This window comes from Rhinolophus sinicus, linkage group LG09, assembly GCF_036562045.2.
Source record: "Rhinolophus sinicus isolate RSC01 linkage group LG09, ASM3656204v1, whole genome shotgun sequence".
Classification (NCBI taxonomy): Eukaryota; Metazoa; Chordata; class Mammalia; order Chiroptera; family Rhinolophidae; genus Rhinolophus; species Rhinolophus sinicus.
In genome coordinates, this window is record NC_133758.1 from 91927597 (window position 1) to 92785123 (window position 857527).

At 34.3% G+C, this 857527-nt stretch overlaps 1 protein-coding gene, 1 long non-coding RNA gene, 1 other non-coding gene and 2 pseudogenes across 9 annotated transcripts in view; 3 read left to right on the forward strand and 2 right to left on the reverse strand.

The window, feature by feature from the left end:
* Positions 1-10085: 10085 nt before the first annotated feature.
* Positions 10086-621443, forward strand: ARL4A (ARF like GTPase 4A). Of its 7 annotated transcripts, XR_012498892.1 has the most exons (6): positions 10458-10593; positions 60040-60246; positions 129168-129369; positions 453104-453194; positions 593788-593881; positions 620239-621443. XR_012498892.1 is itself a non-coding variant. In XM_074340789.1 (3 exons), exon 3 carries the CDS (start codon positions 11817-11819, stop codon positions 12417-12419), a length of 603 nt encoding a protein of 200 aa, XP_074196890.1. In that variant the 5' UTR covers positions 10399-10593; positions 11193-11306; positions 11732-11816; the 3' UTR covers positions 12420-12740. The 7 variants fall into 7 exon arrangements, 6 of the variants coding, with proteins under 6 accessions (XP_074196887.1, XP_074196888.1, XP_074196890.1 ...); XM_074340789.1 differs by lacking the exons at positions 60040-60246; positions 129168-129369; positions 453104-453194; positions 593788-593881; positions 620239-621443 and adding exons at positions 11193-11306; positions 11732-12740 and having other exon boundaries at positions 10399-10593; XM_074340788.1 differs by lacking the exons at positions 60040-60246; positions 129168-129369; positions 453104-453194; positions 593788-593881; positions 620239-621443 and adding exons at positions 11193-11306; positions 11729-12740 and having other exon boundaries at positions 10453-10593.
* On the reverse strand, positions 160283-160379 carry LOC141567026 (small nucleolar RNA SNORA76). Its single transcript, XR_012489425.1, has one exon. It is a non-coding gene; the product is annotated as a small nucleolar RNA SNORA76 (small nucleolar RNA).
* LOC109444835 (ras-related protein Ral-B) lies at positions 437758-438199 on the forward strand (annotated as a pseudogene).
* Positions 621444-747378: 125935 nt separating the features above from the next.
* Positions 747379-747615, forward strand: LOC109444841 (large ribosomal subunit protein eL39; annotated as a pseudogene).
* Positions 747616-753620: 6005 nt separating this feature from the next.
* The window catches only part of LOC141573206 (uncharacterized), a 155441-nt gene continuing 51534 nt past the window's right edge, over positions 753621-857527 (reverse strand). The window contains exons 3-4 of the long non-coding RNA XR_012498893.1: positions 755746-755850; positions 753621-754059 (exon numbers count right to left, since the gene is read on the reverse strand). This is a non-coding gene — a long non-coding RNA (uncharacterized LOC141573206). The remainder of the gene's footprint in view (positions 754060-755745; positions 755851-857527) is intronic.

Consider the following 857527-nt stretch of genomic DNA (forward strand, 5'->3'; position numbering starts at 1 on the left):
TTTTTATTTCTATAAGTATGCTAGATTTAAATATTCTTGTAACTGGGAAAGTGTGTAAAACTTTTTTTTTTTTTTTTTTAATTTTATTGGGGAAGGGGAACAGGACTTTATTGGGGAACAGTGTGTACTTCCAGGACTTTTTTCCAAGTCAAGTTGTTGTCCTTTCAATCTCAGTTATGGAGGGTGCTGTGCCGTTCAGCTTCAAGTTGTTCTTTCAGTCTTAGTTGTGGAGGGCACAGCTCAGCTCCAGGTCTAGTTGCCGTTACTAGTTGCAGGGGGCACAGCCCACCATCCCTTGCGGGAGTCGAACCGGCAACCTTGTGGTTGAAAGGATGCTCTCCAACCAACTGAGCCATCCGGGAGGCAGCTGAGCTCAAGGTGCCATGTTCAACCTTAGTTGCAGGGGGCGGAGCCCACCATTCCTTGTGGGACTCGAGGAGTTGAACCGGCATCCTTGTGGTTGAGAGCCCACTGGCCCATGTGGGAATCGAACCAGCAGCCTTCAGAGTTAGGAGCATGGAGCTCTAACCGCCTGAGCCACCGGGCCGGACCTGTAAAACTTTTTAAGAGAAATGTGATTTACTTGTACAAACTGATTACTTTTTGAGTGCTTGCTTTTGCCCACCCCCTATTTATTTATTTATTTATTTATTTATTTATTTATTTATTTATTTATTTATTTATTTATTTTACCAATTCAATGATTTTGGGTATAGTCACAGTTGTATAACCATCATCAAAATAAATTTTAGGACATTTTTATCATCCTAAATAGAAACTCCATACCCATTAGCAGTCACTTCCCATTTTTCTCCAACCCTCCCCCTTCTCAGTCATAGGCAATCACTGACATACTACTTTCTCTCTCTACAGATTTGCCTGTGGTGGACATTTTATATAAATGGAATCTTGCCCTTTGAGACTCACTTCTTTCACTTAGCATGTTTTCACGTTTCATCCATGTTACAGCATGAATCAGTATTTCATTTATTTTTATTGCCAAATAACATTCCTTTGTATGGATACACCACATTTTGTTTATCAATTCATCATTTGATGGACATTGGGTTGTTTCCACTCTTTGGCTATTATGAATATGCTGCTATGAATATTTACATACAAATTTTTGTATGAATATTTTCATTTCTCTTGGGTATATACCTAGGAATGGAATTGCTGGCTCATATGATAATTCTACTTGTATGTTTAACTTTTATTTAATCAAATGGAATTTTTAAATTGTTTGGAAATTATAGTTTGAGATCCAAAATATTAAAACATTTGATTTTCAGAAGCCTCATTTTAATATCCGTTTCTCCAAAGAAAGGGAAATTTTTTTTTTGCTTTATTGCATATAATTATATTTTGTAAATTTACAAGTTGTATATGAACTTCAGAAGATTCAATTACAGTCTACCTCGTATTCCTGCATTACACTAATCCAATGCCTACCTCTAACCTCCAACTGAATATGAATAAATGGAAAGTCCATTTAGTGACAGAAAGTACAAAATATGAATCATGTCCATCATTTATAATTTCCTTTTTTTAATAGAATATACAAAATTTTTAATATTTTACAGATATATTTACTTTTTTTTTTTACCTTCTGACCCCCTTCACTCATTTTTCCCACCCTCACCTCCCACCTCTGGCAACCACCAATCTGTTCTCTGTACCTATGAGCTTGGTACTTCTTTTTTATAGGGGCTAAGTGTTATTGGATTCCATATATAAGTGAAATCATATGGTATTTATCTTTTTCTGTCTGACTTATTTCACTTAGCATAATGCCCTCGAGGTCCATTCATGTTGTTGCAAATGGTAAGATTTCATTCTTTTTTATGGCTGAAAACTATTCCATTGTATATGTACACCACAATTTCTTTATCCATTCATCCATCAATGGACACTTACGTTGTTTTCTATCTTGGCTATTGTAAATAATACTGCAATGAGCGACCCTTAGCAGTGTCCTGATGAAAGATTGATCCAAATAGTCTGCCAGGGTGAATGACTCAACCATTCATTCATTCATTCATTCATTCATTCATTCATTCATTCTTTTCACAAACATTCCCAACAGATCTAAGATGCTCTGGAGAAGCATACAGACCAGTATGGAGGGCAGACACAATTGGAAACCTGGGGTCCATAAAATCTTACCTTCACTAGCCATTTCTTTCTTCTTTGCTTTCCCTGGTTACTCAATAAATGCATCTTTTGGGGGGAAAAAAAAATTACAATGAACGTGGGTGTATATATCTTTTCAAGTTGGTGTTTCAGTTTTTTTTGTTTGTTTGTTTTCTGGTAAATACCCAGAAATGGAATTACTGAATCCTATGGTAGTTCTGTTTTTAATTTTTTGAGGAACTTTCATGCTGTTTTCCATAGTGGCTGCATTAATTTACATTCCTACCAACAGTGCATAAGGGTTCTGTTTTCTCCACATCCTTACCAATACCTGTTATTTACATTTACCATTTATAGATATGAATAAACAGAACTAAGACATAATTATAAATTTACTCTCAAAGTTACAAAACATTACATTTCTCTTAGATAAAAACATTACATTTAAAATTGATTTTCTGATACTAATAGTTCAGCAATTATTGGTATGGTCAGATTTTAACACACACACACACACACACACACACACACACACACACAGATCTGTAGTCATCCCAAAATATTCTGGTGGATCATTCATACTTTTTCTATGCATCTGTTTTGAAATGAAATACAATTTTTTTCCAGTGTGAGACTGAAACAGTAAGATTGAGTTCTACTGTGTGGTCTATGTCACAGACTATCTTATATAGAGCAGGATTTCAAATTGAATACTACTTATCTTTGTAATCATTCAACACAGAGCTTTCTAACATCTCAGATTTTTCCTGAAACAATGTTGCCTTATTGTACTTAGCGTTTAGGACGTCTTGAGGACAAGTTTAATTTCAGAATTATAGAAATAGTTGAAAACCTGACGTATTACACATTTTTATCTAATGTCTTAAGCTATGATTTGAAACAGAAGTGATTTCCCAGTCTGAATATTAGACTGATTTAATGTTTAGATTCCTGAGGAAGCATATTGCCTCCCAGTTTAATAAGCCATCCAGCATACTTTGAATTTGTATCACAGAGAGTTACTATTCTAAAGAAAATATAAAGACCCACTGGTTTGATGTATAATGATCACTTGAGGCGTTAAGAAAACCCCCAATTTTCTATTAAAAGGCAGTTTTATTTTTAAATAGAAGATAACAGGGCAGTCCCCCAACACTAGTTATTTCTGGGTAAGTGTTCAGCTTTAAACTTATTTCATTCCCTGATTTGGAAACCACATCTGGATATGTCTTAAGAACATAAAATCATTTTGGATGGAGAACATCATAGATTTGTTGCCAACTTACAATACATTCCTGACTGATTGTTATTAGTCCTTAAATATCATATCCTCGTGATAAATGAAGCCTACTGAGGGATTATTGTGCTAAAAACAGGAAATGTACTTTCAAAACAAGGACACATTGATCTTCCATATTTTTTCACTGCCCTAATCTGTTGTAGTGGAAACTTTCTGAAAGAACCTTCTTTCCTCCCTTGCACTCCACATCCCAAAGCGAGTTAGCGTGTGGTCACAGGCAGAGCTCTTACTTGGAGTCAGCCAAGTAACAACTTCAAAACACTAGCCTCGGGACCCTCAGCAAATAAATCACTTACCCTCACAGAGCCTCAGTTTCTTCATTTATAAAATCAGAATAAATCACACAGATCTTGCTTTCCTTATAAGGCAGTTTGGAGGCTAATTGATAAATAAGGAAAATTCCTTTTTCAATAACTTTGTAAACTGTATGTGTTCTTCATGTATTTAACAAATACTGATTTTTTAAAAATGCAAATGACTTACTCAATATCAAATTAGGATTCAGTTTGCTCATTAAATTACTTGAAAATAGACAGCAATTTTATTTTTCTCTTCAACGGAAGGTCAAAAATAATGAAGTAATTTTGCTCAGTTTACTTGTTTCACAACAAAAACATTCAGGTAGCTTAGAGTAATTTTTAGATCCTAACTATTTATGACTAAAATGCTGTTGAGTTAACACCATCAGGAAGCTAAAAAACAAAAGTAATCATATACCAATAAGGTACTATTTTATCTAACAATTATTGGGTTATGCATAGAATAAATTTATTCAATGTCCAAAAACAATTCATGGAGGAAATGAGGCACAAAGAGTCTAAGACACACTTAATTTGCTCATTCATTCATTCTGTAAATATTTTTGAAATGCCTGTCAGTTGCCAGGTCCTGACAGGCAACTGCCAGGTCTCCTAATTGAGGAGAATTAAGGTTCTTCTGTTTGATTCTTTCTTTGATCCTGTACCATCGACAAAGGACACTCTTCCCACCCCTGTCTCAGACATTCCTGGCAATCTTGTTCTACTCTCATAGCACAACCTTCTGGGCCAGGGCTGACCTACATTCCCTCTAGTGAAAGGAAGGACCCATGTATTAGATCTTTACATTTTTTCAGTTGAATTTTGTTCTTTAACACCCTCAATCCATTTTCTCTGTTATTAACCTTGTTTGTTTAGGACTTTCATTATCTCTAACCAGGAGTCTTTAACAAGCCTCCTAACTAGTCCTCTCCCTCTAACCTTACCTTTTTTTTTTGCTAGCGTTATCTTCCTAAACCACAAATCTGAGATTGGCAGTGTTCAAATGAAAAAAACAATACATATATTTGATGACTATTCATTCTGTGTTTGATATGATTCACCTCAAGAGCGTGGGGTACAAGTAAGGTCACAGATCTTATTTTTCAAAATAAAACCACCTCAGGATCAAATATTAGGTTAGCAGGAAGACTGGTATCTTTCTCTCTGAACCTCTCCTCTCTCCCTGAGTGATCCCATAACGATGGGAACTTAATTTAAAGTGCCAACCTTCCTTCTAAATACTGTGATGAGTCAAAGATAATCTGGCCAGTTTTCTATTGATGTCTGTTTTTCAACGACTACTGTTTTGGTCTATATACTGCAGTATTGCTGTTCCAAACAGGACCTACTATCATACTGTGATTATTGAGCAATATCTGACGTAAAGGAAAGAGTAAGCCTGTATCTGGAGTAAGTCTACCATGCTAAGAAGACAGGATAAGGAGGGACATACATTAACTAACAAGAATAAACATAGGATTGTATGACATGAAGCAAATTCAGAAGGGCAGAAAAAGACCCTTATAATAGTGTCTTGAATCTCTTAATAAGGAACTTGGACTTTAGCTTTGGCAACTCCTTAATGTTACCACCTCCCACCCAGTTAGTTCCAAAGTCCACATATGGTGCTTAGTAGAGTGGCTGGCCAGAGCAATAACTCCTTAAAAGCAGGTGATAATGTTTTCTTTCCTGACCTGCATAGGAGTTACATAGACAGAGAGGCATGAATTCGCATAGTATGCTATGAAATACCTGGAGAAATAGAAGTAGTTCCATGCAGATGGAGCACAGGAATAAGAGTGGGGGAGTGGGAACGAAAGAATGGTGATGAGGTTAGAAAGCAAGCCAGAAAATAGTAATCAAGGGCCTACAAATTAGAGTTTTATAATTCCAGGGATACAGGAAGGTATTTGGGAGGGTATGCAAATCTATAGTGTAAACATGGTGCATTTTGCTGAAATATTAATTTCGCTTTCTGATGAGAAGAGTGGAATTTATGGTGTGGATGAAAAAGGGGTCACATACTTAATCTGACAAGCTCAGGCGAGGCCAGCATAGTGGGCCCTACAAACTCAGAAACTGACAGTAACCACACAGGATGGTCTAAACTTAAAAAATTTCTAACTAAAAGTGGGTCATGGTGGATAATTACAGCCGAGGCCTGTAGCTTCCTTGACAAAGGTTATTCTTTACCTTTCAATTTCTCTATTGTCTTTGTCCAGCTAAGATAATATGCCTTTGAGGTTGTCTATTTTGTTTGTGCATCTAAGATAACATACCTTTGAAATGTCAGAGTGATTTTCTTTTCCAGACCACCCAAAGACACAACCAGTGGCATCAGAGTATGAGACCATAGTGTTATCTTGTTGCCTACGTACCATCTCTATGTGCTGTTAATATTAACTACCCTGTACCCCTAGTGAATTCTTATGTAGGTGTCATTCTAAGTGAATTTTGGGTTGTACTTTCCTCCTAACATCCTCTTTTTACAGTCTTGTCAAAAAATGTACCCTGGCTTTATGTTATGGTGGATCAAAGTGAATTAACTTAAATGCAGACTCCCGACAATGTAATGAATAAGAGAATATACTCTGGTGCCAGACACAGTGGGCAAATCCCAGCACCGCTGCCTATTAACTGAAAAATCAGTTAGGAGGTGGATTAACTAGTTTAGGGGAGACATCATGAGAACCAGATGTAAGTGGTGGAAATGGAATGTAAAGAAAGAAATTGATTAAAGAGACAGTGGTGGGTAATCATAAATGGGCCATAGGAGAAATTTGAAAATAACTGAGATTTCTACTTGGGGCTCTTAAACAAATTACTATCAGCCAAAACAGGAACTACCCTGTTTCCCTGAAAGTAAGACCTACCCCAAAAATAAGCCCCAGCTAAGATCTCAGCCAGACAGACGCATTTAGTACGTTATGACGATGTTCCATAAGATGACATGACTGGAATTAAATAAATGTAGATTGCTGTACATGAAAAAATAAGACATCCCCTAAAAATAAGCCCTAATGGAGCAAAAATTAATATAAGACCTGGTCTTATTTTCGGGGAAACATGGTAATACAGGAAGACAGAGGTGACAGTGAAGTGATAATTAAGTTGTGAACACGCTGGATATTTGGCAGAGGAGTTCAAGAGGCAATTGGAGATAGAGTCTAACTCCAAAAATCTTTTGACTATAAGGTTATGAAGCATTCATAAATTATCCCGAGTATGAATGATATTGATACACTTCAGAAACATAAAATGCACCAATTTTCTTCTGTCATTTGGGGTTCAGGAAAATAGCCTTTTTCTAGCACATCTTTCCCCTCAGCTTTATTGAGACATAATTGACATATAACATTGTGTAAGTTTTAAATGTACAACACGATTTGCTGCATGTATATATTGTGAAATTATCACAATAAGGTTAAAACATCATCTCCCGTAGTTACCATGTGTGTGTGTGTGTGTGTATCAATAACATTTAAGATCTACTCTCTCAGCAACTGTCAAGTCACAATGCAGCATTGGTAACTATAGTCACCATGCTGTACATTAGAACTGCAGGAATGTATTCATCTCATATTAACTATAAGTTTATACCCACATATGACTTGACCAATATCTCCCCATTTCCCCTACCCTCCCAGCCCTTGGCAATCACAATTCTACTCTGATTCTGAGCTCAAAGATATAAGTGAAATCATATAATTTTTATCTTTCTCTGACTTATTTAGCATAATGACCTCTAGTTTCATGTTGTTGTAAATGGCAGTGATTCCTTAATTTTTAAGGCTGAATAATACATATATATGTATATATATATATGACATAAATATGATATATATATGGTATAAATATATATGTGTATGTGTATATATATGTATCACTTCTTTATCCATTCATCTATTGGCACGTAGGTTATTTCCATGTCTTGGCTATTGTGAATTATGCTGCAATAAACATAGGGGTGCAGATAGTTCTTCACAATAGTGATTTCATTTTCTTCGAATATATACCCAGAAATGGGATCGTTGGGTCATACAGTAGTTCTATTTTTAATTTTTTGAGGAATCTCCACACTTTTCCACAGTGGTTGAAACAATTTACATTTTCATCAATGTGCACAACAAGAGTTCCCTTTTCTCCACATTCTTGCCAACACACATCTCTGGTCTTTTAGATAATAGCCATTCTAACAGGTGTGAGGTGATACTTCATTGTGGTTTGGATTTGTATTTCCCTGATGATTAGTGATATTGAGCACCTTTTCACATAACCGTTGGCCTTTTTATGTCTTCCTTGGAAAAATGTCTTTTCAGGTCTTTTGTCCTTTTTAATTGGATTATGTTTTTCTGAAAGGAGAAAACATACATTTCCTCATAATGTCTAATCATTAATACCTGGGCTACGCATTGAAAATGCAGATCTCTAGCCCCTCCCCTGGTGTTTCTGATTTGGCAGGTCTGTAATGGGGACCAGGAATCTATTAATATATTTTTACAAGCACTACCAGCTGATTCTCATTATTAGCCAAGCTTGGAAAACCAGAACTAAAGACAGAGTTTCATGGAGTCCCTAGTGTCTCAGTAATTTTCATGGTGCCTCAGGCCAAAAGAAATACCCCAAGGTTCCATTTAAGTACGTAGATTCAACTTTAACAGTTGTAGTTTTTAAAAGGGTCCAACAGATGGCACTCTGTTTCCCTCAAAAAGTTAAATTATCCCATAGAATCCCCAGGAGTTCCCTGAGGCACCCCAGAGCACCTACCTCAGCACAGTTTATGAACTATGACCCTAAGAGAACATTTTCCTGGCATAGCTTCTAAATAAAATATCTGAATGGGCCTTCTATAGGAAGATTGTGCAACAAAGGAGAAAGCGTATGCCATGAATTTCATCACTTTTTATAACATTTGTTAGTTTCATGATTATGATTGCTTATATAGTAGAAGTATCATTTTCCTATGAAGGGCCAGGCAGCAAATATTTTTAGGTTCTGTGGGCCACAGATAGTCTCTAATTCATATTTTTATCTTGTCTGTTGCAGACCTTTAAACATAAAAATCATTCATCTCTTGAATTTGGCCTAAGGCTGTAATTGCCACCTCTTGTTCTAGTTATAAGTCTAGTTCTAACGTTCAAGTGCAGTTCAGTGAAGGTGCTACCGCAAGGCTGGATGTTCTGAAGTTATTTTCCTATCTCATCCATTTTTCTCCAGGGAAGAAATGCACCCCTGCAACTAATATGGGAAGGGCCTAGTTGATTTCGAAACTATTATAAACATAAGACTGTCATTGAATCTTGCTCCTTATTCTTGATTTAATGAGAATTTGCTCAAGTTTTTCCAGTTTAATAAAGAATCCTGTTAAATTTCCAAGGAGACGAGCTATTCCATTAAGCCCTTTGCACTTGATGATTATTATAAATGGTTAATGAGATTACATAATTATAACTATTAATAATAAGGCCTTAGCGTATACTAGAGTCAATACATAACTTGGTGGAATATGCCATTTGAGACTTCCAGCTTTATTTCCAAAATTAGTATGGCTATTTTGGAAATATGCATTGTTCTTAGTCATTAGGTTTTATGTCAGTTAATTTTTAAATATCTAATAGGACAAATACTGTTCCTATGCTAGTCGTGAAGAAGATAAATATCACTAAGAATAATGGTTTTGAGAAAAATCAGGAAATTTCAATCCATATTTGAAAAGTAAAAACTTTTTAAAATGTACCATATAGATTCTTCCAAGTTCCAAACTCTTAACAATCTTCACCAAAAAGATGTTTGTTCATTAACGCTTTCCCAGAACTTTAAGTCAGTACCCGTCCTTCTCTGTTGCCACAAGGACCCTGAAATTATCAATGATCACATTTTGTAATTATCTTTATTCATGTGGCAATTTGGTTACTTTCTTTTTCTCCCATGAGACTTTATTACGCCAGGAGAGCAGAGGCAATGTCTGCATTTGCTCACCATTCTGTCCCCAGGCACACAGAATTGTTCCTACTAGCCATTTTCAAACAATATTTGAAAATGTATGAGTCAAGCACACAAACTGCGTTTAGTCAGAAGTATCCAATGAAGGTATTACGCATTTAATGACCAGTAGACTTTAAAATTATGTTCCAGGACCACTACTCAGTTTCCTTGGGTCCTTAGAAACAGCCATTTAATCTTTCACGGCATTTCCTCATTTATAAAACCGGGGTATTTCTACCTGTCGCCACGTCCCAGAGATGTTACTACGATCACGTGGGAGACAGACCGTTTATTTGTCTTCCGAAAGAAGGTGCGTTACAGGCACCAGTCCAGCCCAGGCCACTCAGGACAGCTACTGAGACACGTCCACGTCACCCATTATATAAGGGGCCCGCCCGTCCGGTGTCCTGTGAAATCCCTGACCTGCGTCACCGGCCACCGCCCCGAGGAAGCCGTACAGTGCCCGAGAATAGGCGGTGCGGAGCGGGACCCGCCCGAAGCTAGCGGTCCGCCGAAGAAAGCAACCGCTAAGGGGACTGAGACCGGAAGCCCCACCCGACCTCGCCCGCCACTCGCAAGCTCTAGGCCAGTTCGAACGCGACCTTGTTTTGCGGTTGCTAGGAGACCGGGCTCCCGCACGCCCCCGACTGGCCCGCGCCGCGGCGGACGCTGGAAGGGGGCGGGGCCGCGGGAGGCTCGGGAAGCGGTCTGCCGAGCGCCTTCGGGACAGCCCTGGCGCGCGGCGCCCTGTCGGCGCCTCTCGGAGCCGCGTCTCAGCTCCTGCTACCGCCCAAGCCTCGGTGGTGCCCTCAGGCAGGTATCAGCGCGCTCCCCAGCGACTGTGAGCAACGTGGGATCTGGACGCGACACAGTTAGGTGAGCCGCAGCGGGGCGGGCAGCTGCTGTGGCCGCGCCTTGTCGAGGGAGACACGCCGGGCGGGTACGGAGGGACGAGGTGCAGGGATCGGGCTGCGGGAACAGTGGACCAACCCCGGCGAGTGTCGCGGATCGGATCATTCACGCTTGGGGGTGGTGCAGCCGCAGGGAGCAGCCTCCGGGCAGCGTACAAAGGGTTAACGCGCCGGCAGTGACCGCGGGCCCCGGATGTGAGAGCCGCGGTGTGGCGTCCGAGGGCAGCGCTGCAGGTGCGCCCAGGCGGGCGGAGCGAGCGGGCTGGCGCCCAGACGGACCGGCCGACGCTCCCTCTCCCCTGCAGGGGCCGCTCGATTCCCTCCGCGGGCGCCTTGTTTTCTAACTTGAGGGCAACAGGTGGTGCGTGTGGACCGAGGGAGAGTCCAGCACCGCGGCCCTGGGAGCGGCAGTTACTGTCAGCGATTAGGGTGCGGGGGCTGGCAGAGCACGGACGAAGGCAGAGCACGGACGAACTGCCGCGGGTGACCAATGGGATTTGGGCTCATGGGTGGACCATGAGAAATGGGCGTGGTCAGAGTCTGAATCCACGGTTTCTAGTGCAGAAAGCGCCAGAGCTGCGTGGAGAGCTAAGCAGAGCGGACCTGGGGTGCTCTCCCTCACCGCGTAGAAACGCCTACCAATGCTTTCTCTTTTGGATCCAGACTCCAATTCGGGAGGTGAGAGCATTGTGCTGTTTTGGGGGGGATGTAGGGAGGATACTAGTGACTTTGGGCTTGCTGTTGAGTATGTGGAATTAGGTCCTCAAGATAAGATTGTGTTGTGAGTTTGCTGCCAAAAAAGACACTTGTGTGGTTACTGCGACCTAGACTAGTGTTAATAGGTTGTCTCCGGGATGAGGTCTTTGAGGTTTGGGGACTCGGGGGCGGGGTAAAGTACATATTACAGCAATTTTAGTGAATGTTAAAGAATTTCCATCACAACGTTTATTTTATCATTTGCCTCAGGTTGCTTACGTTTCTTTATTTCATTTGGTTTGTTTACTGAAGGAAGTTTTAGTTCCTCGTGTTGCCTATTTTAGCACAAAGAAATAAAAAGGGTACGCATTTCATAAGAATAACTTACTCATTTTTCCCCTCAGCAGTCTTGTAGCTGGATCTTCTAGGAAGAGAAGTTGTAAAGCAGAAAGAAGAAAGCATTTCAATTTGGAACACTCATTTGCAACTGAAATGGGGAATGGACTGTCAGATCAAACTTCTATCCTGTCCAGCCTGCCTTCATTTCAGTCCTTCCACGTTGTTATTCTGGGTTTGGACTGTGCTGGAAAGACAACTGTATTATACAGGCTGCAGTTCAATGAATTTGTAAATACCGTACCTACCAAAGGATTTAACACTGAAAAAATTAAGGTAACCTTGGGAAATTCTAAAACAGTCACTTTTCACTTCTGGGATGTAGGTGGCCAGGAGAAATTAAGGCCACTGTGGAAGTCATATACCAGATGCACAGACGGCATAGTGTTTGTTGTGGACTCCGTGGATATTGAAAGGATGGAAGAAGCCAAAACTGAACTTCATAAAATCACGAGGATATCAGAAAATCAAGGAGTCCCTGTACTTATAGTTGCTAACAAACAAGACCTGAGGAACTCATTGTCTCTCTCAGAAATTGAGAAATTGTTAGCGATGGGTGAACTGAGCTCCTCGACTCCCTGGCATTTGCAGCCCACCTGTGCCATCATAGGGGATGGGCTAAAGGAAGGACTTGAGAAACTTCATGATATGATAATTAAAAGAAGAAAAATGTTGCGGCAACAGAAAAAGAAAAGATGAATGGTTTTGCCTTTCATATGTGTGTGGAGTAGGTTTTCTCTGGTCTGACTTTGACAAATGGAAGCGTGTCTGCAGCCTGGTTTGCCTGCCTGCCCTCCTGGATGCTGTTAAAGCTTTGTTTTGTTGAACAGTCAGATGCCCAACTCTGTTGCCTTGTGGAAGATGAGTAAATGCAGTGCTTCTTAAAATGGGCTCTTCTCCCTACCCCTCAAATCTTTTGGTACTACCATTTTGGGAAGCCGAGCAGGGATAGTTAATTGACCAGAAAACAGTTGTGGGAATTTGACCTGAAGTTAGTGAAATAAAACTTTGAAGAATGTCTCCCTAGTGTTTTGTGCTTATATCTTTTTTGCAGGAACCCTTCATAAGGAAATTGCATACAAGTCTTTGTATGTTAAGATAAAATGCTAATGAATGGAAATGTTAAGATAGACTAATATATCTATATATCTATTTATGTTGGAATGTAGATATATAGATAGTTAAATATTGACCACATTGGTCCAGCGTGTAAGGGCCAAAGAGGAAGAGTTTGGTTTTTTAAATTTTGGTCAAATGAATTTGACATTTTCTGGAAACAAATCATGTAATTCTAGATCTTAATTCTCATCAATGTTTAATTTGGTCTAACTTAAAATAATAAAGGTAAGGTATTTGGGGCATATTCAAGTGCATGGATCAGTTTTCCTGACAAAGCATGTTTTGGTGTGTAGTGTTCTTTTTAGAAATAGCTATACGTCTTACTACACTGTCAGGTTTAAAACACTTTTGGGATTTAGGGCTGCTATAGAAATAGTTTGTTGTCTGAAGCACTTTCACTTGGAAAACCTAAAATAACTTTTTCATGCAATAAATTTGGGCACATAGACTGAACAAAAATTCATATGCTTGGATATATGAATGGATTTATGAAGAAAGTAATTGAATTCAGACAAGTGGATGTAATTAAAATACGTGGTCTCTAAAGTATTTCAGTTTAAAATGTTTTATTAATATTTGCTGGCTGAACACAGATGTGGTTTTTCATATATTTTTGTAGTATTTTGAGAGGAACGAAAGCTTTATAAACACCTGATGCACTGTGGAGTGAGACTGTAAGAGATATTGTGCCCTGAGCTTTAATTTTTTGTTTACAAACTGAAAAGTGTTACACAAGCAGTTCAGTCCTAATTATAAGTTAGAAAGAAATGATACGATACCGCAGAAAGGAATTGCAATTATATAAAATGAGGGGAAAGTAGCAGCAAAGCTATGTTTTGTGAAAATTCACTGGTGCTGTTTACATTGGAATCCAAAAAACCGAAATTACAGGAGAAACCTTTATCTAATTCTTATCTACAGACAAAGACTTAACTTCCAGTGATCACATATAAACAAACCAACATAATTTCTACGTGTAAAGCCAACAACTATTTGTTTTGAAGATAACTAAAAGAAAAGCACTTTGCAAGCAAGGTTTTATTTTTGTTTGGTTTTGTTTGGTCTTTTAGTGGCACAGCTGAATTTTGGAACCTTGATTCTTCTTATACACAAAACGAAATAGCTTCCTCTGGAGCTTTCATATGTTAAATGTACCTGCACTAGTGACAGTCACTTAGAATGTTTATAGAAATGTGGATAATAATTACCAATAAACTACTAGAGACACTAGGAGAGCAGTGTTTTGACTTTTCATGTATTTCCACTTTCACTGAAGCTTTTAATTAACGTGTGTGAAAACTTTGACATCTGGGTTACATAGTCCTATAGTAGTTTGGTTCTGCTCAAGTGTGACAGAGTCCCTGGAAGCTATTTTCTGGGAGGACCTTTATTTTGCCCTTCATTGATATGAAATCATAGTGTATACTACAAACATCACTAGATCCATGATGGATTAATAAAGCTGGCTGAAAAAAACGTGACTCAATTTAGATTTTCAGCCTTCCTGTACTTTTTATATACTTGCTATACAAAACAGTACTGTTTTAACTATCTATTGAAAGTTTAAGTGTGTTGACCTTTATTTTGTACCCTAAGAATTTGATAAGCAAGTCCATGTTATCTAAGTTTTTTATATTTAGTGAACGACAAAAAAAGATGAGAACACAGTACTAGCTTTTATTTATAAATTTCGATTACAAAACTCATTGTAAGATTTTCCAGGTCGCTAAATTCAAGTTCTCCACCACCCTGTTAATACCATAGGATAGTAGGGTGAGTCTCAAACCTGGAGGAGTTCAGACGGTGTTTTTATGTCTAGTTTTTATTAAGGTACACCTTTTCCAAAGTATATTTCTAAAATATTTTTATGTATTTGAGGTTATTCAGTTTAATACCAAATATTAATCAAGGACTGGACAACTCTAATTTCAAATTACTGTCACAGGCAATGTTAAAAGAAAAAAAAAAAAGTTAAATGTCCAGACTTGTTTAAAATGGATTGTAAGCATTTAGGAAAGAAAAAAAAAAAGCCAGCATGTGTTCATTAAAAATCATAGAAAAATGAATAAGTAAATCATTGAAAGTCAAAAAGTGAACTTATTAATAATATATGTATATAGAGAATTACATGATGGTTTATGAACACAGGGAAAGGCATAGACTTAGAATGTTTTTGTACAAGGCATTTGACACTTCAAGAGTGTTTCATTAATTATTCATGTTGACCTGCAAGCAGATCTTGGGTAGAGTGTTTCAAGGTTCTATTTAATACAATTTCATCAGTAATACAAACAAAATGGTTTCATCAGCAATGACACAAATGTTTCTTTAAACTTTTCGGTCGTGTAACACTTAGCATTTAGCTAATGCAACTTGGAAGCTTACATATACCAATGTTTAAGTTGGAATTTTACATTTAAGGTTTAAATTTAGCAGTACATTCTGTAAATGAATAGTGATGATGCTTGTGCAACATGGTCAGTGTACTTAATGCCACTGAATTATACATCTAAAAATAGTTAAAAATGGTAAATTTTGTGGATCTTTTACCACAATAAAAATTTAGAATATTAAATGTACACTTAGTTTCAAAACTCAGCTAAGAGTAGAGTGAGGGCAACCTGATTTAGAGACCAGATTTAATTGCAGATTAAATGAAAGACTGGGGTATTGAACTAAATGAAAGCTTAGTGTGAACCACCAGCGTGCTAAACTAATGAAGTTACTATTAAAATGTATGGCAATCAGATCATAGTCTCAACCAACCACAGCTGATGTATCACATTCTGTGTATGCAAGTTAGAAATGTAGAAATGCCTATATGGGAGGCTACTTTAGAGGGATGTGAAGTGTAGTAGCTTTAAACAGCATGAGCTTTGGAGTCATATCAGGGTTCAAATCCTGACTCTACTGCTGTTGCACATGTGACTTAATTTGGCAAGTTCCTTGAAACTTCTCATGGTGTGAATGCCCTCTTGGTAAAATGAAGACTCAGAATTTTGAGAATTTGAATGAAATAATCTAAGCTATTTAGCCCATCACTGAACATTTGATAAGGGCTCAATAAATTGTAGATGTTATTGAATCAATATGTGTTGAGAGGCAATGTGGTATAGTTGATGATGGCCATACAAGTCCAGGTTTGAACCCGGGGCCCACCACTTACTAGTTTCATCTTGGATAGTTTACTCTCAGCCTTCGTTTCTTCATTGGTAAACTGAGGCATGTACCAATTTGGGTTAAAGGGATTAAATGAAACATTTAGCAGAGTAACACATAGTAAACATTTAATTGATGGTTATTCATATAGTAAGAATATTTTCTGACATGTATTTAAAGAAAACTTACTTTGAGGGGGACTGACAAAAAGCTCTTAATATGTTTTTCTTAGCATTCATGTAGATGACACAAAATGGTAGCTTGGTGGAACTTGAAAAAGACTAAACATACTGAATTTTCTTGAAATCTGAGTCATTTCTTTAAATTTGTAAAGCACCAGTCTTTTAGCAAGTAATATCCTCCCCAGTAAGAAACAAAATTTTAAATCCTGTTTATTTTCTGGTATAGACACAAATCAAAATAGAATACTTCGCTTTGCAGAAATTAAAAATCTGGAACTGTGCATTATGGTTCTTCAAAATGCCTCAAGACTGTTATCAGTCAATTCACAAATTTTATCTAATGATAAGTAGGGATCTGTCTGCTGACCCTTCTGTGGAAACTTGAAAATATTGTGGGCACGTCTGATAGATCATGGTGGTGGTTTGGGTTTGTGGGTGTGTGTTATGTGTTGTTTTTCAGTTACTTTCAGGTTTTGGTCTTGTTTTTATGTTTTCTGCTTATGTTTTACTAGAGTTGAGATTACCATATTAGGCACTGGGTTATAAACAAGTTGAGTAGAAAATTCTGGGTTATTAGCCAAAATAAACCCATACTTTCTTGGGCCCTCTCTTCCCTAGCTCTATAATAAGGAAGAAATTAAAGCATTGCCAAAATAAGAATTACCTGGAGCATTATCCCTTAGCCCTTTCCCTCCTGTTTGAAGGCTAACTCAGGTAATGCAGCTTAGATACATACTGTATTTTATTACCTGTTCTCAGCGATTGGAAATGGTATGGGTTAACAGTGGTTTTCAAAGTGTGTTCTCTGGACCACAAACATCATTAAGCAAAGAATTGGCTAGAAATGCAAATTCTCAGGCTCCACACTTGACCTACAGATACAAGTTTGGGGTTGGGCCCAGCAATCTGTGTTCTCACAAGTGCTCCAACTGATTCTGATGTTCCCTAAAGTTAACCATTAAGTTAACAGAAAACCAGTCATTTGTCATGCTTAAAAATTAAGATAAACTTTTAAATAATTTCAATGCTATAAAATTCAGGCCTTTTTAAAAAGTGCTTTTTCAAGAAGCACAATGTTTGCTTTATTTATAGTTGGCATCCAGTAAAACTATGTTGAATGAACTTTAATTGATGTCAGCAGAAAAACTATCTTGGTCACATCTTACAAATTTATACGTAAGAATACATATGCACACAAGAAGGGAGTTTTACTTGTGAGCTATGCTAAATATCCTAGGATGTGTGGCGTTCTAAAAATCGGTAGTTGAAGAGAGATGTTGAAGTTGATTCATTTCAGTGATGCTCTAGTTTTAAATAAAAATCTTAACTTTTTATTATGACAAACTTACACAAAAGTTGAATAGCATGTTGAACACCCAACTATCTCTCACCTAGTTTCAGTAATTATAACTCATGGCCACTCTGGTTTCCTCTATATTTCCATCCATTTCCTCCTCTGCCACCTTCCCTTTCCCTCCCACCCCACCACGCCTCTATTGATAAATATTTTGGTGTGTGTCTCTAAAAGACAAGGTCCCTTTTTTAAAACAATATTGACACGTGTAAAAAAAATTAATACTTCTTCAAAATAACCAAATGTCCAGTCAGTGTTTAGATTTCCCCAATTATTTTAAAGTTTTTCCAATTCTTTTTTGGAATCAAGATCAAACCAGTAACAGTCCATACATTGTAATTGGTTGATATGTGTCTCTATAGGTTCTCTCTCTCTTTCTCTCTCTGCCTCCCTCCCTCCCTTCCTCTCTTTTCCCCCACTCCTCTCTCTCTCTCTCTCTCTCTCTCTCCCTCTCTCCCTCTCTCCCTCTCCCTCTCTCCCTCTCTCCCTCTCTCCCTCTCTCTTTCTTTCCCCCCATTCCCTTTTTTATTGCAATTTATTTTTGTATTGTTTCCCACACTCTGGGTCTTGCTGAATGCATCTTCCATGTGGTGCCTAACAGGTGCCTTTGCACTCTCAATTTTTTTTTTTCCCCTAAGACTATTTCAGGGTGGTGGTTTGTCTTTCATCCATAGATACTATGTCTGGTTGTCTCTTTTTGTGAAGTTAGCAGCCATTGATGGTCCTTAACCAATAGATCTAATAACACTGTGATGATGAAAATATTCTATATCTACAATGGCCAATATGGTAGATACTAACCACATGTGCTTATTGAGTACTTGAAATGTGGCTGATGTGACAGGAGAAATAAAATTTCAAATTTAATTTAGTTTTAATTAAATAGCCACAGGTGGATATGGCCACTGTACTGGATAGGGCTGGCCAGATTTATTAATTCACTAAGTCTTGCAAAATGGTGACATTTTATATTCTACCATCTTCATTTGTGAGCTGGAATATTTCTATATTTTGGTTATTCTGAGGTCTAATTCTTAAAGGAAAGGCAAGATAAATGTCTGTTTCTCTTGATTTACAAATTTTCAAAATGAGTTGGTTCCCTAGCATCCTCCAAAGGTAAGCACTGAGTTTTGCTTTAAGTATCATAACCTTACACATTTAAACATATTTGATATATTTTGATCCTTTGCAGTCTGTTATCCCCATTTATGTTTACATTGCCCTATCTTTAGAGAACTGAGTCCTATTGACATTTGTTAGTAATCTTTGGTAGTTTATTTGCTTTCTGGTTTTACAAAAATTTCCTGCCTTACCTTGTGCATTTCTTGCCCCAGACCTGTGGTTTTTCCAGGATCCTTTTGGTGGGCAATGGTACGTAGAGTCCACAGTATAAACTACTAGATTTGGCACTGTATCTAGGCCTTTTCAGCTGATTGGAGCTAGGGCTTTTTTAAAAAAGATACATCATTAATTCACACTGATACTTCCAATTCAAATCTTAAAGTTCACAATGGTAGGGTTTTTACTTGACCTTAGTGATAGTACTTATTATGTCTTTACACCAATGCCGGAAGTCCTACTTATCAGCAACACACACTTAGCCCTTTGCTTTATTTCACTCTAATCTCACTGCAGTCTCAAGAGTAATACAACATTACTGCAACAATATGATTGCTGTAAATGGTTTAACAAGTCATAGTTCCTTTTATCCTTAGGTTATACCTCACGAAGGGTATGCAGTCAAATTCATGTGTTTTAATTTATTTTTCTTTTAAATGTGTGATTATGCCACAACTGGAATGGGTTTAGGTACATTTGTTTCACAAAAATTTTTATTTGCTTTATAGAAATGTTGACTCTGGCTTATTTAATATATATATAGTTCTTCCAATACATTTGAAATTTTCAATTTGGGATTAAAAAATTTACACGTTATACTGAGCTACATGAATATTTTCCACAAGAATTTTTTTCTAGGCAATTTATTTTTAACCATTTTTAATTTGAGACCCACACTTTGCAGTGGAATTGTTTCACGGAAATTTAAGTTCATGTCGTTTGCCTTGGAAGACATCAGATATAGAATAGTTTCTGAATGAAAATGGATTTTTGCCATTCTACTGAAGTTCTACATCATGTCAGTAAGAATATGCATAGTCATTTTTTTTTAAATTCAGAAACTGAATAAGTAAGCAGCCAGTAATTAGAAATCATTGGCATCTAGTAGACCAACATATTTTTCAAATATTAAAACGAGATGTGCTTGTTTCTTTTAATCTGTCATCTATGTGTAGATCCCCTGAGATGGATCAATGACGAAACGGACTTCCGTAGAACAGTATTTTTCAAACTGGCTATACTTCAGAATGGCTTAAGGAGCTTTTTAAAATCTCTAGCCTCCACCCTGGACATTTTGAATCAAATCTCTAGGAGATGGAGTCAGTAATTTATAATTCTAACTCTTCCTAGATTTTTAACACACTTAGGCCAGCCAGATTTAGAAACCATTCCTTTGTTGGAAATGGCAGAAGGATTGTACTTTTAGTGGCAGGAATGAAGGGATCATAAGTCCAACTGGCCTAGGAAAAACTTGCCTGTCTCTCTTGGATCCCTTTTCTGCTGTAAGGTGGGATTTTTTTTTTTTTTTTTTTTACTGACTTGACATTGATATCAAAATAACCTGAGAACATTGTCTGATCCAGGAATGTCTCACATCAGATGGCTTAGAGGACATTTGAGAGCACCCAGAGGAAAGGCAACGTGGAATAGACACTTCCTTCTATTGACGTTGCATATACCTTGTGCTAAGAGGTATAAGGTGTCCTAGAAATTCACAAGTAGTCCTATCATATCACAAAAGATAGAGACCTTTAGAGATTTAAAGTACTAGCTAGTGCCTACAGTGTTGCTTTTCCATAATCCTCGGAAAATAAGCGTCACAGGTTTCACTGGTCATGATCATAATTATTTTGGGACTAGCAGGAATGATAAGGAAAAAATCAAAGGCATATGGCAATAGCAACACCTGAGGAAAACGGACATTGTCAAATGGCCTAGACTAAACCCTGACACATTTGATGAATCAAATAAAACATTTTCAATCACTCAGTTTGGTAGACGGGGTTATTTTTGCTCAATCTGTCAACAACTCCCCATCCTAAAAACTGGGCGCTTGTTTTAAATTTTACAGAGAGCGTTTAAATCATGATCTTGACATATATTAGCTATGTGACTGAATGCAAGTTACTTAATTTCTCTGAGCTTCACCCTTGTCACCTTTAAGTGGTGACACTGCCTCTCTTACAGTATTATGTAACGAGAAGTTTGTACATCGTCTGGCATAGTTTCCAGCACATAGATCAAACATTCACTCAAGAAGTATTTGAAGGACTGCCTCATGCTGCCAGATGTTTGGGATACAGCGGTAAGCTACAGATGGGTACTGTGTCTCTCCTACTTTAGAAAGTAAGCTGTACCATCCACTGTCGTATCCTTAGCTCTTAACGTCCTACACGGCACACGCATGCGCATACGGAACATTCACAGGTACATCATGAACAGAACACGCTTCATTTTAATTGGGGAGCCAGACAAACGTTAGTAAACAAAATAAATATAACATGTGAAGAGGACTATAAAGGAAGCAAAGGGCTGAGGAATGGAAAGCAGTATTGATAACTTTCAATAAAGTGGTAGGAGAACCACTCTGATGTATCTAAAGAGCTACAGAAAGACTAGAGGAAAAAGCATGTTGGGCAGAGGGAACATTATATGCTAAGGCCCTAACATGGAAAAAGCACTTAATTAGAGTTGAGAACCAGGAGTAAATTAGGATGGTGGGAGCTTGTGAGGAAAGGAGAGAATGGCAGGATGTGGCGTTGAAGGATGAGAGTAAAACATTTATTCAGTCTGACAAGTGGGATAACAATAATACTCCCCTTTAGAGTTATTATGCGAATTACAAGAGTCATTACTTGTTAAGTATTTAGAATCTTGCCGCACCCTTTCTAAGCATTTGATTTATTATTATTACTATTATTATTATTATTTTGCCAATAAAGTTTTCTCTAAAGTTCCCCAGATACAATAAAGTTTGTGTAGAATATCTGCAATCCCTGATGTTCTGTCAATTGATGTAATTTCCAGGGATTCTTCAGCAGTTTGAATGAGCTATGGCTCTCTCCAATATGACATTGTTTATATCTGTACCAATTCTATATATAGCAATCTGTGGTCTGTGGAATAATAAGCAAATGTTTATTTTAAAGTCCGTGTTGGAAGAGCGAAGTGTAGATTTTGCCATAAAGAAGTAGGAGAGAATTGGAGAGATTTTTCAAGAGCCAGCACTAAAATGTTGCCTCTTAGCTGTAGAGAGGAATGTTCAGGGAGCTGTGATTTTGAGGGAGCAACAGCAGCCAGCCACCGGTTTTCCCAGGTTCTGCCTTCATGGGGTTCCTCTGACCCCCTTTGTAACTGAAAGTCAGGTGGGCAGAGGGCTGCTGCGTCCTGGAAGTCCCCAATATTTGTAAGTAATAAGAGTTACCACTCTAATTACACAGCCTTGACGAAATGTTGACGGTTGGGGTTGCACAGGTGTAGTGTAACATAAATTGGCCATGACCACAAACAGGATGTCATTGTCATTCCTTTCAAATTACAGGGCAGTAATTTGGTAATGTGTGAACACCTGGATTTGTATCTCCTTTAACCTGAAATAAAGGGGGGAGGAATAGCTAGTGTCTAGTTTTGTCTTTGTGAGATCTGACCCATGGCTCTTCTTTAAAAATATTGTATTTGGCTATGTGCTTATGTATACGTAAGTTTTTATTTTTTTTAGAACAACACCTTGAGGGAACCATTACTTTTGCGATATTATGTACAACAGTTTGGGTGCTAAATGAATATTAAGTACTACTGATAATAAGTAATTCACAGATAAGACATTTGGTGAGTGTTCAGTGTTTAAACTTGGTTATGCAAATATATCAGATTATTTCTTTTATGAACTTGACTCAGAATATTTAATCACTGGAGTCATAGTCAAGGACTTAAAATATTTTTTTCACTTTTAATTTTGGAACAATTTCAAGCTTGGAGAAGAGTTGCAAGAATAGCACAAAATGTTTCTGTATACCCTCCACCCAGATACTTCACCCAAGGTTGGCCAGTTGTCTCAGTAATGTCCTTTATGACACGGCGTACAATCCAGGATCAACTGTGGTATCTGTTTATCTCATTTAGTCTAAATGGTTTCTCTTTCTTTCCTTGACTTTCTCAGCCATATCATTTTTGAAGATTATAGGCCAGTTATTTTGGAGACTGTCCCTCAAGTAGATTTGTCTAATGTTTCCTTATAATTATATCCAGGTCATGCATTTTGGGGGCAAAATTTCACGGAAGTGATGCTTTGCTGTTTTTCTTGCATCCACTCCTGTGGCACATGGTGTCGGTGTTTTTCAGTACTGGTGATGTTAACTTTGATCACTTAAGTGTGATGGTGTCTGAGGTTTCTCTACTGTAAACGTACGGTTTCTTTTTTACATTTTGAAGTTAGTCATTATTTTGTGGGGAGAAATTTTGAGGCTGTAAAATCCTTTTCCTAAGCCCACATTCGCCAATTAGTTTTAGTATCCATGGTTATTTCTTGCCTAATTATTGTTATTATTTTGGTTGAGGAATATTGATTTTCTAATCCCTTCATTCCTTATACATTACTTATTATTAAACTGTGAGGAAGAGCTTTTTTTCCTTCCTGTTGATTTACTTGTATCACGGAGACTTCATGAATTCTTATTTTATTCAACCATCTATATAATTCAGTGCAGTCATATGCTGCATAACAATGTTTCTGTCAACAATGGACCACATATATGATAGTGGTCCCATAAAATTGTAAGGTCTCATTTATTCTGGAACGGTTCCTTTTTCCTTCCTTGACTTTCTCAGCCATATCATTTTTGAAAATTATAGGCTGGTTATTTTGGAGACTTTGGTGATGCTGGTGTAAACAAATCTACTGTACTGCCGGTAATCGGCTGTACTAGCTGGGTTTGTGTAAGTGCACTCTATGATGTTTGTAGAAGGACGAAATTACCTAGCTACACGTTTCACAGGATCTATCCGTGTCGTGAAATGGTGCATGCCTTGTACTATCATTATTTATCTTTATGCTCTAATTGTCCCAGGTTTGACCAGTAGGAACCCCTTTACACTGGCTTCTGTGGCGTGTATCCATCATTCTTTAAGCACTTCCTTACTTTCTGACACAGTCAGATGATCCAAGCTCATCTTCTTCTTTCCTTGTACCAGCTCTGGGATCTCCCATTTCTCCATGAGTCTGTTTTCTTTTAGCAGAGTGGAATCTAGGAACTGAAATCTGAATGCAAGATGTGCTCATTGCTGGGATACTACTACTTCTAGTTTCCTCTAATGGAAAAGGATATGTATGTACATATACATACCACTCTCTCTCACCCCCCATATATATAGTGTGTGTGTTTGTGTGTCTGTGTATAGCCATGAGTACACACTAATAACTCCAATTTCTGTTTCCTTTCACCACAGAATTTATTATAGCTTTATTCCTTTCCATATTTGTACCTTCCTTTTCTGACAGTAAGAAATCTAGTTAGATGAGGGTAAAGGAAATCCAATATATGGTGATGGAAAGAACTGACTCTGGGTGGTGAACACACAGTGTGATATATAGATGATGTGTTACAAAATTGTACACCTGAAATCTATGTAAATTGTCAACCCAATAAACTTTAAAAGAAAAAAAGACAAAAGAAATCTAGCTTCCATTATCTCAATCTATTATTTGCCCAATCTACCTATATGTAGCCAGTCTTGCAGGGCTGCCTGCCTGCCCTCTTACACCTGCCTAATGGCTTTTTCACTGAATAGTAAATAAGGGACAGAAAGAAGGGTAGAGGGAGGGAGGGAGGGATAAAAGGAGGAAGAAAAGAAGAGAGGAAGGTAGGACGGGAATAACACATTTTAAAATAAAAATACTTTTTTTTTGCAGATATTTTTTATGTATAGGTATGGTAGAAGTAAAGTTTTGGGAATGGAGTTTATTGTTTTTCAGATCTTGAATATATTTTCTATAGTATTTATGTATTTCTTCACAGCACTTAATGGTAACAGGCATTAGGCATACAAAGATGAATGAGGGGCTCAGTTGGTTACAGCGCAATGCTCTTAACAACAAGGTTGCCAGTTCGATCCCTACATTGGCCACTATGAGCTGCGCTTTCCATTACTACATTGAAACAACTACTTGACTTGGAGCTGATGGGTCTTGGAAAAACACAGTTAAAATAAATAAAAAAGTTAGAAAAAAAAATGAATGATCCATAGTCTACAAAGAAGTCTGCATTTGATAAAGCAAGTAGATATGCTGACAATTCCTATGATAGTATGATAAGGGTTATGAAAGATGAATACAAAAAGATCTAGGAGCACAGAGAAGAGGCCCATAGATTTGACAACAGGCCGCTGAATGATTTTCTTCTCCATTAAGAGTAAGAACTGACATGCTAAAGGCTTCATTTCTAGTTGGCCTTCTGAATTCTTTTTCTTAATCTCCTTTTCCTTCCTCTCTTGTCAGTCTAGAGAAGGCCAGAGAAGCCTGGACAGGACAGTCTCCCTCCATGGTAAGTTAGAACAGTTACTGAGCAATAGGAAATACCACTGTCCCTTAAAAGTCTATTGTCCTGTTTCCCCAGCTCTGAGGTTGGGGGCCTTTGGCAAATTTTGAGTGTAGCTTCTGACTTCAATAGATCAGCATTTTTTAATATTTAATACCACATAATTCTTTTGAATATTATACTTTTTCAGTGATTTTTAAAGCCACTATTGTAAAAATTCTTATCAAATAATGTCAATAGTTTAGAATTTTTATGCAAATCAACTGTGTCATTATAATTAGTGGACTTATAGGCAAATCACTTCAATTTTAATTATTTTGGTTAAAGCTTTCATTGTATAAGGTGTCTTTAAATTATGCTTATTAGTTAAAAGGTCTCAACAATGTGGAAATGTGGGTTGGTTTTATTGTTCTCCAATTAAAAGTTATTGCTCCATGGTTTCCAAGGAAGGAAGTTAAGGCACTTGGAGACATTCAATTTTACATGATACAAGTAGAATAAATAAATCCAGATGAATGAATCTTGACCTGTTTTCTGCCCCAAGTCATCTGAGAGATAAATACAGAGGGTGCCAAAAACATGTATACACATTTTAAGAAAGGAAAACTATTAAAATTGTAATACTCAATATATGCCAATAACAAAAGATGAATACAAGTCACCTGTGACTTCTGCGATTACAAGAGGTGCTCAAAGTGGTTCCCACCATCAGGATCCGTACACTTCTTTTTTTGTTTTATTAGTTTCGGGTGTACCAAACAATGTAATGGTTAGACATTTCAGACACTTCTGATTACGGCGAACTACTGCTTGAGCAATGTTGACCAGAGTGTCCACTTATATACATTTTTTGGCACCCCTGGTATACCCTCTGCTCTGATTGAGTGTCTATTCCTGTTCAGAAAACCATTGTGCCTTCTCAGCACTGGCCTTCAAGAACTTGAGATGCTCAAGTTTTAAATAAATCAATTTGCAATGAAAAAATAATCTTTGAGATTACAAAAAAGGCAATCGTAACGTAATACAAAAATCCATTAAAGCTATCTTCCCCCTGCGTTACAGAAATTGACAACTCTAAATATTATAGTAACCATATTACACCCCCCATCATATATTTTGCAATATAAAGACATTTCTTAAACCAACTACTAGTATTACAACCGCAATTATCTGTCTATAGTTGATATGGAGCATGGATAGTGATCATATCTTGACAAGGATTTCAGGTCTGTTGAAAGCTGGTTGAAACTCAGGGTGGAGTCTGAATGAGAGGCACAATATGATTATATGTTGGGCACAGCACAGTGACATTTTCCTAATAGCTTACAAGTTCACAGAGTTCAGAGGCAATTCATATAAACTCAAAATGTCTTAGTAGCCACGTGAAAGACTACTTGTACCTTGGGGGCACCTGGGTCTCAGATTGAGACTCATTTTTATATATCTAGAAACTGCTGGAGTCATCATTTTGGAATCCTAGCTTAGTGTAGGTATAATTAACTCTCATTACTTGCTTTGGATTTGGATGATTTTATAACCAGAAACTCACTAATTACAGCACAATCATCTTGTTCATTTTTTTTAGAGCTTTCTTCCTATTTTCTTTGGTTTCACTCATAACTCTAGTAAAAGATAAATGTCATGTGAATAGATAAGAATTTTTGAAAACCTGTTTTCAAAGCTGTTAAAGGAAGATAACTCTTCTAAGATTTCCCTTCTGGATTGCTTTAGTCAGAAGCATACCATGATAAAATACTTTCACAATTATTTTTATCAAGCATAATATTCAGCAAACTATAATACTAACCTTATCATACAGTTTCAGGAAATAGGTAATAAGTATTATTATTTTGTGTTTAGTGATAGAAACATTAAAGCTGACAGTAACAAGTGATTTTAAAATAATGATTAAGTTCCAGCTAAACTAGTGTTTTGACAAGCATTTACTAAAAATACTTGAGAGAACAGCAGTGGTAATGATACCAGTAATAAAACATAGCAGGACAGACTTGCCTGTTTCATGCCCCTGACTCTTGTGCAATGTGTGTAATTAACAATCCATCGAAACCACTGGAGGAACATCCTGTAACATGGTTTAGGGAAACCTTTGTCCTCAGATTTATTAGCTACTGATATTCTATGGTCATTTGGTAAATAATCGAATTCTATTGATTTTTTAATACATACTTGAAAAATATGAAGTCTGGCGGAGGACTTGGAGTTGATACCTTTTCTTTTAAACTCTTCACAGTAACCTCCCAACATGTTCTCAGTTTCCCTGAAATACCTAGAGTGTCTATCTCTCAGCAGATGAAATGAAGTGTCAACAAGAGACTTTCGTTTTGAAATCCAGCAGTTGCATAAGCATATCAAAATTAGGTTCATCATTACTAAACTCTACTGGTATAAATATTACATAACAGAATTGTGACTTATTGGTAAATCCATTTTAATTTTGGTAACACAAAGATCAAGAAATGCAGCATGTTCTGCATTTCTTTCTGCCAACAAATATCTAAATCAATATATTTTAAAATTATAATATCTGCAATTGTAATAAATGTCATAGGTCTTTAAAAATACAAAGTTTTGAGGAATAAAAGTTATATGAGATGTACCAACTCACAGTGGCAGTAATATGAGTGCTCAACTGAAATGTGAAAATTTGGCTGAGGATTTGCTGAGAATAAGTAGTTAAAATATGTTTTCAGGGGGAAAGAAAAAGTAAAATAGATAGAAATTAATTCTTTTTAATATGGTTTCAATTGAATTAAAGAAAACAATAAAAATAGGCCACTTCTTATTGCCTTCCCCTGAAATAGTGTCCACAAATAGGCATGTTTAAGGATTTTCCTAGCACAGAGTTTCTTAAGCTTTCTTAGTTTCTGGAAGTCTTAGTGTCTCCGTAATTTTTTTATGGCGAGCCTAGGACAAAATAAATATTGAATATTCTGTTTACTAAGTATAATAGTTAGGCCCAAATTTAATGGTAGTGTGGCAGTGGTAGTTTGTCTGACTGATGTTCTGTGCTTCCCTCAAAAGTTAAAAATATCCCATGATACTCTGAGTATGCAGCAACCATCACAGTTTGGGAACCATGGTCCTGGCAGCATTAGTGGCAAAACACTGGTGATGACTTACATGCTCATGAATTGGAAGATGTTTAAGTGACAGTGTTTCTATATGATGGAATAGTATATAGGAGTTAAAAAGAATTAAATAGATCTGTATACTGATCTAGAAATATCTCCAATACATATCATTGAGTGAAACTTGGAAATATTCAGAGGAATAGCTTTAAAATGATACCATTTAAAACACATATATGTATATGGAAGCAAAACTGAGGGTGTGTCTGTATATTATATATACACACACACACACAATGTATATATTCTCTCTCTCTCTCTCTCTCTCTCTCTCTTTCCATATATGGATGCATAGAAAAAAGCCTGGAAAAATCTATCCCTGACTGATAACAAAAATAGTCTTAGATAGAAAGTTGAAGATAATTATCAAAGGGCCCTTTAGCCTTATTTGTAATATTTGTAATTTAGCTATAATATTTATAGTTTAAGACATTAAATTTATTTAAATTAAATATATATGTTTTAGTTAAGCTCTGATATTCTTCTAAAAGCTAACAGCCTAAGATAATATAATTTGAAGGCCTAGATCTTCCCTTAAATATAAACAGAAATGAATAGAAGTAAATATTAAAAAATTATCCTAAAATCACTTTAAAGATATACAGGCATAAAAGCATTCTTTCTTCCTTCCTTCCTGCCTTGACCTATGAAAGCAAGACATGTTTTATAATAATAATAATAATAATATAACACAAATAAAAAGACGAGTCTCCACTTCTCCTAATCCCAGTCGTTGAATGCATATATCTCTACATGTAAATTTAGATAGTTCTTGTTTTGTTTTTTTAACTATTCATATATGATAACTTGCTTTTGTCACTTAATGTTTTTGGAGATCTTTCTAGGATGACCAACTCGTTCAACGTTTGTCAGGGAATTTTCTGATTTCAACATTGAAAATCCTGAGCACTGCCCACCCCCAATCTCATATAAACCAAGAGGCTGGTTACCAATCTCTAAGTCAGCTTATATATATATATATCTACCTCAGTGGTAATAGCTGCATAATAAATAGTCCATGAAATAGTAATACCCCTATTGCTAGTCACTGAAATTGTTTTCTTTTTTTTGCTATTATAAACAATTAGATTTTAATTTCTCTGTTATAAATTGTATAAATTATATATCAAGTGTCTGACTCATTCTTGCTCTAAGAGGGAGTAAAGCAATGACTTGTGCAAGCCTCTTAATGGTTTTCAAAATACAGAGCTTTCTGATTAAGAGAGTAGTTTGGCAAAATTTTGATCCAGTACTTAACAGCATGAAGTACCATCTCCAGATTACCCCTAGCCAAATTTGAGGTGTTGTGTGTTGTGGATGGCACACATATTTTGGGCTGGTCCCTGAAAATCCCTGCTCTGTTAAGCGTGTTCCCACCCCTTACTGTTATCTCATCTGAAGTGTGGGGTGGAAAAATCCAGGCTTCTCTATTAATGATTGTCTTTTCCCCCTTTTCCCCAAATTGCTGTATCTGGCTGTGCATATCCCATTTCCTCCTCCCCTTACTTATTTTTTTTTTTTTTTAAAGATTTAAGACAATTTTTAAAAGAAACTACATTGTGAATGGAGTAAAATTTAAAGTTATTCCCTGTAGGGCTTTCCTGATGATAGAAGGAAATCAATTAAAACCGTAAAAATTTCTCAAGATATTTTCGTTTACAGAGCGTATCTACCTAACTAGGTTCTTCTGAGCTCAGGTGCATACAATTCTCTCCTCCTTGTAGCCTTTTCTGTGAGGGTCTCTAATATGTTACACAGGATGCTTCAAGCCCTGCCTAGTGTGTCTTCTCATTCTGTACAGGATCTGCCCTGCCTCTCCAGTCCGTTTCCCCATTCTTCCTTAGCATGTTTCCCCTTGGCCTAGCGTACGAGGTGGGAAAGAGTTCTCTTGGTCAGTTCTTGACCATCACAATTTCTCAACCATGTGATTTGCACACATGTGCTTTACCTCCCAGGCATGCACACTTGTTTCTGCTCTAGCTTATTTCTGGCATGCTGTCAATATCACATTCTCTTACAGTCTTTCCCAACCTTCCAATTTATTAATAAGAAGTCTCCCAGCTAGAGATGCCAGATAAAATACAAGAGGTGAGTGAAATTTGAATTTCAGGTAAGCAACGAATGAATATAGATAGATAGATAGATAGATAGATAGATAGATAGATAGATATCATGATATCTATCTATCTATCTATCTATCTATCTATCTCTATATATATATATCTATGATATATATATATATATATATATATATATATATATATATATATATATATATCATGATATCTATCTATCTATCTATCTATCTATCTATCTATCTATCTATATCATGTCCCAAATATTGCATGGGACATATTTATTCTAAAAACATTATTCGTTGTTTATCTGAAATTTAAATTGAACTCTGTTTATTTGCTACTTCTAGTTATTTTCTCTTATCACACTCTATTATAATTTTATTTTTGCATTTCCCACTCTTGTTTATTTAGTTGTTTTTGTGTTTAATGCCTGTCTACCTTCACAGGAATGCAGGGTCCAGGAGAGAGGGAACCCTGTTTGTCTTATTCCCCAATGTAGGCCCAGTATCTAGGGCACTGCTAGCTATTCAACACACTTTTCAGGGAATGAACACATATTTTCCAACGACAAATGGTAATTCTCAATGGTAATGCATTTTAAACAGAAATATTCTCTACCTGCCTTGAATTTTGCAAGGAACCTTACCTTTCATGGAGTTCTGTTGTCACATAATTATACACAGTACAGTTTATCCTTTACTGCTCCCAACTGTGCCCTTCAGAACTTCTAGGATAAGAAAGGAGTCATGTAATCAGTTACAGAAAGAAAAACTTTCAAAAGACCATTCTAAAAAAACCCACCAAAACCCTATTACCTTATTACATTTACTAATCTCAATGAAGGGAAGGGAGATCCTATATTTTTGTCAATCACATTTACTTTAACTATTCTTTAAAACTTTAATAAAAACATTCAAGAATGTATAACATGTTAACCCATAGGATACTGTCAACATATTAGATTGTCCTGGGGTTAACTTTAAATGTTTTTGCAAAAATCTCACAATAAAATTTCTCTTAACTATACGTATTTCTGAACTTTTTTGTAAATGTAGCATTATATCTATTCATGAATTTTTTTTTAATAATTTCTTCTTAATAACAGCTTTCTGGTAGTTTAAGGAAAGGTAAATTAATAGTGTTTCTTGTTCATCCTAGTAAATTTTATTTGGAATGGAAGTTCCACAGAACTTTAATCTTATTAATAGAACATACAGTTCAGTATGATCTTTTTCACAAATAGTTCTACTTCTTTAGGTAAAGTTAGTTAAGTGGTATTTAGACAAAATGATCTGAGTAAAATTAGAGTTGTGCAATTTTATAATCACTGTGGACTGATTTTGCATGATTTAGACCTATTTTCCTTAATTCCAGATACAGGGATCAGAAAATTTTAAATTATGTGACAGTTTCTAAAATATGCTCTGTTTATTTATATGAAGTCTAAACTGCTGGGGGTAATGATGTGAGTGTGTAGAACCGAAAAACTACATGATTGAAACCTTTGGTTTTTAACTCACCAGTTCATTTGTACACAGCAAATGTGTAACTATCAATATTTTGCTTTCAAAACACAGACCTCTTTTGGACATTGATAATCAAAACATCTATTTATCACGATATTCGTCCTCCCAATATTAAGTGGGGATGTTTGATGTGGCAGCCTCTTGCACCGCTGATGCCAAAGGTGATTCAGCATATGGAGAGGGCCTCCCTCACCCCTGACATCTACTAGGTTTTGCTTGAATAAAACAACGAAAAAGCAGGAAGCTGCAGAGAGGTTGTAAACAGCAGGCACTGGCCTCCACCAGAGTTCCCCGCGGGCGTATCTCATCCTCTCGTGGGTGTGTGTGTGTGTGTGTGTGTGCTGTGAGTGTGCGCGCGCACGCGCGCATAGCTGCTGAAACCCCTTTCCTGTTGAACTGGGACAGAACTAAGTTGGGAAGGTTAGCTTGTGGGGGGGCGGGGGTTGGTTCTGAAATCTAAGAACAAGCTTCCTTTCCCACCACTTTCCGCTGAGTCAGTTCACTGCCGAATGCTCCGCAGGATCTGAGGCCTTTGTGTTCGGATTATTTTACTAGCTACAAAAGCCACACCCTTGTACTACACAAACAGAACACTTTGTCCTTCCCGGAGTTCCCTGCTTTGACCACAGCCCTGGGATTTCACAGCTGCCTCACAGTGGCTTTCCTATGGTGATATGAAGTGTTAGGCCGGTGAGAGTCTCCCTGTCCTAATCCAGATTCTTACAGTTGTGAACTCTGGGACTCCCTTGCTGGTAAAGCTTTGAACAAAGATTGACTCTGTCACTTAAAACAGGTTCAGAAACCCATTTATTATACACTCAAAAAAAAAAAAAAAAAAAAGAAAGAAAAAAGAAAGAAAAAGTTCAATGACAGTGAGAAAGAAATGTATTAAAGTGTTTTGATTTAGAAAAAATCCATCGTTCTATTTTTTTTTTATTGTTTTAAATTAAAGTTTATTGGAGTGACAGTTGTTAGTAAAGTTACATAGATTTCAGGTATACAATTCTGTAATACATTATCTATATCTCACATTGTGTGTTCACCACCCAGTCAGTTCTCTTTCCATCACCATATATTAGACCCCGTTTACCCTCTTCTAGAGCCTCCCTCTCCCCTTACCCGCTGGTAAACCCTAAACAATAGTTTATGTCTATGTCTATGAGTTTCTGTTCCTTCATTTGTTTGTCTTCTTCTTTTGTTGTTTTTAGTTTTATATCCCACATATCAGTGAAATCATATGGTTCTCTACTTTTTTTGTCTGACTTATTTCGCTTAGCATTATAATCTCAAAATCCATCCATGTTGTCACAAATGGTACTATTTCATCTTTTCTTACTGCCAAATAGTATTCCATTGTGTATATATACCACAACTTCTTTATCCATTCACTTATCGAAGGACATTTTGGTTTCCATGTCTTGGCTACTGTAAATAAAGCTGCAATGAACATTGGAGCACACTTGTCTTTATGGATAAATGTTTTCAGATTTTTTGGGTAGATACCCAGGAGAGGGACTGCTAGGTCATACGGTAATTCTATTCTTAATTTTTTGAGGAACCTCCACACTGCCTTCCATAGTGGCTGCACCAATCTGCATTCCCACCAAAAGTGAATGAGGGTTCCTTTTTCTCCACAACCTCTCCAACACTTGTTACTATTTGTCTTGTTGATGATGGCCATTCTGACTGGGGTGAGGTGATATCTCATTGTGGTTTTTATTTGCATTTGTCTGATGATTAGTGATGTTGAGCATTTTTCATATGTCTATTTGCCATTTATATGTTGTCCTCTTTGGAGATTTGTCTCTTCAGGTCCTCTGCCCATTTTTCAATTGGGTTGTTTGTTTTTTTGTTGTTAGAGTTGTATGAGTTCCTTGTATATTTTGGATATTAGCCCCTTATCAGAGGCACTGTTTGCAAAAATCTTCTCCCATTCAATTGATTGCCTCTTTATTTTGTCAATGGTTTCTTTTGCTGTGCAGAAGCTTTTAAGTTTGATTTAGTCCCATTCATTTATTTTAGCTTTTACTTCCCTTGCCTTTGGAGTCAAATTCATAAAATGCTCTTTGAACCAAAGGTCCATAAGTTTAGTACTTATGTTTTCTTCTATGCAGTTTATTGTTTCAGGTCTTATGCTTAGGTCTTTGATCCATTTTGAATTAATTTTGGTACACGGTGACAGATAACAGTCTAGTTTCATTCTTTTGCTTGTGGCTTTCCAGTTCTGCCAGCACCATTTATTGAAGAGGCTGTCTTTTCTCCATTGTATGGTTTTTGCTTCTTTGTCAAAAATTATCTGTCCATTTTTATGTGGGTTTATTTCTGGGTTCCCAATTCTATCCCATTGGTCTATGTGTCTGTTTTTCTGCCAATACCATCCTGTTTTGATTATTGTAGCCCTGTAGTACAAGGTAAAGTCAGGGAATGTGATCCTTCAGCATTGTTTTTTTTCTCTTAGGATTGCTTTGGCTATACGGGGTCGTTTGTGGTTCCATACAAATCTGATGATTTTTTGTTCTAGTTCTTTAAAAAATGCCGTTGGGATTTTGATGGGAATTGCATTAAATCTGTATATTGCTTTGGGTAATACAGCCATTTTAACTATGTTGATTCTTCCAATCCATAGCACGGCTGTCTTTCCATTTCTTTGCGTCCTCTTCAAAATTAATTTACAGCAAACACCCATTTATATACATTAGGATTGCCAGTAACCCCTTGGTGTACACAGGCTGCTGCAGGGAAGAAGGGGTGTAGTGGAAGGAGGGCTGAACTAGGAGACCGAGCTGCAGCCTGCATCTCCTGCTACCTACGTAGCCACAGTCATCCTCATGAGATTTTAAGTCATGTTCCTAGTCTCCTCAAATCCTGTTACAGGTTCAAATGCCTCTTACGTAATATTGCATTCTGAACTTAATACGATAGACATTGCAAAACTACCTTTTTATTGAATGGTGATTACAGGCACTACACTAAATGCTACTAAAAAAAAATTCAACTGAATAAATTTGAAGATCTAATTGGCTTTATTAAGCCATTCACGAATGGGGCAGCATCTCATTTAGCAACAGGAAGGGTGAGACAAAGGAGCTATTTACAAAAGGAAAGAAAAGTTTATTTTCAGACCAGGACATCTTTTGGGGAAAGGGAGTGGGAAGGGTTATTATCATGCAGATTGCCTCTTCTCTCTATGGGGAGAGATGGGGGCCCCCCATGACAGATTACCTTACTGGTGCCTAACCAGAAAATTCCAGACTGGTTGATTAAGTTTATGTTTCTGGGAGAGGTTGAAACTGCAATTAGATCAGATATTAAATCTAGGTTTGGTATCATGAGCTTTAAGTCCGAGTGACACCATTTTGGGCCTATGGTTTTCTCTTTAACAGAGCTGTGTTCATTTTCCCATTTAATTCTTTGCATAACTGTGAAGTAACTTCAGTAATCTTCTTTTCACTAACAAGGAAAGAGAGGCTTAGAGGCGTTAAGTCTCTAGACATGCATGGTCACTCAGTTAATAATAGGAAGAAAGGGCTGCTAACAAGGCCTGGTAGAATCCAGAGCTCAAGATCTTAACCACTAAGAAACTCAGCCCGCTAATTACACCAGTCTTTGCGTTAAAGAAGTCTCAGGGTGGCTGGCTGGTCAAACTGGGGCGGGGGGAGGTGGGGGTGGGGGTGGGGGTGGGCAGAGGACTTGCTTTGAAGTACTGGCATAAGAAGCATGTTGTTTTTAATGTTTTTATTTAGATTGGGTGCTTACAGGAGGAGTGGATGATGTTCATAGATATTACTAGGAAATAATAAGCACTTCCCCACACTGGCCTCACAAACCCCCTCCCCAAACCTTGGCAGGATCACCATTTGTCTTCTGTTGCTTTGCAGCCTTCATAAAACTGTTTGGGATAGAACTGTCACTCTAGCCAAGTGAAGTCTTTCTTTTTATTATCAAAGCCCCTCAATGGAATAGGTTTTCACTATCGTCCATCAAACTATATCCTACCCCTTCTACGAAGTGAATCTCAAAAAATTTATTATTAACATTTTTCTAAAGTCTCACATTGAGAGTAATCCTACCAACTTCAGTCATTGCAAGAAATACTGTAAAACAACCTAGTCCTTCATTTCTTTCTTGACAAAATCCAATTGGGTCTCTCTGAGGGATTTTTAAAAAATTTTGGTTTATGTATGCGTATTTTTTTTATTTTAGATATGTGACTTTAATGCTAGCCAAAAAAAACAATACAGAGATCATTCATTTGATGAGCTCTTATTTATTTATTTATTTATTTATTTATTTATTTATTTATTTTAAGAGTGATGACTCATTCTAGCAATGTTCTATTCTCGTGGATTCTGTGTCTCCACAGTCATTATCATCATCATCATCATCATATTATTATTATTATTTTATGTTTCATTTGCTGTTCCTCCTTGCTTACCTTGGCTAGTTTTTCCTTCTCTACTCAGCTAGTAAATGCTGGAGGACCTTAGATTGGTTTTGGGCTCTCTTCTCTGTCCATTCTGTATCTCTTTCTGACTTCATCTGGCCCCACAAATTAAAAAGCCATGTCTACGCTGATGAGTCTAAAATTTTTCTTCAGTCCTGACATCTCCCTAGTACCAGATGTCTAGTTCACATCTCCCTTTATCTATACAATTACAATGTTTGTCACATGTACAAAGAAATGAAGTAGGAATATTTTTCCGTGAGTCCCCCAATGATGTAAATGATGTTGGATCTGCCAGCAGTGTCTGGGTGTGGGCCGGGATCCTGTCTCGTGAAGTTGAAGAATGGACACACGGACCAGGGAGAGGCAAAAAGTTGTAAAGGAAGATAGTTTATTAGAGGCAGGAGAAGAGGTTGCAGCTCCCAAGCAGGAGGGGGTCCCGAATGGGGGTGCTCACTGGCTAAGGCAAAAGGCTTTTACTTTTATACTTTCCCCTGCCTGCTTGGGGAAGGGGGCTGGAGACTTCTCATTGAATTCATCTATTAGGTTTGTCCTGTTTGTTCATCCTGAAGGGATTAATGAACCAACCCATTCCTATCTATCAGATCTGCTCCTTTGTCCCGCCAGAAAGGATTTGAGATTATCTATTAACCTTAAGGCGTATTCTCATGTCTTTGTCTGGGAGTGAAGGAGACATTCCAGGGCCTGGAGTTTGGGGATATGGCTGGTTTTTTTTTTGTTTGTTCCACCGGGCACCCCCCTGTCTACCTAGCAACCATACTGACTAACCTGTCTCAGAAAGACTTTAAATTTTCACTCTTCCTATCCCAGTATTGTTCATTTTAATTAAATCACCAACTACCTTATAGTTCAAGCTATTTTGTGGTCTCTTGTTTCTGCACCTCTTCACATCTCTTTCATTCTTTTCTCTCTCTATAGACAAGCTTTTCTGCTGTATATTACTTCCTACGTCTGGCAGCCAGGAGAGAGGGACAAAGCTTCTGAATCCCAACTCCAGCCCTGGCTTAGAAAAGAGAGTCATTTGGATGAGCTCTCATTACCTGTCTGCCCTGATGGATGACAGCAAGAATGGGACTAAGGTCTTATTCTATAATCAGGCCTGGTTATGGGGAAGGTAATTGTTAGAGAAGGGGGATTGGTGGTGCATGGGTTGGACAAACATCCTGATAATGTTACCATACAAAATTACCAAATTTTCAATAAATTTTATATCTGTGACCCCCATGACTTGAACATTAATGTAAAAAATCAGAAAGGGTAATATTTTTATCAATAATGATTGTAGTCAAAAGATTTCTTTTTCTGCTCCATCATTTCTCTTTTTCCCTATTGATTAAGAAAGAACTTAGACTGTAAGATTTCCCAGCACTCCTCTCCTTCACATAAGCTCTTTCTATAAGCTCAGCCTACTAAATTTGGTTTTATTTTATTTTTTTCTTCTCTGAATATGCATGCCTAGTTTAGACTACCAGCTTTTGCCAAGAAGTCCTTTTGGGGGCAATCAAATATAGTGGGAGTGGTGGTGACTAAGTAGCCTCAAATTCAATGGACTCTGCTAAAGTTGACTTATTATTAGGTTGGTGCAAAAGTAGTATGTCCCCGAGTAATTGAAAAAAATGTACAATTATAGGAACTCCCCCAAAGAGAAGAAATCTAATGAGAGGAAAAAATAGAACAAATACTCTTAATTTTGACTATTCAGTGACAGTCTGGTGGATGGTATTTACCTTTCCTTTAGCCAGGATTTTTATCCATAGTCAGTGCATCACAAAAGGATAAGCTGATTGTACACTGTGATCTATCTTTCTACAAGAAAGTGGCTGTGCTGCTTAAGGGGAAGACCTCTCTTTTCATGAACTAGAATTAGTCATCTTATTTCTTACCTTATCAGTCTCTCAATAGTAATGTTCAAATGGAAATCTACTGGGGTTTTTTTGCTGGGATGGACCTTCCTGTCCAGCAATGCAGCTACTTTCATTTGATAATTACATAATTGTTATGGAAATTCCCTTTTAAAAGCATTACTTAAGAACATTGTGTAACATTTCTGCCTAAACTTCTTAAAGAATACATATAATCACACCAAGAATAAATGATGTTGTGAAATTGCTTTTCTGTGATATTGTTGCCTTTAGAAAGAAATGAAAGCAATGTTTTAGTGGCCTATTGCTTCACAGAATAAGCATCATGTTTGTCATTGTTCATGGATGGATTTTGTCTTTTTGACAACAGAATTCTTCCCATGATAGCTAAATTGTTTTAATTACTTAAAATGTCACAATACAAAAGGTGATACAACTGTAATTTCCTCATCTTTAATCCAAATGATACACCAAAACTGAGAAAAACAGGTTTGTGGATATTGGAGATTCACAAGCAGGTAAAAAGTGGAGAATAAAAATAAAAGAATGAGTCATAAAATATATTTTTGTTAGATAAAATCCATTTATCCTCATGAATGATATTTCTTTTTTTCTTTTTTCCAACATACAACTTTCGTTTCATCTTTAAAATATCACAAATAAGTCTAAGGAATCACCTGACATCTTGGTGTTTCTGTAGCTGGACAACTTAGGTCTTATTCATCAGCCTGCTGAACTGTTCCTTTTTCAGAAACATAGATACCATCCAAAATTTTTCTCAGATCCTTGTTTTTAACTGTTGTGACTTCTTGAATCAAAGCAGCTGAATTTGATACAAGTTCAATGTCATTTCCTTCAAAAATTAACTTATCTTTCTGTGCTTGAAATACTGAACAAGCAACACCTGACCTCTTTGAACCCTGCGGTTGTATTTTTCACCCAAGAAATTTCAGATTTCAACAAGAGAACCATTCTCTAGAATAACGACGTTAATAGGGAAGTGAGCACACACAGACCTCATCTTGTCACAGAAGCCCCATATAGTAACACCCTTGAACCTGTCCTGTGCATGACTATAGATAGTGCCAACAGTAGCCCATTCCTTTTGATTTCCCCACTGTTTGTCAACCTGGAGCTTCTTCTTTTTCTTCCCAAGAGACTGAGCTCTACATTGATGTGATAGAAGTCCCTCAACAGGGTGCCTCTGGGACCACCATTACTGTGGTCCTTTCAGAGTGATGTCCGCATTTTCTGGAATGTCCACAGTCTGACTGCTGAGAATGGTCTTTATCCTCACAATAGATGCAGGAAAGAGATGAATATTTCTAACATAGTTCAAGTAAACTGATAAAATGTCTTTGATAGAATAATAGACTATGGAGAAGGTTCAGATAGGGGCCCCTGCTATCTTCTTCCTAATTTTCTTCAATAGCTAATCCATTGTTGAAAAAAAAAATGGGAAGGACTCACTGATAAACCTTCATTATTTTCTCAGAAGGAGTTATAAGCTCTATCTCAGAACACTTGTTTGATCAGATGAGTTTGGGGATCACTATTGTATACATACCCCGTGATTTCAGCCATGACCCAGGCCTCTTCTTAAGTGTCAGTCCCACACATTCAGCCATCTTTGTAACACCCTGGAAGTTCCACAGGGAATTCAAACTCCAAAACTGAATTCATAGTTTTTTCTCTCTGTAACTGCTTTCTCCCATTAATTTCCTGCCAATTGTCCTGTTGCCTCAGTTAGAAAACTGGTATTCATTCCATAGAGTACCTCTCTGTCTTTGTCACCTCCCCACCCACCTTGATGGAAGTCATCCAGTTCTTCTCTCATGCCTTTGTGATCCCTCTGACACTCTCTTTTTCTCCCTTGTCAATCAGGCCACTGTCCAGGTTCTGGCTTATTTAGCCTGCATTCATTCTCCTCCTCTTCCTCTAATTCCTCTTGCACACTGTTGACACAGATTTCATACACAAATCTGCCCCAGCAGGTCCTCTAAAATATTTAGATGGTTCCTCTTCAGGATAAAGTTCCTACCTCCACTCTTTCCCCCTCACACTCCCTATCTCCCTTCCACAAACCTGGTGCTTCTCAAGTTCCCTGAAGCTGATGCTCTCTTTCCATCACTGATTGCATGTGCTGTTTTACTGAAAGCACCTTCCCTTCCTTGTGTGATTGGCCAATTCCTTCTCAGTCAAGGCTCAGCTCTTGCATAAGCTTCCTGACACTTCTGTCTCCATCTTTTTCTGAATTATGTGCCCCTCCTTTATGCTTCCTAAACACAGCTCTGACATAACACTAACAGGCAATAGGATACTCTGTAGCTGAGAGATTATTGCCACCTAGAATCAAACAGATCTGGGTTTGAATCGTGGCTCTACCATTTATTAAATCAAAATCCCAAAATATAATTTCATCTCGATATACCTCAACTGTTTACTTGCTATTAATTATATTAATAATACCTGCTGTATGGAATCTATGTAAGTTTTAAGTAAAAGTATATAAAGCATAAAATAATAGTGCCTGGTATGATAGGGAGATATAGTCTGATCTCCCCCTTAACCGTAGTTGTATGTGTTCTCCATGGGGTTCTCAGGTCTGGAACAGAAATGGCCCTCAGATATGCTGATAAGAAGTCAGCATTTGACATTGTTGCCAAATTTCTCCTAAAATACACTCTCCTGTCTTGGATATCTTTACACAATTCTCATCTAGGTTTCTCCTATCCTTCTGGCTCCTATTTTTCCATATATATTTGCTGTGGATTCCTCATGTATAGTGGGGGGAACCTTTTCCTCTACCCTCTTAGGTTCAGTCTTGGAGGATGGCAAATTAAATTGGCAAAAGACTGATTCAGAGGAGGAAACGCATAAAAATTTATTTTTCATTTTACATGCATGGAGTCATCACAGAAAAGAAGTGAGAACCCCAGAAAGAAGTTAGACTTGGTGGCTGTTATACCATTTTAACAAAGCTTAATAAATTATGGGAAGGTGACTAGGAAATGTATGGTAAATACTAGTTGTTTAATAAGGTTTGTTACGCAAAGTCATCTCTTTGCTATCTCTGGTCTTCTTGGTACGGAAGCAGGGAAACACCTTTACCAATGGAAATTTATGTTACCTGTATGAAGGGAATTTTATTCCCTGCTTTTGGCAAAAAGGGGGAGGGCAGAGAACTCCTCCTATGTCTGCTGTTTCTCAGTTTCCTTCAGTTCAAAATAATCCTTACTCCAAAATGGCATGTTTTGGGGTGTCATATTCTGATCCCCTTCATATATTTACCCTTTAAGTGTTATTGTTAATCAAGCCCTGTCCTAATCCTCCCTCTTCTTATCTCATTTTCTCCTTCTAGAGTTTCTTAAAGTTTAATTGACGAACTGTGTAAGAGTCACCTGCCTCTCCTTTCCTGGATACACGCAGGATAAGAGTAGTGTGAGTTGGAGGGAGATGGGATCATGGATCTGCATTTTTAACAAGTTCTTCAAGTGAACCTTGGACAAATTGCACTTGAAATTTTGGCGTTAGACATTTCATTCTCTCCTGTGGCTTTCATAACCACACATCTGCTAAAGATTTCAAATTTCTGTCCTCCTCCCAGACCCTGGTATTGGACTTCCAACCCATATAGGCCACAACCTCTTTGGCATTTCCCTTTGGAAGCTTTTCAGGTAACAGGTTCAAAAGTAAAATTTTCAGACTCCTCTGCTGAGTGTTTCTTATCGTAAAGGAAGCGACATCTACCCAAATGCTCAAACCTAGGGTCAGCCCTCTCCTCCCTCTTACTTCCTGGACTCCAGCACTAAAATGCTTGTCATATCTTGTAAATCTTTATATTTCTCTCTAACCTCATTCCCTACACCACAGTTATCTGAGTTTCTGTAAAGGGCTCTTAACTAATCTTGTGGTATCCACAGTAAATAGTAATAAAGTATGGACTCTGAAGTCTGACTTCTACGTTTCAAAATCCCTGCTTGTTGATACCTTGATTAGCCTCAGTTTCTTCTTCTATGAGATGGGGATAAAATAGTTTTTACCTCAAAGGGTTTTCCTGAGGATTACGCAAGGTAATGTGTGTAAAGCTTTTTGTAGTGTGTGGGGCACATAGGAAGCTCACAAGTGTTAGTTGTTGTTCTGATCCACCGCTATGTCCTTGAGCCCACCGACCACCCAACATCAGTGATCTTTTAAAAGTGCAAATCAAATTACATTTCTACTAAAAACTTTTCAGTGGCTTAGAAGCATCTTTAGAATATTGACCTTTGCAAAGCTTGCATGACCTTCTGTGATCTGATTAGCCATAGTTTAAAGCCCAAATGCTATCTTTTATTACCCTTCCTTTTGATTTTTTTCTCAGCAGTTCTGGATTTCTTTCATTACTTAAATATATTACCCTCTCTTTTGCATCCAGGCTTATGCATTTATAGTTCTTTCTTGTCTGGCATACAGTCCTGCCACCCACTTCACTCTTTAGAGGATTCTACTCTTTCATGATTTTTTGTATTTGTTTGTTATTGTTTTTACTCTAACAGGGTTATTTATTTTTTTATTTTTTTTGGTGTGGGGGTATTTCCCTGGGGTGAGAGCCTTCCTTTGGACTCATTTTTTCCTTTTTGTAGCATTCATCACAATTGTAAATTTTCTTCAGCCTTTATTCCCATGTTCCACTTTGATGAAGGGGAACATATCTGTCCTCTTCAGGGTTATGTTCCCCAATGCACACCATGTTGAAGACACTCAGTAATATTCATTAACTGAATGAATATTATGATAAGGTATTGGCAATTTCCTATTTATCCTTTGCACATTTCTTTTCTCTTAAATATTAAATCAAAATTTTATTTTCTCTAGAGTTCTCTTTGGTTATTAGATTTGAATTAGTATTAAGAACAATTGAACGATGTTCTAAAAATCCTGAGTTTTTTCTCAGAAATGTCCACATCTGCAAAATTTTCCTAAGAAAATGAGTTTCCAGGAATGAGACATTTTAGATGTTGAGTAAATTATTCAATAAAATTGAGTGTTCTTGATTATGAAAACAATTTAAAAATAATGTACAGTACATTGCTATTCCATTTAATATGCAAAACTGCTTTCAGACATATTTTATCCTCAAAAAGAGATATTAGGTTTTGTTTGGATAGGACTAAGTATTTTCTAAAGTGTATTTTAATTATGGTTTGACCTTTTCTAGTATTTAATATGATAGTTTATATAGAGAGAATTGATCAGTTCTGTAAGCTAATGGAAAATTTGGGGTCTATTGTATTGAAAGCATCAGGACCCCTTAGCTTATTTCATGTTTTACTTATTGTGTATGTGGTTTTTTGTTGTTGTTTTTTTAAACAATAAAGAGAATATTTAGCCTTTTCTTCCTCCAGACTTGTAGCAGGTCATTAAATTTGTCCACAGCTGTCCTTTTCATCATTTTGTTGCTTGCTCCACCCTTTTAAAAAAAATCCCTTCATTTGTCTCACACAGTTCATTAGAACCCAGCCTTTTAATTAGTTCCAGTCTCTTGGACCCTGACCTTCCAAGTCAGCACCCAAATTGCCTCTACGATTTATAGCCCAGGATGGTAGCTATAAATAGCTCATTTCTGTCTACATTTAAGTTTCAAAAAAAGAGTAAAATGGAGTGTTCCTGTGGATAAAGGTTGGTGAGGAATGCAATTCTTGTAGGACTGCTAACCAGCTGCTAGATAGAAAATATTATGAGGAAAGAAAATTTGAGCCCTAGGTCTCCACAGTTTGTACACTGTCACACATCTTGATACTTGTGACTCTAATATCATTTATTTCACAGAGTCTCTCTGTGCCTTGCATATGAGCTCTTCTCTGAGGATGTACATAGGTGTGTTTGAAATGAAGAATCTGCATGTCAACATGAGTAAGTGATGTGTGATTACCCTGTCCAGTAAGTTGTGGGGTGGTGTCCAAACCCAAACCTGCCTGACGGTAGAGTCTGTTCACTTTCCAGGTACCTCGCTGCTTCCCCTCAACATGCAGAGCAAGACAGCTCTGATCCAAGTGGCTGATTTCATAAACGATCCTTCCTATTTTATGTTTATGTTTTATGTTTATTGCAGCTCTCTGCCCCTCCCACACCAAGTAGCATGCATGAAAGTCCTCCTCCGTTGACTTTCCCCACTATTCCACACCTCCCTTCAGCATTTGGGAGGTTGGCTTCCTTGAAGGCATTGCATTATCAAAGTACTCTTTCCATTAAGGGATAAATCTACTAAGAACCAGCTTTGTTCATAATAAAGTAGTCTATTTTTTTACAAGGTATAAAATGAGGGAAGGCCTTAGCCAAAAACATGTCCACAGAAATCCCGTCAATAAATATTTGTTCCTTAGGCTTTACAAGTCACCTAAAAGTATATAATTTCCCAGGGAGGGTTAACACTTGTTGTTACTATTTAGCATAAACTGAATGTTTTAGTCAATAGCTTTCCTTCTCCCAATCAGCTGAGATCAGCTTTCCTGAGTGAAGGTAAATGTTAATGTGCTATGGGGTAGAATAAAGGGAGTGGGGAGGGAAAAATAGTTGGAGGTGGGTGTTACTGTGACTTCCGTTTTGAAGTAGAACCCATTATAGGGAAAGCCGTTCTGAAACAAATGCTATTTTCTTGTAAAACTGCCAGGAGTTGGCAAAATCTGCTGCACCTTGAGAGCAGGTAAGATGAGACACAAGGAAGATGGCTCCGTCTCTGTGTTGGAGATAAAGTGTTTCCCAGTTTGGGGGAGGGCAGTCCCTGAACTCTGAAAAAGTGATAATTGCTTTCCCATCTTCACCCACTAGTTTTGCTGTGGCAAAAATGCTTCCATCTGAGCATATTTTTGTTTCATTCTTTCTAAGTCCTATCAGTCTTGGTGAGAAATTGCTAGATTGCATGCTACCCGCTCAACCTGGCTTAGGAATTTTCTATGGAGCATCCTCGTGGCTCTCATGAAAGAAAATTGCAGGACGTGTCGCTGGCCTCATGTGAACTGGACATTGGTCAGGAACTGTTTTCTTTCTCTCCCTTTCTTGGGCCACCTAGTTTCTTCTTGTCTCAGCTTCTCTCTTGGAGTCAGCTATATTTTTTGGTCACTGGAGACTAATTTCCTATAAACATTTCCAAAATTCTATATAGGAAGGGTTAAAGACAACAATCTGTGGTGGTTGTGGCTGGAGTGTTATGGGACTTATACAGAAACTTTGAGCAAACTGTTTTAAATTAAGACTGCGTATTAATTTTGGATGAGTTGGGGGGCGCGGTGAAGCCACCCATCCACACACCAACACCCCCCCCCCCATGTATTTGGTCTATTTGTGAGTCGCCTGGCAGATGACTTAAGGTGTCCTTTCAGTGTCCTGATTCCAAATTCCTAGGCCAGATAATATACTTTCCCCAGCTTCTGTTTTCATCTGGTAAAAAAAAAAAAAATCAGTGCTCAACCTGTTGTTAATAATTCCTTCCTCTTCCTGCGTGTGTTTCAGCCCAAATTAAGAAAAACTGGCACTTGGCTTCAAGTGAACAGCTTTCAGTAATAGAAAAAGCTTGGGGCTTATACCCTTCTAGATGTTATCTTATCACCTTGGTATTCCTTTTTTGTACATGTGAAAGTCAAAGCATGAAAAGCAAAACAAAAGTACCCACTGGGAAAAGCTTTCCTCAAATCCCTTGAACCAGACATCTCCCATTTCCTTTGCTTAAGCTCATTTCCTGACAGACAGCCTTATGCCTTTCTGAAGTCTTTTATTTCAGTTTACTAAAAAACAAGTAGTTCTCTGCAAGCCCTTTGCTTGCTGACATCATCTTTGGAAGGTAGTTTCTGAGACTTTTCATCTATGAATTTTTTGATGGGGTTCAATTTTATACACACACGTGTATAATTCTAGAGGAATTATTCATTGATACTTTTAAAATTTTTGAAATACAATTGTCAGCAAAGTTATATGCCTTTTTATTTTCAGATTTTATTCTTAAACACCAAGAAAAATATTGAACTCTTGCACACTTACTCTAAGGAAACTGCTTTTCTCCCTCTGTAGCTTCTGAGAGACAAGCAGACTGATTTATTTTTTATTTTTAAATTTGTATCTGTGCATAAAGTTGGATATTGATTGGTGATATTTCTGAGAAGTCTTCCAATAAGGTTTGACATGCTTGTTGTCTCCTTTCTTTTTTCCTTTCTCTTTTTGCCATGCTTTTCCATTTTAGTCATTTACCTAAACTTATTTCTTATAACCTTAGACAACTTCATCCAGAACTCATTTTTCTGGGTTTTCTCTTTTCAGTAAATAAAATAAAACCTCTATCTGCAGTTTAGGCCAAAATGTGTGTGATCATTCAAAACAAAGCAATACTAAACCACACACGCAGGCTATAGCTCTGGCTGGTTTCCAGGTTCCACCAGCCAGACAATGGAGGCCCCAGCCCACAGGAGGGGGTGGTGGGAGAAAGCCTGCCTTGCCCTCTTTGGAGTGTCAGAACCCTAGGCAGGGTCAACAGCAGGTTGAGGCTGGGAATGAGATAGACTGATTGTTTCGCAAATGGTTGGTGATAAATATCTGACATGGCCTGTTTTACTTATACTTGAATTAAAAATGAATTAAATTTGGTAGTACCTGCTTAGAAATCCATTTTACAAGTTTATTTTTTTCCCTCATAGAACAGTTCAAACTAAACTGTGACCAATTTTGGAACAACTGAGCCAAACAAGGAATGGTTTAGTAGGAAGCTAAAAATAGATGTCTTCCTTTAGATTTTTTTTCTTGTTTATTTTCAAAAAATTTGCCAGCATACTTGGGATTATAGTCTAAAGACTAAATTCGTCAAATAAAACAATGAAAAATTCACGGATTAGCATTTTATTGCATAAAAAAGTAATTGCTGTTTTCTGTGTTTGGATTTCTGAATTCTTATAGTGTCTCAGCAATTGTGTATCAATGTTTTCAAAAGATTGACAAAAGTGAAGAGGACTGATATATGAGAACTATACACGCCTAGAGTTGTATTTTTGAGGTGACATTTTAATTTTAAAACACTAACACATATAAAATTCAGTTTCCCATATGTTATTTCAGTTACTCCTCCAAATAACCCCCACAGTTCCTAGAATGTACAATCCACAAATGTGGGGGATCTTGGATTACTACTAACCATGGCATGCACAGACCATATCCATGCTTCCCAGCTCAGATATGAAAACCTCTCCGAGAGGGAAAGGGTGAAGAAATAACCTACCCATTGAAAGAGAACCTGCCAAAGCTATGCTGGTGCTTCACATACATAATTTCATCTCATAGCAGGGCTTCCTCCCACTTTCTCCTCTCCCCAGAGTTAGGAATTTTTATCTCATTTTACAGATGAGCAAACCGAGGCTCAGATAAGACCTACCCATTCTTATAGAACGTATTTTTTTTCTTTTTTACGCTAAACCACAACGCCACAAAAATTATATCCTGAAAATTGCACAGCTTCTAATTGGCAGACCTAGTACATCTGCCCACAGGTTACGTCTCCAGTACAGTCCCCTTGCTTTACTGTATGTCACCTGTTTGTTGTATTTTTTAAACCTACCTTTTTGCAAACATGGAATAATTGGGAGACAGTTTTTAAGACTGGGCTGGAATAGACAATAAGAATTTAGATTTTGACTTGGGAGATGTGGCAAGGGTCTGGAAGGAAGACTTGCATAACCTCCCAATAAGATTGTAAAGAGTCGAAAAACAGCATATAGTCCCCAGGTTGGCACGGCTAGCAGCAAGGTGGGAAAACAGGATACAGCTTTTAGGATCCCTGTGTTTTTGCTCCTGCCTTCCTCACTGCTTTCTGTGTTGGCGAGATACTCATTCTTTGAGATCGACTCCTTTGTCATCCTCCTTTTATCTCTTCTCTTCACATTTTAAAGAGTAACCATGCCCCAGTCTTTTAAAGAAAAGTAGGGCCTGCTGACTTGAGCTTGGAGCAAGGTGAGCATCTGGGGAGAGAGATTCACAGGTCTCGTGTATCAACAACGTGTGTTGACTTGGATATCCTGTTCCAGTTTAAGGGTGACTTGGTAACTTTACAAAAACACCTACTCTAGGTTATTTCTACCATATGAATGTGAGTCAGGTGGGGTAGGGGGTGGGGGTGGGGTAGTGGAGGGAATGCTATACTAATACAACAGGAGGAAAACACCAGGCATGGAGTAAGACAGACTAGGTTTTCTTTGAGAAAGCAGGTCTGCATGACCTGAGAAAAAAACAAGAGACAATGAAAATTTTAGGCACAGCTCTTGCTTAAGTTTTGAACTTACACAGACAGAAGTTGGGTTTGGCCTGGAGAAGGAACAAAAATGAATATTCTAGTTATCTGCAGAAGAATTGTTTCTAACAGAAATACATTGGAAAATCTTGAAGTCCTTACTGTGTGTTCATTTTTTTTCTATTTCATTTTTTTATTATATAGTTAACATATTTCATTCCGAATACAAAATTGACCTAAAATATTAATAATGCTGGACTTCCTGTTTTGAAATTTAAGAGAAACTATCTAATACTAATTGAATTCACACGTGCATACACACACATATTTCTTTTTAATAAACATAAGGGAGTGAATGAAAAAGAAGGGGGTTTTATTTTGGCCCTCACTTAGAACTTTTTTTTTTTTTTTTTTATCAAAGGATGACAGGTTCTCCAGCCACACCCACCCAGGAAGTCTCTTAAAAATATTGATAAAGTCGTTGCGGCAGACACATCCTTAGGTAAAGGGAAATCAACACATTGCTGGTGTAAGAAGTTTGTATTTTATAGAATAAAAAAGATATTTTCTTTAAGTACAAGGTCTAGCAACATATTAGAAAATGTGTTCGTGTAATTTCATTGATATACACTTTTTAAAATTGCCATAGCACATTAGCTTCTGATTTTACTCAGCTTCACTGAACGCCTCTAGGACATTTTGACTCCTGCAAATAGATTAATTGGGTGGAGAAATTTACAGACCTCATTTTGGTGAAGTAAAAAAAATATATATATTAAAGTATGAATAATTTTCCAAAGCCAAGTATTTTGAAGTATCTCCTGTGACTAGATTATAAAACAAGTACAGATTAAAAACAAATGTGCCTCTAAATCCATCTGCGGCTGCCATTGCAAGGGACGTTTTGAACAAAAGGTTTCAGTTCAGTGGAAAAAATTGGCTATTAGCTGATTATCATCTCTTCATTTAAACATAAAAAGACTATGTGAATCCAGCCTGCATATTTTTCAGTTGGTTTACAGGCCTACTTACACTCATAAACTTCTTCAATCAAAAATTTTCTTCACTTTTTGACTTAATTGGTGTATCAGCCAGAGCTCTCCAGAGAAACAGAACAAATAGAATGTATGTATCTCTCTGTCTGTCTATCTTTTTATTGTGGAGCAGGAAAAATAATTTTCCCTCTATTCCAGGTTCTTGGCTGAGAGTCCCTTGTAATAAAAGACAGATTAACAGGGAGGAAAGAAATGGAATTTTAATAACAGGCATACTTCCTGTATACATGGGAGACACCCAGGAAAACTAAGTAACTCCTCTAAATGGCCCAAGCCACCACCTTAAATACCATCTCTAGCCAAAGACAAAAGAAATATGTTGGGGGAAAAGAAGCCAGTTATGGAAGGTTACTAGGAAAAGCAAAGTAATCAAGGGTACGGTTGTTATGTGGATTTAAGTTAGTGCCTTCTCCGTTCATAAGAATTTCTAGAGATTTGGTCAGTCTCCTCTTGCTACTACTGAGGGCGCTACCCTTAAAAATGGAGATTTCTCATATAAATATAAATGTCTCTTGTAAAGGGGTAACTTTTACTTCTTTTTGTGAGCTTCTCCTATGTCTACAGTTTCTTAAAAATAACCAGCTCAAGATAATCCTTATGCCAAAGAGGCATATTTTGGGGTGGCAAATTTTGTTTCCCTTTACTACCTTTGAGAGATTTATTTCTTCATTTAGGAACTGGTTTACAGGCTTATAGAGAGACTGGCAAGTTGAACACCTGCAGACTAGGCCGCAGGCTGGAGACCCCAGGGAGAGTTGAAGTTGTTGCAGCTTGAGTCAGAAGATAGTGTTGAGGTAGAATTCCCTCTTTTGCGGGGGATGTCAGTCTGTTCTCTTAAGGCCTTTAAGTAATTGAATGGGACCCAGCATCATTATGGAGAATAATTTGCTTTACCCAGTGTACTGATTTAAAGGTTAATCTCATCTAAAAATACCTTCATAGCAACATCCGGGCTGGCATTGTACCCAGTATCTATGAACCCTGGCCTAGCCAAGTTGACATAAAATTAACTATCACAGTTATTTAATCTCTGACGTTAGATACTCAAGTTAGATTCCCTGAAGAGAGAATGGGTCAACACTGTAAAGGGGAATGAAGAAATTCTCCATGGATTCTATGGCAGATAATATTAACTGCCTGTCCAGTAGTTAGTTCCCCCTTCTTAGAACAGCCAGATTTAGTAAGTAAAAAATATATATGTAGTATAAGTATGTATGGGGCTTACTTATATGAAAAATTTATTCATTTATCTGAAATTTAAGCTGAACTGCATGTCCTCTATATTTTCCCTCTAATTATGTATTTAAAAAAAATAAGACTTTGTTTTTTAGTGCCCATTTACATGAAATTGAGAGGAAGGTACAGAGGTTTCCCATATAACCCCAACCCCCTCACATGTGTAGTCTCTCCCATTATCAGTATTACTCACCAGAATATTACTTTTATTATTATTTTTTTTTACCAAGGATGGTGCGACATTGACACATCATAATCACCCAAAGTCCATAGTTTACCATAGGGTTCATTTTTGGTGTACATTCTATGTATGGATTTGACAAAAGTATAATGACATATACTCATCATTATAGTATCATATGGAGTATTTTCACCACCCTGAAAATCCTCTGTGCTCTGCTGATCCACCCCCTACCCTCCCACCAGCAATCACTGATTTTTGAAATTTATTGTCGCCATAGCCTTTTGCCTTTTCCAGAAGACGTCCTGTATTTTTACTTAGTACTACCACATTTTTTTTGGAGAGTGATTACATCTTGGTCAATATAAAATAGTGTTCCAGTCCCCAGCTTGGCTGGTGGTTGGACACACAATTGTGGCCAATGAAATATAATTAGAAATCAAATGATTAGCTTTTTCATTTTTGCTATCTGATCTTTGCATGTTCATACTTCTTTATGTCCAAGCAAAAATATCGTGTCTAGAGGAAGTGAGGCTACCTTTGGACCAGGAGAATGAGGGACATCTGTTAAAAATGGTAGTGAGGAGAGAAGAAGGAGCCTGACTTCTTGATGAGACTCTTGATTTGATGCACCAGACCTAAACTGCCCACTTTAGAATTTCCTATTATGTGAAATCATAAACCTTTTATTTGCTTAAGCCATTGTAGTTACGTTTCTGTTCCATAAAACTACACAGAAGTAGATTTCTATGAGTCTTTTGGAATCAAATTCAGGAAATGCTTTAGTTGGTTTCTCCAGGATATACCTTTTTTTTTCACTCTTCTTGTCTGTTAAAAACAATCCTTTCTGCTTCCTGGTTCCTGAGTGAGTTGCGAGATAGACAGAATTGTGTCTAAGCCAGTCTTGAGGAAATGATAGGGTTTTTTTCCTGTTTGTTTTCTTTCTTTCTTTCTTGGATTCTCTACACTTGTGTACAAACATATGTGCTGCAGCATAGTTAATTTTGTCAACTACCGAAATAAGAGGATGGTTTATACTTTATAACAACCGTGGAAGCAGAAAAAGGATTCCCTTTTATCTGCCACAAATTGGTATCTTTAAATTCTGTTCCAAATTCTGTTGCTCTTTATCAGACCAAGTAAATTTAAGAAACAAGCTATTTTTCCAAAAGACCTTGTGTAAAAGTAGGATTTAGTAATCCATAAGGCTGCACTTGGAACAAATGGGAAAAAGAAGCATTGTTAATTATTTCTAGTAAATCAAATAGTAGCTACAAGTAAATTAGGGGCTTGAGTAACATGTGTAAATGTGAGAAACATAAATACAGGTATTTCTGTATCTAAAAAAATTATGCAGCTCTCTCATGAGCACTGATGGAGTTTATATTTATCAGGTACAAAATAAATTTAGTGTACCTTCAAAGATACTTTTAGAAGCATAACCCCTGCTAAAGTCTTGATCATTCATGCATCCCTGACCCTCTGTTCATACAAAGGAATTTGTGAGTCGCAAGAGTTTTTTGTAGCAGATAAAGGATTATGTCTGGTCTTTTGAGAATATCTACAGGTAGAAGACATAGTGTCTCATTTTTGTATTCCCTAAAAAAGGAAACTGAAAATTACTTATATCTTTTGTTTTTATTATAACCAAACCATCCAAACTTTCTGAACCCTAATTTATCAGGATAAAAAACAAAGATGGTCATGAATATAATCCATTACTGAGGGATGTTGAAATAAATAACAAGAGAAAAGATTAATATTCCTTGTGCGAGAAAACAGATGTTCTAGCATATAAATTGTTTCATATTGTTTGCCAGGATATAGGAAACATATTTCTTTAGCAAATAAAACCGTATTTGACAATAGTCAGGAAGTAGGTATATAAATCCCATCCCTGAAAGGAAATGCAAAAAAATAAGAATGTTTTAAAAGCAATTTGTTTTTTAGATAATGTATAGACCATTATTTTACTTATAAATCACACACACACATATATACATATATACACATATATACATATACATACATACATATATCATAAAATTTTAGAGAACCCAAACTCAAAGTACAGGAAAATAAACTGAATTTTTCACTGTTGATAGGATCACCTTAATATTTTAGATTATAATTGTACCTACAATAGTCAATTTTAAACTATGTGGAAAATAACTATACTTTTTGACTTAACACTGTAGGGGTCCAGAATCAGTCACCCCAAGATATGCCCCTGTGGTATGACATTATTTTGAGCTGAAGGCAACTGAGACCCTGTGGGTTCAAGAGAAATTTCTGCCCTGCAACCCTCCTTTATGTATTAGGTTGGTGCAAAAGTAATTGTGGTTTTTGCAATTATTTTTTACCTATTAAACTGCAATTACTTTTGCACCAACCTAATAGAAGAACTTAAATTAGGGGCTTTGCCCATAATAAGAGATTATTATAGAAAACCTCTTTTGACCTATCTATTGAGTGGGGCAAACTATTAATTACTGAACCTCTGCTCTTCTTATAGTCCTGTAATTACCTTCCTCCCCTCTCAAAGCTCCAAGATACCTCAGCTCAGCTCAGAATGCCATATATACCTCATATATACCTCATTTTAACTTCCTGTCTCTGAACCTCTCGTGTATGTGGGGTCTCCCACTCACTCATATATGTGGGGTTTCCATATATATGTATGTAATTAAGTTTGGTTATTTTCTCTTGTTACTCGTTTCATGTAAATTTAATTATTAGACCAGCTGAAAGAACCTAGGAGAGTAGAGAAACGTTTCTTCCTCCCCCAACAATGATGTCTGCCAGGCATTACTGATATTATTTTGAACAATACCTGAATTTTATTTAAAATAAAACACAAATAAATTTTATTTTATCTAAAAAATATTAAAATAACATCTAAACTCCTATTATACAGAAAAAGAGAAATTCTTGTTTGTAGAATTTAATTAACTAATAGCCCAGATGCAGTTGTGCTATATGCCTAAATAGAAAATATTTTTAGGGCCGGCCTGGTGGCTCAGGCGGTTAGAGCTCCATGCTCCTAACTCCGAAGGCTGCAGGTTCGATTCCCACACAGGCCAGTGGGCTCTCAACCACAAGGTTGCCAGTTCGATTCCTCGAGTCCCGCAAGGGGTGGTGGGCAGCGCCCCCTGCAACTAAAATTGAACACAGCATGTTGAGCTGAGCTGCCGCTGAGCTCCCAGATGGCTCAGTTGGTTGGAGCGCTTCCTCTCAACCATAAAGTTGCTAGTTCCATTCGACTCCCGTGAGGGATGGTGGGCTGTGAAACGGCAACTGGACTTGGAGCTGAGCTGCGCCCTCCACAACTAAGATTGAAAGGACAACAACTTGACTTGGAAAAAAGTCCTGGAAGTACACACTGTTCCCCAATCAAGTCCTGTTCCCCTTCCCCAATAAAAATCTTAAAAAAAAAAAAAATAAATAAAATATATATATATATATATATATATATATATATATATATATATATATACTATAAGGTGAAGAAAATGTAAGGATATTTGATATAAAGCAGAGACTGGTATTCCCTATAGTCTTAAATATTTTAAATTTAATATTTACTTAGTAATTTATAGGTAAAATCGGGGAAAATTATAAAATAAAAAGCTCCAAAAAGTAGGGGTAGGGAATGAAAAAAACACCTTGGCACTTTTTTTGTCACCTCACATTTAGTCTAGTTTCTGATTTTTGGGGCCATTCCTCAGGGCCACAGCAGTGATTGGCATCTGTACCTTTACTAAGACGTTTTATCAGATTAAGCAGTTCAAACTAGTGCTAAGAAGATCTACATAGATCTGTGCAAACTGTCAGTTAGTATCACCAAGGCAAAGAGGTCATGCTGGAATTTTCTTCTCTTTTCGGAGCACCAGAATTTATTCTGATATAGCTAGTTTGAATTGTTTTCTCCTGTCTAAAGGCTTTCCTACACATTAATTTTAATCTGATTTTCCTTGTTTCTAAATGTGAGGGTATTCCACAGTGTAATTACTGCCTATAGTTATTCAACATAAGACTAATATTCAGAAAGCATGTTAGCCCATGTTCATTTTAATACACTGAAGTACACTGAATACCAAAGCACAGACATATTTGAGAATAATTTGAATGTTAAAACCCTAATTGGCAGCTACTCAGAAAATTCAGTTAATCAGAAAACTACAATTCCCTACACATTCCAAACATTGGGATTTTTATGATAAAAATATATAATTATACTCAGCATAATTCAATTTTGTTTAGAAGTACAGCATAATTTTTTCATACCTTTAACTAATCATGCTATGTTCTCAATTAAATCAGTCTAGATTACCTTGGATACGACCAGAAGTCATGCTACTGTTGGGAAGGGGTAAAAATACCCTTCCCTCCTCTGGTTCTTTTGGCTGGCCAAAATCAAATCAACAGGGGGCAGATTGACAAGAAAAAAAATCAAAGTTAATATCTGCACACCTGAACCCCACATACATGACACAGTCAGAAACCTCGCATACATGAGAGGTTCAAAGATAGAAAGAGGGATTGAGGTCTGTAAGATATCCTGAGCTAGGGATGAGGTGAGGTGCCTTGCGGGCTTCTAAAGGTCATTGCAGGATGATAAAAAGGGCAGATGTTCAGTAATTAGTAGTTTGCCCTGCCCTATAGATTGGTCAAAAAAAGAGATAGGTTTCAAAAGAAGGGGGTCAAATACCGGGGATGCCAAAAAAATGTATACATTTTAAGAGGTGTTATCTACACATTTTCAAAGTTGAATTGAATTATAGTAGTAATGTGTAGTATGATTGCGCAAAAGATGGCGTTAATCAAATGAATGCTAGCATCATTCATTGTATTACAATTTTAATACAGTTATTTTTCCTTTCTTAAAATGTGTATACATTTTTTTGGCACTCTCTGTATACGGTGATGGAAGGGGAACTGACTCGAGGTGGTGAGCACACAGTGTGATATATAGATGATGTATTACAGAATTGTACACTTGAAACCTATGTAATTTTACTAACCATTGCTACCCCAATAAATGTAATAATAATAAAAAAAGATAGGACTCTGATAATGTCTTATTGGCAAAGCCTTTAATTCAAATTCTTCTAGGTAGTTAAAGGAACAGAAAGAAGTTTCTATTGATCCTAGCTCAAAGTAATCTTCAAACCACTGAAGCACATCTTGGGGTGACTCATTCTGAACCCCCACACTACCCAGGTCACTGATATCATACCACCCCTAATATAACCCAGCTTCCCATCCCTCCCTAGCTCCTCTAATCTTACCACTGTGTTCACTGTACTTTTCCCAGAAATGAAAATCTCCTTTATACTTCTTCGTATTTTCTTTACTTGCTCCTTTACGTTTTTTTGTTATTGTTATTGTTGCTACCCTTCTTGTTTTCCCCAACTTCTGCATATTTGAGTATTTTTCTCTTCCCTAACTACTTCCTAGACAAGCTCTTCCAATCTAATGGCGTTAAATGCCATTTAATGCTGATGAATCCTATATTCTAATCTTCTTCCCTGACCCCCTTTTTTCCGAGTCCCAGATGTCTATGTACATTTGTTTACTCCTTATTTATATTTTGGCATCTCATTGGCATCTCAAATTAACATATGTAAAAATAGGGCTCTTGAACTCTACCATCTCACCTCAGAATTTGCTCCGTTCGTTTATTTCTCACTTTAGTATATTGTATTTATATGCATCTGTGGCACTTAGGCTAACAAGCTAGGGGTCATCTTCAACTATTTTCTTTCCTCTTAATCTACCATCTAGTTCTTTGGCTCTATCTTTAAACTACGCTTTAATTGAACCACTTTTCATACTTTCCCCCATTACCAACTCACTCCAGACACTGCTGTTTCTTGCCTGGACTACTGCAGAAGCCACCTAACTGGTTACCCTCCTTCCATATTTGCTCACTTACAATGTGCTCTTCATATAGCAGATTTCAACCTATTTATAATTTAAATCCAGTCACTTTAGTCTCCTTATCAATGCTTTCCAAAAACTTTTCTTCATATTCAGGGTAAAAGCCAATGTATATTGAATGACCTACAAGACCATCTGTGGACAAGCCCTTGCCTAATGCCCTGTCTTGGTCCACTTGGCTTCAGATCATATTGGCTTTCTTGCATCCTTAAGTAGGTCAAAGTTTGCCTGTATCTGGATCTCTGCAGTGCTTTCCCCACTGCATGGCACAGTCTTTTTGAAATCCCTTTCATGTTTATCTTCTTCACATTATTCAGATTGCTTCTCAAATTTCACCTTATTCAGAGGTCTTTCCTCTAAAACTTTCTGTTTCCTTTCTACCCTGCTGAAATTATATGGTTCTTAAAAACATGTTGTATACCACTACCTGAAATCTTCTGATTTATTTATTAAATAAGAGTGGCACCTAATTTATCTTGTTCACATCTTATATGGATAGCACCTGGTACATGATGAATGCTCAATGAGTGTTTGTTGAACAGACAAACGAATCTATTAACACTGTGTGGTTTTATAACTTTGAATGCATGACATTGGTGGGAATCTTGTCTCATCATGTTAGATCATTTTGAAATTGCTTATTCAACTTGCATATTTCTTTATTCTTTCTTCGGAAATGTAGTGATAATTTATTCATGGGCTTTGTTGTTAACAGGAGAGACACAGTCCACATCCTCGGGCTCTTGCTTTGGTCAGGTTTATCTACCTTTCTAAAAATCTGTTATCTCACTTTTTTATTTTAGTAGCAGCGGTAATGCTTTCTACTTTGTTGAATTAAAATATTGATAGATAGTATATTTGAAGGTGTCTTTATAGAAGCCAGCACACAGTAAGTTCTCAGTAAGTGGCAGCCATTCCTACCATTGCCCCGTGCCATACACAGCCTTCACACACATTGTATTACTTTTTTGTTTTTTGTTTTTAAATAGGTAACGAATATGGACTTGTGATGGGTATGTAATAAAGTAAAAATACATTGGGTCAGGAGTCGGAAGACCTGGCCTCTAGGTGAAGCTCTATCATTTACTAGGTTTACTAAGAGATTAAGTGTATATTAAACTCTCTGATCCTTCAAATCTTCATAGGTAAAATGATGGTGTGGGTGGGCATGAAGGGTAGAAAAGAACTGCATTATTTTCAGATTTTGTAGGTCTCATCACGCTCTGTACATTCTGTGATTCTGTGTGTGGGGAAAGCTGTTTTCCAATCTCAAAAGAACTTGTTGAGAGTTTTTTTGGCAAACTTCATATATTTCAAAATGAACATTTCTCAAGGCGGTTCGTATTTCTTCATCTTTTGTGGGGTGGTTGAGGACATGGGATTGGAACCACTGGTGACAGAAAGTGATGTTTTGAGAGTATTGCATGGACATATTTCAGGCTTTAATTCTAACTTATCCAGGATGTTAACTATAACAAGTATTGAAAGCAAATGTGACTTGCCAGCCTTGTAAGCCTTGATTTTGGAAAAGAAGGCCACATGTGATAGCGGTACGTAAAATCAATTATTTTGGTCACTAATTATGTGTTAACAGACAGGTGAAATTAATTTAAGCCTTCTTCATATGGTATTAGCTAAGTCTGCCAGGGTATTTTCCACAGTTTAATTGAACTCCGACATCCTCCTAAAATCAGTTGTGATGCACACAATAACAGCCCCACAAAGTTGTCCATGTCTAATCTTTGGAATCTGTGAATGCAGAGCCAAAGGAACCTTTCGGATGTGATTAAGTTAAGGGTCTTGAAAGAGGGGGATGTTTTCCTGGATTAACTGGGTGGGCCTGATGTAATCATAGGATCCCAATAAGAGGGAGGGAGATCAGAGAGGAGACAAGGTGCTTGGAAGATGGAAGAAGTGGCCACAAGCCAAGGAATATATGTGGCGCATAGAAGCCAGAAAAGGCAAGGAAACAGGTTATGTCCTGGAGCCTCCAGAAGGACCATAGCTCTCTAGACCTGTTTGATACTTCTGTCTTTTAGGACTGTCCAATAATGAAGATTGTTTCTTTAGCCATTACATTTGGGGTCATTCGTTATGGCAGCAATAGGAAACTAATGTTTGTGTCATAAAAATGATTGTATGATGTAATTTTCATTAGAAGATCTTTCTACTAAGTTTATAATTAGGAGGTCAAGTTGATAACTTTACTTAAAATTTTTCAAAAATTTAATCATCTGGGGGTGGCCGGTTAGCTCAGTTGGTTAGAGTGTGGTGCTGATAACACCAAGGTTGCCGGTTTGATTCCTGCATGGGCCACTGTGAGCTGCGCCCTCCTTAAAATAAATAAATAAGTAAAATAAAATAAAAAAGTAATTATCTGGAAGTGCTAGTGTCTGTAACAAGTTACCTATAGTTATATTTAACCACAGGGAAACCACCTAGAATAACTTTTTATTGAGAATCATATACTTTTTCAATTAATTATATTGTGGTAAGACCATATACCATGAGATCTACACTCTTAACAAAACTTTAAATGTGGAGTATTGTTAACTAACAGTGTTATACAGAAGATTTTAGAACTTCATCATCTTGCATAACTGAAACTTTATGCCCTTTGAACAGCAAGTCCCTATTTCCCTCTGCCCCCTGCCCTTGGCAACCACCGTTCTACTTCCTGCTACTATAATTTTGGCTATTCTACTTATCCTACTAATATAAGTGGGATCATGCAGTAATTGTCCTTCTGTGGCTAGCTTATTTCACTTAGCATAATGTCCTCAAGGTTCATCCACATTGTTGCATTTGATAGACTTCATTTTTTATGAACAATAATTGATCTACTTTTCTGAGGAGTGATTATTTTTCAGATGGAGATTCCAGACATTGTATATGAAATTGCTGAGATAGGTGACCTTCAGATAGACTTCCCCTCTGTGGTAATTTTAAAATATATCCACAAATTTGAAAGGCTGAAACTACGAGTCCTCCCCCGTGTGAGTTGGGCTAACTAACTTGCTTCTAACAAAGGGAATATTGTACAAATGATGGTATATAACTTTCAGGACGAGGTCATAAAGATATTGCCCATTCCTGTACTCTCTCACTCTAGGGGAAATAAGCTTCCATATCTGAGGACAACCAAACAGCACCATGGAGAGGTCCATGTGGTGAGGAGCTGAGACCACCTGCCAACGGCCATATGAATGAGCCATTTGGGAAATGCGTCCTTCAGCCCTAGTGGAACCTTGAGCTGACTGAAACCCCATTCGAGGCCTTGACTGCACTTCATAAGGGACCCTGAGGCAGAATTATTCAGGTATGCCACTTCCATCCTGACTTGCAGAAAATGTATGGGGTAATAAATGTTTATTGTTTTGAGTTGTTGAGATTTGGAGGAATTTGTTATGTAGTAATAGAAAACAAATGCACTCTTTCATGGTATTTTTCCTGAGCTAAGTAATATTATTTATTATACCATGCAAAATAACTTTTCTTCATTATTGAGATGGTTTTGTGTTTTGTTTTTTTTGTTTTTTGTTTTTAACATAGAAAGAATAGGAATGGTCCAGCTTCCTATTTAGAGAAGTGGAAAAGTGAGAAATCACTTACTTTGAAAATTCCTTTTGAGAGACAAATTAAAAGTATTCACAGGAAAGTGACTAATGGGGGATGAAAGGGTAAAAGCAAAAAAGGCTTTTCTTCTGCCTCCTTTATTCTGTCTGTCCTACTAATTAACATCATTTACTTTCATGGTTCGCCATCAGGTCATATAATTAGAGAAGGATTAAGCTCTTCTCTCTTGGAGAGAATGGTTAATTTAAACTGCTTGGAAACCACTTAAAGAAAATCAGTAAAAGACTCTGAGGGATGGAATCTAGATATCATGTAAAATGAGTGTATATGTGACCAAAGCCAGCATGATAACTCCCCACCAGTATCGGTGCCAAATGATCTCAAGGTTAAATCATGGCAGAAAATATTTGTTATTTATGAGTTTGCCTGAGTCTATAATGCTGCCTTTCCTAACTGCCAGTGTGTGACTGTCTAAACACTTATTGACAAGATATCATAATTTATTTCAGATAGTGTGATTAGAGTTAACATGACTGAATTATTTAAGTTGTTTTTTTGCTTCGAACTTCTCATTATTTTTATATTTATTTTGAGTACCTGCAAGTATGTCAACTAAGTGGGTGCTAGACATTTCCCTCTTGGCATGTACAGTGACTGAAATTTGTACTTTGAAGAAAGTAGCAACAATGGCCTACCACCCCTTGAAACTCCCATTAGAGTGAAAACACTGTATCTCATCCAGTGCAGGTATCTAGCTTCAGAACTAGATTATGTTTAGTCTTCTTGGTTGCTTTGTTGAATCCAAGTCTTCAAGTCAACAGAAAGGTCTTATGATTAAAAAAAAAGTCTCTTCTATAAAAGCCTGAAATTGTGTGTCTGGCCTAGAAGTCAAATCTTAAACAGACTGGAGGTCATTCATTGTCCTTTATCGGCAAAAATGTGATTCTTCTGGCTGTGATAGGGACAGGTGATGGGTACATATGAATATGGCTTCAGTAAACTGTGCTAAAAACATCCACTTCTTTCTCATCCTCAATGAGTTCAGGCACACCAAACCTGGGTTTCCAGTGAGAACTCACCTCCGAGGGGCTGTCTAGCCCTTTTAAGTTAGTCTACTGTTTCATTTGCAAGTGAACCTTTGCAGGACCTTCCCTTAACCCCCAATCTGTCTCTGGGCTTCTTCAGTTATTTTATTATAGATAAGAGCTTTATTTATAGTGTGAAAGGATAGGCAGATGGGGGCCCTGTGTTGGTGTCACCACTTCAGGCAGCCACAGTTGCTGCACTCCCCAAGTGGAGTGACAGATCTGGGAGGAGGCTGAAAAGCTAGGGGAACATTCCCAGCATAGAAAATGCCTGAGAAACAAAGAACTCTGGCTGACCACGGAGAGCATGTCACACGGAATCCCTGCATCACTTTATTGAGAGACTTCAGGCTGCAGCTGTTTCCTCTAATTCATTCATATTGTGGCTGGGGGCTTAGGTCAAATCTCATTACTTCATTCCCCCTGTTCAAACCTACCTGACGTTCCATCTTGTCTCTGAATGTACTCTAAGAATGGAAGAAAATACACCTCGTTTTATTGAAAGTGTGAGGGCTGAAAAAGAAATTAATACATTTCCTCATCCCTTCTAAATTCTTCTAGCTGGGTTAACAATCAAATTAACAGAGATTCAAAGGAGAAAATCAAATGTGTATTATATGCACATGGGAAATTTACATAAGCATGAAAATCCCAAAGACAGTGAGGCAACACTGGGTATGTAAGACATTTTAGACAAAGGAGAAAGAAAGGATGGGGTATTAGATTTCAGAAGTGAGAATGGGTAAAATCACAGGTAGTTGAGGAAGAGCAAATATACGCAGATACAGATACTGGAAAGAAAATTCTTGCTTAGCAACTAGAAACAATGGGACACAATGGGTATCTAGCTAATAGGCTTGGAGTCTTCCTGACTAATGCTGGGGTGAAGATACTTACAGAGATTAAGCCAAGGTTTCCTTGTAAGGCAGGTTTTTAAAATCTGAATCTGTGAGGAGGAAATGGGTTGGGGCAAAATTTCTTTCTGAGTTTTATGTCTTAAAAAAAAATCTTAAAATCAATATCCCAAAAAGAAGCTTCAGTGGCAAAGTTTTGGTTCCCTTCATACTCCATCAAGTAGATATCACAAATTGGGTTTTCTGGGCAGCAGCTGCTGAAGTGAAGTTCAGTGTGTAGGATGTTTATTAGGAAATGCCTTGGGATTAACATCTGTAGAAGAGAGAGGAAGGAAACAGGACTGGATAGAGGGAGAGATTGACCTGCTATGCAGATCTGAACACGTCTCGGTTGACTCTTTGGGGGGACTATGAAATTAAAATGTCTTGTCCGAGTTTTCTTGGTTTGGAACAAAACAGCTTGGTCTTTTTGTACATGTCAACTGTTGGAAGGATGAGAGCTTAACTGAGATGCAAGGTGGCTCTGCAGCACAGGCCAGCCCTGAAGGGGCTGATAGAGGATGGTGTTTGATGACAGTGCTTTTAGCAGCTGGGCAACAAGCCCTTCCTTGAAGTGACATCTGGGCTGCTGAGATGTGTGTCCATTACACCGTTCAGTGACTTTCAAAGTTTTTTACTATGATCCACAATAAAAAAATACGTCCTATATCACTACCCAGGTATATGCACATGTGCATGCACACACACATATAAACAAACATTTCACAAAATAATATTTTAGTATTTGTCCCTGTTGCATGGGATACCCTCTGATATTTTTTATTTAAATTTTTGTTTCGTTCCATTTCATTCCATAGTGTTCTAGTCTCCTTTAATTTTGAAAATGGTGGTTATAACACACTAATTTGATTTCAACATGGAATTTGAAAAATATGAAAATAGATTGTGGAAATTAACCAAATAATATTGAGCAAGGACTATAGTATAAGTAGAATGGGCTAGTATTCCATGATGTAGTTGGATTGCTTTCATTTCCAGGAAACTGGAATTTTGCCATAGTAGGCATTTGTAGATCTGTGGGCACCAGAGAGTGTATGGTTCACCCTAAATCTCTAAGTCCTTGAATACCTTGTTCCAGGTAGCGTGTCATTTGTGATTACTTGGTCTAACAGTGTGAGCTCCAGGCAAGATTGTCAAAGAGGAATCTTAATTATGAGAGGATCATACAGTAACTGTCAGGGAGAACCATGATTTCCATTTACTTGTAGAGGTTTTGAATGAGGTCAGGTATAAACACCTTAGTTTTCCAGACAGTGGATGTTGGTTATCTGTTTTGTATTGCAATTTTCACATGAGAGGAGTTACTGAAAGATGCATTTGATATCATGCTATAAAACAGATTTGAAATATATAGGGTAATGCCTGAGTGGGGTAATGTGGCTGAAAATTAAAGTTAAGAAGAAAGACTCCATTTTTAGACAAAGACATGAAAAAGATCATGAATACAGTGAGATGAAATTCAGGAAGATGACAAATCAATAAATGTTATTTCTCACCAACAACAACAATATCAAACTAAAAGATAATACATGTGCTTGAAACTAGAGAAATGAGTTCAGCGTACTTACTTACATAACATTTACCCTGGAACAATGTGGAAATTTTATTTCATGCATATACAATTTCAGATCTATAAGCAGAATAAATATGGTCTTACTGGAGAAGTATATAAGCAAAAAATGTAGTAAGAACGAAAATGAAAGATAGCTACTATTTTCCATGTTTTAATGTTAGGAAATCTGCAATCTGTTATCATATTTAATACTTGCAGCGACCTTCCAGGTGGACTTGATTGCTACTTTTTTTTTTTTTTTAAGATTTTATTGGAGAAGGGGAACAGAACTTTATTGGGGAACAGTGTGCACTTCCAGGACTTTTCTCCAAGTCAAGTTGTTGTCCTTTCAATCTTTGTTGTGGAGGGTTCTGTTCAGCTTCAAGTTGTTGTTCTTTCAGTCTTAGTTGTGGAGGGCGCAGCTCAGCTCCAGGTCTAGTTGCCATTGCTAGTTGCAGGCGGCACAGCCCACCATCCCTTGTGGGAGTCGAACCGGCAACCCTGTGGTTGAGAGGACATGCTCCAACCAACTGAGCCATCCGGGAGCTCAGCGGCAGCTCAGCTCAAGGTGCCGTGTTCAATCTTAGTTGCAGGGGGCAGAGCCCACCATCCCTTGCGGGACTCGAGGAATTGAACTGGCAACCTTGTGGTTGAGAGCCCACTGGCCCATGTGGGAATCGAACCGGCAGCCTTCGGAGTTAGGAGCATGGAGCTCTAACCGCCTGAGCCACCGGGCTGGCCCTACCATTTTTATAAATGAAGAAACTGACGCTAAGCTGTGAGTGAGTTAGCCAGGTTGGTGGAAGCAGGATTGGAATTTAGATCTGGTACCATCCTTTTTGGTACTTCAAAGTCCCAAAATGTTTAAATTTCTAACTTTTAAAATTCTGCAGAATAACTATACATGAAAACCAGATATGTATTTATTTATTTACATGTCAAAATATAAGTTGAAAACTGGTTAACTATTTCTCTACCGTATTTCCATATTTGGCATTATTGCTGTTTGTGAGATGAGTGCATTATACACTTAAAAAAAATATATTTATTCCTGTTGCAAGTCTTTGGAAATTTTTTCTCACATGGTTGTATCTGTTCAGTTACCTGTTAGAAATCCAGAATCCGAGTTTTATCAACTTGAAGTAGTAAGTATGCATATACACTGAAGAAAAGTTGAGATTGAAATCAAGCAAAGATATGAAAACCAGTGGAAATAAAATATTTTATTGATGTATTTCACATCAATTATATGTAATAGTAGGGAATCTCTAGCTCTCTCTCTGTGTGTGTTTCTATCTCTATCCCTAGCCCCCTCTCTCTCTCCCTAGCTCTATCTAATCTATATCTCTTCAATGTGTGACTCTTTTCAAGCGTTATCACATCAGAAAAATGTAATATTGTGTTGTAAAGAGAATATCAGACTGTCTTTGACTTGGCAGGATATATCCACTAGTGAACTTATGTTCCCTTCAGGTGTTATTGGTGCATTACCGACAATAGTTCTACAAAAGGGGAAAAGACACTCATAAAGGACAGACTTAAAAAAAGTCATTATTAGCCCAGTTAAATCAAAATAGCACAAGAAATTAAGCAATTGACCTCATTAGATCTCTCTCCTCACATCATTTTGTTCTCCGGAAATTAGCTCTGAGAAGTGTTACAGGACAAATTCAACTTCAACATTAGAGTTGAAAAATAAACCAGAAAATATATTCAGAAGCTGATGAAGACAACTAAAAAGAGCAAAATGTAATCACATTATCTATATTTCCATTGTCCATATAAATGAAATTTCAGAGTTTAAATTTGTTGTGCAATTATTTTTATATCTCTCTGAACTTGGTCAAGTCATAACATTTCTGGATCTAACTTTTCCTTACTTGTAAGATGCGACAGTATTTTGGAATTTATGTATTGTGACACACTATTGCCTTTTTCATCTCTATTTACTTCATCATAGGAGTGATTACAAGAGACTATGTGAAGATTTTTAAGGTCTTGTACTTGAAGAACAGCAGAGAGCAGTTTTCTTATTTATATTCTGGTGGAGCTCTTCTGTTTGATCTTGAACACGTCACTTAAACTCTGTGTGACCCAATATCCAAAACTGGAAATTCTAATTTGTACTCCCCATTTCTCACTGGAATCTACTGAGGATAGACAACCTGGAAGTATTCGAGGAGTCTAATATATGACAAATATATAAGGTATTATTACTGAAACAATCTATGATGACTTCTACTAAAGAAAATCAGTTGTCCTATTAGTGAGTCAGTGAATTACCACTTTCATATATGAACACAATTTCAACTTTTGATTTACCTAAGACATTTGTTAAATAATGATACATGAAGTATTTGTCTTTTGAGATGAGTGTTTAACAATGCTAGACAGAATAGAAATCTAAACTTCTTACATCTTCTGGAGAAAAGATGTATTAGGTATTTTGTGTGTATTCCAAAATTATTATGGGAAACAAAGACATTTACATTTTGATACCAACTTAACAATGGTATTTATGATTATTGTTCTCTATTATCTGGGTATATATTGATACACAGAAGTTTTTGAAGTATCTAACATGCTCTTCATGAATGCTTCCCTCAGAATATTCAGAGTTGGTGTTCACAAATTTGTAAGTTTCAGAAAAGATGAAAGATAAGTCAAATTTTAACATTTGATCATATTTTCTATTATAGTTGAAGTGTTGAGGGTCAATAAACTTCCAATAAGAGAGTGCAAAGAAAGAAAACATAGGGCCCGGGACTGTCTGTGCCTGAGAACAGACTATGTTTAGGAAACTAGCTCACAATAAAACCCATGAAAGAAGTGGCAAAGAAGTATTCAGAAAGGAAGGATGGAAAACAAAACAACCCTGAATAGTTCTAGAAATTAAGGGAAGAGAGAATTTTCACAACTCGGGCTTTGTTGGTGTAAGACATAGGGAATTGGAAATGGCTGGGATTCAGGAATCAGACATATAAAGCCACAGTGTGAATAATGAAACGGGTCTGGGAAAAAAAATGAACTGGACAGGAAGCCGGAGGAGAGACTAAGACATTTCTGGGACGGTATGGGAAATCAGCAAATGGATGCAGCGTTGAGGTTGGGGCTAAGCAAAAGGAATACGACCAAATGTCCATTACTGGAAAGGGGGGAGATCATCATAGCAGTGCTAATAGCAAAATGGATTTGGTGCTCACCTCCAGAGCTCTACAGACGTTCTTTACGTTTCACAAGTTTAGGGATCTGATTGAAGTTTGGATCAGACTTAAACGAACAAGTGGTAATTAAGTGCTTAGCAGATGCTCAATCAATATTGCATAAAAGAATGAATTATAAGGTAGCTCTGGAGAATGGAAGTCTTCCATTCTCAGCCACATAATTCCAAAGGTATCAGTTTACAATAATGTTTCCTAAATGTGTTCCATGAAAAATGAATTTCTCAGGCTATAAGTTTTAAGATCAAAGAATGTTTTGACCAAGTAAGTTAGGGAAGTGCCAGGTTAAATACAATAAATTGCATTTCTATACTGTAAGACGTCTCAGAGATTTTATCTTAATGTGTCTTATGAATCTCTGGAAGATAGGTAGTAAGCAGAGCTTTCCAAGTTTGTATGACCACAGAACTTTCTCTTCGAAAATTACCTATCTTTCTGTAAGTATCCCCTGGGCTAGTGTTATGAAGAACATGTATTAGCAAGGGTTGGGATCTGGAGTCACATAAAAACCAATAGACAGACGATAAAAAGATAAATGAATGTTGGTGATATTGGAGAAAAAAGGGTATTCCTTTTAGGAGTTTCAAGGATTTCAAAAGCAAACATTGAAAGAATTAGAGAGTCCTCATTGTACATACACCTAATGCTCATCTCCAGGGATGAGAGCCTCCAAGAATCTTTGTTAACTTCTGGTCCACCCTTGGATGCAGGGCTGGAAAAATTTGGAGAACATGAGACGTTTTCAGAAAAGCTATGGGATGAGGAAGATCATGAGTCAGAAGTAGCAGATTATGAGTCAGTCATTGTATTGTTTATACAACATTAAAGCTTTATGTAATTTTTTTCTATTTGAATCTCCATGGGGGAAAAAGAGTTGTCTGAGTATAGAGAGAGGGTAGCAGGGGGTGGGAGGCATGGTAGAAGAGAGCCTTTTCCTCATACTAGAAGATGTTTTCCGTTGCTCTGTCTGTGTCCCCTCATTTAAGGGTAGAGTATGCACCTTGATTCATTGTTGCATCGGCAGCATCTCTCACTGCTTGTGGCATACAGTAGGTGCTTAGTAAATATTTGAACTGAATTGAACTAAGAGGATCTGAAGAAATGAATCAGGGCTTGTATTCTTATGGTGCTTGTTTTTACCAAAATGGCAGGGTCACAGATTGCCCTCCCGTCCCCCTTGTGTGGGTGATCTAGGATAACGGGAACACTCCTTTCTTGAGGATGATGTTTTGCTGACACGGCCACATGGAGTTTTGCACTGTGTTTCACCTAAGTGGATACTGAAATGTATTTTAAAAACAGAAGCCCCTAGGCTGCGTTTTATTGTTTACAGAGGGCCGTAGGGGGAAGCATCCTCCAAGTTTACAAAGCTTACAGTTCCGGGAAAGGGGGAGAATACTGGCAGAATTTAAAAACCTTTACTTCCAGGAGTTAGATGGTTTAGGGATATTATCAGAGGGATTTATATTCTATCCCTTCCTCCAGCTTTCTATGCAGAAGGTAGTTTGACTCATTCCAAAACAGATCTCAGAATAATGTCATCACAACAGTGGCTAATAAGCTCTTACAGAAATAAGACTCCTGGATAAAGAATTCAGAATTAGTTGATAGTGTATCTTTTATGTGAACTTTGTATCTGGTTGAAGCAGTAGTATCTAATTAAAGTATTATTATCAAAAATTAGAAGTATTTTGTAACTCAATTTTTTTTTTTTAGCAATTGAATACCTACAGTGACGAAGTACTATGCTTGTCACTATGGTACAAAGATAGGTAAAATATGTCTTATATCTTTTAAGTTGTTTATAGTTGAGTTACAGTGACAGGTATGTACCAGGATAATAAAGTGAGTGACAGGAGTCAGTGCAGGCAGATCACGGAGAAGATCTGAATGAGGGCTGAGTGAGGAGCTCTAGATTCCAAACTTACACGCTTGCGTAGTGAGGGAAACGTGCTGACTTCCCAGGCCAGCCCCTTGGTTGGCTTTGAGAATCCTAACAGAGGATGTGTCTATGTCTTAGGTAGGCAAACTCAAAAATAGTTAAATGAAAATCATTATGATAAAATGGCTAGTTCCAAAAGGATTCCTTATAAGAGAATCCCTCCGTGCTTATTAAGAATTCAGAGAGATCTAGACATCACACAAATTCTAGCATCCTCTGAGAAATGTATTTTATCTTTCTCTAATTCTTAACTTTAGCATTTAGAATAAAACTGGGATGGCCACTTCACAAAATCATGTGATGTAGGAAAAAGACCATGAACCCTAAGAGACTACCACTGGCTTAAATCCTGGCTTCAACGTCTAGTTTCTGATCGACCTTGGGGAAAATTTCTTACTTTCTGTATGTGTCTGTTAGCACCTGTGAAACAGAATTGCAGCATCTAACTCAAGTGGTTATTGTGAGGGAGGCAACACATGTAAGGCTGGCTTCCTTCCTTCCATCCTCTCATGGAACCCTACACTTTTCTTCCATAGCACATTTTACAATTTGTAATTCAGTAATTGTAAAATCAGCTCTTTCATGTCTGTCTCCTCTGACTTCTGCTGGGAGATACACTTCCTGAGGGAAAGAACCACATCTTTCCTATTTACCATGTTGCCTACTCCATTCTTGGGTAAATGCCAACTGGAGGAAACCAGAGCAGTATGTATCATATCCTACCCTATTATCAAGCCTAGCTTCCCTCGTGTCTCATACCCAGGAACCTGACAGTGTGTTCTTGCTCTGTTCCTCTGTGAGTTTTGGGAATTTCTGTGCCTCTCTCATGGTATTTTTAGCATTTGCTTGCTTATAACACTTCTGAGGTGTTCCTCATCGTCCTTCTTAATCAAGATCATTTCGTCTGAACTAAAAACATAAGCTCTCCTACTTTTACCTGTCCTTAAAATGGGATTTTTCCTGAGTTGCTTCTTGTAGATAGATTTTTTAAAAGTGATTTTTGGGTCTACTTATACTATTTTGAAATTTTTTCTTTCATTTTACTTAAATTTATTGGATAAAGTTAAGATTAGGCTGATTACTGGTACCTTTGGATCTCACTGCTATTGTACAGTTAATTATTTCATGTATTAAGTAAGAAATCTAAATCCTATAGACTCCTACATTATATTTACCCAAACACAGAGGAAAATTAAAGTCATCACCTGACCCATTGTTTGCTCATTTTACTCATTTTCATGGTGACTGACCTCTTTATGAATACAACAATTATTCCTTGATTTCACCAACTCATGGCAGAACTGAAATAGATTACAGCTTAGGTTTGTCTAGCTTGCATTCACGATGAGGGCTCTGAAGAATTGCACATTCCAGGACCAGAGTTTCCATGGAAACCTGGACAAAGGCAAAGCAGAATCATTCTTTGAGGCCCACAAGAAAAAAAATAAAAAATTCCACCTTGGTTTTTGTTTGCAGTTCTGTGCCCCCTGAGCAGTTCTTCTGGCTGGCACTAGTCCTTGCTCTCTAGGAAGTCCTGTTTGAAATTTATATATAGCATTATGCATCTCTGAAATCTGCAAAATAGGATTTGGTGAGAATGAGTAGAAAGTTATCTCTCAAGAGGGCTTAAACCCAGAGGTTTCTTGCAATAAGATTAAGAAAACCCAAAACAACACAGCATACATTTAAGCAGCCACTGAACTTATGACCATGGAGTTGCTTTTCAAATTATAAAATGTTTGAAATAGGTCTTGAAGAGAGTGTTAGAGCAAATAAATGGAATTAATGATTAGAGGTAATTTGGTATTTCAAGACAATTTTTCCATTGAAAATAAAGACCAGATCAAATGGTTTCTGATGAATTTTTGGGTCATATATTTTATGTAAAAAGAAGTCATGGGGTTCATATGAATTTCTTTGGAGACTGACGTCTCTTGCATTGGTTTGCAGTGTTCCAAAGCAGCCCAACTGTCTTATTTATGTATCTCCCATTGTACTGAGCACAGTACTTTGAAGCTATTTTGGGGACTGCACTGATGTTGTGAAGAGCACCCACCATGTTCTCCCACAGAGGGTTTTTTAGTGTCACAGAAACATAATCGTCTGTGCTTCTGAGGCTATTGCCACTGGTTAATAAATTCATGGCACAATTCATACTTCACTTTCTTTTCTGTATTGAACTAAATTACAATCATGTTCAAAAGTATATTCACTATTTGATTCATTCTTTCAACAAATAACTGCAAAATTATTGCACACCAGGTACTAGGCTAGGAACGTGCCCTCAGGGAGTCCATCAAGGACTGCCAGATTAAAAACAAAAACAAGAAAACCATCGAAAGAACACAAAAGAAGCACAAACAACACAATGTAACCATTACTACAAGCTATAAAAAGCCATGGAGGCTTGTTCTGGGTTTTATGGCGCTCCACAGCAGGTACATGTCTCTGCTTCGTGGTGGTGACCATACGGGGTTGAATTGGGTAAGGCCTTCAAAAAAAATGATGTTTGCTTTGAGTCCTGAAGGATGATCAGATGCGAATCAAGCAGACAAGTTGGGGAAACACATTCAATGGAAACAAATATAAAAACACAGGAAAAAGGAAGAATGCCATTGTTTCAGGCACTCCCTGATGTAGGGAGTAAGGAAGTGAGCGTGGAAAAGGAGGCAAGAGCCAGATCTTCCAGGGCTTTGCAGAGCTAAGGGGTGTGAGTTTCACCCTAATGATGGCGAAGCCACTGAGTGAATTTAATTGAAGTGTTAAATCTATACAGTTGCCCTGGTGGAAGTGTTGAAGGTGGAGGAAGTCACTTATAGGGGGAGACCCGTTAAGATGCCAAGGGCAGTGCTGATGAGAAATGATGAGGGTCAAAACTAGGGCTGTGTAGAGAGGGATGGAGAGGAGAACTAGGTCGGCAGGATGGCTGGACTTGGTAACCAATTGTTCGGGTGGGTTCTAAAGGAAGGGAAGACTGGGTTTCTGGTGCAGGTGCTGGGAAGGTAATACTGTTAAATGAAACTAGTATGAAAGGCAAAAAAAAAAACCCCCACAAAGTCCATAAAGATTCAGAGTAGTGCTTTAACCCTTGTGTTGCCTGACGGCTCAAGTGAACTGGGTCAAGATTCTGAAACTATTTGAGCCTCAATTCCCTTGAAATGATCACATGGGATTATTTGGAGGGTTAAATAACAGAATACTTATAAAACATTCACATATTCACTCAATCTATATAATTTTTTAGCATTTATTATATACCAGGGCAAGGGATTTAGAGGTGTAGAAGACAAAGGTTTTTCCCTCTTGGAAATTCTACTGGATTAGTGGGAATGTAGACATAAATGAGTTACTAAATAAATGAGTAAATGAATGATAGATTTGGAAGAATGCTTTAAAAGAAACAAACAGGTTGATGGGATAGAGATAGGGTCGAGAGCTCTACTTTTGATATTTTGTTAGGGAAGGCTAAAACTAAAAAGGGATCCAGAGACAGCTACTAAGTTGAAGAACATTCCAGGCTTACAGAACAACCAATTCAAAGAGTTTGAAGTGGGAAAGAATTTTGAAGGACAGTACACACTTAGCAGTTCCTCAAATTAGTAAGCGTATGGTAAATAACATAAATTTAGAAACAAGAAGGCATCTGTTTGATTATATACTATGGAAAACAAGCGTAACAAAATATCTCATTCATTTATTACATATAGTAGTCAGAACAATGTTTAAAACTGCCATCTTTACAAATGTATTTTCATATTATGAATGTAAATAAAATTTAGTGAAAAGTGGGAGAGGAACTCTTGGAAGCAGTGTTGGTTTATTGGCCAGGAAATCCCACTGGGCACCTTGTAATTAATATTTTTCTCAACAGCTCTAGAAATATATTTTTCTTTTAATTTTCCCAATTATTATTATTATTTGTTTGTTTGTTTGAACCAGACTCAACCTTACACACAAGTTGATCCTTCAAAGATGGGAGACTGTTAACTACCTTTTTGCAGTCTAAAATCCATACACCCATATATGGAAAACTCTATTAACCTTCATGCGTTCAGTAGGACTTTTTATTACTAGTCACTTCTGCATATTTTTCTGTGCAGCGATAGAAGATGTATCGTTTAAATGACCAAAAATGATTATTCATTATATATGTAGTGTTATACATTTAAAAAAATTGCAAAGGAGAATGTCATATAAGAAAATTTTGAGTAACTACACTATCCTGTTGTTCAAGCATATCTGATAATTTACTGTATTACATGCCAAGGAAAGATTATATATAAACAACTTGTGTAATACACCACCAAAAATATTTAAAATTGATATCAATCCTAGTTAAGAGATTTTACTTTTTACCATTTATTCTACTTATTTCTTAAACTAGAATGTATAGTGAAAATGAGTTGCAAACATGTGGTAGATACAAATTTAAAATTTAAAATGTAGAAACTAAATTTAGATAAAGATTAATGCATGACATGTATTAAAACATGATAATATAATTAAAATATTATACATCAAATGAATAAAGAAATAGCCCGGTAGACACCAAAATCACATAAAACATTGATAGAATCGCTCTCAAATTCAATGAATGACAGCCTCCAGGTCTGTTCAAAGTGAATTCTAACAAAGAGCTAATGAAGATAAACAGTCTATTTAAGTGCTGCTGGAAAATTCCCCTTCAGCCAGCAGCTGGCACGACTGTTGTCATTCAAAGGACATAAGTAAATGTCACATAATTGAGTCATTGAGAAACTGAGATGACAAGGGGCTACATTCTCATTAACACATTTTTAAAAAAGTGCTTTCTTGGACTATTAAATAGACGATGCTTAATAGTAGTATTAAGCTAAAGAAAAACTACCAGAAGTCAAAGTTTGAATAGGTCTCGGCTCAGTAATTGGAGGTTCCCAGAGAAGTTGGCTGTGGCTGCTGCGTGGAGTGTGTTTCTATGAAATAAAACTGAGAGGATTCTGAGTCACCATCTTGTATAGGGATAAGAAATACAAACTTCATGAGACAATGTGGTGCTTCAGTCAAGTACAAACACGGCCAGATTCTCACATAGACAGTGCCTTCTAAATGCCCTTCCTGCCTCTGTACAACAGAGCAAGGGTGTCCTCACATTTTTAAAGGTGCTCTTTGCCAGAATTCAGTTGGATAGTCTCCTTGTACCCATTTCCTGCTTCCTCGTTTACCTCTGGCTTTCATCCATTGCTATAAACTCATGCACTTATTCATTCATTAGTCAGAGTCTTCTAGCCTGACACCGTAATTGACCTTGGTTTTGCCCTTTGATTCTGTCTTTTCTTCTTGGATGTAATTGAAATCTTTGTTTTTGGAACTAACTCCACACATTCCACATTCTCCGGGATTTAGTCTTGCTACACCCTGCCCTGAGGCTAGAGTATTCTAGGCATAGCAATACCATTCTAGGAAGAGAAATTTAAATAATAGAGATTTTAATGCCCACTCCCACACATCTTTTAGTGATGAGCAGAAATAATTTCTACATCTTCAAGTTCATAAATGTTCATAACAGATTCTCAGAATCTTAATGCCTACTCCGAATTGAGTTCAGTGACATAAACTATCTAACCTGTAGGAAGCAAGATCTCCTTATTAAACCTGGGACTATAGCCAGGCAACCAAATAGATTGTCCTGCATAACATATGAATAGTTTTATAATGTTCGTTTAGTATGTCCATTAGTTTAAGTACAAGAAAACAAAAGTATAATTAATTGTAAACATCACCATAAATTACATATAGTTGATATGTTAATAGAAACCACTAAAACATAAGTTATTTAAAAGTTCTCTAATAATTCATGAAATTATTATTGTTTTAGATCAAAATATAGTTGTGGTTATCTTAGATCTATGAAATGTGATTATGATGGGAGACATCTGAGTCCATAGCCCATACATTAAACCAGCCTCCCTGTCTTAGTCATATATTAAATATGTCTAGTAGTGAATGCTGTTAACTGCCTTTTGGAATCACCCTGGAGCCCCTTTACTAAGTCTGAACACCCATTCCCAAGCTTCTTTGCTAACAGTCTTGCCACTAACAGCTGTCACCTGCAGCCCTCTTGCAAGGACTATCTTTGGGCTCCTAAGCTGTTTTGCAAGCAGGTGGGAGAACGGATTGCTGGAAGTGTCTGGAAGTTTCCACTTCCTGGGGTGAGCCAGGCCAAGGACTGACTGTGCTTGAGCACACAAGTCCAGTTCCAAGGCGGGACACACTGATGACTACTATCATAGACACACCTTGAAATGATTTTAAGAAGCACACTTTTCACATTTTTTACATATTTGAAGTGGATTCAGTTTACAGTTGATGTGTCATATTTTAATTGGCAATGTTTTTTCTTTCTTTTTTAAATATCAAAAAAAAATTAGTGACAGTTGACACACAATATTGTATTAGTTTCAGGTGTACAACACAGTGGTTAGTCATTTATATAACTTATGAAGTGGTCATCCCTATAAACCCAGTACCTGTCTGACACCATATACAATTACCTTTTGTTTTTTAGTACATACAATAAGGATGTATCAAATGGTTGATGGTGAATTAGAGTTAATGAAATTAAGGGCTGGAAATGAGTGAAAAACACCTTCTGTTTGAAAACAATCAGGAAAGGATTTAGGGAAGAACTAGCATCTAAAGTGGCCGTGAGTGAAAGTGCCAGGCAGAGTGTCCTATTGTTTTGAAGACACACTATGTGGAGGTTAAGGCCAATCATAGTTTAGGTAAGAAGTTAAAGGGAGGCAGCTACTTTTAATTGGGTTCCTACTATGTGTCTAGCCTGAAGAAACTCTTTCATTCCCATAGTATCTCTTGGGCCATAAGATAACATTATGAGAAAGAAATTTACCACATAAGACAGCAGTCCTGGCCCAAGCGCATACTTGGGAATCATGGCATACACTGGCATCAGGATGGTTTTACAACCATCTGCTTTTGAGGACCTCATTTCTCCTAGCAGCTAGAGTCCTATTCTAGGTAGGAAAGACACTAGCTTTCAGAGCGCGGAGATTGGGTCAAGCCCAGGCTCTTTGTTTAGTCACTGCATGATGATGAACAAATGACTTACTATTTAACGTAATTCTAAAATAATTATACCTATCCCTGACAGCCTATAGTATAATATTTGCACATATAACATGAATGAGAGATATTAGTTCACCTCTCTTTCCCTGTACTCACATCTTTTTAGTGTAAAATATGTTTTCTTAAATGACAATGAAGCAACTGAGTTCAGGAAAACAACAACAACAATAACAACAAAAAAGCCAACAGGGATTTGGGGAGCAGTGGTCAAGTTTAGGGGCCAGGCCCTGGGCCACAAGGACATACTCATCTAGTCTCTGGGAAGCCGTGGTCACAAAGAATTGGACTCTACAAGGGCAGCCTCTTACATCCATCATCTCCAGGGCCTGCATTGACATGAAGTAGGAGAGAACCTGTAGTTTGGAACCAGAGGTAGAGAAATGCAACAATACAGAATCAGGCAGACCACTTTCAGAGCCTTTATAGTCTATTAGTCACATCATATTCTACTCTTTTCATGAACTGCAGTATTTGAAAGATTTTTTTTCTGTTAAATGGCATTTAATCATAATTTATCATCCATTTTCATTCATCTGTGAGCTGCTGAGCAACATAAAATATCCAGGGTTGCCACTTTGAGCAGATAGAATGTATCCACCCTTTGGTACATCCACCCTTTCCTATCTCTTCCTCCCTTTCTGTGTACAAGTCCCGCATGGGCAGAGGGTTACAGTGTGATCCCTGCTGCTCCCTGCCTTGAGGCATCTTCTCTTTAGGGGAGGCATAAAACAACAGCGGAGTGTTTTGATCTACTAAGAATAAGATGAGGGCACTGCGAGGCCTTAAATGAGGTACGGCCTTTACCTCCGTTGTGACACGAGCCCCTTCTGAGGGAAAATAAAAACTTAAATACATGAAAGAAACTGTATACAGCATTACCGAAGAAACTGATTAGAATGAAATAAAAGTCTACCCATGCAGGCCACGGTCTCAGGGTAGTTTGTCCTAAGCTGAGGGAAAACATCAGGAAGAAGTAGCCAAACGATGGCAGGGAGGCAGAAATGTGCATCCTAAGCAAGAGAAACATTATGTGGAAAGAGCCCATAGTAGGAGGACAGAGCACAGGGTTTGCTTTTTGAACTCAAAAGTTGAGACTGGTACAGGTCCAGCGAAAAGCAAAGGGATTTGTTGTTTTAAATTAGTCTGTGCAGCTACAATTTAGGCACAGGTATGATTTCTATTAGCTTTGTTATGTAAACAGAATACATACAAATCTTTTCTACAAAATGTTCTCTATGGTTATGTACTAGTGAGAAAAACATGTAAATTATTTTGATATGTTAAGCTACAAATATTACTATGCCAACTTTCAAAATGAAAATGATTTAAATAGATGAAATATACGGATCTGAATCACTCTTTATGTAAATTACTATACAGAGAATCAAGCCGCCGCTGGGAGCCTAAATGTATATTTATAAGAGATTCTCTCCCCTGACCCAGGAATTTCCACTCTGAAACACCTTCTGTAGAAAAGCAAAGCACAGAGTAGCAGTCTTCTGCTTTTTTGTTTTTTCCTTCCTAGTATCTTTCTGAAAATTAGGGCACTCTGCAGATTTAAAAAAATGTATTATGTATATCAGATGTCGTGTATCTATTACTTGGGCACTCAATAAGTACCTGTTGATGGAACAAGAAATGCTTTTCATCAACTAGTACAAAAAAGGTAATGCAATAAATATGTAACAGTTTAGTCATAGAAAGAGCCACTTAATCTCTAAAATCATAAAAACAAAAAAGAGTTTGAATTGTGACCTTGTTTTTTACTCACTTATGTGGCTGAAAATCCTTAAGACTCATTTTTTTTTTAATGGTAAAACAAGGATATTAATACTTACACTTTGGTATTAAATAAAATAATATGTATAGAGCACTTAATGCAAGGTGCTTTGTGCAACATAGCTTCCTCTTCTTTTGCATGAAATTTCCTGACTTTCTTCCACTCACCCCACCTACTTGCACAGAGAACTCAGTAATTTATAGAAATGTGTGGAGGGTTAGGGAGAACAGAAGGTTGGAGCGGAGAATAGAGACTAGAGTTCTATGTAGCATTTTCCCAGACTGTTGATTTGAAGATTGTAGTTCCCTAGGTACTTTACAGATTTTTGAGTTAAATATGTAGTAAATTTAATCATTTAGGGATCCCGTATGAGATGGTTGTTTGTTTTGTTTTTGTTTTTTTAAGATTTTTTTATTGGGGAAAGGGAACAGGACTTTATTGGGGAACAGTGTGTACTTCCCGGACTTTTCCAAGTCAAGTTGTTGCCCTGTCAATCTTAGTTGTGGAGGGTGCAGCTCAGCTCCAGGTCCAGTTGCCATTGTTAGTTGTTAGCCCACCATCCCTTGCGGGAGTAAAACCAGCAACCTTTGTGGTTGAGAGGACTGCTCCAACCAACTGAGCCATCCGGGAGTTCAGCGGCAGCTCATTGACTTCACTCTAGTTGTGGAGGGTGCAGCTTGCTGGCCCATGTGGGAATCAAACCAGCAGCCTTGTTGCCCGAAGCTCGCGCTCTAACGAACTGAGCCACCTGTCTGCCCAAGATGGTTGTTTTTATAAGACTCTACTGAAGGGATGGTAAGATTAGATAGATTAAAATGCGTTCTGAAATATATTTTCTGAAACAGAACAACATAAGCCAAAACAAGGTTATGTATTCATTCATAGCAATTGTCCTTCAAATACATTTTGATTTCTTAAGCTTCATCCAATTTCACAAACTATGTTTGGGACCTGTTGGGTGTCAGGCTCTGTACTCAGTACTTCAGATCCCAAAGCAGATAAAATGTGCTTCCTGGACTCAAGTAAGTCACACTGGAATTGAGAATTGGGGTGCAGGTGTGGCGGGCGATGGGTAGCAAAATAGAGGGTGGGAGGTCGGGAAGCCAAAAGGCGCAGACATAGCTAAAAATTAAATGACATGAATGTAAATGTAGTTCCAGTATAGGGACACAAATAAGTGAGCTGTTTAATTCTGCCTGGGGCAGGAGGAGAAGCCTCTAGGAAGGTGACAGGTTCTGGGCTATAAAAATAATTTTATAGACCCAGGTGAGAAACAAATACCCTAGTGTGGGGCTGAGGACAAAACCCAGTGTGAAGAGAGATGAAGAGATTTCCTTTAAAAATCAAGATAGAATGCTGAGTTATGACAAAAAATAGAGGACTACATTCTAGCATAATGGTCTTATTTTTTTCTCCCTGCATTCTCTCTCTCTCTCTCTCTCTCTCTCTCTCTCTCTCTCTCTCTCTCTCTCTCTCTCATACACACTCACACGCTGACATTCTCATATTCCTCAGCACTTTGAAAATTTCTGTGTCTCAGTCTTGCTTTTTACCTCAGGAAAAAGAAATGAAGAGTGATCAAATCCCAATATTCTGTCATTCTGTTACAGAGAAAGAAGGAATTCAGTCTGCATGAAGACAAACTGAAGCTTTACTCACCTCACTCACACAGGCCAAGGGGTCCCAGGAGACCGTTACTAACCCGCACCCTAAATCTTCATAGTTCAAAAGTGTTCTACAGATGGGGCTTCTCCCCATCCACCTTTGAAGCATCTGCTTCCAAGAATTCTTTATGGTTCTTTACCGTGTACTTGTTAATTGAGCCTGAAATCAAATGGACTAAAGCAAACAATTACCTTTAAAGTGACCAAATGTGTTTAATTACTTAATTTTGAGGAACAAGGCAACCAAGAAAGGCAAAATCAGTGTGCCACACCAAATCAGCAAAGACGCCTCTGGAAAAAAACATTGTCACGATAGCAATAGTTATTGTGTACTTTTAATTAGAAGCTGCACCCAAAGCTGCAGCCCTCTCCAGAGTGAGGAATATAAAGATATCCACCAAAGCAATCGCCCCATTTTTGGCTTATAGGTTATTATTATTATTATTATTATTATTAATTTTACCATCTCTCCATGCCCTTTCCCATGATCATGCCTAATGCTTTGCTTCTTAAGAAAAATACTTCTTCTTGGCTCAGCGGTTATTAGATGTGACTGCATGGGAGCGGCAGTCACCTGGATATTCTGGCTTTTGCTGCTGATGGTTGGGAGTGGGGATGGGAGGGTGGTGAGTGAACAGTGTTCCAGAGTAGATGAGCCTGCTGTGGCATTCTGCCTCCTTTCCTTTCTATCCTCTTCTTTTGCTGGAATCCCCTGGCTCCCCTACAGTCACCCCACTCACTGCACAGGTAGCTTGGCGAGTGATAGAAAGGGGTCAAAGGTGAGATGGAATTAAAGATTTGGGCAGGGAGATCCCAATTTCTATGTGAACTTGCCTAGGTTATGGACTTAAAGATCTCAGTTCCCCATACTTTACAGGTTTGGGGGTGAAATAGGTGTACATTTTAATTTTCATTGCCAAAGTTACTTAAACTTCTAAAGTAAAATAGTCACGGTCTAAGGAATTTAAAAAAGACTATGTCACTTCTGCTACTAATGGTGTGTACCATCATCACTCCATCACCAACAGATATTTATATATATATAAATATACATATACATATATATATACACACACACACATACATATATACATGTACAGTATCTTGTTTTAAGTGAACTAGAGCTTGCTAGGTAGGCTGTAACTAATTCTAGTCCATGAGACATCCTTCCCATTAACCTGTGGTTTTACTGTGTCAGTTTCTCTGTTTAGCTTGGTGAGTTAACCCTCCCAAGCCCATCTTTTTAGGGAGTGCTCATGAGGTTTCTTCCTTTGCAGAACGAGATTGAGATTTAAATAGTGCTTCTAAAGAAACGTAAGTTCTTTTTTAATGCACAGAATTAGCATTATTTTTTCTCTTTTTGATTTTTCATGGGCATAATTACCAAGCTGTTCTATTTGTTGCTTGCAGATATTCTGTAGCTTCCACACTCCACATGTCAAAATGCAACAGAGTTATCAGAATAAAATATGAGCGAGGCAGTAAAGCAGGAAATATTGTAATATATTTTTGCAATCAAGGCTTTGAATGTGAAAAGTTCCCAGATCTCTTCATTACAGTGCCAGCTGATAGTGTATTTCTCAGCTTGCATTAAAAAAAAAAAGTTGTGGATCGGCAATTCTGCTGAATAAAGCTGTATATAAATGAAGTATTTGCAACACAATCATAGGAAGCATATTTTTTGTTTCACCAGTAGTTGCTTATGTTACTCATATGAATAATATGATTGATTTTTACTTTATCTCCAACTGGCAGTGTAGTCATAAATCTATCTGTGAGGTACCCGGTACAGGATAAAATGTTATTTTTCCTCAGTGTGGTCTCATTTGATTACAATTGCAGCCTGGCCTGGCCACATTCCATCCATAATTAATTGTGGCTTTGGTTTCCAGTTGCAGTGAGGCCAGTGCTCTAGCTGTTCACATCTTTAGATAGCGGTCTACTATGCCAGCTGGCAAGTGAATGGAGACCTTTCACACTGAGTCTAATGGGCACAAGAGCCTGAGCTTTTGTCAAAGGCAGTTCTTGAAATGATACTATGCCAGAGAAGGTCCAACTTGCCATGGCTGACGGTCTCTTTGGCACTTTACCCTTCTGAGTGAACACCATATGCAGAGAGGTTTCATTTTGCCAATTTATTTAGTGCCTCTCATTCTATGATAGAAAGTATTGTCAGTGGTGATAGGAAAATGAATACCTTTAAGTCTTTACTCCAGGGTCTAGATCACTCTCTCTTATGTTTTGAGCTGTAATCATATTGGCGTTAGTGACTGCCGTTTTGTCATAATATAGATATTTGTTATTTATCGTATTATTTATCTCTATATAGTTTCACAGTACTCCCAGGGAAAGCATGTGAAGTATACTAGGCAAAAAATGTTAGGTAATTATCCATGTCCAAGGCTGAGATTTATTATTGAGCAAGAGGGCACGTTACAATTACTGGTACAAAGACATATTCAATATAGTTTTAGATGGATGTATTTAGTTACTTGATTCACTCTTTGCAAACCTACCTTAAAAACAGAAAACACCGGATAGCTTTGTCGTTTGATATGAATTAGGAAAGAATCTCAGAAATTATCAGAATTCTAGTTCATTTGTGAAATTGCTCAAAGAAAATTTAAGCCAGATTTTCAAACTCTCATGTCTTCCTGAGCCATGTAGGTAACTTTGAGTGAAGTGCACCAAGTGCACACAATTCTGAGAAACTATGTACAAAAACGTAAGAGATTGTTGACATGTAGAGGAAACGAAGAAATGAGGGAAAGTGGGTTTCGCCACGCTGGGTCTTTTGTTATCAAAGTAAGTCACATATCTGTATTTTTACCAGACACCTCTTATTTTTAAATAACAACTGTAAGTAGTTAAATTGAAAACAATAAAACAAAAATGATTCCATTTTGGACAGGGCTGGACCTGCAAGCTGACTTTACATTGTACCAAAAATCTTATAACAGAGTAAGACATTAAAATATGCTTCTCCCTTTAATGCATTTACAATCAAATGTATTTCAAATTGATGCATAAGTGGAAAAAACACCCAAATCCCAAATTAATAAAAATAATGACGATCCAATGGAACAAGTCAATATGTTTTGAATGTCTATAAAATCCTCTCAACCCAACTTTCATCAGAGAATATATCTTTCATCATTTAGAGTAGAAGAATGTTAGGCTGGTCTGGAGAGGAGATCAATTTTGTTGCCTTCATGAACTGTGCTATTTTCTTATTTGTCCTTGCTATCCAATTTGTAGCAACTGCCATATACCATGAAATGATTGACCAAAATGTATTTTTCTCCTTATATTGGCTATTTTAAGTTTATGCCTCTATATGACCTGCTTTGCATTTTACAATACTAACAATAATTAGAATTAAAGATTAACTCTTAATGCAACAATATATTCAGTAGTGCAATCACAATAAAATCTAGAACTGGAATCCAACAAATATACTGCTTTGTTAGTGATTGCGAGGAAAGTTCTAAGGGTGAAAGAATAGTTCTAAGCAGAGTTTGAGGGAGAGGTAATATAGAATTATGGAACATGAAAATTCAAGGAACTTAAGAGTATAAAGATTGTGTTTCTTCTTCTCCTTCTCCTTCCCCTTCCCCTTCCCTTTCTCTTCCCCTCCCTCCCTCCTCCTCCTCCTCCTCCTCCTTCTTCTCTGGATGTGGAAAATAAAGGCATGAGTTCTTCTAGAGATATATTCTAGAGATATTCTAGAGATATAATCATTATAGTAAATAATTAAACAATATTGGATATATAAAAAAAATTAAAAATTTCTTTATTTTCTTCAAGTCAAATTTAATGTGATGCCAAGCTCTTATTCATTGGGACTTTCAGGAAGTCACTGGGGCTGTCCCTCCCCTGGGGGTTCTGTGAAGATCTAAGGGGTCTAATATAGAGTGAGGTACTCAAAAAGGTTCTTCTCATCTTCAACACTGCTGGTTCCTGTAAGATACTTTGGTTCCAACCCCTCATAAGCCCTTGAAATTGGCCACCTCCATGGCTTTGTGGTCCATTCTTGGAATTCAATGTTGCTCCAGGGCTGGGAGGCCTTCTGAAGTTCCTCTCTCCTGGCACAATACAGTCCAGTATTAATGAGTTCAGGCTTAGTTAAAGAAAGAGAGGCTGTCTTCATCCACTGAAGTTCTCTGCTTGCCGGGTTATCTTATTGGACCAGGTGAAGGAAATATATCTTGAGCAAAACACAAATAATTCTATTTTTTCCTTATTCTTTTACGACAATAAAAAAAGAGCAAAGATTAATTACTTGATAAAGTATACTGGCTCATAAAACATTTTGAAGCGTGTCAGTAAGAAAACCCCAGAAATATCTAAGAACATACAGAAAAGAAGCAATAATGGGGGTGGGGAAGAAGCAGCAAAGGGGAAAAGTATATGTCATTATAGAAAATACTAGAGATAATATTTATACCTATCTATCTATCTATCTATCTATCTATCTATCTATCTTCTTATATTTTATATTTGTACAGTTTTCCCAATAAAGTTATAAAAAGTGGAGATTGGGAAGAGGGTTTCTAGAAATTGACTTTGCACAAAATATACCTAAGAAGGCTTTAGTTTCTTTTTGGGAATATGTGTGTCGACATGTTTGGAGTGGGGAAATTTTAACTCAATTTACAGAGCAACATAAGGTTTTATCTTATCTACCTTAGTCTAATTTGTTTTTCTCCTAAAAAGTATACCTTAGAAAAAAGAAAATTGCTCAATTTTTAATTAATTTTAAATTCTCTCATCTTCTAGAGCTTTTAAAGAATTACTTTAATTTGCACATCAAGAGACAATTTAGAGTAAGCATATGGGCTGAAAAACAATTCATTTCCCTACTGAAGAATTTGATGCATTTGTATAATTTTTATTATTAGTATTACCTCACTATTGGAGGTGCTGATGCCTGCAGACAAACATTCAGCTGACATAAAAAAGCAAGTAATTCTGTCATGGAGGCTGTATTTACAGTGTGCATATGAAGCTCAATGTTTTGGTTTGTAGTTTGAGTTATAGTTTCCATCATACATAGATTAAAAGTACTGTATTTTGAAAATTTGAACAGAAGTGAAAAATAGATGTTGTTGAAAACTCATAGATGACCCAACAAGAAACTCTAGTAATGATGGAAGATGCGTGTAAATGATATGGATGAGAAACGTGGGAAATTGAGCATAATTGCTTCATGAAAATCTAAGAGCAAAAAAAAAGCAACATTTTCAAATAAATCTATTCTTTTATAAATATAATCTTAAACATAGATGTGTAATTAAGTTAAAGTACTAAATAGTATAACTATGACTTTGATTGTTTTCTAAAAGTTTATCTATTTTTAAACTTATCCCTGAGACAAATAAGATTTTTCAGGTGGCAGGGAGTTCTTGTATTCAAGCACGTAGAGTAATGGTAATTAGGGGTTCATGTGCACCTGAAAATATAAATGCACCTGAATCTTACAGGGTTTGAAGTCTAAATCAGGAGTTCTTAAGCCTTGGATGATATTAGTTAGTTTATTAATCCCCTGTTAACTTGTGAAACAAATTTTGAGTGTCTGTGCATATGTGTATTTCTGTGGGGTGAGGACACTGCATAGCTCTTTTTCAAAAGTATCTCAGCCTTTAGTTAAGAACCAGTGCTCCCAAGCACCTCAAGTTGAGGGATGTAGCCCCTAGATATCCTGGTTTCTCCTGAAGAGAGGAAAAAAACAAAGTGAGGACAAAATGTACTTGGGACTCTGAAATCCAGTGTGGCTATGGATTGTATCTCCATCCGATGGGAAGAGTCCAAATAAACATTCAAAGACCTTGATCCACAAAGATATTAAAGTTTATGTTGGTGGGAGGCACTGACAGGTAATAACAGAAAGTTCTAAGCAATAGTGACTGTTGAAGAGAGGTGAGTATTTCTGGTGTTCTGTTCAGAGCAGGGAGCTTGCAGTAAGAACAGTGTAAAGCCCTCAAGGCAGGAACCGTTGGCTTTTCTAGGCATTGTGTTAGGGTATCAAACAAGTGGATGGGAGGTACAGCCAGGGCTCCAGCGCCAGAGAGGGCCTGGCTGTCATGAGGAAACCACTGCCAATAAGGTAGACTGGGCAAACTGTGGGAGTAACTGCCACGGACGCATTATAGGCTCGGGTTGGTATATCCTGCTTACCTTGGTCATAGTTCGCTCAGTAGGTAGGCAAGAGGGAACCTGTGGATAAACAAGGCTGGACAAAGGCGTGGATCTGATTAAGGCATGGTTCTGTAGAACACAGCCTTGAATAACAATCAGGGTGATATCACATATTTACTCTAGGTCACATTTGTTTGTAAAAAGCTGTTTTTCTTATTGCAGTAATTACATTTATTTTGATCGTCAGTTTATTGTTTACTTGTGAATAGACAAAATAAATATACTTGGGTGCCATTAGCATGTACACTTCTTTAGTATTTAAGAAAATAATTTTAAATCAAGAGAACACATGATAAATCCGAATGCCAGTGCATCCCTAGACTGTCATTACATTCTATGTTGTGTGTCTATCAACTTTGTTCTCAAGGAAAGAAAGCAAATATTACAAATTATTTTTTTTAGATACTAACCAGCTATTTTTCCCACCAAATCCTTATAACCACTAAATATTTGAGTTTCAAAGTAAAGATAGAAGATTAGCTTTATGAGGATGCAAAACTCTCGCTGTAGTTAATGAGAGCCGGATGCCAAGTTCTCTGACCATCTTCTGGAAATTTCGCTGGAAAACTGCCTTAATAGTCTTAAAATTGTTCCTGTTAGGCCCTAAGTTATTTCATTTACCTAATTAAAAATGCATGTATGAACCAAAGAACATCACAGTTTATAGGTGCATCAGGCCACTAGTCTCTCAGAAGTATATTCAAGACAACAATTTTTTATGCTTCAAGAAAAATATTTTTTTTGTCCTAGTAAATGAATTTTCTAAAAATCTGCTGAGAGTCATGTCAACACTGAGCTTTATTATTATTTTATTTATTTATTTATTTTTTTTTTTTTTAAAGATTTTATTGGGGAAGGGGAACAGGACTTTATTGGGGAACAGTGTGTACTTCCAGGACTTTTTTTTTTTTTATTTTTGCAAGTCAAGTTGCTGTCCTTTCAGTCTTAGTTGTGGAGGGCGCAGCTCAACTCCAGGTCCAGTTGCCATTTTCTAGTTGCAGGGGGCGCAGCCCACCATCCCTTGTGGGAGTTGAACCGGCAACCTTGTGGTTAAGAGCCCACGGGCCCATGTGGGAATCGAACCGGCAGCCTCCGAGTTAGGAGCACGGAGCTCTAACCGCCTGAGCCACCGGCCGGCCCCTGAGCTTTATTTTTAATGGGCAAGAAGGAAAGGAGGAAAACATCGTCTCTTATCATCTATTTTATTTAAATAGTTAAGCAGCTACGTAAATCATTATGTCATCTGTGGTGTGTATTTTATTTACAAGATAGGGAGTTTAATTTTCCTATGCCCAAAGTTGGAAATAATATTACTGCATGTTATTATGCTGTATTTCATAAATGGTTCCTGTTTGCTAATGCTGCATACAATTTCTGGTTTCTTTTTCTTATCTGCTTTTGAGTTGAGGATACTAAACAAAACAATTACATTGGGTTCTGTTTAAATCATTAGATCATGGAAATTTTTAGAAACATTAACTTGTTTGAAATATGGGAATCAAATACACATTAGATACCAAAAGGGAACATTTCTTTAAAGCATAATGTGGTAAATGAGTTTTATCCATAAATAGTTTAGAGTGTGAGCGTGTATACATTTGCTTCTGTGAATCTGAACTCTAAGCATGTCTCTATTTTTTTTATACCAAGAAAATACTTTACATAGGTGTGCGCGACGGCGGTATTGCTGTAGGAGGAGGAATGATAAGACTTTGGTTTGGGATATTTGCAATTAATGTCGTGTGAAGGATGGCTGGTGATGTTTAAAACAATGGCATAGAGAAAATGAGGATCCTAAGATAGTGTGATTTCATAGGGCAAAGGAGTTACTTACTTTGAGCTTCTAGGAGGAATGTAATGCTAGGTGAAGTCTGAAAGAGTTTAAAGAAAAGCAAAAGAAAGAAGAGGGGAAAAGACAATTGGAAGTTTCAGGATGGAGAGCAGTAAATTGCCACTCGTTCAGTTGAGAAGCAAACGCATAGAGGAAGACATTATTAAAGAAGAGACTATGCTCTTCAAAGGATTACATTTTATAAATGTGGAATATTCCACACTGGGGGTTCAAAAGAGTCATAATAGTCATTTAAATTGCATAAAACTTTATTGAAGATTTTTTTATGTGATCATTGGGAAAATGTGATAATGATCTGGAAGGTTGGATAATGTATTTGGATTAATAATGATTTCTTAGGAGTTCTGATGCTATCGTGGTTATGTGGGAAAACATTTTCATTTTGGGAAGAAACATTCTGATGTATTTAGAAGTAAAGCGTCAAGATCTAGGTGACCTATTTTCAAATGGTTTGGCAAAAGAGAAGTATGTCAAATGGCAAATAGACATATGAAAAAATGCTCAACATCACTAATCATCAGAGAAATGCAAATAAAAACCACCATGAGACATCACCTCACCCCAATCAGAATGGCATCATCAACAAGACAAATAGTAACAAGTGTTGGAGAGGCTGTGGAGAAAAAGGAACCCTCATACACTGTTGGTGGGAATGCAGACTGGTACAGCCGTTATGGAAGGCAGTGTGGAGGTTCCTCAAAAAATTACGAATAGAATTACCATATGACCCAGCAATCCCTCTCCTGGGTATCTACCCAAAAAATCTGAAAACATTTATACATAAAGACACGTGTGCTCTAATGTTCACTGCAGCTTTGTTTACGGTGGCGAAGACATGGAAACAACCAAAATGTCCTTCGATAGATGAATGGATAAAGAAGTTGTGGTATATATACACAATGGAATACTATTCGGCGGTAAGAAAAGATGATATAGGAACATTTGTGACAACATGGATGGATCTTGAGAGTGTAATGCTGAGCGAAATAAGTCAGACAGAAAAAGCAGAGAACCATGTGATTTCACTGATATGTGGTATATAAACCAAAAACAACAAAAGAACAAGACAAACAAATGAGAAACAGAAACTCATAAACACAGACAGTAGTTTAGTGGTTACCAGAGGGTAAGGGGGGTGGGGGGTGGGAGATGAGGGTAAGGGGGATCAAATATATGGTGATGGAAGGAGAACTGACTCTGGGTGGTGAACACACAATGGGATTTATAGATAATGTAATACAGAATTGTACACCTGAAATCTATGTAATTTTACTAACAATTGTCACCCTGATAAATTTTTTTAAAAAAAGAGAAGTTTGTATCATGTTTAGAGAGAGATGGAGCAGTTGTGACTATTTGCACATCCTTAAATGGAAGTGAAGGGTTTATGTTGTTCGTTATACTCTTCTTTCAAATTTTACTGGGTTTGAACATTTTAAAAATTAAAATAAAAAATCCTACATAAATAAATAATATCACCCTCCACAAACAAGCAAACAACAAAGAACAGGTGCCAGGGAAGACAGTATAGTGAGCTCATATATTTATAATAACTTCCTCTTGTGACCACATTATAATGAGACTGAAAAAACACATAAGTGTGTAAACTCGTAAAAATGAAGTGAATGTAAGGAATACATCTGCTTAGTACTTATTTCCACATATTTCTGGAATCAGAAAGTATATACCCTCGATGAAGTGTTATAGAGAAGTAAGTCACACCTAGAATATGCATGAAGGTGTATAGATTAGGAGAGGTCACCAAGGAGCAAGTTGTATTATATACCCAAAGTTCTCCATCAATAATTCTAGTGTTGCCTTAATTAAGTATAAACAAAAAATCATGAATCACTACATATTTGGCAAGTGCTTGAAAAATTAAAGAGAAAGTCCAACTTAAACAAATTTAAAAGGTTACTTTGGAGTACAAGAAAATTCATCAAACAAAAGAAAATTAAAAACAAATAAACAATGAAAAATGGTGGACAAATCCTCAAACTCTAATGCATATTCTTAGAGAACATCAAGGAGAATTGCATCCATAAAACAATGGAATGCAATGAAAAGGAACAGTCAGTAGAGCAAGAGCTTAAAAATTAAAAATATAATTACCAAATATATTAACATTAGTGTTGAAAGGTAAGCTCAATTAAATTATCCAGAAAGTATAACAAGAACACATAAGAGAAACAAGATTAAGTAAACAGCAAAGTCAACCAAAGGATTCAGCATGTCAATAACTGGTATCCTAGAAAGAGAAAACAGGAGAATACTATCAACGTGATACTGATATTGCTACTAATAGTAATTATGCTACTGATAATATTAATATTACAACTAATGATAATGGTAATAATTCCCTGCTATTTTACTTAACTGTGTTAATTAATTTAATCCTCATATTAGATAAGTTACAAACCATTTCCAGTGGCCTGAGGCTAGTACGGGAGGAGCCTGCCATCAGAGGCGACGTTCTCTTAGTGAAGAACACCAGTCTTCATGTTGGTAGGCCGCCCTAAGTACCAAAGTCAGTTATTGAAAAAAGTCCAGGAGGACAGAAAATTAGTACAACTTCTTACCATGACAGAAAAATAAAAAAACTTAAAAATTTTTGAAGAGGGAAAAGAAAATCAACCAAAGCTGGTTGTCTAAAAGGGGAGAAATAATCAGACAGAAATACTTTTCAACAGTAACTCTAATGCTAGAAGACAATGTTCAAAGTTCAGAGTAAAACAATAGTGCTCAAATTAGAGTTCTATCCTCAGTCAGAATTTTAAATATAACTAAAGGAAAATAAACATATTTTTAGGCATCTAAGGACCATGGAGTTTAACCTTTATTAGGAAGTATCATTATAAGTATTCCAACAATATTACGATATGATATAGCTGGCAGAGGACTATATTAAAAAAAAAAATGAAGAATTTTTACAAGTCAGTAATAAGACAATCAACCTAATTAAAAATAAGCAAAAAATATATTTAAACAGGTGCTTTACAAAAAGAGATCTTTAAATGATCAGTAAACATGTGGAAGGATTTCAAATATCACTAGTCATCCTGGAAATGCAAAATAAAATCACAATGATTTATCACTGCACACTTACCGTATTAAATGGCTAAAATTAAAGGGTGATAATACCAAGTTTTGGCTAAATGATGGAGTAGTTACGTTTTTTCTAATAGGATAACAAAATGATACAATTATTTTGGAGAATAGTTGGTCAACTTTGTACAAAATAGCATACAATCCAACAAGTTCAGTTCTAGGTTTTTAACAAAGATAAATGAAAACCCATGCCCATGGATGTCCATTGCAGCATTATTCATAATAGTCCCAAAGTATAAACATTAATAGGTGAAATAAATAAACAAATTGTGATATAGCCATATAATGGAGCAAACTGGTACAGTAACAACATGGTGAATCTCAAAAACATAGTAAAGGAAAGAAGCTAGACATAAAAGAATAGTATAAATTAAATTATGGAAAAGGAAGCTCTAATCTGTAGGAACAGAAATTTTCTCTGGCTGGCAGTGGGAGAGATTGAATACAGATATGCATAAAGAAATTTTTCTGGGTGACAGAAATCTTAATATTGGTGGTGGTATGTATTTTCCAGCTGTATATATCTGCAGAAATCGCAATGATGTAATTGGAAGTTAGGAAGAGGAAAAGAAGGATTATTTTCCTTAGAGCTTTCAGTGGGAACATGGCCCTGCCAACATCTTGATTTCAGACTTCTGGCCTCCAGAACTGTGAGGGAATGAATTTCTGTTATTTTAAGCCACCTAGTTTGTCGTAATTTCTCAGAGACGCCCTAGAAATCGAATACAATAAAAAAAAAATTAAAAGAAATACATATACATGTAGTAAATATATATACAGTAAATATATATTATATATGTATATTATATATATACACATATATGTATATACATACATATTTATATATAATATAAATTATATATATATATATATATATATATATATATATATATCCGCAAGATGAACCAAAACCAGTTAAAAGTTGTTGCCTTTAGGGAGAGATGTGAGAAGGTAGAGATTAGAGATTTTTCCTGCTTTTATTTCTTATAAAACCATCTATATTTGATTTAAAACTTATATGTGTTATTGAGTTAAAAATTTTTAAAAGAGTAACTAAGTTAAAAAAGTTTCCAGGGTCAAATATAAGTGAGCAGATAATTAGTTAGGGAGTTTAGATGGCTGAAAATGGGGCCGATTTGATCTGAACATAAAGATTTGAACTTCTAACAGGACTGAGTATCCCAAAGGGCATGGTGGTATGAGTTGATTGGTTTCATAAGTGATTCAATGACTAAGTTGAATTGCTCTAATTTATCTAAAGACTCTCTCATTTTGCAATCATAAAAAAGAACTTTGACCTCGAAATCCAGCGACTAAGTGTATGATGTGCTAATGTTGTCTCTCTCAGAGGGATCAATGAAAGAAAGGCCAAAGGTTCTGAGAGGATTTTCCTTCTCCATGACTGTGACCCTTTGTGGAGAAAAAGAATTGGAGACAAGAGCAGGGTGCCTTGTGTTTGAGGACACACACGGGGAATCATCCCAGTTAATGCTCTTCGTGCCTTTGCTGGCTCCAAAAAACCCTGTACAGATTATAACCTCTTGTCTATATGTTTCTCACCTTGGTTTGCTCTGCCTCAGGATATTTCCAATGGTGTCAGAATTATCACAAACCCAAATCAGTTTCACATTGTTTTACGTAAAACAGGAAATACATGAGATATATAGATATAGATATATAGATATAGATAGGTATAGATATAGATATAGATATAGATATAGATATAGATATAGATATAGATATAGATATAGATATCGATATCTATATCTAGCTATATCTATATGGAGAGAGATATATCTGTCTATCTATCTATCTATCTATCTATCTATCTATCTATCTATCTATCTATCTATCTATCTATCTATCTCTCTATCTGTACCTTTATATCTACCTGGGCACTACTAGAGTTTCTGATTCAACAGGTGTGGAATGGGGACTGAGATTCTTTATTTTTTAAAAAATGCTTATCTTTAAGTTCCTAAAACGGACAGGCTGATTCTTTGGCTCTAGTCCTAAACCATACACAAGTAACCACTGCCCAGATTTTAATTCAGCCCTGGTTTACCAGTCCTGCAACTCCATGCAACAATGCTTCTTCAGTTCCCTTACTTTGGAAAATCAGCCAATCCCTAAACTCCTTGCTTCCTCTAAATGTGACATAAATTGGGCTCTTTGCTTCATTCAGAGAGATTGTTTTCTACCAGCAGTTTCCCCTTAGCAAGTAAGAAATTCAACTTTGTGTTAGATATAGTGGAGAGGTAGTCTCTTCTCTTGACACTAGTTTTATTTATATAAAGTCATATTTTTTCCATTTTTTTCTAGAGATGAAAAAAGTGCTTAAAATCACCGTGGCAAAACAGCAATCTGAGCCAAGCCAGTCTTCCTTTCCTGATTGTAATTCAGTGGACTTTATACTCCAATGTGGCGACTGCCCAGGGCAGGTCTCAGCACCTGCCTCTTTACACCACAGAACTTTTATTGGTCCTTGGAAAAATGAGACAATCAAGGACAATATTCATAAATCAGCTCAGGTTTACTGAAGTAAATAAAAATGATCCCTTGTGTGTGTAGTATATAGGTAATCCTCTGGAACAATTGTATGAAACCATCTCATTTATAAGGTATTTAAAATTAAGCATTACAATTCAAAATACAAAAGATTTATTGAAAGAAAATGTTCTATACTTAAAGCATAACTGATAAGTGTACATTGTGTAGTAAATAGGGAAAAAAGTATCCTTAAAAGCATATTCGAGAAATTGAACTTCACTAAGATTGAACGTTTTGCTTTGCTCTGTGAAGACCTCTTGTTAAGAGAATGAAAATGCAATGCAATCCACAGAGAGGGAGGAAATACATATCTGACAAAGGACTTGTAACTAGAATTTGTAAATTACTTTCCAAATTCAATATAAAGAAAAACAAAAAACAAACAAACAGTAATCCATTTAGAAAATGGACACAAAACAGGAACAGATGTTTCCCCAGAGAGGATAGAAAGAGGCAAATAAGCACATGAAAAGATGTTTCTCATCAGCCCTTAGAGACTTGCATATTGAACCATAATGGGGTATCACCACACCCCGAGCAGATCAGAATAACCAGTAGCAGCAATAACACCCAATGCTGGTGAGAATGCAGAGTAAGGGAATCATTCATGCTTTGCTGGTGGGAGTGTATCAGTGACATAGACACTTTGGAAAATAGTCTGGTAATTCCTTAGACTAAAAATGGACTACCCCAGCCATTGGACTTGGGGTATATATCTCAGAGAAATGAAAACTCATTTCGCACATAAGTTTGTGCATGCATATTCATAACAACTGTAATAGCCAAACACTGGAAACTACCCAAATGTCCTTCAATGGGTAAATGGTTAAACATCCATATCATGGACTACTAATCAGCAATAAAAAGAAAAACTTGATAGACACACTAGCTTGTATGAACATTGAGGAAATTATAATAAATGAAAAAAGCCAATCTTAGAGGTGGCTGGTTATCTCAGTTGGTTGGAATGTGGTGCTATTAGCACCAAGGTTGCCGGTTTGATCCCCACATGGGCCACTGTGAGCTGCGCCACCTCCTTAAAAAGTAATAAATAAATAAGTAAATAAATAAATAAATAAATAAGCCAATATCAGAAGGTTACAACCTACATGGTTCTACTTACATTACATTTGTTAAATAACACAATCATAGAGAAGGAGAACAAATTAATAGTTGCCAGGGCTTAGGGATGGGGGTGGGGGTGGCTATAAAGGGGTAGCACGGGGAGCTTTGTGATGATGAAACTGTTTTATATCTTGACTACACTAGTGGATACATGAACCTACACATATGATAAAATTGCATAGACCTAAACACACACACACACACACAAAGGAGTACATGCATAACTGGTAAAAATCTGAATAAGCTCCTTTGTTTGTTCAAATGTCAATTACCTAGTCTTAGTATTGTACCGAAATGATGTAAGACGTTACCATATGCCGGCTGAAGGGTGCACGGGAATCTTCTTGTACCTTTTTGTTTTTGCAACTTTGTGTGATTCTATAATTATTTTAAAATAAGAAATTGAAAACTATTAGTCATGTAGTTTGTTTCAAAGTCATTTAGAAATCTTGGAAGTTAATTAAACCATGTTTAAATGTGTTTGCTTTGGGAAGTTTCATGATTCATTTGTTTAAAAACATAATTCCTTACTTCTGTCAAATAATACAATCCCAAAAGAAGTATAAGAGAGATATCAACAGGTAGAGATCTTATAATACAGGTAAAATGTTTTAGAAAATTAATTTTTAAAATACAGAATTCGGTGGAATAATATAAGATTTTTTTCTTTTTGTCTATTCAAAACATCAAAAAAAACCTTTTGATTTAGACATTGGTTACCAAATATCTTGTTGGGAAATAATATTCTTTATTATGAGATTCTGTATTTGCAAGTATTAAAATTTATGTATTTTATTTTTATTTCAATTTTTTTTTAAGTTTTAAAAAATATAGTTATTGAAATCTAAAAAGCAGGCAACCACTACCTTAGTGCATGTAAAATATAATTCTGTACTAAAATATTCGATTAATGTTCTCTCAGAAATACATCTGTTATAATGAACAGGGTACAACTGTGTTTAGAATTTATTTTAATGCACATGGAATTCTGTTGAAAGGAAGGATAATAATGTTGATTTCTGTCACACAGAGAGTGTGTTGAAATGGCACATGTTTTCCTATTTTTCCCTCATGTTTTCGGTTAGAATTTCTAAATGCTTGGCTTTTCTTGGTCCAAACTGGAATTGGCTTGAAAATGTCCATGCTGGCAGATTTTCCAGCACTGTCTTAAGTTTCAGTGTGGCACATGAGATTGATTTCCATTCCATAATAAAAATGTCACAGTTCAGAAATTGATTAACACAGGCATGTCCCAGGGAATTCCTTGAGCCCAGTTTTCATGTTTTGTTTTTTCCAAAATTAGTTCGATTTTATGTCTCAATATGAAATTACGTTTTCTATTTATGAACAATTTTCTAATTCTGAAAATATTGGGGTATCATACATTTATTTAGAACTATTAACTTATTTTCCAAAGGAATTTTATGGTCTCAGTGTTTTGCAGACTTTATTTGAACTGATCATAGTCCTCACACCTCCTACCTGAAAGCATCAGTAATCACAGCTTAATGATAGAATCTAGCTTAAAGCTTTCCCCATAATCCACTCACCAGAGGCTGGGACATGGCTTCTGGTTCTTCTCAGAGAATGCTGAATAGAAAAGGCTCACACACCCACTGATAAACCCATGTATTCATTTGTCCCTCTTATGTATAAAGGATTTCCTCCTCCGAATGTTCTGTCTGTGCTAAACTGTGTACCATGTTGTAACTCAGCCAGTGTATTTAAAACATGCCTTAGTCATCTTGAACACATAGAGTAAGAATTATTTGTATAATGTACCAAAATTACTAAATTTATCTCTCATGTTAATAGTCTAAGCAATATGTAGACATATATCCACACGTCTTAGACTTATAAAACAAGTTCTAGCTTAAACCTTAATAAGAAATTTTTTTTTTTCCAAGTGAATGAATTTTGTGAGATGGTGTTTAAGGTACGAAGAACAGTGTTAGTAGTAGTAGAACATTCAAAGGGGGTCGAAGAAAACAGGAAATTTACTAACATTTATTATTATAGGCAGCTGTTTACGGATTGTTTTCCCATTTAAACTTCTTCAAACCTATGAGGTAAGTATTGTTTTCCATAATTTGTAGGTGAAAAAATCTCAGGTGTGGAGCAAGAATTCAAACATAGGTCCCCTTGCTTCTGAAGCCCGTAATCTTTACTTCTTAAGATAAGACAAAATAGAGCATAAGGCATGTAGGCAGCTGTGTTGGATTTCTGGGTCTGCCACTGACTGAATGGGCTATTAATAAATTGTTGCCTCTTATTTTTCATCTTTAATGAACACAAAGACTGACCACTCATAGTGTGTTTTGCAAGTGCCACAAGCTAATACCTTTACTATGAAAAGAGCTTTTCAAGTGAAAGATAAAGGCTGATTACCATATACATACATATATATGTGTGTGTATATATATACATATATATATGTGTGTATATGTATATAATATACATATATATTTATTTAAATTTTAATTTAGATCAGTGGTTCATCAGATCAATGTATACCTACAAAAATCATGGGTGTTTATGGGCAATGCCATTCCAATTTTATTCTGTTTACAATATACAATTTTCTTTTTATCAACAAAGTCTTTTTTTAATCAAAATTTATTGGGGTGAAAATGGTCAACAAAATTACACAGGTTTCAAGTGCACAATTCTGTAATACATCATCTATATATTGCATTATATGTTCAAAACCCAGAGTCATTTCTCCTTCTATCACCATATATTTGACAACAATATTGCCTTTTGACTTAATTATGAGACTTGTATTGGGGAAGGCCCAACTTAATAATAGCTAATCACAGAAACCTGGCAATACGTTAAAATCCAGATGAGGAGGAAAAACAATATCAATTTAAAAGACAACGTGTTTTAAGAATGAGAAAGGAAAACAAACTTTTCTGAACCTCTATAAAAAAAACAACAAAAATTGGTGTGCTAGAGGAAAGACTGAAATATCTTTCTATTCTCTCTATAGAAAATAATATTGCAAAATTGTAATCATATGAAGAAGGGATCAAAATGTAAGAAACATATTACGTGGTGAATTATTAGGCAGTTAGTAATATTAATACAAATATACAATTTTTGTAGAGTTTGGAATGCTTTTGATTTTACCAGCCTTCTCAATTTGTAAATGTTTGTGATTTCTTTTTTCTTTCTAAATAGTCACTTTTATACCTAATTTTATATTATTTACTCTCTCGAAGGAATCACCAAATTATATAAACTCCAAACTTTGGTCTATTCATGGAATTACAGAAAAAGCATAATCACACAATCAATGCCAGGTTCCATCAAAGAACTCTTTATCCAGGAGAGATGTTGTCTTGCCCTGCTTATGTAAGTTTCCTAGTCACTTTTCAGAAATACCAGTTGTGTAGAATGAAGTCTGTGTCTGTCAAACAGAATGAGATTCCACTAAATAACCAAGTCATATTCCACCTTCCTCCAACCACTGTCTGAGGATTTGGCTTTCTACCTCATTTTCCTAAGACAAGAGCATCTGCTGGTCAGTTCAGTGGGGTCGCTAATCTCATTGGTTGACACTTGCTATATTAATAACTTTATTTTTTATGAGTCCTTTGGGACATTTGTTAGTGTGAATCTGTATTCCTGAAAGTAAACCATTCTGGGAAAAAATCAATTTCTAAGCTGGAAAGACTACTGAGGAGCAGATCTCACACTGCGGTGTTTGTGCCAGGATAATCATCACCTTATGGAGAACCTGTTTGCCCCTGGCAGAATGTGCCATTCCAGTAAAAACTGTGACCATACAGTTTCACTTTTCTTTATATAATACACTCATTTTCCTCTAAATCCTAATACTTTATAAAAGTCGAGCGCCCTTTGTCAAGAAAATTATTTCCTGACTCATTTTGTAACTTTAAAATGAGAGTCATTTATTCTTTTTTCTTTTGTTCTTTTCCAAAACTTTAGGAGGTACCATTTTTAAAGTTTTGGTGTGGTATGTAGAGACTGTACCATTGACATATGTTGTTTTAGCACATGTCACAGCCAAATAATATATATTTTTTCTTAGATTAAGAAAATGTTTGAAGACATGTAGTCTTAAAATAAGCACAGTTCTTTTTCAAAAATAATCCATAACTACTACTATGGTTTTTAGAAAGTGGCCTGTATTTGTTCTTACCTATTCTCAAAATTCATTTGTTGACTTCAGTTGTTCTTGGGCCTACAAGACAAAAGGCATCTCCTGAATGAACTAACTGGAGTAACATACACCATTAGGAGAGAATAAACTCATAAGCGCTTGTAAGCCAATACAAGTGGTATTCCATTTCATAGTTGTCCAGGAAAAAAAAAAAAAAGTTGGAGAAAGACTGTTCAGTATCCTAAGAATCTTTATGTGTTTCCTGCCAAACTGTAATGTGTATATAATTCTTCCCATCCTATGCCACCCATTTACTTTGGGCAGCCTCTTACATCTTAAGAACCAAACCACACTCCAAAATTGGAACATTGGGACATTAGGTTAAAATGAAAAACTCTTAGAATGCAAGGGTTACTTTTTCATTGTTCTTCTCATGAGGTGACTCAGAAATAAGTCCCTAAGAATAGTTTTTACAGTTCAAAGTTCCAGAGAATTGGCTGCATGGAACTTATCATAGCACCAAATATGATTAGTTTCTTAGAAATTGTTATTATTATAATTATTATTATTATTGGGAAATATTGGGGAATAGTGTGTTTCTCCAGGGTCCATCAGCTCCAAGTCGTTGTCCTTCAATCTAGTTGTGGAGGGCGCAGCTCAGCTCCAAGTCCAGTTGCCGTTCTCAATCTTTAATTGCTGGGCACGCAGCCCACCATCCCATGTGAGAATTGAACTGGCAACCTTGTTGTTAAGGGTTCATGTTCTAACCAACTGAGACATCTGGCCGCCCTAGAAATTATTTTTTAAGATAATGATTTTTTCTGTCAATTCTCTCTCTGAATTTTATTTCATGTTAGTTTATGAGTGGTATATTGATGATTGTTATTCTAGACATGCTAAACTTTAAACCATTTAATTTACCAAACTAAATATAATTTCTACTTCATTTGGAATAATTCTGAAAATCCTAGGCTTTGTAAAAATTTCATCACTATGGTGGATGCTGTGGTATGTTACCCAGATGCCCCTCTTATGGTGAAAGCACTCATTGTACCAACTGCTGAAGGCTTGCATCTGAGCACCTCTCAGAACATTGGCCTCTGCTGAAGGGAGCTACTTCATCCAAGCTACAAATTCTCACCAGAGGTAGACCATGTCCAGTGACTGGTGGAGGCAGCGGTGTGGGGAAGTGGAGGCTGGGCCTTGTTATCTTATCCAGGGCAGCTTTGAAAGGCTGTTACATTTCCATAGTACCATGAAATCTGCTGAAACTTCTGTTACATTCTGGTTCACTTCTGCCCAATCCTGCTTCTCTCATTTCCTTAAAGGGAATTCATCCCCAGAACATTTCTCAATAAGATTAATGCACAAAGATTTCTGTTCCTTAGTCTTCTTCTTGGGGACTCTCACCTGAAACAGTCATATAACCCCATTATTTTTTTACTTTGGAATATGAATTATAAATTTAACAAATAGATAGACAGCTTATGATTTTCATCTTGTCTTTAGTAGTAGTGCCAACAAAATAGTATGTTCTGGAGTGGCCAGATGGCTCAGTTTGTTAGAGCATGAGCTCTCAACAACAAGGTTGCCGGTTCAATTCCCACATGGGGTGGTGGTCTCTGCCCCCTGCAAATAAAATTGAAATCGGCCACTGGACTTGGAGCTGAGCTGTGCCCTCCACAACTAGATTGAAGGACAATGACTTGGAGCTGATGGACCCTGGAGAAAAACACTGTCCCCCAATATTCCCCAATAAAATTAAAAGAAAAAGTATGTTCCATTCACCATCAGCAGTCATAAAACTGCTAATCTAAAATCTATTTACATAATCCTTTAGGCTTAAAATATATACTTAAAGGCACAAATGCATTCATGACTAGTAGGATCATCAATGACTATTAAAATGCTACAAGTGACATATCACCGAGGTTCTTGATGGTCTGTTTAGTTTCTTTTATAGTCCATTTAGTAATTCTAGTTTAGACCTTGCTGTACTAGGAGAAATTTAATTCAAGAGATATTCAGTGCTCCCATCTTCCACTGTGAACACATAGTGATGATCTACATGGTGATGGCTTTGGGGTTGTCAGATGTGCCATATCTATGTGAAAAATTACATGATTTTAAAACAACAAACCTCTCTCTCTCTCTCTCTCTCTCTCTCTCTCTCTCTCTCTCTCTCTCTCTCTCTCGTTTCTCCCTACATTTGAATGAAGAAATCATGAGAGAAATAACATTTCTATGGTTTTGTAGATAAAAATCCCGGTTGTTTCTGCTTTATAGGCTAAGAGAAAAACCATTAAGCTATTTCCACTCATGGCATAGATCACTCAGTTGCTAGCTAACTTCCTGTTACCTTTCTTATGTCAAAGTGATATGTAGCTTTTTCCCAAAGATGGTTGTTAATAAAAGTGAGAATGATGACATTTCACTTTAGGTAAATTGTGGGAATTGTTATAACCTGCTATTGCTTATTTTAATTTGTGAAAAGCGTAACTGTCCTTTGTATATATGACAGTTGAGAAATATGGTAAATCTGACCTTTGTGCTTAAGAGACTATTTAGAGGCCAGAAATAAAGGCCTATGGAACGCAATTCTGAGGGCAATATTCCTCTCTAATGCTTTCTGAGAGGGACAGAAGTTCATATTTATTTAAATTTAAAGGCTAGTCACTTACAAATTTTGACTGAAACCAAATTTTCCTTATTTCAAAAGTAGATTTTTAAGAATGTAGTAGTAGACTTTTTGTTCCAGGATTGTTTTGTGGAAACATAATTGCATAATTATTTTATCAACAGTATATTGGTACAATTTTTGTGGAATATATTCAAATAGACAAGAAAAAGTTCAAACAATGTAAAATATATTTATTGTATAAAAATAGTATACACTGTTGGGGGAAGGAATTATAATTGGACTTGGAGCCTACAAGGTACTTTAAAAATTCAATTTTCTCTAGTTTTATGTGACATGAGGACATCTATTATCCAAAGAAATGTTATGAAATTATTAAAATATACAGTTATTATTGTAGCCAAAGCACTAACATGTGAAAGTAATTGAAACCATATAGTGCTCTAAGTCTCTAAGTAAAAAAAAAAGAAGATTCTTATATTGCAAGGAAAAGTCTGTCCATGTTGTCATCGTTGTCCAAGCTCTGGCTCCCCTGTCTCACATAAGATTATATGTCCTTATATGTCTGCTATGATGTGAGTTACAGTTTAAGGATAAGTTCCCGTTTATCAAAAATACAGCAAACCCTGAAAATTACACCACATGAGATGAGCTTTGTATAGGAAATTCATTCTCTAGTAACCTTCACCTCTGATGCTTTGATTCCTACCCCACCCTGCTCCTCACATCTTTGTCTTCAGTTTACTCATTGCTTTATTTCCAATATGAGAATTGGCCTCCTAGGTTCCTTTGGCTTTGGATCCTTCTCATTGCAGCAGTCCTTGGACTGACAGCATAAGCATGCCTTCTTTGGGTTCTGCCCCAGGGATTTAGCCTTCTGTTCCCTCTCCCTGTTCCACTTCCCCACACACACTTGTACACACATCTGTGTAAGAGACTCCAAGGCAGCTTTAACTGAGTAAGGTCTAGACCGTTTTCATTTTTATTCTAAACTAAGAGAGTTGAACCAGAAAAATCACACCCTTTCCTAATTCTGGCTCTCCTTCTACCACCCCTGCTTTGTTTTTGTTGATCATTGAGGGATTTTAGTTGTCTAAATGCACACATGTTTCTAAGGCGGTGTGTGTGTGTGTGTGTGTGTGTGTGTGTGTGTGTGTGTGTGTGTGAGTGTGTTGTATTTTGTGTTTATGTGTTTTGGAGGACTGATTACATAATTCAGCCATTTCAAAGAGAGGTATTATTCTGCCACCTACCAGTTAGTTCCTACCCAACTTTGAAAATACATTTAGTTCTCAAACGGTTCAAATATAAATAGTAAAGTATTCATATAAGAAAAATTACAGAAATCTATCCAAACAGATGAGTTTGCCCATTTTCAGAGGAATAAAATGAGATTGACATTCTTTTATATCTTGTGGTCTGCACTGATTTTTAATATATCTACATCATATATATATATATGTTTACTTAATACATCAGGGGAAATGATATTTGCTTTGCAAAGAGGCACAGTTATATGTCAATGGAAATAAAGATCCAGTCATAGAATTTGATCAAAGATACACTGCAGACAAAGCTTTTCAACATTTTGAAAGTGATCTTCAACCAAAATCTCACACACAAATGGAAAATGTGAAGTTGGTCTCATGGTGATGATGGTGGTGGTAGGGTTGACTGGACGCCCAATTGCCACTTCCAATAATGGCTACAGAGTGCCAGATGCTCTTCAGATCATGATTTGAAAACTATATAATGGTCTATCTTTTTCATTCTGAGGCATAGGATTTTAAGTGACACTTCCAGAGACTCCCAGGTGACATGTGGCAGAGACATGGTTTAAATCCTGTGTCTCTGACTCATAGACTAGGTGCTCTTTCATCACACAGACACACAGACTCTTCTATATCCACATATGCATCATAATAGGAATATTGCACAATATTTATATTATGATTGTATATGAATTTTATGGGGAGAAAGTTTTTGCAAACTGTCCCTTAATTTTCATACAATTTATCTATTCTCAATTTTGAATCATTTGAGTAATTTAAAGAGGCCAAATCAGATATTTTATTTTATATATATATATATATATATATATATATATATATATATATATATATTCCATGAGTTAAATAAAGTCTACTTATTTAAGTTAGTTCAGAATTTAATTATTCCATGGATGGCAAAGAAAATATTAATAGCACAAAAGCATTTCTGAATTTATCCGAAACCCAAGTTGGCTGCTTGCTGGTTGGCAATTTTAAGCCGATAAAGAATAAAGGCACCCTATTTTAAGCTCTTTATCCAGTTAGCTGTCTGAAATGATTTCACAACTCAGGCCGGAAGGCTAGCTGGGTAAACAGAACATTCACAAATAAGTTCTGCAGAACCAGTGTGGAAATTGAAGAAGCCAGGAGAATGTTAGGCCTTATGACAACTGTGGAATTTGAGTCAAAAATAAAAGTACTGCTGGTGATTCCCTATTGACTTGAGGAGTGGCTGCCCAGCCCTGGAAGTTATTTCTTTGTGTTCTGTTTTTAGAGGTTTCTAGCTCTATTCTAAAAAAGAAATATTGAATGCCTATAGCAAGGCACTGAGTCCATCTTTAAAAAAAACCAAAAAACGAAAAGAACATAACTCCATAATTTTTCTAACTAGTCACTTCCCATTTGCCATTTTTGCCCATGTGGGAAAAGTACAGATGTGTAGATTTTCTTATTTGGGATCTGAATCCATGCTTTCAGACTCCTTAAAGCAACAGAGATATTTGGACTCAATGTTGTTTGAGTCTCTGGGCAAACGAATCCTGAGTCTGATAGCACATATCCCTTATGATTTCCTATGACATCATTATGTCTGCCTAGAGTCACTGACTCATTTAGTCCTATCAAGATGTAAACTCATTGGGAACAACATCCTTCTACCTGAGTAGGCGTTATTTTAATTTTATTGTGACAGCACACGTGTACAAAGGCAGGTGCAACTGAGATAGTCATTGGCCCTCAGGGTAATTGCAGTGAGCCTACAATCAATGGACTGTTGCACACTGATGTGAGGCTGGCGAAATTATTATTATGGGTGAGGCACTGCATCGTTGTAGACATAATAAAATGCTCCCTTTGTAGGAGGGTGTAAACTTCAGGAACAAAGTCCACAGGAATTGAAAAGTGGCAGGATGGTCTCAGCAAGATAGGGGAATGGGAAGAGCTCAAAGACTGATTATTTCCCTTTCTCCTTAGACATTCAGCCCCTTCCTGGCTGCTCTACTCTTTTTATCTCCACGATTCTCCCTTTAATATTCTACCAGATAGACATTGGACCCTGTGCAACTAATCTTCCCTTTTAAATCTTTAGGTGGTTTTCGCTTTTCTTACTTTCTGCTAGGAAAACATTAAACTATTTTGGATTCAAGTTCTCAAGTGCAGTCGGTTAGCAATAGTAATGTGGTGTGGGATGAACTGAGTGGGCTTTAGAATCCAATAGGCCTGGGATCAATGATTCACTTTGTATTTTCTGTGTGGCTTTGGACTAATTATTTAAACCATATGGGTCTCAATTTATCTGTAAAATGTGGATGAAAATTTATAACCCATAAAGTCATTTTTAAGATTAAATGAAATAAAATATGTAAAGGGGCTAGTATTCAAAAATGTTAGTTCCCTCTTTTCTTTCCAACTCAGTGCCAGTGCTACTCAACATTTACAGATTATCAGCGGTATTAAATCTCTGAAGTACCTGATGGTGGACATTTTGAGCATGAAAATCATCAACAAAGTGCAAATGTCTAGGGGAAATTTTTTTCTGAAAGGTTTTAAAGTTAAACGTGTAGTATATTTGTACGTTAAGGAGCCTGTGTAGGCACAGGAATTTAATCATGTGTGTCGGGTATCTTTATAGGCCTCCCTTCTTCTATCTTGATCTTTGCCCCAGGAAGTTGACTCATCTATACTTTAACAACTGGCTCTTGTGCCTTCTGGCTCTTAGTTAGTTTTGGTCATTGGGGAACCCCTGCAGGAGATCCAGATGTATTCATTCTCCTTGATATTTGTGGAGAGGTTTCCTAAGTGGCACTGGTGACTGAGGGCATTAAAGCTTCCATTCCCTCAACCTTTCCTGTTGGATTGTAGAACAGCAAAAAACTCCCTGCCCGGTGCCCTAAGGCTGGCTGTATTCTCCTTACAAGGTCACTCATCCTTTCAAGGTGGATATCTCTGCATGACTCTTTCTTTCCCATTCCAATGACTGCTCTCTCTCATGTTCTTAGGATCCTAGGGGTAACTTGTAACCAGCTCAGCATTCTTGTACTACCCCTGACAATTCTCCTACACCCACACTTCTGTAAATAGCCCCTTTGTAAATAAACCCTCCTCAAATTATCCTAATTTGAGTTCACCATCTGTTTCCTGTTGGAATCCTGATTTGTACACTTGTAAACAGAGTAGAATTGGAAAAGAGGACTAATTCGTGTAATCCAAGTTAACAAGGTTTATATATCAGAATTCCAAAACTTATACTGTGTTCTCTAGGGCATGTTTTGACTTGAAGTGCCTCTGAATAACAATTATTATTGTTTAAACCTCCTCTGTGATCTTGCTTAATGCTGAATCAGTGTTGCTTGGAAAGCAGAATCTGAAACCAGAAGAGAAAGATGAGGAAAGGCCACAGGATGAATACAGATGTGTGAAGTATACTTTCATGCAAATATTCAAAGAAATGTGCTGAAATAAATTTAGATTTTTTTTTGTTGTTGTTGTTGCAATTGTGCCCTTAATTGTAATGAATTTCCCTTCAATGTCTCTGAACTCAGTATTGTATCTGAGGTATAGAGTTCCCTTAAGCTCCTTAACACTGGGTAGTGACGATTCCACTCAGACTATTGGAACTAAACAAACATTATTAAGATATCATTTGCTAATTCTGTGAGTCCTCTCTTCCTGTTGCATCTGGTTCCTTTATATTTAGTTTTGGGGAGAGTTGATGAGGTGGCCCTACATAGAAGAAGAAACATCATGAGTGTTTTGGAGCCCAAGAAGATGGTGGCATTGATGTAAGGCCACACCTGGCCGAGGTATGGGGTTGTTCAATGATAGCCAGGGGTGGAGTCTCTTATTAGACCCAAACTTAAAAACCTAGCTTTCAGCAAAATGTATATTTAACATAAAAATAGGGTCCAAAACCAACCAACCAACCAAACAAACAAACTCCTTGAGCCAAAGGAGGATTCTGGTATTTTAACTTTCTGGATATTTTTTCCTTTATCAATAGACTGATGAATATGGCAAGACCACATTGAAAATACCAATTTATTCTCTTCCCAGGTCTTGAAAACTTTATTCGTATTTGAACTTTAAATAACTTTTTACTTCATATTATTCATTTGACAGCAATTGTTTTAAGAGATGGATTGCTGTTCCCTGGCAATCTTCTCATCTGCTAATATAATAATAAATGTAAATCAGTACATATTTCACAGAGAACTGGTAATGTCTTATATTTTTACCTTTTGACTGGTGCTGCCTTAAACTAGAGTATAAAAAGTATAGTGATAGATGTGCAAGTGTTTCCATTCACTAAAGCTTGCATTTGCAGAGCAAATAAGTGCAGTTATGGCACATATGTGAACACAGAAGGATAAGATTAGCAATCTTACTGTATAACAAATAATAGAAGATAATACAAAGAGAAAAGATTAGTTTTATGTGGCTCTTCGGATATGTTTGTTTTATAAGACAATGTAATGCTTGTTAAAATAAGATGATCTCAGTCACTGTTTCTTCTCCTGAATATTTCCCAAAACGATTTGGTTATCTACCCATAAAAAAAAAAAAAAGTCTCCATTTTATATTTATTGGGCAGAGCTAATTGTTTCCCTTGCTTGATTCTTTTTTAAAATCAATCTTCTTCCTGTAGACTTACTTGTGGTTGATACATGCTATATTCAGAGGTACAGACACAAGAGCATTATGTTTTTGTATGTCCTGTTATTTCCCAGCTAAGTATGAATAACAACAGCAAATACAAATCTTGAATTGTTCCACATTAGTTATTTTACAGAATGGGTTTTTCTTGGTTAGCGACTTTTAAAAAACTTGTATTTATTTATTTTTTTAATTCTAAAAAAATAATTTTTCAATTACTGCCAATATACAATATTATATTAGTTTCAGGTGTATGAAACAACATAGTGATTAGACATTTATTACATCACAAAGGGATCGCCCCAATAAGTCTATTACTCATCTGACACTACATAGTTATTACAATATTATTGACTATATTCCCTATGCTGTACTTTACATCTTAGTGACTTTTTTTTTAATTATAGTTGACATTCAACATTATTTTATATTAGTTTCAGGTGTACAGCATAACAGTTAGACATTTATATAATTTATGAAGTGATCCCCCTGATAAGTCTAGTAACCACCTGAAACAATACACAGTTATTACAATATTATTGACTATATTCCCCGTACTGTACTTTACATCCACTTGACTTTTGTGTAACAACCAATTTGTACTTATTAATTCTTTCACCTTTCTCACCCCACCTCCCAACCCCTGTCTCATCTAGTAATAATCAATTTGTTCTCTGTAACAATTTTTTAAGCAATCAGAAGCCTAGTAGGATGAATGGAAACACTTGAACATCCATCACTAGACTGCTTAACTCTAGTTTAATTTAGCACTAGTCAAAAGGCAAAAATCTAAGACATTGCCAGTCATCTGTGAAATATATACTGATTTAAGTTTATTGTTATATCAGCAGATGAGAAGATTACCTAGGTTCTGTTTCAGAATATTTCCTCTGTTTATTTCTATTACTTTTATAGTTGTGTTTCTTTTTCAAATGGTAACATTTCTTCTTTGTATTACATATAGAAGTTTTAATATAGGGAAGCTATTGATTTTGTGAACTAGTTTTTCTATGTAGCCACATTAGTAAGTTCTCTTATGGTGTTTAATAATTTTTCTCTTGATTATTTTCTTTTTTTCAGTAAATAGAGTTATCCCAGGATATACCCACATGCTCCCATGCAAATATACAAAAATGCATACATATATTTATGTATATTTGTGTGTGTGTGTGTGTATATATATATATATATATATAACATATATATGTGTGTGTATATATATATGTTATATATATATATATTCCCTATATGTATGTATATATGTGTGTGTGTATATGGCACTTTTTAGTTTTAATTTTATTTTTGAACGATGATATATCCATATGGTTAAAAAAAAACTTAAAGTACGAAAGATACATTAAAGAAAAATACAAAAAAAACCCTCCCCCCATCCCCAGATCGTAAAGTCCCCTCATATGAGTTAACATATGTTATTCATTCCTGTTAATCCTCTTAGAGTTATTCTATGTATATATAGGCAAATACAAAATAAATGCATTTACTTTTCACACAATTGATGGTGTGCTGTACACACTATGTTACACTTTATTTTGAAGTTAGAAATGCACAGATGAGAAAAGTAAATATATAAGACCAGACTCTTTGGTGAGACCAGATCTCTTGGTGAAGAGATTTGTTTTCTTCAGTTTTTACTTATAGTCTACTCTCTGTCATAGATATCAGGCTTAAATCCTTGCAAGCTGGGACTGGTATGCAAATTAAAGTGACAGAGATGACAGAGTACTTTGTTCCACTCTCCTAACCTATGTACACTTGGTTATTGGGCCATTTGGGTCAGCCTAATGCCTTCTTCCCTTTGGGTTTCTTCCATAAAGTTCCTCACTTCCCTGTGGGGCCAAAGCAACCTTTCTTTGCCATGCCATACATATCCAGTTGTGGGCTTAGCCATGTGAGTGTGACAACTGTCACAAGCAAAGTGATCAGTACACATTTACGGAGGACTGGAGTAGTATGTTCGGAACGTGTTCTCTGCTAACTCAGCCCCAAGTCTCTGTAGGATGCAACTACAGTGATTCAAAAAGACCATCATACTTACTTAAACCAAAATACCCCCTGGCCTATAGCATCATTAGTCTTTGATTTCCCCTCCAACATGATTCTTGGCACATAATTTAGGAATAAATGTGACTTTTTTGCCTCCCATAGCAAAGGAGTTTAGTTCTGCTTCGTAGTTGAATAGCATTATTTGTGTATGATGAAATACAAAAGTTTTAGGGACATCAGATATATAATTGAATTGAATTCCATGTATGTAATGTTACATGATTGAGAATACAGTATCAGAATGTAAGCTTTAGAGGCAGGGCATTATGGTGTAATTTTTTTCTGCATAGTTTTTTTCTGCATGCCTTTTTTTAAGCTTCACTGAGATATAATTTATATGTATAGACTTCATTAACATGCACAATTCAATGGGTTTTTTTAATGTAAATTATGTTTATGTAATTATGCCTCTATCACCAAATAAAATTTTAGAACACTTTCATCATCCCCTGCCCCCCACAAAAGCTTATACACTTTAGCAGTCACTTCCCACTAGCCACCTTTTGTGCCCCTCTCCTCTTACTACCTAGCACTAGACAACCACTAATCTACTTTCTGTGTTTATAGGTTTGACATTTTTGTACGTTTCATATGAATGCAATCATAATATATGGCCATTTGTGACAGGCCTCTTACATTTGCATAATCTTTTTGAGTTTGATTCATGTTGTAACATTTATTAATTCATTTCTTTTTGTTGACAAATAGTATTTCATTGTATGCATATAAATATGTCATCTTTTGTTTATTCACTTTCATATTTTTGGACATTTGGGTTGTTTCAGCTTTTTGGCAATTATGAATAATGCAATGATGAACTCTCATGTACAAGTCTTTGTGTGAACATGTGTTTTTTATTTCCTTGGGTTTATTATCTAGGAGTTGAATTGTTGGGTCATGTGGTAACTATGTTTAATATTTGGAGGGACTGCTGCAATATTTTTCGAATTGCCTGTACCATTTTACATTCTCACCAGCAATGAATGACAGTTCCAACTTCTCTACAGCCTCATGAAAAACTTATTGTCTGTATTTTTTATGATAGCCATCACAGTGGTTGTGAAATGGTATCTCATTGTGATTTTGATTTCACTTTCCTAGTGATAAATTATGTTGAACATTTTTCATGTTCTTAGCCATTTGTATATGTTTTTAGGAGAAATGTCCATTAAAATTAATTCCCCACTTGTGACGTTTGTCTTCTTTATTAAGTTGTAAGAATTCTTTATATTTTCTGGATACTAGACGCTTATCAGATCGATTTACAAATAGTTTCTGTGTGTTGTTTTTCTCTTTCTTCATACTAGTGTATGCAGCAAAATGGTTTTTAAATTTGATGAAGTTCGATTTGTCTATGATATGTGATCAAACAATATGGAGAATGTTTAATTAAAAAATTATTACACTAAAAGATGCATTGCCATTAATCCCCCTCAAAATATTCCCCCTCTATTCAAACACACTTATCCCATCGTTCTTGCCACTTTCTGAAGCTGTTCTGGAAGTTCTCTTTCATGAGTGTCTTTACTTCATCCTCTATTGTGACAATGCTACATGTCACACATTGCTTCTGGTACAGCAATTTCTGTCAAATAAAAACATTACAGTGTGTCCTCATCCACCTTATTCACTGGATCTGGCACTGTGTGACTTCTGGCTTTTCCCCAAAGTCAAAATGGATGTCGTGTGGCACCCACGACAGCACAAGTAAAGACACTCATGAAAGAAGATTTACAAAACTGCTTCAGAAAGTGGAAAGAACAATGGGATAAGTGTGTTCGAAGCAAGGGGGGGTATTCTGAGGGGCATTAATGGCAATGTGTCTTATACTACAATACATTTTTAAAATTTAAATATTCACTGTATTTTTCGATCACATCTCATATTTTGCTTCTTGTCATTTGTGTTTTTGATACCATATATAGTTTTAGTTCTTATAGTTAAGCCTATGATCCACTTTGAGTTAATTTTTCAGAATGGTGTGAGGTCAGTGTCTAATTTCTTTCTTTGGCATGTGAGTGTCTGTATAATTTCAGCACATGTAAATTGTACTCAACGTGAAAGTAGCCTTCTCTTGGAATCACCTGGGATCTTTAATTCTCTTTATAGGACTGTAGTTAGACTTGACATAGGGTGGATCAATAAAAGGTCTACAGAGATAACATTTAGGCTTTACGTATTATGTTATATCCCATATCCCGTATCAAATTTATTTATTGTATTTTATTATACTATAGTTTTGAAAACATGTTATAGCATGTTTATTTTGTAAAGTTTGGAAAATCTAAGGCCACGGAAGGACTTAGAGTACAGCAGGAATGGAACCTCTTTCTTTCTAAGTCACTTATGTGTTTTAGTGCTTGGAATAACTCATGTGGCTGTTTCTATATTGAGGCCAGAATTCAGAATATTTTCCCAGCTCAACTGGTAATAAGAAAATTTGATAGCAGGCAAGAATAAAAGTGAAAATAAGTGTCATTTAAACAGCTTTGGGAAGGTACGTTTACTTAGTTGTTCTTATCTTTGTTTTTCTCCTGGGTTTATGATTCAAACTCTTAAATTCAGATACACAGAATGAAACCTTTTTGACATGGAGATTTTAAAAAATCCAAGTTTGTGCTTATAGAATGGACAATGGATCTTTTTACAGGAAGTGCATATCTATTAAGAGAATTTTAGTATTGTTGTCCTTTCAGTTGGGAACAGCACTGAAATTGGGAATTAGTGGAACTTAAGGTGTCAAATTTTGAAGAAAGAGGCTACTGAAATTTGAATGATGCAAAAGTAGCTATTGGGGAAAAAACATATTAAATGAAGTTAAAGGTGGTCAATAAAAATCATCAGTGGCCAGACCATTTAAAATAACTTCAATAGAACATTTTTGATGAAGGAATTCCACAAAAATGACTTTATGTTTGAATGCATCAAAATTTACCCCCAGAGCCAATAGAATTAATTGAGCATTATGTAAATCGTCCAAGTCCAGTTGTCTGCATCGATTCCAGATGTCTATCCAGGGAACACAAAGACACTGTACCAACAACAGCAATCCGTCATGAATCAATTTAGCCTTCACTTGCTTAGCATTCAATCTTAAATAGACATTCTCTCATTCTCTCAGTTATTGATGAGAACTCACCCTAGAAAGTTTTGGTCCAGTACTTCAGTAAGCTTGGATAAACATCTGTCTCTCTCTCTCTCTAATCTATTTAATCATCTAGTTTTTTTTTTTTTTTTTTTTGTAATTAGTTATGAAGTTTTCATCCCGCTTTTACGTCCATTGTAACCACTGGGAGTGATTTTGCTGTAATTTGTTTCCCTCTGGCTGTCATGGTGGCAGGGTGAAGGGAAGCTGGTGATTATGCTCAAAATACTAGGGGATAAAGTGCAATTATCCCAGTTAGGGTGGACTTCAGCAAGCTTGTTCTACTTCCTTTCAATAGGGGATTATCTTTAGATATTAAGCTCTTTTGCAATGATGTTAACTTGTTCATTTACGAGGAAAAAAATCAGAAAACTCCAGGGGTGGAATTAATCTTGATGAATCAGCATTACTTATGACAAGTAGTGAAGCAAACACCAAAAAGTAATTTAGCAAAATGGCTTTTGAAATGATTAAAATTAATTACAGTTTCTGGCAAGAGTTTAGCCCTGAGCCAAGGTGACTTGCATCTCCTCTCCAGTCCACCCCAGCTTACCACGTGTTTACCCTTGAACACCCATTCTATCCTACCTCCCTTTCCCCAGTACTTCCCTGTTTTCCCCAAGTTGGCTGCCTGATTCCTTGTTCCTGGGCAACCTTACGCTTCCTGTTCAGCCTTCCATGCTGTTCTATAGCACCCTAAGCATCATTTAATGGTGCTTCATGTGTTAATTCATCCTACTATCCTTGTTCTCCAGTTGCTCACACTCTGATTTTCACAGCCTTGATCTGAATCTGGGAAATGCAACTTGGAGACAGGGAAGAGGGGAGGTGGCACCATGACAAGCCCTTGGAAACATTATCTGATGACAGGTAAGTTCTTGCCCTCCATGAAGCCAATCATTCTCTTTGCCAATGAGTAAGGCCAGCTATACTTAGAATTAAATAGCCCACACTCTTGTTCAAAAATCATTTCTGAGAAATCTATAAAGGGATTTTTAACAAGACTGCTGTGAAACTTTTGCTTTCATACAAATAAGCCTTTATAAAGAAAGAAGTTTTGGGGTCATGTAAGCACAATACCCCTGCTGCTTCTGGTTGAGTAGTTATGACAGATAATGCCTATGCTGTCCCTTATTCCCATGTTCCTTTCTAATTCCAGGTGACTTTTCAATAATAGAGTTTTCTGTAATAACATTTGTGTTAGTGATTAATGTCTCAGAGGATAGAGTTTTTGAGGGCAGGCATAGACGTTACCATTACAGATGTTGGCCCAAGATGTTTTAAGGGATAATGGTGCTTCTAGGTGCATGCTGACCAGTTAGAATTAGAGTCACCAAATTATAGAAATGGAAAGGAGCTGACAGATCTAGCTTCCTTATTTTTCAAATGAGAAAAATAAACTTCAAGCTTTGACCAAGTTTCACAACCAAGCAGGGACTAGAACCTAGGCTTCCTGACTTGCAGCTCAAACACTGGTAATGGAATGGTAGGATTCTGGCTCTCCCCTTTTCTTCCATAGGCCCTCAGTGCTGACTTGCTCATCCACATTGCCGTAGAGAACCCTGCTCCTCCCTCTGGGCTAAGGAGAAGATGTGGTGATTGAGAGAGCTCGCTAGAGCACACTGATTCTTAAGGTTTTTTTACAGGAAGATTTGGGAACCCATAAGTAGCTGCACATGTGGAGAGGATTTGTCAGTACAGAAGAATCTAGAATTCATAGTTACCATTCTTTAATATTAAAAAAAACACTGTGAAGGAAAAATCTGGGACATAATTGATTTCCTGAGTTTTTTTGTAATTGTTGTTTGTTTTGGTTTGTTTTGTTTTAAGACTAATTGTGGTCTCGTCTAGTATATCTAGTATCTTTCTAGTGATTATCCTTCTATTCTAAGGCCAATTCTGGTCTTACTACAAGTCTAGTATCTTTCTAAGAAATTTGGGATTACAGTCATAGTAGAAACATTTTCTTAAAAATCCAAGTAGCAAATTTAATATTTTATTAATTTGGGAAAATATCCCTTACTGGCCTCTAATAATTAAAAATGTATTTATGTTTAACTACATATGTAGTATATCAATATACACTCATTCAGTCATTGCAGATGAAGCTAAAATCCTCCATTATTACATCCATAATCAATTCTCAGACATGATAGCTGTTATCAGTTTGGTGGGGATTCTTCCAGAACTGTCTGTGGGTATATATATATACATATATACATGCCTGCAAAATACATGATATTGTTTGCTCTTCTTTAAAAATTTTTAATTAATTTAAAAAAATAAAAAAATTTTCAATTACAGTTGACTTACAAGTACAATGTTATATTAGTTTCAGGTGTACAACATAGTGACTATACCTTTAGATTATAGCATAGGGTACATAATTTTCTGCTATTTGCTTTTTCTTTTTTTCCCCCAACCATAAATTTTGGAGATTTTTCTATGTTAGCAATATATAATAGTAATCTGTCATTTATTTAACAATTCCTCTATTTATGGGCATTGAGGTTATTTCCAACTCTTAACAATTATAAACAGTGTTGGAGTCTTACATCCATATACAAACCTTTTTATTTTTATATGCAAGTGTTAGTAAGGATATATACGGAGAGTTGCCATGTCATACAGTGAGCACATTTTCTTATTTTCACAGACATTGCAGATTTCTACTCCCCAGTGACTGTATCACAGAGAATGTGTATGAGAGCACCACTTCCCCTTCACTCTTAGCTATTCTTAGTGTTTTAAAAATTTGGAGGTGGTGACAAATTTGTGTTGCTCGTGACATTAAACAAACTGATTTTACTATCCTGCTATTATCTATAATGTTTGCTGCAGGTTTTTAATGGAATATCATTTTCCCTATTATTTCTCATTTAGTAAGAGTTTTTCTTGGTGTCTATGAATAGACATTGAAACTTTTTAAATTTTTTTCTGCATCAATTTTTATGACAAAAATAGTTGCTCTTCTAAATTTTTAATGTCGCAATTACAGTAATAAATTTTGTCATGCTAAACTATCTTTCCATTCTTTGAATAAACTATGAATAGTAATGATATATTAATTTGTTTATATGTTGTTGTAATGAGTTTGCTAATATTTTATTCAGGATTTTGAATTTATGTTCATATTCTTCTTTTACACAGTTTTTGTCTGAATTTTTATTCCAACGTTAGGAAAGCCTTATAAAATAAAATTTTGGATAGATTTTCCTCTTTTTTAATAATTTGGATTGATTTTATAAGGTAAGGATTAACTTTTTTCCTTGGAGGTTTAGTAAAACTTGAGTAAAATTGTGGGCATGGTGCTTATTATGATGAGTAGATATTTACCTATGAGTTCAATTTCTGAAATGGTACGAGTCCAGTCATTTTCTTTTATTTCTTGAGTTAATTCTGTTAATTTTATATTTTCCTAGCTAATTATTTATTTTATCTAATTTCATTAGTGTGGAGTTGTTTATATTACTCTCTTATGAGTTCCCAGTTTTACTGTTTTCCTATGCAATAGTCTCCCCTTATCCTCAATTTTGCTTTCCATGGTTCCAGTTACTTAGTCTACCACAGTCTGAAAATATTAAATGAAAAATTCCAGAAATAATTTATAAACTTTAAATTGCATGCTGTTCTGGGTAGTGTGATGAAATCTCACTTCATCCTGCTCCATTCCACCTTCCCCCATATGAATTGTCCCTTTGTCCTGGTATCCACACTGTATATGCTACCAGCCTTTTAGTCACTTAGTAGCCAGCTAGGTTATCAGATCGACTGTCACTGTATCACAGTGCTTGGGTTCTGTAACCTTATTCTACTTAATAAGAGCCTTAAATTGCCAAGAATAGTGATGCTGGCTATTTGGATATTCCAAAGAGAAGCCGGAAAATGCTTTCTTTAGGTTAAAAGGTGAGTATACCCTGTTTCCCTGAAAATAAGACCTAGCCGGACAATCAGCTCTAATGCGTCTTTTGGAGCAAAAATTAATATGAGACCCGGTATTATATTATATTATATTATATTATATTATATTATATTAATTATATTATATTAATTATATTAGACTGGGTCTTATATTATAGTAAAATAAGGTATTATATATATTACATTACATTACATTATATTATATCTTATAGTAAAATAAGACTAGGTCTTATATTAATTTTTGCTCCAAAAGATGCATTAGAGCTGATTGTCTGGCTAGGTCTTATTTTCGGGGAAACACGGGAGTACAATAAAATATTTTGAGAGAGAACACATTTACTTCACTTTTATTACAGTACATTGCTTTTATTATGAGTTATTGTTGTTAGTCTCCTACTATGCCTAATTAAAATTGAACTGTATATATGAGTAAGTATGTAGACATAGAAAAAAATCACAATGTGTACAGTATAGGGTTCAGTACCATCCGTAGTTTCAGGCACTGGGGGTCTTGGAACGTATCACCTTTGGATAAGAAGGGACTGCTGTATCTTCAAATATTATATTGAATTATTTTGGGCCCTCTCTCTTTATTAATCTTATCAGATCTGTCTATTTTATTCTTCCCTTGTGAAAATATCAGATTTTATTTTTGCTTATTCTTTCTATTGTATTTTCTTTTTACGTTTAATAACAATTTCAAAATTCAAAAATCTCTCCTTCATAGTATTGACATTCCTTGAAGGTTTGGAAAATTTTGGCTGAGGAATTATCTTTTTCCTTGAGATTCACTGTTGGACTATCAGTTCCAGCACTATTTGTAGAGCATGTACAATTACTAGGTAGAGATTAGGGGATCTGAAAACCTTCAATACATGCATTTTAATTTTTGCAATGGTGCCATTTACTTAGATAAATCAGACAACTGTGACTTCATGGGTGGCTTTCCTGCTGTGACTTAGAAATTAAATTTATGAAACAGAGAATACTAATGGTGGTGATGGGGGGAAAGATAGGAAGAGGGAATGGTAGTTTGTAAGACTCTATACATTAATTTTTTTCTTATACCCTATCTGAGGTGGTCTGTTAGAAAAGGGATTACCAAAAATCATTTAGAGGTAAGACTTTTGACTAAGGTGGTAAATCAATTAGGGTGAGAAAAAAAAGTTAATTTAATGAATTATAATAACAGGTATTAGTTTAATTCGTTGGAAAATAGTCTCAGAAAGTGCTGTATGTAAACTGATAAAATCTTTAGGGGCAATTTGGTGATATGTATTAAATCCTTAAATATGTAAATAGACCAGCAATCCTATGTCTCAAAGTGTAAAGGACATAATCAGAAAAATACTCAGAGATGAATATCTGAAAATGTTTGTCAAATAATTATTAATAATAGTTAATAAAATTAAGGCAAACTGAAAATCCAATAGCAGGGAGATTATCAAATCAGTTTTTCCAGGTACATATCCTGAAGTTTGAGTAATTCAGAACATTAATAGGATTTTATAAAATAAAAATATGCAGTGGCTTATTTTGTTATGTAAATACGTCGTAAAAGATTTCACTTCTGAAAGTTCACCAGGACTCTGAGGAGTCCTGCAATTAAGATACTTTAACAACTGTTTTTAACTTTGTTTGATATAGATCACTCCTCTCCTCCCCTCCTCATAATTTAGAACATCTAGAAGAGTTTTAGAAAGTAGTTTAGAAAACTTAAAAATTTTGTGTGAGGGCGGCCGGATGGCTCAGTTGGTTAGAGTGTGACCTCTCAACAACAAGGTTGCCGGTTCAATTCCCACATGAGATGGTGGGCTGCTACTAATGATTGAAAACGGCACTGGACTTGGAACTAAACTGCAACCTCCACAACTAGATTGAAGGACAATGACTTGGAGCTGATGGGCCCTGGAGAAACACACTGTCCCCCAGTATTCCCCAGTAAAATTAAAAAGAAAAAGAAAATTATGTGAGATCCAGTCAATGAAACACTAGTAACAAACAAAGAATTTAACAAGGCATATTTATTAACATGGAAAGTCTTAGTAATACATATAATCATGTTACTAACTATATATATAAAATGTACGGATTGTATATTTCTGTGTATCATATGTATATATGTAATAGGTATATATAACTATATATTGAGAAAAATAAAACATATATAGACTGATACTATTTTATAAAATATTATCTCTATATGGCAAATTCATAGGTACATTCTGGAAGGATATGTATTAAAAGGGTAATGTGGTAAAGGAATTGTGGATGGTTTTATTTCAATTTTTTTATGTCTATTTTTAAATTTCTTTTTTTAAAAATACACTGGAAAGGTATTAGTTTGTAGCTGGAACAATGTTTTCCATTAAAAAAACTGTGAACTTTTGGGAGTAATTTTCTTCAGAGGCCCCAAATTTCATTACAGAGAATTAAAAAAATATTTTGGATGATGACAGTAGCTTTACTGAAATAATAAGTACATGACATCTTTCAATCAATATAGAAATCTAAACAAGCTCTGTATTGATATTTTTGCCCCAAGCGTACTTGAATTGTTAATTAATCTCTACATTCATAATTAATGACAAATAGAAATTTGCAGGATTCAAAAATAGACATCAGTTTACTTTGGCTTTGAATGAAAAGAAAAAATATCCTCATGCTTAAATAAGTTAAGTCATTCCATTAAAACATTTAAAATGTCATCTTTAGCATTATTTCCTTCTTCACTTAGTTGACAAATGTGGGTGAATTTGGTTTTGTTCAAAGTGCAGAGCCAGCGGCTTTGAGTGCAATGAAGTGTTCTTCAGGCTTTCTCGCAACTTTGTACTTTGATCTTACCCTTCTGTTCTCTTGGCCAAATCCTTCCCTTCCTTTTGTATCCCACAAAGCTTATTCCATACAGGAGTCCTTTGAAGTCAAAGGCACAGCAAGATTTGGATAACTTGATTTTTCCACTTCTGAGTTTTGTTTTTAAGACTACTTTTTTCTCTGTCCAGATGAATTTTGGTAGACATTAGATGGATTCTCTAGACTCAGGTAGATATGAACCCCAGCAAACAGCTACATCATTAGGTGTTTCCTAATGATTTTCTGTGATGAAAGAATAGGGAGGAGGTATAGACATGATGTGTTCATATATATATGGCACAGATTCCAAATATGTTCTCTGTAAAAGTAATAGAGGAAAAGCTATAATAAATGCGTTTGCTACAGAAAAACTATAGGCCAAGATATGGAAAGACCCCCAGAGCCATGCATTCTTTAAGATTCCTCACCCTGACTAAAATGAAAACTCTTTTTTTATTTTTCCTTAGCTGAAGGGCAGGTTCATTTTTAAATAATTTAATCTATTGATCATTTATCAAGTTGTCTTTATTCTCAGGTAATATGATTTTAATCTGTAGAAAGTCAATAAATACCTATGAACAACTTTTTTTTATTATTTCTGCATTTGTAAATAATAGTAATTAGCAACTTTGGGAAATCCTTAATTTCAATATGAAGAAGTATTTGAAATTAATATACATGGCAAAGAGAGATGACTTGGATATCATTGAGTGACTTGGAATCCTACCCATCTGTTCTAAATAATTTTTTCTCACTCTTCCTACATTAGGATAAAAAATTATATTTTTTTGAACATTTTTGTTTATGTCATTAAAGAGATTTCCTAATGTTTGGGCCAGTTGTACTGCTATCCAGATATCATTGGCCTATTTGGAGACTGTGTTTTGGAATTAATACTGCAAATTTATTTATATTGCAATAATGCAACTTTGCAACTTACTGTTTTAAATTTTACTGTGATGCAGATGGTTTGAGTGGGCAAACATCCATCAAACACCTGGGGTTTCAACAAATTGCATTAAAAGGCACCAGGATTTTATCCAGTCCCTAAATAATTGCAGTTTTCTCCCGATAGAGTTTAAAATAAAGATGTTTATGTAGAATATTCAAACTTAATATTTAAAATAATTTTAAAAGCTTTTCCAATATAAAAGAGATATTCTCCAGGGGATAAACGGCAATTTTCTAGAAACTTGCAAGGTTTCCTATTGAGTAAATTTGGATCATTTGTGATAGTTACATCATTCCAAATGATTATTTGCACAGATAGCCCATATGTAAGCACAAAAAAGCAAACAGTTTCTACATGAGAAAATTGTCAATTGATGCTTTAATTGCATCATACTCATTACTGATTTTTTTTCATTTTATTCCAAGACTAGATAATTATACGCTTTGAGGAGACTTAAAAATTAATGCAAGTTATAAGAATTTTGGAAAGATGCACAAGAAACTTTAAACAGTATTTACTTCTGTGGAGTGAAACTTCAAGGTTGTTTGGGTGAAAGAGATTTTGATACTTGCTTTTTACTCTCTGAACAGTTTGACATTTTTACTATCACATATTTTACTGTTATAATGAAATAAGTTAAAAAGTGATCCTGGTGTGCTATTGGAATTATTCCAGAGAAGAGAAAACATCATATGCAGTTACCCTTTATTGGCCTGCAAGAATCCAAGCATAATTATATTTTAATCTTAGTAATTGTCATTTGGGGCAAGTTTGCAGAAATCTGATTGTGTATAGGGGAGAGTTTCTTCCTGAAGACATACTCCTATGTGAATTTCCTACCAAATGACTTCTGTCCCATTCCCATTGTCAAATAAAACTGGTAATGAAATTTTCAGAGGCCACATAGATATAGCCTATACCTCACTTGATCTAAATGATGTTATTGTTCAATATTTATAACTTTTTTGGTGTCCTGCTGTAGGGAGGAAAAAATAATTTTCCCGCTACCCTTCTAAGTTCTCGGCTGAGACCTCTGTAATAGACATATTAACAAGAGGAAAACAAACAGAAGTTATTAACATGTACAAATCACATAGACATGGGCGCCATCCAGAAAAAATGAGTAACTCAAACAGGTGGCTTAGAATTCAGGCTTAAATACTATCTTCGTAGGTAAAAGGGTGAGGGAGTATAGACTTCTTAAGGGAGAATAAATGATTCTTAGGAAAGATGAATGGGCCCTTAGAACAGATAGGCAGCATGATATTTGTGGCAAAGTTTGTCTGGGTGTGCTGTGGACTTCCAGTTTCCTCTCCTGTGATGAGAGTCAATCTTCCCTGGTTGATGAAACTGTTGGGGAGGCAACTTATGAAAATTGAGTTCCTTTTGGAGAGTCTGTCTTTAGGAAGTTAATGGGAATTTAGAGAAAGCCTCACCCTGCGTTTGTTGTTTTTCAAGTGCTATATAGCTCAAAATAATCAGTATGCCAAAGTACCATATTTTGAGGTGGCATATTGTGCTACCATTTACTGCCCTAGAGAATAATCAAAATTATGTCACAAATAGGTGATTTAATATCCTCTATTAGGGGCTACTTTTAAAGGTCAACAGAATCTTGAGTAGAGCCTACTGTGGCTCTCTAGTAAACAAACCCTTACACCCTAAGGAATTTTTACCCTTTTGTACTTCATCATAGTTTTCTCCTAGATCTGGAGATCAGATTTTAACCAAAGTACAGCATAAAGAACTCATTTAATAGTATTTGAAGGAGTTGGTCAATGTGCCTAGACTGATTAAATTGATAAATAAATATGTAAATATAAATGCAATAGCTAGAAAAATTTAAAAAATGAACCTAGTTTTAAAAAAAATCCTTTTGATATGCAAGGAATAATTCCAAAAGAATTTGCAGTTCAATTGGATTTTTAACAATGCACATGAATTTTCAATTACTATTACAAAGTTATTCCCCATATTTAATCTCCAAATTTAGAAAACCATCAGTGTTGGATCTAAGTTCGCATTTATTAATAAAACCTCCAGAGCAGACGATTAATAGCATTAATGGAGAACACTTCCCTACAGGGTCAGTGTAATCACTGGGTAGACATCAAGACCCAAAGAGTCACCTGCAGATGTCGTGTTGGTCTTTAATCACCAGAAAAGCCTGCATTACTGTTCTCATCTTGGTATTCACATGACTACACCAGTAGCGTAATGTGTTCTCCATGGAATGCTTTTTTGTTTTGTTTTTTGCAGCTACATCTTCAGTGAAGGAAAATGCTATGTCTCTGAATTTGTCTTTGGGATACTGTCACAGTATTAAATGTAATGGCATGTCATTTTGTGATGCCAATCTATTCAAAACTTTAAGGGAAAACAAGCTGCTTTTTAATCAAGGGACATGACCAGTTCTGTAAAAGTGTTTTTTCATGTTTATTCTTTTTTTACATTTCAGAAGTCATTCCATATTCAAAATATTTTCCTGTATATTTCTTCACTTAAAAAAATACATGAAAATAGGTCACATTTAAAAGTAATGCAGAAACATAAAGCCTCATATTTGAAAGTGTAGTAAAAATTATATATTTATATTGGTGTTGATGTTAAAAATGTGGTTATTCATATGCACAATCATTATCTTTCTTCACATGGGCTTTATATCTGAGTGGTTTTTCAAACATATCAGGGACAAAACAGAGTTCAAATTGAAGTGATGGGTTATCTAATTAATGCAGTCAAAAACCTTATAGTCATACTTAAAATGGCCCAAATGAATATAAATGCAATTTCTTCATTGTAGATAAAATTCAACCACCATATCTGGACTTACTGTCTTTCCTGCCTACTTCTCAAGGCAGCTGTTATCTTGAACATATTGCGTTTTATTCCAGACCTTTTTATTCCCTATTCAGAACTCATATTTAGAGTCCCAAAAGTCATTAAAAAGAGGTTAACTTGTGGTAGTTTTTCACTAAGGTTGTTACTATATTTAGACTTTACCTGGAAATTATTTTTCTCTGAAACAATAAAATAAAATCTTTTTCAGTATACTGGGCCTTTGCCATTATAAAAATTTTTTCTTTAGAAGAAATAAAAGCTTGAAAGTAATAATTGCAACAATTTCTTTCTTCCTAAACAACACAAAAAGAATAGTTACTGGCTGAATTGTAGACTCACTTTGTAATATAAAACCTGTATAACTCTCTTTTTAAAAATTTGAATGATCTCCGTATTTGACAAAAGATTGTACATTAATTCTTTTTCTCATTGTTATTTGCTTATGTAATATTTAATTATTAAGTATGATTTTTTATAAATTAGTTCAGGAAGGAGGTTTTCAAGTCATAACTTTTCCCAGAACACACACACACACACACACACACACACACACACACACACACATACATTCCCCAAAAATGAATGTGTAGGGAATAAAAAATGATTTAAGCCCTTTTGTTATAAACAAGCTATCTGTGAGGAATTTCCCATCAAATAAACATTTCCTCTCTTCCCGTATCCCATTTTTTCCAGGATCTATTTTTCACATCTTCCAGAAAAAGATAACATTATGTAGTGTCAATATGATCAAGATACTAAGGAAAGATATAGAATAGAGAAACCAAATCATCCAAATGTGGTATTTAGAAAGCAGAATACATACAAATAAACATTTTATTAAAATATATATACATGTATGTTTAAAACATACTGCTATGCATATCAATACTAATAAAATATGGCCTATCCCATAGGGGAAATATTTTGACCTAGTAGTTAATACTCAGAATGGCATAGCCATCTAGTTGCTGTAACGCACATAGCTACTGAGGATAATAAACTCTGGTTGCTTAGCCACAATGATAATATCTCATCATTGAGTAGTACTTTTATAGCTTACGTAGTTCTTCCATATTTCAAATAATATTTAAAATAATTTTGTTCTCCTTTTGCAAATGAGAAAACAGAGACTCTGGGTGATTACATGTGTTCTGTGCGGTTACTCACCAAGCAAATAGCAGGGCCATACCTGAACCCCAGGCTTGTCTAAATTCAAAATTTTGTCTTTTCTTCTAACTCATACTGTCTCAATGGTGCAATGAAAAGTCCTGAGTCATTGTTAATTATTTGACAATTAAATTATTGGCAAGGACTCTAATTCCTGAGATGTGCATTTTTAGGTCTGTTATCTTTCTCTTCTCAGCCAGTCATGCTTAGGTTTGTCTGCTCTTGCACTACCCCATATGTAGCAGTCGGGAATTTAGTCATGGCTTTATTGGGTAACCTGAATGGAATATGGGCCATGAAGTCCACTCAAGGTTTCAGTTCCTGGATTTATATGGAGGGAAAAGAAAATGATCTGTGCGACATGTGACTTCTTTAAAGTGACTCAGAATTCTAGCCTTATCTCAGCCCTGTTCTGTGACTTGGAAGAATTCTATCACCATTGCTTTTTAATATTCCCTTGAAAGCATATAACTGGTTCCGAAACAGGAAGGCTGAGGGTTGAAAGATGAAAACCCTTTCTGTGAGAGGAAGTGTAGTGCAGCAATTAGGAGCTGACTCTGAACTCTGGGTTCTACTTCTGGCTCTGCTGCTTTCTAGCCCTGTGACCTTGAAGGTGTGTAGTATTTCAGTTCCCCCATCTGTACAATGGGAACCCGATAAAAAAAAAAAAAGTAATACCTAGAAAGCCATTGCCAAGACCAGATGAGTTAATTTCTATGAAGGGCCTGTAATGGTGCCTGACACACATGTGCTGTATAAATGTTGGATATCATTTGACATTGGAGACATTTTTGTGCACTTGGAAAAACAGTGGCACAGCATATCTTTATGATGCCTAAAGATAATGTTCAAAAGTATGGTGAGAGCACACTTATGTGAAATATACCCAGATTATTGCACACTGGAATTGGATTATCATGTGTAGATCAGAACCAAGTACTTGTAGATGATCAGGGACTTATATCCAGGGGGTATCATTTACAGTGACTGAAATAGTGCAATGGAAGTGTTGGGTGAATTATTTACAAATAGTTTGTTAAAAGCACAGAAAACAAAAAACAAAAATTTCTCTAGTTCAGTATCAGTCAACCAGCAAGTGTATATACTGGTTGAAGACTTTCAAAAGACTGTTAATTTATCATGCTAAAATCACATGCCAGAAGAATCAAACAGGGAAACGATGCTTTTGGTGATCTACCAACTTCTTACTTAAAAGTCTAAATGAAGGGATGATGCTGTAAATAAATCCATTTTTGGAAGGAACTTCTAAGTCTACATATTTCTGTTTATTCAGTCATCTGAAAGCCAAGTGAGAGACAGCTTGCTATGTTCACAATGCTGCCCGTGAAACGGCATGGGTTGGCCTGAGTCCTGTCTGCTTGAATGCAGCTCCATTACATGCAAATGTGTCACTTTAGGTATTTTAAACTTCCCTACACTCAGTTTCCTTATCTGTGAAAAAAAAAAAAAAAAAAAGGAAAGAATAAAAACAATCATGAGGATGATAATACCTACCCCATAAGATTGTTTTACTAATTGGATGAAGAAGACTCTATATGAAAGTGTTAGCTTTGTATATAGTTTAGTTTAGCTCTTATAAATGACTTGTTTAATCTCCCACTCTTGATGCTATTTTTCGGCTGTTCCCAAGACAGAAATTTGGGGATCATGTCTATTTATTTTGCTCTCTTAAATCACTCCTACTCCACTCAGTTGTTTTGCTGGGGTCTTGCCAGTGATATCTCCGTAATCCATCTTATAACTAGCCTGTTGTTGCTGCTTCCATTTTTTTCTTGATGGAATTTTCCAATAATCTCTTACTTGATCTCCCTTCCAATAAGTATATATTGTAAGTACTTTAACTACTTATGGGTGCAAGGGTTGTGTTTGTTTATCTTTTTTATGTTTGTAACCTTAAAGCCATCTCATTGCCTAACACACAGTAAATACTAAATGCACACACACACACACACACACCTTTTTTTTCTACATTAACAAAATGGTGGAATTCCACTCACCATCACTAAAATTACTCTTCAAAATGTAAAATTAATCACCTTATTCCCTGGCTGTAACTTTTTAGAGGTCTCCCATTTGTATTAGTCGGGATTCTCCAGAGAAATCGTGACACAAAATTAACCATAACATCATTGCTCAGAGGATAATGTCAAACCCTTGGCATGGAATGTAAGGTCTTTCATGATTTTGTCTCTAAGTGTTTAACTGTACTCCGGCCATTCTAAAATACGAACAATGCCTCTCATGAGCCATGCATCATTACCCCTCGGCACCATGACACCTCATGCATCCTCCACACCAAAGTCTCTGTCACTGTATCATTTCTCTTTACTCTTTAAAACTCATTTTTAATAGATTTGATTCCCCCCTTTTTAATGGCGTTCATGTTGTTCTCATTCTGCCCTCATTGGAAGATTTTGGCCTCTACTATCCTGTGCCCCTGCTGTCCCGTGTGCGTACTCCTAACATGAACTCCTAGCACCACTGTAATGATTATTTTGTGGTTTCTTCTAGAGCTTTCCTGGGGACTAGACTGTATTTTAGTCCTCTTTTTATTTGCATCTCTAGTAGGAAGAAAAGTTCTTAAAAGGTGCCTAGTTAATATTGTTGAATGTATTCATGGGGAAACAGTGAGTTGATGATTTTTTAACAATAGCACTCAACATTTTTCTTATTCTCGTTATTCTGCTTTTCAATTTTTTTTCTCTCTTTTTTAGAATCCAGAATACAAATTGAGTTGTTGCTATTGCAAGGAACCATCCACTGCAAAATTGATGTTGTTTGAAATTCTCAGCAGTGGAGTGCATCCTTTAAGCCTCTAGAAGTTTCTATTGTATCACGGCAACACCTCTGAGGGTTAATATATTAGTATAGACAGGACTGTTAAGGAGAATAAAGATCTCAAGGGAATAAGAAGAAACTTAGAATAAAAGGAGGTCATGAATGACAAGATAATTGTAATTTTGACAAGTTTTTGATCCATGTGCTAAGCAGCATGATTTTTAAGTTTTCAATATACACATAAGTAAAAATATGAATTTATGAAAGAGCCATAGACTCAATACCCATGACAATGATAAATAACCTCTGAAGAACAGAAGGGCACAAGGGAAATTTTCCTAATCTAGCAATATAGAAATCACATAAATGTATGCTGCAGGAGGGGGCATCTAACAAGCAAAATAATCAAAGGACTTCTGAAATTTTTTAAGTTAGATGTATGAGGAATAGCTCCTTTTATCTTCAGGTGTGAACATAAGAGAGGAGACAGAGCCTGGCATCTGCTGGAGGCAATGATTCTAGTCTTATTAAGATGGTTTATTTGAGAGAATGAAACAAGCAGGGCAAAAGAAGGAAATAGAAATGTAGGGAGATGGGGAGAGGGAAAAAGAGAGAGAGAGAGAGAGAGAGAGAGAGAGAATGCAGTGGATTTCAATGTCTTGGTTTTGGTTGCCCCAAGGCCTATAGTTTGATTAATAAGCCAATAGTCTCTATATTGACTAAGCTAATTTTAGCTGAGTTTCTGTTTCTTACAACTAATGCAATCCTGATTAATATAATAGCTTATAAATTAGCAACTATGGGGTCTTTTATGTTTGATGGAAATAAAATGGAAAGTGAAAAATTATATATCTCTTGAAGTAATTGTAGGACAATTATTTAGTTTTGCTGTTACTATCTTGTTTTCTAATTGTGTTGCCTATTATTGCATAGTATGAAATTATATATGCAAAATGCATTATATATAATATGCATATATTAATTATATGAAACCTATTTACAAATAATTCCATAAACATTAATGTGTTCTGTAGAAGCAGCAAGATCTTTCATTATATTTTAAATGAGTGAAGAAAAGAAAAACAAAACCTTGATTTACCAGGATCATGATGGAAGGCCTGTATCTTTAAACATAAATGTGTACTCTCTATCCTACAATAAGCCATTTTATTCAAAACATAAAATGTTGATGTGATTTTGACCTTTGAAAAAAGCAATGCAGTGTTTTTTTGTTGTGGTTCTCGCTGCTGGTATTTTAAACACAACATATAGAAAAATGTGTTCTCTGAAATTTTGCTTCCAAAGTAAACAATGACAATTAAGGCATCTAGTCTCAAATGGAATATGAATATTATAAACAACATAACAAATATTTTTAAAAAAAGAAACAAATGTTTGTAAAATGTCAACTCCCTAAAATTAACCAATGAATTTAGGGCTAACCAGATAAAAACATCAGTAAGTTTGGTACTTGTTGATTTTTTTCATTTTGTTTTGAAACCAGTCAACATGAGCTTAGTCGTATAGATTTCTTATCACACCTCAGCACATATAAAAATATAAAAATATTTCATGTTTTAGTTGTCTCTACCAGGTTATGCCAAACTTCAATTAGGTTTTAAGTAACAGTGAATCGATTAATTAAAATACAATACGTACTTATAAGATCTAATTCCAGAGGGTCCAATGAATTGGGAATGATATATTGTTAAGAATTATATTAAAGCCATTTGTATTCTGGAAACACTATCTTAGAATAATTATATAAAACTTCAATGAGAAGAAATGGATCATCAATTAGGTAACAAACTAAACTACAAGGGCATCACTCAAAATTAATTTAAACAGAGAAAACACATCCAATATCCCCCAGTGCCTGTGAATTTTTTTGGGGGAGGGGGTTGCCTATAGTAAACATGAATCAAATTTGTAGGTCCCCCTCCATCCAGATCCCTCACAGCACACCCCTCATGCTCCCCTAGGGACCTGAAATTCCCTGACCCTGTGGGGCCACTTCCCTGGGCCTCATGTGGAAAAGTGGATGCTATGGGGCCCCTTGGAAAAAGGTGAATTTGAAATTCCAACAACCAATTTGTGTCTGTTGTGATTTTCTTTCTTTAGATTCTTGAGCTTTTTCTTGGTCAACAGAACTGCCAACTGACTTTCTTGAGCTACTTTTTTCATGTGAAGTGATCCTGCTTTGAAGGAAATGGTGCTTTCCAATTTTTTTCCTCCCAGTATTTGATGAGTCAAAGTTTTGGTATACGAGTATAAAGCTATTGTTTTTATACACGTTGGGAAGTTTCTCTTCTGTTTGTAAGCGGTAAGTTCCTTCATTGGTTTTCTGTAAAGTTGCACTTCATGTTCTGGATATACCGTGTTTCCCTGAAAATAAGACCTACCTGGACAATCAAATCTAATGCGTCTTTTAGAGCAAAAATTAATATAAGACCCGGTATTGTATTATTTTATATTATATTATTTATTATATTATATTATATTATATTATATTATATTATATTATATTATATTATATTATATTATATTAGACTCGGTCTTACATTATGTTATATTATATAAGACCCGGTATTATATTATTATTATTATATTATATTATATTATATTATATATTATGTATTATATTATACTGGGTCTTATATTATAGTAAAATAAGACCAGGTCTTATATTAATTTTGCTCCAAAAGATGCATTAGAGCTGATTGTCCAGCTAGATCTTATTTTTGGGGAAACACGGTAGTTCAGGAAGTGTCCGGAGTTTAGCTGAAGTCTTTGAACCTCACTTTAAAATTGTGAATTTTCACACTGTTCTGGTTGGATACTTGTAATTTGAAGTATAAGTAATTCTTGCATCTGAATTTCTTCACGTCATGTTAAAAATATTTCTTGTTTTTCTTCTTCGACTTTTTAAAAGGTAATATTAAAGTTAAAATTGAAGTTTTCAAGCGTTTCTTTTGGTTCCTTCAGAGCTTGCACTCTTTCCTACCATTTAGTATCTTCCTAGGCAAGCAGCTTTATGTTTTCCTGAGACTGAAGATTTTCTTCAAAACCATTAACTCATATTGCCCTCTGACGTTAGCCTACATTGTTCCAAAAATCCTGGAGATATTTTTGGCCTTAATCACTTGGGGCTGGAGAGTTTTGGTGTCTTTTTGAGTGACTATGTCTGTCCTTCAATGAGCTATCTTAACTCCATGAAGTGACATTTTAGGGGACTTACTGTTCTGTTATTAGTTGAGAAGGTCTACTGTGTTCCCCCAGGGAAAAGGTAGACCTGTCACCTCTTTACTAAGGACTGCCAAACAGAGTTCATAACTTCAGAGAACTTGCCTCCACTGCAGGTGACAGGAGGGCTTCTGTAATGAGTCTACGAGCTCAGACAGTTAAGACTGTGAACTTGCTGCAACTTTATTGCTAACCTTTTTTTTTATATCGGAGGGATTATTTATTATGAATTTGTACCAAGTGGACAAACACTTAACCAAGTTTACTATTTGGAAGTGCTGAAAAGGCTGCATGAAAACGTTAGATGACCTGAACTTTTTGCCAACAATTCAGGGCTCTTGCATCACGACAATGCTCCCGCTCACAATGCACTGTCTGTGAGAGAGTTTTTAGCCAGTAAATAAATAACTGTATTGCAGCACCCTCCCTACTCACCTGATCTAGCATCAATGACTTCTTTCTTTACTCAAAGATAAAGGAAATATTGAAAGGAAGATATTTTGATGACATTCAGGACATCAAGAGTAATATGATGACAGCTCTTATGGCCATTCCAGGATAAGAGTTCCAAAATTACTTTGAAGGGTGGACTAGGCTCTGGTGTTGGTTCATAGCTTCCCAAGGGGAGTACTTCGAAGGTGACCATAGTGATATTCAGCAATGAGTTATGTAGCACTTTTTCTAGGAAGAATTCATGAACTTAATTGTCTGACACCCCCCCCCCCCCCCTAATATTCTCACTGATTTTATGATACTTTTCAACTTGGGCAGACAATTTTGGGCTGGCTTCTTTTCCCTCAAAGTATACTGATATTTTATTGTACAATCAAAGCAGTGAATATCAAAATTCTGAGGGAAATTGAAACAGACTTGAGCCTTGTGTCCATAATTTAGACAACATCACTGAACACCTGCCAGAGTACTTAGACAAAAGCCATTTTTGTGGCCACCAGGAAGCCCTCCCTGGCTCCACTGGGTATCACAACTCTGGCTCTGACTAGTAGCTTATGGGCTATAACTGCCTTCCCAGAATGCTTGGGTGTTCTACCTCGAATCATAAGGTACTGACAACCAGGATAGACCATTAGTGGGGCTGCAAGAGGGATCCATGTTTAAAATGTATTGCTCTCTAACTTTGCTCTGGAACTGATAAATAGAAAGAGTTTTTGTTTGTACAGTGCATTGTTAGGAAAGGCCCATTACAATCGCAGCAGACAAGCCCATGAGCTGTGAGTACTCTAGGCCTGCCTGGACCCACGAGAAATCTGGGGGATCTAAGCAGTGTCATGCTCAACCCAAACCTATAGAACTGAGAGTAAATAAACCTATGTTTCGAATCCTGGTTCTGCCTCTTCAATATCTTCATGACCGGGGTTTCAAAATTGTAACCAATATTTGAGAAAAGCAATACATATCATAAAGCATCTTCTTATAGATTATCTTATTTAAGCTCCTATCCTGACCATCCTCTAAGGTTATTAAGTCTCTTTTGACTGATAACCTTAAGCTTAGGTTAAATGGCTTGTCCAAGGACACAAACTATTAAGTTACAGGGTTGAATTCTACAACAAAATAATTTGATTCCAAGCATGCTTGTTTTTGTTTTTGTAAATATATCCTTAGTATGAACAACTCCACTCTCTCTCCCTTTCAAAACAAGAATTTATTAAATAATTTCTAAGGTTAATTTAATTAAAAAATTCAATAATTCCTTCATTAATTTTGCCTTTTATTATAGTACCCAAGTGACCATTTTTGTGACATATTATGTATCCATTTACTTAACCAGCTTAATGGAAGAACTTAAGTTCTAATGTCTATTATCCACTTCTTCATTACTTTTAGCTGTTAAATCTCAGAAGAAATATGGAGTAACGTCATTAAATACTACTAATAACCTGCTTTGTTTCTTTTTAAACTTTAGTCCATGGGATTATATTAAAGAGATATTTTTAGGAGAAATTAGAATCATTGTTAAAAATAATTTAATATCTTGAAATTAATTTTATTTTTCTTGGGTATAGATTTCTAGTTCTTTTGGCTATACATAATAAATAGGTAATTCTAGCAATAATTAAATGTACTTAGCCTCCTAAAAACAGAATTATTTTTTTATTCTATACCTATCTTTCCACAGAACATTTTGAGTTTGGCCATGTCCTACACTCCCATTTCTGTCTTCACCATGATTCAGGACCAGATTTTTAAATGGCCTTCACTGTCTTAAAATACCCATATTTCATATGGAAAGGTAGAGTTGAATTGTTCCAGATATGATGCATTTTGGATATCCTTCCCCTCTTTTACTGCCTTTGTCGTATTTATGTTTTGTTTTGTTTTATGTTTTTGTTTGTTTGTTAATCCCCAAACTCCCCACCACACCCATTCCCTCCACAGGCTTTTAAGCAATTTTAAGTCAACCTGTCAAAAAAATTGTTTTATTTCCTTTTTGTAGTCTTTTTTTTCCTCATGGACCTAACATAGTGCTTTGTATATACAAGTTTATTGAATAAAAACGAAAGAGTTGGATTACTTGTCTGAAACTAGAACATTTTCCTTGTATCTTACAGCATGCCCTCCACTTTTTCAATATCAAAAACAAAACCAACACAGTGGAAGTAGGGTGGAGATGTGGAGATGAGGGATTTAAGAGGAGGGCAGAGGTGAGTGGTGACACGGAAAGTGAGCAGCTCCTCTGTGTTCCGGGAGGTTCCTTAGTCTTGCTCTCTGTTGGAGCTGGGGCCTCATTAAAAGATATGACTTAAGTTATCTGCCCTCTCATGGAGCAGGGATTCTGTGCCTTTCTCAGAAATGCCCCCTTTTATCTCATATGCCTTACTCAAGTAATGTCTTAATTCCATAATATAAGGTATAAGTATTCAATCCTCTAACATTCAATCCTCTAACAGATCCTTTCTTCTTCTTTTGTCTGACTAATTTGTCTTTCCATTCAATTGAAGAAAAAAATTTTCCTGGAATTGATTAGAGGTTTTTTTTTTCTGTCTCTCTACCCTCTGCTTTTTTCTTTTTTTTCTTTTCTTTTTCCCTGTTTGGTGATATTTTTTTAAAGTACTTGATGTTTTAGGTAGTTGGTCTTCTCTAGTTTTCTTTCATTTTTATCTTATTGACAGCAGAAGAGTAAGGTTAATTTTAATTTCATATTCCTTACTAAAGGAAGTAGATGCTATTATAATGGTTTTGAATAAGTGAAAGTAGTGCACATGGGTGCATGGGCAGCTGTACAATTTTCAGAGAAGGAAGATCATGGGCAAGATGAGCCATTCTTCTCCTCCCAAAATGTTTGCTTCGGGGAATTGGTGACCAAAATATTTAGGTCCTAGAGTTCATGACAGTCATGTATATACTATTAGAATGCTTTTCTAAGTGACTCCTTTCTTTAAAAAATTCCGTTTTCAAGAGAGTGGTACAAGTCATTTGAATTCAATTTGCTATAAAATTCTAAGTGTTTCATTGTAATCCTTTCTCAATTAAATCCATTTGTTGACTCAGGTCATACCTAATTTGCCTTAGTGAATAAAGTACTCCTACTTAAAATATTTTTTTTCAAGAATGCTTTATCAGCGAGAAACTCTGCAACTCATATTAGTAAGCTCTTATATTAAGTAAGCAGAAGGACATTCAGCAGTGCTAAATATACTTTCTTACAGTCAAGATATAAAATTATAGAGCAGCTTTTCTTCTGCAAACACCATAATTACTTTAGATTAAATTCCTGGCAACTTTGCCAACTCGACTCTATTATACGCAATATTATTTTGATGTATTCTAAAGAGGCTGAGATGGAAAAAGAAAGATGAATTTTATTTTAGAATATAATATTGTGAAGCTAGAAGCCTCTACTGGTAGTAGTTTTTCTGTGCACTGTTCTCAAATATACAACTAAATTAGATTTTATAAATGTGGATGCCTGTGTAACCAGCACATAGATCAAGATAGAGGAAATCTCCAGCACCTCAGGAGCCTCGTTCATGCCCCTCCCCATGTCAAGCCACAAAGGTAATTATTATTATAACCCTTATCATCACAAGTTAATTCTTGTTATTTTAAAACTGCATGTAAATGGAATCATACGCTATTTCTTTTAAGTCGGTCTTATTTTGTTGATCATATAAGTTATTGCATATAGCAGTGGTTTGTTACTTTTTCTTTACTGAGAAGCATGAATAGTGTACAATTTATCCATTCTACTGTAGATGAACATTTGAATTGAAGTCAGTTTTGGACAGTTATGAATAAAGTTTCTATCTATATTTGTGTACGTCTTTTGGTGGATATAAGAACGCATTGTTGTTGAGTACACTCCCGGTTCAGACTTGTTGGGTTATAGGTATATTTAGTTTTACTATACGTATAGCCAAATAATTTTTCAAAGTGGTTGTCCCAATTGACACTCCTACCAACAATGTATTAGAGTTCCAGTCACTCCAAATTTTCACTATCACTTAGTATTTTCAGTTATTTTCTTGTTAATCAGTCTGTTTTATCTATTGATATATTATTGTAGTTTTAATTTGCATTTCTCTGGCAATTCATGTGTTGTACACCTTTTTATATGCTGTTGGCCATACTAGTTCCTTTGATAGCCTTAACTACTCAAAAATTCCTTTTGGCCTTTCTTCTTTTATTACTTTTTAATATTCTTGTTTCCTATTTGTTAACTATTTGAAGTGAAACCTAGATTTGCTAAATTTAAAAATCACTGCAAGGTGGGCCCTCTAGTATCTTAGAGTGTAGGAGTCAAAGTTTCAGAACAGAAAATGATTGTTTTTATGTTTGTGGTCTGACTTGCACCTCCATGTCTGGAGGCTTGGACATGATTATAAATTGTCCATCTTTTTGTAATCATGATAACAAGCAAAAAGAAACAAGGGAATAAATGGCTTTGCTTTGCTTTCCTAATGTCCTGTGGTAAAAGTTTGTCAATTTATAAGCCTTCTTAGAGATTGTGCTTTTTTTTCCCCCTGTACTTATCATGGTTAAGTACACATAAGATTGTAATGAGTTGCTTTCAGATATAGTTCCCATCACTGAATGTATTCAAGCAGAAACTGATGACCATCTTGAGAGAATGAGAATGAATTTTTGCACTTAATTCTAAGTTAGACTAGTTGTATTTTAAATTGCCTTCAAATGATAAAGTACTTTAATTGTAAAATATGAAAATCCCTCTATTTAAAAAATTACCTTCAGGTGTACGGAACAATATAGTGATTAGACATGTATATAACTCACAAAGTGATAACCCCAATAAGTCTATTACCCATCTGATACTGTACGTAAGTATTAGACTATTATTGACTATATTCCCTATGCTGTACCATATACATCCCCATGACTATTTTTTAAATCATAGTTGACATTCAGAAAATTCTTTTTGACGCAAACATTTCAATCACATGCCTTTTTAAGATGCTTACTTTTCATTAGCTTACTTGATCTTAACCACTGTGAACAATAAGCTGTAAAAATTTAGTTTTATTATATGGATGAAGAAAACAAGGCTCTGAAAGTGTCCATCTGGTTAGTTTATAAAGCAGCGGATCCTGGAATAGGTCGCAGTTTCCCTGGCACTAGTCTTGGTTTTCGGTCACCACACCTCTGGGGCTGAACTTTATAACAGGAGAAAATAGACATTCAGACACAGGTGCAAGGGTTCGCTCACATGCTCTTCATTATATGTACGTTCATTTGGAGCATTGACAGGAGAGGAAATACACAGTGTTGAGAAGGGATCATATATAGAACATTAATGTAGCGTGAAATTGAAAAGTAGCTGCAGTAAGGTTTGGGTTAATATGAGTATCTCAGGAGCTTGGGAAGGATCGGGCAGATAAGAAATATAATGAACATACTTTCAACAGAGAAAGAGTGCAAAGGTCTGTATCGTTAGGTGAATGACATCTTGTAAGCATCCCATTGGCTGAGTATTATGGCTGCGAGTGAGACAGAAGGTGAAGTTTGACTGCGGACTTGTAAAATTCTCAGAACACACGTTCTGCATGCTTTTTCTGTAAGGTTACAGAGAATGTACATATTAATGATGAATCCTGGAAAACATAAGAAGAAATGGGGAAAAAGTAAAGAATATAGCTATTTATTTTTCAGATAAAATACTGTCTTTATATAGACACTTAAATCAGTTACTTTGAATAAAAAAATTCCCAAAATTAAGTTTGGGCTTGGTAACATAGGGGAATATATCAGGCGTTATGTTCAATAATAAAACTTAGTTTCCCCCAAGAAACTCTTTTGTGTTGCATATACATACTGAAAACCAGATGGAAAATCCTGTTCATTTTTTATTGTCCTCAGTATGGCTGGTGTTTTATCACTTGCCAAGTCATGGCCACCTGTGGCTTTCTCTTGGCAGCTCTGTTTAATAGGCCAGACGTTCTGTTCACAGGAAAGGCCTCCTGAAGCCTAACTAAAAAGCAAATAATTCACATGACCAAGGTTCTGATAATAAGGATTTGCTGAATACATAATTTGACGTGTTTTGCTTTGAGCAGACACACTATCCAGTGCTTTTGTTGGCATCGCTGCCAAAGACTTTTGCACACAAACAATTAGTAGCAAGTCGTTTGATTTTCCACACAGGAAAACCAGCACGGAACAGTCAGTCCTCTAAAGATATATCTTCTCTTTTCCTATTGTTTTCATTCTGTTAAACTTCAGCCATTAACACATTAATGGACCAATTGCTGGGACATTGGATCTCTCAGGGGTGTAACACTCACAACCCCAAGATTCTCCCCCCAATTTAAAGGCCTTTTAGAATCACTTAAAGTGCAAGATGGACCTGGATGACTCAGTAAATAATCTGACCAAAGGGTGTATAAGCAATAAATAAGTAAGATACATAAGTGGCTAGTTTTTCTAGGAAATTCTAAATAATGCCATATTTTCATCTATTTTTTGTAGTCTGAAAAATGTCTTTCTCTTATTTTTCCCCAGAGAGTTTTAAAATTAAATTTATTAGGATAACATCGGTTAATATTATATAAATCTCAGGTGTACAACTTTATAATATGACATCGGTATTGTGCACTCAACACCCGAAGTCTAGTCTCCTGTCTCCACATATTTGACCCCCTTTACTCTCTTCATTCTCCCTTTCCCCTTTTCCTCTGTAAAACACCATTCTGTTATCTGTATCTATAAGGTTTTTGTTTTTGTTTGTTTCATTTGTTGGTTTTATTTTATATACCACAGGTGAGTGAAATCATACAGTTCTTGTCCTTTTCTGTCTTATTTATTTCACTTAGCATGATACTCTCAAGATCCATTCATGTTTTTAGCAATGGCAATATTTCATCTTTTTAATGGCTGGGTAGTCTTCCATTGTATATGTGTACCACATCTTCTTTATCCGATCATCTATCAAAGGACACTTAGGTTGTTTCCATATCTTGGCCACCATAAATAGTGCTTCAATGAACATAGGGGTACATATATATTTATGAATAAGTGTTTTCAAATTTTGGGGGGTAGATACCCAGAGGAGGGATTGCTGAGTCCTTTGATAGTTTTATTCTTAATTTTTTGAGGAAACTCCATATTATTTTCTGCAGTGGCTATACCAATATACATTCCCACCAGCAGTGTATGAGGGTTCCCTTTTTGCCACATCCTCTCTAACACTTCTTATTTCTTGTCTTCTTGATGATAGCCAGTCTAACAGGTGTGAGGTGGTGTCTCATGGATTTGATTTGTATTTGCTTTTGAAATGGCTTATTTTGTACTTTGAATCCCTCTGCTAAATGTGGCCTGACCTCTAACATGACATCTAATTAGACATTTAAATTTTGGGGAAGATTATTGAGTGCTCAGGTCTCAATTATACTCATCTATAAAACAAATGGGTTGGAAAAATAGACCAATAGAATATAAAACTTTGGCTGTGCAGTAGAATCACCCAGGGAGCTTTTAAAAATCAATGCCTTGTCTGCAGTATTTCCTAAATTTCCCAGGTGACAATAATGTGATGCTCAGACAGTCACTACTCCAAAACAATATAGCCTGTCATTTGGGAAAGAAAGAAATTAAGGAGATATGTGAATATGTTGGTACTGCACACTGTGTGCATGTAAGATTGCTCATGACTATTCACTATATGTTGTGTTCTTTACTAAGTACTTATAATCATGTTTATAATGCTGCCATTTGCATTAAAAAGGTTTTTTGAAATCACAAAATTAGGAAAAATGCAATATTTTATACTCTGGGGCAAAATTAAACTTCACTTGCAGACAAAGAAGTTCATGAATATACCTCATTTAAAAACTAACATGTAATATGCATAAATAATGACAACTAAAAAAATGAGCATAATCTTTGACTTAGCAATTCTACTCCTAGCAATTTATCTTAAGGATAAAATACACAGAGATATTCATACAGGGATATTTATCACATCTTGTGAAAGTAGGTCAAAACCCCACAGAACATGCACTATAAATTATAGTACAGCTACATGATGGAGTATTATTTAATCATCATAATTTTAAAGATATAATTGATGACAGAAATATTTCCATGATAATATGGTCTGGATGAATGTATATGCATATAAAAGAGATAACTGTTTACCATTGTAATGGGGTTAGGAATACTTCAAACTTTTTAATTTTTCTTTTACTTATTTGCAATTAAATTATTCTACTATGTATTACTTTAAAAAAAAAAACTTATGAGAACAAAAGTCACTTAAATGCTAAGGCCAGTTTGATTTTATTAAGCATTTACTTATTTATTTTAATTTATTTATTTTTACCCATGTATAAAAAGCCAACTAATTATTCCACAAAGTTTCTTGTAATTTTTGTGCTGAGAAAGAGGGACATACACACACACACACACACACACACACACGTACACAGGGACAGGTGTGAGTTTCTTGGGAGAACCTAGAAAAATAGTGAGCTGGTTGGGATTTTAAGAGGTATTGAGAGAAGAAGATGTCATGGGTCTATTGTCTACTATATATGATTTAAAAGTGACAAAAAAAAAAACACCCTCAAGACAAGCAAGCACAACAGTAGGCAGAATAATCCCTGCCTCCAAAGATATCCACATCCCAATTTTCAGAACCTGCACCTCTGTTGTGTTACAAGGCAAAGGGGAATTAAGGCTGCAGATGGAATCAGTGTTGCCGATCAGCTGACTGTGAGATGCAGAGCATAGCCTGGATTTTCCAGGTGGGCCCAATGTAATCACAAGAGTATAAGTGAAAAGGGATGGAAACGGGCAGGAGGAGAGTTAGAGTGAGGCAGTGTGAGAAAGACTTGACTGGCAGGTACTGGCTTTGAAAATGGATAAGAGGACTACGAGCCAAAGAATGTAGGCAGCCTCTAGAAGCTGGAAAGGGCAAGAAAATGGATGCTCCCCTAACAGCTCCAGAGAGGAGCACCCCCTGACCACACATGATTCGAGCTCAGCGAGACCCATTTTGGACTTCTGACCTCCAGAACTGTAAGTTAACACATTTGTGTTGTTTTTGCTCATTAAGTTTGTGATAATTTGTCACAGCAGCAATAGGAAACTAATACAAGTGCTTAGTGATATATAGTGTGAAAAAAAACCCTCACTGAAATGCTCCTACTTGGGTTGTGAGTAAACTCCTTTCTCAACCCTTTTTCTACTTTGCTGTATCCCCGCCATGAGATGAAAGTTCTCACTGTTTGTTGTTATGTTTGTTGCTAATAACAGTGATGTGGGGGCAGTGGTGTAGCAGAATTTGGTTTTCCTATAACCCTGGGAGAGGTGTGAAAGAGTGGAATGAATATTATGAAGTGCTGAGTTGGGAAGGAGAAAATGATGTAAAGGATTTAATTTTTTAAAAAAAGAAGTAAAACATTTTTGGTAGTAGCCGAGATGGAGTTCTTCCATTATTTGTTAAAATGAAAGCAAGGAAAGGGGAAAATTGTAAATATTAATATAAGAGTGAAAATTTGAAGTAATCTAGGCTAAGGAAATTATCTTCATTATGGCTTAAGGACAAGAAAATACCTACATGATTATATGAAGACCTGGGGATTTGGCTTTGTTATGGTTCATTTGCTTGAACCATATGGCTGGATGATCAGGAGAGCTAAATTGACAATATGGTCATAATAAGGAAATACTAAAATTATAAACTTGAACTAAATTGAGGAGTTGTAACCCAAACCATGGGAATTGGATTGCAACCTCTAAGGACTATCTGGATGGAAAACTCAGTATCTGGAAAAGAAGACGGTGATTTGTTTGGATCAGAAAATAAAAGCTGAGTATTAGTTAAATCCTTATCTTATGGTTGTTTCTGAGGCAGAAGACTGTGAGACTGGCAAACACAGAAAAACCATTCGCATAGTGACAAAGATATATGTGAGTGGCCTGAATTGCTCTGTTAATTGCTGAACTAATTAATTGCTAGTAATTTGAGACCAATTATTTAGTAGTGCTTTTCTTTCTTTTTTTTTCTCCTCCCAGAATGGTTGAAGAAATTGGGAAGGAGTGAGGGATAAGGGTGATAGTTGGGAGAAGGAGAGGGGAGGTGGAGGTTGAGAAGGAGGGAAAAGAAGCTAATGATAAACTTAGTGACTCTTCCTCTTGTCAGACCACTTTGAGGGTAGTGCACTAGGTATAATGAGCGATATCCCACATTTGTTTACCACAGGCATTGTATTAAACTTTGTTTAGATGTTGAATTATTTGGTAAAACCCTGCATCCAAAACAAACATGAGTTTTGAAGACAAAATATTCAAGTTCTAAATAAAGTCTGAATTACTTAGGGGGGAAAAAAACAACTTTACAATCAGACTAATAATTTTACATGACAAGACCTCCATCTGTGAAATGATGTTGGCAATAATAGCAATCATAATGAGAAAAATCATACCAATAAAAATCAAATACCTGTAAGGTGATTTTTATACCCCACACATGTATTACATTAATTAATTTTATCCTCACAACAATGTTATGAAATCCCTTTATTATCCCTTTATTACATGTGAGGGACAGAGGTTCACAAAGGTTAAGCAAGTTGCCAAATATTATACATCTAGAAGGTGTGAAAGCTGGACTGTGAATCCAGAATGCTGCCTTGCAAAACTCGGCTCTTAACCACCACTTTCTCTTCCCCCTTTCTCATGGGACTGTCATGGAGATTTAATTAGATATGTGTGACGTGCATGTAACAAAGTCTCCTCCCTTTCATCCTCCTCTCTGTCTTCCCCATCTTTTTCAAATGGCTTTTAAAGACAAAAGGGGAAATTTTACCATCTCCTTGTATTGAATTATTCACTGGATTCACATATTTCTCTTCACATGTTCTAATATTAAAGTGAAATTAAACATTTATCACAACTTCCTCTTACAGCAGGCTTTCTAACTTTGGCACTATTGACATCTGGACCCGATAATTCTTTGTCATGGGCGACTATGCTGCACATTGTAGGATGATCAGCAGCATCCCTGGCCTCTTGTCCCTTCCTACTAGAGCCCCTCCATGTGGGGACAACCAAAAAACGTCTCCAGACATTGCCAGATGTCCCCTGGGGAGCAAAATTTACCGCAGTTAAGAATCACTGCTCTAAAGCAAGAAAAATTCACTGTATCCTTGTGTAGATTATTGAGTACATTATTGATTATTGAGTATATTGCAGATTATTGATTATATGAATGCTAGTTGTTAGATGCAAGTTGGATTTAAATATTAGTTTTTAGTATACTAACTCTGTAAAATTTTATTCTTGCATAGTCTTTACATATTAATTTCTTATCTTTCACTACTTTGGGGAGGAAAGATCTGGAGAAAAAGAAGTAACATTCTCCCGTCAATATAGGAGAAGGAATTGGAGAAATAGACTAATCAAAAACATTTCTTTAAATTATTAGGTTAGCAGCTCATTTTTTCTATTTGCTCTTAGACTGTGATCAACAAAGTGACGTGGGCATTAGGAGTTAGTAACTCAGTCAGCTACCGCATACTGTTTCAATTAAATGAGGGATGTATCAGTGATATACTTTTACATAGTGGATAGCCAAAGAGTTAAGAAAGTAAGGATTTGGATATAGCAGAGAATGGCTCATATTAGAGAATCTGTTGCTATTTTCACGAGAAAAAAAATGTTTGTGTATGTCTTGCCCCTCCACCCCTAATTGTTATAGTTACCCTCCTTTCACCACAGTGCCTAGGTCACAGAAACTTGGAGATGCATAGGGTCTCAGAGTACTTCTTCCTGGCTTGGAATGTGGGATTTGAGAATATGTTTGTATATACACATGCATAGAAGGTTGGATTCGTCTTTTTTTTTTTAAAACCTGTCAAAAAGCATTTCTTGCTCCCTTTCAATGAATCAAGTCGCGTGTTTCACCAAGAAGTTGTGTCTTATAATAATCATAGGCATATTATAACTATAACCTAAGAGCTGGTATGCAAAGAGAACTTTCATTTCAGGAAAGTTGGGTTTTGGAGTACCAAAGAAAGACAAACAGGTGAGAACTAATTAACTCAAGAACATGTTAATAGAAAGATACAGAAAAGTCTATATATCTCTATATCTTTAGATTTATCTGTTTATTCAAGTTTAAGGTACCTATGTCAATCATTTATCTTTCATGAAGAATACAAAGCACTTATTAGATATGCTAGCGAACATTAAGAGCTCGGTATGTATTAGTTATTATTTTCATTATCTATCTACCACTTCCTGACTGATTAAAATAAAGGTTCTTAGATGGTTAAGTTGAAGACGCTGGGTGATCAAAACCTGAATGTGGATAACTGGAATCTAACAATTACCAACAAGAATGTATTTGAGGATCTAAAAGGTAGTAAGATTTTAAAAGACATGTTTAAGGATAAAGAAAATAAAACGAAAGTGCATGGCGAAAGGTAGAGGAAAAAAAGCAGAACTGAATGCAGTAACTGGGACACATCTGATCATTTGAAATGGAGATAGTGAAAAGAGTCAAGTATAGGAGCTCCAGAAAAAACATGGAAATGGGTAAATAGTAATAGAGTAGAATAAAAAATAGAATTGGAAAAAAAGGGAATTTAGAAAGGTGATATTGTATAATAAAATAAGGTTATCCTTAAAATTTCTTTATTAATCACAAGGAGAAAACCAAACCAAACCAAACAAAAAAAACTTAAAATTTTTAAGAAACTTTCCCAAGAGGGGAGGGATAGAAAATTGTTTTAGACAACTTTAATTAGACTAGGTTTCTTTGGAACAGCCCTGTTGAAAATGATTCCGGATAATCTCCCATTAAAGCTAAATCATTAGGAACAAAAGATTTCTGGGAAGCAACATATTTTAAGGGATTACTGATTTGGTTTATTAGATCTACTTGGATTTAATGAGTTCTACTCTCTTGGTGGTATTAGTTGGGTCACTGGGTTTTATTCCTGAGGATAATCTGTTGTAAGGCAACAGAGTAATGACAGTTGGACCTAAAATGCCACATGAGCTTCTAGAGACTTTAAATGTCAGCCAGTACAATGTGTTGAAAAATGATAACTGGATGATTCCATTACATAAAACCTTTAATGTCAGGAAGTAATATATTATAAAATGCCATTCTTTCATTTTATGAATGAGACAAATATAGAGTCTTTTTGAATAAAATAATTTTCTGTTCAAAATAATACACATTTCAATATTGTTATATCCATTAAAAGAGGTTCAATTTTATTTAATTCCCAAATGGGACTTTAAAAAGGACATATATCTGTTCTTTTTGTTATGTTCCCAATTGATAATATTGCCAGTAGGAAATAAACTTACTTTGTAATAGGAAACATGTGAATAAAACTTTCAAAAATTTTAAAAAATGTATAAAACAGAATGTTTTAAGTTTATACATTATGTGAATATATAATGATGGAGACTGCTATTAGGATAAAGTGATATTTCTGTAGCCAGTGTGAGGGGTATGTGTGTGTGTGTGTGTGTGTGTCTTATTAGCAAAGATTTTTTATTGTGTAATAACAAACATATACATAGAAAAAAATGTTGTTGTGTTTTTTTTTCAATTCATGACAGCCTATGGCTTAGCTTGTTAAAGTTTTACTCTTTATAAATTTACAGTATGGACATGTTAATAGGAAATTGATAATTTTTATGTAAATATGTATATGATTATTTCCTATTTCATAGATACTGTTAAGAGAATGTACCGTTTTAAACTTTAGAGGGCTGTTGATTGTATTAAAGTATATAAAGATGGCTGGTGACAAATTCAACTGTTGTAATAGCATTATAGCATTATGACTTCTTTTAGAAACAATGTCCACTTCTCAATCCAGAAAGATCTTCCAGGGTTTACTCTTTCAAATCCTTTCATAAAATGTTTCCAAATTGATAAACTTAGTTATATCACGAGGGTTAATTAAGCTCTTGGACCTTCATTGACACAGATCTTGCATCTAAAATTAAGCTGGCCAGAGCTACACTGCACAAACTTCTTATGGTAAAAATGAGTGAAGACTCCTAAGTAGAAAGAACAGTAATTAAAATGTTTTTGTTTATTTTAAAAATGCTTTATGAAACTCTTCAGAGAGCTAGTTGAGGTATGGGGCAATCTCATTTAAAAAGTAGTATAATAATGTGATCTGGCAGGTCTTACTGGCTTGTTAGCAACAAGTTTAGTTTAAGGAATCCTAGTCTTGAGTACGATCTTCTCTACCTACTCATTTCCTTCAGATTTGATAGTGACATCCTGGAAGAGATAGCTCTCCACTCATTAATTCAGTGGAGATGAATGTCAACCATTATCTGAAAGATAAATGCTTGGAGATATGGATGTTCAAATACCTGTTATAGAGCTTTGTTACACAGTAGTGGTCTGAGATGAAATAAAGTTCATGGAAGCCATTTTGAAATGGACTTAGCATGATTGAGAAGTATTTTCTTTTGAGTTATACAAAATCCGTATGGATTGTTTTACTGTAATCCTTTTACCTAACAGATGCTACACTCCATTATAACAGCTTTACTATAATAATAATGAGTCATGATGTATTGTAAGGAATTGTCTAATATATTGATAAGAATGTCCAAAATAATAGTAAGAGTAATGTCTTGGAAAAAAAAATGAATGTTCTGTGAACATTATCCATTTTGGGCCACATGAATAACATCTCATTTGGTCAAATATCTGTTGTCTACACAATCTACAAATATGTTAAGACTGTGATCCATGTGAATCCTACATTTTTATTTTGTAGTATCATCAGCTGAAATGAGTAGTGAAGAATCTGTTCAAACAATATTTCCACTGTAATGGTACAGTAAAAACTAGCATCTGTATGGGCAGTGGCTCAAGGATGGAGAGAATCAAGCATGATATTAAAATTACTAGAGGGAGAGCCAGAGAGAAAAAATGATGGAAGCAGAGGTCAGCGAGGTGAGGATTTGAAGGACCTATCCTGCTGGCTTTAAAGATGAAGGAAGGGCCACGAGCTAAGGAATGCAGGCAGCCTCTAGATGCTGCAAAAGCCATGAACGTCAATGTGGGCATTAGAACAGCAGCTGTACTTTTGGGTCAGTTTTATGAGAAAAAGAAACTTCTCATTGTGTCCACACCCACAGCCGAAACCCTCCTCTACAGGCTGCAGCAATCATAGTGTAGCCTGGATCTCCGACCCATCTCTGTGATAGAGCTGGTAGGCATGTTCCCCATATTCATTGGAAGGTTAGAAGCAAAGATTATGCCTCCAGCCGTAGCTCTGCAGCTCAGGTTGCTGCGAATCCCACTCTATTCCTTCAGGGTGGTGCTAGTAGATAAGCAAGGTGTGGACGAGGAGTGCTGTGTTTCCCTGATGACACCTGTGACCCTCTTCAATCCAGTTGACACTTTCTCCTTGAGAAAAGAGGAGATGGTCCTGCAAGCTGAAATGGCCCAGACCTGTAACACCTGGTGTGATGGTTCCTTTCTGCAGTCCCTCTTCTCATTCTACGTAGTGCTATCACCTTAAAATTGTACTTGATGTACAGATTTTCATTTGTAGTTTTCAAAGTCTATTTCATTATGAGTTTTCTTTGCACTCAAAAATTAGTATGATGATTTTTGTGCTTTGAAGTGTTTCAAAAAATGATATAAATATATTTACTCTTTCTAACTCTCTTTATTCCATCATGGCTGGTTAGTTTTGTAGAGACATTACAAACCACACCATACATACGCTTTCACTATGTTATTCAGTGTGACAGATAACTTTCTTCTATCTTGTTTTTAATATAAAACTTTCAGTAATAAAATATTTTGGAGTGAAATTACAAGAGGGGAAGTTGAGGGGAGTCTGAAAAGACAGCTAATTCCAGATCCTCTTTTACTGCTTCACGGAATGTAAATGATTGGGATGGTTACCTAGTATATAGAGACCAGTAGGGAATGAGGTTCCACCTCTTCAAGCAACAATCAATGAAGAAAAGTCAATGCAAATAATGAAAATGAAAATTTCAGAACCATATGCCATTTAATGGTAGTAAGAGGGTTTGTAGTCTATTTATCTTCCATTTTGATATTCTTAAGTGTGCAGACAAGAAAGCTGGAAGCATATGAACCAATATAGCAATAGTCCATGAAATCAATTCACTTCACTGGAGAACTTGTGGAAAGGTATACAGACAGACAGGTTAGGTAAGCTAGCCCCAAAAGTATATATTTTTGAAGTAGATAATGGAACAAAATTTTCAGTAGATTGTGATTCCACTTACAGAATTTAACCACAATAGTGACTAATGCTTCTGATGCTAAGTAACTCAGTAATTGATAAGTTCCTACAAGCAACTTTGTAGAGCATCTCTGTATCTAAAATCAGCATTCTAAACTTGGGTTTGAAACTGATTACATATGCGATTCAGTGCAAAATTCTGATCTGTTAAAAAGTTATGGCAGTAAATATCACGATGACATATTTGAGTTCCCCAAAATGTATAAGAAGCATAATATGCAACTGGCCATATTTTCTTCTACATAGAATTCATACATAGAATTCATTTTATGAAGATACTCTTCTGAAATCTAATTCTTTAATACTCATCCAGTTTAGAATGGATTTAAGTCCATTTCTGATACATCATTTTTTGAATGGAGCATTTAGTCTGTTGCTTAAAAAATCCGGTGCTGAAAATATATATGTAACTTATATTATGTCCTTTTACCCAAACACTGTTAAGTTTTTTTCTATCAAGATTCCATTCTAGTTGCTAGGTGATACTGTATTAATAACAGCAGATTCCACAAGATACTAGCAATTAACCAAATTAAACAAATTTTCAATGAAAGAGTAGAAAAAGATTATGCTACCTTGATATCAGGGCCTCTTCCACATTCTGAGACTATCAACAATGCCAAAAAAGGGTTATTAAAATTGTGGATAATGTAATATATATATTGGAGTATAAATTTGTCAAACTATAAACTTGGGTAAAGAAAAAAATAACTTTTTCTTTAAAGTTAATATATAGTTGAGTCCTTATTTATTTCTGATGACAGAAAACATGGTCTTGGTTAATTTCTTATTTGTCTCAGTCAGTTTATGAATTTGGATGTGCCAAAAACAACTTTATTTTTCATGCTCACTTAATTCCTATTTCAGGTTTCTATTCTACATTTAGGCAGAAAATGTAGTCAATTCACATGTTATGGAGGTATACTTTGGGGAAGGCATATGCTTCTCAGTTCTCAGCTTCTGTCTAAATTGATATAAGTGAGATGTTCCATTCTGTTCGTTGGTGTCAGCCTCCTTTAAGTTGGCATATGGTGAGGTACACTTATTTCTTACCTGGGCTTCAGATTGCAACACCTGCTCATCTCAGACTTTTTTTTCTGAGTTGTATCTTTGATATGCCTTAGAATGCAGTGACCTTGTCCTCTCCTTTGATGGTGCAGCTTGTTCCCCTCCTCATCTTCAAGCCCACAGAAAATTCTGGGCTGTATTGGGCCATCAATGATCAAAGACCATGGAGAACCTTTTTAGAAATCTCTACTTCATTGCTTTTATTCTAGTGTGACATATGAAACATCTTCCAAGGTGTCACTTCCTAGGTTTCCAGAAAGATAGTGGACACTGTTCTTTTCTTTGACTAATTCAAATTTGTAAGGAATGCAGTATGCAGCTGCTGGTGTTTCATTGTCCACCTCCTTTCCCTCTGGGCATGATCCTGGGGAGTGGGGCAGTGTGCAGGTTTGCTTCAGAAACACAAGTACTGCTCTTAATATCCTGCTTTTTTTTCCTCCTCTATCCCCACTTAACATCATCATTCATCCTTCTCAAAAATGTTATATGTGCAGATATTTACTTCCTTTCATCTTCCATCTCTGCCAGGACTTTCACAAATTTTATTTTGAGGTGGAACTGTTGAAGACCGACTCTTTTTACTCCCTGTCTTTATAAGCTATGACCTCCCCTTTCTGGGGTGAGAAACCAACGTTACCTTAGCTGTTACCTAAAATAGGGGTCCAGTTATGATCCAAGGGAATTACTGAGGTATAATAAATATATGAATAATATGAAAATATTATCCTCACTACATTTTTATTTACAATTAAATATATTTAGTGTAAACAAGCATTTGTAATATTTATATAATCATAAAGTAATTAGGCATAAATTCATTTGGGGATAACACCAAAGTCTAAATTTAAACCATATCCTAAACGTGAGGTCCAGAGAAAATGGTTCTGAAACAGAAGTACTGAAAAGGAAAGTGTAAATCACACCACAATTGATCTCTTCTCAATGTTGTGTACATAATAAAAGTCAAATCCCAAAGTAATACAATTATCTGGCACATTTTCACATAGAAAATTTGTGAGTCTATGAGGCATACATACATCATTGAATTTCGTCAAGAGATTGTAAAGACAAGGTTGGTATTCTTTTGTTTGGTGGCATCTGTTATGTAAAGCAATAGGTACATTATTTAAGGCTAAATGATAAACTGTTTGACAAAGCTAGTAAAGAAAAATCAATCTTTGCTTTCAATTTCTTTTAGAAAGGCATTTTTCCCCTATCGTGTCATATGTCTGCTCACCATTGGATTTTTTTGTTAAGGTTTTTAGATTTCCACAATGATTACATTGTCGGGAACAGTAAGCAGCTAGATTAAAATAAATTGTTAATATTTTTTTCTCTCAGAAACTAAGGTATTTCTTTGCATCGTAGTGAACCACATTTTATGACAGGAAGAAGACAACAAAGATGTCCAAAGTTCTCAACCATCTTTACATGGTCTCATTTCTTCTTTTAAAATATGCCAAGTACAGTTCCAACTCCTATTTAGAACAAACCCTGGAAGTGTCATGTTCCCTAGCCCAAAAGCCCCTTAATATCCTAAATATCCAACGTTATTGAGAGACTCTTCCTTTTATAGATTTATATCACTTCTGTCAAAAGAAACATGAACAGGCAGTTCTTCATTCAGCATAGGCAAACATTAAAAATCGCATGCAATCAAATTGCCCAGAAATAGTTCTAAACTTTTTGTACTATATTCTTTTTTGCGTTTCTTGTCTTCACTTCTCTTTTTATTTTATTTTCTCTTTTTATTTCATAATTGCTCATAACTCAGCTTTGTATCCATCTGTGTTATGAACACTTATATCATTAAGTATTCTTCAAAAGTGTGATTTTTTGAAAAAAAGGATGTATGATACTCAGTTATATGGATGTATTGTGTTATTTTTAAACCATTTTCTAATGTATGATATTTAGGTTGTTTTTAACCTATTATAAATAGCACTATAAAAACCCTCTTATAATTATTTGTGTTTTCTTCTAATTAGTTTTTTTGAAGTAAATTTCTGGATCTGGAACTCCTGGGTCTGAGTTATGAGCATTTTTATGCTAAAGAATACATGTTAAGTTGCTCTCCAGAAATTTTATACTGGTTGAAAATTCCATAGGCTATAGTTACTTTAAGAGTTGCATTAAATAATCCTGCAGGTTTCCATTCTCTCTTCCAAAGGAAGAGATGCATTTATTAGGATTCGGTGGAATAATTTATAATAATTCATATGACATTAATTATCACGTTACATTAACCTAGACCTGACATCCTGTTGGGGGAGGGCTTTACATTATGCAAGGAGAGAAAAACAGAGAAAGAGACATACTAGTTTTTTGTGTCTGTATTTCCTAAGAAAATACAAAACTATTGTGGTTTAAATGAAACATATATGACTCATATATGCATATAGACATTTATAGCCCCAATCCATACTTTTAGCCTCCTGACATTATTCCAGAAATTTTCATCTATAATCACACAGAATTTCTGACTATTCTGGGAACAATTCACTTCTGTGTTTCTGCTCAGGTAGTTTATAACTCCTGGAATGCTGGTACCCAGCTTTACTATTCAGTGCTTAATTCACATCCATTTCTTTGGCAAAGCCTTCCAATACACGTAGCTCCCCCTTCAGCTATTTAGAACTAGCTGCTAATTTCTCTATTTTACATCTGATAATATCTTTCTTCTACCTAATTAAATACTGGTTTTCAAAGTTTTCCATAGCTAGATTATAATTTAGCAAATAAAGTATTAATCGGTTGTATTCACAACCCTGTCTAGTCCAAAGTTTTGTATGTAGCAAATATTTAATGTTAATTGAATTGAATTGAACTGACATATAGTGAGGAGATAATAATAGTATCTGCCTTATAAAATCCATCCCTTTAGGTTTCCATCTGTCATGCTGCAGGACTTGGGAACTAATTCCATATTGTAATACAGTGTAGGTTAAGGAATAAGCTTTACTGGGAAAGGTAAAATTTCACAAAGAAAAGGGAAAGTAGGAGTGTCCCTGACCTTCCCATCATGCCTTTGAGAGCCAGGCAAGCATGAGGCAGAACTGGTCCACAGCTGTGTGGGTATGTATTCTGTGGACAGAACTCACCCCCACTTCAATTACTTTTTTATGGTGCAGTCCTGAGAACCACCTTGTCTGTGGGCCAACGCACATCAGGCACCAGGAAGTCAGTTGGGGTACCAACTGTTTAATGAGTTACCTCGGAATGCCAGCTGCCCAGCACCAAGAGACTTTAGACAAATGGAATATTATGGCCCCTTATGCTTGGGGTAGGGAGACACTGTTCCCTGTGAAAGCTGAGTATAGGTGCCGCCTACCAACTTGAGTATGGAGAGAAGCACCTCTTTTTCTTCTTTAGCCTCCAAAAATGTTCCTTGTACAGGCAACTCAGAATGGGCTCCCAGGTCACTTTCAGACACCTGTGCTCATTGCTTTTTCAACCATTCTCTTTCATGTAAGATCACAACAAATTACCTTTCTGTTTCCCTTACATTTCTGTGATTTGTTTTTCCAGCAAATATTTAAGTGCATTACATGTTAGGTGCTGTGATAAGTAAGAGAACTAAAAACAACATAGTTTCTGCACGTGAAGGGCTTACTGTCCAACACAGCTCTGTTTTAATAGAATTAATTCAGGAAGCAAGTTTTGAAATAATTCTATTTTAGGCATACCATTTTATTTTTTCAATAGTAGCTTATTAGAACAGTTAACATGGAGTAGAAAGCCAGTTATGGTAGATAAACTGGCAATATTACAACTATCAATTGTGCTAAACAGGAACCTCTATGAATATACTCCATCTTTCTTGACAATTTAACTTTTTTCTTAAGGTCCTCTGTTTTAACTTTGAACTTATGCCTTCTACCTGCGGAGCGCCTATGTAAATATGTGAGAGTTACATAGATATATAGTTATTTTTGTAATGAAAACTAAAATCTTCAGTACATATTTACTCATAATATATCCATTTAATTTTCTCTGGCTTTCCAATAATTAAAATCAATTAGATGCATGAGGACAAGTTGTTTACAGTAATAAAACTTGATGTACTAACGTAAACTGCAGTGACGAACTTTGAACCTGTGATGAAATGTATTCACAGTCCTGGTGCTCTCTGTGGTTCCTGCCCCAGCTGCTCAGCTCTCCTTCCAAATATGGCAGACTGAAATGTCTGAGAAGACTTCCACCTCTCCAACCCCTACAGGTACTTCAAGAGCTAACTGAGCCCCATTGCCCTCTGGGTAGCAAAAATTAAGCCCCTTTTTTTTTTCTGTGGTGCAACACATTATTCCTGGAATGGATTTACTTAAAGGACATGATAAAAAAAAACCTGAGATATACTTGAGGGAAACAAAGCAATAAACAACACAGGTGTATTCTTACGGTCAAGATATAGAAAGTAGACTTCTAAATACACTTAGTGGATTTAGCACTACTTGTTTAAAACACTAAACTTTTGTGACCCCGTATTTTAAACTTGCCTTATTTGGAGGAGGCTACTCCTCAAATTCCCACTGTTTTTGAATGACTTTAAAATATGTTAGTCAACTGCTCCCATAACTTCCTGTGGTATATATGAAAGAGTCTGACAAAATCAGGAATAAGGATCTCTTTGATATATTCTAATTCTCTTCACCCAACAGGCTTTCTGTAAATGTTAAAATATGAGGGAAATATTGTTCTTATGTTAGGAAAATTGTAGTTTAAGATTTTTTTCCAGAGATACTGAAGTACTTCATAAAAAGAAACCTCATTCATCTTTATACATTTAACATTTTTAAAAGAACAGATCAATATTAAATAAGAAAAATTTTATTTCTTTTCACACAGGTTTTTTTTTTTTTTTAGACTCACTGTTTTGTACTTGGATTAAATAAATATAATAAAAAGTGAAGAAAAGTATACTTGTTAACACAATTCAATTTCTTTTGACAAAGCAAAAGATGAGATTTGGATACAAGAGGAATGGTTGACTCATTTGTATCCAGCGCCAGCATTGGCTGGGTACTGTCTGCAAGGTCCATCAGGGATTGCAGAGGCTTGTAAAAGTCATATCATGTCACTGATGAGCACCTGAGCCCACTGCTTCCAGACAACCACAGTGATGCTCTGGACTCTTGCAAATCTAGGGCTCTGGTTACAAATGCTCTTACCCACAGCACAGGATTGGGGGCCAGACAGACCAGGGTTAACTAGCTAAGTGACCTTAGACAAGTAGTTTTTCTATCTGGTCCTCAGTTATTTCAAGTATAGAATGAGAGTAATGGTAATATTTACTCATACATTATAGAATCTTAGTTAGGCTAATGCTAACTTAGCACTTACAGCTCTTACTTAGAGCATTCAATAAATAGAAGCTATTATGCTATGTTATGACTACAAACTCTAGTAGAGGTATGGAAAGGTATGAGGTTTCAATTAGGGGGAGTGAAAAACTGCTTAGAAATTTGGCAATGATTGAAAAGAATAGGATAACTAAATTTACTCTTTAAACACCAGAAATCGGCTCATAAGGAGGAATCCGGCAGGCTGATATAAACACTAAAATGGAAAGTTTAAATAGAATAAAAACTATAGAAGGATAAAATTATATTATCTGAATTAATATGTGTAAATCACTGAACTCAGCATCATGCCTTCAAATATTTCTTCTTCAACAAATATTAGTTCCATTCTCTCCCACCCCCACCTCTCTTCTCTAGGTAGTGTGTCTGTAGGAGGTAGGTATAAGAGGGAGACAGAACAGCCCTTGAAGAAAGAATTTGACATGCTTTACACTACAGTTGTAATTTTTCTGTAAATCTGAGGGTGTTCTAAAATAACAGTTTGTTCAAAAATACCAAAACAATAAAACCAAACAACAAAAAGCACTGTGATGACATATAAAAAACAAAATAAACATTTTTTATGAATGTATGAGCCTTCTGAATATAATAAGCTTAGGTCAACAGGTACCCAATCTTTAAAAGGAGTCGTCTTGACTCTTACTTACAAAAACTTTGCTGCACAAATTGGGCATGTCAAGTGAGATAATCTATAGACTATAATTAATCATGATGACACCAGTTTTCAAGCTAACCAAGTTATATTTTGTTTTCATATCAGGCTTAAGCCTTTTTATCATCTTTCTAATATCAGACAATTAATGCATTTACATGAGCTAACAAGTGATAAAAATGACTTTGCATCTTTGTGGTGAATTATAAGCTGAATTAACTATGTCTCATGTAGAAAGAGATATTGTGACAAGATTCATGAGCAATCAACATAACTCCCTTGAGAAAATAGGGAATGACATATTTAGAATCAATGGTTACACAAAAAATGGCTTGAATTTATAAATCTAATCTGATAGATAATGTACTGCTCTTATATACTGAACCGATCACTGCCAACATTACTTGAAATAAATGATTTTACACATTCAGATAGAATGACATAACTACTTTAGAGGAGTTAAAGATGAGTGTTAAGATTGTGTAAGGAACACTTAGATGAAAAATTGACACAAGGATGAACAATAATCTTCAGTGGTGACTTTGGGATCTGCATACTGCTATAAAATATAAGCTTAAAATCTTCAAATTTTAAAAAGGGATGAATCTGTGAGCAGCAAATGTCAGAAAACTACTGGATACCAATGTGTGTGGGGGCAGGGCGCATCACTCAAAATAATTAGGGGTAACAGTACCTGGTATTCAGACAGGGACAAAAATGTTTCTTGCCTCCACCTGTCAGAATGGAAAACCTCAACATATGCTTGTGAACAAGATCTTGGGTAAGGAACACAGAGACCGTGTCCTTATACAGAGAGTAGTTAAGGCCTGGAATGAGCACTACATCTAACAGACATTCAAAAAGTGTCAATGAAATTTGGTTTGGTTTGCAGTTCAAAAGGTTTTTGTTAAATTTTTTTTTTTAATCCAAAGTCAAAGTCATTGTACAGTTGAGTTTATTTTTGTAAGACAAAGTCATGTACATGTCAGTAAAATTATTAGCAAGGTAATGAAGCTAATACAGCTGCATTATAATGAAAGATATTTCGGTAAGGTGTTGGTATGCTTCTTTATCAGAAAAATGTAATCTCATTTCATTTGATATACATGAACTGGCATCTTGCCCTCAGGAAACCAATGACTTTTAGCTTGGCAAAGTAAATTCTGGACTTCATTGCCCATAACTGCCTCAGAAAAGTCTACATTTTAAAGACTGAACTTTAATAAAATAGATAAATTATCTACTATTATCAACATTTTTTTAAAAATGTTGTCTTTAGAATTAATACTTTTCTATATAAAAATTTCTATGTGACCACAGTAATAAATAAAACAGTAATTACTTTTAAGGAGTACTATTTCATATCACTGAGGAAAATATTTAAAAAGTTATAAATAAAAAGTCATTCAAGAAGTACCTTAATTTATTAAGTACTAAAACTATTCATAACATAGTGTCTCAGAAGAGTAAGCCATAACGTATGTTTTATGCTATTGTTTCATGGGTTGAACGTATGAAGAACAATTTTACCTGAGCCATGCTTAACATGTAAGTAAACTTTGTAAAAGTTCTAGCATGTTTGATATTATGTCAGCATGCAAGCTCATACTTGAATTAAAAAGAAAAAGCTGTTGCAGATGGACAGCAATTGCAATAAAGGATGTATTTACGCAACTTTCACATACATGTACAGAAATGGCAAATGATTTATTACAAGTTCTATTCCAAAATAACTAGTCTGATAGTAAAAGTTAGTGAATAGGAGTCACCAGTGTTAAAGCTTTCTAGTATATATTAGCGATAAATGGCTTTTAATTACAGAGTAAAACACACACACACACACACACACACACACGTTTCAATATATAAATGTAAAAATTTAAATATATGTAAAAATTTAAATATATATGTATATGTTTAAAAAGAGAAGTTGAAATCAAACATTAGTAAAAATTCTGACAAACACCTCTTGGAATTTGGAGAACATAATTTTAAGTCTATAGACTTTATTTGAAGGTGAATTATGATCCTTTGTAATGTTGGTAGCTAAATTTCCCATGGTTAATGGAAAATTCCATACAGTAAGAAGTTCTTAATTAAGCTTGTCTTAGTAATAAGTGGAGAACTGTGGAAAGAATATTATATATTTGTGTCTGACTATTTCTTTAATGGTATTTGTGGAGGCTGAAAAAATTAATATTTTTCCTCCTGCCTTCTCAGTTCTTCTAGCTGGGCTAATAATCAAATTAACAAAGACAGAAAAAAAGGAGAAAATCAGATTTTAATATATGCACATGGAAAATTCACAAATGCATGAAAATATTAAGTCAGTGAGGCAACATTCGGTGTACATGGTATTTTGGACAAAGGAGAAAAGTGGGGGAACAAGGATCTTTGATTTCAGAAATGAGATGGACAATTTACAAGTAGTTGAGGAAGAGCGGGACACACAGCAGGGAAATTCTTTCTAGACAACTCAGAAATAATGGTCTAGCTAACAGGCCCCCTTTTCTTCAACCATGCTTAATTCAAATTAAGCTAAGCCAGCATCCTAAAATTCCTTTCCTGGGGTAGGCCTTTCCATTTGAATCTCTTTGGTAAGAAGGGGGGAGGGTCAAATGTTCCTTCTGAGTCTTTTGTTACTTATTAAACATCTTAAAATCAACATCCCAAAAAGGCAGCTTCAGGGTGGTAAAACTTTTGTCCCTCTCATATTCCTGTAACAGAAAGTATGTGCAATCTTTTCAAGCACCCCCAGCCCTTATAGTATATTTACAGAATAGAGGGTTTGTTTTTGGTTTGGGGTATTTTATTTGTTGTTTGTTTGTTTGTTTTCCTTTTAACATCGTCTCTAGAGGCAGCCTGTGTTGCAGCTTGTTTTTCTGTTGCTAACTGCTGCTCCAACCCCACCTGGAGCCTTCATTGCCCACCACCACCTGGAACTTAGGGCATGTCCTTCAGTCTTTTAATGATGTGATTACTGACTTGCCCAATGCTAAGGAATGTTTCCTGAGATCTCTCTGTAACTGTAAACTTTGTATAAGAGTAAGTCACTAACTGCTTCCTCTCAGCATTTAGTGTACCATCTCCTGGCTCATATCGAATGTTTTTTCCTATCCTTTCTTTTACACAAGGATGTAAAATGAAGACTATAAATTGCCACCCCCAAGGAATATGACTGGTCAATAGGTGAGGAGGGGCAATTTTAGATTCTTTGGAATCCTGATATATTTTTAAGACCCTAGAAATAACGCTGTATTCTCAAAAGCAACCCAACCAATGACATGCATTAACTCACGATTAGTATATGCAAATGATGAATGAAAATCAAGCTGGAAATTCTAAATATCACAACTCTATTATAAAGTTGTCACAAAGCAGCCCATTCTTATTTTTAAAGTGCTAGCAATCAGGGAACTGTAGGAAGCAAAAGCAAAAGAAAGTTAATCGATTGAAAAAAATGGATAGGTGAAGAGAAGAAAGGGGGACCTAGAGGATGACATTCTGTGTGGCTAGCACTATTGAGCCAAGGCCACTTGTTTCCCCTTCTTGGTAAAATAGTGTCAGTGTCCCTGTCCCCCTCCCCCCCCACCAGCCTCTCTCTGACATTTCTTAAAGGTGATGAGGTATTAATGATATTGACATTAAGTTCTTCCTCTAGAATAAAATAAAGTACAGCTTCTACAGCCTTTGAAAATAAAATTAGCCCTGACCTTAACTTTGGGAGCCATTAATTCAGGTGATGAATCTACTAAGAAAGAAACAGCATGATGGGAAACCATTAGAAAAAAATACACTTTACCTATTATTTCTAGAATCATAGGTTCGTATGCATGAGACAAATGTTACTAAATAAAAGATGTTCTTTAGTACAAGAGGTGCTTTGGCATTAGATGTTTACCCGTATGTTATTGTATGGCTAATATCATGCATCATAAATATGGAATCCAAGACGGGGGAAGGAATATGGTTATTAATATACATGAGTGGTTAGGATCTTAGATCATGCTAGAATATATGCTGGACTTAAGATTTACAGCAATGTAAAAAATTTGGGCTTACTACTTCATTTCTTTATACTCACGTCTGATATTCATGTTAATGTAGGTAATTGTTATCAAGATACAAATTTTCTTTTATTGAACTGTAATTGAATATAACATTATGTAAGTGTATGTTGTACAACATGTTGATTTGATTCATTGCTATATTGCAATATAATTATTACCATAGCTTTAGCTAATACCTTCATCACATCATACAATTATTTTTTCCCCCCTTGGGAACAATTAGGATCTAGTCTCTTAACAACTTTGAAGTGTATAATACATTATAGTTGTCTATTATCATCGTGCTGTGCATTTGATCTCTAGGACTTACCTATTGGTTGTTAGTTTGTACCCTTAAACAACATTTCCCCAAATCCCTTAGCTCCCTAGTCCATGATGATTACATTTTACTCTGTTTTTACAATGTTGGCTTTTTAAAATTTCACATGTAAGTGGTATCATACAATATTTGTCTCACTTAGCAAAATAATTCCCTTAAGGTCCATCCATGTTGTCAAAATGGCATGAATTCCTTCTTCCTCATGGCTGAGTAGTATTTCACTCTATCTATATACAATAACTTCTTTATGCATATATAAACTTCATCCATTCATCCACTGATGGACACTTAGGTTGTTTCCATATCTTGGCTATTGTGACTAATGCTGCAATAAACTTGGGAGTGAAGATATCTCTTTGAGATAATGATTTCATTTCCTTTGGATATATATAGAGCGTAGGGTTGCTGAATCATACGATAGTTCTATTTTTAATTTTGAGGAAACTCCAAACTGTTTTCTACAGTAGCTGAATCAATTACATTCCTACCTACAGTGTACAAGAATTCCCTTATCTCCACATCCTTGCCACCACTTGTTGTTTGTTGATTTATTAATGATGTCCATTCTAACGGGTGTGAGGTGATAGCTCATGGTGGTTTTGATTTGCATTTCTGATTAGTAATGTTGAGCATCTTTTCATCTAGCTGTTGGCCATTTGATGTCTTCTTTGGGAAAACGTTCAGTTTCTCCACCAATTTTATCAGATTGTTTTTTGTTGAGTTGTATGATTTTTAAAATATTTTTTATATTAACCCCTTATCAGACCCATAATTTGCAAATATTTTCTACCATTTGGTGGTTGCCTTTCATTTTGTTGATGGTTTCCTTTGCTGTGCATATCATTCCACTTTTTGATTTTTGATTTTGCTGTCTGTTTTTTAGTTGTCTTAACCACAAAAAAACAAACAACAAAAAACAAACAAAAAAAATCATTGTCCAGTCCAATGTCAAGGAGTTTCTTATCTCTTTCCTTCTAGGAGTTTTATGGTATCATTTCTTATCTTAGTCTTCAATCCATTTTGAGTTAATCTTTGTGAGTGGAGTGAGTAGTCCGATTTCATTTTCTGCATGAGGTTATCCAGTTTTTACAGCACCACTAGTTGAAGAGATTATCTTTTTCTTATTTAGTGTTCTTGGCTCCCTTGTCAAATATTAGTTGACCTTATATGCAGGGGTTTATTTCTGGGTTGTCCATTTTGTTTCATTGATTTATGTCTATTTCTATGCCAGTACCATACTGTTTGAATTACTAACTTTGTAGCACAGCTTGAAATTAGGAGTGTGATGCTTTCAACTTTGTTGTTCTTTCTCAAGATTGTTTTGGCTATTCAGGGTCTTTTCTGGTTCTATAGATATTTTAGGGTTTTTTTTGTTCTATTTCTGTGAAAAATGCCATTGGAATTTTGAAATTGAATTTAGATTTCTCTCAGTAGTATAAACATTCTAACAATATTAATTCTTATCCATGAACACAGGTTATCTTTCCATTTGCTTGTGTCTTCTTCATTTTTTTTTTTTTTAAATCAAGGTGTTATAGTTTTCATTGTACAGATCTTTCAATTTTTTGCTTAGTTTTATTCCCAAGTATTTCATTGTTTTTCATGCTCTTGTGAGTAGGATAGTTTTCTTTATTTCTTTTTCAGAAAGAAATGAAATTTTGTTTAATTGCTAGTGTATAGAAATGCACCTGTTTTCTGTATGTTGATTTTACATCCTACAATTCTATTGAATTCATTAATTAATTGCAACAATTTTTTTTCTTTCTTTTTTTTCTGCCATGTCGCTTGCGGTTAAAAGGGCCACCGACGGAGAGCAGACAGCCCCAGTTATGCACAAGCGTGTGCTCTGGCGCTGCAACCTGACCCCCGGCACACAATTTTTTTGTTGTTGTTGAGTCTTTAGGATTTTCTATGTATAAAATCACATCATAAATAATGATAAATGTATTTCTTTCATTTCGATTTGGTGGCCTTTTATTCTTTGTCTTACCTAATTTCTATTCCTAGTATTGAAAAGAGGGTGAAGATAGGCACCCTTGTCTTGTTCCTGATCTTAGAGAAGCTTCCAATATTTCGCTGTTGATTATGATGTTGACTGTAGGCTTATCATATACAGCCTTTATTATGTTGAGGTTCATTCCTTCTATACTCCATATGTTGAGAGTTTTAACCACAAAAAAGATGTTATATTAGCCAAATGCTTTTTCTGCATCTACTGACATAATTATAATTTTTATCATTCTATTAATATCACATATCAATTTGTTGATTTGCAAATGTTGAACCATTCTTGCATGCCAGGAATAAATTCCACTTAATCATGATGTATAGTCCTTTTAATGTGTTGCTATATTATGTTTACTAGTATTTTTGCATCTATATTCATCAGAGATATTGGTCCATAGTTTTCTTTTCTTGTAGTGTCCTTGTCTGATTTGGTATGAATTTGGGAGTATTCTCTCTTCTTCATTTTTTGGAAGAGATTGAGAAGGATTGGAACTGATTTTTCTTTATTTGGTAGAATTTGTCGATGCAGCCATCTGGTCCTGGGTTTTCCTTGATTAGGGGGTTTTTGATTACTAATTCAATCTCCTTACTCATTATTGGCCTACTCAGATTTTCTATTTCTTCCTGATTCTGTTTGGATAGGCTGTATGTTTCTAAGAACTTATTGTCTAAGTCACCTGATTTGTTTGCATATAATAGTTCATAGTAGTCTCTAATAATCCTATATATTTCTGTAGTATCAGTTTTAATGTCTCCTCTTTCATTTCTGATTTTGAATCTCTCTGTCTCTGTCTCTGTCTCTCTCTGTTAGTCTAACTAAAGGTTTGTCAATTTACAACTTCTTTAAGGGGAACTTTTATGATTACTTTGGATTAATTGTACTTATTCCATTGCAAAGTCTCAGTTATAGTGTATGCTCCAGTACAATGCAGTTAATACTTCTGTTTCTTCCTTAGTAACTTAGTAACAAGGATGATACAGTACACAGAATACACTCAACAAATGTTGGCTCAGTTTGTTCGTCTTTGTTGATTCCATTGGATAAATAAATTGCCTCAGCATTTCTGTCGTGAAACATCTTCATTCCCCTTCTAACTATATTTTCATTCTTTATTTTGGTCCTGACTATGGGAGTCATGTGCCTTCAAGAAAAACAAAACATAGCATTTCTACTCAGGAGGAGTTTGAAGGTGGCTCAGTACTTCCATTTTGTACATTGTGGATAGAATGTTTTACTCTTTTCTCCCCTGCTAACAAGCGAATTTTTGATTAAAAGTTTTTGAAGTAATTCGCCCTAGTGAATTCTAAAGACCATCAATAGCACAAATGTGTGATGATGGCTATGCTTTAGTGAAAATATATACAATGAATTTTTTGACAAAGCTTTGATCCTAATATTAGCATGCCCATCATTTTTTGAGGTGATGAGAATATTCTAAAATGACTGTGGTGATGGTTGTTCATACCTGTGAATATAAAACAAAAAAACCAAGAAACATTGAATTGCATTTTGAGTTGATTGTATCATATGTGAATTATATCTCAAAAATGTTTAAAAAATAAAGTTAATCCTTAGCTTGTTGTCTGAGATATAAGTGAAATAATGTATGGAAATTCTTAGCACTATGTCTCAAACATAACATGAACATAATAAACACCGTTGTTACTACCTCTTAACTAAGCCGTATAGGCATTGTAAACTGTTTATTCTATTTCTGGTTTCTCTCTTTTATCTCTCCTCTTCCTATGTTCTTTCTTTTATCTCCTCTATTACTGTATCTTCCTCCACAGTGTCTTATCTAGGGACACTTGAAGCCATGATCTGCCTTTACTGAAGCTTCTCAGTAAAAAAAAAAAGAGTGCTCATGACCCTTTATCTTGACCGCGGATATGTTTGTTTAAATTATAATAAAACTAATAATTAGCCATGCACAGCTTTCATTGATTATTAAAAAAGGGTAGTTTTCCTATGTCTTTGCTTTAAATAAGATGAAGAGAAGTTTTTTGGGTTTATATTTTATTAAGGTAAACTTACATTTTTCACCATAGCTTTTACCAAGAAAAATAACCCAAAATTATATGTGCAAATTTTTAATTGTTTTATTTTCCCTTAAATGGTATTTACATAGTTAATTTTGATACAATAGGCTATATATGTTGCAATTATAATACTATAGCCATACTTTATCTGGAAGAGTTTAAAGGCTAATAAAATTAATAAACTCAGACATATTTGTGCGTGTCATACTTATTTCTTATTTAAATTAATAAATATGTAGGAATTTACATAATTTCACATATTCGAAGGTTTTAAAAATTATTTTTTAATAAAGCATGTTCAATAACTACCAGTTAGTAAAAATAAATTCCAGAATGGATATTTTAATTTTTGTTGACAGTCAAACCTTATTAAATATTTGGAGAAAAAGTAATTTTCCTGTAGTTCTATATCAATTATTTTGAACTTTTTTTTTCTATGCTTAAATGTTAAATAGATGGTATATTTCTATTTTGTTGTTTTTATAATTTTCTATATTATCAACTATAGCTTTATTTTTTAATTTTTTTCTTATTCAAATAATAGGTTGAAAGCTTACAGAAAAGTATTTATTTCAGTGGTGCTAACTTCCAAAATACACAACAAAATATGACAATAAAGATTTTGTATTTTTCAGTGAGTTTGATCAATGCAAGCAATAAATCTACATCATTTAAGACAGGTTCTTCACGTAATTGACATAAAAGCCGTTACTTCTCACCTTGACAGACGAAATTGCTAAGCATCTGGGGTACCCACTGTGGCTAAGCCTGTGTGCAGCCCCAGTTTCTTCTCAAACATGGTTTTCTGGGCAGCCATTACCCATCAAGTGGAGTAGGCAAGTGAGGGGAAGCCCATATACCATCCTTTGGATGTCAGATGAGCATAAGTCTTGGAATTATAATTTCTTTTTTTTTTTCCCACTTCAATGATAAGGATGAGTTATCCATATGAACACACAAATTCGGTAACTACTTTACTTGTTCATAAATAGAACTGAAGAATCCACCCACATTTCAGTGACCTCCAGGAATTTGTGAATAGTGTATTACTGCACTAATTATCAAGAGGACAGTAATCTTCCATATATACATTTGGACTAGAAGTTTCAGATGAACAGAACTAAGTCATGACTCCTCTCCTGTACCTAATTATCAGGTCGTTTACTATAAATAAACAAACATAATCTATGAAGGAAAGTCTGTTCTTCGGAGCACAGTGGCCAATCAGACATGGATAAGGATTTGCTTTTCAGTCTTCCCTTAGAACAAATATATTGCTTCACTTTCCTGGGTGATTGGGTAGTTTTGTGATATGACATAAACAAGAGTGCACAACCATTGCCCCCCGCACCCCCCCCCCCACATACACCATTTAAGTGCCACGATGATTATTAACAACTTTCAGGAGTTGTTGTTTTTTAAACTTGTGTTATTTTGAAACACAATTTAGCTTCTGTTCCTCTCCTTTGCTGTGGTATTGTGTTTCCACTTCTGTATATTAAATCTCTTGGAATGTGGAAGACAATTCTGTGCTGTCTGTGAATAAAATGGACTTGCTTTCCCTGTTTGAAGAACATGGGAATTGGCAGTGAGATACAATTTACTTAATGAACATTACAGTGGAAATAGTTAATTTACTTTCAGGACAGAATATCTTATCTTACCTTTAAAGCTTATCTACTTGGAGTCTTTTAATCATGATAAAATTTGGAAACTCAATGTAGATCTTTTAAGGAGAAACATGCTGTAATTTTGTCAAAAGCTTGAATGTTACATGTTTACTCAAATGACTTTTTAACAAACTATGGTTTCATTTGTAGAAATTTCTGAAGGAGATTATAAGGACTTATAAATAATATTGTTTACAGGAATGAAATGTCATGCAGGGCCATTTCCTAGCACATTAAATTGAACCAGCGGACAATTTCAATTTTCCAAATGATACTACATAGTGATTTACTAACTCTAGTCTTTGCATCAAATGTAAATGGCCTGTGGAAAATTGCTGGCTAGTCTATTTGATAGGACACTTAATTATATGGTTCACATTTCTTAAGGTCCATTCTCCATAATTATCTTAGTGAATATTTCCCCCATTTTGTTTTGCATATAAAAGATGTGTAAGAATTCTATTATTATTTTTCATAGTTCAGATTCTTTTGACTTAAGAAATAGTTATATCCAAATGGAATTTAAATTATTATTACTTTTTAAAAAATGGAATGCCTTAACAACAAGTTTTGACCATTATTTGGACCCTTCCAAGTTGTAACTATTGATATTTCACTTCTGGGGTGGGGGAAGGTACATAGATTAGAGGAAAGAAGAAAGGGAACTGGAAGTTACTGAGGGTTAACTGAAGGCCAAGACTGCTTATTTCTTTGATTCTCACAGAGAGCCTAACCCAATGTTGTGAATATAGCAAGTGTTAATCCTTTTTTTTTTAAAGACTAAATGATAGTAATAGTGACCTGCTTCTAAGAAGCTGTTACTTTCTTATCTTCACTTATTGCATGTCCCAAATGGACATCATAATATACTGTTCTAGCTCACTAGGTTTTTTTGAACTCTGAATGGGAACAATGTGTAAAAATCTTTAAGAATATAATAAGCCACTTATACTAGACAAATAGAAGTCAGGTGCCATTTTTATTACATCTCTTTAGATGAGTCATAATAGATTTGACTGAAAGAGCAAAACCCAAAACTTTAGTTATTCATTTTATTTCAGTATCACTTTCAAAAGATTCAAAAATAAATGTATTTTTAAGAACATAGGGGCTGTTATTGAACTACTTATTGTTTCATGTATATTTTTGTGTGTGCAAAAATTCATGTAATATTTAGTTGGATATTTTGTTAATTTGGTTGTCAATATATAATTTTTGTTTTCAAACAATACTTTTGAATTGTGTTGTTTTCCATTTTCTAGTCTGAAATATTCAAAACAAAACATCAATTTTTAATTTTATACAGTGTTTCCCGAAGCCATTCTTTCTTTTTTTCTTTTAATTAAAGGAAAACTTACTTCAATTAATACTTGAAAATCAAATTACATGTTGGTCTAAATTATGAAAGCCATGAAAGGACAGAATGAAGTCTTGGTGAATCAGCTCCCTTATAAAACTCTTGACAGTTTCCTTATGATCCTGATCCCAGTCAGCATTGTACAACCTTTTCTGTTCTTAAAGCAGATCCAAATTAAAATTCAATTTGTATCACCTAAACCTATTTTTGTTTCCTAAGTGGGAAGGAAGAGAGGAGAGAAAGCAAGAGTAATAGAGACAATGTTTTTTTCTGCTTGTCACATTTTATTCCATTATTATCCTTTTTTTATAGTCCTCTCTTTTACTTTAGGACAATTTTGAAAATTGCTTTTCCTGGTATATTATGAGGAGCAGGGGTGAGCGTGAAAAATACACCTGATAGGGAGGGGAGAATAGTCTGCTTTGGAATGTCTAACCTTTAAGATATTAGGCTATGGGCAACTGTCGTCACCTTTTCCTAACTCTTACAGGTGAAAAGTGATATCACATTGTGGTTTTAATTTTGGTTATGATTAATGATGTTGAGCATCTTTTCATATGGCCGTTGGCCATCTGTATGTCTTCTTTGGAGAAATGTTTATTCAGGTCCTCTGCCCATTTTTAATCAGATCATTTAGGGTTTCTTTTTTTCTTTTTCTTTTTTTTTTTTTTTTGGTGTTGAGTTGTATGAGTTTTGTATATATTTGGGCTATTAAACCCTTATTGGATGTATTATTAGTGAGTATCTTCTCCCATTCAGTAGGTTGCTTTTTTCGTTTTGTTGATGATTTCCTTTGCTGTGCAAAAACTTTTTAGTTTGATGTAGTCCCATTCATTTATTTTTTCTTTTGTTTCCCTTGCCTGAGGAGACATATCTAAAAAATATTACCAAGAGCAATGTGAAAGAGTTTCCTGCCTGTGTTTTTTCCTGGGAGTTTTATGGTTTCAGGTTTCACATTTAAGTCCTTAATCCATTTTGAGTGATTAAGTCTAAAATGTATTATTTTTAAGGTGCGTGGGGGGGAATGATATGGCATGGGTAAAAATCACATTTATCAGTAAAGTTTAAAAAATAAGGTTTGAGAGTCATAATCGATACACATGATTTCTAGCATAAGTAGAACTCCTGTTTCTTGAAGAGTCAGATCAGGGGAGAAATCCCCATGATCACTAATTTCTGGCCTCGTTTTGTTCTCTGAGCAGTGTCTTTTGATTGCTCTGGTGTGTCCAGACTTCCTCATAGAGGAGACTGAGCTCCTTCTTCTGAGGCATGCAGTTAGGGAGATCAAATGGTGTGTACTTTTTCTCAGTTATTTGGGAGGCGGGTTTGATTCAACAAATATAATATTTAATACTTCCTATGTATCAGGCTCCATGTTAGATGCTGGGGATAGAAGAGTGAACAAGGAAGACATAATCATTGCCTTCATGGGGCTTACTGGGGTTTTAGTCATCAGCTATACTCATTTGAGATAACTGGAGCCTTGTGGTGTGTGAAAGAACTGTTGTCCCTATTGCCCGACTGCCATCATGCCTGGCCAAATACACCCACATTTACAGTGGGTACACAGCTTAGGTTCTCTCTCTGGTCTCTTATTTCATAATTTATTGAGCCAATAAATTATCCATTTTCAATAACATATACTTCGAAAATGGCTGCTGATCTAGCATTGTTAGGGCAAACCCAAGTTTTGCTAATGGGAAATCTAACCTTAAAATCTCTCCTCGTAGAGCAGACAATACTTTAATTATGCTGTAAACTTGTGTATAATTGACTTACTGAAGAGTGCATTGAGTTTTTTATTTTATAGTTTGTAATGGGGAGTTATGAGCTAAATATTGACCTGTGTTGCTTAATTGACACTTATTCACCTAAATGAAATGATTCTCTAATTGGCTAGAGATCATGTGTCACTCAGAAGCAACTGTGATAAATAAAAATAGGTTTCCCACACGAATTTCCTGAAAATCTTACAGGGCAGTGATCAAGAAAATGGCTCTTTAGACAGATAATTATAATGGTGAAGAAACAAAGCATTTGTATATTAAGTTATCAATATCTATGAATTTTAAATGTCAGTAGTTACTAAGATAAATCAGTGTTGACCTGCTATGAATCAGATAAAGATGTCTAACAAGAATCAATGTTATAAAATGCTTATAACTTTCCCATTAGGACAATGTTTCCAGGTATTTTCTGAGGATCAGTCACATCAGAATCACTGGTGTGTGATTTATTTTATTTTATTTTTATTAAAAATGTAGAGCGCTTGGCCTAACACTATCCTTTTGAATCAGGAACTCTGGAAAGTGAGTCATCTGTCATCTGCATTTTAAAACACATCTTCTGAGCCATTCTTATGTAAACTAAAATTTGAGGATTTCAGTTCTAAATCTAGGCGACGTTTTCCTACCTGCAGTTTAAAGTAAGACATACTCTACAAAGCCCTTGAGCTTTTTCCCTGTAGATAGCAATGAAATGGAAATCTGTTTTCCACTAGTGTTGTGAACTAGACTTATTCTCTGGATTCTTGCAGCCAATCCACACAAGCCATGGGAGCTCTGGGCTGGTACCTCCCCCCTTGAAATTGTAGGATGGTAATATTTCTTAGAGTGTGTCCTGCAGTCTCCCAGCATCAAAATTCACTCTATGGGCCAGGTGAAAGCAGGTCTGGAAACCTACCTCAGACCTTCTAGATTAGGATTAGGATGTTTGATAAAATCAGAGCCATTTAAAAAAAAAATAAACTCTGAATGTTACTTTTATGCACATATTTGAGACCACAAATGTTTCCCTATTAGTCAGTCTATATTTTTAAATCTTTCGATTAATTTAATCTTCATGAATTTCATGTATCTTTAATATATGAGATCCACTACCCTGGTATGTGTTTTCACGGCTGCCAAGACATCTTTAAGACCAGTCCTGGGATTTGGATAATGACTGCACAGGAATGAACTGTTTTAAATTTTCATCACCTTCATCTCCTGTTCTTCTCCTGCTCATTTGAACTATTGTTGCCTGATGGCATTCTGGCCTTTCAACCTTGTACCTTTATATTTACTCTCTTACTCCTCTTCTTGATAGGGCATATTCCATCACACCCTGCATAACGTTGTTTCAATTGTGAAAATTTTTCCAATATCTGTAGGCAAAGCATTTTTTTTTTTTTTTGCTATTGTACTTGGCCACTATTACTGTAAGTTCATAATGACACTTATAAAATTTTACTCTACTTATGAAAATCGTTCAAATTTCTTTCTCTCCTTAAAGAGTTTCCCCAGGACATAAGCTGGATCTCATTCCTTTTTGTATGCCTTATGGTGAGCAGCACATTGCATGGCATGAATAACTCATTCCACGTGTGCATCTAAATTAAACTGTCCTTGCTTCATTCAGAAGACTATATCCCAGAGATGAGATGTCATTTTAAAACGATTTCTTCACTCTCTCACTAATGACTTAGTTAATTATTTTCCTTGACTAATGGAAAATTCTTTTGCCCCATCTTAGGGTTCTGTATAGAATACATAAAAGGAAAGTAACTTCTTACACATTTTCTGTTACTCATGTTTTTATTTCAGGTCTCTGCTTGTAGAAAATTAAGGCCTGTGCTTGGAACATGTTGTCAGTTTAAGGAAAGCCAGGTGAGGCAAAACACATTGGCCATCTTTCAAGACATTATAAAATATACCGAGAAATCCCCAAATTTCCAATGAATGACATTTTGTTACCGTTTATAGATACTAAACTTAAAATAGCAGGTTTATGTTGCTATGTATACCTGCGATTGATCAGTTTAATAAATATGTGAGAAAAATTAAGAAGAAAAAATACAGACGAAGCATTGAAATTTATACATTTAAAACATGTCTGGCCCTGTGACAAATGATATAACTCAACAGCATGTAACTTTTTCCATTTTTTACCTGTACATGTTGAATTATTTCAGATTCACCCTAATGAGTAATCTCATAAAGAGCCTTCCCAAAGTTCCGCCAATTTTAGCTTATCTCTATGTTAGGGGATGTAGAGTACTGAGATAAATTCTAGATAGCACACTGGAAAGTACACAAGATTTTCATTTGGAGACCTCTTGCTTATATTTCATATTTTCCAATTTCATGCTGTGTGAACTTAACTTATCCAAGGCTCCATTTTCTCAGCTATAAATCTGGGGCAATTGTAAATCTTTCCTCAAAGGGGTGTTTTGTGGATTAAGTAATAAAATACTTGTGAACCCATCAGGGACCTTCACAGCCTGGTTTTCCTTAGGCAGACTGAAGGCTGGTTTGTCTTCGAGTTACTGTGGGAAGAGGTTATCCTTTTGGACCCTTATCTGGGAAAGGGCTGAATTCCATTAATTACCTGGAGAGCATTAATTACCTGGAGAGTTTCATTGCTCTGCTGAATTTTCTTGCAATTTGATTATCATCTAGCATGCCGTTACTTCTCAGATATAACAAATTGTTCAAAAATGTCAAACATCTTTTAGCTGACCATTACCTGGGACTCTTGTGCAAGAAAAACTTTATGTTGAATCAATGTATATTTTCCAGAACAATGAAATCTGGCAATTAGAAGGAATGTTGCATCAGACTCTAAGTGTTTCTTTGTTTCATAATTGGCTCTCACAATCACAGGAACATTGAATGTGTCCCCTAAAATAGTTAAAAAAAAATAAAAAGCAAGATTCCAATATCAGCTATGTCCTTTTAGTACTTCACAAATGGCTGCACTTTGCACCCATTTATCATTCTTGTTCTGTGGCTTAATTTAACTTATTCTTCAGTTATATTAGTAGATTGGTGCAAAAGTAATTGCGGTTTTTGCAGTTTTTTTTTTTTTTTTAACCTTCTAAACTGCAATTACTTTTGCACCAATCTAATATATATTCAGTTAACTATAATCTCTAATGCCCTTATTAAAAGAACACTGAATTAAGGTAAACATGCTATTATTACATGTTTCATTTAGTTTATTTCCTAGTCCTTCAATTAATGTAACCCTCATGAATTTTACTTTTTTTTAAAGCAATTTCAGATACTCTTATGTTTTTATGCTTCCTTACCATTTAAGTTCCAAGGAAAGTATTTCTGTACCTTGGTAGCAATTCCTTACTGACTGCTCCTTACCCCGTTTCCCACTGAGAGACTCACTCACCTCTGGATAGTTTTGAATGTTTTTCTTGCCTTTATCAACAATTCCTTCTAAGAGTAGTAATTATGTTCTGTATTCTTTTGTCCTGTTAGGAGCAGTGTTTTCTCCTTTCTCATACTTGCAGTTTCTCTCCTCTTTTGAATGATATAATTAATTACATTTTAAATGCTTAAGCAACGTCTATGTAACAGTAAAGAGGCAAGATGCCGTGGGAGCATAAAAAAAAGTTTTAACTGTTATTTCTACTATTGATCATCAGAATTATTTTCCTAGTCTAAATAATCTCTGGGGATTAGATAAAACTCAATACAGGTAGCATCAGAAAAGCATATGATTCCCTCCCCCTTTCCCATTATGAAATTTAGCATTCATAAAACTCTTTCACCTCTACCCAAGAGAGTTGAAGGAGAACTATTTTATATATTTGGAAAATCATAATACCAATGTTTTCAAAATTTAGATGGTGTGTTTGGTAACCCAAGAGCTGAAAATGTTGGAGCGATAGAACCACTGTTAATTCAATCTGTGAAGAATAAATTAGAATACCGAGTGATTACAAATAGGCTAGTTTTTCTATGACAAAAACAAATGGTCTTTTCAGTGTGGATTTGCATGAAATGCGGATCAAAATAACATGTTGAAGAGGCTCGGCAGGAGTCTCAGAAATGGTAACTAAAGAGGAAGAAGAGCTATTCAGGACAAGGGCTGAGGGGTCACTTAGCTACATCATTATTTGAGTGTAGGAGGGACTGGGGGTTAGGATCCGACCACATACACCACAGTGTGTATTTTAATTTTACATTGGTGATGATGATGGTGGGGTTAAATGTGTGTGTGTGTGTATATATATATATATATATATGTATTATATTTTTCAATATGTATTGTTAAACAAAATTAGTCCTGGCTGGCTAACTTGGTCAGTGGAGCAAAACGATTGTAGCTGTGGTGATAAAAAGGACCAGCATTCCTCAGCGCATGGTCCAAGGAGCAGAGCTGACTGTAATCCATTCTAGGTGAACAGATGACCCAGGAAACCTTTGCTAGACTAGAGGATAATGAGCGCTGAGGCTCAGAAACGAAGAAGCTCCTAATGCACACAGGTTCCAGATGGAGCCTTAGATGGCACCTAGGATCTCCCTGATCTTCTGTGGGCCAGTGACAGGAAAGGGGGCTATGTGTGTAGGTGACACAAAAGCAGGAATGACTTCTAACACTGAGAGGAGGAGGCTGAGAAGTTTACTTTCTCAGGGAACCTACGATTGGGTTCAGGAAGGCTACTTCCTTTTTTTTTTCTTCTTCATTTTTAATCTTCCATCGCTTCCTACCCTTCTTTATAATAACTTGTTCAGGAAAGGCAAGGGCAGTGGGAAAACCAGGCTCCTTGAAGGGGTAATTGTATAGGCTCAGTATAAGCACAAGCAGCTCCGTCAGTCTGAGGCCATCAGGCCGTTAGCACCCTCTCAGTCATACCTAACACCAAGCTGGGGCAATAAAACCATTTCTGGAAAGAAATAATGATTAATCATAATGATTAATAATAAAGAATAAAGAAATACATTGTTCAGTTCTTCTCAAACTGTTTTAACTTAAAATCTACAGTGTACCATAGGTATCATTTAGTTCACGATAAAATTATAGACAGGATGAGCAAAACTCTTTATATGTTGTTACTAAGACGTGGCTGTATGAGATACTCAACTAATATTTGCAGCCTAAATTCAGGGTGGATGTCAGCCTGTGTGGAAGTGGAAGGTGGTCTACACATGTGAGAGGTGATGCCCCTGTCGCGATGACTGGCTGCACAGCATTCCATGTAGTCATCTGAGCTGTATAATAAAAGAGAAACATACTGCACACCTACTCATAAGCTGTTTATGCTGAATTCCCTTAAACACAGTTAGATAAATGACACTTAAAAATTATTAAAATGCTTTCCAGAATTGTTTTTGAGAATTTGGGATAAATAAGTGTCATGTCTGTAGAAGCTTTACATGGTTAGGTTAAAAATGACTCACAGTGCACTGTAATAGCTTTCTGACTTAGATTAGATGTGGTAAGCACGTTATTGTCCCCTGTCATAGGTGCATAGTGCATTTGTTTTTATAGAAAAGCACATCTATAGAATAACTAGCTTTTAAGATACTCTGAAGGTGGATAAAAATGAATTTATGTATATTTAAGTAGCTAAACATTTCAAAACATTATCATGAAAATAGATTTGTCATAAAAAAATAGTTCTCTCAAGTGAATTAGAAATGTTACCCTAGCCTAACATTCACACTGAGACTTCAGAAACAAATTTTCATCTATGGGAGTACATTAAGGAAAACTGTTTTAAATAGTAGTGCAGTTGATATTGAAGCTAGTTACCCCTTTGGATTGTTTTGCTGTATTACTTAGGGCATTATACTTAAAATCTTAAAGTTCTGCGGGAGTTAGCAATGTGAAGGTAATATTTATTTTGTATTTATATACTAGCTACTTTTAAAGTGAACAAATTCATTTAAATAAAAGGTGCTTATATTTAACAAGGTAGTTAAAATATATAAGAGGAGGAAGCTGTGCTTGTACATTGAGGGTGAAATTAGTACTTCTGATAATTAGGGAGAAAAATAGGTCTGTTGTATGAGAACCAGAACAGAGTTACGTTTTCTAATTTAATTTTCAAATAATAACAGAAACTCAACCTTTTGAAAATGTTTCCCTTCATTTTAAATCCTAAAAAAATATATATATCACATGGGATCTTATATAGGCCATGTGTAGCCTATTAACTAGGACATGTGTAGCAAATGTACAGTTTTTTGTTGTTGTTGTTATAATCAAACTCCAGAGATTATTTGTTTTTCGCAAAAACGAATGGTTCATCTAATGGCTTTCTAATGTAACTAATTCAAGGACAGTACTCAGAAAACCTAGAGAAGCACATAGCTCGATATCCTATTAGACAATTGTGTGTAAATGTAATTTCTCTGTTGGTCTTGTGACAAGAGCCAGAGAGGAAACAATGCGAGGCCATGCTCTGAAGTGACAACTTGTGCTGTCAGTGGTGCTGGGAGGAGCCCTTCCCTCATCCCCTGCTTCCTAAGGGACCACTGCAGTGACCCTGACTGGCTTCCTTATGTTCCCTCTCATCTGCTCCAATCCATTTCCCACGTGACAACAAGCATCTCAAATTCAAATTAGATGATATCAGTGCCCTGTTTAAAATTCTTTAACAGTCTCCCTTAGCCTGCATGTTAAGAGAAGCACTTCATGGCTTCTGCCTTCTATCCAGGGCTGCCTCTCACCACTCCTTCCCTCCCCATCTCCCTGAACTAACTGCTCCAGCTGCAGTGAATCACTTTGTACTTCCTAGAGAGATGCATGCTACTCCTGGCATCCATGTTATGCTTCTGCCTGGACATTCCTTGTCTCACTGACTTCCTTGGAAAGCCTTCTTCTTTATCCCTTCAAAGGATAACACAACATTCAAGAAGATGTGTTAGAGCGCCTCTATTCCTCTGATAGAGGAAATGCAAACCTCTAATACTTTGTGTCTACTTACGGTCATAGCACTGTTTGAAACATTGCTTTACTAATCAACATCCCAAGCTGGAATATAAGTTCCCAGGGCTGGGAATTTATCTGTCTAGGCTGTACCCAACCGGCACCTGGCATAGTGTATGCTCATTACGTGTTTGAGAACTGAGCTGATATTGATTAGCTTTGAATTCCTAATAGGGGTAGGAGAGTTTCTGTTACATAATACATGCTGAAAAATGAAACACTGTTGAAGGAATGGAGGTTGTCGATTGAATCAAAAAAGGATGTTACACATGTAAGTCTGAGGTTTCGTATTTCATATTTGATATGAGAGTAGAAATTTCTAGTCTATCTTTATAGCAGAACAGAGAGCTGATTTTTGAGCAGGCAAGGGCAGTGGATTTCCTAAACTGCTTGAAAGTGTTTGGTTGAGGCTCCAGAGGTTATTATAGTCTGGAAAATGAAAGGTTTATGAGCACCCCAGGCACAAAGGATCTTTATCCTTACTCCTGCAGAATGGCTTACTCTCAGCAGCACTGATATGTGACATTAGTAAACATATCTATGAGCCCAATGCTGGAGTGTGAAAACAATTCATAATACTTTTTATTTTGATCCAGTGCTTCTAAAATCTTGCTCTCCTGCTTTTTTTGTCCATTCGGGAATGAAAGACTGAAAGATATTTGACTCTAGAAAAAAATGTAGCTTGCCATGAAAGGAAGAGCCTTTTTGAGATGAGTGCATAACACTGAAATATAATTTCTATATTAGTTAAATTTTGGCATCCTTTGGAAAAGCTAGAGCAATCGTGAACTTGCACTGTGCCATTACTTAAACTCCATTCATTAAATTTCACATTGATTCTACTCAGATCTTAAAAATATGGTTTGCAAAAATGATAATGCAGTTAGAGTTTATGTAAGAAATAACATTTTAGAAACAAAAGTCCATGTGACTCAATATCTATGTTATTAGTTATCTAATTTAAGAAATATCTAAAATACAAATGTAAGTGACTATGTGGGTAAAAAAATTGAGAAAATGTATTTTTACCCTAATATTTTTTGCTTAATGAAAAAAACTATATTAGTTACATGGTACACATATATGCAAATATATTTTAAATATATTGTATGTAGTCCTTCCTATTTATCACAAATATGTCACCATGTAATAAAGTTTCTTGGAAAATAATATGGCACTAGAAGATAAAACAATTTAATGGGGGGAATCAGACATTAAATAATAAAACTGAGTTTCACTGAAATAAATATGTCTTTTAAAAATTGTCTCCATAATTTGTATTCTTTACTTCTATAATTTGACCAACTAGAAGACATTAGGACTAAATTACTTTTATATTTGAAATCGGATTAGTAAGTTTCTGTATATTGATTATGACTGTGGCAAAACAAGTTCTTGAAGTTAAAAAAGAACAACAAATCTTTATCAAGCTTGTTAAAGTGACATAAAGAAATTTTGATATTTTTTTTCCTATATAAGTATGCTTCTTCAGTGATAGCCAGTCTACCCGTGTCTCATACAAAGAAAATGCTAATGGCAGGAATGGAGAGGAGAGAATATTAAAAGTAATACTACTCGGGAAAAGGAACATGGCAGGCAGAGTTGACTAGAAGAAAGACATGGTGTAAAACTTAAACTGCAAGAGATTTTCATTTCTGAGGAATGTATTACTTTCTAGGGTTGTCACATAAAATACTCACATTTATGTAAAATAGTTCACAAATGTTTGTACTTAAAAATTAAAGTGACATATTCTTGGCACCCAGACAGATTACATCTCTTCTCTGTTATTTCTACCATGACTCATAGGATAATTTTATGAAATTTATTATTTTTTTTACTAGCTAGTTATGAGATGGAGAAAAAGTTCAAATTGTGAGACACCTGTATTTGAGTACATGCATTATTAAAATGGTGTCACAGTAGTATGACTTTGAACTTGGCAAGCTAAGACATCTCACACCCTTAGTATGGAACAGGCAAAAGTTCAGAGCTCACTATAGAGTGAATGCCCAGTGCTATTTGTTATTGCCTCTAAGACCTGGGACAATACGTTTGGTCTTTCTGAGTCTCATAAAGAGGAACTATGTCTGTAACATGGGGATGGTATTAGTAATTCCCAATTCATAGGGCTGTTATGAGACTATATATGTTAATGTATGCAAGGCAGCCAAAATATAATATTCCTAATAGTAAGCTCTTTATTATTAATTATTTTTATGAGTAAATCTTAGAACTGACTTTAACTGTGCAAAGATTATCTAGTAACTTCAGACAACTTTGGGTGGAAAAACACATCGTAATATCTTATGTTAACAGTGAACCATGGTTACAGAGTTTCTAAGGGGTGCCATAAAGGATTACATCACTAGTGTAGACTGAATACTGGGGCATAAGAAGAGGTATACTTCCTCAACAGGAGAAGGTATAGGCTGTGAGAAGAGAAATGAAGAGAAATAAAACAAAGAGAGTATAAAGGAAAAACTTCATGGGATTCTTGGAAGAGAGTTAGACTCATTAAGTGAATTTAACAGAGTGGTGGAGATTTAAAAAGTAGGACATAATAGAGCTGAGTTTAAACATTTTTTCCTCCTTCATGAGAAGGACTTATGCATGGAGAGGGGATCTATAAACATGGATCATGCACATCCTTTTCTGATTGTAAGTCAAAGGGTCACTTCTGAACAGGCAGGAGCATACAGAGAGGGGCACCACTTCATTGGGAGGAATGGAGGCAAAGCATTCAGTCTTCTGCTGGGGAATTTCTACCGATTGTCAACAGGGAGGGGAAGCCTAGGAGTGGCAAAGGACAGTTTCCTGGAATCTTGTGAGTCTGCCCTAACTTGCCGTGCAGAAAGCTAAGCCCAATGCGACAACCTCTTCTAGGTAATTGTAAATTGGCTGCATTTTAGAAAAAAACTTTGACATTTTGAAAGCAGCAAATCAGATAACTTGACCTAATTTTATAAGGTGAATGAATAATAAATTAGTTGTACTGTTTCGTTGAAGCTCTGTTGAGATGGATCATCTTTATTTCTCTTGGCTACCAGGAAGCACAAACATATTTATCGACTAACTTTCTTGTACTTTGTGCATAATTATATGCAACCCTCCTCTGAGTGGGCTCAGCGCTGACAGCCCTTAACCATGTGGGGAGCAATATGCAATATTTCTATAGGAACATAAAAGGAAACTAGTTTTCTAAATATAGGAATGGTTGTCCAAGTCAGCTTGGTGGCGGTGGTTAAAGTCAGATTAATTAGTAAATCCAAATAGAAGTCACTAGTTTTCTAAAAGGAAATTCATTTATATTCCAATTCATTTAACATTTTTAAAGAAAGGCCTTGCCAGTTGATTAGCTTATCAACTAAACTACAGAATTGCAGAGGCTGGTATTGGGTTCCAGAGTCACACTGCAAAAATTACTGTAGTCTTTGAAATTTACTAAGCTGGATTCAGGTCTTTCTTTTTCCTGCCCCTCTAATTCCTCATGCTTTGTTGCAGAAACTAATGTTCCCTTTAACTAACTGCACAGTAGCTGGGAGCCTCACTGAAAAACATTTGTTCCCCTCAAGTAAATACCCATAGTTTGTGCCATTTTAGTCACTAATCCTATTCCTCCATTTTCACATAGTTGTTTGGTATTGAGATAAAAAAATCCATACCAAGAGCAGGGCCTGGCAACAGAATCTATTCCATGTTGTTAGCAATGCAGTTCATCAGGAGATACAATGTCTTAACCCAGAGAAATAATTCCAATGCTATGTATTTCATTTTGTCGTAAGCTGGTAGAAGGAAAAGGCTTAAGCAGGCATACACTTAATAATACTTGAAGTTATAGTTCTAAGTAGTTGTCAGGTTATCTAGGAGAGAAGTTGTGCCTTGATGGGTAGCTTGTGCCAGCCATGATATGAGGTGACCATATAATGTGTTGTATAAAACAGGACGTTTTGAGAGAAAGGCAAAGCTATTAATAATTATGATGGACAAAAGAAGTAAACCTAGGACTGTCATAGGCAAGGAAATGAGATATATGTTCACTTTCTGTACGGATGGAAACTAAGCATGTCTCTTTTTCTGTTATTACAAATTCCTTTCCTACCATTACAATTTTTGAACTCAAGGAATAAAAGGTTTACTGCTATATATACTTATTAACTGTGTCTCTAAAATGGAAGCCAGATTTGTATAGCATACTGTATCATATAATTTGTAAGTCTTTTAAAAGACTCTGTATTCCTAAACTACTTATTTATTTATTTTTGATCCAACGCTTCTGTAGTTTTATTTTACTGCATTTATATGGACTTAACTTGTGAAGTTATGCAGTTCAGTGGAAAGAACTAGGCCTTTGGAGTCTGAAGAATCTTTGTGCAAAATCTCTATCACTCTAGCTGAGTGATTATGGAAAAATTACAGTGCTTTACTTGTAAAGTGATGTAAAAATACCTACTGCATCATGAAGATGAATTCAATGCCAGAAATATACAGCCCTCCATAGTAAGCATTATTATAGTTGATATACATATTTAATAGCTTTGCTTAAGGAATTTGCCTAAAATTTTATTAGATTAAAAGAAAATTAGGTGTAAATATATTAACTTCACTTTGCTGGTGCTGGTATTGAAGGGCATGAGATAAGCTACATTCTTCAAAGATGTATAAACCAAATGTAACAAATGTGAAACAGTGTTTTCTAGAAATTCACACTTGACTGACAGATGGCTTTGGCATTGGCCTTGTTTAAGTGTAAACAATCCATTTTCAATCTGGCAGAATTGAAACTATATTAATAGAGCTGGCTTGAGAAAATATATCATCCTCATCACATCATCAAAAATAACCCCTTTTATTTTAAAATAGATGCTTACAATTTTCCTTGAAAAGTGACAAAAAGAAGTAGGGTAGAGGATAATTAATTGGATTTTTGCAATGCCCAACCTTTATTTATGCATGAACAGTCTGGCAGGGGTCTCAAGACATTTTGGCTGATGCAGAGTATTAAACCTATTTCTTAGCTAAACTGGGTAGGGAATTCATCTGCACATTAATAAATACTCAAAGCTGGAAAACACATGAGATTCAGAATACAATAAAGTGTAATTTTTTTTCTCGCTTTGCAAAAAAAGTGATTTTGAACTAATTCATCAAAAATTATTTTGATTCTTATACTGCCTATGAATCTATAGTTACAGTATTACACTTATCTGTATGATTCCAAGGGAGAATTTATAATTTTCTGTAACAGAGCATCCACAGTAGTTATGGGACAAATGGACAAAATATATAAGGAAAAGAGGTCCAGAGTCCCAGTTTGCAAGTAGGTGCCTTATACCTCACAATATTTGAAACAGGAGAATTACCTATAGGTGGAAGCTAAGAAAATAATTCAAAGACAATGTTGACAAATAAGTGGAATTGACCATCTAACTCTCAGACCATTAATATGTCTCAAATGCAAATAAATTTCAACCCATTCTTAAAGGTACTCTGGATTCTTTTCATTCTTATGTAAGTGCTCCTGCACTAAAAGAGTGTCTGATTCTGCTATTTTTCTTCTCATCATATAAACAAATATGCTGCTCCTTCAGTCTTTAAAAAAACAAATGCTTCAGTAAAACTTAAAGCAGTTACAGATGATAGTTACTATTAATTACTATCATGCCCATCCATTATCATAATTTTCCAGAAGTTAAACCCAGGTACATAGCACAAACAAAGGTGTAGTCAGGTTGTACAGGCCAGGGACTAAACTTGGCTTGGCAGTGGCAAGTTGGAAAGCCAGCTCAGGCAGTAACAAATTCCAAGAACATGGGGAAGAGGCAGGGTTTGGCACTCAAACCTAGCATGAAGGAACAGTTATGGCATGGAATTCATACAAGCAGACTGGGAGCAAGCAGGCAAGTTAGCCTGGGAGCAAAACTGGTATATGAAGGCTGATCCATGGGAAATCCTGCCAGTCCTTTCTTCTGGTTAAAGAAGCCTTTCTTCCCTGGGTTAGCAGGGTCAAGCCTAAGTAAGTTCTGCAGGTGCAAAGAAGTGTAGTGGGAGGTCAAATGCTCTGAAGAGTCCCCAGATTTCCCCAAGTTTCCCTTAATGCCCCACCTTTGCCATTACTTCCTAAGGTTAGGCATCTGCTAATGGCTGATATTTTGATGGAAAGAACAAGGAAAAAAAATCATGCTACCTGTGGAATTGTCTAATATCTGATACTCACCTATAAAACTTGAACATTAAATGTTTTCAAATATTCAAGTTTTTTTAAAATTCTGAAATAAATTGGTAAACCACTGATGTCAATTTCATTATAGTCTCAAGGTTCAGTTACATCAGCTGTTACCTAGATCTAGGGCTTATGCATCAATCTGAAGCCCCCCAACCCTCCGCCAAAAAAAATCCAAATATCCCCGCCTGTCTTCTCCTTACCACGGAACTTCAACCATCTGTCCACCTGTTTTCTTTCTACAATGTCCTCTGCTCTCTGCTCTCTCTGAGGTTACCACACAGATCTGTATAATAATGCAAACATTTGGCTATTCTTGATCTGGCTTAATGCATGAATTTCTCTGTTTGAATATACTTTGTACACCTGTTTGCACTTGATTTATTTTTTTCAGACTCGAAATATGTAAAGGCAGGCACACTCTTAGGTTCCCTTCTAGTGTACACTTTACTGCGGACTTCCCAGAGGACATAACTCTGTTTGCACCCATGTCATAAACCTTCCTGGTGTGAAAAGCACCCATTCTCCTAGCCATCTGTTTGGTCAGCCATCTGATGGGTTGTCTCATCTAGGCTTAGTCATCGGATCCTTGGATGATTCTCCCAACTTGTATCGGCTACTGAGAGGGGTTTCTGGTTGTATCAAACACCTCTTGTGTCTCATTTAAATCTGTTCGCACTACTTCTTATTCCAGCCAGTTACACCCAGGTTTGGGCAGATGCAACAGGAGAGCACCTTACTTCAGATTCTGCTGCATGCTGTTCTCTCTCTACCTGCCCCAGGGACTTCTCTGACTCAGTACAATGTGACAGCCATATCAATCTTCTTGGCACCCTTGCATGGGCATGCAGAAGTCTGTTCGGGGGTGTGGTTAATACCCATGCAGCTGTCTCTGACTAATGATGGGAAAGGACCCAATGAATAAATGGGTCCTCTTTCTGTCCCTGGCAGACACTTCCTGAGATAACTTTTATAATGATCCTCAAAATGTCCCCAGAATTAATCATCAGTTGCCCATAGCTGTGGTTAACTAGGTAACACATCATTTTAAGTGCTTTCCTTTTTTCCTTGTTTGACTGTCCCTTCCCCTCACCTCTGTTCACCGGGATGGCATTCCCAAATAATCTATTCATAAGAAGCATTTATCTCAAGTATTATCTTTGGGAGAGACTCAGGCTATGACACTGACATTCCTTTTCCATTTTTTTTTTTCTTTCTTTTTCTCTTGGCCTGCCTATTCTAATCTCTAGACTCACTTGTTGGCTGAATAATATTTACTTTCCAAATACCTTTCATTGCACTTCTGTCTTATCTGACCCCTGAGCTACCTATCCAGATTATATTTTGATTATTCTGTGTGGCATACGAATTACATCTCAAAGTGGTTAAAACAAACACAGATTGCTTGACTTCACGTTCATACTCCCTGCATTGGTATGTGGGAGGGTCATCTGAGCAATTAAATTTGTAGTGAATTTCCAGGTGTGGCCCTACATTTTGAAACTACACTTCGAGAACCACTGCAGTAGAGACATAGAACCTTGGCTTTTTATGAAGACTGGGGAACCTGAAAAAAATCAGGATGAAATCATCATCTCTGTGAATGAGGCCTCAGTAATTTCTAAAACTTTCTAGATGACTCAAGCCAAAGTGCAATAGAGTTTGGAATCCCTGACAGATTATCCACAGTAGTTATGGGACAAATGGACAAAATATATAAGGAAAAGAGGTCCAGAGTCCCAGTTTGCAAGTAGGTGCCTTATACCTCACAATATTTGAAACAGGAGAATTACCTATAGGTGGAAGCTAAGAAAATAATTCAAAGACAATGTTGACAAATAAGTGGAATTGACCATCTAACTCTCAGACCATTAATATGTCTCAAATGCAAATAAATTTCAACCCATTCTTAAAGGTACTCTGGATTCTTTTCATTCTTATGTAAGTGCTCCTGCACTAAAAGAGTGTCTGATTCTGCTATTTTTCTTCTCATCATATAAACAAATATGCTGCTCCTTCAGTCTTTAAAAAAACAAATGCTTCAGTAAAACTTAAAGCAGTTACAGATGATAGTTACTATTAATTACTATCATGCCCATCCATTATCATAATTTTCCAGAAGTTAAACCCAGGTACATAGCACAAACAAAGGTGTAGTCAGGTTGTACAGGCCAGGGACTAAACTTGGCTTGGCAGTGGCAAGTTGGAAAGCCAGCTCAGGCAGTAACAAATTCCAAGAACATGGGGAAGAGGCAGGGTTTGGCACTCAAACCTAGCATGAAGGAACAGTTATGGCATGGAATTCATACAAGCAGACTGGGAGCAAGCAGGCAAGTTAGCCTGGGAGCAAAACTGGTATATGAAGGCTGATCCATGGGAAATCCTGCCAGTCCTTTCTTCTGGTTAAAGAAGCCTTTCTTCCCTGGGTTAGCAGGGTCAAGCCTAAGTAAGTTCTGCAGGTGCAAAGAAGTGTAGTGGGAGGTCAAATGCTCTGAAGAGTCCCCAGATTTCCCCAAGTTTCCCTTAATGCCCCACCTTTGCCATTACTTCCTAAGGTTAGGCATCTGCTAATGGCTGATATTTTGATGGAAAGAACAAGGAAAAAAAAATCATGCTACCTGTGGAATTGTCTAATATCTGATACTCACCTATAAAACTTGAACATTAAATGTTTTCAAATATTCAAGTTTTTTTTTAAAATTCCTGAAATAAATTGGTAAACCACTGATGTCAATTTCATTATAGTCTCAAGGTTCAGTTACATCAGCTGTTACCTAGATCTAGGGCTTATGCATCAATCTGAAGCCCCCCAACCCTCCGCCAAAAAAAATCCAAATATCCCCGCCTGTCTTCTCCTTACCACGGAACTTCAACCATCTGTCCACCTGTTTTCTTTCTACAATGTCCTCTGCTCTCTGCTCTCTCTGAGGTTACCACACAGATCTGTATAATAATGCAAACATTTGGCTATTCTTGATCTGGCTTAATGCATGAATTTCTCTGTTTGAATATACTTTGTACACCTGTTTGCACTTGATTTATTTTTTTCAGACTCGAAATATGTAAAGGCAGGCACACTCTTAGGTTCCCTTCTAGTGTACACTTTACTGCGGACTTCCCAGAGGACATAACTCTGTTTGCACCCATGTCATAAACCTTCCTGGTGTGAAAAGCACCCATTCTCCTAGCCATCTGTTTGGTCAGCCATCTGATGGGTTGTCTCATCTAGGCTTAGTCATCGGATCCTTGGATGATTCTCCCAACTTGTATCGGCTACTGAGAGGGGTTTCTGGTTGTATCAAACACCTCTTGTGTCTCATTTAAATCTGTTCGCACTACTTCTTATTCCAGCCAGTTACACCCAGGTTTGGGCAGATGCAACAGGAGAGCACCTTACTTCAGATTCTGCTGCATGCTGTTCTCTCTCTACCTGCCCCAGGGACTTCTCTGACTCAGTACAATGTGACAGCCATATCAATCTTCTTGGCACCCTTGCATGGGCATGCAGAAGTCTGTTCGGGGGTGTGGTTAATACCCATGCAGCTGTCTCTGACTAATGATGGGAAAGGGACCCAATGAATAAATGGGTCCTCTTTCTGTCCCTGGCAGACACTTCCTGAGATAACTTTTATAATGATCCTCAAAATGTCCCCAGAATTAATCATCAGTTGCCCATAGCTGTGGTTAACTAGGTAACACATCATTTTAAGTGCTTTCCTTTTTTCCTTGTTTGACTGTCCCTTCCCCTCACCTCTGTTCACCGGGATGGCATTCCCAAATAATCTATTCATAAGAAGCATTTATCTCAAGTATTATCTTTGGGAGAGACTCAGGCTATGACACTGACATTCCTTTTCCATTTTTTTTTTCTTTCTTTTTCTCTTGGCCTGCCTATTCTAATCTCTAGACTCACTTGTTGGCTGAATAATATTTACTTTCCAAATACCTTTCATTGCACTTCTGTCTTATCTGACCCCTGAGCTACCTATCCAGATTATATTTTGATTATTCTTTGTACATACTTTGGTTTAATCTTCTGGATTTAAGGTATTTCTAAGGAGCCTCTGTTTATACTAAGCAACCTAGAAGACATACATATGCTTATCAGTCAAGATGAAAGACTATAAAGTATTGTTGGGGAAAAGAAAATGAAATTCCTCAAAATAGTTTCTGAAATAATAAAAAAATATACACTCTTCTCTAATTAATCGTCTCTTTGTCTATACTTGCTAAACTTTCTTACTCAGAGATCCAGGTGTTCTTTTGTTGTTGTTTTGTTTTTAAACAAGAATCGGTATATAAACATTGAATCATGATAATAAAAAAGAAATCCAGCATGATCTATATTTTGGCATTATTCAAGAAATTATGGCATTTTTCAAGACGTACTTACCTATTTTGTAAGACAGGACTGACAATATTTGTGATTTCTAAATGGTGTATAGTTCATTATCAATTTAAAAACTTTATTAAAATTGTTAATTCAAAGTGTATGTACACATTTGAGGTATTTCATAATATTGTCTGATTGCCCGTAGTCAATTTGGGATAATTCACACTCCTATCTTTCTTGAATAAATGGTATCCTTACCAATGTTAACATTTTTATTAATGCACACACAGACACACACACACACATACATAAATACACACATATACGTCAACTAATTTAACACATGGAGAATGACATCTGGTACTCTTTAATTATTTGGATTAAAAAGTGTTCCCTTGTGTTAGTTTTCTTTTATAGTTTCTTTTTCCTATCCTTTGATTAGTTTACTTATTGAAATAAAGTAACATATTAAAACTGATATTTTGAAAAATATGCTGCCCACCAAACCCATGAGGAGCATGATTTAACTTTTAATTCACAGCTTGTTGGGTTGTAGAGTTATTCAGAATTAGTTTTAAAAAGTTATCTAGTAGAACCACATGAAAGTGCAAGTTATAAAACACTTGTTGATTAATAGAACACTAGCTAAATATATATTAATAACATTTCTGAATTGGAAATAGGAAAACTCTGCTGAGATAACACTAGCATATGTATTCATTAACCTCAGTTTTGGCTCTTTAAATATTACTATTCTGACTACATTGATATATCTGGACAAATTGCGACCAGGAGTGATAGCCGTAAAGTTTAGGAAAACTTTCACTAAATCAAAAATACTAAACCGCGAAGGTAAAGAACAAGGTAAGCACCATTTATGTCAGGAAAAAAATATGATTCAGAGCAAAAGTAAAATCAGTTTAATTGTATATTGTGCTTTAAAATAGTAATCCACAAGTGATATCTTGAAATTAACACTTGAGGAAATAAAGTATTTTGGCCACATTAGTGCCTGAATCATGAGAGAAAAAACAAACAAACAAACAAACAAACAAACAAACAAAAAACAACTCTATCGTGCTACCCGCTGCTTTAAAATCTTGTCAATGGCTTTTCACCACTTCCAGGATACAGTTTGAGCTCTTTTGTTTGGCATGCCCTTAGTGTTTGAATTTAGCAACCTTATTCCTAAGAGAAAGAAAGAAAGAAAGAGAGAGAGAGAGAGAGAGAGAGAGAGAGAGAGAAAGACACCAAAAGATAAAACTTGATTGCTTCATTAAAAAATTGTTTCAAAACAAAAAAGACTTTTTATCCTCTCTGAACTGTTATATATGGTGTTCCTTCCTCCTGGAATGACCATCACTTACCTTTGTGGAAACTGCCCTCCCCCATACCCCTATGGGGGGGGGGGTTACTTGGTTAATTCTTTCTTATTGTTCAAGAGCTACATCAAAGGCATCTCCTCAAAGATGCCTTCCCTGACATTTCTCCCTCAACCTGGGTGAAGAACCCCTATGAGTCTATCTGATCCTGCTGTCAAACCATGTTTTGCAAACTTTCATGCTGCACGCACTTATCTCATTGTTTTCTCACCACCTCCTATGAGTTACTTGAGGACAGGGACCATGCCCTTTAATCACCATGTGTCCATGAACTTAATTTGTGTTTAAAAATTCTTGTTGACTAAATGGATGATGAGGTGTTTACTATGGTGGGAGGCATGCAGAAGAGAGGTGACGCACAAAAGCTATTTCTGAATTAGAATCCATAGTATTATTTGATATAAAAACTATCTACATGAATGTTTCACATATATATATTTTTCTTTCAAACATTTAAAAATGTTATATAGATTTTATTGTCTTTAGGTAGGAGATAAAGATAATTTAAGTGACAGGAACTATAACTTTTAACTTAATAAAAACAAAAAATAAGGATTAGTAATATGCTTCAGTGCAGTATTACTACAATGCCTTTGGCCTTTTAAGCCATCTTTCTAGCTGAGTGATTCTGGGATATTTAAATCCATGATCTTATGATACCGCTTAGCAGGGTTCTTTTTTTTCAGAGTGCTTTGTAAACTAACTGACTTCCACTCTCCACAGTGTAGGAAAAATGAGGTCAGGGATGAATAGTGGGCCCAGTTCCAACGAGATGGGTGCTAATTTGGTGTGTAGTACCTGACCCTGGTGCCTTCTCCATATTAGTGGTTCTGGGTCTTGTGTGTAACTGCTGTCTGATTAAAAAAAAAGACTGTGGCATCATTGAATTAATTAGACAAGAGTACAATTAGAAATGAAAGCTCTTCAGTTTCTGAACTGCTAATGGTAGAAAATGAAGTACCATACATATACTCCAAGCTTTGATGAACTTGACTTTTGATTAACTAGCAGATTTGAATGGCCTTCTATAATGTAACAGCTATTCTATTGATCCACCTAATTAGGGATCATAACAGTAAAAGGGACTCCTCTTCACTTTGATGACTGAATTTTCTCGAGTCATTTAAACTGCTCAAATGTCTGCTCAGAATAATGCTGGTAATGTAATATGTGATGTTTAATATGTGTCTACATAGTCATGTGAGGTATGTCTACTGCATGTTTTTACTTCACTGTTTTTGGGGCACTAGATAGAGAGGAAGAGGATGGAATACGGGGATGGGACAATGATTGCAAACTATGTAATACCCCATCACATGCCCTGCAAAGAGTAGATTTCAATTATTTATAGCTATTGATCAAAAGCCCATTTGACATCACATTCATTCCTTCATTGTGTGCTCATTCCAGCATGAGGTACTATAAAAAAGACTGACATATTATATTAAATTTTGCAATAGCTGGGAGACCATGCATTAAGAGTGTGATATTTCTCAAGCAATTCAATGCTGCATAAGACATAATTGCATGTGCTAAGACCTCTTTTAACCTCATTAAAATGGCATAGAGAAATATTAAATAAAAGAAAACACATGGGAGAACCACAAATAAACCATGTGTGACACTCAGGGGCTTTCTTTTTGCAAAGGGAACCAGGGTGGGATACTGCCCAGCTTGGAGAAAAGTAGTCAGGAGCTAGGCATGCAAATATCTCTGGGCCTGCAGCCTGTCCTTCCTATTTCTCTGTTTCATTCCTTCTTTTCTTTTTCTATCTTGTGCTTAGTCATATTATTTGGTGCTGTTGTGAAACCATATTAACATGCTGCACAACAGGAAATATATGGTAAGGTGGCATAAGATAACATAATATTAAATTCAAGTATTTTAGAAATTGAGACACACATAGATGGATTTAAACTTTATAGAGCAAATATCAAATTAAGTCTGACTATTCTTCCAGTGTTTAAAAGCTTATTTTTCATAAAGTAAGAATTATCTTGGTGCAAGCAAATAAATTATTCCAGTTCTTTAGAAAACTGCATGGAGAATTTGTGTTTTGTATAATTGCAAATACCCCATTTGTTAAAGATCAGAGAAAGTGTTAGCCTAGCAGTTTGGACACAGTAGAAAAGCAGTAGTTCACCTTCTGCATTACATCCATTCAAAAACACTTCAGTAAGTAATATTTTCCGTATTTTAAAACATGTATAAATGAAATGCCAGGCTACTTTGAATGACTCACAGAGTTGTTAGATAATCGATTTTTTTGAAAGTCCCAGCATCTGGTAAGTCAGTTAAAGGGAAATGCAGCCTCGCCTTTTTAAATAGAATATTGCCAATTTATTTTTCTATATACTGGGTTCTGAATTTCGAAAGAAAATCTTGCAATATATATATTATGATCAACCTGGGGACATGGGCCATCTTAATTATGAATTTGTAGCCTGCTGTGGTCAAGCCGTGCAATTTGTCAGAAACTACATATCAGGAATAAAATGTACAATGTTCACTAGAAATCCAATGCTGTCAGTACACAAAATCAAATTTCTCAGGACTGTACATAGCAATATTTGGGACTATCTAAATTATGAATAATGAGGCAAGAGTCAACAGTTTTGTAAAATAAAACAAAATTGTTCCCTTCAATAAGTATTTTTCATTTAGAACAATTTCACTTTCCATTCTTCCTCTAACAACTAGCTCCATGGCCAGTGAACATTGTGAAAATGGTTCTCTTGAATATTTATTTGAAACTATGTATCTTAAGTAATTACTCATGTTTGTTGTTGTTGTTGTTGTTTGTTGTTTGTTTGTTTTCTTCAGTTGCAGGGACTTTCCAAAACTAGCAAATGTGTTAGGAAAATGATACTCCATTTCCAAGTTCACTAAGCATAACAAAGCTTTTGTGTGGGAACCAGCAGTCACTAGGACTAGGGGATGCTGGCCCTGCCAGGGAGTGCCAGGCTCCATTACTCTCTAGGATGTCTTTGTATCTAGTGATCACACCCTTCAGACCATCATGCAGGAAGCTGAGATGGGTCTGGACTCAGACCTCTGTCCCTGCCCTGATACTTTACCTCTCTTTTCTCCCTCTTGCAATTGCTGAAGGAATTATGCTCAAGTTCTGTTCCCCTTCTTATTCCTTGCTGGAGTCTCTGCTTTATCATGCTGAACAATGTAGATCTTGGGGAGCTGGGCAATGCCTCTCTCTGTCTCTGTACTTCTGGGCTTAGATTTCTGACAGCTGTCCCCCATCCAACCCCAAGCCGGCAAAAATTAGTCAGAGTTGTTCCTTTCCCTTTTTAATTTTGCCTCTGGGTGGTGAGGAGCGGGTAGCTGCTCTGACTATGCCTAACTATTTACTGATCAGAACAAATCTCTTTTTCTTTCTTGTTTTCATTCCTGCTTTTTGAGGAGGGGGTGTGTTATGAATTTGGACATTGTGTCTAAGCACCACAGCCCTCCTTCTAGAACACTTTGGTGAGTAATTCACATCCTCTATGTTTTTATGGGGCCAATATTTACATATGCGGTTGACTCAGACGGTTCTTCCTTTGATCTTTAGCCCATTAAAATTGATGAGGACTAGAATCATGCTTCTCTACACTTCAAAGCAATGGTAAAATGGAATTCCTTGGACTCACAAGTCCTCTGTCTCACTGGAGATTACTGTTAATATTTCCCTGTACTGTGAGGATACATAGAAGATATCCCACCCCATTCAGTTGATTCCTAAAAAATACCTTGAGAAAGTCACTCTCTATCCTTGGAAGTGGAAGTGTCCAGGTCGCCAACCCAAGCTGGGTTTCCTGCTGATTTGGCTTGTTCATTAGTTTTACTTTAGGGAAGGGATTCAGCCCTGCCAACTAATGTTTCATACACATATAACAGGTTCTGAGAGTGGCTTGCATGGTATACACTTGGGCCTGTCCCTAATACATACATTTTACATAACTAATACAATTCAGGTTGTTTTAGAACTGTGAATATACAAAAGGTAAGAATTAATGTATCTGTAACAGATCTCCTGCAAGTTGTTATCTTAGAAAAAAAGTTGACTCCTGCAAATCACCATAGAGACCAATCATAGTCTCCTGCTGATAGCACTGGTTAGCCACTAGGCTTGGACCACAGCTCCCCCATCACACAGGTAGAGTCTAGTACTTTCCTGAGCAGGATTCCTGATGAAGTGAATCCAGCTGCAAGCGTTCTATATCCATCCAGCAGCTGCAATGTTAGGGGTTGGGTGCCTGACCAATGAAGGACTAGGCTAGCCCCCCATACGCTGAGCTGGCGGGTTAGGGCTGGAGACAAGATTCTATTATGGCATATAATTCTTAAAAGCCCCTCAGCATAACACATTTGGGAGGAGTCTGTTTTCCAGAGTCAGATGTCTGGTCCTGTGAGATGGTTGTGGATCACCCCAGAGAGTGATGGTGCAGGGGACACTGGTATACCTGCTACTGACCCTGAATCTATGATCATTCCCCAGCGAACACACCTCCAGCAGGTCAGTTATATGCCCTGCTTGGCTGATTTCCTTGTTTGCACAACGTTATTCAGATTGCTTTATGTCTTTTGATAGCTCCAGTGTTGCTGAGAAAAATACAATACTGAATAGTGTCTTGAAAATGAGGCAGTTTGTTCAGTTCATTCTACAAATGCTTGAGTGTCTGCCCACTGTGTGATAGAGAATGTACTGGAATTGTCTTACGTTAATAATGGACTCTGCTTTCAGTCTTGAAGGGTAATAAGACCTATTCCCTAATAATGGTAGTGAAAGATATATGTGGTAAGGAAAAACATAAAAGGTGTTATGAGAGTTATAGAGGGAAAATAAATTGCTTTTATTGGCAGTTTCTTGCAAGGCTTTTTGATGGCTTTAAAGATAAGTATAATCTAAGTGTTTAAAAACCAACAAAATAGCATTCTTCCTGGAAGTGGGAAAGCAAAGGGGAATAAAGTGGAAAATGAGTTTGGCTGGAGTGGAATGCTTATGGGAGGCATAGAGCGAAATTGACTTTGAAAGACAAGTTGTATCACGATCACAGAAGGCCTTGGATGCCTGGCTAAATCACTTAAATTTTATTGGAATTAGTCCCCAGGAAGATTAATCTGGCAGTTGTATCTAAAGGTTTTGGCATAGGGAAACATCTTACAAGGCTGAGAGAATCTAGGTGATAGGTACTAACTTATCATACCCTGTGGTTTGATTAAAGTACAAATATCGTGAGGAATAAAATCCAACCTACATGGAGGGCTGTGAGAGGCATTTTTTGACATAATGAGTAAGACATCACATTACTACGGCCGAGCAGGACAACATACCGATGGCCATTATCAGAGCCAAGGTAACAAAGTGTATAAATATAATGTATTAAACATATCACTGTACCTTGGTAAGCTGTCTTGACTTTGTGTTTGTACCACTTGAGTTTGTGGTTTTAAATATTTATATAAATAAGTGGGTCACAAATTTGTTTGCAATCTCCATCAGGCCTAATGAAAATATCGCCGTTGCAAAATGACACCTGCCTTTGTCATTTTACTTATTATTACTAGTCTAAGTGCCTCAAAAAAAAAAAGTTGGATTTCTTATGATACTTATGATTAAAGACAAACAAAAACTTTATTAAAATCAGAGTAAAGTGTCAGTGAAAGTTACTATGATTCAGAGCAATATTTTTTCCTGGGATTTCAGGTAGCCAAGACAAATATTGTTATGAAAAATTACAACCCTCAGTAGCAAATTGTTTGGATTTCTTTTTTCTGATGCTGAGTACTGTGAGGGATATTATAAAAAGGGCATTGAAATAAAAGCATAGTATTGTTTGTCAATCTGAGTTTCACAGAAGGTAAAATGGTTCTTTATGTAGTCACCTCACATAATAACCTTTAACAAAAACCAGGAAAGAAAAGTCAATTACAATTCTACAATTCTGTGAAGGCTATTCTGTGGTAAATTATACTAATCAGTCCACATGTGGATTCTCTGATGATAAGATTTGGTAAATTAATGAAGCTTAAGGATGGTGTGCTCAAAATGTGGTCCACACCATCACTTATGATGCCTGTTGAAAATAAGGACTTCAGTCCTACCAAACAAGCATCTCTAGAAACTCAGAAATACACATTTTTAATATAACTCCCAGTGATAATGTGTGTGTGTGTTGCTCTTTAAAATTTGAGAACTAATGATATTGAGAAACAATTGAATAGCTTCTCAATCTTTCTTCAGTGCGTATTTTCTTAATTAAAATTTTGACAGAATTTAAATCAATGCCTTTATCACAAGCTAACGTATTTCTAAAATTCTATTTTTGACCAAGAGGAGATCTATATGCTTTGGATGGCAAAGCTGATTTTGTGTTTTGAAGAACTTGTCTTGTATGCTTACCCAGGTGGATACCATCTTTCTACAACCACTGGTGACAACTGGTGTTTATACCCATCTTAGACTTCTCCTCAGCTAGGGATCACATAGAAATAAACAAGAATAGTGTTACCTCATAGACTTCCAAATTTTCATTAATAATTAAGGTTACCAAAGTGAAGAAGGAGGAAAACTTAACCTAAATTATGAAAAAAAAAAGTGTTTCAGAAAAATAATAAATAAAAAAATAAGTGTTTCAGAAAAAAATAAATAAGTGTAATAAACAGTTGATAACACAGGCAAACTGATACACACATTAAAATATGTGTGTATTTTAAAATATGTGTAGATAAGTAAAGGAGCCAATGAAATTTGCATACAGAAGGGTTTTCCTTTAATTCCAGCCTCTCATTAGAGAATACTGCCCTACTTTCCTACCATGGTAGCACTATCCAACCTGGTAGCATCTTTGTGTAAAACCCAAAGAGAAAGCAGTCTGGGCCAGATTCCTTGCTGTCTGCATTCGAAAGTTATCAGCTTTCCAGAAGAGTTAAGAGCATTGAATTCCTCCCTCTGGAAGCCATGTTACAGTATCTGAGGTCAGCTTTAATTTGTTCCTGGCTGAGAAAGAACAAGAGGATTTCATTACACCATCCTGGGTTTTACAGACAGGAGATATGTAGATACAAAAAGACTGGTGTTTTCTTTACAACTGGGGGTGATATTTAGATTTACTTATTTTATTTTTGTCAGTTGATTTCTCATATATCCAGACATTGCTAATAATCACTATTTATTGTTTGGATAGAAATATTCTAAAATTTTTGATAAAATTTAACTCTGATTTGATCTGTTTAGTGATTATGGATACGAAGATACTCTTCTGTTTCCTTGCAAGAGAAAGTGATTAAACTGGTCACACACGATAATTAAATGATCACAGGGCTCACTCAATTCAAATACAATTTCTGACTCCATCAAAGACTTGCCTGTAAGATAAGTACATTCTGTTTCCCTAGGTGTAACACAAAAGTAACATTTTAGTGGTTTAAAATAATTGATGAAGCTCCAGTGAACAATTAACCCTTTTGGTATGAGTAGTATCACGCTAAATAAATATGAGGAAATAGTATTTTTGTTTCATACAGTACATATTTGTCAGATAGGTGATCTCTCTTATCTTCACCTGTCAGTAGAAATTGAATCTAAGGTATTTTTATATTCTTCTTGGAATCATGCACTATTTTTTTTTTCTTTCTTGTTTTAGAATTATGTGAACTATCATTTATTTTCTAGGTATTACTTCTAACGCCCTCTGTGTTTCTCACACCTTTTTATGCTGGCACAGAGGTTTACAATGCATGTGCCCTGATTTAAGGCTACGCTGTCTTTGTTTTAAAGTTTAAATTAATTTTGCAATCATTTATCATTTATGATAAGGTTTTGTCAAGCATAAAGAAATTAAGCCTCTGATTAAGCAAGTTATAAATGGTAGAATCAGTAAACAATGTAATGGCCCCAATTTAGTATAGAATAGATTGTGTTTCAAGCCAGATAGACTCCAGTAGGGATCAGGCACTTGGGCCAGTGAGAAAATGCTTTTGCTTATGGCGTTTGACTTAGTCAAAGTGACATTCCTTAGGTTATTTCATTGGATACTCTCGAGGCTTAAAAAAAGACCAGTCAAATTGCCCTTAAGGAACAAAGCTGAGGATGACTAAGGATCCTGGTAGAACAACTAGCAGTTAAGAGCTCAGGGCCTGCAAGTTGGATGTGGGTTGCAACTTACTAGCTGCATGACTTGAAGAAAGTTAGCTATTTACTGTTCTTAAGTTGTCATCTCTTCCTTGATAAAATTGGGACTTAACATTGTAAGGAGTAAATGACATGTTCCATGTACTTTTGTAAATGAAGAAAGGACTTAGATTGAAAGTGAGGGAAAAAATGGAATTATTGGCTCATAAGAGGTCAGATAATTAAGTTCGCGAACTCATCCTAGAAAACGTGCTGCATACCTCATTGATGAATATCACTATGGTCACCGTCAAAGCACTCCCCTTGGGAAGCTATGCACTGATGCCAGCACCTAGTCCACCATTCAAAGCAATTTTGGAACTCTTTTTCTGGAATGGCCTTCAGAGTTGTCGTCGTATTAGCCTTGATGTCCTGCATGTCATCAAAATGTCTTCCTTTCGATATTTCCTTTATCTTCAGGTAAAGAAAGAAGTCATTGGGGGCCAGATCAGGTGAGTAGGGAGGGTGTTCCAATACAGTTATTTGTTTACTGGCTAAAAACCCTCACAGACAGTGCCGTGTGAGCTGGTGCATTGTCGTGATGCAAGAGCCATGGATTGTTGGTGAAAAGTTCAGGTCGTCTAACTTTTTCATGCAGCCTTTTCAGCACTTCCAAATAGTAAACTTGGTTAACTGTTTGTCCAGTTGGTACAAATTCATAATGAATCATCCCTCTGATATATAAAAAAAAAGGTTAACAACATCGTTGCAACAAGTTCACGAGCATAATTGTCAGGCCTCGAATAACAGAGTGTAAAAAGGAGTGTTGAGCTGGTCTTATGGAGCACTAGAACTAAAGACCACTTAGATGCTCAAATCCTGCCAGACTCCCTGTCTCCATCTCTTTTACCTGCTTCTCTCTTTGTGTATGATATCCATTAGGTGAAGGTTGCAGTCATTTGCAGCCTCAAGGCTCACATTTTTACAGTTTTGTTATTAGAAAAAATAAAGCCAGCTTTCTTCTATGTCCAGATTGGAAAACATTAGAGAGTGTTTCAATTGCTTGGGTTCTTTGTCAATTTCTGAACCATTTTCTTTTTGTGTGTAGTGAGGCACACTACAAAGCTTGGCCCCAGCACAGCTCTGTGGCCTTTCTTTAGGGTCCCTGAGTCCTAAGACTGGCAACACCTACCAGACACACAATTAGAAAAAATATTTTCGAAAGAATGTGGGGAGAGGTTGGCCTAAAGTTTGATGGAAATGAATCAGTAAAAAGCAGTACAGTAAGTGAAGGGCTAGTGCCTGGCCTATGGGAAACACTCCATACATGATGGACTATTTTTGTGACTTGGTTGTTATTATTTTTGTTTGTAATGGAATTGTCTTCTGTGTCCTTTCTGAAATGTATTCAGTATTCTTTCTACCATAGCCTTTTTTTTTTCCCCCTTCTTCTACCTCCCCCCACCCCTCCGGTCCAAGCCATTGTTTCTCAGTCTAGTTGTGTAGACACAGCTCCCTGGCCCATGCTGGTATTATGAGCCTTGTGCTCGCCCCACCATAGCCTTCTGATCCAAGGAAAGATGACTGCCAGCAACAGGCAACAAGCCAGTAAAACTGTCTTCTCCAATTTCTCTTTGTTCTCTCTCTGTCAGGGGTCACTTACCCAGGCCTGCCTGCCTTTAAATATCTCAGACTGCAAAATTATTTCCCACACCATCATAGTTGATAAAACCACTCACATTTAAATCTAATTGATCCCACTAGTCCGCAATAAGGTTGCTTTCTATTCAAAAGAGAAGTTTACAGATCCTGATGAATCTGTGACTAAGGGTATGTGTCTGAATTTGAAAGGTCAATAGTGGGCACGGTGACTGTCCATGTCTTTTGCCTGCCACGGCCACTGCGTCCTCCCCACTCCACATTTTGCCTTTCCTTTCCCAGTTCTCCTTCTACTACAGCTTCACAGGATCAGTAACTTAAGCACTTGTTTTCTGAAAGATAAGTACATGCTGATGTAGGAAATACATGTTTTCAGGAGCCCTAGAAAGGCTCTTGAAAGACAAACAAATCATACCAAAATGAATAATATATATTAAGTCCAAACTGCCTGTGTGATGACGGAGGTGAATTTCCAAGCCTCATACTGGGGGGAAAAGGAGACGAAAGCAAACCATTCCTTTCTCCATAGATGTTTGCATACCCTGTTGTAGACAGTATTGCATTTCAGGGGCTACAAAGAGTTCATAGCTATGGGTCCATCCCCAGGGAGATGATAACTTTGAGAGGGGAAGATGAAACTACTACATACGTAAAGCTAGAGAAGACTGGAAGAGAAGGGAGAATATACTGAGGGAAGGCTTTGTTTAAGAACTATGTCAGTTATGAACCATTGGTGAACACTGGGGATTTTGCTATAGTTAACGAAAATCTATAAAAGGCCCCTTCTCCTTTTTTGTGTATTGATAATTCAACAAATGAAGATTAGATTTCTATACTAGGTAGAATTTTTGCATGTAGAAATTGCTGGGAAGTATTGTCCTTTCTCAGACTACTTTTCAGTATTTTTCCACTACTTTTTAAAATGTCCATGCTGACTAATAACTTATTAACTTTCAATAAGCTGAGTCACTGATTCCCCCCAGCAAGGAGATATCTAATAAAACCAAGGAACATTAGCTGATGTGAGATATTCATTCAAATGTACTATCTCGTAGATTCCTAGAGGTTTCTGATAACCCTATAAATATAGCTTGCAGAACTAGCAAAACTTGCTTTTAGTTCAAAAGCTATTTTAAACTTCTATTAGTCTTCATTGAGGATTAGATTCTTGAGAGACCTCTAACCTCTAGGCACCTATGTCTTGGTTTGGATGGAAATAGGACCTGCAAGAGGACCAGCAAGATAATTGTCTCTGACTTGAAGATGAATATTTATCAAATGCTATTTTTAATGAAATCACTACTGTGTTATGTCTCCAGAGGATCAGCCTGACAAAGGAAGGTTTGAGGCCCCAGAGGACAAAGGCAGCCAAGCCTCATCTCCATGAATTTTTCCATGTCTGGTGTGCTTGACCAGGTCCTTTGCTACAAAATTTCATTCACCTAGCCCTCATTTATTTTTTAAAGATTTTCATTAAAATATAGCTAACATACCATATTTTATTAGTGTCAGGTGTACACCATAGTTATTCAGCATTTATATACCTAAAGAAGTGATCACCATGATAAGTCCCGCAACCATCTGACACCGCACAATGCTATCACAATATTATTGACTACACCACCTATGGTATATGTTACATCCCCTTGACTATTTTGTAACTACCAATTTATACCCCTTAATCCTTCCACCTTTTTCACCCTGCTCCTCCCTCCGCCGCAACCATCAGCTATTTCCCTGCCTCTATGAGTCTGTTTCTGTTTTGTTTGTTCATTTATTATGTTCTTTAGATTCCACATATAAGTGAGACCATATGGTATTTGTCTTTCTCTGACTTACTTCACTTAGCATAATACCTTCCAGGTCCATCCATGTTGTTGCAAATGATAAGATTTCATTATTTTTTTATGGCTGAGTAATATACCTTTGTATATATGTACTTCTTTATCCATTCATCTATTGATGCACACTTAGGTTGCTTCCATATGTTGGCAATTGTAAATAATGCTACAGTGAACATAGGGGTGCATATGTCTTTTCAAATTAGTGTTTTGGATTTCTTCAGATAAATGCTCTGAAGTAGAATTGCTAGGTCATAAGGTAGTTCTATTTTTAATTTGTGAGGAACCTCTAAACTGTTTCCATAGTGGCTGTATGACTTTGCAATCCTACCAACAGTATACAAGGGTTCCCTTTTCTCCACATCCTTGCAAACACTTATTTTTTGATTTATTGATGATGGCCATTCTGACAGGAGTGAGGTGATATCTCATTGTAGTTTTAATTTGCATTTCTTTGATGATTAGTGACATTGAGCATCTTTTCATATGTCTATTAGCCATCTTTATGTCCTCTTTGGAGAAATGTCTAGTCAGGTCCTCTGCCCATTTTTAAAAATTTTTTTTATTGTATTGTTAGTTCTTTTGGTGTTAAGTTGCATGAGTTCTTTATAAATTTTGGATTTTAGTCCCTTATCGGATTTATCTTTGGCAAATATATTCTCCCATTTATCCCTCATTATTTTGTTGTTTTTGAATTGTACTCTTGTGGTTGTTTTCTTTGATCTGTGTTAATTTCTAAGTTTGCCTAAGTAGATACCATAAGATATCCATTTAGGAATGTAGCATAGAAATATCATTCTTTTTCTCAGGAAACTTGATCTGTTGAAAAAGATTTAAATGAACCATTTATGTTTTGTTGGTTATGGACATAGTAGGAAGGTTGTGAGTGTTGAAGAATAAAGACATAATCTTTTTTATTCACATGGTTATGATCAAGTTTGTAATCCTGGATATTTATATAGAACTCTACAGTTTTAAATCACTTTCATGTATAGTCTTACTTGATCCCCATTTCTATTTGATGTCTTACCCTTTTTTCTTTCTTTGTTAGAAAGGGAAGGGGAAAAGTAGTACAACATAGACTGAATAATATAATGGTGCTTTGTAGTTTATTTGACAGAAATTCTCCCAGACGTGAGGACAGTGGGTTTGCCTCATAAGACTGTGCTGTAGACCAGCAACAAAGACTTCATAACTCACATCAAAAAAATAAAAAGATGTGACTCAGCTGCTTGCTGGTATCAAACAAATATATCTGAGGTAGATGTGATAAATATAGTTTATTGAAGACTTCTTGAAAGGATCTATAAAATATTTTCATTTTCCATGTGCAAAATTTCCTGAATAGAAACATGTTCATGGATAATGTATCCTTGTTCATGTGCTCTAAGCCAACATCCTAACTCTTGAATTTAAATAGTTTTTATAGATGGGCTCAGGAATTTAACATATGACTTTGTTTTTCCTTGTACTATTTGTGAAATAGTCATGATTTTGATGATGAACTTTGTAGGTAATCTGTCCCATGCAATGAGGAAATGGAACAGGACTCAATATTCCAATTTTGCTGATTAGAAAATTAGTTGATGATTTGCTTACAATTGTATATGATTGTGGGTATAAGAAAGAAAACAAAGATTTCTAGGTATATTGACCTAGTGGGCTTTTATTAAACTTTAGATGGAAGGTGTGGTTTGGAAGGTGTGCCGTATTTAAAGATAAACAGCACGGCATCATGAAGCAAGGATTGGATGCGCAGAGAAAATAAGTGAGCTGTGGTCAGATCATGTCATTTTGATGAAGTTCCCCAAACTTTTTACAGCTTGCTTTCCTTGTGTACAAAATAAGGGAATTTTAACTTTAAAAATTCATAACTACTCTTATTTTTATTATGACTAAACCACAAATACAGGGAAGGCCAATCTTAAATTAGAATAGGAGAAAAAGCTTCAGTGGCAATCATCCTGGACTGAATTAAAAGGAGGGGGGGTGGAGGGGGAATGGTGTATAGCTGAAGCAAAATCCTCTGCAGAAAGATATCTCAGTAGGCGTATTCTTAAGATTCCCTGGGTAAAACTCGCTTTACCATGCTATGTTGCACCTGTAGAGAGAAACAAAATAAAACCTGATATAGCTATGTCTGCATTATACTAATTCCATCACAGTTTCTTTGTCCAGGATTAATATCATCATTAAGGAATGACAGGTACGTAATATAGATATATGACTGTATAATATAAATGTACACATATGCATATATACACACACACATATATACATATATGTATTCTACTTGTATTTCTAACGTTTTTTAATGGACATTATTAATATTTCAAAATATTTTGAAAACTTGAAGAAAAATGCAACATAAATATGACTGGGTTTTGCACCAATAGCTTTTGATGCTGTCTATGAATGCTTGCATTTATAATCATCTGTGCAATTCTTGCTAAATGCGAGAATATCCTGAAGTAGTATGAAAATATGAGATTGGGAGTCATAGTCTACTTTTGGATGTTATCATTTCATTTTCTTTTTCTGCTAGGTGCATGAGTTTGAGAAGATTATATCTGTCCTTCACTAGTACGAACAAGCAGAGTTAGACAACAAACAACACCTTTGTCAAACAGAAATGTATAAACACACTAAATTGCACAAGCAGAACTGACTCCCCTTCAGGCTGATGCATATACTTAATGAAGGACACGTGCAAACTCAACCAGGAGCTGAACAAGTCTGTACAGTTCATCCTCCATGAACCTGACTTAAAATATCTTTGCATAACTCTGGGAGCTGTTTGTCTGTGGGTTCTTTTAAGAACAACCTGAAAATGAGGGTCAGGGACTCACGTACAAACAACCAAAGTCTTGACATCCCAGGAGCTACTATGTTGCCCTCTTTTATCCCTGTAGGGGAAGTCCAGAAACCAAGTGACTTTACCTGCTCAGGAACATGGCTAAGGTCAGTGAGACACCAAGATCCAGATACAAGTTTTCCAGGATATTATTATAGTGTGTCCACTTCCCAGGACACTTACATACTTAGAAAATATGGTTATGAATACATCACCTAGGATGTAAGTTCTTAATCTACTTTGGATCCAAGATGGGCAGATTTAACGCAATGTTCTGTTCCTTGTTCTCTTGAACCTTTATAATACAGTACAAATGATTGACCGGCATCCAAATCTGTCTTTCTCTACGCCTATGTCTTGGATTAGATTTGGTTGGTTAAGCACAAAACAAATGAAATATTCTACTCTTTTCAAAGTTAGCTTTTAGAATAACGAACGTAGTAATCACTGTTTATTTTTAAACACTAAGTGGTATTTGCGAAGAAAAAAAAAGAGACATTTTTAACCACTTTACATATTTTTGAATGAATTACTTATCCAATAAAGGAATGCAGAAATTTAAGTGAGTTTAGAAAGGAACATGGCATTTTAAACAGGTATGTTACTTCTTTCACAATTTAGGCAGTATGTAGATAGAATACTGGTCATAATAGAAGAAACAACCACTGGAGTTTTAATTAAAAATGTAATTTAGTTTTAGTCCTCACCACACTTTGACTTTGGGTAAATCACTTCATACAGATTCTGTTGTATTCACCTTTAAATCGGAATAATGACACCTGTCCTCCCTACCTTAAACAATGGATATAAGGATGTGAATTAATGTAGGAGAAAGTGTTTGGCAAGTAATTAAGCCTTACATAAATTTCAAGTCAGACATGATGTTACTTATGTAAACAACGGCTTGTTTTGGTTTATTCATCTGGATTGGTTTGTTTTGCCATGTTGATCTGGTCCAAGAAATAATTAACCTAGACCTTGAAAAGAGAATTGCACTTGGAATAAGAATCATAAAACATCTGATTGCAGATGTATTCCATGTCCTTAGATGGCAGAAATAGCTGCCATCTGCATAGTTCCAACACATTTATGCCCTCATTTTGGACATTTCCCAGAAACAAATTGCCTTAGATTTTCCCTTCACCCACTACTTTTTTTGGGGGGGATGGCTGGGGAGGGGGATAGAATGAATGGCATATTTAACTATTTTATTTTGGAATTCTATGTGTATCTATATCAGGATATCAAGCAGCCTTCTAAAGTTAGCTTGCATATTTATGGTGTTTTTCATGTTTTTGGGAGGGAGGGAGGGAGGGAGGGAGGGAGGGAGGGAGAGAGAGAGAGAGAGAGAAAGAGGTCTTGAGCCTTAAACAATCCTATTAGATATGTATGGCAGATCTTATGCCCATTTTACCCATAAGAAAACCTACACACAGATTAGCAAAATGACTTCTCTAAGATCACAGAATCAGTTGTTTGTTATTGTGTATGATGTTGGGTAATATTGAGGGAAGATTAGAATTCAAACTTCTAAATTAATGTTCCTTATTCTACACTGTGTCTCCATAATTTTGCTCTACATTCATGTTTTCACTGTGGTTGTGCCATCTACCTGACTTATCTAACTCCCTTGCTTATCTAAGGCGTATTTACTAGAAGCACCCACATTACCTCCTCAGAAAAGCATTCTTTTATGTGGTCAGGTGCCCCTCCTACTGTGTTCATTCGTCTAACAAAGCACTGATCACATTCCACTGTTTGTTGGTTTTCTTCTGCCTCACCCACTGGTCTGTGAAAGGCTTGATCACTTGCAGAACAAAATGCATAGTGGATAAATCAATAAGCTTATCATGTTATGAGAAATGGTATAGATCTACCTGATTCTCAAGACATACCTATAGCTTGTACTAAATTACGCCTGGTTGGCTTTGCAGAGTTCAGAGTCCGCATCTTTTTCCCAACATCTGGGGATACATACTCCCAGATTCCTATGTATTCACGCTTGTCTCCAGTAATAATTTTAACAAAGGCAGGCGGTGTTTTTAAGGAGTTTTAGCCTGACTAGCTGTATTTTACCTTTACGCTTGCTATTTAGACTGGTTTTCAATTTATGTTTCAGTAGGATGTTTGTTTGTTTTTCTGACGTTCGACTTACAACTTCAATACTTGCACCCAGCTCCTAACTTTTGTTTGTATCCATGTGTCAGGATCTTGGTCTCAGTATGCCAATCTCCTCTCACTGTACTGTCCCAGGTAAACTTCTGTTCAATGTTCTAAACTTTTTTCAGTATTCTAAAATCCTTGCAAGTATGTCTCCACTTTTGTACAATATTTTTTTCCCTTTTACTCAAACCTGGTGGTCATGGGCTTTGGCTTTTAAAAAGAGGTTTTCTTAATGCTGATTGCTTTTCTTCTAGTAGGTGTTTTGAAATCTAATCTATACGTGGATTCTCTGTCAACAACTTTCACTTACCTGTTCACATATACTTGCTAATATGTGTTGAACTTTTAGCATCTCTTCTGTCCCATTCCTCATGCTAACTTCTTGCCTGGACTATCTTTGGTCAGTGTATGAAAACAATTATACCGATCTTTAAGGTCAAAACTCAAGCTTCATCTTCCCTGGAATATTCCCCAACTTACTTTTGTCCTCACGAACTTTGTTATTCGACCCAGATCCTTCAGCCTACTTTCTCTACATTCTTTCCACCCCAACCATAATACATTCATGTACAGCAATACATCCACTTATAGAGAATGTAGAAGAACTATAACCTGTGTATGGAAATGAGAGAAACTATAAAAAGGTAGGGAAAGTTCATTCCGGTAGAGTCTCCTTCATTTATAGGAAAATGTGAGATCACCTAATTAGTCTAATAAAAAATCAAAATTGATAATACTTTCCAGGAGGACTTAAGTCAATCACATGTGAATACGTCTCTTCCTATTACTTAAATAGGGTAAATGCAGATGAAAGTATTACCAGGGAATAATTTAATAGATTGGTTTAGGAGTGGCTGATTAGCCCAGTTGGTTAGAGCGTGGTGCTAATAACACCAAGGTTGCTGTCTCAATCCCCGCGTGGGCCACTCTGAGCTGCGCCCTCCTTAAAAAAAAAAAAAAAAAAAGATTGTTTTACTTGATTTGAAGAAATAATATTGTTGATATGGCATTAAAATAAAACTAATCTATAAAACAATTATTTAGTATTTAAATGTGTTCCATACCTATATCAATGAGACAAATAGTTAATATATAATTTATCAATCACAAAGATGCATTTCTATATATGTAAATACTCCTATTGAGTAACCTTAGAAAACAAAATGTGTTTATTTGTGATTAACCTTAATTTACATTTCAACTTAAAAATTTAATTCAATAAGCATTCCAACATTTTTTGACTTTTAATCTAAGGCTAATTTTTTTCTTTTCTGGGAGTTCAGAATTCTGAGATACAAATTGGGTATTCATTTTGCATAATTACCGTAATTTAATTTTGCCTCCCTAGGGCACAGTGATGGTTTCTGCTAAAATACTCCACGAGATAATAAAGAAAACACCACTGTGATTTGTGTGTGTGTGTGTGTGTGTGTGTAATCAAATTTAATGATGTAACTATGGAAAGATTATCTATCTATTTATCAATCTATGTATCTATATATGTAGATATATATCTACATCTCTCTCTCTCTATTTTTATATATATATTATATATAAATTATATATTTTATATATAATATATATGTTTATAATTATATATATAATTATACATATATGATATATATAAAATTATATATATATAATTTTAGGTGGTCTTTGTGGTCATCACCCTTCACAAGAGTATTTTCCCTTACCAAAAGAAACGGAATAGGAGTAAACATAACATGCAAAATCATAGGTCTGCTTTCTCTCTGGATTAGTGGCAAGAACCAGTTGGTATTTACTGATGTTTCTCCTCTATGGGTGGATGAAATTTGAAGCTGTGTAAATAAGACAATGCAGAAGTTTTGGGAGTAAGTCTTTACTCCCAGTGTGATTTAGTTTTTAAATTCCATTGGAGACCAATAGTCTTGGAAAAATTAAGATTCAGAAGTGTAGTATATTCTAAAAAGAAGCAATTTTGTAGGCTTTCTCTAAGAAGTAATTATATGTTTCTGTGATATTGTCCACTTATTTAATAGAATGTTTAAGAATTATTTTAAATTTAAGAACTCTTAATGTGCCTTTAAGCTTGATCTCTGTCTGACTTATTTCACTTAGCATAATACTATTTAAGTCCATCCATGTTGTCGCAGATGGCAAAATTTCATTCTTTTTTATGGGTGAGTAATACACCATTGTATATGTGTACTTCTTATTTATCCATTCAATTGTATATATGTACTTCTTCTTTATCCCTTCATCTATTGATGGACACTTATTTGCTTTCATTTCTTGGCTATTGTAAATAATACTGGAATGAACATACAGATGCATATGTCTTTTCAAGTTAGTGTTCGAGGTTTCTTTTAATAAATACCAGAAGTGGAATTACTGGGTCCTTCTTTGCCTCTTGTTATAGCTTCTGTTTTAAAGTGTGTTTTGTCTGATATAAGTATAGCTACCCCAGTTTTTTTGTTTGTTTCCATTTTCATGAAAAATGGTTTTCCATCTCTTTACTGTCAGTCATTGTGTGTCTTTCCATCTGAAATCAGCCTCTTGTAGGCAGCATATGCAAGGGTCTTGTTTTCTTATCTATTCAGCTACCCTATATTGTGTGATTGAAACATTTAATCTGTTTACATTTAAAGTAAATGTTGATAGTTATATAGTGATTACTTTATTATTCATATTTTTTCTTCCCCTTCTCCTTCTCCTTTTCTTTCTCCTTTTCCTTCTACTTCTTCTTCTTTTTCTTCTTCTTCTTCTTCTCCTCCTCCTCCTCCTCCTCCTCCTCCTCCTCCTCCTCCTCCTCCTCCTCCTCCTCCTCTTCCTCCTCCTCCTCCTCCTCCTCCTCCTCCTCCTCCTCCTCCTCCTCCTCCTTCAAGAAGTCCCTTTAACATTTCTTGTAATGCTAGTTTGGTAGTGGTGAACTCCTTTAGCTTTTTCTTTTCTGGAAAGCTCTTAATCTGTCCTTCAATTCTAAATGATAGCTTTGCTGGATAGAGTAATCTTGGCTATAGGTCATTGCTTTTTATCACTTTGAATATTTTGTGCCAATCCTTTCTGGCCTGGAAACTTTCTATTGATAAATTAGTTGATGGTCTATGGGAGCTCCCTTGTAGGTAACTGACTGCTTTTCTTTTGCTGCTTTTGAGGTTCTGTCTTTGGATTCACCTTTTTTTGGAACTCTCCAGGCTTTATTGTTGTGTATGTCTATTTCCTTCACCAGGTTAGGGAAGTTTTCTGTCATTGTTTCTTCAAATAGATTTTTCAATTCCTTGCTCTCTCTCTTCTTCTGGTACCCCTATGATGTGAATGTTGGTGCGCTTTATGTTGTTCCAGAGGCCCCTTAAATTATCCTCAATTTTTTGGATTCTTTTTTCTTTCTGCTGTTCCAGTTGAGTGTTTTCTGCCACCCTGTCTTCCAAATTGCTGATTCGATCCTCTGCTTCATCTAATCTACTGTTGATTCCCTTTAATATATTCATTTCAGTTATTGTAGTCTTCATTTTGATCAGTTCTGTTTTTATGTATTCTATCTCCATTTTTATGTTTTCTATCTCTTTGTTGAAGTTCTCACTGAGATCGTTGAGCATCCTTAAACCAATGTTTTGAATTCTGCATCTGGCAGATGGCTTGTTTCCATTTTGTTTAGTTCTTTTTCTGGAGTTATGTTCTGTTCTTTCATTTGGGACATATTGTTTGTCTCCTCATTTTGTCTGCCTCCCTGTTTTTGTTTTCCTGTATTGGGTGTAACTGTTATGTTTCCTGATCTTGGTAGAGTGGCCTGATGTAGTAGGTGTCCTGTGAGACCCAGTGGCACAATCTCCCTGGTCACTTGAGCTGAGTTCTCCAGGTTTGTCTTTTGTGTGCCCTCCTATTGTTGTTGAGGATTGGTTTCTGTTTGCATGTCAGTGGGAGAAATTGACCCTCAGGCTGGTTGGTTGTGAGAACTGGTCATGACTACAATGGAGGAACTGTTGTGCAGGAACTGATCCTACATAGCAGCACTTGCTTTATCGGGGCTCTGGTGCCTGATGAGTCAGCCCTTTGTGTGTGTCATTTGTGGATGTGGTTGGGTGGTGCTCTGGTGTGGTCTGAATCTGACCATCAGGTATATTGGCTCTGGGGTCTCTTGGGAGGGACTCTGGTGCATGTCAAGGTAAGCTGCTGCCTGTGCCCTGCTGGGGGCCACTTGATATGAGCTACATATTGATCTGCAGATGGTTGTTATTTATGTTGGGTTTGGAGCTGCTGTTTGTGTCTGGCTTGAGGCTTCTTAACAAGAGGTATTGGGCAAAACAAGCTCAGATGCTGCTTGTTTGAGGTATCTGAATCTTTGAAAGATTTTAGGAAAGTCCAAAGCATCAGCCAAGACAGATTGTTTGTATGGAAAAGCCACTGGAAGTTGGGTAGGTCAGGGTCTTAGAGAATAACTAGGGCAAGACTAATGGTGTTAACCAGTTTGATGGGGACTCAGATATGGCACCTGCCTGAGCATGCATTCTTGTTGGGTGGAGGGCTCAACAAAGGAACAATGGCTTTTGCCAACACTTCTGTCTGGGAGAAAGCTGCCCCTCCAGCCCTCACTCTGTAGCCAGACCATTTAGCTCCTCCTCATATGTCCCTGGTGCCTTTTGAGCTGCTGGCCCAGCACCAGAGCTCAGAGCAAGTGATTCCATCAGTGAGTAAGTCCGTGCATGGGCCCTTTAAGAGGAGCACCTGGGAATGCAGCTGCCTTTGACTCACTCAGTTACAATCTCCACTGTTTTTCACAGACAGCAGTTATGGTGACTTTTCTCCCTGGCACTGGAAACTTGGGCTGGGAGCCTGGTGTGGGGCTGGGACTCCTCACTCCTCAAGGGGGGGATCTTTCAACTGAGATATCCCTCCAATTTTTAATGGTCACATGTGGGTGTGGGACCAGCCTGTTTTGCACCTCTACCTCTCCTACCAGTCTCGATGTGGCTTCTTCTGTATATCTTTAGTTATAGGACTTCTGTTCAACTAGATTTCAGGTGATTCTCAATGATAGTTGTTTTATGATTTAGTTTAATTTCGATATGGACATGGGAGGAGGTAAGCACAGCATTTACCTACTCCAACGTCTTTACTGGAAAGGTTTCTTTCTACATTTTTATTTAGTTACTCCAAGTTTCTACTTAGTTGTTATTTTAAAAATAACCCTTCTAATCCCTTTGTTTTGAAAACATAAGTGATCTTATTAGGGTTTGCATTTTTTAAAATTAAACATGGTATTCATGTAAAACAAAACATGATGAACATGCAAGCTTGCAGAATAATACCAAAAACATGTTTAGGGGAATTTTGAAGTCTCTAATGTGTCTGTCTTTTGTCTCTTCACCCTGCCACCATTCTCCAAAAGTTACTCATCGTTTTATTTTTATTTATAATTTTATGTCAATATTTTTCAGTTTTACAATTTTTGAAATTTATAGAGTACTAATATGTGTGTTCTTTTGTCACTGCTTTTAAAAAACCTGTTAAAGATTATTCTATGTGATATGAAAAGCTATAGTTCACTCACTTTCACTGTCCCAGAAAATTTTATATAAATGCTGCCAATATCTACTTATCCATTCCCCTATCTAGGGACATTTATTTTGTTTTTAGGATTTTGCATTTATATAATGCTGCTATGAACATTGTCTTTCCAATAAAATTTTTAGACATATATGGAGTACTTTCTTGGCTTTTTATTTGTTCAAGTATCCATATTTCAATGGGACTCATATTGAATACCAACAGGTATTTTGGAACCAACTAGAAGAGTTCAATACAAGTTATTATAAACTATATGATCATAATTTTAAATTCTATCAAAATGAATTGTATCTGGCTAACAAATATAAAAAGCCTTTAGCCACTGAGAGAAAATAAATTGTAGGTAGAATTTAAAACCCTATAAAATATGTAATGAAAAACCTGAAGCAATTTTGCATATTTAAAAAAATGATTTGATTTATTTTTTCTGACTTTTTTGCTGGGTTTCAAAAATAAGTTGAATGCTAATTAACTTCAAGTTTTGATTACCTGTTTCTATTCCTTTATTTTTTTTTTCTTTTTTTTCTTTTTAGAATCTATAAATAGCTTTGGAAATCTACTTCCCCCAAATTAAGTTCTTAGTAATAAGATATAACTCTTTAAAAACATTTTCCTCTTTGGATATCATGGTACTTTAATGGTTCCTTCTATTAGGAATACCAGTAGCTTACTTTGCATTTATGGTGAAAATGAAGCAGTGATTTTTCTATCACTAGATAGTAATTCTGTCATATATTTAAGAATAATGTCTATATTCTTAGTAGATTTTAAGTATGTGAAGAGAAAAGCAGGTTGACATATTGTTGTATGCCCAGTAGAAATATAGATTAAACATGTCCAGTAAAATATAGACAAATGTTTGAACAAACAACTTATATATAGGAAGTATAGGAAGCACACTCTATAGGTTAATAGCTTGGATTTTGGCTGGTCGTACCTAAGATAAGCTTGACCCTCTGCTTAAAGGCTGTGTGAAGTTGAGAAAATTATAAACTTATCTGGATTGAGTAGCTTCAGCTGTAAAATGGGATAAAAATAACACCTACTTCATATAGTTGTTCTGGAATTAAGTAAGATTATACACCCACATGCTCATTGTATTAGGTTGGTGCAAAAGTAACTGCGGTTTTTGCAATTATTTTTAGCCTCTTAAACTGCAATAACTTTTGCACCAACCTGATACTATCTGATATCTCTAAATACATGTTAGCATGTATTAGGATCAATTCTAGTTGAAAATGTCATCCGCAGGTAAAGTATAGTGAAAACAGAATACTCCTATATTACTATATCAGTAAAAATCCATTCCTTTTGGAAAAAAACAAAACAAAAACATGACAATCACTTTCAGGAGTTAAAATTAAGTAGCCTCTTTTCTAAATAATAACATATCTAGATACTTATTTTAAGGGGAGAAACTTAAAATTGAAAAAAAAATTGCATGCAAATGTATTATCTTACCAGAAATAACTGGAAAGAACCCATAGTAAATCCATTTAACCAGATACAATATTTTTCAACCCATTAACAGTGACAATTATGAAGATGATGATAAGACATTAAAATGCTTACAAGAGAAATGAAACAAATCAGATAAGAACATTTTTGTATATATATGTGTGTGTATATATTTATGAAAAGTATGTAAACATGGACTACAAAAGAACATCTTTAGTGTCCTGCTGATACAGTGATTATGAATAAGCATTGATGGGGATTTATGGAGGACAGCCTACTGACTTAATATGACATGTTCTTTGAATCTAAGAAAAAAAAGTACAGTATTCTAAGTCACTTTCTCTGAGTTGCTTATTTCATTTAGGAGGAGCATGTGAAAATTCCCAAGGGCTTGATTTAGTCCACATTAACTCAATTTTATCTCCTTCTATAGCTATCTGTCTCAATCAGCTCCTATTCTCTATGCATTTATCTGCAAGCCTCATCACAAATGTGGCAGTAACCAGCCGACTGAATATAAAGTACCATGAACAAAATTGAGCCTGAAATACCGATGTTCAAGTGTTCTTTCTGAGCAGCACAGCTCCATAATTGTGCACTGACTACAAAGAGATTCTGTCTTGTCATTACACTGTTTCGCAGCCAGACAAACTTGTTTTTATATAACAGGATTAATGGTAGGACTACAAGTACAAACCCAGTTTGTTGGCCCAAACAAGTTATGAGCTCCTGAAGGTGCAGAAACATGAGCATGAGCTTGCTGCTGATGTTTAGAACCCAGCAGTTAAATGACAGATGGTATCACTCACATGGTGAGTCCTCAAGCCCCCAAACTCCAAACTTCCTAATTTCTACACAAGATACGGTGTTATAACAAATACCAGCTGTGAGAAATATTTGTCTTTAGTCAGCCTGGATAGACTTGCTTTTGTTCATCTTCTAGTTCAGACTCTCTTACCTCCCTCCTACCTAATAAGTACAGGTCACTGTTGTAAACCATCTGCAATGGGTGACTATTCAGTTGGCACTAGCTAAACATATTATTTATTCACACAATGAGGCCTTACACTCTAATAATGATGCATTCTGTGATTTCACAAAGGGGAGTGGAAGATGGGATGGTATACAGGTAACAGTTTTTCATGTAATTCATTACCCGATATTAAGTGAGGGGATTGATATACATGTATTAAAGGTAGAGGTGTGATTGGCAGCAAAAGTCAAATTTATTTCACTTTTAAAAATAAAACTAAATGTTCATCATTGTTGTCAAAGATTTGTTATTAGTATGAGATAGCTACTATAATTTATAAAATGGTCCGTTGAATGGTGTAAGATACTAAAGAAAAAATGTTTTTGCACTGTAGTTTGTTACCGTTTTACAGGTTCCCCGTTAACAGTGAAGTGGTGGGTTTACCCAAGATGGTTGCAAGTTGTTTTATATGTCAAAGCAAGAGAGCCCTTCTTTCAATATTGACCATTATTAAATTATGTAACTTTACAACTAGAAGGGGCTTTGAAAGCATCTAATTTAATAAGCCTTAGAGTAGTCATGTTCATCTATAGACTTGTTAAAATCAAAGATTTTTCTGGGTTGAGAGAGGTCTTCTCATTCTGTACATTGGAGTTTCTTGAGAAGTCAATCTCTGTCCCAAATATAGGCCCATTTGTTTTCCATACTGTAGAATATGGAGGAAACTGAAATGGATGATTGAAAAAAAGTCAGATGCTGCTATGCAAAAGTGATGCCATCAAGTGCTTAGAGACAATGCCTGGCAGAGCTCAGATGATATTTCTAAAAAACTATTTGAATATGTCCTCAAATCTCCCATACCAAGCCCCAAAGAATTGTCATCTCCTCCAGCTCCGCTATCCAGTACTTGTTTTTAAGAGATTTCTGGTAGCTGGAAATAATTGACCAGATATTCTTTCATTTTATCCTGTTGGCATTTGTACTTATTAAAAAAAATGATTAAATCATTATTTTCATCTTTTAAATTTAGTAGAGGAACTCTGTTAAAATATACTGTCAAAATATGTCAAAAGATTGTGAATTTATGTATTATTCTAACATGCATTAAGACTTACCTTGTGCTTGGCACTGGGTTAAGCCCTGGGAGTACAATAAAGATAAAAGATGTTTTCTGTTTTTAGAAACATACAAGCTAATGTGGCTCTATCAATTATAATTCTACATTAAACAATATCTCACATAAAGAGTTTAATAAGTATTTTCAAATAATAAGGTTTTTTTTTTCTTTTAAATTTTATTTTAAGGTGTTTTTTTTTGTTTGTTTATTTGTTTTTTTCCCCAGCTTCTTTCTGTTTTCCTTTTCCTAAACAATCATATTTCTCCTGGCACTTATTCATACAGTATATCTAAGTAAGAAAGTGAGTCATGTGAGCAAACAGAGCTTCTAGTTAAAATCACAAATGTGTAAAGTCAGGCAGGCAATTTTGTTTGAGAAGATCTAAAAGCTAAAGATGAAGTGGAAGATTCAGTTTTCCTGCTTTTCAAATTATCTGGGATATGTCATAGCTTAGCATGTCATGAAAAACATGAAAATAAATCCTTGATTGGAACAGCAACAAACAAAAGCACTTTAATTTTTTTTTTTTTTTTTTGGTAATGTTAGAGTCATAAGTAAAACAAGAATGTGTAATTAACAACTAAATAGTCCAAATTATCTTAGTTGGTATGTGGGAATAACCATACGCATGCACAAATGTGACATTCTTTGAATATTATGAGGGCATGTACATTTTTAAAAGACATATCTCTTACCCCATCCCTAAAATTTGGCTGTTAGCCTCCAAATTACAAGTGTCAGCTGCAGCTTCACCAGCAGCTCAGATAAAGTAAGCTATACAGAATGTACTAACTCAGCCATAATCCATCCATCAGCCTCCTCATCTTTTTAGTGACGTCTCTCTGACAAAAATAGTAGTATTTACAGGTGATGTGCCAAAGTTCTCATTTAAGAGACCTCCTTCTCTGCGGCATTGAAAATATATTACAGGTGTGATTATTTTAATGCCTTGTTCATGCAAGTTGAGGCGAGCAAAAATGCAGAACTTTACTTATGGTGTTTGAATCATTGCTACACTTTCTCTCGGTTATATCCAAAGACAGGAGGAACAATTTGGGGAAATAGTGTGATCCCTATCATTGGACACATTTTATGTTTGTGATCCTGTGTTCTCTCTCCCTCACTTTCCCTCTGAGTTCCTGATTTATCATTGAGGATCCGTGTAGTTCTTGAAAAGCGAACTTAAATCCTGGCTCTGAGACTGGAGCACACGATCAAGGCTAAGCCAAACAGGTAATTCAGCCCTTGGGCCACAGTAATTGGCTATTGAATGAACATGTGACTCAAGGCAGCCTATCATAGAAAGCCTGAGACTTTGCATTGAGTGGTAGGACAATGTTCGTCCTGGATGTAAGAAGGTAGCATGCTGTTCTGGGGAATGTGGGCTCTTTGCTAACCATAAAAGGAGTTACCTTTAGGAGGACATGACACCATGGAATACCAAATAGAGCCATGGATAGAAGGTGGGACCATGACGTTTTGCCACTGAATTAAGACTTCCTTGAAATTCAACCTACTTCTGAAATTTAGTTGTATGAACCAATAAAGGTTCTTTATTATTTAAGCTAATTAGTTGCATTTCTATTACTTACAACTGAAAAAGAATTCTAATGAATGTATTTGAATATATGCTGGGTAACACCATGGAAGAGATGTTAGAAAGGGGTTCAGACTCTAGACTGGTAGTTGAACTGGATGGTCTTTAAGAAGGCTTTCAACCCTGGAATTCTAATATGGGATTGAACCTAGGTTTCTGTAATCTATCACCAATATATGAGTCTAAAAATGTTACCCAGGTTCCCTTCAAGCTGTCTGTATGCCATCCATAATATACGTTTTGTAACCAAACTAGGACTATACATTTTTCTCAGCTCAGTTTGTTTGTTGCCAAATGATCACATTTTATTGTTCCCTGTCATCCAAGATGGCCCATGATTAATTCTAATCAGTACACTTATTTCTAATTAATTCCAATTAGGATAATAACTTCTGGGTATGATTTATTTTTAATAAGTCAGTACTCAGAATAAAAAAGCAAAGTGTGAAAGAGATCTAACATAAGATGAAAGCAACATAAGTTCTAGCCAAATCTTTGTCTTTGATAATATTGTTTCTTCTTATCTACTAAAGGAAAAAAAAAAAAAAAAAAGCCTAGGTATATTATTTTGGATCTCATTAAGTACTAAATATCTCTGCTAAACAGGAACACATCTTTCTTTCTGGGATAAAATTTTGGGTTGCAAGTCATTGTATAATCCAACCATCTGGGAAGAGTATTCTACATTGAAATTTATATAAAATGTGAGAAGTCTGGATGCATCTGGGAACCCTACAGAATAAAGTGGTTTATTAAGACAACCTCCAGCATTGACTGAAATCACATCTCTAGGGCATCACTGACCAAGACTGACTACTTTCTTTCTAAAACAGGGATTCAGTGAGAGCATGGGGTATACCCAGCGCAGAGAGGATAATGGTGCTTTCTCAGCCTGTTGCCATCCAATAAAAGTTTGGTTCATCCCTGGCATAAGGAGAAGGCTAATTTCAAGGAAGTCACCACCTGAGCTTGTTTGGACCATTTCCACAGCAGGATGCCTGTGCTACAAAGAAGTTCTGTTGTCTTCTTCCTGGAACATGTGCTTCAGAGGTTCACATTTTTGGCACACATGCCTCCGTTCCCTTTGGGCATCTGTGTTTTTCTTCTCTAAAGAGTACCATTTCTTTCCCATTAATTATATAAGTTTGTTTTCAATCTTCCACAGCAGGAAGAATCTCCAGTATTTACATGTGTTGCAGCAAGCAATTCAGTGCTTTAAAAAAGATTTTAACATCTTTTAAAAATTAGATCAAATTGAGTATGTTGTTTCATTTTTATGCTTGATCAGTATGAGTCATGAGCAATAAAGGCTGGATATGGCGCGAGGTAAATTAATAAGCTTTCTAGTGCCATAGTTGCCAAGCCTGGATTCTCAGAGGTAGAGTTTTATATATTTTTCAAGAGTGCAAATTATTTAATTGTTATGACAACCGGAGAAATATTTTAGATAATTTCTCAACACTTCTTTGCCTTGTGTACTTTATTCACATTTTGTAAATCGTTTCAACACATTAATAGGGCTTGTTGTTTTTGTTATTTTATATACACATTGAGAGAAAAAAGTGGGACCGTTTTTCAAGTTAAAGTTCAGTCTGCAGGGAAAGACTTGGCTACTTCTGTATGATATATACTGAAAGATTTATTCTGTGGAAATTGCTTGTATCAGCAGCTGTCACAAAACATGTGGCCTGTTTTGGAATTTGAAACAGCTGCCATGCTGAAATACTATTTCTTTTTCATAGGGAAATAAGGATATCAGTGGAATTTGTTTTCTTTGAAGTGCTTCAGCCCTTTTATTTCTAATTTCAGATGTCAGGAGACTGTTTGGAATGACTAAATGAGGCAGAGACCATTCCACTGAGCCTTTAATATCTGGGGTATTCCCCAGTAGCAAGAATGTTTTAAGCATAGCTGGGTAAGGAAACATCCATTCATTACGCCAGATGCCATAAAGTTCACAAGGAAAACATGCTCCAGGCTTATGGAAGGTTACATATGCTTTCCTATGAAGTGACTTATGGGAGGTTTCCTAGAAGGAATGTGGACTCTATTCCATCATGTGACACCTTAGACCATTTTCCCCAAGCTAAACCTTGGACAACACATGTGCAGCTTCTCCAAATGTGTTATCTTTCTGTCCCATTACTGAAATAGCTTGGGAATCTTCATTCCTGGAGAAAGGCTTTGCTGATTAAGAATGGCTAACTAAGTATAGGATGTTTTCCCACATATTTGGAGACCCAGACTTCCTAAATGTACGTGTTATTTTGTTTTCACATAATAGGCTTAGTTTGTATGTCTGTTTGAAATGTTGAGCACATACACTGCGTATATCTGGACTTCCTCTGTGTTTTCTGAATTAAAAATAACACAGTGCAATAGGATGCCATGGGATAGAGGCAAGAGGATAACCTGGTGTTTTTTTGTTTGTTTGTTTGTTTTTTCTTAAGTAAATGTATTTATATTTTTCCCTTTTTACACTTTATTTATTATTGTGATATTCAATATTATTTCATATTAATTTCAGCTGTATAGCATAGTAGTTAGACATGTATATAATTTAAGAAGTGATCCACCTGACTAGTCTAGAACCCACATGGCACTATTGTTATTTACCATATCATTGACTATATTCCCTACGCTTTACATCCCCATGATTATTGTGTAACTACAAATTAGTTTGTTTTAATTCCTTCACCTTGCCCCCCAATACCCTCCCATCAATCACCCTGATAAATCTAGTACCCATCTGACATCATACATGGTTATTACAATATTATTGACTATAGTCCTTATGTTACACCCTAGATCCCCATGACTACTTTGTAACAACCAATTTGTACTTCTTATTCCATTCCTCTTTCTCATTCACCCCCAACCCCGTCCCACCTGGCAACTATCAAAATGTTATTTGTCTCTATGAGTTTGCTTCTGTTTTATTTGTTTGTTTATTTTGTTCTTTAGATTGCACATATAAGTGAAATCACTTTGCATCTGCCTTTCTGTGTTTGACCTACTCCACTCAGCACAATAACCTCCAGGTCCATCCATGCTGACACAGGTGGCAAGAACAGATTCCCTTCCATGGCTGAGCAATGTTCCATTGTATATATGTACCACCTCCTCTTTATCCATTCACCCATCGGTGGACACCCAGGCTGCCTCCACATCTTGGCCATTGTAAGCAATGCTGCAAAAGCATATGGATGCACATGTCCCCTTGAAGTAGCATTTTGGGTTTCTTCAGATAAATACACAGAAGTGGGATTACTGGGTGCTTCTTTGCCTCTTGTTATATAGCCTTTTTTTTTTAAGTCTATTTTGTCTGGTGTACATATTGTTATCTCAGCTACTTTTTTTGTTTGTTTCCATTTTCATTAAATACCTTTTCCCCATCCCTTTACTTTCAGTCTGTGTCTGTCTTTTTATCTGAAGTGAGTCTCTCGTGGGCATTATATGAGGGTATGTAAGGTCTTGCTTTCTTGTCCATTCAGCCACCCTGTCTTTTGATTGGAGCATTTAAAGTAATTGTTTACAGATACATAGTTATTGCCACTTTATTATTAAATTTTTCTTCTTTATTATTATTATTTTTTGGTCTTAAAGAAGTTTCTCTAACATTCCTTGTAACACTGGTTTGATGGTGAGGAATTCCTTTAGTTTTTTTCTTGTCTGGGAAGCTGTTTATCTGTCCCTTGATTCTAAATAGCTTTGCTAGGTAGAGTAATCTTGATTGTAGGTCCTTGCTTTTCATCACTTTGAATATTTCCTGCCAATCCTTTCTGGTCTGCAAAGTTTCTGTTGAGAAATCAGCTGGCAATCTTATGGGAGCTCCTTTGTAGGTAACTAACTGCTTTTTTCTTTCTGCTTTTAAGATTCTCTCTTTGCCTTTAACCTTTGGCATTTTAATTATGATGTGTTCTGGTGTGGGCCTCTTTGTGTTCTTCTTGTTTGGGACTCTTTGTGCTTCCTAAGCTTGTATATCTATTTCCTTCATCATTTAAGGAAAATTTTCAGACATTATTTCTTCAAATAGATTTTCAATTCTTTGCTTTCTCTCTTCTCCTTCTGGTACCCCTATGATGCAAATATTGGCATGCTTGATGTTATCACAGAAGCCCCTTAAACTATCTTCATTTTTTTGGATTCTTTTTCCTTTTTCCTGTTCTGATAGGGTATTTTCTGCAACCTCATCTTCTAAATCGCCAATTAAGGCCTCTGCTTCATTTAATCTACTATTGATTCACTGTAAGCTATTCTTCATTTCTGTGATTGCTGTCTTTATTTCTGACTGGTTCTTTTTTATGTTTTATATGTCTATTTTTATGTTTCCTATCTCTTTGTTGAAATTCTCCCTGAGATCATTGGGCATCTTTATAACCAGTGTTTGAAACTCTGAGTCTGGCAGATTGCTTGTCTCCATTTTGTTTAGTTCATTTTCTGGAGCTTTGTTCTGTTCTTTTATTTGGGCCATGTTCCTTTTCTCCCCATTTTGGCTGCCCCCCCTCCCCCCGTGATTGTTTCTATGTATTAGGTAGAGCTGCTACGCCTTCCAGTCTTAGGAGAGTGGCCTTATGTAGTAGGTGTCCTGTGGGACCCAGTGGTGCAGTCTCTCTAATCACTTGAGCCAGGTGCTCAACGTGTGTCTCTTGTGTGGGTTGCGTGTTCCGTCCTTTTATAGTTGAGCCTTGGTTGCTTTTGGCTCAACAGTGGAAGGGATTGACTCTCAGGCTGATTAGTTACAAGGACTGGCCATGACTACAGTGGAGGAGCTGTGGTTCAGGGCCTGACCCTATGGACCAGGGTTTGCTTTAGCAGGGCTCTGGTGCCTGCCCAGTCTGTTCTTTATGTGTATCATCCTTGGAAGCAGCTAGGTGATGCCCTAGCTTGGTCCAAAGCTGGCCACCAGGTGTGCCAGCCTTATGGACTCCTGGGAGAGAACCTGCTGCAAGTCAAGTTTAGCTGTAGGTTATGCTCTACCCTGGGCCACCTGGTGTTACCCATGGACAATCTACAGATGGTCACCACCCACACTAAGCTTAGAGATGCCTCAACAGGTCAATCTGCAAATCAAGTCAGGCTTTTGCTAGTGCCAGGCTCAGGGTTGCTCAGGCAGAGGTATGAGTCATTCCAAAGACAAATGCTGCTTGTTTGGGTTTTGTGAACCTTTGATTGATTTTATGAAATTTCACAGGATGAGCTAAGACATATTGTTTGTACAGAAGAGCCACTGGAAGCAGTTTGGGTGGGACTGAAAGTTGGGTGGAGTGGGGTCTCCAGGAATCACTAGGTGGGGCAGATGAAAATGATAGCCAGATTAATAGAGACTCAGATATGGTGTCTACCTGTGTCTGTGTCCAGGGAGAAGGGAGGACTCAACAAAGAAACAACGGCTTCCACTGGCTCCTCTGTCTGGGAGAAAGTTGCCCTTCCAGCCCTTGCCCTGTCATAAGACAGTGCATTTCCTCCCCATATGTCCCTGGCACCTTTTGATCTGTTGTCCCATTGCTGGAGCTCAGAGTGAATGAGTCTGTCAGCGAGTAAGTCCATGTGCAGTTACTTTGAGAGGAGCACCTGGGATTCTAGCTGCCTTCCATCTCACTCAACCACAATCTCCACTGGTTTTCACAACCAGAAATTATAGAGACTTTTCTTCCTGGCATCAGGCTAGGGAGCCTGGTATGGGACTTGTACCTCTCTCTCCTCTTGGTAGTACCTCCACAGCTGAGCGATCCCTTCTAGTTTTTAATGGTTACACACATGTGAGGGACCAGACTGTTCCCTGTCTTTGTCCCTCCTACCAGTCTCAAAGTGGCTTCTTCTGTATACCCATAGTTGTAAAGCTTCAGTTCAGTTAGACTTCAGGTGATTCTCAATGATGGTGGTTTAGTTGTTATTGATGTGGTCCTGAGAGGAGGTGATCACAGCATTTACCTACTTTTCCATCTTGACCTGAAACCCCAGGGATAACCTGACTTTCAATTCACTTTATGACCCAAGCTTAGAGCAGAGTGGCATGCAGTGGGCTGTGTTTGGCAGATCTAGAAGAGTCTGAGCATGTAATTGTTAAGAATACAAGTTTATTAATGTCATAGGCTGGAATTTTAGTGAACTCAGGCATGTGCACACCTCTAACTTCTTTACCAGTCTATAAAATGGGAACAGTAATGATGCTTTCTTAAGAGGAAAATTGTGAAGGTAAATAAAAATAATATATATGAAGTGCTTAGCATATGCTCACTATTATCCATGTGACTTCAGATCAGTGAATAATCCTTTTAAACTTTATACTACTCATAAGTATAAGTAAGTAAATGTCAACAGGTTAGAGGAATGATGAAAAGTGATGACATAAACAAGAGCCACTTTTGTTAAAAGAAAAATTTTGAAACAAAGAAACTGTGGCATAAACTCCAATATATGTGTATCCATATGATATCTGTAATGATAGTTTGAAAAATAAATAGTTTAAAAAGTGGGAATCTGTTTTGTAAATACTTTGTAAAATACAGAATGATATATAAATATTCATTGGGTTGTTTTTATTCTCATATCTGCCATCACTATTCCTCTAGAAGTCCATGAAAAAAATGATAAGAAATGGACAAGGGGTAAGAATATCAGGGGCAACATAAAGGCTGAACCCAAGTGAGGAAAGTTTCAGAAAAATAGCGAGTGTTTAATATTATCAGACACACAAAATATATGAAAAGAAAAGCAGTGATTGCATTGTTATCAATGTATTTGCTCATTCATACAATGCTATTGAATAGTCTCTGTAAAAAGAAAAAAAAAAATTCCAAATAGTAAAATAGTATTGAAAAGTGAGAGGAGGAAAAAAAAAAAAGAAAGAAAGAAAGAAGAAGAGGAAGCATAGAATTCTGAGAAAATGCATGTTCCAAACTGTTATTATTTTAGAAAAATAAGGAGATGTACTTTCGTTCAACAAGTATTTTTGATCAGCTGCCATGTGTTAACACTATGTAAGGAGATGGAAATGGGAACAGAAAGACAAGTGATGTAAAAGACAAAGTTGCTGTCCTTTGGATGACTATGAGAGAAGAAAGAATCAGAAAAAACACAAAAAGAAAAAAACGAAGGGGAAAGATGGATGAAAAAAAGATAGAAATAAAACTTCTGGCAATGTTAAGTAAATAACTTTGAGAAGCTAAAGTAGCAGTCTGGAAGGTAGAGTGAGAGGTTATGAAATGCAATACAAGGTGACTGGTACAAATTTTTATAGAAGCAATCCCAGTATCCCACTGGCTTCTCAGAACTCAAAATGACCTGTGCAGCGTAAGGGTCCCTAAATCTAACCTACCATCTCCATGCAAGAACATTGGTTGTTTTCACACTTTACCTGAGAAAGGGACAAATCTCTCCCTGTATCAGTTAGTTAGCAGTTGCATATTTTAATTCAATAATCATTTCTTGTAGTTATACACTAAACACTGTTCAAGACAGTCTCACTTTGACTGGTAAGAAATAAAATAGAAAATTGACACACTCTGTCTAATCTGGAGGAGCCCAAGTGTCTCACTGGACCACCAGGGATGTACACAACTGATTCCATGGCTGGGCCAAGTACAAGAGCTATCACAGTAGCACTCACTAGAGAAATGAAAGCACAGAATGGGACAAGTGTAATTGATTGCCTACAGGGTTTTCAGAAAAGGCTCCTTTTAAAAATACACCCAAACTCATTTCTCTCCCAGAATAGAATTTCACAGAACATGAGCTGGGAGAGTTTAGCTCTGGTTCAGAATGGATGTCATTTTTTGCCAAAATAGAGGTACTCTGATTCTAAAGATTGTGGTTTATGTAGAAGTTCCGCACCTCTGTGTTTTAGCCTTTATCCATTAAGAAACACTTGCAAAGATGACATGTTTAAGGCACGATGAAGTCTAAGTATTCAGCCAACCTTCTTGAGGTATTTGCACTGGATTTCATTCTCTGGATTTTTGCCCTAAAAATACCTTTAGGGCAAAATAAGGCTAAAAAGATGAGAGCTTCAAAACATGTGAAAATGACATTTACACATATAAGCTCATGTGCTACCCTTTCGTTCCTTTTGTTTGGTATATGGGTCCAAAGAAAAGCTTTTGGGGTTTATTCAAATGAGGGGCACATTTCATGTTTCTTTCATATAATATTCTGTGACCGTAACTTGCAGTGACAAGTAAATCGAGCATGTCTATCTCAATCCATATTCTAGAAATAGTACTCTTTCAGTGTATTTATTTTGTGTGATTTGGGTGAAAAATCATTATATAGGGAACAACGTAAAAGTCATTATATAAATCATGGTACAACTTTTCAAGGATTGTAAATTTGTAATTTGAACAGTTGTTCTGTGAGACAAGTCTTTTATATACCAATGCACATACCTACATTTATATAAACGGTGCACTGAATATAGACGGCAAAATCCACATTCACTTGAAAGCTACAAAATAACAAATTTTTGAGTTTTATAACAGTCTGCTTCAGCCTGGACTATTCAACATGCTGTGGTATATTTAATGTCTTTTGTGGGCCTTTAGAATACTTTAGTGGGAAATAGTGAGAAAAACTGATACAACACATTGCTTGTTCCTGCCACCTTAAAGAGAGCTATAGCTCCACCCTTTACATTTTTTAAGCTTTTCTTACATTTTCTGTGATTAGAAAAGGGAGGAGGGATGTAGGGAAAGAAATGGGGAGACAGAAGACTGCAGTCATGTTCTGGGGCCCTGTCTTTTAATTTATTTTATTTTAGTATTCAGCCTCTTATTATTATTATGTATTATTATTTTGGTAAGAACAATTAACATGAGATCTAGTCTCATAACGATTTGAATTCTACATTATAGCGTTGTTTCTAGAGGAGCAATGTTGTACATCAGATCTCTAGAACTTATTCATCTTATATAACAAATTTTATACATGCTGATTACCAACTTCTCAACCCCAGTCCCTGGTAACCACCATTCTCTTTTTTTGCTTCTAAGAATACTCTGCTTTGGTTGAAAGTTTTGAGAAAAATTGATACAACCCATTTTCTTTTTTACTTCTATGATCCTGACTATTTTAGATACCTCATATAAGTTGAATCAGGGAGTATCTGCCCTTTTCTGACACACTTATTTCACTTATATAATGTCCTCAAGGTTCATCCACGTTGTCTTGTATGGCAGGATTTTTTTTTCTTTTTAAAGACGGAATGGCATTCTATTGTATACACATGCCACATTTTCTTAATCCATTCGGCTGTCAATGGACATTTAGGTTGTGTCCATATCTTGGTTATTGTAATAATGCTGCAATGAACATGGGAGTGCTAATATCTCTTCGAGAATCTGATTTCTTTCTTTCTTTTCTTTTTCTTTTTTTTTCTTCTTTTTTTGGATAAATACCTGGAAGTGGAATTGCTAAATAATAAGGCTGTTCAATTATTTTTTTTTTTGAGGAAGCTTCATACTGTTTTCCATAGTAGCTGCACCATTTTGCATTCCCACCAACAGTGTGCAAGGGTTTCAGTTTCTCTACTTCCTCACCAAGTTTTTTTTTTTTTTTTTTTTTTTTTTTTTTTTTTTAATAATAGCCATTCTAACAGATGTGAGGTAAAATCTCATTGCAGTTTTGATTTGCATTTCCCTGATGGTTAGTAATATTGAACATCTCTTCATATACTTGTTCTCTTTGGAGAAATATCTATTCAAATCTTTAGCCCATATTTTTAATCAGGTTATTTGTTTATCTTGTTTGTTACTGAATTGTAGGAGTTCCTTAAAATGTAAGGAGTTCCTTAACATTTTAGATATTAGTCCTTTATCAGGTATATGGTTTGCAAATATTTTTTCCCATTCTGCACTCTGCCTTTTCACTCTGGGGATTGTTTTCTCTGCTGTGCAGAAGCTTTTTAGTTTTTGCAGTCGTTTTTGTCTAATTTTGCTTCTGTTACCTGAGTGTGGGGTCCTGTCTTATATTTTGAACATCTTTCACCCAATTAAAGCATTTAAAACATGCTTAAATAGAAAGTAAAACAAAATCAGTTAACAAATATTCAACAAGAAAACCCTCTGTTATACTATACTATTACAAAAAAAAACTAGTGCTTTTCCAAATTAAAAAAAAAAAAAAATCTTCCATTCTCATAGAATTGGCAAGAAATATTTTGTATGTAAGAAAAATGTGAAAACTGGGGAATTACCCTGCCCCATTCTAGAGCATTTCCTTATGACTAATATTTTCTTTTAAAGCTACTTGGCAAAAATGAGAGCTTATTATTATTTTTTTTTTTTTAATTTTTTTATTGGGGAACAGTGTGTTTTCCCAGGACCCATCAGCTCTAAGTCAAGTCGTTGTTTTCAATCTAGTTGTGGAGGGCGCAACTCAACTGGCCCATGTGGGACTTGAACCAGCGACCTTGGTGTTAGTATGAGCACTTCACTCTAACCAACTGAGCCAACCGGCCACCCCAAGGGAGAGCTTTTCTAATTCAAAAAAAGTTTCTGGACTTCAAGTGCCATATACTCTGCTTGGAGGGATAATGGGAAATTAGGCAGGCACTGTAAACAGAAAGCAATTAATTCCTGACATTAGACTTTTATAAATTTTTACTTCAGAGAAAAGTGCAAGAGAGTCTGTTAATATAATTTTGACATGTTGATAATATCAGCAGCTAAAATAAAGAGTTTCTTCAATTATCTAGCTTGAAAACTTGCTTTCATCCTATACAGAATGAAGAAATTATGAAAACTCATTTCCATATGGCTTACTATATTAAAAACCACAATAGGATAATTAGTTAATTTACAATTTTATTAAATAACTCCGCACTATATTTGAATGGTTAAAAATATTTTAAAACTGCATAGTTCTCAAGACTTTCTCAAGTTATTTCTGTTATTAGTTTTTGCTTTTGCCAAACTGAAAAAATAAGTCAAATAAAATAAATGAAAAATTAATATGCATCATTGTCACACTGAGATATCATATGTCCTAATTAGTTTATATTAATTTATTATTAGGTAAAAGAAACAAAAATACCAGAACATTTAAGCTAACAATGGCATATTTTAATTCTGTAGTTATGATGGACATTTTAGCAGCTTATGATCTTTAAATGTTTTGAAATTATACCTGATTATGCTCCTTACTTGAAATTTTTTAAACAATTGGATACTAAATATGAGCATTTCACTTTTTAAATCAGACTTGCAAAGCGTACCGTTTATAAAATTTCTAAATAAATGGCCAGACGGCAAAACAAAAAATTTAACCATAGTTTTAGATGGAAGTAAGAAAGGAAAAGTCCCTAAAGGAGAAGGTAGAAAAAACCTAAAGTCTTCCCTTTATAGCCCTGGGGAGGAAGATTGGCTTACCGTCTTCTCACCTATGTTTCTGTAACCATGTGATTTGCCTGAGGCAGATAATCATTTTCACTCTAGGTAAGCTGGTGACAGGCTGAAGAGGAGCTTGTTCCAAAAGTTTCCACTCAGAGAAACCAAGTTAAAGAAAAGCATGTCACTTAATAATTAAGGAACCAGTGAGTTTGCCAACCTGATATTTTCCTTTCTTTTTGGCAAACAAAAATTGTGTGTGTGTATATATATATATATATATATATATATATGGTGTGTGTATATACATATATATATTTGATTTGTACTGTGTATATATAGACACACACACATATATTTTTATATATATATATATATATATAGTGCCAAAAAATGTATACACATTTTAAGAAAGGAAAACTGTATTAAAATTGTAATACTCAATATATACCGATAACAAAAGATGAATACAAGTCACGTTTGATCTGTAATTACAAGAGGTGCTCAAAGTCGTTACCATCAGCATCCAGACACCAGATTATGGCAAACACCTGCTTGAGCAACATTGACCAAAGTGTCCATTTGTATACGTTGTTTTGGCATCCCCGGTATATAGAGTACAAATAATGATTCAATACACATACATACATACACAGTGAAATGATTACCATAATCAAGTTAACACATCCATCACCTCATATACATACCTTTTTTTTTTTATGGTGAGGACACTTAGATCTACTTCTTAGTAAATTTTAAGTACATAATACAATATTATTCACTATAGTCACCATGTTATACGTTAGATTCCTCCAAAATTTGTTCATTTTATAAGCTGAAAGTTTGTACCCTTTGACCAACATCTCTCCTGCCCCGACCCGTCCCCCATCCCAGCAACCACTGCTGTACTCTTTGGTTCTGTGGATTCAACTTTATTTTAGATTCTATGTGTAAGTGAATATTTGTCTTTCTGCAGTTGCCTATTTCATTTCGCAAAATGTCCTCCAAGTTCATTCATTTTGTTACAAATGGCAGGATTTCCTTTTTTTTTATGCCATCCTTGTATTTCTAACATCATTTCCCTTGCTTTTTTTATTAATTAATTCATGCAACAAATAATAAAGACTACTAATATCTGGTGACATACTACTGTACATATTGGAGGGGAGGAAGGCCAGAGGCAGAAAGAGCATCTAGAAGCTATTTCCGTACCTTGTTTCTATTGTAAGTGCTTTACAGATATATAGGTAATGATAAAAGTACTGTATAAGGCAGAGACTGTATCAAAGCAATGTTAAAAGTTCTTTGCTGGATTATGAGCCCTGGGTCAATGTTCAGGTATAAATGTCCTGGGAAGAAAGCTCAGGAAACAGAGTAGGATGGAGAAAGAATAAAGTTTAAGTTGTGCATTTTATTTACTTTCTATATGAGTAAAATTATAGTATTATATATTACATATATATTTATACTTTTAAATTAAATTTTATTTTAGTAATTAATTTTTATTGAGCCTTTACTACGTTCTAAGTCTATAAGTATTTTATATAAGTTTTATTACTTAAGCCCTTTAAAAATTCTGTGAGTTTGTTACTACCTTATCCCTCTATCATAAATGTCGTCTCCCAATTAATAAAAAGATTTCAAATCACACTGGACTCTCTAATTTTAATGTCTGTCCTTGAATTTCAATCCTACCTTTATATCTTGATGCCTAGATTAGTAGCTGTATATACTTGACACTCAATCTATTTCTGTTTAATTGGTGACTGACTGCACACTCATATTTGTGCCACAGGACAGTCTGAAGCTGCAAACAGTGTCTAAGACAAAAACAAACAAACAAACAAACAAACAAACAAAAAAACTAGGGGGCCAAAGGTATAATCTTTGGTTGATTGTAAAAATAAAATTGTGAGGATTAATTAAGAAGTGAAAAAACCCAACTAACTATAATAATAATTATAATAATAGTAAAAGATTTAGAATGACATAATTAGTTGGGGGAGAAATATGGCAAAAAAAGAGAGATCATACATTTTAGGAAAATTTCTGCTCTGGACTAAGTTTTATGAATTTAGGGTAATTCAATTGGTCTACAACTCATTTCACGTTTTCAGGGGTAAACTTTTCTCATCTGAGGAATATCAAGATACTTGCAGCATTTTCTTAGAGATGGCAATTTCTTGTCCTAGCTAATGTCATTAAACATTTACTCTGTGCAAGTTCTCATTACACATTCCGTGGAAGATCTAAAGTGCATGTATAAGACAGTTCTGTACTCATAGAGCTTTCCATGAGAGCTGAGGAGGCAGGCTGAAAACATCATTAATCCTCCAAGACCCTCCATGACCCTGCACCATGCTGTCTCCGCTCCTTCTCCACTTCCCTCACCTTGCCCATCCACACTAGCATCTTGAAAACACCGTGTGCACTCTTGCCATGGCCTTTTTTTTCCCACATTTGCTCTTCCACAGCCTGGGTTATTCCTCTCAAGATGTAACCAAAACTCACTCTCTCACTTTTGCCCCGGTTCTGCTGAAATATTAGGCAATTAACAGGGACTCCTCTGACCTCCTAACATAAAATATCCACGTTTACTTTGTTTCCTTTCCCTACTTTCTTTTTCCCTGTGGCACTTATCATTAACTTACACCGGCTTATACAACTTACACAAATGAATGCATTTATTTATTGTTTGCTAGCTCTTTTCACTCACTAGACTGTGAGTTCTTTGAGAGGAAGAACACATTTTTTTTCATGGCTATATCTTCAGCACCTAGAATGGTACGTTGCATGTAGTAGAGACCATATAAATATACACATATATCAAATGAATGAAAAATGAACTGATTACGGAAGAGACATAAAACTGTATGAAGGCCAAATTGTTAATACAAGTGATAATCACTATAGACACTCATAGGAAATGTTTGGTTATGCACCTTTACCTGAATTTTACAGTGTGAAACTACTCAAGAGGGAGATTCTGTCTTTTAAGTATCTGTGTCCAGTGATGTGCCCGGCAGAATACATAACATATTGCATTTATTTTATATATAATTTGTGGAAATGTTGTATTTCCAAGAGGAGATGTATCTTTATCAGGGCCTTGAAAATTAGACGGATTTAGCAGGGAGCAAGTAGAAGAGATGACATTAATCTTGTAAATAACATACAGATGGAGATAAACACAGTTTCCTTTGACATACAGTGTCAGGATATGTTAGCAAGAACAGAGGCTTACGGTAAAAAAAAACAACAACAACAACATAGACAGTGATAGGGTTAGGGATAAATTATAGAAGGCTTGTGTTTAAAGATATACAGGGTGTTAAACAAAATTTCAAGTGAGTCATATACTTTTGAGCATGTAACAAAGTAAGAGTGGTATTTTTGGAAGACACATTTTACTGTTGTATTCATTTGCACGCATTTTTGTTCAGTACGTACCTAGGATCAGAAGAGCTACGTTTTCAGAAAGCATATCATCAATTTCACTAAACTGGTTCAGGGAGAAATTAGGGTAGAATGATCAGATTGTTAAGTCTGTAGAAATGGGCTGGATGGGTGTGATGGTCACGTGTACTGGAGTGTTAGAAAAAAAGAAACTATGTGAGTAGTAATATGAAGAGATAACGAACGGTATTTTCATATGCAAGAGTTTCAAAGAGAGGTCATGGATAGAACTGGTAACATTTGGTTGGGAAAATGGTTTTATTGGGAACCTGAAGTTTAAGATAGAGAGGAGAACACTAAGGTGAAATGACAACAGGATGGTGACAATGTGGCTAGGAAGTGTAGGGAGACACCGAAGTTGGAAATAGACATTATGGAATTAGCAAAACATAGTTGATAACTGTGCTGGTGTTCCCAGAACTTTTGGGATTTGTGGTTCTCATTAAATTATTTATACAGAAAGTGTTGATTGGACCCTTATTTGTTAGAATTCTTCTAGGAACTAGGAATGTAGCACAGACCAAACAGAAAAATCCCTTCTCTTATGTACTTTATGTTCTAGTTAGAGAAAGTCATATAGGTAGCATATCATATCTATGAATGATAGCGATGTGGGGAAAAAATAAATCAGGGCAGGAGGGTAGGGATTGTGTATGTTGAAGACAGGAGGATTTCTATTTTTAAAAAGAGGTCAAAGCAGGTCTTATTGAGAAGGTGTGCAAAATCTAAAAGAGGTATGGACATGAACCACACTGAAATCTGGGGGAGCAGCTTAGAGGAAGCAGGACAGCAAAGTTCCTGATCCCAATTTTCATCTTCAAAGAAGAGTGAGGAGGCCATTACTGGTGGCAGCAGAAAGGGAGGGGGCCCAGAGCAAGAGATCAGGGCATGGCAGTAAAGGCTGAGGTAAAGGCCTTGTCATGCCATAGGGGCCACAGTCCATTTGGGGTTGACTCTGAATGAGAAGGAAGTTGGTGAGTAGTTTGGAGCACAGAGCACATGCTGTGACTTGTATTTTAAGTGGTTTCTTCTCATTCCTCCATCGATTGCAGAGCAGTGAATCACCTGGAGTAGAGATGGGCTTCCTGCTTCCAGTCAAAGGCATTTTTGTTTAGACAAAATAATTTACAACTTTATTTTGAATTTCTGAAAACCACCTTTGTAGATTTCAGTTAAACTTCCCTCATTTCCATTCAAGCACATTTCCAACATCATCTTCAGCATGTCTTGCATCCTTACTGCTGCCGTGAGAAATGCTCCTTCTGGAAGCTTCCTGAGTTAGATGGAAGTTAAATGGCAAATTAGTCATCTTTCCATTGACTCGGTATTCTCAAATGCAGACAACATTGATTTTATTGGATTTTAACTAGTTTTCTACATGTTCTTTCTAAGGCTAAGGTAAATGTATGACAATTTGGAGGAGAAATCTGTGATAAGTTTCCTACACTTTTTATTGGTTCCAGTCACTTTGAATTATCTGTCTCTTGAGGTCTAGCACCAAGTATATCATGCAAATATGTGCTTTATATTATTCAAAGTCACATTTTACTGCTGTGTCATTAAAACAATAACAAAATCTAGGAAATTCCAACCAGGACTTCAACCTACCCTGGTGGTTCTGAAACTTTTTGAGATATTCTTTTTTCATATTTACATTAGTCTTATAAATGTCTAGAGTTCTGACCTAAATTTAACTCAGATATTGCAAATAATTATGAAGAAATAGGTACTTTAGAATTCAGGTTGTAGGTTTCCCTGCTTAACATCTATTAAGTATGGGAAAATGGAATGAGTATGACATTTATAAAACGACATATGTGCTCATCACTTTTTAATAAGGTTACTGTTTTTCAGAGCACTTTGCTGTGCCATTTAAGAGAGGCCATGTTTATAGATCACTGGGAAACCCACCCCCCAAAAAAAACCAAGAAAAAAACCACCACAACACTGCACAATGCCCCATTGAAGACAAAATGAATCCAGCACACCTGGAATGAGTCATAATTTTCTTTGGTCTTTGTAGGAATTTAAAAATTCAAATTCAAATAACTTAATAAATAAATAAAATCTGCAATCTAGTGTGTCAGTTTCTTTGGTCAGGTTATGTCAAATTATCACATAATGCATAATTTTTAATATAATTAACCAAATTGAAATGAGGCAACCCCTCTGTATATTCTTGAAATCATTAGTGAAAATTTCTAATTGAGTTATAAAAACCCTGAAGGAAATTAATGGTTTATTTAAGTTATTGAGGGATAATTTTCACTGTTATTCCCTATTGTAAATAAACTAAGATCTAAAGAGTATTTACCTTAGTTTCCTGAGGCCTCTTTGTATAAAATTTTCTTTTTCTTAAATTATAATCAAAATAAATTTCATTTTTGCCAAACAGCTCTCTAAGACACCATACCCTCCAAAGTAAAACAAGCTTTATAACCAAGGCTGTGAATGAGGTAGAATCTATTCTTTTCACTATTTCCATATTTCTCATTTCCATGAAAATGTTCAGATTCTCGCAAAAACATGCACACATAAAAGGCATACTGATTTTGTTTTGTTTACTCACAGTGTCATCATATGTTCATGCCCATTGTTTAGAATTCCTTTGCATGTTTAAAGATTCAAATCCAGTTAAGAACCCTTGCTCTGGCCAGGGGTGTGGAACTCACAAAATTCCTAACATGATAAACAGGACAGTTTCATAGAATATCGCTTGGTAGGAAAGTGACTTAAAAATCTGCAGAAAAACTGAAATCTTAAGGGCAGATGTTTTTCTAATAAGATTTTCTAAGAAAGCAATGAGGAAATTGTTCATCTTCCTCTTAAGGAAATAAGATGACAGGTCTTTATCTAACGATCTCCCATGATAATACTCCAGAGATAGGAAATACATTGAAATTAGTTTCTGATCTGATTTGACTGTTTTCTGTCGTTTACAATTCCATAGCCACTCTGTTTACCTAAGCCAATTTTCCCTGGGTATCCTTTTCAGTCTTGGTGTATTACCTTCCGTACGCATGGCTAGGAAAACATTAGTGCACGTGTGTGTGCATTCCTGTGCATGTGCGTATTTGTGTGTTAAGTATTTATTTTGTTCTTAATCTATTGCTTAATAAAAAGCTGGTAGAAAATGTATTTTGGTGACGAGATCATGGATTTGAAAGCTTTGCCTCTGAGATAATTCACTGAAATTTTCTCTTATGAGAAAATGAGCATTCAGGCCCACACAGATCATAAGGTAAATGAACCAGATCCCAAATCTCAGCTATAAAATTCACATAGAACATGAAATGTTTCCTGGGATTTTACTGCAATGACTCATAGCTGCATAACAATCACCTTTGCAGAAAACACAGATATTTGGGTACTCAAAGAATGCCTTTCATTTTGGAGATTCAAAAGATTTTATTTTTTCATTAGATGTAAGCACTGTTTACAAGTATACTCATAGGGAATGTAGCAACTTTCACTCACTGTTGCATTGTTTGTGTATCATATAATGCCTACCGTATAATAAACTCTCAATATCTGTTGCTTTGTGGGTTGATGAAAGAATGAATGAAGGAAAGAATGAACAAATTCCATTTTTTTTATTTGTCCTTTTTGACAGCATGAGAAAGTCATTTGGAAATCAAATATTAATTTATTCAACAATTTTGTGATTTGTTCACCCATCAAATATATACTGTCTGTGATGTACCAGCGCCAGGTTGTAGGGAAAAAAGTGAATCAAATGGACATCACCCCAATAAATTAAAAAAAAAAAAAATGGACATCATCCCTGATCTCATGGTGTTTATAATCTAATGAGTCTTGCAATTAGCATGGAACAAATAGAATACAGGCATGTATTCTGAAGTTTTATTTAAAATTATTGTGACTAATTTAGTATTGGATAGATGCTTTCCTGTTGATTAGTGCCTTGATAGGCATGATATCAGTTCTGAAGTTCAGTTATACATCAGTAGTATCTAGGACACTTCTCAAACGGATTCTTAGGACCTAACCAGTCCTATTAAATCAGAATTACTAGAGTTGGGGTCTAGAAGTCTGCATTTTTAAGAAACTCTGTAGATCCGACTGATACAGTTAAACTGGTATTCAAGAATTACTATTCAGGGACAGAGAGAAGTTTGAAATTACTATTAGTATAAAGTAAAGGTTTATGTTCATGCCAGCTCCAAAGTCAATTTTAACTATCTTTCAATGTCAGATTATTTTATATAAAGAGATGATCATTCAGAATAACCTAAGCCATTAGCCCTACCTCATCACCCCTTATATTGTAATCTCTCTCCCAGAATCTTGCTATCATTATGTGGTTTTACTCCCCAGAGCCTTTCAGTACTGGTAACCATTCTCTCGTAGTGTACCTATTCACATTTCCTTTTCATCACTTATTTTCCTAAGTCAAAATCAACTCACAACACACATTCTCTATGGTTGCTTGGAGGGTTTATTTCACTGGCTCCAATAACTTTCCCTGTCATCAAAAGAAGGTTGCCTCTTCTATGCATCTCTGCTCTAATTGTTTAATCCTCACCTGTGTAACAACAATACTTACTCATGTACCTAACAAAAAATCCATTTTTTAATTTATTTTTCATGCAGGAATTTTAGACTCAAGATCATGTATTCAAAGTTTCTCATAACTCTCAGTTCTAATGGTCTCATCCCTTCAGTCTCCTGGTATTTAGCTCTCAAAAAACCACCTCTGTGAACTTTCATAACTTTCCTTCCTGTGTGTCTGTCCACTTTAAAAGCAGTATTACTAGATTCTGCCCATGAGCTCGGCCAAAGGGTCAGGATTGGGTGAGAATTTATCCAGACTTTACCAAACGCCTGCATTGCTATGTAGGAACTAGTTACTTTGGTACCCATGACCTTTGAGAAACTGCAAACTATTCTAACTAGTAACAAGTATCCCTGGCTATGATTCTGAAGAAGGGAAAAGAATACTGACCCAACATGGTTTCCTCTGAGGATGGGGCAAGTGATGCCTCATCCCATCCTTTCTGTAATCAGAGATATGTTATGCGTCATTGTCTCAGAACTGCAAAGTGCACATTGCATTTAGTACTCGATGCAGAGAATTCAAAATTCTTTAAAGAGATTGAAGTCGGGATGGTGTTTGAACAAATAACTTCTCCTGAATAAGCGGTATCTGAATACATATGAGTTCTGATGATTAAGTTCACAAACTTGTTACAAAGATGTTGCTAATCTTTTTTTATTTCAGAGGGATTATTCATTATGAATTTGTACTAACTAGACAAACAGTTAACCAAGTTTACTATTTGCAAGTGCTGAAAAGGCTGTGTGAAAAAGTTAGACAACCTGAACTTTTTGCCAACAATCATGGCTCTTGCATCACAGCAATGCACCAGCTCACATGGCACTGTCTGTGAGGGAGTTTTTAGCCCGTGAGCAAATTGGAACACCCTCCCTACTCACATGATCTGGCCCCCAATGACTTCTTTCTTTACCCAAAGATAAAGGAAATATTGAAAGGAAGACATTATGATGACATTCAGGACTTCAAAGGTAATATGACGACAGCTCTGAAGGCCGTTCCAGAAAAAGAGTTCCAAAATTGCTTTGAAGGGTGGACTAGGCACTGGCATCGGTGCATAGCTTCCCAAGGAGAGTACTCCGAAGGTGACTGTAGTGATATTCAGCAATAAGGTATACAGCACTTTTTCTAGGATGAGTTCATGAACTTAATTGTCAGACTCCGTACATTCTCCTTATTATATAAAGATGAAGTACATTAAGTAAACTTCTTTATCAAGAAAGAACCACAAGTTCTTTGTTTTTGTTTTGGGAGGCATGAGGAGAGAATCAGAATTTCTCTTTACTTTTTTTAAGAATGATAATTTATTAGCCTAAGTAATACTGCTGTCTTATTTATTTAGCCCTAGCCCCTACAGCAACAGTATAAGAGACTTCAAGTAAGGACCACCTAGTTCAACTCATCAACCCCAAACTATAAGAGATAATAATAATAAATGATTATTCATCATTGTTTTAGACCATAAGCTTTGGGTAACTTATTAGCAAAAAATAATTGATCTCTTCCTTCCTCCCTCCCCCCCTCCCTCCTTCCTCCTCCTCTCTCTCTCTCTCTCTCTCTCCCTCCCTCTCCCTCTCTCCATCTCTCTCCCTCCCTCCCTCCTTCCGTCTCCCTCCCTCTCTCTCTCACCTTTCTTACTCTATCCTTTGCAGTTTTATGATGTTTATTGTCAAAGGAAACCAGATTGCCTTTCCTATAGCATTTCCTATGGTCTAAATATTAAGGCTTGTATCCCCTGTGTTTTTTTTTTTTTTTTTAAACATGTTCCTCTGTTGTATGATCCATTTCTGAAAATAAAATGCATGTGTAATTGTGCTGACAATGATAAACAAAAAATATGTAAAGTTTGGAAGTGCGAATCCAAAACCATCGTTGAATGGTTAATTACTATGTGGCGCAAGATCAAAGTTAAGTATTTTTGTTTGTTTGTTTGCTTGCCAGTTTTTGTATAGCTGCTTGCCAGTTTTTGTATAGCTGAACTTCATAATTAATAATGAAAAAAATAGCATAAAAGCAGTAAAACATCCCTAGAATATTTAAATAAATTTTCTAGGTATTACTTTAAGAAATACTAGGTGTTAGGAATTAGTGAATGTTTGCTATTCCTTTTAGTTTTCAAAACACTTTTTAACGGAAACTTAGACAATGATATATATTATTCTCTGTTAACCAAGGAAAATTTTACGTATCTTCTCTTCTTTCAGATTAATACTTAAACTGATTTTAACCTTATGAATCTCTTGATGTTTATTCCATTCCTGAAACTGAGTTAATTATGCAGCTTTTTTTTTAAATACTGTGTATTGTGAAGTCTGTTTCTCTTGTACATTTCTATCTCTTTCACAAGGTCTGATCTATTTGCAAGAAGAAGCAATATGAAAAAAATCTAAGCAAAAGGGTATGCATGTTAAAATGGATGAGTATGGAAATTAATAAGAGTGAGAGGAATTTTTCTTTTATTTGGCTTATTAGCACAGTTTGGAACCAATCTAAACAACTGCTTCTGTTTTCAGCAAAGTCTGAATTTTGCACATTTTCAGCATTCTCCTTATGCTGACAACTGCTAGGAAATTCATGTTTGATCTTTTTAGCTGGAATTGCCATTATTTTCATTAATGCTTGAGCTAAGCAAAAACAGCCTGAAAAAGACTTCTCTATAACCCTCTTGTATAAACATTTTAAATCACATTTACAGGAGAAACTATCAGTTTGTCAAGCTGCAAGTTTATTAACACATTGTAATGCTCACATTGGACCAGCAACACAGAAAATTGCAGCAGTATTTCTAGACCAAACCTGTGGGTGACACAAATGCTTGGCTTTTCTTCAATTGAGCTGAATATTAAGTTGTTTTAGAATGCTGCCTCTTCTTGTTATTTGAGTAGCCTGTATTCTTATTAATCTCATTTGCATTGTGTGATGGCCCTCGTCAAAGTGTTTACTTGAAGAGGAACAATTTGTGGTCACAGATGGGCTTGAATTGAAACAAACAATCTCCTATGACCTCCCTAAATGTCTGTTGTTCTCCTGAGGGAGCCCAATTGCGTCTCAGCCCAGCTATGTCCTACCTCTTCTCACTTTCTTGTCTTTCTCTCATAAGTCTGAATGACTAGTTAAGAACATGTCTGTATCACAAAGAGGGTCATTTAAATTATAATTCTTAACATCAGTCATCTATGAAAAGAAGCTAGTCTCTAAGACTTTCACCAAGTCCTTTATTATAAAATCATTACTTGATTCAGGACAGTTTCCTCATTTTTTCTCCTTTCTCCTTTTTTGCCTATTTACCTGTTTATTATCATTAGTAATAGTATCTACCATTGTTTTAAGTACATGCCAGATGTCAAATACCATGCTAGGTTCATTACATCTAATTTCACACAATCACACATTTTAAGAGTTAATATCTCTTTTCTGCGGAAGAAGAAATAAAAGCCTACAGCCCAAATCCCAAAGCTAGTGGCAGACTCAAGATTCAAATTCAATTCTCCATCAGTTCTTTTCACTCTTCTTTTGGTTGTAGTCAAATTCCACTTCCACTGCAAAATAGTTTATAGTCTTAAGGAAAACCTATACTCCCGCTGCTGATTCCTGATTGTTCTACCATAGTCCTCAGGCTAAATGAGCAACCCCCTCTTGAATTTTGAATATTGACTAATGCTCTACCCACAAAAAATTTAGTATTGAATAATATTTAACCACTAGTTTGGTTATAAGCTTTTTAACCATAAGGACCAAAATTCATTAATCTTGTTATCTCTAGTATCTAACTGACTAATTACTCAATGAATGGGATACCCTTCAATGGGTTAGTAAGTTTACTTTTGATACTCTTGCCATCAACCCCCTCATCTTCCTGTGTTGAATTTTAGATAAAAGCTGTTAATACATGCTTTATTCTTTAGAAACAAGATATAAACTGATAAGCCAGCTATTCAATAAAAGGGCCGAAGACATTTACTATAATGTAAAATGTATACTATAATGTTAATTCTAATTAGCCATTAGAATTAATCAGAAAAAAACCCCATATATTGCATATGCATTTCTACTCAGCTCTGCTCAGACTTGGGTTCTTAATGTTGCCGTGACTTTACATTCAGAAATCCCACCACACAATTTCAAAAGGATAAAGGGAGAATTCCCATGGACAACATCACTGATGGATGCTTGAATATATCTTGATAAAGATGAAAACTTATATACACAACAAGATAGCATGAGTAATTGTACTTGGTTACATTTACACAATGAAAAATCAGTCACGTATATCAAAATGGGGAGAATCCAACCTTTGTAAAATTTCATATGCAGAATTTTCTGGAATTTTAATTATCTCCAAGCTTGTCATGATCCAAAGGTGGAGGGGAAAGATGATTAAGGGATGAAGAATGTGAAGATCACGATTAATATAGAAATCTGGTTTTGCCTTTTACTGGTTTCATCATCTCAGATTTTATTTTTTTCTGTTTTTAAATAGGGATGATAAAGATTAGTTCTTATATAATAGTATACTCATGGATATTTGACTTCTTTCTACATCACATTATTGCACACTAGTCACATAAATTCTAAGACATGATACACAATTCGGATAGCTACAGTTTAGGAAGGATATTGCCCGTTCACATTATATAAAAGTATGGAAATCAGGCCATACAAGGAAAAAAATAAAGCAAGTTGGGTTGTCTATCTTGCAAAGTAGAAGACTATTTTCAAATATAGAAGCATACAATGTGGGGAAAGGCTAGACTTACGCTACATTACTGTAGAGAATCAAAGTCTAGAAATTACAGGAAGGAATTGTTCAGTTCATTAAAAGAAAGAAAAGTAACAACTGGAAGACTTGGGGAAAAATTAAAGAAATACTGAATTTAATGTAACTAAAAGTATGCAAGTAATAATCTGTTGAGGATGTGATAGAATATTGCTCCTCAAATTTTATTATAAATATGGACCACTTGGGAATCTTGTTAAAATGCAGATTCTGATTCAGTAGGTCTGGGGTAGGAAATGAGCCAACTGCATTTCTAGTTAGCTCCCACGGAATGTCATAACTGGTCGTCCTCATACCACACTTTGAGTAGCTGCTACAAAAGAAATTCCTGCATTAGGGAACAGAGAGAGACTAGGTGATCACTAATGCACTTTTAATTATTCTGTCAATTTACAGAATGAGGGATAACATTTTTATAATTAAGTAAAACACAGGTACAGAAAATCATACAAAACAAATGTGAAGTTTGTGAGTTAATTATAAGGAGACTCTCCTCACAACTACCACTCAGGTCAAGAAATAGAAAATTGCCACCTATCTCCCTATGTCCTCCATGTTCCTCATGTGATTCACATCCTCCACTTTTCTGAAGAGTAACTACTATCCTGAATTTTATAGTAACCACTTCCTTACATTTATTTATGTATTTATCATCAGAACATGAATTAACACAAATCTGTACTTCAGTCTTGGCCATTTTTTAACCTTCTATATCTTTGCCTCTTTTAAATTTACATATTCTTCTACTATCCTTTTCTCTTATTACAATTTACCTATTGAAGAACCTGGGCCATTCTACTTGTAGTGTTCCCCAGTCTGAATTTCGTTATTGGCATACTCCTGGTGCCAACATGTTCCTCTGTTCTCTGCTTTTCCTTGAAATTGTCAGCCATATTCAGTGGCTTGTGCAGACTCAGGTTTGAGTCTTTTGCAAAAACTATACATAATGTCATGTTATTTCATCACTAGTTCTATGATACCTCGTTTTTATTGTGTTGTTTTTTTTGTTTTGTTTTTGTTTTTGTTTTTGTTTTTGAGTTGGTAGCCATCAATTCTCCATACCTGGATCTATTAACTAATTGGGGAGGGCAGAATGGTAATATTCTCATTTTTATAATTTCATTTACATTTTTTTAGCTCAAACATTTTTATAAGGAAATGCTTCCTCTAATCAACTATAATGGTACCATTTTACTTAGGAAGGGCAGAACAAGACTTTTATCTATTCCTCTTATTAGCCCATTTTCAAGATTATAAATTGGGTTCCTCATCATCATTCTTAGAGAGCAAAAAAATTTTTTTTAAATTATATATCATTATGAACTCACAGATATAAATATTTTTTATATTCAATCCATTGCAATTCTTATTTTTATTGAAACTCAAATTGCCATATCTTTGGCCATTGAGAATCTCTTCAGGTTGGCTCCTGAATTCTTTTGAGGTGAAACCAGTAATCCATGGCTCTTCCTCTTTTCTGGTACCCTGTCCTACTGATTCCATCTTCCTCCAGCTGTCTGAACTCCAATCTGTTTTCCTAACCAAAGAGACCACTGTGCTCTGTTTGGGTTCTTCCTCCCTATATTATGGTCCAGAATCTGCCTCCACATAGATGCCTTGGGCAATTGTTAGATTCACCTTATTATTTCCCTTATCTCAGAGATGAGAGTTTCTACCCAAAATGTATTATTTAAAAAAAAAAAAAAAAAAAAAATATATATATATATATATATAGACTTTGAATTTGAATGCATACAATAACATATATTTTTCCTTAAAGATTGTTCAGAAAAGAGTGAAAAGTATTTTATTCAGAAATTTTGAATGAATTCTTCACCTATAAACAGATAAGATCTTTAAGGTCAATATTACCCAACAATATTAAACTACAAAATGTTTTTCGAAGATGATATTAATAGAATAATGGCATCCATACATCATTGGTCTCCATACAGATAATGAAAAACTGCAAAGTAATGTAAATGGGAAAAGAAAATAGCATCATCCATAAATATAGGAGACATTCACAACTTTTATCAAAATACCTATCATACCTCTCTTGATTTGAACGAAGTCAAGAAAAGAAGGCACACATATACAAAAGCTACTAGAGGTTACAGAGTAAAGTGGATTCTCTGAAAGTAATTGATACACATGGGTAGGACCAAACACTGCCTTAGTTGAACTGAGATTTTTCAGGTAATGATATTCCACACTTCTTAGTTGTATGCTAACTTCAAATAATAATAATAATAATAATAATAATAATAATAACTACTACTACAATAATAAATAATAATAATAATAATTATTATTATAAAAAGAGATTTATAGATGTATTTGCAGAGCCCACTAGATATGTATGAGTTTGAAAAAGTTAGCAGGAGTAGACCTATATGGAAAAATAAACAACTTTGGATCAAAAAGGAATCCAATCTGAATCTGCAAAATAGCTAATAAATAATAATAAAAACCCTACGTATAAAAAATTAATATGATGTTACACATGGGGAAAACTTCTAGCTTTATATCTTATTAAATAAGACAGAATGATGCAAAATTAATTAAGCATTAAAATTAATAAGGTAGAAAAAAGGTAAAGAGTAGGAAGAAATAAGAAAGATGTAAATAAAAGTATATCTGTAACAAAAAGTGAAGATAGTTTAATTTATGCATAATTTAGGAGCTTATTCTTTGGGAAAGAGGCAACCTAATCATGAAAACGAAAAAAAAAAATTGTACAAAATGAGAAATGAGAATAGGGATAATTTCTCCGTATAGTTAGTCCTTTCTTTGTACAGCACCGTTTTAAATGAAAAGTGTGCATATTGAAACTCTGTTCTTGCTTCGCACAATTTCCATACACGAGTTTCCATTAACATAGTACTGCGCCAAGCAAGGACTCACTATAGTTACAAAATATATTTGCCAAATCAAAGGGGTGACTTGGCTCAACTCCAGGCAAACTGATTTAAAAAAAAAAGTAATAAATAAATGAATCCATAGAAAGTTATGTTACTGAAACTTACGAAAGAAGAGATATAAAAGTTTAACAAATTAACATAGGGGACATCAAATAAAATTGTCATAGTTACTTCCTTTAAGTTTCCAGTCCCAGATGACTTGGTGAATTTTATCATTTTTGAACAGATATGTTTGATGTTTTTAAGCTGTTTCAAAGCACAGAGAATGTTTCAAAGCACAGAGAAAGCACAGAAGAAGAACATGCTTCCTTTGTTTATAGGCAGCATAACATTAATATAAAAATACCAGAAACATAATACAATAAAAGAAAATTAGAAAACAGACTCACTTACAAATATAATTGCGGAATCTTAAATAACATATCAGTACATGAAATAATGACATTAAAGTAATAAGGTATTAGTCCAATTAAAATTCATATGAGGAAAATAATAACAGTTCAATATTAATAAATCTGTAACTTACCATTAACATGTTAAGAGGGGAAAACGATTTTCATCTCTAAAACAAACCAATGCATTAGAAAACATGAGAAGATATCTCATTACAAATAATAAATCAAAATATAAAATAAATTAGGATATATTTAAGACAAACTATAAGAAATATAAATTTGAAAAATCTTAACTCTATGTATGGACTTTTATTTTTAAAAGCTCGACTAAATAGAAACACATTGTTTATTCTTGGATTGAAGAACTCCCTGTAAATATGCCAAATCTCTCCAAATTAATTTATAAATTAAAGGTGCTCCAAACTCCAAAATGAAATTTTTATCAGAATTTGACAAATTGATTTTAAAGTTCATTTGAAAAAGTTATAGTCCTTAAATTAATTTTCTATGTTTTTTTGGTGTAGATATTAAAAAAATGGAACAGAATATAATATAATAGTACGAAATATAATGGTAAGAAATATAATAGTAAGAAAGAGACTCAATTAACACATGATAAAGTTAGATTTTAAATAACTATCAATATGTGGTAAATGGGCCAAATGTTACTTCTTTGAGGGAGAAAAGTTACATTCCTACTGATTTTCAAAGTTAGAAAGAAAACAAGTCATAATAAACCTAGGTAATAATGAACATTGGTAAACAGATTTTACTTAACAATGTACCACAGAAACTTTTGAGATCTCGCACACAAATATCTGCTTTATTTTAATAACTGTATTTTTCTATTGTATGACTGTCGTAATTTATTTAAATTGGATTTTATGGTTAGGCATTAAGTTGTTTCCATATTACAAGCAATGATAAAATGAACAAACTTTCACAAAGAATTAGCAAAATCTGTTGATTAAAGTATAAACGAGTATGATATGCTCACACTTTTTGAAAAATGATATAGTCACATGTATCTTCTGGATATTTAACATGTCAATTTAACATGTTAATAAAAAAAATAACAGTTTTTCTTGTGCCTTGAATGGAAATTGGTTCTGTGAAATGGGAGACACATAATTTTAAAATACATTAAATGATGCAGTGTGAACTTTTTTTATCTTTGCATGTTATTAGTAATTGATTCATGTATTCGATAAATAGTTATAGAAAAATGGGGTATTCATTCATGTATAATATGAACTCATGAGGGACTGGAATAAAAGGAAGAAGAGCTAAAAATAAAAAAAATAAAAATAAAATAATGCAATTGGGAAGACATAAAAAATATCTATAGCTGTTTCTAATGATCTTTCTAAATTGGTAAAAATTAGATTCAGAACCAGGAAGTATGCAATTAATATTTCATGACAACATTGCTTAAGCTAATAAGAGTATATGTGTTTCTTGTTAAAAATATTTATTTTTAAAATTTCATTCTTTCCTTTTTAGAAATTCCACAACCCTTTTAGTGTGCATTATATGGTTTTCAGTTTCTAAATAGTATCTGGTAAACATGTAATTGAGAAAAATTCAAACAAAATTGAACAAGGAACAAAAGTGTTTGAATTTTACTGCATATTCCAGATATAATATTTTATAAACAAATGGCTCAAAATGTTATGAAATTAGCAATTATCTTGTCAGCAAAGAAAGAGTCTAAATTTTGATTTATATGAAATTCATCTTTAAGGTAATATGGTCTTATTTAAAGTATATGTCAAAAGATTGAGAATGATATTTACCTTGCAAGTTAAATAATCATTTTTTTCTGGTCTTCAATTGAAGAGCAAATGGGAAAAAAATGGGGTTTGAGTTATTGCACATATGAATTTGTCTGTATAAGATATTTCTAGCTAATACAGATAAAGAGACATTTACTCAGCATTGTTTATTTTCACATGCTGATTCTATCAAGATTATCCAAAGTGAAACAAAGAAAGTAAGGAACAAAAATTACATCAACACAGTACAGGACTATCTAATTAGTTGGGTCTTCTTTAGAAAGCTTCAAGACCTCCTTTAAGTGTCTGTTCAAATGGCATCTTCTCACAGAAACCCACCTGGACCAACGCAATTTAAAACCAGACTCACCCACTCACTCTAGCATCTGGATCCCTACTCTGTTTCATGTTCCTTTTTCATAGCATTTAGCACCTTGTAAAAGGTCATACACTTATTTATTCTGTTTATGATTTCATCTATTTCCCCTGCTGAAACCTGAATTCCAAAAGGACAGACCCCTGTTTGTTCTCTGTTGTAGACCTAGCACCTGGAATCATGCTGACACATAAGCATGTAATAAATATGTGCGGAATAAATGAAAATATACAGAAGAAATTCCTGACCATAGAGGCAAAACATGGCAATGAATTACTAGGCAAGGCTTGACATTCAAATCTAAAGGATTTAAAAGCATTTTTAATAGGCTGAGTAGAGGTATAAATTAATTAAACATTCAGAATCTATAAAATATTTATGAAGCACCTCTCTGATAAAACATATTAACCCAAGTGTGTGCTTGTATTAATTATTAAAATCATAGTAAATTTTAGCATTGATATTATACGTTTTTAAAAAAGGAACACCCAGTTTGCTTTCCTAGAGTGCTTTATGAACATGAAAAGCGCAGCTATCTTGCAATAATATACATAAAGTCTTTGGTGACTGCAGAGACTTGTGTAGATACTGCCCACATAGTACTTTTCACATCTTTACATTTCTTTTTGTTTCATTTCAGGTGTACAAAACAATGGAATAGTCAGACATTTACACTTCTATTCTCTTCCCCTTTCTCTCCTATTCAGCTACTCACTACAGGGCTATACCTTGGACATTGCCAGCACTTGGAAATTCTTTATTTTTTATATAATCAATTTGGATAACTAGCTCTGTGACCATAGCTTCCTTTCTTTCCATCAAGCTCAGTTATTCCGCCAATTATTCAAACTTCACCAAATCTTGAGCCTTAGTATTGAATCCCATGTCCACTGAACCTTTCCCTTTGCCTCAAAGCATCAGCCACTTTTTGTAGAACTGCCATCTTTCCAAGGTTGGATTTCATGGTTTATCACTTCAACCACTGTTTTTTCACAGATAGTATTAATAATAGTAATTCCATACTAAGCTAATACTAAATTTAATAATAAGGCTAATATAAATAACCCACATTTTTGAGCCCTTGCTATGTGCCCAACATTATTCTGATCTCTTTACATGTACTTTCTAGTTTAATCCTCATAATTCCATACTTGGTATTGTTTTATCTTTATTACACATATGAAGAACAAATGAAGGAAACAAGGTTGAAATTCTTGCTTAAGATCACACGACTGGACAGTTTAGAACTAGGTCATGAAACCCGAAATTCAGGTTCCAGAGCCTACACATCTAAGCACGGTATCTCCCTTTCCTTCCATTGAAACTACCCTCAAAAGTTTATAGTGACCTGTCTATTATTAAATGTAATTAACAGCTCTTACTCTTCATGGAATATAGGTGAAATTAAACATTTTTGGTCTCCAAACATAACTAGACTTTTACATGCTCTCAACGCCCCTTTTTAATTTCCTGATTGGTTGGCTCTCTTTCTAGTTCTCGCTATAACTGAAATTATCTCTTCTTTCCTCAACTTTACCACCCCCACTCCATTCCCTTTATTGTCAAAATATAACAGTGACTTGTTTCATGCAGAAAGTAGAAACTATCAGATCAATTTTCATGCACCTCTCCCATTCTATTATCTTATTACGATGAACATTTTCCCCCCTCCTTTTTAATGTTGTTCCCTCTATCCTTGCTTTGATTCTTATTGTCTCCCTCTTACTCAGTGAGTAAGGAGACCTACCCTTTTCTCTTTAATAAAGCACTCTTGCCTTCCATGTTGTCACTGTCTTATGACTTTCCCCTTAATTTTCTGGCTGCTCCTTTGGTTAGTGTGGTTTTCTTCTCTTTCTGTGCCTTATTCTTGAGTCCTGGTGTTTATCATGTTTCAGTTCTAGGCTTGATTCGTTTATGCTATGCACTATCCTTAGTCCCTATCATCCATTCCCATAGTTTCGGTTATTATACATCACTCTTTGCTTAATAATATGTATCTGTAGTCCGTATCTCTCCTAAACTTTAAACAAGTGTATTGAAAAACAAACTGAGGCATATTAAAATTTTTCAGAATTTGAGCAAAAATTGATTTGAATCGGGTAGTATCCAATTTAGCAGATAGAAAAAAATCTCCGAGGAGCTGTACAAAATTTAAAATTTTTATAAGTAGAAAGGAGCAGGAAAAAGGAAGTTATACTAAGCCAAAAAAAAAAAAAAAAAAGGTTGGTTATTATAAGGTTACTTTTCTTTAGAAAATGGCAAGGTCTGTCAGGCAAAATATCTAACTATCTAACTGGTACTGATCAGGCGATTGCTGATTGACTGGTTTGAGATACCATTTTTGGGAGAGTCAGAATTGTAATTAACTCTCAGTTTAGTAATGTGGGCTTAGTATAAGTAACTCAACTTTGAGTTTGTTGTCTTGTTTTTTGACATTATTGTAATCATGTTTTGGATATTTTTGCTTGAATGTTCCATAAGTACCTTAAACTCAATATCTAAAATTGAACTCTTATTTTCCCCCCATGGTTCTCTTCTTCCTCCAATATCTCAGTGAATGGGATCACTATCTGCTTAGTTTTGCAAGTTGTTCATTTTAAAATAGTCATCCTAAAATGTTGCCTTTCTCTCAACCTTACCTTCAACTCATCTTTAAAATTTGTTAATTCTACTACCTATATATATCTCTTGAATTTATCTACGTCTTGCTAAGTCAACTGACATGTTCCTAATTCAAAGAATGATCATATATATATATATATATATTTGTACCAGAGCATTGGAACAGCCTCCTAATTGTCCCCTCTTCATCCAATGTACCCATAATATACCTATGATAATCATAATTTACCAATGTTAAAATATCAACTGAGGCATATTAACATTTTTAAGAGTTTATCTGAGCAAAAATCTACTCGAATTGGGCAGTGTCAAACAGGAAGTGGTTATAAGTGATCCACTGACAGGTTCTAGGGGGAAAATTTTTACAGAGAAGATGAAGAAGCAAAGGAAAGAAGTTATTTGATTGGCTATAGCTTAAGCATATACCTTATTTGGGAAAGACTGGTTGGCTCTTTGTTATTTGTTGTCTTTGGGTTTCCATTTCTTTACCTTATGGGATTTATGGGTTTATATTTCAATTTGCTTATATAGGTTGCAAAGGTATTATAAGGTGTGATCGAAGATAAGGTGAATGTTTAAATTTAAAAAATGTATTACAGTAAAAGACACATTGTCATTAATCCCCCTCAAAATACTCCCCCCTCACTTTGAACATGCTTATCCCGTCATTCTTGCCACTTTCTGAAGCAGTTTTTGAAGTCCTCTTTTGTGAGCATCTTTATCCTTCATCATGACAATGCTCCCTGTCACACATTGCTTCTGGTACGGCAATTTTTCTCAAATAAATACATTACGGTGTGTCCTCTTCTACCTTATTCACTGGAACTGGTACCAAGAGACTTCTGTCTCTTCCCCATAGTCAAAATGACCATGAAAGGTAAATGTTTTGAATCAGTTCAGGACATAGAGGCAGCCATGACAGTGCAACTAAAGACACTCACAAAAGAGGACTTCCAGAAGTGCTTCAGAAAGTGGCAAGACCGATGGGATAAGTGTGATTGAAGCAAGGGAGGGTATTTTGAGGGGGGATTAATGGCAATGTGTCTTTTACTGTAATATATTTTTTTATTTTTAATTTAAGCATTCACTGTATTGTTTGATCACTCCTCATAGAACCACCACAGTAATGTCCTCCTTGTTTAATTAAGACCGAGCAGAAAATATACTTGCTTTCTCCCAAGTTCTTAGACCATTATGAGATAAAAGATCAGGCTTGACATCCACAGTCTTGATATATAAATCACTTACAGGTAAGGAAGAGGCAAGCACATTTCCTTTCAATATGAAGACCTGTGAACTAAAGAAGACAAGTTAATTGCCCTCCATACACCTAACATCAGTGATGGGACAGGGATAAGATAATCACAACAGACACCGCTGTCCAATATGGTTTGGGGATAATGGTGGTGAAGTGGCATTAAAGGAGACACATAGCAGTCACTAGTTTCAGGAAATTCTGAAACCTAGCCAGGTGCATATTGACAGTTCTAGCTAGGGTCCAATTTTGCTCCCCAAAAGTGGGTTTGTGTGGCTTTTGGCTTCTTCCTCTGTACTCTTAGTTTCATGTTCTGAGCCATTCTTCCTTTTCCATAAGAAATGGCTCGTGCCTGCTGATGAGTAATTTCTCATTCTTCTTCCTTCCCTGAAAAGTGGAGAATACTGTCTGTCTCTCCACTGAGGCTTTCTGTGTCAAAGAATAACAACCTTCAGTATTTCACCAGTGAAAAGCCCTGGTACCTTCTGCTCACAACTGGAATCATTCTTTATGATGTGCTACGAGTTGTTCTTGGTATACCAGGAAGTGCATTCTGGTGGCCAGCATGGCAGAGGGCATGGAGAGATTAGCCACAGGTAGAGATGAACAGAACTAGTTGATGTCAGATGATGTATACGCCCTTTGACCCATGCAAATTTTCCTTTCCCCTTCCTTGGCATTGGCTTTCGGGATAAGTCTTTCTGGTGGCAGTCATTGTTTTCCTCATACAAACCTCTCACATTAATAATATTAAAACAGAACAACAACAAAAACAGAAAAAGGCCTTCTTTCCCTTTCAGCCAACTATAAATTAGTTCATCAATAGGAGTAAAATTTGGTCAGAATAATTCTTATTGAAAACAAAGGTATTATTTTTACCCCACTTGACAAAGAGTTAATCTAAAGAATCTTTCATGCATTGACTGTTCCTCCAGCCAAAGGATAGAATAGACATAAAATTCTTACCTCCCCTGAAGCCATGAGTGAGCTTTTGTAATCCCCTAACCGTTTAAAAGTGTAAAAGGTCCACAGAAGATTTCAAATCTTTAGCCTTAGGGTTAACAGAAAATTTCTAAAGGTTGAAACTAAAATGGTCTGGAATAACATTAATTTTTAGAGTGAAAAGTAACCTTCAGATTCATTTCCCTGAAATAGCATTCCTACGAAAGAACGCATGCTAATAGATAATTACCAAGAAGTCTGGTGTTTAATAATTCACTCATCTTGTTTGGAGAAGTGTGTCAATTATAGATCAGGTGCTTCTTTGGAGAAGTATGAACCACTTCTTACATATAATCTTTTCTTTACAGCCTGTGTTTCCATCGCTTTCCTAGATCTACTTAAGCATTTGTGTACTACTCGTACAAATACAATGACTCATATTTGTCCTTGAGAAGATAATATTTGTGTTGTAATAAATAGCAGTGATTGTGGATAAGAGGCAATCTTGCTCTTCTTTCAACAATAGTGTCCTGACCTAGGGAGTGTTACATTATTTAAAAATATCTCATCCCCGATTTACCTGTCCTTTAGGTAGGATCTTCTCGAAGATTGGCAAATTAGAACTAAAATTATATATTCCCTGAGAGAAAGCATACATTGAAGTTTGTTTTTTTTCAAGTAAGGGGACTACAAGTTAAACACTTAGCTAGACTTCTATGTAGAGTTCCTGTCACAAAGTTATTATTTACTCTATTCCCATTCACAGTTGCAACTGAAATTTTGTTTTTTTCCAACAGTGATGTGGAAAATAAATATATAATGTTTTCTATATTTTAGAGGGGATTTTTGAACACAGTGTCTGTGGTAGTTTGTGCTGTATTAACTCGGTTAAGTTGGGATTATGTTTCTTCAAACCCCCTTCCTTCTGTAGTCCTAGATTAGAAATAACCAAAAGAGAAGGTTGTATGGAAGGTGAAAATGAAGCTGTAGCCATTGCTCTCTGACAGCGAGTGTGGTGACATATGGTTAGAAACACAGATGTGATGGCAGGTTCCAGCCTGTGCTCACTGTCCCCTGTTTATGATCCTGACCTCTGGCACAGCAGACCAGCAGGGTCCTCCAAGCCCCATTACCACTTTGGCTGCTGATCAACAGAAGCAGTAGCTACACAAAGGCAACAGCTTTCCACAGACTTTTCCACCAGCAACATATCATGATCCCACATCAACAGCTTGATACGCCTTACTTCCCAGATTCTCCTGCAAGTTCCAACTTGACCACCTGCTCCAGCACTTTGGCAGTTGCCAGCTGATAGCAATGATGTTTGTGGATAGATAAAATCCTTGAGAACTAGCATAGAGGGATTATCAAAGAATATTAGGAGTATCTCAATGTAGCATTCAACTGATTTTATTTAGTAAGATCTACTGAACATTTATCTAGAACTGCAGCAACCACTAACTAGTGTGATGATGAACTGAATTTCAATTTTACATAATTTTAATTTACTTAAGTTTATATTTCAAAACAGAAGTATTGTAAAATATTTTTCTATTAAACACAACTATATTGTTTTAATACAACCGCATTTCACTTTAACCATTGAATTGTATAAGTTGCTATTTTATTATTGTGTGCAGATCAGGTGTGTGCATCTAGTCACTGTAATGGATTAACTCAGTTTGAATGCATTTTTTTTAATGAACTAATGTAAAATTGTAGCATGATTACTTGATGTTTCATAACTATATAAATTCATAATTGGTGTTTAAAATGAAATAATTATTATTTTAATTATAATTAAGTCATTATTTTAGTTAAAAAGTAAGAACAAACACATTTTAAAATTTGAATTGATGGCTTACTGCTGATTCAGCATTGAGTGGAGATACCACTACCAGAATAGTAAAGGGGGAAAAAAGGAATTAAAAAAAGATATGTCACAAATTTTATGATGAATGGTAATTGCAGGTCACTAGGACAGAGCAAAACAAAACAAAACAAAAAAAACTTTTATTTTTGTGTAAAAATATTTAAAACAAAGTGGACAACATAGAGACATTTTCAACAAATTCATAGTAAATTCATGGATAAAATATTTCCTTGCTACAAAAATAATCAATCAAATGAGACACTTGAAAACAAAATTTAAAAAGAATAGAAAAAAAAAATGAATCAGGTGAAGAAAGAAATAAATGTATTACAAAGGTTTTTAAAATGATTTTTAACAAGACCTGACCTTGTAAATTACTTAAATTTTTGTATATAAAAGAAAACTTTAGATGGAGAGAGGGCAAACAATGATTATGAATTTCATCTTTTAATTTTTACCTTCTTTTAATGTAATGATAAAAAAATACATAATATGGCTTACATTATATATCTCATGGACAGTGCTGATATAAAAAGTATATGAAGACTTAGGTTAAAATTTTATTGAAACAAATCTGAGAGACTCAAAAAGGCTTCATTTCAGCATCAGCATTCCAGATCTTTTCATTTCTAGGAGATAATGGTAAAATATGTTTTAGTTTTTACTATGCAGTTCATAAATATTTACTATTTTGCTGTTAATATTACTGGCTACTTGTGCCCATGTACACCAGTAGGTTTTCATACATTAAATAATATTTCTACATAAACTTTAAAAATTAAAAAAAAACAGTTTACTACTCTATATAGTCATTGTTAGCATATTGATAGCTTTTCTTTTATAACACATTTCTTTAAAAGCAAGAAAAGACAGATGAATACATGACAAAGACACATTGCACTATTGGAAATAAAGATATCAACCATAGCTCTCATGACATCATGTAATTTTTAAAAATTGGGAAACAAAGTACTGCCAGTGAATATCAATTTTCACAGGCATCTAGGAATAAATACTTGGTAGAATATATTAAAGCAAATATCAGTATGCCTTTAATGTTTGGAAGTGGTTCTAGATAAACATATGCTTATATTTAATTATTTTTATATATTCAGGACAATATTTGGTATAACATTTAGTATAACATCGCTGTATTTGAACTATGAATTTTGAGTTTAATGAACTCCTTACCCATTTGAAAACCAATCTGGGAATTTTCTTCTGTTGTGTGATTTCACTGGTGTCATTTATAACCATATTGTGTCATTTCTGGAATGAATTTCTTCCACAAATACCATGTAGGCAGTGTTCCTAGGCAAATTATATAGTGCTCGTCCAATTTAAAGGTTGCATTACAAGGCTTAGCAGCCAACATCATTTAATGACTAAAGAAACATTCTGTAGAAACGTAGACCTGTTCAGCTCCTTCAGGCAATTTTAAGTACTTTAATTCTGCCAGAGATGTGACCTGCTGTTTTAATGAATAGTCAGCAAGTGGCCTTAATACACGTAGATATTGATTCCAGCTGGAGATGCCTATCACCTGGATTGACATTTAATATCTTTTGAAAGAATTCTCTTGAAAAGGGAAATAAAAGAAAATAAAAATGGCAAACTTGCTTTATCATTCTTTAAAAATATTTATCAACTTAAAAAACAACAACCTTAGGTTTGAAAAAAACAAACAAAAACAAACTCTTAGGATAAAAAATAAATGCCACTGCTGCCTAAACTAGTTTGGGGAGCCTGAAGTTGGGTGAGGCCTCCACGGACAAAGCCTGATTCAGCAATAGTTCTGAATCCTGTGTCTGACTTGGGATGTATCCATCCTATTTGTGGAGTTTGTGTGGAGGATGGCAATTGATCATGGGAGTTATTAGCATATTAAAATATATTCCACAGGGACAATTTTTCTGCCAGTCTTCTCATCTCATACTTCTGATCTTGTATGGTAGGAGAAGAAATTTGAAAAGAGTACGTCCTTCAGAATATATATTTGGGCTACTTGGTTAAATATCAAGCTGTTGGAATGTAAAGGAGCTGTGCCAGACTGGCAGAGTTAGGTACTTGATGAACCCTCTCCCCAGCAAAACACTAATATATCTGGTAAAAACTATAAATAAAATAATAATTTAATGTATCTGGAAATTTCCCCAAGGGCATAGAGAACGGAGAAACATTCATTCACAAAAATGTGCTAAGTCTGCGTAAGAACAACAAGAATCCGTGGCGGTTGAGCCATGACCTGTTCCTTTAATCCCAACCCCTAGCTCCAAGTTACAGAAGCTCTAAGCCAGTGTTTGTCCCTGGGGAAATGCAGCTAAGAGGGGGCTCACCCTTCCCTGAGCTCCCAGTCGGGCTAGAGTTCCATTTCCATTTCTCACTCTCATCCCAGCCCCGTGTTGCAGAAGCTCTGTTCCAGCATGTATGGCTGTTTACTGCTCTTTAGTAGACTTTAAATACAGTGTTTTCCATTCCAGAAATGGACATGTCACTTGGCATTTAAATTGCCTTCCTTTCAAAATCATTAGTTCTTTCCCATAACAACCGTTATCAGGACCAGTGTTTATGAAATGCCTCCGGGCATTCCCCTTGCTTGAGGGCTCAAGGGTTGAGCCTGTTAAGAGGAAGAAACAAGGAAGTTTTACAGACATTTGTTCAGCATGCCAAGGTCACAAAACAATCTAGTGGCAATCCTGGGATTCTACTCACAGGTTTCTCATTTCAACTGCTCGGTGATTCACTTTCCTGCAGTTTCCCTATAGAAAATGATAAGGAGAAAGCATTTCACCACATCTCTTATTCCTCATGTGTTTGCTGCAGTCTGTATGTTCTAACAAATTTTAAGGGGCACAGTTCTATAGTTAAAGCCGTGCCATCCCCTAGGCTTACATTTTAAGCACTTTGCCATCTGGAACTCTAGTTCCATTAAGCAATGAGTTTCTTCCATGCCATTCTACTAATTTCCCCCTCTTTCATTCTTTGCTTGGTGGGCTCTACTAATTGTCACTTGAGCAAAACACGTAAACATTATTTTGATTTTTCTTTTTTTGACTGTAAATATCAGAGCTTATGATTTACTGTGCAAACCTGACTTTTACAAAGTGATTTAATGATGAACCAGTTCTGAAACAGCTGCTCTTAGGACATTTCCCATTTCTGTAAATCATGGGTCTTTCGAAATGTCTCATTTTTTTTTTTTTCTTTAGAGACTGAAGAGAAGGGCAGGTGTGGAGCTTTTGCGAGCACTGAAGATTTTTCTCTTGTCTTTATTTTAAATGATTCTAAGAAAAGAGATAGAAATAAAATCCTTTATATTAATCAAATTGTTTCCTTATTCCTCTGAAAAAGCACATGCATTTCCAAAGCTCACTTTGAGAAAATTAAAAAAAAAAAAAAAAAAAAAGACCAAATATTTACAGTGCCACTTATTCTATTAATACTTCCTCCTTGTCCCTCCTTCCAACATGTACACACGACACAAAGCTTCATATAAAATGCAAAACTGCTTAGGTGTTTAAAAACACTATGAATAAGTACATTTAAAAAAATAAATTCTAACCTTGCTTTTCATTAACAATCACATGGATGTTGCATTTTGAAGATGACAAGTAGGAACCTTTCCTATTCATGATTCAAATTAGATCAACCATATTACTATACCAACAATCCAAATTTCCAATGCATCGATAGGTTATTTTAAGGAAGCTCTTTGGGAGGATTTCTCTGAACACCATGCAAATCAACCTTTCCCTAGAGATATCTCTGAGTGTTTTGTGTGTGTGTGTGCTGTGTGAGTGTATATGTGGGTTCTGGGTAATAAACTGTGGCTGTAAAGCTGTGCTTTCTGTATAAGGGAAGCCACAGCATTCTGTGACTGTATGTGTTTGAGTAAGTATTTGCTTGGAAGAATAAAAATCAACGTAGATCAGGAACTCAGAATTGAAACGTATATGCTTGCAAGACGTGTAAAATAAGCCTATAAACCATTACTGATTCAGCACTCAGTATCTTGATGGCTGGAAACTATTATGATGTATCCATATTCCTATAATGTTCTGTCTAGGAAATACCAAACTTTTTTGTCTATCACATAAAATTATCAGGTCATATTTATTATTTATTCAGAATTTTCCATAACAGTTATCACTGTATGAAATTATTTATTGATTCTCATTTTTTGCCCCCGCTAGAATTCAAACTCCATGAGACAAAGGAATTTCTCAATTATGTCCACCACTGTATCCCCAACACCTGAATAGTACTTGTCATATTGTAGGTGATTAACAAATATGTGTGAAACTAGAGACAAAATAGTGAAACTAGACTTAATATTATATTCATTTGAAGATCTAATTTATGTAGACTAGCTCACATATTAAATTACAATGCTTCATCATTAATAACTACTTTTCCCTGGAAATTCCTTTCCCCAATTATTTTTTCTTTCAGAATATTTGTAACCTTAATTACTCTTAACTTGAAAATTATCACAAAATCTGTAAATTCTTCTCAGATTTAAGACTTTTTGGAATACACACACCCACACTCACACACACACACACACACACACACACACACACACACTCACACACACTCACTCACTCCAAAAATGTGATTTTGGTAAAAGAATCGCCGATACTAAAGCACAAAACTTCGAGAGTATATTTTCAGAACTTTCATCATCTTCCCCTTTGTGAAAGTTCTATCTGAGATGCCATAACAGTTATTTTATTTAAAATGGATTAAACTGCTTAATTATAAAGACCCTTACATGTATTTCTAAATAGGCTTTTCTCTGACATTACGTTCTCATCCTCTTGCACCTTTGCCACCCCCGTTTCTGTCTTTCTCTTTTCTCTCCTGCCCCTCTCTCCCTCCATCATGGTCACGTTAGACTTTGGGAGGGGGATTTTTTTAAAGACTGTTACAAGTGATGAGCCTAATTAGTGCTTTGTAATCACCCAGAGTTCATAATTACTATTAGGGTTCATGTGGTGCTGTATACTCTATGGCTTTAGACAAATATTCAGTGATATGTATCCATCATTTTGGAGATAAGAATTTTTCTTTAATGACTTCTTTTTTTTATTATTTATTTATTTATTTATTTATTTATTTATTTATTTATTTATTTATTTTAAGGAGGGCACAGCTCACAGTGGCCCATACGGAGATAGAACCAGCAACCTTCGTGTTATCAGCACCCCGTTCTAACCAACTGAGCTAACTGGCTACCCCAGAGATTAAACTTTTTTAAGACTGTAAATTACACGTCTTTTTACTTTTGCAATTTTTTTTTTCTTGCTGCTGAGCATAAGAGCAGAGAAGGAAGATAGAATTACAGACCAATTAGTTTGCAGTGTATATAGCGGCTTTTCCCTCACAGTTGTTGGTGGAAGAAAATTTAAAGGGGTTTGAGAAGATATGTATGCATTGCAATGATCTGTTTTATTCTTATGCCCGTAGATTGTCATGCTCATAGATAATGGATAATTTAGATTAATTGTATAGATTGTCAATCCCAAGGGAACTCTATTTAAACAGTGGCTGGAAAGTACTGCATATCAGTGGTTAGTTTACCACTTGAATTCTTCCAGTTCAGGACCAGGCTGTCAGGAGAAAGTGCACCAGAAAAGATAGGTTTTCCATTCATCCACCTGACTGGCTTACCCACTGGATCAGTACAGGAATATGTAATGAAGAACATACAGAAGTAATTAGAGGATAAAAGAGATAACATCTGTAAAACGGCATTGCACTCTTAGCACACAGATGAGGCTTATGTGTGTGTATTGTATGTAAGTTATGTTTCTAATGCTTTGTTCTATACATTTCTAGTAGTGTCTCCCAAATCTATTAATGGTGGTGCTCTTCCTAGACAGTACCTTACAATCGCAGTTTAAAATGGTATGTCGGAGCCCCAATAAGATAAATTATAGCTCTAGGGTGAAAATCTGAATATTGGGATGTTCTTTGAAAAGCTCCCTAAGAAATTCTATCATGTGGTTAGTATTGAGTCCTGCTGTTAACCATATGGGAAGAAATCTAAGCTAACTTTTCCTATGTAAAGTAAAAAATTTGCTGTCTCATGTGTTCTTCGGCTGTATATGATCCATTTTACTTTGGTCACTTCAGTAACCTCTAAGTTCCTCACTATTGTTCTGTTCTAATAGAACCTTTAGGGTTCTTGAAAAACCCAAACAGAGAAGAGGAGTGGAAACTAGTAAGGAAAGATAACTTACTAACTCTCATTCAAAGTTGAAAGCAAAAGCGAGATATAAAAATTTCCATGGGCCTAAGAAAAGAGTCACATAAGGAGTTATAATTGACTTAACCTCACTTACATTTTACTTATGGATAAGGAAAAACAACATAAAAAATTCAATTTCTTAAGCCTATTAATGTTTCTAACTTGTGTTACTATTGTTACTACATGTAAAAATTGAATTGGTTACTATACGGAGAGTAAGAATACACCAAAGGGGGATTAAGACAATTGCCATGTACAGAGAGGAACCCAAGGAAGTTGGAGAGCTGAAAACTCTAACGGACTTAGTATTCATTCATTCATTTACTCATCCTTACAAACATTTATGCAATGCAGATTTAAATATCTAAGTTTACAGTGCTTGACATGAGTGAATAAGAATAATCAATGTACTTGCCTTGAATGTCATAGTCAAGTAATGACCTTAGTGGGTATGTAAACAAATGACCACAGAATGTGCTAAATTCAATGACAGAATTATGTTTAAAATATACAGGTAATACAGAACGGGAGTTCTAGTTAGGTAAACAAATCACATAGACCCAATGTTCCATCTTAAAGAGTTTGCACTTCATACAAAATAAGGAGCCAATAAAAATCTTATTGCCAGGTAGGAGATATATCAGACTTATAATATAGATTGGTAGTAGTTTTGATATCTTTGAGAAAGGAGGTGAGGCTAGAAGTGGGAAAACTAGTTAGGAAGCTTTGCAGTAGTCTAATGGTTCATTTTAAGACCATTACCTGTCTATGCAGGGAGAAAAATCTGCTTTTTCTCAATTAATAGATTTCCCTCATTTGCTTTCTTTTCTTCCTCCCTCCCTCCCTCCCTCCCTCCCTCCCTCCCTCCCTTCCTTCCTTCCTTTCTCTCTTTCTTTTTCCCTTCATTCTTTTTTTTATTCACTCTTTAAATATTGAAAATTTCCTAGGAATACAATTTTCTGAATTTGATTTCCAGGATGAAGCTGGATTTGTCTCCAAAGAGAAAACGAAGAAAACAAGAATGGTGTCTTTCCTCCTCCTATTTTCATATGAATTTCTGTACAAGACTGCAACCCATAGCACTAGGCATGTGTTTTAAGGGAGTCCAAGTTGATCTTGATCAAAAAGTCTCCAGCCCTGACAAACACACTTGCACGCACATATGCACACAAACACATACTCACACTCAGTTTCTTGGATCAAGGTTCACAAATTTGAACCCAGATCTTCTCTGAAGGTCTCTAGGCTGTCAAGGAATTCTAGTAAGACAATCAAACAGCTGAGAGACCTCTGGTTATTGTATTCAAACTACATAATCCTAATCTTTTTAATTTCCATGATGTCGTCGTATGAACTGGATTTCTCTATTTAAGTGATTTTAAAACCACAGCCATTGGTGACTAATAATCCAAATATACTGAGACGCAAATTCCTTCCATCTCCATCGCCACCTCTGCCTTCCAATCCCATTTGGCATGAACTCACAATGTTGGTGCCAAAAGCAACTAATTCCTCCAGCATCTCTGAGATTTCCCTTTCCCTAGATTTCCTTTACCGTGCTTTTGTAACAGTATGTTTTGTTTGTTTGTTTGTTTGTTTGTTTTATTACAATCCATCTGCCTATGCCTCTCATTCACACTCTGATAACAGACTGGGTTTGTCCATTATAAAAAAAGAAAGAAGACTCGGGATTTCCCCTGTAGTGTTAGGTATCATCTGTAAAAGCCAGTAATACTGCATGCTATCTTGTATTATGACAAAATGTGATCTTCAGACCATTAGCACCGGTACCACCTGGAAACTTTTTAAAGCTATAGAATCTTGGGTCCCACCTCAAGACCACTGAATTAGAATCTGTATTTTAATAAGATCCTGAAATTATTTGTATGCACATTAAAATTTGAAATGCACAATTATGGTGTGTGCTAGCACAGCCTCTGCTAGTAGCTTTTATCACTTTTCTGCTCTGTTTTCTCCTCTCTTATTGTTCCAAGCAAGTTCTTATTTATCTTACCCACCTTTTCATAACTAGAAGATGTTAGGGGTCTATGTCTGTGGTTAAACAATTCAATCTTGAATGGTTTTACTCAAACTAAGAGGCCTGATTTTGTTTTCTTCATTGCTCTATAATATGGTCTTTAGCCTTGATATATGAGCAAACATATATTTCCAACAATCTGCAGATTGGTCAGGAAGCTTAACTCCACAGCTGTCTGCTTTTCAACTTTCCTAAATGTTTGCTGGAGTGTTTGATGATTGTCATCAGGCGTTATTGACCTTGAGATTAGGGATAGTCTCAAATACTAGGTAAGGAAGATTTTTCTTCAGTATGTGTTATTTTCTTCTACTGTTTGCGCAAATTTCAACAGCATGTGTAGGTACTATGTACTTTTTTATACTTTCTTGGCTCAACTGTCTCCTGGTGCCTCTGTTATAATACTGCATACCTCAGCAATTACTCTGAATGACCATCTCCTTACTCGCCAAAGAGTTTTTGCCCTCAGAAACCAATAGCATCTGGATTCTTTGGTATCTCTTATCATTTCTGGATTTGGAAAACATGAAAGGGCATAGATTTGTTTTTCAAATAGATGCCAAAGGGACTGGATAATGCCCCCCAAAACTGCAAGGTAGTTAAACATAATTGGGGAGAACTTTGCCCAATGGAAGAAAGGAGATGAAAGGAAACTGGGCAGATAAGTTATCTTTAGCTTTCTCCCTTTGATGGAACTTTCCAATATACAATATTTCCATTCATTTTTTGGTGTAGATTTCTCACATCAATAGACATGTGCATCTGATAAACTTCTCATGAAGCAGAAAACTGCACACTCACAGATCACATTGTTTCATTTCCTTTTTCTCTGCTTTGTTTTCTTGGAATTCCACCTTCAAATAAATTACTAGTAGTTAATCCTCACCTCGGGTCTGTTTTCTAGGAAACCAGAATGACTCTAGAAAGCAAACACTTAGGAAAATATTTGGAGGTGGATTATTCACTTGTGTAAAATACATAAGAATCCCTTTGCTGGTGTGCTATCAGTGGTGTGATATTAACTTCTGGCATGCAGAGTAATAATTATATCAAACCTTAACTTGTGGTTAATTGGAAATAAGTGCAGTTAGAGGGGAAGCAGTTAGGCACCAAGTACCTGCGGCACTTGATCATTATGGGACAATGATAATTTTAAGGATAATAAAGGAGATTAACTGCTTTTAATGGCACAGGAAACTTTAAAAGGAAAATAATAGGTATACAGCAGTTAATTGCAAACTTAAAGGTCATGTTCTAAAGGCAGACGGCCTGTATGGCAGCTGTGAAAAAATATATATTTCCTGCAGCCACAGGGCAGATTTGCTGAACATCCGGCCTAGGGTTTGATTATATACTGAAAAGGAGCCTAAGTTTCCAGCCTCAATACATCTTCTGTCCAAAGCAGGGTTCTAAGGGAAAAGGGGTAGAACTCTGAAACCTGGACACTGACATTTCAGTGTGTTTGAAAATCTTGAACCTTGGCTCAATTTCCCCGAACCTCCTGGCTGGCAGACGTCCGTTCCTCATTGCCAGAGGAGAACCCTGTAACAACTTTTCTTAAAGAGATGCCTTCAAAGAGGATGTTTTATTTTCCACAAGATACATCACCACCACTAGTCATTTCTTCTAGGCCTACAACAAAAATCAAGTCCTAGAACTGCCTCAGCGGATAATTATAAACATGCTGCAAGTAGGAAATAGCTTACACTCCAAAGGAAATGTAGTACCCATTTAATATGTACTGATAGGATCCAGGGGGATATATATATATGTAGAAATGGATTTTGATGGTGTTAACCTGGGTGAGTATATAAGACTCCATGCAGAAGAATTTATTTTCATAAGGGTAGAGAGAATTCAATATTTTTGCAATACAACCTGGATCCAAGGAATCTGGGCTAATATAATGTGCTAATCGAAGTTTGAATACCCTGAGATAAAGAAGAACATCTTGAGAACTATTTCAATGTGTGATAATAATAGTCACCCATAAAAGGATGAATAAATTCTGGTTTTGAGGGTTAATTTATGGAACTTGCTCTAGACAAAGATCTAGCCTAGAAGAGCTATTCAATAAACTGATCTTGATATGCCTCTTAAGAAATTTGATTTAAAAAAATACCACATTATTAGATATATGTTCGCAGAATAATTTTCATGTTTTCAGTAAGTTTCAATAAAACCTCAATCTACTGGGTATGTAAACATCACAGAGAATCACATAAGTACTGCTTCATTAATTAGGGTATCTACAATTTGTTTGGGGTCACAATGCAATAAGCAGCTTATCTTGATGCTAGGAAAGCATCAAGAAACTTGGGCAAATAAATGTATTTCTATTTCCTTACTGAATCGCTACATATTCATCTGAAATTATGCACAAGGAAAATGATCAGATAACACTAGTTCTAATGTAAGACTACTAAAATTACCCTTGGTGAAACGGGCTGTGCCACAGAGCAAACGTTAGAATATCCTGTGTTTGCTTCCTTACTTGCTTCAGATATTCCTTTTTAACTGAGGTACTCAATAGGGTTCTAAATTACAACACTCAGGAACTCATCAATCCAAATTAACATGAAGTCCAGTGTTTCCTTTGCCGGCCCCACCCTTGCCCTCAGGCCAAGAAATCTCTGAAGGTAGTAGTTAATTGGCTTTGTCTTTGATTTTGCTCAGTAGCGTGAGATGAACTCAGAAATTTCCCTTACATTCTGCATGATTCCATGACTGCTATTGGATATAGGTTTCCCCAAGATATTTTTACTGTTATAATCCCCCAAATCTGGATGGTCCAAAGATTTAGCATTATTTAAAATGCATGATTCCACCTTCATAGCCTATCAGAATAAATTCAAAACCTTTCCTCTTGAGAAGGAAGATCGAGTTCTTTATCCCATTAATCCCATCAGGTTTTTGGACTTCTAAGGCAAATTTAGTTTATCACCTCTAGCTTTCTTTAAACTCTCTATGTACTCTTATGTAAAATGACAAAAAAAAAACAAAACAAAAAAAACCTACCTTATTAGCTACATAATAATTACTATAAATTGACTGTTTGCCATATGACGGTTAATGTGTTAGGTTTTCTCATATAGTCACCTAACTGCCCTTCCATATAAACATTGGTATTCCATTTTACAGAAGGGAAACAGGCTCAGTATGGTTAAAATTAGTTTGTGAATATCACATAGCTAGTGATGTATCAAAGCTGGGACGGAAACACAGGCCTTTCTAGCTTTCTAGCTTGAGTTGTTTCTACTTGTCACAGTACCCGGTACTTGTTGAAAAGATCAACTGGAAGATTATAAATAGAGTTGTGTTGTGTAGAGGGAATATCATCCTATGCTTACATCACTTAATGACTGAATTTATCTAATGGGATTCTACTCCAACATATTGGACTTGGTGGTACCAGCTAATTAGAAAGTCCTTTCCGTCTAGAGCAATAGTGGACAGAATGACACAATTATTAACTAGTCCAAAAATGGGAAATAAAGCTTTGCTTTTAGTGACTCTCAGCATGTAAGGAAAGGATTCCTGGTTTAAACTTCTTTTATGAGATCAAAACAATATTTAAGACTATCTTGGTAGTCAAAGTGTTAACATCTATTAGCAATGGAAAGAAAGAAACCTACACCCAAGTCTGGAAGAAGAAATTCAGTGTTTAGTATTTCGGATCCTGAGAGAATCTGGCTGAGAAAAAGTTAGATCTACTGAACAATCTCAATTTACATGTCTTAGTTTTTAATTCAAATGAGAATGTGCCAGATCCACCATAGGAACAAGAATGACTCAATTATACATAAGAGCTATAAAATACTTTTAATTTTAGTGCCTATTGTGGGAGCAGCCCTGATCTTCATATACTGGGTGGAATTATATGAAACATTACCAAGGCAACTTTATACTAGCTATACTGTGACATCACTGAGAACTCATTAAATAAATAAAGATGCAAGTTCACACCTAGCCATTATCTGTCACTACTGTTAGGCCCAACAGATTCATTATCTTTAGCAGTGCTTAGAGTATTATTTTTCTAAAGAGTTTGTCATACTAACAGGAGAAAATGTAATTGGAAAAATATGATATAGATTTAATGAAATTGTCAGCAAGAGATATATTTGTAGCTGTCAAATCCTAGAAACTTATGTTGTCTTTTTTCCCCCAATAATGACATTGCGTCTCAATCAATAAATATTTATTGAGCTCCTCCTACTCAATGGCCACATTGCTCCAGGTGAAAAATGCAGATTAAAAAAAAAAAAAAAAAAAGGAGTGGTATCTGCGTTCAGTATTCCTTTTAATTTATAACGTTTATGAAATAAGAGTATTATAAAGGCCAAGTATATTCTGAGGCAGAGTTTCTCGAACACTCATAAAAATGATAGCGGGCCCCCCCCAATTTTTTTTTCCCAAATGTAGTTTATGTTTATCAGTATTTACCATATTAGAAATTAAAATCTCTAGGCATTTAAAGTATTTATTTGTTTAATATAGCAATCATAAACCTATTATGTTAACATAAACAACATGTTTTTGCTTAAAAATATACTTTCAACAACATTAATAGGAAGAGTGACGTTGTTTTACATTTTTGCAACTCTCATTCATGTCTGGTTTAGAAAAGACAGCTGGATTCTCATATCTGTTTCTGTTATATCAGGTCATGTATCCTCTGGAGTATTTCACTGAACACTCATGAGAAAATGTGTAAGGAGACAATAATATGTTGTTATTGTGAAATCGTTTTGATCTCATATATGCCTTGAAAATGTTTCAGGGACCCCCAGAAGTCCCTGGACCACACTTTGAGAATGCCTGTTCTTAGACTGGAATTGGTAACTCAGTATTATCCATCACTATAAGCTGAGAAATAGATGCATTTGAGTGAGATGGTATTTATGCTAAACTCTATCCTTGTTGTTGAGGTCTGTTCTTTAAAATCTATATTAAAGTATTGACCCAGTATTAGCAAAATGAATACAATTTGAAGGATTATTTTGATTTAAGTACATTTCATGTTGTTATATGTAGGAAGGTCTTTATGACCACACAGATGCTTTTGTTGTTGTCTATTTAAATTTTCGGACTCTGTCATGAAAAGTCACTCATTTGCATTCTAAATTTTATGTTTTCCTGTACACTTCTGTTTCAACTTCGAAAGTAGCAATGCTAGTTAATTAACTTGTTTATAACACCATTCTCATTAAGCAAGTTGTTTATTACACCATTTCATTGTACATATTAGTTTTAAATATTAACTATCTAGACAAGTTATCCTTTCAATTCAGTAGCACTAATCATCAGAACCACTCACCATGTGGAGTCAAACACCACTTTAGAAGAGAAGAACCCAGATGACAGAATGGTTTATGTTGCCACAAGAATAGTTGACCAAATAGAAATCAAATAGTTTGAAAGAGTTATTCAAAAGAAAAAAAATAATGATAAAAAATGTATTTTTGCTTCACCACATAAAGGTCCAATATGCTTTAACAGTGTTATTAATAGGTAAAGACTGAGTTTATTTCTGTTATACCAGTATAATATACTAATACTATAAAATAATTTTAATCATGATTATTTTTTATGAATTATAGTATAATCAAAGCCCTTATATAGAGGCATAATGGATCACTTCATTCAATTTTTTTTTTTACCTGAAATGTAGTAGTCTGATGATAAATTCCATGTCTTTTGCTTCCCAATTTCCCCCAAGTTTGTTGCTCACAATTTTCAGAATTTAAAATAATGAAAGATATGCCTACACGGCACTGGGAGAACCATGAACTGTTGACATTTAAAGAATGCAAAAGCTCAAAAAAACATAGATATTCTTTTTTCAATCTACATTTCATTTATCCTATTACCAGCCTGTTAAACCCTCACATTTTGGGAAGCAATATATTTATTTATAAAAACAATTTTTGTAATGACTGGATAAAAGCTGCTTATTTTGTGGATGGTTCTTCCATACAAAAAACTGTGTGTTACAAATAGCAACAAAATAGTCTAGCAGGTGATAGAAAACTTATGAATAGAGGAAAGAAAATAGTGGTAGAACCAGAAGACAATCTACATTTCATGCTTAGTACAAAGGTAGCCCTGTTCCACCATGGGATTTAGACTCCAGAGTCACATCCGTTGTACATCTATGGCTTTATCAAACTTGCGATGGACACCCTTTTTATCCTGTGTTTGAAACGTTTTTTGTTTTTTTAAATATGTGAGAAATAACTAGCTTTAAGCTATCTGGAAAGATGTCGTCTTTCATCCTTTTCTTTAAAATGCAATCTGTGGAATATTTGAGAAATCTAGTTACTGCGCAGACTCACCAGGCAGCCACAAATAGGCAATATTGAGAATGATGATTTTTCTTGAGATTTTATAGTCCAGCTTCAAGAAACCTGAACTTCATTCATTCTCCAGAAGGTAGATGACAATTTAAAAAAAACAACTACAGAACAGAGAAAGTTCCCAACTGCATGGGGATTGTTATGATGATAGAATTTTTGCGCTCTGAAAGAAGAAAGACGAAAGTTGCATAATTCACATATGATATAATAATTGTATCTGTTGGTGCAGAAAATATTACATAATAACTGTAAAAATTTGATAGTGGTCACCATATTAACATTCACCTATAGAATTAGAAAAATATCCAATTCAGCTAAATTTTAACATCCCCATTGTATTAGGAAAGTTGCAAGATATTTTAAAATAAGATTAAAGGAGATAAATGATTATACTTTAATCATTGTTTAATTTGAAAGCACTAGTTAACAAAATGTGCACTTCCATTCTCACTAAACTTTGTAACTTCACATGACTCAAATATCTTAGAATCTTCTTTGATAATTGGTTTTCTCTCTAGTTACCTATACTTGGGGCCCTGTTTTCCTTTACTTTTATGCATTTTAATTTTTTTTTTTTTTTTTTTAGCTACTCCACCACTACGGATTGGGTGTTTATATGTGTGTCTGTATATATATATATATGGCACGGGAATGCCAAAAAAATGTATACACATAACTTGTATTCATCTTTTGTTATCGGTATATACTGAGTATTATCATTTTAATACAGTTTTTTTCTTTCTTAAAATGTGTATACATGTTTTTATCACCCTCTGTGTGTGTGTGTGTGTGTGTATATATATATATATATTCATATACATAAAGACAGAGACAGAGACAGATACAAAGAGAGACAGAGAAAGAGTGTATATGTGTGTGTGTGTGTGTGTGTGTGTGTGTGTGTGTGTATGTATATATATGCACACACAGAGGGTACCAAAAAAATGTATACACATTTTAAGAAAGGAAAAAAAACCACTGTATTATCCTGCCTGTCGCATGGTGACACTAGTGGGGATGGAAATGGGGACACATATTAAACCTGACAAGCTCAGGAGACTGAAAATAACTATGTAAAATGGCGTGAGCATAAAAAATTTCATAACTAAGTGGACCATGGCCGGAAGTCATATCTTTAGCCAAAAGCTTCCTTCATAAAGTTAATCTGTGCCTGTAAGTGGGCCTGTCTATTGTCTTTTTGCACCTTAAATGACATCCTTGGAATGTTTGTAATCCCTTTTTCTGAACCAGAGCAAGAAAGTACAGAATCTCTCATTATTATTCTTGTCCCTTGATTAACATCTCTGTGTGAACTGTTAACTATCCTGTACCCTCCTATGTGAAAGAAATAACCTGTCTCTCCAATTTACTTTTATCCAATCCCAGAGATTTCCTGGCTTTGCTTTCTCCCATCCCCTTAATCCATCACCAATGAATTTCATGTAACCCTCCTCCTTTGATTCTATGAATAAAATAAGCTGCAAACCGCCATTTTGCGGGACATTTTCTCAATCTGTTGAGATTTTGCTTCCTGGCAATGTCGTCAGTTTGACTCAAATAAACTCGTATAAGTTTTCTCTTAGGCTGGATGGTTTTCATCAACATCGACGCTAGCATTCATTTGATTAATGCCTTCTTTTCAGCTACACACTGCTACTATAATTCAATTCAACTTCGAAAAGTAATACATAGATGACATCTTTTAAAATGTGTATGCTTTTTTTTTGTCACCCCTGGTATATGTATGCATATATATATGTGAAACAGTATTAATGGTCTGGAATAATGACAATGAAATCAATTAATGATAGTTGTACTGATACCTATTATAGTTAAATTTACATAGATTTTTTTTTCCCCCTGTGATTTTTGTGCTTGTTTTCAATGAGAGTCATGGCCACCAGTCCAGGGTGACCTTTCTCTTTTTCTCTTTGTATGGGAGCCTAAGCCCTCTCCAGCGCACAAAAGCTAGGTCAAGCCCAGTAGAGTGTGGAATGTGTTGGACAATGGGAAAGCAGTCTAATCCCTATGCTACTGATAGAGTGAAAAAGAGAACAGAGAGAGGCTGCTTTTGAAGTTTTCTCCTTTGTGGGTCTGAGTCACCCGCAGCTGTAGGGTTCCAGCCTGTTTGCTTTAAGTTTTATAGGAGGAGCAGTGACTCCAAGTTTGATACTGTGTTTATTTTCTTCTGTTAATTTGAGAGATTCCTGTAAAGCAAAGGCAAACCACAACCATGGAATGGCATTTTCAGTTCTAAGCCAAATGCTCAGACACCCACATGCTTTGAATTAGTTGGCAGGCAAAGGAACCCACCTATTTGGGCAATTGCACAAGATAATATTTATCATCCAAAATAAAATCAGTGTCTCCACTTCATGCTCTCCCTTCCCCGCCATTGGGATAAGTTACTGGAAATACATAATCTTTCTCTCTCTCTCTCTCTCTCTCTCTCTCTCTCTCTCTCTCTCTCTCTCTCTGTCTCTCTCTCTCTCTCTCTCTCCTCCTTCTTCTTCTTTTTTGTCCTTTTTCATATCATTCTCCCTCCCCTCTTTGTGTAGCTCCAGTAGATTGTAAAGCTGTAAAGATGCTTAAGAAATGGAATCTTTTTGTGAGCTCACAAGGGGGCCATGCCTCCTTGCTATGTGAGGAGTTCACTTGCAGCACTTTGCCAGGGTTTCACTTCTCTTACCTTCAGAAAATGAGCTTTCTTCCTGTAAGGGGAAGGTTTTACAATTATATTTTTCCCCTTTTTAGGAATTTCAAAAAATCATTTCATTATTTTAACTTTTATATAATAAAAAGATATCTACTAACATTAAAAAAATATTTACATATCAAATAGCATGTTTAAAGTTCATTTTCCCATCTTTATGTAAATTTAATCATTTTCTTATTTACCATAATTTATTAGCAAATTAATTTAAAGATCAAATGCTATGTTATTTTTAAGGATCTTCTGTTATTAAAACGTAGATTGAATTTAAATATGTGTTAATATATAAAATTTTTAAAAACATGATTGAATCAGCTCATGTTTCTAATTCTTGCATTTTGTACTTAATAAATTGGTTTATTTATACAATTTATTGATTTCATCTCTAAATAAAAATAAAAAAGAAAATTTCAGGCTGCTTTGCAAGTGCTCACGAATAACACATTCTGAGTAAAGATAAAATATTTTTCAATGAATGAAAATCTAAAATTCATTTCATATTATTTATTCTCCTCTCTTTCAGTTGTTTCCATAGTACAAGAAATAACTATATAAGCAAACACATCTGGCCTCTAGCCCTTATGCATTCTTACTCTGGAGCCACTCAGAGGCCTCAAACTGAGCTATTTTAAAGGGAGGACATAATTGAATAATTCCTTCCTTCCTTCCTTCCTTCCTTCCTTCCTTCCTTCCTTCCTTCCTTCCTTCCTTCCTTCCTTCCTTCCCTCCCTCCCTCCCTCCCTCCCTCCCTCCCTCCCTCCCTCCTTCCTTCCTTCCTTCTTTCTTTCTCTTTCTTTCTTTCAATGGAAACTCCAACAGATGTGAATTCTCCCTGTATAGTCTTAGTCCTAAATTTCTGGATCATCTTTCTTACTCAGGAAGAGTGAAGATCGGAGTTATGTTACATGTATGAGTAAATATGTCACCCAAATTTTGTCTTGCTACTTAAAAGCTGTGGTTTGGATAAAGTGAGCAGAGATTTCTTTCTAGAAATGCATGCATGTTACAGAGATTTTGTTTTTCTGATTATGTAAGTAAACTCTTTTATTGTGGACAATTTGAAAAATCACAAAAAACACAACAAACAGTAACCACAATTTTGCCAATTCTTATTACTCAGACAAAATCACTGTTTTAATTTGATGTCTATGTATCTATGTATACATCAATTAATCATCTATTATCTACTTATATTTTTTAAACTTGGATTTTAATATAAATATGGTATGATAATGTGATTTATTCCCACAGGTGATTAAGTATTAATTCAGATGATTCATTTGTGTGGATTTTTTTCAGGTATATTGTTTTATTACATGGATGTACGATGGTTTTTATAAGTCTTTTGATGTTGAATAGGCAGTAGGGGGTGGACATAAGTGAAAAGTCAGGCATAGAGAAATACTTCTGAGAGTCATCACCACTGCATTGGTCAGTTATTGCCATGCAAGCAAAAACCACAGAATCTGAGTAGAATACAACACTAAGGTTTTTAATTCTCGCATGTCTGCAAGTTGACTAGGGGTTGGCTCACTCTCGGTTGGGATTCTCTGGCAATTCTGCTTAAGCAAAAGGTCAGGCTGGACTTTGCTTCTCACTATGGGTTAGGTTATGGTCTTCTTTATCAGTATTCATTCTGGGGCTCAGGCTTAAAAGGTAACAGCTACCCTCTTATGGGGATAGCAGAAGCATAATAGGGTAAGCCCCATTAGTCAAGAACATGTCTAATATCATCCCATTGGCTAAACAAAATGACAAGGCTGACCCCTAAGTCAGAAAGTGGGAAGTTTCATTGTACTTCTTATGGCAGAAAAGGCAAAGTTACACAGCAAAGGCTGTGGATACAGAGAGAAGTAAAGACTGAGGACAATAATTCATTCTCCCATAAATATATACATCATATTTAAAGCCATGAACCCAGATGAGATCCAAAATGATGGGACCATTTTCTCTCTCACCAGGCATGTATGAATTTGTTTCCTTTGCTCGGGGCAGTTTTGTATTATTGTTTTAAAACTGATTTGCCAATGTGAGCAATGACAAATAATCCTTTCTTGTTTTAACTATAATAGTTGTCCTTCTAAACCAAACTTAAAACATAGAAATGCTTGGAGTCAGTGCGTGATTTTGATTTTCCAGTAGAATTTTCTTTCAATGACTCATTATGCCTTGGTCTAATGATCGGGAAGAAAAGCTTCCCAGGAGATTTTTTTTTTCCTTTTGTATATACCTTTTTGTTTAATATATCTTCAAGTTTTAAAGCAAAACTATTCACTATATATAAGTACTCTGATATGGCTTGGGGGAGAGAACGGCATTTTGATGTTATCAGTTGAGGCAATTAGTTCATTTTTACCAAACTTCATGGACTCAGATATATCTTTATCCCTTTATAATTATTAAAAAGGATGAGAATATATTTCAAATAAGTATTTCCAATAAAAATTTCTTATGTCTAATTTAACACCTACAATTTACCCTCCTTTAATCACTTTTTTTTTTTAAATATTTATTTTTATTTTTTCAATTGGGGAATATTGGGGAACAGTGCGCTTCTCCAGGGCCCATCAGCTCCAAGTCGTTGGATTTCAATCTAGTTGATGGAGGGCACAGCTCAGCTCCAAGTCTAGTTGCCATTTTCAATTTTAGTTGATGTGGGTGCAGCCCCCACCCATGTGGGAATTGAACTGGCAACCTTGTTGTTGAGAGCCGGTGCTCTAACCAACTGAGCCATCCGGCCGCCTCTCCCTTAATCGCTATTTATCAGAAGATTTCACTTGCTTGTGAGAACCAAGGGAAACAATTATATATATATATTTTTTTATTTTTTTTAAGGACACTTTATTGAATTTTTGACTCACACATGCATGTTGACAATAGGATAAATGGTAAAGCTGCCCAGAAAAAACTTATCACGTTCCTCTGTAGATGGGGAGGCTTTCTTATTTTAAAGTCATTATTGTGAGAAAGTGACCTGTGTGCCTGTCTGTGGCTGAAGGCTCACATATGCCTATTCATTCTCAGTAAAGGGCATTATGCCCTATTTATAATGTACACAATCTGTTCCAGTCTTTTGAAATTCACTACGTGTGGGCTGCATATATTTTCAGTGAGTTGCAAACATCCTTAAGATTTCTGAGGTATGGTAAAATTCCATAGTTTTAGTGACTGGGATTATTTTAGAAAAGGAATTGTAATATTAGGATCTCAAACATTGTCCACATGTAAGTTGTATATGAATTTAGCAGTGATTTTGGAAATAAGCACATGGCTGGGGAATAAGGGTATAGCTCCAAAGAGGATGGAAATGGTTCATTTTCAGTAATTGCATATAGGAAAACTATGTTTTCCTCTTACACGTGATAAAGAGCACAATACTGCCTACTTTTAGTGTAAAAATAGAAAATCCATTAAGAACTAACAGCACTGTTGATTCCATTGCTTGAGAAAACTATTCCTCTATTCATTCCCAGTCGGTTTGTTCTCTCAGAATAAGACTTTTTGCATTACCTTGAATTAGATCCAAGAAATATATGTGCTGAACTCTAATTAACTAAATCATAGTGAGTAGAACTTTGCATTCAATAAGCACTAGATTTATGATTTCATGGCTTCATATGCCCTGTTTTTATATCAAGAAGACTTGATCAAAATATACATGCCATATATGACTATTTGTTGTCTTTTTATATTCAGATGCGTAGCTTCCCTTTTTCATACTAAATGTCTAAAATGCTTAGTCCTAAAAGTATGTTTTTAAAGATAATTAAGCAGGTACTAGGCCATTATTTGTCTTGGAAAGGTAAACAGGGAAAGTCAAACAGCTGAATTCAAAAGAGGTCCAGATCTCTCTTGGGAGAAACTTCCTCCAACCATGTGCAAGTGCAAAGACTTGCTGGGCATGTGAAACAAACAAGCAAACAAACAAACAAAAATGAGAGTTGCAGTTAATACAAAATAAAACAATTCAAACCAAATAAAGGACATGAATTTTCTAACATCACTGTGTTTATATCTTGTCTAATCAACTAAACACACCTGTATGTCAAATCTACAGTGTTTTTATTACACAACCTATCTAAGACGGTTATACTCTGTAAAATGTGAAGCATATATAAGGCAAATGGTCCACAACTTTCATTTGTCGTTTGGTTGTAGGGTAAGTAGATGGTGAGGATAAATTTTATAAATGCATTTTACTAGCACATGGTTCTTATTTTTGGAGCTTAGAGAAAACAGTATAACAACAATAAATGTGTGATTTGAAATTATTACTAATTCCTAAAGGTCCTCAAGGTCAAAGATCAATATTTCCATAACCATTTTAAATATCTGTAATTTTTTTAAAGTCTAAGTAACAATTTCATCCAATGTTTCCAAATGCACAATTTATATTAGGTATATATACAGAATGGGAAGGTTAAAAAATACACGTAATGACCTAAGTATATATATCTGGGTATTTGAATGGCCTACAAGGAGTGTGTGTGTGTGTGTGTGTGTGTGTGTGTGTGTGTGTGTGTGCATTTGCAAAAGTGTGGATGTGAGAAAGAGAGAAACAACTATTTATTGGTAAGTTAATTAGCTAGCACACTGAACAGTAGGGTTTGCTGGCCAAAACTTAAAAAAAAAAAAAAAAAAAAAAAAGATCCTACCTTGAGTCCCACATACTTTTACGCATTTCTCTTTACCAAGATACTGTAAAATTAATGAATGCTTAGTTCTGATTTGTGTGAAGTTCTGTTTGTAGTTAAATTCTTCCTTTTTTAAATTGGTCATAATCTAAAATGTATGGTTTTGGCTTCATACATCTTCAAGTTTTAAAGCAAAATCATTCACAATATATATGTTCTCTGATATGGCTTGGAAGAGAGAATAGCATTTAGATGTAATCAGTCGAGGCAATTAATACATTTTTACCAAACTTCATTGACTCAGATTCCCACTTAGCTTTGAATAAATCTCAGGATTAAGCTTTACTGTTAAAACTGCAACATGCTAGTGAATGGTATCCCAAACAGGATTTCATTATCTGAGTGTTAAATGAACTTTTTTTTCTCCATTTGTTTCTGTGAGGAGATGGGGTAAAAAGTTCTCACAGCTGCCATACAAAGAATGACTCTATTTAAAGAGTGGTTGGAAACACAAATGTTGATTATCTGAATGAAAGAATTTAATTAAGTTTCCTAAAGAACAGGATACTACTGACATCACTGATTGGCAAAACGAAGCAGGGAAATATAGTATTTAACATTACAATATTTTTCACTTAATGATGCCAGTATTAGATCTTGGCTGGTGTCCTGGAATATGCACAATGGCTTGGCAACAAATTAATTATTTTGCAATTGCAGATGTGGAGCTTTGGGGTGTGAAACTCTCTTTGCCAAGATGGTTTTGGGAAATGAACCAAAGCAATCATTGTATTTTCTCATCTATGTGCATATCCTCGTTTATGAATATGATTGAAATCTCAATGTGAGACGGTCACAATATCACAAAGTGCATTCAGTTAACCTCTGAAAGTGGTTCTTTAACACACTAGACTGAGAACAAAAACCCAACTGGATTGGGTTATTGTCCATAGATAAGGTGAAAGTTCCATAAAATATTTTCCAATAGTTATTCATATTTTGATAAAATAGATCATGTCTATTAGTCATTGGTGATTATTATTTTAATGAGGATATTTATGGTCATATTAACTTTTACTGCAACTGAAAATTGTTATGGATGGTCAATATTGACAGGAATTGTAGGTTACATTCTTATTTAAACACAACAACAAATCAGAGATTAAGGCTTCAACATTACGGTCATCAATATAAAGAACATTGATAGCAATATTAGGTCTTGGGTATCAGATGACACTCAACACAGTATTATCATCATTAATATATATTTCTCTAATCAATTTAGCTCATAAATAGGGCTGTATATGAGAAAAATACGCAATAGGCCATGGTATTAAGAATTAAGTTTCTTTTTCTGTAATCGACCCTGAAAACATTAATTGTAGTGAAGAACTGTACATTCATCTTTGTCTGTGTGGTTCAATGTGAATAGAATTAAGTCATGCGCTATTTCTTTGACCCATGGGTTGTTCAATCATATGCTGTATAATCTCCACATATTTGTGAATTTTCCTGTTTTCTTCGTGTAGTTAACGTCTAGTTTTATGCCATTGTTTTCAGAAAAACCTACTTGATATGATTTTAGTCCTCTTATTTAAGATTGTTTTGTGGCCTAACTTTTGATCTGTCCTGGAAAATGATAGATTTCCTGTTTATTGAAAAAAAGTGCATCAAATAAGTAGAGTGTACTAAAAGTATATGGATTTTTGCTTACCCACACCCAACCACCCACTCCCATGACTCTCGTCATCAAATTCATGTAGGCATTTGCCTAATATTGTAAATTCAATGAGAGTTTTTTGGGGGAAATACTTTGAAACTGTCATATTTTGACCTTTGCTGGTTCTGCCTTTAAATGGAACTAAATATATTGAAAATACATCTATTTCAGAGATAACATATTTGAAATGCTGTGTACTACTTTTGTTTACATCAGGTTAAAGAACATGGTTTCCCCTTATCAATTAGCTTATAACATTACTTGATATAATACCGACATAAAGAAAAATAAGAATATAGGATAAACATTGAACTTTCATATAGGTGTATGGACTTCATATCCCCAATAATGTAATGCTGGCAGAAACAAATAGATAATTTCTTTATGAGCTTCTCCAAAACTCTAATGAAGAATCATTATTTTCTCTTGCTTTTCATTCGAGAGACGCAAGTATAAATTTTATTTTTGGTCTGTTTTGATTCATAGAATATTATGTACAAATGACTTTGGTCATTTGCTACCTTCCAAAATATAACTGTGGACTTAATTGTAGTTGTCCCCAAATCTAGTTCTGTGAGATATAAGGTCAATATTCATTTTAATTATTACTCAAATACCACAGTTACTAAAATGTATTTCTTTGTACTACTTCTAGTGCTTATCTCTTATATCCTTTCTAAACAAAGCTATTGTCAAGAGTTTATCTTCTCATGGATATCCAAAATTATATACCCTCACACTTGTACCAGAAAAAAAAAATTGAAAATACTGTCCCTTGTATTAATAATCTCCCCAGTGGATTCTCTATTGACATAGTACATTTGGGCCTAATGAATATTCACATTGCGATCTAATAAATTGGAATAGGAATAAACTGAAATTCTTAGAAGCATTTTGAGAAGAGTTCATATAAGAGATATGCTAAATCAAAATTTATGAAATAAAATTATATAGATATTTTAAATTTAGCTAACATGTTATTATAGTGTCTACATCTTTATTAATACTAAGAATTCTTTAGTTTGATTTCAAAATTGACCATTGTTCTAAATTTAGCATAAGGGACATTGTGGCACAACCTGAAAATAAAAAATAATGTGGAAATACCACCCCCGTGAAGCTGAGCCAATGTAAGTTATGATTTGGATGTTTTCTGCTCTTTACTTGTTTACGTTTCCTGGAATTTTTTAAGAATGTTAAGGAACAAACTAAGCTTCTTTTTCTTTCTTTATGTCCTAAACCAAAAATATAATTCAACTAATGTCTAACTAAATTCTATAAAGGAAAATGTTTTAATATATTAATTATGTGATATTAATTATAAATAATAATTTTAGGTCTTGGGTATCAAATGATATTTAACACAGCATTATTATCATTAATATATATTTCTGTAATGAGTTTAGCACTGAGATATGGCTGTATATTGGAGATATTATTATACACCTAATAATTATAAATAATTATAAATAATGGGAGGAAATCCATTGTGAAGCTGAAATATATTGTATAACTAATGAGAATTCAGCTTTAAGTTCTTCTAACATTATTGCCTGTTTAGACTGTTATACGATAAGACCATTGGTGGTTCTCAAATACTATCTAATGTTAAGCATGGCTTCTTGAAGGCTTTGTGAAACAGTTACAACCTGAGATGTGTTCTAAATCAGAATCTCCTAAGGCCAGTCTTAGGATTTCTTCGAATAACTCTTTCCTTTTTAACATTTAAATTCACCGAATGACCTTTGCGTTTTGATCCCTACAAGTGGGATCTTATCAAATGTTATCCTGGGTTAGGAAACTGGAAATGGAACAAGAGAGTTGTTTGCTATGACTGCTGGGACATCTTGGGAGAGATACTATTACATCTGGTTGTGTTTAATGTTTTTGTTATTGATATGGAAGAGCTGCTTAAAAGTCTATTAAATTAATCTCATGGGAAATACTGTAGACTACAAAGGCATATGAAAAGCACAGTACAAACAGGATTACAGGAAGGAAATTGTATTTTCGTTGGACTGTAATTGCCAGCCCAATTTTTTTACTGGAAAAGAGACAGACACTGTCTCCCAACACTCCCCCACCCCCAGCCAGCACAGCATAGAGGACTAGTAATTCCAATTGAAAAATATAGGTCTGGCAATTTATATAAATTCAATTTACTCTTCACAATAACATTAAGAGGAGGTGATATTAGGGTCATATTAAGATGGGAAAGTTGAGTCAAATAATTTATCAAAGTGTCTTTAGTTGTGCTGTCATGGCTGCCTCAATGTCCTGACTCAATTGAAAACGTTTACCTTTAATGGTCATTTTGACTTTGGGGAACAGCCGGAAGTCACATGGTGCCAGATCCAGGGAATAAAGTGGATGAGGGCACACCATAATGTTTTTATTTGACAGAAATTACCAGAAGCAATATGTGACAATGAGCATTGTCATGATGGAGGATGGAGTAAAGACACTCATGAATGAGGACTTCCAAAACTTCTTTAGAAAGTGGCAAGAACGATGGAATAAGTGTGTTGGAAGCGAGGAGGAGAATTCTGAGGGGGATTAATGGCAATGTGTCTTTTACTGTAATATTTTTTTAAAATTAAACATTCACTCCTATCTTTTGATCACTCCTTATAGATATTTACTGACCAAAAGAGATTGCCTTTGTTGGCAATTATTTTTGAGCTATTCTTATGGACTTTGCCAGTAGCATTTACAAATATATCCACAATGAGTCAATAATTGAAGAGCTTCATACTTTTGAAAAAGAATTCAACGTGAGAAGAGAGGCATTTGGAACCAAGCTTGATGAAGAAAGTGGTTGATCAAAACTGGGTTTAATTAAAGTGATGAGGTTAATTTTTGTGAATGACTCATGGTTTCGAGAACAGTTCCCATATTTGGGATGATGGTAGAAATTCAGCTGCCAAGAACTTTGCCAGGGACTTTACATACTTACTCTCACGTATGCCGAGGGCAATATGGGGGGTGAAAACACTGTTTTGGCATTGATGACTTCGAATAATTGGTGGAAAATCAGTGTCTACTAACTTATAGTCATATGTTGTTATCTTTGATCATCAGATTTTAATTGTATACCAGAAAGGGGCTGGAGCTGAGGGATGCTTTCTGCAAATACAGATGTCTGCTGATGAGGAGGCTCAGAGGCCTTTCATTTATCCACATATTTGGAACTGCCTTGCCAAAGGGACAATGTTGGGAGGGAATGGTATGAAAAGAAAGGCATGCATCATTCTAGAGAGGCTAGGAAGGATTTTGCATGATAAAGACCAGTTTCCCTGGTCTCAGGATAGAACAATTGTAAGGGAGCTTTGAGGCACACATTGCTGGAAGGTTTTTCAGATTTGGCCTCCCTTAGCTGTGTGACCCTCTCCTTAAGGATACATTGTCTCCTGGCCATCTTCATGCTTGACTTGAACTCTTTCAGCAGTCTCTAGACAATAAAGGCCTGGCTGCTTCTTTATGCCAGTTTCCCCAATGAATGTACTCCAGTTTAATTCTTAAAAGATACAACTACAGTTAAAAAACAAAAACATAGGCTAAAAATAGCACAGACTGTTAAGAAAGACACTTGGAATTAGCAAGCAATATTTTATTTTATAGCTTTATTTTTATTGTACTGCTTTGCCTTGTGGCTGTTTGTAATTACCCTTTTAGTGAACTTCTTCTTTGTTACTCCAATAATAGTCACTGTTTTCCTGGGAACTGGGTAAAAAAGTCAGACTGTGCGGTAAGTGGAGCACTTCTCCAACATTATTAATTTGCAAATGGATGAAGTGATGTCTTTTTGCCACCTGCTGAGGAGCAGTTGAGGCCACCTTCTTTAGTCACCCCGAGGGCTACTGTTGTCTGCAGGCTCTCAGGCAGCAATTATAAATGAGACTCCTCCTTTATGGGCTGATCAAGTCTTTATGTGATGCACCACAATTCTTTTTTCCTGGACACGGAAATCAAAGTCTCCTTCTAAACTAGTATTTCCATAGCCAGAATCAAACTGCCTTTCTCTCCCTAGAAAATATGTTTATTTCCATGTAAGAAGGTGATGTCAATCTCAGTTCCCTACAGCTGATTTCGAACTAATCTATCAATCATTTACATATCTATTACATCAGCTGCTGCTCGCCTTGATAAGAAATAAAGAATCTTGGCTTCAAACAGCTATCTTAGATATAATGCTCATTACACATACATATTTTCTTCCATATAGAAAACCTAATAGAAGCAAAGAAAAAAACCACACAAACAAACAAACAAAAAAAACCTGAGCCTATGCTTATTATTATTTGCTTCATTGAAGGGTTTTCTCTATTACTTGCTTTTCAGTAGCATACTTTCTGCACACTGCACTTAGGAGTTTAGTACTCATTTGTGTTTACAGAAGTCACCTGCAATGATGTTTGGGCTAGTGGGAATTTTATGTGACAAGCAAACGTTACCTAAATTAAGTAATAACCTTTGAACAGCTTTTATTTGTTGACAAAAATCATAAAATTGATTCGGTACCTGGAGGGGTGCTTATCACTTTTATAGAGGTGTTGTCCATGTAACAGAGTTTGAGAAGGAGTCAGAGTGGGAGCAGCAGCTGTTACATTTATGATGTGTTTTACCTCATGGATTGAGTCCACAGTATTAAGGAGAATGTTTGTTGGCTAAACTGCATTGGCTTACAAGGAGGCCTTTTGGAACTGTAGACAGCAAGGGGTTAGGAACCCACCCCGAGGATTTTGAATGCGATTTCTGCCACTTACATGTTGGACAATTTGGGGCAAATTATAAATGCCTCAAAAAACAACCTAATTCAAAAATGGGTTAAGGATTTGAATAGACACTTCTCTTAAGATATGCAAACATCCAAAAAGCACATGAAAAGATGTCTGACATCCCTAGTCATGAGAGAAATGCAAATCAAAATCACAATGAGATATTACTTCACACCTGTTTAAAAAAATTCAACTGTGTAAATTTTAAAATCCAATTGGCTTCCTTCAACATTTCAGGAATTGGGCAGCATCCCACATAGCAAATAAAAAGGAGTTCTAAGTAGTTGTACAAAATAGAAGGCTTTTATAGGCAGATAAGGGAAAGAAGTATATGATTTCCTGTTGCCTTACAGCTGCCAAACCATTTGTTCCCCCCCCTACCCCCGCGCTCTTCCCAGGATTTCACAAGGGAGTGCCTCAGCAAAACTGAGGCCCAATGGAATTATATTGGTCCCTCCCCTTCAATGGATTCCTTGGAGATGTGCATGTGTGTGTAGGCAAAGTTCAGGCTGGAACACAATGGGAACTTTCGGAAAGACAGCCAGCAGGCTACTAACACAGAGATCTTGAGATTAACCTCTTTAGAAGTTTACCAATAAAAACTACTCGTTGACCCGATTCGGAGCCAGTCCTTGAAGCTGCAGCCCCTTGGCCCCGCGTGTATTATAATTTTGGCTACTGTTTTTCTTAGCTCTGTGCTGCCCTTCTCCCTCCCCACAACTCTAGTTGTGCTGGACTCGACAATTTCAGGCAAGGGGACATAAGGGGTCTGTCATGCAGATTACCTCACTAGAGCTGACCAGGAAATTCCAGGCTGACCAGGTGGAGGCTAAAACTGCAATTAGGTTAGATATTAAGCTGTAGTTTGCTGATGGGCTTAGCGTAAGTAACTCCATTTTGGGCACGTTGTCTCTTGTTTAACACATCCATTAAGATGACTAGTATTAAAAAACAAACAAAAAAGGAGAATAAGGGGAGTGAGGATGTAAAGAAATTAGAACACTTGTGCACTGCTATTGGGATTGTAAAGTAGTACAGCCAGCGTAGAAAATAGATGAACTCAAAAAGTTAAATACAGAATTATTGTATGATTCACCAGTTCCATATAAAGCAGGGTCTCAAATAGATACGTGTACATCAATGTTCATAGCATTATTCAAGCTAGCCAAAAGGTAGAAACAACTCAACTCTTCATCTACAGGTGAATGAGCAAACAAAGTGTGGTATGTATACACAATGGAATATTATTTAGCCTTAAAAAGAATGAAATTCTGATATATGCTGCAAAATGAATTAAACTTGAAAACCCTGCTAAGTGAAATAAGCCAGACACAAAAGGGAAAATACCATATTATTGCGGTTACATTGGTCACCAAGAATAGGTAAATTTATAGATACAAAAAGTAGAATAGAAGTTACCAGTGTCTCGGATAAGGGAGACAAGTGAAGTTGTTGTTTAATGAGCACAAACTTTCTTTTTTGGGAAAATTTCTGGAGATGGATGGTGGTGATGGTTGCAAAACATTGTGAATGTACTTAATGTCATTAAATGGTACACTTAAGAATGATTGAATGGTGAATTCTATTTGTTTTACCATAATTAGAAACAAAAACCCATTTCCTTTTCAATAAAGTTAAAATTTATATCTCATGTTTGTTTAGCACTTAAATTGCATAAAGAACAAGTTATCTATTCGATGTGAAGTTTAGGGGTGCTGACTCTCCTGCCCTCGTACAGTCATTTCTGTATATAACTTTTGATTTCCCCAAAACTTAACTAGCCATCCCCGATTTGTTTCAGGATCCAAAATCCAAGGATACCAAAATCCATGGATGTTCAAGTCCCTTACATAAATTGGCATACAACAATGCATACAGTTGTCTCTCAGCATCCATACTATGAAAATACTATTTTCAATCCACGGTTGGTTGACTCTGCAGATGCAAATCCCAGGGATAAGAGGACCAACAGTACATTTACTGAAAAAAAAAAAAATCCATGGATAAATAAACCCGTGCACTTCAAATACATGTTGCTCAAGAGTCGCATGTACTTACTTATTTATCTTATAACTGGAAGTTTGTACCTTTTGACCACCTCCATCAGATTCTCCCAGCTCCTACATCCCTGCCTCTGGTAACCAACAATAAATCTGATCTTTTTCTTTGAGTTTGCAGTTTTTTTGTTTGTGTACCTGTACCGTATGTGTTAGGTTGGTACAAAAGTAATTGAAGCTTAAAAGGTTAAAAATAATTGCCAAAACCGCAATTACTTTTGCACCAACCTCATAGATATAGATATAGATATAGATATAGATATAGATATATACATATATAAAATTTCAAGTAATGTAGCTATGAACATAAAGGTGCAGATATTTGTTTCAACATAATGTTTTAATTTCCTTTAAATATATTCCCAGAAATGGAATTGTTCCATCATATGGTAGTTCCCGTTGCAATTTTTTGAGAAACGTTTATAATGTTTTCGACAGTGGCTGCACCAATTTACAATCCTACCAATAGTGTACAAGGGTTCTCTTTCTCCACATTCCTGCCAGCATTCATCTTTTATATTGTTCATACTAGCCATTCTAACCAGTATGAGGTGACATTTCATTATGGTTTTGATTTGCATTTCCCTAATGATTAGTGAGGTTGAACACCTTTTCATGTACCCGTTGACCCTTTGGACATCTTTGGAAAAATGTCTGTTCAGGTTCTTTGATCATCGTTTAATTGGATTATTTTGGGGAATTTTTGCTGTTGAGATGTATGAGTTCTTTTATATTTTGGATATTAACCCCTTATTGGATACATTGTTTGCAAATATTTTTTTTCTGTTCTGTAAGTTGTTTCATTTTGTTGGTTGTTTCTTTTGCTGTACAAAAGCTTTCAATTTGATATAATCCTCCTTGTTTATTTTTTATTTTTTTGATTGTTCTTTAGGTGTCTTATCCAAAAATTATTGCCAAGACTCATGACAAGGAGCTTTTTTACTATGTTTTCTTCAAGGCGTTCTGGTCTTACATTTAAGTCTTTAATTCATTTTGAGTTACTTTTGTGAATAACGTAAAATAGAAGACTAATTTTATTCTTTAACATGTGGATACGCAATTTTTCCAGTACCACTTATTGAAGAGAATGTATTTTCTCCATTAAGTATTCTTGTCCCCCTTGTCAAATATTAGTTTACTATGTATGTATGGGTTTATTGCATGTGTTAATCCATCCTTGCATCTCAAGGATAAATCCCACTTGGTCATGATGAATATTTTTTTAAAATGTGCTTCTAAATTCAATTTGCTAATGTTTTATTGAGAAAATGTTTATCTTTGTTCAACAGGGATGCTGATCGGTAGTTTTCTTGTAGTGTCCTTTTCTGGCTTTAGTATCAAGATAATTCTGGCCCTTTAAAAGGAATTTGAGGTGTTATCTTGAGATTTTTCAAAATAATAAACTATGAGAAGATTTACTTAAGGCAAATCTATTATTATGTCACTTTTCTGCCTTACATGGCCTGAAATTCTCACCTTGATATTCTTTAATTATCCTAATTTTAAAAAAAAGTATTTATGAAGTGGTCATGAAAAGCTTTTATATTCAGTATTTTACTATATAAAACATTTTAAAAATTAATTATGTAATTAATGTGAACCACCATTGTCTATCTCTGTCACTGCCTTTCTTTCTTTAAACTCTTTCTCATTATCCACACTTTTCAGCTTATTTGAATCCTACAGGTTTGTTTGTTTTTAATTAGTTTCAGGTGCACAAGACAAAGTAATACTTAGACATTTATCATTTATATCCCTCACACTGTGTGATCCCCCCTCCCTCATCCGCTATCCCTCTGACATCACACACAGCCATTACATTTCCACTGTCTCTATTCCTAATGCTGTACTCCGCTTCTTATAAGTATATACATACATGTATACATACACACACACACACACATATATACATATATATAGACACACACATATATATATACATATATACACACACATATATACATATATATACACACATATATATATACACATATATATATATATATATATAATCGTAGTTGGCATTCATTATTGTTCAGCTTCAGCTTCAGGTGTACAGTGCAGTGATCAGGCATCTACATTATCCCTGAGGTGGTCTCCCAAATGGGACAAGTGTCCATCGGATACCCTACAAAATCTTTACAACATTATTGATTACATTCCCCAAATTAATTTTCAAAACCCCGTGGCCATCTTGTGGTTATTGACTATTTTCTAATCCCCTCACCTTCCCCCTTATCCCTGCCCCCAACTAGCAACCCTCAGTTTTTCCTCTATGTCTCCAAAACTGTTTCTGATTAGTTCATTCACTTATTCTTTTCTTTAGATTCCACATTTAAGTGAGAGTTTTTTATTTGTTTGTTAGTTGATGGTGGTTGTCTGTGTGTGTGTGTGTGTGTGTGTGTGTGTGTGTGTGTGTATGTTCTTATTTTACTGTTATGTTCTCTTTCACGTTCTCCTGAAATGGGGTGAGCGTTAAAAATTAAGCACAGTATGGGACAAAGTTCTTGGCGCAGCTGCTTTCAAGGAACTACCGTATGTGTCATAAAACAAAGGGGATCCATTTCTTTTTCCATCTCATATCTACAGTAGAGCAAACTTGTGAATTATTTTGGATGTCCTACTTTTTAATCTTCTATTTTACGTTGGATTATTGTTTATGGTTTCTATTTGTCCATTGAGTTTCCCTATGTCTTGAATTATTGTCATATTATCCTTCAATTATTTTAACATAGTTTTCTTTAATTTTTTAAAACGTATTTGTAATAGCTGCTTTGTAACTATTTGTAGTCATCTTTCATACATCCAACCAGTTTCTATTAGCTTGATTTCCTTTCCCACATATTAATATATATATATATATATATTCACTTAACAAGTCTGTTGAAAACCAGACATTCTAATATATTGTAGTAACTCTGGGTTTTGATTTATTTTTTTCTAATGCTTTTTTGTATTTGTTTTTGTATCCTGCCTGTATTTAAACTGTGAAATCTATCTTGCTTATTGTATGTAGCTGCTGATTTTCTTATAGTATTTTTTTTTTTTAATCCTAGTTTCGAGGGACCCTTCCTTTGTCTGTGTATCAGTTATGAATTGATGATTTGGGCGGAGGTTGTGCTCAAACACAGAACCTGTAAGACTTCCGCCCTTTGACAAAATAATGTTGTGTAGGTAAAGGAACACATTCAAAGTTCAAGCAATTTTCAAGTCTGTCTCAGCTCTTTCTTTCTTCCAGGCTCTTGAGTTTCCACGTGCATGTGCATCACATCTGAGTCTGTCATGGGTATGGACAGAGCTTAGCTGCTACTTGTATGGTTGTCTTATTTACAGGGTCTTCCTGTCTAATTTATGGGCCATTAATTGCTTACTCCAACTAGGACAGCGATCTCATGGTAGCAGAGCTGCAGGATTTCTCAGTTGTTTCCAACAAAATTTGCTGTTTTCACTGACAACACTGCTGGGCATTTGGTTTTACCCTGTGCTCAAAATCAGATCCTACCTCCGCCAACAAAACTGCTGCATTTTCCAGCCAGTGCTGCCCAATTGAAACTACTGAACTGATGGACATGGGAGTGGTTGAAAAGAGGAGGGAGAATGGCCACTGTTGTTACCCAGAGACCTATCAGCATTCCTTATGTAAATACTTCTCAATACATGCTTTGCATTTGGTCAAACCCCAGAGGCCAGAAATGAGTATTTTTTATTTTTTATTTTTTGATAGTTTTTCTAGTTTTCCACTTTTGGTGCAAATGGATTCCCTAACTTCTCATACTTACTTTTGCAGGAAATCTTGGTCCATTCTTTTCTCTTTTTTAAATTTTATCTAATTTTATATTTACAGAAGAGTTGCAAAGATTGCAAAGAAGCATTCCTGTATAAGTTACACCTTCCTTCCCCTAAAGTTAATATCTCATACATATAACCATGGAGTTAAGAAATTAACATTTATACAATCTTTAGACTTTATTTGGATTTCAACTGATTTTTATCCCCCCATTGATGTCCTTTTCCTGTTTCAAGATGAATTCAGGGTACCTTGTGGGATTCTGTTGCCATCGCTCTTTATCTTCCAATATATGATAGTACCTCAGTCTTTTTTATGAAAGAATTTGGCACTTTTAAAAATGACTGCTCAGGTGTTTTGTAGACAGTCTCATGATTTGGGTTTATCCAATGTTTTCTCATGATTAGACTAGGGTTATGGAATTTTGGAAGGAATATCATAGAGGTGAAGTGCCCTTCTCATTATATTATACTGGGGTACATGAGTTGTTACTGGTGATATTAACCTTGATCACTTGGTTATAAGGTCGTGTCTGCCAGTTTTCCCTTCTGTTGACTTATCATATTTTCCCTTTCCACACTAGATTTATTAGAAATGAGTCACTAAGCTCAGCTAATCCTTAAGGGTAAGGAAATTAAGCTACACCTCCTGGAGGGAGGAATATAAAAATTTGGAGATATGTTAAAACTACACAGTAATTAATAAATGATTTTAAGGAGGTTCTTTGAGGCTGTGCAAATAACCCTCTTCTCAAAGTTTTGCTCACTAAACATGTATCAGTGGATCTTGCCTTCAGTAGCCATTTCTGTGGTGTTCAGTGGTGTTATTTAAAACATTTTCTCATTCCTTTTACATTTATTATTTTAAATTCTTCTTTAAGGAAAAGTTTCCATTAATTTTTGAAACCTTTTTTTTTTTTTTTTTTGCCTTATCGACTTTAGAATACCATTCCCCAGATTCTCCATGAATTTTACAACTGTCTAGAACATCTTTCTCTTCCTTTGTTAGCAAATAGCTTCTCCTTAAAGAATCAGTGAAATGCTCCTACTGGGACCTATGCTCTTAACCACTACATCATATTATATCTAGTATACAACCTCATTTGATTTATCCTGAACATGAGAGTATTATAGTTTTTTTCCTTCCTTAGGAAAATGCTTATGCTATGGGTTGAATTGTGTCCCCGAAAAGGATGTATTGAAGTCCTAATCCCCAAAACTTTAGAATATGACCTTAGTGCAGGGTTACTAAGCATGTAAGTAGTTAAGATGAGTTTATACTAGAGTAGAGTGGATCCTTTATATCCAATATGACTGATATGACTGGTGTTTTCATAAGAAGAGGACACAAAAACACACAGGGGAGAATGCCATGTGACATCAGAGTCAGAGGCTGAAGTAACATAGCAGCAAGCCAAAGAATGCCAAGTGTTGGCAGTAAATCATCAGAAGGTAGGCCAGGAAAGATTTTCCCCTACAAGCTTCAAAGGAAACATGACCACGCTGACATCTTGATTTTGAACTTCTAGGCTGCAGAACTATGAGACAATAAATTTCTGTTATTTTCAGCTATCCAGTTTGTGGTAATTTCCATGGCAGTCCTAGAAAACTAATGTAGCTTGCAAGAGAGTTTAGACTAAAATGTGAAATATTAAGTTAAATTTGTCACAGAATCTTTTAATTTTAAGAACTTAGAGAAAGGCTTTTTTGTATTTTGGCATATAGTTTTGTTTTAAAGATCAGTTATTACATTCAGATGATCTGTGGTATATTTATGTGACCTGCCAGTGAGAACAAGTGTCATTTTAAGAGATGTATAGACTTTAGACCTATCGTAAAGATGTTTCCTAACATGGCCTTCAATTATGGTTAAGGTGAAAGGTAGCTTCCTGTTGATTTCACTGTTAAGGAACAATTTAACTAGAAAGTGAAAAAAATTATCTGCATGCCTTTCAAAACAGTCATTCATTGAAAGTGGCTTGTTTCTGTATAGTTATACATATTATTGAAATGAGTGAAACTCATAAAGAGTGAACAAGAGTGCTTGTTTTAAATGAAGGATTTAGAAATGTATTATAATTCTAATGACCAGTTGCTAAGTAATTCTATCACTAAATCAATCCATTTTTTAATGTAACCAACACTTACTGATTATCCAGTATATGCCAGGCACAGTGCAAGGAGCTGGAAATATACATATCAATTAAGTGGTCTCATATTCTTCATTTAATATTTAAAAAACAACTTAAAATAGTGGAAATAAAATAGCTAAGAATAACAGCAAAGTCACTAATGTTTGCCATCCTGTGAATTTGTGAATGGTTGAATTGCATCCTTCATTTCAGCTAACAAAAAAGTTCTGCATTTTAGGGGAATTCACCAAAGTTGCATGCTGCATATGAGGAAAAAACACACACAATAATTTGTAATTAAATAATGGGATTAGATCTATTTCAGATCCTGATAATATGGTATTAAAGTACAACATTGCAATGGTGTGAAAATAGTAAAAAAGGTTCAAATTAATGTACAACTTATTCAGACTACATAGGAAGAAACACAACAGGAAAGAGAATACACCCTTTTGGAGAAATGTGAGGCAGGGAAAGAAGAGAGGGTTTGATGAAACTGGGGTGGTGGTGGTGGGGAGTCACACTTCTAAATGGGCAAGTCAACAGTCTTTGAACAATTGCCAGTAAAAACTGAGAGTGAATTATGCAGAAATCTAGGAAGAACTTTCCAATCAGATCTGCTAGTAAATTCAAGTCCCTGAGGCAAGAGCCTTGTTTTAGAGGAATTTCAACCATTTTAGAGGAATTTCAAGGAGGCCAGTGGAGCTAACCGATTAATAGAGAAAGAAAGAGGTGAAGTCAAGGAGCTGGTGAAGAGTAACTGGATTACGTTAGGACGTTATTGACTGTCCTAAGGACTTCTGTTTTACTCAGAGACAGGAAACCACTGGAAAATTTGAGGAGAAAAATGAAGTGATAGTCAAAGAAATGATAATACATGTAATACTAGAAATAGTCTGCTTTCTTTCTCCAGGTATTAAACTCAGGTAGAGAAATCTAAGAGGGAGAACTGAGTGTGAATTGTACCTCTGTGTAAGTGACTTTATTTTCCTCTTTCGGTATGTTTAGAACCTTTCCGGAAATACGTTTTTTGTTTTGTTTTTTTGTCACTAAATCACAGAGCTGGGCTCTGCTACCTCAAAACTATGTTTAAACTTGATTATAAGACAGCTACTAGATATGACGGCTGTAATAACATCCTATCACCATTAGACATAAAAGCTGATGATAATTACCACCCCATCTTCATATGTACTGTATCATTTTCTGCAATACATGTTCTATTGCTTGCTGCTTTAGGAAACCAAATTTGTTGGATTTTGGACATGATCGAGATGTTATTTTGGATAGTTTTGAATATTTTATACTCTGTGATTAGTAAGGAAACCATGCCTTAACTTCCACGGTTTCTTTCCATAAACCCTGCTAAATGTCACCGTGTTAATTTCTGCCTTGTTTTTCTATTGTAAATGGAAAATCTAAGTAACCAATAATGATCTAGGTGTAAAATATGGCATTTGGCCTAGTGATCTTCTGATAAATTTTCAAATACGTAGTTTTCATTGTTGTGTCACATTGTACAGTGAAGAGTGGTATACTTTTAGGTATGTATGAGTGAATGTAAATGACGGCTAATGGAATTCGGAATGTAAATAAGTTGCTCCTGCAGACTCAGAGACAAAGCACCTCCAAACTCAAAAGGCTTCCACACTTTTTTTTTTTTTTTTTGCCCCAGTCTGGAGTTAACTTTTCTTTACCAAAACACATAGGGAAGGAAAGGTAACCAGAACATGAGGAATTACTTAGCAAATAACAAGAATCAAATTCTTAGCCATTGGTGCATCTAGGTTAAATAATTAGAACTCTAAGATATATGGGGTCTAGGATGCCAATAGAAAATGTACCTCCTGTCCTCATCCTTCATTCATGACAGGCATCATTAAAGTACCAATGTCATTTCCTTCATGATTGAAAATAGCCTCAAAATCTTTCATTAAAAAAAAAGAAAGGAAAAAGGAGGAAGGAAGGAGGGAGAGAGGGAGGGAGGGAAGAAAGGAAGGAAGAAAGGAAGAGAAAACACTTCTAGCAGCCACGGCTGATTAAGGGGACTCTTACGATTAAAACCTTTTGCTGTTCTTGACCTAGAGCAGTTTCTCAACATCCACACTGTTGGCATTATGAACCAGATACTTCTTTGCTATGGGGAGGCTGCTATGGTTGTATTGTAGCGTGTTTAACAGCATCCTTGGCCTCTATTGGCTAGATGCCAGTAGCATCTATGGGAGAAATAGCACACTTCTCCCACTCCCCACATTATGACAATTAAAATGTCTCCGGACAACATTGTCCTGAGTTGACAACAATTGTTCTAAAAATAGATATATCTTATCAGTAAAATAATTTAAAGAGAAACATAGCACAAAGTTCCTAAAATCAGCTTTCTAAACAGTTGTTTTAACTTTTCCAATTTCATATCCAGGCATCATCTGTTTCATAGCTTTTGCTTAGGAGTTCTTGATGAGTTATTAAAAGAAGATATTTGGTTATTAAAAATAATCAACACCTTAACATATATCTCAGGCTGATGGCAACTTATTCAATGCATAGGTCTTTGGATTAGGTGAAGGAAAATAGTTTTACATTGATCCACATATGTACATTTCTCTCTGGAGATACACACACACACACACACACACACACACACACACACACACACATTGCCCTCTGTTGATTGACTTGATTCTTATTTGAATTTCAAAAGTAGTTTTTAGTCTGAGGTTTTATAAAAGAAATTTCAATGGATGGTAACAGTATCTGAATAGCTTATTCTGGAGACCAATAGAGAAAGGGGACTGTGAAATCTCTACAAATTATGTTATGTTTTGCTTTACCTTTTTTTTTTTTTTTTTGGCCTGTTTAGGAGCTTCTATTACTTTTTAGAAAGGTAATATCTTGCAAAGAAACTGTAAGAACATGGGTTAAATAGAATGTTTGTCCTCTCTTTAATAGTCACATGTTTCTCCCATGCATAAAGCTTCTTATGTAATCAGTGGAAGTCCTGTGCCAAGAGAGAGACACAATAATGAGAAGGGAAGATGAGCATCAAATTGAAATTGTGGTTTTTATTATTTTTGTAACCATAGTGATAGCAGACCAAAAGAGCACTTTAAAATAACATTCAAAAAGGAATTTGGGATAAATCTTATTTATTAAAATGCTTGATAAGTATAACATTGTTACATCTGGAATAACAATATTTTGTTGCTGAACATTTTGGGCTTTAACTCATTGACTATTTTTTCACCTTTCTCTTTCCAAAATTACAGGTAGCAGCTTTAAAAAAAAAAGGATTTTTAGAGAATTCAGTTAATTAATTAAAGGAAAAAGTAGAAACTGAAAATCATTAGAGAAAGGGAGAAAAATATTAATAATACAAGTACATAGAATTAAATAAAATTTTTTCTGAACTTCCCACTAATCCTGGTATAAACACATAAAATTATTCTTCTGAAATTATACGTATGTTTTTATTTAGACAAACACGTGTTTTGTTTTGTTTTAAATGTCTATTTCAACTTTGATTTAATGGGTTGATATTGCATTGAAGGTTTTAGAAAATATGTCATTCAGAACTGATGCTTCCTTTTGTAGAGGAACTTGAAGAACAGTGTGGAATGTGATCTGTGTTAACATTTAGGGCTTAAAAATCAGAAAGAAGAGTTTAATCCTAAAATATATATTTATGTTGACCACATGTCTTAGTTTACTTAGTATGATCCAGGTTTATGCCTCCATCTCCTTCCACTTTCAAAGTGTCTTATTTTTAAGAATAATGTGTATGGTTATTTTACAAACTTTCTCAAAACCTCTGGAGGAAAGAAAACCATAAAACATGAATTTAATCAATCCTAAAGTAAAACAGATGACTAAACTGTAGTTTTATAGCCTAGAGATCAACTAGGACATAGGCTGGAATGGAACTTTTGAACAGTAACGATTATTCCAATGTATTGTACTATTTTTAATTGAAAATATCATCAGTCTTTATACACTGTATGGCTAAAATGCCATAATCACCTTCTCTGTTGCTAGTCTCCATTCCAGGATGCTCAGCATGTTAATTTCTGGCTCTTATTCTGGGCAAAAACAAGCAATAACAAAGTTAGTTCTCCCACTTTACATTTTATTGACTATGTGATTCAGGTCCTAGGACTAGTAATGATCTAAAGGAGTGAGATGCCATTTTGTTGTAGGAAAGAAAATGTTGTAAATATTATTATTATTATTATTATTATTATTATTATTATTTTAGTAAATGAGGGACAAATAACAGAAAATAACAGCAACATGATTTTTTTATGAAGAATCCTTCAAACCATGAAACAATATTGTTAGTTATAATAACATGTGATTTACCTTTTTTCACTGAGATTTTCCTTTAAGTGATAATGAAATCTTACCTGTAGATGTGAAACTAATTAGTGTAGGTTAGGAAAAAAAATGACTGGCAAAAACAAACAAATAAATAAAAATCAGAATGTGAAAAATAAAACATTAAATTTAAAAATAAGATACTGACAAAATCGAATAATTAAAAAAGCTTTTAAATTGCCGGTATTAGCATTTATAAGTTCAGCATGACAAAATTCACCATAAACAAATTAAACATAGCCACTGATGGGAGATGTCTACAATGCTTATGCCTTGCAAAGCATTCATATTTAAACTTTAAGGAGCCCCTACAAATAAATAAGAAAAAGAAAAAAAAGATTTTATAGAAGTTACTCTTCTGTAGCTCTTTTATACAACTCTAATTTCAGGACAAGAATCCAATATTAGGAAATAGTGATACTCTGTTTCGGTGTGTGGCAAAACTGAGTCTATGACCATGTGTTGAGCTCATTACCCAAGACCTAGTACCCTATATCTGTGTTTAACTGTCTTTTATCCTTTTGATGTTAGTAATTTGGAAAGTCACACTGCCAGCTAAATACTATTATTTCTGCCTATTTTGAAAAACAAACAAGAAAAACCCTCAGACTATAAATATAAGTACATGTCAATGTTATAAAGAATACAATGGAACTGGCATTTTCTGGTGTGAAAAAATGCTTGATTTATATACAAAAATAATGTAACAGGCAATCTCCAATTTACTATGCTTAACTCCCAATTAGCTGTTTTTTTCCTCGTCTTTGCTGTTGCTTCGGATTACTCTCTATTCTTCCTTATTTTTTGCTTGTTTGCTTACTAAGGGTATCTCTTTCTCCCTTTCATGAGTCATATCCATGATCTCCAGTACCATTTTGTGGTACTCAAAAGTAGCAGAGAATGTGGTCAAACAGTCTTATCCCATTTCCATTCCAAATATGTGCCTTGCTGCGATTGGTCCAGATAATTTTATTGCAGGCTGTTCTCAGTCTTTTCTAAATCATTCTTTCATCTGAGGAAAGCAAAAGCTATTTTATATACTTCTTAATTTCATTACTATTGTGTTTGTATTAATATAGATATTGCTCCAATGGTGCATCGGTTTCTTCTGAAATAATATCTAAGATTATAATGCATCCCTTATTATTCATAAGACATTAAACCTGTTGAACTCTTCTGTTGTTTGTTTAGTATATATAAATATATTATGGAAACTATCCATCAAAATTTGCAGTGGCCTTAACAGTTATGAAAGCTATCTCTAATTACACCTGTCCAAGGCCTAATCAAATAAAGTGAGGCTCATTGAAAATCAAGAAAGACTTTTGTTATTAGCTCCAGGAAACCAACTTGGTTTCCTTCTTCATTTCCAGGGAATTTTCTTGTCTGGGTTTTGGACAGGATTTAGTCTTCTGTCTATAGTTGAAAGCTTGCCATTTGTTTAATGGGAAGAACTGAAGAACATAAAATCATGGACAGGTTTATCAGATGCATAAAGTGCAGGAGTTTAAATGGAGGGAAACTGGTTCCTCTATCTGGCAACTTCATGTTTTTCTTTTTTTTCCCCCTCCATCAACTTGCTTCTTGTAATATGAGATGATTTGTTAATAACACAAAGCTGAATTTGAATTTTCTGTATATAAGGGTATGTAATTTTGAAAAGTCAAGACCCTCTGTGCCATGAGTATTTTATCTGTAAAATACAGACAATTATAGCACCTACCTCATAGATATTTGTAAAAGTTAAGTGAATTAATACTTGCTAAGTATTTAGAATAGTGACAAATGTGAAATATAAGCATTATATAAATAATAACACATTTCCTGTCTATGTGCTTTTGCTTCCTTTCACTTTGTTCATCTGTTATTTGTTTCACTATCAATTTGTGCTTCCAGTTTAAGATATTGCTGTTAAGTTTTCTTCCATTCTTTTCACTGTTGTTCCTTCTCCTTCTTTCCTCTTCTTCTCATGTGAGTCTTCTCAATCATATTTATTTTTGATATGATCAGCACTTCCCACACTTCTATTCCCTTTCCTCTTGTTTCTCTCCATGCTTCTTTCTCTGGCCTTCTCTCCTCTCTTATTCTCATCCCGTCTTCCTTCTTTTCCTTCTTTCTCACTGTACTCTCTACTCTACACTTACACAATCACTAGTCATATTCTCCATGGCAGTACTTATTGTATCTTTAAAAGAAACTGAAAACAGTATTTGTCCATCTTATTCATTATCACGTTAATTTACTTTTGTAAAACAGCTGATGTGTTTCTTTGCCTGGTAGTAAGGAAAACCAGATTTGTCAATAAAGAAGTTGTAGATGCTCAGTCTAATGATTTTATGGAACTGATCATTAAAAAAAAACACAAAAAAACAACAACAAAAAAAACATTTCTAGTGATTCCAATCAATAGCTTCACAGGGCAGTATTCATTTATGTCAATGTCCCAGATCGTCAGATCGTCATCATCCTCTACAAAACAAGAAAAACGGCTCCATTAAGCCTTAATTTCACCTTTCTCAGGGAATGATTCTTATTTATTTATTGACATGATTGAGGTTACAAACCTTAAACTACTCCTATTTAATTCCTTTCATTTCTACTTGTTGCTCTATCATTCTGGCTCATCTTCTTTCCTTCCATTTCAGAAAAAGCTTCCTCCTTATTTCCAAGATTTGTCTCCACATATATTTTTATATTCTCCTCCTCTATTACTTTCATTTATTTTCTGTTCATAGTCCTCAAAAATTTCTGCTTTAGAGGCTCCCTCCCTAATTTTCAAATACATGAAAAGATCACTTAGTCTTATCTTCTTTATCAGTCACCAAGTTAGCCTTTCATGGATAACGTGCATACATGAGTGACCCATACACAATACTTCCACTTCCTGACAGAATAGTCTTTCTCAAACTTTGCAATGTGGTTTCTTCCATGTGTTCACTGAAACACCAATCTTGAGAGTCAACAACCTCCTAATTACCGATTCCAGTGGTGTTTTCTTCTGGACTTTATAAAATTTGATAATTTTGACTAGATCTTAATGCTTTAAATAATAATTAATATTTAAGAAATTAAAAGTCACACAAAAGGAAGTTAAACTCATTCATTATGTTTTTTGTTTGTAATATAGAAATAGATGAAAATCTTTTTCCCCTCATCTTTCAAACTAACCACCGAGAAATAATATTTTACTACCATTTTGATGTGAACTCCAGTAATTTCAGTAACTCCAGTTTTCTCTAGTAATGATGTCATTCCAGCTTAAAAATATTTTAAAATTTGTATTTTTACATTTATGATATGTATAAATGTAATATATAATATTATTAATGTATTTAAAATATATTTCTTTTTAAATCTCTTAGCTGATTATATTTTCAAGCTTATCTTTTATTTCTTCAAACATATACATCATTTTTATTTTAGAATCTGATAATTTCAGTATCTGTAATTTACGAGGGTATGTTTCAGTTGCTCTTTGTGTTGGTTGCTTTTTGTTCATGGTACCTCATTTCCTTGTGTGTTTGTGAAATTTCTAAACTATGAGTTTCTCATTTTTCTTGAAAATTTATTTATACAGATCTTTGAGGCCAGATTTCTAGATTGGTTTCTCCAGGAAATAGATTTGTTTCTTTCAGAATCTTGGGAGAATTTCACTAAAGTCCATTTTCTTCCTTCCTTCCTTCCTTCCTTCCTTCCTTCCTTCCTTCCTTCCTTCCTTCCTTCCTTCCTTTCTTTCTTTCTTTTTTGTATTTTACTTTTAAAAAAATGTTTATGGAAATGTCAGTTACCTATAATGAAGTGTGTATGTAGAAACTGGACTATGATTTATCAAAAGATGAACACACCAATCACCTAGGTTAAATAACAAGACATTATCAGAGGCCTGCTGGTGCCTATTTCCTCATTTCTGCCCAAAGACAACCATTATCCTAATATCCAACCTGCCAGTTTATGAACTTTTCATTTTAAAAATGTTCTTACTTGAACATAGAAAAGTTGAAATAATGGCAACCTGAACATCCATGTATCCTTTCCCTAAATTCACAGATTGCCAGCATTTTGCGGGTCCTTGGCTTTATCTCCTATTATTCATGACTTCCACAGTCATTAAAACTCATCCCCACCAGGGTTTAGGAGAAATCATCAGGGTGAAAGCAATCTTTGGTACTAGGTTACATCCGAAGATTCTCTATAGTACTTCAATTTGGAGCTTTACATCTTTCTTACTTTTGTGCCAGCTCAGCAATGCATTTACAATGATATTTTTAAAATATCTATTTTATATTATGTCAGTTGTTTCATTGGAATGTTGTACAGTGTATCTAATCAGCCATATTGTTGAAGCACAAGTCTGCTGAATGATACATTTTAGATGTAATTGAATAGGCATTGATTTTCAAGAAATGAGAGAAAAATGTATGAATAGAAATCATAATGAATGTGAATATCTCTGACATTAAAGAAATAGATAAAACTCTTCAAGTTCTTGTTTATCATGTATTTAATGTAATATTAAGTTTATATTTTGTGTTATTATACAAATTAATCAGATAATACTGGTAATATATCACTGTTATTTAATTCACCACACTGGATAGCTATTATATTCTTTCACTGAATGCATTTGAACCAAAATTTCCTTACTTGTTATTAAACAATACAACATATATTTTATATGTATTATACAGTTTCATATATACATACATATAATGTAGTTACATACAGATATGTCTGTGTATATATATACATATATATACCTGTAATACATATATATATATATATAACTATGTTATAGTTTTAGAAAGATGCTTGAAGATAATAGTTCTATAATTGATGTGTATTTTTTTATACTACAAAAGGAAACACATGCCATTCTTTGAGCTTTGCATTTATTTATAAAATATAAGCCTACATTTTTTAGCCTCTTAGTGTTATATATATCAGGAAGCAAGTCAAGGTGTTTCTGAAAAGAAAAAAACAAACAAAGCAAACAAATTTCAAGCAGCTGGCCCTGCTGAGGTCCTGTTCTCTATGGAGTACAAACAATTAGAGGGTATATAGAATATAACCAGAACCCTTAAGTGTAGGTCCTAGGTTTATACCCCAAAGGTCTTGTGCAGAGATAGCAGGCAAATAAGTGGCAAAAATTCACACTATGTTACTTCAGCCGGATCTCTGAGTGAAATACAATCAACACAGCATATGTCAGAAAGTAAAGCTTTCTTTCTATGTATGATCTCACTGTTATTTATATATTTTAGGCTTCCTCTTTTTTATTTCTAGTTTTTTTGAGGTATAATTGACAAATATAAATTATGTATATTTAAGGTATAAAACTTGATATTTTGATATAAACTGTCAAAGCCTGACCACAATCAAACTAATTAATACATCCATTACTGTACATAGTTACTTTTTTATTTCATTTCCTTTCTTTCCCCTATTTTAAATATTTTCTCCTCCCTTCCTTCGTTCTTTCCTTCCTTCCTTCCGTGTTTATGATCAACCCTTTCCCTGAATTTAAAGTATGCATCACAGTATTGTTCCCTACAGTCACCGTGCTGTTTGTTAGATCTCCAGAACTTATTCATCCTTCATAATTGAAATTGTGGACTCTTTGACCAACATCTCTGTATCCCCCACCCTTGTCCCATACTACAATGAAATATCACATCACATTTGTTAGAATGGCTATCATCAAAAAGACAAAAGATAACAAGTGTTGACAGGTAGGATATGGAGAAAAGAGAACACTGGTGTGCTGTTGGTGGGATGGAAAATTCGTGCAGCCACTATGGAAAACTGCATGGATGTTACTAAAAAAATTAAAAATAGAACTACCATAAGATCCAGCCATCCCATTGCTGGGTATTTATCCAAAGGAAATGAAATCAGGATCTCAAAGAGATATGTGAACTTTCATGTTTATTGCAGCATTATTCACAATAGCCAAGATATGAGAACAACCTAAATGTTTGCTGACATATATATATACACACTTGTTCCTATATATATACACACACAAGTGTGTTTGTGTGTGTGTGTGTGTATGTGTGTGTAGGGGCAATCCAAAAAGAGGAGCAAAAAGAGAGTAACTGAGGAGAAAGGGTATGGACATCAGAAAGAATGAGGAAAAGCAAATTACATATTGTGTAAAATGGAGTATTTCACCCTATTGTCTTTGGATCGTTCATCCATTCCAAATACTATTTTATACTTAATTACTTATCCATTTTCTCTGTAATTAGAGATAGCTAAGAAGTTGATGAAACTCTGGAAAGAGTGCTCAGACCAAGCTGGAAGAGGATAAATACTCCTTATAGTAAGGGTGAGCTTTTACAATGTGTTGTTGAAATGCGACCATTTTGAAAGTGAAAGGATGAGTAATAATTACTTCGATTAAAAAGGGAAAGGCATCCTTTATTCCTGTCTGGGGCAAACCAAGATATATGGTCACCCTACTCATAGGATATTATACTTTTCTTATGACTGTGGAAGTAAAAATAAAACCAGATATGTGCAAGTCTGAGCCCTTCCTTAACGTCGCAGACCCATATGTTAGACGTGTGGATGCCTTAGCCTTAGCGGACTTGAACATCACCAGTGAAAGTATGGTAGTATTAACATTTTTGTTTTAGTCTGAGTAGGACTTACAAAAAAAATTCAGATGTCTCTTGAGAGAAGTTTAAAAAAATAGAAATAGTTTCTCCATTAAGCGCATTCAAATATGGATTTGAACAACTGAATCAGCTCATGGGGATTGAAGCATCAGTAAGTTCTTGAAGTAAATTACTTTAAAAAACACTTTTAACTTTAAGGTTTGTTATTCTATTATTTATATCCAAGGCATATGGTATTTAGGCAAAATAGTCTTATCTATTTTCAGAAATGTGGAAGTTTTGAAAGGAAGAGACATGCAAAAGAATCAAGAAACATTTAGTAAATATGGAGCAATCTGTCATTCGTTGCATATTCTCTTTTAGTGTGGAGCAATTCACTCTAAGTTATTCTGTTAGTTGAAATGAAAAGCAATTTCATAATTTCTCTGGGGGTTATTTATAGAGCAGGAAGAAAATATCAAATATTGGTAGTCCCCATCTTCCCTAAGCAAACTTACACTTCCTGTGGAATTCTTTGATGCTTTAGTGAACAGATTGTGACAAAAACAGGCACAGAGGCATCTCTGATTTTGCATTGCAGCTGTTTGGAACCTTAATGGTGAGCTTAGCTGGAGGGGCTCAAGGTCACGTTATCTGAGTAGTGGAAAAGCCCCTTCCCATCCTGCCAGAGTATATTTAGCATTTTTAAGAGAAGAGTTGTGATATGTTTAAGGTCGAGAAACCTTGTTTCATGATCCTAATCGACACATTTTTCCACAATACAACTTTGGGAGACTTAATTTGACAATCTTTTGGCACTTTAGAGAAAAATCTCTTACAAAATATCTTTGTTATGTTTTGTGTTATAATCTTTTTATTTTTTGACCATGCAAGTTACCAGGGTTTAGAATATAACTTTCTAAAGCTTCATTGCTTTGCTAAGAGACTTCTCTGTAAGTCTAATTAAGAACCATTCTCATCTTCAACCATAGTGTATAGTTTCTTTTTCTTTCTTTTTTCTTTTGATAGAGGAAGCAGCAACTTTTCTGTATTCCTGTATCAAGTATACTTAGATGAAGAAAAAATTCTGTTGGCAAAAATGCCACCAATGTTTTTGGGAAAATAAAACAAGAAAAGATAAGGTGAACAACTACAATCTCATTTTTCAAAAAAGTTTTAGATTATGAGATTTTCCTGGATGAAAAAACTCTCCTTCACTCCACACACACACATAATTGGATGATAACTTAAACTTATCAACTTCTTACAATGATCAGTAACAGCAAAACTCAGTAGCAAAAATTAAATATATCCCTGTCCCTTCCCGCTATAAAGAATCAAATGACCTGCCTTCTATTAGTAATTATGGTTTAAAAGGCTAAGAATAATTGCAAAAACTGCAATTACTTTTGCACCAACTTAATATTTTTCCACACTTCATTATTTTCCAGTGTAAAGTGAGTGAGTACAATGCAAGTAACTCAATGAATCATCACATATTCATCAACTCTAAGAAGTACATTAATAGTTCCTCTTTTTATTTTCTACATCACTTCCTGAATCTACCAATTTTACGAATGCCCTGTCAGTGGTTATTATCTGGCTTGTTTATTTTAAGCATCTGATAAGCATTCCTTGTGTATAGTATCTTGTATTAGTGATAATCTGTTGGTTGCATACAACAGAAACATGCTCAGGAATCTCCAGTGTTAACAGTTTATTATAAGCATGTAAGTGCTACAGTGGTAAACAAAGATAAGCTAGACCTTACAGGAGCCAAGGGATAAGACCTCATGAGAGAGCAGGAACCAAGGTACCAAAACTGGAAATGAAGTTAGTTGTGAATGTGAGGTATCTTAGCGATGAGCCTTCAGGAGGTTGTAGATTTTAGCTATGGTTAATCTCATTTCTGTTCTCCCATGGATCTTGTACCTAAGAAGTAGAGGTCTTATCCTCTGTCTTGAATAGCTTTTTTATCAATCATAGTGTATACTTATTTGTGACTTCAGTTGTTTCAGAACCCTTCAAAGCTCCTGTCTCAAGCCTTGTTCTGTGTATCTCCACATCTTCAACTTCCATTGACTGTTGACATCTTTCTCTTCAAAGTCAGACCAGAGAGAGAGAACTTGATTGATCTTGCTTCTTATCACTGGGCTTTACATAAGGTAGACCAAACTACTTCAAAGGCTTTACCTAATCACCTCTGGTCATGGAGGAGAAGAGCATGTTTGGAGATTACACATCAGAGTTGCCTTAAGCTTCCTTGTTTGCAAAGACTAAATGTGAAGCAGTGTCCCTTAGAAAGAGCTCCAGTTATGCAGGATCATAATGATGATTCCAGCATCTCCCTCACCCAGTCCATTTGTGTTTCCTCCCCATACACTTTGTTGAAACTACTCTTGCCAAGGTTATCTATGATCTCCACTTTGCCAAAGAAAACTATCACTTTTTGTCATTCTTCATATTATTTGCTCTTTCAGGAAAAATTAGTTGACCATTTTATTCTTGTTGTTTTTTTTTTTTTCCCTCCTACTTTTCAGAACTCCACAATCTCCCAGTTTTCCTTCTACCACATAACTACTTTAGCTCAGTCTCCTTTACTAGGTACTCTTCTTGTGCTTAGCATCTGATTCTAAGGCCCTAGAATTAGTCTTAAACACTACATTCTTTTCTAACTATGCTCTCTCCAAAAAGTCTTTTATAATTCTCTGGCTTCAAACAACATTTATATTCTATTGACTACACTCTATAAAGGTAAACTCTGTTTACCTTTAGCTCTAAATCTTCCATTAGTATCAAACTACTATTTAACATATTCACTTGAATTCTAGTAAGCCATCTCAAACTAAATAAAGCAAAGCTGTATTCTTGATATGACTCTCAAACCTGCTCCTGCTTGATTCTCCATTCTACCCAGATAACCAAGCCTATAATAAGCAAATAAATAATAAAATTTTAAAAAAAATTTAAAGCAAAAACTGTCTTGATTCTCTCACATTCCATATGCAATCCATCAACAAGGACTATCAGCTGTGCCTCCAAAATAATTGTGTTCTCTCAATCTCCAAAGCAGCCCCTTAGCCCAAGTAACCATCATTATTCACTTAACTTTATGTAATATATTTTTAACTGATCATTCTTTTCTCTACAATCCATACCCTACAGCTAGAGTAATAATTTAAAAAACGAGAAACAAACCATATCACACCCTTGCATAAAATCCTCCAATGTCTTTCCTATATACTTAGGAAAAAAAGGAAAAAAAAAAAATCCAGACTCCTTAACATGTTTTACAAGGCCCTATATTATTTCTCTTCTGCCTACATCTCTTACTTCATATTTATTCTACCATATTTTTACTTCCTTTGTTCCCATTTCTGTTTTTATTCCTGATTCATAAGTCTTTGCATTGTCTGAACTATTAGATGTTTACCTGGAAAGAACACTATTTGGAGTGGTTTGCTCAGCTGACTCTGGGAGCAGTGCTATCAACTATGCACTTTGAAAGTTGTCTTCTTTTGCATTCATGTCCCTAAGCCTTCAGTAAATCTTTAAGTATTGCCCAGATTTAACTGGCTTTTCAAGGAATTAATGATGGAGAAGCAATGTGAAAAGAACAGCAAACATTCTGATGAAGCCAGTTATGAGGGGATAAATGATTCTATTTTGCCATCACTAATGTTCACTGTAGCGCAAAGAGAGAAAAACCATACATAGCTCTAGAGAAGTGTTCATTTTGACCAAGTTTTCTTGAGTGTGAAAAACAACTTCCAAGTAGACTAATGTAATTCATTTTTCAAGAATTTTCAAAAAATATTTGGGGAGGGGACATAGTAACATAGTAGAAAAATGTATTTCCTGCAACTTTGGGTGATGAGACCTCAACAGTCATTGTATTTGGATATTAAAAAAAAAAAAAAAAAGCACAAAAACAGCAACAACAACAAAAACCATGACAAATCTGACTATTTTGGAGTCACAGGTTGGTGTAGTCTGGGACATCTTGATTACACTTTGAGTTTATCTGTAATGTACTATTTACCCAAACAATTTAGTTTAAATACTAATATAACAATGTCTCAAAATATGCTTCAGTTTGCCTTATAGTCATGGGAATACTTTGATATGTTACATTTAATTTAATTTTATTATTTTATTTTATTTTATTTTTTAAACTTCTTATTTATTTATGCGTGTTTTTTCCAGGACCCATCAGCTCCAAGTCAAGTAATTGTTTTAATCTAGTTGTGGAGGGTGCAGCTCACAGTGGCTCATGTGGGGATTGAACCGGCAACCTTGTTAAAGAGCACCGCACTCTAACCAACTGAGCTAACAGGCCTCCCCAACATATGTCCCATTTTAATATTAATGCTAGTTTAGCCCGCAGAGTTATCAGAGAACGAGTTCTTGGTATCAACACAAGAAAGAATTCAAGGAAGCACCAAACAAGTCATGCAAAACGTGAAATTATTAAAAGAAAGGAAATAGTATACATTCAAAATGGCATGTGACAATGGGCAGGCCCAGAAAAAGAGCAACCACCCCAAAGAACAAAGAGGCTTAGAATTTTAGTAGAATGAGGGCACAAAATATTCAAGTTTTAGGGGTGGCATTATAGGTGTTTCCAAGGCAGGTCCTCACTGACTACTCCTTCCCCTCTAGAGGTGGGATTCTCTAGTCATTATTTGGCCCTTGTTGGAACTATTGTGGCATATAGGGGATAGAGATTTTTCCCTGCCCACAATGCTAATAGTATTTATAATCCATTACAATAGGCTGTAGCTGCACCTTTTCTTAAGAATGATCTTCTCTCTTCTTTCTTTTGTCTCCCCTTACTTCCTCCTTCCTTTTCTACCCCCTCTCTTCCTGTGACCTCCCCACCCCCTTTTTTTGGGCCTAGGGTAATGCAAGGACTTATCTTTCTACCATATTACTAACAGTTCAAATTAACCAGTGTTACCTCTGAGATTGCAGTTTTATTACTGCAATGAAAATAATTTTCATGTTTTTTATGGAGTTTTCCTACTTCTTTTTTTTTCCTTGATGAAGAAATTGTTTTATTTTCTGGGTGTTTAACTTACTAAAAATGTTTCAACATCTAGTCTTACATTTTTCTTGGAGTCATTTTTTGCAGAAACAACTAGCTAATTTTCTGTCACCAATGGATGCTATGTCAAAGACTCTACAAACACAGTTTTAAAATAAGCAAGGCACACGCATGACTCATGTAAACACATGTTAGTATTGTGTCCTTGGTAAGAAATATATGGTGCTTTATAACTTAGTTATTTTATTATATTTCATTTGACTTAGTTCTCTTGATTTAAAGGGAGAATTCAATTTTTTTCACTTCATACTGGAGCAGGTTCTGAAATATGACATTTAGTTAATTTCATTTTTACGTGGATGTTATTGTGGCTCAGTACCCAAAGAGCTGTCTTGAATGAAGGAAAGTTCAAAACATTAGATAATTGACACTTTATCATTGGGGAATATTAAAATAGATCCATTTATGCTTACACTCCTTCTAATATTCTCTGTATGTTTATCTTTTAGGCTAAACAGAAATGTCTCATTTATATGATTAACATTGTCCTTTAGTCTGTTGTTCTCAGATTTATTCCTGCCTGTGTCTCAGGAAATGATCTTTGAAAATTACGGTTTCCAGGCTCCATTGTTAACTGGTTTCTGGCTGGCTCAGTGAGAGACGACAAGGCACGAGGACGGTGAAGACCAGGCTGTTCTCTCCTTTCTCTTCTTAAGGATGCATCTCTTCCAGGGTTTCCACTCCACTGAGAAAGGCTCTCTCTCACTGTTCCTAGCAGTTGTCTGGCAGGACTGCTGATGGCTCCACATCCTGGATGCCAGTAAAACTGATTCCTACCCTTGTCCCTAAGGGTGTTAGTAGCTTTACGTATTTTCTGTTCTTGGGGCTGCCTCATCTGACTGAAGTTTTCTTTTCAGGTCTTCTAGCAACTCTAGTCTAATTTTCCATATCAAATTCTTGTTATGAAATAACCTGGCTGGCCTATGGTCCCTCTACCTTCATGAACCCTGAATTATACAAATATTTTGTGGAAAAAATAACAACTAAGTTTGTGGAAAGAATAATTCAAATATTTTGTGGAAAGAATTACATATATATATATATATATATATATATATATATATATATTCTAATCCTCACATAAAACTAAATTGAGTAACTGTATAATAATTAGAATAACTAATATACCCCAAATGTAGAAAATCAAGTGAACACTGAAGATTAAAGGCAAATTCATTCATACATTTATGTGATATTAAATAGATACCTCTTTAGTTCAGTATTATCCAAACTTGAAAAAACAAATGAACAAAAACCAATTCTAACATTGTTTTCTTAAATTTGGAAAATTACCCTGAAATCATCTTTTATGTAATATAGCTTCTTTAAAAAGAGCAACTTTGAGTTTATTTTGAAGAATTCCATGATAGTTTTTGAGATTTTTGATACCACTATTGCTTAAATTAGCTTTCCTTTTTTAAAATTGAGATATAATTGACAAGTAACATTGTGTTGATGTGATTACATGTATATATTGTACTATGATCACTACCTCTATCATGTCATGTAATTATTGCATTTTTGTCGTGAGAACATTTAGGATCCGGTCTCTTAGAAATTTTGAAGTATATAATGCAGTATTTACAATGCAGCTTTGAATCAAAAGTAAGGCTCTACATGGTTCTTGCCTTTTTAATGCATGCCAGGTTTCTACGTGCATTAGCATCTCAACTCTGTAGTGTGTAGTGTAGCATTATGCTGAGAATTGCTTAAATAGAAATGATGGCCTATGATTAGTAATTTAATCTTTTTGAGAGAACAAACTAATGTATCCTTGAATAACAAGTATCATTATTTTGTTCATTCAGATATTTCCATAAATAACGTTTTTCTTAGGAATAAATGAGGTTCTTTGGAAGATGTCTTAACAACACTGTGATAAATAACTATTAAAATTAGGAAACTATAATTTCCATACTTTAACAACATGGGAAAAGTGCTGCAATAAGTACAATACATATTTGTGTAAAGAAATATCTATTCAAATTAGAGTTGAAGATTAAGAATTTTATTAATTTTATTGTCACTTATGATTATTAATGGTTCTCATATTTTACCTATTAGAATCATGGCAGCAATTTCCCTTTGAGAAACAGGACTTTAAAAGAAAATTGTGAAGGGAAAAAAAGAAATTGTAATAGAGGATCAAAGAAAAAATTTAAAAGTTTGATTAGGAATACTACTTTTTGTTCTTTCTTCTTCACTTTGAGAGTGTTTCACTCTTATCAATCTTCATAGGGCCACGAAAGTAAATATTAGCTATGCTTAAGAAAAAAGGTATTGAATTTGTTTAGCCCTCACTGATCTCCAACAAGGGAATGGTTATTTAATGGGCAAAGTGATTGAGATCACTTTGCGATGGAGAGGGGGAGCATTGGGTGACAGGTAGAGCCCTGGAGGGCAGTGCCGTAAGCAGCTGGACATCTCTGGTGGTGGCAACAGATATTTGAGACATTGGAGTGAGGCCACAGAACTGTAGTAAGGGGAGACAAGTTTGATGCTGCTTCTGTCATTTCTTTATGAGTAAAAGGGGGCAAATTAGTTTATTTCGTTAAATAGCTGCCCTCCTAATCATAAACCAGGAGTAGGGAAGTGCTTTCCCAGAATACCTCGTTAAACCCAGTTCAAAAAACTCCTCATCCTCATATTCCCTAACTTATCTGCAACTGAGTTGTCACTCCATTATGCCAGGCATAGAGATAGTGGTTAGTAATGTAAGAGGAAAATGTCTGGATGTTGGAGGCAAGCAAACTAAAGTTTACGTACTGCTTCTGTGTCTATTCAGTATAAACCAATTGCTTACATTTTCAGAGGCTCAGCTTCTTCGGGTGAACATACTCATATCATGAAGTGTATTTGGGATTTTGAAATAATTGAAATATCTAGGAGATTACTTAGTACGTAAAGTTCTCAGTAAGTGCTAGTTGTCTTTATTTCACATAGCATCTATAAACTTAACATATCATGTTGCAGCCCAAGTCACTCCAGCCTTATTACTAAAGCCAGAAAAATCCCCTCTGAAGGCTGCTGTACCAAGATGTAGTGAATTTTTTGAGGCTCAAATGTGAAGTTGAATGTGAGTATTGTGTAAATGGTACAATGTCACATCAGCAAATCTCAAAATGGGTTCTATAGGATTGTTATGAAGAATGTTAATAGCTGTTTCCCCAAAAAAGATTTTATGGTTGGGTAAGCCAGGAAACACAGAATTTAGAACATTTTAGAATTTATTTTTATTTTTAAAAATTTTTTTTTACGTCACTGTGATTTCTGAAGATTCTAGTAAAGGTTGGGTAGGATACAGAGCATTTCTCAATTTTTTTTTGGTCTTTTTTACACTATGGAAGTTCTGTTTTCATGAGACTTCTCATGACTACTATTCAGGTGAGAAGACTGAAATAAAATGTGTTTGTACTTATTGTGAAAGTAAACTATAATAAAACACAGTTCTTTCCCAGTGAGTCTCAAACATGTCTTTCTCCTGCTAGAAGCATTTTGACCCATTAAGTAGAACACTGTAGAAATCAGACTTTAACACAGGGACTGTCAAAAAAATGTGTATACATTTTAAGAAAGGAAAAAAAAAAATTAAAACTGTGATACTCAATATATACTGATAACAGAAGATGAATAGAAGTCACGTTTGACTTCTGCAATTACAAGAGGTGCTCAAAGTGGTTACTATCAACGTCCAGGCACTTCTGATTACGGTGAACTAATGTTTGAGCAGCGATAGCATCTATTAAAATGTGTATGAATTTTTTTGGCAACCCCTGGTATTCATTAAAATTTGTTTTAAAAAGAATATGGAAATACTAAGTGTCATTATTAAAACAGAATGAAAAATACTATCTGTATGCAGGTTTGCAAAGTTCTGATGAAATTAAATTTCATTGTATTCCCCCCTTAGGTAAGAATGTCCCTGCTCATTTATGGGGGGTGGAGGAGTAAATGATTGAAACCTAGTTCTAAAAGATAAGAAGGACTGTTTTCTTAAACAGATTGTTCTTCTCCTTGGTGTGGCAAAGAACAATATTTTATTTTTAGTGCTCTGGAATATAAGGTACCCTAAATATTTTTACTCATATCTCATTGACTGTGGGACTTAGCAGTCATGTGAATGTAGTTATCTATATCATTATTGGAGAGGTGGGGAATATTAGGTCACTATATAATTTTACAAATCCCTCTCCAGACACCCATTGTGTTCCTACAAAAGTGAAGAACAAAATTTGATTTTTATTCCACATGTTGTGTTTTATCCATTAAGTCAGTTTATTGGACATGACACTTAATAGGTTTTATGATACTTGTATGTGACTCCAGAGAAAAAACCATAAATATTACTAAGAGTTCTTCAAATACATTTTGATAATCACATTTGTATATATTGGTGGTGCCAGTGCCTTTGGGTTCTTGATATTTTAGACATGAAAAACAATAAAGAAAGACAGCTTTAAGACATTAAAAAACAAAACATAAAATGGACATCAATCATTTCAGGGTTAGAGCCTATTGAATTCATGTAGCTCAACACAATGGTCCAGCTGCAACTATTCTCCCACAGTCTCTGTCAATGAATAGACTTTCCTATTCTGAGATTGATAGTTTATTTTAATAATACTTCATTCTATCACAATGGTTATGTTATCCTTGACAATAATCACTATATTGGCATGAAATGATAGCCTGGGAAAAGAGAAACCATGAAAACGATTGTTAAGGGTATACATCTCTGCATTAAGTCCTAATCTTGTCCATATCTAAACTCAGTCCTGAATCAAATTGAAAAGACTTCCTATTTAAGTTCCTTTTACATCTGACTCATCATCAGTTACACAGTGGTAACACTCTTCTCTTGGTAGCAAGGATCATTCTTTCAATATGTTTAAAAATTTGTGAGTCTCTTTATTTTGAAGATGCAGAACATAAAGTTGGAATTGGGATACAATCAAAGCAAAACAAATGGTTCAGGAGACACTGTTTCTTTTCCTTAAGATTTTAATCTTGCAAAATGAGCTACCAAAACAAAGCCCAGCATAGGACCAGACCTTCTGTAGGATTTAGTTGAGATGAAGCTCTGTTTATAGTTTGTGGCAACTGCCATAACAGAAGAGCACAGTAACAGGCAAAGCCTGATGCAGCATGAACCCATTCATCCTGTGCAGCAGTTAGTAGAATAAATCCCTGAGTACCTTAAGAACAATGGCCATTCATCCAGGTGGAGAAACTGAAGCTTATCTTAAATTTTATCTTAAATTTATCTTTATCTTAAGATTTATCTTAAATAATTTTTATATCGGTGTGTGAAATCCAAGATAAGCAGGAGTGTTTGAAAGACAATTAATGAGGCAGAATGATTTCCCATAGACACTGTGCTGGAAAAAGTCTCTCTTGTCCTGGGTATTCATTAAGTACTAATTCCTCCCTGGACACTAAAGTAATAACTTGTGAAAGTTACCTGGATCTATGGAATGAATGAGATTAATCATCAGATGTCATTATTTGGATCCATATATTTCTGGTTGAATAACATGTCAAGAAATTCTTTTGAGACCTACATGAAGGAACAAAACAAATATGTGGTTTTATTAAATTAACTCACATATTAAAACTGTAGTTCCAGTCTTGAAAGTGGGTTTATACACACTATTGTTTAAACTTCTCCATTATTAACATTTTTACTGTGTGGTTATTTAAGACTGAGTTTGTTTCTTTACACCCTAAGAATGCCAAATTCCCAATTCTTTTCTTTTTAATATGTTTAACATAGGACTGCAGGGATTGTCTTTCAAAAACATGTGAAGACTTATGTGAATTTGTTCAGAAACCCATAAAGTCTCTTTATTGCCTTTAGAAAACTCTCCTAAAGTCTTCATTGCTCTTCCTGCTCTACACCCTAATTAAATGGTTTTTCCCCAAACCATTCATACCTACCTCCATTGTAGGAAATGGATATATCCTATAATCTAAGCCTACTAAAATTAAGAGCCATTTTTTAGACTGTGCTATGCATTTTCAAGTCTCAGTTCCTTAGCAATTTCTATTTCCTCTGACAGAAATATTCTTTCTTAAAAGTTTTATCTAGTAACATCATCCTAATTTTTCAAGATCCGGTTAAAATGCTTTGTGAAACCTTGGCCAATTTCTGAAGTTAAAAATCAACTACTCCCTCATCTATGTTATTTTAAAATGCTTTATGGCAAAAAAGAACTTAGTTTGGTGATAATGAGTTTACAATAGTGTTAACTGAGAGTCACTTAGGGTTTATAGAACTTACCTCAAAAATAACCCTCGGTAGGTATGTTAAATTCTCTCTCTAAATGGTATCTTTGGAGAGGTAGAAACTAACAGTGTTAAATCCATGCCAGGTAAAGTTGATTGTAGGTGTTTTACATTCATTATAAAATGTTCATCTTTATAATAACTTCATGAGGTAAACATCTACTTCTTAGGTAGGAATATTAAAGGTCTGAGAAAATATTTTTCTTATCAGTATTTTTTAAAAATATTAAGCAAGATGTTGAGGTATACCCTTTGTCTATTAATTGAAGTATGTATGACTAATCTATTTCACCAGTTAAATAAAGAACCATGTTTAACAACCAGCCAAGTATTTCCTTAACAGAGATGAAAATGGTTTTATAAATGGTGGTGTCAGAGTCAAGATTCAAACCAATTTCACCTGATGCCAAAATCCATATTCTTTTGACAAAATTTTACTTTCTGTCTCTAAGGTAAGCTGAGAAGTAAATATGGAAGTGCTTACAAGTTTCCATTGGTAAATAAGCTCTATGTTTCCTTTGTCATCAGTGTTCTCAAAATTCCTTTTCATCTTCTTATTTTCTACTTTGGAGTTATGTTTATTCCACTAGTATAAGTTTCAGTTTATTTTAGAGAATTAACTTTAATACCTGCATTTTTTATAATCATAAAGCTATCTTACATCTCCGACTTCCATTTCTGTTCACTCTCATGTTTTTGCTCTGATATGTGAATAGCTATTCTTTTTATGTGTTTTGTTTCCCTCGTACCACTCAACTGATATTAATTACAAGTAAAATTTTTTACTAACCACAAAACTAAGGATTACAGATAAAAACAACTGACTTCTATCCTTGAAGTGGTTTTGGTCAAGCTAGCAAAAATGTACATAATTTGTTGTGGGAAGGCTCCTTAAAACCACTCTCTGATCAATGATTAGCAAAGGCTATTTATTCAGAGCGTGCTACAGCAATGACGTCAGTTAACTCCGCTCACCTTTAGTGAACACGCAAAGGAAGAGAAGGGAGTATTAAAGATTTATAACATAAAAGGGAAAGGCCTCAAGTATACCCTGATTGGAGGTTTTTGATGTGGGTAATTTGGAAGCAGGCTAATATTATAAAAGAGGTCATTCTGTGTAATTAGTTAGGGTAGCCATGTCTGGCTTTCTCTAGTTCATCCTAAAGTGGAAGTAGGGGTAAACATTAGGGAAGCTGGCAGTTATTGATAAAATCATAACCACTTTGAGGTAATTGCTACAGAGGTGTGGTTTCATTTAACTAGACTGGTTACCTCAGATTGTGAGTCAGAGTTTTTCTATATGGCCTTCCATTGTTCATTTGTATATTCAATCTCACAGTTAAATTTAAAGAATTGATATTTTTAGCTCACACAGTAGTGTGTCAGAACTAGGGACACATATGGCAATAGAAATGTGACAATGAATCTGTGTCTCCAGGATCCAATGTCTTGCCATAAACCTCACCATTCAAAGGCAGCCATCAGAGTAGCCTGTTAAAAGCTCAAAGTGCTAGACTGGAATGATACTCAGTGGTATTATGTAATAAACCAACAGGTGATATGCAATAGTCTGTCCACAACAGCTAAAATACTCAGGTCCAGGAACTAAAGAGTAGATACTATTGGCTCTTCTTGCCATCCTTCCAGTGACCTAAAAGCAACATTTGTGTTTCCCATCCTTGCAAAATTAATCTCAGCTAGGTCAGAGGTTTGGTTTCTTTGACCCATGGAAAACTGGATTTAGTAAATACGTTCTCCTCCCTTTTTCCTTCTAGATAAATGGTCTTAAAATGCAGTTTACTTGTCTACTAGAAGGAGTTGTCTGGGAGATGGAGCACTTACTGGCACTTAGTATATATCTTCATATTGGTTCTCCATCCTTTCGGCCTCATTCCCTTGTCTTTCATTGCAGCTCTGTGTGATTTTCCTCCCTCATAAAGCAGTAGCACTGACCTCTTTGATTTAAGCTCTGCATTCTGTAGAAACCAGACTTGGGAATCAGAGTACCCTGAATAAGTCCTAGGCTGCTAGGTTGTTGAGTACAATTCACTGAATTATTCAACTGGAAAAATTGAACAAGATTAGCATTAGAACCAGAGGATCGTCAAATGGAATTTTGATATATGTCCATCCAGCTCAGGAAAGATCAGGACTGGATATAAAATAAGATGGGAGTCATCAGTACAAAGATTGTAACTGAAGATATGATTTGGATGGATTGTCTAGGGAGAGAATATGAAATAATAAGATTAACAGATATATGAACAACCATGGGAGATGTTACATGCATTTTTGAAATGGAAAAAAAAAAAAGAAATTGTGTAGAAACAGAAAAGCAGCTAATGAAGTGGAACAGCAACAACAACAACAAAAAAAACACAAACATATAAAGTGACAGTTTATAGAAGCCAAGAAAAGAGAGTGTTCAAATTTGAGGTGATGAAAACATTGAATGCTACTACAGAGTCAAGTAAAATAAAGACCAAAAAACATCTATTAGATACATAATAATGAAGATTATTAGTGATACTGGGAAAAGAGCAGTGGGGAAGCCATTTTCATGAAGAAAGAGTAGAGGGCAGAAGACATGTTAAGCATTAGGAAATGGCACAGAGGAAAATAAAAGCATGGCACATTCTGCAAACCTCCTGTAGTTTGGTGTTGTTAAACAATAGAAATAAGAGAGAATGAAGGATGCTACTCAGGGCATATGTTTTGTCTAAAAAGACACTTTGCACTGTTATGAAACTTCTCATAATATGGGGTCTGGAGAGAACAGTTTGTTTCTTTCTAACTGAGAAGACATGTAGAGTAGTAGTTTTGTAATAGTTTATGGATATTAGATTAAATAAGGGAGTAAATACACCCCTTAAATTAATATGAAAAGAGTGTGTATCTATGAGTGCTTGTATTTTACTGGGGAAAAGACATCCGATTTTAAAAGAGATCTAAAAAATTTAAAAGATAAATAGACATTTATACAGAGTATGTTCCAGAACCTTTGTTTGCAAAAGATTTATTGCTTTTAGACATTTTTTTTTTTTAAATTGCTGAACAAAAATACAAGACTGTAATTATAATCTCAAGTATGCTTATTGAACTCTGAATTGTGGGAAACCATTCAGACTTGGGGCAATCTTGAGAGGGGCAAGATAATTACAAGCAGCGTGTAGAATTTAATTGTAGGTGTGAATGCCAAGAACTGAGAGAAGTGAGAACAAATGGAGACCTGAAAAGGAAATTAATTTAAAGGAATCATTGTGCTTGAAATAGCAGGTTAGAGGGGTTAGGTTCTCTTGGAGCAATTTCTAAAAGAGCAGTAAAGTATTGGTCTGATGAATTATTAATTATGTTTGAAAACTAAAAAGCTAAAATATTGATAAAAAGCCCATTATTTCCTTGGGTGGAAGGGATCTGTATCTTTCTCAGCCTTTCCTGTGGTTAACATAAGAATAAGCAAACAAACAAACAAAAAAGATAATCTGAGAATTATTAGACTAAGAAATCTAACAAACGTCCAAAATCAAAGATCTTTTTGCTATGTAAACTCAAGTTTGCAAACATTATCAAATTTTAAAACTGCAAAATATTATTTATGACTCCCCCGCTTTTACTCCCATTTGAAATAGATGCTTAATATATCTCCAAGAGTAAACATCAATGGACTATTCAGTACTAGGAAAATTATTGACAGTAGTGTTCTATATTTGATCTCAAGCTTTTGGTTTTGTCATTATTATTTCACATATTTAGCTCAATTGAACCAGATTGTATTCCTAAAATAGGGGTTAAAATCAACTGAAAGATGAAGGCTTAGCTCTAAACCTGTTACTTATCTTTTCTCAGGTCTCTATCAATTCTATTCAAAATGTTTCCAAGCTATTGATTAAACCCTCTCCAATGATGATAACTTTTGCTCTATTTATTTTTCTTTAATTTTCTGGACTCTCCTTCATTCCTTCCACTACGGAGCTTGGGGTCACCCTGTTTTAACTTGGGCTTTAATTTGCCCCTCCCTCCACAATGAGTCTTTGGGAAAGAAATGACTTCCATGGTTTCAGCTATCTTCTCATGCTTACAGTATGCCTAAATCAGCATCCCTGTTACAATATCTAATCTTCAAATTTCTTTTTTCAATCACTTCCAAATAAACTTTATTTGTTAGTCCCTTTTCTGTCTAAATTAGCATGTTGGTACTAAAATCATAATTTCCTCCCACTTATTGCTTCTTATTGTTCTGTTACAATCCATTTACTAGTCCTAAAAATTAAAGTTACCTCCTATTTCTGTTTTTCTTTCTCCATCCTTTCCACCAGTATGTTATTTATACAGCATGCTTCTTTAGGCATTATCATTCAGAATTCAAATTTAGCTCTGTAGTGAATTAGAAGCGTATTTTTTTCTTTTCATTTCTCTATTTTTTATTGAACCAGAGCTCTGCAAGTCATGGTGGTCCAATAAATATAGCATCTATCATTCATAATAACCCATTGTTAGATCTTATTTTCCAGGTCTAAGATTGATTGGATTTTGATTGATAAGGTTTGATTTTGGCTTCAGAGAATACTCATGGATATTAAAATTTACAGAAACATAAAAATACTGTAGTATATTATACTATATTATACTAAACTAAATTATATCTCTTCCTGATACATTGTTAAGCTGAATTATTGATTGGGAATTCTTGGAGATTGGAGATACAGTAATTTCAACAGCAATTTGAAAAGATGTGTGTAGAAAGTAAATTGTCAGAATGAAGTCAGGGAAGGAAGCAACTCTCATGAGTTAAATAGGTACAGGTCCACCTGTTATATATTATTTTATTTAGAAGAAGTGTACTTCTATTGAATATTAATTATAATAGGAAGGACATGTATATGAAGTATTGCCTTTATTTTGAATAAAGAAAGAGAGAGAAAGAGAGGAGAGGAGAGGAGAGGAGAGGAGAGGAGAGGAGAGGAGAGGAGAGGAGAGGAGAGGAGAGGAGAGGAGAGGAGAGGAGAGGAGAGGAGAGGAGAGGAGAGGAGAAAAGAGAGAAGAGAAAGAGAGGGAAGAGAAAAGAGAGAAGAGAAAGAGAGATGGAAGAGGGAGGGAGGAAGGGTAGAAATTTAAAGAATTAAGCCATTGACTTTGTATTCCCTAAAATGCATTTGTTAATAGAGAGAATTTCTCATAAGGAAAAGTATTACCATCACAGAAATGCTGTATTTTCTGCTACACCTTAAAGTTATTTATAATGAATATATATGTCTGTTAAGGGTTCTGAGAAGTTAATTGATATGCTCTGTTGTAATTTTCATTGTATACAAAATCTGTTCTTTCAATAGATGGCATTTCAAAAATGTTATCCCTAAATTTTGACAAAAACTCAAATAGATATATACACAATGCATTTTCCTGAAATCCTAAATATTATTGTGAAATAGTTTATTTATTTAGAAAACTTGCTTTCAGGTTTAATTAATTTAATTAATTAAATTTATATATTTAAACCTGATTTTATCTGTACTACTTGAATTTGTACATGTACTGTCATTAAAAATATGTATTATTTTTGCAAAGTTCATATTTTTTGTTAAATATCGGATCCTTTGGGAGGTGTAATAGTGAGGAAAAGTTTACTTGTATATCCTCAATACATACAAGCTAGAGCAAACTATTTTTAATATCTAAGGACATTTTTATATTGATAATTTAATTAATATAAATAAAAATGTATATCAAATTTACATCTTTTTCAATTCTCATTTGCTTACTGACTGGATGATACATAAAGAACTATCTCACAAACTGGGAAGTAGAGGGAAAAAAAGAATATTTTTCATCAAATGTGTGTATGAAATCCTTTATCTGGTTCCACTAATATTAACATCTCTTTAGAACGCCGTAACAGAAAACGTAGTTGTCTCTTTAGAACTTTGTAACACAGAAAAGCTCATTAAATAATTACAGTAAAAAATTCTGGGAATACTCAGTAAAAATCTGATATGTATAATTTTTTATACATTTTGATAGTGTGTCAAATTGCCTATTTTCTTTCCTTAGTGGATATTTTGAATGATACTTAAGAAAATTCCAACACGGGTTCAAAACGTCTTTACATTTGTCATAAAATATGCACTTTTCTAAATGTTCAGGGGGCTCATAATAAACCGAGGCTGTTGTTTCTTAAGGTACCAACCTCCAGCAATGTGCTCTTGCCTGGAAGACGAGCTTCATGTATACACTGAGGAGAATTAGGACCATATGAAAATGCTCTGTTTGAAGCACTTTTTATATGTATGTCATCATGATCTATTTCGGGAAATAACTTTCTCTTTGTTTCCCTAATAAGGTAAAAGAAAAGGCTTTATGAGAGTGAGGTCTAGGGGCTTTGCTTCTTGTGTTACCTTAATCCAATCCAATCCATGAGAAGCTTGTTGTGAAAGGGTCACAACACCCATCTGTTTGGTTGAAGGGGAGTCTGAATTAGTCCTGTGTGTCCTCCACGATAAGCCTGAAAAACACCGTATTATTATTATTGTCTGCTCAAGCCTGGAGAGGCACCTTTCTAGTTCTGAGGACCAGAATATTTGGAAGAATAAAGCCTCTCACCTGGAAGATTTAAAGCAGAGAGCATTATAGCCAAATATAATTCAGACATTGGATTATATAAGAAATTGTCTGGTGAAACCCTTTCTCTTTGTGTCTTTCTTTCACATACTCTTTTTCTCTCCTGTTGTCCAGAAATTTCCATTGCAAAGCAATTAAATATCAATGTACGGTCTATCTCAGAGGATGAAGCATACCTAATTCTGGGAGATCCAAAAGTAGACACATAGCAAGTGAACCTGTGAATTATTTAAATTCAACATTAAAAAAAATGCATACTGGGTAAATTTTATCACCTTTTAATGTTTTATGGTAATAATGCATTATGCATCACTGTGATCTTTGTGACACTTTTGTAGTGAACTTTTTTTCTTTCCACTTTTCTGTAGGATCTTCCAAATACCACCTAGAATGGACCCCACTGGTACATAGGTCAGTTAGACTGTCAAGAAAAAACACAGTGAAGCTAAACTCAAGTAGGGAGTTCTGCAATCTGAAGGCTATTCCTCCTGATCTCATTTTCTCTTACAGAACAACTAGCCCTGTGTTGCTGAGTTAGTCTTATATTTAGTAGACTTTGCATTGAACACTTAAGAGGAAGTGGGTGTGGACATGGTCAGAGCCAATGACTTCTGAGGTTGGGAATATGGTGCTAGCTCTCACCTACCTACCCAGGTATTGAGTACAACTTGGTGTGGAGTTTCCAATTCTTTGGGGGTCATCTGTCTGCTGCGGTTTGGTTGGTGAGCTAATGGGAAAAGGGGATTCATTTCTCTGCCCCTGCCAGGGCATAGCATGTTGGTTTGATGCCTGGTAAGAAAGGGTCCCCTGCAGCTGGTAGTCCATGTACACACAGGCAATGAGCTGTAGTACAGGGTTCCCAGTGTACCTTTGAGGGTCTATAGTCTCCTAGCAAACAAATAGAAAATACAATGATAGTATGAGAGAAACTGCAACACAAGAAAGAAGTTATATTACAGTGCCTTTGGCACTTTTTCTTTTTGAGTAATACACCCCACATTTTCATATTTTATTGAAAGCCACAAATTATGTAACCATTTCAAGCATGGTTTTACATTTAATATCTTCTGTTGTATATTAGGTAATTATAGTAACTGTCCAGATTTACTCAAACCCTTTACACTTTCTTCTCTATCTCACTCAATCCAGAATATAAACAAGAACTATGGTGCGTGGAGGGGGAAGATGTCATCAAAATGAAGAAAGAACTAATAAACAGTGGTATGATACAAAGCAAGGAGATCTCTCTAACTGACCCACAATGGAGTTTATTATTTGGCTAATATTTGAAGGCGATTGATAAGTAAGGGTGGAAAACCAATGGCCAAGACTCTAGGCAGATTTACAGTTTCATGTCATGGATAGCTTTTGATTGTCCTAGGGCAGGTTGCCCTCTTTATGTGAATATTCCTTGGATAATTGCCCACCATAGATAAAAGAGAGTGAAGGTTGTGTGAGTGGAGCTACCTGACATCAAAAGAGTAATTTGAGTAAACATGGTAGTAATTAGGTGAGAATACATCATCATATAGTGAAAAGTCTGGGATTGAAAAAAGAAATAATGATTTCTTTTGGCTACGATATTTTTAGATTTTGTCAGATCATCATTTGGGGTGAACCTCACCTATGGTGTGGCAAAGAAAGAATTGTGGAAATGAGAAACCAGTTGTGGACTGGGTTACATTGATTAGTCTTGCAAACTGTTACATTGATTAGTCTTGCAAACTGCAGCACTATAAAATATCTTTCTTAAAACCTTTTTTTTTTTTTTTTTTGATAATAGTGGTTGGAATAGGTACCTTGAAAGGAAAAGAATTATATTAGATTCATTACAGTGTTGCCCAACACAAATGCAGGAAATTGGTTTTGAAATCCCGTAAAAGCTTTATGGACCTCAGGCGCTTGTCTGTGTTAGGAGACCCTTGGGCTTCTTCTTTTCCTCCTTGGCCTGCTTGCACATTTAACATACGTTTCTCAATTTCTCTGTCATATGAAAGACTTGAGTAAGTGTACTTTAGGCAATATTTGAATACTTTTGCTCACATTTTGAATCAAATTCTGCATCTTAAAAATGCTTTGTGTTTATTTTTGAATGATTTATGTTTGTGTACTTAATTGGAATTTGAAAAATTGTAAGATTTTAAGATCCTACAGAAAATCAACCTTCACACATGTTTGTTGAATTTAAATAAGTAAGCAGAAAAATGTTATGCCGTTAACTCCAAGTGGCACAGGAGTTATCAAGTTAGATTTTTTATTACTGATAAACAGAGGACAAATTTTTTTCCCCAAAAATGTACATTCTGTACATAAGTCATTTACTAGGTGTTAATGAATAAAAAAATTGTTTAGCTGCCTTACATTTTAGCTAAGATAAAATGTGATCACTCTATATAGATGAAACTGTAAGGTTTAGCCTACATGGAAAGCTACATCATTATAACTTTTTTAAAATCAGTGTATGTCTGTGGTAGGACCAGTATTGGATGCTGTTAGTTTAGGTAGCCCAAGAAAGTATCCCAAGTTCCTAGATACTTCTTCACCCTCTTTTTAAGCTTAAAATACTTAACAGTGGGAAAATAAAAACAGTTTTCATTCCATGGTCTTTTTTTAAACTTGAACAAGGTGTACAGAAAAAAGTACACATTGCTTGAATTCATGTTCTAAGTATACAACTCACAGATTTTTGACAGGGGAAACATGAGAGAACTGAAAAGACAGAATTTTGACCAAAAGGAAAGAAAGGATACAAAAGAGACAGTAAAGGTGACTGAAGACAAGCTCCCTACTTCATAATTTTCCTCCCCGGCTTCAAAATGCAGAAAGTCAAGTGACAAGTCTTTGATGGCGTGTTCGTGCTTATTCTTCTGAGACACAATATTATCACCCACCAGGAGTCTTCTTAATCACTACCCAATATACTTTATGAAGCAAATCCTCTAATCTCTCTCGAAAGGACAGGAAGAAATAAAATAACCCACCCAGTCCACTTTGAGATTAGTGGCCTTTTAGTTTTTAATTAAAAATGTCTTGTGGAGTGAGATTACATGAACCTCCTTCTCAATTAAAATGTACAAGCATTACTTTATTAGGTAATGAGTGACTTTAATATCCCCCAAATCACTCACACATTCAGATCCATAGGCTGTTTATGAACTTCTTACCTTCTGGTTTAATAACAGGAGTCCCAGAACATGTCTTACAGTGATTCATGTCTCTGAGGAGTTGCAAATAACAAAGTCAACTCAACGCGAGTCTTTGGGACCTATTATTTGCTTCACTCTGCAGATCGGGGGCTCTCTCCATGTGGACTCTGAATATGCTTCAGCAAGCTAGTAACACCCTGAAAGGATGCAATAGTTTGTGTGTATATTCATATGCTTCAGGAGCCTGGGTAGATTTCATCAACCACTTACAATGATTCAGAACTGAAGCTTTTAGCAGTACTGCAACAGGGTTTCTCAATCTTAGTACTATTGAGATTTTGAGCCAAATAACTTTTTTGTGGTGGGTGCTGTTCTGTGCATTGTAAGATGGTAGGATATTTAGCAGCACTGCTGGACTCTAACCATTAGATATTAGTAGTAACTTTCCTTCTACTCACCGGTTGCAACCAAACAAGTCTCCAGACATGGCCAAATGCACCCCCTACCCCCACACCGGGGACAGAATCATCCCAGGTTCAGATTTTATTCAATTCCTATCACATCTAATAACATGTAATTACAGCAGGCAGCTTTATTTATCTCTAAAGTAAGAATAGTACAAAGGCAATCTTTTATTGTTTTCTGTCTTACAGTAGAAGAGAAAGCAAACATAATCATTGTGGCCTACTGACTCAGCCCTGGATTGTGAAGCACCCGATTTTGAAACAAAAGACCTGGATTTCTGCCTTAGTCCTGCCATTTTTAGCTATGTGATCTTGAAAAGGTCCTGGCTGGGCCTTTGTGAACTTGTCTATGAGAGATTATTAGCATTAACTAAGCCTATTCTCATGCAGTATTTGAGACTCAAATATGATTATGGACATGAAAATGCTTTGTAGACTGTAGAGGTCTGTTGAAAAATAAGGTAGAATCATTTAAAAAACTAGAGAATAGCAGAAAAGGTGACTTATATTCTTCTTCATTACACATTAGTGTAGAGAACCCCAAAGTGGAATGTACCCATTTCTCAATGTGCTCAAAATGATCCATTCACTACTAAGTGTATTCATTTTAACTCATCCTCTTAAATTTCCCCTTAGTGTGTTTTGTAATACTAAACATATAGTAATACAATCTTATAAATATGTAATTCATAAATAAGACAAATTATATAGTCAGTGTATGCTCAGAAATGTTTTAACAATAGAGCATGAGCAAGAAAATTTGGAGACCTATATTCTGGAAAACAGAGCTCAGGAGAACAGTATGGGCCTTGTGGCTGGAGGGGCAATTTTTTTTCTGTATATGACTATAAATGATTATATCAACTGCTAAGAGATTAAACTAAAGGTTCTCAGTCTGGCTGATTATCAAGATCATTTGAAAAAGTCTTTTAAAATTTAGCTAAATACAGTCCCAGATTTGCTGAATCAGAATCTCCAGGGCTGGGACACAGCATCCATGGATGATTATCATAGGCAAACATGCTGAGAACTAACTTAAAAGCTTAGCAGTTAATAAGCTAGCTATTAATAAATGTCTCTACAAATTTAGCACATATAGGCCTGGATATATAAGGAGATTTCCATGGCAGAGGAAAGAAAGGAAGATAGAAAAGTGGAAAGAAAATTTTACATTTGTTCAAGGGTTTTTCTAGGACAAATCATAATCTAGGCATTTCTCTTTATATATAATTTATACCTCTTTGCAGTGAAAAATTAGTGTGTCATTTTTGCATGTAGGCTATGGATCTCCAAATATTGAAGAATTAGAAAGTGCTATGAGTTATAGTGGATCTGTCATTATTTTTTGTAATGTTTTATCTTTACTAAGAAGAACTAAATTCTAAGTACTGCACAGATGTTACTGTGTGTTGCAGTTCCTATGGTATAAGGATCAAAGTTTAACAAAAAGAAAATAGACTGCTAAGCCTGGAAACCCACAGGAAACATGTTATTCTTCAGTATTTGGAAAGAACTGATCAAAAACTTCTCTTGAAAAGCTGTCCTTCTTCTCTCAATCTCTCTTCCCTCTTCTCATTTATAAAATAGATACCAAATCTTCTTTTGAGCCTCACAAGGCTTACATGATTTTATGGATTTGAAACCTGCTGCCATTTAGCTTCCTGCCTCTGGGTATAGCTGAGCAGTGTCACCTTTGATATGAGAGGACATTTTATAATAATGGATATAAAGAGACTTTCTGGGTAATTGCAATTCAGTGGCAGGATTTTCATATATCTGGCAGAGCTACTAAAAAGCTGTAGGTCAGTGAGTTCCTAATGTATTTGTGTTATTTTATAAATGAAAATATTTGGCCTTATGATGTATGTTTATTGCACTATTTAAGAATATTATATTTTGTTTGTTGCAATAAAGTAAATAAATAAGGAAGATAGATGAAAGATTATAGAAGCAAGTATCTTGTAAGAAGTATTGACAGAGATAAAATGAATAGAACATGTATAGGATAAGAAGGGGTGAAAGATGTGATGGGTTGAATTGTGATAGTCATCCTCTGTATTTGTCAGAGTTCTGCAGAGAAACTGTATCAGTCTTGAGATCTATCTCTCATCTATCTATCTATCTATCTATCTATCTATCTATCTATCTATCTATCTATCTATCTATCTATCTATCTATCTATCATCTATCTATCTATCTATCTATCTATCTATCTATCTATCTATCTATCTATCTATCTATCTATCTATCTATCATCTATTATAAGGAACTGGCTTTGACAATTATGGAGCCGAGAAGTCCCATGATTTGCTGTCTGCAAACTGGAGACCCAGGAAAGCTGGTGGTGTAAGTTCCAGTCTCAGTCTGAAGCCCTGGGAATCAGGAGAGCTGATGATGTAGTCCAGATCCAAGGGCAGGAAAAGACTGATATCTCAGCTCAAGCAGTTGGCAGAGAGAGAGAATTCAAGCATCTTCCACCTTTTTATTCTATTTGGGCCCTTAGTGTGTTGGTTGGTGGCCACTTATATTGGGGAGAGACATCTGCTTTACTCAATTCACCAATTCAAATGCTCATCTCTCCTGGAAACACCCTCACAGATACACTCAGAAATAATGTTTAACCAGCTATCCAGGAACCCCATGGCCTAGACAAATTGACACGTAAAATTAACCATCACACTCCCCTAATTTCTTATGTCAGAGTTCTAACCCCCAGTACCTAAGAATGTGCCCTTATTTAGAAACAGGGCCATTACAGTTGTAAGTAGTTAAGATGAGGGATACTGGACTAGAGTGGATCTCTAATCTAGTATGACTGGTGTCCTTATAAAAAGGGGAAATTTGGATACAGATTCACAGATGGGGCAGGCACCATGTAAAGATGAAAGCAGAGATCAGGATGATACAGAAGCCAAGGAATGCCAGAGATTGCCAGAACATCACTAGGGGCTGGGACGGAGACATGGAAGACATTTTCCCTCATAGTTCTTGAAAGGAACCAACCCTGCCGCCATGATCCTCTAGCCTCCAGAACTGTGAGACAATAAAATTTCTGTTGCTCAAACCACAGAATTTGTGCTACCTTGTAACTGCACCTCTGACACTACCACAGAAGGGCTTGGACACCAAACACCATGAGGCGTTCAGTACAAAGAAACATGGAGGATGATTCAGGAAGTTCTTGCTGCCAATCCTAAGTGTGTTAACTTACCCTCTCTTTCTTCCCTTGTTTCTTGCTGTGTGTTTAAGGTTGATTAAAAAAGCTGTGTGATTCAAATATTTTAATTTGGTGTGCAAGCCTTTTTGCTCCATGATATCTGGATTAGATTGCCTAGTAGTGTACCCGAAGCCTTCCCCTCATGTCAACATAATTTCCCAGATTGACAAGTCCTTTAGAATGTAAAAATCCATTGTTTTGTATGCCTCACAGTAGTGAGTGGATCTTTTAGAGGACTGCAGGTTCTGTGTGCTCGTCAGGTTTTGGTGTAAGTGAAGATGGGTTCTAGAGGAGTTTGTTTACTTTGGAAATGTGAGCATCACCTGCTTTAGGCAAATTTTTATTTTACTGATTGCATAATCAGTGTTTCCATCGTCCCTCCTATGCTTAGTTCTCATTGTTATTCCTGGGTTGTATTTTTTTTTTTTTAGGAAATATTTTAAGTGTGTCTGAAAGTGTTGCTTTGTTAATGTAAAGTCTGTTTTTTCCCAAACGATCTTATATGATGATAAAAATCTGTTTACCGTTTTAAGTTCACTTTAGATTTTTATGCTTACTAAAACATTTAAAAGATTTTAAAATACAATTACAAAGAACCTGAAAAGTTCTTAGAAATAAGTTTTGTGAGGACTGTTCTGCATTTGCTTATGTAACTTTGTACATTAAGTGCTATTATGAGAGGTACTCCTGATTGAATTGATTTCCAAGGCTTGACTGACATGGCTGAATTTCTACGTTTGTAGACTAGTTGTTTATTATACCTACAAATCCCCTCTAGGGATTTTCAGGTCTGTGTTTGCTTCTGCTCTTTCATATATAACTGCTCCCAGAAGTTAAGATGGGGTATCATTTGGCAATTTGCTTACTATTTATAATTGGAATTCTCTTGAGGCAGTGGTCAAATTAATTCATGGGTTCGATCCTAGCAATTTACCTTTCCACTGCTAATTTCTTTCTATAAGTCGGAATTTACCATTCAAGCATGCTATTTCAGTAAGCAATAATGGAAGCGAGCAGCCTGATTCCTGATGAAACTGAGCATGACTAAGCGGTGTAGGATGAAGTATACTCTTCTCGAGTAGAGACAAGGCCTTGAAAAGCACTGACTAATGATTCACTTCCTGAAATAGTCTTTGCATTGGATACAGGATATTTCTATTTAGGAATTTGTAGTTTAGTTATTTACAAAAAATTATTTTGTAAATCAGCTAGTAGCGTGCTGGTTGAGTCCTTAAGCCCAAGAGTCAGATTATGTTTGAAATTCTGGCTTTAGCCATAGCACTTGTGTGAATTTCGGCCAATTACTTAAACCCATAGGCCCCACATTCCCCATTCATGCTATGAGGGTCATAAGAGCACCCCCCTTTCAGGGATGCTGTAAAGATTAAATGAGATAACACATAGAAAATTCTTAGCACAATGTCTGCCATGTTGAAAGGGCTTTTGCTTTCTAATATTTAGTTCAGTTTAACATTGTATTTATTTCTCTTTTTGCATGAGGCACTTGAATTAAAAAGATGTCAACTAATGGCCCTTCAATAGAGGTTCTCACAATCTAGTTAGGAAGAAAACACGTAAGACATGTTCACCGTACTAAGACAGAGGCATGCAGTGGGGATACTATCAGTACAGAAGTGGGGTACTCACTCCAACATGGAGAGTCAGTGAAGGTTTATCCTTGGTAATCGTGAAAGCTAAGGAAAATACAGTCAGGGGTTAGAAGGAAAGAGCTTGAGCAAAGGCAAGCAGCCAGGTAGCACCATGTTATATACAAGTAACCAAAAATTGCTAAATTCCAGAGAGTGAGATACAAGATTAAAAAAAATAGGAAATGGATTGAGAGGGGTACCCTACTAGTGATGCCATTCTCAAGAGCTTGACCTTTGAGCTTTGAGAGGTAGACTAAGTGAAGCCCTTAAGCAGGGTTGTGCCATAAGCTCTCTGGGTGATGTGTAGAGAATGGACTTAAGGGAGCCCAAACTGAGACAGAGACATACTCATTAGAAGAGATAACAACCATTTGCACTGAGGCAGCCACAGGAGAGGTGGAGAGGGGGTGGTGGGTGAGAAAAATGTTTAGGAGGTAAAGCAGGAAGTACTTGGTGATTGGCTGGGATGTGGGAGTGAGGGACGAAATGATTTAGGATGAATCTCCTTTTCTGGGTTGATTAACAGGGTGAATGCTGCTGCTGTTTACTTAGGCAGGTAGTACAGGAGCAGACTGAGAGGAGGTGCGTGACTTCGGCACCTTTTCTTATGAGACTTCCAGGAGGATATAAGGATCTGAAGATGAGAGTAGTAGAAGAAGTCTTCTCCAAGAAGAAGTCATTCTTGAATCTATACAGTGTTTAAAATTCAAAGCAGTTCAAAGGTTTGAGTTTCACAGTAAAGAGAACTGTTATTTAGCGATGATTTGTTTATGCTCAACCTCTACTAATCCTGTTAGTTTTATACATTTACTGTTTTATCTACTGAGATGTATCTACCATATCTACTCATTTTATGTGAAGATTCTCCTAGTTACTCTTAGTTTTGATTACAGATTCTCATTTTTATCTTGTTAGGTGGAGGACCCAAATAATTTAATCTAAATATCCTTTTTAAAGAAGTTACACATTTAGTTAAACCCAACAGAATTTTATGAGGTATACACACTCTACCAGTCACTGAAATCAATGGTATAAAAACAAAATAAAAACATTTTATACTTTTATAGGAAACATATTTTAATTATTACCTTTAGCTATGTTAAACTTCTTTCCCTTCCAACTTTCTGGCCACTTTTATGAAAAAGTCTATCTGGTTAACCTCAGAAGTTTTAGCAGCCCCATTACTGGCTGGGCTTGTAAGAAACTTGGAAAGTGAAGGGAGCAGGGTCTACTATTTCTCCTTTTTCTTTTCTCCTTTTTCTGGATCTATCTTCCTGGTGTTTAGGATGAGAAGGAAGGATTGGGGAGGCAGGGGTTATCCTACATAATTGATTTTCTATTCTTGCTCTTGATCTTGTCTGCTTTGGTCTTGCTGTGCTTTGCTCTGTCTCCATCTGCTTCTGTTATATTTTGTAGACGTGGTCCTAAAGCGGCATACATGGTTCTCTTGAAATAGGATTTAGCTTTACCTTAGCACACTCCATGGAGCAGTGATGTCTGCCTTCGGTCTCCATATAATTAGGTGGGATTATCTCACTTGGCCTTTTCTGTCCTTCCTGAGAAGAATGCAACTTCTTCCCCGTCCTCTAACTCTCATGATTACTCCTATGGACCCATGTTAACTGAGTTGTTCTTTTGTGCAATCAGAAACAGAAGTTGTGCATTGCCCCCATTTATTCCCAGGTTGATTTCACAATGATTTCTTCTTTGCTCGCTGGCATTAGATGCTCAGTGGGCCTTCTCTCTCCAGGAATTTACAGATATGTGTTGGGACCAGTCTTGAGTTCACATATATACCCAAACTACAAGGGACACGTGTCAAGGACCCCGATGATTCTCCCAGGTTATTTGCTTTGCTCCCAATACAGCACCGTGATGAACATATAGTTTTGCAGCTCATGGAGCAAAGAGTTGGAGAGAAATAATACATTCGTCTTTTTGTAGGCTCTTTCATCTTTTCAAATACTTCTCTCAGAACTCACTCTCAATTTGAAAAAAGAAGCCCTAGCATAAACATTGTACTTTATATAATGTGGCACTTTGTTCAGGTCTCAGTTCCTTCATCTCACCCTAAATCCATGTGGCTCCCTTGTTTCTGTCTTAAGTACTAAAAGGAAGGGGGTGGTTGATGGCAGTAATGCCAGTTCTGCTACCTCTCAAAACAACAATGGGAGATGTCTGGCCCCACTGTTGGTTACTTTCTTTAGAATGTAGGGCATGTGCTTTAAAATGTATGTTTCTTTATCCTAAGCTTTGAGCCTTAGCCACAATTCCAGGATAACAGGAAATGTTCCATTCAACTCCCTGTTACCAAATTTAACACTAAAACAAACTTAGTATGATTTGAGGAAAGAGCTATTTAAGGACTTTCACACAGAAGACACATCTCTAGCACTACAACAGATATTCCTCTCTGAGGAAACCACATCCATCTGACAAGAAGTCAGATGCTCTTAGAAAACTCAGTAAATGAACAAGATCAGAAAAGACATTCTTAGGACAGCAGGAAATGAAAAGAACTTCAGTGGAAAGACGAATAGCTTAGGAATTGTGAGTAAGTCAATTTAACTCCTATTTTCCCTGGAAAAGGAGATCTTAAGATGATCTTACAAAGCCATAATTCTATGATTCAAATTTATGATTCTAATAACTTTCCAAACAGAATATGGAGAATGAGGGTAGGTTTTATTAAAGTCTGCCTCTCAATAGTCACATGAGGGAGTTCTTCTTTAGATCTGTTCACAGCTGGATTTCATCCTATTGATTTGGCTAAACTTGGATCTAAATTTCTTCCAGGCCAAATTTCATCAATCCCTCCAAGATACACAGACATTAAGTAAATAGTCACTTTCAGTACCATTAACAGCACTGAAAGATGACTAATATACACATAAGGGTAAACCAGGTACTAAAGCAAATCAGGCTGAATAAAGAAATATCTAGCAATAGCAATAACTGTTTCTAAAAGTCAAGTAGGATTAAAAGAAAAAAGAATACATCAGGGTAGTACCAATTTTTATATCTATATCCACATACATGAACACAAATACCTCTATAACCACACACCTATATAGTTATATTGATATCTATTCTGAATTTGGGATTCTATCCTTTAAAAGTAATTAATTTTTCTGTCTTTACAACCTTTTGTAAAGAAACAGAAATATATATTCCCTTATCAATACGATATATATCATGTCACTTGATACACGGATGAGACTGGAATGGATGTAGGAAAAGATTTGTATTATAATGTTAATAAAATATTTTAGAAAATGTGATTTGAAAAAAAAAGAAGGACTTTGTTGGAGGAAAAAAAACCCCACTATGTCAGTTTAATGTAGCAGAAAAACAATGCTAGTAGTAGTATTTGTACTAATAAAATATTCATATACTTTATATATATTTGTGTATATGTACATACACATATATATATATTTGTGTGTATGTGTGTGTATATAATAATTTTACCCCTATTAAATTGGCGACTATGTTTTTTAAGGATTACAGGGTTGGCAGTAATAAAAGGGAAATAGACATATTAAGATATTGCTGAAGTTATTATTTGTTTTAATCTTCAGGGAAAAATTAACAATAAATATCAAAGACCTTAGACATGTCTTTGTACATTGACCCAGTGATTCTCCTTCTAAAACTTTATCTTAACACATTAGTCATAGAATAGGAAAACATTTACCTTAAAGGATGTTTACTGCAATATTATTTGTAATATGAATAATTGGAAAAATGTAGAAATTATCTAAGTATAGTTATTTATATAATTGTATATGTGCGACCATTTTTATGTTGTAGAATATTTTTATGGATTAAATAATCATAATATTTTGTAACTGAAGAAAAGCTACAAACATTTGAAGCAAGTGATTCCAATCTTGTGTTAAAAAGAACATAAAAATAAAAAGTATTATATCTGCATAGAAAACAATGGAAGAATATAGACAAAAATGTTGACAGTCATTATCTATTAATGGTAAGATTTGGGGTGACTTTTATTTTCATTTTTGTTAGCTGCCTTGATTTCCTAAGATTTTTATAATGAAAATGTCTAACATTTTTAAAGAAAGAAAAAATATTTGTATTACTATAGTTATATTTTTATGGCTGCCACTTTTTAGAAAAGCAACTAAAGACAAGCAGTCTGTGCTACACTAGAAAGGTAAAGCTGTGAGAGAAAACTTCATTCACATGGACTCTAGATATATTAAAATTTAAAATGAATATGCTATTTCCATATCATAATGACACCTTATATCTGTATAGTGATTAACAGGTTAAAAGAGACTTTCAGAGTTCTTGGAAAATATAATATTCCTTTGTTTATAAATGAGCAAAGAGAGCCTAAGGGATTAAATGAATGATATGGTCAGAGTCATTAACCCAGATATCAAAGGTGAGCCGTAAATGACCTTCTACCGCTATGCCCAATGCACTGTCTGAGACTCCTATTTACAGTATGTAGTGCAAAACTCAAGGGAATGGCATCCCCATTCTTCTATAGCATTTTTATCTGTAAGTACATATCAACAGCAATGACACTAAGTTAATCATGTCCTGTTGAATGACTTGTCATGTAGAAAAAAATTCTTTCTACTTTCTATATTTTTGTTTGTTTGTTTTTAAACAACAGACATTTATTTCTCAAAGCTCTGGAGCCTGGAAGTCTGGGATCAGGTTGCCACCATGGTTGAGTGCTGGTGAGAACTCTTTTCCTGGCTTGTAGTTCTTTTCCTGCCTCCTCGCTGTGTCCTCCCATGGTGGGAAGAGAGAGCACATTTTGAACTGCTATGAAAAGTCTCTATAATTATTTTATCTCTTCAGCAAATGAGGGAATAAATTGTTCTTCTACGCATGTTCTGTCAGATCTTGAACAAGTTATACATTTTTCTTATTCTGGCCTACAACGGTAACATGGTACATCAGTAATAATTTCATAGGTTGCAAAATGCCAAGAAGAGAGTAAGAACTCCCTCAGTATGGCTATTATCATTATGTTGATTCCTATTTATTAAATGGATCTGGGTTATTACATGTGACTTTCATGTGTTAGGACTGAAGGGGATTTTGCTATTCCTGAAAAGATTTAGTTCGAAAACTTAGCCCTGGAAACAATGACTGTTTAAGAAATTCCACTATATAAATTGTGGTATCTTTGAAAGTTGGAGAGATTGGCCCTGACTATGGTAACATAATCAACACAGAGAATGTCAATCTGACACACCTCTTCAGAGAAAGAGAGAGCACAGGACTTTCCACAAGTGCGATACTTATTTCTATAAGTAGGAAATTATAATTTAAGTTCTCTGGTAATATATCCACTGTAATGGTGAGAAAAAGCATTCTCTTACTAGGCACTGATTTTTGAATTGCTAATATTTCCACTCCAGGTATAAATGAAAAATGCCTTTAAACTACTAAAAAGGAAAATGTAAATAGGTTCTGAGAATATATACATGTATATATACTTTTTTGCCCAATGTCATGAAAGACAATTTTAACAAGTACAGAATTTAAAAATAGTAAACTCTTACATTTCTGTATCTCCTTAGTCATTCCCAGTGTGCCTAACTCTAGCTATTCATTTCTCTTTTATGTTCTACCTTATTATCAGAAAATCTGTAAATAAACAAAAACCTAACAAACATACACCTAAGCTTATATATATAGCTTTCTGATGTTATAAAAAGGAAAGGGTCTGACTTGCATTCTAGTTTCTTCTTCATGCTAAGACGTTTTCTCTCTTTGAAGGTGTTTTCTTTCTTTGACTTTTTATTAAAACGTCTTTCTGCACCCTCACATGTTCTAAACATCTTCAACAGGAAGGATTTGTCATTTTATTCACTCTTTCATTCAATGTGACAAATATTTACTGAACAATACCAGCTCAGGCAATTTTCTCCTCACTGGGATTGAGCTGTAATATCTATCCTACTGAGCTTCATATTTTGGGACAGAAATAAGAACATTTGGTAAAATATGTAAGAAATTAAATCAGTACTAAGGATGCAAATTAATCAGAGGAGGGAAAGTTAAATAGTGAGAGTTACGTTTTACATAGGATAGCCTGAGAAGGTCTCACTAAAAATGTGAAATGTAAGTCAAGACACAAAAGAAATATGAGCGTAAGCCACAGTACAACTGGAAGGTAAATTATTCAAAAACCTATGTATTCCACAAATGTTAATTAAATGCCCACTATGTGTGAGAAATATCACGGCAAACTACCTAGACTCAATTCTGTCCTCCTTGAGCTTGAAATTTCGATTTTAATACAGTATATGCTGCTTAACTATGTTGTGCTCAATGGTAAACCAGATATGCTACCATGGTTCCATGAGATTATAATGGAGCTGAAAAACATCTGTCACCTAGTGGCATCATACTGTCATAATGTCATCGTGAATGCATTACTCACATGTTTGTATATATATACCTGAGCTGCCCTTCATATAAAAGTATAACATGTACAATTATGTATACCGTGTTTCCCTGAAAATAACACTGGGTCTTATATTAATTTTTGCTCTGAAAGACACATTAGGGCTTATGTTTAGTGGATGTCATCCTGAAAAATCATGCTAGGTCTTATTTTCGGGGAAACATGCAATATTTGATAGTGATAATAAATGATTCTGTTACTGGTTCAGGCATTTACTATACTATACTGTTTATCATTATTTTACAGTGTACTTTTTCTAGTTAAAAAAAAAATAGTTGCTCTAAAACAGTATGCCATGTTACACTGGCAGCAGTCTCATACGCGTCGTCTTTATCAAGTCTCTTGATGGTATCATTTTGTTTTGTGCTTGATTTAATCTCATGCTGTTTTATAGATTTAATATAGCTTCGGTATGCAGTATTTATAGGGCCGACAGCATTGTACAGTCATGTCTGAGGCCTTCATATTCACTCACCACTCACTCACTTACTGACTCACCCAGAGCACCTTTCAGTCCTGCAAGCTTTATACTTGGTAAGCGCCCTATATAGGTATATCATTTTTAAATCTTTTATACTGTATTTTTACTGTACCATTGCTGTGTTTAAATATGTTTAAATACACAAATACTTAACATTTTGTTACAATTGTGTGCAGTATTTAGTACAGCCACATGCTGTACAGGCTTGTAGCCTAGAAGCAATAGGCTCTACCACACAGCCTAGGAGTGTAGTAGGCTAGACCATCTAGGTTTGTGTAAGTGCACTTTATGAAGTTTTCACAACAACAAAATTGCATAATGACACATTTCTCAGAATGTATCCCTGTGATTAAGCGACGACGTGTGACTGTACATTAGAAATGTCTCATCTTTCAGATCCCATGATTGATTTGAACAACTTGTAAGTAATAGTCCTGCTTAACTTTGGTAATTGCCTAAGAAGTGTAATGAAAGATAAAACTAAAATTAGAATTAATTGAATAAGGGTTTAACTGGTTTAACTGGAGACTATGCTCCCAAACCAAAGTCAGAATATTTTAGTGAGGGAGGGAAGCAAAAATTAACAAAAACAAATGCTGAACTTGGAGTTACTGGCCTTGCTTATGAGGATCAGCTCCACCTCTAACCAGGTGTGCTATGAAAATGCTGACAAGTCACTTAAGGAGGCTGGGTTAGTTGACTCTTGCGATCAATTAAAAAAAAAAAAATCTAGGAGTCTATGATTTTAAAGTAAAGTATATAGAATGGAAAATATTTATCTGTTTACACTATTTTTTTTTTAGCGAGCTATATTTGGCATCTGACATTATATTAGTTTCAAACTAATATAACTATTCTATGTAAAATGTAACTCTCACTATTTAATTTTCCCTCCTCTGATTAAATAAATAAAAGATTAGTTTCAATTTGAAACTAATATAATGTACACTGGAATGAGTTAATATTTGTATATACTGCAAAATGATCACTGCTCTAAGTCTAGTTAACATCATCACCATACATAATTACAAATTTTTTCTTGTGATGAGAACTTTTAAGATGTACTCTCTTTGCAACTTTCAAATGTTCAATACAATATAAACTCTAGTCACCAAACTGTACATTACATGCCTATAACTTATTTATTATACTATAACTGGAAGTTTATACTTTTTGACCCCTTCATCCATTTCGCCCATAAAAATATTCTTTAATCTTACATCCTTATTACAAAAGTTCAATTAGGGTCAATCATAATGCACATATCAATACCACAGCTCCTAGAACCATTACCATATTTTTTCTTTTGTCAATCCTTTTGTGCCTTAAAAGTATTTTGGGTCATCAACAATTGAATTAAATAAAAAAAGATTTTGGGGAAATATTCAACTTTTCCCATTACTGACCTCAGTGAATTTGCTCGATGTAGTAGGGAAAAGTTTGCATGAACATTACTAGAGCCTGGGCAGGAAGCACCTGGCTGCTGTGTATCTCAGTGAAAGTAGGAAATCGGGGAGCTTAATGTTAACTCTGTTCAAGACTGCAGGAAATCTTTTAAAACATTTCCTTTGTTCTTGATTTTACAAAACTCAATTTTATCTTTTGTAAGACCATTTTCGTACACTCAATGGGTGGTAAATAAAAGATGTTATCCTATTTTCCTCTAATAGGAGGAAAATAATTAACAGAGTTTAAGTGACTCCTTTTAAGGTAACACAATAAAAGACAAAGTTACATTTTTGTGTTTTTATTTGAGACAAACTGTTCCAAGCAGGGAATAGAAGAGTTAACAAAACAGACCCCTTGCTCCCCTGACACCAGTGAGTCATGCAGCAATTTCTCCATCCTACTTGAAGCTTTTATTGAGCAGTCTCCTAGATCCCAGTTTATCTTATTTCTCTTCCCTTCTCTATTTCCTTTGCTGGTTCCTCGTGCATCTAATCTTTAAATATTGGAGTATCCTCAACGCTCAGGCTATTTTTTTCTTCTTCTTCTTCTTTCCTCCTGTCATGAATTTCCTGACTTATTGCTCTTTTCTAAAGTCTTTAAATGTCATCTATATATTGGCAGCACCAAGTCCTGACCTCTCTCCTGAGCTTCAGGCTTATATATCCAGCTCAACACTGCCATGGGAATATCTAATAGGCATCTTAAACTTAACAGGATCAAAAGCAAATTCCTGATTTTAACTCCAAGATTTGATCCTGTCAGAGTCTTCCCATTCTTGTGTCAGTAAATCAAAACTCTGTTCTTCCACTTGCCCTGAGGGGCGGGGATGGGGGGAAATGGAATAATCCTTGACTAGTTATTTATCTCACAAACTAATTCCAGTCAGCAATTCCTATCAGCTCTAATGTCAGAATGTATCCAGGTTCTGATGACTTCCTTTTATTTCCATCACCAGGCCAAATTTATCTTCCCTAGAGGATTAATGCAATGAGGCAGAGTTTGTACTTTAATCCATATGTCCTGGCTTTTTAAGCTAGGGCCCATTTTAAGCAACAAGGAAAGATACGGCAAAGAATCATCTGGACTCAATACATTGGACTGTCCTGGAAAGATAGAGGGCACAGAAAAAGTCTTAAAACACATTCTCATTCCGTGATATATGCTTATGTCTTTAATCAAAGGCTTCTTAGAGAGTCCAAAGGAGCTGCAATATCAATTTTTTTAAGAGAGAAAATCACTATGTTTAATCAATGGATGCTGTATATAAGTAGGGTCAGAAATCAGAACACAGAATGGATTGCTCAGGACTTTGTGTTCCCAAGAATTCATTTGACTAAACTCTCTTGGGGAGCAAAACTTAGGAAAACAAAGACTAAAGTAGGAATGGAGGAAGTCCTCTGCTCTGCCATTCATGCACAGTAAGAGAAGATTCCAGGCAGACGAAGCATTTGGGGAACTCAGCTGGCTGAGTCGGGCACTAAAATCCCCTCCTCTCAATCACCTTCACTCTCTAACAAGCACAGAAAATTTAACACTAAAGATGTTTGTAGCAGCTCTGAAAATGTCTAACCATTAAAAGATAAAGTGGGAAAATAGGAGTCTTTGCATTTGTGTTTGTTTTGTTTAGTTTTCTTACTTCTTAGTGACCCAATTATTTATTTATTTTAATGAAAATTAAAAAAGAAAAAAGGAAAAACAACTTGTCCTGAACATTTGGATGCATAAACTGTAGATGTAAGACACTTTGGGAATTAAAGGTTTTCATATTGCTATGGTTATAATCCTGTGACAAATATTTCTCTCTGTGGAATTATAAATCCTTTAAATACTCCATCATGCCTCTTTGCTTCGTTATCTTAGATTTATCCTTATGCTGGAGTGGAGTGGAAGGGTATCTGGGATGAGATCTAATTCTGCTGGGCTTCCATATACCAAATGAGATAAAGAAATAATAAGATGGTAAAAATATAGACCATGGGTGGAATGAAGTGCAGTGGCCTTGGTGAAATACTCAAATACTCGATATCCATTTGTATACTTTCTACTTGTCAGATCTTTATTCTTTTTTTCACAAGTCATATAAATATAGTCATTTTTAAAGATGGCATTAGCAGTAGACAGAAAAATCTGTATTTTGCTTCTGTTTCCCTTGATTTTTGCAATTCTGATCTGAGACTGTGACCCTTTGACGATACTAAAGCCTGAATACAGTATCAGAAGGAATGATGCAAGAAAACTAACATTTGTGGAATTTCTACTTTATGCCATTCTTTGTATTTGTTCATTTCTATAATTATAACCTAATTTAATTCTCATATTATTGTGTGAGGTGAATTTTATAATATTCATTTCACAATTGAGGAAATCAAGGCTTTGAGAAACCAGTCTTATAGCTGATAAGTGACAGATGATCTTCACTTGACACAACACTGCTTATTCCATAAGAAATAAGATCATAGATAGCTGTGGAAACAGGAAAATTATAAGCCGCCAATTTCCATCTCACTCTTTAAGGGAAATCTCATATATTTTTTCTTTGGTAGTTTTCAAAGGCAAGTTTACAAGATGAGAAAAATAAAGTCTGAGACTAGTGAGGATGAAGAATGTTTTCCCTGTTATATGTATCCATATGTTTCATTATAATATATAATTCCTAAAACCACACAATAATATTTTGCTTTTCTGGTAATCTGTGTCACTCATTCTCTCCTCATTGGTTCAAGATGGCCCTAGAATGATAAAAACTTGATTTAGGTTCATCAACCCTGTAAGACTAAATTGTTTTGTGTTTTTCCTCCTTCTCTATTTTCCCAGGATCTTTAATCGTGTGTGGTGAAATGGTGTATCTTCTTTCCCCTGCACCACAGTTTTTAATTTATTATTTCTTGTCATAGTTATCATCATTCCACATGAGCTGTCAATTCATTTAGAGGTTGTTAGTGGACACATACGTATTGCTGTCTTTGTATCAATGTAATCAGCGGTAATGTCTGCTAGAGTGTTCATCTTCTGAAACTATCTAGGAAGGGTGACTAAGGGAGATGGGGGTGTGGTATCCTTTTGGTGTCAACTATGGTTTACAGCTCCGTAGCTACAATACCACCCTCTAGTGGCACACTGAGGTATGCCCAGGGTATATCAGAAGAATTTGGGGGGCTGGGGAAGCAAAAACAACCTTCTTTTTAATTGTGCTCGGTTATTTCATAACAATGACAAAAAATATCTCCATATGTCTCAAAAATAAATAGAATACGATATGTGTTTGTCCTTAGTCTGCTATGTATTTTCTCAGCATCACTTGGGATTATTTTGACCAATGGAGGAGATAACCCTTAATAAAAACAAAAGAAAACTTGGCTTATTGGAAGTTCAGTTTCCTAAATCTTGGCTAGCCATCATGTTTTCTGAATTCAAGAATTTATTCTTTTCAGTGCATTTATATTCAATAGGATATGGAAATGTGAAAAATATGAACTTTAAACTGTTTTAAATAGCAACCCATATTTGAAACATTTCCCAATGTGAGTGACAGGCAATTAAATCTACTTTGCATAAACTTGAACATAAAGTGGAAACCAACTGATTCTATGAAGACTGAGAAGAAAGAAAAATGAGCTATTTAATCTTTGTACTGCATGCTGAGGTCCTCTGAAGCAGGGAAGACAGTTGATGGAAAATCAGGAGAATATAACTGTTCAATCTGCAATGCTGTTAGTATTTTCTAAATGATAATCTTTAACAAAAGAAAAAATATTCGAAAAGGAAAGAAACTACTTTATTACTAATGGGATGGGTCACATTTGTCATTATAGATCAGCAACACTGAGCCTCCAGTATTTAAATAGGTTTTTCTGGTGTGGCATGCTATCTGTTTATATAAATATTGTATCTGCATAGAATGTTATATTACAGTACTTTCTACTTTATCTTTGTTGTAGCCTGAAACAAAACAAAACAAAAAAATATCACAAGTAGAATCAACTTTCCCTTTTTATAGATAGTATGATTTCAGAGACTTATAAAGATTTGTTTTATTGGCTTCACACATCCAGGCCCCATTCCTTAGCCAGCATGACCTGATTCACCAAGAGTTCTTTCCAAACATCTGTTTCTTGTATCTGATGTTCCACTTAATCTTTCACCTTTGAGTCCATTACCATTCCCAAGACATATTTTGCCAAATAGATTCCCTTGAAAAGGAAGAAAAAGTTGGTGCCAAGAACTGACAGTTAATGTGATGTACTAATAAAGAGGATTTTTAAGTTTAAAAGTCTTTGCACTTTCAAAATTCTTGCAGCTCCTTAACTAGAAGGAACTTGTAAATAAAACCAGATTATACACTTTTTCTTGCAAAATGTACCTTTTAAAATTTTATCTTTTTAACATGTGTTATATATTTATATATTCATTTTTATATATCAATATAGTGGGCAGTTATCTAAATTCTATAGACACAGATGATGTAAGTAAATATACCTCTGTCTTTAAAACTTTGCAAAATAGTTGGGTGTGGGACTTGGCTAAACAAATAAAATAATTAAAATACAATCTGATAAGTAAGTTCTATATTAGAGGTAAATATTAGGTGTTGTATTAGATGTTACGGTTGCCATAACAAATTACCACAAACTGGGTTGTGTATAGTCTACCTAAACCCGGTATGATTTCATCTCAAGATTTTTAACTAGTTACAACTGCAAAGACCCTATTTCCAAATAAGATCACATTCTGAGATTCTCCGGTGGACATGAATTTGGGAGAGACACTATTTAACCAATATAAATGCTATGGGTAAATAAAAGAGAGTTACCCAATTTACCCTGGTCTCCATGGGGGTGGCAGATTCAGGAAAATTTCCTGAAACCAAGGTGTTTAAGTTTAGTTGGAAAATATAAGTTTAAAGAGATGGAGAATAACCAGACTGTGGAGGGTCTCATTTGCCACGCTGAAGATGTATATTTTATTCAGTAACTCAGTGATTCTCTTCCTTTTTTGCTCCCCTCCCACAACATTTTAAAAGAGGTTAGTCTTTTCCATTAGAGACAGCAGCTGTCTCTGAAAATGATTTTTGAGTAGAGAGGCCACACATTAGAATCTTAAGAGATGGTGTGCAATTGTAAAATGTCCATTGCATAATTTAGATATGAATATTTCCCCTTTCTTTCCCATAAATGAAATATTGATAAGGAAATACTGAAAGTATTTAAACAGAATGAAAAGTATACAGACAGATGATAGAGATATGATGATAGATAGATAGATGGATGGATGGATGGATGGATGGATGGATGGATGGATGGATGGATAGATAGATAGATAGATAGATAGATAGATAGATAGATAGATAGATAGATAGATAGATATAGTATAAGGGTCTAGAACAAGCCACCCCAAGATGTATATTTGTGGTATGCAGATTACTTTGAGCTAAAGGCAATTTCAGTTTAGGCTCAAGAGAAACTTCTGTTTCTTCCTTTAAACTACCTAGAAGAATTTGAATTAGGGGCCTTGCTCACAAGAGGTTATCAGAGATGACTTCTTTTGACCTATCTATAGAACAAGGTAAACTTCTATTTACTAAAGCTCTGCCCTTCTTATCATCCTGCACTGATTTTGAAGGCTCCAAGTCACCTCACCTCATCCCTAGCTCAAGGTGTTTTATAGACCTCAATCCTCCTTTATATCCCCTAATCTCTCATGTATGCGGGGTCTCTGACTCTCTCATGTTTGGGGTTCCCGTACACATGAGATTAAATTTGGTTTTCTCTTGTCAATCTGCCTCCTGTTGATTTGATTATTTGGCCAGCAGAAATGAACCAGAGGATGGAGAGGGGAATTTCCCCCCTTCCCCACAGTAGTATACACTATATTTTGTTATATTGATAGCGTCAATAGTAAAATAACACAATATGTATATGTTATATTACCCTGGTTCAGAATGAAAGTAGATTATAAGGAGAAACCTAGAGGCAGAGAAACCAGTTTAGCAGATCATTAAAAATCATACTACTGGTTATGAAGTTTCGAATATAACAATGATAATCAAAATATAAAGGTGTGAGTAGATTTAGGAGCTCTACAGGAGGTCGAATTAGCAAGATTCCATAAAATCATAAACAGGACTAACAATTCTCAGTTTTCTTGTCTGTATAGATGCATGGGGAATTGACTAAGAAAGGATATGAAAAAGAAATACGGTGTAGAGGCAGAGTTGAAGATTTTGGTTTTACATGTGCTGAATTTTGAAGTCTATAGGATATCCAAATAGAAATGTCTGGTGGTCAATTGAATATATGATTGTAAAGCAAAAGAGGGAAATAAACTATGAAATGAACAGCATATACATATAAATGGTAGTTGAAGACATAGATGAAAATGAGATTTCCTAGGAGACAGCACATGGATCAGGAAGTTAAAAATACCAAAACAGAGTCCTGTGAAATACCAATGCATAAAGGACAAATGAAAAAAAAAAAAAAGTGCTTTATAAAATCCATGAAAAAGACTAAGGAGCAGCCATGCGGCAATAAAAATTCAAGAGGATTAATACCCTGAAGTCAAGAAAAAGGGGGATTTGAAGACTGGGGGAGGAGACAAGAGTGGTCATGTCTATGGTGAAGTCACCATTAAATCTGAAAATGAGGAGTCTTTGCAAAATAAGGGAAATTTTTTTTTGTAAATGTGGAGAAAGAAGTGATATTATGGAAGGTGGAACAGTGAATGATAGGTAAGGAGGTAGGGATACATATATCGCTAAATGCATAGTCATAGTTGGTATGCATGTATACATGTGTATACATGCATACCAACTATATATATGTATACATATACATATATTGTTTATATATACATAAACATGTATATATTATATAGGGAGTATATATTCTACTAAATTATATACAGTATATATGAACTACAGTAGCATAGTATCTATGACATTAGGCTAATTTTGAGCATATTTGACACTTCAGTAAGCAATTAAGATGTGATTTTAAAGGGAGCAGCTATTTTCTAATGGCATGTTACTGAGGACTTTATAACCTCAGGAGGAATAAAAGCCATAAATTTAAATTCACTCAAGCCTTCTTTTCAGTCGCAGTTGTTAAATTTAAATTTACAGTCAAATTTTATTATTGTGCGTATAAGATACAATTTAGTACATTTTTACATCGAGTACTATAAGCTGTTGGACAGGGACATGTTGACATGTATTTTCATTCACCTGCACATAAACAAACAAACAAACAAACAAACAAACAAATAAATAAATCTGAAGTTTTCCTTGTGGAGTACTGAGTAAAGAATACATTTAGAGCGGGATTGTTGTCTCTGAGAATATAAATTTTATTAAAGTGCTACCACTCCCATAACTGCTGCATATATTTGTAAATTTCTGTTGTTATGTAAAAAGAATTGAAATTGCTCAGGATACTCTATGGTTTTTATTTTAATTTATCCAGTCAATGCAGGCTGCATAATTCTGTGCTCCACTTAGTTCAGCCAAACAATACTTTATGTGAAGCACATTTTTATTATGAGAGCTTCCAATTTATGGTGTTTGTTGGGGCCATTGATTCCTTATGACTTATAATATGTAGTCATGTCTAACTATTCTTCACAGTTTATCATAAAGGGTCATTCTAGAATTATAGAGCAGGTGTGATGATAGATTTAGAGGTTGTTTTATATTATCCTGTGCAATTGACCACACTGATTCTCCAGGTACCTCAAATACGTTTCATCATATTTATAGGTTGTCTAGTTCCCTTATGATTAGCTGCAGGGCCTTGGAGAAGAATTGTGCATGCAGGTCATGACAGGAGGAACAGGTGGGAGGAAACCAGCTGTCTAACTTTTTTTCTGAGCGTCATTCTGAAAGAGGTCATTGAATAAGCAGAACCTTTAGTTGCTTAATACATAGCAAGCAGGATTGATAGGTTTGTGAGATTCTTTCCTTGAATTATTTATTGAAATAGATTATCAGTGCATTTTACAAAATTACTGTAGATGCACTGCTTTCACTAGAGTGACAAAAAAAATTATCCATGATGATGATATGAAAAACACTAGTTTTCATACAATTTTATATGCAAACATGTACTTCCAACATATTTATTTTTATCAATGATTTTATTTCTAATAGAAACGTAATGAAATGACTATGTCTCTTTTGTCCTCAGCTGAAATCAGCATTCGTAGATCAAGAAGCCTCAAACATTCTCTCATTCAGTCTGATATTTCTGAAATAACCTCTTTTATTAAATCTATGTTGTCTTGTACACCTTTATTCAGAAGTACAAAGCATTGTCTTTCTCTTTTAGTTTATTTTAACTGTTACACATCTTAAACACTGGAATGAGAGATGGAAAAAATCAGGTCCAGTGTGTAGGTGTTATGCAAAAAAACATTATATATGAAATATTAACTAAGTAAAGGAAATAAGAATGTGGACAAAAATTAAGAAATTCTGGACACTGAAATATCCTTGGCATGATGGATTTACCAATATCAGAGGCACGATAACCAGTGACAAAGGGGCAGACCGCTGAGCCTAGGGTCCTGAGTATGAATCCTGAACCCACCTTTTAAGAGCCTAGGAATAGGGGTAAATAGCTAACTACTTTCAACCTAAGTTTCCTCTACTGTAAAATAAGGGTAATGACATTCATTTTACAGGATTTTATGTGACTTAAATTGGATAAATTATATTAAATATTTAGAGAAGTTCCTTGGACATGTTTAATGTCAATACAATTTGGATGACATTATTATTATCAATAATATTACTATCAACAGGTATAAGATAGTATATCTTTCAAACACTTTATAAGTAGTGTATTTTAACTGAGATGTGCATTACTCAATATACTTAATGTATATACAATGCTTTCCTAAGGCTTAAGGTTAGAATATTTCCAGCCTAGGCCTCTTTGCTGAGCTTCATTCAGATTAGTACATCCATCTACTGGATGAGCTCTTTCGTGGATGTCATGATTTAAAAGCCTCTATCTTTACTTCCTTACAACTTTCTACTCCCCCAGCACTATCACAAATATATGTGTAATCTAAGCAAAGACATGTGCAAATTATGCTAGACTTCTTAGTTACCCTCATTCACCCATAATTTTTATTCATTTGACTTCATAACTGTTTATTTTTTATTTTTGTCCATGAACTCTACTAGGATTGACTCTGCCTTAATTCAGTCTTCTCTCTCTCTCTCTCTCCCTTTCTTCTTTCCTTCCATTTTTACTGATCCATAAATAAATCAGGGTTGAGCAAGACCGGCTTGGCCTGCTTCACATTTTCTCTTGGGGTCTCTGTTGTATTTATTAGTTCCACTAAAAAGTCTATGCCCACCTCCCCAAAGACTTTATTTTTATGTATTTTTTAAATCACATGTAAAGATTTGTCCATCACCATGGTCACAATATAGAACAGTTCCATCACTAAAAAGATATCTCATGTTAACCTTGTTCAACCACACCCACCTCCCTCTGCCCCAAGACTATTTTTACAACTGGAAGTTTGTACTTCTTAATTCCTTTCAACTTTTTTGCCCACCCCTCCAAAGCCCTCATATCTGGCAATCACTGGTTTGTTCTCTTTATGAGTTAATTTCGATTTTGTTTGTTTATTTACTTTGTTTTTTAGATTCAACATATAAGTGAAATGATATGGTATTTATCTTTCTCTCTCTGACTTATTTCGCTTAGTATAATACCCTCTAAGTTCATCCATGTTGTTGCAAATGGCAAGATTTTATTCTTTTTTATGGCTATATGCATATGTACTATATCTTCTTTATCCATTTGTCTACCTATGGACATTTAGGTTGCTACCATATTTTGGTTATTATAAATAATGCTGCAACAAACATAGAGGTGTCTAATCTCTATGTTGTACACCATAAACAAATATAATCTTGTATGTCAACTATAATTGAAAGGTAAATTCTAAAAAGTGGAAAAAAATCAGCCTTTAATAAAGCTTTTGAATTAAAAAAAGCAATAGATAACATAACTAGTTCTTTATCTAGAAAATAAATTGTATTTGAAGTTTAAATATTCACACAGATAAACTGCAGGGCCAGTGGTGAATATATAATGATATTAAAAAACTCTCAGTATTTCTAATCATTAGGGAAATGGAAATTAAGACCACATTGAGATGGTACTAAGCATTTATTAGAAAAGCTAAAATTAGAAAGACCAACCATAACAAGTGTTGGCAAGGAGGAGATATACGTTTCACATGCTCCTGATGGAAGTGTAAAATTTTCTGACCACGTTGGAAAACAGTTTGGCACTTTCTAAGAAAGTTATTTATACACATATACACATAATATATGACTCATCTGTCCCTTAGTTATACAAGAGAAACAAAGCTTATGTCTATTCAAAACTTACACATGGGTGTTCATAACAACTTTATTTATAGTAGCCAAGAACTGAAAACAACCCAAATGTCCATCACTGGATAAACAAACTGTAATATCCATATAATGGAATTCTACTCAGCAGTTATAGGAATGAGTTTTTTTTCATGTTACAACATGGATGGATCTCAGAATAATTAAACTGAAAAAAAAGAAACCAGACAAAAATGACTAATGCTGTATTCATGTGAGTTTATGTAAAATACTTGAAAATACAAACTAATTTGTAATGACAAATAGATTAGTGATATCTGGAAATAGGTTTGGGTGTAGGGGAGGAGGATAGAAATAGATTATATAGGAGCATGAACGTATTTTTAAAGTGGTGGATATTTTCAGTATCTTAATTAGGGTAATGATTAGATGAGTGTATTATATATGTTAGAATTATTAAATTGTATATCTTTAACACACATTTATTTTATGTCAATTATACTTTAATAGAGCTCTTAAAAATTACCTCACAAAAGCACATTGGGAAATTCTTCAGGTTTATTGATGTCCCCTGAATAAATTGAACAATTTTTGAGAAAAAAGTGCTGAATTTACATATTCTAGTCTCCATCCTGTGCCAAAGACAATGTCAGAAATTGATGTATCAATTTCACAAATTTTTCTAGGATGTGTTTTATTATTAGAGGCATATGTGATTATCTCTGAAGAAGTATTATAACCTATGCTTAGAATAATGAAATACATGGCCTGATTCTTCAAATAAAGTATCATTAAATCATCACATCAGGTGCTAGAAGATACGTTAAAACAACTGAGATATTAGGACCCCCAGTTCCCTGATTAAAAAAAAAAGTCAATATTAGCTAAAAGATTAAAATTAAAATAAAAGAAGATACCAGAATTTTAATAATAATTAAAAGGAAGCCTTCCCAGGTATATACTATAATTCTTAGAAATTATCTTATTCTCCTTACTTTCTATACTATATTTCTCAATCATTTACAAAAACCATACATTTTGAGAATGATGAAAAAAGATGTAATATAATGGAAAAGTTGTGAATTAGGACCTGTCAGTACAAACTATGTAATTTTGAAGACGCTATTAGAAATTTCTCTTTAATTTCTTCTTCATCTATAAAATTAGAGAGTTAAAATATCTGGAAAAACATTAATTTTAAAATACAAATATCCAAATTATAAGTTATTGTATTTTTAAATCCTAAAATGAGCTTAGGCTCAATGTGTGTGTGTGTGTGTGTGTGTGTGTGTGTGTGTGTGTGTGCATGTTCGCACACATGTCTATTTTTGTTTGACCATAAAGATCAGGACTAAAGTAAACCTCACAGGCCACTCATTAGTAGTAAGCATAGAGTTAAAACGAAATAAAGATTGCAATATACATGTTCTGCCTTTATTTAGTGCTAAAATGTTTATGTTTTATAGAGTCCATTCTATATGAAATCAATGTTCTACATTGTTTTATATTCAATATTAAAGTTATATAATTATTTTCTTATGAAAACAGCAGTAACTCCTGTGTATTTAATGATTTATAATCTTTAGTACATTGTAAAATTACCCAAGGAGATTTAAACATAGAAAGTCAGAATATATTATTTTTATTTTCAAAATATTTCCTATACATCTTCCTTTCTAAAAAGACACTCATGTTATTTTGTTAAAGGTAAAGTACTTTTCAATAGCTTAAGGATAACCTGTAGGTTTGTTCTTCTTTAAAGAGCTGAAGCCATCAGAATGCGCTCAACTCACAGCATGGGACAGCATCAGCATGCTATGACCTGGGTCAAGAATAATAGTATTTGAATAACTACCTCTGATTTGGTTCAAAATGATTTCTCAAACAAATAGAATTTTTGAAATGACATAAAGCAATTTTCTTTCCGTTGAACTCCAGTCTGAGGGAGCTCTGGGCTCATAGAGAATGCAGTTTATGGTCTTGTATTTCCATATTCCATTCTTAAATGTCTAGTTTGGGGATTACTCAACTAATTTAATTTACTTTTCAAAACAATCTTTAATTCATGTACAATTGTTTTGATGTTTTAGAACTTCAAAACTACTCACACTGTGTTTCATGTGGCTGGAACTACTTTATTTTAGGAATATAATTGGAAATGTCTTCAGTGGCACACAGGCAAGCATATACACATTTTCCAGACTCTTAATTAAGGTACTCAGACATTTTGAATTAGGTAGTCTCTGTTCTTCAGATTTACAAAGCACTCTTATCAGCCAGGATATTTCAGGGGTTCAGAGCTTGTTTCCAAGGGCTAGTCATGAAAAGAAGCCTTGTTGGAATGTGCAGTTTGAGCAACCTAGGTCTACTGAGAATCCTTTCCTGTACACATATAGTGTTTACTTTCCTTATGTCTGGTTACATTCACTTCAACATTATGTTTATGAAACTCATTCCTATCATTATCTGTGGTGGTAAATCCTTTGTTCTCATTGTTCTATTAGCATTCTGTTGCATGAGTATATCACAATTTATAGTGAGTTCTCCTACTGACAAGTATTTGGTTAGTTTCCAGTTGTTGTTTTTTTTATTATTATTATTATGAATCATGTAGCTACAAACTTTCCAGTAAAGAGTTTTTTGGCAATGATGCATATATATTTCAGTTGGAAGAATACCAAGGAGTGGAATTGCTGGATTACAGCATATGCATATATTAAGCCTACAAAAAATACTTCCAGAGCATTTTCCAAAGTGGCTGTATGGTTTTATATTTGCATAAGCAGTGGATGAGTCTTGGTTATTCTTGCTAACATTTGGTGTTCTTAGTCTTTCGTTTGAGCCATTCTCGTATGTGTATAATAATATCTCATTATGGTTTTAATCTGTATTTTGTAATAAAGTTGAGCATTTTTTCCTACCTTACTGATCATTTGGACCTCATCTTTTGTGACATGTCCACTTGAGTCTTTTGCCTAATAAAATACTATGTAACCATTTAAATGGTAAAGGATTATTAATAATTTAGATAAAGGTTCTTATGGTAATTTAAATGAAAATGCTATACAAATATATGTGAATACACACACACAAAAATACATATGGGCATCACTACACACACACACACACACACACACACACACACACTGTTTTTCTGGGGCTTTCTAGTTATTTCCTAAATATAAATATCTAGAGGTATACATTTTGCATCAGGACATAGATACATTTTTAAAAGATACTGGTGTTCATTGTAAAATTACCTTTCAGAAGATTTTATCAATTGACATATCAATTTATAGACAAAATTTAAAAAACACAATAAAATATTAACACTAGTGATCATTTCTGTGCGGATTACAGATAATTTATATCTTCTCTTTTTTTAAAAAAATCCTTTCTGTACTGTAAATCCACTATGTCCAGGGCTTGGGAGGCAGAGGAGTTCCTCGGGTTTAGGAGCCCTGGAATGGACTGGGTATGGACAAGCAACACCCCAGGTGTGGACTCTGCAAGAGGTCCTGACCATTCCTGTACCACAGCCCTTTGGCCACAGGTGCCTGTCCTTTTCTGTTTGCCTCCATCGTGAGTAACGACAATGCATAGCTACTTTCATATTTAGATTTAGAATACAAATAACCTGTCCACATTCACTGCTGCCTCTCTACTAAATATTTTCAGCAGTGCTTTAAAGAGAGACACCCTCCCAGCCTCTCCATATTTATAAACAGTCCTTCATTGGAATAAATGTATAATTCAATCAATATAATGAAATGCCACATCTGACATTTTCACTGTTTGAAGTCACTATTCTGTTAGCAGAAGAGTTCATTATAATATTATGGGAAAAAGTAATATTATTTATTGTTTCTGAAGCACCAAGGTGGCAAAATGGAACAGAAGTTTGTGTAGAATATAAAAGGCAATACCTGTAGTTATGGAATTTATATGTATACAGAATCTTGATAAATAGAGGTATAAAATACATTTTTAAGATGTATTAAATGTTTGCACATTTTCATACCATTGTGACTTTATCAGTAACAATGAATTACCCACTGAATATAGACCAAATACTACACGTGTGCTTCCACCAATTTAGGTGTGAGCTTTTTGAAGAAGCTGTGTATTTTGTCATGGCATCTGACTATTGTAAATTAGAACAGATTAACTAGGAATGGAAAAGCTGACTTTGAGGTAATTTGGAGTGATTTTTAAAACACAAGAGGGTTATGCTGATTATGATGAATAATGGGGGGAAAAGGAATGTTTTAAAAATTGTTATGTTGAGGGATTTTAGGATAAAAAAATGTATCCTCTAAATAACTTCAAAGTGCTAATAGCATGGAGAAAAATTGGCAAGGAACATGAAAATGTACAAATGAATATAAATAGTAACCTTAATAGAGGGGAAGAGAACATAAAATTGTGTTTTATTTGAACGACCAGAATTGTTTGTTTTTCATGATTTAACAGAAAGAAACACAGAGAAAACTAAACAGACCCTAATTTAAATTCTGAATACACACCTGGCACTGGGGCAGGATACTATGATGTCCACAGAGAAACCCTGGGTGTTCAGGGAGTGATAGCACAGAAGGAATGGATAAGGGACATGGCAGATGGATAAAATATTCATGGTTGAGTTTCCCTCTACTTGAATTACATTGTCAAGGTCAAAAATGAGCTGAGGTCTCTGAGAAGGAACAGCTGTGCTTTGTGTGGCCAGATTTCAACAGCTAAATCAAAGCAATAGTCTGGGACGAGTAATAAAATATAAACATTTGATTACTGTCATCTGAGAAGGAAGTATGCATGTTAAAACACTAGGGAACAGAGAGACAAAATCTGGCTGTGTGTATGAGTGTTCCTACTTTAAAATCCCTACAATCTGAGTCAAACTCTCAACCTCCTGAAACTCAGTTTCTTAATTTCCTTTGTGTATTTTAGGCATCTTGTATGAGCAAGGACATAATTAATGCATGGAAACATTTTCTCAGGAATGTAAAATAGTACAGAATCCTTGGAGGCATCTTAACACAGTGGCTATTTGTCTTGGTTCTAGTGAGAGACATAGAGAAGAAGTTCAAAGCTCAGCTTTGTCGTAAGCCATGGGACCATTTGCTCTATCCTCGGTTGCTATGGTTTCCTTAACTTTAAAATGAGTGTGTTAGTGGTGCCTATCTTTTCAGGCTCTTACAGTGATGCAGCACAGGTGAAGCTTTAAGTTCAGTGCCGAGTATATAGCAAATACTCAAGAAATACTTGCTACTCTTATAAAAATGTGAGGTTTTTTTACGCGTTTAGAAAGCACAGTCATCATAATGATATACTTATCAAAAATGATAATAATGAGTCTAGCCATTCAGCAAAATTGAATTATTTCCAGGAAATGCCTCCCCCACTTTTTTTTTTTAACCTGATTCATTTTAATTATTTTTTTAAATAAATCATCACAGTAAAATAAAAGGGAACCGTGGTTTCTCAATTATGTACATAAAGCTTTAGAAAAACAAAGATGAAAATCCCTCTTAGTTAATATTATTCAGTAGCCCCCCCCTTATCTGCAGTTTTGCTTTCAGTTACCTGTGATCAACCGCCAGCTGAATATATTAAATGGAAAATTCCAGAAATAAACAATTCACAAATTTTAAATTGCATGCCATTCTGAGTAGCTTTATGAAATTTCGTGCCATCAGCTCCGTCCTGCCCAGGATGTAAATTATCCCTTTGTTCAGGGTATCCATGCTGATAATATGCTATCTACCCGTTAGTCACTTAGTAGCTGTCTCAGTTGTCAGATGGACTGTCACGGTATTGCCATGCTTGTGTTCAAGGAACCCTTATTTTGCTTACTGTCTCATTCACCTCACTTTATCTCATCACATAGGCCTTTTACCATGTCACATCACCACCAGAAAAACAAGGGTGGGTACAGTGCAATAAGATATTTTGAGAGAGAGAGAAAGACCAAAATCACATAACTTTTGTTTCAGTGTATTATTATAAATGTTCTATTTTATCATTATTGTTGCCAATCTCTTACTGTGCCTCATTTATAAACTGAACTTTATCATAGGTACACATGCATAGGAAAAACATATTGTTTATACTACCTGTAATCTCAGGCATCTAGTCTTGACATATATTCCCCAGGAATAAGGGGAGAACTACTGTACTCTTAATTCTATGTTGTTACCATCACGAGAGGCTTTTGCATTAGATGTGGTAGAGTGTCAAAAAAGGCAAATTATATTTTTATTGGCATATATTGATCAACTGATCCTGGAAACAGTTCAAAGGAAATTGAAGGGAGTTTCTCTTTTCAAATTAACCGGAAAGCTCCCCTAAGTCCTTGCTCCCCTAGCATATGTGTGATGGTCAAATAATGAAATTCATCAACACTTGATAAGTTCCCCCCCATTCTCGTTAACAATAGATGAAGACAAATAATTTTATGCCCCCCCCCACCTTTTTTTCTCTAATTATACTTATGGACCATAACAAGCCTCTAGGACTTTGTAGACCGAATAGGGCCACGTGAGGATAGGTGAAGCTTTGGGTGAGGACAGAAAAACACGTTTCTATTTCTCTTTATGTTTATGTTTTCTCTGAGGTCCCTTTAGACCTATACAGTGGAGCTTGGGTGTTTTTGTTTTGTTTTGTTTCCTTTTGGAATGCGATTGCTATCCACTATTAGACACTGACCAGGATTGAGAAGGGGCTCATGGGAAAAGAAGGTGAAGTACAGGCTATTTAGGGTTTCTCTTTTCTGGATTTTCAGAGAGAATGGTAAGAGTGGGGAACCAAGGTGACTATAAACTCCATCTTAGCACAGGAGCAAAGACAAGTGTATTGGGATTTAAGGCAAAACTCCTTTCCAGGAACTAATATTAGGTTGGTGCAAACGTAATTGCAGTTTTCGCAATTGTTTTTGAGTTTTTAAACCGCAATTACTTTTGCACCAACTTAATAGGTTGAGGCTCAAATTTTCTATATCTTATGATCTTGCTTATCTTAATTCAATATAATTCAGTAAATATTTACTGAGCTCCCAGTGTCTGTTTGTTAGTACAGTGGAAAAGCAGTATTATTCCTGATGGGGGGACGACTTTGCCTTGGATCACAGGGGGTAGTTTAAAATTTTTGTTCCCAGCAAAAGGACATAAAGTAAATTTGCCTCTTGGTGGAAAATCTTCGTGGAACTATTTCACACATGCTCTTTTAGAATTTTCAGAGCTTCCCCCCACCCCTTATTACAACTGTCTCCTTCTTTCCTTTTCTTTGTATACATTTACATCCTAATCTTTTCTGATTTTCACCTTCTTCCCAAAGTTTAGAGTGATGTGTTGCATTTAAAACTGGGTATTATTCAACGGAATTGCTGTTTGTTTAGAAGATATATTTTGCAATGTATTTGGAATGGGGAATAAGAGTGAAAAGTCATGCTCAAGAGTTAAAATAAACTATAAAAGAATCCCAGAGAGAATTCAGAGTAGAATTTGTTCCTAAGAAGTTTAGCCAGGGGAGGAGAGGGAGGGAGGAGGGAATTGGAGGGAGAAGTGGGTCACAGAGAGGATGTGTCCTCAATATTATGAGTGCATGTGAGTATTTATGTGCGAGTGTGTAAAACAACGAAGGGACTGAGTATTAGAATAGATGGGATAAGCATTTATAGTCTGAGAAAGCATTTATGGCTGCAAGAGCCTCAGACAGAAGATTATGACCTTTCACAGGATATGGAATTGAAGGTGGACTAGGAACTCAAATCATATTTGCCCTTGTTTCCAAGGTCCCAGCCACATGTGAAAGTCTATCTTGTTTGGTGGTAGTCAGCAGGAATTTTCAGTAACATGTCCTTTCAACACTCAGCATCATTTAAGAATTTAAAGAGGAAAGTGAAAAGAGCAGATTTGTGGTTTTGGAAGATTGAACTGGTGGTGACCTAACATAGGAACTAGAGACAAGGACGCCATATCAGCAAGCAGAGACGTGCAGGAGAGAGTAGGGGACTGACGGAATTGATCACGGGATCACCGATGTACAGTTGGTGGTAGAAACCCATGACAGGGCAGAGCCTGTAGTAAGTGTGTATATGCTAAGTGTGTATATACTAAGTATGTGTTTATACACAGGCTGTGGAGGGACAGGCAAAGGGGGAGTAAGAACTCTGGATAACAGCCAAAGTCAGTAACATTTTTCATACGTAAGAGACTATTTGATTATTACATTTAAAAATAAAATTATGTTAACTTATGAAGAAGAAAGCTACACTTTGTTCTTGGCAATCTAATTTGCTAATTTCTCCCTAATTTTCCTGAGGAGACAGCAAAATAGGCCAAAAGATTCAAGATTCCTTGTCCATTGTTATATAAAATTAGAAGACCAGCTTCCTAGAAATGTGTTAAGTAGCATCTTTATATAAACACACACACACAATTTCTAGCATTAAGAATGAATAACTTCCAGTTAGATTTTCTTCAAAAAATTTTTGTAGTTCCCAGTAAAAGAGTTAGAAAAAGAGCCTTTTATTTACCATGGTGGAGTTAGTTTAGGTCTCTAGCAATAATTAAAATATATTCTCATCGACATAAAATACATCCATTCTTATTAATATTTTTGGAAAATTAAATGATTTTCACAAACCCCTGTAAAACATTAATATGTTTTAATATAAATCATTTAAATTTTTTTCTCCTTTAAGGTTTATACTCAAGAAAGTTTTAATTGCAAGAAATTAACTTTGGAATTTGTACAGGGTTAGGAAAGATGTGACAGCAGATAAAGTTTGTCTGGTCTTAAACAAGTTTTTAGCGTGTTCTGTAAGTAAGCATTACGTACCATGTCCAAATAATTCCATAAGAAGTTTTAATATATTTTAAAATCTAGTATAATCCTTTTACAATGTGATATGGTCTTTCCTGTTCCTGAGTTTTCTGACATAAACTTTTTAATAACTATTGTAGCAGGAACGGCATGAAGAATAATAAGCAAATGAGTAGATCAAATAATCATAAATTACATTTATTTATTTAACAGAAGAGAGTGACATACTTTAAGAGTTGGTGAGTGTTAGCGGTGATTATTCTATTTTCTCTCCATTCTGGCCCATGTTTTCAAACACCCTCTCCCTCCCTCCCCTCTGTCCCCAGAAGCATAAGGCCTTTTCCCCAAAGGATGCTGGTGTCCTAATGACAAATCTTATATGTAAGTGACACAATGTTCTTGATCATTAGGTTGTACATATTACTCCCAATTGCTAGGTCAGAAAAGGGAAAATTCCTAACATGTTGATTACTGAAGAGTTAGAACATAGATAAAAATATACACAATGTTCTAGCATATTATAACATTTGCTTTAAAAGATAACCATACCAAATATGGTTCCTGGCTGGATACAGAAGAGAACACATTTTCAAAACACCTTTTTGGCATATTTCAACAACATTTGTGCCCAAAAGCCCAACCCTGTAAACATCTATGGCTTCAGAGATATTTTGTACATTCATGCAGTATAATCACTCAAAATCACTAAATAGAAGCTTTTTTTTTGGGTGAAGTTTCCCTTTTTTGAAAATAAAGAACACACTGTCAATTTTTACTTGACAGTATATTTTATCAAAATCATTATTAAAGCAAATAAAAATAAATATTTTAGTGTTCACATTTTTTTCAATCAGACATTACTGTTTGTCCAAAGAACTTCTCTTCTTGAAATGCTTATGATGAACACCATTTTGATAATTAGCAATTCTTCTACACTGAATTGCAAATGTTTATAGATTCCTTTGCATGTTTTTTGACTGATACTTTACTTAACAAATAAATTTGATTTCTTGACTGATAACTCATGAGAAAAACAATAAGGCCTATATATGAATAATAGTTATTAGTCTTCCTATGGCCTACCTGATTTGATCAACTGAATAATAAACATTAGAAGACAATATCAACTTTTGTAAGACCATACTTTCAATGAGATATAGAGTCATCTACCGACCCCTTTGTTGGTATAATTCAGGTATATTGCTCCAGAGAGGTGGTATGGGACTATTAAGAATAAACGTTTTCATTGGATACATAGGCATGTGACACGGACTTCATCTGAAGGATCCTCAATATTTGCATATCCAGAGCCTTGTGAGCAGGTGACACATTGTAATTATCAATAAGTGCTGGTCAAATAGACAAGTGAATTTTTATAAAAGTTTGTCACTGAACTTTACTCTGAAAAAATAATGGTGAATATTGATCCTTGAAACAAAGCTTACTGGCCTTTGAAATTCAAATTTCAGAATAACCTTTCAGTATATAAGTGTATAGTATAGTTTTAATAGAACATGAACATAGACACTCAGAAAATATAGTTAAGGGAAGTTACTATTGATGATATTTTATATCCTTAACTACCTAGAAAATCACATGATTGTATTATATTTAACTACCAGTTGATTTCATTATTGATTAAATGCATTATTTCAATATAATATAGTCATTACTTTTGCTATAATACAATATACTATATTATTGAATACTTTATTCAAATTTAAATTATTGCAGGTATGCTTTATGAGGATCTCAAATTAAACTAACTGGTTATTCATCATAAAATATTCAGTATATGTGCTGCCGAAGCAATCACAACATAAAATATTCAGTATGATAACTGGAATCAATAGAAAGAAGTGAAACAGCTATAACTTAATTTTTTACAAAGCTTGTCTTTTCTCTAGAAATCTAGAGCTTCCTCGCCTGTCCTGATGGTAATATTCAAACCACTTAAAAGACCATTCGTAAGGCGTAATGCACATTAAACAACCTAATCTAATTTTCTGAATCAACTTAAGTTCCAGAAAGTATAATTAAATATGGATTTGTTTGTTTATTTTAGATCATGTCACCAATTTAAATATCTCACATACTTAAAGGATCATGTAAATCGTGGGTCTATTTGAGTCTTTAAAAATTGATTTAGTTTTTTGGAAAAATTCAATAATTTAAAATTATTATTGAAACTACTGTTCCCCAGATAAGATTATACAGAGCTTAAGATCTGATGTTCAAGGATGGAGAGCACACAAACACATACAAACAAGCATTTGAGACGAAATCAATTATAAGCCCTCCCAGGGTAACATCTCAGACCAGCAGCAATGCCCATCTCTTTGCCTCTAGTGAACGTCCCTGGTATTTTCATATACATATTACAGATAACATAAACCTTGTGAGTACTGCCTTTTTTGAAAGGTGTCACCATTGTAAATTTTGTATTTTAACAAACAACAAATGTGAGAAGATTTATAAAATATTTTAAATGCCTACTAGCTTTCACTTTAATGGATTTATTTGAATACTAAGGAATGACTCTGGAGAACTCAATAACCTTTAGATCAGACTTTCTCACACTTTCATGGCCATCAGAGTCATCCAGAGGGCTTGCTAAAGCTCACATGCTGGCCCTCCCCATGGCATTTTGGTTCCCTAAGACTAAGGTAAGCCCCCAAATTTGCTTTTCTAACAAGTTCCCAGAGAATGGCCAGCAGACCACACTCTGAGTAGCAATTTTCGAATGATAGTTAAATTGCATTTGTTCTTCTATAAAAGTAAAGATACAAGCAAATAAAAAGAAACGAAATGTGCAAGATAAATAGTAACTGCCAAATTTTTATAGATATTATCAAACCCATATCAACTCTATTTTCACCTCACACAAGCTTTGGAAATGTTAAAAAATTTCAGTAAGTGAATGAAACCTTTAACATGTGTTTGAAGCAAGGCTTATCTCAGTATTTTAAGGTTTTTGTCTGATTTACAAGCAGGCAGAGTCCAGAAATACTTCTACCCTATTCTAAACAACAACAAATCCATTTTTATAGCAAAGTCAAAGTTACTCTTCTGTTACTATGGTAAGTCTTCCTTCAAACTACTAAGTAAAGCCCTTTGGATGATGATAACAAGTATTCCTTAGAAAATGGAGTTTGCGTTTATGTTAACCCATCCACATTTGTTTTTTCTTTATCTTCCATAACAGCCAATATTTTGGAATACAACTATTGAAAAATTATGCAAAATAAAGATCATACTTAGAGTAGAAAGAAGTCAAAAGAAAAAAGAAGTACGTTGCTATAGTATCTGTTTCTTACTTTAAGATAGTTTAGCAAAAATGGTGTGGATTTAACATATAAGTTAGCTCAAGCTTCACTGCTAGGGGCTGTTTTAACAGCAAATTCACTCTCCATTTTGTTAGTTAGCATTATTTCAGGATGGCTGCCCTCCTGACGTATTTAGTTGAAACACTTCAGCTATCTGTGCTTGGACAACATTTAAGGCTTTTGCTAAATAGCACAATGAGTTAGCACACTGAATATTGTTCATTAACACGATGGTTTTTGTTGGTAGAATTAAAGGCATTTTAAATATGTGGATTGACTAAAACACAAAAATCTGTCAAAGCCAGTACCAGGCATTCCTAAGGATACCTTAAGGATTTTATAACAAGAACTTGGTTTCTGGAGGGTTTCAGGCTAATACAAGCCAAAGGTCATTGAATCTGCCTCAGGAAGATGGTTATGTCTGTCTCAAGATAGGCTTCATGGAGTTTACAGATCAGGCTGTATAAGCTGTTTGGGGCTTGCTTGATAATGAATGCTTTGTAAACATATGCTGTGAGCCTTGCTTTCATTATATCCTGATAGTAAAACTGTAAGGCAGTATCTAATCCTGCCCCCCTCCAAAAGTCTTATGGAGGTAACTATCATTATAAAAAAGAACATACGTATTGTTCATGACCAAATTAGTTCAAGTCAAATTGAAATATTCAGTAGAATCTGTCTGCAAAAAGCAAATGTCCACTTCTGACTTTCTTTCTCTCTAGTTGCCTTCTTATATGTACAAGACAAATTCATTTCTTGTTTCTCAAGAGTTCAAATAGAATCACAACTGAAAAAATAAACTGAAAATTTATATATTAGAACTAGACATGATAAGCTAATTTTTTAATCATCTGCAGTTTTCAATAATTTATAATCAATGCAAGTATCAGAACTTTGTAATTTTTTTCATAAAATTATCCTAACAGGATGATTGTGTAAAGACAATTTCTGCCAGACTAGGCACATAGCCCGAAATAGTCTACTTAACTGAAATAAATAAGTAAACAAAAATAAATGAGCAAAATGTAGTGAGATTATCTCTTTTATTTAAAAAATTCATTCAAGTTGTGCATTTGATTGTAACTCTATATTTTTAATATATAAATGTTTTAAATAATTTCCAATGCAAACACATTTTTTTTTCCCTATGAATCTTTCAGCGTGAGTGCTGTTGGAGGTTTTGGCCCTCTATGACCTTTAAGTGAACAGTAGTCTCCTATATGGAACATGCAGGAGGGTGTGCTGAGAAGTGGTGTCAGGAACAAGTCTTAATTGTAGGCGTTTTCTTTCACCTTGCTTATCTTCTTCCTTAGATAAGTGATACGTACATAGTAAATTCAAAGTTTGATGCCAAACTTAGCAACTCTAAGATAACCCTATGAACGGAGTGAGTTTTTAATCATCCAGGAAGTGAGTGATGGAGATGGACACTTAAAGAACAGCATCATTATAGTTTTTCCTTCTTGAGAAAACCCCAGTGGTCTGGTTCTATAATCATTTGAAGAGATTGAGCTTAGTTTTTTTTTAGTTTTTTTTTAACTCTTTGGAATATATCTTCTACAATTTAAGTGTGACATTTGGATCTGACTTTCCAAGACTTCTCTTTCCTAGTTATCCTCCTGTCTTCTCAACATCCTCTAAGTTGACATAGATACAGGTGTACAAGTTCATCAGTTGTATTGATTAGACTTCAATTAACAAAATCAGGAATTGATATTTCAAATAGAAGGGAACAAATACAAATAATTTGTTGGAAAGGTGTTATAAGAACTAGAGCAGAAAAAAAAAAAGAGTAGAATATGCGTTATCCTAACATTAAGAAGCTGGTAATTCCTTTGGTCAGGAGGCAATCAGCCTTTTGCTCTGCCATCACTGCTTTTTGAGTAACTAGCCACTGTTGAAGCTTGACTCATAATTCTCCCTTCTTTATATCTCCTGCCTTTCTATCTCCTTCTAGTGTCTTCTACTCCAAGAAAGCTGGAGAAAAACAACTGTTAAAGGAGTTGGAGAAATTTTCAGGATTAAAAAAAAAAAAAGCATTAGAAAGCATAATATAGAAGAGCAGATGTAAGGCTAAGAAATACAATTTGCTGATTAAAATTAGACCTAAAATAATGTTTCCAATCATTATCATTTTCTACCTTTTGATAACTGTCTTCTTTATCTGAAATCATGTATACCACTTATTGCCTATACCACCCATGAAATATTTATTACTATTTATATTGTATACAGTGACAGAATTTTTGAGAGAGACATAATGCATTGGTATATTATGTGTGAACTTTTATATACATAAAGGTATATATATATATATAAATTAGTGAATATTACCATTTAGTGCAAGTAACATTTTTAAATTTATGGGTTAATTCACATGAACCTTTGCTAACACATATAAAATGTTGTGTTTTAAAAAAAAAAAATCACAGCTTTTCTTTTATTGTTCTTCACAATAATGTTGGTAGGCCCCATCCTGGAAGTTTATGGCATGCACCAGTGACTCTCATAACAGAATGATCTAGGGATCATTCTCCATGTTATAGATGGAAAGTCTGCAATTGAAGTATTTCCTACCAAATGAGTTACTCAACTAGTGTGATGCAGTTGAGAAGATATATGATGACAGTTTTGGTAGTGCTATCTTAGAAGTTGGGTGGTTGTCAGCTGATGTATCCTGAAATGCAAAATTTTCAAATTTGAATACCAAACTCTCAAGATCTAAATTGTTATATAAGTAAGTTATCTGAACTTAAACATAAATATTATTTTTAAAATTTTTTTTGGGGGGATATTAGGGAACAGTCTGTTTCTCCAGGGCCCATCAGCTCCAAGTCATTGTCCTTCAATCTAGTTGTGGAGGGCTCAGCTCAGCTCAGCTCCAAGTCCAGTCGCCATTTTCAATCTTTAGTTGCACGTCTTTAGTTGCACATGGGGGTACAGCCTACCATCCCATGTAGTAGTTGAGCCAGCAACCTTGTTGTTCAGAGCTCACATTCTAACCAACTGAGCCATCCAGCAGCCCCTCCAGAAGCCCATTGGCAGCTCGTTGTCTTCAATCTAGTTGTGGAGGGCGCAGCTCACTGGCCCATGTGGGAATAGAACCGGTAAACTTGTTCAGAGCTCACACTCTAACCAACTGAGCCACCTGGCCGCCCCAATGTTAAAAGTTTTTAAGATTCAAAGTGATAATAGCATCTATAAATGTTAATTATATTGGATTTTTATTGTATATTTTAATTTTTGTTATTAAAAGTTTCTAATAGTTCAACACTTCAATCACGACTGATCCCTGCCACTACATACTGAATGCGCATTATAGGCCAGACAGTACGGAAGTCTCTTTTCATGTGAGGTATTATTAAGGCAACATACACGCAGTGTATTGCAAGTTGAGTGTTATCCTGTTTTATAGATGAGTTTGAATAACTTTTCTCTGGTCATACAGTTGTGGAACTGATATTCAGAATACATTTTGCTGAAATTCAAATCTATTTCTTGCCACTGTACCATGCCAGATGAGAAATCAGCTATCATTTCTTAACCAAATACTTCTCATTTATCTTTATCTTTGTATTCATCTTTTTTCTCCTACACTGTAAATTAATAGAGGGTCAGTGCTGTCTTAAAGTTTTTCATGTCTCCTTAGCACTTACCACAGTGACCTTTACTACATAGCAGTACATGGCATGAATCAATGGATGATTTCAGCAATTCCTCCTAAAAACAGCTTTCTAAAGCAGCTTGTTTGTTTGTTTCATTTCAGTTTCATGATTAGCAATATTTGGTATTTTGGAGGTTGTGATAACTTTTCGTTCCCAAAATTTCAAAAGCTGGGAAAACACAATCTGGTGTTACTGTAAGCTATACACAACAGGGATTGTGTTTCTTTGTTCCTCTTTTTCTTGTATTCCCGCTCACAGAATATGGACCCTATGCTGCTATCAAATTCACTAGTGTTGTTATGAGTCTTTGTGTGAATACCCTGGAGTCAGGGAGACTATTCTATCCCAACAACATACAGGAAGTCACACCTACTAATGATAACTTAGAGGCAAGACTACTTCAGCCATTATGTATTTGGTTTTTTTGTTGTTTTGTTTGTATCAGATGCCTTTGGCACATTTTTAAAACAAAGTTGTTGTTGTTGTTTTTTCTCCAAAATGCATGAAAAGAAATCAGCAATGATTTATAATCACTGGACTTATGCGTCTTACATCTTACTATTAATAACTAGTATTTTTCATTCTCTTGAGACCATGGAGTGTTTAGGAAGATGGCTTTTGATAAGTGAGTATCCTTAAATGAATTGAAGACAGTGTTTTTGCAGCTGCAGACTCTGCTCTGGGAAGAAACCTTTAACAGAAAAGTCAAAAGTAAACACTTTCATTAGTTTAGCACAATTATTTTTTAACCATATTTGATATTAATGTTTTATCTTTCCCAAGTCATGAATTTCATGTGAAAATTACATTTTACTCCATTTAGTCAGGAGAGAAGCTTCCTTTTTATCTGGAAGTTATTAAATATAAATATTTTCTTGTAGGATTTCAAGCTATCTAAATTTGGGCTGTTCATGTAAATACACTCCCCTCACACATACATAATTAAAGGCTCTTTGCTGTATTTATTCATGGATATTGGCTATTACAAGTTGTAAATGAGATTCTAAACAAACCATGTTGATTTAGCTGCAGATCTCTCCTCAGAGCTCACATCAGCTGTCTTTTTGTTTCATTTCTTTATTATTGATACTGTCACGGAAACAGGAATTGCATATCTGGCATAATAGTGGGAAAGGAAGGGAGAAACAGTGAGAGAGAAGGAGGAAGAAGAGAAGAAACAGGGAAGTGTGAGGGTAGGGGAAGTGGCAAATAAAAAGTGGAGGAAGAAATGGGGAGGAAGAAGAAGGAAGATGAGGAATAACTGTTGTAGGAAGCGGTAGGTGAGGAAGAGCAAAGAATTACTAAAGTGTTTCCCATGTACTTTAAAAACATCACTAATTCATTAGATAAGATAGGAAAAAGGCAAAACAAAACAAAACAAAACAAAAAGGCACTGAACACCAAAAAGAAGAAGATGACATTGAAATCTAACACACAGAAATGCACATGAACCCACTCAGATCAAATTAAAGTAACAGATAAATAAGTTTTCCATAGCCATCTGAGGAATGGATGTATTTTTAAAATGATAGCTGGCATTCTAGAAATGACTAATATTTAGAGAACTGACTTTGTTAGTTTCGTTCAAAGAATGACTTAAATTTCACCTTACTTTCTGATAAGAATATTTCTAATTGTTAAAATTATAAGCCCGAAAAGACTAAATGGATATGTCCTCTCATAAGACTAGAGGTACATTACATATTTCAACATGGCCATAGTGATTTAACAAATTGCCCTACAGCTAATATAAATTCTAAGCTTGTATTACTTACTGAATGTAGCTCACTTATGTAATATTACTTAAAAAAAAAAAAAGACTTTAGAAACAGGTTTTGAATAACAGAAAAATAAATACTTGAACAAGCATAAGTAAACTGGATAATATAGCTTTTATTTTCCTTTCTTTTTTTTTTCAGTTCTAATTTAGTTTCTAAGTTTGTAGGTAGGACATGTAATTCATCTCTTGTACATCTGTGCATATAAATAGCTAAGCATATTTTCTAACTTCATGAATATATGATTCCTTGAATATTCCAATTCAGCTCTTCATCTGTCCTCTCTTTGTTAGCAGTGTCTTATAAAATTCAAAGAAAAGTCTTGAGTGCTCCCTTAAAAGAAGGAAATTTGACTTGTATTGAACCTTATTTTAATTTTGACAACCTAATTGAACTATGTGAAAGTGAGAACAAAATGAGCAGCACTTTTGTGTGCTTTTATTAGATTGGAACTTGTATAAATTTGTTTTCACTTATAAACCTTTTTACATCTGAACTTTTCTTCACCTGTAAACTAAAAATTGCATTGCTCAGTGAATTATATTAAGATTCAGGTAATGTTCAGCTTGAACTGGATTGGGTTGTTTTAATTCTTTGTTTGATATTCTTAATGATGATATACCTGTACATTTCACCTTACAAATGTTTTCTTATAAAATATTGTAAAACAGTACTACCTAAATATATAGTTACAGATGAAAGGCATATATATTTTGATAGGTTGGATTTTTAATCTTTATTAATATGAAAGTAATGATGATTTCATGATAATAGTCTCTATTTCATCAAAACTTAGCATTTTAGATGTCACCTGGAGTGCTTTGTTTAGAGAGTGGTGAGCTCCAGGCCTCATCGCAAGATACTAACACATTGCTCAGACAGGATCAAATGATTTCAAGTCTGACCTTGAGATCTGTAGACCTAGAATTTGGATGTTTCCCTTGTACTCAGAAGGTATTGGGCTTTCCTGGACGGACTGACTAATGTTATCTCCTAGGTGATTGGTTAGTAACTGATTTATAGTGAGAAAGATGACCAAGGAGGGAATTAGGCACTCAAGTTCCCTCATCACTCCATTATCTCCTTCAAGTCAGCATATCTTCCAAGTTAGCAATGTTTGTTTGGAGTTAAATTTAAATGACAATTGTCATCAAATCATGATGAGAAAGATTTGTGCATAGCTGCTGTAGGGTAAGCCCTGTGTCTTCAGAATATTATTTGTTTAATAAGAGAATATTATTCTTCAGTCAGAGCTAAAAAAAACCACTGGGAATACGTGCTCTTTGGTCCCTTTTCTTTTTTTTTTTTTTTCTTTCTCATGTTGCACACCGAATATGGGTCAGCAGGGAAACTTGCTTTCTAAGACACTTAAGAAGCAGGTTTATGAAAGATTCTTTTTAATATAAGCTTCCAAAATAATTTCAGCAAGAATAAAGGATGTGTTCTGGCAATGAAATGCCTTTGCCCAGAAATTTCACATCACTCCCATTCATATTCCATCAGGCAGTTAAAGGCACATAATCTCATCTAATTTCAACAAGGGCAGCAAAATATGGTTCTATCATAAGTGTAGAAGCAGGACAATCGGAATATTTATGGACATCCCTAATGGCCACAAAATCAAAGTGGAGCTCGGAATGTTAGATAATCACATGCATCTTTAACCTCACAAAACCTAAAGAGGATTTATAGACCAGATAAGATAGTTGTGCTATGCAGAGTTCTGAATGTCAATTAACCAGAGAGAATGATGTTTTACCTAGGTCAAAATTGCAACGGTAAAGTAGATTACTATTGAACGCTAAATTATTTATATATTTTCATTGTATATTTGATTAGTGATATATTGATATTAAAATACAACAATGAGATTTAAAAAGTATGCTTAAATTGGTAAGTTTAATTTTTACTTTGTCCCTGTCCACCTTGTCCCAACAGGTAACCGTTATTATTAGTTTCTTCTGTATTATTCCAGTTTTTTTTTTCCTGTTGTTAGGTTGGTGAAAAAGTAATTGCAGTTTTTGCAATTATTTTCAACCTTTTAAGTTGCAGTTACTTTTGCACCAGCCTAATATTTTCATTTTGCAATATATTCTGGAGATTTTTTCCCTTATATCAGAACATGGGGATAATCTTCATTCCTTTTTAAAGCTGCATGGCGTTCTATAGAGTGAATATTCCATAAAGGATACTTGGTGTTTCCACACTTTTTTTTAACCACAATAATTTTTCAAACCTCATTTCTTTTATGTGTGAGGTGTACCTGAAGGATAAACACCTTGAAGAGGAATTGCTGTGTAAAAGGGCAAATGGATTTTTATATTTAATAGATATTTCCAAGTTGCTTTCCATATATGAGGTATTTTCAAGTTGTTTTGCATGTATGAAAAATTCTCCACAAACTTTCCATCTAAATGTACTAAAAAGCTTTTTAATTTTTGCCATTCTAATACATAAGAATTGTCAATCTCATCAGAAATTAATTTATTAAAGAGCCATTGACAAGTTGGAAATCCAAGAAATATTCTTAAACATATATGTTAAATTACTTTGAAGTTGGAAATTTGGGGGCAATTTCTATCCACTCCACCAGCAACCTAAAGCTGAATACAGAGTTAAATTTTACCCTTTCTCAAGATTCTGCCATTGCTCAGGGAAACTGATCTGTTTGAATATGTTGGACTATTATTACCTCTTCTCATGACTCCATTAAAGAATGCACATTACTCATTTCCTTGAAGTTTTAAAATACATCTCATGACACCAAAGGAGCAGAGAACATGAGTTACTGGTACCAGCCTGGCGATGGTACAGGGAATGTGGGGGGAGGAGGAATCTGTCCACCCTCTCTTCATCCCTCAAAAATGCCTGTTCCTTTCCCTCTGCTAGGTTTCCAGAATCCTCCTACATTTTAAGCTACACAGCCTCCCTTCTTTCTCCCTCCAGCAAAGCCTCATGGACTTTGCAAGATTCACAAGTTTGCTCTCTCGGTAAGACTTCATTAGACTCTGTTTCTTATCACTCGGGAGGCCACAAACAAGGATTGCAAAGGTCTCTGAAGTTCTATTACTGCCATATTCTCTGGTGTGGGCTTTACTTTCTGACAAAATTCTTTTGTGTCCCCCCACATTCCCTGTGTAAAGTAAAAGTTACCCCAGCCGGGAAAAAAAAAATCACACAGATATTATATTTTAATTGGAAAATCATTAACTAGCACCTAATCAGTTTAACCACGTAACAGGTACCACCAACCCCTGTACCTCTCTGATGTGAACACCAAATAAAAGCAGATTTCTGTGGTCAAACATCTCTCTGTAAAAATGTAAATTTCACATTGGGGCAATGTTGTCTTCCTTCATTTGATCCACTCATCCATAAAAGATGGTTCAGCTCTCAGGGTTACCTAATTAGCACTGTTGTAGAAATTGGTGACACTGCCTCAGATCGGTCATTCATTCATTCCGTATTTTCCTTGTTTATTCATTCATTTATTCCTTTATTGAACCATGCTGGATCTATCCTTTATCTGCAGAGTCTAGAATAGAACCTGGAATACAATAAACACCTAATACTTATTGACTGACAGACTGAATAAGTGAATTATTAACCCAGTGCTTAGGTAGTGTTTATTGCAAGAATGTGTGTGCTTACTTCACCCATACTAATATGCAATCTTCTACCAGTAGTGGAAAACCAGTTGAGAATTTCTTCCATGAAATCAGTGATGGGCACGAAGGAGAAAATGAAGGAGTAAAGTTTTTTTAATAACCTTCCTTCACATAAAGACATCCTTTATGTGTCCGCAAGGTCAACAGTAAAATGTAGGCATGAAGAAAAGACAATTCTCTTTTGAAGGAAATGAGGTGATAAAAGCAAAAGATGAACATAATTTCAAAATCCAGGAGGTATGGTGAATGAGGGGGGCTCGTTAATAACATGAATGTAAAATATTCACAACCACATTTTCATGTAATATTTATGCTTGAGCAGATACCTTGAAAACTAGAAGTTAGCTTTTAGTCAGAACCTTATGCTGTATGAATTGTGTAATGCACAGAGCTGGATGCTGTACTGTTCTAGAAACACTGACATGAATCAGAGTGTATTAAACAAATAATGTATTCCTTGGGAGGGGGTTTTGAAAAAAACGTATACTACTCAACCCAATGATGTGAAACTAAACATTAATTGTTAAAACTGATGCATAAGAAAGTCCTGGTTTGATAAAGGTAAATGTTTTTAAAGTGCTATTAACCATACAAAATTTCTTGTAAAAGTTTTTCGTGGATGCCACCAAGATGTGACTTACTGGACTACCAGATTACGGGAATTTGAAATTATGGACAATTATGGTTCTGATGACATTAGAATCCTCACTTCTCTTTGAAGTGTTGAAGCCATACTTAGGGCCTCAAATGCAACCATTATTTTTCCTCTTTGTTATTTCTATTCTCAGATTTCCATTTATTATTTCCACCCTCCTCCTGTGGAGTGGAGGGTCTCAGATCCACCATCATCAAGAGTGAACAAGCTGAGGCACACGGGTGGTCCCCCGTCCCCAGCACCCAATGCCATTCCACCACCCTGTCTTATCTGCCTTTGATAAAACAGAGAATACTGTTTCTTATTTTGTTAGCCAGTGCTAGAGGCAAAAGACGCCCTCATCTTTTCTGTATCTTTTTTTTTTTAAATAAAACAGAACGCATTTACAGACATATTTCTAGGGAATTATTCCCCAAAGTGGGTGACCAAGTATTGCGGTTTAAAAAGTTAAAAATACTTGCAAAAACCGCAATTACTTTTGCACCAACCTAATAGGTAACACTCTGTTTTCGTACTTCATTGAGAACTGGTTTCTAATTTCTCTTCTCTGGTACTAAAATTAATGTTCAAAAATGATGTATTTGGTCATTTTTTACTTTCTTACAAAGCACAGAGTTAATTATTGACCCTCAAACAAAACATTCAAAGGGGCCTACTTATTTTCCATCAATTGCAAAATAAGCACATTCAGGCCTATATCACTAATAAAGAAGATGCTTAGATATTTTACTCTTATTTTCTGTGTGCAGTATTTTTGATTTTTTGGTCATGCAACACCAAGTGAATTGTTGATTTTTAAAGATAACCTCTCCCCAAATGACAAACCCATAGTATTTCAAATATTTAGGGAAATTCAATTTAATTTTGTTTTCATTTTCTCCAGTAAGCAATTATAATTCCCTAAGTAATTGTAATTCCCTTTTCCACCAAAGAATCTGGAGACTATCATAAAACTAAAATGGGAATATTTGGAGTTGTAGTTTTACGAGGTCTGACAATTAAGTTCGCAAACTCATCCTAGAAAAAGTGCTTTATAACTCACTGCTGAATATCACTATGATCACCTTCAAAGTACTCCCCTTGGGAAGTTATGCATCGCACCGATGCTAGCACCTAGTCCACACTTCAAAGCAATTTTGGAATTCTTTCTGGAACGGCCATCAGAGCTGTCATTGTATTACCCTCGATGTCCTGAATGTCATCAAAATGTCTTCCTTTCAATGTTTCCTTTATCTTTGGGTAAAGAAAGAAGTCATTGGGGGCCAGATCAGTGAATAGGGAGGGTGTTCCAATACAGTTATTTTTTTACTGGCTAAAAATTCCCTCACAGACAGTGTCGTGTGAGCTGGCGTGTTGTTGTGATACAAGAGCCATGAATTGTTGGTGAAAATTTCAGGTCATCTAACTTTTTCACACAGCCTTTTCAGCACTTCCAAATAGTAAACTTAGTTAACTGTTTGTCCAGTGGTGCAAATTCATAATGAAGAATCCCTCTGATATTAAAGGTTAGCAACATCATTGCAACAAGTTCGCGAACATAATTGTCAGACTTCGTATAAAGGTGAAAATAAAATCCTAACTATTTTGAGACAGCTGTGACTGATTTTGTTGTTTCTCCTTCATATCATGTATGTGTATGTGTATGTGTCACTTATTTGAAATCCTTCTTTTTGTGATAAAATTCTTTTGTCATATTTTAAAAATTACTTAATGCGTTTAAAGTATTATAGAAATGAATTACAAGTAAAATAATTGGGTATTTAAAGCCATAACTTTTAAAATCTGAAGTAATGATCACTTGAAAAAAGTCTTTGGAAATTCTAGCTGTTTCCTTGAGATAGTTTATTGCATGTGGAATTATTTACTCAAGGGATATTATATTTTGAAATATCTGAATAGTTATTGTCAAATTATTCCCTTGAAAGGGCTTACTAAGCTCCAATAGTCCCTATGTAACTGTGCTCTGGACATGATTGATATATATATACAGGTGATGTTGAAAATAAGCATCAACTGGTGTTAGATGGGCACTGGACAATAAGAACTGACACTGGCCATCAATAATTTACACATACTTACCCACTGATTACTGTTCCTATCTCTACCACTCCATATCCATATCACAAAATATATATATTTTTTATTTAACTTGTTTGGTTGCTGATGATGTTGAGTGCTACTTCATATGTATTAATTACTTATTTCTTTCTTCATGAAGAAATTTCATAGTAATACAATTTTAAGGGGAAAAGGCAAAAGTAACCCTTTAGAATAGTTATTATGGTTGAAAAATACTAAGTAAATATCGGAGCATCTCATTTTTCTCATTTTGTTTATACTTTTCCATCTTCATGTCTCTATTTTCTATTGCCAACTTACTAATATTTTAAGAATCCGAAAGGATATTATTCCCTCGTTATGTGGTGTGGTACTTCTGGAGCTGTTGAACTAGGTAATCAAGACTGGAAGCCCTGAAATCTGGGTTGCTAAGAGGCACAATAGAAGGTAGAATGAAGGTCAGGAAAGATCCATTTTTAACACAATTGTTGTGTTAATTTTGAAAGAGCCACGCTGATTTACTTCTGTTCAATTTACATCAGCATTATAGAAAATCATTACACAATCTCATTTGCAATTTCAGAATTGTGGTAAATTTTATATTTTTATTACTTTCATTAAAGTAAAATATAACTTGGATTGTTACATAAATGATGACTGTCTAGATGATTTGAGGCAAAAAAGATTGTAAATATATGTATAAATGACATGCATCAGATATTAATTTATTCTAAATCATTTATTCTTGTTCATCGAGAAGTTTTTAAAGTAATAAACTGTATTTGAGAAAGCAAATGCATCTTGGGAGGAGATAAATTATTTTACATAGTCAGGCTATTAAAGCATTCAAAGTTGTTTAAGATTGTGCTATGGTTTATTGGGAAGTAATAGCATACTTTCTATATGCTGATTGCACTTGGAAAATGTGCTAAAGTCGGAAGCCTAAACAGTTTACTTCCCAAGCTTACCACAGGAACTGATTGTTGCTGAACAAGATTACAGGTTCATTTATGAAAACTAACATTCGCTATTAGCAAAAATAACTGAGAAATCATGAAACTGACAGAATACTAAAACTGATAGAACATTTTTGGGAGAGTAACTATTGTACCCTACCATTGTTTATTCGATTCCATATAAACTGTGAATTTATTGTGTTTTGTGGGAAGCGATTTAGAATGAGAGTTGCATCTTTCCTTCGTTAGCTGTGAATTATTTAATGAATTATATACGTGATTGGTAGCTTAATTTTCTGATAACAATGCATCACCTACCAATTTTATTTGCTTATGTTCACTAAACTTATCTAACTGAATTTGTCTAGTGGTGTAAAAGTTTTATCTGTGAAATGTGCAAGTTATGCATAGTTTTCTCATGTAGATGCTTCTTTTTACTTTGCTTCTCAGATGGGGACCCATCCCTTAACATTTAAGTCTCACCTAGGTACTAACTGATCACATTAAGTCTATTTCTGCTCATGTGCTATTTTGTGCACTGAACAGATATGCTATCACTTCTCAAAGGGCTCTGTGCTGTATTTTATTTTTTGTGTTTATTTTTTACATTATAGTTAACATATAACATTGCGTTTCAGGTGTAAAACATAGTGATTAAACATTTATATACCTTACAAAATGATCACCTCAATAAATCTAGTATTCATTTGACACCATACTTAGTTATTGCAATATTATTGACCTTATTCCTTATGTTGTACTTTACATCCCTGTGCATGTTTATATAACTGGCAATTTGTACATCTTAATCCCTTCCCCTTTTTCACTCATTCCCCCAACACCCTGTCCTCAATCTAAGAATCATCAGTTTGTTCTCTGCATCTATGTGTTTGTTTGTTTTGCTTTTTTAGATTCCACATATAAATGAAATCATATGGTATTGTCTTTCTCTTCTGACTTATTTCGCTTAGCATAATTCCCTCTAGGTCCATTCATGTTGTCACAAATGGCAAGATTTCATTCTTTTTTATAGCTGAATAATATTCTGTTTTGTCTTTTGGTACCCCTGGTTGTTCCCAGAATGTGAAATAATTCACAAGACTCAAAAGGAATAGAAGTTAGAAAGTTTATTTAAGAGAAACACTGGCAAGAAGCCAGGGGTAGAGTCTCAAGCTGATTGCTACAGACAACTGCATCTAACTTCAGCTTAGCTTTTTCTTATATAGGACATTGTAGGTAAATTTTCTTACAGCAGGAGATGTGATGTGTTGACTGAGGCCATTTGATTGACATGTGTTGGTTTTATAACTAGTTTCTTTCTGCTCATGCTCTTATGCAGAATGCATACAGAAAAACCTATTGGGGGGAAGGGTAAACAAGCTATAATGTTCATTTTATTTTAATTGTATTATAATATGACTAGGGTTGAAACAACGGACAGGCTCCAGCAGTTTGTGCAGGCATTAAAGCTAGATTACTCTGATTAGGACCTTGTCTTTTTTTTTCTAAGGGTGTTTGGACATTTTGATTTATGTCTAGGGGATGAGCCTGGGCCATTCCTGGGGAGGAGATGCAGGCCTGGGTAGTCCCCGTCAGGCTCTCTTTTAATTAACTCTTTTTCTGCCTCATCATATGCCATTGTATATATGTACCACTTCTTTTTTACCCATTTGTCTATTGATGGGCACTTAGGTTGCTTCCATTTCTTGGCTATTGAAAATAATGCCACAATGAACATAGGGTGACTATGTCTTTTTGAATTAGTCTTTTAGATTTTTTTGGATAAAGACCCAGAAGTTGAATTGCTGGGTCATATGGCAGTTCTATTTTTAAAAATTTTCAGGCACCTCCATCTTGTTTTCCATAGTGGATGCACCAATTTACAGTTCTACCAACAGAGCGCTAGGGTTCCCTTTTCTCCATATCCTCACTAACACTTGTTTGCTGATTTATTGTTGATAGCCATTTTCACAGGTGCGAGGTTATATTTCCTTGTGGTTTTAATTTGCATTTCTCTGCTGGTTAGTGATGGTGAGCATCTTTTCATATGTCTAGTGACCATTTGTATGTCCATGTGGAGAAATGTCTGTTCAGGTCCTCTGCTCACAGAGCCCTGTGCTTTAAACCAGTTTCTCTCAAACTATCTGCTGAGAGGACCTGTTATTTTTTGCCTTTGATACAGCACAGAACAATGTATTTATGAAATACAACGATAATTAATTTATAGAAGAGAGAAATTAATACAAAAACACATTTAAAATACATCTATCTTCAAATTGCATGCTGTTAAATATGAGGTTTGACAATTAAGTTTGCAAACTTGTTGCAACGATGTTACTAACCTTTTTTGATATTGGAGGAGGGATTATTCATTATGAATTTGTGCCAACTGGACAAACAGTTAACCAAGTTTACTGTTTGGAAGTGCTGAAAAGGCTGCATGAAAAAGTTAGACAACCTGAAATTTTTGCCAGTAGTTCATGGCTCTTGCATCATGACAATGTACCAGCTCACACGGCACTGTCTGTGGGGGAGTTTTTAGCCAGTAAACAAATAAGTGTATTGGAACACCCTCCCTACTCACCCAATCTGGATCCCAATGATTTCTTTCTTTACCCAAAGATAAAGGAAATATTGAAAGGAAGACATTTTGATGACATTCAGGACATCAAGGGTAATACAATGACAGCTCTGATGGCCATTCCAGAAAGAGTTCCAAAATTGCTTTGAAGGGTGGACTAGGTGCTGGCATTGTTGATAGCTTCCCAAGGGAAGTACTTTCAAGGAGACCATAGTGACATTCAGCAATTAGGTAAGTAGCACTTTTTCTATGATGAGATTGCAAACTTAATTGTCAGATCTTATATCACTGTTACTCTATCAAATGATTATAAACTTTTCTAAGTTCTTACTCTGAGTGTCTGGAATTATCTCATAACATCAGATGAGTAATAACACTTCACGGACTGGCAACTGTCTGTGGACCGTAATTTGAATATAACTGTTCTCAAGCCTAAACTATGGTTCTCAAATTCTGATCCTTAGATCAATAGTGTCAACATCACCTAGGGACTTGTCGGAAATGCACATTTTTAGCCCCTTCTCAGACCTGTTGAGTCAGAAGCTCTGGGCCTGCTTCCTATCCCTGTTATGTGTGTTGAAGAAGTCCTCCAGGTAATTCTGACGCAGGCTAATGGTTGTGAAACATGGCTCCCCATTTTCCCTTCTAATCCTCATCTCTTTCATTACAAACCTTGAGAACTGTATTGTAACACTCTGGGACTTGACTCCTGGTGACATGGCAATAATTGACTGCATTGTCTTGTGAGTGAGAGTGGAGAGAAGGGGCACAATTGAGCATTTTGGAAACAATCCCGATCCAAGAGGTGATTCTAAGTTTAAGAACTTGGATCACTGTTTTAGTACCTCAGGTATAATCAATTTGATATAGGCAGTTGCTTTATTCAGCAGTCATCCTCATGATAGGTATTCTATTGTATTCTTATGTTTAAATTAACTTGACTTTTTAATTCAGGAAATATTGATATATCAAATTTATAATTAGTGGTTATACTTACCTGGAAAGTGCAAATATTCGTGTATTGGAAAGCAGGAGGGCACTGTGATGAAGCGTAAGTCTTTGAGTTATTATTTTGTATATTTTATCATTGTTTGCTTTTGTATTTACAGTTAGATATACATCTTTGACAATTAAAATTAATAATTTAAAAATATTTGTAATTCATCTTTCATTTCTCTTATTTTTCCTGAGAAAGTCAGAGGAAAATAAAACAAAAACTTGATTTTTAACCTTTAGATCTTAAAACTGCTGGGTGATATATCAAAGGTGTTGTTAAACGACCCTTGCTTTCGTGGATGATGCCAACCTAGTGATATGTTATTTGTTGACACAATGCAAGATGTAGTTTGCTAATGTTTTCCTTAGGATTTTTTCATCTTTGTTCATATTATTTTTTTTTTCCACAGACATTGTCTAATTTTGATATCAAGGTTTTACTTTTTTTTATAACGATTTGTGATCAGATAAAATTAAGTGGTCCTCGATTTTTTTTTTTTTTTTTTGGTACACTCCACACAAAACACTGAATATCTTATCAGTTTTCCATTAGATGACATTAAGTCAGCACTGAAATTTAATGGGGTGACTGATATTCAATTCCATCTGGAAAACTAATAAATTTCATTCTCCAAATCATATACATCAAGATAAATTATAGTTGGGTTAAAAACTTAAAGGTGAAAAACAAATTGTTAAGTATTATAGAAGTGTATTGAAGAAAATCTTTTGGCCTTAGTTTCAAAATTACTTATTAAATATAACACAAAATTTTTTAAAAGAAAATGTTGGTAAATTTTACCATACTAAAATCTTTTTATTAAAATATATTTATATAGAGTGTAAAAAAGAAAAATTAAAAACAATTGAAAAATAATTTCCCAAAATATTATGATTCTAAATATGCGATTACCTATAATTAAGTATATGATTACCAATAAACAAACCAAAACTTAAAAGTTGTGTAATAGAAAGAATTTCATATAACAGGAAACAAAAATAATAAATAAATATATGACATATGCTCAAAGTCATTAATAATAATGAGGCATAAGCAGGCAAATTAAATTAAAACTATATTGATAATATCTTTTTATGCTATCAATTTAATTGATGAAAATTATAAAGTCTTACAATACTTGGTAAAGATGAAATATTAGAAGTGCTTACATATTGCTGAAGGAGCTGTAAATGTGTATAAAACTTTAGTAAGCAATCTGGCATTATTTAATAAATTTAAATACAAATACTTTTATATAAATATTAAAGACAAGAGAAATATGTTATATTTAAGGAAATGTTCATATGCAGTAAAACTACAGAGAAAGTTATGGTAAATATAAATAATGGGACTTTTTAATTCTCTTGGATTTAAAGGAGAGGATAATATTGGACAAAATATCAATAAGATTTTGTTTCTTAAGCTGGGTCGCATTTTATTCCACTTTATATTTTATATGTCATAAATATGTTTGTTGGGTATGAAAAAATGTAAGGTTTTTCTTCAGCACTCTTTGTGGTTTTCACAGATTAATTTCTACATGAACTTTACTATTATTTTGGTGAATTAAAAATATCCCTGTTGAGATTTAATTGAAAGCAGATTGAAAATTATTATACTCTAAGGAAAACCATCACCTTGTTTTTAAAAGCAGTATATGCCTTCTAATTGTTCATGTTTCATTTTGCGTTTTCCAGGTTATAAAAAGTCTTAAATTTTTTTTTCAGTTATGTTCTATACATTTCTTGTGTAGCTTTATCCTATGAATTTGGTATTTGTTAGCATTATTGTAAGTGGAATTGTTACCGAGCAAAAGGTCTGGCTGCTCACCCCCACAAAAGCCAAAATTCGAGAAGTGAGGTTGGTGGAAAGAAAAGCAGGTTTTATTTCAAAATGCCAGCATTCAGGGAAGACAGTAGACTCCCTGTCACAAAGACAGCCTTCCTTCTCAATACTGCCAAAATTTTATAGACACAGAAAGAGGGGCAGAACAAAGGAAGGAGAAGTTGGCCAGGCAACTTCAGGAAAAAGCACTTCCCAGAGGCTGGTCAGGAGTAGGGTTTCCAGGAGGAAATTCCCATCCATTCTCAGGATTTTTTTTTTTCGCTTTCCTGTTCCTGAATCCTGAGATATAAACTGTTTTCTGTTCTCTATGATAAATCGTTTCCACAAAGTGATGGCCGATACTACCAACCACCTGGGTTCAAGGAGCCAATTTTCCCGATTTCCTGACCAACTTTTCTCAGGATTTGGGAATGGGAAAGCGAAAAATATTCCTGAAAATGGTCGGGATATCCTGCCTGGAAACCCTAGTCAGGAGTGAATCCTACAAACACAAAAAAATCCCTCCTACGTCACCTGGCCACGTGTGCACACTGGTTGAAGCAAACAGAACCATTGGAATTGGTATGCATAGTAAATGTACAGTAAACAGAGTCATCAAGCTTTGGTGAGAGGAGAGGGAATCAAAGAAAGGGAAAAAAAAGAAAAAAATGTTCAAAAAGTCCCAAGCCAAACCACTGTCAAATTGAATTACATCAGAGATTTAAATTTCAAAAATAGAAGACATAGGGTCACCGTTACAGGATCATTTAGATTCTTGTTTTAAAAAGAAAGGATTTGTACTTTGATAAATTATTCTGTAATCAGCCATCAATTGGATTCTCTTATTTTTTCTTTTTTTTTTTTTTTTTTCCATTCACTTCATGATCGGCAATCGTATCATTTCTAATTATTGCTAATTTTATGAAGGACAATTTTGTAATTTTAGAATGGCTACCTAATGAAATAGCAATTGTTTTGTCACTTAGGTAAGCAAGGAGATGATCTATGGTCATTTGAGCATGCCATATAGGAGAATCATACTTCAAGGAAGAATTAATGTATATAACATAGGTTTTAAATTCCGAGATTCAGTGATTATAAGAGTACTCAGAAATAAATCTTCAGATACAGTTTCTTAAGTAATACTACCTTCTCTGTCTAACATAAGAAAATGAATGTGACATCTTAGATTTTTATTTACTTTCAGTCTTTTTGTAACTGTACTATCACATAAATAAAAGTGAAAATATAAAGCCCTAGGATAAAATTAATAGTTGCATAAGAAACTGCACATTTCTCATTTGTTAGATAAAATTGGTGAGGGTGAAGATTATCCTTAGTTTCCACCAAAACAAAGGAGACAAGCACCAAATTATTTCAGAATAATCACAAGCTATGACTAAGAAAAACAGATTTGCAAAACCCGTTCTATGTCTTACCAAGCAAACTAAATGTAAGTTGTCAGAAAATAAACTTCTTCTACAGAATGAACTTTTTAGGCAAACAGTGAAATGTATAGATTATTTCTATTTTTAAAATTAAATAAATAGAAATGATTGAACACATAATTTCATTCAGTGGTCTATATGTTGATTTACCCTGTTAAGGATATAAAAATGCAATAGAAATAAATCGTCCATGTTATTGAGAAATTTGGTCAGATTATCCTCTATGATTTTGGAAAAAATGCTTTATTTCTTTGACTTGTTGCTGCAATGTATTTAAAGAAATAATGCTAATTGTAAATCAAGACAATTATATTGTGCAATTTCCACTTTTCACTGGAGCAGATTCAATAAATGCTTGTACTGTTGTTGTGTAATGAAATTTGTCTGAACACTTAACATTTCCTTGAGATAAAATTGGATTTTCTTGGAGAACTTCACAGCTAATTTGCATTAAATTCCATCATCACATTATGTCAATATCACTGCCAAAAGATGGTGAGGAGATGGACAATCAAATTAAAACAGTAAATGGAAAAAGAAGTCAAGAAACATGGCTTTCCAAGCTTTCTCCCAAATGTATTTCCCAATAATTTCTCTGAAGAAAAGAGATCATGTTGGACAAATTTGGACTCAATTTAACTTTCATTTTAGTCTCCAAAGTCTACTCATAAGTTCTGATTTTAATAATTATAAGTGCTGCCATCAGAATTACAAATACATCTATGTTCTCATTGCCATCATTTTGATTCTTTTTAATTTAAAAGTAATTCAGACCTAAAATACACTTATAAGAAATCAGGCCTGGGACCACATGCTTTCTTAAACAGATGAATAGCAGTTTTAATACTTTTAGTTAAAATTGTTGAGAGCAACTCACTTGAATTTGTTTTAATTCAAGCAGATGTGCCATTATGATTTGGTAAAGGCTGTAGCTCTGAACAATTTGTAGCTTACAAATTGTAGGGGAAAAGTTCCTACAGCAGCATATTTCCTACAGCTTAAGCAAATTTCCAAAGGTTAAAGGCCAATTTCTTCATCATGTGCTTGGATTTAAAATATTACCCTTTGCCCGTTATTTGAGAGTCATTGACATCATAATTTAAGTCAATTAAACATTCCTTAAAAATAATCTAATATCAGATTCACATTTTGTTTCAAATACATTTAACTCCATGTGACTTATATATTCTGCATTTATTCTTGGAAAATTATTGAGAAATCATTTTTACTTGCAAAACCACAGAAGATGTTTAATTCCACACCCTAATAACTTTGAGTCAGAGGAATTTCTGTAGCTCAAGCTAAGATTTTTCCAGTGATTTTGACCCCAAAACTCCATAGGTGATGATTTTCCCTAACTCCACTGCTATGATTTTGCAAAACAAAGAGGAAGAATAAAAGCTGAAAACATTTAACAATGACAATATTGTTACATATTTTAAAAAGCCCTTAATGGGTTGTTATTTAGGCCCCGCACACACAAGTGACACCCCACCAATGGAGTACATACAGGGAATGGAGTGTTCGCAGGAGAACAAAGGTTTGCATTGGCTCCCAGTGAATTATCTGTTACTTTTAAAATTGTTGACTGAATTTTAGAGTTCTTCCTGTTCTGATATATATTATTTTCTTTTTTGTTATTTTAAACATTGTCCTCAAAGTACTGTTTATTTAAAATATAACATTCCATATAATCCTATCATTTTGCATGAATAATCTGATAAAATATAATTATTTCTTAATCATTTAGACAATACGTTTTCTATTTGGTAAACATTTTTCAATGATACTTTTTTGCAGTCTCAGGACATTTCTATCCATTATTTCTCATTAAGTAAATCTAACAAAAGCACATTTGCAGCATTATCACTTAATTATTCAAATATTCTACTCATTTCCTCCATTTATCTGGCTGTTATTTATTAAGTGCCTACTGTTTTCCAGGCAATATACCAGGCACCGATATTTCGTGAACCAAACACACATGATGCCTTCTATGAAATTATCATCCAATGAAACTAATAAACCCCTATTTAAAACATGGGGTTAATAGAATGTGGAGTCTTATTTTTCATTTATTCCACAAATACTTATTTGGTATTAAAGTGTGCTAGATACTATAATAGATTGCAAGGAATTACAAAAGGAGATATTTTAAATAACTTACAATTTAGAAAAAGATATTGTATTTATATACATAGGGCAAAGGATGATTAAGTTCCAGAATGGAGATAAAAAAACTAGGAGATTTAATTATTTATTTGTATTAAGAACATGGGGTGGGTCAAAAGCTATACTAAGGAGATAGGGATTGCACACTTTAATATGCATTAAAGGTTGGATGTATGAGGTTTGAAAGAAGGAGAAGGTTAGAGATAAGCTCTCTGGACAAATAGAAGGGAACACAGCAGGGTACAAAGCTGAGAAAAGCAGCCAGTATGCTCCGAGTATATTTTGGTAGACTAAAGCATGAAATCCTTGGTCAGCAGATATTGTTATCAGGTACAATACAATTAGTGTAGGTGGTTAGGATCACACTGTTAATTGAGGATTGGACCTGATTGTATAGATTGTGGACTGTCTCATCCGTAATCTTATTTGTACTTCAATAATATTAATTTGTCTGACTATTAAGATGATGGTGCAGTATGCAGTGAAGACACAATTGAAAGTGAAGACAGCAACTTCACTTTGGAGCAGGTTTAATTTGAGGTATCAGGGAGATATGTGTTAAGTTAGGTCTAGAAGGCAGTTGTCTATAAGGGTTAATGTCTCCAGAGAGTGGTGGGAATTAACAGTTTGGTTTGGAAATCAGCTACATCTAAGAAAAGCCAAAGGGTAACTGCTATTAGCCACAGTAAACGTGAAAAGCCTCTTAACGATTTCATCTCTTGCTATTTTTTGTTTGTTTGTTTTAAGTAAACCCCAGCTCATGTAGGACTTCTGTCGGTCTGACACTTATAATGTCAGGATTTTATTTTGTTTGTTTGTTTGTTTTTTGTTTCTATTTTTTAATGTTTTCTCTCCTTAGTGATTAAGATGGACTTAACCTTCCCCTCAGCTTGACTAAATTTTAAACAGGTTTCTCCCTGACTCTAGGCTCCTGACCTCACTTTTCTTAGAGCATTTACTCTAGAAACTTGCAATTATAAATTCTTTCTCTACCCCTATGAAATATAAATCTTTTCCTAGCTTCTTGCTAGCTTTACAACTCAGGGATGTATTATTCAGGTACCTGTGAATCACCACATTGAAATGTAATCATCATGAAAGATAAGTACTACCTCCCAGTTTCTATGGGAGGGGAGGAGCCTATTTTCCATAAGGGACAATTAACAAACACAGATAGCCTAAACCATTCATTTTACATCTATCTCCTTTTCTAGGTTCATAAATGTGCACATCACTCAGACTTCAGTGAGTTAGTGGATGACATTTCCTTGGATACAATGATTGATTCTAGGTAGGCAAGACTTTGCCCAGTCAGAATGAGACCCCTGTCTCTATTCAGTGATTGGATGGCGTGGTGAAATGGTATGATCTTCATACCTAGGGAGTTAATCAGGATATAAGAAATAAAATGTCCTATTGTGTAATCAGACCTAACTTTGCCTTCCATTATAGTTTGCCACAAACTCTGATTTGGGGTAATTAAGTATGTAGTATGGTAATTTATGCCCATCTATTTATGAAGAAGACATTTCTAATTTTGCTTTCGTTTCTTTTTTATTTATACAGTATTGGTGAGATTCATATAACAGTGAGTAGGGAAGAGGGTTAAATGGTAGTCCTCAACTCATAGGTCTAAGAATCAAACGAGGTAATTTTTGTAAAGCTCATCGTACCAGAGTGATTGGCATATTATGATAATTACCAACTGTTAGCTATTGCTATTATTTTTTTCTCTATCATCATGCACGTCTACGTAACAAAGAAACACATTTTATGCCTCTCTGATTTTTGGAATTTTTTTTAACTTCTTGATTTTTTTCTTGATTTCCTCTATTTCTATAAAGTATTTTTTTCTCTAATACAAGAGAGTGTATAAAAAATTATGTGAAATCAGAAAACAAATTGTCATTCATTCATTTATTAATCTAGTTGATAATATTTATTGAACACTGTGGTAGATATTGGGAATACAAACTTGAAAAATAAATATTGTGTTCCAGTCCTCAAGGAGATAATCAGTCACAGGGTGATAAACTCCTCGGCAGAGAGATTGGATAATACTCTTGATATCAAGGTTTCTTGATAAGTGTTAGGGTTCTTGATTATTACATGAGTTGAGAAAGGCATTCCCGTGTGTGTGTGTTTGTGTGTGTGTGTGTGTGTGTGTGTGTGTGTGTAGGGGGGTTGGAAAAAATCTGAAGGTTTGGGCATGATGCCAGAGGCCTAGTGGTGGGTGGGGTGGATATCTGCATAAGGGAGGTGATTTAGTCACAGAATGTGAATTTAAACAAGTATAAAGAGGTTACAGAGCCAAAAGATTCTCTCTCAACTCACTTCCACACTCTCCCAGTCCCCATGCCTTTCCCCAATAAGTAACCACTATTATTAGTCAATTTGTATCCTTCCTGAGATGCTTTTTGCATATTTAAGCTAATAATTATATATTATTTTTCCTCTTTTCAGATGAAATTATAGCGTATATGCCCATTCTTTTGCACTTTGCTTTTTTTCCACTTAATATATCTGGAAGTTTTTTCCACATCAACACATAGAATACTATTTCTTAGATAATAATAGATTTCATTATTTTATTATTTTCCATAATTTTTAACAACTCCCATTTGTGAACACTTAAGTAGTATAAATCTTTTGCTTTTATAAATAACACTCTAGTGAATATGAATGATCTATAAGTATATCTCATCACTATCATTGCAGACGCCATCCTTCTTTGTGTCACCTGTACATTTTATTGTTAAATCACTGATCCAGCCTCAGAGTTAGTTTCCTAACTGCCTAGGATTCCATACAGGCCAAAGTCAAATTAAATATGAGTGTGTGGGTTTGAAGCATAGAATTACAGTCGCTAAACTGCATTATTCTTCAGAAGGAGGAGGATGTCTTTTCCTGCTTAATTTTTTTTCTTTTAGTCTTAAAAAAATGGGCCTTTCTTAATTTTTATAATTTAAGTGATTTAAAAAGTTTCCTAGAAATAACTTAGAATTTTATGAAGATTTGATTTGTCGTTGTACATTTTCTTAAATTGCCTTGTGGGTTGACCACCTCTTTTATATTTCAAACTTACTATGTGTCTATCCTTTACCACCTCAGTAAGAATATAAGCTAATTGCAGACAAAGGCAATATCTTGTCGTTATAGATATTATCCAAAAAGGCCAGAACAGTGCTTTAGAAATAATATATTTCTATGAATACTTGTTGGCTGTGCCATTGATTTATCTTAGTTTTGTTCTTCAAATTCACAAAACGTTTGCTTGCCCATCCTACTATAGAACTCGCATCACCAGCGCTTACTATGTCTAATGTTAACTGACTAGAATTCCACACTGAACATCTAATAGTGGACTCCTACATAAACCAATTCTCATAATTCTCTTCTCTGTCACCAGATCTTTCAGTCGTGAAGTTTATCCCTCTTGATTGATGAACACACGTCTTTGTGTGAAAGAAAGGAGAGGGCCCGTATGCTGGAGCTTGTTTTACTATTTTGTTAGAGCTGATGGTGCTCATCCTCCTCTCAACTACTTTCAACAATGTCTCATGGATAGTTTGAAATTACACAATGGAAATCAGCAAACACTACAAATTGGGGTTTCCCTGCCCCACCAGGAGTGTCAGTGGTTAAACATTTAACAGCACACCACCAGCTACATGGTAAACATAATTACTATACGCACCTGCCTTTGGTGGGCGATAGAAAGGGATCAGAAGATGCTGTTTCTGTTTATACAAAGAACGACGGTGATGATATTGATAATTAATATATTGCGAACTTACTATGTCTCCAGCTCTTTTCTAAGTACATTGAATACATTAACCCATTTAATCCTTGCAACAACCTAATAAAATAGATATGTAGAGGAAAATCCTTTTGTTAATTCCACTTTCTAGATGCCTGAACAAGGACAAGATGAGGAAGCCCAGTGATAAAGAACAATGAAAGAAGGATAACTGCTGTAAAGTTACAAGGGCAAATCATCATCTGAACAAAATTAGTTACATGTTATTATATTCTTTTGTTAAATATTGACAATGAGTATTGAGATCATGATTCCTTCAAAATTTTTTCAATACCTCTCTTATGTTTTCTATATAGAAAATATTTCTGAATACATCTCAATTTTGCAAACGTATTTTTTTAGTAAGTACTGGCATATTTTATTTTTTGATGACTGTAGAACCCAACCTAACTTCTACTTATCTTTTTTAGCTTCTAACTAGCACACTGCTGATAACCGCTGCACTGTTTGACAGAGCTCTGTTGTTTTGTAAGCTATATGTATATATGTACAATGGGGATCATATCTTTTGAAAATTTTAGTATGAAGCACACTTCTGTACTGTTCAACTGTTCAATTTTTCCTTGTCTTTTCTATTTGGCCATCCATCAACAATATTTATGTGTTGCTCACAGTAGGTAGTCTGAGTGTTTTATAAAGAATTTTGAGTCATGAATAATCTGTTATTCATTCCAGAATTCTGAGTCATGAATAATTTGTTATTCGTTCTAGTATAATATTGTCCAAAATGATTCTTTACTTCAATAATATAATCCACAAACTTGTAAGTACAAAATTGATAAAAAACACTCTAAATAGAATTTTGTTTATTAAAATAAAATAAAATACAGGAGTGATGGTAGGGCCACTGAAGAAAGAGAAAGGTTTTTAAAAATTGTCTTTTCCCAACCACTCAATAAAAATGTTCGGGTATGGCTTGTCTTAAGCATGAATCAATATTGTCTTCAACAGATTGGCTATTCCCAAATCCCATGTTCCATTCTGGCTGTTAAGAGAGCGCAGCATTTATTTGAACCTCAAGAACTGAGAATGTAGAATAGGCCCCTAAACCTAAATAGTCCACTGTTATGAAAGAAAGCTAAAAAAATAAATAAACAAATAAAATTTTAAAAAGAAAGCTAAAACATAATGTAGTTCCACTAGAAGGTCTTTGAGTAGTCCTGCAGGGGAAACCTATTTGAATATTTATACTAAAATTTAACAAATATTATTCAATATGATAACTATTAACAACTTACGGGACAGTAATGGTCCATAAATAATTGTTGGGAAATGCTCACTTTACAATGAAAATAAAAACCTCCTTCTTAGTATTGGATTATTAGCTACTTTACCCAGGTAATCAATGAGTTCTTAATTTTACTATTACGTGGAAAATACAAATGGTATCTTCTAAAGTCTAATGATATGACTACCATTATGCAATTCAATATATATGAATTATTTCATTTCTTTAAAGTCAAAGAGCTGTAGGCTTCAATACCATCCATGTAATGACCTATTTTATAAAATTTCTAATAAAAAACTTTTAATGGGCAGAAAAAACACAATATCTAGATTTAAGCAACTTACTAAAAAGTTCTTCTAGCAGATATAGCCCTTACTTTGTATAACTAGGGTAGGGGTTAGTAAACTTTTCCTGTAAGAGCCAGATAGTAAATAGTCTAGGCTTTGAGGAAAAGAGAAAAACCTGAGGATATTATGTAGGTACTTATATAACCATTTAAAATGTAACCATTTTAAAATATTACAGCCATTCTTACCTCACAGGCCATGCAAAAACAGGTATCAGGCCAAGTTTGGTTCCTGGATCATAGTAGGTTGTTGGTCTCTAACAAAGAGCAACTCTAATAAGAGTTGGGATAAAATAAGATTTTACATTCAGACCCCAGAGTGTATTGCTGGGGACCAAATAATTAGTCATAGCATGAAATCCAGTGTATTTTCCTCCAGTGATCAAATTTTCTTTCTATGAAACGCTTAGGGGTCCAGGAAGTGTACATTAATGGACAGAGGGTGGAATGTGAAGGGGCTTTTGGTGCAGATGTTATCAGGGGTTGGTGGAGCGTGTTTTAATGGTGGAGAGTGGGAATAAGCCCCAGGTTCCACGCACAGCCAGGATGTAATCTTGCCCTGGTAAATTTGAGGGTCAATTGCCCAGTGTTTCTTTCAGTGAAGATTTTCATCTGTAAATCATAGGGCCTTCCAGTTAATGTTTCTTTGACTCCCTCACTCTGCCACTGTCCTGCCAATATTTCAATTCACACATACACTTTCCCACTTCCAAGGTGGCCACAGGAGACTGTCTCCGTTGTTCATCCATTGTTGCATTGGCTTTTCCTAACTGCAAAAGAGATTCGGGTGTAATCCTTACATTCTAGAAAGCCAGAATTTCTTATAAAATTGATTTACTACCTCCTTAAGCCACAGTTCACACAGCAAGGAATAAGTTGCTTTTGTTAAATTCATGCAAAAAAGAATGATCTTTATGCACACTTCTCCCAAGACAAAGTGGGCTGCTCTTCCTATATTTATAGTCAGAACATTAGAGTGATTCTTCAGGGCCTATCTACTTAAGAAGGTTTTCCATTTGTTGCCTAAACTGAAAAAGCTATTGGCATCCTGTCTTGCTGAAGATTATTTAAATGCAAATTTAGTGGTGAAAACTGCACACATCCATGACAATGTGTCAGTGCAGAGTATTGAGGAAGCATAGTGAAATTTTTTCTATTAAAATTTGTTGAGAGGACCAGAATTTATATTTATAATAATACATTTATTTGTTCTTATTTTCTCTGTGGCCTCTGTAATTAAATGCCTTTCAAGATTTTTTTCAAGGCCTGATAGGTCATAAAATGTACATTACAAAACATGGTGCTAATGGAACATGGTAATGCGGTCACCGAATTATAACTTCTGGAAATCTGCAAGCCAGTTATTGAGCAATCATTCCTTGCAAAGTTGGAATACTGTGACTAATGAATTTTAACTTCATTACTTCCTATTTTGGCTTGGATGGTACAGTAGTCCCATCATCCACAGTTTTGCCTTTTGGGGTTTCAGTTATCCGTGGTCAATCAAGGTCTCAAAATATTAAATAGGAAATTCCAGAAATAAATGATTTATACATTTTAAATTGCATGTCATTCTGAGTACCATGAGGAAGTTTTGTGATCAGTGACAAAAGCCACCCATTTGTCCAGTGTATCCATGCTGTACACACACTGCGTGTTAGTCACTTAGTAGCTTTCTAGGTTATCAGATCACCTGTTGGGATATCACAGTACTTGCGTTCAAGTAACCCTTATTTTACTTAATAATGTCCCAAAGCACAAGTATAGTTATGCTGGCAATCTGGATATACCAAAGAAAGGTTGTAAACTTCATCATAGGTATGTATAATACAGGAAAAGAACATAGTATATATAGGGTTTGGTAATATCCAAGGTTTCAGGCATCCACTGGGGATCTTGGAACATATAGCCACCATAGATAAGGGGGCACTACTCTATATGAAAACAACTGATTTCTGTCCTAGTTGACATTTTGGTATGTGGCCCTTAGAATGAAAATAAGCACCTTTGCTATTCATTATCGATCAGTTTCAGGCAGAACAATTAGAAAATTATTATGTTTGTCATCAGAATTTATGTATTTTATAATATTCTTTCTCTCCAAATTATTCCATTTTACTAAATGCAGTGCTTCTGAACAAACTCAGCTGTATAACAGAAGAGAACTATAATGTTTTCTTTGCTTGATAACTTGACTTTTTTCAGTAGTGACATTATGTTGTTAACCTAAATTCTATTTATCGTTTCCTTCAAAATATAATTAAATTGTTTTCTCAAGACTGATGACTGGATAGTAATTCCTTAATATATGATTGTATACTTAGTGATAATCACCTGCTACAAGAACCACTTACATTTATTTTCATTAAATCTCTCAATATGAATATTTACATTGCTCTTTGATTTATCAAGGAAGAATAATAAACGATTTCATCCATTTTTCTAGCTCTCTATAAATTTGATTACTTTTTAACCCTGTCTTTCAAGTTCAAGTTCTTGGCAAATTTTTTTATTGGTGGTATATGAAGTGCTTTTTTGAAGCAATTTAGAAAATTACAGAAATACCATTTGAAAAGTCAATCGCACCCTGGTGACCTTAAACAGCTAAAACATTTTTCTCAATGTATTAATGTACCTGTAGGAAGTTCACTACCCACTTAAATTTTCTAAAGATATGAAATAAAAGCTGTTGAACAAATGTATTTTATTTTTAAAAAATGAGCCAGGGATTATTCTAAGTGATTTTTATATTCTTTGTTCATATATTAATTCTTGAATCCACATAACAACCTAACAGTACATAGTATAATTATTATCAATTATATTTGAGGACACTGAGGCAAAGATAATTTAAGTAGTTTGCTTAAAATCCAACAGCTAATAAAGGGCAGAGCCAGGGTTCGAGCCCAGGTCATTGGGCTCCAGAGTTAGTACACTGAGCAACAATCACCCTACCTCCCTAAAGACTGACAATGATGTATTATATTGCCACTTAAGTGAGTCCATGATCTAAATTTTGGAATTGATTATTTTACAAAGTTGTCACATTCCTCATTGTCTACACATGTTCTTTGGAGATATATATGTGTGTATATATACATATATGTATATGTGTATATATAAGATATATATATATATGTATGTATATATATACAAATATATGTGTGTGTGTGTATATATATATATATATATATATGTATATATACACATACATACATATATATCTTGACTTTTTTTCCCCTAAATAATTTCTAGTAGGAAAATCCTGTGTAAAATGCAGTATATTTTACTAACTATTCCTTGGGATTTACACCAAAAATGACTGTTCACAGTGTATTATTTGGACAACTTCTTTTTGCTACTGCATATTCCTTGTCTGCTAAAGGTAAAGTAGCAGGTGCACATCACTGCTATAATTTATGTCATCAGAGTGCTGACTTACGTTGGCATACTTCAAGATTGCCACCTGACATAAGGTCTAGTTTGCTTCGAATACATCCTGCCCTTCAGTGTGATACAGATCAGTCCAGGTGGTCATTTCAATCTGTCACGGCATTGGGTTCATGCTTCGGAGAGATTTACCCTTTGCTCCATGATCAATCATCCCATGTACAGTGTTGACATTTTCACCACCACAGATGCAATAATAACAGTTGACTGTTTCAATATCATATGACACCTGCTTGAAACATTTATCAGCTATGTTAAGGTGAGATGCTTTGGAATTCTGAACCATAAACAGATTTAGCAGTCTTGACTAATTAACAATTAGAGATAAATTGTTCTCAAAATACTGACTGGAGGAAAGGCATATCTGCTGAATATTTACTGGATGCCAGGCACTGTGCTAAATGCACTATATTTATTCATGATCTCATTTAACCCCTTGAGGTAGGTTCTGTATCTATCTCTATTTTACAGGTGATGAAACAGAAAAAAAGTTTAATTACCTGAAACAAGATTAAGCAGTCTCTGTTGCCTGTACCTTATGTTTGCTAAGAGCCCAGACTCTGCAATCACCTGCCCACATTTAAACCAGTCTCCATTTCCTACTTGTGGGAGAGTTACATTCTCTGCTCCTGTTTCTTCATCATTCAGATGGATAATAATAGCTGTTTCAAGAGGTAATGTGGCAATTGCTTACATTAATACATGAAACAGCCTTGGAATAATGAATGTTTGCTTTTACCCAGTTAGCTAGTGGCAAGTTGAAATCTGAAACTATCAGATTTCAGAGCCTGGGTTTTAATTATTATATCATTTTATTTGGTGCAGATTTTATCTTCTGTCTTTCCGCCATACGCATGCATATAATAACTCCTTTCAAGAAGCAAAATGAATTCTTAAATGCCCCTCCCCATAAAGATGCTCTCCTTTCAGCAGCACTTTGAACACTATGAGCATGGCCTCCATAGCCCACGTGTCACCTTGGCTGACCCTCTTCTGTAAGTGAATAAAAGGAAAGGAATCTGTAGCAGCCTGGGATTGCATTTCTGCATCTTCTTCCAAAACCTCTAGCTGTAGAATTCAAATGTTTGAGCAGCTGTGGAGCTTTTGAAGAGGGGAGTTCACTAGAAAGGCACAATGTGAAAAGGAATTTGGGTAACTAATTCTGCTATCGATTCCATTTTGTGAGCTTAGGCATAAAAAAAGGTAGTCAAACGAATTCACTTTGTGTGTGTTTGTTTTAGCCACACTTCTAAATACTGGCTGTTCTGTTCTTTGCCCTAGACACTCTTTCCTGTTCTCAGCAGAGATGGGGTTGTGTGTTTCCTCTTGTGAGCAATGGCACTATTTGATTAAATCAATAACATTTCACACTAATGTAGTTCACAAAAGGATTTAGAAACCATTAAGAATGTATTGAAAATCCCACAGTGGACCCTATCACTTAGTTCTCTGGCACAAATTATAGTTTCTGAGACATGAAAATTATACTTTAAGAGAGGATTCTCTGAACCTTTTCCCAAAGTGACCATTCAGTTATCTCACTGGAAAAAAAAAAGAAAGAAAGAAAGAAAAGAGAGCAGCCCATTTTCTATGAAAGTCGCAGAAGAAATGCCAACTTTTCTATGTAGCAAATTATTTAGCTACTTTATTACCAAATTAACACTTGGTTAAAGTAGACTTACTGATTTCACTTTTTTTCTGTATTAAACAAAAAAGTTACCTTATTCATTTTTTAAATAAATTCCCTTCTTAGGAATGTCACAATCTAGCTTATCAGAATCTACTTTAAAAGGTAGAACATTTAACCTTAATCAATAAACAAATTACATATTTTTAAAACAGCTCCAATTTATTAGGAAAATGCAGCCCAAGACAAAATTATAAAATAGTGCTATTCCTTAATGTATTTTTTTTATTAGTTATCTTCTTGTGTATCACCACCTCTATCCCAGGTCACAAGTAGTACTCTCCCAAATTTCCCTGTCTGTCACTAACCCTAATTGCAGCATTCCAAGAGAGTCTGTGCTTTCTTTAATTTCCTCTCTCAATCTAAAATTAATTGTTCTCTATCCCTCAGTATCTGGATTATACTGAATACCAGGGAGTTGAATATGTGACCCCACATTTGCCTTTTTTAGTTAAGTTTGGATCTAAAAGAGAATGCCAATGTGGTAACTATGAAGGATTGTTTTTGAAAAATGAGAACTAGTTAGGAACCAGGGAAGGCTCTTTGGATTTTTTAAATCACACAGTGAGCAGAAGCTGCTTAGTCTGTGCACTAGACCAGCCCGAACCTGCTGCTGGGGAAAAATGACTGCACAGGCTGCTTTCATGGGGATTAATGAGCTCTGGGTTCTGAAGAGGAAACTTAACTAATAGTCAGTTGTACCAAGACTTTTCCCCTAAGGAATAGCAAGTAATTACCATCCAGGATTGCTAAGAAAGAGAAATTTAGGCTGAATGAGAACAAATCTTGATTTGGGGTCAGCTGACTAACTGTGGAAAGATCAGGAATGGAATGTTAATTTATCAAACTGATCTAAGTAGAAAGTACCTCAGTGCAAAATAATAGAGCCTGGAATCCAAGTTCTGAGATTCGTACTGACAATGGAAAGCATTTATTAGTTGGCAATTTATTTGCATTGATATTACATTTAATTTAATCTATCCTAGATTTAATGGATTTAGGTGTTATTAAGTATCATATGAATCCAGGAAAATTTTGAAAAGCTCCTAATCTTATCACATAGCCTAAGTGACAAATTTGCCTTTCTAAGGATCAAGAGAAATCAATGAGAAACTATAATTCCATATAGAATGCCAAACAAATTATTTAACAGACTTTTGTATCTCCATAGAGATAGCTATATTACCCAACATGGCATCCATTAGACACATGTGGCAATTGGGCACTTGAAATATGACTCATCTGAATTAAGATGCACTGTAAGTGTAGAATACACACTGGGGGGAAAAAGGAAAAAAAAATCTCAATAATTTTATATAGATTGTATGTTACTAATACGAAAGCAAGTCCCTCCCTCATTTCTTTAGAAAATATGGCCAAAAACCACTGAATCTATACTATCCACCTGTAACAAGAAAATTCTTAGGTTTTTATGATAACAGAATTGTAATTATAAAGCAAAAGAAGTACTCAGGATTAGATTTATCAGTAGAAGGTTTATCAGTATTATTCACATTGAAGTCATATGTAAAATCTCTTTCCACTAAGTTTAGATATAGTATAAACAACAACAACAATTAAAGTATAAACAACAACTTTAATTAAAGGAAGGATAAAACCTATTATCTTGCCCTCAGTAACCCCCCGTCCCCCTCAAAAAAAAAAAAATCACAAAAAAACAACTATCGTACTCCTCAGAGAATTGTTTCTGGGCCTCCTCTCTGAATACCAACAACACAACCTCCCCCTGAAATCAGGGATATATGGGCACTACAGGGAAAACCAGCACACACACTGAGGTGGCATGGCTTTCTATTCTGGTGGCCACTGTCTGTGCCTTCTTGGTTGTCTTTGGGTAGCATTTACATCCATGAGAAAATACTTTTTATACTCGTAAGTGCAGTACATATATATCTTAATTTCTAGGCCTAATAGGCAGAAAATTAGGCCTGTGGGAGGAAAGGCGTGCCTCATTCATCCCACTCTCCCTTCTATAAAAAGCAGAAATGCATTCCTTTGAAGAGTTGTAAAAGCATTTTTTTCCCTATTTCCATTTTTACAGAGAAGTAGGTTAAAAGTGTTTCACAGAAATAATCAGCAGTTAAATAAGTGGCCTCTTTCATTAAGTATAAACTGTCATTTGTGATAGTATAATTCAGAGATGTGTTTGTAATCAAGCTTGCAATAAAACAGAATCATTTCAAGGATCTCTAGTTAATATTTCCATGAACCAAGTAAAAACAGGAAAAGTGTTTGTTAACAGCTTTATATACCTTTCCCCGTGTGTTATTCTGACATTTTCTGAAAAATTGCTATCTCTCATTCCCATCAGTCTACCTGATTCTGAGAAATGAAAATGAAAAGAAATTAAAATCAGGCACTCAAAGATATTTAAGTATTCGTGATAAATATATATATATATAATATATGTATAAATATATATATAATATAAATAGATAGATATAAATAAATAGATATATAAATAAGTAAATAAATTTATATTATCTATAAATATATATTTATAGATAAATATATATCTATATTATACTATATATATATATATATATATATATATATATATATATATATTTTATCTCTAATAAATACGTTTGAATAGACCCCTGGCTTTCGATTTCTTCAGTATTGGAGTGCATCCTTGGGGCAAGGTTATAGGAGATTTGTAAGCCCTAGTTGGGACTTGTTAATAGAAGTCTCATTCTAGGGCTTTAAACCTAGTGGGGGAAAGAGATTCAAGGGCATTGGTAAAAACAGACAACGGACATGTGTTATAATAGTAATACTAACAGTACAGCAAATTATAAGGAGGCTATCGATTAATTATGATGAGGGACCTTTCGTGGCTAAATTAAGGCTTGATTTGGTCTACAGGGGACTTATGTCTATTCTACCCTCTTCCTAGATCTCACCTCTTAAGGGAAGAAGAGTTGCTGATCCTGTTGATAAGAATTCAACACTACCTGAGCTGCATTGCTAGTGGTTAATTGTGCTTTTAAAAAAATTAAGAAGTACAAATTATCAGTTACAAAATAGTTGCAGAGATGTAAAGTACAGCATGGGAATATAGTCAATAATATTCTAATAACTATGTATAGTACCAGGTGGGTACTAGACTTATTGGGGGGATTACTCTGTAAGTTATATAAATGTCTAAACACTATGCTGTATACCTGAAACTATTAATCATATAATGTTAAATGTTAACTGTAATTGGAAAGAAAGAAGTCATGTAAGTAGTTTTTCTCTTCCACTCATTTCCTGCCTTCATGTAGTAAGCAGATACAGGTCTCAGCCGACTTCACTCCCCTCTGCTTTGGTTCTAGAAGTAAAGTTAGTGGTCGAACCTGATGGCTCCTCTTAGGGCCCAGCCTACTAGCCTTTCTTGGAATGCATACTTGACTGTCTTTGGTCATTGCTTCACGTTCCTGTAGCATGCAAGCTGCTGGGGGGATCCAGAATGAGCCACCCCAAGATGTGCCTCTGTGGTATACAGATTATTTAGAGCTGAAGGCAATTTTAGCTTCAGGCTCAAGAGAAATATTTGCCCCCTTCCCTCAACTGTGTAGAAGAATTTGAATTAGAGGCCTTGCCCATAAGAGATTATCAGAGATAACTTCTTCTGACTTATCTATAGAGCTTGACAAACTCCTGTTTACTAAATGCCCACCCTTCTTATCATCCAAAAATGACCCTTTGAAGCCCCTAAGGAGCATTACGTCATTCCTAGCTCAAGAAGTCTTATATGCCTCAACCCCCCTTTCTATTTTTGAACCTCTCATGTATGTGGGGTCTCTGTCTCTCTCATGTATGTGGGGTTCCTGTGTGTATGATATTAGATTTGATTTTCTCTTCTCAATCTGCCTTCTGTTGATTTGATGATTAGGCCAGCTAAAAAGAACCAGAGGAGGGTGAGGGGAATTTTTCCTCTTCTCCAGACCACCAAAGAATAATAAAAGGCCTCAGCTCTAACCCAACTGTCCACAGAGACTTTTGCCTGGCAGTACTGATCACTGACCCTACTAATGATAAAAGATTAGAGAGAACTTCTGTCACATTGAGCAAGGAGAGCGGGTAATGTCGGTTTGTAAGGCTAAACACCTTTATGGTCAAAATATGCCTGGAAACCTCTTAAATTACCGGAAACTTTACTTTTAGGAATGCAAAAAACAAACATAATTATCCCATCTTTTTCTTTGCTTTTTATCTATGATTTCCATTCCCTGGGACAGAGTAGGCCAAGGTTTAGTTTGAATGAGTAATGGGAAAGAGGAAATTAACAAAATGGCCTTCCTTTTAAAATCTCTGAATGGGTCACAATAAAATGCATATAAAACAAATTCATGATTTATCTCCATTATGACTTTTTTAAACCAATTGCTCATTCTGAAGATGAAATGAATGTTTTAAATAAGAGTTTGACAGCAAGAATTTGGGTATTAATTAGGTGAAACAAAAGCCCATTTAATTCCCAATGTGATATACAAGATGAGGTTTGGTGTATGCAAGCTAGAAAATAGTAACAGTCATTTTGCTAATTGATTAAAAAAAAAAAATTGCTTCCTCCCCACCATCCCCTGCAGGGTGGATGTCAATTGGTTATATTCCCAGCACAGTTTTCTTCCCCTAAAATTCTCCCCTCAGATATCCTTAAGTTCCCCTTGCCCACAATGGAACTGACAATGTTTTAATATATTACTGATCACACCAAACGTTTCATAGCAAGTAGCTAAGTCAGGCAACATTAGGATGTTTCTGTCCCCAGAATTTTAAGACATGGGAATAAAGAATACTGGGGAAGTGTCTATGTCTTGACTGAAGTCAGAACATATAAAATTCTGGAATTGTCAGTATCTGTGTTTCTATCATTGTTTACTATATATTATAAGAAAGAGTAAATCCAATATGTAAAGAGTAGAAGAGACAAGATATAAGTTTTGGGTGTGAATTATGGGCTCCAGTATTTTTGTGAGGCCTGACTGCATTATTCTCTTCCTATGGTTTAATCCTTAAAATCTTCTTCGCATTCCAGAAACCAGAGCATTCTCTTTCAGGTTTAGCTAGTCACATAAGGAATCCTAATAATACATTTCAAAAATTAAAGATGACAGAGAGAGTTGCAAATATAGTTTTAAAAAAAAAATTGAATAAATATTAAAATATGTTGAAACGACAATACCCAGCTATTTGTAAATATGTTTCAGATATTTATTTATTATTGATTCAAGAAAATAATATAATCATTTTTGACAGCTCAGAACTTCTGGAATTTCTAATGCTTAACTGTCATCATTATTCATCCGAAAGCTGTTTTGATATACTCTCAATTAATAGACATTGATGAGAACCAAATAAATTAGCTTTGTGGCATTTTATTAAGTAATAACTACACTTTCTAAGCTAGATTCATTTCTTTCTCTAAGCTAGATACTCTTATTTCACTTATGTCTATTGAAAATTTTCAAAAAAATCACATATTTAAGTTCTTTAAATACAATATTAATCAGGTCTGCACATTAATTCCCTTCTAGTTTTCTTCAGTAGCTAGAAGATAAACAAAATATTTGGTTCATAGTAGCTACAAGGTTTAATCTCTGGTTCATAAACCATGTCCTCAATATGAGTGTTCTCATTTCTTACAAGACAGTCCTATCAGAGACTAGTTTAATAAGAATAAGGTGGACCTTTTTCCAATCAAATGAACTCACTGTGTTCTTGCAATAGAACTCCTTTTAATTCTCTGGAGAACTAGCATACATTATAGACATTTACTTTTCATAGGACACTAAAGAATCCTAATAAAAGTTTACTTTGATTTTGTCCACATGATGTCACTGACTAGGTGACTTATTATATGGATTTTGAGTATACCATTTTACAAAAGATACTGAAATCGTGAAATCAGTGGTATCTTAAGATAGGCCAAGAGACAGCCCAGTATTATGGTAATTTTAAGCCGTTTGGGGACATGTTGTTTTAACTTGGAAAATATGTAATGGTCATATCGGTCTACAGAGAATAAGCTGCTGCAGTAATCAAAATCGATTCTGGGATGTGCTTGTGTTTTCTAAAATTGATGGTGTTGAACTGGTGCCATGATTTTCTTGTGTTTCCTTTTGTAAACGGAACTTGGAAAATTGGAACATTAGAGATGTGCAGTTTGAATGATCTAACTTTGGATATGCTTATAAAGCTACATAAGTCCCAGATGAAAAAAAGTCCTGGCTTCAAATAGTAACAAAGAAACCTGCATTTCAACTGAGTATCTTAATGAGATCTCTGACTGTATTTGTATAGAATAGACATAAATGTTCTAAGGTGATGTTTTTCTCTATTTTGTGAGAAATTAATTTCTTTCTAGGATCAAGGGTTTTATTGGGAGGGGTCAATATGGCTATGTGGAGAAAAAAAATGCAAAATGTGTAGCATGTGGACAACTGGGACTTCACTTGTCTTCTTTGTATTACTCTGTATATCAGTTTAGGCTACCTTATGCAGAGTAACAAACAATACTGAAATCTCAGTGGATTAAAACAATACATGTTTATTTCTTGGTCACGCTATATATCCAATATGGGGACTCCAGGGCATTCTGTTTCATGGTAGTCCCCATTGCATGTGAGTATAATCTGACATACAAAATCGAATAGGGATGATTTCTTAGCCTAGTATAGAGTGTAGTCTTCTAATGACCTAAAACAAATTGAAGAAAAATGTTTTCCTGACCTATTTCAGTAAGTTTTGGCAGACCATCAAATAAACATTTATTAAAACATCTAAAGAATAAACAATCTTTTTTTTTCCACTAAATATTAAATTATGAATATCCTATAGGTGAGAAAGCAGTGTGTTGGGGAGAATCTAATGCCAGAAACTAGAAAGAAAATATCAGAACTAAAGAATTCTGAATTTGTAGTTCTGGCTGAAAATGTTCTTTCCCTAGTTGCTTGGTCTTTGATGGGAAAAAAAAAAAAAATCAAAAATAAAGGGATCACTGGAACATGGGGCCAAGGATTACACAGGTTTTGACTGCACTGATGAAATAATCCAAAAACTTTATTGACCTATAACCTAATTAGAACATGCCAGATGAGACTCAATATTGTACAGAAAGTTGTACAGAATTTTTTACATAGAAAAAATTTTACATGATTTTTTTTACATTGATACCATATACATTTTATTCATCTGAAAAATATTTCTACAACCACTTTTAATATGGAATGCTTGATAATCTTATCATTTTTTAACCATCAGAGCATAATTCACAGTATGAATACATTTCCAGTAATTCTCACTTCCCCAAACCATGCCAGATTTGTTATTTAAGAATAATCATTCTTATCTCATTTATTCTCACAAGGATTCGTAAGAACATTTGCAAATTTTAAGAGCAGAAATGGTATATTTTTCCTGATTGACTATTTAGACCTAGCTGTCTTTCTTAATGATTTAGTATAATAATAAAAATTGAAACATAATTTTCACTACAAGAGGCTCAAAGCTCTTTCTTCACTCTACCCTCAAGAAAGAGAAGCATTGCTAGAGATGGGTTCAGTACAAGGAACTGCATTAGTCCAACATGTTAGGCAATGATATTTTTTATGTAATAAGCAGAAGAGTAAAAATCTGTCCCTTTTGGCAATGGTCCGTATATTCCAATTGTTTTAAAAAAAACATTTTTCTTGTGCTTCACCATCTTGTTCTAATGTTTCTCTCTTGGAATTCTATGCAGCTAGCATGGCAAGCTGATCTGTGACCACTTTCTTTTTGAACAAGTGGCCCAGTTGATTCTCACTTTAGTCCAGTTCAGTTTGCCTAGAGATTATATTGAGTTTTGGGACCAAAGTCTCAGTTGATGGTATATATATGTCTGAACTTGTTCCCTTCATATATATCTCTCTGGTGGACATCATGGATGTGGAGGAGGAAGGAATGAGTAGAGAAACTGTAGATACAACAGGAAACTCACAAAGGCCTCAGGATATTTTCATTCCACATCCTAATACTCATTTTTTTTTTTTTTAGATCTCATTCTCTCATTAACCTTTGAGACAAAACTAATAACTAACTTCTTTATGTTTAATGGTTAAAATTTTTTTAAAATCTCAGAATTTAATTAAGACCATGTTTTCTTTAGTCTACTCTTATTTATATTGATAGAATTAGTTTTCGCTTACAGAATTTATAACTGATTTTAAGACAGGATTTAGTTATGGAAACTAGTAATCAATAGTAAATACTAATATGGTAAATAAAAAATAAATTCAAAATGTCTAACTATCTTACCATTTCAGAAATATTTCACAGTATCTTCAGTGACACATTTGCAGGTTGTAAACAGATCCATTTTAATATGATAAAGTTAGAATGTGAGAAAATCAAATGGCTTTATATTTAGTGGTTTCCAGGGAAATTCAATACAAGCAATATATTTAGTTTTCATTTTCCTATGAATAGACAGAATAGTTTGTTGCAATTTCAGAATCTTATAAGGCTTGCATAGTAAAAATAATATGATTTTACTGCTGGTAGAGAAATATTGGTTAAATTTATAGCTATGTAGGAGGTAAAATCCAGACCACCTGTTATAATCACAGGTGCATTAGTAAAATTTTGCATTAGTTTGTACTGGCTAGGCAATAGAAAAAGAAAGATTACTCAAAATGTAATTGAAATAGAACAATATTATTTAAAATGTAAATTGATTTCCAGATAGCAATTGGATTTTTAAAAGTTTTATTGGGTCTTAATGTTTTAAAATACACATGAGGCCATATGCCTTGGCCTCAGGAATCACATTCAGGCAGTCTAAGATGCCTGAAATAAGTGGATTAAAGAAATGGTTCTATGTGCTAAGCTATAATCATACTTCATCTTCAGAATAACATGTGGGTGTATAATGATTCCCATTGCATAAAAGGATAAAACAACGCTCAGAAAGTTAAATTTTAATGCCCAAAGTCACTCAGCTAGTAAATGAAATCACCAATATTTTAGTAAATGTGTGTCTATTATTCATATCCATGTTCTATAGTACTTCAGAATTTAACCAATGGAGATAAATTTGTTATTTAATCAAGTGACACATTTTATTTTAGTAATTAGCTGACCTACTGAAAAAGGCCAAAAGAAGAATTCTTTGAACAACTTGCTAATAACGTCTTGCTCATATTAGATAGTCAATTAATATTCATTGAATTTACTAACTACCATTTTTCTACTGATACTGAATTCTAAAAATCAGAAAATTCTATTAGTTGTCCAGTCATCATCTTTTCACACTGGTCTTAGATTTTACTAATCAGTTGGATCAAGTGGTTGAGGTTTTAACGGGATAGTTCATTTTTAGTAAGCATACTGTGCTCTAAATCTTATATAGATACATTTGTCACCTGGTTCATTAAAGCCTGGTTTATCTTTCCATATATATTTATTAAAATATAATACACTTGACTAACATATCAACCCCTAGTTGTTATTAGAATACTGCATGTAAGAAGAAGAAGAAAAAAAGCAAGGCTAATACAGAAACTAAACTGAGTGTCAACAAACAGCAAACTTGTAAATTTTTATAGCAGAATACAAATATACCAATCTGATGATACCCACTAGTGGCTCTTAACAAGATCTCAATATAATGATTTTTTTGATGTTGCTCTCTGACCAATAGGTAAATTTCATTTTTGCTTTCCACTTTTCCTTTGCATGCTCTTCTCTTCCTGGGACACAGCTATTAATCCAGAGGTGACACAAGCAGCACCAACAGGAGTCATCTCTTTCTATTGGGTAGAGCTTTAGTATCCTGGAGCAAGTCTACAAAAAACCTGTCAAAGATATAAAGGGGAGACATCAGAAATCAAGCCAAGAGGAGGGAATTGGGTAGGAAAGGAGGGAGGGGGAGAAAGAGAGAGAGAGGGAGATTGAGAGAGAGATAGAGATAGGGAGGGGGGAGGAAAGGAACGAGAGAGAGAGAGAGAGAGAGAGAGAGAGAGAGAGAGAGAGAGAGAGAGAGAGACTAATAATGACAATTTAAATTCTTGGATTTAGTCGTCTTTGAACACAGTAACTCACTGGGTCTTCTTGGCTATTTAATTTAATACATCCAGCATTCTTCTTACTCAGTTGGGTTGGATTTCTGTAGCTTCTAACTGAAACTTCATGGTTAATTTTTTCCTTATGTCATATTTATTTTATATAGAATATATCTTTGTGGCACACAAAACCATGCTGCTACTTTGAAATGGCCATCTGTTGAATTTTGTTTAAGAGGAATAATAATAATAAAATTGTAATTATTATATCTGATTCTTTTTATCATGGTCTAGATTTAAAATCTATTCCCTAAGCAAACCAATAAGCAATCTTTTTTGTAACAGTCTCCATTTACAAAGGAGAGAGAAAGAGAGAGAGAGAGAGAGATATCTTCACTGATATTGACCTTCTTTGTGCAATTATTACAAATTTTCTTACTGTATTGTTTATTCAGCACATTTCATGGCATTGTACATATCATAGAAAATGTGGTTATATACATAGTAGAAAAGTATTTCTTCTGTCTTCTCCCTCATCAAAAGCATGACATGATGCATATTCTCTTTTTTGTTATAAAGACATGTTTTTCTGGCAGACTTCATTTGAATCTCAGTCAACCAAAAATTTACAGACACACACACACACACACACACACACACACACACACAGGAAAGTGCATGATGGAAAGTTCTTGAACTTAGTTGTCCAACCTCGTGTGTGTGTGTGTGTGTGTGTGTGTATTGTGTGTGTATCTTTAGAAGGAAATGAAAACTTTGAAGAGCTATGATGAATACTAATTATTGATACTTCTCTCTGGAATAGATATTTAGCAGATTTTTAAAGTTCATCTAGCAATGCTTTTGTTTTTACTTATGAGCAACATAAACATCTGTGTGTGGACCTTGATATTGAAGGAAAGCACATTTATGCCCACACCTGAAGAAAAGGGTGATGAGGAAGACTTCTATTTGCAATTAGTATGGTAGAAGAAGGTTTCTGCCAGTCACTTTCCTGGAGAATGTTGTTAGCTGAAATGCTTCATCACAATTCAGTTCTACGGCTCTGAGCTAATCAATTCTAGGATCCCTTTGGTAGAAATCAGGGCTCATAAAGATTCATTTGAATTTCTTCTTTGAAGTTAAAAAAGGCGCGAGAAATGTGTTTCCATTATCTTTAAGGAGAAAAGAAGTCATTACTTTTATGCCTTATGCTATTTACTCAAATTCCAGTAAAGAGAATCAGACGTTGAGGTTCAGAGAATGAAAAATAGAGTCTGGGCCATTGCATATGGTTGTGCATGTTGTGCAAAATGCTATGTAGGGGCTCTAACTGTGGGGAAGCCAAGCTGGGATTTGACTACCATTCAGGTAACCAACCTACAAATGTAAGGCTCAATTAGAGTCCTTCATTTGCCAGCTCAAACTTAAATGCTGTCAATAATAAACACCTACGTAATTTATAAACTATCCTTCCTAGAGAATTTAGATAATTGTATTTTTTCTTCAGCACAAGGACATTTGGGTAAAATAACCCATGAAAAAAATCTTAGGCCAGTGTTTAGAATATGGAAATGCTCAGTAAATGTTATATATCATATTAGTAATAATTGGCTAGATGAACTTTTTTTTTTTTTTTACCCTATACTCAAAAGCCAGTGTCGAGCAACTCATGGAGTTTTTATAAATATCTTCTCTATTTAAAAATCAACACTAGTGGTTTATAACTTTCTTGTTGAGCCCAAAAATGTGTGTGTCTATCTATCATCTGTCTATCTATCTATCTATCTATCTATCTATCTATCTATCTATCTATTATATACCTACTTACCAACTATTATTATTTTCTGAGTATCCATGCAGTCATAATTTGATGATACTTTTATGAATCAATTTTTACATTATAATATTAAATTATCAAATAATTTCATTAGTTACAGCACTTTTGTATTACACAAAATAAAAAGTTGTCTAAGTTTTTAAAAATAATTTAAAATAGTAACCAGGATTAATAATAAAATCAATGGAATCCATAAGGGCTATGAATATCCTTCTTTACTTAGTAGTGGGCTTATTTTAGAGAATTTGGTTATTGAGTGTTGAGTTATGCTATATCAGACAAAGTTAAGTCTTTTTAGTTAAGATAGCCTATTTTATTGTGAATCCCACCTGAAACTTAGAGTAATAACTACATTCAACAATTGAAATTATATGGGAATAACTCTACATTGGAGAACGACTCTGTTTCCCCAATAATGGGACCTAGCCAGACAATCAGCTCTAATGCGTCTTTTGGAACAAAAATTAATATAAGACCGGGTATTATATTATATTATTACCTGGTCTTATATTATAGTAAAATAAGACCAGGTCTTATATTCATTTTTGCACCAAAAGACGCATTAGAGCTGATTGTCTGGCTAGGTCTTATTTTCGAGGAAACATGGTAGTGAAAACAGTTTTACACCATCAAAAACATAAACAGTTGGGTTCTATTTCATAAGAACTCAAATCCCAAAATGCAATAAAAATATAAATGTATTTTTCTTGTGAATTCTTGTGACTCCCTTTCCATTTCCTACTTAGAAATTCAATAATTATTATTATTTCTTAAAGACTGTTCTGGGAAAGCTAAACAATAGATATTTCTCACACTGATTTTGTCATATATTTTTTTTCTTAAAACTGGAAGAGAAACTTTTTAAAAAATCATATAACATATGTTTTAGTACACAGTAGACAGTTATACTCTTTCAAAATAAGATTGTTTATTATCAGTAATGTCCTCATGGGTGATATTCAGTCCCTATCTAAAACCATAAATACATGACACGCGTGATGTTTCCTATTATTTGGAAAGCATAATGACTTTTGACACAGGAGACAATTTCTTTCCTCAGTTTACTAACTAAAATAGGGTTTAGTCATTGAATTGATCTTGGTGTTTCTTATGAAAAACTGAGACCTGTAAAGTACCAGTAAATAGAAGCCTATTAAGTTGTTGAGATGGGGGTGGGAGTAGAGAACAGTTTGTCACAATGTAGGTAGCAAAGGAATTAATTTTCCATAGAGATTTTAAAGTCAGTATTAAAACTGGAAACCAAGAAAGCTGATCTGCTTTCTATTATCACCATATTTCTATAAAAAATGTCAGTGATAAAATATTCCTTCCCTTTAGGACACATTTGTTTACATCCCTTCCCCAGGCTTGATACACCACTTTCAGTATGTATTTGGATATATTTTCTTATTCAAAGTATTTTGTTAAGTTAATCTATCATTAAGGAACAACCATCCACTTTCCTTCTCCTTTGATCTTCTGAAATTATGTTAACATTTATTTAATCATACTAAAGACACCTCCTCTTTTGTTTATTTTCACGCATTATCTTTACAAATTAAGCAAGTGAAAACTGGTATACCACTTAATTGATATGTCTTTGAATAGTAATGAGGTTAAACATTTTATGTAATTGACCAAATAATCTGCCTTATGAGAAAACTCAGCTACTGACTCCAAGTGCGACATAGATTTCAGGGTGTTCATGGATAAAAATGCTCTTCCTCTTTTCTGTTTAGATTGCCATTCAGCATTTTCAGGGAATAGATAATTGTTTCTTACTCTCAGCCAGGTATAATCTATGTATGGACTGGGCTAGAGGGAATAAATTTGGAGTTGATTTTGCATATGTTTCAAAACTTTTATAACAGAGAAATGCATTATGTAGCATTATCTAGAAAACCAGAAAATATGCCCTAATGGTTCAGTGATTATATTGAGATGGTAGATTTATGCATAACTGTTATTTTTCTCTTCATACTTGGAAGCATTTTATATAATGGATATATTTTATTTTTATTATTAATAATTAAAGCCATGTTTTATTGAGTAAAAAAAAACCTTGAAGTTGAGCAAAAACGTTTCTCCTCACAACATACCAAAGTTTATAACTTCTACATTAATACTAGCGATCTGAAAGGGTTGAACTCCCCCAAACACTACTGGATAACCTGTTTATAAAGCAAAAGCCAGCTGATTAGAATTCACTGCAGAATGGGAGAACACCACCCTGACAGTTCAAACAATGTGTCAGGATGTGTGAGTCAGAGAACATTGATAGAACTCAAGGCTTTGTGCTCAGGAGGTTTAAATGAGTCTTTCAAAGAAGAGAACTGCTTGGGGTTGGGCAAAGATTGTGACAAACAGTTTAAGATTGGTAGACATAGTAAGATAAGGGTCCAATGGTGCCCTGGGAGTCTAACTCTGCAGATATTCTTGGGGTGAACATCAAGTATTTAAAAAAATGACTGTTAACACCCTTAGGGAAAAATAGGTCCTCTCTATTTTAACATAATTCCAACCAATTGTTTGGTACTGAACTTCATGTATAACATTTTCTACCTTGTCCTGAAGACATCTGACATTATAACTGCCTCTGTTATCTACCCAGTGGACCCTGTGGTAGTCTGTTTCACAGATGTATAGTCTATTAATGATTAGATTTAAAGTAAATCAATTTTAGAACATACACAGGTCTTTAGATACTAATTTAGAAGTTTACATTAAGAAAGTAAAATGAACATTTTTGGTGATTTGGCAATATGCTTCTCATAAGTTTGGGCATGGGCTTTAGGAGAGTTAGGAGTTAAAAATCTCGACTCCACTATTTACTAGGTGCCTAAATCAGGCTAAGTCAGGTAATTCTTCTGGCGATCAGTGTCCTCACCTATTAAGTGAAGACAATAACATGCTTCTTTTTTTTTTTCCTTTTACCATGCATACAAATAAATCTTGAGCAGACTGAATAATTACAAGACAAAAAATTTAGTACAATAGAAATAGAATAAAATTGAATATTGGATTTCAAAAGGATTTTCAAGCATTGTTTAAAAGAAAATAAAATGAAAGAAATTACAAATTAAGTATTAAATACTTGATACATAAACCTAGGAGGGGTACACATTGGCGTGTTAAAAACACCATTAATCAAAACCAAAGGTAAATGATCAATTAAGATTTTAAGATTTAATATATGAAACTCTAATATAATAATAAAAATAAACAAAAGACATGGAGAAAATTCACAAATACATATGAAAATGGACAAATTAAATGAAGAAGTAACTAAAGTAATAAATAAGAAAAAATGTTCACATCACTCACTTTTAGAAATTTTGAAATTAAAAAAATAGTCTAGTTTACTTATAAAATAGTCCATGGAAATGATAGTTCAATTCAGTTTGGAAAGAGTGTACTGCTAAAAGTGTCTGATGAAAGGGGCAACCTTTGGGGAAGCAAATTAATAGCTCTTACAAAGAATGTAAATATATTCAAAGTCTCTAACTCCAGAATTTTATACCATTACTTTATTAAAATAAGCATTGCCTATAACTCTTCAAACAATAGAGAATGTTTAAATGTATTATGGGGACATCCTTATGATAAATTATATGTAGTATAATTACAAAGAGTTAATGATATGAGAAAACAATATCTTAAAAAGTACATCAATTCATATAGATTATAACCTTAATTTTCCTACAAAATATTATTTATAGGCAGAAAATCTGGAGTGGAAAGAGTTAATATATTAACAGAAGCTTTATTTGTTTAATGGACACCTCTTCATTCCTTTCTATGTCCCAGACATGACTCCAGGAGCTTTACAAATATAAAATCAATTAATTTTTCATTAAAACCCTACAAAAGAGGTACTATTATTATCCCTATTTTTTAATTAAGAAAAATGTATCTATTTTTTTCTCAAGAAAACTTAATTTTATTAAGAAAGGTAAACTGGCATTTACTATCATTTATGTAAGAAAACAGAAACAGGTTCAACTAATGTGCCACTAAAAACAAATCTAGTAAAAAATTCTGAATGACAAGTTTTAGCACTGAAATGAGTACATTTTCAACCATCTGGAAAACTGTTTTCTGAGCATTCCAAGTAATCAAAGATTTGCTGTAGGATAATATGTTGTTAAATATATCTAAAAGGAAACTTCAAATCCATTTTCTTTAAGTGAAAACAGGTCCAGGAAGGTTAGGTGATTTTTCTAATATCACACAGCATGTTAATGTCAGAACCTCAATTCAAAATAAATAAAACAAATGTCAAGGATGGAGTTTTATCCAATCACATTTTGAGTGAAGATTCAACTTTCTATTCTTTTCTAACCACATCCTGAATATGCTGTTATTCTTTAGTCACTGAAAATGAGATTTACCATTTTCTGTAATTACTCCATAAAATGCTTTATTTTCATTTGTTCATGATCATCTGGATGTAGATTTATCTTTCACGGACCACATGACTTTAGGGCAGTTTTGGACTTGGCTATTTTTGCCACATATTTAGTACTCTCTAATTAACCAGATTGCTTTATTTTCTTTTTTTCTTAAGGCCTAATTTAAAACAAAACAAAACAAAACAAAAAAACACCATGTATGCAGCTTGATGAGGCAAACTCAGTCATAGGACAATCTAGAGAAATAACCTAGAAAGGGGGTGGGAGAGAGTAGTTTTTTAGTCAGCGAACATCTGGCTTTTTCTTTTTTTTTCTTTTTCTTTGGCTGCTTCTCTGATTTTTATTTTACTATTTAGGTGCTAAAGTTCCACTGAAACAGACCCCAAACCCCAAATTGCTCCTTCAAAAATTTAATACTTGTCTCGCTATGTCACAAGTAGAAAAGTGACCAAAGGAGAATGCCAGAAAACATTAAAATTCCATCCACTTTCCCTGGCCCCAGAGAACTCTTTCCAAGCAAGTAGATGTCAAGCTAGACCCAGGAGAGAGGAACTCTTCCAGACTCTCTTTCTCTATTGGATTCTAGATAGTATCCCTCCTTGAAAAGGTACTGGGGAAAGTGGGGTTTACAGAGATTGTTAAGGTAAGAGAAAAGCAGAATCCTGACTCTTCCAGTTGAGTCGAGTCTAGAAAGAAATAGCTAAATTCCGCTAGAAATGGATCCTCAGGGTCTGAGTATTGGGTGAAGCTGTTTAGTTACCTTCTGTCTAAGGATGAAATGATGCCATTGTCTATGGTTGTTCTAGCCCACAGGAAATAAGCATTTTGTAAACCAAGTTAGAATCAGGACTTTCTGATAAGAGTTTGAGCTCCTGAATGGGAAAAGATCTGATTAGGACAGACAATTTTCCCAAGCATATGAGAAAATATGTTTGTGTGTGTGTGTGTGTGTGTGTGTGTGTGTGTGTGTGTGTGTGTTTCCAGAAAGGAATGACTATGCTTCTAGCAAAACCCAGTACTGTCAATATTTTTGTCAATTATTTTTGATTCTTATAACATTCAACCATTTCAATGCTCTTTTCTTTTAATGACGCCAATGATTCAGCTGTTGCCATTTAATGAAAAACAGCATAAGATCGACTTCAAATGCAGAACAATAAATTGTATGATGAGGATGAAAAGAACGCTTGCTTTGGGTCAATATGGCTGGCTTTCAGTTTTGCGCTTTGACTCCATTTCTGGGTCACAGCAATTATAGTTAGAGCAATGCCATTTGGCCCACCTAGCAGTCAGGAGAAAGCATACTCAGAATGCATTAGAAAATGCATTGTGAGTATGACCCAAGACATCCATTACTATTGAGGGCATTAGCTATACTGGGCTCCTCTGGAATGTGCCATAAGCCTGTTTGGAAGAGGGTGTGCTAAGAAAAACACTGGCACTCATGTGCAGTAATAATGATTATCACAGTTCACAAAACACTTTTAATGGCATGTCATCAAAAAATAACCCTGGGCGTCTTATCTAACATCTCATCTTAGGCCTCTAGCCAGACAAACTGTGATTAAAAGTAACTGACAAAGAAGCTGTGTGGGTTTTAGAACTAAAATCTGTAAATTTTTTTTGCTGGCTTCTTCTGACAGGTTCTTTATTTCAGAGTGTGTGTTTCCTAGAAAAAACATTTAGGAGGAGATGGAAATCCAAATTCATTTTCAGTTATGACTCCAGCCTGATTTGATTACAATAGACTCTGTAGGATGGTTCAACTTTGCTAGTTGTCATGGAATTCTATTTAATCGAGAGTTGTTTGAAGCAAGTGAGCTAAAAGCATGAGCTCTTGGTGTGTGTACAGATTTTCATTACAATTGCGCTACTCCTAATGAGATATCACCTGTCCTTTATCATTTCTATTTGCCATTTTTATTTGCCAGGGTTTATAGTAACAAGCCCATTTGTTTCAGAAAGAAATAATTGAAAAACACATAAAAAAACTATGTTTACCATCCAAAGTAAAATGTCTCTTAATGACCGTAAACTAAACTGATGTAGTATCAGGTACATGAAAGTAGTTAGTACAAAGAAAATCTAAAACAGTTATTGTGACTATCTCTGAAACACTGGTATTAAAACATTTTAAACTCATCTTTTGTTAAATCATATGTTTGGTGTCTTTTACATAATTTATTAAAATATAAAACAGTTATATTACTGACAGTTATACTGAGCTACACACACAGCACTGTATGTCAGAATAATGCCAGGTTTTGAATAATGTAAGCTAGAACTGAAACTCACTTTAGACTAGAGTGGGGAGGGAGAGAGGGACCTCACTGCAATGGTGAATCTAAAAAGAACAGCCATATAGTCCAAGACAGTGTTGAACAGACAGCACATTCAGATGAAACTCAAGCAAATGCCATGGTCATAGGCTCAGTGTTTAAATTGTGAAAACAGCAGCTAGCAATATCTCTTGGGTTGCACATGGAAGACCTTTAAAAACAAAACAGAACAAAACAATCTCACATTCCTTTGGTCCCACCATAGACAAAATAAATAAGACTCTCTGAGATGGATTCTTAGTTTGGTTTAACTTTTTATTTTGAGGTAATGGTAGATTAACATGCAGTCATCAGATATAATATAGAAAGATCTCAAAACCCTTCACACACTTTCTACCAATGGTGACATCTTGCATAACCAACTATAGTACGATACCTTAACCTGGAAATTGATTTTGATTCAGTGCATCTGTCTTATTCATATTTCACCAATTGTACATACACTCATTTGTGTGTGTATAAACTATTATGCAAATTTTTACATGTGTAAATTTGTGTGGCATCCAGCATGGTCAGTATACAGAACAGTTCTACCACGCATGGCACTATGCATAGAATGTTCTTTTTTATTTTTATTTTTATTAAAATTTACTGGGGTGACAATGGTAAATAAAATTACGTAGGTTTCAAGTGTACAATTCTGTAATATATCATCTATATATCACATTGTGTGTTCATCACCCAAGGTCAGTTCTCTTTCCATCACCATATATTTGATCCCCTTTACCCTCTTCTACCACGCCCCTCCCCCCTTACCCTCTGGTAACCACTAAACTATTGTCTGTGTTTATGAGTTTTTGTTTCTTCATTTGTTTGTCTTAATTTAAAATTATATTAAAAGGACCTAGACTACCTAAAACAATTTTGATAAGGTAATAAAGTGGGAGGAACCATTCTGCACTATTTCATCTTACTATGTTGCTACAATAATCAAGACAGTCTAGTATTGACAGAGATATAGACACATAGGTCAATTGCACAGAATAAGGAATTCAGAAATAGAGGCATACAAATATGCCCAAACAAGTGACCTTGGTGAACTCATTTGTTTTTGAAGAATTTTATGTAGATTTCTTGGAATTTTCTAGATACATAGTAATGCCATGTGTAAATAGGGGCACTTTTATTTCTTCTTTGTTTTTGATCCATAGTTTTTTTTTTTCTTGTTTTGTACTGCCTAGAACTTTCAGTAATAGGTTGAATAAGTGTGATAATAGTGAAAATCCTTGCCTTCTTACTACCTTAAGACAAAAACATTCAGTTCTCACATTAAGTATGATATGAGTTGTAAGTTTTTTGTCAATATTCTTTATCAAGTTGCAATACTTCAATTTTAATTAACTTGCTGAGAGCTTTTATCATGAATGGATGTCAAATTTTGTCAAATGCCTTTTCTTCATAACTTGGTATGATTTTGTGAGTTTTCTTCTTTAGCCTGTAGATATGTCTTAGTCTATTTGGGCTGTTAGAATAAAATACCACAGACTGGGTAGCTTAGAAACAATAGAAATGCATTTCTCACTGTTATGGATCCTGGAAGTTCAAGATCAGGGAGTCAGCATGGTTGGGTGCGGATTCTCTTCCAAGTTGCAGATTTTTGTTGTATCATCACATGGTGGAATGGGACAAAGGAGCTCTTTGGGCCTCTTTTATAAGGGCTGTAATCCTGTTAATGAGGGCTTTGCTTTCATAACCTAATCACCTCCAAAGGGTCCTACCTTCTAACATTACCACTACAAGTATTAGGTTTTCAACATATAAATTTTGGGGGGGGTTGACAAACATTAGGCAACAGCATGACATAATGGTTTACACTGATTTTTGCATGTTGATCCAAATTCGCAAGACTAGAATAAATCTCACTTGCTTTTGGTGTATAATTCTTTTTCTTCATTGCTGGATTCAATTTGCTAATATATTACAGTTACAATATAACATATTAGCATTTTTGTGTCTAATTTAATGAGATATACTGGTCTATAGATTCTTTGTTTTGTGTTTATCTGGCTTTGGTGTACAGTAATAATGGCCTTATAAAATTAGTTGAGAAGTATTTTCTCTTCTATCTTCTGGAAGAGACATTGTAAAATTGGTATTACTTATTCTTTAACATTTTCATGGACTTCTCCATTGAAATCATCCAAGTGGCAATTAAATTTTTTTAAAACTCCCTGTGTTCTGATATGTAGCCAAGACTGAACTAGTGATTCTTTTTTGGTGAGCGATAGAATAGATAGGCTCAGTAGAGTTTCTCCAAGATTATGTTAGTTAAGCCATTCACAGAAAGATCTCAGCCTGAGTTTGGGATACAAGAGCAAGATCTAATTCCCTGAAAGATTAGAATTGGCAAGTGACATAGGGGACCAGTCAAGCCAGGTAGCCCATATCCTAAAAAAAGACTAAAATACACATATACATACAAGAATAACATACATTGTTCTGCAGGGTGTATTTTCACTCAACAGTATATCAAAGGACTTTCTTCATTTCAGTAATACAAACCTACCTCATTCCATTTGAAATGTAGAAAATATCACAGGGTTTAGATAAGCAAAATATATCTATCCCTTCTGCTATTTTTGAATATTTATAATATCTCCATATGTGTAAGCAAATATTTTACTGTGTATGTCTAAGTATTTTTTATTTATGTTAAATTTATGTTAAATGGCTTATTCAAGTTTACAGTGCCTACTAGAGATGTCTAAACTTTAGACAGACTTACTAGAGTACCATAAGGCACACTTAGTATTATATCCCATTAGAAGGCTGTAGAATAGGAAATCTAGTTTACTAGAAGCAGAATCAGATGTTTTCCTTCCATGACAATTACAACATGCTGGCTCCTTACTCTTTTTAGTTCTACTAATCTGGGAGTATTTAATAAAAAAGGGCCGTTTTATCATTAGCTGTTTGGCTTGGTAACACTGCTGACATCTTACCTTTATCAAATTTCCGGTGCAAAAGAGCTACAAAGGTAACTGAGCCCAAGGTCAGCTCCTCATGCAGAAGGGAAGGGGGTATTGGTAATCTTTTATCCACAATGCTAAATTTTGATAAATTCTGTCAAGTTTTGCTCTAAAAACATTCATATAAATTTACACTCAAGCATGAGAAAATGAGAGTACTATTTTCCTCACAACTTTTCCAACGTTGTATATTATAAATATATATTTTTAGATTTGCCAATCGTATACATTATTATTTTTATGTTCATTGCCCTGATGATTGGTAATTTTTAAAATACCCAAGTTAGTTAGTGTAAATTTTTTAGTGATTTATCTGTTTATATGACATTTTTCTATTGGGTTATTGTTTTCTTACTGATTTAAAGTAGTTTTACACATTAGGAAGGTCACATTGTAAAACTAATTGCATGGTCAAATATAACAATCTTTCCTTTATGAACTCTGGAATTTGTATTAAACTTATGATAGGTTTTCTCCTCCAAAATTCTAAATAGATTTACCACATTTTCTATTGAGAATTTTACATTTTGTTTATAAATTATTCACTTTGTTTCATCGATCCCTTTGGAGGGACTCAGTATCTACTTTGTAACTGGAAGTTGACTAGGGCGCTGCCCTACTTCTCTTCCTGGCACCATGCACACCCTGAATTCCTAAGGCAGATCTCCCATTAGAGCACAGTAGTGTGTGTGCCTGAGAGCTGCGTCCTTGCACAGCAGTTACAGCACTTTAATTAATTACCTTGCCAATTGCCCCAGGGACTGCTCTGACTCCCAAACTAGACTTCTCTGACACTGGGGAGTTTTCTGGTGTCCTATTTGGAAAAGTATCTTTTTTTCAAGTGTCCCTATTGAGGTATCAGTTGTTCACCATAGTGGGGTTTGTTTCTCAATTAAATGCCATCTGCTTTATACCTTTTAAGGAATCCTCCAATAATTCTTGCCCTATCGAAAGCATTCTTCCTATTTTTCAAGGATCATTTCTTCTGTCATTTTAATGGGTTTTAGGAGGGAAGTAAATTAAAACTTAGTCATCTTGACCTAGAAAAAAATGATGGATTTAAAAAAATGTTATTGCATGCATATTAAAGCATAAAATGAGGGATTTATTGCTAATTGGATTAGCATTCAAAAGAGGAAATATTTAATACTTTAGTCAAAATTTGGAAAAGCTTGACCAATAAACTGTCATTTTAGACAGTTTCTTAAGAAGTGATATAATTTCATTAAGTGGGTATGCAGACATAATATATAAGGGAAAATAAAGGAAGACCATAAGTCAGAGAGACGTTTCCATGAGAAGTATATCAAGCAGTACTGAAAAATAAGAAACGTTAGTTGCATTTATTTGGGAGTAGGTTGTGGGTAGGGGAGTTGGTCTATAGAAATGATATTGGAGAGTGGGTGGTTTTAATTTGGCCTTGACAGCACTCCAAAGAATTAAGATAAAAATGTTTTCTAGTAGGGAGAAGCCATAGCAAATTATTTGTTATATAGATGCCAAACATTTGATTGCAGGTAAGGATAAAATGGAATATTTAAACCTCCAAATTATAAACCATGTTTTTTTTCTATAATGTTCCTGCAGCTAACCTGAATTAATATTGTCTTAAGGAGATGTTACTAGGGGTAATGTTATTTTCCCCTCTTTTTACTTTTAAATGTTTTTCTAATTTTCTGAAGTACATATACATTGCTATTTATAAAACAATATATTTTTCCATTATGAAACACAGTAAGCATATTTTTTTCACTTACTTTGTTTCAATTATTGCTCATGAAATTTCTTTGCAGTTGTCAAAAGGTATGAATCTTTTTTATAACTCTCAAAATACATTCCCATATTTTTCCTAAAGATGAGGTATCAGCTTTCATTTCACCATTTTTCTGCCAAAATTTTCAACATTGGATATTTTAAATGTATGTGTACACACACATACACATACAGGCACACGAGGTCTGACAATTCCATTTGGGAACTCATCCTAAAAAAAGTGCTACATAACTCATTGCTAAATATCACTATAGTCACCTTCGAAGTACTCCCCTTGGAAAGCTATGCACTGACACCACTGCTTAGTCCATGCTTGAAAGCTATTTTGGAACTCTTTTTCTGGTCATTGGGCTGTCATCATATTACTCTTGATGTCCTGGATGTCCAAAATGTCTTCCTTTCAATATTTCCTTTATCTTTGAGTAAAGAAAGAAGTCATTGGGGCCAGATCAGGTGAATAGGGAGGGTGTTCCGATACAATTATTTGTTTACTGGCTAAAACTTCCCTCACAGACAGTGCCAAGTGAGCTGGTGCATTGTCAAGATGCAAGAGCCATGAATTGGCGAAAAGTTCAGGTTCTCTAACTTTCATGCAGCCTTTTCAGCATTTCCAAATAGTAAACTCGGTTAACTGTTTGTCCAGCTGGTAGAAATTCATAATGAACAATCCCTCTCATATCAAAAAAGGTTAGCAACATCATTGCAACAAGTGAACTTAATTGTAAGACTATACACACATATGTGTACACACACACACACACTTATGCACATATATAATGGAATAATATGCAGCTAAAAAAAGAAGGAAATCCTGCATTTTGTGACAACATGGATGGACTTTGATGACAGTATGCTAAGTGAAATAAATCTGAGAAAAACATATTCTATATGATCTCACTTATATGTAGAATCTAAAAAAGGCGTACTCGTGGGTACAGAAAGTAGAAAATAGTGGTAGCTCGTGCCTGTGTGGTGGGGGAAATGGGGAAACAATGACTAAAAAGAGTATAGCATGCTATTTATTCTCTAATGAAGAGCTTCAGTTAAAAACATGCAAATGTGTGGATGTTCACTATGTTTTTGTTAATTCATGGATCCATTCATAAATATAATTGATGACCTACTATGTGCCAGGCATTATACTAAGCACCAAGGATTCTATGATGAATATTTCAGCTATGAAGCAGAAGTCAGAGACTGTACTGATGTGTGGAAATAAGTCTTTATCTTTTTTATTTTCCCCATCAAACAAAAAAACAGCCAAGACATGCAGGGCAAATAAAGTTCAAATATTTGCCTTGAAATTATTATTTGCAAAGGAAACCATTTGTGCTCACTGAGGGATCGGATGTGAAATACTTTTCTCTTTTTGGTACATCCTAGTGTGACAACAAAAGTATAATAATAGCAAAACTCATAGCATACTTTCAAAAGACAAGTATTTTAGTGCTGGCTTTATTATGGCCTTATTGCTTCCAGACTATAAAAAGACAAATGGAAAAAAAAATTATAAGATACTCATGAAATTACCTTAGTAGTAAAACAAAGTCCTGTAGGTGGATCTTCCACCAAATGGACACAGCTATTCATTCAGTGCTCTTAGTTTCTTTATCTTTTCTGCATTGCCATTTCTCTTAGTTGCTTCTCATTCATTTCCTCTTGGAATGTACCCTCCTTCCAATTTTGGGTACCTGGAAAATATTTACATCAGTTCAAGTTGTCCAAGTACATACACTGTATATTTTTACCTGGCCCTGTCAGCTCTTGAGTTCAAGTTAAAGTAATACTTTTCTACTTTGTGTTAACTGAGTACCCACCACACTTAGCATGTACCACACATCATATGATTTTGTTCAGTTTTCACTTGACTAAGAGTTTCTTGTGAGAGGTGACTAAATCTAAACAAGTAGAAGTAGTTTTAAAATTTCAGTTTATAATATATGTCTTGCACATCACAGACACTCAGTAAATAGCTTTTCTTTAATTGCACAAGAATAAATAAATTACTTCCATTTTCTTTAAAGCAAAACATAAAATTTATCATAGGAAATAAGAAGTAACAATTCCAATTCCCGGCCTTTAGTATTATAAAATAAAATAGATCAAGCTACATTTATTTTTGTATTCCCTCCAGTGTGATGTACTTTGTTTTTCAAAAATAACTTTCCTTGAGAATTCTGAAGGCAAGATTTCTTCAGTCCCACAGTCTAACTATTCTTGCCCTATTACCTCACTTCTGTCACATCTGTGAGTCAGTAGTTGGCCTTGCATACTTGGCCCTACTAACATCTTAATGTATGTAGAATGGGGTTTCTCATTTATAAATAAAATCTCACACAGTCTTCTTCATACTATCTTTTCAGCAACACAGTTTTAGGTTATATAAATATATAAATATATATATATATATATATATATATATATATATATATATATATATATATATATATATATATATATATATAATGTAAATGGACCACAATGACCTAACAAATAAAAAATAATAACTTAATCCAAGACAAAAATAATGTTACTATCCAAACTACTGTTATAACAGGATACAGACGACGATGATGATCATAACAGAAACATTTTAAAAAAAATTTTTATTGGGGTATATTGGGGAACAATGTGTTTTCCCAGGACCCATCAGCTCCATGTCAAGTCATTGTTTTCAATCTAGTTGTGGAAGGTGCAGCTCACTGGCCCATGTGGGAATCGAACCGGCGACCTTGGTGTTATAAGCACTGCGTTCTAACCACTGACCCAACCAGCTGCCCCAACAATAACAGAAACTTTATAGTAAATAAAGTCTCTGAACATTAATCACCACCATCACCACCAACAGTAACAACAGTACCAAAAGCATCAGAGAGAGAACAGTATAAACAAATACTCTTTTAAAATATATTTTAGTATAAAATTCCAAGGCCCTCTGGTGGGATACTAACAATATACCTCTTAAGTTGTAAATATAAGTTAGCTATATAATATTTCTCACCCTTTTCAATAAATGGTGATAAATCATTATAATTTAGCTTGCTTTAAACCTAGCTTTTGCTTTAGAGTTCAGTTAATATCAGAAGGATATAGATGACCAGTACTCTAACAACCTTCTTATCTTTTCAGTGAGATCATTAATAACAACAACAAAATATATTAAAACTTTTATTGCACATAAGTTGTGTGCCAGGCACAGGGCCAGGCAATAGGTACAAAGTATTATTAGTAGATATCATAGCCCCCACCCACTGAAGAGAAATATAAATAAATAGACAAATGCAATGCTTTATGATAACAAACATAAGGGCAGATGCAATGCCAGTGAGTAGGTATTGTCAAATCATATAACTTCTGTAAGCAACAGAGGCCAAAGAGAGTTGCATGCAATGAATGACATGATCATATTGTTTGAGCATATACTTCTTCAGCTTACCTCTTACACTAAGATTTGAAAGCCATTTGAAAACATTTCTTCCCAAATTCTGGACTTTCCAGTTGTATAAAAATCAACTACCTCACAAAATCTTTAGAGTAAAACTATATTGATGAGAGCACGTTGATGATATTTATGTCAGAATATGACCAAAATGGTTAGGTATATTTTAACCAGCATTAAGCCCCTTTCTAGGATATGAATTCCCTTTAGATGCAACCTCAGAGGCCAAGCAACTTCTCAGTCTTTAGGAAAGGGTGGGGCTCAAACATCCCTCTTGCAGAGGTGTTTTGGAACTGGCTCAGAAGAGCGGATTCTAGGCGTCTTTTTTCCCATTTCCATGTGGAATACATTCCTCTTTTTTGTATATCCTAATGTGACAGCAAAATTGTAACAACATTACACAAAAGTGTAATGGCATCATATGGATGGCTGAAATTCAGCCAGAGTGGCAATACTTAAAAATCAGCACATGCTACAAATGTTTCTTTTTCTTTTTGTTTCCCCTCCAGAGAGATGGATTACCTGTACAGTTATGCTTGGGTGTGATGTCTGCCTAGCAATGTGGTTTGGATAATACCTTACACAGAAAATCTTTGTACTGTTCTCTAACTAGACAGATTCCCTTTCCATTCCGTTTAGTTATCTTCTCCCCATTACCAACACAACGTCAGGAGATCCACTAATTTCCCCCAATTTCTTCCATACAAAAGTTGATTTCATTGCATTTTTATCCCAAAAATATTAGCAAGTTTAAATTCATCCTCCATATCCTATTTGTCACTCTTCCATTTATACTCAAACCCAGAATGTGATACTGTTTGGGTAAATCTAATATTGAATATATTTTCCTTGTCATGCTTACTAAAATTTTAGTAGTTATCCTGGCAAGGGAGAATTTCTAATATGGCCATTGTTATATCACTTTTACTTTTATTAGCTTTTAAAAATCATAAACTGAATTGTTCCATCAACACTAGATTAGTTTCAATAATCATTCTATTGTTTGTAAAGATTGCTAAGCACATCTTTAATAACTCATGTCAAAAACAGACTAATGTGGCTTTCTTTTTGTGAATTTCAACATTTTTAACAATCCAGTCAAATATTAATACTGGATTGCTAGCTTTGACACTCTATTTCACATCCAGTCACCAAATAATGAATATCAAAGTCTCTGTAATTTCCTCAGGAACTCATAAATAGCACTGTCCAAGAAACAATTAACTTTGCTATGGACACATATGATATTCTTGGCAAAAGAGTTACTGAACAAGGAAATGATTTAAGGTCTTTTGAGAGTTACAGGCTGGTCTGCATTTCATTTTTTATGTAAATTCAAAAACAAAATTATGCAAATATTCTTTTGAGTAACTACTGTGCTGTTGACTAAGAACCGTATTTTTCATTTTTGGTTGGTGAAGTTTTATCTTGCCAAAAGCAAAAGTAATTTGTGAAGTAGGCTTCTGTTCTATCCCTTGTGCACTCTTAAATATCATCTCTGCCCTGGAGAGAGGCTTTTAGGTGGTAAAGTGATAGTGATATGGTGGCAGGAAGGTGGTTGTATTTGTAACAGCCCACAAAAATTATTTCTGAAAATCTGCCAGACCCCGGGAATCCTATTTAAATATCCCTCGGTTGATGTTTAAACAGTGACATAAATTCTTTAAGGACTTTTCTCTGCAAAGTTATATAATATAAACCTACATATTCTCCTAGGTTTAAGAAAATCTGTGTTACTTATAGTTCATACATCCCAGAGACAAGGATGATAATACAGATATAGTCCTTCTCACATCTATAATAGAACTAATTATATGTGTTTGAAAGGATTTATTCTCCTGAATCTCATACTGATTCAAGTTGAAATTTCCAATTATGTTTTGGTCGTGGGATATTTTGGTCATCTCATTTTAAGACATCTCCCAGCATTATCACTTAACTGGCTTATTACATTCATGTGAGTTACAGTGCAACATTATCTTGGTAAACGATTCCTAAATACTTGCAAATAATCAGAAATATATTGGGGACTTTTCAAAAAATTAGAGACTGCCAAATCCCTCTATGGAGATTCCAATTCAATGAGTACTGTCAACAGAATGTTTGCATCCCCTTAAAATTCATTTGTTGAAACCTAATACCCCATGTGATGCTATTTAGATGTGGGACCTTTGGGAGGCAGTTAGGTTATGAGGACAGAGCCCTTATAAAGAGACCTGGGAGAGTTCCCTCTCCTTTTCTGCAATGGAAAGACACAGGGAGAAGACAGCTGCCTAGGAGTCAGGAAGCAGGCTCTTTCCAGATGCTGAATCTGCTGTCGACTTGATTTTGGATTCCCAGCCTCCAGAACTGTGAGAAATAATGTTTGTTGTTTAAACCACCTAATTTATGGTCTTTTGTTGTAGCTGCTGGAACTGAGTAGGCAACAGATCCATGGAATATGGGAAAAGAGAGTGGGAACGGGTTAAGAGAAGGACAGGGCTGCACGTACAATATGGTGTGTGTGTATGTCTCTGTGTGTGCTGCACATAAGCCTGCATGTATGTTATAGTATGCTCTCCACGTGATTTGGTTATTAGGAATCTAAGTTACTTCTTTGGCATTGTAGATGTGGAAATCTGACTATGAAATATTAACAGGATGTTTTCCCTGTAGGAGAAGATCAGGGAAGAGAACGGACTATAGTTTCCCTCGATTTTTTTTTTTTTTCAGATGGCAAAACTTCAGGCATCCTGTAAAATATGAAGAGAAAGATCAAACACTTAAATAATAAAAGCAGTGTTCCTAGATTTTCTAGGGGGGCTTTAGAGAAGATACAGAGAAGTAAGGTGTGGGAAGCTTCTGGAACTGCATGTCGTGCAATATTCAGTGATATGTTCTTTGCAGAGATTTATGTTCAAGGAATGCTGTGCCTTTTATTTTTAACTATAAACAAAACAAAACACCCAACTTTAAGGAGAAACAAGATTTTTGCCTATGTTCAAATTATTTCTTCAAAAATATTTATTTACCACTACAATAGTTTTAACAAATGTCCACAAATTTCTAATAGTCCTCCCTCAGGAAGTGGAGCTTTTGAGTGTGGGTTGGACTTAGTGATTCTCTTCTACCAAGTAGAAGATTAAAAGGGAAAAAATCATGACTTTTCAGTGGAGGAACATGGCATACACTACTTACCCAAATGACCAAGCTTAATATCACCAGTGATAAGTCATGTTGATATTATGTAATCACTGATGGGTCAAAGAGGGCATCTAACCTCTGTGTCTTCTTCCCCAAAATACATAAACATAGTATAATCATGAGAAAACACTTGACAAACCCAAACTGAAAGATGTTTTATAGAGTATTTGACCGGTACTCTTCAAAAATATCAAGGACATTAGAAGCAAGGAAAGAGTGACAAATTCATAGGGAGTTTTTTTTCTGAATCAAGGGTTAGATATGTAATACAACATGCCAAGAGTCCAGAAGTACAGAAGACACCTAATGACAAACAGCTATGAGTGGTTGGAAGAGATTAGTGAGGAGAGGGTAATGGCACACTTGCCAGTGAACTCTTCCATCTCTACTGTGATATCATCTCTGATGCTTCAAGTGAAACGTTAACTTTTTGACACAGAAAGTCAATCTTGAAGTAAGGAAGTGCCATACACTAAGGTGTGATGTTAAGGATCTAAATTAACTTTCCTCCAAGATGGCTACCTAATTGTTCCAATAACAATTATTAAATATTCTTTTCACCACTAATTTGATGCATGATATTTATCAATATCTAAATTCTTATACATATTTGGATCTGTTACTGGACTCTTTTAGGCTGTATTTTATACACTAGCACCACACTGCAGTTGTACTATATACTTTCATGTCTGGTATACATTTCTTTTTTCAAAAGTTTTATGTTTTCTTGGATTTTAATATTTTTTCATGTAATTTAAAATCATTTAGCTTAGTTTCTCTCTCTCTCTCTCCATATATATATATATATATATATATATATGTGTGTGTGTGTGTGTGTGTGTGTGTGTGTGTGTGTGTATATATATGTTGAAACCTAATACCCCATGTGATGCTATATATATCAGCATCTGTATATATAGTAATCTGGTGTTACATAAGATTAACCATATATATAATGGTTATCTTAATTGTGATTGTGTAAATTTATCAAATGATTTTAAGACAATTTATGTTTTATATTCAGAAAACTGGTTGATGTTAGGTCTCTTTTATATCCTTTAATAGTATTTTAATGTTGATTCATATAGATATTGCATATTTCTTGGTAAATGCATTTGAGGTTATTTTATCTTTTTGGTTACTACTATAAAAGGAGTACTTTCTTTTATTGCATCTTCTTAGTGGTTATTGTGGGTATGGATGACAGATGAATCAGGTTGAATAAAATTTTAAAAATCTAAACATATGCTGCTTACAAAATACACACACGATGCAAAGGGTTTGAAACTAAATGCTAATGATTAGAAAATTTTGAAATTAATAAAAAAAAGACTTCAAGGCAAAAAACAAAACAAAACACACCTCATTATTTAATGCTCAGAATGACTGTTTTTTGTTAAATTACAGTTTATTGGGGTGACAATTGTTAGTAAAGTTACATATATTTCAAGTGTACAATTCGGTAATACATCATCTATATATCACATTGTGTGTTCCCCAGCCTGAGTCAGTTCTCTTTCCATCACCATATAGTTGATCCCTTTTACCCTTATCTACTAGTCCCCTCCCCCCTTTCTCTCTGGTAACCACTAAATTATTGTCTGTGTCTATGAGTTTTTGTTTCTTCATTTGTTTGTCTTGTTCTTTTGTTGTTTTCAGTTTTATATACCACATATCAGTGAAATCATGTGGTTCTCAACTTTTTGTGTCTGACTTATTTTGCTTAGCATAATAATCTCAAGATCCATCCATGTTGTCACAATTGAAAAACAGGCAAAGGACCTGAATAGACATTTCTCCAAAGAAGACATACAAATGGCCAACAGACATATAAAAAAAACGCTCAACATCACTAATCATCAGAGAAATGCAAATAAAAACCACAATGAGATATCACCTCATACCAGTTAGAATGGCTATCAAAACAAGACAAATAATAACAAGTGTTGGAGAGGCTGTGGAGAAAAAGGAACCCTCATACACTGTTGGTGGGAATGCAGGTTGGTGCATCCACTGTGGAAGACAGTGTGGAGGTTCCTCAAAAAATTAAGAATGGAATTGCCATATGATCCAGCAATCCCTCTCCTGGGTATCTACCCAAAAAATCTGAAAACATTTATCTATAAAGATACATGCACTCTGATGTTCATTGCAGCTTTATTTACAGTGGACAAGACATGGAAACAATCAAAGTGTCCTTCAATAGGTGATTGGGTAAAGAAGATGTGGGATATATACACAATGGAATACTATTCTGCCATAAGAGAAGATGAAATAGTGTCATTATTGACAACAGAATGACTTTTTATTCATACATTTTCAAAGAGATGTAATCCACCTCTCCAGGTATCATTCACATATGATTAGTGTCATACTTTCTATAGTTAAAATGTTAAAGCACATATATGAACTCCAAATTTTGAGGAACCCCAGCTTATAAGAGGATAGCTTTTCTAAGCCTTCTACTGTCCTAATAACTAATGCTGGGATGGATTGCAAAGGCCTGTGTATAGACCTCTCCGATCATTTAACATCTTCAGTTTACTCATCCCGTATTGCTCTGCAGTTCTCACCTCTACCCAACCCTGCATTTCTTCATTCCCTTCCCACACCCATCCCCCAAGACCTCTATAGTCTGCTCTGTGGTCAGCAAACTAGTTTGCTTCCTAAAATCTTTTTCTACCTTCTCATTTGCCTTTTTGTCACCTCTCCCAGCATAAGTTATCAGGTCTGGTGTTACATAAGATTAAGGTCCTGTGGTTTTGGCTACATCTGTGGATGTGGCTTTGATTGGCATCTTTTAGTGAGTGAGTGTAAGCCACATGGTCCTTTACTGGAAGGAGGGATGCTCATCGTGGAAGGTTTTAGTAAGGCCTTTTAGTCCTCTGCACTGTGTTGGCTCTCTTCTTGTGTCTGATCTTTCATCAGTAGGACTGGCATTGGTACCATGGTCACAATCATCAGGAGGTACCCCACAGTCATGCTGCCACTGCTATTAATTCTTAGGGGTCAGCTACTTAAATTCACATTCAGGTAGCCATTTTCCTTAAGGACAGGATGCTCATCAGGTGGGATTCAATGCTTGGATCAAATGCCATAGATCCAAGCAAAATTGTGCTCCTCTCTTCTGGGCTAGACTCTAGTTTTAAATAGGAACCCAGTTCAAATATTCACCTCCCTTATCTTTTAAGGGCTCTCCCATTCCAAATGTTCTTCACTATAATCTGTCCTTGATTGTGGTCAGTCTGTTCATTAGACATACGTTCATAACTTTGAACTTCAAAGCTCCACATCTCAGTCTCTTTCCTCTAAGCAAGCCACTCCACTGCTGTGTACTAAGGTCCTTGACAATCCAAATTTGTTCTTCTGCGCCTGACCCCAGAATAAAAGGTGGGCTCCTTCTTTACATTTGGAGAATTAAATGGATCCATTCCATTTGTTGTATATAGAACAAAATATATTCTCTCCCTTAAATTCTATGTTTTATCCTAAAAGAAAAACTTTATAATTTTTAATAATAATAGTTTTTCTAGTGTTAAAATTTTAAATGTAGTTTTCATTAGCAACCCAGTATTGTACACTAATTAGGAAAATATATTTCAGCACTAAATCAAACTAAAAAGGATTTGTTTATAATTTGAAATCCTTCTCAAAAATTGTATATGCTACAATAATGGTGTTAGAAAATTTAATGCTTATTCCTTTTAACATGAAGTCTAAATTTCTCAGAAACTGTTTTAGGAGTTTGTTATATTTCTTTATGTAATAGATAAAGGTTGTTTGCACACATGGACTGTTAGGGATTTTTAGGCCTTCCATTTATTTGGATTCTGTCCTTCCTTGTGTGGCATCATTTTATGTGGCTTTCTTCCCCTTTTCTTCTTTCTCCTCTTCTTTCTTTCTTCTCCACCTCTCCTTATATTTTTCACTGATTCCACCAAACCTCCTCCTTCTTTCTTCCTCTCCTTTTCTCTGCCCCTCTATCCTTTCTCTTCTTTTCCGCTTATTCCTCTCCCTCCTCCCTTCTTTGCTGAACACTTATTTTTTTATTCTGATTTATTTCTTAACTCACATTCTTTCTACTTCCTTTCTTCCTGCTCATTCTCTACCTCTTCTCCTCCTCTTATTTCTTATCCTTTCCTCTCCCCTAATTTTTGTCTTTCTCATGTATTCTCCACCATGTTCTAATCATTCTCTTCTTCTTCACATTTCCTTTCTTTCTAAACACTACAATTTATCTTTTGTACAGTTTATTTTTGAAAGCTAGAAATGACTCGGCACACTTAGAGTAAAAACTAAATTCATTTTTAACATTATAGAATATAGTAAATGAGCCTGAATATTAAAACTATATTTCAAAGAATATATATCATTTAAAAAATTACCTGCATATCCTTAAAAATGCACAGACTTATATCTATTGATTATATGTGTTTAATTCTGCTAGGAAGGAGACTTTACTTTCTTCAAAATACTGCTCAAAACACCATAGAAATACAGAGTAAAAAAAAAACAAATTAAGCAAAACAACAATTATCATCTCTTAATCATGCAATTTATCATCTACTTGGTATGGATTTGTATGCATGTATCCAGACGGTCATACAGAGCACTGTCGAGGATCTCAATGTGTCTTTTTTTATATGTATGCATTCTACATTTGTTCCAGAAAAAAAAAGGAAATGTGGTTCATGTACATCATCATCATCACTTTATTATAACCATTATCACAAACTATCCAAAAACAAAGGTCATTTCTTGCTCTTCTGTGCAGCTCCTATAGTCCTAGTCTATTACCCACACATACTAAATGATTATTTACTGAAGAGTCTTAACTTGCTATATAATGCATTATACCTGGGTGAGAGCATGCATTACATAATTCCAACACGAAGCTTTTCAACAAAACCCTTTCACCTTCTGCAGGCAAAGAACAAAATTTAGAAATTTATCTGGCTAGAGGTTAGATTCTTAGTTACTTTGGAATTAACAATGGAATATACATTAATGCACCACACACACGCTCACAAGTGCCTATACATATGTTCACAGACACATTTATATATTTGTCTCTAAGCTCATTGTAAACACTTTCCCTTTGAGACCTGGAATTTGAGTTAAATCTCTAAACAAAGAGTGTCCCCTTTAAATTGGTCTCTGAGGCACAGTTGCTAGGTCTGCTAGTAAACAGCTTCATTCTCCCTGTAGATGGAAGCACTTTCACTGTCAAACAGGTCACCCTCCTTTGGAGGCCAACAGAAGCTAAGGCGGAGCCTGCAGATGGTGTGGCATCAAAGGGCTCAGTATTAATTAGAGCAGTGTTCCAAGCAATATCACCCTGGTTTTCCTAAGCTGGACAGCAACTTAAAATGTTCTGTACATTTAAGACAAGGAAACTTAATTAAATTACGTCCAAGGTCCATTCCATTTTGAAACTTCTTTATTTTTAAACATCTATGATAATTAAATGCATGAAATGAATAACAAAAGTAATTAGTTGAGAAATGTGTACCTTGCATTCTCTTTTTTTGCTTCTGTGACTCAATTAAAGGTCACAATCAAGCATTTATTGCCCAGATGGCTATTATCAGCTACTCATTACCATGTGTGGTCATTGATGAACTGAATGGAGGACAAAATAAGGTCACTTATAAAGTATTAATCCTTTGGATTTGTTCTTAAACGGTATCCACTCACTCAGGAATCAGAATGTTGTCTGTGAAAAGTGAGCCAGATTTATTCTTACGTCAACAAATATCATCAAAATGTGCAAAGGCAGAGGATTTTTGTGTTTTTGTTTTGTTTTGTTTTTATTCTTGAAAGACTAACAGGTCTGTGATCAGGGTAATTATGCTTAGTTGATCTCACAAGGAAGTCATGATTAAATCATTGCTTTTCTCTGATTTTTATTCATTATTGCTTCTTTCTACTGTCATTTTCTCGTTCATCCCTCCATGGGCTTTTAGTTACCATACCATACAAACATTATTTCATGATGTTCTTTGCTTCTTTTTTATTTTCTCTATTCATAGTACCTACCACTATCACTCCCAGTTTTCCTCAGACTGGATGTTTATTATTATTATTATTATTATTATTATTATTATTATTATTACATACAGAATTAATCTGCCATCATTCCTCCCTGTGAGAGGTTTGCATGCATTATGAGAAGTCAACCACAGTGAAGACAGAGTTGGAGATGGTGAAAGAAGAAAGGAAAAGCCACATGGTTTATCTTAATGACTCCATTTTCTATTAGAAACTAGAGAAGTATAATAGAAAGAGGCTTAAAATAGGTCCTGACAAAAATGTGCTACTTGGGGGAAAAATATTTAACCCATGTAAGTCAGGGTCAATATAAAATTAATAAGATAATGCTACATTTGCAGTTATTGAGATTTACTAAGATGCCACATAAGAAACAACTGTCAGTATAGAAACATTTCCCAAGTCAGCTAAGTATATTAGTTGCCTTTCTTTCATTTACCTTTAAGGCCTTTTTCTAGTTCAAATAATATTTCATTAAAAACTAAACTATGGATCTTGTGGTCTTTAATATACAATGTCCCAAGAGATGCTGGAGCACCTTGAGGGTAGAAATAATGCATCACTGTGCATACAGCACAGTATGCTGCATATGGTAGGTGTTATGTAAATATTTGTTAAACTGAATTAGTTATTTTTATTGTTTATCCATTCAGAAAAATTAAAAAAGTATGTGGGATATATATAGCAGTTACTAGTAAGTCTTTCTCAGTTCTTATATAAGCAATAATTATTCATTCTTATGCACTTATTGTAGACTAGAAAATTATCTACTCAATACAATAGTTTGGTTTTAACCGTGTCATCCAATTACTTTGTACAAATGAGCCATTTAAGTCTACTTTATATATGTAATAGCTAATGTAAGTGTAGTTATTCATGGATTAGCTCTTGAATGTTGATTAATATACCAATTGGAAAAATCTATAAAAGCTTAAATTGTCTTTCTCACAGACCTTGATTTTAAGTTACCATGTAACACTGGTGAATGCACAATTTTAATATGACTAAATTAAATACTATAGAAACTGTTTTGCTAAAAATAAATATTTTCTTATTTTGAGTAGTCTTTAAGTCAGTCATTTTCTGGTTGGCTAATTAAAGATATTTTATTAAAAAATAAAATATTATCAATGCAATCTCAATCAAAATCCTAGCAAGTTGTTTTGTGGATATTGACAAACTGATCCTAAAGTTTATGTGGAGAGGCAAGAGACCCAGAGTAGCTAATTCCATATTGAAGGAAAACAAAAAAGTCAGAAGACTGATACCACTGACTTTAAGACTTAATATAAAGGTACAATAATCAAGACAGTGTGTTAGTGGTGAAAGAATAGGACACTATATCAATGGAACAACAATAGAGGCCAAAAATAAATCCCCGTAAATATAGTGAAGTGATCTTTGACAAAGAAGCAAAAGCAACATAATGTAGATATGACAGTCTTTTCAATAAATGGGCTGGGACAACTGGACATCCATTGCGAAAAAAATGAATCTTAGACCCTTCACAAAAATTAACTCAAAATGGATCATAGACCTAAAGGTAAAAATGCAAAACTATAAAACTCCTAGATTACATAGGAGAAAGCTAGATGACCATAGGCATTGCAATGACTTTTAGATACAACACCAAAAGCATCAGTCATGAAAGAAATAATTGATAAGCTGAATGTCATTAACGTTAAACACTTTTGCTCTGTGAAAGACACTGTGAAGAGAATGAGTAGACAAGCCACAGACGAAGGGAAAATATTTGCAAAAGACATGTCTAACAAAAAACTGTTATCTAAAATATACAACGACCTCTTAAAACTCAACACTAAATAAATGAACAGCCCAATTTAAAAAAATGGGCTAACACCTAAATAGACATCTTACCAAAGATATACAGATGGTAAGTAAGCATATGAAAAGATGCTCCAATCATATGTTATTGGGAAAATGTAAATTAAAACAAGAACAGACCACTACACAACTATTATCGAGATCCAGAAGACTGACAACAACAGATGCTGACAAAGATGGGGAGCATTAGAAACTCTCATTCATTGTTGGTGGGAATGCAAAACGGTACAGCCACTTTGGAAGATAGCCTGGTGGTCTCTTACAAAACTAAACACACTCTTACCATACGATCCAGCAGTCATGCTACTTGGTATGTACTCAAAGGAGCTGAGAATTTATGTCCACACAAAAACCTACAGATCGAGATCTATAGCAGCTTTTTTTTTTTATAATTGCCAAAACTTGGACAACCTATCTACCCTTCAGTAGATTAATGGATAAAAAAATTGTGATACATTCAGAAAATGGAATATTATTCAGCAATAAGAAGAAATGAGATATCAAACTATGAAAAGACATGCAGGAAACTTAAATGCACACTACTAAACAAAAGAATGCAATCTGAAAAGGTTGCATATTGTATGATTTCAACTATATGATGTTCTGGAAAAGGCAAAACTGAAGAGACAGTTACTGGTTTCCAGGTGTTAACATAACTGGTTTCCAGGTGTTAACAGGGAGTCAGAGATAAATAAGCAGAGCACAGAGAATTTTCAGGGCAGTGAAATTGTTCTGTATGATACTAGAATGGTAGATACATGTCATTATGCTTTTGTCAAAATCCATAAAGTTTCCAACACCAACAGTCAAACACAACGTGAACTTTGCATTTTGGGTGATAATAATGTGTCCATGTAGGTTCATGGATTGTAACAAATGTGCCCCCCTGGTGAGGGACTTTGGTAATGAAGGAGGCTGTATATGTAGCAGGGCAGGGGCTATAAGGAAAATCTCTGTACTTTCTGTTCAATTTTGCTGTGAACCTAAAATTGGTCTTCAAAAAGTCTACTTAAAAGGAAAAAAAAATGAATTCATAAAAATAATAGATTATACATGAAAAAGGAAAAGCATGATAAAAATATGCTCTTTCGTATTTATTTTTAAGAAAATATTTTCTTTACTTAGACCACTAAATGTTGTGTTTTTATTTTTCTGTATAATGTTTAATTAACTTTGAGTATTCAGAAGTCACGTACATATTGCTGAAATCATTTTAAATAAATTTAAAAAATACATATTTTTAAAATCTTCCAATATCTAACTACTGAGGAAAGAGGCACTGTTAACATTTTGGTGAATTCTGTTCTTTGGTTGATCCTTGCCATCTGACTCCAATGCCCATTTCCCATATTGAAGAAGGTGAAAGATGGTAACAGTATGTCTGCTCTCCAAGCAGCTGACCAATCACTTGCCATTTTGTATACACCCCTCACTGAGCGCTTTTCTTGGAGCCCCATAACACCTCTTTAACTAGTATCAATGTGATACTACTGCACACTTCTTAAGTTGAGGTCCTTTGACTTCTACCTTCATTCCTCTCCTTCCCTTCCTCACCATCGTCCTTTGAGAACAGAGGGAGGCTAGTGAGAGTGGGGCCAGTTTTGAGTGGTCTGCCCCCAATTATTGGCAGTTCAATCTGGAACATTAGGTTCCTGACATCTAATTGCCCTATGCTTTGAGTCATAGTAAAAATTGTGAGGCACCAGGGAAAAGCCTCCTCAACATCCTATAACTAGGTAATTTCAAATTACAAGATAGGAATCTGATTTATTCATTCATTCATTCATTTTGCTTTCCCATACGAAATATGATCAACCAGGACTTTTTTCCCTGAACCTCTTATGCATTCCCTGCATACTTCCCAGAGGTCAAGTTTTTTGGTGTCAAAGTATTATTTCCTCATTTAATTTTTAAGAATATTTAAACATGAGCTTTTTTCAGTTTATCATATTTATATGCATTTTCAGACTTAATTCTGTTTTTAACTGTTTTCAAAATCTTTCTCATTGCAGGACACTTCAGTCTCTCGTAGCTAGTCCTTCCCTCTCTTTCTTCCTTTCTTCCTTTCTTTTTTCTCTTTATTTCCACTCCGCCCCTTCCCAAACAGTTAAATTTCTTGCCAGACATCTAAGAGTCACCTTCTCTAACTAATCTTTGGTTATAGAAGGAAGGCTTTCTAATTTTTCACTGTTGCTTTTCTCCAAAAATGACAGCAGAGTTGTTACTTCATCCCCCTCCTCTCCATAGAGACTCAATGAATACCAATTCCAACATCTTGTACACAGGAAATAGAAGGTCCCTAATAAGCCTCATGGTTTATGTATTACTTGATTAACTCATTCATCCCTTTCAGTTAATTCAAAATGTACTTCCTGAGTATTGACTATTTACTAAATAGATATAAAGTTCTCTTTGCTAACCAGATGCATGCAGTGCACTAGAGAAAAAAACAAACAAAACTCAAGAACATTGCTATTATTTTAGCTTCCAAAACACATTCTTAGTGACTGATTTGCTATACAGTTGCATAACATATGCAACAATAAGATATTATGGTATAATCCTTCTTCAGTAGAATAATTTAATAATTTGTTTATTTCTAATGCTCTTTCTAAAAAGTTAGGCAGAGAGAAGAACTAAAATGTGGGTAATATTCTGAACTTACATCATTTGAATTTTTATATATATTTTTACATATACAATTAATGTTTCTATAATTAGCAAAGATTTTTTGAGAAAATTCAAAACTAAATTGTGCAAAAATCCACTATCCAACACAGGTGCTAGCCTGGCTTGAAATCAATTTTAATACCATCTGGGAAAATGAGATCAGAGACAAAAAAAAAAAAAAGGAAAGACGAAAGCTTTTTCTTTTTCCTTTCTGAACAGCATGTGAGAGGATTTAGGTCAATATGTAAATGCTTGTATACGTGAAGAGGAAGCATTATGAGCTGGTTCAGAATGTAAAGCCCCATTATAAACAGGAAATTATTATTATTTTGGGAGGGGGGAATAATCATTTATTCTATGGAAAGGGAAGATTTGTCGATGTTAGATGTTATTTGTTCCTTAGTATCTTGCCAGTAGTTATCTATCTTATCAAGAATATACATCATTTTGCCACATAGAAATGTGTCTCAAGATTTTTCCTTTTATTCAGTCACCAAATGCTAAGTAGGACCATAAATTGATTCCCTGTCTTCTAATTCTCCTTTTATCTGCTGACGTATACCCAGTAATTGGTTAGAGGTGGCTAATGCTAAGCAGCACAAGTTCGAAGTGTCATCCTAGTATCAAAGCCAGAAATCAGTGCCTGCGACTCCAATTTTTCCCCTAGTGTACTAAAAAGTGATCAGTATAGTAGGAAACATGGTTTTGTTTGGTACTCTGCGCTGAAAAAATAAGTACTTGACTCTCTTCTTGGGTACTGCCCCAGTATCCTTAGAATGAATGGAAGCTATGAGTACTCTAAAAGTCTGGAAAGTCTTGCCTGTAGCAGGCTCTTACCTAGCACATTATTGAAGCAAACTCTATACAAATAGAACAAACCTAACGACTAATGTACAGCACTTTTGGAAAACTGTGCTTAGTGCTTAGTGCTCAGTGAAGGGCTCTAGAAGGAGTTATCAGTCTTTCTTGGTAGATAAAGTAATTGTCTTGATCTTCAAACAGTTTCTAAAAGTTGCTGCTATGCCTATCAGTTCCCTTGTTCTGAGTATGGCTCAGTCATGCCCTCTAAGTGTATTTTAGGTGGTTCCTCAAATAAAGTCTAACTCAACAGTCTCTACTCGCCAGCCCACTGATTCCTCTAAACTTCTTTAAGTCTTTCTTCTTTTATGTTGTTCTGTCCACAAACGAAAACATCGATCTCATACTATGAAAATGTCCACATTTTTTCCCCCTCTGGCATAAATCTACTTGGGAAAAAGAAAATGCAGTATGTTTTAATTTTAAAGTGATACAGGGTCTAGAACTAGAAGGCACTCAGTAAATATTTGCTAAGTAAACAAATGATGCTACTTCGATGTCTACTTCCACACTGAATCCATTCTTTTCATAGAAAACATATGCTCACTGCTCAAAGATTTGTACAGTTTGGACCTTTGACAGTGACTGAATTAATACTTGTGAAAATTAAACTAATACAATATTATATGTGTTACAATATAATTGTCACAAATGTTATAATTTTACCTTATGATGCTAGCACGAGAGTAAAAGTTTTTGGAAGTGATTAAAATTATAATACATGAGTATAACATAATTAGAAAACAGCTTGATATATGTTATAATTCATTCACAACTTTTAGTGTCTTCCTTTATGTTTTGGCCTTCTTAAGAATCAGAGCATAGAGGTACTTGAGATCATATATATAAAAACACCTAGTAATGATTTATGAAATCAATTCTTTAAAATATATTCTGACCCTTGGTTACCTGCATATTTTACTTTTTTTTTCAGTATCAATCTTTATAAATTATTTTAAAGATCACATAACATTTAATCCTTGGTCTGTAAGTTTTTCGGTAACTTTAGCCAAAAACACATTTCTCACACAGTATGAGAGTGTACCAGGAAATTATCCATATTGATCCTATAAAATTCTATTTTAACACTGGCTAAAGAGAGTATTCTTTTATTCTAATAGATATCTGATTATTAATTTCCAATAAATAAAATTCTGTCCAAACAATGTATTTCATGTTCGTCATTATCACATGAGATTTAAAATACTAGTTTGCATTTACGTTATCAACTGGACATGGTATTCCCTACATTAAACCTCTTTGGCTCTGTTATTATCTTCATACCACAAGGTTTGATATCCAAGAGGTAAATTTTGTAAAACAATTCTATAGTAAGTCAGTTGCAGTGATGGAGGAAGGCCTAAGGGAATTATTTAATTCAGAATTGTAATTATCACATCAATAATCTCTTTCATATTTTTTAAAAGATTACTTGCAGAATAAAAATTGCTCAGGTATTTTGTTTGCTTACCATATCCCAGGAATATTCCTAAGTACTTTACCCTAATTAATTTAATTCACCCTCCCAACATTCCTATGAGGGGGTTAATATTATTTACATTAAAAGGAAATAAAGTATCAAGTAATTAATTTCCTTTTCCAATTTCAAAAATATAGAAAGCATCATAGCAGGAATTTGAGCCCATTGACTCTTCTCTAGATTCAAGAGGCTCAAGGCCACACAGTATCATAATTGTCAGAAGTTGAGCTGTATATAATCTGCACACCTGTACATGAAAGTACTGAGTGCTTTTAACCACTCTACTATATTGCCTCTTGGTTGAAATAGGTTGGTATATATTTTTCTAATAGAAAATGAAAATATTTGTGTATTTGTCACTATACAATTCTATTGATTAAATTATACCATTCATATGCTGCATTTAAAAAATTCCTCAACCCTAATTCTATTAAAATATAAAGCAATTAGCTCAACAACACTTTTTCTAACTGCATTCAAGTTAAATTTTAGGAGTACAGGGGATGTGGTCTATGGGATGGTAATCTTTCAATGATTATGCCCTAAAGGCATGAAATGTGATACAGCTATAGACGATTGAACCAATATAGAATCACCTTAAAATAGAAAATGCATACAGAACCATACCTTCTGAATAATGACTTTCAGGCTTTCATGGCCAGGTGCAGGGCCAGGTGCTGGTTTGATCCTGGCTACAGACAAGTCCCATTATTAGCCAACATTAATGTGCTGAGTGACACTTTGCAGCCCGTCTTAGAGAAACATGGGATGTCCCTGCTACTGAAAATCACTTTGCAAAATTGGCCTCATGGAATCATTGAATAAAATATCCATGCCCATAGTAAAATACTATTTTCAAAACAAATGCCTTGGTATAATCTGAGCTGATGACTTATGATTATAAAATAAATCTTAATTCTAAAAACATTTTAAAAATCTTATTTCTTAATGAACCTGGAATGCGTTCCACCTGTATGAAACTGTGTGGAAAAGGAGAATGTTTTTATTCCTAGATTAATTCTGCTAAACCAATGAAATCAAAGATGAGATTAATTTTTTAAAAGGTCTTGAAAAATGTATCTAAATGGGATCAAATACATGGTGACAAATATATGGTGACAGAAGGAGATTTGATTTTGGGTGGTGAGCACAATATAATATATAGGTAATGTATTATAGAATTGGACACTTGAAACATTTATAATTTTATTAACCAAAGTCACCAGTAAATTTAATAATAAAAAATAATGTATAAGTTTTTATTGCTCAGCATCATTAATAAAGTCTTAATTTTATTATGTAGACATTTCTTTTAAGCTTGTCTAGTGTCTCAAAATATCCACTATTACTACAACTGTATAGGACAAATAAGCTTTTTATTTTTATTTTTGCACACATTCATTTATTGCAGTTTATCCAAATAGAATTGAGAAAAGCTGTTAATTACCTCCAACACTGAAACACTTCAGTCTTTAAAAAATATTTTTTATTTGGATTTATTATGGGAAACACAAAAAGAATCATCCATGAATGTGCAGATCACTTCAATAATATTTCAGAATATACTAATCCTCACATTTTCATTTGTTTTTCTATTGAAATTCCTTGCATCTTTTTTTTCCTGCTAGAAAATTGATTCCTCTGATAGTCTCGTAGGACCTTATTCCTGTCCTCACCTCCTTTAAGTCTATTCAAATGACATTTCAGTAAAGCTTTCTCTTACCATTAATTGAAAATTGTGACATCATGCCCTTCTTCTGTCCCACCATTTGGTGTTGCCCAGCCTTATTTTTATCTATAGCACTTGTTACCACTTGAAATACTGTGTGTGCGTGTGTGTGCACATGTGTGCACACACACACTCACACATATTCCCATGTGTAATTTCTAGTCTCCACTGGATAGAATGTAAGTTCCATAATGGCAAGAGTGTTTGTGTGGTTTGTTGTTACATACTCAGAACTTACAACAGTGCTTGTGGTACATCCTAAGTTCTCAATAAATACATGTTCATAACTTTGTTTTGTTTTTTTTTAACTTACTGCTATAGCTTGAGAATTTTCTTATCCTTAAATGTCCTTAGAAAAGATGATTTTTAATATGTGAATATACATTTCTGGCCAATCATACCTTTTTTTTTTTTTTACATAATCCCATGTGGGGACGTATAGTTTGTTCTGAGATTTTCCCTAATGTAAATTCCCTGACAGTGAACAGTTTTGTTTGTTTGTTATGATCTGAATGTGTGCCCCTCCACCCCAAATCCATATGTTGAAGTCCTAATTCCCAAAGTAATGGTATTAGAAGGTGGGGCCTCTGGGAAGTGCTGAGGTCACGAGGGTGGAGACTATGAATGGGATTAGTGCTGTTACAAAGGAGACCTGAGAGCTGCCCTCATCTTTTTCTGCCATGTGATGACACAATGCAAGATGTCTGTGACCCAAAAGAGAGTCCTCACCCAACCATGCAGGACTCTGATCTTGGACTTTCAGATTCCAGAACTGTGAGATATAAATTTTTGTTGTTTATAAATTACCCAATCTGTGGTATTTGTTGTAGCAGCCCAAGTGGACTGACATTGTTCACTTACATGTTTTCTCTCTCATGATTTCATTAAAGCAAATTTGAAGAAGTGACTTTGCTGGGTTACAGTGTGTGGACACTTTTAATGTATTGCCTATTGCATCCAGAAATGTTTTACTAATTTAAATAATGCTCAGGGCATATGACTGTCTTCATTTTCAAACATCATCACTAACTCTTTTTATTAAGATTTTTGAAAACCTTTTTTAATTTGATAAATAAATACACATTTCACTGATGTTTGAGCATGTCCCTCAAAATTAATGTCTATGCCAATAGGGATTACTGGAACAGAGTAGATCCATGAGCCCACATTATTACCTCACCTAGAGGTCCCAAATTTTTATTTATGGTGTTTCTAACAGGCTTGATGATACTGAACAAAAGGCCTCTATTATATGGAATTGGCCACACTGCCCAACAACAAGCGAATGAAGAAAACTACAGGTATTAGAGAATGTCTTGTCAGTTGAAGGGTAACATCTAAAGACACAAATAATTATTATAATTTCCCTTATTATGGTGATTTCCTCTTTCCAAAAGGAGAATGACTGGATATGTTATTTTAGGTGATGGAGTTGATTACACAAATCAACCCCAAAACGGTATTGATTTTCTTTAAAACAGAGGACTTAAAAGTAAGGCTTTGAGTACCAAGATATGTTTGCCTATAATTATTGTTTTATAATTCAATACTTTGAAAAAATATTTCATCGAGTAAGGCTCCCATGTTTTAAACCATGTAGAATATGATAATACTGTAAGTTGTATTTTGTAAGCAATACAATTTGGTCGATGGGCTGGACTTGCCTTACACATATGTTGCCTTTTTGGCTACTGTTTCCTTATGTCAGAGTAAATCCCCTTTCTGTGAGTCTTGGCAAGCGATAGGGCTTAGCTTCCGTTACAAAAGCCAAGAAGGCCAGATGTTCAATTTTTCCACCTGCTTCAATGAGTAGGCATGTGGTAGAAATATAGTCTTGACCTTCTGTATTCGTCTGGTTGGGCCGCCATAATAGAATACCACAGACTGGGTGGCTGAAACAACAGACATTTTTCTCGTAGTTTTGGAGGCTAGAAGTCCGAGATCAAGATGTCTGGATTGGTTTCTGGGGAGAACCTCTTCCTGGTTTTGGCACACACTCATTTTAGCAGTTGATTGAAAAAACCTTCTCACTGTATTCTCACATGGCCTCTTCTCAGTGGATGCACAAAGACAGAGAAGGATCTCTGGTGTCTTTTCTTCTTCTTACTAGGACTTCAGGCCTATCAGCTTAGGACCCCACCCTTATGCCTTCATTTAGCCTTAACTACCTTCCTAAAAACCCCATCTACAAATGTAGTCATATTGGCTGTCAGGGCTTCAATACATAAATGGGTGGGGGTAACAATTCAATCCATAACACCTACCTGGGACCTGAATCTAAGGAGTATGATGAGTCATAGCAAAGGATTCCTCTTGGCTCCAGTGATGTGTCAGCAAGAGTATCGCATTCTCACTGGTGCTGGTGGTCACGACCTTACCAGATCATTACTGATATGTAATTACAGCTTAGTTCTGATTGCCTAGCTCCTCAGCACACAGGCCAGAAAACCAGATCTGTTTCTCTCAGATATTTCCAAGCTGTTCTACAAGCTACCTCATAGTCTTCCATGCATTTCCTTTTCAACTTTAATTAGCTTGAATTAGTTTTTGTTGCAGTTGCTAATAACCCTGATTGAAATGAAATGTTTAACCTAAAATTAAAATAACATACCACTGAAAATATAACAGATGATTGAGGTGTGTGTCTCTGATGAGCGCTTTCATCTAGTATAAGGTTAATTGCTGAAAGAGCACTCCGATGAGTAAGGTAGTGAAAATAGGGTATCGTACTAAAAAGATTAATGAAAATGATAGTTGGAGGTCATAACAAAAATGACTAAGGATTAATAGTTTGAATAATATCAGTCATGTAGAAATCTTGATCTATGTGTATATGTGTAGAAGAGTGGAGATAGGAGTTATCACATTATTTTTTTTTTCTACAATGTTTTTACTTTTCTGTTGTGTGTTTGAGTTTATGGCTCTATTAGTAGAGTCAGATCTCGTATACCAACAATGCATTGGTACTATACAACAGAATCTCTTATACTGACAATACATTTCTATATGGTATATTTAAAACTCTATTCTAGAGTGTTTAATATTTCTTCTTTTCTCTAAAATGCCAACTTTAGTGATTTATCTATTCCATTTTTGCCTGTGTTTCATATAGGTATGCTTGAATATAGTTTTAACAACCAAATTTCCCCCGTTTCTAAGAAGTACTTCTCTCACTATCATTCATTTTGATGAGATGCCATTGATCTCCAAATATATCTCCTCTCTAGTGAATAAATTAGCATGTACTTACCTATATATATCCCTGCATCAGGGCTCCGAGACAGAGTTCTACAAAGAGAAGGATTTTCCGAGAGACTCGTTTTGCATCCTATGAAAAAGCATACATTTCCAAAGAACTGTTATTTATAGTAGCCCTTTAGAAGATAAGAAAGAGAAGTTCCTTGACTTTTTTGACTGATAACATCTTCAATTTATCAAAGCATTCATTTGCCACTGCTGGAGAACAATTCTTACTTATAGACACTAAGTTCTCATTAGAACAGACCTTATGAACTCTGTTACAAATTACATTTTTTCTGTTTTTGATTTACTATTTTTGAAATAGAAAGTTTATGGCAGACTATATTCTACTAAGTTTATTTTTGGTTCCTTATTTGTAATTTCATAACAATAGTTAATATTTGTTACTTGCTAATTTTCTATCAGGTACTGTACTGTTTCAAATATATAGGTTATACAATTCTTGAAAAATCTATGTGATATACCATACTGTGGTCAGTTGGAAATAAAGTTGAAATTAAGAAAGTTGGACAAGATTTAAAATTGTTTCTTAAGCATTATGTTATATCATTTTCTTCAAAGTAATTAATGAAGTCAATCTGAAAATTTTAGGAGGTTATGGGAAAGTCAGGCATTGCAATGGATTAGTAGCATAAGATACATATACTGTGAATGGACAACCAGCATTATGGTTATGATTTGGCAACTATTCTACACACCACTACCAAATACATCTTAAGTACCACTTTAACTATTGTCTTCCCACATCCAAAATTTACCATTATCTGTTTGATGAAGTTCAGTCCCCTAAGCCATATATCTAAAGCTATTCAAGTTTGAGTCCAACCTGCATTTTTTACTTACCATTTCTCCAATGTGTACTTTATTTACTTGTTCTTTCTCAAGTAAATAAAAGAAATTGCCATGCTCCGTTTTTCTGTGAATGGTAATTTATTGTAAAATATACAGTGAAATCTTTTGTTATCTTTCCAAATGGGATTGACCTCTTCCTTCCCCCAAATTTATATTATTTTGACCATCATTATGGTCAATATTAACTTAGTTATTTCTGTATTTTCTTCTCTCTCATGCTAAGTATATACCACATATCAGAAAAAGAATACATGATTAACAGAAATACATCTTAAAAAAAACAAAACCAAGAGAAAAAACGACAACTTTCCTCTTCGCTTTGTTTTGATTGCATTCCTCAACCTACGGAGTTTCTCTGTCCTCCATTCTTCTTGAGAACTCTTCTTCAAGCCCTAGCCCACACATGACTTTCTTTTCCCTTTCCTGTCTTTCTGATTCTGCACCCCAAAACCCAAAGGAACTATCTGGTGATAGTATAGATCCTATCAAAGGATGGGGAGGGAAAGACATCAATTATATGAAATCAGAATCTTGCTTTGGAGATTTAAGGAGAGGATGTCCTGGGAACATTCTTATATTAATAAATATTTTCTGCTAGGTATAAAGAAATTCTTAGAACATTTTATAATTACCCTCTAAAACCTTAACAAAGAAGAAAAAAATTTTATGAACAAATGGGCACACTTGGTGATTAAACATTGATAAAAATAATAGAATATGTTAACGCTATAGAATTATAACAACTCCTATTAGAACTAATAGATAGCTTTCTTATATTCTTTTAAAATCAGTTTTCAAGCTTTGAACATAAGATCAGGGCTGACATATTCAAAATTGCTAGCTAGTATCAGAAGATATTGATATCTACCACTGAACTGTTAGAATTTGCACTCTATTGTTTTAGACTTAGAGTCTTTCTCTAGAAAATACTACAGTGATAATAAGATGTATTTGTGAGTACTCACATTTGTAGGGTACAAGCAAGTATAAATCCAAGTTTCCAAACTGAAGCCTACTCTCCTTCTCACCCTAAATATCTGTTTCAGGGCATCTAGACAGTAAAAGCCTTTTGTGCATGCATTTGGACAGCCCAATCCACACATCAAAACTCCATCTATGTTTTCCTCAATCAGTTGCAAATATCTGGAAGTACACACTGGCTGCAAAGTATGTCTTCTCAAAGACATACCGGAAAAAGAAGTTTATACAGAACATGAACTAAACCGAAGGCCATTTGGGAAGGGCACTCAAGGGTCTGTGTTCCTGGAATATGATCTAGAGAAAAGAGATCGCTAAGGGGATGTGTCCTGTTGGACCCGCGTTCTTCTCACCCTGCAGGAAAGGGTGAAGCTTTTCAGTTCAAGAGAAATCTAATATACAACCAATGAGTATTAACATAATAATAATAATAATTGACTTTTGTGTAATTAAATTATTTTCCAGTTAAAGTTGAATTTAAATTAGACCTTTCATGCTAGTCATTTCCATTGTGTGTCTATGTGGATCAAGTCTGCAAATTAGTTGATGTAAAATTTATTTTACTGTGTTCTTGGTCTCCTCCTGCAGTGATTATATAAAGATAAAACCAAGCTTCATACTTTATAGCTGCATCTTTAAAACCAAAAACCAACTGTCAGCCTTCATGGCCTTTGCCAAGTTGCTTAACATATCTGTGCCTTGGTTTCCTCATCTAAGTACTAAGCATTTCCTTCTAACTATAAATACTATTATTAGAAAAAAATGGGTGAGGTAGTATAAGATTTCTATCAAATATATTCAACCAAGCAGAAATGCATTATTTAACTAGAAGTCTTCAAAGGCAATCTCAAGTTAGAAAAATAAAATATACAATTAATTTTAAGGCCTCGGAGACCACGAAGGAGAGGACTGATGGGATTAAGAGTAGAGGATGGGATGCAGACAGCAGAGGCCCAGGCACCACCCCACAGGTCCCAGCTCTTCAACTGGGTGTTCTGTCCATGTGTTGCCACCTCAGAAAACCAACAGGATGGCTACAAACAAGAGTAAGAGCCGGAGCTCCTTGGCCCCTCAAAAGGTGATCATGGTTGGCAGTGGGGTGGTTGGCAAGTCGCCTCTGGTGCTTCAGTTCATGTATGATGAGTTTGTGGAAGACTATGAGCCTACCAAAGCTGACAGTTACAGGAAGAACGTAGCTCTCGATGGAGAGGAAGTCCAGATGGATATTCTGGGCACTGCTGGACAATAGGACTATGCAGCCATTCCAGACAACTACTTTCTGGATGGGGAAGGTTTTCTCCTAGTGTTCTCAATTACAGAACATGAATCATTTACAGCAACTGCTAAATGCAGGTGTTCTTTGATCTTATGAAAGAAATCAGAGCAAAGAAGATGTCAGAAGACTAGGACAAGAGTGACAAGAAAAGCAACAAAACAAGAAAAGTTTTAAGGAAAGATGTTGCTTTCTGTGAATGCCAAGATGGTGGATGAAGTCAATCGTAGCTAAGGACATAGGGTGTGGGGATTAAAAGAAAACTCTAGTCTACTTTTTGGTGTGCCCCCTGCTCACCTCAACTTCATTCACGCAGACTCCTTTAAGTGGGGGGAAATATTTGTGAATCAATGGCTGGCAGAATAAATAATCCCTTGACCTTACTATGGAATGGAAACTTTGTCAGGAAGTTTGGGGGTTCCCTTCTTCCTTCATACCTCCCTCCCTTCCAGAAATTTAACCAAGTATATAGTGTTAGAAGTAAGAAATAATCCAACGTTAATAAAAATGAAAGAAAACAGTCATAGCATCTTTCCCCTCCTAATGTCATAACATCGCATGATTTGTTTTGAAATAAAAAGATTTTATTAGGTTTTGGGAGAAGGGGTGGGGTAAGATGCCCCCAACCCTTGTCAGCTTATCAGTGATACTCAGACAAACCCATTAAACTCAAACGACGCTGGAAAACTCAGTGTTTGTTTTTTCTTTATTGGATACATTTCTTGGCAATACCAGTGGATATGAAGCATAGCTGAAAAAATAAATTTCAATTGGGCCAAAGAGGTCAATACCAAGATCATAAATCCTTCTCACTTATGGAAAGTGAAAGTTGTATTCTTTGTATTTAAATATTGGCCAAAGATAGTGAGTGTTGGCTATTTTCCTCCTGTAGCATCCTGATTTTTTTGTAGGAGCTTCTTTTTAATAGACTAAGTGAAGATTCAAGAGTAGTATACTTTATAAATTATACAATTTTTAAATCAGATTTATTTTTTTAATTCTTTGGCTAAATCCTCTCCTAGTTGCCGGTTTTATGGTTAGGCCCCTCCTTCTCGACTAATAATCAACACACTCTGTCCTCCTGATCTGCTTCTCTCTGGGTACGTGGATGGAGAGAACCCCTTCTTTTGTTTCTTTAAGTGTAACATGAATTCTTCTGAAGAATGTAAGAAGTTAAAATTGTATTCTAAGATCATGAAATCAGAGCCTGTGCCAGACATTCTTCTACCTCTCATACAATTGCTGAGTAATTCTAAATGTAAAATTAGAAGAAGTGGGAAGGATAAGCCATTGTCCCTTTATCTCTGAGAACTGGCTGCTGTTTCTATTTTTTTCTGAGACAGTTATATAGTTAGTGAGATAAAGATTTTTATTGATGATATATTGTTAATCTTTCTTGAATCAATATTCTAAATTCAGCAATCAGAAAATTTTCTATCAGGAAAAGAGTACTATGATAAAAACCCAGTATTCACATTTTTTAGAAGTGGCATTTTATATATAGGTGGCAAAGGTGAATTGGGGTTGGGAGAACTGAACCTTTGAATTTATGGTTACTATAAAAATTGTAGAAATTATAATCTGACTGGAAAACAGTCTTCTGTCACTTCCCAAATAATCATGGGCTTTTGATTAAAAAAAAGAAACAAAAAATTAATTTTAATTTTGGACATATTCTCATTGATACTGAGACTAGTCTTGTTAAAATGCTGGGCATATTTACGTTGTGTAAAGAGCATCCCTAAAAATAAAGTAAAACAAAACAAACAAACAAAACACCAATAGTTAGCATGGTAGTAACCAAAGATCCTTTACTAGCTAAAAGCATTAGTTTGGACACATGTATTTGATACATTCTTCTCTGTGTTTAACTCATTGCTAAATATCACACTTCATCTGTCAATAGTTGGAATTGATTTATAAAGGTGAAACTAATTTATCTTCTGTTGACAACAAATATTTATCTAACACTCAAAGTTTAACCCAGAAGTCATTTACTTTTTCTTTGTTTCAGTTATCTATCGGTAAAGCAGAACAAATGGTCATCATTCTGTACCCAATTTAAGAACTGTCATTAAGATAAATTATAAGAATCCTATGACAAACTTAACACTTTCTGAGGGGAAAAAAAATGAATTAACCAATTTAGTTTTTTCTCCTTACTTGTCTTCCCTGCCCTTTTATTATTATAAAAATGACACTGAGAATTTTATTTTCATTTTTCTGTTCACTTTTTAGCTTCTTTGTGTATATTTTACAATAGTTTTCCTATGGTTGGTAATATGAATCACTAACATAAGTATAGTCCTCTTATTAGAGTTAATAATGTTGCTACTTTAAGCAAAACATAAAAACCTTGCTATATATATACTTTTTTTCCCACCCTGTCCTTTATTGTTGTAGTTGTTATGCATAATGCACCTAAAAACTTTATAAAACACACAATATCATGATTTTAGTTTTAAACTTTTATATGAATTGTATTGTAAGGTAATTTAAATTTTAAAAAGACAAAAATAGTTTCTTAAATCTATCCAGTTATTTACCATTTCCCAGTGTTCTTCATTTTTTCTTCCCCCTGAGGATCAGAGTTTTTATCAACTATGATCTCATGCTGAAGAACTTACTTTAGCATTCTTACAGTACAGGTTTCTGGCAACAAAATCTCTTTTATTTTATGTGAAAATGTCATTTTGTCTTTTTCTGTATATAGATAGATAGATAGATAGATAGATAGATAGATAGATAGATAGATAGATAGATGATAGATAGATAGAATTTTTGGTCCACAGACTTTTTTTTCAGCAATTTACGATTTCTTTTCTCTTTTCTTTTTTTTTTTTTTTAATCTTTCCTGATTCCCATGGTTTCTGAGAGTTTTCTCTTTCTGATATTCTAAGTACATGTACATTTCACTGCTTGCAATTATCTAACATTTGCTTGAGGCTCTATTCATTTCTATTAAAATATTTTTTTTCTGTGTCCTTCACTTTGGATAATTTCTGTTGATCTATTTTTAAGTTTACTTACTCTTTCCTCTTTCTTATCCATTTGGCTAAATCATCCAGTTAATTTTTTATTTCACTCAGCAGTTATATTTTTGAGTTCTAGAATTCCCACCCCCACTTATTTTTTTTACTGTTTTTCTACTGAGATATCACATTTATCTGTTGAGATTTTCAGACATTCAAAAAATGTTGTTTTACTTCATTGAAAATAGTTTAAAAAACACTTTAAAATATTTTGTCTGGTAGTTTCAACATGTTTCTTTTCAAGGTTAGACTTGGTTGATATCTTTGCTCTTAAAAATTGTTTTCCATTTTCATCGTAGTTTGTATGTCACAAAACTTTGTATTATATTCAGTTAAGTTGTAGAAATTGTGGATATTATTATTATTATTATTAATTATTATTTATGATTAGCGCTATTTTCTTTGTTTTATCAACTAAAACTTGTGAACTAAATCTTTTGTTTTTCATGCAGTAGCTACACTCCTTTTTTATAACTTGGGTCTCAAGTGGGGGTCCCTAGAGTCAGTTTTGTGCTTGTGCAATTCAGGGTTCAGCAAGAGATATGGATTCACAGTTTAGTGATCTCTTTCTGATTCAGTCTTTTTCATGATCTCCCCATCTTCAGTGTTCATGATTTTCTGACGTTTATTTACTAACTCTTCAGGACATAAAGAGCTACAGATATCCACATGCATGCCATCCTTCTACTCCAAAGTTACCACTGAAAAGACTATTCTTAGCCCCAGGATAAAAGTCAAAGAGATAGGAACTCAGTCTTCCGTTTGCCCTCCTCCAAATCTGTGCATTCTCTTATGGTCTGTCTACTCCCGTTCACTATCCAGCAACTTTTGGGTGGCATCTTCAGTCTAAGTTTAGAATTCAGTCTAAGTCATGACTTCTAGAGGTGATTTATTAAATATTAAGAGCACAGTAAGTGCTACTATTATTGCTATAAAAGCTGTCAAGCTATAGATTCTCTTTTCAAAAGTTTTTCATTGTTTATATGATTAAACTGAAATGTAGGGAGAGTTGAGGTAATATGGGTAACTAGTGAGTAGCCAAGGAGAAGCTGGAAGGATATGTCCTCATTCACCTCTGTATAGGACTAACTTGCCTTGATGCAGTTTGAGGAACATCGTTTTGGGGAACTATGCTTCCTTTCTACATCCACATTTATTTAGCATTTTCCTTTAAGTAAAGCCAGTTTAGTGAACGCAAAATAAGTCAATAATGAATTCTATATTCAAATTATGCATGTGCATGTTCATCCTATTAAGAAAATATGCAGTCAATTTATAAATAAGGATATCAGATCTTTATAGAAGGCCAAGATAGTAGAAAATATAAATGTACATAAAATATTTGAACATGCAAGGAAGTATCTCATCACAAACTCATAGCTGACACCATGTCATTTAACTTATTTTCTCCACATTAAGCTGTCAAATTTTTAGAACCATATCAATGCCTTCAGTTGCAATAAGCATAAGAAATTTTGTAATAATTTGTCCAAAGAGGAAAGGAAAGCAAGGAAGCAAAATGACAAGTAGAAATTGCCACTTGAACATATAAATCTCTAATATGTTTTCTTTAAATTTCAGTAATATGTTAAACCAAAATTTGCTTATCACTGAAGTGGTTATTTTTTTTAAAGTTCAATATAGAGACGTAAGAAAATGTTACTTTATTTAAATATTAAGAATATTTAATATCCTCAAACAAGATGCTGAAATTGCACAACGAGAATCTTTACCTTTTCCCGTGTTCCAAGATTTCTTGAACCTTTTGTATTGATTTCTGCCTTAGCTTACTATCCTTGTACATAATAAGGCATCATTTTCCCATCATGAAAACTTCTTGAAAAAACAGTCCTCCAAATCATATATGTCAAAGTAATTTTCCCACAAGAAATTGAAAAAAAATGAAAAGACAAGGTTGGGGTATTTCAGCCTCATGTATAAACATTAATTAACACCATTGTATCTTGTACCATATTTATGTAATGCTGTCCTATTTTAGGTAGTTGAAAGGAAAAGAGTGAAAGACAGAAAGTGGAAGAGTGAAAGCAAGTGGTATCCTCACCCTTACAAATGGTATTGGAAGATGCTATGCGCTGTATTCTGTCACGTAGTAGGTGGTTCCTTGTCCTTTCTTCATTTAAGGAAACCTAAGGTATCAATTATTTGGCATTAACTGTTATGAAGATCTTTGGCTGTTATGGGTAGATCTTTAAGCAGCAACTAAATTATAAGATGGTAACATACTATTCAATATTATAATACAGGTAAAAGTCCACATACCACAAAGATGAGGCTAGAAATGAGACAATTGATATTAGAATGAAGAGAGATAGTTAATAGCTATTATTCACTAATGACTAATTTTTTTCCCTTGTTACCTGGTAACGTCTGTGTAGTATGATCACTGTAGTAGATGCTTTTAGTGTCTAGCCCAAATTACCTTTTCCAGGCTAGAAAAGCCTTGTGATTCTCCTAACTGTATTGTCTGCTAAAGGCTCGTAACTTCATTCTTCTCCTCAGTGAATTCCCTCAGCTGACTAGTCACTTAGATCAGAATTTTTTGTGACATTACGTACATCCCCTGGGGGTAGCCTGCAGTCAGTGGTGACTAATGGGGGGATCAAATTTGTGGCGCATTTTCCCTTCACAATTTTCTGTGGGATCAGGTTGAAATTAGTCTTTGCTTAGTTGCTTTTCCTACCCCACTCTGTTTCCCTCACTTCCTTGCAAGATTCTCCTTAGAGAACTACCTCAGTCAAAAGTTCCTTGCACAGAAATCCTTGTCTCATGCTTTGTTTCTAGGGATTGTCCTATGACATTGGCTCATGATAGTGCCTTTTGCATGCTAGAGGACCAAACTATTCACAATGGTAGGAGTATATTAACCAAAAGTCTAAGCAAATCATTTATACAAATTCCAAATGTGCTTGAAGAAAAGTTACCGAGAACGAGAAATGCCTGTATTGTTTGGTGGTGAGAGGTGCCTGCCTGGAACTCAGAATGTCATTTTCATTTCTAAGTTATAACTCTTGTTTCATTAGGGATTTCTACAAAAGCCTTGCATAAATGCATATTGCTCGCTAAGGAAAAAAAGTTTTCAAAATAAAACCATTCTATGTGTAGTGCTAACAGTTATAATCTTTCTCACATTTGTCACTTGAGCAGAGCATTTCATAGCATGGCTGTAATTAGTTTTTCACAATATTACATTTAAAAATATCAGATTCTAGCGTAGTGTTGAGAAGCATTGATATTTAGAATGTAATATTTGAACCTTTTAATCTTGTGGTCCTAAAAACTTTCACTTTAGGGGATAAAAAAATACTGATGGGGGCCATTAGATGTAGTTATTAGTGGTAAAGTGGTATTATTCTCAAAAAATACTCTGAATTACCCAGTCGGCTCTTTTTCTGACAATGATGGGATATCCTCCAGCACTAAAGTTCATTCTGTGTAAATTTTAATTAAAGATCCAGGGCAGACTAGTAGCTTATTTTTTATTTCATCTCAAAAATACAAGTAAAATCCAAAGTATAAAAAGATCAGGCAACTTGTTCAAAGTCACATAACTTTTAAGTGGTGGGCTTGAAATCCAATACTGGATTGATTCCATTCAGGGTACTTTTCGCGTCTCATGCGACGAGAGTTGTGGGGAGCAAGGAGGGCTGTGCAGGGTTAAGAAAAGACAGTAGTCAATAATAGATTATAAACAGGGCCAAGAGACCCCCAGTCTCAAGGACTGGTTGCCCCGAATCAGGCATTAGCTTTTATTAGTTAGGTGGAGAAGTAAAGGAGATAAAGTTTGTCAATCTCAAGATCTGTGAATCCTATTCATCATAATAGGAAACTGATTCAAGCCAATCACCCTTGCCTGCAGGCAGCTGAACCCTAAGTCTCAGGATGTCTGTACTTCCCCAAGGGACAAAACCTATATGCATATGAATAGATGGAGAGCACACCATTGAATCACTTCCCCTGCAGGCTGTGGGAAGGAATGCAGCCACAGAGGCAGAGGCTCTCCTTAGCTGGGGAAGGTGGAGGGCTGTGCCCACCTCTAGGAACCCCATGGATTCTCCTGTTGGTCCCCACTCGACTGCGCCTGGCTTGAGTTGTCCCCCCCATGGGGAATCTTACTCGTCATTGGCTGGCCAGCCATCTTTCTGGGGCCAAACAGAGAGACATGAGGTGCAAACACAAAGGTGAAGCAAAGTCCCTGAAAGGATCCGTCTCACAGACTCTCCTTTCTTTAAGGGCAGGTAGGAGGAGACAGACGGGTAGGCTGCTGCGTGGCAACAGGTACTTATGATTCAAATGTTATATTACCTTTCAAGATTCTGAGTTTGGTCTAACAACAACAAGGTTTTGGCATGTCCTAAACCATGCTGTTCAACATGTGGTCTGCAATGGCTCTGCTCTGCAAACTCTCTGTTGTTGTTTAAAGACACACTGCTTTAGTCTGTCTCAGCTGCTAAAACAAAATATCATAGACTGAGTGGCTTAAACAACAGAATTTATTTCTCACAGTTCTGGAGGACAGGAAGTCCAAGATCAAGACACTGGCAGATTTGATATCTGGTGAGGACCCACTTCCTAGTTCAGAGAAAACCATCCTCTCAGTGTCCTCCCCTGGCAGAAGAAGTGAGGGAGCTCTCTGGGGTCTCTTTCATAAGGCTCCACCCTCATGATCTAATCATCCCCAAAGGGCCCCACCTCTAAATACCATCCCATTGGGGATTAGGTTTCAACATATGAATTTTAAGGGAATACAAATATTCAGTTTACAGCACAAAGTAAGCACAGAAATTTCAAATAAAGAAATATTGGAATTTTAAGTGAGAAACATCAATAGCAATCCAATGTTGCCATGACATTCTAGTGTATAATCTGAACTCATCTCACTAAGCTGTGCATAAACCATTCAAGGTATTCTCAGCACACATGTGTCAGGAGCTGCATATTACTCGTGCATTGTAGGGCCATGTTAAAGCCTGCGGATGACTTTTTTTTTTTTTTTTTTTTTAAGGCCTTAGTCCTTCAAGAAGAATGTTCTCTATGTATTTCCTTTCATTCAATTGCTGGTCACAGCCCCCATCTTACACCCCAAAACTGAAGCTCACCTAAAACTTCTTTAGATCATCGTGGGGCTGAGTTAGAGTTTGACTAGGTACAGGTGAATCAATGTTATTCTATTTTATGAGGGCAAGTTTAGATAAAGCCGGATGGGATAACACGTAACTCAATTTAACAAGCCCCAGTAAATGCCTGTATCTCATAACATGCTCAAAGGAAACCATGGAACAAGGGTGACCTTGCCAAGTGCTCCATTTATGGATCTCCCATACTTCCCTTGGGAAAACTTGCTAACGGATTAAGAATTTCTGCGTCAGTGTGTGTGTCAAGTATACGTAAGTCTCTCCCTTGTTCTTTTTTAACATAAAACTGTAACGAGAAGTCTGAGAATACTGGCCTACAGAATTTAGGGGTTTCTATTATGCTCTTATTGTAATCCTGAGATATTCTCTACCTCCTTCCTTTAGGTTTTTCACTTGTTACCACAACAAATTAATTATTTGGTACGGAATGGGAAAGGATGAGTGATTTAGAAGGTCAAATCTATATCTCCACTGTGAAAAGTTTAACGTATTAATTAAATAGTACCAAAATTGAGATTACGTTTCCTGTATTAAATTGTCATCTAATATTAAATAGCAACACCAGACACATGTTGGTGAGAGAAGCTGGGGGAAAGGGAGTCACATGTCTCGAGGAAAGTTTCAACAATGTAACACAAGGATGCTAAGCACTTGGACGTTTAGGCTGGATGACACATAAAAAAAAATTATTCTGTATCTACCTTTGTGAAAATAGAACTGGGTTGTACTTATATAACATGTACTTTAAAGTACATGTTCAGGTAAATGGACATAACATTACAAATTAAAATTCTCTGGAGGAGTTCAGCATGTGAAACAAACAAACAGAAAAAGTGGTGGAAGTCAGACTTTTAACCTAATTGTTTGGGAGATTTTCAACACTGTATTTCTCCCCTTTGCTTCAACCCAAGTTTGGGATAGCCACCTCTTTAGAATTGACATAAAAGATAGCTGGCTGGTGTGTGAGTTGTTTCCTTTCAAGGAAATCAGTTTATTAAAGCTAGGAAAAGTCCTCACCTAAGTTGGGAGTGTGTCTATATCCTTGACCTCTCCTCAAAATGCCTCCAACTTCTGTCAGGCAAGATTTATCTTAAAATTTCAGGGATCAAAGGGAAGCTTCTTAAGAAGAGAATCTGGATTTAGATTTAATGACGCATAGAGATATTTTGGACCCTGCAGCCTTTGAGAGGGCTGAGAAATGACATGCACTGAATTATTAATTGGCTCCTTTAATTGTACAGCTGCACAAAAATAGCCCTAAGAGAGGGAGGACAGAACATATTCTATCTTTTAGAGATGAGGATTAGAGATGTGCAATCGTTACTCTGGGTATTTGAGCCAGGGAAAATGGCAAAGGAGCCCTTCTCTTCAGAATCCTAATCTTGTCTCCTTTGCAACCGTCATTTCATTGAGAAAAAGATAATAAGTTTGGGTGAGAGGATGCCCTGCCTCTCTTCTTAGGACATAATGAGATGTAGTCACAGGAGAAGGGGTTATGAATTCCACTGCCTTTACAAGTCAAGATTTTGAGCTCATCACCAAATTACTTCCTTGTACTTCACTACCTTTTGCTTTAAGGAATGTCCAACACAGATCTGTTATTAGTTCTTTCTCTGTAATATTTATTCCTTTCCCCAGTCCATTTTCCCTTGGATAGGTACAAAGTAGAGCAATTCCCCCAGTTTTTAAAACATAGATTTCTTGACACTTTATATACCCTCATTAATGATGATTTCTAGACATCTGTGAGTAGCTGAAGGAGAGAAATACTGTAGAGGAAAATAGAAAATTGCATTTCATTTATTCATTCTGTCAGTTATTTCTGGTTTCTGGTGTTTGGACAATGACTGTCAGGAGGTACAAATCCTATAGAGATATACTGACACCTGGTGGAAGAATGAAAACACAACCATACATACTTTGAGAAAGCATGTCTGATAAAATTTAGAAGTTTATTTAGTGTACTTTATGCTTTGAAACAAAACAAAGTTTTGTCTTAAATAAAGAGCAACAGATAAACACAAACCTACCATAACACAATACACTCACTTTCTTACAGTTGTTTTCTGTCTCTGCATTACAGTTTTCAGTTGCAGGGTAAATCTTTCTCTTCTGATCTGTAAAATAAATGTGTCCTAAACTAGACATGGTAGCGTGAATATTAGTTACAACATATGCAACATACAAAGTTTCAAGCAAACATTACCTATGCTTTCTGCCTATGGACTTGAAAAGTACAGTCATACACTGGATAATAATGTTTCAGTCAAGAGCAGACCACGAATACTATTGTGGTCCATAAGATTACAACAGAGTTGAAAAATTCCTGTGACCTAGTGACACAGTTGCCTTTCTAATCTTGTAGAGGAAGCATAACCTAAATACTGACCATTGTGTAACAATTGTCTACAGTATTCAGTACAGTAATGTGTAGAGGAACAACATTTCTCATAAAGATTATTTTAGGCTGGTTAATTTTGAAAAATAGCAAATATGGGAGAACCTCTGAAAACCATGGAAAAGTTACCTTTTGTAAAATACATTTACATTTGTAAAGGGAATCTTCGTTTTTTATGGTGTCTCACTTGGGGTACTAAGAAGATTGGGAAGACCTTATCTCTGAAAACACTCATCGGTTCAAAGGACAGGGACTTAAATCTGAATAACAGCCTTACCCTTGTTTACTGTAACCTCCCATAACTGACCCTCCTCACACCCAATATCTTTTGTTTTCAGCTGAAGATGGTGTTTTAGGTAGTGGCTTCAGCCATTGTGGGGAGTTATTCAGTTTTCCTGGGTCTCTCCCATGTATAGATGAGGTATATGTGTCACTAAACATTTGTTTTTCTCCTGTTAATCTGTCTGGTGTAGCAAGGATGTCTCAGCCAAGAACTCAGAAGGGTAAAGGAACGTTATTTTTCCTTCTCTACAGAGCAATAGGCTCTACCATATAGCCTAGGTGTGCAGTAGGCTATACCATCTAGGTTTGCATAAATGTCCTCTGTGATGGTCACACAAAGACAAAATCGCCTAATGATGCATTTCTCAGAATATATCCATGTCGTTAAGCAGAGCACGATTATACTTAATTCTTTCTCCCTTCCTGTCAGTTAAGCAGACCTATCAGAGGATAATTCCAGTTCTTTACTTAGTCTTTGTTCCAATTCTTTTCTCCTGAATTATCCACCTCTTCTGCTTTATGACTTCTCCTTATCAGGATTTAAACATGCCCAATTCTCCCCATCTTAAAACATTAAATAAACAAAAACAAAACAAAACAAAAACTACTATCAAAACAGCTGAAGCAGCAAAGAAACCACAAACGGACACCATCTTTATTTAACTGCTGGGTCACACTGCTTCTCTTTTCCCTTCCCCATACATGTTCCTTTGTCTCTAAGCTTCTTAAACCAAGACCTACACTTATTTTCTCCATTTTCTCTATTCACATGTACTTAGTAACCCTCTTCAATCTAGATTTTGATCACAGCCTCCACAGAAACTGCTTCTTCTCCCCAAAGCACCATTGGCTTCCTCCTTAGATGACCAATGGGCATGTTTTAATGCTGATCTTGCTTAATCATTGGACAATATATTTGTCTCTAATTCTTTAGGCACAGACACCCTCTTAACAGTGTCATTTGTTTTATAGATTCCATTTCCCTGGACTTAAACACTAGAGTAATGCACCTTTTGTTTGGTTTCCAATAACACAGTTTTAAAACCATTATCACAGTGACATGTGTAATCATTTTTTTCTCTTTTTAATATAATTCATTTCTCCTTTTTAAAATTATATTTTGTACATAATTATAATCTGTTACATATATTTCAAGCATTAAAGAGGTATATAGAGTAGAATGTAAAAGTAATTTTTCTATCCCCTACTCACACATAATACATGTCATTATAATTTGTTTTAACTATGTGCATCTGTGACTTTCTATGATCAGTAAGAAAATGTATTGGAGATAACCTTCCATAGAGAAAAATAGAGAGGAGAATGGAAGCGAGAGCACTGTACTTATTTCTGTTGATGTATATTTAGCTTGTTTCCTTTTTTTCTGTGCAATTAGTATTCTTGCACAAAAATTTCTGTGCACATGGTAGAATCCTCATGGGTACTTGCCTAGAAGCTGTTCCAAGTGTACATAAATTATGAATTTTGATTGATACTACCAAAATAACCTCCCCAAATGCTCCATATTGTCAATATTATTAATAGTTTTATAATATCCTAAGTAATAAATAGAACATTATAAACCTAATTTGTATTTTCTGATTACTAATGAGGCTGAGACTATTTCATATGTTTAAACATTATTTGTTGTGCTTGCTTTCCAGTTTCGTCACTAAAATATTAGTTCTTCGCCTTTTAAAAAATATATATATAGGTTATTTTTATACATTATTGATTGATCGATTTAGTCATTTATTCACTAATTGTGAGCTAATTATTGAACACACACTGTGTGGGTACTTGAGATTCAGTAGTAAACCATGCAAATAAGGTCTTTTCTTTTGTTCATGCTTGCCAAGATTACATTCTAGAGAGAGGAAAAAGAATAATTTGATAAAAGTTTGATAATGATAACTGCTATGAGGAAAACAAATCAATACAGTCTGAGAGATATTGGGTGATTAAGGAAGTTTATTTTAAAGAAGAGACTTTTAAGGTGGGAATTAAATCATAAGAAGTCACCAGCCAGTTAAAATATGGGAGAAAAGCTTTCCAGCAGAGGGAACCATTTAGAAAGAAAAGAGATGTCGGGACTAAATTCTTGATATTCAAACATTTAGAGGTAAGGAATAAGAACAAATTCAGAAAAGATATTGAGAAGAGACAGTTAAGGCTACTTAGAGAAACCAGGAAATGTGCCACAGAAGTCATGGTGAGGAAAATGAAAGAGAAATTAATTCCCTGGGAGAATGGCAAAAAGGCCATTATTTTTGTAGTGGGGTTGAAATAGAGGCTTCATTGCAGTGGGAGGTAGAGAGAATGGGATGTGAGAAAAGGACTCAGTAACTACAGATAACATATACTATAGAGGGAAACAGGAAATAGGGAGCTAGGTACAGAGAGTTGAGAGATATTAGAACATGGTCAACTGGAACAATCCAGTAAGAAGAGATAAATTAACATTGCAGAAGAGAGAAGGAATAATGACAAGAACTAATTCTTAGGATATCAAGAAGAATAGGGATATAGGACATAGAAAAAATGCTTGCAGCCTTTGAGAGAGCAGGGATTTTGGGTTCATTTTAAGAGAAAGTTTATACATGTAGGAAAGATGGTAGATTGAGATAGGAAAATAAGGAAATTCAATTTGACTGCTTCTAGTTTCTCAATGAAATCCAAGAAGCAAGCCATCAGTATAAAGGGGGGTAACGGTGAGTGTGTGGAGGGGGAGGGAGAATGGGTACAATGTTTGAGAAGAAAAGAGAATGTGTAAAACTGCCATTTTTGTGAGGAGTGAACTAGAAAACACCGGAAGAAAACTCTGGTCAGTGTGTGTGGGAACCATTTAAGAGTTACCATTATTAGCAAATGGTCTTTTTCCCCTCACACTCAAATTTCAATTTGGTTGAGTACAGAATTAAGTGTAAATTATTTCCTTATACATCTTGACCTACAATTGCTCCATTTTCTAGATTTCTATGGAGAAATCTTGTGTAAATCTGATTTTTGTTCTTTTCTAGGTAATCTTTATCCTCTCACTTCTTAACTTCACTCTGCAGCTTTTAATGTTTTCTTGATGTTTCACAACAATATGTCTAGCTGTGAAGTTATTGCTAACATTCATGTTGTTTGGCATCCAGTTTGACTGAAGACATGTCTCTGTGTTCATCTCTAGGGCATTTTCTTTTAATGTTTCTAACTTTCTATTTTTCCTTTTCTCCTTCTGGACCATTTAGTAGATGATGTCAGAAATTAAGTGCCTTAATGCTTTTCTCTCACTTCTCCCCTTTTGCATAGTATTTTGATAAACATTTTCTTTTACAGATTTTATTGGGGAAGGGGAATAGGACTTTATTATTGGGGAACAGTGTGTACTTCCAGGACTTTTCTAAATCAAATTGTTGTCCTTTCAATCTTGGTTGTGGAGGGCGCCGCTCAGCTCCAGGTCCAGTTGCCGTTGTTAGTTGCAGGGGGCGCAGTTCATCATCCCTTGTGGGGAGTCGAGGAGTCGAACCAGTAACCTTGTGGTTGAGAGCCCGTGCTCCAACCGACTGAGCCATCTGGCCACCCAGGAGCTGAGCGGCAGCTCATTGACTTCATTCTAATTGCGGAGGGCGTAGCTCGCTGGCCCATGCGGGAATCGAACCAACAGCCCCGTTGCCCAGAGCTTGCACTCTAACCAACTGAGTCACCTATCTTCCCTTTGAGAAACTTTTTTGCCTCATACTTTCAGTACACTACTAAATTTAGCCATATTAACTTTTGTGTGCCAACCTTTCCACTGCAGATTTGCTTTAGTTTCTCTAGGAGTACGAGTATCTTTTTCAGCCTTAGAGCAAATTTTCAGTGCTTTATTTAACCTGTGGGCAACCCACATCAGCCATTTCTTAGCACAAATAGAATCAGGAGAAAGGGCTTCAGGGCTCAACTGATCAAATGTTCTCTTAATTTCTTGATGGTTGCTCAAAGACCTTCTCCTGTTCCTTGGAAATTTTATAGGATCATGCTCACCTTTGTAGCTGAGAGAAAGAGAGAGAGAGAGAGAGAGAGAGAGAGAGAGAGATTCTCAAAATGCTCCATGGTATGTCTGGAGATTCTCAAAGTGTGCTTGAGCATTTACATACTTTTTCTAATTGGTGGGTTGTTGTTTTTGAAAGTAGCCTCTCTTTAAACTGTTATTGCTACTGAGCTGCCAGTTCACTTCCTGCTGATTTCCTCTGCTTGGCTCTCTCTTGTAGATTTGATTTCCTGGAGGGTGAAGACAATTCCTACAGGCTACAGATCTCATTTCATGTGTCAACAACTCATTCCAATGGCTTCTCTAAATGGGTAAGCAGTCTCATTTACTAAATTACTAAATTTAGTCTCATTACTAAATCAGTAACTGGTCATCCCATCAGAGGAGAACTGAGTCATCTGCCACTCTTCCAAAAGATCCCCTTCTTGAAATGAAAAGACCTTTATAATTTTATTAGTAATTAATGTGTTAATATGTAAATATCTTTTTAATATTTCAATGTTTTATGATGGCTTAATTGCTAACATCCCAAACAATCATGGTTTGTTCAATGTAAAACGTACTTATAAGTAACTTTTGGAAAAAACTTGAAAAGAGCCTAAATATTTAATACTCTGAACCTAAATTTATTCTTATTCTCTTGAAAACACATTTATGTCCATTGGGGACAAAGCCACAGCAGTGACATCAAATAACTTAACTCCAACGTTCAGAACATAAAGCTTTCCAAGTTGAATATTTCTTGCCTCAGTTTCATGTAATACTCAAACTGGAAATGCGTTAGGAATTATGTAATCCTTTTCCTCCTTGAACAGAAGTGAAAAGCGAGGCCCAGAGTAGTTAAGTGACTTGTCCAGTGTTATATCGTGTGTGTTTTTTCAGCCTAATTAGACCCCAAGTCTTACCTTTCAGTCAAGAGTTTTTTCCATGTTTATCTCTATGACTTCTTTCATCTGTAAATAAATACAGGTTCCATTCCTTATTTCTAATATCTTCTCACCCTCTGTAATAATTATTCAATGAAGATGTTTATTTATTAAATAACTATATATATCTTAAATATATTATCTATCTATCTATTAGTATCCATCTAATCTATCTAGTAAATGAAAGTGATTATTCTTCACTTTTTCCAGTGTACTCTTATTTTGGCAATAATCACTTCAAGTAAGAAAACATGAATACAATATTTCTACTGTAGGAAGAAGAGAATGATTCAAAGTTGGGAAAAATACATTGTATTTCTCACATTAGGAAGGATAGTTGTCATTTTGATTTTTTTTTTAGTGTAAAAATCAAGCCATTCTCTACATTTGCTATTGATCACATATAAAACAAGGAGACAATAATTTTATGGCAGTGAAATTTCATAACTGTAATAAATTTGAGAAATTATTTGATTAAACAGTCTAGAAAATTTCTTCTGTGTTCTTTTAGCAATAGTTTCCAGTTGGACTATTAGGAATAAAGCTGGATGTTGACAGTTCTTTACATGCTTGCTATTTAGCAAATACCTTTTTCTTCTCTGTTTCAATTCATTTCTCACATGTGCAAAGGAAAAATAACCATGGAATATGAGAAGTACACAGTCTCTTTTTTATAAGGACATTTATTCGTAAAGAACCTTTTAAACTTTGAAGTTGGACTAATTAAAACAGTAAATGTATGTACAAGAATATGTCTAAATTATTTGAATTGCTCTAAAAGAGGAATTAACTCTATGTAAAGTTGTCATATTTGTAGTCTGTAACAACTTGATGGCAGAACTGTCTTTTTTAAATTAAAGATTTTATTTTAATTTAAGGTAATTATAAATTCACTGCAATTATGAGCAATAATACAGAAAGGCTCTGTGTTCTCTTCATGCAGCTTCCCCAATGGTACCGCCTTGCAAAACTATAATACAATTTCACAATCAGAATGTTAACTTTGATTATCATTCCAGATCTTTTTCAAATTTCCCAGTTTTACATGTGTGTATGTGTGTGTGTGCGCACGCATGCATGCACACGTGTGTATTTGTATTAGGTTTCATTCAATTTTATTACATGTAGGTTCCCGCATCCACCATCACCACCAAGATACAGAGCGGTTCCATTTTCAGAAGGATCCCTCTCAGAGCCACACCACCTCCCTTCCCCTACACTCCCACCATCCCTAACCCTGCTCCACCGCTGATCTGTTGGTTATCCAATTCTATAATTTTGTCGTTTCAAAATATTCTATAAAATGGAAGCATATAGTTATGACCTTTTCAGAAGAGTTTTTGTCACTCAGCACAAGTTCCTGGAGAATTTTCCCAGTTGTTGCAAATAATTTGTTTCTTGTTATTGCTAAGTTGTATTTCTTGGTACAGATGCCACGTAGTTTGCATAACAATTCCCCTTTTGAGATGTTTCCAGTTGGACCATTAGGAATAAAGCTGCTATGAACATTTATATACAGGTTTTTATGTGAACATATGCTTACATTATTGTGGGATAAATGTCTAAGAATACAGTTGCTGGAGTGCATGAGAGTTGCATGTTTAGGTTTATAAGAAATTGCCACACTTTCACAATGACTCTACCATTTTACATTCCCACCAGTAATAGATGGTTGATCCCATTTTTCCACGTCCTCGACAGCATTTGTGTTGTCACTATTTTTTTGTCTTCTCTCTGATATGTGGTTTGAAACTATTTTCTCCCAGTCTGTATGTACCTTGTCTTTTCATCCTTTTAACAGGATAATACATCCTCTGTCTTTCGCTGGGCAAAGCTTTTATTTATTATGATGAGGTCCAATTTTTCAAGTTTTTATCTTATGAATTATGTTTTTGGAGTCAAGTCTAAGAATTCTTTACCTAGCTGTAAATCCCAAAGATTCTCTCCTATGTTTTTTCCTAAAGTTTTATAATTTATGTTTTACGTTTAAGTGTGTGATCCTTTTTGAGTTTTTTATTTTGTTTTGTTTTTAAATAATCTGTGAAGTTGAGGTCAATGTTATTATTACTATTTTTTTGCCTATGAATGTCAAATTGCTCCAACCCCATTTTTTAATAAAATTATCTTTCATCCACTGAATTGTTTTTGCACCTTTATCAATAATATGCATAAACAAGTATGTTTAGATTATTTGAATTTTGTTAAACTAGAAACTCACTGTATTTTAACCTTAAAAATCATATTTCTCATCTGTAACCACTAGGTGGCAAGATTGGCTTTTATAAGTTTATGTTATTAGCAACAGGTCCCTGAAATTTTCAGATATTTGAATTCAAATTTATTTTATATTGAGGCTCTAATTTATTATAGTTATAAAAAAGAAATAAACATACAAGGAAGCTCTAAATATTTAACTAAGGATAAGTACAATGTTAATGTATTTCGGAATGTTTGAAATCCCATTGAGTTTTAATGGGGGAACTTTGAAAATGAGATAGAGACAAACATTGTATATTAAGATAGAGTACATGGGACTCCTGATAAGTCATATTTCAAGAACTGAATTCTTTTAAATTTACTGAAAAAATATAGAATAACTTTATGGATCTTCTTCTAGAGTAAACTAAAGAAATAAAGCATTTCTTACAATAACATATCCGTATTTATATATTATAGTCCTGATTTCCAGAGAATATCCCTTTCGATTAGAGATGTGTGTTTTTTTTTGGCTTTGAATACAAAGAGATGAATGCTAAAAAGTAAATTTGTCAAGTAAATAACGTGCAAAAGAAATTTATTGGGAACATATTTGTATTTTGCGATAGCTCTATTAAATGTCTACAAGTTTTTAATAAAATATTTTAATCTGTTTCATTAGTGTCAAATGTTGTTAGCTACAATTATGTGAGTAAAATGAAGACAGAATGCGCTTCCAGTTTGTCATTCTCCAAAAACAAATGTAAAACTGGTAAATTAACTGATGGCTTTGAGTAGCATAGAGAGAAAAACCTGATTAACCTAAAAATGAACAAAATTCTGTATGTTTCTTTAAGAGCTCATCACACAGTCCTATATATCTGCTAATTGTCAATTTCCATTTTTACTTTTGGTAATGAAGGAATTCATTATTTAACATGAAAACTTAACTAGAATAGTAGTGAGAGAGAGAAGCAGTGTTCTGACACATTTTCACATATATCTTTTTATTTTCAATAATAACCACACTCTGCAGGTATTATTGCTCAGTAGAACTGGAAACCATGTCTCAGTAGATTTAAGTCACTGTCGTGTGATAACTTATTTTAGTAGCAGATGAGAGTGTTTGAACTCAATTCTCATTCGGCAGCATACTCTTCCTCAACTTTATCCTTTAACTGCTCTGAAGTAACTCCATATCTCTTACCTGTAAAATGGGCAGATTAGAGGATATGAATTCCAACATCCCTCTGGTACTATGCTGTTATGCAGCAAGATTTTCAGCTCATGCTGAGTCTGCTCTAGTTCAGTGAGGCAAATGTACCTTACCAAAAAAACAAACAAACAAACAAAAAAAACACACTTACCAGATCACAAGGAAAACCCTTCAGAAATTTCCAGATAAAAATCATAGGCATTCATTTTGTATGAAAATAACCACATCTTCTTCTGATCTGCGATAGTGTTTAATATTCATATGGATAAAGATAAAGCTTTTCTTCTTCTGGGATGAGAACAACTCTAAGGATGTATCAATAAGCAGAAAATAAGGAGAGCTGAACCAGTGGAATGAGACACAAATGAATATTTTATTAGTAATGGTGCAGAGAAAAGAAGAATGGGATACTCTTGGTCATAATGTAGATCCCAGTAGAAAGCGTCGTATTTGATAAACAAATAAATAAGTAGTTGATCAGAACCATAACCAAAAACCAATTCCAAGAGATACTTTTTTTATAATCCAGGATAAAAGCCTGTTACCTAATCCAGTTCAATAATAAAAAGCAAAATTTACTAACAATTATACATTACATTTATACATTATGCTGCTCTATACTTTGCAGAAACCCCTTTATATAAAATATCTTCGTTTATTCATCTCATTCAATACACCACGCAGTTACAGAACCGCCCCTCTTACCAAATTGAAGGTCCCAACTTTACATACAGCTAATAGGAAAGAACCCTGAACCCCTCCACAAAATTGTGTAGAAGGCAGGAAACACACAGACTATCACATATGTGTAATCTGTTGACTTCTTAAAAAGTATATAAATGTATAGTGAATCAGTAATATTGAAATAGGATCAAACCATGAGCTTTCCAACCACTAGATGGAGCACTTGCTTTGCAAAATAGTGTATAAGGGTGGGGAAAATCAAGCCAACTTAACTTTGCTGTCTGGGCAAAATTTGCTAATTTGAGTCATATATTAGACTTTTCTGTTCTAGTGGTCAACGTGGTTCAATATCATGCTAAAGCATAATTTGCACAATAACTAAAGTTGAAATTCATACTCTAGAAGCAAACCATACTCGATTTAGAACTAAAATCCATTAAGTTGTCTGCATTAAAGGAAGAAGCTGACCAATGGAGATAAAACCAATTTGTTATATTGGAATAGCTGAACTGGTGAAAAAAATATTAATATAGCATGCAGCAATCGAAGGATAGGATTAAACTCTAGTGAGGTCACTTTGTTTTAATTTTAACTCTTAAGAAGAGCATAATTTAACCAGTTTCAAATGGCCCTTAGGTTAACAGTATTGTGGGTTCTTTTTTTTTTTATAACCTAGCAAACTTGAAAGAAGGGTTTTGCATTTCTTAATTTCCAGCTTTTAAACAATTCATCTGGACTTGAAAATTAATGATCTGTATGCATGGCAGTGTGCCTATTTTATAAATGCTTGCTCACCTTTCAACTAGTCAAAATCAGGCATCATTATAATGACAGGTTTATTAGAAATTACATGAAATTATGTCAAGTAATGCCAATAACTTGGTACATCAAAATAGCGATAAGTCTTTGAAGATCTGATTCTGGACCTCTTAGTCAAGTGTTTATCTTGAAAGTCCATATTGGCAACCCATTTATACAGAAAAAAATGTAAAAATAATGATTCTTCATGAATAGATGGGCAGAGTGGTTGAGTTTTGATGCCAGGGAGATGCTGAATGTTTTAGGCAGTTATTCCAGTGTTATTGTCCAAGAATGGGAAAGTAACTCTTGCCAAGATAATTCAAAAATCTGCAAGCATAACACCATATGTATATGCCAGTCAAAGTAGCTTTAAGAGTCTAAAATGTATCACATAGTTGTGTGTTGATTGCTATGCTCATCTATTTAGTAAATGGTACCAAGAATCTCTACATCAAAAAACAATTGGAATGTTGAAAAATGTACTTGAAATAAATGAAGCCTTCATTATTAATTATTTTAAATTAATTATTATAAATTAATATCAAAATATTAATTATTTTTAAATGATACATTTTATTACTTTTACTTATATGTATTTTATATTATTATCTCTCAGGAAAATGACCAACCACTCTGCTGCAGTTGCTAAGTGTAATAAAGGAGACAAAAAACCTAAGTGAATTAGGGCAAATATTTCCCAAATGCCAAAGTTCAGTAGTATTTAGTATATTCTTCTGTTGTTAGACTGGAGACAGATGTCATGGCTAGAAAGTCATCAGAATCATCTGGAACAATTGTTTTTCTTCATTTCTTTTCTTTCAGTGCTTTGGATAGAACACTAAATATTGCTATTAACCATATCCGAAGGGTTTTTCTGAATGTTCAGGCTTGGACACCTTACATTAGACCATATACTTCAGATCAGGGACTGGATCTGGTCTGCCACTGTAGCTCCTGTGCCTAATTCAGGGCCTGGCCCAAAGTAGGAACATAGTGAATAAGACTTGAATGAATGAATGAATGAAGATACTCTCCACTGCAATAGCAAGTGAGATTGCATTATTGTGTGAATACTTATTGTCTCTATTCTTCACTTTCAAACTGCTGTATCTCCAGTGTCTTATACATGGTCTAAACACAGAAAAAAGCTAATTATTATTTGTTTAATGAATAAGTAAACATTTAGAATCGCCTTAAAATGCTAATGCTCCTTTCTGAGAAGAGAGACGTAGACCCTGTAAAATCTGTAATCAAGCTTTATTTACTGAAGGTGTTGTGTTGATCCCCTCATTGGGATGGTTTTCTGCAACCTGACCCCCTCTCTCTCCTAACAGATTATCTTCACCCAGATTTCCCTTAAGAGCGTAGTGTTCCTCAACTGCAGGAACTGGAAAGACCTTGGAATACAGTAACCCACACCCAAATTACTGTTAGTAATTAGAGAAACACAATTATAAAATTAGATTTCAAACTTTTAGTTTTTATTCATATGCACTTACTTCATATTACAAATGTGCTAAAATAGAATAGTACAATACCTTATTACATTTGCTTTCTGCAGAAAAAGATGAGACATGTTAGATTTTTTTCACCCATACCATCTTATCTGTAATTGGGTCAGATGATTGACATCTCAAATATAAAAAACCTGGCATTCAAATATGGATCATTTTGTGATGGTGTGAGTGAAACACTTCAGGACTCTAAATATCTTTATTTAATTCGTTATGTAATTTCATGTTATGTTTTTAAAAATTAAACTCCAGACTAAAGTTCCTTGCCTCTCTAATCAAGAAATGAATCTTTGTCCCATGTGAAGTGGTGTTAACTGAAAATGTGCATGGAAGGTTATTTCTTTGTTTATCTCTATCATGCGATCTAAATGTAGTTTTGTTTCCTCTGAAGCAATTAAGAAATTTCAAAGTCTCACTTTGGAAACATATGCCAAGTTCTTCAAGACAGGATATGAAAATTTTTGAAATATAAGTAACTTAAAATAAGAGATACCCATTCATATGTGTAATATGGCTTTTCAGGAAAAGGTGGTTAGTGAGGAAGAAATTATATCTGAAAGGAAACTGATTCTGGAGGTGACTTGTAAATATTGTATCCTAGATTTCAAAGGCAAAGAGACTGATTGTAAATCATGAAATATAATGTTGAAAAGTCTGTAAGAAAATACCAAGGATAACTGGGATACCACTTCCTTGTTTTTTAATGAATTTATTAAAGGCTTTGCTGAATCATTCTAGAGTAAAAGGGAGGTAGGATTCTAATTCAGAGTTTTCAGTCCCACTGCTTTTCATAAGTCTGTAATTTTCTCAGTCTTAATATTCCTCAGTGTCTTGCTTGGCATATTATGTTTTAGTAATTCCCTAAAAACACATAGATGTTACATACCAGTGTGTAGTTGCTGAAGCCATATCTTTTATCCCAATGGTCCTTTGCTCAAACCTTTAATGGATCGACTCATTCTTCAAAGCTCTGTGCAGGTACAGCCTCTTCTGGGTTTTGCCTAACTCACCTTCATGGAGTTATAATAACTTCCACCCTGTGTTTCATTAGTTTCCCAAGCATGCTTTATACAACAGTGTTTCTCAATATTCAATATATTGGAATCACATGACGAACTTTGACCCCAAACCCAAAGATTCTGTAATAACTGGGCTGGGTTGCTGCCTGGGCATTAGCTTCAAAAGTGATGCTAATGTACAGCTAAGGTTGAAAACCGTCATTCCATAATTTTATATTATTATATTGCAACATTTTTTTTGTATGTCTGGATTTACCCTGTGGTTAAGAATTATGCCATATTTCTTGATTTTCCTCAGAGTCCATAACATAATTGCTTCCAGACAGCTTTTACATGCCCCAAAACCATTGGTTACATAAACAAATTAATTGAGCCTTCTCCTAGAAAGAACTCTATTAGAGGAAGTCATGAGGATTTCTCTAAGAGGTTGAATGTGAATAAAAAGAGCAAAAGAGTAGGTGATGGCTGTTTGGTAGAGATAGATTGTTCCTTAAACCATAACATGGTTTGTATATTTCCAGGCAGAAAGCAAATGAGAGAGAAAACAGTGAAAATTGAAAACCTCCGGAAAGAATGTAGTCTTCTTAAGCAGATAGGAGGAAGAGAAAAATCTCAGTTCAGAAGCATTTGCACTAAATAAAGTCAGCTGAAACATGGCCCAGTCAAAGGTTCTTTAAATTTGAAAGACCAGGTTACCAGTCACATCACTAACTTAGTGCAAAGCAGTATCCCTCAGGGAGGGAGCATTGCCACCATTGACTTTTGCTATTACAAGCAAATCCAATAAAGTATACAATTTTATAATGAGGCTTATAAAAATAAAATGCAAACAAGTGTGAACTGAAAATTTAAGGAATGAAATCCCTAAGAAAGCAATATCTATATGACCTCTTTTCTTTATTTCATAAAGGATTGCATTCTCCATGACCTCATCCCGTTTTGCCGTTTCCCCTATACTCTGTGATTCTGCTTCCACCCCCCACCCACGTTCTTTCTTCTTTTTAAAAGAATCCTCTGAGATATTTAATTTGCAGAACACTAGAGAAAAGATTTAACTAAAAATTGAGGAAGTAAACTGAAATTTAAGCAATGACCTTCCCTTTTCTCAGACATACACACATGCAACGGATTTATATGCCTTATTGTAAACATTCTGCTACATCTTTCCTCCACCTGCTACAAGGAGTTAGAGAATCTGCTTTTTACACGAAAGATAAATGCACCAAATGTCACTGAGCCTCAGGGGGATCAGAGATGGTAAAACAAGTGGTTTAATGTTCTGCTTTACTTTTTCTAATGCATGTACTATGGTATATTATCAACCCAATCTCTGTAACCACACAGCTGAGTCTGGTCTCTGTATGGGCTAAGGAACATTTGCACGGATGAATCAAGCAGATAAACAATCATCCTCTCATTTGTAGGTATGTGAATGGATTGGAGGGGATGATGTCACTAGATGAGGATACAATGTGATTATATTGGGTAGGGACTATTGTTATATAACAATAATACTTATATAGTACATATTACTGTCTAGTAATATTTTTATTATTTCTAAGCTGGTTTCTTTTAAGCTCTAATTATCTTTGTTATTGGTGTTTTTTCATAGTGAATTTTAAACAAAATAGAACAGGCTATTAATGAGCACAAATAAGCTTCAAGACACTGTATTCAGTGTGCTTCATGGATCTCACAACTTTCTGCCATAGATGGATATGAAATTCACTTGAAAGTGAGGCAGATTTACAACAGTTATGAATGATGTTGAGTCTGACAAGAGGAAGGAAGAAAGCCAGAAAGTCCAAAAAAATAATTAAAGCTAGTAATCAAGCAAGCAACCCAGAAAGCAAGCCAGAAAAAAGGAAGGAAGGAAGGAAGGAAGGAAGGAAGGAAGGAAGGAAGGAAGGAAGGAAGGAAGGAAAGAAGGGGAGGGGAGGGGATGGGAGGGGAAGAGAAGGGAAGGGAAGGGAAGGGAAAGAAGGAATCAAAGAAGGAAGGAAGGAAGGAAGGAAGGAAGGAAGGAAGGAAGGAAGGAAGGAAGGAAGGAAGGAAGAGGGAGAGAAAAAGGGAGGTAGGGAGATTCAGATTTTTAAATCCTACAACTTGAAGGATTCAAAATTTTTGGCAGGAGGATGATGGATATGAAATTTAAATGAAGCTTTAAAAGATTGTGGAAGCATTTTGACAGGAAGAAAAACAATGATCAATGGCACAGAGGTAATTAAGTTCAGGTAACATCAGAATTTCAGTTGTAGATAGTGTGTACTATGCATTTTGTCATCTGTTTGATCAGTATCTAGACTGGCTAGCATTGACACTTTGGGGGTTAATGGAATGAGATGACCCCTGACACATGCATAGGAATATGATTTTAAAAACTCAAGTCTGAAGCGGTTTCTGCTTGGTTTTTGTGCCTCAAACACCTAAGCTAGGATAAAGCCACTCCTTTCAATTTTATTCTTTATGCAATAAAAGGTTTTAAAACTGTATTTAAAGAAAATATTTTTGCCAGCTGTTTGATGAATGGATTAGAGACATAAAAGATATAAGGATAGCAGGTAGGAGAATAATAAACTATGAAAATGTTAATAAGGACATAATACTTTATTTCTTTATCTACCATTTAAACTTTCTCAAAGAGGAATGTCCTATACAAAGTAATTATAGCTAAGTTTCATGAGTAAATTTCTTCGACATTATAATAAACTAAATGTGTTCTGAAATATGTTTAATATGTGGCAATATGTTAAATTAAGATGGATATTGTATATACACATATATGTGTGTCTATAACTCATGAATGTATGGAATGTTTAAGGGCTGAATATGGAAAATATCAGGCGGGCAGACTTAATAATGATTTAAAATCAAATGTACCTACAATGCAGCCTTAACATTTAAATATTTATCTTTACATAAATTAAAATATTTCAATATATCCTGATTGCTACGGTCTGGCTCATGTACCTAAATGTTGTTGTCATTATTTTGTTCAATTCCCTCAATGTCTTCTCACATATTTCCCAATAAATCCATATTCCACAACTCAAAATTCTACGTTCTTCTTAAATTTGTGTTAACCTGTAATACCATCTTATTCCTACAGTGTTTTAATACAAACCTTCAAGTAAACTCAAGATAAAATATTCAGTATTTACAGAATACAACTTTTGCTTTCTTGTTTATTTTGTACCTATTCTCATACAAGGTCTGACAATTACATTGGCGAACTCATCCTAGAAGCAGTGCTACATGTCTCATTGCTGAATATCACTATGGTCATCTTCGAAGTACTCCCTTTGGAAAGCTTTGCACTGCTGCCAGCACCTCGTCCACCCTTCAAAGCAATTTTGGAACTCTTTTTCTGGAATGGCTATCAGAACTGTCGTCTTATTACCCTTGATGTCCTGTCATCAAAATGTCTTTCTTTCAGTATTTCCTTTCTCTTTGGGTAAAGAAAGAAGTCACTGGGGGCCAGATGAGGTGAGTAGGGAAGGTGTTCCAATAGCGTTATTTGTTTACTGGCTAAAAACTTCCTCACAGGCAGTGTGGTGTGAACTGGTGCATTGTCATGATGCAAGAGCCATGATTTGTTGGCGAAAAGTTCAGGTAGTTTTCATCTAAATTTTTCATGCAGTCTTTTCAGCACTTCCAAATAGTAAACTTGGTTAACTGTTTGTCCAGTTGATACAAATTCATAATGAATAATTCCTCTGATATCAAAAAAGGTCAGCAACATTGTTTTAACTCTTGATTTAGACTGACAGAACATTTTTTTTGGTTGTGAAGAATTGGCTGACATCCATTGTGCACTTTGATACTTTGTTTCAGTATCATGTTGGTACACCCATGTTTCATCACCAGTGACAACATGGCCCAAAACATTGTCTTACCTCTCCAAAAGGTCTTGGCAAACTTCAACTCTCCTTTGATTTTGTTCATCAGTGAGTTCCTTTGGGACCATTTTTGCACACATCTCTCTCATGCCAAGATTCTCAGTTAAGATTTTCCAAACTGTTTCTATATCAATATTTACTAGGTCTGCTATGCTTCTCACAATCAGGCAATGATTTTGATGCAAAATTCTATGGATTTTTGCAATGTTTTCATGAGTTCTGCTTGTTACTGGCTGCTCTGGCCTGTCTTCATCAGTGATGCGTTCTCTCCCCTTAGAAAAACGTTTAGTCCATTTGTACACTGCCATTTTCTTCATAGCATTATCCCCATAAACTTGGACTAACATGTCCCTGATTGCACTTCCACTCTTGCCAAGTTTAATAAGAAATGTAATGTTTGTTGCTCTAATTCAAGCTCAGACATTCTTGCGACAGCACGCAAAAACAGGGAACAATACTGAATGCCACTCAGCAAGACACTGCCACACATTGACATGAACACAGCTGCGAGACACTGATATACCAAGGTTGTGAAACCTTGCTGAGCTGTTTGTACAGTGCATGGTATCAAGTTTGCGAACTCAATTGTCAGACCTCGTGTAGTTCTCTGTGCCAGGAACTCTTTTCTCATATTGATTTTTTTTTCCTTCCCCCCACTCCCAACTCTGGTTCCAGTCTTTGTTCTCAGCCTAATTGTGTAAGACATAGCTCCCTGGCCCATGCCGGTATTATGAGCCTTGCATTCCATCTGGCTAAAGCAATGGGCCTCTAGCTGCTCACTTAGCTGTAGAGGGTGCAGCTCACTGGCCCATGAGGGAATCAAACCGGTGACCTGGGGTTAGGAGCACAGTGCTCTGACCACCTGAGCCACTGGGTGGCCCTCATACGGATCTTTGTCTTTTGAAATTCTATACATTAGCCCATCCACAAATAAAGTGACTCTTTTTGCATGATAACTTCCTGATCATCCTAGACCATCCTTCAAAATTCTGCACTCTTTTTTAGTATATCCACAGCAGGTACATTAATTTTAATTCATTTAAACCAGTGTATTTGTGGTAACAAAAGAGCTTTTTATGGAATTATCACCACAAGTTTGAAAAAGGGAAAAAAACATTTGAAGTTTAGCTGTACTGTGTGTGTATGTGTATGTGTGTGTGTGTGTGTGTGTGCGCGCGCGCGCGTGCGCGTGTGTGTTTGGTTACATATATTGAAAAATCATGATCTAATGTCAAATTTTGGAATTAAATTCATAAAAAACAGCATCATTAACTGAAGGTAAATATCTGGACATTATCTATCCTGCCATTTTAAAAAAATATATTCAGTTATTGGTACCACTTTCTTACCATCCAGAATCAACTGGAGCTGTAATTGCTGCAAGTAGTCATGTACCCTGCTTCAGCCATCAGGATTTTTATACTTTGCAAAATCCAAGCGTTCTGCCTGGCTGTGGGATCCCTGTCCCACTTATGTAGTATGGAAGCCCTCACTACACTTAATGCTGAATTTGCTGAAGGCAGTGTGAAGTCTCCATGTAGACTTCTTAGGGAAACACTGTAAGAGTGAAATATTCCTGGACCCTTAATAATCAGTCTGCTTTTGATGATAAACAAGAGGGACAGATCTGTGCACAATTACTGAGAAAATAGTTTTCAACTGAATCAGTGACTTTCTCATTCTGTCTCCATGAACCATAAGCCTCCAACGATCAAGTAAATAGAGAGATTTTAATTCCTTTTCAATACCGCATCTTTCCTAATAAGGGCTATAATTCTCCTTCTTTCATAAAACAAACATTAATTGAATAGTTACTTTAACCTCATCATTGTGTTGGCACTAGAGATGTTAAAAACATAAAATAAAAAACAATTTGAATAGTCTGATTTTTAGCCACTTAATTTCAGTTATGTGTGCATTTGTATAATCTCTGACTACTGCTAAATTATTGGATCCCTGGTGGCAGGAATTTTGTCATAGTAATATTTTTTGGCTTCCAACATCTTTTATGGTACCTGGTACATAGGAATCCTTTGTCTCATGTTTGTTGAATCGATTGAATTGAATTGAGTTGATTAAATGTCAGTTAAAAACAGGTTTAAGGAGTTTATAGTAAAGGAACACAATGCTATCCACTGAAATATGTGTCCACTTCTTGGGGTCAGTTTTTCATATCTCTTTTAGTGTATCCTTAGATAATAAAATACTATCTAGATGGCAGAATTTAATTTCAGTTTTCATCTTCTTATTATTATTATTTTCATCTTCTTCTTCTTATTATTATTGTGTGAATGTTTTCCTTTGGTGCTAAATTGTATATTTACTCTTCTTAAGGATATCAGCCCCTATTATGTGAGCCAACTTTTAATCTGGTTTATTGAAACTTACTTTATTATACATGTGCATTTGTATAAAACAATCACCATCAGGGACACATTTCCTAGTTAACTACTTTAGAGATGCTAGGGGCGACATATACTCTAAGTAAGTGTTTCTTAGAATACAAAATTTATATTTCAAATCAGTTTCCAGCTGCTCTATTGTCAGGGAAAGTGAATGATACTGAACGAATTATGAAATCATGTGTCACTCTACTGGTGATGAAAAATGGGTGAGACACAAAATGTCATCAACTCTACTAAGTACAGACATTCCATCAACCTTAAAGATAGAGTAAGTGTTTCTAGGCAACCAGACTTGCTTAATGGCTGTCAGGTGGGCACTGAACATTTGGTCCTCCCTGAGGGTAATAATCTATCAAGATTTAAACTGGTGTACCTTTCAGCATGCATAGATCATCTGTAACATCCTCAGCCTGGTATACTGTCAGTTGAGTTTTCCCTGGATTACAATGATTGAGCAAGGCTTTCCTTCTGGACCTCAGGCCATCGAGGAACTTGTTGGTTCCAAATCTCTTCATAATGGAACAATTGAAAGAGTAAACCAATGGTTACCAGGATAATCAAAATTATATCATACTCTTATATGAAAAAGCCTATAGATATTCGAAATAAATACAACACAGAAAAGCTTTCTGTCCCAGTAGGAAGGAACAAAAAATGTCTTTGAAATACCTGTCTGTGCTATCTAACCTTTACGCTACATTTTAATGTTCATATGACTCTCTAGATGCTAGAATGCCTCTATTTTTCCATTTATAGTTGGAAAAAGGAAGAATGGAAGGTTTCAGATTAACCTGAGTAGTGACAATAAGAAAGGAATTAAAGATTCTGCAAACTATGTAGTTGTGTTTACTTTATAAAGATGGAGGGTAAAAAACCAATGATTTCCAAAAGGCTTATACTCATGTGCATATATAAAATAAATATGTTTTGGAAGACTTAAGGCAAAACTTGAATCCTATATTTGTTTTATATATCAGTCAGTTCTACAGTTCTTTCTTGCACAGTTCAGATATAATCCAAAGATGTCAACATAAGTAGAAAAAAAATCACGATGATAGATCTTCAAAAACATAATTTATTATGATCATATCACTAATATTAATAATATAAAACATTTGAATACATGTTACTATGTTCTTGGTTCTATATTATTTCCCATTATACTTGACATTATTAATTCTCACACCTTATAAAATAGATACTATTTCCCCACCATATTTTACAGATAAACTGAGATTCAGAGGAGGTAAATAATTTGCCCAAGTTATTCAGCTAACTAGGTAAAGATTCGATTTGAATCCAGATCATGTAGGTTCAGAAAGCTGTTGTGCATCCTCAAAACATAGATCATCTCTTGTTATTAATTGATATGATAATGTGATTCTTCTATTCAGGTGGATACATAAGAGTTGACTATAAAACCTCTCAAGTATAAATTGTTTATTTTCTTTGTTTGAGGCTTCAAACAAAGAGGCTTCATACCTACAGTAAATTTGTGAGATTTAGCAGGCCCTTTTCCTCTTATTATGTTTTCCCTACATGAGTCCATCCATTCCTAAAGCCTCAGTTACCATTGCTGTATTGATGACTTACAAATCTAGTCTACGTTCTAAATCTTAAGACATATCATTAATTGGTGGCTTAAACCAGACATCTGAGCATCCTTGATCTCTGCCTCACTCATATCTTATCAGTCACCAAGTCCTAAATACTAGTACTTTATATTTACATAATTTTTTACTTTTATTATTACCTATTATTACATATCATCTTGTTTCTAGACTACCACACAGCATCAAACTGTTCTCTGTGAGATTAGTTTTTTATCACCCAGTCATTACTTCCCAAAGAATCCAGAGTATTCTCTTAAAAGCACAGATCTTTTAATGTTACAATATGCCTAAAACCCTTAAAAGGCTTTCTATGAACTAATACATTTGAAAACTATCATTGCTACATTAATTAGAAATATTTCAATTATAAGTTAGAGAAACCAACACAAGCCAATTTCAGCAGAGAGGAGGAACTTGGCTGTCATAACTGACAACTTTCAGGGTGATTTTCAGCCTTCACTTAATTTAGAAAATCAATTAATTAATCAATTAATTTGGGTTTCTCTAATAGTTCTCTCCCGTGTTCCAGTTTTATTCTCAAGAAGGTCCTTCCCAAAAGAAGATAAAGGTGAACCTGAAAAGCTCTAAGCTTTTAGTCAACCAGTTTAAAATGTGTAGCATAGTTACTCTCATTCCAAATTGTTTTAATAAACGTCAAGCTTAATTGGTACATACTTTTTTGACCGGGCTGGGGAAAGCATCCACTCCAAAAACTTGGGATAAAGATGAACTCATTTGAAATCCATGGACAGGGATTAGGAAAAGATTGTTCATTGAAAATAAAGGTAATGTTTCTAATACATGGGCGTTAATATTCAATAACAAAATTGCCAGATATCCACTGTAAAGACTTACAGAATTCTTTATGAGCTTGCGCCTGCTCATTTGTCTAGCCCATCTCTTATCCTCATCACCATTCATCTCTATGGTGTGGTTATTTGCTCTTCCTCAGACATGTCTCTTATCTACAGATATTCACAAACACAATTGTGTTTGTTAGAAACAATTTGTCCCATTTTCTTAAACTCCTAAACCCCTTCATGTCACTGTTTTGACATCACTTCTTCCAAGAAGCTTCCCTGGCCCTCTATTTACGGGCTAACGGCTCCTCCATTGCCTAATCACCAACCTGTCTTCCCTTCATAGCTATTGAGGTCAGGCCTAGTTTCTAGTTCATTGCTGCATCCCCAGCTCTCAGCACAGTTCTTAGACTAAAAAAAAATCTGAATAAATAATCTTGGAAAAATTAGAAAACCTCCTGGAGCTTCTATATCTACAAATTCATTGTAACGACACATGACTAAAAAGGTAATTTTATGCTTTTAAAGAGACAATATTCATAAAGTAAGGCAGCATTTCACGTATCTAGATGGTATATAACTATTTCCTTCTTTTAAAATTGAAATAATTCTGTCAATTCATATCATGTATTAACAGCTAAAGCCCATCTATTGTTTTAAACATATAATTTTTCTTTTAGAGCATAGTTGTACAAATTATAGGTAGAGATGCAGGCCAAATCGAGCTCACTTGCCTAAATTTAATTTTATATTTTAAATGGTTACATTTTAAATAGTTACATATTTATCTTTACAGTATCCTTGATGTTGTCTCTTGTATTCCAGAGCCTAAAATATTTGCTATCTGGTCCTTTAAGAAAAGGAAAAAGTTTTCTGACTCTGTCCTAGAGAATTCCATAATTAGGTTATGTGATTAAGTATTAGAATTCAGCAACTCTTTAGAGGGTTGGAGATGATGACTATGAAAGTTTCTTTCGTCTTTCAGTTTATGATTTTTTAATTCACCTTAACTTATTTTGAAAGTCTTATAAATCACATTATTAAAAAGATAAGGAATTAGTTATTGTGTTCTGAGTCAGTGATAACATTTCTACATTGAATCTTTTTGAAAATCTGGAATTTCTCTTCAGACAAAGACATGTATACAAATACATTGAAATTTTCATAGACTTCCATCAGAATCTAGCCTCCTTGCTTCCTATCTATGAACTATATAAAAATTCAGGGACCCCGGATTTAAAATTTCTACTTTGTTTCTGTTGCAAAAATTTAGTGTTTACTAAAGTGATAATGAATGCAAAACCCATACAGACAGAGTTTTTCTATTTGCATTATCTGTCTACTTTCCTTTTAGAGCAAGGAAGTGAGCTAGCCTCCATAAGAAATGGGTTGATAGACATTACCGACTCTAAAGTTGATTTTAGCTGCTCTTCTTCCTTCAATGGCAAGATATTTTTAAAAGTAAATTATAAATGTGGGATATATAGGAAGCTATATTATAATTCTCCAATTGGATTGCCATCCCTCATCTTTCATTTGAATATTGGAGAAGCAAAATATTCATGTCAAAGTAAAACTCTTGACAAAGCTTTCAGGAATTTACTTAATGCACTCCAACCTCATAGGTTTGGCTCCATGCTCTGAAGCTGAAAATAGCTAACAAATGGCTTTCTAGCACTGCCTGAGTTTTATCGTATTTCTGTTCTGTTTGTTGGCATGCATGATATAGGGAGATGACTTCATATCTATTAAATTGTTCTCTCATTAAGAAACTTATTTTTAAGATTTTCTTAGTCAGAGATACTTTTGTTTTCTTGAATCCACAGTCTGGATATTGTAGGGTTAAAACTACAAATAAAAAACCCCTTTAAAAAATATTTATGTTTATATGGAATAAATGTTGAAAGTTTAGTATACACAGATATATTGATGCACAGCAATGTGTCTGGGTATGTCTGTACACACTCTGGTAGATATGCATATTTCCCAATATTAGAATTAATATAACATTAACTTGAAGAAACTATGGGAATTCCAGAGGGATGGTCCAAAACAAAATTTGCATTGACTTCTCTCTACCCTGTGGGAGAACAGAAAATGAAATAAATTTACTAGCTATAAGGAGAACTTTCCATTTTGCACTGCCTTGGATGAATAGAAATTTGGAGAAATTGAGAATATCGTTGAGCCACAGGAGGCCTAATGACCATTGTACCTGGCTGCAGGTCAGAGCAGAAGGCTTCAGGAAAGTGCAAGACTTTCTGTGGGATCGGTCACTCACTCCCTGTCCTAACACTGATTAAAGTTATGGCTCAGCCTTTGCAATTTAACACACATTCCTTTGAGTAAACTTTTGGTGAATTATCACTGAAGGTCAGTGTGAGGTGTAAAGATAAAGACATAAGCCTTTGTTCTTAGGCATTAACCATGTGAGAGAGAGGATGCACGTGAATAATTCTAGCAGAATGCATGTGAGAGTTTCTAAAATTAAAAGCAGAAATCTGTCCCAAATCCTAGTAGCAGATATGTCTCAAAATGAGAGAAAAATCATCCAGAAGAAATTTTATTGCACTCTGACCATTTACTCTTCAGTGACTTCTTAAAAACTCCATGGTGTGGCTGTTTTATTTAGGATCATTTATTTTTACCCCAGAAGGTATCTAGCTTATAGTAAAGTCAGTTTTTCAGCATTTTAATTCTCAAGTATATAATGCCAATTTATAATCCCTGACTTAAACGGTAGACCCTTCTTAACTTTTCAGGGATAAATTAAATATTACTTATAGTAAACTAAGTTTCTGTTCTACCACTTCACAATAGATACAAGGCAAGAAAGCTCAAATCTGTCTGATAATTGGCTCAAAGGAAACAAAATATTAACAAATAAAATTTAAATATTACCCTAAAGTGAGAAAAGACAGAAAATGAAAATAGAGACAGATTATTTTACCAACTCCTCCCACAAAAAAAGTAGATTTTGGTAAATATAACTCTCAGTTTTAAGAATAGATTAAATATTTTGTATTATCTTAAATATGATGATATGGGATAATATTATTGAAAGATACATATTAAAATTTAATAAAAAACACATTTTGGAACTGGAAAAGAAATATTTTAGTTGTTTGGAAAATTAATTTATCCAGAGCACTCGATAATCCATGTGTACTATGAGGGTGATATCAGTATACTAAAACACATGTTAGAAAGCAGGGTTTAAAATAATAATCACACCTTGATACATTATTTGATGTAGTCCAGTAGATAGTGAAAGTAGGATTTGCTCTTGAAACCTAAAATAAGTGCTAATATTTTAAAATTCAGGCTCTGTTCAGAAGTACCACCCAAAGTTAGTTCTCCTTCCATCACCATATATTTGGTTCTTTAGAGTATGGTGCTCACAAAAAGCCTTTTATGATTTTTGACATTGACCCTTAGCTGTATGTAGGAAGTTGAGTTTAAGCTAGAAGAAGCTCAGTTTTTTCCCACTATTATACTAATTTCATAACTATGATTAACAAGTACATAGAATGTTTATTTTATAATGTTTAAGAATTAAATAATATATATCAAATAAATGTATATATAAATAAGTACCAGTTGCTTTTTATTGTTCAGAATGGCTTTAATCTTTAGATGGCACTGATATTTAGTGACTATATTAAGAAATAAAATTAACATATTAGTTTCAAAAGTATTTACCTTCATTTATGTCTCTTAAAGCCGAGCCATCTTCCATTGATGTATGCATTTATCCTGTGATGAATGTGTATGTAGTCGGACACATGACAAAGTCTAGGTAGACTTGAAGCATGATCTTTAAATATAATAATATTGGAATATATTTAATGTATCTATGTCTTTGATGGGAGCATATTCAAATCATATCAATGGTAAATATAATTTAATTATTAGTTTTATATGAAAGCTAGTACATGTTTCAAAACTTGTTTACCCTTCACAAATATTTATATCTACCACCCTACTCCCATCTTCCCTGTCATTCTCAGCAGATAATCTTCACTAGAAACAGTTCAGCAATATCTTTTAAAGGTAAACACACATCATATAACCCAGCAATCCTACTCCACAAATTTTAACATAGAGTAGTGAAAACTTGTGCTCACACAAGAAAAATTCCATGAATATTCATTGTAGCTTTATTTGTAATAACCAAAACCTGGAAACAGCCCATATTTTCTTCAGTGGTTGAACGAGTAAATAAAGTATAGTGTACTCATACAGTGGACTATACTACTCAGCAAGGAAAAGGAACAAACTATTAATCAACACACCTTGGATGGCTCTCAAGGGTATTGTGTTAAATGGAACAAATCTCGAAAGTTTGCATATTATATGATTCTATTTTATACAGTATTCTTGATAACAGAAAATTACAGAAAGGGAGATGAGAGCGTTGATTGCTAGTGGTTAGAATGAGGAGAGGAGTTTGTGACCATGAATGGGTAGCCTGAGGGGTAATGGGGTTCAGTCTTGTTTCTTGGTTTGTATTTACAATCATATTTACATTAATCTCTACAGGTGATGAAATTTGAATGACCAATACAACAATTGTGGAAATCTAAATAAACCTGTAGTTTAGTTAATAGTATTGTACAGATGCCAATTTCCTGGTTTTAATAATTGTACTTTGGTTATATAAGATGTTATCCTTGGGAGAAGCTGGCAGATGATACACAGGAACTCTACTATTTTTTGCAATTGCTATTTGAAGCTACAATTATTTCAAAAACAATTTTTCAGTAGAAGCTTTCATAGCACCCTTTCAATGTCTCACTACCAAACACATTACAAGTCTTCTGACACCTACACCCAGACTGTTTTCTTCTATCCTATTAAAACAGAGGAACACTCCTCTATCCATCTAAGACGAGGCTCTTTAAATTGTCTTTGCATCCCATCTCTTTACAACTTATCAGCAATCTACACTGTTATTTTTCTCTCATATGGATCCTTCCAGTGAGTTTATAAACTTTCTCAAGATATTTGCCATGGAAAAAAAAGAGTATTTCCTCTATTTGACCTCACATTCTTTTGCAGCTACATGCTATTAGTTTTCTGCCTATTTTCAAAGCCAAACTTCTCAAGTATGCTTAAATGTATATACACTCACAGAATCTACCTCCTCACCTACCATTTTTACTTCAACCTATACCAGTGCTTATGCATGGAAGGGTTTAGTGATCATGAGAGGATGGACTTGTAGAGAGCAATCATCAATAATATTCATACCACCAAATCCAATGGACCGCCTCACACTGCTTACCATAGTCTCATTTTATACTTCTTTGTGTAATTAGTTAATTAATATCTATCTCGTCACTTGACTGACAGTAGACATTTTTTATTAGTACTTTACTCTTAAATCTGGTAGATGTTCAATTGTTTAAGCCTAAAATTAGCATCTATACATAGGCATACAAAAATATAATCCTTTAGCTCAGATAAATCTGTTACTCCAGTGACATAGATACACTATTTATTTGAAATACCGACTTGGTAATCTCAAATGCATCTCAAGATTACCATTTTCAAAACTGAACTCAATATTTTTTCCCTAAAACTTATTCATGGCCAGTACTCTCTGTTTTTAAGAATACCATCCCCCATGGGTCCTGTCATACAAGCCTGAAATGTAGGAGTCATTCCTACATTTGTGAACTAAAACATCCAAAACATCCTCAAGTCTTGCAGATTTTATCTCCTAAATATTAATTGAATGTAGCTTTCCTTTTTCTAAAATGCTAATATCATCTCCCTTATCATTTCTCACTCAAATGGCAAGTTACTCCTGATTAGCCTTTCTATTTCTACATATTAGTGTATATAAATTTATTAATACATATATATACCAATATCACAAATGATGTGATATACTATGTTATGTATTATATAATCATAATATATAGTAATTTATTGTACACTAACATACATTTTATTACTTATATATACTATTATGTAGTGTATTAATATATCAGTATATATATTAATATATAAAAGTGGAAAGACCAGTTATTATTAAAGATATGTTAATATATGGATGCCTACTCAAATCAATTCTGGGTTCCCTTGGACTCTGTAGTGACTGAGTGCCTGCTCTGTGTAAGACACTGTCTAAAATATTTGAAATAGCAAAAATGTCCACAGTAAGGCCTCAAAGGCCATCCGTCCTAAACTGCTTGGGTTATCTGATGGATTGCAGGGGAATCTGTAGGCAGGTCACTTTCCAATTTCCTTTATCTCTGATAATCCTGACATTCTTTGTTATTGGCTGAATGTGTCCCCCCCAAATTCATATGTTGAAGCCCTAACCCCCAATACCACAGACTGGACCATATTAGGTGATAGGGTATTTAAAGGGGTAATTGCCAGACAGGTGGGGGGTTGGGATGGGTGAGAAAGGGGAAAGGATTAAGAAGTACAAACTGGTTGTTACAAAGTAGTCATGGGGATGTAAGGTACAGCATAAAAATAGTAGTCAATAATTTGGTAATCATTATGTATAGTGCCAGGTGGGTACCAGTCTAGTCAGGGAAATCATTTCGTAAGTTATATAAATCTCTAAGCACTAGGCTGTACCCCTGAAATTAATACAAAATAATATTGAATGTGAACTGTAATTGAAAAATTTTTTAAAAAGGGAAGGAAAAGTGAAGGAGAATAAGAAGTCCAAATTTCCAGGTACAAAACAAATAAGTCATGGGGATGTAATGTACAGCACAGGGAACAGAGTCAATAGTATTGTGATAGCATAGTATAGTGTCAGATGGTTGCTGGACTTATGGTGATTACTTCTTTAGGAATATAAATGTTGAATAACTATGGTGTCCACCTGAAACTAATAAATGTTGTATGTTGCTATATCTTAATAAAAATCTTTAAAAAGGGGGATAATTAAAGTAAAATAAGGTAATGAGGGAAAGCCCTAATCCAATGTGACTGGTGTCTTCATAAGAACAGGAGATTAGGACACACAGGAAAGACCATGTGTATACACAGGGAGAAAGTCTTGAGAAGAAATCAACCCTGCCAGCATCTCGATCTTAGACTTCTAGATTCCGGAACTGCGAGGAAATAAATTTTAGTTGTTTAAGCCACCTAGTCTGCGGTACTTTGTTATGGCAGCCCTAGCAAATGAGTATATTCTTCTCTTTATAGGTCCTTATTGTTGATAGCTCTGCATGCTTTACACAAAGCTGCCTTAAGACTTTAATAACAAAAGCTGAATCTTGGTAGAGGGCTTCAAACTGTAAAACATTGTATATGAAACACTTTATTTAATCTGCACATCAACCTGAGGGTATCAGTGCTTTATCTTCTTTATACACAAGATACCTTTCTCTATGGTCGGTGCCTAAGTAAGTAATGGAGCCTGGATTAAAACCCAGGGTGTTTGTGTCTCAAAATTTTGAGTGTTTCACAATTGCCTGAATATTTCACAAACCGTACAATGAGCAATGCAGAATTAGTCGTAATTGGTTTTCTTCACAAAAAGTGGTTAACACAATAGGCTTGTTTTATTTGTTCTCATCAAGGAGTTCAGATGTGCATGTGTGGGGCTGTGTGTGAGTCTGTAGCCTCTGGTGACTAGCTGAAACATTTACAATCAATCGGAATCAAACACCTCGCAACAGTAGTCTCCAAATGATGTTCATTAAGTGAAGCTTTTCTTCTCTCACAACCTAAAATAATCTTGTTTTGCAGAAATAAACAAGAACAGTGGCCTGGGGATATTCAGAGGAGATTCCACTACAGAATGTGGAAATTGTTAGCCTTTTTTGCCTCTATGAGCTCTTATGATCGCACGCATTTAAAATCACAGTCTGGCACAATCAGCTTACCAGTAGCCTGGATACTGAGCTCAACATCCTGATACCCTCCCCGAAGCTGCTATTAAAAGCTATGCTGCAATGACTTGAAAGTTGTACATATTCTATTTGTCATTAATGCATTCTTATCTATTCAAATCAGGGCTTATGTTTGGGATCTACTAACAGAAAAAATATACTTTTAAGGTATTTTTACAGAAGAGTATAGTTTCTTGTTCATTAATAAAAGGCGTTATTTTCAAAGGTATATTTTATTCTCTGTCCACCTTTGCATGTTAACTTGTTTGTGAAAAAAGAGTTAATGTTTGAATCTTTCTCAAAGTCTCAGAACTGAAGTTCAGTAAAGCTGATTAGAATGTTACCATACAGATCAAATATCCAGGGCTTGCTTTTTTCATATTTAGGACTATTATAAATGCTAGTCAAAAACCTCATTTTATTATTTATCAATATTTGCTCAGCAAGCTTCTTACAGTTCAAGTTCTAAAGAAGCTTATACTCAATTTGTAGAAATAGTACATACCTTAAGTGGTAATGAATACATGACTATATATAGGTGTGTCAAATTAGGTACTATAGCCTAATATTTTCAAAATGAAGATAACAAACTAAAATTTCAGGAGTTCAGAAAATGGTACAGTCAGCACCTGTCTTGTTTATAAATCAATTAATTAAAAAATTTTTTTAATGTACCACTGCTATTTGGACTTTTAAAATGATAAACATAGGTTACTTCGCAGAGTTTTACAGATCTTTGAATGAAATGCCAATAACTATGCTTATTAGCCAGCCAAAAAAATCCTTAGTATGTGGCTTTTGATAGATCAGTAGATAGATACTTAGATAAATTTACTAATTATAAAAATATCTCTCTTAGGGGAGTTTGGAGTTTGGTCATTTCCTGGTCTCAGGTCAAGGAAGTCCATATCTCCCATCATGCATTTTTATTCTTACCATCATTGTGATGTAGATTTCTATCTGGTAAGCTTTTATATCATGTGTTCTTGCAGGGTAATAGTATTTTATCTAATATATAATATATGTATATATATTATATGCATATATATATGTATAAAGTACCTTTATTATACAGAATAAGATGAGAGAAATAAAATTTTCTTTGTTTTGTGAAAAATCTGCCCCCATGTTATTTCTGAAAGTTATGTTTTTATTCACTAGTATAGTCACAAAACTCCAAGTGAGAGCTTATTGTACAGCTGTTACCCAGTTCTTAGTTGCTTTACATATTATATGACCTTTACATATTATAAATTCAACTATCAAGTTTGCAGTTATATGAAGAATTTAATTATGAACCCACATTATTGAGTTTCCAAGTTGACTTTTTCACTTAGTTGTCCCCTAATAAAAATAATTAATTTTTACAGTAAGGAAAATGGATCACAATGTTCACATATATGAGTTTTTACTTAGTAGGACATTTTTAGAACCAATTACATTTTATATCAAGAAATACATATGCATACATACACACATTTTTCAGTGAATATCACACATTTGTATATAAAAATATATGTCAGAATGCTTTATGAGTATTATGGAAATTGTTTTGAAATTTTCAGTGAATATACTGCAGACAAAATATTTATATTCTACTGACTATTTTTTTCCAAGTTTTACCTTAACATAATCTAGATCGTTGATAATAGGAGGCTAGATTATTAGATTTCTCATTACTATATTTGTTTTCAGTTCTCTTCTCTTTTAAAAATACTGGGTTTGTAAAGGCAACTTGCAATTTCCTCTTTTAGACCTAGATAGCCCTGTGGATGGCTCTGGTTGGCACATGATTGATGGCTGTCTTCTGATGATAATTTACCATTGGTAACTCTCTTGAAGAGCTCTTGATCTGAGAGGACCAAAGTGAATTCACCCTAAGGCTGGGCATCAAACCAAAACCAAACAACTAACTTATATTCACAATATCTCATTTGTGCTTCCCAAACTTATTTCCTAAGCAAATCAATGTATGTCTTGTGTGGCTTTTCAGAAAAAAAAAAATGGAAAAAAAATTGAAAGCTATAATCCAGCAATTGGTACCACTACTGAATCTTATGTTGATTTATAGATTTCTTTACTTAAATTACAGGAATAATATAAAAGAAAAAAACTAGTGTTTTTAAGTGTCTGATTATATTTCATGTTGAAATTCTAATTGAACTACTATTGTAACTCATACTTTTTGTTCTGGTTTAAAAAGCAGAGTCTCAATACTCAAGAGTTTAGCATTGCAAAATATTCATTACACAGGTTAAGAAAATTACTTGTTTTATACTTTTAATCAACCACATATAATTTACATCTTTATTATGAAGTGAAGATATCTCTTGGTGAATTTTAGTTATCTTTTAAATTGATCTATCCACTAAATGGATATCAACTCTCAAGGTGATATATAACATTGCCTAATTAACTAAACTTTGTATGACTACACTAAGAGTTCCAGCAAGAAACCTATCAGGTGAGAGATATATCAGGAAAACAATGTTTAATTGATTATAAAACTGAAGTTCAAAAGCTCAGCATTTATCTAAATACCAAAAGATAGAAAAACAAAAAAATTTGCTTTGGACATTCAAAAATTTAGAGAAAAGAAACACAAACACTTACACACATACACACACAATTGGATTTCCATGTAAACTTTTAACAAAATTACTGTAATTCTCAATAAATTGCTGGGAAGATAAAAAACAAATGATAAGAATGAATGTTAAGAAACCATTTTCTTTTGTTTTGGTCTGTTTTTGCTCTTGCTGGATTCTCAGCATTTTACCTTAACCTGGAAATTCTCTTCCTGTAAATGTCAGTAGAGGTACACAAAATGTTCTCTATTCATATTAAATTAAATATTTTTCTAGTCAATCTACTCTCTACTATTCACAATTTTTTCCCTAGTATATTGATTACTACAGTTCTTGAATGAGACATGTGCATGTTATAAATTGAACTTGTTTCCAGATCTAGAGAGTCTTGTGCTTGCTGGAGAAAATAATAGAGGTTTTGAAGAGCACAGGACTGGAAGGCAGAAATCTCTTAGTTCCAAATCTTTCCTGGATATTAGAATCATTTGGTGAGCTTTTAGTAAGCCCAGGTATTACCTCATAACAATTACATTTAAAAATCTGGAGAGTGAAAATCAGATACCAGTATTTTCATTTTTATTTTTTTGAAGAAAAAATACAAGGTAATTTACAACAAAGTTTAGGAACCACTGTTCTAGTTTTAGATCTATCTTTATTATCTTGATGAACTTGGAAAAATCAATTACTTGTCATTAGGCCCCAGGTTTCTTATCTGTAAATTGGGGGTGAGTGTGTTGAATGGTGGTGGTGATAGGAACTAATGCATTTTCCCTTCTAAGTACAACCTACTTTATGTTATCAGACCATAAATTACAATAATAGGAAAAACACATTTCTAATCTTTATTTCAAATTAGAGATGAGAACTGAACTTCTTTCTTTAAAAAATATTTATATGGATCCTGCTTCTTCATTAAAAAATCTTTCTAGATACTCAACTGTAATTGTTCATGTCTGCCTACCAACACTCAAATTATTTTTAACCTACTGCCATTTGCCTTTGTTGTCCTTTATTCTTAATTGCTCTTTATTCCTCTTCATAACTTGTCGCATTACTTGATATTATCAATATATTTATTCATTTAATGAATCTGTTGTCTAGTTACAATGCAAGCTCCATGAAAGTAAGGACTTCTTTTGCTTTGTCCACTGTTTGCACCCAGTGCCAAGAGTAGTGCTTGGTACATAATAGAAAATTATTAAATTATTCATTGAGTGAACAAACCAAAATCAACACTTATATTTAATGCTACAAAATTAACATATCCTGTAGGAGTATAAATTTTACTAAAAGATTACTATAAAGGAAAAAACAAAATTGCACTTTTATATTAAAACAAATATATTGTGGAATAATTGAAAATTTCACATAAAAGTAAAAGAAAACTTCAAAGTAATGTAGAACATGTGCCATTTTATTTTAGGTCAGTCCCACACTACTCTAGATGTACATATTCAATTGTATCCATGCTGGAAACACTAATTGGTGGATACTTTGGTAAACGGTGCAATAGAATGGCATTTCTCAGAGAGTGATACAGGTAACACTGGCACTCAGGTGTGTTGCAAGTGATATACAATCACATATTTTGTAGTTTCATAGTGTTTATTTTAATGTGCATCAGAAAACATATAATTTATATATCAAAGCAATACCTTATGGGTATTATTGCTTAAAACAAAATAAAGTTAAATAATAAGCTTACTTAAAATTTATTTAAATATTAAAGATACTATACAGGTTTGGCAAAGTCATGGAGTTATTTTTCAAATGTCTGAAGTATGGAGACTGGGAGTAAAACAAATGTCAGAAGCATTTTTAAGAGTTTTTAAGAGTTTGAAGGGTAATGCAAGCTGATCTAAAAACTTCCTTAATAAACTTCACTTTTTTACTCTACTTATTTGTTCTATTACTTTATTAATCAATCTTATTACTCTAAGATTGACTAAGGGAAGCAATTTCAGCTTTAAGGTCAAATGGACAAAATGGTGGTTTATTTTTTTCACGAGAGAGCTTTCGACATGTGAAGTACAAAGGAGGTATCAGCTTTGAATGTCATAGGACTCAGCTCTTTGGGTATCAGTAGATTCAGTGCTTACCACAGAAAATCATGGATTTCATATGGAACTGATCATATTATCAGTGCCCAGGGAAAGCTTCAAAGCCCTCTCTACCTGGCCTCATGTGTGAAATGGGATATGAGGAGACTCGATGTAAAAATGTTATTTTATTTTATTTTTTTTCCTGTGAAGGGGCAAATCTTCTTATATGGAAGAGTTCTAAGTCCTTAAAAGAAGAATCCCTCTAGTTTTATTAGTTTAAATGCAAAAATTCTCTAGTATTATGACAACTACAAACTACATGCAACACTGTAAAAATATTTATAAGGAGATCTTCATTTTTACATCATTTCCCCATTCAAGTAAATGGGAGTTCAATTCACGAGCCATATAGGATTTTAATAGTAGTTTCACATGAGTGGGGAGTTAAAAAAAAAGCAAATAGTTTGTGTTTTGCTTTATAAAACTATATACGTATATATTAAATCTTTCAAAAATAATGGGTTGATAATATTTAACATGGATTCTACTTTTTCTAATATTGATTGGGTCAAATTAATTTCTCAATAAAATACTTAAGTATATTTAAATATATTTACTGTACTACCAACTGAAGTTTTTGTTGATAAACACTATGTAAAGTAATCTCTCTTTTCCTTTATAAGCAATAACTATGTACCAATCTGATTTAAACGCCAATCCGTATATAAAGTACATAAAGGGAAATATAAAAATTGTAGTCTAGCCTTTTACATCCCCAACCAAAAAGTCTGGGAAAGAGAATGGAAATAAAATATACAGTTAAAACACATATATGTATAAATAGTTCCAAATCATCAAATAGACCACTTGAGGCAGGGCAAATAGAGATATCTACTTCCTATTTTCCAATTGTATGCCTTTAATTTCCTTGGTTGTCTAATGGTAATGACCAGTATCTGCAAGGCAAGATTACATGACAGTAGAGACAATAGCATAGTAGGATCAATTCTGACCTTAGTGGGAATGTCTCTCTTGTTTGTATACTAAGTAGGATGCTGACTATTGGACTGAGGGTTATTTTTCTTCTCTCTGTTAAGACCTATCAATCAATTCTTATTTTATTGAGGGTTTTATAACATAAATGGATGTTGGCTTTTGTCAAAGAAATTATCTAATTCAGTCCCTTCATGCTTTTCACAGACCTCATTCACTCACTTATAAACCTTTGCCTGTTTAAGCTGTTCATCTAAAATTGACCTCTGAAGTTCTCTGATAATAATCTATTGTCTTTTTTGAGGTTTTATTGCTATTGCAACCAACAAACCCTTTGTTGTTTCCATATGTTTCTCTGACAAAAAAGGCTAATGCCACAAACGACTGTGATTATTGTGACATAGAGTTTTTTTGTAAACTTTTTTCTTTTTTCTTTTTAAATCCACTGTCCTAGTTGATCTCTCTGTTTTTATAGGGGAATTTGAGGAGATTGAATTGTATGTTGCTGCCATTGCCAACTTTCATTAATTTTTCTTAATAGCTGTTGACTTGTTCTTTAAATGTTATCAGGCTGTGCACTGATGCTTGACCACAGGTTGCAGAGTTAACAAAAAGTTCAACAACAGCAATTATGTACATAAATATATGGTGTCCTGAGGGATAAGAAAATTGTACTATACCTCAAAAGTGGGATGGGGATAAGCAGACACAAACTAAAGGCACAGAACCTGCAAAAGCAGGAATATGGAGAACAGTGAAGAAAATACTCCATTTTGAATACAGGCCCAGTTACAGGGGGTAAGGTCGTTGGATCATAAATACAGCGATAGAAGCAAAAGAGTTGTATTTGACACACTTCTTTTGAAAGAAGTTTGGTTTTACTTTCATATTCTTTTCTGGAGCTAATAAAATTCAAAATGATAAACATCACATCATGTCATTTTATCAGAGGAATAATATGAACAGCCAAATTAACAAATATGCCCCAATATTAAAAAATGTTCAGTGATATTTTTAATGTGAAATAAAGTTGAATGATATTGTATAAATGATACCATATGATAAATGATAAGGAAATATCAGCATAAAATTAAAAAGGATAATTAGTTGGCAAATAATCTGAAGTCCAAATGGGTTAATTTCAACGTAGCATAGCCTTCCTTCAATATCTGTACCTCTTTAACAGAAAAATAAGAAATGTTAAGGATTTATAGAGTAAATCTACTGGCAGTTGAGGTAAAGAGCGATTTTATTTAATAGCATTGCTATCTCCATTTGCCATCAATTACCATATAACTTTATAACTTTGTAAATCTTTGCATAGTTTTTTTACAAGTGAAGAACTTGCTGCTTCATGACTGATTATTTTGTAATCTGATTTATTCACAGCTTGCTAATTTGTAATTGGGCTTTTACAACTAGAAAATCTTCAGATTTCAGAAAAACTAATTTATTTTTTTCTTTGGTTAATTGTAGTGTTCACACAAAGCAGTAGAGTGAGATGACTTCTAGTGGGTTTTGTGCAGTGTTCTGGAACCAATAAAATATATTATTGATTGCCTAATGAAAAGCACCATGTTAACACAAATTTACTGTGCCTGGGCAGGGATACAACTGCTACTTTTATTCTGTTTGGAGAATCACCTGTCATTTTACCAGGATCTATTGCTACATATTAAGTATGTCTTAAATTAAGTTGGGGTTAACTACAGGGCACTTTGTAAGGTGCCCTTATGCTTTTCCTTTCCTACAGAGCTACCCATTGCTTCTAATTTAGCCAAAGATCATCAAAATTAATTATGATTGAGTGGTATTAAATTGAAACAAAATACAAGTTAAGCACCTTTGACTGTTTTGAAATTATTAAATAGAATCGTATTATACCATACTATTATTGAAGACTTAAAGCAAACTGAATAGACAGGTTGAATTTGCTGATTTAAAAATCAGAATTTAAGGAAAATGCTTAAAAGAGACATAGTGCAGAGAAAGCTTCATTTGCAAAACAAAATAAAAATTATCTTTAAATGAAAATATTATCTTTTATTAAAATTGTTGACCAATGATCTCAAAATATGGTCACTATAGAGCTGTTACAGTTGGGAGAATAAAAGCAAGTGTGAGATTTTTGTCATTGACTCCCATAAATGCATAACTCAGTAGCTTTTATATGTTACTAGATACAGTCAAGTAATAATGTAAAATAGTACTTATGTCAGTCAGAAAAGAGTAGGCTATTCTATGATAACAAACATCACCCAAATATCTGTGCTATTAAACAACAAAGATGTTTTGATCACTTATGCTATACATATTATACAGGTTGGCAAGAGACTCTGCTCATCAGAGTTAATCCAGAACCCAGACTAAGTACGAATGAAAGAGAGCTGTGAAAGGTATCATACTATCAATTAAATGCTCCTGTCCATAAGTGACACATAAGTCTTCTGCTCACAACTCAATGGCATGGTGCCATCCAATCACAGGGATCAGTAATTTCAATCCTTCTATGTGCCAGAAATGGGGAGAACAATTAGTAGTTACAGAAGAACATTAATAACTTCTAGAGTGCCTAAGGATTAAATTGAGTGGGATGTCCTAACTGCTGTTTGGGAAAAGATACAACTGAAACATTAAAGTCTCTTGTCATTTTTCAACAAAAACACAACTGATCAGTATTTATGTTGCCCCAGATACTGCCTTCAAATATCTTAAATGAATAAGAAGATATATATATATATATATATATATATATATATATATATATATATATATATATATATATATATATCATATGATTACAAAATAATGTATTGCTTATAGTATAAAAACTGAAAAAGCCCATTATATCGGGCTATTTAAACTTAGACTGTCACAAATACAGCTGAAAGTAAAATGATTTTAAATTAAAAAAGCACAGTGATGCTTGTATGTACAATGGTGTATGTCGTTTAGCTTGTGGTGCGGATAAGGTCTAGATTTTGGAGGAGACAGAACAGTTTTACACAGCTGCATGTCAAAAAATGGGAAACTTGAAGTGTGGATGTGGGAGGAAGAAAGTCAAGAATGAGGTTCCACAAAAGTATTAAATTTTTCACTCTTTTCCTAGCGTGACATTGAAAATTGCCTGTTATAGTGCTGTAGCCAGTGAAAACCCAAGTGATTTTTTCCAAACATCAGCTTGAGATCACATCATAAACTGCTACCGTTGCTTAACACATGCTAGTTACATAGACGGATTGTAGTTACTTATGTGTTTCTGGAATTGTTTGCCTGCTTTTACATAAATATGCTATTTTCATCCTAAGATATTTATCCTTTTTTTCATCTGCCACTATCTGGTATTCTAATTTGGATTCCGCTTCATCTCTAATGGAGAATGTATGGGTCTTTGAGTCTGTAATGTAGTTACTGAAAAATGATTTGGTTAGATCTTAAACATGCGTGTGTATTTACTGCTATGTATCCCGATCAGTTTTCCAAGTTAGCTTATGTTGAGAAGCAGGAGGAGGCCTCTAGAGTGATGGGGATTTGAGGAAAAATAAATTTGTGGAGGTAAAGTGAAGATTTTAAATGGAGTGTGTTGGTGTCCTATATTATGGTATTGTGGAAGGAAGGGAAGTATCTACAAGCAGATGGCAAGGGTTGTAACTGGAATGGATACTGATCCGCCCAAATTCATGTCCACCCACAACTTCAGAATGTGACATTGTTTTGAAATAGAGTATTTATAGATGTAGCTGGTTATGATTCCAGATATAATTAGTTATAATTACAGATATAATTAGTTAAGTTAGGATGAGTTCACCCTGGATTAGAGTAGGCCTTAAATCCAATATGACTGATCGTCTATAAGAAGAGAAGATTCAGACCAGGGCTCACAGGAAGAAGGCATTGTACTGATGAAGGCAGCAGTTGGAATCATGCTGCCACAAGCCTAGGGACTCCTGAAGACACCAGAAGCTAGGAATAGTCAAAGAAAGATTCTTCCTTAGAGTCTTCAGAGGAAACATGCCCCTGCTAACATCTTGATTTTGGACTTCAAGTCTACAGAACTGTGAGAGTAAATATCTACTGTTGTAAACCACCCAGTTTATAAAACTTGGTGTTGGCAGACCTAGGAAACTAATACAGGTAGATATTTCTGGTTACAGGTTTGTGTAAATTGTTGGTTAATTCCTTTTTCCCCCATAATCTATGTATCTGATTTTCTTTAACTTCTTTTCTAAGTTCTAATGATGGTTAGATCCATGTATTGATTTATTTACATAGTAAATGGACTACTACTGTATGTGTTTTGTTGCCTGTGCTTGTTTAAAAGACAATGTATAAATCTTCATAGTATGTCGAAATGGGTGACTTTATGTACTATTGCATAATGGATCTATAAATGGTACAACTGAGCATTATGAAAACAAAGATTTTATATCTTAGCAATAAAAACAGAGGGCATAAGAGAAGTACTAGAATAAGAGTCAAAAAACTTGGGTTCCAGTGTTGTCATTACCATTTATACGTAGGCAAACCACTATATTTTTCCATGTTAGTAATTAGATACTAAAAGAAAATGTCAGGCTTTTTATCCCACAGGATTTTTGTGAGGAATAAATGAACGCACATGAATTACTTTATTAAAGTGTTACAATAATATGAAGTATATTATATTTATTAGAAAACTGTTTGAGAATATACTCAAATAAAATGTGTATAGTCAGTGTTGTAAACTAGTATCATAGCAGATCACTGTTCAACCCAGTGCCCATCTTAATGGCTTAACAAGGAACTTATTAGAGACAAAATTTATTTTAATAATTCAGGGTATCATTTTCCCAAAATCATCTACAGCTATTTTGCAGACATGAAAGCAGGAGGATAAGTGGCATCTGAACTATAATTTGTAACTCACTGGCTTCACAGTCCACAAACACAGAACCAACGAGTCACAAAATTTCTAAGTCTTCTGCACATTGCATAGAAATATTTCTCAAAAGTTCTATACAAATAATGAGAGCTCATCTTTCGAATTCATTTTTTAAAAGAGGAATGAAAATAATGGTGGTACTCTCCAAGCATTTCCTAGGAGAACTGATGAGATGACAGTTTGGTCATCTTGTTGCTCTGTTGATCGCAGAGAAAGCAATTTTCATTGTTCATTTGGAGACTTTTATAAAACCCCATATACAACATGATAAGGGAAAAAAGGCAAATGATATCTTCATACATGCAGAATTAACAAAATTTGGGAATATGGGTACTTTTCAAAAGATAATTTGTCTCCATTTCCATCATTTTGTGTATACTACTGGCATTTTGACACCTGCAGATTTTGGCTGGGCCTGTATTGAGCAGATGTGCACTCCATGGCACATTGGTGTGGTTTTCAACCACGGCACTTCCCTTCACAAGCATTTTTTTCCCTTGGAAAGAGCTGAATGTTGCCATTTATCCTGTGTATTTTTTCAAATCATACTCTCTATGTCATTTTTGTTCATTAATATGATAATTAGAAAATTTACCCTCTCTACCCCACCTTTTTCAAATCTAGAATTCAATGTTATTTACTTCTTTTCCCCCAGTATTTCTTTTTATTTTTTATTGATAGGAAGTTATAAAATGTGACAGAATCAGTAAAAAATATAAAATACTTCATTGGTTAAAATCTTTACTATTGCCCCTTAATATATTTAATAACATAGAGATAATTAACTGCCAATTAAGGTCAACTGACTTTATTTCAAATGTAATTCTTTACATTTTTCATAACTTGGTTTCAGCTTTATAGGCACTATTTGCAACATGCTTTATGAATTTTGAGCATATACATAAAATTAATAATAATACCTATTAAAATATAGAAATATTGATATTATCTAAACCTTACTTACTACCTACTAAGAAAAGCTGAGCACTTTGTCAGGAAAATATAAGATTGATGTTTTAAAATATTTAATAAAATGTTATCAGTATCTTGGGATTTATACTGATAAAAGTAAAATCAAGTTGAGATAAACTGAATGTCATTATGATTATATAATAACTTGTGAGCTAGAAATACACAATAAATACTATTACATGCTTCCAGCTAATTAAATTACTACGGGCACTGAAATAACTAAAACAAAACAGTATATGCCTGATTTTTTTACATCAAAGATTCATGTGAATTTGTCTTCTTTCTTGAAAATCAAGCAGCTTTACAGCCACTGTGGTAAACATATATCTGAAAGTAGGATATAGAGATAAAATACAAAGCAGATTTTTGGGATAAGAAATATAGTACATTCCAAAGAAACCATGTAGGTATGGAAATATGAAGACATAATCAAGAACTAATGTTATCTGGGATGGAGGGAGTAAGTGGCAATACCTCACTTTGTGTTATTTCCTATTTAAATTGCAAAAATGTGGCGTGGTGTGTGGGAGAAGTGATCAGTTGACATGACTACAAATGAATAATATTTTAAACAAAAATGTAGTTTTCAGTGACTAGCTTATATTCAAGAGCAGCCTGAAGATGGTAAAGTTATCTGCTAATTTTAGAATTCTTCAGAAATTCTGGTCAAGGATTTGATTCAAAATGCACTTAGCATCATTAACAGGGTCTCCTTTTGATTGTTTTGGATTCTGAAATCATTTGGTGACATAGGAGTGGCACAAAAGGTACAGATGGCACACGCTTTGATGTGTACTATTGTTTGTGTCTTTGAGTTTTTGTTTCTTTGTTTGTCTTGTTTGTTGCTTTCTGGTTTATATGCCACATATGAGTGAAGTCATGCAGTTCTCGACTTTTTCTGACTTATTTCATTTAGCATGATAATCTCAAGATCCTTCCATGTTGCTGCAAATGGCACTATTTCATCTTTTCTTGTGGCCGAGTAATATTCATTGTGTATATATACCACATCTTCTTTATCCAATCGTCTATCGAAAGACACTTTGGTTGTTTCCATGTGTTGGCCACTGTGAATACTGCTGCAATGGAATCAGGATATATATATATATATTTACAGATAAATGTTTTCAGATTTTGGGGATAGATACCCAGCAGAGGGAATGCTGGGTCGTATGGTAATTGTATTCTTAATTTTTGGAAGAATCTCCATACTGTTTTCCATAGTGGCTGTGCCAATTTACATTCTCACCAGTAGTGTATGAGGGTTCCTTTTTCTCCACAACCTCTCCAACATTATTATTTGACTTGTTGATGATAGCCAATCTAACCGGTGTGAGGTAATAACTCACTGTGTGGTTTTGATCTGTGTTTCCCTGATAGCTAGTCAAGTTGAGCATTTTTTCATATATTGGTTGGCCATTTGCCTGTATTCTCGAGAGAAGTGTCTGTTCCAGTTCTCTGTTCATTTTTTAATTGGATTGTGTGTTTTTTTCTTGTTGAGTTGTATGGGTTCTTTATATATTTTTGATATTAGCCTCTTATCAGACATGTTTTTAAAAATATCTTCTCCCATTCAGTTGGTTGCCCCTTTGTCTTGTTAATGGTTTCTTTGCTGTGAAGAAGCTTTTTAGTTTGATATAATCCCATTCATCTATTTTTTTGCTTTTGCTTCCCTTGCCTTTGTGATCAAATTCATAAAATGCTCTCTGAACCCAACGTCCATAAGTTTAGTACCTGTGCTTTCTTCAGGTTTAGGTCTTTGATCCATTTTGAGTTATTTTTTGTGTATAGTGACAGATAGCAGTCTACTTTCAATCTTTTGCACATGGCTTTCCAATTTTCCACTTCCTCACTCTTTTTATGAGGCTAACATTATCCTGATATCAAAACCTGGTAAGGATATCTTGAAAATATAAATCTACAGACCATATCTCTGATGAATATAGACACAAAAATCCTAAACAAAATACTAGCAAATTGAATACAAATATACATTAAAAAGATTGCACATCATGACCAAAGCGGGGTTCAGTTCAGGGGCACAAGAATGGTTCAACATATGCAAATTGATCAATGTGGTACACCACGTAAACAAAATAAAAGTTAAAAATGATATGATTATACAATAGATACAGAAAGAAGATTTGACAAGATACTATATCCTATTATGATTAAAACACTCAATAAAATGAGTATAGAAGGAAAGTATCTCAACATTATAAAGGACACACATGACAAACACTCAGCTAATAACATACTTAATGGTGAAAACCTGAAAGTTATTCCTCTAAAAACGTGAACAAAACAGGAATGCCCCTGTCACCACAGGTATTCAACATAGTATTTGAAGTCCTAACAAGAGCATTCAGGCAAGAGAAAGAAATAAAGGCATCCAAATTGAGAATGAAGAAGTTAAATTGTCACTGTTTTTTCAGATGACATGATTCTTTATATAGAAAACCCTGAAGACTCCACCAAAAACTATTAGAAACAATATACAAATGCAGTGAAGTTGCAGGATGGAAAATCAATGTAGAAAAATTAATTGCATTCCAATATACGACCAATAAAATTTCAGAAAAATAAGTGAAAAAAATATAATTCATTTCGCAATTGCAACAAAGAGAATAAAATACCTAGGAATAAACTTAACAAAGTATGTGGAGGACTTATACACTGACAACTATTACATTCTTAAAATAAATTGAAGAAGACACAAAGAAATAGAAAGGTATTCTATGTCCATGGATTGGAAGAATCAACATAATTAAAAGGGCCATACTGTGTTTCCCCGAAAATAAGACCTAACCAGACCATCAGTTCTAATGCATCTTTTGTAGCAAAAATTAATATAAGACCCAGTCTTATTTTAATATAATATAATATAAGACCGGGTCTAATATAATATAATATTATGTAATGTAATATAATATAATATAATATAATATAATATAATATAATATAATATAATATAATATAATTAATATAATATAATACCAGGTCTTATATTAATTTTTGCTCCAAAAGATGCATTGGAGCTGATGGTCCAGCTAGGTCTTATTTTCGGGGAACCATGGTATTATCCCAAACAATATACAGATTTAATGCAATCTGCATCAGTATCCCAATGGCAATTTTTAAAGAAAAAGAACAAAAAAATCACCAGATTTTTATGGAATCACAAAAGAACCCAAACAGCCAAAGCAATCCTAAGAAAAAGAACAATACTGAAGGTATCACACTCCTTGACTTCAATTTGTACTATAAAGTGAGAATAATCAAAACAGATGGTACCAACAGAAAAACAGACACACATACCAATGGAACAGAATTGAGAACGCAGAAATAAACCCACATATATATGGGCAGATAATTTTCAACAAAGGAGTCAAAAACACAATGGAGAAAAGAAAGCCTCTTTAATAAATTCTTCTGAATTTCATTTTTGGATTGTTCATTGCTAGTTCATTGCTATGATTGATGTTTATATGTTGAACTTGTATTTTGTGACTTTGCTGCATACGTTTATGAATTATATTAGTTTTCTTAATTCCTTAGAATTTTCTATATATAGGATCATGTTGTTAACAAATCAAGACAGTTTTGTTGTTTTCATTCCACAGAAGATGTCTCTTCTTTCTTTTTTTCTTTTTTTGCCTGATTGCACCAGTTAGAACTTCCAATACATTGTTGAATAAAAGTGACAAGAATAGACATTGCTGTCTTATTTCTAATCTTAATGAGAGAGCATTTACTTTTCTAGCATTACATATAAGGTCAGTGACAGTTTTTCATGCATGCCCTTTATCAGATTGGGGAAGTTTCCTTCTATTCCTAGTTTGTTGAGCAATTTCATTTTTTAAAATCACAAATGAATGCTGGATTTGTTAAAATGCTTTTTTGGAATTTATAGAGATGAGCCTATGGGGTTTATCCTTTGATATATGAATATTGTATTTCATTAATTGATTTTTGAAAATTAAATTATCCTTGTGCCCTTGGGACAAATTCTGCTTGGTTATGATGTATATTTTTATATGCTGCTAAATTATGGATTGCTATATTTTGTTAGTTTTTTGTTCTGTATTCATGAGAAACATTGGTATTAATTTTCTTTTCTTGTGCTATCTTTATCTGGTTTTAGCATTGTGCCAACATTGGTTGCACAGAATGAGATGAGAAATGTCTTAGCCTTTGAATTTTGTAAGAGTTTGTGGATGATTTATATCTCTATTTTAGATTTTGATAAAATTTACCAGTAAAATCATCTGAACCTGAGTTTTGCTTGGTTGGGGGCATTTTAAGTACCAATTTAAGTCCTTTACTTTCTATAAGTCTGGTCAGAATTTTCATTTCTTCTTTTGTCAATTTAGATAATTTCTTTCTTTCTAGGACTTTGTCTATTTCATTTAAGTCATCTACATTATCAATATAAAGTTTTCCATGTTCCTTTATAATGCTTTTAATTTCTGAAAATTCATAGTGATATGCCATCTTTCATTTCTGATTTTAATAATTTGCCTGTCTCTTTTTCTCTTGGTCAGTCTAGATAATATTTTGTCAATTAATTTTTTTTTCCCTGAAAAACCAGCTTTCAGTTTCATTGTTTTTCTCTACTGACTTGCTCTTTTCTCTGTTTCACTAATTTCTGTTCTAATGTTTAGTTTTTCTTTCATTCTGCTTTCTTTGGGTTTAATTTTCTCTTCTTTTACTATATTCTTAAGGCACAAAGTTACTGATTTGAGATTATATTTTTCTTTAAAATATATATTTTTCATTTCAAAACTTAAGTGAACATTTTTATTGATGTTGATGGCTGTTATACAGTCCACTGGAAATTTTCAGTATGATAAAATTGGACTCACTCTTTATAGAGTAAATCTAACAAATATATTGTGTTTAATCTCTGTCTGAAAAAAATTGTGCTGATTATAAATCAAGTTACAGCTTAATGAAGTAAACAGAGGAAAAGAGGTCGTTAGCCTCAGGTGTACGATTTGACCTCAGTGGATTTCTAGTTGACTAATGAAAAAATGAAGGAAGGCTCCAGATCTTCCAGAGAAATGTTGTTCAAAAATAGATTAAAAATCTACATAGTATTTAGGTTTGAGGCAAGTGGGTGCTTTGAGCATTAATACCCAGCAGTTCCACTGGGCATGTTAATTTGTTTAGATGTTTATAGATGTCGAAAACATGTTCTTATTAACAGGTCTTTTAAAATATGTACATCTTCAAGAGAAGGTCTGAAAAGGTATTTATAAGACATTCTTAGATCCATAATTTGCCATAAAAGTTCTAGTACTTTGGCAGTGCTTTTACAGACAATGGTATTGAAAACTACATGTAGTAGAAATCACGTCTTCAGTTAAGTTTAAAGCCCTGTCATGGAAATTCTGCTACGTAATTAATGGCCAGGTGTTTAAGAGTAAGACGTTTAAGAATTTGATGAAGCAAAATAAATTATCAGCAATACATAAATCAAGAGATCTAATATTAATTATAATCAAAATATTTTATGGATCTTCTCTTAAAAAAAATAGACTCAGTGATGAGAGCACACTACTGCCACTGCTAAGCCATTTTTGATGGCAGGTATTCAGACTTAATTTCCCTATTTCTACACTAACACATACTCTACCATATGACAGGATAAATAAATATTTATATAATTAATGAGTAAATATATTTATTAATATATTTAAATCATTTTGGTCAATAAAAAATTAGAAAGCATTCAACAATCCTTCAGAAAGGCAAATCTATTATAGAGGTTCATGGGAACTTAATTAGAATTAAGGCATTCATTCCCTCATTCAATACATTATTTTTAATGTGTACCATGTGCCAAACTTTGTGATGTTTGTATTGACAATATTATATTTACCTCCTAAAGGCTTATGGTTAGCCTATTTATGATCACAGTTTAGGTCAAACCTAGAGTAGTTATGTATTTCTAGAGAACAAAGTGATTTGTAAGATCAATTTTTAAATTTTCTTCTGATTCCAATTAATAGTTTATTTGAAATGATCTTATATTCTGTGAGCTAATAAAGAGTGACTATGAATGGTACAATCATCTTTAAATTTTCTTCTGATTCCAGTTAATAATTTATTTAAAATGACCTTATAGTCTGTGCGCTAAGAAGAATGACAATGAAAGGTACAATTATGTCAAATAAACGACAGAATCTCAAAAACACAGAAGCCATGCATAGGGTACATATAGTCATAGAAGAATTTCTTTCCAAGAACAATAGATACACAATAAATTGGCCAGAACTTCTACCACACAAGCTCCTTAGCTACAAGTTAATGTTTAATTCAGAGAAGTTAACTCACGTCAAATGAAAGAAATATTTTGGTATGTCCACTCTGTACAGAACATTCTTCTAAGTACTATGATGGATATATGTCATATCTTGCAATGTCCTTAGTATCCGTTAATATCAAGATTTAATTAAGGCTAATATTTTCTAAGAAAACCATATTTCTGGAACTTTTCTAGGTATTTTACATTTCTTTATTTCTGCAACCCCACACCAATTCTGGAAAACCTGGATGATTTCATTGACAATTTACAGAGGATGAGAATTAGCATTCACTCATTAAGACTCAAATCCAGACTGACTCCAATGCCTGCCCTCTCAAACCATATATATGCAGAGTCTTGAATATAACAAACAACATTTAAAAAGCAAATAACAACAGAACAAAATCCCACAAATGGGATTTGAACAACTAACAAAATGAGTAGTAATAGTAGTAGTAGTAGTAATAAGTAGCATATGAACAGGTAACAAAATGAGTAGTAATAACTGCTGTGGGAGAAATCAGTGAGTACTGGAATGACCAGTGAAGGCTTCAAGGAAGAATTAATGGAGAAGTGTTTAGGTTACAGATAACTTGTTGGAAAGCCAGTAAAACCTAAGCAAGCATGGTAATATGTATGGATTATTTGGGACACGATAGGGGCCAACGTTTTGGAAGTTCAAAAAATATTGTGGCTATATTTTATGGACAACCTTTCATGACTGGGCATGGAACTCAGACTTGTTCTTGTAGCTAAATGGGGCCAATGAAGCCAATGAAGATTATTAAGCAGACAAACGATAGAGTTTTGGAGTAGTAATGAGACACTGTTATTTAAGTTTATGAAAACATGAGATGGGCAGACTAATTAGAAGACAAGCACAACATTTTAAGCAGTAGCTATGAGTTCAGACTGAGCACAATGAATAAAAAGGGAAGAAATGTATGTGTGGAAGGATAAGTACTTGGGGACTGGAGGGAGGGTGGGAGGAGTGTGATGTGGTGCAGAAGTCCTGAATCTTTCAAAAGGATATTCAATGCTTCCCCCTCAATTGGCTGTGACATCCTGCCAGCTGCTCCCTAGCTAGACAGAAAATGTGCCAGATTCCTGTCTACTGAAGAAACAACAATGAATTTGTCCCAGGTGTTTGGGAGGTGTGATAGAGTGGGAGTAGGGCTTCAAAGAGTGTAATCTAAGTTCCTCAGACTCAATGGAATGGCTCCCATGGTTTTGAGGTGATAGGAAGGTTTCCTCTGACTGGAGATGAAGTGAAATAGGAGCGATGGGCTTACCATTGCATTAGCTAAGTGCGAGCTAAATGAAGGTTGTTAAAACATTATCTAGAATACATTCCCTTTATAGATTCTCTTGCTCAGGAGAATGGGTGGGAAAATAAATGTAAATAGTTTTCTTTTCCTTTGCTATGATAGTTGCCAGGTATTCAGTGTGATTGATGCCTAAGCTAGGAAGACATGCTAATGGGAACTAGATGCGCTGCTCGTTTGGGTCATATCTCAGGGTGCAATTATATGTTTCCTTTTTTCTAATCATGATATAATGTTTTCATATTGCTTTGCCTCTAGATTTTTCTCTCCACACAAAGATACGTGTGCACGCGCGCGCGCGCGCACACACACACACACACACACACCACAAAAGGTCTTAGTATTGTTAAATCTAACAAAGAGAAGGTACGTGTCTTACCTATTCCATTATTCAGCATCCACACATTACACTGGCACCAGGAGACAGGTTGATAGCAGATGTTACTCATGAGATGGGCTGGACCAGGATTTTTCAAGGTCTGACTGCAAGCTCGTCACCTTGAAAGTTGAGACTGGCTATGACTACTTAAGAAAATTGCTAGTGTTCAATGAAGAATGGCCCCACCTCAGGTCATTACACTCTTGCCTTTAAAAGCGCGGTCTACTAATGAGTTGCTTTGAAGTTATCACATGGGAACTTGTTCAAATGTAGAATCTTGAAACCCACCCCAGAATTCCTGAATCAGAACCTGCTTTGGACAAGATCCCTGGTGATTCATGTGCATATTAAAAATTGAGAAGCATGGTGTTCCTTGAGTCACTTGGGTCATCATTTTAGAGCTTGTATTTTCAACAAATACTCAGTGATGTAAGTGCTACCCCTAACTTAGTTTGCTTCTTAGTCACTCAGGACACTCCTTGAGGTAATATAGACACTTATGACAGATTTTATAACGCCATTACTTGCAGTAACTCTATACTATCAAGGGAAGTGCATTAACTGCTTTTTTTTTTAACACCCTAAAACAGCTCAAATCACTATGAAGAAAAGGAAGACTAGGCACACATTTCATAAGATTTCCAAAAGACTTTATTTGTATATCTAGATCATGGCTGACGAAAGCAGAAACTTATCTGACATAACTGCTAGTTTCAGTAAAGTCAGCCTGAGGTATTTATTCAGAAATGTGTCACAAAGATGAAACATTTAATCTAAACGTATTTATGGAACATTTCTATTTTTGCGAGGCTAGATGGATATTGATTGTGACTAAATTAAGTCTGTTAACTACTAGGGAAAAAATACTTAAACATTGCTTGTGACATCACATTAGCAATGAATAGTTCAGCTGGATTCAATGTAAGAAAGATATTTAATTTGAAACTTTTGTCACATGAAATAAAAATTTATGTTAAGGAAGTCACTTTCAATTAGTAAACATGAAAATTATCTGTATCCCTATGTAAAAAAGCAATTGCAATTAGTAGATAATGCAATAAAATATGGAAATCTACCAAATATTTAATTACACATATCAATTACACATAAGTTTTCTTATATAGCTGTTAAAACATTAAGTTGAAGGGAGAATCAATGTTTAAAAATATATATGTGTCACAGAATGGCCAAATGTAGAGCAAGGTTCCAAATTATAATACCCCACGTTTCAAAACCGGCTGCTGGTAATTTGACCAGTTTATATTTCTTTGGCATCAGTGGCAGCTCTGCTAAGGCAAAGTAAATGTCATAAAATGTTTTGTTTTCCATCAGCCACTGGCAAATAATTGGCATCTGTTTTCTGTTTTCTAGCTGCAGTTGTATTTTCTGAAACAGAAGCTTCCATTCCTCATCTAATAACTTGTTGATTTAGGACCCTCTAGGGACCAAAAGGAAAAAAAACAAAAATAAAAAACAAAAAAACCTAGTTTGAGGGAAAAAAACAACAACAACAAAAACCCTGAAACTATGTCGGCATCAGAAACATACATTCCATCATAAGGTTGTTTAGACTCATCTGTATCTCTAAAAAATAAATAAAAACAGGAACTAAGTAACATTGTAAAATTACATTTAAAACAATGGAGTTCTATAAGTCCTGTATTACCAAACTGAAGAGCCAAAAGTTCCTTCTCAAAATAATTTTGTTCTCATTGACTTTCAGAACTACTTTTTGACTAAAGCCAAATGTGTTAGTTGTTATAAAAGAAAAAGAAGGGGCAAAACCTCCAGAGTGGAGAAATTGGGTTTGCCTTGAGTTTAAACATTTTTAAAAGCTCAGTTAAGTGGGGGATGTGATTATTTGTAGAGCAGGAAAGACACTTACAAAAGCAACTGTAGGAGGCTCTCTTTTTCTCATGTTTAAGAGCAGATAAAACACCACTTTCACTGACTTCAGGCATTCTCCTGGCTGAGGACTAGGCCATTAATAGTCATTGACACTCTTTCAAATGCATTGCTGGAGTGGTAATGAAATCAACACCTTCTCATTTTTATACTGAAGCTCTGCCAAAGTGCATTTGGTCTTGTCACTTCACAGCGATGTGCGATGTGCTTGCTACTTAAGGTATCAACATAAACACTGAATAAAAACATAAATCTTTTTAACGTTGGGATATGTTGCTATTTTATTGTAAATCAATAGAGATCAATTCTTCTAGCCCATTGCTTACTGGATGAATCGAGGACAAACCAATGGTAGTATAAGCTGGGGTCTGTGTTCCTATTCTGAGTTGACCATCAATGTAGGTTTTTCAAACAAATCATTAACTGAAAAGCTGTCCTTAGAAATTGGATTCCATGCCATGTTCCCACCATTTGTCATTTAGGGAAATGTCAAATAATCAGTTAACACTGTGAGCCTTCCCCCCCACCCCACACTCGCCATAAAACAATGGTTACCTAATCATAAGTGTTGATGGTTTGAAGTTTTGCTTTAGAGTAAATGGACAGATTTTGCCATTGATAACACACACACCCTCCTTTATAATTATGTAATATGAACAATTTTTGTCGAATTGGTTAATACAGAATATTCTTTCTGACATAAGAGAAAGCTATATTGACACATGAACAGACGAGGGAAAGAAGGGAGGGAGGGAAGGAGAGAGCAAGGGAGAGAGGGAAAGAGGAAGATAAAGACTTCCTTTTTGACCAGCTGCATTTAGAATGTTACATTCTTTCCTTTTCTTCTTGACCTTCATTATGAAACATATTTGCAGGGCAGAAGTACACCTTCCCTTCCCTAAGTCCCATGCCCAAGCTGTGGCTGGAAGAGAAAATAAAAGTTATCAAGGCTGATACAGTCAACATAACAGGGAATTATTCAGCTGTTCCTGAGATCCAAGCAGTATAATAGATACTGAATATACCAATATTAACAGGACACAGTCTTTGTCCTGAGAATCCCATATTCTAAAGGAAAAGGAAATATGTTCATAAGCAATAGACTAATATTTTGAAATTAAGTAATAGGAAATGTGATACAAATAAAGGGCTACAGAAGCAGTAAGACAGAGGTAAAATGCCTCATTTGACCAAAGGTATTTAACTATTTTCCTATTGCCACTATACAGCTCAATGCTTCTGCTGGCAGAGAGAATGCAGATAAAGGACAGTCAGCTTTACAGTGGGAAGAACAGTGGCAAATTAGAGAGCTAGAGCCAACGTTTTGAGGGATGTCATTGAGTAAAGACTCACATGAAGAGAATCATGTAAGAAGACTGAATCATATGCTGTACCTTGAAAATGTACACAAGGACACTGCTCCATGCATTCAGTAATTGAGCCAAGGAGGGGGTTAGAACGGAGTATCCAGGAAAGACGAGTTTAGGAATTACCACCATCTCTTCAATACAGACAAACTGGAGATAGATATCAAAACCCACTCCATATTCTTACTCTGTGGAAGGCCTGCATGCAGTGATTGCTCTGTGACGGATGTAAATTTTAAAAGTGTTTCAGAATTTATGCTAAGATGGATTAATATATTTTTAGATTACATAAATAACCATAAAATTAATTGTTATTATTGTGGCTGGCCAATATAACTTTGGAAGATCTTATAGAAAATACTGTTCATTTAATAGTTTCCAAAGTCTGTGTCCTTCTACCATAGATAATAGTCTTTACCTCTTTTGCATTGTCATTTTCAAATGCAGAGCACACATTTTCAGAAACTTTTAGTTCTAATATTAAAATATCTTCCAGCTTTATTCTAGTTCTTATCAAAGGAAGATTCCTCACCCCAAACCCAACTTTTACTTGTTCGACAAGTGATACATCACATTTTGTTTTGATTTTCAAAGAAAAAGGGGGTAATATTAAGATAATACCCTGATAAAGAAAAAACAAAACAAAACACACAAAAAACTCTTTAAGACCTGGTAGGATATAAAAAGTATAAAAGAGATACAGGCAAAATCAATGTGATTTATATTTTATAGCATTTTTATTGTTTTCCTGTTCAATACAATAGACTTGACCTAATGAGCCCTCCCCACAAACGTTTCTCCTGACTCCTCTTACCTTTGATTCAAGTACATGCACTCTACCTTGAAGTTCTTCCTTTTCTTGAGCTGCCTAAGTGAACAAATTTTGAAGAAGAGAAGAGTCCTTCAGGATAATCTTAAAGGATATTTACTTAAGTATGAAAAAGAGAACGCAGTAGTAGCTAATATATTTCCTGTAATTATTAATAAATGACTAAAAACTCAAGAACTGGCATAAAGATGTTCTCTTCCCCAGTCACAATATTCTTACATGAATATTTGGTGTATTGTATATTTAAGTGTGTCTTTGACAGCTGTCTGCAACAAAGGAGCATGTGTATAATCACCAAGAGTTATGCATGTGTCTATTTTCCTAAAACATTGCTTTCTGTGTACATTTTTAACTTTATTTTCATCAAAAACTATATTTTAATTTCATAAGCATATGTATCTTAGAGCTCGTAATCGTAGTACGGGGGTTATCTTCAGTAAATACATTCATTTTCCAACTCTTACTATTCAAGGGAATGGTACATTTGGGTTTTTAATAATTCTCTGCAAAAGATAGTAAGTGTTAAAACTTACCTGAACATGCCAATCACATATCAGGAATCAATGCTACATTTACATGCAGTAGAACACAGAAAATAGCCATTTTTCCACAACGTGACTACCAAAATTATCCCAGTACCTGTGCCTGGGAGAATTCTGCCTTCATTTTATAGTTGGGAACATAAGAACCAAGGAAAGCTACAGGACCCCCATGGCCTCAGGGCTAGTTTAATGGAGCTCCAGGAATAAAATATGGTTTCTCTGTATTCTTTCTATAGTAACCCACCTCTGAAAATTGATAAAATCTGTCTAAAATTACCCACTTCAAAATTTATTTTGGTATATTTACCATTTTTGTGTGAAATTACTTTTAATCACCATTCATATTACAAACAAAATATAAGAAGTGGGTTGAGGATCATCTATAGTCATAATATATCATGGAACTATATAAAGTAAAGCAAATAGATATATTATAATTTTTATACAATGTCTTCTGATTTTTATAGGTTACCTAAGTTTGAAAATCCCAAATCTGAATGGATTCCTTGAAGTTGGTTTCAGTTCTTGGTGCAGTTTAGTTATTTTATTTTATTTTTAATAAAATCTAAGCAAATATGTTATAATAGTCTAAATAAAATTAAGAATAAAATGATATTAATGCATGGCATACAAAAATTGAGGCTATATGTCAAATTTTGGTTTAAGAAACAAAACAAAAATTTATTTTATGAACAATCCAATATTTCTATATAGGTTCTGAGAATTCTGAGTATAACATAGGGTCAGGTACTTTATCAAAGTAAAATAAAATAAAGATCTGCTCGTCAATAGTCATATTTAAGAAAATTGAAAGCTAAGCCAGGAACTCGGAGAAAATGTTTGTGATGCATGTATCTGACAAAAAATATAGAACATATAAAGAACTACCATCATAATATTAATAACGAAGTAATAACAAACAACTCAATAAAAATATTCAAAGCAGTTTTATTCATAATAGTCACAACTGGAAACAACCTATAAAGTCATAAATAGGTGAAAGATAAACAAGGGAGTACTAATCAACAATGAAAAGAAATGAATTACTGACATATGCAACAGAATGGATTAAAATCAAAATGGTTATGTTGCATGAACGAGCACACACAAAGAGTAGTACAGAAATAGACATATTCTATCATTTAATTTATATGAACTTCTAGAACAGACAACTTAAACTATATGATGGAAACCAGAACTGTGGTTTCCTGGGACTGGGAATAAGAATGGAGCCAAGGAAGTTTCTTGAAGTGGTGGAAATATTCTACGTTTTAATTATAACGATTTATCCATTTGTGAAAATTCATTGAGCTGTGCACTTAAAATCTCCACATTTTGTTGTATGTAAATTAAAACTCAATATATAAAAGTTTAAGTTCTTTTTGTCAATTAAGGTGGAGGTAAAATTTTTTTCTGAGTCTGTGGGGTCTTGATTGACGACAGCACAAAGTGATCCACATGTCAAAATGACACATTTGGGAGTCTCATATTCAGTTCCCCTTCATCATGTGAAAAATACTGAGAAAAACAAAATGACAAATTTTTCTTTCAAATCAGTTAATCTTCTTATCCATTTATTCAATCATAAGCACTAAGTATTTACTCATATTACAGAATTAGATACATGCATTCTCTTCAACAGGGTTACATAGTGAGGCAAGCAAGCAAATAGAAAATTGTAAGAGAGTAAGTGATGTGAAAAGATGGTATGGTGAGTGAAGGGTTTAAAGACAGTGTTCTAGGATCACCTATGATGCCATGTTGACTACTGTGGAATTTAATCTGAAGCCTTTGGCAAGCGGTTGATGGGTTCCAGATAGAAACTAAGATGATTTGGTGTGTGCTTAAAAATATCTCTGCTGTCAGCACCTTGAACTGACTGAATCACAATCACAAGCTGACACTGTGGGTGTAAGTCCAGGCAACTCTCCAGGCATAGATAACAAAGGCTTGCAACTATGACAGTAGGTAGAGCAGGGAGAAAAAAAGGAAGATTTGATAAATAATTTTGATGTGACTTGTATATATCTGAAATATTTCACGTGCAAAATAGGATGCAAATATTATTATTAGGGTTTCTTGCGGTTGGTGATGACCAAGTGTTACTGCATTGACTATTTCTCAGAAATTACCCTTTTTTTTTATTTTTACATTTCAATGTTAATGGAAATTTACATACTAAAGTTGAAGGATTAGGAATTTTTTGTACAGAGCAATCCAGAACTTGAAATTTAAGGTCTCAGTTTAAGGTTCTTATACCCAATGTTTGTTTGTGGGTTTTTTTTTAATTAAAGTTTATTGGGTGACAATTGTCAGTAAAGTTACATAGATTTCAGGTGCACAATTCTGTAATACATCATCTATAAATCACATTGTGTGTTCACCACCCAGTCAGTTCTCCTTCCATCACTATATATTTGATCCCCTTTACCTTCATCTACCTCCCCTGTCCTCTCTGACCCTCTGATAACCACTAAACTACTGTCTGTGTCTATGAGTTCTTGTTTCTTATTTGTTTGTCTTGTCCTTTTGTTGTTTTTGGTTTATATACCACATATCAGTGAAATCATATGGTTCTCTGCTTTTTCAGTCTGACTTATTTCGTTTAGAATTATAATCTCAAGATATATCCAAGTTGTCACAAATGGTCCTATTTCATCTTTTCTTACTGCCGAATAGTATTCCATTGTGTATATATACCACAACTTCTTTATCCATTCATCTATCAAAGGATATTTTGGTTGTTTCCATGTCCTGGCCACCATAAATAAAGCTCCAATGAACATTGGAGCACACTTGTCCTTTATATATAAATGTTTTCAGATTTTTGGGGTAGATACTAAGGAGAGGGATTGTTAGGTTATATGGTAATTCTATTTGTAATTTTTTGAGGAATCTTCACACTGCCTTCCATAGCAGCTGCATCAATCTGCATTCCCACCAACAGTGTATGAGGGTTCCTGTTTTTCCACAGCTTATCCAACACTTGTTACTATTTGTCTTGTTGATGTTAGCCATTCTAACTGGGGTGAGGTGATATCTCATTGTGGTTTTTATTTGCATTTCTCTGATGATTAGTCATGTTGAGCATTTTTTCATATGTTTATTTGCCATTTGTATGTCCTCTTTGGAGAAATGTCTCTTCAGGTCCTCTGCCCATATTTCAATTGTGTTGTTTGTTTGTTTTGTTGTTGTTGAGTTGCATGAGTTCCTTGTATATTTTGGATATTAGCCCCTTATTGGAGGCACTGTTAGCAAAAATCTTTCCCATTCAGTTGGTTGTTTCTTTATTTGTTGATGGTTTCTTTTGCTGTGCAGAAGCTTTTAAGTTTGATATAGTCCCATTCATTTATGTTAGCTTTCACTTTCCTTGCCTTTGGAGTCAAATTCATAAAATGCTCTTTGAACTTCCATGTACACTAGAAAAAAATGTATAGTCTGATATTTTAGATTGAAGTGCTCTGTAAATGTCAGTTATGCCCATTTCATCTAACGTGCCATTTAGGGCTGCTATTTCATTATTTATTTTCTGTTTGGATGATCTATTCATAGCTGTCAATGATGTATTTAGGTCCCCTAGTATAATTGTGTTTTGGTCGATTTCTTAGTTCTGTTAGTAGTTGCTTGGTATATTTTGGTGCTCCCTGATTGGGGGCATAAGTATTGATGATTGTTATGTCTTCTTGTTGTATAGTCCCCTTTACCATTATGAAATGTCCATCTTTGTCTCTTGTTACCTTTTTCACATTGAAGTCTGTTTCATCTGATATCAGTATGGCTACACCTGATTTTCTCTGGATACCATTTGCTTGGAGTGTCAATTTCCACCCTTTCACTTTGAGTCTATGTTTGTCCTAGTAGCTGAGATGTGTCTCTTGGAGACAGCATATGGGTTTAGTTTTTTGATCCAATCTGCTACTCTGTGCCCTTTTATTGGTGAGTTCAGTCCATTTACATTTAGGGTGATTATTGATATGTGAAGATTTCCTATCATTGTATCTTTAGTTTTCTGGTAAGACTGTGTTGCCATTGTTTCTTTGCCTTTTTGCTGTTGTGTATTATTTCTGTGTGGTGGTATTCTATGATTTTTCCCTCTGTTTCTTCTTTTATTATAGTATATATTTCAGTTCTGGATTTTTTTTTTTTTTTTTTTTTTGAGTGGTTACCATTAAGTTTATGTAAAAGAAAGTTCGATATTTAGAGTTTTCCATTTTCTTCAGCATGCTTACTTTCTCCATTCCCATATTCTGGTTCAGGCCTTTGCTCTCCCCCTTTTTATGTTTTGGTTGCCACAAATTGTCCCTGTTGATGGTGGTTGAATAGCCTCCTTTAGTATTTCTTGTAGTGCAGGTCGTGTATTAAAAAATTCCCTCAGCTTCTGTATGTCTGGAAAGGTCTTTATTCCTCCTTCATATCTAAAGGATATTTTTGCTGGGTATATTATTCTTGGCTCACAATTTCTCTCTTTCAATAGTTTGAATATTTGGTCCCACTCCCTCCTGGCTTGTGGAGTTTCTGCTGAAAAATCTGATGGTAATCTAATGGGCTTTCCTTTGTAGGTTACCATCTCTTTTCTCTGGCTGCCTTGAGGATTCTTTCTTTGTCATTGATTTTTGACAGCTTCAATACAATGTGCCTTGGAGAAGGCCTGTTGGCGTTGAGGTAATTAGGTGTTCCATTTGCTTCTTGGATTTGAGGATCCAATTCTTTCCACAAGTTTGGGAAGTTCTCATCAACTATTTGTTTGAATATACTCTCTGTTCCCTTCTCTCTTTCTTCTCCTTCTTGTATGCCCATTATTTGTATATTGCTCTTTCTGATGGAGTCAGAAAGTTCTTGTAGAGTTCTTTCATCTTTTTAAAGTCTCAAGTCTCTTTCTTCTTCCATCTGTATCATTTCCAGGTTTCTATCTTCGATGTCACTAATTCTTTCCTCCATCTGGTCAACTCTACTACCTAAGCTGGTTATTTCATTCTTCATTTCTTCTGTTGAGTTCTTAATCTCCAGAAATTTTATTTGGTTCTTTTCAAAAATTTCAATCTCTTTGGTAAAATGTTCATGTTGTTCTTTGATTGTGTTTCTGAGTTCATTAAACTGCCTGTCTGTGTTTTCTTGCATCCCGTTGAGTTTTTTCAGATCTGCAATTTTGAATTCTCTGTCATTTATGTCACATATTTCCATATCTTTACATTCATTTTCCAGAGATTTTTCTTCATGGGTCTAGAGAAAGTCCTGCCACAAAGACCAGTGGCTTTCAATTAGTTACAAGACAAGATAGAAAATTGCTTTTTGAAAGACCATGGCTTTAGAGCCTTGCTTTTATTCTGAGTCAACAACAATAAAAAAGATATAAAAGACAGGATCTGGAAACCTAAGTAACTTATTTATTTGGTTGGACCTGAAAGAATCATTTCAACTGATTATTTGTGTGAACAAAGTAATGATTGATATGGTTTATATTCTATTTAATAGAGCATCTGTTTTCTTGTAGTTACCAGAAGGAGACCTACTAGCAGAAACATTCATGGGCCAAATCAACCTCTAGGTATATAACTTATTTAGCAAGGCATAATAACACAGTGGTGGAAATCAAACTGAACTTCACCACAAGCTCTAAGTCTGGCTCTGATTGCCATTACTCTATGCCTAAGGGTTGACCCATGTTTATTTTAAACTCTGACTACCTCATCAGCTCTTCATTGCCAGGTTCCTTCTTTCATGGTGTGCTGTAGTTTCTTCCCAAGGCCCTAAAGTTTCCAGTGAGGGTCACTGTATTTATTCAGTGCTAGTAACTGAGAAATAAATTCTTACATGTTGGGTAGAATCTTCACTATTGTTTTGCAAATTAGTCAATTGAAACAAAATAGTGATAATGTGTTATGATGGTTAAGGTTAATAAGCTGTTGATTACCTCTAGAGGATACAATTGCAGACACATTATTTAAAAGGCTTATTTTGTTGAACTAACTGACAAATGAGCAAAATATTTATGTGTGTGGTGTATTAACACGAGCGTGGAATTTTGAGCCAGGTAGAACTAGCTCAATTTCTTTTTCACTCTCCTCTCTGATCCCTTTCTGATGTCAGCTTCATCCTGAGGCCTGCTTCCTATGTTGTAGATTATCTTATCATGTTTAATTCCTGAGATATCCAGCAAGTTACTTTACTTCTTTGAGGCGCAGTCAGTTTAGTTACACAGTTTGATACTGCCCACATATCCATTGCTCATCGAGAGATTGTTATTTAAAATATTTGTTCTCCATCTGGGGTCATGCGTGATAATTTTCCTGCTTTCTCCTGTGCAATTTGTAAAAGACAAATTCAACTCCTTTTTACTAAAAACAAGGTTTATTAGTCTTAACCAAAATGATACTGTTGCCACAGGAATATTGATCTGTTAGATGTAGCCAAGGCATTAATTATAAGATGTCCTGGACTTCCTTGAAATTTCTATTTTGTTATATTGCACAGACAGTCACTGATTTATTCCTCAGGAATACAACACTGTATGTATAGACATATGGTGTCTACTAGGTGAAGAATGCATCCTTCAATTCCCCCCAAAATAATGACTGCATGTTTTATAAATCCCATTTTATAGCCACTGAAAAGCTGGTTGAACATTTTCTCATTCAAAATTTCCTGCGACTCTCATTAACTGGCTGTTTTGAGTACGTGATACCATTGCTGATCCAATAGTTATCAATTGAAGTATTAAAAATCTTTGAGTGTAAAGTGTCAAAAGTGAACACGGCTGGCATGGACTACCACTAGGTTTTGGCAAATATTTTAGAAGAGTTACCCAGTGAGTTAGAGGTAGATGTAACTGACAATTTGGACTCCCCATGGTGTGGGGAGATTCAGTAACCTAGGGAGACGCTGGAGGAAAATTTCATAACAAACTACTTGAGTTTCTCCCTTTCTTTGATCCTGAGAGCAGACCATTTCTCTGGTATAATGGATGTTGTTGAATGTCTATTCAGAATCCATATTACTGCTTCCCCTTTTATAACAGAGCCCAGGTTTCCCTTCAGGTTTTCATCTTCATCAGGCAATCTGTATGTTTCTAGAAGTGGGCTTGATGCCTTAAACCAGTTGGTACATCCCATTCCTCAGGACAGCCATTGACGTGTGACCTAATCCAGTTAGGGTGATTCTAGAGGCTCTTGCTTGGTATGGTGAAGGAGAAAGACTACCTTTCTATCAGGAATTAAAGGAAAGAATATAAAGCTCCAACCACTCCTGGAAGAGAGCCTAAGAAACAGAGAGAATCAACCCTAGGAAGGAACAAATATATGAGAGGGTAGAGAAGAGATCAGAACAGAAACTGAGCTCCTTCCTGATTCTTTTTGAGCCTCTGGACCAGCGCACCTTGAAGCACAATAAAGTTCTGGAATTCCAGTTAAGGAATCCCTTTCAATTGCTTTGATACATCTGGGTGCACTTCCTGGGACAAAAAGACAAAGTTTTATGTTTATACGCACTTGTGCATGTATGAAAGGGGGATTCTAGGGGAGCAGGACTGCTGTGTAATTTAAGTGCTAAAACAGACTCTTCCACATCTGTGTTACCCATGGTTTAGGGAGAGTCAAATTGGAAAAATTATAGTGATTCATAGGCAACTTAAATACTTCCTGGATTGGGAATCACACAGCATGCTTCTCCTGGAAGTTTCCACATAAAGAGGCAGAATGAACCCCCAGCATATTTTCCAGAATGTTCCAAATCACTAAAGTAATGCTATTAATTCAATAATCATATGATTCTGATGAACATATATGATATCAGTAATTATGGTCTTTATTGAAATTCTTATAAAAATAAGTGATGGCTTTGTAGTTCACACTTTCAAGCTGACCTGTGGTTCCTAATATAGCTGACATATCATCATTCATATGGTTTTACTGTTGAAAACCACAGTGGCAACATCTGGTTGAAGGCTTGACATGGCTCTGATACACTACGTAGGAAGGTATAGGGATAATAAGATTTAGACAGTAATTTCAGCATAATAGTCACTAATTTTGGAAGGCCTCTGGTGATTTCTCAATAGGTCAGTTTCCTCTTACTTTTGTTAGAGTACCATGTACCATTCTTTCATAGGATATATTCTGTATAATTGTGGTAATAATTGGTTAATGTCTATTTTATTAAGTCATTTCTTATTCCCAAAAGGTAGAGACCATTGTCTAGAAATACTATTGGTTCCCCAAATTCTAGCACAATGTATTGCATTTAGTGGGCTTAATGTACATTTGCATGGGAAGAACTGGGGAGAGGGGAAGCTTATAGTAGAGTCGGAGATAGTCAATTGATAAGTAATGCCAAAAGGCAAGCCAAGTGATATCCTCATACCTCAAAACCTGAGTCACTTTTGTTTAATGGTCATGACAACGAAGAAAGCGAGGAAATAAACTTTATTTCACAATCTAGGTACAATTTAGGGGCAGTAAATACATTCTGTTAATCTACTTTTTAAATGTTAAAGCATAATTTCATGCGGATTCTGTTTTTATTTTTCGATATCATGTGTAAATCACTTCAAATATTAGCTCCAGATGGTGCAGTCTCAAAGGTTTCATATTTACACATAGTTCAGTATTCTTTTCCAAGTCAAATGTGAAAGCAGCGCATCGTACAAAAACCAGTCCTGAAACTGTACAAAGATGTGACAGTCCTCAAACCTAGAGACTACGAGGGCTTTCCTTGTTTCTATCAGGATGCAAAAAGCAGCCTAATTCTATGACCCTTTCATCCAGTCTATGAAAGTTTTCAGGTATCCCTCCTTTCCCCTCTTCCCCTCCTTCCCCAGCAAAAGTCAAAACTAGATAATGGGTTAACTGAGAAAGGTTTTCTTATGCTAATCCTTTACTTACCACACCAACACTCACCTATACACATGCAGAGGAAGAGGGAGGAGAGAGGAGAGAAAAATGAAATGAGTTTTGAAATTCGATTAGCAGAGTAACTGAAAAATGTTTCATTTCTCTCTGAATTCAAGCTACTCATTGCTTCTTGTTTGTGTATTTTAAAATGTTCTGCTCATGGTGATGACTATCTGTGAGTAGTGGCCAAAACACCAATTACTGCCCAGTGTCCCTAACAACACTGTACATAAGAAGTTTGCTCTTTGATTTGGTGCAACAACTATTGTTTTGTAGGATTTTCCCATGTTCATTACTGCTTCTTAGGTATTTAGGAAGTCCACAGATTTTCCCCCAAAATTGTTGCCAGTTCCTTCCACCATTATGCCAGCTTCTTTTGCTACTGCTATCTGTCTCTCAGAGAAGATTGTGGTTACACTGCATTATTGGAAGCTGAATTGTAAAACATCCTTCAGGGGCCACATTTCACCATTCCTAGTAACTGACATTAATTTCTGGGAGGATTCTCAGCTCAGAATTTTGGTTTTTGTATAAATGTTGATTTTTACCTTTTATCCAAATGGGTAACTCATTTATTGGTATATTTCATAGGTTTTTCTCTTTGCTCTGTTACATTTTTTTAATTTCCGTTTTTGTGCTTTCTTGTTGCTTCTCCTTTCTCTCTGTATTAATTTAAATTGGAAGAAACAAAACTCATTTTCTTCAAATAATAGAGAAACTGTATTAACACTAGATCAGACAATCTGATGTACCAAAGCATGAGAACGATAAAAGAGAATGCCAACAAGAAATGTCCAAACCTGTTGAGAATTTTCATATAAGAGTTTATTTGGGCCAAACTGACAACAATAATGGCAAGCGAGCTATCAAATGCTCCAAAGAATGACAGTTTTGCATTTTTTTATACATTTGGAATTAAGGAGGGAATGTAATGAAAAATACATGAAGGTGGGAGAAAGCAAGGTACAGGATAGCTAAAAGTTTATGTCTTCCCTTGAGGGTAGACAATGGATATCCCCTCAGTTATGCCTCTGAGGGGTCTGAAAAAGAGGATTATTCTGGCATTTCAAAGGTGCATTAACTTAGATGCACAAGAACAATGAACAGGCCTTGCTTGAAACCCTTTTACTAAAAAAGTTATAGGCCTTGGGTGTGACTACCCACCATGACCTGCCCAGTTAGGCATTAATGATCAGATGATGCTATGAGGTTACTGTCAGTTTGGTTTGTTATAGCACCCCGTTTTCATCTATAAGAGGGACACTGCAGATGGCCATTCTGCATTCATGGCAATTCTCACACTTCAGAACTTTGTGACTCTTCACTCTAGGATTCCAACACCTATATAATTAAATAAAAATGTTTTTATTTTTTTACCTAAACCTGTCATATCTCCATAATCTCTTTATGTGCCAGTTTTCCTAGTTCTGCTTGTCTTCTCATTACCTGTGGGACTGACACTTTCTACTCTCAAAATAGGCATTCTGATTGGCTCAGCTAATTACTACCCAGACCTATGGATTGACATTTTTTTGTGCCAAGTCCTTATCGCTCATCCAAAGTACATAGGAAGGTCAGGGTCGCATGTGTCCTTTATGTTGATCTCTCAGAAAGATCTGTGAAAATGAATGTTTTTTCCTATTTCTGTTGGAATGAACTTTGCTGTGATTGACATATCTAGTGCAATGGTCTTTGACTTCTAGGATTTAAACACTGACATCTATGTATAGAATTGCAATATGAAATAATCCAACTACCAAATGAAAAGACACAAAGGTAGATAATCTGATTTGTTTAAGTTATAGGTTGAGTAGCTGTAACCTAAACTATTAGTGGCTTTAAAAAGATGGAAATTTGTATCCCTTTTATCTAAACCTAATTTGCTACTGTGTCTCTTACTGTATATTCCTACATCATTTTCTCTATTCTTTTATTATACAGCATTCTCCTTATTTGTAACCAATGCTAAGAAAAATTCTGTGCTGGAAATACGACATTTAGTTAAATTCAGGGATAATGGTATCAGAATGGGCATGATTAAAAAGAGAGAAAAAAATCAAATCCATAATAATTCCTGGTTACTGATAGGGCTGGTCTGATTGTCCTACTTCTCTTAAGTAGTAATACTATGCCAGAGGCTAATGACTGATAAATATTTTATGAAAGACAGATGTTTGGGGTTTTTTTGACATTTTTATGGAGAAATTTGAATATCCACATCTTGTTTCTAATTCTGATAGTATTTTCTTTTACATTAAAAATATCATAATGTTATATTTATTTAATTACTAATATCATAAGTCATTTTGTATTTACTGATTCCTCTATGCAAAAGAAGAAAATTAGTGTTCTTTTACTTCCTTCCACCTCTCGCAAACTTTCCAGTTTTTGTTGATATTATGGTTTTCTGGATTGATAAAAATATTATAAATATTTCTTTTCATGTCTTCTCTTTTAAACTTTATTAATATCTGATTGTTCACCAACGGAACTAGGTAGATCTGGTCAATCCGTGATATTTGATTACACTAGCAAGCACCTAGGTGTGGGTATGGGGTTGTGGGGCTTTAGCCTTTAGAAAAAAGTCGAGAAATATGGTGGTCTATGAGAAGCTCCATGTTAGAATCTAAATATAGTACAAAAAATTAGATTTTCAAAGATTTGAGGAACACCAAATGCAAACAACTCCTTGTCTCTGGCACACATACACAACACACACCTTAGATATATATTGGCCCTTCATGGAAATGTATAGGCTCCCAGGAACTCACGAGACTGAGTCAGAGATGAACTTGTATGTTAGGTGTCTCTATTCTCCAGACTAGGAAAACAGAAGGCATGTAGGGACCAACCACACTGGTTTCCTCTTGCTTGAGTGGGCTAAGGATCAAGGAAAATAGGCAGCTGCTAAATACAGGGAATCCACTTCCATCCAATATTTGAGAGCTATCCCATCAGAAACATAATCCCGTTTAGCATAACTCAGCATCAAAAGCCCACCACAATGACAGCATCAAAAGCAACAACAGATAACACAATAGCTAAGGAACTTAGCCTGAAAGGAAGGGTAGCCACCACAGAGGGCCATCTGGAGGAAACAAAGGAAAAACTTGGACAGACACTAGACGGACTTAAGCACCCACCAAGAAAAACATAACACCATTATTCCAAACCTAAATTCTATAATTGTTTATTTAAAAACAATAGTAAATGAATTAAAGGAAAAGATGGCCACTGAAGGGAATGGAGTGAAATTAATGGTATGAGGAGGTGCAAGTAGAAGAAATATCTCAAAGCTTATAAATCATTTAGACATTGGTCTCAATGGAAATAAATAACAGAAAAATATGATGCTTAAAGAGAAATCTAAAATAACTTGGTGCCTATGTTTTCTTACCAATAAAATGAAGATAATGATAGTCTCTTATAGGATTATTATAGAGAATTACATAAAGGAGTTAATATTTGTAAAGTGCTTAAAACAGTTCTGAGCACAAAATAAATGCCATGTAAGTGTTTGTTAAATAAATAAGACACAGAAATAATGACTAAATCCAAACACTAGTTATTTGAAAGGACCAATAAAATGGACAAACACTTCTTGAGGATGGTTTTTAAAAAGAAGAGGGAAAGAAAAACAAACATTTTGGAAGATAAAAGCAAACACTATTAATACAGAGGAACTTAAAAGAATTATTCTTGAACATTATGTGCAAAACTATGGCAATTTGAAAACCATGAGAAAGGTTTTGTTTTCCATTTAAATGTGAATTATCAATATTGATCTAACAAGAAGTTAAAAATTTTAATTGAATCTATTATTACAGTTTGGTAAAGGGTGCCAGGACCAGATACATTCCTGGTTAAGTTTTACTTAATCTTGAAGGACAGATAATTTAAAAATTATTGTAATTACTTCCGACCAACTGGAAAGCCTTCAAATTTATTTTATGAAGGCAATAAAACTTCAATATCAGGAGCTGATTAAAATAGAATAAAACAGAAAATAAAGAAAATCTCCCTTTTGTTTTTGTTTTTTATTGAAAGCCTTCCCCCAAATTGAAATATTATAGTTTCAAAATGTAATTTACATTAGAATGATGAATAAGATAGTTATATCCTTTTCCATGTAATGAGCCTTGAACTACAATGTGTTCCACAGTTCAGGCCATCTCAATTAAAAAGTTAAATTTTATCAGTATCAAGATTTCATATGATTTTCATTGTAAGACAAGATTAACACAGTCAAGTTGTCAAAACAACCTTAAAATATTCCAATAACTGAATCAAGTATCATGTTTTAGAGTTGAATTTACACTAGCTTGAAATAAATAAATAAATACATAAATACATAAATATCCTATCCTGTTTATTTTGAATAGTGTCCCATTGTACAAATGAGTCACCATTTATATATCCATTCACCCTCTGAAGGACATTAGTGTCCAATCCAGCTTTTGACAATTATCATTATAACTATAGATGCTATAAATATTTGCATTTGTTATTTTTGTGATTATTAGTTTTCATTTCTCTAAACTAAATTATCTGAGACGCTAATTTATCTTTTAATGAAAATATTCAAAATAAAATAAATAAAATTTAACCAAAATATTAAAGCCAGTTGTTTTCTTCCATAATTGACAGGGGTGTTTCAAAATCAAGATACCAGAGTTACACAAATAATGAGTAACTTTCCTACGGTTCCTCAGCTAGTCAGAGAGGAAATAATTTCCACCCTTACTTATTAACTCATAATAATAACAATAGTAACAATGAAAATGATATCATTGAATAGCCAACTTTTTTCGAGAGAATTGTAACTGCTTTATGTTTTATTTATTTGAAGTTAAAAGATTCATCTTATAATTTTGCCTTTAGATATTATAATGTGAGAAGAACCAGGAACTGGCATTGTAAGGGTGAAGCCATTTTTGAGATTAAATGTAACATGAAGTGTTTGCTTTTAATATAGAGGCATAAATGAGAGAAGAAAGGAAAAAAGGAAACAGACTTTTTAGATTTTGGCTTTACTAAAACTAAGTAGGATATTCATGATCTGCTCTCAATAAAAGTGATAGAGGAAGAAAATATACAGAAAAAGGTTTCCCAAAAAGTCAAGGGCTAGGCTAAAGAGAAGCAGAAGTGGCAGTATTATCACTGTGGAAGATGAATGTAGTGGCACTTCTCATTTATTTAGTATTCAGGATTTCAACCTTAATTAGGATTCCTTTGTCACATCATTCATCAAATGTACTTGAAGAAATGGAAATTAACCTCAAAGTTTCTGTCGCCTCAGGCATGATTTTAATACTTTTACTCATTTCAGTGTATTGTGAAGTACAGCGAGTTGACTTGGAAATGTTTTAGTCTGAGTAAGTAACAGCCAAATGAAGAATTTGCACATTATAAGCAATTCTGGTAGATATCTTAAAAACCAACCGTTTAAATGATTACTAAGTTGTGTTTCTTTTAGCCAGTGCTAAGAAGAGTAAGTTTTTCTTCCAAAATATTATGTTCTTGCCACCCAAAGGTTTGCACAGTTCCTTTAAAAACATTGCTTTAAAAAGTTTTCTTGTGTATGATATTCCACATTTGTTTTGCTAACACTGTGACTGTATTCCCAAAGGAATTTGTCTATTATGATTATGATTTACCCAGTCAGACTAGAACATGTAGGATTATTAATTCTATAAGCGTGTTGTCATGTGTAGAACTATTCCAGCACCGTGGTAATCTTTTCTCAACTTCCTCCTCTCTAGTAAAGTCCAACCCATCCCTCAAAACCTTGTCCTATACGTGATATCCTTATCTTATCTTTATCTGTATGTGATGCCTTCTTTGATAACTGTGACTGTTACCAGAGTAACTGCTCGATCCTTATGTTGATGCCGTAAAGAATTACAGATCATCAAACAGGAAGGTCTAGAGTAAAGAAAGTTTATTAGGATACATTTGAAGGGAAGAATGGGCCAAGTCAAGAGAGACAATGGCACCAATGGGTTTGGGATTTGAGCTTATATTGTTGGCTCTGGGCCAGCCCTGCGTGTGACATATAGACTTGGGTCATTTGATTGACATGTGTAGGTTATATAACCCATTTCTTTCTGTGCATTCCCTTACCCATAATGCACACAGAAAAACCCATGGCTGAGTGTAGGGGTAGGGAAGTGGGGGAAGTGGGGGAACGTGGGGAAATGGGGAGTGGGGTGGCTTTAAAACCAATGCTAATTTATTTTAACTATATTATAGTGAGGCTAAGGTTAAACCAAAGGTAAGCTTTAACATTCTAAGCAGCATCAAAAAACCAGATGATTCTGGATGGATTTTACTTCTCCCTATTCAGGATGTTCTAACCACAAAATTAGTCCACGGAGGGGAATGGGGTGGGTTGGACCTGGGCTTTGCTAAGCACCTATTACATTATCGCCCACTTGTCCTGTCACTCATTCCTACCTTCTGCCTAATGTGACCAGGTAGAATGGATTACTCTCTCCACTTGGTACCTCTAGCCCTTGGCCCACACATGTTATATGAATCACTTATGTGCATATATGTATGATACATACATAACATGCATGTCCCCATATAGAATATAAACATTAAAAAGACAGGGACATCGTTATATATATTTGTGTCTCCAAAAAGTAGAACTCAATAGGCATTTAATATGTTAGTCTTTATCTGATTTCACAAATTAGTATGGGAATAAATGAATACAATTAAAGTCAAGTCACAGTTCAATCACTATTAGATATAATACCATACCTGTTTTATTGGGTGATTGTGAAATCAAATGGTTTTTAAAATCTTTTTAAAGCAAATAGAATGTGACATTTTATTGTTGTTCTTATCATGGATGCTCTGGAATTTATGTCCCTATAGTATAATTAATGCAACAGCTGTATTGGGATTAAATACTAAGTTTAGAAACTAGCTTAAGCCCCTGTTTTACTGTTCACTAGCTATAGTGTGACCTTGGCCACGTTTTAAAACTTTTTCTACACTTGGTTTCCTCATCTAAAAAACGTGAATAGTAATGTGATATATTTCATAGGGTTATTTGTTAAAATTAAATTTAGTAAATAAGTAATATGCTTAAGAGAATGTTAGGTAAACAACAAGTTTTCAATAACTATTAATTGTCACTATTAATCACTTTGGTATTTTTATAAAGACAGCTAATTCTGCTGGGCAGATCCACCTACATTTTAAAATAAGTGATTGGATTCCTAATGCCTGAATTATAAAAGTTTTTCAGGTCATTTGAGGAAACATTAGGGAGTCACTTTCCTTGGTGAATTCTTGCATTTTTACCTCCAAATTCTAAAATAATCATAAAGACAAAGAATTCCATTAATTTTATTGAAGGGACTCTAAGAGTCTATCAGGTACTTTCCAAAAAAGACTAAAAGCTTCCTATATATGAATATCCAGTGGGAAAATGCTTTGTGCGGTTCTTAAACCAACTTTGAGTGTTGACTTCAGAAACCCTGAGAATATTCTCACTCCTCTGAGAACATTCTCTGTGTTTTATACTTCAGAGCTGTCAGTCAGTATTTTTGATCATTAGCCATCTGTGATTATTTTAATTTTTGCCAGCAGGAGAAGGAACTCTTTTCCACCCAGGAGCTCTGTTATTACAATATAATTTATATGTAAAGAGCTCATTTCATCAGTGAGAGAAACTTTTACAGTTTTTTAAGGTTTGAAAGAAACTTATGCTATTTTGTTTTTTCCCCTTTTTCCAACTCTACACCACTGTTTCTCTGTCATATTTCACATTTATCCTAGTATCTCTCCTTACAAAATTATCCAGCACCTACTCAACAGTTTTAAGAACAGGGTGAAGTTAAGCTGATTTCCATATGTTTTAAATATGAAACCTCATATTTATTGTAGCTGCTATTTTAAAATTTAAAACTCATAGAGAGAAACGCTTTTTTTTTTCTTTGCAATGATCTTTATTAATGAAGAGGACGCCTCTAGTTGAGATTTTCTTGTTAATAGTTTATTAAAATGACAAGGTGGCATTTGAGCTATAATTATGTAATAAGGGCAAGTTTTGAGGGAGGCAAAAACTAATTTAAAAATAAAAAAGTTGGCCTTGTAATATTGTGAGTTAAGATTTAGTCATGGAATCACATTCATACCTCATCCCTCTTCTGCCTCTATTTCGGTTTGACCTTCAACAAATCAAAAACTCCCCTCAATCACTTTACCTACAATATAGGATAATAATGTCTAACTGAATATGGTTATTGCAAAGACTAATGAGTTATTGGTCATAAAATGTAATCCATGTATTGAAAGTCTCTGCATGAAGAAAAGACTGACTCCCTGGGTCATTATGGCAGAGTGGTTTTGTGAAGCAAAGTGAATTATTGATCAACTATACAAAATTTTAGGTCTTGAACTTTATGAAGCAAGTTTCAAATCTCAGAATAGATGCTACTAGAAATTAATGATTTTCAAGGTCTCATGCCATTTCTTACAGAATCAGAAAATATATTGTTTTTTCCTTTCCTGGTGAAAAGGCACATTATATTCTTAGTAGAGTTGACTCCTGAGGAAATTACTGATGATCTGAAGACACTCCTGTATTTTTCTTCTTTCTTTTCCATTTACTTTCTTCTCTCCCATTTCCTAAGCCTAATTCTATTTCTTTGCTTCCCTGTCTCTGCTTTGTTTGAGAAAATGAACTTGGAGGGCTTGCTCATATAACTTAAATAGAGGAAGAAAACAATCCCAGGAGTACAACTGCAGTAAAAGCAACAACACATTACTTTCTCTCTCTGGGCACTTAGATGTCTAGTTAAAAAATACCAAAAATTGTATAGTGACATAATGTGTTCATTCAGACAACTTTTACTGAGAAGTTTTGAAACACTGCCAAATGTAAAGATTTTCTTGTTCATGTTTTTAGCTAAGAATGGGGAATGGGGAGAATATAGCACACACACACACACACACACACACACACACACACACACACACACACAATGGAGGTATGGGGAAGTTACTTACTGAAATAGTGATCAGTGTGGTGAGGAAGCAGCAGTGTATTCTGAGAAACAGCAGGGAAAGTAGCCAAGTACCCAAATAACCCTGAGTCACTAGGTCCGGTCCCATTGAAAACTAACCTAATCTGTATCCAATTTAACATCTGAACTTAATTTTCTTGGATCTAATCAACCCAGAGCATCTTTCCCATAGAAGCCTCAAGATTAGTCATGACATACAGAAATGTCAAGAGTAATGACAAATAATTGCTACATATACCTTCATACAATTTGCCTCTTAGAGGGGGTTTCTTAATTTTAAAAAGCTTCGAAGAATGGAGCTCTATGATACAGACAGAATCTGTTTCTGACTGCCCATTTTTTTTTTTTTAAGAATGGTAGAATGGTGTCAGCACCCTTGCAGAGATAATTTTGCCCCCATAGCAAAACTAGAAGAGATACTGTTTAGATTTTAAAACAAACAAACTATATTTTACAAACTGTAGCTGCTGAAAGATTAAGACAGTTTTGCTCAGTCTAACATGAGTTAGACCCTGTCCAGGACTGCTAAAATCATGTGACTCTTGTACATTCTCTCTCTCTCTCTCTCTCTCTCTCTCTCTCTCTCTCTATATATATATATATATATATATATATATATATATATACACATATCTCAGGCAACAATGTGTGTATATATATATATACAATATATATATCTCAGGCAACAATATATATATATCTCAGGCAACAATGTGATACATCACTGTCCCACAGCAACTTGGTTTATGGCCTCAAAAGCAATTCCACCCAGAAGTAGTCAGAATCATGAGAACAACTCAGTTAAATCTGTTCTCCTAGCCAGGGCTGAGAGGCAATCAGGTCAAATAACAAATAACTATAATTAAGCTTTGGAAAATTTAAAAAACAAATGAGTTAATGATTCTTTTTCTATGCAAATAACAAATCTTTGGGACAGATCAAATGCATTTTTTTTGTTTCCATATTGCCAAACTTTGATTTGATTGATTTTATGTTTATACCCATGTGGCAGCTGGAGCACTCACATTAGAGGGAAACTTTCCTAATTCCAGTCTATCAAGGAAAATCTGCAAGTTAAAAACTCACTTTTATCAGCAGGCATTCAGAGAATGGCAGGTGGCAAATAAAGCTTTCAGTGGATTATTCTAATTGTATTTTCTTTTACCTTCATAACTTAAAAAAGTTGTAAGAAAAAAGAGAGGGCAACTTTCTATGGTTTTTACATTTGTGTTTACATCTCTCTCTAATGAACACTGAAGTTTTCAAGGACTAAATATGAAGCTAGTTGGACAGTGTCTGTAACTTGTACAATGGATGAATTGAAAAAATGAACTAGAAATGATTGAATTCACTAGATATATAAAAGTATTGACTAACGTTATTAAAAATTATTTTTATGCTTTTTTCTACTTTTATTTATTTTCTTTTCTTTACTGATTCATTACTTTATACTGAGGACAGAAAATGAAACACAAAATAGTATAACATAAATTTAAATAAAAGGATAAAAATTAATATGAGATAAAATTAGTAGTTATAAATTAAGCAATCAAGGTATTAACTTGTATCTTCTCTTTAAAACAAAATAGATTTTAGCATAAATCAAAAATCCCTAACTTTCAGTTTAAACTATCACTCTGGGTTTTATATAATATAGCTGAACAGAATTATCATATGTATTAAATGGTAATGAATATCTGACTATTTCTGAGAATGCAATTTCAATATAAGAAAATGATAATATTTTTCTAAGAACTTCAAACTTTTTAAAACAATTGAGGCAAAGAAACTTGAAGTTTTATTTAGATGATAAATTTTATAATCCCCGCTTATTCAGGAAATGTAATTCCTATTAAGGTTTTTAAAACATATGTATATACACGTATGGTGTATTCAGAAATATGCAAATACCTATATTTTTCCCATTAGGTGGAATAACCAGAAAGATAAATGGATAATCTGATGTAGGTCAAAGTAAGAAGTGGAATCCCAATATAAACATGTGTTTCTCATTAATTTTTCCACCTACCTCACATTGTATTATGTCCTCCCAACAGGCTACTTTAAATTTGCTTAAAGTATTCATTCCTCATCAGTAACCAGAGAGCTGTATTTTGAATGCATTCCTAGAAGTAGGATTGCTGGATTATATAGTAGTTCTATTTTTAAAAATTTTTGAGGCAAATTCATAGTGTTTTGCATAATGTCTGTATCAATTTATATTCTCAGCAACAGTATATAGGGGTTCTCTTTTCTCCATATTTTTACAAAGTTATTTTATTTTATTTTAAGTTTGTTTATTTCTTTTATAATAGTCACCCTACCAGGTACAAGGTGATACCACGTTGTCTTTTTTTATTTTTTATTTTTCTCACATTGTGATTTTGATTTGCATTTCCCTGATAATTGATGATGTTAAACACCTTTTTATATGTCTATTGCCATTTGTATATGTATGTCTTCTTTGGAGAAATGTCTATTCATTTCTTCTGTCCATTTTTTAATAAGTTTTTTTTTTTTTTTTTTTGCTATTGGATGGTAGGTGTTCTTTATATATTTTGGTTACTAACCACTTATCAGATATATGGTTTGCAAATATTTTCTTCAATTTCACAGATGTTCTTTCATTGTGTTGATTGTGTCCTTTGCTGTGTAGAAGCTTTTTAGTTTGAGTTTCACTTGCCTAATTTTGCTTTTGTTACATGTGCTTTTGATGTTATAGTCAATAAATAATTTCCAAGACCTTTTTGTCAAGGAACTCTTGTCTATGTCTTCTATGAGTTTTATGGATTCAGGTCCTACATTTAAGTCTTTAACATATTTTTAGTTATTTTTTGTATATGCTGTAATATGAGGGTTCAAATTCATTCTTTTGCATGTGGATATTTGGTTTTCCCAACACCATTTATTAAAGAGACTATCTTTTCCCCATTTTGTATCCTTGGTGCTGTCATCTAAGGTTAGTTGACAATATATGTGTGGGTTTAATTCTGGGCTCTCAATACTGTTCCATTGGTATATATGTCTGTTTTTATGCCAATATCATAATGTTTCGATTAATATAGCTTTGCAATATAATTTGATATCAAGAAGTATAATGCCTCCAGTTTTCTCCTTCTTTCTCAGTATTGCTTTGGCTATTCAGGATCTTCTGTGGTTTGATTCAAATTTTAGAATTGTTTATTCTAAGGATTATATTATATTATATTATAAGAACATTATTCTAATAATTTTTTTCTTGTGGGGTTTTTAAGAATTTTACATATAAGACCATGTTGTCTGCAAAAATAAAGAAATTATTTCTTTCTTTTTAATTTAAGTATCTTTTATTTCTTTTTTCTTGCCTAATGGCCCTGGCTAGGACTTCCAGTGCGATGTTGACTAGAAGCATTGAGTGGACATCCTTATCTTGTTCCAGATCTTAAAAAAACAACAACAACAACACAAAATCTTTTAGTTTTTCACTGTTAAGCATATTAGTTGTGGCCTTGTCATATATGACCTTTATTGTGTTAAGATACTTTCCTTCTATACCTAATTTGTTCAGAGTTTTTATCATGAATGAATGATTCATTTTTAAAATACTTTTCCTACATTTTTTAGATGATCATGTGATTTTTATTTTCCATTCTTTTAACATGGTATGTTACATTAATTGATTTGCACAAGTTGAACCATCCTTAAATTCAGGGATAAATTCTATTTGGTCATGGTGTATGATCCTTTTAATATGCTGCTGAATTACGTTTGCTAGTATTTTATTTACATAATTATATAATTAACATATATTAATAGTAATATAATATGTATAACAAATAACCATACATAAACATTATCTATGGCATATCTAAATTCATCCCCAAAGTTCTGAAGATCAGAAAGGGGATGGGATAGAAAATAAACATAAAAACATCATTGACCCTTCACTTACTTAAAATACAGAGTAGTGACAGATAAAATACACAGAGGAAAATCTGAAAAATACTGCTGGGAAAAGCAGATATTCATTGTTATGTCCCAGAAACAAAGCAAAAATCATGAGTGAGACTAAGGACATTGACCATCAGCATTGCAGGGTTGTGAGCAGCCATCCGTTTCCATGTTTCAGAAAGGTGACTTGAAGGCCTACCCTGGAGAAGAGGAGTCAGAGCCAACCTCACTCTCTGAGCCAGAATAGGAGGAGGAGTGGGTAACTTCTTTTTGAAGTTAGGGCTAAAAAAGTAAGACTAATGTCTGCTTAGAGCTATGGCACAGAAGTAGGGAAAAAATGAAAATGGACTGGTATTGACTAAATCAGGAGATTTGCCTGCTATTATCTTCCAGATAATAGAAAATTAAATTATAATACCTTTGGGGCAATATAATGTCCTTCAGTAACTCTACATGCATTTTTCAAACAGTATCCAATATTAAATATGAACTTATCTGGCATGCCAGGAGCCAGGCCAAACTATCAGAAAATCAAGAGAAAACAATACAATAGAGACAGATCCAAAAAATGCTCTATATGTTGGAGATTTCAGTACTTGACTTCAAATGAAATATGGTTACAATGTTCAAAAATTGAAACTATACTAAAATATATAATAAAATATAATAAACTTCATCAAACTTTCACCAAAGAACTGGAATGCATAAAAATGTTCAAATAGAAATTTAAAAAAAACCTGTAATTAAGTATAAAAATAGACAATACAGAAAAGAGAAATAGTAATCTGAAAATATATATCAGTATAAAATAATTTTTGAAAAAAGAAAAATAAATATGGGAATATATATGAGAATATAAATAAATGCAAACAACACATACATTATGTAATGAAATCAATAACATACATGTACTCTATGGGAGGACCAAATGTAGAGAGAAGAGACATAGAGATAGAAGAAGGAAGATGGAAGAAAAAGAGATGGAAGTGGAGGAGGAGAGGGACGGAGATAGAGAAAGAGAGAGTGGGTGAAAGAGGCAGAAGTAATATTTGAAGAGATAACATCTGAAAATTTTCACAAACTCAGAAAAGATATCAAGCAAAGGATTCAAATCTCTATAAATCTGAAGCATGCACACACACACACACACAAAATCAAAGAAAACCACATATAAACACATTATAGATAAGCTGCTAAAATCAGGGGCAAAGAGAAAAATTTTAAAAAGTTGTCACAGGATGAAAACACACATCTTCAAATGAGCAATCATAAGAGTGATGGACAATTTTCCAACAGAAATTATTAAAGTCTGTAGACCGTGGAATGGTACAATTACAATATTAAATAAAATTATAACCAAGCCACTTTTTCGTGACCAGTGAAAGTATCCTACAAACAGGAAGATAAAATAAAGACGTTTTAGGCAAACAGAAATAAGAATGTTATTCACCAGTGGACTCACCTAAAAAAAGTACTAGAGGAAGGTTTGCTAATGGAAGAAAATTAATGCATAAGTTCCAAGATATCTATAATTTTGTGGTTAAATGTAAATATTGACTATTAAAAAATAGTCTGTGTTTGTACATTAAGAGACATGTACCATAATGTTTATGGTTTCATATTATAATAATTTATAGTATATAGCGTCATAGAAAACAACAAAAATAAAACTGTAGTATCTACAATAAATTCAGACTAAATACAATTTATAGACAAAATCACTGAGGATAACAAGGACATGAAAATTACAACAGAATGAATTCTTGACCTGCAGTGTCCAAAAAATCACAATCATTCATGAAATTAATGACCTTAATATTATATATGTATATCTGTATCTTATGATACATTTAAAAAAATTAAAGATATAAATCCACAACTCTAATAACTTAAAAAGAAGCCAATGTCAATAAGACAAGCAATTTGTAAACAGAAATTTGAGTAACACAGTTAAGTTTTGTCTAATAGATGCACATAGACAGTTACAGTCCAATAAATGAATATACAATTATTTTCATTAATAGATGGGCAATTTGCAAAATTGATCATCTAATAAGTTACAAAAAAGTTTCCAAATATTCAAGTATTTAATATAAAATAAAATTCATTTCAATGAGAACATAGTTTCTCAACACTAATTTAAAATCACCACTCAAAAGCTAGCAAAATACCATAAACCATATAAAACTCAAAAATCTTGAAAACTTAAAAATGAAGTTTTAGGGGCTGGCCCGGTGGCTCAGGCGGTTGGAGCTCCATGCTCCTAATTCCGAAGGCTGTAGGCTCGATTCCCACGTGGATCATTGGGCTCTCAACCACAAGGTTGCCGGTTCAACTGCTCCAGTCCCCGCAAAGGATGGTGGGCTCTACCCCCTGCAACTAACAACGGCAACTGGACCTGGAGCCGAGCTGCGCCCTCCACAACTAAAACTGAAAGGACAACAACTTGAAGCTGAACAGTGCCCTCCACAACTAAGATTGAAAGGACAACAACTTGGAAAGACTTGGAAAAAAATCCTGAAAGTACAAACTGTTCCCCAATAAAGTCCTGTTCCCCTTCCCCAATAAAATCTTTAAAAAAAGAAAAAAGAAAATAAGCTGTAATAAGTCATTCAATTTAAATAACGAAAAGGAAAAAAAGTGAAGTCTTAGTTTTTCATTTGTGAACAAGTTAACCATAAGGACCATTACAGACTTGAAAAAAAAATTACCAAGAAAATGCTATATATTAATTCTTAGAAGATGATATTAAATTGGTCCTTAGAGGTACATACATAAACTGAAATGCACAAAAAAACAAGATAACATTTTTAGCTCAAATAAAAATTAAGGAAGTTAATTTGCAAGATCAAGAATAACATATTTTTAAAATAGGATGGAAAAACTTACTTTACCAAATATCAATATATATTGCAAGACAGAGTGATTAAGACATTACAATATTGACATATGGTTACACAAATGAGAATTGGAGAAGAAATTAGTTATTCTTCAACTTAAACTGAGTGAATGAATGAAAAAAAGAAAAATTATCCAAATAAAACCCAAAAATCAACCATTGAATAAAATCAATAGTCATTTATTAAAGAAAAGAAGAAAAACAAGAAATGAAGCCTAGAATAGAACTTTCTTTACCTAATAAACAATTTTTAAACAAAGCACTAATGAGAATTTATATGCATTAGCTCCAATGTCTAGAATGCCAAATATTAGGTTGTTCCGCAAGTAAACTGATGGTAGATTAGATTCTTCTCATCCTTGGAACTTCCCTGTATAATTTGCAGATTAGAAATTGCAAAATGGCTATGAGATGGGTATACCAAGAGCCGTGAAGATGACAGCATGTAGTCTTTCATAGCAGCTCTTCAGATCACTGCCTTAAGTACCTAGGTTATTCACCAAATTGCATGCTCCAGAATGCATAACTGTGATTTTAAATATAAATAATGCACTATGAAAAGCAAATCATATTAGATATTGACACTTTGATTAACTGAATCCTTAATGCATAGAGAAATCTTATTTGCGTGGCATCAGTTTTAGAAGAAAATCTACATAGGTGTATGGCTCAGATAATGTCTTGTTATCATTTATTTTCTCTTATTGGTCATTTAATAAACATTCTGGTGACTACTAATTGTTTAATTCTATCAGAGGCAGATAAAAAACATGATTTGCTGTAGGTGTGTGTTGACTTGGATATCCTAGGAGATATGCTTAATTGAGAAGCAAGTGTGATATTGAATCAAGAGTGGACTGGATTTTTTCTTTTCTGTCACTGATTTGTTATAGGATCTTGTACAAATCACTTATCTTATTGTCAAGAAATTTAGTTGAAACACATAATTCTTTGTTGCCACATAGCAGCCTACCTGTCTCTCCCCTCATACCTACCCCTAAAGAAAGGAGAGTCTGTGAGACTAATCCTTTCAGGGATTTAGCTTCACCTTTGTGCTTACACCTTATGTCTCCCTGTTTGACCCTGGAGGATGGCTGGTTAGCCAATGACGGGTAAAATTCACTACGGTGGCGGGGTGGGGGGCAACTCAAGCCTGGCACAGTCGAGTGGGGACCAGCAGGAGAATCCACGGAGTTGATAGAGGTGGGCATAGACCCCCACTTTCCCCCGGTTAAGGAGAGCTTCTGCCTTTGTGGCTGCATTCCTTCCCACAACCTACTTGGGAAGAGATTCAATGGTATAATAACATCAGTTCTCCATCTATCCATTTCAGTAAGTTTCAGCATAAAGGTTGTGTCTCTCGGGGGAGGTACATCCTGAAATTGACGGTTCAGCTTTTTGCAGGCAAGGGAAATTAGTTCAAATCAGTTTCTTAGTATAATGTGTGAAATTCACACACTTTGGAGAAAACAATGTGCTTTCTTGTGTGTGCATCAATAAAAGCCACAATGCGGCCCTATTGGGGGCTCTCAGTCCTTTGAAGCTGTGAGACCCCTGGCCCCTGTTTCATAACTTTCTTGATTTCTGTTTCTTACTTTCTTAACCCTTCACTGCCCCTTCTCGTTCTCTCATCTGTGTATGTCTAGCCAAGGGTTTGTCAATTTTGTTAATCTTTTCAAAGAACCAGCTCTTTGTCACATTAATTTTTTCTATTGTCTTTTTGTTCTCTATTTCATTTATTTCTGCTTTAATTTTTATTATTTCCTTTCTTAGGATGGCAAATTTCTATTTGAAATAACTATATTTATCTTTAAACCAATATCTTGTCGAATTCATCGAGTGTGGCTCCATACTCAGTGTGGCTTCTTTTGGCTCTATCCACGTACTCAGCCAAAATAACGTGGATGCGGCATATTTGCCAGTCACATGATAGAAGGCCTCATGTATTTTGAGTTTCCATATATCAAGACTGTTTTTCTGCCAATTCAGGGAGGAAAATGATGTTGTGAATAATTGAAAAGTATTAGAATTTTCAGAATACTTTCAGTTGAAAAAAAGAAAGAAAAATTATATAATTTTCCATGTGATTCATTTGTCTTCATTCTATACCGTTTCTAAAGTACAGGTTTCCATGGGATTCTAAATGTAATGTTTTTAAACAGCCATCACAAAATCCTGCAAATTTTTTTGTAAGGTGGGAGTGCAAGCAAAGTAAAGTATGATACTTAGCCAAATGACTGAAACTAAGCAAGCCATAGAGCAGATGAATGCTAAATGTTAATAAATGAGTGCTATATTATATTCAGACTTTTCTGTTTATATTAATTGGTAAAGTTAATTAAAAGCAGATATACTATGATAATGAATTTCTAAAAAGAACACTGTGCATACTTCTCTCTGTAATATTGCCCAAAATCTAACTTGGAAACATTACTTGTTACTTGTGTTTTTTAAAGCAAACCCTGTTTTTGATAGACATTCAAGCATCTTTCAGAAAGACAGAGATTATTTCTTCATATGCAAACCTAAAGGGAATTTGTAACAATTTCCTTGCTTTGTAGGAAGATGTTCCTTAGGGAAAGCATATTTAATAGAGGAAATATGTTGATTTCAGTAATCACAGATGTTTATTCCATTCTATTTATATTTGATTCTACACTTTTTATAACGTAGAAATAAATTTCATAAAATTTGGTGCTAATGAGACAGTGTGATGCTGATTATCTTGACTACAGTTAGAAAAAGTACATATGGATATTCTCCAGGTTTGTTCACACATCTCTACCCACACACACCTTCATACCAAATCTGTAACACCCCTGCTATTCAATTACTTGGCATCTATTATGCAAAGACTGCCAACCTTTAGTACTTTGGGAAGAAAGACAAATTTCTATCAAGGAATAGTTTGAGATCGCTTAAAAACCTACTACAGAGTTGTTTCCTTTCTTTAAAAGGTAAAATGTCTCAGTGGTAAGAGATGGTTGCATTTTAATGTTGATCTGCCTTAGATTTCATTTCCTGGATCTAAAAAAAACAATATTAGCTAGAGTTGCATATATCCTTAAAGCTTGAAATTTCTTAAGCAGCTAAGGTATACCTTTTGTAGAAATTTTGAAATGGAAACTCTGATGCGTATGAGTATGTATAGCCCAATATAATCATATACATTAAAAATACACACACAAGCAAACAAAAACTCTTTGACACAGACAACAGTATGGTGGTAACCAAAGGGAAAGGGGAATGAGGGACATAGAAAAAGGTAAAGGGGATCAAATACATGGTGACGGAAGGACATTTGATTTTGGGTGGTAAGCACACAATGCAATCTACAGATGATGTGTTATAGAATTGTACATGTGAAACCTATATAATTTTATTAACTAATGTCACCTAAATACATTCAATAAAATTATAAAAAAATACATACCCACACACATGTTCTTAAAGGGATACTGTCATAGGAGAAGCTAGAAAAAAAGTCGTATTTATTGAGCACCCATATAGCAAGGCTCTAGGCTATCATTATTTCCCTAAGCTTTATCTAACCATATGAATTCCCTAAGGTGTACGTTTAAACAAAATTGTGATCCTTACCTAAGACCTATTGACTCAGACTCTAGGAGAAGATGTTTAGAAATCTGTAATTTGGTAATTGCCAGAGGTCGGTCTTTGGATCAAGAAAGTTTGAGAAAAACTGCGGAGTTCATTTAAACTTCAACTTCTGCTATATATATTGTACCATTTTATAAATAAACTGAAGGTCAAATATATCAATAAACTTGGCTAATGTGGGATCTGGGGTATGAAATAAATCTGTGTAATTGGAAAGCCCACATTTTCTTAACCCCACTGTACTTGCTTTGAAAAACAAATAGCCTTATTGATACAGAACTTACATACCATAAAATTCAGTCTTTTAAAGTGTACACAATTGGTTTTATTATCAGAGTTGTAAAACTATCATCCTCATCACAGGTTGGAACATTTCGATTACCCCAAAAAGAACCACATCCCATGAGAAGTTATTTCCCATTTCTTCCTCCCCTAAGCCCTGGCAATTACTAATTTAATTTCAATCTTGATGGATTTGCCTATTACAGACATTTTATGTAAATTAAATCACAAAATACATACATGGTTTTTTGTGTCTGGTTTCTTAAACTTATAATGTTTTAAGGCCCATCTGTATTGTGACACGTATCAGTATTTCATTGATTTTTGTAATGGAATTATATTCCTATTTACAAATATATCACATTTTGTTTATCCAATGATCAGTTGATGGATATTTGAGTTGTTTCCACTTTTTGGCTACTATACATAATATTACCATGAACATTTGTGTAGAAGTTTTTGTGCAGACATATATTTTCAACTCTTTGAATACCTAGGGGTGGAATTGCTGTGTAATATAACTCTGTTATATATTTTGAAAAATTCCCAACAATTTTCCAAAATGGCTGCTTGCTCCATTTCACAATCCCACCAGTAATGTATGAGAGTTCTAACTTATCCCCCATCTGTGAACACTTACTTTCCATCTTTTTTATTTTGCCATACTCATGGGTGCAAAATGGTATTTCATTTAATTTTAATCTGCAATTTCTAACAACCTTATTGAGATATATAACTAAGATAAAAAAATAAATAAACACATGTTTAATGTATACAATTTGATCAGTTTGGACGTATGCATACATGCATGATACTATCACCATAATCAAGAAAATACACATATACGTCACCTCCAAAAGTATCTTGGTGCTCTTTATGTGTGTGTGTGTGTGTGTGTGTGTGTGTGTGTGTGTGTGTGTATTATATGAGTGTTTAACATGAGATGTATCTTTTTAACAAATTTTTAGATTTGCAAGTTCTTAATGGATAATGATTCAAGCATTGTTTCTTGTGCTCATTGGCTATTTGCATATCTGCTCTGGAGAGACATCTATTTAAATCCCTTGCCCACTTTAAAACTTGGCTATTTATACTTAATTATTAAGTTGTAAGTGTTCTTTATATATTCTGGATATAAGTCCTATATTAGATATATGATTGCTAATGTTTTCTCCCATACTGTAGATTGTTTTTTCCTTTTTAATGGTATTCTTTGAAGCACAAAAGAGTTTGTTTGATTGTTTGTTTGTTTTGATAGAAATCAGTTTATCTATTCTTTTGCTACTATGTTGTCATTTCTAAGAAACTGTTGCCTAATCTGAGGTCATAATGATTTATTCCAATATTTTCTTCTAAGAATTTTGTAGCTTTAACTTTTATGTTAAATCTCTGACCCATTTTGAGTTGTTGTTTTTTTTATGGTGTGAGATAGGATCTAAATTCACTCAGGTATATGTGCATGTCCAGTTGTCCTAGTACTATGGCTTTAAAAGACTATTCTCCACCCCCCAATTGAATTATCTTGACACTTTTGTCAAAATTCATTTGACTGTAGATGTAAATGTTTATTTCTGTACTTTGAGTTTTACTACATTGATCTATATGTCTATTCTTATGCTAGTACCTCTCTGTCTTGATTACTGTAGCTTTGTATTTGAATGAATTCTATAATTAGCTTGTTAATTTATAGCTTGTTAATTTAGATGCCTAAAATACGTATCTAAAATTTGATAGGGATTGCATTGAATCTATAGATTAATTTGGGTAGTATTGCTACCTACCATAGCAACATTCAGTCATGTGATCAGTGAGCTTGACTTATTCCCTATCCCCACTTTATTTGTTTCAGCTCTCGTGACTGTTACACAGTATTTCTGAGTTTTCATGTCATTGAAAAATAGTTGCTTTGAATTGTTTGATATGAAATTCATAATGCAATTGTTACAGGCTCTCTGTAAAAAGGTATAAAACACTTTTTGGACATAGTGCCTTATAATACAATATATGGTGCCTGGATAAGGGAGTGGAAGAACACAATACAAGAAAAATCTGTGCACAAAATAGGAAAACAAAAGAATGTCATAAATTCATGGAAGAGCATCTATACTTATAAGAAATACACTTTACTTGTTTTCCTAGGTTATTAAAAACCATGTATTTACATTTAAAGTGAAAACCATCATAATTTATAATGAAGACTTTTTAAAGAACTATTGTTCTTATGCGTTATATTTTGTCCTTTTCAAATATTTACCTTTAATACCAACCACAATCTCCATTTTAAAGAAAAAAATTAGGCAGAGAGTCATTAAATAATATGCCCAAATTATACAGTTATCAAATATACATCTGATACTTGAATGCAGTTCTGATTTAAAGATCGTTCTCATTTCTCTGTAATAACTAATAATAAAATAAATATAGGATTAAGAAACAAATTTATTTTTTGTGCCATTCCTCAGCCACTGACCAGGAAATCATTTTATATCATTGAACTTTATTTTTTACATATGTGAAATGAGACTAATTATAGTTTAACATCTAGTGATATATGTTGTAGAAATGAAGAATTGGTTTAAAATTCAAAATTGATAAATGTAATTATCCATATTAACTGAATAAAGGAGAAAATTATATACATCTTAACAGATGCAGCACAAAATATTTTATTAAAGTCAACATCATTTATGTAAGTCTCTTATTAAACTAGTTAAGATAGCTACTTTGATCTAGGATTTTTAAAGGCTATATCATTAACATATTTAGTGGTAAATTATTAAAATCTTTCCTCTGAGATTAAGTAAAGGCAGTAATGTCTGCTGCTATCACTTACATGCAAATTTATACTGAGGGTATTACCCAGTGTAAAAGGCACACACACACACACAAAAAAACAAATGGTAAAATAATTAAAAAGGAAAAATGGAATTTCATCATTTTTATATGACACTATTATTTTTACATAAAATCCAAAAATTATTAACAGGTAAATTATTTAATTTGAGTGTATTTATCTTAATTGCTGATTACAAGTTCAGTATAAAAATGTTAATTACATTTCTCTGCTAGCAACAGAAAATTACATTAAAAAACCATTTGAAATAATATACAAATATATCATACATATGGAAAATAATAAATGTAATATAAATATGTAGATAAAATATAAATTTTTGAGATAAATAAAGGAAGATCCATATACGTGGCAGAATATACCATATTTTTGGATTTGAAAATGCAATATTGTCATCAAACAATTTTTGAACTCAAGAAGTACATTTAAAGTTTATATAAAAGTTAAAATTATCAAGCACACCAAGATGCTTTAGAACAAGAACCAGGTAAGAGGTCTTGTTCTCTACTTGATACCAAGAATTTTATTCAAAAATGCAATCATTAAGACAGTACAAGATTTAAAAAAATAGGTCATGGAACTAGAAAAGAAACTGAAAATAAACCGAAGGTATAAGCACCAATGATTTATGACAAAGTTGATATTGCAGATTAGTGGAGAAATGATGGTATTTTCAATATAGATTGCTGAAAATATTTGAACATTCGTATGGAAAATATTAAACATGATCTTTTCATATCATAAAACATTTAATTCTAATGAGATTGTTAAAGATACAGTGAAAGAAGGAACAATATACCTCATGAAGATTATATAAGAGAAAATCTTTACAAGTTTATGTAGGGAAAATTTTTCAAAACATGGCACCAAAAACACTAATTTAAAGGTAATCATTATAAATTACTTTTCATTAAAATTAAGAATTTTTGTTCACAATAAACACTATTAAAATAATGAAAAGGCAAACGGCAGATAGAGTGAAGATATTTTCAAAACATATATCCAATGAAGGACTTCTACTGAGACTACATAAAGATCACCTGCATGTTAATTAAGTAAAAGAGATTAATCGATAGAAAAATGACACTTCACAAAGGAGAATATCAATATGGACAATAAACATTGAAAGATCTTCAACACCATTAGTTATCAGGGAAAACCCTAAAAGGCTACAATAAAATGTGACAACATAGCTACCTGAATGACTAAAGTAATAGACAAGCAATATCAGATATTGGCAAATAATGTAGCACAAACGTAACTGTTCTATCTTATTGTTAGAAATTGGCACATACACTGTATAAAACTCTTTTGGTCTTATTTATTGAGTTGAACATAGGCATTTTTTATGAGCCAGCAAATTTACTTCCAAGTATATATAGCAAAAATTCATATACTGTATCCAAAGACAAGAATGTTTAATGCATCATTATTCATAGAAATCAAATACTGGGAACAATTTCATTGTCCATTAATGGCATTCTCGGTAAAGAATTTGTAGTATAGCATATTCATATAACAAATACAATGGAGTGATACAAGTAAACAAATTATGATTACATTAAATCACATGGATATTTTAAAATTGTTGAGTGAAAGAAGCCAAGTACAAAATAATATATATTGTGAGGTATCATGCATATAAAGTACAAAAACATACAAAAGTGAACCATAGTGTTTAGGAATGTATATTTACATTGGTAAACCTATAACCTACAGAAAGATATACAATATTTTATTTATTGATCTTTGTGGTGATTGAAACCTGTTCACTTTGTGAAAATTTATTGAGCATACATTTCATTTCATGCTCTGTCATTTATGAGTAAAATATTTCACAATAAACATTTTTTATGAAAATAAAATTATAAAGTACTTATTTCTAAAATAATGAAACTCAGACAAATAAATTAAATATGAAGTTAAAAATATTTTCAAAAGTAAGATGAAACAAAATCTAAAATTACCAGTAATTATCAGATATGAACATTAAATACAATCACAAAAAATATTTTATGTTTATTGGAAGGAAAGTGAAAAACTGGAAAAATAGAAGCCAAATAATATCTTCACATACAAATTATAAGAAAGAAGAAAACAATTAGTTTTCATAAAGAAATTACAGTAGCTGTGTTCTTCCCCAATCTAATATTGTTGCTGTGAAATGTTTATTGGAATAGAGAGAAATTTTGAAAGTTTAATAAAGAGCCATGAAAACATTTCACATTTTGCTAATCATATTTAGGAAGCAAAGTAATATCAATTATTACAAGTATAGATCATTGTATTATAAGTATGTTACCAAAGTAGGAAAAACTATAGTTTTGATTTCTTTATAGCTAAATATTGTTTCACTTCCCACTACTACCACCACCAGAAAGACTCAGTTAAAAAAAGTTGCGATTCATTTACCAGTTTTAGCAATGTTTCTAATGTTCATTAATACAAATAATGCTCTTTAATCGATAAAATATTTCAATAGAATGTCACTCTCAAATTGTTATTTGGTATTTAACCAGTACTGGGATAGTTTCCAGAGAAGAATTATCTCTGTTACCAACTTGAATTTTCTTTGTTTTAAATCTTAAAACAGAAAATTAATTTTCTATTAAGTTGCGTAATGTAATACTTATAGTCTCTATGAGTCCACCATATAAATTAAAACGTGAAACTGGAATTGGATGAAACATAATCATGCACAATTAGCATTACCATTTTAAGGAAACACATCTTGAATGAGCAAAGGATATGTAGTCACCTAAAAAAACGAAAAATTAGTATTGATAGTTTCTTCTCACTTTAATTGCAGTAATGACTCTATAAATCAAATAAAATATTTGATAAAGTGGTTGTTTTAAAATTACAGTCTAAAAGTGATAAATTAACTTTTCTAATTACATTTTTAGGGTAAAAGATTTTGTGGGCTTCTTATCATGATGAAATGAAATATGTTTCCAGGGTTCTCCCAGTCATTCCTTACTGGAGAACACTGAGAACAATCTATCTTGTTATTCAGAAATGCTCAGAAAGAGGTCAGCAACCTATGTCAAATAAACCTCATAATCTAATTTTCATATTTCACTTTAATAAAAAATAGATTTAAATCTCTATGCATCTTTTTTTAATGCTCTTTTTCTTTTTTATTATTTTTTTCTTAGCCCACTGTTTTTTTCCCTCTATTTACTCATAAAAATGTAATTTGGTTAACCCTAAGAGAACATTAAGTTGAAATTATTATAGAAAAAAAAAACAACCTGCCTTAAGAGGCACTACTTAAGGGCTTATCTTCAATTCATTTGTCATCATGTGCCATAGTGGGAAGTGTATACAGCATAAATTAAGTACTCTATCAAATTTCCCTATATCTTGTGTTCTCAGCAAGACAACAGCTCAACAATGTATGTTTTATTTATTTATATTTTACCTTAAGGAAGTCCTTCCTTACCAGGCTGGACAAATGTCATGTGTCCTGGCCCTTTCCAACACATAATGAAAATAGACCTATTTCCAGCTATATCTTGCTGATTGCTTCCTATCCAGTTTAGTTGTTCAATGTAAATGAATACTTCACAGCAAAAATATATACATACTGTTGTACAGCATCTATATGAAACTTCTTACATAAAAAAACAAACAAACAAACAAAAAAAAACAATCTTGATGGAGCCAAAGTATCTAAAGTATATATATGAGATCTTTATAGTTTCACAGTTCTACTTAGAGCAGCCATCATAATAATTGTTACAATCTAGAAAATCAACCATATCTGACAAATCAAAATTCACTTAGTTTGCCTGATTTAGTGCGAATGTGTTTTTCACTTCCTTTGTTAAGTTTCTGTATCAAATAGCCTAAAAAGCTGCTCATCATTGTGAAAACACTTACAGCTAATGCATTTGTTAAAAAAAAAAAGAAAAAAAAAAAAAGATCATTTGTTTTAAAACTGACCTAAAATAATAAGGGTAGTGACTGAGTTGAAGAATTCTTGAAAATTTCTGAAAAAGAAGCAAAGTGGTTATAAACCAAAGGTTTAAAGATTATAAACCTTTAAAGCAGTAAACAGCATGATATTATTTAGTAGATTATTAGTAGATTAGTAGGATTAGTAGTAGATTAGTAGATTTAGTAGATTATTTGTAGGATGATCTGTACAGTAGTCCCCCTTTATTTGGTGAAAATATGTTCAAAGACCCCCGGTGGGTATATATATATATATATATATATATACATACATATATATATATGTATATATATATATATATATGTATATATATATCTTTTTCTATATATTAATAATCTCTCTCTCTCTCTCTCTCTCTCTCTCTCTCTCTCTCTCACTCTCACACACACACACACACACACACACAATATCTTATTATACTCACCCTTTTTGCCGTGATGTGAGATGAAAAAAATCCAAAAATTATTCTTGAATCTGTGTAACCATCCCTTTCAGTAAATGGCTTGGTGACACTTGTTGCAGGGTTCCCTTGCTGAAGTCTCCATATAGCCTCAATGCTTTTTGTCATGACACGTTGCCATCAATTGGAATACATTTTTTGTTCATGTCTTCCACCCTCAAATTTAATGTCTTTTCAATTTTAACTACTGTTATTTCCCCAAAAATGAGACCTAGCTGGACCATCAGCTATAATGCGTCTTTTGAAGCAAAAATTAATATAAGATTCAGTCTTATTTTAATATAAGACTGGGTCTTAATATAATATAATATAATATAACATAATATAATTCTGGGTGTTATATTAATTTTTACTCCAAAAGTCGCATTAGAGGTGATAGTCTGGCTAGGTCTTATTTTCAGGGAAATTAGGTATGTATCACACTGTGGCCATAACTTTTGTCATTTGAGATGCAAGGTAAAAACTAGAACAAATGTCTGTTTCCTTCTTCACAATTTCATGGATAGAAGATTTGTTCTCATGTAGATCTTAGCAGACTCACCATACATACATATATATATATATATATATTTTTTTTTTTCTTTTTAAGTCAGGAATTTTCACTTAAAGGAAGCACTTTATGACTTCTCTTTGCCATATCTGAATTGTCGGCATCACTCACTTGTGCTCTCAGGTCATTTTTAAGTAAAGTAAGTGTTCCTTGAATACAAAAACAGTGATACTGCAGTCTTATTTAAAGAGAATATTTGTGATTTCAATTTGGCTTTAATTTTAATAATCAATAACTATATGCAGAAAAGTTGATATGACAACCGAGAGGCTACTAAATGGAGAATGGGTGGCAGCATATAGGTCATGGATACACTGTTCCAAAGGATGATTTACCTGAGCAGGATAGAGTGGGACAGTGTGAGATTTTATCATGCTACTCAGAATAGCGTACAATTTAAAAGTTATGACTTGTTCATTTCTAGATTTTTTATTGAATACTTTTGGACCATGGTTAACCATGGGTAACTGAAACTGTGGAAGACAAAACCATGAATAAGGGAGGACTCCTAGGAGATAAACTCTCTCTCTCTCCTCTCCCTCACCCTCACTTTCAGGAAGTAAAGAATGTAATTGTCTTGACAAGAACATACATTAAAATATAGTTTGAACTCAGATAATGTTTTACTTTCCCAACCCATAAAACACTACCTAAACAATATTGTTTAAAGACAATATTAGTGATTTCAATTTGGCTTTAAGTTTAATAACCAGTACTATTTACTGTATGCAGAAAAATTCAAGCCAACTTATTTTGAAAAATTATTTTTTGAAATGTCAATAATCAGAAAGCTCAAAAACAAATACTGTCTGATTTAAATGAATAATCTAAAGACAGGATTCCTAGATACTACATGAAATCATGCTATGATATTTGTGACCCAATAAACAGACTAAAGTATTCTTCACCTAAATCTATTAACACTCATTGTAGCTTCGAGATAGAGTTCCCCTTTCTATATACATACTAAGTTTCATACTTAACTTTCAGTGCATATGATTTTATGTGGGGACGTACATATGATTACTTTCTACCATGGAGTCGAGGACTATGTCAATTTTTTAACAAGAAAAAACATATTTTCTGATAAAATTAAACTTTGTCTATGAAGTGCAAAAAATAGGAACATAATTGTGCTGTTTGTGATCTTTGTTTGACTATATTTTAAGTCAAACATGAAATAACTTCACTTTCTTCCAGTTTCTTGCCCCAGTCACTTTCTTAATTATTTAGGAGACATAGGTCAATTTCAAGATAATTAATACTTTTTTAGACTAAAACCAATCTTGTTTTCTAGCATTATTTGGAATAGTGTAATTTCATAAAAACACAGAATTCACCCAATTTAAAACTAAAAAAAAAAAAAAATGGGGCCTAGTCTTTATCTAGTTCTAGGGTGGCAAACTTCATACCTATTGACAGAATGTTTTTAAAGACAATTTTTTAGCTGCATGTTTTTTCCCCATTTATATGCTTCTTTATTTTTGTTGTTGTTTTATTGTGACTTTGAATGGCTGCAGGATTCCACATATAACAGGTCTCACTAGTCTCTATTGCCTTTCTTTCCTTTCCAACCTGTGATCTATTCCAATTATTTTATTTTGATATAAAATAAACTAAAAAAGATTAAATGAACTGTCCAAAGCCACACAGGTAGTGTGACAATGACAGAAAAATATAGGTGACTTAACTTTCCCACTAATGATGTGACATACAGTAGAGAAAGAAAGACAGCAGACACAAGGACACAGTTGAGGAGGAAGAAACGTGAGGCTCCTCCTTAGATGTTACTATATCATCACAGTCTTTCTATTGCCCTTGGCTGATTTACTTCAGTTTGCATCCATCTCTTCTCTCTCTCCTTCAAAAGAAGAAACTAATTAAGTCTAAATTACATTAGGACAATATTGGTTAAAATATTTTAACTCGGAGAAAAGAAGAACTCTACTTGAAATGGCATTTAAAAGAACTATTGACTAATAAAACAATGATTTTACAATTCTTGCCACTTTTAGTAACTTACTTGAGGAAAAGAAAATAAAAAGAGTTAGGGTCAGTAGGTAATCATAATGAAAAAGAAACAGAACTGACAAAATACAGAGTTGCCTTCTCCAATAGTAATAATCCATCAAGAAATTTTATTGTGCTATTCAATATACTAGCCACAAGCCACACATGGCTTTTAACATTTTAAATAACTAAAATTTAAAAATATTTAAGATTTCATTTCTTAAACACGCTAGCCACATTGTAAGTACTCAATAGCTACATGTGGCTAGATACCATATTAGACAGAGCTGAAATGGTGAAATAATCTATTGCAGTGACCAATTTAAAGAAGGGAATATGTACATTTTTGCTTAGCACAACTAGTCCAGATTACCAAGCACTTTCTGATTCTTTTATCTTCATATATACTATGAGAGGTAGCAGATAAGCAACTGTTAGAAAAGCCTTCTTTTATTAACCATGCTGTTCTTTTGGATTTGTGACATATATGGCAAAAAACTTTAAATCTCCCTGGGTAGTGAACACACAATGTGATATATAAATGACGTATTACAGAATTGTACACCTGAAACCTACGTAACTTTCCTAACTGTTGTCACCCCAATAAACTTTAATTTTAAAAAATATTAAATCTTTGAAATTGGACTTTGAGCATCCTTAGATACCAGCAAAAACTAATTCAATTTTCACTGAGGCCTCCGTTAGGATTATGCTAAACTCGCAGCACATTCTGCAGTGCTGAAAATAGAGCAGGCCTTCTGATGGTCAGTGTCACTAACTGATGCTGAAATATCTGTTGTCACAGGCCAGTGTTTCAGTGGCAGTGTGCCCTGCCTGATTCGTGGGCTCTTACTTACCCTACGTTCAGCCTCCTTGGTTCATCCTGTCAGTTGAGGTCTTGCCAACTGCACAACATTCTAAGACAAAGTTAAACATCTTCATCTTCTAATCATGAATCCCGATCTCTGAAAACATTCCCTTGCCTCCTTCTCCAAGGCATATTTTCTCATTACACACTCTCTTCCTTGTCATATGCGCACGCAGGTGAGATCTTTTTAGTGAGTTTAAACTTTTAAAAAGTTAAAATGTACCTCCTAGTGAAACAGAGCCTGCAAAAAATCCACAAGACAAAGGGATACAAAAGAGAGAACACATTCAAATATCTCTGGGTGATACCATTCACGAACACAAGTACCGGGAATGTGTGAATTGAGAGCTCCATCCTCCATGTAGCAGCTGACATTTCTTCCCTAATGAAAATATAATACAGAAATAGGTTATGTAGTAAAGATGTAAATGTAGAAATAGGAACAGTGTAATAAAAGTGGTTATGGACAAATAATATCAGTTCTGTTCCCTAAGTGTGTTTAGCCTAAATTTGCTTTATAGCTTGTTTTGGGAACTTAGATCTAGAGAAAAATATGGTTTTGAGTTTCACATAACCACCTTACAAGCAAATGACTAGAACACAACTAGTTTGTAACATTAGAACTGCCAGTCTACATATGGGTAGGTGAACAACCTGGGCGCTAAAGAACATAAAATCGTTATTTATTTTTCATGCTTGTGAAAGTGTTGGAGCTAAATGTTTTCAAAATATCATCATTCCTATGGAGAGTGATATAATAATTAAGTTCTTAGATGATGGAGAAGTATGCTAAGAAACTCAGAACAATGAGGGCGGGAGACAGACAAATGAAGGAAGGAGGAGGGAAGAAAGTTACTGAAACACAAATAATTACACAAATAGACATCAAACTTTCTGTAAATATTAGGGACATTTTTATGTAATATCTAAAATAAAAAAGCAAAAAATTAAAAATGAGAGGGATAAGCCTCAGAAAAAGAATAGAAACTCAAGGAAGCCGATATAAAAATAAAATTCTGTATTCATTTTCCATTCAATTTAAAACAGAGTAGATATTATAATAAATAGATATACTCTATGATTTCAGGGTAGAGGGGCCATTGAGTAGAAACATCACTAAAACAAGAAGGGATTAATCATAAGTTAAAATAATAATCATGTTCATGTTTTGATAGTTTCTTCCTTTCCAAGGTCCACAGTTTTTAAGAGAAAGAAATAATAAAAATGGACCCACAAGTATAAAAATTTAAACCTTCTTTGTTGTTTCATTTTTTATGAGCTAAATTCTGTTCTTGGATGAATTTTTGATATTCTCTCTAAAGTCAGTAGGGGTGATGGATACCCAGCCAAGGATTTAGTTGGCCTCCTGATTCTAGAGGGAAACAGATGTCCATGTAAGACTTCAAGAAAATGATTACATTTGTAAAAAATATTGTAAAACATACATAAAATATATGGCTAAACATACTGGGAAAAAACATGTAGGCATAAAAATTACGTCCAATGTGTTTGTTATAGAAACAGACCATAGCCATTTACAGACACTGAGAAACAAATAATAGCAGAAAAGAAAAATAATCTAACATTCATAGGTTAGTGACATATGTGTAAAGCCTTAGAGGAAGCCAAGACAATGAAATCAGTTGATATTAAAATAGTAACAGAAAATATTTTGCATAATTAAAAATTTAGATCCAATTTGAAAATTGCATTAATTTCTAAAATGAGGTTTTTAAATATATATTAACCTATACTGCAAGTTCCCACTGGAGTAAAAATGCTACAGGTTAGTGGTTGGAGAAGCAAAAATAATTTTTTTTTACATATTTGAAGGACATGTGACAAACTCTTTAATAAATTAATCTCTTCCAAAATCTAATTACCTTATAATGAAACATATTTCATCCATACATTTTTCCTTATCCTGTCATTGTCAGAAATAGATAACTGATTACTATGCACTCAGTCATACTTAGATTAATTTAAGTAAAATTTATGTTAAAACACTTAAATTTAAGCATTTAAACGTTCTTTAAATCTTTTTTAGACATGTTAAAATGTATTCTAATAATACAATAATTAATGTACAGTAGGAACCGATCAGTCTAATTAACTCATATTTTCTAAGTATAGATATTTACAAAGCAGTGAATGTATTTGGAGATTCATCTGGAGTGATGTCAAATTAATAAAAAAGACATTATTAAATTAACCAAAAATATAAACAGAACAATGATAGAAGAGAAATATAACTAGTGAAAAAACATACAGAAAGTCTTCAATATTACTACAAATCAAAAAAATTTAAATTAAAGTTACCCTTTAATGTCTATAACCTTTTCCCTTTGTATCAGTCTCAACTGACTTGTGTATGTTGGAATAAACACTTTCACAATTTTCTGATAGAAAGTATAAACTAGTAAAACTCTTTTTCAATTCAATGTAATATCATTTATCAACAGACCAAAAAATGTTAATTACCATTAATCCTATAATTATTTTTCCAGCACCTATTCTAAAAGAACTACTTTTTAAAAAAGAAATAAGTGAAAACAAAACAAAACAAAACATTTTGCAAAATATTTGAGGTCCTTTTCCTGGAATCTGACATCCAGCTGGCTACATCCACGTGCATTGCCCCATGATGCAATGACTAATAGAGGACCTATTCCTACTAAAGTTCCTGTTTCCATGAGTTTCCTCCAGCAAGTGATATTTAAAAAGACCTGGTGAATGTGTTCTCAAATCTTCTGAATCTTGACAGTTGATGTAGCCAACAGAGCATCTAGATGATCAATAAACAGGGTCTTATAAAAGTGAACAAAAGACAGAATTTTCTAGAATGGTAGAAGAAAGAACTCAGCAAATCCTTTCGCCAAAAGGCAATAATAAAATGAAATATCACAAACAACACTTTCAAGACTCTACCTATTGATCTAAAGTATAGAAAGAAATGAGAAGCACTTACTAAAAAAATCTACTAAACTTCATGTAATAATAATTGGATTCTGTGGCCTGATAACATGGGATTTTCCAATTCCTCTTCATATTACCCTACCTCTGTCAGCTGTACCAAGGTGCCCCCTACCAGAGCAAGGCAAGCCATGAAAACTAGTGCATCATTGATAGAGGGAGCTGAAAAGAATTTGAGAAAACCTATATTCCTGAGTGTTGTCAGAAACAGCAGTGATCTCAGTGACAAAGAGACAGAGAAGTCCAACATCATGACTAGCTGATACTGAAAATATGGGTGGAACAAAAACAACGTGGTAGATTAGCCAGAAATTTAATAAGGTAATCTTGGAAATGAGACCAAAAAGTAGGTCTTGATAACCACCTAAATAGTTCTACTCTGAAAGGCTATCTGGAATACCCAGTAGAGAAAGCTATCCATACATCCCTGGCTAAATATGAGGCCTTTTGTGTGTACGTATGAGATATGCAAGGACCCAGTGAAAAATAAAAGCTGCAGAAGACTTGTGAATTGCTTGAATTATAATTGTGTTCCTCAACTCACATCCACATCCACAAAGAAAGATTGGCTCTAGGTATTTTAACACAATGTCTGGCCAGTTGCAATCCACATTGTCAATACTATGCTATACTAACAGAGGGAAAACCCCGTGGAATCTAGGCTTACAGATTTAAATGAGAAAAGTACATATATACTAGAGGGGCTTAAATATTCTTAAGATGTCAGAAGAAGTCATTTAAGATGTCAGAAGAAGATATTTTAATAGAAATGATCAAATCTGAAGAAGAGAAAGAAATAAACAATTAACCAAGCCACAGAGATCCACGAGGCATCACCATCATACCAACATATACAAAATGAGAATCCTAGAAACAATGAAGAGGGAAAAGAAGTATAAAAATATATTTGAAGATATAATGGCTAAAAATTTACCAAATTTGATGGAAAACATTAATGTACATATTCTGGAAGCTGAATAAGTTTTAAATAGGATAAACATAAAAACATCCAAACTTAAATATGTCATAGTCAAACTGTGGCAAGAAAAGACAGAAAACACTTTCAAAGCAGTAAGAAAGCTGGTTAAACTTCTTGCCTAATGCCATACAAGTCCAAATACAAGAGCATCATGAAAGTTCCCATTTGCTCATAGCCATTCCTTAATAGTTGTACATGGTAAAGCTGCAGTTCTGGGATACAGCCTTCCACCTTTCATACTTCTTATTTCTTGCCAACATCTTTTGAAAGTCTGACAGTTCAGAGTGCACTCTGTCAAGTGTGGGGATACAAATCTGGCGTCCCTGCTTACTCTGGCTGGCTATTATTAACTAACCCATCCTTCTGTGTCCAGATGACATGACAGTTGGGACAGTATTGTCCATCCTAAACCTGGAAAGGTTGCCAGTCAATGCACTACAACTGCACAGAACCATGAAGAGTGGGCGAGGTATAGTAGGGATAGAACAACTCCAGGGTCTTTTCCAAGGAGATAGTTCTAGGCATGGGCCAGATGTTGTGCCCATTTCCTGAAGAAGAAGAAAAAAAGCCTCCTCTTCCCTTGTAAGAAGGTAACACCTGAAACTAGTGGAGGTGTAAGATGACTGTACATTATGTCTTGACATGAGATCCTAATAGAAGTTTCTGGTGGCCTCCTTCAGTAATTTTCCAGGCCGCTGGAACTGTCATTCAGTACTGAATGTTACATAGGGAAAGTTGTTAGCCATCCTGGTGTGTCCTGTCATATCACCCTGCTCATGGAGCCTCTGGACCTTCAGATGTACTCTATTAAGCAACCTACCAAATATCTGCTGCTGAAAATAACAGGCATTAATGGACTCCAAGACCTGTGGTTGAGTAAGCCACACAGCACTTGTCTTCTTCCTTCCCTAGGTTCCCTGATTCTCCAGAGTCTATAGTCAATGGAAGACGTTTGAGAGCAGTATTGCAAGACCTGATAGGCCTTTTCTTGATCTCTGCCCTAGAGTTCTGCTGCCAACTGGGGTTAACTCCATACTTATGTTTAATAGTGGGGAGAACAGTCACTGGGAAAAATATCCCTCCCAGGCTGCTTTTCCTACAAGGACAAACCAACTTTCCCTGTCTGTCTCAGATGAATGTGAGCACAACCTGCAGGTGGTCACCCGATTACTTCTCACTTCTTTCCAGTGTCCTCTGCTTCATTGTGAGGGGCTGGCCTTGCACCCTTATGGTATGGGCTCATTTTCTAACAGAAGCATGTGAGATTTAGAGGCCATCCCTTAGATCAGGATCATCAACTAACAAGTAACAAGTAACTTAAATGAACCCAAGGAACTTGCTGCCTAGTGAAGAAGTTGCCCCCCTTTAGAACTCCTTAGTAACCAGCTCCAGTCTAGTGTTCAAGGCAACTGATTCTGGTAGAACGTTGAGGTAACAGGTAAATCTGTAGGCCTTCTATGTCATATAAGTTAACACTACAAAGCACAGACCCCAGTTCTCTGGTATTCCCATAAACAGCAATGTTGAGGTGGCAGAAAAGACTGGGGTCAAACTTCCACCATATTGTATGTATCGCTCTATCTGTAAGGATTAGACATCTGTCCCCTGATAAAGCCAGAGGGCAATTCCCCCAAAAGTAAACACTGAGGTGTCAAAATAAAGCAGGAATTGGGATGCAATGGAACACACAGATTGGATGTATCCCTCCTTTCTCTTCTCCAATGAGCTAAATGAGAATATCTGGTTTGTGTCTGTTCCTGAAACCTTGCTTGTCTAAATCTTACCAAGTTAAAAAAACAAGATACAATATTTGTTGTGATTGTCCATGTCTCTCTTGTTATTGTGGCCCTTAGCTTCTGGAGTAATAAAAATGAAAACCAAGACATTTTGTTCATCAGAATCTCAGGGCAGTTTATTTACTATGTGCCATGGGATTCTAGACTATTCCAGACTAAGGCCTCCTCTGAGAAGGAAGATTTCACAAATATTACATAAATTCCCATATTGAAATACTACCCAAGTATCTTCTTAGCTGTTTCATTTTCTTATACAATAGCCATTTGAACTCAAATCACAAAAAGAAAGAGTTTTGGGGTGAAGAAACGTTGTCAGGAGAGTTTTCAGCCTTTTTCTTTTGTTCTAGGAGGTCTCAGATCCCTATCTAATCCTGTGAGTTCTTGGTGTTTTATGATTTTCAAGCTGTAGACTTCAATCTCATATGTCAAAAATTATAAATTATAACTTTTTATATCATAGAGTTAAAAAAACAAAACCCAAAAAGAAATGTTTCACTTTCCCACCAGCAAGACTTACTTATTGGCATGGAGATTTAACTGTAGTCATACTTCTGAAAAGTTGTCAATCACAAATGGTTTTATTCAATTAGAAAAAGTTAAAACTGTTATCCAGATATATTCTAGCAATAAATGGGGAAGACAGGAAAATTTAAAATTTGTCTACACCCTCTGAGATCTCTGCTAAGTATAGTTAATGTTTAAACTCTGTGTGATTGAAAGAATATAACTCAATAATAAAATATGCCTTTGGGTAGAACTATGTAAAAATATTGTAAGAGAAATACATGCATGGAAAATAATTAATGGATTTAATACACAATAATGTTAACAGCAATTGCCATTTGGTAATCATAAAAATGGGATATATTTTATTCATTGCGTTTTTTGGAATTTTCTGAATGTTCTAAACTTTCTAGAGTGGGTGTATTGATATTTTTTTGGACCTGAGAAACTGTATTTTTTCAAATTCTTTATCATAGACATATGTAAACAGAATCAATCTAGAACTTTTGACAAATAATAAGAGCTGTGAGTCACTTCACAAATCTTAATCTGCATGTATTGTTCTTAATACATTTATTGTTACAAAAGAATATTTCAACTTTCAACATTGTAACCATGTTACTGTGATCCCAGTATTTTCTTGTCTTTTTTTTTTAAGTACTTCTTTATGGCAAAAGTCCTACACCATGATATTTTTGGATTATAGTTTCATTTAACAAACTGTACTTACCCTGCATGTAATTCTATCATGTTTAGGTCTTTTATAGAAGGCATGATTCTACTTTAAGAAAAAAAACTATTTTGAGAGAGAGAGAGAATAAGAAAGTGTATACTTACAAAACAACCCACACACACACACACCAAAAAAACCACCTGCAGCTTGTTTGGAGCATACTTGTGTTTTGATTACTGGAGAATTCCCAGAGTACATTAAAAGAAATATCACAATACTGGGGCTGGAACTTACTACTAGGTTAGTTGTATGATGTTTTGTGTGTGTTTTTTCTCCCTATTGTTTTGAATAGTTACATTTTACTTTTTCACCAAGAGCAAAGATTTTTAATATAGCATGGTGGTGAGCCCAGAATAGTGCCTTACATAAAAGGAGTTCAATGAATATTTAAAGTGATGGAATGGCATCTAGAAGTAAGGCACACCACTTCAGTGATAGAATTGAGAATCATGCAATGTGAAAATAAAGCTCAACATTTAATTAGAAAAGCCAGGTAAACACAATATTTTATGGTAAATCTATGAAAAGGTATGAATCAGCTGTGTGTGAGAGAAGTATACATATATGACCATAGATATATTGATAACTGATTTGATATCTTCTATGTCACTAAAGCATGTTTCTCACACGCAGGGATTCCCAAACAAACCCAAAGCATAAGCCACAGTTAGCTTGGGAAGGAAGGGGATAAAGAAGACCAATACAAAGGGAATAACATGAAAAAAGGACCCCTACTTTAATGCACATAACTCTAAATTTTTAATCTTCTTACAATAACCAAATTGCATCTGTACCTAATTTCATTTCTTCAGGGCCACTGACTCTATTACAAAATGACCATTAGGTTAGATGTAAAATTATGACTATGTTGCTTAACCATCCCTTTAACCAAATACTGAAGTCAAAATTTTAAACCAATTTTACAGATGATGAAACTGAAATGAGAAAAGTCACAACACACGTATTTTATAAACTGTCCCTGTTAGGACTGTCCTGAAACTGTAGATGTATACATTTAAAATATGTGTACTAGTATAAAATTTGTACTGATATTCATTTTCAAAATTTAATTTTTCATGAAAATTATTTAGCATCATTTTTAAACAATATTCCTTATACTCAATTTGATACTTTTAAGGAACACATAAAACAGTAAATTTTAGTTCACAAATTTTTAAATTTAAAGTTTAAAGCAAGGGGTAGTATACATCCATGTGCCACATAATGACATTTTGATCAGTGATGGACCACATATGCAATGGTGGTCCCATAAAATTACAATGGGTCTGAAAAATTCCTATTGCCTAGTGCCATCATAATCATTGTAACTTCATAGCACAGAGCATCAATCACGTGTTTGTGATGATGCTGGTGAAAACAGACCTACTGTATTTCCAGTTGTACCAAAGTTTAGCACCCACAATTATAGTGGTAGTTTATACCATTTAAGTTTGTGTAAGTACATTCTATGATATTCACATGATGATGAAATCGCCTAATGACACATTTCTCAGAATGTATCCCCATCAAGCAGCACATTATTGTACAGTGGTGAGAAGAAATAAGAGAATTTTGAAATGTGTAATATGTATAATTTAGAAAAATAAATTGTCAACTCGTTATATGTAGTATTGCTGCACAGAAAATACATTATCATCTTAAAGCAGCTGTGCTGAGATTAACATTTTAGCTTCAGATATTTTATCATATATATATGTACATATATTTTAATATATGAATGTGTAAACTTACAGGAGAATTACTACATATACATATATATGTAACAACAATATGTAAAAATTGACTTTTGTAGAAATTGTGTTGTCTTATAGTATCTGAAAGGGACTTTCATTATTTAGCTTATTGGTTGTGTTTTTATCAAATAACAGGGAAGTTAATTCAAATAACCAGTTGCCCTTTACCGCTTTACACTTATGCAAAACTATATGAATGAGCTATTTAGCCCAGGGGCTGGAGAGCAGTGTAACAGAGTCACCCTGTGTCTCCCAGAAGCTTTTAAATGTGTTCTAAACTAATCATTGAGAAACTCATACGGTCAAGGGGGGAGTACAAGAACAGCCTCAAAGTCTTGGGGAAGTAAAATCAGTGTGTCCTGTCAATAACCATGAAATATTTTTGAGATTGTGTGATCTTTGTTAAACTTGATGTGATTTTCTGCTACGTACTTTGGAGACTGACCCAGTGAGAAGGATCAGACTCTTCTACTTTAATATACACTATCTCAAAAAACACTCTTAAAATCAATGTGTCAAATTAACTGAGATTTTAATTCCTCTTCCTCAAAGTCTTCTTTTAGCCCTAGCGGAACTTCGGCCCAGTTTTCTTAGGACATTCCTGTTGTCCAAACACCATTATCACTCTGCAATCTGCCACAATGTAGATGATCTCCATGCTTAGAGCCCACTGAGGAAGAAGAATCAGAGTAAGGGTCTAGAACTGTAGTAACAGAGGTCTCCTGATTCATCATTATCAGAGGCATCTAAATACCAGGAGCTGACTGGTCACTCCAACGGGATAGATAGATGTAAAGATAGATATTCCTGATGGTATCAGTGGAGGTCACACCGGATGCTTAGAGGTCTGGCCATGTCCAAATTCTCCTTTTAGGGATGACTACAGTTGGAGATCATATTCACCAAGTTTTTAAAGAGAGCATGAAAAAACAGGGCAAAATGGCATAGAACCCAAAGAGTTAGTTTATTATGAATCGACATTTGGCTGTCTCAGCCACAAAGAGAACTTTAATTTCATTACTTAAAACTTATGCGTAAATCAAAAGCAGGGTGTGGATGTATTTACCTGGCGCCCTATCACAGGGCTAAGAATTTGACATTTGATAGTGGTATATCACTAATCCACATGGGCATCGTATTTATGCTAGTTTTAATTTGAAATAGTATTTTAATAAATTACCAACTCACTCACCAATAAATTTCATTTTCTGATGCTTCAAGAATACATCCCATGTTTACACTGTGGATCTGTATATGTCTCAGCAAAATATTGTATATTTCTGGGGATATATGTATCCCAGGTTTACAGTATTTATTTTTTAAATATTTAAACATTGATTGATGTTTATGACCACTGTGCTATTTTAATCCTGATTCTCAGGTCAGGTTTTTTTCTAAAGCAAAATTAGCCTTACTTAGTTTTCTTCTGGGAGGACGATAGGCTTCTCCCAGAAGCAGTGCTACTGCTTTAGTGTAAGCCAAGAATTAATATAACCCCCTACCTTCCAGGATATGAGAATAGCTAGGAAGTGAAGGTAAACAGATGCACATCTGGTCACCTTATGCTTTTTTAACAGTCAAACCGATTTGTTAAAGATCTATTCCATTTTCCCTGTCAAACTGAAGGACGTATCCCATATGGGTTTGACCCGTGATTCATATTATCTGCCTTTAAAAGTTGAGGGCCTCATGGCATGTTGTCTTTCCTTTCTTTCCTACTGAAATCTTTTGCTGTGTCTCTGTGGACTTAGGTGGGAGAGATTTGGGGCATTGTTTAATGAAATTGCCAAGTCCAATAGACAGTTTGTGGGGATTGGGTGTGAGCCAAGTCCCTGAAAACATTTAAAAATTATCTAAAGAGCCAACTTTTGTGTTTTTTCTTGGCATAATATAGCTCAGTTGGGTGACAATCAAAAAGAGAAATAGGAATAAGAGGAGCTGCTAGAGTGAGTAAGTGTGGACAGAATTAGCACAAAAAAGATAAAGTAGCATCTGAAGCCTTAAACAATCTGTAAATCATCTTTCTGAAATAGTTTCTCTAATTCTAAAACCTAGAATGGGAAAATTATAGTTGGATGTGGTGGGAAAGGAGATGTGGGCATATTTAGTGGAGGATCTTTCTATTTTGTGTTATGTTGTATTCTTTTTTTGTAATTGATATTCTCAGAAGAACCGTTTCTCGTTGTAAGAAATGAGACACCTAATGATAGTCATGCCTGGAACGACTTCACATATTCTCCGTGTGACAGACATTAAACAGAAGAAAGGAGAATATGACATTTTCCATATTAAAAAAAAATTGAGCATGACATGAAAATCTTAAATAAGAAACATATTAAAAATCTTAGAATCCTTGCAATAATTTCTGAGGATATGATAAGCTCAATACAGACAACCTAAAAGCAACATGAAATGAACAGCTTTTCAGTAGATTCTGACTATTCTGAATATAATCTGAATATGCCGGCGGTGCCAAAACGTGTAAAAGTGGACACATTGGTCAATATTGCTCAAGTAGTTGTTCGCAGTAATCTGAAGTGTCTGGACGCTGATGGTAACCACTTAGAGCACCTCTTGTAATTGCAGAAGTCAAATATGACTTGTATTCATCTTTTATTATTGGTATGTGTCGAGCATTACAATTTTAATAGTTTTATCCTTTCTTAAAATGTGTATACATTTTTTTGGCACTCTCTGTATATATTTTGGATAGTTATAATGAAGGATGAAAAAGAAATATAAACATATATTTTAACCTTAGTATTAAAAGTTATATTTATCTGTTTACTTTCTCAGTGTATTTACATCAGCAATAATTAAGTACTACACTTGTAAATAATAATATTTTAAACCTCTGTTTTACATGCACAAATAGGCTCCAGTATATTTATTTCACAGAAATGCTGTATCTAAAATTAGGCAGAAAAAAGGAATTAAGGCAGAATTTTGCTATGATGTGGTTGACAATTTACTTATTAGTTGTTTTATGAAATGACAAAAATAATTTCTAATTTATTTTTAAACATGAGTAATTATTTGTACTGCAAATAATTAAAAATAAACCATAATATATTTCAGATAAAAGAACAGCTGTTTAAATTTTTTAAAATGTAGTTCTCTCAGGCTTCTGTGACTTGAAAAATACATTTGACGGATAAGAAAAGTCTTTATTTCTTTGAGGATGCAAGTAGTAGTCTAAGCTACCGTAAGTGACTTAAACTTAAGCTTCAGGACAAAATTCTTTCAGAGCAAAGGGGCCTTTATCGTTTTTACTGTATCCAAGACTAGTTTTTGAACAGGTGTTAAACGCAAGCTTCTGAATTGGATTTGAGAAAAAAAAAAGGTTGACACAGGGTATTTGCCTTCTAAAGAGAAATGGAATGTAAAAACATTTTGAAAAATTAAAAGTTCCTATACACATGAGTTGTTCCTGTTAATAATTGATGCATTAATTTGTTGTGTATGTGGAATCTCATAGAGGAAATAAATGTGTACAAACTATGTAATAATACAAGCTAATATGTGGAAAGTGCTAATAGCATTATAAAATATCAGGGGATATTGAAGGAGATAATAAGATAACCAAAGGAAATTATTGATGAGGAGAAAGAATAGAAAGTTTAAGAAGAAAATATTTGAGAGTATCTAACATAAGCTGGAAAAAATATAGAGTATGTGAAACAGAGAAAAAATAGTCTGAGATGTAAGTAAAAAAACTAGATACTATCATAATAGAGTTATTTTGAGAGAAGTTTTCAATGAAAGTAGAAAATTAACCATGTCAAGCTCCAGATAGACTTGGGAGGATGGTGACTATACATTAATTTGCTGTTGTATTTGGTAATCAAAAGGGTACTAGGACTTTAATGAGAGTAAATTCAATAGTTGGTTAGGATATGTAAAACTGCAAAATGTTAAAAAAATGAATAGATAGTAACTAAATAAACGTAGGGAATATAGACATTTTTAGAAAAATTTGTGAATTAAAAAATAATTAAAAAATTAGCTTTGACATAATGACACCCGGTTAATAGATTTGCAAATCAAATATGTCAGCTTTGCACATTTTTTTATTTGAATCTGACAATGCTAAACAGTTATAATGAATTTCATATTAGTAGTGGCAATGACATTGGCTTCAACATAATTACAAAAAAATAGACTGGAAGTTTCCCCATTCAGATTACTGGAATCATTTTAAGATATGATTAGAAAAGGATTTTTAGCTTAACACATGTATATTAACTCAAGCTAGTTTGCATTAATTTGCATCATATTTGCAATTAGTAATTAATTTCTTCTTTTTTGTTTCACAAATATTTTTAAACTAAAGATGTTTTTCTTAGAATATGCTGTGGATTGTTAGTGATGAAATATGATACACTTCTATTATACCTGAAACAAGACATGTCAAGTATTGTGAATTTAACCTTGTATAATGCCCTGTTTTTTTTCTTCCATGCAGCACCAGAAGCAACACATCACGAGTCATGCCTAGCACTCATTTAAATGAAACCTCAGAGTCACACTGCATGTTACAAATATCTGGGAGCTGTGTGATTAGTTAACAGCTTGTGCATAACCCTTAAAATTATAGCAAGTTCTCAGGAGATAATTAGCTTACTCTGTTTCTATCATAAAATGAACTATGTCTTAGCAATTACTCTCAGGAATAGTAGCAGGAAAATGCCTTTAAATCAGATAAATTCAAGAATCACAAAAGACAAAAATGGAAGAAACACTGATAGATTATATTCTTTTCCTGATGTAACTGGGCTCTAAGGTGTCAGAGAAGTGAGCTACAAAATATGAAGCATGCCACTCACTGTCACCAATCCATACGTGACTCCACTATGGTATCTTTTGCTCCAGGATAAAAAAATTTAAGAACTATACAAGAACTTAAATCTTTCTTCTCTCTGTACAACTCAGAAAATGTTAGGCTTCTGGATGGGACAGAAACCTCAAAGCTGAATGATGCTTTAAGTTCACAAGAGTCTGATTCAAATTAGAATGAAGCAGGATTTCCAAAGAAAACATGTTTCAGGTTCCACTCTACTGTTATGTCTCAAAAGCGAGACACAGATAGACAGACATAAGAACTGAAACAATACTTGAAAGGGTAAAGAAGGCAGTTGCCTATTCACCTGCCATTCTTCTTTCCAGCATCTTATGTTGTTAGTTTGGGATCTCAGAATCTCATGACTCAGAAGACACAAACAACAACAACACAAAAAAACAATCAAACAAAAACAAAAGTAAAGGTAGAAAAGATCTTTGTGTCACATATCACATAGATATTAGAAATATGTGAGGATACGATATGTGCGCATATCTGCTTGAGTCTCATGAGTCAAGAAGGATTTGTGACTTTTCCCTCATCCCAGGGTAAATTCTTTAAAGAAAGAGGATTTGATATAAAATTTATTCATTAAAGGCTCAGTACCAGGCTTCCTAGTTCGGTATCTCATTTTTAAGGAACGAGACTTCCTCATAGACTCTTTTAGCATTAGAAGGTGAACAAAATTCACACTTAATGGCATAACACACTTAATAGTGTGAGATTTATCCACAACAAACAGTAGACAACCCTAACCTAAGGGCTCACGTTACATCAGGCATCACGATACCAAACAGTCTAATTGCAAAACTCTCAATCAGAGGAAAAATTTCTCAGCATACAGAGTGCTTACTTTCTAATTAAAAGCATGCTACTTATTTATTGACCTTCCTCATCCTTCCAGAAAGGATTTCAGACTACCTTATCATTAAACATGTATACAATCCTTAAATAAAGAAACAATTATTGCTAAGTACCTAAGAAGGAGAAAATAGAACAGTGTCCCCAAAATCAGATGAAGGAAAGTTCTCAACTTCAATAAAAATTATTTTTAACCTTTGTAACAATAAAGGCAAAAACTGACATCTGTCGTCTAAGAACAATAGATATTCCATTTCATTATTTCCTAACCTTGAGAGAAATACGTATGACAAAATTTAAAGAATGTTGAATGTCGTTGTAGAAAATGTACTGGATAATTTTCCAGTAATTTTATAATGATATTCAAGATCCTCTGTTAATCAATAAAAGACAAAGACAAATAATTCAAGTTTAATTAAGATGATTCTATAGCGTGCCAGAGTAGTATGTTCATATGCGTAGCTCTCTGGTGATGAGGTTCATTAGAAAGGGAAGTATTTAAGAATTGTGAGCAGTGACAATCATATCTCTAGGTCTAATGGTTCTCCAAAATTGGTGAAAGACTTCTGTTTCTTTGTGATAATATTTTCAATTGTCAACATCACATGAAAAAATGAACAGTGTAGTATTTTCTCATAGACATAATTTGTTTAATTTAAGATGATATTTTCTTTGAGACCATTACCTAAATTATTCACATTATAATGTCTTTTTGTTGTTGAATTTGGGTCATTAGTATATCATAATTATTTTGGTTAATTTGTTTTTAAATATACTTTCTTGGAAAAATTTTAAAGAACATTTGATGATATCATGTTGATTCATATTTCCTGTTCCAGAATTATACAGAAAAAGTCGAGAACCATACGTTTTCATTCAGTGGTATATAAAACTGAAAACTGAAAACAACAAAGTAACAAGACAAACCAATGAAGAAACAAAAACTCATAGACACAGGCAGTGAGTCTAAACCACTCATAGTTTAGTGATTACCAAAGGTTAAGTGGGGAGGGAGGTGGTAGATGAGGGTAAAGGGGTCAAATATATGATGATGGAAGGTGAACTGACTCTGGGTAGTGAACACACAATGTGATATATAAATGATGTATTGTACACCTGAAACCAATGTAACTTTACTAACCATTGTCACCCCAATAAGCTTTAAGTAAAAAATAACAGAAAAAAGAAATGTCATCATTGCAGAAATCTCATATTCTAGGAAAACTGCTTTATTATATTTCTCTTGACACTACACAGATCACCCTGGCTTAAAGTAAACTGTAACTACTCAAACAACAGATATTTCAGGTTACTTACTGAAAGATAATTTGTATACTCTGTACTTGAGAATGTTAGGCCAAAATAATGATTTTTTTTTTTTTTTTTTTAACTAAGCAGATTGATTTGTATTTTATTTAACGCAGGCCATCACTTTTAGAAAAGGAAGAACCTTATACGACCTAATTTTCTCTCTAAAAGTCACTTTGGTTTTGTTGAAGGGTTGGAATTAGTTTGCTGCTAACATTCCAGAATTCAATTTTATATGACATAAAAACAATCTTTGTTTTGAAAATTATAAAAGACTTTAAAAGAATATGTAGAAATTGTCATTAATATGGTTGCTATAAAATTCAAATTTGTTCATAATTATAAAAGAAATAATAATAAATTCTCCACACCTTAGGGAGAAATGTAAGTCTTACAGAACTAAATGTAAGAACTTGTTGAATAGGTTTATTTAATATATTTCACCTATACACTAGGATTTATTTTTTCTAAAAGTGATATTTATAGCTTTAATATCATTTTATTTTTTATTTAATGTTTACCTCCCCTTTATATAATTATTGCCCAATAGGTCCAGTTGCTTTCTAAAGCTAATTTTGGAATATGATTAGGGCCATATGAAAAGATAGTTGCTTCCTGGCTGCTATGGACATGTGTGTATATGATTGTATAAAGCTAGACAAGTATCAGTACAGAGAAAGGACTAGGGTACTTGCTCTATCAGAGGATAATTTCTGACCATCACAATTCTTGGGGCAAAAACGTAACAACAATTCTAAATGAATGTTCAAAGATGCAGATCAATATTGAGGTTTCACAACTGGGCTTATGTACGATTCCCAGTTCAAAGATAAGGTCAGTTAAAAAAAAATATGGCATATTGTCAAAATCTTGCACACCCTTTTTATTATGTGACACAGACAACAAAAAGGAGAGTGATGGTTGAAACTAAAATTGTATTCCTTAATTGAATTGTATTCAAAATTGTATTCAAAATTGTATTCCTTAATTGAATTGTATTCAATTAAGTAGGACACTTAATTGAAATTCTATGAAATTTAATTTGGATGAAGTTGACACTGAGTTTTGAAAAGTCAGATGAAAAATTGTTGTTTCTCTATCTTAAAGTTATGAAGAGCAATTTTTTAGGCAGTTGGGCTAAGCGTTTTGTTTCCATGTTGTGAACCACTGAGCAACATGCAAGTCATAAAACAATTTTGAAAATACCATATTTAAGCTTAGTGAATGCTGAGGGTACTGTCACCCACGATGACTGATGTCAAAATTTCTTTTTTCTCAAAATGTCATCAGTTTTCTCATTAAGTGGACCTAATTTGAACAGCAGAAAGACTATTTCCAAGGATTTTGGAGAAATGGAGAATGTTAAATACGCTCAAATCAACATCAGTAACAAATAGTATATTCTAAGAGACACTTGTAATTTCCTTAATCTACTCATGATCTGCACAGGAAACAGTAAGACAGATATAATCCCTTATAACTAGGACACTAAATAATTTCTAGCTCAAAACCAACATTTTTTTTTTCAGTGTACAAAGAGACACAATAAATAATTGCACAGGGCAACAGTCAAAACACAGGACTTTACCAGGCAAACCAAAGGGATGGGTCACTCTATTTATGCTTATTTTTCAACTAGTGAGATAAAATTAAGCACAGAATAGCTAAATATAAATTAATATATTATCTATTAGTAATTGTTTAGAAAATTATTGTCAGTAAATTAACATTAATTAAATAAAATGGATTATTTTCTATGAATATGTTCCTTTTTAATGTGATTATTCTAAGAGTGCTTCTTTAATAACGTTTTCCCAAAGAAAATCTTATAATGTTTTACCAAGATCATAAAAAATCCTAGCATTTATGATATCTGAGCTATAAGTATCAGTTTGCTGAATAATGCATAATACCCTACAAATTGAGAAAACCAATAACAGTAATTCCATTTTGTATGAGACTTCAAGTGGTCAATAAAATGGACATGTCCATCTTCCCCAATTTTCTTTTCCCTCATTGTGAAATGGGTAGTAAATATGGAACAGGTAGGGTAGAATTTTAAAACATTAACTGTTTTGTCTTTATTATTTCCTAATGCTGTTCCCATTTAAGAAGCTAGACCAGGAGACATGCACTGTGTCAGTGAAGTATTACCAGAGCTTAGAATGCCAGAAGTGCTTCTCATTGTCAATAGACACCCAAATGGCATTCAAAATAATGTGAATACATGGTGAGTCAGACACCAGCCTAGATAAAAACTAGTCAAAATGATTGGAAAAAAAATATCCAATAGAAAAAGAAATAAATCATGAACATAGACTTGGATCCTATCCATGATGTGATAGGGATATGAGACTTAAAAATTCAAAGAGGAATAGCTCTTAATGCCAAGATGACCTGCACTTAATTTTCTAAAGAAAGCCCAGAAAACTGCCAAGACATTTGAGCAGCAAAGGTTTCCTGGTACGTATAGGCAGATGGGCCTGAAACAGCCTCATGGAGTTTTCCCATACCCCAAACATGGCATGTGAGTAGTGAAATCATGTTTATGCCTTGAAGAATATCATGTGGCCCACATGATGCAGGTTCAAGGTCATGTTGATGCAACAGCACATATGAACCTGTTTGATTCAGAGGATAAGATGTAGGTGCAAATTGAGAGAGACTTACATCCATAAAAGAATGTAAATTTGATCTAATTGGCACTCCTATGTAAAGTCCAGACTGGAACAGAGACTGATCAGGGCCAGCAGTCACAAGTGATACACATATGCCAGATATTCCACCCCAGTAGCTTGGCATTAATTTACTCTTCACCTACCTCAGAATAACCATTTGAGGACATATGGAGAACCTCTAAGTTTATTAAAACTGAATTTCAATAAAATCGTCATATGGCAATATGAGGATTTGTAATGAAAGTGATTGTCTTTTGTAGAAAAATACTGTTATATTTTTTATCACATAGGGTTCACCTATACCACCTAAGAAATATAAAATAAAAGAGTGCATATACAGAGAATGGTGGTAGTGTGCTGTCCAACCAATAACAATATTTTACAATAAAGTTGGACAGAAGAAAACAACCTCCTGGTAAAGAAAAGCAAAACCTCCTACCTCCCATAATGCATAAAATATGTGAAACAATAATATGAGCTGTCAGTTGAGTACAAGATATTAGAAATTTGGTATTTTGATTTTTTAGCTAAATTTTTTTAATGCTGAAAAAGACTGAAAATGAACTGTTCAAATTTCCAAATTTACAGGTGAGGAAAGTAAAGCTCAGAAATAAGGAAAATGATGACTGGTATTAAAATTAACTTTCATACTGTTTGTTACACAAAGTGACTGACTCACTCTCTAGGTTGTTTCGGTTGTTTCTTACAGCATCTAACAAGATCAGTCACTAACTGGGTTATATTCAACAATATTTATACCCATTGTTTAAAATGAAAAGATAAGTCTCCACAGAGTCTTTAATGAGTAAGAAACACTACAAATTATACACCCAAACTAGTTGATGGAGACTTGTGTTTAATCCAGTTTCTGCCATTTACTATCTGTGTGAAAGTCTCTGTATCTTAACTCCCTTGTGAAAATGATGGAACTCAAAAATGGTTTGTGCTTATCTCATTACGCTCATTCTGAGAAGAATAGTAGAAGAATTCCCTAACTCAGTGTTTTATTATAATATATATGCACATTCAATGTGTCTGATATAAAGCCTTACAATATTACCTGAAAACTTACTTGACAATCAGCATTTTTTATTGATTCCCAAACATAGTACATGATTTGATGTATCAGGCCTAAGTACTGCCGCTCTATGTTAAGGTTTAAGAATTTTGAGATATGTATGGAATGCTCTAAAAATAGAAACACTAACACATAAAAAAAATTGTATCAATCATAATAGTTTACTTCTTCCCTAGCATTTGAAGTTTTTAAATTCAAGTCTAATATATAACCCTTTTCAAATAATTGACTCATGTGGTTTAGAATACATTATTACCTCATTTATGATTGTATATAAATAAAATATTCCATTCATTAATATATATTCATTGAATTGTATTGATATATATATTCTTATAAAACTATTTTTTTCAACTACGGTTAACATTCAACGTTATGTTAGTTTCAGGTGTACAGCATAGTGATTAAACGTTTATATAACTTAAGTCGTCCCCCTGGTAAGTCTAGTATCCACCTACCACCATAGATAGGTATTACCATATTTTTTACTTTATTCTAAACTGTGATATACTTTACTTCCTCATGACCATTTTGTAACTGCCAATTTGTACTTTTTAATCCCTTTACATTTTTCACCCAGCACTCCCTAAACCCCCTTCCATTTGGCAAACATCAGTTTGTCCCCTGTATCTATGAGTCTGTTTCTGTCTTTTTATTTTGTTTTTTAGATTCTAAATATAAGTGAAATCATATGATATTTGTCTTTCTCTGTGTCTTTTTACACTTAGCATAATACTCTCTAGGTCCATCCATCTTGTCATAAATGATAAAATTTCATTATTTTTCGTGGCCAAGTAATATCCCATTATATATATGTACCACTTTTTTATCCAATCATCTATTGATGGGCAGTTTTGCTGTCTCCATGTCTTAGCTATTGTAAATAGTGATGCAATAAACATTGGGGTGCATATATCTTTTTGAATTAGTGTTTGGGATTTCTTTAGATAAATACCCAGACGTGGAATTGCTGAGTCATAAGTAGTTCTATTTTTAATTTTTTGAGGAACCTAAAACCACTTCCTAGAGTGGGTGCACCAATTTACAACACCACCAATAGTGTACAGGGATTCCCTTTTCTCTATTTCCTCTCCAACGCTTGTTTATTGATTTATTGATGATAGCCATCCTGACAGGTGTGAGTGGTTATTTCATTATGATTTTAATTTGCATTTCTCTGATGATCAGTGACATTTAGCATCTTTTCATATGTTTATTGGCCATCTGTATGTCCACTTTGGAGAAATGTCTATTCATGTCTTCTGCCCATTTTTTTAATTGGATTCTTTTTTTGGTGTTGAGTTGTATATCTTTATAAAGTTTGGATATTAACCTCTTTATCAGATGTGTCATTGGTGAATATCTTCTCCCATTCAGTAGTCTGTCTTTTTGTTTTGTTGATAGTTTCCTTTGCTGTAGAAACACTTTTTAGTTTGATATAGTCCCATTTGTTAATTTTGTTTTTTGTTTCCCTTTTCTACGGAGATATAGATTAGAAAAAAATACCACTACGAGCAATGTCAGAGTTTATTGCTTATGTTTGTTTTATTTGTTTTTTTATACGAGTTTCATGATTTCAGTTCTTACATTTAAGTCTTTAATCCATTTTCAGTTTATTCTTATATATGAAGTAAGCAGGTATCCAGTTTCAATTTTTTTGCATATTATTTGTCCAGTTTTCCCAATACCATTTATTGACTAGACCATTTTTTACCCCATTGTATATACTTGCCTCCTTTTTCATAGATTAATTGATCATATAGGTGTAGGTTTATTTCTGGGCTTACTATTCTGTTCCATTGATCTATGAGTCTGTTTTTAATGCCAGTACCATGCTGTTTTGATTACTGTAGTCTTATAGTATATTTTGATATCAGGTAGCATGATATCTCCAATTTTGTTCTTTTTTCTCAAGATTGCTTTATCTATTCAGGCTCTTTGTGGTTCTATATAAATTTTAGGATAATTAGTGCTGTGAAAAATGCCATTAGTATTTTGATAGGGATTGCAATGAATCTTTAGAATGCTTTTGGTAGTATGGATATTTTTAACTATGTTGATTCTTTCTATCCATGAGCACAGTATATGCTTCCATTTATTTGTGCCTTCTTCAATTTCTTTATTCAATGTCTTAAAATTTTCGAACTACAGGTCTTTTACTTTGGTTAAATTTAATCCTAGTTTGTTTTTTTAAATGTAATTGTAAATGGGATTGTTTTCTTGATTTTTCTTTCTGATAGTTTATTATTAGTATATAAAATGCAACTGATTTCTGAATATTAATTTTGTATCCTGCTACTTTACTGAATTCACTTATCAGCTCTAATAGTTTTTTGGTGGAATCTTTACAGTTGTTTAGTATCTTGTCATCTGTGAATAATGACAGTTTTACTTCTTGTTTTCCAATTTGGATGCATTTTATTTCTTTTTTCTTCTTTTCTTTCTTTCTTTCTTTCTTCTTTCTTTCTTTCTTTCTTCTTTTTTTTTTTTTTTCTTTTCTCTTTTTGTCTGATTGATGTGGCTAGGACTTCCAATACTGTGTTGAATAAAAGTGGTGAAAGTGGGCATCCTTGTGTTGTTCCTTATCTTAAGGGAAATGCTTTTAGCTTTTCATCATTGAGTATGATGTTATCTATGAGTTTGCCATACATTGCCTTTATTATGTTGAGATATATTCCCTTTGTTTCCACTTTGCTGAGATTTTTTATCATAAATATATACTGGATTTTGTCAAATGCCTTTTCTGCATTTATTGATATGATCATTTGATTTTTATTCTTCCTTTTGTTTATGCTGTGTTTCATATTAATTGATTTGAATTAGTCTTGAATTTCAGCAATAAATCCCACTTGATCATGATATATGATCTTTTTATTGTATTGCTGAATTCAGTTTGCTAGTATTTTGTTGAGAATTTTTGCATATGTATTCATCAGGAATATCAGCTTATGATTTTTCTTTTTTTGTAATCTCATTGTCTTCCTTTGGAATTAGAGTAGTTCTGGCCTCATAAAATGAGCTTGGAAGCCTTCCCGCCTCTTCAATTTCTTGGAGTAGTTTGAAAACGATAATATAAGATAGGTGTTAATTCTTCTTTGAATGTTTGGTAAAATTCACCTGTGAAGCATCTGGTTTAGAACTATTGTTTGTTGGGAGTTTGTTGATTACTGATTTGATTTCACTAGTAGCTACTGATCTGTTCAGATTTTCTCTTTCTTCTTGACTCAGTCTTGGAAGATTGTATGTTTCTAGAAATATCCAATTTGTTGGCATATAATTATTCATAGTATTTTCTTATAATACTTTGTATTTATATGATGTCAGTTGTCACTTCTCCCTTTTCATTTCTGATATTATGTTTGGGTCCTATCCTTTTTTTTTTTTTTTTTTAATGAGTCTGGTTAAGGGTTTATCAATTTTTGTTTTTTAATCTTTTCAAAAAATGAGCTCTTGGTTTTATTAATCTTTTGTATTGATTTTTTAGACTCTATTTTGGTTATTTCCCCTCTGACTTTTGTTATTTTCTTCCTTCTACCTACTTTGGGCTGTGATTATCTTCTCCTTTTTCAAGTCCTTTAACTGTAAGGTTAGATTATTTATTGGAGATTTTTCGCGTTTCTTGAGATAGGGCTGTATTGCTATGAATTTCCCTTTTAGGACTGCTTTCTCTGTGTCTCATAGATTTTGGGTAATTTTGTTTTTATCTTCATTTGTCTCAAAGTATATTTTTATTTCTTTTGTGATATCATTGTTAATCCATTCATTGTTTAGCAGCATGTTATTTAACCTCCATGTGTTTATGTGTTTTTCAAATTTCTTCTTATAACTGATTTCTAGTTTCATACCATTATGATTAGAGAAGACTTGATATGATTTCAATCTTCTTGAATGTATTGAGACTTGTTTTGTTGCCTAACATGTGGTGTAATTTGGAAAATTTCCATTTGCGTTTGAAAAAAAATGTATATTCTGCTGTTGTGGGATGAAATGCCTAAAAATTATCAACTAAATCCATGTGGTCTAAAGTGTCATTTAAGACCAGTGTCTGTTTGTTTATTTTTTGTCTGGATGATCTATCCATTGATGCCATTGGATCTTAAAGCCCTCTACAATTACTTTATTACTGTCAATCTTTCTTGTATGTCCATCATTATTTATTTTAGATATTTAGGTGGTCGTACATTGGGTGTGTAAATGTTTACTAGGGCTATATACTCTTGTTGGGTTGATCTCTTTATCATTATGAAATGTTCTTTTTTGTCTCTTGTTATAGCGTTTGTTTTAAAGTCTATTTTATCTAATATAAATATTGCTATCTCAGCTGTTTTTGTTTGTTTTCATTTGCATGAAATATCTTACCCCATCCTTTTACTTTCAGTCTCTGTGTTTTTTGTTTTTGTTGTGTGTGTGTGTGTGTGTGTGTGTGTGTTTTCCTATCTGAAGTGAGTCTTGTAGACAGCATACATATGGGTCTTGTTTTCTTCTCAATTCAGCCACTTTATGTCAATCCTTCTAGTCTGCAAAGTTTCTGTTGAGAAATCAGCTGACAGTCTTATGGGAGCTCCCTTATAGGAAACGAACTGCTTTTTCTGTTTTTAAGAGTCTCTCTTTGTCTTTAACCTTTGGCATTTTAATCATGATGTGTCTTGTTGTGATCCTCTTTGGGTTTATCCTGTTTTGGACTCTCTGTGCTTGCTAGGCTGGCATGGCTACTTTTCCCCACCAGATTAGGGAAGTTTGCCATCATTATTTCTTCAAATGGTTCTCAATGCCTTGCTCTCTCTCTCTTCTCCTTTTGATGTGAATGTCATTATACATGATATTGTCCCAGAAGTCCCTTAAACTATCCTCATATTTTTGGATTCATTTTTCTTTTTGCTATTCTGATTGGATGTTTTCTGCTACCTTATCTTCTAGACCACTGATTTGATTGTTTCATCTAATCTACTGTTGATTTTCTCTAATGTAATCTCCATTTCAGTTATTGTATTCTTCATTTCTGACTGGTTCCTTTTTATGTTTCCTATCTCTTTGTTGAGCTTTCCCTGAAATCACTGAGCATCCTTATAATCAGTGTTTTGAACTCTGCATCTGGTAGATTGCTTGCTTCCATTTTGTTTGGTCTTTTTCTGGAGTTTTCTCCTGTTGTTTCATGTGGGACATGTTTCTTTTTCTCCTCATTTTGGCTGCATTTGTGTTTGTTTCTATGCATTAGGTAGATCTACTACATCTCTCAGTCTTGGCAAAGTGGCCTTATGTAGTAAGTGTCCTGTGGCTCCCTGGTCACCTAAGCTGGGTGTTCCAAGAGTATCTCTTGTGTTGGCTGTGTGTGCCTTTTTTCTTTTTTTTTTTTTTTTTTGGAGTTAAGCTTTGATTGCTATTGGCACATCAGTGGTTGGGATTGACCCTCAGGCTCATTGGCTGTGAGGACTGACCAGAACCACAGTGGATGAGCTACTATATTAGGGCTGACCCCATAGGGCAGGATTCTGAGTCCACGCCAGCTGGACTCTGGTGGCTGTGGAGTCCACCCTTAATGTATATCATTTGTGGAGCTAATTAGGCAGTGTTCTGTTGCAATCTGAAGCTGGTCACTGGATATGTTGGTTCTGGGGCCACTTGGGAAGTACTCCATTGCAAACCAAGGTCAGTTGCTTCCTATACCTGGCCCGGGGTCACCTGGTAGGAGCTACAAAATGATGTGGTTGGTAGTTACCTTTGTTCTGCCCATAAATTTGTCAGAGAATCCTCACAGTGAACTGAGGCAGCTGTCACCAGTGCCAGGCCTAGGGCCACTCAGCAAGGTGCACAGTCAACAGTGAGGGCAGCTTTCTCCTGCCTGAGGCCTGCATGTATTTCAGCATTTTTTAGGAAAATCTGCAGTGATAGCTCTGGCCACCTGCCTGCATCCGAAAGAGTTGGGTTAGGCAATGTCTCAAGGAGTCACTAGGGTGGGGTGAGCAGTGTTCACCTGATTAATGCAGATTCAGATTTGTTGCCCACCTGCACCTTTAGACTCTGTGGTGGGCGGTCTCGACACAAAACAATGGTGGCTGCCCCTCTGGTCCCTGCCCTGAATCCACAAATTCAGTTTCTCCCTGTATGTCCCTAGTGCCTTTCCAGCTGCTGTTCCTTCACTGGAGCTTACGGTGAGGGTTTGTGAACAAGTGAGTCTATGCACAGGCCCTTTACGAAGATGCCTGGGTCTTCAGCATCACTCCATCTCACTCAGAGGGAATACCCACTGATTCTCAGATACATGTTTTGGAGACTTTTCTTCTGGCACCAGTGCTCTGGGCTGGGATGCCAGGTGTAGGGCTGGTACTCCTTGCTCCTCAGGGGAACCGCCACATCCAATGTATACCATTCACTTCTCAACAGCCTCCTGTGGGTGTGGGACCAGTCAGTTTTTTGTCACCACCCCTCCTAAAACTCTACATGTGGCTTCTTCTTTGTGTCATTAGTTATAAAAGTTTCATTCAGCTAGTCTTCAGATGTTTCGCCAAGATGATTATAATTTAGTTGTAATTTTGATGCGGTCATGGGAGAGGGTGAGCACAGCATTTACCTACACTTTCTTGACCAGAAATCCTCTGAAACTAAATTTTTTGGCAATACAATTTATGTGTTTGACCTATGCCATTGTTAAAAAAAAAAAAATGCATACTTGCTAAATTTCCTTTTTGTTGTGGCTAATCATATATTTTTTAAAACCAGATATAAAAATTCAACACTGGAATTTAATCTCTTCTCAGAACTCATAACTATAAAAGATAGCCTTAATCTTGTAATTTTTTAAACATAATTTTAAAATGATACCCATGACTAATATGTATCTGTTTTTATTTTATTTATTTTATTGAATTACATTCTAAAGATAGCTCTATGTAAAATATTATGGACTTCAAGTATAGATAAATATCATGAGAAAACAGTACAAGGTACCTAGACTTAGCTTAGTCAAAAAAACAGACCAAACATCTCTAAAGAAATACTCCTGTTTCAATTTCATCTTCAATTCATCAAAGAAACTTGAGTTTACAATTAATTAGAATGAAAGACTCAAATCATCCACTTACTTAAAAAGAAGGCCCAATTTTTACATAGTTGAATAAAATTGAGAAGCCTTCCTTCCCTATTCCCTTAGCAATATAAATATGGATTTCAATCCTTCATTCTAAGTCACTCCAATATTTTATATTGGATCAGTGCAGCTATATCGGGGTAGTTCATCATTTTCTATAATATTTAGACTTAGGAAAGATTTTAGGCTGAATTTACCTCTGAGCAGTATATTTCTGCTTTGTGTTTATTTGGAGGAGTTTTTGTTGTTGTTGTTGTTGTTGTTTTTTTGCTTATTTTTAAATAAATGAATCACAACTAAAATTTATTATGCAGAGAACAACCTAAGACTGCTTCCATGTTTATTTTACCCTTGACTTCAATTTTTTTCTACCCCAAAACTGAGAAAAGTTTTCAATTATGACATAATGGAAGAGCCTGTGGTATTCCTAACTGCTGGAGTAAGGATCTTATCTGGAAAGCAGGTCAAGAGTTAAAAGAACTGGGCCACTGGGGAGGAGAAAGAGAGAGTGATGGGAAGATGGCAACATTCTTCCCAGCTCTAAGTGTGACTGAGGAAACCTCAGTTCTTGTATTATGAGGTTCAATAACTAGTAGGAATTATGCCCCTTACTTTTTTCTCATTCATTCTGTAAAATTTATATTTTCTTATTGGGAATTTCAAGTACATTTTTCACTGACGCTGAAAGGTTTTACATTAGGTCTATCCCATAGAGGATAGAGTACACCCTGTCCCACTATTTCTGCCTTGTTCAAAGTCTGTGCTGAAATATTTTTATGTTTCATTTCACAGTAAAGGGATTACTAGTGTGGTTCACCAGGCAGTAAAAGACCCTTAAGGAAGATTGCTTTTCTCAAAAGGAGAATCACAGATCTTCCCTGAGGTCTCAGGAATAAGTGTCATGTTTCCAGGTCACATATGTAAATTATTCCGTTTTCTCCCCTAAACCTCTAACTTTTCCAATTACAATTTTTCCCCCAAGTAAGTTATCAAACTTTAAGACAGCCTTCACTTCCTAAATTTGCTATTGCACATTATTTGGAAGCATTTCCATATGCTTTGCATCATGAAGGCATTTTCACAAACGCCAGGACAATGTATCATTTTTCCATCTCTAAGTGGCCATAAGAAGAAAAATAAATTGACAAAGTCTATTATAACCCAGAACAGTACCAGACAGAAGTAAAAAGAGAGACACTGGCCCTTTCTGTTTTTTTTCTTAATCAAATTCATTAAGAAAAATAATATGAGAAAAGTACATACATATAAGTAATATATTCATATGCAAACATTATGTAAATCATTTACCAGTAAACAATGTCCAGTTCTATCACTGATCATTTTATATTTCTTTCCTGTGATTCTTGTCTGGGAAATGAATTTAAATCCATTATGTCTTTGAATGTATTCCACCCTATAATCATCTTCAATGAAGAAAGGAAGAAGAGAGTTTACCCTTTTGTCAGTTTTTGTCTTAAACATGTGACATTTCTTTACTAAAAGGCTTTTCTTAGAGAAAGGACTGGGTGACCCTATGTAATCAGAATCCCTTAGTACATGCCTAACGCAAAGCAGAGCTGATATGGAGGAAATATCCATACATGATATTCCAAGGGAGGGATAAAAATGCATCAACTTGTTTTCAAATACATCCTGATATATTTGTGGTCAAACCCATTTGGAGAAGCACCATTGACCTTTATTTTCTAGATCTACCAAATCAGTCTAATGGCTTTTCATCACTCATTCTTTAGCCTGCATTACGGAAGTTGCTTAACTTTTGTTTCTTTATTTTTAGCATGCATAGATAGTCATCTCCCACCTCTGTTCTTTATTCTCAACATTTAAAAATAATGTTTTTGTCTTCATGACCACATACATTTTTTGGTGTATTAAGAAAATGGACTTTTGGGAGGACTGAGAAACTTAACCAAAATTACCTACCTATTCTGTCAACATAATTCTGAAACATTTAGATAAACATTATAGTCATTTTTTGTGGTTTACTATATATAGCTAAAATCTCTGTGTGATATTTTAAAATTTCCATTCAATAATGTATTGATATAAATAATTACATATGTTAATCTTTCCCTTCTCCATTGTTCACATAATCAACTAAATGATTTACTTCTCTGAAATTATTTAACAAAACAGGCTCAGAGATTTTATTCAACATTCAACAATAACAACAACAATAAACCTTTGGCATTTACTGAGGATTTTATATATTTTAGAGTGTCTGCCAAGTGTTTTCCTAAACTATCCCTGTCATATCATTTTTGCAATGGTTACATGAATTAGTTTCTATTCTTTACCCATTTGTCTGAAGAGAAATAGTTTATAGCTCTACAATGATTTGTTCAAGGTCAAATGTGTAGAGAGACTGTAGTGATTAAAGCTTTTTTTTAATGGGCTGGAACAAAATTTCTGATCTGTATGTTTTGTATATTTTATGGATAAAGTGGAAATAATTCAGTACATATTCAAATTGAAATATTACAGGGAAAAAAAACAAACATTACACAAACACACATACACAATGGAAATGCATGGATGTTTGGTACAAACACTTTAGAGAACAATGAGCATTATTTTTTAAAGCTGAACATTCATCTACATTATGATTCAGCGAATTCCCTTGTAGGTATTTTCCTTAGAAAAATTATTTCATTTGTGCATGAGAATATGTATAAAATGTTCATAGCAGTGCTGGTCATAATGAAAAAAATTATAAAAATGTCTCAAATTTCCACCAAAAAGAATAGAAAAATAAACTGAGCACAGTCCCACAATGAAATGTTATACAACAGTAGAAATGAATAAGCTTAGATTTACAATGTTGATGGAAAATAATAAGGCCAAGACTAATAAATTATGCTATTTTAAATATCCCCCAAATAATTATGTATTATTATGCATACTATACACTAAAGGGAGTGATAAATACAAACTTCAAAATAGTAGTTACCTCTTAGCTGAAGGCAGGGTAATGAGATATAAGAAAAAAGCAGGGGGACAGGTATTTTTATCTATAATTGTTTAATTCTTAGAACAAATCACAAATTCAGGGTGATTACTATATTTTTCTGATTCATAATTTTACATCTATTTTTTTTTTTTTTTTTGTAAATCAAATATGACATGAGGTGGTGTGGTAGATGTGGACCAGAGTGCAAAAATTCTAAAATTTATATGGGAGAAATATAAAGAAACGTTTGGTGTGAAAGAAAGGAAGAGTGAAAAATGAGGGAATTGTCCTGCTGTGTATTAAAATATATCATAAATCTTCTGAAAATGAAAGTTTAATATATTAACAAAGAAATAACAAATAGATGAGAGAAACAGAATAGAGAGTTCAGAATCATAGATGTATATGGGAATTTAATATATGAGGACTGCAAATAAATCTAGTGATTTATGCCTGGGATAAATGGTGTTGAAAAATTACCTATCTACTTGAAAGAAAATAAAATTAAATCACTGCCTCTCATCACATTTTTTGAAAATTTTCAAACAGAGCAAGACTATAAATATTAAAATGGAAATTATAAAGGATTAGAATAAAATAAAACAAAGTAATATTTACATAGCCTCCATGTGGAGAAAGTCTAAGAAAGCTAGAAATTCAGCAGCTATTAAAGAAATTAAAAGAATCAAATATGCAAACATTTTTTACAAATACATCTATTAACAAAAGAGAAGGCTGAGATGCAGTAAAATGAGTTTAAACAAGTAACTTTGTTTTAGACATTAAAAGAAGTGGCAGCAAATCTTTCACCTGAAACATTTATAAATAATAGCTATTCAAACATAAGATTATTTCTATTAATAATGCATACATATATGTGTTGAACTCATTAATTAAAAGAAATTTAATTCATAAAATAAAACATTTTTAGTATTGATAGGGAGCATTTTTGAGTATGAGAATGTGACATTTTTACTGATTGGAATGTAGTTAGCTGAACTTTCACAGATTTAATCAAGTGAGATGTTAGAATAGCTTCAAAAAAGTATAATGTACAAAATATCCTAAAGTGGACACCAACTGGATCTCTTACCCAAACAGCCACTAGGGTGAATGGGTTATTGAAGAATGGGTCAGTTATATAAGGAAACAATTTTAGTGAAAAAGCATTTGCACAATTATGGGTAAGTGTAAGAAAATGGATAGGATCACCTCAGCTCAAAACTAAATAACAAAAATTTTCCCAACAAAAATAACCCAAAATTATTACTTGATTTTGGAGTGGCAGCATAAAAATAAATAGTGTAGACAATGACACCAGCAGTTCAAGCTGTGCTCTTACAAGGAATACCCAAATTTCTAACACCTTCTTTGTCACAAGTCAGCTGTTTAAGAATTAGAACTGAAGTCTTTTACTTACAGTGATTTTGCTGCTGTAAATTAATGATCAAAGTGATTTATTATTCAGTTGTTCAACTGCTGCTTTATTTCTGTTGATCTTTGTTTTTCTGCTTAATTTCTATAAATTACTGTATAGTTTCCCATAAGGTATAATTAAGCAGAATTGCTTAAGTTTTAATTATTGTGTATTATAGATGTTGAAAGCAACATTAGCACTTGGCTTTTAAAAATGTGATCGTATATTTATAAGACAGCATTTATAAACACATTTACATATAGTTAAGATGAAAAAGGTATTTGAATTGTAGTCATTAGCATTTCTTCAAACATATGGCAGAGCAGCAGAGGCCATGGGCCATGCCTTCATTAACTGAACACTGTTTCATCAGTGTCTCAGCTTCCTGCTGTGCCACCCTGTGGCGTCCCCTTCTGTCCCTTAGGTTTCAGTGACAAGGGACAATATGTCCCCAAGGTGAAAATCTGGAAAATATAGCAGATTAGCCCTTAGAGAAGTTCTTATGATTATTTAATCATACTTAGAGAAGAAATACACAGCGCCATTAAACTGGTTTCAGCGTTTTCCTATCAGTCTCCATTTCTCTATTGCAGTGATTGTGGCTGTCTGCAGTGCACAGTGAGTACAGTGAGGTAAAATGTGACATGCTTGCTGTCATTATAAAGCTGACCTGCTTCAAAAATTCACTGGTGTAATAGTCAAAGCCGACACAGGTACTTATAAGTATCATCCGTTAATTATAATTTCCTGGTATAATGTTTTTCAGATGACAGATCAAGACAAAACTTTCCTTGATAGTGTCACATAATGACAATTTCACTTTATTCCCTATAAAAAACTAGAAAATTAATTTAAAAACTTGTTTTATAAATGCCATGAACATGTTTTAAATGTACATTTCTCCAGTACGTAAAGAATACTAAACCTGAAAGACAAAGGCATCTGTCTCATGGTATCAGCCATGTTTACGCCTATGTTGCATCTGCTAAATATCTCACTTTGATATAGTATTAGAATGTATAATATTTCTGATTATAGAATATATACACACATATATATCTATATTATTCTTAGTAGCTTTTAATTTGAGATTAAAAATTTTAATAATTTTTAATTATTAATATGACACATGAAAAATATATTTTAAATATGAATATTTTGGTCATGTGTTTACATTATTAAGCAACTGTCATTAGTTTTCAATAGTTGGGAACGTGAAATCTTAGAAAATCATCCTATTCCCCCTCAATAAATGATTATGAACATTGTACCAACAGCTACTTGGGGACAATGAAGTAATAGCAATAAATGGAATAATTCTGAGGTGTCCAAGAGAAAGGGAAAGATAAGTCGATCCTCTTCTCCTGATTATATATGTCTTTCAGAAAGGAATTACTAGTAGCAATCTAATCTTAAATTCAAGAAACTTTCTAAGGGTATTTAATTTAATACTCTCATCAAATATACTACAAATGGCATGAACAGGTTTCAATTGTATGCAAGATATGTGTGAACACAATTTATATTCAATGGAATATAAATTCCTTACAAGAAATTGTCACATTACAAATATATATATACACACACATATAGTTTTACTATTTTTGCCTTTCACTATCTCCTATATGTACCTGTATATTATCAAATATATTTTGAACTTTCTCTTCCTTTCTTATTGTTATGGTCATTGTATTTAATTTTCAGGTAGTGTATTGTACTATAGATAAGACAAAAGAGATAGAGAGACAAATAATAAAACATAGTCCCTTTCTTCAAGGTTATACTCTTCTGTAAGATGCTAAATATGCAACAAATATGCAATTCTTCATTGACAGAAGTCAAATGATAACAATTACTACTCTGCTCTTCCCTTCCGGGACGATGTCCTTATTTTCTTGTCGCTACAACACACTCTGAAGCCAAACTACCTTAGTTTGAAACCCAACTGCACCACAATGTCTGAGACCTTAAGCAAATATTCAAAGGTTCTGAACCTCAGTTTCCTCACAGAAATGTTCTTAACTCCCATTTCCTTGGTTTGCTCAGAGCATTAAATAAATAAGTTAAATTCTCCACGTGTCCAGAAGAGTACCTGGAGCATAGCAAATGCTTTATTATTTAAAAGATCATTCTTTCACTTAAAAAAAATTTCCTGTATTGTGATCCCCTCTAGTCTCCCCAGGATGAACCCCAGTTTTGACTCTATCTTTGTTTTCTTTTTCCCAAGCCAAAGGTTTTGACAGAAGCCACTTAGTGGTTCCAGGCAGTGTGAAGGAGAGGGAATGTAGAGTAAAAAGTACGATAATGGACATTCTATCTGCAACAACAAATTCTACAACATTAGGACCAAGTAGGAAAAGCCATTTTAGACTCATCAGATGAGAGCTTCATAAAGGTCAACTTTTGACACAGCAATCTCCACTAAGTCTTCTTTCATAGACATAATTGTTTGTGTCCTCTCTGAAAGTACGAGTAGCTAGCACTACAATTGTTCTAGCAACATATCTGAACAAAGGTGAGGACAAAGAAAATAACAACAACTGCTGGGCTTATGATATTGTTAGCTAGCAGTATTCCAAGCGTATGCTCAGTGGTACTGTTAATATTTTCCAGAATGTTTAAAAAAAAAATTAATTAAATGGGATATATAGCCTTTTATGATGAATCAGTACAATACAGTATGAAATCTTATAAATGTTTGCTTTGGGGAATTCCCTTTTGGATCCTTTTATTTTTCGTCGTCTCATAGCATATCACAAGTCCCCAGAAATATGCCATGCTAATATTGCCAACTGAGTTCTTCCAAGCAGAGATGACATCAGCCATCTGTCACACAGTACTAATGCTGAGAAGCAAAGCCAGCTAGAGAGAAAATAAATACCTTTCATATCGATTAGCCAAATATTTATGTTGAGAATGAAATGATTAAAATCTCACTATTCAAGCTAATTACCCTAAGTGAATATTTGCCTCCAAGTGAAAGACATACCACCAATGTGCTTGCCTTATTACTTTCCTAAAACCAGATTTCATTGTGAATATGTGTAGTGCATGAGGGGCTTGTGCTAGACTTTGCAAGGTGTTGCAATACACTAGCATAACAATCTTTCAGCCTGCAGGAATGTTTCCTGCTGCCTCGGAAGATTCGATCTCTATACTCTGCTGCATTGGTTTCCAGATGGCTGCTCTCTGGTTCTATTTTAAGTTACTCAGTCTCTTGAAGTCTGATACTTTGGAGCTGGTCATTGCAGGGTCAAACAGTCAGTGTTCCCTAACTTTGACTTGATGTTGAAGCATTTATTCTAGAAGTGCTTATTTCAAGATGGGCTAAATAGCTACCTGGCTTGATTACAATAGATGATTACATTATTTTCTAAATTGGATAACCCTGATCAAAGACATGAGAAGTTTTTCTAAATTCAGTCACTGCTATTGTGGTTACACTGAGTCATTCAGTGTCAGAGAAAATGTTGGCTGAGTTGCCATGTCAGTTTTTATGGAATACAGATATATATATAGATACATATCTATATCTATATCTATATCTATATCTATATCTATATCTATATCTATATCTATATCTATATATGAGTTTATGGAGAAATTAGCTATTTCATAATAGTGTTATTGTATATTACCCTCCTGGGAAAGTAGTGAAATTCAGTGTTTTATAATTCGATTAAGCAGTGAAATGTGCTTTGAGCCCTCTTCCAGGTGACTTAAAGGTCATAGTATAGAGTGCTTCTGTAAGCTCAAGTATTTCCATTTAGCTTGGATTGAAACAGCATCCTCTTCTAAAGTAAATGTAACCTGATGATACAAAAATATTTTAGGAAAGTCTGCAGCTTTATATAGTAACCAAAGTCAAAGGGTTATGTGACCAATCTCAAAGATCAATTACACTTAAGTCGCTCTGGATAGCTATTCTGTGTGGTTTCCAGGGGAGCCCAAAATACAATTGAATTGAATAAACACTTATTTCACCTACTGTTTCCTTTTAAGTATTAAATTCTTCAAATGTATACGTTATATGAGCAAATGGATTGCCTTCTTAGATATTTATCCTGGCCACTGAAAACATCAGGGAAAAAAGTGAATGAAGACCTGCTTAGACATATTTAAAAATGAATTTAACAAAGTATTATCCCTTTTTACCTAGCAGGGATACTACTAATTTTAATAATAAGGGCATTAACCTATCACATATTTATTACATTATTCTATAATCCTAATAAAATATTTCTAAACCAATTAAGAAAGAAAGTAATATTTCAATAGAGACCAAATAATCACCATTTTTGTTATTAATAGGGAATGTGACTTTTCTATACTGAAATACTATATTAGGCAAACCCACTTACATAGTCCTGGGAGCATGGCCACAGCAGATCTGCCTACTTGCTGCTCTGTTACTTACAGGGGCAGAGTCTGCCCCTGGTGTGCAGATTGGCTGCTACTGCAAATCAGCTAACTTCAAAGATGGAAAATGGAAATTCTCTGCTAATCAGACCAATTTATTCTTCAGATAACTTCAAGGTACTTCCTTGGGTGGTACCTCACAAATAGGTGGCAAACGAAGGGTCCCACTACTGGAGCACTTATGCATGGAGGATGGAGCAAAAATGGCAAATAAGCATTCTTTCCTGAACACTACTTTTTAAAACATATTAATAATTTTCTCTTTCACATATAAATGAAATGATTTTTCTCTTCCTTTAATTAACCAGTGTAAAATTTGATGTGTGTATTTTCTCATCTTTCTCCAAGCAAATGTAATGTATATTGTAGCAGTTATCATTTGCTGTATAACAAACTACACTAAAACTTAGTGGCTTAAATCAATAACCATTTATATGTTCATAATTCTATAGATTCGAATTATGTTTAGCTATGACCTATCTGGGATATCTCCTTTGTGTAGCATATGTTTGGCTGACCTCAGTCATGCAATTTTTGTCATTTGTAATGTTAACTTTAGCTGGATTATCTTGCAACACCCCACATGCATTCCTGGTTGATCACTAAGGCTGTTAATCTGGCCACTTTGGTTCTCCACATGTTTTCTCACCTTCCAGAAGTTATAGCAAGCTTCTTTATGGGATCATGGGAAACATTCCAAGAGAGCTAAAACAGGAAGAGAGAGAGAGAGAAAGAGAGAGAGAGAGAGTTTGGTTTATTGTTTAATATTTGATATTTCAGTCTTTGAAGTCATATTGACTTGAGGTATTATATCTTGAGCAAGTTATTTATTATTTATTATTTCAGCATGAATTAAACTAAATTGACTAATAATTACATACATGTAAAAGCCTATAAAATAAACTATTATGTTATTATAATTATATATGTTATAATTATTTATATATAACTGTATACATTAAAACATAACATAAATATTATATATTATAATTATAATTATATATTTATAATAGATGAAAATATAAATGAAAAGCAAAGAAGAAATGTACAAGTAATAAGAAAATACGAAACTATAAAACTTTGAAAAGAAACTGAAGACTAAATATATTGTAGAATATAGAATATAAAGAGCAAAAGTAGAGCAAGTGATAGTAAGAGACACAGATGATCAAATAGAAAAAAGTTAAGAAATTCAAACCTAAATAAGGGAAGAACTAAGGAAGAGAAAATAGAGACAAAAATGACCCAAAAATGTAAAATAATTTTTTTCCTGATAATAAAATGTACATCTCTAAATAAGAAAATCTACATATAAGAAGGGTATACTTTATACTTGAGAAAATTAATCTAGTTAACTTGAGAAATATTCCAGTAAAATAAGGCTTCAAAGAAAAAAAGCAAAAACCTCTAGTGCCTCAAGAAACAAAGACGAAGTTACTTACAGAGGTAACAAAATCAATTTGACATCAAACATTTATACAGCATTGAATCCAAAAAAAGAGTGAGGCAATATTTAAAAGATAATCAACTGTAATATCAAGATTTTATACCCAGTCAAACTGTCACTCAATGATCAACAATATACACATAAACTGATGGACATATAAATTTCAAAGAATAATGTATGAGTGAGTATTTTTGAGCCCTTTACCAAAGGGTTCATTCATAGGAAATGACTGGGAAATTTTAGCAATGGACTGGTAGTGATTATTGGATAAATATATAAGTAGGTTTAGTAGTAAAACAAAAGTGGGATAAAGATGAAAAGTTATTTTTTTTATTGACTTTCTGATGTATAATTATTGAGTCATACTTCTAAAACAATGTCTGTATGACTTCTATGGGTATAAAAGTGATATTTTTTTCTACACTTATGAATAAATAGAACATGTTCATAGGACGTAGGATGCTTATTATATTATTGGATTACTGTTATAAAATTATATATTTAGACAGAGTATTTTACAATTGATTATAAAATAGTCAAAGATTTAATAAAATCTTAGCTAATAGAAATATTGCAATGCTGTGTTTTAATGCCAAATAGGCTAACAGATTCTGAAGTTGCTAAAAATAAATATGATGAAAGGTCAACAGCAATTAAATTGTAAAAGCCTACAATAACATTACCTTCCTCATACTCTTTCAAAGAAACAAACTGTTAAAGTTAGAGAGAGAGAGAGAGTAGGAAGAAATAGTTTAAAAGTCTTTTAAATACCATATAGTAGAGTAATATATAACAGCCTAGCAATATTTAAGTGTTACTCTGTTTTTCCCTTTTTCATGTTCTCCAATGATTCTCTAGTGACAGACAAGGAAGGTAAATAAAATATATTGTAAGTAAAAACTTTAAAATGGTATGTACAGCAGGCAAAATGAAATATACCAAATCAAAAGCACAGTTTTTAACATTTGAGTTATAGGATATTGTCATTTTTTTTTCCTTTCCTGCTATTCACTTGTCTAAGTTTTCAGAATGAGCATGTTTTATTTTACAAAAAGAAATTGTGATGCTGATTACTTGAATTTTCCAGATTTCAATAATAAAACTTACTGAAATGACCATTTTTTAATGTATTTATTTTGAATTTTCAATTCATTTCAAATGAACATCCTATGAATTTTGAAATAGACCTGTAAGGGCCTACAGCATAGAATTTAGTTTAAAGGAAGTCCATTAGGAATTTTTTAAAAGACGGAGGGAGAGAAAAATACAGAGGAATCCAAAATTATGAAAAAAGACATAAATACCACCAAGAGCCTTCCTTCTTTTAAAATTAAATTTATTTGGGTAACACTGGTTAATAACATTATATAAGTTTCAGACGTACAATTTTATAATAGGTCATCTGTATGTTGCAGTGTGTTCTCACCAACCAAAGTCCAGTCTCCTTCCATCACCATATATATGACCCCAATTACCCACTTTATTCACCCCCATCCCCTTCCCCTCTGGTAACCACCATACTATGAGTTTGTCGGTTTGTTTTGTTGTTTGTTTGTTGCTTTCTGCATTATATCCCACATATAATTAAAATAATGTAGTTCTTGTCCTTTTCCATCTGACATTTCACTTAGCATGATACTCTCAAGATCCACCCATGTTGTTGCAGATGATAACATCTCATCATTTTTTATGGCTGATTAGTATTCAATTGTATATATGTATCACATCTTCTTTATCCAGTTATGCATTGAGGACAATTAAGTTGTTTTCCTGTCTTGAATATTATGAATAATGTTGCGGTGTACATAGAGGTACATATATCTTTGCAAGTAAGTGTTTTCTAAGTTTTTAGGTAGATACCAGAAAGAAGGATTGCTCGGTCATATGGTAGCTCTATTCTTAAATTTTTGAGGAACTTCGGTACTGTTTTCCATAGTGGCTGTACCAATTTGCGTCCTTAGCAGCAGTGTATGAGTGGTCCCTTTTCTCCGCATCCTCTCCAACACTAGTCCTTTCGTCTCTTGTTAATAACAGCCATTCTAACAGGTGTGAGGCAGTGTCTTATTGTCATTTTGATTTGCATTTTCCTTATAGCTAGTGAAGTTGAACATCTTTTCATATATCTCTTGGCCATTTGTATGTCTTATTGGAAAAGTATTCAGGTCCTTCGCCCATTTTTTAATGGATTGTTTGTTTGTTTTTTATTGTTGTTGAATTGTATGAGTTCTTTATATACTTTGGATATTAGCCCCTTATCAGAGGTATAATTTGCAAATATCATCTCCCATTTGGTTGGTTGCCTTTTTGTTTTGTTGATTTATTTTCCTATGTAGAAGCTTTTTAGTTTGATATAGTTCCATTTATGTATTTTTGCTTTTACTTCCTTTGCCTTTAGGTTCAAATTCAAAAAACCACTCTGAGACTAAGGTCCATAAATTTCATACCTATGCTTTCCTTTATTATTTCAAGTCTTGTATTCAAGTCTTTAATTCATTTTGAGTTAATTTTTGTGCATGATGTCAGATAGCAGTCTAGTTTCATTCTTTGCATGTGGCTTTCCAATTTTCTATTTATTAAAGAGTCAAGAACCTTCTTTTCTGTAATTACATGCTAAATTTGGCTTCAAGAGCTGAAAGTTAAGGTAGTTAGTAATATATCATCTTATTTAATTTTTGCTTTCTCTTAAAAGAAAACAAACATTTATGTTAGTACATATAAACTTTTCCTGGAATTAATCTCAAGTAAGAATTACTACATCCTTATATGAGAAACAACCATGTGGAACACATTCCATAAGAAAAAAAAAAAAAAACAGATGCATAAAACAGAGAAATACTGTCTTATGAGTCTTGCATTGACCTATAAAGATAAAGCGACTCATATTCAACTAAACCTCGTGGCACTGAACTACTCTTTAGGACAGTTAGATAACAGAATCCTAGACATTCACTTTGAAAAGACTTAAGAATATGAACAAAAAAAGCTTGGGAAAGCCAGATATTTTTCCTATAGTGTGTCTATGTCAATATTGTTTTAAGTCAGTTATTGGCTTATGATCTGTTTGTCATTGATTTATATTACAAGTAACTATAAAATAAACAGTTTATCTCTCTCAGTTAAAATAATTGGTGCGTGTTTTAAATATTATATGTGGCTTGGCTTTGACTCCAGGTTTCCATTGACAACCTTGTGCTAATAACATACCTTGCCTCTGACTCTACGTCCACCTCTATAAAATAGGATCATTTATTCACTCATTCAACACATATTTATTGATTATTACACCTGTCAAGATAAGATGGGTTATGCTGTGGTCATAAACTCCCTAACTCTCAGTGGCCGTACACCACAAGTTTACTTTCCTGTCCAGCAAATCCACTCTGAGTTTGGGCAGTTCTCCAGAACAGCTGTCCTCCATGTGTACACTCAGCATTCCAGGCTGTTTCAAACTTGGCACCTGCACATGAACATGAGCTTCTATGATGGTCACACAAGGAGGAAAAAGAAGGCTGAAGGGGCAAGAGTCAATAATTAAAGGCAGCCAACTAGGAAAAACGTACAGAATTTTCATTCACATTTCTTTGACATATGATATGTCAAACCCTAACTTAAGAGTATTAGGAAAGAGCAGATACCCCCCCACAGGACAAAAGAAGAATAGATTGATTCTCATTGGGCAGTAAAAGTGCTCACCACAATCACCCTCAAGGTGTCAGATGCTGTTCGTAATTTAGCAGATAGAACAGTTAACAGAAAAGTCTAAACCTTTGGGCCTCATGGGTCTTAAATTCTAGTACTGGTGATGTGGACAAGGCAATATAGACAACAAACAAATAGAAATATATAATACATCACAGAAGTTAAGTGCTATGGGAAATGAGTGTAACCTGAGGTAACAAAAGAATGAAGGTGGCAATAGGTGCTTATGATTTCTTTTATGTAGTTGAAAGCCATGGAAACCTATTTTGATGAGGTGTCCTCATCAAGGACCTAAATAAGTAAGGCAGCAAAATATGCAGATATTTGCAAGAATGAATGGCAAATGTGAAAGTCATGAGTACATAAGCGTGTAGTTTAGCGTATCAAGAAGCATCTATGTGCCCAATGGGGCTAAAAACAAGTGAGTGGGAGAATAAAAAATAAAGAGGTCAGAGAGGCAAGGGGTGGGTGATACCTTGTATAGCTTTTGAGTCCTTGGTTAATCGACAATTTGGGCAAAGAATTGGCATTATTTGACTTAAATTTAAAAGGGACCACTCTTGCTGTATGCAATACAGGTTGTGGTGGCAAGAGTAGAAGCTGGAATAAGAAACTTGTAATAATTTAGGTAAGAAGAGATGGTGACTTACTCTAAGATGTATAATAAAGATGAATCATGGGCAATGGACTAATTCTGTATTTACTTAGAATCTATTGACCTCAGAATTTCCAAATATATCAGGATGCTCAAGTAAAGAGAATAAATAAAAAAAATGACTCCTAGTTGTATGATAACAGAAACTGGAAGAAATGGAGTTGTCTTTTATTGAGATGGAAAAGACTATACAAAAGTAGATCAAAAAGACTGGAAATTAAATGTTTCTTGTTGGACATGTGCTACTTGAAATTTCTTTTAGTTATCTAAGTGAAGATTTTGAGTAAGTTGCTGGATTCACAAGTCTGAAGTTAAAGTGGAAAGCCTATGCTGAAATAAGTACATGGGAATTACCAGCATTTCAAATACATTTAATGCCACGAGACTGAATAAGATCATTTAGGAAGTGATTAAAAATACAGAAAATATTTGATAAGTAAACCTTCATACATTTCAATATATTGGTATATATAAGAAGAAATTAGTATATATAAGAAGAATTGGTATATATAAAAAGAGAGAGAGAGAGAGAGAGAGAGAGAGAGAGAGAGAGAGAGAGAGAGAAGAATATCAACAAATAGTGGTATCTGGATGTCAAATGAAAAAAAATATTTCAAAAAGGAGGCTGTGATCAGCTATGCTAAATGCTGCTGGATAACTTAAATATAGACAAACTCTCAGGTCATCAGTAATAATGGACAGATTATAAATATTTTTGTGGGGATAAACGACATGATATGTGCAGATAACTAAGTTTATGATTTAGTTAGTAAGATTTCAATAAATGTTTATCATTATTACCATTCTGAGACTGGTATTATTCTGTTGTGAAAGTTCTTTCATATCCTGTGATTGATCCTAATGACATTCAGTTGAATAAGATTCATGGAACTTAGCAGCCATATTAAGAGAAAGAAAAAGCAGATAGAAGGAGAGTACCAATCTCCACCCATCATTTCCAAATGATGCAAGTACATTGAATGGAAAAGGAAGTTATCCATACAATGTTAGATAGAGGACAGATTTTATGCCCTTCCAAAAAGTTCTAAATTTGTCCTTGAATGCAAAGGGGGGGACCGTTTAAATATTTTAAGAGTGAGAGAACTATAACCTCTCCCAATGAGTTATTAAAAATTCTAACAAAAAAATGGAGAATGGATATGAAATTTGAAAAATGGAATCTAAAAGTTAACTATGATTCATCACAATAAATAAGGTAAAAGTATTTAGTACTAAATTAGGTTAATGACAATATGTTTTAAAAAGAGAGATTTGAAAAATATTTAAAAGTTAAAATTAGTTTGATTTGATAAATCGGATATACATAGGTTAGAGTGAAGATGAAAATTCTCAGATAACTTCCAAATTTCTAATAAATGTGTTTTGTTCAATAATTACTTATGTCTAAAAATAATTAGGAAAAACTGTAGATTTACAAAGTAATAGGTTACTTATATTTTTTTTTTTATTAATTCACTTTAAAAGAGCGTGAAGAATAGACAGGAGACTGTTGGGAATATATATTTCAAGTGCAGGGAAGATATGGCTTTGATTACAGAATTAGGACACCTCAGCAAAACAGTGGTAGTTGAAGTCAAACATTTTTTTGAAGGATTTGCCCGGTACAGGTAGAGTGATAACAGAGTAGTGTCAGAAATGAACCCCATTATTAAATCTTTGCTAAGACTGGCTATCCCATGTCACTTTGCATATTACTTATTCTTAACCTGATATTATTCTAAGAGTTTTGGTTCTTCTGAGTCACTAGGAAAGTTACTTGATCAATAATCAAATATTCTGATTAACTTAAGAATGGGTGGTTGAAGGAAAGGTGTTAATGGGCAAGTGCATCACTTAAGAAAAGGGAAAATATTGATGTGTGAAATTTAGATGAACAATGAACCATCCTACAAATGAATGATGGGTCTTTTCAAGATGATGTTTAAAAATTTGGGAATGCCTGTCAATGTAGTACTATTCATTTTGTATAATACTAATAGGAAAATAATCTCTTAAAATTAGGAATTACACCCATATGTTTCTCAAGACTTCGTTTTGGCATTGATATGCTTATGTCTTCCATATGTCTAAAATTAGATGTGTATTTTCTAATTGGCTAAGTAGGAGAATGCATATCCAGTTTATTGCACAATGATCCTAGGTACATAGGATATGCCTGCTGTAGGACTATATATCTGGACTTGAAGAATAATATAGCGACAGATCAGAGAAGTGTGATTCTAGCTGTCAAAGTGATTTTTTTCCCACTATATTGAACAAGGTCGCTTTTAGAAATGCAAATGCATAAATAGTTTATGAGAATATTAGGTAGTCAAAGGGGTGGAATGTGTGGGATAATTGTCATTTCTCAATCTCTCTCTCTCTCTCAAACACACACACACACACACACACACACACACGCACACACACTCCAAACCAATCAGAATAGTATTTTATCCAGGCAGCAGAGCATACCATCAGTTAAGCCAGCTGGATAATATTTGATCATAATTAGGGCAGTGATGCAAAGGCATAATAAACAGTTGTCTTTCAGGCTGAGGTCAGTCTTCACATACAGAGGGTTCTCACCAAGTTATTTGTTCTATGAGCTCATTGTTGTGGTTCATGCTGACTAAGCTTCCAGATGTCCCTGCTGTTTTGACCAGTATTTTAGTTTGCGGTTCAATTGGTTTGTGAGCCACCAACATCCTTTTAATAGGTTCATTTTGCTTAAGTTAGTCAGTGTCACTTTCTGTTACTTGAAATTGAGATTCATAGCTGAAATATTAGATGACTAAACATTCAAGGATTTGACGCTCTTTTGTGAATAAACATAATCTAGTATTAAAATAAATTTTAAAAAGAGGTACATTCATAAAAATCACATTCCACAATATTCTTTTCTGCTAAATATGCTTCAAGGTGGAAAAAGGAGGGCATCCCATGCTTTCTGCAACCTAAATATAGATTGTTTGTTTGATTTTACTACTTCAGAAATTAAATAGATAATAAATAATTTTAAAATGGTCTAGCCACTGCTATTCAATTATAGAGAAGCTATGCTTTCAAAATGTGTGTCCTGTTATTAATTGTTATTTTGCTGTTCTCTATGAAAATCAACTCATTTGGAAACTGTTACATAGCTGAGGTTCTAATTGCTTTGGAGCATGAGAGGTTCCTTGGCTATTTACAAAAGTCTCAGAATGTTTACCTGGGAGAGCGAGGCTGATTTGAGAAAGAGAATGTATGTAAATTCAAATGATTTTCTAGAGACATTTCTGAACTTTCCCTTTGGATAAGGATTTTTTTTCTTCCCCATATGTTTTGATGCCAAACTGAACTACAAAGAAATTAACTAGTATTTTATTAGCTATATCATTCACAGCAGTTGACTTTAAATACTGAGATTTTATTTTGTTTTGTTTTTTGTTTTTTGTGGAGACATGTTATACATTCAGTACCTTGATGGGTCTCGGATTTGTAAACTTTAAAAATATATTACATATTTCTACAGAGAAAATCAATTATTTTTCTTAGTTGCCTAGGGAAGCAATCTTTACTCGTCTTTGGGCTTAAAAGTTGTACTTCCTGGGGCAGGTTTTGGTGGATGGATTTTGCTGTTTTCACCTAAAAGCAACATTTTTTATAATGGATTAAAAAGATTATGCTTTTTATCTTCAAGTACAATATACTGCTATACCTACATGAAAACATTTTCTTTTAATAGTGAGAAATATTACACACAGCTTTGGTGGTCACTTCTGAAAACTGCTTATAATTTCATATCTGTGAGTGAAGATGACTTTTTTCATTTACTCATTATTCAAAAATTATAGCTCATCATAGAGCACCCTTAGATCTGTTTTTATTTGAAGAAGATAATTCATTTTAAGTAGAAATATCTTGTATATGCAGAATTCCTCTTTGTTGTGATGATCTGGTCTCAGTTTGGGCCAGCTGGAGAATTTTATCAGGTCTCGGAACAATATGGATTGTATGTGAGAAAAGTTTTAAACGATACCATCTTTACTGATAATTAAGAATAAATTTCAGGAATATTTCAGCTTTCATTGCATTTTTAACTTTAAAAAATTTTGTTGTAACAAAACTGTGATTTGTCGTACAATTAACTACAATCTCTGAAAGGAACTAAAATCAATCTTTAAATGGTTCATAAAATTTTCTAACTTCTCAACAGTCTACATTTTGCAACAGCCAAACCACTGTTTAAATCAGGGTAGTTAGGGGCCACAGTAAGAAAACTCCAAAAATTTTTGTGGTTCACCATCTTTCCTGGGGCAGCATCTGATAGGGGTGGCTGGTCCTCCTCTTGCTTGTAGCTTTGTCACCTGAACCCATGGCCTCCGCAGCTTCAAAAGAGCCAAGTGAAGGAAGCAGTAGGGCTCTTAACTGAATCAGCCCAGAAGTGACAAACATCCCTTCTGTTCACTCTTCCTGGGTCAGAAGAGTGGCCCCAACTTACTCTAATACAAAATACAAAAGAGCACCTGTAATTTTTTATGAGAACAGCTACCTTAAGAAAGTCTCTCTCTTTCGCCACCAAAGCTGTACAATTGATTGAAAAAATTTCATCAAAAAGGATTTGGTACCTAACCACGAATGCTGCTAAAACACTATCAATAATTAGGTCAAATAAGAGAGAGATGGAAATACTAAATTCAAAACTTTGAAAATATCACATTAACTAGTTTTATATTCATTAACCTCAAAGAACAACCTATTAGTGCTCAGTGTCAACATGAGTGATTATGTAAATATAATTTACATTACAAAACTCAGCTCTTTCAGAATTTGACATGCTACCCAATCTATTCCAGCCATGGTGAAATTAGATAATAATATTGAAAAACTAAAAACAAAAATTGGAAAAGTCTTTTGTTTGTTTGTTTTTAATTTGTCTTCCATTTATGAAGAAACTAGTATCTCAGGTAGTAGCTCAGGACTACTCAATGCATTGTAGCTCAGGCTACGAGCAACAATTTACCCAAAGCTGGAATTCCATGATATTTGGGAATTTTAATTAATTTAAAATATACTGCATAAATACATTCCCTCTAATTTTCTCTAGCTTCTTTAACTACTTTTTATACAGGAAAGATAATGCAAATAAACATGGAGAGAACTTAATTTTCTCAAAAGGAGAGAAAAGCAAGCTAACATTTGCTAGAGTCATTATATGCTGGCACAAAACACAAATCTCGCATAAACTTCACAAGAGTAGTACTGTTATTACTATCTTTCTTGTTTTAATAAATGAGAAAATTGAGACTCAGAATAAATAACTTGTCTTGAATCATTTAGTTAATAAATGAAACAGTCTGAATTATGACCCCAATTTGGCTCCAAAGTATCTGTTCCTTCCACAATAATGTTAAACCAGAATCTATAAACTTTTTCACAGCACATTCATAATAGCAAAATAATAATTTTAATAAAAAATGTCCAATATTTATGCAGTTCTAAATTTGTATATATTTTATGTGATACATTATGTGCATTATAAAGTAAATACAAAAATAGAAATTTTGAATAGGTGGAGAAAAAATAGAAATAGAAGTTATAATACTTTTTTCTATATGTCAATAGACTACCTTAGGTACTTTTTCATTGAGACACTGGAAAACAGATTCTCTTTTAAACTTTTTACTTTGAAATAACTATGAACTCACAGAAGTTGCAAAAAATAGTAAAGAGAAGTCCCATGTACCCTTCCAGCTTCTCCTAATAGTAACACTTTACACATAAAATTAAGGAAATTACACTGACACACACTATAATTAACTAGACTCTAGAGACTTTACTCAGATATCCTCCCTCAATATATAGATTTTTATGAACAAAATAATCTCATCATTTAGGTAAATAATAAAATAGTCCATGATACATTTGAAATGTGTCTTTCAATTTACCAGGTCCTTTGCAATTAATTAATTAAAGCCCTTAAGTTATGTAATTAACAAACAGATGAAAGTTAAGAGCTCAGTCAAAATGTCAGTACTTCTTAGGGTCTAAGAGCACATGCTTAGTGTGCTTTTTGCTTTAGTATGAAACCCAGTGTAAACATTTATTCTGTGCCTCAGTTTATTCATCTTTATAATGGAGCTAATAATAGTATACATTTCATAGAATATTAGCGATCATTAGCAGTAGTAGTCCCCAAGTTACAGATGAAGAAATGTACTTAGAGAGTTCAATTCAATTTCCTCAAATCCAACTACTAGTTACATAGAAAGATGGACTTACATTGGTTATTACCACTTGAGTGTTCTCTCTATCATGTTATGTGTCTCCTACCCAGGCAAGGAGGAAGGACAGAAGAGAAAAGACTACAGAATAATTCTCATTTCACCCAGCACAGAACATTTTTAGACCTTCAATTCATAGTTTATTGCTTCTTTATTTTTGCTGTTAGTTATCCCTACTGAAAAACCACAAGATTTCTCCAAATATTCAAAGGTCAATTTTAGTCAATTATTAATAAAATATATTACGTAAATAGTGACCTGATTGTCTAAAAATCACACACATTGCAAAAGTAATCAGATATCAAAAACATTTGAGTTCCTGGGATTAATTATATCCTGAGTAACCTTGTTTTTCACTTAGGTAAAGATTCAAAACTGTAGTTGTCATTTACATTTTCATTTAATTCTTTTCTTAAATTTTAATCTTATAAAGACTTTAGGTGACTTTTCACTAACAATAATGAATCACAAATATAAAACAAAACAAAAAACACTTTATTATTATTTCTCCAAGGTGTTGCCTAAGACTGCCAGGATAATAGTAGATACTGTGTTTCTCTGAAAATAACACCCCAGAAAATAAGCCCTAACATTATTTTTCAGGATGACACCCCCTGAACATAAGCCCTAATGTGTCTTTTTGAGCAAAAATTAATCTAAGACCCGGTCTTATTTTTGGGGAAACACGGTAGTTCTGAGTTAAAGACAAATTGGTTGCTACAGACCGATACATAAACCAGAATAGTCAGCATCAATTATTCTTGTAAAAATGTACTCAACCCAAAGTTTTAGGAAAACACTCATATTAAACATAGAACTTGTTCTGTTTAAAGGCACAGTATGAAACTACGGCCAATTTCAGTTCAAAATCACATGTTGAGTATCTTTCCAGTCATATGGAAAATTTTTATTTAATTTTCTAACATTTTCTTAAAGTAATCTTCACATTGTTTTGATAAATGTAAACATTAACTGTTGCTATTATCCTAGTTTTATTTTAAAAGAATTATATTTACTATACCTACAAATAGTTCGCATGAAGCAAGAAACCTAATATTTATATTTTACAATAAATATTATGAATATCTCTCTCAGGGAAAGAAACTGTTTAGATAATCTGCTTTTCACAGAAAATTTTGCTTCTAAATCTTAGAGACTATCATTTTGCTTTTTAACTTTTTTTTATGTTAGAGACAGTTTTTACTGTGAAAGTGAAATAGTGCCTTTTAGCTATAGTTAAGAAACTTCTTTTTTTTTTTTTTGCAAAGGGGGAAAATTATGGAAGCTGTAAATAAGTAATGATTGCCAAAGATCAGAGGAATTAAACATAAAACCAAAGCAATTTAATCTGGTGCTTTGATACAAGTTTGTAAATAATTCAGCATAATGATAATAACGGCATCTTGAGAGTTCCTAGCAATTGAATTGCCCTTGAAGTTATAAAAAGATGATTAGAAATTGAATAGTTTTAAGTCATGAGTTAATTTTGCATTTTTCAATGTGGAGGTGAAGTGTATTCTTTTAAATAGTTGCTACCCAATCTCTTTAGTGTAAATAAAAAAAAAAAGTTAATATACTGGTCCTCTGTGTAGCGGTAGAATCCACTTAGCCAGAGGCAGAATAGCATAGTTATTTCCCCAAGAGTCAAGAATTCAAAATCGATAATGTTTTTTAAACTTCTACTTCATACAATTGACTTCTCCATCTATTTTTTTTTCTCATTTCCTTAGAAATATGCCTGTATATGGGATCCACAAAGGCCTGATTCTCAGACTAAGGAAAGTCAATTCTGTTCAGTGGGTCAGTTTTGCTATTTTTCTAACCAGTTTAATTTTAGACAGGTTATTATTATTATTTTTTCCAGGAGCTTAGTTTTGCTCATGGGTAAAATAAAAACTCTGTGATCTCAATGATCTCCTCTAGATCTGAAATGCTTCGAGCATATCGCTTTCTAAATAATCTCTAAAAAGAGTCGATCTTTCATTACCAGCCCCTTCCTATTTGTCCAGCCAGCTAGAGAATTACTGAGAGTTCTGTAGACACTAAGTTGCTGCATAAACCCATGCTGATTCTTGTAAAAGTCCTTTCTGCTTTACTTCGTAAAGGAAAGACCTACTCATCCTTCAACACCTCCTTCAATTTTCTTCCCTCTGAAAAATCTCCATATCACAGTATTGTAGAATTCATTATTTCCTTAAACCAAAACTTTTACTGGTTGTAGTTCTCTATTTTCACAACAAGCATTCCAGATGTTAATGTTCTTTTAATATCAATGTCCCCAAATAAATTATGATTTTTTAAAGATAAGAATCATATGTTGTCTGTGTATCTCCACAAGCATTTTATTATACATTATAAATACTCACAACTTTTCTGGTAAATGAAACAGTTAAATAGTTAAAAAGGCAACAGCATATGAATGATAGAGACTGGGAGACATAAGATTATTATGGTATCGGGTTAATGATGAATTTTGCATCCTTGTAGAAGTCACTCCAACCTAATGAGTCTCTGGTCAAGTATCACTAATAATGCAAACATTGCCTATCTTATTAGATTCATTTTATGATTATACAGCATAATAATTCAAATTAAATTACGTAAGTAGATATGTTATTAAAATTATATATATATATGTAAACTACTTTAAAACTGCAAAGAAACATATTGTAAGGGCTATCATTATATCTGGTCAACCAACACAATCCAATATAATAGGGAAAATTCCCTGCTTTGGATCTATCAGTTATAGATTTTTTTTCTGTAATCATCAAAAATTCCTGTTAGATATCCAGGTGGGAAAACCAGATTCAAAGTTCCAGCTAACAAATGAGTCAATAGTAACTGAAAGTTGAAATAGTTTTCCAAAAATCAAGATGTCCTTGAGAATGTACTTTCTAGCAGGTCTGTTAACATTGTTCTGTTCTTTGTTAAGAAATCATCTTCTGCATGATATAATTTGATCTTTAGAAACACCTGAGCTTACATTACTACTAATAAGCCATATCATATACCAGCAACTTTTTAGTTTGTTCTTTTTTTAAACTTCATTTTGTATATTGAACTCCAAAAATTATATTCTCTATGAGGAAGAGATATTTTCTCCTTATTTTTATAAAAAGCTGAGGAATGGAAAACTTGAACGTAATTTGTCCAGTTGTCTCAGACTAGTTAATAGAAGATATGCAACTCCACAATAGCCTTTCTCATTAACAGCAAGCCACAGAAATGGTCAGAATGCCAATGCCCAGGAGGTCCATCCAGAAGACATCTGTACCTTAGGGTGCCAGGCTCACAGTGCTGACTAATCGTGCAATGTGTTTGCGATTGCAATAGCACTACTTAAACTCTGCCAGTGTGATCTTCCCAGTATTTCATATCAAACTAAAATTAAAACAGTAAATGTAGATATAATGAAATGATTATAACACATGTGGTTTTTACTGAGCATCATCTTTGAGGTGATTTTAATAAGCTGAACAATAAGAACAACTAGGAAGTTACATCAATGTATGTTTCTCATGAAAAAAACAAAACAGATGCCATTTGGAAGTAATGATTTTTCTCACTCAGATGCAGAATATTATGTTAATTTTAGAAGCCATTCATGAATATGCTCACTTTATATCTAATTAAGAAAAACATTCTCATAACACTATTTAAAATGAAAGTACAAAACAGTAAATAACTTTCAAGTGAGGAAATATACCTGTATATGTGCAAAAGTAAAAGTATATAAGTAAATAACCAGGAGTATAGACATAAATGTAGTTACAGAAATAAATAGGGACATAGATATATGTCCAGATATCCATTACTGAATCAACACATGACTTTAGAAATAGTATTAAGCTCCAAACTCAATCTCTTCTAACACTAGAGATTCTCAAAGGCCATGTGACTTTCCAACAGTATCTCCTTACTCTCTCTAAACCCTCTGTTTTCATTTCAATTGCACTCATCTATTCCCATATAGACAACACTCTCTGATATGGTTTGGGTATTCATTTTTTTTCTAGTATTGTTAAACTAATGATGGGTTACATACCAAGAACTGTGTCATTGCTCTTGAGTCTGTCTGAAAGCCCATTCAACCTTCATTTCCTTCTCCTTGAAGACTTTATACATGGTGCAGATTTTCTAAATGCCTAGACTTAGGTCCTGAAAATTAATGCATGGGTGTTTTCTCACTATGTAAGAAATATCATGTCTGAGAGAAAATCACTTTTTTATTTCTATTTCACTGAAGTGTTACAAGATCTAAATTTTAACCATAACATGCTTCAAGGTATTTTTTGTCATGTCCCAGTATTTATGTTGGTGGTCTGAGAAAACTCCACGGTATTTATTTTTAATATACCCAAGGACATATCCATGCTTATTCTCATTTAATAATCAAATAGTTTAACCAACAACACTGCTCATTTTCAATTATTCAAAGGAATAGGAGCAAGAAGGTTATAGAACAACAAATTAAAAAATAGTAAATGAATGCAATTATATATTTAACTTTGAACTCAAGTGTCGTTTTTTAGCAGACTTATTTTCACAATTAAGACTTGCTTAAGTTAAAATTAAGCCTAAGTCCTGTCCTGGATAGGAAAATGACATAATGGGGAACAACTAATGAAATATTGTCTGCATATACTTTCAAGCACCTTATTTTTCTGACTATGAGCGTCTGCGCGTATTAATCATACACTCATTCCAATTACATGTGTGTAAAGTCCACAAATAAAGATCCATAAGAGTTTGGTTGTGGATCAAGTGAGTACTGTGAGCATGTCTTTGACTCCCTTGATAGTTCATTCCACATGGAGTGAATTCTCCTTGCTTATAGTGCCAGGTCTTTCCTAATCTCCTTACTTCCATCTCTCCAAGGGAGGATGAGTAACTTAGTATGATTGGATAGTTTGGAAGGAGAAACCAGTATGATCAGCTTGCCCTTTCCCTTTGGCTCCTTGCAGGGAATGCATACATTCTACTCTACTCGTCGATGCCAACAGTCTTATGGGAGCCATCTCTGCCCCTGTGGTGGAAAGTCCATGCAGGAATGGCTAGGTAAGGCTTTCTAGTTCTGGGTTTTAGTATAAGGAATCTCTGTTGTCTGCAGAAATAACCTATCTCTCCCAAAGTCTTACTACCTCCACTTACCTGCCTTACATAATCTGTCTTATTTTGTCCAGTTAGTTCAGCACTTGTATATCAAGATGAAGGGTGATAATTTTTGAACTTCCAAATCCTAAGAGTTGAAATGTGTGCTTTTCTTTCTTCTTCTTTTTTTTTTTTTTAGGCAACTCTTTTGCATTTAGGACATGAATTTTAAAATTATTGACTCAAAAGACTGATTGAACTTTCTTTTATATTTATTTAAATACTGTTCTAAAGCTCAGGATCATTATATATTCTCTACAAATGTAACAGGTATGATGAATGAAAATGTTTAGGCCTTCCTCCTCTGACTTTGTTGTATTCTATTCTTTAGTCTTTCTCAGTTTTGCCAAACCCTATCATGAGCAAGATGGACTTAAGGGTTACATCAGCTTCAGTAAAATTTAGACAGTTTGCTTCTTAACTCTCGGCTCCTGACCTCCCTTTTCTTAGAGCATTTGCTTCAGAAAACTTGTAATTGCACATCCTTTCTCTGCCCCTTTGTGATATAAATCTTCTCACAGCCTCTTACCCATTTTACAACACAAAGATGTCTTTCCCAAAGACCTGGAATCCATCCCTTTGAAATGTAGTTATTGAAGGTGATAAGTTGAGTTCAGTCTCCCTTCCTTATTGCAACAATATTGAATATAGTCTTCTTTGCCTGTTTAACTGGTGCTGTGCAATTTTTCATTTCTAAGTGCCACAAGGAGTATTCAGCTCTCCAAAGAGGCTAACATGAGAATTGTAGTGGACATTAATAGGTCAATTTCCTGCAGGTTTGCAGAAGCCAACAAAATTGACATGACTAAAATCAAACTTTGCTAGAATGAAGATATTGTGAGATAACCGCCTTTCCAGTGTGAAACCTGTGTACCCTCTTGCAGGACTAGGCAAATCCAGGAGCTCTGTTAAAATCTGGTATTTAGGAGCAATTTGTTAAGCTGAGCTCATTTGATATAAGAGTTGAAAGATCCCATAGGAAATGTGAATGTTCTTTTGCTTAGGAGAAAAGTAACTCTCAGAATATAGAAGAAAAATTCAACAATAAACACTCAGCTATTTACACCTGAACATAGACCTCATTCATGTATATGAATGGTATTCCCTCCACAGGAATACCATTATACATCCATTTCTTTTGCCGTGTAACTGTGAAGGGAGCTACCACTTCATAGAGTACGCATCCCAGACTCTTGACTTTGGGCCTGGTCATATGACTTCTTTGTCCAATGGATTTAACCGATATAAAGCTAGTGGAAGCTTGAACTATGCTTGTGCAGTAAGGCTTGTTCTCTTTCACCTCCGCCACCACCATAAGTGGAGCACGCCTCAGGTAGACAGCTGGTATGAAGACAATGAGAAGCATACTGGAAAAGAGGCACTCAATCGTGCCATTAATCATCAATGAAAAGAACAGCTGCCCAGTTGAGATCAGTCTAGACCAGTAAAGCCCCAGCTGACATAAATATTAATGACAATTAATAAACCCTACAGATTTTGGGGTTGATAATTATGTACACTGATTCATCATGATAAGAATAACTTTAAAAAATTTACTTCAGAGATCGTTCTTATAATATCTAAAAGATCTTTCATTTGTTGTCCAAAAGATCCTTCATTTATTGTTCATTCTACAGCTGACATTAGTGGGATGGACCTCAATATTTTACACTGAAATGGAGATGTGTCATGTGGTTTACTCTTTTCAAGGTGATTATATAGAATGAATACACTAATTCTGGCCATGTAGTTTGAAAGAACATAAACAAAGATTTAGACACGAAGAATGAAACTACCAACAGTTTTTAATGACATATGAAAACAAGAAATGAACAGAATAGAGAAAGAGCACCAGCTGGGGATCAAGAAATCATGTTCCAGTGTTGATGTTGCTACAGAAGGGGGGCCCTGAGTGACTCACTTAACCTCTCTAGACCTCCATCAATTCCATCATCATTTTATATTTCAGCCCTAGAAAACTTTGGATGAAGGATTATTAGATATTTACTTACATTTTGTCCAAATGTGTTGAGTAAAAATATAAAAATATACATGTGTGTACATATATCGTACAAAATTACTCACATTTTTTCAAATATATTAAGCATAACTCTATATATAGACAGAGAGACAGCAATTGAGACAGATATACATACAAAGATATTGATGATTCTGCAAAGGGGGTTTTAACACAAATGTTACAGTAGACAAGAAGGGTAAAATTAGAGTTTATAGAACTTTTATTCTTTGTTCAATCAGTGGTTAGGTTTGTGACCTCTGGTACATCTTAATCTTACCTTAATCTCAGTTCACTCTTCTATAAAAATGACAATAATCAGAAATCCTCAGGCTATCTCATTCTCTGCCTTAAAAGTAACTGATGCAACATTTGTTTTTGTGTTTTGTAAATCAAAGGCAGTGAATTGGTGTTATTATTGTTCTTTTAATAATGGAAATGCAATATAGCTCAGATGTGAAGTACCATTGGCTTGTTTTCCTGTAATCATTTTTTTCTAAGCAATTCTATATTGAAGGGCAAAAAATGAATCCTGCAAGTAATAGTTTGTTAATACCGTATTTCCCTGATAATAAGAGCTACTCCAAAAATAAGCCCCAGTTAAGATCGTCAGCCAGACCGACACGTTTAGTATGTTATGACGATGTTCCAGAAGAAGATGACAAGACTGTATTTGAATAAACGTAGATTGTTGTACATGAAAAAATAAGATATCCCCTGAAAATACGCCCTGATGCGTCTTTTGGAGCAAAAGTTCATATAAGACTCGGTCTTCTTTTTGGGGAAACATGGTAAGGTTCTGCCCTTTTTACATATATCTATAAAGAATAATACTCACAGTGAAATTTATATATATACATATGTATGTATATATATAATATTGGACTTAAGTCTTTCATCATTGAAATTATAGCCACATTAAGTTAGGCTAGAAAAAAAAATCCAATCCAAAATAACCAACTAAAGACTCCACAAACAAGACTAATATGCATTATGAGATTTTTTTTTAACTCAATTTAATCAGAATTCTACAGATGCACTCTAAAACCCACATTATTTTCCAATCAGAGCTACTGGTTATAAATATTTGCAAATGATTTGATTAGAAATAATTCTCTGTTCTCTGTTCATGGAGAAGCTTATAATATAATTACTATCCAATGTTTAAAAGACCAATAAATTCCAGTTACAAGAAAGCATTCTTTCACTATGATGCTGCAGATAAATTTAGGTCTATTCTCTAATCTTGCATTTTCATTTTCTTTTTGAATTAAGAAATATTTAAAAGCTAAATTTTTAAAATTAATCTTTATTGAGTGCCATATGAATTTTTTTATTTGCAAATTTACAGGGAACATGTGGTTATGTAAACATTTTCTCTGAAAATACATTTCAACATAATCCTACGTGAGTTAAAAGACATTTAGATTGTCACATAAACCTGTGATACAACCACAGATTTCAGAGATAAACATGGATTCTTAGGTGGTTATTTTCACTATGACATATTTTATATACATAAGTGGACAAATTCAACTTGTTTCCAGGAATCTATTAAGAATTGTCCTGTGACATGTTGTAAAGTTTTAAACTAAGTTCACGGTGTGTTTAATGTTTGGAATGGAGGATACAGGAGATTAATTGTAGCACCAAACTTCGAATGGATATCTTTGAGAATTCTCGAATGGATATCTTTGAGAATTTACTCCTAACACTTATGATTTGTTAATCCTTTAACAAACCTGTTATTTTTTTAACTTTTATTTTGTATTCATTTCGTATTTTACAGTATTGCCTTGCTATGGGGACTTCTACAACTATCCATTTGAGTTGTATGATTTCTTTCTATATGACTGTCTTATGAGCCTTCACACAGTTTAAATAAAGGAAGAGAGATTGCTGCTTCTGCACCTTTTCTGTTTTTTTTCTTATAAAAGACAATCAGATTCCAACTATTTAAAAATTTGTTTGGTCTGAATTGAGGATTTACTAGATAGTTTAAATTTGTTTTCTAACTGTTTAATATCTCCTCAGAAAAAAGAAAGAAGGTGAACTTCAAGTCAATCGAATTTGATATGAAAATTATCTGAGGTATTTCTTGCCCAATGGTAACCCTGTCATTTTGACTGACTTGGGTGTCTCCCTCAATATATTTCTGAGTTCCTTCAAAATCTGCATGTTCAGCCAAAGAAATAACCTTTGGGAGAATAAATGACAAATATTTGATATATTTGTTTTCAATTACAGTTGCTATTCAATATTATTTTATGTTAATTTCAGGTATACAGCATAGTGGTTAAACATTTATATAATTTACAAAGTGATCTCCTCCCTGCCTGATTAGTCTGGTACCCACTTGGCACTGTACATAGTTATTATATATTATTGACTGTAGTCCCTAAGCTGAACTTTTCATTCCCTTGACTATTTTATACCTACAAATTGTACTTCTTAATCCCTTCACCTTTTCCACCCATCTCCGCAACTGCCCTCTCATCCTCCAGCCATCAGCTTGTTCTCTGGATCTGTGAGTCTGTTTCTGTTTTGTTTGATTTTTATTTTATTCTTTAGATTTCACATATACCTGAGATCATATGTATTTGCCCTTCTCTGACTTATTTCACTTAGCATACCTTCCAGGTCCATCCATGTTGTCACAAATGGTAAGATTTCATTCTTTTTTTTATGGCTGAGTATTATTCCATTGTATTATGCATCTTTTTTTTTTTTCCTTTATGCAATCATCTATCGATGGGCAGTTAGGTTGCTTTCATATTTTGGCTATTGTAAATAATGTTGCAATGAACATAGGGTGTATATGTCTTTTCAAATTAGTATTTTGGATTTCTTCAGATAAATACCCAGAAGTGAAAGTGCTGGGTTACAATGTAGCTCCATTTTTTCAATTTTTGAGGAACCTCAATACTGTTCCCCTTAGTGGCTGCACCAATTTGCAATTGCACCAACAGTGTGCGAGGGTTCCCTTTTCTCCACATTCATGCTGACACATCTTGGTTGATTTATTGATGATGGTCATTCTGATAGGTGGGAGGTGACATCTCACTGGGGTTTTAATTTGCACTTCTCTGATGATTAATGACATTGTGCATTTTTTCATAAGGAAAAAAAGACAAATTTTTTATCAAAGCTTTAGAATTAGTTGTCCTGTTCTACAAGTAAAAAAAAAAAATATGTGCATAAGGGCTGCTTGTATGATACATTCATGATGATTTTCGGTATAACAGATATCCTTATGGGATCATGGGACTGTTCAAAAGGAGTTCACATTAAAAGTTTGCCGTTAACACAATGCCTACTGCAAGTTGGTCTTCTTTGACCAACTCAAGCTTCAAATAGTTCTCTTGAAACAGCTATAATATTACATCCATGTGAGTTCTAAATATACATTTTTGTCATCAATCCAAAGTGAGAACAAAAGAAAGCCTCTCACTTGTGGGGGGATAGTAGACAAAGCATATAGCCTGAAAGGCAGATGAGAGAAAAATGGACATCAAGGAAGGAGAAAATAGATGCCTCAGTGTTTATTTATTTGTTTATTTTTCCCACCTCCTACCTCCATCTCCCTTCCCGCCCCCTATCTACTCCACACTCCTGGAGCCAATTTCTGGTTAGATAATAGGTGTTTAGAACTGTTCAGACATATCCAAGCCAGGAAATTCTTTTCTTCCCACATTTCAGACTCTGGAGGAAATAATTTTTTAGAACAGCAGCTTAAAGCAAAGCTTCATCTAAACCAAAATTAGGAAGTGGTGTGGGTAGCAGAGGGAGGCATTTTTGTATAATTTTACTGAGATACCCTTAGTTCTGGTGGGCGTGGACTAGACCTGGGTGAAGCTGAGTCTCGCTGAGGAGCCTAAGCGGGTAGTTTACATATGGCAAGGGGAGTAAGGTTAGGTAGTTTTCATGGGCTCCCGGAAGATGGCTAATTTGAAATATTTTTCAGGCTCTGAAGCATAGGGACTGTCTCTAGTTTTCTTGTGCCTGGCCTTGAGGCAATTGGGGAAATGTGTAGTGGCCTGGAGTGTGATAGTCATATAAGGGAAGTGGCTAGGGTGTGGATTTAATCAGCTGGTCATGCAGGGGAACTCTATCCAGGGCATCAAAATTGGGTCAAGACAGCATTTCAGAAAAACCTAAACAAGCTATATTACAAATGACTCCTTGATGTCTTGACATCAGTTTTGAGTTTAATTATTTAGAGTATTCACATGGCTCAAATAGTAGAGGAGAACTTCTAGAGAGTAGGGCATAAATTACCCCAAATAACATAGAAAAAACTTTTTTATTTTGAGAGTAAAAAAGAGGAAAACAAGTATAAAGAGTCCTTGTAGGCTGGACCCATAACCAAGTTCCTGGTTTATATGAGATAAGCCAAGAAAACAAACTTGAAATGTTGAGAGTCTCTACTAATATCATGGTAGAGTTGTAAAATGTGTGAAATGTAAGAGTGACATATCTTTTATGACAATATCTTGGTGCATCCTTTGGGTCAAGGTTGCAGATCCAGCACTTACATTGCTGCAGGGGTATGACTTGCAGATCAATAAAGGTTAGTGATTTTTTGTTTATAACCAAGGGGAAGGGGTGGTATTGTTGTCATGGGCAGAGACAAGGGAGGTAGTCATGGTGGAAGGTTGCATGAGGTGGGTAAAAGGTATTGGGGAGTGGGACATCCTGTCTCCAGGGGCCCAAGGGCTAGACCAATATGACACAGTTGCCTCCTAGGGAAAGCAATAATCTCCATAAATGTTTAGAATAGAACAAATAGTAGTACTCTTTACAAGGTTTCTTTTTAGTCATGGGAGTGTAGGGGTATTCCCATGCTTTGTCAGGGAGCAAGCAGCATACCAGAATCATGGGCCAAGCAAACATCAATCTCAGGAAACCTAATAGAATCCCTAAAATCAAAGGAAGAAAAGCCGTAAATGTCCACATTCAATTTGTCAGTGCCTTAGGAGAGAGAGCCCATATGCTTTGCTGAAGTGGTGGTGTCAGTGCTGAGGTAAAGTCATCTCTGATGCAGGGGATGAAGTCATCTCCAATGGCAAGGTCTTGAGCTGGAGCAATGTTATCTGGGATGTAGAACTGAGGTATCCTTTCTAAGTGGACATAAACTTGAGTTGATATGGGTTATGTTTGTGTGGCTCTCTGTTATTATAAAGTTTGTGGAATTTGAAGGCAACATTGGCCCTGGAAGCTTGCCTTAAAAATATATTTTAAGTCAAGGGGGCTTGTGCATACACAACTGATAAAAGTGTTGCCTACATCACTAATACTGCCATAATTGGACCGAAGTGCCAGAAGCCAAGAGGCACAATCAATGCCCTAATTTAGGGTTGAAAATCTAATAGCTCCCAAGAGTTCGATAATTTGCCTAGATGGGTGAGGAGAGGGATTTTTCTAGAAATATGGCCTGTTTTGGGTGCATGTTGTTAATAGAGTACTATGTTGTTAATATGACTATGGCTGAGCTTGGAGCTCTAGCAGTAGTCTGTAGACAGGTCCTTCATTTTAGCCAACTATCATGGGTTCTTTGCCTCAGTTGTTGGTTCAATTGGTGATAAGCTAGCCATTGAGGTCTTTGGGATCCCAGGCTTTCATTAGCCATACTCAATGGCAAACCTGTGTAAAATGTTACCAAATTGTAGTTTTAATAGCATTTCCCCAATGATTAATAAAGTTGAATATCTTTTTATAGGTTTATAGGTCAGTAGAGTTTCCTATTTTAACTGAATTCCTGTGTATCTCTTTTGTCCATTTTTCAATTTGGTTGTCTTTTTTAAAGTTTTATATAGGAATTATTTATATACTTTAAATATTAATCCTTTGGTTAAATGTGTTGCAAATATCTCCTCCTACTCTATGGCTTTTATTTTCACTCTTTTTATGATATCTTATAATACAATAAGTTTTTATTGTTATTCTTATTAGTTTTTTACAAAAATTCTTATCACCATAAAGGTTGTATTTTTTCTAACAATTTACAGGTCTAAATTTCATGTTTGGTTCTCTAATCTCGAATTAACTTTAGGCCATGACACAAATTGGAAATATTTTTATTATTTTTTCTTTATGGAGAGCCAATTGTCCTATACCATATATTGTAAAAATTATAGCTTTATTTTAGATCAGGATGTATGTGCCTGTGTGTGTGTGTGTGTGTGTGTGTATGCGTGCACGTGCACGTGTGCACGCGCACACGCATGTGCCTGTGTGTGTGTTTCCTGCACCCCTTATTCTCTTTCAATGATTTATTTTTCTATTTGTAAGTCAATACTACACTGTCTGGAGCCTTTTATTGAATATTGATAAGGCATAAAATATATAAGCTCTACTTGATTCTTCTTTAGTAAGGTCATTTTTTATTCTTTGCCCTTTGCTACTGAATATAATTTTTATAACCAACATGTCAAGTTCCATTTAAAAAATCTTTATTGGAATTTTTATTTCAATTGCATTGAATCTTAGTTCAATTATCTATTGAATATTGGCATAATAATCTATGGTTTACTCTAAAACTTAGACGTTTAAGACAACCATTTATTATAGCTCACAATTTTGTGGCTCAGGGATTTAAGGACTTACTTAGGTGATATTTTTGTTCCATATGGCTTTGACATATGGCCATTGGTGGTATTCAGCTTGTGTATGGGCTGTCAGGAGGGTCCAAAGTGGCTTCGCTTGTATGTCCTGTATCATGGTGGGGATGGCAGGAAGGCTGATTTAGCCATTGACAAAAGCACCTATGTGGAGTTTCTCCAAAAGAGGAGTTGAAGGAAAATAGAACTTTTTACATGGAAGATCAGCACATCCAGATAGAGAATTCTAAGAGAAGACCAATGGAAACTATGAATTTCTTGAAACCTATGCCCAGAAGCTGACCAAGTATCTCTCCCACCATACTTGATTAGTCAAAGAAGTCACAAAACTGACCTAGATTTAAAATAAAGAAACAGAGTTCTCACCTCTCCGTGAAAGCAGTGTCAAATAATGTCTTACCGTTTTTAATCTGTTACAAATCTAAAGATTGACAATTGGCATTTGTGACATTGAGTTGTCCTATCTGTGAAAATGACTGCAATGAACTGAATGTCTGTGTCCCTCCTAAGTTTTATATTGAATCCTAATTCCAGTGTGATGGTATTTAGAGGTAGAGCTTTTGGAAGGTAATTAGGTCATGAGAATGGATCCCTTATGATGGGATTAGTGCTCTTATAAAAAGAGGTCAGGGAGCTATGTCACTGTCTTCCTGGCATCTAAGAATATATAGCAAGAAGTAGGCTCTCTGCAGCTTAGAAGAGGGCTCTCACCAGAACTCCACCTTGCTGGTACCCTGGTCTCAGACATCTAGCTTCCAGAACTGTGAGAAACAAGTGTCTGTTATTTTTCAGCCACATAGTCTGGTCCTTCATTATAGCAGCCCAAGCTGACCAAGAAAATAACTTATCTCTGCATTTACTAGGTCTTTTTAAATTCTTAAACAAGGTTAAAAATTGTTCCTAAGGGCCTTTCACTTCTTAATTAGTTTTGTAGATTTGGTAACTTACAGATGTTTTACTATTTCATATATATATATATATATATATGTATATAGCAAAAAATTATACATAATATATAATATGTATATAATATATATACTACACATTATATAATATGTATATTATATATACATATATGTATATACACATATATATGTTTATATACATATATGTGTATATATATATGTGTGTGTGTGTATATATATATATATATATATATATATATATATATTACACCGGGGTGCCAAAAAATGTATACAGGTGACTTATATTCATCCTTTGTTATAGGTATACGTATATTGAGTATTACAATTTTAATATAGTTTTTCCTTTCTTAAAATGTGTATACTTTTTTTTGGCGTGCTGTCTTTCTCTGTACTATATATTATATATATATATATATATATATATATATATATATATATATATATATATATACTTTTTGTTGCTATATTGAAAGGCGATTAATTTTGCTCTTATAGCTGAACATTACAGTTCAGTTAAACTGTCATTGACTTTTTAGATTAAAATTTATTATTTTTCAGTAGACTTTTTGGTGTTATCTATTTAGACAATTATTTCTTCTACAAATAATGATAGGTTTATATTCTCCTTTCTTATACTTACTTAAAACTTTTATTTTATTTTCTTATTTTATTTAACTGATGGATAGTCTCTATAATGCTCAGTAAAAGAACTGTTAATAAGCATTCTTAAAAAAATTATGATTTTAAAGGGTATGCTCTAAACATTTCACCGTTGAATACATGATATTTTTTTTTAATTGACTGCTCTTTTCACATTAAGGATGTCATTTTATTTTTATATTCAAAAGGTTTTAGATAAATGAATGATTGTCAAATTGTATTGAGTAATTTTCTGCATTTTTTGGCCAAGTAATACAAAATTTCTCCTTTAGTTAGATGAATTACATTATTAGATTTTTCTAATGATGCAACATTTTTTATTTCTGGATTAAATTCAATTCAATAATTTAAACTTCATTTTTGAGTCATTAAAATATTCATATTGCAGATTGCTAATATTTTATTTAGTGTTTTTTGCATCTAATTTCATAATTATATAATTTTTTCATATTGTTCTCAATGTTTTTAATATTAAAGTTATATTAAGCTCATAAAATTAATTAGAGTGTATTGTTTGCTTGCTTTTGGAACACTTTGTATGAGATTTAACTATTGGTGCCTTGGATATTTTATAGATTCTGTCCACAAAATTATTAGAATTTAATATTTACTTTATGGGTAGATTTTAAATATTCAATTTCTCTACTAATTATAGGAAATTTTAAATATAGTATGTCTTCATGAGTCAGTTTTGATTTTTTTGCAATTTTTCTCTTTTAGCTAAATCTTTGTTCCTTTTAAACAATGGTATACAATTTATATTTATATCATCTGCTACTGATATGTATCTTTGAACCAAATGTCTCTACTTCCCTCCTCCCACCTCTTTTTTTTCCACTTTTCTTGACCAATTTTTATAGGTTATTGTAAACTTTACCAGTCATTTCAAATAATCTTTTGCTTGTGACTTCTCAATTATATCTTTATTTTTCATTTATTAATTTCTGCTCTTTATATTTTTTCCACCCACTTTCTTCAGATTTATGAGTAAAAATGCTAGGCGTGTGATTATATTCTCTGGCATAGAATATAATCAGTTTTTTATTAATGACCCATGTGGACTTAAATAAATTAATCTGTGTGTTTTGATTTTGAAGTACAATTTTCAAAACAGCAATTATCTCATCAAGGTTTTTCATTGTGGTCTTAAAATATTCTATATTCTTACTGAATGTGTGACTGCATGATCTGTCAGCTACAGAGTCTTGTCAAGGTCTCCCAGCATGTGAAAGAACAAGATAGGGAGCCCAAAGATTATTTTAACTTTCAAACATTCAGTCTCTTTGAATTCAGTCTGTGACTTCTGGAAGTAAAACTCTCTCAAAAAATTGTATTTGACACTTTTTCTATTTGATTGCAGTTAGCTCTGTGTGCCAATGGCTACATACACAGTTTTTTTTCAAAGTGTGTTTCCTTTTCAGACTTGATTACAGGAGCATTGAATATACTAGCATTCATGGAAGAGTTCTCTTTTTAATCTCTTGTTCCTAAGCCATATTTTGCAACTGAAAGAATTTAATAGAGACCAATATAATCCTTTCATAGATTTTAATGAAGTGTTTGACAAGCTTATCATTGGTAATCTTTTTATAGGGCTGTGTCTTAATCAACCTTTGTGCTGAAAGCAGTTTTCAGTTTGGAAATGAGAAATAGTTACATTATTGTTCCAGAATTTCTGCATTGCCTTTTTTCCTTTCATCTATATTTTCAAATCAACCCATTCTTTTTGTATTAATCTCTTTCTCTTGTTATCTGGTCAAATGCAGACAACAGCAACCAAAGCATGCCTGTGTCATGCTGTTTCTCAATTCTTTCCCTAAAGCCAAAGTTAAAATGATCTGTTTTCTATCTCCATTATTCCAGGAGGCACTTTAACAAATGTTTTTCCCTCAGCTCCAATAACTATTTTTTCACCTCTTGCCACCTAGCCCTGAACATTTGTTATAATAGCATCTGTATTAGTTAACTTCAGGTGGCATAACAAAATACCACAGACAGTGTGGCTTAAGCAACAGAAATAGATGTTCTCACAGCTCTGGAGTCTGGAAGTCCATGACTGAGGTTCTGACAAACTCTGTTTATTGTGAGGCCTCTCTTCCTGGAATTATATGGCTATCTTCTGAAAGTTTTCTTGCATGGCCTTTCCTCAGTACACATAAGGAAAGAGAGAGAGAGAAAGAAAGCTCTGTAGTGTCTTCTACTCCTTTTATAAGGTTATAAGGACATCAATGCCATCGGATTAGGGACTCACCCTTATGACTTCATTTAACCCTATTTACCTCCCCAAAGCCTCGTATCCAAACAACATCACCTTAGAGGTTAGGGCTTCAACATACAAAGGGGGTCGGGTGTCAGGGGAGAGGTGCACATTTCAGTACATAATATTGTCCCACTTTTAAATGTCAAGTTTTATATCAGTGATATCTATAGTTTATGTAATAATAACAATCCCCAAATCTCAGTTGCGACAACAAAGCCTTATTTCTCATTCATGTTATTTGCTGACTACCACAGAACTGTGGCCCTGCTATAAGGATCTGTTCTATGTATCATTTTTATATTAGAGTCCAGCCTAAAAGAGTAAATTTTATGCCAGAGGGGAAAGGCAATGGTAGTATAACATCGTTGATCTTAACTTTGGCTCAGATACCATGTACTGTCACATCCATTTATATTCAATGGGGCTAAGTGAGGTAAGTTAATTAGCATGATATCAGGTCTGTGAGAAATATACATATAACCTTAGTATATCCTTATATTGACTGATTTTTTGTTGTTGTTGTTGTATTTTAGGTAGAGTTTAGTTCACTTACATTGATTATGATGCTTGTATATTTGGATTAATTTTGGGCATTCTAGTATCTGCTATTTGTCCTAATATATTTTAATAGCATATTTTTAAAATGTTTTTAAGCTGAATATTTTCCCAATTCTATTTCTTTCATTGTATTTTTTTCTAATAGTGCATTTTTATTCTATCAGTACCTTTACTGAAAATGTTAACATGAATATTTATATCTATTTATTAATAAATATTATACCTATTGTGATATAATCTAACAACCTTAGAATGCATTGATTCTGCTTACTTCCCTCCCAAATATAATGATTTTTTTTGTACAGGATTTTAGTTTGATCTTGATTTTCTTATTATAAAAATATTACTAAATATTGTTGTTCTTGTGTAAAACAGTCAAAGTTTATTTAGATTTACTATCAAGCTTGTAATTATTTTGTTAACATTTATTTTGCATCTCAGAACATTCTTTGGGTTCATTTTCCAGCTCCCTGAAATACAACTTTTAGAAGCTCTTTAGTTGATCTGTTGGCAGTATATCCTTTCAATTTCATCGTTCTGAATAATCTTGATTTTTTTGACATCATTCAAGAAAAATTATTTTATATTGTTTGTCTTATACCTTTGTTGCTTTCAGTTTTATATCTCACATATCAGCGAAGTCATGATTTTTTGACTTTTTCTGTCTGAATTATTTCACTAAGCATAATAATCTCAAGATCCATTCATATTGTCACAAGTGGCACTATTTTATCTTTTCTTATAGGAGAGTAGTATTCCATTGTGTATATATACCACATTTTCTTTATCCAATCATCTATCAAAGGTATTACAGAATTGTACACTTGAAACCTATGTAATTTTACTAAGCGTTGTCACCCCAATAAATTTTAATTAAAAAATATATTTTACAGACTCTAGAATTCTTCAATGACAGTTATCTTTCTCTTAGTTTTTGATATTCTGAAATGTACAGTTGTTGCTAAAATGCTTCTTAGTCAATTTTCCATTCCTCTTAGAAAAGCTACCTTAACTTCATATTTCTTTCAAGATTTTTGTCACTGGATTCTAGAAGTTTCATTATAATATATCTAAGTGTGGGTTTCTTTTTAAAATTATGTATGGGTTTTATAGGTTTTCATCAATTCCTGATTTGATACCATTCACCAATTCTGGAAAATTTTCAGCCATAGTTTCTTCCAGTATGGCTTACCTCCATTCTCTCAATAATCTCTTTCAAAACCCTGTTTAGACATACAAGTATGTAATACCTTTTAAATCTATTCTCTATTTATATAACCTTCCCCTCCATATTAACTATTTGTTTACCTTTCTTACTACTTTATGAGCATTTCTTTATGTGTGTCTTTCAGATCACTATTTAAGTCTTCGGCTGTTTCTAACATGCTACATGGCTATCCTTTTGCTTTTAAATCCATTTGTTAAAGTTCTCATTATTGGCAGGTTTCATTGGTTATTTTTCTAATCCCCCCAGCCAATGTGATATTAAACTGATAGTTTCCGAATTCAATTCTTTGTTTGAAATGTATTAAAAAAATGAGACAATAACTTCAATTATTCAATATTTTTCCTAGGGTAGAAAGATAGCCAAAATAATAAAATAGTCAAGGAAATAACAAGTAAAGCCCTCCAGAACTGAAATTAATTAGTTAAATTAAAGGTGAATTAAAAGTTTCAGAGATATATTTTTCAATTTTAATCATATTTAATTCTTTATAATAAAAACAGCACTTGTAACAACATCTAGTTCAAATCAGTTATTCTCTGTATCTTGAGAAGAGACTATTTTCACAAGCTCTACCTGTGAAGGTTAAGCAGAAAACAGAGCACATATAAGAGGAGTTTTTAATTTTCTGTCCCCAATACTTTGCTTGGTTTGTACATAATGACTATTTAAACAATTGTATAGAGATTGCTGACAAATCTACACATAAAAATATTTTCCAAAATTGAGTTACTTTGAAAGCCAAATTGACTGTTTCGCTCACCTATGGTACTACAATAATAGGGTCATTTGTCAAATGGGTTAAGATTCTAAGTTAGACTGCCAGCGATTATTCTTAGTGTTGATTTTTCAGTTAGAAGTATGACGAAATACAAAATAAAAAATGTAAATTGGTCTATATGAGATAACAAGACTTTCATATTTTTAAAAACATATTCCATAGGAGAAGGCAAAATGAGTGTGTAAGAAATTACTATTTATTGAATACATAATGTGTCCTTACACTGTGCTATTATTCTACAGATATCATCTCATTTAATATTTACAACTTTTTAAAATATCAACAGTCATTTAATATTGAAATTGTTTCTGAGGATGTTGTCATATCCATTCCACAGATGGATATATTGAGTCATTTATGTACCCTTGTAGAGATTTTAAGCAGTTAGAAATTTTAAGGTTAGAGATACAGCTTTGATGATAATTGTTCAGTTATTATTTATTTGTTTTATTTTTATATAGACATGATACTTAAATCCTTAGAAGTGGATGAGATCTTTTTAGAGAAAAAGTATATGCAGAATAGACATCTGAATTGGATTAAATTTATGAAACTTTCTCTTCCCTTGTCTCTTTTACCAGATTCCCTTATCTCTATGTCCTAGGCCACTGGCTTCAGTGGAGAGTTCTTGGCCACAACCATCATTGTCTCTTTTCCTAATATCATTTGAAGTTTTAGCCTCCTCCAGAGTGAGGGTTGGCCTATGATATAGTCTTTCCTCGACCATCATGGAGGGAACTGGAACAGGTCCAGTGTCAGGCTCTACTGGCCTTGTGAAAGTTTCCTCCACTGCTTCTGGACTCAAGTGAATCACAGCACAACTGAGATGCAGAGTCTGGCTTACCCAGCGTCTCTTAGGGAGAGCACAGCAGCATAAGCTGGAAATGTGGACAATTTAATATCCCATTGGAAAAAAATTTTTACAAATAAAGATAATAAACAGGAAAGTGTTCCTGTATGTCTATTCCTCTTTGCTGATGGAAGTAAAGGTCCTATAAGGTCTGCACAGAGACATTTAATATGGCTGAGTAACCCCCTGTGTTGACATGTGAGGCTGTGGTTAGCTTGGTAAAACATTCCCTAGTTTTGCTTTCCTGCATACTCTACCTCACTTATTTATGGGGTTTTTTTCCCTACTTTTTTGGCTCTAGAATTGTGCCCACCAATTCTTTCATTGGGATGAAAGCTTTGTTTCAGGCACTGTGTCTAGGTAAACAAGGAAAAGTTAACATCAAAAGTCATGTACCATAACTAAAAAAAGAGTTGGAGGAGGGAATGGACAGTGGAAGGTGGATATCAAATATATGAAATGTGGCAGAAAGTCTTATAGTGATGGGTGGCAGCAAGACATTCAATAGGTTTGTTAGGAATTCTTTAGTGACATTTGAGAGGGCTGTTTTTGTGTGCTAGATATCAAAGAAAGAAGTGATTCAATATTAAAGAATCTAATATTGCTTATGTTTTAAAATAATCCTATCTTATATTATTCAAGAAATTCAGCTGTATTCTTATATTCTATTGCTTTTTCTTAAGCAGTAGAAAATTTTATATATGTAGTCATATATATATGTATATATGTACATCATGAACATAAGACTTACCCAATTTGAAAATAATTTATTGTATTTATATTTCTGTTTCATCTCCAATGTAACTTTTATTTTGTTGCAACACCCACACCTACACAAAAATAAAGAGCATTTGTCAATTTTAGTCAACCAACATATGCTTATAATATCAATAAACATTCATGTGTATATGTAACTAGTTCATCTACAAATTAATGTTCATCTCATCAAAAGTAGAAAACCAGGGTTAAACCACACATTTAGTTAAACAGCAACATATTTCTTGATTTCCCCCAAAATAAAGAAGCTTATTCATTATTCAAGTTTTATCAATATACTCAACATTAAATTAAATCATTTTAAATTGTTGAAAACAATGTCATTGATGCCTAATATGAAGCAGGTATATGCTCCCTTGATACACGTTAGGATAGAACTAGTGAGAGTAATAGCCAGTGCACGTGTCCTTGAGAGACTGACATGTGACGTATAGTCTTTTCCACATGGCTTTGCAGCTGCAGCTGTTATTTGCAGAGCCTGGCACTATTTATGCCTCTGCCTCGTGTTCTTCTCAGAGCCCTTGTTCTCAAACAGTCATGCATCACTGAATGCCAAATGCCAGGTTAAGCTGTGTGCTGCTGCTCTTTTTCCTAGCCATTGCCATCTCTCCGCCCTGCCCTTAGAGTTGTACTTCAGTGTGCCTGTGAACAAATTCTCTCTCTAACCACTTTTCTGTCATAACACACGTCATCATGCAGCATTTACCGGGTTATCTTTCTGTCATCTGTCCCCTAAACACGTCCTGCTTCCATCCATGGGTTAACTGCCCTTTATTTAATATTAAATGTGGAGTCATTGAACTTTTCCTTTATATAGTACTTTATACGACACAAAGTGCTTTCATATATATTCTTATCATTATTTTTATTTTGATTCTCACAGATGTGTAATGTTAACAGGGAATAATACCTTTTTTAACACTTACTGAGTTGGCAGTCAAGCGCTGTGATAGATAATTTATATGTTTTATGATATGACATTGAATTTAGTTTTCTCAATATATCATCCCCTACTTAACTACTAAGGAGCCAAAAGAATAATAAGACTGACCTAAGTTCACACAGTCCAGAACTGGAAACCATATATTTGGTCACCAACTTCAGGGCTTTTCCACTACTTCATACTACCTTCTATGTCCTGTAGGTAATTTGCTTAAACAAGGCAGTTATAAAACTTAAATCACTGAATTGCATAACAATATACATGCTTTTTCTGTAGTACCTATCACAATAGAGAATTGGGAGTAAACCTATGACCTTGTTTGAAATTTATATTATAGCACAGTTATCTTTTCTCTGTAGCACTTAGAATGTGCACAATAAATATTTGATGAGCGGATGAAAGGGTGACTATGACACACAAAACAACACTTAATAACAATCTACATACTTTATTTAGAAAGGGAAATTAAAGGCATGGTGATAATACAATTAAAAATATGTACTGGTCTTAATATGAGTCAAATCAGGACAGAAAAAACAAGTAATTTGAAAAGTGAAAGTTTTATATAAAGAATTGTTGACTATAGCAGGGGACTGGAGCAATGAGAGATTGGCAAGTAAGAAGGAGAGAGAAGTCTGAAGAATATGGAAAGATCATATTACAAGGAGCAGACATTATCCCTAAAAAGAGTTTCCTCCTCACCCTGCCTCAGGGCTGAGATCATGACCTTGCTGTAGAGGGCAGTCATGGCTCACTAGAGACATAAAAGTCTCTGTATCACCACGATGACAGGACTTGCTGGAAATCAGCCCTCTCCGGTACTGCAAAAGTGTTTGCAGGGAGACATCTCACTAGAGGCACTCAACAACAAGTGCTGCTTCTTCTTCTTTTTCTTCTTCTTCTTCTTCTTCTTCTTCTTCTTCTTCTTCTTCTTCTTCTTCTGCTTCTGCTTCTGCTTCTGCTTCTGCTTCTGCTTCTGCTTCTGCTTCTGCTTCTGCTTCTGCTTCTGCTTCTGCTTCTGCTTCTGCTTCTGCTTCTGCTTCTGCTTCTTCTCCCTCTCCCTCTCCCTCTCCCTCTCCCTCTCCCTCTCCTCTCCTTCTTTTATAATTAAAGTTTATTGGGGTGACAATTGTTAGTAAAGTTACATAGATTTCAGGTGTACAGTTCTGTAATATATTATCTATATATCACATTGTGTGTTCACCACCCAGAGTCAGTTCTCTTTCCATCACCATATTATTTGATCCCTTTTACACTTTCGAAAGGGCTTTAGGGAAAATTCTGGAATCTGAGTTATTGCTGGCTGCTATGACTGCAGGAACTAGGCACCAGAGATGCTGCAGGAGCCTGAGGCTGGGGAATGCCCTAACACTGTAAAACTAAAAGTCTGTAGTGTCTTCCTCATGAGCACACCCAGCCAGAGAAGAAACCCTTTCCTCCTTCAGTGTCTCTCCGTTGCCCTCTACTGACAAAGCTAAACACTGTGTAGAGCAACGGGGGGAAAAAAAAAAACTTTAAAAGGGCCCAAATCCATTTTCACAGAGCAGGCAAAAAGGATGAATTTGGAGTTGAGAGGAAATAAATTTATAATTAGTACAGTCTTCCTGATATCATTTTAAAATATCATCACATTTTGTTGCCATGATAGTACAATGAAATGATGTTTTTATTGTTCTTACAATTAAAAAAAGAAAGCATGGTGAGAAAGAGTTCCACTTTATGTTAGTCCTGATACAGCTTTTTCAATAAAATGATAAAAAGGAGAGCTTTTGTGATTTGGTTTCAGGGAAATTGAGGTTCCTTCTTAACTACCATCTATAGAATTTTGACTTTGGATCAATTAGCCTCACTGAACAATAAATCATTTATATAATAGTCATTTCTTCTTAGTTCGTAGGGAGATTTAAATTTTAAAAATCTTTGTAAAGGCCATCCTAATCCCTGGCACATTATAGTTCCTTGCCTAAATGGTTCATAATGATATTTGTATTGTGTTTACAAGTGCAAGGCGAGAGACTTAGCATTCTGCTGAGTTTCTCAAGGACTTTTTAAATCGACTTGTACTATTTGTTATTCAGAGAACTCAACATATATTTTATACCAAATTTGTCTTCTGGCCCAAAATAGATGAGTTTAGATTGGATTAATTTAGACTTCTTTTATTCCCTCATTAATGAAAGAGTTAGAGATATTTTGGGATGGTGGATACATCAGGTCAGCCAAACCTGTTAGGTAACTGGCAGGGTTTAGCATATTAATCAGGCCACATGCTCAGTGACTACACCTCTGAGATTGATATGTTGTTCCTTGCACCTTTCTTGTAATTGACGTAAAACATGTCTGTGATACTGCTTTGTTCCTTAAAGTCATATCACAACCATATCAACATTTGGTGACTTTAGCTACTTGGGAACTCTTCCAGAAGGGAGTAAATTAAAATGTTTGCAGCTAATGGAAAAGGATGTGCTATAATTTACATACGGGTTGAGTCAGATAAACCTGATTGGGATAAATGGATATGGAATTGAACATGTGACTTCAGAAAATGTATTTACACTCTGTGAGCTTTGTCATCTGTAAAAGAATAATAATGATATTTCATGGTGTCATTTTGATACAGACATGAAATAACTTATGTGAGGAATTTGCAGATTGACAGTCAGATGGTGATAGTTCAATAAATGGAATTTATATGTATTCTTTCTCAACCTTGTTTTTAAGTGCTTAAAATCTCTCTCTCTCTCTCTCAATCTCTCTCTCCCCCCCCACCTTCTGCCTTCTCCTTCCCCCTCAATTTTCCTCTCCCTCTCTATTGCATGTATGTTTGTGTGTGTCTGTCTCTCTGTGTATGTCTTTCTCTTTCTCTCTGTGTTTTCTGTCTCTGCATATATATGTGTATATAATCTATATATAAAAATATATGTATAATTATATAATGATAAATATACAATTATATATATGTATATATATATATATATATATATATATATATATATATATACACATGCATACACGGGGTGCCAAAAAAATGTATACACATGACTTGTGATCGTCTTTTGCTATCAGTATATGACATTAAGTATTATAATTTTAATACAGATTTTCCTTTCTTAAAATGTGTATACATTTTTTGGGCACTGTACACACACACACACACACACACACACACACACACACACACAGTTGGCTCTCGAACAACATGAGATTGACCTGCTTGGGTATACTTCTACATAGATTTCTTTCTATAAACACTATAAATGCATTTTCTCTTCCTTTTTGTTTTCTTAATAGCATTTTCTTTTCTCTAGCATACGTCATTATAAGAATATAGTATATAATACATATAACATATAAAATATGGGTTCATTTGACTGTTTTGTCATTGGTAAGGTTTTTGGTCAATGGTAGACTGTTGGTGGTTAAGTTTTGGAGGATTCAGGAGGTATACATGGATTTTTGACTGCTCAGCTGGAAGGAATTGGCTCCCCTACCCCTGTGTTGTGTGTGTGTGTGTGTGTGTGTGTGTGTGTGTGTGTGTATATATATATATATATATATATATATATATATATATATATATATATATATATATACATATATATATATATAATTTCATATAAACTGATCCCTGCCTATCTGTTTTTACCTCATTTCATTCGACACTCTTAGTTTTCACTTTCTTTAGTTACCACACTGACCGTCTGCTTATTCACATATAAAGTTCATACACCCCTCCAGGCCTTTGCTCTTCTTGTTTCATCTTCCTGAAATGCTTGCACACCAGGTAATTCCATGCCTAGCCCCTTTCTAATTATTCAGATCTAAATTCAAAGATTGACTCTTCAAAAATGTTTCCCCTGACAGTTCTACCTCACCTAGCTCTCCTTTATATGCCAATCACCCTGTATTCAATCACTTTTATTTTCTTTATAGCAGTTACCACTCTCAGAAATTATTTCATTCACATATTTGTTCACTGTTAAAAATGTCTGGTCTTCCACTAACATGTAAATTCTCATCGTTGTATTCACAAAGTCTAGAAGAATATGTGTCATAAAATAGATGATTGTTAAAAAAATATCTCAAATGAATGGAGGATTGAGACATTCTTGAAATCTTGCAGAATTTTAACTAGCCCTTCTTAAAGAAAAAGTCAATTTGGACAGCAATTAAAGAATTTGTGGAGGGTTAGGTATTTATGGGAATGATGAGACTCATTTACCCACTGAAAGTTCTCAGTTTAAATAGCTAAAGATGCAAAACATCATCAAAGGTGAAGTAGCCACTTGTCTATTAGTTGTCTATTGCTGGCTTGCAAGCCTTCCCAAGATTTTGTGATTTTGAACAGCCAAAAGGTATTATTTCTCACAAGTCTGTGTTGGCTGAGCTCTAATACATGATCTCATGGTGCACATTACATATGAATACAAATAAAGCTTTCATCTTTTAAGGAGACTAACCAGGTTTTTTCCATATGGCAGCTCACAGTGTTTTGGTAGAGCAAGTCTTATGTCACATTCGCTGACAATCTCATTGCATACAACTCACATGATTAACCAAGCACAGTATCCACAAGGATATGGATATCCAGAAGTGTGACTATACAGGCAGAAGAAAATGTAACCTATTTCACTGCAGTTTGTCTTGGCATCACATATTCTACCATAGAGTAGGGCTGCCGTTGCAAGGTAGCGTCTCTGAGAGTGTCTGAAATGTTAAATTCCTGCTAAGCCACTGCCTTTTTATTTTCCGGGTTATGTCACCATTCCACAAAAAAATTCCACTATATAATCTATGTGCTTCCATTGAAAGGAATTATTTAATTATTTAGCTCTGTCAGTTTATGAAGAGAAACATATCATTAGTGAAACTGTATCTTTGGGAAGTCAAGAATGAAGGAGTAGCAACAAGAGCAGATTCAGTAATCTAGTGCCTTCAGATAAGAACTCTGTCTCTAGTTTTCCAACACCTGGAAAGCCTATTGCCCAGATTTATTTTTCATACAATTATAGTAAGTATCTGAACTAAACTGGAGATAAAATTTATATTGTTGCAACTTGGCAGCTTTCTCATGATTAAAATGAATAGTCATCTGCACAATGATAAATGGAATATCAAAGGGCATGAATATATTTTTTTCAAGTTAAGATTTCCTTTTGGCCAATTCATTAAACAGGTTGAGTGCCTAGTATATGCAGCACCAGGTATCATACGTATAAGCCTCTTGTCTCAGTATCTTTCAGTCTAGCTCCTTGGCCATAAGTGGGAGAGTGAGTAGAGAGATAGGGACAAAGCAGGAAAGGAGGACACCCAGCTCTTTCTGTGAACTGTGCCAGGAAGAGGGAGTTCTTGAAAGTGGTAGTCTTTAAACAATGTCATGAATCGGTATTATTACTTCCTGTTGGAAACTTTCATGACTTTCTATTTATTGAAATTGGATCCCTGGAAACTTAACAGTTCTCTCCATTTTTTTTCCAAATGCAATGATCTTTCAATTTTTATCCTCTGACTTGTTTGTTGTATTAGACTGTTAATCTTACTTTACATCTTTAAAATAAGGTTTTATTCCTTTTATTTCATTTTTTTTTCTGTGAGAGTATGTACTCCTGTTTTCTCTTCCTTTCTGACCAATACTCTTGATTTCTCTTGCTCCTTGTATCACCCAACTAAGTGTACCCAAGGTCAGTCTTTATTTTTTCTCCTTTATCTTCACTCTTATTCCCTTGATATATCCTGGCTTATTATTGGTAATTATTGGCATCCTACAACATGTAATCACAGTTCTTATAATCTCACTTGGATCAAGCACTATAATACCCTGGATTGGTGGACACTAGGGCAATTTCTTGAACACTTGGTTCTTTGGAAGAAATACTCTTAGGAGAAACACTCTTAAGAATAATCCACTTAGGAGATATTTAAGGGGGTTATGCGTTTAAGATCAACTCCCACTTAGCCAACAGTTCCTGTAGCCGTAATCTCTCCATACTCCTAATATTCTTACCTGCCCAAGTAGCTTCTACTGGGTTCCAAATACTTACTACAGAATAATACTCAGTACATGTTGGATGAATTAATGAGTTTCATTTTTCTCCAAGTTGCTGTCCCACTCAAGAGGTGACAATGACACCCTAGTACTTACTGATACTTTCATGACTTTAACATTACTCTGGCATGTAGTCTCAAAATGCTCACTTTTCTTATCCATCTCAATATTGTCCCTCTACTAGACTGTCTGGTCTCCTTTTCTGAATTTGATAGATCATATTTTCATTCTATAGTAATGGTTTTTCGCATATAGTTTGTGCTACCTCCACTAGCCTCTTTTTTTCATGCTACTTATTATAGAATGAAAACAATTGCTAACCTTTATTGAGTGTTTACCCTTTGTCAGTCACTATGCAGAGAACCTTAATGTCTCAGCACCTTTAATCCTTGAAACAACTTTATGTGGCATTTTGTCTTTTTCTGCTTTACTGACCAGGAAATTAAGACAAAAGAGGATTGATAACCAGTCCAAGGTTACCCAGGATGTATAGCAGGGCCAGCGTGACCTTAGGCAGGAGTATTTGGAATCCTGTGCTAATCCTCACTGTGTTACTAGCCTTCAAAGATCGATCCAAAGCTCACCTGCCCTTTGAACTTTAGTCCGCATGACTATGGACTCTTTTTTATTTGTTTCCCAGTGTCAGGGGCTCTGTATATCTCATAACCTAGAGATAATCACCTACTCCCTGGGCTGTTAATACAATTCCACCAGAGTAAGTCTTGATTCCTACAATATATATTGTGAGCAAAATTATGTCTGGAAGAATCACCTTAAATTTCGGTGAAGGTTAACGAGGAGAGAGAGAGAGAATCCCTGTTGTGTTTGACAATAATGTACCTATCCACTGACAGCACTATTGGTCAAGGTTAGTAAGGCCAAAAAGTTAATATAAGGGGAGGAAGAGTCTCTCTGTCACTAGGTCCCAATTTAGATGATTCTTCTCATAGAGTCTCCATTGTTAGTGTGACATAGCATTGTAGCATTCAGTATTGTGCTCTGCTGTCAGGGCTCAAGTGAACTATAACATTAAAATGTTGTGTAAATTCTGTCTTTCCTTTCCCTCCCTCTTTCTATCACCTGGTTGACTGATGTTGAGATTTATGAAATCTGTTTTCATGTGCTTTTCCCATACAGGCTTCCTTGAGCTGGCCTCTTGTTTGCTTTCGGCTGCTGTTCTGGGACTGATACCCAGTTTCCCCACCTTTCAGCCGGGGCCCTTCATTGCTAGATGCTCACTTTGAGCACAGCTCTGACATTTCCTCTAACAATGCTCGGAAACTTTGCTGGAAAAGCAAGACACTTAAGTGACAATCAAATCTCCCACAGATTTTCAAATGAATGTAGGCAGGGGATACCGGTTAGCTTTGTAATTATTGTTATTACTTCAGGCATCTGTCTCTTAAACTACACCAGCAGCTCCTGGAGAATAAGAAAACAAAAAAAGTTCCATTTATTTATCTGGACTCTCCATATCTAGTCCACTAGATATTTAATACATGTGTGGTGGTATGAAAAAAAATGTAGACTAAAAACGATTTGGTTTAGGTAGTGAAAGAACAATTATTCCATTAGCTTGACAGAGGATTTTGAAAGAAAAAAAAAAAGATACCTTTTCCAAACTGTTGGGAAAGTTAAACTTCTTGATCAGATAATCCTTGAGTGTCTTTGTGTTTGACATTTTGGAGCTCCAGAAAGCGTATTTTCTACATTAAATATATAAATATTTTACTGTTAGCCTAGAAGTGTTACTAAAATTTATAAGTAAAGAATATTACAAATTATACCATTAAAACAATTCACAAAATACTCATTTAAACCTATATGAGGTAAACAAAACCAGGTTTTAGCTTACGAATGATTTTCATGTCCCTAAACTTTTCCCAAGACAAGAGGTAAAGAATATTTTTGAAGAGCATGGTTTTTTTAGAATGAGAAGTTGGCTTCAATACTGCCTCCTTCCCTTAGAAACTGTAAATTTGACTGAGTTAAAGAAACTTCCTGTGCCCCCATTTCTGCATAAGGAATAACATCCATCTGACAGGCTGTCGTAAAGATCAAGTCAGATAATGTATGTAAAATATTTAGTACAATCACTGGCAAATAATAAGGACCCATTAATTGCTAGTTATTATTAGAATTAATATTTTCTCTTAGAAAATTCAAAATAAACTAGTTTTTTCTTAAGTCCCGACACTGGAGGTTGACTTTGGATCCTGACACCCTTTATTTGAGTTATTTTTCTTTTTAGTCCTGTTGTATAAGAAGTATTCAGTCTATTAGCTCACTCTTTCTCATAGCTAGGGCCTGTTCAGCATGCTTTTCCAGGAAAGAAATGGTATTTAGTTTTAATTTGTCTCTATACACAGAATAGTAGGTTGAATGTGTCGTTCAAACCAAAATGACTTTTTGTTTTTTTTTAGTGTATGATTGTGTGTGTGTGCATGTGTGTTCTGTTGTTATTGTTATTGTTTAATTTCAGCTGAATAGATACTCTTCTTCTAAAAATATTCTATTATAATGGCAGATTTGATTTTGTGGTAACTTTGGGACCATTTTATGATTTTTCTTTTCATTGTACCTTTTACTTTCCCTTTCTAGGAATATTATCAAAACAAACAAACAAACAACAACCAAAAAAACTCCTTTGTAGCAAACAAACAGTTTTACACAGCCCCAGTGGTCTACTCTTCCATCAAGTAAGTTGTCTAGGAACTTCTGCAGGTATTCATCATGATTTATCTGAGGTGACAACACAGACAGGCAACTAACTCACTGAATTATCTAATAATTCTGTGTCATAGAGTAATTATGTTCATTAATATCCTACTTTGTCATCATTTTTGGAGATGAGTTAATACTTCCCTGATAAGTCACATGCCCATTACATTGATATAAATTAATTCTGTGTTTATTCAGCAAATATTTATCAATCCGTTCTCAGGCTTGTCCCAGGAAGATCTTTCTGCCACATCACCTGTTACATTTATTTTATTAGAAGTGTTTTTTTTAATAACAATTTTTTTCCAACTTCTCATTCCTTCTGAAGAAAAGGGAAGCCTCCTACAGAATCTAACAACATTTTCACTCAACTTGATGTTACCCTAGAAAGTGTTCCCTAACAGCCACCCACATATTTTTTCAAGATACAGGTTGGGTTTTCCACCTGGCAGTTATAGCCTCCTGACACTTCATCATACATTCTTCTTATGTTTCTGTCTCCTTCACCAGACTTTCAAGTTGTTGAGAAAAGTTTCTGTGTCCTTATGATCGTTGTATTCCCAGTGCCTAGCACAGGGCCCAGAATGTAGTAAGCTTCCAAAAATGTCTGATATATTCCACTAGGTGATGCTTTTGTCTTTCTGGAAGTACATTCTGGGCCAGCATTCACCTCAATTGCATCTAAAGCCAACAAGAGGTTAAAAATCATGGCACCTGCTTGCATAAAATATATTCATGTCTTTGACTTCTAAGTCCACTCTACCACTGTAAAGTTAATTCCTTGATTTTAAGCTGTGTTTTATTTTCTCACTTTATACTCCCGAATATGCATGTGTCTGTATGTTTGACAACTTGAAGTAAAAGTGACACAAAACTCTTGTCTCTATATACTTGAAAGAAATGGTACCTTTTATTTTATTTTTATTTCCTAAGTCATAGTTGAGCTGTTTAAAGTTTTTACTAGAAATCTCTCCTTTTGCTTATTTTTGGTCTTACCAATGAATCAAGATGAAAAGCACATCTATTTTTCTGTATCATGTCTGAGAGCCTTGTGTACACTTCTCATGTTAATAACTGAATCAACATTTTAAGTTTACCCTCATGTCAATTTTGAGGATATTGTCACACATCTTAAGTAATAAAGACTGAAAATACGGACATTTTTTGAGTAATCTCTATCAGCTTCAAGTTTGCAAATGCTGATCTCCTTGAGGCTGGAAAAAAAGTCATTTCACATAGACATTTTGTCATTTTTGTTAAAAACTCCACCTCCCTTCTTTTAATCCCAGAGGTGCCAAAGAAACAAGCTATACAGGACAAAAAGACTTGTTTACTCTGGTTTTTGGCTGTGACTAACCGTTGCTTTGTTTTATTGTAATCGGATACATTGGCACGAAAATTGAAGTCGATTCCAAGAAGTATGTGTTGGGTTTTTTATTGGCATATCAAACAGGGAATCATTCAGGCCATACATTAGCAAGCAGCCAAGTAATTAATAATAACACACGTGGAAGAAAATGAATGTTTTGGTTGAGAAGGAGAATGAGAAGTCAGACAAAGGCCTGGGCTTCGTGTCCTTGCCCTCAGCAGCAGCAAAAATAATGTTATGAATAGCATTTAACTTGAATTTGCAGCAAACTGCTGCTTTTATCATAAACAATTGCCAGATGGTATACATTATCTTTCTTTTTACCCCTTTCACAAAAGCGGCATTAATTGCAGAGCAGCCCAGGGCTCCACTCAGCTCATCAGTGTGATAACACTTCATGACCCTGATTAGCCGTCAGTCTACTCAATTAAAAAGATCATTTAGACATTCACCCAATCATTTGCCTATCGAGCCACCTGGGCCTCAACCAGGGGCTCCATTTTTAACATTCTCCTGCCCTCTCTCATCTTGCCTAGCTTTTTTACATATCTCCAAAAGACGTAATTGAATTAAATAAAGCGTCTCAGGGGCAGCTGCAACATCTGCTGTTTGTGGTATGTCAAGCCTTCAGCATTAAAAACAGTTACATATGCTCCAAATTAGCAGGTCGCAGAGATGAAACAGTCGATGATAGTGTTTTTGTGCCAGCGTGAGAAGCAGCTCACAGCTGTGTGCAATTTACAATTAAAGGCTTTATCAGAGCTCAATTGTACTAGTGAATCAAGTGGTGAGAGGTCAGTTAGTGAATTAGACCAATTAGAGCTTGTACAGTTAAATTATCTGTCTTATTACCTACTGATAAACAGCCTTGTCATATCTTTACTGGAATGATGAAGCCCAAGTGAGTTTTATGAAGTGATAATACATGTTCACTATAGTGGAACAGTGGTTTGTGAACTCAACATCTATAGCAACAAAACAGCTTTATATAACCTTTTAAATCAGTTATTAGAAAAAACGTGGAATTGGTTAAAATGCCACACTTAAGTTGACTATATCTATTTGTAAATTAATTTCCAAGGACAAGGTTTAAAAAGCATTTTACACCAGAATGATATATGGATCCCCAAACTTTATTTTTTTTTAACGTCAGTTTTGTTTGGTTTTTTTTTTAACTGTAGGAATTAACTTCAATGTGAACAGACTAGGGAACAAAACTGTGTCTGACAAATTTAATGAGCAAGCATTTAGAAACAACCCATAAAGAGCAGATAGTTTCATAGATGAAATAATGATTTATCTCTTTTGGGAATACAAATTCATCAATCATCTTTATAATTAAAAATATGCATAGTTCAGAAGTTGCAAATATTTTATATGGACCAGCCACACACATTTTTATGCTTTTATATAGTAAGAGTGGGAATCAATGAATAAAAGATAGCGTTTAAATGTTCTATGGTAAAATCATCAGTGAGTTATTTGTGTTATGACTTTCCATTGAATGCATACTGATTGTTTATCTGCTTACACAGTCTCATGATTAGCAAACAACGAAAGTTTTTGTTAATGCAGTTGTCATTGACTAAGCAGACCAAAAAAGCTAGACCCAGATTCATTCTTGAATCAATGATCAGAAAGTTGTCTGGAGAATGTGTCTCAGTGAGTACATATTTATGTCTATTAGCATACCTTTTCCTAGAAAAACAATTCAAATTTTTAATACTGACAAAAACTCACGAGAGAGATTTTAAATAATATTTGTGAACCAATTCACTCTTTCCTTAACTTTTTAAAATTATTTGATTTTATTACATGTATAGAAACAGTTATGATATTCCTCAAAAATTAATACAATGTTTTGTTCTGTAACAGGTTTATGTTTGGGAACAAACTGCACTAAATCTAATATTAAGGATTATAATGAGCAAGTTCAATAATATACATGGCCCGTAAATATATCCTTCTTTAAGAAAAAGTATTCCAAAGTTATTTATATTTAAGAACCAATATTCTATTTATAAAATATGTTTATAGAGGAGCATGATCAAGTCTCTCTCCTCTGAGAAGACATGTTATCAAAATATCAATCTAAGTAAATCTGTGAATACATTGTAATGCTGATAAAAATCATCAAAGTGTTTTGCTGAAATGTATTTGAATAACTTTAAAATTTATCCGGAGGAATAGATGTGCTAAAAGTATCAAACACATTTGGGAAAGGGGAATTGAGAAGGAACATATCCTAACAGCCACAAGAGTGAAACCAGTATACACTTGAAATAGACATAGAATGAATTTTAAAAGTACAAAATCAGATGGAAGCAAATTTAAAGACTTTATTCTAAGAAAATGTGGTTGTTCAAATTTATAGGACAATATCATTTTTTAGAATGGTATTAGAACAACAATTGACAATTTTTATGACAAAACAAAAACTATGTTATACCAAAAATCTTTTAGGCAGGTAAGGATCTAAATGTTTTAAAAAAGAAATAATAAACTCACTAGAAGAAAATATAAAGGACTTAAATAGCTTGGGTTGGATTAGAGGGGCCTTTTCAAGTATGACAATAAGGGTAGACATGTTGTAAGAAAAAAGAATCAGATTTGGCTACATAACACATACTCATGTTTACACACTTAAAAAGGTTTTTAAAAAATAAGTGTAAAAGCAAGAGAATGGGAAAGCACTCTTAAAAATATACTGTAGGCAATTGTTCAATACCTTTAACATATAGATATGCATTATAAATCATATAAATTTACTATACATATAAGCTAATAGAAAGAAAAAATAATAATTGGAAATGAACATATGTAAACACAAAAATAAATGTATAAAATACTTTTACTAATAATCATAGAAATGAAAATTAGGACAAAGATTTTATGAAGTTTTATTTAATATAAGGTTCACTGTCTGATTTTATGGAAATTCATGTCCTGAACCAGCAGAGAAAAGCTACCACCACACACACAAAAGAGGCGAATTTGTAGTAAACTGGAAAAGAATGGCTATTTTATTATTTAAAATGATGTAAAGTACATGACATATATTATCTCATCCTTACAATTCTAAAAAAAAAAAATACTTGTAGTTAGTCTCCATAGTTTAGAAAAGAGGTAAATGAGAGTTTAAAATGTTAAATGGTAGATTGCCTACGCTTACACAGCTAGCAAGTAACAAGGCTACTTTCAAATTATTAAGGTACTCTCCAAAACAATACATGCATTTAAACAGTAGTGTTCAGCAGTGATTTTCACACTCAGCACTACAGACTGTCAGATTTCTGTCTTAGAAAATTTTTGTATGTCTCTTCTAAGATGACTGAACTCCTCCAAAAAGGGTATTAGTGTTGTATTTAATAGTTCAAACAACAACAACAACAAAAGCAATGTAATTCTTTATTTGGTTTTCAGGTTGTTATTTCTTTACGTTCAAATGAAGAAATATGCAAGAACCTTCACCAAATCTTGATAAAGACCTTATATGATTGTGGTCACTGTGTAAGTCACGGGGAGGCTATAATGCAGTAAGAACAAAGCCTTACCCTCATGGACCCTACAGTTTGGTGCCATATATGAAACATTTTAATGTTTGTGTTTAGCAAGAGCTGTGTGTGCTCCCTAAATAGCACACACACACACACACACACACACACACACACACACACACAGATTTTTTCTGTGTGTGTGTGTGTATGTGTATGTGTGTGTATTTTTCTAGGTTGTAAATTGAGATACCTATCAGTTCAATATACAAAGCAAGAATTGACTGTGTTTCAAGAACCCTCCCCTACTGGTATTTCAGGCATGTCATACATGCTCTTTATGGCCAAAGAATAGAGACAAGGGTTTGCAAAATACTATAATGCACCGACCATTGGTTTTTGTCAAGATGTGATTTTAAAATATCAGCCAGCTACCTAGTTGAAAACATTCAAGCTTCCTTCCAACAACTTTATTGCCCCCCCCCCAAGAACTTTGGGGAATAGGTATTATATTGGAAAGACATGAAGCAATAAAGCACAATATGGAAAACTGCTCAAGAGCAAGCCAGTGTTAATGTGATGATTCTGTTGTGCTCATTGTCCCATTTATTGTAAGTCTGTAAAAGTCATTGTTCTGAACCATTTAATAAAGTGGTTTGAAATTAAATTACCTTTTTTTTAATCATTAATTTTACCTCCAAACTCTTGGCTGGCTTAGAAGAATTCAGTTGCTTCTTCAGAGGTACAAGATCAAGGATTCATATTGCACATAAAAAATTAATTCTTGGTCCATTATTATTTTCAGCCTGGGTTAATAATGTATTAGATGGGCTTATTGCATAGATACAGATGTATAGATGGGCATACTTTGGGTTAGGCTGGTCAGATGTGATTCTGAGATCACTCTTATTCCAAACCAAATTTAATGCTTATTGGTTTAATGTTTTAAGAAATATGACTCAGTTCATAAAAGAGGTTTATTCAAAGTGTACTTATCAAAACATTGTCCTTGTAGAGACTATAATTCTGATATTGATCGAGCCATCTTTCCCTAGCCGACAAATGATTAATTTACTATTAAATCTTATGGTATGAGTAAGCCACAGGATAACTTTTTTGAAACTACTAAGTACAGTTGCGTAAAAAAGACATAAAACTTCATGCACATCTTTCTTATTATCATGTTTATTTTCATAGTACATAAAATAAATATTTCTAAAGATCTAAAATGTTGCACCTGAATAATTATATCCAAGAAAATGTTTAGTATATCTACCATAGACAACAGTATTACCATTTTCTCAAGAAAACATATATCTTTTATTCTAAGAAATAAAGCCATAGATTAAAAATAAAGTACAAGGAAATCTCTGGCTTTCACTTCTAAAAATTTATATTAAATAAATCATTTATAAAAAGGTATTTTACTTTTTCTGAGTTAGTTTATAATTTGATCAATTTGAAACACATGATATTAAAATTATATTTTCAAGTTTAAATACTTCTGATAATTACTCTTTAGGATTTTAAAATGTAAACATTAGTAGAACAAGTATAAACTTTTTGTGAAAATAACTCTCTCCTCCATATCTAGGCTACTCTGTGCTGTGGAGAAAAAGTCATACATCTATGAAGATTAGTCCATCTCTTCTCATTATCTCCATGAGCCCTCCACACTAGCACAGCAGCACCATGCTTTCTCTATTTCCTATTAACCTCTCTTTTTCCTTCTGTAGTGTCCATTTCAAATATATTTTCCCCTTCTGAAAAGTTGAAGAACACTAGAACTATACTGATATCAGAATTCCTTCAATAAGTTTTTGCCTCTCCCCTCCAGGAGTTTACCAACAATTTATTTCTTGCCATAGAGCACACTATCTCCTATTCATCCTTCAACTTCAAACTAACTTAATTTAGAAAAAATATTTTCATCACTCATTCATTCAACAGCTAATTCCCCAGCACTTATAACATGCTGCCATAGGTATTGTAGTTTTTGGTTATACAATGGTGGTCAAAGTATACACAGTCTCTACTCTCATTGAGTTTTATCATCTGATAAGGAATTATAGCAGAGTTCCTATTTGCCAGTATGAGTCTTCTAGAAATACTGTCTTATAATACCCATGCTGACTGTGGATTACATTTGTGAAGAACTCAACTTGCTAATAACCAACATAATAGTGATAGGTAGTTATGCCTTTGAATCTTGGTCCGAGCCAGCTGTCTCCTGTTTTACCAACCATGACTGGGTGTTCTTTGTATCCTCTTTGGTCTAAGATTAAGAATATCTACTTCTGTACAACCATGCTATGACAGTTGTCTAGGATATTGTGATCTAAGTGAATGGGTACCAGATTTCTTAAGCGGAGGCTTTTCGATAACTAATTCTCCCATTAATAGCAACTAAGGTGTAATGGCCTTCTACCTGACCTGAGATTTCCAGACAAGGACTCATTGTCCACTAAACTCTGCCTAGAAATTTACATTCCAGCAACATGGAAGCTTTTAATTCCGAGATATCACACATTTGACATCTCAGTGACTCTAATCATGCTATTCTCACTTCCTGGAATACCCTTTTCCTTCTGTGTTGATTTATGCCTCAAGACTAGTGTTTTGTTTGGAAATAATAAGTTTAACTCAAGCCTTGGACATTTTCTCTTGTGCCAACTCTTCTAGGATGTCTTCAGTGACTCCTCCATTACAGATCATTGTCCCTTGGAGGTGTATCCAAAGCCTTTGTTTCAGAACTAACTGCACTATACTTAGTTAAGTGATTCTTTTTGAAAGAGCCCCTCAGGGCAAATACATGGCATTATTTAACCCTGCCCCAAATTCTCAAATTCCCAGAACAGTGGACTCTCAATAGATATGTGGTGAACTGAAGTTAGCATACATAAGTAAAGCTAGACTCTGAGTTTTGGCCACATAGTAATGGGTCAGTTTTATATATACATATCAGTACCATCAAAATTTTATCCTTCACAAAGCGTGTTCAGTATGCCAGAATTTGAAATTGTTCCGTTGATCAGACAATGTGTTTACTTTTTATAATCTGAAAATTAGAACCCTATTCCTAGAACAACTATAAGTTTTAGAAATGTATCTAAATCGTTGTCTTTTATCTAGAATATTTCATTTCTTGTCTCTCTCTCTCTCCCTTCTCTGAGGCAACAGATAATGCAGCCATTGAAGACCAAAAATGTGTTCTCAGCAAATTTGCAGTGATTCTTACTGTGGTCACACCTGTACTTTCCAGGAAAAGTGGTGCCCTGCTGAATCAGTCAACGTTCACTGTATTCTCAGCTTTTACTGACTTAATTGTCAAGGTGTTCTAGGGAAGTTTAGGGTAGGATTGCCAACATTTTTTTTTCTTCTGCTTTTCAAGGACACAATTTTAAGAGCAACAATGAGCCTCTGTCTCAATATCATTGTTATTCACAGGGATATGAAGTTATAATTTCAGATACTTGGCAAGTCTAAATAACATTTTAGAAATGCAGGATTATAATTACCAATGATTCTCTCTCTTGCCTTAGGCAGATAATACATTTATTGAGAACTTCATGACATTTTCTAGCCAACTAGAGAGCTAACTCTTCTTTCCTCTGTCATCAAATAATGTAGCAATATTTTTTTGTAGAAAATGAAGCACACACTACGTGAAAACATATTTATATTACTTTGATTAGTTATAGTACAATGCCATGTTAATATTTCCACAGGTATGCAAAAATTCTAACTGGATCCAATATATAACTTCAGAAATCCCTGCTGATTAGCCATTCTTTTTATAAAACTTTTTTTTTTTTTTTTTTTACACTATCTAAGCTAGGAATTACTCTGGACACTGAGGACATGTCAGTGAATAAGTTCTTACGTTCCCAGAACTTGCATTCTGGTGTGGAAGACAGAGTACATGCAAGTGTCTACATTTTCAAAAAATCATGCTTGAGACAATGACAAGTGCTATGAAGGGAACACTGTTTAAGCACATTAAGAATACGTTGGATAAAGGGTGGTCAAGAAGCACCCTTTAAGCAGATGACATTTGAGTCCAGATATGAATGAATAATGAATAGCAGTCAATAATTAGGATATTTGGGAAAAATAATTCCAGGCAGAGAAAAACAGAAAGTGGAAAAACCCTGAGGAAAGAATGGTTTTGATCTGTCAAAGGAACAGCAAGGAGGCCAGTGTAGCCACGGAGTGGGTGTGAAGAGGCAGAATCAAAATGACCTCACAGGGAGGGACAGAGATCACGTAGGAGGTGATAAGTCATGGAAAGAAGTTTGGAATTTACTTAAGTAAAATAAAACACTGCTGGAAAATTTTAAGTGAGGCAGTTTTGTGACATGCTTTGTGCTTTAAGAGGTAAGTTTAGCTGATCTAGAGAAAATGGCCTTTAACAAAACAAGAGCTGAAAGAGGGAGCCCAGTGAGGAGCCTAGTCCAACAGCTGAACAGTGATGAGGGGCCTCAGAATAGGGCAACAGTGACGTAGGTGGTAAGACGTGATGATTCCAACTATACGTTAAAGATAGAGACCAGGACTTCCTGATGGATTGGGTTTAGGGAGTATTGAAAATGAGGAGTGAAAGTGTACACATAAGGCTTTTGGCCTGAGAAATTGGATCAATCATATTGTTGGGAGAGCTTAAAAGAGGAAAAGTTTTCAGAATGGGGAAGGGCAGTTTCAAGAGTTCTGCTTTAGACATGTTCAGTGTTCATAACCATTGCATTGAACACAAAGGTTCACAAGATGACATCAAAAAGAAACCATTTTTCCAAACATCTCCAATAGGTAACTGCTTGTTCAAAATACTCCGAGGGTTTCCTTTTACCCTTTATATAGATGAAAACTATTGTGAGGTTTTTAAGAATTTACTAGTCATTCTGAGACTTAAAAACAAATCCTCTGATTACTTCACACACACACACACACACACACACACACACACAGGATGATAATCAAAACCCTAAATTTCCACCAAACTTGTAATTTGTTGCTTCCCCAAATCAGACCAGCAATGAGGGAATGAATGCATGGTTACCTTCTCTCTTCTATCCACCCTGGACTATGGCTTCTGATATGTTCAAGATCATTGAGAAGCTATTATAGCACCTATCAACTCTCTTAAATATAATCTTCTGGAGGACCAACCAACAACCAGCAAACAACCTGGCCTCTTTCACTTCACCCCTTTTAAATGCTTTATGAGAGGGAGTTATTATGGGATGTAAAACTAATTTGGGGACACTTCTTTTGTCATTATCAAATGGCTATCTAGCACTTTTCCTTTGTAATGGAAGAGTAGTTGGTATCTGTTCTTGGGTGTTCAATAAAACTGTAACTGGAAGAGTCCTACTCTACCATCCTGTTACAACTAGCTTAATATATGAACAGACAGAAGAGAGAGGTAAAGATGAATTTTTCTCATCATAACTGTTCTTCAGTTTGTCTTGATCGTCGGCCTTTCTCAATGCCCATTGGACTTTCTTCATCAATCCTCACAACGCAAGCAGTTGGAAAACACCAGATTAAGTGTCAAGAGGTATGGGATCTACTCTGGTTTCATCACTTCCAGTACTGCAACTGTGGACAGATTGTTTGACATTTCTGATCTGATTTACTTCTTGGTACTCTGGGCCAATAAGCCCTGCTTTCCTCAAAATGTTCAGATCAAACAAGACTAAGTATGTAAAAACACTTTATAACGTAATTATTACTCAAATATTAGCATACTAAGTTGTTTGAGTCCTTTCACTGATGCAGTAACTCAGTATAAAGAGTAGTTTTATTCTTCTCTTTACCTATAAGGATGATTGTGTTTCATATTTTTTTGCCTAGACTCATGGCTGGCAATTAATTCTTTATGCAGTTCTCAAATCATGACTTTGATCTCACTTTCTTATTATAAGATCATTGTAATGTCATACATAGTAATTAAAGCATTTTAAATAAGATGTTTCAGCAGAAAATTATTGTTTATAGTATGTTACCATATTGAATTGTTTGATCTACCACAAATGAGGAAGGTATTGGGGCATGGTGAATGTTCAGCTGGTTGTCACTATATTAAAATATTCAAATTCCATGATTTGGTTACCTAATAATGTTCAATTTGATAGACATCTTAGAGAACGAATAACTGCAAATTAAAACATGCAATTGAACATAACTTAAGAGGTCTAGTTGTGCAGTTTCCTACTAGAAATTTTGATGATCATGTTTACTTTAAGTTAATATGCTCTGTTTTACCCCAAGGCCTCCTTAAGAAGTCTGTGAACCATGATTTAAAACTACTAGCCTAGAGAGTTTTCAATTGTCTCTTCCTCTATTCTAAAATTTTTGTTTGTTTATATTTGGCCTTCTTTCTTTCTTTTCTTCTTTGTAGTCTTTTTACAGACCAGCTAGAGATAGTTTGACATTTCACTTGACTGTCATGTTAGGCAAAGCAGAATTTCCACATGGCAGAAGAAGTTTACACAGTAGTTCTAAAGATTCTGCTTGAATGCAAGATCCCAACATACCAACCCCTGAATTAATATTCAGATTTGTTTACAAACTTCATGAGCTATATTTTATAAAAATAGTATTCATGTTTTTCCATTTATACATAATTTTGTTTTCAAAGGAGGTGATAGCTGATATCATGTAAGATATTACTTATGAGTATTTTTTTTTCTCTAACTCAAAGCCTCCATTCCACCATAATCTAAAGGACTTACTTATTTGTCCATCCTGATCACTAAAGAGACTACATTTATTAACCAAAAGCTGTTTAATTTTGTGTTGTTAATTTTAATTTCACATTGCTTTTGTATCTAGGTAAATCTTATTTCTATTTTTTAAAAGTATTTTCAAGTTTATAGAATAATAGAAAACAAACAAAAAAAGATTAATATATGTTATCCTTAGTAGCAATGATTTAAATGGATGCCATAGTTATTTACCATTTTTGTTGTTTCCTTTTTATAGCACAGGTAGCTATCAATGACTACATTATTTTTCCAAAGAAGGTACAGAATAAAACTGTATATAAAGCATAAACATATATTTTCTTAAAATATCTTAAAGGTCGAACAATTAAGTTCATGAACTCATCCTAGAAAAAGTGTTACGTACCTCATTGCTGAATATCACTATGGTCACCTTCGAAGTACTCCCCTTGGGAAGCTATGCACTGATACCAGTGCCTAGTCCACCCTTCTAAGCAATTTTGGAACTCTTTTTCTGGAATGGCCTTCAGAGCTGTCGTTGTATTATCCTTGATGTCCTGAATGTCATCAAAATGTCTTCCTTTCAATATATCCTTTATCTTCGGGTAAAGAAAGAAGTCATTGGGGGACAGATCAAGGGAGTAGGGAGCGTGTTCCAACACAGTTATTTGTTTACTGGCTAAAAACTCCCTCACAGACAGTACTGTGTGAGCTGGTGCATTGTCGTGATGCAAGAACCATGGATTGTTGGCAAAAACTTTAGGCCGTTTTTGTCTAACTTTTTCATGCAGCATTTTCAGCACTTCCAAATAGTAAACTTGGTTAAGTGTTTGTCCAGTTGGTACAAATTCATAATGAATAATCCCTCTGATATCAAAAAAGATTAGCAACATCATTGTGACAAGTTCTCGAAATTAATTGTCAGACCTTGTATATCTAAAGTACACATTTTTTTAAATATACATATATATTTTTTTTATTTTTTTTTAATTGGGGACGGGGTACAGGACTTTATTGGGGAACAGTATGTACTTCCAGGACTTTTTTCCAAGTCAAGTTGTTGTCCTTTCAATCTTAGTTGTGGAGAGTGTCATTCAGCTTCAAGTTGTTGTCCTTTCAGTCTTCGTTTTAGAGAGCACAGCTCAGCTCCAGGTCCAGTTGCCATTGCTAGTTGCAGGGGGCACAGGCCACCATCCCTTTTGGGAGTCAAACCGGCAACCTTGTGGTTGAAAACCCACTGGCCCATGTGAGAATCGAACCGGCAGCCTTCGGAGTTAGGAGCACGGAGCTCCAACCGCCTGAGCTACCACACCAGGCTGGCCCTAAAGTACACACTTTAATTGCTATTTCTATGTAATTTGTTTGGTATCTGATAGAATAAATTACTGTTCTTTTAGAAATCTACATTTTTACATCATTTTTCACTTTATCCCTCTATCAACTTCAGAATTAGCTTTTGAATTTCTATTAAAATCCTCTATACTTGTTTTAAATTCTACATCTTCTGTGTTTCCTATTAGGTTCACATTTAGATATTACATGTTTTTATTGCTATTACAAATAACATAGTTTTCCCATGATATTTTCTGGCTGGATATCACTGATATATTAAAAAGTTATTGGTTTCTAAGATTTTATTTTTTTTGCAGCCAAGTTATAGAATCATCTAAATAGCTAAACATTTTTTAGAGTTGATTGCCCCAGGAGACAACTGAATTGTCTGTCAGTGATAATTTTTGTGCCCATTCCAGTATTTCTCATGTTTTATTAGCCTTGGCAAGGAATTCTTGTATGATGTGAAATAGTAAAAGTAACAGCATTCTTAATTATGACTTATATTTAACAGGAATGGTTTTAATATTTAATCATTTAGTGTGATATCTAATCTGTGTGCTAATAGATATTCTTTATCCAGGTAAGGATTTTCTATTTGTAGTTCCCTAAGGCCTTATATTTCATTTTATCAATAATGTTGAATTAATAATTCTTTTAACTATTAAAATCATGTTGTTTTTCTCCTTATGTCTTTTTAATTTAATTAATTATACAATCATGTATCCTGGTTTTGTGCTATAATTAAATTACATGAATGGCACCGGTGTTATTCTAATAATGCAAGCCATATTACTATTATTTGTATTTTTGTACTGATTTCCATTTGGTAATATTTTATTTAGGATTTTGCTTTTATATTTAGATGCAAGATTAGATGGAAACTAATATATGTATAGTATATTTTTAAATGAGTGTTATGCTAAGCGGATAAACATAGAAGTATGTCATATTTTTCTATGTTAGATATTTATACATCATTTTTTAATTCTTTGAAATGTTACTACAAATAATCTGTGAGCTTGTTTCTTTTTCTTTAGTATTATTTTTTTTTTTACTTATTTGATTGATCCATTGACATATTTATTATATTGTGGTTGTTATTTTTCTTTTCCTAAAACAATTTAAATAATCAGTTTTTTGGAACAGAAATATCTATATCATTTAGATTCTTAAATATATGCATATAAAATTATATATCAAATTTTCTGACTATAATTTGAACATCTTTTTTATCTATAGTTATGTCTTGTTACTTACTTATCTCTGTTCTGTAGTTCTTGTCTAAATTGTAAGAGCTATATCATTGTAGTCATCTTGTCAATGTATTTATTTTTTAACCTTTTTTGGATGTATTTTATTATTTTTCATCTTCTACTGTATTCTTACATTATTTACATTATATATTATTCCTTGATACAAAATATATTTTGAAATATAAGCTTTACTCTGAGTACAGATTTGTTTACTTCTCATTATTTTCAAATAGAGTATACTGTTATAATTTTCTAAATTACTTATGATTTCAACTTTAATATTATCCTAAATATGAATCTTATAAATATCTTTCAGGTTTTTCAAGTAGACAATTTTGATTATTTTGCTTTTACAATATTTAAAAATAACATATTAAATTGAACTTGATCAGATAATACTATTTTTTAATTTTTTAAATCTATTGGATTTTTTTTCTTTCATAAGGCCCAGTTAGCTTCAGAGACTATTTCATTTATATCTCATAAATTGTATACTTAGTATGTTAGCAAAAAATTATTTTTTTCATTATCCCTATTTCTCATTTTCTCTGTGCTCTCTCTCTCTCCCCCCTCTATTTCTCTCCCTAAATACACGTAACTAAACACACACACTTGTCTAACATATAAACCAGCAGACACTCCACAGTATATAAATCAAGCTTAACAGTTGTGATATTCAAATTATAAATATCCTTCTTATGAGGGGCCCATTTTATCTGTCCATTCCTGAAAGAAGTGTGACAAAAGTATCTCACTGAGTTTTTGTAATTTTTCTTCATTAATTTAGATCAGATTTTGATTTACATATTTCACAATGTTATGTGCATTAAAGTGTCTTATCCTTATATATTCTTAGTGAACACCTTCTTTTATCAAAATAAATAAAGCACACATGAAATATTTATTGTATTTTTGATTTCTTGAAAGCAATATTTTTTCCTTGTCTAAGGCCCTAGACAGTTACTGTTTTTCTTGGTCAGTGAGAAGTAGTGGTTCTAATCTCCGTGGTAGAAAACGCGGCTCCTTGAGTCTCCTGCAGGGACAGCTCCAGAGTCTCCTTGTTCTTTATACTCTCCTCCCTCATAAAGCTAGAGAACACATCTCCTGCATATTTTCAGCTCCTAGCTCTTAGCAAGATTATCTAGGTCTAAAATTCCCAGAGGCTTACAAAGTATCAGCTCAAGCTTGCCATTTGGCTTTCATTATTCTCTTCAATTCTTTCATCTGAGATTTGCTAGTTTTTATAAACTCACATAGCAATTTTCAAATAACTATATAATATTCTATGGTGGGTGGGGGAGATGCCCATGTGAGTTAGCTCAGTCCACTGTAATGACAAAAGTTTAAGATTTATTTTTTTAAAAGAGCATCCAGTAACATCTTTAGAAATGTATAATAATAACTTGGACTACTTACTACAAGAGCTCATGAGCTTAAAGATTAACTACTTTCTGAATGAAAAGTAGTTGTTTTATTCATGAGAGTTATTACTTTGTATCTTATTGCTTTTATAATTTTTCTGTGTTAATTATAAATTAACTTGCATTGAATCAAAAAACACTGCAAACCTTTTCTCAGTTTAATCTGGGAAACATAGACACATATGATTTATATTTCTATGACAAATTTGGCCCCAATTTTATTGCATTACAAAATTCCATTTTAAAAAGTAAAGATAGATATAGATAGATAGATAGATATTGCAAATAGTAAAAGTGATATTCTATTTCCAGAAGATTTGAAACATATATAAAAGCTAAATGAACAAACTAAACTAGGCTATGGTTCTCTTGTTTAGAAACAAAAATGTCTATATCTCATTTTCAGGGTGGGTGTTGGAACCTAATGAATCTAACTTACAGCTGTGGAATATTGAAAGCTTACCATTCACAATCATGCTAACAAATTTTAGGATATACCTCTGGCTGTAGCACCTTATCATTAGCTTCGTCTAAGAGAAAGAGCAGAATGCGTTTAGGAGAAATGACTCCTCTGGTGGAGATTTGACTACATAAAGCATTTGCTTTGGTTAGAATGATTTATGAGTGAAATTGAGACTACTTTGATGCTGCTTAAAAGGCAGAAATAAGCACATTCAACTTAAATAACTGATGGTTCTGTTCACTAAAAAAAAATCCTAGAATATTCATATCGTCTATTTCTCATGTGTATATGTAAAACTGAGTTATGCTTTATATCCAACATTTTAATGGAAACCTTTTTCTCCATAAAATTGTCTGGTTCTCTACATCAAATTAATTTCTGCTTCTATGGACTCATTGAGCAACTTACTTATTACTCTGTTACTGTATACTCTACAGATTTATGTATGTCTGCCTTCACCTCTAGACATCCTTGAAAACAATGACTACACTTTCTCGTGTTCCCTGTTTTGTAGTATCTTTCAATTGTAGGAACATAATAAGCGCTCTTAACTGAATTAAAATGCAATCTAATGTGGTTGCATATTGTAACCTCTGATTATTGACTTTTTTATTTTTATAATTTACTGAGCTATTAGACGGCTACATAAAATAAAAAAATATAGAAAGCAATAGTGGTTATAATATAATAGTTGTTGTTTATAATATAAGCACTAACAGCATGCTTAATATATGGAATTGCCTCACTTCTGAAGATAAACTTTTGAGTTATATTCCTGACATCAAATGATCCTGTGAGCAAATATCAATTCTTGAATTCAAATGCTGTACTGAACTAGCAGTAACTTAGGGAATGACACCAGAAGTGAAAGCAAAAGACTTAAGTCAGTTTTTATTAATATTTTAAATTAAATATAAAATACTTCAAAAAGAGTAAGAAGTTCTAGGGGAATTTTGTTCTTCCTTTCCATGTGATCCACCTGAAAATGCCATCATACTCTTTGGTGGATTGCAAAAACACATCAAGCCTTTTTTCTAAGGCTTTGTGTAATCCCTAGAATTGACGTAGAAGTCAGTGAATTATATTTGGTATTTACCTTCTTGGAAATATATATATGTCAAAGCAAGAGACAACACAACGCTTTTGACAGAAATAATATATTTTAAATAATAAACATACATAGATAATCTATGGATTCTCTCAGGAATCCATGTTGCTATAGAGGGAATACATCACATTTTTATCAGAATCATAATGCAAAAAATCTATTTTTTAATAAACCAAAGAAAGGATACTGAAGTGGTCTTTTCTTCATGGATAAAATATTATTAATTAAACACACACATACACTCGCAAACACATAGCTTCTTTATTCAAATGTAGGTCAGTTTTTGCCATTGCAGTTCTAATAGGTAGAGTGACTCTCAGAATCAGGGTGAATAAAAGGGCAATTCACTAGTAATGTCTGCCCAGTGGGAAAATATGTTAATGCAGCTTTCTATATGTTATTATTACTTGGTACATCTTGTTCATCTTTCACTTTGAACATGACATATGTTTGAGGTTTTTCTTTTATAAATAGCAAATAGCTAGATTTATAGGAATCTAATAAATAGCTAGATTTATAGGAATCTAATATGAAAATGCAGTCTACTTAAAAGTATTCATTTTTGAAGTTCTTCAAAAATTCCAAACAGCATATTTTATCACTAATTCTTTAATTTATATTTCTAAAATACATTTTCTTACATAGCAAGAAAATCCCAAAACAAAACAAAAGCCCATTATGTACCTGTGATGGTTAATTTTTTGTCAACTTAGATAGGCTGTCCTGACAAGTTGTTTAGTCAAACACTAGTCTAGATTCTGTAAAGTCATTTTTTAACCATGATTAGTATTTACAATTAGTTGAATTTAACAAACCATTCTCCTTAAACTGGATGGGCCTCACCTAATCAGTTAGAAGCCTTAAGAGCAAAGGCTGAGGTTTTCTGAATAAGAAAGTATTGTGCCTCAAGACTGTAACAGAAATCTTACCTGATTTCCAGCCTGCTGGCTTGCCCTGCAGATTTTAGGCTCAAGACTACAGCATCAACTCTTACCCAATTTCCAGCATGCCAACTTTCCCTATGGCCTAGATGTTAGAAATAACATTAAAAATAATAACATTTAAGTTAAACAGTTTTGGCAGAAATGTATCATATCGAATGTCTAAAACTTTGAATTACATATTAGGAGCTGTATAATGTTTGTATACTCCAACATTAGACATCCACTGGTCAGGGTAGTAGCATCTAATGTCTTTATTAAAAATTGCAATCCTCCTCTTGCAATCACAAAATAATCTGTGTGATGTTATTGTGCTATTTTGGCACTATGGGATGTCTATTCCCTTTCATACTTCTATCACTTTTAGCCTATTCATTAGCTTGACTTTCTTCTGTAAACAAAAACTTACTCTCATTAGCTAAAGCTATTTAATTATCCTGAAATATAATTATTTAGCAAATTTATACAAATTATAATCCAAGGGATATTTAGAGTCATCTCTGTCATATTTTTATTTTTACTTCACTGATTTCTATGACTCTTTTTTTCTATTTTATGACCCTTAAGTTAATTGTTTTCATTTGAACCATTTCATACACATACAACTTTTAGGATTTATATACCCTATTTCTATTTTTTTAATAATTGGTTAACCTTGAATTTTATCACTGTACTTAGCTCAAGAATGTCTAAGGTTATTGTTATACACACTCTTCAAAGAGTTCAAGTGACTTAGAAAACTTTAATATCATCTCCCTGACTACCAATTTACATGCTTTGTATGTCTAATATTTTTATGTCTTCTGTTGTTGTAAAACAACATATCAGAAAACATTAGTATTATTTTATGCAGTTATTGTGTGTTTAAATTTACAAACTTATTTATGTCTTTACTTACCATTTCATCTTGAATCTCAGGTCTTTTTTCTACAATCATTTTAGAAATTCCTTAAGTCTATTGTTCTTGGTAAGCTCTTAGCATTGTGTTTTCCTGAAAATTTATTTATTTTATCCTCTTTTTCGAAAATTAGTTTTGTTAGATACACAATTTTATGTTGACAATGATTTTCTCATACTGAAACTCATTCCATTATTACACTGGCTACTAGCTGCACTTTAAAAGTCTGTTCTTTGTTTAAACACAGTTCCTTTGAAATTGATTGGTGTTTTATCTCTAAACTTGCTAACGTCTTCTCTTTATATTGACACACTACAATTTTACTAAATTTTATCTAATGTGGACTTTTCTATTCTACCTTTACTTCAATATCTATGGATTTTTACCTTTCACAAATTCTAGATAATTGTCTTTTATTTTATTTTCAAATTTGCCTCTCCTTTATTTTCTCTATTCTTTGACTTTGGTTGCTCAGATTAAATATATATTAGAACTTCATGTTTTCCATGTATGTGTTTCTCTGTACTGTTTTCTGGTCATTGTGCTCTACCTTCCTGATAACTCATTCTCTCTTCAGCTGTGTCTAGTCTGCTAATTAATCCATTTCTTGACAGCTTCTCCCCCAAAGTAATATATTTCATTTCCAATATTTCCATGTGGTTATTTTTCCAGATTTGTCTTATACTTTTGATTATGTCATTTACTCCTGTTTATGATCCTTTTATTTTTCTTTAAGAATTACATATATAATTATTTTATATTCTGTATCTGACATTTCAAATATTTATTTTGGAGGAGCAAGGGTTAAATATTGTTTGGTTTTGCTTAGTCTCATTAATGTTGATTTTTTCTTGATCAGTGATTTTTATGTTTATTTCTTGGCTTTTTTTGTTTGTCAGTAGTATTCCTAAAATCCCACCTTGGAGGTACTTCCTCACAGAGCACATTTACATTTCCTTCTGCCAGGGCCCATGAAGTATGACTAAAGTAAACTTTCCTTGGATCCTTTCAGATTCACAGCTAATTCTTAGGATTTCTAATTTAGCCCTGCTCTGCCTTCCTCACAGTAATGAGGCTGCAGATTGATACTGCACAGGCCCTCAGGAGAAATTGACATTCATAGAAGCTTATGTTCTCACTGCTCTATTTTCAGCTCATGACTTTCTCTGTCTCTTATTTTACATGCGGAGAGAGGAGAGGCTCTTTTAAATTACTCTTGCCATGTATAAGCAACCCAGCAACACAATGCAAACTAAATTATATGAGGACACTATTGATTTTAGTATGGAATGATTTGTTATATATCAATAATATTTGTTATAATAGTTTGCCAGTGGTCAAAACTAAATTAACATTTTGGTTAAAACAAAACAAAAACCTTTTGGTATAAATTACTTGTTTCCCCTAATATCTGAATTTGCTATAAATTATTTTATTAAAGTCTGCGTGTTTACTGATATTTTTTCAACTTTTTAACACTCTCTTTACTCCTATGAAATTATAAATGGGAAGAGTTATCCATGGACAGTTTAACAGAAAACTTTTTAAAATGCATAATAAAGGCAAGTGGGCTTTAAATCTGTATTGGCTCCTTAAAGGTTCACTCTTAATTATTTCTACTTTACTAGCAACTCTGTCTATGCCAAGAAGCACTGCTTTGCAGAAAGAAAAAAAAGAAAGAAAAATTGCCATGGGTTATGGAACACAAAGTAATGAGCTCTTACTCATTGGAAGCTCCTAAGGACATAAACCATTCCTGTCTTTCATTGTTTCACCCTTGAAATTGAGATGTAGTCGAGACTTTTTACTTACAGAAAGCAATTGAGAGGTTGGTTTTTTTTTGTTTTTTTTTTTTAGATCTTTAGTTACTTTAAGTTCTGCTAAGTGAGTAAATAATTAGTCCTTTGGCTATGTAAGAATCAGATGCCTGTGAAAGGAAGGAACATATCCTCACTAGCCATGGAATTAATTATAAAGTATAAAAAGGGAAGCAGTGTCAGAGTTTGGGCTCTGTCATATTAATAGTCTGGAAATAAGTGTTAAGCAATACTGATTTCCTCTTAGTTAATTTTTGTACAATGGAATTTTTGAGGGCAAAATCCTCTGGTATTCACATTTATTTCATTGCTATTTGACATGACTGAAGTATCTGAAATCTTAAGTGTTCTTGTCAAAGGGAATCTTAAATCATGTACATTGGAGCAGATTTATTTAAAGGAAGGCATTTTCACCTCTTGCTGAAGAAATATTCCCAACTCAGTAACTGATGTTCAACAGATGACTAATGAAGGTCTTACAGTAGAAATTAGCCTCTACGCTATCTCCTGGATTCATTTGGCCCTCTGAGACTCTCTCAATCTGCCTTCTCCATTCAACTGGCTCCCTGGAGGAAGCTAAAAACAGGTGCTAGGGATCTTGTCATTAATTCAGATCAGCAATGTCAGTTAATTAAGTGGAAGTTCTTTAATGCAGCCTCTAAAGGCAAGGATGGCTGAGGGTCCAGAATGTTAAAATAAAATACAGGCTTCTTTCGATCTTTAAGTCAAATTTTTTCCTAATTATATTCCTTATATTGTCTAGTCTTAACTATTTTTAAAAAATGTCTAATTAATGGGAAAAATATAAGATACCTCCTTATCTACTTATATGTAAAATATCATGAAAACTCTTCCAACACAAATTCCACACATCATCCCTTCCACAGGATGTAAATAGATAAATCTTGGAAGGAAAAAGAAAATGTCATAAAGAAAAATAATATCAGAAATATTGGGCTTATTAAAGATTTGTTGTTGCAGAACTTTATCAATCTTAAAATATATCATATAATGTGTAATGTTGTAAATTACTGAAATTGATACATTACGTATTTCTTCACATATGTATGATAAAAACATATATATGCATTTATTTATGGCATTATTTATTTAAACACACATATATACTTAATTTTGGAGCATTTTCAGCAATAGAATATTGTGGGATTCAAGAATACTCTGGATTGTTCTTTTATAGAACAGTTATGCAACATTTTTGTCTAGTAACATATTTTAACTCTTTATCTCCTTCCTTTAAAAAAAAAATTCCCCTGATTATTCTTTTGTGAATGCCACATTGAAGATTGGAGGAACTTCAATGTCTATATTTCCCTTGGTGCTAAGAGAAACTCTTTTTTGATATGTGGGCTTGTCAAGGCTGAACTGTCCACTTTATTTTCCAATCTATTTTTCAAGTGTTTATCTATTTGACATCAAAGCAAAAATAAATAAAAGGAGATTTTTTCCTCTAGCATTTAACTGAATGCTATGAGATGCCTTTGAAGAGTAACCTGGGGGATGATGTGCAAAGTAGAAAGAGGCATCCCTTTTTCAAGACACTACACCATCTGTTGAAATACAGCAATAGGCTGGCATGTGACCCTTTACTACCATTTTCTGGAAATTATCCTATGCAGGGAATCAAACAGTGTAAATGAGGCCCCTAGGATTGTACGGTGCATGACCTGTACCTCTCTACACAATGGCTTTGGAGCAAAATGAAAGCATTTGAGGGCATACACTGTTCTCCCAAAGGTCATGCTTAAGCCTATTGTCTCCTCAAATGGAGGAGTCTAAAGAAAAACAACAACAAAACAACCTAACTTATCAAATTGGTCATTTTTAGCTCTTACAGTTATTCATAACAACCAGTCCCTTCCTCCTTTGAACTTCATATTACTACGCCATTAAGGGCACAAGCTTTTTTATCTGTTGATTGGTGCTATGTGATTTTCTTCACGAATATCCATTCCCTAAAGTTTAGTAAGAGGAGATTGAAATGTTATTATTTTGCTTCATGACCTCCTTTTGTTTTTGGCCTGAAGCTCATGCTAATTGACATTCCCATGGACAACTTACCCATGCAAAATTGTACTGTACAACAATTTTTAAAAAGATAGTCAGTTCAGGTCCTCAACCTATTTTTTAATTGAATTGTTTGCTTTTGTTGTTGTTGTTGAGACACTTCTACCAAGAAGACATACTAATGGCCCACAGATATATGAAAAAATGCTCAACGTCACTCGCTATTTGGAAAATACAAATCAAAACACAACAAGATACCACTTCACACGTGTTAGAATGGCTATTATCCACAAGATAAATAATAGCAAGTTTTAGAGAGGTTGTGGACAGAAAGAACCTTCATACATTACTGGTAGAATATAAACTGGTACAGCCACTATGGAAAACAGGATGGATGTTCCTCAAAAAATTAAGAACATTATTACCATACAACCCAGCAATCCCTCTTCTGTGTATGTACCCCCAAATCTGAAACCATTTATCTGTAAAGATATATGTACCTCTATGTTCATTGCAGCATTATTCACGGTGGCCAAGACATGGAAACAGCTGAGGTGTCCTTGGATAGATGATGATTGGATAACGAAGATGTGATACATATATACAATGGAAGATTACTCAACCATAAGAAAAGATGAAATACTGCCATTTGTGGCAACATGGATGGCCCTTGACACTACCATGCTAAGCGAAACAGGTCAAACAGAAAAAGTCAAGAAACATATGACTTCACTCATATGTGGCGTTCAAAACTGAAAGCAACAAACAAAAGGAAAACTAAAGATACAAAAATGTATAGGCACAGACAACAGTTTAGTGGTTGCCAGAAGGTAAGGAGGTGACGGGAGCGGTAGAAGAGTGTAAAGGGGGTCAAATATATGATGACAGAAGGAGAATTGCTTTTGAGTAGTGAACACACAATGCAATATATAGATGATGTGATATAGAATTGCATATTTGAAACCTATATATTTTACTAACTGATGTCATCCCAAAAAACTTAACAACTTTTTTCAAAAAGAATGTAAAACATTTTTAAAAGATAGTCAATTTTATTTCACAATGTTTCACTGTATCATAGTATAAAAATTATTTTTTAATTATTTGTATTTCATGCAGGTACAGCACTCAACGTGATCCGCTGGAATATATCTAATTAACACAGATTTAGAAAGTGTTCATTAGCAGTACCTTTAGACCATGGGCTGCTGACTTGGTCTAAATATGGATGCAAAATATTGCTTTCTCCTAGAATCATGTGGTTTAGCTACTTTTTGAGAAGTGGGAGGAAAAAATTCCCACTGTAATTTTTGTTGTGTGTTGTAACTTGAGCTGTGTAGACCTAAGATGTTACAATTTGCTCCTCTGAGTTGCATCATATCTGTACTTCCCTTTCCATTATATTATTTGCAGTATTTTTATCTAATTATTTGTTCCCATGGCTTCCTTTCCCCATTGGATCCTGAATTTTTAAAAGCAGGAACTCTTCTTTTTGTTAGTACCTACATAAAGAGTGGCATAAATGCATGTTGACTAGATTACCGATGGAATAGCGGTTCCAGGTGAGCGTTCATCTTTGAGAGCAGAGTTCTAGATATCTTTTAAGAACCCAGAGAAAACATCTGTACTGTCAACTGACCTTTCATGCTATACCTTTAAGTCCTTTTTAAGGTGTGTTAAGTTTCTCATCTATAAAATCTTTATACATTACCTTCATGAAACCTCCAATGTAAAATTAATAAAAGTTATTATTATAAATACTATGTATGACCAACAAGTACATTATAAACTAGTACATTTTGTTTTATTATGTTTGCTTCACAACAGCCATTGATGAGGTTCTTCTGAAAAATTCATACAGAGTACTATCTGCTGAGTAATTTGAAATAAATGTGGGGAAATACTTTGTGATTACATTAAGTAGAAGGATTTTGTGCAGTTTAAAATTATTTAGAAGTTAAAAAGTCAATATCTTGTACCCAGATGTCATGCTGTCATCTGATCTCTTCTCAAAGTATTGAAAATCAGGTTTTTGTGATGCACTACAAATCACTCTTTATTTAAAACAGACTTGATTAAAAATAACTAAGTCCTTCACCTTCTCCGTTCTTATCATTTGTATGGAATCTCTTTGATGATTTACATTGAAGACAGATATTGATTTCTGTCTTCCCCCTTTGCCCTTTAAATGCCGCTCTATTTTCAGACAACTCCTATAGGTATGAGGTCAGCACAGGATGGGACAAATAAACCAAAGTGACTTGTGTTTAAGAAAGCAAAAGAAGAGCATCTTCAAAGCACCCATAGTTTTATGTAACATAGTCATATATTTTGCTGTACAAATAATGACATGGAAAAATCCAGATTCATCCACAGTTTAGCTGTTTTCATATTTCTAAGAAGTCTACATAATTTAATATATTATGCTTTCTTTAGGCCCACCAAAATTTTTGTTTGTTCTTAAGTGTCATTTTGGGAAGAGTATTCCTAGGGCCAATTAAAATAGTCATGAGTTCATAGCATTCCAGAAAAAATAATACAGGATGTGGGGAGTCAGAGAAATTAGTCCTACAATTTCTTTAAAAAATTTTTAATATGACCATGTCACATTATGCTTGCTAAGATTTAATGTGTTGATTAAGTGGGCGCCAAAGCCATGGGCTCAGCATCCAGGTGTCATGATCAAGAAATTCAGTAGAATCAACAAACTACATAGCAGCTTTTTTTACTACTGAAAAGTATGCAGTCTCTTTGAAGGAAGGAATTGAAATAAGGAAATATAATTTTGAGGAGTACCTACATGAATATCATTACACTGCCTTAGGAAGAAGGAACACATTAGCTAAGTAACACCAAGTGGATTGACTAAGAAAAATCTGTAATAAAAGAAAAAAATAAATAAAAGTAAATAAATAAAAAAACAGACCTCAGTCTTTTACAATAAACTCATGAACCTATCAGATTGCAAATGTAAGCTTTTCATTTTATTTCATCAAATTATACACGGATCAAGGTGTCTACTATGGTAGACAGAAGAATGGCCCCTGAAAAATATCCACGTTCTGATCTCTGGAATGTGTAACCATGTTAGCAATGGGGAATTAAGGTTATAGGAATGAACATCATCAATCAGCTGACCTTGAAACGAAGAAACCTGGATACCCAGGTGCGCTCAATGTAATCACAGGGTCTTTATAAATGTAAGGGGAGGCAGGAAAGAGGGAACCATCATGGAGAGGACTCAGCCTGATCTCGCTGGCTTTGGCGGTAGAGAAACAGAGTCATGAGCCGAGGAATACGGGCAGTCTCTACAAAGACGAAAAGGTAAGAAAACAGATTCTCCCCTACAGCCTGCAAAAGGGAAAGACACCCTGGAAACCTGGGTTTTTGCCCAGTGAAACCCATTTCAGCCTTCTAAGCTCCAAAACAGTAAGTACGATACTAATTTTGTCTTGTTCTAAAACGCTGTGTAGCAATTTGTTACAGCATCAGTTGGAAGCTCATATAGTGTCTAGCAGCAAAATCGCATCAGAACAGACCTAAAGTAAGCCAGTCAAGGATGAATGCAATTTAATTATTCTCGATGAAATAATGCTATTCAATGAATCTCCTTTATCTTTCTTTTTCTTTAGTTTGCTTAGGTAAATAACTGAGAGGAGTAGGAGCAAAGGGGAAAGGGTGCCCTAAAGACTTCTTTACCTGCTCCAAATATCTGGATCATACAAATGACTAAGAAGTAAACTCAATCGTCCTTTATCTCCTATATAAAAACTCTCTAGAGTCAATACTTTTCCTCACGTGCACCTTCACACCTTTAATTTCATTACTTGATGAATCACAGGTGGTCTAAGAGGCTTAAAAATGTTATTCATTAATGGTGATTATGATTCTACTTTTGAAGGAAAAACAATTGTTTCATAGATGGATGATTTGTGAATATCACAGGAATGTTTTGGAAGTAATGTAAAATCTTTCAATATTTAGGCAGAACCATTTTTTATATCTCCAGAAAAAAGTATCTAAGATACACGCATAGTGTCAAATTATAAAGCTTACAAGGAGTTCAACTCATGGGTTTTCCCTGACCTCTACCGAAGTTTCCTAAACTAAAAAGAAAAAGAAAAAAAAAATCATTTTCAGTGGTTTGAGGAATTATCTGCTGACTTAATTGGAAAAGGGAAAAACAGCAGAGACATGCTCCCTCTTGAGGGCCTGTTTTCTGGTCTGTTTTGTTAATGTGTCCTTTGTTGCTTACCCCATCTACAAGTTCAGTGTCCCACTGGGAGTTTCCATATTCCCTTTCCCATCTTCTCTTATTAGCACTGAGTACTGTCAAACATGGTAGCTCTTTCTTATTTTGTTGATTGTTTTTTGCCCATCCGACATGTTCACTAGGCGCTCTGCTCAACCAAGGTCAGTGACATTGTGTTCAAAATCAGAAGACTCAGCAGACTTAGCACCATGCTTACTCAGACATAAACATATATAGGGTAGGCAAACCACTATGTACATTAATAGCATAGAAATTCTTGATTTTCAGACTTGGTTTCCAAATGCCTTGTTATTCCCCTTGTATTTGCCTGAGCTGAAGTGGTCCACACCCATTCAGTATAAATTTCTCATTACCTCTCACACCTGAAGTGGGGAATAACAAGGCACTTGGAAACCAAGTCTGAGAATTGAGATTTTCTATGCTATTAATGTACATAGTGGTTTGCCTACCCCATATGTTTATGTCTGAGTAAGCATGGTGCTAAGTCTGCTGTGTGAGGGGTCTGAGAAATGATACTGAATGGGTGTGGACCACCTCAGCTCAGGGAAACCATGGCTCAGAGCCCCTTTCAGTTGTTTATACCTTACTAATCATGTCCCCCCAGGGGTATGTGATTAGTTTGCTTTCTGTGGGGAAGCTGTATCCATCAATTAGAGAGTACAGGTGTGTACCTCTGAGATATTGAAGCTTGATTCCAGACCACTACAATAAAGTGAGCCGTAATATTTCTGCTGGTGGAGGGTCTTGCCTTCAATTTATAAAAAAGTACTGCAACATCTGTGAAGCACAATAAAGCAAGGCACAATAAAATGAGGCATGCTTGTATTAAATAAACCTGATTTTTAGAGTGACGTACAAACTGGGTGTTAGTACATAGCATTTAACTTGGATCCTGTATACTTCTAGAGATTTCTTAAGTTAACGTTACAAGGGAGGTTAGACCAAATGCCATATTCTAAGGATAGAAGAAAGACCACAGAACCATCTTTCAATATGTATGCTGTCTCACATGACTTGGAAATTAATAACCTAAACTCAATGCTATTAGGCATTGGCGGTTTAGAATCAGCAGAAATATATCAAAGATATTTGAGACAAATATTTAATATTCAAGCCTCTTTTAATGAGAGAACATACAGACTTATCAGTGGCTCATTAAACCTTTCATAGGAATTCATCCCAATTTACCTAATAAAGGAGAATCATTTCTAGATACATATATTTGCATTAGTTCCATGTTGCAGGTTTTAAGTGTTTACCCCAATGTTTTCTTTTTGTCCATCTGGAATATTTGATAAACCATTGTTCACAGAAATCAAATCATCTTCAAGATTACAAATATTTTTAAAATCTCATATTTCATGTAGTTTACATTTCCAACTATTACTTTGTAATGGATTTTCCCTGCTTTGATAAATATTATTCTCAAGTATCATTTTGAAAAGAAAATTCTAAGTGTCCTTTACTCTTCTTCTTCCTGGGCATGCAAAGACTACATTTCCCAGTATCCACAGCAATCTCTTTGGTGCTGTGTGACTGAGTTTGGGGAATGTGAGGGGAAATGATATGTTGCATCAAGTCCAACACAATCCACAACATTGTACTTTGTCCACATGCTCTCTTTCCTGTGCATGTCATTGAAAATGAAGGATCTTGAGATGGCAGAATGGCAAATGAGGTATCCTGGACACTGAATGGAGTAACACTGGAAAACTATGCAAGAATTTCACTAGTTTAAAGTTCCCAACATTATGGCATTTACATGTTTTGACAGCTATGTTAATTACTCTGACGAATAGGGAGAATAACAGCAAAGGAACTAGTTGATTTAGGGGTAATTAAAAACAACTGGAGTAATATATCTACCCTGTTTCCCTGAAAATAAGACTTAGCCGGACCATCAGCTCTACTGCATCTTTTGGAGCAAAAATTAATATAAGACCTGGTATTATATTATACCCGGTCTTATAGTAAAATAAGACCAAGTCTTATATTAATTTTTGCTCCAAAAGACGCACTAGAGTTCATGGTCCGGCTAGGTCTTATTTTTGGGGAAACACGGTATGATTCTAACTTGAATCTCTGTAGTTAAAAAAATCATAATTTTCTCTAATAAACGGTATTGTTTCCTACAACAAATATGCATACACACAACTAAAAGGGACATTAATTATTACTCTTAATTATGAGTTCAGTGTATCAAGGATAAGTATATTTCTCCTCAGGAGTATTATGTTTATATATTGAAATAACTTTTTTCTCTTGAAATATTAATAACCTGACAATATATGAATAATAGGATATTTTCATGTTGACTATTGCTATTATTTTATTACTTATATATCCATATAGTTGTGGAAGAAACAGTGGATACTAGTATTTTCTATTTTCACAGTAAACATATACTCTCACCTGGCTGGGAGTTTACCTGGCTGGCAGAAACCAGATAGAATGACAATGCTTTAATAGGAAACAGTTGCTTGGGTTTTTATTTTGTAGGTTAGGGTCTGCAAACTATGATTTGTGAGTTGGCCTCCTGTTTTTGTAATTAAATTTTATCTCAACACAGACTCCCCATTCAGTTCTGTATTGTCAAAGCTGTTGTGCTATAGCATGAAAGTTGAATAGTAGTGACAGAGACCATATGGCCCACAAGCCTAAATCCTTTATTGTCTGGCCCTTAGGAAAACGTTTGTTGACCTTGCTGCAGATAAAGAAAAATATCTGAAAAGATTTTAGCAGAATGACGAATTATGCTTCAAAAACTTGGGGAAACCATGTGAGTACTAGAGCGAGATAGGGAAAAAACTTAGGGTGCTAGCACAATAATTTTCCAGGGGAAAGGTAAAGGAAAGCCTAAAATTCATGCGGAAACAGATATAGCTATAGACATAGATAGAGACATAGATAGAATTATTGGGCTGGCATGCAGTGATTCAACTTCTCCCTTGACATACATATTCCTGAGTTGTATACCACTAAGTTGATGTACCTGGTAGAGAACTCCAACTGATACCAGTTATGTGTTTCATATTCCTTGCTTTGGTTGCCTCATGCTCTGGGTACGCACACTCACTTATACTGAACTTGTCTATTGAGCTCTTTTCCAAGTCGGCTCTTCCTCAGTGAAACTGCCTTATTCCTCTTAATATTCCTTTTGTGACAGAATGTCTCAGCACGTCACTGGTTAAACTTCTCTCTGCCTGTCTCATGCCCTCTTTGTGTCTTGCACACCCTCACATGCTCTGTCTCTTTCAGTGTCTCTCTGGTAAGTCCAGAATAAGAAATAATACTGACATAGAATAAATTCACTTTGTTTTTGCATAAATGGTATTTTCTCAATGTTGCAGATTTGACAGAAAAAGAAAGTTCTTCCAGAATACATAATCCTGACATTAAAATTGTCTTCATCTCTCCAATTTCATCAATGTTTTTCTCTCTACCAGCACATTCTCATCAGCATATAAACATGCTGTAATATAATGCAATTTAATGAATCTTAAAACAGACATACAAAAACTTGGTCCCATTTTTTTCCTGTCTCTGTTGTTCACTCCTCTGTTCTGTTTTAGAACAAGATTCCTCAAAATAGTTGACTGTGTACCCTGTGTGCGTTATAATTCCATTTTCTCGTGAACCCAATTCAATCAGATTGACCATATGTAGATAGAGTTCCTGCAAAGTCACCTCTGACCTCCACTCTGTCCAATTGTGCTGTGGTGGGTTCCAGACTCATTTTACTCAACTTACCAGCAGGAGTTGAAAGAGGTGCTCTTTCTTGAAACTTTTTTTTTTTTTTTTTCCTCTTGTTTGTGGAAACTCTGGTTCCCATCCAATCGGTTATCATTTTGAGTTTTGACCAATTCCTTATAGTTCCCTGACGTCTAAACATTGGAATGTCATCCAGGGTACTATGTTTTCCTCAATCTCACACTAGATGGTCTCAACCAGTCTATTGCTTTAAATACTATCTCTAGGCTAAGGACTCCCAGACAATTCTGCTGAAATGCACACCCATAAATCCAGCTGCTTGTTTGACTTCACCTCCTATATGTTGTTTTGTGCCCTGTCGATTCAACTAAGCTGGTGCTATACCTGTTAGAATTCCCTTACCTGTGTGATTCCAGGTTAGGGTTGGTTCTAAGAAATTGCTGTGAGATTTGAAAGGTAGAAATGAATTAGTTGTCTTTACACCTGTGATGTCGTGTGTGGCGCCAGTGCTGCTGACCTTTGTGCATTTGACCCTGACTGATCCTTGCCTGCGGCAGAAACCAGGGCCACAAAATCTAGTTCCCCTACAAACTTGGGTTCTAGTATGTTCTTATGGGTTCCAGTGTCTCTTATGCCTTCTAATTTGTCCTTGCTCTCTCCCCTATCTGACATCCAGATTTTCCTCCCAACTGCTAGCACTGCAGACACTTGGAGATGTCAGGCCCACTACCAGATGCAAAAGCAATGGCCTTGAATAGATTCCTTATACTTCCACAATTGTGTAAGATCAATTATTACAAATTAAGTTGCTGTAATAAGCCCCTTGATGCTACATTTTTTCATAGCAGTTTGGCATCCCTGCTTGAACCGTAAAGAATGTACTTCATTTTTCCTTATAAGAACTATCACCACTCGACATGATAAATGCTTAATTGTTTATTTTCTCATTACCTCTAGTAAAAGTTAAACTCCATGGGGTGGGGGGTTGTTTGTTTTCTTCGTGGCCATATCTATATAGCATGTGTGATTGTGCCTAGCTTATAGTAAGTGCTCAATACATATGTGTTTATGAATAAATAAATGATTATATTTCTCAATGATTTTTTTTTGGTTAAGCAGAATATCAATATATGAAGCAGAACATTGATCCAGGATAAGTGAAATGCTTGAAATATCGCTTAGAAATATCAGCATTAACAAAAAATGCCAAAAATGAGCTTCATTATACTCCTGACCACACCAGTGTAGATCTTGGTACAGCCCACTCAAGGAAAATTGAATTTTGGGGGAGGACTCACTTAGGACTGTTGTCTTCATGAGGGAGGAAGTTGAGACAAAGGATGGAAAAGAATGTAAATTCCCAAAGATTAGGAATTTGATAGATTAGCATAACCGAATTTATAAAGTCAAACTAAGGTCTAAATTTCCCTGCCTGGTAACTCATTTCCCCACTGTAGAGAGGCAAAGGAGAGGGGAAGAAGGCCAGAAGGGTGCATATAGGGAAACTTTTTCCTCAGGACAATCAGAAGAGCAAGAGAAGGTTTTGTCATTTCGAACCTGTCTTTCTATGGAAAACAGATGCTAATAGTAGTTGGGATTGCTGTGAGTATTAAATGAGATAATTTGTGTAAAGCATTTAACATAATACGTTATAAAGAGTAAATTCTACTAATTACATTGTTAGTAATAATAGCAGTCATACTATTTTCTTTCTGTGGCCTGAACTTCCATAATTGGTGATTAGTTATTTAGTAAATTACTGGAAAAGTTAAAAAAAAATAAAAAACACAGTCAAGAAGTGAAAGCCAGAGGAAAAGGATTTTTGTCTCTACTAACAGGTTAAATAATGAAGAATCTGATTTTGTACATTACCAGGTGCTTGTCATGAAACTGGAAAGGTTCTACTCTGAATGTGTAACCTGCATAGTTTTGTCAACTGCTAAAGATTAATCAACAGTGGTTCACAGTCAGTGACTGAAATTGCTAGAAAGGAAAAGAGACTGTCAATTATGAAGTTACGTTTCACTCCAAAAATGCTGTGTAGGTGCAAGCAGACATTTGGCAAAAGAGCTGAACAAGAAACAAGACAAGTCTTTACAGGCTTGTGTGTGTGTGTGTGTGTGTGTGTGTGTGTGTATAAACACACATATAATAATTATAATATATATAATTATTTCCTGTAAAACTGTGTGGGTTCTGCTTGAAATTTGTTTTGTGAGATAAATCTTCTCAAAAAGGCAATGGTGTTATTAATTAAACAAAGGAAGAAGCAGCAGAGGTGGGATCATGCTAAGCCAAAGTTGTTAAATGAAAAAAGCTATCATACAAAAAACTTCCCCAGTGGTTATCTAAGCTGTCACCATTTTAGTGCATCCAAGGAAATGTGCTCCAATATTTGTGTTAGTGTTGGCAAAGAAATTAACTAATTTTAATTCTCAACTTCTAAATCTGACATCAACCCAGAAACTTTGCAGCTGAACTTATCTAAGTTTGCAGCACTGGCAACAATTACATTAAGAATATTACGTAAGAAGATAGTAGTCTATCTTATACAAATGATAAAAGTTAAATTTAGAAAAGAGTATTTTACCTTTAAAAATGTTCAAATCTGTTAAAAGTTGTGATTCCTAGAAGGTCATAAAAGAACTCAGACTATTTGTTTTCTCCAGTTGCCTAGCTGGCTACAAAACTAGATTACTTCCTGCCACTTCTGCCACAATAAATATTATTAAAATACTTTATTCCGCAGCTGCCAGTAGAACCAAAGGAACATGAAAGATGGTGTTTATTTGTACATGTGCACCTTTTCCACCACAGAACTCATATTAAATGTTGCAACACTTGAGATAGTTGCAGCAAAGTTTTTAAAAGCTGATTTTCTCATTTCTTCCTTCTCACTCATAATATGTAAAATATCATTGACGCTCCTAAAATAAATATCCTTCTCAGCAATTTATTAGAAATAATTTTTCTTCTACCTTTAACAAATATTTAAGATTTTTCTGTTTGTTTGTTTTTTTCTTTTTTTAAATCGCCATGATACTAAAGGTAAGATAGTTAACTGCTGATTTTGGAAATGAGGAGACTTCAAAAAATCTCAATTTTCTTAGAGAGGATTGTTTCAAAGTAGAGGATACATGTTGGGAAAGGAAAAAGATCCAACTGATTTTATATTGAAAAGAGAGGTATAATTCAAGTAGATTTCAAGTGAGGGAGAAAAGATAGATTAATGCTCTGTAATTTGGGGCTGGTAAAAAGCCCTAAATCACATATCACTAGCTTAGACTAGCTTAGGTGATTTTTTTTTTTTTTTTTTTTAGTAGCTAGGTTTTAATGGTATGCTTGAAATTATAATTGTAAAAAACAAACAAACAAAAAAAAAACCAAAACAAAATCTGAGTTTCTGAAACTTTTGATGGTGATAACTTGTGACCCAAAATATTGCTATTGGTTTAAAAAACAACAAAAAGATATCTATCTCTGTTTTTACTGCTATCTCTTAGATTACTCCAGAACTTGAATTTGCCAATAGAGGGCAATAGTCAAACTAAGATAGTGTACATCTATCATTTTTGCAACATATAATGAGGTAAGAAGACACATAGAATCCTCATCTGCTTTTATGGATATTGCTGTGTAATTGCAGTGTAATTATTGTACACAACAGCTTCAGAAAATTATCTTTCAAGAAAACAGCTGGTTCTCTTTAACAAACTGGGATGAAATCTCTTCAATTAACAAAAAAATCCAAAGAAAATTTTCCAAAAATATAAGCTGATAATAAACAAGCCACAAAAAAATGAAATAACCAAGCAACTAAAAGATGAAATAACATAAAAAATTTAAATGGATAAATCAGAGCTGCTGATATGAAAAATAAGACAAACTTACAAACATGAAAATTATGAAGGTATGAGGTACTTCTGATATATTGTTTTATATGACAGTGTAAACAGACTTTTTGGAAAGTTTTTCAAATATCTTTTTCCATTTTTCTCTTTTCATTTATTTGTGTAATTATGTAAATGCATAGGTATATCTACTCTATATGACACACACACACACACACACACACACACAAAATCACAGATCTAAAGTATAATCATTTTTTATAACCAGTGCTTTGGAAAAATTACAAAACAATTAACGTTGGGCATTTAAAACATAACATTGTAAGTTTATTAAACTTTAGGTATGCCAACAGCCAAATACATGGGTACCTCCTTTTATAAAAACTCTATATAAAATATTTAGAAGACATTAAACAGGTCATTATGAGAATGATTACCCATATTTCACTTTGACAAATGACTTTCAATGTTACCTTAAAAGTTATGGCATTTAGAGTGGCTTACAGATGATTGGATTTGTTAAAAAATAAAACTACAAACTCAGAAATATATATAGTAACATTTAAATTTTCTCATCCTCCACTTGACTAGATATTTTCAGTTGGTCAGTTATATTTAGACTCTAATGTAAGCATAAGAAATAAAAATTGGTATTTTCTTTATTCACAGAATGTCATATCATGATTGTATAATTGCGTCTTTGGCAAGTATCTCTTATGAAACTTACATTTAGAAACTATTTTAATTAAGAAATATTAACTGAGGGTATATTATTTACAGATTTGGACCTTGTGTTAAAATTTAAACAACTAAATATAATAGATAACATTAAAAACATATATGCAGTATATCTATATATAATATTGTGTGTGTATAAATATATATATTTAGTTGTATGAAACATATATAGAGAAAAACAAATAATATTTATTTCAAGTTTGTGTCTTTTTTAATTGTGCAGAGTAAGTTGAGTATCTAGCAATATTACTCTTCGTCAGTGGTTCTCAAAGTGAGGTTCCTGGACCATTATCATCAGTATTCCCTAAGAACTTGTTAGTTCATAATCTCACCCCAGTCCCAAACTACCAAACCACAAATTCTGGGGTTGGGCTTCAGCAGTCTGTGTTTAAATAAACTTCTAAGTGATTCAGATGCATGTTAAAGTTTGAGAACCACTTCTCTTAGTAAATGTAAGTTATTTTCATGATTATTATAATTTGAACAGATCAGATCTTTTATCTCTAGGCTTGTTTTCAAATAAGATCCGCACTAGAATATATATATAACTCAGGAACAGTTAAGATGCTCTTATCAGATAGGTTGGTTCTTTACTACTATTAACTAAACTTTTAAAGAACTAGGCATGCAATCAAATCTTTACAGAAATAGTCTTAAATTAGCTGTGGAATTTCAGTGTTAGGAGTTACAAAAAAATCATCTAATCATACAGAAATCAGAAAACTAGGAACCAAAAAAGTTTTAAAATATTTGCTAAATATCAAAAGGCAAAGGGCAATTTGACAATGAACATGATGTCAGATCTAAATCTTTTAACTTCTGTGTTAAATGTTAATCAAATTAGGTTGTAGGCTATGATTTTCAACCAATGTGCTGTATCAGTGATAAAGATAGTTACCGAATAACTCATGACAGAATTTGAGCAACCTGACAGATTTAGTAGTGGCAGAGCCTTGTGTTTCCCAACACTAGGAAACAAAACATGCTAAACTATCAACTGTGCATCCTCCTCTTGCATGTGTGGAGGTAATAGCTCTTTGAAGAGCTACTATTGGGTCCTTCCAGGAGATTTTCTATCATTGCAGCCATCCAGGAGAACATGAAACTAACTACATTTGTAAACTTTTCTCAGTTTTTAATATATCCTTCTGAAACAATTGTAATTATATTATCTTCCTCTGGCTGCTAGACTGCATCCCTGCTCTAAATGTGTTAAATTCAAGGGTTAGTCTTTCTGGGTGGGCGTGCGCGAGCGCGCACCTGTGCGGGCTTCCTGTCCTTAGAGTTTGCCACCACATCAGATCGGTGCCCACAACTGGTGTCAAATATATAAAATGACTGAATGGAAAACTCAATTATAGAGATTCAGTTTTGCAGAATTCACTCTATAATGAAAAGATAATTATTTTCATATAAAACTTGCACATACTTTCTGATAAGGTAATACAAGGAAGATATCTATAATCTGTACATAGTATTATAATTTGTAACAAAATTATCTTAGTTCTTCTGACTGCATTCACAGTTCATAAATATCCATTGCAATTATCAGCAAAACCAGTGTTGCTCTGGACCACATAAGCTTTATAGGAATAAAGGACCATGGTGTGATTAATAACAGTTGTTTATCTTCTTAACTCCAACCCCTCAATTTTCAGCCACTGATTTCTAGGTGTCTTGTGTGTGTGTTCCTCAAAGAGTCTTCTAGGATGCCATATAATATCAATTTTTCTTCTCTTTTGCTCTGGTTTCTAGCATACAAGATCCTGTATGTTTGCAATATGACTACGAAAGCCACCGGTTCAGATTACTAAAACAAAACAATGTTGCCCATGTCATCCTCAGATACAGCTGACAGCAGCTCCATTTCAATCTATTCATTATTTTAATGAATTTGCATCACCCCAATAAGCAATATATCTTTTGTTCCTACTAGCAGCATAATTGGCTGTTTAAAATTATTATTTTTATATAGTTTATTTTTTTATTATTTTTTATTAAATTTATTGGGGTGACAATTGTTAGTAAAATTACATAGTTTTCAGGTGTACAGTTCTGTATTACATCATCTATAAATCCTATTGTGTGTTCACCACCCAGAGTCAGTTCTCCTTTCATCACCATATATTTGATCCCCCTTCCCCTCATCTCCCATCCCCCTCCCCCATTACCCTCTGGTGACCACTAAACTATTGTCTGTGTCTATGAGTTTTTGTTTCTCATTTGTTTGTCTTGTTCTTTCGTTGTTTTTGGTTTATATACCACATATCAGTGAAATCATATGGTTCTCTGCTTTTTCTGTCTGACTTATTTCGCTTAGCATCATACTCTCAAGATCCATCCATGTTGTCACAAATGTTCCTGTATCATCTTTTCTTACCGCCAAATAGTATTCCATTGTGTATATATACCACAACTTCTTTATCCATTCATCTATCGAAGGACATTTTGGTTGTTTCCATGTCTTGGCCACTGTAAACAAAGCTGCAATGAACATTGGAGCACACGTGTCTTTATGTATAAATGTTTTCAGATTTTTTGGGTAGATACCCAGGAGAGGGATTGCTGGGTCATATGGTAATTCTATTCGTAATTTTTTGAGGAACCTCCACACTGCCTTCCATAACGGCTGCACCAGTCTGCATTCCCACCAACAGTGTATGAGGGTTCCTTTTCTCCACAGCCTCTCCAACACTTGTTACTATTTGTCTTGTTGATGATAGCCATTCTGACTGGGGTGAGGTGATATCTCATTGTGGTTTTGATTTGCATTTCTCTGATGATTAGTGATGTTCAGCAATTTTTTTTTTCATATGTCTATTTGCCATTTGTATGTCCTCTTTGGAGAAATGTCTCTTCAGGTCCTCTGCCCATTTTTCAATTGGGTTGTTTGTTTTTTTCTTGTTGAGTTTCATGAGTTCCTTGTATATTTTGGATATTAGCCCCTTATCGGAGGCACTGTTTGCAAAAATCTTCTCCCATTCAGTTGGTTGCCTCTTTATTTTGTCGATGGTTTCTTTTGCTGTGCAGAAGCTTTTAAGTTTCATATAGTCCCATTCGTTTATTTTAGCTTTTACTTCCATTGCCTTTGGAGTCAAATTCATAAAATGCTCTTTGAACCCAAGGTCCATAAGTTTAGTACCTATGTTTTCTTCTATGCAGTTTATTGTGTCAGGTCTTATGCTTAAGTCTTTGATCCATTTTGAATTAATTTTGGTACATGGTGACAGATAGCAGTCCAGTTTCATTCTTTTGCACGTGGCTATCCAATTCTCCCAGCACCATTTATTGAAGAGGCTGTCTTTGCTCCATTGTATGTTTTTAGCTTCTTTGTCAAAAATTATCTGTCCATATTTATGTGGTTTTATTTCTGGGTTCTCAATTCTATTCCATTGGTCTATGTGTCTGTTTTTCTGCCAATACCATGCTGTTTTGATTATTGTAGCCCTGTAGTACAAGCTAAAGTCAGGGAGTGTGATACCTCCAGTATTGTTCTTTTTTCTGAAGATTGCTTTGGCTATTCGGGGTCTTTTGTGGTTCCAAACAAATCTGATGATTTTTTGTTCTATTTCTTTAAAAAATGCCATTGGGATTTTGATGGGGATTGCATTAAATCTGTATATTGCTTTGGGTAATATGGCCATTTTAACTATGTTGATTCTTCCAATCCATGAGCACGGAATGTCTTTCCATTTCTTTGTTTCTTCTTCAATTTCTTTCAAAAATGTCTTACAGTTTTCAGCATATAGGTCCTTCACATGCTTGGTTAAGTTTCTTCTTAGGTATTTTATTCTTTTTGCTGCAATTGCAAAAGGAATTGTTTTTTGTATTTCTTTTTCTGAGATTTCATTGTTAGTATATAGGAATGCAATGGACTTTTGTACATTGATTTTGTAGCTGGAAACTTGACTGTATTCGTTGATTGTTTCTAATAGCTTTTTGATGGAGTCTTTAGGGTTTTCTATATATAGTATCATGTCATCTGCAAAGAGTGATAATTTAACTTCTTCATTCCCAATTTGGATGCCTTGTATTTCTTTCTCTTGCCTGATAGGACTTCCAACACTATGTTGAAAAGCAGAGGTGATAGGGGACAGCCCTGTCGTGTTCCTGAATGTAGAGCAAAGGGCTTCAATTTTTCACTGTTAATTATGAGATTGGCTGAGGGTTTGTCATATATGGCCTTTATTATGTTAAGGTATTTTCCTTCTATACCTATTTTATTAAGTGTTTTAATCATAAATGGATATTGTATCTTGTCAAATGATTTCTCTTCATCAATTGATGTAATCATATGATTTTTGTCCTTTATTTTGTTTATGTGATGTATCACATTGATGGATTTGCGGATGTTGAACCATCTTTGTGCCCCAGGGATGAACCTCACTTGGTCGTGATGAATAATCTTTTTAATGCATTGTTGTATTCGGTTTGCTAGAATTTTGTTTAGGATTTTTGCATCTGTATTCATCAGAGATATTGGTCTGTAGTTTTCTTTTTTTGTGTTGTCCTTACCAGGTTTTGGTATCAGGGTAATGTTGGCCTCATAAAATGAGTTAGGGAGTACTGTCTCTTCTTCAATTTTTTTGGAAGAGTTTGAGCAGGATTGGTATTAGATCCTCTTTGAAGGTTTGGTAGAATTCACTAGTGAAGCCATCTGGTCCCGGACTTTTGCTTTTGGGAAGGTTTTGGATGACTGATTCAATTTCGTTACTGGTGATCGGTCTGTTTAGATTTTCCAGTTCTTCATGGTTCAGCCTTGGAAGGCTATATGTTTCTAAGAACTTGTCCATTTCTTCTAGGTTATTGAATTTGGTGGCATATAGTCCTTCATAGTATTCTTGGATGATCCTTTGTATTTCTGTGGTACTTCCCCTTTTTTTCATTTCTGATTTTTTTAGTTAGTGTCTTCTCTCTTTTTATCTTAGTGAGTCTAGCCAAGGGTTTGTGAATTTTGTTAATCTTTTCAAAGAACCAGCTCTTTGTCACATTAATTTTTTCTATTGTCTTTTTGTTCTCTATTTCATTTAGTTCTGCTCTGATTTTTGTTATTTCCTTTCTTCTGCTGACCTTGGGTTTCACTTGTTCTTCTTTTTCTAGTTCTTTAAGGTGTAACATGAGGTTATTTATTTGGGATTTTCTTGTTTCTTGAGATAGGCCTGTAATGATATAAATTTCCCTCTTAAAACTGCTTTTGCTGCATCCCAAAAATTTTGGTAGGATGTATTTTCATTGTCATTTGTTTCTATGTATCTTTTGATCTCTCCTCTAATTTCTTCTTTGACCCAGTCGTTCTTTAAAAGTATGTTGTTTAATCTCCATGTATTTGTGTTTTTCCTGCTTTCTTTTTGCAGTTGATATCCAATTTCAAAGCCTTGTGATCAGAGAATATGCTTGGTATGATTTCAATCTTCTTAAATTTGCTGAGGCTGATTTTATGTCCCAATATATGGTCTATCCTTGAGAATGTTCCATGTACACTAGAAAAGAATGTATAGTCTGATGTTTTAGGATGAAGTGCTCTATATATGTCAATTATGTCCATTTCATCTAATGTGTCATTTAGGGCTGCTATTTCGTTATTTATTTTCTGTTTGGATGATCTATCCATAGCTGTCAATGATGTATTTAAGTCCCCTAGTATAATTGTGTTTTGGTCAATTTCTCCCTTTAGTTCTGTTAGTAGTTGCTTGGTATATTCGGGTGCTCCCTGATTGGGGGCATAAATATTGATGACTGTTATGTCTTCTTGTTGTATAGTCCCTTTACCATTATGAAATGTCCATCTTTGTCTCTTGTTATCTTTTTCACCCTGAAGTCTGTTTCATCTGATATCATTATGGCTACACCTGATTTTCTCTGGGTACCATTTGCTTGGAGTGTCAATTTCCACCCTTTCACTTTGAGTCTATGCTTGTCCTTGTAGCTGAGATGTGTCTCTTGGAGACAGCATATGGTTGGGTTTTGTTTTTTGATCCAATCTGCTACTCTGTGCCTTTTTATTGGTGAGTTCAGTCCATTTACATTTAGGGTGATTATTGATATGTGAGGATTTCCTGTCATTCTATCTTTAGTTTTCTGGTAAGGCTGTGTCTCCATTGTTTCTTTGCCTTTTTGTTGTTGTCTATTATTTCTGTGTGGTGGGATTCTATGATGTTTCCCTCTGATTCTTCTTTTATTATAGTATATATTTCAGTTCTGGATTTTTTTTGAGCGGTTAGCCTTAAGTTTATGTAAAAGAAAGTTTGATATTTAGAGTATTCCATTTTCTTCAGCACGCTTACATTCTCCATTCCCATATTCTGGTTCAGGCCTTTACTCTCCCCCTTTTTATGTTTTAGTTGTCACAGATTGTCCCTGTTGATGGTGGTCGAATAGCCTCCTTTAGTATTTCTTGTAGTGCAGATCATGTATTAGAAAATTCCCTCAGCTTCTGTATGTCTGGAAAGGTCTATATTCCTCCTTCATATCTAAAGGATATCTTTGCTGGATATATTTTTCTTGGCTCATAATTTCTCTCTTTCAATAGTTTGAATATTTGGTTCCACTCCCTCCTGGCTTGTAGAGTTTCTGCTGAAAAATCTGATGATAATCTAATGGGCTTTCCTTTGTAGGTTACCGTCTTCTTTTCCCTGGCTGCCTTGAGGATTCTTTCTTTGTCGTTGATTTTAGACAGCTTCAATACAATGTGCCTTGGAGAAGGCCTGTTGGGATTGAGGTAATTAGGTGTTCTATTTGCTTCTTGGATTCAAGGATCCAGTTCTGTCCACAAGTTTGGGAAGTTCTCATCAACAATTTGTTTGAATATATTCTCTGTTCCTTCTCTCTTTCTTCTCCTTCTGGTATGCCCATTATTCTTATATTGCTCTTTCTGATGGAGTCAGAAAGTTCTTGTAGAGTTCTTTCATTTCTTTTAAGTCTCAAGTCTCTTTCTTCTTCCATCTGTGTCATTTCCAGGTTTCTATCTTCGATGTCACTGATTCTTTCCTCCATCTGGTCAACTCTACTACCTAAGCTGGTTATTTCATTCTTAATTTCTTCTATTGAGTTCTTAATCTCCAGAAATTCTATTTGGTTCTTTTTTAAAATTTCAATCTCTTTCGTAAAATGCTCATGTTGTTCTTTGATTGTGTTTCTGAGTTCATTAAACTGCCTTTCTATGTTTTCTTGCATCTCGTTGAGTTTTTTCAGAACTGCAATCTTGAATTCTCTGTCATTTAAGTCACATGTTTCCACATCTTTAAGTTCCTTTTCTGGAGACTTTCCACTTTCTTTCTGAGCTGTCTTGTTGTCTTGGTTATTCATGGCAATTACTGATTTATTATTTCTCTTCCTAGACGTCTACAGGAGTGGCTTCTGCAGCAGGTTGATGGGAAGAGGTCTTTCTTTCGTTTTCCAGTACTTGTTGATAGAATGTTTTATTTTCTCTCCGACAGCAGCCTTTTTTTTTTTTTCTATCACATGGTAGTGCTATGTTTTCTCTGCACTACTCCAGCTTCTGACACAATGGGGGTATTCCTTGGGAGACGGGCTTCTCCTCTGTTAATAGTTTGCCTGGGTCACAGTTGCACAGTGTCCGTGTGGGTATGCGGAGAGCTTTTGAAGTTCCAAAGCTCTTCCTGCACCAGATTCAGAGCCCGTATGTTTCAGCAGTTCTGTTTACTCCTGCAGGGATCTGCCCAGATAGGTGGGGTTAGGGGCGGGGTGAGTTGTGAGAGGTGGCCCAGAGCAATGGCGGTGACCACCACCACAGCCGGTCCTGCTTCCACAGCCGGAAACAGTTGGGCTGTGAATCTGTGTCTGTGGTCCACAGTTCTCAGAACAGCAAATATTCTGTTCTTTTGATCTGACACTGCTACTGTTCCGCTTCTAGCAACAGGCAGGTGGGGGCAGGGCGAGCTCTGGGAGGGTAGGGAGGGAGCGGTTAGTCTCAGTGCCTAAGGCTTCCATTCTCTGCTGGGCAGTGAGGGCTTAAACCACCATTTTCAGGCTTCTTCCCTCAGTCTTTTCTCCGAGGTCTCTGCCGTGAGTGTTGTGTTCAGCCATGTTATATGCTGCCCCCTCAGCCCTGTGGGCCATAAGCTGAGCCCTAGCAGTCCGAGTTCTTCCCTCTCCCACAGCTGCGATAGTTCCGGGATGCAGCGAGTTTGGAGCACTGAGCTAGGTCTGCGTCCTGCACCTTCACGGCTCCATCTCTGCACTTCTCCCATCCCTCCTCCCCCGCTCGCGCGATTCACCCACCTTTAGTTGCATTCAGTAGTGGGCCTCTTCGTCTTACCTGTCTGCTGTGCAGGGAGTCCTTTGTGGAGTTATTGTTGTTCTATTTGTTGTAAATTCCAGGGGAGCTTTACAGAGGCTCACCTCACGCCGCCATTTTGATGGCGTCCTTAAAATTCTTAGTTGACCATTTTTCCTCACATTTTTTCATTAACCCATCCTTGCAAGTAGAGGCAAGTAACATACCTAAGATTTCTTTAGACTTATGTTTCACCTTTAAAATCTATACAAATGTTTATTCTAGTCTATAATGGTTAATGGTTTTAATATGGAACTAATGCTTGAAATTACTTTACATCAGGTGGAAACTTTTTACTACAGAAAGGTGTATTACATGCCTCCTGTACTTTTTCAATAGCACCAAACAAATACTTGCATAATCTTGTTAATACTCATAGTCAACTTGAGAAATTTAGCCTAATTTTAATTTTAGTAGAAGAGTTCATTAATTTTTTTTCTCACCATTTATTGGAGACTTCTTTATTAGAAGTCAAGTCTACATCAATGGAAGTTTAAATGTGGGACAATCTGAATAGTAAACACTTTGCAATATTTAAAATTGCTCCTCCCCACCAATGATGAATATTTATTCTTGAAAATAGCAATTCCCCATTAATTAACAGGCTAATCATCTTGGGAGAGACCATCAGACAAACTGTAATACAGATCCTCAATATGTACTCCGATTTGTTTGAATTTCAAAGTCAAGTTGACTTAGACTCTTAAACAGGGATTCCTAAAATACCAAGATCACATCTTGAGGTATGACTTTCCAACCAAACATCTAGACCTTAACTCTGAATGTAGTACTTCATTAATTTGATCAGTAATTATACTTGTTAAATTTAAGTTAGCTATCTGATTATAAGGAAATGAAAATCACAACAATCTTTTTTGGTTAATCTTAAATTTTTAGTAAGACATACAATAGTTACCATTTTTAAAATCAGCAGAAATATCTTTTCAATGCATGCATAATTATAATTCTATCTTAAAAGTTACATTTAGTTGCATAAAATATTTTAGTACTTGAGTAAGAAAATGAGAATGAATTCAAACAAATGCACTGTAATAAATTATAAAACATATAAACAGTAATTAATACATATTATACTAAACTATTAGCATCTTAAATTATAATATTCAGAAACATTGGGAGTAATTTTTCAAATTACAGGACTTTATCAACATTAGATGGGCAAAAAAAAATGGTTATGTATTAATATTATGACTTGTTGAATAATACTGGAAAGGGTTTATGAGAGATTTCTGAGAAACAGGTAGGCATTGCTATAACCTTTACATATCCTTTCTGAGAATGCAAGTTAACAGAAATATTAAGTGGATAAATATTTAATTCTTGTCTAAAGGATAAGATAAATTAACTAGAATGATAGCCATATGAAAATGCACTTGGAATGATGCACAACAGTGGTTAATTTCACATGAGGGAATATAGGCAAATGGTTTAATTGAACCAAAAAAATAAAATTGCATCAAAGTTCACAGTTCTAGAATGTATAAACCAAAGTCAACTTTTATTGATATTTAAAGCAGTGAAACCACTTTCATCGATCAGTTTTGTGTGGTAGATGATGCACTGTGAGAGACACATCTCTAATGTGCTGTACAAAGCATTATAAGTACTTTTGGCAATATATTAAAAGTAATGTTGATGTTACAAGTTTTGACTAATAGTTAAATTTTGAAACATGACTTTCAGGGAACTTTTTTCACTGTAGATTTAACATTAAAAATAGAAATTGCATTTCTAAAGACTGACTCTATTATTATTGAATAAATTCCTTTTGATGTAGAGTTTTGGAAGTAAAATTTTCCAATATTATGTGGACCAGTATTGGAGTTCCATTGGTGTGCAAAAGACTAAATTATTTATCTTAAGGATTTAAACAAATACTCAGCATAACCTTCTTGGATTAAATTTAAAGGGAAGTACATGGTACATACACAAAAGAAATGTGTGTGTGTGTATGTATACATACATACATATATATATATAATATACATATGTATATATTATATATGTTTGCATATATTTATAATGTATATGTGTGTATATATTAGGCATAATTGCACACATTATACCTGAATAATGTGAATGAAATAAAAATGTTGAAATGTTGTTAATTTTTTCATCATTTTTTTTTTTAAATTAGGATAGTAGCACTAGGCTATACTAGTTTTACAACATGGGGGAAATACAAGGTATCGCTAGATTATTTTTGTAAATTCATTTTATCCAAAAATTTTATATAGCTACTAGAATAATATATTATTCAATGTAGAGCACATAAAGTCACAGAATAAGGTTTCGTTTTTACTTTCAAACAAACAACAACCAAAGAAACACACCTTTAAGAGTGCTACACTAATAGTATAAAACCTAAGAATCTCAACAAAGTGAACATAAAAAGAAAATGCTAGAAAACTTGGTTGACTCTTATTAGCATTATTATTATTATTATTATTATTATTAATTTGAAGGTGATTATACTTCTAATGGCAACATGTAAAGGTTTAGATTTTGGAGGACTGGGGTTTAGCTTTTGCCACAATAACATCCATCACAATTCTAGCATAACTTTGTTTTAGCACCTATAGAAATTTGTTTTGCTCATAAGACTCTTTTTTTCAAATTTTCTTAAATTCATGTGCTTTTGTGAAGCAATGTACTTCACTCTTCCTTCTTAAATATAGTTTCCTAAAGGAAAAAACCTGCTTTAATCCAGTACTTACATTTTTCATCTTCTATCTCTTCTTATTGAGATTCTCTAACATTTACTAGTTTGGTACAGGAGTTACACAGGTCCCTGGGATCAAACAACTGCCTCTATCACAGGGCTTGTCTCCATAAGGCAACCACTCAAAAACAAAAATAAAAAATCACAAATCAGGTTCCAATCCCCAGATAAAAAGGCAAGCATTTATTAAAGTCTCTTGAACAGGTGTTCTGAAAAATTACATTGCATAACACAAAGCAAACTTTCCAAAAGAACAAGAAAGGAGAAGGGAGACGAGAAAAAACTACAAATATCTATATTGGTTTTCACATTTGGTACGTATACCCATACCCAACATAGTTTCCTTTGAGCTAAGTTTGGCCCTAACACATATATTTTCTCAGTCATTCATTAGTCCTTTTCCCGGCTCTTCCGTGTCTCCTTTCTTCTTTTCTCTACTAATCTTTTCTCTCTTTTCCTTCCTTTCCTTCCACTTATATTTCATCCCAATCACTTGTAAGCTAAGGACCAACTGCCATTTGAGAATGACTTTTGTGGCAGAAAAGAAGTGTAGTTTAATGGAAAGTGGAAATTGAAGATGGAAAGGTAGACTGTTTCAAGTGTACATTTCTAAAATACATTATCTATATATTACATTGCGTGTTTACCACCCAGAGTCAGTTCTCCTTCCGTCACCATATCTTTGACCCCATTTACCCTCAACCTATGTAATTTTACTAACCATTGTCACCCCAATAAATTTAAAAAAATAAAAGAAAGGTGGAGTGTGTCAGAGCACAAAAGGCCTTTGAATTTTGTAAAGGCAATAGGTTTACAAAATGCTGCTATGCAGAGAATGAACCTCACAGACTTTTCTTATAGAATAGCTCTATATAAGTTTCTTTCTCTATCATGCCATCAGGGTTCAACTCTGCAGGTGCCTTAACTGATGAACCATCATGAATAATATTTGTAATGTTGCTGTTCTTAAGTAGCACATTTGAATTCTGACTTTTTCCAGAAGACAATGAATGAATCTAATGGTTGATATTTTATTAGCTGAAATAGGCTCCTGTGGGGAAACGGGACTTTTTCCATCACTCAAATCAGATTTTTATGTGATTTTCTCTAATTCCAACCATGAGCATTCACGTTAATTGAGACTGTTGAGCCTACTGCGTGCCAAGCACTGTGCTATGTGTTTTACATTTAAGTTTCAATTATCACATTTAAATCTGGGTTTGCAAAATTGCAAATATTACCAAACTCTCTGTAGTGTCTTGCCCTTTAGGATTTTTGTCTGCCAAGAGATTTCTATGTCACCCATTTTTACCTACAATTGTCCTTCTCGGCTTTATTTTCTCAGTGCAAATAACTCAAGTTTGATCAGTACTTTATAAAATCAGTGATTTGTCTCCTCATTCAAAATGGCATAGCCATGTGATGTACTAAAAGCTCTTCTGTGGTAATTGATTTATCACTCTTATCATTTAATTCAATGCATAGAGCTGAAATTTTTGTTTAAAAGCTAAGTACCCTCAAGAGAATTTCCCACATTAATATAGGGCTGAGGCAATTTCTTAAGTTCTGAACTTATAAAATTGACAAAATAAAAGTGTAGTCATTACACAGTGTGGAATTTGATGGAAATATATTAATGAAAGCTGATAGAGTAGGTCAGCTTTATAGTTTATAAATATTTATAGATTAAATAAAAAACAGAAATGAATAGAAAGAAATTACCTTGTTCTTAAAGTAGTGAAGAAAATATTTGGTCTTAAGAACATGTGAGGAAGATCAAGTGTCAAAAAAATTCTGTGTAGTTAACAGGCATTAGAAGATAGACAAAGTACGACTTTCTCATCTAAGTATTTTGGAAAACAGAATTTCCCTTTCAACTCTCTGCTCCTTGAGCTGCATATGGCCATAATACTGAGTAAATGTGATCCAGGTAATTCATCATTTAAGAGAGACTATTGATAACTTTTAGGGGATTTTTCTTTCGTTGTTTTTTTTTTTTTTTTTTTTTTTTGATATTGTGAACTGTGCAAATTACTACCCATGTTTAATACACTGAATATCTTCTCTCTTCTCATTTCACAAAGAGTTAGAAAAATTGTATGTCCTAGTTTGACAGAAATACCTTTCAGGCTGTGTGTTAAATATATTATTTTAAAACACACCCCAATATGACCAATTATTTTTAAAGTATTCATAATCTTGGTTGTAATGGTTTTCTGTGCTGTATGTGTGGCAGCTTATGATCTAAAGGGACTTTTGGGGGGACCATATTATAGTATGAATAGCTCTAGTACTGGTCCAAAAAAGCAGGGTAAATAGGCAGAGACTTATACTCTCATACTTTCCAGGTTCTATTTTAGTACTTCTCAGTTCTGTAACTGTTCTTTTCATTATTAGCATCCAGGTCACAAAAGGAAACCTGTGTAGTGAGTGATTTAATATGTAAAGATACAAAAAAAACACAGCTTTGAAGTTTTACACATTATATTTCCCATATAATTGTCAGAGAAAAAATTAGTTAACTTTGCATCATAGTTATAGAAATCATTCCTCAAAAAAAAATTGTTGGCAAGCCAAAATAATTCTTTCAATAAATGTTTCCTATTTTAGACAATTTCTTGAAAGTTTAAACTTATTGATTGTAAGGTGCACAGTTTTCAAATTAAAACAAGTCAAAATATTACTCTACATATGTCTCAGTCAAAGAAAGAAAGCATTTTTTAATAAAATGTTTTCTTTTTATAAGTACCTGGATATATTAGTAGAAACCGAAATGACCCTGATATATTTAAAATCTGAATACAAACCATGAATGCATAATTTTGTTGTGTTGCTAAAATATGAGTTGTGAAGGGTTATTAAATACTAAAGAGAGATGATTTAATACATTTTCTTCATTTTTAAAGCACCATTGATTATATAAGGTGTGGCAATTTAGTACAGCTGTCTAGAGAAAAATTATAGTAAATGAACATATAAATTGATGTACCTGGATTTCAGAAATGTTCAAGGATAGATATATAATACACACTATATTTATATAGGCATATATATAAACACATATATACTTGTGTGTGTATATATATTAATATAAATACCTATGTTTATGTATAAATATTTAATATATTTACTATATACACAGTGGGCCCTTTGTATCTGCAGTTCCACATCCACAGATTCAATCAGTGACAGATTAAAAATATTAAGGGAAAAAATACTATATTGTTGCTAACATATACTATGTAGTTTGGCTTTGATGGTTGTATCTGTAATGAACATATACAGACTTTTTTCTTGTTATTCCCTACATAATATCACAACTACTTATATAGGATTTATACTGTATTAGGTGTTATAAGTAATCTAGACATGATTTAAGGTATGTGGGAGGATGTGTGTATGTTATATACAAATACTATACCATTTTCTGTAAGGGACTTGAGCATCATGGATTTCAGTGTTTGTAGGGGGGTCCTGGAACCAAAGCTCTGTGGAAATGGAGGGATGACTGAATGGATATGCATATATATATATATATATATATATATATATATATACACACACACACACACACACACACATACATACATACATACACATATAAAATATTTATTATTTATAATGTTTGTGTTATTATAAAATCTCCTAGAATCCTTTGCTTGTTTTTCTGGATTCTTGCTACCTTAAGGAAGGAGAAGAAACTGCTTAGTATGAGAATTCCAGATGTAATCTGTACAGTTTCAGCTGTAAAGCACATAGACATCATGTGTAAATGGAACTGTTACTCACATTCGCTGTTTGAAAGAACACTATGATTAACATAATGATTAACATTAATCATCCATGTTTCTATCTAGAAAAATATATTTAGAGTAATGTGTAAAAGAAAAAAAAATATGCTCAAATTGGCAGCTTTCTTCCTATATCAGTGTGATCTATGAATAGTCTTATAACTCATATAAGTTTTTCTCCTTCTGCATGAACACAACTGAGTATTTGATTTTTATTTAATATGCTGGTGTTTGAGTTTGTTCTGTAGCCATCAATGTTTCCACCAGTCCAGCTATTCTTTTTCTTTACCAGAGATTAAGAGTCACATGTCTTACCTCTTCCCAAGGCCTAAAACAATCAGCAACTGCTTCTCTATGACTAAGAAACTATGAAATCAGTGGGCTAGTTGTTGGATGGCTTCACAACAGTCAGAGTTAATGTTCCCAAATAAGTGAGGCTGATCACTACCAAGATGTCCTTTCCATCCAGGAGCAGAGTTTTTCCTGCTCACCATGGCTATTGATTTATCTTTTGTGGCTAATCAACTCAAAAAATTCCCGTCTGATCAAAGGCTACTTTTGCCATCTAGATGGGCTGTCCAAATGAATTTTGGAAAGTTTCGCTTTTTAAAGATTTTTGTATAAATTGAACCTGAACAAACTAATAAAGACAAACCCCGTTTGCCAAAAAACGCAATGAATTCTATTAAAACATGGCAATCATTTATTTCAGTATGTTTGTTTTTCTCCAAAAGTTGGAAAAGGTATACCGATGAAAAAGAGTACATGTTCAGTGGATACTATTCTAGTGTTTTCTAAAAGATAACAGTAATGTAGAGTCTGAAACATTAAATCTCCTTGAAAATTTTTACAAGCTGAACAAGAAACAAAGCAAACTATCAGTAATCTATCAGAAAAAATAACTTACAATATGGCCAATATCTATTGCGGCCAATGGCTTCTGTTATTTAAGCGCCAAGGAGAACAGATTAAGAAAATTAAAAGTTCTTTAGAGTTAAAGATAATGATTTGGCCCGCTGGTATAATTTCTTCAGATGATATACTAATTTGAATTCAAGCCAAAAACATATTGCATTTGATAAACTATATAAATGAAAATTGTCATGTAGATGGTGGAAACACTCTTAATCATGACAAGTTAAACATTTAGGTATCTCAAACTGGGATCTATAGCTTTATTACCTACTTAATCCATTTGTGGATCTTGCTAACCTAATTAGTTCAATAATGTCCTTTAGCTGGAAAGTACTTGGGGTTAATTTTACTTTGTGAAAATCTACTTCCTTTCCTTTGTTTTAAATGATTCCCTTTCAGTGTTAGTGGATATACTCTCTTCTGCAGAAAGAAGGAAATAATCAGTGGTGTGTGTGTGTGTGTGTGTGTGTTTGAGAGAGACCGAGAGAGAGACCGAGAGAGAGACCAAGAGAGAGAGAGACCACAACAATGTAAAAAAATAAAGCTTTTTTTCTAGTTTCCATGGTGTAACTACTCGTACCACAGATAATTTTAAGCTGCCACTACTAGTATGCATAATTGAGAAGAGATGTACACAATTTGCTCTTGGGAGCTTGAACTAGCTATCTCCAGCATACCATTGGATCTAAGGATTGTTACTTCCATGTTATGGAAATGTCAACACAAAAAAGTTGAACTTAAAGAGTCTAAAAATTTTTATGAGTTAAAGATTTCCTGATTTTATAATAAAAATCATAACACAACATATTCATTTAGCTTCAGAGTATTCTTTAATATCTGTAATTACACATTTTATTTCTTTGTGAGTGTCTGCCAGATGACATAAACTGAGGAACTCCAAGAAAATATTACATCTGTCTGGTAGATATTGTAACTCAGTAACTACTAAAAAATCTAGCACCACACAATGGGTCTTCCATTAACATTGTTAAATTAATGCCAACCTTTTTTAGTCAAATTTGGTTGCAACTTAAATTAATAAGTTTCCATTTACAAGCTATTAAGATTTTTTTATTCCCCTCCCCTCTGGCAAACATCAGTTTGTTCATTGTTTCTATGAGTCTTCTTTTATTTTGTTTGTTTGTTTGATTTTTTAATTCCACACATAAAGAAAATCATATGGTGTTTTTCTCTCTCTGACTTATTTCACTTAGCATAATACCCTCTAGTCCATCTATATTGTCGCAAATGACAAGACTTCATTCTTTTTATTGCCGAGTAATATTCCATTGTGTGTGTATATATTAACATATAAACTTATGTACAGGTATATGTGTGTGTGTGTATACACATACACATATGTATATGTATATATGTATACACACACATATATTTTATATATATATACATATATGGATTGATAAATATAGATATAGGTATAGATATAGGTATTGATATAGGTACAGATATAGGTATAGATATAGATAGATATATACCACTTCTTTATCCATTCATCTATTGATGGACACCACGTTGCTTCCATATTTTGGCTTTTGTAAACAATGGTATAGAGAATATATTTCTTCTCAAGAACATATACCTTCTCAAATTAACATTTTTGTTTTCTTCAAAGATACCTAGAAATAGAATTGCTGGTCATATGGTAGTTCTATTTTTAATTTTACCAGCAGTCTCTATAATGTTTTCCATAGTGGCTGCACCAATTTATAATCCCATCAACAGTATATCTTTTTTCTCCACATCCTTGCCAATATTTGCTTTTTATTGACTTTTGATACTAGCCATTCTGACAGGTATGAAGTTGTATATCTCATTTTGTTTTTTATTTGCATTTCTCTGATGATTAGTGATGTTGAGCATATTTTTTTATGTCTATGACTATCTGTAGGTTTTGCTTGGAGATATATCTGAGGTTCTCTGCATATTTTTTAATTGAATTGCTTGATATTTTCTTTTCTTTCTTTTTTTTTTTTTTTATCTTGAGTTGTATGAGTTGCTTATATGTTTTGGATATAAACCCATTATCAGATATATCTTGTGAATATTTTCTCCCATTTAGTAAGTTGTCATCAACAATTTTATTTTTAAAAATCTTGGTAATATAGGTCTTGATAGATATATAACTAGTTACTAATCTTTAATCCCCTCTTTTTTATCTCCTTTGTAAAGAATATCTATATTGAATGAAAAAAAAAAACACTTTTTTTATAAACAACACATGCCAATTTGTAAACATACTCCATTAACTATCTAAATGATATTTTGACAATAATTAAACTCCTGCAGAAATCAAGCTGGATCATATGACTTTAAAATATAAGAATATAGAGGGGGAAAAAAGGATTCAGAAGTCATTTTTAGTGTCACTTCAACATAAAATTAATTTGGGCTTGTTTAAAAATTCCTTAACATTTCAATTATAATACCAAGTGATGATACTCATTTTTATCATTAATGAAAAATATTTAGTAAGTGTTTACCATGTGTTAACTGTTCAATTGCAGATTCCACAGTGAAAAACACAGCATACCAATCTTGGAGTAAAATATATTTTAATTGGAGAGGGTGTAAACAAGAGAGAAAAAAATAACAGTGATTTGGGCCCAGAGGAATATAAATAGAATATTAGGGTAATCCCATATATTTTAGATTGGATTTTTTTCTAACGAGTAATCTTTTAGAAGATACCTGAAAAATATGAAGGAGTAGGAAGGTAAATGGAACAGCAGGTATGAAGGCCTTTAGGTTGAAGTGGGTGTGACTATTCAGGGAGTAATATGAACCGTAGTATAGCTGAAGTGATGTAAGTCAGGGGGGATAGTGATGGAAAATGAGGCCAAAATCATCCTGGTGATTTCACTTCAGCTCCTGTGGGCCATATAAAGGACCATCAATTTTATTATAAAAGTGATAGGTAAACTTTGGAGACATGTAGAGAGAAGGGTGATGAGATCTGAACTAGAATTTCTGAAGACTTCTCTGACTACAATGTGGAGAATCGATTCGAGGAATAAATACATGTAGAACCTGCTATGTCCGTTAGGAAGCTCTTGCAGGTAAGGGAGGGTAGAGCTGTTGTCAGAAATCATCTCAAAAATAGAATTGCCAAGACTTGGTCATGTATTAAAATGAAATTTGAAGGAAAGAAAAGTCAAGAAAAAGTTCTTAAGGTTTGGCCTGAGCAGTTAAAAGCAGCATTATTATGATGTTTACTAAATTGGGAAGACTGGAGATAGAATGGATTATGTAAGGTAGGTATTTATTATATAAATCTGAAGCTCAAGGAGGAACTCAGGGCTAATGACATATTCCATACACTCAGCTGGATATAGAAGGTATTTATATCCTTGAGGCTACATAAAATTACTAGTGAAAGAATGTATCAAGAGAAGAGAAGAAACCAAAGAACTAAGGAACCTAGGAGCACTCCACCCTTTAGTAACCCAAATTGGTGGGATGATCTAGCAAGAGACAGAGAAGTTGAAGCCAATGATGCAAGAGGAAAACCAAGAGTATGGTTTTCTAAAAAACAAACATAAAAAAAAAAAAAGTTTCAAGAAGGAGTAAATAATCAACTGTGTTTATTAAGTCATGCAAGAGAAGAAACACAGATTGAATTTTATAATATTATTGGAGCAATTTCATTAGAGTAGTAGAGAAGAAAACATAATTGGATTTAACTAAAGAGAACAAGAAGGAAAATAAATGGGTAGAGGTAATACATAAAGCTCTCTAAGGAGTTGTACTACAGAAGGGAGAAAACAAATGGACAGAAGCTAGGGGGACTCAGATAAATGGGTTTAGTATATTTTCTCTTGATGGAAATGAACTTGTAGGACAGAAAGAAGTAAAGAAAATGCATAAGGGACATCTGTAAGTAGATAAGAATAAATTTAGTATACAAGTGGCCGGATTTTAGAAGAAAAAGTAATGCACTCACTGTAACAAGAGGAAGGGAAAGATGAACTGGAGGTAGAAAGATAAAGCATGTCTCTTATGGCTGTTACTGTTTTATCACTGAAATGAAAAAGTGAAGCTATCACTTGATACTAGGAAGTATTGATGCAGAGGTTAGAGAAAGAGAGTGTAAAGTAGTCAACTCCAGGATTTAAAAGTGATGGAAGAATTGTCACACGCACTTTAGGACAGATTAAGATTTGCTGTCATAAATGAAAATGACCATACAGCATAAGGTGTGTGTGTGTGTGTTGCAACTTTTAGTACTCAGATGATGTCAGTGATGATATTTAAATGTTGAGAAGAATTTTTTCTAAATAGTATGGTATATGAAATGATTTTTAAAATATTTTGACTAATACTTCCAGATATAGGAAAGCTATAGGCAAAGAGCTTGTGAAACCTGGGTTTGGATTTTGCTAGAAAGGTATGGCTGAGGTAGAAATTTGTAAAGCTTTTGAACGAGGATGACATGACATAATTTTAGCAATGGACTGTAAAATCTAAGCCTAAGACAGGAAATGAGGAGATGAAGAAATAACAAATAGTGAAAACAAATGTGGGTAAATAGGTGAAGTCCCCTATAGTGTCAATCAATTCTTAGAATGGGTTTGGGGGCAGCTTGTTTGCAAGTGTGATCACAAAAACGATTTGCAACCATATATGCATATTCATTTACAGTATGGCTTTCTACTACACCCTTGAAAAATAGAATATTTTTTTCTTACCTCTTGAATCTGGGCTGTCCTTGTGACTAATTTTGAACTATAAAATGCTGTGGAGTGACACTGTGTGACTTCATATCTAGGCTTCAAGATTGTCTTGCAGCTTCTGCATTTGTCCTCTTGAAGCACTGCTGCCCCATGTAGAAAAGTCAAGACTGGCCACCTAGAACGTGAGATATTTTATATAGAGAGAGGACTAGCCAAAAGCTAGAAGTAACCACCAGATAATTGCTGACACACAGAATCATAAGCTAATAAATTGTTATTAGAAACTATTATATCTTTGAACACTTGGTCACATAGAAATAAATAACTGATACAAGGACATTAGAGTTTGTGAACTAGAAAAATAAAAGCTAAAGAGTTGTGTTAATTATTGCACAAATTCAGTCATATCCCTATCTGAATACAGTGTTATATAAAGACTAAATTGCAATGCTAATTTCCCATTTAACTTGAATAAAATGAAAAGAGGAGACAGCGAATAGAAGAATATAGTTAATTAATAAAATGCAAATACGCAATTTAAAGACCAAAGCTTATTTGTGTAAGTTCTCACAGCACTCAGAAGAAACTATCGCACGGCATGGTTCTTATATTCACCAATATTGTCAAATATTTAATCACAGGAGCCATTCCAGTCTTCTCAAAGCTCCTACCTCAGTTGGCACTCCAGCAAAATCAATCACAAGAAATGATTTGATTAGCTTTGGCATGGATTACTAGCATACCATTCCCCATTGATAAAGAGCTTAACCCACTTTTCAAGCCTAAACCCATGACAAAATCTATTCCCAAATCCCATCTTTGGGTGTCTATTTCTTGGGGCACTTTCTGGTACCAAATTCTATATCATACAGGTCTAGCCAGGAGACAGAAACAACACTAGCTATTTGAATAGAAAATAATAATAGTACTAATAAAAATGTAAGCAATTAACTACTTACTTCAAATGGTAAAAATAAATTTTTAAAGTATCAATGTAGCAACTGCCGAGACAGCTAACAGCCACAGAGTTAAAAGAATACAAGAAATATATTGAAATTATTATAATTTTTAATAAAGAGCTTATAGGAGCTGATACTGAGACCTATAAGTAAGAAGTCCTGCTCATCTGGTGTTGGTATTACCAAGCCTGGGAGTATCATAAGCTTGGAATCCTGACTTCCAAAGATAGGACACCTGTCTCTATTACTACTGTCTCTGAGACATAAGCTGGTTATGCAAGGGTTTGGAAAAACTGCAAACCAGATTGAGCTGCTAGTACAGGAAGAAATTGATCCTGCTTGTGTAACGAAGCATCATTGGGTGTCACAGGGATCCCAAGCAGACAGGATGGTCACAAAAACAGGAAAAACAAGCCCTCCCCCCTTTTCTGGGCTTTCTCTAGAGCACCCATGGAAAATCCCATCATTGAACTAGCTAGCATAGCAGAAATGTGTTTCACAGATTTCTAGTTTAAGTATTACAAAACACTACAGAAGGGAAAGTTTATAAATGAGAGACAATTATTTAACGAATAAAGCAAAATCCAGAGAAAGACAAGAAAGAAACAAATTAGTGTGGGGAAGACAAATCTAAGAATCAAGGTCCAATACGAGTAAGGTTTTAGGGTATAACACCTTCACATGGGTTGATACCCTATAGCATTACAGCCTAAAGTGAAGAAATAGAAACAAGAACAAAAAAAGATAACTTATTGTGGGGATTGCAAACAGTTTAGAAGCATTTTGTTCTCTAGAAGTGAATTAAGTTGATTCCATATTGGTACATTCCCAAGGCACTAGTAGGAGAAAAATAGAAATTTTATCTCTAATAATATAAAATAATAGGCATTGTTATTTCTATATTTTAATAAACCTTTTATATATATATGTAAATGCAATAAATATTAACAAGATATGATTAATAACTGGTAAGAAGGACATAAAAGAAATAACTTAGTAATAAAAAGGTGAGCCACATAATTTTTTAAAATGACATGTGCTGCCACTAAGAGCATATGAGTATTCAATATTATTTATTAGGCAAATGCAAACTAAAATCACAGTTGGATACTACAATATATACACAGAATAAATGAAAACAGCAGATGTCAGTGATGATTCAACAGCTCATTTGACTCATCTGAAGGAAAAATTAATGAACTTCAGGATACATAAAAAGAAAATTCCCTCTGAATTAAAAATAAAGATAAACTGTATGAAAAATACATAAAACCATCTAGAGAAACAGAAAGAAGTTCTAATGTACGTCTAATTGGTGCTTCAAACTATTTAATAAGATGAGAAATTTGAGCAAAAATGTGTTTGGGGGAAAAAATAAATGAATACAGAGCTGATAATGTTCCAAAACTAATGAAAGGCATTAAGCCACACCTTCAAGGAAATCTTGAACACTCAAGGAGAATAAGTGCAAAGAAAACCACATATCGGCATATCTTACTAAAACTACTGAAAATAAAAGATCAAGAGGGCATGTTAAGAGTAGACAGAAGAAAGCAACAAGGCAAATTGTCTTCAAAAAAGGCTTGATTTCTCAACAACAGAAGCTGAAAGGCAAGGGAATGATATCTTTGCAAAGGTAAAAGAAGATAAATACCAATCTAGAGTATATACCCAGTGAAAATATGCTTCACAAGTGGCAAAAGCAAAATATTTCATTCAGATAAATGAAAACAGACAATCACCATTAGCAACACATTAAAGGAAATACATGAAGATGCTTTCTAATAACCAAAAAATTATCCCCAAAATATATAGACCACAATGTAAGAGAAAGGAATGAAACATAATGAGAAGGTTAAATATCACAAATATGAATAAATATTAGTTTTATCAAACAATTTTATAAAAATGCTCAACAAAAATAGTAAGCCAATGGATTTATAATGTTCTAAGATCCTTTATTGTCTGGAAAGAGGTAAATATACCAGTGAGCACAATAAGAGACATTTAATGTCAATGCTACATGTTGTGATTCTAGGATAAACATTAATAAAATAAACTAGGAGTTTATAAGAGCCAAACTGACAGAGGAAATTTAGAATAATAAAATTATCAAATAAAATAAGGCTTAAAAGAATGAAAAGAGAAGACAAAAGCATACTAGGATATATATGTTAAACTAAATTAGTAATTAATATTACATATGAGTGAATTAAAATATCTGTTTAAAAATCATTACCACAATAAAAAATTATAAATGATGTAGAAAGGAAATGCATAAAAAATTTTCAGATATATAAGTTGTAAAACAGCTTAGAAAATGTACACCATGTAAAAGTAAACCGAGCTGATGTAACTATACTAATATCAAACAAAGAGGACTTTAAGGCAAAAGCATTTCCTGAGGTGAAAAGAAATATTTCTTGGTGATAAAGTTTTCAATTAAATCAGATGATAAAATGAATTAATCTTAAAAATATATAAAGCAAAAGTTAAACATCAGCGAGGTAGACAAGTCTATGATGACACCAATAAATTTTCCAACATTTCTCTCAGTTAAAGTATACACAAAGTCAGTATGCCAGTGGACAATTTGAACATCATTAAAAATCTGTACGAAATGGAGATGCATAGAAGACTATACTCAACATCTAGAGAAAGCAAATTTTTCCTAGTAAACATAGAACATTTACTAAAATTCACCCTATACTAGGCCATTAAAGAAAATCTTAACTAATTTTATATGATTTAAATCATATAACATATATTATTTGACCCCCCCAAGATACTGAACTAGAAATCAGTTACAAAACAAACAAAAAAATTAGAAATTTAAAATTGATCAATATACTTCTAAGTAATCTAAATTTAAAAAGCTACCCAACATCATTAATTATTGGGAAAATGCCAATTATATATGCAATGAGATACCACCACTCCACATTAGAATTGCTACAATAGAAGACTGGCAATATTAAATTTGATGAGGATTTGCTTTGCAGCAACTATAATTCTCATGCATGATGGTTGGAGTGTAAATGAGTACAACTGTGATCAACAAGTGAATTGGTTGGCATTATCCACTAAAGCAGAATACACATATACTTTTCACCCAACAGTTCCAGTCCTGGGTAAGTAAGATACATAAATTTCAACAGATTTCTACTTTCATAAGTACACCAAAAACATATACAAGAATGTGCATTGCAGTATTGCTGATAATGGACCCCAAATTTAAACAAAATTATAGTATGTTCATGCAATCACATCCTATACATGTACAACAAAACTAAACAAACTACAGCTGTACACACAACTTGGATGAATATTACAAAAATAAGATTGGGCAAAATATGCTAGACACAAAAAGGTACATACCAGATGATTTCTTTTACGAAAATTTCAAAAACAGTGATAACTTGACTGAAGTGATAGAAGTCAAGATAATGTTTACTTTATGGGTCAGGTGGGGAATTAAGGGGAATGTTGGGTCTGGAAGCAGGATGGAGCAAGAGAGGGCTTTTGGAGTACGGGATATGTTCTACTTTCAGAGCTAGGTAATTACTACATGGTCTTGTTCACTGTATGAAACTTTAGATGAGAGTTCTTTATGCATCTATATTTATTTGTTACACTTAGTTTGTTTTCTTTTTAAAAAGTCAAGTGGGAGAGAAAAGTGTGGCACTTCTAGAACTACGATGAATATATACACCTTGATATAAAACTAAATTAAATCATGCATAGTAAAGCCCTTTCCCCTTCCAGCAGCCCTTCACCTGTGGTGTTTAGGTCATCTAAAGTTGCCAAACAACACTGGCGTATTCAAGTATGTTGCAGTGGCCACTATTGCAGAAAAAGACAGGAGGTCAGAATAAAGAGATGGCGTAATCTGAGACATTTTAGCTTTGAGGCTAATGTTGAGAACCATAAGTTTCAGAAACAGATCTATTCTGTAAAATACCAGATAGGACTTGTCCTATCAGCAGTGACCAGGTTGGACTAAGACTAAAAGTTAGGCCAGTGATTCCCCATCACACCATTATTACTTCCATAATGTATAAGTTTTTGACCATAACAATCTTACATAAATGTTGGCTCATTTGAGTTGTGTATTTAATACAAATATCAGTTCTCACTAGAATTTTTCTGGTCCCTGGTGGTTTGATGTATTTCATAGAAAGAGAACCAGATGAAGTAAGGAAAGTTTAGATGAATAGTCAGTGTTTCCTTCTAGGTGGCAAATAATCTAACAAATGTTTTAATTAACCTGATGATGCAGTACTTTTGTATCTTAAATTTGTATACCTGTGAAGAGATTATAAGCATTATTTTACCAAAAAAATTTTTTAATTGCATTCCTACATCAAATTTTGCCTCTCCCACGAAGCTCCCTCATTTCTCCATCCTCTTCTTTTCATCACCTAACACAATTATAATTAATATCTTCCACACTTTCCTCTAGGAACTTAACTGGTATATTATTATTAAATTTTTATAGCATTCTTTTTATTAAATATATTTATGTAAGTGGTTGCTTGCCTTTCTAAGTTTTGAGCTCTTAAAACCTCATCTTAGTTAACTTGGTGTTTCTCACTGCACAAGAGAGCTTCTAAGGTGTATTTTAGCATCAAATTTGGCTAAACTTCTTGGGCTTAACTTGGTTGTACCTCTTATGATCCCAAACTTTTACATATTTTGGATTACTTTGGAAGCTATAATGCCTTATATCTGCATCTGCCATTAAACATCCCTATTCAATTTTTTCCCCATTTCTTCACTTGACAATGTTCACAATTGGCCAGGAGCCTGATTACTAAGAGATCTTCTTTACCAACATATGGCTGTATCTGAATGATTGTGCTGGACTTGAGTGTGCTCATTTAAGTCTAATGAGGTCCACAGAGGTGACCGTATGACTCATGACATGAAGTCATTTTTCCAATTAGCATTCTGACAAATGCATTAGAAGGAGAACACTTTCAATAGATTTCCACAGCTGCTGAAGGGATCAGGTGTCAGAAGATTTTCAGCTTTATTCTGTTCTGGGCAAATAACTTATTTTTACCCAGACTCTGCCTCTTGATGCAGCTGGCGGCGATCATATGTCATCTGAGTCTAAGCCCAGTTTAAAAATGGGCCTTATTACAGTACTACAACTGAAGAAAATTTAAGAGGGAACAGCTATAACTTTTGATTGAGTCATTCATCTTTTTTCTAAAAATGAGATTATTTCCATATAGTATAATACAAATTTTTTTTTCTTTTCCAGAGCTACCCCATTCATGAGGTTTAACACTTGGTATAAAACGCATATTTGCAAGCATAATAAAAAGGACTACAGACACTTCCATTATCCTAAAACAACACCTATTTTCACTTTGGCCTTTAATCACCTTTGTATTCAAAGTCAGAACATTTGTTCTCATTTGGATAAAAGGAAAAAGTTTTTCAAAATCACTAGCCCCTCTCCAAATCAATCAAACAGCACTGATTTATAGGAATTCTCCTGTGAGTGAGGCCACTGGATGCTGCCAGCGTATAAAGGAAAATGCCACTGAGGCAGCGGTCTCAATTCTTCAACGTTTAAATGCTCAAGAACAGTGTTAGTATATTGGAGAGATCTGGATCACATACTTTTTAAAAAATAAAGAATTGCTTCATGTAAATTTTCCAAATATTTCAGAAATTTAAGATTATCTGCAGTATTTTTAAGATCATCCCTCAAGATATTCAAAAATTAGAAAAATAATTATGGTAAATTTATCAATTTAAAAGATAAGAATAAATTCAAAAGACATGTAATTAACCAACTTCTGGAGATATGTGATACTCAAAAACAAGGAGAATATTTACTTCTATGAGTATAAGTCAATAAGAAAATAGCTTTCAGTGCTCTTCGACAGGATAATCCCCTCATTAAATTTAATCCCACCACTGATCATATACTGTAGACATTTGTTTTCAGGCATTTCTGTTTTTGTCTTTTATCACTAAAATCACATTTAAGAATATTTTATACATTCTGATAGCGAGAAAAAGTTATCTGCACCATGTTCTCTTTTCTTAGGATTTGAAGCAAGGCTATAGATGCTTATTGTTCTAATTATTCAAATACTAGGAAATCAAATTAATCAGTATGCTCTTTTTATAATATGTGTTCTCTAGAATGGAATATGGATTTAAATTTCCTATAAAGAAGTTAAAATACTCCAATCTTCTATCCTCTTTCCTCTGCTAGGATAAAACAATCTAATTACATTTTTAAAGTATGTTTAAGGATTATTATTTATCTGCCTTATTATACAGAAGAAAACTAGTAACTCCATTGAGAGCAGAAAGGAGGAAATAGAATAAATAGGCAGCAAAAGAGAGGGTTTTTTTTGTTTGTTTCTTTTTAACAGAATGAGTAGGGTATAATTTGAGCTCTGTTTCACAAGACATTTCAGCTCAAGCTTCATTCTTTCTAGAAAACAAAGGTATGGTTTTCACAATGCAATTCACCTCTAAGACATATAGTTATTTCTTATCAAATGGCATAATTAATGAGCCCGAGGTTTTCCTGCCTTTTATGGAATCCAAACTGTATTCAAATACAATGAAATACTACTATACCTATGCAGGACACTGAAATTATTGAACCATTTTTCTGATAACAGAATCAGCTACACCAGGGTTGGCAAACTATGGCCTACAGACCATATCCAACCCCTGCCTGTTTTTGTAAATAAAGCTTTATTGAAACAGTCACACCATCTCTTTATGTATTGTGTTTGGCTGCTTTCTTGCTACAAAGGGAGAATTGAGTAGTTGCACTAAAGATTACATGGCCCACAAAGCTGAAAATATTTATAATCTGGCTCGTTACAGAAAAAGTTTACTGTCATAACTCCTGAAATACATATTTGATTTGTCTAATTCTGTGTTTAATGCACCATTGTTATCTTATTAAGCTTTATAAGAACTAATTATTAAAGGGCTATGGAAATGATTATCAAAAATCTTAATTCTACTTGTGCATACATACATACAAATAGCTGAATCATTCATACCCTTTAAGACAAGTTGGAAAATGTTTCAGTAGGAAAGTTAAAAATGACAGGACATTGTTCACTATGATTCTTACTTTATGAGAAAAAATGTGTAAATATCTTTCCATACTAAATATAATAATGGAGTATAAATTTGGACATCTTTGACATGTGTAGTTTCCTCCAAGCTATTCTATTTCAGATACATATACATGTATCTCATGCTTTTTATGTGCTATTTACTCTTCTACAATACCAGATGTAAAACAAATTTCTACACCTATTAAAAATATATTGCTCCAAAAAAATCATACCAATAAATTAGGATGAGCATTTTTGAAAAAGAAATGGTTTACATGGTGGGATAAATACTTGAATAAAGACTTGCTGCCTAGACATAACACTGAAATGTGTTGAGTATCTATGTGTTACTCAAAATAGACATGTAAGAACTCTGCCATGTCTAGTTCTTAAAAGAAAAACTTACATAGCTTACTTTTTACTAAAGAAATATGGAACACAAAATATAATTTTAGCTTCTGAGCATCAATCATCTGGAATGTTCTTTACTGACACTACTAGTGGCTGTAGGCATTGTTTGAAACAGGAGCAGGAAGCCCTCTGGGAAATTATTGCATTGAAGACATTAATCTCTATGAGAAAGAAAACAAGATGAGATTTCCCCCTAAAGAGAATTCTAGAGAGTTACTAAAAAAGAATTGGATTATTAAAATAGCAGAAAGAACTCAATTTGGCCTATTAAAAAAAAAAAGGTATTTTTAATTCTGCCTAGAAGTGAGGCCCCATTACTGGGGCAAGGGGCGGGGAGCGGGGAAGGGAGGGAAGAAATGAAGTTAATTCAACTGGTGTTTTATCACTGGACCCCATGATGTACAGAACCAGACTTCTCATGCAATGCTTAGACCCTTTTCAATCCAGCAAATTCCTTTCACTTCTAGGAAAGGACCAAAGATAATGAAATTTTTTTACCTATACCTGTGAGCCATATTTAGTAAAGTCACCTGTATTACAGAGGAAAAATACTTGCTCACCCACTTCTCCTCAAGGTCTTCACTCACAAGTCTTCTATATCCTCAGCCAAACATATTTCCCTCAGTCTCCAAAGAAGTATTAAGTTTTTATTTATTTTTTTCTTTTCTCTTTCTAAGGCAGAGGGAGTAGGGTAAAGGAGGGTATTTAACTTTTCCCTGGGCCCATTTTTCTGGTCACACCATATTGTCTCAATTTTTCTAACGGATGTAAGATGGTTGACATTTACGTTGGTTTAAATTACAAAAATACCCTATAAAGAAACTGAGTTAAATTATTTTACCAATAACCAGAGTAAAAACAAACTGCCTAGTTTTGGGTTGCAAGTGTGTCACGCTGACTGTGGTCTTCTTGAAACTAAATCAACAAAGTTTGAGAAATAAGAAAAGTTTACAACTGCTTCCTCCCTATTCAAACCCTTTTTTAGTTGAGTTGCCTTTGGGTATGACTAAACCTAATTTTAAATCAACACTTGCCTGAGTCTATCAAGATGGTATTTAAGGGCAATAAAAGTAAAGTATTATACAAACTCACTCTTGATGAAGAAGAACTGCCCTCAGAAGAGCCCTGTTAGAGCTTCCTATATACAAGGCACTTGAAATCAGATATGAAATAAGTGGTTTAGTTATAACAAGCATGGAAAGGGGGCCTTAGAAAAATCATTGTAACTCAACTGAATGATAAGACATCAGAAAATCATATTGTGATTTAACAATGGTATTAATTACAATAGAGTAGCTAGAAAAATGAAGCTGGTGTTGTTGGTATCATAACGCACACATACAATATCTTTTTTTAATGTTTTTTATTAGTTTCAGGTGCACAAAACAATGTCATAGTTAGACATTTATCATTTATATCCCTCATACAGTGACAACCCCTTTCCCCCCATCCACCACCCCTCTGACATTGCACACAGCCATTACATTTCCACTGTCTATATTCCTAATGCTGTACTCCGCTTCTTGTCCTACAATATCTTATACACATTTTTGACAAAACATTTAGAAACGAACATAGACAAAGGAGAGCAAGTGTAGTGAATAACAATGTGACAGATACAGTGGGAGATGAAACAAATTTTTAAAAAATCATTTTATAAGAGGAACGTTTGAAAGAACTGGGAGTATCTAACCTGATGAAGAACACATTTGGAGAGGATGAAAAAGTTATTTTTAAACACCATAAAGATAAGCCATCTGAAAAAAGAGATTAAACTTGTTCTTTAGGGCTCCAAGTGAAAGAACAAGAGTCATTGCAAAAAAAAGCTTCAGGCAGATTATTGTTCCATACAAGAAAACACAATTACTCATCATGTTCAAAACAAGGACAAGCTGCGTCAGAATCTAGTATCATGCGTCTCCTCATTCAAAGTGCTCCAGCAGAGGCTGAAAAGTGGCCTGACAAGTTTAGTTTACTGGAGGTAAATACCTGGGAGTGGTGGCTAAACTAGATGGATTTTAACATGATCTAGACTTGCTAGTTTATCTTACCAGTTGCTCCTCAATAAGATAAGAATAGACAACTATGTTCAAAATGAGCAAGGCAAAATATTAAAACACAGGATTAATTTTGTGTACCAGTATGCAGAAACAAGACAAAACAAAGAGAAAAACAAACAAACAAACAAAACTATGGAGTAAATCTTTTGTATGAACCAGTTCATATCAAAAATGTAAATTGAACATAGTAATGTTATAAATTAGACTAGGTAATAAGAATTTATTTACTTTCACTTGCAGAATATACAGATAACAACTTTCCCTCAGTAGAATGTAGTAACTTTGATATCGTCCTGATAGGCATTTTGACATTAAAAAAAAAAAAAAGGTCGCTCCACAAACCTAAAACAATCAATCTATTTTAAATAGCCACAAAACATTTAACTCTTATTTTCTGTAGGGGGGAAAAAATGATACCTCCATTAAATATATGTACCAGCCAAAATAAAGAAAATAATTTAATAAAATGGTTAGAACAGCAGACATCTATGATCTGAAGGCACTTAATGAATGCGAGTAGGGCTAGGTGCTTTCCTTTTGATCAGCATGTGGTGTAGACACTTCCTTCTTATCACCTCAGGCCTGTCCACAGCGTTACATTAGAACAGGCAGTAAGACTAGAATTATTCAGTGGCTTTCTGTTTGGGATTCTGGTTGTTTCACTAAATGCTTTCTAATGAATACCTTAATGCACTTCTTAATCTATAGTTTTCTTTACTTCTCTTTCCCCCCCACCTAGAGATTAATATTTAAGTAAGAAACAGGAGAGTTTTTTTTTAACGGCTGATTTTATTTTTAATTCCCTTGGTTAATATTAATCTTTTAAAATAATTATTTCTATATTACTGTTAAAGAAAGAGTCTTATAGTTAACTTTCCTATGAAAAGGATGACTAACTGAAGGAAGTACTGAAATTTACTAGTACATTAAAGCAGGTATGAATTTTGAAATGGGTTTTACTTATGTCAGGAATATAATGCAAATGCAAATATCCCCCTGTGTAAAATAATAGCAAATGAAAGGAAATGAACATAAACTACTGATTCAACTGATTGCAATCAATGCTAGTAAGGATGTAGAAATAGATGGTTCAGAAATTTTCCAGAATGTTAAACGATACTAATCCACTGTCTTGAGTTATTTAATATGTCCTCAATAGAGTCACATGCTGATGGACCTATATTTTTATTCTATAATAATGTCTTGTTTAAAATACATACTTTATTACTGCTCTACTATGGAAAAAATTTAGAACAGTTGCAAAATAATTCTTCCAACTTCTCATTTTTATTTAATTTTTTGCATCTTCTTTATTTCTACAACCCTCATCTCAGTTATTAAAAATTGAAGTTGGCTTCTGAAAATTAGTAGAACATACTTTGAACAAATTTAGTTAATAGACTATTGTGTTCTTTAAAAAAAAACTTCCTATCTATACTACATTTTTTATAATTACAATATTAATAAGAAAAGATAATACAATTTGGTTTGTATAATTATTATTGATTTGCTTTCACTTTTCAAATATATTTTTAAAGTAGGGCAGTGCTCTGGTGCTAGTACTTTATCAGGTTTACAGTCATTTTTGCAAAGCAATTTTGATCTTAGGACTGTTCAAATAAAGTGAATTGATAATCAATAAAAGAAAATCTTATATGAATTATTTTTATCTATACATTGGTTTAAGTATTTGCCCTAATAGCACATTCTTAGAGAGCATATCTGAAGCCCATGTTTCATTTTCTAAAAATTGTACATTAGGAAAGTAAGATAGAGTTTGTGATATATTTATGAGGTGCATAACTTTATACTGAGTTATGAATATTTCTTGTGTCTGTCCTTGGTATTCCTTATTTATTCATGTCTGAGGCATTCTTAATGATGTACGTATCCCAGGTATTAATAAATAGCACACATACTAAAAGATAATGAAAAAGGGATTTTCTTATCTAGTAAGCATTGGCAAATGAGTTTTGGCAAGTGTGTTTAAATAAAACCAGAAGAGTTTTTAAGCATTGGGAGATAACAAGAGGGAATGGAAAATAATATTATTTCCACCATTATACATTTTGACTACACTTGTTTAATGCATTCAAGCAATTGATGATATAGAATTTGTATACATTTACCTCTTTCTGGGTCACTTCATTAAAATATTATACCATCATTTAAAAAAAAAAATGACATGATTTACTTTTATTACATGTTCCCAATCACAACATTACAATACTGCTTGGATTACAGTAACAACAAGTGCACCTTGCTTTGAAAAAATATGGATTTTAGATAAATTTTTGAAATATTTCTGGATGTACTTTCCCTCTTCACTTTGTCCCTCAAAATGCACTTTATGTCTGTTTGTGGGGTCGTTCACAGGGGCATCCAACACAAGGGACTGAGTGAGTTGAAATCTAGTCCATGCTCCCCACTCACCAAACCCTCTCATGGGGCTGCACTGACTTGGAGGAAGGGAAACTTTTTCTCTACTGAAAAGCATTGTCCCAAGCATTGTATCCAGAGGAAAAATGAATCCACCCAGACAACTTGTGGTTTCTATTGCATCTACCCGGACATGATACCTTTTTTGAATTGCACAAGTATGCCATTGGGATCATGGTTATGACAGTCTATGTCAGTGACTCAGCCGTGTGTGTTGCCAAAGGGAAAGATGAAAGGCATGCAGAAATCCAGAGAGAAGTAAGAAGTCAAATTACTTGATTTTTGGATTAAAAACTAATTTTTGAAGTTCAAGAAATATGTTGTAGCTTTGAGAGGAAAAACTTTGATTATAAAAGCCTAGGGTTTTTGTGTTTGTTTGTTTTTTTAGTTTCAAAAGGCTAAGTTCTGAAAGATAGAAAAAGAGATTGAAAACAGAGTAGATGGGAAGCTGAACTACCCAGAAAAGAGGTAAATGTTCCCATGTTGAAAGAGAAAGGACAATTTGAGGGGACGAATAAAACTTAGATACTAGTAGGACCTTGATAAGGTACCTCTAGCTTGCCCACCCCACCCCCACCCCTGCCTCCAAGCTCTAATTTTCAGACAAGATGGGGAATGGAATCCTCAGATACTTTTGTAGTCCTAAAAAGAATAAACTTGTACCTTGACTTTTTGAGCAAGTGTAGGGATAGTACAGTCTTTACAGAGTTCCAAGGACACCCACATGCAATTCAGCAGCTATGGAATTGACATGGTGATAATGTACTTCATCATAGATGGATTAAAATAGCCCTCCTGCTTTCTTGCAGCTACCAAACAGTTTTATAGAATATTCAAAATACTTTCTGTGACTCTGAATGGGGAATCAAAGGGAACAGAGCGAGCTGGTAGACATGAGGAGGTGTGATTAACTGAGAAAGAGGTAGTGACCTCTAAGGAGCTAAAGACTAGACAGTAGACGTCTAATGAAAATAGCTTGAACAATTCCAGTTGGGTTGGATCCCAAGCACCAAAAAACTCAGAGGATGCCTCCCTCTGCTAGTGCCTTGATTCTATTTTATCCAAGAAGAATTGAGGTGAATATGGAGAAACTCATTCAACTGTGAAAATTCTAAATCAATTAGAAATATTTCTTCTATTTGAGATTGGAATGGTCTTAAATTTGGTTATTACGGATTTAAATAAAGACAGTTACATTTTTTGTACACCCAAATTTGTGGCCTATGCAAATCCATAGTCTACAAAAGGATAAAAAGAAGAAAAAAAAGCTTGCAGAAGAGAAACCTAGAGAGTTACTATTAAATTCACCACATTGTTTTTATACATCCGTTAAAAATTATTGCATTTTACAAGATTCAATTTCCCCACAATATTTTGAGGGACTCATCATGGTTTATTCATTCATAATTGTAACTTGAGGGACCTTATCAATTAGCCAGAGCTATCTTTGCATCTAAGGTGAGAAAAATGAATTGAGATAGATGAAGTGACTTGCTCAGTTTGTGGCTGAACAGGTCCAAGATTTAAGCTTCTAGATGAAAACTACAGTGTGTCTCTAAAACTAAGAACTACCTCAAAAAATAAGCTCCATTTATGATCTTCAGCCAGACAGACACATTTAGTGTGTTGCGACGATATTCCAGAAGATGATGACATGACTGTATTTGAATAAATGTAGATTGTTGTACATGGAAAAATAAGACATTCCCTGAAAATAAGCCCTAATGGAGCAAAAATTGATATAAGATCCAGTTTTATTTTGGGGTAAACACGGTAGTAATATCCTTTCCAGTTTCCTCTGACTCTACTATGTAACAGGGACAAAAGCCCATCTTAAATTTCTAGTTAATATCCCTACTTTTAACAAACAAGCAAAAACACTGACAAAAATAAATCTCTTATCTGAAAACCAGAGCCATTTATTTGGTTTATTGACATCAATGAAACAAAAAAGGATTAAAAACATATTTTATATATGGGTATAATTATGTGGATATTTATCTAGATATTATAGACACATGAATAGCAAAAACATTTTGCAGACACAAATATTTGCATCTGTTGATCATTCAGTAATAGTTCTTCAAGACAAAGTATTGATTAAAAAAACAAATGATTCTAATCTTCAGTAAATCACACTGTCATAGCAAATAGATTCAGAGAAGGAACCAAATTCTCTAATAGCACTGGCCCAATGTGTAAAGTGCAACATAGCCTTAGGAATCATCACTGCATATTTTAGAAAATACAACTATTTTCTTCCTGAATGTATTTGGGTAGTAAAATCATTTAATTATAATGTGTGAATGTGTATATAAAGACATCAATGAGAACACAGAATCTCTCAGAAATTTCACCTAGAGTGAGATTTTAGATAAAATACAAGGCATTTTTATGCTGGTGTGAAAAAGCTGACTAAAATATTTACGTATTAATATCCCATTGCAAAGATCACTGTTAGCTCATTGGCCTTAAATTATTCACTAGGTTCAATGGTTATTATTTTTGGCTGCTGCAGTCAGACCTTATAAATACATTTCTAAGGTCACACACTCTACTTTTCATCTAAATCTTTCTCCTCCTTTTCTCTTTTAAAACTGAACATTAAATGAATTCACCTGACATTCACCCTTAGTGAGTCAAACACTTTTTTAGACCACAAATGAAACAACAAGAATATTATTCTTTCTGTTATTCAAAGAGTGATCCAGAAGTCAGGAAATAGGGGATTTTAATATCAACTTTAATAAATATTAGTTTTTAAAATGACAATCACAATAGTACCTCTTTTGTTGGAGAACAAAAATTTCATATAAAAATGTAGTTCCCAAATAGAATATTTAGGTTACTCAGTGGTCATAATCTTAACTAGAACCTTTATCTTTCTTGTTAACACACTTACATGACAGATTATTAAGAAATTCAGTCCATGTTTCCCATCATATATTGATTGAACTATGGTCTATAGTTGCCTGGAATGTGGGCATCTCACATCACTGTGCAGCTGGAAGGACCCTTTTTATTTTGCACCATTTAAATTTTACTTTGTTTTGAATTCAAACATAGTGGAGGTGCAAGTGGAGGTTCTCATTGTGGAGGTGCAAGGACCTGCCAAGCATAGCAGGATTAAGGTTTTTGTTGTTGTTGTTTGTAGTTGTTTTTAATTTTTTATTGGGGAACAGTGTGTTTCTTCAGGGCCCATCAGCTCCAAGTCATTGTCCTTCAATCTAGTTGTGGAGGACACAGCTCAGCTCCAGGTCCAGTTGTTATTTTCAGTCTTTAGTTGCAGAGGGTGCAGCCCACCATCCCATGTGGGAATTGAACTGGTAACTTGGTTGTTGAGAGCTCATGCTCTAACCAACTGAGCCATCCGCCGCCCCCTCCAGCAGCTCAGTGACAGCTCGTTGTCTTCAATATAGTTGTGGAGGGCGCAGCTCACCAGTCCATGTGGGAATCGAACTGGCAACCCCGTTTTTCAGAGCTCGAGTTCTAACCAACTGAGCCATCTGGCTGTCCGAGAATACCGTCTAAATAATATAATATATGAATTGTTTAAAACATTTCTGTATAAAATATTTAATAATTGTTGGTTTTATTTATTGAAAATATTTATTTACAAGTCTCTCTCTACAAATTCCATATAACCAACTCTTATCCTTTGATGCCTTAGCTTATATTGTGATACATGCCATACACAAAAGAGTGAATAATAAATACATAAAAGGGGTATGCCTCTTGATATTGGTCTTCGCAATGATTTTTTTAAGTGAGTTGAGACAAAAAAGTGAAAGAAACAAAAAATGAACAACTGGGACTACATCAAACTAAAAGGTGTCTGCTTAGCAAAGGAAACCATGACAAAATGCAAAGGCAACCTACTACTGAAAGGGAAAAATATTTGCAAACCACATATCTGATAAGGGGTTAATATCCAAAATATATACAGACCTCATACAACTCAACAGAAAACAAAAATAATGCAGTTACATAATAGGTAAAGGACCTCAGTAGACATTGTTCCAAAGAAGACATACAAATGGCCAACAGGTACATGAAAAGGTACACAACATTAATCATCAGGAAAATGCAAATCAAAACCACAATGAGATATTTCCTTACACCTTTAAGGAAAAAAAAAACAAGAAGGGGTTCACTCTTTGTACTATCTATGGATTTGGACAAATATATAATGACATGTATCCACCATTATAGACTCAAACATAGTAGTTTGTCTGCTTTAAAAATCCTCTGTGCTTCTCCTATTCATCCCTCCCTACCTCTAACCTCTGACAGCCACTGCTCTTTTATTGTTTTTGCTGATATTTTAATGTGAGTTCTTATTTATTTATTCTAATCCTTGGGAATTCTCAAGACATAAATTGTGGTCTTTCCTGCCGAGAGGATTTACATTTACCTCTGTCAGGAACCAAAAGAATATTGGAACACTCTGGCTCTCTTCAAGAATACTGATTTGCTGCGCCCTTCAAATTAGCTATTCCTTCTTGCATCTATGCTTAGGGTGACGCTCCATATTGTAGTGCTTATGTGGGTTCTTCTCATAGCAGCCCTCCTTTTCACATCTGCTCTAAGCTCTATGTTCCAATTTCAGATAAGGATTTTGTTTATTTAAGGTATTCTTGGAGATTTCCCTTACTTTTTTTCAAGCCCCGAAATTTTACCAAGACTATGGTAGTTTTTGTTCAAAGTTCGTTTCAGAGCATTTACTCAAAATTCATTTTTTCTTCAGCAGTTTCTAATCTCCTGGTTAATCTATTTATTACATGTCTATCTTCAATTATCGTGGCTTTTTTTATTTTGAGGTATTATAAATGGATTTCTTTTAAAATCTGGTTCACTTTTCATAATTGCTTTTCATAGCTCTACCTTTTTTTGTTTCTTTACACATATACGTATAACATGACATTTAATCATATTCTGTACTTGATGATGCAATGGATGGCATACTTTGTGGATCTAAATGTGTAGTTTGCCAAGTTTGCTAATTCTTACCTACATGGCTTAAGGCCTTATGCTTTGTAATTTAAAAAAAAAAAAAATTCCGGTTTTATGTTGCTTAAAATTTTATCTGTAGGTACTCTTTGCCGCCTGAATTTGAAGTCCATTCCTCTGAGAATTTGTGTTGGATTCTTCTGGAAGCCAGGCCAATCTCAACCCAGGACTGCTTTAAAAAATTTCGTAGTAGACATTTATTGGGCTCCCAGGTAGGGAGAATTCTAGCTCTGAGCACACTGAGTGAAGACTTGTGATCAGAATTACCTAAGGAGTCTGTTTTATTTTGTTTTGTTCTACTGTGTTTCAAAATCTGCCAAAACACTGTGCATACCTCTTTCTGTGGAAAAGATTTTCCTAGAAACCCACCAAAGACAGGGACTGCTTTTTTTTCTCCGATTACGTGTTTTTGTATCTGGCTTCAAAAATTATACTTAACTTCTTTACCATGTCAGATATACATTTATTTATTTTTTTCTCTTAGTATTAATTCATGTTTTCAGTTTGTCATAAAGACAAATCTTCTCTGTAACGTCTTAAAGACTTCCCTAACTCAAAACTAGGTAAGATTTCCCTGTTTACTCTGCACTTTCATGTAATTGTCTGTGGCATAATTTAAGCATAATTATCTTCAGGTAGAGTTTATAAGCTGCATGGACTTAGGGACTTCCTCTCACTGTGGTTTTTATGTATCTGGTTTGTGAAATCCTATTCATTCTCCAACATTCATTTCATATGTCACCATTTCCATGAATCTATTTTGGAACCTCTCCAAACTCCTTTGAACTTCTTGTATGAGAAATTTTAATAATTTTCCCCACCGAGACTCAGTTTTTAGAGACACTGCCTCAACAGAGCCCCCCAAAGAGACAGTCCAAGAGATCGTGTGGCTTATTCTTTCATCATATTTGAAAGTATCACTCAATGGTAGACACATAACCCAAGCCTAGACAATCAAATTTTAATTCTGAGAAAATGCAAATTTGGGTACAATTTTGGAAATTGTGAGGAAGAGAATTGTAACAGGTTAGGAATAAGCTATCAGAATTTTTTTGTTTGTTTGTTTTTATTGGGGAAGTAGAACAGGACTTTATTGGGGAACAGTGTGTACTTCCAGGACTTTTTTCCAAGTCAAGTTGTTGTTCTTTCAATCTTAGTTGTGGAGAGTGCCATTCAGCTTCAAGTTGTTTTCCTTTCAGTGTTTGTTGTGGAGGGCATAATTCAGCTCCAGGTCCAGTTGTCATTGCTAGTTGCAGGGGGCACAGCCTACCATCCCTTGCGAGACTTGAGGAATCGAACTGGCAACCTTGTGGTTGAGAGCCCACTGGCCCATGTAGGAATCGAACTGGCCGCCTTTTGGAGTTAGGAGCACGGAGCTCCAAATGCCTGAGTCACTGGGCCGGCCTCTTAAGTTATCAGGTTTTTAATTAAATTCTATTTCTTTTCCATTTTCCTGACTAGTCATATTATTTTTTAAAAAGGAATTAAAAAAATGCAGCTCCGTGAAAGTCTAGTGATTAAGAGCATAGACCAAGAACAAGAACTTTGGCCTAATCCCAGGTACACCTTATACTTGTTTAGACTTCAGACAAGTAATTTCACCTTTTTCTTTTGGTTTACTCATTTACATAATGGGGATAATAAGTAGTACACATCTATAGGATTGTGAGAATTAAAGCAGTAATGCATAAAACACTTAGAACAGTATCTCATATATAGGTATTCAATAAATACTTGGCATTTTATTATTGTTATTAGTGTTATTATACATTTCAAGTATCTAGCAGAGGACACAGTCCATAGTTCATGGTTTCTAAATATAAATTACTTTCTCTGTCCTCTCCCATACATAATTGTTATTTTTGGTCAATGTATATGAATCTATACTTGTGTGTTTTTTTTTAAGTAACAATCTTTGATTTCTTATACCCACATTTACTTTGTTTTCATTCACAACTTCCCTATCAAAAGCAAGTGGAACATTTAACCAACTAAACAATATATCTCAACATATCCATTTCACAAGAATTCTACATAATCAACTTTGTATTCATGAAATTTCTAACATTTGTGTATAATAATAAAATACACAATAACTATGTTAAAATATTATGACTCTTTGTAACATGTTTATGTAGGATAAATGAGTATCTTTAATTATATATAATAAATTGAACATTTCTCTGAGAATTACAGGTGACTTTTCCACATTGACAAAGTGATTATAACTTTTCTCCCTGATATAGACCAGAAAACCATGGAACAGACATGGACAAAGGGGAAATAATGCATTTGGTACAATTTAAGCTAATTAAGTATATCTTTTTTTTCTAACTGCAATTTCCTACAATAAGGTTACATTATAGTTTATATAAACAACTTTCTGGATCTGCACATCTAGGACTCAATTTTATAGGCCAATGAAAATGTACCATAAGGTGGAAATAGATCAATTCTAGGCAAGCTTCCTGTTGGTAGATTTTGCTATACTTTCTAGTATTTTGAAATTTTATATTGCCCCTTTTATATTTTTTTAATATATATGTATTTGAAATGCCAGTTTATTAGTTTAGCATCCTTTTCTGGAAAACTCGAGCTGAATTTCAGCAAGACAGAAACGCTGGGTGAGTACTGTAGCTTTCAATAAGGACTCAGGAGTATAGGAAACTCGCATACATGCCCAAAGCACATTCTTCATCACTAGCCTGAACTAACACCCTCTGAGGCAGCAGGGCCATTCTCTCCATTCATCATGCCAAATTTGGGTTCTTAGGAATACAGAAATTTCATGGTGACTATTATTAAAAGAAAATTAATATCATCACAGAGATAATGTCATACGAAATTACCCAGGTACTAACGTGTTAGTTCCCCAGTATGTGTTAAACAAGGACAGAACATTTTTTTTTTTTTTAGAAATTGAAAATAAGAATATTTAACCTGTTAAAATTCTACGGTAAAACTTTGGTAGAACTTTATTCACTTGCAAAAAATAGGCCATCAAACCCTTTGAATCTAACTGTTGACTTGGTTAACACAAAAAACTACAGAACAGAATCTGAAATCCACGTTTACATTTTTCAGGTAATTTGAGGAATACATTTTCCTTGAGTAAACACAACATTTCTACTAAGCAAAAAAGCTTATTTTTTGCTCAGATTGAAAAAGTATGATTTTAGAATATCAACTGAAAACCACAATTTGGAGAATCCTATGACTCAGCTCCAAGACACTTGTCGCACAGGAGCCATGGAGTGTCCTTTAAATGTGTAAGTGACATGATAAACCTCCCACTCTTCTAAGAATAGATCTATCAGTGGACCCTGTTATCTCACAACCCCAAGGTACAATATGATAATGATACCATTTAACATCAGTGCTGAAGTGTGGGGGAGTGGAGAGGAAAAGCTGCAAGCATTTTAACTAGAAAGAAAATCAAATTGAAATATTAATTTGCTGATTAATATAACATTAGCTGACCTATTTTCTCCAGCTTGTTAAACAACAAAGACTTGTGAAGCTAAATAATGCCTAAAAGATAAATGTTTTAAGAATTCCCAGGGAGATGTTTAGCTCCTTTTTAAACATCATTAAAGATAGGCCTTGCATATATCAGGACGTTTTATGCTTTCTGTGCTGCAACCTCCTGTTCACATTTATTAATGCAATCTAAAGAACAGGAGCTGCTAAAGAGTCCCCCCCCCATTTCAAAACGAAGACTAATACATGTCAGTTTTCTAACTCTTAGTGACTCATTGTAGAATTCACAAGAATGCAAATTCTTTCAAGAAAGTAAATCAGGTCACACTTGGAAATTTATTTTCCTAAACCATTCATAAATTGAGATAATATTGATTTTAAAAATAGAAACCAGCAAGCTGCTCTCATATGCTTATAGCCCCAGGAGCCCAGAAATTCAAGCTGATCTTCAAGGAAGTATATTGAAAGGAAAGAGGAATGCCTTTTCTGCTGAGAGAGGGAAGCTCCTAGTACAATTCTCTTACTAATACCATGCACTGCTGAACTGTAGTTTTCTTTGTAAAGTTCAAGGTTTGTGAATAAAATTTCTGTCTTGAACTCCAAAAATGCTAGCAATTTGATCAACAAAAACATGATATAAAACTCACTTTGGGTACATTCTGATGCTTAGCCTGAAGAAAACTGAATGGTTTTCTTAGGATAACTCAATGGTGATCTATTAGAGAAATGCAAATGGTGCTGCTGAGATTTAGTTAATAAAGAAAATATGGTTGCTAAAGGTTTGGTAAGGATATAAAGTAGGGTTAACCAGGCAATAGGATATTGGAACTAATGAAAAGAACAGGTCTGAATGATCTTGATTCTTTAAAATATTGTGTTAATTAATTACTCATTAACATAATTCAGGAGATAATGCTGGTTTTGCCTTATATTTTTATTGAATCTATACTATTTAACATAAAAAAAATATGATTTTTTTAAAAGCCAGATTCCGCTGCTAGGGACTCTTCCAAAGGGGTTCCGTAGGGTTAATGAAGGCTAAGAGTTCATCCCTAAGTTTAAATGAGTGCATTAAACCACGAAACCTGGCTATACTTTTCCTCTCTTTAAGTTGCCGTTCTGTAATGTATGTTGTAAAAATGACTCTTTTTTTTTCTTTTTCTCAACTTCTATAACAGTTTGTAGCTTTTTAAGTAAGCATTCCATTCAATTTCAGAGCCTTTGTTCTTTTGGTTCAGTTAGTAGACTATACCTGGAATCCCTCTGAGATATGCATTTTGTGTCAACTGCTAAGCTGTTCTTCAAGTGGAACCACATTTGCTTTATCATTTTATCTTTCTCTCTTTTTCTCTCTCTCTCTCTCTCTCACACACACACACACACACACACTTTTGAAAACTGATTAGAATACGTACCTGCTATACCTGTCATGTGCAGTATACGTTCACTTAAACTACTATCATCCAAAACAATATCAAAAACAGATCGAGTACAGTGGTAGGGTAGTAAACGTTTAATAACTTTTTTCTGAAAACAACAAAAAAGCCCTAATATTTAATATTTAATGCTAGTTTCCCTGATATAAATATTCTTACCATGGCTGGTCTCCAGCAGCTGATGTGCATTTGGGACAAGATACACATAACTGGTGCTTGTGAACTGGTAGAAGTTGGATGACTGTTCTTTTATCTGGATCTCTTCACAAGGTTTTTCCATGCAGCTGGTAACCTTAAGAAATATGTTTACATTTCCCTCCAGCTCCCCACCCCGAACTGGGAGAAGGCTTGCTTACTGCATAATAAAAAAGGGATGGTGTCCCTGAGCTGTGACAGAAATCCACTGTGTATATATCATTCATCTGTGCCATATCATGTCACACATGTGGGACTTAGGGACAAGAGAAATAAATGCAAATATGTTGATATTCATGCTGACTTCTGTACCATGAGTAATAACATCTTTTGTTATTTAGCCAGAAGTCTCTTGTCTTCTAGCAACATACATAAAACAGTTACAGGGTAACTTAGTATCTCATAAGTAGAGTAAAATCAAATTCCATATCCTATATGTTGAAACTGATCAAAACCCATATATACAAAATAGCCTTCTTTATACTTTGGCAATAATTAGGGATTTGTTTTGATTGATCAAAACAATTGGAACAGTATGAAATAATTTTATGAGTAAAAATTTTGTTGTTGTGAATCTTCAAATTCTAATATAATACCAATAAATTTTTCATTTGAAGCTTTTATGACAATTTAGTGAATCCCACTGGATTTTTTTTTTACCTGCTTTTACCTACCTTGCATCACTATGTGTTTTTATAAAATTTAACAGTTTCCAGTACTGAAACAGAGAATGTTTGATTATGTGTCACAGCTTTAAGTCAAAATGGAAAGCTTTGACAATTAAAATTTTAAGTACTTATTCTGTTAACATATGTGGATATATTTCCACTGGGTTGAGGGTTTCCACCCATCATCTCCAGAGCCATATTCGTAACATTAATGATCTAACAATATTCAGTTATTTATAGATTATTGTAGATATTGCCCAGTTATAATAAATTATGGGTCAATTTTCCTTGATATATATATATACTTCAAAGTGAAAATTGAAATATATATATATATATTTCACACACACACACACACACATTAAATTGAATCAGTGCCAAAAAGTGCCCTTGCTTCCATGCTACTCCCAGGCTTCATCCAACTGCAGACTGATGTGGCACACCAAAGCACATCATTTCTTACTTTTCTTCCTCTCCTTTTACTTTCTTTCTGATGTTCTTTCTCAACAAATTATTGTGTAACAGATTTAAGGTTTGAGGTTTGGTTATTATTATTTTAATTAAAGCTTATTGAGATAAACTTTAATTAAAATAATACAAGTTTACAATTATCAGTAAAGTTACATAGATTTCAGATGTACAATTCTGCAATACATCATCTATATGTCATGTTGTGTGTTCACCACCCAGAGTCAGTTCTCCATCAATCACCATATATTTGATCCCTTATCATTTTTTGTTTTAATCACTACATACTATAGAATAAACAAATAAGTCTTTGTTACATTTTCAATAGGTATTATAATTCTGAGGATGTCCCTAAAGACATTAATAATCTAGTGTTTCTTTAATAGAGTATTAAATGTCAAGATCTTAATAAAACAGTATAAAACAGATACTTCATAAGCAATTAAAGCTATGCACATATTAAGTCCTAGATGCTATTCAATTCAGACTAACAAAAATTGTTGTTAATCAAGTGATGTTCATGATACTGTGAAAAACGTTCATTTATCTCGTATTACCAGATGTAAATATAACTAATTATATTAAAATAATGCTATTTCAAACATCATTTGTAGAATATTGGAATTTTATCTAGTTTGCATAGTATTGTCTATTATCGTTACCACAAGTAGTAATGCCACTTTAGATGACATTATACTGAATAAGAAACATGAAATGAACGAAAATAATCATGTGAATTTAAAGACACATGCCAAACTATTTTTAACTACTTGATGAGTTCACAGAAAGTGAATTCTTCATTTTGTTTCTTGGCTGACAACATCGTTCTCACCCACACTCAAAACCTACTTGAGTTTCATCCTTGTGCTATGAAAACATCTTGCGGTATTCTAATAGGGCCATGCCCTGTACCCATTAGAGATAGTGTATAGAGAAATGATGCCAAAAATGTGCCAAATAAAACTCTAATATTTATTTCAGTTGCTCATAATGCATATGAAAAATGCTAGCTCGCAGTGTCCTTTTTATCAGGGTCTTTGTCCTAATATTCACTCTAAGACTAATTCACTCCTCTTTAAAAAAAAACAAAAACAAACAAACAAACAAAAAAACCTCTGTCCAGCCCTATTTGAATCATTCCCTCACGTCTTAATAGCAGTTAACCTGACTGATATCATGTGTCATTAGAATCCATACACAAGCTAGGGTCCACCATGGACAGAATATTTGTGCCAGGATTTTAGGAATACACTGTAGTACCATGTATCCCCAAAAATAAGACTTAACCAGAAAATAAGCCCTAGCATGATTTTTCAGAATGACATCCCCTGAACATAAACTCTAAAGCGTCTTTTGGAGAATCAGTTAGTATAAGACCGAGTCTTACATTAATTTTGACCAGTCTTATATTAATTAGAAACTAATTTTGAAGATATTCCAAAAAGGAAAGCCATATCTGAATTACTTCTACCATTTGACTATTTGCATAGGCATTTTCACACTACCTCTTTTACTCTGCAGAACATTCCTGCAAGTTTGATATTGTTAATCCCATTTTGGAGATGAAGGACCTTAGGCTCAACTTCACATAGTTCAACAGTGATGGAGTTAAGATGTTGTCAATATTCTATGCTTTTTCTATATATTTTAAATGTATTTTAACAAGATTAAAAAAGAGGTTATTAAATTCTCGATCTTGATCATGATTGTTTGTTCTTATAAACAGATAAATTGTACGAGAATTATGCTTAATTTTTGCAAAATGCTACATAGTATATGCATCAATATTTGGTAGAACAGAACACTATTGAATAATCTCACAACTTTACTTTCCAATAGTTTATTATAACTTAGTAGGAGATCTAGGATAAAAATGTTATATATAAGAGAGATTTTAGTAGACCAGTAATATATTTTAAACATGTCAATTTTAACATACTTCTCAGACAAGGTGAAGAATCCTACATGGGGGACAACATTTAAGGAGAAGTATAATCTAAGTGGAAATCATCACTAAGTGAAAGTATCTACATTTTACATTTTTACTTGCTTTTTTATCTTCTGGATAATAACATTTACCCCTTTTTTCACCTTATAGTTGTTATTCCATCTGTATTTTCCTGACTAAAATTCCAGATTCACATTTCAAATTTAATGTAAATTTTATACTGTAATAAGGAGAAATCCTGTATTTTTATTAATCTTGCTTTTTCCTCAAATAGCAAGATCTGATCTGTACATGTAGTTCTGTGTTACCTTTCTGGAAGAATATATGAAAGCTGTAATTCCATGTTCATTTTAGCAGCTAAACAGCTCCTTTTTATTTTTGTTCTATATTTTTTAAATAGTATTTCAATTTCAAATGTGAAAAAAATCTGCGATATTTAGTTTTTAGCAAACATAATGAGCACTTCTTATGAATACTTTATTTGAAACTCTCTATAGCAAATTTATTTTACCTTTATGAAACCAATAGAGCAAAGTCAAATGTTAAGAAATTGGAGATTCAAGTCTAGTTACCGCATATAGGTTTATAAAGTTCATTGTTTCCAACCTAACTTTTGATCTAAAAATAAAATAGAATCCCCAAATCTCAGTAGATTTGTCAAGTTTATAATAAAGACTAACATTGGAGGGGAAGACAAGAGATGTGACAAATTTTACTGGTGACTTCTTTATAAAAATTAAACAGAAGGAAAAATATTTCCCAGACATTAGGCATATCAAATAATAATACATTCTCTTAATTTTTTTTCTTAAGAGAACCAGGAAATATGCCGACAAATTTTCCTGGCTATCAAAAAAGTCATTTTTCATTGAGTATTGTATAGAAATAAAAAAGAATCAACATACCTGTTTAGCAACAGAAAAGATAATTTGTGAAAGGAACAAAGAGCAAAAGTTAAGATTTTCAGAACTTGCTTGTTGTTGTTCACCCAACGCCCCCTGTTCCTCCTCCTCCACTTCCGCCCACTTTTTTCTCTAATGCCTATTGCTTTTTGCCAATACAATTTAGTGGTACAAAAATAAAAGACTACTGTTATCTTAAGATCTGCTCATCACCTACCTATTTGCCTGTATCAACATAACAATTTTACGTTATCTTTCTCCTATTAGACACATTAAAATATAACTTAAGATCCTAAAAATACTTGAAAAATATTTTATCATCTTAGGAACTAACTCTATGGCACATAATAAGCGGTAGTTGTGCATCTATTCTAAAGTTATGTCCTGGATATTATAAATGGGAGAACAAAACAATCCTGTTTCAAAATTAACCTGGTTAAAAACTGTTGAACTCTTGCAATAATACTTTGTATTCTTAATTTTTATACTTTTATATGAATCAGTTTTCTTCATATTAATAATTTATACGAATCACTTTATATTTTCTGTTACTATTCCCACATCCCTTTCTCTTTCCTCCTCTGTCCTATGCCTCCCCCATTCAGAAGTGCTAAACATTTATTAGGTACTTATTACTTGCCAATTATTTTAGGTAATTTATATGTGGAGTTGATGCTGTAGTCCTCATTTTCAAGTTGGTGAGAGAGAAGCTCTAAGAGATGCAGGCACTAAAATGGAGCTAAATATCTCTTCATGCTACCACATTGGAGAACTAATAACAGAGATATATGTGCAAAGGAGATAAAAACCTTCAAAAATGATATCATTATCAGAGGCTATCCTGGACTTAACATCAGGGCACACATTTCTCTTAAGCTCAACCTCAATGTGGTGTGTGGATTGGTACTGATTGTGTCCACGGTTGAGGTGAGAGGCAGGTAGGGGAAGTCACTGAGTACATTGTCCCAACAAACCCAAAGTCATCTGAAACAATAAAAAAGCAACAGAAAGAAGACAGTGAGAAGCATTTCCCCCCAACATTGGAATGAAAATGAATCACTTAGTGTATCAATAGTACATCACTAAAGGAGTTCCAAAATGATGTGTATACTGATAAATATGTCAAGATTTTCTAATAGACATTTTTTGATCATTTAGACTTCTTGGACTTTAGTAGGACAGAAACTGAAATAATAAGGAAAGCAGGGAAAGGTGGTACATAGTTCTTTATATAAGAATAATGCTTGTCAATGATAAAACTATTATTTAGATATTACAGTGATCATTAAAAGACAGAAACCCATAATCTTTGTAATAGGTTTCCATTTTACAAGATGCTTGGCCCATAAGTCAAACAAGTTTTCCCAGATGTAGACAGCAAGCAACTCATAGTCCTGGCTAAGTAGATTATAGCAATATATGTATATATGTGTGTGTGTGTGTGTGTGTGTGTATGTAATATATATATATATACACACACACACATATATATATATAATATGTCAAACTATAATTTTTATCACAAATAGAACTCTAGGTAACATCTAGAAATGATCAGAATCAAAATATAACATCTGAACTGATTATTGCTATATTTTAACCTGAATTAAAATTTGATTTAAAAAAATACAAAGGCCCTGACATAGTAGAGCCCTTGCTAAGTAACTCTTATTAATAACTTGACTAATTTTATGTGCCTTTTTAAATGTTTGTGTTTTTAGTGAAATAACACACTTCATTAAGCATGGAGTTAAATGAATTATAAAATGAGTATATCCATATAACCACTACCCAATACAAATACAGAGTATTAAGACTACACGAGAAGACCACATTAGGCCTGCTCCCACTCACTATCTCTCTTTTCTAGTTAAAAGGAAACACTATATCAATTTTAACATTATTGTTTATTTTTTCTAGTTTTTGAACTTTATATAAAATGAAATAATGTTGTATATCATTTTTGTCTAGCTTATTTCCCTCAACATTATATTTGTAGAATACATCCATTTTGTTGTATGTAGCTGTAAAATATTTCGTCACTGTATAGCATTCCATTGTATAAATGTATCACCATCTATTTACTTATACTGTATATCAGACTGGTTATTTACAGTTTGGGGCTACTATGATAATGTTTCGATGAATATTCTCATACATTTATTTTAGTGCCATGTCCACACATTTATGTTGGCTGAAATTACTTTGACACTATGCATCAATATTGTAAAGAAAGCAGAATTTCCTATAAAGCTTTTAAAGTATATATTTAATGGTTAGTTGGTGATTTCTGAATTTTTATAATAAGCAATTCTTAAACATGACACTGAAATCAAAAGTGGCATAAAGAATTTATTGAGTCACACAGCATTTTAAATAAAATTTAAAGAGACAATAATTTTATTTTCCATCTCCCAGAATCAGGTAAGAGTTTTAGAAATTGGAAAAAGTGGCATACCATGTCAGAAAGCTAAAACTACACCTCTGATCAGCTAGGTAGGAATAAATGAATCAGGCAGGACATGATTCTGGAGATTCTGATACTGTATGTTAATGGACTCTGAAATTTTATAATTTGTATGTTTTAAACAGCTTTATTGAGATATAATCAACATATAATAGATTGCACATAATTAAAGTGTACAATTGAATAAAATTTGACATGAGATTACAACCATGAAACTATCCCCATAATTAAGATAATTAATGTATCCATCACCTCGAAAAGTTTCCTGTTTCTAATCCATTCCTTCTACATTTTCCCAAACACCCACTTGCCCCATCCCTTGACTTTTCCCTGGGGATCCACTAATCTGCATTCTGTAACCATAAATAACTTTGTATTTTTTCCAGAAATTTATATAAATGGAATCACACAGTAAGCATTCTCTTCTGACAAGCTTTGTTTCACTCTGTGTGTTTAATATTTATGTATTTAGAATTCATTCATTTTATTTCTGACGAGTATTCCATTCTATGGATACAACCCAATGGATTTATCCATTCATCTTTTAATAGGCCTTTACATTTACTGAAATGATATTTTTTGTTGTTTATTAATATTATTAATCATATTAATTTCTGAATGTTAAACTAAATCTGCATTTGTGACATAAAACTCACTTGGCCAGGATGTATTGTCCATGTTAAATGTTCAATTGGATTTGTTATTTTTTGTTTTTTGTAGTTATTGCATCTGTGTTCAGAGGGTATTGGTCTGTGGTTTTCTTTTTTGTAATGCCTTTGTCTAGTTTTGGTATCACGATAATGCTTGCCTCATGGAATCAGTTAGGAAATAATTCCTTCTCTCTAGCGTTCAAAAAGATTTTGTACAGATTTAGTGGTATTTCTTCTTTAAATGTTTAGTAGAATATCAATTAAGCCATCTGGGCCTAGAGTTGTCTTTGTGGAAAGGTTGTTAACCATAAATATAATCTCTGTAATAGTTTTAAGGCTATTCAGGCTATCTATTTTATCTTGAGTAAGCTATAGTAATGTATGTCTTTCAAAGAATTTGTCCATTTCATCTACATTATAGAATTTATTGGCATAAAGGTGCTCATATTTTGTTATCATTTTAATATCTGTAGCGTCTGTAGTGATATCAGAACCTGTCTCATTTGTGATATTGGTTAACTATGTCTTTCCTTTTTTTTTTTCTCAGCCATATGGCTAGAGGTATATGAATTTTATTGAGTTCCCCAAAGGACCAAAATTTGGTTTTATTGATTTTTACTATTCTTTCTCTGCTTTCTATTTCATTGTTTGCTCTGACATTTATTTGTTTGTCTGTTTGTCTATTTGTTCATTCATTCTTTTTTCTTTCTTTTTTTGCATTTGATTTGTTCTTTCTCCAATTTTTTATGGAGGAAGCTGGGGTTATTGATTTGAGAATTTCTCCCTTTTCTAATATTGGCACTGAGTCTTTTAATTTTCCTGTAAGTACTACTTGAGTTACATCTTGTACATTTTGATATGTTGTGATTTCATTCTCATTCATTTACAAATACTTACTAATTATACCTTTTATTTTCTGCTTTAACTTACAAGATATTTAAATATGTATTTATTTCCAATACTTGGGACTTTCCAAATATCACTCTGTTTTTGATTTCTGATTTAATTCTATTGTGATTAAATACATGTGATTAAATACATACTTTGTATGACTTTTTCTTTTTTTTAATGACACTTGTGTTTTGGCCTGAAATACAGTTTACTTTGGTCAGTTGTTTATGTACTCTTGACAGAAACGTGTCGTATACCGCTGTGTGGTAAGCTGTTCTATAAATATCATTAAGACAAATCCCTTGATAGTTTGTCTTTGGTATCATCACTAATTTTTCTGTTTTGTTTTGTCTAGTCTACTTCTTCTACCATTTGTGAGAGGGATTAATCCCAAATATAATTGTGAATTTGTCTATTCTCCTTGCAGTTCTGTTTTTGTTCAATGGATTTTGAAGCATTGTTGCTAGATGCATAAATAATTAAGATTTTTTTTGCCGCATTGATTAATTGAACCCTTATCAGTATGAAATGACCTTTTGTTCCTGACAATAGTCTTTGCTGTGAAATTGACTTTGTCTGATGTCATTGTCATTTTAGCTTTCTTAATATTAGTGTTAGCTTGATATTTACTTTTCTATCCTTTTAGTTTTAGCTTCTTTGTGTCTTCATATATTTTTCTTTTTAGGCAACTAATAGTTAGGTATTGCTTTTTCCATTCAATCTGACATTTTTCAACATTTTATTTTGTGAATTTAGATCCTTTATATTTAGAGTGATTTTAGACATGGTTAGTGTTAAATTTGTCCTCTTACTATTTGTTTTCTATTTGTTTCATCTGGTATTTGTTCTGTTTTTCTTTTTCTGGTTTGTTGTAATTTACCATATTTTTTCCATGATTCTTTTTACCATGATTTACCATGATTCTTTTTTTTCTCCTATTGGCTATAGTTTTTTTTGTTGTTTTGGTAGTTATTTTAGGATTATAGTAAACATCTTTAACTTAGCACAGTCAGCTTTCAAGTGATCTTATTCCATTTTATTCATGGTATAAGCATCTTAAAATATCCTTACATAGTTCTCTTTCTAGCTTTTGCACTAATTTGTCTATATCTTATGTCTACATAAATTATAAACTCCACACCACATTGTCATTATTTTTGTTTCAAAATTATGTGCTGATAAGATTTAAATATTTTTAAATATTATATATTTATCAAGATAATTAACATTTCTGATGTTCCTTAAGCCTTTTATTGATTCATGTGTCAATTTTCTTTTTGCTTGAAAAACTTATTTTACTGTTTCTAATATGTTTCTGCTAGTTATTCATTCTTTCAGCTTTTGTATGTCTGAAAATCCTTTTAACTTTGTTTCTAAATATATAATTGATGGATAACAAATTGTAGATGCACAGTATATTTTTTTTCCTTTCTAGTACTTTAAAAATGTTGCCTCACTGTTTTCTTACTTACGGTGTTTTAATGAGACATTTGATCCTTTATATGTGTTTCTTGCTTCTCTGGATACATTTATGATTTTTCTCTCTAAAGTATCTTTATAAAATTTGATTATGATTTGTTTTGGTGTACTTGTCTTTATGTTTCTTATGGTTGGGGTTCATTGAGCATTTGTATCTGTGTGTTTATAAATTTCATCAAAATTGGAAAAAATTTTGGATATTTTCACTTCATATATTTTTTCTGTCACCTCTCTTTCTTCTGTCTTCCAGAGCTTCCCATCACATAGATATTAAGCCACTCACAACTGTCCCACAGCTCAGTTATGCACTTAAAATGTTTCTTCTGTGTTTCATTTTAGATAGTTCATATCATAATTTCTACTCATTATGGGTCATGTTTTTATACTTCTTTGAATGACTCTTGATTTTTCCATTGGATACTAGCCATGGTAAATTTTACGTTGCTGATCGATGGATAGTTTCAAATTTCTATAAACATTCTTGATGAGTTTGTTGAACATAGTTAAGTTCTTGGAAAAGTTTGACACTTAATGACTCAGTTTTATGATTTTTTTTAAATGTAGGAGCAGAGCATTAATCCAGGGCTATTTATTCCCCAAAACTGAGGGACTCTTTTAGTAACATATCCAGTGTACCATAAATTATGATTTTGTTTGGCTGGTGGTGACAGGCACTATTCCCAGCCTTGTATAAACTCCTAGTATTGTTCCCACTAATCCTTTAGGTAATTCTTTCCCCAGACATGGATATTTTTCTCACATGCATGTTCTAAATAATCTGCTTAATAATCAAGCAGGCCTTCAACAAATCTGTGGGATTCTGTCTGTGTGTAGTTCTCTCTTCTCTGGCATTCTGTCCTGTGAACTTCAGCCACATTTGCTGGACTCTCAGCAACATCACCTCAACTCAAAGAGTCCACCAGAGTCTGCATGGATTTTCTCTATTTGCCAGGAAACTCAGGACAATAAACTGGGGCAATTCTGGGGCTCAGTTGATATATTTCTTTTCTTTCAAGATTCACTTTTATAGTTGCCTGATGTCCAATGTCTTGGAAACAGTTTTTTGTCCTACATTATAGCTTCTTCACATAGGACGCTGAATCGTATCTATGTTACTGTCTTGGTCATATGCATATATCCCTACATTTTTACAGTTTCTAGAGTCCATTGGTGGCTTCTTGTGTAGTCATGGTTGAGAGGCACTGTTTTAGAGGTTTATTATGCAATTTAGATTGGGGTGAGATAGTTCATATAGTAGTTAATTCAATGTACCTGTTTTTTTGTGTGTGTGTGATTAAATAAAAGCAGATATATAAAGTTGATTCTGACATGTGAGGTGTAATAAGAAAATACAGTGAATGTTTAAATCTTACAATCTTTATTGCAGTAAAAGACATTGCCATTTATCCCCCTCAAAACACTCCCCCTCACTCAAACACACTTACCCCATCGTTCTTGCCACTTTCTAAAGCAGTTCTGGAAGTCCTCTTTTATGTTTTTACCGGTAGTTGCACTGTCATGGCTGCCTCAATGTCCTGAATCAATTCAAAACATTTACGTTTCATGGTCATTTTGGCTTTGGAGAACAGCCAAAACTCATGTCAAATCCAGTGAATAAGGTGAATGAGGGCACATCATAATGTTTTTATTTGTCAGAAATTGCTGTACCAGAAGTGATGGGTGACACAGAACATTGTCATGATGGAAAACATTTACCCATTTCTCAGGCCATTCTCTACACACATCATTTTTTAAATGCTGGTAAAGACACTCACAAAAAAGGACTTCCATGGGGGCGGCCAGTTAGCTCAGTTGGTTAGAGCATGGTGTTCTTAACAACAAGTTTGCTGGTTCGATCCCCACATGGGTCTCTGTGAGCTACGCCTTCTACAACTAAATTGAAATAACTACCTGACTTTGAGCTGATGGGCCTGGAAAAACACGCTTAAATAAACGTTTTTTTAAAAAAAGAAAGAAAACTTTCATTTAAAAAAAAAAAAAAAGAAAGAAAAAGAACTTCCAGAATTGCTTCAGAAAGTGGCAGGAATGATGAGATAAGTGTGTTTGAAGTGACGGGGAGTATTTTGAGGGGTATAATGGCAACATGTCTTTTACTGTAATATTTTCTTTTTAATTTAAACATTTATAATTTTTTTGGTCACATCTTGTACTTAACACTCAACAACTATTACCTTTCATCTTTTCTAGTGTTCCCTTGAATAAAATAGAAAATAGACAATAAACAGGATTTAAATAAATTGAATTCTGGTTATTGGTTTCCCACCAATCAGTACTGGCAAACCATTTAAATTCTTGAAGTCTTGATCTTCTAATCATTGAAGGTATGAATTTTTTCCATTAAGTCTTATGGGATAATTGGCAAGATTAAGATATTACAGATGAAGTTCCTTTTATTAATCGAAAAATGTCTTGCACTTATGTGTATCACACATATGTGATATTATTCTCAATCTTTGCCTGGGTATTATTTTTCTTCAAGTTCTATTATACTTTACTCTGTGTTCCACTTTTCCCAAACAAACCATTTGTGCATGCAAAGGTCTTTAATAGATTTTAAAAACTTTATATATCACAGAAAATGTTCTAAACATTTTCTTAACATTAATGGAAAAAATAGTCAGAGGACCAGAATAGATACTTCTTCCAAGAAGACATACAAATGGTAAACAGGTATATGAAAAAATGCTCAACTTCACTAGCTACTAGGGAAATGCACATCAAAACCACAATGAGATACCACCTGACACCTGTTAGAATGGCTATTATCAAGGAGAGAAGTAATAAGTGTTGGAGAGGTTGAGGAGAAAAAGGAACCCTCATACGTTGCTGGTGGGAATGTAAATTGGTACTCATATTTGGAAGACAGTATGGAGGTTCCTCAAAAAATTAGCAATAGAATTACCATATGACTCAGCAATCCCTCTTCTGGGTAACTACCCAAGATATCTGAAAACATTTATCCATAAAGACATACCATATTTCCCTGAAAATAAGACCAGGTCTTATATTAATTTTTCCTCCAAAAGACTGATTAGGGCTTATGTTCAGGGGATGTCATCTTGAAAAATCATGTTAGGGCTTATTTTCCAGTTAGGTCTTATTTTCGGGGAAACACTGTTTGTACCCTTATGTTCATTGCAGTGGCCAACACATGGAAACAACTAAAGTGTCCTTCAATAGGTGATTGGATAAAGAAGATATGGTATATATACAAAATGGAATACTACTTTGCCATAAGAAAAGATGAAATATTGCCATTTGTGACAACATGGATGGATCTTAAGACTATCATGTTGAGCAAAATAAGTCAGACAGAAAGGGTCGAGAACCATATGACTTCATTCTTATGTGGCATATAAAACTGAAAGCAACAAACAAACAAGACCAACAAACAAACAAACAAAACTCATAGATACAGACAACAGTTTAGTGGTTACCAGAGGATAAGAGGGGCCAAAAGGTTGTAGAAGAGATGAAAGGGGGTCAAATATATGGTGATGGAAGGAGAACTGACTCTGGGTGGTGAACACATAATGCAAAATATAGCAGGTGTATTATAGAATTGTGCACTTGAAACTTACATAATTTTACTAACCAATGTCACCCCAATAAATTGAATAAAGATTTCAAAAAGTGAAAAAGACCACAGAAAACAATTTTTAAAATGTCCCTATGGTAATTTATAAAAACAAGTTGATGGCATCACACATTATCACTATAAAAATTATATAAATATGTTTCCATATTGTGTATATAACATATCCCATGTGTTTAGATATTTAAGTTAATATGCTCATGATGCCCAATGATGTTTACATTCGGCAGTAGTACTCTGTGTTTTCTGGTAATCATGACAGTTACACTCCAAGAAACTTCAATTTGGTTCTAGAAGTATAATGGCACAACCACAAAAGCACATGTTTATTTGAGGTATAATTCCACTTGTATTAGTAATACTTCACAGTTAACAATAGCCAGACTAAATTGCTGTGTAAATAGCAGAAACAAAGCTGCAGGTACAGCACTCCTTTAGAATGTCTATCAGAAATGTTAAATGTCATAGTGCATAATTTATCAATGCTAATAGCCCTCAATACAGATCTGAGGGAATTAACCTCTACAGCCAAACTATTTATCACATCACAATATATAAAATGTACTTTTAATTAATAAATGGACAATCTATTGCCTTCATGGATGCAGCTGATCGATCCTTTTTTATCTTCTGTCTACAGTTTGGGTCTTTTTAATGGGTTTTAATGGGTTTTTCTGTATACTTGCACAGCTGAGTTTATGCATTTATTCCTGGAACAGTTTCTGTATTTTGTGGCATAATCTCACAGCCTCTTTGGTATTTTTCCACAGCAATATCAGTATGAAAATAGTATTTTAAAATGACATTCATTACTCTTGAGCTGACCTCACTGGCACTAACCTATCTGAAAGTCATAAAATTAGTATAATGCAGTTCTCATCAATATACTAAGTCTATAAAGACCTGAGTTAATAGTTTACATGTGCAAAAAAAATTTAAAGTACAGTGGCTTACTATACTCATAAAAAATGAAGCAAGCAAATAGAACAGGAAAACAGTTTTATACAAATGTTACAAAAGCATCTAAGATATTACTTAACCTATTAAGGCAACTACTGAATTCAATTGTCTATTTAAATTTGGCATCAAATTAAATTTGGTAAATTTAATGATACTGACTGATTGCCTCTTCCAGACTTACAAATAGGATATATATTTTCTAGGAGTTTGTTTTAAAAGATGAACAATTACATTATAAAATCAACTATTTTGAAGTCATTGATGGTTTCAGCACTTTACACTTGTATAGTCACAAATATTCCTATCTGCAGATTAAAAAAAAAAGAACAACAACAACAATAACAAAAGTGAGTTAAACCTATTATGGGTTTTGTTTTGTTTTGTTTTGTTTTTATTCCTAATATTCTCTGAAACGTGTTGTTTTAACTCAGCATTTATACATTTTTGGAAAAATTATTTTAAATATTTCCTCTTAGGTATACTGTAAATTTTAGTAAAAGACTGAATAATGAAATCGCAAGACTCTTTTACCCATAAATAATATTGTTTTAATAATAACTTGGTCTCAGAAGGAGATTATTGCTTCTCATGGCACCCTATCATGTTTTTATGCCTTAATACTCCAATTTTCAAATCCAAATATCAAGGAAGACAGAATGTTTTACGATGAGCTCCATTTTCCAGATTAATGCACCTGAGCAACATTTTCCCTTATTTAATATCCCTTACTCATTTCCTCTCCTGTTATAGGGATAGCACAGCTGTTTATCTGCCAATTATCTTTGAATCTATTAGTGAAAATGTCTAAATTAATCATAAAAAGACAAGTGTATCACGGAATGCCTGTGCTATGAATACAAGACCTCATTGTATTCTTTGTCATTTTCACTGGTTCCACATGGCAGTGTTGGTTTCTTGATACTGTATACTGTAAATTTGTTTCAAGTGGAGAAAACCATATAGATTTATTAGGGTCTACTATTTAGTTTTAGTAAGCATATCATTTATCCTAACAGTTCAAATACTCTTAATTTTATATACATAATACTGTTAAGCATATTCACCAAGAAGGTGCATATCTGGGAATTGTGGGTAATATGCATAACTGACTTAAGAAACGCATCCAAAAGTTTGACAGATTCAATATTTGTATCAATGGTAAGATAGGTTTCACTTAATTTAATAAACATTTGCTGTTGCCTCTTTAATATATGTGCTTTGGGCAGTCTAAAGATAGGAAGATCAAACATGTAAACTGACAATTAGAGAATTAAGTAAAAAGTAAAATGTGGACTGCCCTAGAATACAGCTGTACACTAGCTTGTGTCACTAATCCATTCACTCAATTAAGGAACATTAGAATTTACAAGATGAAATTTTTACTGCATAACTTGTGCAAATATGGGTAAGACATAGCTTTTTAAAATTAATTTACCCCAGAGAGCTCAGAGCCTACTAGAGGTGACAGGAATATTAAGGTATAAAATTATAAATTTTAGTATAAGTAAATTGTAGTATAAGTCATGTTGTTACGATGATCAAAGTGCTATGGGTGCACAAAGTGCGAATTCTTATCAAAGCCAGACCAAGTTTCAGAGATGACATTAAATCTGTTGCAATTGATAAGGTCAAATGTGGATTAACATAAAGGGAGAAAAAAAAAAAAACAACATAACTCAAGAATTATCCCCCAGGAAGTGGAATCCTAGTGTCCTTCTCAGCAACCAGAGAAAGGGAAGGAAATAAGCACTTCAGATGTATTTAGTTACATCGCACTAACAAAAATTAAGATTGAGTTACGTTTCAGTGTTGAAAACTCTTCTCTAGGTTTATCCCTTAGCTGCTGTGAGCTGAGAAATGGTCAGCATGTGTTGTATGTATTCGGGATCTCTAATGTTACAGAGAAAGTGGAAGAAATCCAACCATTCATGTTTCTACAGTATCTTGATTTACTATCTTTGCTTCTCATATTCAATTTATAACTGCTTTGTTTTTATGCTATTCTAATGTATAAATGCAGTTGACCCTGTATTGTTAGTGGTTAATTGTAGTTGAGAAGAACACAGGGACAGCAGAATGGTTTTACTCACATGCAAAGGGACAATGCCTACATGGAGCCTTATGTTGAGGAAGATTCTGAGGACATGCCATAAACAATTAGTAAATAAAAGAAGAGAGTAGCAGTACAAGGGCCCCATATTTACTGGCTCTAGACATGGAACTGTTAGTGAAAACAAGAGGCAGGCAGACTTGGATTCCAATCTGGACTGTGACTTACTCATTTTATCTCTTTAAACAAGTATTAGGTTGGTGCAAAAGTTATTGCAGTTTTTGCAATTATTTTTAACCTTTTAAACCACAATAGCTTTTGTACCAACCTAATAGCTTACCCTCACTAAACCACGGTTTCCATTCCTGTAAAATGGGACTAATAATAGTACCTATTCTATACATGCTTATAATAATAATTATATGCAATAATATAGGTAAAGCGTTTACCACAGTGCCTATTACATATAACCACTCTGTCAGCTCTGGAAATATGGGTAAGACATAGTTAACTTGCTATTTGCTTAAATGAGACACTGCTTATAAAGTGTCAGCATATCATACAGCAAAATAATTAATACCTTTAGTATTAACTGCAGAAATTTAAAACAAAAAACATTCTTCTCCTAGGGAAACACATTGAGGTATAAGTACATTGATATAGTAGTCATTCACTCATTCATTCATTCACTCATTCATGTTACAAATATTTATTGAGCACCTACTATATATTTATTCTAACCACTAGAAGAAATTGTGTGACAAAATTTTTGCCCTGCGGTGCTTCTATTCTTAGAGACACAGTATTCCAACAATTTCAACCAACCTACATACAGTGTCATTCTAATGCAGAAAAGAGTAAGTAGCTGCTGTGTATATTACCCTTATATTGTCTCTGACATTATGGACCTATCAATCCTGCTTCACCAAAAATATTTTCAAAACAGAATTGAGTGTCTTCAACTTTTTGAAATTCACCCCCACATTAATCAATTAGTTCTTTGCTCAGAGAAAGACTGAAACTTCTAATCTCTCCATTCCTCCAGGGAGACCAGGGGAGCTGCACTCTACTGTTTCTGCAATTTAAGCAGCAAGAGGAAAGATTTGTTGAGGGAGGCATTGAGGAAGTTAACAAATAGAACCCACAGTTGTTCCTCCACAAGTATGAGCCCCTTTTTGGTAGATAGTTCTGGAGGCTGCTAGAATTACGATTTTCTAAAGGCATCTATGCTTATTAATCTATCTGAAGAGGGAAATGGGGGTTTTATTTTTTTTTCTCACTTCTAAATACACCTGATTTAGATAACCACTAAATGCATGGTTTTCTAAGAAATGGGCTAATGAGATAGAAATTTATTTTACATTGAATGTCAATTCCTAAAGACAACTGACATTGAATACAGTGGAGGGCTAGATACTTCTAAACCTTCCCTATAAATACACATTTTAAAAAACTGTGTTCACTTAAACTTTATAATTTTACTCCTACCGAGATAGCTGTTTTGATTTTCTCTGATTTGAAAAGGATAATTTCAGAAATAATCTCTACAGATGCTGTTTCCCCACAATTGATTATAACCAAGTTTTGATATTGACTTTGTAGTCTATTTATTAAAAAGTATTATTTAAATTCTATCAACAGAAAATAATAGGTTTAAAAATGTATTATGTACTGTTTGCAGAAGAATAAATGCAATTATTACAGAAGAAAATCAGGTACAAAGTAGAAAAGATTCATTTGAGTATGTTTCTAATAAAATTATAAATGCGTATATTATTAACTTCAAAGTGTAGATTAAGGCTACTAGATGAACCCTGAGTTGTAAATCAATATCAATTAAAAATAATTATGATCAGACAACTAAACCAATGTCTGTATTGCTGAAAAAGGGTTTGCCCTAGTGACAGATCATTGCTACAACCTCTCACGCCATTGGGTGATGTTTACCATATGTCCCATGATTGATAGTCGAATTTAATGAGTTCTTACAAGCAATTAAATAATCAAGAGTTCCTGCTGTTATATGGCATAGCTTGATAGAATAGTGACAAATGAGAGAATATCTACAACCTAATCAAAGGGACATATTTCCTTGGGAACAAAATAATATTATCCACCAGTGCAATCAAAGGACAAAAGAACATAGAAAGGACACAAACAGAATGAGATATATTATGTCCTCTTTTCATTATTCTGACTGCACAGTTTCCATTTATCGAACCCTATTAAATCAGAAGGAAAATTAGGCTTGTTATATGTTTTACTTATCATATATTGTTGGACAGTATATATATATACGTTCATATATAAATACATATGTGTGTGTATATATGTGCATATATACACACTCACATGCATATCCTTAATCACTCAAAAGGGACTATTGTTAAAAATCACTAGCACAAAAATGTATCACTCTTCAGCCCTCCTAAGAAAAATATAGCAATAGTAAAGACTAACAAGCTTGCCAAAAAGTGCAAGGCTGCCTTAGGTGGTTTTTCTCGGGTCTTCAATGTTAAATGTTATTCTACTGGCCCCCCCTTGGTGTTCAACCCAGGTAAATGTAACAGAATTTTCTTTTTGTCAGTTCATCTATAAGTGTAAAGTTACAGTAAAAGAATCCATTGCCTTTGAAGATTCTCCACCTTAGTATTTTTCTCTCCAGTAATTTCCTATAAATTTCAAATGAAATGTCTCTAATGTATATAGTGTTTCATGATATGATTGTTTTATTTTTCATATTGTTAGGAAAGTAGAGGGTTCCTGGGCTATTAAATTCTGATGAACTATGAATTTTTAAATCCGTTCATGATATTCCTAGTGATCTATATTTTATACTCCCCATGCTTGGATTCCTAAAATTTAAGTAAATAAGTAAAATAAGAATAATGTTTATTATAAAGTCTATGCTGTTATGATATATTTTCTTATTTTATCTAGAAAACCATCACATGTATTACCTTCCCTTTTTGGCAGATTGACTCACAGCTTTTAAAAGAGGTCAAGTAAAGCCTTAATCTGGCAAAAGGCAGAGTTAGAATTTGAATCCTTGCACTTTCAATGTAGCTCTGTGGTAAAGACAAAGGTTCTGGAATCAGATATGCCTGAAGTTGAATCTGACTTTGTCACTTACTAGCTGTTTGACTTTGGGCAATTTATGTACTCTCTCTGAACCTCAGTTTTTTCAGCCAAGAAGGGGATAATATAACTCATATAACGTAGTAAATTATTTCATCAGTAAATATTATTATTGATGAACTTGTTCAAACATATAGTGGCCATTTAATATGGATCAGGATCTATTCAAGGCAGTTCCAGCCTTCAAGAACTTCACAATTTAAACAAGGGAATTCATAAGTAAACAGCAGATTGGAATACCGATTGCCTATCTGTATTCTTTGATTAGAGGACAGACAGGGCAACCAGAGCAAACAGAAGAAGAAGTGTAACAAGTCTAGGTTGGAGGTAGGACTGTTAAGATGGGACCTTCTAGTAAAGCTAATATCAAAGAACCTATAAACCTGAGTCAGATAAAGAGGAAACTTAATGTTGGTTCATAAAAAAGACCTGAAGTTAAGTCAGAATGGGGTAGGTTGAGGAAACTAAACATGGATTAGTTTGATTGCATCTCGTGGCAACTCGCTGGGAGTGGTGAATGCTTAAACTCAAGAAGTATGCAAAAAGCAAATCGTGTAAAGACATGCCGAGATGTTGGCTCTTCTTCCTGAAAAGTTTGGGTAAAATGGAAGACTGTTAAGCAGTAGAACAAGTAGGAAGCCTAAAAGAGAGTCATCCAATAAGAAGCCTGTGGCAGTAATCCCAGGTAGAGATACCAGTGACCCACATAGGCATAGTAGTATCGGGGATGGAGAGCGCTAGACAGATTCAGGAAATTAAAATAAACCATCCATACTACATGAAGACTGGATGTGGAAAGGGAAGGGTAATGGTATGTTAAGAAATGCAGGATAAACAGATATTCTGGGAGAGAAGATAATGTATTCAACCTTGCAAAGCTTGAATTCCTACAAAACATTGAGGCAGGAATAGAGAGTGTGCCATTAGACATATAGGTCTGCAGCTCAGTAAAGACATCTGGGATGAATACATTTTGAGGCAATGAGCATATAGATGTCAGCTGAAGGTGTAACTAGATGAGATTATCAAGAGAAAGTATAAGTGAGAAGAGAAAATGACCAAGGATAAAATTCCAAATAATTTTAAGGGGTCTGTAAAGGAAATGGTACCCACATTAAAGAGTCACCAAGAAATAAGAGCCGAGTCAAGAAAGACTGGTTTCCTTGATGTCAGGGCAATAATAAATATGAAAACCAGTGATTATGAACTACTGAGCACCGTCATAAAATGGCAGAAGGAAGAAGGAAGATGACATTTTACAACAGATATTATAGCCTCTGTTATGGAACACTTTAGTTTCTTTTGTCCTCAACTGTTTCTTGGGCATTTGGCCATCTGTGCCTCTCCCAAACATTAGGGGTAACCTTTTTCTTCATGACATCTCAGCACTTTTTGGGGGGCACAAACCTTATGGTTTCCCTATGTACAACAACGCATGACATATCAAAACCATGTGCACAGTTAGGAAATGCAGAGGAATTTAATGCCTTGTGGGCTCACCTTTGACCAGTGGGAGAAAGTAGCTAGTGAATATATTCTTTTCTGTTCCTCTTTTTTGATGGACTGCCCTAAAAAGCAGTCATTTATAAGACTTCTAGTTAGACAGACCCAGGAGATGGAGTAATTTGTGCTTGATAACCAAGGGCTGGCCAAGTTGAAAGCACATCTTCTTATTTGCGGTCCTTCCTTCTTTGTCACACTCTCATTTCCCCTTTTTCCTGCTTGTGGGACTGCATTCCATAATAAAGGAGTAGCACTTAATCCTTTCTTTCAGGTTCCGCTTTCTGGGGAAACCAGGCTAAGACAAATATATATTACACTTGTCATCAGCAAAATCCATTGTAAGTGTAGGTATTCCATGAGACTTAATATCACAAAATGAAAACCACTTCTTGGTGTGTTTTTTTTTTGGTGTGTTTTTTTTAATATTTAGACTAGCTTGCTAGTTATAGAAATTAATGAATAGATTATCGTGAAATGAATAATATAAACTGTAATTAGAAAATAAAAATATTACAGTAAGTTGAAAAGCAAGAAGAATAATTAGCCAACAGAAAACTAATGCACATTTCAAAGGAATTCAAAGCAACTATTCAATTGTTTGAATGATAAGAGAAGAAAGATGGAAATGAATTATGGGACTGTTTGGAAATATTAAGGCCAAATTTTCCTCAGGAATGAAAGGCAGATAGCTTAGTCCAATTGACTTCATTGTCTAGTTCTATACGAATGGTTCTCAAAGTGTGGTAGCCAGATGAGCAGCATCAGCACCACCAGGGGACATGTCAGAACAGTGAATTCTCAGATCCCACCCCAACCGTCCTGAAGCAAATGCTGAGGGTAGAGCCCACAAATCTGTGTTGTAACAAGCCCTCTAGGGATTCTGATGCATGTTAAAGATTGAGAACCACTGCTATAAATGAATGTGATCTGTTTCATTTGACGTAAGTAGTAACTAAATTAAACAATGATGGGCCAACTCCTCTGGGAAGCATTCTGTGGTTTCCAAAACTGGAAATAACCTTTTCTGCCCCTGAATTCCCAGAATATATATATTCCACCTTTTTGTTACATTATTAAACAAGGACAATTTTGTGGAACAATTTGATAAAATATCTGATATATTTGAGTAGCCAAAATGGGCCTAAATAATACTGGAAAATTGTACAATTGGATACAAAGAGAGAAGAGTAGATGCAGTATGCTCTGACTTTTTAAAATACCTTAGACAAAAGTTTTGCACTAAAGGCTATTGATCATATTGAGTCAATAAGGGGTAGAAGGGATGTTTGGTTACAGCTAGAAAACAAACATTAAAACCACCAACTAGCATTATGTACACATGGGCTTTCTAGTTTGCTAGTCATCTATATCAACGTGTCAATTCTGGAATACTTATTTTAGTTTTAATTGATGGATACCCAAGGAATTAAAATAGGCATCAATATTTACTAAACCTAATGTTTGTAAACCTTTTAAGCAGGGGAACATACTTTCCTCTACCTTGATCTTTTCTTAAAATGAAAATTTACCCCAAATATCTCTCTATAAAAATTAGACAAAAGCAGAATTGTTCTGGTCTCTACCTTTAATTACCAGGAAAATCAGTTATTAGTGATTTTTGGGGTTAGCATGATGATAAAACACATCATGCAGCCACTGAATTTAATTCTGAGCAGCTTATGAGCCAGAATTTCAGCATCCTTTCTTTGAATAATTTTATGAATATATCAAAACTTGAATGTTATCAATATGCAAATATCACAGATAGCCTTATATAATTCAAATAATCTGTTATAAAATATAGAAAACACTCCCAACATTCTTTGGTTTGTGTTGGATAAGTAGCTATTAATACTGTACTATGGTTAATCACAAAATGTAGTGCTATAAAACTGGTTTACAAATTACATGTGACATTTTCGCATATAATTTATTGAAGTATTCCACCATATCAGACCTCATAGACTATCAGAAATAATAGAGAGTAGACTAGTTTATTCTAGTGAATTGCATGATTTCTTGAATGACTCAGAAGCTGTCTTAACTTTCCAGAGCACAAAAATACTGTCAAGAGACAATGTGTGTGGTTCTTTCACACATAGATGAAATAAGACATAATGGGTCCGTGCACAAATCTCAGAGTTCAAGATGATGCAATTCAAAAGAAGAAATTAATTGAAATTATGAAATCCCTGAATAGAGAGTATGAAAATAATTTAATAGAGAGAAGAGCTTCTCCCTATTAAATTGTGTATTCTTCCAAAGATACTTTCCATGTATGTTTAGAGAAAAGTAGTTAATGTTATAAGAACAGTACAGAAAGATCGACAGCTGGCACTAAAATATTATTGTCTTTATATAAGATAAATTAAAAGTAAAAATAGTACAGTTCAGTGGCATTAAAATCTTTGAATCTCTCAGAATCAATAAGTTCACAAAAATTACACACCTCATTAAATTCTACAGATTGCACAGCTAGCTATAATGTAAAAACAGGCAGACAGTCTGTCTCAATATTATTACAGGAAGGGTTGGTTAAATTAATAGCTTCTCATTGATTAAAAAATCTTGCATTTTACATGTTCTTAAGTTGGTTCCCACCATTACCTTTCAATAATACAATGAGTCTTTGGAGAAATGTGGTTGTATTGAACTACTGAAATACAAAGGTAGGCAAAGTAAAATGTTTACAATATCCTATCATTGTTTCCTGTTATAAAATGCTTTCTACCTAAAAACAAAGATGTTTGCTTCCATATACTCTTACTGATTTTTTTATGCTTAAAATCTCCTGCTAAAATGTAATTAGTCTATAACGATTACTAAGCATAAAATATTATTCCATTATAATATTCCTAGGCAAGACATAATTTTGTCCAGATAATATAACATCTGACACCGCATGTGATAATGCCACTGGGACCTTATCCTTTTGTAATCACTGTACATTAGGAAACTTTTGCCAGGCTACAAGTCAACTGCATTTTTTTATGTATTCATTTAGCTAGTTTCCACTTTTGTTCATTAAAAACATGGTAGTTATATGACTTAGGAAGATTTTACTGTGCATCTGAATTCTTATTCAACTACATGTTACTTCTATCTAATAAAAGCCCAAACTTTTTTAAAAATATATATTTAATCCTTTATTGTTAATGCAGTCTGCTTTTGCCCTTGGTGATTTCCATATTACTTTACCTGGGATGTTGTAAAGTGCAAAACTTCATATATGAGGTTGGACAATTAAATTCATGAATTCATCCTAGAAAAAATGCTATATACTTCATTGATGACTATCACTACGGTCACCTTCGAAGTACTCCCCTTGGGAAGCTGTGCACTGATACCAGCACCTAGTCCACCCTTCAAAGCAATTTTAGAGCTCCTTTTCTGGAATGGCCATCAGAGCTGTCATCATATTACCCTTGATGTCCTGAATGTCATCCAAATGTCTTCCTTTCAATATTTACTTTATCTTAAGGTAAAGGATAGTCATTGGGGACCAGATCAGGTGAGTAGGGAGGGTGTTCCAATACAGTTATTTGTTTACTGGCTAAAAACTCCTTCCCATACAGTGCCATGTGAACTGGTGCATTGTCGTGATGCAAGAGCCATGGATTGTTGGTGAAAAGTTCAGGTTGTTTAACTTTTTCATGCAGCCTTTTCAGCACTTCCAAATTGTAAACTTGGTTAACTGTTTGTCCAGTAGGTACAAATTCATAATGAATTATCCCTCTGATATCAAAAGGTTAGCAATATCATTGCAACAAGTTCTTGAACTTAATTGTCAGACCCCGTGTATTTATTTTGCACAGCTAAGTTCATTTAAATTTCAGAGGTTTATTCAATAAGAATCTGGTTAATGATATTGTTATTATAGTACCACTGGTCACATTATTTTGTCCCTTGAACTTCTCTCTTCAGTACATATGTTAGCATCTTGAAATCCATTTTTTGCCTCTGAAGCAACATCAAATTATACCTTTATTTGGTAGTTCTGTATCAAATATGTAAATATCTGTTAATATGTATTGTAAATGATATATTATGTAATTGACATGTCATTCATATACAGTTCTATAGTTTATGTATATATACATGTATTTAAACCCTTAATAAGTGTAATTGAAAACACAAACCTTTAAGTTGAGGCACATTTCAAGTAAAGCAAGATCTGTTCCTTAGTCAATAATAAAATTTAGTTGTGATATATATGCATAAAGCTATGTACTGCCACACTGCATTACATCCCAATATATTTTGAGAAATTAACATGCAGCAATGTCAGTAAATAGAAAGGATTTAGGTGTTTTGAGGTTAGTTTGCTTATGCTTACATAAAATTATGTTGTACATTTTAGAAATGCACTTTAGAGACTAATTTTAAACAGTGTAGAATTTTAGAAACTATAGATGTGTTTTTAAAATATCAACCTGCACAATGTCTACATATTTATCCATAATTAAGTGTGAAGACTTTAAATGATTTTTTTATAAAATCATTTCTTGATTTTATAATAAAAAATCAGTATCACCCCCTCTTTTATCTCATCTAAAGAAAAAGCATGCTTTGTATAAGAGGATGACCTAGAATCTGTGGCACCAGTGCTTTACCAAAGTTGTTTATTATCTAATATAGTGTTCTAGCATTCCATGTGTTGGACTGAATAACATTAGTTCAAATTTATAGAACATTTGAGGATGGCAGAAGAACAGCCATATTGCAAGCCAATAACATTTGGGTATAATAAAAATTATAGCTAACTGGAGGTTAGAGCATGTGTGAAATCCTTGATGACTATAAAGACCATCAAATTCGTGGTGACCATCCCTTTCCAAACTATAAATAGCTCCATGCATGCTTGACATTGTTGTTATGGCAAATGAAGATGCAAACCTGACAAGACAACAATGAGCTGAGGATGATGGTTCCTTTATGAACTTCAAGTCTATTTTGCTGTTTCATTATATCTAAACCTAATCTTTAAAATTGTGACCCTAATTGTGGAAGTTATTACATGGCATTTGTTCATTCTAGTGGGAATTCAAAAACATTCCTGAAATCTCAAAACATTTGACTCATAAAAGAGATAAATTCTATAGACTTAACATTTATCAACTCAGTTAACTTAAAGGATACAATCGGTTAGGTATTTTTGTTTGTTGTTTTAAAAAGAAATAGAATAGAAAGTGAACAAAAGGAAAAAAACTTACAATTTAGGAATTGTTTAATTTTTCAGCTTCCACTGAGGTTATCACTGGAATCGCTAAAAATTTCTACAAAAAAAATAAGAATTTTATGGGCTAAAGAGAAAAAAATAATGCCAAATACGTAAGTTGGCATGCAGTTTTTTTCTCTTGAAAATACTGAATATAGTTTATGTATGTTTACTAAATAGATTAAATTGGCAAATTAATTAGCAAAAACATCAGAGAAAATAGTTATCTAGCGGTCACCATTTAGAGCATATTTCTATTTTTTGTAGTGAATAATCCTTTTTGGTTATCTAGTGTTCAAGACAACTTGTACATATTTCTATACAAGAGATAATTCCATTAATTTGCAAGGAAAGTCGACGATTAAGAATAATAAATGAGAACAATGCATGCCAAAGATTCTGCTGTGTATGTGATAACTGAAGCATCATAAATATTAATTTGGCAAATTGTTTGTGTTGGGATAATAAATGAAATCACTGTCACACATTCAGTTTTCAGTATGTGTCAGGCAATGGTTAAACACTTCTGTATCCTCAAAAGGTAACTTCAATGAAAGCATGTCACATGATAATCTGGTGACCAGTCTACACATGGGAGCCTTGAGACCAGGGTTATATAACTTTCCACCACTTCACACAGGTAGTACGTATAGGAACTGGGATTTGAATGCTGTTTTTACTCCAGATAAGTGCTCTTAACCATTGTCCCATAAAGCAATTCTAAAAGTATTGTATGAGGTCCAGTTGTGTCCTCCTAATGTCCTACAAACATTGGTTTATCAGACCTTTGTTTAGCTTTTGCAGCTTAATGACACATAGATCCATAGCCTTTGTATTTCACTTACTCGAAGGACTATTTAGTACTGACATGCTAAAATAAGTTAATAGTATCACTTATTAATATATATATTCATAAATGGACATTAGTGTTTTACTGCAGTTAACTCAGAAGTCTGTTTCTACAGTGAGGTGGTCAGACAGCAAGGGTTACCTGATTTAGAGAACAAAATAATTCTCCTGTACTTTTGTCAGGTAACTCTAAATAATGCTACAGTGCTTCTGTCTGTGGGGGGATGGAATCCCTACAATGTTCGGGAAAAACACGTTGTTATTTTTGTACCCTTCATGTTTTGAATTTTTGCCATTTCCAATTGTTGCATTTCTTGGTTGTTTTTAAAAAAAAGCTGTATTGAGGCATAATTGAAAAATAAGGAACTGCTCATAAAGTATACAATTTGATATGTTTTGGTATATATACACCTCCATGTAGCATCAACACGAGTCCGTGAACATCACTTTCAAAAGAAATGTTCTCATTCCCATTGGTAATGCTGCCCAACAACACCAGTACACAGGAAATGACTGCTCTGCTTCCTGTCACAATAGATTAGTTTTCATTTTCTAAAATTGTATAGTAATGGGATCAAACAGTACATACTCTTTTTGTCTTGCTCCTTTCATGATTTTTATTTAATGTGTCAATAGTTTATTTCATTGATTGATTTTTTTGATTGGCATTTGTCCTCATGATAGGTTGTATTTTCCTTTTTTTTTCAAATTTGGTATCACATGTTTTGAATTTTATCTTGTTGGTTGCTTGCTAATTTTGTATTCCTCTAAATATTCTTGAGCTTTTTTATGTGATGAGGTTAATACTCGGAAATTGTTTGTTTTGTTTTGTTTGCTTTTATTGGTTTAGGTAGGACAAGAATGGCAGTTAGCCGAAGGTTAATTTTCTCCTACTCCTAAGAGAAGATCTTGTTGAGTACGATACCTGGTCTCCTCCCAGCCCCCCACTTTTTTTTATTTTGTGCTCTTTATTTCTAGTCCTGTGTGAGCAATGGGTTTTGCCTCCTCTAACCCCTTTGTTTGGTCTCTGTTCTAACTTAGAGTTGTCTCCTCTAAGGCATGCACTGAGTATTTTTCAGCTGAATACTCAAGAGAACTTGTACAGATCTGAGCTTTGTCTCTATGCAGCTCGCTATGGTACTTAGTCCTATAAACTCTAGTCGTACTGGCCCATCAGACTCTAAGCTCTGTCTCCACAACTCCAGGAGACTCCTAGGCTCCTCCTTGGTTTTCCCTTCTTGATCTGTGACCTGAACAGTTTCTCAAGCAGTAGGCTGAGAAGTCATAGGGATCACTGCATTTGTTTCATATCTCATAGGAATTACTGTCCTGCATTGACTGAGGTCTAATGATTTGAGAATCATCATTTCATATATTGAGTGCAGTTTTTCATTTTTTTGGAGTTTTCCTGTTTTTGTTATTGTTTTGGTTGTTTGTTTTGGGTGTTTTGTTTTTTAGGGAAAGAGGTAATTGGATCCTTAGTATTGGAGTGAATGCCTTTTCAGAAACTATAGACTAGAATGGAGGGCTAGGAGAATTGAAGCAGTAATTGACTGGAGGAAAGCTTTGTGTGATGATTTTCTCGCATGTAGAATATTAATTGGGGTGTGAGGGAGAGAAAGAAAATTGTTACATTTTTTGGTGAGGCAAGGGGAAAATTTAAAATGAGGGATCAGCAAACTTTTACTGCAAATGTCCAAGCAGTAAATATTTTAGGCTTTGTAGGTCATACAGTTTCTGTTGCATCACAAATACTCAACTCTGATCCTGTAATGTGAAAACAGCCATAGGCAATTCACAATGAATGAGTAGGAATGTGGCCTAACATATATTTAATTATGAATGTTGAAATTTGAATTTCATAATTTTCAGTATCATGAAATATGCTCCTTTTGATTCCTAAAATATATTTTAAAATGTGAGAACTCTTTTAAAGGTATGGGTTGTGCAAAAATAGGCAGTGGGAACTTCCAGTTCCAGACATGATAGAGTAAACACATTTCTCCCTATATCTCCCTTAGTTAAGGAGAGCTAAACACCCTGGATATTATACATAAAACAAACATAAAGATACTCTGAAAGTTGGAGAGAAGGCAGAAGACTGGCTAGGACACTTGGGAGCCAAGGATTGACATGGTGTTTTCCGAGGTTTAATTTTTGACCACATATATTCTGAACTAGGTATTCAAGAGGTTGGCAATTCAGAAACATCAATAGAGAAAAACAAACAAAAAAAGAGCCCCAATAAAGCCAAAGGACTAGAAAGGACAGCCTAGCAAAGTAGAGTGCTTTTTGACAATACTGCCCTATTCCAGGAAACACCATGGAAACAACTGTAGCCATCTAAACTCATTCCTGCCAGAAAAAGGGAAAGCTTAGACTTCCAACTTTTCTCAAATGTAGTAAGGGACATTACTTGTAGTAATGTCTACCAAGTGCAGTGGTAGACATTTTATACCCACCTGGAAGTCATGAGACCCCCTGTTGCCGGTGTGGGCAAGTGAGGAGCAGTAATAAGGTTCCTCCTCTCCCAGGGGGTATCAAAGGAGGACAAGTGGAGAACCTGAATTACCACTCCCATCTAGTAGTAATGAGGCGTAGTTCCTCCCTTCTCCAACTGGTGTTACAGAAGCATCCTTTTGAAACATATCCAGAATATCATAACAGAATAACCACAATGACCTCATCATGCAATCAAAACAGCAATCATCACACCAAAAACCTGGAAAATCATAACTTGAATGAGAAAAGGCATTTACCAACATATACCAACACCAGAGTGACAGATTTTGGAATTATCTGACAAAGACTTTAATGCATCTATTCTAAAAATGCTTTAATGAATAACCAAACATCCTAGAAACAACTGAAATAATAGAAAGTTTCAGCAAAGAAGTTAGAGATATGAAAAAGAATTAAATAAAAATTTTAGAATTGAAAAACACAAAAGCCAAAATAAAACACTCAAAGGATGAGCTAAATAGCAGAATGGAGAGAACAAAGGAAAGAATTGGTGACCTTGAAGAAAGAATGATAGAAATTACCCAATCTAAACAATTAAGACAAAGTAGTATGAGACATCATTCACTTTTTTGTATCTCTTCTCCTTTGATTAGTTCCTTCCCTGAATTTAGTCTTCGAAAATAAATATGAAAAGTAGCAGGAAAATTTCCCTGTAGGTCCTGTAAACCACCCCCATTCACGTACACCCACTTAAATACAACGTACAAACAAACCTTCACACACTAAGCCCTAAGCCACCTTAACAATCTCAGTCAAAGAAACAAAATATATGGATCCTTTCATGAAAGGAGCTGAGGGTGGGGAAGTGATTAAGGAAAAATATATCAAGACCAAAATAAAAAGTCATATGGCAATAAATTATCTTACGTCATAATACAGGATATGTATTCAGTGAGCAAGGTAGATATGGTGGGAGCAAAAGAGTGGTAAAAGGTAACAAAGGAAATAAGAAAAAAAGGAAAGACTACAAATTTGAGAGAGTGTAGGCAAATTATAGAATTGGCCTTCTTTGTTATTAGTATTTAAATTGTTTAAGTTCTGGATTTTGGCATTCCTTGCTGATCCCAGGCATCCATCCAGAAGGATAATAACAATAAATATAACCTTTCCCAAGACACAGGAAATATACATTGATGAGCCTTAGGCAAAAGAATATCATGCCAGAGATAATATTGAACTAGATTTATGACATCTGTTTTCTAGTCACACATCACACACTAACTAGTTATATCACTTATCCAAGTCCCTTCTTCCCTCTAGAATTGATATTGCTCAAGAAGGATTTGGAAGTTTCTTACAACCTAAAAATTTTATAAGTCTATGCATCTGTTTGGGTGATCTTTCAGACATCAATTTTCTGGTTGTCAGACAACAATAATTTTTGTATAATATTTCCCGGTACCCATGAAATCACATCCTCATTTTGACTAGTCTATAAGGCTGAGCACAAATTTAGGTGTTATCAGTAAACATGGAGTTACTAGAATCATAGTATGAAGAAGAAAAAAACAGAGGAAAAAATTTTAGCTCTGATTTGTTGCAGTGATGGGAATTAATCAAAGCCCACCCAATGTTAGTTGAAGACTTAGAATTCATTTTTCAAAAGAAAATAGAAGAAATTGTTACGATCAATATATAAATAAGAAAGGATAGCAATAATAACTATGATTTGTTAAGCATTTATTATGCGGTATTGTGCTCACTGCTTCACATGAATTATCTCATTAAATTCTGCAATAACTCTTATTGGGTATTTCATTCAAATACATTGTCCATTTATGAATGAGGAAACTACAGCTTAGGGTAAAGAGCTTATCAAAATCGATGCATCTTGTAAAGAGTAAAGTCATAGCAGAAACTCAGGTCAGCTGATTCCAGGAACTGTGTTCTTAACAATAGCTTACTTTCTTCCTAAGAAAGTGTTCTCACTAGAATTTTGGCATTGTCACAATGAATGGAAAGAGAGATGTGAAATGGAAAGAAGATATCTTCTCAGGCTTTTTATGCATAGATCATCAAACTCCTTGGAATCAGGTCAAAACACTGCTCAAGCAATGATATGTTTATCAAGGTATTCAGAAGAACCACCTTTGCTCCACCTTTTCTAACATAGATCCCACTTGTACTACAACTCCTATGGCATGAAACAAAATGATTTATTGTACAACTAAAAACATCACTTTAAATGCAAAAGCCCCCAGTGTATATAACACATCAAATTCAATATCCTTCTTTCAATGAATGGCAGGAGGACTACTTTCCAGGGAACAGATTATGGTGGATAATAAGGAGAAAGGAGTGAACAGAAAGAGAGTAGGCTGTACGCCAAAGTGGGAATACGAACAGGAAAGTCCAGGTGTGCCCGAGATAAACTCAATATGGTTTGTAATTGATCTCAGGGATAATCCAGTTAAGAACAATTCCATTATGAGAATGAAATTAAAAAGCAAAGTCAGTAAGAACTACATGGATGTTTCTTTGAATCATGATTATAAATACCTTGGGATTAGTTTGTTGGATGGTTATTTGGACATGAAAAACAAAAGAACACTATGTGAGCTTTAGCTATGCAGCCAGTTGTGATTTATTTCAAAAGAACTTGCCAGAGAAAATTGTGATATTCTCTGGCTTGCTTTTACAGTTATACCAGTCAGCAGGCCAAGGATAAAGACCACTTAAGTATTATTGAGAAACAAAATGGCTACTAAAAAGGATATAGTTGTATGTTAAAGAGACACTAAGCCATTTTGAATCAACTAAGTTAGCTCTAGGGGCAAGAATAAATGAATACAAATGTGAGACAGTAATCTGGTAGATAAAATATTTTCACAGAGTCTTGTCTCTGACAATATGGAAAGGCCACCGAGGAGATAGTGAGCTGTCAAATCCCTCTCAAAAATTTATATTTAAATATAATAGAATTTAAGTTGCCTGATACTTGAATACATCAAGTGAAAGACAGCATCCTAGGGTAAAAAAAAAAAACCATGGCATTTAATTGTTCAACACAAAGGAGAATGAATAGAGAAATAAAACAGTTAAAGCAGCAGACTTAATAAAAATAGTTTTTACTCTTACAGGGGGTAAAGACAGAGAGTTCAAAAATGAATAGGTTTGCCATTCAAGTTAGAAAAATAAATTAAGCAGAAAGAGATGAAAGAGAGGGGAAGAAAAAATACATATATATAAAACTTTGGTACAAAAAATGTCATATATGCAATGGAACAAGGAAATAAAAGTACAATTGATTACTAAATGTATTTATTTCAAGAAGAGCACTAAATAGTAAAGATATTTTAATAAATACAATCTAAAATTAATTTCCAATTCTTGAAGTCACATATTTAAAATCTGAGGAACTGTTCCCTTTGACTCACCATGCAGTGGGGCATGACAACAAGTGTTACTTATATTATGTATACTAAATACTACTATCATCCCAGTATATAGATAATGGTCCCTGGTTAAATAGGTGGGGTAATAATACATTTTTCAATCCCACTTTGGAGATTTATATTAAAAATAATTGTTACAGAAATTTTTAAATCTTGTTTAATCCAAGGTTTCCCAAATGAACTTGGTCAAAGTCCCCATTGTGAAAGATCTACTAAAATTTCAAGAATCGTTACGATATTTTAATAATGCTAGGTTAGGAAAGTACATTAAAAGACATTCTAATGTGTCTATTCTTTTGAAAAAGCACTTTTTAAGAAGTCAGAATAGGACTTAACTTCATGGGATATAATGTATTTCTTGCCATAAACATCTAGAAAATGGTAGAAAAATTTTAATCTTTCAGATTATATAAAAGGCAGCATAGGAATATGATCACTAAGAAAAGATAAACAAGTGATGCAATCTATATGATCACCCCAGCTTTATGCCTGGTGGTAATTTCTAAACTCCTGAATAATAACTACAACCCAAAAAGAGCACAGCATTCTTAAGACATATGTCAGGAGCTCAGGAGGCATATACTGGGATTTGGGCAGTATGGGCTAGAATTTTAACGGCAAAATTCCAGAGAGCACATAACTAAACAGAATAACTTCTAGAAATCCTCATGGGTCTTCTTAAAATTTTGGCCACATATCAGAATGAACATGCATATGGTAAAATTCTATGATGGTGAGCAAACAATCAACTTCTGAGGAAAGAACAATTACTGAGGAACTTTAAGACAACCAGTTCCCAGAGGTTACTTGCATATCATTTATGTTTCACTATCCAGAATCAAGAAACTTAATTGAATATAAGGGACAATCAATATGTGCATATATGTGGATTAGTATACATATATGTACATATCTGCTTCGTCTGTCAGCTGAGAGGACCTAGAAGTAATGAGACCCAAGTAATAAGAAGTGCACACAGGTGCCCAGATCTTGATTTCTATTGCATTCTCCAATAAAAGGAACCAGGACTTATTGGAGAAATATCTGATTCTAGGATGGGGTAGGAAATATACTACAGGTACTCCCCCAAGAAACAAAAACAACAATCAGATTCATAATCATGGGGATATGTCAAAGAAATACAGGAGCCAAATGAAAGAGTATCATGGTCAAAGATGGAATGATTTATCGACAAAATTAATAAAATAGTATTAGATTATAGCTCAAAGTATGAAATAAATAGCAATGAGTTCATAATTATATAAATTAATTATTGACTAAATAACAAATGTTGAATAGATATATGGGCAAATTAGACAAATTTCCCCATGCAGAAGAATTTCATAAAAATCATCATCAATGAGTTGAAGCATAACTCCCCACTGCTTTAGTTTCAGCTGCACATTGTCTTCTTTCTAAAGAGTATGCAAGGAAAGAAAAAATAATAACTTCACCGTGGAGAAAACTGACAAACACATCACAAGTGTGGTAATCAAGGTTAACATCAACAGAAATGTTATATTGATACTATGTACTCTTGATATGATGTGATGAGAATTTCATTTTATCTCTTGAGACTTTCTCCAAATAACACATTACCCCTTTCTAGTCATAAAAAGGAAGGAAGGAAGGAAGGAAGGAAGGAAGGAAGGAAGGAAGGAAGGAAGGAAGGAATAGGGAAACTGGATTTGAGTTATACAGGAACTCTGTTCTATCATAATATTTCTGTAATTCTAAAACTGTTCTAAATTAAAATTTATTAGAAAGTATTGAAATATATTGTTGCGTTTATAAATATGTGGAAATAAAATGTATGACAGAAATAGCACCAAGTATAGGAGAGAGAAAAAGGAAGTATGCTATGGTCATATTCTTATATTAAAAGTAAAGTTGTATACCAATTTAAAAAATAATGCAAAACAAAGACAAAAAAAATGAAAAGTTAAAAAGACTATATAGTTCCAAAAAGAATACTATAGCAATATGATAGATTTAAACCAGACACATCAATGGTTACATTAAATTCAAAGGATCTAAACAATCTAACAAAAGATACATGTTTTCTTTTCCTAATCTTTCCCAGTTTTGCTGAGATATGTTTGACATATAACATTGTATAACTTTAAGGTGTACAACATGATTTGATATATGCATCTGTCCTGAATTGATTACCACAATAAGTTTACATCCATCATGTCACATAGTTAATTTTTTTCCATTATGATGAGAATTTTCAGATCTACTCTCATAGCAACCTTCAAATATACAAAAAGTATTATATGTGCATTACATCCCTAGAACATATTTATCTTATATCAGGAAGTTTGGACTTTTTGACCACCTTTACCCAATTTCCCCCAACCTACCACCACCTCTTATGATTCTGATTTTTATTTCTATGAGATTAGCTTTTTAGATTCCACATAGAAGTGGAATGATACAATATTTCTCTTTCTCTGTTTTATTTCACCTAACATAATGCTATCAAAGTATATCCAGGTTGTCACAATGGCCAGATTTCATTATTTTTTTATGGCCAATAAGTATTCCTGTGTGTGTGTGTGTGTGTGTGTGTGTGTGTGTGTGTGTGTGTGTCATTTTCTTTATCCATTCATCCAACTACAGACAGATAGGTTGTTTCCATGTCTTGGATATTATAAATAATGCCTGCCTCAACAAAAATGGGAGTGCAGATATCTGTTCCAGATATTGGTTTTGTTTCCTTCAGGTATACACCCAGAAGTGGAATTGCTGGATCATATGGTAGTTCTGTTTTTAATTTTCTTAGAAACATCCATACTATTTTCCATAAGGGCTATACAAATATACAATTTCACCAACAGTATGTAAAGTTTCCTTTTTCTATATATCCTTGCTAGCATTTGTTATTTATTGTCTTTTTAATTATCGTCATTCTAAAAGGTGTGAGGTGATGTCTCATTGTTTTGATTGGCATTTCCCTGATGATTAGAAATATTGAGCATCTTTTCATGTACCTATTGGCAGTTTGGATGTCTTCTTTGGAAAAATGTCTATTCAGTCCTCTGCCCATTTTTTCTGCCCAGTCAAAATGCTTTTTATTTTTTTAACACTGAGTTTTAGAGTTCCTTATATATTTTGGACATTAACCCCTTTATCAGACACGTGGTTAGCAAATAATTTCTCTCATCCCCCAGGTTGCCTTTTCATTTTGTGATATTTCTTTTGCTTTACAGAGCTTTTAAATTTGATTTTGTCCAGATTTTTATTTTTGATTTTGTTATCTGTGCTTTAGGTGTCATAAAAAAAAAAATCATTGCCAAGAATGATGTCAAGAAGCTTTCTGTCTATGTTTTCTTCTATGAGGTTTAGTGTTTCAGGTCTTACAATTAAGTCTTTAATCCATTTCAAGTTAGTTTAGGCAATGATAAGTACAATGGTGGGGAAGAACTTAGGAAAGTCCCTAGAAGAGTCATCTATTCTAAATTTAGGATATTAGGCTTCTTGGAAGAAGTTGTTCTAAACTAAAATAAGAAATATATAGTAGCAGTAAATTAGCCAGAGAGAATGAAAAGACTTGGATATGAAAATGTGAAAAAGAGCAACAAACCAAAATTTATAACATATGTCAAAATAAAATACTTATAGGAAAACAAATTAATGGTAATTTTTCTCCTAGGGATGTGTGCTTGTGGAGTATGTGTATATATCTATATCTATCTATCTATATATATATATCCATATATATATATATATAGATTTATATATATTTATGGATATATATATGTATATATATTTATATATATATATGGATATATATACACACATGTGTATATATATATATACATATACACATACATATATATATAAACATATGCACCCACATATGTATACATATATATATGACTATCATTTTTTTAGCAATATGTATATATAGATGGCTATCTACTAAATTTTATGTAGCCAAGACCTTTCTTTATATCTAGAAAGAATATCAGAGGAAAATGAATGCAAATTATACACTTGCAGGGATAATTCGGAACCATGTGGAAAATCAACAAGGTAACTATGGCAAAGTTCTTCCTGTGTGTGCTGATACGTAAGAGGGCAGCACCATATGTTTTCACATACATTACCCTAGGAGGGCAGTGCCATATGTTCACATGTTTGTCACCCTACTTGGCCTTCTGTATAAGGCACTGTCCCAAAGGGTATGCTGAAAGGGAAAAGAGAAAGCAGCCACACATGAATATGGGGATGTGGTGTGTTTTCTGTTGACAGATTTTGTTAGCCCATCACTTCAGTTGGCAGCTGCTTTACCCTGGAGAAAAGGTCTTAGTGATACTACAAAATCTCCCCAATAAGTGAGACGGTGGAATGAGGGTGGTATGCCCTTTGGGAGTGGACTTTTTCTCCCTAAGATGGCATGAGGAAGTCAGCCACTATACCTAAGCCTTAACATTCACCAAATTTTGTCCTCACTCTGTCTCCTTTGTCACTAAGTTCTTTGAAAATTGTTGAACATCTATTGACATTTCACTGAAATCCTTCCTATTTAAAAGAACAAGACTAAGAGAATAACAAATTTAAAGACTCCGTTGCTTAAAGTTTGTTTTAATACAATTAAATAGCTATGTTGTTTAAATATCAGAGTTGATTTCTGACTTCTTAGGTATATATCAAGACTGTACACGTGGTACAGTTTGGGACAGATTTTTGTTGTTCATCCCTGAAGTGGCAAAAATGAAACAAGCGTTTCACAAACTCATAGAAAGTGACTCATCGTGATTTACAGGCTCTATAGAGCCTGTTGAAAAGTTGCATCTTTTTTTTTTTTTTTTTCTATCTTGAATGCAGGCATCAGGAATAAATGGAAAGCATATTATAGAGCCAATCTCAAAGTCCCTTGGTCTCTTAGCTATGTTTTCTTTATATAATTTACGAATACATTAATTTATCTATATTTAATACTACAGTTCGCTCTTTCTAAAATTGTAACTCAAACATGTTTAAAGAATTAATAAAATACTATTTAATTTTATATTTACCAACTAATGTATATGAAAAAAATGTTAAAGGCTCATAAATCCAGTACCTACTATTGAAATTAATGAAATATAATTATTGAATGTCATTTTAATGCTTTCCTTTACACTCTTGCTTCCATCAAAAAAAATTGATTGAAACAGTAATAAAGTTAATAGCTGTGCTGTGTTCGATAATTGAATACAAGAGAAAAGTTTAAATCTCAAAGTGAAAGATTTTCTCTTTGCTATTTTTAGGCAAAAATAATTTGAGATATATGTTTGGAAAAATTGTTTATTGTTGGAAAGCTCTGAAGTAATTATCACCAGGAAGAAAACAAAAAAGTAGTATTATCCCCTACTTTACGTATGTAAGATAAAACTCTCAGGAAGGTGTTTTAACTAGTCCATATAGCTAGTAAACACAGGTCCATTTGACTCCAAATGAGATTTAATTTCCCAACAGCCTATCATGTGTGTTAGGTAAAATGATTGATGCTTCTCCCTTTGTTTTATCACATAGACAGAGATACAGTTCTGAGATGCATCTGAGAAGGTTCCTCAGAAGGTCTTGAGATATTTAGCCACAGTTATCCATCCATCTTAATAATCAGTTCTGTTTCTTCCTCATTTCCTGTTTCACTTCCACTGTCCTGCACTCCTATTACTGTTATTCCTTCTCAAATAAAGTACCTTCAAGAAAGCCTGCATCTCAGGCTCTGCTACATTAGATACCTTCTCTTTCCTTTCTCACTCCTCATTTTCCTTCCAGTGCCTCCCAAATTATTGTCCATCAAATCAACTATTTGCACATGAATCATTGCCTCAGAGTGTTTCTGGGAAAGGTTAAATAAGTACTTTATTTTTCTTTAGGAACGTCTTCCATTTATCTCCTTCTCCAATCCTCTCCCCACCATGCCTACTTACCGTTTCTTATTGGCATCCATTTCCTCCTTGATAAGTACTCAGGGTCATCATGTTCCACATTCCCTTTCTATGAAAATCTGCCCCCCTAAAAGGATACATTAACTTGATTTGCTCTGCAGAGTAAATTACTAATATGACAGGGTCTTATGCCCCTTTGTGGACATTGCACTTTAGCACAAGGGCTAGATAGTACCCAGTGTTCTAAAACTTTGAATATGGAACTTTAGTTATTTTTAATATTGAGGATGGGAGCTTTTTAAAGGTTAGTGATACAAGTAGGATCTTATGTGAAATCATGGCTAATAAATAGTTATCTAGTCTTTCTTCTTGCAAAACTCTATGAAGCAATTTAAAATAATATATATTCAGATAGCTTTCATCAATATATGTATATCTTCAGTTTCATTTTTCTTTCTTTTTGTATTCAAGAAAAATTCAAACTCAAATCTTCAGAAAATATTTTTTTCTAAAACCCAAAGGCCATATTTTCTCAGCCAACATGGTAATTTTTTTCCTGAGTGTTTATAGTTTTCACTAGATAAATTTAGTTTTTTCATGACACATGACCAACCCTCTACCATAACATTATTTAAAAAAAAAAAAAAAAAAGTGCTGGGAAAAGAAAAAATAACTCAGGTAGACAAAAACAGACTTTCTAGCATACTCAATATAATTAAATAGTAGTAAAAAAAGGGTTATTGCAATTCATATGAAATTATTTAGATGGCCAATCACATGCCACAATTTGTATGCTGTGTCACAACTCAAAGTCTGCGTGGTAAGCATGACATCAGTTTCACTACTGACAAGAGTATGAGAGCATGGAAGAAGCTGTTAGATCAGTCTGTGATGTTTCCCCACAGTAATCTGACTTGTTCAGATATCACTGTGCCAGAGTAAACAGGAAATCATTCCAGACAAATATTATCAGAGCATCCTGTTCCTAAAATGGCTAGTGAAATTGAGTAAATAAAAACAATGCTTTGGTAGTTTACATCCATTGAAAGTCAAAAGACTTCGACAGTCTCTCATTAATCTCTATATGATTTTTCAATAAGCCAAATGAAAATCAATTTCCTAAGTTACAATTTGCTCTCAGAGTTCAAGGAGATATGACACAGATGCTTAGAAACCAAGTTCAACAGAGGAAAAGAGGGTTTAAAATACCTGGAAGATCAAGAAGTTCAACTGCTTAAAGTAATTTGCCGTGGCAAATGTAAGATTTTATAAAATTAAACCCACACATGGCAAATTTCAGAATATCTCCTGGATCCTGACTCTGATTCTGACAAAGAGATATTAGAGGATAGACGAAATTCTCTGAATAGTTGTTCCAACTTTTTTCCCCTTCAAAATCAAGATTGGAGATTTATATAAAATAGTTGAATTCATTATCTTTGAGAATTACTTATTTTAAAAGAAAACTCTACCCAAAAGAGTTGAGAACTTAGGTACACCCAAAATCCTGCACAAGTATTTATAGCAGCTTTATTCATAATTGAAAACTTGGAAGCAACTTAGATATCCTTCAGTAAATGAATAGATAAATAAACTGGGGTACACCTGATAATGGTATACTATTCAATGCTAAAAAGAAATGAGCTATCAAGCCATAAAAATAAAAATACATGAAGGAAACTTAAATGCATGTTACTAAGTGAAAACAAAAGCCAATCTGAAATGACTAACCTATATGATTCCAATTATATGACATTCTGGAAAAGGCAAAACTATGGAGACTTAAAAAGACCAGAGGTTACCTGGGAGGCAGGGGTTGAGGAAACTGATAGGCAGAGCACAGGGGATTTTTAGGACAGTAAAAATACTCTGTATGATATGTTATGATGGTGATATATCATTATACATTTGACCAAACCTATAAAATACACAACACCAGGTAAACTATGGACTTTAGTTGATTATGATGTTTCAATGTAGGTTCATCCTTGGCTAAAATAATGTCCCATTCTGGTGATTGATTTAATAATGTAGATGCTATTCATGTGTGGGAACAAGAAGTATATTGGGGATCTCTGTACCTCCCTCTCAATTTTGTCATAAATCTAAAACTGCTCTAAAAAAACAAATCTTAAAAGAAGTTGAAAACTACTTGAATATTCAAAATAGAGATTTTAGACATTAATTGTACTATCAATCAAATATTATTTAGGCATTAAAATGTACATTCACTGGCCTAAACAATGCTTTCAATAGTATGAAGGAAAAATAATTCACTACACAAAAACCATGTACACAATTCCATTTTTGTTTAAAATGGGTGTGTATCTAATATATATATATTATATATATATATATATATATGTGTATGTATATGTGTGTATATATATGTATATATGTATATATATAGTTTCTATATGTGTTATTTTCATATGGTATAGTATAGGTGGTTTTCAAAAGTTTCAGTAATATATGCTTTTGTGTTAGATGGATTTTTATAATGATAGAGATGTTATGTTTTTCTATTATAGCTGTCATTGGAAAAATAAACCTATTTTCATTTTTCAATTTAATTTTTAAAAATTAGTAATGCATGGGGGGCAAAACAACCAATTCCAGTTTTGGAACATTTGAGATCCTTCTCTCTCCCTCCCTTCCTCCCTTCATCTCTCCTTCCCTTCTTCCTTCCTTTTTTTCTTTACAAATTCTCTTTTCTGATTCTCAAGATAAAAATCAACTAAGCAATACATAAAGTCCCTGGGCTGATATGAGTGGTCGTCATGAGAGCCTGGGTTCACTTGCAACCATTTCCTCTCTGAAGAGACCTGACCTGGTCTTTATCCCTGCTGATGTCCTAGACAAGGATGCTGCTAAGCCCAGCTTGAGTTACATAACCTCTTCTGGACCTATCAGTTGTGGCCATGGGGAATTATACCATGGGAGAAACAAGGCTGCTAAGAATTGAACACTTTAGGAGAAGCAAGTTGTTTACAGAGAAACAGTGATAGTCAAGCAGGTTGTTGCGTGGAACAGTTATTGCTTTATTTTTGGCTTTATATTTGTTTCAATGAGGATAAAAAATAGTAAATTGTCTCTGTTTTACACAATCTTGTAATCCTGTTAGGGAGAGAATAACATTAATATGATCAGAATTTACATCTAAATAATTAGATTTTTATGAAGAGTTTTAAAAATAAACTGTTATACAATAATTACCTGGTATTTTATAATGTGTAACAACCTCATTAGTATATTGAAATGGCAGATCATATCATTTCCCTTATCAATAGTATGCAAGGAAATATGGAAAGATTTTCTAAGTATACCTTTCTGATTTTAATGGGAACTACATAAAGAGTAATTAGCTGTCTAATGAAATGGTTCTGATATTTGAAGCTATAAAGTTGTAGATATCTAAAGAGGGGTTTAGTTTATGGCCTTCGTATAAAATACGCTAAAGACTAAAGTAATATGACCACATATTAATCAATTTCTTCACCAGTGAAATACAAATTTAACAGCATTACACATCCTTTAATGTTTTCTTTGGTTTTGAGTTGATAATGATTAGCCTTGAATACACATGTAATAAAAAATAAATAAATAAAACACAACTACGTAAGGTTACTTTGCAAATAACCTGAGCTCTAATATGGCTTGTTATATCTGTCCTGTCAAAAGGAAAAGAGGTATCTGAAAGTGACTTCTAAAATGTCTTCCTTAAAGCTAAGCCATCCTCTTAGAGGATGGAACAGTCTGAAGTAGTTTAGGACTAAACTGACCTAGGTTTTCCATATACAGAACTGGTTTTCTTTTACCACAATGAATTGTATCAATACACAAAGAAAGGCAACACCCTTTTGTTATAGTAGACTGGGAATATCTTCACTGTTGGGTATTTGTTTCCTGTGAACCCCAGTGTCTGGCACAATAGCTGCTCAATATGGGTTCAAGAAATGCTTGCTGAATTTTTAATAAAGTGGTGAGCATACATTCAATGGATGTCAATAATTTCAATTGATGATTTTGGAAAGTACTTCTTTTAGTTACCATTGGTTCGATACTTGCTCGTCTCCTTTTTTAGGATAAAAACGTCGAGGAGCTGATAGCAGATATTAGACACAAAAATGAATGTTATCATACAGGCTTAACACCTTTCCTTAGTAAAATCATAGACCTGCAGATCAGAAATCAGAACTGGGGAAATAAAAAAAAATCGTAGAGACAAAAAAAGTCATTGATTAGATGTGTTCAAAGATCTTTAGATGCATGGAGAATCAATATACATAGCTGGTGAATTGGATTGTAAAATAACATTCAAAATATGACATATATTTAACTTTAAAAAAGTTTGTAAAAGAAATTTTAGTGTATTTATTTACCAACTAAATGATACTAGATTATTGTGTGTTGATACATTCAAAATTGGTGAAGGATTGGGCAGGCTCTTTCATTGATCACCTATAGTACCATATTTTTTAAATGTATTTTCTAAGATTTTCTTCCATAAATTTGAAACTCTATTTTTAAGAATAAAAATTTATCAGGCATGGTAAATAAGAATCATAAACCTATCTCCAGTTTGCTAAACCTGAATTGCTCGATTTCAAGTTGATTTACATTCAGTTTAGTTCAGTTTAATTACAGTTTTTGTCTCAATATCAGTGGATTGATATTGAATCAACAAATGGATTGATTACTTGTTCCAATTACATGTGAATTTAACTGTGATATTAATGGTAATAAAGCAATGTTTTGTGAAGTATAGCAGACTGCCTATCCTACTCCCATTTAAAAGACATGCTGTCACTTTTACTGAAGCATCAAGAAATGAACCACTTTATTGAATCAGACAAATCTTTCTTTTCCCCAAAGAAGTAGCAATCATTTAAGATTAGTAGAGTTGAGAAAATATGCAAATGCATTTTTAAGGACCTGAGATCCTAGTAATGATCTGGTGGTAATCTAATGAGATTCTAGTGATGAAATATGTTGAGGATGTTGGTAGACTATTCAGGTGCAATTCCCAGCTGACAACACAGGAAGAACAAAGTAAAGAGTCCTTTTTGTAATTCCATTTGTTGCTAAAGCCTTTATTTCCCTTTTATAAATGTCTAAAAATCCCTTTTGCAAAATTCTTTGTTCATTTTCTAGGCCCTGATAATCTTTTAGTTAAAATATTTAAGTAAGCTATCAGCAAAGGGGACTTTTGATGTCAACCTGTCAAAGCAATTTTTAGTGTCATTGTCAAAAGCCCCAAATAATTTATAATGATCGTATATGTCACACTAAATACTCTCATCTTTCTTAAGGCAAAGTTTACACCCATGGAATTTAGTGAGAGTACTGATACAAACTGACCCAATTTTTTTTCCTGAGCTCCACTTCCCCTAGTAGTACTGGTGATAAAATCTAACACAATTAGCATAGCCAAGGGGGGACGAGGGGATGTCAGAACCAGGCTGGGGCACTAGGCTCGCTGGGTTAGAAGCATGGTTCTTTCACTTTCTAGCTGTGCAAACTTGGACACATTTCTTAACCTCTGACTCAGTTTCTTTATAGGGGTTATATAACATGGTTTATAGAGTTGTATTAGATTTAATAAATTAATCCACATAAAGCGCTTAAAATAGTACCAATCATATAGTAAGTGCTGTATAAAGAAATGTTCAATAAAATAATTAAAATGTTATTTCTTCCCTAAATTATTTGTATTTCTTCTCACTGTGATTTCTATAAAAGAGCTGTAAAATTCATTGGTCATATGACAAATATATTTAGTAACATGTTATTCCTACATCTTCCCATCCTTTGTAAAGGGAAAAAAATAATACATGCCCTGAAGGTTGACATTATTTCAGAATATTCCCTTCTTGCATCATTTCAAAATTTTATGTAACTTCAGGTCATATTATATCAGACAACTCAAGAAGAATGCCAGTGGCATTCACCTTGTTCTACCTTTCTGTTGATAACCTTTCTATAGACGTATTATTTAATAAGTGAGCAAATTGGAACTGGCAGATGAACCCACCCTACAATAAGGAAAAAGAGGGTGGGCACATGTTCTTTGCCTAATTGCCAATGGATTAGAGTCAGTCTACGTCCCCTTCTTGGAAAGTGTATCTTTCTTTATTCTTTCTGCTTAACTTGAGAGAATGTTCATTCATTTATCTAACATCTCCATTTTTATTTTCAAGTATATGCTTCCTCAGCATGTAAGAATTTCAAATGTGAAAACAAAAACTTTATATTACTCTTTCCTTAGAGATGAATCACTGTTAAAAAAAAGAAAATCAATACCCAAACACTATTAATTAACACAATTGCAGAAAGATTTTAGAAACTAATACCCCATCTTTCAAGGATTACCTGAAGTTTCAAAGTCAGATAATCTCACTAAAACACACACAAACACATACATTCCAATGGATACAAAAGGTGAGTACAAATATATTCAAATCTGTTATTAATAAGTATGAATGAGCACCTACCGTGATCCTAGCACTGTTCTTGGTAACTCTTATTGTTTATTTAGCCTTGCAACACATCTGCCAGATAGTTATTTGCAGTCCTATATTGCAGGTAAGGAGGTTGTGTCTCTAAGGCTAACAAACATTATCAATTCTGCCCCAAACTTGTATTTTTCTAAAGTCCATCACACCATTCTAGGAAGTCTTGCTTTCATCTTATGATATAAAAACTAATGAGATAACATAATTTAAAGCAATAAAGGAAAATCTCAGTGCTGGTATTCACCAGCTCCAGCAGAGGAAAAAGATCAAAGCCTTGCTCTTTGTAATATATTTGTCTTTTTTTTCCCTTTTCCTGAAGAAGGGAGGGACAAACTCCACTCTCTAAAAAGCATGTTTAGGGTAATTTCTCATTAGATAATAAATTAATTAACTTAATGCTGGCTGTAAATACTGCTAGCTAAGTTTTTATTAGATAAACTAAACACTAAACATATAATTTAACAAAACTAAATAATTTTTCCAATTTAATACAAGTAGGCATTTCCACCATTAGTATAAACTGAGCGGTATAGTTAGGATACTTTTAGCAGCAATTCACAGAATACCAAAACAAAATACCGTTTTTTTAATATTTATTTACTTTACTTATTTATTTATTTTTCATGGGCTAATAGAGTATAACTTATTTTATTTTTCAATTACAGCTGACATTATATTAGTTTCAGTTGTACAACATAGTGATTACACATTTACATAACCTATGAAATGATCACCCCAATAAATCTAGTATCCACTTAACACCATACATAATTATCAAAATATTGCTGACTATATTCTCTATGTTATACTTTACATCCCCTTGACAGTTTTTATAACTAATGATTGATACTTCTTGATCCCATCACCTTTTTCACACATCTGCCCAAATTGTCCATCTGGCAACCATCAATTTGTTCTTTCTATCTGTAAGTTTTGTTCTGTTTTGTTCGTTTCTGTTTTTAGATTCCACATATAAGTGAAATCATTTGTCTTTCTCAGTGTGACTTACTTCACTTAGGTCCATCCATGTTATTGCAAATGGCAAAATTTCATTTTTTATGGCTGAGTAATATTCCATTGTGTGTGTGTGTGTGTGTGTGTGTGTGTGTGTGTGTGTGTGTGTTTCTCCATTTGTCAATCAGTGGACACTTAGGATACTTGCACATCTTAGGTATTATAAATAATGATGCAATGAACATAGGCGTACATATATCTTTTTGAATTAGTGTTTTGAATTTCTTTGGATAAACAGAAGAGGAATTGCTGTGTCATATGGTAGTTCTATTTTTAATTTTTTGAGGGACCTCCAAACTGTTTTCCATAGTGGCTGCACCAATTTGTAACCCCACCAACAATGTACAAGTGTTTCCTTTTTTCTACATCCTCACCAACACTTGTTTGTTGATTTATTGATGATAGCCATTCTGACAGGAGTGAGGTGGTGTCTCAATGTGGTTTTTCTTTGCATTTCTCTGATGATTAGTGATGTTGAGCATCTTTTCATGTCTATTGGCCATCTATATGTCCTCTTTGGAGAAATGTCTATTCAGATTCTCTGCCCATTTTTTAAATCAGGTTGTTTGAGGTGGATTAGTATTAAGTTATACGAGTTTCTTATGTGTTTTAGATATTAGCCCCTTATCAGATGTGTCATTGGTTAATACCTTCTCCCATTCAGTAGGTTCTTTTCATTTTATTGATGGTTTTCTTCACTGTGCAAAAAGTTTTTAGTTTGATGTAGTTCCATTCATTTATTTTTCTTTTGTTTTCCTTGCCAGAGAAGAAATATCTAAAAGAATACTGTTAAGAGTCATTCATTTCAAAGGGTTTACTACCCTGTTCCCCCAAAATAAGACCTAGCCAGACAATGCATCTTTTGGAGCAAAAATTAATATAAGACACGGTCTTATTTTACTATAATATAAGACCAGGTCTAATATAATATAATATAATACCAGGTCTTATATCAATTTTTGCTCCAAAAGATGCATTAGAGCTGATTGTCTGGCTGGGTCTTATTTTCAGGGAAACACGGTATGTATGTTTTCTTACAGTTTTATGGTTGTGAGTCTTATTTAATCTGTAATCCATTTTGAGTTTAGTCTTGTAAATGATGTAAGAAAGTGATCCAGTTTCATTCTTTTGCATGTATCTGTCCAATTTTCCCATCATCATTTATTGAAGAGACTGTCTTTACCCCATTGTATAATATTGCCTCTTCTGTCATAGATTAATTAACCAAATAACTGTGAGTTTATTACTAGGCTCTGTTATCTAGGGTCTTTTTGGCTCCATATAAATTTTAGGATTATTTGTTTTAGTTCTGTGTAAAAAGCCATTGGTATTTAGATAGGGATGGCATTGAAGTTATAGATTGCTTTTGGTAGAATGGGCATTTTAACTGTGTTAATTCTTCCTATCCATGAGCATGGTATATGTGTCCATTTATTTGTATCTTCTTCAATTTCTTTCTTCAATGTCTCATAGTACAGGTCTTTTGCCACTTTGCTTAAATTTAGGTATTCTGTTCTTTTTGATGCAATTAAAAATGGGATTTTCTTAACTTCTCTTTCTGATAGTTCATTACTGGCGTATGAAACGCAACTGATTTCTGAATATTAATTTTCTATCCTGCTACTTTTACTGAATTAATTTACTAGTTCTAATAAAAAATTAGTCCCCCCTCCCTTTGGTAGAATCTTTAGAGTTCTCTATGCATAGTATGTCATCTGCAACTAATGACAGTTTTACTTCTTTCTTTCCAGTTTGAATGACTTTTATTTATTTTGTCTGATTGCTATGGCTAAGACTTCTAATACTATGTTGAATAAGAGTAATGAAAGTGGGCATCCTTGTCTTGTTTATCTTAAAGAAAAAGCGTTCAGGCTCTCTTTTTTGCCACCATTGTAGTGCATGCGATTGACTTTTCCTCACCATGTCTTCTCACAAGACTTTTAGGATCAAGTGGTTTCTGGACAAGAAACAAAGCAGAATCAGCCCATTCCCCCAATGGATTCTGATGAAAACGGATAATAAAATCAGGTACAACTCCAAGAGGAGACATTGGAGAAGAACTAAGCTGGGTCCATAAGGAATCACACAAGAGATGGCACACATATTTGTGCCATCTGGGTTGCTTGGGTTTTGCCATAGCACTGAAAAGATGGTTACTATCTGAACAGTTGAGTATGTTTCATTGGGAAATTATTGGAAAAATGAGTTTTCACTTAATAAGTTTCTGCACTGGTAGTTTGGTTCAGTACTAAATATGTGAGGCCTTTTTGGGGGAAAAAAAAGCTTTCAGCTTTTTACCATTGAGTATAATATTAACTCTGTGTTTTTCATACATGGTCTTTATAGTGTTGTGGTATGTTCCCACTATTCCCACTTTGCTGAGCATTTTTATTATAAATGAATGTTGATTTTTGTTTAAATTATGTTTCTGCATCTATTGATAATATGATTTTTATCCTTCCTTTTGTTTATGCAGTGTATCACATTAATTGATTTGCAGATATTGAACCAAACTTCATCCAAGAATAAATATCACTTGATCATGGTATATGATCATGGTATATGACTATGTTAACAGTTACTGATTTGTTCAGATTTTGTGTTTCTTCCTGATTCAGCCTTGGAGATTGTATGTTTCTAAGAATTTATCCATTGCATCCAGGTTGTCCAATTTGTAGGTATATCACTGTTCATAGTTTTTTCTTATAAAACTTGGTATTTCTATTCTATTGGTTATCACTTTTCCCCTTTCATTTCTGATTTTACTTACTTAGGCACTCTCTTTTTTTCTCAGTGAGACTGGCTAAAGGTTTATAAACTGTGTTTATGTTTTCAAAGAACCAGCTCTTGTTTTCTTACATTTTTTTCCTATTGTCTTTTTTAGACTCAATTTTGTTTATTTACACTCTATTCTTTAGTATTCCTTCTAATCACTTTAGGCTTTGTTTGTTCTCCTTTAGGTATAAGGTTGCATTGTTTATTTGAGACTTTTCTTATTTCTTGAGGTAGGCCTGCATTGCTATAAATTTCCCTTAGAACTGCTTTGGCTGTGTCCCATAGATTTTGGGTCGAAGTGTTTTCATTTTCTTATGTCTCAAGGTATCTTTTTATTTCTTCATCTTGGTGTTAACCCATTCAGTGTTTAGACACATGTTACTTAGCCTCTATGTGTCTGCAGGGTTTTTAGTATTCTTCATAGAATTGATTTCTAGTTTCATACTGTTATGATGAGAGAAGATGCTTGATATGATTTCAATCTTCTTAAATTTATTGAGAATTGTTTTATGGCCTAAAAAGTGGTCTACCCTGGAAATGTTAGATGTTCACTTGAGTAAAGTATATATTCTGGTGCTCTTGGGTAAAATTTTCTTAAAATATCAATTAAAATATCTAATGTGTCATTTAAGGCCACTATTTCCTTGTTGATTTTCTGCCTGGATGATCTATCCATTGATGTCAATGGGTTATTGAAGTCTTCTACTATGACTATATTGCTGTTTCTTTGCCCCTTTATATCTGTCAATATTTGCTTTATGTATTTTGGTGCTCCTATCTTAGGTACATAGATGTTTATGAGAGTTATCTCCTTTTGTTGGACTCATCGCTTTATCATTATGAAATGCCTTTTTTTCTCTCATTACAGCCCTTGTTTTAAAATATATTTTGTCTGATGTAAGTATTGCTACCCCATCATTTTTAAAATTTCCATTTGTATGAGATATCTTTTTCCAACCCTTTACTTTCAGTTTGTGTATGTCTTTCAATCTGATATGGGTCTCTTGTAGGCAGCATATATAGGGTCTTTTATTATTATTATTATTCATTCAGCCATACTATGTCTTTTGGTAGGAGCATTTAGTCCATATATATTTAAAGTAATTATTTATAGGTATGTAGTTTTTGCTATTTTATTGTTTTCTGATTATTTTTGTAGTTCTTCTCTGTTCCCTTCTTATTTTTTCTTCTCTCTTTTCTTGTATGTAGATAACTTTCTATAGTATTGTTTGGATATCTTTTTCTTTATTTTTTGTATATCTCTTGTTGATTTTTGGTTGGTGGTTACCATGTCGTTCATATATACCAAGTTATGTTCATAGCAATCTATTTTAAGTTGATGGTCACTTAAGTTTGAACACATTCTAAAACCACTACAATTTTACTCTCTCCTACACTTTTATGTTTTAGTCATTATATTTTATATTTTACTTTGTGTGTGCATGTGTATGTGCGTGTGTCCCTTATTTATTATTGTAAATACACATGGTCTTCCTACTTTTTTATTTTTAACCTTTGTACTAGCTTTATAGTTGGTTGATCCACTGCTTTTACTGCTTGCCTTAGTGAGCTTTTTTTTTCCTTTCCTATATTTTCTTGTTGATACTTTTGAATGTTTCTTTGCTACTTAAAGAAGTTCCTTTTACATTTCTGTAATACTGCTTAGTCACGATAAACTCTCTTAGCTTTTTCTCATCTTGGAAACTCTTTTCTCTCCTTCAGTTCTAAATGATAGACTTGGTAAACAGATTAATCTTGGTTGTAATCTTTGCTATTCATCAATTTGAATATTTTGTGCCAATCCCTTCTGACCTGCAAAGTTTCTGTTGAGAAATCAGCTGATAGTCTTATGGGAGTTTCCTTGTAGGTAACTAACTGCTTTTCTCTTGCTGCTTTTAAGATTTTTCTCTTTGTGTTTGATCTTTGGCATTTTAATTATGATGTGTCTTGGTATGGGCCTCTTTGGATTCATCTTATTTGGGAAACTCTATGCTTCCAGGACTTATATGTCTATTTCCTTTGCCAGGTTAGGTAATTTTTTAGTCATTATTTCTTCAAAGAGGTTTTCAATCCCTTGCTCTCTTCTCCTTCTGGTACCTATCTAATGTGAATGTTGGTATGCTTGATGTTGTCTCAGGGGTCCCTTAAATTATCCTCATTTGTTTGGATTGTTTTATTTTTCTTGTTCTGATTGGGTTTTTTTGCTACGTTATCTTCTAAATCACTGATTCGATCCTCTGCTTCCTCTAATCTACTGTTGATTCCCTCTAATATATTCTTCACTTCAGTTATTGTGTTCTTTATTTCTGATTAATTCCTTTTTTTTGTTTGTTTTCTACCTCCATATTTATGTTTCCTATCTTTCTTGAACTTCTCACTGAGATCACTGAGAATTATCTTAACCAGTGTTTTAAACTCTGCATTTCATAGATTGCTTGTCTCCATTTTTGTTTTATTATTTTTCCAGAGCTTTTTTCTGTTTTTCTCATTTGGCACATATTTCTTTGTTTCCTCATTTTCCCTGCCTCTCTTTGTTTGTTTCTATGCATTAAGTACAGCTGCTAGTCTCCTGGACTTAGTAGAATGGCCTTATGCAGTAGGTGTCCTATGGTGCCCAGTGATGCAGTCCCCCTGGTCACCTAAACTGGGCGCTCCAGGTGTGTGCCTTTTGTGGGGTTTGTGTGCCCTTCTGTTGTAATTGTGACTTGGTTGCTCTTTGTACATCAATGGGAGGGATTGACTCTAAGGCTGATTGGTTGTGAGGATTGACTGTGACTACAGTGGAGGAGCTGCTGTGCAGGGGCTGACTCTACATAGCAGGATGGCCTTTAACAAAGCTCTGGTACCTGCCCAGTCTTCACTTGCGTATGCCATTTGTGGAGGTGGTTGGGTAGTGTTCAGACAGAGTTCTGAGGCCTCTTAGAAGGGTCTCTGTTGCAAGCCAAGATTAGCAGCTGCCTGTGTCCTTCCCAGAGCCACTTATTATGAGCTACAAAGTGATCTGCTGATGGTTGTCATTTGTGCTGGACTTGGAGCTGACTGGGAGAGGCTAATCTCCAACCCTAGGCCTGCTGCCTGGCTTGGGGCCGCTTAGCAAGAGGTGTGGTCACACTGAGGTCAGATGCTGCTTGTTTGGGGTTTGTGAAACTTTGAGAGGTTTTAGGAAATTCTGCAGCATGAGCCAAACAGGCCATTTGTACGGAAAAGCCACTGGAAGGGGCTTGGAAGGGCCCAAAAGATGGGTGGTGCAGGATCTCATGGAACAACCTTAGAGGAGTAAACGGTATTAGCCAGGTTAATGGGGACTCAGCTATAGTGCCCATCTGCATGTGTAGGTTGGATGGTGAGAGGGCTCAATAAAGGAACAGTGGCTTTTGCCAGCTCTTCTATCTCGAAGAAAGCGCCCTCCTCCCCCCAGCCCTCATCCTGAGCCAGACAATTCATTTCCTCTCCATTTATCCCTGGCTCCTTTCAAGTTGCTGCCTCAGCACTGGAGCTCAGAGTGAGTGAGTCCATCAGTAAGTAAGTCCGCATGCAGGGCCTTTAAGAGGAGTGCCTGGAACTGCAGCCATCCTTGGCTCATTCAGCCACAATCTCCACTGGTTTTTCACAGCAACAAGTAGTGATGAGGAATTCTCTTTCTGGCCCTGGGAACCCTGGGCTGGAGTGCCTGGTGTGGGGCTGGAACCCCTTGCTCTTCAGAGGAGAACTCCATAGCTGAGGTATCCCTCCCAGTTTTCAACCACCACATGTGGGTATGGGGACCAGCCCATTCTGCATCTCCACCCCTCCTACCAGTCTTGATGTGGTTTCTTCTGTTTATCCTTAGTTATAGGACATCTGTTCAGCTAGATTTCTGGTCAATGATAGTTGTAATTTTGATGTGGCCATGGGAGGAGGTGAGAACAGCATTTACCTACTCCATCATCTTGATCAGAAGCCCCTACTCCACCATCTGGACTGTAAATCAGAGTGTGGCTTCTTACAAATTGCCTTTTTAAATGAAGGAAATTCCCTATCACAAACCAGAATGTTCAAAAGTTTGTCTGGCAATAGAGCCATAGGCATCATGTAATCAGCTGCTAAAAGGTATTATTGAAAGCAATCAGTAAATTATTTTGTTTTGAACTGAATTGAAATGTTATTTATTTTTAATCATTTCTATACTATGATGATATATATATATATATGATGATATATATATATACTATGATGATATATATATATATATATCAGTTTAGCATATATATATGTAAGATATATACATTTAGGTAAGATATATAGATATATAGATAGATGTATATATATATATATGTATGTGTATATATACACACACACACACACACACACACACACACACACATTCTTAGCTATAACACTATTTGTGTGGTATTGGAAAATTTGCATAAACTTTCTGCCTATTAGTTTCCTCATCTGTAAATACTAATGGTATATACTTTACGGATCATTTGAGTAATTGATAAGACAATCCATGGAGAGTATTTACCATAGTTCCTGGAAAGTAGTAAGTGTATCATTTTAGGAGCTTTACTGAGTGGGTGCAATCATCACCACAATCCATTCAATTTTAGCATTCATATCTGAAAGTTTTTGATTCACATTAAAAATCTGTGAAATGGAAAAACACAATGGTTGCCAATATTAAGTGAGATTTAATATAGAGAAGTGTGTATGTATATATAATTAGCTCAATAGATTGAAAACGCACATAAATATTACCTGGAACTTAGATTAACTTTTCCTAATTATTTCTTTCTCTACCACATCTGAATTGAATTTGTGAAACAATTAATAGGGTTTTGTTTTTAATTTAATAATTTATCTTTCTCTAGTCCATAAAACTACAAATACAGCTTTCACTAAGATGTATTCAAAATTTGTGAGTGTCTGTATAGCAACAACCACCAACATTCCTTGCCAAAATGAATTAACATATTTTTCACAGAAGTTTGTGTTATTTCCATTGCAGAAGGTCCTGAAAATACGCTATTACCCCAACCTGTTGCTCTCTCTGCACTTACTACAAATAGTCAAAAACATAAATAATTCTGAGAAATGGGCATTAAGAAACTGGGGAAATTTATATGTTAACCTTTACAGATACATGTATGATATATTTAACCATTATATATAATACTTATTTATATTATTATATATACTGTGTATACATTGTTTTATATATAACATATATTCATTATTTGAAAAATTAAGCAAATGAGGCTGGAACACTATTCAGGACACAAAAATGTAAAAAAAAAAAAAAAAACAACCTCTTCAAAATATAGCTGTTTACTCATCTTTCCAAGGTTAATAATTCTATTTTACGAGACAAGGTTTATTTTTTATAGGATTTTCACTGCTTTATTGGTACGACAACATTGAAAAAAAAAGAACATTCAGTGACTTGTTGCCAATAAATGACACAAAATGTAAGTCCTGAAAAATATGAAACATAGTAATAAAACAAGTGGAGAATCACACACACCACACTCTCCTCCACATATGCCATTAGAGTTCAATTTTACTGTCTGTTTAAAGCTTTCTTTGAGTTTTCTTTATCTCTCTTTTAAACTTTTTTTCTGCTGCTATGGTCAAAGTCACTAGTTATATTTAAGATTATCTTGCTCTAAAAAGGATTTTAATTATAAATTTGAGTGTGTTAAGCAAATACTAATTACACATTAAGGGCCAAATTCTGACCTTGATTTAAACAAAGAATTTATACTTACTTTGATTAAACTTCAACATCTAACACATTACCAAAAATCTTTAATGTTGAGTTTCATCTACAGATATGATGATGTAGCTGTCAGAGAAATAAAACATTTAGTTAAGTATAATTTGAACTAATCATTAGGTGTCACAGAAAAATGTTTTATGAGCATCTTTCTATTTTACATTGAGTCTCCCAATACTAAAATTCAAAGGCTAATGGGATTTACTTCTAGAGACCTAAATATCGTGTCAAAACTTTTGTTTTTGAAATATTTTTCTCCTTTCCTCATGTCTTGAATTTTCTTTAGAAAGACTGAGTTGATGAATACCATACACAGAAAGACTAGAGAGCTTTTACTAGAAAAAGTTGGCTTTGTCGCTGGGAATCTTGGCAAACCAGAGGCGGGGGAAGGGAGATAACAACAAATATCTTGAAATTCAAGCAAATAAGGTTCAAATATCTGCCTCTTGATAACAGTCTGCTAGTGGGATATTCATGTAATAAGACACTTTTTTGTTGTTGTTGTTTCAAATAGAATAAGAGATTCTCTCTTCTCCTCAAAACTTATCACTTAAAAAAAAAATTAGACCCAAGAGAAGTGAAAACAATTATACACACAAAAACTTGTACACTAATGTTCATGGCAGCACTTTTGGCACTCTTCATAATTGCCAAAAGCTAGGGAAATAAAATAATTAAATGGCTATCAACTGATGAATGGATAAACAAAATGTGGTATATCCATAAAATGAAATATTATTCAGCCACAAAAAGAAATGAAGTACTGATACATGCTACAACATGGATGAAAGCTGAAAATACTATGCTATGTGAAAAAAGCCAGTCACAAAAGACTATATATTATATTATTTCATTCATATGAATGTTCAGGATAGGGAAATCTATAAAAATATAAAGTAGTTTGCTTAGGGCAGATGGGTGAGGACAGAGGATAGGGAATAATAGTCAAAGGATATGGGTTTTTTTTTAAAGGTAATAAACATATTCTAAAACTGGCTATGATGATTATTACACATATCTGGGAATATACTAAAAATTAGCTAATTCTACACTTTAAATACATGTATTACATATTATGTGAATTGTATCTCAATAAATCTATTGTAAAGTAAAAAGATAATTAGAAAATGTTACATAATAGTCTAAGTCTGATTTACAGTAATATCCTAGGACATAGAACATAGCACTAGAGACTCCACGTATTTAATTTAACTGTAGTTGATTTCAAGAACTCTAATATTTTTAATTATTATTTTAGTACAGTTTCTATTTATAGTCCTCTATTTTTAGACTAGAATGCATTGGAATATTCCTTCAGATGTTGAGTTACATCGAAATGTCCTAAAATGCTTTTCATACATAAATATATTTGTCAAGATGTGCTCCATTCTATGTAATAAATTATCAGAAGCTAATGCTCTGATCAGTTACACCACACTATGCTATTTATAGCTTGAAACCCAGCAGGGATTTTTTTTTTTAATTTAGTATAATTTTAAACTTACAAAAATAGCTCTCTTACAACTCCCCTGCTGTGTCTCAGATTTTTGCCAAGGCTTTTTGTAATATGTTATCACTAGAGTAACATCCTTCTATAAATATTGCATCCTTGATGTTAATGTCACCCAAAATAGCAATGTGGTCTAAAGGATACAGAGAGAAGAAAAGTAAAGAAACTAAAGTAAGTTTATTTTTTCTTTAATTTCTAATAATTACAACTTCCATATAATCATGCCTTCCCACTTATCTACATACCTTCTAAATGTGGAAGTCTCCCTTGGGTTTCAGGGCTTTATTTTCTTCAAGGCCAAAATAATTTTTCTTAGAAAAATAAGCTCAGTTGGATAGCTGATGTGTCATCTGAAAGAAAAAAAAAATGTCATTGAACTTTCTTGAATACTTGGTAAAAGCTCTACTAACCCAAGTCTTGACTGCTTGCAGATTTCTCATTTCAATGACCTACTACATGAAGCAATTTCTTCACTGTACAGATTTTAAAGACATAAACCAAGAATGCTATAATCTGAATCTTGACATGAATTCTAAAGAGGATGGCATTGACATAGCTTGTTTTTATACTCTGACATTTTAATTTATATATTCTAAGGAAAATTTAGTCCACATGTAACTAATTGACAATCATATTTTATTCATCAAACTATATTATAAAGGAGCTACTTGAGGCACTAATTCAAAGAGCTTTTGAAATAGGCTTTGGAAATTGTTTTTTTAATGAGTTATTAAAATATTGTTCTTGAAAAAGAGAAAGTCATTATTCTGAACCCAAAGTAACAAAAAACTCTCAAGTTCAACTTGAAAGGCTGAATGATTAGTACATTTAATAAAACTAATTTTTGAGTTCCCATTCTAACAGGCTGCCTTTTTAGAACATCCCTACGCTTATGTGGCCATGTTAACTGTAGCAAGAGGAAGGTGTTGTATTGTGACTACAGACTGACTTTTAATCCTCAGATAATAACCTACTGTTTGTCTCAGCTTGATAAGTCAGTTATATAAGCTAAAATTGTTTTTCTCAATCTTTCATGCAGTTTCTAATAACTCATTTTTGTAGCCCCCAACAATTCATTAGCAAAGTTAACCCAAAAAATGCAACCAGAAAATTAATTCTGAGATTTCACCGTCATTTATTCACAATATTAGGTTGAATCCTAGGAGTATGCTTATTTGAAACCCCATTATCACCATCCTTCTATACTTTATGAGTAAAACTATAGAAGAATGATAATTTTTGTAGTGTGGGAAATGAAGTTACAGTCGGCAGGGGAAAGATGGGAGAGTGTTGAAAATAAGTTTGAGATGAAAAAGACAGAAACTCTAAGTATACAGATAGTCTAGAACTCCCAAGTTGCAGATATATTGCACACTGAAGAAAATTTGAGAATTGAAAATAATCTACCCATAAATAGTAAGGCAGGATGTTTCTTTGTTATAGGTATAATTGTCATCTCTGAAGGATCTAATCTAGCTCACAAAAGCAGCAGCCTAGTTTCCCACATGTGCTCATACCACGCTCCCTTTCTTGCTCAAATGACAATTCCACCTACGTCTTTTGGGATCTTAGATCCCATGACTGAAGTTTTTTTGGTATATTTTTTCCTCTTTTGTGTCCTTATTGTTTTTACAACTCATCTTCTACTATTTACTACTAACTGTAGCTACCTGTAACTCGCATCTCTGAATGCTTCTCAGTTCCTCTGCATTTGTTCCCTCCATGTGACCCAAACTGCAGAAGACCTTGGCCACCCCTGCTGTATGTGGGAGAATGGATATAATCTCTGAAATGCCATGACTTTTCCATGTTCGTATTAGTATCTCTAAATTTAATCTAATTCCAATAGCTGTCTTCAGTTTCTGGAATATTGAAATGAAGGCTAAAGTACACAGATAAGAACAATGCTATCGAAGTTAGGTTTAAGGTTCCTTACATGCTTTGTGAAAGAGTGACCCTTCAGAAAAATATTTTATAATTAGAAAAATTGTACCTCCCGAAATTATTGTTTATAGTTGTGAAGGTGCTTGAAAGCACAAAATATTAGTTATAGAAATTTAAGATATATTTTGGATGTGATTCTTCTGTTCTCCATAATGTATGCAATAGTGTCTTAGCCCAGGTTCTCTAAAGAACTGAGCTTGTAGCAAAATTCACACACTAATGTTTTATTAGGAAGCTGTAACCTCATGGACACAGAAAGAGAAACAGGGCAGTGAGGTAAAGTGACAACAAAATGAAAGCTTACTTTCTATTGCATTATAAAATTTACTTAGTATCATGTGTATTGTTTATTGCCTGCCTGCCCACTATACTATAAAGTTCACAGGACATGGAATTTTTTGATTTACTGAGCAATCCAAGAAATTATGATAATCCATTTAACACAGCAAACATTCAAAAAGCATTTATGAATGAATAAGTTAATTAATGGGGAGAAAAAAATATTATATTAAAATCAGATATTATCTGCTGAAAATAGAAGAAAACCCTACCTAGAATGCTTAAAGAAAATGGGGATTCATTTGCTCCTATGGCTGAAAAAATCCAGTATAGGCCAACTTTATGTACAGCTTAAGGAGATATGAAAAGCTGCCACCAGGCTCTCTACCAGTGTCTTAATTCCCCCTTTTCTCTACTTTTCATTGTCATAAGATGGCTATAGCCCCCTCACAACTTCCCAGATCCAACTCCACTGTGAAATAGGAAAATGCTATTTTGGGGATGATCAGTAGCCCCAGGATCAGCTATGATTTGAGCTTGATCCCGTCCCTTGGGGCCAGGACACTATAGTGTCGACTGGCAGAGGCCTTGGTCACATGCCCCTTATGCCAAGGAGAGGACAGCGTCACCAGAAATGTACTGGTTAAGAGGGTTGCATTAGAGACTTGGATAGTTCCAAGGTTTTACATAAGGTCGTGATTAAGAACATAACAGTATAGGAAAGGCCTTCCTAGTTAAAACAAACTGCAAATTATTTCAGAGATTGAGCAGAAATACCATCGAGAAGGATGTGCAAATAGGGAATCTCAACCAGCTCCAACCTCCCCTACCCTGGAAGTCTCACATTTAATCCATAGCATCATCTCAGATATGTGTCTATAATGGCATTACGCATGTATTATCCAAATGCAAAACAAATTGTAGAAGAACATAAGACTAGCAATTTTAATGTAAAAATAAAAATATCTATCCAGCCCCATATTTTGCCTAAATATAAAAATAAGAAACGTTTTTATTTCTTATTTTTTGCATTCCAAAGTGTAAATATATACTTCCAAATATATTGGCTAATATTTATTGCCATCAAGTTCTAAAACTTTATAATTTATTAATCTAGTTGTCATTAAAAAAAAACACACCTCGATTTAATTTTAAAATGCATGTTAAATTCTTAATAAAAACATATAAATGATACATGAGATAAATTCACACTTAGTACATTTACTGTATTTATCTTTTCCTAATAAAAAACTTCAACCATTTTTTGAACAAAGTAGATTAAACAAACAGTATGGATAATACTTCATTTCCTGTTATGACTCCCCACTTATTCTAAGACATTTTCCCCTTCTGAAAAATCTATAAGTGTGCAGGCACAGTTGCAATTTCAATTTCACCTTATGGTATTCTATTTTAAGGCTACTTAACCAGGAACAGATTACATCTAAATATAGAGAATAGCTCTATTATATTATCTTTAGTTTAGCTTTAAAACTATCAATCAAATTAGAATTATGAATCAATTTATGTATCTTCAAGTAATGTATGTCAGCTAAAGAGTTTTTCCTATATAATTACCACTTTATACTCATTCAAATGAGTATTAATTACTTTGGCACCATCTCCTACAGTGAATCCTTAAATATTAGCCTCTGTTAAAAACTTGTGCTTGTTAAAAAAAAATGGTTCCCTGTATATCTCAGTCATAGCACATTAGTCTTGGAATGGACCCACAGATCATCTAATTGGAAATTATTCATTTGACATGTATATAAATTGTACTCACTTTAGGAGATCTAGAGCTAGGAGCCAATTCTAATAATCCAATGATATTTCCAATAAACCATATTTCCTTCTATTCTTACATTCCATTAGTTTACAAATAAATGTCAAACCTATAGAGTATGTTCAAGCTCTTTAAATTTGGTAGTTTAAAAATAAAAGTATCTACTTGATTGATATACAATCAAATATAAGGCAGAGTTTTTCTAGACCTTTCAGACCAGATATCTTAAATGGATCATGCTGACAAATTCGTAACATCAGAATTTCACTTACTCAAAAATCTCACGCAGTTATTTCTATGACTCCCTAGGGTGTCACGTAAAGGTTGGTGAGTGTCTGTATACCCACAGGGTATGACTATTCCAGTATGAAGGCCACTGTGCTATATCACCACTCCCCAACGCACACACACACACACACACACAAATGCACTACATACTTCCCCATCTTGCCCTACTTTCAGTAGATTTAGAATTTTTGCTTCAATAAATATTTAAATTTCATTTTATAATGTCTGTACAAATATTATTCACACCTGAAGCATGTAGCAAGTATGATGAATCTTTCTTTTGAATTTACTTGGGAACCACATTTTTAAAATATTTTCCACTGAAGAATAATAGACATACAGAAATATATATACGTAAGTATTTATCTCAGTGAATTTCACCAAGGGAACACATCTGAAAACCCAGAACTTGAACAATAAGTGTAATGTTAGCAGCACACAAGAAGATTCCTCATGCCTTCTCCTAGTCATTACACCATCAGAAGTGGTGATCACTATCTTGACTTTTAACACCATTTATTCATTTGCCTATTTTCTTTAATTTGCACAAATAGATTAATAGACACTCATTTTCTGGCTTTTATAGTATTCCATCTTATGCATATACCACAATTTATCATTCTACTGTTGATGAACTTGTGAATAATTTTAAGTTTTAGATATAGCAAATAATGTCATTCTCTCTGTTTTATAGCTAAGATCAAAATTACTGTATCATGGGTTTATGTATGCTTGGTTTTACAGACACTATCAAACAGTTTTCCAAGTGGCTGTACCAAAACAACAGTATCCAGTACATGAAGGCAAACATTTACATATCCTACAAAGATCAAGTATATGAAATTACACATTAATACTGAAAAAAATAGTTTTAAATAGGGTGACTATATAACTTATTCATGTGGGGACAGTCGGCAGTAAACCTGACATTTATTACCCATACCCCCAAACAGATATTTTCTTAGAACACCTTACAACATAGTCATTGCTATAAACTTGGGAAAATACAATATGTTAACCAACTTTGAAGATTTGTAAAATTTCCTTAGAAAGCATAGCAATTAATTCTAGAAGTGGTAGTTCTGCCTCTTGGATCAATAGCAATAGAAAAGTTTAAAAAATGTATTTGTATTTTTTCAAATAACTTCAATTGTGGTTTTAATGTGCACTGTGTTGATGCCAAATGAAATTGAGCATCAGTTTTCATGTTCATTGATTATTGGATATTGTCTTTTATGGAATGACAGGTCAAATCTTTTGGATTCAAACAGTCAAAATCTGATGAATGTTATACGTTTTTGTTTATTTATAGGAGTTCTTTCTATTTTCTTTGAATGAGTTATCAACCATATGTATCGCAAATATTTCCCCCAACTCTAGAGCATGTTGTTTGATAAACCAAAGTTGATATTTTAATATAGTCCAGTTTATCTTTTTTTTTCACTGTGGTTAATGTTGTTTCTGATTTCAAAACATCTTTCCATATTCAAAAATCAGATATCTTAGTTTTTCTTCTAAAATCTCCGTTTTACCTTTCAACTTTACATTTCCATCTAAGATTTGATTTCTGTTTATGGTATAAGATAGGAATTACGATTTCTCTTTTGTCAATTCCCTATCCAATTGATACAGTACCATTTATTAAACAGACCATCTTTTCTGTCTTTGTTCTCAACCAAAAGATTATTTAAGTATGGATCCATTTCTGTTTTGTTGATTTATTTGTCTAATCATGTGCTATACCATATTTTCATCATTGTAGCTTCATAATAAGCCTTGATAGCTGACAGTAAATATCCTTCACCTTTCTTTTTCTTCATCATTTTATTTATGCTTTTTATTTATATATAAACTTTAGAGTTACCTTGATAGATTCAAAACAAAACCTAAAACTTTTGTTAGGATTGTATTGAATCTAAGGTTCGCTTTATAAAGTACATATTGACTTCTTCTCAATATTGAACTGGCGATCCAGGAAAATGATATATTCTGATATTTATATAACCCTTAATTTATCTCAATATGTTTTATAGAGTTCTTTTGACTCTTCTAAATTTTATTGGGAGTATTTAATGCTTTTGAGATTGTTGTAAATGCCATTTTACATTTTTATTTTTGTACATGTTTGTCTAGAATATAAATATAAAGATGATTAATAGTAATCTGCTAAATTAGTTTTTATTTTAATAATTTGTGTATAAGTTCTTTTGGACTTTCTACTTACATAGTCCCATTAAACTGTGAATAATGGTGATTGCATTTGTTCCTTCCCATCCCTTATATTTTTTCATTAATTTTCTTACCTAATACTAGCCGACTACAAGTGGCAGGAGAGGGCATCTTTGTATTGTTCCCAGTTTCAGGGTGGTTTTTTGGTTTTGTTTTGTTTATTATCCCCAAAATTTCACTAAGTATGGTGTTTTCTATAGGATTTTTGTAGATATGTATTTTCAGGTTAAAATAATTGCCTTCTTTTTCCTAGCTTGCTAAGAATTTTTATAAACGGAAGTTAAATTTTATCAAATGATTTTCTGTTTATATTTACTATATGATTCCTCCACCCCTTGGTTCTGAAAGTGTAGTGAATTGTACTGATTTATTCTCAGATGATAAACCTTACATCTCTGAAATAGACCCGATTTGTTGTGTTGTATTACCTTTTTTTAGGTATTACTGGACTCAAATAGTTATTTTGGAGGAAGGCATCATGAGAGGAATCAGAAAGCATCACATTTTAATACTAAATCCATATTTTGAAAACATTTATTGATTCTGTAAGAAACCCTATTATTTGTCAACTAGTTTGTTTGTATGATTAAAAGTGCTGTCTTAAAAGAACAAAAAGGACTTTTATCAAACCTAGTGTTACTCTTGAAAGCATAACAAGATTATAAAAACAGAAACACTTAACACATTTATTTTCTTTTGCAGTTAGTTCAATTAAACATTAAAATATTGAGATCAATTATCAGGTAGAATTTTTGTAAGAGTTTTTTTTCACCCAAAATTTAGAATACAAAATTTGTGAAAGCTAAATTATGAACAGGAAAAACTCCAAAAGCAAAATCTTTATCAAAAAGATATACAGTTTTGCACTAGAAATTATTTTAAATGTTCTTGTGATTTAAAAACAAAAAATACGAGAACAAACAAAGGCAAATTACACACTGGAATATTTCCAGCAAATGTGACAGAGAAAATGTAAATATTACTCCTAAGGAATAAACAGCTTTACAGCTACATTTTAAAACTAATCACAGGAGTAGAAAAATGAAAAGCTGAAATAAGTCAGACACAAAAAATAAATTAAATAGCAAATATATGTATGAAATATATTTTTAACAATCAAAGAAATATAAGCCAAGGAAAGGAAACACCATTATTCAGCTATCAGATTGAAAAAAGAAAAAATAAGTGTTACACTGTTGACAAGTAGAAAAGAGAAATGAACATGTCCAAATTTTTCTTATAGAGAAATAAACTGTAAGAACAATTTTTTGACCAGTAGTGGAAACTGGAATAGAAAACTTTAAAATTTGTATGCATATGTTTATACCCAGTAATTTTACTTAAAGAAATTGACCGTAAGAGCAAATCCCATTAAAACATATAAAGGATGGTATGAAACTATTAATATAGCAAACGTATATATATGAAGGTGAAAAAATTAAAATGCTATATTATTGCATTACAAATAAGATACTGTTTCAGTTTTCTATTGCTGTGTAACAAATTTAGCAGAGTTAAACAACATCCATTTATTAGATTACAGTTCTGTATGTCAGAAGTTAGTCCTGGACTAGGCTCTCTGCTCATGGATATCAAAAGTCTGCTATCAAAAGTCTGCTGGAGGTTCTGGGGAAATATTCAATTCCAAACTCAGTTTTACTGATACCTAAATCCAGTTCCTTGTGACAGTAGTGCCTCCTGTTTCTTTGTTGTCTGTCAACTGAGTGGGGGGCATTCTCAGTTTCTATAAGGCACCCCCTCCAACTTTTAGCCAGTAATGGTATATCAAATCCCCATGCTTTGAGTGTCTGACCTCCAACTCTAACCCTCTCCTTCTCTGACCTCTAAATTCAGATTTAAAGTGCTCAAAAGACTATGATAAACTCCCTAGCTTAAGATCAACTGATTTGGGACTTTAATGACATCTGAAAATCCTTTCACAGCAGAAAATGGATTAGTGTTTGACTGAATAACTGGGAGGTATGTGTTCCAGTGGCAAAATCCTGAGGGTTACCCTAGAATTCTGGCCTACCACAGATCCAAAACAGAATGTGTTATGACCCCCACTTATATATAAATTAAGGAATATATATAAATTTCCATAGATATGTATACTTTCTGAAAAGATAGATTCAACACTGTGTACATATATATGTGTGTGTGAGATAATTTTAGAAGTGATTTTAATGTTCACCATCTAATTATTAGTTCGGGAATTTTTATATAATGGACATTATTTTTTTAAGAAGTAAACATATTTATGGACCTGTCTAGAAGTTTATTTTTCCAGAAATAAAATACTCCCTATTTAACATATTTATCTATCAAAGGGTGTTATCGATGTTATGCTTCCAAATAAAAGACCATATTCACAGTGTCAGAGCAAGCTTGTATGGAGGCACAAAAATACACTTAGAAATTGCAGTTACTCTGAGCCGTTAAAATCCCATTTTGATGCATGCTCAATTGAGAATTAAAAGTTCAAATATTGATTTGCATAGGAAATTAGCAATTAACTACCCATATAATTAACTTGCACCTGCCAATTGATGCACCAATTAAGTTTGCAGATACCTTAAAAGAAACTTCTTGAAATAAAGTTTCTGACATTTTTTTGACAATAATCTGCTGTAGATGTTTGAAAGTACACAAATCTACAGAAAGGTACATGTGGTGGCTGTGAGAATGTTACCAGCTACAGGGAGTATAACTGACCAAGGGCTCAGCTGCCATGGTCTGAAATTGAACAGTTTGACACAGAGGTCAGCGTTCCCATGCGCAGCTAACTGCCAATGACTGAATGCAATAGGGGTATTAAGGCAGATCTGTGCTTGGGAGACCCAGGCCTTCAACTGCTGGCTTAGGCTCAAGGACGACCCAAACGCCTTGCTACCTGTATATAGAAGAATGTTTGTCCACCCTGCCCCTCGCCACTAAAAATGCTGATGTCCCAAACCCCAGTATCTGTGAATATGACCTTCTTTGGAGATCAACTCTTTGCAGATGTATTCAATTTAAAATGAGGTCATATTGGATTTCAGTGAATCCTAAATGCAGTCACTGATGTCCTTACAAGGAGAGATTTTCAGACACACGCAAAGGGAAGATAACCATGTAAAGACAGAGACAGAAATTAGAGCAATGCAGCTACAAACCAAAGAATGCCAAGGTTTGCCAGCAGCGAGCAGAAGCTGGGAAGGGACAAGGAGGCATATTCCTCTACAGCCTTCAGGGGCACCATGACACTGCTAATACCTTTATTCAGACTTCAAGCTTCCAGAACTGTGAGGTAATCAATTTCTGTTTGTTCACACCCAGTTTGTGGTAACTTGTTATGGCAGCCCCAGGAAACTAGTACACAACCTAACCTGCCTTTCTTCTCTACATGATTCAGAGTCAAATTTAAGTAGTGATTTGATGACACCCGCAGCTTTACTCAGCCCCTGCCCCATTTTCTCTCACATGGATATTTCCCCTAATACCAACCTTATGTTTATTCTCATTATGGCATCTGTTTCTCAGAGATTCTGAACTAGCACAGTGCACTACACAGAAAATGAAGTAAACTATCCTTAAGTGTGTGTTAAATGACGTTTAATATCATGAATGTGGAAGAACTGAATTGAACTTGAAATTTTATTTGCATTTTACTCATTGTTACTGAGGTTGAGGACATCAACCTACATTGGTGGGTCATGTATATGTGTATTAGCAGTACACATAAGCCAGGCCTATGCAGCAGGAGTTTGAATCACAGTGGGGACTAACTGAAATGAAGAGTAGAGACACACCTGTGAATGGAAAACACTGCCAGAAACAGATAAAAAAGGAGAAATATCCTGAATCCTTTCTCTTTCCATCTTCAATCGGCCAGTGCATCTGATTGGCCAATCTATCCATAGCCTGATATAAAGGAATATGGGAGGCACAGTTTGCAGAAGGAAGGCAATAAACTGCTCTGGAACAAATATGATATATCCAGCAACTGTATCCCTTGCCCATTTTTTATATGGAGTTATTGGCCTTTTTTTCCCTTTAATAATTGGCATGAAATTTTTATGTGTATTATAAAGTTGCCAATGTCCCAGTATTCATAATTGTTTTTCTTCAGTTTTATTGAGATTGAATGGACATACAGCATTGTATGTTTAATGTGTACAACATGTCTTGACTTACATATATTGTGAAATGATTATAACAATGAGTTTAGTTAACATCTATCATTATATATATGTACAATTTTTTTTTTTTTTTTGCTTGTGATGAGAACTTTTAGGTCTTCTCTCAGCAACTTTCAAATATACCATACAGTACTGTTAACTGTGGTCATCATGTTGTACATTACATCCCTGGTACTTATTGATCTTATTACTGGAAGTTTCTGTCTTTTGTTAACCTCAACTTTAATTCCCTCATCCCTTACCCCCACCTCTGGTAAACAAAAATCTGATCTCTTCCTATGAGTTTGGCTCTTTATTTTAGATTCCACATAAATTATACAGTATTTGTCTTTCCATGTCTGACTTATTTCATTTACCATAATGCCTTCAAGGTCTATTCATGTTTCTGTAAATGGAAGGATATCCTTTTTTTTTTTTTTTTGGCCAAATAACATCCCATTGTGTGTGTATGTGTGCATGTGAGCATGTGCGTGTGTGTAACAACTTCATTATCCATTAATGCAATGGACACTTAGATTGTTTCCATGTCTTCACAATTAAATAATGCTGCAGAGAACATGGGGGAACAAATATCTCTTCAACATAATGTTTTTGTTTCCCTCGGATGTTTACCCAGAAGTGGAATTGCTGGGTCATATGGTAGTTCTATTTTTAATTTTTGAGAAACATCCATACTATTCTTCACAGTGGCTATACAAATTTACAGTCCTGCTTTTTTATTATGGCCATTCCAATGGGCATGAGGTGATACCTCATTGTGGTTTTGATTTGCATTTCCCTGATGATTCGTAATATTGAATACCTTTTCACATACCTCTTGGCCATCTGTATATTTTCTTTGCACAAATGTCTATTCAGGTCCTTTAATTGTATTGTTAGGGGTTTTTTGCTATTGAGTTGTATGAGTTCTTTATACATTTTTGCATATCGACCCTTATCATATAAATAATGTGCAAATATTTTCTCCCATTATGTAAGTTGTCTTTTCATTTTGTTGATAGCTTTTTTTCCAGTTTGATGTAATCCCACTTGTTTATTTTTTATTTTGTTTGTTTGCTTGTGCTTTAGCTGTCACACCCAAAAAAGCACTGCCAAGACTGATGCCAAACAGTTTTTTTCCTATGTTTACTTCCATGAGTTTTTTTAGTTTCAGGTCTCATATTTAAGTCTTTTCCATTTCTAGTAAATTTTTATGAGTGATGTTATTTTGGGGCCTAGCTTCATTCTTTTACATGTAAGTGAATACCCAATTTTCCCAGCACCATATGTTAAAGAGACTGTCTCTTCTTCGTTTTGGTTTTTGGCTCCTTTGTCAAATATTAGTTGACCATCTATTCATGCTTTATATCTGGGCTCTATATTCTGTTCCATTGATCTATGTGTCTGTGTTACCCTCTTTTACCCACCTCCTCACCCGTTGATATATAGATGATGTATTACAGAATTGTACACTTGAAATCTATGTAATTTTACTAACCATTGTCACCCCAATACATTTTAATTAAAAAAAAAAAAAAATGTTGAACCAGCCTTGCATGTCTGGGATAAATCCTACTTGGCCATGATATATAACTCTTTTTGTACATTGTTGAATTCAATTAGCTAATTTTCTGTTGAGGTTTTTTGCATCTATTCTCATGAGAGTTATTGGTCTGTAGTTTTCTTTTCTTGTAATGCATTTGCCTGGTTTGGATATTGGTGTAATGCTGTGCTTGTGGAATGAGTGTTAAAGTATTCCCTCTGCTTCTATCCTCTGAAAGAGATTCTTAGAGAATTGTTATAATTTCTTCTTTAAATGATTAATAGAATTCATCAGTGAACTGATCTGGGCCTGGCACTATGTTTGGGAAGGTTATTAATTCTTGACTTAATATCTTTATAGGTCTAGGCCTATCCATAATGTCTATTTCTTATGGTGTGAATTTTGACAGATTATGTATTTCAAAGAAATTTCCCATTTCTATCAAATTTGTGGGCATAGAGTTGCTCATATTATTCCCTTATTATCCTTTTAATGTCCTTGGAATCTATAGTGATGGCTCCTCTTTTATTTCTGATGTTAATAATTTGTGTCCTCTTTTTCTCATCCTTAGCCTGGCTAGAAGCTTGTAAATTTTATTAACTTTTTCAAAGAACCAGCTTTTAGTTTTGTTTTTCTCTATAGATTCCTGGATTTAAATATTATTGATTTTTGCTCCAAATTTTATTATTTCTTTATTTCTGCTTATATTAAATTTAATTTGCTCTTTTTTTTTTTCACTAGTTACCAAACTTGGAAAATTAAATTATTCATTTTATATCTTTCTTCTTTTGTAATGTATGCATTCAGTGCTATAAGTTTTCCTCTAAGCACTGCTTTCACACCACCCCATAGATTTTTAACAATTTATACTTTATTTAGTTGAAATTTTTTAAATTTTTCTTGAGATTTCTTCTTTGATCCATGTGCAATTTAGAAATGTGCTGTTTAATTTCCACATAATTTGGAATTTTCTAGTTATCTTTGTTATTGATTTCTAGTTTAATTCCATTGTGGCCTGAGAGAAAACATTGTGATTTATATTCTTTTAAATTTGCAGAGGTGTGTTTTATGACCCAGAATGTGGTCTATCTTGGTAAATGTTCTGTGAGGTTGAGAAGAATGTGTATTCTGCTATTGTTGGAAAAAGTTAAGCTATTGATTGTATCCATGTGTTTGTTGGTGTTGTTTAATTTGATTATATCCTGACTGATTTTCTGGCTCTGCCCATTTCTGAGGAAGGGGTATTGAAACCTCCACTTAGATAGTATACATATCTATTCCTCGTTGCAGTTCTACCAGTTTTGCCTTATGTATTTTGAAGGCAAATACATGTTAAGGATTATTGTCATGAAGAACTGGCCCCTTTATCTTTATGTAATGCCCTTCTTTATCCCTAATAACTTTTCTTGTTTTAAAGTCTACTCTATTTGTATTAAATATAGCTACTCCTATTTTCTTTTGCTTGTGTCAACATGATATATTTCTTCATCCGTTAACTTTTTTAAGATTCAGAAAGTATTTATTAAATGATTTATTTTTTAGGAGACACAATAATGAATAAGACTGACATAACTGTTGTTTTCATGAAACTAAGACATTTTGGGAAAGACAGGTAAACTCAGAAATAGGAAAAGCAAGAAAAAACAATGAATTCAGAATTTCTATAGGATTTTGAAGAAGCCCTATGACTAGGATAGAAGAAATTTAGAGTTTAGGAAGACTCTAGACTAATATAGATCTAAACCCACTTACATTTTGTTACATTTCATGAAGGGCATACAAAAATATTGGTAAGGAAATTTAAGTGATATTTTAACTCCATTTGGAAACTGGACTAGATGCCAGGATGAGAGTGTAAGAATTTGTGTAAAGGAAATTCATATGGATGAGTGATATTAATAAAACTAAAATGTATGGAAAGCATTATTGCTCAAAGAAATAATATAAATATTATGGAATTTTTGTGTTGTTCAAATATGGAAAAATGCTGATGCTTTTTCCAGGCAAATGGTATCATTGTCTTATGATAGCTAGAATTTAGAACAAGAACTTATTTATAATGAAGCATATTTCAATAGCAGAAAGAGCAGCAAATTTTTCCTTCTTTAGAATTTGAAAATTTGGGGTTTCAGTACATTTCAAAATTGCTGGAATCAACAATTTATTCTGCTTACACATGTTGATGGGCCAAAATAAGGGATTATTTCCATCTATATGAACAAAAATATGATATGACATTGTAAATTATTTATAGCAGTAGTTAAAGGTCATCATATGATAGGAAATGGAAAAACTAATGTTTACACTATTTTTCAGTAACATTTTTAGAATCACTGAAAGCAGTAGTTTTAGTGTTTTTCTTTTTTTGTTGAAGTACAATTAATTTAACATTATATCACTTTCAGGTATACAACATGATTCTATATTTATATATGTCACAAAATGGTCACCATAGTAAGCCCAGTTAACATCTATTACATTATATACTTAGAAATTTTTTCTTGTGATGAGCTCTTCCAAGATCAACACTCCTAGATACTTTCAAATAGGCAATACAGTATTATTAACTGTAGTCACCATGTTGTATTAGGTTGGTGCAAAAGTAATTGTGGTGTTTGCAATTATTTTTAATCTTTTAAACCACAATTATTTTTGCACCAACTTAATATATTAACTCCCCATGAATATTCATTTTTTAACTAGAAATTTGTAACTTTGACCCCCACCCCCTTCACACATTTGACCAATCCCCTCCATGCACCTTAGGCAACCACCAATCTGTTCTCTATATCCATGAACTCAGGGTTTTTTGCCTGTTAGTTTATTTTTGTTTGGTTTTTGTTTGTTTTTTGTTTTTTTAAATTCCACATACAAGTGAGATCATATTGTATTTATCTTTTCTGTCTGACTTATTTTACATAGCATAATGCCCTCAAGTTCCCTCCACGTTGTTGTAATAGCAAGATTTCATTCTATTTTTTATGGCTGAATAATATTTCATTATATATTTCATTTATATATATATATACAATATATATATATATATATATGTATATATATATATATATATATATATATATATATATATATATATATATATATATATGATATTTCTTTATTCATTAATCCATTAATGAACATTCAGGTTGTTCTCATGTCTTGGTTGTTACAAATGACATTGCAGGGAACTTGGGAGTGCATGTATCTTTACAAATTAGTGTGTTTGTTTCTTGGGATAAATACCTAGAAGTAGAACTTCTGGATCATATGGTAGTTCTATTTTTAAGTTTTTCAGGACCCATCATACTGTTTTCTATAGTGGCTGTACCAATATACATCATACCAACAATGCACAATGGTTTCAATGTCTCCACAACCTCATCAGAATTTATCTCTTGTCTTTTTGATGACAGCCATTCTGACAGGTGTAAGGAGATACTTCATTTTTGTTTTGATTTGCACTTCCCTGATAATTAGCAAGGTTGAGAACCTTTTCATGTACCTGTTAGCCATCTGTATGTCTTCTTTGGAAAATGCCTATTGAGGTTCTCTGCCCATTTTTTAATTGAATTTTTCTTTTGCTGAGTTGTATGAGTTCTTTATATCTTTTGGATATTAACCCCTTATCAGGTATATATATAATTTGCAAATATTTTCTCACATTACATAGGTTGTCTTTTAATTCTGATGATTGTTTATTTTGCTATGCAGAAGCTTTTTAATGTGATGTAGTCCCCCTTGTTTATTTTTGCTTTTGTTTCCTGTGTGTTTGGTATCAAATTCAAAAAATCATAGCAAAGAGCAAGACCAGGAAGCTTACTGACTATGGTTTTGGGTTTTATATTCATGTCTTTAATCCTTTTTATTTAATCTTTGCATATGATGTAAGGTAGTGGTCCAATGTTACTATTTTGCATGTTGCTGTCCAGTTTTCTCCACATAATTTATTGAAGAAAATGTCCTTTCCCATTTTACATTTTTTGGCTCCTTTGCTGTAAATTAATTGACCACATATGCATGTGTTTATTTCTTGGTCTTCTATTCTCTTCCACTGATCTATATATCTATTTTTATGCTAATACCATACTGCTTTGTTTTTCTTTAAGATTGCTTTTGCTATTTAGCGTTTTGTATGTGTGTGTGTGGTTCTATACAAATTTGAGGGTTGTTTGTTTTAGTTCTGTGAAAAATGTCATTGGAATTTTAATATGATTGCACTGAATTTGTATATTGCTTTGGGTAGTATGGACATTTTAACAATTATTCTAATCCATGAGCATGGAATATATTTCCGTTTGTTTGTGTCTTTTTAAATTTTTTTCGTCATCTTATAGTTTTAGGTGTGCAGATCTTTCACCTCCTTTGTTAATTTATTCCTATTTTTCTTTTGATGCAGTTGCAAATGAGATTTGTGTATTTATTTTGTATCCTGCAACTTGACTGAATTTGTTGATGAGTGCTAACAGAGTGTGTGTGTGTGTATAGGTGTAGTCTTTAGAGTTTTTTTATATATACATACATACATACATATATATATATATATATATATATATATATATATATATATATATATATATATAATCTCATCTGAAAATAGTGACAATTGTGCTTGTTGTTGTTTTTTTATAATTTGGATGCCTTTTATTTATTTTTCATACCTAATTGCTTTAGCTAGAATTTTCTTTACTATATTGAATAAAAGTAGTGAGAGTGGAGATCATTGTCTTGTTCCTGGTTTAGAGAAGTTTCCAGCTGTTCACCGTTGAGAATGATGTTAGCTGTGAGCTTGTCATATACGGCTTTTATTATGTTGAGGTATACTTCCTCTATACCCAGTTTGCTGAGAATTTTTGTCCTGACTTGATGTTTAAATATTGTTGAATATTTTTTATGCATCCCTGGAGAGGAACATATAGTTTTTAATCCTTCATTTTGTTAATAAGGTGTATCACACTGATAATTTGTGGATGTTAAAACATCCTTGCATCCCTGGAATAAATCCCACTTGACCATGATGTATGGTCCTTTTAATGTATTGTTAAATTCAGTTTGCCATTATTTTGTGGAGGATTTTTGCATCTGGGTTCATCAAGGATATTGGCCTGTAATTTTCTTTTCTTGTTGCATTCTTATCTGGTTTTGGCATCAGAGTAATGCTAGCTTCAAAAAAATGAGCATGGAAGTCTTCCCTCCTATATTTTGGAAGAGTTTGAGAAGGATTGGTATTCATTCTTCTTTGAATGTTTTGTAGAATTCACCAGTAGAAACTATCCAATCCTGGAATTTTGTCTGTGGTGAAGCTTTTCACTACTGATTCCATCTCTTTACTAATAATGGATCTGTTCAGATTTTCTATTTTTTCATGATTCAGTACCAGTAGGTTATATGTTTCTAGGATTTTATTCATCTATGTTGTCAAATTTGTTGACATATAATTATTCATAGTACCCTCTTATGGTTCTCTGTCTTTCTGTAGTATCAGATATAAGATCTGTTTCATTTCTGGTTTTATTTGCTTCTTATTTCCTTGTTGAGTCTTATTTCCTTGTTGAGTCTAACTAAAGTTTTGTCAACTTTATCTTTCAAAAAAAAACAGCTCTTGGTTTCATTGATCTTTTCTATTGTCTTTTTAGTCTGTATTTTGTTTATTTCTGTTCTGATTTCTCTTATTTCCTTAATTTTAATCTATGTGTTTTATATTTAAAGTGGTTTATTTAGACAACATATAGTTGTCTTTTTTATCCATTCTCACAGTTGCTGTATTTTAATTGGTGCATTTAGACCATTGACATTCAAAATGATTATTGATATAGTTGAATTGATATCTATCATACTCACTGCTATTTTCTACTTGCTGCCCTTTCCTTTGTTCCCATTATCTTCTCTTTTTATTGCCTTTTGTGGTTTTAATTGAGAATTTTATATGATTCCATTTTCTCTTCTTTCACAGCATATTGGTTATACACTAGTGTTTGCAATATTCATTTACAACTAATCCAAGTTCACTTTCAAATGACAACTATAGTAGTTCACAGGTAGTGTGAAGACCTTATAATAAAATAATACTAATTCCTTTCTTTAATATTGTTGTCAGTCATTTCATTTATATATAAGCATATATAAATATGTATTTATATATATATGTATTTATATATATATCATACATAATCTAATACCTTGTTGCTATTATTATCTTGAACAAACTGTTAACTATTAGAATAATTAAAAGTAAGTAAAATGAAAGCTATCTTAACCTTCATTAGTTCTTTTTAAAAAACCAAAAATATTTTATTGGGGAAGGGTAACAGGACTTTATTGGGGAACAAAAGTCCTATATACTTCCAGGACTTTTCCAAGTCAAGTTACTGTCCTTTCAATCTTAGTTGTGGAGGGTGCAGCTCAGCTCCAGGTCCAGTTGCCATTGCTAGTTGCAGGGGGCACAGCCCACCATCCCTTGTGGGAGTCGAGGAATCGAACCGGCAGCCTTGTGGTTGAGAGCCCACTGGCCCATGTGGGAATGGAACTGTCAGCCTTCGGTGTTAGGAGCATGGAGCTCCAACTGCCTGAGCCACCTGGCCGGCCCGCCTTCATTAGTTCTTTCTTTAAGGCTCTTCCTTTCTTTTTGTAGATAAGAGTTTCTGACCTATATATTTATCTTCTCTTTAAAGAACTTCTTTTAATATTTCTTGCAAGGAATTTTTACTGTAACCAACTTCCCTCAATTTTTGTTTCTCTGATAAAGTTGTATTTCTCCTTTACAATTGAAGGATAATTTCACAGGGTGCCAAATTCTGGGTGGATTGTTTTTTTCCTTGCAACACTTTAAATATTTCAGTCCACTCTCCTTGCTTGTATGGTTTCTGAGGAGAAGTTAGATATAATTCTTATCCTATATATTCTTTTTTTCTATATAGGTAATGTGTTCCCCCACCAACATTGGCTTCTTCAGGATTTTTTATATTTGTTTTTTCTATAGTTTGAAAATTATACACCTCAGTATAGTGGGTGTTTTTAGAGTGTGAGTGTGTGTGTGTGTATCTTCTTAGTGTTTCCTGTGCTGTGATTTCATGTCTGACATTATTTGGAGAAAATTTGTAATTATTGTATCAAATGTTTTCCTTTCGCTTCTCCATCTGTATTCTGTTTACATGTGTGTTACACGTTTTGTAGTTACTCCACAGTCCTTGAGTATTTTGTGGGATATTTTGTTCAGTGTTGGTTCGCTTTGCTTTTCAAGTTTGGAGATTTTTATTGATATATCTTCAAGTTCAGAGAATTTTTTTCAGCCATGTCATCTGCTAATAGGCTATCAAAGGCATTCTTCATTTCTGGTACACTGTTTTTGACCACCAGCATTTCTTCATTTCTTTGTGATTCTTTATTAGGATTTTTTCTTGCAAGCTACCTATTTTATCCATTAGAGACTTTAGCATATTAATCATAGTTGTTTTAAATTCCTGGCCTGGTAATTCCAGCATCCCTACCAAGATTGCTTGTGACACTTGCTCTGTCTCCTTCAGTTTTGTTTTTTGCCTTTTGTTATGACTCATAATTTTTTTCATGATAACCAGACATGATGCCCTGAATAAAAGGGATTACTATAAACAGTCATTTAGTAATGTTATGGTAAGGTATAAGGGGAAGGGAAGCATTCTGTCATCCTATGATTAGTGATTAGTCCTTTAGTGAACCTATGCCACTGCGCTGTGAATGTCATAAGAATTTCTGAATTATTTTCTGTCCCCTTAGATGCAATAGAATAACTAAAGTGGGCTGGAGTTGGGTTATCTCCCTTCTTCCAGGTCCTTTGGGGACTGAAAGTACCCCAGCAGATTAGACGCTGATTAACTAATTTCTCCTGAGGGCAGGTCTTGTTAAAAATAAGAGAGCAACCTGGTGTATTTCAAAATGATTCATTTTCCCCTTCCCCTGCTGGATTCATCTCCAATGTTTACTGTAATAATCAGGTTGAGTTCCTGGAGGTAAATTTCACAATATTGTGAGGGCACCCCTATGCTTGCATCCTTCTGTAGTTTTTAACTCTCAACCTTGTGTGCTCTGAGCCTCCACAATTCACCAATTGCTGTTCAGGTTTTCTTACGCTGGCACTGCTTCCCAGAGAGGTTTCCACTTGTGAGTTTGTTCTTTAAGCCACAATTCCCAGTCTTTCTCTGCCTGTCTCTCCAGTCTTGGGGGCAGCAGTTTGTCTTGTGTCTTCCCCATTTTTAATGATCCAAGAAGAGTTGTTGACTTTTCAGTCTGTTTATCTTTTTTACTTATCAGGATGGTTGACTTCCAAACTCCTTACATGTGGAACCAGAAACTGAAAGTTCTAATGCTTTAGATTTTTACAACTTTCAAAGCTCCAGTGCAATAGATTTCACACTGGCCTACCATCCCACCTCCATAGTCTTTCAGGATATGTTTTAAAAAGACACCTGGCAATATTAATTCCTATCTTAAAAATATTTTCACTCTTCATTGCCCTCAAAATGAAGTCCAATCATTTTATGATGGCATAAAAGAGGCTTCAAAACTTAATTGCAGATAATGTCTTATCTCCCATTATAAAACTGCTTTATGTACAGAGAATCCAAGTTCTCTTAAGGAAGTATACATGTTAATATCTTTGGCTTTTTCATTGGTTAACTTGTATGCCTAAAAGTCTCTTCCCATTTTTCATTGTTAATAGCTTTCCATCTTCAAAGACCCAATTGGAACATTCTCTCTTTAGAGCAGTTTTCTATAATCTCTAGAAAAATCTAATGCCATAGCCTTATGTAAATGTCTGCATTAAGAACTATTTTGTAATGCATTATTTTCTTTTTATGTGTCTATCTGTTCCACTGGGACATGATCGGCCTGAAGTGAGTCATTTCATTTTCACATCTTTTGTTATCACTAAGTATTCTTAATGAATAAATGGATGCATTATGCTTACTCTTATGACTTGGACTTTGAAATTTAAGGGGGAAGTTTGACTTGGTTTCTCATTCCATTACAACACCATGAAGTGAAAGAACAGAGGCTACCAGAGTGTGGGTCCATTAACTGCTTAGGAAAAGCCTTATGTAACACTGATAATTTACATGTTCCTTACTTGGGAGGTAATGACAGAAGGATGGATAATGATTGGCCACAAACCATGACTTCCTAAACACCCAGGCATCCTTTGGTTTGAAGGGAAGCAAATACTCTTTGCAAGTAGAATGTCCTACTGATTTATTGGAGCTAGCCATGATTACCAATACTATATGAAAAATAAATTACTTAGAAGAATATCAGTTTTCAAGTATTCTTAAAATCCCCTTATTCTTGGAGCAAGAGAAACTGTAACAGTCTGTCTAACAGGCAAATGGGCAACCATTTGCCTTCCAAATTGTAAAACAACTCCAAAATAGAAAGCTTTCTCTGTCTACCCTGGGCTGAGTTGTTATCTCATTTCACTATGTAATAATATTTTATTCACATTGCTATCACTGTACTTACTACTTTGTATTATAACTATTGTTGACATGTTGTCAATTTCTCAAAAGAGGGTGTCTTAGATGAAAGCATCAATTAATCAATATTGTAAAATTTAAGACCATAGATCAAAGATTATAACATCTACTGAGTTGTTTAAATCTTTGCGAAGATTTTGCTGTATCCTTACCCACATCTAGGGTAAAAAAAAAAATTGAAAAATTAGAATTCCTAAAAGTAAGAGTTACAATTTCTACTTTCAGCCCTACAGAAGCCTATTATGTATTGCCCCCACTGGTATGCTGACACAGGGTTAAGGCATTGTGTTGTTAGGAAAGAAAATATTCAAAATATTTTGATCCACAATGTGTGGATCAAATGCATGGAGAAACACAAATAACACAGCATAGTCCACACCCTTTGTTCAAAAGTTGACAGAGAGTCACATACCCAAAACTATTTTTACAGCTTGCTGCATCTTTGAGTATTTGGTGCACAATTTTGTTTCTATTTTAATTTCTAAGGTTCATTTGTTTTGTTTTGCTTTTTACCCTGTTCTATTACAACTAGCATAACCTTTGGTGATATTCATATACAACATTTAGACTTTATAAAGAAACTTTGTACAATAGAGATTCTTGCAAGAAAAAGAATCTTATAATAAGCAGTTTCTATGAATGAGACTGAAAATACATATTTCTAAATCTTGAGTTTCCTGGAAAATGACCATGGATTTGATATCTTTTCTTTTTTGACAGACCCAATTAAAAAAAAAAAAGGAAGTTTATTCTTTAACCATGTTAAAGATACTAAAGGGTAAGGGTCTAGAATCCAGAGATGTGAGTGAAATACCATAGAAATAGTGTGACTATTATTATACTATGAAAACAAGATGTCATTATTCGTGGTCACTTATGACGGGAATACACAGCATAATGAGCTGCCTTCTTTCAAACTTTTAAATCTAAGAGGTACAATACGTCTTCCAGGACACTTTAGCGCTACCTAATGACTTTCTTACAAACTTCTTGTTAGACACATATACCAACGCTCTGTCCCTCTGGTTATTACCTAGGAGGGGCAAAGAAAAAATGACAAAAAGTGTTTTCTCTTTGAGGGTTAGTGCTCTGTGATAGAGTTCAGTCAACCTCCTTCCAGATCTAGTTACTCTCATGCTTTGCATACAGTGAATGTGCAACTTTGCTACCTTTATAACAAAACAAAACAAAACAGAGTGTAGGTTCATGTTTAAAAGGATTTGAGCACCAGGTATATTACTATTAAGCAATTCCTTTTAGGTGGTTGAAATAAAGGCAAATAGATATTATCAGCAAGTTTAAAAGTATCAAAATATTTATTTTATACATTCAGAATGATGGTTAAATGGATAATACATGTAAAAAGTCACACTTAACGAGTGGTAAATTGTTGTTGATATTCCAGAGAATGCTTGTGTTAATCACTTGGAACTTAGAGCAGAAATACAATTCCTGAAGGCAAGTTCTCTAGAAATGGAGATGAGAAGGACAAGGCCAAGTTCTTTCCTTACATACCTAAGAGGTATTTGGTTCGCATTTCTGTAGGACCCAGTAATCACTGTGACTCCCATTTATTCTGACATGACTTTGGAAGCTGCTACTCTCCGTTTTAAAGTGGATATAAAGTACAGAGATGAATGGTTCTTTTAGTACTGAGTGGCTTTAAAGATATCTTTGCACAGGATAAACTTATCAGGAGTGGCAAGTAATAAGTGAGGGTTATAAAAATTTAGGAATCTTTTACTTACCCTAATTGATGGCTCGCACAAGATTCATAACTTTTTTGTTAGTTGCTCTTTACTTTCCTCAGTGTCTGAAGTCTTTACATGGCAGAGTTTGGAGGGGGTTTTGTAAAGTTAATTAATGTTAATTGTGTCATGAATTACTTTAAGGAGTCTGTTGACTGATGTACCCAGTGAAGGGGGTCGATACCATTTAATGTTCAAGAGGAGATAATGCTGATCTTTGGCACCATTTTATGATCATTAGGGCTGTGCAAGAGCTTGTCAGGAACAGCTCTAAAGATCAGTTGCTCATGGCAATTAAAACAATTGAAAATGACCTGGTATTACATTATACATGATGCAACACTGATCCCAGTATGAACAAACTTTCATTCCATTAGCGATTTCCAATTTTATACCAAGCAATGCAATTTATTTTTCTTAGTTACCTTACTATGACCGTGTACTTCTAACAGGATATTATTAATATTTATCCTATTATCTCATACAACATTTTATGGTTAAAGCACTTTGCAATCTTACCTAATTAATCTTTATATCCTGCCTAAAAGGATGGTAAATATCCTTTTAGTGTTAGGGAAACTGAGTTGGGAGTAGTTAAGAACTGGCCATCAAGAAAATAATCTGATAAATTCCAGAGTCTAGGTTTAAGACTTCCCCCCCACACCTCACCTCACCCCCAGCCCCGGCACTAAAATTAATGAAATTTTGCTCCTCAAGGTCAAACTCTGAAATCTATATGTCCCTTTCTGTACCCCCATTACAAAGGTAAATGGAAGTATTTTTAAATGGAATTTACTCTTTAAATTACCTCCCCAAAAAGAAAAATAATTCCTCATAAATGAGTGTAGCAAATAGAAAGTTTAGTGATTTTTTTTTAAAAGTTAAAGTTATTATCTATTTAGAGGAACAAGTGAAATTTTACTCAAAACACAAATATGTGTGATTTTTTTCCAAGAAAATGTTTTAGAGCATAGAGCATATAAAAATCACCTAATACCATGTTTCCCTGAAAATAAAATCTAACTGGAAATAAGCCCTAGCATGATTTTTCAGGCAGACATCTCCTGAACGTAAGCCCTAATGCTTCTTTTGGAGAAAACTTAATATAAGACCCAGTCTTATTTTCGGGGAAACACGGTAGATACCAGACAAATAGCAGGTACTTTATACACATTATCAACTTATAGCAATAGTTTGTCATATTTGGTATTTACCCAAATTTAATGATAAAGCAACTGAAACATAAAGGGTTTTGAGTGACTGACTGATGGCTACATAGCTAATAAAAGCTAATGCTGGAGTTAAAACCCAAATCTGTCTGACTCCAAAGTCGTTAGTGTTCAAATACATTAAAACTGATCTCCAGTTAACAACTCCCATACTTGACTCAATAATGATCTACTCTTTTTAATCCTCTGAAATGCTAGACATCTTACTGAAGATCTCTCTAGAAGCCCTCACTTCAGTCCATGACATTGTTTATTATCTCCTTCAAATAACAACACATCAAAACATAAAACTACAAGGAGTGAGTCTAGTAAATAAGTGCTCCAAACTATTAGAGTCAGGGGCTACTATTGAAATCCTGAAGAAGCATCCTTATGTTTTATACTTTCAAGGTGAATTCAAGAAAAATTAAAAGAATTAAATATATTTATAATTTGCATAACTAGGGTAGTGATACAAATTTTAGAAACATAGCTTTTATACTTCCTGTGAGAAAATATACATACATTATCATATGTGTGCCCATTTAAATGTTAACAAAAGTAGAGTCTGATGTGAGTGGCAGATATGCAACTATATTTTGGATTTGCTTTTACTCTTTCCAGTTTCTAGGCTTGTGTAGCAGAGTGTCACAGCATTCTAAAAACTGTGAAAAATACTCCAGAGTATTACACAGGTGAGTTTTGTAAAAACAAAAAACAAACAAACAAAAACAGTGTATCATTGCTATCTTAGCATTAGAGTAACCATTTCAAGTGATTTTTCCTATTTTGTGGCTATCTGATGAGAGGGAGAGGTGATTTTTCAAAAGACCCCAGAACCCTTTTTGGCTTAGTTCACTTTTTAGACAGCGGTAGATGATGCTTACAAATATCATGGCATAAAATACCTATTGTTGAATCGGAATTGTTGAATATAACATAGCATATTACACTTTTTGTTAGTGAGGGTGGGGTTGGACATTGCTTTTCTTGGGAACTTGAAAAGATAAACAAGTACATGTGGCATAGATATCATCTAGCACATCTTATAAAACATGATCTTTGAGCCTTTAGACACTAGCAAATATCAGTCCAACTAAAGAAAAAGGAGACAAATCTCAAGAAATTCACTTTTTTCTCCAAATCTTTCAGCTTATATGATATATCAAATTATTTCCATATTTTTCTATCAGTATTTCTTTAAATTTCTTTCATAATTTATACGAACGTGTTAATCTAGTGGTCTCTATACATGGATTTATATTTGATTTCCTAAAGTGTACTAAAATAGTAGTTTTCTATTATTAGATATGTTTCTTCTTTAAAAGTACTGCTTCCTTGTAGAGAGAACCAAATAACTCTAAAATTATATCACAAAACAACATGTAAATTACTGAGAAAAAACTAGTAGAACTCATCTGAGTAAATTCAGAGCTGCCTATTTGTTCCTTCAGTAATACCTAGTAATGCACAAACAGCTCTATATTAGATTATTTGTCAATGTTATTTTATGAAGAAATTTAATAAAATTTACTACTCTGCAATCCATTGAGCACTTCCTAACTTAATTGTCATATTCTGCATTTCCTGAGATTTACAATTAAAATTGTGACGAGCCAGACATACAAACTATTCCTTGTGTGACAACACAGGTTATTTGTATTTTACCAAAAGTATCTGAGATACTCATTTATGATAAATTTTTAATTAAAAATTGATTTCACTTATCTATAAGTACCTATATGTGACATATTTTGTTTGAATATTTTTTCAACCCAAGTTTTTCTTAATATCCACTACAAAATAAAGGATAGTTCAATTTACTATTTATGCCCGTGCCAGATCCAGTTAATAAAAAATAATGACTCTGACATTTTATATTTTCCAAGGATGATCAAATAAGGAATGGTCTCCAGAGCAGAATAAACGTTTATTTTGATTAAGAAATGTTCAGTCTTCCTATTATTGTCTCTAGTCACCAACATTACTTCCTAAATTTTTAGCACTACATAAGGCAATGTATTAACTTACAATATTTTATGCTATTTTTTTTAAACTTAAGTTTAATTGGTACAAAGACCAATAATAATAGAGACAACATTACCAGTAGTATTGCTAATTTGTTTGATAATTGTGTGAATTGTAAACAGGAAACAGCTTGGTACTAAAAAAAAAAAAAAATCAAGGATTGATTTAATTTTACCGTAACTTTAAGATAAATTTAACTTTAAATACTTGTGACAATTTCCCACTAGCTTTAACAAGATATTCCTTACTGAATATGGATACAAAAGTCCACGTTTCTTCACGCTCATTCTTTTGTTTGTTCTTTCCAATAACCTGAGTGAATGAGTGTGAATGAAGAAGCTGGAATGATTAACAACTTTGTAAATGATTTCATATAGACATTAAATTGAGAATCAACTTTAAGAACCAATTGTTTAGTCATTTCACTACATTTTCAACAAATATTGATTTAGTTCTAGGTAGGCTTGTTGATAGACTAATTAAGGAAATGATACCATGTTTCCCCAAAATAAGACCTAGCCAGACAATCAGCTCTAATGTGTCTTTTGGAGCAAAAATTAATATAAGACCTGGTCCTATTTTAATATAAGATTGGGTATACTATAATAATATAATATAATACCAGGTCTTATATAAGACTGGGTCTTATATTAATTTTTGCTCCAAAAAAAGACACATTAGAGCTGATTGTCCGGCTAGGTCTTATTTTCGGGAAACATGGTAGTGCTCTTAACTAAGAAATTTGAGAAAGGGAGACCACCTGCAAGTAACAGTAGCACTTGAAGTTCCACTTTGAGAATGTTTTGACTAGTTTTGGACATGTTTAAATATTTCTATGCTTGACATCTGAATAGTCTATGCTTATTTGACTTAGCTCATGACTTGGACTATTAAACTCTTTGAGAGTCAGCACCCTAAACATAAAATAGAATTAATATCCTATACCTTCCAGTATTGATATGAGGGAAAATAAGTAGACATATAGTATATATGAAGGTGCTTTGTCAACTATGCAAACTTACACAATTGAATTACATGGCTGTTAAGACATTTAACTGGAAATATCCAGAGGGCTTTTGTGTACATGCAACTTGAGGGTACATTTATACATTTCAGTTATAAAACAAAATATTTTTAAAAGAAATCTTAAGAGCAATTGACTTATCCTAGCCAAAAAGCAGGTCAAAGATAGAATCTTAAAATATATGAACAATTACAAGGTGTTAACAAGAAACAGAAATCAGATGAAAAGTGTGGTGGCATCCAAGATGTAAATGAGAAATAGAACAATGCAGTCATGCAAGCCAAAGACACAGACCTAGCTGAGGTGATGTCCGTGATGGAAAATCACACACCTCATTGACAGATATATAGGTGTTTTTTGATATTCAAGAGGTTGTTTACAGCAGAATAATCATGAGGAAAGATTAAGAAATTCAGATAAAATAAGGGACATTGTCTTTATCTCTAAATCTAGTTGTTTGTATCTTTTTAAACTACTCCCACTTTCCCTCTCGATTGTCAAATGAACTTCAGAGGAGTAATATTCTAATGGATGCTTTCTGGTTTTGAATGTGTCAGATGTGGAGACCCATATTCCTAGAGAGAAAGAATCAATACGGACCTTGAAGACAAGCAGACTTGATTTTAGGCCTGTTCTAGTCTGTTCTAGCTACCATACTAAAATACCACATGCTTGGTATCTTAAACAACAGAAACTTATTTATTCACCGTTCTGGAGGCTAGAAGTCCAAGATCAAGGTGGCATTAGGGTTGGTTCCTGGTGAGGCCTCTCTTCCTGACTTGTAAACAGCTACCTGTCTCTGTGTCCTCACGTGGCCTTTTCTCTGTGTTCTCAGAAAGAAATAAGATCTTTGGTGTTTCTCTTCTTCATGTATGGACACCAATCCTATGAGATTACGGCCCTGACTTTAAGTCCTCATTTAACCTTAATTACCGCCTCCCTAAAGGACCTATTTCTAAACACAATCACATTGGGGATTAGCGCTTCAACATATGAATTTTAAGGGAATATAATTCATTCCATAGTAAGATCCAAGATTGCCAATGGCTAGTGATTGGTGACAGTTTCTCTCATCTAACATCTAGGACATTGGTTATAAAATACCACTGAATTAACATAAATACTTTGTGTGAAGGAAGCCATTCCAAGTAAAGGCTCTACTTTTCTCATACTGAAATGTCTGACATTTCTTCCATATTTTCTGTCTTTGACTTTCCAACCTGTCCCCTATATAGTTATGAGTTACCTTCTTAAACTTTAAGTCAGATCTTTTAATTCCTCTCTCCAAAACCTTCAATGACTCCCCACTGCTTAATTAATAAAATCTAACATTTTAATTACTCATTCAGTTCTCAGTAGCCTGGATCCAACATGCATTTTCAGTCTCATCAATTTCTCTACTCTTTAACCACAGAGGATTATTCATTGCTCCTGGACTTTCCATGCTTTTTAATGATGCTAGGCCTGTGCTAATTCAGCCTGTAATGTCCTCTCCCTTAAGATTCAATTCTAAATTCTAGAGCTCCAGCAAAGTCTTCCCTGATCTCAGTGAGAAGAAATCACTCCCCAAAATTTTGAGGATAAGTTAATTGCTTATATATGTGTCTTCCCCAAAATACTCTGAGCTTGTTAGAGCAGATAATTTTTTTTTCATATTTTAACCAACTTATCTTAAAACATACAAACATATCTATCATGTAGTAAGTGTTGAATAATTGTTCAATGAATGAAGAAATGGTGAGGAATTGGGGAGGCTATGTAGAATAGTTATTACAAATGACTAGTAGGTAAAGAAAGGTAAAAAATAGAAAATGTCCTTAAGAAGTACATGAGTTGTTATTTTCTTTAAGTGGAGAAACTGTCTTTATTTATTAAAAAAAAAAAAAGAAGAAGCTATGAATATGTATCCTATGACCACCTATACAAAATGGCCCCATAAATGAGAGACAACCAGACTCTATATCACTAGGCCTTAAAAAATACAGCTTGATTAAAGAAAAAAAGTGCATATATTCATTTTCCTTTTATAAAACAACAACAAAAGAAGTAGATATAGGGGGAAAACTTAAAATATTGTCTAACTTCTTTGACCACATAAAGTAAAAATCTCTTGTACCTCTCTTTATAACCCAGGGAAGAGGAGCAAAGTATTTCATGGACAAAGTCTATTGTAGGAGAAAAAAAAAAATCTTGTTCAGAGTTCACACTAAGTATCTTTTCATAAGAAATTATACAGCAGCATAATTAAAATGAAATACTAATTGTAACAAGAAAAGATGGTGGCTGTAGATTATAACTCAGCCTTAATAGATTTTCTAATGCCTTTCTTTATATCAAAGGGGAGTAGCCCTTTAGCCAATAAAGTAAATTTTCTGATCCCTAAATGGGTACTTTATCCTCATTCAGGCTGATATTGCAGCGACATCATGAATTACTCAGACAGCTTTGTGAATCAGCAGAGTATTTCAGAGGAGAGCACTGACTGCTAAAAGCAAAGTCGTTATTTTTTTAAACAGCCTTTAAACTAGTAGATGAAACATTTCGTTTTGGGTCAAGAACATATTTGCTCCAACAACCTGGAGGAACAGAAAGGGCTGAACCAGTTGGGAAGGAATAGAATAATGTTACTGTATCAGCCAAACTTCACATTATACAGTTTTGCAGGTCAAACATTTTTGACTTTTTCTTTTTAGTAACCCTGTCTATAATTCTTATTTCCAAAGAGCTTAAACATTGATATTCCATGAACTATCACCCTATATTTCCAAAGAATCTTTGAAAACGCATTAACTAACTTGCTCATAAGAAACTTTGAAGACTAGAACAAAAAAGTTGGTTTTCTTTCTATTTAAAGAACCTCAAAGAAAGGAAATTAAAGGCAACAAAAGTGTATGGTTCCTAATACATTCATTCAACAAATGATCTGAGTGCTACCATATTCCAGACATTGTTAGGTGCTGGGAATACAGAAGCAATAAGACATAATCCCTTTCCTCACTCCTACAAATACTAAATAACAATGACTAGTACAACAATATGCAATGTTGAAAGGCCAAAATAATTGAACTCCAGGTATCCCTATACCTCTCTCCTTCTCTATATGTGCATTTATAAGTGTTTTTGAATGCTTTTGTGGGGAAAATTCACATTTAAGTCTGACTCATAGTTTTAAATAGCTTATCATACATTTAATTTACTCAAAACTTGGGATATATATTTTACTTTCCATTTTTTATTGATATAAAATATCTTAGTTTAGCTCTGTCTTCATCAAGCAATGTCTTTGAAACGTTATACTGCATATACAATAAGATTGAGAGTATAGCATAGGATATTTATAAAAGTTTCTAATGCTGAAATTATATGTGTTAAGGAAAAACATTTTCTTACACAGAATAATCTTCCTATATTACTGGCAAGTATATTGATTGATTGCTATGGCTATGTGACCCTTCAGTCTCCATATAGGTGTATTCTTGTATCTTGTTAACTTGTGTGCGTGTGTGTATGTATCAAGTATGGACAGTTTAACTGCACAATTTCCTATGGCCACAGACAAATTTGAGTCTTCAAATATCATTCTATGGGTTTACAGTTGTCTGCAGCCAGCTTTTAAAACTAACATAAAATTGAGAGCATAATACTGCAGAATGTTTCTTCTTAAAACAGCTTAGTGAGTTTAATTTTTCTCATAATTGTCATGTCTATATATCAACTATACCATTATTCATATGTTTTCAACTCATATTTTCTTTAATAAAGTTAGCCTTATCCCAAATAATAAATTGAAATCACTTTGGTATTATATATATGCACATACATATATAATGCACACACATATATATTCTATTAAACAATACAATTAATATATAACCAAAAATGCACGCCATTTTAGCCAAGGATCACCAATATTTTTTTCTGTAAAGAGCCAAGTAACTCTACGCAGGGCATAGAGTCTCTGTTACAACTACTCAACTGTGCTGTTCCAGGGCAAGAGCAGCAATAGACAACCATGTAAACAAATGGGCAATAAAACTGAACAAGAACAGAAAGCCAGCTAGATGTGGCCCATTGACTGTAATTTTAAACTCCCCATCATGACACATCCCATATCACCAGCAATAGGCATGCCATTCTTTATGAAACACTCACTTTCATACAAGTCTTGGGAGTTATTCTAATATCTTAGGAGTTATGATGCAAACATAATGCATATCTGACCCTCTTCTGTTCCTTAAATAGCATTCCTTGCTCCATCAGTATAGAAGTTGAAAGAACCCATGCTGATATTTCTGGTTAGGAAAGTACAAGGTGTGGTTGGTTTGCTGATTGGCATTTTGAAACTCTCATAAGTACTCCTACAGGGAGATTAAGAAAAAGTGGTGTGAGTGAGCAGGCTTAGAAATTTTAGGATACAAGTTTTGTTTTGTTGCAATACTCATCATGCTTGTTACAGTCATTAATAAAATGTATGTGTTGGCTACATATCAGACCTTCACTATTGAAATGTAGATTCACTAAAGGAAAGGTCTTTGAGTATTCATTCTTAATTTCCATGCATTCCTGCATATACTAACATCCAGATAAATTTTATTGAATGAAAGAGTGATAAATGAGTAATAAAATAATAAGAAAATAGGAAAGTACAAAATCAGAGGGAAAAACATTTAAATAAATAGTGTTCCCATTTATTTACAGAAGTAGGATTTCTTTTTAAGAATATAAAGATCAGTCCTTCTCCATTAGAGAACTATACGTGTATGAAAAACAATAGGTCAGTTTCTTGATTTAGAAATCAAACCATCTGTAGCAGTTAACATGTGTCCCCAGTAAAAAAATAATTATTTAACATCTAAATGGAGCTTTACTGTGAATAAGTTGATACAATATGACCATCCTTACTTTTCAATAGAATGAGAATATCTAAAAAATTAAGTATTTCGAAGTCTTACTATTTATTTAATTCATTTTAACGTGGCATGTACTGTTCTTATTACATTAACTCACATCTTAGTATTTTCCGTGTAGCAAGAAATACATTTGACAGACTATTTGAAAAAGCACAATATTTGTCAACTGAATGCTAAATTATTACTCAGAGTATTTTTTTAAGTACATTTACAGTTTCGAATGAATTTTAATACTATCATAGATAAACCATCTATGTTATAAGTAAGTTAATTAAGCTTTGAAAGAGGAATTTGGTTTGAAACAGGACTGTTGAATGCATTTCATTAAAACTGTTTCATTTTTCATAATATATGTATGCTTCCTGCTACTCTAAAAGTGTTTTTACAGTTTGTTAGGAAATTAACATACCATTTAAAGTAGAGTGAAATTTATAGTTATACAATATACCATATCAGTTTCAAATAGTTATGGGTAGTGGTTAAAAAAGTAACATTTGAAAAGTAGTTTGATAAATATTTACAAGACTGGGCTCTAATGGATCTGACAGATACTTTCATTAAACAATATATGTACATATTTTGATTGTGACTTTTTTCTGAGAAAAAAGCTTACACTAAAAATAAGATAAAGAATATGTTGAGACACATTAAAACAGCACTGCTTTCTATATTTTAATGTAATATTTGATATTTAAAGAGTTGACCCTCATTTAGTTGACAATTACAAAGTATTACTAGGACCAAGTGGTTAGAAAATAGAGTGGGGGAATAATAATTTCATTATATCAAAAGTACAGGAATGCCAAAAACTGTAAAAATAAAATATTAATTATGCCCACAATTTAAAATGTGGAAATAGATTGGATTATAGCAGCAAAGTGGAAAATTTAAAAACAATAGCAATAATAAAGAAAGACATTTCCAAATGAGGAACATATAATACTACATTTTTTAGTTAACTAGTTCTTATAATTAATCTACTCTATGTATATATGTCTATACATATATAAAACATGTATATTAAATATATCAATATTTATATAAATACATGTATATAGTTTTAAAGACATAGTGATATCTAGTGACTACATAATTATGTCACGAGTACTGAACAAGAATATTTTTTCTTTTTTAAATAAGCAATATATCTGTGTGCTGGACAGTGCATTTAGAGAATTATATTTTTTTATTCTTTTACTACCTATATTTTCTATGTATTTTATGCCAACAAATTAAACAACCTAGAAGAAATTATTAAATTTCTAGACACATACAACCTTTCAAGACAAAACCAGAAAAAGAAACAGAAAATATGAACAGACTGATTACCAGCAACAGAATTGAAGCATACTCCCAACAAACAAGATTCCAGGACCTGATGGCCTCACAAGTGAATGCTACCAAACATTTAAAGAAGAATTAATACCTATGCTTCTCAAACTTTTCCAAAAAAATTGAAGAGGAATAAATGCTTCCAAACTCATTCTACAAGGCCAGCATTACCCTGATACTAAAACCAGACAAAGACATTACCAAAAATGGTAAACGATGGGCCAACATGCATGATGAACATAGATGCTAAACTTCAACAAAATATTAGCTAAACAAATGCAGCAATGCATTAAAAGGATTATACACCATGATCAAGTGGGATTTATTCTAGAGTTGCAAAGATAGTTCCACATTCAAACATCAATCAACTTGATGCACCACATCAACAAAACCATAAATAAAAATCATATGATCATCTCCATAGATGCAGGAAAACCATTTGATAAAATTCAATATCCATTTATGACAAAAACTCTCAACAAAGTTGCTATAGAGGGACATACCTCAATATAATAAAGACCATATATGATAAATGCACAACTAACATGCTCAATGGTGAAAATCTAAAAGCTTTTCTTCAAAAACAAGGAACAAGTCAAGGATGCCCACTCTCATCACTATTATTCAATATAGTATTGAAATATACATATATGTGAAGTTGCAAGATATAAAATTAATATAAATTTGTTCTATTTCTATACATTAATGAACTATCAGAAGGAGAAATTAAGAAAACAATCCCATTGACAAGCATAAGAATAAAATACCTAAAATTCAACCAATGAGGTGAAAGACATTTACTCTGAAAACTCCAAGAAAGCTATTGAAGAGGACAAAATAAGTATGCATACACCATGCTCATGGATTGAAAGGATTAATGTTAAAGTGTACATACACCTCAAAGCCATCTACAGATTCAATGCAAAAACCAATCAAAACACCAATGACATTCTCAGAACTAGAACAAATAATCCTAAAATTTGTATGAAATTATAAAACACCCCAAATAACCAAAGCAATGTTAAAAAGGAAGGACAAAGTTGGAGGTATCATGCCTCCTAATTTCAAACTATACTACAAAACTATAGTACTCCAAAGGATACTGTACCGGCACAAAAACAAGCCCATAGCTCAATAAAATAAAGTAGAAAGCTCAGAAATAAACCCTCACTTATATGATCAATCAATCTATGACAAAGGAGTCAAAAATATGTAGTGGGAAATGACAGTCTCTTCAGTAAGTGTTGCTAGGAAAACTAGACAGATACATGCTAAAAAACAACTGGACCACTTTTTTATATTATATAATGAGCTCAAAATTGATTAAAGACTTAAATGTAAGACCTGAAACTATAAAAATCCTAGAAGAAAATATAAACAGTAAACTCTTTGACATTAGTCTAAGCAATATCTTTTTTGAATATGTCTCCTCGGACAAGGGCAACAAAGGAAGAAAACAAATGGGATTATAACAAACTAATAACTTTCTGTACAGTAAAGGAAACCAGCAAAACTAAAAGACAACGTATTGACTAAGAGAAGGTATTTGCAAATAATATAGCTGGCAAGTGATTACTATCTGAAATATATAAGGAACTCCTACAACTCAGCATCAAGAAAAAATAATTCAATTAAAAACTGGACAGAGGACCTAAATAGACATTTCTCCAAAGAAGACATACATTTGGCCAATAGACATATGAAAAGATGCTCAGTATCACTAATTATCAGGGAAATGCAAACCAAAACCACAATGAGATATTACTTCAACTTGTCAGTATGACTAATTATCAGAAAGTCAATAAGTAACATGTGTTTGTCAGGCTGTGGAGAAAAGGGAACTCTCTTGTACTGTTGGTGATGGGATCACAAATTGGTACAGTTACTAAAAACAGTATGTATGTTCCTCAAAAAAATAAAAATAAAAAATAGAACTACCATATGACCCAAGAATTCCACTTCTGGGTACTTACCTGACTAAAGTGAAAACACTAATTTGAAAAGATATATGCACCCCATGTTCATTGACTTGTTTACAATGTCCATGATATGGAAACAAACTAGGTATCCGTCAATAGATGAATGGATAAAGAAGAGGCAGAATATACAATGTAGTATCACTCAACCATAAAACAGAATGAAATCTTGCCATTTGTGACAACACAGATAGACTCAGAGGAGGATATTAATATCAAATAAAGTAGGTCAAACAGAAAGACAAATCTCATATTTTATTTATATGTGGAATCAAAAAAAAAAGAAACACACACACACACATACACTAAACAAAATAGAAATAGACTTACAGATACAGAGAACAAACTGACAGATGCCAGAGGAGATAGGGGTGGGAAGAATAAGTGGTACAATATTCCAAGTATAAAAAAAAATACAGAATGTAGCGTACAACACAGATAGTCAATAGTATTGTAATAACTTTGCACCATACAGATGGTTATAGACTTATGACCTTAAGATGTGGTCACCATGAGAAGTCTAGTAACCATCTGTCATGGTGCAAAGTTATTACAATATTATTATACAACATAGTGATTAAACATTTGTATAATTTGCAAAGATAAGTGTTGAACCACTGTTGTATACCTGAAACTAATATAACATTGTATGCAAACTATATTACAATAAAAACTAAAAACTAAAAATAAAAAATCACTGGCAAATACAATTCAAATGTTAGTGAAATGTAAGATTTATATATTCTTATTTGATCAGTAATGCTTTGAACTGTCCCCAAATTTATAATGTGTGCTTAGTGAAATGAAACATCTAAAAACTATAAATCATTGATACTAAGTTTGTCTTAAAAATCAATTGATCCAAGTTAGATAACATCTGGTGGCAGCCAGTATCCAAAAGTATTACTAGGCAGATGGTGGATACCAATAAGTTTTAAATAAAATCTTCACTAAAAAGGTCAAATAGGTAACACTTGAGGAATCAGGTGGTTGCATTAGAAACAAGGTTCTACATCTGCAAAATCCATGCATAGGAGTTCAGCTGTTCAGCTAAATGTATTAGTGAAAGTATAAACACATCTCCAAGTTTTGCACTGGTATTTATTTTAATGTTGCATGTGCAAAAACTCAGTCAAAAGTTTGTGTCTTTGAAATCCATACAGTTTATTAGCAGACACCTGGAATTCAAACTTAAAACACTTAATTAGAATAATGTACAATGTGGGGACGGGAGCAACAAAACAGTCCTTAGCTTCTGAGCAGCCCCAGGTCCTTGTCAGGACTCGGCCATTAGCTGAGTTTCCCTGGGCAAGTTACTTCATCACCCTTGGTCCCATTTCCTCATCTGTAAAGTGAGGCATTTGGGTTTAATTGCTAAAATTGTTCCCAGTTACAAAATTCAATGACTCGATGAATTATAACAAAAGTTGTCACTATGAAAACTGTCCCTCTATCATTAAAATAAAAACATGAAAATAGTCTGAAAACCTCTCCTCAAAACCCTTTTATAATTTTTAAAATGCATAGAGTAGATACTGTTTTCCAGCTTACGTGTTAACTTTAAGGAGGATATTATTGTCCTTGAAGATTTATGAAATCATTTCTAACTAATATTTTATCTTCACACTTGATGAAGGCAAGTCTGCCTGCAGTAAGCGAATTGCTCAGACTTGTGAGCCATCAGTGGACACACAAATAAGCTTTCTCACTTAACTCATTCTTTTCTACAACACTGTAGTTTAGATTGGAAGGGGTGAACATAACAAGGACTTGTAAAAAAAAAAAGGTAAATCTTTACAGAAAAAAAAAAGGAATGTAAAATATGTGACAAGTAATATTTATAATTTAACCAAGTCAAAACCTGCTTAAGTATAACTTATCAAAGATAATTTTTATAGTTTCTATGACTTAGAAGATGTTAAAATTCATCTTCAGAATTTATTTGACAAAAAAAAGTGTTGCATAATTTCAAGTTCTTATTAACCACTAAGATTTTTGTTTGTGTATCCAAGACAAGTCTTCCTCCAGAAAATCTACCAAGGGAAAAATAAAATACACGCATACGAAATTATATTTTCTTATAGATTTCTATTTTCTCATTATATATGTTCATTGTTGAAAAGGTAGAAAACAAAGTATATAAAGAAAAAAATGTTGAATGCTCATTATATGAGAAGCTGTGTTCTAAAGCTGATGTATATTTTTATCATTAATTCATATGAACAATCTTATTTAGTTGAGAAATCCAAGGCTTAGAGTATCAAATTCAGTTGCTAAAAATCAAAACATCAAGTGATAACACTGGAATTCAAACCTGGGCCTAGCTTCAAACTCTAAATTCTAAACCCCACCCTATATTTCTTTCACTTAAAAAAAAGGGGGGGCCACTGGCCACGTCTCATGATTCCCTGGGACTCCCTGCCCAGCTAGTGCTGCATCACCGAGGGCATTCTCAACACCATGTCAACCAGGCTGGCCCATGCACCTAAGGAGGCTCTTTCAATGGCTGGGCCTTACGTGATAGCTGGCAGGTGGCAATAGGCCTAGGAGGCCCTGAGCCTTTTGCTAAGCTGCCTCAAGCCCACTATTGATAGCAGCCATCCTTGGTTCTCAGTGAGGCCACACACATATGCCTCCAGGTCCAGCATTGGCAGCAACAAACCACATACAGCTTTTTGGTTCCTACCAGGTAGTCACGGGCCAGTAACAGGCAAGGCTGAAATCAACCTGCATGGGAGCCCCTCCCAAGAGACACCAGACACAATACACCCAGAGGCCAGCCTCAGGCCACACCAGAGCACTGTGTGGTTAGACCCACAAGCAGCACACACAAAGGAGGGTCTCAACAAGCACCAAAGCCTTTGGGGACAAAGCCTCTTCTGGGGGGCCAGCCTCCACACAGGAGCTCATACATTGTGGGCATAGCCAGTTCTCACAGTCAGTTAGCCTGGATCCCACCAACTGATGTGCCCAAATCAATCAAGGCTCGACTACAACAGGAGAATACACACAGCACACTGAAGGGACACTCCTAGAACACATGCACAGGAGATCACGGAGGCTGCACAATAGGACACATAGTGCATATGGCCACCCAGCAGACGGTAAGAGACAGGAAATCTACCTAAGACATAGAAGCAAATACAGAGAGGCAATCAGAATGAGGAAACAAAAACAAACAAGCAAAAAAACATGTCCCAAATAAAAGAACAGGAGAAACCTCCAGTAATAGAGCTAAATGAAATGGAGGAAACCAACCTACCAGAGAGAGTTTAAAGCACTGATTGTCTGAATGTTTAAGGAACTTAGTGAGAATTTCAACAAAGAGATAGCAAGCATAAAGGACATAGAAACCACAAAAAAGAACCAGTAAGAAAAAAGGAATACAGTTACTGAAATGAAGAATGCCCTAGAAGGAATCACCAGCAGATTAAATGAAGCAGAGTATCGAACCAGCAATTTAGAAGACAAGGTAGTAGAAAACACCTAATCAGAACAGCAAAAAGAAAAAAAAGAGAGAATAAAAAACAATGTACATAGTTTAAGGAACCTGTGGGACAACACCAAGTGTAACAACATTAGCATCATAGGAGGACCAGAAGAAGACAGGGAGCAAAAGATCGAGAACCTATTTGAAGAAATAACTAAAATCTTTCCTAACCTGGTAAAGGAAATAGACATACAAACTCAGGATGTGTAAAGAGTCCCTGACAAGATGAACCAAACAGGCCCACACCAAGACACATCATAGTTAAAATGGCAAAATTAAAGACAAATAGAGAGTACTAAAAGCAGCAAGAGAAAGACAACTAGTTACTCACAAGGGAGCTCCTATAAGACAATCAGCTAATTTCTCAACAGAAACTTTTCAGGCCAGAAGGGAGTGACAGGAAATATTCAAAGTGATGAAAAACAAGGGCCTACAACTAAGACTACTCTACCCAGCAAGGCTATCATTTAAAGTTGAAGGAGAGATAAAGAGCTTCCCAGACAAGAAAAAGCTAAAGGAATTCATTACCATGAAGTCTGTATTATAAGAAATGTTAAAAGGACTTCTTTAAGCGGAAGAAAGGAGAAAACAAACAAAGGAAGATAAAAAATACGAATAATAAAATGGCAATAACTACCTATCAATAATCACTTTATGTACATGGATTAAATGCTCCAATTAAAAGACATAAGGTAGCTGAGTGGATAAGAAAACAAGACCCAGGCATATGCTAGCTACAAGAGGCCCTCCTCCAATCAAAAGACACACACAGACTGAAAGTAAAGAGATGAAGAAAGATATTTCACACAAATGTAAATGAGAAAAAAAGCTGGGGTAGCAATGCTTATATCAGACAAAATAGGTTTTAAAACAGAGACTATAATAAGAGACAAAGAAGTACATTACATAATAATAAAGGGATCAATCTAACAAGAGGACATAACCCTAGTAACATCTATACACCTAATATAGGAGCACCTAAATACATTTAAAAAAAAATACTAAGATAAAGGCAGAGATCAACAGTAACACTGTCATAGTAGGGGATTTTAATACCCAGTTGACACCAATGGACAGATCTTCCAGACAGAAAATCAATGCGGAAACAGCATCCTTATATGACACACTGGATCAGATAAATTTAATTGATATTTTTATAGCATTCACCCCAAAGCAGCAGAATATACATAATTTTCAAGTGCACATGGAACCTTTCCCAAGACAGACTACATGTTAGGCCACAAAACAAGTCTGAATAAATTTAATATTGAAATCACATCAAGTGTCTTTTCAGACAACAGTGGTATGAAACTAGAAATCAATTACAAGAAAAAACTGAAAAACACATAGAGACTGAATAACATGCTACTAAATAATGAATGGGTCAACAATGAGAGCAAGGAAGAAATCAAAAGATACCTTGAGATAAACGAGAATGAAAACACAATGACCCAAAGTCTAGGGGACACAGCAAAAGCAGTCCTAAAAGGGAAATTCATAGCAACACAGATCAACCTAAGAAAACAAAAAAAATCTCAAATCAACAATCTATCTTTATACCTAAGGGAACTGGAAAAAGAACAGCAAAATAAGCCCTAAGTGCATACAAGGAAGAGAATAACAAAGAGCAGAGCAGAAATAAAATAGGCACTAAAAAAATAAAATATGAATAATCAATGAAACCAAGGGCTTTTTTTTTTTGAAAAGATAAACAAAACTGACAAACCTTTAACCAGACTCATCAAAGAAAAAAAGAGAGATGATCCAGATAAACAAAATCAGAAATAAAAGAGAAGTGACAATTGATACCACAGACATAGGGTAGTCTTAAAAATTTTGTAAGAAAATGCTATAAGCAACTATATGTCAAAAATTAGACAATATGGAAGAAATGGATGAATTCCTAGAAGTATACAATCTTCAAAGGCTGAATCAAAAAGAAACAGGAAATCTGAACAGGCTGATTACTACCAATGAAATTGAATCAGTAATTAACAAGCTCCCAACAAACAAAAGTCCTGGACCAGATGGCTTCACAGGTGAATTTTACCAAACATTTAAAAAAGAATCAATACCTATTCTCCTCAAACTATTCCAAAAATATCCAAAAGGAGGGAAGTCTCCCAAGTTCATTTTACAAGGCCAGCATTACCCTGATTTTTTTTAAAAAAAAAGGTCTCAACAATTTTCAACCTGTTAAATTTAACTGTTTTCCACTTTTAGAGATTTAACTTGTCTAGATATTTTTGATTGTCTAAATGTTTTATTAATATTTTATGCATAAAAATTATGTGAATAGCTGCTATTCCTTTAGAATAAATTTCTATACTATGCATATATTTTGAGTTATTTACATATAATTTTCTATGAATTTTTCACTTCCATCGACTATTTTATATTTAGAATTCTGAATGGTGCATACCTCTTGCCTGAAAACTTGTGAACGTTTATTAACATCAGTAATATTTTTGAACACAGGGTCAGCATTATATGGCAAATATATTTCTTCTTTCTTCCTTCTCAACAAAGAATTAGACATCTATCCATGAACAAAAGTGCTAGTGTGAGAGTTGTGGGATTCAGCACTACACACCAAGGAACTTAGGGAGAGTCTTGCCTTCCTGTGCATCTAGTAATAGGCAGAACAATTCAGTACTGTGAAACAAACAGAATAGCAAACCCACCCCAATCCCTCTCACCAGAGTTAAAACCACAGATGAGAGAAATGGAAATCCAGCTTTTCCAAATGGGAATTGAAACACACCACTGGAGAATTAAAAAATGTATGAATTTGGACATAGCTGAGATGGTAAGATAAAATGTATAGTGCTGCCCTTGCCCCCTAAGGCAACACTGCATAGGGTTGATCTATCAGGAGGTGGTGACTTCTCCCACAGGGAAAAAGGAGAGCATTGACTGAGTGCACAGCTATTCCAATGGCACCAGGTGCAGCTGGAGAAAACATTTCTCTCCAGGAGCACTAAGTACTGAGGCAGGACTTTCATGACTGAAAGAAAGGAGAAGATCTAAAAAGAGAGAGAATATCAATGGGCGTTAAAGGGACACAGTTCCTGCTGACTGAGCTAAGCAGTAAGTCCACCCATAAGTATGTGGCAGGATCATACACAAGGATCTCCATACCAGGGCCGTGAACACCCCAAATGCCCCAAGTGCTAAACCTACACTTCTCCCCACTCCATGGCTGTCTTCTTGTGTATGCTTCCAAGTACCATTGTAAAAGGGAGCAGGCTCTAGTAGACAGGAAGTTAGCTCACAAACAGGCCAATCTGTAGGCAAGGAAGAAACCACAAAGTTGAGCTATAGTGCCACCTTATGGGGAAAAAAAAAAAAGGAAAGAAAGAAAGAAAGAGAGAGAGGTTTCCACTAGACAGACTTGTGAGTTGTTAGAACCAGAGAAAACATAAAAGTTTAGGAATTCTGCCACAAGAAGTATGGAGCAGGTGTATCCATACAACTTTGGAGACAATAACAGACATAAACAAGACAAATTAAAAATCTGTCCTCCCACCAGACGACAAGTCAAGATTTGAAAAGTCTACTACTTCAAATGCAAAAACAATGATGCAAGGCTCTAAGAAACATGAAAAATCAAGGAAATATGTCATCACTAAGAGATAAGTGTTCCAGTAACCAAATTCTACCAAAAATTTAAGTAATTAATGTTAACACTTCTCAAATCCTTCCAAAAAATTGGAGAAGAGGGAATTCTCCCAAATTCTTTTTATAAAGCCAGCATTACTCTGATATTGAAGCCAGACAATGACATTACAAGAAAACAATAGACCAATATCACTGATAAATATACATGTAAAAATTCTCAACATTTTGGCAAACTGAATTCATCAAAACATTAAAAGGATTGTACATCATGACTATGATTTATCCCTGGAATGCAAGGATGGTTCAACATATGCAAATCGATAAATGTGATATAGCAATTAGTAGCATGAAAAATGAAAATCATGTGATCCAATTTCTGGTCACCATAATGGTGAAATAGGTTCTTCCTCACTTTGGTCCCTTTCACAAAAGAACAATAAACAGGACACTACTGAGAAAATCCTAGGACATACGGATGAACCTGATGAACCCCAAAGCACCACAGAGACCAAGACAGATTGTATTAGAAGGATAAGAGCAGCAACTGCATGCTGACTGCATTGCCCCTCCCCTCAGCTGGTACACTACCTTATGAAGAGGTCTACCATGACAGCCTACAGTTCCACCAATAGGGGGAAACAACAACACAACAGGCAAGATATCAGCACCCCCAGTGTTATGGGTCACTTCTTAGACGACAGGACTCTGGTTTCCCCCCATGAAGACTACATGGGAATCTGATTGTGATGGAGAAGAGGGGAGGAGCTTGCAACAAGCAGCACTTGGATTCTGGCAGACTAAGTTTCTATCTAAATATATAGTCAAAGTTAGATTCTATAACATGGTAATGGCAGTGCATAATTCACTTACAAGTCTAATTTATTTTGACTGAAGGATTCTAAGTATATCAAAGGTACTGTACTTGACTTTCAATTATGGAGTATGCATTTAGTGTACCAACTAACAAGTTATACTGCTGATAAATGTATTTCAATCAGCTCTCTAGGAAGACAGGGAACACTTATTTGCAGTGTTTGCTAATTTCTATGGTATAAATACTCCCATCATGGCCTATGTGTTGTACAAATTGTTGCAAAGAGATACAATCAGATGCAACAGAACTTAGCTCTAGCACACTGCTACTCACTGGACTACTGGCCAATCACAAAAAGCAAACTTTAAAAACATTAAATTTTTAAGGAAGAAAAGCTTGAAATCAACTGTTGCATAGAGAAAGAATATAAGACATCAGAAAAATTTTATAACACTTTTCATAGAATTCAAGTCTTAAATAAAAATAGATTAGATTACCCTAAAAGGCAACTTATATTATCTGAAACCAAGTATCATAGTAGCTTTCAGTATACATATTTTCCTCCTTTCCTTTCTTGTAAACTCATCTGATTCGTAATTTCAAAAGTTATTTACATTAAATATATTCTAATTTTCATTTAATCTGCTTACTTTTACTTTGATGTTTCTTAGTTGATTAAAAGCATTTAGAATCTGTGTGCTATGAAATGTGATTGATTAGTAATGTCATATTTCTTAAGCTTATTTTGTCAACACTTTGCACATTGAATTTTGATCAAGTAATAGATAATATCTTGTTTGCAAATCTGTCGTGGTAATTGTCATAAAAATATAGCTGTAGTTTAAATTAATAATTGATCTAGCAACTGAAGAAATAGTAAATCATTTCATTTAATTACATCCTTTAAAAAGAGCTGATGTGAAGAAATTTTAAAATGCTGCTTCATATGTCAGCAAAGTATAAGATACTTTAAACTTCACTCATTGATTTGTTACTAAGAGACAGGTAGATTTGGGGAGGGTACCTTCAGTGTAAAACCTCTAAACAAAAGGCTTTACTATAGTCTCTGAAAAATCTACCTATAGAAATTATTCTAATCCATTTTTTTGTTTTTTTGTTTTTACTAAGCAACAGCTTTCTGTTGTCACTAAGTCACTGCAGATTAAGATTGATGTGTTAAAAAATAAAAAAAGAAGAATGATGTGTCAAACCTTTCCATGTTTGCACCCCAAAATAAATTATAAATAATTGGACATTAGTTATTATGAAAATGGTCTTCTATATTGGTTTGTTCCACAAGACACGCCATGGCACTGTCAATGAAAATGGACTCCCAGACTCCAGATCTCAATTGTGTGGCTAAACAAACAAACATACAAAAAAAATACCTTTAAGAACTGAGAAAGATTTAAGAGTGTGCCTCTTTGAAACTTTCTTCTAGATAATAAGGTGAGAAGAGCCTTTTTCAAAGAAATGTCTGTCTCTCTTAACAGAATGGACTATATTTTGATACTCAGGACTCCCACAAAAATGTCTGCACATTTATACCAGCTTGTAGTAAAAAGAACAGTGATAATTCAAAATTAAAAGAGGCTTTTGAGTCCCCCCAACTGCCAGCAAGCAGGACACAGCCTGAGAAAGCGACTCAGCTGCATACGTGGGATGTCTCTTAGGGAAAAGGATGACCCATTTGGGAGAGCCAGTGGCCGGCCCAGAGGGTAAAGCCAAGAGGCACAGATAAACAACCCAAGAAAGCCAGAAGGAGCCCTAATCAAGAAACTGACATTTGCCCATCTAAATTTCAAGATTTCCATGAACCAGTCACTGCTATTTTCCTCCCTACTTTTTGAATGAAGGTGTCTAATAAATTCTGCTGTCCTTATCTCAGCATTGCATATTGAGTTTGTGAGGGTCAGATAACTTGTCTTCTAGTTCATAGCTCTTCGCACCATGAGAAGTCTGCAGAGCCTCATCCATACCTAGACCTGATTTAAATAATGAGATGCTAGATTTTGAGCTTGAGACAGTAATGGGATGAGGTTTGGGGGTCCTGGGGAGTGGTGAGAGTATTTTGCATGTAGGATAAACTTAAGTAGTTTTTAACTGGACTAACAATAGCCAAACACTTTTGATTACTCTTCCCATCAACATGTGGAGTTCATTTCCCTTCCCTCTTGAATCTGGGTTGGCCCTGTGACAACTTAACAAATAGAATGTAATGGAAGTGACAGTGTTCCAATCATAGACGTAATTTTTAAGAGAACTTACAGCATCCATTTCCTCCCTCTAGGATTTCTCATTCTTGGAACACTTCTTGGAACTCAGCCGTTATGTTGTGCAAAGCCCAAGCCACATGCATAGGACACGTGTTGATGTTCCCATTGACAATTTCAGATGAGCTCCTAGCCACTCGCCAGCCCAAATGCCAGCCAGGTGAACAGCCCATCTTGGCTGTCCAGCACATCCAAGCTCACAGATGATGCAGGCAAAGCTGGTATCATATTAGGTAAGAAAGCAAGGCACCTTTCTTACCTAGACTAGTCAAAACCAAGACTAGTGAGAAGCAATAAAATAATTGTTGCTTTCAATTGGTAACCACAAGATTGCCACGGGGATATGAAAATCAGTTTGGGGAATTTAATCAATAATGTTGTAAAGAGTTTGTAGGGTATCCGATGGACACTTGTCTTATTAGGGAGACCACTTCAGGGATGGTGTAGATGCCTGACCACTGTGCTGTACACCTGAAGCTGAAGCTGAATAATAATGAATGTCAACAATACTTATATATATATAGTCACAAGAAGCAGAGTACAGCATTAGGAATAGAGACAGTGGAAGTGTAATGACTGTATGCGATGTCAAAGGGGTAGTAGATTGGGGAGAGGGGTTATCACTTTGTGAGGGGTATAAATGATAAATGTCTAACTATTACATTGTTTTGTTCATGTGAAACTAATAAAAAATAATAATAGTTGTTGCTTTAAGCCACTAAATTTTGGAATGGTTTGTTATGCAACAATAAATAGCTGAAAAGGGAGTCTTCTGTTTCGAAGGTAATAAAGCCATATAAGAATGAATGAGACTTAAACAGTATGTGACATGGAAGGATAGAGGCTTAGAAAAGAATCCTGGGAATTCCAAAATGTTAGACAGAGGAACAGAAGCCAACAGCAAAGTCTGTAAAATCTGTTCATAAAGGTAGAAGGAAATCTAGGAGATTTTTAGTGACCTGAAAGCCAATGAAAGAGAGAGGGGCCCCAGAGTTGAGTGCTAATGAGAGAGCAAATAAGTTAAGATACAGCTGATAATTGCTTGTTACATTTAATGACATGAAAGTCAAAGGTTGCCTTAGCAAAAATAGATTTGCAAATTGATAGAGAAGCAGCTATATTGTTAGAGGTAAACGTAGTTGAAGAATGAACAGTAAAGGAGTAGAGAGAAAAAGAGTATAGATTCTGTTGAAGAGCCAGAAAAGATGACAGGAAGAAGTGTGTGTGTGTGTGTGTGTGAGAGAGAGAGAGAGAGAGAGAGAGAGAGAGAGAGAGAGATCTGGAAATATTTAAATTACCTTTAATGTTGATGAGAAGGAAAAATGTATAAAAGTTAGGGGAAGAGAAAAATGTGAGTAATATTTTACTCTTTCCAGAAAGGATCCTCAAACCACAGAACATCCATTTAGGCACTATCTATGTCCATTGTCTATACACACAGTAACCTCAAAAGAACATTTACTACAAAGAAGACTTTGTAATAATTTAGCTGTATCATGAATCCAAAGGAAATTATTTACTGACATCAAAATGACCTTGTTAAAATGCATGCCATGAAATCTGTGGAGGAGATTCAATCTTAAGATTTTATAGCTCACATAAACTATCTTTTCAAATTATAGGCAAATTCTTCTTTCTAAGGTGAACAGTGAAACCTACCCTTTGAGGGGTCCATCCTTTACTTGGGGAACAATTGCTGGAATAATATTCAACGGTGTCAAAAATATCTACTAATTGGTATGAAAAAGAGTATGCAAAAGTTTTGCTTGCCAGGCTTTTGAGGAAGAGTGTGGGTACTTAAGATTGTGGGTAAAGTTAGATATTGCCTTTCCCCAATATATGTCTGTTCATCCATGAGTTTATATACCTACAGAAGAGCCTCCTGGGAGGGAGTAGAAAGTCTTGTACCCTGGTTCTTTCTCTGGGTGTTTCAAAGATGTGAACACATATCTGATAAAATGGTTGCTGTATTTGACTAAGATCAAGTAGCAAAGAAAAATGGCACTGGAAGATCATACAAGGAAGGAAGGATTCTAGACTAGTGACTTCAGATCAACATGAGGATAGGAGTGGTTAAAGAGAACTTCCTGAGCACAGCATGTGACTTGATGCAAGAAGCCATCCTGATCCAGATACCCTGGTACTATGGAGACGGACTGTGGGAAAAGTTCTTTGAGGTTATGAGTAAAAGATATGTGGTCCTAAAGACCAGTAATTTGTTCTTCAGGATGAAGGCACTTTTCCTAGAGAAATCCTGAAAGAAGAAATTCATCCTATTTTCCTCCTTGAAATTCCTTGCAGCCTGAGAAAGTCAGTATGCTTGAGCTTGAGTGAGTCAGGCCACTAGCCAACTCTTCTTTAATCCCTCCCCTGTTCTGACTGCCTAATTTCCACTTACCTACATCAGAATTTTTGTTTGTTTTTGCCAACCCATTTTCTCCTTTATGTTAGTCTTACAGAAAAAATTAGCAAAAACAGGATTTTCATCCCATTCCCTTCCCTCTTCCAAAACTTGGAATTTTCAATTTTCCAAAAACTGCAAAGAATGAGGTAAGGAAAATTCCATGACCAATAAACAAAAGTATAGAAAATAATTTATTTCTAAAATAATCTTATGAGGCAAAAGCACAAACCAGAGCAGAATTTTTCTTAATGCATAAGCAACACCTGCTCAATTCCACTTGCTACAGTTGAATAAAAGTAAGCAGAGGGAACACAGACAAAGTTATTCTTTCAAGCAATCAAATAAAAATTCCATTCATTAATTTCTAGCCCAAGCAGAGCAAATCAGGATGTTTTCAGAAGCTCAAAGAATCTCCAAAATATGCTTATGTGTTTGCTCAACTGCTGCCAATTACCATGCTCCCTAAGCATCCTCAATATTTTAACAATAATTTTAAGTCTTTCAAAGTTAATATATGTGCATCAAAAAATATGTATCAGATAACAATACTTGAACACTTTTCACTGGACTAATTATAGATTTGTGTCCTAATTGTTAACATGGATCAAACATAACAAACAAAAATGCAACTGCAATACCAAAATTGTCATCTGACTTACTTAGTATCAACTCACCAATAAATAGAGAAAACAGCAAAATATATTAACCAAATGTCCCCAAGTTAAAATGAAGCCAATTAATTTCCAAATTGTAGAGATGTCTGTAGTTCTCAACTGGGAGGAATTGTGCCCCGCTACGTGACATTTGGCAATGTCTGAAGATATTGTCACAAATGGAATGGTTGCCACTGGCATCTAGTTGGCAGAGAGCAGGGATGCTGCTAAACATCCTCCAATACACAGGCCAGCCCCTACATAAAAAAATGTATTGGCTCAAACATCAGTAGTTCCAAATTTGAAATCCTGAGTTACAGTTAATCATAAAGTCCAATTTATTTTCTTATTTATGAAGCCCCCTATAGTTTATAACAACAAAATCATAGCATAGGTATGTAGACAGAAACATGTCTTCCAATCCATATGGTTTTCAGGCAATAGAGAGGAGAATTACTATTGTTATACCTGAAAACCATACCAGGTCATTAAGAATTTAAGTAAAGAGTGTCCAAGACACAGAAATCTTTGTACAACTTAATCTTTTAGATAAATTTGAAGTTTAGAAATTCCTTGAAATACTGATAAACTCTCCAATTTTCCAAGTTTACAATAAGCTTTCTAGAATATTCTAAGTGTTTACCTATGTCATGTAAATGCCAAACAAGATCCTAAGGTACTTAGAAGCAAACTGACTCCAAATTTCTATAAATAAGGCTAATATTACAATGATTCCTTAAAGGTCTAGACTAAAGAAAATGATAAAGGGAGATTAAAGTAAAAGACATAATGTTTAAATTAATTTTCAGTTAAGCATTATTAGTTGGTACCCACTTCCATTAATTTTATTTTTCCTCCCATTCAGATGTATATGCTAGTTTTCAGAGGCAACGCAAAAAAGAAAAGAATACAGAAATTATTTACATTGATTCTGTGGCAGTGATTTCAAAAGGCTCAGGGGGAACAAGCAAATTTAAGGATATAAGGGAAGCAAATTGACTCTCTGGGAACTTTATTAGGTAAAAGAAAGACAGGCTTAAAAAAAAGTCTCTGCTGTTAAACAAAAGAAAACTCTTCCCTGGCAACATCTTCTTTTACTTTCCAACCATTTCATTTAAAGGAAATGTCATGCTTAAAATCTTGGGGACAAAGTCTACGACCCATGTGCTTTATCACATGCAGGTATCCAAATGGTAGGCTAAGAGTTAATATATAATGGGCTTTAGCAAAGATGTAACAAGATTAGGAACTTAAATTCTCTTTATAATTTTGAATTTTAATAACTCTACAGTGGATAGAGTAATTGTTTTGGAATTTACTAAAATCTCCATTAATAGAGATACACTTCTTCTGGCCAAAGCTCTATTTTTTTCAATGTTATACTGAAGTAAAAATACTCCAGAATGTCTATCATATTGTTCTCCTAGCACCATTAACATTACAACTTAATGTATCAAATCAGATCTAATAGTAGATTCCTAATTTAGAGAGAAAGGGGCAATAGATTTTTAAATTAAGATGATAAATTGACCTAAACGTTCTTTTCCTAAAGAGAAATCCTTAGAACTCTACATTTTTAAATTGGTAATAGAGGAAAAGATAATTTAAGTTCCTAAGAAGTTTGGGACATACTGCTTAGGTTAATTCTTCTTAGAGATTCATGGTGCTTATTAGAAGACTAAAGCCTTCGACAAAACTAGCTAGCTATTTCTAGCAAGTGACCAAATATTTGTTCCGTTATCCAATGTTATCCGTAAAACCAATTAATATACCTTGGTATTAATATCCTGAGTAAAATTTGGGAACTAGATATCTAGGACATGAAGAGTGTTGTTGGATGTATTAGTTATCTATTGCTATGTAACAAACGTAATTATATGCTAATTTTCATGGGTCAGAGGTAAGGGTCAATGTAGCTGGGTTTACTATTCAGGGTCTCCTAAGGCTGAAATTACATATCGATTGAGGCTTGGGTCATGTCTGATGTTCAGGATCTTATTCCAAGCTTAAATGGTTGTTGACATCATTCATTTCCTTATAGCCATAGGACTCATAGTGGCTTCTTCAGGGCTAGCAGGAAAGGTCTATGATTTCTAGTTCCTCCTTTAAAGGGGTCACCTAATTAGATCTGGTCCATCCAGAAACATCTCCTTTTTGATTAACTTCAATCAACTAAAGGAACCTAAATGTATCTGCAAAATCCCTTCACCTTTTCTATAACACATTCTCTACTAATAACTTGAGTATAGCCCCTTAAATTAAGAGGTCCCACTCATACTCAAGGGCAGGGGATTACATAAAGACTTGGAAACCAGGAGGTGGAAAACAGAGGACCATCTGGGGCTCCCATCTACCGCATTGGGGTAACTTGAAGGAAAGCAACAAACATATTAGGGAGCTCAAAGGAGAGGACAAAAGATCTTAGACACCATTTGCTTATGTCCCAAAGACCCTCCCATGGTCAATGTCCCAACAGAAATAATTATCATGTCACAGATTGCATACTTCAGGCTGCTTCACTTAAAAGATAAAGTAATTAGTTTTACTAAGACCAGTGGAAAATAGACCATGTCCATTCTGGTACCTACAGATGAAATTTTTAAGCCATACAAGAAAAATAACACATTTTCTGTCACCTTTTCAAGTTTCTCAAGATAGTGTCATTCTGCCATTTTATTTTAACAAACATTTAGGCCCATTAAATCACAACACAAAGAAAGAAAAACGTGTTGTGTCATGCCTGGCCTGTAATGAATAAAAACATCATTCTTAAGAATTGGAAATTGTGGAAATTAAGTAGATGATAGATATTGATAGATAGATAAATAGACAGACAGATAGATACACAAGATGTAGATAGATAGATAATCCATAATATAAGTAAAAATCTAATAGTTTGTCAGAATTTCTAGCAACTAGATTCAAGATTTCAAAAGTTATATTTTATCAAAATTTACCTTCACTAACTGCCGCAAATTGTTTCTGACTATAATCACCAATTGCAATATTTTACAGCCATGACGTTTATTAGATAATCTTTTAAAAAGAATTTACCTAGGATTTACATTATATTCAAACTTAATCGGAAGCAGTAAAACAGAAAAAGTAAGGAGGAGGTACAATATTATTTTTTATCATAATTGACTTTCTTAAATAAATTTACATTTTAAATTCAGACACAAACCACAGAAAACAGACTGAAGTCTGTCACTGCCTTTGTTGTTTCATTAAATCATACACAATACATTTTCAAAGTGAAAGGAGAGTCTCATTCCTGTATTTACAATCATGGTTTTTAGCCTATTGATTTAAAAAATATTTTGCTTCTCTTTTCAACAGGAAGTATGAGATCACCGATGTAGCTTAAGCCCATATGTCTTAATAGAGCATTATTCTTTGTACCAGTTATACTCTGTACTTATTGCATATTTTAAATTATTTATATTTCAGAGGAAAGAGTTAGCTAGGTGATTTACGTACTAGTGGTAAAATACCAGTCCACAAAACTAGCTGTACAGAAGACAATTGAAGCTTAGTTCTGAATATGTCTAGCTAGTTCTAAAAATTAGGATAACAATGTAATTTTCAAAAATCACAGTGAAAAGCAAGAAAAGTTCCTTTTTGAGAAACAGAACAGATCTAAGTTTCAAATCCCAATGGACTAGGACATAAATCAGGGCGAAAGATATAATTTCACATAGAGCCAATTCTCTATTGGAAAGGGGATGTGGGTTCTGGGAAGCATGCACTTAATTCTGACTTATGCACACCACATTGTTGTCCATAGAATTGTACAAATCACCCCCTGAAAAAGGTTAATCAAATATGTAGCGTGACTTAGGATAAAATGCCTGGGATTCATATCTCCTGGTGGAGATCCATAATGTCTCAATTCTTAATTATCTAGTCTTTTGTTCATTAAAAAAAATGGCCAATAAAATGTCAGCCAAGAAACACACTGTTCATTCCTTTCAGGTTTATTTTAAACCTATTGCACTTAGGCTAGAGCTAAATCAATTTTTCATGAATATCTACCCCGGTAGATTGCACCTCAAGCCAGTTCAGATCCCCAGAGAATTTTAAAAAAGAGATTTATCAAGTAACAAGTAACACCTCAGGAAAAAGAAACAGGGTTTTTAATTGCTTTGTGCGCTCCATAATTGAAGGCAGGCACCTTCTTGAGGCAGTCCGTGCCAGGAGGAGTGAAACTCCAGTTGGCCCTGCCTAATTAATCCTGTGATACAAACCTTCTGGCTTCAATTTTCACATTTCTGTCTCTTTTTAGAGGTGATAATAAAACTAAAAATTTATGTTGGTTACTGTATGACTATAACTGTGCCAGCAGAACACAAATAAAACCATATGGGCTAAAGAGACCTTGTGTCCACATTTCTGGTGTCTCTGTGGTACGAGGCACAAGGGCAAGCTTTGTGCTAACAAGAAAAGGTAGGGAAAAATTCAGTGGCGGACGGAAGTACAGGTCAACTCCTTCTGAGTTGACTGTGTTGCGATGACTCATTGAAGCATATGCCTTTTTTATTGACAAAAAAAAAATTCTCAAAATAGAATTGTGTTCTCTGAAAGCTCACTGGCTCAGTGACTACAAATCACAAAACTGCACTAGAGCTTTTAACGAAAGACAAATTGGGCAGCTTAGCCTTTAAAAAAGTTGCCAGAGTGACAAGTGCAGGGTCTTTTATCTTAATAGTTTACATATTAAAAGTAATATAAAACATCCTTCAAAACATTATCTGTGATATCAGCAATGTCGGCAGTTGAGCTGTGATGCATAATGCATCCTGTGTCAAGAATTGACTCCACTGTTGACACAGGTCAAAATTATTTTGCTTTTATAAAGAGCCTTGATTTGTAACGTGACTTTATTGTTAAATACCCCATGGAATGCTAGTTATATAAAGAGGTGGTGTATTACAGGAGATGTCACGTTAATAATACAGCCAGTTCCAGGGAAAAATCTATAAGCACCAAAGTATATGGATTTGTCCTTATACTAATTATGAGACATAACTTTTGTGTTATTTAAAACATAGCATGAAAATACTAAAACCACTCTATCATGATATTTTGAGCAGTTTTTTCCTACATAGTATTTTTTCTTCCATCTTGAAATACCAATAGCAATGGTATTATCAAGACTGGAGTAAAAACCTGAAAGGTACATGGTATCACGTTGTTCATATATATTTCATACATATTTTTATAGAGAGAGTAATTTCCAAAAATTATGGGACTTCAATTATTTCATGGTCTTAAGATTTTTAAAGATTATGCCACTTTCTTTAACTTTATTCCTTTTACGTCTACGTTTATTTTGAATAGAATTTCTACTCTTTCTGCTGAATTTTTAAAAATATGGGAGCCATCTGGTGGTCAACAATTATATTTTTTTTAAAAAACAATTTTTTAGCTAATACAAAATAAAATGTTACCCCATTTTAAAATTTAGTAATTTGTTTTTCTTTTTTAATAGCAGCATTTTAATAAAGGCACTAATTGTCCACTCCCATATACTTAAATGGATTCTGAATATGAAACTAACTTATAAAATACTCTGTTTTCACTGAACACACCACCCGATTTTTATAAATATCAAATGAACTATTTTTTCCATGTACTTATATTTAAGTGCATTAAATTATGCAGAGTCTAGAAAAATACAAATATATTCTTAAAAGCTTTATAATATGTGCATTTTTAAACTTTTTAAAATCAAGTGATTTTTGTAAAATATTCTTCATAAATAGGAAGATTTGGTAACTAGGTTCAGAATTCCAAAATATATACAGATGTGGAATAAAATTTTAAAAGGAAAGATTGAAATGTAAAAAATATGAAGGTTCAAGTTCTGGCCAGTAATATGGAAAACATCAAAACAGAGCTGACATTGATAGTGTTGTTGATATTCTACAAGACTTGTTCATACAGATATAAAATAAGCTATTCATCTTCTAAACTAGTATAGTATTAATAAATATATATATATACACCAGGGTTGCCAAAAAAATGTGTACACAAGTTGTATTCCTCGGTATATATTGAGTATTACAATTTTGATACAGTTTTTTTTCCTTTCTTAAAAAGTGTATACTTTTTTGCACCCTCTGTGTGTATGTGTGTATAATATATGCACATATGATACACACATACGAGGTCTGACAATTAAGTTCGTAAACTCATCCTAGAAAAAGTGCTACACACCCTCATTGCTGAATATCACTATGTTCATCTTTGAAGTACTCCCCTTGGGAAGCTATTCACTGGTGCCAAGTGCCTAGTCCACCCTTCAAAGCAATTTTGGAACTCTTTTTCTGGAATGGTCATCAGAGCTGTCATTGTATTACCCTTGATGTCCTGAATGTCATCAAAATGTCTTCCTTTCAATATTTCATAAGCTTTGGGTAAAGAAAGAAGTCATTGGGGGCCAGATCAGGTGAGTAGGGAGAGTGTTCCAATACAGTTATTTGTTTACTGGCTAAAAACTCCCTCACAGACAGTGCAGTGTGAGCTGGTGCATTGTCGTGATGCAAGAGCCATGAATTGTTGGCGAAAAGTTTAGGTCTTCTAACTTTTTCACACAGCCTTTTCAGCACTTCCAAATAATAAACTTGTTTAACTGTTTATCTAGTTAGTACAAATTCATAATGAATAATCCCTCTGATGTCAAAAAATGTTAGCAACATCATTGCAACAAGTTCACAAACTTAATTGTCAGACCTCGTACATATTATATATACATATACACACATACACATATTATAAGGTGTGTCTGTTTTGAATATAGTAATACATGGCAATTACACTCTGAGTTCTAGCATAATTAAACTATAGAGTTCTTTTAGTTGTTATCATTAGACTTGGTTAATTGTTTTTACTATTAACATGCATTGAAAATTTACTATATGACAAAAAGTTTTTGACTAAAATCTTTTATAAATTATCTCATTAAATCCATGTAAAATACTATCTTAGAGGTATTGTTATTCTCCCATTTAACTAATAAGGCATATAGGGCTCAGAGAAGTAATGAAATTTCAGTAAGCGTGAGTGGCCTTGATTTAACCTTAATTCTAACTCCAAACTCTATACTTTTATCTATCATTCAAAACTAAAACAACAGCTAGACATCTAGTTACCTGTAGTTTTATTATGTTTTCAACAACATAATTATATCCTCAATCAGCTTCGAATTAGTAGATAAGGCACCAAACTTATAAGCCAAATCTGTTACTTATCTACCAAGTGATGTAGGAAGTAATACGAATAAGTCAAAGGATGGCTGTGAACTTGTCACCTAGTGTTTTAGTTCATCAGGCTCTTTTTTCTTCCTCCTGTAGTACCTACTCCTCCCCTTCCATCCAAGCTCAGCTCTCTCCCTGCTCCATCTCTGGAGTTGAGGGAGGGTGTCATTCCTAGTACTCTAGGGACTGGGCATGCAACCCAGGCCTGGCCACAGTGATGCATCCAGGAGAGAGCAGGGACCCAAACCAGGACAGAGGCATTCCCTGGAAATTTTTTAACTGTGGTCTGAGAATAAAGATGGTGAGAGCTCTTTCCTGTCAGATCCCTAAACTGAGATGATATAGGTGTGAAGCTGTACTTGCCCGTGGGGCCCTTACCACCCATCTCCATACACACACACACTCCTCAGTATGGAGGAATAGGGGAAAAAAGAGAGCGAGAGAGCGAGAGAGCGAGAGAGAGAGATGAACACACGTGGAAATACAGAAAATAAAGAAAAGCAGACAGCCTAGGGAAGACATAGCCTGCTTGTGTGTCCCTAAGAGCGCCAAAGCACTGTCCTTCTTATAGGAGTTCCTTCAGTGTTTGGACTACCTCAGTATCCTTCCAGTAAACCTGTGGTAGTACTTGGTTGAGTTTTGTTTTTTATTGTCATTGTTTTGGCTTGAGCTAGTGTGAGTTGGATATTTGTCACTTGAACACAAAAAGCCATTATAATTGTACAACAATAACAAAAATTGGGTTCTGTATGGCAGAAAACAGGGATAACTACTGTTTAACCAATAGTGTCTTCCGAGTGTGATTTAAAATAAACAATTTCCCTAGGAAAAGAGCCAATGTGCCTGCATATGGCAGGGAAGTGTGACACAAAGCACCAGACTGGTTGTAACAAACACAGGAATGAGCCAATTTCCAAAAGCTCAACAGTTTTAATCCCTACCAGCACATAATTTTTGTTTTTATCTCACCCTTATATGTGTAAAACCAGACTCAAAATTTTCACACTTAAAACCACACACATATACTTAGACACGCCTTCCTGATTTTGACATGACCTCACTCAGGCCAGGAAGTAATTCTTTGAACTCTATCTAGTCTACTGAAAAGTGGTAAACATATTGAAAGAAATAGTGTAAATTTGAATAAAGTCAGGACAAATTTAGCTATTGTGACTAGAGACACAGGATGAAAAAAGCCAAAAAAACATATGCTTTCAAATTGGACCACTCTAGCTTAGTATCCCAGCTTTGCCACATATAAGTTATGTAAGTTGGTTAGTCTAATTGTCCATTTCCTTTGCCGTATAACAGGGGCATATCAAAGTAAATTTGAAGACCGGAGCTAATCTATGAAAAGAACTTAAAATAGATGCTCAATAAACGGCAGGTGTTGCTGTGATTATAGTTTATATTAATGTCAATACTATTAAGTCTGCATATACTTTTATTAACTAAAGTATTGAGAATAAAACACATGGCAAAGAGAAAGAAAAGTTTAATTTCTTAATTATTAATTTTGCTTTTTCTGTGTATTCATAATAAGCTTCTTCTAAAGGCTCTAGCAATCAAAACTAATAGGTAGAAAATGCAATGATAAAGTATAACATAGTATTGTCATAATTGCAAACATTAAATATTCTATTGTGACGACTTTTCTAGTTAATCTTCTCATTTAAGCTTATCATGTTTCTTTAAATACTCCATCTATCTGTCTTCTGTTTTCTAAAATGTGATGAGAGAAATTTTATGGTCTCACATCCCAGCCCCATGACATGCTCTCATACACAGTGTATTATATAATCTCTACTCAATCTTTGTTATGTATATACTTGGACAAAACTATTACATGACAATATTGAATTTGAGAAGGATTTATTTTAAACAGAGTAAAGCCAAGTTTGAAAGTGACGCCCATTATATATGATAAAATAGCTGAGTCCCCAACTTTTTTGCTCATTGCAATCACTGGGAAACTTAAAAAAAATACTGATACCTGTGTCTCACTTCTATCCACCTACTAGATTGTCATTTAATTGTCTGAGGTATGACCTTGGCTTTGAAATTTTTAAAAGACCACCTGGTGATTCGAGCATGCAGGAACTTTAAGTAACACTGGACCAGCGTCCCCAACATGTCTCATTATTGTTTAAGCAGTCTCTCAACATTTCATTTCTTTACCTCTAAGTCCAAGTGTCCACTAGAGAAACTTTTATTTTGTAACAGACATTGAAAACAAACAAACAAAAAACTTTTTTCAATCAATTAATCAAATTAATGTGTCTTATGCTCCAATATTCAACACACTCTGGAAGGGACTAAAAAGAAAGAAAAAAGGTACAAGGTACAGATTCTGTCCTAATATTTTAAAAATATAATCCACATGACAGAACAAAAAATCTTCCTTATATACACCAGAATTTTCTCTGGCAAATGTTATGGAAATTCTGTTAAAATTGAGACAGCTATCTAGAAACTCCTTGATTGATTTTCATCTACACTGGAGGTGACCAGACAGCTACATGTAGGCAGCTTTTTCTGATTCATAATGACACTCTCTATTCCTTGAATCCACCATCTAGTCCCACCTGTGTGGCCATATCAAATGCTTATGCTGAGACTTTGGTGGCTGGAAGGCATTAATATGTCCTTAGTATCCATATTCTTTATTATCATATGAAGAACGGAAGGAAAGGTCTACATTTACACAGATTTGTTTACTGCTTTCTAAAAATCCCAACTAACACCACAACTTGGCATTATTAGGTTTCTAAGTTTTATATCCCAAGAATGCAATCTTTATCATGGACCTATGATAAGGACTAAAATAATGTAAAACAGAGGACTTAGCACTGTGCCTGGGACATAATAGCCACTCAATAAATGTGTGTTTTTAAAACAAATGTCTGATTCCACTCTCTTGAAATGACTGGTAATTTTTAAAGTATTCATAAAAAATTGCTTGAAGTCATTTATAAGGGAAACACTATCTCACTTTATTGAAATTAGTGCCAGTTACTCCCAAACTTACTTTTTTTTTTTTTTGACTGAGGGTAGATTCCCCTTCATTGGAGTTCAGTCTTTCAAATGTGAGTAGTTGTAGATTCTTAACTAATAGCCTGAGGATATCCAAAGTATTCTTGTCTATAGCAGGTTGTGAAAGGGACACATAGATAATTGGAGATAGAATAATAGCTTACTTCTCTGCCCTTTATTAAGTCCTCACTCATTTCCCAGCAAAGATAGAGAAAACCAAAGTCATAGAACACATGAGCTCTGTCCAAACTTCAGCTATATTTTGAAATTTCAGGTTAGAATGAATAATACATTAATGCTATACAACTTTTATTGTGTTCACTTTAAAATTTATATTAAGTAGATTGCTACATTATGGTAATGTACTAAATTACCTAAAGCAAAGTAATACAATGATGAACTGACTATAAACATTGGTTTATGGTCAGATTATAAAGTATTACAATGATTAACATTATGCATTTTCATAACAGTAGAAAATTGCAGGATGAAATATGTGTGGATTGACTCAGTGCCATTAGGAATAATAAAACAGTGGTGTAACTCAGTCTCAAGTTACATTTTGAGAGTAAACTTTGTTTTAAATCTCCTCTGTAAGTGGCTGAAAAATTCATTAATTTAAAATGCCCAAGGCTTGCCAACACAGGGTAGAGAATGCAAGTGTTCATTCAAATTCATGATGTTACGTAAAGTAGGGCTTCAAAGTTTTTAAGTCTTTTTCTCTAACACTTGGCTATTTGAAATGGGTTACAATCTTAAAAAGTAGACTCTCACATTTAGAGAAATTTTAGTTCATCAGTTCTACAACATAATGTGACAGACTGATCCTTTGGGGAGAAGCAGACAACACAGAGAAATAAAGACCTGGAGAAATCACCGATTTATATTGTCCTTTGAAGGTAAAGGGTTGGGAAGCAGGAAGGTATCAATCAAAAGACATGGACCTCAGGGAGGAAGGCTACAGAAAAATCACAGTGATGGGCTAATGCTGGAGAATGCTGTAGAAGAATTGTTGGGGCTTGACTCTCACTTTGCTACATAACTGTTGTATACTCATAATCTTACCCAAATAACTTAATTTCATCGTCTGTGAAATGGGCATATCTCTCAGTTGCTGAAACGATCAAACAAAAACTGTAAAGTGGGCCGGCCGGGTGGCTCAGGTGGTTAGAGCTCCATGCTCCTAACTCCGAAGGCTGCCGGTTTGATTCCCACAAGGGCCAGTGGGCTCTTAACCACAAGGTCCCGCAAGGGATGGTGGGCAGCGCCCCCTGCAACTAAGATTGAACTCGGCACCTTGAGCTGAGCTGCCGCTGAGCTCCCGGATAGCTCAGTTGGTTGGAGCTCGTCCTCTCAACCACAAGGTTGCTGGTTCAACTCCTGCAAGGGATGGTGGGCTGTGCCCCCTGCAACTAGCAACGGCAATTGGACCTGGAGTTGAGCTGCGCCCTCCACAACTAAGACTGAAAAGACAACAACTTGAAGCTGAACAGCACCCTCCACAACTAAGATTGAAAGGACAACTTGACTGGGAAAAAAGTCCTGGAAGTACACACTGTTCCCCAATAAAGTCCTGTTCCCCTTCCCCAATAAAATCTTAAAAAAAAAACAAAAAACTGTAAAGTGACTGGCCTTAATAGACAATCAATAAATCAGTTATTTGTATTAACATTATAATTATTACTAGTGATTACAAGTTAATTATTGGATTCTAATGATAGGGAATAGTTGTGATAGGAAAGGGGTAAAGCAAAATTTGAAAGGCCAGTTTAAGAATACTGGCTGATGAAAATGATATAAGCTTGGCAAATTGTATTAAGCCCCCAAACACATACGTTGATCATTTTATATTGTAGAGCCTCAGACTTTCCACAATGATATCTCCCTACTGGAAAAGATGTAGAGGAGTGAGAGTCTTTCCTAAAACAGAACTTCTATTATGGACACTGCTTCTTCAGTGGTTTAATCCATCAGATTGCAATTACTTATGTTTTTATTTACTTTCCCTAGACAATAAGCAATTTTCATACTGGGGGTCATATTTTTTATTATTCTAGCTCCCCACATAGTCATGGTTTATAATGGATGCTGAATAAAGATGGGTTAAATTTCCAAGTAAATTAATGAATACCTAAGAAAACATTTAAATTAATGAATTTTATTTTTGGTCGATATTTAATTAATGTGTTAACTTCCATTGGAACCCATATATCCATTTATCTGCTCATCTGAAAACCTCTCTCCTGGTTTCTATTATCAAACATATTTAAAGCAAACATTAATTAAACAGTTCAATCACCATATTACCATGCTGTGTTTCTCAGGATGAAGAATCTACCTGTAAACTGAGTAATATTAGACTTTTCAACATGGCTACTCCAATAGAATGTCCTAGAAAAATAAGAAAAGTCAAACTCATTGGTTCTTACTTCCTGCAAGAATATGTCAATATAACATTCCTGGGGTTGGGTGGGTTGTGTGACAAGCAAAATGACACTGAAGCCATTTTGTATCCAGAGAAAAATAAATTTTAATATTCCTTAAAAAAATAAAGATATATAGGCAAAAAGTTTAGAATTTTTTTTTCAGTTCCATGCCTTTCTACATGGTATCAAAATGCCTCTTGCTGAACTTATTTTTTTTCCATTTATCTTAACCTTAAAAAAATTAGAGAACATGGTTTATATCATTATCTGTATATAAACTAATTCCTAATACAAAGCTTTCCTCAAAATATGGCTTGCGACCTATTTTTTTTTTCTTTTTTTGGTCTGTAATGTGACAAGTACAGAAATTTTAATCACCCATACATACACTTTCAACGAACTATGTGTATAGTTTTTGTGACTCTTTTCTTTATTCCTATGTTATGTTTGTTCTGATTTATTCATGGAAATGCAATTTTATGTCTGTCAAATCTAATAACAAAATATTGAGGCTTATATTGTGTATGTTTTTTAAGTTTATTTTCTAAGTAATTCACCTTTATTCCATTTCAGAAAAGTGTTAGTCTATGACAGATTAAAAAAAGAAAACATCAGTCCTCCACTACAGATAGTTTGAGAAGCACTGTCCTTGAATATTACGACCTTTTCTTCACACCACATATTTTCTTTTAAAAAAATCTATTTTAAACATATTAAATAATTTCCAATACTGATTTCTTATTTTTTCTAGCTGTTGCATTCCATTTGCTATTTATGCAGTCACAAAGTACACAATACTTTTTAAAAATCATAGATTTATCAAAACTGAGTTTGACAAAAAACAAAAAAATTTGACCGTATTTCATATTTCCCTGCTTAAAATGCTGTAGTGGCTTTTCCTTAACAAATATTTTTAATGATTTTGAAGACTTAAAAATGCTCCAAGATGAGCCTCTGATTACATTTTTTGCCTGATCTCCTCTCCATCCCCCATTCTCTCCCTCTCCCCTACAGACCACAAACATATGCTCTCATCTGCAGGCCTCTGAACATAAGTTTACTTTCCATGTAACCCTCTTCTCTCTCTATCACACTCACACACACACACACATACACACACACACACACACACACACACACAAATATACATCCATACACATGTACATACACCTGTGACCACTTGCTAATATTTCTAATATCTACCATTTATTTAGGTGTCAAACTACAGAGAACTTTCTCCTGAGTTCTTGGCCTCTTACTTATGCTGCTAGTTCTTTTCTATTTCCGTTCCATAAAATTTATTACATATGTAAAATGGTTTTAATAGCTATATTTTTCATTGGCTATAGCTCTGAGAAGGCAAAGAACTAGTTCTGTCTAGGCTTTTGTATTCCCAGAACCTAGCTCAGTATCTGACACTGTCGGGTTCTCAATATTTATTAAGTGAATTAATACATAAAAGTGATGCATGAACTGGTGATTTATAAATACAAATTCACATAAATTCTTCTTTTGTTTCATATCTTTTTACAATATGCCCTATAACATGTCAGAGTTATTATAATTATATTACTAACTTATAGAAAGAGTTCCGTAATCTCTAGTCTTTTTCTTTTCTTTTTTTTTAATCTTATAAAATCTTCTCTCTGCAGTGTTTGCTATACAAAGAAAATTGTTGAAAAATTCAGCTTGTCATTTCTGGCAGTTGTGTTTTTTTTCAAACTCATCGGAGGTATTTAAAATTTTAATCCTTTCCTTTATGTGAAACAAAAACTTGTTAAGGCAATTAATAAGGGGGGAGGAGTGGGATAAAAACTCTCTAATTCAGTGTAGTTTGATCTTCATTTGAAATTAGACTCTCTCTGACTCCAACCTTTAGATTAATTTACACTAACTTCAAATGTAGTTCAATCCTCCTTGCATGTTGCTCATTTTTATTTATTTATTTTGTTTCGGTCTTTTAAAATAATACCTATTTTCTTTAATTTAGGTATTAATTTAGTTATTAATTTTAAAACACTTATTTCTTGTCCACGTAGGAGCCAGACACTATGATAAAGACTTTCGCATAGACTCCATACTCATCGTACGCCTCTGAGGCTGTTCCTATTATTTCTGAGAACCTGAATCCTAGAATAATTAAGTGATCTCTATTAAATCATGTATTAAACTCTAGGAGAGCCAAAATTCAAACCCAAGCTGACTGACTCCACACGTAGGAGAATTTCTAATGGTCTTATCATCATCACCGACATTTTCTAAAAATGTATTTGGTTTACCTCGCAACTTTTTTTTTTTCTTTAAAGATTTTATTGGGGAAGGGGAACAGTGTGTTTTTCCAGGACTTTATTGGGGAATAGTGTGTTTTTCCTAGGACCCATCAGCTCTAAATCAAGTTATTTCCCTTCAATCTTAGTTGTGGAGGGTGCAGGTCAGCTCCAAGTCCAGTCACCATTTTCAATCTTGTTGCGTGGGGCACAGCCCACCATCCTATGCTAGGGGTTGAACTGGCAACCTTGTTATTAAGAGCACATGCTCTAACCAACTGAGCCATCTGGCTTCTCATTGGCAGCTCAGTGGCAGCTCAGCTCAAGTTGCCATGTTCAATCTTAGTTGCGAGGGGTGCAGCTCACTGGCTCATGTAGGAATTGAACAGGCAACCCTGTTGCTCAGAGCTCGCGCTTTAACCAACTAAGCCATTTGGCCGCCCTGGCAACTCTTTCAAGATTATAAAAATCTAGAGTAATTACCCTCAAAGGTTGTAATTGAGAACACATTTGGTACATTCATTAATCCAACTGAAAACCATGTAAAAGCAAAACATAAAGGGTAATGTTAGCACATAGGGTGATTTGGGGTATAAAATAAGAAATAATGACTGACTAAGTTACATGACATTATGGCTGATTTGATGGGAAAAGAGCAATAGTTCATCCTGCTCATAAGTCAGGTGAGTTGGCTCAATGGCAATGGCCAAAAACATGCCTGTACAATTTAAACTCAAACTTACTTTAATAATTTTCAAAGCAGAAAAATCTAGAAATCTCTGTATTACTCCCATGTAGAATAGCATATAAAATGTGAAATAGAGATAGATTCACTTGGTTTCCCTTCCTTTCAGTATTTGTCTTTGTGCCAGATTCATCAATTCTAGTCCATCTCTACTCAGGTATAAAGGACGAGAAAGACACCTGTAGGGAATTGACTCTCCTATGAAATAGCAGTCACTTCCACCAAAAAACTAGGTCTTGTCCACAGATCATCACGTTACTCAAGTTCTGTGATCTAGGAATGTTGTTTCAATTGCTCAGAAGTTATCGTAAATGTGACCAAGTTAATTATCCAGTCACTCAGCCACAGAGTAAGTTTTCTCTTGCAGAGCACATAATGTGGCCAGCTGTGCCACAAGTGTTTGCTACTGACCACAAGTAGGATCAGAGATGACAGTCTAATTGGCTACAAACATAAGTTAAAATATGTGACCTTCAGTTATTTGCCATTATACACAAAAGAAAACTTGATATGTTTCTAGAAATCCAAATAATTTAAGTCATTAATTATGGGATAGTCTCTCAAACATGTACCTGTTATTTTTATTACATATGTTAACATAAATAACTCGCCATAAACCTTCATAACACATAAAAATCAATGTTTTTGTTTGTTTTTTAATGAGCAGAGGACCTGAATAGACATTTTTCCAAAGAGGACATACAGTTAGTTGGCCAACAGATATATGAAAGACGCTCACATCACTAATAACCAGGAAAATCCAAATAAAAACCACAATGAGATACCACCTCACTCTTGTCAGAATGGCTATCATCAATAAGTCAACAAACAAGTGTTGGTGAGGATGTGGAGAAAAGGGAACCATTGTGCACTGTTGGTGGGAATATAAGTTGGGGCAGCCACTATAGAAAACAATATGGAGTTGCCTCAAAAAAATTAAAAATAGAACTACCATACGAGCCATCAATTCCACTTCTGGATATTTATCTGAAGAAATCCAAAACACTGATTCAAAAAGACATACGCAACCCTGTGTTTACTGCAGTACTATTTACAACAGCCAAGATATGGAAGCAACCTGTGTCCATCAATAGGTGAATGGATAAAGAAAAAGTAGTAAATATATATAATAGAATATTACTCAGCCATAAAAAAGAATGGAATCTTACTATATGCAACAACATGGCTGGAACTCGTGGGTATTATGCTAAGTGAAATAACTCAGAGAAAGACAAATATATTTCACTTATATATGGAATATAAAAAAGTAAGTGAATAAACAAAACAGAAAAAACTCATATATACAGAGAACCAACTGATGATTGCTAGATGGTAGGGGTTTGGATTATGGGTGAAAAAGGTGAAGGGATTAAGTACAAATGCTCGTTATAAAAACAGTCGTGGGGATGTAAAGTACAGCATAGGGAATATAGTCAATGATATAGTAATAAATATGGATACCAGACTTATCAGGGTGATCGCTTTGGAAGTTATATAAATGTCTAATCACTATATTGTACACCTGAAATTAATATAACATTCTATGTCACCTGTAATTGAAAGTAATTTTTTAAACAATGGTTCTAAACAGATAAACAAAACATCCTTCAAACTAACAGGTAGATGCTTAATTTGGAATATGAGTTTTTTCCTCTCACTTTATACCTTTGCCTCCAGAAGAATAAAGAATCCTCTTATAAGAAAACCCCGTGATATATAAACAGGCAAGCAGAAATTTAAACCGAGTATGTTGTCATAAGGCAGATTGGCTGTTGGAAAATGTACAAATGTTCTTCAGAATAACATTCACATGAAATGGGTTTTGATTGTTGCTTTGATCATAGGGTTAGAAGTGATGAAGGAGGAAATCTTATCCACTATATAAACTGAGGGTGGAAACCTGTATTAGGCAATCTGAGAAGCCTAAATACAGAACGTTAAGTCTGTAGAAATGCCTTGCACATACAACTGAAATGGCAGAAAACAGAAACCTTCAGCCTTGCATAAGTATATTTCCACTTTTCAATTTATAAGAGCAATTACGACTGTAGGGAAGGATATTTCATAGGGATTAATGACCAACTAAAGGTAATGATTCCTGCCCTCATGTTAGGCTATCAAGTCCCTTCAGAGATGAAACCTAATCAATCTGTCATTACTGAGCTGATGCTATATAGGAACTTAAAAAAAAAAAAAAAAAAAAAAAAAACTATTTCATTTGCTGCCAATAAGCTTCTGGAGATAAAGGAACACAATCGCCATCAGGACCACCCTGATTGACTTTGCCCCCAAAATCTGCAGAGAAATGTAACAACCTAACTGTAAAGCTAAAGTACTTGCCTATAGCCACATTCAACTTAAGACACTGATTGTATGAACCTAGAAAGCCACACTTTTCTGTGGCTGCAAGGGTTATTTGTACCATGGGGTAAGAATTGCTTTCACCCACTCAAACATTATTTTGGGAGACAAGTAAGCACCGAGCACTGCCTTAAGGACCAGAAATACAACTATGAGTAAGTCACAGTCCCTATCTTGAAGGAATTTTTAGTCCACTGGGAAAGAGTTAAGTGAGAAAGGAATTTCAAAGCAGAGTGCAAAACGCTACAATGGGTTGAGGGTGTTTTGAATGACAAGAATATAGATGAATTGTCGTTCTCCCTAGAAGAGTTAACATGTCATCTCTGCATATTACCTGAATGTGAAAAAAATTCAGATTTATTTTTCTTTCCAGTTTACCATGGTTCAGCTCACCCTATCAGAGATTGAGGGGATCCAGAAATGAGACAGTCAGCATCAATCGTTATCCCTTTCTCCCTGAAAAGGCACAGAGTGGCTGAAATCATAAGGACTTCAAGAAAAGGTTGATGTCAAAAATACAACAAGTACATGACATATATATATATATACACACACACACACACACACACACACATATATATACACACACACATATATACACACACATAGATATACACATATATATACATATATATGTATACATATATACACATATACATATGTATACTTATACACACACATATATACACACACATATGTACAGACATATATAAAGACATATATATATACATATATACACACATACACACACATATAAAGTATACAACTGAACAGTTTCATGCCATCATCAAGTACACATGTGGGATTTAGAAATATCCAACAAGAGTTACCTATAATTCCAGATCATGTTTTAAAATGTTGTTTTAAATATGTATAAAAGTACTTAAATTTGGGTGGTAACATACAGTATTACCCATGAGATCTTGACAAAATTATCCTGGGTCAGGAGTTTGTACCTCTGGATTTAACCCATGAATCTAACAACCAAGTTAGGCAAGGAATTTTGTCCACTTTCATGAAGTAAAGCAGTTTTGTTTTGTTTTGTTTTTTCCCTGTTGTCAAAATCAGAAGAAAAACTGATTTTTTTCTGCAAAGCTTAAAATGAGCTCACTGTTTCAAACATTCAGTATTTCCAATGAGAGGAAATTTTTTTTACTATCGCATTCTATTTTTAAAAAATTTTTCACAGAAAATTACATCAAAACAAAACCCCAGTTTCTTTCCTGAATAAGTTGAACTGCTAAGCAGTGGCATCTTAACATATAACTTTCCATGTAGTTGTTTGAAACTTAATAATGAAATAACATTTGACCAATAAATATTATATCAAATGCTTTCTCTTCTGATAGCCCGCATCTTACTATAGTTTCAATGTGTACTACCTTGGTAAACCCAAGTTAGATTTAAAATGACTCCCAGATACTTTAATCCCATGGTATAAATTAACAGCTTCAGCAAATATTCTAATGTCACATTTCTCCTTACAAGCATTCTTTCAATCGTTGATGAATTCTAACCAGAGATGATATTAAAACCACGCTTTGGAGAAACATAATTTTAACCTGTCAAGTTATTCAGATTCTTTCCAAGGTACAACAAGGATTAATTTTATTTAATGCAATAAAATGCACTGCATAAACCCCAAATTTGTAGAAATTATATGAGATCCATGCTCTCACTCTTGAGTCACAGATGCCTTTAGCATAAAGGTTCTGTATTACCTTCCTTTCCTGTCTACTCTAGGCCCTACCCACGATCCATGGATGGGCTTTCCAACAGGTAGGTGTCTCAGTATTTCTTTCCTGTGTGCTTGTCTCAACAAACAAAAGAAAGCATGTAAGAGTTTTGTTTTGCCTTTTAATGAACAGATGACTAACAACTATTAAATGTTATTCAGCATGCATATTGTGATTTCAAAACTCCCCGATATAAAATTCACAATATGATTTATGCTTCTCTTTTCTGAAAGAAGAGCTTCTACTGCCTTAGATATTGTTGGCTGAAGTACTGCCTTTGCAGTGTTTTTGGGTTTTTCGGGGGCTGGTGGGGGTGGGGGGCGGTGGAAGGATCCTAGGAAGGTAGCTGAGATTTCTTATTTTCAGAACCTTCTACACCTTTAAAGCCTCTGGGTATTTTGGTTACATCGGGCCTCAAATCCTGGAGTGTGGAGGTGGGTCAGGGAGGAAAGGGGGATGTGCAAATGAGGTCCTTCATTATCATAGTTATCCCATACTTCTCTCTCTGGAATTTGACTCCTGTTTGAACTCAGGGAGCAATTAAAATGCAATCATACCCAACTCTCAGCCCTAGCCAAACGCTTTACACTTTTCTATTAAAGGAATGTTTGTCTCTTAAGCCAAGATTCCAGCCTCTGTTTGTCCCTAGGCTGGAAAGGCTCTTCATTTATCTGGCTGTTTAGATGAAGTAGAGATAGTGGACTGGAGTCCTGACCGTTCACTCACCACCACCCCAGACACACACACACACACACACAGCACCCCGTAAAGCACCTCTATGAAACTTCTGGATTTTGTGAAGCATAGAGTTAAAACCACTAATCTAGAACAGTCTTTCAAGGTTCTTCCAGGTCCAAAATCCTTGCATTGTATATAACCCAAGACTATCGGTTTCTTTGGGTAACACACATGTCCTTCTTTAGTTATTTAGGATTTTTGTATGATCTCTCCTATTCAAGTATGTGAGAGGTTACATTAGGAACCAAGTTTCCAATACATTCACCATGATTTTGGGACACAACTGTAGAGCATATTGTGGCAGTGGATATCTAATCCATAAAAAATGTGAAAATGTTTGTTGCTTTCCTAGGGATGGAGTAAAAGATATGATAATAGATGAATATAGGTAAATAGCAGAAAAGGAAGTTTAAAGGCATTTTGTCTGCTGCATGTGCTAACAAATTTCCGTGTTCTTTAGATAAAGATCAAGAAAACCCCCACTGATATACTACTGTGCCCTGATAGCTAAGTCTACCATTAGATGAATACTTAGCTTTAATCCTGTATCTGGAGGGACACAACATGTTTACGTGGAGCTGACACTGCCCTCTGGCTGCTAATCTTACAGAAATAGGTCTACAGTTCTTCATGAAGCTCCTTTGACAATATTCTCTGCGAGTCCCTCATTTGTGTCACGATGTCAATACTCCCAACATACTCTCTCAACAGTAGAAAGCACTTCTAAAGGGCCTTATATCAGTCCTCTGTGTTTCGACTAGTCAGTATTTCCAGTGAGAGGAACTTTTTCTTAAAAAAAAAAAAAAAAATCACATTCCCTAAAAATAAAAATAAACAAACTTCATAGAAAAATCACAATGAGACAAATTCTTTTACCAGCATCTCTGGCTTTCACATGTTTTTGCATAATGAAAGGGCTAATATAACATAACAAATCCTAAACTGTTTTCACAAGGAGTGGAAAAAAGATGTGTAAAAGTATGCTCTGTCTTGCTTCCTTCTGTTCACAATGTATCTAAATAAAACAAATGGTGTTCTTGCTCTTTCTGTCTGTTTCCCAATCTGTTTGGATAGTAGCCACCATTCCACAGCCAACCATAATATCTGACACTTCCTGACATCAAGAAAGCCACCATCTGTCTATCACCAAAACTCTGTATGTTTTAAAGACTACTGGCTTGATCCTTAATGAAGCTCCACGTTGAATGCACAGATCACTTTAGAGAAAATACAGGGAATAATTGACACAAGGAATCTGTACAAAATCACGTTTCATTAGGATTCAGTCTGAAAACACAAAATGAAATATTAAGTCCCCTTTGCAGGCAGGAAAAAAGCTTGGTTTAGTTTCAATTGTGTTTCATTTCCGATTTGCCTGTGAAAGTTTAGACAGGGCTGAATACCAAGAATAAACCTAAACTAAAACCTAAGCTTTAAATCCAATATTTTCAGTCTTGTAAAACTAAACAGTTAGACATGAGTTTTCAGTGTGTATATTTGAGCTCTGGAAAAAGAAGAAGAAAAATACATCAATTAATTTTCCAAGGCTTGAGAAAACCATGCCATTTAAAATTGAATCAACTTCGCCTTTAACACCTGAGCGATTATCCAGGAAACAAAAGAAGGCTCTGTATGTCTTCACTTGTAAATGTCACAGGTGAACACAAACAACTGAGTGCTGGCAATGTCAACTCACTCTGTTTTATTAAACTATTGTACCTCTATTATATGTGCAAGGAGGGAATACATTAACAAGGGACATTGAGGAAGAATATTTTCCTATGTAATATTGAGTTCTTGCAGAAAAAGTAGAGCTTTCCAGGAAGAAGACAGAATAATATGATTCAAATACAAACTTCATGACTGTACTCTATTGTTTGGGATTATATGATAGGTTGATTTTCTACCAATCTGGTTTTTTTCTCTCTTTACCCCAGGATTATTCCTGTGATTCTTTTAACAACTCATAAATCCAAGTTTTGTGAAGTTATGGAATTTCATTTAGCAGTCAAAAAAAAAAAAAAGTATAGGTAAATAGAGACACTATATTTGTATAAATGTATATGCATTTATGTGTATATGGATGTATACAGAGAGACAGACAGGGACAAAGAAAAGCTGTTCCATATATACGCATATATAAATTCTATATATAGATTATATTTAGTCTAGAGCAGCCTAAGTTTGAATCTCAAACTGGGGGAAAGCTACATAAGGCATTCTATATGAGTCCTTGTGGGAGTTGAAGTTACATCTCTCCAGAAAATATCTTGGTTAAATAAAATTTATTAAGTGGTTACTCTGTGCCAGGTACAAGATCAAGAAATTCATATGAGCTATTTCATTTGATTCTATGTGTTGGGCACTATTCTCCCATTTTGTTGAAGAGAAATCTGAGGTTTAGAGAAGGTAATTATGTCACCCAAGATCCCACAGCTAATAAGGGCTAGTTGTTAGATTCAAATCAAGATGGTCTGGTTCAAAGTCACCGCTCTATCTCACCACCATCCTACATTACCTCTTGGTTAGACTGCGTATTCTGATATATTGTAGCTATGACCTTATAAAACTTGGAACAGAGCAGGGCAGGGAGGTAGGAAAAAGTGTATGTCAGAATAGCTTCAGCCATATGAGTGACAGCCTTCAAAATCATCATCATGAAAATCTAAACTTACTCGTGCAAGGATGTTAACACTGTGGAAAGGCAAGTGACTCCAAGATGGATTATCAGCCTTAAAAGACCTTATTGCATTTTGCCCCACACTGTATACATAGAAAGAGCCATGAGTTCATTAAAAAGCAGCCTCATTGCTATTCTTTGCCTGTCCAACTCTTCATCAATATGTTTTCAGATGGAAAGTGAAGAATGAATTATCCACTTGAAGTAATAGTGAGGGAGGCAGAATGGTTCACTTGAGCAGATAGTCTGTCATAACACTAGACTCTTACTCCACTCAAACAGACTTAAAACCGACAGATGCTCAGGGGGACTATATTCAACATGTTACCTGAGGCCCTTCCTAACTTGTCATGGATATAGCTATAATTTCTTTTCTGAATAAACTCAGAATAAAACATGTATTTTCATATCACTGAGTCTTCTGCTTTTTGCCTGTCGCCTTACCTAATTAGAAAAAAAAAAAAAAAAGAGAGAGGTAAAAATACCCCGTCTTGAGCTGAGACATGAGCAAAACAAACTGTCCTTTAACTGTTTGTATGTCCTTAATAGTATGGCAATCTTGGGACGCTCTATAGACAGTTTTTACCCTTTAGTTTAATGACATTTAATTCCTTCTCATTTGTTCCATATAAACATACATTTATTTCATGCCACACTTCCCTCTGCTAGGGAATTCAGGTTTGTGTTTCTCAACCTGGAGATGGGGCATTGTAGTTTTTAGAATAGAAGCAATACGTGAGAAAAAAATGAAAGCAAGTTGTTCAAACAAAAAGTGAATAAATTATTCAGACCAGCTGTTTGGATTTGGAAAGAACTTTTCCGTGTTGATTAAAACATCTTAATTTTTTCTGTGCTACTGTGAAAGAGCAGGGTGTAAATAAGTTGGGACGAGAATGCTATTTTATGCTGAAATCATCTGGACCAGCCTGAATAGATATGGCCACCTCGATATATCTTAATTTTCATCTTTAAAATATGCAAAAAAGCCCAACTTTTTATAATGATGAATATATTTATTTTAAAAAGATCCAAGTGTTGATGAAAAGATATATTTGTTATTTTAAAAGGATGGAAATTTCCAGGGACTACAAATTGTATACCTTAAAATAATAATAATAATAATAATAATAATAATAATATCCCACGAGAAAAGAGAGAGAGAGAGATACAGAGACTGGAACTGTTTGTTCATTGTCCCGCCTTCATAACCTGTTAAAGGCTTTCTATGTTGGGAATCAGTAAATCTAAAAAGTATTCTCTTTTCAATACAAAGGCTACTTGGCCATCACTCTTTAAATCTCATCGTAATGACTTTTTCCTACATAGCTTTATTATGTTTTGATTCATATTAATTATAGCCAATGAATAAAATAATTAGAATAAGAGATTCTCATTTATGTGTATAATACCATAAATTGAGCTTCCTTACATTCTTTTTTTAAAATATTACACATAATGAATGATTCCTAAGTAAAGTCTCTTGTGTTTATAAACTGAAAGCAATGACCTCTCCCGATGCTAAATTCCTAGGGCATTATTACTCATGATAAATGCAATTTTCATATACTTGTTTTATAAATTTTTAAAACTTAAAAAGTAGAATTATTTTTAGCCTATTCATGAAAATATTAAAATTCATGCTGCAGTAATTATTGTCAATTTTTGTTTGGCAACTTTTTTTGATGGTTTCAATGTAACTCAAAAGATAGAATAAAAACCTTGATTTTTTTCAAAGAGACATCCCAGAAGGACCCTTGGACGTAACACTCCTGTTTGGAGGAAGCAACTCCAGAAACATCTGTCATCACCCCCACCAGGCTTGTTTCTTCTCTAATGAGATGTACAGATGCCATTTATTGGGTACGCAGGTAATTTAAACAGTGCCTACAGTGTAAATGTGGGCTAAATAGAGTTAGAAAAAAAAAGAAAAAAAGCATTCATAATTTATAAATAATATTCAACATAAATAGCCCCAAAGATATTTGTAGAAATACCTAGAGAGTAGGGAGTTGTGTTGTAGGCTGTTTGTCTTTCATTAGTTATGCAAATTTACCAACTCAAGTTAAATTTTAAAAAAGCTTGTATTAAGAATGTTTATAACATATGAAAATAAGATCCAGGCTTTTACATAGTACATGGCTTCCTACTTCTTAACCACAGGTAGCAAATTACAAAGCCACTGTTTTGCAACAAAATATAAGATGCTGACATCACTGCCTTCATAGAATCAGACAAACATAACATTAAAGGCAAAAGCGTAAAAAGGTACAAGACACAGAGGACATTTACATTACTATTACCATTGGATTGAATTAGGTAGAAATAATTGGCATTCTTAAGAAAGAGGATTTAGACTGTTATTACTATAATAGAATATTAAATGACAAGGGAAATACAGAAAGTATATTAAGTGAAAACAAAATAGTTACACATACGCTTTTTTAAAAGAATGTACATTAAAGAGAAAGTAAAGAAGAAGAAAATAGACTAAAACCTTAATAGTAGTTACTTATGGATGAGAGTCAATGGATATTTTTGTATTATTATTTTTAATTATCTGTAGTTCTCAAATTCCCTACTATGTACATACATGTGTATTTACATATATACCCACAAATATACATATATTCATATGCACATAACTTTCATAGTGAAAATATTTACTTATTTCAAAAGGGGACTTTTATTATTTTTATCATACTTATAGAGGAGGTCGGAAAGCAGGCAAGCAGGAGGAGAGGAACTAAGATGCCCCCACAGGTAGCCCAGTGGCATCATCAGCATCCTGTTACAGACCCACTGAAACGAGGAGCCAGAACAAAGACTTGGGCTAACAAAACACACCAGGATGAAGGAAACCTACAGAAGGAGAGAAATAAAACAACAACAAAGAACAACAAAACAGGAAAAGGGAAGGAAGAGGATAGCCCAATCTGTAGGATAGAAAAACAGAGTCCCAGAGATGCTAGGCTGCTACCCACCTTTGGGTCAGCTGGCTCTATGCTGAGTGTACTTACTTTAAAAATAAACTTCGCTATCGCTTGCTTCACTCTAGTCTTTTGATTGAATTATTTCTCTCAAGAAGACAAGAACCAAAGAAAATTGCTATTTCCAGTAACAATACCATACTTAGGCTATTGTCCAGCAATGTCAAATCAGTCTCTTGACAATTGTCCTTTTCTGCCACAATTGATTTCACTCAGAATTACTTTATTTGCAAAGACATTTTCATACTTTCTCTGGATGCAAAGATACTTGTGACAAAGATACCTAGAATCAGCATCTTGCATGAAGTAGGGACACTAGTGATGTCAAGATGCCAATTTCAGATTTATTTGCTAGTTCCCCAATTTATTTTATCCTTTGCTCATCTTCACACTAAGGTCTATTTGCTCATAAAATGACTAATTACTTCTTATAATTTAAGTTTATGTTTTGGGCTTTTTTGGCAAAATTTAAAGCCCCTTACCCCTTTTTTCACAGACAAATCAATTATGCAGTTCACATGTGGTAGTTTTATAGAGAATTAGCTGCATTTTCATTTTGTAGTTTAGATCTATCACACACAGCCTCCTTGGCTTTCTTAGTCTAATCGTAGTTTCTTTCACTGTTGTTTTAATGTTCTTTATCCAGTGCTATATGTAATTAATAGCAGAAAAAAATTTTCCAAAGACATTAGGGCTGTAATCCGTCCCAAAATAAGGGAAATGTAAAAGATATAGGAACCCAATTATTCTTTTGACACTTCCTTATTAAACGTATGGAATTATAAGTTTTATACCCTTTTGAACTGACTTCACAACTTTCTTACCAATGAGTTTCTAAGAATAACTAAATAACTTTTTCATGGACTGTATTAAAACGTCCATTGTTATTTTAACCCCAATAACTCAATAACCTTTTAATACTACAGAATAAACATATTATTTAATGTAATTATTATGATGACTTTTTTATAGAGTGTAGTGTGTTAATTATGGAATATCATTTGGAACCTCTATTTTACCTTTACCTTAGTTCTAACAAATTTAATATAGCAATTAGCATACAAAGTTGAAAAATGATAATTTAACTCAAATGTAGTTGGATAAAATATACAAATATGTACATGAATACATATGTAATATTTGAAATTGATATTTTTTGGAAAATCTTCTATCAAGTAGATTGGATAAATGTTTTTCAGCACATGTATATGCAACAGGTGTTTATGTTTTCAATATATAGACATTATTTTTAAAGTGATAAAATATATTTGATTCAAGTGCTGTAACTCAAAATGCTACATCTTGCAAAATATATACCAAGTCCATAAGTGTCTACAATGTTTTATATTACTTGATTTAATCTACTTAAACAGTGAAGCACAAGAAGCTTTCTCTCCAAATTTTACATCTCAGTTTTTTTTTTCTTCTTCTAATATTGTTTCATTTTACAAATCAAAACAATTGCAATGTGGACATCTGCATGCAGACACTCTCATTTGCAAGAAACTACATTTGCAAAAACAAAACACCAGGAAATGTGAGAGGGAAAAGAGCTGCCACCCAGAATCCTGTAGCTAAGCAACGGGATGTCTTCTTTTCGGTAACCAAATTATCCAATCACCCCCTGTGGGCTCCAGAGCTCTATAGGATTTCTATCATTTGACTCTAACTTAAGCCATTTCTGGGCTTTTTCACTTCAGGCAATCAATGCTATCCCTGTCAAGCTTAGGAGGTATGGATTTCCATCTCAAAATTGGACGGTCTACTCTCTAACAAACCGTCTTATGGAATACTTGTTACAACTGATAATAATAACAAATATAAGTATCCATGAAAGAGAGCAGCTGCAATGAATGAGAATTATTTATACATGAGTTAATATTTATTCTAAATCTGAATAAAATTCTTTCTACATGCAAATTTCCCAAAGTCAAACATAAAAAAGGACATTTATACCTAAAATTATGTATTAGTGATAGAACTGTCTGTAATGGCCCACCAGTGAAACTATTCTCTAAAACACCCTAAGCTAAACTCTTATTTATTTATTTATTTATTTATTTATCTATTTAAATTCTGGAAAATACCTTTAGAAATGTATACATATGCCAGACACCTAGGACTTCTGGAACCTGACAAACCACTTTTTAATTTTTTTTTTTTTTTTAAGGAACAATGCCATCTCAACAGATGGGTGTTAGTGTAGGCATGCCAGGGAATCAAAATGTACATCACGTTCCACTACAAGGGGGCAGAATCTCATCCAGAATTGTCCGTCTGTGCCATTGGCTAAAGGAATATTCCATTTCAAACCCACCTCAGAGCCAGATCACTTAAAACAATAACTTCTAAGGCCACAATATTTATTTGTTTATTTATTTTGGCTTTTTGCATGTAAGAATTCACGATGCACTGGAGAAAGTAGGACAGGAGTCATTGCAGGGAAATTTTAAGCAGCAAAATGTTAGTATGACCCATTTAAGTTTTCGACTGAATGGCTTACCTCAACAGGGAAACCATTTCATGGAAACCAGCACATAATTTTTGTTAGATAGAACCCCAGAGATTCTTTCTGACTTAACAAATATTTTAAAATATTTCCCCCCTTCTTGGAACCTATAGAAACCCATCTTAAACTGGGAATTTAAAAATTTCACTAGAATTGCCCTACTGAGCAGAGTTGCACAGGTAGCCATAATTGAACATAACTACACAAGACTCATCCACTGGTTAAAGGTGTTCACCAAGTCTACTGTTAAAGAGGCTATTCAATGATTCTCTGGCTTTGACTACAGTATAAGAGAGACATTTCTGAAAGAATGGAAATTGAGCTTTTGTATTTTAGGTTCCTTTTCTCCCTTGAATTGATGACTTCATAACACCTACCAAAGCAATCTTTCATTGAGATCACAGTAAATCATTCATATATAATGGGTTTTAGTTCGGATTGTGCTGCTGAAACTAAATGTTTTGGTCGTGTGTGATAATGGAAGTTTGGGAGCTAATATCAATTACAGAGACAATATATTTTTAATTAGGCCTAAAGACAATTTCATCTTAAAATTTGCACTGCTCATATCAATATTTGCTTCCCCTACTAGTCATGTTATGCCAGTTACTAGCTATGCATATTAAATTTCACTAGGTTTGAAAAGTAACTATTTTCAATAAATTATTTTAAGAGGTGGTCAAATTAACATGTATTTCCTAATCACTGTTAAGATAAATGAATACTTTTATTTTTATTTAAGCATTCAGAGTAAACTAAATCTATTTAGGTACATGGGTTCATGGACTACCAAGAAGCATTGTAATTTTATATCAACCATCGCAAGTCATATAGACTTAAATGTGACTTTTTTCATTTGTGATTTTTTTTAAAACTTCTGCAGGGTTTTTTCATCTTTATTGTTATTGCCTTAATGAGGAACAATGTTCTTTATCATAAACATAGTAACAAAATTTAGGTAAAACAAATTCACCAGATGGCAGTAATATAGTGTTCTAACTATTAAAACAATTATAGCTAAATATACTTGTTCTAATGACATTTAGAAGTTCAAAGGAAAATTATATTCAATATTAAGATACATAAAGAATGTCTGGATTTTAAATTAAGAGTAAATCAATAATTGTTGATGAAACTCCCAAAACTAATACCTCGGCCATCAACCTAATTAGTAATTAAATATATTGCAGAACTTTGAGAAGTGACATATTAATGAAATTGTATGAACTATATAAAAGCATATTTCTCCTTTTTTTAAATACATATATCCCAACTAAATTTATTTTACCACATGAACCATAAAATCACCTGGTGATTAAAAGATATAAAACAAGACTTCATTTTTTTTACAGTTTTCCAAATATATTACTCCTTTTGGTAAAACTATTGTGAAAAACAACAACAACTAAAAAGTACAGCTGTTGCAAACACAAAGTTCTCTCTTTAAGTGGCTATGAGAATGATCTAAATGTTACTTGCTTTCATTTGCTCTTCTCATTTGTAAATGTGCCAAGTTGACTAGCCTTTCTATTAAAATAAAGACTACCTTAGCCAAAGAAGAAATTGGACAGATTCTCAGCTTTGTCTGCAAACATGAAGAACAAAAATACACTAATGGAAGCAGCATGATTCTTCATTATGGACCCCTCCAGGTCTTGAAAATAATCCAAGGAGCTATCTCATCAAAAGTTGAAAATCTTCCAGGGATCCCTTCACACACACCCTTTATAAGTGGTGAGTTCCGATCAAAGATTTTCTCTACTGAAAGGGGCTTCTGGAATGATTTCTATTTTCTGAATCTTGTCCAAGTTCTATCCACACACTGAAAAAGGGTTCAATATACCTTATTTCCTTTTTAAGGATAGATTTCCTCCAAGGAAGAAGTGACCTATCACCATGAATTCCATGGACATGTGTTACCTGTCGTTTGGTGGTGAAAAATATCCAGTGGATTGTGTCTTCATATGTATGTATATATACCTTCCTTCAGCCCCAAAGAATACAAGTATCCCTCTTTCGGTCAAGAATTTTCTCATAGTTACACATACGTTACAAATATATCCCCTTTTTTCTACTGAAATATTTCCAACTAGGAGCCTTCAAATTATGAAAAAGTTTTTCCAACAAAAAGTTATTCCTAATCATATTGTTTATATTTTGAAGTAGTACTTACATTTTAAGTACTCTAAAGCATTTTAAAATACATAATAAAGTAAGTTATAGAGCATTTATCCACATAGAGCAGAGCATGGTCAATAATCCATTATAATCTTCATATTTAAAAGATTTTACTTAACTTTTTCCTATTCTAAGTTCAATTTATCAAAAAAAAAAAGAAAAAAAAATTAGAATAGGAAAGGGAAATTATCACATTGTACCACCAAAGTCAGAAATTGAACTTGGGATACAAGAAGTAGAGATTTTTAGGTGTCCTGAGAATATGGAGATACAAGTCAGGCTCCAGATAAACCCAAAAGTGCTACTGGTAACGATGCCAAAACACATATGCTCAAGGAGAGAGTAAAGTCGTGACTGCTTTCTCCAGGTCAATTCCAGAACAATAGTACGCCTTTTGATTCAATTGCCCTTTACAGTGGTACTTCTAATTTGCACAGGTTACTTCTGTACAGGTTACTCCAACTCTTCTTATATGAAACTGTACAGGTAACAGGTTTTGAACAGGGCTTTCAGAGTACAGGTAAAATTAGCAAATTTTGTATGAGGTGACATTTGGAAGCTGAGAGCATTTGTGATTAAGAAAAATGAAGTAAATCAAGTATCCAAGATTAAAGAATAAGGTATTGGATGAATAAAGAATACCCGTAAATTAAAGCACTTGCTAAAACTGATAAAAACTTTTCATTAAAATTTGGGGAAATTTTGTTTAAATATTTTGTTTCTTTTAATATGGCTTAATTTATACCCTTGATGGGTAAACTCGGAGCTTCCCTTTGAGCTTTAATGATTATCCAGAGGAAAAGTTACTGAAATTTAGAAAGCTGTGACAAAAGGAATCAGTCAGAATTCCATTGTCCTAGCATGACCACTTTGATGTACTAGCCTTATTACATATTTTGAAGGTTTGTAATCTCACTGCACACATAGTGTTATTTAGATCTATTTTTTCTACTTAATATAGTATCAAAATAATTTTACAATTAGCTCATTTTTAACAATGAAATTTTTTAATGACTGCAGTATAGTTCATGAAGAAAATATGCAACTAGAAATTTAATTATCTTTTAAATATTTTTACATATTTAGCTTATTTCTAGCAATTCACTTTTTAAATAATACGTGCAACACATCTGTAAATTTTTTTCAACACTCATTGTTTGAAATAAACTTTTTGTTTGGGAATAATTTTACATTTATAGAAAAGTTGCAAAGATAGTAGAGAAAGCTTATATACACCTCTCATTTCAAACTTCAGTTTCTCCTATTTTTATCATATGACATTGTCATGATTCATTAATTAAAACTAAGAAACCAGTATTGGCATATTGCTATTATCTAAATTTCAGACTTCATTAGTATTTTACCATTTTCTCCAAATAATTTAATGATTTTGAACATTATGGAAGAAAAAGAAACTAGATAATGTTTATGTGAGGCTATCACAGGACCAAAAAATGGCCCATGAGGTTAGTGTATTTGTTTGTTTGTATGCTGTTTAACAAGAAATCAGTCATCACCATTAATTTTTAAGGCCACCTGTTTCTGTCCTAAAATCTAATAATGATTAGTAAAAAGAAACAGATAATATCAATTTAACAAGTACAAACACATTTTCTGTTCAAATTAGAATATTTCAAATGTCCCTAGGGAGAATATATTTTAGCAATGTGTGGGTCCATTTTGATGTATGTACAGGTAGTCAGTCTTAATGAAACGGCAATTATGTGCTCAACCCTATAACACGTGCTGAGAAAGGAAAATACAATGTATCTAAAATAGTTGACTCTCCTCTCAGAACCTAAAATTCCAAAAATCAAAAAAAGAAGCAATAATACATTCATAAAGTGACTATGTAAGCTCTGTAGCAATAGAGAACACAGAAATAATCAAAGAAGTTTTCTTGACACATATAATCCTAAGAAATGTTGAAAAACGCACACACAAACACACACACACACACACACACAGATGTGTCTTGCAGAATAAAGGAGAATTTTTTACCAGAATTTCTGGCTCTCCCTTTAGAGTTACAACAAGAGTTACTAAAGACTGCCAGTGCTATTGAGAGCTCACTACCAGCCAAGAACTGATGGGCAAGTCATGCATTCTCCAAACGAGTGAAAGCATATAGTACCACAAAAGCAGCTAATTCAGAATCCAAACTTCAATGAATTGTAGGTCTCAATATAAACCTCTGGATCAGAAGGGAAAAAAAAGAAAACAACAACAAAAAACACATTATTTTTGGTGGACCTCAGAAAGATGTTTGACACAATTAAAAACATATACATATGTTCATATATATATATATATATATATATACACACACACACACACACACACACTTATTAAACACTTGAACTCTTATTGAACTCTGTTCTAGGCTCATTTTTATACACTTTACATGCATTTCCTCATATAACCCTGACAACAACCCTATGCAGCAAGGTCTACTATTGCCTCCATTTAAAGTTAAAGAAACTGTCACGAAAAGCCATGTAACATGTCCATGGTATTTAAAATTGCAAGTAGAGGAGTCACTATTCAAACCCAGGCTGATACTGGAACCCTGTACCTAGAAAAGAGGAGAAACTGGAAGTAGGGGGTTCTAGTGGGGGTGGGGGGGAAGCCATAAAGAGAAAAGGAAGATTAAGAAGTAGATGCCTTGGTAGTAAGCTTTGGAAACTAGGTAGGAAAATTTAGATTTGAAATATAACAGTGCACCAACTTAATCTCATTTTCACAATAATATCATAACCAGTCAAAAAGCAGAGTGCTTCACTTATAACATACAGCATTAGGTTTAAAGTTACATGGCTTCTCCTTCTGTTTCATATAAACCTTCTGTTGATTTAGCCTGTTGTTGTTTTCAACAAAAGATATACACTATTTTCACTTGTGCCCAAACAATAGAACTGCAATTGCAGACATTAATATAGCTAGTTTTATGTCTTCTAGTTTCAAGTGTTCTGGAAATCTTTCCTTTTGTTTTCAATGTGTCTTGAACGTCATTTTGAAAATGTTCAAACTTTCCATGTTTCAAACTCTGTCCTTTGGTCATAATCTGATTGTTTTTCACCCACTCTCCTTTGGGGGCACATTTAACCATTTAATCTTTCAGTGCCTAACACAGTGCTAGACTTTGTTGTGGATCCCATGGCAGTTAGTCAAAAGCACAATCTTACCACTCACCAAGGATTAGCATAAGCCTAGCCAACCAAGAGCAATTTGGAGGTTGACAATATTCTCTGATGATCTCAAAACAAGAGTAACTTGAATGCAAGGCTCCATTATCAAGGCACTCGCTCACCCTTCTCCCCCTTACCCTCCTGCCTCTTCCCTTTTACATTTTGATTTTCTGGTTGGGCTGTTAAGCTTGCATTAACAGTCAGGTATTTGTCAAAAGTTTTGCTTAATATTTTGCTAATTTCATATGATTTAAAATCATGTTTCATGTATTTCCTATTAAGCATGATTAAGATGTTAAATACAAGATATTTTTGTAATATTTAATTTTCAAATTTGACCCCATTTTTGTTCTCTTAGTTCTACAATATTCAGAGGAGTAGAATATCATTCTTCATGTTATATAGTCATCTCATCATCATTATTAAAGCTCATATTTATTGAGAAAGTAATATATGTTTTACAGATACTAATATAATCCTCCTAACAACCTCTTTAGGTAACTGTTATTATTCCATTCTACAGATTGCACCATAAACTAAGGGACTGAGGTAAAGTAAATTGCCCAAGATTGCGCATCTATTACCTTATGGCGCCAGGATTCAGTATGGACATTTTTACTCCCAAACACATGTAGTTAAACACATCATTATCATTTTACTCAATGTATAAGAGAAATAAGTTTTTCAGTATATTTATCATTGAAGTAATTTACAAAAATATAGCATACGAACAGAAAACATTTGCACACGTTCAGAGAGGGTGAGAGAGAACAAAATTTTTTTTAAATTCACAGATATTGAAACTAGTTTTGATTCAGAGCCAATGTCATATTTTTCCAATTACTGAACTGTTCGTGCTAATCAGCATGCTTATAAAGCAACTACCATAGGTACCACTGTGAAAGATGTTATCCAAACGCTTGAATGGTTACATAATACTCTCAATGTTTACTTAAGTATTTGCTTCCATAATTACAACGTCCCCTGTTAATATTTCACCTTTAGTGTTCTTTATAGGGACAAATGTATTGCATGAGTAGTTTTGAAGCTAGTTAGGAAAAAATAAATATTCCATGTAGGTTAAAGTGACTTCCATGTACACATGGCTTCAGAGTATCAAATGCTATATGTGCTGATGTGAAACACACCTGGGATTTACTGATAATTCATTCTGTTCAGGTAACTGCAGTCCTGTATGTGATCTATTTTTGTTGTTGTTGTGATTGATACATTTTATAAGGCTAACGTAAAATAAAATCACTTTACTTTATTTCTAACATGGTTAAATGAATGAATGGATATGATCTCTTGTGTTTTCTAATGGAATCAACTAAACGATTACAAATAAAAGAGCAAAGACAATAACTGTCCCTACTGTTTGTTTGAAATTGGGTGATAAAAAAAATCCTCTATTATTAAAATAAAGTGCAAAGAAAAATATGTTTTTATCTGCAACATTTGTGTTGGCTACTCAATGACCAAACCAAAATTTCTGAATAGTTCAAGCCTACATAAGAGGTGTTTTTTCTTGGGTTTTTTCTTTGTTTATTTTACTTTGTTTTGTTTCTAAGTTTCCTAGTAATCTAGAGAAGGCAATAGGCAATGGTAAAAAGGCATAATATTCAAAGATAGTTGTCAGAGGTGAACTAACTAGAACATAGTAGATGGGTGGGTTGATTCCCATACCAGGTCTCAGGAGTCAGGATTTGCACAGACGAGGTTACCTAAAATAAAATCTTTACAGCATACCTGCTAGACACAGATAGTACAAGGACATAGCTTTGATAAACCTTTGGAACCATATTTTTGGCTTTGAAAATACACAGTTGTAACAAATTGGGCAAGTTACCTAATTTTTTTTTTTTTTGAAATCTCCATAGTTCTTTTTTTTTTTTAATTTTCTAACGTACATAATGGCAATAAAATTGAAAGGTATGTGTAAGAATTAAATGACATCATACATATCAAACACCTAGCACATATCTTGGAAATTAAGACGTATTATAGCGAAGACATCACCTCAGCCTGTCTTCCACTGTTGAACCCAAATTCTAGCCCTGGAACCTGATGACAATATTGCACTTAAAACAGTGCTCAATAAGCCTGACACTCAAAAACCTCATGATTTCTTCACATTCTACTCATTATCAATGATCTTATATTTCATCTTTACGGTTCTATTTTCCCTGCCTTCTCCCCAACTCTTCTCTTTCTCTCCCTTTCCAGAAAAGTAACAAAATATACAAGTGAATGCATGGGACATTGCCTTATTCTCCTGAAATAGTCCAACCCTGGCAGTTGTACCTCATCAACAGAAGTTGTGCAATTGTAACCTCTTCCAATTAGTTCTCTTCTAAATAGCCAGATGTTTTATTTGGTGTCACCACTGGACAGATCAACGGAAAATACAAAACATAATCCAAACTCATTGCCTAGGAAATATCATGTGACTTTCAATTAGAAAGGTTAACAATGGAAAAAACTAATGCTAACTTATAAAGAAATGGTTAACTACTGTATACAAGTTGACAATCCATTTTTAAAACAAATCTTTCCAAATCTATCGACTTTAGCTTCAGATTTAATTGTTCAAAGCCAATATATTTAACCTTGGGGAAAAAAAGAGCTATAATATCTATTTACTTAGAGAAGTTAAATGATGCATGTAACATCTCAGATACACGGCACACAACAGTGACCGACTTTACCCCTTAAATTACATTTGTTATTCACTTTGACTGCAAAGTGTCCTATACTCATTTATGTTGATTTACATCAGATTATGCTCTTCAGTTTTCAACTGATGCTGAAAAATGAATACAGACTGGTTCAACATGAAAAATAAAAGAATTCTAAATTAGCCAAACACCAAAGCAAGTGTCTACAAATATCCAGCATCACTCGTGTTTACAGAGAACAAGACATCAAATGGTAGTTTCTAGATGTTTTCATTACTTGTCCTCCTTCCCTCACACTTAGGGGGGCGGGGGGGGAGTATAAGCTTAGACTCCGTTTATAAGTACAAATCCCAGCTCCATTACTTAAAAATGTTTTTGTCTTCGGCAAAATAATAAATCTCTCTGTACCTCGGATTCTTCATCTATAAAATGGAAACAGCAACTATAGTAGCCTCCTGAGAGAACTGTTGAGAGAGGATTAAATGAGATGATACACATAAAGCTATTTAAACAATGATGGATACAGTGAGTGCTCAAATGATGTTAGTTATTAATACCCTCAATAATGCCATTTTAGAGTCCAGAGAGGGCACCATTACAACTTGGAACCCTGCTCAATAATGCTATTTGTAAATCTCCATGCATTCTACTCACCATGGAGAAATTTCTAGCTGATAAGAGTAAGAGAAGAGTAAGTTGTTAAACCACTAGTGTATATAAACAAGTTATTTATCAGTATAACCTTAAATACAACTTGATTTTAGTTTGGTATCCTGAAGTTCCAACAGAGGGTCAGGAATCAAGTGTGTGACTCAGAAAACTTGGGCAGTATTTGAACAACAACCTGGTAAGTCCAGATATGAGATTACGGCAATGGTAGAAAGGAAAAATGGTGAGCAATGCAGCTATTATATGAAGAATGGGAGACACCGGAGACGTATGAAAGAGACAGAACTGTATATCACTGAAGTAACATGGGTGGTACCAAATAAATCAAACCACACCAAATTATTTTTTTGAACTTTCTAGAACAGGAATCCACCGTAGTTTTCTTAGTATATGCTTCATACAACAGTAATTATTAACTCAAAATTTATCTTGCTCTCATCTTAATAATAATTCTAATGTCTCATTGTAGAAGATGGAAATAATGTATATAGCTGGTAAAATATAATCACCTTCAGAAGAACATCAGGTTAAACTATCTGTATACAATACATTTATGTTAATTGATAATTTTCATGTCTCGCAACAAAGGTGTAAATTTTGGCATCATCTAACCTTCAAGGCACACATGATACCAGTGATGCTTTTTTTTTTTTCTTACTAAGGTGTGCAACTGCTAAAATTAATTGCACCCCAGGGCTATTATATTATGCATGAATTGTCACCCAAATAAATTACAATCTTTGAAAGGGAGTGAAAGAATAGTGATTTAGATGTGTTCTCAGTGAATGCTGTCAGCTACATGACAACTGACATGATACCCAATTACAAGATCACTAATTAAGGCTATCAAACAAGCCCATGCATATTTGTCCATACTAGCATTTTTGACCTTGGCTTTTGAATTTTCTTTCAGTAAATGAGTAAAAAAAAAACACAAACAAACAAAAAAAAACCTTTCAGAATAGCTTATTCTAGATTTCTGAAACTAGGATTTATCGTTTCATAAGTAAGAAAATATGGAAATTTTAATGTGTCCAATTTTAACATGTAACACAATAGCAACAGTATGTTTTTATTTTATTTTTCCTATATTCAAACTGAAAAAGAACTAAGAATATCAGGTACACGACAGATAGGTAGAGCTTTTGTATACAATCAAAGTTAAATTGCTCTCAGTTTAAAATGGACTGTTTTATCCATAAGATGTTTATGTAAGTTTCATGGTAACCATAAAACAAAAGCCTATAGTAGGTACAGAAAAGATAAAGACAGGGGAATTAGAGCATACACCACAGAAAATCACATACACAAAGAGAGGGAAAAAAGAGGAAGAAACAAACAATGAAAATACAAAACAGCAAGAAAGCAATAAGAATATGGCATTAGTAAGTCTTTACATATCAATAATTACTCTAAAAGTAAATAGATAGGCAAAAGGTGGCAGGATAAATTTTTTAAAAATACCCAATTATATGCTGCCTACAAGAGACTCACTTAAACTTTAAAGACACAAATAGACTCAGATGAAGGAATGGGGAAAAAGATGTTTCATGCAAGTGGAAACCCAAAATAGTTGGGGTAGCCAAATTTATATCAGACACTTTAAAGTGTCTACACTTTACAGTGTACTAAAGTACACTTTAAGCCAAACTGGTAACAAGAAACACAGAAGCTCATTATATAATAATAAAGGGGATCAATTCATCAAGAAAATATGATAATCATATACCAGGGCCATACACACACACACACACACAAAGGGTGCCAAAAATGGATACACATTTTAAGAAAAAAAATATTAAAATTGTTAATACTCAATATATACAGATAACAAAAGATGAATACAAGTCACGTTTGACTTCTGCAACTACAAGAGGTGCTCAAAGTGGTTACCATCAGCCTAATTTTAATACAGTTTTTTTTTCCTTTCTTATAATGTGTATACATTTTTTTGCTCTGCTTGTGTGTGTGTGTGTGTGTGTGTGTGTGTGTGTGTATACATACAAACACACCATATTTTGCTGTGTATAATGTTCACCCACATTTTTGGCTCAAACTTTCAGGGAAAAAATCTTTCATTTTAATTTTTTAATTCAAATATTTGTTCACATTTTGTTACTTGTTTTTTGTATTATAAAGGAATTTTAGCACTTATTCTTTAACATATTATGGTATGAGGAATTTTATGTAACAAATAATTACAAAACACAATAATAGATACCAGGTATAAAAAATTTTATGCACCGGTAACAAATTTACAATATTTACACATCATAGAAGGCCAAGAAATCTTCGTCGTTGCACATTTGTTGTAAATTGAACAAAGCCAATTATCGTATTCCTTGGGATTATTTTGCATATGGATATCATTATTGATTTCTAGAGTTACATTTTTAACTCATAAGCATAAATAAAAAAATTAAAAACATTTATATAGATACGGAATTAGCACTGCCTATGCATAATGTGCATCCTTATTTTTCCCTCACAAATTTGGGCAAAAAAGTATACATTATACATAGCAAAATATGGTGTGTATAGTCAACATTGGCGCTCCTAGATGTATGAAGGAAATATACTAACAGTTCTGAGGGAGAAATAGAGAACAATACAATAATAGTAGGGGACTTCAATACTCCACTTTCAGCAGTGGATAGATATCCAGACCAAAAATCAATAAGGAAATACTGGACTTAAACTACACACGAGGGCAAATGGACTTAACAGATATTTACAGAAAATTCCATCCAACAGTAGCAGAATGCACATTCTTCTTAATTGCACATGGAACATTATCCAGGACAGATCATTTGACAGGTCACAACACAAGTCTTAGCAAATTCAAGAAGACTGAAATCGTACTAAGTATCTTTTCTTACCATAATGATATGAAATTAGAAATCAAAAAGAGGAGAACTGGGACATTTACAAGTTTGTAGGAACTTCTAAACAACCAGTGGATCAAAGAAGAAATCAAAAGCAATTTTTTTTTTAAATCTCAAAACAAATGAAATGAAAACACAACATACAAAAACTTATGGGATGCTGCTAAAGCAGTTCTGAGAGAAGTTTATAGTAATAGAGGCTTAATTAAGAAACAAGAAAATCTCATATAAACAACCTAACCTTACATTTTACATAACTAGAAAAGGAAGAACAAACTAAGTCCAAAGTTAGCAGAAGAAAGGAAAGAAAAAAAGATCAGATTGGAAATTAACAAAATACAGACCAGAAAAACAAACAAACAAACAAAATCAATAAAAGAGCTTATATTTTGAAAAAATAAACAAAATTGCCAAAACTTTAGCTAGACTACGGGAAAAATAGACTCACAAAAATAAAATCAGAAATGAAAGAGAAGGTGTTACAGTTGATACCACTGAAATACAAAGTATCATAGAGACTATTGTGAATAATGATATGCCAACAAACTGGACAACCTAGAAGAAATGGATAAATGACAAGAAACTTATAAACTACCAAGATGAATCATAAAGAAATAGGAAATCTGAACAAACCAATAAAGAGTACAGAGACGGACGCTACTGAAAAAACCTATCAAAACATAGGAGTCCAAGACCAGATAGGTTTTTCACTGATGAATTCCACTAAACATTTAAGGAAGAATTAACACCAAACTTTCTCAAACTCTTTAAAAAAATTAGGAGAGAACACTCCCAAATTCATTTGCAAGACCAGTATTAACCTGATACAAAAGCCAGATAAAAATACCACAAGGAAAGAAAATTGTCGACCAATATCCCTGATGAATGTACTCGTAGATGTAAAATTTCTCAACAAAATACTAGTAAACAAAATTTGATGGCACATTAAAAGGATGATGATCAAGTGGGATTTATCTCTGGAATGCAAGGATGATTCAACATATGCAAATCAATAAATTGGGTACACTGTATGAACAGAATGAATAATAAAAATTATGTGATCCTCTCAATAGTTGCAGAAAAAGCATCCAAAAAATATAACATCCTTTCATGATCAAAACCCTCATAAAGTTGGATATATAGAAGGAATATACCTCAACATAATAAAGGCTATATACAACAAACTCATCTCTTATATCTTACTTAATGGTAAAAGGATGAAAGCTCTTCCTTCTAAGATATGGAACAAGACAAGGGTGATCATTCCCACCACTCTTATTCAACATAGTATGGAAGTCTTAGGTAGAGCAATCAGGCCAGCAAAAGAAATAAAACGCATTCAAATTGTAAAAGAAGTAAAATTATTATTAATGGCTGATATAATTTTATATACAGAAAATCCTAAATACTCAACCAACCAAAATTTTAAACTAATCAATGAATTCAGTAAAGTTGCAAGATATAAAATCAACATAAAAAATTGCTTGTGTTAATATGCATTAACAACAAAATGTCTTAAAAAATAAAAATAAAAAAGACTATCCAATTCACAATAGCATCAACATCAATAGAATACTTAGGAATATGTTTAGCCAAGGAAGTGAAAGATCAGTGCAGTGCAAAGTGCAACTCTTTGACAAAAGAAATTAAAGAAGATACAAACAAAGGATGTCAGTGTTCATGGATCAGAAAAATTAATGTTATTAAAATGTCCATACTACCCAAAGCCATCCATAGATTCAATGCAATTCCTACTAAAATTCTAGTGACATTTTTCACAAAAGTAGAAAAAAGTCCTAAATTTTTTATGGAACCACAAAAGACCATGAATAACCAAAACAATCCTGAGAAAGAACAACAAAGCTAGAGGCATCACACTTTCTGATTTCAAACTGTACTACAAACTATAGTAATTAAAACAGTATGGTACAGTAAGTCCTCACTTAATGGCATTGATAGGTTCAGTGACTTTAAGTGAAACAATGTATAACAAAACCAATTTTACCATAAGCTAACTGATATAAAAAGACTTATGTTCCTACTGCATCTCATCAATGTTATAATGAAACTATGTTGAACAAAATAATATTATTTGAGGACCTGCTGTTTTAACATAAAAATAGGCACATAACCCAATGGAACAGAACAGAGTCCAAAAATAACCCCCCACATATACAGTCAACTAATATTTGACAAAGTCAAAGCATACAATAGGGAAAGGATTATCTCTTTAATAAATGGTATTGGGAAAACTAAATAGCCACATACAGTAAAGTAAAATTGACCCCAATCTTACACCACTCATAAAAATTAACTCAAAAATGGATTAAAAAAAATTAAACATAAGACTTGTAACCATGAAACTCCTAGAATAAGACATAGGGGAAAAGTTCTTTGACATGGGTCTTAGCAACGATTTTTTTTTTTTTTGTATTTGACATCAAAGTATAAGCAACAAAAGCAAAATTAGCAAGCAGACTACATTAAACTAAAAAGCTTTAGGAAAGCAAAAGAAACAATCCACAAAATGAAAAGGCAACCTCTGGAATGGAAGAAAATATTTGCAAACTATATACTGGGTAATGGATAATATCCAAAATATAGAAAGAATGCATCAAACTCAATAACAACAACAACAAAATCTAATAAAAAAAAATGGGCTAAAAGACTAGATCATAAATGGTCTCACCAAAAAAAATGAAACATAATGTGAGCTTATAGAGGTGCTAGCTAAGGCAACCATGGTAATCAGCCATCCAGCCACAAATAAATAAATAAAAAATAAATGTATCAAATCAACAGACTGTACATCGTAAACTTACACTGTTATGTATGAACTATATCTCAATGAAAAAGTATTATATTTTGATAAGATTTTTCTTGTTTTTATTGGAAAATGATAATCACAGCTACATTCAGGATTAGATCTTATGATCAATCTGATTTGTATTTTCTCTTACTTAAAAATTTGTTTTTCTTAAATTAATTCTACACTTCTTAAAGTAGAGCCCTATCCTTATTTGAAGCAATGCAATTCATGTCTTTTTAGTGGAGTGCTCGGTCATTTCCCAGAACAAACTCCTTAAAACATGATGAGAGGAGTACAAAAGGGCACAAAGAAAAGAGCAGAAGCTAGAAAAGTAATAAAAAGGAGATGGACTGTTAGGAAAGTTCTGAGCCCCTACATTATAGCAGAAAACTGATCAACAGTTGTCTCCAGTGATGTGGAAGCAATGCTACTGTTAATGGTTGACTTTTGCCTTGTCTTCCTTATAGATGACCCGATTTTTGACCTTGGCACCCAGCTCACTGCAGAAATCAGCCATTATGCTCCAGACTAAACTATCTGCCTAGCTGACCCACAAAATTAGAAACAATGAATTTCTATTGTAAACCACCAAGTGTGGGGATGGCTGAATAAGCAGCCAGAGAGAACTGATAACATTGCATTAATCCACTGAGATTTTGAATTTGATTCAGCAGCCAGGTTTTCTTTTGCTGAAAATTAATGCTAGTAACAGAACTGGCACAGCAGAGTGTTACAACCCAATGGCTGAGAACTACTGGCCTTGGTGACAGGAGATCCACTTCTGTAGCTGAACATGCTTTTGGTAGAATTTAATGGCAGTGGACAAAATACAGTTTTGTGGATGTCCTGGTTTTTAGAAACAGCTTTAAAGCCTGTCTTGAAAGAAAGGTCAGCATTCTGCTCTGCTTCTACTGGACCACATGTGTTAAATACAGAGCTTTCATTTCAGGAAAGTTTTCGTTTCAAAAAAGGTCCACCTGAAAATAAAATTTTGTAAAGATGTGAATGTCATTAATTTTGCCGAACTGCATGATGTATTTTTGAGCCAAAGCCCAGAGAAGTAAGATGGTTTGTTCAAATCCATGTAAGTGGGAGTGAGAGAGAAGGAATCCAAACTCCATTCTTTATCCACCTGCCTCAGATTTTTGCCTCCTACAACATCCTCAGACTTAATTTGGAGGACAGCAATGGCTTCTGAAACCCCAAAGAGCTTGCACCCTATGAACTACAAATATCCGTAGTTTGATATTTTATAAATTTAATCAACACATATTTATTAAACAACAGTCCCAGTCATCTACAAGTACATCCTACTCTATGCATATTCCTCTTTAAAGGAGGAAGCCAACCTGACATTGTAAAATAGCAGGACTGAGTTAGCCTTTTTTTTTTTTCTAAGTCTCATTACCACTCTGTGTTTATTAAGATAAACAAAAATCCACTCTCCCCTTTCTTTCTTTTTTATGATTCAGTCTTTGAGATTTTATATCCTACATACACAGCTTTTAATCCTGAGGGTTGGTTTTTGTTTTGTTTTTGTTTTTTAATGTAATTCAATAGAAAACATAGAAACTGTAGTCCCAATACTAAGCCATCATTATATTGGATTGTCCACACACTAAAGTACAGTTTGAGTATTGTAAATGAGCTCTATTCATTTTGCAAACCAAGAACAAGTCAATAGTGTTTGCTTACAAGGTCAGGACAAATGAGTGCACTGTACTTTTCTCTTTCTTCCACTCCGCAGTAACCCTCAAATGAAATATGTTCAAAAATAACTATTTAGTATATAGTAAAATCATATATAAAACAAAAACCCCTTGTTCTTTGATAAGGAAATGGCTGCCTCATAGTAAATCTCCCATCTGGCTTACCCAAAGTGTATTTTTATCAAGCAGTCTTTATTAAGTCTATAGTGCCATTTCCCTAAGCAGGATAAATGAATATGCACCTGAATAACAACCATTTACAAACAAGTTAACAGACTGACCAATTAAAAAAAAAATTTTTTTTTAAAAAGCTTGCCAGAAATCAACATAGATAGAACTGGAGCAAACTTTTAAGAGTCCTACATTTAAGTCCCTTGGTTACATCAGAATTGTTAATGAACTTGCTATATTTAAGATATGTTTTGGATAGTATGCTCTTCCCTGGTACCAATAGAGACTTCACACATTTCACAAATTAAGAAAGTTCATCTCACAATTAAGAATAATCACATTCCTGCTTCGGAGAAAGAAGTCATAGAAAGTTCTTTAGATTCAGCTTCAGCTACCATTTTGTAGACCAGGTGCCACTTTTACTACATTTGGTTATTTAATCCTCTAAGCAGTCTGTGAAAATGAAAAAAATTATCACCTCCTTTCCACAGATAAGGAAACTGAGAATAAGATTTTTTTAGAAAAATAGTAACTTTGTAGCAGAGCAACCTTACAGATATTATCTGTAGTCGCCAGACTAATGCCTCCCCACTCCCCACCTCCCCCCTCCAAAAAACATATCTACATCTTATTCATTAGGGTCTGTGGCAAAGTTGAATTATGTTGCAGATAGAATTAAGGCTGCTAATCATCTGTCCTTTATATAAATTATCATGGATTAAGTAAAGTGGGCCCAATGTAATCACAAGTATCTTTAAAAGATGAAGGGCAGGCAGCAGATGTGAGTCAGAAGATTTGAGGATGTGAGGATGCTGGCTTTAAAGATGGAGAAAGACAAGCCAAGGAGTGTAGCAGCCTCTAGAACCTGGAAAAGGCAAGGAAGCAGATTTTCTTCTAAAGCCTCCGGAAAGGATGCAGCCCTGCCAACAACTTGATTTTAGCCAGTTATATCTGTGTTGTATTTCTAACCTTTAAAAGTATCAGAAAATAAGTTTGTGTTGTTATAAGACATTAAGTTTGTGCTAATTTGTTACAACAGAAATAGAAAATGAATACACCATCATAACCAACTAACAACTTTCATATCACCATTAATGTCACATGCTCTGATAAGATGCAATGAGGAGGGCATCTTCATCACTGTGGTATTCTACACAAAAATTCCTAAAATCTCTCAATGGTTCACAAATCCCAAACAAGCAGAATCTCTTCAGCATGATCTGTACCTCTTGCTCAGTAGCTCCAAGCTTGGCATTAGCAGCAGCCAGCTATTTTTGAGCTTAGTCTCTCCCAGGCACCTCCAAGCCCAGCATAAGCGGCAACCATCTGCAGATCACTTTGTAGCTCATAGCAAGTGACTCTGGGCTGGGCAGAGGCAGCAGGTAACATTGGCCTGCAACAGAACACCTCCAAGAAGGTTCAGAACTAACACACTTGGTGACAAGCTTCAGAGCACAGCAGAGCAACACTCAACCATCTCCACAAATGATACACCCAAAGTGCAGACTAGACAGGCACCAGAACCCTGCTAAAGCAAATCCTGCTCTGCAGGTCAGGCCCTATACAATAGCTCCGCCACTGCAGTCATGGCCAGTCCTCAAAACCAATCAGCCCAAGAGTCAATCCATCCTATTGACATACAAATAGCAACCAAGACTCATCTACAACAGGAGAGCACACACAACCCACACAAGAGACATACCTGGAACACCTGGCTCAGGTGACTAGGAAAACTGCTCCACTTGACCCTGCAGGACACTTACTACATAAGGCCACTCTACAAAGACTGGGAAACATACCATGTTTCCCCCAAAATAAGACCTAACTGGAAAATAAACCCTAGCATGTTTTTTCAGGATGCTTGTAATATAAAATAAGCCCTACCGTATTTCCCCCAGAATAAGGCTGGGTCTTATATTAATTTTTGCTCCAAAAGACACATTAGGGCTTACTTTATATTACGAGCACCCTGAAAAATCATGGTATGACTTAATTTCCAGTTAGGTCTTATTTTCAGGGAAACATGGTAGCAGCTCTACCTAATACACAGAAACAAACACAAGGAGGTAGACAAATGGGGAGACAAAGAAACATGTTCCAAATGAAAGAACAGAACAAAGATCCAGAAAAAGAACTAAACAAAATGGAGAAAACCAATCTACCAGATGCAGAGTTCCAAACACTGGCTACAAAGATGCTCAATGACCTCAGTGAGCACTTCAGCAAAGAAAGAGAAAACATAAAAATGAAGATTAGAAAGCACAACAAAGAACCAGCAAGAAATTAAGAATACAATACACGAAATGAAGAATATACTACAGGGAATCAACAGTAGATTAGATTAAGCAGATAATTGAATCAGCAATTCAGAAGATAAGGTAGCAGAAAACAATCAGCACAGCAAAAAGAAAAAAAGAATCCAAACAATTGAAGATAGTTTAAGAGGCTTCTGGGACAACATCAAACGTACCAACATTCATATCACAGAAGTACCAGAAGGAGAGGAGAGAGAACACAGAACTGAATACCTAGTTGAAGAAATAATTACTGAGAACGTCCCTAACCTGGCAAAGGAAATAGACATACAAGCCCAGGCAGCACAGAGAGTCACAAATAAAATGAATCCAACAGGCCCACAGGAAGACACATCATAATTAAAATTCCAAAGGTTAAAGACAAAGAGAGAATCTTAAAAGCAGCAAGAAAAAAGTGGTTAGTTACCTACAAGAGCTCCCATAAGACTGCCAGCTGGTTTCTCAACAGAAACTTTACAGGCCAGAGGGATTGCCATGAAATATTCAAAGTGATGAAAGGTCAATACCTAAAACCACAATTACTCTACCCAGAAAAGCTCTCATTTAGAATTGAAGGACAGATAAAGAGCTTCCCAGAGAAGAGAAAGTTGAAGAAGTTTGTCATCACCAAACCAGTATTACAAAGAATGTTTTGGGGGGACTTTTTTGAGAAAAAGAAGAAAAAAATCAAAAATATGAATAACAAAATGGCAATGACTACATATCTAACAGCAATTACTTTCAAGGTAAATGGAATAAATGTTGCAATCAAAAGACAGATATAGTCTAAAAGTAAAGACATGGAAAAGGATTTCATGAAAATTGGAGGAAAAAAAACAAAAACTGGGTAGCAATAGTTATACAGACAAAATAGATTTTAACACAAAGGCTATAACAAGAGACAAAAAAAGGACCCAGTAATCCCATTTCTAGGTATTTATCCTAAGACACCCAAAACACTACTTTGAGGGTACATCTGTATGTTTGTATGTTCACTGCAGCATTATTTATAATAGCCAAGACATGGAGGCAGCCTGGGTGTCCATCAATGGAATAAGGGATAAAGAAGTGGAAGTACATATGTACAATGGAATATTACTCAGCCAAAAAAAAGAATGAAATTTTTCCATCTGCAATAACATGGATAGACCTGGAGTGTATTGTGCTGAGTGGAGTAAGTTAGACAGAGAAAGGCAAATGCCATATGATTTCATTTATATATGCAATCTAAAGAACAAAACACACAAACAAAACAGAAACAAACTTACAGATACAGAGAACATTTTGATGGTTGGTAGATGGGAGGGGGGGTTGGAGGAATGGGTGAAAAAGAGGAAGGGATTAAGAAGTACAAATTGGTTGTTACAAAACAGTCAAGGATGAAAAGTATAGTATAAGGAATATAGTCAATAATATTGTAATAACTATGCATGGTTTCGGATGGCCACTAGATTTATTGGGTGATCACTTCAGAAGTTATATAAATGTCTAATCACTATGTTGTACACCTCAAATTAATATAATATTTATGTCAACTGTAATTGAAAAGTTAAAAACACATATTTTAAAAAAGATTATCTAGAATAAAGAACAAGGTTATATTACTTGCTTAAAATTAGCAAATGAATAGTTTAGAAAAAGAAAAGAATCTTAAAAGTCTGTGGATTAAGAAACGTCTCTATAACTCATTCTCTTTATCTCAAATTCTCAGGGTGTTTTTTTTCCTGCTTATTCGTATCTGTCCTTGTGGAATTTTATTTTAAATCAGGAATAATACATCTACAATAATTTCTGGTGTCGATGTTGGCCTCAAACACTAGATGTCCTGAAGCAATGCTGTAATAGAAACATCTTATCACACGATTTGGGGTTAAATAGAAAAAAATGATCATCTGAGCTGTAATCATAACAACATTCACTGAACTTACTATCATCCAGGCACTACTATCAACATTTTAAATGTGTTTATCTCATTTAATCCACAAAATTACCTCATGATGTAAGACTATCTTTACTCATGTTCAAGTGAAAAAACAAACAAACAAACAAACTTTAGACACAAGAAAGTTAAGCAACTTGTTACGTAAGCAATAAGTGGTAGAGGTAGATCTCAAACCTCTTCGGTTTGATTCCAGGGTTTAGTGTCTGACTACAACTGTAAAATAATTTGGACTGAAAGTATGGTTCAGTACAGGTTTATCCAAATTACTATAAATCAATAGTCAATATTTATTAAGTGATCTCATTTAAGCCTCACAGCCATCCCTCTGAGGGAACCTGTGCCAGATCAGGTTCCCTGGTAATTAGAGTCTGACATAGAGATCAGAATTCAGGAAGTTTACTGGGAAGTGTACCCCCGGATTGACATCTATAAGGGAAGAGGAAAAAGGGAGATTGGGCAGAGGCAGGAGTTGGGCTGTGTTGCAGTCACAAGAAAGGTGTCAGTCATTCCCCTGGGGAGCTCTGGAGCTGGGATGTCCCTGCAGAGTTGTAAAACTTGGGACAAGTGAGGCCAGATGTTTAAACCTCCTCAGTCACCAATCACTGGATGTGGGCTACCCCTGGGAATGATTGAGGCCTTCAGTGAGGGCAGAGAGCAAGCTCCAGAATGATCAGCTGTGAGTCACCAGCTCTGACACCCTCAGCAGCTGGGGAATAAGTACTTCAGACCTGAAGTATAGGCAGAGGGCTTGGTTTATTCTGGGTAGTGTACTGGGTACTGACAGATGAAAAAAGCTGAGGAGAAGATAGCAAATTACTTGCCTCAAATCAAATAAGTAGAAAGTGATGCAGGTAAGGCATGACTCTAGATCTGATGGACTACAGAGTGAGTCCTACCCAGTGGGCTATGCTGCCTCAAGGTGTGCAAGAACTATTGGGGACCAAAGGAAAGGTTAGCTGGAGTGTGGTGGGAACAAATATGTCAATACAACTACACAAGAAGCTACCTAATTCTGTCCAGGATATCACAGGCCAAGGGCAAATGTTCCCTGAGAAGTGACAGAAAAAGGCAAGAATGAATTCAGTGTATGTTTTGATTTTGGTAATAGTGATTGTTAGACACCTTTCAAAAATGATGATACAATGTATCTTTTTTAAAAGAACAAGGAATTAAAATATTTTTAAAAGTTTACATTGAAAAGCATGGAAGATTAAAAATGGAAGCTCAACTAAGACAAATCAGTAGTATAAAAGTAGAACTCCCAGTCCAACAATCTCAAACTTTCTGGTAGATTAAGCTTTTTTTCAACTAGAACTCACATATGTGTAATTAACTCTACTCACAGAGACCAAGGGAATAGATTTCTGTGGGCAAACATATTTGTAACAATTGACATGCAATACATTTTTATATATTTACTCTAGCTCAAATCATTTAATGGTCAACTATCATAAATACACCCCCCAAATAACTATTTTACTTTTTTTTTGGGCTAATTTAACAGCAATTGAATGAACTCGTAAACTCTTTTTCCCCCCAAAATTACAGAACTTATAATGCCTTTGAAAGTCTCTAATTTCCAACATATTGAAGAGCGAATCTAATTCTCCCCATTCCATATTTAACAAATGTGAGCTAGTCGAAAAGATTTGAAAGAGGTAATTCCAAACAGGATTACAGGGAGTGTGACTAGGAGAATTAAAAGGAGTTGAGAAGGGAATGAAGGGGGAGATGGAGAAAAAGGAGGCAGAGATGGAGGAGATTGTTTGAGGTTTAACTGTAGAAATAGTAAATAACCATGAAATTATCAGAAATAAAATATTTTAGAAACTTGGTCTTCCAATGCTCTTTCTGATTCATATATCTCTGCAAAACTGCTAACAAGTATTATTCTTCCCATAATTGTGTTTTTATCTTTCCTTTAAATATAAAGAAACTGTCAAATGCCTTTTTCTTTCTCAAGTCAAGCTATGTCTATAGTAGAGCAGTCCCCCAGATTTTCTAGTCCAATAAACATTGACTGAAAAAGGAAATGACTCTGGTTTGACTTTAGTTCCTAAAAAATTGGCCCTATGATAACTGCGTCCTTTTCTAAGGATCTACAAAGTGACTGTTTATTAATCCATTTGAGAACTTGACCAGGGGGTGATGCCATAGTAACACATAAATTCTATGTTTCAAAATTACTCTACTCTTTGATATTTGTAAGATTACAATCTTTAACACCAGGTTGTTAATGGTTTTCCAGTGGTAAACAATCTCAATGGTAAATAGCCATAAAACCATTTTTTGCATGAAATTTTTACTGTATCTTAATATGAAGATTATTCTCCAGTGGCAAAAAAACATTCTCAAAATAGCAGAACTCCTGTCCACAGAAGTATTCAAGCAAACACTGGATGATTCCATGTCACATAGAGTTAAGTGCTGCTGCTTTCTTTCTGTCACCTATGGAATCTTTAGTCTTTCCAATGTAGTAGTACATCTACCACATAAATGTAAGGTATTTATTCATTCTACAAATGGTTGAGGAAAAAAAAGTTTTTATTTGATTACTATGTACTAAGTAGTGAACTGAACACTGAGGTACGAAGAAAAATAAAGCAAAACCTGAGCCTATAGAGTCTGCATTCTTTTTGCCATGACTAAACTCATTATAATCAATTGAAACATTCATTAAATAAAAACGTTTTCTGAATATTTTTTAAATCAATCTGTTAGAACCAAAGTATGATGTTCAGCATCAACATTAACACCAAGGATCATATATTCTACTATAGAACTTCTCAGTGTCATAAATATGCTAATATGCATTATGACTCTGTAGGAGAAGAATAGAATATAGCATTTGCCAAACTTATATGGTCAGGGATCCCCTTTTCGCCTTGAGAACTCTTAAGGGAATAGGCTTTTGCAAAAAAAAAAAAAGAAAAGAAAAATCAATGTTTCCAATCTGGGTGGGAAATAATAGACCTGAGAATTGTCTTTAGCACTGCACTGTCTTTCATTCTGTTATCACTGAGCAATTCAAAGATGATTCCGAGGCAACCAATGACTAAGTGCATGAGTGAACAATGCAGACCATACACTTGAGGGAACTGAGGTTATATTAAGTTTTTATAGGAAAAATACAAATCTTATTTTTTTTACTAACCTGAAAAGCTTCAGAATGGATTCTATACATAGCTACATTGATTCCCAAATTTGAGAGTGCCTGTACACAAAACTGAACGGATAATTTTTGCATCTGCATGGACTAACTTTTGTATCACTCAGATGTTGATTTTTCTTTTAGGAAATTACTTTGAACACCTGAAATTAAGCACAATGCTCCTCCCTAAAATAGTTATTCTCAAACTTTAGTCCACGGAGCACCTATACCCAAATTCTTGTGATGTTCATTAAAAATTGTAAATTTCTTAACTTTCAAAAAAATCAGAATCTCTGGTAGTGATCCACAAATGTGTATATTTTAAACTATTCTTCTAGTGATTCTTATGCACAACAAAACTGAAGAGGCATTGAACTAGAGCCCAATCTATCTTACATT

Excerpts from the sequence above, each read along its gene's own strand:
- ARL4A (XM_074340786.1), top strand. The coding sequence starts at position 11,817 with ATGGGGAATGGACTGTCAGATCAAACTTCTATCCTGTCCAGCCTGCCT.